The 1,105,654-nt window shown below is 37.4% G+C and overlaps 3 protein-coding genes, 1 long non-coding RNA gene and 2 pseudogenes across 26 annotated transcripts; 3 read left to right on the top strand and 3 right to left on the bottom strand.

Annotated features, from left to right (window-relative positions):
• Nucleotides 1–12,928: 12,928 nt before the first annotated feature.
• Nucleotides 12,929–29,566, bottom strand: LOC116634132 (annotated as a pseudogene).
• A 44,276-nt stretch (nucleotides 29,567–73,842) lies between these two features.
• LOC116634131 lies at nucleotides 73,843–105,714 on the top strand. Its single transcript, XM_032407340.1, has 8 exons — nucleotides 73,843–73,891; nucleotides 87,612–87,753; nucleotides 90,732–90,825; nucleotides 95,197–95,315; nucleotides 98,296–98,438; nucleotides 101,154–101,351; nucleotides 104,398–104,460; nucleotides 105,603–105,714. Exons 1-8 carry the CDS (start codon nucleotides 73,866–73,868, stop codon nucleotides 105,712–105,714), a joined length of 897 nt encoding a protein of 298 aa, XP_032263231.1. The 5' UTR covers nucleotides 73,843–73,865.
• Nucleotides 105,715–137,763: 32,049 nt separating this feature from the next.
• On the bottom strand, nucleotides 137,764–137,858 carry LOC116634174 (annotated as a pseudogene).
• Nucleotides 137,859–190,459: 52,601 nt separating this feature from the next.
• Nucleotides 190,460–275,293, bottom strand: GOLIM4 (golgi integral membrane protein 4). 4 transcript variants are annotated; one of them, XM_032407262.1, is made up of 16 exons: nucleotides 274,466–275,293; nucleotides 229,321–229,395; nucleotides 227,706–227,755; nucleotides 226,317–226,370; nucleotides 224,853–225,003; nucleotides 220,919–221,001; nucleotides 220,308–220,391; nucleotides 216,268–216,423; nucleotides 213,098–213,430; nucleotides 211,185–211,432; nucleotides 210,389–210,471; nucleotides 202,863–202,972; nucleotides 200,136–200,303; nucleotides 199,738–199,806; nucleotides 192,468–192,548; nucleotides 190,460–192,155 (listed from the first exon to the last, which is right to left on the bottom strand). In XM_032407262.1, exons 1-16 carry the CDS (start codon nucleotides 274,650–274,652, stop codon nucleotides 192,006–192,008), a joined length of 2,082 nt encoding a protein of 693 aa, XP_032263153.1. In that variant the 5' UTR covers nucleotides 274,653–275,293; the 3' UTR covers nucleotides 190,460–192,005. The 4 variants fall into 4 exon arrangements, with proteins under 4 accessions (XP_032263153.1, XP_032263154.1, XP_032263155.1 ...); XM_032407263.1 differs by having other exon boundaries at nucleotides 210,392–210,471; XM_032407264.1 differs by lacking the exon at nucleotides 220,308–220,391.
• A 122,883-nt stretch (nucleotides 275,294–398,176) lies between these two features.
• LOC116634082 (EGF-like and EMI domain-containing protein 1) lies at nucleotides 398,177–1,048,115 on the top strand. Of its 19 annotated transcripts, XR_004299844.1 has the most exons (19): nucleotides 922,621–922,807; nucleotides 927,648–927,766; nucleotides 929,585–929,659; nucleotides 933,057–933,193; nucleotides 933,382–933,526; nucleotides 936,872–937,007; nucleotides 943,000–943,242; nucleotides 967,791–967,978; nucleotides 989,238–989,366; nucleotides 989,506–989,637; nucleotides 991,452–991,577; nucleotides 991,929–992,113; nucleotides 999,216–999,344; nucleotides 1,010,635–1,010,763; nucleotides 1,029,447–1,029,520; nucleotides 1,038,292–1,038,350; nucleotides 1,039,546–1,039,755; nucleotides 1,046,524–1,046,648; nucleotides 1,048,026–1,048,115. XR_004299844.1 is itself a non-coding variant. In XM_032407255.1 (10 exons), the coding sequence occupies exons 1-7, from the start codon at nucleotides 656,169–656,171 to the stop codon at nucleotides 922,197–922,199; spliced, it is 711 nt and encodes a 236-aa protein (XP_032263146.1). In that variant the 5' UTR covers nucleotides 652,317–656,168; the 3' UTR covers nucleotides 922,200–922,254; nucleotides 922,620–922,807; nucleotides 927,648–927,766; nucleotides 929,585–929,772. The 19 variants fall into 19 exon arrangements, 6 of the variants coding, with proteins under 6 accessions (XP_032263149.1, XP_032263148.1, XP_032263147.1 ...); XR_004299851.1 differs by lacking the exon at nucleotides 1,039,546–1,039,755 and having other exon boundaries at nucleotides 1,046,563–1,046,648; XR_004299849.1 differs by lacking the exon at nucleotides 1,039,546–1,039,755.
• A 17,218-nt stretch (nucleotides 1,048,116–1,065,333) lies between these two features.
• On the top strand, nucleotides 1,065,334–1,095,754 carry LOC116634081. 2 transcript variants are annotated; one of them, XR_004299839.1, is made up of 5 exons: nucleotides 1,065,334–1,066,741; nucleotides 1,074,016–1,074,189; nucleotides 1,074,339–1,074,446; nucleotides 1,092,214–1,092,511; nucleotides 1,095,233–1,095,754. It is a non-coding gene; the product is annotated as an uncharacterized LOC116634081 (long non-coding RNA). The 2 variants fall into 2 exon arrangements; XR_004299840.1 differs by lacking the exon at nucleotides 1,092,214–1,092,511.
• The last annotated feature ends 9,900 nt before the right edge of the window (nucleotides 1,095,755–1,105,654 follow it).

Raw genomic sequence — 1,105,654 nt, 5'->3', positions numbered from 1 at the left:
ACATTAAAAATGCAATGCACTTACACAAAAAGAGAAAAAATGGTTTTATTCTAAAGCTTCTTTTTTATGTACGTACTATGGAAAAATGCAGACTTCCTCTGCATATTAGAACACTTGAAATATATTCTTTAAAAATATAGAGACATTTATAGGCAATGTGCACAAAAAGTTTATGAATACCCAAGGACACAATACTTAACACTGAATCTTTTACAGCTTGTGTTTTCAGAAGACTTATAGTTTATTCATAAAGCTGAGGTTATTGTAGAACAGTGCTCTTGTTTTCATTTATAATGTACACAGATTGGGCTAACTGTTGTTGATTCAGTATTGATATTCAGAGTTTGTGATATTCTTCGTTACCATATCACTACTTGTTAAGCATTACATACATTGCTATATCTGTATGTCCATCAGTCAACTAAATGAGTTACCTATAAGGAAGAGTAAACATCATTAGATGAGCATATGAATTTTAAAATGCCCCAAATGCAATTTTTATTAGCCAATGTAAGATTAAACTCTATCATCCAGAATGTTTACCTTAACATATTTCAATACAATTTAGATCTCCCTTAAATTAAAATGGATTCTGCCTTGTTATTAGCATGTCTGTGGAATGCATAAAAATAGAATACTTGATAGTACCAGGTTTTTTCTATTGTTTGACTTTGTTTATATTTTTTTAGTATCTTCTGTTCTATTAAAAAGGTAACATCTCATAGTTCAGTTCCACTTCCTTTAAAAAGTGTAGTTGATCACACACATGCACACACACACACACACATTGTACACAGCTTATGGAAATTTCTTTCTCTCTGAATATATATTTTGGGAAGAAATCAACAACAATTATAAATCTTTTGCTTTTAAATCTTTCCACCTTTATTGAGGTGTAATTGACAAAATTGTGTATATTTCAAGTGTACAATGAGATTTCATATACATATACAGTGTGAAATAGTCACCACAAATTGATAAACACATCACATTTACTCTCTTAGCAAATTTCAAGCAAACAATATAGTATTCTTAATTACCGTCACCATGCTGTACCTTAGAATCCCAGAACTTTTTCATCGTATAACTTGTTCATCTTTGGCCAATGTCTCTCCATTTCCCCCACCCCCCAGCCCCTGGCAATATCCAGTCTATGAGTTCTACTATTTTTTTTTTTTTAAGATTCCACATTATGAATGAGATCATACAATCTTTGTGTTTCTTTATTTGGCTTATTTCACTCAGCCATAGTGTCCTGCAGATTCATCCATGTTGTTGCAAATGGCAGGATTTCCTTCTTTTTTATGGCTGAATAATAGTCTTTTGTTTATTTGTATATATGTGTATATGTACATATATTACAAAGGAATATATATGTTACATTTTCTTTATTCATACATCAATGGCACCTAGGTTGTTTCCATATCTTTGCTATTATGAATAATGCTGCAATAAACATGGGAGTACAGATATTTCTTCAAGATACTGATTCTGTTTCCTTTGGAGATATTTTAGATATTAACCCTTTATCATATATGTGATTTGCATGTATTTTCTCCCATTCTGTAGGTTGTCTTTTCATTTTGTTGATGATTTCCTTTGCTATGCTAAAGCTTTTTAATTTGATGGAGTCCCACATGTCATTTTTGCTTTTGCTGCCTGTGTTTTTGGTGTCACAGCCAAAAAATTATTGCCAATATCAAGGAGCTCTTTCCCTACGCTTTCTTCTAAGAGTGCAAACATGGAGAATATGATACTTAGCCCAGCCACTTTGTTTCAAGTCTGCCAACAAAGTTATTCTTGAAGGAATGTTGAAGCCTCGACATGCACATAAAAATAGCTTATGGAAAAAAAAAAAATCTGTGTCTCATGAAGACACGGAGAGAGTTTTCCACAGAAGAATCAGTTTATTTGTTTTTTAATAATTACTTTGGTTCAAAGTATAGGAGATAGTTTAACATTAATAAGCTAAGCGCTAACAGTGCATCCTGTTCATACTGGTTTCTGATTTTGGTGAGACAAAGATCCATATATTTGTGAAAAGGATGTTTAATTAATGAAAATAAAACCAGTGCAAATAAAACATGTACTGTCCTTTGTCCAAATACACCCTTTATTATACATTAAGTATAGATGAACCTTTCCTCTATTTGAAAATTGCAGAGTTTTTTGTTTAACTGGGGAGAAATAAAGTAGGTATGTGTGACATATGGCATGTTCCAGAAAATGTTTCTTCAGCAGTCATCACAGCTTCCAGCTGATGTAGCAGTTTTTTTTCCTCTTCCTCAAATAGGAGACAATGTTTCATCCTCTCCTTTTCTGAAAGTTTTGTGATAATTCATGGATACATAAATCTGACATTTGTTCACACAATTGCTCTTTGCTCTATCTGTTATTCAAAGAAAATTGCTGATGGAGAGATTATCTTTTTCTTTATGATTGAGTGACCCCCCTCTTCGGGTGTTTTCTGCTTAAATATTTATAACCAGATAGCTACGGAAGAAACGCAGGCTGTGATATGGGAGAGAACCGAGTTTAAACACCAGATCTGCCACTTACTAGATATATGACCTTGGAACAAGTTGTATTATCTATACTTTCAAATAATAACATCTACTTCATAGGATTGTACTAAGGATTAAATGACATAATACGCATGAGGAATATAATAAGTATTTGACACATATTAGTCACTCAAGGAATGCTATTAGCATTAACAGTCTCGTATTGCAGACCTTGTAAGGCACATAACTTCTCACATTTTAACACTTACGAAAATGGAGTGATTGATAGTGTCTCACAATGGCTGGTAAAGGTGGCAGCCATGACATAGATGCGTTGCTTATGCAGGTAGTAATCTTGTTGCATGACGATCATCTAGCAGTAATCCCTTGGCTTTTCAGTTAGCAAACTATTTGAGAACAAAGAATAATGACTATTTGACAGAGCATCGTAAATCCTGGTTATTGTCTAAAAACCTTTCATTGATTTTTTTTCTGTAAGATAAAGTGCCAGTTTCAAAATTGGTAGAATAGTTGTCGATAGCTTAGAAGAAAGTTCTAGAGATAGAAATTGCAGTCTGGGCACGATTGTGTCACCAATGCTCTTAGGGGCATAGAGGACAACAGTGTGGGCAAACACGGACATCAAGCACTGCACGGAAAGTGACTTGGATCTGTACTCTGTGTTTTAGAAACATTGTATTTTGCTTTACTTTGCATTGATTCTGCATATTTTCATTTAGAAATGTACATAACTATGACACATAATAAAATTTATTTAAATAAGTCTAAAAGATACTTAATGTTTTGAATGAGTTTAAAATAAACATTTATTCTACTCAATGTGCCACAGTTTGATTTTTTTTTTCTTTCTTAGTAATACATAAAACAAAGGAGTGTCTTACAATTTATGTCTTGAATTGGATGAAATAGCACATTATTCACATCAACGCTTCTGAAGGAATCACATGTATTAAAGTACATAGCAGGTGGAAATTTCACCTATAATTTCCAAAAGAGTGCCTCTATCGGCTATTAGAAGGGTTATTTAGAAGTTCAAATTCAAAAAGAGGGGAGGGGTAAGTAAGGGGGGAAAGCAAGAAGTAGAAAAGCAAATATTCACAAGCTACCTGCAAATGATACCTGCTTTCAGCAAAATGACTCTACAGTACCTGGAGTGGGTAAACTTGGTCATTAAAAAAATATCCGAAAGAAGATTGTTTCTGGTCTTCATCACATAGAGGTGAACATTAATAACTGAAACATGTCTGTGTTATGAGGGCAGGGGAAGAGTTGGGAATGTTGGATCCAGTTTGTCTTCTAAAAAAATTACATCTTTTAATGTAGCTTAATAACATTCTCACTTTACATACAGTCCATGCTCATTAGAGACAGTCCACGAGGAGGCTGATAACGACCAGATTTAAGTTGCAGAGGTTTCATTTTGCCCTGCAAACATTTTTTCTCTTTCAGTAAAAGTCTTTTCTCCAATAAGATCATTTTAATTAGCTGGTCTAACAATTTGCAAAAGCTATGATCACACCACACTTCCTTGGAAGCAGACTTTTAATTTTTAATTTCACTGGATTACATGGATTACACTGAAGCCAATTTCTGGGTGTTTCCTATCTCCTAATGATGCCAATGAAAGAAAGTTTAAAATAAATACTAGATGTTGATCTTTGAAACAAAATATCATTCCAATTGAAATTATTCAAAAATATTTACTTGAAGCAAATGAAGTGAAATGTATTTTGTTCATTTGGCTTCTACTTCAAGTAGTGGTTTCTGAATTTTTTTCACCAGTATAAATTACATTCATAGCGCTAAAATGCTTTAGCAAGAACTAAAGTGTTAGATACTTACCTGAGCAAGTTTTAAAAGGGAAAATGATATGCCACAAGATGTCACTGTAATCCTAATAAATGGATAAGGGTAATAATCATTTTTATTTCAATGTTTAAAGAAGTTAGGTGAAAAACCCTCACAATTGACACAACACAGTTGCTAACATTACAGTCTATCTTTTCAGATCTACACATAACTGTAAAAAGTACACCCTGGGGTGAACCCTTGGCATTAAATGGCAAGTCTCATAGAATAGAATAAGAAACTTCCTCTCTTTTGAAAAAGAAAATCATCTTCATTTCATGACACAATTTCATCTAGCCAATTTCTGATCCAGATTTGAAGTGGAATGATACTTTGGACATTTCGGAAAGAAAAACTCCAGGTTAAAGATCCAGCAGAAGCTCATTAGACCCATTCTGTGATGTCTTCGATGTCTATGAAAGTTTCCATTGCCAGCCAGAATGGAGATAAAATTGTGAGAAAAACACAGCTTGGGCTTTTTTAAAAAAAAAAAAAAAAAGGAAAAGAAAAATCCTGCTTGGTAATGGGTAATGTTCTTGAGACACAAATAGTAATTGAACTACCCATTCTTATTAATTTCCTCATTGAAAGTCTTTTTCTGATTCCTGTCCTATAGTCAAAGCACACAGATGAAAGGGGCATCTATAAACCTACTTCAACTATAGTGACAAAATCATGGGGAAAAGTGTTTAGTTGGTTCTTTCAAGATTGCTTTTACCATTACTGGTAGAGAATAACATATCATTTATGAAAGGAAGCTCTTCCATGTCTCTGAATGTGTAAAACAATGTCATATTCAGAGTTCTTAGATGATAGTTACAATTGTCTGGCATACATGGATTTGGAGGCAATTTTTTTTTTAAGTTGTCCCTTAATTTTTTTAAAAAAAGAGTGTTTCCGTGAAAACATTTCAAAAAGGAAATCGTTATAACTAGGTATGTAAAAGCCTTTGCTATCTGTAACTTTGGTGATCAGTTTTCCTTTTACTAAAGTTTTTCCATATGTATTCACTTAAGAATTGTTAATTTAACATACACTAAAGATACAAAGATGAATTAGACATAGAGCCAACAGACTCTTAAAGACATAGAGCCAACAGACTCTTAAAGTCTTGAAACCTAGCTGAAGAAGGCAACTGTATTAACAGATGATGAGGATAGAAGCTCGTATTGGGTGCAGCTGGGGCATACATGACATAATGAGTTCTTCAGAACATGGGCTAAAGAGGTCTAGTTCTATATAAATCCCAAAGAGGAGACAACAAAGATCTTCAGGTGGTTATTTTTTCACTTGATATGCTGATTTATTTTCTCTGTCCTGAAAGAAAACCTGAGAAAATACATGGCTTCAGTTTTCTTTTCAGCTTGATAAATTTACTTAATTAATCAAACCAATCATTTTCTAATTTGCATGACATTGCTAACATGAAAGAAATGTAAGAAATTATTCACTTGAAGATAGAAAACATTTCTAAAGAGGTGTTTTCTGAAGTAATGCTGCTGTGGCTGCATATTCATATTGAATTCTATACTTGTTTGCTTTTGCACATACCTTACTGCAAAAAAAGGTGCTTACCCAGTGCTTATTCACTTGCCTGTGAGAAAGGAAAAGATTTAGCGAATCACTTTGATGGCTAATAAAGATAGAGTAAAGCCTATGAATTTATCTGGTCAGCTAGAAGTTCTCTCCCCATTAGTAAAGCATTTTTAGGTTCTCCCCCCCCCCCCCCCCGCCGCCACGTAGTCTCTAGAGTTAGGAAAATGACTTCTCACCTGCGATAGGGCACAGTTAGAACTATCTGTGGAGAACCTCAGTACAGGCATCGATGGCCCTGATGTTTACTCCCAAGGTAAGGGAGATTATTCTAGTGCTGGCACAGAAAGAATTTTTATGGCCAGAACTTGGACATCTAAGCTTTTACCGGGCACTGACCTGGCTGGGAATGGACAGAAACAAGTTTACATCCTAATGCGCTTCCAGCCTTGAGTAGATCTCCATCTATGAATGTCACTAGGACCACCACCTCTTGGACAACTTCTACAAGGGATGTATGGAATACTGTGCCCAACCACCCACACCTGGTGTTGTTTATATCCTTTGCACAGCTTCTTGTTATTTGGAGCACAAACTCACACACTGGCAACCCAAACGAGGTCCAAGTCATTCTTATCCACCCTGAAACCCCAACTGGCTTCTTTGGTCTGGCCCGACACTTGCTATGGCTTCTTCTTAAAGCAAAAGTTCCAGCTACTATCAAACAGAAGACATTTGCTTCAGAGAATTGGATTTTTTTAAATTTAAAAACAATTACAGAGGTGTTTGGGTGGCACAGTCAGTGGGGCAGCCAGCTCTTGGTTTCAGCTCAGGTCGTGATCTCAGGGTTGTGGGATCAAGCCCCATGTCAGGCTCCATGCTCAGTGTGGAGTCTGCTTGAAACTGACTCTCTTTCCCTCTTCCTTTGCCCCTCCCCCACCTCTCTAAAATAAATAAATCAATCTTAAAAAAAAATTTTATACACACACACACAAAATGGGCAGAGAACATAAATAGACATTTTTCCAAAGAAGACATACAAATGGCCAACAGATCAAAAAAAGGTACTCAACATCACTAATCATCAGGGAAATGCAAATCAAATTCACAGTGAAATACCATCTTATACCTGTCAGAAGGGCTTTCAGAAAAAATACAAGAAATAGCAAGTATTGGCAAGGATGTAGAGGAAAGGGAACCCATGTACACTGTTGGTGGGAATTTAAATTGGCGCAGCCATTATGGAAAACAGTATGGAGATTCCTCAAAAAATTAAAAACAGATTACCATATGATCCAGCAATCCCACTTCTGAATATATATCCAAAAGAAATAAAATCACTGTCTCAAAGAGCTATCTGCACCTGCATGTCCACTGCAGCATTATTTACAATGGCCAAGACATGGAAACAAACTAAGGGTCCACAATGGATGAATGGATAAGGAAGATGCGGTATATATACACAATGGAATGCTAATCAGCCATAAAAAAGAAGGGAAGTTTGCCATTTGCAATAACATGGATGAAACTTGAAGGCATCATGCTAAGTGAGATAAGTCAGAGAAAGACTAATACTGTATGATCTCATATGTAGAATCTAGAAAAAGTGAACTTATAGAAGCAGAGAATGGACTGGTGGTTGCCAGAGGCCAGACGTGGAGAGTGGGGGAAATGGGGAAAGGTGGTCCAAATGTACAAACAAGCAAATAAAACAAACCTAACAGTTGATAGGAAGGGGAAAGACAGACCCAGCCCTGTGGCAAAAAAAAAAAAAAAAAAGCCTTTCACCACTAGTTCCTTTTTCTCCTGGGCACACAGCATATCCCAGCTTACCCTGCAGTTGTGTGCAGCCAAGTAACTAAATTCTGGCCAAAGGTATGTGAGTGGACATATGTATGTCATTATATTATCCTCTACCTCTTTCTCTCCCCTTACCTGTTGGCTAGATGTAGAATATCTGGAGAGGGGCTCAGGCCCTAGGAGTTAGAAGAACTCCAAGAGGGAAGGAGCCTGGTTTCCTGAGTTACCACTTGCAGAAAAGGTGTCCAAAAGAGCCATGAGACCAAGAACACCCATTTAACCAATGCATGAGCAAACACTACAACTTGTATAGCTAAGTAGCTCGAGTCAAGTCTGTTTATCATGGCAGTTAGCGTACTGTGGCTTCTCTGAGCATATATATGACCAATTTCTTCTCGTAAGTATGCTGTATGCCTTTTCATTTTTTTCCACTTTTTTCCCTTGACATTTTACTAAAATAATACACTGTAATACACTTATCCTAGGTAACAGTGTGGTCCCCAATAGCAGACACATTTATTCTAAATTAATGCTTGATCTCTATAAGGTCGCACTCACCAAACACGGCTAAATAATGCCGGACCTTACTTTCAGGAGGGATTTTCAAATGCTGGCCCCTTAATCAGCCCCCTTGCACAGGCCCAGTGGGTCAACTACCAGGTATTGATTAGATTTTTGCCACTTCTCCACTTCTGACTGTAAGAACCAAATACTTGTAGCAGCCTTTTGTTTTCTGGACCAGTCTGCCCCAGGACATTGCATTTTTTTTTCCTGATTGTCTCTTTCTGAGGAGCTCAGAACTACACTGAAAAAGAGACCTGACTGCTGGATCACCTCCCACCCCCTCAGCCTGTGGCCAGAGGGCTACTGACTATCTTTAACCTCGTCATCTCTTACAGGTCTGATCCACTAAGAAAAGCAGCCAGGCAGTATAATGGGCTATCCTATTAATGAATGCTTACTTATTTATTAATTCTTAACAAATCCCTTCCTATTCACTATCAGGCTCTACGGGGGCACAGAGAAGCAAGTGAGCTTGGCTCAGCCCCAAGCCTCCAGAGAGCTTACACTGCTGTAGAAAGAGCCGGGAGAGAGACGGACATGTACACAGGCAGTTATGATTGTGTGCAGGGTCTGTGATATTTGTCAGAATTAACTGAGCTGTGCCAATGTGAGACTTTTTGTTGTAAGTAACATAATACATTCGAAAAAGTACTGTTTAAAAGGAGTCTATTAAAGCATTCTTTAAAAAATAACATTTGCGATTAGCCTCTCCCTTCCTCTGCTGCAAGGAACATTTCCTTTAGATTTGTTTTCATACTGCATTTATTTAAATATATTTACCTGTTATTTCTGATGTGTACTTTGGGCCTTTATTTTCCCTTGAAAATCAAGATGTTTACCGATCCTTTATAAACTAACCTACTTTGGGGGTATTTATGGCATTCTCCCTTCACAGGCATCACACAAATTAAAACAGTGCTAAAATACTGGGAGAATATAACAGGCTATGGAAGCTCTAAATGATAACAGAGCAGATGAGTGAAAACTTGCAAGCAATTTAGCAGTTTTGTGTGCACTTTCCCCCAGAGAGATAAACTGAGTTCAAGCTATCAATATACGAAATCAACTCTGAGAATAAATTTCAAAATCAGAACAGATAAAGCCCTGAAACCCAAAATGTCAAGCAAAAACAAACAAATACAAGCAATAGTCTAAAACAAAACTATGTGCCCCAAATACTATAAGAGAAGGACATAAATAGAATAATTTTTCATGAGAATATAGGAAAATAACAGGTCATCAAATATGATCTTTGAGCCATATATTTAAAAAATAGTTTTCAAAAATAAATTTTTCGATTTTTTTTTAAAGATTTTATTTATTTATTTGACAGAGAGAGAGACAGTGAGAGAGGGAACACAAGCAGTGGGGGAGTGGGAGAGGGAGAAGCAGGCTTCCCGCCGAGCAGGGAGCCCGATGTGGGGCTCGATCCCAGGACCCTGGGATCACGACCTGAGCTGAAGGCAGACGCTTAACGACTGAGCCACCCAGGTGCCCCCAATTTTTCTATTTTTTAGGTGCTAAAATCGTGATAGACTCAGTAAATACTATGAGTAACATATCAAGTAGTAATGTATTTCGTGTTATGAATGTGTATGTTTCCAAGGCAGACCTTAAATTTTTGAAAGTGGGAAGAAATATAATCAGCCATTCCTTCAGTGGTGACCTTGCAGTTTCAACTCTAACCAAGACCACTTTTTATTTCACTATGTTAAATTAAAGAAAATATTGCTACAATTTGACATAAGTCATAGATGGGCACTGCAAACACAATGGAAAATTAACCTGTGTACATCTCAGGAACAGAATGGTTCTTTTTGTGTATTTGCACTTAAAGACTTCCCAGAATGCATAGTTTACTCTAAGGCAATGGGGGTACCAATGTTTTCTGCTAAGAGCGACCCTTAGGCGCCCAACCATGATTTATTTGCTCTTAACCTTTCATTTTACAGTCAAGGAAGCAGAGACCCAAAGAGAGTGTAGCTCTTGCCCAACATAACCATCATTATCAACTTCGTCATCATCTTGAATTTACTGTCCCCTCTCTATGTACTGGCCACTGAGCTGTACACACGTTGTACCATGTCATCCTCTTAACAATCCTAGATATTAGGGGTGCCTGGGTGGCTCAGTCGGTTAAGCATCTGCCTTCGGCTCAGGTCATAATCTCAAGGTCCTGGGATCGAGCCCCCTGCTCAGCGGGGAGTCGGCTTCTCCCTCTCCCTCTGCTGCTCCCCCTGCTTGTGCTCTCTCTGTGTCTGTCTCTCTCTCTGTCAAATAAATAAATAAATATCTTTTCAAAAAACAATCCTAGATGTTATTTTCACCCTATTTATGAATGAGCAGACGAATGTTCGAAGCAGTTGCATACCATGCTCAGGGGCACACAGCTAAAATGTAAGTCCTGGAGGCTCCTTCTTCAGAGCCCGGATTCTTAACCAGTGCACCAAACTGCTCATTGGTTGTGGTGTCATGGTTAGAACCCAGGGCTCAGGACTATCAAGCAGTCAGTACAGTTATGACAAAATGTGTCCCATTTTAGGCACTCAAAGATATTATGGAGCAAATGAATAAATGAAAATTAAATGCACAAAACATAATGCTATGTCTTCACAAATTTGTCTGTAGCAAATTTTCTTCAATACATTTGAAAGAGTGGCTCCATCCATACAGTTAGTTAGACATGCTTTATTTCCTTTCAAAATTACCTCTCCATTTTAATCACTATTTTAACAGAAGATAAAAGATACTTCAGAGAGGGTAAGTGTGCATTAACTGCCAAGAATTGTGACCTGAGGTATGGCTAAGATATATGAGTGTATACTGAAGAAAATAAGAATAAATGTAAACAACAAGGAAATAATTAATGATAAAATTGAAACTATTCGTTTTTTAAGGAATTAATATAACATCAACTTTTTGAAATTTCCAATAAAAGGATGGCCTATATAGTATATAGTGATATGTATATATACATACCTATACTTCCCTAAAGGGAGGGTTGATGTTTCTGTCAATATACTGTCATCGGATACTTCTTTACTAGAGCCTTAATGTCCTCTGGCAGGTATTGAATAAAAAGGCCAGCAAAGCAGACAAGAATCCATTTTAATCTATCATAATCTTATGTTTCAGATTTCTAGGAAAATACAAATTTAAAATATATATTCTGCCTCTGCCCACACCCCTTATTATAAAACGCACTCCTTATTTCCACATTTTGACACCAACATGCCCTGTCCTGGAATTTTTTTTCAAGCCAAAAATCAATATATTCAATATCAATTCATTCAATAAATAGTTCCTGGCTGTCCATTATGTACCAGGCCCCTAGGATAAGGAGTGAGCATTAGTCCTATTTTTGCATTCAGAAAAATAAGTAGCTCTATGTCAACTTGGTGGTGAATTGTACATTAAAATTCAGTTGACCTTTAAAAAAGGCTTAAACTATTTCTTTTTTGCCAGATGTGTGATTGCCTGGGAAACTTCTATAACAGAGTCTAAAATGGGTTTTTGTTTTTTCTTTTAAATTCTGTTTAGTATTTCAGATAGTAAAGGGTTTTTTAAAATTAAAGATGAGGGGCACCTGGGTGGCTCAGTTGGTTAAGCGACTGCCTTCAGCTCAGGTCATGATCCTGGAGTCCCTGGATCGAGCCCCGCATCGGGCTCCCTGCTCAGCGGGGAGTCTGCTTCTCCCTCTGACCCTCCTCCCTCTCATGCTCTCTGTCTCTCATTCTCTCTCTCTCAAATAAATAAATAAAATCTTAAAAAAAATTAAATTAAATTAAAGATGAAAAAATTTTAAGTTATTATGAATTTAAACAGAGTTCATCTCTATAGGAGAATTCATCCATAGGTATTTGCATTTTCATGGAAAAATCAGGTAATTCCTATAAGATATTGAAGCCAAATGTATTTTTTGAATCCATCATGCAATGTTTTTCACCACTGCTCAATAATCTTTTTTTTTTAAGAATTTTATTTTTTATTTTTTGATAGAGAGAGACACAGTGAGAGAGGGAACACAAGCAAGAGGAGTGGGAGAAGGAGAAGCAGGCTCCCCACTGAGCTGGGAGCCCGATGCAGGGCTCGATCCCAGGACCCTGGGATCATGACCTGAGCCAAAGGCAGACATTTAACGAATGAGCCACCCAGGCGCCCCTACTGCTCAATAATCTTAATAACTTCTGTGATTTTTTTTAAAAGTGATATCCACTTATTGTATAAAACATGAACTAAGTGTTCGTCAAAACAGGAATAGATGAGTCAATTATCACAGATTCACACAATAGAACAATATGTAACAGCTAAAGAAAATAAGCCAGTTTCAGGGATTAATGTGAAAAAAAAATTAAACACATAGTATTGAGCAAAATATATGTATATAATATGATACCACTTCTTTTTTTTCTTTCTTTCTTGTCCTAGTCTTTTAGTTGTTAAACAGTAATCTTTAACAATAAATGCAGAAGGAAAGCAACAAACAAAAGCAGGGGATTTGCATAGTGTGTGGGAAATGATTGTAAGTCTTGGCAAACCAGAAAAGTTCCTGTTTTGTTCCGTGGGGCCAGAAGTCTACAATGTGGTGTGCTCATCTTTCTTCTCCCCCACAAAGGTCTCAAACAGCTTAGAGGGGAGGCTGAATTTGATGACTGGTCCTAATTTTTGCTCTTCAACCATTTTTCTTGATCTTGTTCTCTGTACATTCTAGACTGTTCAATGGATTTGTAATAAACTTCCAAGATGAAGGGAAATTCTTGCTTATTGTTTGCCTGAAATCTTGGCTTGTGTTCGTCTTATTAAACAAATAATGTGCTCCAAAAAATCTCACAAGTGCAACTACTAAAACTCCTTTAAACATCTTCTTTGCCAGTGGTTCCATAGTGTGAACTATCAAGTAACCAACAGGCAGATGAGTGGGCGGGAAGGGAGAAATGTTACAGTGTTTACAATGCTGCGCCTGAGGCGCTTACATCTGATACCATTTCTATAAAATTTTAAGCCATATATAACAATACCATATAGTACTAAATGGATGTACATAGGAAAAATATGAAAACCTGTGGATTGATAACAAATTTAGGATAGTGGAGATGGAGAGAAAAGACTAGAAATGAGATCAAAGAAGGGCATCCGAGGGAGGAAGATATCAAATCTATCTGTCCTACAGACCAATAATTACCCTCTAGGTAGAACTTAGAGGTGATTCTAGGGTCCCAGTGCTGAAAGCCTTTTGTTCAATGTCAGAAAGTGCTTTTTTCCTATCATTTAATTTTTTCAAGTTGTTTAAGGTACAAAAGTAACTCCTGACCTTCTTATTTTCTTGTGGTTTGAAGTGCAAATCTTATTTAATTCTGAAAAATAACAAAAAGGGGGGAGAAAGGGAAGAAGAGAGAAGAGAAGAGAAGAGAAAGGAGAAGAGAAGAGAAGAGAAGAGAAGAGAAGAGAAGAGAAGAGAAGAGAAGAGAGAGAAGAGAAGAGAAGAGAAGAGAAGAGAAAGGAGAAGAGAAGAGAAGAGAAGAGAAGAGAAGAGAAGAGAAGAGAAGAGAAGAGAGAGAAGAGAAGAGAAGAGAAGAGAAGAGAAGAGAAGAGAAGAGAAAGAAGAGAAGAAAAACCTTTGAAATTGACATAGTAAAATGTTATTAAGACCTGGCATGTTGACTTTCCAGTTCTGAGATGTTTATTATATTATCCTTTATACTCTTCTATATATTTGAACTATGTCACAATTTTAAAAAGTAAATTATTGAAAATAGAAATAAGAGCTCACTTAAAAAAATTCTGACAAGCCAAAAGGAGAGAAGAAATTTTCATTATTCTATCACCATAATTTTACCATCCAGAAATAGCCACTTCTACATTTTGGTGTGTATTCTATAGTCCTCTGTATGGGAAATGGGACAATACTTTTTGTTACCATTTAAAACAATTATATTGTAAATATATTTTCAGAATATTAAATATTCATTCTTACATCTTTCCTGAATGACATTTCATTGTATTTCTATAAAATGTTTTATTTAATCAATCCTTCCTTCCAGGAAATACAGGCTGTTTCAGTTTTAATAATTTTAAGTAATGTTTTAGTGAATGTTCTTCTACTATTTTCTATACCTAGCCATGATAATTTCCTTAAAATATAGTTTATAAGTAGTTTCTGGGCCAAAACTATACACAGTTTTCTTAGATTTAAAGCATATTTTGAAATTGCTCTCCCAAAAGATACTATGTTATATCGACATAATATGAGAGAGCCCATGTTCTCAGAGTAGCATTTATTTTAAAAATCTTTAATAGTTACATAAAATTGAATTTTACTTTTTTTATTATTGGAAATTTCCTTTTCACACCTTTGCCTATATCTTAGCCAGACATTTATCCTTTTTTCTTATAGTTCAATAAGATTTTTGTATTAAATATATTCACCTTTTCTTATACATTGTGACTATTTTCCCTATGTTGTGTTTGCCTTTCCTTTCAGTTCAGAGTATTTTTACTGTCTTGAAATGTATAAGTTAAATCTATCAATATTTCCCTTTATGTTTTCTGCTTATATGTATAGTCATTTATGTAATCTTTAGCATTTCTGTTTCACTTTCTATTTGGATATTCAACACATATGGAGTTTATTTTAGTATATTTGAGCATATGGTGCTAGGAATCTTATTCTATTTTATTATAGATTATTACAAATAGTTGATCAGCTGTCTCAAAGACATTCATTGACTAGTCAGACTTAACCTGCTAGCTTGAATCTTTTTCAATACTTTATTCTCATATATCCTGTTGGTGAATTTTCTATTCTCTTGCTATAGGCAAATAAAATATTATTTTTTCACAAAAAGATATATTTCTAGTACATTTTTTTCTTGTAATTTTCTATTTAATAAAGTTTTATTGGTGCAGGACACAAAGTTGACGTATAGAACAATATAGTACAGTACAATATAGTGATTGAACAATTTTACACATGACTATACTCATCAAAGTGAATGTGTTCTTAAGGGTTTTGAAAGAACTTTAAGAATAAGTTTTCCTACAGTTAACATTGTGTTAAAATTTTTAATGCAATTGATATAACTTGAACTATTGCTTTTTCTTATTTTCACTGCTCTTAGAATTCTAGCCTACTTGTGCCTAGAGAAGACAAAAAATATTGAGGCATGATCTATTGACTCCTGACATTTAGAATCATTATAATCAAAATGAAAATCCCAGGAAACTGAATTTATAATCACAGCAGTTACAATATATCAAGCACAAAGACTTAGACAATACTGACTCTTCATTGGCTAAAATGTTAATAACAGGAAACTGCAAAGCTAGGATATATTATCCTTGATTTAAGCTACTGTGTGTTATCATCCAATTGATTGAAATCTCAGTTTTATACCTCTATATCTTGTTCCTTCTTTGGGTCAGTGGAAAGGATGAAAATTCAAAGGATATGATCCAAACTTTCCTTTTAAAAAAAAAAACGATTTTATTTATTTATTTGACAGAGACACAGCGAAAGAGGGAACACAAGCAGGGGGAGTGGGAGAGGGAGAAGCAGGCCTCCAGCTGAGCAGGGAGCCCAATGCGGGGCTCAATTCCAGGACCCTGGGACCATGACCTGAGCCAAAGTCAGATGCTTAACGACTGAGCCACCCAGGCACCCCGATCCAAACTTTCTTATTCTTGTCCTCGTTCTCACCTGTGGACAATAAGTACTTACATTTTTTGATATTCTCCCTTCTCAAATTACATGAAATTCTACAGTTATCACCATGGAAGAGGGGATGTACATAAGGTGTTCCTTCACTGGACAAGCCTCCCTGAGCTTTAAGATCTACATCTGTTGTATTTTTTAATTAATTGAGCTATAAATGTGTACAATTTAATTGTGATAGAAATTTATGGATGACTTGGCTGAATCATCATGTTTCAAAGAACATGTTTCAGCCCTTTTCTTTCTAGGTCTCCAGAAAACTCAACAACATTTTTGCATTATAGGAATTTTTAATACACATAAATGTAGAGAGAATAGGAACAATGGACAACCATATGTCCATCACCGAATTTTAGTAATCATCAGCATTTTGCTGGTTTTGTCTCAGTAGTCTTTGATATGATGACATCACCTTCCTTTTCTCCTGATAACACACTATCCTAGTTTGCCTCTTATCCCTCTGGCAGCTCCTTCTCAATCTCTTCCTCTTTTCTTTAAACTACCAGTTTCCCTGTGAACCCAACCACTCCCATTGCTCCATTTACCACAGAAAAGCAACTCCTACCTTCGTATGTCCTGCTCAGATTTCTTTTCCAGGGAACATTAAACTCAACACCACCAAATCTGAACACATTGTCTCTCATACTCTCCTTAGCACATCTCCTCTCTTTGGTATCTCAAGAAATGATGTCTCCATCCAATTATTCATACCAGAAAGAGAGATGTGATCCTTGATAATTTTCTCTTCTACAGTAAATTGTCAAATTAGTCAATTTAGTCCCAGAAACTCTTTTCAAATATGTCTACTTCTTTCCATCTGCACTGTCATCATTATGATCAGCACTGTCTGATGAAATACAATGTAATCCACACATACAAGTCACACATATACTTTTAAATTTCCTGGTAGCCAAATTAAAAAAGTAAAAGGAAACAGGTGAAGTTAAATTTAATAAGACATGTTATTTGGCTCAATTTATATCCCAAATATTGTCATTTAACGTGTAATCAATATAAAATATTGCTAATAAGATATTCATATTCCTTTTTTCTTACTAAGTCTTTGAAATCTGGTGTGTATTTTATACTTCTCAGCACATTGTAATTTGGACAAACCACATTTCAGGCCCTCAGTAGTGCTAGTGCTGACCACATTGGATAGAGTGGCTTTAGATCAAGCTGTGACCATCTCTTTTTGTGGTGTTTGTTAATGGGCTTCACACGTGCCCACTTGGTTTCCTTTCAGTTCATTCTTCATGGGCAGTCAGTGTACTTTTTTTTCAATGCAAATCTGTCTTATGATTGCAAGCTAAAATCCTTCAGTGACTTCCCATTTATTTTTTTTAGCTAAAGTCTGAAATGCCCAACATAACCTCTAACTCCCTCTTTGATCTGACCACATTTGATATCACCAATCTGTGTAATGTAGAAAGCTCCTTCCCATTCACAGACTTTATACAAGCTTGAAATATTTTTGCTCCTATCATCCTTAATTCTTAGCCGAAGTGCCACTTACTTACAGAAATCTTCCTTGACACCCCTTTCCTCTTGCTTCACCCAGAATAAGCTAGGATCCCAATTACGTAGTCTTACTATGCACAGTACTTTTACTTCATGGCAGAAATGATTTGTGTTATTATTTGTTCAACATAGGCCTCCCATTTGGGACTAATAGTTACTCTTGTACATTTATCTCCCCACCAAGAATAGTGCTTAGTACTGAATAAATATAAGTTGAGTGTAAAATTTGTAAATGTAAATGTAAATTTGACCCTTTTAGCATTATTCATGTGAGAAAAAGCTGAGGTTACCAAGATGGGCTTAGACCAACCATTATTCACAACCCAGGCTAGGGGAAGGACTCTTATTCCTTGAGCACAAAGCTACCTCATCCTTGAACAAAATTAATGTTCTGTGAACAAGAAAAAGAGGAAGAGGTGGCTACTGGGTAAGCTACCAGTGCTGTCTACCAGAATTTCTAATTTATCGTTGTGATAGACTGCTCACCTACTTTGGCTTACATCAGCCTGAGAAAAACAAGGCAGAACCATCTGGAGATAAATTTGTGGATGGAGGAGTTTTGTTTTGTTTTTAACTATAAAAATAAAGAGGAAGAAACACACTGTATTAGTCAGGGTTCTGCAGAGAAACAGAACCAATAGGATATATATAGATATATACCTATATATATCTATATATATATGAGGAGATTTATTATAGGAATTGGCTCATGAGATTATGGAGGCCGAGAAGTCCCACAGTCTGCTATCTGCAAGCTGGAGAACCAAGAAAGCTGATATAATGCAGTTCAAGTCCAAAGGCCTGAGAATGAGAGCTGCTATGTCCAAGAACAAGAGAAGGTGGACATCCCAGCTCAAGAACAGAGAGTATTTCCCCTTTCTCTGCTTTTTTTGTTCTGTTAGAGCCCTCAACACTGGTGAGGGGAGATTTCTTTACTCAGTGTACTGATTCAGATACTAATCCTTTTTAGAAATACCTTCACAGACATGCCCAAAAACAATGTTTTACCAGCTGTCTGGGCATCCCTTTGTCCACTCAGGTTGACACATAAAATTGACCATCACACGCATTATTAACCAACATTCACATTTTTCTGCATCATCACATTTGGTCCTCCCAATCATTCTGGAAACCTCATTAAGTTGCTGTTATTACCATCATGCATAACTTACAAAGGAGACATCTCAAATCAGAAAGGTTAAGTGACTTGTCCAAGGGTACTCAGAAATCACATGTAATGACTTGGAGAGGGACACAGGTGTTCTTATTCCCAAATCCAAACTCTTTTCCCTACACCAGGGTTTCTCAGTATGAACCTCACCTGGGAACATGTTAGGAAAGCAAATTCTTGGGCCCCACTCCAGACCTAATGAATCAGAAACTCTGGGAGTCCAGCCTAGGAACCTATGTTTAAGAAGATTTTCAGGTAACTCTGATGCTCCTAAAGTATGAGAACCACGCATTACACGCTATACCCACACTACTTTCCCCTAAGTTGGTCAATTTTTTTTCTAGTTGTTTTGTGATTTGGCAGAAAAAGAAAAATCCTGCCTTTGTACTCAGGTATATGATAAGAAGTCAAAGTTGTCTTTACCCTACTTCCAGACTCAAAGGGCTCTTGAATTTATGGATCCATCGGTTGAACCCCATTTTCAAGGTTACATTCTTGAATCAAATGAATGGTAGCCAGTTATTCCCTTTATACGGTCTGAGTTGTCTTTCTATGTGAGCAAGCAAAGCAAGTGAGGGAAAGTGCATCTCATAGAACTTATTTCCTTTTATTTAACAATGAATTACAGTGAACTATCTCCTCTGCCAAAATGAAAGCACTTTTCCCTCTATTTCCCGTATACTTCTGTGACCCAACCTTTTTACCACGAAACTTGCAGTATTTCTCCTTAAGAAAACAAAAACCTACAAACATTTCAGTGACTAATAATCATCTCTGACAAAGATGCCCTAATTCTAGCATAAGATAAATTTGTCTTCTCCAACTTTGCCCCTGTCTTTTGCTACATTATTAGCACTACAATGATTCTAACCTACAAATCAGGGGCTTATGCTCTGCATACTGACTATTCTCCACATTTCTGGCATATTTGTGAGAATAACAGAAATTGCCAACCCAAGGTCAATTTCAGTCCCAACTGATATATTGGCAAAGTCTGTCTCTCTCTCCCAGTTTTGGAGCCCTGGTGTTCTCTGTCTCATTATGGTCTGCCTGACCATAATGATTATCTACAGCTTTTCCTGCTGCTTAGCTTTCTCAAAGTTCTACACTATCATGCTTTGCCATATTATCTCCCCAATAGCACATCTTACACTTGTAACCTATTAAAATGTACCTCCACACACACAAAAAGCATTGTGCTGACTTTGAAGTCAGGTCAACCTTATATAGCTGAGTAACCTTGAGAAAGGTGTTTACTTCTTCAGTTCAGTTTCTCATCTATGAGATGAGTATATGCAGTGGTTCTCAAGTTCTAGGGTACGTTAGAATTACCTGGAGAGTTTGTAAAAAGAAAAAACAGAGTTCTGGGTTTTCCACAGAATTCCTGATTCAGTAGGTCTAGTGAAGGACCTGAGAATTTGCATTTCTGAAAAAGGTCCCAGATTATGATGATGCTGCTTCTCTAGAGCCCACACTTTTGAGAACCACTGAAATAATGTTATTAGGATGAGAAGTACTAATTGTAAAGTGCCCAATTCGAAGTAACCACTTAATGAATGTTAGTCTCTTGTCCTCCACCTCTATTCAACATGTCTTCAAAGCAAAGGAAATAGATGATAAAAATGAATTAATGACATTGGATTGGAATGGAATTGAGCTAAATGCAATTATCTCTGGGCAAAGCCTTCTGGAAACAAACCAAAAGAGATATTTCTGTGAGAATAAACTAAAAGAGGTATTTTAGGTAAATGAATCTTTAGGAGCTATTGATAAATATTGGCAAAGGCATCACACGAAGGACACTTCTACACATCGTCATTAGAAAAATAACAAAATATATAACGTTAGAGGACAATTTGGTAGTACCTACCAAAATGTGAAAGATAAATTTTGAGCCAGCATTTCACTTCTATAAATATGTCCTTCAGAAATACATACAGATGCACAGTAATATAGTACAACATATTTGCATAGCAGCTCCTAAACTCAAATATATAAGAAATGTAATTTCTTTTTGCTATAATGCAGCTTGATTTATACTTCAAGCCCATTGTACCAGGTGGTAAAAATAAATCTCATTTATTTCAGGATTTGTTTCCTGACATTTTTCTGGAGTTGCTGCTGAGAAGCAGGGGGCATGAACAGAGCAGAGGCATCGAGGTATGTGCAGATAGTTGGTCTTATGTCATAATCCATCCACCTGTCTTCTCCTGGCTTGGCCATCATTCTGTTGGCACTAAACAGATTACTGCTACCTTATTGCATGAGTTCCTCCTTGCAGTCCCATCTTGCCCACTGCTTCTACTTCCCACATACCATGCCAGGTGCTGTGGAGGCTGAGACCCTCACTTTTTGATGCCACTTTCAGATGCTTGAGATCATTCTGATGTTTCTGTGTCTTATAAATTCTGAGGTTGTCTAGGGCTCCAATCAACCAGTATCTTCTTATTCTAGTCCTACATATTGAGTAAATCAATAAAATTTAATGGCCAATTTTGAAAGTGTCACAGATTGCCATTTGAAACCTTGTATTACTTTAGTTTTTATCAAATACTGAAGAAAGGGAAATAACCATTTTGATGGTGAAAAATCTTGTTTTCAAGACAAGTCCCAGATGTAAGCCACTCCTTAATCAGTGACTCAGTGATTATAACTTAGCAACATGCAAGTCTGTGTTAGCTATATATAGCTCTATTTTTGTATGCATTGAAATGAGCCTCTGATGGTCAAAATAGTTTTGTATTTTCAAAACGATAGCAGCTGTTTATGCTTAATTTTGAGAATAATTTGGAGAGTTAATGTACTTTACTTTTTACCCAAAAGACAGGAATGACTTCACTGTTTAGATACAGAAAGAAATATGTTAAATCGTTCAACCAATGCTACTTGGAATAGACTTCTTTAAAGCATATTTTGATTGTGTAACTGTTCTGAACTAAACTTGGCTTGCGAAGTCTCTGGATGTTATATAACTTCTGAAAAATACAAAAGTAAGAGAGAAAGAATTAAATAAAAGACAATAAGGTTGAGGCATTTCAGCATACATTTTTTTTCTAAGTAGCCATAAAGTGCCAGATGTTGTAATACAAAGATAGATAGAACATAGCTCCTTTCAATGACTCGGGCTACATGGGGAGAAAATCAAGTAATAGAGACAGAATTCCATCAAACAGTAAATACAAGGTACAAAGCCAGATAGCATAAATTCTATCTTAAGAAAGGCTTCACAATGAAGGTAACATTTAATCTGTGGTGGAAGAGGGAAAGAAGCATATTCAAAAAGCAGGGACAGAATTTGCCAAGACAAAAAAATATCCTGTTCATTAGTTCTGTGTTAGGAGGAAGAATGTCTGGTTTACCTACTATATCCTTATTGCCTAGAAGAGTGACTGATGCATAAGAGGTAATCAATATGTATTTGTTGAATGAGTGAAAACATGATTTCAAGTAAAGGTAAGTAGTTCCAGCTTGTTCTATCTGATTGAAGCACAGAAAGATTGAGGTTAACAGATAAGAGAGGCTAGAAAGATAGGTAAAGACCAAATGCCACAACTTTGATCTTTTAAGGAATTAGGATTTTGTCTTGAAGACAATGGGAAACCATTAATAGCATTTGAGTAGGACAGTGACATGGGTGAGTATGTAATAGCATGTTGGGACCAGGGCTAAGTGCTTGGGAGCAGGACTCATAGGTGAAGACCAGTGCAAAGTTTATAAAATATTATAAAACAAACAGTCAACAGGCTTTACCCTGACTTCCCTTGACTATCACCCTACTTCCACCAAACACATACAAGCAGCACTGGGAAAAATGAAAAGAGGGAGTGTAACCTTCTTGGTGATGAGAAATGCCCCTCTGTTGGCCAGGATGCCTGGACAACCCTATAGCTTCTACTCCCTCCTCTAACCTCCATGCCCCTTTGCATGAAGCCATGACAATCAAAGTGGTCCTCTTATTCTTTCTAAGGGCCACAGGACTTGGGGATGATGATCCTCCTCCCTTTGGCTTTTCTTCACAGGCAAATTATAGAATAGTCTTTTTGGCTAAGCAAACTTTCGAGGCAAGCTTCTTGCTTTCATACATTTCTAGACTAGAAGGAGAGACCAGCCTCCATGTTCCAGTTCAAGAGTCACCTTCAGGGTATACCCATCAAACTTTCCCAATGATTCAACATGCTCTCCACTGTACTCTGATGCTCCACCAGAGTGGTCCCCAGATCCCGTAACTGATCAAGCATCCAACCAGGGATAAAAGTAAAATGCATTGCTCCATCTCTTTCAAGGACCCTCAAGCTCTTATTCCCAATCCTGAACCACTAAACTTTACCCCTTGACTTGTGGGGGTGGATGGACTGTGAACACAAGGAGGTGGGGAAAGCTTTTGTCTATAAACATTGTTCTTGGGAGTCATTGTTTGGTTGAATTTGGGATGTAGGAGAAATAGTTCTCCCACATTTTAGAGGGCAATTTAGCCCAATTTCTGGCTGTTCTCTTTGGAATGTGAGGCCAATTAGAACTTCTTGTCCTTATCTATAGGTCCTAGAAACCAATTTCAGGGCAACAGGAAAAGTTTCATTCAACACTGGTTCCCAATAGGAATATAATGTAAGCCACATATGCAATTCTAAATTTTTTTAGTAGCCATATTAAAAGAGATAAAATAAAATAATTGAAATTAATTTTATAATATACTTCAAACCAATGTATCCAAAATATATCTCAACATGTGATCAATACAAAAAATTATTAATGAGATAATTTTCATTCCTTTCTTCACACTGTTTTCAAAATCTAGTATTTATTTTATAATTACAGAATATCTCAATTTGATCTAGACTCATGCCAAGTGTCTAGAAGCCATTTTAGACAAAGTGATTTATGTTATTATAGATTATCTTGTGACAAAAGCTAACAAGGGTTCTTTACAACATGCATAGAATAAATCCAACTTCCTATTATACATATATTTGTGGCTTAGACAATTGAGTGAAAGGGAAGATGCCAAGAGCAGGTCTCCTTCTTTCTCTACAGGCTTGGAAATACCACATCCTAATATGCCCTTACTTACTAAACAATTATTTAGAAACTCAGTTGTTTTAAAATATCTGGGGTGCCTGGGTGGCTCAGTCAGTTAAGTATCTGCCTTCGGCTCAGGTCATTATCCCGGGGTCCTGGGATCAAGCCCCGAATCTGGCTCTCTGCTCAGCGGGAAGCCTGCTTCTCCCTCCTTTCTGCCTGCTGCTCTGCCTGCTTGTTCTCTCTCTCTCTCACTCTCTCTCTCAAAAAAAAAAAAAAAATCTGAAAGCACTATTTTTTTCTAACTCAGGTTACTGCCTAATTAGATAGAGGCAAATTTTCAGAATAACTTCTCTTTAAACATTGTATCACAACTTTTACAAAAATCGATGAAATTTGTTATCTCTTAAAACCCAAATCAAGCTTTTCTTCCATGAAGACAGCTCAGTGTCACCCTTCGCAGATGGATGGGTCTACTTTCAATGGCCTGGTATCTGAACACAGGCTCGATATGCCCCATCTGCTCTGTTTCCGATTTATTTCTTCAGACTGAGCAAGAAAGAGTCAAGAATCAAGAGTAAAACTGCAGTCATTACCTTTTAAGCTTTTTAATTTATTTTTGTTGTTGTTGGTTTGGCAAGTTGCCTCATTCTACAGAGACTTTACGAGGTGCTCGTGTCTAACTTTTGAAGGTGAGAACTGTGATCTAATCTGTATTCCGTGTGTTGCTTAGTACACGGGGGGGGGGGCGCAATAAATATTAAACAGGACGACTTTATTGAATCACTCTACACCATACACTTCCCAGTTCATCCACTGTGCCAGCTTCCAGTACAGAAATATTATGGATAGATGGGTGGCTGGATAGATTCATAAGTAAATTTATTTGATAGTTTGCTGCCAAAATTTTGCTACCTATAATGAAATCATATTTCTTGGTCTTCTCCCATGAATCACAAGAACAGCCTCACATTAATACAAAGCCTAAATTTGAACAAATTTAAAGCGGAGGTTAAAGCCCAATAAAATCCATTTCCATCAACTCATAAAACCAGAACCTCCAAAATGACCTTCTGGCACCTCAAAATCAAAACATTTTAATGATATCAGAATATATGGAAATCATAATATTGACTCCAAATTATTCAAAATTGAATTATATTCAGCACAGTTTTAATGCAAAAAAAATGTTTTATTTCTTCAGAGCAACTAATTTTTTAAACCCATTGATTTTAAAGCATTTTATAGAACACCTATTATGCTCCAGGCATTGTTTCCAGGCTCTGAAAAACATAAAAAATCCTGCTTTACTGGAGTGCGTATTCTATCGGAATATTTAACTCAATAGGTGCTCAATCAAAATACTTAAAACATTTAATCTAATCCAATAGTTTTATTTAATTCATGTAATTAATGATTTTAATTCATTCCCACTTAACAGAAAATCCACAAGGTAGGTGGTAGAACTAGGACAACAGTCAAGATTATTTGATACAAAATTTATGTTCTTTTCACAAAACTGTGACAAGTACTTGTCTTTCTATTCAACTTGTCCAGGATTAGGTTAGGAATGCTGCAAGGTCTCTTACAACTCTAAGACATTCCCCCCACTAGGTTCTGTAATAGAATACTGTAATCCAAATAAATCTCAAGAAAATCAGGTTTCAATTTGAAAATGAAGATAATAAGGCTAAAAATAATACTGAAAATGCAACCCATTCCTAAAAAATTCTTCCAAGGAAAGCTTATGAAAAACTTGAGCATAAAAATGCAGTATAATCATGTCCTTATAGATCTGATTAAGATGATAGAAATTATATTGTACACTGAAACCATTCCATTTTATATCCAAATATATTAGCCTCTACTCTTCCAGGATTGTTCTGAAATGTGTTTCTCAGGCTAAGATTTGATTATCTGCCTATGAATCATATATGTGCATATTATGAATTCCTTTTGACCTCCTCAAATAATATAACTCTCTTCCCCTGAAAGCCTCCCACAGTCAAACTGCTTCACACTGCTCTTGAATGCTTATTACAAATATATTTGCGTCTTAAAAGGTAAGTTTAAAAGGTGGTAGAGAGGGAAGGCGATGTAGGTGACAAAAAAGAGGTTGGGAGAGACAATCTCTTAAATAATTAGAGACCATTCCATTATTTAGAAAACCACTTGTTTTAAAAATTCTAAGAGAAATGTTGTTGCAGATTGACTGTCTTATTTAAATAAAGGCTAGTTTCTAAAATTTTTCTTTGAATTTTGTATCACAGCTTTAAGAAAATTAAATAACTCTATTATCTCTTAAACCACCAATCAAGTTTTGCTGACTGAGGAAAATCAAGGCATCCCATTTGCAAATGAAAGGGTACCCTCAATACCACAACATTCTGAGCCCCTGGATTTTTTTCTTAATTCTACTCTATATAATAACTGCTTTCTGAATTTTTTATTTCTTAAAGAATTTGTTGGTATCTCAAAACAAAATGATTCCTTCCAGTTGCCTTTCTGAACTTCTCTTGATTTCATACATTCCAATAGCATTTATTAAATTGTTTTCTCTCAGGTACTATTTCACAGGGATGCAAAAATGAATGTCATATTACCTGCTCTCAATTTATTCATAGTCTAGAAAAGAGAAGTACAAGAAAAAATGGAGTTAAGTGAAGTGATAGAGATATGCATACTTTAATGAAAGTATCATGAAAGGGTCTCTAGCCTAGACTAAGGACTCAGTGGGAAGGTTTCCTGGTGAACACGATGCTCGAGAGAATCTGAAAGTGATTGGGATTCCTTAGTGAAACATGTAGGCAAGTTGCCTCTGCTCTTTCCTGAAATTTATACTCATCATGAAATTCATTCGTATATTCCATATGCTTCATATCTCCCACTCTATATAGCGAGTTCTATAAATCAAGACCCATATCTGGCACAAATTTCTCTTTCACACAGGGTCTAGAATAATGTCTTTAAGACATAAACTCTCAGTCAAGCAGTCCTATTCTGCAATACATAGGTGATTTGGGATTAAGAGAGGTATAAGCCCAGGGAAAAGGTTTATATTAATTACATCAGAAATACATCTTGTAGGACCTAACATTTTTCTCATATTGAAGCAGATATAGATATCTGAAGCCTTTTAAGAAATAACTGAGTAACTCCCAATTTTCATTTGCTTACTGAATCAAAGAGCATGAGGTAACCCTAAGGGAGTCATTTCCATTTTGTTCAGCATGCGCTTTTGTCAAACCTCACATCAGAACAGGGTAGACAACATAAGCGAATACTTAATGGTGCTAAAGAGGGTAACTTTTCATACCATATATCAAAATGATAGCACTGAAAATCGAAGCAAGACAAAGCAATTTCAACCCAAAGAGACTGATTAAACTGTATCTTCCTTATCCCTCTGCTCTCACCTCCTCGGTCAGTCCCAAAATTCACAGCAGTACGCCAACACATGTATTTGTATTTGAGTACAAATGCGTGCTCATGCGCACGCACACACACACAATGCTGGTAAATTATGCCTATAGCAATGATTTCTGATTAATATATTAGAATCAAAAAGCTTCTTTATTACTTTTCTATATTTTCTTTTTCTTTCTTTTTTTTTAAATGGATGTGGATTACATTGATCATCAGAAGATCTATTGTGCTATCAAAATCCTCACCTCAGCTTTCCTCATTCTCTGTGTGTGTGTGATGTGTGTCCTGGTATGGCCTACAGGTTCTCTCTATTCCCAGCCCCATGACTTGGGCCCTGGTCTCTAACCAGTGTATTTGTCATGAGTAGGATATCCTCATGACAAATTTAAGCCAGAATAGGAAGAGGATACATGAAATCAGAAATGCTGGGAAAGGCATTATGTAGTTTATTTGCACACAAGTGCTGGGTGATATCGTCTTTACATCAGGGTTCACATGCGCTGAAAAGCTTGGCTTTGTCTATGTGGAATGTCCAAGTCACATATGCTGTATGAGTGTTCTCAGACTTCTAAAGCAAGCAATGGGTTTTGTCTTCTTGGACCTTCAAGCGACCTAGTACAGCCATCAAACAATATTTAGTTTCCTCTATTTTGTGGATGTTATTCTAGACTGTAACATCCTTGGAGAGAAGCCATGTTTTTCCCTTTTGTAACTCGCCAGAGATGAGACCACAGCTGGTTAAACAGAACACCCTACTCATTTCTTCAGTATCATGTCGAGAAAGCTGAGTGCCCTGGGGAATTAAAAAATGCCACATTTAAAAAGATACTTTTCAAATTCTTTTTAAAAATTGCCTCAGGAAACATGCATATATAATAGGTATTTAGAAATACTGCTTATGATGAATATACTATTTATCAATCTATACTTCATTACAAACAAAATGATGAAAGTATATGCTATTATTGTTGAAATCATTCATAGAAATGTGATAGACTGTGCCTCAATCAAACATAGGAACATAAGAAAGCAAACAAAATTGCCTCTTCTTGAGCAGTTAATTTCTGAATCAAGAAACCCATAAATCCTGGCTTGCTTACAAAGGATTATTTCCTTTGGAAGAAGAGAGAGGGACGCATCGCATATCTGACAGGTCATTGTCTTGTAACAAACACAAGTATGGAGTGGAAGGTGGTACTTCCTAATGAATTTAAAATATGATGCCAGGACTTTTTCTAAGATGAGCACTAACTAGTTCAGGGCTCTGAAAAGGATACACTCCTCAGGAGCAAGCCCTTTGCTGTCCAATTGAGTAGCATTCACATTACATTCTTTAAACAACAGAGCTCCAGAGAACCTTGAGGACTATGAAGTGAGATTCAGACTCCAGGCTCCAGGGGGGTGGGGGGGTGGGGGGGAGAAACCAGCCGTGTGTGCCAACAGCGATTCTCACTCATGCATACAGAGCCAGCATTAAAGACTTCTTCAGGAAGTAAACCAGAGAAAAAGATCTGGCAACCACACACCACTCAAAGATCTCAGCTTCAAAACAATTTCATAGCTTTCTTTGGCCTGATTCTAACTTTGGCAGAAAGGAGATGGTCTGGTAGGGCATTGCTTCTCAAATCTGCATGCCCACACAAGTCGTCTGGGGGTCTTGTCTCCCAGGGGATGTTAATGCTCCAGGACTTGAAACCAAGTAGCAAGCTCCTGGATTCCCACAGAGCCCTGAATGATACACTGAATCTGTTGAGTTTCAAAGGGTTGGGAAACCTCTGTCTCACCTCAGAGCTTGTTGTTTAAACTAGTGGAAGGTGGCACTGGGTGGGGTAGGTACAGCCTCTGAGGTGACGGTAAGCTCCAGGCCTGACCTAGGGCTCTGCCCTGTTGGTAGATACCTGGCATTTGCTCAGGGCCCATTTGATGCATGTGATGCACAAAGAGGGGGCAGCCCTATTCCTTCTGTGGCCGGAGGCTCAGAGCTTTCAGGACCACAGCTCAGAGAGAGGAGGCCAACGTCATACCTGCCCACATGGCATTGTGACCCTAAAAGACTCTGTCTTCATTCAGGGAGAGCAAGGGAGAATGCAGGAGGAAATGCTACCCCTTGTTTTATGGCTTCCCAGACATTCCTGAAGACATTGTGTTCTTTCCTCCTGTCCCCATGTCTGTCAGCCTGCTGAGAACCATCCAGACCCCTAAGCGTGCATCCAGCTGTCAGTGAGTAGATGATCCCCAAGAACGAAAGTGCTTGGAGCTCTTCCTAAATGACCTGATACCTAAATCCCCCCCTGCAGCATCTGGCCTTTCTTGACTCACCTGAGGCTCCACTTTCGGGTGAGCCTTCTCCCAGGTTCTTGTCGACCAACCCGCAAGGCTGACAGGACAGGAAGTCTCGAGGAGAACTGGGAAGGAGGCTGAGGCTGCCAGTTGTTCAGGAGTGGGCAACATGGGGTGTTGTCCTAAGAGTTCCCACACTTGACTGAGATGCCTCCTCCCTATTCCTGGCTAGGACCCCCCCCCCACCCGACCCCAACAGGACCAGAGCGGCCTTGACTCATGCTTCTGCCTGGGAGAGGGAAATTGTCAAAAACAGCCTGAATTCTTACCAGGGCTCCTCATGAATTCTGTGTAGTATGACCTTAAATATACTAGGCAAGCCAGAAGCCTAAAATAGTTCATCTCTTAGAATTTGGTCTTCTCTTTGAGTTGAATTCTTAACTGGTAATTTTCTGGTTTTCTTTGTTGATTAAAAAAAAGAAAAAAAAGATCAAGGCCAAAATTCCATAGATTTTGAAGTGAAATGCTCATAGAATTAATTTGCCATTAATAGCCATCTGATTACTACTCTGGCATAATAGTTATTTCAAAGAGTCCTTTCGGTTATTTAGTCATGATTTTGCTGTTGACTCCTATTTTATTGGATTGCCTGGAGACTACGGCCCCGGTGGCTCTCTATGAGATGAAATATATATTTCACAGTTGTACACACTCTGGTAACAAGATAATAATGCACATTCTCTGTCAGTCAAATACAAATGCTTTAAATATGTATATATATGTGTGTATATATATATATATATATATATATATGTTTGTAAATATTCGAAAAGGAGTCTGCTGACCTTATTTTTAATGCATTGCATCTTTACTTGATTAAATTATCTTTATTGTTCCAGAGGATTTTGTTTTACATATTTTGATGCTGTGTGTCTGATGAATAAAGATATTGACCTTATTTCGGACTACAGCTTTTATCATGATATAATAACCCCTTTGTCTCATTTAATGCATTTGTTGCATACTTTGCTTTATCTGATATATCAATATTGTCAGTCCTTCTTACTTCTTTATTTGCATTTGCCTTTATGATTCTGGTGCATCCTTTTCAACCTTCATTTTATTTCAGGTGGGTTTCCTATAGACAATACACATTGTAAGTATTTTGTAATCCAATTTGATATTCATTGTTCCATGATAGGGAGATACAGTTCATTTAAATTTATTGTGAAGATTAATATTTAGATTTTATTCTCATCGTATGTAATATTTACTTTATTAGTTTTTCTATTTTTTAAAAAAGATTTTATTTATTTATTTGACAGAGAGAGATAGCAAGAGAGAGAGCACAAGCAGGGGGAGCAGCAGAGGGTGAGGGAGAAGCAGGCTCCCCGCTGAGCAATGGGCTTGATCCCAGGACCCCGGGATCATGACCTGAGCCGAAGGCTGGTGCTTGACCAACTGAGCCACCCAGGTGCCCGTAGTTTTTTTTATTTTTACCTCTCCCTATGTTCTTGCTCATCATAGTAAGCTTTTTGCTAGTCCTGTTAAGTTTCTCTTCTATTGTCTCACCTTTAAATTATTATTTTATGATGCCCCTAAACATTTACTTAACTATTCTAATAAAATTATAATCTCTGTGTCTTTATTAATACATAAAAATAAGTAGCTGTAGCCACCAAGATATTTAATTTGCCATCACCTCCTGTCCCCTCCCATCCCCTCCCACCCCTTTGGAGAGGGGACATTTTCACTTGCTCCTGTCCCTTCATCCTGAGCAAACTCCCCATCCTTGCCAACAGCCAATTCTTGGGTTTTGCAGCAATAGTTTTATATTTTTAATGTTTCATATCCTGGCTAACTTTTCTGAGACAGGATTTTCTTCTGTTTAGGAATAAGTACTTAAAATTTAAATATATTTTAGTCATATCACCTTATTCATTTATTTTATCTCTGTATTTTAAAATCCATGGCATCTCACGGTTCAACATTAGGATATCCATCACTATGATTCATTAAGTAAATAAATTAAAGATGGAACATCATATTGCCTTTTTATGCTTTTGGTTTTAGTAATATCCTTTCACATTCATAATCCAGATAGCGAGATAAGCAGGATTTTATGCACCAAGGCCTTCCCTTCATTGCTCTTCCAAACTGAAAAAAAACATTGTTGCCATTTAAGCCAACAGTTAAACTTTACTACAAAATATTTTGATACCCTTTCCTGCTAAAGTAACCTGCGACTCACATGGTGATACTCAAATCCCATTTGGGAATTCAGCAAACGAGCAGATTCTACAACATGAAATCCTATGAGATTTGGGAAGTGCATTTGTCCGAGCCCTCCATAGGGGTTGACATTAAATACTTCACAAATACTATACCTTCCAGGAATTCACATTTTCTTTATTGAATGTAGAACTGTGAAATCTTTAAGAAATAGCTGACTCATTATTTCTTGACTATCTCCTGCTTGTTAAAGCAGGACTATAAAATAGCTCAAGGGAAGCAGTGAGAAAGTTGCTTTCATTATATTCAATAGCCTGCATCTGTCCAAATCACATATGAAAGGATGTGGACAAATATAAATGAAAATTGAATTTTGCAGAATAGGTTGAAGAATTTCCCCAGGATAAATTAAATATAAAAACTGAAATTTGATGTAAGTCGTGAGCTCAGTCCTACTTAGACAGATGGACTGCAGCAATTTTGTGGACATTTTCCCTTTCTTCTCTTTTTACTTTCCCAGACTTCTACAGATTTGCTAGGAAGAATAAAAAGATGAATAGATTTTAGCAATGCTAAAGGTGTATAAATAAATTTCTTCATTAATGGTAAGGATGTAAATTGGTACAGATTTTCAGGAAGACATTTTGAATGTATATGCTTGTTTTTTTTCTTTAAGTACATACACTTTTTATAACCTAATTTCTTTTTTGTTTTTTTTAAGATTTTGTTTATTTATTTGACAGAGAGAGACATAGCAAGAGAGGGAACACAAGCAGGGAGAGTGGAAGAGGGAGAAGCAGGCTTCCTGCTGGGCAGGGAGCCTGATGCGGGGCTTGATCCCAGGACCCTGGGATCATGACCTGAGCCGAAGGCAGACGCTTAAATGACTGAGCCACCCAGGTGCCCCTATAACCTAATTTCTTTAAAATTTATCTTAAGAAAACATTTAAGCAATTGTGCAAACCTATATGTAAAAGTGCCTTCATTCACTGTTCTCATAGAAAAAGATTGAAAAAATCCCATAAACATCTATTAAGGGCCTCACTAAATAATTTACTGTACACCCATCCATTTGGTAATTAGGAATGGTCACTTATATATTGACATTGAATAATGCCCATGATACATTAATTGAAAAGTATAGACATATAGAGAAATATGCCTATGTCTAAATAAAGAATATTTGCATATCTGCTTATGAAGACTACTTGGAAAAATACCTGGAAAGCAATGGTCTAAAACCTTATTGGTGGTGTTTATTTGCAGTAGTGGAAAATATGTTGATCATATCAGCTATTCTGTGGATATTTCCGTATGAATGGCTGCCAGTATTTCTTCCTCCTGCTTCTTCTTTTCTTCTTCATTTCTTCCATCTTCTCATTTTTCCCCTTTGACTGAGGTTGGTCAATGAACTCATTTAAAATGAATAAGACATTCATATTCCAATGAAAGAGAGAAGGGATAAAAATAAAACAGGAAAAGATGGGAAAGGCATCTTAGAGTTTATAAAAATGTGGATACCATCAGCTTATTCTTTTAGAAATAAAAGAGAAAGAAAAGAAAAAAGTCACTGACTATATTGAATGCTAAAGTTTTAAATTAATTTCTATTTGAAGTAGCAAAAAGACAGGCATGTCTGCTATCTCTACCAATTATGCAACACTTTCTGGCGATATTATGTATTTTTTTGTATTGAAAAATAAAATCCAAGGGATGCCTGGGTGGCTCAGTCAGTTAAGCATCTGCCTTCAGCTCAAGGTTCTGGGATTGAGCCCCACATGGGGCTCCTTGGTTAGCAGGGAGCCTGCTTCTCCCTCTTCCTCTGCTGCTCCCCCTGTTTGTGCTCTCTCTCTCTCTGACAAATAAATAAATAAATAAATAATCAATAATCCAGTAAGATTTTAAGCCAACATATTATATTCAAAATAGATTTTATATTGATGTGGTTCACATTTTAAATACATTTCATTTCTAAAATCCTCAAAAAATAAAATGACATAAATGACAAATTATGAAACAGTGCTATATTTAGTAGGAACATTTAACTCTTTCTAGTAATGGTGGGGCAGTGGTGGGGTGGGGTGAGGGGGGCTCCCAGAAGCAGAAAGCTGCATTAAACTTACTGTAAATATTTTTACACATTTTAAGTGTCATCTCTCTTCCTTCACTTTTCTAGCTGCATATATGATTTAGGCACACACAAAGTAAAGTGTGGTGCTCATAGTAAAACTTCTGGCACTTTCCCAAACCTCTGTCTGCATTTGTTCTTATCCATTTATATGTAAATTCTTCATTTTATTTGTATATTCCTTTCTACTAAACTAACATTCAGGAGGTAAGACCAAGTGCTGCTTTTTTTTGGTTTGTGTGTTTTTGTTTTGTTTTTTTTTTTAAATAGAAAAGAGAGGAAAACTTCCAAATTTATTCTATAAGGCCAACATTACCCTGATACCAAAACCAGGGAAAGACTCCACTAAAAAAATGCAACTACAGGCTAGTATCCCTGAGGAACATGGATGCAAAAATTCTCAATAAAATACTAGCAAACTGAATCCAACAGTACATTAAAAGAATCATTCACCATGATCAAGTGGGATTTATTCCTGGGCTGCAGGGTGGTTCAATATTTGCAAATCAATCAACATGATACAGCACATTAATAAAAGAAAGGATAAGAGCCATGTGATCCTCTCAATAGATGCAGAAAAAGCATTTGACAAAGTACAGCATCCATTCTTGATAAGGACACTCACCAAAGTAGGGAGAGAGAATATACCTCAAAATCATAAAGGCCATATATGAAAACCCCACAGCTAATATCATCCTCAGTGGGAAAAACTGAGCATTTCCTCTACGGTCAGGAACATGACAGGGATGTCCACTCTCACCACTGTTATTTAACATAGTACTGGAAGTCTTAGCCTCAGCAATCAGACAACAAAAATAAATAAAAGGCATCCAAACCAGCAAGGAAGAAGTCAAACTTTCATCATCTGCAGACGACATGATACTCTATGTAGAAAACCCAATAGACTCCCCCCAAAAATCGCTAGAACTGACACATGAATTCGGTAAACTTGTAGGATACAAAATCAACATACAGAAATCTGTTGCATTTCTATACACTAATAATGAAGCAGCAGAAAGAGAAATCAAGGAATCAATCCCATTTACAATGGCACCAAAAACCATAAGATACCTAGGAATGAATCTATTACTAAAGAGGTAAAAGACCTGTACTCTGGGGATTCCTAGGTGGCTCAGTCAGTTAAGTGTCTGCCTTCGGCTCGGGTTGTGATCCCGGGGTCCTGGGATCGAGTCCCGCATAGGGCTCCATGCTCAGCGGGGAGCCTGCTTCTCCCTCTGCCTGGCATTTCCCGTGCTTGTGCTCTCTCTCTCTCTCCCCCTCTCGCTCTGACAAAGAAATAAATAAAAATCTTATAAAAAAAAAGACCTGTACTCTGAAAACTATAAAACACTGATGAAAGGAATTGAAGATGACACAAAGAAATGGAAAAACATTCCATGCTCATGGAATGAAAGAACAAACATTGTTAAAATGTCTATACTACCCAAAGCAATGTACACGTTTAATGCAATCCCTATCAAAATAACACCAGCATTTTTCAAAGAGCTAGAACAAACAATCTTAAATTTTGTATGGAACCACAAAAGGCCTTGAATAGCCAAAGCAGTCTTGAAAAAGAAAAACAGGGCGCCTGGGTGGCTCAGTTGGTTAGGCGACTGCCTTCAGCTCAGGTCATGATCCTGGAGTCCCGGGATCGAGTCCCGCATCGGGCTCCCTGCTTGGCAGGGAGTCTGCTTCTCCCTCTGACCCTCCCCCCTCTCATGCTCTCTGTCTCTCATTCTCTCTCTCTCTCAAATAAATAAATAAAATCTTTAAAAAAAAAGAAAAAGAAAAAGAAAAGCAAAGCTGAAGGCATCACAATTCCAGACTTCAAGTTATATTACAAAGCTGTAGAACTCAAGACATTTGTACTGGCACAAAAATATACACATAGATCAATAGAACAGAATAGAAAACCCAGAAAGGAACCCATAACTATATGGTCAGTTAATCTTTGACAAAACAGGAAAGACTATCCAGTGGGAAAAACACCATCTCTTCAACAAATGGTGTTGGGAAAACTGATCAGCAACACGCAGCAGAATGAAACTGGATCACTTTCTTACATCATACACAGAAATAAATTCAAAATGGATGAAAGACATGTAATGTCTAATTGTGAGGCAGGAAACCATCAAAATCCTAGAGAACACAGGCAGTAACCCCTTTGACATCAGCCATAGCAACTTTTTACTAGATGTGTCTCCTGAGGCAAGGGAAACAAAAGCAAAAATGAACTATTGGGACTTCATCAAAATAAAAAGCTTCTGCACAGCGAATGAAACGATCAACAAAACTAAAAGGCAACCTACGGAATGGGAGAAGATATTTGCAAATGACATATCTGGTAAAGGGTTAGTATCCAAAATCTATAAACAACTTATAAAACTCAACACCCAAAAAACAAATAAAGCAATTTTTAAAAATGGGCAGAAGACATGAATAGACATTTTTCCAAAGAAGACAACCAGATGGCTAACAGACACATGAAAAGATGCTCAACATCACTCATTGTGAAGGAACTACAAATCAAAACTACAATGAGATATCACCTCACAACTCACAAGGTGTTGGTGAGAATGTGGAGAAAGGGGAACCCCCTTGTACTGTTGGTGGGAAGGCAAACTGGTGTAGCCACTCTAGGAAACAGTATGGAGATTTCTCAAAAGTTAAAAATAGAACCACCCTAGGATCCAGCAATTGCACTACTAGGTGTTTGCCCAAAGAATACAAAAATACTAATTTGAAGGGATACATGTTCCCTGATGTTTATAGCAACATTATCTACAATAGCCAAATTATGGGAAGAGCCCAAATGTCCATCGACTGATGAAGGGATAAAGAAGATGATATCACACACACACACACACACACACACACACACACACACACATACAGTGGAATATTAGCCATAAGAAAGAATGAAATTTTGGGGCACCTGGGTGGCTCAGTCAGTTGAGTGTCCAACTCTTGATTTTGGCTCAGGTCATGATCTCAGGGTCATGAGATCAAGCCCTGCCTCAGGCTCCGTGCTGGTGTGGATCCTACTTAAGATTCTCTCTCTCCCTTTCCTCTGCCTGTGCCCCCCACCTCTAAAAAAAAAAAAAAAATGAATGAAATTTTGCCATTTGCAACAAACATGGATGGAGTTAGAGAGTATTATGTTAAGCAAAATAAGTCAGAGAAAGAGAATACCACATGATTTCACTCATCTTTGAAATTTAAGAAACAAATGAGCATAGGGGAAAAAAAGAGAGAGAGGCAAACCAAAAAACAGACTCTTAACTATAGAGAACAAGCTGATGGTTACTAGAGGGGAGGTGGGTGGGCGGATGGGTGAGATAGGTGATGGGGATTAAGGAGCTGGGCACTGGGCGCTGTATGGAAGTGTTGGATCACTAAATTGTACACCTGAAACTAATATTACACTGTATCTTAACTAACTGGAATTTAAATAGAAACTTAAAAAAAAAAAAAAAAACAAATTTGGCTAAGGAAATGTAAAAAAAAAAGTTTTATTTTTGAGATTAATAAATTAAGTATTAGTTAAAAAACAAACTTTTTTCAGCTTCATTGATAAAACACAATCTCTTCAGCCTTAGAACAGGTTAATGATGAATACACCAAATATTAAATGGAAAAAAAATGCTTCATATAACCAGTTAGTTCGAGAAAAAGTGCTAGGGTCTCAATAATATAATAGATCCTTAAAAAATTCACGGGACCAAAAAAATGGAACCTCTTTCAAATGTATGCTCTCAGCATATATTTCAACTAGCATTTTGGAAATTTGCTGTTTTATGGATAGAAGGTCCTCCTCCCCCTTCCTGCTTCATAGCAGAGAGTCTCCTCTCCCCAACCAGAGTCTCACGACCCCCCACAGAATCTCACAAAGTCCGCCTCTTCCCTGAGGTCAGGAGACAGTTGTTGGTCATTTGGCCATTTGAAGGAACTGAATGCGGTGGTAGCCAAGCTCTGGATCTCACCCTCACTCTGTTCTTAAAAGCAGATATTTAATAAATGACAAAGCTGTGTTTTGAGTTCTGGTCTGTGGTGATTGTACAGCATAGAATTACTCAAATGCATTATTTTAGCAATCAAGACAAGGCAATTTGATATAGGATTTCTTGTCACGGAAGGACAGAAATATTTCTGGTGCCTGTAGCAATGCGATATTGAATGTATCCACCCATATTAAACTTGAACAAATTTTCTGAATCATGCGTGCTTTCCTAAATTATTATTCAATACAGTCAGTGTAAAACAGATGATGCTCAATTATGGTAAAGCTTTAAAAAATTGGAATTTAAGAGATTTTGAATTCATAAACACAAAAAATATTGTAATAAAGGCAATTAAAAGTAACTGTTAATTAGTTATTCTAGGTTAAAAAGACTTATTTAAATGTCTCAAGTACTTTTTCCCCTAAGCCTACATTTTGTTATTATTTTCTTTGGAAAACTACAGTAATGACGGACTCGTCTCAAGCGTCTTTGCCTTTCTGACATGGATTCTACATCCCTTTGCCATTATTTCAGTAAGGATGGATACAATGAGCCAATGGGGGCAGGGAGAACAAGAAATCTAACTTAAGAGTTGAATCCCTAATGCAAAATAAAGATATTCTTGAGACTTGGTTCAAAACAAACGTTTTTTAAAGTTTCAACTGTGTTTTTTGCCTCAGTCTTGTTGGTCCTGTCAGCCAGTGGGTTCTCACTTACCAGTCAGAGCTGCAAACCTCCTTGTCAGTGCAGGCACGACCTACAATACATCATCTGTCTTTGAAGTAGAACAAACATCCTTTACTAACACAACCAGTCCAAAATGAAAAAGAATACATTATAGCAGACGGAGGGTTGTCAATAAAGATGTTTTTATAACAACTATTCATTCAAACCCAAAAAGCAGTCGCAGTATTCTCTTATCCAAATGACAAATACCTTTCCCACTAAATCATGTCCTCCCAAAGTTAGGACACTATTTTAGACTTTGAATTGCTTGACATTGAAGAGAAAGCGAATTACAACAAAACCTCTTATTTACATAATTGTTCGTTCAATCTGCATTTTTTCCTGAATTTCACACTTTTAGAAATGATGCTAGTGGTGAACATAATCGTTAAGAATTCTGTTGGTGATGGCTTTCCATGCTCCACTTTAACCATCACAAGAACTCATAGGATGCTAATACTTAGTTCACAGGGATTGTGAGAATAAAATCATATAGCTAACATGTTTACAACAGAGAGTGGCAAAATAAATCTTAGCTAAGTTTTTATCATAATTTGAAGGTGTGATTTGTGTTACTTTGTTATAAATAATTGAAAAATATTTTATTTGCTGGGAAACACACCTTGAGTAGTCAGAGATTTCTGCATAGACAGCTGGGTACTTGGGACTGCTTTTTGAGATACAGCTTGCATGCTTCAGTCTCACAGACAATGAATGGTCTTTATACAAATGTGTTAAAATTGGGAAAACAAACTTCAAGCAATACTCCTCTCTGAAGGTCCAGTTTACAGTGATGAGGAAGTTGTGATGATCTGTCCTCTTGAGAGGGGATGCCCAGAGAGAGCACATTCCTGAATGTCTGCTGCTAATACTTCAATAGCGTTGATGTGAAAATAGGACTAGCAAATTGACTTCCATTTTCACTAACCCATTCTTTACAATTCACCACAGATTCTAGACATATAGTTCGAAATTGTTTTAGCAGTTTTTCTTATAAGTGCTACATACATAACAATATTTCGATATCAGAGACTTCTACTCCATGACAAAATATTTTCAACCTGAAATCGTGTAAATGGTCTAACAAAGAGTTATTTTTCCAATAATAGACACTATGATATGATCCTTTGCCCCCACTTTGCACTAGCAACTGCAGTATATTTTATTGTTGTCTATATCATCTGGGGGCACAAAAAGGTTGAACAGTAAAGTCCTGAGACATGCCAGCCAAGGAGAGGCTAATGATGTTACATGTGAAGTGTCATGGCATTCTCTTTTCTGTTCAATGAGGGAAATCTGCTTTTGAAGTGGGAGAACGAGGATCTTGTCTCATGGAGTGAAGAATGAATCTCGTGGACAAAGGAGAGTGAGTAAATCGATAAGAGTTTTTTTTTTGTTTGTTTGCTTGCTTTTTTTTTTATTAAGCAAGGATACAGGAAAAGCTCTCAGGAGTGAGAGGGGTTCCGAAGGGGTTGCTAATGTGGGCCTCCACTGACAGTTTTTATTTAGAATTGACCAGGGAACTTGTGGCCTTATCATTCTTGTGATGTCTTGGTTTGAGCAAGGACTGCTGATAACACCTTTAATGGCTTACTTCTGCAATGCTTACTTCTTCTTTGGGGTCTGGTTACAATGCAACTGCCATTAAAAGACCCCACCTTGGGTGCCCAGGGGAGGGGGGGTCTGGTTTGTTCCCTTATCTCTGGTTTCCTTACACCCCTGCATCTCTGGGATTTCTGTGAGCCTGATCACGTAGCCCCTTACCTATCACTCCCTACGTAGCTCCACCTGTCCCTTACTCAATGAGACCCTTCAGATATATATTAGTGGGTCATATGGTTGGGGGATGATTGCCAACATGTATCTTGGGGGTGGGTAGAGATAAAGGAAGTTTCCAAAGGAATTTGTGTAAGTTAAAGTAGACTTAGGATCCTGGGGGTCAGGCCAAGATTGCCTTTTGCCCTTAGCAAAGTGTCAACACCCAGGTAGTTGAGTCCCTAGGGGAATATCACTCCACCTGTTTCAAAGACCTGCCAGTGGGCTGTAAGTAGTAAGGAAATTCAATAATTTTTCTTCTGCCTCTGTTTCCCACATCACTTTCATTTCAAACCTCAGTAAAAAAGCTATTCTTCTGGACCAACTAAGCTAAATAACCCATCACAGCCGCACGGAAGACAATGGGCAAAGACCAAGAGGAAGCTGGCAAGAGGTAGGCAATATGACCAGCAGGGAGAGACTGTCAGAATGGCAGCGTCAGGCAGGCACAGAGAAAAGACCTGTCCTGTTAGCCAAAGCTCTTACCCCTAGGCCTGTTTTGCAAAAACAGATTGGGAATGAAGCAAAACTTCCTTAGCAGTACTCTGCTGCCTTCTCAGCAGTTACTGTGTGGCAACTCACTGTGCGGACAAAGATGGCAGGAAGGTCACGGCCCTGAAAATAAATAGGGTGTCTATAGAGAGAAGGTGTCATAGGATCTGGGAACATATGAAAGAAGAGGAGCCCAGCCTGTGTTGAACAGAGGTCAATATATTAATTGGATATATCTAGAAAAATATTTTCACTAGTTCTTTTGTGAAGGGGCACCAAAACCCACTGTCAGTCGCGTATACTTGTATGGATGCATGCTGATATTACTTACAGTAAAACAAAAGTATCATTCTCAAGCTATGCTGTGACTTCAATCATTTAAAAAAAATTTTGTTATTGTTTTCTTAGCACTTGATCATAATCTTCAATTATCTGATTTATTTATAATGTATGCTTCCTGGTTGTCTCTCTCCTGCACTGGAATGTAATTATAGACTGGGACAGGAGCCTTCTCTGTTTTGTTCACCTTGATATCCCTAGAAAGAACAGTGCCTGGAAGAGGCACTCAATCAGTATTTGTACTACTAAATGTACCAGGTGCTATTTTAAGTCCTTTAATCCCCACATCAACGATATGATCTAGGATTGGTTATTTTTCCCATTTTACAGATGAGTGATTTAAGGAATAGAAAAGTGAAGCGAGTTGCCCAACTTGAGATGCTAGTAAGTGGCAGAACCAGGATTTGAACCCAGGCAGTCAGTGTCTACCACTCACACTCCAACTCCTTTAGGAGTTATGTATCTATTCATATGTATATATATATTCATTGCACAAATAAGTGAAAACTGCTTTCTGCCTGGGCACATAATATATGAAATTTTAACTACATCCCTTCCAATATAATCCAGACTTCTTCGGACCATAGACAAAGTAATTGCCCATAATGGACATAATGATTATCCCATCACACAACTTGTACTGCCTCAGTTTTCTTTGCAACCTCAATTATATTGCTTTTTTATTATCATGGTTTTACAAAACGTTATGACTGGAAAAGTACCACATTCATGATGAATTGTGCCTCATATATGCTAGACATGCAGGCATTCTCATGAAGAATCATGATGTTTTTACGCAGCCAGATAGCCCCTGGTTTGTGATTCTCCATCTTTTACATGGTATCACCTTTTGTGATGAGTTCATTTCATAATGTTTGCTGAATTAATTCAGTCAGTTATTATTTTTTCTATAAACTAGGATGTGGGAGACATTTCAACAGACCTTGAAAAAAATAAAACAGAATATTTGAAATTGGGAGTGCCGGAGAAAATCCATGGTGTCTGTACATCCTGGACATAAATCTCATCAACAGTGACATGTTTTCCTTCCTTGAGCAAGTCATATGGCCAAAGTTACATTACCATTAAAACTGTTCGAAAATTTAAGCACTCAATCAGTTTGGTGGATGCTTCAACAAATTTGCTGAACTGTTACTCACCAACCAGTTACAAAACAGTCACAGTTTAAAATAATCTCAACATTATTATTGCATGGAAGGTCAAGTAATTATGCAGTCAGACAATGCCAGGTGTGCCAGCTAACTCCACCCCTTCCTCAAAGACAGTCTCTGGTGGACTAGACCATCTCAGGGCGTTGTTGGAAAAACACTGAAGTAGACAGATTCTAAATTCTTTCCAGTGCTAAGATGCTATAGTGATCTGACAAGATCACAAACTCAGAATGGTAGATAACAGAGATTATGCTTAAAGAATATCATACTTTAGTTCATTAATAATCGACTTTAATAAATAAGTTGCTCATTTAATGCAAATAGATTTTAGGGACAAATTCATGCTTTTGTGAAAGGACTTCAGTACACATTGGAAATATTTAATTCAGTGGTTTCATTCCTGTCTGATATGAGTAAATTATAAAATCTGTTTAGCTTCACAATTTAATTAGTATGTTCCAGACTCCATCACTCACTAGGTGGGTGGCCTTGGTCCAAGTAGTCACCACTCTAAGCCATAGTGTCCTCAGCTACAAAATGGGAAAGAAAATCATACCAACTCATAGGCTATTAATAAATGATGCCTGTACCCTGCCTGATACATAGCAAGTGTTCACCAAATGTTCATTAATAAAAGTACTAGTAGTGGTAGCTACCAATATTTAGAACACCAGCACTCGGTTTTCCAAGAATTCTGTTAATGAAAATTGTTCTGTTATGTTTTTCAGTTGCATTTCTATACAAGGATACGAGGATGTATATCTAAGGAGGTAACATCCATCTTTAAAACTTTAAAATTAGTGAGTCAGAAGAAAAACTTAAGTCAAGAGTTTGTCTGAACAGAGAACCTCTGAAGTAGATGAAACTAAATGTATTTTTGTTGTTGTTTAAATAGATTTTAGTCAAGTGAAAGAAATGAAGCTCTCAAAAGACAGCCCAGTTTGGCAGTGAGCAAACTGTGGGGACAGCTGAGTAGAAGGAGAGTCAGCAACTAACTTCCTCATTATGTGGAAGAAACACTAAGAGCCCATCCAGAACGGGGGGGGCAGGAGTAGGGGGTGGAGGAAAGAACAGAGAAGAGTCTAATAAGAGGCTGTCACTATTCACCACTTTTGCCCCGAATACCTTTGAAATATAGAGTTGTAGGAACGAGGAGAAAGAGAAAAGTCACATTTATTCCCCTCTTGAGATTCAGTTAGAGGAAAATGTGCAGACTGCACTAATCCCAAGGTTGGGCTCACAAGATGGTGAGTTTCACTCAGTTCTAAGGCTCTCATGAAACAGGGCAGAAGTTCTAGCCAGTTCCTGCTGCTAGAAAGAAACACGAGACAATAGCAGCCTAAACCCCGGAGACTCCGACAGTGAACCTGAGCATAGCTTCTGAGAGTGTTCAGTGTTAAACTGGAAGAGTTTAGAGAACTCATAATTAAGCAAATATTGAGAAAGAGTAAACTGGGTTAGGTACATTTTGTCCCTAGATTTTATGTTTGCCCGACCCTCAAATGAGATTTTCTTTCATATTAATAACAAGAATAATGAACGTAATCTGTTTCGTGCACCTTCTATATTCCAGGCATAGTGTTAACCACTTTATTACATTTTACCTTATTTGATACTCTCAACCTGATTGGATAGGTAAAATTATTAGCTCCATTTTCCTGGCCAAGAAACCAAAGTTTAGAGAGTTTAATCAACTTGCCCAAATTCACACAGCTGGTGACTGGCACAAATGGGATTTGTATCTATTTGATGCCAAGTGAACAGTACCCTCCTACATTTTGCAATAACTTTTCATTTCATTTTGTTTTATTATCCTTGAAATGTATGTTCATTGTGAGAGACAAAGCAGAAAATACAGATAAACAAAATAAATATACCTCTAAAGAATTTAATTTGCTTAAGAAATGTTGTTTATTTCGAAATCCTCCTTAGCAGTTTTGCACACTTCTCTTCCTACAGAGGGCTAACTTCCTGAGGACTATCTCTGTCCATCGACGGTTCCTGGGACAGTTCTTTGCACGTAATGAGCACTCAAATGTATGCAGACCAAATACGACCACGAGAAAGCTGTTTGTTAGGGCTACCATGTCAGCAGGAAAACATCTCACGGTGATGCTTCCTAACTGCAGTTCCCAGAGTTATTCCCAGTTTAGTGGTAATCTTGCCCAGCCAGCCCAATTATCTAATACTGCACGTTGTGATGTTATAATAGCATCCCAGTTGTTGGTGGAAAATTCGGTTAAGAGTGACTATCATGGAATTGCTCACTCCATTTTTTTTTTTACTCTGAAAACATCTTTCAGCAGTAACTTACTCATAAATAAGAAAAATTTTTTTCTCTTCCATTTCTTTCCCCCTTTTTTGGAATACTATACTTGGTTTTAGGGGAAATAGGCTCAGTGAAAGAGAAAACAAAGAGAATATGGTTGATAAAGAGTAAGATGTATCAAACTTAGAAAGTTTAGGTTAGAGAATTTGACTCTTTAAATGTATCCTTGTTTTAAAAATAATTAGAAAGGAGAAAAAAGAAAAAATGAAAGTGTCCAAATAAGATTCTTGATCAGCTGCTGCTTTTGATCAATATATATGTTTTAAGATTTTATTTATTTATTTGAGAGAGAGAGAGAGAGAGAGAGAGCATGAGCAGGGGGAGGGGCAGAGGGAAACGGAGAGGGAGAAGCAGACCCCCCGCTGAGTGCAGAGACCAGCGCAGGGCTGGATTCCAGGACCCTGAGATCATGACTTGAGTTGTCCTCAGATGCTTAACTGAGCTACCCCAGTGCCCCTCGATATTTTTTATCATGCATTTGAGTTACACTATTTATTTATCCAGCATAAGAAAGTCTTAATCATAAAAATTATACAACATTCCTTCCAATATTTGATCTTGTTTTTTTTCTTCACATGTATGGCATAGAGTTATTCCTTTGAATGCCCAGACAAGATCTTTGTCCTGGGGAGCTGCTCCTCTCACATTCCAAATGCTGTCCTGATGAGGTCTGCCAATCACACTATACTACCCCCAGCATGGGGCATGGTGCCAGATCACATCCTCTGCCTTTTTAGTTGCAGAAATTAGTCTAGGCATACATGTGGGACTCAGGCCAATTGGACTACTTTCATGGAATTTTTCTAACTGGAGGCAGGAAATAGCTCTGTTCTTTGCTAGTTACAAGGCTATATGAGTATAAGCCCAGAGCCAACTGCTACTAATTCCCGCCTCATGGATATCACAGGCTTAAGGTGGTGATGGCAACAATCAGAGTTAGGCAGAAGTATGTACATGTGCATATGTGTGTGCGTGTGTGTGTTTGAGAAAGTCAGACAGAGAGACGGAGAGAAATCCACAGTCTCTGAAGCCTAATTTACTTTCTAAGGTTTGATATTAGGAGCAAATAACTTGCCCATATGCAGAGCTAGTTCAAATTGAATCTTTGTCACTTAACTAAAAGAGTCCTGACTAATAGCCAAAACTCAGGGTGCTAAGTAAACAAGATCTACAAGACATCTATTTCCCTGCTTGTATTCCCCTTGATATCTGTCCTGAAAGAAGATTTATATAGGAAATGTTGAAGTCTCTTTGACAAGTGCATAAAAATTATATTATGTTATTCAACAAGGTATTGCATGCCTTTTGGGGCCAGGCATTGTGCTAAGCACAGGGCAACTGGGGCAAGAAAGTGCCTTATCTTCACAGCAGAGTTGCACAGAAGGGTCAATACTGCAGAAGTGTTTCAATAGACACCTGTAGAAAGTAGTGGGAACTCAAAGGAGCAAGCAAAGTGCTCCAAAGGAAAGTTCAATCTTGAACTTCCAGTGTGTCTTGAAGAATGGCCAGATTTTGCCAAGCAGAGAACAGAAAAGGGCACTCTGGACAAAGGAAATAGGATGTTGCAGGGGCATGGACATGAACAAATACATGGCTGGGCTGGGGAATAATAAAACTGTTGGTGTGATCACAGCTTAGTGTTGTGGAGCTAGGTAGTAGTGAGGGACTAGGCTCTACAATTAGGCGGAACTTGGATTGTAAAAAACGTCTTAAATGACATGCTAAGAAGTGAGAACTTCATCCTATAGGCCATGGGAAGCCATCTGAAGTGCTCAACCAGATGAGTGACATGATCAGATTTTTATACACATGTATGTAATGAGCACCCATGTACCCCTCGCCCAGTCAACAATTATCATTTTGCTGTGTGGTGAGGTTGGGCAACAGGCAGGGAGCCTGATGCGGGGCTTAATCCCACCTGAGCTGAAGGCAGACCCTGAACTGACTGAGCCACCCCAGCGCCCCTGCATTTCTTTTTCTGTGAATTTTCTGCTGGTCAGTTTCATGGCCCTTTTTATCTTAATTTTTAGAAGTACTCTTTATGCCTTAGGAAGACCTTTGTATTATGCATTGGTATACCTTTTATGGTATACTTTGCAAAAATTTTTTCTTAAGCCATCATTTGCATTTTTAAAATTTTCCTGATAGTATATTTTTACTGTGAAAAAAATTTTTAATTTTTATATAATGCACTTTATCAATCTTTTCTCTCATTGCTTCTAGACTTTGAGTCATATTTATGAATTCACAAGTGCTTTTTCAAATACATGCATCTTTCTTTTTCCTACTCTTGATTTAAATATCTGATCTGTTGGGAATTTATCCTGGCTTATGGTATAAGAAATGGATCCAATTTAATTTTTCTCCATATGGCTATCCAGTAATCACAACAACAACATATTTAAAAGTTTGTCTTTTACCCAAAAATTTGAGATGCTACATATATTGTATACTAAATGTCCCTATGCAATTGCCTCTGTTTCTGGATTTTCTATTTTTTCCATTAGTCCATCTCCCTTTTCATGTGCTAATATCAAACTGAATTATACAGGCCGTAGAGTACTTTAAAAAAATCTGATATGGCTTTTCTCCTGGCCCTTAAGTTAAGAAGAACTGACAGCTTTATGATGTTGGCCTCTCTCTCTCCTTCACAGAATTGATATGTCTTTCTATTCATTAGGATCTAGTTCTTTCAAAAGCAATTTACAGTTTTGCTTCTATAAGTACTGAACATTTCTTGTTAAGTTTATGTCCAAGTGTTTTCTTATCTTTTCTCTATTTTCTGTAATAAATGTGGTCCTACCTTCAACTCTACATTCTGTTTCTGTTTATACATATATGTATATGTGTGTACGTATATACACATATATATGTATAAGTATGTATCTATATACATACATATGAATACTATTGATATTTATATCCTCATTTTATAATTTGTTGCTTTACTAAATTCTCTTATTGATTGCTGTATTTTTCCATGGATTCTTTTGAATTTTCAGATTATAATAACATCTTTTTTTTTTTTTTAAGATTTTATTTATTCATTTGAGACACAGAGATACAGAGAGAGAGAGAGAGAGAAAGCATGAGCAGGGAGAGAGGCAGAGGCAGAGGGAGAAGCAGGCTCCTCGCTTAGCCAGGAGCCCGATGCGGGGCTCGATCCCAGGACCCTGGGATCATGACCTGAGCCGAAGGCAGACGCTTAACCATCTGAGCCACCCAAGCACCCCTACATCTTCTCTTAAGAAATACAGTTTTACCTCTTCATTTCCTATTCATATTCCAGTAATTGCTTTCTCATGACTAATTGCATTTGTTAGTATCTGCAACATAATATTAAATGCTATGAATATACTAGGTACCTTTGTTCTTGACTTCAGAGGAAAAACACTACAACATTAAATATTAAACCTTAAACACTGAATTACACTTTCCCCAGGTTTTGGGATGAGATAAATGCACCATAACATGCTAAGAAAGTTTACTGAGTATTTTTAATGTGAATGGGAGTTACATGTTCTCTTGGGTGTCTACTGTATATGTGGAGACAATCACATGACTTTTCTTCTCAGTCCATAATATAATGAATTACAGTAATGGATTTAATAATATCGGACCACCCTTACAGTCTTTAAATAAAACCAATGGGGTCATATCCATTTTTTAAAAACTGTGCTGTTGGATTATCTTGGCTAATATTTTAAGATTTAGATTTGTGCTTTAAAGAGAAACATCCGGCAAATTTTGACACCGGTTGCAGAATGTGGAGAGATTGGAGGATATTAGTGAAAATCTAGGTGAGGAATTACTGATGAGACAAACTAAGAAAGGAGTTACTTATAATTTCTGTTTCATGTCAGCCTTCCCTATTCTATACCATCTGTCTTGTTCATGGGCATGTCTTTAAATCCCATTACAGTTGACAATGTATTTCTTCAATGAATGAAAGAATTTTAAAAAAATATATGAGTATAAATTAACCAGAGGGGGGCGCCTGGGTGCCTCAGCTGGTTGGGCGTCTGTCTTCGGCTCAGGTCATGATCCCAGGGTTCTGGGATCAAGCCCCATGTCGCTCCCAGCTCAGCAGGGAGCCTGCTTCTCCCTCTCCCCTCAGTTCATGCTCTCTCTCTCAAATAAATAAATAAATAAATAAGAAATTAACCAGAGGGAATAAACCCAGGTGATATTTACAAATAGTCAACAGGATACAGGGACTGAATAAATGTAAGAGATTAGGTAAAAATTAGGTAATATTGTTGCCGTTAAGTTAGATAAGGAATTTAAGAAAGAGAACTGATTTAGGGGATGGGTAAGATATTGATTTGTAAGATTTGGATAAATCATCTCAAGGTTTCTGTAAGATATCTGAGTGGAGACATCCAGTGGCTCTATTTTCTAAGAAAAAGCCCTAGATAAAATGTTTATTAGGTCCTTATTTTTGCCAGATACTGTGCTAAGGGCATTACACAAATTGCTTCATTCTTTTTTTTTTTTAAGATTTTATTTATTTATTTCAGAGAGAGAGAGGGAGAGCATAAGCGGGGGGAGGGGCAGAGGGTGAGCGAGAAGCAGACTCCACTCCCCACTGAGCATGGAGCCCCTGATGTGGGGCCCATCCCAGGACCCTGAGATGGTGACCTGCACCGAAGTCAGACACCTAAGTGACTGAGTCACCCAGGCGCCCCACAAATTGCTTCATTTTAACCTAACAACAAGATATTAGGATTATTTTCATCCTCAAATTCCAGGATAGAAAACAAAGACAGTGCGCATAGGGAATTTATCAAGATCACCTAAACATTAAATGGTCAAACCAGCATTTCAACTTAGGTAGCCTAATTCCAGAGCCTAAATATAACTCCTACATGATGCTGACTCCTAGGATTTGGACAGAATCAGTATTTTCATTATGGTTGAAATAGGGGGAATAATTAAAAGTTCAAGAGTATATAGAACAACAGTGAGGAGTGATAAGAGAAAGCTGAGAGCAAAAGAATTAGAGAATTAGGCAGAAGAGGAACCCAGGGAAGAGACAAAGAAGGGACAGGCAGAGAGAGGAGGAAAAACAAGGAGAGAGCAGGTCAAGGAACCAGTGGGGGAGAGAGTCTCAGGAGTCTTGGAGAATTCCAGTAGGGAATTTGGTTTATTTTCTGACCTTGATTCTTTATTTTTAAACTCCAAAATTTCCCATCATGTTAATCAATTCCTGTTCTTTTAATGTTTATCAAAAAAACCCTGCAAAAGCAACAAAAAAAGTATCTGGTGTGAAAAATTGCAGGATATCCATCACTATCTTAATGAAATGAAATATTCACAATATTATCAAATGGAAAAGAAATCTCTTTATCATAAGGAAAGATCAGTATGTTAACTTAAGAAAATCAAAAACTTACAAAAATTAAATATATTTCAAGTCATCAGTCAAAATACAAGTAACATGTAACTCCACAAAAGGAATTTGTTTAATTAGAATTACAATTGCTAGCAGATTCTGAAATTCAATTTTTATATTTGGGGGATAACATTAAACACTTTGGTGTAACATTATTCTACCAGCTCATGTTTCTTCCTTCTTACTATACTTTTCGATTTGAATTGCCAAATATAGAATCTAACTAACATAGTGATCAAATGAACAAACACTATATCAAAGTTTTTTTAATATGATACAATTAGTTTAACATAACAGTAAATATATTAGCTTTGTTTTGTGATCTTTACGTCATGTCCTTCTTTGTAAGACACAAGATATAAGATCAATGAGGTTATCCATTTGGCCTGCTTGAAAACATTCCAGTGCATTGCCATTCATCTTCATAGTCATCTAAATGCAATTTGTTACCCAGTTTTGTGATTCTACTTTATATTTTATGTAGTTGATAAGATTCCAAAATTGCTTTCAGAATCATCTGTCTTGTACACATTTCCCCTGTTATCCAAAAGTAGAGCATTCCAAAGAAAACTTTCATAAGCTGAAATGGTGTAAAATGAAGAGTAGGATAACATGCTTTTTTTTCCCTTAAAAGTGAAAATCTTTGGGTTTCTTTTAGTTAGCAAAAACAGGTACTAATGGAGGTGTTTTTATAAAAGCAAAGCAGCATAACGTGAACTTTCAGAAAGCGGGGGGTACCTGTATAGGGAAAAGCTTTACTCCTTACATCTCTATGCAAGGAAAACTGTCATACAAATCAGGTCCCCATAATGAATTCTTTAAAAACAGGGTGGATGGAGAAGATGGATCAATAGAATTTTATTTTTCTGCAAACCATAATTCTGCATAATCTTATAACCAGTTTCCTTTCATGAAAGGATTTGTTGCCCATGGTAACATCTGCCACCTAGTGGCTGACTTACGCTATTATATCATGAACTAGAAAATTTATTTTTATGGAAATAATATTGAGATGGCAAAGTTCTAGTCATTGTATTCAGTCTATTTTCTTATGATTATAACAAAGTAGGAGATGTAGATATTTATTTAAAAAACTATTTTTTAGTACCAAATTTGATCTAATTAATAGTTCACTCCCTTTAAACATAGGCATCTTCAAAGTAAAGGGGAAAAATAAAAACAGAAAAAAAAGATAAGAAAATCTTCAATAGAAGATATGAAAAGTGTGTAATTTAATTATATTTCTAAAATTATTTCTGTTCTAGGGCGATTCCATTTTATCACTGAGCAAATGGTAATTTGTTTTTAACATACGATTAGAATAAATAAAACTAATATATTTAAATGGAAACATCACAGATAAGAATGTATAAACCACTCTGCTTATTTTTCCTATTATTAAACCATTATATACATATATGTCACCATCTGAACTGACAGAATTCACTTTAATTAGGTAGTCTCCAAGACAAAGACAATGGTCAATTTTCTGTCCCTACCTTACTTAGTTCTCAGCAGCATTAGACACAATTGGCAGACCCCTCCCTCCTTCTGGAAGCACTTTCTTCACTTGGCTTCCAGGACATCATATTCTCCTGACAGCCAGCTACATAATTTGCGGGTCCAAAGCGAGACGAAATTGAGGGTTCCCTTGTTCAAAAAAAAAATGTCCAAAAGATACTAAATTATAAAGCTTTTTCCTTTCCTTCACTGTCTCTGAAATTGTCATAGAGTTTTTTATTTGCTTGCAATGTTGTTCATGACTATAGAAAAATTTTACAATTAGAATTATCAGCATGAATTTTACTGTTCATCTTAATATTCTGCAATGTCAGATTTAAATGAAAATATAAGAACATTTAAGTCATAATAATTACACATGAGCTCATACATGTGTATATATTTCATTCCTCCCAGAACAGTGGAAATGTGGCACAAAACTAACGCAACTGTTTTTATTTTGCTTCTTGATCCTCACATAGTCTACCAATATTCCCTACCTCTGGCTTAGAGATAGGTAAGGAAGGACTGAAAGGGAAAACATCTATGGGTTGCTCTACCTTTCCCTTTACTTCTGTGTCATTGTTTCAGTGTAAGTGGTTGGCTAATACAGGGAAGTAACGTAAGTAAAAAAGGATATGATAGGGTTCTTTGGTTATTCATGATTCTGAGATCACTATTGCCTTTTTTCTGCTCTAAAAGCATATGCTGGTTTGAAAGAAACCATGGCATCTTGAGTCTGTTGGCACCAACACCATCACTAGCTCTGTTGTCAGTATAATATGCTTACTTGTACTTGAGTCTTACCGAACACCCAAGCGTTGTGGGTCCATTGGACTTCTGTGCTCATGCGGCATCATCAACGTGAATGGGGCGTTAAGAAATTATGAACATACATATTGCACTATCTTCCCTCCGCAGCTTGCATGCTCCATTGTCTCATCAGACTTCACTTTACAAAACATAAGTTCACAGATAAAATTATGAAGAATTGGTGGCAGCTGAGCAGCCAAGTATGGGCCCTTCTTGGCGCAAGGCCCCGTGTGGCCACACAGGTGACATGCCCATGAAGCCTGATCCGCTTTCTGGGTTTCCTGCTACATCATTGGCTGTATGTTCTCAATCTTCCTCATTGGTTCTAGATGGTGTATGACCTGGGTCACCCCAAGCCCTCTTCCCTTATTTATTTCTTCCTTAGATGACGTCATCCAGTCCCTGGGCTCTAAATATCATCTATATGCAGATTACTCCCAAATTTGTACTTCCAGCCCTGACTTGTCCTCTGAGCTCCAGTCATACATATGATACTGCTCGCTGGGGCTTTCTACTTTGATGTATAAGGGGTATCTTAGAGCTAATCTCACTTTTCCTCACGAACTTCTGTCTCCTCTAGCCGTCTTCCCTCACTATTCACTTCACCATGTGAACACAGGAGTCTGCTGTGATGATTCTTCTTCAATTCCCCCCAAACTAAAGCAAACACAAACCCTGTCAGCTTCACCTTTACAATACATCTCCAACTCAACCACTTCTCTCTACCTATGTAGGGAGAAATCTAAGACACTACTACTTATTTCCTGTAAGGACCTCAGAGCCTAACTCCTTTCTTCCATCTGTTTCTCCATGGTTCTTTCTCTACATAGCAGTTGGAGTGAGAATCGTTTCACAAATTTTCACTGTCTAAATCTCTGTAATGGCTTCCTAGCACATTTTGAATAAACTCCAAACTCATCAAATTATCTGAGATGCCTATCCTCCTGACCTATTATCCTACCACACTCAACCTGGTACTCTGCATTCCAACCAGTTTTGCCTTTTTTTGCTGAAAACTTGCCAATCTCAGTCTTATCTTAGTCTCTATAGTTGTTATTTCCCCAGCCTGGAATACCTGTCCCCCCACTCAACCTTTAAATTGCTCACTTTTTCAGATCTTTCCATTCTCTATTCAAATATTGTCTTCTCAGGGAGGACTTCCCTGGCTACTCTACCTAAAATAGCATCTTTTACGTGCTCCCCAAGCTAGTATACTCTGTACCATTACCCTGCTTTATGTTTCTCAGAGCACCTGTCTGTATATGTACTTCTTACCCATTTGTTTACTTGTTGTTTGACTTACCACCAGAATATAAACTGTATAAGCACAGGAGCTTTGTCCATTAACTGCTGTATCTGCAAGGCTTAAAACAGTGCCTGGCACATAGAAGATGCTGAATATCTATGGAATGAGTAAAGGGATGCCTTATCTTCATATCCTTGGAAACTTATATATATATAAATATGTATATTTATATATATAAGAAATATATATATTATTTCTTTCTTTACAATTTGGGGATGTAGTTTGTTCTAAAAAACAGACCAAAATATACCCAGAATCTAGTGTATTGCTCTGTTCTTTTCACCTGTCTGAATATATTCCCTTTTAAAAAAAAATCTTTTTTAATTTTCATCTTTACCATTACATTCTGTCCTTTCACTGTATTTAATTTTGTTTTTGTATATATATGTTTTACTTTCTTTACAATTTGAGGACGTAGTTTCTTCCAACAGGCAGACGAAAATATACCCAGGATATAATGTATTGCTCTATTCTGTTCACCTGTCTGTTCTGTTTATATTTTCTTTTTGTTTGTTTTTTGTTTTTTAATTTTCATTTTTACAGTTACATTCTATCCTTTCATAGTATTTAATTTTATTTTCATACATAAATAAGTTTTTCTTCCTTTGCAATTTTGGGATCTAGTTTTCTAACAAACAGACCAAAATACACCCAGGATCCAGTGTATTGCTCTGTTCTGTTAACCTGTCAGATTATATTCTCTCTTTTTAAATTATTTTTATTTTTTTTGGTTTTGGGTCTCTTCTGATCTGATTAGTGTATATTTCTCTGGGGTCGTTTTTGCTATTTTAGTATTTTGTTCTCTGGACAGAATGACAAGATAGAAAAATTCACCTCAAAAAAGAGAACAAGAGGCAGTACTGACTGCCAGGGACCTAATCAGTATGGATATAAGTAAGATGTCGAAATAGAGTTCAGAATAACAATTATAAAGATACTAGTTGGACTTGAAAAAAGCATAGAAGACACTAGAGAATTCCTTTATGGAGAAGTGAAAGAACTAAAATCTAATCAAGTTGAAATAAAAAAGGCTATTAATGAGGTGCAATAAAAAATGGAGGCTCTAACTGCTAGGATAAATGAGGCAGAAGAGAGAATTAGTGATATAGAAGACAAAATGATGGAGAATAAAGAAGCTGAGAAAAAGAGAAATAAACTACTGGATGACCAGGGGAGAATCTGAGAGATAAGTGATACCATAAAGTGAAATAATATTAGAATAATTGGGATCCCAGAAGAAGAAGAGAGAGAAGGGCAGAAGGTATATTGGAGTAAATTATAACTGAGAACTTCCCTAATCAGGGTAAGAAAACAGTCATTCAAGCCCGGGAGGCACAGAGAAACCCCCTCAAAATCAATAAAAATAGGTCAACACCTCGACTTGTAATAGTGAAGTCTGCAAATCTCAGAGACAAAGAGAAAATCCTGAAAGCAGCTCAAGACAAGAGGTCCACAAACTATAAAGGTAGAAACATTAGACTGGCAGCAGACCTATCCACAGAGACTGGCAGGCCAGAAAGGACTGGCATGATATAGTCAACGTGCTAAATGAGAAAAATATGCAGCCAAGAATACATTATCCAGCAAGGTTGTTATTCAAAATAGAAGGAGGGATAAAAAGCTTCTAGGACAAACAGAAACTAAAAGAATTTGTGATCACTAAACCAGCCCTGCAAGAAATATTAAGGGGGATCCTTTAAGCGAAGAGAGAGCCCAAAAATAACATGGACCAAAAAGGAACAGAGACAATCTACAGAAACAGGGACTTTATAGGATATACAATGGCACTAAATTATATCTTTCAATAGTTACTCTGAATGTAAATGGACTAACTGCCCTAATTAAAAGACAGAGGGTATCAGATTGGATAAAAAAGCAAGACCCATTGATATGCTATCTGCAAGAGACTCATTTTAGACCCCAAAACACCTCCAGATTGAAAGTGAGGCAGTGGGAAACCATTTGTCATGCTAATGGACATCAAAAGAAAGCTGGGGCAGCAATCCTTTTATCAGAAAAATTAGATTTTAAACCAAAGGCTGTAATAAGAGATGAGGAAGGACACTATAATATGATTAAAGGGTCGATCTGACAAGAAGATCTAACAATTGGAAATATTTATGCCCCTAACATGGGAACAGCCAATTATATAAACCAATTAATAACAAAATTAAAGAAACATATCAATAATAATACGATAATAGGGGACATTAACACCCCACTCACTGCAATAGACAGATCATCTAAAGCAGAAGATCAACAAGGAAACAAGGGCTTTGAATGACACACCGCACCAGATGGACTTTACAGATATATTCGTGCATTCCATCCTAAAGCAACAGAATACACATTCTTCTTGAGTGCACATGGAATGTTCTCCAGAATAGATCACATACTGGGCCACAAATCATGTCTCAACCAGTACCAAAAGACTGGGATCATTTCCTGCATATTTTCAGACCACAATGCTTTGAAACTGGAACTCAATCACAAGAGGAAATTTGGAAAGAACTCAAATATGTGGAAATTAAAGAGTATCCTACTAAAGAATGAATGAGTCAACCAAGAAATTAAAGCATAATTTTAAAAATTCATGGAAACAAATGAAAATGAACACAACTGTTCAAAACCTTTGGGATGCAGCAAAGGTGGTCCTAAGAGCGAAGTAGATAGCAATACAAACCTTTCTCAAGAAACAAGAAAGGTCTCAAATATACAACCTAACCCTACACCTAAAGAAGCTGGAGAAAGAACAGCAAATAAATCCTAAACCCAGGAAGAGAAGAGAATTAATAAAGATTAGAGCAGAAATCAATGAAATAGAAACCAAAAGAACAGTAGAACAGATCAACAAAACTAGGAGCTGGTTCATTGAAAGAATTAATAAGATTGATAAACCTCTGGCCAGACTTATGAAAAGAGAAAGGACCCAAATAAATAAAATCATGAATGAAAGAGGAGAGATCACAACCAACACTGACGAAATACAAACAATTATAAGAACATATTATAAGCAACTATATGCCAAAAAATTAGGCAATCTGGAAGAAATGGATGCATTCCTAGAAATGCATAAACTACCAAAACTGAAACAGGAAGAAATAGAAAACCTGAACAGACCCATAACCAGCAAGGAAATTGAAGCAGTAATCAAAAATCTCCCAACAGGGCGCCTGGGTGGCTCAGTTGGTTAAGCGACTGCCTTCGGCTCAGGTCATGATCCTGGAGTCCCAGGATCGAGTCCCGCATCAGGCTCCCTGCTCGGCAGGGAGTCTGCTTCTCCCTCTGACCCTCCTCCCTCTCATGCTCTCTGTCTCTCATTCTCTCTCTCTCAAATAAATAAATAAAATCTTTAAAAAAAAAAAAAATCTCCCAACAAATAAGAGTCCAGCACCAGATGGCCTCCCAGGGGAATTCTACTAAACATTTAAAGAAGAATTAATACCTATTCTTCTGAAGCTGTTTCAAAAAAATAGAAATGGAAGGAAAACTTCCAAACTCTTTCTATGAGGCCAGCATTACTTTGATCCCAAAACCAGAAAAAGAGCCCACCAATAAGGAGAATTACAGACCAATATCCCTGATGAACATGGATGCAAAAATTCTCACCAAGATACTAGCCAGTAGAATCCAACAGTACATTGAAAGGATTATTCACCACGACCAAGTAGGATTTATTCCTGGGCTGCAAGATTGGTTCAACTTGCAAATCAATCATTGTGATACATCACATTGATAAAAGAAAGGACAAGAACCATATGATCCTCTCAATAGATGCAGAAAAAGCATTTGACAAAGTACAGCATCCTCTCTTGATTAAAATTCTCCACAGTGTAGGGATAGAGGGAAGATATCTCAGTATCATAAAAGCCATATTCAAAAAGCCCACAGCGAATATCATTCTCAATGGGGAAAAACTGAGAGCTTTTCCCCTAAGGTCAGGAATACAACAGGGATGCTCACTCTTACCACTGTTGTTCAACATCATACTAGAAGCCCTAGCCTCAGCAATCAGACAACAAAAAGAAACAAAAGGCATTTAAATTGGCAAAGAGAAGTCAAACTCTCACTCTTCACAGATAGCATGATATTTTATGTGGAAAACCCAAAAGACTCCAACCCAAAATTGCTAGATAGAACTCATACAAGAATTCAGCAACATGGCAGGATATAAAATCAATGCACAGAAATCAGTTGCATTTCTATACACTAACAATAAGACAGAAAAAAGAGAAATTAAGGAATCGATCCCATTTACAATTGCACCAAAAACCATAAGATACCTAGGAATAAACCTAACCAAAGAGGTAAAGGATCTGTACTCTAAAAATTACAGAACACTTACATAAGAAATTGAGAAAGACACAAAGAAATGGAAAAATGTTCCATGCTCATGGATTGGAAGAATAAATATTGTTAAAATATCTATGCTACCCAGAGAAATCTACAGAGTCAATGCAATCCCTATCAAAATACCATCAACATTCTTCACAGAGACACACTTAAAGATCTATTACAGGGTGCCTGGGTGGCTCAGTTGGTTAAGCGACTGCCTTCGGCTCAGGTCATGATCCCGGAGTCCTGGGATCGAGTCCCACATCGGGCTCCCGGCTCAGCAGGGAGCCTGCTTCTCCCTCTGACCCTATCCCCTCTCATGCTGTTTCTCTCTCTCTGTCAAATAAATAAATAAACAAAATCTTAAAAAAAAAAAAAAAAAAAGATCTATTACAAAACTGTAATCATCAAGACAGTATGGTACTGGCACAAAAACAAACACATAGATCAATGGCAGAATAGTGAACCCAGAAATGGACCCTTTACTCAATGGTCAACTAATCTTCAACAAAGCAGGAAAGAATATCCAATGGAAAAAGGACAGTCTCCTCAATAAATGGTGTTGGGAAAATTGGATAACCACATGCAGAAGAACGAAACTGGACCATTTCCTTACACCATACACAAAAAATAGACTCAAAATAGATGCACTTAAAGGTGAGACAGGATTCCATCAAAATTCTAGAGGAGAACACAGGCAGCAACCTCTGTGACCTCGGCCACAGCAACTTCTTGCTAGACAAGTCTCCAAAGGCAAGGGAAACAAAAGCAAAAAAGGAACTATTGGGACTTCATCAAGATAAAAAGGTTTTGCACAACAAAGTAAAGTCAACAAAACTAAAAGGCAACTGACAGAATGGGAGAAGATATTTGCAAATGTCTTATCAGATAAAGGTCTAGGATCCAAAATCTATAAAGAACTTATCTAACTCAACACCCAAAAAAACAAATAATCTAGTCAAAAATGGGCAGAAGACATGAACAGACATTTCTTCAAAGAAGACATACAAATGGCCAACAGACACATGAAAAAATGCTCCACATCATTAGGCATCAGGGAAATACAAATCAAAACCACAATGAGATACCACCTTATACCAGTCAGAATGGCTAAAATGAACAAGTCAGGAAATGACATGTTGGCAAGGATGCAGAGAAAGGGGAACCCTCTTACACTGTTGGTGGGAATGCAAGCTGGTGCAGCCACTCTGGAAAACAGTATGGAGGTTCCTCAAGAAGTTGAAATTAGAGCTACCTATGACTCAGCAATTGCACTATTAGATATTTACCCCAAAGATACAAATGTAGTGATATGAAGGGGCACCTGCACCCCAATGTTTACAGCAGCAATATCCACAATAGACAAACTATGGAAGGAGCCCAGTTGTCCATCGACAGATGAATGGATAAAGAAGATGTGGTATATATACACAATGGAATATTATGCAGCCATCAAAAAAGTGAAATCTTGCCTTTTGCAATGACATGGATGGAACTAGAATAAGTTAATCAGAGAAAGACAATTATCATATGATCTCACTTACATGTGGAATTTAAGAAATAAAACAGAGTGGGACGCCTGGGTGGCTCAGTTGGTTAAGCCACTGCCTTCAGCTCAGGACATGATCCTGGAGTCCTGGGATCGAGTCCCGCATTGGGCTCCCTGCTCAGCAGGGAGTCTGCTTCTCCCTCTGACCCTCCCCCTTCTCATGCTCTCTCTCTCTATCTCATTCTCTCTCTCAAATAAATAAACAAAATCTTAAAAAAAAAAAAAAAAAGAAATAAAACACAGGATCATAAGGGAAGGGAGGGAAAAATAAAACAAGATGAAATCAGAAAGGGAGACAAACCATAGGAGACTCTTAATCATAGGAAAAAAACTGAGGGTTGCTGGAGGGGAAGAAGGTGGGCGGATAGGGTAACTGGGTGATAGGCATTAAGGAGGGCACGAGATATGATGAGCACGGGGTGTTACATACAATTGATGAATCACTGAACTCTGCCTCTGAAACTAATAATATACTATATGTTAATTAATTGAATTTAAATAAAATTTAAAAATACAATTAAAAAAATAAAATACTATCTTGTTATTTAACTAATATGGCTAAAAACTTTTTATTGGGTAGTGAATGAGATCAAGGCTTAAACTGCAAGAATTTTTTATCTTTTTGTTCTGTTGCTTTCACCTCTGATTTACCCTACTAAAAATGTACATAAACAAAATATTTAATTTTCTTTAATTGTAATAATCTCACAGGCAAAAATCAAAATTCAATTATGCTTTGTTGACAGATGACTGATTGCCAATGAACATCTAAATGACATTTCATTACCTTTGTTAATAAATATGACATTGTACTTTCATCTATCACACATGAAAAGTGATAAAATATAATTGTTATAACTTTTGGAAAACAAGCACCTAGATCTCTTTAAATGCAACAAAGGCAATATTACATCTCAGTAAGACTAGCCCTGTTCTAATAGCTGCTTGGTAAATCTATATGCTCAGGAAATTTCCATGTCTTTTATATTTGTAATTCAGAATACCCACACAATTAATGAAGTAGCTGTTTTATTATGAATACATTCAGAGAGCTGGAAAGTAGACTTAAGAACTCAAGGTAGGTAAACTGGTAGATATAGATAAATGAATATAGTTATAGCAATATTCATTTTAATTGTTTGCTCATCTTATAGCAATGTCTTTCTGAACCACCAATCCTTGTTGAATTATACACTTTCAGCAATGGTCACTTCTTTTTGGGTTAGGTTTAATAAATACTCATTAAATAGTTGACTTCTGTAGCAAGAATTATGCTAAGAGGGGCACCTGGGTGGCTCAGTCATTAAGTGTCTGCCTTCGGCTCAGGTCATGATCCCGGGGTCCTGGGATCAAGCCCCATGGCGGGCTCCCTGCTCAGTGGGGAGCCTGCTTCTCCCTCTCCCACTCCCCCTGCTTGTGTTCCCTCTCTCACTGTCTCTCTCTCTCATCAAATAAATAAATAAAATATTTAAGAAATATATTTAAAAACAAAAAAAGGAAAGAGAAGACGAGAGAATAAAGGACTGCATCCTGAGAAAAATGACACTGAAGACATGTACAGTAGGAAGAAATTAGGGAAGCAAAAGAGAATCAGCAGAGTGAAGAGTGTCAGAAAACAGCCTTGCAAAACTCTTCACTGCTTGGGAATTTGTGGTTTTAAGAATGCTGACACTTTATATTTATGATGCACTATACATCAGATTACATTTAAACATTTATGTTTAAAAAGTGCTGATGTTACACATTGAGTAGCGATTCCCAACTTCACCCTTTGCTTTATCTCCATACCAGTGGGAGTAAACAGCTATTCAAAGAAGATTATACTAAGTCACTCAGAGCTCACTGACTGAAATGTAAACAAATATCCCTTCTTTTGCCCTGAAGGGACAGTGACTCACTGCCCCCTGAACCACAGGCACAGATTTACAACACAGTGAAAAGGCATTTCCAAGGAACTTAGACCCTTAGGGCATTGGAGGTGGTGAGACTAAAGATAGTTTTCCTAAAGGTTCAAGAAGGAACCTAAAAATTCCTTCAATAAATTATTTTAAAATATTGTAGTTTAGTTTCACAATATGGCTATTTAAAGAAGAAAGAAAGAAAGACTTAAAGAGGGGAAACATATGGGAAAGAATCATGGATGACAGGAAGGAAAAAGTGAGATAAATCCAGCAAAAGAACCAGAGGGAAAACATGGAAACAGGAAAAAATGATCTTCACACGAGGAATAAATCTGGGTTCCACTGAGGAACCACATATTACGTAGAGAGGTATAGTCAAACTTTTCCTATCAAGGGCCATACAGTCAAGATTTTTGTTTTTCCTCTATCACAACTACTTAATTCTGTCATTGTAGCACAAAAAAGACAGCATGTAGAACAATGCACATGGCTTTGTCTTAGTGAAACCTTGTAAAGATCGGGCAGTCACCTGATTGGCCCACTGGCATCTTTTGTTGACCTCTACATTAGAGGAAGGGTCAACATATGAGAACAGCAAACTTCTCCAATAAGGGCCACACATATCTCTGCTCTTTATTCTTCTTTGTTACTATTGATTTTTTGCCTTTTTTTTTTTTTAACAACCCTTTAAAAACATAAAAGCCATTCTTAGCTACAGGCTCTATAAAAAGTAACTGTGGGCCAGATTTGGCCAGTGGGCAGTAGTTTGCCTGGCCTTTGTAGGGTTATCTGTGTTATCTGATTCTAATATGATGCGAAGTATTTTGCAACTCCACAAACTGTAAATAACTCATAGAAAGCAGAGTCGTTGTCTATAAAATGGCATGCGAATTCTGTTCCATAGAGATCCACTTGACTTCCCTTAATCACTGTGGAAGAAACTAGTTGTGCCTCTATTTGCACGTTCATGTTAATATCCCCAATTTATAAATATATCTTTTTTTTAGATTTCCCTTTGATCCGATTATAGCCTCTTACCAATTTCATCATTAATGAGTTAAAAATACTTGACATATGATCCTTTTAAATTCTGTATGATATCAAAAACTAATGATGTAATGTATGGTGATTAATATAATAAAAAAAAATCTGTATGAGAATCATGATTTTGCCTTTTTTTTTTTTTTAATTATTCTTTGAATGCTGTCATGATCCTTATTTTCCACAGTACCTACCAGGCTTCCCCTGGAGACCTTGAAATGGAGTGGAGTCTCCCAGCTACCTAAAAGGTCAGACTTGACCTTTTACAGTCCCATCCATTCCCTGACACCTTCCTCCCTGACTACTGCCTGGCCACTGTCCACAACCCTCCTTGATCCAAATTATTTATCTGAAAAACCATCTCCCTCTAACTTTCAATTTAATGTGGCCTTTTGTTTCATTTACATACATAATCTTATTCATAAATTTTAACTTTAGGAAGGATTGGAAAAGATGACTGAGACAATTTTCAAAAATCATGGCAATGAAATGAAATGAACTTAAAAGCCCACTTTGACCTAAAAAGTGAATAATCCCAATCCTGGGTCTATGTAATGACTTAAATGTCCATTTGCTTATGGACTATTACTCAGAAATGAAAAAGAACAAGTGCTGCTACATGCAGTAATAAGGAAACCTCAAATGCATTTTAATAAAAGAAAGAATTCAGATTCAAAAGGCTACATACTCTATGGTTATATTTTCATGGTGTTCTGGAAAATGGAAAACTCTAGGGACAGAAAACAAATTAATAGTTGCCATCAATGGAGGTGGGGGAAGGGACCAACTAGAATGGGACACAAGGGGAATTTGGGGAATAATGGAACTGCTTTCCCCTTGAGTATAGTAGTGATTACATGACTGTATGTGTTTTTCAAATTCATAGAACCAAACAGCCAAACAATATGAAGTTATTGTGTATAAATTATGCCTCAGTAAACCTGACTAAAAAAAACTATCTAATCATTGTTTATATATTTTGCTGAAAAATCTGAAGATCTAATGTCTTAAATTGAAAAACAATAACTAAGTATGTAACTTGCCATAAAAGTATAATACCAAACTTGCCATAAAAGTATACTACTATTTAAAATGATTTTAAAATTTAAATTACAGCCAGAAGAAATGCTTCACTGTCCTTTTTTTAGTTACTGAGCATTTTTTAAATCATGAATGATGTTGGATTTTCTCAAATGCTTTCTCTGTATCTATTGATTTGACTGTGTGATTTTTATCCTCTATCTTGTAGATGTGATGGATTACCTTAATTGATTTTTGAATATTGAACTAGCTTTGCCTACCTGGGATAAATTTCACTTAGTTGTGGTGTATAATTCTTTTTATACATTTCATTGTTGGATTAGATTTGCTAATACGGTTGAACCCTGAACAACATGGATTTGAACTACATGGGTCTACTTATACAGGGATTTTTTTTTCAATAAATATAGTACATTACTGTAAATGTTTTTTCTCTTATGATTTTTTCTCTAGCTTACTTTATTGTAAGAATACAGTGTATAATACATATATAAGATATGTGTTAACTGATTGTTTATATTATCAGTAAGGCTTCTGGTTGATAGTAAGCTATTAATGGTTAAGTTTCTGGGGAGTCAAAAGTTAAATGGATATTTAACTGTGCAGGGCATGTGGGGTGGTCAGCACCCCAGCTCCTGCATTCCTCAGGGTCAACTGTATTTTGTTGAGACTTTCTGGATCTATGTTTGTGAGAGATATTGGTCTGTAGTTTTCTTATAATTTATTTGTCTCATGTGGCATTAGGGTAATGCTGGCTTCACAGAATAAATTAGGAAGCATTCCCCCTGCTTCTAGATTCTGAAAGAGATTGTAGAGAATTAGCATAACTTTTTCCTAAAATGTTTGGTAGAATTCACCAGAAGCCACCTGGATCTGGTACTTTCTGTCTTGCAAGATTATTAATTACTGATTAAATTTCTTGAATAATAGATTTTGGCCTAGGCAAATGGTCTGTTTTTTTTTTTTTCACTTTTTTTGGGGGGGGTCTATTTCTTCTTGTTTGACTTTTGGCAGATTGTGTCTTTCAAAGAATTGGTCCATTTCACCTAGCTTATCAAATTTGAGGGCATAAGGTTGTTCATAGTACTTATTATTATTTTATTTATCCTTTTAATGTCTATGGAATCTGTACTGATGTCCCTTCTTTAATTTCTGATATTAGTAATTTGTTTCCTCTCTCTTTTTTTCTCAGTTAGCTTGGATAGAGATTTTTTATTTTGTTGATCTTTTCAAAGAACAAGTTTTTACAGAAGAATGAAACTCGACCATTCTCTAACACCATTCACAAAGATAAACTCAAAGTGGATGAAAGACCTCAATGTGAGACAGGAATCCATCAAAATCCTAGAGGACATCATAGACAGTAACCTCTTCAACATCGACCACAGCAACTTCTTTTTTTTTTTTTTTTAAAGATTTTATTTATTTATTTGAGAGAGGATGAGAGGAGAGAGAGAGCACATGAGAGGGGGGAGGGTCAGAGGGAGAAGCAGACTCCCTGCTGAGCAGGGAGCCCGATGAGGGACTCGATCCTGGGACTCCAGGATCATGACCTGAGCCAAAGGCAGTCGCTTAACCAACTGAGCCACCCAGGCGCCCCGACCACAGCAACTTCTTTCAAGACACATCTCCAAAGGCAAGGGAAACAAAAGCGAACATGAACTTCTGGGACTTCATCAAGATAAAAAGCTTCTGCACAGCAAAGGAAACAGTAAACAAAACAAAGAGGCAACCCACGGAATGGAAGAAGATATTTGCAAATGACACTACAGATAAAGGGCTGATATCCAAGATCTATAAAGACCTTCTTAAACTCAATACCCAAAAAACAAATAAGTCAAAAAATGGGCAGAAGACATGAACAGACACTTCTTCAAAGAAGACATACAAATGGCTAACAGACACATGAAAAAAATGTTCATCATCATTAGCCATCAGGGAAATTCAAATCAAAACCACATTGAGATACCACCTTACACCAGTTAGAATGGCAAAAATTGACAAGGCAAGAAACAACAAATGTTGGAGAGGTTGTGGAGAAAGGGGAACCCTCTTACACTGTTGGTGGGAATGCAAGTTGGTATAGCCACTTTGGAAAACAGTGTGGAGGTTCCTCAAAAATTTAAAAATAGAGCTACCCTATGACCCAGCAATTGCACTCCTGGGTATTTACCCTAAAGACACAGATGTAGTGAAAAGAAGGGCCATATGCACCCCAATGTTCATAGCAGCAATGTCCACAATAGCCAAATGGAAAGAGCTGAGATGCCCTTCAACAGACGAATGGATAAAGAAGATGTGGTCCATATATACAATGGAATATTACTCAGCCATCAGAAAGGATGAATACCCACTATTTGCATCGACAGGGATGGGACTGGAGGAGATTATGCTAAGTGAAATAAGTCAAGCAGAGAAAGTCAATTATCATATGGTTTCACTTATTTGTAGAACATAAGTAATAGCATGGAGGACATTAGGAAAAGGAAGGGAAAAATGAAGGGGGGGAAATCAGAGGGGGAGACAAACCATGAGAGACTATGGACTCCAAGAAACAAACTGAGGGTTTTAAAGGGGATGAGTGTTACCCCTCTAATACCCAGTGATGGGTATTAAGGAGGGCACATATTGCATGGAACACTGGTTGTTATATGCAAAGAATGAATCATGGGACACTACATCAAAAACTAATGATGTACTCTAAGGTGACTAACATAATAAAAAAAAAAATTTTTTTAAAAACACAAAGAACAAGTTTTTGGCTTTATTGACTTTCTTGATTTCCTGTTTTCAATTTCAGTGATTTCTGCTCTAATTTTTATTGTTTCTTTTTTTCTACTTACTTTGGATTATTTTTCTCTTCTTTTTCTACTTCCTTAAGGTGGAAGCTTAGGTGATTGATTTTAGATCTTTCTTCTTTTTTAATATATGCACTCAATGCTATAAATTTCCCCATAAGCATTGCTTTTGCTGTATCCTACAAATCTCAATAAGTTGTGTTTTCTTTTTTCATTTAGTTCAAAACATATTAAAATTTCTTTTGATATTTCTCTTTTGATCCACGTACAATTTAAAGGTGTGTTGTTTAATCTCCAAGTATTTTGGAGTTTTTCAGCTTCCTTTCTGTTATTGATTTCTAGTTTAATTCTACTGTGGTCTGAGAGCAGACATTGTATGACTTCTATTCTTTTAAATTTGTTAAGGTGTGTCTTATGGTCCAGAATATGGTCTATCCTTGGTGAATGTTCCATGTGAGCTCGAGAAGAATGTCATTCTATTGTTAGATGAAGTAGTTCATAGATGTCCATTACATCCAGTTGATTGATGGTGTTGTTAAGTTCAACTATGTTTTTACTGATTTTCTACTTGCTGATTCTGTTCATTTCTGATAGAGCCTTCAGTTCATCGTTTCACTTGTTAATCTTTTTTTCCCATTTAAACCTTAGCCACATTAAACTACCAGTGATGCCCAAACCACAACACTCTTTCACCTCCAGCCTTCTGCTCATGCTGTCCCTTCTTCAGAAGCATTCCTCTCCTTTTCTTTGCCTACCTGACTCTTGCTTAAACTCCAAGTGTCAGCCTAGATGTCAATTCCTCCAGAAAGCCTTCTCTAACACTCCTCTACCCTAAAGCATAAAGTGTCCCTTCTAAGTGATTCCATAGTATTCCACAGTTACTTTTATTGCAGTACTTTTCTTGCTAATAATTTCCTACTACTTCTTTTACCTTCACAATTTAAGTTTCTTCCTTAAAGAAATCTGGCTTGTTTACTTTGTATTTCTGTCACCTAGCATAGTGCCTAGCATACACAGTAGGGGCTAAAATGCCTTTTAATGAACTATGATGGAATTTTTAACCAATCTGAAAAATAGTTTAAGTTTAGATGAAAGCTCTTCAAAAAACTTGATTTAGCCTATGATTCAATAAGCAATGACCATTCAGCATTTTTGCCTTGTTCACCGTATTTATGTTATCAAATTTTGCCATTGGAAAATAGAGTGAACAATGAATCCTGTTCCTTAACGAAAACAAGAATAGATGATTTAAAATATAAATATAATTTGATTTTTATTTGGTATTTGTCATAATAATTCTTTTTAATCACTTTTCTCAGAGCTGCCAAGCTACATGGTAGTTTTGGTTAATTAAAATGATTTCAGATTCAGTGAAATTCCTCCATGCTTTTAGAGTTATTTCTAGAACCAGACTAGATATCTCACATTAAAACATAAAGCAAGGTAGCAGTCTAAAAGGTATCCAACACAATAAAGTCAGAATTGAGTCTTATTATTAAGGATTGTCAATAAGCACTTAACAATGATTTCATTGATAATTAATTGACTTCAAACAGGAAAGTAACAAAAACAGGTTAATTGACTTCAAACAGAAATGTAACAAAAACATTAAACCTTTCTAGGAATAAGCTGTTTTTGAAAGTTGATGTGATATATGCCAACATGAGTATACTAACCAAAATTTGGAGATAAAAACTAGAGTGCAATAAAAGAAGTATAGAGTATACAGTGGCTTCTTTAAATGTTGAATATTTATTAATCTCCTTTCACTTAAAGAAGCAACTTATTATGACCAGGAAACACTGATAATTTTAACAGGCTCTGGCAAAATGAAGCAGAAGTCTTGACACATATCATATTTTTTTGCAAATGAAAATTCAAAAATGTGAATTTTCATCGGCATTTGGCTAGCTGCCATTTACACTGTAGAAAGAAAAATCTTTAGAACTCATGAGTTAACTTGTGTTAGGCGAAAAAGATAATATCTATATGAGAAAAATTTTAATATTCCAAGAATCAGCAGTACTGTAACATCAGATTTGGGGCAACCCCAAATATCATTTAGTTTGATCTCTTGCACCTTTTATCAGAACAATTCTATACTCATATTTTTCTCCAGAGTTGAGTTGTTAACTCATCCCATTATTTATCTGAAAGCAAGAAACCCTTCTTCATACTTCATATAAATCCCTCGTGTACACATGATGTTATCATACCATAACACATGAGTTATATTAGTATGACATGCCCTATGGCCCACTGTGAGTTTCAGGATGATAAATCTGCTAAATAAATAGGATGTTTATACTCTGTTGTGCACACTCAAGCAGCTTGTTTCCTTCTCTAAAATGGATTTCAGAGATTGACTCCCAAAGATCCACAGACTGTTCCACAAATTAGTGTCAGCTAAGCCAAAGGCAAATGAGGGGAAAAAAAAAAAAAACATAGTAGAGTTTTATAAGGAGATATTTTGTTAATTTAAAGGAATATTCTTTATTTTAAAATACTGTTTTTCCTATTTGGGTTACCTAATACATCTTTTCATTTTAGAAATAATGACAAAAGTATATAATATTCTTGTTGTTTTTAGTTACTTTATTTGAAAAATAAAAAATTATCAATTCAATGTCAGTTAATTAATTTGAAATTTGCTTGCATATTTATAAAATATGCAAATTGGAAATTACTATTTTACAATATGACTTTGTAAAGGAGCTACTCAAATAAGTTAAATTTTACATGAAAAAAATCTAAATTTTATATATATATATAAACATACACATGCAAATATATATGTATATGTTTATATAATTATGTGAGGAGATTCCATATTAAGCAAGGATTTTAAAAAAAAAGATCTAAAATTACATGAACTTGACCCATCTCATATTTTCTATCAGTTGTTCTAAAACCATTTCTATCAGTTGCCTAAAAACGATTTCTTCCAGTTTAAGTTTAGAACTCTCTTTGTCTGCTTTTTAGTGTGTGCTGCTAAAGTCTTTGGTTTGTCTAATTTTCTTTGACTTTTCTAGGGGAGAACAAGTTCTCACCTCTAATCTCTCAGAGCACTTCTAATTCATTGATTCCATTCTGCTGCTGAGTATCTATTAATAATGTCAGGGCTGGGCCAGGTATTCAAAACTCTGTTAGACCCAGCACATAACTGCTCACCCCACAGCAAAAAGAAAGGACAAAACTTCAATTTGTCTTCAATTTAATCCTACAGGAAGAAAACAAAAACTTTTTCTTTTTTTTAAGATTTTATGTATTTATTTGAGAGAGAGAGTGCAGAAGGGGGGGGGAGCAGAGGGTATTATGCTAAGCGAAATAAATCAATCAGAGAAAGACATGTATCATATGATCTCACTGATACGAGGAATTCTTAATCTCAGGAGACAAACTGAGGGTTGCTGGAGCAGTGGGGGGTGGGAGGGATGGGGTGGCTGGGTGATAGACATTGGGGAGGTATGTGCTATGGTGAGCACTGTGAATTGTGTAAGACTGATGAATCACAGACCTGTACCTCTGAAAAAAATAATACATTATATGTTAAAAAAAAAAGAGAGAGAGAGAGAAGATAGTAGGAAGAGAAAAATGAAGGGGGGGAATCAGAGGGGGAGACGAACCATGAGAGACTATGGACTCTGAGACACAAACTGAGGGTTCTAGAGGGGAAGGGGTGGGAGGATGGGTTAGCCTGGTGATGGGTATTAAAGAGGGCACATATTGAATGGAGCACTGGGTGTTATACGCAAACAATGAATCATGGAACACTACATCAAAAACTAATGAGGTAATGTATGGTGATTAATATAACATAATAAAATTAAATTTAAAAAAAAAGAAGTGGGGGAGAGGAGCAGAGGGAGAAGCAGACCCCCCGCCCCAAGCAGGGAGGACCACGCGGGGCTTGATTCCAGCACCCTGAGATCATGACCTGAGCCGAAGGCAGACACTTAACCTACTGAGCCACCCAGGTGCCCCAACGAAGGCGTTTTATATGATTATTTTTTCCGCAAACAATGGAATTTGAGGCAGGACCCATACATCTACGTTACAAACATGCCATGGAATTTTTTTTTTTTTTTCAGATTTTGCCTGGTTTCCCCATCAGCTATTCTTCATACTATTACTGGAAAATACATACTTCTTTTTTTTAAAGCTGCCAGGTCAATTTGTTGGGAACGAAAGTGATTTTCTACTCAAAGAAGCCTCTTGAAATGTTTTCCAGAAGCAATGCATTATGTAAACACACACACATTTCCCCATAATTACTGTGAAGTACTCTCCAGCTTAATGACCACCTCTCAGCTATGAACTGACTCCATCTTCCATGTCATCAGGATGGCTTTAGACCCTGTACTTGCCCCTGTTGATGTAGCAAATACTTATTTCATGCCTATGATATTCTAGTTACTGTGTTTGGCATGTGAAAAATCAAGTAGTGTACAGGGCAACTACTGTGCTGTTAGTTTTCTAACAGCATGTACCAACTGCTTAGCTGTCCTTAACTGTCATAAACCACTCGGAGTTGCCAAAGAACTTTAGTCAGTTTAAACCTTGATTGTTTGGGGGACATATCAAAACTATTTTCAATTTTGAAATATTACTTTTTTTCTTTTTTAAAATCAGATACATCAGAGCCATGTAACTCATTGTGAGGTTGCTAATCTTGTCTTTGTGAAATGGGCAACCACTGAAGTATTTTGATCAGAAGAATGACTTGTACACTAACAGAGTGACTCTGGGTTCTGTGTTTGAGAATAGAATGTAGGGAGGTATGGCCTGAAGCAGAAGACCTATAGAGGGTCTGTTGTAATGATACTGTTAAGAAATATGGGGTCCCACATGAGGCTAGTAGTTGTGAAATAGGTGAGAGGTGGTCAGATTCTAGATATATTTTGAAGATAGAGCTTGTAGGATTTCATCTGGGATTGGATGTGACATTGAAGGAAAAGAGAGTAGTTGAGGATGATTCCATGATTTTTGGTTTGAATAAATGGAGGATATGAAAGGGGCTGATTAAAATAGGAGATTTAGAAGTTTATTTTTGGAATGCTAAGATTGAGAGGACTATAAAATATCCAAGAGGAACTTCAAGTAGACAGGTGAATACATGAGCTTGGGATTCAGGACAGAGAGAGGGGTCTCGGATAGAGTTATAAATTTTGGAGTCATTAGCATATAGATGGTTTTTAAAGCCATGAGCCTGGATAAGATCATTAATGGAGTGAGTAGTCTAAGGACTGAGGTCTGGGCATGTTGATGTCAAGAGATTGGTGGGGGGAGGATTAGCGAATAGCAAAGGAGATTATAAAGTAGAAAGAAAACTGGTGGAGTGTGGAGTCCTAGAAGCCAAATGAAGAGAATGCTTCAGAGAAGAGAGAGAAATTCATTGTTTCAAATGCAGTGGATGGATCAAAGGAATGAGGACTAGGAGCTGGCCATTGAATTTAGCTACTTGAAGTCATTAGTGACCTTGCCAAATGTAGTTTCAGTGCAGTAGCGGAGTGAAAAGATTACTTGAATGAGCTCAGGAGAGACCAGGAGGAGAACTGGATGCAGCAAGCATAGTACTTCCAACACTTTTCCCACATGCTGTGATGGATGTAAAGCAATGGGATGGAAGCTGAAGGGAGAAGTGGGCCAAAGAATGTTTTTCATTTTGTTTTGTTTCTGTTTTAAATGGGAAAAAAATTACAGCATGTTTGTATCTTTGTGGGAATTATTCAGTAGGGAGGACAAATTAGTGATGTAGAAGAATGTCTGGATCAATGGCCTTGAGGAAAGATGAAGGGATAGGATCTAGTCCATGAAGGGAGACAGAAGCACTGATAAGTCATAACTGTTAATGTGGGGAAAGCAGAGCAAATGGGCAGGTAAATGAGAACTGGTGGATGAATGTATGATGGTGCCAGTGGAAATTCTTTTCTGATTGTTCCGGTGAGAATAAGGATGAGTCGGAGATCATGAGGTAGAAGAGAGAGAGGAGACGGTATGAGAATCATCCAGGAGACTAGGGGAGAGGAAGGATCCAGGGATTCTGACAAAGTCAGAAATGAACCACTGGGGTATTACAGAGCTTTTGCTTGAGGAAGTGGAAGAACAGAGTAGTTACTATGGGCTATAAAGCTAAAAAGATAAATTAAGACAGGTTGTGATTTACTTACCTTAATTAATTCATTTTGGGATAATATTGGTCTACAGTGTTGACTTGGGGAAATTCCAAGGATGCTTAGAAAAGTCAAGGGTAAAAGAGATGCCTGATATTTGGCATCTCTGCCCCTCTCATGGAAAAAAAAAAAAAAGATGTACTATTTTAGATATTTGATAGTTCCTTAAAAGCTATACTAACCTGGATAGAAATAAATCAATTTCTGGATCTTTATCAAATATGTTAAATTATATATATATATTTTTAACTTGGAATGTTGTTATGCTAGGTTTGAGCCTAAAGCATTTGGAATGTAAAATTGAAGTTCTAACAGAAAATGCGGAGGAGAATATGTTTTCACTCTTTTGATATGAAACACATTCATAAGATTACTGAAACGTTTTCAGTCTATGGATGGATTACTGCCCATGAAAAAAGGGAATGAAAAGATAAACATGATGCTTTTTCCAAGACATGCCAAATATCTTCTTTTGAAACAAGGTTTTGAATAAAATCGTTCCCTAAATGTCTTGTTCTCTGAAGCAAGAAAGACTATGGAAGTGTTTACTGTGCTTTTGGCAAACAACAAATTCTCAGTCTTCAAAAACACAGCTAACATTTTTCTATTTTGGGGAAAGAGTTAGAGAACTTTTGTTTTATCGGCTCATGAAGTTAAAAATTCACGGTGTCCTCTACTACACACATAGTAGGCACTCTAAACAAACTGGTTGGACCAATCAATGAATATACAGTATAATGTAATATTCTCTTTTTTTTCTATGAAAAGTTGCAAATATTTGCTTTGAAATAAAAATCTATTATTAATCTATTATTCTTTCTTGTGCACAATTCTGTGTCTTTGATTCAAAGGCGTTTTATCGGAGCAAGTTTCAAGCAGGAGTTAGGTAATTTCCCTTTTGCTCCTTCTACCAGTTCTGAAACTACGGAAGAGAAGCAAAAAAGCAAATACTGAGGGATATAGTGCACAAGTACCACTTCGGCTAAACCCAAGCTGGATGCAAACAATTCATGAAATACTGGAACTGAAGACTGCAAAGTTTTCAGGGATCCATAGCGGTTTGTTCCCCCTGCTATCATTTATGTTTCTGTAGTCAAGGTTCAGTTATACCACAATGTAGACAACTCCCTGGAAACAATGCTCAGTGCTATGCTGCTCCAGTAGCACAAGAATTCCTTTGATGAGCTCTAAGAGATTGGTAACAATACCTTCTGAAAGGCCAGGTTGCTAGGTAACAGCTTGTTTCCTTGGTCACAGTGAATACATGGAAGACCCCCAAAAGAGGCAGCAGATTCTTGGTGGACAGCTCTCATATCCGCTCCTGGGAACATGATGAAAAATGTCTTTGGAAAAATAGCTTTATGAAGGCCAGAGGAACTTTATGTACCAGCAAGACATGTCCGAAAGGTAAGAAAAACGAAATGTTAAAAGGAACTTTAGACATTACTTGAGCGAAAACAAACCTAGATAGGGTTACTGGATTAAATTTCATTTAAAAATATAAAGTCATGCAACGTGTATTACTGATGATGACTGCTTTGAGCGAGACGCAAACTCTATGCCACCCTCTCTCCTAACACCATGAACATATTTACAAATGCAATTCAGTTGGTCATTGAGGCAGAGAGAGGTTGGCCATAACTGTTTTAGCCAATGGTATGTCTATAAATACACAGGGCTCTTAGGGAGAGCATGCATGAACTGCAGGAGAAAGATAGGCAAGAAAATCAAAAGTAAACAGTTGTTAGTTAACATCTATTATCTATTAGTTATTAGTTAATATTAGTTAATATCTACTAACTAATCAAATTTAAATGAAGTTATTACCACAAAAACTGGACTTTTACTAGCTCAATAAAGCCAAAAATCAGATTAAGAGGCCAAAACCCAATCCTTGTTTCCTCACTTTTAAATTGCATAGCTGTTTCATAAATGTTTCTCAAAACATGCCAATTATTAGACAATATACAATTAGAGGGTTTGCAAGTTTCTTGAATTTTTTTTGTCTTTATGTTGGTGCATAACTTGGCTCTCATCTTTCAAAAAATGACATTTGCACATTGAATTTTCAGGATTATGTACACCATGGTTTCATATGAGTACATGGAACTTATTGATAGCTTCCATTTACTGCCTACAGCTAAGAGAGGAATCAGGTGTGGGGTTTAGAGACTGAAGCAGTTCCCTTACCAAAGTTCTTTTCTGTTAGCAAGCTGTGTATATCCCAAACAGTGCCTCGATGTTGTTGACTTTAATGTTAAAACTGTGTCATAATTTGGAGAAATGTACATGTGAAATAATAGTTTTTAAATGGGTAAGAAGTTCTGCGAAACCTCATATACTTTATTTTTCCCCACTTGCTAACACCCTTTAATACACAATGCCAGAGGAGACTTATTTGTGAGCTCTGTATAAAATGGTATTTATGATCAATATTATTATTTTTAAATGAGTAAATATCTATAGAATTATTTTAGATACAGTGTAAAAAGTGATGTCCAAACTACAATTTAAACTTTAATCTTTAAATTTTGAAGGAGGAAGGAAGGAAGGAAGGTAGGTAGGTAGGTTGGAAGAGAAGGAAAAAAGAAAGCAAAAGAAAAAAACATTTCTTAGTGCTATTATTTGTTCAATCACATTTCTGCACATCACGAAACGAGAGTCTTATTCATACTACCTTCCTCATATACAGTCGGTTTCATCTGGGATTTTATTGTTTTATCCCTGTTCACAAGATCCACCTCAATCCCTTATTATCCTGTAGTGTGTCTATTCTTCTCTCTTGTAGTGTGTACTGGTTGAATTTTCTATTATAACAGCATATAGCACAGTAAAACATTCTTCAAGCATTGAAAACCTTCTAAGTAGCAGTGTTTACAATAAAGTTATCAAAATTTCTAAATATCATCTTGTAGAGGGAACACTGAGGTATCTCAATCTCTTTCTCTTCATTGATTCTGGCATTTAAATATATCTATGCTTCTATAAATGTCAGTGAACCCACTACTGGTTATTGAAGTTTACAAGCTTTCCCCCTGGAGAAGTTTGTTCTTTTACTTTTTTTGTACCTTAATTTGGGGGGCTATTTGTGTTTATAAGAATGTTCACGGAGCTGAAGAACAGGATGAAAATGCATCCTGTATAAAACTGCAAAATTTAAAGATTTAAATTTTTCACATAAAATTTAAATCTGACTCATTCAGACAGAAGACGAGAAATGACAATTCTAGTTGTGCTTTTTCCAAATATATTGTTATATGGGGGGGCGCCTGGGTGGCTCAGTTGTTAAGCGTCTGCCTTCGGCTCAGGTCATGATCCCAGGGTCCTGGGATCGAGCCCCACATCGGGCTCCCTGCTCAGCAGGAAGCCTGCTTCTCCCTCTCCCCCTCCCCCTGCTTGTGTTCCTTCTCTCACTGTGTCTCTCTCTGTCAAATGAATAAATAAATAAAATCTTAAAAAAAAAAAAAAAAATCAAAAAACCAAATATATTGTTATATGGTTTTAGAATCAACAATCTAAATAATTTAAGATATACTTGTTAAAATTCCAGGTTGAGGGTACGGAGATACTTTTGGAATACCTGTAAAACACATAGTTTTTTGGAGCAACACTGAAGGGGAGAAGAATATGCCACCCAAAATATGCTACTTTGGCATAATGATTATTTTGAATAAAGTTAGTTAAGAAATAGCTGGTGCAAGAAGGACACTCTGATCCTCTTTTGTCTTCCTGAAACCAGGAAATAAATCTCCCATGCGAAGGTATCCTCCCTGGATCAGGAGGGTGGAAGGCATTGTTATCACCAGAGACAGGGAATTTAGGGCCAAGAAGGGTACAAACAAATATTTACTACACCAAGCTCAAACTTCTTTGACTTGTCAATTCTTCAAAAATTTATTATTTCTTAGTCTAGGAGGTATAAAGTTGCCTAATCTGGTCATTTCTTTGAGTCTCATATTTTCATTGGGCTCCCACACATATGAAATTAAATTTGCTTTCTCCTGTTAATTTCTCTTATGTCAACTTAACTATAAGACCAGCCAAAGAACCTAAAAGAGAAGAAGGGGAAAGTTTTCCACCCCTACATTTTATTGGTATATTATTATTTACTCAGTTATGGGTTTAGTCAGGAACTTCATTTCGAGCCATCAGAAATTTAAAAACCTGGTATACCCGATTTGCCATTTCAGAAATGAGGTCACATCAGATTTCCTCTGACTTTATGAGAATTCCATTCAGAGTACTTCTTTTTTTTAAGATTTTATTTATTCATTTGAGAGAGATAGAGTGAGCACAAGCAAGGGGAGAGGCAGAGGGAGAGGGAGAAGCAGGCTCCCCACTGAGCTGGGAGCCCGATGCAGGGCTCGATCCCAGGACCCTGGGATCATGACCTGAGCCGAAGGCAGACGCTTAATGACTGAGTCACCCAGGTGCCCCTCTGTCTTCAATTTCAAATAAAAATTTTCTTTGGTCTGCTTTTTTGGGAGAAATCTCAGCAAAATAAGATAATTTCTGAGTCTTTAAAAAAAATGGGGCATCTTACAGGTTATGTAACTAACTCAGACTTCCACTTCATCCGAGACTGTCTTAATGGGCACGTCACTGAAGTCACCCCTGCAAGAGCTGTAAGTGCTGGGAATCCGAGGAGCGGATACTGCTGGTACCTCGGGCAAGGCACTTGGCATCTCTAGTGGACAGTTCCTTATCTTTAATGTTCAGAAGATGATGGAGACTCTGACTGATAGGGTTGTTTGTTTTGTAACATTACTGCTGTGATGACGACTACCTCTACTACAAATATAATGATTTTGTAGCTCACATTTATTAAGCACTTGCTAAGGATGCCTGGGTGGCTCAGTCAGTTGAGCGTCCGACTCTTGGTTTCGGCTCAGGTCATGGTCTCAGGGTCGTGGGATCGAGCCCTGTGTCAAGCTCTGGGCTCAGCAGGAGTCTGCTTGGGATTCTCTCTCTCCCTCTGCCCCTCCTCCTGTTCTGTCTCTCTCTCTCCTTCTCAAATAAATAAATGAAGTCTTAAAAAAAAAGCACTTACTATGTGCTGGGCACTGTACCAACGGCTTTATTATGCATCACAGTCACCAAATGAAGTGGTGATGATTTTGATAAACATTATTATTTTGCTTATATTATAACATAATAAACATTCTTATTTTACAGATGAAGAAGCTGAGGCACAGAAAGGTGGCATACCTTGCTCAAGGCACATGAGTAAATGACTGAGAGCTCTTAACCACTAGGATTCAAATTAGATTCATATAAGCGATCGTAATTCTCTAAACAACTGCAAAGCTCTGTCATTATTAGGGTGCAGTTGTTATGAAGGAAAATCATTAATACCGATTTTCTTATTCTGATTGTTCCGCTTAACCACATATAAATAATTGCCCTAGTTAATAGAACATGTAAATCTGAGCAGCTATTATTTACTGAAAACAAAAGTTAAGCCTTGCGTAGTAGAACCTATGAGAACAGCATTTCAGATAACATCAAGCTGTTTTTAAAACCCTCTCCTATCTCCCCTCCACAAAAGAAAATAAAACCAGACACATGCAGTCTAGTTGGTATATTGGTTTACTCATTTTTAATCTTTCTGCCTGCAGCAAACAGTTATCATAAATTACAAATCTAAACCCTTATGAAAGAGAAATTAATTTTATTAATGCTCCAATATAAAGCTGCCACAGAGGAGGTGCCATGGCTAAAACTGGACAGCATTTGTCAACCGTGATTTATAGTGTCTTTAAAATAGATGGCATTATCTGCATTGGCCATCTATTCTTGGTTTTAAAAAGTGTAGAATGACCAACGAGAAGGAATCAGGTGAGCTGAGACTGCTGGATAAAAAGCAACAATAATGTAACTTACCAATTCATGAGCACTTTCCATCAGAAGACTGTAACGTCCTTTACAGTCACGAATTTATACGCCTCATAAAGTGTCGGCCACAATGGGTGCTATCTGTCTAATTAAAGTGTCAAGCTGGTGATTATGTAACTTTGTAAGGCGAATGAAGGAGGAAGTGGCAGATGGTCTAATTTCTGAGGAGAAGCTGAGCTCCTGAGTTGAAAGATTGCTGGGCACCCACATACAAAAGGCCAGGGGACTACTTTCAGACACCTAGGGATGTCTGAATTGTGTTTGTATGACTCAGTTTCTAAGCATTCCATTTATATTCATTGCTGCATCACGAAAAGTTTGTATTTAGGAAGGAAGGAAAGAAGCTCAGTGTTATTTTTCAGTTAGCCAAGGTCACTTTTCCCAAATCCCACCCAGGTGCCCCCAGAATATTTCTATTACCTCATTACCATCTCTACTATGTAGAGATGTACAATTATTCCCATAATACAAATGGATAAAATATAGGCAGGGAGAACACAAGGATTCTGGATTTAAACATATTAAAAAATGAAAATAAAGAATGGTCAAAGAAATAAGAAAGGCTAGAATAATATCTCCTTTCATCCAGAATTAATGCTCTAGAGTACATGGCAATTTTCTTCTAGCATTTACTTCTGAAGTAACAGAACAAAGAAGATTTAGAGAATGCCCCTATGGTTTCCACCACAAGATTCCAGCACACTGCCCTTCAGACACTGCACCCTGGTGTGGTGCCCGGAGCAATAAGAGAATGTGAGGGATAGCAACTAGACTTTGGAGCCTAAGGAAAGATTTCACACTGAAAGACATTCAGGCCAGTCATCTCTTGGTTAGAATCTTCTCAGATAACCTGCCCATGGATGAAACTCTGCACCATACAACAGCTCATTCTGGGGAAGAAAACACACACACACACACACACTGGGGATGTTATCAGCCTATTTACTTGTGCTACCAAGTTTTAATTACCTTCTATTATTAATAAATGTCTAGTAGTGATCAGGATAATGGCATGAAGAGGTCTTCTAGTTTAAATCCCAAAATCATCTAATGTAAACTAAGATGATATAATTTTCAGTTATTTTTAAACTGAATTTCATCTTGAAATGGTTGTACTTAGCATGTAGCACTGCACAAGGAAAGTACAGTAAAAACCCAATCAAATGGATCTCTCTTGTCAGATTCTTTTTTTTTTTTTAAGATTTTATTTATTTATTTGACAGAGAGAGACACATCTAGAGAGGGAACACAAGCAGGGGGAGTGGGAGAGGGAGAAGCAGGCTTCCCGCTGAGCAGGGAGCCCAATGTGGGGCTCAATCCCAGGACCCCGGGATCATGACCTGAGCCGAAGGCAGACGCTTAACAACTGAGCCACCCAGGCACCCCTCTCTTGTCAGATTCTTTCATTATATGACTTTATTGTGTTTCCTCTGTGCTTTCTTTGGAGAGACTGTATAAGCAAACTATGACCATTTCTCATACTTCAGATTAAAAAAAAAAAAACAAGAGAGAAGGAAACATCTAGACTATTTTATTACCACTGCGTAACCATCACTGGGGTTTGGAGTAACAAGACAACTGTCACTGATGAAAGATTCAGCCATGTCCATTATCTAGTTTCTTGATTTCATTTTGGCAGAAAATACCCAGCATATTTTATTTTTTTTAATTTTTTTTATAGTTTTAAATTTTATTATGTTATGTTAGTCAACGTACAATACATCATTAGTTTTTGATGTAGTGATCCACGATCCATTGTTTTCGTATAACACCCAGTGCTCCATGCAGTATGTGCCTTCCTTAATACCCATCACCGGGCTAACCAATCACCCCTCCCCCCTCCCCTCTAAAACCCTGTTTGTTTCTCAGGTCCATAGTCTCTCATGGTTCATCTCTCCCTCCAATTCCCCCCGCCCATTTTTCCCTTCCTTCTCCTAATGTCCTCCATGTTATTCCTTATGTTCCACAAATAAGTGAAACCATATGATAATTGACTTTCTCTGCTTGACTTATTTCACTTAGCATAATCTCCTCCAGTCCCATCCATGTTGATGTAAAAGTTGGGTATTCATCTTTTCTGATGGCTGAGTAATATTCCATTGTATATATGGACCACTTCTTCTTTATCCAGTCATCTGTTGAAGGGCATCTTGGCTCTTTCCACAGTTTGGCTATTGCGGACATCGCTGCTAGGAACACTGGGGTACATATGGCCCTTCTTTTCACTACATCTTTGTCTTTGGGGTAAATACCCAGGAGTGCAATTGCTGGGTCATAGGGTAGCTCTAGTTTTAACTTTTTGAGGAACCTCCACACTGTTTTCCAAAGTGGCTGTACCAACTTGCATTCCCACCGACAGTGTAAGAGGGTTCCCCTTTCTCCACAACCTCTCCAACATTTGTTGTTTCTTTCCCTGTCCATTTTTGCCATTCTAACTGGTGCAAGGTGGTATCTCAGTGTGGTTTTGATTTGCATTTCCCTGATGGCTAATGATGATGAACATTTTTTCATGTGTCTGTTAGCCATTTGTATGTCTTCTTCAGAGAAGTGTCTGTTCATCTCTTCTGCCCACTTTTTGACTTGATTATTTGTTTTTTGGGTGTTGAGTTTGAGAAGTTCTTTATAGATTTTGGATACCAGCCCTTTATCTGTAGTGCCATTTGCAAATATCTTCTCCCATTCTGTGGGTTGCCTCTTTGTTTTGTTGAGTGTTTCCTTTGCTGGGCAGAAGCTTTTTATCTTGATGAAGTCCCAAAAGTTCATTTTTGCTTTTGTTTCACTAGCTTTTGGAGATGTATCTTGAAAGAAGTTGCTGTGGCCTATGTCAAAGAGGTTACTGCCTATGTTCTCCTCTAGGATTTGGATGGATTCCTGTCTCACATTGAGGTCTTTCATCCACTCTGAGTTTATCTTTGTGAATGGTGTTAGAGAATGGTCGAGTTTCATTCTTCTGCATGTGGCTGTCCAATTTTCCCAGCACCATTTATTGAAGAGACTGTCTTTTTTCCATTGCATGTTTTTTCCTGCTTTGTCAAAGATTATTTGACCATAGAGTTGAGGGTCCATATCTGGGTTCTCTATTCTGTTCCATTGGTCTAGATGTCTGTTTTTGTGCCAGTACCATGCTGTCTTGGTGATCACAGCTTTGTAATATAGCTTGAGATTGGGCAACGTGATGCCCCCAGCTTTGTTTTTCTTTTTCAACATTTCCTTGGTGATTCGGGGTCTTTTCTGATTCCATACAAATTTTAGGATTGTTTCTTCCAGCACTTTGAAAAATGTCATTGGAATTTTCATCAGGATGGCATTGAAGGTATAGATTACTCTGGGTAGCATAGACATTTTAACAATGTTTATTCTTCCAATCCATGAGCAGGGAATATTTTTCCATCTTTTTGTGTCTTCTTCAATTTCTTTCATGAGTGTTTTGTAGTTCCTAGAGTATAGATCCTTTACCTCTTTTGTTAGGTTTATTCCGAGGTATCTTATGGTTTTTGGTGCTATTGTAAATGGAATCATTTCTCTAATTTCTCTTTCTACAGTTGCGTTGTTAGTGTATAAGAAAGCAACTGATTTCTGTGCATTGATTTTGTATCCTGCCACATTACTGAATTGCTGGATGAGTTCTAGTAATTTGGGGGTGGAGTCTTTTGGGTTTTCCACATAAAGTATCATGTCGTCTGCGAAAAGAGAGAGTTTGACTTCTTCTTTGCTAATTTGAATACCTTTTCTTTCTTTTTGTTGTCTGATTGCTGTTGCTAGGACTTCTAGTACTATGTTGAACAACAGTGGTGAGTGTGGGCACCCTTGACGTGTTCCTGATCTTAAGGGAAAGGCTCTCAGCTTTTCCCCATTGAGGATGATATTCGCTGTGGGTTTTTCATAGATGGATTTTATGAGCTTGAGGAATGTTCCCTCTATCCCTATACTCTGGAGAGTTTTAATCAGGAAAGGATGTTGTATTTTGTCAAATGCTTTTTCTGCATCAATTGAGAGGATCATATGGTTCTTCTCCCTCCTCTTATTAATGTGTTCTATCACATTGATTGATTTGCGAATGTTAAACCACCCTTGCATCCCGGGGATAAATCCCACTTGGTCGTGGTGGATGATCCTTTTAATGTATTGTTGGATCCTATTAGCTAGGATTTTGTTGAGGATTTTGGAATCCATATTCATCAGGGATATCGGTCTGAAATTCTCCTTTTTGATGGGGTCTTTGCCTGGTTTGGGGATTAAGGTAATGCTGGCCTCATAGAATGAGTTTGGAAGTTTTCCTTCTGTTTCTATTTTTGGAAACAGCTTCAGGAGAATAGGTATTATTTCTTCTTTGAATGTTTGGTAGAATTGCCCAGGGAATCCATCAGGCCCTGGACTCTTGTGTTTTGGGAGGTTTTTGATCACTGCTTCAATCTCGTTACTGGTTATTGGCCTATTCAGGTTGTCAATTTCTTCCTGTTTCAGTCTTGGCAGCTTACAGGTTTCCAGGAAGGCCTCCATTTCATCCAGATTGCTCAGTTTATTGGCATATAGTTGTTGATAATAATTTCTAATAATTCTTTCTATTTCCTTGGTGTTAGTCGTGATCTCTCCCCTTTCATTCATAATTTTATTAATTTGGGTCCTTTCTCTCTTCTTTGGATAAGTCTGGCCAGTGGTTTATCAATCTTATTAATTCTTTCAAAGAACCAACTTCTAGTTTCATTGATCTGATCTACTGTGTTTCTGTTTTCTAATTCATTGATTTCTGCTCTAATTTTAATTATTTCTCTTCTAATGCGTGGCTTAGGCGTCATTTGTTGCTTTTTCTCTAGTTCTTTAAGGTGTAGAGTTAGTTGGTGAATTTGGGATTTTTCTATTTTTTTGAGTGAGGCTTGGATGGCTATGTATTTCCCCCTAGGACCGCCTTTGCAGTATCCCATAGGTTTTGGACCGATGCGTTTTCGTTCTCATCTGTTTCCATGAATTGTTTAAGTTCTCCTTTGATTTCTTGGTTGACCCAAACATTCTTGAGCAGAGTGGTCTTTAGCTTCCAAGTGTTTGAATTTCTGCCAAATTTTTTCTTGTGATTGAGTTCCAGTTTTAGAGCATTGTGGTCTGAGAATATGCAGGGAATAATCTCAATCTTTTGGTATCGGTTGAGACCTGATTTGTGACCCAGTATATGGTCTATTCTGGAGAAAGTTCCATGTGCGCTCGAGAAGAATGAGTATTCTGTTGTTTTAGGGTGGAATGTTCCGTAAATATCTATGAGGTCCATCTGGTCCAATGTATCATTCAAAGCTCTTGTTTCCTTGTTGATTTTCTGCTTAGATGATCTGTCCATTGCTGAGAGTGGAGTATTGAGGTCTCCTACAATTAACGTATTGTTATCAATATGACTCTTTATTTTGGTTAACAGTTGGCTTATGTAGATGGCTGCTCCCATGTTGGGGGCATAGATATTTACAATTGTTAGATCTTCTTGTTGGATAGACTCTTTAAGAATGATATAGTGTCCTTCTGTGTCTCTTATTACAGACTTTAGTTTAAAATCTAATTTGTCTGATATAAGAATTGCTACCCCAGCTTTCTTTTGAGGTCCGCTGACATGGAAGATAGATCTCCATCCCTTCACTTTCAGTCTGGATGTATCTTTAGGTTCAAAATGAGTCTCTTGTAGATAGCATATGGATGGGTCCTGTCTTTTTATCCAATCTGCAACCCTGTCCCGTTTTATGGGAGCGTTTAGGCCATTCACGTTGAGAGTGATTATTGAAAGATATGGATTAATTGTCATCATGTTGCCTGTGAAGACGTTGTTTTTATAGATTGTCCCTGTAAATTTCTGTTGTAGATCACTCTTGGGGTCTTTCTCCTTTTATAGAACCCCCCTTAATATTTCTTGCAGGGCTGGCTTAGTGGTCACATATTCTTTCAGTTTCTGCCGGTCGTCGAAGCTCTGCATCTCTCCATCCATTCTAAATGAAAGCCTTGCCGGATAAAGTATTCTTGGCTGCATGTTCTTCTCATTTAGTACCCTGAATATGTCTTGCCAGGCCTTTCTGGCTTGCCAGGTCTCTGTGGATAGGTCTGACGTTATTCTGATGTTCCTCCCTCTGTATGTAAGGAATCTCTTCCCCCTAACTGCCCTTAGGATGGTTTCCTTGGTTCTAAGATTTGCAAGTTTTACTATTACATGCCGGGGTGTTGGCCTGTTTTCCTGGATCTTAGGAGGGGTCCTCTCTGCCTCTAGGACTCGAATGTTTGTTTCATTCCCCAGATTAGGGAAGTTCTCAGCTACGATTTGCTCAAATACATCTTCTAGCCCTCTCTCTCTCTCCACTCCCTCCGGGATTCCAATTATTCTGACATTGGAATGCTTCATCGTGTCACTTATTTCTCTGATTCTATTTTCATGGATTCTGAGTTGTTTTTCCCTGGCCTCCTCTTTTCCCTTTTTATCTATTATACTGTCTTCCAGATCGCTTATTCTCTCTTCTGTCTCAGTTACCCTAGCTGTTAGATTATCTAGATTGGATTGGATCTCATTGATAGCATTTTTAAGTTCTGCCAATTCACCTTTTATTTCTGCCCTTAGAGACTCTATGTTGCCATTAATTGATTTCTCCATTCTAGCCATTGTCTTCACAATTGCTAGCCTGAATTCCATCTCCGACATCTTGGTTATATCTGCATCCATTTGTAAATCTGCAGCATAAGTCATAATCTCTGAGTCTTTTCTATTTTGGGGGCTCCTCCTCCTAGTCATTCTGTTGATGGGTGTTTGAGGGAATGTATAGAGTCCAAATTATTGACCAGAACCCAAGCAAGATGCACCTGTTTTCTTGGGACCTTAGGGTTGCTGGCCTCTTGTTTTCCCAGCCTGTCTTCTGCGGGAGGGGCCTGCCGCGCTGTTTCTCAGGCAGCCCTGTTTGGGTGGAGTTGCCCTGCACTCCTGTGGCGGGGGATGGGCTCAGTGGGAATCAGTCTTTGGGGCTTTTGTTCTCTGGCGGCTTTCCCTGGTGGCTTTCCGCGTCTCTTCCGCGAGTCAGAGCAGAAGAGACCGTTTCCAACCCTCTGCCTCAGAGCAAAGAGACCGCAGTCTGTTCTTCAGTGAGCTCTCCAGGCCACACCGTCTCCGTTTCTGTCCATGCTGCTATAAACTGCAGCGTCCCGGGTTGTGCACCCCTCCGCAGCGCTCCCAGTCCTGCCTCCAGGTCAGGGCACGTCTCTGCCCTTTGTGCTTCTAAAACCGCCAGCCGCTCCCAATTCGCGCGCGTGCGACTCTGCCGCTTGGGGTTTCCACCCCGCGGGGTTGCAGTTCACCAGCGCGACCCCGGCGCACCGGGTTTCCATATCGGAGGCTGCAGTTTGCGTGCGCGCGACCGTCGCTCCGGGTTTCTGTCCGGGGGGCTGCGGTTCACGTGCAGGCAACCCCGCCGCTCCGGGTTCCACCCCAGGGGCTGCCCTAAAGTCCTTTCCCGACGCTACCGGTCTGCGAGTCTGTGCCCCGTCTGCAGCACGCGAGGCTGTCACTCACTGGCGGTGTAGGATCCCCACGTCCAGGCACCCTCCCCGCTGCCGTTTATCCTCCGATATCTGCCCGCAGAATCATGGCTCTCTGCTTCGTACCTCAAAACCAACTGCCTGCGATATTCTGTTTGTAGAGATCCAGATCTTCTTACATCTCAAGCTGGTTTCGTGGGTGCTCAGAGTGGTCTGGTAGATATCCAGCTCAATTCCGGGGACCAGTTGAAATAGGGTCCCCTACTCCTCCGCCATCTTTCCCCCCTCCACCCAGCATATTTTAATGAAGACAAATGAACCAAGAAGTCAACTAAACTTTCACCCTCTGTTCATCCCGATATATTATTCCATTTTCTCCCAATTTTGTCTCCCTGATTGTTGGCCAAACTCCAGTTATCGATCATGGGATATACCTGCCTCAGGGAATAATAAATTTCGCATAATTTGCTGTTGTTCTTCTAATGTTTGTTAATTTGTTTAAGTGGCAAGACACACATTGGGAATTTCAAGAAACAATATCCAAACTATTAATGAATTGCTCAAGTGGGAAAAATATGAAAGACATACATTTTTTGACTTTTTCACATTAAGACCAAATTCTTGATTTGCTCTTTAGTTGCCGATGGAGGAATAATTTTCTCTTTGATAACAGGGCACAGTTGTTTTATTTTTTTAATGACACGGTAGTGCTATTTTTGGAATATGATGTAGTGGCTATGCTCTTCTACTGTATCAGCTTAGTTAATACATGAAAAATAGAAGATATTTCTATGTTGTACTTTATGAAGACAACCTCACATACAAGAGACATGTGGTTTCTTACAAGCAAAATTGCTACGGAGGCAAAATAATTGTGCCATAAAATATAGAAGGTCATCTCTTAAGATTGTTGGAGCCTGAAAAATGATCTACCAAGAGTAAAAAGAGGCCAGAAATAGAGATATGGTGTCTAATTTTACTTAACATGAAAAAGCAATATTTAGAAATTATTTTAAAATTGGCTTAAAATAATGTACAGCAGCAATTACAGAAAGAGAAACTTGTAACTATTACTGAAGAGATATGGAAAAGTGTGAGAAAAACAATGAATAATAGACCAGAGAATTACTAGGAGAGCAGAAAAGACGTTTTATGTCTCAGTGGCATAAAAATGGGGATACAGAGAGCACTGGACTGTTGCTAAGCAAAATGCTTGAATAGTCTTCCAAAGTGAGTAAAACTGATCAAAGAACCTGACTTTTTAATTTGTTTCCCACCAATTTGTAGAAATATAAGAGGTTTGGGGAAAATTTGTAAGGGCCAGATTAACGAGGAAACCAGTTGAGAGTTGAAGGATGCTGTGGCCACATCAGCTGCTGGAGCTCCACTAAGAAAGATGTCTTCCTATGGGGGCTGACCTCCTCATTCATATCTTAGAAGCATGCATGTGCATTTGTGTGTACCATTAGATGTACTTTTCTAGCACATGCAGTCCACTAGGTCCTCTTGCCTTTGGGGGGAGAATCTGCCTTAAGTGACTATTAGCCATAAAAATGTGCTTAGGGCTGAGACAAGATGTCAAAGTCCTTCTGACATCTAGGTAAATTTCTAGGACATCAATTATCCTCTAAATGGAAAAGTGGCTGCTTATTATGCGTTGCTGCTGCTGTTATACACAAAGGTATTTACAGTTAAAGATTTTAAAAGAGATGCACAAACGTTTCAAACATTTTCTTTCGCTCAGCTCCTCAGGTCGAAACACAAGCAGGCAGATTTGCCCGTCTAGTTCATCGTCCTGCTCTGATCCGAGTGAGTCACACACTCGGTCAGCTCCGTCAAGGAACAGAACATTTCATCCACGTTCGGATTCTGGAATATCATCCCTGGTAAATATGCTTAATTAGCTCTTTACCTAAGGCTAAGTTTATAAAACGTACTTTATCTTATATTGAACATTTTTTATTAAGTGTATAAGCTTCTTAAATCTACCCTTGTAATTGGGGAGGAATGAAAGGTTAATACTCTCAGTCCCAACTCCGAGAGGAGATAGAAAGAAGCTGGAATGGAGGAAGGAAGACAAAAGTGGAGATGAATAGAAAAGGTAATGACCACAAAAACAGAAATGGCATGCCTTCCTCTCCCCCTCTGAGTTCAAATTCTGTCTCTAGTCTAAGATTTATCTCCTTTCCTTCTGGAATGTCCTTCGTCCACAAAATAAATTTTTTTCTTCCAAACTCACCACTTCCAAGACTTTTTCCTAAACCCATCTCAGTGGAACCATGTGTGATTTTCCCTCCTTTCCTTTATTTATCATTGTTCCATCTATCCAACATTGGATCCAGATGAGTTACTCAAATATCTGCCTCCCAAATGATAGAAAATGAACACAAATGCCATATTTTATTTAACTTTAAATCCCTGGTGCCTGATACACAGCAGGGTACAGTATATATTTTTGAGTAAATGAATGAAATAAAATGAAGCACACCAACTTTGAAAATATTTATTGAACCAATGGATTAATCACTTGGTCCATCAGAATTAAAAAAGGAAAAACAGGGGCGCCTGGGTGGCTCAGATGGTTAAGCGTCTGCCTTCGGCTCAGGTCATGATCCCAGGATCCCGGGATCGAGCCCCACATTGGGCTCCTGGCTCAGCAGGGAGCCTGCTTCTCCCTCTCCCTCTGTCTCTCCCCCTGCTCATGCTCTCTCTCTCTCTGTATCTCTGTGTCTCAAATGAATAAATAAAATCTTAAAAAAAAAAAAGGAAAAACAAAAAGACACAAATATTCACTATTCCTTTAGGAAGAAGCAACAGTCACTCAACTGCAGCACATTGACAACCTTACAGAAATATAAACAAAAAAATGCAATGGCTCATTTTCCTACAAGGTCAGAAATTGTGATGTCAACCACATACCTCCTTTAAAAAGCAAACAGTTTTGTACAAAATTAGATGACAGTTGAAAAATGGAAACTTTCTTCTCAAACACAGCTTTAGGTTAGGTTCTTTTTTTCCCAGTAAGATCATCATGAAATAGCACAAAAAGGCAATGGGGTGTGGCAACTCCAGGGAACTTAACTTCTAAGAAATTTTTATTCTATGATAGAAGCAAGGAAAAAAAAATCCAAAAGCACATTGGAAGTTGGGGAAAAAGCTTCCATAAACATGTGAACTGAATGACCAAGAATAGTCCAGGGACCACATTCCTCTATAACCTTAAATTTGTGCTTCTTGGTTTTTTAAAGACTATTTCTAAAGAATGAGTGAATTCCTTGAAAGCATGTTAGCAAATCCTCAGATTTTCTCAAAGAATTGCTCAAGTATTAATTAGCTTTTTCATGTTGCTATTAATAAGGTAGAGAGCTTTTGTTATTAGTTCTACTCTTTAAATGAAGACATTGAAATACTTACTGGCACCACCATGGTCACTCAGTGAGTAAGGAATGAAGATCAAAAATCAAAACTAAATGCTTATTAAAAAGCCACCTCTTTTCAATTTATTTTGAGTCAGCATGTTCCAAATTCTGCTTCACAAAATGCATGAGACCCGTGTGCTGCTCCAAGAATAAAAGGTTCTATGATTTAAAAGTCCAGGGGAACACTTGGTGAGTATAGACTCACAATGCATATTAGCATAGAAAGGCTCTGCGTAGTCCTGTAACAAAGAGGAATGCTTAACTCGGTTTAATCCAGAGCCTCATAAGCTTATTCAGTGGTGGAAATATTTTTTGTTGGTATTAGTCACACAAATTTACAGCTCAAGCAAAACATAAGCTATGTGAAATGCTGCTCTGTGAGATGAAAGGAGTTGTTCCAAATACTCTAATGACTTTTCTTTATGTCAAATATTCTGGGGCTGTTTGTCTATGTGTACAAAACTGGCTAACTGGAGATCGAATCTGTGGTGTATTTAACCTAATGGTCTTTTCTGAGTAATATGCCTTTTTTGGTGTGTTAAACTTGAAACTATCATAAGCTATATAAGATACAGGGAATTTTGATCGACTACAACTTCAATAATAGTAAACAATACAAAATTGCCCCAAATATGGTCTTGGCACATATTCTGGTCAGTAATAAACTGTCTGGAAAAAGGAAGATGACCAGACCTGAAATATTTCATTCACTACTGGCTACACATTTTAAGAGGAATGTCAATAAATTGGAACTCTTCCCAAGGAGAATCATATGTTCTTGTTGGATAGTTAATAATCTATAAACCATGATCTGTAAGAACTGTATGACTTAGGAAGAAGATGACAACTGTTACAAACACTTAACATAGTAGACACGTGTGGCTTCTGTGTAGCCTCAAAAGGCAGAACTTTCACAACTGGAGCAAGTTAAAGAGGCTAGGGGTCCTAAACAGTAAAGTAACTTCAACAATTAGAGCTGTTATAAAGTGGGAAATGGAATGAGGTTTCTCAATCTAAATAAACCAGGTAATTTTATAAATTTTATAATTTTATTAAGCATTTTAAATTTGGTAGAATAAACCAATGTTGTATTACTCCTTTATATCCTATCAGATTTTATAAATGTACTAGTGTTAACAGTATGAAGCATTGTTATCTGTAGCCCCTAATATACATTCAATAAATATTAAAGGATGATTTATCAGAGGTTAAAGTGGATCCATGAGGTAAAGTGGATCCATGAATGGGTACACATATGTATTTCTGTTGTCATTTACCATCAAATATAATTTAGAATGAACTAAAGTGACTTCTATAAGGACACCGTTAGGTACTTGGAGTTCAATTTGGCTGAATGTTTGGCAATGATTTGTATTACTTTTACACATAAAAGTAAATGAATCACATATTGCCAGATGCTATTTCTTTTCTCTCTTATTTTAAAGCTTCCATCAGACTCTTTCAAGTATCTCACTTGGCACAAGGTAGAACAACATGACATTCAAGGAAGTCAACTGCGTTGCCCAAGAGTAAGAGAAGGTAAAGAACAAATATGTGTATCTTTGTGTATGTGCTCTGCGTAGATTTTATTTGTGGATTAAAAACATTACTTGGGGGAAAAAGATATTACTTAGAGATAGAAAAATTTCCTTTTTCAAGACCATAGAATTACTAATATAGCTAGTGAAGCCACTTTAAAGCACATTCATATATCTGATTATATAAATAATAAATGTTCAGTATTAAATCCTGGAAAAATAGAAAGATAAAAAAGAATCTGTAATTCCACTATCCAGAAATAACCACTGTGACTTTTATGTCCATTTAGTCTTTTTTGAAAAGTATATACACATACTTCCTTATGACATTGTACAAATAATTTTGTTTCTTGAGTTTTTCCACTTATCTTGTTATTGTGAGCATTTCTTCTGTTATTAAACATTACCCAAAATGTTGTTTTTAAAGGTTGCATATCTCTCCATCATATGGATATTATTAAATATATTTAACCAATGATCTTTGCTGGAATTTTCGTTTATTTACAATATTTCAGGATCATGAATGACACTGTCACTTCAATGAATAACTTTAACCTGATTTAATTCTACCCATTGGTTTTTAAAACACCAAGTGGGAATCTAAATAAACCAGATAGTTTCATTTTATATTTTTACTAAGCATTTTAAGTTCGGTAGAACAAACCAATATTTTACTATTCCTTTTCATTCTATCAGATTTTATAAGTGTACTAGTGTGACAGTATGAAGAATTGTTATCTGCAGACCCTAATACATAATGTTTGATTTTTTTATAAGTAGCTTTCAATAGATTCTATATTGTGTAAGAACAGGCACCATGCATTTCTCATGTCTCTTTTGCATATCCCATAAGCTGATGAGATAATATTAGACATAATTCTGGCTCCACTATTTAGTCTTTATAAAACAAATATCTTGGCTATCTTCCATCTGTATTTGCAGATTTGCCATCATATTGTATATTGTACAATTGTGATATTGATTTAGAAAAAGTTGCTTTATATATTCACCTGCTCATTTCCCTCTCTCAATGACATTACTTTACCACACCATGCCTTTCTTCTTTCACTCAAACTCAGCTGACAAAGGCAGGTTAAAATAGCATCATTTTCTGAAACATTGAGTAAAATATGTTCTTATGTTTCAACTCTGTCAGCTCAGTTTGCAGCTAAGTATTGACTCCTATTTTTAAAATATTAGTAGATAGTACTACTAGAGGTAAACTCTCTAGGTCCTGTGGGGACCTGAGAGAGAATATTTTTCAAAGAGCCAGAAATTATGGGGAATTAGAAAGAAAGGAGACCAAAGGAGTGGAGACCATGTGTGTCACATGAGTAAGAAGTCTACAGGCAAAAAGGAAGAGATGGCTATACCAGGGATCAAGGTGGGCAGGGTTCAGCTGGTTCTTAAACTTTAATGTTGGGACAGATTACCCAGAGGCTTGTAGAAAATGCAGTTTTCCAGGACTGTCTCTCAAAGAATCTGATGTAATTAGTATGAAGGGGGCCCAGGAATTTGACAATTGTAAAATTGTCAAGAAATTCTGTTACAGATGATCTGAGGGCCACAGTATGAGAAACGCTAGTTTAGGAAGTTTGGAGGGAAGAAATTTGAACTGAAAGTGAAAAGATTGATACAATAAGGGTTTTGGCATTTGTGTGTGTGTGTGTGTGTGTGTGTGTGTGTGTGTGTGCGGGCGTGTGTGGTGGTGGTGGTGGTATGGTGGTTGATGGTTGTGCTCCAATGAGGTAAAAAGAAATTGTATTCTGAGCATGGGTGGAGAGTTGAAGTTTAGAGGGAACTGCCAAACTGAAGACTTTGGGAATAAAATGTAGGAGTAAACTGAAAATGAGTATATGTAAAGAGAGTCCAATGGCCTCCCTGCTTTCCTGATTTAAGTGCCAGGTCATGTGCTGAGGCCATCAGTCAACAAAGCCAATCCCACATAAGGACCATGGTGGCCAGTCATGCAGAGGACACCATCGCTCTGCAGAGATAAGGCACATTTTCCTTCCATAGACCATTAACAACACCCAATCTCTCCAAGTGACTAGTTGTAAAAGGAATGGAGCATGATCTAGGGGATGGAAAACATTGGAACATCCCATCACCTTGAACTGTGAAGAACATAGATGTCCCTTGTTCATTGCCTTTCATTTTGTTTAAGTTTTGTTTGTGCATGTGTGAGATGGAGAACAAGTGCTTCTCAAAAGCATTCTAATAACAATTACCCTCCTTCTAGATTAGATCCTGAAACACCCAACAAAACTACTTCAGTTCATCTCAGTTGCCTCGGTTGTACATCTGGGAAGAGTTCTTAAGAGAAGAAAGGTTATCTGATGTGTGATAAACAGCAATTTCCCAAGGCTTTGATGGCCAGATCAAGACTGACTTAACTCCTCCCAATTAAATGAAGCAAAAGAGCCAACTGTTGGCAGAATTCTTTTAAACTATAGATGCTTTCTACTTGAAAATCCCTCAGCAAGTTAATTTAGTCACTGCTGCTGAGTTACAAATCCAGTGAGGGGACAAAGAACAAATTCAGAGATAGCAGGAGAAAGCTAACATTCCAGGGCTGTCAGAGATTCCAGATTATAGTTCTAAACTGCTAAGATATATCTTCAATTATCAACCATGTCTGAGTTTTTAAAAGAAAGAATCCAATTTAATATAACTCCTCACAGTGGAAGTGACCTCTGGCTTCCAACTTCAAAGAAATCTTTGAAAGCTGCTTTAAAAAAAATAACTGAAAGAGCAGAAGATCGATAGAACTCAAACAAACAATATAGGGCAGAGTTTAATAACTCTGGGGGTATCTGTTGCACAAAGTAAGCTACCAAATTTGGGGGTGGTCGTATTACAGACAATAGAGCCCGAGGTCTACCCAGTCAATTAGATGATTGTCTAGTTTTTCCAATTCTATGACTTTTAATTCCAATCAGCCTAATCAACGAAGAAGAAAATTTCTTAACACAAGGATGTTTTATTGTTAGGATACTTCAGGGTTATGTGATTTCCTGGGTGGCAACAGTACACTTCATTATGAGAGAAATGCCTGAAAGTTCAGGTTGCACCTCGGCTTCCACCTGCATCTGAGGAAAGAACTGATATTTGTGTCAAAATAACGAAACATTGGACTCTTTTATTGCCTTCCATAAATCCTTCACAAATGGACTCATTATCTCCCATCAGAGCCCAGACAAGACTGTCACAAAAGCAAAGTTTGTTCCTGATGTCTTTAGTAACCTCTTCTTTAGTATAACTCTTTCTTTTCACCTCTGAACTGAGAATCACACATTCCAGAAAAATGTAGACGGGGAAGGTGCACAAATGATACCAGGTAGAACTCATGGAAACACAGATGCTGGAACTGGGAGGGAACTGAAATCACTAAGCTTAGGATTGCTGTCAGGGGTCCAGTTAACATCACAACAGACCGAAGTTTGCCTGGGTAATACAATAGAGCTGTACTTTCTCAGAAAAAAATACATTTTATCAGTATTTTTATAAAGCATTATGAACTTCAAACAAACATAATTTCTCATCGTATTCAGCTGATGTTGGGTTCTTGATTCTAGTCTTCCCTGTATTTTTGCAGACATGGAAAACTAAAGCGCAGAAAATTAAAATTAGTCATCTGGAGTCATACAATCACCTAGCACCCAACCTCAGACTGCAGACAGGATATCCTTTCCCTAACCATGGAAATCTTGTGCAAACCTGATTTGGAGGACAGCAGGATTGGGAAATAGCGGGAAATGAATTTGGAAATGGAGACTGAGATAAGATTGTGGGAAACCTTGCTTGGCAAGCCGGGATTTTCCATCTCCAACTGGTAGGCAGTGAGAAATTCTGAAATGTTTTAAACACATGAGTGTGGCAAAAGCTCTGTTTTAGGAAAGCTGGATGGCCATGTGTGTCATTTATATTGAAGGAGAGATGATTGCAAACAAGGCAATCCAGGAGAAAGGAGCTACAGTTCAGGTAGGGAGATACGAGGGTCTAGACATTGAAGAGGAGGGGGACAGATTCTCAAGGGGGAAGTGATGGAACCAAGTGGCTAATGGAGTTGAGAGACAAAAGAGAGGGAAAGTCACGAGTGACATCCCCAAAGAGAAAATTATATGAAGACTAAAGTCACTCTATTGGTGATTTTCTTACCTACCTGTGCTCAAAATACTTTACGTAGGGGTAAAAGTTAACTTATTTTGTTACTGCTCATGCTCTTGGGGCATAATGTGGGCCAACTCATGTTTTCCTCAATCCTGATATTGAGTGGAAGATTAAAACAACTGGCCAAGTATCAAGTGAAGATATCAGTCCTGCCACCATAAACCTACTTCCAAGATCTCACCTTGTGATTTTTGCCCAGGACCCTCCACAGAAGAGTTGCTCTTCAGACAGGAGGAGTGTACCTTGCCTGCTCGGAAAAGAGTCCTTGAAAAAAACAAATGGGAAACATGGCTACAAGAAAACTGGGAGGACTGCACGGTGAGAGCTTAAAAGACAGGAAAAAAGTCTCTTTTTGGCATTGACTCAGTTATGACACCGCCCCCCCCCCCCAAGGGCAGTATCAAAACTCTAAGCATTCGTTCGCCATTTTCTCTAAAACTAGCAGTGTTTGGGCTTCTGCACCTCTTTGTTCACCTCTTCTTCATCATGACATGTTTCTTATTTTCTAACCTGTATCTTATCCTAATATTGCTGAACTTCGGAAAAGTTTAAAATACTTGAGAATGAAATTGTTCCTTTTGATAATAATAAGTGTCAAATGTTGGACAATATTCCTCATCAGAGTTTATGATGCAATCTGGAATCCCTTGAACAATGCAGTAAGCCAAAAAGTTTGAACAGCTGGAGCAGCCAGCCTGGTCTGAACAGAACTATCCAGGAACAAATAAAGCTTTTTACCAGTGAAAACAGGAGCTGAAAAGGATCCAGCTGCCAGAGCCACTAGCACTGAAACAGCCCCTACGTCAGCCGTCAGCCGGGGCGCTACAAAGCTGTGGGGCTGAGGTTCCTCAAGCCTCTAATTCCGGCTGGCTCCAGTCATAGTAGGAAGAGAACTGAGGGTATAACTGGGAAGGATGTGTTGCGAGCAATAAAAGAGTAAATCAACTTCTTGGCAACAGAGTGGGATCCCAATATTTTTGTTTTTTCGGAGTGATCAAAGTGTACGTGAAGAATTTAGGAAGTCTTCCGGAAATAAGACTCAGTTTAAAACCTGCTCACTGGGGCCTCTTGATGCCTCTTTTGCTTCACAGATTGACCTTAGATATTGTAGCATTATGGCATTAGGAGGCGGGAAGGAGCTTCAGAGAGGGTCTGTTCTAAATCCCTTCCTTTCAAAAAGGAAAGGGAAGTCCAGAAAGGCATGATTTGCCAAAGGTTATACATCTTGGTAGTGGAAGATGTAAAAATAGAATATTGTTTCCCCTGCATGGTGCTTTCTTTTCTTTTTAAAACTAATTTAAAATTTTCATATATAATGGGTGGATACTTTCTACTCTTAAAAATTAAACCATACACCTATTTATTTGTTTAAAAAATTTAAACGATATACCTGAAACTTTGACCTCCATTCCCAGAACTACCTTTAGAGGCAATCATTTCAGTATATATATGCATTTATTCTTTATAGCTGCCATTTAAACTATGGATATATTGTAAAGGCCAGTGGAGCCTTCCTAATAAATTATCATAGAAAATTTAATTGGCCTTGAGATAACTGTACTCTAAGAGAAGGGCTAAATAAATTCTAACTACCATAGAAAACTTAATTGGAACATAGTGGTCCAAAAAAACCTCTCTGAGGAGGCGACATTCAATATAGAGATAGATATAATCACTTATCATTTCTTAAGTTTTATTTCAAAATTAAGACCTTTTATACTTTTGGAAAATGGAACTTAAAGTATCAAAGTTTATGTTTAATGTCTAAAAATGTTAAGAGCTTAATGATCTTTTTAAAGAGAGAGATATCTATATTTCTTTAAAATAGTAAATTATTGGGGCACCTGGGTGGCTCAGTCAGTTAAGCGTCTGCCTTCGTGATCCCAGAGTCCTGGGATCGAGCCCAGCATTGGGCTCCCTGCTCAGCGAGAGCCTGCTTCTCCCTCTCCCGCTCCCCCTGCTTGTGTTCTCTCTCTCTCTGTCAAATAAATAAATAAAATCTTTAAAAAAAGTAGTAAATTATTCTGATTCAAAAATTTTTAAAAGGGAATTGCCATTTTATTCAATAATTTTATTGAAAGAAGTAGGAAGGGAAAAATGAAGGACAGGGAATCGGAGGGGGAGACGAACCATGAGAAACTATGGACTCTGAGAAACAAACTGAGGGTTCTAGAGGGGAGGGGGTGGGGGGATGGGTTAGCCTGGTGATGGGTATTAAAGAGGGCACATATTGAATGGAGCACTGGGTGTTATATGCAAACAATGAATCATGGAACACTACATCAAAAACTAATGATGTAGGGGCACATGGGTGGCTCAGTCGGTTAAGCGTCTGCCTTCGGCTCAGGTCATGATCCCAGGGTCCTGGGATCGAGCCCCGCATCGGGCTCCCTGCTCAGCGGGGAGCCTGCTTCTCCCTCTTTCTGCTGCTCCCCCTGCTTGCGCTCTATCCCTCTCTCTCTCTCAAATAAATAATAAAATCTTAAAAAAAAAAACAACTAATGATGTAATGTATGATGACTAACATAACATAATAAAATAAAATTTAAAAAAATTTAAAAAAGAAAGAAATTGATGGCAAAATTGTGGAAATAAAATAAGTTGACTTTTAGGAATAAAGTTTACCAGGGCAATGCTGCCACCAAAAGTGGCTCTAATTTTCTTTATATCAAAGCTGACTGATGTTAAAAGCAAAAATAAAATATCTAGTATCTGTTAAATGTGGTAAAGTCATTTTTACGTTTGTATCCCTAGCTACTTTAAAACAAACTGATGGCTTCCATCTTTTGAATGATGGTATCTTACTTTGAAATCTTTTAATTATTATTTTTAGGTGTCATTTTTACTTTAAGAAGAAAAGGGGGGACAACAATAATTTTCATAATACATGGAAGACAAGTTAGCACAGGGATAGGATGGGATGAAATCTTTTCAAATGTGATTTTTGAGTATTTCCAAGGAGGCTAAGAATAACTAATCATTTAAATCAGTAATTCCAAAACAGAATTTTATCCCTTCCACTCTTTACCCCTAGAAAATTTCAGAATCAGTTTCAGGATCCTGCCTTCCCCACCTCCAATCTTGTATGTAATTCTAATCAGGATCAGGTCAGGATTTTCACCTCCCCTACCTTGAGAATGAATTTCTGCCACATAATTGTGAGTGTTTGGATGTGTGTTTTAGTGTGCACACCAAAAAACTACTGGTTTAAAAACTACATGTACAACACATTTTTAATTAGTAACTATTTTTAAAAGTTGATAAAGAACTTGCTTTTACTTTTTATTTTTCCCTTCAGAATTTGAACCTTTCATTTCAGGATTTGGGGGACCCTTATCAAGTTGCGAATTTTAACAGGATTCTTAGAAGACTAATTCGAGTTGAAACCCTCTGGTTAGTGGATAATTCACTGGTGGACTTAAGTACCGTAAGATTGCCAAGGTACCTGCTCTTTAGCCTGTCTAGTTACTAAGTTGAAGTCAAATATTTGCTATTTGGGCATATGGGATCACTGTCTGGACCTACTGTGGCCATATGGTCAGGTCTTAAAGGTAATAGTGCTAAATGATACCTGGGCAAGGCAAAAAGGGAAATTTATACATCAAAATGTCACACTTTAGAGGGAAAAAAAATCTATTCCTTTCCAAATTAATATTATCATCAATTTTTAGAGGAGTAATTTGTAATCAGAGAATCATACTGGCAGAAAAACTTGCCATATCCCTTGTACTGTACACTGGAAATGCAATTACATGGTACAAATACATTATATAAATACGTAGACATTTTTAATCATACTTGTTGAGCACCTGTGAGGACCAACTCTACAGGTAGTTAACAAGAGTCGTGGTTTCAAGGTCACGTTCTAATGGAAGGGTGAGGGTAGCCCATCAGAATAACAACAGAAACAAACTAAAAGTTTTTAAAAATATATGGACTCTTCGGTTTTCCAAAGATCCCAAACTCCTGACATTAAAGATAATCTGCCTTTTTGCTTAGGATCGCTTGAGAACTCCTTTTGTAGAGAGCTGCTGTCTGCTTCACCAGGCACAATGCGTAGGTGGAGTGACGAGAAGTAGGAGATGAAGGAAACCAAGCAGCCACAAGAAGGAAGGGTAAATCCTAGAGCCGGTTAAGGTACATCTCTGAGCATGGGTTAAAAAAGACCATCCCAGTCACACAGGAGAGGAAAGCAGTCAGGAGATGGAGGAATATGCAATGTGCCTGGGTATCTTCAGTCATTTCCAAAGCCCCTTCGAAACTCTAGACTTGCATAGCATTTGATTTTACTTATGTTCTTTTTAAGTAATCGCTACACCCAATATGGGGCTTATGATTAAGAGTCGCATGCTCTAGCAACTGAGCGAGCCAGGCGCCCCTACTTAGGTTCTTTTTAAATAACAAAATTTTAAATACCTAAATAAAAATTCTCAAAAGAAACTTAATATCACTACTATAAATCAAAATCACTGGCAGTTGATATTGGTTTATTCAGGTTTTTGTTTCTGTTTTTGTTTTGCCAGACTCCCTTCTAGGGATATAATAGTGATAACATTAGTTATATTTTTAATACATATTTAAATACACATGCAACAAAAACATGTTTAATAATCACATGGCATACTTTAGAAATACTGAACTAGAAGATCATGTACTTGAAATACCTGAACTTGACCTGATCCAGATCAATAAGCCTCCAAATCTTTGCTATCTTACAGAGAAGAGAGAGAAACCATAATCATTAAAGAAAAGATTTGCCCCAGATTTACAGTTCTCTAGATGTATTCTTTTGGCTTTTCTTTCTTTAGAAATAGAATATATAGTATCAAATTATGTAACTGCAATTCAAATTTTACAACTGCCAAATCAATGTGTCAAAGGAGAAAAAAGTTGATGTATGTAATTCATCGCCTCCTTCCTTCTGCCCCAAGGAAAACACCACACTTGGTTTGCTGCTTTTCACCCCTAACATCTTGCTGACTGGGGATGTGTGATGGGGTGAATCTCAGAGCCCGAGATGGATGTACATTGAAAATGAGAGAGTGACTGGCAGGCAATAAAAGAATAGATTTCATAGGAGGACAGAGAGAGAGGCAGAGACACAGGAACTGCTTAGGCTGGGTTTTCAATTAGAAATCATCATAGCACTAAAGTGCTTCTAAAATATTATGTGTAACCTGGAAAAGAGTAAAAACCCGAAGTTATCAAGTGTATGATTAGGACTGTGTAAAATGTCCATATGGAGAGAGAGTGGAAGAAAACAAGGAAATGAAAAGAATAGATGTGAAAAAATTACAATTCAATCGGGGTCAGGGAGTTCAAACTGGATTTTTCCAATACGGTTGCATGGAAACTCTCTCTCTGTTTAGCACCATTTTTACCATTAGCAATAATTATTTACTAAGTGTCTTTGTGGGGTACAAGGTCATAAATAAGTTCCCTGTGTTTCTTTCGTGGTATTTAATCCCAACTTATATGTAAAGGAATTTTTCCTTAAAGCAAGGTGTCAGTGATAGATTTGAATTATTTCCTCTATTTGCATGGTCTTAAACAATCATAGCTTTAAGGCAAAAATATTGAGAAGCATGATATGTCAGGAAAATGTATTCAACCTAAGTGCCCAACACACATTTCTTCTCCTAAGGATACCTTTTAGTTTTCTTTTATATATAAAAGGCCTTTTTTCTAATTCAAAATGCTATTTTTTCAATATAGAATTTAAGTATGGAAAAATAGAAAAAAAATAACTGATCTCACTACTTGGAGGCAATACTCTTCATAAGTTGTTATGAATCTGTGTGAACAATGAGATTGCTGAGATTCACTCATTCATTGCAGCCATTCACTCTTTCATTTGAGACATATTACGAATACACCATGGACCAACTATTATGCCAAGTACTGAGTGTATACATTGGAAAAGAAAACAGATTTCTGTATTCAGCAAGCTTATAGTCACATATATTTGGCTTATTTTCTCTTCATATTTTGATATAAATATTTCTCTTCTTTTACAAACCACAGTTTTAGAAAATATCACTGTCACTCCTTTGAGGGGTTATGGTCTAGATGAAGCACGCTAGTCCTATGCAAGGTTTGGTAGTTAACCATCCTCTTCAGGAGACAAATGACAGGGTGTTTATATTTTTTATCCAGGTGCAGAGTTTTAAATATGAACAAAAACCATCTCACATCTTTCAAACAATTGCCAAAGATACCTCAGATACAGCATTTATCCTTGGCTGAAAACCACATTGAATCTCTGACTGGGCTCTCCAGTTTATGGTGCACTCCACTAGAATCCCTTACTCTCAGGAGGAACCCTTGTGAGTTTCACCCAAATTACCGGAGACGGTAAGGCCCCAAACACTTTTGTCGTCTATGTTCTTCTTTGAATGTTATACTTTGACTAGCTGTTCCCCTGGAGCTTAAATTCACTTGGCAAATATTTATCCTATCTATTACATATTGAACGTTTCATGCTTCTGATCTCACCTAAAGAACTCTGAAGTGATCTTTTTTAAAAAAATCTATAATTCATTTGATTTGGATTTCCCTGATGCTGAGCGATATTGAACACTTTTTCATGTCACACCAGTCAGAATGGCTAAAATTAACAAGTCAGGAAATGACAGATGTTGGCGGGGATGCGGAGAAAGGGGAACCCTCCTACACTGTTGGTGGGAATGCAAGCTGGTGCAGCCACTCTGGAAAACAGTATGGAGGTTCCTCAAAAAGTTGAAAATAGAGCTACCATATGATCCAGCAATTGCACTACTGGGTATTTACCCCAAAGATACAAAAGTAGGGACCCGAAAGGCTACGTGCACCCCGATGTTTATAGCAGCAATGTCCACAATAGCCAAACTGTGGAAAGAGCCAAGATGTCCATCAACAGATGAATGGATAAAGAAGATGTGGTATATATATACAATGGAATATTATGCAGCCATCAAAAGGAATAAGATCTTGCCATTTGCAACGACGTGGATGGAACTGGAGGGTATTATGCTGAGCGAAATAAGTCAAACAGAGAAAGACATGTATCATATGACCTCACTGATATGAGGAATTCTTAATCTCAGGAAACAAACTGAGGGTTGCTGGAGTGGGGGGTGGGGTGGGAGGGATGGGGTGACTGGGTGATGGACACTGGGGAGGGTATGTGTTCTGGTAAGCGCTGTGAATTGTGCAAGACTGTTGAATCTCAGATCTGGACCTCTGAAACAAATAATGCAATATATGTTAAGAAAGAAAAAAAGAAGAAGAAGAATGTAGCAGGAGGGGAAGAATGAAGGGGGGGAAATCGGAGGGGGAGAAGAACCATGAGAGACGATGGACTCTGAAAAACAAACTGAGGGTTCTAGAGGGGAGGGGGTTGGGAGGATGGGTTAGCCTGGTGATGGGTATTGAGGAGGGCACGTTCTGCATGGAGCACTGGGTGTTATGCACAAACAATGAATCATGGAACACTATATCTAAAACTAATGATGTAATGTATGGGGATTAACATAACAATAAAAAAAATTTAAAAAAAAAAAAATCTATAATTCACTCTTCTCTCAGTTAATTTATGATTGCTTTAAAATTTGAGGCTTCTCTTATAATGTGACTTTACATATACAAAGGTGCTTCATTTTAGACTTTCCCAAATCCTATGCGTTTTCTCTCATAATGTTTAATAGATACTATGTCTTTTTAAAGATTTCTATGTACAGATTTCTATCAATGTCCATGTGATAGTTTTATAAATTGTTTATTCTCTGTTTTTTGTTTGTTTGTTTTGTTTTTTGAGAGAGAGAGAGAGCAAGAGTGAGCAGGGGAGGGGAAGAGAAAAGGGAGAGAGAGAATCCCAAGCAGGTTCCATAACCAGCACAGAGCCCGATGCAGGGCTCGATCTCATGACCCTGAGATCATGATCTGAGCTGAAATCAAGAGTTGGACACTCAACCAGCTAAGCCACCCATGCACCCCTATTCTCTGGTTTTATTTTCACTCCTTTGGGCCACAAGAGCACCATTAAATGGACACAAAGAAGTAACTGATTCAATCTACCCCAGTGGTTGAAAGTCCTTGAAAACCTGTGAAGAATAAACCATTTTATTCTTTTGTCACTACTGGAACATTCCTAATGGTAATAATGCAATGTATACCTTGGGGTATGCAGAAAATTCTCTCTCTCCCTAGCTAATTCCCAGCACCGCTTGTGGGAATTTAAAGGGTAAAAACAAGCCACTGAGTTCTAGAACTTGTATTTGCCCCCAGATAACAAGTAAACTCATGTCTCAGTTTGAATCTGTCATACAAAGGATTAGATCATTTCTAGGTTCATACCTGATCTATGATTACATCTTTCATCTACATTCAGCTTCAATAAAAGACATAGTTCTCACTACCTTCCTTTCTCAAACTGCCATTTTCCCATGACAACAACCATATTCCAAGGCCTAAATAATATGACTCTTCAAACTCTGACGTACAACAAAAAATTATCGAAATAAGAATTCTAATCTCTGTTATTCCTACATAAATCTTATTACTGCCATTGTCACCCCCATGACTATAGACTGAAGACAAAATTCATGTTCTGTGATCATAAATTCTCAAATTGCTTTTACATAAGTGAAAACTAGCAACACAGTTGCTTTAAAATTGAAGTAATATTTAACCATAATAACATTTTGAAGTTTAAAATTATATTTCCTACAGTCAGAGGAGGTTCAGCCGGACATTTCAACATCATTCATAAAAAGGCACATTTCTAGTCATAAAGACAATTTATTAGTATTACATTTTAGTTTTGTTAATTTATATGTGGGATTTTATTTTGATCCCAATTCAGTTACTTGCCTCCCTTCAAAGGATGCCTTACAACAATAGAATTAAGATTAACTGTCTGAAATCTGATATGCCCTGAGGTCTCACTATAAATCTGTCTTCAAAATTTATGATGTGGTATAGAATTATGTGAGAATGAGGGATATAATGAGGTTCTTCTATTTTCTAATGTTAACTCTGTTGGATTGAGTCCAAGGTGGATACAGACAGGCATTCAAGCTATAAAAAGCCAGGTTATATTGACTTGGGTAGTAGCGGGTTACTTTAAACAGAAAGATCTGGTCATTTCAAAGTATGAGGAAAGGATTTAAGTATCCACTTCTGCTGAGGAACTAAACTGAAGTCCCAAGTTCATCCAAATTTGGGTTCAATCACCTAGCCAAAATCCACACTTTAAGGATTATAACAGCATTCATTCTGTCCCTGGGTATCTCTGTGTCCAGGATCTGGGCCAGACCTTCGGTGTCCCTTTACAACATAATCAGAATTATTTAAGTATAAGACTTTCTTGGTCATTGTCACCTACAATTGTGACTGTCTTTCCCTTCCTCCTTTGTTTCAGATCCTCCAATAAGAAGAAAGCACAGTTCAAAAGAGAAAAAAACTTACTGATAAAGCTCAGAGTGTAAGTCCCAGTAGGTAGAAGGCAGCCCCATGTCCGGGGACACCCACAGGCAAACTCTTGTACTCTTCTTCAGAAGTCAATGTGATCTGAGTTCACCATAGTTTTACTTTTTGAAAAGAAATAGTAGCTAGGGTTTCCTGTCAGATAAGTCTGAACATTAGGGCCGGAAGACTTAGATTTTAATTTTTGCACTGTCCCCCACAGGCTTTATGATCTTGGATAAGTAACTTAAAATGGAGGATAAAAACCTGATGGAATTGGTGTGAGGATTAAATAAGATAATATGCAGGAAATATTTAGTGCTAAGAAAATTACGTGGCCAAAGAGAGCACCCAAGGAGGTCAATACCAACCATTAGTTGTCATGGCATGTCTACTGACAGGTTTCAGTATCTTTCATCCTGGGCAAATCCCAGTGCCATTCATTTCCTCTGGTATGAGCCCACAGAACACCCAGATCTAGAAAAACTGTCCACTTGAAAGAAAACACTGCTTTATAACACTGCTAGGCATTTGACTACTTTCACCTGGGTTGATGAGAAGGACCCCTTCCTGAACCTGAAGTGACTGTGTAAATCTGAAATGTGATCTTCAGAAATTCTGTCAAGAGAAAATAACTCAGCACAAGAATATTTCCCACCCCTTCTCTTATACCTCACAGCCAGAATTCTTCCTTAACTATCATTAAACAACATGTGTTTTCTTTACTTCTTCCTTTTTAAAAAAACTTTTAACTTCCTAATGTGCACTTATATCATTATCTCATTCTTTCTCTCATGGTTATTTGGCTAAATTCCTCATTTTTTTCCCCTTTATAGAGCTTTGTAAAAACTGGACTGAAATTCTCTTATAAAAACAGACTGTACGCAGTCCCACTTCTCTGATCTATACTTATGATCTGAAGAACTATATAGTAGCTCCTGGAGAGGGCAAGCTACAGCAAGGTGATCAGCTCAATGAACATAAATAGTGTTTTATTATAACCCTATTGTAAAGATAAAAAAACAAAAACCAGAATAAAATGATAGCCACTCATCTTTCTTGTAATAATAGGCAAACTCCACTCATTTATAAAGAGAGTAAGTGAAAGACAATGCTTTTGTTCAGTACAGTTACTTTTTTTATCTTTAACTTTTGTTTTAGAGTGTTCTCCTGTTTGCCTAACTTAAAAATGCTGGATGGAATCCTGAAGCTACCAGAAGATTCTTCACCACCAGAAACCAATATTTTTTCAAAAATGTGTATTATATCATAATGCAATTTGTATAGAAAGAAAGCAATCACCATTGTCTCTAAAAGCTAATAAATACAGGAGATGCATAACTAAATGCTGTTGCTTACCATATATATATAATATATATTTATATAGTTTTCCTTTAAATTAGTGATCTCCAGTTTTTTTAATTCTATACCCCAACAGTAAATAAATTTTGAGCATACACATATAATTTTTATTAAGAAATCTTATACATAAAACATTGGAGAAATATATAATGTACATTTTAAACATTAAAAAGAGAGATCTTTAAGTAATGGCATAAAAATTTAACATGAATAAAGGCTCTAAGTCTTCCTCCATACTCCAGGGACTCATCTTTCCAGCCTCAAGGCTCTAAGTCTTTTACTTTGAGAGTACTGCTTCAAATATATGAACCTATTAAAAGGAAGGGGGACAACTGTGTGATTTTAAGCCACATGCATTGGATTCTCCATTTTGAACATTCTGTCAGTCACTAGTGACTTTGATACAACAGAAATTTAGGAAGGTCCCACGCCATTCATTAAACATTTAGAAAATAATAATGGTAAAGCTTCTTTATGTTCAGAGAATTTTAAAAATGCAATTTTAAAGCTGCCTTCCCTATAAATTAAAGAGAAAGAATACAATTCAATTTAAATGCTTTCAAAATTTAGAGAAAGGTCAACAATTAGATCAACTTCTGATCTTATATTTTTCCTTATTTATAAAGATCAACTTAGTCACAGAACTAAAACTTTCCCAAGATGGTTTGTCAATTAGATGCTTCCTAGCATGAAATAAAATATTTTCTGGATCATCCTGCCATGAATGAAAACTGCTTATAAAATTATATAACAAAGATTCTAACAAGACCAAGATATAGTTCCTTCCCTCAAGAATCTTATGAATGACTAAAGTAGACAGCACACACATAAGACCTAAAATATAATAAAATATGTTATAAATATTATGGGAGGAAGTGAGAAGATTTAATTTTAAATTATGGGAAGCACCTTTGAGGACTTTATAGAAAGAAGATAATTTGAGGTGGATGTTAAATAGTAACAGACTTCCACAGGTAGCAGATAGTAGCGTGTTGTATCAGTCAGAAAACATGACATGAAAAGGGGCACAAAGGGGCACCTGGGTGGCTCAGTCAGTTAAGTGTCTAACTCTTGATTTCAGCTCAGGTCATGATCTTGTGGGCTGTGGGATCCAGCCCTGCATCAGGCTGAGGGCTCAGCGAGAAGTCTGCAATAGATTCTCTCCCTCTGTCCTCCCCCCACCCATGTGCATGTGTTCTCTCCCTCTCTCTCTCAACCTCTATATATATAAAAAAGAGAGAGAGCTAGAGAAAGAAAGAGAAAAGGGGCACAAAGACCAGAAAGTGTATGTCAGTTAGGAATAGGCAGGCTGCAAAAGTCAAAGCAGATTGACAATGGCTTAGAAAGAGTAATAGTAATAATAACAGCTATAATTTTTGAGCATCTACAATGTATCAGGCACAGGACAGACACTGTACATTCATTATTTATATCCTCAAAAACCTATGAGGGTCCAATTGTTCTCATTTCATTAGTAGGGATATCTGAGGCTCAGCGAGGTTAAATAGTTTGGTTAAGGTGACACAGGTAGGTCACACAACTATTATATGGCAAAGGCAAGATTCAAAGCCTGAACACTTTTCAACACCCTTGCTGCATCTTCTAATAATATAGTTCTAATTTAGAAATTCAAGATGATATTTTGTGTTTCCAGGAACAGTACCATCTCTCATAATCCATCATAAATACCAGCATTTAACCATAATCAAGTATTCTCCATTCCTTGAACATACCCTAAACCTTTCTTGTTCAAGTCTTTCCTTCCTTCTGCAATACTTTTCCCTGGAGGGTACCCCTAAGAAAATCCTTCCTCCTTTCAATGCTTATTCCAAATACTATTTCCTCCAAGAAAATCTTCCCTCATCCTTTCAATCAGATGTTTCCTCTGCAGTTCCAAAGTACTTTAAAAAAATCTTGGTCTTAGGGCACATTTTCTTAATAATGCCTCCACTTGATTTTTATTTACATGTATACTTTGCCTGTTTCCCCCTAAAGGGCTGTAATCATGAAATAAGAAAGTGGATACATTGCATTTTAGAGGTTTATGCATGTATCCTTCTGCTTCTCTAAATCAAGGTAGGAAAACATCTTCTGTAAAGAACTAGAGAATAAATATTTTAGGCTTTGTTGGTCATATGGTCTATGTCATAACCCCTCAACTCTGCCATTATAGTGCAGCAGCCATTGATCATATGTAATGACTGGATGTGGTTGTGTCCTAATAAAGCTTTATTTACAAAAGTGCACGGCAGGCTGTAGTTTGCTGACTCCTGCTCTAAATGTTAAGGTCATGTGATTGATTCCTTTACTCTTAAACAATATCCTTTGTCCTCTAGGCCTAGATGAGGTGTATATTTCCCTACTCTTTGAATTCAGATGTGTCAAGCAACCTGATTTGACCAGTGTAATATAAGTATAATATAGGTCACTTGCAGGCAGAAATTTTGAGAACCAGTTTGTGTTTTGTCACACTTCCTTTTTTTGTGCCATACCAGCAGACCAATTTCCAGATAAAGACTGCTCCATTAGCCTAGGTTCTGTGGCGAATATGATATGGGGCAGAACAACAGTCATCTTATAGGATGTATAGCAAGAAAAAGTAGACCTCTGCTGTCCACCCCTGTGATTCCATTTGATGCTGTAACCATAACCCAGACTTTCCCAACAAATAGATCGCCTTAAATTTAAGGACTGAAATCTATTCAATCATGTGCCTCCCCCCTCCCCAAATAGCATAGTAGGTACTCAAAATGTTGAATGAATGAAGTCTATTATAGGAAACCATGAATGGGGTGGCAGAATGACCAGGTAGGACACAACTACAGTAGTTCAGGTGAAATGTATTAAAAACTTTAGTAAGGGTAATAGTAGTGAGAATAGAGACCAAAAAAATGAGGGCATGACACATTGAGGATGACAGCCAACAAATTGTTTTATTGTTTAAGCTGATTTGAGTTGAGGTGTTTATTTCAGCAAAAACATTCTAACTGACAAAGAAAATCATGGGTTTCATATGTGGAAGCTAAGAGGTCCTAGGTGCTGGGTAGCTATGAGGAAGAATGGCTAGACTCACTAGTAAGTAAGGGTATCAAGATGTATATCACATTATTCCCAAGAGATAGCCCTGTGTAGGGTTGCAATCTCATGTTCTGGTCATAAGAGCTATACATATTTTATGGGCAGGGTGACTAGAGGGAGTTGACTTCAGTTGGTGATGCCTACCTATGCCAGAGGGGAATTGATTGGAGGGAGGTCAATGAACTGAATAACATTAAACCTGAAATTGAGTTTATCACTCATTGTAATGACAGCAGCTTTGTCCAACAATGGTATTGCTATTATTTCAAATAAATCTGCTCATTTGACCTGTGTAATACTTCCTTGCACCTTCTATAATATCTAGAGATATGAGTTACTTTCTCCCAAGGCCTAAACAGACTGGTAGACATACTGTCTTGGGAAATACTATGTTGGGAAATATACAGGGATTATTATCAGCAATAGAGTATATTTGTGGGAATTTTGTGCATAGGCACAAAAGATGGCTGACTTCTAGCCATATCCTATTTAACTGAACAGAACCACAACAAGCTCCCATTCTAAAACTTCTCGATACATCCATCCTTCTGAAATAGTTCTTCTCTAATACACTGGAGGCAATAGACATAAAAGGAATGACCTAATGCCACTTAGCATCTCACATCTAATTTTGTGCCTCAATTTCATTCTTTTCCTAAATGGCATGTGTATGCAGGCTCACGATTATCTGTATGGCTCAGTTCAAAACAGTGGCAGGGATTAAAGTGTGTAGCCGGACAACTTTCTGACAGAGAGCACAGTGCAGATAACTCCTCTGTTAAGAAAATAATCTCAGTGAGAGAAGCTCATTCAGTGCATGAAGAAACCTTACACATCAACTAATCCACCTCCTCACCAGACCCCAGTGAATGCTCATATCAACTCTACAACATCCGGTAAAGGATTTTCCAGTTCACATTTGGTAAAATTGAGGAATTATAAACATTTGAGAAAATTATGTTTGGTCCATCCTAATCTGTAGGAAGTTCTACCTTATATTGAACTGATGATATCTGCCTTCTGCAGCTTCTAATCGATTGTTTAAATCTCTCAGATAAGTATTATTAATTCCATCTTGTAGGGAATTTTTCTCAACTTCCAGGTTCTTGAAAGTACCCTCATATTTTCTTTTTTTTTAATTTAAATTCAATTAGCCAACATATAGTACATCATTAGTTTTTGATATAAGGTTCAATGATTCATAGTTGTGTGTAACACCCAGTGCTCATCACATCACCTGCCCTCCTTAATGCCCATCACCCAGTTACCCCTCCCCTACCCTTCTTTTCTATTTTTATTTATGGAGGAAATGTAGGATTTGTGGGATGAGGAGGATGGAGGAAGGAGGAAGGGTAGGGAAAAGGTAACTAGAAAGAGCCAAAGTAAGGAAAAGGATTTTATTTTCTTCAAGTTCTACACACACCAAAAGAGGAAGATTCCTAAACCTCATTCTTTGTACCAAATTTAAAAAATTAAGTTAGCAAGTTAAAAAAAATAAGTTATGTTTTAATTCCTTTAGAAATCATCTACTCTCAATTATTATTTCTTTCCAGAATAGAACAGTTTATCACTAATTGCTTGTCATTATACTACCAAACTGTGTTAATGGATGCCCATCTTCTTAAAAGCTAATTGCAGATAGGAAACAAATTTCTGATTAGTTTTAGAGCTTGGGAGCAGATGCATCAATATTGGAATCATGCAGGTATGTATTTGCTTATTTGAATTTTTTTTCCTCTTCAAAAGAATAAGTATTCTGAGTTCTGTTTGGAGTTTCTAAAAGGTCACTCCAAAACTTATATTACTTTATAAAATTCAGAGTGAAATCTACTGTTGTTGAAATATATATATATATATAATATATATTTTCTCCAAACTTTCAGCATCCTTGAACTATAAGAATTTTAAGGTACTTTTCACTTTAGAGTTTATATTCTAGTTATTTTTGACAAGGTCTAAAATACAAGTTCCTTCAAGGGCAGGAGTCATCTTAATTCCTCTTTATACCCCTCAAAAACTAAACATCAATGAGTATTGAGAGAACGAGTGAAATCTGAGTATATCCTCCTTGAGGCTAAATCTCTAACGCTGGAAAAATTTTTTTAAATTGTGTCTCATGAGTCTAAAGAAATAATGTTAGAGGACTGAAAAAATATTTTGTGGAAACCAAAAATCTGAGACATGAACTTCCCTATGAGGTGAAGGTTAGCTTTGGGGTTGCTCTGGGCTTTTTTTCTACACGTCACCTCACTCCTTCCCCTGACCAGTTAGACCACAGGCCAGCAGGTCTGCTCTCCCTGTCCCTCCACCCAAGGAGGGAGGGCTGAACTGCTTGGATCTAGAGTACGGACTATGATGAGTTTTCTATGGGTGGAACTTTCAAGGAGGCTTTGATTTTATTTTTCCTAACTGTCTTCCTTCCACGCTTGACAGCTTTCTCTCTCCACCTCTTCCCTTTCCATTCCCTTTTCCTTCCCCCACCTCTCCAAGTCTCTTCCATCCTCTCCCCTCCTTTCTCCCTCTCCCTTTCCCCTACACACACACACACACACACACACACACACACACACACACACACGCACGCACACTTTGCCCCTCCCACTCTCTCCCTCAGCAAAACACTTCAGCCGGGTCTGGGAGGTATGCATGTCAAGTGGTGCCGGCCAACTTAGTGCTGGACCAGTGAAGCAAAGGCTCTTTTCTGCTTGCTTGTTTCCATGTTTTCCTGAGGTGCCAGGTGTAGCTTTTTGCTTTATAGGAGTAGTCATTTCTAAATGCCAAATCTGAGCTCAGGAGGAGGATGCCTATACATATATCTAGCTTGGGTGTAAGGTCTACTAGATCCCAGTACAATTTACTAGACTTTGTCAGTGTCTTTGGGGGCAGAGACCTAATTTGTAATAAAATGTTATTTTGTTTAACTAGTCATTGTTCTCTTCACTAATCTCCTTCCAGAAAATTACAGGAGGTATTTTTCTGAGGGAGGATTTTGGTATTCTTGAGTCCAAAAGTGTCCTTTAAAAAGCATGTGGGTCTCACTTTATTCTCAACATTGGAGTATGTGTTTGCATATAGACCTACAAATATGCTGATAGATTTCATGTTAAACATTAAGCTGAATTTCACCTAAATAAAAATCTGCTATAAACAATTAAAATATCTTAATTAAATTCTATAGATCCCACTCATACAGATTCTCAATCTATTCCCAATATGGTCAGAGTTAGTTAATGATATTCCCTCTGCCTATTACATAGCACAGAAACCTAATTATATAGCAAACCTTTGTTGTAAAAAGGATTAAAATAAGGAACAAATATTAAAAAAAGGAACAAATATGAATGTATATTTATTCTCACACAGAGCTGTGAAATTCAAGCAAATAGCTGAATATTGGTATTTATTATACAGAAGAATTATGGCCTCTCTCTTCAGCTTTCTAAATAAAAATAAAGACAAAGCAATTGATCACTGGGTAACAAGATCTAGGATGCCTTTCAAATGAATTTATATTAAGTATCCACAGGGTGTATTGCCATCATTTTTTAAAAGTAAAGCTCATTTTGATGAAAAATTGTGTTTTAAAAGGTTCATTTATTTCCCTTTTGCAAGCCCATACCTGTTCAATGACTAGATATATTTTTCCTGCTTTTAAAACCATTATCTGTCTAAAACACATTTTAAAAAAGCTTTGTGTCTTTTTTCCCTCCATAAATTATTATGGATAAACATAGAAAATGGCCCACTGATGAAAGGAAATAAATTTATAAAAAGCAAGTGAGTTTTATCATGCATTGTTGTTCCAATACTTTAAACTTTTTGGGAAGATTTATACCCAGCCCTACGCCTGCTCTTAACACTTAACACACATACTTCACACTCCTCAGCTCCTTCATCTATACAAAAGAGCACCTGCGATCTAGTTCTGATTTAAGAGTGTTAACAGCAACTAGTCACTGGATATGAATCCAATACTTTATAATATTTCTAGGGCAACTAACATTAATTTAGCAGCCACAACATTCAAGACCCTGTGCTACCATTTTTAGATCCCATGCTATCAAATATGTAACTTCTATACCATCCTTTTTAAAAAATACGATTCTAGCAGTAAGTAAGGCTTTGAGATATGAGGATCCTCATCCAGGTCCTCCAGTCTACTGAGTGGTCTCCTGGATTCCTTTTCCATTTGGTCCCTCAAATCCATCAGGCAGCAGATTCTTCTCTCTTGAGTTTTGAATGGGACAGAGCAGAAAGGAGACAGAAGGAGGGAGGTATAATATATGCACAATTGGGTGTATATAGGTGTGATGGTTAATTTTATGGTCACGATGCCCAGATAGTTGGTCAAACATTATTCTGGAGGTTTCTGTGAAGGTTTTTGTTTTGAATGAAATTAACATTTAAATCAGTAGACTTTGAGAGGGTTGCTGGAGTGGTGGGGGGTGGGAGGGATGGGGTGGCTGGGTGATAGATATTGGGGAGGGTATGTACTATGGTGAGCACTGTGAATTGTGTAAGACTACTGAATCACAGACCTGTACCTCTGAAACAAATAATACATTAAATGTAAAAAAAAAAAAAAAAAAGATAGTAGGAAGGGAAAAATGAAGTAGGGGGGGAATCGGAGGGGGAGACAAACCATGAAAGACTATGGACTCTGAGAAACAAACTGAGGGTTCGAGAGGGGAGGGGAGTGGGGGGGTAGGCTAGCCTGGTGATGGGTATTAAAGAGGGCACGTTCTGCATGGAGCACTGGGTGTTATATGCAAACAATGAATCATGGAACACTACATCAAAAACTAATGATGTAATGTATGGTGATTAACATAATAAAAAAAATGAGTAGACTTTGAGTAAAGCAGTTTGCTATCCATAATGAGGGAAGCCTCATTCAGTCTGTTGAAGGCCTAAATGGGACAAAAGACCACCCCTCCCTCACCTCTCCACCCCGCCCCCGCATCCACTCACCTACCAGAATTCTGCCAGCAGACAGCTTTCAGATTGAAACTGTAACATTGGCTCTTCTCTGGCTCTCTCTGCAGATTTTGGACTTGCCAACCTCCATAAGTGTGTGAGCCAATTTCTTAATAATAAATACACACACATACACACACACAACACACACATAACACACACACACACACACAAATACACATACGCATCCTATCAGTTCTATTTCTCTCGAGAACCCTGACTAGTACACCAGGTAATCAGCCTAAGATGTGCATCTCTTATTTGCTTCCAGTTCTCTCTGAGCCCTCCACCAGCATCCCCTCCCATCTTCACCTCTCCACCCTTCCCCCCTGAAAGTGGTCATCATTGTTGTTTTTACCCTCATTTCTGTATAGCTGGAAATGACTCTCTCAACATATCTTTAATCCATCCTCTTCTGTGGTTCACTTCTTATATTCCAGGCCTGAGTCCATCACTATCTGACTTTTGATACTTAAAGATTTTGGAATCCAGAAAAACCTTTTCTCTCTCAAGTGCCTAGTCCTTGCCATTCAAAGTTTAGCTTTTAAAACTATCCTTTCTGCTATATACTTTTTGAAACTTATCTTGAAAATCAAAGCTGAACACTGACTTTTCTGTCCTGTTTTTATCTGCCCCATCCTAAAGCTATAGATACTTCATCATCTATGCTTAGGGAACAAAAGGAAAATGAATCATGAAAAAAATTTTTTAAATTCATCAGCTAATATTTGCAAATACTTTCACTTTGCAAGAGAGTGGCATAAAATGAAATTCTCGGCCCTGGCTTCATGTTGGAATTGTCTGGAAGCTTTTCAAAACTATCAATGTCCTAGCTCCACCCCCCACCCCCACCCCCCGGAGATTCTGATTTAATTGATTTGGGTGAGGTTCAGATGTCACTATTTTTGTTAACCTCTTTGGGTGTTCTAATGTGCAACCAGGGGTAGAAATTGCTGGTGTAGAGGAAAGGCATGGGACTGGGCTCTAGTGCATGGTTTTGCCATGAACTAGCTAGAAGATCCCTGGAGGATGAACATCACCTATCTGGGTTCAGCTTGCTCCTGTGAAAAATGTGGCATTGAGTTTCAAGGTCTTCATTGAACTAACACTAACATTCTGTGAATTCCTCACAGTGGGAACTAAAAGGGTGACTTTGTTCGGTGAGTGATTATAGTAACAAGAGTTGGTGTAGTCACACAAATAATGTTTCTATTTCGCTTTGAAGTAATATACAGCAACTAAAAGAACCCAGTGCTCTTTTCACTACAAGGGTCTTCTGCTGTTGTCTCTGTTGTATTGTTTAGGCACCAACATCAATTTAGAAGTACCTCTATATGCAGCTCTACACCCTCAGTTCCTCAGCTAAATTCAATGAGATTAAGCCTCAAATATTTTTTATGTTGAAAGCATATGTCTAAACGTGTAAAAAGTGACTGACCAGCTCTTATTAGCAGAGCGTTTTGCAAAATGTGGACTGTGTACAAGGAATTTCAAGTGGTTGCTTTAAATAACACCGAATCACAGGGGTAGAAGCTTTCTCCTTTTTAATTGTTTTATTTCTCTCAGTTAGTCAAGAAAAAAAAATCCCAGTTTAGCACTGGGATATCTTTATCACATTGCTAATACTTGCTAATATATTTTAAGAATGAGATAGTAAATTGCAGTCTCAAAGTCTGAAGCAGACAATAGTATTTAGCTAATATTTAATAGCAATGTTTGATTCTCATTCTTTTTAAGATATGTTATATAAATGGCAGATGCATTTCTATCTAAATGGATATAAGGCTTCCTTTTAAGATAGTTTTATTTAAATAAGGAAGAAGTTGTCAAGTGAAGATTCAGATGAAATTATTGAGAAAACATTTATTTGGGAAAGGGTACATGAGTGTCAAATGTCAAATAGACAGACTGAATAAAAATTACAAGTGTTTAAAAAGGAAATTACTAAGGTCATACTATTTGGGGGTTGAAATATTTTATTTTGTCATTGGCTGGGTCTGCATGTAAAGGTAGGGATGATAGCAGCTTTTTTTTTTTTTTTTTTTTTCAATTGGATGAACAGGAGATGTTGACTGGACAGATCTTACTATTCTATCTTATCAGTAAATACACTAATTATAAATGAATTAAACACTTCGGTCAAAAGGCCAATAATTTTTAAAAAAGGAACCAACTACCTGTGTCTAGACAAAACACATTTTAGATGCAAAGACACAAATTGGTGGAAAATAAAAGCATAGAAAAAGATGTAATATGGGGGCGCCTGGGTGGCTCAGATGGTTAAGTGTCTGCCTTCAGCTCGGGGCATGAGCTCAGGGTCCTGGGATTGAGCCCCATATTGGGCTCCTGGCTTAGCGAGGAGTCTGCTTCTCCCTCTCCCTCCGCCTCCCTCCCCTGCTCATATTCCCTCTCTCTCGCTCTCTCTGTCACGTGAATTAAAAAAAAAAAATTAAAAAAAAAGACATAATATGAAAGCAGTAAACAAAAGAGAGCAGATGAAATATAAGAAAAAAAAATAGACGTTAGGACAAAAGCTGTTAGAGTCAAAGCATGACATTTTATAATAATAACAGGGTCAATCCATCAGGACTTGTGTTAATATTAAAGAGGGGTTTTTTTTGTTTGTTTGTTTGTTTTGAGGAGTTACATGTTCTGATACTGCCTAGTTACATGTAATGTTTATTTTCCAAAAAGTCTGTTATTTCCACTTAAATTATTTATAGTGAACAGGGATCTTAGGTGACGCTCTTGGTACTTTGACGTGAGGAATTTATTAGCACAGCCACCGGTATCCAGGCGCAACCTCTGATTTGCATACCGCCGAAGAGGCTCATGGAAGACAACCTGCATCTCATTGGCACTGAAGGACAGAGTGCTAGCCTGAAGACAGTCTCGGGGGGCCCTGAGAGAAGAATCCCTGTATATGAGGAAAGAGCCCGGCGTGATAGAACAGCTTCAGCAGCGCAGTCTGTGCCAGGGGAAACTGCAGCAGATGGGAAGTGAGGAGGGAGTGGCTGGGAGGTGTGACTTGGTGGGAAGTCTATGAGAGCTCTCCGGTAGAAACCTCGACTCCTCCACTCGGAGACCTTATCCCTTTTCCCTGATGGAAGAAAGTGAAGAGTTCTAAGAGGTAAATTAGACCTAGGGTGGGGAGATGGAGGAGAGAGCAGATTCCCAAGGGGGTCCCAGAGGTCAAGTAAGGATCGAGGCCATGATGGGAGACCTGAGTAAAATCTGAACCGGGCAGCGTGGAGCTGTGTGCATAAGCAACTAGCCTCACAGCGAGAGCGAATTCCGAGCAGAGGAAAGGCAGATGCGCTGGAAAGCATTCAAATTAAATTTGAAATGATTCTCCCCGGGAACCCAAAAAAAGGAGATTCAAAAAGACTTTAAAAATGTCAAGAAAAGTCTAGAAAATTATACAAAGTTCAAGAAAGGCCATTTCTCATTGAGAGGTACTGATTGATGCAGCAGCCTTAGGGATAAACTGCAAAATAAACCCGTGAGTGGAATGTAGAATACTTATTACTATGAAGCAATATATTTGCATATACTGTGTAAAACATTTCTCATATTATTGTATGTGATCTTTATAACTTGCCCATTACATGGTTCAGGAAACTGAAATTCAGGGAGTTTAGAGTGACCTCCCGGAGATCCCCAGCTACTAAATGTTGCTGGCTCAATCGCAGGCCTTGTGATGGCCACACCAGTGGGCTCATTACATCACCTGCAATCTCACAGCTTCCAGGACGAGTAGACCATGCCCCCTTTATGCTCAGTCTGCAGGAGCCCAGCATGTGTTTTCATCAGTCAGAGTGGACTTCTCAATAGGCCTAGTAGAAAACTAGTCACATGCTGCCCAGAAGGCAAGATTACTTTCACCTTGGGCCTCAACCAGACATTCAAACTCTTCATGCATGTATTTGTAAAGCCCAGACCCTGCCATTCCCTACTGGAGTCTTAACAGCAGAAGTCTTTTTAACCGACAAAAGCACAGTATCTGGAGAGACACATTTCACATTAGGGTGACAGGTGGCTGACTAGAGAGAGAAGGGAGAAAAGGGTTGACTCAAAATGAGATGTAGGAGACAGACCTTATTCTCTAATCGACAGGATGGAACAAAAATTTAGAATTATGGTTTCAATACCTTTGAATATCAGCTTCTGTTCTAATCCAGACTATTGAGCTAGGATCTGGCACCATATCCCTGCACTAATCATCAGAACACGGTGACTGCTCCTTTTGTCAAGAGAGCGAGGATTAGAGAGAAGGACGTATGTTGGCAGTATAAACCTTCCTAGGTTCCTAAGGATTTGTTAAATGAGTAAATGAATCAGACTTTTCTTTATTTTAACTGCAGGTCTCAGGTTGGAGGATAAGAAAAGTACAAAGTGGTACCTTGGGGCAATACAGTACCTAACTATAGTTTTTGGTAGAACATCTGCCTCCACTAAAATCCCATTTTAAAAGCTTTTATGGTATTCTACCAAGATATGTCGAGACTAAATTTGTCACTTTTGGTGGGAGACAGTCAAATGGTACACTTGAATTATAATTTGCTATTCCAGGAGAATAAAAGAGACACATACTTTAGATTTTTAAATTATAATCATCTGTAGCAGGATCATCAACATCACCACCACCACCACCATCATCATCATCAACGTCAAGGATTAGGCACATATGGCAGAACTGAAAAGAAAATCTGGATCTGTCAGAAAAAGAAGAATGCCAAATGAGGAATTCTTTTAACAAAGAAAAATACTAAATGGCACATTTAAAAAAAATTATGCTATCTAATCTTTCTAGAAATTAAACAGAAGAGAGCCATGTAAGACAGAAAAAAAAGGCAAGGTGAATAGAATAACAGTAGTTATTAATAGCAATAGTATATCCATATCCGAAAACAAACATGCCCCATTCCTCATTTTCCACTTCTAAAAATAACCTATGGAAATTTCATTTAGTTGATTGCTCCATCAAAATCATCACCTAAGTCATAGAAAATTGTTCAGTTATGAGACATGCCATAACAGTCTACAGAAACTCAATTCCTCCAAGCTTCTCATTTCCATGTGAGCCTTTGATCTCATCTTCCTTTGGAAAACAGTTGCCTGCCTTCCTTGCACGGAAAAATTAAGTATCACAAAAAGTGTTAGTTCTTATAAAAACCACCTCAGTTGGAAGACAAAGAAACAAGCCTGGCATCTTATTAAAGATCTTTAAAAATTTGAGATCAAACTGGTTTCTTACATTGCAGAAACATTAAGAGTTTGTTCCATAACTCAAGCATCTTGACAGAAGCTTCCCCCTCAATAACCATCTGTCACCACATATAGTTGTTGTTTGTGATTAGCTTCCTTATTATCATATAATAAAGGAAATGATCCTGAATTTAACATATTTGTTTTTATGTAATTCACAATTTTCACTGCTTAGCCTCCTGCTTAGTTCAGTTGACTTTTCTTCCCCTTGAGGCAAGAGTTTATTAAGGTTGGAAGTAGTAAGAGCCTTTCTGGAACAAACTCCTTAATCTGGGCAAGTACTCCAGATTATTTTCCCATCATTACAAATATGCCATCAGAATTTATTCCTAAATTAAATTTAAACTCTGAATCACATTGCCTGACAGAATAATCACCATCATGTTCAAATGATATGTATGTAAAAGAATTGCCCTTTTAGCAATATCTATTATTAGTGGAAAATATTTTGCTAGCTTTATTTGTTCTGACTTGGTTTTCCATACCATTCTCCCATTCCTGAATATGCCAAGTTGTGGTGTCATCGGAGATGACCTCTGTTACCTTCTTTGTGGCAGAGTCACCCAATATTTCCAAGCAAAAACCTTCCATATAGTTGCTTGCCTAAGCCTCAGCCATTGCATGTAGTGTTACATTATAGGTAACCCATAAAGCATGAATGTTTATATGTGAAATATAATGTTTATGTGTGAAATAGTGAACATGTACTTCTGTCAGGTTCTCATTTCAATATTTTTTCTTTCGAAGAATTTTTTTTAGAGTCACACATATTTCTTTATGCTATAAGTTCAAATCCTGCTTAAATTTTTATAATTTTGTTACTTCATTAGCCAGTAGATTTCACAAGTAACACATTGAGCTTTTAGCACTTCTCCATCAATAGTGGCCACAAAACTAAACTCCAAATACATGAAGCATCATTTTTCCAATTAAAACTAGTATGGGTTCTTATGGTCTTCCTTTCTTAGTAATAACTCATATTTTGTCATCACATTCAGAAAAAAAAAAGTCTTTCTCTTGGCAAAAAAAAAAAAAAAAATCCAGTGAACTAAACTTAGAAAAAGTCCATCTGTAAATTAGGATTAAATATAAATAATATAAATTTTACTTATCAAACATAACTAACAATGTTATTTTTTAAATTTAAATGTAAATTTAAAAATTCAGAATTTTTTTATTATTATGTTCAGAATTAAAAACAAAATAACTAAAAATAAATTGTGAATAATGCTTATATGTTCTCAGATTTTTATACACTTTTGGGTTATAGTTCACAAACCGATTTTAAAATATTACACATAACCAGTATACAATTAAACCACAAGCAAATCACCACATGTGTTCAGCATTTGATCTATATTCTATTAAACAATATGAGTTCTGGGATGTCTCGGTGGCTCAGTCAGTTAAGCATCTGCCTTTGGCTCAGGTCATGATCCCTGGGTCCTGGGATAGAGTTCCCACATTGCATCAGGCTCCTTGCTAAGCAGGGAACCTGTTTCTCCCTCTGCCTGCAGCTCCCCCTGCTTGTGCGATCTCCCACGCGCACTCTCTGACAAATAAAATGTTTAAAATAAATAAATAAAATAAACAAGATGAGTTCTCTGATCATAAGCTTGGATACCATGGTGTACCAATTGCTATAATGGTTTCCAAATACTTCAACTTTCTGTACTTTCTTTATATTTTTTTTTTTTTTAAGATTTTATTTGACAGAGAGAGAGAGAGAGAGAGTGTAGCAGAGGGAGAGGGAGAAGCAGACTCCCCGCTGAGCAGGGAGCCGATGCGGGGCTCGATGTGGGGCTGGATCCCAGGATGCTGGGATCATGACCTGAGCCGAAGGCAGACACTTAATGACTGAGCCACTCAGGTGTCCCTTTCTTTGTATTCTATTGCTGCGAGCCAGTAACTGATAGTTTGCACACTGGCACAGAATGAGCTCACTTTGACAATATAATATCTATTTAAAGAGAAAGATTAAGAGAAATATATATTTTAAATCTGTAATCTGTATTATTGCCTCTCATTATATGTTTTCTCAAAAAAACTTTACATGAATCAGATTTATTTAGTCGTTGTCATTATTCCAACCTTGATGTTCTCTTTTATTTTAGGAAGTATATCCTGGTATAATTTTCAGCTAGCCCTTAGCAAAGCTCCTAACCTCACTTCAGACATTTCCTTCAGCAAAACTAGGAAAATCATTTATTACCAAATATTTTTAATAGAAAATCTGACTGTTTTGGCATCTTTTTCCCACCCTGCCTGAGAAAAACCGACATTACCTTTTTAAAGGCTTTTAAACAGAGATCACACAGGACTCTTTTAAAGGGAGAGAAAACAATGATAGCAGCCCTTGGGAGAAATTAGTCCCCTGGATTTCAAAGGGGAAGATATTTGGAGGTTTTGTGAGAATTAGGAGCTCATGCCTCACTCCCTTGCAGCAACTGTGAATGTTAGCACAACTACAGAGGGCATGATGCCGTCGTAAACGAGGGAGCCTATATCCAAGATACCAAGGCTCTAAACTTGCTAAAGTCTCTGCTCTCAAACTTTGGCAGAGATGCCACAGAGCAGATTGCCTCCAAAGCAACAGGCAAGTATATCAGTGATCATCCCAGTGGAAAGAAACCAAATGGCCCTTGCCAAATTTTCTGGATCTCATCAGATTCCCAGGACCTTTACACAACCCTGGCAATGGAGAGGGAGGCCCAATGATGAATGATATTGGGTTTCCTACCATTTTGGCCAGATAGAGATGCAGAATAGAAATTTGTCTTAGAGAAATGAAGCGCTATAGAATTTACAAATTAACACCCACAACACATTAAAATTTCTATAGAATAACAGCTAGCAAATAAGTTCCATATTCAGGAGATTTATAAAAGCTTTTTAATGCTATTGGCTTTGTGACAAACAACTTCAATATATTCTACCCCTACACAGATCTTCATAGTGTTCATTCAATTACTTGTTTATTCCCCAAAAGTATATTGAGTTCCTTCTGTGTACTAGGAACTGTTTCAGGTGCTGTGGTTGTAGTTAGAAACAAAAGAGACAATAACTACTGCACCCATGGAACTTGTGTTTTCCCCGTTCTTCATCACAGATTCCCCATGGCTGAGCCATACAGATTCCCCTGCAGTCCTCATGGTGCAAGATCAGAGTTGGTGCTCCCAAAAAGAAACCTACAGTGAGTAGGGGTGGAGGTTGCTGGTCCCCCCTGCCCCGGGTTCTCTTTTCCTACTGGAGGAACCACAGGCTTAGGGGAGATGTCTTCACAGTGCTGTCTGGGGGAGGAACAATGCGGTCAACATGCAGCTGCTTCTCTTACCCTATTAATGCAGACTGTCTTGGTCTCTGCAATGCAGGGCACACTTCAGCCTCACCTCTGCATGCTAGGATCCTCTCACTGATATCTTTTTTTTTTTTTTTTGCAATTTTTTTTTTTTTAAGGGGGAACAAAGTCAGGAACAACCTATGTCACCATCTTGGTGAGTCACTTCCTCACATCTCAATTTTGACCCAGGGACCTCATCACTACTAAAGATATAAATACCTCTCCCTTTTGATCTCATCAATGTCATGGAAGAAAATATACTTCCCCAGAAGGAAGTGGCTCCTAGGCTTCAGAGATACTAATGTATCATCTGGCTGAATATGATTCCTGTCCACTCGGTAATTACTTCTTGAAACAGAGTGACGCTAAATACAACTTGAAGCTTGTAAGCTAACGCATTCACTGTATCTCAAAGCATAGCTCATAATCATCAAAATCTATGAATCTCTTTTGAAATTGTTTATTTCCATGAAATTACACTATAATTTCTTTGGATTCTGTTTGACTTCAGAGAATTCTGCAATAGGAAATGAGGCTTCTCGATAGTGGCCGTGTGCATAATCTACATATAATCAATCTGTATTAGCCTGGTTTCTCCAGAGAAACAAACCAGTCTCTTTATATATGAAGAGATTTATTATAATGAATTGGCTCATGTGATTATGGAGGCTGAGAATCCCACAGTCTGCAGCTGGCAAGCTGACGTCCCGGAGAGCCGATGGTATATTCAGTCCGAGTCCAAGTCCAAAGGCAGAAGACCAATGTCTCAGCTTTAGGACCATCAGGCAGAAAGTAAATTCTCTCCTGCTCAGCCTTTTTTTGTTCTATTTAGGCCTCCAGTGGGTTGGATGAGGCCCACCCACACTGAGGAGGGCAACCTGCTTTACTCAGTCTGCTGATTCTAGTGTTAATCTCACCAGAAACACAAACACACCCAGAAAAATGTTTAACCAGATATTTGGGCACTCCATGGCTCAGTCAAGTTGACACATAAAATTAACAATTACACCATGTTTTACTGGACAATCTGCCCAGGAGGGTAAATGAAATTGTAGTCATTCAACAAATTTGACGAATATTTATTAGCTCCTATTGTGCATTGGTTCCCAGTGTAGGTTCTTGGGATACAGTAGTAATTAAAACAGACAAAACCCACCTCATGGAGTTGACATAAAGAAGTATATTTCATATTTCACAGGCACTGGCTTTCCACTATTTTTTTTAATAAAGATTTTATTTGTCAGAGAGAGAGAGAGAACACAAGCAGGGGGAGTGGCAGGCAGAGGGAGGGGAGAAGCAGGCCCCCTGCTGAGCAAGGAGTCCAATGCGGGACTCGATCCCAGGAACTGGGATCATGACCCGAGCCGAAGGCAGACATTTAACCGACTGAGACACCCAGACGTCCCTCCACTGTTTACTGAAGGACCTCCAGGCTCTTGCAAATGTGTTCCATCCCACAGCATCCAAATATTCTAGGACTTTAGTCAATTAGTCAACAAATAATTGTTGAATGAATGAACGTCAGCCATTTTCTTCCTTTCTTCCCTCTTGGGGCTATTTTTTCTCTGTGTAGCTAGATGAGAGCGCCTCACATCTGAAAACATCTGAGGCTCACAGCTGACTCAGCTCTTGATGATTACCACTATGACCTTCACAAGTACTGTAAAACTGTCCAGGACCCTTAAGAGGCCAAAGGGATCTTAGTTCCCTGGAGTCTTCAGCTCAGGGAAGATAGTCTAAGGTTCATGCAGAAATGGAGGTGGGTGGATGGGGTGTGAGGACTTTCCCCCCTCCTCTTACTCTTTGGTGTTACACTATGATACACAGGTAAACAAAAAGGGCCATCTGTACTCAACTTAAAAAGCTGTTACAACAAACAAATTTGTGATTAAAAAAAAAAAATAGATGTATAGTCCCCTAAACCTATGTGAATCCCAGGAAATTGGAGGAAGGTTTGGAGGGAGGTTGAGAATCTAAAATCAACCATGCTATACTCAAAATTGCCTATTGGGTGACGGAGTCCTTGCCATTGGACCCGCCCCATGCATCCGACTCATCTTTCTTTAGGATGACTTATCTCTTAAGAGGTGCTTCATTCCTAATATAGATTTCTGGTGAACGAGTGCCACCTGTCCTCCAGACATGTCCGGTCATGTTTTAGCTCCAGCAGTGCACACGCCACAGATCAAACTGGCATCCCAACTACACACATAATCTGGTTTGAATCTGAACTACCACCTCCTTGAACAAATCAATGTCAGACATGTTTGCCCTCCCTGAGTTTTTAAGACAAATACATTCGACGTCTTGTCATCTCAGTAGAAAATTCAATCTTGTGAGTCATAAAAGATCTGACAAGTTGGTTCCATTAGAGGACTTTAATTCCAAAAAGTTCTTGATTTGAAAAAAAAATCCCTTTGCAAAAGTTTCTATGTGTCCTATGTGACTAAAATTTAAAAATTATATCCCTAGAATTTGCTTGATCTTCTTCCAATGAGCCATACAAATATTTCTGTGGTAATATTTAAAGGCCTCTGATTGTATTAAAGGACCAAACAAAAAGAAAAGTTTTAAACTTGATATCTCCTTTTCTGTCACACTGTACAAAATCTGACTTGCAACATTCCCAGCACAGAATCTCCTAACAAAAGATGCAGGAAAAAGTGTGACATGCTAGCCTGCTCTCTGACTTGAGCAAGACTCCGAAATCTTCCCTTTCGCCAGTCAGTTACAAATGCTCCACTTGCGAGAAGTTAACCCAATTCTTCCAGGTCTATAACACATTTCTCAAATTCTTCACTACAAATGAGTTAGCCCCTCCTAGTTTTTGTGTGCCTGTATACTTAATTTTATTTTGCTCTGTTCCGGTACTGAATAGATTACCAACAACTACCATTTATTGAGAGCTAGACAAGGTTGTAAAACATTTTCCCTAATCTTCATAACAACCTGCAAGGCAAATATTCTTTTTCACATATACAGCCATGGAGGTAACTGTGCTGAAAAAATAACTTGACTCACTTGTCCAAGGTCACCCAAACAGAGACTACAAATTAAGGTTTAAAAAAAAGGTTTTGCTGAATTTCTCATGGTCCCTGTATGTCAGTAATAATGAATAATGAATGTCGCCATTACAACACAGCTATGGTTAGAAAGAAAGAGTGAAATTTTGTGGTTTAGTTAATGCTCTGGGAAGAAGTTTTGAAAACCAACCTCCACACAGTTTCCTGTGTTCTTCTTGCTGATAAAGGCCTACGTGAAAGAGGAAACGGTGCTATTAGCTCTCTCCTTTGGATATGCACAGAACAACTTGCATATGAAATTTTGCCCCATATTAACTCTAACTGAAGCCAACCCTATTTGTTCTTGGTTGGCATCAGATTTTATTTTTTTTATTTTTTATTTTTAAATTATTTATTTGTCAGAGAGAGAGAGAGCAGGTGGAGCAGCAGAAAGAGGGAGAAGCAGGCTTCCCGCTGAGCAGGGAGCCCGATGCGGGGCTCGATCCCAGGACCCTGGGAACATGACCTGAGCTGAAGGCAGACACTTAACCGACTGAGCCACCCAGGCATCCCTGGCATCAGATTTTAAATATGATCATAAATATACATTTATGTTTAGTAACAACAGGGATGATGTTGCAATGCAGATGCTGTTGACACCAGCTAGAACCCGAGATCCCGACCTTTGCTGCCCACCTGCTTGTACTCACTAACGTTTATCTTATATTTTTTCTGAAGCAATTCTTTCTGGCTTACCTCTTAACTCAGGCAAATGAAACCTGAAACCACCCCTCAGGTGATAGTCACTGTCCTCACAAGACGTCCCCGTGGCGCAGACCACCCAGATCTTTTGAGCTAAACCCCTGACCTGTTCCTGCATAGATGGACCACAGAGTGACCTCTGGAATGATCCTCAATTACCTTTACCTCATTATAATACTAAAATCTCTAACCAAGGAGGAGCACCAGCCTCATTTACATAACATACAATGTATGTATGGGCATGTTTCCTTAAGGCGCATGAGTGACCTTATGCCCGCCTCTACATACGATGATAAGGCTTCCCTATCTAAGTATTCATCTTAACCCTAAACAAAACCATTCACCCTCTGTTGGGGAGTCATGGCTTTGATAGCCATTCCCCATGATCTCCTTATTTGCTACAAATAAAGTTTTCTTTGCACCACAACTCATCTGGTGCACTTTCTGTGACTCACCAAGGAGCGAACTCACATTGGTTGAGGTACACCGTCACAATACTGAACTTTGTATTCAGTGTTGCTATAGGTATACTGGAATACGTAAAAAAGGAAAAGTGCCATGTTCAAAACTTTTAAATTACAGACGGTTTACCCTTAACTAATATTTACCAGATAGGAAGTCAATGATTAGGAGGAATATAGAAATTCACTAGGGAAAATGTATTCAAAAAGTTGTTCAAATGGGAAATTAGATTTAAAACTGGCAGTATTAGCAATGCTTTTTATCACTAGAGCTCTTTATTGGTATTATTTTGTAAAATTTCTCATGAGTGGTTTTTTAATTACCACTTCTGTCCAATTGTTATTTCTCTGCATATTCAACCTACATTTCACCCAGAAACATTTTGAGTAAACTTGACTAATGTTTAGTTTCAGACAAACTTATTTCAGAGTGTCTTATCCCTCTTAAGATACAATTTGTCACCAAGTCATCTTTTCAATAAGTTTTTCTTCAAAAATTATATCTTTCTCTTTGCAAGTGTTGACCATATATAACTCCTCTGGAAAAGCAAGTGGCAATAAAATGTGCGAATTCATTTGAAACAGGAGCAATACCAGAAATCACAGGTCTCAATGTCATCTGTTGATATCCAGAAAGACCCTCAGAAGAACCAATTGCTCAAGCAAAGTGTAGTTTATCAGTGGTATAAAAAAGCAACAGTCCCCTACAGTGGGAAGGCTATAGTTGATATCTAATTCTTGTTTTTAATCAAGAATGAAGAGTATTAGCATGGAGTTAAATACCGGAAGAAACAGCTGAAAAGAGTTGAAAGTCATTGTCTTTGGAGGCATTGTGAAGGGGAAGAAACTACAGATTCTCATCAAAGCCCTCATGGGCTCTTCCTTCTCTCCTTCCCTTTTCTTTCTTTCTTCTTCTTCTTCCCCCGCCCTTTTATTCTCTTTAAAAATATTTATTGGTTACCTTCCCTTACTTTTTTTTTTTTGAGGAGTCTTAGGCCAGCAATATCTGTGGAACAAAGTCCAAATATGGAAAGAATAAAGGCTGAAATGAACCCTGTAATGTTGGATTATAAGTGGGCATATTAGTGTAAGCTCATTTTTAAGAATACACATATGGAAATAGATATAGATGTAAGTACATGTGTATGAGTGTGTCTGTGAAGATATCTTTCTTATTTCTGCCTTCTGAGAGACCCAGAAGTAATAATATCTCAGTAGCAATGAGAACATCTAGTACTTAGATCTTTGTTTCTAAATAATATTCTTAATTTTTAATAAAAAACCCAGTACTCCTTGGAGAAATGGCTGATTCCAGGGCTTAAATAGAAAAAGTACATGACAAGCTAGTACATCTTTTTGTCACAGGAGGTACTCAATAAAATGGCTGAAGGATTTACAAAAAGGGCCTAGAAGCCAGCTTGAAGGGGCTCCCACTAGCCAAAAGTTAAATAATTTTAGCCTCAAAATAAATAATGACAGTAATAATTACAACTTACTGAATGAAAAGGGAATTCATATTTCCATATTGATATGAAAAATGAGTGAGTGATTTTTTAAGTGGAGAAGGAAAGTCATATGTTAAAATAGAAGGTCAAATAACATAATTTGAAGGAATGATAAGGAAAAGAATCAGTATTTAGCAATTATCATAATAATAACTGATTCAGGAATGAATCATCAATGGATGATAAGGCAAGTGGATGAGTTTCTTGAATAACAGGATATATATATAGTTATTTGTAAACTTTACAGTGAATAAACTGGGTAGATATCACTCTACCAAAACGTTCAAAGTTATCATGAGTAATGGGGCAAAACAACGTCCGTCACATGCCTCACTGAGAACACAGAACCATTTCTGTGGATTTCCTACCAAAAATCATTACCTGGATCTGATCATGAGAAAATATCAGACAAGCTAATGTTGAAGAATTCTAGCAAATGACTAACCTGTACTCTCCAAAAATATCAAGGTCACAAAAGACAAGAAAACACTTTGGAAAACTACCAGACTGGAGGTGTCTATTGAACTACTATTATTTTTAAAGATTTTATTTATTTATTTGAGAGAGAGTGAGAGCACGAGTAGAGGCAGAGGGAGAAGCAGACTGCCTGCTGAGCAGGGAGCCCGATGTGGAACTCTCAATCCCAGGACCCTGGAATCATGACCTGAGCCAAAGGCAGATGCTTTACCGACTGAGCCACCCAGGCGCCCCCTTTCGAGCTATCATTGGTATATGCAGAACATAATCCTGGATCAGAAGAAATGAAAAATATTTTATATAAAATCATGGTGATTAACATAACAAAATAAAAAAAATATTTAAAAAAAAAGCATTATTGGAAGTTTCTACCAGGTAAGTTAGGCTTTTCCAGATAGAAAATAAACAGTAAAACTACCTCTATTTGCAGATGAAATAATCTTTCATGCAGAAAATCCTAAGGAATCCATGAAAACCTATTAGAGTTAATAAATGAATTCAGCAAGGTTACGGGACACAAGACCAACATACAATAGTCAATTGCACTTCTTTGCACAAGCTTTGACCAATCTGAAAATGAAATTAAAAACAATTTCATTTATAATAGCATCAAAAATTAAAATGCTTAAGAATAAAAATAACAAAAGTATAAGATTTCTACGTTGAAAATTACAAAATATTGTTGAAAGGAATTAAAAAGCACTTAAATAAATGGAAAGACATCTATGTTCATGAATGGAAAGACTTCATGTTAAGATGGCAAAACTTACCATATTGATCTGCAGATTCAATGTAATCAAAATCCCAGCTGGCTTTTTTTTTTTTTTAATTGACAAGCTAATCTTAAAAGTCATATGGGAATACAAGAGACTCAGAGTAGGCAAAACAATCTTGGAAAAGAATGAAGTTGGGGGATGCATGCTTGCCAATTCCATTACAAAACTGCAGTAATCAAGAATGTGTGGTACTGACATAAAGAGAGACATATAGATCAATGAAATAGAATTTAGAGTCCAGAAATAAACCCAAACATTTATGGGCAATTGACTGTCGACAAGGATGTCAAACAATTTAATGGGGAAAGAATAATCTTTTGACGTACAATGCTTGCACAACCAGATATCGACCTACAAAAGAATACAGTTGGACTTCTACGTCACATGTTAAAAATTAACCCAAAATCAAAGACCTAAATGTAAGAGCTAAACTTTAATATTCTTTGAAGGTGTAAATCTTTATGACTTTGAATTAGGTAATGTTTTCCTGGATACAACACTTAAAGCACAAGTCACTAAGGAAATAAAATAGATAAACTGGACTTCATCAAAATTTTAAATGGTGTACTTCAAAGGACACCGTTGATACATAAAGAACTCTTGAATATAAAAATAACTTACAGCTCAAAGACAACACAATTTAGAAAAGGGAAAAGGATCTGTATAGACAATTCTACAAAGAAGATATACAAATTGCCAAAAAGACCGTGAAAAGATTATTATTAGTCATTAGGGAAATGCAAATAAACCACAATGAAATAACACTTCACATACTCTAAGAAAACTACAATTAAAAAGATAGGCAATAGTAAGTGTTGACGAGGATGTGGAGAAATTGGAATGCTCAAACATTGCTTGATGGAAAGATAAACAGTACAGCTGCTTTAGAAAACAGACAGTCAGTTCCTCAAAATGTTAAACATAGAGTTACCATATGACCCAGAAATCTCAATTCTAGGTATCTATTCCCCAGAATGAATACATATATCCACCTAAAACTTGATATAAATGTTCATAGCAGCATTATTCATAATAACTGAAAAGCAAAACCCAAATTTTTATTGACTGAAGAATGGTTAAACAAAATGTAGTACCTCTATAAAATGGAATATTATTGGCCATAAGAAGGAATTAAGTATGGATAGGTGTTATAACATGGATAAACTCAGAAACATTATGCTACATGAAAGAAGCCAGTCACCAAAGATCACATATTTTGTTTTGAGCTTGTTTTGATTAAATATTTAAAATACAGAAGTGTTACATGTTGTATATTTAAAGAGACAGTAAAAAAAAGGAAATTGTCATCAATTCAAGTTACACCTAAGAATAATAGAGGCTTTTGAATCCCAAGGAGAACAAAGTTTTAAAAAATGAATAAGCAAATACATTTATTAAAACTTTGAGGATATTTAACAATTTACTGAAGTCAGGAAAATAGATAAATTCTTCATATGTCAACTGTAGGAACCTAGATGTCCCAGAAATTATATTTCCAAGGATATGCTTTATAAAATTAATATTACATTCTTTGTTAAACTGGGACTTTGCCAACTTTGGGTATAATTTCACCCCTGAACCTATACCATGATGAATTAGCAGCAGCACATTCCATCTCTGGGAAATGACCAGAACGGGCAACTCCCTAGAAACAAAAAGTAGATTAGTGGTTGGCTGGGACTAAGTGGGAGGAGGAAGAGAATGATTGATAATGGATACAAAGTTTCTCTGAGGGGTAATGGAAAATTAAAATTAAATTAAATTAAAAATAAAATTAGAGTGACGGTTGCACAACTCTAAAAATAACTGAATTGCATATTTTCCCCCTACCTTTCCCCCTCTTGAATTGTACACTTTTAACAGCCAGCCTTTATGATATATTGCATTTCTATAAAGTTGTTAATAAATAATATACACAGAGAGAGAGAGACCAATAAGGTAAATGTGGTAAGATATTAACAAATAGGGAACCTGGGTGGTAGGTACATGGAATTTCTAAATTTTGCAGCTTTTCTGTAAGTTAAATTTATTTCAAAATAAAAAATAAAAATAAGCTTTATGGTGTCCCCTGACTTTTTTAACTAAATGCATGTATCATAGTAATAAAATTTAAAAAATTATGGAACAGATATGGGTTTAGAATGAAGTAAGAGATAACATGGTCTAGTCAGGATGACTCCAGAACTCCAAGAGGCACCATCCAATAATATAATGGCCAGACATTCCCCACTAATCTGTAGCTTTAAATTCAATGTACGGGGCCTATCTGGCAAAGCTCTAGAGTTGGCCAGTTTTTAGCTCTGCTATGTAGGTAACTTATTTATGCTATCAGGGTGTAGTAGGCAGAATTCTAAGATCACCTGCAGTGACTCAACCCTGGTATAATGCCCTCCTTGAGTGTGAGCGGGAACTGTGAAGGTGACAGTACAGTCCCTCCCATGACTGGATTATGTCGTATGGCAGAGTTGACTTTAAGAAAGAAAAGACCTGACCTAAACACATGACCCTTTTAAATCTGGGTCTTGACATTAGAGACAAAGGAGCCAGAGATTTGACAGGAGTTTTCACATTGCCTGCTTTAAAGATATAGGGGGCCACATGGCCAAAAATGTAGGCAGCCTCTGGGAACTGAGAGCAACCCCCAACTGACAGCCAGCAAGGAGACTGGAACCTCCGTTCTATAGCCTCAAGGAATGCGGTTCTGCCAATGGCCTGAATGAGGTTGGAAGTCGATTCTTCTTCGTAGGCTCTAGATGGGAAAGCAGTTGCGTGGACTCCTTGATTTTGGCATTGTGAGATCCTGAGCAGAGAACCAAGTCATGCAGTGCCGGGACTTCTGCCCTAGAGAACTGTGAGCTAATAAATGTGTTGTTTTAAGCTGGGAAGTTTGTGATGATTTATTACAAAGCAAAAGAAAATGATACACAGAGTATCCATTTCCTCACATATAAAATTAGAATAGGACGCCTGGGTGACTCAGTCGGTTAAGCGTCTGCCTTCGGCTCAGGTCATGATCCCAGGGTCCTGGGATTGAGCCCCACATTGGGCTCCCTGCTCAGCCAAGAGTCTACTTCTCCCTCTGCCTTTGCCCCTCCCCCCCAATCAGGCTCTCTCTCTCTCGCTTGCTCTCTCTCAAGTAAATAAAATCTTTAAAAAAATAAAATAAAATGAGAATAATAGCACTATCTGCCTCATAGCAAGGTGAATCCTTACCAGATAAAAGAATCATATAAAATATTTAGCAGTCTTTCATGTAGTACATACTTAATTTAGGTTAGCTCTCATTATCATTACTTTTACTCTTGTTATTGAGATCAGGTAAAGCAAAATCTCAAAAAAAATCAGAATCTTCTCCAGTAACCCATAATAAACTTATTCATTAATATGCTATCCAAGATATTTTGTCACACCCAGGATATGAGTAATATTCCTAATGTCATTCAGAATTAAGGCTTTGGCTTTTATTCAAGATCTGATTTATCCCAATGGTAGCATATCTTAGTGAAAGATAACTTTCTCAGTCCTTTAAAGTATTCATCACATGGCCATCTGTCAAGTTTTGATGATGGGTGGATAATGATGGAGATAGCAGGGAACATTCTTATAAATGTTTCCTGAATATGGCATTTAAAATTTTATCCGTTAACTGTAAAACTGAAATACTCCTGCCAACTAACAGAGCCAAGATGGTACTCACGAAACAAACAAGCCAAACCACCTGCATAAAATCACACTTGTAAAATGGACTGAATAGTTTTGTGTCACCTAATCCCCGCTATGGGCTAATACTCAGCATGGCTGATAGCCAGACTCCAACATCGACTGATTGTAATGTGTACCTGTGCATATGTGAAGCAAAACACCACTTATTCCCAGGTGGTATTTATCTAAAGATAAATAAGTGAAGCAGTGAAGCAGAAAAATTGCTAACCCATATAGCATTAAGCTAGCTTTACCTCAAACACTTCATAATTTCCATTTATGTTTCATGATATCACCAAGATTGCCATGGATTCATTCTCCTTGCTACTGAGTAAGGGCGGCACTCATTCCTAGATCCTCCCTTCCCATCAAATTTAAAACTGTACCAGTATTTTAAGATCTCTAGAATTCAAAGAAATGCACCACTGAATGATCAGAGCAGTCGAGAATGTCAGGTAGATCCATGGTCTGCAATAAACGTCTTCAAAACATAAAAATGATGGAGAAATGAAATTGGAATATACCTTCTCAGCAAAGTGAAAATGTCACTAAGCTATATGACTTTCTGAAATTAAGACATAATTTTGAGAAAATCATTAATCAACAGTTATTAAATACCTGACTATGATAAACAACTTTTGATAGCTGAGATTCCTAGCTAAGAAAATTAAGTTTAAAATTTATTTAAAGTCTCATTCAACTCTCCTTACCTTACACATAAATCTATTCTAACTGGAGTCATTTCATGTTGCCCTTTAAATTTTGAATCCTAGCAACATTCTTATTTTAATCATTCTTGAAACATTACTAATTTTTGTAATGAAGGTTTATCCATTATTTTTACAAAACACCTTAGCTTATCATTAAAAAGAATGCTGACTTAAAAGTTGTATGTTTTATATACATTTAATTTGTATCTTGATTATTTATTAGCACATCACATTCAAAATACTTCGCAAGTTGAACAGAGTGGCATATCAATAAATCAAATGCAGACTTAATCCTGATATCAGAATAATGATGTACAGAACATCTTCATATACGGGGCTGTGGGGGAGGGGAGGGCAGGTAACTTCCCACATTAAAGTACCCAAAATTATTTGAGAACTATTTTAATATGTTTAGTTAAGACTTAGTAAATTTGTGAGGCATAAATAGATATTTGAGAGTATAATTCCAAATACAGAAAAATAATATAAGTTCGAGCTACATATTTTGTTATTAAATATCATTCTTTTAATGATATTACTATAACATAAAGAAAAAAGTTAGGGGGTTTGTCTGTTTTTCAAAAGAAAATTAGTCTCTTTACTTCATAGCAGCATTTCTAAACCAGATATGCTTTGGAAAATCAATCACTGTAATCCCCTTTTGGTGTGTGCAGGCTTTTTGCAAGAGGGTCCATAACTTTACTTCAATACTAAATGATGTTGAGTTCTCAAAATTATAAGAACCATGGATTATTTCATTGTTATCAGAGATTTAAATAAATGTTGAGTAGATGCCTATCAAAGTGTTAAAATTATTTTATCTGAGTAGTGATAAAAAGAATTTTATTATTTTTATTTAATTTGAAAAATACTTTAAAAATATATAAAAAGAAAAAAGAAATCACCTGTAAATCTACCACAATGTGTATATACACTGATGTGTATTCTCCCCTCCCACATCTCATACTAGACTTGTTATGTTATATTAACAATTTGAAATGGTCTTTGTAGATGTTATCCCAAGTTTATGCAGACATATTTATGCATATTTACATTACATTCAATACATATTTATTTTTTATAAAAAGGAGTCCTGATATATATATACAAAACTTATTTTTTTTAATTACAAATACACTGTGGACATATTTTCAGATCTGTACACACATATCTACATCATTCTTTTTATTGTTTGTATAACACTGCTCGCCTCCAAACATGTTACATAATTTAGTCCTTCATTATGTTTATTGTCTATTTCCTTCCACAGGTAAGCTTCATTGGATAAAGAGTTCTTCATTTACTGCCATATCCAAGTGCTTAGGTTAGTCCTACCATATAGCAGGTTCTCAACAAATACTTATTGAATGAATCGTTTTAACTAATGTAAACCCATAACATGTTTTGCTATACTCTTATTAATGAACTTATTTTGATTGTGTTCTTTGCTATTAAGAGAAATATTTCAAGACTGTCTCTATGGATATATCTTCCCTTACTGAGGCAGTTATTTCTTAAATTCCTGGAAGGTAACTGCTAGGTTATAGATTATATGCTTTTAAAAATAGTATTGCTAAACTGTCCTCCAAAAATGTTATACCAAATTAAATTCCTAATAGAAGATATGAGTCGGCCATTTAGTCTTATTCTTTATAACTTCCTGCTTTTCCAATTTCCTATAACTGACATTAATTATCTTAATCAGAAGAAGAGCCATGATTTAAAAAATTAGTTTTTATTTTCTTGATCATCCTAGAAACATAATTTAACAGTCTAAAACTTGAACATAACAGATATCATTTGGACTATAGCAGTCTTTTTTCACTCATTTAAGTTATTCCAGTACTTAATTTTTAAAAATTGTTATTTCAGTGTCTATCAACAATTTACTACCAATTTACTTATCAAAAGTAAGCCTTACAACATGCTTACTGGAACAGATAAATTAGAAAGATGTAACTAATTTTCTAAAGTTGATGTTGTCTTATAATTTGCAGAGTAGCGTGAAGAGAAATGCTTTTAATAATAAATGATTTTTTACTAATGATGAGTTATTAATAAACAAATGTATTTGCCTCTCAGCCCTTTTAGTAAAAGTCCAGGGAGGAAAGAAACAAATTAAAATTTTCAGAGTACACAAAATATATATTAGTTTCCAGGTTTGGAATGTTTCTAAGCAGCCAGTAGACTGAAAAAGGAGTTATTCAGCTTTAAATTTGACCTTATTGTTCAATAAGTGTGACCATGGCTTTGGTAAGTTGTCCTTCTACAAAACTTATACTATTAACCCGGAGTCATGATACTAGAGCTGCTTATTCAGACCTTCTGACAAATTGCACTGAACCAATCATGTATGTCTGCATCTCATCTAAATAGAAATAGACACAGGGAGGAGATTGTGTCAGGGTACAAAGATTCCCTTTGTGAAGGGAAAGCAAACGGTAGCTGTAATAGGACTGGACCCTCCATCATTGCCTCTGTCTTCTGACTTATTTATCCAGGGACAACATTCATTGTCTCCCAAACAGTTCAAAAGCTAATAAAATTTCATAACCAGTGGACTTCTGATTTATATAATAGCAAGTTGTAAGTAATCAAATAGAAAATCTGTAATGAATAGAAAAAAGTCACACTTTAATCAACATTGAAGAATACTTCTAAATGCCATGGGTGCGGTGGCGTGATTCTAGACTTCTGCAGAGTAAGCAAGCCCTGCCCTCAAGGAATCTGCATGTCGCCTAGCAGCCAAGGAGATTCAGAGAAAGAGGTAAGCAAGAAAACATGGCAATTTGAGTTGGTATTCTAATCTAGAGGTGAACTTTGTGATGCTTCATTTCAGTGTTACTGTAAGAAATTACATACAGCTACTACTCGTTAGATGAGCGAACACAATGCGATCATGAAAGAACTGGAAAATCTCAAGTGGCTTTCCCATTAATTAAATTCCCTGACAGGGATTCAAGACCTAAGTCATCCTTCAGCATTCTGGTTTTTAACTTTTCCCTCAAATTAACATATTTATGTTTACTCAGATTCCTTTATTCATTTTTTCATCTTTTCTCTAGTTATGAAGAAAAAGTTATCTTTCCAACTTTCTTTTTTTTAAGATTTTATTTACTTATTTGAGAGAGAGAGAGAGAGTGCATGAGCAGGGGGCAGGGGCAGAGGGAGAGGGAGAAGCAGACTCCCCACTGAGCAGAGAGCCTGACGTGGGTCTCAATCCCAGGACCCTGGGATCATGACCTGATCCATAGGCAGACGCTTAACCAACTGAGCTACCCAGTCACCCCTCTTTCCAACTTTCTAATGCTTCTTAAACTTCAAGTATTTGCATGGATAGGCTTCAAAAGGCCTGTTTTTTTTTAAAAAGGCTTTTGTGAAATTAAGTTCTTTGAATAGCTATTATCAAAGTATTATTTTAATCCTAACAAGATCAGGGCCCTAATTAAGCCCCTTGTTGGTTAAAGTCAATATTCTCCTTTTATTACTTAAAGGTGTCTTCCAAGGATCTCAAAGGCATTAATTTATTGTGAAATTTTTAGATGCATTTCTTGAAAGGTATGTCCTCGTATTTATCCAGGCTGCCTGTATATTATTGTCCCACTGTTTACTTTAATATGTTTTTTCCATGCAAATTCAATGTCTCATTCCTTTATTGGGAAGGTACTATCATACTGTTGAACTTGGTAGATAGTCAATCAAAGATTCACTTAATAAATTAACCCTACAGATACTGATTGAACACCTTCTGTGTATAAAGTAAAACAGTAGCTGCTGAGGTAAAGACAAAAGTAAATTAATCACAGACCTAATTCTCCTAAAGTTAACAATCAAGTGGCAGAGATGGTGACAAGACATATAATTTGGTGCCCGAGTAAAACATTGAGAAGAAAATGGAGGAGGAGAAAGTGAAACTCTTACGTGTCATCCTTGTGCAGGGCCATGCTAGTCTGCTCAGTATTGGTCCAATTTAGTATATGTGCTGCCAGAGAGAGCAGGAAAGTGAAATTTTTAGATACTGAAACTTCCTAATTTACCATTAAGGCAGAATTTACATAATTACACGGGTTCCACTGCAAAAAACTCTGAATTTTCTTATTTAAACATTCACTACATCTCTCATTCATTTATTCCACATACCATTATTTATTGAGCGCCTCCTGTGTGGACAATACTGCATAAGGTTATGTCATAATACAGAAGTGATGTATTATCTAAAAATAAAATATTTAGAGACTTCAGGGTTGCTATTTTTCATAGAGATGCTTTTATAGCTTGGCCCAGAATTTTCTAGAGGGCTTAAGCTGACTTTCATAGAAACTACCTTTTATATTGTACTTAACATTTTTTACATCATTTTTTATCTTAATGTTAAAATCTTAAAGTTCATGTTTTTGGACTTTCATTTCAAAAGGTCTTTGTATTAATGGGAGAAGCCAGGATTTCTGGTAGTAAACAACAGCACAAAAAAGTCATCATACACCTGTGAATCTTAGCATTTATCCAGTAGACTGTGTTAGAAATGATAATATGTAAAGCAGAGGTCTAATTCTTCCAACTAGCAACAGATATCAAGTCATAAGTCCAATTATTCTTTACAGTTCACCAAATATTCTTGGGTCTTGAAGAAGATAACCAAAAAGTGACAAATGCACATTGTTCACATTATTTTGATGATATATAAGATATTTCACAAAGTTCACACTGTAAGGTATTTAGTTTCTTTTAGTGGTGGCGAAATATACTCAGATATGAAAATGCCCACCTAAAAATGCATATGCCAGTTATATTCACTTTAGTAATGGCCATGAGTTAATAATTAATTTGCATCGAATGAATTAAAACACAAGAGAAAATTATTTCATATTAAAAAGAGAAGTGCTGCTCATAGAAAAATGCTATGGGAAAAATATTCAATATTATACTCAAATGTTGATGCATGAGGAGTGAATACAAATGTACAAAAGTGCAGGGACTCTGAATCCCATGTGTCCGTTTTCAGGAAGCCACTGTAGGATGTGCTTGGTAAAATGTGGTGGTAAAACAAGAAAAAGGTAGACTGGTGCCTAAAATAGGGGATCCAAAACAAGAAAGCCAAAAAGTGGAGACCCACCAGGACAGCCATGCCTTAGTCTAGAAAGCAGCTAGTACAGACTGAAACAGGCAGAGGGGTAAAATCTCCAAATGATCAGATTTTTTGAACATTTGAAAAGATAGTAATGAGTATTTGAGTGATCCGACAGAGGTAGATTGAAAAGGTATATTGAAGATCAAACGAAAAAGATGGGAGCAAAGCAATTAACTCTAAGTAAGCAAAAGACTGAAAAAAGATAAAGTATAATAATAATATCTACCTCATTTGTTAATACACAATATCTACACAGTAAAACTGACCAATGATTTAAGCAAATGTTTTACAAAGATATTGGGAAGATAGAGGAAGGGAAGAGAGGTGAATATAAAAGAGAAATATATAATCAATAGGTACTATCTACATATGATAAAGAAAAAGTTATATGTATGTATAATTTGTATATGGAGGAGGGGGGAAATATCAGACAAATCAACTAAAGTTGTTGAAAGCAAATGTGTCTGGGTAATGGACTAGAAAGGAACAAAGGTAGAGAGGTGTCTGATGTTTATTATAACTCTTTCACTTTTAAAACCTTTGTGGATAGCCTTTTGATAAAAATCTTTGAATTTTTTTTAAAGAAAGAACGCGTGCGCGCGCGTGCGCGCACACGAGCTAAGGGGGGAGGGGCTGAGGGGGAGAGAGAGAATCTTAAGCAGGCTTTCCAACCAGCATGGAGCCCCTATGGGGATCTATGTCACAACCCTAAGATCATGACCTGACCCAAAAACCAAGAGTTGGACATTTGACTGAGCCACTCAGGCACCCCCAAATCTTTGAATATTTTTAAATTAATATTCAAATATTTTAAATTTGCAAATAACAAAATTCATTCTGCCTAATCTAAGTAGAGAAACAATTTGTTAAAGAATACAAGGGAAATCATAGTTTCATTAAATGGGTTAGTGAAACAGGTGAGAGGCTGTGTATCCAGCAACACACAAGATTTGGCCCATTAAAGACATTCCTCCTAAAGCCAAATGCTACAAATCCCAGCTACCACCCATTCCAGAAGAATGGATGCTACCTACTCAGGTTGCTTACTTTTGGATCAGTCTTACAGATTGTGAATGACAGAATATGGATTCCCTCCTTTCAGCCTATGGCCAAAGGAGTCTAGAAAAGTGAGTTTTCTGGATTCTCCTTTAAAGAGGCAAAAAAAAAAAGTATGGGAAATTATCAAGATGTAGCGAAGTTATACAAAAGATACCAGATAGCTAAAAATGACAAATGTTTGCTACACATAGATAAATCAATTCCTTTCCTAGAATGTATGCTCTCTGTCATCAATAATTAACCATTTAAATACCAGAATCATTGGTCATTACAAAAAAAATTCTAAGAAGGTGTTATAATTCTAGATTGGAAACTTCTGGGAATTTATTAGGTTATCAGTTGCTGTGGGGAGCTAGATATATCAGAGCACAATTTATACAGAGATGTGAGTATAGATTCTAGGCCTGATTATGAAAAAGCAAGTGTGAACAAGCAGCTGAGAAACATTTGGTTAAATGGAAAGGTGTAGAAGACTGAGTGAAAAACTCAACATCTTGGAGAAGAGTTACAAATTCTGTCACAAGAATGGTTTTCTACTGTTACTGTTAACTTTTCCTCTTCTACATACTACGCACCGAAAATTATTTTTATTGCAGTTGGAATTTGAGCATCTTAAGTATATGTTTTGGTGATTATATTTTTCTTTAGCTGAAATTATCATAAATTTCTTCACTTATTAGCAGCAATTATGTGATAGTCAAGTATATTAGGAAGTAAACATGTTGATTTGTCTCCAGGGTAACCTATGCACAATTGGAGACAGGTGAAGACATAAATAACTAGATAGATAATGTTATAATTATATAGAATAAGAATTGGAATTGTTATTTGTTGAAATAAGAGTCAAGGTTTCATTTACTAAGCTGAGTCAACATAATACCAGGAAATTAGACTAGCCCAACAATCCAAAATTATATATGTAACAACTCCCAAGAATATTATCACTTTAAAATTCTTGAGATACATTAGCCCTTCAAGACAGAATCAAAGAACATAGACATCTCAAGAGACCATCTAATCCAGTTACACTCTACTTCTAGTCAAGATTACGGTAGTCATTGATTCCCAAAATGTACATTACGGTAATAAAGTTAGAGTTGATGTAGTATATTACATCCTCATTTTACTGATTATAAAACCAAAAATCTTAGAATTGGAAAATGTATGCCCTCATTTTTATAAGTGAAAAGTTCAGAAAGTAAAAGCAGTATGAAGAAATTCACACTGAATGGAAGAAAACATTCTATTTTTATTTTTTTATTTTATTATGTTATGTTAGTCACCATACAATACATCATTAGTTTTTGATGTGGTGATCCACGATCCATTGTTTTCGTATAACACCCAGTGCTCCATGCAGAACGTGCCCTCCTTAATACCCATCACCGGGCTAACCAATCCCCCCTCCCCCCTCCCCTCTAAAACCCTCAGTTTGTTTCTCAGAGTCCATAGTCTCTCATGGTTCCATCTCTCCCTCCAATTCCCCCCCCCCCGCATTTTTCCCTTCCTTTTCCTAATGTCCTCCATGCTATTCCTTATGTTCCACAAATAAGTGAAACCATATGATAATTGACTTTCTCTGCTTGACTTATTTCACTTAGCATAATCTCCTCCAGTCCCATCCATGTTGATGTAAAAGTTGGGTATTCATCTTTTCTGATGGCTGAGTAATATTCCATTGTATATATGGACCACATCTTCTTTATCCATTCATCTGTTGAAGGGCATCTTGGCTCTTTCCACAGTTTGGCTATTGCGGACATCGCTGCTATGAACATTGGGGTGCATATGGCCCTTCTTTTCACTACATCTGTGTCTTTGGGGTAAATACCCAGGAGTGCAATTGCTGGGTCATAGGGTAGCTCTAGTTTTAACTTTTTGAGGAACCTCCACACTGTTTTCCAAAGTGGCTGTACCAACTTGCATTCGCAACAACAGTGTAAGAGGGTTCCCCTTTCTCCACAACCTCTCCAACATTTGTTGTTTCTTTCCCTGTCCATTTTTGCCATTCTAACTGGGGTAAGGTGGTATCTCAGGGTGGTGTTGATTTGGATTTCCCTGATGGCTAATGATGATGAACATTTTTTCATGTGTCTGTTAGCCATTTGTATGTCTTCTTCAGAGAAGTGTCTTTTCATAGCTTCTGCCCACTTTTTGACTTGATTATTTGGTTTTTGGGTGTTGAGTTTGAGAAGTTCTTTCTAGATCTTGGATACCAGCCCTTTATCTGTAGTGTCATTTGCAAATATCTTCTCCCATTCTGTGGGTTGCCTCTTTGTTTTGTTAACTATTTCCTTTGCTGTGCAGAAGCTTTTTATCTTGATGAAGTGCCAAAAGTTCATTTTTGCTTTTGTTTCACTAGCTTTTGGAGATGTATCTTGAAAGAAGTTGCTGTGGGCGATGTCAAAGAGGTTACTGCCTATGTTCTCCTCTAGGACTTGGATGGATTCCTGTCTCACATTGAGGTCTTTCATCCACTTTGAGTTTATCTTTGTGAATGGTGTTAGAGAATGGTCGAGTTTCATTCTTCTGCATGCGGCTGTCCAATTTTCCCAGCACCATTTATTGAAGAGACTGTCTTTTTTCCATTGCATGTTTTTTCCTGCTTTGTCAAAGATTATTTGACCATAGAGTTGAGGGTCCATATCTGGGTTCTCTATTCTGTTCCATTGGTCTAGATGTCTGTTTTTGTGCCAGTACCATGCTGTCTTGGTGATCACAGCTTTGTAATATAGCTTGAAATCGGGCATCGTGATGCCCCCAGCTTTGTTTTTCTTTTTCAACATTTCCTTGGCGATTCGGGGTCTTTTCTGATTCCATACAAATTTTAGGATTGTTTATTCCAGCGCTTTGAAAAATGTCATTGGAATTTTGATCGGGATGGCATTGAAGGTAAAGATTGCTCTGGGTAGCATAGACATTTTAACAATGTTTATTCTTCCTATCCATGAGCAGGGAATATTTTTCCATCTTTTTGTGTCTTCTTCAATTTCTTTCATGAGTGTTTTGTAGTTCCTAGAGTATAGATCCTTTACCTCTTTGGTTAGGTTTATTCCGAGGTATCTTATGGTTTTTGGTGCTATTGTAAATGGAATCGTTTCTCTAATTTCTCTTTCTACAGTTGCGTTGTTAGTGTACAAGAAAGCAACTGATTTCTGTGCATTGATTTTGTATCCTGCCACATTACTGAATTGCTGGATGAGTTCTAGTAATTTGGGGATGGAGTCTTTTGGGTTTTCCACATAAAGTATCATGTCGTCTGCAAAAAGAGAGTTTGACTTCTTCTTTGCCAATTTGAATACCTTTTATTTCTTTTTGTTGTCTGATTGCTGTTGCTAGGACTTCTAGTACTATATTGAACAACAGTGGTGAGTGTGGGCACCCTTGACGTGTTCCTGATCTTAAGGGAAAGGCTCTCAGCTTTTCCCCATTGAGGATGATATTCACTGTGGGTTTTTCATAGATGGATTTTATGAGCTTGAGGAATGTTCCCTCTATCCCTATACTCTGGAGAGTTTTAATCAGGAAACGATGTTGTATTTTGTCGAATGCTTTTTCTGCATCAATTGAGAGGACCATATGGTTCTTCTCCCTCCTCTTATTAATGTGTTCTATCACATTGATTGATTTGCGAATGTTGAACCACCCTTGCATGCCGGGGATAAATCCCACTTGGTTGTGGTGGGTGATCCTTTTAATGTATTGTTGGATCCTATTAGCTAGGATTTTGTTGAGGATTTTGGAATCCATATTCATCAGGGATATCGGTCTGAAATTCTCCTTTTTGATGAGGTCTTTGCCTGGTTTGGGGATTAAGGTAATGCTGGCCTCATAGAATGAGTTTGGAAGTTTTCCTTCTGTTTCTATTTTTGGAAACAGCTCAGAAGAATAGGTATTACTTCTTCTTTGAATGTTTGGTAGAATTTCCCAGGGAATCCATCAGGCCCTGGACTCTTGTTTTTTGGGAGGTTTTTGATCACTGCTCCAATCTCGTTACCGGTTATTGGCATATTCAGGTTGTCAATTTCTTCCTGTTTCAGTCTTGGCAGCTTATAGGTTTCCAGGAAGGCCTCCATTTCATCCAGATTGCTCAGTTTATTGGCATATAGTTGTTGGTAATAATTTCTAATAATCGTTTCTATTTCCTTGGTGTTAGTCGTGATCTCTCCCCTTTCATTCATAATTTTATTAATTTGGGTCCTTTCTCTATTCTTTTGGATAAGTCTGGCCAATAGTTTACTGATCTTAATTCTTTCAAAGAACCAACTTCTAATTTCGTTGATCTGATCTACTCTGTTTCTGGTTTCTAATCCATTGATCTCTGCTCTAATTTTAATTATTTCTTTTCTAATGCATGGCTTAGGCATCGTTTGTTGCTTTTTCTCTAGTTCTTTAAGGTGTAGAGTTAGTTGGTGAATTTGGGATTTTTCTATTTTTTTGAGTGAGGCTTGGATGGCTATGTATTTCCCACTTAGGACTGCCTTTGCAGTATCCCATAGGTTTTGGACCAATGTGTTTTTGTTCTCATCTGTTTCCATGAATTGTTTAAGTTCTTCTTTGATTTCCTGGTTGACCCAACCATTCTTGAGCAGAGTGGTCTTTAGCTTCCAAGTGTTTGAATTTCTGCCAAATTTTTTCTTGTGATTGAGCTCCAGTTTTAGAGCATTGTGGTCTGAGAATATGCAGGGAATAATCTCAATCTTTTGGTATTGGTTGAGACCTGATTTGTGACCCAGTATGTGGTCTATTCTGGAGAAAGCTCCATGCGTGCTCAAGAAGAATGAGTATTCTGTTGTTTTAGGGTGGAATGTTCTGTAAATATCTATGAGGTCCATCTGGTCCAATGTATCATTCAAAGCTCTTGTTTCCTTGTTGATTTTCTGCTTAGATGATCTGTCCATTGCTGAGAGTGGAGTATTGAGGTCTCCTACAATTAACATATTGTTATCAATATGACTCTTTATTTTGGTTAACAGTTGGCTTATGAAGATGGCTGCTCCCATGTTGGGGGCATAGATATTTACAATTGTTAGATCTTCTTGTTGGATAGACCCTTTAAGAATGATATAGTGTCCTTCTGTGTCTCTTATTACAGACTTTAGTTTAAAATCTAATTTGTCTGATATAAGAATTGCTACCCCAGCTTTCTTTTGAGGTCCACTGGCATGGAAGATGGATCTCCATCCCTTCACTTTCAGTCTGGATGTATCTTTAGGTTCAAAATGAGTTTCTTGTAGACAGCGTATGGATGGGTCCTGTCTTTTTATCCAATCTGCAACCCTGTGCCATTTTATGGGAGCATTTAGGCCATTCACGTTGAGAGTGATTATTGAAAGAAATGAATTCATTGTCATCATGTTGCCTGTGAAGACATTGTTTTTATAGATTGTCCCTATAAATTTCTGTTGTATACCACTCTTGGGGTCTTTCTCCTTTTATAGAACCCCCCTTAATATTTCTTGCAGGGCCGGCTTAGTGGTCACATATTCTTTCAGTTTCTGCCGGTCGTCGAAGCTCTGCATCTCTCCATCCATTCTAAATAAAAGCCTTGCCGGATAAAGTATTCTTGGCTGCATGTTCTTCTCATTTAGTACCCTGAATATGTCTTGCCAGGCCTTTCTGGCTTGCCAGGTCTCTGTGGTTAGGTCTGACGTTATTCTGATGTTCCTCCCTCTGTACGTAAGGAATCTCTTCCCCCTAACTGCCCTTAGGATGGTTTCCTTGGTTCTAAGATTTGCAAGTTTTACTATTACATGCCGGGGTGGTGGCCTGTTTTCCTTGATCTTAGGAGGGGTCCTCTCTGCCTCTAGGACTTGAATGTTTGTTTCATTCCCCAGATTAGGGAAGTTCTCAGCTATGATTTGCTCAAATACATCTTCTAGTCCTCTCTCTCTCTCCACTCCCTCTGGGATTCCTATTATTCTGACATTGGAACGCTTCATGGTGTCACTTATTTCTCTGATTCTATTTTCATGGATTCTGAGTTGTTTTTCCCTGGCCTCCTCTTTTCCCTTTTTATCTATTATATTGTCTTCCAGGTTGCTTATTCGTTCTTCTGCCTCAGTTACCCTAGCTGTTAGATTATCTAGATTGGATTGGATCTCATTGATAGCATTTTTAAGTTCTGCCAATTCACCTTTTATTTCTGCCCTTAGAGACTCTATGTTGCCATTAATTGATTTCTCCATTCTAGTCTTTGTCTTCACAATTGCTAGCCTGAATTCCATCTCCGACATCTTGGTTATATCTGCATCCATTTGTAAATCTGCAGCATAAGTCATAATCTCTGAGTCTTTTCTATTTTGGGGGCTCCTCCTCCTAGTCATTCTGTTGATGGGTGTTTGAGGGAATGTATAGAGTCCAAATTATCGACCAGAACCCAAGCAAGATGCACCTGTTTTCTTGGGACCTTAGGGTTGCTGGCCTCTTGTTTCCTCAGCCTGTCTTCTCGGGGAAGGGCCTGCTGCACTGTTTCTCAGGCAACCCTGTTTGGGTGGAGTTGCCCTGCGCCCCTGTGGCGGGGGATGGGCTCAGCGGGAATCAGGCTTTGGGGCTTTTGTTCTCTGGCGGCTTTCCCTGGTGGCTTTCCACGAGTCAGAGCAGAAGAGACTGTTTCCAACCCTCTGCCTCAGAGCAGAGATCGCAGTCTATTCTTCAGTGAGCTCTCCAGGCCACACTGTCTCCGTTTCTGTCCGTGCTGTTATAAACTGCAGCGTCCTGGGTTGTGCGCCCCTCCACAGCACTCCCAGTCCTGCCTCCAGGTCGGGGCACGTCTCTGCCCTTTGTGCTTCTAAAACCGCCAGCCGCTCCCAGTTCGCATGCACGCGACCCCTCCGCTCCAGGTTACCGCCCCGGGGGCTGCCCTAAAGTCCTTTCCCTGCCGCTACCGGTCTGCATCCCCAGCGCGTGAGGCTGTCACTCACCGGTGGTGTAGGATCCCCATGGCCAGGCACCCTCCCGCTACCGTTTATCCTCCGATATCTGCCCGAGGAATCAGGGCTCCCCGCTTCATACCTCAAAACCAACTGCCTGCGATATTCTGTTTGTAGAAATCCAGATCTTCTTACATCTCAGGCTGGTTTCGTGGGTGCTCAGAGTGGTCTGGTAGATATCCAGCTCAATTCTGGGGACCAGTTGAAATAGGGTCCCCTACTCCTCCGCCATCTTTCCCCCCTCCCCCTGGAAGAAAACATTTTAGAACACAGATATCTTGGTGTTGAACATTGAGCCATAATATCATTTCAGACAGTGTACATGTCCTTAAGTACTACACTCTACTGCCTCTTAACAAAGGAGAAGTGTGGTTATTGAATATCAGAAGTTCAATTGCAAGTATTATAAAAGATATGTAAATTAAAATAAGAGGAAATTATGGTTCTCAGTTGATTCTTGTTATTTGTAGTAGTTACATTTTTTTTAAAGATTTTATTTATTTATTTGACAATGAGAGACAATAAATTTGACAATTTATTTATTTGACTCTCCCACAAGCAGGGAGAGTGGCAGGCAGAGGGAGAGGGAGAAGCAGGATCCCCCCTGAGCAGGGAGCCCAATGCGGGGCTTGATCCCAGGACCCTGGGATCATGACCTGAGCCCGATGGCAGGCACTTAACCTACTGAGCCACCCAGGTGCCCCAGTAGTTAAATTTTTTAAAAAGATTTTCTTTCTTTCTTTGAGAGAGACAAGCAAGCACAAGCAGGGCGAGGGGCAGAGGAAGAGGGAGAAGCAGACTCTCCGCTGAGCAGGGAGCCTGACATGGGGCTCGATCCCAGGACCCTGGTTTCATGACCTGAGCCAAAGGCAGACACTCAACTGACTGAGCCCCCCAGACACCCCGGCAGTAGTTACATTATATAAAGAACGTGTGAACACTGAATTAGTGAATACTGAGCCATTGCTCCAAGGGAAAATACAAGATTAGGTTTCTGAAAGCTTTTGGTTACAACTTTTCTTCCACTGAGAAATTTATAATGTTTAATTATATGCAACATTTGTTTAATTATATGCAGTATTTCTGTAGAATAAAACACTAGCTGAGAAGGTTTACCATGATCCTCACCCTGGTAACATGAACATAAATATCTTTGGCTTTCAGCCTCACAACAATGCTATCAAGCATGGGTGGCTGTTGTTTTGTTTTGTTTTGTTTTTAACCAGTCATCATCTCATGAATCCCTGTATTTAGCCTCCTTTCCGTCCTTTCCATAACTTCATCATAAGCTATAGATGTTACTTCAGCACTTTCCACAGCAGCCTCATGTACAGATCAGAGAATTTGCTCTCCCTTTTTCTGGATAGACCATGCTGTTTCGTTAACATTGAACTCACAGGCTGTAGCGCTATAACTCATGCCTATATGAAATTAATCTAACACAGGTATTTTCTCCAGAAGGCACATCACAATTTCTTTCCATACACATAAAAAACCAAAAAACAAAACAACAACAACAAAAAGGATATAGCACTTTAGCACAGTGCTTGGGGGCCATTTTGAACAACAAAATTACCAAAACAAGCCCCAAAATGCAAAACTTGTGGCAATAAATTGACCATGAAAAAAGACACTTGAGAGTTGAAGCAAGAATGCAGAGTGTTGCCTTGCTTGTCCTCAACTGGGTATGGCTTTTCACTATTTGGCACATGTCCACAAATGACCAGGAAAGTGCTGTTTGACTTTGAGGTTACAAATAAAGTCTAATGAGTAAGCAAATTCGCAAATGCAGAATTCATGAGTAATTAAGGACCTACTGTATATTGACCAAGATTTCAAAAGAATGACAAGACTAGTGTGGCCAGAACAGAGGACAGGGACATACTCCACTGGCGTGTGCCTTCTGAATTGGGAAAGAATTTTCAGAGGTCAACTTGGAAAGAGGAATCCAAACATTTTTAAATTGTTCACATGATCAATTTCATGTGTCAACCTAATTGGGCCACAGGGTATCCCAATGTTTGGTCAATCATTATTCTGGATGTGTCTATGAAGGTGTTTTTGGAGGAGATAAACATTTAAATTGGTACACGGAGTAAAGCAGATTGTTCTCTCTAATGGGGGCTGGGGGTGAAGATGGTGCTCATCCAATCAGTTGAAGCCCTGAATAGAACAGAGAAGCTGACCCTCCCCTGAGTAGGACAGAATTCCTCCTGTCTCGCGGTCTTTAAAGTAAGATATCCATTTTTTTCTTGCCTTTGGACTCGAACTGAAATATTGACTCTTCTTGTGTCTCAAGCCTCTAGGCCCTCTGACTGGAACTACACCATTAGCTCTCCTGGGTCTCCAGCTTGCTGAGCCACCCTACAGATCTTGAGACCTCTCAGTCTCCATAATCCTGTGAGCCAATTTCTTAGAATCAATTTATTTCTCTGTGTGCATCCTATTGGTTCTGTTTCTCTGGAGAACTCTAATACACAGGCTTTGTCAATGGAATTGTACTTCTAGGAATATATCTTGATAAACTAATCAGCAATAGATAGATAGATAGATAGATGTATATGCCTGTATCTTTTCTATAATGAGAGGTTTATGGGACTACTACAATAGCAACAAATTGCAAGAGCCTAAACATCACAAAAAAGTTTCTGTACATTATATTATGCCACGATAAAAAAAATTATGATATGGATATATCTATTTAGATAAAAAGGCACTTACAAAATATTAAGTTAAAAATGATTACTAGGCAAAAAAAAAGGTTACTAGGCACCATACAAAATGGAATTACATTTTTAAAATATATGTAAATGGACATGTGTAGAAAAAAGTCTTAACAGAAGTGATTATCTTGAGTGGCAGGATTTTGGATGATTCTATTTTTATTACCTACTACATACCTATATTTTTAAATTTTTCTATAATGAACATATAATATTGTGGGAAGGGAAGGGAAGGGAAGGGAAGGGAAGGGAAGGGAAGGGAAGGGAAGGGAAGGAAAGGAGGAAGGAAGGAAGGAAGGAAGGAAGGAAGGAAGGAAGGAAGGAAGGAAGAAGGAAGGAAGGAAGGAAGGAAGGAAGCAAGCAAGCAAGCAAGCAAGCAGGCAGGCAGGCCATGATGGACAAAAGGCTTGATGACATAGTAGAAAGAACTCTAGATTTGGTGTTTGGTGACCTGGGTTCTAAACCTAGCTCCTCACTAATTTGAGACAGTAGCTTAACTACCCTGGTCCTCATTTTCTCATCTATAATATTGTGGAACTGAAATAACTACTTTTTAAGGGCTCTCCCGCACCATAGCCAATCTTCCTTGGGTTCATGTCTCTTTGGATTCTTTGACAAGGGTTCTAAATGTTGATACCCTCATGATCTCAACTCCAGAATCTGAGGGGGCACAACAGGAATGATTTCTGCACATGGGCTGTTGGGACATTCCCAACTTGTGGCCCTAACCCTAACTTGGCTCAAACTTGACTTGTGATACTAGAGGGGAGAGACATAGATCAGATGTAAGATTCTAATTATCAAGTTGCATTGTCCAAGTGTCCTAGAGAAAGAGATAGTATATAGTAAAAAACAAAAAACACACACACAACAAACAAACAAAAAACCTCATGGATGTTGGTGTTTGCATTCCCACTTAAGCCCTTACTAATTCTGAGGAAGGTTTTCCTCACCAGTAAAAAAGAGACTGTTCTATATACTTCAAGACTTTTTTGTGAGTTCTAAATTTTTCAAGGTATATAAAGTGCATAGGACAAAATAGGCACTAGGGAAAAAAATAATCTTTTCCTTTTCTTCTTCCTTTCACAGATGACACATTCTAGAATCAGGTAAATTCTGAGGAAAATGGGGGAAGGACAATGAGGTTTTGTTTTGTTTTGTTTTTTTTCATAATTGTCTTAGGAGCTAGAGGTAATCTTGTTCTACCTAATGATTACATTAGACAGTTGATAAATTATAACACACAATGAATATGTTGTCATAGCAGTAAAAAAATAAAATTTTAAAAAGCAAGTTAAGCAATAAGAGACAAGAAATAAGGATTTAATCTTGGGATCCAATTTGGAACACAATTAAGGTGATGGAGGAGACTAATATTTCATTCATCTAATAAAATATCGCCAGGCTTGGTAGTGATTAGATGCAGAATCATTTCCTGGCCCCTCTAATAGATAATAGTTCTGACCCTGTGTCCTTTTTAATAAAGTGCCAGAGGAACAGCTTTATATACTCCAAGAGGAAAACAAATCACACCTTGTCTGACCTACATGGTTCCTGGATTCTGCCCACCAAAGTAGTAACGTAGTTTGACCTTATTTTACTCAAGAATCCTGGTGGGATCTCAAGATAAGAGGTTATTGTTTTATCTTGAAAACTAATTCTATTTAGAAAGAGAGTTAGGTAAACTCATGTTGTTGTGTAACTACGAACAAATTATGAGGCGTCTTACCAACTCAATGAATCTTAGTTTTTGCCCAGTGAAGAAATCACTTGGTCATCCAAAGAGATGATCTCCTAAATGTTCTTCTGTTCTCTGATCCCGTTCTGATGTCTGATTACCTCCAAATTCCCTAAAGGTGCAGCTCCCCAACTGTGTGCCAAGTCACCTCAAGGGAAGGCAGAAAATTCACAGGGGAGCTATGGATATTCTATATTTTTTAAGGGAAACACACTGATACTTAGTGTCTATCAGATGATAGACTGAGTTAATTTTCAGACCCAGTAACGTTGAAAGACGTATCTTTTAGAAGCTGGGTTTTCTGCAGTTGCTGTGATAAAAAGGGGAGATGAACCATGAGAGACTATGGACTCTGAGAAACAAACTGAGGGTTCTAGAGGGGAGGACGTGGGGGATGGGTTAGCCTGGTGATGGGTATTAAGGAGGGCACGTACTGAATGGAGCACTGGGTGTTATATGCAAACAATGAATCATGGAACACTACATCAAAAACTAATGATGTAATGTATGGTGATTAACATAACATAATAAAAGAAAAGAAAAATTAAAAGAAAAGCAAGCACCACACAAAAATTTATGGGGAACAGGATATAAGGGTAGTGGTGTCCAATTTCAAGAATGATATAGGATATTTTTTATTTTAATTTACATGTATTATTTTTTCAAATGGCTACTGAGTTGTGAGGACATAAACACTTATGAAATGGTTTGGATCTAACTACTTAATACACTGAACTGTCAGGTATTTCTTCTGTCCTAAGAATGCTGTGGAAAATGATAAAGAAAAAAAGAAACGAAACAAAACAAAACAAAACAAAACCCAGAGACACTGAGGCCCCATGAACAGAAAAAGTCTGGCAACCTCTGCCCGCAGCCCTCTTCTACCTTCTCAACTTAGCTCAGGCCAATATTTTATCTTTCAAATGCTTATCTATCACAATAAACTGTTCAAGGAGCCTGGGGAGATGGGTGTTCTTTTCCTTAAGGCAGGGAAAGTTAGGGGCACCTGAGTGGCTCAGTCATTAAGCATCTGCCTTTGGCTCAGGTCATGATCCCAGGGTCCTGGGATCGAGCCCCACGTCGGGCTCCCTGCTCCACGGGAAGCCTGCTTCCCCCTCTCCCACTCCCCCTGCTTGTGTTCCCTCTTTCACTTTGTCTCTCTCTGTCAAATAAATAAATAAAATCTTTAAAAAAAAAAAGGCAGGGAAAGTTAAAATACGTTTGAGGTCATTAAGATCTTTTCAACCTATTGAAAAATACCTGTTATAGCTCATGTTAAATATTTGTCACCTGAGGACAACAATCTGTTCTTTCCAATTCTCAACTGGCCTTAGCCTCCTGTCTTCTTGCCAAACGTATTAGATGGCTGATGGCTTGATTTCCAAAATCAGTATTCTTTGGGGTTGCCCTCTGTATGTGCTTATTTCCAGCAATGTTTATTCTGTCTGACCTGCTTTCTGCATTTCTCCAAACATATCTCCATATCTCATAAATATACTATTTCAGTTCTGATCACATTGCAACTTGCAAGCACCCTAAAATAATTATTTCTTTTTCTCCAGTTTAAACTGGAAAGCTGGGAAATAAATATTCAGACTTTATCAGTTACTCATATTAAAAGTAAGGCACAGACATTCCCATTTATAATTGCATAGTGAAGATCCCCAAGAACCTGTTGGAAGCCTTTTCTTTCTTTTCTCTATATTCATTCTGTCTGGGAGAATTCCTCCCATCTCAGTGCTACTGCAGCATAAGATCTATGTAGATGGCTCCCACATTCCTATCTCCTCCTTTATCTTGTTTCTGAATTGCAGCCACACATTCCAAATTACCTAGATATTCCCCAGGCCTCCAAAACATCATGTGCCCCAAATGTACTCACCCACTTTCCTCTCATACTACTCTTCCTTCCTCATTCTTTTACAACCAACTCAGGCTCCAAATTTGGTTACCTTTTACTCTTCTTTCTAGCTGTGCATCTTCTCTTCATCCTCTAGTCCCCCTGCAACTTCACTGGTTCAGGCTTTTATTTCTTCTTACTCCAGTTCATTCCTTAACAAAGCAGCTAGATCATTTGCTAAATTCAAATAGGCCCATGTTACTTTGCCCCTGCCAGCTTTGTTGAGATATAGTTCACATATAATACTGTGTAAGTTTGAGATATACAAAGTCATGATTCGATATATGCATATATGGCAAAATGATTACCACGATAAGGTTAGTTAACACATCTACCACTACACATGGTTACAACTGTGTGTGCGTTGAGAACTTTCAAAATCTACTTAATCCACTTTCCAATTTGAGAAGCCAAAAGAAGGGTACATCCCTTCAAGGGATGTTTGTACCCTTCAACCACCTTCACCCATTCCCTCACCCCTCACCCCCTTGCAGCCACCAATCTGTTCTCTCTGTAAGTTTGGCATTTTTAGATTCCACATATAAGTGGTATTATACAGTATTTGTCTTTCTCTGTCTGACTTACTTCACTTAGCATAATGCCTTCCAGGTCCATCCATGTTGGCACAAATGGCAGGATTTCCTTCTCTTAATGGCTGAATAATATTCCACCGTTTCTATATACCACCTCTCCTTTATCCATTCATCCACTGATGGACACTTAGGTTGTTTCTATGTCTTGGCTATTGTAAATAATGCTGCCATGTCACTTTTGGAATTTAGCCTTCCATGCTATGGCCTTGGATGATTTGACCCCTGCTTGTGTCATAAGTTTCCTCTGTAGCCTCAGCATCTTCTCTTATCACAGCTCTGGCCTTCTTTTGGCTTCTTAAATATTCATGGCTTTTCCCCAAATCAGACTCTATATAATGCTATTCCTGACCTGAAAAATTCCAATTTTGGCCTTCTCCACCTTTTAAATGTGGCATAGCATTAGGTTTAAGTTGATCTTTGCTTAAATTCTATCTTCTTCTATAGGAGTTCCACATGCAAGGCAACGTAGGTCAACTCCCACTCACCCACCACTGCCCCACTCTGCCTCCAGGAAAGAAAAAGTGCTCTCAGTTTAAGTTGTGCTCAAACTGGCTTCAAATTTGGAGGACACAACAGCTTAAATGTAAAGTTATGTTAGTATAATGACCCAAGTTAACCACAACAGTGAAAAACTCAAGTGCGCATTGATCATTAAAAAAAAATAAATAAATAAATCTTAAAAAGTACTTGAAAAAAACATGAACACAATCTTTTGTTAAGCTTTCAATGGGAAGATCTTTCTTACCATGATTTGCAACTTAGAAACCAAGGAAAAATGTTCATACCTTGTCTTCATTAAATACTTGCTTTGTATATACTCCAATATATATTCAAGTATCTCCTTATTCATTCATTCATCAACACATATTTATTGAATCCCTGCTGCATTCTAGGCTTTGTGCCAGCTCCAGAGTCAATCCATTTTGAGGCAAGGGGCCGGCCTTCTTATTCTAGCATTAGTTGGTGATTAGCTGTGGGTTACCCCAGGGTTGGAAGGCACAAGTGTCACCTCCCAGACAGGATGCTCCAGATCTCCAAGGTCAGTCAGTATTTAGAGAAAGTGGCAGTTGTGAGCTCTTAGCCGTCAAAGCTCATAACATCTGTGAGATGGGTACAACAGCCTTGAAAAGGCTATGTGAGACACCAACAGCTTCTACTACAAGGTGTAAATCAAAGAGTTGTAATCTTGGAAGCCCCAAAATGATACAACTCTGGGTGTAGACAAGAGTCTCATTAACATAAGTATTGCTGCAGGAGTGAATAAGGATATATTATATTGTGCAGAATTACTTTTAACTTGTTTTAACACAGTGGGCCAAGAATAGAAACAGTGGTATCCTCAGACTGGGGCCAACTGGATTAATCAGTTTCTATGTTGTCTCTCCTTGAGACATTTGGAAGCAAGTCTAGCTTCCTTGGATCAAGTAAGCCTTTGGTGCTCTGGATTCATCTGGGGAACAAAACGGGATAATAAAACCTTTGAAAGTCAATTACAGGAGTGATTCAGATAATTTCATTAAAAAAAAAAAAAGAGTCATGATCACACTTGTACCCTTAAGCTAGTGAAGAGCGCTTACAAAGTATGGGTTGGAGAGGAGTTGCTTATGGGTGAGGTGTAGGAGAGGTCTTCTAAATCTGCTTCTCCCCTGCTTGTGGGGCTGAGAATTAATAACTTTGGAAAGGGGAAACTGTAATCAAGTATCAGGAAGTGTCAATCTTCAGGCCTAGAAATGGAATAGGAAATGCACAGGAAAGAGCTCCTTAGTGGTCTACCCACTAAGATGATTCTCTCCATTTGAGCAGAGATTGTTGACATCAAACACTGATGAATACTGAAGTAATTTAATAAAGATAATGTTAAATATTTTAAAACCAGAAATCTCACAATCTTTCTGAAGTTATGATAAGATTTACTTTTTTTTCAGCACTAATAGTGATATTTGAAATTTGGTGAAAAGATACATAATGTTTTCTTAGGTCCATTTATTCTTGTTCTTGCTATTACAAAGCCTTGGTTTTGGTGTTTAAAAATATCTGGCTACTAGATAACAAATGGTTCATCAAGAACTCTTAGATTTTTAATTTTACTTATTTTTTTTTTTTTTTAAAGATTTTATTTATTTATTTGAGAGAGAGAGAGAATGAGAGAGAGCACATGAGAGGGGGGGAGGGTCAGAGGGAGAAGCAGACTCCCTGCCGAGCAGGGAGCCCGATGTGGGACTCGATCCAGGGACTCCAGGATCATGACCTGAGCCGAAGGCAGTCGCTTAACCAACTGAGCCACCCAGGCGCCCCCCTAATTTTACTTATTTTTTGAACTATTATTTTTTGAATAAATTCATACGGTTCAAAACTCAAAAGCTGCAACATGGTAAATAGTGAAAGGCAGGGTTGTGTGGAGATGGCTCTCCCTGGCCCACAAGGGCCATTGTACACATCTCTTCCCAACCCTGTGTCCACTGACACCACACTGGTATCTTGAAAGAGGACATGTTGGGAGTATTGACACCATGGAAATTCGCAAGTACTACAAATCAAGTCCCCCCCTCCACCTCTACTGAGTTGTTGAACATTCACCAGAACACCACTGAGAACATTCTCCCCCCCACCCTCACTCTTCTACCCAGCCTAATTTTGCTCCCTACTTGCACTAACATTATTTAGGATTATTGGAATGTCTTTCCAAATATAGTTTTGGCATGTGTCAGCAGCATATTAAATGTAACAAAAATGAATATCTACTTATTTCTCCCTTTGGGAGACAAATAGCAACATTTCATACATGCTGTTCTGCCCTTTGATTGTTCACTTAACAAACTACCTTGGAGATCATTTTGTGGGGGTGAATATGGTGTTTCTTCCTCATTCATTTTTTTATGCAAGGTAATCCACTGTACAGATGTGCTACAATTTTTATTTAATCCAACATATGAGCAGGTACATGGTTTTTCAACTTGGGAGGGATGTTCAGTGGTCAACCTACGCATTGGTCATTTCCCACACGTGCAAAAGTATCTGCTGAATAAATTCCTAAAAGTAGAATTGTTGCATCTAAAGGCATGTGTATTTTAAATTTTGATGGAGAATGCCAAATCATGTTCCATAAACATTACTATGTGTACTCCTATCAGTGGCAAATGAAGTGAATATTTATAATTAAATCATAACCACCTTATCATATAGTCAATCTAAAGTTGTTGTTCTCTGAGAGAAATCCTGTTTTCTCTCATTCCTCAGTAAATACAGGACAGATACAGGATGCTATTGTTTCATTAAGTGAAAAGCCTCCTTTGACTAAAAATCTCTTCTGTGAATTCTTTATTCTCACTAGGAGTGCTTTGTGCAAAATGGCTTCCCTCAAACCCTTAGGGAAAAAAAATTCGTAAGACTTGACACAAGAGAAATCTTTTATGTATTCACTTCTCCACATTCCTTTTCTATCTCATTATTGCCACACACAGAAAAAAGGATGAAATGATGTAGAGAACTTAAGTTAGGCAGTGATTTATCAGAAAGAGCAGGAACATGCATTGAAAATGCTCATCTTTAAAAATAAGAAGGAACAAGTTTTTAAAAATGACTTTACTGTACATCTAACAAAAGAATCAATATCTGGGTTTTGCAGGAGCAATCCCATAGTGAAAATAAAATCATTCACCCTTATAGCTTTAAACAACGAGTTTCTGGGCCTAAGGGAAAAAAGGGCATTTTCTAGAGAAGCTTTAAAAGAATAATGAGAAGTTAAAATTACTCATGTTCCACTTTTTTAAAGCACTTGTTTCTTGAAAATGAAATAATTAATGCGCCATTCCTAATGCCCAAAAGCCTTGAACAATTCTTCACAAAGTTTACTAAATAGTCAAGACTGAAGTAGATGTTAGCCAAGAAAAATAAAAGCAAGAGACAGAACTGCATTTCATAAAGTCTTATTTCTCTCGAAGACTTCAAGCAGGCAAAATGCCAATGGAGTTGTTAGAATAAGCTTTTCAAAAGCTACAGGCAGGAAACCAAAGAAAAGATACACAAAATTTTCTTTAAACGGAAATAAGATGAAATGCAAAGAGGGGAAAGTCAACATCTCCTAAACACCACTAGCCTTTAGGTTATGTCCCTCAAGCCTCTAGTTTAACCATATTTGGTGGTTTGGAAGTGTGTATCTGTTACAATGAAAAAAGGGGAAAAGAGGGGAAAAAAAAGAAAATGAAAAAGGAGACAAAGCTATGCATAGCATCCACTAATAGAAGCTGCTGCATTTCTCCCATCTGAAGGCACTTCCATGTTTGTTTAAATTAATACCCTCGCTGCTGGTTCTCCTAATCATGCTCATAGGCACACTGACTAGATATCTATGGTCCAGCCCCATGGGCAAAGCTCCCTATACAAGTGTATCTCACAAGATTGCTTTTATTGCAATGTGTGTTCAGTTCCTGCTTTCTACATATAAAAATGTATTTTAAAAAACTAGTCTGGAGCAGCTGAACCTCCAAGAGAAGTTCAGAAGCGGGAAGTCGAAAATGCAGATCTGAGACTCAGATACACATATATATATTTGGAACTCTTCAACATAAAGGTCACAGCCAAAACATGTGGTGAGGCAGAATAATGAAATAAAAATTACAAAGGAGAAAGAGCGAGTGAACAAATGAGCAGGGACCAAGAGGAATCGCGCTCCAGGGTCACTGCTATGTGGGCAAGTGGCTGGCAGAGACAGCCTCGCAGGGGGCTGCTTGTGCAACCTGAGCCCGTCACCAGTCCTCTCCCGGCTTCAATTTCCCCATTTGTAAATTGAGGAGCTGTCTGAATCTCATACGGTATGGGTCTCTGATTCTACACTCGTACGGGTGTGTGAAAGAAAGGAGGATGGGGCTGAAAGACATTACCAGGAAGGCTATTTCCTCCATCCCGTCTGACATGATCCTGGGCAGCAATCGTGCTACTCCCCAAATATCCTTCCATGCATCCCAGCCCTTTTGCACTAAGGTGGAGCCCTATGACTTGATCTGACCAATTAGCTGTGAGCAACTCTGTGTCATTTCTAGGCTGAAGCATAAAAGAGTCCACAAATGGCGTGGTCCATGCCTTGTGTACCCAGAAACTCTCAGGTAGTTCTTTCATGATTCACTGGTATGAGGGGGGCCTTTCAAAGCTGCTGTCAGTCCCACCGCCCTGGAGCCTCTTCCTGCCCTTGCTAAGTATGGCCACCATGGCATGTGGAATGCAGAGCCATGTCAAACCGGAACTTTCTGGTGACTAATCACATCAAACTAGATATTCAGGTTGAGTGATAATTCCATTGTCTCCACCCCGTCCCTTTCCAGAATTTCAACTCAAGCTGGGGAAGCCAAAAATCTGATGTTTGGTATAGACTTTAAGACATGTAGTTTGAAGACTTCTCACACGTTTCCAGTTGGAGTGTAATTTAGTACCATCGCTATGGAGGATAATTTGGCAATATTTAGCAACTTTTAAATACACATGGCCTTGAATAGCAATTCTACCTTTAGGAATTTATCCTGCAGGTATGATCATGCTCTCACAGAATGGCCTTTCAATGAGGTTATTCATGTGGGATAATTTGTAATAGTGAAAAATCAGAAACCTGCATATCCATCAATATGAAACTAGTTAAATAAAAATTATGGTAAATTCATACGGTGGACTATTATGAAGACACCAAATATAATGAAGTAGCTCTTTATGTGCTGATCTGTAAGATCTCTAAGATGTATCTGGAGTGTTAAACTAAAAATCAGTAATATGGATTATGCAGAAAAGCAGTGGATAAAGTTCAGAAGAGGAAGGGAGAATTTTCACCAGAAATTCTTTTATACTTCTTGGATTCTGAGCCATGTGACTGTAAAATCTATAAATACCTATAAATAAATTTTTAACTAAAAAATACACTTTAATTTTTTAAATATACTTTTTCCCCTAAAAATACGTATGCAGAGAAAACTATATATTTTAGAAATTGCTCCAAGTTGAGCAATTACTTATTTGTTCTTTGAAATGCCTTCCCTCCACAGAAGCTACAATTGCTTCAGTTTTAATGAAAGAAGAGCCTCAGGGCACAGAGAAGCAATTATTAGTAGTTCCTCAGAATAAGCAATTACTGGTAACTAGCATTTAACGATATCAGTTTAAAGTTTTAAAAATGCCATCTCTTTACATAAGGTCAATAGTTGGGATTTGCAGCATTTTTTACTCAGACCTTTGTGTGTTAAGTGTTTCTCCTTCGCTTATTTCAATATTTGCATTAAGACTCATTCTAGGGGCACCTGGGTGGCTTGGTCGGTTAAGCATCTGCCTTCGGCTCAGGTCATGATCCCAGAGTCCTGGGATCAAGCCCCGCATCGGGCTCCCTGCTCAGCGGAGAGCCTGCTTCTCCCTCTGTCTGCTGCTTGCCCTGCTTTTGTGCTCTCTGACAAATAAATAAATAAAATCTTTTTTTTTTTAAAGACTCATTCTAAACTATCATTCAATAGTTTTTGTAGATTCCATAAAATTATATCACTTGGACATAAAATGACAAGCACAAAGCAATCTTTTGGTGGTTCTCAGACAACTGAAAGCCGCTAGCAGTTTTGTGGAGTGCTCAGCCTACGTGAAACCTACTCTAAGCTCTTTGCTATTATTTGTTTGGTTGGTTGTTTAATTATCACAATGATTCTATTAGGCAGGTACTATTATTATCATTTTACAGGTGAGAAAATTGAGGCACAGAGTTCACCAAAGTCATGTAGATAAGAAGTGATGGAAAGAAGATTCATACCCTAGATTCTGCTCCAATAATGATGATGATAACTAATATCTATTGAACAGTAATTATGTGTCTGGCACTGTCCTAAACACTTCCATGGATTAACTAATTTTTGAGGGATTGACCAGTTTAATCCTTACAAAAATTCTATGAGTAGGTACTATTATACTCCCATGAGATAGAAGGGTATTTTTCCTAGTTCCAGATGCTGTAACAGAATACCCTATTCTGTGTGACTTTAACAACAAACATTTATTTCCCACTGAGCCGGGAGCCCAATGCAGGGCTTGCTCCCAGGACCCTGGGATCATGACCTGAGCGGAAGGCAGATACTTAACCAACTAAACCACGCAGGCATCCCTATCCCCAACTTTAAAGAGCTGACAGTAGCTCAGTGAAATTCCCTGGTTCACATAGTAAGGAGTAATGGAGACAGGGCTTGAATCCAGCCCCGTCTGCCTTCTACAAGCTGGGCTCTTCCCACGACCCCACTGCGCCCCTCCCTGAAGAATGACCCCTGGAAGCACAGGGCAGACCACCAGGGCCTGGGATCAGCTCTGGCACTAGCCGGCTGTTTGTCTTGCCCAAGTTGTCTAACCTCTCTGAGCTTTCATGGCAACGCTTGTAAAGAAAAGAGGAAAACCAGATGGTCTCTAAACACACTGACAACCCTGGCAGTTTCTACCACCCAACTGCCCCGCTCCATTCCTTCTCTCGGTTTAGAAATTCCATCCGGGGAAATCTCTATTCACCCCCTTATATTCTGATGCTACAAGACTCAGGGAAAATAGCTCACAGCTGAGAAGGAGTTCTGATCATTTAAGAGCAAGAGTTGAAGTTCCAGAAGAGAGCGAACATTTGTCTCACTGAGGTTCAAATCCAGATCTGGTTCAAATCCAGACCTGGGTTCAGCCCCTGGCTGCCCTACTTTCGTATCAGTTCCATCATGGACCCTGCCGCCACGGCTGCCTCGGTCTTTGTGCCTTCGCTCATGCGGAAGCTTCTGCCTTCAGTACGTCCTCCTTCCCTTTCTACTTTGAGGGCCCAAAGCTATGCTATTCTTCAGGTCCCACTTAAGTTGCCTCCTCTCTAGGACTCCACCCGTGTTCTCTCCTCTTCCCCTGTTGGAAGTATTCTTTCTTATGTCTGGTTTAATTCTTTCCCTAAATGCTAATGGAAGTCAAGAGCACAGAGATCACTGCCATTTCATTTATTTTGTGCTATCCTTCTATTTTTCTGGCCGGGAGATTTTTCATGATCTCAGGTCAGTTTTGCCTGCTACACTGGAAGCTGACTTTTTTTATGAAGCCCATAATGAGTTTATTTCTTTAACATGCAAAATAATCCCCGCTTCCTTTGAGCTTTCCTAAAAGGGCATTTCTCCGCCCCCCCCCCCCCCCCCCCCATTAAATAGCTTGGTTGTTTTTCTCTGCCTCTCTCCAACTTTTCTTTCCCTCTCACTTCCTTTTGCTCTCCCTCTTCCTTCTCCTTTCTCTCCTCCTCTTCCTCAACTCCTTCTCTTCCTTCTCTTCCACTTCCTTCCTCTTCTCCTCTTCTTCCTCCTCATTCTCTTTCTTCCTTTCTTTTTAAATGTGTAATTTCAATTTAATTTAGCCAGTGTGTGTTGAAGTCCAGCTATCTATAGTATTCTGACATTGGCATTAGAGAGGATAAAAAAAAAAAAGAGTGCCTGGGTGGCTCAGTCGTTTAAGTGTCTGCCTTCAGCTCAGGTCATGATCCCATGGGCCTGGGATAGAGTCCCGCATGGACTCCTGCATCCGCTCCCTGCTCAGCGGGGAGTCTACTACTCCCTCTGCCCAGCTGCCCCGCTCGTGCTCGCTGTCTCTCCCGCTCTCCCAAAAATAAATAAATAAATAAAATCTTAAAAAAAAAAGAGAGAGAGAGGATTAAAAAAAAAATCAAGAACAATCTCTCTCCTCAAGGAACTGGCAATCTACTCAGAAAGAAATCTGCAAAAACTAATAATGACACAATGCAGACTAAGAGATGCCTGGGGAACTGGAGATTAATCTTCACTTGAAACAAATAATGCAAGACACACACACAAAAGCTATCTTAAAAACAAACTAAAGAAACTTGTAATATTTCGGGGCGCCTGGGTGGCTCAGTCGGTTAATCGTCTGCCTTGGGCTCAGGGCCCTGGGACTGAGCACCACATCGGGCTCCCTACTCAGCAGGGAGTCTGCTTCTCCCTCTGCCCCTCACCCGACTCATGTTCTCTCTTTCTCTCTCTCACTCTCTCTGTCTCTCTCTCAAATAAATAAAATCTTAAAAAAAAAAAAGAAACATAACATTTAAAAAATATTATTAGTTTTACTAACAGAGAACCCAAGATACAAATGAGTTATAATTTATGAAAAATTCTTCCATCTTTCATGAAACAGAAAACAAAGTCCATTGTTATTGTTGGTTCAAAAACTAATCAGTTACATTTATATGGAAAAGATAAAGTGACTTTCTTCCATAGTTATTTAAGCAAAAATTAGCCTAACTTTCATTTATAGCATAAAATTTATTTCATTTTTTTTTTGGTTTGCTTTTTCAAGTTGGATAGGTATTATGCAGCATTTTAATAGACCCCAAGTGCTCTATGACAATATTTATAAGGTGATGTTTGCCTTATATGAAAGAGATTTAAAAAGGGAACGCTACAGTGAGATGGAGAGAAGTTATCTAGCATACGTAGTAGTCCAGTACACATTCCTTTTTTGATATTTTTTTTATTATTATGTTATGTTAATCATCATTCATTACATCATTAGTTTTTGAGGTAGTGTTCCAGGATTCATTGTTTGCATATAACACCCAGTGCTCCATTCAGTACATGCCCTCTTTAATACCCATCACCAGGCTAACCCATCCCCCCACCCCCCTCCCCTCTAGAACCCGCAGTTTGTTTCTCAGAGTCCATAGTCTCTCACGGTTCATCTCCCCCTCTGATATCCCCCCTTCATTCTTCCCTTCCTGCTATCTTCTTTTTCTTCTTTTTTTTAACATATAATGTATTATTTGTTTCAGAGGTACATGTCTGTGATTCAACAGACTTACACAATTCACAGCGCTCACCATAGCACATACCCTCCCCAATGTCTATCACCCAGCCACCCCATCCCTCCCACCCCCACCACTCCAGCAACCCTCAGTTTCTTTCCTGAGATTAAGAATTCCTCATACCAGTGAGGTCATATGATACATGTCTTGCTCTGATTGACTTATTTCACTCAGCATAATACCCTCCAGTTCCATCCACATCATTGCAAATGGCAAGATTTCATTCCTTTTGACGGCTGCATAATATTCCATTGTACACATTTTTGACCCTACCAAGCCAAACGACTGCCTTTTCCCTGGCGTATAGTCCCACATTGTAGAGCAGGCGGCTTTAAAATCTTTGGAATCTAAGCTCTGATGGAAACTTTAGTGGCCCACGTAGGCTAGTGCTGTGCTCCTCATCAGTCAGCCAGACCACTACTGAAGCTACAGTCTCCTGCCCTGGCAGTGCTGAATGGCAGTTTTATTTACGTCTGTCAGTCTCAAATGGGCTCTTTCATATCTTCTAACCATCACCTCCAAAAACATAGGTCTTCATACACCTATCAATATATGACATTAATAACATAATCAATGTATTAATTTACTTTTGTATAAAAGAAATAGAAATAGTCCACTATGTGAGAACATAATGCAATCTTAGCAATTGGGGTTATGACATTTTTGTTGTTGATTTTTGTCACCAGCATCAGAACATGTCCCAAACATGAGGCAGTATGTTTACTGAAATTAATCAAAATAAGACAAAAGTGTGGTTCAAGCACACATGTGTAAACCAAAATGATGATGAACACAAACAAGGAGAGAGAGGGGTCAGAGAATCAAAGGCTGTCATCCCATCCCCCCTTCCTTCGCAGACAAAATCCCACTATCGCATTGGCTTCCGTTTTTGTTCTTCACATATTTAAAACCTACATTTCAGAATATCTTGCACATTGAAAAGTAACAACACAAAACTTAGTGAGCAAGTAATTGCTCTAATGAAAAGTTTGGATAATGACTGTCACTACACTGGAGTTACTCATCTGCGGTGTCAGGCGCACACACATTTGTAATGTCCCAATTTATCAGCTTATAAAACCCAGCCAGCATATAAGTGAAACAGACTACAGCTCTCCCGTTATTAACAACAGGAAACATAAATATAACCTCCTTTCATCCAGGGTATCCTTAGCAACATTTGCAATGCATTTTATTATTATATTCACATAAACAATGCAGACGAAAATTTACAGCAAAACAGAGAGGTTTGATTTATTTCTATTGCTTTTCAACATTTCTTCTGATGTGACTCTAAAATAATGAGTAACACTATATTTTAGTCAATAAAACCAATATTCTGCTTTTAAGAAATGAATTATAGAAAATTAAAAAATACTCGTAGAAAAAGTAATACATTGGCTGGGATTCTGTGTATTTCAAAAATTCTGTCAACAGCATAAATATATTTTAGGGCTATGACACAAGAACTTTATTTAGCCTATAAATATATTTTTATCTCTACATATTCTATTTTGAGGAACATTGATAGAACAGTTTGCTTCAGCCAAAAATGTTTTCAAGAGAAATCAGATAAAGTTTAGGTTTCCTTTCTCTTTATAAATGCAAAAATGCTACAGAAATTTTATATAATTAAGAAAAGTAGAAAGAAAAACAATTGCCCATCATCCCACTGACTGTTAGTAATATTTTGCTATAATTTCTCTTAGGTTTTTTTTTTTAATGCATAATTTTTGGTTTGGTGTTACTTTTCTCCCATGGTAAGAACACAATTTGGTATCTTTTCCCCACCGGCTTTAAGTAAAAGGAAAAGGATATTAGAATGATACCCAAATTCCCATCCACCTCTCCTGCCGACAAGTTTATATCACTTTGACAAATCACTTATTTCTCTAAGCGTTAGCTTCTTTGTCTATAAAATGGGGATGATGCTGATGTTCGTCTGTCATGATCTAACCCAAGCGAGTGTGTGTCTTCACAATGGTCGGGTTCTTGTTGGTGAATACTGGTGACCTACAGTAACCAGGACTCCTCTCAGGCTACCTTGCTGTCGGGATCTGTAACGATGAGAGCGAGTCTCAGTGATTTCTGCCAGACACGAAAACATTCCACAACTTTCAGGACCATCAGTTCTCTATCTCCAGGAAACCTCACAGCAATCTTCATGGAAGTGTCACTCTAAGGCAGAGATAGCCACCCTATGCTAAGGTGGGGAGCAGTGATCTAATTAGAATAGGTCACGAAGTCTAAAGCCCTCCTCCAGACGTATCAGGCTGATGGGGTCTCAAGATTTAATACACCATTCAGGGAATGCAAACTGGTGCAGACACACTGCAAAACAATATGGAGGTTCCCCAAAAAGTCAAAAATAGGAACACCCTAGGACCCAGCAATTGCACTACTAGGTATTTACCCAAAGGATACAAAAATACAGATTCAAAGGGGTACCTGCTTTCCAATGTTTGTAGCAGCATTATCAACAATAGCCAAACTATGGAAAGAGCCCAGATGTCCATCAACTGATGAATAAAGAAGAGGTGGTATACACACACACACACACATACACACACACAATGCAATATTAATCAGCCATCAAAAGGAATGAAATCGTGCCTTTCACAATGTGGGTGGAGCTAGAGTGTATTATGCTGAACGAAATAAGTCAGTCAGAGGAAGACAAATACCATATGATCTCACTCACATGTGGAATTTAAGAAACAAAACAGATGAACATAGGGGAAGGGGGGGGGGGGAAGAGAGAGGGAAACAAGCCGTAAGAGACCCTTTAAGGCAGAGAACAAACTGAGGGTTGCTGAAGGGGAGGCGGGTGGTGGGATGGGTTAAATGGGTGATGGGTATTAAGGAAGGCACTTGTGATGATGAGCACTGGGTGTTGTATGTAAGTGATGAATCACTGAATTCTACTCCTGAAACCAATATTGCACTTTATGTTAACTAAAATTTAAATAAAAATTTGAAGATTCAATACACCATTCAGGCAAATTTGCATGTGTCTATAAAGTATTTCTATCTGATCAACATAGTTGGAACATCATTCATTCCACCAATGAGAAAATACCTCTAGCATCCCTTATGTTAAATAATGAATTCTAATAAAAAAATCACAAAGTGATATCTGAAACACTGGTGTAGATACTCCTGGAGTATGGGTCAATGTCTTTCAAATATTACCAATCACTTCTGGAATATGTATTAGAATCCTTGAATTGTTGACCAAATGTCTATGGGTTATAAATAAAAACTGATATACACACATTTATATCATGTTGTCCATGACAAAGTTTTTTGTTTGTCGTTTTTTTGAGAGAGAGCGTGAGAGAGAGAGCAGGGAGGGGCAGATGGAGAGAGAGAATCTCAAGCTGGCTCCATGCTCAATGCGGAGAAGACACAGGACTCCATCCCACAACCCTGAGATCATGACCTGAGCCAAAGTCAAGAGTCCGACACTTACTTAACTGGCTTAACTGGCTGAGCCACCCAGGAGCCCCATGATGAAGTATTTTAAAGAGATTATGAACAATTGAAACTATGTCATATACCATCATAAATTTTCAAAAAATCACTTAATAAATACTATTGAGCTCCTAAAAATGGACCAAGCACTATTCTAGGTTTTGGGAATATGGAAATGAAAAAGAAAAATCTCTGCTTTCATGGGTATTATATTGACAATTAGTGCTCTCAATAAACTATTTGTAGAATAAGAAAATGGTTGATATCTCTTTTTCACTGTTATGAATATGTTGAGGCTGCTACTGCTGATAATGATTTATTATGTACCTTCTGTATACATGGTGTGATATATGTGTGTGTGTGTGTGTATATATATATATATATATAGAGAGAGAGAGAGAGAGAGAGAGAGAAACATGAGCATTTTTCTTAAACACTATTGTTAATTACTACATGGTATGTCAAAGCAATCTGCTTAGCCATTTTCCTTGGCATTTAAGCTATTTTAAATTTTTTATAATAAAAATAATATTGTGAGAAACAATTCTGTGATACAGCTCATAAAATCTACTTAATAAAATAAAAATAAAATAAAAATCTACTTAATAAAACTAATCTAACTCTTCTTTCCTACTCTTAACCATATTTAAATTGAACGTACTATTTATGCCTGAGGGCCAAGCAGCTCACCTCTCTGGAAATGTTGTCATGTGCCCATATTAGACTGACCTTGCCTGTTTTAATTTATAAAAGGATAGCCTTGGCAAAGCCATGGTGAGGAGGAGAGTAGACAGTTTGAGAGAAAAAAATACATTGTGAGAAACGTCTAAGTGTAAAATCCTCTCCTCCTCAGGGTGTTTCTCTTTCTCCTCCTCCTCCTCCTTCCCTCTCATCTGCTCTCCTCCCCTCTCTTCCCTCCTTTCCCTTCCTTTCTTGAAGTGTTTCCTCTGCCAGTCTCAATGCTCCCAGCCTTTTTGTCACTTGGTAGCTAAGTTAGAACCATTCTCCAACCCTGGAATATACTGTCCTTAGACCTGAAATGGCCTACCAGGCACTGTGATTCCTTCTAAATGGTGGGAGGTACAAAAATGTGTTCTTTATTTCTGAGGGGACATCCCAACATGCCCCAGAATACAGAAGTCTTATATCCTACACTGTTGAGGACAAGACCCTAAAGGGTTTTATTTCCTCCCTTTCTGGTATTGGATGCATTTGCTGATTCTTGCATATCTGGTCAAAATAACAAGTAACTGATATAATGAACCAATGTGATGTTCTGCAGATCATCTCAACAGCCCAGGTCCTTTTGACTATATTATGACAGAAGAGAAAATTTAACATAGATCTGGAACAAAATCATAAGTGTGTACTCTTATCCATCCCAAGTGAATGCAAACTATTTCTGACCCTCTTCCTAAAGGATTGAAAAGGGATAAATTCACCATATCCAAAGCTGCACATTATCTCCATGATGCCAGGTATCCTGCTTTGGCGAAGATATCACACATGGGGCACAACATACTCTCGTTCTTCAGGATTTTTCTGGTTTAAATAGAATATGATGGGGACCATCAATTCTGCATCTAGTTGAAAGGCAGCAATAATCCCTGCCATTCCCCCATGAAACTTAAAATAATTGTGGCTTACTATTTTGGCAGGGGATAGGAGAGTTCCAACTGGCCTTCTCCCTTGTGACAACTCTTATTCCACAGACCAAGCAATCAGTATGGAGGTTCTTCCAACTGCTGAGTACGCCTGTTATAATTATTCATCTGGGAATGGGAAAGTGACCATGTGTTGTTCTAGGGACTATTATGAGTAGGACCTGGGCCAAGATTCCATTTATTGTCTGACTCCCAACTAGCCCAACTGTAACAGGGAAATTATATGTTGCTACTTTGTGGGTCCCTTTGGGGCAATACTGGGGCATTGTTACCACATGTCCTTCAGCGCCCTTTCTCCTGGGAACTCAACCTTCATTTCACTAAATGGGCTCTGGGTTTGAAAACTGGCTCATTTCTGGAAATCAGGCAAGAGATTATGACTTTTTACTGGGGAGACTGCCCTCAGTCTCCTATCTTTGATTTCTTTTGACTATGTGCATTTTGTAATATCTATGTTGGCTGCCTTCTATCTTGCCCCATAGGATACTGTATTCTATTAATCATCTCCATATCCTAAATTAGCAAAATTCAAAAAGGCTATTTGAAAGGGATACTACTTGATAAGAGCTAGGAAAATCAGCAATTTTTTATTCCTTGCGTGCTAACAAATCAGCCAACCACAATTTCATGAGTGTCTATTGAAGATGTAAGACTTCTTGGTCAGAGACACAGAATGGTTTGTTATTCATAGCAACAGTAGTAGTAGCCAGAATATAAGCATCTTTTGTGCTGGTTCCTTAAACCCCATCTCCCAAAAGGGAATGCAAAAGACGTAAGATGAAGCCTGACCATGCAGCAGGATGTGCAATAGGAGAGGAACCCTGAGCTTAGGGAACTTGAATATTTTACAGTGAAAAAAGAGAATTATTCCTTGTTTTAGAGAGAGACATTATCTTTATTACACTAGACAGTAAGGATGCCTGCCCTTTGCTTTGGAGAGGAACACTACCTCTATCTTCCAAGGCTGTTTGCTATACAAACATCCTTTAAAAGATAATTGAAACAAGAGGTAGTCAATGCCTCACTTCTCAAGATGTGGAGAACATGAGAAACTCATGGATAATTGTGTCCCAAAACTGATTACATACGTTGAAAAGGTTCACAATATTTGTTCAGTAAAATATGTAAGATTTATGAAAGCATTATAATGCTGATCCAGAGAAGTAAAACCTTGTTGAAGAGATCGCAGTGTTTTTTTAGGTTAATAATTTATTAATGATTGCCTTGTTAATAATTAAGATTATTTACTTATGTTAATTAAGATTTTCAACTTTTGGATTATATGATGATGTTTTGTTGATTATAGAGAGGTTTGTCTCCTTGACTCTAAAGTTTTATTATATAATTAAATTCCATTGGAACTAAGATCTCAAAAATGAAAAAAGGTGCCATTATTCTATTTACCACGAAGAAAAAAATGATCTAATAACTATACATTGCAATGCTTTATCACCATATCCACTGTGAACTGCGTAATAATTTTAGAGATTTTAAATTATGGGAAATGTGTCTTAAAATCAATGAAATATGTATTTATTGTCTGCCTTCCCCAGCTAGAATATAAACTCAGGAAGGTAGGGATTCTATGTTAATCATTAATATGTGCCCAATGCCTAGAACAATGTCTGGCACATAACAGATAGTCAGTAAATTTTTGCTGAATTAATATAGGAAAAAACAATCAGTTCTATTTCCCTCTCCTTTCTCTCTCTCCCCACCCCCAGCTTTGGTCTAAAACAGTAGTTCTCAACTCTGCTTACAAACAGAATTATCTAGGGAGCTTTAGAAATATACCTGTTCCTGGGCCCTATTCAGACTAATTAAATCAGAATTTCTTGGAGCAAGACACAGACACAGGTATGCTGTAAAAGCTGTCCAGGTGAATCTAATGCACGCTGGAAAATTCAGAACCACTGGTTCATGCTGCTCCATTAACAGCATATACACATGCGCCAACCAGAAAGCTCTGCCTTGCCTCTCCTGTGTGTGCAGAGATTTGATCACTTGCTGGATGAGAAAAGCCTTTTTAAAATAAATCATTGATATTCCCTTAGAGTAAAAATCCAATATGCTTTCATAACACGTTCTTACAACTATCTCATTTGATCCTCAAACAGGTGAGGAAGATATAGCAAATATTACCATCTCTAAAATTGCAAAGAATCTGAATCTCAATAATTTGCTCAAGGGAAAAAGAAGGGTATGCACATTTTATCTTCTCTATTTCAGGATCTTAAGAAAGTCAGAATAACTGTTTGAAACTATCATTTTATCTCTATATTGAAACAGCATTTCCTAATCAACGTGTTAACATTAGCAAAACACTGAGGGAAGATCTGATTACTGTGAGCCGTTCATTCATTCAACAAACACTCACTGAACACTGACCTGTTTGTGGAGTGCCTGCAATGTTCCCGCTGCTAATCTAAGGCACGCTGAGTTTTCCCCATAACTTGTACTCTGCCCCAGTACCTCTAACTTTTCCCACGCTCCTGCCTCTCACCACGCTGGTGGCCTTCCTTTGCCTACCTTGCTTTAAGCCAGTGTTCTAGGTATAGCTAATAGCACAAGTCTCCTCATGCTGTTCCAATGTTTGAAAGACTGTTAATTCTCTTTTGAGCTACAGTGTCCTAATTTCTTCATGCTTCAGGCCATGAATCTCTGCTCTCTCCTTCCACTTGCTGGTTTTTAATCAGTGAGTTTGGGGCTCCTTGAAAACAGATTGAAACATGCAAAGAATAGTATCCAATTAACCATCGGAGAATTAAAGCTTGAGAACTGGGGTCAATTTTGGTTTTTGTCTTCCCAGAGAAAGCAAAGTCCTCTATCTCTCATGTGCTAGAAACCATTTTTCCTGGAGGGTGAAGAAAGCCATTAAACTCTCATTATCATTTTATAAAGTTGGAAACTTTTGCTAGGACCATAAGAGGGATAGCTCCAGCAACAAGGAAATCTGCACTTAAATGATCTTATGCCCATAAATGAATGGGACTTACAATAAAGCATTTTCCTGAAACAACCGTAAAAGACTCTTAGAATCAAAAGTCACCATGATAAAAATGTAGGCAAAATAGGCAGACTGTTCTGGGGCGCCTGGGTGGCTCAGTTGGTTAAGCGACTGCTTTCAGCTCAGGTCATGATCCTGGAGTCCCTGGATCGAGTCCCGCATCGGGCTCCCTGCTCGGCAGGGAGTCTGCTTCTCCTTCTGACCCTCCCCCCTCTCATGTGCTCTCTCTCATTCTCTCTCTCTCAAATAAATAAATAAAATCTTTAAAAAAAAAAATAGGCAGACTGTTCTAATGCTCTTTAGGGACAAACCTAATTTCCTCCTGGGGCATTATAACATTATTAAAAAGTTAATAGGATATCAGCCATCCTTAGAAGCCTTTAATCCCAAGGATTTATATTACACAATTAAAGTCTTCATTAAAGAATTTAACATCATCCATAGACATTTAAATTTATATAGAGATGGTAATTCCCTTTGGTTTTTATGTAGTTTCTTTTTAAATTTGAAATGAGGATGGGGATGCAGAATCCACGGTTTCTAAGTACGTATTTAAAACTGACATTTCACAAATACTATTCCACTCAGACCGTCAACATGTTCTGTACATATTTTGGGGGAAATATCCTGTATTATTTTCTTCCTAAGCAAATGTTTACTATTACTCTAAAGGTTCTAATATGATGTACAATAAGTTGGGTGACCATACATCAATTTTTGCCTGGGACAGTCCTGGTTTATGCCTTTGTTCTGGCATAATTATCAACAGTGTTCCCCTTCTCTCTCAAAAGTATCTTAGTTTGGACAACAAATTATATGGGTACCCTAACAATTTTAGTTTAACACAGTTTAACCTGTTTCCCAAACTTACTTTACCGTGAAATCCGTTTAACCTAGAACATGTATCAACCCCCTAAAAATGATATTTTACAGCTTTCCTAATTAATATTTAAGACAGTATCTGACATAGTTTAATTTTGTGAAAATTTATTCTTATCCTTTTCTTCGTAGGAACCATAAAAATCACTTGCAGGAAGTAGACATAATAGAAGAAACTGCAGACACATTTAAACATAGAGGAGAAGGACACACTGCGCAGCCTCTTTTCCAGGTTATGGACATTGTGAAATCGTAGCTATGGATCATCTAGTCTGCCATCCTCCAGGGGGCTGTGGAACCGAGTCTACCATAGCTTTCTCAACTCAGCTGCACATTAATGAATGCACTGGGGGTTTAGAGCTGCAATCCTTAGATTTTGCTTGCCGCTATCTTAAGCACCTAAATTCACTTCCTCGCACTACTTACCACCTATAAACCCCCTTGAATATTGCTGGTCAATGCCAAAACAAAACAAAACAAAAAACAAAAAAACACTGCCTCGTAGTCAATGGTAGGACTGCACTCATACAAGTTTTGTGGTCACTGAGTCTCCATTCAATTCCCCTACTAGCCTTAGCTGGGCTGGCGGAAGAAAACATCAGAACCAGAGTAATTTAACTGCTCTAGGGTGCTCTAGGGTGGCATGTGTTTGTCTGTGGCAATACATGTCCCAGGAAGTGTAGTGGGTCTGAGAGGGGAATAGCAGCTTTGGAGACAGGAACCCATGACTAGTGTGCGCTCAAGGCGACTATCCTATTTTGCTTGGGCCAGTGGGTTTCTTTTGATGGGGTGAACGAGGGCAAGTACAGATTTCTGTCACAACCATTGTCCCAGGACATCACAGCAGGAAACATTCAAACCCACAGATATCAAAAACACACCAATAGAACTCAAATTCGTCAAGTACTTTAAGTTTTCCACCTGATTCACTTTTAACAGCAAGCTCACCTCCAGAATAAATCATTATATTATCCAAGGAAATCCCACTCATTGCATTAAAACAGACAAATGACTCCTGCCAATAAGAAAGTCAACTGCCGCCTCAAATAAATTATTTATAGCTACCAAGTTACTCAGTGTTCTCTGGAAACCATTTTCTGGAGAATATTTGGGTCCCAAAAAGACTTTACAATATTGTCCCACATCATCCTTAAATGTTGGTATGCACCAGCTTTTGTTTTTTTTTTTGTTTTTTTGTTTTTTTAAAGATTTTATTTATTTCTTTGACAGAGAGACACAGCGAGAGAGGGAACACAAGCAGGGGGAGTGGGAGAGGGAGAAGCAGCTTCCCGCAGAGCAGGGAGCCCGATGCGGGGCTCGATCCCAGGACCCTGGGATCATGACCTGAGCCAAAGGCAGACGCTTAACGACTGAGCCACCCAGGCGCCCGTTTTTTTTTTTTTTCTTTTGTAATAGTAGCTAACACCTATACAGAGCTTTCTGTGTCCATGCCTGGTTCTGAACGCTTTTGATGCATGTACTCATTCAATCCTCCTAACAATCTTCTGAGATACAAATATCACCATCCCTATTTACAGATAAAGAAAGTGGATGCAGAGAAGTTTACTAACCTGCCTATGATTACCTGGCTAGTAGGTAACAGCCTGTCATGCCCTCACTTACCAAACTGCACCTTTCTTTACAATAGAGTAGGTCTTTATTTGAAAACTTTTGAGGACAAGTACTAGGTCTTTCTTGTTTTCCTTTTTCCAACAATTCATGCCCTACTTTATGTATTACAAGCAATCAAGAATGGATATAATAAATATTTTAATCAATAGTAGTTATGTTTCAGATAGATGAAAGACCAATGTTCTACAAAGATGTGCCTGGGGCATAGTAAATGTTCAATAAATATTTATTGATTCTTTCTGATAATGTGGATAGAGACTATGCCAACATTTCCTACAAATAGTATTATTTCCTAGTGTAGTCTAATAAAATTGAATAAAAATTTAATAACATACTTCCCAAATAAAATTGTTTAACTGTCAGTTTAAGCCCATGAATACCAAAAACATTCTGAGCCACTTTTTTAAACTGCTCATTTTTTCTTTCCAACGGTTAAGATTCTCTACTGGATTGTCCCTCCAAAATTCCTGTCCACCCAGATCCTCAGAATATGAACTTATTTGGAAATAGGGTATTTGCAGAAGTAATTAGTTAAGACAAAATCGTACTAGAACACACAGGGCCCCAAAGGTGCATGCCTTATAAAAAGGTCATGTGACGACACAGAGACTTACAGGGAAAACACCACGTGTTGACAGAGACAGATATGAAGGTGATGCACCTACAAGCTAAGAAAAACCCAGGATTTCTGGCAACCACCAGAAGCTGAGAGAGGCCTGGAACACATTCTCCCTCAGAACCTCCCTCAAAACAGAAGGCACGAAGCTTGCAGACACCTTGACTTTGGACTTCTAGCCTCCACAACTGTGAGAGAATACATTTCTGTTGTGCTAATTGGCTATTGGCAGCCCTAGGAAGCTCATGGAGACACTAATGTCAAATTTTGGTACAGTTCATTGTTAGGTAGAAATTTGCTGATGCCTTAATTGTTTTAACATTAACCAGGAAAACTACTGTTTTTTTGTTGTTGGTTTTTTTTTTTTTACGATATCACTCTTTTCTCTTGTAAACATACATGATCTTCGTTTATCTAAAATGATCACTTTTCAAAGCAGTATGTAAGTATCTTATTTAAGCTTTTGAATAACCTACCTCTGCCAATTATTTGTTGCTATATGGTGATGTGAAACTAATACTATATTTTCTCCATTAACAATAGACCATTTCATTCCTGCCTGACAGATGATGCTTTAGGTTTCTCATATTGTACAATTAATTTGATAGAACCTTTAGTAAAAGACAAGTCAGACCTTCTCCCATTATCTTTTCAAAATGATGACCTTTCCTTCTTGGTTGTTCATAAAAATATACAATAGCTTTGGAAATAATTTCAAAAGCTACAGTTAATCCATTAATTAAATGTTAAATTGTTGAATAATGAATTTGGCAATTATTTTACTAAGTTGACAACAGAAAAAAATTGCTAAAGTCAGTTCTAAATATATGAAGTCATTTGTGATTATACAAAAACACATGAACCTTTTATTTTCTCACTCATGTCCCTCCCTTTTTACCCCAAGAATATTTTCAGTTTGAAACAAGAAGGACAAAGAAAAATTATTCATTTAGACTTTGCTTCTGATATCACTTGGCAAGTACATTAAATTCTGAAAACACAACTCAAATATACTTAAAAATAATGACAATATTAATTGGAACCTAGAACTACTAATTTTTTTTTTTAATTTTAGCAATTTCTTCACTTTCTAAGCAGTATCACCTAAAAGGCTAAGTACAATTCTAAGCAACAGGGAGACATATATGATTTTCAGCTGGCACAAAAGTAATATTTACCATTGGATATTTTTTTCAAATTTTACATTTGGGACTTAAGAGTGTTTGAATCACCAGAAAAGCTTACTTGCTGTGGCATCACCTATAGATTTAAAGATATACTGGCACTATATCCCTGGGGAAATAACAGAAAGCTACAGGAATATGAGATGAGAATATGAGATGAAGGTGCTGACTAGTTTTTTATCCTAGCCATCAAAATATAAATGACAGTTCATTAATTTTTCATATGTAAGGTAAAGGCGTAATTGTAATTTCTAAAATGGAAAAAAAGTATGAGAGAGGGAGTTTAATAATTGAATGATTTCTCCTGAATTTGTGGGCTAGGGAATATACACAATATTATATTCCCTCTTAATTCAACAATTCTACATATGGATGAGGTTGCTGAGTTACCTCTTCATTAAAACAGATCATATGCTTATATCAGGCTCTCAGATATACATAAAATTAATGCTATATTTTGAAGTTTTCATAGAATATATTTAATGTCTATGGCTATCTTAAGTGGCTGAGCATTTTATATTAAATGAGGACCCTCTCTAGAACACAGACATTATATAAAAATTAGTACTGAGGGGCGCCTGGGTGCTCAGTTGGTTAAGTGTCTGGCTCTTGATTTTGGCTCAGGTCATGATCTCAGTCAGGGTCCTCTGATGGAGACCCGCTGCTTCTTCTGCCTCCCTGCTCAGCCGGGAGCCTGCTTCTTTTCCTCTCCACCACCACCCCCCCAACACCCCACATGCATGTGTGTGAAGGCACACTCTCTCTCTCTAATAAATAAATAAATTTTTTAAAAAAATTAGTACTGATATCCAGCCATAGAATATTTGCTTTTCTAAGCTATCTAAAACGAAAAAGTGTAACATTAAGATTCCTTCCAGAAGCCAGTTCTTTGACTTAGTGTAAACTTTGTCTTATTACTCTTATGATATCAAATAAAACAAAAAATAGGCCAGGAAGCCACGGGATGTTGGCCAGTGGCCAGCTGGTCTTTTGCAGTGAATCCTGACTCACAAAATCTTGACTTTACCGGACTGCTAGGGAAAGAAGAATGGATAGCGGGATAGAGAAGATGGGGGGCCACAGCCAAGTCTGCCTGTAAACGGGGAGCACACGTGAATTCAAGAGCTGAGACCAGAGCACAGGGAAATGCTAAAAGGATTAAAGCCCAGATATGTCCTCGTTGTGCTATTTGCATAGGTGCACTGTTTATTAATTCAGCTGTCCGTCCTCAAAAACCAAGAATATTTATAGACGTGAAGCTGAAGGAAGAAACAGCAGAGAAAAGGAATTGGAATCATGGTCTCCATTCCATTAGCCTTGATGGTACCTGTGTGTCTTCCTACAGCTCTGAGCTAATGGAAGCCAAGATACTATGAAAAGGGAACACAGAAGAGGCTCCCACGGGCTCTGAAAACTCATTCCAAAGAGAGGTACAGAACAGAATTACTAAAACACTGAACGAATCAAAGTCAGCAATCCATTGGATGAAAGTAACTACTCCTAGAGTTTGCAAAGGGTCATAATCTTTGAACTGTAATGAAAAATATTTTCATTACTTTCATCACCGCTAAAGACAAACAAGGTGGGCAGGCTCTAGGCAAATGGGGCTGCAGTGCCCTTTCCTCTTTCCCCAGGCCCGAGGCAGCCAGCAGACTCTTGGCTCATTCCCCAGCAGCATCCCAACCCCACACCACCAAGATTCACATACACATGTGATACACATTTTAGTTACCTGAGATTCTCTGCAGGTAGAGAACCTACTTCATCCAGAACCATGCGCCAAATCGTTCAACCCTCTTTGAGAACTTCAAGTCCTAGCGTTAAGGCATTTCAAATATTAGTAAGCTGATTAGCACAAGAAGAAGAAGAAAACAACAACGAGAAGGAAAAGGACAACAGGGGAGTACCTGGTGTGGTTCACTGACGTTCCAGCAACGCTGGGAGATAATGTACAGGTGAGGCTCCGAGAGGCCAGGAAAAGGTTCCCAGGGCATGCCCACGGAGGTGCTCCTGACCACAGGCTTCCTTGCGGTGTAACCAACTGGCAGTATGAGAAAGTCCAAACTTTAATGTAGAGGTGCACAGGAAATTCAAATGCATCTTCAAAGTGAGAAGCCAAGATTTCATTTTGCAGTCCTCTCCTGCATGCCTCCAAGCAGATTAAACCTACGGGGTGCAGGTTTCTTCCCTTTCCAAATGTATGGTAATAGCTGATTTTCCGCCCAATCCAGTTTCTTATTAAACATGTATTGTGCTCTTTAGCCACCTCAGTGATTTTGTTGCACTTCAAATAACATATTTCACCTGCTGTTGGAGGAAGTCGTCGAGAGGAGGTGACCACGGTTGACCCTCGAGCTGGACCCAGGCAGGCGGAGGTTCCTCGCCCCGCCGCTGCCCTGGAAATGTTCCTTCTGCCCGCGGTTCCCACCGCCCCAGCCGTTCGCGAGGACGCCGCGGGGAGATGTGATGTGTTGTTGGGATCACCTGGACCGTGTGCGTGACTGGAGTGAGTGAAGGCCTCTATATACACGTTTAGGACTTGGCGGGCAGGTGTGGAGCTTTCCTTCCCTTGCCGCGCCTAGCACAAGCCTCCCGTGGAAGTTCCCTTGCTTATTAAACCGGCCACCGACCAACACGGCCTGCCTCTTTCTTCCGGCCCTCCCTACCCTCCCCATGCAGGGGCCAATTACAGAGGTCACTGGGGCACTCCCGAGGTCGTGAACCAACACCTGCTTTTCTCTCAGGATCAGCAGCCTTTTCCATAGCTTTTGTGATCTAAAAGCCAGCTTCGAGATTGAAATCTATTGAACTACCCTAAGTACCATGAAATTTGCGTGGTCATTATGTTTTCCTCCCTGTCTCAGAAAAGTTTCTGGTCTTGGCTTGAGTAGATACTGAACTAAGCAGCACACATTCAGGAGTTAGTACGCCAGTCCGCACTGTGAATAAATAGCCCCTGCCCCGCCCCCGCCCCGCCCCCGCCCCAATAACAAAAAAGAGAGAGCCAGGTAGCTGCTTTCTCTTGTGGTTTACTTCATGGCACTAACTTGCATTTTGTATGACTTATATTTTTGTACATATCGCATATGTTTCCAATCTCTAAATTTTAGGAAGTGCCCTTGTGGATATTTGAATATACTTTGCTTAGTTTGCTAGGTCCTCAAATGCCCTGGGATGCTGTGGAGGTGAGTTAACCATGAGGAATTCAACTGGGCTGTTTTGTGTGGCCATTCCCAGAACTTCTACTGAGACTCTTGGCACAACTTTTTCCTTAGCTAGGATGATCATCTCATTTTCCCTCCTATACTACTAGTTTTCCATAAGGCAAACCCATAAAAGTGAAACTTTTCTGGTTAAAGTAAGGATGTGGATGGGCTGATCAGTTTGTATTAACTACTCAATCCTCTTTGGCCAGAACAACTGCTTAACTTATTTTTCTGACTCTAGCCAGAATGTCCTGAATCATTGGAGACTAAAGAATGTATACTATTTTTAAGATATTTGAATATTTAATATATTGAAAGCTCTGATAAGACCTAGTTACCACATACTGTCATTAAAAACAATAAGGGACACCTGGGTGGCTCAGTTGGTTAAGCGTCTCTTGGTTTTGGCTCAGATCATGTTCTCCAGGTCGTGAGATTGAACCCTTGCATCAGGCTCCATGCTCAGCAGGGAGTCTGCTTGAGATTCTCTCCCTCTGCTCCTCCATGTTCCTGTGCTCTCTCTGTCTCTCTCAAATAAATAAAGAAATCTTAAAAAAAAAGAAAAACAATACAGTCCAAGAAAGACAAATACCATATGATTTCATTTGTGTGTAGAAGTTAAACAAAACAAAGAAAAAAAGAGACAAACCAAAAAATAGACTTTTTTTTAAATTTTATTTTATTATGTTATGTTAGTCACCATTCATTACATCATTAGTTTTTGATGTAGTGTTCCATGATTCATTTTTTGCGTATTTCTAGATAACAAACTGATGGTGGCCAGAGGGAAGGTGAGGTGGGTGGGGGGATGGGTGAAATAGGTGTTGGGGATTAAGAGTACATGTATCACCATGAGCACTGAGTAATGTATAGAACTGTTGAATCACTATATTGTACCCAGGAACTGATATAACACTGTATGTTAACTACACTGGAATTAAAAATGATTTAAAAATAATTTAAAAAAACAAAAATTATTTTTCAACATAAAAAGACAACAATAAATATCGCTCGGCATCAGGGAAATCCAAATCAAAACCTCAATGAGATACCACCTCACACCAGTCAGAATGGCTAAAATTAACAAGTCAGGAAATGACAGATGTTGGCGGGGATGCGGAGAAAGGGGAACCCTACTACACTGTTGGTGGGAATGCAAGCAGGTGCAGCCACTCTGGAAAACAGTATGGAGGTTCCTCAAAAAGTTGAAAATAGAGCTACCGTATGATCCAGCAATTGCACTAGTGGGTATTTACCCCAAAGATACAAAAGTAGGGATCAGAAAGGGTACGTGCACCCCGATGTTTATAGCAGCAATGTCCACAATAGCCAAACTGTGCAAAGAGCCAAGATGTCCATCGACAGATGAATGGATAAAGAAGATGTGGTATATATATACAATGGAATATTATGCAGCCATCAAAAGGAATGAGATCTTGCCATTTGCAACGACGTGGATGGAACTGGAGGGTATTATGCTGAGCGAAATAAGTCAAACAGAGAAAGACATGTATCATATGATCTCACTGATATGAGGAATTCTTAATCTCAGGAAACAAACTGAGGGTTGCTGGAGTGGGGGGTGGGGTGGGAGGGACGGGGTGACTGGGTGATGGACACTGGGGAGGGTATGTGCTCTGGTAAGCACTGTGAATTGTGCAAGACTGTTGAATCTCAGATCTGTACCTCTGAAACAAATAATGCAATATATGTTAAGAAAAAAAAAAGAAGAAGGTAGCAGAAGGGGAAGAATGAAGGGGGGGAAATCGGAGGGGTAGACAAACCATGAGAGACGATGGACTCTGAAAAACAAACTGAGGGTTCTAGAGGGGAGGGGGTTGGGAGGATGGGTTAGCCTGGTGATGGGTATTGAGGAGGGCACATTCTGCATGGAGCACTGGGTGTTATGCACAAACAATGAATCATGGAACACTACATCTAAAACTAATGATGTAATGTATGGGGATTAACATAACAATAAAAAAATTTTTAAAAAAAGACAACAATAAGGTTAGGTTTAGTCTCAGGTGCACCTGGGTGGCTCATTTGGTTGAGCATCTGCCTTTGGCTCAGGTCATGATCCCGGGGTCCTGGGATCAACCTCAGCTTTGGTCCAGCTTCCCTGCTCAGTGGGGAGTCTGCTTCTCCCTCTCCCTCTGCCACTCCTCCCTACTTGCACGCTCTCTCTCAAATAAATAAATTTTAAAAATAAAAATAAAAAGAACTTGCATACTGAGGATTGGGGTAACATGGCATTTAGAATTTTGGTGTGTGAATTCAGAGCTCATAATTTGCTTCTCTGGCTTTCTTTCTCTTTTTTTTTTAATTTTTAAAAGATTTTACTTATTTATTTGAGAGAGAGAAACAGCACAAGCAGGTGGAGGGGCAGAGGGAGAAGCAGGATCCCCGCTAAGCAAGGAGCCCAATGCAGGACTCGATCCCAGGACTGGGATCATGACCTGAGCCAAAGGCAGCTGCTTAACCAACTGAGCCACACAGGTGCCCTGGCTTTCTCTCTTAATAATGAACTTGTTAAAACATAGGCAACACATTGGCTTTTGAGGACCCTTCGCCCCCAGAACTCTCTTATACCCTGAAGATGGGAGAGAAAACTGGCACACTTTTTCTGAAGGACAATTTTACAAAATTTATCAAAGACGTTGAAAATGTAGATTAGTTTTGATTCAATAATTCCACTCCTAGGGGTTTATCCGAAGGAATTATAATGCATGTAAAAATATTTTTACGGAGATATTCAGTGCAATATCAATTTCCTTGCTCAACAGAGAGCCTACTTCTCCCTTTCCCTATGCTCCTCCCCCCTGCTCATGCTCGCTTTCTCTCTCAAATAAATAAATAAAATCTTTAAAAAAAAAAAAAAGGTTAAGTTTAGTCTTCTGGCCTCTAAGCTAAGAAACAATTCACGGCTTCCACGTCCCATCTCTTTCTCAGTGAGTCTTAAACTTAAAGAAGGGAAGAGAAACTTTGGAATAGAGCGCTTCAGATGAGGATTCAGGGGTCCCAGCCACAACCCGAAGGCTGCTACAACTGTTCCCATTTTACAAGTGAGAAAATGGAGGCGCACAAAGATCAAGAAACTTGCCTCATTTCAGAAAACTAGAGAATGGTGCAGCCAGAGGTCAAATTCCTGTCTGTTTCCTTGTCACGAGGCAGGAAGAAGCACAGACACATGGTTATTTTCTCCCAGAGTACTTTGTGATTTTCTCACCATTAGCGCATCTTGATATCAAGAGACTGAGTCATGACTGACACTGCCATGAATAAAATAGGAACGGCATGAGCTGTTTCTTGAAACTTTTATGTCATTGATATACACACACATATTCATGCACTGTTTTGTGATATAAAATGTATTTATTTCTTCCTATGATCCTACTCAGAAATGAAACTAATTAAACTGCCAAACTACTCTCCTTATGGGATTCTTTGTTATTCTATAAAAACCACAGTTTATGGGTTTGAGAAACAGTGTTTTTTGAGGCAAAGCAATTGCATTATGAATTTTTTCTCCAAGAGCAGAGATTAATAGAACTATTGACTCGAGCAATTCTCCACTGCCATGTTTTGACATTCCCCAGTGTGAAGGTGGGAAAGACAGCTGTATCTCAGTATTATAGCATTTTTAATTTACTTTAGAATACTTCAGCATAGACAGTATGGTGTGCTCATCTACGTGCATATGCGGGGTAGGGGCGGCTTGTTAATGCAGGAAGTTCACCCGCTGCTGGTGCCCTAACTATGAAGACATGTCCCAAAGATGGTGGATCATCCCTTGAAGGAATCTAATCCAGTGATCTCCCAAGGCTGGCTGTACATTAGAATCATCTGAAGTTTTTAAAAAGAATTTAATAGTGGGGCACCTAGGTGGCTCTGTCCGTTAAGCAACTGCCTTTGGCTCAGGTCCTGATCCCAGAATCCTGGGATCAAGTCCTGCATCGGGCTCCCTGCTCAGTGGGGATTATGCTTCTCCCTCTCTCCCTGCTGCTCCCCCTGCATGTGCTCTCTTTCTCATGCTCTGTCTCTCAAATAAATAAACAAAATCTTTAAAAAAAAGATTAAAAAAAGAATTTAAGAATTATATTTTTAAAATCATACAATAAGCTTGACCTTCTCTTTTGTTGTACAGTTCTGAGAGTCCTCATACCTGTATAGATTTGCATAACATTCCCACAGTCAGAATAGAGAAGAGTTTCATCACCCAAAACACTCCATTAGGTGTACTACCCCTTTAGGGTTGCACCTCCCTGCCACCCTAACCCTTCGTGATCATGACTTATCGAGAGGCCTTTTAAAAAGACCAATGCCCAGGCTCTACCCTCCGAGTTTCTGATTTAATTAGACTGGGGTCAGGACAGGACTCTTTATAAAAAGTGTCTTTGGTGGCTCTGATATGCAACCAGGGCTGAGGAACTGGTGGTCTCATCAGGGCCCACCCTCCAGAAGCCACTATCACAATATCTTTTACTTAACTCTTCACTTAAATCAGCCCTATTTTGTTAGATGGTACCATGGGTATTAAAGACATTTTTTTTTCATTCTAGAAATGAATGAATTGTATTTCAAAATCGGTGGGTGAACTGGAGGAAGTCTTGTACAGGTACTGGCCCCTTCCCCTACCCCAAGAGAGGTCTGAGCACCTGGTAAGCCTAGCACCCATTGCAAGAGGACTGGGGCCTCTTAAGGAAGTCTGTCAGGTGCAGGATCTGGCCAGAAATCTAGCTGAATTCTGTGCCTGGGATATTATAGGATCTGTCCTGAGCAATTCTTTCACACCTTTTGCCTGTCTAGAATGTCTAAAAGGATAAGGATCTGTGCTTCATGGAGAATTCAAGAAAGCTTAATGTCTGTGTGTGCTTGCCTATAAATATGTGCTTTGCAGATTTGGTCTGAGACTTGTTTTAATCATCAGAGCTGCCAGAGAGCATTTCTCTTATCAAGCCTCATATAGAAATCCAAGAATTTAAATTGTAATTTATCATCTGGTAAGGAGATGTTGGGGAGGGAATATTCTTTTCCTACTTTTAACTTAATCTTAGCTGCACTTTAGAAACACCTGAGGAAATTTAAAATCCTGATGCCTAGACAACACCCCAGGGCCAGTAATTCAGAGTCCCTGGACGTGGAGCCCAGGTATCACTAGTTTAGAAATTCTTCGGTTGTGAATCCATGTTGAGTAACACTGTGTTAAAAATAATCTAGTAATTCAAACAAATAAATACGGTTAAATTTATTTAACTCAGTAAGTTGAACTTCATCTTCTGTCACCATTGCATCTAGACTTGACTTCCAGCAAAGCAACTGGCTAGATGCCCAGTTCCACCAAGCAGCTGCACATCATATCCACCACTGGTCTCTCCACTTGGAGTTATAAACACTCCTTAGAAGATGTATTAGTTATCTACTGCTGTGTAACCAATTACTCCAAACCCTAAAAGAATAAACATTTATTATCTCAAGTTTGTGTGGGCCAGGAATCCAGGAATGACTTGTCTGGGTGGTTCTGGTTTCAGGTTTCCAATGAGGTTACATTCAACTTGTAGTCTGATAGCTAGACTGGGGCTGGAGGGTCTGCTCCAAACTCACTCAGGTGGCTGTGGACAGGAGGCCTCAGTTTCTCACTGGTTGTTGGCTGGCTAGAGGCCTCAGTTTCTTGCCACACAAACGTAGGTCTCAACATAAGGCTGTTCAAATATCCTCATGACACAGTAGCTGGCTTCTAAGAGAGAACATGGAGGACGCTCCATTGTCTTTGTGACCTAATCTCTGAGTCACACACCATCACTTTCCTTCAATTTTATTTGTTAGAAGTCAGTGACTAAGTCTAGTCCATGCTCAAGGGTACGGGAACTAGATTCCAGCTCTTAAAGGGATGACTATTACAGATTTTGTGGATAAACCTTAAAACCACCACAAGAGGTAATTGGCAGAGCTAAGGGATTGTAAAGGTGTTCAAATTGCCTTTATGGAAAAAAAGAAGTCTAATTCTATTAGGATACATAAACTTAACAAGAATCAGAACACCTACAGAAACCCCCCTCCCCCCAAAAAACATTTGGAGTTGAGATCACAGATTTGATTATCATTAATGTATTAATGGGCAGTTGTGGTAATTGGTTCTCATTCCTTAAGTCTTAAAAGGAGAAAGAACACACAGATCAAAAGAAGTCATCTCATCTTGCTCAAACCCATGTTTTCCAATGGATCAGTTCTTTTAAAGGCATGTACCTTATACGGAATTCTGTGTATGTGTTAACAGACAAACAGAAATGACATTTAATTTCAAGCTCCATTAGTAACATATAGGGAATGGTAAGAACAAGGTCAGCCAAGATGGTGAAGGACAAAAGTATTTCATTCCAATTACTTAAAATAGTGTACAAATGCAGCAGCTGAGATAATATTGAATGCTTGCCAACTCAAAATAGAAGGGATTATAGGAAAGAAATAGAAAGCCTTACGATACCTGAAAATCCAAAATGCTCCATTTTCTATTGAAATAATTGTTTTTACAGCAAGCATTCAGATCATATATAACAGATGTCTACAGTCTGCAGGCCAAATCTGTCATGCTTTCTGTTTATGTAAACAAAGTTTTATTGGAATACGGCTATACTCATTCCTTTATGTACTGTCTCTGGCTACTTTTACAGTACAATGGCAGGGGTGAGTAGTTTCAGAAGAGGGTCTCTGGTCCACAACAACTAAAAGATTTACTGTCTGGTCCTTTACAGAAAAAGTTTACCAATCTTTGGTGTAGACTAAAGAAGGAGGATATATGAGTATTCTTAACGTCATTAAAATAATCCCCAGCTTTCAACACAGATTCTCTGGGACTTAAAGACAGATTCAAGAGAAAACAAGAAGATCAAGAGACTGGCAAAAAGTATGTCATTATTTATTAACACTTGTTACCTTTAGGGCAATATGACTAAAAGTTAATGCCAAGGATTTTCTCTCAGCCTAATCTTCTATCTATCTATCTATCTATTTAATCTATCCATCTATCTATCTGTCTATCTAATCTATCAATCTATCAATCTATCTATCTAATCTATCTAATCTATCAATCTTATCTATCAATCTATCTAATCTAGCAATCTATCTAATCTATCTAATCTATCAATCTATCTAATCTATCATCTATCTATCTATCTATCTATCATCTATCATCTCTCTATTTAATATACATCTGGAGCTTCCAGGACTCTTACTTCTTGTGACCTGGGAACACTCAGTTGTAGCAGGAAGAAATAAAGCTGATACAGAATACTGTAATTTATATATAATGCTGAAGTAATCAGTATTCTTTAGGTTGTATGTGATTGAAATGAACCTCAAACTTGCTGAAGAAAAAAAAGGGAGGGAAACCAAAGGAAGTCAGAACCTGGGAATTTGAATACCATTCTCCTTATCATTCTGTCTCTGTCTCTCTCCCTTTCCCACTTTTCTTCTTCCTCCCTGATATCCCAATCCTGCCCCTCATTCTGTATTAGCTTCATTCCTTCCTTCTGCAACTGGGTGTTCTCCAGGTCATGAGGATGATGACTCCTGGAAGCTCCAAATGTACATTTCCTTCCACCGTCAGCAGCCAGAGAGAATTTCTCTTATCAAGCCTCATATAGAAATCCTAGAAGGGGGCGCCTGGGTGGCTCAGAGGGTTAAGTGCCTGCCTTCGATTCAGGTCATGATCCCAGGGTCCTGGGATCAAGCCCCACATAGAGCTCCCAGCTCAGCAGGGAGTCTGTTCTCCCTCTGCCTCTACCTCTTCCCCTGCTTGTGCTCTGTCTAGCCATCAGACTACAAGTTGAATGTAACCTCATTGGAAACCCAGAACCAGAACCACCCAGACAAGTCATTCCTGGATTCCTGGCCCACACAAACCTGTGCTCTGTCTCCTCTCTCTCTCTCAAATGAATACATAAAATCTTAAAAAAAATAAAAAAAGAAGGAACAATGGTTGGTTTGGGGACCAATTCTGTGGTTACAGGATTAGGCCTTTCTACAAATGAAGAGCAGAAGGGGAATGGTATGCAGACAAAAGGACAACCAGCGGATGAACACATGGACTACTCCATCATACCAACTGGCCCTCCGCAGCAGGCAGTCACAAGACCCAAGGACATTCTAAGAGAATATTGCATCTAATCCTTGGCTTGGGCGGGGCTCTTTTAAGTCTTAATTGATTAATGTATTCTGATTTGAAAACCTCTCTAGATTTCGTAACTCCACCAACCTGTTTCTCAAAAAATTCTTTATTCCTCACACTACAGTGGATGCTTCTGAGAAGATAGACATACAATGTTACATTTTCCTTTGACCATGTATCTTTCTCTGATCAAATAATTCCAATTTCTTGGTTCCTCCTTAAGACCCTATGGCTGAGATTTTGCTCATTTTTTTAAATTTTTGACTCCCACTAGATTTGTTTTTACAGAATTTAAAGCACACCTTCTTAATATATGAAACTCAGAATGTGACACTGGATAGTGATCCATTCAACCCCGGCTATATTTGGAATTAACATTGGAATCAGATTCACCTGGGAAGGAATCCTAGCTCTGCCACTTATTCATTGTATCATCTCGAAATAATCAATATTCTTAGATGAGGACTGTAAGATATTCATTCATCTAGTAAATATTGAATATTTGAAGGTATCGGTGTTTGATTGCAACAATAAACAAGAGAAATAAGGTCTCCACCCTCACCGAACATGTATGTCAAGAAGAGTATAGATTACGTTATAGGCTGTTTCCATACACTGTGGTAAGTACTGGGATATGAAATACAGGATGTTATAGAGGGACACAGAAAAGGTATGCCACCTAGACTGAGGGGCGGGGCGTGAGTGGAAGGTATCCCCTTCCCAGAGGAAATGGTATCTAAGGGGACACCTAAAGCAATGAGTCAGGCAAAGAGAGTGAATAGGAATTGAACAGTGTTTCTGGGGAGAGTAGGTAGTAAATTTACCATGATACAAGAAAGCATGATTTAAAAGAACTGAATATTAAGTATTAGTCAGGAATATTCAGATGGCAAGTGACAAATCCATTCCCAACTAGCTCAAATGAAAAAGTAGGATTTATTTGCTCATTAATCAAGCTATGGGTAGACTTGGCTGGCATCAAGGATGGCAAGATATAGGGACTGAAAAAATGGCACAACCCTCACCTCTGCCTGTGCTTTTGGTTTCTCTTTGTGGGTTAGTTTTGTTCTCTACTTCCATAGACTCCACACAACCGAGAAAATGGACACCAGCTATCCTAAATTAACAACACAATAGCTTTGGCATTGGTAAAGGCTGGTTACTAAGACATTAAGAGAGGAATGTGCTTCATAAAAAGGAGCCAGATTTATCATGATTCAGTATTAGAATGTAAATCAGAAGGTTGAAGTGATAAGATGGGGCCACATCATGATTATGTAGGTTCTATTAAAGAGTTGGGAATTTTCCCTACGTGGAAGAGCAATTTATTAAATAATTTTATAATGGGGGAGTGTTAGTTACCTTTAGAAAGGTCACACTGGCACAGATTTTAGGGATTGGTAGGAAAGAGCAAATGAGAGAGTTAAGGGACTATTGTAATAGTTCAGGTAAAAGGTAACAGTGGCCTGAACCAGAATAGTAGGGATGGGAAAAAAAAAAAAAAAAAATGGGCAAATTTAAAGATATTTTGGTAGCATCTGTAGGGAGTGAAGACAGAATTAAGGACAAACTTTGTTTCTGTTTTGGGAAGCTTAGCGAACTGAGATACTGAACCTAGAAGGAGGTTTTTGGTGGGGAAAAAAGGCAAATTCAGCTTTGCAAATTATAAATTTGAGGCGGAATGAGTCATAGAAAGCTAGGCTGAAGAAATAAATCGGGAGACATGTGTCTAAGGCATCGATGGGGAGAGGGCTGTAGAGGAAAGACCTTTAGGACAAAAGCTGAAGAACACTAATATTTAAGGGCAGGCATAAGAAGAGAATCCTGAAAAAAAAAAAAAAAAAAAAAGATTGAGATAAGGTAGCCAGGATGGTAAGAGGAAAACTAGGAAGAGATAGTACAATAGAAGGCAAAAGAAGATTCGAGACTAGAAATTGACTTTTTTAACAGCTGTGCAACATGCCACAGTTTAGATGTACCACAATGTCATGAGAGGACTGAAGACAAAACAGAACTCAAAGCAGTTACATAATGTCAAATGCTCCAGGAGGGCAAAATTCTTCAGCTGTGAGAAGGGGGATTCCATCAACCTTAAAGGATTGCTGTGGGGATAAAGTGGGTCCTATTCACACACTGCCTGCATTATGAAGGCATTCAATAAATGTCAGTAATTTTCCTTTATGAAAGTGAGTTGCTGTGACTTACCTGTGGTTCAGAATATACCCTTCCTCCAGGATCTTTTAAAATCACACTTACAAATACATAGTCATTACATTGTACTAATGTGTTTTTTTGTGTTCCACTGTCCTTGTCCCTAATAAATGTGCCTTTTCCCCCCTTCTGATTATGTCACTGGGCCTAAATCCTTTGATTTATTGACTGCACCAAAAGTCACAGATTAATTGTCAAGATAAATACAAGTGACATTTTATTTCTGCACATCTCATTAATATAGCTCAACTCTGACTGATTAGTTCTCTTCTAAACACTTGGTGCCATACAGAGTAGAATGGTTTGGGCTGGTTGCTTTCCTAGGGGGAATTTAAAATGTGTTTCCTTGTTTCGTGTGTGCTCACATGACAGTCTCTTACATTTCTCTATCTATTTCTATTTTCTTCCCCAAGAACTAGCTCAAATAAAATGACAATTCTTAGCTCTTTCTTTAGGAGAGGGGGAAAGAAAATCAAGTACCAATCCAGTTAAGAGAGAGACAGAGAGATAAGGAAAGTAGGAACAGGTTGGAAAGGCATTTTATAATTCATTAATCTATACTGGTACCTCCTAAAATTTTTGCTTTTATAAAAGAGGACTGAACAATAGGATCAGAAACTAATAAGAAATCACAGACTTCAAGAGATTTACCACTTTTTATAGCTTTATTGACTATTACGAAGTTTCAATATGGTTCAAATAATTAAATACTGCAACTGGGACATTAAAAATACAAACTAATTTACCAAAATAATTGTATTCTGAATATTATGTACAATATTATACATTTTACATTACATAAAGGGTTTTTATACATAAAGGTAAAATTTGATTTATGATTATTGAAAATCCCAAATACATTTGAACAAAACATTCCTATGCATACATACATAATCACTCCACTGGGATAATCAAAATCATACATGAGTGTGGTTATTAAAAACTAACATTACATTCATACAACAATGGTAGAAATTAAATGTCCTTATTAATTTGAGAGTATTATTACAAAACCACACACATATGAATTATATAACCTAATTCTATATATTTAAAAATCTTTATGTAGAGAGACAAATATGTCTTGATCCCAAAAGAAATTTTTGATTTTTAATTTTTTTATTTTAGGGGACTTTTGTAGTCATTAAAATGCCATACATGGGCATAACACAGGCTCCGATCCCAGCAAACAGAAAAGTCATGATGGTCTATCATATCACCATGGGTATTTCACTGTATAGTTTTCAAAAAATAACCCTATTCGACTGTATAATTTGGAATGCCTTCATATTCATACTTGTCATCAAAGTGATTACATATTGAGGAACAGAGCTTATGGGGGAAATCTATATTACTGTAGAGAACTAGATATCACTAGATGATTTCAGGAAAAAAAGAACTGAATGGGTGCTCACGTAGAAAATAGCACCCACACACACTAAATTAGTTACTAAACAAGGTGTCAGTCCTTCAGGAAGGTTAATACACTGATGTGTCCTACCTTGTTTGAATACTGGAATATCAAAGTCCAGAATACTGTGTCATGAGTTTTAGTACCATCTCATTTTAAAATCTAATTCGAGAACAGCTGTGATTTGAAGTAAAGCCAAACATTTTTCTAACTGATACGAGAAGTCTGAAAAACAATGTCTTTATAACCAAAATGCCTTTCCAATTTATGTCAGTCTGTACGTGGATCTTATTCGAGAGACAGAGGGGTGAAAATTCCATCCGAACTATACACGAGAACCTCGGAAAGGCGGCAGTTAATAAACCGGCCATTCTCCTTAAAGGCTGTACAGCATTTTGCAGTATTCCCTATTTGAAATCCTGTATCTTATTAAAGGCAAACAACAGAACACCTGGAAACTAGAAGATAGAGAAGTAACAAGCTGAAATATACAAAATCGGTGCCCTTTCCAACATCACATAATCTATGAAAAATGAGATTCAAAGGCTAAGGGTTGCTTTATTGTTTGTCTTCTTGTTCGTGTGTAGCTTGAATATAAAAGAAGCTCTAACCTAGGTTATCAAAATATATTCATATAAATGTATGAGCATTTCTAATACAAAAGTTAAAAAAAAGTCTAAATTCTTAATTTTTGTAATTAAATATCCTAGAGTTCAGTAGGCAGATTCATTTCTGAGCAGCTTGAGAAGACTCGGTGGGCTGCGCACTGTCCGTGCGGTCGGGCGCCGCTACATTTCCGCTCTGCGCCGTGATTTCTCCGCAGCTGCGGCCCCGTCCTCCTCCTCTTCTTCCTCCTCCTCATAGGGTTCCTCTCGGCCTTTGGGGCGGTTGTCATCTCGAACTTCTTGTTCTTCGCCATCATTGTTTTTTTCATCGGCCTTAAAGATAAAAGAAAAAGGGAAAACGAAGAGGTAGGGTATAGAGCTAGTGATATAAGTAATTCCCCCCTTTAAAAAAAAAGTGAAGTTATTCATTTTTAGAGAAAGGAAACGGCTGGAGGAATAAGTTCCGACAGGCAATGGCGCTAGTCTTTCCTAATCCTCACGTTGTCACAGGTTTTCCTGACTCTAGGTTGGCCTGTTACACTGCTCGGCACCTGAGACGCACCCGCCGGCATCTCTACCCCACCGACCAGACGTGTCCCCCACGCATGCGCACACGAGCAGGAGCCATCTCTGGCCCATACATACGTTCTCCTCATTTTCACCATAGGTCTCTTCAGCATTATGCTCCAATTCCCTTTTTTTCTCTTCAGTCAAATCTTCCTGAACCTGAAAGAAACCAGAGATACTAGGTGACCCTTTTTATCATTTAAACACTTGCAACAACATATTTTGATCTCCAAACAGCTCATTAAAAATAGCAGAAACAAAATTAAACTAAAAATAAATTTGAAAAAAAACAAAAGTCTTTTTGAGTCAAAGATTTAACTTGTCTATTAGCTACAAAGAGATGTATAATACACCTCCTACAAAAAATCAATGCCATTGATTCAGAGCTAGGACTTTTGTGTTTGAATTTCTCATTTCTTTAAATAAGTGTTAACCCTGCAAGTATAACACCTGAGGAAATTCAGCTTATAAAATTAAAATGGGAGCAGTTTAACAGGCCAGCCTAGAAGATGCGAGAACTGCAGAAGTCTGAAGGCTCTGACAGAATGTAAGTTCCAGGATGACAGGAGCCATCTGTCTTACTCAACTGTCTTTAGTACCTAGATGTGTACCTGGCACATGGCAATTGCTTAATAAATATTGGTGAATGCATCAGTCAATGAATGAATAAGTGAATCAATGCAAAAAATACCTGCTCTGTAAAGGCACAGAAAACAGACACCATTACCTATACATGATGTAGTAGAAAACAGAGAAAATGTATATATATAATCCTGTAATTAAGAATAAAGTTCTCTGGCTAAAATATCTAGAACATAGAACACAATCATTTCAATTTCTTCATGAAATAGTTACTAAACTGCCCCAAATCCCTACATCTCTTCAATGTTCTAACATGACATTTCTGTTTCAAGTAGTTTTCTTTTATGTGTGCTATTACTATTACGTGTCTGTCACTGATCCCAATTATTTTTTTCAAAATGTAAATCAAAGAAAGTACCCAAATATTTTTGCAAAATAATATCTATTTAATGATTACATTCCACAAAAATACAAGGTAAAATATATTTTCTAACTTAACTATTTTGAAAACCGTATGCATGCCAAAAGATTGAAGTCACTTGAATTTCAAAAAAATTGCTGCCCATCCATTAAGCATCAAGTAGTGTCCTGGGACTAAAAGAAAACCTGACCTGTCCTAGGACAGTGGTATAAGAGTAGGTCTTCCTGAATAACACACAGAATTACGAGTTTGGGGGTGGAGGTGGGGAAGGGGGTGTTAAAAATCCCAGAAATGGGCAAGGGAAGGAAAGCACACAGGCGTTACACTTAAAGAGGAACAAATTAAGGCTGCCTCAAAGTGTCCAGCCCAGGTGTGAGAGGAATGAACCACAACCCACCACATGAGCTTTGGTAGGAACCTGGCTTGTTAAGAGCTGACAAAGATGACCCTTCAAAGAGGCCTAGACAAAGCCCAGCTTTATTGAACCTCTTCTAATCAGCCCAACGTCAGCCTGACTCACAGCCCCTAAACTACAATAGAACCAAATAAATACATTCTGGGGACAGTGGCATAAGGCTTTTTTTGTATTCACATGTCCCAGTGGTGTGAGCTAAAGAGAGACACCCTAGTCTCACCTACAGGCTCTTATCAGTGGTCCGTGACATCTCTTCTGCCCTTTGTCAAAGACTCTCATAACAACACTTGAGATGAAAACACTGCATTACTAATTTCAGACTACATATATTAAAGCCTCACTAACTGAAACATCGTTAAATTGCCAAAGTATCCCCATCAATTTCAGTGAACAAAGGCACGTCTTCTGTAGCCTTAATAATGAAAATATACTAGTGAACACCAAACCTAGTTTAGTTGGGGTTGGGAAGGAACTGCCTTGAAACTGCAATATGGTGGGAAAGAATGTATAAACCAGGGTCCACAGATTTTTTTTTTTTATAAAAGGCCAGACTTAGTAAATATTCAGGCTTGCTCAGCCATAAAGTCTCTGGAGCAGCTACTCAACCCTACCGTTGGGGTGCAGAAGCAGCCTTGGACAATACGTAAACAAAAAGCCATGTTCCAATGAGACCTGACTTACAAAATGGACCGAGGCCTATAATCTGCCAAACCCTAACACAGGCTGTAGATTTAGACAGACCTGGATTTAAACCATGGCTCCTAAATGCTAGCTGTATAAAAATCTATTATGAAAATTTGCCAGCACATACAAATAAAGCAAACAATTCAGGGAACTCCTTACAGCCATTACCAAGGTTCAAAAGTTAGCTCAATGTTGCCACCCTTGCATCACCTATCAGTGTTTTGTTTTGTTTTGTTTTTTTTGATGACCTATTCTTAAAAATTCTAGATATCATGTAATTTCATCCTTACCCATCTCAGTATGTATCCCTAAAAACAATGGATTTTTCTTACAGAACCACAATGCCATTATCACGCCTGATAAATAATCCCATGGTATCATCTAATGTCTAGTTCCGACTTAATATTTTCCTGATTATCTTCAACATGTCGGGCACCTGGGTGACTTAGTTGGTTAAGCATCTGCCTTTGGCTCAGGTCATGATCCCAGAGTCCTGGGATGGAGCCCCGCATCAGGCTCCCTGTTCGGTGGGGAGCTTGCTTTTCCCTCTCCTCTTACTCCTCCCTGCCCCCACCCCGCTCATGCTCTCTCTCTCTGTCAAATAAATAAAAATAAAAAACAAAAAACAAAAACAAAACAAAAAAACCCCAAAACTGTCTGTTTACATTTGGTTTGGCCTAATCATCATCCAAACAAAGGCTATACCTAACAGCAGTTCTGCTCCCTTTTTTCCTTAATGCTATTGACTTGTTTTCCTATAGAATGACCCACACTCTGGATTCACTGGCTTCTCTGAAGTATCACTTAACTCATTCCTCCAGCCCCCACATTTCTTATAAAAGGAAGTTAAAGATCTAGGTGAGCTCTAATCATGGTTGCAAAAATAACAAGCTGTATGACTTTCAGAAACTTAGCTAACCTCTCTAAGGCTCAAATTTCTTATCTGTAAAATAAAAGGGTTTGATAAAAATCAGTGATTTTTAATTTTGTAGGGGGGGAGGGGAGTCATGAACCCTTTTAAGGCTTTGGGAAGAAATGCAAATTTAAGCAAATAGGCACAGATACACATAATGTAACATAGAAGTTTCAGGAGGTTCAGACTTCCCGAGTCCACCTGTGGCCACCTGTTCTAGGAATGCTTCTCCAAACAGTGTGTTCCTGGAGCTCTGATTCCTAGGCCCCAGCACAGATAAGATCAAAATCTCCAAGGGTAAGGTCCGATCCAGGAATTTGTACCTTTCACACACTCTCTCCAAGGTGATTCTTAGCCACAGCAAAAACTGAGAGCTACTAGCTTGAGTGACAGTGAGTGCAGGGTTAAGAGTGTCTCTGGCTAGAGAGATAAACACCCTTACCTAAATTCTTTCTTCTCTTCCCTGGAGATCTATTGTAGAAAATTTGGGTTGTTTATCAGTTGTCAATAGAATCTGAGGTAAGAAACCCTGATGTAAATTACTCTTTAATCTAGGAAACCCACAAATGAAAATTTTGTAATTTTCAAATTTATAGATATACATTATTATTCTGGTAATATATTCTTCGTGTTTGGAACAAAAGTAATGCAAACTCATCTTAAAAGGCATTACTGAAAAGGAACAAAATGATATGGAGTTTCTAATTTTCAGATATGCTTAGACTAATAACAGAAGCCAAATGTTACTCTTTTATAATGGAGACACACCAATTATGTCTTCCACATTCGACCCTCTTTAGTACCCTGATAAAGCTGACGCAAACATTTTGTCAAAGATTTCCCAATACTACTGTTCCTCATTACTCATTTTTAGTCACTGAAATCTAATGTCTTAGGCATTTTAGAAATGGTCCCTATGTGATGTAGCAAAGTTTAATCGCCAAAATAAGACGGATCTACTGAGTCCGAAATGGGCTTTGGCTTTCACATCAAAGATGTCATGGGATGAGACAGGAACCAGAAGACTGAACTTGAAGTAGTGCATATTGCTAGAATCTACAGATGTGGATGGAGTGGGACAAAGGAAAGGCCTTCGGCACCAGCAGCTCTCGTGAGGGACACCATAGCTGGCTGAGTCTCAGTTAGCAGGAGCTGTGCGCCTCACCAACCCCGTGCTGTGGTGACTCACAGGCTGGCGGTCCCCCTACCAGCAGCTGAGCGACCCTGTGTGCGCTCTCCCACGAGTGTGCAGATCCATCTATTTTCAATTGTATTTGGAGGAAATGAGCACTCAGAGTTTTCAAGCTTACCTATCTATCTATCTATGTAACATATATCTTTTTGAACATTTAAACCACTTTTAAGCACCCATAGCACTTTCTGGCAATGCCATTAATTTGTCTTGTTTGCTCGTAAGTAGATAAAAAATCTGGAAAGTAAGCAACACGGGGATGGGATGCCCACATGAATGTCCCAAGCAGTGAGCCATGAACACTTGTTCATACCCATCGTTTTTATGTCGTAGAAGGATAACGCTATTGAACTAAGATAAAAGAAGGCAGGGATAGTGCAAATGTCCAAAAAGCCCACTTATCTCGGGTCCCACTGTCTGAGCTCAAGTCACAAGTCTGATGGGAGGACCCTAGCAAGATGCATTTCCTCCCTAGGAGCAAATGCTGATGGAAGTCAGGTGACGTGGGACTCACGGGAGGGGAAGCAACGACAGCAATGGGCCTGTAGTCGGTGTACTCTGAGGCTCAATGCAGAGAAGAAGGACACGTATGACACGGCCCTGCATGGCTTTCGGAGTGTCCCACAAATGTCTCATGTGCATCACTTATAAACATGAAATGGGTTCTCACATATTGCATTCCTTTCTTTCTCATTTTGCTGCAGTCTGGTGAGAACTTCGTCTCTATTACTAGTCCTTAAATGGTATTCGGGAACCACTCTTCTCCCTCCTCCAGGGAAGAACTGGGAACAATGGGAAAAGGTGGGAAGATCCAACAGCTAAGCATCGCAGGAACTGCCCGAGGAAGCACCACAGTCTGTGTAAGGGCCACTCAGGGGCAGAGAGGGGAGTCACCCGAGGAAGGAGAAAGGCAGGCTGAGAGCACTCCTACATGGCAGGGTGCACGACCTCGAGCCTACGCAAGAGGGGGTCCGAAAGAGGGGCAGAGACGCCAGACAGGAATTCAGAGCAGGGAACCAGAGAAAGAGACGCAGGCCCCGCTGCAGGGAGAAAAAAGGGCTCCGGTGGGCTCAGCCGACCTGAGGGACACGAAGAGCAGCAGTCCTCACCGCGGCCTGTCACCACTCTCTTCCCTTCCTGTCTCTTTGTTTTTTCCCTATCCTTGACCCCGCTTGGATCACAGGAGTGCTCTCTCCACTTTAACTGACATAATATGAAGGTAAAAAAGTAATCAGTAAATACTGATTAAAATTTTATGTTTACCCTTCTGCATTTTTAAAAAGAAGCCAAGGTGAACGTCCTCTCTTTTAATCCCTCACAGATATGTGGCATCTGACATAATGAAACAGAATAATATTTGTCCAGACATCCTGTTACAAGACAAGTCCAGATGAATACCTTTTTCTTGCAAAATGTCTTAATATTCAAGGCTTCCAGTTTTCCTAATGCTCTCTTGTGATACCACAGCTCAGGATCTTGATCAGGATGAACAGCAGGATGAGAACAGAGAAAGAATAAAAAGATCAAGCCAGAGTGCCCATGACTAGAGCTATACGTTGCCAATGGCTGTAAAGAGCAACATCCCTTTCTGTTTTTCTGGTATAAGTGCAAATTTTAGCATTAGCTCTGAGACGTGGATGACAAATTCAACAAAACTGAAAAAGCAGGGAACTATGCACACGAGTAGAGTAGCACATGTATTCCCCAGTGGTGGGGGTATCTGTCTGGGCTGACATTTGTCCATCCATTCATGCAGTTCCCCTTAGGGCTAAAGCCCCATGTCGGCAAGAAGCCTGGCTGACAAACCCCTCTGAACCAGAGCTTTACTGGGCCAGAGAGAGACTAAACATAGGGCCTCATTCAGAGCATATCCCCAGGTATGGAGCTTCAGTGGTCCACACAGTAGAGCACTGTGACTAACCAGCTCCAATCATTCACATTCATCCATCACTTACACAGATGTGTCACCATGATAGGTGCTCCTTGAAACTAATTAACAATAATCTGCCAGAAGTTTACAATAAAAAGTAAACTAAAATGAAATTTAAGAAATTCCACCCATGGAGGGATGCCTGGGTGGCTCAGTCGGTTAAGCATCTGACTTCAGCTCAGGTCATGATCCCCAGGGTCCTGGGATCAAGCCCCGCATCAGGCTCCTTGCTTGGTGGGGAGCCTGCTTCTCCCTCTGCCTGCCATTCCCCCTGCTTGTGCTCACTCTCTCTCTCTCTTTCTAACAAATAAATAAATCAAATCTTTAAAAGAAAGAGAGAGAGAGAGAGAAAGAAAGAAAGAAAGAAAAAGAAAGAAAGAAAGAAAGAAAGATTGATTCCACCCATGGAGTGCCTAGGTGGTGCAGTTGGTTAAAGCAGCCGACTCTTGATTTTGGCTCAGGTCCTGATCTCAGGGTTGTGAGATCGAGCCCCGTGTCAGGCTACGCGCTCAGCATGGAGTCTGCTTGAGATTCTCTCTCCCTCTCCCTCTGCTCCTCCCCACCCCATGCTCTCTCTCTCTAAAATAAAATAAATCTTTAAAAAAAATGAAAAGAAATTCCACCCAAATGCATTTTATTCAACTGAGCTTCTTACATATTTTTCCTTTTCTTTATTGTTAAATTTCATTATGACACTAAATTCTTAGGAGGTAAGACAGGCAAAAAGTAGAGACTCAAAAACTTTTTTGGAAGGCGTTAAGTGTATTCTGACGGACACTGTGGGGCCGGGCACCGCTGTGAGGCAGAATTGTGGCAATGTCTACAGAGCAAGTTACAGGGGTCATTCCAGACTCCCCTCAATAGGCAAAGCTTTGTTCTTCTATCTTTTATGAGGGAAAGAAACAGGAGAAAATATTCTTGCAGAGATCACATAGACCTAAGTCCCCCATTCCCAGAAGGCCAAATGTCTTCTTTCAGTTCAAAATTTCTAATGAGAACCAGAAGGAAGGATTTTATGACCCTGTTTTTGTCCCCTCCTAACCAAATGTCTCTACTTCCACGGTCCATTTCCTCTTGCAAGCACCCTCTCTCATCCCGCCTATGTCTTTCTGAAGGTATCTACAGAAGGCGGGTCAAAGCCGATGCCGCCACTTAAGGGGAGTGCGATGCACCAAGCATCCTGACGAGTTTCCTGCGTTCCGCCTCCCTACCTCCTCCTCTCCCTCTTCCTGGTACTGCTCGTCCACATTATCCTCCTGCTGGTCTGGGTTTCCTGCCATCTGTTGAAACAAAAGGGGAAGCTCAGGTTACTGAACACTGGAGATGTGTTTTACAGTACACCGAGACAAAGACCAAGCTCGCAGCCATAAAAAATGTACTTGCAATGCATCAGTGGCCAGGAAATGATGAATAATCCTTTCCAACACAAAGCCTAGGAGGTGTGTTACCCTCTCTCTGAGTGGGGGCATATCGTTTCACATAATGGCCTAAACCCCAACCAAAGAGGCAAACCTTCTGTCAGCGTGCGTTAGGACTAACTTTTTGCATAAACCAGGCAGTTCTTAAGATGCCCAGGTTAAAACCACCCTCTGCACTAGCGTCTGCTTACCACCAAATGCTCCTCCATCTCTGCATTCTCTTGCTTTTGATTACTTTGTTTTGGCTCTTCATTTTCATCTGGCAAATTTTCTTCTCTCACTTGCTCAGCTTCCTCAAATTCATCTTCGCCTTGATTATTAGGGTCATCTGCTGGGTTTATATCCTCTACAGCTGCCCTCTGCAAAATTTTAATAAAAAGCAACCACTACTTCAAAATCCAGGATCAAACTTAATTTCATTTGAAAGGCCACACACACACTGGCAGAAAATGAAATCGTCCTCCACCAGATTGTGCAGATCCATCCTTGCCAGGACTCGCAAGTACACATACCACTGTCAAAAGAGAAAACTTGCTTTATTTGTCAGAGGCTGAATGAATCAGAATGCAGTACAAACAGCACTTGTTTTCTGTAAGCGATTCCAAAACAGTCCTCCAAATTCTGTCACAAGAAATGTGAGCACAACTAAATAGACAACAAGAAAAACAGCTAATAAAAGCCGAAAGACCAAGTAGGAGAAATCATTAAAATGAGAGATTTAGACAGGCAAATTGTAACTTCTTTCATGAGTATGTTGATTTTTATACAGACAAACCTTCCTCTGCCAGTGATTTCTCACGTTAAGTGGGTGGACAACCGTCGAAGAGTGAGAAGGCCCCAGCGGAAAGAACCTAAGAAAGGGGCTGTGAAGGAGACAAGAAGGGGCTAAGCCAGTCTCTGGCAGTATATCTTGAAAAACCTCTCCCTAACCCTGCTCCGGCAGCTCTCAGTGAGGGGGTTCAACAAATGCCCTTCATGTGATCAACTGGAGAATTATCTCTATTTTCCACTCAAACTCCCGAAGCACCTTTCAAAATAATACATGTCCTCATAAGGGTTCAGAGTTTAAAGCCCAAGCTGGGCAGATACGGTAATGCCTGCAGGAGCCTCCCGATGCCTCCAGGGTCACCAACAGAACACTTAACGGAAGCGGCAATGCTTCCCAGAGATGAGGCCTCAGAGTGAGACTGAGTCTCTAACTGCTGTTCTCCAGACAACAGGACTCTACTTCAATTCACTTCGGGGCCTTGAATATAATCAAGGGCTCACCGCAGTCTCAGCTGACTTATCATGTGCACACCCCTGGTTATACACTTCACGCAAGTGCAGATGACGCTCTTCTTGGGAATACAGGGTGACAAATCATCACCTTCACACAACGCCAATTACTCCACAATCTCATTCTATAGATTTGTTTTCGTGCATTATCAATAATTTGTGTGGAAACACAGGAAAAATTTAACACATTCTCTTCAGAAAAAAAAGTACCAAAAGCTTTTGCAAAAGCCCACAAAACGTACACACTGGGTCCAACTCTAACCAAGTAACAAGTAAAGTTTAATAGGCACGGTTGTTATGTTCAAATAAAACAGACGGTCAATTATAACTCAATGAAGCTGGACAAAATTAAAAAAAAAATAAAATAGATGAGACAAAGAGAGACAAGTAGGCTAACAATTTCTAATTAAAAGAAGGGATGGGAGGAAGGCCAGCAGCGGGTCCTCTGTAAACCGCGGATGGGAAAGTAAAGGGTTACACAGTCCAGTACTCGAAGTATACAGCACCTCCCGGGGTGGGGCGGGGGGCACTGGAACAGGCATCCTTTTGCTGCCCCTCCATCCCTGTCAGGCGCACACTGCTTTCTTGCTCCTCTTGCAAGACACTCTCTTGCCCTTTCACAGTCTCAAACTCCCTCCGGCTCTCCTGCTCTCTGGAGCTCCTGCTCTTTCCTGAGCATACTTTCACAAGTGCTGATCCACAGGCCGCAGGCGAATGTGTTTGCCACATCCCTGCGCAAGTAGAAAAGCCATTTCCATCCAAGGGGCTTCAGGCAGCTATCAGGAAGCCTTTCTCAATGATTACCAAGGAAGGATATGGATCCTCCTTTCCATACAAACAGGACCCATACGGTAGCATAGACTGGATTTCATAAACATGGTGGTTGATTTACTAGCAAAAGATGACAGGAGAGCTAAAGTGAGCAGTGAAACTCCTCTACACATCTGCACAAGAACACGCTCACTGGACCCTTGCTTGCCTCAGGTCCTGGGCCACACAGCTGAACTGAGAGTCCAGGGTCCTTCTTCGGTAAACCCAAAGAACATTCCTGGTTAGTAGGTCTCTACCAATTTATATTCTAATTTTTCTATTACACCATGGTACCTGAGCAGATTTTTCTTTTACTTCTCAAGCCACGCATCCTTATCCATCCACATATTGATTAAAATGGCCCCTGACTGCTGGGCCTGACTGGTGGGAGATGACAGAGTCACAAGACATACATAACGCGCTAGTGGACTGTTCAACGGGCTCCATAATGGTCCATTTCCTTTCTCCGGTTCTCTAACTCCCACAATTGCTTTTTTTTTTTTTTCATCTTTCAGAATGACTACATATTTCAATGCCTCTCAATTTTGCTTTTCTCAGTTTTAATTTTAATAAAGTTGGCAAAGGGAAACTCCTTTTATGTTTTCCCAGAACAACTTTTGAGCCGGTCTCATCACACACGCATGCCCCTGGTTTACAGTTAACAACACTGCTCATGTAATTACGCAAGCCACCTTCCTCGGGCACTGACGAAATAACACACACATCTGGACCCAGAGCTGGAGCCAGAGGCCTGGCGTCAGGCAAACCTTCAAGTTTCCTTTCCGCTTTGGGGGTTTCCAAGTGTCGTGACCAAAAGAGAGGACACTTACATCTGCCTCAGATTCCGGATCGGTTTCGTGGGGCCCCTGATCCTGAGGCTCATGTCCATTCTCTGGGTCATCTTCTGCCTCATCTTGGTGCTGGTTGTCTCTCTCATAGGCTAGCAAATGGAAGGAACTAACATCAGTGCAGAAGAACCAGACAGGATTCCGCCCTTTCACTCAAAGAAAAGCCACTGGTGGGCTTTCCTCCAGACCATTTCTCCCAATCTCTCCTCCAGAGAGGTTAATTTACCATGTGGCGTATATCTCAGCTTTTCTGAAGGAACCTATGTCCTTTTCCCAGACCGTGTGTCTAAGAAGATGGCGTGGGTGAGTGACACCATTCTTACCTTCTGAAACAGATGTTTATATCAGCAGCTGCATTCTCCCCCTTGTTATGCAAAAAACAATAACCAAAACTTTCCCAGTAAAAGAAAGCCCAGTCAACTGGACACTGCCAAAATTGTTAAAATTTGGTAATATCAGAGAAAATACCAAGGTACCAAAAGAAGAAACCAATAATGTCTCAGGAAATGAAAGAAAGAACAACTCCATCTGTGGAGCTCAAATCAAATCCAGCCCATCGTGTGTCATCTGATATGGCACTGATGAGGGCTGCCTCCAGACAGATACATCTCACATTTCAGCTCCCACAGACATTTACTTGCAGCTTTTGGAAAAAAATATTTCCATAAAGGGAGTTTAGATAAGAGCATACAAAGAGAAGAACAAACAACTTTTTAAGTAAGATGTAAGAGGAAAGGTTAAGTACATGGAGAGTATTTAGCTTATAGAAAATAAGGATGCGAGGAGGGGGAAGGAGGGCAGAGGAGTAGGGGACCCTATTTCAACTGGTCCCCGGAATTGAGCTGGATATCTACTGGACCACTCTGAGCACCCATGAAACCAGCCTGAGATGTAAGAAGATCTGGATCTCTACAAACAGAATATCGCAGGCGGTTGGATTCAAGGTATGAAGCGGGGAGCTGTGATTCCGCGGGCAGATATCGGAGGATAAACGGCAGCGGGAGGGTGCCTGGCCGTGGGCATCCTATACCGCCGGTGAGCGACAGCCTCGCGTGCTGCGGACGGGCACAGACTCGCAGACCAGTAGTGGCAGGGAAAGGACTTTAGGGCAGCCCCCAGGGTGGAAACCCGGAGCAGCAGGGTCGCGCCTGCGAACTGCAGCCCCCGGGACAGAAACCCGGAGTGGCGGGGTCGCGTGCGTGCAATCTGGCGGCTGGCGGGTTTTAGAAGCACAAAGGGCAGAGACGTGCTCCAACCTGGAGGCAGGACTGGGAGCACTGTGGAGGGGCGCACAACCCAGGTCGCTGCAGTTTATAACAGCATGGACAGAAACGGAGACAGTGTGGCCTGGAGAGCTCACTGAAGAATAGACTGCGATCTCTGCTCTGAGGCAGAGGGTTGGAAATGGTCTCTTCTGCTCTGACTTGAGGAAGAGACGTGGAAAGCCGCCAGAAAAGCCGCCAGAGAACAAAAGCCCCAAAAACTGATTCTCACTGAGCCCATCCCCCGCCACAGGGGCGCAGGGCAACTCTGCCCGAACAGGGTTGCCAGAGTAACAGCACGGCAGGCCCCTCCCACAGAAGTCAGGCTGGGAAAACAAGAGGCCAGCAACCCTAAGGTCCCAAGAAAACAGGTGCATCTTGCTTGGGTTCTGCTCGATAATTTGGACTCTATACATTCCCTCAAACACCCATCAACAGAATAACTAGGAGGAAGAGCCCCCAAAATAGAAAAGACTCAGAGATTATGACTTATGCTGCAGATTTACAAATGGATGCAGATATAACCAAGATGTCAGAGATGGAATTCAGGCTAGCAATTGTGAAGACAATGGCTAGAATGGAGAAATCAATTAATGGCAACACAGAGTCTCTAAGGGCAGAAATAAAAGGTGAATTGGCAGAACTTAAAAATGCTATCAATGAGATCCAATCCAATCTAGATAATCTAACAGCTAGGGTAACTGAGACAGAAGAGAGAATAAGCGATCTGGAAGACAGTGTAATAGATAAAAAGGGAAAAGAGGAGGCCAGGGAAAAACAACTCAGAATCCATGAAAATAGAATCAGAGAAATAAGTGACACCATGAGGCGTTCCAATGTCAGAATAATAAGAATCCTGGAGGGAGTGGAGAGAGAGGGCTAGAAGATGTATTTGAGCAAATCGTAGCTGAGAACTTCCCTAATCTGGGGAATGAAACAAACATTCAAGTCCTAGAGGCAGAGAGGACCCCTCCTAAGATCAAGGAAAACAGGCCACCACCCCGGCATGTAATAGTAAAACTTGCAAATCTTAGAACCAAGGAAACCATCCTAAGGGCAGTTAGGGGGAAGAGATTCCTTACGTACAGAGGGAGGAACATCAGAATTACGTCAGACCTATCCACAGAGACCTGGCAAGCCAGAAAGGCCTGGCAAGACATACTCAGGGTACTAAATGAGAAGAACATGCAGCCAAGAATACTTTACCCGGCAAGGCTTTCATTTAGAATGGATGGAAAGATGCAGAGCTTCCACGACCGGCAGAAGTTGAAAGAATATGTGACCACTAAGCCGGCCCTGCAAGAAATATTAAGGGGGGGTTCTATAAAAGGAGAAAGACCCCAAGAGTGATCTACAACAGAAATTTACAAGGACAATCTATAAAAACAACGTCTTCACAGGCAACGTGATGACAATTAATTCATATCTTTCAATAATCACTCTCAACGTGAATGGCCTAAACGCTCCCATAAAACGGCACAGGGTTGCAGATTGGATAAAAAGACAGGACCCATCCATATGCTGCCTACAAGAGACTCATTTTGAACCTAAAGATACATCCAGACTGAAAGTGAAGGGATGGAGATCCATCTTCCATGCCAGTGGACCTCAAAAGAAAGCTGGGGTAGCAATTCTTATAACAGACAAATTAGATTTTAAACTAAAGTCTGTAATAAGAGACACAGAAGGACACTATATCATTCTTAAAGGGTCTATCCAACAAGAAGATCTAACAACTGTAAATATCTATGCCCCCAACATGGGAGCAGCCATCTTCATAAGCCAACTGTTAACCAAAATAAAGAGTCATATTGATAACAATATGTTAATTGTAGGAGACCTCAATACTCCATTCTCAGCAATGGACAGATCATCTAAGCAGAAAATCAACAAGGAAACAAGAGCTTTGAATGATACATTGGACCAGATGGACCTCATAGATATTTACAGAACATTCCACCCTAAAACAACAGAATACTCATTCTTCTCGAGCGCACATGGAACTTTCTCCAGAATAGACCATATACTGGGTCACAAATCAGGTCTCAACCGATACCAAAAGACTGAGATTATTCCCTGCATATTCTCAGATCACAATGCTCTAAAACTGGAGCTCAATCACAAGAAAATATTTGGCAGAAATTCAAATACTTGGAAGCTAAAGACCACTCTGCTCAAGAATGTTTGGGTCAACCAAGAAATCAAAGAAGAACTTAAACAATTCATGGAAACAGATGAGAACGAAAACACACTGGTCCAAAACCTATGGGATACTGCAAAGGCGGTTCCAAGTGGGAAATACATAGCCATCCAAGCCTCACTCAAAAAAATAGAAAAATCCCGAATTCACCAACTAACTCTACACCTTAAAGAACTAGAGAAAAAGCAACAAACGACTCCTAAGCCACACATTGGAAGAGGAATAATTAAAATTAGAGCAGAAATCAATGAATTAGAAACCAGAAACACAGTAGATCAGATCAACGAAACTAGAAGTTGGTTCTTTGAAAGAATTAATAAGATCGATAAACCACTGGCCAGACTTATCCAAAAGAAAAGAGAAAAGACACAAATTAATAAAATTATGAATGAAAGGGGAGAGATCACGACTAACACCAAGGAAATAGAAACAATTATTAGAAATTATTATCAACAACCATATGCCAATTAACTGAGCAATCTGGATGAAATGGAGGCCTTCCTGGAAACCTATAAGCTGCCAAGACTGAAACAGGATGAAATTGACAACCTGAATAGGCCAATAACCAGTAACGAGATTGGAGCAGTGATCAAAAACCTCCCAAAAAACAAGAGTCCAGGGCCTGATGGATTCCTTGGGAAATTCTACCAAACATTCAAAGAAGTAATACCTATTCTCCTGAAGCTGTTTCAAAAAATAGAAACAGAAGGAAAACTTCCAAACTCATTCTATGAGGCCAGCATTACCTTAATCCCCAAACCAGGCAAAGACCCCATCAAAAAGGAGAATTTCAGACCGATATCCCTGATGAATATGGATTCCAAAATCCTCAACAAAATCCTAGCTAATAGGATCCAACAATACATTAAAAGGATCATCCACCACGACCAAGTGGGATTTATCCCCGGCATGCAAGGGTGGTTCAACATTCGCAAATCAATCAATGTGATAGAACACATTAATAAGAGGAGGGAGAAGAACCATATGGTCCTCTCAATTGATGCAGAAAAAGCATTCGACAAAATACAACATCGTTTCCTGATTAAAACTCTCCAGAGTACAGGGATAGAGGGAACATTCCTCAAGTTCATAAAATCCATCTATGAAAAACCCACAGTGAATATCATCCTCAATGGGGAAAAGCTGAGAGCCTTTCCCTTAAGATCAGGAATACATCAAGGATGCCCACTCTCGCCACTATTGTTCAACATAGTACTAGAAGTCCTAGCAACAGCAATCAGACAACAAAAAGAAATAAAAGGTATTCAAATTGGCAAAGAAGAAGTCAAACTCTCTTTTTGCAGACGACAGGATACTTTATGTGGAAAACCCAAAAGACTCCACCCCCAAATTACTAGAACTCATCCAGCAATTCAGTAATGTGGCAGGATACAAAATCAATGCACAGAAATCAGTTGCTTTCTTATACACTAACAACGCACCTGTAGAAAGAGAAATTAGAGAAACGATTCCATTTACAATAGCACCAAAAACCATAAGATACCTCGGAATAAACCTAACCAAAGAGGTAAAGGATCTATACTCTAGGAACTACAAGACACTCATGAAAGAAATTGAAGAAGACACAAAAAGATGGAAAAATATTCCCTGCTCATGAATCGGAAGAATAAACATTGTTAAAATGTCTATGCTACCCAGAGCAATCTTTACCTTCAATGCCATCCCGATCAAAATTCCAATGACATTTTTCAAAGCGCTGGAACAAACAATCCTAAAATTTGTATGGAATCAGAAAAGACCCCGAATCGCCAAGGAAATGTTGAAAAAGAAAAACAAAGCTGGGGGCATCACGATGCCCGATTTCAAGCTATATTACAAAGCTGTGATCACCAAGACAGCATGGTACTGGCACAAAAACAGACATCTAGACCAATGGAACAGAATAGAGAACCCAGATATGGACCCTCAACTCTATGGTCAAATAATCTCTGACAAAGCAGGAAAAAACATGCAATGGAAAAAAGACAGTCTCTTCAATAAATGGTGCTGGGAAAATTGGACAGCTGCATGCAGAAGAATGAAACTCGACCATTCTCTAACACCATTCACAAAGATAAACTCAAAGTGGATGAAAGACCTCAATGTGAGACAGGAATCTATCAAAATCCTAGAGGAGAACATAGGCAGTAACCTCTTTGACATCGCCCACAGCAACTTCTTTCAAGATACATCTCCAAAAGCTAGTGAAACAAAAGCAAAAATGAACTTTTGGCACTTCATCAAGATAAAAAGCTTCTGCACAGCAAAGGAAATAGTCAACAAAACAAAGAGGCAACCCACAGAATGGGAGAAGATATTTGCAAATGACACTACAGATAAAGGGCTGGTATCCAAGATCTAGAAAGAACTTCTCAAACTCAACACCCAAAAACCAAATAATCAAGTCAAAAAGTGGGCAGAAGCTATGAAAAGACACTTCTCTGAAGAAGACATACAAATGGCTAACAGACACATGAAAAAATGTTCATCATCATTAGCCATCAGGGAAATCCAAATCAAAACCACACTGAGATACCACCTTACACCAGTTAGAATGGCAAAAATGGACAGGGAAAGAAACAACAAATGTTGGAGAGGTTGTGGAGAAAGGGGAACCCTCTTATACTGTTGGTGGGAATGCAAGTTGGTACAGCCACTTTGGAAAACAGTGTGGAGGTTCCTCAAAAAGTTAAAACTAGAGCTACCCTATGACCCAGCAATTGCATTCCTGGGTATTTACCCCAAAGACACAGATGTAGTGAAAAGAAGGGCCATATGCACCCCAATGTTCATAGCAGCAATGTCCACAATAGCCAAACTGTGGAAAGAGCCGAGATGCCCTTCAACAGGTGAATGGATAAAGAAGATGTGGTCCATATATACAATGGAATATTACTCAGCCATCAGAAAGGATGAATACCCAACTTTTACATCAACATGGATGGGACTGGAGGAGATTATGCTAAGTGAAATAAGTCAAGCAGAGAAAGTCAATTATCATATGGTTTCACTTATTTGTGGAACATAAGGAATAACATGGAGGACATTAGGAGAAGGAAGGGGAAAATGGGGGGGGGGGGGAATTGGAGGGAGAGATGAACCATGAGAGACTATGGACTCTGAGAAACAAACAGGGTTTTAGAGGAGAGGGGGGAGGGGTGATTGGTTAGCCCGGTGATGGGTATTAAGGAGGGCGCATATTGCATGGAGCACTGGGTGTTTTATGAAAACAATGCATCGTGGATCACCACATCAAAAACCAATGATGTATTGTATGGTGACTAACATAACATAATAAAATTAATAAAAAAAAAAAAGAAAAAGAAAATAAGGATGCAAGGTAACTTACCATCAGGTTCAAGTGTACCAAGGGATTCATTAAATAAATAAGAGAACAAACTGTTCTCTCGTCTTACTGATAATGGAACAAAAAACCTTAAAGTGCTGTACAGGGGGACATAAGGAAAACAATTTCTTGACTAGAAGGGCTATAAAGTATCAGAACAGGCTATAGAGGGAGTTTGGGTAATCACCTTCTTGTAGGCTCTTTAAAAAAAGGATACATATCTGAGTGTTAGATTTGCCAGAGAGACTGTTACTCTCTAGTTCTATTATACAGTAAGTGATATTTGATAAAATACATAGGAGATGCTCACCACAAGTGAAAGCTACTATTGCCTTAATTTGAAAAACTTTTAAAGGCAATGATCCAAAGGCTTCCAAGGTAAGGTGAAAATGGAGCCATTTCCCAGAGTATAACAGCCCTATGATAATGTGTCAGAAATAACAATTCAGTATACAAAAAATATACAAAAAAGCTTAAACGACAGGAAAAACATTAGAAAGGAAATAGATGATCTCAAGCTGTCTGGGCCACCAATGTGCACTGGTTGGGAGGAATACTAAAAACACAACAGCAACAACAAAAAAAGACACACAGTACACAGATCTCCTTTGTGTGTACTCAGACGTGCGCACTACTCTGAGTTGATATTACATGTTACCAAGTAATCTTATTAACATATCCATCATCTAAGAAGCCTCACCACCTCCTTCCTCTTCTTGGATGCCCTGGTCCTCGGCTCCCTGAACGATATCATGATCCATAGCATCATAATGAGCTTGCTGCCTGTAAGGGACACAAACGTTATCAATTCAGTGACAGATTAAGTGGCACAACTGGCCATAAGTAATTTATATTTAAAGGTAGCGATAAACAAATTTTTCAACGTTTTTTAAAAAGTCATAAATTTTTTTTCAACCTTGTGCTATTAGGTTTCATAAAGATTCCAGATACAATTTCAAAGGATACTTTAAAAGAGATAAAACACCTTTCACGTGTGATAAAGCACAATAAAGTTAGCACAAAATCTGCTAGTTATTTTGAGACCTAAACTAAGCTGGGAGACCTAACATTTTTAATCAGGGGTTAAAAATGTTGATTATTTTAGAAATTAAATATTTGGAAATTTAATTCTCAAGCTGTTGTTTTGCCCCAGCCACAGGAGACACTCAAGCTCACGGGTAATAAATACACAAAACTGTTTGCCACCTGCTTATAAGAACAAGGGGATGGGGCGCCTGGGTGGCTCAGTCGTTAGGCGTCTGCCTTCGGCTCAGGTCATGATCCCAGGGTCCTGGGATCGAGCCCCGCATCGGGCTCCCTGCTCCGCGGGAAGCCTGCTTCTCCCTCTCCCCCTCCCCCTGCTTGTGTTCCCTCTCTTGCTGTGTCTCTCTCTCTGTCAAATCAATAAATAAAATCTTTAAAATAAATAAAAATAAATAAATAAAACCAAAGAGAACAAGAGGAGGGGCTGTCTGCGCCCATCAGGAGGAGGCTACCGGGGCTGCTCCGGGGGCCGCGGCCGCCCCTCCTGCGGGCCGGCCTGCCTCTGCCGGGCCACCTCTCTGGCGAGAAGCTGCTGCTGCGGCCTCCACAAGTGTCCCTGCAGCCTCTGCTGGTGCAGAGCCTCCGGCTGCTCCCTCCGCGGCTGGGCCTCCTCCGCCCGCCTGGCGGCCACTCTCCGCGCTTCCAACTGCTCCTCAGGCGGCGACCGGAACCTGGTGACCGGCTTGGCTGAAGGATATACCTGAGGGAAAACGAGCAGGTGCTGAGCAAGGGTAGTCGGGACCTCTGGGTTCTCTCTTCCTCTGATTCTCACGACAAACTCGGGAGGCAGGGCTGGCTTGTTTCCTTAATCCCCATCTGTCGGGTGAACTGTGATTACACCCTGGCTCCGAGGTCACCCAGAGCCAGAACTCCTATTTCCCAACTCCCTTAGTCGCCCTTGGCTTCTTTCAGCTACTGATCTTCCTGATTTCCTGGCATTGTGGCAGATTTTCAATATGCTCCCTCTCACGTGGAAGAGGGCACAACAGAAAAAAATCAGTTTGGAGCCTTAATTAAATGTTATGTTCAAGAGGCTCTGCCCTAAGGGGGCACTTGGTGACCTCCCATTAGTTGGGGCAATTTGTGGGCTAAAGCTGTGGCTAAGGATTTTCCATGAAGAGTTTAAGATGCAGGGACACCAATTAATTCTAGGAATGCACAGCCAGCCTCAGGTTAACCATAGCAAGCAAGCAAAAAAAGCCAAATTTCAGGTAAGGGTGGAGAGGCAGAGAACAACTTTCTTCAAAGAAAAAGAGAATGGGGGCGAACATAATACCTTCTGACGAAAGGAAAAACTGATACAGGAATTCTTAAACTCTGCTTCCCACTGAGCTACCTGCTGCTCTCTCCTCTGCCACCCTCTCTCTCAACCAACACAAGCACATGCAATTTTCACCAACGGAAAGAAGGTGCAGGGGTAAGGAAAATCAAACCCACGAGGGCGATTACTTTTGAAGAAAGCTATGAGGGACACAAGACCGGCAGAGGCTTCTCCATGCTAAGTTTGCAACAATATAGAAGTGCGATAGAGGCCTTCACATCTACTCAGCCTAAAGCCTCAACCAGCTTGAAATCTTAGAAAGTCTAGGGCCAAACACAACTTCAGAGTCATAAATAAAAGGTGATCAGCATCTATGTAAAGGCCAAGTAGCCCACCGTTAGGTATCCGTTTAGAGACAGCAGAAGAAGAGACAGCTCAGCTTCTGCGTTCAGGGTTGTTTCAAGTTCTTTTATGAGTATGATTTCTAATAATAATGGATTTTTTAAAGGGAAAAAACCTTATTTATGTAAGAGGGGCGTGCTCTGTAGGGGGAGCCTGAGCAGAGCCTGGTTACACATACATACTCCCCCAGTGGGGCATCCTTAAGTGATAAGATCAGACTTTTGACAACAATAACCACCTTGAAGATGAATGTGCAAAAGCCAACCTACCATTTGATAGTAAATGAACAGGGAAAAGGAGACTTTTGATCACAGAAAATGAGACCTTTCTCGGCCTCACAATGCCCGTGGGACTTGAGCACGTTCCAGGAAGTGCCCAGGCAGGCGCTCATCCCTCCTCTTACTGCTCAAGGGAGGGCAGCACGGAGCTCCCTTGTTTGGAACTACTGACAAAGAAAATACACACACCAACAGCCTTCTCCTTCCCCCAGGCACCTTTCTGAGGTACCTGGGCAGCTATGCTATGAGCATGACAACAGAAAACTAAAATATGTGCATATAACATTTAGTGAACTCACTCAGATTTTATTTTAGGGACTGTCATCTATGGGGAGGCTTTTTCAATATTTAAGAACAAAGCCACGCTCCCCGTCCCAGGCGACAAAACATAACCCTGGTGGACATGAAGCGGATGACCTCGTACCTCGTTGGGCGCGTGCCCTTCCAGAAGGTTGGCTTCTTCTCGAGGTTCACGCTGTTCCTTCCATTCCCGATCCTGTTCCTCGGGTGATGGATCATGCTCCTCCTCCAGACGTTCGGCCTGCCCGACCTGCTCCATCGCCTCCTCCTCCAGGGCCTTTCTATGCTCCTCTTCCACCTGCCGCTCCTCGGGCTCTCTGCCTTCAGCTTCATGCTGCTTCGGCTCCGCCGGAACCTGAAACTCTGCCTCCTTCCGGGTGGGAGGGTAAAGTTTTGTTTCTTCCGTTCTTCTAGGAACTGCTTCATGCGTCTGCCACCCAACACTATTTCGAGACACCTAGGCCAAGCACATCACTGGAAATGACACTCTTCCATTTTGAAAGCCGTGATATAATCTCTTTATTACCATGTCTATGGGGTTACAACATAAGCAAAATCCTGGAGTCTAGAAATACAGAGTCCTGACTGAAAAGTATGGCTGCAATGGAGTCACTTAACTCTTCTCACTGTAATCTCACCTATAAAATAGAGATAACATAAGCACAATTTCATCCCGGGAAGAATACAGTAAGTAATTTAAAAGTAAAGCCTATACGTGACCACATCTCAGCAGACCTGTCCCTCAAAAGCAATCTAACTCCTGTTTTCCCTTAAAACAAAAAGGAAAAACCCCTCAACCTTCAAGTGATGAGGTGTTTATGTAATTTTCTTCAATGTAAATTTTGTTTTCAATAATGATTTGAAAAGTGGGACACCTGGCTGGCTCAGTTGCAAGAACATGCGACTCTCTTTTTTTTTTTTTTTAATAAAATCTTTTTTTTTTTAAGATTTTTATTTATTTATTGAGAGAGACAGTGATAGAGAGAGAGCATGAGAGGGGGAGAGACAGAGAGAGACGCAGACTCCCCACTGAGCAGGGAGCCCGATGGGGGACTCAATCCCGGGACTCCAGGATCATGACCTGAGAGTCCCGGGACTCCAGGATCATGACCTGAGCCGAAGGCAGTCGCTTAAACAACTGAGCCACACAGGCGCCCAGAACATGCGACTCTTGATCGCAGTGTTGTGAGTTTGAGCCCCACGGGTGGGGGAGGGGTGTAGAGCTTACTTAAATTAAGAATAGAACTTTTAAAAAATATAATGATTTGGAAAGAGAAGGACAAGATCAAATTGAAGATGAGTTGGGTTTATTTTTTACTGACTAATTAAAAAAAAGAATGCCATTACTAATAGGCATCCATGTTAGCTAAAAATATTTGTGCCCATTAAACCAGATACAATAAAATATATATATATATATATATTTTTTTTTTTAAAGATTTTATTTATTTGACAGAGAGAGACACAGCGAGAGAGGGAACACAAGCAAGGGGAGTGGCAGAGGGAAGGAGAGAAGCAGGCTTCCCAAGGAGCAGGGAGCCCGATGTGGAGTTCGATCCCAGGACCCTGGGATCATGACCCGAGCCGAAGGCAGACGCTCAACCATCTGAGCCACCCAGGTGCCCCATACAATAAAATATTTTTTAACATATTAGAGTAGTATTTCTTCATAAATCAGAGGGAATCCTTTGTAAATATTTTGTATTGTTAATACATAAAATTCAACATAAAAAAATGTCTTTTTTTACAGAGAAATCCTCTTCTAAAATTGGTTGGTTTAAATTGGTGTTCCTGGATTTAAAATTTCAGAGATTTCCACGTGATCTTCATTACTTAGAAAAGAGGGGCAAAAAAAAAGATGATATAATATCATACGAAAATTTATCACTCCTTCCCGCCTCCAACCTTATTTATTGGGAAAAATAACTTATTTGGTCAGATTGCTCCTCCAAATTGAAATAAATGGGAAGCCCTCTTCTTAAATTGGCAGAACTATAACTAAGAAATCGGAATGAATGAATGAATGAATGAATGAGTAAGTAAATAAATAAATGGAGGAAGAAAGTCCTCTCTCAGACATCTGAGGACAACTTCTGGAGATGTATGTCTTACCAACGTCCTCACATACCTGGCAGGTTGGACATAATACTGCTCTGACTTAGAGAAATATGAAATATTTCTCTGAAGAGCCTTAAGTGCTTTCAAATACCTGCCATTTATCTCCACAGAATTCCTGTGAGAAAGGTTATAGCAGATAACTACTATCTCCACCTCACAGATGAAAAAACTAAAGGTCTGAGTCATTAAAAGATTAATTAATCCAGGAAACAGGTAGTCAGACTAGGACAGGGAAGAGGACTAATACCCAGGCCAGGAATCTGGTCATGTTTTCTTAATAGTAACAAAGAAGGGTCCATGAAGACACGGAAGGTTCTGTCTGTGAAGGAATGCTCTGCAAGACTAAAGACTTCGATCAAGTCTACTCACAGCAACTTAATTACTCCCGTAAGATGGTCATGCAGGACACATCCTCTCAAACATTCACTGTTAAAAACAACTTTTTCAGGGAGAAAGACACCCATATTTGCCATTTGTATTATGCATGTGATTAAAACAACTATGTTAGACTTGAGGATAAGGGTGACCCTACTTTTGATGTCCCACTTAGGAGACACTCTTAAGCAAGGCTCAATTTTTATGAAGAGCAGGAATGCAAAAAAAAAAAAAAAAAAAAAGTGGATTAAGAGACTAGCACTCATACCTTTGATAGTTTTATAAAGACCTCTTAAATACAATTTTTGGCTTGTTCTGTGTGGACCTAGCACTGCATCAAGTTCAACTACATTACCAACTCTAATACTTGAGTGGGCTGTCATAGAACAGCCTCATGATCATTTAAACTTCTCACTCTACCCCCCAAAAAGCCAAACAACAAGAACAAAAAGAAAATTTAAAAATTCAGATACAACAGCCCCTTCCAAAAAAATAAACAAAGCCAGTAAAGTCTTTCCCAGAAAATACTATAGCAGTAGTTCTCTGAGCGTCCTCCCCAGACCAGCTGAATCAGTTAGAAATGCAAATCTTCAGGCCTCATCCCAAAATAACTGAACTGGAAATTCTGGCCTAGGGCCCAACTATCTGCGTTCTAACAGCTCTGCTGGGGACTCTGATATATGCTAAAATTTGAGAACCACTGTTCTGGAGGCAGAGTTGGCAATATTTAGAGCAGTTCACCTGATAACAGCTTGACGGGGAAAGTGACCCCATCACAGAATACCAGTTCACGCCTCTTACCTCCGGCTCTCCGGCTGCGTCCTCCCTCGCTGTGTTGTCACCTCGTGGAGAATGTGTCCCCTGGGTAACATTCTGCTGCTCTGCTTTCTCTGGCTTTCGAAGGCTTGGAATCCTATTCAGAGTATCTTTCAATTGTTTATATTCTGCAACTTGTGTCTGTGTATAAATTGCACAATTGGATACAAATTGTACAATTTGAGGAGGGAAAGAGATATCGTTCATGGATGGACACTAGGGTTCACTGGAAGACTAGACTAAAATATTATACCTAAGTACAAGTTAGGAAAAATATGCAGATTATTTCCATGCATTAGCTATTCTTACTTGGACATGCTTAACCATTTTTAAGCACATGCAAATGAGAATTAGATATAAAGGGAACGGAGAAAAAAAAATCTAAGACAGATGTTAGCTTTTCATGCTATGTTAAACAGTCAGAATTTTTATAAATAACTTTCTGGTATAAATATCATTATTAAAACACAGTTTGCAATCAGTTTTATAGCATTAAAATATCTGTTTAAAAATTCACACAATTATATAAATACAAGTGCAGATATCTTTTACCAATATGGTCTGAGTAACGTTTTTCAGTGAAAAGGAATCATAAGTTCAAAATAAGTAACTAAGTATATATATATACTTAGTTATTTATTTATAAAATCACTCAGGCCACCTGCCCCCCCACCCCCCACCATCAACCTGTGCTCAAATAGGGTCCCTAACTTTCCAGAATGCTTTTGGTATTGTGCTCTGAAGATTTAGGAAAGCAACAGCATAGGCATGAAATGAGCCTAGATTTTTATTCCTCAATTGTGAACCTCCTTTCTTGTAAAGTGATAAAGGCGCTAATGTAAGTATTAAACTACAATACACTCATCCAGGTGTATCTGTGTATATGTGGTGATGGTGTGTATGTGTGTGTGCATGCACGATATTTTTAATACAAGGAGCTAGAAAGACAGAAAAAAAATCAAATACCTTCACTAAGAAAATCAATAGACACTGCTCATACTTAGCTCATCATATGCACCAACACTGTTACCCTAAAACAGAAATGCTGTGTGTATAAACACACACCTACATAAACACATCCAAGAAACACAGAAATCCATTCTGGACAAGTTTCCAGCCAGTGGGCGCAGCAGAGCGGGTGAGTGGAGGCTGGAACCCAGCTGGCACCCCCACTGCCCTAGCTGTGCACCCTGGCAGAGTGCTCTTCCACCCCAACGAAGGGGGGCCTTTTTATTTTTTTCCAGTTCACACAAAGGTGAAGAAGTTTTCTTGCTAAATCTATCTCAGAGGAGTGCATCCTTGTAATTTGTACAAAGGTATGCCATATGGCTAATAGTGGCCCTTATCCCAGAAATCTACCAAAACATTTGCAAACCAACTTTGGAGGTCAAAGAAAATTTTTATTTTTTTATTTTTTAAGATTTTATTTATTTGTCAGAGGGAGAGTACAAGCAGGGGGAGCAGAAGGCAGAGGGAGAAGCAGGCTCCCCACTGAGCAGGGAGCCCAATGCGGGACTCGATCTCAGGACCCTGAGATCATGACCTGAGCCGAAGGCAGACGCTTAACCGACTGAGCCACGTAGGTGTCCCCAAAGAAAAATTTTAAAAAAGACATCCACATAGTGATACTTTTAATAAATATTTCTTCTTTCTCCTCCTCCTAGAGATATTATATTTGAAAGCAGTTATGCTTAGTTCTCAAATATTAGTGTGAATTGAGAACCACGAAAGGATCATGTTAAAAGTGCAATCTCCTGGGCCCCTCACCCTAGAAATTATGATTCAGTAGGTCTGGGGCAAGGCCAGGTAACTGTGATGCAGGATAGTCTCCAAAAACACCAGTTTAAGAGTTACACATGACCGTGATGTCAAGAGCACCTAAACTCTAAGCTCAGTCTGGTCGCTGATCTTGGGCCAGCTGTTTTATTTCCCTTTGACCTCCTTTTATTTAGTTATAAAAAGGACACAATGTTAAAAAAAATAAATTAAAAAAAATAAAAAGGACACAATGTTATATAACTCAGTTGACTGTGAACACTAAAGTCCTGTATAAAAAGTTCTTATGATGATCCTTGACACACTGTAAACTCAAAATTCTATTCTGTTCTTTTTTTTTTTTTTAAGATTTTATTTATTTATTTGTCAGAGAGAGAAAGAGGGGGCACAAGCAGGGGGAGCGGCAGAGGGAGAGGGAGAAGCAGGCTCCCTGCTGAGCCAGGGTTCCGATGTGGGACTCAATCCCAGGACCCTGGGATCAAGTCCTGAGCTGAAGGCAGACGCTTAACTGAGCCACTCACACGTCCCTCTACTCTGTTCTTCCTGTCCCCCCACTCAACTACATTTAAAAATTGGGTTGTTGGGGCACCTGGGTGGCTCAGTCGGTTGAGCGTCCAACTTTTGGATTCGGCTCAGGTTATGATCTCAGGGTCGTGAGATCGTGCCCCGTGTCAGGCTCCATGCTCCAGCTCAGAGTCTGCTCAAGATTCTCTCTCTCCCTCTGCCCCTCCTACCACGCATGCTCTCAAATAAATAAATAAATCTTTAAGAAAAAATCAGGATGTCAAGTCACAGTCTCATAAGATGATTTACATAAGAAATGTAGATGCTTGAAGCAGCATTTATTTTCTAAGGAGACCCAGGGAAAGTATTAATATGGGGATCTGAGGTGGGACTCTAAGTACTACACCTAGTTCTGGCATAATGATTTAAAGGGGGTGGTTGGTGGGCAGGACAACTTGAGCCCCTTCTCAAAGGAGCAGAATATATTTTTAAAGAAATAGAATACTATACATAAGTTACATAAAAATATTTTTTTCCATTACAAAATCTTGTCCATAATACTGCCGGTGTGCTTACTACAGAATTCAGTCTTGGTCATTAAATGCATTATTTTAATTTACATTTCTCTGGATTTTCAAATTGCTGCTTAGTCTAATATTTGTGGCCATCATAGCACACAGAATATTCAAATTGGTTTGTCACATTTTTCAGCATGAAAAGCAGCCTCAAATAAAATAGTATTTGGTAAAAATTTTATAAAGAGCGTTTTGAATGAAATAATCTCCTAAAGTCAATTTAATCTGTACACCTGTAAAAAATTACCACACAGCCACAGTTTCAAAGGGGGATAATCAATGACTACCTTGAAAAGGAGTCCCACAAATACAGATGCTACAGCCAATGAGATGCGTCAAGGCCCAGCATGTTATACTTTTCCTAATTTTATAAAGACAAAATATAATACAAAAAAAATGGTCTCCTGGTAAGGACAGATAGCTGGTTTTCCTCTTAATTCTTCCAACTGAAGAGAAGTACAAACCTAGTGACTCAGCTAGCCATTCCTGTTTGTTTGCTTCTCCTAGAAAGCTGTAAAACACAGTATGGTATTCTTTAATAAGCTCTCCAACACTTGTATTCGTTCGTTTGTACATTCAGTAAATAACCACTGAGGGCTTACTTTGTGCCAGGGACTGTTCTAGGCTTTGAAAAACGGAACTTACGACTCTTGTTTTTCCTTCTCCATTGACATGAGATCTCTTATTTTCTGTAATTTGGCCAAGAACACATAAGGCTAGTCCTAAAAGGAGTGTGTGTAGGCTGGGATACGGAAGCAAGGGAGGGAGGGATGGAAGAAAAAGTCTGACAATAATTTATTTGGTAGCTAGCATCATAAAATCCTATAGATCCTCTAAGAAGAGTTACCACAGGTCAGAGAGTGGCGGAAGACCATATATATGGGATAATTTCTGTGGTTTAAACAAGCATTTGACCATTGCATGTTGGGGCTGGTGGAGGGTAGAAATAGTCATAGGTACCAACCACACTACCAGTGCAAAAAAATAATCAAAGGCTTATTTAATATTCTCTTGATTGAATTTTGAAAGCATGCATGATCCTCAGGATCAGGAGAGCTCTGTCCTAAGAACTCACTGAAGATTGGCTTGTAAGAGACTACATGCATAAAGGAATTGGGAAATGTTAAGCAGATTGTAAGGAGAACCCATAGAGGCTGCTACCCTTCTAACCTGTGCAGCAGCTAGCGCACTCTTGTGGTCTTCCAAAGTCACTACAAGTTGTTCATGCTCGGAGAGTAAATTCTTATGCTGTTGCTACACAAAAAAGAATTTTACATGTTGAGATTTAACATTCTAAGACAGATTCTTCTTCGGCTGACAGTGCTATGAGCACCCAAACGTAGCTTGCTCGCCTGCTTGTTTGTTGTTCTTGCAGCACTTGCTGAGTTTAAAAATCATTGTAGAGAGAAGACGATAGATAATAAGATAGTATTCTGAAATCTAAAACGTGCTACCTAAATATCACAATCCCTTACAATGAAATCAAAACCAAAGGAACAAATACTTCATTATTAATAAACCTTTATAAATAAAAAACTTATTAAAATGCAACCATCTAGCCAAAGAATCATTTCGGTACTAATGAAAATGTTTGGATTTTCAGACCATCTTTTAGCTTACAATGCAGATGCGGTAAAAGTAGTGGGCACAATCCAGTTTATGCAAAGTCTAAAATAACAATGTGGATTTGAATGCAGGTCAATTAGGGAATGACTTGTAAAGCTATTCTACAAAGTAAAGCAGGCCAATACTAAGCAGTCAAATGCCCGGGTTTGTTTTACCTTGACGTCTTGAAGCTGTGTATGCATGTCCTGGTGTGCCTTCCTTAGCTGTCTATTCTCTTCTCTCAAATTGTACACAGTTTCTATTTGTGGAGAAAAAAAATCATGCATAAAGCCTTGAGATTTTTCTGGCTTTTGATTCCATTACTGTCATATCTACAACTTCACACAACTATTTTTAGGATTTGTTTTGAATTTTGACAGTATAGTACGCCAAATCAACAAAAATTCTATCATTTTGGGATGTGACATGGATTCAGCTTGCCATTCCAATACAATCTGGTTCGGTAGTTTAAATACTTTTAAGGAAGCTACACAGTGTGGAAGTTAAGGATTTCTAATTACTCAGGAGTTAAAAATGAAGTATTTCTGTAGTAAGCAAGTCCTCAGGAATAAAATGTAACAGGCAGGGATAGTATAAGATTTGAGTCTCTCCACAAATTAAAGTTATCAAAATTAGTACAAACCCTACTTCTCATGGCACGAATAATTTCCATGGACCCCAAAAGGTATTTCAATTGCAAAGACAACTCAGGAAATAAAAGAAGAGACAGAGAGAAACCCCACTTACCTGCTTAAAAATTCTAAGTATATTTTCTTTCCCCTGGCACTGAGTTCTTGCCTGATACAAATTCCCCCCTCCAATAGCGGTAGGACGGTTTTCCCAGGCCTACAATGTGAGGCTATAGCTGTCTCAGTGGAGCCCTCTAATCTCTCCAATCTTAAGCCTACTGTTCAGGGAACAGCCTCAGTGACTTAAAGATTCCAGGCCCACCTCTCCTATCCACTGGGTGGATTTCTTACTTTCGCTGTATCTGGCCATTAGATGTTATAAACTGGCAGCCCCGGGGCTGAATCCAGCTCACATTTTTTTTCTTTTCTTTTTTTTCTCCTGGCCCCTGCAGTGTTGGCCTACGCAGAGTGTTCCACATATGAATAGTTGGCACCATTTAAAAATCAAGGATCTGGGTCTACTAAGATCTGGCAACATGAGGCCAATTCTCATGTGACAAGAGTCAGCAGAAGTTGAATGGTGGCAGGTGACAATATAATTCATTTTTCAATGGGAGATACCTTTGAAAGTGAAAGGGGAGGCTGTTAATAATGATGCTGACACAGCAGGTCTGGGTCTACAGTGTGCCAGGCAAATTATCCCTGGGTGGCAGCCACCCTCCGCAGACAAAACCTTAGCTTTCCGATGTGGCACTCAGCACTGAAGAAAAGTGCCCGCCCCCATCTCTCACCCTATTTTCTGTCCACTTTTACACCTTTATCATCCCTGCCTCACCCCTGAGCTCTGGATGGCTGACTAGGTGTAAGGGAGAGGTCAAGAACAAGGTGGGAAAGGTTTTGATGCAAAGGTCAAAATAGGACACCACTGGAGATCCAAGGGGACTGTCAGTGTGTTGTTGGCTGGATAGGGCTTCAGTAAACACACACACACACGCACACACATACACACACATACGCATACACACATGCACGCACACACACACACATGCACGCATGCATACATACACGTACACACATACACATACACACCTGCACACACACATTCACACACATACACACACGCACGCGCACACACACATACACATGCACACACACATACACGCATGCACGCACACGCACACACACATGCACGCATGCATACGTACACGTACACACATACACATACACACCTGCACGCATTCACACACACGTGCGCGCACACACATACGCATACACACATGCACGCACGCATACACACACATACACATACACACACACATGTGCACACATACACACATGCACGCGCACACACATGCACACATGCATACATGCACGTGCACACATACACATACACACCTGCACGCACACATTCACACACATACACGCACACACACATATGCATACACACATGCACGCATGCATACACACACACACAAATACCCAAACTGCTAGCTTCTAAAGGAGTTTGAGGTCATAAACTTAATGGCAGTTGCTTCTGTGCCTTAACTGTATTGCCTTGAGTAAGTTATTTAACTTTATGAAGGCTCAGTTTCTTCCTTTATTAAATTAGGCTAAACACAACGCCTTGCTTACAGGTTGTTATGAGAATTAAATAAAATAATTGCATGAAAAGTTTCACCTGGTACTAGCACATGGTGAACATGTGCTGAGTGTCAGCTATTATTAGAACAGAGATGAAAAGAATAATTACCTAAGCTTCTACGTTACCAGTTTATCTCCCAGGAATTCTAAATTCCCTCCTGGTATCACATTAAACTGAACCCGAGACCACCTGGGTTATACGTCTGAGTTGTCACTACTGACCTGCATCTGTCACCATATGCTTTAACTCACTATCCGAAGCTTCTACCAAAGGATCATAATCAAACAGAAGTGCTGACGTAGAAACTGCTCAGTGAAGTGTCAAAGGCACCGTCACACCCGATTGTTTAAGGCCCCTGAGAAATACAGTTCTCTCTCACCCCTTCTCTTTCTTTCTCCTTGTCTTTCTCCCTGCCTTGCCCCACGCACAGGGTAGGTATATTCTCTTTCTGATGATAAGAGCCCCAAAACTTACTGCATTTCCCTTTCGGTCGTGGCTACCAGGAAGTTCAGACCAGGTTATGAGGCTTAAATTATCTCAGGACGCAGAACTCGCATACATGCGTCCTCCTAGTTTCCACGGTTCTGATTTATTACTTCTACATATAATTTGTTAAAATTTTACTCTAAATGCACTTTGTTTCAAAGAAAGGAATATAGAGGAGATGCAAGAAAACATGCTTTATATTTCCTTTGTGAGGACATTTCTCTGTCTGTTATCTTAACGACCCCCACCATCTGCCATATCACCAACAGCCAACCAACGCCCCTGCACGTCTACAGCTCTTGGGTATCATCTGCTGACACCTGGCCCAACACTTTCAAGACCACCCTAACCCTTAATACTCTGCCTCAATGGCTACTTAACTCTCATGTGCCTTTTTGTTATGACTTACTATTGTGAAATACTTATAGACAAAATATTGCAAATAAAAATACAGAGAGGACCAAAGTACCTATCACTCAGCTTCCTTCTACGATGATATCTTATATAAAATAAAAATATTGTTTGGCACAGTATAATTAACTGGACCACAGACCTTCCTCGGATTTCACCATTGTTTTTTCGCAAGCACCATGTGACTTTTTAAACCAATTCTCACACTTCAAACTTATTTAGCACCTGATCAGGTGATTGTAGAATATTTCCCTTTTTCAGAATTTACATATACTCAGAGTGATACAATTTGTTTCATAATACTATGAAAATACCTCATGCTGACACTGATCACATATCAGTAACTGTGCTAGGTGCTTTACATAAATTATTTAATCCAACCCTATGAGGTTGAATAGCTTTTTATGAATATCCCAATTCTACAGATGATGACAATGAGGCCTGCGGTGATCATACAATTTGTCCATGGTCCTATAACTAGAAATTGAAGAGGCCAAGACTCACCAGGGCAGTCTGACTCTAGATCCTGAGCTTTTCAAAGCTACTACTAGTGATCAACAGGTAGTTTTTTGGCCCCTTGGAGATTAGGAAATGCATGGGGTGACTCTGATCATCACATTGAATGTGGAGCACTGATGGCATTTTGTGAGTAGGGGTCAGAGATACTAAATATCTTACAACACACATAAAAAGAGAACTTTCTTGCCCGATGTGGCCAATGTGCCCCATTGAGAAACACCAAGTATTCTATTCTGTTTCCTAAACAAACCCAAAGAGATAAGGATAATTGTGAAATGTTACAAAGAAGTAAGTGGCTGGTAAAGCACCACATGGTAAATGTGAATCAATTGCCATGCAAACAAACACAATTCTATTGCTTTACTGAAACATTACACTGAGTAGTTATTTCCATATAAACTAGCTAATCAGACTTCCAAATACCTTTTAGCTTAGAAAGTTCTTGTTCTTTCTCCTGCTGTAGCTGCAGGTACTTCTGCTTATGGTCATTAAACGTCCTACTGAAGTCTTCTCCTTGTTTGCGATGCTCCTCCTCCAAGTCGCTGTGCTGTTTCTTCAGCTCCTCGTGTTGACTCTGCAAAGATGAGAACCTGAGCAGAGATGTACATTCTCTAAATTATACCACAGTCTAGAGCCTTTCTCTCTCAAGAAAGAACAGTTGCAGCAGGAGGCTTTGTTTTCCTCAGGTTGCTTTGAATTGGGGCAGCTCCCCTGCATTTACCTTACATTTCAAATCAAGGGTTTGGGATCATGGCCAGAAATAATTTTCTCCTTAATTTTGAACATCGGTAAAAACAACAAGAAGTTAGAAGTTAGCCATGGGAGATGGAAAGGGGAAGGATTGGGGAAACTCCCAGGGACTCAAATTGCTGTGGAGACAAGGTAAAGCGAATGGAAAAATTATCCCTCCACGGCTATTCCAGACTTCCTCTTTCAATCTGATGTTTTCCGAGCAACATTTTTTTATTTCCCTTCTTTAATTTTCAGCCTTCCTGGTAACCTAGTTTAAAAAAAAAGAAGAGTTGTTTCCCTTTGGGGGAAGTAATACATTGTTTATAGAATGGTTCTTATTTACCTTACTCCTCGTCATACTACTACACTGGAATCACAATCTAGATAAAACCCACCGTCTCCAAATGCTAATGTGAAAGGGTGGTCTGCTTTAATCCACGCACTACTTTCTTGATACTAGGAACGGTTCTGGCTTCAATAAAAAGCACTTGTTCTCCTGATACAGGAGGAAAGACAACACCAAACAAAAAGTGAGGCGGGCAAGGGAGGGAGGCTGGAGGTGTGGAGATCATGGCAGGGTTTTCCTGCTGTGCAGAACGCTTGATGGCTCCACTCCTCTCTCCTACTTGACAGAAATCATGACTCTCTCCCCCCCACTCTCTCTCGTTCCAAGTCTTCTCGACACACAATAATGAGTTTTACCCAAGAACCAAAGAAGGAGAATCTTTAAACATAAATTGTGTTCCTGTGGTAGGTAAAAGGACACATGAAATATTAGTAACATGAAGGAGGGGTTTAATCATTCTACTGCCTCCAGTGTGCCTAAGATAAAAAGAAACATATGAGGAAAACCACTGTGAGAAACTAAGCAAGCAAACACAAACAAGAAAGCCTTAAAAGAGAAAGAGAATAAAATTAAAAATTAGGTGACCAGGCAGATTTATAAGAAAATGTATAATAAGATGATTATGATTGTTGTAATTGGGTGGTAAGACGAGGGAACATTACAATTCTACAGTATTTTTAGTGAAATATGACTTTAATGTACCATCCTACCATACCGATCAATTTTCTGTAAGCTTTCCTTAATCACTTAAGTTACTAAGTTAATTCTTTTATTCATTCATTCATGAGGAACAACTTTAAATTACTCACTTTCAACATCTGATGTTGCACATTCAACGCACTGTATCTGCTATTGGAATCTTGCTGTAAATTGAAAAGAAAATAGTTAACACAAAGATAATGAATCTGGCTCTCTTGCTAAACATAGCTTAAAGCACTTAACAGAAGAATTCCATTTATTTCACTTATATAAGCTACAATGAATTCTATGCTTGAACCAGGATGTCTCTAGAGCCATCTCTTTATTTAATGGCTGGAATGAAGTCTTAACATTCCTCTCAGTTTGCTAGAATTTAGTAAAGAAAAAGCAAGACATGGAATCGTAAAAAAGCAGCTTAGCAGGGGCCCTGGAAATGATTTACTTCCCCTCTCAAGCTGAGAAGAACCGAGGCTCCGATGCACAAGGACCTTGATCTGAGCCACTGTCACTGTGCATGGCTGATACACTCTGCCAGGTGCTCGGAGGGGACTAGGTCCAGGCCTCACAAGCTTTGCAAGAGAAAAGGCACTTTCCTTCCCTGAGCTTCAGTGCATAAGGAATTCTCCATATATTACTTTACCCAAATGAGACTCCCATTTCACAGAGCGAAGAAATGGAGAAAGGATAAGGAATAAGCTGAGGGCAAACATTTCCTTTAGTAGCAGAGCCAGGACTGACACTTGAGCCTAAGCCATGTTCCAGTGGTGTACGTGTGTGTCCCAGCAGAACAGCCTGACACGTGGACCTCACGAATGTGCAGAGTCCTGGGCAGCTGGGAGCAGCGTGTACACGAGACACCCAACCATTTTCTCTCCCCATGTGGGGCTCTTCTATCTGACCCCCCACACCCCTGCTTCGGCTCCAGCACAAGCACACCCGCAACCAGTTGTTTCTTTCATTTTTTTACCATTTCTAAGATGAACTGCATTTTTACTCTATTGCTTTATTTTATTGCTTTACTCTTTTACTTTACAAAGAAACTGCATCATGAAATGCACAACAGAAAGCACACAGTTTTGGCCGGGGCTTTTAAAGGCGGTAAGAGTTGAAAGCTGACAGTCTCCCAGCTATCCGAGGAACTGACGCTTCTCAGTTTTAATACTCCAAAATGCCAGTGTTTCATTCAACTCATGGTTATATATTCTTCTTGGAGTAAGAGAAAAACTTGCTTTTCTCCAGTTAATTTGGACTGTGCAAGTGACAGTAACATTGTAGGATTTTTTTGGCAGCAATAAATACATACATATATACATACATGTGTGTGTGTGTGTGTATATATATATACATATATATATACACACACACACATATACATATATACATATGTGTGTATATTTCAGCCTTTCGGTCCTAACGATCCACATAGTAAAAGATTTTGCCACTATTATTTCCCTCTCCTTAAGTTTCATAAAATAATCAAGAAAAAATCCAAAACTTACCCTTCCTTTATTTAGTGTTTCTTGTGCTTCTAACTTATAAACAAGAAAATCTAGAAAATAAAAAATGGAGAAAATTGGGTGTGATTAACTCATCATGGAATTTTCAAAAGAATAAAAGCAAATTTTGTTCAGACTTGTGAAAAATATTTTAGTTTTAAAAACAATCTGCTTGGGGGCACCTGAGTGGCTCAGTCATTGAGCGTCTGCCTTCAGCTCAGGTCATGGTCCCAGGGTCCTGGGATCGAGTCCCGCATTGGGCTCCCTGCTCTGCAGGGAGCCTGCTTCTCCCTCTCCCACTCCCCCTGCTTATGTTCCCTCTCTCGCTGTCTCTCTCTCTGTCAAATAAACAAATAAAATATTTAAAAAAATAAAAATAAAAGCAATCTGCTTGGTAACATACTTTATTTTGCCTCTTAAGGCCTTTTTAGAAAGAGTTGGAAAAAAAAACTATTACATAATTTTCAGCTTTATTTTAAAGCTGTATATCTTGAATAAAGAAAATACACATTATAACCAATTAATTAGAAGTGAATTTAGAATGTGCACTCTGTGATTAACTCTCCTTGAAATTTAGGAGAAAAAAAAAAAAAGAGGCATACCTAAAGACAGAGATGATTTATTGCTGTCCACTAGATGGCACGCTAAAATCATTCAGGACTCGAAAAGAGAAAGCAAACAGTGGAAACCATCTTTAATGTTCTTAAAGCTTTATTATCCACTAGATGGCTCTATAAAATCACTCTGCATTTAAAGACAAGGAAAATCCAAATCCTATCAAAGCATTTTCATGATGTTAAACTCCTATTCCTCATACAGGCTTAATCCAAGGGTCAGTAAAACATCCTACCCATACTGCCCTCTCAGTTTCCCTCCCTCTACCCCACACCAACATAGTCAGACAGAATACCTAACTTGTATTTCCTCACAAGATTTCACAAAACATGAGCTAATAAATAAAAATAAGAATGCGGATCATTTCAAAGCACAAGCTGTATAAAGCCTATGCTATATAGAAAAATTCTGATAAAAATCAATAGCATTGCCCAATGCTTGTGTTAGATGCTAATTTTTCAATTTGAACCGATCAGCTGTGCCAGTAAGTCTTCACAAGATGAAAATAAGTGCGAACTTAAAAGACACCATACAAAAAAAACAGAGACGCCATACAATGTGATCAATTTATTATGTTGTAAAGGTACATATATGTATGTATGTATGTACACACGTGTGTGTATATGAATGTATAAAATCTGTCATATTCTGGACAACATGCTGTTACTTACTATCTATGGACAGAATTTTCAGGTATGAGTAACATATGTGTGTAATATCCAGATGAAAAGCTGTTTATTTCTGATAGAATATGTGTAACTAATAATGCGAACTACCCCAAGGTTGCAGCACACTGAATGAAAGATTCAGAATCCAGTCTTAAGCAGGAATTACTGTGTTGTACAATGCAAAACATAGGACTTGACTTTCTCTGTCTACCTGTAAAAGTGACTTAGGGTTGATTTGAGAAATTTCTTAACAACAACAACAAAAAAGTAAAGCAAGCACATGATGTTTCAAAGTATGATAAAAACACAGAATACAAACTGCATTTTATATTTACCTTCTTTTGCTTTCTTATGTTCAAGTCTTTCCTTTTGCAAGGATTTCTCTAATCTTGATCTGTGTTCATACACAACTGAAAGAAAAAAGTTAAAATTTGTCTGCAAAGAATTAGAAATTCTAAAGTAAAATTCACATCAATTTTCAAAATGGGGGGTAAACACTTTAGGGTCCTCACAATTAAAATAAAAATGTATGCGTTTATAAGTTCCACATGCTGGGTAAAAAATAGCCACAACAGACACAAGTCTGAGCTGACTTCTGCACGGTCCGCCCCTTTATAGAAGCAATACTAAGCAATACTCTGAAAGAGGTTTCCTTCCATCTTCTTTACCAGCCCCTGCTCCTCCTGCTTCTCAAAACCTTCTCTGTGAGGTTTCATGTCTTTTCCTGGGTATGTGTCCACTCTCTTGACTTCTACCACTGTTTGCACAGCAGTTAGCCCCACATCTATATTTCTAGCTCCCATCTCTCTCTTAGGTACTAGCACAGCATTTCCTAAAGACTCCAGGGTTTTTCCACCTAGGTATCCCTTAAGTACTGCCAAGTCCACATGATCTGAATCGGAACTAAGGCTGCCAGACCCGTGAGAAAACCTCAGCACCCCATCGGCATGAAAGAGATGGTGTATTCCCCCACATCAAGGAAAACACAGGTGAGAGAGGCAGAGAAATGAAGAGGGGAGGGACTCTACAGAGAACCTATGAAAGTCAGGTTCACATCTGCCATGGTACCACGGCTCCCCCTACCTGCCCTGTCTACTCTGAAGAAGCCAGCGTTGCCTGGCGAGTAGAGAGGAAGTGTGGATGTCCTAGGGGAAAAACAGGGAGGAGAAGCTTATCAGAACTCTCTTCCCCACCTCTGGCTTCACATCTACAGCAAACAGGAGCTCGAAGAGTGGGAAAAGCTCTGCCTTTGAATGAATAAAATAAGAAAATAGGTATTTTATTTATATAATAAAATGTATGCATATGGACTAGACCAGACATAACACTTACTAGACCGAGACTGTGTTTATGGATAAAAGTTACAAATACTTTTTTTTTTAATCTGAGAGAAGTCGAGAAGTATCCAAGTCTGTGTTTTTATTCTGGGACAGAAAACCCAGCCTCACAGAGTGGTTTGTAAAAGGCAAAGAAGGGGAAAAAAGGCAAAAACTGAATTTCTGAGGTATGCTTTGAATCCTATTTGTGCGGCATTATGGTCACCTATGATCTCATTCCTTGCCAGACTAAGCCCAAGATGTCATTTGGTTCTTCGACCAGTCTTTAGCTGCCTTTGGCTACCAAGATACAATTTAATCATCAATCACTGACTTGCCAGGTACAACACATCCAGCTGCCCAGCACTACTGGCCATCCCAAAGGGCCAAGGTCACACCCACTCCCCTCCCTCACACCTGCTATAACTCCGTGCTGCCTGCCCTTTCCCCAGTGTCCCAGCTGCCAGTTACCAACCACTGCTGTCCTCCTTCCAACATGCTCAGCATCTCCTGAGTCCTCCACCTTCTCCCCATGCTGCATATCTCATCTTGCCATCCCACAGAAACTTTCCATTTCCAGGGCTCCCTCTACAACTACCACAGCCCCTACCTCTACTCACACTTCTGCTAACCTCTCTGTGCACAACCCCTTAGAATGCCTGCCACCACCTGAACTGGCATGGTGTCCTCCCCCACAGCATGTGTGCCCCAATCTCAGCTTCCCCCGCAGCCTCAGCCTCCCACAAGTCATCCTAACAATCCCTGTCCCAGTCTTTTTCTCCGTCCGGGTTCAATTTTTTTTGCCAGATGACCCCTACCCCCCTCCCTGTGCTATTATTATAAAGGATCCAATATAACTCTGCATTTATTGAGCCCCTACTATGTATCTGGAACCACATTATGTGTAGAAATGCAAAATGAATAGACATGGGCCTTGGCCACAAGCAGCTCAAGCCTAACACAGTAGATAGGTTAGGTAATTTTTATATAATTAGAGCTAAATACATTTAGCGTAATAAAAGTATATTTAAGCCCAAGGAAAGACAAGGATGAGCTCTGGATGGGAGAGGGGTGAGGTAGTCATCAGAGGTACTCATCTCTTGCCTGGCTTTGAGAATGAAGAGCAATTTGATAGAAAAGGGTGCCACGGGCGAAAGGCATCTCTGGAAGACATCACAGGGACAAAGGCACAGAGGTCGGAAATTGGGCTAAAGGTAGCTGAACTCCAAAAAGCTTGGTTGTAAGTCCATTGTTGAGAAATTACATTTTTTCCCAAACAAATCTGTACGGTATATAAGTCCCTCTGCCGATTTCTGAAAGCCTATTAAAACCAAGAAGTTCCTTGAATTGGTACTAACAGTATCATCTGGAATGATGTTTGGAACACGGCAGAGGAAAAAAAGATTAGCACTTTAAGGATCTCACTAAGCCATGCTCTAAACTGCATGCTTACAGTCTTTGAGAATTTCAGTCAGGTGGGAAAAATGTACAGGGAACCAGGTCTATTACAATGCTATCCCGATATCCCAGAGGCAAGAATAGGATGGCAGAGGAACACCTGAGCCCCCCAGCTGGAAGGAAATACACTCCCTCTCCTCTAATCCACTGGCCAAAGTTCCCAGGTCTGGGTAGGGTCATGGAAACATAAACATGCCAGTTAAAATGGAATTGTGGTGCACGAAGTGGATATATCACAGATGATTTTAGCAAGCACGTGCATCACTTTCAAAGAAAGGAACAGGAAGAATAGTCAAGATCTTTTTTCCAATGGAACTGAAGTGGCAGTGGGGGTGGGGAGGGCCCAAGTTTAGGGGCTCCCAAGGAGGTCAGGACCACTAGAGGGAAGCGATTCCAGCCTAGAAACATCCATGATTTTAAAAGACAGCAGTATAATCAACAAGACAAACAGGAGAGGACTGCTCACCATCTATCGCCAGGCACCTCAGACTCTAAGTAGTAAACCTTGTTATGGAATGGTAAGGATAGATGGGAAATAATAGAGGGGAACGCTGCATTTGCAAATTACAATCTGGTGAAATTCTTCACTTAAGATACAGCAGCAATCACTACAATCTTGCTGTTGCAAAGTCAGGCTTGTATGGGACTTGGTAATCAGGTAATGACTGTCTTTGCACTGGGAAGCAGAAAACTCATCAGTATTATTTCATCTTCAGTAAGAGTGGGGGGTCCACTAGATTACAGCAAGTAGAGAGGGAGTATAGGGGATGCGATGAGAGGGTGGGAGACAGTGCTCCATTCTTTAGTCTCTTCCCTGCAATGTGGTCACGTAGATAATGTGCCAACAGCTGGTCCAAAGTACCCATTTATCATACTGACTCATACAACTGTCTTTGACAGTTTTATGCTCAATGGGAATTTACACACTCAACATATTAATAGCAGTGTTGTCTCAAAAGCCAGAAAATCCTTGGATACACAGTTACAAACTTTCATCAATAACCTAAACAGATGCTACACAATGTCCACTAAGAGAAGGACATGTTTGTGGATTCCAGTCAAAATTCAAAGGTCTTGAGAAATCCTGAGATATTCACGGATGAATAAGATGGCATCACTAGTAGCAAGATCTAAGGCATGAAGAATGTGGTTTTGCAAAAGCAGTGAACAAAGATGTGGTAAACAGGAAGAGAGGATATACACACAAACCATGAGGTAATCGTACTATTCATGTTTTCTTACTCAGAACTGGTCAAGCCATTAGTATGGCACCAGTTTCTAGTCCTGACGTGAAATAACTTAAGAACGCAGAAATGGTGTCAGGGTGGAAGACCACGAGCAAGGGGGAGGGAGAAAAGGGAGCGGCAGCAACTCGCAGAGGCGAGAGGTGGGAGAAGTGCCTTTCCTTCCTCAAGTTCAGGAAAACAAAGCCAAAAGGAGCCTTAAAAGATAAGCTGAAGGACACCACATTAGGGAAGGGAAAGTGGGCGTGAAAATTCACCCTTGGAATTGCAAATTCGAAAAAGAAAGGCAGAGAAAGAAAGAGGCAGGCAGTAACATAGTGGTTGAGAGCACGGAGTCTGGTGTCTGGACTCAAATCCCAGATCCATTCCCTATGGGGCAAGCTGCTGAACTTCTCTGTACTTTAGTTTCCTGACATCGTCTATGGGAATAATGACAGTATCTATCTCTCTGGCTGGAAGTCAGGGTTAAATGAGTTAATATGTGCCAAGTGCTTAGAACACCACCTGGCACAGAGTAAATGCTAGAAAATCCTAAAATACTTTTTTCTCCTATCTGTGGTGGCTTAAGATTGCCAGAGAAGGAATCAGAGGCTTTCAACCCTACAATTAAAGTCTAATAATAATGAAGTAATTATATATATATGTATGTGTGTGTGTGTGTATATATATATATATAATACGGAGAGAGGGCAGGGGACTCGAAAAGGCAATAAAATATTAATCTCGGTTCCCTTTTACTTAAAAGAAATTTTTCCCTTAAAAAAAAAAGAAGAAAGTAAATAATCAGTCCAACAGCTCCAAAACTCATAAGCCTTTTTTTTAATATAAACTGAAAGACCTAAAACAGACCAGATAGAATTTTTCGTGTCCTTTTAGTTCTTCTAGAAAATTTCCCTATCAACTAAACATACATACACACATACACCCACATTCCCCTTAATTCTTTTAACATGCATTCTCCAGGCCTTTGAGCTAGTGATTTATCTAGATAGGTTTACTGTTTCACTTAGAAGGAGGATCTGCTAATCAATCCTTGTCACCTATCTCTATTTTTCTATTTATACTCTGAAGTCAAGGGCATCAGTGAAGATGAGCTAATACTGCTAGAACCTCTACAACAAAAAAGGTACATAATGAATATTCTCAAAGCACCAGACAAGTTTAAGGAAAACTAAGGACAAAAATAATGATTCAATCTTGGCATTCAAGATTTTTAATGCAGAATAACACTGCAATGGGGATAGGATTTGAATCACAAGAACCCATGAGAAAAAGATGAAAATGCATAATACTCATCATCTCCCCTGCTTCCTGAAAAGGAATTTAATATTTTCCATGCAGTGGAGAATGGAAAGAGGTTTTACTCCTCCTCCAAGCACTCAAGAGTTTAAAATCATGCCAGCTTCCCACAGCAATTTTCCATTTTAACTCTGACTTCCTCTGAAAGTCACAAGAGGAAATTAGCTGTATACATCCACTTATGGGCAAAATACATATCCATGACATTTCAGGGCAAACTGCTCCAATTCAGTATTAAAAAGCAACACTCCAAAATTAGACAGAAAACATTGCTAAGTGTTTTAACACCTTAAGCCAAGAGAGGGCAATGTTTCTTTGGCAGAAGCAACAGCCCATAAAATTTTGCTTTCAGTCTTGACAATAACATAAGGTTTTAGCTTTATAAAAAACAAACAACTGTATGAAAGTCACACAATTCAACTTGTGAAAACATTAAGAATTGCAATTACCTTTATCACTTTACAGAGGATAAAGATTAAAATGAAAAAATCTGTGCTTTTGACAATTGTGGTTGAAGGTTTGTTTTTTTTTAAGATTTTATTTATTTATTTTAGAGAGAGAGAGCAGGACGAAGGACAGAGGGAAAGGGAGAGGGAAACTCAAACAGACTCTGTGCTGAATGAGGGGCCAGAAGCGGGGCTCAATCTCACAACCCTGAGATCACAATCACCTTGACCATGAAATCAAGACTCGGCCACTTAACTGACTGAGCCATCCAGGTGCCCCTGTGGTTGAAGATTTTTAAGTAGGATAGCAAGAGGAATGACAAAAAGGAAGATAAATTGAAATCACCTTAGTTGCCAGAACATAATCCTTTTGAAGATTTGTTTTGTCTTTGTTTTTAGGCCTAAAATAGCAGGTATTTATTACAGGCTTTAAGAACAGTTTTCTGTTGTGGTTCTAACTCACCAGACGTGGGATGGAGGACAGCCGCCCCCTCTTCCGTAGAACAAGGACTTGGTAATTAACAAGAAGACAACATCATAGATACAGTTTTCCAATTATCTTTCCCTCCTTCATCATTTTACCTCATAAGGAGTCTGAGAAAGAACAGAGGAGATCTCCTTGGAAAATAACCCATATAAAACAACTAAGTAAAAGAAGAGTGTGGCGACATTCTGAGGATCTCACTGGATCCTCCCTCCAGCCCCCAGGGGGCAGGCAAGGGCACCCTAAGTCCCCCGTCAGCGTCTTAGCCCGACTCCTACACTGTCTTCATAACTTCACTATGACCTGTCACAGTTAAGTCCAGCTTTTACTTCTCACTCATCCTAGTTTTACATCTTCTAGTACAATTTAACCTTTCCAGTCTGCTTGACAATTTATAGCTGAATTCAATTATTAATTAACCTTTTCCTATGGTTAGCTCCCTTTACTAAATTACATATTCACATTCCACGCCCGGGGGCAAAACCTCACAGTGGCTTCCCATCACACTCTGAGTGAAACCCAACCCCCTCTCAGGGCTTCACCAGATTGTTGTACTGCTCCAGCCTGTCCCTCCTTGAACAGGCCAGGCCCCCTCTCACCTCAGCACCTTGAACTGCCTCTCGCTGGCACCTCCACTGCTCCTTCTCCAGGCACCTGCACGACTGACTCCCTCATTTCCTGCAGATCTTTACTAAAAGGATACCTTCTCACCAAGTCCTTTCCTGGACAACCTACCGAGAATTGCAACCTGCTCCCCACCCTCAACACTTTTACTCTCCATTCCTACTTTATTTTTCTCCTTAGCACATAACACTCTACGGTATTTTTTTTTTTTTTTTTTTACTTAATTTGTCTTATTTATTGCCTTTCTATCCCACTAGAATATAAGTTTAGTCAGGGTAAGAATTTCCGGTTTGCCTTCTTTCATTCCTATATCCCTGGCACATTGGATTGTCGACATTCGATAGATAAGAAATGAATAAATGAACTATATGTGCCTTGAAGGCTGGGATTGGCTATCTCCTTAAACTTCCTCTTCTATATCCCAAACCTTCATTACTACTTCCATCCCAATACCCCAGTTCCTAATATCTAGTGGTATTCAATAGCTGTTAAATGAATGAGTGCATTTAGAAGAGACTTCATACTTTTGCTCATTTGTCTGCCATCCTTTATGTCCAGGCACTTTTAAACTAAATTTCCACATTTGTTGGCTCATTAGTACTCATGTATCGCAGAGAAGAGAGAGAAGAGAGAAGTAACAGAATAGAGATTAAATATAAATTTATCTGTTGATGTGCAGGCTCGTAAGATTAGCATTAGTTAAATCATAGCCCTGGAATATAGACGCTTTCAGGATGCTGAGAGAAAAAAAGGACAGTCTGATTAGGTATTTTTCTACTGCATGGCAATTGAAGGTTTTCTGGGGTTTTTTGTTTTTTGTTTTTTTTTTGCTGCACAATAAAGTTCCTATAATAGCTCACACAAGTGTCTATTTTTAAGTTTGCTAATGCATACAGTTTATGAAGTCGTTTAAATGGAAATTTTCACCATGATTTGAATGGTGCTTAACTGCCTTTTCTATTTTGGATAAAACTATACCCAGGCTTTCCCTCATGACACTATCGGAGATTTGGCTTTTTCAAATAAGGATTACATTAGCTGACTTAAGATATATTTCTTCATACGAGTCTTCTTTCAAGTGGTGAGCTACTAATAATCATTCTTATTATTAGATGAAATCTATTCACTTCTCATGAAAGGATTCTTCTCTTAGGTCCTCAGAGCTATTATATTACAGCCCAGCAGTGTTCCAGGCACCTTGGGAAACACAAAAGTGTAGGACTGACTCTTATAAAAAGCTTATAATCAATAAATTCGGGCTGTGAGAAGAGGCAAAGTCAGGTAAAACAGTAAGAAGACAATTAGAGCTCACCAAAGGTTAGGTGAGCTGACATAATGACTTGCTGAGCCAGCAGATTTTTAAACAGACTCTCTTTGTAAGAGGAGAGGAAAAATATCCTCCTGTCCCATGAAAATGTTGCACTCTACAAAGCAAAAATTATATATATAAATTATACATACATATGCATATATATTAGAAACTTAAGGACTCACAGTCAATAGAAGCAAAATTATTCTAAAATTAGATGTATATAAATAGACCCTGTACAGTAATACTTTTCTTATCTAGCAGTCAGATTTTAGCAGGACAGCATCCCAGTGTTTCAGGAAATAATGAATGAGAGAAAGAGAAAGAGGGAGAGAGGCTTTTGGTCATCCCAAATTGATGCAAGGATGTAGAAGAATGCCCTTTAGATGGGCTAAAATATGCAAAAGCACATTGGTTTTATAAAGGACTATGCATTTATGCATATACTTTTCAAAACTGATGTGCTTGAACCAACCAGAAAAGACATTTCATTTTCCTAAGTGATCTGATTTCATCATGGGAACCTGTCTCTATGGACACTTCCACCAACACCAGCAAAGAGGAAACAACCTAAAGTACTCAAGTATCAACCCCTAAGAGGTTTTTACTCTGTATAAACCTGCATGGCAGAGCATAACCACAAGGAGGGCAGGATGAGCCAGGCTACAACTGACTTCTTCAAATCAACACAACAGTACACAAGCAACCCCATCTTCATCCAAACTCCCAATGTCACATTTTCACCTCAAGATGTGAAATTATGCAATATATCTTGGAAGAGGTTTCATAAAAATCTGGCTTATACAGAGATATTATTTAAGGTTACGTATCTATTGCATCCTGAATACTTCATTCAACAAATCAAACAAGTATTCAGTGAACACTTACTATGTACCAGGCACCGCTTCTGATATTTGGGAAATACGTTATGAACCCAACAGTAAAAAAAAATATTTGCCTTTGGGGAGCTCATATTCCGGCAGATATATAAATGATTAGGAGCTAATGAGTGTCAGCGGCAGGGGGAGGGGGTTGGGAACAGGGTAAAAGAGACTGGAGGTATGGGGAGGATGGGTCACATTTCTAAATCGGGTATTCAAGGCATGACTCACTGAGGAGAAGACATCTGAGCCAAGACTTGATAAAAGTTCAAGTTACTACTACAGACATCTAGAGGAAAATGTTCTAGATATAAGGAATGCGCAAGGCAAAAGCTCTACAGGGCAAGCATACTTGGGATGTTCTAAGAAAAGTACGAAGTCAGGGTAGCTGAGGTAGAGTGAGCTGGAAGATCAAAGGGCGAAGGTGGGAAAGGGGACAAATTGGGATGGGCCTCATAGAACCTAGTGAAGACTCTAGCTTTTACTCTAAAACGCTTTGGAGGGTTTGAGCAGGAATATAGAGTGATGACTTAGATCTTAAAATAATGATCACTCTGACCGCATGGGTGCAAGATGCAAGCAGCGAAAGCAGTTATTAGCAAGTTTCTGCAGTAATCCAGGCATGAGGTAACGGGAGAATAGGACCAATGTGCAGGCTATGGCAGATTCTGCATTTATACTGAGAATAAAACCAGTGCATGTTATCAGCTGAGATGGGGAAGGTTACTAGTGAAATAGGTTTGTGAGGAAGATCTGGAATAAGCAATTTATGGATTACAGAGTGATTTACTCAGCCTGCAGGAAAGACTCTTACAGGCAACATCTTGTGTGGATGTTGAGAGATGACGATGGAGGAAAGAAGACAGAAAAATACAGACAGTGGAGAAAGAACATGCAAGAGCACTGAGGCAAAAACAAAAAATCTGGGAGCGCCTGGGTGGCTCAGTTGGTTAAGCCTCTGCCTTCGGCTCAGGTCATGATCCCAGGGTCCTGGGATCGAGCCCTGCATCGGGCTCCTTGCTTAGCAGGGAGTCTGCTTCTCCTTCTCCATCTGCTGTTCCCCCTGCTTCTGCTTTCTCTCTCTCTTTCAAATAAAGAAATAAGATTTAAAAAAAAATCTGTTTATGGTATTACTCAAACTGAATAAGAGTAACTTTCTTAATAGCACAGATTCCTGGGGCCCAACCTGCATCTACTGAATCAGAATTTCCAGGGAAGATACCCGAGAATCTGAACATCTAGCAAGTGTGTACCACCTGCCCCCCCTCCATGTGCTTTTATAAGGGAGTTCTGGAAATGCTGTTTAGCATAGGGATGATAGGAAAGTGGGCAGGTGGGGAGAGAATGAGTGAGGCAGGGCTGCCATTGACTCGATCAGATCTGCATGGTTGCCAAAAAATAAGTTTATGGGTGGTGCAGAAGATAGAGAATCCAAGAGAGTGTTGAGGTTGATGGATTAGTTTAGGAGGTCATTGCAATAACCTAAAATAAAGTAACACGAAGGTTAAAATTCCATATTGCCTGAATATGAGATGATCTCCAGTTATGCCAATAAGACAATCCAATTTAAAAAAGTTGATTGTTTTCCCAACTGGAATATACAAAATTTTAGAGCAGTGAAAGATATTCTAACACTTACAGATATTCTAAAGTGATTAAAGATATTCTTACAGTGATTAAATGTACAAAAAAGTGGTCAACTAAATTAATCATCAGGGAAATCAAATTAAATCATAATGTAATACCACCATTCTCCCATCAAAATGGCTAAAATTTTAACAGACAGACAATACCAAAGGTTGGCAAGACCTTGCTGATGGATGTGTGAGTCAGTCCAACCACTTTAGAAAACTGTTTTGCAGTGCCTGCCAGAGCTGACGAACACAGACCTTGTGGCCAATAAATCCCATGCCTAGGCATGTCCCCAACCAAATACATTAATTTAGTTACCAGAAGTCACATAGCTCTAGAGTCTTAAGAGCAGCACTACTCATAATAGTCCCAAACTGGAAATAACACAATCACCTATCATAGGAGAATGAATAGGTTGCGGTTGTTGAAAAAAATTAAGTATCACTCAGCAATGTGAACAAACTAACTGTAAGAACATAGATGAATTTCACAGACATAATGTTGAGGAAAGAAGCCAGACAGCAAAGTGGTACTTACTAAATAATTCTACTTATAAGCAGTTCAAAAACGAGCAAAGCTAATCCGTGGTGCTAGGAGATGGGATGCTGTTCACAGTGTGCATATGGCAGGAGGAGGCGGGCAGCCAGGGACCGGGAGAGAGAACAAGAGGGAGCATTTTTGGGTGAGGGAAATGTTCCGGTTCTTGGTCTGAGTGCTGGATACACTGTCTGCTTTGTGAAAATCCACTGAGCTCTATACTTATGATTCCTCTACTTTTCTGAATGTATACTTGTTTATATAAGGTAAGGGTATTTGTTATTTTCAGTTCAAGTCACAATGAAATTAAAACACATTTAGATATGTCACTTTTTTTCGACCCACATCTCTCCAAACACCATGATTCAAACTCTTCACGCGTTTGTCTGACGTCCGTGTCTGTAGTACCACAAGTCAGAATTTTAGTCCTCTGAGTTTTCTGAAGCATACCCAACTTCACTGGAGACACAGCGTTTGTGGAATCTCGGTCTGATGCTATCACAGGAAACATCCTAAGCTGCAGACATCTGGTAAAAATTAGGAGAGCTGATAGTTTCATTTGTCCTATAGGTGTATATTCATGCTTTCTGTATCGTTAACTCGAATGTACTGCAGTGCTTTTGGGGGGTTGGTAGTAAAAAGGCTTGTTTATAAAAACATTTTGCATTTGCAATTGGAGAACACAGTCCTGGGAATAAATAGACCATTCTAAGTGCTATTTCATCCTTAAAAAAAAAAAAAAAAATTGGTCAGGTGCCTTCCATAAATATCTAACCACATCAAACAAGGTCATTTTGGGCTAATGTGTCTTCCTCACACAGTACTCTGCTGTTTAAAATAAAGCAGTTGGGAACGCACCCAGAAATAGCAGAGGCTTTGTGTTCACTCCAATACAACAACACTCCCTCTTTTTCTGAGGAGTAATTTTGCAGGATGAAGGGAACCTTGCGTTATAATATTCAAGCATATGCAATAATCATTGACACAGGGAAAGGAATGCCCAGAAACAAAATATATTTAAGGAAATCAAATCAAAATGCCTGAGTGACTGATTCAAAGTGCACCATGAGAGTGGATCCAAGGATGGTACAAATATTTTTGACTTAGGCTACCGTGTGAAAGATGGGTCCAGGATCAAGGAGGCCTGGGGTGGGGCAAATCATGTGTCACCTGTTGGACATGTTTAATGTTTGATAGGAATATCCAGATAGCACAGAGAAATTTAAAGAGTAATCTAAGAAACTCCCGTGTTGCTGGCAGAGAGAAGTTCCTTGCTGGGAAGGGCCATTTCACCATCTCTTACAGGTCTAAGACCAACACAAGGATCCCTCTGAGGCGAACCTGGCAGCCTATTCCCCATAGCCAGTCTTACTCTTCCTGACATATCTTTGTCCTACTGCCACCAAACTGTCTGAGTACTTATGGTTACAACTGAGGGAACTTAAATAATAATAATAAAATAAGGGACTGTGGGAATAAAGTCAGCACTCAATGTCTAAAAGTTACTTTACCAGTTTCACTGGAATTCCTACTGATAGCCTGAATTCTATTTTCACTTTTGGCCATTCATTTTTAAGCTTTCCTTTGGGATAAAAATATAATTAAATATTTCTTTATTTATAAATATATAAATATATTTATATATTTATAAATATAAATATAAGAAATATAAATATATTTCTTTATACTTTCTGCTACAGAAAATGAATATTTTCCTAGTGGTTTAAGAAGAACACATGTGGCTCTAAACAGGAATATCTTCTGCACTGAGCTGTTGGGCACTGCCCAACTTGGGGCAGCGGGTTACCATTTAGTCATTAATCACTGCACACTACGGAGAAGTCCTTAAACTAGAGCAGGGCTGGGATCACTGGGTGAGACCCTCAAAGGTCAAATATAAAAGTGTTATCCTTTCTTCATCCTTTAAGAAAAGGCGCACTACTTACTAGGAGCTGTGGGCTTGAGGGTGACAGTGAGAGATTTTTGATGATGGTATGATGCAAGAAGGATATAGAGGGTTTTGTGAAAGCATATCCTGGTGAGCAGTCCTTGGGATACTTCCATCATACTGGTCTGCATCATGTAAATAAGGTCATGCATGACATGACACCCAACCCTCAAGATGATCAGCCTCTGCCTTCACTGTGATCCCTGGAGGCCTCTCTGAGCAGTATAGATGCCCTTCCTTCTCCCCCCCACAGGGCCCTAGGCATAGTTCTACCCACAGTCTTATTATCATTTTATATATAGATTTGCCACTTCTATTGCACTGTGGATTACTTATGAGAGAGTTGGTCTCTTTATTATTTGGACACTAGCCTGGGTCTGGTACAAAATGGGTACCTGTTAAATGTTTATTAAGTGATTGAACTAATGCAGAAAAATGAATGTCAGGGTCGAAGGCTGCACGGGTTGTTAATAATGTACTCTGCATATCAACTGTTCCATAAAATTTATGTATGTAAAGCCTTATGGTTACATATCATGGTGGACTTCCAAGAGTCCTCTTTTAAGACACTTTAAATTTGATACAGCTGACTTGCACCAAAAGAAGCATGGGAATTCACTGGCAACCTCTAAAGTTTCTCTATCAAAGGTAGAAAAAAATATATCTATATTGTTTAAATTAACAAAGTACATGGGGACTTTTGAAAGCACAGAAAAATCAATAAACAGTCCTGATCTGTAGTAAGGAGCATAACTGGATGCTGAAAGAAAAAAAGAAAAAATCTTTGATGGTATCAGCATTCTAATTAGAGTCAGACTTCCGATTTTTCTTCTCAACCTCATTCCATAGTTAGAATTCAGATTAAATCCATTGAAAATAAAGAGGACTGAGATGAATTCTACTGAAAGAAAAAAGCAACAAAGAAAAAGGAGACAGGCTGACAAATAGAATTAGATGGAGACAAGAGATAATTTAGAGGATTTTTCAAATAATTTAGGGAAAATACCACTGGCCTGAGCCAAGATTCCTGAGATCCAAGCTGCCTGACACTAACCAGTTCTGTGCTCACAACCAAGAAACTTCACCTTTCTGTTTCCTCAGCAATAAAATGCAGTTGAACAGTTGAGTGGCCAAGGTCCTTCCAGTGCTAAAATTCTAACCAAGCATATTTGCAGTAATTACTACAAGAGTGGTGGCACTGACAATACATAAATCATTTCAAATTGGTATTGTATATTTTCAATATATTAAATTTAAATACAAGAGAGAAAGGACCCAGTTTAGCAAAATGCTGAGAAAGGCTCTGATTTTTTTTAGGAAAAAGCTTTTGACAGAAGAACACGATTGCAGATTTATCTGTTTCCCACGATTTTCAAAAAGTTGAAAATATATATACAAGCTAAGACCCTGTGCCATACTTAAGGTGTCCTATAGTGGGCCTCTCCTTTTTTATAGATTTGGCTGTGAAAAATACAAACACGTTTTCCTTTTCTGACACTGAATGAATAATAATGAATGAATAATAAAAGCAGCAAAGTACAACTGCTACTCTAATCGCAAATTGATCTAAGAAGTGGGCTTGCTCATTTTTCCCCTGCCCAATATATGTTTCAATGTGGTCTCCCATAATAACTTTTTTTTTAATCCCCAAAATAGCTCTTATACATACTGGGACATAACCAGGCATATCTGGTGGACAGCCTGGACACCGAGATGGGAGATTGCAAGTGTTACTTTGTTCATGCCTACTTGCATTTATCTGCAGGCAACAGGTGATGGTGGAAGGGGCCAAAGGCTAGAAGTCCAGAGATCTGGGTTTAATTTTTAATCTGAGAAGTATTTATTTAATGTCTTATGTTTCATCATTGGCAAAATGAGAGGGCTTACCAACTGATTACTAAGGCCTGTCCTAGCTCTAAAATTCTGATTCTCTGATGTGGTTGAGCAGGCAAGGACACGGGATCAGAACTGTGGAATGACCTGGATAAATGTTTAAGATCTTAGAGCGTAATGGTGATGTTCAGAAAGAATGCTGGCCTGACTACAACAGAGGGACCCAGCAGGGCTCCAAAGGAAGAGGAGAAGAGAAGGGGCAACACCTTTTTGGCTGAAGGGCTTAAGACCCTTTTCTTTTGCAAAGTATCTGAAAATGATTAAAATTATTTTGACAGCTGCAAGTAATTGGGAGGTAGGTGAAAACAGGAAGTTCAGGCACAGAATAACCTCACTAGTTCCAGATTCAACCAATTCAATATTTATAATACTTTGGACTTAAGTAACTGACATTTATTATTATAAATAATAAGTTTTTTTCAAGCAGCAGAGAACAAAACTAATTATAACCACAGCCCTTAAAATAAAACTCATTAGCATACTAGACACTTCGCCTCTCATTTTTATGTTATTTCTCCATTGACAAAGCGTAAATCAGAATTTCTCAGGAAGAGCAAACAGTTATTTCACTAAAGATCTCAGTTCTATTCTTTATCATCTTGTAAAGAAAACTGCCACTAAGAGGTTAAAAATATTTGTAAGTGAGTGTTCATATATTCAGGGGGAAAAAAGGTCTCTTAAAACCTACTTTCATAGCAATCATAACAAATTATGTTTGTGTAGCCCTTTACAGTTTATATACAAAGAGCTTTTACATCCAATCACGTGTAATTTGTGAGGGAACAAGGTGCTAATAAGAAATTACTCCCATCTATTCATTAGAAGATACAGTGACCTTTCTTTAGCCATTAGTTCATCTTACATTTACAGTATTTAAAAATGCATTTACTTAAAAAGTATTAAACTTTCTGGTGATTTGGTATAGTCTTGTTCCATTATTCTGAATTCCTTAAGAGTTACTTCATTAGAAAAGGAATCCACTTACTATGGTAATTTTGTGGGTGTCATTCAAGAGACTGTGGGAAAGAAAAGAGACTATTATCTTTAAATTTACCTTAAAATCGTTTATACAACATAGGCCCCCATCAAGCTGTATGAATAGAAGTATACAGATAAAAGAAAAAAAATTTGTAATTATGCTGAGTACAAATCATCACAGAAAAATTAGGACAATTTTTAGTTAATATTCATGCTCGGTTCTCTCATCTTTGCTTTAGAATCTTGAGAACACATTAGGTAAATTTTTTGTTTAACATTTAAAGAACCCACTTTTGAGTGCTACTTTCAATGAAGATAATTGTGTGCCTACTTTATTACTTACTCGATGGCGGGGGAAAAAACTACAGTACTTACAAGTAGCCTATCCCTTCAGCACCACAAATTTATTAATTAAGAATTCTAGCCCTTGATCCAAAGCAATAAACCTAGGAATACACATTGAGCTGTTACCTAAATAAATATATAATTAGTAGTATATGTAGGCAAACAAAAAACAGAACTAAATAGTTATTAGCTTTTCCTCCAAGGCTACCAAACACACACACAAGTGACATAGCAAAACCAAAACCAAACAACCTCTGATCTGAAATGTAGTTGCCAAGGAACTGACAGAATTCAGTAAATCATCCCCATACTAAATGCACCAGAGAATACAACACAGCCATTCAAGAAATGAAAAAAAGGCCAAGACTCTAAAAAAAAAAGGCAGAAAGAACAATTCTACATTATCAATATGGAAATATACATGATATTTATGTGCAGATATTAAGTGCAGAAAGTGAGTATTTCTATCATCTTTCTTCCAGAGTTCCATGAATCTGAAAAGAACACAGATGAAATCTTACAGAGCATATTATTTTCTGGCCTGCTATTTCACCAGGAATATACAAAAATAATTTTATAATTCCTTAACTATAGAACGAAGAAATAATGGATGCCATGAGCTTAATTTCTATTCTAAATCTAAATGAGTTTATAAAATATCACTATATATATATGATAAAAATACATATCTGATAATACTGCATTATAGAATTAGAATAACGTTCACAAAATATTCCTCACAAAGTCAATGATCAGGAATTAATCTATGTTAAGATATATTGATAATTCATGGATGCATTTTTCTGTCAAGCTTACATTTCCTATTATCAAAAAAAAAAAAAACCTTGAAAGTAAACAAACAAAAAATTACTATGATGAAACAATTCATTCAACACTCTGAGGAAGAAAATAAGGCAAAAAAACAAAACAAAACAAAAAATCTTAAAATTTGGGTTCTGAATGCTCCTATTTTTTAGAACATTTTTTTCCCACTGAATTCTGAAAGGAGTATATGATTTACTACTTACATATCAACTTCTTGTAGAACAAAAAACTTTTTTACATTTATTTATTTGAGAGAGGGAGAGAGTGTGCATGAGCAGGAGGGACAGAGGGAGAGGGAGAGAGAGAATCTTGAGCAGACTCCCTGCAGAGCTCAGAGCTGATGCAGGGCTCCATCTCATGACCCTGAGATCATGACCTGAGCTGAAACCAAGAGTCGGACACTTAACCAACTGAGCCACCCAGGTGCCCCAGAACAAAAAACTTTTAAAAATAATTTATCTTTTTCTGTATACCCATTAAGATACAGCAATGCTGATTAAGGACAGATTTTTTTTTTTTTTAAGCATAAAAGGAAAGCTTTATTTCTGCTCTTTTCATCCATTTTTTCTTATAATTTCTTTAAAACTCAGAAATAAGAATACATAAAGCAAAACACCAACTTAAGCAGGTTTAAAAAAACTTAAACTTGTTAAAAAAAAGAAAAAAGAAGACGAACTGCACACCCATTTGCCTTTGATTCTATAGGTAAAGACTAAACCCTGGGAGCAGGTGGGTGGCTCAGTCAGGTAAGTGCCTGCTTTGGCTCGGGTCATGATCCCAGGGTCCTGGGATCGATCCCCACGTCGGGCTCCCTGCTCAACAGGGAGTCTGCTTTTCCCTCTCCCTCTGCCCCCTCCCCTGCTCTTGTGTTCTCTCTCTAAGTAAATAAATAAAATCTTAAAAAAAAAAAAAAAAGACTAAACCTGAAGTATTACAAGATTGCTCTGGTTGTTGAGATTATCAATGACTTTTTTCTTTTGCTTCTTAAAAATTTTCTGCACTTTCCAAATTTCTACACAAACATAAGCTACTCTTTCAAGTCTATAGCCTATCAATTAATTATGCTGATGCTCATTTCACCATAACTTAACTGAGTGGATTTTTTTTTTTTTTTGGCACTCAAGTTCCAGAAGGAAAGGAAAGATCAAAATCCACTGATAAGTCTGTTCGTTGCTATGCTCATTTAAGTTGAATCTTCTTTATATCTAATCTACATTTCTGGCACTGGAAGAAAACTGATGTTTCCAATGGTCACCATTCTTACCAATGAAGTAAAGCAATCAGTATATTTTGGAATGCTTTTCAGTAATATAACTTGAAACAAAAAGGATTTTCTTTGATTTCCCTTCCTTTGTCCAGAAAAACAAACAAACAAACTTGCCACAGACCTTTCAATATAAACTCAAATTGAACAGAATGATTTAAATACAGAGACCAGAAATCATATGGGTGGAGAATGTAATAAGTTTTCTATTTAACACTGACAACTAAATTCACCAGAATATTCTAGTTCCTGACTATTTCACTTAATTGAGTTCTGGGACTTTGATGTTCAAAGTCTCTGAGTAAAATGAATTAACGATTGAAATGGAAGCCTTTCAAACATCATTCCAAAATATACTTCCTGAGAAAAATAAAAACGCTTGTTAAAAACATCATGTCTTATGTTAAACTTACTTTCCTTAATGGGAATTTTAAAAGGGTGTCATTAGAGCTTTAGGCTATCTCTATTTTCACTTCCTAAGTTAGTGTTACATAAAACCTTTGATATAATGTAGCAAATTTTGAACTATGAAGCCTTTCCTTCAAGATGAAATTACCAACTCACCATTAGTAAGCCAAATACTTTGTTTTTCTAGTAATTGTCATTTATCAACTAATCAAAACGGTGGACTTTTGCAATGTCTACCATGTACTAGGCACAAGACAGATGCCTTCATCAGACTCCTAACTCCAGAAAGCAAGCAGGTGTAGCCCTTATTTGAATAGGCAAATGAAACAGCCCAAGTGGCTAGGTAACTTGCCAAGGGTCATCCAAGTATTTAATTATGGAGTCCAAATTTCAACCCAGGTTTATATTCATTCCAAATTTTGGGGAAGTGCATAGTTTCCTCATCTTCCTGAGCTGGGTGTTCACACTGTGGCTTCATTAAAGTCTCCGATGTAATCTTCTATGTCATCAAATACAGATTCTAAGGTAAACTCAAAAATCACATTGTGAAACCCAAAATGAATTATTTTTAATACTGCCCTCCAATAATACAATTAATCAATAACTACCTATTTTTCAACTCATAGAAACCACCTTCATTTTCATTAAGGTTATGTAAGAAGTTAAAAAAAAAAAAGAAAAAAGAAAAAACAATTTCTGTGACCAGTCTAGACAGAGGCATATAGCTTTAAAACTTGAAAGGGAATGCTTACTCAATGTAACAGGTAACACCTTTCTACTTTTCTGATTAAAGATTAAATCCATATTCTGAATAAACTGAAGTCAAGGAGTTCTCCCAACTTCTTTAAATTTAGTAAGTCTACTCTCCTTAGTGAGTGGAGGTTTTCTATCTTGAATTGCTAAATCTACTTTTAAGACCAACCTTTTTTTTTTTTTTTTCAAATCAATGGTGACGCTATCTTTCTCTCCATTCTATAGACCTAGCCCCTGCACACCTGCCACATGCCGCTTACAGCAGTTGCCAAAGCTGGATAGGAGGTGATGGCCAGTGGTACAGACTCAAGCATGACCTAATGAAGTCTTCCAGCTCACATCATCAGTGTTTCTCAACGTTGGCCTGGAGGAAAGGGGGGCAGGGGGTGTGCTAAATTAGAAGTAAAACTGCCTTTGGAGTCAGCAGATTTGCATTCAAATTCCTCCTACCATTTATTACTTTTGTCATTCTGGACACATAACCTTTCTGAATCTCATTCTTCTAACCCATAATGTAAGTATCAGGACCTAATTCAGCGTGTGGCACATAATAGGTACTCAATGAATTTCAGCTGAATTTACAACAAGAAAAAGGCTGAATCTTAGCAGTTTTCTCAGGGCATGGAGGTAAATGAATACAAGAAATGCAACACTGAGGCAAGAGCAACCTGGAGTGAAGGAGCTGGCCATGGTGAGGAGTTCTTGATGGTCGGTGGAAGCCAGTCCAAGCGGAAAGCAAGGAAACATGGAAGCAAGGAGAGGCTCAGCTGAAATGAGCTTCTCTGGGGCATACCAGACAATCCAGTAGGCCAGGGAGATGACCCACTTTTGCTTGATGACTAGAAGAGAATGCTGATTTCACTGATTTTGCTACTGAATGAGTCACAAGGGTGGGTAAGCTGAGAAAACATGTGAGGGAGTAGAAAAATGTAAGTAATTACAAGGATATTGTAGAACTTACTTTAATTAAAAAATTCCTTGCTCTGAAAGCTTTGTTAACTTTGAGTATGTACCGTGAGTGATTCATCCTCCCATAAAACCTCCATGGCCTTATTCTTCTCAAAGGCTGAGATGCCTCTGAGTTCCACTGCTGTAAACCCAGGGTAGGGAATAAAATACCAAACAGCAGTTAAACCTGCTTATGGGGATCAAATCTCTGATGGATACCTAAAGAACATGTTTACTTTTATGGCCAGTCTCAGACTGGATTTTCTATAGGGCCAAGTCACTGGTACCACTCTGCTGTGAACCGCAACCTTGGATCACTCCCTGAGCTATGCTGCCAATCTTAGGAAACAAAGGTGTCTGCAGGCCTGCTCTTCCTGGCCCAGCCCTACACTGCCAGAGATAAGCCAGGACATCCCTGTGAAAGGGATCATGCATTATGGATGCTGCTTACCAAGGTATCTGTCACGAGGCACTAGGTGATGGAGTGTGAAACCTATTCAACCTGCTGGGAAATAACTGGCAAAGGAGGAAAGCAGGAAACAGACTGCCACATTCTAGGTCACATTCTAGGGCCTGGCCATATTCATTTACTCTTCACACTCACCCTGTGAGGAAGATCTGACTTTTTTTTTTTTTTTTTTAATGGAACTCAGAAAGATCCAACACTTACTTAAGGACATAAAGCTAAAATCTGGCAGAACTATGAGTCAGTCTGACTTTAAAGCCAACTCTGATATACTGCATGAGACAAAAAGTTTAAGAGAAAACCTAAGGTAAGATAACCTCCTGTCTATTAAGGGAAGTGGGACTGAATGAGGAGAGTACTAGAAAGATGTAAAAATGGGCCACAAATGCTTAAACTAAAAATTAACACCTCCCTGAAAACTTCTTTGAAAAGAAAACTTTGAGAGTTATTTATTCTTCTTATATATAATTCTATCAAGTTTGGTTACTGGGCTTTCAAATCCACAGCAATGAGGTGAAGCAACTTTAAGGAGACAGACAGAAGGACGACAGGAACACGCTAACAGCAGAACACACTATCAAAATAATCACTATTCAGAGAACTAATTCCACAGATACACTGGTCTAGAGCTACCTGATGCACAGGCACACTGCTCTACATATGACCACATAGAATGAAACACAATTCCATCTATTTTTAGTCATTCCAGCAAGATGATTGTTACAAATATATAAATAAATCTACCATTTCTATTTATTTCTATTTCTCAATTTGTCATTGGGACAATGACAATTGTCATTGTCTCGGGGCGCCTGGGTGGCTCAGTCCTTAAGCGTCTGCCTTCAGCTCAGGTCATGATCTCAGGGTCCTGGGATCGAGCCCCGCATCGGGCTCCCTGCTCAGCAGGAAGCCTGCTTCTCCCTCTCCTACTCCCCCTGCTTGTGTTCCCTCTCTCGCTGTGTCTCTGTCAAATAAATAAATAAAACCTTTAAAAAAAAAAAAAAAGGTCTCTTTGCTTCTAACCTTCTGAATGTGCTAAAAGGAACATAGTATTACAGCATAAAATAACTGTACTGACCCTCAGACACCTACAGGGCATTCCACTGTGTAGCCTCCTCCAAGTGTCATCATTCCCTGGGCCCTATAGTTCTTCCCTCTCCTCTAGTTTACTTGTTCTCATATGACCCACACCACAGTCTGCCCTTCCTTACTAACAGGACTCTTGTGGGGGCAGGGACCATGTCTTACTTGTGTTTGTAACTTCAGAGTATCTAGCACAGTGCCTTCTACGTAAGGTAAACTCAGCAAATATTAAACTAGTGAAATTTATGCACAATATACTCAATTCTAGAATATAGGGAGGCATGTAGAAACATTTCCATATAAAATGGTTAACATAAAACTTCTGGGCTTGAGGGGCTCCTGGGGGCTCAGTCTGTTAAGCATCTGACTTCAATCATGATCTCAGAGTCCTGCGATTGAGCCTCATATTGGGCTCCATGCTCAGCGGGGAGTCTGCTTGTCCTTCTGCCCCTTCCCCCACTTGTGCTCTCTTGCTCTCGCTCTCTTTCTTTCTCAAATAAATAAAATCTTAAAAAAAAAACACTTCTAGGGCTTGAAAAGGCAAACCTATTGTTCATTTATCAAATAACTATTACATTTCAGACATTATTCTGAGCTCAAGGATTAAAACAGCAGACATGAAATACCAGTGTTCTGAATTCAAGGTCCTATAATCTCACAGAGGAAGACAGACAACTTGGAGATACAACATTTCAGATAGTCATCAGCACAAATAAGAAAATCATGGAGGATAATGGGATAGAGTACTTGGGTAGAAGAACTATTATCATTTTTCTGCTTATATGGGGTATTACCTTATATCAAGGAAGAAATGTAGTTACAACTTCTATAGATTGTTCAGAGGTAAAAAAATACGAAGGGTGCAGGCTTCTTGAAAGTAACCAGGGAAATCACAATGGGAGGCAGGGCTGCAGTAGTCGCCAGGCTTTCAGACTGTTTCCTGTGACCCCACCTCCTGGTACTCAAATCCTGTGTACTCCCTTCTAACACTGTAGTAGGTTGGTCGGTGTGACTAATAGCATCCAGCACAACCGATGTTATCTCCCTTCCAAAATTAGGTTATGAAAGACTATGGCTTCCATGTTGGGCTCTTCCTCTCTCAGATCCCTCACCCTGTGGGATGCCAGCTGCCAGGTTATGAGGTCACTCAGGCAATCTATGCAAGGGTATTCCATAGGGAGAAACTAAGGCCTACCGACAACCATGCGAGTGAGCTTGAAAGTAGATCCTCCCCAACTGATTCTTAGATGACTGAAGCCCAGCCAACAGCTTAGTTATAGGCTCACGAGAGACTCTGAGCCAGAACCATCCAGCAAAGCTGCTCCTGGATTCATGACCTCAGGGAACTCTGTGAAATAGCTAATATTTATATGCTTGTTGCTTAACGGTGCTAAGTTTGGGGGTAATTTGTTATGTAGCAACAGATAATACAGCTACCCTTCTAGTATTTGATATCTGAGCTGAGGCCTAAATAAATCGGAGCTAGTGAAGAATAGATCTCAGGGAAGAATATTCCTGACAGAGAAAACAGCAAGTATAAAGACCCTAAGAATTAGAATGTGAGCTTGCAGTGTCACTTCAAATAGCTAAAAGGCCCACGTGGCTAGAATTTTGTTAGTAAAGTACAATAAAGTAGTAAAAGGTGAAATTTCTCCAAAGAGAAATGGAAGATAGCATTACATAATTTATATCTTATAAAGAATAACCTTTGGGGCACCTGGATGGCTCAGTTGGTTAAGTGTCTGTCTTCGGCTCAGGTCATGATCCCAGAGTCCTAGGATGGAGCCTCAGCAGGAAGCCTGCTTCTCCCTCTCCCTCTGCCACTCCCCCTGCTTGTATTCTCTCTGTCAAATAAATAAATAAAATCTTTTAAAAAAATAAATAAATAAATAACCTTTGTAAACTACTGACCACTATGTGGGACGTAAGGGTGGGAGCAAGAAAACCAGGTGGAAGCCTACTACAATTAGTCCAGTCAAGAGATGATGGTCAGACTAGGATGTTAGAAATATTCTAGATTGGTAAAATTCAGGAGATATATATATATATATATATATATATATATAATATATATGTAAGTTATTTTATTTATTTATTTATTTGAGAGAGAGAACACTAGCAGGAAAGTGCAGAGGGAGAGAGAGAAAGAATTTGAAGCTGATCTGCACTGAGCGCAGAGCCCAACGTGGGGCTCAATCCCACAACCTCTGAGATCATGACCTGAGCTGAAACCAAGAGTTGGATGCTCAACTGACTGAGACACCCAGGCGCCCCACAATTCAGGATATATATTTTGAAAGAAGAGTCAACACAACTATATGAAAAACTTCTCCGTGTAGATTACACCATGCCAATAGGTTCTGGTTTTTGAGTGACCTGGATAAAACCAGAACCACCCCAGAAAAAGGGTAACCGAGATATGACCTACTTGAAATATAACTCAAATTTCAAAAAATAATTTTAGGTGGGGTAGTTAAAAACTAACCTCTTGGAGTTAAAATTTAGTGAGAAATGGAAAGAATTAAGCAGTCAATCGAAATGTTCTTTTCGGTGTCTATTCTGATTGGTGCCAACCAGACTGTTAAAAAAAAAGTTGTTTAAGCAATCAACTAGTGAGGTTAAAAAGAAAAAAAAAAGTAATAAAACAAGAGATGAGGAAGACCAAAAATAAAGCCTGATTTTCCTTCTACATCAACGTATTTCCAAAGGAACAAAGTTAATGACGAAAAGTATTTAAGTAAGAGAATACTTAAACTAGTAACTTGCAGACTATTCAGTGGTTTCATAGAGCCTTAGAGCTTTACTTATTAGAGCTTAACAAGAATCTACATGTTCCTACTCTGCAAATTTTCTGAGCGGGCAATGTTCACAAAAAGTACATAAATGAACTTGTCAGAAAAAAACCTTGCCTCTTCTTACTGCTTCTTCTATTATGTGCACAAAAAGCATGTCAGGACGACTCACAGGAAATATCCATTTCCAAATCAAGGCCATATTTGTATACCTAGGGACCAGCCTTCAGCTTCCCTTTTTTAGTACAGAGTTCTGATATTCTTAAGCTGAGACATGAAAAATCAAGCTTTAAAAAGTAAAAATCTAAACAAATTGCTATTAGGATTAGCTTACTGAAGAGGACAATATAATAAACAATTACACACACACACACACACATATATATACAATCATATACACACATACAATCTCACATTAAATGGAAAGTATGTGCAACTTTTTTTTTTTAGAGAGAGAGAGAGCACGTGTGCATATGCCAGCAGAGCAGGCGGGCGGGCAGAGGGAGAGAGAATCTTAAGCAGGATCTATGCCCAGCACAGAGCCCGACACAGGGCTCCCCACAGGACTCAGGGCTTGATCTCACGACCCTGAGATCATGACCTGAGCCAAAATCAGGAGTTGGACACTTAGCTGACTGAGCCACCCAGGCACCCCATGAATGTGCAACTTTTTAAAAGAAATGTTTAAAATCAGGTAAGTTCTTTAAAAGACAGACAAAAAAGAACATTTATATGTATGAATTTTCTGTAGTTTTTTCCCAAGGCCTTGGGTATAAACATATATGGTTACCACAGTGGGTGCTAGAACCTTTAAATAAATACTAATTGAATATTTTTTCATTTAATTTTTTTTACAAAAGAATCTCAGTGAATATGCACCAAATTTTTTTTTAAAAAAGTATTACATATGGGGGCGCCTGGGTGGCTCAGTCGTTAAGCGTCTGCCTTCGGCTCAGGTCATGATCCCAGAGTCCTGGGATCGAGCCCCACATCGGGCTCCCTGCTCCGCGGGAAGCCTGCTTCTCCCTCTCCCATTCCCCCTGCTTGTATTCCCTCTCTCGCTGTGTCTCTCTCTGTCAAATAAATAAATAAAATATTAAAAAAAAAAAAAAAAGTATTACATATGTTCATAAGGAGTGTACAAAAAAATTAAAATGCCCAATCCTATTCATGGGCCCATGTTCTAAATTGCTTTAGTTTTTTTAACCCACATAAATTAGTATATAAAAATAATTCTATGTTTTATCGTATCTGCTTTTGCTGCTAAAATCATTATATTAAATGTTGAAATGCTTTGGTAGAGAAGTTCTACTTACTCTATGTCAGTGAATGAGCAGTCATACATTCTCTCTCTCTTCTTTTTTAAAGATTTTTATTTATTTATTTGACAGAGAGAAACAGGAGAGAGGAAACACAGCAGGGGGAGTGGCAGAGGGGGAAGCAGGCTCCCTACCAAGCAGGGAGCCCGATGCGGGGCTCGATTCCAGGACCCTGGGATCATGACCTGAGCCGAAGGCAGATGCTTAACGACTGAGCCACCCAGGCGCCCCCAAACATATCCTTTTCTAAGAAATACACAAAAATAACTAAAATTGTTATTTAACGTTACTCTTTTAAAAAGTCTACATCAAATCACTGCAAAATGATTCTTCAAATAAAAGCAGCTTTCTTCCTTTATCTCACATTGTACCAATTTTGAAATTGACTGATGGGGTAGATGGAGTCATTATTCTAAATCCTTCATCCCTTACTACTGCACTACATCCACACCCTACTATGCACTTACGGCCACAGGCAGAGGATTCTTCTGCATCCCAAGCCACTCACGTTGGGATTGACCACGTGACTTGTGCGGCCAATGGGAAGTGGACAAGACTGACAGCTCGCCAGCTCCTCGCCCACGCTTTAAGAGGCATTGTATGTTAACACTCACCCTCTTGTGCTCCTGTAATCCACTGAGGAGGGCACCCCCAGGTAGATGGAATCCTTTTAGCAGGCTGTAGAAAGGAAGCATTCAGAGTCTACTTGAAACTAACCAAAAACCTGTTGCCCAGGCCTAGGTTCACGCAAGTCAGGCCCAGCCAAGCCCAGTCCCTGATGGCCAAACCACAGCCAAACTGCAGAACTTGAACATGAATATGTTTGTTATCATAAGACACTAAGATTTTGCAATCAATACAAAACAAAAACTAGTGTACTGACTCTCAGTATCTTTACACGGCGACTCATGTAACATTAGTTGCTCTGAACCACATCTTTGTGATTTACCTATCCCAAACAGTCATTTTCTTGGGCTATCTTCCATTTCAGAAAATCAGATTTTTTTTTTTAATAAAGGAATTTTTTTAAGAAAAACATTGTCATAGAAAGACATTTGTTCTATAACTGAAGTGTAATTTCCAGAAATAAACTATAATAAACTGAATAAACTATATTTTAAGACATTCAAGTTATAATTTTGTAGCCTCAGATGTTTCTCTAATTTACCAAGCAGTCCTCCAAGTGAATTGAACATAAAGCACCTCCTTAAATGTCTGATATACTCTAGAACTTTTTTGCCTGTTTTTTGTTTTGTTTTGTTTGAGGAGTTTCTCAAAACCTCATGTGCAAACTAACTCATGTTGGGAGGAGAAGCTAGTATGAATTACCAAAGTCTTGAAGAAGTTTTTAGTATGTGCAATTTTATTACTTTTGAGGACTAATACTTTCAGGGCCTGCCTGAAACTAGAAGGGAATCATCTGTTAATTTTTGGGTTAGGAGGATATCTTTTCATATTCCTAAAGGATTTAGAAATCTGTTGTTTTAAAAAATGGGGTAGATTTTTGTTTACACAGATATTTTATTAATTTTTTCTGTCATAATTTGAATGAAGTTCAGTTATCACATTATAAAAGTAATATTAATGAGATTTTCATGGATCAATTCCAAGAATGTCATTGCCCTTTCTGCCATTTATATATAATAAAGCAAGGCAATACTGTGAAAACTGTGTATTAGTAAGTAGGAGTCACTACAGGTAATTATTATTTTCATTATTATTCACTTAAGCTAGCATCTCAGAATTTAAAAATCACAAAATTTTAGCTTAGAAGGAATCTTTTTTTTTAAGATTTTATTTATTTATTTGACAGAGAGAGAGACAGCGAGAGAGGGAACACAAGCAGGGGGAGTGGGAGAGGCAGAGGCAGGCTTCCCGCTGAGCAGGGAGCCGATGCGGGGCTCGATCCCAGGACTCTGGGATCATGACCTGGGCCAGCCGAAGGCAGACGCTTAAGGACTGAGCCACCCAGGCGCCCCACTTAGAAGGAATCTTAAGGTTAGTTCAATTACCCACCAGATATTTGAGTTAACTCCATACCATTCCTCCGGAATGCTTGGTTATACTTTGGACCCTTCCAGTGAGAGGCAGTGTTTCCAAACTAGTGGGATTGCCACTATGTTTCAGTGAATTAATTTAGCAAAAGGCAGTAATTGGGCCTATTGTATTTTCTACTTTTTTAAAAAAAAATTAATTTTAGATGACCCCTTTACACAATACAAACGGGGAAAAAAATGTACCAAATGAGCATGAATGATAATTAACACGAGAACCGACAGGCCAATTCATACCCAGGCAGTCCCATGGGCAGTGTATACTTGGCGGGACAATGATACCACTGCTTGTGTCTTGAACATTAAGTTATAGTTCTTACTTGGGTTATATTTTTAAATCTGTACTGATAATAGACCAGCATTTGTAGACAGGATGCATAAGAATATTAAATTAGCACTAGTAGAGGGGCAATAATAATGATTTTACAAATACACTCAAAATAGTCCTTAAGTGGCATCATCTTACTCAAAAGAGTCATCAAGCACATTGAGAAGCTGCTAGTCCTAAACAAGGCAAAAGAACCGGAGCATTCATAGCAGCAGGAATTGATATTATCCAAATGTCCATCAATAGAAGAATGAATAAATTCTAATGGCATACTAAGAGAAATGAACAATCTGTTACTGCATGTAACAGCTTGGATGAATCTCACAAACAATGTTAAACAAAAGAGGCCAGACACAAGAGTATCTACTGTTTGAATTCGTTTATGTACAGTACAAAAACAGGCAAATTAATCCACGGTGATTATCCACAGAGGGAGGGGCAGTTAGTGACTTGAAGGGGCTCAACAAAACTACCTGCTGCTGCTATTGCTACGTGTTTTGTTCTGGTTGCTGGTTACACAAACATGTTTGTGAAAGTTTGCGAAGCTGTATGCTTACAATCTGTGCACTTTATGTATATAAGTTAAAATTCATGGTTCAGTAACTAAAATGTCAAAAAAAAGTGTTAGATTTGACTGAGCTATTCATATGCCCAATGTTTTATATGCAAAGTATTTGATTCTTTCTTACCATGTCAAATATAAGAAAATATAATAGGTCTAAAAGTAATTTTGCCTTATTTTAAAGTTACAATAGGTAACTAATTTTATTTTTTTATTTTTTATTTTTTTTAAAGATTTTATTTATTTATTTGACAGAGACAGCGAGAGCAGGAACACAAGCAGGGGGAGTGGGAGAGGGAGAAGCAGGCTTCCCGCGGAGCAGGGAGCCCGATGCGGGGCTCGATCCCAGGACCCTGGGATCATGACCTGAGCCGAAGGCAGATGCTTAATGACTGAGCCACCCAGGAGCCCTAGGTAACTAATTTTAGACTACATTTTAATATATACCTGTGCCAAAATCAAATACAATATTATTTTGAATGTATTAAAAATTGTCCTCTGAAAAAAATGTTTTCTAACACAAATAATTCAGAGAAAATGTCAGTGTCACTAACAATGAGAAAAAAATTGAAAATAGTCTTTATATGTCATGAATATTAGTTTTATTATCTTTAAAGTTAGCTTTATTATAAAATTGTTAATATACAGAGCTAAATTTTCTTTTACATAAAATCACTTCTGTATTATGTACCATGTAAAAATTAGGAAAAACAAATTCCCAAAGGAGTTTGTGAGAGTATATGTTATAATGAAAAAAGGTTTTGAGAATTATGGAAAAAAAAAAAGGACACCACTTTAGAAATGGAGAAAAAGTATGGTTAGAACTGTGGATATCTGCTGACAAATTCCAGACCTGGGGGTCTGTGTGAACTCTGTCATATCAGCACCATCCAATAGAAACACACTGTGAATCACATTTGTGATTTTTAAATTTCTAGTAGCCACTTTAAAAAGAAGTATATGTGCACTGTAATATACCGATAATATCTAATGCAGCACAGCACTTCGCCAAAATGTAGTGCCACCAAAACAATAAGGTTGTGTTTTCCAGAAAAATATTTCACAATGCTTTAGTTTTGTGATTTTTTTAAAATTTTATTTATTTATTTATTCAGAGAGAGAGAGAGGGCAAGCAAGCACGAGCAGGGGGAGGGGCACAGGCAGAGGAGAAAGAATCTCAAGCTAACTTCACGCTGAGAGTGGAGCCTGACACAGGGCTTGATCTCAGGACCGAGATCATGACCTGAGCAGAGATCAGAAGCCTGATGCTTAACCAACAGAGCCACCCAGGTACCCCAACAATGCTTTAGTTTTAACTACTGAATTTAAATTAGCTAAAATTTGAAATTCAGTTTCTCAGTCATACCAGCTGCATTTTAATGCTTCTACCAACCATGACCAGGGGCTACCATATTGGACAGCACAAGTGTCAGATCATTCCATCTCTTGAAGCTTCACTTTCTTCATTGATCAACTAAAGAAGTTATTGTCCGACATACAGAATTCCCAGTGAGAATTTCTGCCAACTGAAGCCCACATGCCCCAATCAAAATGTGGGCCACTCACCATGCAGGAATGCAGACCAGTGTCAAGGGATCTTTGGCCTTTTCAAATACAGTCAGAAATCTGGATGTTTACATAAAATACCTTTCTTTTTCCGTGTAGACAATTACTGTGAAATTTTTCAGAGCACTGTGTGGGGCAAACCAAAACATATCCATATGCTACTCTTTGCAACCTGGGTTCTATAAACATTCTTTCCTGCTCTACCAATCTATGATTTATTTAGGAGTGATTTGACTTCTACATCTGGAAGCTAAAAAGCACAGCTGGAGAATCAATTGAGTGGTGAGATTCAAAGCCCCCCTGTGAAGTCAAGGTGAAGCTACAGATGCTAGCAGGAGGTGCCAGCCTCTGGTGAAAGCAGGATCCCAGTGTGAGCTTAAGCTCTGTCGACACCCCAGCATGCAGAGGAGTCTAAAAAAAGAATTACTTATTATTATTATTAAGGTAAGGGACAGCCTAACACCCTACTTTTTGGGTCAAGGGCAATGTGCCAGAGATAGATGGAACGGGGTAATGAAGCCAAGTTTATCACAGTGAACATCACTCTTCTTGCCCTGGGGCCCAGTCCCTGTGGAGCCTGCTTGGATCCTCCAGGGCATGTAAGATCCAAAAAACAAAAAAGGTAAACTTGCCACTGACTTTGGAAAGCCGCAGAGGTGAAGCAGGAAGTAGCAGCTTGGGCAGCTACTGGTACCTTCTGTGGACAAAGGGGGGAGGGGCAGGGAGTGGAGCTGGAATTCACCAGTTCAGATGTAAGAATGAACACTAGGGGTCCTATCACCCCCAGGAAGGACCTGACAACCAAGAAACACATAGGCCTAGGCTCGAGGGATAGGAATGCTTGCTTATCATTCAAAGGAACCTGTAGGACAAGTAATTAATCAGCACTAATGAAAGCTCTCACATATGGAACAAAGATATTTCTCAGATTCCAAGTCTCTTGAGACAGAACAGACCATGGGGGGACCAGATGAAGTGGCGCCATAAGTTATTAAGGAACATGTGCTACCATGACCCCATGGGCCTCCAATCAACAGCATCCACCTTCTCAGAAGACCTCTGTCCCCAATTTTGTCCTTAAAAACCCTCACATGCAAGCAATCAGAGAGTTCCAGGCTTCTGAGCATTAGTTGTCCATTCTCCTGGGTGGTGCCACACCAATGAACAGCCTATCTTTCTTCACTGCAGAAGCCCAGTGTCATTTTGTACTGGCTTGCTGTGTATCAAGTGGACAAACTCTCATTGGTTTGGTTACCGTGGCAGGTGGACTCCAAGGAGACCAGTCCTCTAGCCAGGTGAGTCACCATCTGGGAATATTCTTAACTGCTTAGCAGAATCTAAAAAGGATAGAGTTCCCTCTGAAGAGGTGAAGTCAGAAACTCTGTTTTGTGAATATTGTTAAAACCTCATTTTGGTTCCAGGGTGAGAGGACCTTGGAAACCAAGGATAACTAAGGGCCCTGAGTTAGGATTCAAGCAATTTGAACATTAATCCCAAGTGTGTCACTGTCATGCTGTGTGACTTCTGTTTCCTCAAATTTAAAATGGTAATAATACAGCGTATTGCTTTTCTCTATATCTTGCTTCCAGGACCAAATGATATCATGAATATAAATTTGGAAGATATAAATTTCTCATGTAATTACAAGATATTTTTTATTATTTACTAAGCAATTACTAGTGGATTCTAGGAATGCAGTATATAAAGTGCCATTTAAGTCCCTAATCAGAATCTCAAATTTGAGACAGGTGGAGTAGATTAGGGCTTTAGGGAAATAGCCACTGACTACCCCATTACAAATTCAGCCACTTTCTAGAGGATTCATGGGGTAGGACCAAGGGAGCTCAAATTCCAAGATGGACTTAAAAAGACCTCAGAAGAAGGAATTTGCCCTAAACCATAACCTTTTTTATTTTAGGTCACTGATGCTTTGAGGAGCTGATAAAAGCTATGGCTTCTGTCTTGGAAAAAGGCACATTTAAGGAGCTGACATATATTTTCAGGAAGTTCATGGACCCCCATGGATCCCAAATTGAAAATGCCACCCTTAAAGAAGAGAGGGTCACAGATGAGACACACAATATGGCCTTAGGAATGAGCTATTGCTGGGTAGAAGGCAGTTTTGAGAACAGCTGGAGGCCTACAATAAAACAAAGTAGTCTTTCTTTAAAGACTCAGCCTCTACTCAAAGTACTGCTACCATGGGACCCTCAGATGAAGACTTCTTAGGGTCTAAATAAGGAGTCTGATAATCACTCACAAAAGCATCATTCTAGCTAACCGGGTTAGTAGCTACTACTTCCTTGGACAGTTTAACAACAGAGTACATCCTCTAGCTTAATCCGAATGGGTACTAATCAACCAATGGAGCAAAAGATACATGAGAAAAAAAATTACGCAACCTATTAAGTCTCCCTAAGAACCACACTGCACATGTTAATACTGCATTGTAGAACATGTAGAGAATTTTTTACATTTTGGTTTTGGGGACATAGAATGAAGACTGATGAAGGACAGCTGGAAGAAAGGCAGGCAGGAACAAGGCCCTCCCGTTCCCCCACCCCACCCCAACCCTAAGAGGAAACCACCCTTAAAAGGATTTTACGACACCCTGGAAGGAGAACTCCACCCTTTCCCACGTGATAGATGACAAAAACCTGATTGGGTAACAGGCTCATGGAGGGTTAACAGGATTAAACCAGCCCAACAAACCCATAAAAGCCCCTAGACTGGGGCGCCTGGGTGACTCAGTCAGTTAAGCGTCTGCCTTTGGCTCAAGTCATGATCCCAAGGTCCTGGGATCCAGCCCTGCGTCGGGCTCCCTGCTCAGCAGGGGAGTCTGCTTCTCTCTCTCTCTCTCCCTCTGCCCCTGCTTGTGCTCTCTCACTCACTCTCTAATAAATAAAATCTTAAAAAAAAAAAAAAATTCCTAGACTTAGAAACTCCAGTGGCAACTCTCTTGTGTCCCTTCCCTCTTCAGGAGCTTTGTACTGTATCACTCAATAAACTTTGCTTTGTTCCCCACCACTCTGTCTGGTCTACCTCTTCATTCTTCAAAGTGGCATGACTAAAGGAAAAGAAATCCTGTAACATGACCACATATCACAAGGGACTTAATGGTATCCATGTGAATATCACAAAGGAAAAGATGTCCACAGCAGCCCAGAGTATCAGTGAATATGATGGCAGCAATCTGGCACCCACATAGGTATCAGTGGGGCAGGAAGAGAATCATCTTCCTTTGCAGAAGGAAGCAATTCACAGAATTTCACAGAAATTCAACAGCAACTTTTCACTGACAAGGAGAGAACTCTTCTTGATTCTTGAATGGCATATGGCTTCAAACACATTTTGACAAGATATTCCCTATCCACTTCCCAATCCTCTCTCTCATAGAAATTCACTTAGGAAGGTATAACAGAAATCAAATGGAAAACAGAAATATTTGGGGCACCTGGGTGGCTCGGTTGGTTAATTGTCCGACTCCTGATCACAGCTCCTGTCTTGATCTCAGGGCTGTGAGAAATATTGATCTCGTATTTACTCGTAATTTCGAAATTACTTGTAATTACTAAAATATGTTAAGAAGGGTGAGGTCATATCATGAATTTGGAATACCAATTGTTTAGAAAACATTTAATGTCTTTTTCATAATATGCTCTAATCTATTTTTATTAATATTATGAAAGAATACTCTTCTATTGTAATTTTTTAAACTTGATTTTCAAAGAGACCAATGAACAAGTTGAAATCACCAGTCATGCAATTAATGTTCTTTCTTTAAATCAAAGATATTGGGGCACCTGGGTGGCTCAGTCGTTAAGCATCTGCCTTCGGCTCAGGTCATGATCCCAGGGTCCTGGGATCGAATCCCGCATCAGGCTCCCTGCTCCGCGGGAAGCCTGCTTCTCCCTCTCCCACTCCCCCTGCTTGTGTTCCCTCTCTCGCTGTGTCTCTCTCTGTCAAATAAATAAAATCTTTATAAATAAATAAATAAATAAAAGATATTTATCTTTCTAAGACCAGTAAAACCCATCCCTTCCAAATTTATCTTCTGACCATCAAATAACAAGGTCTTCACCAAGGACTGCAGTCTATAAAATCAGAAGGAACAGTCAGAAGTAAAAATATTATATGAACAAACACACTGCACTGCATTCTTATGTACTTGCCAAAGAAATACAGTCAAATATTGTATGAGTGAGACCTTTTCACATATTGCCAATAGACTTTGAAACTCCTCAAGGACATGATCCTTTCCACTATGGGATTTCCCTTGGCAGCTTACTAGTTGGGTTTATATTTCAGAGAGTTGCATGGGACTCTTTTAATTTCAATCTTTACAGGTCAAATGGTTTAAATACCAGATGATTTCTCTCTAAAGTGCCATGATTTCAAATGCCACTTCTTGCTAATACACTTCAAATTAAATAATAAATCACATTTAAATATGTAGTTACACATTTTTACAAAAGTATTACGTTGGATCATCCAAGAAAATAATTTAGAACAGTGCCTGCCACAGAGCAAGTGCTCAGTGAATGTTAGTTTACCTTGGTAATGATACTGCCAACAATGACAATAATGACATTATTACCCGCCACTTTGTGGTAGGCAGCTCCTAAGATGACCCCAATGACCTCCACCTTCTGTTATTCATGCCCTCACAAACCCCTTCCCTTGAGCATGGACTGAAGTTAGTGATTCAATTCTAATGAACAGAACATGGCAGAAGTGATGGGTTATCACTTTCAAGATTGAGGTTATTAAAATACTTTCACTTTCATCTTAGGTTCTTGCATACTCTCTCTTTAGCTCTCCCTTGGATCTCTTGCCCTGAGGAAAGCCCGCTATCATTTTTTAAGTTCCCTGGTGGAACTATAGAAAGTCCTAGGGAAAGGCCCAGATGACTGAGATTAAAAGCGGATCTTCTGAGGCCTACCAACAAACACAATAGTGAATTCTGAAGCAGATCATTCAATCCCTGGCAAGTTTTAAGATGACTACAACCCTGGTCAGCAGCTTGACTGCAACATCATGAGAGATCTTGAAAAAAATCACCCAGCGAAGCCCAGATTACTTTCCCATAGTAACTGTGAGATATCAATTGTTGTTCTAAGCCAATTCAGTTTGGGGATAATTGGCTCTGCAATAGGATAACCAATACAGATTTTGGAATAGGGTGCTGCCATCACAAAAATCTGAAAGGTGAACAGCTTTGGAACTATGCAATGGGCCTTAAGAAGAGTGTGAGTCAACATGCAAAGTGCCTTAAACATATTCACAGAATTTTGGACTTTGAAGAGATTGCGAGGAAGGGCAGAAATGAAAATGAGGAAAATTTTATTGGAAACTGGAAATTATGTAGTGGTAAAAGGTTTAACAATACCCACATTTATGCAGAGTTACATAACCTGCAGTCACTTGTAGTTACATAAGAAGTAAAAAAAAAACATGTGCTGAATGAACTGGGTAATTTAGCTAAGATTTCCCAGCAAAGTGCTGAAGATGCTACCTGGTTTCTTCTTGCTGATTATAGTAAACTGTGAGAAGATAAATTGAGGAAGGACTGCTGAACAAAAAGGAGGCAGGACTTGATAGTTCTGAAAATTCTCAGCGTCTCTGGACAGCAAACAATGCTGAAATTAAGAAACAGCTTCCACGCAAAGATCAATTCCAGAAAATTGTCAGAGAATACATGGTCTAAAGATGAGACAGAAGATGTGGCTTCAGAAATCCTTGTTAAGACCTTAGAAATGTGCCCCCCCCTTTTTTTTTGAGAGAGAGAGAGAGTGAGAGCATGCATGTGCAAGTTGGGGGGGGAAGGACAGAGGGACAGAGAGAATCCCAAGCAGGCTCCACACCCAGCATGGAGCCTGACACAGGGCTCGATCTCAGTACCCTGAGATCATGACCTGAGTCGAAACCAAGAATCGGAGGTGCAACCGACTGAGCCACCCAGGCACCCCAGAAATGTGGCCTCTTAAAGAGCTATTCAGTCAGACCGTAAGTCTCCTAAAAGCTTAAGGTTATGCCACAGAGAGCCTATCAACAGGCCTTTGGAAAGGGAAAGGTCACTGCCTATCCCTTGTCTCAGCAGAAGCCCCAGGTGGAGAAGGATTTATCTCCAAGAAATATGTGGGTGTGGTTTTTGTCTAATAGAGTAAACCCCAAGTTTCACAGGAGACTGACAAAAGTTTTGAGAGGATTTGATCAGCAGAAACCCTGCCGGTTTAGAATGAAAGGACCAGACACTGTACTAAATGAAAAAAGGCCATATAACCCCCAATTCTACTGTCAGGCAGCAGGCTGAGAAAACTCGGCTGCAAAACACATGCTATCTTTCATGAAAAAAGGAAAGATGACTCAGAGAGTAGAGCCAACAGCCCAAGGAGTAGAATCAAAAGCCATGGAGAATTATCCCCAGGTCTGGAAACTTAGTCAAGGAACATCTGCCTAGCTGGATTTCAGAATTGCTATGGACCAGTGACTCGTACATACCATGCATGTTACCCTTTTTTGAACAAGAACACGTAGGTATCTTATGCCAGCCTCATTGTTGTAGGCTGGTTGTATTGAGGTCAGTATCTTGACTCTAGTTTCACAGATATAGAGATGACAAGGAACAGTACTGGAGGAACTGTACCCAAGGAGCCTCACCCACACCCAGATCAAACTTAGATGACTTCTGGATTTAGAGCTGATGCTCACCTACATAGTGAAGACAAGTTATTTTTCATCTTCTCATGAAAGTGATGCTTGACATCAGTGCAAATTAACGTGTTTTATAGCATCAAACCTTTAAAAAAGGATATAAAATTCTTTCAAAAATCAATGCGTTAATAGGTTGAGAGATTATAGATTTAATCTCACTAATGTAAAACTTAAACTATTCTACATAACAAAGTTAAGTAAAAAAGTAATTAACAGCCGCCCAATTTTAATCTGCTTAGAATATCTACTATATAGCATCATAGCTATTGTCAAGATTATACAAGCAATGTCAAAGCTCTCTTAAATATCTTGATTTGCAGATTTTTTGTTGTTGTTTGTAACAAAAATTCCACTTAAAGAAGGGGTTTAAATGATATGTGAAATGGGAAATAAAATGTTCGACTCTCCTAAAATGATTATATATTTTTCTTAAACTCGCTCTCAACAGAAAGGAAATAGTGTCATTCAAATGTGCTATAATGCCTTATCTTTCAGAATGACAGCCCATCTTTTACTTTTCTATTCACAATCTATCATATTGTGACATTTTATATATGAAAAAAATAGTTAAGGCAGTATTTTTTAAAATGTCATACTGTTTTAAAGAACAATTTATTTCATGCCCACATCCCTCCAGGCTATGAGTCTATTTAGTGAGGTTTATTAGTGAAGGGCAATGACTGGCATGTCCTCTGAATAAGCACTCACTGGCCAATAAAAACAAAGAACACAAATATGCCATTCAGAAATACACAGCATTGTTTAAAAATAGCAACACCCATTTCTGCTGGAACTGAGAAGAGGGTACTGGTCTCCAGAGAGAGCAGAGCACAGTAGAGGAATGCTCTGTTGTTTTGGAAGTCAGGATACGTGGACTTGAGATATATGATAAATGATTAATCCGCTTCAGAACTGTTTCTCTAGCCATAAGATTCAATGTCTGTTTCAGATTCAGTTAACGCATTCCTGAACTACAGACATGCAGGTACTCAAACATGACTTCTTACTTTATGCATGCAAAACCTGCAGGTACTATGGATTGCCAAATTTCACTTTTTCCCCTAAAATAAACTTCTAAAAAAAAAAACAACCCTGTACACTGCTACCTTGTAAATGGAAAATATGATTTACATGGTATTAATGGATATAGTGACTGTAAATTTAAAATGCAATAAAACAACAAACAATTATTAAATTCCAGCTATCAAACTGTTGGCTGACCTTATTCAGCTCTCTGAGAAAAACAAATGAGTAACTATATCTAAGAGAGAGATTCTAGCATCAAACTGAGAGTTTCTCCTTGACTTGTCAAGAAAACAGTGAAAGGGAAATCAAAAGGGCTTAAGGTTTTTATTATATGATTCGATGTTATTGAATGCAGCATCTGCATACCAACCAAAATCAACTCCATGTCAACCAAAATTACCTTTTGTAACAGCAGCAAATGTCCTACACTCGGCATCAAATAATCACCCTGTGACTTCTGACTCTAAATTTTATCTTGACTCTTCATACGACCCACCTAACCTACTTTCCCAAGCCATCAATATTGTCATGAGACACACGAAAATAATTTTGAGGGCAATGGAGTACTGTGAAAAGAACACGGCTGGGAAGTTACATTAGGGTTCTAAGCTCAGTTTCATTAGATTTGACCTTGACACTAGCAAGTTAATTAACCCCTCTGAGCCTCAGAATGCTCACTCACATTAATGTGCTTATGTCACTGTTAAAAGAAAAAAAATGCATGTAACATGCTTAACACGGCACCTGAACCTGGTAGACATTCAACAAATATTATGTATTTAAAATAATTTAATTTCTTCAAATAAATTTTCAAAATTCTATCAAAATACATTCCCTTTAAATAACAGTGGCTTGAAAGGGAAAAAAAATAGTTTGCCACTTTTCTTTTATAATAAAGTTGTATTATATATAACTTTTACTTCCGAAGCTACAAAATCCATAAAGCACTGACTGGCAAAAGTAGCAAAAACATTTTGTCCTCAGTGATAAAATAAAAACACTTATTTGTCAAAAAGAAAAAGAGCACTCTTAATTGATACCACCTAAGTGTACGCAGGCCCCTTTTCTTTCTTAAAAAAAAAAAGAAAAGAAAGAAAAAGAAAAGAAAGGGTCAATACGGTAGAAAAGACAGAGTGACAATGTCTTAAATAAAAGTTTCAGCCAAGTTGGGCACTTAATTCTGAAAAGAGCCACATTTAGACCACAACTAATAACACTATTGTCTACTAGATGCAGTAAACAATAAGCAAAATAAAAAGCAGTCTAATGCTAATCCAGCAACAGCAGTCCTGGTCACCTAATAAATGTAGTAGTAATGTGCTCCGGGACCCGTGCTAGTCATTTTGGACGTATTATTTACAATCTATACAAGTGTGCAAAATAGACATTGTTATCCCCAGTTCAACATGAAGAAACTGAAGTCGAGGCATTTCTTGCCTGTTCAAGGCCTCTACCTGTGAACACCAGAGCTGTATTCAAACAGTACTTTTTTTTTTTTTTTTTTAAGATTTTATTTATTTATTTGACAGAGAGAGACACAGAGAGAGAGGGAACACAAGCAGGGGGAGTGGGAGAGGGAGAAGCAGGCTTCCCGCCGAGCAGGGAGCCCGATGCGGGGCTCGATCCCAGGACCCTGGGATCATGACCTGAGCCGAAGGCAGACGCTTAACGACTGAGCCACCCAGGCGCCCTCAAACAGTACTTGATGCCAAAACCAATCTCCCTTCACTAGTCCGTTTCTCTCTTTTTAGACATAAACACGTGAGCAAGAATATTCCTCAGTGCTTTGAAAAGTCATAAACTGATAGCAGTCCCGTTCCCTCTTTCCCTTCTTTTAGTTTCTCTCAAATCTGTTGCATATCAGTTCTCCAACGCCAAGTCACTCATTCGTTGACAGTTGCTAAAACCTGTCTTGTGCCCCAGCCCTATAAGAAACTGTCCTCGGAAAGGCAGAAGAGAATAAAGTCAAGGTAAGTCTTCCAGTTTATCTGGGACTTAAACTAAAGGCTCACAAATAATGAGAAATTCTCTTATGTGGTCAACCAATATGGGTATGTTCCAATTTATACAGATGACTAAGGCAGACACAATATGTAGAATCATACAAATTTGTGCACATCATATATATTTAACAGAACGCTTAATTGAGTCACATTTTCACAAAGTACCTAGAAGCTTTCATCTTTTATTCAGGGAGTGCATTTTAAGGCAGGGGTTTACATATAAATAAAAACTACTGAAGTTAAAGAATATTTAATTCTATTTTTTAAATGAAAATGTTCATCTAATGAACAGTATCTAGTTGATGTTTTTAAGGCCGAACTTTGCACTTGAAAATGAGTATACCTAACCACATACAGCCCACACTCCTGGGTCTAAATCACTGAGTTCTGTGAACCACTCTGTTGTACAGTCCAAAATGTAAGCCTTATACTTCCAAGCATTGTATGCCGGCTAACATGATTGATCCTCATGACAACCTATTATAAGCATTATTATTCTGATTATTACGTATGATAAAAGTGGGTCACAGAGAAGTAATTTGCCCAAGATCACACAGCCAGGAAAAAAAAAAGACAGCAAGACTTGAAACCCAAGTACTCTGACCCCTCAGCCTGTAGCCACTATACTTCCCTGCCCACCGTATAGAAGCACATTCATAAGCAGAGAATACCACAAAGCTATAGACCTACTCTCTACTGAGCGCCTACTATATGCCAGGCACCACGCACTGGAGATGAAAGAAAGCCTGGCCCTGAGCTGAAGGAGACTCTTACTCTTTTTTAAGCAGATTGAGGGTAGGTTAAAAACAAAGAAGTCACCAGTTCCAATGTGACAGGTTCACGCTCAGGCTAGCGTGCCATCCTGTGTTAGGAGAACACAATGCAAGGGACAACTAACTTAAATAACAGTATGAGCCTTAGAAGCACCAAACTTTTTAATTTTTTTTTTAAAGAGAGTTCACGTGCATGAGCAGGGGAGGGGCAGAGGGAGAAGCAGACCCCCTCCCCCTCAATGAGCAGAAAGCCTGACAGGTGGCTCTATCTCAACCGTGGGATCATGACCTGAGCCAAAGGCAGACGCTTAACGGACTGAGCCACCCAGGCGCCCACTTTTTTTTACTTTAAATAGTTGTAATACACTTATCTGAAACAGGAGCGTAGGAAACATTATATAAACCTTTTCTTAATGGTTTCTGGCCATCACTGGGAGGACCAAAAGCACTGCAAAAATGTAATACAGTGTTTCAGGAATGAGGGGCTATTTGCCCCTACTTTTAAAAAATTTCAATAGTTCTATGTCTATTCCAGATCCTATTACACAAGGTTATTGCCTACCCTAGGAGTTACACCTTCTTCTTATCTGATATGACACAGAAGAGAGTTAATCAGTAACCCTACTTTAATTTTTTAAGTTTAAATTGTCAGTGAAGGTCCCTTCTCCAGAGGAAAGTACTTGGATTCATGTCCGTTTACCTGTTTCCTTTGATGTTCAATCAGGTACAATAAAAGGAGGTAGATAATTATAAAAACAAATTTTGTCAGTTTTAAAACTTTTACCCATGACAAACCTGGGAAGAGAAAGATGTGAACTATCTTACCTCAAACAGGGACCGTGATGATAATAACAGATCATCTTTAATGAGCAGGACCTACTGGGTGCCAGGTATGTGCTAGGAGCTTCAGAGGTATTCATTATTTTATCCTCACATTATCCCTACGAAATAGATCATTCTAATCTCCATTGTCTAAATAAGAAAAATGAGGGCCAAGTTCACACAGAAAGTTGCAGGACTAGAATTTGAATCACATGCTGGGGTAAAAGCAACAATAAAACCCTCGGACGGCTTTGCAGCCAAGCAAGTAAAGTAAATGTGTGAAGTGGCTCAGTTTTAAGATTACAGGGCTGCAATTCTCAACCTTGGCTGCATATTGTAATCACCTGGGGAAGACACCATGTGGGTTTCACCCCACAGATTGTGAGTGATTGGGTTTGGGAGCTGCCCACGTGATTCTAAGGGGCAGTCAGAGCTAAGAACCACTGTGTATAGACACAGAGGGTGGGGCATGGCCCACCTGAAAGCAGTTTTAAAAAAAATTTAAGAGGTTAACTAAACACTGTGCTGGTCAAAGGTTGTAACCACTGCCTCTGCCACCTATATGTAACCTCTGCCCCACTACTCAGTATAATTAACGTGCGGCAGAAGCGGGAGATAGTGGAGGAAAGAGACATACTGGCTGGCAGACAGACATTTGTTTTTACTGGAGAGGACGTTCCCAGGTCACCCCTCACCATCTCCTATTTATGGAACGGGTCTACTACAAAAGGCACGTGCAGTTAGACGTAACCTACTCTCAAAATAATCTCTGGAGTACAACCCATTCTTAAACTGAAGATGACCTAAATATGCTCACTTAACAAATGTATACCTTCAGATTACAGGGCCAAACTACTTAAACATTTCAAGAGTCATATATATATATATATATTTTTTTTTTTTTTTTTTTAAAGAAGGCCACTCATAATTAACTCTGATCTTAATCCAACCCAGGTCAAGAGATCTCACTTAGCTAAACGATTCCTAAGAATGGAGAGCCTAATGCCCTCAAAACAAATCTATGCACGTGGTACAACACAGCGCTGCTGAGGAAAGTGTCATTTGTCATTGGAAAAGGGAAGCAAAAGCTGCATACCATCAGAAAAATCTTCATTAAATGGCCTGCAGATGTGAAATACAAAATACATGCTCTAGAAGTCAATCGTGAATCCATTAAAAAAAGAAACTATAGCCTGTTTAGGAAATAATTCTTCATGCATAACCGTATTATAATTGTTGCAGCACAATTCAAGAGGAAATGGCAAAATACATTAAGAAACGGACGTTAGGTCCACTCAAACTAGCTATTTTTTCATCTCCTGCTACAAAACAAATGTTGTATATTTTAATGGCCTTGTATTACCACTTGCCACCAGTCTCCCCCACTACCACCACCAAAAGAAGGCAAATAAAAGGAGAAAAGAAATTGAGATTGATTTTCAAGATGAAATACTGCAAATACAGGCCATGACTCAGAAATCAGGGCCTCAGTCAGTCAGTTCCAGCATTGGCTGCTGAGGCAGAAGCTCTACTTGCGCAAAATATTTCGTTGTTACTTTGTTTTGTTTTGCTTTTCAAAAAGCAGAGACAGGGAAGTGAAGCCTGAGAAAGCAGACAAAAGTGCGCAGAATTAATCTTCTCACCACAGTTCAGGATAACTAGCTCGTTTGTTGACTGAATAAATATATATTGATTCCCTCATGAGTGTCTGGCACTATGCACTGCTGAGGATGTACTGGTGAACTTGACCGTGTCTGTTTGCTTGGGTCTCCTAAACTAAGACACCAAGGCACCAACCTCCTATCATCCACCATACACGCCCCTTCCAGCCACATGTGGGAAAATCCAGTCCTGCCCTTGTAGTATTAGATGGCAAATTTTTCCCTTTGTCTAACTGTACTGAACTTCATAGGGAAACCACTAATGTCTTCTAAGTAAAATAAGTAAATACATAAATACCCAAAATTTGTATACCAACAATAAGTCATGGGTAAATTTCAACAAGTTTAAAGAAAAATTTTCTTAACCTAAGTCTGTATCAAAACAGGTTTTCCTTTTGAACCAAACCCAGCTCACATATTTTCACTGCCTGTGGCTATGCAGCTTCAGTAAGCTAAAAATACTTCCCTTTCTTCTAAGTTGGGAAGAGAAAATAAGACCAAGCAATCAGCCGCATGTCATTTTCTCTCATTTTAATTTTTTTTTACTAGAAAACACTCAAAATAGCTGAAGCAACGAAAAGGCATCTGTTTTCTATTTGTATACACATACACTGACACAAACATCCATCCAGCTTGTATCTTCCCAGTAACATGAAATAAGCTATATTTGCATTATCAGCAAAGACTGTCAACATTTCACTACTCACAGCTTTCTAGTATTATTTTTTTTGGCTGGGGAGAAGACTGCATGACTGCTGAAAACTAGACACAAGTACAAGTAAAAGCTTTCAAAAAAAATATGTATAGGATGACTATGCTCTTAAGACCACATGGTGCTTAGTTTGCAGTCCTGCATCATTTATGTTTCTGAAATTTACATTAAATGAGATTCTAAAATAGAAGGATAGGAATTTTAAATCTTTCTGCAGGTCTTGCTCAAGTTGTGTTCACTGTATCCGATAGAATGAAAAACTGTGTTTCTCCCCTTGGACTTCTCAAGGCTAACTGTAAAATACACAACACACAGACACCCTTACCTCTGCGATAAACTAAAAGTTACTCAGGAAGACAAACTTTTTTTTCCCCAAAAAACATACCTACAGGATGGTGAACAGTAGTAGTGTGGGCTTTTCTAACACTTCCAACATCGCTAAAGTCACCCTATTAAGTTAACAGAAACTAGCAGGTCTAGGTTCCATTCGATTGGGCCATTGGTTTGGGCAGCTAGGTCATGGCTAAATTTCCCTTGAAAAAACAGCATAGTTTGAATAATCACGGCCAATCTCCATTTCTTATGCTATTGACAAAGTCAACTCAAAGCGAATACCCAGCAACGGAGACCATGCCCCCCGCCCCACCCCGGGATGGGCTGGCAGAAACGGAGGAAGGGCTACTGGTCGGCCTGCCCAGACTACAGCCGGGCCACTGACAAGTGCTGGGGTAAAGCGCTCAGTGGGCACCGTCCCATCCAACGCCCGGCGCGACCGGCCGCTGGTGCTACCCATTTCAAACGTAACCGCCGGAGGAAGTGGGAGGTGGGGATGTCATCTCCCTTGACACTTCGGGGACCCGGCGGCCCTGCAGGGCTCACCTCTGATGTCCGTGATAGTCAGAAGTGGCACCTGCAGTGCCAGCGTTTCACCAAAGCCACTTTTCCAGCCGGGGCGGGAGGCGCGGGGCGAAGTTGGCCACCGGCCGCGCGCGTCCCGTTAACCGTACCTTGTAACTGGGCGGAAAGGGACTCCTGGTGCTGCTGGTACTTGAGCGCCACCGCCTCGGCTTTCCGCAGCTGCGTCTGCAGCTCGTAGTAGAGCATCGCGCCGTAGAGAAAGCCGAACACCACGGTCAGCAGCAGCAGCGTCTGGAAAATCCGCTTTTGCTTTCGGGAGCACATCCCGTTTCCCATAGTCCCGCCTGGACCCCGCGCCGCGGCCGCCCCCGCCGCCGCCGTCCCTTCCTCCCCTCTGCCTGAGCGGAGCGCCTCAGCAGCGGCCGCCGCAGGAGGTGGCCGGACGCAGCATGAGAAGACGCGAGACACAAAAGCGGGGCCCGAGGGGAAGTGGCGCCCGCTCAACCCCCGCGCGCCGCGGGGCGCACAGCCATCGACGCCGCCTGGGCAGCGGCCGCCAAACTTTTGCGAGGCTGGCTCTCCGCGAGTGCACGGGCCCGAGAGTGGGCCCTCCGCATACTTCCGAGCGGGCTGTGCCCGCGCCGGTCCCCAGACGCCGCCTGCCTTTTTTCCTCCTCCCCACTTTTTGGCTCGGCTGCCCCCGGCGGCGCTCGGAGTCCCGCCCCGGCCGCTCCCCGCCCCCTCGCGGCGGCTCCCCACTGCGCGACTTTGTTGCCACCAAAAGGAGGGGGCGCGCCCAACAAAGGGACCCGGCTCCCGGCGGCGCCTCCGCGCGCGGCTTGCGGGGGTAGGTGGTTGGGCGGGGGCCGACTGGCCCGGCTGGGTTTGGGGGACGGCGGGCCGGTGTCACTGACTGGGCTGCCGAACCTCGGCCGCCGCCGCCTCCCACCCAACTTACGTGTCACCCACGGCCCCGCTATTCTGGCCAACGGGATTCCGGGAGGAAGTCCCACTCGGGCTCCCCGCTCATTGGGCCCGTCCGAGCCGCCGCTCCCTCCCTTCGGGGAGGCAGTGCGGGGCTCGATTGGACGCCCGCTTTGTCCGTCCGACCCCGGGCCGCGCCTTCCCTCCCACCGCGGGGGCCCGCTGGGGGCTCCGTGGGCAGAGCGGCTGCCTGGCGCCGGGGTGCGCCCACGTGGAGCGCGAGTGGATGGGGAGAGGTCGCCGAGCCAGGGGCGGGGAGGTTGTGGTGCCCGGGCGACGTGTCCCGGCTTGCGGCTGGGCGAGCTACGGTGCGCACGTGTGTGAGAGTGCAAGTGAGTGTGTGCATGACCCAACACTCGGAATGCACGTGGGGAGAGGAGTACAGTGTATATAAGTGGGAGAGAGTGGGTGGGAGCAACTGCTTACACTCTACCAAATACCCTTTCTTTCTTTCTTACCCCAGCCACTGGGCAGATGCGGCAGACACATGGCATAGCTACACGGTCAGCATAAGCTGCGTAGCCGAACCGGCGATGTCTTGCCAATGGACTCTTGCCCCATCCCGCGTGCTAGCGTGAATGCGTGTGTGCTCACTGATGGCAGGACACGAGTCGGGAGAGTCAGCCACGCTAACACGGTAGACTTACTGCTCAACTGTCCATGTGGGTTGGGGAAATCAGCTTGCCTTTGGCAGAGGGGAAAGAAATGATCTCATATTCTTCCCCGGGCTCCAAACAGAATAATTTAAAAACAAATCTCAGAGGCTGAAATAAGTATGCATACATTTTGTCATATGTATTTGCTTGATTGTACATCAGTTACATTGCTATATTACATTTTAAAGGCCAACAAAGGTTCCCTATGTAAAACAAAGTAAAACTTAATAACCACAAACCTCTTCAAAGAAAATCAGATTCAAAGAAAACAGTGCTTTTGTTCTTTTTATGTACTTGAGGGGGAAAAATTGAGGTTAGGCATAAATGATAATTTTGTTTCTGCTCTTGATCTGACTTCTAAGAAAGTAAATTATTTCTCAAATGCCTCAGAAATGTAATGGAATTTATTTTATGCTGCATAATTTTTATGATATTCTAACCAGACTTTAGTTATCACAATAATAGCCAATGGGTGCTCAAAATGAGGGTAGATCTGCATAGCCAATTAAACATAAAGGTGGTCTCTGCTGCAGAACTTTTTTAGGTAGACTCTGAAATTAGAGAATGCTAAACCATAAAATAAACCTCATTACAACCTAGCAAGCCTATGACATTTATACTACCATGAAAACTAAGTTTGCCTGGCATCTGCTTTTCCCTAATAAACAATAACTTACAATATATCAATAATTATATTGTTCAAAATGCTTTCATTTACAAATACACTATCTCACTTATCACACCCAGATTAAGTATTAGCCTCACAGTTTGGTAAAGAAACTAAAGTTTATTAAAGGGACTGTGATAGCTCTAGGACCTACATTCGACATGCAGAAAGGAGTTCAGCAGTAGATCTAGGTTAGAATCCTGCTATTTTTATCTCTTTCTCCCGTGGAAGCCAAGTTCTCATTCTTTTTAAGCAAATGATACTAACAAACTGTGTCTGGTCCGTTAAAATGAGAACCTGGTTTAAAAAGAAAATTATTTAAGGAAGTTTTAGAATTTTGTTCTGTCATACAGATATTATATAGCCTTACTCATTATTCAATCTACCACTGTTTAAATTTCCCTCGTTCAGTTTTACTCTTAAAAATTGAGACTGGATAATTCCTGCAACCTTGTTAAAATGCCTTATAAAAAGTCCTTAGTATTATCAGTGTACAATTTGCTAAATAAACACTTCTTCCAAAAGTACTACCAAAACTACTCTGGAAATGAAGTTTTATAGCAACAATCCTGGCCCATAATAGGAGAGAAAATTACCTTAACTGAAAAGGAAGGAAGGGAGGGAGGGAGGGAAGGAAAGACAGACAAAGAAAAAAAGAAAGAGAGAGAAAGGAAGGAAGAAATTGTACAGAGGATTGGAAAATTATTACTCATACATTACACGGTATGCAATATTTAGTTGTATTTCAGAATCTTTGGAAAATCCTTATGCTTCTAGGATACATGATTACTCATTTTAAACCTCTGATTCCTTTGCATCTGATTTCAGAATCCAAAGGTATTCTTTGCCTAAAGCTGCTGGCTGACTCTACAGAATATAATAAATGTAGGCCATAAAACACAACTCAATATTTTAGTCATAAAATTTGAAAGAGAACAAAAATTATTACCTGGACTTATCCATTATTTCCAATTCAGGAAGGGTATGCAGAAGTATATAAAATCACTAATGGCAGTGTCTTTATAAAATTACTTTTCCAAGGTGAAGTATGCTGCTAGTTTCTTAAAAATATCAGTATAAAGCTTTTGAGAGGCCAACATTGGGGAAGCTATCCAGGGCCTATAAATTTAATTTACATAACATTGCCTTTGGGTAGAACTTGTAATAGATGAGCTATTTCTACTGGTCTTGTGAGGTCCATTGTTAGTTCTATTTTATTTTTATTTATCATTTTTTAAATAGTATTATATAATTATATTTCAATATGCCATATATTTAACAATATATATAATTTTAAAATTATATATCCTGAGGTATTTCACCAGTTTAATATTTTATTTCTAAGGCAGGAAGAAATTAAAGATTCAAGGTCTTACATTTGAGAAGGACTAAGGTAATATTTGGAAACCTTAGCATTCTTTCCAGTTTTACTAAATTTATCATTTCAATAAAATTTGTTCATTTTCAAAATAGGGGAAGGCAAGAAAAATATAGTTGAGGGATACTGCAGGTGTATAATTTATAAAAATAGATGACCCACCCTAGAGTAAGTAGTTTCCATTGTCTGTGAAATTTTTAAATTAAATCTCTTTACTACAAATTGAATTCAATAGTTTGCAAGAGACATCAACACCTAAGAAAAGGTGATGAATGTTAAATAATTTTTTTAAAAATTTGTAGCTGTGTGGTGATGGATGTTAATTAGAATTATTGTGGTGATCATTTTGCAATAAATATTTATATTGAATCATTATGTCATACACCTAAAAATAATAGTGTTATATGTCAATTATATATCAGTAAAAAAATAAAATTGTAAATGGTATTTCAGTATTAATAAAGCACAGCTTTAACCTTTTCATGTAAATCTTGCAGAAATCAACTATCCTTTTTCCTCTGTAGAAAACTACACTCTCCATCTCTGCCTTTTTGCCTCTTCACCCATTTGCTATCACCTAATTAACACAAGGCTTCCTGCTTGCCACTTATATATACTCTGTTTTGAGAGGTAAGGAAGCTACATTCAAGGTATTCTGTTTTTTTGAGGACTCTGTGAGAGATGTTTTGAAACTCCTTTTCCACAAAATTTTGCTAACGACCTGGTGGTAATTGTTAGCAGATTAACAAAGTATGAAAATTATTTCATAATTAAAAAATGAAAATTATTTAGGAGCCCCTAAATGTGTAGATGTGTAGCTAGACTAAAGAAATAAGAACTCTCATTTCAAATGTCTTTAACATCCTTCCAAGTCAGGACAATCTAGCATACCATAAACTCTTCCAAATTCTAAGGTGGCATAAGAGATTATTTTGAATTTGTTGCTTAATGTTTATTATAGCTAGCATATTACTTTTAGAAAAGAGTTTAGTTTCATAGAATATTTGAACATATGGAAAAGGACCATATGTGAGACTCAGGTGAACTGGACTTCCAAATCTTCCATTGACTCATTCAGGCTGCTTTTCACCAGCTCACTGTCTTCAGTAACTCAGAGATTTCAGACAAACAAACGGTGGGAAGATCAGTAGTCAATGAAACATGACACTTTTAATGTTCCCCCCAAAATGTATAGTTTATTGGATTGCTTTGTATAAAAGACTTGCTTGGTTTATCCATGACCATTTTATAGAATTGGTATTAAAATTTTAATGTTATATGATAGGTATGTGTAGTAATTTCTTAATTGTCATGAGACATGGCTGATCATATTTATGATGTATCCAATGCTAAGTCCTGGGTCAGAAATTCAACATTCAATTTCAGAACTATTCCTAAGGGAAATCATAATCTGCTCCATAAATATTTTTTATGCTCAGTTTCAGGAATATTTTGAGTCAAAACAAAGGGACTATCAATGGTTTTACTCAGAAATAAAGTAGAGCAAACTTTCAAAAAAAGAAAAAGATCATAAGAGTCGAGTTACCTCAGCATTAAGTTCAGCTCATATTAAAATTGTGAAATAAAAACACATGTCTTCCCTCATTCTGCTCCTTCTCATTCTACTCTCTAGTGCAACTCTTCAAATCTTGGCATCCAACATCCCAGTAATCTCCTTTTGTTTCCCAGGATCCTTGTCTAGGACTATGACCCTCACTCCCTACTACCCACCCACATACATATACATTGTCCTTCCCTTCTTGAAGACAAAGGACAAAAATCTAAAATAATCTTTCTCAAAACACCTATTACTGTCCTTCAAGTAATCAGTTATTCAAAGGAAAGCAAATTGAATATATTAATTAATAGGAAGATATTAACAGATGAATTATTCACTTATTATTGCTTTCAAGAATTTTGTGAGAAAATATATCAAGCCAAAGGACTGAACTCTAATGGCATAATCCTAGACAGGCTAGTGAGCAGATGAGTCATAATTATGGATAGAAGAGTTTCACTTTTTGCTGCTTAGTTCCTGATTCTCCTGCCCAATTGTAAAGGGATTCAGGAACATTCAAAGGTGACTCAAGATGCCTACTGCCAGGATACAAATCCCATTTAAGTTACAAACTATCTATGAGGTCAACAGTAAGTCAGGAACTGTTAGGACCTTAATTCTCTCATCTGTAAAATGCAAGGGATAATCATATCTGTGCTGGCTAGCTTCAGAGAGAATAAACCCACAGGATTCAAGAGAACAAGACAAACTCTGGACTTCATTGAAATAAAATTGAATGTGGTAGTGATACTGTCACTGTCGACCTAAATTTGTTTGTACATTTCTGGAAAACTAACAGTTGATTAAAAAAAAATCAGCTACCCATTTTAAAATGATAATTTTCCAATCATAATTATTAATTGAGCTTCTTTAATAGTTGAGAAGGGATGAATTATGACATTAGGGGACTTTTCTTGTAATCCGCTTATTCAAGCTAGATTTCTAATTCTTGGGTTATAATTTATGGACTAATGTTTTCTTTCTTTTTTTCTTTTTTAATGTATTTATTTGACAGAGAGAGGCACAGCGAGACAGGGAACACAGGCAGGGGGAGTGGGAGAGGGAGAAGCAGGCCTCCCACAGAGTAGGGAGCCCGATGTGGGACTCCATCCCAGGACCCTGAGATCATGACCTGAGCCGAAGGCAGACGCTTAACGACTGAGCCACCCAGGCACCCCTGGACTAATGTTTTCATTAGGCTTTATATGTCAACAATTTTCTCAAGTAGTTATTGTATGCGAGGCACAATGCGGGGAGGGAAATGAAAGGGGGAGGATATAATGATGAACGAACCATGGACCCTTTTGGTGAAGAGCTTGTGTATTTGGTCCTTGTTGATTTAAAGGCTAAATTGGAGCTCTGGTTGGAAATTAAATTACTCAAGGAGAGAGCAGAGCAAGAGAACAAGAGGCCTCATGATGTAATCACGATTTCTAGAGAAGGAGGCCTGTTAGAGAAAGCAATGGTATCGGTTAATCAGTAGAGGCAGTTCAAGCTGGGAAAAAGAAAAGTGATGCATAGACCCCTCAAAACATAGAAATGTTACTTTGCTTTCATTCTCTTTTGATGAAGGGCAAGGCCTTGGCTTTGTGTGGGGATCTGTTTTTGGTTGGAGCTCAGCTTAGCCACTTAAGCCAAAGAACATCGTCCAGATTCCAGTTTCAGCTTCGTTGAGTGGGGCAAGATCTTCAGGATATTTGTACGGTAAAGTCATTCAATGTAAATACGTCTAGATTGGAAGGAGTTTTTTCTTTCTAGAAATACGTCTAGAAAGGAAGGTTTTGTTTTTCACCTAATTTGACCGCAATTTTTCTTTCGGACACCAGCCATTATGGAGCTTTTCCAAATCACTTATGTTAATTTTCATAGAAACAACTCTTTCATTTTTTTCACTCTCATATTTCATTAGTTTACATAACAGTTGATTAAATTACATAATTAAAATAGCAAGTGAAATTGCATAAACAGCTTTTAGAACAAACCACTAGTTTCTATGAAGCATTCAGTAAAGGGGGCAAACACAGGCCAAGCGGAGATTAGTTTAAGTGCCAGGAGTCCTCAGCCCTGAAGTGCGCAGGGGGGAAGGCCTCCTGTCATCCAGTGAGTTGGTTAAGTGCAGTTAAGGGCTTCTACCATACATTGAAATGACTAGTGAGGTAAAAGGAAGAACTGGTGATCAAGAAAAGGTATGTAAGGGGCGCCTGGGTGGCTCAGTTGGTTAAGCGACTGCCTTCGGCTCAGGTCGTGATCTCAGGGTCCTGGGATCGAGCCCCACATCGGGCTCCCTGTTCAGCGGGAGCCTGCTTCTCCCTCTCCCACTCCCCCTGCTTATGTTCCCTCTCTCGCTGTCTCTCTCTGTCAAATAAATAAATAAAACCTTTAAAAAAAAAAAAAAAAAAAGAAAAGGTATGTAAAAGAAGTAACAGGGAAACCAAAGGTATTAAGAAGAGAACTTTGAGCATTATTGGTAGAATTACCAAAAGGAAGTTGGGATAAAGACGACAAGGAGGCTGTAGAAGGAACTGATTAGGGGTGGGCTGGAAGATTACAGTGGCTGGGGAATAAATGGGTGACAGGTAAATAAGGAAAGAGGAGTAGTAGGGTGAACTCTGCTTTTGATAGTTTACCTGCAAAGGAAGATAGATTGGGTGGAGCTTGGGGAGGCAATGAGGTTGAGGGAAAGTTTGCTGTGGGGGCTTTTGTTTTTGGATTAACACACACAAGAATTTCTTCAAGGAGCTAGTAGAGAGGGATAGGTTAAAGATTTGAAGTGCCACATTAAATACATTGGAATGTCTGGAACGTTACTTCTTAAGGCAGTGCCCTATTATAGTTCATTTTCCATTTTAGAGGCTCAATAAATTATGGAATGAATGGTCTTAAGAGTCACTAAGAGGAAGAGAATTGAAAAGATTGCCTGGCTAATTGAAAAAGAAATTTGTTTGAGGGCCTAAGGTGGTGTGTACTTCTATTAATTCACTCTGATTAAATGTGCACACCCCCCAAAATGGGCATTATTGTATGATAATATCCCATATAGAGAATCTGTAAAACAGTATGTATTTATTTAAAAAGAAAAATGGACTCCGCTTTGAATAACAGTGGTCCATTTAAAACCTTTTATGTATAACTGTTAGATATGTTTACTTAGTAGTTTATGACTTTTACAAATGCTTCATAACATTAAATGCAAAAAGGAAAATGTGAAATTGCATAAACAATATTATTGCAATCATCTTAAAATGCTTAAGGAAAAAATAATTTGTTATATATTGCTACTTTTAAGTAATTAGATTAAGAGGGGGAAAAGGTGGATATTTTCAATAACTCATGAAAATCTATTCTCTTCAGGATAATGATGCTTTCTACTCATTTGCTGGTTTTAAAATTGTTGAATATATCCCTGATCATAAGATCTGTTTTTCTATAAGGAGTGAGTTGATATCACACCATGAAAAAGGAGAGTAAAATACTCAGCCCTGGGCAGGCATTATTTCACACACGTCTTCCCTCTCTCTCTTCCATTATCAGTAATGAATTAAGTGAACTGTCTCACTGTGTGACTGGGACAGGGAAACTAAAGCAACCCCATGATAAACTGTTTTTCCTCCTTTTCTTGCTTCTATTCTTTTTTTTTTAATTTTTTTTATTATGTTATGTTAATCACCGTACATTACATCATTAGTTTTTGATGTAGTGTTCCATGATTCATTGTTTGCATATAACACCCAGTGCTCCATGCAGTTATGTGCCCTCTTTAATACCCATCACCAGGCTAACCCATCCCCCACCCCTCTCCCCTCTAGAACCCTCAGTTTGTTTCTCAGGGTCCATAGTCTCTCATGGTTCATCTCCCCCTCCGATTCCCCCTCCTTCATTCTTCCCTTCCTGGTATCTTCTTCTTCTTTTTATTTTTTAACATATAGTGTATTATTTGCTTCAGAGGTACAGGTCTGTGATTCAACAGTCTTACACAATTCACAGCGCTCACCATAGCACATACCCTCCCCAATGTCTATCACCCAGCCACCCCATCCCTCCCACCCCCTACCACTCCAGCAACCCTCAGTGGGTTTCCTGAGATTAAGAATTCCTCATATCAGTGAGATCATATGATACATGTCTTTCTCTGATTGACTTATTTCACTCAGCATAATCCTCCAGTTCCATCCACGTCATTGCAAATGGCAAGATTTCATTCCTTTTGATGGCTGCATAAAATTCCATCGTATATATATACCACATCTTCTTTATCCATTCCTCTATCAATGGACATCTTGGCTCTTTCCATAGTTTTGCTATTGTGGACATTGCTGCTATAAACATTGGGGTGCACGTACCCCTTCGGATCACTACATTTGTATCTTTGGGGTAAATACCCAGTAGTGCAATTGCTGGATCGTATGGTAGCTCTATTTTCAACTTTTTGAGGAACCTCCATACTGTTTTCCAGAGTGGCTGCACCAGCTTGCATTCCCACCAACAGTGTAGGAGGGTTCCCCTTTCTCCGCATCCCTGCCAACATCTGTTGTTTCATGACTTGTTAATTTTAGCCATTCTGACTGGTGTGAGGTGGTATCTCATTGAGGTTTTGATTTGGATTTCCCTGATGCTGAGCGATGTTAAGCACTTTTTCATGTGTCTGTTGGCCATTCGGATGTCTTCTTTGGAAAAATGTCTGTTCATGTCTTCTGCCCATTTCTTGATTGGATCATTTGTTCTTTGGGTGTTGAGTTTGATAAGTTCTTTATAGAGTTTGGATACTAGCCCTTTATCTGATATGTCATTTGCAAATATCTTCTCCCATTCTGTCGGTTGTCTTTTGGTTTTGTTGACTGTTTCTTTTGCTATGCAAAAGCTTTTTATCCTGATGAAGTCCCAATAGTTCATTTTTGCCCTTGCTTCCCTTGCCTTTGGCGATGTTTCTAGGAAGAAGTTGCTGCGGCTGAGGTCAAAGAGGTTGCTGCCTGTGTTCTCCTTTAGGATTTTGATGGACTCCTGTCTCACATTTAGGTCTTTCAACCATTTTGAGTCTATTTTTGTGTGTGGTGTAAGGAAATGGTCCAGTTTCATTCTTCTGCATGTGGCTGTCCAATTTTCCCAACACCATTTGTTGAAGAGACTGTCTTTTTTCCATTGGACATTCTTTCCTGCTTTGTCAAAGATTAGTTGACCATAGAGTTGAGGGTCCATTTCTGGGCTCTCTATTCTGTTCCATTGATCTATGTGTCTGTTTTGTGCCAGTACCGTACTGTCTTGATGACTACAGCTTTGTAATAGAGCTTGAAGTCTGGAATTGTGATGCCACCAGCTTTGCTTTTCTTTTTCAACATTCCTCTGGCTATTCAGGGTCTTTTCTGGTTCCATACAAATTTCAGGATTATTTGCTCCATTTCTTTGAATAAAGTTGATGGTATTTTGATAAGGATTGCATTGAATGTGTAGATTGCTCTAGGTAGCATTGACATCTTCACAATATTTGTTCTTCCAATCCATGAGCATGGAACGTTTTTCCATTTCTTTGCGTCTTCCTCAATTTCTTTCATGAGTATTTTATAGTTTTCTGAGTACAGATTCTTTGCCTCTTTGGTTAGATTTATTCCTAGGTATCTTATGGTTTTGGGTGCAATTGTAAATGGGATCGACTCTTAATTTCTCTTTCTTCTGTCTTATTGTTGGTGTATAGGAATGCCACTGATTTCTGTGCATTGATTCTATATCCAGCCACTTTACTGAATTCCTGTATGAGTTCTAGCAGTTTTGGGGTGGAGTCTTTTGGGTTTTCCACATAAAGTATCATATCATCTGCAAACAGTGAGAGTTTGACTTCTTTGCCGATTCAGATGCCTTTTATTTCTTTTTGTTGTCTGATTGCTGTGGCTAGGACTTCTAATACTATGTTGAATAGCAGTGGTGATAGTGGACACCCCTGCCATGTTCCTGACCTTAGGGGGAAAGCTCTCAGTTTTTCCCCATTGAGAATGATATTCACTGTGGGTTTTTCATAGATGGCTATGAAATTTAAAATTGTTAGATCTTCTTGTTGGATAGACCCTTTAAGTAGGATATAGTGTCCTTCCTCATCTCTTATTATAGTCTTTGGTTGAAAATCTAATTTGTCTGATGTAAGGATTGCCACCCCAGCTTTCTTTTGGTGTCCATTAGCATGGTAAATGGTTTTCCACCCCCTCACTTTCAATCTGGGGGTGTCTTTGGTTCTAAAATGAGTCTCTTACAGACAGCATATCAATGGGTCTTGTTTTTTTATCCAATCTGATAGCCTGTGTCTTTTGATTGGGGCGTTTAGCCCATTTAACCATTCAGGGTAACTATTGAAAGATATGAATTTAGTGCCATTGTATTGCCTGTAAGGTGACTGTTACCGTATATTGTCTGTGTTCCTTTCTGGTCTATGTTACTTTTAGGCTCTCTCTTTGCTTAGAGGACCCCTTTCAGTATGTCTTGTAGGGCTGGTTTCATGTTTGCAAATTCCTTTAGTTTTTGTTTGTCCTGGAAGCTTTTTATCTCTCCTTCTATTTTCAATGACAGCCTAGCTGGATATAGTATTCTTGGCTGCATATTTTTCTCATTTAGTGCTCTGAATATATCATGCCAGTCCTTTCTGGCCTGCCAGGTTTCTGTGGATAGGTCTGTTGCCAATCTAATGTTTCTACCATTGTAGGTTACAGATCTCTTCTCCCGAGCTGCTTTCAGGATTTTCTTTTTGTCTCTGAGACTGGTAAGTTTTACTATTAGATGTCAGGGTGTTGACCTATTTTTATTGATTTTGAGGGGGGTTCTCTGTGCCTCCTGGATTTTGATGCCTGTTTCCTTCCCCAAATTAGGGAAGTTCTCTGCTGTAATTTGCTCCAATATACCTTCTGCCCCTCTCTCTCTTTCTTCTTCTTTGGGGATCCCAATTATTCTAATATTATTTTGTCTTATGGTATCATTTATCTCTCGAATTCTGCCCTCGTGATCCAGTAGTTGTTTATCTCTTTCTCAGCTTCTTTATTTTCCATCATTTGGTCTTCTATATCACTAATTCTCTCTTCTGCCTCATTTATCCTAGCAGCTAGAGCCTCCATTTTTGATTGCACCTCCTTAATAGCCTTTTTTATTTCGACTTGGTTAAATTTTAGTTCTTTTATTTCTCCAGAAAACGTTTCTTTAATATCTTCCATGCTTTTTTCAAGCCCAGCTAGTATCTTTAAAATCGTCATTCTGAACTCTAGTTCTGACATCTTACTAGTGTCCGTATTGATTAGGTCCCTGGCAGTTGGTACTGCCTCGGTCCCTGGCAGTTGGTACTGCCTCTTGTTCTTTTTGTTGAGGTGATTTTTTCCATCTTGTCATTTTGTCCAGAGGAGAATAGATGAATGAGAGAACAAAATGCTAACAGGGTAACAACGACCCCAGAAAAATATGCACTAAACAAATCAGAAGAGACCTGAAACCAGAGGAAAAGAAAGGGAAAGAAAGAAAAAAGAGAAAAAAAAAGAAAAAGAAAAAGAAAAAGATAAAAACAAACAAACAAACAACAACAAAAAAAAACAGAATATGATCAAATATGATCAGGCTGGTGCATAGATCAGTGCCACACACTAGATTTTGGGCATATTTTGGTCTGTTAGAAGAAAGTGCCTCCCAAAATTTTAAAGAAAGAACACCTTATATATGTACAAAAATAAGGGTAAATACGATGAAGGGATGGAATATGACTGTAAAGATGAAAATTATAAAAGATTTTATAAAAGGAATTGATAAGATAAGATGTTGGTTGAAAAAAGAAAGAAGAGGATTTAAAAAAGGAAAAAAAAAAGGGAGAGAATGTGATCAGGCAGGAGACTAGAACAAAGCCATACACTAGAGATTTAGGGTATAGCTTGGTCTGTTAGAAGAGACTGTATCCCAAAATTTTAAAGAGAGAGCAACTTATATATATATATGTGTATATATATACCAAAAATAAGGTTAACTACTATGAAGGGATAGAATATGATTCTAAAAATGAAAAATAAAAAATATTTTTTAAAAAAGGGATTGATAAGATGTGGTTGAAAAAGGGAAAAAGAAAAATTCAAAAACAACAAAAAAAAAGACAGTTAAAAAAAATTAACTTTGAAAGACTAAAGAATCATGGTAAAAAAGCCATGGATTCTATGTGCAGTATTCCCCTAGCGCTGGAGTTCTGCTGTTCTCATTGATCGGTAAACTTGGTCTTGGCTGGCTGTTCTCACTGATCTTCTGGGGGAGGGGCCTGTTGCTGTGGTTCCCAAATGTCTTTGCCGGAGGCAGAATTGCCCCGCCCTTGCCGGTCCGAGCTAAGTAATCTGCTCGGGTTTGCTCTCGGGAGCTTTTGTTCCCTGCAAGCTTTCCGCACAGCTTTGGAGGACAAGAGTGAAAGTGGCAGCCTCCCAGTCTCTGCCCCGGAGGAGCCGAGAACTTGGGGCCCCGCTCCTCAGTGCACCCCCAGTCAATCACTCCCGTCTCCCCAGTCTCTAGCCGCACTCCGTGCTCACCTGGCCTGTGACCAAGCATTTCTATCTCTGGCACCCAACCCCGTGTGGAGTCTCCAAACCCAGCAGATCCCTGCAGTGCGCTCCCACGCCACTCCTCCCGGGGGAGGAAGGGGAGTCTCCCCGGATCTGCTGCTTGTTGGGTCCCTGCTGGAGGAACAGTGGCCTGACTGTGCCGCGGATCACTTTTTATGGCAACCCCAAGCTGAGAGCCCGCGCCTCAGCTCCGTCTCTATAGCTGGCTTCCCTGCTCCAATACCTGGGAGCTCTGCTGCACTCAGGCACCCCCGTCTTTCTGTGACCCCGAGGGTCCTGAAACCACACTGTCCCACGAGGGTTCCACCCCCCGCTTAGCCACCGGAGCGACATCCCTCAGTGGAGCCGACTTCTAAATGTTCTGATTTTGTGTTCTGCTGCTCTATCACTTGCCGGTAGCGGCCGACAGAGGCCCCCTCCCCCTCCGTCTATCCTCCTGAATATCACCTCGGATTCATGTCTCCGCACGTCCTACCTTCCAGAAAGTGGTCCCTTTTCTGTTCAGAGAGTTGCTGCTATTCTTTTCTTTAATCTCCTGTTGAGTTTATAGGTGTTCAAAATGGTTTGATCCCTATCCAGCTGAATTCCTGAGACCAGATGAAATTTAGGTCTCCTACACCTCCGCCATCTTGCTCCTCTCCCTCTTGCTTCTATTTTTGCTAGGACCTACACTCCACCTTACAAGTGCCTTATAAAACAGAGAGTGTATGTCCTCTTTGTAAAAGTCAAGGATTTAATGATTTTTTTTTTTTTTGAGACTTCCAGCACAATAAATAACATCTAAGGAGTGACTAGGTGGGGTTGTCATGAATGTTTCCTGAGACCACTGACTCATCAAGACCCTTGGCTCCAGGGCGTAAATGACTTATGGAGAACACCTAGACCCTCATCTTTGTTCCTGGATGCTTGAGAAGACACTGTGCACCAGACCACAACCCCCAATAAAAAATCCCAGGCCCCAAGCAAAGACAAAATTCACTTTTCTTTCCTTTCTGAGGTTCTCAGATGCTGTCTCTACACTCTTTCTCTCTCTTAATAAACTCTGCTCTCACTTCCTCTCGGCTCACGTTTGATTTCTATCCAGTGCACAAAGTCAAGGACCTTTTTGGCTGGTCCTGCGGGACCCCCTGGGTCCCGCAGACCCAGCCAGCCAGACCCAGTCACATCAACTTCAGATGTGACTTCAGTGTCCCTCTCAACATCTGCCTTTACCAACAATGTCTCTAGCACTACGCCTAGTACCTAGTAAACACTGAACACATTTAATTGAGTGAGTGAATAAACTTAGCACACAATGAAATCTATTTTTGTTCTCTGAGAAAGATCAAAATAAATAACAGGGGAGTTTACAAGATAAAGAGATAGAAAGAAAGAAAAAAATCTTGGGAAAAATGTAGAATAAAATTTATCTGATTTTAAATGTAGTGCAGTTTCTAAGTAAGGAAGCCTTAGGAGAAATCAGAAATGAAATAAATACATTGGATTACTTGAAATTCAAAATTGTCACACTTCAAACAATACTAAAAAGTTTAAAAGCAGACATATACAGAGAATATTTGCATAGATTAAATAGATTGCATAAATTACATAGATCTAACAACTTTATATAATTGTATGCATATTGTTAAAACACTAAGATAATAAAAAATTGCAAAGTTCATAAACAGATAACAGTTCATAAACAGTTCATAAGCAGGTAAACAACCAGTAAGTATGTGAGAAAGTATTCAATATCAGTAATCAAAGAAATGAAAACAATACTAATAATCATATAACTAATAAAAATAGCAAGGGTTTTTAAAAAGTTTACATTAAGATTGGCTTCATGTGGTCAAAAATATTTTAAAGATATGCTGCAAAAGGAACTATGAATTGATACATTTTCTGGAAGGCAAATTGGCAATTCAGATCAAGGACATAAAATATTCATACCTTTTTTCAATAATTTCTCTTCTAGGAATCTATCCATAGGAAGTAGTCTAGAACTCAAGAAAACATTTGCAAAGATAATTATCTGTAGAAATATAGTTGGTAGAGCATATAACTCTTGACTTCAGGGTCCTGAATTTGAGCCCCATGTTGGGTGTAGAGATTACTTAAATAAATAAATAAACTTAAAACAACGACAACAACAAAACAAAGATGATTATCACAAAATTAGTTATTGTAAAAAAAGTAGAAACAAACTAAATGCTGAACTATTTGGAAATAGTTCAATAAATTATAGTATAAATGGTATATAAAGAATAGTATAGGGCTCCCTGCTCAGCAGGGAGTCTGCTTCTCCCTCTGATCCTCCTCCCTCTCATGCTCACTCTCATTCTCTCTCTCGCAAAAATAAATAAATAAATAAATAAATAAAGTAAATAAAATCTTTAAAAAAAAAAAAAAAAAAGAATAGTATAGGGGCGCCTGGGTAGCTCAGTTGGTTAAGCGTCTGCCTTTGGCTCAGGTCATGATCTCAGGGTCCTGGGATCCAGCCCCACATTGAGCTCCCTGCTCGGTGGGAAGCCTGCTTCTCCCTCTCCCACTCCCCCTGCTTGTGTTCCCTTTCTTGCTATGTCTCTGTCAAATAAATAAATAAAATCTTAAAAAAAAAAAAAAGAATAGAATGTTGCAATATAATGATTTATAAGAAATATACAGTTAGTCATTCAGATGACCAAAATATATTTCTCAGATATATTTGGTCTCTATCCACAGTTCCTGAAAATGCTTCAGAGCCATAAAGGTGAAATGGGTGTCTTGTTAAGAATGAAGGTGACTTTTGGACCCGACCCAAGGTCAAAGTCGGGGACTAGTGGCCAGGAGGACCAAATGTGTAATTAAAGGATCGAAATTCTCAGTCCCATCCCCCACTGTCAGGGTAAGGGGCTGGAGATTGAATCAGCCAATGGGCAATGACTTAGGCAATGATGACTATGTAATGAAGCCTCCAGAAAAACCTAAGACAGCTTTTTGGTCCTTTATTTCAGAGAGCTTCCTGGTTGGTAGACAGGTGGAGCTTTGGGGAGAGTGGCATGCTTAGAGTGGGCATGGAAGCTCCCCACCCTTTCCTCATACCTTGCCCTATGGATCTCTTCATTTAGCTGTTGATTTGTATCTTTTATCATATCCTCTAATAAACTGGTAAACGTAAGTAAGTGTTTTCCTGGGTTCTGTGAGCCGCTCTAGCAAATTAATCAAATTTAAGTAGGAGGTTGTTGGAACCTCCAATTTGTAACAGGTTAGTCAAAAGCACAAGTAACAGCTTGAGACAAGTGTCTGAAGGGTTGGGAGTGGGGGTACAGTCTTATGGGACTGAGCCTTCAACCTGTGAAATCTGATGCTATCTCCAGATAGATAGGATCAGACTTTTTTTTTTTTTAAAGATTTTATTTATTTATTTGACAGAGAGAGACACAGCAAGAGAGGGAACACAAGCAAGGGGAGTGGGAGAGGGAGAAGCAGGCTTCCCGCAGAGCAGGGAGCCCGATATGGGGCTCCATCCCAGGACCCTGGGACCATGACCTGAGCCGAAGGCAGATGCCCAAAGACTGAGCCACTCAGGCGCCCCAAGCCTTTTTTTTTTTTTTTAAGATTTTATTTATTTATTTGACAGAGAGAGAGAGAGCACAAGCAGGGCGGAGTGGCAGGCAGAAGCTGGCTTCTGGCTGAGCAGGGAGCCAGACGAGGGGCTTGATCCAAGGGCCCCAGGATCATGACCCAAGCTGAAGGCCAATGCTTACCATTGGTTACCGACTGAGCCACCCAGGTGCCCCTAGATGGGATCAGACTTGAGTTGAATTTTCGGACTGCCTGCTGCTGTCCAAGAATTGCTTGGTGTTGTGGGTGGGAGGAACACACCCCCATGCTGGAATTGGGTCCAGAATCTCTAAAAGAAATATTAAGAAGACATTAAAACTAGTTGTTTAGCTTGGAACCTTCAGAAAGGTACCCTGAAGAAAGCTTTCATGTGGAAGAAGGTTATTAGGAAGAATTCTCATGAAAAATCAGGATAGCAGGAAGGATGGCAAATGAGCAATCCCAAAGGAACTTTTGCTCACTCAGAAGAGCTCTGGAAAAAGTTTAGATCATACTCAGAGTTGTTCCCATAAGGAGCAAGAGAGCTGGCATATTTATATCACTGCTCCATGGAGTAATTAATTAAGGGTTTGGTTGAGGGGCGTAAAGTCCCAGAAATTTCCCTGTCCTCTGTGCAAACAGCAAAATGGCCACAGCAGCCCGAGTCCCAGGTACTGGCTACCACAGCAGTGAAGCACACCAGCAGCCCGGGGGGGGGGGGGGGGGGGGGGGGGGGGGGGGGGGGAAGGAAAATGGCAAAGGTTTCCCAGCAAATATGCACAGGGCGGTAACATATCTGCTAACCTGTGTTCGTAAAGAACAGACCATGATATGATGAATGCTAAATGAGAAAAAAACAAAAACAAGGTACAAAATACTGTATAAGGAGACCAGATTTGCACTACAGCCTGAAATAACTAAAAAACTGAACAAAATATATGATACAATGGTTCATCCATAAAGCATCTGGAAAGAGTGCTTCTAGAGAGAGAGAAAACAAAAGAGGTAATGACTGTTCTCACGACTGTCTGGCCAGAAGGCTGCTGCATAGAGAAGGGGGAGCCCAGGTGGAGCATGGCCATCTCCCCAACAGGAGACAAAAAACCCCGGCAGATTGAAGAGACATTCTGTGTGAGGGGAAGTTGGTAAAGGGTACACGAGAATGATTTTTGCAATTTTTCTGTTAGTCTAAAATTACTTCAAAATAAAAAGTGTTAAAAATGCCCAAAAGGGAAAATATAGACTGTGAGAATGCTAATCAAAATAAAGATGGAGTGGTGATGTTAATAACAGAGAAAGGAGATTTTATTTTACTTTTTAATTTTTTTAGAGAAAGTCGATTTTAGAGAAAAAATATTATCAAGAAGAAAGACAATCATTTCGTAATGCTAAAGGGGTTCATTTATCAAGAGGACCTAATAATCCAAAATGATTATGTGCCTAATAGTAGACCTTCTAAATACATGAAGCAAAAACTAATAGAACAAGGAGAAATAGACCAATCCACAACTACAGTTGGAGACTTCAACACTTTTCTCCTGGTACTTGATGAAAGAAGTAGCCAGATAATCTGTAAGGATATAAAAGACCTGAACAACATTATCAACCAAGACCTAATTGACATTTATAGAACATTCCACTCAACAACAGAATCACATTCTTTTTAAGTGCTTATGGACCATTTACCAAAATGGACCATATTCTGAGATATAAATGAGTCTCAGTACATTTAGAACACACCACATACATACCATTTCTACTTGTTGGTGGAGTGCTGTTGTACATGTTAACTTTATGGTTTGGTGGGTCAGATAACATCCAGTTCATGACAGGTAGCTTCTGCTGGTTCCTACTAACAGGTATGGAGAAAAAGCACTTGCCATATCAATAGCTGCATATCTGCTATCAGGGGATGTGTTAATTTGCTCAACAATTTGAACCCATAACTGGTATAGCAGCTGTAGTCAGTCACCACCTGGTTAAAGCTTACAAAATCAACTGTTATGCGCTAGTATCCATCTGTCTTCAGCACAGACCAAATAGGTGAGTTGAATGGGAATGTTATGGAATTGCCACACCTGCATCCTTGATATTGGCACAAATCTCTGCAGTCCCTTCATGGATGTAATATTGCTTTGGTTTACTATTTTCCTAGTTAGAGGCGGTTCTAGAGGCTTCCACTTGGCCTTTCCCACCATAATAGTCCTCACTCCACAGGTCAAGGAGCCAGTGCAGGGAATCCACCTGCTGCTAAATTATATCTATTCCAATTATGCATCACAGAACTGGAAAAATAGCCACAGGATGGGTTCAAGGACCCATGGACCCACTGTAAGAGGGAACTGAGCTAAGTCCCCAGGCTACCTGACCTCCATAAGCCCCTCCTCCAACAGGTGAATCACAGTGATATTTCAGGTCTTCTAGAATTAGTGTGTCAGTTCAGAGCCAATGTCCAGTAGTCCCTAAAAGTTTCATTATTTTCTTTCCTCAATGCCCAATTACCCTGGTAAAAGCCTGGAGGTCCTTTGGGTGAAGGCTTGAAGAAAGACTATAAATTTCTGGCAGTGTACAGGGACTCTGTCTCAAGGGGACTCAGTGTCTTCTCTATTCAACAGGTTCTGGGTCTAAAAATTGATCAAGTCCAGGAATTGGTTGAGAAGCCATGACTCTATTTTTATGATTCAGGTTACACTTTTGCTTCTTGACCTAAAACTTTTCTGTTGTGATAGATCAAGAGAGAATTTAGCAGGCTTCCTACCTATCTCACTTCTTGGAACACCACGATCAACCAGCCAATGCCACAGTTTTGTGCAAGTCAGACTACTCTGATTGCTGCTTGACTGCTATCCATTATGGTAACCATGCCCACTTTGCCTTTGGTGGTTGAATGCTGCCATTTGGCCCTTGCTACCCCAGGATCCAATTACTCCCATTGCATTTAGGTGTCCTGATTCAGTGACTGTAGTCCCCACTCTAAGGACTGGCCTACAAAGAAGAGTGATTACAGAGCTCTTTAAGGATGTTAGGGCTCTATTCACAATTTTTTTCTCAGAGTAGTGGTGAAAGGTGTCTTCTGGACTCTGGTATGTCACCTGGACTCTCAGAGTGGGTAAGTTTTAACTGACAAATCCACTAATTTGACAAATCTGCATCCCAAACTTCCTAAGCGTTTGAATCCCTCCCTCTACATTTAAGCAAGGTAGGTCAAGTATTTCTAGTTTGCTCATAGTAGGCCACTTTTGGGTCCATGTTTCATCCAATCAACTAAAACTGTTAGAACCCTTTCCAACTCCCTGAGCTACAATGTTAAATCCAGGATCTCTGCTTAGTAAGCCCATATTGATAATATCAACCTGATCCAGCTCTGCTTCTTCCATCATTATGCCATGCCCTCAGTGTCCATTCCCATACATATTTTCCAGATTTTAGTCTATATAAATTAGAAAAGTCACATAATTCTTTTGGAGTGTAGCACACCTCCTCATAGGTCACACTTTGTATCTCATCCTTAGGGACCTTCTGGAATTTGAGTCTAGTTATAGGTCTAGAAGCAAAGAGGGGCAGTAGATGTGGGTCCTAAGGAGAATCAGCTTTGTATTGCATAGCGTTACAGTTTCCTCAGGCAATGCAGAATTCCCTCCAATGGGGAGTAAGGGGGAGCTGGAGAAGCCAATACCACTGGGAGTGAGGAGGCCACTTACACTGGGAAAGAAGACTAGCCAGATTTTAGAGGCTCAATGTCCCCAGCCTCATCAGGCTCTTCCTACAGGTCGCCATTCCAATTTACAAGATTCTATTCTTTCCCAATCAATGCCCTCATTTGAACAGTAGATGCCCTGTAGAGCTGGGAGTTCCACTAGTGTTGTAATTCAGCCAACTGTAGGATGAAATTCTGTGCTTTTCAACAATCTCAGCCCTGAGGCTCCAGGAGATAAGGGTCTACTTTAGGGCACACACAGAAGTGTTTAGGTCATTTATGTGACACTGGAACTGAGAATTTACATCCCTGAGCTCATCCTTTCTTTCATCACTTTCTCCAGCAAAGTTACGAGCAACCAACCAACCTCATTAAATTCATTGGATTTCCAAAAACGTTTGAAAGTATCATATATGCAGTCACCAAGCTCCTTACTTCTTAAAGTGGTTGATTAGAATATCTAACGAAGATATTTTGCATATCTCTATTGCCAGATCTTGCCAGGGACTATCAGCGTTTTCTTCACTACTGGAAATAGGGTCATTACCATCTTTCAATCTAATGAGATTAGAGAACCAATTTCAGAAACCTCACAACTACTCTTTCTTAAAATTGTGGTCCTCTAGATCTACTCTTGGTACCAAAATCTAAACTAGTCAGAGTTCTCCAGAGAAAGAAAACCAAAAGTATATATATACATATATATACTTTTCTATAGAAAGAGGTGTCTCATGTGATTAGGGAGACTGAGTTCAAGATCTGCAATCAGCAAGCTGGAGACCCAGAAGAACTGAGGGTAAATTTCCAGTCTGAGTCCAAAGGCCTGTGAACGAGGGGAGCAGTTGATGTAGGTCTCAGGCTGAGTTTGAGTCTGAAGGTAGAAGACTGATGTTTCAGGTTGAAGACCTTAAGGCCAAGATTAAGAATTCTTTCTTACTCAGCCTTTTATTCTATTCAGGCCTTTCATGAATTAGATAGGGGAAGGGAAATCTGTTTTATTAAGTCTACCAATTTTGATGTTAATCTCATCTGGAAACACCCTCACAGACACAACCAGAAATGCTTAATCAAATATCTGTGTACCCTGTGGCCCAATCATGTTGACACATAAAATTAACTATCACATGGAGGATGGAGAAGAAAGGACCACTCTCTGTTTTCTATCATAGTTCCTTGCATTAATGGTGGTTCCATAAATCTGGAAGAGACTTGTACTGGTAAGAAGTTCAGTGTTAGACATGTTTTGTGGAGCATGTGTGGAACATCCAATTGTAAATACATGGCTTTAGATCTGGATTAGAGATATAGAGTTGACAGCTATCAGTATATAAGCTTTAGGAGTCACACCAACCAGTGTGAAGGATGGAATCCTGGAGGATTATTAACATGAAAGGACAGGAGAAAGTCAAGGGCATAGAGGCAACACAGTTTAGACAGAATGAGACCAGGAACCCAAGGCAGGAGTTTAAAGAATGAAGGAAAAGAAAACTATTATCCACTGCAGAGAGGTCAAAGATGGTAAATACTGAAAATTGTCCAACAGAAATAACAAATAGGAGGTTTGCGTTATCTTCAGGGAGAAAAGTTGCAGAGGTGGGATGGACTGAGAAGTGACTGAGTGCAAAGGAGAAAGAGACATGAAATGTACGCTTTCTGTACCAGTAGCTTGGACTGTTGGAAAGTGAGGAGATAACCCAGGTGGTTAAAAAATGTTTTTCTAAAATGCTGAAGGGCAACTCAGTGATGGGAAGAGGAAAGATAGGGAACAAGTTCCCTGAAGAAGAATGGGATCCAGAAAAAGAATAGGATCCAAAACACATGAAAAGTCTGATTTTGACATGCTGGTGCCACTGCCCATTCATTCTCTTCTGGTCCAAAGAGACATAGGAAGAGTTGTCATTAGAATTCTAAACTGTACTCTATTTTAGGTAATGAATTGCGATTTCTATATTTTAGATAAGCTTAGGACATTGTTTAATTTCATGATTTCAAGAAGTATCTATAACCAAATGGAATAATATATTTGAAATTACTGTAAAAATCTATACAACTGCCAGCAGTAAAGTCATTGGGAGTGATCTGAAAGAAATGTAATTTTTGTCCTTTATTCTCTATCTAAATAATAATAATAGGTCCCAGGGCACATATTTCTTTCATAAGAGATTCATAAAATCTCTCTTTCTTGCCTTTCCTTCTTTTTCTTTAAAAACCAAAACCAAACCAAAACAAAACAAAACCCTCCCAAATCTCTCTTTTGCTTTCTATCTTATGGTCCACCTTCTCTGCACTACTCAAATGATCTATTAATTGTTCGCTATTTGCTAGTTTCTGCTCCTTGAATATATCCCCAACCTGTAGTCTAAATTTAATTCACCTGAAACACTGACTACAACTTCACTATTCTTTTTTTTTTTTCAAGATTTTATTTATTTGACAGAGAGACACAGCAAGAGAGCGAACACAAGCAGGGGGAGTGGGAGAGGGAGAAGCAGGCTTCCCACTGAGCAGGGAGCCCAATGTGGGACTTGATCCCAGAACCCTGAGATCAAGACCTGAGCCGAAGGCAGACGCTTAACGACTGAGCCACCCAGGCACCCCACAACTTCACTATTCTATCCAAAATCCTTCAATGGCTTCCCCAATTATTTCCCTGCATTAAACACAGAACAAAGTCCATATTTCTTAGCCTGGAATTTGAGGCAATCCATAATCTAGTCCCCACCTTTCAACCTTCTCTTTAAGTTCTACTTAACACCTACCTATGTTCCACCAATGTCAAACTGATGTGTTCTTTTGTTTCTTGAAAGTCATCCAGATTGGCCATGTAAAAACAAAACAAAACAAAGCAAAACAAAATTCAACGGAGTAAATTTAAAGATCTAATTGACTTTATTAATAGAATCATGTATCAGAAGGCATTCCATCTAGCAAGTAGAGGAGCTTGGAGGAATTGTACAAAATGGAAGGTTTTTATAGGAAGGGTGGGACAAGAAGTTATTAGCAAAATAAAAGAAGGGATTGTTCAGGCAAGGTCACCTTCCCTAACAGGGAAAGGCAGAGGGATTTATTAGGTGGATTACCTCATCTTCCTTTGGGTGATAGAGAGAGCCCATAGCAGATTACCTCATTGGTGCTGACCACAAAATTCTAAATTGACTGGCTTAAAATTCTACTCCTGGAGAAGCTGAAATTGCAGTTAAGTCCTCATTTACTGTTCTGGGGTCAAATGACTCCACCTTGGGCTTGTGGGTTTCTTTTTAATAGCCATACACTGTTATAAGTGTTGTGCACTGCACAACCCCAAGAGACTGCAATGTGATTGGTGCCCGCTAGGGCTGTGCAGCTCACAACCCACATAAATGGAAATGTTGACCCCTATTTCACAGTAGAAACATAATTCCAAAGGCTGAGCTCCAATTTTATCATGACCTGCAGCTGGATTTCCCTCTCAATTCTTCTTTAAACCTACATATAGTGGAAATTAGAACTAGATCAAATTCAAACTCAGAGACCCAGGATTCAAAATCTGCTTTAATCTAACTTCACTATAACCATTTCACCTCATTCTCAACAAGAATTCTCCATTATAACTGGGCTGTTGTCTACAATTATGTCTCTACAAATAGAATGCTTACCTCTAGACCATTTAATTTTCTTTCCTTCCACCCTAATTTCTTCCTACCCTCTTCTAACAATTCAAAAACAGTCCATCTTTCACTGAACAAAACAGTTTTCCCAACCTCTATAAAACCTTCAAAGATCATTCTATTCCACAATCATCCTGTCTTTCCTGAGTTATTATTATTATTATTAAGATTTTATTTATTTATTTTGGAGAGAGAGAGTGGGTGCATGAGTGGGGGAGAGGGGCAGAGGGAGAGAATCTTCAAGCCGACTCCACGTTCAGCGTGGAACCCCACGAGGGGCTCGATCTCACAACCCCAGTATCAGGACCTGAGCCAAAACCAGAGTTGAATGCTTAACCGACTGAGCTACCCAGGTGCCCTTCTTGAATTATTATTAAAGTTATCATCTGTGTTGCAATTTTTAAAAAAAGATTTTGTTTATTTATTTGAGAGAGAGAGAGAACACAGAGGGAGAGGGTGAGGGAGAAGCAGACTCCCTGCTGAGCAGAGAGCCCCATGCAGGTCTTGATCCTAAGTCCCTGAGATCATGACCTGAACAAAAGCAGATGCTTAACCAACTGAGCCACCCAGGCAACCCGTGTTGCAATTTTTAACATTTGGTTAATACCATGACTTATATTCATTTATTTGTCATGCACCAAATTTTTTTAACCACCAACTAGACTACATTTCCTCAGTGGTTGAGTTTGGCTTTTATATCATTTGTGTCTATTGAGTATAATACACAGTTGTATAATATATTCTTGCTGATTTGATATTTTCACTACAATTTAAAAATGGTAAGGCTAACCCTTACATTAGTCTGTAAGATTCTTAGCAAGTTAATTTGTAATTTTGTAGTATAATTTAACAGTTTTTTAATGTCCAGAGTGCTTTCTTATCATTTGTCTTTGAGTTCCATTAAAAACTATGCTTTCTTTCTCTATCTGGTGTAACTTTATGAAACCCAGGAAGAGCCAATAGTTCTCTTCCCTGGGGTATGTGACCTGAGGTTGTATGTGTCTTTCTTGAAAACCATGTGGAAAATATCTCCTTGAAAAATGAAGACAAAGAGATATAGAAAAAAGCAGAGAGTTGAGGAGAGATAACAGTAATGACATTCTTTGAGCCCCTCAATCCTTTTATACATGAAGTCAGCTGCGTCCCTGGATTGGCCATTTATATGAGTCAATACATTCCTCTTTTAGAAACTAAGCCAGTGTGAGTTAGGTTTCTGTTATTTTGCCACTGAAAGTGACCTGCTACATACATATGTAATATCACTTGATCGTCTTGCATTTTGTATATGTAAAGCACCATGTTGGGTATTGTGAGTGATAGTCCTATGAGAAATTAACTCCCATTCTGCCTTTAAGGTACTTTACAATATAGTAAGAGAGATAAGATGGATACAGATAACAGTACAACACCGTATGTGACAGATGCCACATGGGAAGTACAAAGGACTACAGAAGTTCAGATAAAGGACCAATCTCTTATTTGGAGGGATCACAGAGGCTTCACAGAGATTACATTAGAAATGGCCCAAGATCAGTGCAAGGCTTTCTTAAGGAATGATGAAATGTCTAATAATGTGAGAGTATAAGTTTGTATAGCAAGGGTTGGAAACTAAATTGGAAAGACAAATTGGGGTCAAAGAGGGGACAAAGTCAAAAATGCTAAGACAATGAATATGAGCTTCATTAGGAAAAAGGGAGCCAAAATCCTGGACAGGATTTTGAACAGGATCAAAGTTTTGTAAAATATATCTAGTATTCAAAAAAAGAAAAGTGACGTCAGTCTACAGTGCAGGAAGTTGGGAAAGGAGGGTTTGATGGTATGAATTATAACCTTTGTAAATCTCTTTTTGTTCATAATGTCTTCTTAAATATCATTATCAACATCTAGCAACAAAACATACTTCTAGCAAACTATATCCAAGTATGTGAATGGGTTTTAATTAGTATCTCTCTTCTAGATATTTTAATTATTTATAGTATCTGTAGTCTTCAAAGATTAACTCTTTGCTCAAATTATACAATAATCATTACTATGACTGAGTTTGAATTATTTTTTTAGTACTTTAAAACATTGTGTTTAGAACCTTCTATTATCCACTTAATTCAAGGGTGATGATGATTACATTTACTTGGAATAGGCATAGGCTTGAAGATAGCATTCTTTGGGTTGTATTGCTCAAGGTATTTTTGGAGAATAGATAATCTTATTCCTTTGTCCTTTATCAAGTTACACAAGGCTTGCTTTGCATTGCACACACATGCTTGGAGAGGAGCTCAGAGAAATTCTCTTTCACCAAGTTGTTGGCAGAAAATGACATACTGTACAGTGCAAGCCAAGTAAAGAAGCAAACTTCCCACAGAATCACAAGATAGCCCCATCTGTAATTCTGGGTGTAGCTACAGTCGCGTGCCAAGTCTTTGCTCTGGAGGAGTTAAATAGGACTCTTTCCCAGAACTTCTGAGAACGCATCATGTCGGGGCCCCAGTTGAAGGTCCTGAGGCCAAGTATCTGACCACCACCGGCCTTCAACTCAGAAGTCCTTTTACTTAGTAGCTGTCTGTCTTGCCACAATTCATGTAGAAGAGGCTGTTCAGCTCTTCGGTGAGGAAACATCCTAATCCGAAAGACCAGGACGCACGCTAATAATCTTGAGACTGGTAACGAATTAAATTATGTTTTGTTTGCCCTACCGGTAAAATCATGCAAACTTGTTATGCACTTTAGAAGGATTTCCACTTAAAATGTGTCAAAATAAAAAATTTTATGTGGAAAGAATAATTGTCTGATACCTGAGAAAAAAATAGCTCCTTGGCGAGTGACCAGATACAAACCACCAGATAGGCATTTCTGTACTGAATCTATATTGCAAGTGGAAAATCTCAACCAGTTTCATATTTGATCATCTCCAGGGAGCCATCATATTTGATTACAGTTTAGTAAATGACATATCATATACTTCTGATTCTAATCTTCTGTGTGACTAACCAGAGACAGGCTAGTTCACCCCAGGATAGACTAGGACTATGAGAAAAAGCTGAAGAAAGTGTAAAATTTTAGAGATGGGGATGGGGGCGGGTGGTGGTGGTGGTGGTGGTGGTCAGGGGTGGGGGGGCCCTGAGACAGAAGGCTGTTTCTTTGGGCAGCCCTTACAGGAAATATTGGCTTTATTGTTGAGAACATGCCTAAAGGGCTTCTTCCTTTTGTTTACTTCTTTTCATTCCTATGGACTCCTCTGTGAGTATTAATAAATTACTCTTTGCTTAAGCACTCCAGGTAAGAGCCTATTCTCCCCATAGCTGGGAACAATGCCACCACTACCACAAGATGAAACAGGCATGCAAGATTGAGAAGTGCTGCAGTGAAGCAACATTCAGCTTTATTTTCTTTGCTCTTCAGATAATAATGACTCTGGGGAAGGAAGAGAAAACTCCAGAACTACTTTGTTCTCTTCAAAGCCCGAGCCTCAGGAGAAAAAGAAGACAAGACACTTTGCAAGTCAAGGGGCCACAGCACACACTGGCCCTGTGCCTTTATTTTATTATATTAATGATATGAAGTTCAAAAATTACTTACTTAAAAAAAAAAAAAAAAGATGGGTAGTGGATAGAAAAAAAACCTTAATGGTGGCATTTAAATAAAAAATTTAGTCTGTTCATCTACATTTTCTTTCTTTCTTTTTTAAGATTTTATTTATTTATTTGAAAGAGAGAAAGAACAAGTGGGGAGAGGGACAGAGGGAGAGGGAGAAGCAGACTCCCTGCTGAGCAGAGAGCAGATGGGGTTCTATCCCAGGACCCCAGGATCACGACCTGAGCCAAAGGCAGGTGCTTAACCAACTGAGCCACCTGAAGGCCCCTCATCTACATTTTCAAGTACATTTCCCCTTGAAGAATGTGGAATTTTAATGTACAAGAGGGGAGGAAAAAGTGAAATGAAAAGTCTCTGTTTTCATCATGCAATCGAAGAAATAAAATGAGCCTGTCTTTGTAATTGTTGGCTGTACACAGATGAGTGAAGAATTGCTGGGATTTGCTATTAGCTGATGTGCTGGTTGCCAGTAAAAAAGCAAACATGAACCCTGGGGCTGTCAGTAAGAGCAATGTGGAGTGGAAGGAAGTGACTGTGACTTGCAGGGTGACAGGCCCTGGGCCACAAGGGGAGCAAAAGAAAGGGAGGGGGGTTTTCCCCAGGAGCTCATTCTTCCCAGGTCAGTTTCCTTTCCAAGCTCACCCACTGCCAGGCTCCTGTCCTAACCATGGGCTCTTCAAGTTTTGGCTTGCCCATCTCCAACGGACTCTGCACACTCCATGACCTTGAATAAGCAATTTTGCCTCTCCTGTCCTTAGTTACGCACCTATTGTTATGAACTGAGTGTGTGTGTCCCCCAAATTTCATAGGTTGAAGCCCTTCCTGTGCCCCCACCCCATGGCTGTATTTGGAGCTAGAGCTGGTGAGGAGGTTAAATAAGGTCATAGGGGTGGGGGCCCTAATCTGATAGCACTGGTGCCCTTAGTAGAGGAAGACACATGAGAGCTCTCTCTCTGCCCTGTAAGGACACAGAAGACGGCCGTCTACAAACCAGATGTGGGCCCTCACCAGAAACGAATATGCTAGCACCTTGATCTTGGACTTCCCAGATTCTAGGACTAAGATATGTTTGCTGTTTAAGCCACTCCATCTATGGTAGTTTGTTATAGCATCCCAAAATGACGAAGATGACTGTAAAATATGAGAAAAATGCGGTAATCTTCTCTGCCTTTTTCAACACTAACATTTTGTAATTGAAATCGAAGGTTTGAAATAAATAATTGGATATCATATTTACATCTCTTCTTAGCTGAATGATAGGTGTGTGTGTGTGTGTGTCTTTAGATCCTTCTAGATCCCGTTGTGATTCCTCATGATTTCTCTAAATGTCCATATTCTCCATACCCCTCCATCTCTGAGTAGAATGGATTGGCCCTCAAATTATCTCTTGTTTATTTATTTATTTTTTAAAAGATTTTATTTATTTATTTGAGAGAGAGAGTGAGCGACCTAGAACAAGCAGGGGGAGCAGCTGACAGAGAAAGAGGCAGGCTCTCTGCTGAGCAAGGAGCCTGATGTGGGGCTGGATCCCAGGACCCTGGGATCATGACCTGAGCTGAAGGCAGACACTTAACTGACTGAGCCACCCAGGCGTCCCTCAAATTGTCTCTTATTGTTCAATCATATCTTTCCCCTATTCAAACTACACTAGTCCACTTTAATTTCAGCTGGACTAGTTAACCCTATGAGAGCTGCCGTGAGGGTATTCAAGAGAAGGATCTAGAGATCAGGATATGACAGCAGAAAAGCTTCAGAAGTATGGATGATCTTAGGACCATTAAAGAATATAATTGACATGGCTTAAGTAGATATAATTATAACTCAAATATTATTCATGCCACTATATTTTCCTCATAATTTTTGGATGCTCATTAAACATATAAACCTTGTTTGCCAGGATTGCCTCAGAGTCCATGAAATACATCTCCCTTTTCCTGATCAGGTAGTTTATTTTGAATTACTGCTGGCAAGGTTTGGAGCTATGATTACTTTTCTTTGAATCTTGAATAGATTTAGGAAATACAATTTAAGTTTTTTTTAAATGAAATTCATGCCATGAGAAATGTTAGTTTTGATATTACAACCTTAATATGTGATATTAAAACTTAATATACTTAAAAATAACAATATTTTTAAAAGCAGCCCCAAACCCTTTTTTGAAATAAGCGAGAATATGTGCTTTTGTGTATTTATTTATACAAACACATATTATCATTATTTCTGTATTCTTGTGGCTTTTTTTTTTTTTTTTTTTAGCTCTTGGGAAGAAAAAGTGAGAGTGTAAGTTATTGACCCATGAAATTGGGAAGTCTGGGTTGGGCCAGGAGACTGAGCTGCTCATTGCACATATCCAGAGCTGCATCTCTGACTCTTTCTGTATTCCAGTATACTCTAATTAGAGAATAAACCTTTGTGCAGGGCATTTCAATAGAGAGAGGTTTAACATATAGTGCATGATTGGTTTCTAAAAGAAGAGGGGTCTATGTCACTTCATAAAGTTTTCATAGGAAAGTACTTATCCTTGCATGGAAAACTCTTGGTTGCTTACTTTATGAGACTGGAAAAGTCAAGTCTTCTGAATGCCAGGGAAGGGGTCTTTCAAATGGCTAGGTGGTTCCAAAGAAATTGGTTGATGATCCCCGGCAGGTTTATGGAGCAGGATTTTTTGTATCTTCATCATGCAGGTACTAGAGGCTTGAACTTTCAAATATTCAGCTGCATTACTTCAGAGATATTTAAGACAATTTATTCTCTTGTTCTATTATACATTTTGCCAACGTAATACCAATAGCTACTTTATCTTCCTGTTATTGATATACTGGTATTTCCTTTTTAAAAAAAAGATTTTATTTATTTATTTGAGAGAGAGAGTGTGAGGAGGAGCAGAGGGAGAGGGACAGGGAGACTCTGTGCTGAGCGTGGGGCCTGACGTGGGGCTGGGTCCCAGACCCCTGAGATCATAACCTGAGCTGAAATCAGTCCGTCGCTTAACCAACTGAGCCACCCAGGAGCCCTGATACACTGATTTTTCTTAAATGAACCAGCTGATAATTCAACACAAATGTCCATTTTACTTCTCTGGAGAAAAAAAGGAACAATTATCAACCATCTCACTTAATTATGATACATGATAGGTGAGTTTTGGCTAAACTCTGAGAGAAGCATAACCAGGTCTGCTTTTGAATGAGTGATCAATAAATATGTAAATCTCTTAGAGCCTCCTATTCCCTCTTATGATCCTCCAACAGTTTCTCCTGCCAGTCCTTTGAAACCTCAGCAAGAGCTTTTATTCATTTATTTTTACTTAATATTTACCAGTTTGACCAGAGGGAAAAGGGACATTCCTTCTCATTAATCCATCTGATCCTATTTATAATAATACCTTTGTTTGTATTTTAAGGTGCAGATCATAAGGTACATTCACATACTTCTCATGTAATCCTCACCACCACCTCCAACAGTAGCTTATGCAGTCAGGTTATGCCTTCTCTTAATACCTGCCTTTCCTTTGCAGGATTTAGTAATGGCTTATGGGATATCCATCCGTGTGCCCTGCACAGTGCTTGGCACACAGTTACTAGTCAATTAGTCCTCGTCAAAGAGATGACTTGATGAACGAATACAAGTTTCTGTCCTTATTTTGTAGTTGAGAGAATTGAGACTCAGGACATCTGAGTGACCTGCCTAAATTTAAAGAGTTAAAAATAGGCTGCGTCAGGACTTAAGCTCTTCTGGACTTGGAGCTACTAGGCTGGAGACAAAGTACCAAGAAAAATTTCAAGTAAAAACAGAATTGATGGAAGCCAAGTAGGAAGCATGATGGTGTACTAGTTTCCTAGGATTGAGGTAACAAAGTACCACAAACTAGGAGGCTTAAAAAAAAAAACAATTTTTTTTTCTCTCAGAGTTCTGGAGTCCATAAGTCAAAAATCAAGGTGTCAGCGGGGTTGGTTCTTTCTCGGAGGCTCAGGAGAGAATCTGCCCTATGGGCTTCTCCTAGCTCAAGGTGGTCACTGGCCATCCTTGGCCTGCCTTCCTTTGCAGCTGCGTCCCTCCAGTCTCTAGCTCTGTCTTCACGTGGCTTTCTGCCTTTTGTTTTAGGTATCCTTTGTTTTCCTTGTAAGGACACCAGTGATTTGGTTTAGAGTTCACCCTAATCTAGTATGACCTCGTCTTAATTTACATCTTAATTACATCTCTGAAGATCCTATTTCCAAATGAGGGCACATGCACAGGTTTTATTATTAGGACATCTACATATCTTTTAGGGGGGCCTAATTCAACACACACAGATGTGCTTTTTTTTTTTTTTTTAAAGAGACTCATATATAAATAATTTAAGTATGGCTGAATCATTTCCACGGGTAACACTTGCCATAGTACTAAGGTTATAACTTTGTTAAATCATTTAGTACAACATTTCCTCAAGTGTGTTTTTTGAACACTAGTCTGAAGGCTATTAAGAGGTACTGCTGGGGAGGGGGGTGGGGGTGGGGGGATGGGTTAGCCTGGTGATGGGTATTAAAGACGGCACGGACTGAATGGAGCCCTGGGTGTTATACGCAAACAATGAATCATGGAACACTACATCAAAACCTAATGATGTAATGTATGGTGATTAACATAACATAATAAAAAAAAAGAGGTACTGCCTAAGGAGAGAAAGGGTTTAATTATTAGTTTTAAGAAACGGTAGGTCAAAGGGAGTTAGTAGCCTTCTTGTTAGACAAGGCTCCTTAGCGTGTTTAATATGCCAGAGTGCAATTGAAGATAGAGTAATTTTACCGAATTTATATGACAGCAGATCATTTTTTAACTTGAGTGTTATCCTTTATGAAACCCTAGCTTCACGGATAACATTACACTGGAACTGTCTGTTTACAAATTTGTCTCATTAGGTTGTTAACCTCCTGATAGGCAGAATCCATATTGCACAGATTTTTGGATCCCCAGAACTCGCTTCACATCTGGCAGCTATAGGACCCCGTGGTGGTACAGGATACAAGTAAATGCTACTCCCTGGACTCGTGTGGCACAGCGGCCCTGGACTCAGAGAGTGGTTTATCAGTTAGGAGCCCTTTCAGCCACATGTCACAGATCCTGGCCAACTCTTCTTTGAACACAAAGCGTTTCTTTTTTCTCAGATAATAAGAAATCTGGGCTGCTTCACAACCAGCCACCACTTCTGAATTCCAGGCAGGAAAGGAAAGTCTTTTCTTTCTTCCCCCTTTTTTTTTTTTTAAAGATTTTCTTTTTTAAGTAATCTCTACATCCAACATGGGGCTTGAAACTACAACCTGGAGATCAAGAGTCACACGCTCCACTGACTGAAACAGCCAGGCGCCCCCCTCCGTCTTTCCCTCTTTCTTTTCTTTCTCTTTCTTTCTTTCTTTCTTTCTTTCTTTCTTTCTTTCTTTCTTTCTTTCTTTCTTTCTTTCGTTCTTTCTTTCTTTTCTTACACTTAGGAAAATGATAGCTTTCCTAGAAACCATACCAAGAATTTCAGCCTATGTTCTATTGTCTGGAACCGGGTCACCTGGTCTCCCCCAAATGCAAGAGAGTCTAAGCCAAAAACAAACAAACAAATAAACAAAAAATGGTATCTTATTAATAAAGAAGAATGAGAGAAAGGCTTTTGAGTAGCAGTATCCTGAATCATGTGCAACATAAGTTTTTCACTATTGTCATTGTTAACTGTATTGGGTTTGTGGCTACTGCTGGACTATGGTCTTTATAAAAAAAAAAAAAAGCTTTTTTTTTTTTTTGTAAGTTAAATATTGCCAGATTTAAAATTCTATGAAGAAGACATTTGTTTCAATAATCACTTAGGCTGTTAAGTTACATAACTTAATAGTAATAAACTATCTTGATGGGAGAGAAAAATGTGCTGGAGAGTGTCCCAGGAGTTCTGGACCCAGAATAGTAGGCTAATTGAGTGATTATGCAAGATTTTGATAAACTCACAATACAACTGAACAAGGAATTAAATATATAACTTCAAAATAATCCATTGATTCACTGCTTTGGGAATCAGTACTAACTGACTACATCCTATTGATTTGGCATCATAAACAGAGAATTTTACTAGGAACTATGGGATTCCATAATGATTCCATTTCCAACATCTGTAGAATTCTTTGGTCAGCCAGAAAAACAATTAGCAAGCCTTGAGCCACGCTGGTATGATGTTTGCTTTACGAAGTTTGTGCCCTTTCCCTCTTAGACACAGCCACGCTTGATGAGAATCATGCAATGCTGGCTAAGGAACAGGGCAACAACCAGTATTTAAATCGTGGAGAAAAAAATTCCAAAGGGTGCCTGCGTAATTGGAAGCAGGAATTCAAAAATAGAAACTGCTTTTTGCCGTGACTCCACTGTATAGCTGTCAGAGATTTTTTCCATTGATTTGGGGGAGCATAGGAGACGCGAATTAAAAATAGGTAACAATAGCAGTATTGCCTTTTTTGGTCACATTTAATTGATTAGACGTTTGGAAAACTTAAGACTTTGATGTAGCTGCTTTATTTGTCTTTCATTCTATTCTTAGGCTTCCTGTTCATATTTAGTAGGTGGATTTATGAGATCTAGAACTAGCTGTCCTTCCGGTTTGTTTTCTTTATCTTAACATCAAGACAATTAATCAAGGAATGGCTCATGATGGAAGACGTTGCTATGGCACCTCTGACTTCTCAAATATGAATCAAGTGGGACCAACCTCACTCTCCCTCAGATGTCAGCTCATGAAATCCTATTGTCAGGGAGGGGATGAAGAAGCTTTTACCTCTGTTGCATCTCCCAAAGATTAGGAGGTTGAAAAGAATGTAAGACCTCCAGAAAACTCATTCAGACAGGATCCCGATGCTTTGTCAAACCTCAGCCCCTAACTTTTTGGTCATTCTCAGGAATTCCCTGATAGACACAGGGTACATCTTCACTGTTTTTTACTTCTTCAAGTTCTAAATAAAGCCCTGTGTATCATGCAGGGGACATGCTCAGGCTTTAGGTTCCTGGGGAGTTTCTTGAAGTCCTTTCTCGACTTAACTCGTGCCTCAGGGTCCTTGCACAGGCTGTTCTTTTTGCCTAGAACACTCTTCTTTCTCCTATTTCCTCTTGTCCTATATCGCCTTCAGGTCTCATTTTAAATTTTATTTGTGAGCTAGATGAGTTTTTCCCAGTTATGAGCTCCCTAATGCCCTTTACTTATCATATTTATAATTATTAGTAACTTTAGAATTATTTGGCTAGGACCTTACTTTCTTCCTTGGTTGCAGCTTAATGGGGGCAGGTCTGAGAGATATAGGAGAGGTGTAGAGAACGGTGAAGCATCGTGCTTCCATTTCTATTTTAACCCTGATAATGATGTACTGTAATAACCTCTGTGCATGATGCTTGTTTTCTGTCAGATTGTTTGTGCTCCAGCACGGAGTACTCATTCTTGTATTCAAACCCTTCTGGTAGTGGCAATTCCCATACCTTAGGAACTGACAATCTAGTTATCTATTCATGAAACATAATTAACTTTTCAAACCAACATGTGCCAAATACTGAACAAATCAACAAAGGTGATAAACCTGTACTACCTGCTATTGTGGCCTTTAGTCATGTTGCTATTGAGCATTTGCAGTGTGGCTAGTCTGAATTGGGATATGCTGTAACTATAAAATACACCTTGGATTTCAAAGGCTTAGGAATAAAAAAAAAAAAAAGGAAGGTAGAAACATCTCATTGATCATTTTAATATTTCATGTTTTAAATGACAGTTTGGATATGTTGGGTAAAATAAAATCTAAAATTCATTTCATCTATTTCTTTTTACTTTTGTAATATGGCTACTACATTTTTTTTTTTTTTTAAGTAGGTTCCACACCCAGCATGGAGCCCAATGCAGGACTTGAACTCATGACCCTGAGATCAAGACCTAAGCTGAAATCAAGAGTTGGATGCTCAACTGACTGAACCACCCAGGTTCCCCTGCCTACTACAATTTTTAAATTAGACATGTGGTTTATATTTGTGACACATACCGTATTTCTATTTGATAACTGCTATAGATTTCAAAGAAAGTATTCTTTACGGGTAATGCTCAGGTAACTTTGATGGACAATGAAGTGAGAAAAAAAAATGTACTCAATGAAGAGAGTTAGAGAGGACATTCCCAGCCTGTATTAACTAAAACCAAAAATAGAAATGTTTGAGCCAACATAGGGGACATTACATTGCCTACACATCCAGGAGTGAGGGCCCATGGCCAGAAGTAGCTGTGTATAAAGTTTGTGAGTAGACAGAGCAACCCCAAGAGTAGATAGGAGAGAAAGAACGTGACAGTACAGTGGCCAGGTTTACTGCTCCAGGATAAAGAAGAATGTTTATCTTGTGTGGCTAAACGTGGCAGTCAAGGTAAGAGGCTTGAGGAGAGGTGGTTGAATAGTTGAAAGAGGAATGGCAAAGAGTATCAGTTCTAGGAAGGTTTAATTGCAAGGACAAGTGCTGTAAGGACCATAGCAGGCCAGAGTGAATCAGCTGGGATGGGTCAGATAAAGTGGTTCAGAACTAAGTGTCTTGGAGGTTCACTGTTATTAGGTGTGTGGTGTGGAGCAGGCCTTAAAAGGCTCAAAGGTTGCCTGGAAGATGAAACCATTGGGATATGTATGGCCTTAAATGCCAGATTAAATACTTTGGATGTAGACTGAGGGAATTTGAAGGGTTTGAGTAAACAAATGTCAAGTGATTTGAAGTACTGTATACAAAAACTCATCTGAAGGTAATGTGAATGGGTCTATTAATCAAGGTTGGGGGGGAGTGAAAGACAAAGATTTCAGAGTTTTATATAATAGTCAAAGTATTAGATGATAGGCAAGTAGGGTGTGAGATAAAAGAGGACTATGAGATAACTTATGGAGAAGGTTTACAAAGTTTAGGTTTAAAACATGTTTTGGAAACATAGATAAAGAATCAAAGAGTGGTGCCTGGGTGGCTTAGTTGGTTAAGCATCTGACTCTTGATTTTGGCTCAGGTCATGGTCTCAGGGTCATGGAATTGAGCCCCATTTAAGGCTCCACACTGAGTGTGAAGCCTGCTTAAGATTCTCTCTCTCTCCCTCTGCCCCTCAACCACTGCTTGCTCTGGCACTCTCTCTAAAGAAAAAAGAAGAAGAAGAAGAAGAAAAAATTAAAAAAAAAAAAAAAAAGAATCAAAGAAGACTCCAAGGTTTTGAACCTGATTTATTGGAAGGATAACAGAAGAAAGGAAGTCAGGAAATCTTTTTTAGGGGAGAAAAAAAATTATTAAACAAGTTGGGTTTGAAGTACCTGCAGGACATTCAAATGGAGATTATCCACGGGCAGTTGGAAATATAAGCCAGGATGAAAGTCAACAAAAGAGCAGGAGAGGGAAATTTGAGAAGCATCTACAGAGAAAAATATAGTAAACATGGATGGATCATAATGAAAGAACAGTTTAAGTGAGCAGTGGAAGGCCTAAAGGAAGAGCTATAAACATGGAAGAGAGGGAGAGAGATCAAGAAAGCAATCCAAAAAGATGGTCAAGACAAAACAGTGTCACAGAGAGCAGGGGGTGGAGCTGGTCAGCTTTGAAGGACAGTTAGCTGTGAGTAGACTGAAAGGTGTGGCCAACACTCAAGTGAGCTCAATTTTAACAGAGTAGAGAGCCGGGGGTAACTGGGAGGCAATTTTGATGGTAGCCTGCAAATATCTCTAATTTCTTCTTGAAGTTATTATATCATCCATGAATTTATCTATTTCCTTCATAAACCTATTTATTTATATCTTCCCACAAAGATAAAAGGGAACTCCTATTCATAATTTGAATATATACCATCTTTGTAGGTCATTCAAAGGCAAAGTGCATGAAAAGAAGTAATTTTGACAGCAAAATGAGATCAGGATTGGGAGTCCAGACACTAGGTTCTAATCTCAGATTTTTGATTCATTAGTTCTGGGAAATTGAGCAAGCTGCTTCTTTTCTCTGAGCCTAATCTCATCTGTAACAAGGTGGGTTTAGACTCCACACTAGATTTAGTGCTTTCTAAATTTGTCTTTAATTTTTTTCTTCAGAGTATGGTTTTTGGTTATTAAAATTTTAAAGGCATACTTTTTTTAGCATAAGAATTTAAAAACTGAGCATGTTCCTCAATATTATCACACCTTTCTCAATAAACCACTATCTACCAATTCATGTTACACTCCTTACCCATGTTCTCCAAATGAGAGGGAGAAGTAACTTATTTTAATCATCATTTTCGTGTCTAGAAGGGGTGACACATTAGAATAGAGATGGCATAAGTCTATAAATATAAATTTAAATACTACAGAGTTTGTAAAGTATGTCATAATGACATTCTGCATATTGGTTAAAGCTACGCCTCAAAATACCAAAGCTACACAGAATTCAAACTAGAGGACTGAAATATTTTAACAAGACATGGAGGAGACGAGACATGATATTGACAGATATTTGCTATTTTTAGGACTTGTTTGGGGCATAGTCATGTCTCTCAATAATATATAGAAGTTTGTAAAATATTATTAGCTTCTGAACGTCATACTATGTAAATGAATTACCTATTCAAAAATAAAATGAGGAGCAAAAAAAAAGAAAAATGGTAATATTCATGTTTTATTTTTAACTTTTGATTAACCAATACATCTCTTCAAGTTAATTGTATAAACATTATTATACTCTTAGGAGATGTTTTTGAAATTATAAACATATTTTAACAAAAGTATATTTTGAAGGTGAGCTTTGGGAAACCCAGGTAGAAATATGTAGCTTATATGATAATAGGGATAATCAATAATCAGTACACAAATAAATTATGAAGACTTGCTGAAAGCACAGTTACAAAACTACTTCCCAGGTAATTAGTTTCATGAAGTTCTTCCATGATTCTGTGGCAATTCTGATTTTTTGTCATCACTGTTCTATAATTAAAAAGTTGGGATTTTTTTTTTTTTTTTTTAATAATCTCTACACACAACGTGGGGTTTGAACTCAGGACACTGAGATCAAGAGTCCCATGCTCTACTGACTGAGCCAGTCAGGTGCCTCCAAAGTTGTGGGTTTTTGAGTTTTTCCCTTTGATCTATTTTATGTGCAGACTGCCCTTACTATTCTCCACCCTCAAAACAGTTTTTCATCCAATTATTTTTTTATTACCAAGGAATTTAACATTTTAGAAATCTCTCTGTGACTGAAATGTTAAGAATATGCCTGTTTTTATTATCAACGTAATGAATGCACATGTTCCAGTCAATATTTCTGTTTTAAAGCTTGGTAGATGTTTAATGCACTTAATGAATGCTACCGATGGTATTAATGCAGTCCACTTAAGAAACAGCCGTAATTAATAGTCAATATAGCAATATTAGTTACCAGATAAATCCTCCAAATCCTCCAAACGAGAAAGTTAAGCTTTCTTTCATAATATTGCAGACACTTTGCTCTCAAGACTCATAATGACTTCAAACAGTTTTAAAAGTTTATCTGTTTTTTTGTTTCCAGTGCATATAGAACAATTGCTTAATTCTTTACCAATTTTGTGTTTAATGCAAAGTTTCCTCTACTTAGATTGAGAATCAATTTATGAGAAAATATTAAATTCTCAGATTTGCTTTTGTATACTTGAAACACTGCTCTTGTTTGGCTCTTAATGTCACATGGGATTTCAGTGAGGCAGTATTTGTCATGCCAAACCCCACTTTTGTAATGACCATATGCAGGGGGCAAAGAAATCCCATGCAATTGCATTTTGATCAGCTGTGGAGTGGGAAGTTCACAACCACTAACATAGTTATTTCTCAATAATATACTTAAATAAAAATACAAACAGTGGACATATCTTCCAAAACATTATGTGTTACAGTGAAGTATGGTTTATTGGTCACTCTACTAATCTGGCATTTCACTTAATAATGACATTTGTGTTTTGTCAGTAACAGGTTAAATTGGATTAATTGGTGTCTATTATGGTGACCCTGAAAATGTATAATATTCTAAAATATCTTCTGATTTATCAAAGAAAGATTAAATTATATTTTCCAAGTCACTTCAGTGTCCAGAAAATTATAATTCTTTGGAAATATTTAATCTATATACCATATAGACAATAATCTATTTATCAGAATACCTTATTCCTAGGCTATGTTAAAAAAAACCTGGAATTTGCAGCCATTTTCCATTTCAAGTACTTCTTTACAGCATTTTGAAAATTCCTGACATACTAATTAAAGAATGTGACTTTTACTTTTCTCTTATTCATATATTCTGTGGAAAGCATAAAGTTAAAACGGTTGGAGTAGTTTTCTGTTTAGGAAAACCCAAAATGATGAAACATTGTCAAGTTATTTGATCCCCTTAACAGTATCATTATTAGTGATTTTTTTCTTCTAACACAGGAACTTAAAACCGAATAAGAAATAATTGGACTTTTCCAAGTGTGAAAAATAGACTTTCTGAAAATTTTAACAAGGGGTAAAAAATTTTTTTTTTCATTGTAGCCAAACCAAGAGGAACATGTTAGGTTCAGCATTGAAAGTAGGTAATGTAATGAGTGAATTATATAAATCAGGATATGAAAGGGGTCTCACGGCATAATGAGTTAGAGATTAAACCAACAAGCTAAGTTTTCTCTTCTGTTTTGCTTAGACATGAGTAAGTAAATAGGTCGAACTTTAGGTTAACTAAACTCCGAGTGTTAAATCAACCATCTTTGAAGCCCCCGAATTCATTTTTCCCACTGGGTTAACCTCCTTCACTTAACAAGGGCTCAGAGGCCCAATGGAATTTACACTAATCAAAGCAGTGCGGGCAACCCAAGCGACCTCAGTTTTAGCCTAGGAAGAAGCCAGGGGCAGAATCCAAGCTATTGGTGAGTTTTGCACTTCGTATCACCCAGCAGGGCAGACACTCTTCTCCAAATACACCTTAAAACAAAAGAAGGGACGCGGCAGACCAGACCGTAGAGCACCTGGCGAGAATCGAGCCTACAGGACTGGTTAACAAGCCCAACTGACTTGTTTGCGTCCCAGGATTTACTCTCTCAATGAAAACTATTAAAAGGTGGAATGTGTCTTTGGCACAACTTCAGCTGTTTTATATATTCATTCCTGCTTCACTTTGTCCTGGCTTGTTATTTATTATATGACCTTAAACTTGATTTTAACCTGAGAAAGCTCGGATCTGGAGGTTCTTTCCAAGTAAGTTTCAGGGGATGGGACTCATGAGTTACACAAAGTACACCGGCAGGAGATTCAAATCCCATCTCTGCCGAATCCGGGTCTGGCAAGTAGGCCCCCCCCCCCCCCTCAGGTTCCTCAACTGTGAAGTGCGGTTCAAAACGCCTTCCGCAGAGTGTTCTGGGATGTTTACAACCCGAATATACTTGAAACTATTGGCACATAGTTAGGACTCAATAATGATTGTTTTGAACCTCCTTTTTTTTTTTTTTTTTTTCTTCCTCCCTTTCTTCTTTTTTGTTAACATAGTTATTCATTTAAGTAATCTCTACACCCATTGTGGGGCTTGAACTCACAACCCTAAGATCCAGAGTTGCATGCTCTTCCCACTGAACCAGCCAGGTACCCCTCTCTTTCTCCTATTTGAGGTAAACAAGGCTCCTAATAATGTCAGATTTTCCGTTTGTTTGTTTTTTTTTTAAGATTTTATTTATTTGACAGAGTGACACGGCGAGAGAGGGAACACAAGCAGGGGGAGTGGGAGAGGGAGAAGCAGGCTTCCCTCGGAGCAGGGCGCCCGATGCGGGATTCGATCCCAGGAGCCTGGGATCATGACCTGAGCCAAAGCCAGATGCTCAACTACTGAGCCACCCAGGCGTTCCTTCTGTTTGTTTGTTTTTGTTGTTTTCTTTCTATTCTCTGATGCTTCTCTTCCTCCTTCTTTGAACCTGAGCCCAATGCTTGCTGTGAAATTATTTCAGGTTGGGGTGATCTTCCTTGCATTCTGACTACACCCCAAGACTTTGATACACCTCAATGAAAAGCAATTGGCTCGCCAAAGAACTAATATCTTAGTGTCAGGAAATAAGCTTTGCATAGTGTGATTTTGTGCTATTTATGCTGTACTGAGTGTCAATTTGTATATTCTGGCCAGAATTTCTTTTTATTGTGGGTTTTAATCCTTGCAATTTACTCTTTCTGACATGGTAACATTAGGTATTTTGGGGCAGTGCTGGGGTGAAAAAGCAGAGAAATGATGGGACTGGAGAGTGACAAGTTGAATTCTTTTCTCTCTTCTGATCTTTTCTTGGTCTATGGATCCAGTATTTGCTTTTCAGTCTAAGGAAGGAAAAATATCTTCCCTTCACTGTTTTCAAGATTAAAAAAGAAAAATCAGTGCTTCTGACAAATAGAAATGGTCACTGCTGAAACAAACTGACTGGAAAGGAGTATATATATGTATTGTGTTAATATGTATTCTGCTTTTTATATGTGAAGCACCATAGTAAGGATTGTACCTGAATTAACTCATTAATTTCACAAAAACCCTGTGGTTATTCCTCTGTTACTGTTGAGGAAGATGAGGCACAAATATGTTAAGATGACTCATTGTCTTAATAGAAGTATCAGGGTCAGGATCTGACCCAGGCAGTCTGGTGCTAAGGAGTAACTTATCTGCCTTATGATGTATGATGTGAACTCAGGAAAGGCTAGGATCTGACTCTATCCCCTAAAATTATGCTATGCAGTGTCATCCTTGACCAGATACAACAACAGGACCTAAGAGCTTATTAAAAGTACAGAATCTCAAGCCTCATTGCAGACCTGTCCAATTATAATTTGCATTTTAACAGGATCCCAGGTAGGTAGAGTGCATATTAATGTTTGGGAAATACAGGCCTAAAGCATTATTTCTGGAATCATATGTATACATTTTATGCAATACAAAGAGAAAAAAAATCAGCATTTTGGATCTCAAAGGGATTAAGATTTAGAGACAATATAGTTCAATCTTTTCTTTTTATAAATGTTGAAAATGAATTATATAGTGGTTAAATGTGTATTTAAGAATAAATAAATATTTATTGTGTTCTTAAGAATTCAATAAACTTTTATTGAGAGTCTGTTACCTTCCAGACAATATGTTAAGTGGGATGGGGATATGAAGGCATATTAATCATGCCCTTGGGGATCCCAGTGAAGGAGACAGGTAAGTGCACGGAGTTTACAGGTGCTGTGATGAAACCATAGATATGCAGGGTATCAGAGCACACAGGATGAAAGAGGTTGGAGTGGGGATCACGAAATACATCATTACAAATGTAATATTGGAGCTGTGTCTTGAAAGATCAATAAGGTCTGACCAAAGGTACTGGAATTTGATCCTTTTCATTTGCAATTAGAGCATGAATGTCATCAGTCAGGGCAACAAGCTGTTGAGAGAAAGGAGGTATTTAGAGGAATGGATCTCAACCTTGGCTTCACATAGAATCACCTGGAGAACTTTCAGAATACCTGTCCTTGGGTCCACTTCCAGAGTTACTAATGTAGCTCACCTGGGACCTGGGCACTAATATTATTTTGTTGTTGTTGATGTTTATGTTCTGTAGGTGATCCTAGTGTCCACTCAAGACCATTATAGCTCTCCTGAGCCTGCCTGGGTTCCCTCTTAACTGTCTGTATCTTCTGACTGTTTGTTCTGGTTCCTGACCCATCTTTCTGCCCCAGACTTGAGAGCCACCCTTTTCATTTCTCTCGTCTTGTTATCTGTTAGAACCTGCACTAAATCTGATGATAAATACCAAAATCTTGTAACCCCCATGAGCATGGAGTGCCCTTTCTGCAAATCCCTCCATGCTGGCGGGGCAGGGGGGGGGCGGTGGAAGGGCCAGCCCCCCAGTCAGGGAAGTTAGCTGCAGAGGCGGCCGGGGCATGGGGAGGGGGACCTCCTGATGTTTAATAGTCTGCAGTTCTTCCCATAGTATTTGAGGTCATAATTTTCTCCCCAAAGTAAATAAAATGTCAAAAGATTTTCCTTTACAGTTTTGATGAGCATGATTTCCAAACTGATTAGGATAGCTGGATTCAGTGAGGAGGGAATAAAAAATCTTGGTAGATGGGGCAAAAGTCAGAGACATTTTATTGGATACACTACTAACCAAGTACAAAAGAGTGTTTCCCAAAGCATGGCTCCTGGGCTACACACATGAAATACCTGGAGAAGCTAAATACAATTCAGTTTCTAGCTCCTTCTCTAATTTTACTAAGAATGTTAAGAGACAGACCCAGAAGCTGAGTGTTCAACACCCACCAGATGTAATTCTGACGGACAAGGATGCTATTTTATCTGATATCATTTTATTAATCTGGCAAGTTTATGTTTTCCATTATTCTTTGCTAAGTCTTCTTTTAATTATATCCCAAAGAAAACATGTCATAAGCAGTCAGTGGAACACTATAAATAACCATAAAACAAGAAGTACATTTCAAATATTTGAACAGGAAAATAGGTTGCTTGCTCATTTTTATGTTGGACATTTGAAAAAATGCATGGTGTGGTGAGGTCTTTGAAGAGTTAGGGGAAGTTTATCTTTTTAATGTCTGGAGCATGTGTTGAATGGTGTCATTTCATTTCAAAGCAGCGATTTTGTTGATCAAGAGAACTGACAACAAGAAGAGGTGGTGCCCATGAAACATTAATGCTAAAAAGTTCCATAGATATTGCTGACAGACGACACTGGTGAGAAGTTCTGCTTTAAATGGTCGGCTCTGTAGAACACAGAACAGAAGATGTCCTACCTGTGCGCTTGTCAAGTTGGGGAGCAGCTAGTGAAGTTAGACCACCTGGTTGGAGTCAGGTGAACTAGGGAAGAAAGGTCTCCTACTACCATACCATTCCTCTTACTTAGTTTCTTCTTTTCTCTCTTTGATCTTTTCACCACTCTTCCTTCTTGCTGCCTAAATTTGGACTCTCGTATCTACTCTGGATTTTTGCCAGAATGTCCCAACTGTTCTCCGAGTCTTTATTCTCTCTCTTCTACCTGCTGCCCAAATCCCCTTCCTTTTTTTTTCTTTTAAGATTTTATTTATTTATTTATTTGTCACAGAGAGAGAGCATGTACGAGATTGAGCACGAGCAGGGGGAGCAGCAAGCAGAGGGAGAAGCAGACTCCCCACTGAGCAGGGATCCCGATGCGGGGCTCTATCCCAGGACCCTGGGATCATGACCTGAGCTGAAGGCAGATGCTTAACCCACTGAGCCACCCGGGCATCCCCAAGTCCCCTTCCTAAAACCAAATCTGTTTCACTTTTGAGCTTAAAATCTTCCAATGAATGGTTTCTCGTTGCCTACAGAGTCAAGTCCCAAGTCCTATCCATCCAGGGAAGACAGCCTGGGTCCTGCCAACCTTCCGCCTCCTTGACTCTGGTCACTCACTCTCATACATGCAATCTGAAGTCATCTTCCACCACACTGATTGCAGTTCATCGAGCCATTCATGAAATTTCATCTCTCTATTTCTTCCTCAGCAACCAGAGATAGGCAACGCAGCAAATCAAATCCCTTGAAAGTATGTGTTTCTGGCCAAAGCTTTAAAGGTCAAAAATGTAATATTTTCTCTCTCAACATCAGCTCATGAGCTCCCAAATTTTATGACTGCTATTGGAAGAGAGAGTACACTTTATCTTGATTCCAAGGCTTTTCACCTTTGCCTGTGAATTTGTCCTGGGCAGTTCCTCTGATCTTTGTATGAGCTGTGGGCATTTTATGACAGTGTTTTTAACAATGGAGGGGGTGGTTCCTGGATACTTTAGCACAAATCCCTTCCCCCATGTCCAGCCTCACCTGACGGGATCATTATCCGGGATATCCTAGGTCTCACATATTTGCTGGGAGAGAGGTATAGCACTTAAGACAAAGGGAAAGGGCTAGCCCTTGGTGTCAGTTATAGATTAGAAAACAGGAAGAGAGAGATTTAATGTTATTTAATCTTGGAACAGTTATTACTCCAGGCTCCTGATTTTGTCTAAATTGAGAGTCGAGGATACTTAGATTATTCAATTAGAGGACAGGGGACTTTAATATTCTCTCTTCTGTTTTCTAAAGATATACCTAGGGTTAAATATAAATGAGACAGAAAGTTAATAATTCTGTTCAATTCCTAACATTTCTCCTTTTCTTCAAAAAATCCTCAGCTGTCTGCAGTTGCTTAGATGCTTGCTTTCCAACAAGATTCTTTGATACTTTAGGACAAATATTCTTTCTATCTCTCAAATAAAAATTCTTTTATTAGGTTTTTTAATTAAAAAATTACATGGTAAGCTTTGGGGGCTGCACGTGTTTGTAAGACAGACAGAGACAGGCCAAGAGAAGAATGTGGTTTGAAAAGATTGTAAAATAGTGCCATTAAGGACAGCCCTCCCCCCTTTCTTCCTTCCTTCCGTCCCTCCCACCCTCCCCCCTTCCTTCCTTCCTTCCTTCCTTCCGTCTTTCCTCCTTTCCTCCCCTCCCATCTCCGCTCCTCCTTTCCCTCTTCCTTTTCTTTCTCTTTCTTTTTTTTAATTCTCTTCCAGTTTCTTTTTCTTTTCTCTTTCTTTCTCTTGCACCTTTTCCTTTTTTTTCTCTCATTCCCATCCCCCTTTGTTTGTTTTTGCTTCCATAGCATTTATTGAATGCTGCAACACGGCCAGGCACCATGCTAAGCATTAGAGATAAAAATATGAACAAAATTCCACTACTGCCTTCAGGGACCACACAATCTAGCATTGGGAGAAACCTACGAGTACACAATGAACAATGATGTTTGGAACTGAACTGACGGTTTTTAAGGGAAGGAAGGTATTGTTCTTGGCTATTTATTGATATATTTATTCTTTCATGCTGCAGAATATTCTCACGGGACTGAGACTATGACTTCTGTAGTTACAGCATGAGGGCTGAGTTGGGGAGTGCTGGTAAGAGGCTGGTAAAGCAAGAGCAGATAATAATGGCCCTTATAGTTCATGGTAAAGAATTTGGCATTTGTCGTGAAGTCTGTGAGAAGGCACTACTAAAGAAGATTAAGCAAGGGAATGAGATGATCTTATCATTAGAAAAAAACAGTTATCTGGTAATAGTGAGGGAATAGACAGGCAGTGGGGAGGGGGTGGGATACTAGACCATTAAGGAGACCTCTTAGGGGTGTGTGGCCACCACCCAGACAATAATAAAAACCTGAACTAAATCAGTAGACACTGGGCCTCTAGAGAAGGCATTAGGTTTTAACCCACAGAAGAAATGTGGGTGAGTAAGGGAGAGAGAGAAGTTCCCGATGCCCCCAGGTATGTGAACACAGTATCATTAACAGAGGTAAAGATAACAGGGGAAGAAGGCCTAGGTTGGGGTGGAGGATTGTGATTTGGGGCTCGATTTTGAACATGTTGGGTCTGGAGTCTCTTACTGGATATTCAACATATATTTGGGGGAGGGGGCTGGGTTAGGAACTCAGAAGAGAGATGGGCACTAAAGGTGTGGCTTTGGACGTTGGCAGTCTGTAGGGGCTAGTTGAGACCATGTGAGGGGGGCAACCACTCAAAAGTGGGGCAAAGAGAGAAGAGGAGAGGAAAAAGTCCAGAATCTTGGGGAACACTAATAGTTGAGGAAATAAGAGATGACAACTAGGGACACTGAGACTGAATGGCCTGGGGACAGAAAGAGCAACTAAAACCACTGATTTCATGGGAGGCAAGGAAGAAAACATTCAAGGAAAGATCAATAAAAACCAACAACAGATACTGTAGAGAATTCAAGTAAGAAAGGGCTTAGAGAATGTTGGTTGAATTTGCAACAAGGTGGTCACTGGGGACCTCAGTGACAGAGGTTCCCATAGATGAGGGTAGGAATTGAAATGTGAAATTGGCTGAGGAGAGAAGAGGTGGAGGCATTGGGAAGCTAATGAAGGCCACATTGTGGCAACATTGGGCAAAACCAAGTGATGGTAGAGCCACTGTGAATTGGGCACATGCTGGGGAGGCGTGGCCATTCTGGGGAGGCTGAGGAGCTGTAACTGCAGAGGACAAAAGTCTGTCCATGCTAAGCCCCACTGGAACAGACAGAAGGGGGTGGCCAATTTCAGCCAGCTCAGAGCCTACCCTGTGCTGCAGTCCCAGAGCACTTAGGCTCAGGAAAATGACCCTACATTCTCTTCTTTTGCAATTCCACCCCAATACTGTAGAAGGAGGAGGAGAAGATGGAAAATATGTAGTTGGCTTCTATCTCTGTTCACTTTACTATATTCCTCACATCAAACCCTTAAAAAAAAAAAAAAAAAAAAAGACTGCTGTTGCTTAACCAATTTTTCTTTTAATACTCAAAGGAGAAAGAGAGATTTGAGCTTATTTATGGAGGAGGATTTACATTAGATTCTACTCCAGGGCACATTTTTATTAGTTTATGCCATTGGGTCAAGAGATTTTTTAAAAAAACTTCTTGTTCTACTGTTTCTTAGGGGGGGTTGGCAAGACTTGAATGTGTATACATGCACAAACAGAAAAATCCCTCCCTCCCCACAAGAGGATGAATATTCTGGAGAGAAATGAGCTCTGAACAGGTATGAGGTGAGTCAGGCACAGAGCAGTGGTGAAGATAGGAAGAGAGCCCTTCTGAGGAGTTGGGAGGGCAGGGAAGAGAGGCTCAGATGTGCTCAGCCAGAAATTTGACTTCTTGTTCATTGGCCTCTAGCTTTCCAGGTGGAAGAGATTCATCTTGGGCCTAGGTTGTGTTCATGGCTAGGCTGAGGCATGCCTAGGTACGATGCATAATTTGAGAAACAGACCTGTGGCATGGTCAGTTATATATGCCAGTTTCCAGGAAAGTTTTATCATTTGGGGAAATGATGAAGAAGAAGGTTTTGGTTGCCCAGCGTGAGTGTGGGATTGAGGGCGATGAAGGTGGGGATTGTAAAAAAGAGAAGACACATTAACTTCCAGCCCCTCTGAAGGGACTCCAGCAGCAAAAGCTGAAGGATCTGTTTTTTTTGAGATGGGGAGGCACCGGCTGGCACCAGGTAATAGTGTTGGTTGGAACACAGCTCTACCTGACATCTGGAGGACTCTGGCAATTTAGTTGTTTGTCCTGTAATGACAGAGGTCTTGGAACCACAGGGATTCATGAAAAACATGGAGGTCCTCTGAGGATGCCCCATTGGAGATGTTTGTTGGCCTCCCCAGGTCTCAGTATCTCTCAGTTTGAGGTGGAAACTCCATGGGGATGTGCAGAAAATCAGGAGGATGAGGTCCTGAGGGAGATGAAGGCAAGGGCTATGTTAATTCAGATTACATTTTCATGAAGAAAGAGCTTAGGCCCACAGAGAGAAATGAGATGTGGGTCTTAAGAAGAGGAGTAAAAGTTAATGGAGAAGAGGACAGAGCCCTGTCTTGGGATACTGAAAGATTGTTGAATAGTATGGAGGGGTCTAGCTGGGGATAATGATGGTGAATTTGTAGTGCTATCATTTATCTGATTTTCTTCAGTGTTTAGTAGCTTGAGTATGAGAATGTAAAAAAAACAGACAGCTAGCTTAATCCATGATTGACATAGTTTCTAAAAAGAAAGTAGAGGGACAAGCTCACAGTAAGACTCCAAAGGATTCTCAGAAAGTTGGTAGGGGAGGTTATCTAGAATTCCCATGGACTAAACAGGAGAACACAGGTGATTGTAGAGTAGAAAAATCCTGTTTTGTAAAAGGTTCTTATGGCTGGTGCGGCCTGAGGGAGATCTTTGTTACACTTCTAGTAAGGTAGCCTACAACAGCATTAGCATTTTTGGCAACCACATCACACTGTTGGCTTATACTGAGTTTACAGTCAACCAAAATCCCTAAATCTTTCACACATGTTGCTCTTAAGCCATGTTTCCGCCATCTTGCACTTGGGAAATTAATTACTGTTTTGGGTCTAAAAGTAGGGCTTTACATTTATGACTATTAAATTTCACCTTGTTATGTTTAGGTCATTAGGCCAGCTTTCATAGAATATTTTATATATTAGTTCAGGTTTTCATATACTTTTCCCCATAACTTTCAATAAGACAGAAACCAGAAGAATTTCTTATGCACATTCAAAGGTGACAGATTTACCCTACTATCCTGTTTCTTAGTCCACATCTTCATTTTGTCTGAAAGAGGCTTTGTCATATTTCTTCCTAACACCCTGTTTTGCCAAACTGCATTGGTTAAAATGTTTTTGCATGCAAGGGTGGAATTCTAAATCAACCTGGAATAAACAATAAGGGCATTAATCAGTGCACAGAGGTAAGGAGGGCCCCGGGCATGTACAACCAGGACCGCGACTCTGTTCTGCCCTTTGTAGTTTGTTTTACCTTCTTCCGTGTGTTGTCCCCGGGCCAGCTTCCCTTGTGGTTGTAAGATGGCTGCCAACAGCAGTGGGGACAACATGCTGCCTTGTTTGTGTCCAGAGTGGGGGCGAGAGGGGAAGAAAGTGTGAACAGAAGACTGTTTTTTCCAGTTTGACTGGGACAACCTCCTCGATCACCTCTAAAGTGACCAATAACCCTGATTTGCTTGGGAATAAGGGGTATCCTGAGATGTGGATTTTGAGCACTAAAACCAAGAAAATCCTGGGCAAACAGGGACAGCTTGTCACCCTAGCACTCAGACCTAGACCAGGAACCATTACCAGGATAAAAACCGGATCCCGATTGGCTGAAACTGAGGCTCCCAGCAAGGGGATATGATCTCATGTTTGGTTTCAAGATATGTTTCTGAAGTTCTGAGGTGTGGTTCTGGCCTACCTGTATCTGATTCCGCTGGGAGAAAATTCCTGGGCACCTAGACCTCCTGATTTAGAATCTCTGAGCACTAAAATAAGAAATAATTAATTTTTTTTTTTAGTTTTATTTATTTAAGTGATCTCTACATCCAACGTGGGGCTTGAACTCACGATCCTGAGATCCAGAGTCACATCCTCCTCCCACTGAGACGTCCAGGTGACCCAAGAAATTCATTTTTATCAAGCATGCAGATGGTAGCTCTACAGACCAGTACTTGGAGAAACACTAGTTTAGACCGAACAGTCCTCACCCCTGAAGCTGGCATCAAGACCCAACATGGCATGGCTTCTGTGCAATGGGGCAGGGCAGGGGAGGATGCTGGGGAGTCACGCCCATCCCCACACACCTACTCTAGTTCCCCGATTTAAGTTCAAGTCGTCCTGTCTTCCAGAAGGGAAGGAAGCTGGTTGGGAATTGCTTATTCCTAGAGAAAGCATACTGCTTCCTGGCAATGCCCAAGGGTATTAGTGAGACGACCCTCACTAAGTGTTCACAAACCAGGCTTAAGAGTCACCTTTGCCCTTTTTCTGGAATATGTGTCAAGCTCTCAAGTGGTTAGCATACAGAGTCCATGACTTTCTTTTAAAAAAAAAAATTTGTTTTGAAAGTCAGAATAGCATTTCCTCATATTCAGTTTTTGGGGAAGCCGCATAGATTTGAGTGAGAGATTCGGCTCGTGGCGGAGCAAACTAAACAAAGACGCTGAGCCCTTAATTTGCATATATTGTTTTTGCATGTATTTCTTGACTTCCTGAAACTTTCCGTCTGCCAACCAGAATAATTATAGAACTTACTTCATTGGGCTATTGAAGTAAATAAGATACTGTTTATAAAGGTTTAGCAAAGTCCTTGTCTCATTACACAGTCACTAAATTTTGATCAATAATATCCTGCCTCTTCATTGATTCATTGTTCAAGGTATTCTGAGTATTGAGTAGGGCTAGGCACAGTGCTCGTCACCAAAGAACATAAAACTAAGGAGCAATCCCTGCTATTAGGGGACTCACAGTATTGGCATTAAAGGATAATGACCCTCTGATAGATTTATGTACAAGGTACCAAGACCGGACAGAGAAAAAAATGATCAATTTGGGGGATGATCTGGGTCTTGAAGAATGATGAGGAGTTTTCTAGATGAATGAGGGAGGAGATAGAAGGATATTGCTAAGAAGGGATGTAGCCTGAGCACTAATTAGGGCATGAGCCATAGAGGAGGAGGGCCCCTTTGTGAATATCAGTGGTTTAGAAGATTGGAATGCAGGGTTCAGGTCAGGAGGAGTGGTGGATGATATTACAGGAGGCCAGGGCTGACTTGTAGGAGGAGGAAGGGCGTTCCAGGGAGTTTGAACTTTTATTCTAGAGACAGGACAAGGTTTAAACAGGACTAAGTTGCATGATCACACTTGTGTTGGGGAAAGACCAATCTGGGGACAGTGGGTGAGGAGCTGGAAGGTGGCGAGGCAGGGAAATGTGTTTAGAGTTTGCAGCATTACTCAGAGTAGAGCTGACCAGGGCTTAAGCCAAGAGAAGATTAGGAATTGAGTGGAAAGGATGGAAAAAGGAAATGGCAGAGTCGATCCAAATGACAGGGCCCAGTGATTGATTAGGCAGGAGGCAGGGAGAAGGCAGAGTGGAGGGGAATTCCCGTGTCTCTGTCTTGAATGGATGGCGATGTCATTGTCCAGCTAAGGCCTATAAGGGGGCAAGCGTTGGACTTACGGAATTATAGCTCCCTGGGAGGTGGAGGTAAAACAGTAGGTTGTCTGTAGCTGGGAAATGAGTGCTAGTCTGGTGAGATGCTGGGAGTCAGCAAGGAACAGCCTTCAGATCTTGGAATCTGGGGGTGATGATAAATCTGCCTGGGATGATGCCTCACTGTAGTGAGTAGCCCAGAAAGAGGACAACGAAATTCCCCGAAGCTTGTGGATGACGATTTAGTGTTCTCCCAAGTCCAGGACAAAAAATTAAACATATTTAAGCTTTCATTGTTCACTCTCCTCTTTCCAGGATCTTTCACTCATCTTTCTAGTCCCTCACTTTTTTACCTTCAAGTAAGTGAGATTTTTGTTTTATTTTTCAGAGAGTGAAAATGCCAATGTTTTAAAAAATTTAAAGTTACTTTTTGAGAAGCTTGTTTCCCAAGTAAGTTTTTCTAAGCTGCTTTGGCATTTCTCATAGCTGTTTTCTTATGTTCTTGTCCAAAATTCAGACAGTTTTAAATAGAAAGCTTTAACAAATATATTTAAGTTAAAATAGAGTATTACTTCTCATGGAGAAAGGGAGGGTGGGGGGCATAGAAATGAGACGGGCCTGAGAGATATATGCAGAAGGGAGGATAATGCTGCAAAGTCTGTGTCCAAAGAACATGTTTAAGGAAGTGAAACGGGGGGCGCCTGGGTGGCTCAGTTGTTAAGCGTCTGCCTTTGGCTCAGGTCATGATCCCAGGGTCCTGGGATCGAGCCCCACATCGGGCTCCCTGCTTCTCCCTGCTTCTCCCTCTCCCATTCCCCCTTTTTGTGTTCCCTATCTTGCTGTGTCTCTCTCTGTCAGATAAATAAATAAAATCTTAAAAAAAAAAACAGTGAAATGGATGTGTTTTCCGCAGCTGCTCTGGTATTTAGATGAGCTGTAGCTAGATACTTCAGTCTTTTTCCTCAGCAGTTACAGAGACAGCCTGGGAAAGATTAGAGGGGAAATCCCAGCAGTTTTGCATTAGAAAAAAAGTTTAAGTCTCTAGTGAGATACTCAGAAACATCTCTGCTAGCTGCAAACAAGGAACCGTAGGTCCAGCGAGGGAAAAAAATCCTGTAGCAACCCAGGAAGTAAGGACCTCCAGATAATGGCCGCCACCTAGTGGGTAACTGGAGCATTTTGGAAAAAAATTGAAAGAATTTCAGAACTTGGGCATGGCTTAAAATAATTATTATGAGTTTTATTCACTCTTGTAATAAACATTCATTGAGACTCACTATGCATGGAGAACATTAATAAGTTCTAATTTACTTAAGAATTATTTGTTGTTGAGTCTACTAACCGAGATATGCAAGAATTCTAACCTTACTTTCCTATGACATAATTACTATCTATATTAAGCCTCCATTTGTTTGGTGATGAAGACTCCATCTCAGTCACTTTAGTGCCCCTACACCCCTTTCCCTGGTTAGTTTGAGCTCTGGGGTTTAGCTGGTGAGAGGCATCCCCATCCAGTGCTCTCTGTTGCTGTCCCTCCCCAGTCGTGTGCTGATATGATTTTGTTTCTGTCTGTTCTTTGGACTTTGGCCCCCACAGGTCACTGCTGAATCTGCTCTCATTTCCATGCACAGGATTTCTTCATGTCTGCCTCTCTCTCAGCTACTCCATTGCCTTCTCAGACATTCTGCTGCTCCTGGAAGGCCGTTGACTGCCATATATGATTAGGCACATCGAACATTCATGTTTGTGTCGGCATCTTGATACTTCCCTTGGTTTTATCTAGGAGCTGGTTCACAGGTCCCTTTGACCTTATATTCTCCAGATCTCCCTTGGGCTTCTTTTGTCTCTATTTTCTAGAGGCATGGAAGAGCTGGTTTTGTTCAAATATCCCCGTGAGGCTAAATCACAGTCCGCATGTTGGACAGCAAAGGCAGATAGGACCAGTAGGGTAAACCGAGACCGGATAATAAAACATTTTATTTGTTATGCTAAAGAATGTTGTATAAAGGCATTGCAATCAGAAGGCTATTTCAGGAGTTTGGGTAGGAGATGAAATGTTCCTGACTTGGGCATGGAGTTTTTCTGGACAGTTTAAAAAGCTGGTCAAGTTAAGAGACAACAGGTGGTAGAACCTACTATACTTGGAAACCCCAACCTTCTCTAGCCCAAATAGCACCTCTGTGAAAATTAGACAAAAGCATTTCCTACAGGAAGAGGCAAGGCATGAGTCGATAGCTTAGAAGAATAGTGGGCTTTAGATTTGATCCACCCCCCGCCCCTTACCTGGGTGCCTCTGAAGTAAACGGGCTTGCCCAACCACATGTGATGACCCTGAGTGTGGAAGTGGAGAGTGGAAGGAAGGGCCAAGTCTGTGCCCTGAAGAGACATGTCTGGAAATAAGTTTCTACGCACTAGTTTTTTTGCCCTTATGTGTTTTAGGGAATGACTCTGTAGGATGATAAGCTGCAGTCTGGTGTGCCATGTGAACTTCTTATCTGTTTTTCTCCATTAGAATTATAATACAGTCCACAAAGTTAAAAGGTCATAAAAATAAACTACATGATTTGGGTGATTTTTTTTTTTTTTAAGATTTCATGTACTCATGAGAGAGAGAGACAGAGACAGAGCACAAGCATGGGGAGAGGCAGAGGGAGAGGGAGAGGGAGAAGCAGATTCCCCACTGAGCTGGGAGCCCGACGATGTGGGGCTCCATCCCAGAACCTGGAAATCACAACCTGAGCTGAAGGCAGATACTTAACCAGCTGAGCCACCCAGGTGCCACCGGGTGATTCTTAAGAGAAAAGTTACCTCATGATGAAAATTTCTAAAAAGGTTTCCTTGGGGAAGTCCGAAAAACTGCCACAGCAAAGAACAGCCTAAGGAGATATGACAACTACATGTAATGTGATATCCTGGATGGGACCCTTGAGCAGTGAAAAAGTATTAAGTAAAACCAAAGAAATCTGATAAAACTACAGGCTTTAGTTAATAATAATGTGTCAATATTTGTTGATTAGTTCTAACAAATGCACCATACTAACGTAAAATGTTAGTTAGTTAATAGGGGAAGTTGGGTAAGGGTATGGTAGAACTACATGTACTATCTTTGAATTTTTCTGTAAATCTAAACCTCCTAAAAAATGAGCTATCTTTAAAAAAGAAATAAATGGAAGATGAATACATATGAAAACAAGAAAAACAAAATGTTTCCTTGGTTAGAGTAAGCAGATTGCACCGTGAGCATTAAACAGACGAATTTATTCTCTCAGGCATCATGGGGCATATTAGGCCTACAACCTAGTTGGGGAGATGTGCCATATACTTTTGTATGAGTGGAACGCAAGTACATGCCATATATAAAATTCCAAATGACTGAAACATCCAAGAAATCTTGGAATTTAGAGGAGTAAGAAATAAGTTTGGTGGAAAGAAGGAGGGTTGGTTAGTGGTAGGGGAATAAATCAGCAAAACTCTCATGTAAAATGCGGGAATTCAACTGGATTTGAAGAAAGAGTGGGGCTTGAACTTCTTTAGTTTAATTCCCCAAATATATATTAAATGAGTATCAACTATATGCAAAACACTGTAATATGGACTGATGGCTAACTTTATTCCTTAGATTATAATAAGCAGACATTTGAATTCAAAGAAGCCCCATTCAAGAATCAGTCTGATATCTTGTTCAGTCTGGTGTTTTTCCTTAATCTCTCTTTCTTACTGATATGTATTTTTCTTGAAGATGAGGTAAAATTCACTATTCAACAGCTTTCTTGAACGTGAAGACTACAACTGCTGACATTGGACGCAGTAGCAAATACCGCTGCCCCTGAGTACCTTATTCAGATCGTTGCAACATAGTTTTCACTGCAAGTGAAAAATCACCGGGTAATGAAATGAGATCCTACCTGGAAGTGAGATTTCTGGATCCTGTGGTGTGTATTTAATTTGATAAGAAAGTGCCAAACTGTTTTCAAAAGTGATGCACAATTTTGCATTCTCATCAGAGATGTATGAGAGTTTCAGTTGCTCTACCTCCTTGGCAACCTTTCATATTGTGAGCCATTTTTAATTTAGCCATTCCTTTGGGTGTGTAATGGTTCCTCATTATGGTTTTATTTTGCATTTTAATGATGCATTATGATGTCGAACTGACCATGTGTTATCTTCTTTGGTTAAGGGTTCATCCTCTTTGTCCATTTTTAAATGGGGTTTGTTGTTTTCCATTATTATAAGTTTGAAATATATTTTAGATACATCTCTTATCAGCATTTTGTAATTTTCAGCACATAGATCCTGTATATGTTTTAAATATACACCTAGGTGTTTCATTTTCCTTGAAGCAACAATAAATGATATTGTGGTATAGTTTTTGCACATTCAATGTTAAATATGTAATTTTTTTGCATTTATCTTGCATCCTATAACCTTGATAAACTCACTTATTAGTTCTAAATAGTCATGTTATCTGCAAATAGAGATAGTTTAATTTCTTGCTTTCCATTTTGTCTTTTATTTCTTCTTTTTGCCTTCTTTCAGTGACTAGAACTTCCACTAATACAATGAATAGGAATAGTAAGAGTAGATATCATAGCTTTGTCTGCAAGTGTTCAGTTTTTCACCATTAAGTAAGCTGTTAGCTGTAGATTTTTAAAAAAAATATATTTACTTATTTATTTGAGAGAGAGGGAAGTGTGAGCTGAGGGAAGGGCAAGGGAGAGGGAGAGAGAATCTTAAGCAGACTCCTAGTCCAGTGTGGAGCCCAACTCAGGGCTCAATCTCACGCCCCAAGATCATGACCTGAGCTGAAATCAAGAGTTGGAAGTTCAACCAACTGAGCCATCCAGGCACCCCTAGCTGTAGATTCTTCTATAGATGCTTTTAATCAGGTTGAGACAATTCTCCTTTACCTGTAACTTGATGATTAAGGAAGGATAGTAAATAAGGATACTTAGTGTTGATATGATGAATTACATTGATTGATTTTTGAATATTGAACCAGGCTTGACTACCTGAAATAAATTTCATTTAGTCATGGTGTGTAATTCTTTTTCATACATTGTTGTATTTGATTTGCTAATTTTTTTGGTGAGGATTTTTTTTTCATTTAAGTTCATAGTAGGTTTCTTTTTTTGTACTCTCTTTGTCTGGTTTTGGTAGCAGGGTAATACTGACCCATAAAATAGGCTGGAAGGTGTTTCCTGTTCTTCTCTGTTCAGGAAAAAATTGTGTAAAATTGGTGTTAATTCTTTAAATGTTTGGTAGAATTCTCTAGTGAAACCATCTGAGCCTGGAGATTGCTTTTCTTGTGAGTCTTTTAATTACTAATATATTAACTTAATGATTAAAAAATAAATTAAGTTACTTCATCTAGTTTGAGTTTTGGTAGTTTGTGATTTTTGAGAAATAGGTCCATTTCTTTTAAGTTTTTGAGTATATGAATATTTGAATAGAAGAGTTGCTTGCAGTATTCCCTTACTATGCTTTGTGATAGCGTCAAGACCTATAGTGGTATGCTTGTTTCATTCCTGAGACTGAGACTGGTGATTTGTGTTTTCTCTTTGATTCTTGTCAGTCTTGCTAGAAGTTTATCAATTTTATTGAAAGTTTTAAAAGAACTAGGTTTTGTTTCATCGATTTTTCTCTACCCATTTCCTATGGCCAATTCTACTGATTTCTAGTCATGCTTTAATATTCCCATCCTTTTGGCTTTGGTTTTATTTTGCTTTCATTTTTCTAGTTTGTTTAGGTAGGAACTTAGATGATTAATTTGAGTCCTTTTCCTATTTCTAATGTAAACACTGAGTGGAACAAATTTCCCTCTCATCACTGCTTTAGTTGCATTCTACATATTTTGATATGTTGTATTTTCATTCAATTCTCTGTATTTTTAAAATTTCCTTTGAGATTTTTCTTTCAGCAGTCTTTAGGTTTAGAATCCAGGTCACAGGCTACTTTTGTGAGCTGTGGTTCCAATGACAGTTCAATTTTCAGGCACTCTGTGGTGTTATTTTGTTGTTTCTGGTTTATCTGGGGCTCTGCCGGTGCTGAGGGGGTAAAAGTGTTTCCCCAGGCTGGGCAGGCTGGTGTCTCCTGGTGGGAAAAGGGCATCTCAGGTCTGCAAGACAAAGAGGCTTCCAGGCCTGTACAATTTGTTGTGGCATGCCCTTCTTGCTGAGGCTCTCTGCTGCTCCAACTTCCCTAGTTGTAGGAGAGAAGTTTCGGGCCTGGAGGGGAAGAAGAGTGCTTCCTTGGCCAGTTATTGTGAACAGAGCTCTGGGATCTATCCTCCTCACCAGTGGTGCCAGGCTCATCTAGACTTCATTTCCATCTAGGTTTGGGATGGGCTTACCTGGGCGGCCTTCTATTACTAGGTTGGGAGTTGGGAAACCCCAGATCTTGATTGCCTTCTTCTGTTGGGTAGGAAGAGAGGTAAGATGCCTTTCCCCTGTGTCATTCTCCAGTCCTGGGATCCCAAAATAGTTTCCCTTACTATCTTCCAGGTTTCTCCTTTGGTTGCCTCTTGTGTTATTTCAATGTTTACAGTTGTAATGTGTATAGTTTATAGTTGAGGAGCAGTGAGAAATGAGTCTCTGCCATTTTGTCTGGACAAGAGGCTTGCCAGTGTCTTTTTTTTTTTTTTAATTTTAATTTTTTAAAGATTTTATTTACTTATTTATTTGAGAGAGAGAGTGAGGGTGGGGGGGAGGGGCAGAGGGAGAGGGAGAGGATCTCAGACAGACTCTGCACTAAGCGCGGAGCCCGATGTGGGGCTCAGTCTCACGACCCTGAGATCACGGCCTGGGCCAAAACCAAGAGTCAGATGCTTAACTGACTGAGTCACCCAGGCGCCCCACCAGTGTCTTTTAAAAAACAAAGGTTTTTAAAATTTTGGTGAAATTCAAATTATTGATTCTTTTTTATCTTTTATAGTTTGTGTTTTTCAAATCTTAAGTAGGAAATCTTTGCCTAAACCAATGCTACACAGATTTTCTCTTATGTTTTCTTTTAGAAGTGTGACAGTTTTAGTTCTTATGTTTTAGTTTATGATACATTTCACAATAATTTTTGTATATATATGCTGTGAAGTAGCAATCAATGTTCATTTTTTTTTTTGCATATGGCTATCCCATTGTTCCAGCACCATTTGCTGAAAATTTTATCCCTATCTATTGAGTTACCTCCCAATATTTGTCAAAAATCAATTGTTCATATATGTGTGGGCCCATATATGGACACTGTCTGTTCTGTTGTTCTATATTTTTGCCTTTACACCAGCAAAAGCCCTCCAACTTTATTCTTCGCTGTATTTCCATATTAGTTGTAAATCCATGAATATAATATATCTCCCAATTTACTTAGAGATTCTTTTATTTTTATTAGCAATGGTTTATAGCTTTCAGTGTGACTTGTCTTGCACATTATTATTAAATTTACTCCTAAGTTTTCATGGTTTTTGATGCTATTGCATATGTTATTAAAATTAAATTTTAATTTCCAACTGTTCTTTGCTAGTATATAGATTATAATTGATTTCTTTATTAACCTTGTGTCCTGCAACCTTACTAAATTCATTTGTTAGTTCTAACACCTCTTTTGTAGATAACTTAAGATTTTTTAGATAATCATAGTGTCTGTGAATAATGACAGTTTTATTTCTTCCTTTCTAATTTTTGGACCATTTAGTTCTTTTTCTTGCCTTATTGCACTGCTTAGGACTTTGAGTATAGTGTTGAATATAAGAGTGAAAGTACATATGTTTGCCTTGTTGGAATCCTAGGGGTGAAATATTTAATTTTTCACCATTGAGCATTATGTTAGATTGAGACATTTCCCTTTGATTCTTACTTTGGTGAGAATTCTAAATCAGAAATAGGTTTGCATTTTTTTTTTTTTTTTAAGATTTTATTTATTTACTTGACAGAGAGAGAGATAGCGAGAGCAGGAACACAAGCAAGGGGAGTGGCAGAGGGAGAGCAGACTTTCTGCTGAGCAGGGAGCCCAATGCGGGTCTCGATCCCAGGACCCTGGGATCATGACCTGAGCCGAAGGCAGACGCTTAACGACTGAGCCACCCAGGCGCCCAAATAGGTTTGCATTTTATAAAATGCTTTTTTAATATCTATTAAGATGATCATATGATTTTTTTTTTTTTTAGTTTCTTAATATTGTACTTTCCTGGGATAGATGCTGGTTGTCAAGCTATATTGTCTTTTTATATATTGGTGAATTTTATTTGCTAATATTTTGTTAAAGATGTTTACATTTATTTTCATGAGGATATTGGTGTGTAATTTTCTTTTCTTATCATCTGTTTGTTTGGTTTTAAGATTAGGATAGTTCTGGCCTTATAAAATGAGTTGAGAAGTATTTTCTCCTGTCTTATATTCTGAGAGTTTGTGTAGAACTAGTATTATGTATTCCTTAAATATTAGGTAGAATTCATCTCTGAAGGAATCTGAGCCTAGAGGGTTTTGGGGGGATCACAGGGGAAGGAAGGTAGGGGAAGTAAGGAAGACTCCTTTTAATTGTTACCTTAATATTTCCTATTATATACTTTGTAGCAATCATCGATGTTAACATTTTTCAGGCCCATTAGATTCTTTGAGGTTGAGACCCTTACAGCAGTACAGTATTTGCAGGAATTAAGCAATTCGCTTTGGTCAGCTTTTTTTTCCCTTTTCTTTGTAAATCCTCATATTTATCATCTTCCAAATACTACCACACACAATTTTGTCTTTAAATGAGTCTGGTTTTCCTGTGTCTGGGAAACCATTAAGATCCAAAAAGAAGTTTCCTTTGACAGTTGACTTTTCTCTCCATGACAATGTAGGTGACTAGGCTTCATCACCTTTCACTTTACCCACTGAGCAGTTGAGGTATTTTATTGCAGCAGCATGGGAAAAGCTTATGAGACTCATCTATTCTGGAAAATTAATTTAATTTCTTGGTCAGTTGAAGGCTGACCTTTTTCTTCTCACTCTTCCTTCACTGTTGACCCCTTGCAACTTTCTCTTTCACCATTTTGCTTTTTCTGCCCTTTTCCTTTTAAGTAAAAATTAGAACACAGACTGTTTCAAGATTTGATCACCTTGGCTATAAAGGTACTTAAAAAAATAAATGCCTTTGAATCACAGAAACTTATTTTCTCCACACTAACCTTGAGCTGTCTTCATTATATACTTTTTCACTACCACACCTTTTTTCTCTTCCCCTTTCATACTCATAAATACCTAAACAACTCCAAATAAAGCTGGAAACTATGGACTAATGCCAGTCACAGAGATAAATCAAAGTAAAGCACAGTCATTTGTTGAGAAGTGAAATTAAGCACAATGAAAAAAACTTAAGACCTTAGAAGTTGCTGGAAGTTCATATCAGAGCCCTTATATAAAAACTATCTGCCAACTCAAAATCCTTAAGTAACACCTCTCTTCCCCAGCTACCAGCATTCAAGACAGATAAAAAGCAATTGATTATTAACATATATTATTTTGGTTTTGTTTTATTACAAGAGTTGCAACAGCATTTCTCTCCTCTAGCATTAATTCTAAATCTGCACTTTCAGCATTTCGTTATGGACTAAATAAGTGCTGACCCGTCATGTAGCATTTTTTTTTTCTATGTAAAATTGCATTTGAAACAATAATCTCTCTTGCTTCAAAACCGGATTTCTTAAGAATCCAGTCTATATTTATTACTATTAGATATTCACTTTCCATTCCCTCTGCAACTCATTGCAATTTAATTTCCACACCAATCCCTCCATAGAATCTACTCTTTTCAATTCTTATTCTCCTTGACCTGTCTTTACTCTTGACAGTATATATTGTCTATTCCTCTTAAAAGTTTCTTTTTGTTTCCATGATATTATTTCTTCTGTCCTCTTAATACTCTGACCATTTTCTATTGCGTTTCAGAATACCCTTTTCCCCTTCCTGCCTCTTTAGAGGGCTAGATTATTGATTTCCCTATCTCTGAGTATATGCTTGTGTCACATGTCCAACATCTATTTGGTTGGTCTCATTTACTCTTAGGAATTCAACTCTCTAGAATTTCAACCCTTATTTTTTTTTCTGAGTTCCTGTCTCATATTTCCAATTCTGAAGTATAATTTATCCTTTTCTTTCTTTCCCTCTCTCTCAGTTAGTGGCCTCATTCTATATCAACCCATCCTCTCTTAGCTATCTAAGTATTACCCAGGGCATTTCAAAATTGAATTTATAAGTGACTATGATTAGTCCTAGGGCTGCTAGAAGTTCACATGATGTCTTTTTGTAAATTAGACAAAGTCACTCCCTTACATGAGATATTCTACTTCCTAAAACAATGTATAATAATTTCAACTTTGTAATTATTTATTTATAATGAAAGATTTTATACAAATCTGTAGTGACTAGGATGTAAATGGCACTCCCTTAGATGTCATGCTATCTTTTGTCAAGCAGTGTACAATCTACACAACAGCAGAATGGTATTTTGTGTCTTTATGGCTAAGACAGAAATAGTCAAAATGGTATTCATCATTCCTGTGGGGTGCAAAATTTAAGAGATGCCCTAAGGAATCTTAATGACCCCTGCTGCCTTCCAGTGGTTCATGGAGAAAATGATTAGTGTTGTGAATTAATGGGAAGAATAAGTTTAAATAGATGATATAATTATATTAGCAACATCTTGCAGGCATGTGAATAAACATCTTGGTGATATAACCTCAACATTTCTCCTTGAGGGCAACCGTCTAGGGTCCCCTCCCTCTTTGGGAGCTTTGTACTATCGCTCAATAAACTTTATTGATCAATTAACCCCCCCCAAAAAGAAAACCCACCGAAAAAACAACATTGCTCCTTGAATGATGCCGTAAAATATGTAAGATGCTCAGAGTCCAAACATGTGGTAAGCACAAATCCTAAGAAAATATAGGTCATAATCTCGCTGGCATGCCCTATAACAAATGTCTGAGAGTTCAAATCATTTTTGGGACTTAGTGATTTACTACAGCTTTCAGTATCTTGAGCTATAGGTTCCAGACAATCAATGAACCATCATGAAGATAAAACATGAAAACAGGCATCTAGAATATTTTAGGGAAGGTAGAACTTATTATCGATTGGAGCTGTTGGAAGCTTGTAAGCTTTCTTTTCTTTGAGCATTATGTAGTCACTTGAGAATAGTGTCTGATGAAAGGTAGTGGTGGCAGTTTCTGGCAGAAGACTGCAGTGCTTAGTAGGGCAGCCCCAGAGAAAACACTGTGAGTGCAGAGTGGTGGTGAAGGCAGCAAATTCCTGTGTACTTCCATGGAACTGTCAGAAGTACTTACGGAAGGTTTTCCGGGGGGCTAGATGATACACACTATATGTATGTGTATATATTTCACATAATTATATATATATATATATATATATTTCAGAAATACTTGAATTTCCTGAAGTACTTGAATATACAGATGACCCTTGGACAATGCAGGGGTTAGAGGTACCTGCTCTGCATAGTCAAAAATCCACGTATAACTTTTGACTCCCATAAAACTTAACTACTGATAGCCCACTGTTACCAGAGGCCTTACTGATAACATAAACAGCAATTTCACACATAATTTGTATGTTAAATATATCGTAAGCTGTATTCTTATAATAAAGTAAGCTAAAGAAAAGAAAATGTTATTAAGAAAATCATAAGGAGGGGCGCCTGGGTGGCTCAGTCCTTAAGCGTCTGCCTTTGGCTCAGGTCATGATCCCAGGGTCCTGGGATCGAGCTCTGTGTCGGGTTCCCTGCTCCGTGGGAAGCCAGCTTCTCCCTCTCCCCCTGCTGTGTTCCCTTTCTTGCTGTGTCTCTCTGTGTCAAATAAAAAAATAAAATCTTAAAAAAAAAGAAAATCATAAGGAAGAGAAAATATATTTACAGTACTGTGCAGTATTTATTGAAAAATATCCACATGCTCAGTGGACCTGAGCAGTTAAAACCTGTGTTACTCAAGGGTCAACTGTATATTTCAGAAATATACTTAAATTACTTGAATTCAGAAATATATAGATATATATTTTGGAAATACTTTTAGTATTTTGGAAATACTTGGGGACAGCTTTGCTGGAGGCTGGATAACCCAGTAAAAAATGTGTATGAATATATATATTCATTAGACCTGCAGACTAATGAAGCAAAGGAAAGTTGAGTTATTTAGTATATGTATGCAATACGCATCATTTATATGTGTTAAATATACCTTAGAAATTACATCATACTTTATGCATTTGCATCTTTATTTTTCACTTGTATTATCATGAGCATTTTGCCCATGTCAATGTATATTTTTCAAAATCAATATTTAAACGTCTGTGTAGCAGTTCATTACGTGCTGTAACATGATTTGTAATTCTGTTTTTACTATGCTTGCTTTTTTACCTTTCTAAATAACACAGAACACAAAAATAGAAAAATCATAAAAGAACCTAAAATCCAGAAAAATACTTATATACAAAAAGCTGAATTATTTCCTTGGCATATATTCCTGAAGGGAAATTTTATGAGATGGTTGAATAAGGGCATTTTTGTGAGCCTTGATGTGTATTTCTGAATTTTTTCTGGAAAGGTTATATAACTTTTTTGAGAGTAATTTGACTGCTCTCTCAGGGAAAAATTGTAGGCACAATATAAGTGGACTTAAGCAAGGATTTGGAAAAGACTTACTTCATTCTGATGGAAAAGTTTGAGAAATGGAGAGGGATAATATTTCAATAAAGTGGATTTAATGCACTCATGGGTGCTGATTAAAATAAAGACATCAGCCTTTTTTTTCCCCAAGTTTTTATTTAAATTCCAATTAGTTAACATACAACACAACACTTGTTTCAGATGTAGAATTTAGTGATTCATCAACCACATACAACACCCAGTGCTCATCACCAGTGCCCTCCTTAATCCCCATCACCTATTTCACCCATCCCCCCACCCACTTCTCCCCTGGTAACCAGCAGTTTGTTCTCTAGAATTAAGAGTTAAGTTTCTTGGTTTGCTTCTCTTTTTTTTTTCTCTCCTATGTTCATTTGTTTTGTTTCTTAAATTCCACATGTAAGTGAAATCATATGGTATTTGTCTTTCTCTGAGTGCCTTATCTTGCTTAGCATAATACTCTGTAGCTCTATACACGTCCTTGCAAATGCCAAGATTTCATTCTTCTTTGTGGCTGAGTAATATTCCATTGTATATGTATGTATACATATATATGTATGTATATATACTATAGCTTCTTTATCCATTCATTAGTTGATGGACATTTGGGCTCTATTCATAATTTGGCTATTGTTGATAATGCTGCTATCAGCATCGGGGTATATGTGCCCCTTCGAATAAGAATTTTTATATCCTTTGGATAAATACCTGGTAGTGCAATTGCTGGATTATGTGGTATTTCTATTTTTAACTTTGTGAGGAACATCCATACTGTTTTCCAGACACTATGGTACTCATACAAAAACAGACACATAGATCAATGGAACAGATAGAAAGCCCAGAAATAAACCCACCAACTATATGGGCAATTAATCTTTGACAAAGCAAAAAAGAATATCTGATGGGAAAAAAAAAACAGTCTCTTCAGCAAATGGTGTTAGGAAAACTGGACAACAACATGCAAAAGAATGAAACTGGACCACCTTGTAACACCATACACGAAAATAAATTCAAAATGAAAGACCTCGGTGTGAGACAGGGAACCATCAAAATCCTAGAGGAGAATTGCTAACCTCTTTGACATCGGCCCAGCAACTTCTTACATGACATTGGCCTTTAAAAGTGTTTCTCAAAGCTTGCCACTGGGCTCTCTTCTTTTAAAATGATATAAATGAAAATATAGAAAGTCTGCTTAGAAAACTTGATCAAGAAAATCAGCATTTGGGAAGCAATTGCTTGGCTACACTTTGGAAGCACCAGAGCATAGTAGTTAAATGCAGTTTGGGTTTTAAAGATCAGTTTCACCACCTGCTGGTTCTGTAACTTTTGTCAAGTTACCTAACCTCTCTCAAACTCATTTCTTTTTGTTGTTGTTGTTTGTTTTTAATTAAAAGTACTTTATTTTTTGGAGCAGTTTTAGAGTCATAGCGAAACAGAAGAAGGTGCAGAGATTTCCCATATACCCTAGTCTCCATACGTGCACTGCGTCCCCCATTATCAACAGCCCCCACCAGAGTGGTACATTTGTTACATTACACATCATTATCACCTAAAGTTCACAGTTTACATAGGTGTTCATTCTTGGTGTTGTGGGGTTTAGACAAATATGTAATGATGTATATCCATCATTATAATGTCATACAGAGTATTTTCACTCCCTAAAAGTTCTCTGTGCTCCACCTATTCATCCCTCCCTCCAACCCCCACCCCTGGCAATCACTTTTCTTTTTCCATAATTTTGCCTTTTCCAGAATGTCATATATTTGGAATCATACAGTATGTAGTCTTTTCAGAGGGGCTTCTTTCACTTAATAATGTGCATTTAAATTTCCTCCATGTCTTTTAATGGCTTGATAGCTCAATTTTTTTTTAGTGGTGAATAATTTTCCATTGTCTGTATATATCACTATTTATCCATTCACCTGCTGAAGAACAACTTGCTTGCTTCTATATTTTGGCAATTATGAATAAAGCTGCTAATAACACCCATGTGCAGGTTTTTGTGTGGATATAAATTTTCAACTCCTTTGGATGAATACCAAAGAGCACAATTGCTGGATCATATGGTAAGAATATGTTTTTAGTTTTGTAAGAAATTGCCACACTGTCTTCTGAAGTGGCTGTACAGTTTTGCATTCCTACCAGTGATGAATGAGAGTCCCTGTTTCTCTACATCCTCATCAGCATTTGCTATTGTCAGGGTTCCAAATTTTGGCCCTTCTAATAGGCGTATAGTGATAGCTCATTGTTGTTTTAATTTGCATTTCCCTGATGACACATGATGTCAGTGGTTTTTCCATGTGCTTATCTGCCATGTGTGTATCTTTGGTGAGGTTGTCTGTTATGGTCTTTGGCCCATTTTTTAAACCAGGTTGTTTGTTTTCTTATTATTGAGTTTTAAGAGTTTTTTTGTATATTTTGGATAATAGTTCTTTATCAGATGTGTCTTCTGCAAATATGATCTTCCAATCTGGGGCTTGTCTTCTAATTCCCTTGACATTGTCTTTCACAGACAGAGGTTTTAAAATTTAATGAAGTCCAGATTATCTATTATTTCTTTAATGGATTGTTCTTTTGGCATCTCATCCTTTTAGTTATGACCTTTCTAGTTGCTCTTGTTCTTATCTATTTACACGTAGCATGGACACACACATTTTTCATGCAGCATTTTTAGTTTTTTAAAATTTATACACTGTTATTTGTACAATTCTATCCTGGTAGGATTGCTATTCACCTCCACTAAGAAAATTAACTTCAATCAAAAAATTTCTTTTCCCTTACAAGGGTGAGGGGGAAGAGGGTGGAGGAAGCTGGGGACAGAAAAACGTATTTCTCATTGAATATTTGTGAAAATGAAGTAATATAAAAGATATAAAATGTTTACCATGTTTCCTAGCACACAGGAATTACATAATTAATTATTACTAATCCAAAAGTATCTTGGTAAACTGGAAAAAAATGAGTAAATTAAGTAAGATCAAATATGCTAGGGGTAAATAGAAGTTTATATACCTAAATCCAAAAAGTGACAGGATAACTAAGCTGTCATATCAGCTTTAATGATAAAAAACATGACTGATTTAGTTAAATGTAAGGTCATTAGTATGATGTGTCTATCAGAAAAACCCAAATATGACCTGTGGCTGCATTAGTAGAAATACAATATTTATAACAGGGGAGGTGATAGTACTGTCTTACTCTGTGCTGATCATACCATGCCTGAAGCCTTGTGTTCAGTTCTTGATACAAGGTTTTAAGGAGACTGGGATTGGGGTTTGGGATTAAATTCTATTTTTAAAAATTTATTTGTTTAGATGATTGGGATTTTTCTCCCCCAGCAAAATTATTTTGAGGAAAGAATTAAAAAAATAAGTACATTTCATGTGGAAAGGAAGTTTAGAGGGATATGACAACTATCCTTAAGTACTTGAAAAGATACCATCTGGACAAGTTATAAAATTCCTTTGAATATAGGCGATAGAAATTAGGAAAAGATGGAGAATTCACGGGAACTAAGGAAGATCTGGACAACGAGGCTTCAGCAAGGCAGGACTCAGGGCAGCTCTGGTGTTTTTGCTCAGCAGCGGAGCTTGAGCCTCCTTTCTCTGGGTGCTACTCTTGGTGCATCTGACCACTGACGTTGCAGGGTCTTCCTAATTCTCTGGAGACAGAATCTGGTCATCCAACCCACATCAGGTCCACTCTTGGATCAAGCAGGTAAGGCCAGGTAGTAAAGTCAGCTTCAAATTTAGGCTCCTAGGAGTCAAACCTGAGAATGGACACCCTTCACGTATTCACAGCTCAGATTGCCTTCCTTTGCCTTCATTTTCTGCCTTCTCTGAAGTCCAAGTGGATGGAAAGATTTTTAAAGAAACTTTATTGACATTCTCATCCTTTTCTTGCAGTGCATTGCCTTAAATCCATTACATGATAGTTCATGATAGTTGCTGTTGATCTGGACTTAACTGAGCAGGAGGAAATGTCCTTTATCGAGAGATTGATTTTCCTTTGAAATTAATGATTAATGTGATACACCGTAAATGGTAGAAGCTTGTGTTTACAAATCCTTGTGTAAAAGATGGCTGTTAGGTGGTGGATTTATTTTAGATCTAGGCCTTGCAGGCAGTTCCTTTTTAGACTCATATTTTAGGGAGGTGTGAGTATATAGTATTTAATTTAAACAAGAGATGAGCTTTGACTAACTAAAACTGGCAATGCAACTTAACTCAGCTAACCTATTAGTATGGTAATATGGACACAAATTTCATGCAAAAATATCACATCCATTTTGATAAAGATAAACATTTTAATCAATATCAATGCCTTTTAATAACTCAAAACGGTTGTATTTTAAAAAAACTCACTGAGCCAGTGAATTTTTAAAAATCTTTTAGTTGCTGTAACGTTGTAACTCAGGATTTGGCAAACTTTTTCCTTCCGGCCATACTGTCTCTGTTCCAACTACTCAACCCTTCTGTTGTAACGGACAAGCAGCTATAGACAATATAGAAACAAATGAGCATGGCTGTGTTCCAGTGAAACTATTTACGAAACCAGGTGGCAGATGGGATCTGGCCCAAGGGCCATAGTTTGCCCCCCCGCAACGTTGTAACTAATTACGTATTTGTGTTTATTCTGGCTGTTAGGAAGCTTATCCGCAACTTTCGGTCCACTCCCAGCATGGACCACACAGCCTGCAGACCATACACCATGATATCCATGATGTCTTTCCTTTATGCCAACGTGCTCCGTCGCATTTAAAAAATTCTATTGTGTTGTTTGTGTCTTAAGTCATTATGTGAATTTATTTTTGAAAGAAGATTAATATAATTAAATTGAATTAAACATTGCCTTTATTTTATTTTTAGATTCTAAAGATTTTATTTACTTGAGAGAGAGAGTGAGAGAGAGAGAGAGCACGAGCAGGGTGAGGGGCAGAAGGAGAAGCAGACTCCCCACCAAGCAGGGAGCCCGGGACTCTGGGATCATGGCCTGAGCCAAAGGCAGACGCTTAACTGACTGAGCCATCCAGGTGCCCCTAAACATAGCTTTTAATTGGGAATTTATTTTATATTACTGTAGGTATAGTTCTCAATTTATAAGGTGTAAATGTGTCAAGCAAATACCAAAATGTCTGTATTTTGCATGGGTTGCTGACTTATTATATCTCTTTCTAGCTCATATTCAAAGTTGTCACGGTTGGACTGATGTTTTCTGATTCTTTGTATTATTCATCTTCATTCTGGATATTGGAGAAATGATATCTTTTTCTGTTTATTATCTGTTAGGCTGTTTTATAGGACTTAAAAATTTATTTATTTATTTATTAAAGATTTTATTTATTTATTTGACAGAGAGAGACACAGCGAGAGAGGGAACACAAGCAGGGGGAGTGGGAGACGGAGAAGCAGGCTTCCCGCTGAGCGGGGAGCCCGATGCAGGACTCAATCCCAGGACCCTGGGATCATGACCTGAGCCGAAGGCAGACGCTTAATGACTGGGCCACCCAGGCACCCCAGGACTTAAAAATTTAAATACACAAAGATAAAAATTAAAATCTAGACACCCCCCCCTCAAATCCAGGGGTTCTGACAGGTCTCAGAATGTCAATTCACATGCCCAGTGCCTCTTAAGATTAGGTGTGTTTAAAAGCTGTCTGCCTTGGGGCGCCTGGGTGGCTCAGTTAGTTAAGCGTCTGCCTTGGCTCAGGTCATGATCCCAGAGTCCTGGGATCGAGTGCCGCATCGGGCTCCCCGCTCAGCGGGAAGCCTGCTTCTCCCTCTCCCACTCCCCCTGCTTGTGTTCCCTCTCTCGCTGTGTCTCTCTCTATCAAATAAATAAAAATAAAATCTTACAAAAAAAAAAGCTGTCTGCCTTTTTAATTGAAATGAATGTTTCACAAACCAGTCATTCATACACAAGCTTTGAAATTTTTGGCATGTTTCATGAAACTTCACCATTTTTAAAAAACATTTTTTTAATTTAAATTCAATTAACTAATATATAATGTATTATGGGTTTCAGTGGTACAGGTCTGTGATTCATCAGTCTTTTTTAAGTAGTTTTTTTCTTTAAAGATTTTATTTAGTTATTTGTCAGAAAGAGAGAAAGAGAGGGAGAGAGAGAGAGAGGCAGGCAGAGGGAGAAGCAGACTGCCCGCTGAGCAGGGAGCCTGATGCGGGACTTGATCCCAGGATCCTGGGGTCATGACCTGAGCCGCCGAAGGCAGATGCTTAACCGACTGAGCCACCCAGGTGTCCCTCATCAGTCTTATATAATAACCAGTGCTCATTATATCACAAACTTTACCATTTTTCTTGTTTTTTTAATTACAACTTTTTGCATTTGACCAAATAGATGTAAAACAAAAGCATATGTTGTCAATATAAAGTCAGTATCACTTGTCATAGAAAAGGTAATTAAAAGTATTAATATGTCATATATATGTGACCTAAGTTCATCTGTTTAATACCAGTAGTAAGTACTATATTTGGAAATACTGGTTTAAATGATTCCTGCTCCCTGCTACATCATAGCCTAATCAAGTAACCAATCAGAAACTAGGACCTCACTCCCCACCACTTTGTTCCTACCCCCATTAAATCAATAGCCTTATTAATTTCTTGAGACTCAGGATCTAACAGAAACTGGCTCACCTTAAGTTTCCTGTTTCCTAAAATTACTGGGTCCAAATCTGTTCTGTAGATCCACATCCTTCTTGTCAACATTACACCTACTTCCACCCAAGTCAAAGATCACTGAAAACCCTAAGAAAAAGACTTAACATGGCAAACCCATGCATCTCATTTATTAAGAGAGAAATGACAGTTTCAGACTTGATTTTCTTTTCTTGGGTATACTGAGTTCTAAAAATCAGACTTTTTCCCCCTTAACTAATTCAAGTCAACAGTTTAAATAGACATTTAATTTCTAGAAATGACGTTAGACTTTTATCATTAATGTACACAGAGCTAATCAGAAAATAGAATTTTAAGGAGCAAAAGATGCTCCCATCCCTCATTTCACATTATACAGAGCATGTTGCATTTCAAAAACATGGAGATTATTTAAGATTATATAGCAGCTAAGACTTGGGGTCATATCTTTAAATCTTTCTTTATGATGCAAAATTCATATCAAATAGGCCAAAACCTTGTTTGGATTATGGAGGTGTTGATATAATTCTCTATTGGTCTTAAATGCTCAGACAATTACTAAAAATATTTGAAAAGTTAAATCTAAATTCTGTGAAATCAACAGGTACCCCTGAATTTTCACCCTCTGCTTGGCAGAGGACTTTGTAGAAAAGGCACAAAAATTTGACCTACTTAGTCTGACACAGAAGTTGTCCTTCTCAATTTGAGATCTGTCCAGTTGGCAGTGTGACACTGACAGGCTTAATCCCTCCACTAACTGCCATTTCCACAAATAAAAAGGATTATAGGGGGTCACACTGTCCATCTGTCATCCTTTCCAATGAGTAAAATTATTTAGATTTAATTTAAAAGTCTGCGACCATTCCTCTAAACTAGTGGTAAAGCTGCTTCGTATACTTTTGTAAGACACACCTCTTGCCTTCTATTTAGGGTCTACTAAACACTTTGAGGCTGTGTTCTGCCAGTTTATGGTGTTCTACCTGTACCCAGCAGGGAATAGAAGGTCAGTCCAGGGAGCAAATGTCTTTTCTAGGAGTATTGGCTTAAACTCTGTTGAAAACAAAAACAAAAACAAAAAATAACTCTGTTGATACCGGTCTCATTATTATAATAATTCATACTTGATAATTTTTATTTTGTGCCAGGTATTATATAAATAATATCTATAATCCTAACAACAGTCCAGCACAATTGGTAATTATACTCATTTTCAGTTGGAGAACCTCAGACTAAAAAGTTAAGTATCAAAGCAAAGCTGTGCTTCAAGCTGAGTTCCAATTGGCATCATCTCTAACATTATTCTATTTTACCCCATAACTTTCTTTTTTCTTCTTTTTTTAATCCTCCATTTTTTTAAGTCTGCAGTCTACTTGATTGCCATCTTTGGAGTTCTTTTCTCTATTCTCTACTTTCTAGGAGCTTCTAGAACATTGGGCTTGGCTTTCCTATAGAAACCATGATTCTAACAGGTTCTCTGTACAGGATTCTGTGTCCTTGACTGGGTTTATGAATATGGTGACCCAGTTCAATTTCTTGTCTTCCTAGGAAACATCTTGCCAGGCCTCTTCTTTTAATTAAACTTCTCTCTATGGCCTCTTCTATCTCTTCATATCAGAACAGAAGCTATAAACTAGTGGCTGGTGGGCCATACCCACCCTAATGTGTTTATCTAACCCAGTATTGTTGTTCATTGTTTTTTAGCATTTTGACCACATTTAAAGTGGAGTGATTTCAGAAGCCAGACACAAAAGATCACATATTGTATAATTCCATTCATTTGAACTACCCAGAATAGGTAAATCCATAGGAATAGAAAATAGATTGGTGACTTCCAGTTGCTGGAAGGAAGGAGGAGTGGGGGTAGCTGTGTAATTTTATTTTGGAATGATGGAAATGTTTTGGCACTAGATAGAGGTGGTGATTGTGCAACATAGTGAGTGTGTTAAATGCTACTGAATTTTTCACCTTAAAATGGTTAATTTTATGCTATGTGACTTTCACACAAATGAAATGAATGGAGTGATTTCAGATTTTTTACCTTTCTTAGGAAACTGTTCTCTTGTTCTCACCATGCAATTATCAGCTAGAACTGAGTGGACACTACTCCTTTAGATGAGAAGATGTGTTTTAAGGACCACCATCATCAGATTCTATTGTTGACTTAAGTCTGAGAGTAAGAGTCAGGGCCAAGTTTCTACATGACCTAGCTGTTAATTTTACTGTAGTATAGAACTGTTTCTCTGTATGCTCCTTCAAAAGCAGAAAAAGAAAAAATTTGCTGAAAGATCTATACCTTTAAAGAAAAAAAAATGGGGTTCAGTGGAGAAATAAGGAAACAGATTTCCTTTCTGGAAAAAAGGATATTCTTTTATGTGTAATAGGCAAACAAAGTATATCAATGTTGAGCCAACATCAAATGGGAGCTTTACTCTTTTACCTACCTTTGTGGGCATTGTATAGGTGATCCCTAACTCAAAGTGACATTTTAGTAATCGAAACAAACTGCAGTGGATTGCAGGAAGCCAAGTGGATAGAAAGGGAATAAAAATAAATAAATAAAGACAAACAGGAGAAGCATAAAATGCTACCGACTACCCCTACTACTCTGGTGGCAAAAAGACCATTACTGGTTCCCTCCTTTAAAAAAAAATCATGGAATAATGTCTGAAATCAATTGAAAAAAAGTGAGTCTGGGTGCTTGTACTCCTCTAATAGTTTCTTTGCTTGGAGGCATGTGTAGTAAAGAATTCAACCTTGTACCCCCGCTCCCAATTCTAACCTTTAACCATGGCTTCTTGGGGGGTAATCACTAAGCCTTTGGAATGACAGGTCAGAAAGGAGTGTCTTTGTTTTCCTGAGCCTTGGTCAATATGATGCATGGTGGAGGCTGGCTATGCCCAGGAGCCGGCCACACCAGACAACCCAGCGATGTTATGTAGGGTCATGCTGGGTCAGTTTACCTGGAGACTGAGCCCAACTAGGTGGGTGATGAGCCTGTCAATCATACCTACGTAATAGAGCCCCAATAAAAACTTTGAACACTGAGGTGTGGGTGAATTTCCCTTGTTGGTAATACTCCATGTATATTGTCACACACTGATGCCAGGAAAATAAAGTGTCCTAATGCTCTAGGGAAGGAAAATGGGAGCTCTATGTCTGGTACTTCCCCGGACTCTGCCCTATGTGCTTCCTCCAACAGGTGATTTTCAATTGTATCCTTTCCCTGAAATAAACTGTAACCATGAGTATAACAACTTTCAGTGAATTCTGAGTCCTAGAAAATGTTCAAATCTGAGGGTGGCTTTGGGATCCCCATAAACTTACAGTTGGTGTCAGAAGTGAGAGCAGTCTTGTGTGGACTATGTGTCCTCTAATTTTGCAGTTGGCTAAAACTCTTCACAAAATCCCACTCTTCATTTTTTTTTTAATACACACATGCATGTGTGTGCACACACACACACACGCTTCATATTTTGATTACTTCATGGGAGGAGAATTCATGGGGGCAGGGACAAATTTCACCTCTTATTTTACCTGCTTTATGCTGTTTGAAATTTTTCTAAGTATACATCACTTTTAAAATAAAACATTTAAAAATTTAGAATCTCATCTTTTTGACATTATCCCTTTATCAAGCAGGAAATACCGTGGAGAAGAAAGATGGTTTACAAAGAAAACAGAAATCATAGAAACTGAAAACCAATCATAGAAATACATAATTAAGGTGAAATTACAGAGTATACATGATAATTTATTTTAATCCTTCAGAATATTTTAAAGAAGTATATTGAATTGGGTGTATGATGTGTTGATTTTGAATAGCAATTAAGTCATTTAAGCTATAATTAGAATTTTAAAAGAATGCACCATAATTTCTCTAAAAACGCATACTGAGCCATAATATTGCTTTATGGGAACTACATCAAAGATATTTTTAATATATTTTTAATAAAACTTGGAAAGTTTCATGAGTTTATGTCTATGCATGTATTGGACAAAATAGAGATCAGTTGGAAAAAAAAAAAACTAAACCCGAACTCTAAGAGTCAAATTTGGGGGTCAAATGAAATAAGTATTTGGAAATAGTATTGAGAGATAGTAGATTTTAAGAAGCATGGAGAATACTAAAATAAAATAAAATAATAAATGAATGAATGAATGAATGAATGAATAAGAATTTGTTGATTTCTCCCTCCTCTCCTCCCTCCTTTTCAGGAGCTGGGGAAAGCTAGGGCCCTGTATTTAGGCCAAAGGTGATGTCAAAGACAGAACTGTGTCAGAGACAAAATGAGCAGTCTGCTTCTTCCTAAACTGGGCAAGGGAACCCATCTGTCAGCACTTTTGTTTTAGCAGGGGTCCTTAGGTGGTGGAGAGTAGAGTACGTTTATAGTGTACAAAGAGGAACACACTCTCTGATTGGCAAACATTCTATTCAGGTGGGATTTTTTTGGAAGTGGGGGAGACTTTGTATTTGAACTTTAGGAACACTCAGCATTCCTCGGTTGGCCTCAGGGGCAAGTGAGCCATCCGGGGAGATTTCAAAAGAGGCCAATTGTTCAGTGCTAGGGGTGGGGCTGTACCATAACTGGTCATTTCCTGGAACAAATAGGGGGTCCACGGAATCCTTTTTTTTTTTTTTTAAGATTTTATTTATTTATTTGACAGAGAGAGACACAGCGAGAAAGGGAACACAAGGCGGGGGGATGGGAGAGGGAGAAGCAGGCTTCCTGCCGAGCAGGGAGCCCGATGTGGGGCTCGATCCCAGGACCCTGGGACCATGACCTGAGCTGAAGGCAGACGCTTAAGGACTGAGCCACCCAGGCGCCCCGACGGAATCCTTTTTTTTTTTTATGTCAGACCATCATCATGGTCCTTTAGTGGTAGACAGGAATGGCTCCCATGGCATGCAGTTTCTCAATTAAGATAGAGTTAGCCCGCTATCAAGTATTACTCTAGGTGGGGTCACTGGCCTTTCCCTTCTTTTCTACCTTTTCTCCTGCCACACTCTCCCACTTTCCTTTGATCTTCACTTTGATCCTTGCTTTGACCTTACACCAGTTCCTGCCTTGGAGCCTCCGGTCTCTCTTTCCTCTCCCTGGAACATTGTCCTCCTGGATCTGCACATGGCTGTCTTCCTGCTATGCTACCCACTTAAACCAATCTTTTAAAGGAAGGGAATAGAAGAATCTATATTCAAATTTGCTTCTGTATCAGTAGTGATACTCTGAAAGTTACATGAGAATCTAACAACAATGTTCACTTCTGGGAATGAGCAATAAGAATCATCTGAGAATATAGGAGTGAGCACCGGAGGGGGAGTTTTACCGGATATATCTTTTTATGTATTCTGATTTTTGAACCATGTGAATGAATTACCTATTCAAGATATTTTTAAAAACTGAAAATACATTAACATGAACATCAGCCCCTTAGCCAGCCACCATCACCATAACTTGTGTATGCTTGTGTGTTTTTCTGAAAATGACTTTTTCCATTTTCACGGTTAGTTAATGTGTCTGAGTATAGAAGGCTAAGTTGAAGATAATTTCAGCACAGAATTTTGAATTTGAATTTTTATCTTCCCTGTTATCTAGTATCCAGGGTTCCTGATCAGAAATTGAATGTTCTCTTTTTTTTTTTTCTTTTTTGTGGGTCACCTGTTGTTTTCCTCCTCTTTATGGAAACTTTTAGAACCATCTCTTTATCTCTAGTGTTTTTTCCCCAATTTAAAACATTGTGATAAAATACAAATAGCCTGAAATTGACCATTTTAGTCACTTTTAAGTGTACAGTTCAGTGATAACAAGTACATTCATATTGTGTACCCATCACCACCATTCACCTCCAGAACTGTTTCCATTTCATTAAACTTACACTCTGTGTCCACTAAATACTGACTCACGAGTCCCACCTCCCCTCACTCCTGGCAACCGCCATTCTCTCTCTGTCTTTATGAATTTGACTACTCTATGGACTTCATATGAGTGGAATCATACAGTTTTTTATACCTTGTGTTTTTAGAGCACTTTTCAGCATTTCTTTCTTTATTCATTTGCTTATTGTTTGTCACCTCCATTGCATTTTAAGTTCCATGGGAGCATGGACGGTGCTTTCCTATCATCCCTGTATCCTCAGAACTGACAGCAGTGTTTGTAACAGAGTAGGAAGTGAGTGGATGAGTGTTGAATGGTACCAAACATGGCAGTTCCTCCTGGGGGAGGAATGCTTTCCATCACTTTCCCAGAAGAGCTGTGAACCTGGTAGATATTTAACATGTCACCAACTGTCTGGGATATAGGCTGGGCTTAGGTTTGGTCTCAATTACCTGAATTTCTGACTCACTCTGCATGTACTATCATAATGGAATAACCCAAATAAGTCCCCATTTAGTATAATTAGGGTCCAACTACCACTATAAGACAATTTGGGAAAATTCTTATGATGAGTAATCCTCAAGTGGAGTTTCTTAGCTGGCAAATAACTGGTCTTTGTTTTCTTCTTATTTCTCTCTTGTCTTGAAGCAGAAGATTATGCTACAGTCATCAGATAAACACCAGCTTATCCTCTGCTTAATAGAACCTTGCCTATAATCTTGTTAGTGTGCCAATCTTCTTTCTGGGATAGATTTAGACTAGACTAGACGGGGGTGGGGGGTTGGGAAGTGGTGGTGTCAGCAACATTTACTTAAACGGCTAGATACTAAATATTTTAGTCTTCATGGGCCATATGATTTCTGTCCTAACTATTTAACTCTGCCGTTGTAGCACAAAAGTAGCCAAGAAAATTGACAATATGTAAGGGGATGAGTATGGCTGTGTTCCAATAACACTTTTTTAATGGATACTGAAATTTTAATTTCACATAATTTTCACATGTCACAAAATAGAATTCTTCTTTAGATTTTTTTTTTCTACCATTTAATCAAAACCATTCTTAGCTCATAGGCCATATGAAAACCAGCAGTAAGCTCAATTTGGCCCATGGGCAGGAGTTTACCTACCTCTGGGTTAGACTGTTATCACTTTGAAAGAAGAATTACCTGTGAAGGGTAAAACATAAACCCAGGTCGTGCAGAGCACACAGAAGACAATATATAGATGCTCACATTTCATTGAGTATGAATGTTCTTGAACCCAACAGGAAAGAAAGAGCTTTGGTAACTCACTTGTAGCAATAAACACACAGGTTCACTTGTAGCAATAACCACCATGTGTATAATAAACACACAGGTACACTAAAACGTGCTATCCCCCGGGGAATAACTTTAGCTTCACTCCTAAAAGAAATTCTTCTAGGCCTAAATTTAGACACGAACTGAAAAGCCTACATTGAGCCAAGTTGAATAAACTATTGCCTTCTTACTACAAAGGAAACATATTGTGTCAAATTGGTTTCACCAAGAGTTCATACACATGTATAAATTCTCCTGTGGGGTCTCATTATTGTCCTTTATGTTCTTTATTTGTAATCACTCAGCTTAAGGATTAAATCGACAGCATTCTATGAGAGCTTGTGTGTACATGTCACAAAGTTTAAAGATGAGAAAACTGAGGCACAGAGTCGTTACAAAACTTGCCTAATGTCACACAGCTACCACAAGCAGACCTAGGCAGTATGACCCTAGAACGTGCTCTTTCTTTTCACCACTCTGCTATTTTTAAATCATCACACCTTTTAATTTCCATGCTAATAATATTCTTTCTCTCCAAGCGAAATTGTTCCCTCTGTAAAGAGAGAGTGAGAGTTAATTTCAATAAATAAACTGTGATGTATAAATATTCAGGTCTTAAGTACAGGCTATAATCGTCTCATCAGCCTGGCAAAGTAAGTCCTACTCAAGACCTACTCAGGAAAACCGCCCGGGTTCTACGCACGAAACCAAAATAGCCTTTTTGGACGGAAGCATATGATTTTTTTTTTTTTTTTTTTTGGTAAAAACATAAGATAAGAATACATTTGTCTGTAGAAATGCTCACTTTGCCGGGTTTCTATATATATATATATGCAAAGCATAATTAAATAAATACAATTTCAAATCAATGCTGGTAAAATACCTGTAGATGGAAGTGTTTCCATCAATATAAAAAGCTGAGCTAAGTCCATGTTATTTAAAAATACTAATTGCAGTATACACTGCAGGGGGCACCATTGTCTTTTTTGAAGGAAAGCTTTTGGCCAAAGTCTGTTCCAGAATGTTAAATATAGGGTCTGGCAGGGAAGACCCTGTGGTGGTGTAGGTGATTTTTCTCTTCATCAAACTTACCTGGGAAGCCAAATGATAGAGATATGAGACCCTGTGATGGTAATAGTTCCTTCTTTCCCAGTAGTTAATATATTTTTAATCTCATAATTTATCATTGCCATTGATAAGTTAAAAAAAAAAGTGGTATAGTTTGACCTTGAGTACTAAGGATAAAATTAGACAGAAAGTGCCACTTTTTGATGAGGCAGTTATTCAGTGTTCTTTAAAACTACTTCCTATATCTTCAATCCTTTCTGTCCCAAATAAGATATAAAAGTATCTTGAACTTAACTGCATCATGTAATTAAAAAAAAAAAAGTATTTTGAGGGGAGAGCAGGAGTAGAGGGGTGGGGAGGGATACAGAGAATCTTAAGCAGGTTCCACGCCCAGCATGGAGCCCCATGTGGGGCTGATCTTACCACCCTGAGATCATGACCTGAGCCGGAATCAAGAGTGGACGCTTAACCGACTGAGCCACCCAGGTGCCCCTGCATCATGTAATTTTCACATATATGAACTAAGTTTATCTGTACGTGCTATCTAAGACCTACTCAGGAAAACCACCTGGGTTCTACGCATGAAACCAAAATAGCCTTTTTGACGGAAGCATCCAAAAACACATCAAGTATTTTCACATATATATGAACTAAGTTTATCTGTACAACACTGATAGATGTTCTTGCTCCTTTTTACAGATAAAGAAATTGAGAAAGATTAAATGAACTTGCTAGGATAACATTCTTTCTATCCTCTCGTTTTTTTGAAGTGAATCATTTTATTATACAAGGTCTCATAAGAAGACATTGTGGAGAAATGAGACGATGATGAGTATTCCATAATTCTTCCTGGTAAGTGGGTAAAGATATTTAACTGTGGGTGGGACTGGAGAAATATTGCTGTTTGTCCTTTGACTTACTTTTCTTAATAATATTAGACACCATCTCCTGAGTTCTTACTCTATGGCAGGCTATATAAAAAGCATTTAATGGACATTAACATTTTAGTCATCAAGATACCTTAAGTGGTTGGGTACATACAGATGTGGAAGCTGAGGTTTCGAGATACTAATTTAGCCAAGATTATACATCCAGTAAACGGTTAAACAGGGTTCAACCCAGGTCAGCTGATTCTAAGTCCCAAGCTCTTCTATGCTCTTTACTAATTCTTTAGAATAATATATAATACTATAGTCTGTATTTTGCTTAGCTGTATCATTTTATGGCCCTTGTAGGGAACTAAATTTCCTGTATCTTATGTAAAAAATAACTGGAAAAAAATCTGAAGTTGGTTGTAGGCCCTGTTTTTTTTTTTTTTTTTTTATTTTGTTTTTGATAACATTCTATACTGTGGAGTTTGGAGAGATGAGGCTATAAAAAGCCACAGAAGCTTCTACTCGCTGGTGTTCCTTCTGGCACACAGACCCGGGGTGACAGCGCCTCCAGTGGTCAATCCAGGTACTGCCCGTACCTGCGGGTTCCGCTGGGGGAGTCCTAGCGCAGCCAGGTGCCAAAGTTCTTCAGCCAAAAGGGGGATTTCTCGAACTCTGTCCACTGTAGACGATTTCCCCTGAAGACTTCTTCATTTTCTTCAGCTGAGATACAAAGTTCCAGAAGTGGGACTTGGCGACATGATTCAGTGCAAAGATTTGCATGCGATGGGGGAAGGGGGGAGTGCCGCATTTGGGGGTGTGCGGGAGGCGCCGCACCACCTCGGGGTACTCTCGCAGTGGGGCAGTGTGCCCGTGGCCTTCGCGGCACGCTCTCGGCTCTCACAGCCGCCCGTGAGAGGCCCAAGTTTTTTAAACATGTGTTTGAAAGTAGAACATCACTTTAAGGCAACCAGTACCAACTGGAGGCAAATCCCCGGGGGTACATTTACAGATTAGCATTATTAGCCGCGGCTCCCCACCCCCACCCCTCCGCCGGCAGCCCCACTATCCTGGAGCCTAAGCCCTCAGGACCTACGAACTTCCCTTTCTGAGTAAGAGGGCGGTACTCCGCCGCCCTTCCCTCCAGCCGCTGCGTTGTCAGGTACTTTTCTCGCATCTGGTTCCGCCAGTTGTACAGGATGCGGGCGCAACTCTTAGGTACAGTAGGCCTGGCGGCCAGCATCACCTGCCTATCAGTGTTTTCACGCAAAGGGAGAATTCTGATGTTTGATTTGCAATCCCTCTCCACAAAGAAAAGAATTCTAGATGGTGGGATTTCAGTAGTGATATCGGGCTTAGAGTGAGAAATGGCGTACGGAGAAGGGAGAAATCATTTTTCAGAGGAGATTCCTCTTTGAGCTAGAATCAGCAGAACAGGATTTGAACCGAGGCTGTGCACTCCCTTAGGCTGTGTGTTCTTGTACAAGTGATTTCACTTCTCTAATTCCTAGCTTCTTTACCTGTAAAATGGGACCAGTAATGAAATCTGCCTCATAGGGCTGTTGTGTGTGATTAGGTGATGCTAATTAAGTACTTTTAGATGATTAGACAAAAAGGCCTATGTACACTTCCCCCACTCAACATCACAGCCACAGCCAGGGGTGTGGCTTGAGGCTAATAGCTCAAAGTTTTTTTGTTTTTGGGGGGTTTTATTGGTGCTGAATCCTCAGGATCTTACATTTCAGATTTCATTTAGTCCTTCAAGCAAATACAAGAACAAAGCATCTTCCTATCTCTTACTCAAAAGTCATAATGCCATGACCTTTCTCTGGGCCTCCCTGGAGTGTTTTAAAGGCACCAGCCAGGCCTGGGGTTTAGGGACACATTGTGAATTGAACCATGAGTTAAAAGCAAATGAGATGCTTTTAACTCAGAGTTCAATTACTGTGTGACTTGGAACAAGTCACTTCACCTTTTTGAGCTTTGATCCCCGCTTTATAAAACATGAGCCGTTGTAAGAATTGATGAGAGAATATTTAAAACACATGCAAAATATTTAGTGATCGATAGCTAATCATTGGATGCTGTTGTTACTCTTACCTATCATTGGATTCGCTGAGCCCAGCTGACCAGCAGGTACAATTTCTATGGTAAAGGATCTGGGCTTCCAAACAGCAAATAAGATCTGAAAATATAATGGCTCCAGTATTTGTTCTTATAAGCCACCTATGATTCAATCCTTGAAGTATTTTGTCCTGTGGAAAAAGCAAAAAAAAGCAAGAAGGAAGGTGGTTTGGAAAGCTGAGAGTAGGTCGCTTTGCTGAGCTACCCTAGTAGCAAAAGGCAGCATTAGAGAGAATTCTTGGAGAAGCAGCCTATAATTAACTGTGAGGGCAACGAATCCTTTCAAACATCTTCATTTTATAGAGTGCTCCTTGTTTTCGGCACTTCCCTGCTATCCTTTTCTCTTTCTTGGGCCCAGATATACATCCATTGAATTACTTTGAAAATTCAGCCAAAGAGCATGGGCGCTTCTTTTATTGACAAGTCAGGAGCATTGTTACCCAGAGGAAATCCCAGGTTACTGAATTTATCCAGGTCACTTTTCAGAATCCTTTGTTACTTTTGTAGATTTGATCCCATACAGATGGCACACCTGGGATAAAGTGACAGCTTTCTAAAGACTCCCTTTTAAATAATGTTCTAGGGCCCAGAGAACTAATTCCTTAGCAATCAAAGTTGTCATTCTCACTTGTATACTTTGCAACTCCAAAGGATAACATTTGGTAAATTTGTTAGTGCATGTGAATCTAGATGCAATTAAAATTCCTAGAACAAGTTTTGTTTGTATTTAGGCAAGGATGCTGATCTTTAATATTTTTGTGCTAATCTACTCGAGAACAGTAGAACAACTCGATTCAGTAAATATTTATTGAAGGCCTGCTTAGTTCATTGCGGAATGTTGAATATAGCCATTACATCTCAGTGGGAACAGGTGTGCATTTCAGACACCCAACTCAGGTGTACAAGAATGGAAATAAATTTTCTTTACTAGGGAGAAATAGCAGATCAAATCCTGAGGCTTCCCCCCCCCCCCGAATTTTTTCCTCCTGTCATCCAGAAAGGTAGCTTGTTTTGCTTCATCGCTTCCAGGGAGGATTATGACACTTTCCAAAGGAGAAGTCACAGCAAACCTTCCTGGATTTAGTTTCCAAAAGCCTAAGCCAAGGTTAACAAATGCAAATGCTTAGAAGGGTCTGACAGATAAAATGATGGGAGGAGTGAGCTGGAAGGGTCTGTGGTGAGCTGGAGGGCATGTGGTTTGGATAAAGAAGACTGGCTGTTGCACTGCCCCAGCTTTTGTTCTGTGGGATGTGAGCCCAGAAAGGCCAGACTTCCAATTTTTTAAAGGGAAACTGGAAATCCAACTTCTTTTTTTTTTATTATTATGTTAATCACCATACATTACATCATTAGTTTTTGATGTAGTGTTCCATGATTCATTATTTGCATATAACACCCAGTGCTCCATGCAGAACATGCCCTCTTTAAAACCCATCACCAGGCTAACCCATCCTCCCACCCTCCTCTCCTCTAGAACCCTCAGTTTGTTTTTCAGAGTCCATCGTCTCTCATGGTTCATCTCCAACTTCTTTAATACAAAGAAATTCCAGCCCCAGCCTTCTTGGGAGAAGAGAATTAGACAAAGAGATAGGTTCCCCAAGCCTAAAAATGGATTTTCCTGGGTTCAGAAAGATATATAATTTTGTGACTTCCATAGAAATAGAGATCTTTAGCCAGAGCCCCATGGCAGCCCCTCCATGAATTGAGAAGGGCGGAGTGGCCTCATGGTTTTCTATGGAGAAGGGACCCCCGGCATTAGGATTTCCAGGGAAACCTCCGAAAATTTCAGCAAACCAATAAAATGAGTTTTTGGTGTAGAATCCCATTTTAAGGAAAGAAAAGAAACTATGGATATAAAAAATTAACCTGAAATGTTTAATGTGATTGCATAAGATAATATTATTGCTCTAAGTTTACTTATAGCAGAGTAGTTTAACATAACCAGGTTTCAAATACTGAGTTCAAATCTTGAATCTCAAATTTACTTGCTGAGCATCTTGAGGAAACTTATGTAAACTCTCAATGTATCAGTTTCCTCATCTTTTTTTTTTTTTTTTAATTTATTTATTTGAGAGACAGGGAGAGAGCACATGAGCAGGAGGGGCAGAGGGAGAGGGAGAGATAATCCCAAACAGACTCCACGCTGAGCTTGGAGCACGACATTGAGATTCCATCTCATGACCCTGAGATCAGGACCTGAGCCAAAACCAAGAGTCAGATGCTTAACCGACTGAGCCACCCAGGCACTCCTGTTTCTTCATCTTTAAAATGGAAATGATGTTTAATAATACTAGGCTTACCTCACAGCATTATGAGAATTAAGGTAAAGAATAGTGTATATCTGATATATTAAACAATCAAGACTCGAAATATAATCAGAAATCATCTTTATTTTAATCTCCCATTGTCCTTTTAAAATTTATTTGGCAGGAAGTCCTTCCTCGAGTGCTGGTTGAAAATACAGATTGATCAATGAATTTTCTGCTTCATTTTAGAGATTAAGAAGTTTTTCAGATATTCAAAGTCACAAGTACTATTTCAATTCTGAAAATGGTCTGATCCCATATAAAAATTAAAGCTCCAAATTTGATTTAAAGTTGGATCTTCTCTCTCCTTTGGAGGTTGGGAAGGGGAAAGGAAAGCTCTCAGCCATTTGGCTGTGAGGTGGCATCGTGCCCATGGGGCCTGCAGGCGGCTAAATATGGATTGTTTCTTGGCCATTTTTGTATGTCCCTCAGGGGTCTCCACTGAGAGAATCTCCTAGAGATGCAGGCAATGTGCTGTCCTCCAGCCAGCCACTTCCTCTCACTGTCCTTGTTTTCCTTTCCTTTCCTTTCCTTTCCTTTCCTTTCCTTTCCTTTTCTTTTTTCTTTTCTTTTCTTTCTTTTCTTTGCCTTGCCTTGCCTTGCCTCTTTTCTTTTCTTTTTTTTTTTTTCCTTCTGGTGATCCACAGGGCAGACTGTATTTCTTGCTGTCCTGTTACTTCCCCTCCACAGTCCTCTGAGGTAGGTTTTACAACAGTGTCATGATGGCACGGGGGAAGGCTTTTAAAAACGCCGTTATTATTACTACAGTTGGAAATACGTTTATTTATTTATTTATTTATTTAAGATTGTATTTCTTTATTTGAGAGACAGAGACACAGAGAGAGCAGGAGTTGGGGGAGGTAGAGGGAGAGGGGGAAGCAGGCTCCCCGCTAAGCAGGGAGCCCAATGCGGGGCTCGATCCCAAGGCCCCAGGAAATAAGTTTAAAAGAATTGCACAAAAAGGCATATCTATCTAGTTCCACATTAGGCACCTTGTATTATAGATACATTTTAAGTATTTTTCAAATAAAAATATGACAATGTGGTGTTTTTCCCATGTGTCTGTTGTAAGTGCCATGCAAGAGTTTATGAAGTGTGAATGGGCCAACATAGGATACATTAACTAAATATATGTGGATTTTTATGAAAGGGACATGGGAGACTTCCTGAAAGGGGCAGCATTTGAATTAGTCCTTTGAAGGTGAGGAGGGTTTTGCCACAATGGGCCCAGATAGCTGGGAGGGGGAAGGAGTGGGAAAGCAGAAGCAAATGAAATGTGTCTGCAGCTGATGTCCATGGGTGACAGCATGTTACAGCAGATTTCAATTATGGGTGATGGTAAAAGCTAGTATTGATGAAGGATTTACCGAGTGCTTCACTTGGACTACCCGATTTCTTCTCAACTCTGTGAGGCAGGTCCTCGTATTATTTTCCTCTTATGCAGAAGGAAATGGAACCACAGTGAGGTAAAGGTAATTGCCTCAGATCTCCCAGCTGGGATTTGACCTCTGGTTGTCCGATCTTAACCATGATAATTACTACATTACCCAGAACCCTTAGTTGTTAGGGACCACAGGAAGGCATTCACACAATATATACTGGATCATAAAGAAGGTTTGGGATGACCTGCTTAAGGGAAAAATTTAATTATGTACTTAAATCGTAGAAACTTTTAGTTTTTACTATAGTAATCATTTTTATAATTTCCAGCTATTCCTTCTTCCTTTCCTTCCTCCCTCCCTTCTTTCTTCCCTTATCGAATGATGTTAATTCAGAGACTGTGTTAGTCCTAGGATGTACAATGGTGAACCAAAATATATGCAGTCTTTGCCTCCATGGGAATTATATTCTAATGGTGGAGATAGATATTCAGATAATTTATAAGAGTAAAATTGCAGGCATGATTTTTATCCAAATAAGAGGAATTTGGAGCTGTTAGAACTTAACCTGAAGGACTTTGATTTGAAACGCCTGGGGTGAATCAGTGACCTAGAACTAAGTTCTGAAAGATAAGAGTTAACTAGATGAGGTTGCAAGAGAGGAGTGCCCAGGTGGTAGGAGCAGCGTATGCAAAGGTCCTGTGGTAGGAAGAAGAATGGGCAGTGAAGAAAGCCTGAGTGGTTAGAGCTGAGCTGTGTGCAGAGCAGGACCATACAGTGGGGGCCTGGTCACATAGAGTTGTGCAGTTCACATTAGAGTTTGATCTTTATCCTAAAGGGTTCTGATAGTAGTATTTTAAGCAGGGGCGGCATCATGGTAAGTTTGCATTTTGAAAATATAGCCCTAGGCAAGCCTGGGTGGCTCAGTCACTTAAGCGTCTGCCTTCAGCTCAGGTCATGATCCCAATCCCACATCTGACTCCCTGCTCAGTGGGGAGCCTGCTTCTCCCTCTGTCTGCCCCTCCCCCCTGCTTGTGCACCCTCTCTCTTACTCTCTCTCCCTCTCTCTGACAAATAAATAAAGAAATCTTTGAAAATACAGCCCTAACTGCACTGTGGAGAGCAGACTGGAAGTGAGAGAAGCGAAAGGAAGTGGAAGGGTTAAGAGGTAATCAGTCAACCAGGTGAGAGAGTAGTTGCTTGAATCAGGTGGTGGCAGTGAGGAAGAGATGGGCAGATTCAAGAGATAGTAGGGGGTGAAATCAACAGAACTTTCCAATTGACTGGATATAGGGAGGGATGAAAAATGGGGGTGGCATCAAGCAGACTCCATGTTTCTGACTTGGAAACTGGATAGTTTGCCGTCATTGAAAAGGGTAAACTAGGAATAGGTTTTTGTTTTGTTTTTATTTTTTTAAGGATTGAGTTGAGAGTGGCAGGGAAGAGCATGCATTTTGAGTTAAGGCACCTTTGAGACCTCAAAGATTCTTGGTAATGAAGTTTTATTTTATTATTTTTAAAAGATTTTATTTATTTGACAGAGAGAGACACAGCGAGAGAGGGAACACAAGCAGGGAGAGTGGGAGAGGGAGAAGCAGGCTCCCAGATGAGCAGGGAGTCTGACGCGGGGCTCAATCCCAGGACCTTGGGATCATGACCTGAGCCGAAGGCAGCCGCTCAACCGACTGAGCCACCCAGGCACCCCAGTAATGCAGTTTTAGCTTTGACTTTTCAACTCAGTTCCTGCCAACACCTACCTCTGATTTTCCTGAGGTTCAGTTCTTATCGTATGGGAGAACTGGTCTTCACAGACTGACCTTCAACGGCTGCTGCCTAGCACCACTTACTGGATATGCCCTTGAGCCTCTGAGCTATGACCTCTCCCTCCTGCAGACCCCACAATTAATTAACAATTATGTTGCGGATGATATGTGTAGTTTAAGAAACTTTTGACTTTTTTTCCCTAAGCATTATTTCAATGACTTAAAAAAAAAAACACCACACGCCTTATAAATTAACACTTTTTTGACTTAAAAAAACACCACACGCCTTATATATTAACACTTTTTACTGGGCGATCAAGTGTCCATTTGGCAAAATTTCATGTGAGGAAGTAGCTAAAGGAGTTGTTCTTTCCGATTTGGAGATCTGGGTTACTAAGTGATGACTTGCAGAGATTAACAATTTCTTCCTCCCGCCCTTCCTTCTGTCCTTCCTCAGAAACATTTCATTACTTCAGTGAAGCTGCTAAACTGTCAATTACCCACCAGATGGCACCAAAACATTATATTCCAAGTATGAAGCCCTCCCCACACTTTCAGGGAAAAGAACCCAAACCTGCTACGGACTCTGAGATGATGAAGCACAGACCCAGCTGCAAGTTCAACAGAATTTAAAATTCCCACTCCAACTTCTCAGAATAGTTGGTGTTGGAATTTAGCAGGAGAGGGAGAGAGAGAATGAGACTTTCTCAGGAAAAGATCATTATTTTTTAGTTTCCCCTCTTTATATTCTGGCCAACAGGCTGTGATGGACATTGCAAAATGAGGAGCATGAATATTCCCAGGGACTCTGTCATTTTCACTCAGTGTTTGCTTCACAATTCTTTCCCGAGTGCTAAAGCTCTGTTACAGAACAGAGTGTCTCAAAGAATAGAAATACAATGCCTCCCTGTTATCAAAATAACAATTGAGATAAGTGAAAACCAATCTATGCATCCAGTGTCCTAGCTAACCAGAAGAGAAAAACTAACCATTTCCTCCGATTTTAAAATGTTATTATCATCTTTCTTCAATTTCAAAATTTAATTATCATTGACGTAGCAAAAATAGTATGGATGACCATATAAATTATTAAGACAATAAAATTAAAATATATCGCCCTGGTATTATGTTCTAAGTGCAGAATAGTTGTTTCTTAAAGCAACATAGTTAACAATTATGTTGCTGATGATATGTGCAGTTTAAGAAACTTTGAGGGTCGGGGCGCCTGGGTGGCTCAGTCGTTAAGCATCTGCCTTCGGCTCAGGTCATGATCCCAGGGTCCTGGGATCGAGCCCCGCATCGAGCCCCGCATCGAGCCCCGCATCAGGCTCCCTGCTCCGCGGGAAGCCTGCTTCTCCCTCCCCCACTCCCCCTGCTTGTGTTCCCTCTCTCGCTGTGTCTTTCTCTATCAAATAAATAAATAAAATCTTTAAAAAAAAAAAAAAGAAACTTTGAGGGTCTTTTTTTTTCTAAGCATTATTTCAATGGCTTAAAAAACACCCTACACAACCTTATAAATTAACACTTTTTACTGGGCGATCAAGTGTCCATTTGGCAAAATTTCATGTGAGGAAGAAGCTATAAGGAGTTGTTCTTTCCGATTTGGAGATCTGGGTACTAAGTGATGAATGAATGACTTTGCCAGGGTGACTGCAAATAGATAAAGGGGCAGTAGATATTAATTTTTTATTATTTTTATTCTTCTTTGGAAGGGGAAGAAATGAATAAATGCACAGCATGAAGTGAGTTTAGAAAAGGAAATCATGTTAAAAAGTAATTCAATGTTATTAGTTTTATGTATGCACTTTTATATCTTATATGCATACTTTTTCGTAAAATTTTCCAGCAATTGTAACATGCACATAAGTGTACATAGAGTACATAAATATACCTTGTTTTACAAAGGTGTGTGTGCATAGGGGTGGGTGCTGTGTTTTTCCACTGCACAGAAAAGAATGTGTCTCACTTGAGATCTTGGATGAGTGTTTGACTGTTTCCCTACCCTGGGGAGTCATCTGAATGTCCATAGTTCCCAAAGTGCTTCGGGATCACTTAGGCTAATAGATGCTATTTATTGTGAAGCTATCTTATTTTATTCCCAAGGGAATTTCATCATTTTTGTGTTTGTGAAAACTGTCAATGTGTCTTTCTCAAAATGCAATTATCTGCAAGAAGCAAACCAACACAGAGTGGACCCCTTGTCTTCAAAGTCATTTTATTAAGAGTAAATTAGACTGGAAAAATGATAGTCTAAAATGCATTTTCAATAGATTGCTGTCTAAAAAGCATTTTCAATAGATTGCTGTCAGGCTCGCTACCTGTCAAACAGAGAGGCCTGAAGCTTCGTAGTGACATATGGATTAGCCCAGTCTTCCCTGCAGCGTGAAAACAAAAGACAATTGGTGATGCATGGGGCAAACTCATCTTAAAACAGAGATATCAACAAAGGAATATGACAGCATGAAAAGACAGAGTGCAGTCTACTGTCCACATTTGCAAAGAGATTCCGTCTGAATCCATAACTTCAATATGCTATGAGACAGAAAAAGAGAAAATACACATTACATGTAATTGTTCGTCGAGTACTTCGTTTTAGCAAATGAATTTCATTTTCTAAAGTGAGGAACATGTGGGAACAGTGGATAAAATAGCTGCTGTTATAAAAAGTCATTAAGAACCATATGGAATTAGAATTATTTGATTTTAAAAAATCATCTATCATAGAGACTTTAAATGAATGTTCAAATTTCTCATCTGCTAATCAACTGAAAAAATAAAGCCTGAAGTCACAAAAGAATCTCAAGGGCAAAAACTCTTTTCCCAGTTAGAGCTTTTAACTAGACTGGTGAGGTCACTTAGCTCAGAGTTGGTTTGGAGAAGAAGGGCATATCAAAGTTAAAGAAAATCATACAGATCTGCTTAGGTTTGGGAAAATACAGTATAGATTGTTTTAGCATCCCATGTGAACAATTACATAGCACACTTGTCTGACCAGTAACTTTCAATTAAATAGAAATGAAAGTTTCTCTTATAGCCATTTTAATCCATATATCCTAAGGGACTCTGCAAACAAGTGTAATAACACGATGCAAAAGTTAGTGAAGGAAAATAGTGCATTGAATTATAGAAGCTGCTGAGTTTCTAAGCTTGAGACCAGGTGCTAAAAAAGCATTGAGCAAGATAGTTTTAGAGTGCCCACCAGAGAACCGTGCAGCGCTCACTAGGAAAAGTTCAAGAAAGGGCACTTTGGGGTATGCTGAAGGAGTTTGTAGCACAAGGGTCAGTGACGACTGCTGTTTTGTCAAGCTGTCATCTGTGTGATGGTCTCTTTCTCTGGTGACAGGGCTGGCCCTGCAAATAGGAATAAGCAGGTCCCTACAGAGGGTCATTTAAGGGGAGCTGGAAGGCTCATTGGGGTGCCATGGTGTCTGAGACGCCTGTGATTAGCTGTGTCTTAATGGCCTACCAGAAGCATGTGTTAAGGGTTCATGGATATTTTATGTAAGCGGGGAGAAGGGCATACTTTCTAATTAATATTAGGGTACTTTAGCAGACCTATGCCCTTTCTAGCAAAGTGCAGAGTCCTGAAGGTTTGAAAAATGGGGCAGATGAATTTTGGGTGTTGTCCTTGGCTGAGCCAGAGGACACACATAAAAGGCACTAAGTTAGAAGTCATGAGGGGCACCTGGGTGGCTCAGTTGATTAAGCCTCTGACTTGTGATTTTGGCTCAGGTCATGATCTCATGGCTCATGGGATTGAGCCCCACATCGGGCTCCAGGCTCAGGGGGAGTCTGCATGAGATTCTCTCCCTCTGCCCCTCCTCCCACTTGTGCTCTCTCTCAAATAAATAAATAAATCTTAAAAAAAAAAAAAGAAGTCATGAGGTTTTGGAGGGGGCTGAGAATATTAGAAGTTGGTAGGGAAGTAGCAGAAAATTAGGGGTACCAGTGAAAGCATTTCTGAAATTTATAATTTTGCCTTTGTAGAGTTCTGCCCAGATAATTTAACTTATTGATATTTGCTTTAGTAATATGTAGGGTTAAACACGTGTAGAAAAATTACATATGAGTAAAATAAAACCTGTTCATTGTCCATTTTACATCACTTTTTACACTTGTGTTTTCATTTAACATCTCCTTGTTTTCTCGATTGATTGTATCTCTTGTCAATAAATGTCTCTCTCTTTTTTTCTCAAGCCCATAGGAACCAGCTTTGATTTCTCATTTTTGGAGCATAAACTCACACCCTTGAAACCACAGTGTGTACTCTTCTGATATAATTGCTGTTGATTTTGTTGCTATTAGATTTGTTTTTCTTGTTGTTGTACCAGTGTGCTTACACTATTATCTCGGCATTAGCACACTATGTCAGATAGATTGTTTTCAACTGCATAAAACAACTCACAGTCAGTTATCCAAATAAGGGTTTATTTTTCTTGCACAGAAAATAGACCAGGGTTCAGCCATCCAGGACTGTTACAGTGGCTCTTGGTGACATCAGAGTCTAGGTGCTTTCTCAGTCTGCTCCTCTATTTTTGGCCTATGACCTACCCACATTGTCACTTCATGAATCCCAGATGTTTGATTTCTAGCCTTCCCTGAGCATTGCAGGTGGAAGAAAAAAATGTACAAGAAGAAAGAGTAGTGTTCTTCCCTATCAGGAAAGCAAAACTCTCCCAGGTAGCCCCAGCCACCTTACGTAGATCTTGTTAGCCAGATCTCTGCCTGATGACCACCCCTACTCTGAGAATGCTTGGAAATAGAGTATTTAAGTGGGGCACAAAACCAATGTTCTATTCTTTGGAAGGAGAGGCTAGATACTGGTGGGTAACTGGCAGACTCGACCCCACACTGATATCTCACAGAGTGTGTCTAGAGTGGAATAGGATAATGCATTTTTTAAAAAAGCCAATATTTAATTGCTTCGGGTATAGAGAGAATATATTGGAGGGAAATGTAGACCAATGGCAGCATGGTTGGAAATTCTAGTTGGGGCCATAAAGAGGTTGGTGCTTGGCCCAAGTACATCAAGAAGGTTATTTTTTATTTTAAAAGGATTTGAGGTTGACTTGTGTGGAATGAAGGAAGAGGAGCAGGAAAGAATACTAAAGTAAAGGAATAGAAAAAGATAGCCATCTTGTTCCTTCATAATGTTTGAAAATCAAAGATGGGCTGATGAATTTGACCTATCTGCACTGCGTATGGGACTGTAATGATGAAGAGCAAGGGCAGGTTAAAGCCACCAGTTCTGGCTTGTTGACTCTTTGCTACCTGGGTGACTTGGCCAAGTTACTCTGCCTCCATCCCCATGTCTGTGAAGTTGAGACCATGGCTATTCCTATCCCACTGGTTTGCAAGATTAAATGTTATAATGACCAATATGTAGCAATCTATCAAAATAGGTTAAATATCATCTTCATTAATTTTATGACTACAGGATGGGAATTATTTCACTGATTCTGACCTAATCTTCCTACAGCTGTTCTGTGTAATCTTGGACAAATGATGTGTACCTGGGCCCAGATTTTTTCTTCAGTAAAATCAGTGAAGTAACACCAACCTCGCTGGCTCTGCCTGCAACGAGCAAATAACAGAATTATGTAAAAATCCTTTAAATAGGGACGTGTTCTATCCAAGTGGGAGATATTATTAGTGTTACCATATTGTCTGTACTTCCTGCCCGCCCCCTTTTCTATTTGTTCCTTCTTTTCTTTCCTACTCTCTACTTACTTTCTCAGATGAAATTGGCACAGGGTGGAGTAGACAATATTTGGGATCTTTCTAAAAATTAGAGTTGACAAGTATGGATGGTATTCCTTCAGTCTGTAGCTACGAGTCCTCAAATATTTATCTATAAAAAACTGAGCCACGGTCTAAAATTTTCCTTGTGATTTTTAACTCGAATGGAAAAACCATGTTTTCAAGCTGTGTGTGCCAGAGACCCACATATTATTCGGACACGTTACAACTTCTAATTGCTTCCTTTCAGCTTTGAAAAGTATTAAAATTGTCTACCTTTATAATAAACAATTCCCATTAAAAACAATCTCAGCTTGGGAGAGTCCCCAGAAGAGAATAGGGCAGATTATCTGCCTCTGTTGGTGAGAGTTGTCAGGATCTTCATTTCCACCAGCCTCAGGCCCTGGGGCCATTCCACAGGAGGTTGCCCTTAAAGGCAACACTGTTTCCACATAGACTGTCAGCTGTAGTCACTTGAAGTGGTCCCTGGTAAGTAGGAAAGAAATGGTTTCAGTAGGCTATTCTTAATTTTTAGAGCCTAGGTAGATTCCAACACGTTCCTTTTATGCCTCCTACATAATTTTCTATTTGTGCAATATATTGAATTTCTATTCCAATTTTCCATAATTTTACTTAAGGGACACTTAGTACTTGATAGCAGCTTTTTCCTAATTGATGCATCAGAACTTTTGCTTTTTTGCCATTAATACTAAACCTTTGAAATGAGACTGAGTAATAGCTGACATTTTTCCTTTTAAGGTATTAGAAAGAAGAGTTCTTTATATCTGGCTTTGGCTCTCCTTTAGGTTATCCTTCTTTTCTCCTATTCCTTCTTACCCTTCTTATAGACAAGATCAGTGTTGTCCAAGATGCCACCCAGCACTGAGGCCAATCGGGTGAGTGCCACTGTCTTCACATGGTCCCTATGATGTGGATCTAGTTCTCAAGGTCACAGGACTAGGGAGCTAATTAGATTGCATGATGAGGAAGTGGTTTACAATCAGGAAACCCACCACAAATTTATTTATAAATAAGAAGGTCAATATATTAATTTACAATAGAAAATATTTCTTACCATGACCAGAATATTTATGACTAACCATCCTGGTATTAGCAGGCCCACCCCTAAATTGTGTGGGGCCTGGGGCAAGAGTACAAATCAAGGCCCACATTCCATCTAAGTGTTTATAAATAATTAATAAGTTGTTAATTAAAACATGTTCTGTCTTCCTACTTTGACAAATATACCTTCATTATGATCTAGAAGGCCAGTACAGGATTAGAATTCTTCATTTCCTTATGGGAAGGAATCAGCTTCATGGCTCCCAGGCTCCATCCTATGTTCTTCATCCCTGATTCTTTCCCTGACTTGTTATGGGAACACCTCTGCTGACACGAAGTTCCATCCACCCCACCAGCAGTCAGTCACTGATTGGTCATTCCTCTGCCTGTCCTTGGGGCGTGAGACCCAAGGGAGAACCAGTACAGAATCTTGAGGCAAACTTGGAGCCATTTGGGCGGGTGACTCTAGGATCTTGGGCACTTAGAACATGATGCTACAGCTAGCCCTGTTGCCCAGAATAGATTTCAGTTGGCTCAGGTGCTTTAGGCTTGTGACCCAGCCTCAGACCACAGTGTGTGACTCCTTCTGACACTGATTAGGGTACTCAGCTGCTCTGTCCTTGTTTCAGAACTTGCTGGTTTGGCTGCATCACCGCTTACTTTCTTCCTCCCCAGTCTTACCTGCGCCCTCTCCTTCACCTCCTTACCAGTATTCCCAGCTTCCCACATTCTCTCTGCCCCTTCGCTCTGCCTAGAAGTCTTTGCATACACAGTCACATTTTGTTTCTAGAAAGGGCAAAATTGATTAAATTGAATCAAATAAATGACAAGTCTGCAATCTTGAAATTCCCCTGAGTCACCTTGCCTGGATTTGGGGTGGGTTTCTCAACTCCTTAGTCACCTGTTTTTAGGGCTTTTCTGGGTTTCTGTATCTATTATTAATCTCACTTATTATGTAAGCTTCCTTAACAATTATCAGAAATCATTAACAGATATTTCACTGGTTACCAAGATATTTTTAATATAATCATATTTAATATATGATTATTATATGATTATCATGATTATGATTGTTATATATGAGTATATGATTATTAATATTTAATATAGTCATATAATCAATATAATTCCCATATTCTTAAGTAAATACAGCATAAATTCCTCCTCATTATTAAATAAACACCTCAAGTTCATCCCAAGAACCAATAGTTCTCATACTCTAGCAAGCATCAGAGTCATCTGGAGGGCTCATGAAAACCCAAATTGATGTGTGTATATGTGAGAATTTGCATTTCTAACAAATTCCCAGGTCATGCTAATGCTGCTGGTCCAGGGGACACACTTTAAGAACCAGAGCTTTCTGTGTGCATGGCTCACTTCCTCTCCAAGTTCATTCTTCAGTATGGCACTATCCATCTTCCATTCTCACTGTTCACTGGCATCGCTCTGGCATTGCTCAGAGCCACCAATGCTCTCCAATGGCTAAATCCAATGGCTAAATCCAATGGCTAAATCCAATGGCTAAATCTAAAGAACACTTTTCATTGTCCGTCAGTTTCTCAGAGAATTTCTGATATGTTTGATGTGACTACTCCTTCTATAGTCCCTCTTCTTTGAGTTTTATGTCTCACAACTTTCTGGTTCTTCTACTTCTCTGGATGCCATAGTTTTCTTACTGCACTCTCTGCCTGGAAGCCTCTCCCCACCTGTCTTTCTAGACTAGGATCCAGTGTCACTTCCTCAAAGAAGCAGTTTCTTTTCTTGCCCCGAAACATGGATGACCTTCCCCCCGCCCGCACCACCACATTCTACTCTACTTGTGCTTGTATCATTCCCTCTCTAACACCTCTAATGGGATATATTTACTAGTCTCCTTGCTCAGGGAGAATTTTGACCAGGGTTTTTGTTGCTGTTGTTGTTCTCCTAAGTATTGCTAAACATCAGATGTGAAGATTTTTTTATGGTCTCCTGTCACCCTGCTTGCTACCTGTGCCCATCTCATTCTTTGGGATGTAGCGAAGGTGTGTTTATGTGAGGCATGTCAGAAGGGTGAAAGCCAAGTCTCTGGGTTGGGACAGATGTCAACTGCTGGGTATCCACTTGACAAAGAGCTAGTTGCCCACGAAGGGAAACCTTCACGGAGGCAGGTGCCATGGCAGTGTTTTGCAGGCCTAGTAGTCTGAGGACGTAGTCAGCCGCCAGTCATCTCTTGCATGCCTGAACAATGTCATGGTTGTCTTTCACTGAAAATAGTTTTCAGTTTACGTGGCTGTCATGGAGTTGGCATTCTCTTCCTTTTCTCATTAAACTCTCTGCCCTCATCCTTTCCCCTTTCATCTCTCCTCCCTGCTTCGGAAAAGGAGAATATGTCTCTGTATCTTCAGAAAAGAAGCACATGTTTTATCCATTATAGTTCACTGTGTCCTCTAGGCTTAAATCTTTGGAAGCAAAGTCAGGAAGAAGAAAGACTTTTTCTTCTTTGCTTTTTTCACCCAATTATGTCGCTTTCCTGAGTAATGTGCCGGGTGCTTCTCTGTAGGATGACGTGCGGGTGAGAAGTACTGTGTCTGCAAAAAGGAAGTATGTTGGTTATTATGCTGGAACATAGCCTATGATTCAATTCATCATGCTGCTAGAGGGCTCGACTACAACCACTCTGTGGCCAGAATCTCTGTGATACTCACCCTCGTGGCCACCTTGCCTGTCACACTGTCATGCTGTTCTTGTTTACTAGGGAATCAGAAGACATCATCATCTTACACAAAATGATAGCCTATTGCTACATCTTTAGAATTTCAAAGAATACACAGTGAACCCCTAACATTAATGCACTCTTGGGGCTTTTAGGTCCGCAGGTCCAAAAAGAGCCCCTTGAATGATGATCCCCTCCCCTCTCCCCACAAAGCCCTGTTTCTCCACATAATCCAGGGTCAGTAGCAGCGGTAGGAAAGCCAGCAGCCGTCACATATGTGTAAGTCAAGCTTCTCTCCATCTGCTTCCTCCTTAGGGAAAACCTAATGCTAAAATGACTTTCTAAGGGGAGGAATAGAAGCACAGCTGCTGTCACCACCATCTCTACAGAGTCACGGGATAAAAAAACCTGCTTCCTCTCCCCCTAAGCCCTGGTTTCTTTTGGCCACGTTTTGAATGGCAGCGGTGATTCACTGTGCTGCTAGGAGGCTGGCTCCAGCAGCACCTCCCTCGCGGCTCTGGCCTTCACCCATTTGTCTTCTGGCCCTGGGAGCCAGGAAGACAGGACTATTTCTATCTTAGGCATCTGTGTTTCTGATCAGCTGGTGTTTTAGGCCAATTGAAGTGTGAGGAGGAACTGGAACTGCTTCACATTCCTCTGAAGTCGTGCTTTCATTTGGGTGAGGGGCAGAGAAGCGGGTGCTGGTCCTGAAATGCCAGAGTCCCGGGGCAGGGAATTTGGGGGAGATGTCTTTGCCATCTTTGGGAATTCTGCTGGAGTTCAGGGCACTCAGAATGTGGGCTCTGGAGGACAGCTGCTGACAAATCTGGCAAAGTCTTCATGTTTCTCACCAAAAAATGAAATGGTCTAAACAGAATCACTTCTGATTTCTCCGACCCTGAAAATAAGATTGCCAGCCTGGGCAAGTGATCTCAGGTTGTTACTTTAGTTAACCCCTCCATGTGGAAGTCCTGATTTTCCAGAAGGGCTCTAACTTTTAATATCAAAATTTTATATTAACAACTCTTAACTTCTTTCATTTTTGTTCATGTAATGTCATTCTTCTCAAGAAGGAACATTTACTCTGATGTAGTGGGTTTGAATGTAGAGCCTGGGCATCTGTATGATTTCAGTCCTCCCCCAGGTGATTCTATTGTACAGCAAAGGCAGAGAACCACTGATTGAAAATCTGTAAGATTATCTCGCTCTAAAATGTTATTTCATGAGTCAGAGATTTACTAATAACCTACTGATATAATTTATTGATTGGTTTCTTGCTCCATACTGTAACAGTACACAGTTGGCATCTTTTAACTCCAGAATTTGTTTTCAGTACAGAAGTATATTGCAATTGGAATATAGGGCTACATGGATTGTTTCTTTTATGACTTAATAATAATACTATGATATCTTACTTTTTATTGTCATTTATATTTTATCAACAGCTTTTATGCAATCTCATTTTATTCTCAAAACAATTCCATATGGTCAATGTGCTGGCATTTGTAATGGGATGGGAAAAATATTTCTGTAATGCTTCATGAGAAATGTTATCAAAAAGTAGCTTTTCTTTCCACACCCAATCCACCCCAGGGTCCCAGAAAGAGGTCAATGTCAGGGATGTGAACTAGGCAAAACGCTTGACAAACAAAAAGAAGTGTAAATCCTGTGCCTTCCACTCTGTGTGGGAGTGAGGAGGAGGAAAGGCTAAGAAATGAGGGAAGGCAATTGGTTGGACATGATTGCATGCCTTCCTTTCTCTGGGTTGGAAACCCAAGAGGGCATCTGGGAGAGTGGTATTCATTTTGAGAGGAAACCTGAAGGCAGAGCTGGACACTGTCCTCCACTGAAATATAGGGATGAAATAAAAGTGGAAGAAAGACATAACAATGCAAAGTTCCATGTGACATGGAAAAAAAAATGCAGATATTCTCTTGGCCCCCACAGGGAAGCACAGGGTTAAGAGCCATTGGCTTGTTCTGAGACTATGAGGTAGAGACAGTAGATAAGACACAGAGAGCTTTGCAGAACCAGCAAGTGACCTGGTAGGGCCAAGTCACCAGGGGAGGGCAAACTGCATATTGAGTTTAGTTGTCCCTTAAACTCATGGAAACTACTGTAGACTCCTGGATTATCTAACTGCTCCCTCCTGATCAAGACTTACCTAATTGTGTCTCTTCTGTGTGGACACTGGCAACTGAATGATTTAAGATGGCTGAGTCAAATCGAGAGGAGTGGAATAGAAAGATTATGTGGTCAGACAGACCTAGTCCAGCTCGAATACTTTCTAGTTCGGTCTCTTTAAACAAGTCGCTTAACATCTCTCAGCTGAGAATTCTTCTCAACGTCACATGCATACATCTAGCTCTTAGAGTGATAGGAAGCTTTTAGCTACAAGTAGCAGAAATCCTAAGTCAAACTCTCTTCAAAAATGAAGATATATATTGGATAACATAAGTGAGAAAGTCCAGAAGATTGGCAATGATCAGGTATGGTTGAATCAATGGTTTCGTTTCTTTGTGATTCTCTAACTTTGCCTTCTTGCCTATGATGACATCTTCCTCATACCAGTATTGAGATGGTTGCAAGAGTTCTAGACCTTATAATGCACAAGGAAAATTCAGAGTAAAAAGAGGCCATTATTGGCAACTCTCTCTTTGGTGTGAGGAAATGTCTCTCCCAGAACTGCCATCAAACTGCTCTTCAAGTCTCATTTGGTCAAATTGTAGCACATACTTATTTGTGAGCCAAAGTTTTAATTAATACTTATCATCGAATGACTCAATGGATTATTCTTAGAATGGTCAGTCCTAACAATCTTAGAACAATTTGAAGCTAGTGGTAGGGTCAGCTCTGCCTGAAGCACATGGGTTATGTGTGAGAGGGGTGGATACTTGAACCCAAATTAGAGTACTTTCTGAAAAGAGAAAATGGATGGTGGCGAGACAACCAACCGTTAATATTTACCACAATTATGTAAGCTACAGCCACCGTATTTGACAGGTGGTGAGCTTTCAATCAATGCTGCCTCTGTTTCTCTTGTAAGCAGTACTGTACAAGATTCAAAGAAAGTAAACAGGTTTTGAGTGGTGGACAGTAAATAGTTCAGTGGGATCGGGGAAGAATAGAGAGTATATCCGTTAGTGTCCCAATAGCAAACACATAACACACTGAACTGAGACAACTGGGGAGTAAAAGAGCTATTTACAAAAGCAAAGGAACCAGGGATAGAGACAGACCCACTGTGGTGTTAGCAATGAGGGGTAAGTTACTACCCTTAGGCCTGAAGGGGTAAAAGGAGGGAACTGTTAATAAAACCTGGGGATAGTAGCTGCCAGTTGTTCTCAATAGTGGGCGTGGGTGATGGGAGGGCATTTTTTCTCCTTGGGGGACATTTGGCAACATCTGGAAGCATTTTGGATTGTCATGACTGAGGGGATGCTATTGGCATCTAGTGGATAGAGGCCGGGGACGCTGTTAAACAGATGCATACAACAAAGTGTTATATCCAGCCCAAGATATCAGCAGTGTTAAGGTTGAGAAGCCCTGTGCTAGAGAAAGCATTGTGAAAACAGGACTGTGAGAGTGTGGCCTTTGTGTATAACTCAAGGCAATCTGAGACAGGACGAGAGCTGGGGCAAGAGGTATCTCTCCCTCCATCCTACCTGCCCATATTTCAGTGGCTCCCATTGGGCAAACCCAACTTGAAGCTAGAAAGCAAGGAATTTCATGGATGCGGAACATAAATGTCAACTCCACAGGACATAGAGTAAGGTGGAGAAGGTTAGAGAGTACACCTGGAGGAGCAGGTGAAAAATGCCTAATGCAGAGGACAAGAGCTGGAATGTGGGTCAGAAACCATCAAATATGGATAATTTCATGTGATTCAACCTAATGGAATCTGAAGGCAGGCAGGCAAGATGCAGGTCTAATTAGAGGAAGAGTTTAAGTTCCTGATTCTCCATTCTAAATTATACTCACAAATTTTTGTAATTTCTGAAAACATAGGCTAAATAAACGTTTTTCCCAAAGTAGTTTCAGTGGAATGCTAGATCTCTCAAGTGTTTTTAGGTATTGTGGGCAGGGCATGGGATGGCTTTTTATCTAAATAGTTTAGGAAGTGCTGCATTAAATAATGTGAAGAAAAACTAATCAGAGAATTTGATATTCTAATATTAACATAAATTTTCCAGACAGGGACAGATTTTAAATTGTTTCCCAGACCTATTTGACTCAGTCAAGAACCTGTACGTGATTTATGTCATAAAGCCAGTGTTCCAAGGGGCACACTGTGGGAAATATAGGCATACATCTTGCTGAAAAAAAAATGCATTTTGCTAAAATGTGTCTGAAAGAAGAGAGAAGGTTGTCAGTAAAGAAACATGAAGTAACACGCAAATATTTATTTTGATAACTGCACGGAATATCACAAATACTCAATGAGTAATGGACTCTTTACTTAAGCACAGCCATTGTTTAACTGTTCTTTGTGGTCTTTGAAAGCCTATCAGGGGGTTGGAGACCAAGCCTATTGTAGAATGATTCATCATATGACTTTTATCTTCTTTAGTTTTAGATAAGGATAAATAGCTTACTTTCATTAGTGAAACACACACTTGAGGCAGGCTTTGTTCCAATTAATAGAGAGCTTGTTTTTTGTCGTGATAGATGAACGGGACAGGTGATCCATTTAGTTTGTTCTGTTATTACCAAATATTCATGGATTACAAAAGTTTTGAAACACTTTATAGGGCATGCATAAATATTAATGGTAAGGACTTTTTCCATTTCTACTGACCAGAAATTTACCTAAAACAGACATAAGTGTAAAAGGAACTCATTGACTGACATAATAGAAAAGTTTACAGGTTGTTTTGGCTTTGAGTGAAGTTTGATTCAGCGGATCAAATGCTGTCAATACTCAGTTTCTCCCTTTTTCTTTACCCAGTTTTCTGCCTATTGGCTTTATAATCTAATCCTACAGTTCCCATCTCATATCGTCCCTAGAATTGTTTGTCCCAACAGTCTGAAGTATCATTGTATCTGCTGGCTTTGACTGGATCATATGACAATGACTAGAGGAATTCAATGCCCCAATTGGCCAGGGTTGACCCTATGCTAACCCGGGAACCAGAGGTAGTCAGCTCCATCCAAAACACATAGAAGAATGAGGGGAAGGAAGGAAAAACCCACATATATGGAAGCTTGGAGACAAATACAGCAGAGGTACACTTGAACAAGTATCTTACCTAAGGATAGCTCATCACATTTTAGAGTAAGAGAGGACCTCAGGGCTTATAGATTCTAACCTGTTATTACACAGATGAGACAACTAAGAGGTAAAGAAGTTAGATGGTTTTTCTAAGCTCACAAAGCTGTTGTCAAAAGGTAGGTTAAGAATCATAGATTCCTAATTTTTAGTTCTGACTCCATTCTATTCAATGTTACATTCAACCACACGAAGGGTGCCCACTTTGTGCAAGGCACCATGGGCAAATGGGGTGGGGGCATCATATTTGCAAAAATGTGGCAAAGGAGTTGTTATGAAGCTAACAATAGGCCAGATGTAGATGCCTTTCCAATTCTCTTACTCTAAGTTTACAGTGGCCCTCTTTCCTCACCCTTATACATTTGGCAATATTGCTCTTCATGCTGATAAAGCTTGAGACATGTATCAGGTAGCTTGATTAGCATCAGGATAGGTATGCCATTAAATTAGGCCTTATATTGCTAATCAATTAGAATGCATGCCTGTGTAAACTAATTATAGCAGTAGCCACATAGATGCAGTGCCCACTTTATACAGCAAGATCAGTATTTCTTTTTGCCCTTAGAATAATTTTATTTGTCTTGGTCACCACAGAGTGCTGATGCTTATATTAGCTTCCCTTAAAATCTTTTATAGTTAAAGCTTAATAGCCAGCTTTGGTTCATCTCCTAGGGAGAAAACATCCCTGATATGATCTTTCATTAGTATAGTACTGAGTCTCCAAGTAAAAATGACAAGGAATGGAAGCAGACACCACTCTTGGAAAAACTGTAAAGAGAAGAGTATTTTGTGACTACTTATCTTTCATCTTTCTTTTTTTTTTTATTTTAAAAGATTTTATTTATTTATTTGAGAGAGAGAATGAGATAGAGAGAGAGAGCATGAGAGGAGGGAGGGTCAGAGGGCGAAGCAGGCTCCCCACTGAGCAGGGAGCCCGATGCGGGACTCGATCCCGGGACTCCAGGATCATGACCTGAGCTGAAGGCAGTGGCTTAACCAACTGAGCCACCCAGGCGCCCTCTTTCATCTTTCTTGATTCTGTATCTTCCTTCTTCACCTCTTGGGTGACAGTCTCCAATGTCATCTGCATTTGCAGGGCTATCCCTTAAAGCTGAAAATTTTTTGTAACTTTGTCTGAAGTCAGGTGAGCTTTTGAGACCAAGAAAGGCCTATTTCTAATTTATTGTGACAAAACTTACAATTTGATTTTTTTAGGTGAAGATGAGTCACCTTGTGGAGATTCAGATGTTCTAAATGTAATACTGATACCTTTTGGATGAGCTATTTTAAGCCTAATGTTCTTTGGCCAAAGTAAGAGTCTCTCTTTTCAAATTTTACTCTCATCAAAACCTTGTGTCCCTTCTAATGTTGACAACTTAGAAAAGGGGGAAAGCCTGGGGCACCTGGGTGGCTCAGTTGTTAGGCGTCTGCCTTCGGCTCAGGTCATGATCCCGGAGTCCTGGGATCGAGCCCCACATCGGGCTCCCTGCTCTGCGGGAAGCCTGCTTCTCCCTCTCCCATTCCCCCCTGCTTGTGTTCCCTCTCTCACTATGTCTCTCTCTCTCTCAAATAAATAAATAAAATCTTAAAAAAAAAAAAAAAAAAAGAAAAGGGGGAAAGCCTTGAAATTATCTTAAACTAGGGAAGTAGACCCAAGGCATACCCTAAGAATTTGCTATGATTGCAACTCGCAGATTCTTTGCAGATACAGGTGATAAATACTGGTGGGTAAAGCTTGATCATAAATGTCAACCAATCTCCTCAAACATGTGAAATTAAAAGAACAAATTATGTCATAGCCATCTTCTCTTATACACATGCATTTTCTCTACAATCTTACGTGGTCCTCCAAGGTCACTAGAGATCAACTTCTCTATTTCATGTCTAGGCAGACTCATCTACTTCTCTCTGTCCTATGCAAAGAAAGGAAACACTTCTCTACATGAATTTTTGCTGCTTTGGCCTCTGAGCAGTGTGTAAGAGAATTAGATGGGTTTTTTTTTCCCCTTCTTATAGAATTTTTTTTGCCCTTAACCAAGTATGAGTAGCCTTTCACATAGTTTATTACAGTTATTGTCTGACCTTATTATTTAACAATAAATAATGAAAAAAGTATAAATGGATAATATTTGCAATGCTTACTCCTTTCTTATACTATGCTTTTTTTTTTTTTTGAAGGTGTTCACCCTGTTGTATAAGACATTCCACTTCAGGACATTTCAGTTGGATGACAACTTGAAAGAAGATGCTCTGAAACTTAAGCAAATTAAGATATTTCAAGACCTTGTGGCCTTTGAACAAGTCGTAAACAATGCCAGATAGAATTATCTAGGACTGGGGCAATGTTAACATGTTCAGGGCTCTTTCAAGTGAGATTCAAGATAAAAGCATACTTATGAGTTAAGAAGCCTTATTTCATGCTTCCGATATTTAGCTTCTTTGCTTCTTTTTGGAATTTTTAGTATCAGATTTATTTTTTTGCAGTAAATGAACAAAGTCATCTAACATATTGTAAACAAATATGGACATATTTATCAAATTGTATCTGTGGGATGTCTTGAAGATTTGTAATTATTTTATCTTGAAACTCAAACCAAAACAACTACTCAGTTCATGCTATTCTAATAAGCCAGTGACAGCATTAAACAGAAGCCCCATTCTAGAGGAAACCCTTAAAACTCATTTAGAATGTCCCCCTATTTGTACAGAGTTACAGGAATGACACCCATAGCTCCATGGAAGTAAAAAAAAAAAGCATGGACGGAAATATCATAAACCTGGAAATAAGTCTGCAGAAAAACAAATCTGGGAGACTTATAGCAATTTTTTTTTCTTTTTGGTTACTCCACCTGAATTTTTGTTGTAGTTTTTTTTTTTTCTTAAAGCAAAATGAATAACAAAACATCAAGGAAGTATGCAGAGTTCATTTAGCCTGCTGCTTATTGCTCATCTGAAGGAGTATGGTCTCTGTTTTGCTTTTGATATTGCAGGGAATTGAAATTAAGATTTCCGTATCAAAAAGAAGCTATAATTTCAGGAGATAAACAAGTAACCAAAGCTGCTAAAACCCTGAGAGATAAAAAGATGTTCTTTTTAAATTTCATTAGGGCCCCTCTGTTTCCAACCTCCCTACTGTCCAACAACAATAAAATCCTTGACAAAGTAGCTACATGTAAAAACCAAACATAATGAGCCACACTTTTTTTTCCTAAAGAGAATATACTAAAAATAGTTTTGAAGGTTTTTTAAGAAGGAAGACAGATTGTAACAACCTTGATGACTTGTAGTGAGAGTTCAGGGATGGGTTTAGCAAGGAGCCTCCTACAGGATGCCCACATGAGCCACCCAAGATGTTTGGTTAAAGGACATTACATTGTGGACATAGATGCCAAGCCTTTACCCCTACTCCCCCATCCTCTTGCAATGGGGATCTTCCTTTGGACAACCACATACACTCAGCCTTAACTCCAGTGTTTTTCAATGAAGTAGCTTATCAGTTCTACTCTCAGACACTCCACCTCCCGCCCCTATAACACCAGGCCAATACCTCTGGTCACACTGTATGACACTCCAATGACTTCTCCACATGCCTATGTATGTACAGACCATCCATAATAGATGCTCTTTTTGAGTGGGGATGTACTCCAAATTGTCTAAGGTTATTCTGTGATGAATGAGCTGAGAAGTTTCTGCTATTATTCTTCTATTTGGCCAATCTCCTCTTAGTATGTCTTCTAGCTCCCATGGCACATACCATCAGCTTATCTCTTAATCATACATGGTGGCTCAACAGTTTAATCTCTGAAGCTACATACTAAAGCAGATTTATCCTCTATTAAATTTTTCTCTTTTTACTCATTTTCCTGGACTGGGAATCCTTGAAGTGGCAATCCTGGAAAGCAAGATAATGAATCACAGGTCCTATGACATATCTGTTCTCCCTCTAGACCATATAGAAGTGCTTGCTATAAATGGACCAGATTCCTTAAGCTTGTGGTTCCTTTCCTAGGGCACACTCTATTCCATGTTCAGGTTCTGTCTGGCTCTACATATAGCCCTGTGGAACTTGGAGCTTAGGAAACTGGTACAAATGTGTTGATACTCCTGCTGTTGCTTTTGTTGTGAGTATTAAAGTTCTTTGTCTCTGACAGAGTCTTGTGTCTTTTGTTAGCATCTGTGGACCTGTGGAAGGCTACTTATTAGCTTGTATAGTTTGGAGTTCTACTGTTTCCAGCCATTCTCCACTATGTCAAACTTATTTAAGTAAAATTCTCCACAGTTGTGAGCCTGTACATCTGCCTCAATGTACTGGCATTTCTTTCCTCCCTTACTCCCTTCTGTCCTTACTTCTTAGCTTCTTACCAGTACCTATCATCTATCTTTATATCTATCTATCTATCTATCTATCTATCTATCTATCTATCTATCTATCATCTATAATCCATCCATCTCTATCTACTTATCTGCCCTCTACCATTTTTTTCTTTATTCAACAAATATTGAGTGCTTTCCATATGTCAGGCACTGTTCTAGGTTCTGCAGGAGCAAACAAACAAAACAAGCTAGTATCTCTCACTTTTGTCTATATCTTTATTTGAAAAAAATTAGAAGCAGATTTCAAGGAATACATACAACTAGCATAATCCTACTAGAAATAAGTAAAGAAGAGATGAAATACAAGGAGGGAGAGGGTAAAGAAATAAAATAGTGCTTAGGGACGAGATTAATACAAAAAGAGAAAACATTTTGTTTTTGCTGCCAATTTGACTCTAAGGTTTATGCCAAAATATTCTAGTTCTATTGGTATGAAAAGGTCCCTAGAATAGTCATATATTTTAAGAAGGCCCAATGCCCAGGCACATAAATAGCTTCCCTTGAGATTGCTTCACAAATGAAAGTGCTTTACTATGCTATGGGAGCATCTAATCATGAGGACCACATCTAGAAATCACAGAGTAAGAGCCCATCTAAGCCACGTCCATTTCTGGGCTTTGGTTCCTCATTCATAAACTGCTTTATTGTAAATCTACAGCTTGTGTCTCTCCAGTAGTGTGGTATTTTATGTGTTATAATATACAAATGCAGAGACATATAAAGGTGAAAAGTGATTATGATTCTAATATGGGACATAAAATATTACCCTTCAGATAAGCTGTGCATGTAGAAAATTCATATTTATTCCTTCACTTGTCCTTTATTGTATGTGTTCTGGCCAAGTTCTGGCATTTCAGCTCCTTAAGATTCTAACTTGGTCTTCAAGATATCTCTTATTTTTTAAACTATTGCAATAAGGGTTGCTCAGCATGTTACTTGTTAATAAAGGACATCTGCATTTGTTTTAATGCTTATTTAAAAAGAAATTGGGATTTAGTGCTTGTCGGCACTAATGGAATCAATGGTACTTTAATATGTGTTAATGGCACTTCAGTTCCCTTAACAGCAGAAAACAGTAAGGTTATTAACCAAGCACACTGTTGCTCTGAATGAAAGAGAAAGTATATGGAATCTAGAAAAGGCAAAGATGGCACATGATTTTGCTAGTGTAAGGTCATTTAAACCCAAATGAAATGTATACATTTTCTCCTTTGCTATATTTTAATTCAAAGGGCAAACAAAATCTTAACAGCAGGTGTTGGTAAATCCATCATGCATCTTAGCAAAACTAAAGGAAAATGAACATGCTTGGTGCTCCTTCTTATGAAATTTCAATGAGCTACTAACTGTCAGTTGCTAGCTTTAGGAAGGGATTTTTCCTCCCTGCTGATAGAAATATCTTCAAAGGACCAACTGATTAAGAGGGAAGTAAGGGAAGATGTGTTCTGAAGGAACAGAAAAGAGTGATACATTGAGTTAAGCCTTAAGTCATTCTATTCAACTCAACAAAGAGGGAAGGCAAATTAGTGCTGAGAGCTTTGACTTGTAAACCTTGCTTTTGGGCCACCAAGACTACCTTTATACTGCACCTGTGTAGAGTTTTATTTTTTAGTGTTCACTCCTGGGTGCATTCATTACATCTGGAGGAAAATTTTATAATTTAGGCACTGTAGCCTGTTAAGTGAGAGACTAGAAATAAAATTATAAGAAATAAGCAGTAATTACCCTCCAAAAGAAAGAAGCTATTCATCTGTTTGATATCTCTATCAAAATGATCCTAAATATTTCCTAGGATGGCTAATCCTTAGCTTTTTAAAAGACTGGAGAACATTTTCTGCAGTTAAAAATTAGTCATCCATTTTGAACTAGTAAAGAGTATGCTTAACTTTGGGAATATTTTCTGTAGTTACTGGAAAATATCTGTTTTATTGCTCTTCTCTTACCATTCACTTTATTCTTCTTTAAGATGAAATAATAGACTTAAATCCTTAGCTAAAAGAAAGTCACTTGAATTCTCATACAATTGATTTTTAAACTTTTACTTAATGGTTTAGAGACTCTAAAAAAATCTCCTCTGAAATATAACCTTTTTCAAGTCTTGTATAAAATGAATAATTTTTGGCATTTTTGGAAACTGGAAGGATGACTAATGATTAAACGTTTGAAATACTAGATTAGGAATTGGCAAACTTACAGTATTATCTCAGCTCAACACACTGTGATCTCAGACACCGTACATTCCTGAGTTGTTATAAAACCCAATAAGACAGTTTTAAGGAAGTGCTTTTTACCTTTTGGAAGAAAGATTTTACATCAATATAAAGCATTAATACAAGTTGGCTTGGAGTGCTGTTGTCTGATATCTGGGAGTTCTACCGTATTCTCTATTGCTAGTGTCTAGTTACATAAAACACTCTAGGATTATGCTGTCAATTTAATAGCCATGCAGGGTTTTTGTTAATGCACACTTTAAAAGACGACACTAAACAGTCAGATCAATGAACTGTTAGAAATCATTCTGTATGTGGGTAACCGCTTCCTGTATCATTCCTACTAGTTTCCTAAAGGAACGTTTTCCTATCTTGAATTCCAACAGGCTATATTTACTTTCACATCACAAAGTTAAACGTATTATTTAAATTTTCTCACTTTTGAAGAACAATGACAAATAAATGAACAAATAAACATCAGTGGTCTTGAATGTGTCACAAAGGAGGGCAATAATTCTATTGTGAATCTACAGCAGATTGCTGGACACAAGTCCAACAGCAGTGAATTAAGTCAGTAATAATACTGCAGCTTTAATCCAGAACGAATGGACTGCCTAGAAGGCAAGTTTATATATAGCACAATTTCTGCCACAATACTGTGGCTATTTTCAAATCTTTTAAAATGTATTTCAGGTAGCATTCTTAGCACTTTAACGTGGGGCCGTTTTCTTCAATGTTCTCTTCGGGGTGAATAGCTATCATCCTACAAAATAAGAATTCAGGCCACATGTCAAACTTTCAAGGAGGTGCACTGGGAGGTGATAATGCCCAGAAGATAAATTGGGAAGATACCATGGGTATTAGCTTGTGTAAATGCTGCTTTCAATTTGTGTAGCAGCCACTGTGGTGCCTTCAGAACAAGATAATGAATTAAATGTAATTCTTGGCTGTCCCCTCAAGTCCTAATAAGGACCAAAGAGCTGGATTCAAACTGATTTGAAACCTACCCTGGAACCATTCCATGGACGCCTCACTTTCACTCCATAATTGGGCCAAGACAAGTTTTAATACAGCTTAATTTCTACCCTCCTTAGAGCACGGAGAGAATGGCCCTTGAATTCTAGCAAAACCTCACGTGTTTTCTTGCTTATGAAGGACTCACCAAAATGTCAAGACTTTTGGTGCTTATTTCTGAAGTAGCATAGTGTTTGTATTTTAGCCAAAGAAACATTGCTGTTATCTATGCTTCCCTTTTCTTCCTGTTAACTGAGGTCATAATGACAATACAAGTCAGCTCTTTTGTTACATAGTGTTCTAGGTTGGCCTTAAAGGAAACTTTCGTTTTAACTAAGACACTTCAATCTTTCAACATGACCTCACCCAATACAGTTTGGTCATTTGAATAATATAAATAAGTATAAAACATGTTTCCCAGCTTACAGAGCTCAAAATAAATTTGGATGGAGGAAGTGGACAGTAAAATCAGAACACTTGGATATTAATTTGAAACAATCAACTCGGATTTTATCGTATGAAATTCATTTTAAGTGGACAGAAAATGTAGATATTATTTTTGTTTGGCCTTCCACTGCTAGTTATTGCTAGGAGTATATTGAAAAGGGTTTGCCATAAGGAAGAATTGTGAGGGCAAGTTAAGAAGAGCTTATCTCCTTTGGAATATGCAAGCTGATATTTTCTAAACTCAATTTGTATTTTAATTCATGCTTTGCAGGGCTTTTCCAAAATTGGTTCAACCAACCAGTTAATCAAAAAGTATTCATTAAAGCATTTCCCTGCAAGGCACTCTTTATAAAAAATTAAGCAGATAGCATCATTTAGGTTTGAATGCTATACAGGGAGAATGAACCCATGGAGTCAAGGTTTCCTAGAGGAAGAGGCAGGATGATTCAGGGCTCCTTTGTCCACAGCCAAGTGGTTAGAGCAACTTCTCTCCCATGAGAGTATCCTGGTTGTTGCCCTGCCTTTGCTTGAAGCTCTCACTGGCCTGAGGATCACAGTCTTACACTTCTCTGCCCGATATCTTACCTCTAACTGCTTTGAAAGTTGTCTTCTTAAACGCATCTACACCAGACTCTAGGTTCTCCCTGATTCTATCTTGTCAACCTGTTTCTAGGGTTGTTCTAGTTAATGGCCCAGGCTCCCAGTAGGATTTCCATAATGGAAATTTCTGAATGAAAAGTTTTCTTTACATTATACTACAGCCTTGTTTGCCTTCAAACCCTTGGTAAATTACACTCTTCAAAGTACAAGGGGGACCTTTGAGACTTGCAAAATTTAGGCTCAGGAGCGTGATCTCTATTGGGTGAGTCTCCCTTTTGAGCAGTGACAGTGAGTTGGTGGCCCCAATGAGTCATGCTGAGCCACCACCACCCAAGGCAGAGTGGGTCAGGGTCTTGTATCTTTTCACAGCGGGAAGGAAAGCTCATTCCTCCTGCCTCATTCACCAGAGGGCCTGGAGTGCTCTTGTTTGTGTAGCTTCTGTGGAATTAATTTAAATCAGATAGCATTCTTCTATTGAGGCTCTTACAACCACACACTCTGACAACCCAGAACTTTTCTGGATTCAAAGAAAAGGGGTAATTTTAAGAAGAAAGAAAATTCTTGCCTCTGGAAAAGATGGGTAAAAAAAAAAAGCGATGAGATCTGAACAGTAGTGAATTTATTATTTTATTCAACAAGAGGGAAGATAAAGAATTCTTATATACCTAAAAATTTCCCAAAAGCCTAGCTTTTTTAATAAAAAAAAAAATTGTACTTAGTCTCTACTTGTGGTTTGAGACATTTTGTTTTAAAAATATGCTAAATAAAATGTTCCCTGTTTAAAAAAAGAAGAACGCCTTTGCACTAACAAAAGGCATGCTGCAGAAAAGAACTTGGCAGAGATGGAGTGGAGTCCAGGCAACAGCAGAGTTGGTTAGGAGAAGAACCTGGGGTCAAAATACCTGATTTTTGCATATAGTCTTGAGAGAGGGGCCACATGAGACAGTAAGCAGAAAATCACACAAGGAAGCACCAAGAGTCCCAGAGGGAGATTCCAGATACTAAAATCAAGGGCCAGAGCTGAGTTAACAACCAAATGGGAATTCAGGTATCATGAAAAGGAATAGGGCTATCAGGTAATGGCTCCTAAAGTTGTGCTGAACAGATTTCTTCGGTAGCAGCTAGATTTACTGGTCCAATCTAATTTGTAAACAGATAAACCAGTGGTGTCTTCAGGGCAGCTCAGGCTTCTGACACAATCACTGTGACAAAATTTCATTATGTGAAGATACTAAGAGAAATATGCACATAAAAACTAGTCAAATAAATCCATATATCTAAAAGACATTCTACGTTTCTCATAATCTATTCATCACATGTGTGAGAAAGAATCCTTTCAACAAGAAAAAATCATTTTAAATTGCATATCCATTCCAAAGTGTGAACACCCTATATCTTTTATGCCTCCCTCTTACATTACCCATCAAATAGCAAATAAAGCCATGTGCAAAGGTTTGGGGAGAATCCCCAGTGAGGGCTACTGTGAAGACAAATGGTTAATGTCTGCTCTCCCAGCTGCTCAGTTAATTACTGTAATAGAAAACATCTTGAGGGAAAACACTGCATAGTTATTAGCAATTAACCCACAACTCTAAAAATCACAATTCTTACTAATAATAGAACATTGCCCAGCCAGCCTAATTATAATTTCTACACAAAAGTCTTGTATTTTCAGAAAATGTGAAATCTTGTAGGTTACTACTATTGAAAATGTGAATAGGAAATTCGGATGATGATTACACTGAGAAATGCAAAATGGAGCAGAGTAGACAGAAGCAGAGGGGGCATGATTTATGTGGTAGTAGACTAATTCCCAGACATGCAAAAGACTCAGATATATTAGCCAGCAGAATTTTTCTCTGAGTGTTTACTACAGTACAGGGCCCTGTGGTGTTAGTGCTTGATGGTACTAAAGTGGTGAAGAAGGCAGGATAGAATCATGCAGGGCAGGATCAATCCATGAAATAAACAGATGTGGTATTGCTTTGTTTTTCTTTGAATCACGTAACCTTCTTAGATACAGCACAATCTTGAAGCTCAAATGATTTTCTCCCATTTGGATATGTCTCTTCTACTGTTACCCATATGCTGGCTTTGCCCAGTGCTTACTGGTCTTCTTGCCTTTCTAGAACACACTAAGTTTAGTATTGCCTCAAAATCTTAACACTTGCTATTACTTTTGCCTGGAGGATTTGTCCTCCAAATTTGGCATGACTGGCTCCTTCTGAGAATTCGGGTAACTGCTCAGAAAAGGCCTGATCACACTATAAAACAGCCTTTATTTCTATCCTAGGACATTCTTTTATTTTTCCATACATATACCACCATCTGATAGATTAACCTATTCCTTTCTCTTTCTTTCCTTTGTTCTTTCTTTCTTCTTTCTTCTTTCTTTCTCTTTCTTTCTTTCTTTCTTTCTTTCTTTCTTTCTTTCTTTCTTTCTTTCTTTCTCTTTCTTTCTTTCTTCTTTCTTTCAGATTTATTTATTTTGTGGGGGAGGGGCAGAGGGAGAGGGAGAGAATATCCAGCAGACTCCCCACTAGCATGGAGCCCAACATGGGGCTCAATTCCATGATCCTGAAATCATGACCTAAGCTGAAACCAAGAGTCAGATGCTTAACCCACTGAGCCACCCAGGTGTCCTGATTCTGTTATTTCTTAATTTATTTTATCAGGCTGTGTTTATTGACTTCCTTTTTATTTTGGATCTGCTAAACCCCCACTTCCCCAACCTTCCTTTCCTTTATGCTCTTAGTAGTTTATCACAAATATGCATGAATATTTATATTGTGTTATATGTGGCATATTATTTGCAGCTACACCAAATAATATCTTAAGATATTTCCTTTCTCATTTGAGCTTTGGTTTTTGTTGTTGTTGTTTCACAGATGTGATTTTCTTGTGTAGTTTTTTCTCACTTATTGGTTGTTAATTTTCTCCCCAAATGCTCTAATACCTAGAAATAATTTCTATATCTCCTGAATGTGTTAAATGACCCCTCCCTTTTATTTTCCAGAGATTTTTACTCTATGCCCCCTACTTATTCCCAGCTGGTAGGATGCTTTTTTTAGTTCTGGCTCGCAGCTTGGGTTGTAAAAATTCCCTTTGCTGGGGTGCCTGGATGGCTCAGGTGGCTAAGCAACTGACTCTCTATTTTGGCTCAGGTCATGATCTCAGGATTGTGAGATCGAGTCCCCTGTCAGGTGGGCTTCGTGTTCAGAGGGGAGTCTGCTTAGGATTCTCTCTCTCTCCTCTCCCTTCATGTGTGTGCTCTCTTCCTCTCTAAATAAATAAATAAATAAATAAATAATATTAAAAAAATTTCCCTTCGCCAACTTCCTGGAGATGCTCTTTGTCTCGTAAGTGCCAAAGCACATATTTTCTGATTTCCATATCTTTCTTCTTATTTCCTTCCTTCTTTTTTCACTTCCTCATTTTGCTGAGACATTTTCTCTAGGAGCTTCCTAAGAGAGGGTATAAGAGTGGGTCAATTTTTTGAGTTTTTGTATGTTGAAATTGTCTTTCTCTTGTACTTGATTGATAGTTTAGTTGAGTATGGAATTCTAGGTTGAAATCATTTCATAATGTTATAATTGTCAAATCACTATTTTGTGCACCTGAAACTAATATAATATTGTATGTCAACTATATTACAATTGTAAATCACTGTAAAAAACAATTTCTCATTTTTTGAGTGTTTCTTTTTTATAGCAAAACATTTTTTTTTGTGTATGTGAATGTAGTATATTCTCTTTCTGAAGTTAATAATTGTAATTTTAGGGGGAAGGGGACATTTTTCCTCCTTTTTTCAGTTTTCTTTTATCTACTGTTTTCCTATAGGTCTCTACATAGTGGAAGCTTTCATCACATCTGGTGACCCTCAGCTAATTAGGTTTAAGCATAAACATACAAAGATTGTTGAAAGGAAGCTCTGTTTTTGTAGGTGGGAATAGTCAAGTGGTAGAATTCACTGGAAGGTTATCAATCACTGGCCTTTTCATTGGGGTCTCCAGAGAACAATCTTTCAACCTCCACAAGGTGCATGATATACACTTGGATACAGGTTTTCTGAGGACTACAGGTGAGAAGGGCCATGAAGGGCCCCCTGTTCATCCTGTAGACTTTTGCTTAATGTTCCTATGTTCTTTGCCTCACTCCTGTTCTGTACTGTGTCAAGGATGAACATCTGCAGTTCAGCTTTTCCAGGAAATACATCACCTCTCTCTTGAGGGACATAAGGAAAAAGTAACATCAGAGAGTCATCTACTCTCCATATTCTACAACCAGATCCCTCATTTTAGGCTCACACATCACCTACTCCTTCCAGGTACTTTCAAGTACCAAGTTCTTTTGCATTCTCTCTGGGGAACTGGCTCACTTCTCTTCTGGGCATTGCCTTCTGCAGGTACCTGCCTTGTAACGTTTATGCCTTCTCTCTACCAAGGCAGTTAGGAAAGGACTCATCAGGCTTCTACCTTCCCAACTCTTCTGGAAATAGTTGGCTAGTTGTGGTCTCCTCCCTCATTTGTCTTGATGGATAATATCTTGAAATATTTTTTTATTCTTCATTTAGTGAGGTTTTCTGAGGGAGAAGGGATAAAATAGTACTAAAGTAGAACACTCTGCTTTTTTTTTTTTTTTTAAGACTCGGTATATACTTTTTAAGCCATTTTCTGTATTTATCTAAAATAGTGGTTTTCAAACTTTAGTGTGTATCAGAAGCACTCGAAGGGCTTGTTAAAACAGATTGCTGTGCCCCAACCCCAGACTGTCTGATTCCTTAATTAGGGTATGGGACTAAGGATTATTTCTAACAAGTTCCTAAGCAATGCTGATGCTGCTGATCTGGGAACCACAACTTGACAAACACCAATTTATATGTATGGCCTTTTAGTTAAATTAACTCTGGTTCTTCCATATTCCAAGATGTATACCTACTCATCCTTTACGACCCACCTCATATGGATCCTCTAGATTTTTCTGACCATACAGAAAGTATATCCTGCCCCAAAGTAACCTCCCCCTCTTCTGTATTTTATTCCTACTTCTCTCATTATACTCATCACATTGAACAAATCACATATTTAATTTCCCAGAATAAGTTCTTTAAGTATATAGCACCTGTCTAATTATTTTAGATTCTTCTCCCTTCTCCTCCACTTTCCCTTCTCCACTTCTCATCCTCCTTCTCTAACTCTTCCTCCTGCCCTCCTCCTTCTTAATTTCTATTACCTCATCCATTGCCTGATATATAGAGGCATGACGAACTGAACCGAAGTTATGTTACCATGTACAATCAAATGTAAGACATAAGTTTGGAATGGTTGCTCTCCGAAATTGTGAATGTCTTAATTCATTTATCAGTGTGTCATGTAACCAAGTCAGGCATGCAGATTACAGTGGCTTTACTTAAAGTAGCTGATCTGTGAACTCTTCATTACCTGTCCCAAGGATGATAAGGAGCTTACCTTAGAAGGAGAATCAATGGACTGCTAACTTCATTGAGAAAGTCTTGCCGTGAGAAAAAAAAAAAAAATGTCAGCTGAACTAAATAGAGTGCTTAGTGATGTAGTCTGCTTTCATCATGGCATAGACTTCTCATCTTATCAGGGACCAATATAAAACACTTTGCAGTTTGGTACTGACCTGTAAACTCAACTTTAAAAAAAATTGGGATAAAATACACATGTCAGAAAATTCACCCTTTTAAAGTATATATAATTCAGTGCTTTTTAGTATTTTCACAATGTTGTATAACTATCACCACTACCTAACCCCAGAACATTTTCATTACCTCAAAAAGAAGCCCCATACCCATTTACAGTCACTCCCCACTTCCCCCCGCCTCTCAAGTCCTGGTAACCACTAATATACTTTCTGTCTCTATGGATTTTCTGTTCTGTACCTCTCATATAAATGGAATCATAAATCAATAGGTGGCCTTTTGTGTCTGGCTTCTTTTACTTAGAATATGGTTTTCAAGGTTCATCTATGTTGTAGCATGTATCAGTACTTCATTCCTTTTTATGGTTGAATGATATTATATTGTATGGATATGCCATATTTTGCTTATGTATTTATGAGCTGATGGTCATTTAGTTTGGTTCCACATTTTGGCTCTTATAAATAATGCTATTATGAATATCCTTATACAAATTTTTGTGTGCACATATGTTTTCCATTCTCCTGTGATAGAATTGCTGGGTCATATGGTAATCCAGCATTTGGAAGGACTGCCAATCTATTTTCCAAAGTGGCTGCACTAAATTACATTCCCACCAGCAATGTATGAGAGTTCTAATTTCTCTCCACCACTGTCAACACTTGTTAGTGTCTCTTTGATTATAACCATCCTAGTAGGTGTGAAGTTCTATCTCATTGTGGTTTTGGATTGCAATTCCCTAGTGGCTAATGACATTCAGCATCTTTTCATGTGTTTATTGGCTATTTATGTATTACTTGGAGAAACGTCTATTCAAATTATTTCCCCCTTTTTTCTTTTTACTGTTGAACTGTAAGCTTTACATATGCTGGATACTAGTCCCTTATCAGATATATGATTTGCAAATATTTTCTCCCATTCTGTGGGTTGTTCACTTTTTTGATAATATACTGCCAGAACTTTGGATACTGATGCTCCATAGCTACATAGTAAGCTGAAGCTGTCTTCTCATGTGCTACATAAAACACACAGTCAAAACTATATTAGATTTGTCCACGATTTCCTAGAGATGACACCAAAAACATAGGCAACAAAAATAAAAAGAGACAAAAATAGACAACTACATTGAAATTAAGAACTTCTGAGTATTAAAGGAAACAATCAAAAGAGTGAAGGGGAACCTAAGAGATGGGAGAAAATATTTGTAAATCATATATCTGATAAGGGGTTAATATCTACAATATATAAGGAATTTCTTTTTTCAAGATTTTATTTCGGGTGCCTGGGTGGCTCGGTCATCAGGCGTCTGCCTTCAGCTCTGGTCATGGTCCCAGGGTCCTGGGATCGAGCCCCTCATTGGGCTCCCTGCTCTGCGAGAAGCCTGCTTCTCCCTCTCCCACTCCCCCTGCTTGTGTTCCTGCTCTCGCTATCTCTCTCTCTGTCAAATAAATAAATAAAATCTTTTTTTAAAAAAAGAGAGAGAGAGAGAGGCAGAGGGAGAAGCAGGCTCCCAAGGAGCAGGAAGCCCGATGCAGGACTCGATCAGGACCCTGAGATCATGATCTGAGCCGAAGGCAGACGCTTAACCATCTGAGCCACCCAGGCGCCCCAGGATTTTCTATAACAACAAAAACCAAATAACTCAATCAAAAAAATGCGCAAAAAATGGACAGTTCTTTAAAGAAGATATACAAACAGCCAACAAATATATGAAAAGATGCTCAACATCTCAAATCATAAGAGAAATTCAATTAGAGTCACAATGAGATGTCTCACACCCATTAGAATGGCCACTATACAAAGAACAGAAAATAAGAAGTGTTGGGAAGGATGAAGAGATAATGGAACTTTTGTGCACTGCTGATAGGAATATAAAATGGTGCAGCCATTGTGGAAATTAGTAAGGAGATTTTCCCCAAAATAAAAAAAAAAAAATAGAATTACCATATGATCCAGCAACCTCACTTCTGGATATATATCCAAAAGAATTCATAGCAGGATCTCAAAGAGATACTTACACATCCAGCTTCATTGCAACATTATGCACAATAGCCAAAAGGTAGAAGCAATCCAAATGTCTGTCGACAGATGAATGGATAAACAAAATGTGGTGTATAATACAATGGTATATTATATAGCCTTAGAAAGAAGGAAATCCTGTCACATGCTACAACACAGATGAACCCTGAGGACATTATGCTAAGCAAAATAAGTCACAAAAGAACAAATACTGTATGATTCTACTCATGAAGAATCTAAGTAGTCAAAATCATAGAAACAGGAAGAGCTATTTGTGAAGGGCTGAACAGAGAGGGAAAGGAGGAATTAGTGTTTAATAGAAATAGTTTCAGTTCTGCTAGATGAAAAAGTTCTAGAGATCTGTTGCACAACAATGTGAATATATTTAACACTACTGAATTGTGTATTTAAAAATGATTAAGATACTAAATTTAATGTTATGTATTTTTTACCCTCCCCCACATACACAAAAGAATTAGCTGTGCAGGGTATAGTTTCCAAAAAAGTCCAAGTCAATGTATAGCTGGGCTAATCTTCTAATTATGTTCTCATAAAAATGTATAATTCTGAAGTTGGTAATTCTATCTCACATCTGATTGGCCAAATCTTTATGGTCGATGAGTAGCACAGTACTGAGAAATTATGTGTAAATCACTAGACAGATATCTTAGGAATTTTATGCTGAATTTATCATTTTCCTTAAAAAGAGAGAGAGCTCTTGGTTCATGGGGACAACATTTAGTAGCAGATGAAACCAAAGTGAGAACGATTATTCACATCTTGGTGTGACAATCCCAGTTGGTTCCTGGGTGAATTTCATTCTATTTTGCCCGACATCAAGATTTCAATGTACATGGCTCATTAGTGCTTGTAGGCATTTCTATAATGGCAATTTATTATACTTTCAGGTGACAGAAGCTGTCCTTTGAAGAATTACTTTTTGACCTCCTCCTTTTCCAACCCACAACACCTGCCGACTGAAGTGGCCTGCTTTCTTTTCCTGTCCCCATACAGATACTGGAAGTTTTTGTGTGCAAAAGGAGAGCAGGGCTGAAAAGCTTTCGCAGGAAGGTTTTTGCAGCAGCCTGCTTTGTCAAACTGCATGGATCAACAATTTCTCAATTAGAAGGAGATAGACGAGAAGATAAAGTATGTGGTGACTGTAAAGCTTCAAGCAGCAGCTGAGGAAGATTTTGAGAACATCTGGTCAGAATCTATTTCTTTTTAGGTAAGCATTCCTTTTTACAACCAGCATACATAAAGCATGAAATTGGCTTACCCTGCCTCCTCCTAACAAGGGAAAAGCTGGTTAGATTTATTACTCCTTTGATGCAGGTCTGGAGAGAGTGAGGTGGCATGTGCATTCCCACTGGAGGTCCCCCCAAATCTTTTGGACTCCTCTCAGAGAGAACATTTGTCTGCTACACCAAATCCATTTTTAAGAGCCTGTCCAGGTTGACAGTGTAAAAAATCATTCACAAGAATAAAATCCAATTCATGATGTTTCTATTTTTTCCCCCCATGAAATTTATGTCTGAGCAAGGGATGCCATCAACACAAAACTTCTCTCCCTCTTAATTTAAAAAATAGGTTCTTTGTGTATTTGGCTCATTCCTTTGCTTTGTTAATTTTAAAATTTCTTTCACTTTAGGCAATAAAGCTGAATGAATTGTTTTGTCTGTATCTGGCTTCACTTTATGTGTTCATAGCATCCCCAATTCACCAAACTGCATCGCTCTTTTAATATGTAAGACTGTAACTAACAGGTTTCATGATGCTCCCTTGTTTTAGAGATAAAGCATAACCAACCAATCAAACCAAATCACCAATTATTCTTAAACTGTATGAATAGACTGCAAAAGGAGCTGAATTCAAATTAGAGTTTCCTAGTTCATGGCAAAATTTTAAATCCTTATCCTGGAAGAGTATGCTTTATTTAATGATAATTGCTTATATGACATTGTGCTCATGTGTTCATTTTTATCCATGCTAGAATAATCTGAAATCAGCCTCACTTTACAAAATATACATTAATCATATTTAGCCTGTTGCAAATGCTTAAAATGTTCATCTGTAATAAACATGTATTTAAACTAATGTACATAAAAGGAAATTTTCCTAATTTGTGATTTTCAATTTACTGATTCACTTCTCATGTACCTAAGCCGTCCCTTACTAAACAACCATGCAATCAGATAATTTACATACGTTCTAGTATTTTTCCATCATTCTTTAGTTCTTAAAATAGTTCTGAGTTTCAGCTGTGGCTTATATAAAATTTAGCCTTGAAATAAAGGAGGTCTATTATTTATGCAAGGGTTTCTGTATTATAAAGGAAGAAAATGAGTAGAAACTTTTTACACTCCAGGAAGGAATGAGATTAGTTTAAGATAGAGCCCTGCAGAGCTAAATCTAGTCCAGAAGCAAAGAAAGGCTTATCATGTCCTGGGAAATTTCAGGGTACAGTTTAATCTATACTGTCATCTTTAGGTGTGCTATAAATTTTCATTGAAACAATTAAGATCAACTGTATTGAAATAACCTGGAGTCTTTAGGTTTCATGCAAAAGATAAACCAGAAATTGAAGCAATGGAGAGGATTAATCTTTTCACCTATACTTAAATCCAGAAGAAGAGAAAAATGGCCCCACCTTATGTAGTCAGTACACTTAGTTCAGGAGCCACCACCATTGTGAATTATCCAGTTTCCTTTTCTTCCTTTCCTTCCCACAGTTCCCTGCCTGCCTTTGGTCATTTTAGTGTTCATTAGCGCCTTACCAGAAGAGGAAGAGGAAAACAGAAGAGGAAGTGAAATTGAGTAATGAACTTTGTTACTTGTTAACAAAGGTGGCACAGAGATTTAGAAGAAATTAAGAGTTAACAATAGATTTAAAAATTATCAGAGTGTTTTAGCCACACACGCTAGGCCTGCCATTTTCAGAACTAATTAAGAGTTAGCCAAGTGACAATGCATCTCTACAACAGATACCAGCACTGTCCTCAAGTCCACTCTCTCTGGGATTGGAGAAGGCCTGGCTCATGTATAACTGGTGTTTAGAAAATGAAGAATGAATCCCTCTTTTACAAAATAAGGAGGTTCAAATAATGATTTCTATTTTACAGATGACTAAAACTCTGTTTGTTAAAGATATTTGTCGAGAGAGATATCATCTTGTTTTGTTTTATATTTATGGTTTTTCACTTTGTTAAGCTTCAATAAAAACCAAAAATATTTAGATATGACTAAGAGAAACAGAAGACACTGCAGGTTGGTGTGAATTCCAAATCAAGGAGGACAAAGTCACAGAAGGGTAAAGATTTCAGGAGTGGTATGGTTCTATCTCACCCTCATTTTTTTTTTTTCTTTCTTTTCAGAGAAATTCCAAAAGTTTGCTCCTCAGTCCCTCCTTTAAATGCCCAATTGCTTCTTTAGTTGCAGAAAAAGCAGAAAGAAGGGAGAACAAAGGCTCAGAAGACTGAAACTAAGCCAGATGGTTAATTCAAATATGAAGGGCAAAAGGGAGCCCAAAAGACCATTTGGGGATCATTTTAAGGCTCCTAGGACTGAGGAAATCAGATGGTACCCCTTTTAGTGTTGGACTCTGAATGAGTCATTGGAGAGCCACTTTTGGTAAGTTTAGGAATCAAAGAAAAAAGTTGTCTGTCTGCAGACTGATCCGTTTTCTACTGGGCTGAACTGCAGATTATGGCTTCGGAACCTGGGCTGTCCTTGTTGGAGGGCACGATGCACCATAGATTTTTATTTTCACTAAGCCGACTCCAGAGGTTCGTGGCCTTCCAGACAGCAGCTGGCGCCGGGCAGAAGTAGAGCCTCGGGCCGGAGCTGCTGGCGACCGCGCGGCGCTTGGCTGTGCGTCCCGGGCAGTCGGGCCAGCACCGCAGCCGGAGTTTCCGGTTCGAGCAGACGCCGTTCCCTTCTGGAAGGGCCGTGGGGGCTCGCAACTGGCTGCTCCTCCGTAAATTTTCGGGAGGAGGAGAAGGTTTCAAGGAAAGGAGGGAGTAGGTTTGTAAAAGCGTTGGCTCCTCATAACTCTGGTGCCTGAAGGGGGTGAGATGGGGGGCCAAATAAATGAAGGGGGATTATCCCATTTTGAGTAACGAGGGGTTTTGGATGAGCAGACGACGTGTCCTGCAACTGTCGATTTGGCAGGAGATTTGACTCAATCAACTGCCATTTGGTTCCCACTTCAAACACACCTCCCCCAAGCCTGTGTTGTGACGGACTCCCGAGACTTGGGGTGGGAGCGAGCGGAGCGAGAGAGAATCCAAAGTCAGCTTTCTTTTGGTCTCTGCTCGTGGCAGATGCACAGCTGCTTGGGTTCAGAGCAGGTTGGTGAACGAAGGGGGGAGCCAAGGCAGCTTCGCCTCTTTGGCGGGGTTTGGGTGTGTGTGCTGGGCGGGGATGTGCGTTGGGTGGGTGGGAGGGTAAGAAGAGGTGGGAGCAGAGTTAGGCGGGAGAATTGATCGAAGCCCTTTATTTTGCGTCTGAGCAGCCTCTCCAGACCCCAGCATCCAGCCCCCGCCGCGCCGGATGGAGGGGAGGGAGTGAGGAGGGCGTGGGGGGAGGTGGGGGACCCAGCGGCTCGCCGAGCCCGCGGTGACGGCGCGGCTGTCTCTTTAAACGCTCAGTAGGGGCCGAGGCGGGAGGGCGGCGAGCGCGTTTCCATGGCACCGAGGCTGCGGGGGCTGCGGGGCCGCGCGGCTCGCTGGGTTCCAGTCGCTCCCGGCGGAGCAGGGGCGCGCAGCTCAGCGGCCACAGCGCCTCTGGGGCTCGCCCGGCCGCTCCTCCCGCGCTGCCCGTAGCGGGTCATGCCCCATGCTGTCGAGCCGCTGCCGCGCCCTCCTCAGCGAGGCGCACCTCGCCGGCCCCGCGAGCCCTGCACACCAACTTCTGCCCCGCGAGCCCAACTTCTGCGCCGGGCTCGGACTTGCCAGCCGGAGTGGCGCGCCGCGCGCAGCCCCGGCGGCAGCAGGAGCCGCTCCGTCCCGCTGAGGTGACCTGGCGACTGTGGCTCTGGTGCTTTTGCGCCTGGGTGGCCGCCGGCTGGCCGCCAGGCAGCGCCCTCCAGCTCCGGTCGGGCATGTAAGTGACGCCCGCGCGCTCCGGGACACGTACGGGGAGCGGGTCCCCGTGCGCCTCAGCCCCACGCGGACCCGCAGCAGACACTGCGGCCGCAGCCCGTTCCCCCAGGGAAGGGAAGGAGGGAGGGCAGACACCGAGCGCGGTCTGCGGGATGTCCCAGGCGGAGCGCGGCGGGAACGCTTGTCCCCACCCAGCGCGTCCTCCGGGAGCGCCGGCCCCGGGCAGAAGCCGGGATCAGGGGCAGCGTGCTCTCCACCTGATACTTTTCAGCTCCTGACAGAATCCCCCCCACCCCAGATTTGGGTGTGTGCGTGTGTACGCCGTTTGTGAAATGTGTGTGTGTTTCAGTTAATTTATATGAGTAATTAGCTAATGACAAGTTCCACTTTCTGAAAGGGTTTGAATGAAATCAAGTCGAGCAGCTAGTTTCTTGACATGCTCTTCTTTCTAGAGACCAACGAGTTCGTGTACTTTTTTTTTTTGAAAGTATCTCTGAGTCGGGAGGAGTGGATTATTCCACAGGTTTGATGAGAAGCGAACCCGGGCTCATCCGCCCAAGTGAGGAGCTGGGGAGATGAGTATGTCAAGGACTGAACGCGCGGCGACTTAGAAGCTAGCCTCCTTAGGGCTGAAGAGTAGGAAGATGACTGAAAAGCGAGGTCTGAGCATGGGGCGTGGTTTCCTTTCCAGATTAGAAGTGATGAAGGCCAGGAGATATTAATTCTTGGTCTTGGACACTATGTCATGCGTAGCGAGAAACTCAGGGGAAGTCTAAGTCTTTACAAATTGCCTGGTCGTTTTGACTGGCTGGAGAAGTTTTCACTGAATTCTGTAGCATCAGAAGGATCATCATCCAACCGCTTGAGAGAGAAAGAGAAGCCAGATCTAATTCTGCTTTTCCTTTCTGCTCTCGAGCTGTTGTGAATAGAAACCAGAGTATTTTAAACATTTTAACATCTTTGCTGCTTCACTACTTCTTTGCTTCATCTGTGATTTTCTGAAATGTGAATATTTTATAATAGAAAAATGATTTAGATAAGTACATAAAGCCATCTATACCTGTCTGGGGCTTTACTTTTTCTTGTAGGAAAAATACTATTTTGGGGTTCACTTTACATTTCCATATTTCTTCCTTCTCACTTGAGATTAAATTTGCTACCTGGTTACTGCAAATGTCACTAACTATAAATCTTGAGACATGGGCAGGGTGTTGGTAGCATTGCAGAACAACTTGTTTTCTACATAGTTTGTAAATATGTATTTGGCAGAAATGCAAAGAGTTTCTGGGTAGGGGCTTTCTTCTGCATTGATAAAACGTGTCTTGTTTATTTTGAAGAGAAGGTTGATTTAGACTTTGCGTCTCCAGTTTATCTCAGAAAACACATCTTTCTTTGGATATCTTGTGAGTGCATAAGCCTTCACTTCTTAGAAACTGTTTTTTATTAAACAAGCTTGCCAGCTAGCCATGCTTTTACCTTTACAAGTGCTGTTATTAAAGTGGATTCCAGGTTAGCTCATTAGGTAGCCACAGAGTCATCCACACAACATGAGACTGAATAATCCCTTTAGGGGGCACCGAGAAATAATAGAAATACCATATCACTTTTTACATTGCTTAACTGTTTTACCTCATGTTTCTGTATTGACACTTTTGTGGAAAAGGCTGGAAGGATGACACTGCATTTTTTTTTTTTTAAAGGACACTGCTATTGCAGCTCATTTATTTATCAGGTGAGCTGAGATCAGATATTAAAACCAATATAAATTCTTGGGTGTTTAATAGAGATGCTCTTTCTGTGGATTATTGAGATCACTCTGATGACTTAGTATTTTCTGAAATCTAGATGGGAAGAAATCCTATCAAAATTGTATTTAGTCTTCCCTGGTATTAGAGTTAGGGGTTTCTTCAGCAGGAACCATGTTGTGATTTAGAGGTAGGTTTCTGCAGAAACCTTTGCAATTGTTGTGGGCATGTGGAATGCAATCATGTATAGCAAATGGCTTCCATATACCTGTCCATCTATTAAATTAAGGAGAATTCTTCCTGAGATTTTTGTTGACCTCTGAGATCCATTATCAGTGAGAGCAGGCTTCTAATGAGGTGAGGACCACTAATGAGAATGCATCATCTTACTGACTGGCACTTATAGGTCATTAACACAAGTAAAACTTTTATGTAGCTGATCTTGTACTTGAGCAGATTTTGGAGCTGGGGTGACAACTGAAAAGAGGAAATGATTGTGTAGCTAAATAATGGTCAACCTAAACTTAATGCATTGCATTTACAGCACATTCCCCCACAGGTAAACTCATTTCCGAAGGAAACTTTATTAATGAAGCAAAAGATGTATGACAAGTGGATACCCCAACTCTAATGATATTTGATCTGTTTGTTGACCTTATATTATCATATGTAGGAAACCTTGGATAAGTAAAGTTAGGCAGATTCATAAAATCAGTATTCCACAGATAGTACCTAAGTACCTACTAGGTAAGAGGACATCAGAAATCATAGGTAATAATTAATCTGTTTGAATTCTTACTTAAATGCCAGACAAATTTCTAGCTACTTTATATATATTATCTCACTTTATTCTGGAAATAGTCCTACAAGGTAAGCACTATTGTTGCCTTCATTTTATGATAAAGGAAGAGACACAGTCAGGTTAAGTTCATGCTCCAAGAATTCACAAGATTTGGATCAAGGTAGTTTGAATTCCAGTGTTGGAGTTCCTAGCAAATATGCTCCATTTCAGAACACCCAGGCCCAATATCTGATTTTATGAAGTTCTTTTTAATCACTGCCAGGGGTTTTCAGTGGGAGTGGGGCTCATGAGTATTGAGAAACCTTAAAGCCCCCCAAAAGTGGGGCTTTTTGATTGCTGGAAAAGCTACAGGGTTCCATTAGCATTTGGTGCTGGGTATGGAGAGGGACTAGGGTGCTAAATGTCTAGAAATGGGTAAGATAGTTCCTCACAAAGAAGATCTGATTTTTCTCCTCACTGAGACTTCATAAGAAATTCTCCCATGGCTGTAAGGTGTTTCAGTATTAAATGATGGGCTGGGCTTAAACTGGGAATTGTGGAATGGGGAAAGCTATCCTTGGCAAGTGCATTATAAATTGGAGAGTTGTCTGGTGATGGCATTTTGATAAAGGGATATTGAAGAGTTTACTTATGTTAATGGTACTCTGCACATGTTTTCTAAAGGATTAAATAGAAGGAAATAAACTCTACTCCAGATCTTTGAGACATCAAAGGAAAATGACTGGCGGTAACACACTCTATTAAAATTTATCCTTCGTAATGCTCTCTTGCAAATACTTGCATAATTATTGTATACAACATGATTAAAAGTAGTAAACATGGAAGTATTGCAGATATCATGCAAGCAGAAGTGCAGAAAGGCAGATCCAGTAGCTTACACTCCTGGAGCTTGAGATACTTGGATTCCTCTGGCACTTGGGGGAAATTTTAAAAAGGTGTGGCCACTGTGTGACTCAGCAGTCTCTTAAACTGTTTAGGACATGTTGCAATCATTTCCTAACACAGGTATCTGATATAGGCAGTTTGACATACAAACCCAAAATATGCCTTCTATGATACTGTTTATCCATCCTCCTCCCACCCCCAAAACAGTTAAGGAGAACTGTATTTTACCTCAGGCTTCTATAGTTGATACAGAAACCTGTGGTCAGAGTGGCAGAGATTTAGATTGTTGAGGAATCAATAAATTTAGAAGTAGACAAAGGCAAGAAGCTATAATAATCCAAAGCCATGAAGGGGAATTGACAAAGTTGTCTCTTGCACCACAGAACATACTGGAATTTGCTTTATTTTGTTTTGGTTCTTTTTTTTTTTTTCTTTTCTCATGATAAAGTCTGTAATTGAGCTAATTAGAGTTGTCTGGGTCTATTAACAGTCCACTCTTTAAATTTACAAATAATTTAAGCATGGCCTGTGGTCCATCATTTACTCATTACTGTAAATTAGTTAAAAAATATTTTTCTTTCTTGTGAGATCAGCCACACCAAATGAGCATAAAGTGTACAGAGAAGGCTATGTGTACTCTCTAGGGGCAAGGCATTATTTTGAGCATTTTGTATTTATTAATATCTTGAATCCAACAACAGTCATATGAGGTAGAAAATATTGTCATCTCCAATTTTCAGTTGAGGACATTGAGGTAGAGAGAGGTTAAGTAACTTGCCTGAAGTTTCATAGCTGAGAAGTGGTGGGATGGGCTTTGGACCCATTCTGTCTAACTCCAGAGCTCTGTTCCTAATCACAGTTCTCTGTGGTGGTCCATCAGCCCTTGACCTCTCCTTCCTTGGCTCTCAATTTACCAGCCTCCCTGGTCTTCCTACTTCAGTCTGAATCTGTTTACTTATATTCAACAGTAGCTAAGTCTTTCTCTTATTACTCCAAACAGACCGAAACCTCAACTCTGCCTTGGAGTTTTAGCAGTCAACTTCGTTCTACACTTTAATTGATGAAATTGACATTATGTTATATGAATATTTCAGGCTCTTCCTGTTGTTGGCCTCAATATATATTTTTCCTATATTTTTACTTCTTTCTTCTGTGTCTCATGGAAATCAGTTTCCCGCTCTTTTTTCTCAAGGTTGTCCCTTCCCTGTATGTTCCAGATCCCATCCTTAAAATTTTTTCTCTATCAGTCATCTCTTTAGTTTCTTTTATTGTTTTCTTTTATTGCCAACTGTTTCCTTTCCACTGTTTTTTTCCCCTTTCCTCCCCAATGTAATCAAGTCTCCCTTTCTACATCTCTCTCTATTTTCATGTTTATCATATGTTTGTATCTATATGCAGATCTGTCTTGATCTTGCTTCTCTCCATCTTCAGTTTCTCAAGAACAGCTTTTGATGCTGCTTCCTTATCAATGGTCATTTAACCCCTTGCAGTCTGGCTTCCTCTGCCAAAATTTCTTCTCAGAAACTACCTTCTTTTCAAAACTCACCCTACTCTCATTTTTTCTGTAACATATAATATTACTGGCTATTCTTATTTCGTACTTCTCTACTTCCTTGCTTGTGCTTTTTCATTTGTACACTTGGTATCATCTGTAGTTCTCTATTGGCCCCTGTACCCTCCCATCTTCTATCTTTATTCCTCTCCCTATTCTTTAAACTTTACCTGGTTTATTCTCTTTCTTCCCACTGGCTTCTATCGGATCCACTATTCTGATGAGACTCAGATCTGTATATGTAGCCCCAATCTCTTTGGAATCACAGATTCACATTTTCAACTATAAATTTATCACCTCCATTGGCCTGAGACTCAAAATGTCCATAAATCATCTGTAGTCTTCATTGTTTCCCTCTACACTTTCTCCTTCTTGGGTATTTTGCTCTTCTTTCCCTTCCTTCATATTTGAAATCTTTTATCTGTCACCTTTCCCCCAGTTTACCTTGTACTTATATGATGAGTTTTAGGTGAGATGATTGTGAAAAGGCCTTCGTACATGTTGACTGGGTAACTGTAAGTTAACATTTATATCCCATCAATTGACAAATCCTATAAATGCAAGCAATAAAATATCTCTTGAATTAGTTCTCTTTCCTGTTACCAACACTTAAGCCCAGCCAGCCATACTATTTTTACTCTTAGATTATTACAGGTGTCTCTTGGTTAGTCTTCTCTTTCATATTCTCTTGCTCCTCTTCATTTTTATTATAAATATGATTTAATTTTCATCAAAGTTGGTTTCCCAAGCAAAAACCTACTAACTTACATCATTTCCTTTCTTAAAAATTTGATTATCCATGAAATAAAGTTCAGGCATCAGAATATTATTATTAGATAGCACTTATTATATGCCAGGAACACTTTAAGTACTTTACATAATTTAACTCATTTAATCCTCACAACAAGGTAATATTAATAACCACATTTCATGAAAAGGAAAGGGAAGTTGAGGTTTTCTGGACAAATTGGATAAAAGAGTGTGAAGCTCAGGGGAGTTTATGTAGTTAATAATTATAAAGCTAGGATATGAACCTGAGCTGTTTGAGTCTAGAATCTATGCTCTTAACCACTTACATTGTGTTCAAGATCATATCTTTCTGGCATTATTCAATTTTAGAAACATTTATTGAGCACTTTTTAATTTACTTGCCTTTAGTTCCCTTCTCCTTGTCAAGAACTCTGAAGTGTTTAAGATTTTACTCTACCTACAAGGTAACAAGGTAGTCTACCACAGTTCGTAGCTGCTGAAGGAAGACATGAGATCCCTGGATCAAAGACAATGGACTTTATTAGTCATGCCGTTACAGGTAACATGAGCTTCATGTTTGAATTGGCTTCCTTTGCTTCTACATCCCCCCCTCCCAAATTCCATAGGGGCAATGAAGAATGACCCCAGTGCATACTGTGCACATAGTGGAATGTATGTCACAGCTGTGGAACTTAGGCCTTAAAAAATCTTTAGTCTTAAAAGGGGAATGTTAGCAAACTTGGCCAACTTTTGCCCTTAGAGGGAGACATCATCTTTATTATCCTGCTCATTAAACAACTCTTCTCTCAGCCCTGGCAGGAGACACTCTCTAAATCTTTCAAGGCTATTAGCTACACAAACATCTTTCCAGAACAAAAGCCATCTAAGCTTCACAAGATATGTAGAAATGCAAGAGACCTTGAAGAATTGTCTCCCAACACTCCTAACATTTTCTTTCCCAGTTTCAGCTGCATGGGCTTTGCTAAGGCTTAAATCTAGTTTTGTTCTGTTTTGTTTAATCTAGCACTTGATTTTCCCATTCTTTTTCCATAGGTAGGAAGACTCTGGAACTAGATGAACACATACATTTAGTGAGCTGACCCAAGGGATATGTTTAAATCCCAAGTATGTACCTTTTTTCTACTGAAGCTGAAATCAAATCACTAACCCAGTTGCTTAATATGTAGCTGATTTCTTGTTACCTCCATTCAACAAAATTTTGCTAGGCTTTGGGCATACAGAGAAGATAGGGTGATCCTCTGTCTTTGAGCACCTCATAGGGAGACCAGTGGACAGACAAGAACCTACCAAAAAAACAACTTGGCGGAGATGGAAAAGTAACCTAGCTAGAGGGAAGAAAGAATCTAGGGCCTCGGCGTAGGTTTTCAAGAGTTTAATTTTCTTAAACAGATTTTTTGAGTAGTGAGTAGATGGTTGGTAAAGGTGGTAATGGTGGTAGCGGGTTCCAGCTGATGAGAAGAGCATGTGCAAAAAGGAGGCACAATCTCTCTTTTAGGAAAACCATGAGCCATTTCCTTAATGATATGTGTGGAGGAAAGAATAGGAAAGGGGTTGCAGTAGAAGATGAGTTTAGGGCAGCTGAGAGGGGATAGCTCAGGAAGGGTCTTTCATATCAAGATGAGAATTTTGGACTTTGCAGGGGAGCAGCAAGGAGCCAGGAAGTGACTGACTGAGAGCAGGGGAGTAACCTAATCAGATTTGTGTTTTTGAAAGAGGAATGGGCTGAAAAGGGAAGGAGCCAGAGGCAGGGAGCCTGATTAGAGGGTTCTTTCAGTAGTAGAGTGAGAAGTAGTATGAGTCTAATGAACAAAGGAAATAGTGGTGGTGATGAAAGGAAGGAACAAATTTGAAAGATTAATAGCAAGAGGAGTTGATGAATGAGTGGAAGTGAAGGAGAAAGAAGACTCGAGGGTGGCCTCTGGATAATGGAGAAAATCAGAAACACAGGAAAAAGAGGAGCTTTACAGGGAAGAGGGTAAGTACTATGTGTTTGTGGGATCTCAGATGGAGATGTTCTGGGGGAGCTCTAAATAAGCGTCTGAGGCCAGGAGAGTGGTCTGGGCTAGAGCTATTCCTGGATGTTAAAGTAGTAAAACACAAGTACGTATAAAAGTGAGGAGAAAAGGTTATTGAAGAAGGAGTCCTGGCAAATTTTAATGAGAGGAGAACAGATAAAGAAGGACCTAAGGAAGAGATTAAGAAACTGCCTGAAAAGAAGAAAGAGGGAGTGGTAAATGCTATGGAAGCCCTCAGGAAAGTTAAATTAAACAAGAACTTGGAAAGTAGAAGAAAAAATAATTGACTTAGAGTTACCTACATCAACCTGATGAAATAATCTTGTTCTAGTTGTGAAGTTAACTCTAGCAGCTATCACTCTTGGTCATGGTAACAAGAAGTGGAAATTTCTATAGAGTGGCTGCATGTGTTGGCAGTCTGCATTCTTGCATGATTAAATGTTTACTATGTATCTGCCATCATTCTTAGCCTCATTATTCCTATAGCCAGAAATGAGGAAGAACTTCCTGCTACACTACTCCAGCATAATTAATTACAGATGGGACACAATTTATGATCAACTCACAATCATCAAGGCATTTTCTGCAGGGATTGTGAAGATGGGTAAAATAAAGCCTCTACTTCTAAGGAGTAAGTCTAAAGGACTTAGAGCAAAGTATTACTGTAATAAAAAATAAAAACCAAATTCACAAGAGGGAATCATGAAAAGCTTCATGAACATGGTGGCATTTGAAAGGAGTTAGGATTGCGAGCAGAAGAACATTCATTATAGGAAGAGAGCAGAGAAGACCTTGGAGGCTGTTGGAAGGGGACAGTACTTTCTGGGGATGATTTACACTACAGTTAACTGGTATTGCTATTCTTGCCTCCATGTACTTGCAGCTCTGCCTTCACCAGGATATCCCAGGGTCCCCAAATGCACTCCACACATTCCTGTCATGTGACCTTTGTTCTCAGTGACTTCCTGCCTCCTCCCTTTCTTCCAGGCTAATCTCTAAGACCCAGCACAAAAGTTATCTATTTCACAATTAATTCTAGGTCCTTCAGATAGGATTAATTGCATGTTTGTCAGTCTCAGCAATCTTAACTTACATCTTTATTTTACTTAAGTATTTGGAGATCTCTAGTTTCTTTAAAGAAATCTATTTGATAACCATATGATAATGATGGGGACATGTTCAGAATTAGTAAAGGCATTTCCAGTCAGCTCTTTGTAAATCAGCCCCTTGCGTATAAGTTATGTGGCTTGTCACCTTGTGATCTGGGAAATGTTTTTTGTCATTATTCAGTGGACAGTTTTCAGTGGTGTTTAATGTTCTTTCCCTCTGATATGGTTAATTAAGAATTGACAGTGATTCTGAACTTCAGTGGATTTTACTCTTGAGGGAAGAGGCAATCCTAGGAGATTTGAATTTTGGTTTCTCAGAATTATTAAGAAAACTAGGAAAAGGGACTATCATCTTCTTGAGTACAGTACTAATGGGGAACAAACATGAAGTTTATTCTTTCTTTCATGTACAAACACCCCAAGTTTGTTTTACCTTGGATCCATTCTTTGACCTAATGTTCAACCAATTCTGTAGTTCTTCTGGTCTTTCTTCTGTTTGGTTCCATTTTTGGAATTCCTTTATTTCTACAGATGTTTTGTGATAGTTACCTATAATACATTTAACCAATCATGATTTATTTCCTGAATTTGAATAATGTATGAGTGATATAGCATCCAATTTTAAATATGTAATCTGGGCAAGGATTTAAACTGAAATTGCAGCAAAACAGGAAAACTGCTTTACTGTCCCACTTTAAAAGTATGAAAAAAATATTGAAAATATTCAAACTGGAATGGCAGTATTCTTACCTTCTAATTTTAGTTAATTAGTTCATGTTAATTTCTTATCCATTGGGTGCTTAAACAGTGGTTAAACCTTTATTTGTCTCTGTGGTGGAAATGTTAAACCGGGATAGCTTCTGCTACCAACTCTCAACTGTTTAACTTTTAAAGCAGATTATTTGTTTTGTGGGGGGAGTTTGTGCTTCATCTGAGTTTAGAAGTAATGTCAGAAAATGTTAAGCATGTCCTTTTTAAGAAAATAAAAGGTTTCTAATTGTCTTATTACCATGGTAATTCAAGTGAATTAGAAGTATTTAACTGCAATCTTGAATTATAAGGTTGGGATGTATATATATATATATATATATATATATACACACACACACACACACATCGGGATCTCAACTTGATGTAAAGTAAATGAGCAGTTACCTGGCAGGGTTTTTTTTAATAGCTGGCTTAATCCATAATTCCATAAGAAACTTAGCTTCACTTCAGTATTTACTTTATCTTTGTCCATTCAACAGTGCTCCAATATGGAAATGATAGGAAATAGCTGAGAATTACTAAAGGATTTTATTTTATTTTTATTGATTAGAAAGTTTCTAGGATCTTTGAATGCTGGATTTTTTTTTTGTCTTACCCATCCATGGCAGCTAAAAAAAAAAAAATCAAAATACTCAGGTTTACATGTTAGCTCTCTCTTAGGGAGTGGGAGTTGCCATACCTCACAGTTCAAAGTGTATTCCATAGATCAGTAACATTATACTGACATGTAATTGCAATTTACTATGCAGCAAAATGATTCAAGAAAAATAACCTGCAATGTCTATTTACCTTTGTATAGGCAATTGCTTAAGTTACCCTGCTTTTAACATTTGTACTTGGATAAAATGCTTATGTATGTAGAGGAATGTCACAGTGCAAGATGCTGCTAGCCCAGGCACAAAGTATTAAAATTATTTTGTGAAGACCGGTGGTTGTATTAAAACTGTTGTGCCATTATACCTCAAAAAAAAAAAAAGAAAAAAAAAGAAAGAAAGAAAACTATTTTCATGGTTTAGTATAGTAGATTCTGACCAGGAGAAAGGCAACCTAATTTTGAATGATTTTCCTTTCTGGAGCTCAAAGTACTAATATTCATTTGTAGTACTTCCAGATTTTTGTTACACTAGGAAGGGTTTTGTTTATAGTCAAAAGTATGTGACAATAAAATAATAGTAAATTATATTGCTTCTTTATTTATTGTGGAATTTAAATTTTGGCTATTCCAGCTTATAAACTCCAAAAGATTAAAAAAAAAAAAAAACAATTCTCAGCATGAATAAACTGGGAATGTATCTTGACATCAAAAATTTATTTTCCAATGCATTTCACGGTTTACTCATGCTGAGAACCACTTCTTATCTTTTGAACTTTTGAACTCTCTCTGAATCGGGATGAGCAAAAATGAACATGAGTTTCCTTTCAATGTACTGGTATACCACATGTAAAATAAAACAAGTAGAAACTCAAGACACAGCAATACACACTGGCCAATTATATGATAACAGAATAGTATTTGTATTGGGCTTTAGGCATGTTATATGCAATATTGAAATGAATTTTGAAATAGGAAACACAGTAGGCAGCAGCCATTAAAAGGTATGTCTTACATCTCTTGTAAAGCACATCTTGCTTGAATTCAATTGACAGTAACAAGTCAGGTCCAGGAAATAACTCAGTCAGCATTCTCCTTATTTCATAAATCTATTTACAGTAGAAACCCCATTAACATTTTAATTGTTTCACAGCTAAAGTTGATCTCCATGCCACCTTAAAGGGCTCGGGTTCATTAAAATTTAAGAGACCAGGGGGTCCATAGTCTACTCTAATGACCTAGTGAGGGTTGTAAAGGTTCTAAATATATTTTTGTCTCAATGAACAATTGAGAGATTCTTTGTAGAAGCTAAGTGTGCTCCCAGGTACATTGCTGCATTGCCTCATTTCAATCCCACCAGAAAACTCTCCTCCTCTTTTTTTCCTCATCTGAATCCCAGGGTTTCCCAAGGTCCTGTTGAACATTTTCTGCCAACATTTATTTAGTTGACTGTGTTAATTCTACATCTAGGTTGTACTCTAGTTGAGGTCAAAGTATGAAGCCAATAATTGTTGAAATAAAACTAGTCATTGATAACTTACTTTCAACCCATGTTTCTTTGCCCCCTATATTGTACCCCTGACCCCAGTAAAAAATATATCCAAACAAAACTATAACTATTGGGAGTTCTTGTTCTGGCTGTGCTACAAATTAGCTGGGTGTAACCTCTCTGATCTCTAGTTTCTCATTTGTTAAAAGTTTGGTATATATTTCAGAAGATACGTATGCTTCAACGATCCACCAGCCTTAAAATATGTTCCTAATGTGACTTGTTATATGCAATTATTTAACAGTTAGCACTTAAATGTAGGTAACTTTCTGCCCAAGACAACAGTTTTCTGTTTGGCTCTAGTTTATGTTAAGCCCTTTCTGGTTGATAATAATGAAGCCCTCTCATTTGCTGCTAGAGAGAAAATATTTGTTTTTTTAATGGGAAAACTTGAGATGGAAAAAGGAAAAGACTAACATCAAAATGACCCCAAAACCTTACACTATCAAAGCGCATTAAAAACTAGGAATACTCAAGATTATGTTACTATAACTTGGTATTTGGGCTGGTAAGTATCTATTCTTAATCCTGAGATTTGACAGTGATAATAAGATGTAGGGTTATACAGAAACAGTAATAACTGGGAGCATGTGTTCACGTATTCTTTTTACCATGTGAGTTCTGTGCATTTATAAACCCAAAGGGTGAGGTGAACTATGTTTGTGTGGTTGTCAATTTCTGGAAGTGTCTTTGTTGCCCACACTGCATGTTCAATTTTAAGGGGTACATTGGTTTCACCAATTCTTTTTTGCCTTGTAATTTTCATAAAAGTTTTTTCTATTTGAGGCAGTGTTTTGTCTAGATGATATTAGCATAAAGCTGCCCTTTTTATTTCTTAATTATTTATCCTTCTTAAATTTACACAGTAGACGGGTTTACTTGATAGTATGTGGTCATAACAAAAATAGTTTCATAATCCCTTATCCATAGTCTGAAATTAAAAAATCTCTAAACAGTGGCAGGTACTTTTTTGTTGCTATTATTTGTCACAGACTAATTTGGTGGCATAACCTTCACTGAGCAGACATGAGTCTAATTATGGACTTTATTTATTTTATTCAATATGAAAATCCTTAAGTTTCCCTGAAGAAGTATTACTGTATTTGATTAGGATGTGACTCTTGAGACAGTTCTGGGCATACATGCATCATATTGCCTTTCTAAAATATGAAAAATTCTCAACTCTCAAACAATTTGGCCCCTAGGCATTCAAATACTTCAAACCTGTATTTGTAAATATGACATTTGGAGAACATACTGAATTTCAAAGGGTTATTTAAACTTCTAAAAATTTGTTTATTTGTATGGATTTTTTTAAATAAAATGAAGTTTGCTTTTAAGCAAAGAAGTGCCCACTTATTTTTGTTTGTTTAAATTCCAGATGTTGTCATTTGCAATGACATGGATGGAACTAGAGGGTATTATGCTAAGCGAAATAAGACAATCAGAGAAAGACAACTATCATACGATCTCACTTATATGTGGAGTTTAAGAAACAAAACAGAGGATGAAATAGGGAAGTGAGGAAAAAATAAAACAAGATGAAATCAGAGAGGGAGACAAACCATAAGAGACTCTTTTTTAAAAAAAAAGATTTTATTTATTTATTTGAAAGAGAGAGAAAGAACATGAGCGGGATGGGGCGGGGAGAGGCAAAGGGAGAAGCAGACTCACCACTGAGCAGGGAGTCTGACCAGGGTTCAATCCCAGGACTCTGGCAGATGCCCAACTGGCTCAGAGACTCTCAATCATAGGGAACAACCTGAGGGTTGCTGGAGTTTGGGGTAGGTAGGGAGATGGGGTAACTGGGTGATAGACATTAAGGAGGGCACATGACGTAACAAGCACTAGGTATTATTTAAAACTGATGAATCACTGACCTCTACCTCAGAAACCAATAATGCATTATATGTTAATTAATTGAATTTAAATAAAAAAATAATAAAAATAAATTCTGGATGTTGGTTGGTGTAAAGCAAGGAAGGTTTAGCTTCCCGTGTCCTCCCGCCAAAAACAAAAACAGCAAAAGAGCTGTATCATTGGTAGACTTTTTTAAAACTGAAATCCCAACATTTTATGACACACCTTGTCAAAGGTATAATATATGTATATATATAACTTCCCATCCTAATAACCAGAAAATAGAGATTAGATGATCCGCTAAGGGTAATGCATGAAAACAAGTTCTGTTGTTATTCTCTTAAGCCCATTTCTTCTTTATAGAAGAAAAGAATCAGTTGGCATCCATTGAACAGGAACTTCATGCCAGGCAGCACGGCAAGGGCTTTCTATATTATTTCATCGGAACACCAAACACTGAAATTGTACTATGCCTCCAATGTTGAAAAAAATATTATTTAGGGATACTGATAAAGGAAGGAAAACCCATTTTTTTACAGTTTAGATATTTTATTCATTCCAATTCCATTCTCTGTGCAGGAAGGATAAAACTTCTTGGGTCCTCTCCTGGTTACTTTTTATGATGTTTAATTCCAGAGGGTGTGCTAGTCTTTTGAAGGTAAGGTGGTCTGGTTAGGATCAGTCTGCTGGATCCCCTAGTACCAGATTCAATATTAATAGAAGTAGACTTTGAAGTCTTTTGCTCTCATCTGATTCACAAACTTTCCTATTTCATATTTTTCATAAATTTTATTTTGTTTTGTGAAATCCCTATTTTGACCCCAACAAGCTGTTATATTTTTTATATTGCATTTGTGATCAATCTATAGCTGTTTAGACTGTGATTAGTTTCCAAGGAGAATCAACCCAAATTCCTAACTCACTCTGCTGTATTTCTTGCATTTCATGTTAAATATGCTTATAGTATTCTCTTTTGTACATGCAATCTGCATGACCACATGTTGCATTATTAATGGCCTCCCCAAGGCTTTGCTTCTTGCTGTGACTACTTCAGTTATCTCAAAGTTTAAGCTCTTCATCTGGAGGCATAGGTGGGGCATTTATATTTCTGGCATGACTTTCTAGCATAGCAGGAAAGAGGCCTATTCTGAAAGAAATAGGGATCCTCTTAAGGGGGGGTGGAGTCCCTTGATATGGCTTTCTGGTCCCCATGGAGACAGACACTTCAAGGGAGCCTAAGGGCGTGGGAAGAAAAGTTAATTCTAAAGTACCCAGAAGCCCAAGGAAGACACTTTTGCATCTGACAGACAAGCCAAGAGCCAAGAATTGAGCTTGAAGAAGAGGTAAATATTCTCACAAAGGAGGAGGGTTACACATGGGCAGGATTGTGAGGCTTCCTGCCTCTGTTCAGTGTGGCAACAAGAGATAGTAGGGCTTTTGACCTACAGACAAATTAAATGCCACCTGTCAAAAAGTGAGCTTTATGGTTGACTCTTTGCAATTGTGTGAGATGGAAAATATATTTGTGAGGAAGCAGCTAGGAATGGAAAGTCTGAATTAAAATGAATTATTGCTTGAAGGAAAGATAAATGCCTATTCTGATTGAACCTGAGGCTACCAGTGAACCTATTACACTAACATATCATCACTGTCTGTTTCATTGTGTACTTCATTTGCCTACAAAATAAACTTGTTTTCTCTTGAAAATCATCTTTAAAATTTCTGTGTGTTAGCAAAAAAAAAAAAAAAGGAACAGCCTAAATGTCCAACAATGAGGAAACAGTTAGGTAAATTATGGTATATCTTTACAATGGAACATTTATGCAGCTATTAAAAACGACGTTTACAAAGAATTTTAATGCTCTATAAAATGCTTACATTATAGTAAGTCAAAAAAGAAGCAGGATACAAATGCTTATAACAGCATGATTTTATATATAAATGTATAAATATAAAGATAATAAGCAAAAAAGGAGGAAAATGCATCAGAATGTTTTAATAGTGTTTATCTCTTGGTGGTGAATTATGGATAATTTTTATTCTCTCATCTACAGTTCTCAGTTTTTGCCAACTTCTCTATAATGTACATCTATTACTTTTTTTCTTAGAAAAATACTTGAAAAATTTTTATTTGCTTAGGAAATAGTTTTCTGACCTGTAATGTATTACTGACCAGAGCTACTTGACAACATCTTTGTAAGACCACTGTTGAGGCCACCATCACCATCAAACTTTATTTCTGATAAGAACCTTTATGGTTCACTTGTATTTTAGTAAAAGTACTCTGTCTGGGTTGCTATTATTTATTCCAGCGATGGCCAATAAATATATATATGAAGGAAATTTCCTCTGTTTAAAGGCTCTCGAAGCATCCCAGGGCAGGGGGGAAGAGCTAGTCTTATCGCATGAGCTCCAATCTTGTGGACTCTAAAGTAACTGACATAAGTATATTGAAGAACAGGTTGCCATAAACATGGTTTCATCAGATCTATAGTTAGTGATTCAATGTTAGTCTTAGTCTTGTGTTTAATTTACTGGACATTAGATGTGCTGTAAACTGCTAACCCTTTAACAAGTTTAATATATTTTTTTTCTACTTCTAAGGATGAGATTAACCTGATTTGGCTTTTAGGCGACTCATTTCTGTAACCAGTTGCTTACACATAGAAATATTTTGCTTCCCTAGAACTCAATTATCTGGAAGCCTATAAACCTGGAAAATAATTGAGAATGAAGAAGTAAACAAAAATAGTAACATAAATAATATACCTCTTATTGGGTACTAGCTATTGTTTTGAACTCTCTGTGGAACACCTTACCTCAGTGTCTTATTTAGTCTTCATAACAAACATATACAGTTGTTACTGTTCTCCCTATCTACAGATGAGAAAACTGAGGCTCAGTAAAGTTGAGTAGTTTGTCCAGGGTCACATAGCTAGTTGCTGTGAAGCTAGAAGTTGAACTACATTCCAAAGCCCAAACATACTCTTAACTATTATAATAAATACAACGTGCTAACAGATGTCACAAAGTCTGTGTTCAAAAAATGCAGACTTGACACTTCAAGGTCTCAAGAAAGAATCACTCTACTTTTCAAATGACTTTAGCAAATTTACAAATAACGTATTTGAAAAGAGGAAAAGGGGACTTCTGGAAGCAGGAATTGATAGCAAAAAAGAAATTCAGCTGTAGACTAAATGAGAAGGGCTGAAAAATCTAAACTATATTCCCAAGAACTCTGAAAGCATTATATTTTGGATTGGTTTGTTAAGACATTTGTTAACTTTATTAGCTTCCAAGTGTACCAGTGGATAAATATGGAATTTGATTGTGATGATTTATCTTGTCAATAAAATCTTAAAATTCAATATAGTACTAATTTTTTATAAATTTCTATTTTTATTATATAATTTATGCATTTTATTGTGAAAAGATTAGAATATACAGATGAAATAACAAAATAAAAATCTGTCATAATTTCACAACCAGAGATATCCACTGTTAACATTTTGGAAGATATAAGTAATATAAATATAAATGTATGTATAAATGTACATATATATGTTTATGTTTTAACAAAATGGGACTATGCATACTTTTATTTTTTATCTTTTTTTTACATTTCTTTTTTTTATTATGTTATGTTAATCACCATACATTACATCATTAGTTTTTGATGTAGTGTTCCATGATTCATTGTTTGCGTATAACACCCAGTGCTCCATTCAGTATGTGCCCTCTTTAATACCCATCACCAGGCTCACCCATTCCCCCACCCCCCTCTAGAACCCTCAGTTTGTTTCTCAGAGTCCATAGTCTCTCATGGTTCATCTCCCCCTCCGATTCCCCCCCTTCATTTTTCCCTTCCTGCTATCTTCTTCTTCTTCTTTTTTTTTCTAACATATAATGTATTATTTGTTTCAGAGGTACAGGTACAGATTCAACAGTCTTACACAATTCACAGCACTCACCATAGCACATACCCTCCCCAATGTCTATCACTCAGCCTCCCCATCCCTCCCACCCCCCACCACTCCAGCAACCCTCAGTTTGTTTCCTGAGATTAAGAATTCCTCATATCAGTGAGATCATATGATACATGTCTTTCTCTGGTTGACTTATTTCGCTCAGCATAATACCCTCCAGTTCCATCCACGTCGTTGCAAATGGCAAGATTTCATCCCTTTTGATGGCTGCATAATATTCCATTGTATATATATACCACATCTTCTTTATACATTCACCTGTCGATGGACATCTTGGCTCTTTCCATAGTTTGGCTATTGTGGACATTGCTGCTATAAACATTGGGGTGCACATACTCCTTCAGATCACTACATTTGTATCTTTGGGGTAAATACCCAGTAGTGTAATCTCTGGGTCGTAGGGCAGCTCTATTTTCAACTTTTTGGGGAACCTCCATACTGTTTTCCAGAGTGGCTGCACCAGCTTGCATTCCCACCAACAGTGTAGGAGAGTTCCCCTTTCTCCACATCCCCACCAACATCTGTCATTTCCTGACTTGTTAATTTCAGCCATTCTGACTGGTGTGAGGTGGTATCTCATTGAGGTTATGATTTGGATTTCCCTGATGCCAAGTGATGTTGATCACTTTTTCATGTGTCTGTTGGCCATTTGGATGTCTTCTTTGGAAAAATATCTGTTCATGTCTTCTGCCCATTTCTTGATTGGATCATTTGTTCTTTGGGTGTTGAGTTTGATAAGTTCTTTATAGATTTTTGGATACTAGCCCTTTATCTGATATGTCATTTGCAAATATCTTCTCCCATTCTGTCAGTTGTCTTTTGGTTTTGTTGACTGTTTCTTCTGCCGTGCAAAAGCTTTTTATCTTGGACAGCCACATGCAGAAGAATGAAACTGGACCATTTTCTTACACCACACACAAAAATAGACTCAAAATGGTTGAAAGACCTAAATGTGAGACAGGAGTCCATCAAAATCCTAAAGGAGAACACAGGCAGCAACCTCTTCGACCTCAGCTGCAGTAAATTCTTCCTAGAAACATCGCCAAAGGCAAGGGAAGCAAGGGCAAAAATGAACTATTGGGACTTCATCAAGATATTTATTTATTTAAAGATTTTTACCTTTTGAAGGAATCGCTATACCCAGTGTGGGACTGGAACCCACAACCCTGAGATCAAGAGTTGCATGCCCCACTGACCCAGCCAGCTAGGTGCCCCCAAAGGGAGAAATTTTATTTTTTTATTTTTTAATTTATTTTTTTATTTCTAATCTATTTTATTCATAAATTTTTATATTTACATTAGATCATTTTTCTTTTTTTTTCCCAAATTTTTATTTAAATTCTAGTTAGTTAACATATAGTATAATATTGGTTTAAGGAGTAGAGCTTAGTGATTCACCACTTACATATAACACCCAGTGCTCATCATAACAAGGGCCCTCCTTAATGCCCATCCCCCATTTAGCCCATCCCCCATTTAGCCCATCCCCCGCTCACCTCCTTCCATCAATCAAAGTGAGAAATTTCAGAGGACAGGAGCTGGGAAGTCATTGGAGAGACACAAAAGGTACACAGCACCAAAGAGAGCTCAATGAATTTGTGTTAAGGAATGTTAGAAGGCAGTGTTTAAAAAAAGTAGATCGAACTCTAAGTTTCCCTGGATAAGTGCTCTTTTCCGTCCAATTAATTGGGTGCATTTTAGGCTTAACAATAAAGAACTCCAAAGTGGTGTTTGTGGCTGGCGAAAGCATACTTGCGAAGTCATAGATGCTGTTTTTCTAGCAACTTTAGAGTTCATTTAGTCTATTTCATTTTATCACCAATTTGTGAATACTAACAGATGCTTGAAGTTTCCAATATTCTGCTTAAAGTTACATAGTAAGAGACATTCACATTCCTTAGTCTTAGTTCCCAAGCAAATCGGGAGACTTACGTGAAGGTTTTCTGGCAATAATTTGAAGTGGAGTGTGTGGAAATTTAGCTCTGTTGATACGCGTTTGAATTCTGAAAGAGATGAAAGATACAGTGAAAATGCATCGCGCTGCATATGTTGGGAAATGGGGTTGCCCAAAAGAGCACAGCCAAAGCCTGGTACAAGTTCTCTACTGACCTAGCAGGTGTGGACAGGAGGCTGGGTGCAGCTCAGATCGACAGGCAATCACCAGCGCCGCGGGGAGGCTCCAGGGCGGCCAGCCAGGCGGTGCCTCCTCGTGTTCCGCTCCCGCTTTGAATTCAAGGTTTCCTTAGCATGCGGATGTCCTGTCTACTTTAGCATTAATACTGTCAAAGAGAAGAAACTTGGGACCTTTAAAACAATCCTATCTTGGGTTACTATAATTTGGCTTTGGTTTCATTTTTCTCAGTGGTCAAAGAATGTTGTTTCCAGCCAGAATATCCTTCCTATGTGTCCTTCAAAAGACTGATTTATGGTTGCTATGGGAACTGGATTATTAAATTTTGAAAATTAGTATATTTTAGGCCCTGGAGACTACAACACTGTGTGTGTGTGTGTTTCTTCCATTTGGGGAAGGAAGGAATATAATCTTTTTCATGTACTGTTATTAAATAAAGTAAAACATACACCTTTGTTAGTTGAATTGTGGAGTGTATGATTAACATTTCATTCACTCATTCATTCACATTTATAGCATGTCTTCACTATTTCATTCCCCTAGACACAAAGCAACTAAAATGCGGAGGAAGAGGGAGGTTACTTTGATATGATTATAGCTCTTTTCAAAGTTTCCTTTTTTCCCTCTTTTAGTGAGAAGTTAACTGTTTTTCCATGGTCACGGGCTAAGTAGGTTCACTCGGTCTCTTTTGCTTTTGTTCTTTTTCTCCATATATAAATGGAGAGGTACATTGTTTACACATATGCATATATCACTTTATGGGGACTTCTGAAGATTTGATTACATACAATTTTACTTTCCATCCCCTGCTCTGGAATGTTGTATGCTGGGGCTTGGGGTTGGTGGAGGGGGTTAGGTAGGTATGTACGGACACCAGCTTCCCTGTGATTCTCCTAAAAACGATATAAGACCCTTTTTGCTTCCGAAGTCCTGTCATTGGTCTTCCTTCCAAGGAGGAGGACATTTTGTATTCACTTATTGTTTCTTCCTGCCCTTACTATCACAGGGCATTGTGTCCAGCAACCATAGTGAACTCTGGATTTCCATTCTGTGATTGATTGGGATCATTCCTTCCAGTTGTCCCCTTCACACCCTGACTCCTTGTATTGTCCCTTCCAACACCCCTGATCTGAGTATGAGTATCTTCTTACATCCAGTCTTAGGGAGGTGGGGATACCACAGTACTGAATATTCCCTTCATTTTATACATTTTATGTTTTTTTAAGCTGTGTGCAAAAGGTTGTTTCTCCAAAGCAATTGCCATGTTTTGCCCATTTAAGTCCTAGCCAGTAGTCAGCAGCCATTCTTCATTCCTCAGAAGTTGCCACCTGTATTTTAATTTCAGAACCTTGTATTTTTCATTCAACTCATTCTCTATCTTTCAAAGTGCTTAGGCATCAGTCTTTGACTCCTCTCTAGTTTGCACATTATATGCAAACCTGTGAGCTCTACCTTCAAAGTGTATCTAGACTTTGACCTCTACCTGCCACCTTCACTGTAGTTACCCTGGTCCAAACCATCATCATATCCAAGCCAGGTTATTAATGTAGCCTCCCAATTGGACTCCCTATTTATATCCTTGCCCTTTTTCTCCACCTTGTCCCTGGAGTGAATCTGTTAAAATATAAGTCGGATAATGTTAGTTCTCTGCTCAAAACCTTTCCTTGACTCCCACCTCATTGAGAGTAAAAACCAGTGTCTTCACTGTGGCCCAGCAGACCTTATGTGATCAAGCACCCACCCACTACCCACAGCCTATTTCTCTGAACTCTTCTCTTCCATGTTCACCCTACTCTATGCACACTTGCAAGGAATTCTGCCTCAGGGCTTTGGAAAGGGTTCTTTCTGCCTGGAATGCTTTTCCTCTAGACATATACACTGTCCTCTCCCTCATAAGGTCTTTGCTCAAATGTCATTTTCTCAGTAAAGCTTTCCAAGATCTTAACTTTTTCTCTTTCCCTTCCTATTTCATGTTTTCCATAGCACTTACAATGATCTCATATACTACCTATTTTGTTTATGTCATGTATTTATTGTCCATTTCCTGCATTAGGAGGTAAGCTCCATTAGGGCGGGACATTTTGTCCATTTTGTTTACTGCGGTACCCCCAGCATTTGGAAAAGTTTCTACCAGGCAGTAGTTGCTAATAAATACTGTTGTTGAATAAATTGTTGAATAAATAAATGAATTTTATGTTGCCATATTAACATTAATTATATTGCTGTATTGCTTTGCATATTCTCCACAATGGTATCTATTTCTTTTGAAAATAGCTATTCCATTCCTATACAAGTGTTGACGATGTATTAATCTCCAAATAGTGGCACCTAATAGCAGGCACTGGAATACAGAGATAAATAAGAAGCAGGCACTGTCCACAGGGAGCTTGCAGTGGAGGAAGGATCAGGTGTTTACAGTACATGGGGGTAAGTGCTTTAGTGGAGGTGAGCTCAGGTGGCCTTGGGAGAAAGGTAGAGATGTTCAGCCAGAATCCATGATATTCCAGGCACCTTGCTATTCCCTCACCATTCCTCTCTTGGTTTTCTAATCAGGAAACTCAGCTTCAGTGAGGTAACAAATTTCACAAGATCCTACAAGCTGCAGGTTAGAATGTTCAGACTGGCTCTGTCTGGTTCTAAAGCTCTAGCTATAGTAGATGGCAATTTGCCTTTTTATGGAGAGGTTTGTTGATCTCTGTACGAATGCCTGTTTGCTTCTTTCCTGGAGGTCCTGGAGACTTAAGCTTAAAGGCCTTTAACCTTTAAGAGGGAAGAGGCTACGTAAATTGGGATGTTTGTATAAATGTATGTTTATTTAAATACTCCTTTATCAGATAGGGTAACACCGTAAAGTGTTTTTGTCTTGATTATATTTCTGTACCCAGTGTCTCTGAAAATGTTTGAGGAAACAAATCATTAGGAAAAAATCCACAATGCAACTTATAAATCTATAGGAAGTACTCTCTGCATGAATGAAACTGGTCTCTTTTAATCTCCAGCTAACATTGCAGGAGTTGGGGACAAAGGAAAATCGTGTGATATTTGTGAACCATCCATGCAGAACTTGACAGTTACAAGATACAGAAAAAAAAATTGATTTCTAAAATGGAAATGCTTATGACATGTGAAGAAAGTAAAAGAAAAATGATTCACAATTAGAATCCATAGATTATAATTGACCAAGAACTTTCACAAACATTAATTATCACAAAACTCAGTGAGGTAGAGAGTTATAATCCCATTTTACAGATGAGGAATCTTTGGAGAGGTTAGGATAACGGTGAACTTAATCAAGTTATACAGTTAAATCTCTCAGTCTACCATGTTCTTTCCAGAATATCAGACTCTTGTGTCATTAAGAATATGTAAGAGTCGGGGCGCCTGGGTGGCTCAGTCAGTTAGGCTGGGATCGAGCCCCATGTCGGGTTCCCTGCTCAGCAGGGAGTCTCCTTCTCCTTCTCCCTCTGTGCTCTCTCTCTCTGTCAAATAAATAAATAAAATCTTAAAAAAAGAGAATATGTAGGACTCTGACTTATGTTCTCCATTCACATTATCTGCAAAAATAGTTGTATATTGTTTGTTTCATATCTTTTCTTTTCCTGTTCCAAAATACTTTGGTGCATGATTTAATAAAATTCTAAAATATGTTAAACCACATTTTATATTTTATTCTTCTTTCTTCTGTAAGATTATGTTATACCTCTCTATCTCACTGAGTAACATGAAGTGCTTTAGAAGAGATAATCTCATGCAAAATCCAGATGGGCACAACTATCTTATGAATTTAGAAGAGGTTTTATTTATTTATTTATGAGTTCTGTCTTGCATATCATGACCTTTCAAAGGTTTGTGGTTAAATCCAGAGTAACACACTCCTAATGTTATTTGTCCCAGAAGCTATTAGTATGGGATTTATAGATGACAGGAAATAGATGTAATCTTTGTAGATAAATATTAATAATATGAAGTAGCAGATATTAATATGAAAAATGACAGTTTCTTTAAAACATGTCAAGCGAACTTTTGACTTAAAGTTAATACAGCAGGCCTGCAGGGACAGTAGAGAATAAACAGGAAGTCGTGTTTCACACCTGCATATTTAAAACATCCTAGTCTGATTTCCCTCCAGCATTACTGATTACATTGATTATAGTTCTTATTTTTCTTTGCACTTCAACCAAGTTTACAGACAATTCAAAGTAGTTAGATGATCGATCTGTGTATATTTGCTGATTGATTGCATTTATCACAAACCACAATGGAAAAAGTTGTCATAAAGTTTTCGATTAAATAATATACAGACTGCCATGGACAAACATCTCATAGTTGAATTTTGGCTGAATACACTGGGCTGCAATTTTTCATTTCATATTGATTGGAAAGCCTGGTGATTGCAGATAGGGACTGAAAATCTCTCTCTAGAGAAACTCTATCCATACTGTGTATGTGCAAGTGTGTTTATCTGGGAAGCAGGGGTGAGAGTGCTGGGAAGGTTCTTGAATTAACTATTGATCTAGAATCTGGAATTCACTCAAGATAATCTTTGAAGAACACAAGAGCCTCTGTAAAGATGGCAAAATGACATAACCTGAAACACTGGTTACAGATCATGGTAGTTAGTAATACTGGAGTAACCACACACTCTTGATTGGTGAGGGCAGAACTAGATTTTTACTTCTGGTTGTTAGAAGACAAAAGCAATGTTCAGGCTCTTTATGGAGTCAGCACTGCTCCAGAGGGAAGCTCTTTGCATGTAAAGGAATCATCCAAAATATGAAGAAACAACCATCAGCATGATGATACTTATAACTGCCTTATTTACAAAAAGGAGAAACTGAAAACAGCAGTATAGGAAGGTGATGCATCCGCTAGACAGAACTTTTGCAGGCATTGGAAGTTGTACTTATGAAGCCTTGGCAACATGGAAACTGCTTTGATATGATGCAAGGTGAAAAATAATGCTATGCAGTTAAAATTGTAGATAATTTACTGTTGTATTTTGTAGATATACATTGAAAGTAGATTTGTGGAGAAATAGTAATCATTTGATAACTCTTATTATCAACATGCCACAGATGAGAAAACCAAGGTTCAGTGTAGTGAAGTAATTTGTTCGGTTCACACGGCTACTCAGGGACAGAATGGACCCGGTCCCAGGGTTGTTTGCCTCCAAAACCACGCCTTTAACATTTTGCTAAACGTGTAATAGTGCTTTTATATTTAAAATACACATATGTATTTTAAGGAAAATTAAGGAAAAATCCAGAATGGTACCATGACAATGGTTTTCTTTGAGTTAATTTGTTCAACTTTGATTTTCTTTCCACCTTCATCTTGCCTCTATAGTTCTTCATTATTTTTTCCCCCTTCCTTTCTCCTCTTTTCCTATTCTCTTCTCCTTCCCATGCTTTTGTAGGGGAGGAAAAGGTTTTCTTTGACTCTTTAGGGTGCTTGGCTGGATCTGAAAATTAGAGTGACAAAGATAACCAGAAGGAAAGCATACACATTTATTTAATATCAGTTTAATATGATATGGGCACTTTCGTAAGGAAGAGAAGTCCCAAGAAATGGTTAAAGCTGAGTTTTTATGCTAGATCTGAAAAAAAGGAGACATTTGTAGAAAGATATGATAGAACAAAGAGTATGAGGTAAATGTAGTAAATTGGGGGAAACTTAATAAGGACCATGTGTGCAGATTCTTCTTGGTTTCCTGCATCTAGGAGGTAAAGATGCTCCTTTTCTCTGGATATAGGAAGGGTGACTCCCATATGATGATCTTAAGAGCTGCTTCAGGGGAGAAGGGAAGGTGGGGGATAAAGTCAGAGAGAACTTCCTGCTTCTGCTGTTTTCTCAAACTCTTTCAGCTTAAAATATTCACATGACAAGGTGCCATATTTGGGGGTAATGTGTTCTAAACCCCATCACTTTCAGTTTTCAATCAGCAAGAATCATATTTCTAACTACCACTGTGTTTTGGTGCATAATCAAATCACTGCTTCACCCAGTCTCTTCCTCCTGTTCCTGACTGGTCTTCTCCCAACTTTGACATTCCCTTTTGGATATCCCAACTGTCTTAGTTTATTTCTTTTTGGTTGAGACTGCTGGAAACATCCAAGGGAGCTTCAGAGCCTCTTTGGGGGTGATACTCATTGCATCTCATGTATTTTAAATAGGAGCAATTGGAAATTTCTACTCCTGCTCTTTCGCTCTGATTTTAGGAGTTGCGTTTCTTGGGGGTAATGACTGTATGGGAGCAAATGTTAACTGTTTCTGGAGAATTCATACTAATTTGGCCCTTTAAAAGTTTAAAGCAGGAAGACTATTTTCCCTGGCCTCCCAGGGGTAGTGGGTAGAGGTGGAAGATGCTGGTGTTTATTTCATGTTTTTAATTAACATGTTTGTTTTTAGGGTGTCTTTTCTTCTCTGACATTTCTCCCTCCGGACTCAGCAAGTTTTTGAATCACTGGTTCTCCTGCCATGAGAACATCCTTTGAGAGAGGCCCTAGAGATGTTAAGAGACCCTGGAGATCTCAAGAGATGTTAATTAGTAGAAGTAAATAAATGGCCTGTTTATTTGTATGTGCATTTTAATGCTGTCCTTTCCTTTTTTAAATTAAGAAGTAGAAAATGTGCTTGTGCTTAAATGTAGTGTACAGTTTCCCATATTCCTTTGGGTGCTGGTGTATTTTCCCTGGTTGCAGAAAATATGTTCAAAAGAATTTTATCTCTTGAGAATGTCCCTCGTCCATTTTATTGCTTTATATTACTACCCCTGCCTTTGCATAAAATGGTGTCTGAATAATAATAATATTTTATAATCTGTTATAGTAACCATACTTAACTGATTTTCAACAATTACAAAGGGCTAGACTTGAAGAAACAGAGGTTTGGGAATTGCCCGTCATTTGCATAAAACTCTTTTCACCTGAAATTGTAAAAATTAGAGTGACTGAGCGGAAAGGAACCTTTACAATGTCTTCCCCATTCTTATCTTCAGGCAGCCTCATAGTTAAATAGCTCAAGAAAATGAAATGCTGCCCTATTTCGGAAGCCATTAAAATTGTTTTCAAAACTTTACCTGGTATCCTTCTTTTAAAATATAAGTCATGCTATTATAACTTTCTTATTAATATTTTACTTAATCTCTTGCAGCAGAATTCAAGCTTCTTATTTTATACACTATTCCAAAGAGCAATACAGAATAGTGGTTAAGAGCCAGGACCCTAGATTTAGACCACCTGGGGTGAAATTGTCGCTTTGCCACTTACTATCATGTGACCCTGGGTAAGATACTTAACTTCATTTGGCTGTGGTGTTCTCATCTGTAAAAATGGGTGATACTCATTATGAGAATTTAGTGAGGCATTACATACTCTAAGATACTTAGGATAGTGCCTGATATATGCACTAAATGATTGTTATTAGATTTACCACTAAAAGAGGAAAATGATCTTCAGACTGTGACAGGTAGAACAATAGTTGAGAGGGAATTAAATCTCAAGATGTCAGGGCATAGTAAGAAAGATTCAATGAGGTTTTCAAACCTAGACTAATTACATTCCAGATTACTGAGATAATGTGTTTATATGTTATGATAGAACTGTTTTTGGTAATCTTCTAAAAACTTGGAGATATTTCTGAAGACAGGCAAGAAGTAAATAATATTTTTAAAAAGGCATCCAACAAAAGCTAATGATAATGTGGGCATGATGGGGCAGTATTGACTTGATTATAATACTGTTAGCTGGATTTACAGATTTGTACCAATATAATTACAGTGGTAGTTAATGGCTCATGAACAATTAATTATTCCATCAGGAATCTGAAGGAGTTTACAATTAAAATACCTATAATGAAAGAAATAAGATGTATATAAAAGTAGAAATTGGTGCTGTGGTATAACAGAACTCAAGTATGAGACCCAAGATCTAACATATATATTACCACGGAATTTTAAATTTAGCTCTGAGGTTCTTGGCAGCCAAGATGACAAAGGAGATCTAGTCCTAGTTCTGGTTTTTAAAAGAGATTTATCACAGGAGACCATAAATAATGAGCATTGATTTAAAAGGCAATTTCTTCAACAATATTTTTTGAAACAAATGCTCTTTTTAAAAGCAATCTTAGGAAAAAAATCTAAAGGTTATTTATTAAGTGTCAGTTCAACAAAGGCACTGTTCTGAAAACCTAAGCTAATTTGGTCTGTATATGTAAACTTCATGTGGTCTGACTTGATCCAAAGTATAATTTAGAGATTGACTATTTTATTCTTCTACAACATTCTTTAAAGTCACTTCGCTCAGCCAGAATTTGAGAAGAGCTGGATAGCAGGTTCTAGTTCGAAAAGGGACAGAAGTAGGAATATGCTTAGTTGGGTGTTTTTTTTTTAGCAGGACCAGTATGCTTTAGAAATCAGCTAGAAAGCTAGTAAAGTTAACTCTCTACGAAGAAAATTATAGTATGTTTCTGTACTTAGTCGTGAAGCTCTGAGTTCATTAGAGGTACCTTGGGACACTTGGGTGAGGGGGGGAAGGGAAGGGAAAGACTCGAGGGGTAAGATGAAGCAGTTCAGCCTTACTTATTTTTATACACTGAGGTTCTGCAAAGGACTATATGACAAGCAGTAAAAGAAATTATTTTGCTTAAAATTTTGAAAAACTACTACCATTTTGCATGACCATAATGATTTTGGTCTAATTACTCATCATGGCAATATAAAATCCACAATAAACTCTCATGGATTGATTTATTTTAACAAGAGCTTTTTCTGAGAATCTAGTCGAATGAATTAAACAGTGTACCACCTGGAAGGGGTGTGGAAATGGGCAAACAAATTCCCATTGCCTTTTGAAGAAAAATTTCCAAAGATACTGATTTTAGTTTTAGAGTAATTTATATTAATTTGTAATCTATTATTTTTGACTTAGGCTAGAAAACAGAACAAATTATATATTCCTAGACCAATCTAGGATTCTAGGTTCTTAGACCAACCTAGGAAAATGAAAATGAAATTGTATATTAGCATACAGGAAAATAATTATTTTAAAAATTTGTATGGAAGTGGAGAATGCATCCAATTATTTACTACAAACTTAGGATACTAAAACACAGCCTTGCTCTGTGCACCAATAGAGATTACAGTTAACCTTGAACAATGCAAGGGTTAGGGGCACCTCTTCCACTTCCCACCCACAGTCAAAAATCCATGTAAAACTTTTGATTTTCTGAAAACTTCACTACTAATAGCCTACTGTTGACTGGAAGCCTTGCCTATTATATAAACAGTTGATTGACACATATTTTGTAAGTTATATGTATTATATACTGTAGTCTTAGAATAAAGTAAGCTAGAGAAACGAAAGCGTTAAGAAAATCATATGGAAGAGAAAATACATATATAGTACTATACTGTATTTATTGAAAAAAATCCATATATAAGTGGACTCATGCAATTCAAACCTGTGTTTTTCAGGGGTGGGCTGTCTTTGTTTTGCTTTGATAACCCTCTTTCTTCCAGTGTATAAAAATGCAAGTTTTGCAAGAGTATTGATAATTGGGTGTCCATATTGATATCATGCACCTTAGGTCACACTTGGCTCCTGTCCTTAGAATTCAAGACAATTCAAGGTGGATAAAAAGCAATCTTTAATCTGTTCCGAAATGGCAAAATATAGGTGAGTAGAGATGAGACCTCTCTCTCAATCCCTCTTCTGTTCTTAGAATAGAGCTTTAGCACATCTTTAGATAGAAGACTGGTCATATTTTAGAGAGTGTTTTATGCCTCCAACTTTTATATACCTAATCCTACAAATTCAGTTAGGATAGGGTCACCATTAATTTATTATATAAACCAGGACACCTTTGAGTATGGAAGTGGTTAATGATAGGGCAACAAGCAAAAATGAAAGGGACTCTCCTGGGCAAACCACATATAGTCTCCCAAAGCCTGGGTATAAATAGATAGAGAAATCCTGGTGTACGAAGGGCTAGGGAGATGGAAAAATTGTTGATTAAAATTAATAAAACACATTCACTAGTGACCACTTGGAATATATAAAAATATAAATAATAAAATATAAATCACCTGTAAACCGACTTCCTAGAGATTACCATTATTAATATTTGGGTGAGTGACTTTGCATAGAGAATCTTCATGCATAAGAACATATATCTTTCTTACATTCTTTTTTAAAAAAATCAAGATCCTATTTAACCACTGTTTTGTATCTGTTGCTTTTACTTAACTTTAATCATAAACATTTCCCCATGTGAAATATTATTTAAAAATATGCTCTTTAAGGGTTGCAAAGTATTTTGTCTCGTAGTGGTACTATAATTTATTAATGTTTCCCTATCATTGGTATTTTGACTTATTTCTTTTTTTTAGCATTATAAAATATGATAAACATCTTTGTGACTCAATTTTTAAGTGGAATTCTCATAATTTCTTAAGAATAAATTCTTGGAAGTAGAATTACTGAGTCACATTTTAGGGGCTCTGGATGTGTGTGTGTATGTAATTTAAATTCTCTTTATTTCCCTCTCTTTCTCTCTCTTTTTCTCTCTCTCTCCTCTCTTTTTCTTTCTTTCTAAATTGTCCTTCTTTAAGAGTACAGCAACCTAAAATACCACCAGCAATATATTATATTGCCCTGAAAAGTTGACTTTTTTTTTTAACATAACATCTATAACACCAGTACCTAAAATGGAAAAAAGAAACGTGTGTGTGTACGCATGCATATGTGTGTATGTATGTGTGTGTGTACTTTCCCCCAGACAGATATATCCCATAAATTGCTATGTGGCAATTATTACTTACTAGTAGAAAATAATTACTTTACTGAGATAACCTTTGCTTTATTAACTTTGGAGAAATCATAAAGTCTTTTATTTTTATCTCAGTATTTTTACAAAAGGATAAGCAGTGTGTCTGGGGTTGGCTATGAAGATACAAAAAATGTACAGAAGTTTCTTACATGTCCAAACAGGTTGAAAAATGAAGGGGAATTAGGCTTCTAAGTAAGTGTTCTGTTGGTACTTTAGATTTAAGTGCCAATCAGGTGGAGTTGTGACATGGGGGTCACAATATCAGGGCTTCTAACTTGCATGAATCTTCCAAACAGGGTAAGTGAGCAGTCTGATGTATGAGAGCAACATTAAGTTGGGAGTGTTCTCTTTGCTTAGTTGCAGAAGATAAATCAAGTTATTTTTCAGGAGCTTGAGTCTATTCGACTGTCATTGTTCTTTATTGAGAAGATGGACGACAATACAGGAGCTCATCCTCAGGGGGTCACTGTGATCCAAACTTAGCAAGTGAATAAAACATGTACTCCACTCTAATGGATTGCAGGAGCTCTAAGCAGACCTCCAACTGCCCATGAATGATTATTATTTGTTTGTTTTTTAAATTTATGAGTATCTTCAGCCAACTTTCTTCTTGCTCTATTCTAAATAATCTGCTGAGAAAAATTCCAGTTTTAGGTAGCTTTTTCTTGTTCCTCCAATTGAAGGAAGAGAGTTGGATAGTGCACTGTTCTGAAAGGATCTTTGCATAGCCATGTCATGTTTGAGGCACGTAAAGCAAGAAAGCTTCTTGATGTTGTTATAGATCTTCCATAGTTCTTTCCAGGGACTTCTCTGAGTGCATCCTCTCACCTTCTCTCCACATGTGTACATTTCATGAGGCCTATGAGGTATAGTGTCCAGGGTAGTGTGGGGCAGAAACTCTCAACTCAGGTGAGTGAACTCTTTATTAGGGCTTGGTTGGTATATAATATAAGAACACAATATTAATGGGACACTTCAAGTGTGCTACTAATATATGTAAATCCTCTAAGCTAATAAGCTCTTTTGGATTTCTCCATTAAAATCATGCATATCTTAAGGTAAGTTGGCCACACTACCATAGTGTGTGGAAGTTGGATTAGCAACCACAATTCACCAAGCTTAAAGCTGAATCTTTCAATCCTTCATAGACTTTCAAAACAGGAGCCATCAGCTCAGACAAGATAACTGTGCAGACAGGATAAAAGAAATAGGATGTCATTGGCAGAGACAAAATTTGATGTACTCTGTATTTCTACTGGATAAATAATATAAAAGGCAATATTGTCCATGAGAAAAGCAAAATAATATCAAAAGAGTTTCTTGGGTCATCCCTTGAAGTTTTCGCCCCCTAATTATACTGAGGAAAATTATTGTATTCTACATCCACTAAAGTTAGAAAAAGGAGAGAAAACTGCAGTGTGAGAAATTTAGGTTGGTTATAAGGAATTATATTCTGGTAGAGAATGAGTTACAGGAGAGACAGTGCAGGCCTAAGTGTGGGGTGGAAGAGTTGTGAGCGTACCTGGCCTCTGAATGTATTATAGTACAAGTCTTTAGAGAGCTGCCGGCAAACGTTATGTGAAAGAAGTAGACAAGCCATGCCTGTAAAGAATTTGCTGGACTTGTTAGAAAGTAAGAGGAACAGCAAACAATCACTCCTAGGCAAAAAAAAAAAAAAAAAAAATCATCTCAGGGGCAGCTGAAGAGTGGAGGGTGCTAATGCACATCAAAATATAAAAGAGACACCAAAGGAATGGTCTACACAAGCAAAGACATTGTGGAAAAGAATAAAGAAGGGAGAGGAGTTAGCAGGCTGGCTTGCTGTGTTTATAGAAAAGAGTTAGTGTTTGTAGAAATGCTTTGGTTTGGTGGCTGGAAAATATGTATAACGTAAAATCTTTTGTATTTAAAATATTTTGACTTACTATCTTACAAGAGTATTAAATATTGATAAATTCTTAATTGGCCAAAATATTTATGTGCCTTAAAATAGAAGGATAAAATCAATTGTTTCCTAGAATCAATTCTTAAATTATGATTCCCTCATCATCACTGAGATTGTTGGTGCTGAGTGTGTGATATAAGGTTCTGAGGGCACATGGGGATCATTAAACAAATGTTTACTAAGCAACTACTGTGGAAAAGGCATGGGATACAAGTTTAATGAGACGTGGTGGCACTTTTTTTTACAAGGAGCTTGCAATAACCTCGGGTAGATTTGGCAGTAACAGATACCATAAAGGCCACCTGAGAGGTACAGGGCATTCCTATAAAGGCCGAGAGCTGCCAGCAATGAGTTTGGGCAAGATGAGCACATACAGGGCTTTCCTGGAGGCATGGCCTTTGGGCTGGGCCTTGAAGGGGAAATGGAGCATGATGGAGATGTGGAAGCAGAGGGCCCGCACAGAGAACAGCAGGTGGTAGTACATAGAAACTATATGGGTAATGTGTGGTGCTTTCTAAAAGCCATTGAAGGCTTTTGAGGAGGCAAGAGCACTGGTAGAGTTAGGTGATAACCGTGAGGGAAGAGTTAAGACAAGAATGCCACGTGGGCAGACACTGCAGTAGCTTAGGCAGGAGGAATGACTGCTTGTGCTAGGTAAGAGGCTGAGGAAACAAAAATGATGGAGTCATGAGGAAGAAATTGGGAAGAAAGACCCGGATAGATGAGAAGGGAGAAGTCAGAACCAAAGACTGTAGGATGATTGGGAGAATATTGAGGCCACTGACGACAACTAGAGAGAAGGAAAGGGTACTGATAAGCTTGGAACCAAAGCTTGCTTCCCTTCTGGCTGCTTTTCTTTCTTCCTTCCCAGTCTTCCTTCCAACCCTCACACACAGCCTCTGCTTTGTGCTTGACTCTGTGCAACGTGAGGTAACGAAGGGGAAAAACATGCAGAAGACATCCTCCTGCCCTTTAGATGCTCAATGTCCAATGTGGGGAATAGGATCTACCCATACTTAGGAAATAATCAGCATACAGTTACAGATAATATAACTACTGTGCGAATGCAAAAGAGAAAAATGACGGGTTGGAATTTCTGCCCTGCAGAAGCTAAGCTTAGAAACAGATACACAGAGTGTATTGTATTTTAGTTGTGCCTCAGGTAATAAATGGGGTCAAGCTCATCTGTTCCGGCTCCAGTTTGCTATTAGCAGATTTCTCTTTCAGGTATCCTTGAAGATGTTAGCATGTCCCCATGTGTTGTCACCCTCATATTCAGAGATCAGAGGAATATTAAATAAGTTTATGACAAGCTATTCCTGCCCTCTTGTTATTTATGGAGATTTCTTTCCCCTAGGAATTACTTTGCAGATGCTTCTTTTTAAAAGCTTTCTTGTATTTCATAAATATTTGTTGAATGAATGAACAGAGTGACTTTTTAAACTAACTTAGCCCCAACTTTCAGATATGCCATTGACAGATGAAGTGAAGACTTCAAATGACCTTAGGGTCAGATTTGTCATGGTAACATCTTAGCATAGGATTCAAGGTTTGGATTTCACATCTGGGAGTTGTGAACTTAGATACTTAAACACCACCTAACCACCCTCTATCTTTCAAGGCCCTTTGACTTTAGTAGAAGCTGTAACACTTTATTCAAAACTCTTAAAAGAACTCAAAATGGGCTGGTTATTTTACACTTCCCTCTTAATAGGATCCATGGATAAATACTGGTATCTTTTGTTGCCATCTGTTTTCTAGTTTCTAGGACTATTTTTATGTCCTCTTTCTATTCTGTTAAAAATTCTATTTATAAAAAGTACAATATAGTTGGCAATAAGATTTTTTTGCATCTTCTTGTCTTTGATGAGACAAACTACTAGATCATTTTGGAAGACATAGTGGTTTGTGAAATTTGAATATGAAAACCAGTAGCAAAGGGAAGAAAAGCAGTCAGGGTATTTGCCAGATGGGAGATGCCTCACTGCTCTTTTGAAGGGTGGTGAGGGCCACTTGATAGGAAAAGGCTCACTGTATCTAATCTTTTGATATTCACTTGTGGCAGCCACGGACTTGAGACAGGTATTGCCTAGAGAAGGAGTAGATAGGGATCCCTGTGGACACTAGAAGGCATTTTTTTCCCTCTATTTCTACTCTTTTGGGTCTCTGTTCTCTAATTAAAATTGGTGTTTTGGAAAAAGAGAACATGAATTCTGAATACAGTAATAAATTATATCCTTGCCTCAGATGGAATTAAAATGACTGCAGACTTGAGATTTCCCTGCCTCTGAAAACTTAATTTGATATTTTCTGTTACACACCAAGTAGTGATTTGCAGAGGCACAGACTGTAAGATTAATTGAGGCAGCCATCTCTTCTGGCGCATCTAATCTTACATCTAATTATCTGATCATCTGAATCGCAAATACAGTAGTTAAAGGGTGTCTGTTTAAAGGGCAGCCACAAAATGTAAATATTAAAAAGGAGCTCTCTGGTTTTTAGGGAGCAGATGTGGAGACTTACAATAGCCATTATGTTCTTCATGGTATTAGGTCAGCAGGTCAGATGAAAATGTGGTTATGTTGTTCTATCACTAAAATGTGAAGATAATTCTGAAGTCTTACTAGGCTTGTTTTGACAATTAACCTCCATTAGTATTCTAGACCACATAAGAGCAAAACTCTTAAAAGGCTCTCTTTTCCATGAATGTACTGTCAAATTGACTTCATCATTTAAATAGGACTATAGTCAGAGTAAATGATGAGTTGATATTTATACAAAGCATAACCTTAATTAAAATATTATGAGCAATTAAACCCAGTGTTCACGGAATTATTGTACATTTATATGTAATAGAGTAAAAACATTGCATAGGAATGTTAAGCTTTTTGTATGAATCTAATTAACTTTGACAGGCTTTGGGCTTTTCTTCCCCTTATCTTTAGAAGTGCTGTAGATAAATGTACTTGCATCTGGAAAACGTCAAACAGTTTTGATCAGCAATTCAGGTCTGATTTAAAATGTATGTATTGAGGTGCCTTCTTAAATACAAGTTGATAGGCATGCAGTGCACTCCTTGTAACAGGAAGGCAGATGTGGAAGGGAGAACAGCTGTACTCTGGAGTTGCCAGTGGGTATTGTTTTTGTCACAATTTAATGTCAGGATGCTACTGCTGTGAGGTCTTTGTATATTTGGCTCTGGTTATTGAAAAGGTGAACTCACACTGCTGGCTCCCTGGAAGGCAATTAGGAGGGAGATATATCTCCTCACCCTTACACTTCTATAACCCCACGGGAACAGAGGCACTAGGGGCAAATACAAGTCCCCATGGAGTCCCAGGGACTTCCTGTGTTTCCTAAGTGAGGGAATGAAGTCCTCCTGCAAACAGTGAATTATAACATTGAGGCTATTGTAGTTCTTCTTCTAATGTTGATTTCCCAAAATCCCACTAAGGATCGGCCCTGAGAAGAAGCTAGGAATTTGTCAGTGTAATAATTTCTGGGGTTCAAAGGTAATAACAGTAACAACAACGATGGTGACATTTTATTCATTACCAATCATTTAAGTGATTTGCATGCCTTATTTTACTTAATCTTCACTCAACTTTTTGAAGTAGATACCATTTCCAATTTAAACTGGTACCCAGAACATTTATGTCCTTCTCAAAGGCACATAAGTACAAAGTGTTGGTGCTGTTGAAGTGCAAGATAAAACATATACATACATATATATATGTATATGTAAATATATATTTATATATACATAAATTCATATATAAATATATATTTATATGTATATAAATTGATGTTAAATATTGAATGAGATCAGCTAAATTTAGTGAAAAATGTAACAAAGCAATATGTATATAATATAGACCTAGTTATGTAAAAAATACAAAAAGTGAGTGTGGATCCATCTACCTATCTATTCATCTCTCTATACACACAGTCACACATGTGTAAATGCAGATAGAGAGAACCAGAACTGAGCACACTGAATGGCTGAGAGAAAGTCGAGAAAGGACTTTTGCTGCCCAGGTGAACATTTGAAAGCTGAATGGCTGAGAGAAAGTCGAGAAAGGACTTTTGCTGCCCAGGTGAACATTTGAAAGTGAAAATAGCTTAAAAAAAGAAAGTGGGGGCAGCTCTGATGTCAAGTAGAGGTGTCTGACCCCAACATTTGTGCTTTTTCTACAAAACCATGTGGTCTTTCAAAATGTGTGATTAATGTTTTAAAAAACCCCATGAAAGGAGATGGTGAATCTCCTGACTCCCCATGGTCCTTAGAAGACCCTGCTTATGTGTAGCTGAGTTGGGGATACATCAGAATTCCATGCTTAATCTATTTGAGCCAATCAGTATATATCGAGTACCTATGATGTGCCCAGAGGGGGCTACAGAGGTGAATAAGGTAACAACTCTGCCCTTAAGGTGTTTACAGCATTTTGAGTAGACAGACTGGTACCCAAACCACTGACAGAGCCCAGTGTTACACCTGTGGTGGCAGTGGGAGGAACAGTGTGCCATGGGGCATCCAGGAAGAGCAATGGTAAGGCTGGGGCTCCCGTTACAGTTTATTGGGTACCTAGGTTGATGTCCAGGAGCTGGGTATGATGGAAAATGCTAACTAACTAAGATGCAACCGTGACCTCCAAGACTGTGGATTGTTGTAGGAAAGAGAACATTAAAACATGGGAAAATAATAAAGAGCAAGAAGAGCCAGAAATAGTATATAATTTACTGCTAAGTAATGTAAGGTAGGCCCTAAGTGACATAGGAATTCAGAAAAGGAAGTGACCACTGTGGCTAAGAATCGTAGAGGAAGGTTTCATAAGGAAATAAATTACAGTACCAGTATTCCTTCTGCTTAGCAGTTGCTCTATAAAAGAGCAGTGGCCACTCTTGAAATTTACACTTTGAAATTAGCCTTTGAGTAGACTGTCTTCATTCTCTGACCCTTGTTCAAAAAAACGAGCAGAATAACAATTAAATGCATACCTAGCTTCACTTGGTTATGTATCAGGCATCACAGATGTCTCCCTTCCTTTTCTTTCTTTCTCCCTCCTCCCTTGCTGTCTCCATCCCTCCCCTCCCTTCCTTCCTCCCCACCTTCCCTTTTTTTTCCTCCTGGTATTTCTAAGACATTGGGCATAGAATCACTTGACTAAAAAAAAAAAAAAAGGTTTCTATTCTGAAGAATAGGAGAATAGAAGTGCAGAGGAACTAGCTGTTTGAGGAGTTTTCCTTTAATAGACAGTAAACCTGTGTTCTGGATCCTTTTAGTAGTACTGTGATCATGTATCTAAGTACCTAGCACAGTGCTGGGTCATACTAGATGCTTAGTAAGCGTTGCTTCTCTTCTGTACCCTCTTCTGCCTCTTCCATAAGCCTTTAGTGATCCAGTTTGGGGAGAAGAGAGAAAAACCTATGTGGGAGGGACTGTAAAAAATAATCTGAGACTGAAGGTTGCATATTTGGAACAAATTTGATTTTCAGCCATCAATTCCTGCCAGTGTCTCAATATTACAGTGACTGGGTCAGTTATTACTGAGCAACTCTGAACTTCTTCGAGGGAAGATAATGCAAGTATATTAAAAAATGCATATGCATCTAGAGAAACCACGTACACTGTTAAGTAATTGGGATGGCTATTTTTGAAAAAGATATTTCTATCATATCAACTTTTTCTATTTTTTTTGTTTTTAATCATTTTAAAACAGATAAAAATCTTCCATAGCCAGTCTGACTCATACTTATTTAATTAAAGACTGAACTCGAGACTCAGCCCCTCCATGCATTTTTTAAAAATGATAACTTTTAAATTATATAAGTATGCACTCTCACCATAGAAAGTCTGTAAAATAGATAAAGGGAGTATAAACAAACAAACAAAAGGGCGTAATCTTACAAACCGGAGAAAACTACTGTCAGCGTTTGGTTCCAAGTTCTAGTCTTTGTTATCCTTTTTTTTTTTTTTTAAGGTTTTATTTATTTATTTGACAGGGAAAGAGAGAGGCAGGAGAGGGAGAGGGAGAAGCAGGCTCCCCGCTGAGCAAGGAACCCTATGTGGGACTTGATCCCAGGACCCTGGGATCATGACCTGAGCCGAAGGCAGTCGCTTAACGACTGAACCACTCAGGTGCCACCCCCCCCCCCTTTTTTTAAGATTTTATTTATTTATTTGACAGAGAGAAAGGCAGGCAGAGGGAGAGGGAGAATGCTTTTCTATAATATAAGTATTCCATGTATTTAGTTGGGATCATACTTTTTGGATTTGGTTGGACAGTTTTCAGTGTGACCCAGTTTATAACCTTCATTTCACAATAGTCCTGAGGTGGCCCTAGAGGAGAGCCCCGTCTTTGAACCTGGTTGTACAGTCCATGCCAAGGCCTCTCTCTTCTCTATTGTCCAGAGTGTGGAGGGCCAGGGAGGGGCCCCAGAGGAGCTTCTGCTCTGTGCCCGGTAGGGCAGACGGTGGGAGCGGTTGCTCAGTCTGTGAATGGATCATGGCAGCTGGCTGCTACAGAGGTTTGTGGAGGGCTGACTGGACGGGGTCAGAAGCAAGAAACACTTGAGTTAATTGGCACATGTCCTGGGATCCATATTAAAGCAAAGTGACAAGTTAGGACTTGATGTGACCTGAAGGTGATAGACCACTGGGCCAAAAGCAGGCAGGAGGAGAGAAAACATTCCAAGAGCATCATTAGACAGACAGAAGACTTTTACTATTAGCTCTCTTGGCTCTTTACTGGGTGACTGAATGTATTTATGCCAGGCTGCGGTGGCCCAGAGCTTTTATGTATGAAGGGGTAGGATGGCAGCATGTTTGGGAAGGGAGACAAGGTCTTCATACTAGAATTTTTGTGTGTATATATTTATTTGGGATAGTTTTGGGGATCTGATAGAGATTGTGGGGCAGGAGTGTTAAAGGGTCTCTCTCTTAACGACCCTTTACTGATTATTGCCCTTACTGGTTATTTCTTTGGAGCCCAAGAACCACCCTTAGTTCAGGAGAATGCTTAGAGCCCTGTTTGAGAGGGTTGCTTATCATCTGAATTGACTAGGGATGCCATGCAATATCCCTAGGTCCATGGCAGTTTAGGGAATCCATGTCCTTTTTGTTGGATAGCTGATAGCAATACTCTTTGATTCAGTGTATATTTATTAAGCACCCACCATGTGTCAAATACTGTGCAGAATACTGAAGATACAAAGACTAATATAAATGGTCCTAGTGTCTAGGAAACACTTAATATAGAGAGAGGCAGATTTATAGAGCCATTAATATAAGTCTTAGAGTTAGTGGTAGAGTCATGCTGTTTGTCCAGTAGTGAGAGTTGAATAGTGAGTGGGTCCTAATGGATGATTGTTGAATGATTATACATTGTAGTTACCTACCTACTACAGCCTTTTATCAGAAGCCGAATTTTGCACATGACTTCTGTTATGCAGAGCTTCTCATGCTCAAAACTTGTATTCTGAATCCTGAGCAAATACATGACTGTCATTTTTTCCTGCTATTTTTACATTGTGCTTTCTTTGGAATAGTCCTTTTGACGTACTGCTTTCTCCTTAATTCAACATTTTATCTCATTTGTAATCCAGCAAACTAGGAATTTGTGAGAAGTTGCCAATTTTATTATTCCTCCAATGATCTTTAGAGGTGGGTTCAGGATTGTAGCAACATTTCCTGAGACTCAGAAAGGATAGGCCCACTGAGCAATGGTTCTACACCTTTGGTATTTCACAGGTTCCTGAGATGGTCAAAACCTTGTCACAGTTGGAGAATCACTGGGGACTTTGAGCTACAACTGCAGACTGTTTCTGCTCATGTGTCAATAAGATGTTTATTTCATGATTGCAAATTGTACAACATTGTGAATCTGCCTCTTAGACAAAACCAGATCTGACTTTTGATCTTTTTTAGAGTAAAATAAAAATTTTAAATTTATAGAAGTTAGCTAGTTCTCTTATGACCATAGGCAGAGGCTGTGTGTGCTATTGACTGGGTTCATCTTCAGTAGATCTCTAGGGTTATGACTCTCAAGCTGTAGCATGTATAAGAATTACCTGGGGACAGGTTAAAACACAGATTGCTGGGCTCCATCTCCACAATTTCTGATTTAGTACATCCAGATGGGGCCCAAGAATTTACATTTCTAAGAAGTCCCAGGTGTTGATTCTGCTGTTGGTCCAGAGACCGCACTTTTAGAACCACTGATCTAGGAGATTCCCTTACCATGTAAAACTGTTATTACTTTTTAAAATGTAAATCTGAAAACAAAAACCTGCTGCAGGTTGAATTCTCATTTGGAATAGCCACGATTCTGTGGAAGATTAGAAAATGTGCTGTGTTTAAGTGTTTTCAGGGAGGGAGACAACTACTTGCCTCATAACTTACTTAATAGTTTTTCAGTGAAAAAAAAAAAAACTCTTATAAAACCTTTACCTGAAACTTACCTCATCTTTGTTGTAAACTTTCTGACCTCGGAAAGGTGGTATCATATAATAATTAAAGACCATTATTAGTCTTCTCTATTTCCTCCCACTTCATGTCCCCAGTCTAAGTAACATATTGCTCTAGCACCCTAATACTGACCTTAATTTAATTTTGATAAACAAAAAGATGTTGAATAGTAAGGCCAATTATCTTTGATGAAAGAAGGCTGAACTCCTTTAACCTGTACAAGAAGGATTTAACAGAAGGCATCCAAGTTACGGGAAGGAAATTTATCTCACCCGGACATGACAAGCAGAAGTGACTGTAACTTAGCATGCTTCTTTTGAGTAAGGCTTTATATTAGATTTATTGAGATGCACGTTGGTGCTATTTGTGTCTTCTAGTTAGTAAATTAATACCCCATGTAACACCTTGCTTATAGTTATGCAACTTTTCCATGGACATCAGATTAAGTCCCATTCTTAGGTAGCTGAGATTTATAAAATCTGGGGAGCCCTCTTCAAGAGTACAAATATATCTTATCTTGGCAAATTTTACAAAAACATATGCTAATATGAAAATATTATTTAACTTCTTCTAGGGCCGGAAGTGACCCACACTAGTAGGTGCCCTGAAGATTAAATTTCATTAGCCTCAAGGACAGTTCACTTCTGACTGTATTCCAGGCCTCTGACACATTGCTGATACATCATTGTTGCTCAGGGAAATGTTGTGGAATGAATTTATGAATTCTTCCTCACAGTATCTTTAAAGCAGTATGATTTCCATTATTTTTGTGCTATTGATGGCACTATCTATGGCTTAGTGTTGAACATATACTAGCATTAAGATTTTTTTTTTTTAGATAAAGAAAATACAGGATCTAAATCAACCAGTATTTTTCTATGTAGAATCAATAATGTATTCGTAAGGGGCTGCTTATCATAAGCTAAAGAGATGAGCAAAGAAGACAAATGAATGCACTTGGGCCAAAGAGGATGTCAGCTGGATGGATCTGACAAACAAAATGCAAGACTGGTTAGGTTGGAATTTTGAAGATTCTATTGTTCTATCTTCTAACTTTTTAGAGGAAACAGGGCTGGGAGATTTTGAATCGTGGAGAATTTGCACTAGTGAAATCCTCAAATCAGAATGATTTTAGTAGAGCTTTGGTTACCACAGGGCATTAGGTATGGGAGGCCAGGTTTTGCTGAGGATGGACTATAGTAGAACACATGCAGTCTGACCCTGGAGCATGGTCAGAGTAGGCAGAGCTGTTTGCCTCTTTTGTTCTTGAGTATGTGTGGTCAGGTGAAGATTCATGAGTGTTTCTGCTTTGAGATGAGATGAGATGAGATGAGATGAGATGAGATGGCAGTAAAAAATAAGTGAAGAATACAGAGTTGTAGCTTTCTCTTGATTAAGGTCAGTGTGGTGGCCCAGGTCTTCCCAGAGATTCTGAAAGAAAATATAATAAAAGTAGAGGATTAATGAGGTAGGCAAAACAATTTTAAGATAGTCACAAACATGGAAAAGGTTTCTTCTCTTAATGATTTGGTTGGAGTTGTAAGGGGATCATTTAAAAGGAAAGAGGACCACATTATTAGCTCATTATATCCCTGATCAATATAGACCACCCATTTCTTTTAAATAGTTTATGCATAATAGCTAATAGATTGCCCAGGGAAAACAAAGTATCATTTATAATTGCTATTTGAATATTTTATGTAAAAGCTAATCTTCTGAAGACTTAGAGAAATCATTGTAGATTAAAATAAGAAATAAAGATTTGCATTTATAAGAAATTAATGATCACTCTGAAACTGAAGAACCATTTAGTGCTGGGAGAAATAAATACAAATTATAACATCTATCTGATGGAGTTTTGTTTAGATTGCTTCTGGTGATAAACCATCTATAATAATATAAATCAAGGGCTGGTGTTTGCCATAAATTTGCAATGTTTAGCATAATTTTCGTTTGCATTTCATACTAAAGTGACACCAAGAAATATGAGATTAATAGTTAGTTATTAAGTGAAAATGACTTTCATGTCTGCAGTCATTTTTAGAAATAGTTACGTGTAATTCATTTAGGGAGCAGAGAAAATTAATTTGCAGCTGTGGTGGGATCTAGTACATTAAAACAAAGAGGGAAGTGGCAGATAGTAATAAACTTTTGGAACATAAGGGTGGATTCATTTTTAACCCCTCATTTTATTTCCCTCTAACTTCTCAATACCTTATCATGCACTTCAGGTCACCACACTTTTGTTTGTTGACTCCAGAACATTATACTAATAGCTTAAGGAACAAGAGAGTTGGTACTTGTTCTCAAATGATGTCTTAACATTGGAGAGCACAGGCTTATCTATACCTAGGGGGATAGAAGGTCAGATGGTAACAGCGGCAGTATGGTGTCTTTTATTAATTTTAATTAGTGTTTTCATTAGGAAGTGTCATATTAAATTCTGATTTTTAAAAAATGACACATTATCTACTTTCATTTGTTTCACTGCATTACAAATTGGCAGTGCTGTTGAAGTTATATTCTATAAATAATTTTTCTTTGAGAAATCTAGCCTCAGCCTTTATGAGCTTAAAAAGTATAGAGCTAATATTTCCTAAACATTTACCATGTTTCAGACACTATGCTAAATGCTTTATATGTATTAACTCATTTGTGTTATTGTGATTACTGGAGCCCTTTTTAAGCAAAGTCATGCATTCACTCATTTAGGACCTACTTACTGAAAACCATCTTGGTGCCAGCCACTGAACTAGGTTGGAAGCACTAATGTTTTAGAAGAAAGTGGAGGAAAAAGATCATATTTGAGTTTATAAAAAATAATTCCAACTTCTGGTCAATATGGTATTGTAAGTTCATATTTTGAAGTCCCTCTGCTCAAAGTATCTATCAAAGCTAGGTAATATATTTTTTAAACACTCTAATAAAAAACAGTATTATATGAAAATTGAAAATCAAACCCCTAGGTGGACCAGAGAGGTATAGAAATGCCAGCCAGTGGTGAATTGAAGTACAGTGTGGGCTTGCTGGGCTCTGGGTCTGGAAGCATTTGGAGGTAGCTTAGAGGCTTGGTCTAGCTCTGAGGCAGCTTGTTCCCCCATTTCCTCAACAACTCTAGCCGTTCTGGGGTTGGGAAGGTTAGGGAGAAGGGGTGAGGGAGGTTAACATCCTTATAGTGATGGAGGCAGTGCCTGATGTTACTTAAATTTGGCTTGGTTCTGTCTGAAGTTGGTGCCGTCTGTTTTAGGTGGTGTGCTCTGTGTTCTTGGGGGAAGAATTTATCTTCAACCCAGTCTGTCTTTAAGGATCATCATACAGAGAGTCTGTATGGCCCACATGCCCAACTGCTTCTTTGGGTGAATGTGTGATCACTTGACCTAGTAGCCACATGAAGCCTGACTTCTTCCTCTCCTCTCATCTCAATGGTTCTTTGCATGAAGCCACAATAACTCTCCTGAATTTGTGGAGAACTGAGACGGGGTGGGCTTACTGCAGCTTGGTTTCTGCAAGCCCTACTTTATGAACTCTTCCAACAGGGCCTCTTAACTTGATTCATGCATCTGTGGACCAGAATCAGACACTCATTTACATAAGACTCCAAAACATCAGGGGACTCATGATAAGTACTTCCAAGAAGTACCTACTAATGTAAAAGTAACCATTAAAATCTTAGAAATATAATTTAGAAGTAGGCCAAATATAACACAGAGAACAGAGAATATAGAAAATGTTTCCATCCAACTGACATAAGAAAGAGCAGAAAAGAATAAATGCAAATGGCTGGTGTATAGAAGCCACAAAATAAGATGGAAAAATAAGTACAGTCATACTTGTAATGAAAATGTATGTAACTATATTTACTTTACCTATTAAAAGACAGAAACTAACAAATTAGATTTTTAAACAATGCAGCTGTAGATATAAAAGAATGTATAGTAAAGTAACAGAACAAGCTATGAGTAAGAAAATGCTAACCAAATGAAAGTAGTTCTAAAATGTTAACATCAGACAAATGATTTTTAAGGTAAAACAAAAGAATACAAAACACGTTAGCACAGATTAGAAGATACACTACATAATGATAAAAGGAGAGATAATACACCAAGTATATACAATAATCATCAACTTGTAAACGCTTAACAATGTAGCATCAAAATAAAGAACTAAATTGTCAAAATTGTAAAGAGTAATGTCCAAGATAACTAATGGGAGATTTCAGTATCCAATACCTAGCAGAGAAAAACGTAGTAAGTATAGAGATTTGATCAACAAAATGCACAAGCTTGAATATGTGTGTGTGTGTACGTACACATGCATTTGTCCATGTTTCATTACCAAAGAGTACATATTATTGAGTACACAAGTACATAAAACTTTTAAACACAACTGCACAAAATTTTCCATGTACTAAATGATATATAGTGTTATATTCATAGATTTTGAGGAATCACTATTATCCAGATGATAGTCTTTAACTTCTGTATAATTTAATTAGAAATCAGCAATATTCAGTTCTTTCATGTGTTGGGAGGAAAAACTTGTCCTCTACCAACTTAAATTTGTGGTTGGGGCCCTGCTAATTAATGACAACATTCAGATTAACCAGAAAAGTTCACTGTTCGTGCATGCAGAAGTACTCTATAGGGAGTAGCACACCAAACAGTTAGGGGTAGGTTTATATACCAGCTTATTAAGAGGGAGGAGGCATTTAAGGCTTGAAAAGATGAGGGACGCCTGGGTGGCTCAGATGGTTGAGTGTCTGCCTTCGACTCAGGTCATGATCCTAGGGTTCTGGGATCGAGTCCCGCATCGGGCTCCCTGCTAGGCGGGGAGCCTGCTTCTCCCTCTGCCTCTGCCTCTGCCTCTCTCTCTCTCTCTCTCTCTCTGACTCTCATGAATAAATAAATAAAACATTAAAAAAAAAAAAGGCTTGAAAAGATGAAAGATTCTGATGATGTTTCTTTACACGTTTGTTTTTGGAATTCTGATGCCCAAGGTCCATTGCATCCCTGATTGGAGATCTCTCTGGAGTAGAGGGGCTGGGTTTGTGACAGATGACTCTTATCAATCTTTGTTATGTCATATAGGAAAAGTTCATAAAAGATTTTTTTTTTTGCATCTTTAACTCAGATGTTTCTACCTTGAAGTAATCTTTACACCATTCCTAGGTTGCTGGGTGCTTCATTCTTCATTTCCCCCATGTGAAACTTCTTGGAAAGAAGCTGGGTTGAATTCTCTGGAGAGAAGAACTGAGCCTAGACGTTATGAAGTAAGGGATCTATGAAAGGAGAGAAGAACATAGATGAAACTGATGGAGAAATAAAGAAAATCAACCACTAATGGTTGGAGCAGACTATAAGCTTGGTTTCTGAGTCTACAGTGCAGCCAGTTGAGAAGATTTTAAACATTGGGTTTGAAGTATTTTTAGGTGGTAGAGTGAGAATATCAGTGTCAATCCAATAGATTTCCTGGTTTGAAGGTGAATGTCTCTGGTGATGGCATGGACATCAGTGCCACTGTCATGGTTATTTCCTGGAGCAGAGCATGAAAGAATGAAAGCATCGGTCCCAGTGAATTTCCTAAGTAGTCCCTACAGCAGCAGCTCCAGGCACAAAGGTTGCCCATCCCTGATCTGTTGTGGTGATGAGTTCTGTGAAGTTTATATCAAGTCATTCAGCTTCACCTTGAAGGTCTTCTTTAGATCCTGGTGGAAGGGGCAGCTACAAGACAACCTAGAGTTGTCTGGGTTAGTCAGGTTTTAGTTCTCACTGGTATCCAGTCAGGAGGGTGGGAGAAAAACTGGAAATGTTAATTTAGAGGGTGTAGCCAGATATTGAAGGAAACTAGAAGAATCGAGAATTTGGTAAGGACTGACCAAATGTGTAAGATGGCAGGATCCTGTCCAGTTTACAGATAGACAGTAAAACCTCAGACTGTCATCAGGACTAGATTCTGATAATCTACAAAAGTGGGATGTAGTTTTCCATTGAAACATAAACTTTTTTTTCCATAATAATTCCCATTTTAATAAAAAGTAAAGTAAGATTGGTCTTGTTTATAAAGTAAGTCTGCTCACATTACATTTGGCTTGATTATTTATGTAAGTGCCGCAAGAATGGTAAACGACCACATAGGCCTTTTAAAAAGTTACTTTGCTGGAACTTTTATAAGGAGTCTCAGCTTGGACTTTAAAAGCCTCTCCAGCTAGGAAACCAAGCCAAAAACCTGTCATTAGATTTTACCTGCAGTATAGATTTAAATGAATTCCTCTGTTCTCAAGGTCCCCCAAATATCCTGATTCCTGGGCCAAGAAGTGACCTTCCTTATTCACCTATAAGGCTGGGAACCCTATAAGCCAGGTACCAGGCTATTTTTTCCCAAGAGGGCTTTGTAAGCATTGGCTCCATAAAGTCAACCTTAGTTCCTTTAAATTGTCTGATCATATGTGACTTATGCATCATTTAAAAAATATGACATTCTGGTCAAAGCCTTGGTTATGTAACCAATGTTTCCAATTATGTCCTGTAGCAAGGAGGACAGATTCTTATCAAATTTATGCAAATAACTATATTGCCACAAAAATAAGAATACCTAATGAGAGTTTTTAAATTCTGGAGGGATCAGGCAGGGAGAAAAAGATAAATGTTTAAATGTTTCATTTCTGCTTATAAAAGTATAGTTTACAAAAATTTTTGTAAATTGTAGATAGCTTAAGAGAAAAGAGAAAGGGGTTCTTTTAATCCAGCAACAATATTCCAAACAAAAGCCATAATCATCCTTTATCAGTTCATTCAGTCTCATGTAATTAATTCTTGTTCTGCTTGATCTTGGATTAGCAGTTTCATGAATCTATCAGCTTCTTCACTAGAGTTTTGGAAATCCTGACTTAGTTCAATGGCACGACTTCAAAGTTGCTTTAGCAATGCGATTAGAAGTCTGTACCCTAAAGTACCTGGCATAGTCCTTTTTCATGGGTCTTTGAGAAAGTTCCTTTTCATCGAAGATAAGCACTCTGGCCCATAGCTGATTGCCACAGCGCTTTCAGGAAAGCATCAGAGTAAAACAATGACTCTGTGGCTGACAGAAGACTTAAAAAAGCTGTAGTCAAAGATCTGATGAGAGTTCATTATGAAAGTAATGCAGTTGATGAAGGCATTTGTTTTTTTTTTCTGTGACATACAATATTCTGAAAATAAAAACTGGAGATATGACATGTACTATTGTTTTCTAATATCAGTCAAAAGTACCAGGACATATCATGGACAGCTCAGAGGGTACTGACAGATTTTTAGGAACGTCATACAATTTCTGAATACTTCATACAATTTCTGAAGTATTAATAATATTTACCTGTAAAGTATACTCTAGGGAAGGTTAAGCATCTCTTCTTTTTTGACAATGCTTTTCATGCAATTCAACATATCTAATTAATTTTTAACATCTCTCTTTTTACAAGGTGAAAGAACAAATCATTTGAGATTTTCCGGGGACGCTCTGAGAAATTTCAAAGTCAATTCAAGATCAAGATTTTATTTAGGATTTGACTTTGAGAAGGCAAAATATGTATCAAAGGTGTCAAAATGTCAAAAGGTTTGAACACTTGATTAGGTAGGATTACAGGTCACTATGAAAAAATACTTAGTTATCTATTCAACAATGTGACAATGAAAGATTGTAAATGTAATTAAAGGAAGTGACATGATTATAGAAAAGAGCTTAGCTTTTTCAATTGTGAGAAGACTCAGTTCTCTTAAATAGTCAAGAACATGATTTAGGCAACACAGGAACTTATTCTGATAAGACACAGAATCTTTGTTTTTTAGGCAGGTTACTTAAAAGGTAAAGAAAAACCTTTGGTAATCCCTTACCAAGAGCAGACCAATAGCCCCCCAAAATAATAGAAATAGAAATAATAGAAAGAGAAAACCAGATTCTAGTTTTGCATTCAGGTACTATTAATACTATAGCTCATTAAAAACAAAACAAAACAACAAAACCAACAACCTTATAAATAAACCTATCCAACCTTAGCCAGCTTTGACCATGAAGCATAAAATTTTTTTTCTGCAAACCTTTTACAACTTCATATATCCAATCAGGTTTTATCCTATTCTTTTCTTCTTTTTCATTGTGGAACAACCAGTCATTTTACTTTAGGACAAAATTACTCTTCTTTTTCCTTTAGCAATAACACATCTTAAATTCCTTGTCTACTTTTAGTATAAAGTTGTTTCTCTTCATCCTTATTACTTATAGTATTTTCATCTACTAATTTTTAGTATCATTAGTAACTGTTGTGGAGCCCCCTCAAATGCATATATTGAAACCCTAACTCTCAATGTGAATGTATTTGGAGATAGGGTCATAAAGGAGGTTATTCAGGTTAAATGGGGTTGTAAAGGTGAGACCCTAATCTTACAGAACCAAGTCCTTCTAAGAAGAGGAAGAGCTACCAGAGACCTCTCTGTGCGTGCACACAGAGGAAAGGCTATGTGAAGACTGTGAGAAGGCAGCTGTCTGTAAGTCAGGAAGAGCTTTCTCACCAGAAACTAGTCTTGCTGGCACCTTGATGTTGGATTTCCAGCTTCAAGAACTGTGACAAAATAATTGTTGCTTGAACTGCCCAGTCTGTGGTTTCTTGTTATGACAGCCTGGATGACTAATGTAAGACTCTTTTACAGAGAAAACTAGAAGTAGATAATTATGAATTATATGTCATGTACCAGCATTTTGTAGCAGATTAGCAAAATTTATGAATATACCATCTCACAATTTTAAAGATATGTGCTTCTTAATAGTACAAGTTCTCAATGTGGCAAAAAAGATTATGTTTATTTATAGACTATATCTTTAACCTTTCTGTACCATTTAAGAGTAAGAAGCCAAAGTATATATATACTCTAACTTATGCTTAATAATGAATGTGTCAGCATTTGATCTTATTTAGGAATAATGTATCTATTTAATGAATATCTATTACTTAACTTAGCATCTTTAGCAAAAAGATGTTAGTGACTATCTTTAGGCAGACATTATAAAATGTCATTATTATTGAAATAAAATTTTCAAAATAATGACTCAATTTGATTAAAATCAAATTGATTATTTTTATAATTTGGAATATTTAGTAGATACAATATTAGCTTATTTGACTAGCAAACCCAGGTAAAATAAAATTTATGCTTGTATTGTACTTAATGCTGATAAATGAGAAGACATAAACATTTTTATTAAACCAACAATAATATTATACTAGTCTTATTTACCAGAGATTTACCCAAATCACACACATCTGAAAAACATTTGGGTTAGTTCCTGTACTTCTGGGAGATTTAGGGATATTTAATTTCTGTAAGAGCTTATTTTTCTCTAAGCCAATTAGAATAGAGCTCTTTTAAGGGATTTTATAAATTAATTTGGTAATACCTCCAGAGGTAGGAAAAAATATAACAAACATAAACATAAAGATAGATGCAAATAGAGCTCTTGGGGCTTTCACTCTAAAATTTTAGTCACGAATTAGGCATACACGGAAATGCAAAATTCACTAGTTTATGTAAGAGTTGGTTCATGTCTTTGCCCCACTTTGTATTTTTATCCTAATTGTGTTTCTGACAGATGGAACAAGTTGTTATATGTTCAATATGAGAGCAAAAGCTTTCTACCAATATTTACAGAGAAGATTTTTTTAAGATTTTCTTTTGCCCTGACATATCTTATGGAGGCTGTAGACAAAAATTTGGGTGAAGAATTGGAGAGACATCACGTAGCCATCTGTGTGTCTCCAAATTTATCTGAGTGGCTAAAATATCCAGTCTGTTCCAATCAGCCCCCCTTTCCTCCTTATCAGCCTCAGATGGTTGCTTTTGGGGGTTCTTTGAGAACCTCTGATGGGGGTAAGGAGCCTAAAGTTTGAATCATTTCTGCTTTTTAATTTTGTAAAGGGAGTATTTTAGGCTAACCATGATATTTTTTATGTTCATTTCAATTTGGTCTTCTTACAGGTATCATTTGTTCAGGATGAAAGCTCTCTAAAAATCTTTTAAATATGAAAAGTTTTTCTAAATCAAAGAATCCCTCATCTAGCCATTGGTGTTTAGGATCTGCCTAGGTATCCCCATTCCAAATGTGACTCACATTAATAAGCGGTTTTATGGCTTAGTCATGAGTGCAGCAGGCATCTCTGAAGAGGGTGCATAAGATGCAACTCCCATAATTCAAAATCACTCCCAACTATAGCTGAAAAGAAGGAAACCAAGTTTCCATTGGTGGAAGTTGCCATTGGCAGACAGAATGGTTAGTTCCAACCCTCCCACAATCAAGGCACCTCTAGTCACAGAGCTGCTCAGCTGTGATACCAGCAGGGCAATACTGAGATGGAAAGTCTCAGCACTATAAGGGCAATGGGGAAAGAGATGACAAGGGTCCTTACAGTCTGAGACCCTTTAGGATTTAGACCTAGATGGCCTTCCCAAGACATGGCAATGGTTGGCAGAGAATTTTGCTTGTGCACATCCTATCTCAGGCCCCAACCTAATGGCTGGCCACCTCTGAGCACAGACCTGACAATTTGTACCCACTGGCAGGCAGAAAATCAGAGAGTATGCCCTCTCTGGTTCCAAGCCAAGCTCTCAGGACACAAAAGTGAGACTGAAGGAGAAACACATCTGGTTTTATTGGTGACCAACTAAATTTGTCCCAAGCAGACATTAGTCTGGTGAGAACTGCAAAGTCACCAGTCTGTGTGAGGCTGGCTTGAATAACAGGCTTATGGGACCTACACCTGTGTTCTATCCTATGATTCTCCTTCTTATGACAAGCAACATTTTTAGATGGCACAACACAAAACAGTAGCACAAAAGACAGTGACAAACAGAACACAATGGCTATCCTGGGAGATCCAAACCAAGAGTCCCAATACCCAGAGAACTAGATTAGTTTTAACCAAAATGTTTTCTCCTGTAAAACTAAATTTTGGAAAATTCCTTTTTGAAAAGATGAGAGGCTCTTACCACCTTTGCCCAACTGGACCCCAAACAGAGACCTGGGATCTGACTGGTAAGAAAGCTTACTTTGTCCAGCTTGGTCAGAGATCCCAAAAGCCATCCCATCCTTGCTGCAGAAACTACTGGGAGGAAAATCTTTTCCTCTACCAACTTAGGTCAAGTGTTTGAGGGCCTGCAAATTAACTGACAACAGAAAGGTTAATAGGAGAAAAATTTATTACTCATACATGTAGGAGTATTCTGTAGGGAGTAGCTCTCTGAACAGCTAGGGATAAGGATTTTTATACCAACTTAATAAAGGACAAGGGGTTAGGGCTTCAAAGGATGGAAGGTTCTGATGTGGTTTGTTTACATAAATTTGCTTTGAAATGTCCCAGTGCCCAAGCTCAGTCTCCCTGACTGGAGACTTCCCTGGAGTGGTGTTTGTGGGATGGGATGGAGGTAGCAGATGACTCTTTTAAATCTCTGCTTGAGTTGCACAGGGAAAGTTCAGATAAGGTTTCATTCTGTCTCTGTAGCTCAGATATTTTCAGTTTGATGTAATCTTTGTACCATTCTGGCTGGTTGTGGGTCCCTTCACATGCAACCCTGGAGAGGTTCAACATTTAGCATTTAGAGTGAAGGCAAGGAATGCACAGGGGAGATGTGTGGGGCAGGATGCAGAGAGTTATATGAAAGACTGTACGTAAAGTTGTTGAAATCCCCAGGCCCCCTCCTCCAAATTGCAGGGCTGCACAGATAGCCCTGCTCAACTCCCACTCAGCCACAATTGTCTGCTTTCCCAGGCAAGAGATTCGGATACTTTTCTGGAAAAAAAATGGCTCTAGAAATCAGATTTTTATACATTGACATCTAAGAGCTTCTCAAAAAAAAAAAAAAAAAATTCACCCCTAATCACCTGCCGGTGAGCCCAGCAATTATAAGCCCTTCCTATCATTCATAGCTTCCAATCAACTTCTGGTGCCTCATGCTTCAAAATAGTCTGATAACCTGATGCTTGAGAGAGTGTAACACATATAGGAGAAAGGCTAAAAAAAGAGCTAAGAGGACACAGGGGAAACTAATATTTCATAAAAAAATCTAAGAAGAAAAAATCTGTAATTCAGTTCTTTACATAAGGGGGCTGACATCCGAGTTATTTATAGTTACAAACTATTACAAACAGTTAAATGTCTATCAACACGATGTTGGTTAAATTAATTCTAATATATTATTCTGATAAGTCCATATACTGGAAAAAAACAAAAGGGTTAAAGTAATTCTATATTTTTCAAAATGAAAAAAAAATCATACCATGTTATTTGCTAACTTAAAAAAATACTTGCTGCACAATTTAAACAATAGTAAGTAAATGTAATCCCATTTATGCAAAAATGTTTGTGCACTCCTAAAAAGTATTGTGTATGAATACATCAGATTGTTAGCAGTGGTTGTATCCGGGAGCATCTTGGGGGCACTTTTGACCTTATATATTTATCCATTGTTGAGGCTTTTTTACCAGTAGCATTTATAGCTTTCATAGATAAGAAAGATTAATTTTTTTTTTTTTTTAAACTGGGGACACCTGCAGGATAACCAAGTGGCTGACTGTACTTAGCTACATGTACTTGGGAGTCAAGAATGATACTGTTTTACTAAAACAGTCCCCAGCATGAGTTAACCTGAAATAAAAACTCATCTTAACCAAAACTATTCTGCTTGTTAACTATGGTTCAGTGATATAATGTGAAGTTCTGAAGTCACATTAACATTTCTTATGATGTTATCAGAAAAATTTCTTGGTGACAATCTGGATTGCAGATAGTTTCCTGGAAACTTTATTTAGTCAAATGCAATTTCCTTGTGATGCATAAAATGTTTTCTGTGCCTTTCCACGTTCACTGGTGCTGTTGGCTTTGGGTTTCTCTGAAAGTACAGATTTCTCTGGAGGACTTATTTCTTTGTAGGGATCAGGAAGACCCTGAGGGGAGTGTGGCAGATTCCTGGGATTTGGGGCTGGGCTGGATTGGGCTGGGCTGTCACTTACATTGCCCGGGAGCAGACACAGCCTAAGCCCCTGTCAAGGAGGGGAACGATAGTTGGTACCCCAGATCCTGGCTGTGAGAAAGGAGGCTAGAAATCAGAATTCTAAAACCGCTTTGTGGCTTCCAAGGTCCTGAGGAAAAAATAAAAACTTTTCAGCCTGAAAGGCCCTGTCTACCCTACCAAGCCTCTCCTCATTTGAGCCAATTTGGCCTTCTTTCAGATCCTCTGGAGGCCAAACCTTTTCACCTTTAGAGCCTCTGCTCGTTCTGTTTCTTCTGACTGAATGGCACCTGGGGGCTCTTCGATGACTGGCTTCTCTTCATCCTTTCAGGTCACAATGTCACCTCCTCAGTGAGGCTTTTCCTAATTAATGAATGTTAGTAAGCTTCCCCATCTGTATTTCAGCTCCCTGATCGCTTCCAGCTTAGCACTTCACATTTTGTATTTATTCAGGTGCTTTTACTTTCTCTCTCTTCTCTATTTCAATCGTATCAACGCAAAGTGAATATGGACTTTCTTTCTGTACCACCTGCAGCTGAAACCATCAGTGCAGCACCCATGTCCCCTCCCCTTTACTACCGCACACTTGGCAGGTCTCCAAATGCCAGCATTTGCATTTCTTTGCCTGAAGACTTACTTTGGCTTCTGGAAGCTGATTTTGCCTACCTGAGCTTCCACCTAAAATGGTAGAGGAAATAGCCTTTAAATAATCACTGATAGGAATTAGTATATAAATGCCCAAGCTCTGTCACCCATTTGGGGCTCTGGTTATCTGAAGCATTGGCTGGCTCCATAATGCATTTTTTTTTTTTTTTTTATTGGCTAACTCTTTTTCCCTGTCTCACTTCACTACTTCCTTACCAGTGTTTTCTGCATCTCCCAAATAACTACTGATACTCAAATCCTTGTGTGGGGCAATGCTTCTGGCACACGTAGTATTTGTTGGATGGATGGATGGATGGATGGATGGATGGATGGGTGAGTGGGTGGATAGATGGATAATAGATGAAGGGTAGGTTATGGAATGGAATTCAAGGCTGGATAAGGTATAAGATTTCAAACTATGAAAAAACAAAGGCATGGTGAGCTCATTCTAACCAGAGCTGGTTGGGAGTCATGAAAGCCCACATAAAGATGTAGGTATAGGCAGAATATCTGATATGGAATTTTTGAAAAGTAAGATTTTCTTTAGGCCACTACCCAATTCTTGATGACATTATGGATACCCGACTTATGTGCAGTTTTTACATTTATTGCTTTAGTACAGTATTTACTTAAAGCATTAAAATGAACTATGCAAGCTCATGAATTTTGTTCAATGTAGGTGAAGTTAATAGTTCAAACAGTCCCCTTTTAGAAATATCTCTGGAAGTGAGAATTGGGCTATAAGTGAAGTCAGATGGTGAGATTTGGTTAGAACCACAGAAAGAAGTGATACCAGAAAGAGACCGCAGCCTCACAGGGTGGGATAACGGATTCCAGTGTGGGCAGAACTGTTAGATGTGCTTATCAGTATCATTATTGTGCTGCTGGACACGTTCCCAGCATTAGCTAGGGGCTGACTAGAACTCCTGAATCAGAGACCATTTTGATTTTCAGCAGATTATGAGCATGGAGACTTAGCTAGATGGTGAGTTTTCTGAATGCAAGAACATCAAAGCCTGACCCCAGTGAGGTCAGCACATGGAATTCAGATGACTTTGAATGCATGAAAAGTATTAGTGTGGTTGGGACAACTTGCTTTTATAGTTGGTATTGTTTTCAGGTATAAAACAGTTGATATGGAGTAGTAAATCATTCATCACTAAGTAAAGCATTCCTCAAATTAAAAAAGATCTTAGGGGTGCCTGGGTGCTCAGTTGGTTAAGCGACTCATTCTTGGTTTTGGCTCAGGTCATGATCTCAGGATTGTGAGATTGAGCTCCGAGTTGGGCTCCATGCTCTGCGGAGTCTGCTTAAGATTCTGTTCCTTTCCCCTTCCCTCCCTCTGTGCACTCCCACATGTGTGTGTTCTCTTTCCTCTCTCTCAAATAAGTAAATAAAATCTTAAAAAAATTTTTTTTAACTCTGACATTCCATGCTGTCAGTGTTATCTAGCTCCACACATTTAAAAATTAATGTGTTTAAAATCCTGTAAATTTATATAAACTTTCTGTGAGGAAATATTAATATAATAGTGCCAGTTGAAAAACATTTGTGCTTAAACAAGCATTATGTGTGAAACTGAACTACATATGCTGATGGAAAATATAGTTCAGAAATAATTTCCTGGAAACATTTAACTTCTTTTGATAAATTGGATTGCCTTTTCTTCATGGATGTTAAGAATCGTACAATTGGGGGCGCCTGGGTGGCTCAGTCAGTTAAGCTTCTGCCTTTGGCTCAGGTCATGATCCTGGAGTCCCGGGATCAAGCATCGGACTCCCTGCTCATCAAGGAGTCTACTTCTTCCTCTCCCTCTGTTGCTCCCCCTGCTTGTGCTCTCTCTTTCCTCTCCCAAATGTATAAATAGAATCTTAAAAAAAAAAGAAAAAAGAATCATGCAATTGTTTCTTTTTTTAATTTTAGCTTCCAAGGAGCTCAGAACTTAATTCACAGCTCAGTTTTTCTAAGCATAAGGTAGCTTATGACATTTATATTTATCTTCTAAATGTCTCCTTGTTTTTAAAATTTATTCTGATTATTCTTTTTCCTGGGCCTAATTTTTTTTTTATATTGACTGTATTTTTCTCTCTTACTTTATGTATTTATGTAAGTCACCACCAGCTTTTGTGGAAAATGGAAGAATAAATGATTCATGTATAAAACACAAAGAAACAAGCTACTTTTATCACATTACTACTCTTTTTTTTTTTTTTTTCCCAAGGCCAAATGTTTGTGAAGAACAGCAGTTGAATGTGGTGAAACTCCCACACCTGTGTGTGCAGGTGTTCACGCACATTGTCAGATCTGGAGGCAGGGCTGTGCCGGCCTCAGAGGATATGTGGGTGATGAAAGAAGGTAAGGGTGCTTCCACTATTTCCTTTTGATTACTAAAAATCAAAACCTAAAGGTTCAACTGCATCTAAAGTTTTCATCCAGTAAGTTTTAGAAAATAATTATATAATGAAGTAAATTAGCATAAAATATACCCACCAGGAACTTTCAGAGTTATTATATACTTTCCTTCAGAGACAAGATATATCATTACTTTACTTTAGGCCTCATTTATGTGTGAGTTATTTTGGGTTAGATGCCACTAATTTTACCTCATGACATGAGAGACTGTTGAAAGCTGAAGATCAGAGGACTGAGAAACAAGGAATATTGTGTTGGTTTGCTAAATTTAGCACGACTTGGATCCAGGGCATCCTAGGTTGTGAACCACTCTCTGACCTGCCCTTGGTTCTCTGGTAACACTTTGAAACCTAGAGCTTCTTTAACTTTATTATGGCCTTTGAATTAGGATTAGCTCAGCAGGCTGGAAGAAGAGAGAAAAAGCCAGTACAGTGCTTTCTGAGTCAAGCCTTCATACGGACTTTTTTAAATCAAAGTGTTATAATAGTTCTACAAAACATCTGAGTGCCTCTTAGTGCAAATAGTTGCTCATGGATTAAGTTTTATGTAAATGAATCAACTGGGTCTGAATTGAAGATATTTAAAGTTAAAAAATATGGTTTAAGGTTAATGAATTTATCACGTCATCTCTATCACTATCATTATTATTACTATTGTCAAGGAAAGTTGGGGACATTTATAAATACCTGGATTTGTCACTGTATAGAAATAGCAGAACACTGGTAATATAGGACTAAATAAAATAAGACTATAATTGTGAATATGTACATATATATAGTGTGTGTGTGTTTAACCTTCAGATAGTCTTTTTTTTTTGGTCTGCACTCAGGAACTTTAAGTTTAAATCAGAAAACTTCCCCTGGTTCTTACTAGCTGTTTGGCCCTAGGCAAAGTTCTTACATTTCTTTGTGCCTTAGTCTGTAAAATTACAAAAATAATACCATGCATGGAACTATGAGGATTAACTGAAAACATATTTAATATATGTGGCACCATGCTTGGTACACAGTAGGTACTCAGTATGTTTGTTCCTTAGAGTACTTGTTTTTGAAAATGGCTTTTCATTTAGACTTTCTGTTCTCCCCCATGGGGTTTAATCATTGCTGATATTAGATTGAACCAAAGAAAGTCTGCCACCACATAGACATTTAGACTTGGGAAAACAAACACAAATAAGTAAAACATGTTTTATATTTTTATTCTCAAGAGCTTAGTAGTTTTCTATGTTTTTGTTGTTGTTGTTGTTGTTGTTGTTGTTCAGTAAATATTTATGACACTGGGTTTGGAGGTGAGGCAGTATTCAGAGAGGTTTGGCATTTTTGCCAAACTAATATCCCTCTTGTTTGTATATATGTATACAAACCTGTACTTATATCCTTATTGCAGGCATACACATATAAAAAAATGAGGTTACACTTCAAGATGGTGAATAGTTCTGTCAAAAAATGGCATGTCTAGTAAGTTCCATTTTTGGGAGAGGAGAAAGACATTGTCATGTTGGGGAAAGGAAGATTGGAGGGAGTGGAACTTGGAGTTGGCCTTGAATAATGATCACTTGGGCTGGGATATGAGGAGAGGTATGTGAAGGGAAGAAAATAGGTTAATACTTTGGGGATAAAGAATATATATCACATAGATTTGATGGGAAGAAAATTAGCCTGTTTAGAGATATTTGGTATTTTGGTTTATTGAGAGGTCAGTACTGAAGAGTGTAATCTTTTTAACTTTGTGTTCATTATTGCCGTCTTAAGGAGCTTTTGTAAACTCTTTTATTTTTATTTTTTTTATTTTAGTGATTGTCCCCTTCCCCCGTGAGTTTTAATACCACAGATATACTTTTATTTGTATACTGTGCTCCTTTATAGGACCAAAAACCGTTGTATTAGCTAAGATTTTTTTTCACCCCTCCCACCCAAGAACCAACTGTCATCCCTTTACGGGTGATGTCACCACTACTAAGAAAGCATACTATACTGGGACCAATATCTGAGGGGACTTCCATGTTCAGTTGAAAAGTATGTACCTTATTATCTTCAGGATTTCATTATTCTCTTCATAATTTTGAATTTCATTCTTGATAGCTTGAGTGACCTTCGGATAGTTTATACCACAAGGCATGGGATCTTTTTTGATTTTCATTAACCCTATACCTATTTTGAATCTTAGTTATATAATCTTGTTGCATACACACACATATAGTATAAACAAATAATGTATTTGTGTGTATATATAAAGGGCTGGGTTTGGGTTGGTGGGAAAATGTTTTAATAGTCTCAAGATAGCAGCTTTGCCTTAAGAGGAAGCATTACTGAGCTAGATTCCTGTATTTCACAAGATCCGGAACTACACCGTCTACAGACAAGCGCACAGCGTGCAGCCCATCTACAAGCACTGCCCTGGTCGGAGCCGGTGGGACCATGAACCTGGCTGGCCATGCTGTAAGTTTTCATTCTTCCTGTCCAACACTCTGTCATGAGAAGTAATGGTTTCCCTGTTTGGGGTTTCAATCATACCATGTCTGTCAAGTTTTAGGCATCTTTAGAATCACCACAGATTCAGAACAACCCTTTGGACTGAAAATTCACACTTGACATGTGCAAAAAATGCACAAAAAGCTTTTCTGTTAAGCATTCCTAATGATAGGTCAGAACTCAGAACCCATAGAACTGTTGCTTTATATTATGTCTCTTTATTTAAAAGACAGTTTATTTAAAGCCAGACAGGTTACACCTTGACTTTTATCTCCCTTTTCTGTTTGCCCCTTTCCATATCATCAAATTTGTAATCCACAGTTGATTTCAAAAGTCTGGAGGGAAATCACTGTACTAAATCTAAATGGGATTTCTCAACTTGTGCTTGTCATGATTAATTGCAGAACTCTGGAGGCAGTTTACTTTTTAAGATGAGGTGTGCAGTCTTTTTGCAAACCTCTGGTGAGGGTATTCCAGAACCTTTGGAGTATGTTTGACAGCACTCAAGCAGCCGCACTAGTGGCATTATGTAGTTCATTCCTGCCAGGAGAAATGGCTCTGTGTAGCTACTCCCTTCCCTATGTGTTTATGGTTATTGCGAAGTCACTTAAAATGCTTCAGTGTGTTGCAATCAATGCAGCGCCACAGCACCACCATCCATCTCTCCTGCTATCCTGTACCCTAGGGAGTTTGTAGGCATCCTGCTTCCTCCCCCACTGTGCTTTCTGCTCTTGAAATATCTTAGTGAAGTTGCCGCAGGCTTCCCATGTTAAGCAGGCTTAGTGTTGAGTGGTGCACCAAGGGTCAGGTGTATTTGCATGCTCTGTGAGGCCACTGCAGCTGGCTGAGTTAAGCTCAGTGAAAACATCTGCTCACAATGTCATCGCAACTATGCTAGAAACTCCTGGAAATTAACGACTGAGATGACTGCTTTATATTATAGATGACACCTGTCACAGTCCTTTGCTCTGGTAAGTATTAGTATTTCTCACTTGGCTTTTAGATTGTTTTGGCCACATGATCATCTTATCCAAGGCATTTCTTTAGACTAGTGCTACTCAAACTTGAAAGTGAATACAAATCACCAAGTATCCAGTTAAAATGTGGATTCTGATTCAATAGGTCTGGGGTAGCATCTGAGATTCTGCATTTGTATGAGCTTCTAGGAGGTGTGGATGATACTACGTACAGAGTTCTACATGGCTTTAAACAGCAAGGCTTTAACTTATGATGAAAACATTGTGTGATCTTGCCTTGGAGGGGCTGGTGGGAATTTCTAGATTGTATTTACTTTAGCGACTTACTAATGAGGATTTTCTTTTTCTCCTTCAACTCCATTCGTTCTCTCATACTCCTTGTCTACACTCGTTTTAGCTGTTCCTGCAGTGGGGACATGTTTCAGTGGAAGGAGGTGCTCAGACAATGAGGCCCAGCGGTGCCAGTGTTCAGAGGGTTTCCAAGGCCCCCACTGTCAATATGGTGAGTCGCCAACAAGACTATTTTATTATGATTTGGAGCTGTCTGCTTTGCTTTTAGGAGGCAGCCAATTTTGTCGATTCGGACTAATGGCAGGGTTATCCCTCCAGGGAAGGGTGAGCATTTAAAATGAGCCACGAAGCAAAAACCTACAACCTACAGTGTACTCAGCATCACAAAATATGCTTTGCAGTTTAGTTTTAATTATTCACTATAAGAGTTCAAAGGGTGGCAGTAAGTACAAAATAGTCTGTTTTGTAAAGGAAATGGCAGCTTAATAAGAAAACCTCATTCTGACCTCAGGTGCTAAATCTTTAACAGAGCAATGGTTTGAAAGTGCCTGTACAGTATTTTTCTGTGAGGTGTCTGTGGTTTGTGGATGAACAAAGTGGGGATTAGCACAAATTCAATGTGATGCGATGTTTACTACTTTTGTGCCCTTTATTAAAAACAAAACAATACAAAAAACCCAACTTGCTTGATTCTCAAAGTATCAAAACTTGGTAACCTAATTTTCAAGGTTAGAGCTCTATCAGCTGTCAATTTTGGACATGTGCATTTGAAATATTTCTTGTACAGGAAATTTTCAAAATGGCCAATGATCTATCTTTTACTGCATCTGCCATGAGATTGGGTGCTTTCAAAAGGATTTGTTTTGACTTGATCATCTGATTCTAGTCTTCAGAGAATGTGACTGCATCTGCATTTATCTTTTCAGGGAAGAAAAAAACAAAATAAAATCTATCTTATAGAAGTTAAAGAAATAGGGGCGCCTGGGTGGCTCAGTTGGTTAAGCGACTGCCTTCGGCTCAGGTCATGATCCTGGAGTCCTGGGATCGAGTCCCGCATCGGGCTCCCTGCTCAGCAGGGAGTCTGCTTCTCCCTCTGACCCTCCCCCCTCTCATGTGCTCTCTCTCTCAAATAAATAAATAAAATCTTTAAAAAAAAAAAAAAAAGAAGTTAAAGAAATAGGTGTAAAAATCTAACAAAAATATTGTAGTCATTATCTCTTGCTGGTTAGTTTGCCTTCTCTTATCCATCACTTGAATCTTCATGAATGAAATTGGAAGGTGGCTGAGAGCTCATCACTGGTACCCATTTGTCTCTTCTCTTGGCATAGGTTAGGGCTCACGTTTTCCATGGGTCACCTTGAAGCTATTCTTGCAAATGAATCCTGATACTCTTTTCTGGGCTGTTTGCTTTTCTTTTTCTTTTCTTCTTTTTTCAACAAATTTGTGAATTAACATGAAGCTGATTTTCAACCCCAATTTATTCTTTCACTGTGGAACATTGATTCTGAAACAAGGGTTAGTGTACTCTTCGAGCTCTAGTGTATATCTTCAACTGTTCTCATCAGTTTTCAGAAGCTAACAGAAATTATACATTGATACATGATAACAAGTTATTTTCCTTTAAATAAATTGTTTCAATAACATCTGTAATGCCGGTTTCCTCATCTTGATCAATAGCTGTGATGAGCTAATTGCCCATGTCATCGATTCATTAAGAATTAAAGAAAATAATTCATTATTACTTTATTAATTCGTTTTGGCAGAACAAATCTTATAAAACATCAAGTCCCTGAGGAGAAAGGTAATTAAAGAGACATATGGTAATGATAATGACTTAGAAATTACACCTGGGTTAATTTATTGTTTGTTTTCTACATCAGTACTTGGATATTTTGATATTTTAATCTCTTAACTTTTATATACCAAAGTAATTAAAATGCTTTCTGAAATTCAAGTTAGATTTTTTTATTTTTCAATTTTGGGTTGATGAGAATACTAGATTATCTTAAATGTAGGCAGAATCAGTGTATTTTTTTCCCACATGTTTGTTGATATACCAAAAAGTTCTGGAAGTCATGAGAGACCAACCATACAAAATACCTTTGCAAAGTCTGCATTTCATTTTTTGGCATTATTGTCCAATTGTGTTTATCTTTAGATTTTGACACGTTTCTTCTCTCACTGTAGAACTGCTGTGTTGAATTTAAAAAGAAAAATGATGAATTCTGAGGGACATACCACCTGAAGTAAGAGTTCAGATATCTCCTACATGGTATCACAATTATCCAGCAAAATGAGGTATCACAAAGTATGTGAATGTAAAAGGGTTTCATGGAGGAATTTTGAAAACTTCCTAAGAAATCAAATATGTGGGTAAACAAATGGAGACCCCGATTAAGAAGGAATGACATTAACTGAGTCTTGAAGTGGATTAAACATGAAAATCAGCGAAGAATTTTTTTAAAGGAATATAGTTGATAGGATATATACCCTATCAAACAGGTTGAATATAGTCTGGTGGTACTGACTATAACCTATCTCTTATTCAGCTGGATTTGCGTTCTGTTGGTTGAATACATAATCCTTCGTCTGCTTGACACTAGTCTTTCTCTCTATATATAGTATATATATCACAATGAAAAGAACTTTAATGTTTTCAAATTATATAAACAATTCAAATGATAAAAAATTAATTCAAATTTTGAAAAATATCAAATTATACAACATTACCATATATACAATAAAGTAAAAATGCAGTCTTATTGCCCTCAAGTCATTCTTTTATGTTTATTTATTAATATTCATACACATATATGCAATTTTACATAAAGGAGATTATATCCTATATACTGTTTGCCACGAATGCCCCTCTTTTTTTTTTTTTACCTTCTCCTTTCTTCTCCCTCTTCCCTTCCAGCTTCTTCTCTCCTCCCCAGTAACAACCTGTTGAATCTTCTTTTGTATCTTTCTCTGCACTCATATTCTTATATACAAACAACTAAATAACATTTCATGGTATAGAGGTACCATACATTTTCAACCACCTGTTTGTTGATGGCCATTCATTTTGTTTCCAAGTTTTGGCACAATAATTGGTGCTTTTATTTCTGTGATACAGATTTCCAGAAATGGGATTGTTAGGGTCAACGAATATGTGTATTTTTTATTTTAATATATTTAAGGATCAAAATATTCATTTAAATTATTTATAAAATGTTTTGTGGGCCATGGTAATGACTTTACCAACTTATTTGGTTGGGATGCATTAAAATCTAGATAAATGCTAATTATTTACTTATTTTTTGACATGTTAACAAAATAGGGAATCACTTGTATCTTCATCCCAAACCAGAGATATGATAAATTAAAGTTTCTAGGATCAGGGTTATTGTAAGCATGGATTGGTCTTAGGATAGGGTAATGTTGACTTTAGTAGAGATGTATGGGGAAAAAAAAGTCTAGAAAATGAACCAGATGGCCTATTAAAAATGGAGAAAATAATCTAGTCCTGGAGAGAGAAGGGACATGCTAATAACTGAGAGAAATGCTTAAAGTTAATAATGATTCTAAAATTACTGATCTACTTAACTCATTTGAAAAATCTGCCTCTAATAAGGAAAAATGAAGAAAATGAATTTGGACAATTAGGAAGTAATGAAGAGCTTTCTAAAAAAGCTTTGATTAAAGGAATCAAAGGAAATACTTTGAAGATTTGAACACATGCAAATCAGGCTAGATAGATGGTGGTGGAATTTTCTCTCTTTTTTTAATTCTATGGATCCAGGAAGAACAACTTGGAGCTTCATTTACTGATTAATATCACACACAAAGTCACACCTTTTCTCCTCATCACTTATTCCATCTTCCCTGTCTCTGGTCAGAAGTCAAGTTAAATTATAATGTGCCTAATGGTTGGATGGTAGGACTCTGAGCTCTTCTTGTCTCTTTTATTCATATATTAATTAATGAAATAATTAATTCTTCTAGTCAATCTTCCAATTAGTAAATATTTATATACCATGTTCTGTGTAAGATATTGCAGATACCAAAACAAATATGGTATCCTTAGTGTGGTGGGGAATAGAGACCAGGAAATCAGGGATTATAATGTAACTCACAAGTGCTATGATGGAGTATGATTCTGTCCTAAAAGAAGACAGGGGGAGGGTCCATCTATATCATGCCAGACAATGAGGGACGTTTTCTCAGAAGAGTTGAAAATATAAAATACAACTGATTCTTAAAGATAAACAGAACAGTAATATGAAATTGGACATAGGATATGGAATATTTCCCAGAGACATGAAAAGCACAGCAAATTTAAGAAATAATAATAATAATACAAGTAGTTCTCTTGGCTGCAATAAGAGATGTGTGTGGGATGTGGCAAAACATGGGCTTTGTTTAGGTTTAGGGCAGCAGTTCCTTAGTTTTTCTTGGTCTAGCCAAACCAGCTATTTCAGAACTGTCTGCACAAGTGGCTAACTGATGGGGTTCTGCAGGGACTTTTCCTTCCCTAAATTTAGGTTCTGAACAGGCAGGCCAGCAGTTGGGATTTCTTTTCTTTCTTTCTTTCTTTTTTTTTTTTAAGATTTATTTATTTGTTTTTGAGGGAGGGAGAGAGTGAGAGAGAAAAAGAGAGAGCACATGTGCACAAGGAGTGGGGAGGGGCAGAGGAAGAGGGAGAGAGAGAATCTCAAGCAGACTCCCTGCTGGGCATGGAGCCCAGTGTGGGGCTGGATCCTCAGGACCCTGAGATCATGACCTGAGCCAAAATCAAGAGTCAGATGCTTAACTGATTGAGCCACCCAAGTACCCCGAGCATTTGGGATTTCTTGAGCATACAACAGTATTCGGTGTTTCTCTACTCCTATATCAGAGTTCCCAATGTCTCCATTACTTCAAAGTGTGATGTTTATGCACTTTAAAGAGGAAGTGTTGCTGGAATGCTGTCTGGTGACATGGAAGGCCCACAGAAGTTCTGGGGTTGAGGTTGGGTCTCATCACTGTCTTCTTTTCTTGAAGAAGTCATTTTGTATCCCTGAGCCTTAATGTCATCATTTGTAAAATAATAGCACACATTTTCCTGAACACCTTTCATATACCAGACACCATTCTAAACAATTTATATGGATTAAATTATTAATCATTACAAGTTGATGAAGTGAGTACTCTTATTTGCCCCATTTTTGTACCTGACGGAGGGATACCAACTTGTCCAAGTTCAAACAACTGGGAAGAAGGAGATAAGGGATCCATATCCATGTGTTCTGGCTTCAGAGCCTGTAAGCTTAACTTTCAAGTCATGGTCCCTTTATAAAAATACTTGACGTAATGCCCTGTCTGCTAGGTTGTTCTTTGTGAGAGTCCCATGGGATAATGCATGAGATCTGTAATTTGGAAAACGTTATCCAAGCATTACTTCCTTTGGTTGACTGCAAATTCTCTGAGTTTTGTTTTGTTTTTGTTGTTGTTGTTGTTGTTGTTGTTGTTGTTTTTTGAGAAGGAACAGGGAGGGGCAGAGGGACAGGGAGAGAGACAATCTTAAGCAGGCTCCACACCTAGTGCAGAGCCTGACGCAGGGCTTGATCTCACAACCCTGAGATCATGACCTGAGCTGAAATCAAGAGTCAGACGTTTAACTGACTGAGCCACCCAGGTGCCCAAATTCTCTGAGAATTTTTAGAGGAAGTGCACAAGGTGAAAAGGAAAAGGGTCCTATTGCTGCTTTGCTTCCTATCTTATGGGAAATCTGAGCAAACCTTAGGTGTTGGGTCATAGGTATGATTTAGAGTGAACCAGTATTTTTCTCAAGGAGTCCAGTGAGCTCTCTGCATGATATGTTTGTTCTATGTGAATAGGAGTTTGGACCAAAGGATTTTCTTTTCTTTTTTTTTTTAAGATCTTATTTATTTATTTGAGAGAGAGAGAATTAGAGAGAGAGAGAGAGAGCACCTGAGAGGGGGGAGGGTCAGAGGGAGAAGCAGACTCCCCACTGAGCAGGGAGTCCAATGTGGGACTTGATCCTGGGACTTCAGGATCATGACCTGAGCCAAAGGCAGTCGCTTAACTAACTGAGCCACCCAGGTGCCCTGGACCAATGGATTTTCAAAATGACTTGTCTACAAGAGCATTTTGAATCTGGGAAGTGGTGTAGGTTGGTATATGTGTCCCCTGCCAATTCATATGTTGCAATCCTAACCCCCAGTAGTTCAGAATGACTTTATTTGGAAATACGGATGTTGCAGATGTAATTAGTTAAGGTACGATTGTACTGGAATATGGCCGTCCCCTAATCCAATATGACTGGTGTCCTCATAAAAAGGGGAAATTTGGGCACAGAGGTATGCACATAGGAAGAATATCATGGGAAGATGATGAGGCTGGTGTATCTACAAGTAAAGAAAAGCCGATGACTGCTAGTAAACTACTAGAAGCTAGAAGAGGGGCAGGGGAAAGAGTTTTTCTTACAGCCCTCAAAAGGAAGCAATCCTGCTGACAACTTGATCTCAGAATTCTAGCTTCCAGAACTGTGAGACAATAAAATTCCGAGGCTTAAGCCTCTCAGTTTGTGGTACTTTGTTACAGCAGCCCTGGCAAAGTAATATAGGAAGTTTAGAAAACATTTTCTTTTTATCCACAGCTTCATTTCAGCAGTAGGCCTACTAAAACAATGACAATGGAGACAAAATGGCAGGGGGTTTATAAAGAGCAAATCATGCTAAGAAAACTTGATGGCTTATTTTAATTGAATTATAAAATTAGTGTGGGAAGGAGATTTAATTTGGAAAAAATGCAAAATCATTAATTGAACACACTTATTAATCTGCAGTCCTAAATGAGAATTGTTAGGCAATCATATGAAATGGAGCACGTTATATTATGGAGATAAATTGGTATGTGTTCTTAGCATGAGCTGACAGTATAAAATCAAGTGTCATTTTGTTTGCCACATAAAGATGCATTGCATTAGAGCCTTAAGCCCTCAAAAAGGTTCTAGCAAGTTCGTATTAAGGTGACTGCATCCTGCTTTACATAACTTGGCAGAAAGATATGGCAGTATTGACAGGAATTGGGACAAGTGCAGTGAAGGGACGGGTAGACCATTTATGAGGAAAGTGAAGCAATAACTGTCTGACATCTTGTGAGCCTACTAAAGGGGCATTCTACTCTTTGGAATCCATGCAGAAAATTTACTGCCCTGGCACTGATTTGAAAACAGCAACTTTAAAAGTGCTTTTACTAACACACCCTTCCAGTTATGCTTTGCATGGCCAGTGTTAGTAAACATAAGATGTAATTTAAAAAAGGCTGCATGAGAATGGCCTGATATTGCGAATATGACAACCTTAGAGGAGAATAACCTATACCATTGAGGCTTATATGATCCATGCTAGATGTTGTCCTAAGTGTTTTATGCATGTTGGCTCATTTAATACAACAATCCTGTAAGGTGAATGCCATGAGTAGTCCCCTGTTAGAGATGACACCCCCTGTAGGTAAGGTGTGGTCAAGATACTTAGGATACTTAGCTGAGATCATACATGTAGTAAATGATGGAGCCAGGGTATGGACTCAAGCAGTCTAGCTCTCCAGTTTGTCCTTTCAACCACTGGGCAATGCTGTTTCTTTAAAGTGTACACATTTTCTTGTCTATGAAAAATGTAGTTGATGTCATATTTCTAAAAGGGATTTATACTTTTTAGTGTTTAAACTTGGTCAGTATGCTGAGTAAACAGTCTTCCTACAAAAAGTGTGAGCTTAATGATTCTCTTCATTTAAAGTTTTGCTCATTATACACATATGTATCGATTAACTGTTTCTGACCTGTGTAAGAAATATGTAGCTCTACTATTGAAAAGCTTATATTCCAGTTACAGAGACAGGAAAACAAATCATTATAATATGATGAACAGTGTTCTCAGAAACACATTAACAGGGGCATAAGAATGAGGTCATGATGGGGAGTTGGACTTGGGAATTTTGACAAATAAAACTGTAGATTAATGCTATGCCACTCATTATTGCCAAGCTAAATAGTTTGGATCACAACCCCTCAGATATGTAATGCCACTGAAGATTTTAAGAGGGGCATTTCATATGTAAAGTGGTTTTTTTTAAAGATTTTATTTATTTATTTGACAGAGAGAGACACAGTGAGAGAGGGAACACAAGCAGGGGGAGTGGGAGAGGGAGAAGCAGGCTTCCCGTGGAGCAGGGAGCCCGATGCGGGGCTCAATCCCAGGACCCTGGGATCATGACCTGAGCTGAAGGCAGACGCTTAACAACTGAGCCACCCAGGTGCCCCTGTAAAATGTGTTTTATTTTATTTATTTATTTATTTATTTATTTATTTATTTATTTATTTATTTTATTATGTTATGTTAGTCACCATACAATACATCATTGGTTTTTGATGTGGTGATCCACGATCCATTGTTTGCGTATAACACCCAGTGCTCCATGCAGTACGTGCCCTCCTTAATACCCATCACCGGGCTAACCAATCCCCTCTCCCTGCTCCCCTCTAAAACCCTGTTTGTTTCTCAGGTCCATAGTCTCTCATGGTTCATCTCTCCCTCCAATTCCCCCCGCCCATTTTTCCCTTCCTTCTCCTAATGTCCTCCATGTTATTCCTTATGTTCCACAAATAAGTGAAACCATATGATAATTGACTTTCTCTGCTTGACTTATTTCACTTAGCATAATCTCCTCCAGTCCCATCCATGTTGATGTAAAAGTTGAGTATTCATCCTTTCTGATGGCTGAGTAATATTCCATTGTATATATGGACCACATCTTCTTTATCCATTCATCTGTTGAAGGGCATCTTGGCTCTTTCCACAGTTTGGCTATTGCGGACATTGCTGCTATGAACATTGGGGTGCATATGGCCCTTCTTTTCACTACATCTGTGTCTTTGGGGTAAATACCCAGTAGTCCAATTGCTGGGTCATAGGGTAGCTCTAGTTTTAAATTTTTGAGGAACCTCCACACTGTTTTCCAAAGTGGCTGTACCAACTTGCATTCCCACCAACAGTGTAAGAGGGTTCCCCTTTCCCCACAACCTCTCCAACATTTGTTGTTTCTTTCCCTGTCCATTTTGCCATTCTAACTAGTGTAAGGTGGTATCTGAGTGTGGTTTTGATTTGGATTTCCCTGATGGCTAATGATGATGAACATTTTTCATTGTGTCTGTTAGCCATTTGTGTGTCTTCTTCAGAGAAGTGTCTTTTCATATCTTCTGCCTACTTTTTGACTTGATTATTTGTTTTTTGGGTGTTGAGTTTGAGAAGTTCTTTCTAGATCTTGGATACCAGCCCTTTATCTGTAGTGTCATTTGCAAATATCTTCTCCCATTCTGTGGGTTGCCTCTTTGTTTTGTTAGGACTGTTTCCTTTGCTGGGCAGAAGCTTTTTATCTTGATGAAGTCCCAAAAGTTCATTTTTGCTTTTGTTTCACTAGCTTTTGGAGATGTATCTTGAAAGAAGTTGCTGTGGCTGATGTCAAAGAGGTTACTGCCTATGTTTTCTTCTAGGATTTTGATGGATTCCTGTCTCACATTGAGGTCTTTCATCCACTTTGAGTTTATCTTTGTGAATGATGTTAGAGAATGGTCGAGTTTCATTCTTCTGCATGTGGCTGTCCAATTTTCCCAGCACCATTTATTGAAGAGACTGTCTTTTTTCCATTGCATGTTTTTTCCTGCTTTGTCAGAGATTATTTGACCATAGAGTTGAGGGTCCATATCTGGGTTCTCTATTCTGTTCCATTGGTCTATATGTCTGTTTTTGTGCCAGTACCATACTCTCTTGGTGATCACAGCTTTGTAATATAGCTTGAAATCGGGCAACGTGATGCCCCCAGCTTTGTTTTTCTTTTTCAACATTTCCTTGGCGATTCGGGGTCTTTTCTGGTTCCATACAAATTTTAGGATTGTTTGTTCCAGCGCTTTGAAAAATGTCATTGGAATTTTGATCGGGATGGCATTGAAGGTATAGATTGCTCTGGGTAGCATAGACATTTTAACAATGTTTATTCTTCCGATCCATGAGCAGGGAATATTTTTCCATCTTTTTGTGTCTTCTTCAATTTCTTTCATGAGTGTTCTGTAGTTCCTAGAGTATAGATCCTTTACCTCTTTGGTTAGGTTTATTCCGAGGTATCTTATGGTTTTTGGTGCTATTGTAAATGGAATCATTTCTCTAATTTCTCTTTCTACAGTTGCATTGTTAGTGTATAAGAAAGCAACTGATTTCTGTGCATTGATTTTGTATCCTGCCACATCATTACTGAATTGCTGGATGAGTTCTAGTAATTTGGGGGTGGAGTCTTTTGGGTTTTCTACATAAAGTATCATGTCGTCTGTGAAAAGAGAGAGTTTGACTTCTTCTTTGCCAATTTGAATACCTTTTATTTCTTTTTGTTGTCTGATTGCTGTTGCTAGGACTTCTAGTACTATGTTGAACAAGAGTGGCGAGAGTGGGCATCCTTGACGTGGTCCTGATCTTAAGGGAAAGGCTCTCAGCTTTTCCCCATTGAGGATGATATTCGCTGTGGGTTTTTCATAGATGGATTTTATGAACTTGAGGAATGTTCCCTCTATCCCTATACTCTGGAGAGTTTTAATCAGGAAAGGATGTTGTATTTTGTCAAATGCTTTTTCTGCATCAATTGAGAGGACCATATGGTTCTTCTCCCTCCTCGTATTAATGTGTTCTATCACATTGATTGATTTGCGAATGTTGAATCACCCTTGCATGCCGGGGATAAATCCCACTTGGTCGTGGTGGATGATCCTTTTAATGTATTGTTGGATCCTATTAGCTAGGATTTTGTTGAGGATTTTGGAATCCATATTCATCAGGGATATCGGTCTGAAATTCTCCTTTTTGATGGGGTCTTTGCCTGGTTTGGGGATTAAGGTAATGCTGGCCTCATAGAATGAGTTTGGAAGTTTTCCTTCTGTTTCTATTTTTTGGAACAGTTTCAGTAGAATAGGTATTATTTCTTCTTTGAATGTTTGGTAGAATTCCCCAGGGAATCCATCAGGCCCTGGACTCTTGTTTTTTGGGAGGTTTTTCATCTCTGCTTCAATCTCGTTACTGGTTATTGGCCTATTCAGGTTGTCAATTTCTTCCTGTTTCAGTCTTGGCAGTTTATAGGTTTCCAGGAAGGCCTCCATTTCATCCAGATTGCTTAGTTTATTGGCATATAGTTGTTGGTAATAATTTCTAATAATTGTTTCTATTTCCTTGGTGTTAGTCATGATCTCTCCTCTTTCATTCATAATTTTATTAATTTGGGTCCTTTCTCTTTTCTTTTGGATAAGTCTGGCCAGTGGTTTATCGATCTTATTAATTCTTTCAAAGAACCAACTTCTAGTTTCGTTGATCTGATCTACTGTGTTTCTGGTTTCTAATTCTTTGATTCCTGCTCTAATTTTAGTTATTTCTCTTCTAATGCATGGCTTAGGCGTCGTTTGTTGCCTTTTCTCTAGTTCTTTAAGGTGTAGAGTTAGTTGGTGAATTCAGGATTTTTCTATTTTTTTGGGTGAGGCTTGGATGGCTATGTATTTCCCACTTAGGACCGCCTTTGCAGTATCCCATAGGTTTTGGACTGATGTGTTTTCGTTCTCATTGATTTCCATGAATTGTTTAAGTTCTCCTTTGATTTCTTGGTTGACCCAAACATTCTTGAGCAGAGTGGTCTTTAGCTTCCAAGTGTTTGAATTTCTGCCAAATTTTTTCTTGTGATTGAGTTCCAGTTTTAAAGCATTGTGGTCTGAGAATATGCAGGGAATAATCTCAATCTTTTGGTATCGGTTGAGACCTGATTTGTGACCCAGTATATGGTCTATTCTGGAGAAAGTTCCATGCGCACTCGAGAAGAATGAGTATTCTGTTGTTTTAGGGTGGAATGTTCTGTAAATATCTATGAGGTCCATCTGGTCTAATTTATCATTCAAAGCTCTTGTTTCTTTGTTAATTTTCTGCTTAGATGATCTGTCCATTGCTGAGAGTGGAGTATTGAGGTCTCCTACAATTAACGTATTGTTATCAATATGACTCTTTATTTTGGTTAACAGTTGGCTTATGTAGATGGCTGCTCCCATGTTGGGGGCATAGATATTTACAATTGTTAGATCTTCTTGTTGGATAGACCCTTTAAGAATGATATAGTGTCCTTCTGTGTCTCTTATTACAGACTTTAGTTTAAAATCTAATTTGTCTGGTATAAGAATTGCTACCCCAGCTTTCTTTTGAAGTCCGCTGGCATGAAGATGGATCTCCATCCCTTCACTTTCAGTCTGGATGTATCTTTAGGTTCAAAATGAGTCTCTTGTAGACAGCATATGGATGTGTCCTGTCTTTTTATCCAATCTGCAACCCTGTGCCATTTTATGGGAGCGTTTAGGCCATTCATGTTGAGAGTGATTATTGAAAGATATGAATTAATTGTCATCATGTTGCCTGTGAAGACATTGTTTTTATAGATTGTCCCTGTAAATTTCTGTTGTAGATCACTCTTGGGGTCTTTCTCCTTTTATAGAACCTCCCTTAATATTTCTTGCAGGGCCAGCTTAGTGGTCACATAGTCTTTCAGTTTCTGCTGGTCGTCGAAGCTCTGCATCTCTCCATCCATTCTAAATGAAAGCCTTGCCGGATAAAGTATTCTTGGCTGCATGTTCTTCTCATTTAGTACCCTGAATATGTCTTGCCAGGCCTTTCTGGCTTGCCAGGTCTCTGTGGATAGGTCTGACGTTATTCTGATGTTCCTCCCTCTGTACGTAAGGAATCTCTTCCCCCTAACTGCCCTTAAGATGGTTTCCTTGGTTCTAAGATTTGCAAGTTTTACTATTACATGCCGGGGTGTTGACCTGTTTTCCTTGATCTTAGGAGGGGTCCTCTCTGCCTCTAGGACTCGAATGTTTGTTTCATTCCCCAGATTAGGGAAGTTCTCAGCTACAATTTGCTCAAATACATCTTCTAGTCCTCTCTCTCTCTCCACTCCCTCCGGGATTCTAATTATTCTGACACTGGAATGCTTCATCGTGTCACTTATTTCTCTGATTCTATTTTCATGGATTCTGAGTTGTTTTTCCCTGGCCTCCTCTTTTCCCTTTTTATCTATTGTATTGTCTTCCAGGTCGCTTATTCTCTTTTCTGCCTCAGTTACCCTAGGTGTTAGATTATCTAGATTGGATTGGATCTCATTGATAGCATTTTTAAGTCCTGCCAATTCACCTTTTATTTCTGCCCTTAGAGACTCTATGTTCCCATTAATTGATTTCTCCATTCTAGGCATTGTCTTCACATTTGCTAGCCTGAATTCCATCTCCGACATCTTGGTTATATCTGCATCCATTTGTAAATCTGCAGCATAAGTCATAATCTCTGAGTCTTTTCTATTTTGGGGGCTCCTCCTCCTAGTCATTCTGTTGATGGGTGTTTGAGGGAATGTATAGAGTCCAAATTATTGACCAGAACCCAAGCAAGATGCACCTGTTTTCTTGGGACCTTAGGGTTGCTGGCCTCTTGTTTTCCCAGCCTGTCTTCTGCGGGAGGGGCCTGCCGCGCTGTTACTCAGGCAACCCTGTTCGGGTGGAGTTGCCCTGCGCTCCTGTGGCGGGGGATGGGCTCAGCGGGAATCAGTTTTTGGGGCTTTTGTTCTCTGGTGGCTTTCCCTGGCGGCTTTCCGCGTCTCTTCCGCGAGTCAGAGCAGAAGAGACCGTTTCCAACCCTCTGCCTCAGAGCAGAGAGACCTCAGTCTATTCTTCAGTTAGCTCTCCAGGCCACACCGTCTCCGTTTCTGTCCGTGCTGCTATAAACTGCAGCGTCCTGGGTTGTGCGCCCCTCCGCAGCGCTCCCAGTCCTGCCTCCAGGTCAGGGCACGTCTCTGCCCTTTATGCTTCTAAAACCGCCAGCCGCTCCCAGTTCATGCATGGGACCCGCCGCTCCAGGTTTCCATCCCGGGGGCTGCAGTTCTCAGGCGCGACCCTGCCGCTCCAGGTTTCCACCCCAGGGGCTGCCCTAAAGTCCTTTCCCCGCCGTTACCGGTCTGTGAGTCTGTGCCCCGTCCGCAGCACGCGAGGCTGTCACTCACCGGGGGTGTAGGATCCCCACGGCCAGGCACCCTCCTGCTGCCGTTTATCCTCCGATATCTGCCCAAGGAATCAGGGTTTCCCGCTTTGTACCTCAAAACCAACCGCCTGTGATATTCTGTTTGTAGAGATCCAGATCTTCTTACCTTTCAGGCTGGTTTTGTGGGTGCTCAGAGTGATCTGGTAGATATCCAGCTCAATTCCAGGGACCAGTTGAAATAGGGTCCCTACTCCTCCGCCATCTCCCCCCCCCCATAAAGTGTGTTTTAAAGATACAGCTACAGGTACCTCTGAAACAAATAATACATTATATGTTAGAAAAAAAAAAAAAAGAAGATAGCAGGAAGGGAAAAATGAAGGGGAGGAAATCGGAGGGGGAGATGAACCATGAGAGACTATGGACTCTGAGAAACAAACTGAGGGTTCTAGAGGGGAGGGGGGTGGGGGGATGGGTTAGCCTGGTGATGGGTATTAAAGAGGGCACGTACTGAATGGAGCACTGGGTGTTATACACAAACAATGAATCATGGAACACTACATCAAAAACTAATGATGTAATGTATGGTGATTAACGTAACATAATAATAAAAAGGAAAAAAAAGATACAGCTACATGGAGGTATCTCAATCTCAGATTTCAAGATATACTACAGAGCTATAGTAATAAAAAACAGTCTGATACTGGTACAACAGTAGACACACAGATGAATGGAAGAGGATGGAAAGCCCAGAGATAAACCAATACCCATATGGTCAGTTAATCTATGACAAAGGAGACAAGAATATATAATGGGAAAAAGACAGTCTCTTCAATATACAGTGGGAAAACTGGACAGCTACATGCAAAAGAATGAAGCTAGACCACTTATGCCACATACAAAAATAAACTTAAAATGGCTTGAAGATTTAAATGTGAGACCTGAAAACTTAAAACTCCTGAAAGAAAACATAGGTAGTAATCTCTTGGACATTGCCATTAGTAACATATTTTTGGATATGTCTCCTGAGGCAAGGGAAACAAAAGCAAAAATAAGCTATTGGGACTACATCAAAATAAAAGGCTTTTGCGCATTGAAGGAAGCAATCAACAAAACTAAAAGGCAACCTACTGAATGGGAGAAGATACTGGCAAATCATTTATCCAGTAAGTGGATAATATAAAAAATATATAAAGAACTTCTACAACTTTGCACCCAAAACCAAACAATCTGATTAAAAATGGGCAGAAGACCTGAATAGACATTTCTCCAAAGAAGACATACAGACAAAAGGTGCTCAACATCACCCATCATCAGGGAAATGCAAGTCAAAACTGCAATGAAATATCATCTTGCACAAGTCAGAATGGCTAGTATAGAAATACAAGAAATAGTAGTGTTGGCAAGGATGTGGAGAAAAGGGAACCTTTGTGCACTGTTGGTGGGACTGTAATTTGGTGCAGCCACTATGGAAAACAGTGTGAAGCTTCCTTTAAAAAATGAAAAATAGAAATACCATATGATCCAGTAATTCCACTACTGGGTATTTAGCAAAAGAAAATAAAAACACTAATTCAAAATATGTATGCACCTGTATGTTTATTGCAGAATTATTTCCAACAGCCAAGATATGGAAGCAACCCAAGTGTCCATTGATAGATGAATGGATAAAAAAGAGTGGTGTACCTGTACAATGGAATATTATTCAACCATAAAAAATGAGATCTTGCCATTTGCTACAGCATGGGTAGACCTAGAGGAGAGTATGCTATGTGAAATAAGTCGGACAGAAAAAGACAAATACCATAAGATTTAACTTACATGTAGAATATAAAAAACAAAACAAACAAAAAACCAGACTCTTAAATACAGAGAATAAACTGGTGGTTACCAGAGGGAAGGTGGGTGTGGGAATGGGTGAAATAGATGAAGGGGATTAAAAGGTACCAGCTTCCAGTTATAAAATAAATCATGGAGATGAAAAGTACAACATAGGGAATATAATCAATAATATTGTAATAATGTTTGGGGTGCCTGGGTGGCTCAGTTGGTTAAGCGACTGCCTTCGGCTCAGGTCATGATCCTGGAGTCCCGGGATCGAGTCCCGCATCGGGCTCCCTGCTCAGCAGGGAGTCTCCTTCTCCCTTTGACCCTCCCCCTCTCATGCTCTCTTTCTCATTCTCTCTCTCAAATAAATAAATAAAATCTTTAAAAAAAATATTGTAATAATGTTTTATGGTGATAGTGACTATGCTTATCATGGTGAGCATTGAATCATGTATAGAATCGTTGAATCAATGTTGTACACCTGAAACTAATATAATGTATGTTAATTATACTTAAAAAAGACAAAAACATAAAGATATAACTATGAAACAATGGAAAGAAGCTGAAAACCCAAAGGAAAAGAAAATGGTATATCACTGAAATGGCCAAATCTTGCATGCACTCATTTCTTCTTTTTCATTTCTTGCTGCCAGAAGTGCTTTGTTTGTTTTTTAAATTTATTTCTTTTTTAATATCAGATTTCTCTTACTCTAATAGGTACAAGGTAAGATATAAAACTGCCCCTTTTTGTTTTTTTCACTACAAGTTCAAGTCCTATTTTCTCTTAAGGAACCTAATGAACACAGTTTGAAGAAAGAAATCCTGGATAAAAAAAAGTTAACATGCTCTACAGCAGAATATGGTTCACTTTTTTAAAAACGATAGTGTAGATGAGTTTTTGCTTGTCATTTGAATTTGAAGTATATGGGTGTGTGTGTGTGTGTGTGTGTGTGTGTGTGTGTGTGTGTGTTATGAGATTTTACTCAGGCTTATTTATATTTAGGTATAGTGAACTAGAAATGCCCTAAAACATCATTGTCAACAGAGGCCATGGGGATGTTATCAGTTGGTTTGGGTAGTGCAACTTCATTTCCTAGGTATTTTTGAAAATATAAAATTCTTTAATTGATAATACAAGTCTACTAGTAGTGGCTATTGATGGAATGGAGCATTCCACTCTGTTCCGATAGAGTTTAGGCTGGTCAGTGTTAGAAACTACTAGTATGATAATCAATTATTAAAATTCCCTTAAGTGATTAGGGTGTTTTATGTTTTCTAAAGAAAAATGAGACTTGGGCGCCTGGGTGGCTCAGTTGGTTAAGCGACTGCCTTTGGCTCAGGTCATGATCCTGGAGTCCCTGGATCGAGTCCTGCATCAGGCTCCCTGCTCGGCAGGGAGTCTGCTTCTCCCTCTGACCCTCTCCCCTCTCATACTCTCTGTCTCTCATTCTCTCTCTCTCAAGTAAATAAAATCTTTGAAAAAAAAAAAAAGAAAAGAAAAGAAAAATGAGACTTCTCTTCAAGATTCTTGTTCTCAGGGCCGTCGGGTGAGTCTGCATGTGGAAGGTGGGCATAGGAGACAGGAGGGAGCCCCTGGAGGGCCTGCTGCGTCAGTGGTGTGCTCCAGTCAAGACAGTCCCGGCACCCAGTGAAATGGTGACAGGCTTTTTGATGGTGATTTAAGGGCACATTTCCTGAAAGAGACAAAATGGAAGGCCAGAGAAGATAATGCCAAACAAAAGAGACGATAATACCAAATAAAAAATCAAATTCTAGATAAAACAAAGGGAGGAGAGTAGTGACCATCAAGAGAATTGAGAGACTGGGTGATACTGAAGGTACGATTTAGCTGAACACATGCAGACCTTGTTCTCAACAGAAGCGTCTGCACAGAGCACCCTCTTCCTTCCCGGTCAAGCATAGTAAAAAGCTGGATGTGCAGAACATGATGCTTTAAGATTATATTTTTTAAAACATGAATAGTCTGCTTTACTGTATTTCTCAAAAAATATTTTTTTTTGAGATTTGATGTCTGATTTTATTTATTTATTACTCTTAGAAAATATCATTTTTGACTGGACCTTCAGACTTAGAGATAAAAATTCTCAGAGAGGACAACCTCTGACTCGTGGCAATCTGTTGCTGGTGTGTTTCTTCGGCCTCCTTCATTCTCATGGCTGAAAGTTTAGCATATTCTGCAGCCTCTTCCTTATTTTTCTTAGTACATTGTTTCTTCAGAGCAATATGCTAACATTTATGTTGGAGGGCATGTGGAGTAACAAGATGCTGAATCTTGGGCAATTTGGTTCTAGGTTTCTTACCTCCTTTGTTTAAGGACTTTCTCATAACATACTGGTGGACATCATCTTCTTTAGAGAGATTGAAAAGTTTGCAGATTCTGCTAGCTTTTTTGGGCCCCGGGAGACAAGGCACAGTAGTACCAATGAGTTCAGGGATATCCTTCCCTTTTTTTACAATGACCAAGTTGGGAACACTGAGATTGGTATCCACAATACAACCCCGAACAGATTTATGCTTTCTTTGTTCAGTCCTCCCTGATCTGTAGCTGGAATGCCCCTTACTCAGCTTCATGAGGAAGGGAAGCCTTGTTTGTCGTCACCACCACTGACTTGGACCATGTAAACCTTCCATTCTTCACCCAGAGCATCAGTAGCAATTTCTGTGGCCATAAGCTTCTCATAAAAGGTGTGAAGTTTATGTTCACCATCCACTGCAATGAGTTTCTGGCAGCCAGTAGCCGGGAAAGAGATATTCAGCTTCATCTTAAAGCAGACTACTACCCCCAAGGTGCCACGAAAAAGAGCTGTTTTCCTCAAAATTTATTTTCTGGATCACTTGGATTTTAAGAAGTTTTAGAGGAAAGGAAATTTCTTTGTTCCAAACAGTTTGGAAAATTATATATCAAATAGCCTTATATTGGGTTCATTCCTGTAGGACTCTCCAGAGCCTTCAATGTGCTAATATATATTATGATTCTCTCAGAAGAGTATCTAGATTCCTGTGTATTCCAGACCCATGTGTCTATGTAGCCCTTTTTCTGGGTCTGTCTTGAAGTATTTTTTTAAATAATATTCTTGAAGTATTATTATTTTGTAGAATTCAGTTGCTCTGAGGGAATATATATATGTATATATATAAAATCTCAAAATTGGAAATCAAAAAGCTAAAGTTATTTTTCCAATCTGCTCAACTAATAATAACATATTTATATAGTAGTTTAAAAAAACACATTTAACAAGGTGCTTTCCCATATGTTATCTCATTTAAGCCTCACACCCACTCTGTGAGGGAGTTCACATTAATTCCAAATTAGAATCGAGGTGACAGAGACTTAGAAAGTTTAATTGATGTACCCAAGTCATAGCTTGTTAGTAGCTGAGCCAAGATTTCAACCCAGATCTTTACTCTAGTGTTTTATGGTATTGTCGTACAGCTCCCCGGGGGTAAGCAGGGTTTGCGATGGGCCCTTAGGGCCTCTCTTTTGACAGCACTGTGCACTATGTTGGGCCAAGAAATGGAGAGGGCAGAGTGGAGTTGGGGAATTCTTTCTCATCTCTCTCTATTCAGGGCCCCATGCAGTTTTCATAATTCATATTTTTCTCTTTTCTCCCTTTCATCCATGAGAATTTAGTTCCATTACTTTTCCCAGGAAACAACTTCAAACTAAAGTATTCATGGATACTACTGGCTTAACATATTTGTATTTTAACTGTGAAAACACAATGCTTAACCTAAATGGTGACAGAGCCCTCGCAGTCAGCAGATGGAGCGATCTTGTAGGGGGAGCTTTGAGGAACCCCTCCAAATGTACTGTTCATGCTCTTTCCACCCAGAGATGCAGAACTAGCTGTGTCTGTCGCCTTCAAGGCAAGTGGTAGTTGGTGGCAGTCCACTCCTTCATTATTGCCAGTGAGGGAAAGAACTCTTGCTATATTTCTTCAAGCTCATAATGCCAAGATCTGCATTTCTGACCTGGCTTCATTTTATACCCACCACCCTCCCTTCTCTCATCTGCAGGCATATTCCACTATAAGTTAGCTTTCTTAATCTCTAGTTTATTATATAAATCTCCCTTACCTTCAGAATGCCTAAAGGCATAGTTACAACTATAATGAGTATGTTTACCATTGAGATAAATGCCCCAAATCAAAGGCTAATGAGAAAGTGAAGATGTACAGTGAATAATTTAACCTTATGAAAAAAAGTTTTGTCCTCTGACCTCAGTTTCTGAAAGGTAATCTCTCAGCCCTTGTAATGTCATATCTGATAGGGGCTTTGGGTCATTGGATAGTCTAAGAATATGACTTAGGATGAGGGCTGGACCACACTTAGATAGTCTTAGGTTGGGGCTCTTGCCACACCAGAAAGACCAATGACATTGGTAGGGGCTTTGGGTCATTCCCAAAGAGGCTGGAAACTGGAGATTGAAATCAACTAAGTTGGCAATCAGTCAATCGATCACGTCTATGTAACGGAGTCTCAATATAAAAACTCTATACATGGGACTCAGCTGAGCTTCCCCGACTGGCAGTAGTCCATGCATGTTGTCACATGTTGATGCCAGGGAAGTAACAAGCTCTATTTCGCAGACAATGGAAGGTCTACTTGTGGTACTTCCCATCTCTGCCCTATGCCTTCTTTCCTTGGCTGATTTTAATGCAATAGCTTTTAGTGATTATTGTGAGTCCTGCACATAAGGGTGGTTTTGGGAAGCCCCTGAACTTGCAGTTGGTGTCAGAAGTGAGGGTAATCTCTTGTGGGGACTGTTCTCTCTAACTTCTTAGCTGGCTAAACTCTGTCAGAGGAAAAGTCTCTTCACTTCTTTTCTCCTTCAGGAATAAAGTGCTGTGAATCTTTGTTCTGTTTCCTAGTGAGTGTGGGGCACAGGGAGAATTAAGTAGCGTTCTGTGGCTGCCCAATTGTGCAGGATGGTACTGGATGACGGCTTTCCTCATTGTTGCTGAAGAACAATAGTGTCTGGATTGCCTAAGTGGATTGAAAGTAATGGCTTAACTCACCCATTTATTGAATCAAATGGCAAGCCACAGAAGGCAAGTGCAAAAATAACATTTTTATAATCTGTTAGTTCTGAACAATGCTGGAGACTGGGGGATATGGGGGAGTAGGAGAATAAAGTACAAGAGACCTGAAGTTTTATGAGACTGCCTGCATTTTGAATGAATATTTATTGAAATTACTGTAATGGTTTTAAAGACAAATGTTAAAGAATATTTAACAACTGGAAATTTAGTTGTGTAACTCAAATAAAGGCTATTTTTTCCATTTTGACAGAAGAGATGATGTGTTTTGTTCTGTTGTGAGTTCTAGTGACCCCTCCTTAGCTTTCATTTATCACAAATAATCTTCTCCAGGATGCTGCAATTGCTGCAATGTTGAGATGTTTATGTTACATCTGACCTTGGAGAAGGGTCAAAATAAATCTGTGAATTAAACAAGAATATATTACAGCTGGCTGAAGAGCGTGTCAGGAATATATGAAGAGAAAACCAGAACTATTTTTTTCCCTGCAGTCTATATACAAGTTGTTGTGGCTTCTTTTCCATTTACTTGGAGTTTAGTAGAGAAATATTTTTCTTTGTTTTAGTTCTAGTGTGAGTAAATGTCCGCTGTGGACAGAGTACCCCTCATAGAATAGAGAAAGCATGTGGTTGCTGGCTTTGAGTTACTCACATATACAAGAAGGAAATACTCAGGTAAGACATCAGTTGTGATAATCTTCACTTAACTAGAAACAAACAAATAAACAAAAAGTACAATGAAAAGCTCAAATACCTTGCCTATATAAATGTATGGTTAGCAGTGAGTTAGAGAAGGTCTGAATGTTGGATAATCTCAATGGTAACTTCTTTGCTAACTTAGAGAATTATGTATAAATGCTGATGGTACCTGTAGAGGAAGCCACATTGCAAAAAGATAAAAGAAAAGAATGAGCAAGATGGATATTAAAATTGAAAGGAAGCAAATCATACTAATACTGGAGGAAATGGAAATTAAGACTAATGTGCTATTGTAAGAAATATAAAAGTTAATATATTGAGTATATCTTGAAAAATGTGGTTCAAGGTCTTTTTTCTTTTTTCAAGTTTTTTTTCTCATTTAGATAGTCCTACTTTATGACTACAACACAAGTAAAGAAGGAAACATGTTTTTTACAAGTGTCACTTGAAAAGAATGTTCATTACAAGCATTGATTAAAATTTTATAAATACATTAGAGCCAATATACTTTAGGGTGAAGAAGCCTCGTTTTTGTTTGTTTCTGGAGTTTACTTTTATTCTTTTATGTATTATTTGTTTCAGGGATACAGGTCTGTGATTCATCAGTTTTACCCAATTCACAGCTCTCACCATAGCACATACCCTCGCCAGTGTCCATCACCCAGCCACCCCATCCCTCCCACCACCCTCCTCTCCAGCAACCCTCAGTTTGTTTCCTGAGATTGAGAGTCTCTTACGGTTCGTCTCCCTCTCTGGTTTCGTCTTGTTTCATTTTTCCCTCCCTTCCCCTATGATCCTCTGTCTTGTTTCTCAAATTCCTCATATCAGTGAGATCATATGATACTTGACTTTCTCTGATTGACTTCTTTTGCTTAGCATAATACCCTCTAGTTCCATCCACGTCATTGCAAATGGCAAGATTTCATTTTTGATGGCTGCATAATATTCCTCTGTGTGTGTGTGTGTGTGTGTGTGTGTGTGTGTGTGTGTGTGTGTGTGTATCATATCTTCTTTATCCATTCATCTGTTGATGGACATGAAAGAAGGCTCTTTCATAGCCAATTAACAAATAATAAAAGTTAGGTAATAAAGAAATTAAAGCTGAACAAGACTAATAGTTTAATAAATAGGAAAAGATAGCTGATATTTTGCCTGAACTGAAAAAATATTGAAGTTTAATGAAGTCACTGACATGATGGTACTTAAAGGCTAGCTCTGCTACTCTGTTGGAGATGTTATATATTCATTCACTCATCCATTCATGCATGCATGCATTCATTAATTCAACGAATCATTGTACCAGACATTTGTACCAGATCTTTTTTTTTTTTTTTTTTGTACCAGATCCTTTGACCACAAAAGTGAAATGTTCCAAATGGCTAAGAAATTTTCTTGGTGGTTAAGATAAATGGTTAAGTGCCCTTTGAAGCTTTAATCAATATTTTGTTTGGCATAAGCTAGTAATAAATGTTTCATTGCCTTTTTAAATATTTTGAAATCCCTCTAAAATGTATGTGACCTTAAGGTAATCAAATTGTTCAGAGAATGAGAACTGTCTTCAACTATTCCGGGTCAATTGTATTTTACTATAATGGGATAGTAAAGATTATGTTCAAGAAAAATAATGGCAACAACAACAACCATACAGCATTTCAAAGATCAGGAAAGGTGGTCCCTGTCATACCCAAAGGTCTACTGTTCCAATACTAAAAATATTCCTTCTTTGTTTATAAAGGTATTTTCTGACTTCCCTACCCTGTTCTGTAGAAATATGGTATCTACTAACCTGGCCCTGTTGAGTCTTGGCAAAAGTAAGGTCAGACAGAAAACAGACTTTCAGGAGATTTCTTTGTGGCTTTAAATTACATCATGCTTCTTCTGACTTCAGCTTATCTCTGTTGTAAGATGTGACCTGTGGGAACCATCTGGGAATGAGTAGGTGAGACTAAATATTGTGATTTTAAATAGTCCTTCACATTAAAGACAGTCTGTTGATATCTGATCATTACCAAGAGAATGCCTGTGTGCCATTTGCCAAGTAATACATTTTTGCTAAGCAAAAAGAAAATGTGTGGGATCCAATTCCAGAGGCTTTATTAAAATGATTATTTCTTCCATTTGCTTGTTTGTTGTTTATTTATCTAGTGGCAAGACTTTGAGCCCAACTCTATCTTTTTTTCAACATTTTTTTTTTTAAACAAAAAAGGGAGTAACTTTTAGCCAGGGAGGTAGAAAGTTTCCTCTTTCTGAAGATACAGAACTAGATTATGAATGACCATATGGTACGGTTGGCATAAAGGAGATTGCAAAGTTACACTGACTAGTGAGGGAAAATCAACCCTAAGATCACTTCAAAATCTAAGGTTCTGTAATCTCTAGATGGAAGTTTTGAGGCCAGGACCAAACACTAGCATCTTTATATCTGGCTCCCAGCAAGAGAACTGTCTTCAACTATTCCGGGTCAATTGTATTTTACTATAATGGGATAGTAAAGATTATGTTCTGATTATGGCCTGAAGCAAACTGAGCATTAAATTTTTTTTTTTTTTTTAAGATTTTATTTATTTATTTGAGAGAGAGAGCACATGAGAGGGGGGAGGGTCAGAGGGAGAAGCAGACTCCCTGCTGAGCAAGGAGCCCGATGCGGGACTCTATCCAGGGACTCCAGGATCATGACCTGAGCCGAAGGCAGTCGCTTAACCGACTGAGCCACCCAGGCGCCTGCAAACTGAGCTTTAAATGTGTGTATTGAATGTGTAAATTAACGGAGTGATCAGAAATTTATTTACCTTGCCGTGTGGCTTTACGTTTGAGTCTGCAAAATTAGACTTGAAAGGTGGTCTCTTTTTCTTTGAGTCATTATGTCAGCAGTTTGGGTCCTCATCTCAGGACGAATGATACAGCAAGGCTGTGGCTGTCTGATCAGCCCCAGCTGAGCTTTTCCCAGGATAGGTAGCCTTCATCTCACTTTATACCACATGACCCAATCAATAATGTTCTCTTTTGAGAAATAAACTTTTTTTCAATTAAAACATTCATATCAACTAATCACCACCATTGGCATATGTTTTTAAAGTTGTGAAAACTCTAGAGCCAAATCTAAAGAAATATAAATATCTAGCTTCAAATTAAATGGCATCACTAAATTTCAGAAGCAGGTAATCACTACCTAATCCCACTCCTGTATCCTCCCAGGGATTAAGTAACCAATTCATTCCACAGTTTTTTTTTGGAGTTAACAATCTTCCTGGCTGCACTCCTGGCTCCACAGTGCTTTGGGGCTTCAGAGCAACTTGGGCATCAAAGCTTTTATTTCTGTCTTTGATCCTTCTCTTCAGGTTAGACCTTTTTCTGCCTGCTTGCAATTTCTCAAAGAGAAGGTATTAATAATTTGCCATCGGAAGACTTCCAATTTCATTCTCTTGTGTCTTTGTCTACTCTGCAAGTTTTTTGTGTTTTTTTTTTCTCACAGGGAGAGACAGCCTTTTTTGATACCCTGTGCTTGGCTTCAGTAACTCAGGATTGCAGAAGCATTCCTACAGCTGTCTCAAGTACGACTCCCCTGTGTTAGCAGTCTCACACCCCTTGACCTGCTTCTCTTGCCTGATTCCTAATGCCCAGCAGTTGTAAAGTTGCTATGCTTTGGATTAAGAATCCATTTTCACAACTCTTGCAGGTTTGCAGCACTTGTAATGGACAGTTTCAAGCCAGAATCTTTTTTAAAAAATAAATCTGATCTTCCTTTTGCCTGTAAACCGTTAAGCAGAATATAACTAAGTTTTAAAATGTAGATCTAGTGGATCATGAAGCAATAATTCTGGATAATTCCTCTTCCACCATAGGAACTCAATGTATATTTATTTATTGAATATATGAGAATAAGAATCTCAGATGCTTGCCTTATTTTTCTTTACTGATTTCAGAGTGAAACTGTTGGGTTAAAAGAGGAAAAAATGCATTTATGGCTTATGCTTCTTTCATATTTCTCTAGAGGTGATCTTGGTACTTAGATGAAATTGTAATGGACATTTGAAAATGAAATCTTTTTCCGCATTGGCTTATTTCAGACTGAAACTAGTTGGATGCAAATCTGCCTATCTAATCTTCTTAGTATAAATTTGCCTTTGATGTTGTGGTTTCATAGTCTAGATCTGCCTCTTTCTTGTTATGTCTTCTGGCACACTGGTATTCGGGGAGACATTTTCATTTCCTGTGCTAGCCTGACTAGGGTTGAGGAGGATTGATCTACCAGATGCCCCTGCTTGAAAGTTGCTCACAAATGCCTGCATGTATTGAATGTGCTTGTCCATATCTGTGGGCATAAATTTTTGGAAAGCATCTCTTCTAGGCTGCCCTAGTGGCACCTTTTATCTTTAGTTCTGCCCATTTAGGAGGCTTTTCCTCAAAGAGGTATAAGTATAAAACACTTGCTATTACTGCCGGCAATTTAAGTCCATACCAAATTTCTGTAAAGTATTTTTGATCAATTCCTATGACATAATGACATTATTGTTGTATTTGCTGACATTTTTCAGATTAGGTGTGAATGTTGAAGACCTAGATTATAATTATTCAGATTCTCTAAAGTACTGAGATACCACTTTAAACAGCAGACATCTTCTAGTTTTGTTATATGCTTTATCATAAAACCGACTTATCCAGTACTGCATTTATATTTGAGAACAAGAAGGAAACAGACATATTTTGAAGGTAAAACATTTGAAATGAAAAGGATGCACTGAAAGAGATTTATTTGAAAAAGTCAAAGATAAGAGGGGGGAAAAAGTCTGCCAATTTTTTTTTTTTTTTTTTTTGTAGTTGTTCAGAGGTATTTCTTCAGGCTGGTCGCAGTTGCAAGAGGATTGATTAACCATGCTGAGTGGCTTTATATTTTCTGTATTGAAATGGACGGGTACTAGGCAAAAGCACAAGATGGGATATAATAGAACCAGTCCACTGCTATAGTTCACTTTAATTTAAACCTCTGGGTGACCTCCAATTTCATATATAGAAATTAAAATATATTTGGTATTTACTATGTGCCATACAATAGTGTATTTTAGAAGAGAATATAATAGTTTGCGTTTTTCTCCTCATTAAAACGAAAGAGACTGTATGAGATATTAGCACATGTACTCCTCAAGCAGTTCTGTGAAAGAAGCATTTTTTTTTTAAGATTTTATTTATTTATTTGTAAGAGAGATAGAGAGAGAACACAAGCGGGGGAGCAGCAGGCAGAGAGAGAAGGAGAAGCAGGCTTCCCGCTGAGCAGGGAGCCCAATGCGAGGCTCCATTCCAGGACCCTGAGATCATGACCTGAGCTGAAGGATGATGCTTAACCGACTGAGCCAGCCAGGCATTCCCAAAAGAAGCATTTTATGATCATCCCTATTTTAGAGATGAGGAGATGCAGGCAAGGAGCAATTAAATAAATTGTTCAAAATGAGTATACATGTAGGTGATGGGACTCAAACAGAGAGCTCACGATCTCATCCTAACATTATTATGTTGCTTAGACATGATGCTTCTGTGAATGCATGTTTGTGGTTGACATCACTGTGTTTCTTGTTCCACAGAGCTCTTGTCATCCATCTTGTTAGAGATCCCATAGTTTAACTGGGCAATGCAAATTCACCTTTTTTCTTGCCTCTGGTTTTTAAAATGATCCCTGGCCAACAGGAATATCTCCTATAGATTTGAAGAGCTGTTTCAGGTTTTTATCACATTTTCAATCATAGTTAGTGCCATTTATCAAAAATAGTTTTGTAACTTGAAAGTGCACTTGCCACAGATTCAAATGTGTGGAGCCTGTTTAAAAATGAGGATCTTCTGTCACTTTTCACTCTTTTGAAAAAGGAAACAGCAAAATGGTGATTGAAAAATCATTAACTGGCTAAGTTCTGGCAGTAATAGTCCATCTTGAGGAAGCACTCGCAAGTTTCTGAAATTCTGCAGCTGTTCATTCAAAGATGCAGGGAGATAGACTGCACAAAATAGCAAACAAAGTCACTGCAGCCTGCAGGAGAATTGGGATTTCATTGTGTGTGTCAAAAGTAAATGAATTCAAGAATAACCACTTGAAAAGGAATTCTCCCTTAATGTCTTTGGTGCAAAAATGTGCTCCGATTGTACTGGCTCTGAAGAGTGAGACTCAAAGAAGTAAATTACTTTCTAGCTCCTAGCTTTCAATTGCTACTGGCTCAAAGTGCTAGCTAACCTTGTGAAAGGGGAGCAGAGAAGAGAGTAGTTTGCATTTTTCTCCTTATCAAAATGGAAGAGACAGACGGAGTGAGATACCATAGTGGCACCAAGATTTCTGATGACAGAAGTTTATAAATAGGCATAAACATCCCATTGCAAGCCTCAACAAGAACCACTTAAATGTCCTGTATACATTTTTCAAGCAATTTCTATCTGGAATAAGAGTCTAGGAAATGGTTCTGAGGTGCGAAAACTGATGTTTATAGAGAGTAAACTGTTCTGTTTGAAGGCTTTTTAAGTATGTATTCTGTAGCCATGTCATTATGTAAATTTGTCTGGGACAGTTAGAACAGTTAGAAGCCCGTGCTAAGGAAGCGACGGGTCATAGGTTCAACCACGGTCTGGGTCAGTGCTTTTCAGCTAAAGAGAAGCTGTTAGCATGGCCCGGAAGCATCTCTGAGACTGCCCTGCAATTTGTTGGGCTTCTTTGGTCATGAAAGGACTGAGGACATGAAAATCAAACCCCTTTTCTGGGATATCTGCCTGAACTGCATGGCAATTGCGTCCTTTGTAGCTCAACAGGTAGCACCGAATAAAATATATTTTTTCAAAGGGAGAGAGCTGCTATTTTTTAATCTGTAAATCTGAACATGGTAGGATGTGCGTGAAATAAATAATGCAGGGCCTTATAATGTGGTTTCATTTAAATGAGTCTAGGAAATCTGTGACTTACAAAAGCACTCCAACGGATTTCACACTTTTTGAATGTTTCTACTTTGTTCCCATCTGTAAAATGGAGGCAATAATGTCTAGTTTCAGGGTTGTTGAGATGATTAAATAAGATAATGGATGGGGAGTACCCACTTCAGTACCTGGCGATAATAAGTACCCAATAAATGGTGCCTATTATTGTTATTTTTAGGTATCCAACAAATGCCAGCATTAACTAGATGCAACAAACACTACTTTGAAGCCCTTATATGAATTTATGAAAACACTAACCATCACTTATATACAGAACATCAATACCTCAGTTTTATGGACCTCAGAAATTTGGCATGCCCTACTGCATTGTAGCAGATCATATGGGCTTCAGTAAAGAATTCTTTGACCATTAGTATAATCTGGTTCATACCAGGTGTTGAGGAGTCAAGAAGTAGATACATATAACATGCAGTGCTTGGATGAAAATGTCTTAAGGATCTAAGACGCATTCAGAGATGAATGCTGATAAATACACAAGTGCATTTCAAGAGCCTACTAGAAGCTGTTGAGCAGAGGGTGTGAAAGAGCAGGAAAAAGAAATGCAGACTGAATAGACCAGCAAGGTGGCATATCTTGTAGATAATTTTTTTTTTTGGGGGCAGAGTGTTAACAGAGGATTCGAGCAATGCATTCAGAAGGTTATGGGTTTAGAAGTTCTACATTCTAGCCCTATTTCCATTATAAAATATTTGTGTTTTCTTTGGGAAAGTGACTTGATTTCCTGGGCATCGTCATCCTCCTTCATATAAAGAAGAAATTATACATAATTTCTAAGGTCTCTTTCTGCTTTCACATTCTATGGATTCTGTGGATGTGGGGGAAGGAGGCATTTGCATAGGTAGTTTGTTGTGTCAGAATCTGCAACCTTCATTCTCTTCTCATCATGTCGAGAACCCATCCTAAATCAACCTAAGTAGTTGATATGCTGATGATCACAATGATAAACATTGGGTTCTCAAATTGCAAAACCGGGGGTGAGTGACTGGTTGCTAAAGACTGAGAACATCTGAAGCTTCAGGATTGAATGGGACATGGTGTTTGGTTGGTTCACTAACCAAAAAAAAAAAAAAAAAAAAGAGATAACTTTGTTGATTTTCTGGAAAAGCTGAGAGGAATGAGAGAAGTTGAGAAAAGAGGAAGAGAGGAGGGAGATAGTTCAATAGTTAGTGGCTCCAAAGGAGCAACAGGAGGGTAGGGAGCAGTATGGGAAGGAAGCAGAGTTGGTCAAAAAGAGTAGAGGTGGGTTCTCCTTCATTCCTGCTTCCTCTCCCGGTAGCAGATGTTAATACCAATTATAGAATTCTTTCCCATTGAGTCCACGTTCAGCTTCAGAATCCTTCTGAACACAGAATTCCACAAAGACACTCTCAACAGGAGTCATCACATTGAAAGGAAATTTCATTTTAGGATTAGATAATGAGTCCAAGTTTACAGGTTGTGAGTTTTTCAGGCCTTAATCCCAATTTTTCTATAAAATCCACTTTGATTTCACCAGCTCACTTTTATTTTTCTTTCTTCTTCAATCCTATAGCATTTGCATGTCTGTCAGTTATTTGGCCTTTCTCCCTTCTAGAGTCAGTAATCTATTTGTGCTCTGAGTCTTGTTCTTTCAACTAGATATAAACTCTTTAAGCCTGAGATCATGTTTTACATGCCTTTGCTTTCCTCACAGTATACACTTGACACTGAGAAGTTCATGGTTTATTTCTGACTATCTTTATTGTATTTTGTATAATAATTCAAAAAATTATATAACTAATTTTGGTAAAATTTTTATAGATAGTTGAAGTCAAAGTTTTAGCACCAAAATAAAATGATCTAGAATAAGGATTTCATTAACTATTTTGAACAATGGGCATGTTAATACAAAATGCTGGGAACAGACTAATCAACAGAGGCAATGCTCATTTGCTGAACATTGTAAGTCATTTACTAGTTTCTACATAGGCACATGTGCCCCAAGATATGAGGGCAAACCCATGGAAAATCTCAGCATCTTCTGGCACATCTGAGTGATGATTCTGATTCTTGTTAAGTGACAGAGCTAATACTTGATCTCAGGTTGCTTGACTCCCAAGTGTAAGCTTCCTGTAATCCCTGTCAAGTTGTGTTCTGATTTCCCTCTGTTATGATGGATTTTCCAGTTGCTGAATTTGATGGAGAAAACTATCCCCATAATATTATTGCACAAATTTTTTAAATGACAGAGTGTTTTCCTTATCATTAGTGTAGATGAGACACTAACAACGTGTTTCTTGAGCTCTTAATATTTTCCAGACACTATTTAAAGCACTTTGCATGTAAACTACTTATTTAACCCTTGAAATGTCTTAATGAAGTAAATACTCAGTATCACTTCTTAAAGCTAAAGCACAGAGCAGTTATGTAACTTGCCCAAGGTCACACAGCTAGTTAAGTGAAAAGCCTAGATTCAAAGACAGCCTCTCTCCAGAGTCCAGACTCTTCACCATTACATTGTATGTCTCTCCAGGTGAGTATAAGCTCCAGACAGTTTGTCTTTGATTGGCTTCATTAGCTAATCAACATTAGCTACTGTTCTTTGCTGCTCTGAATGATGGTGAACAGAAGGTAACAGTGAATAAGATAATTACTTTCTGGAAGGTGAGTATCCCATATAAAGACTGCTTTATTCTTTAATTTGAGGCAATGGAGTGTAGTGGTTAAAACAGTGTCCTGGCATTAGGCTGTATGAGTTGTTAATGAGTTCTGCAGGTTTCTTGGTGACTTGAGGAGAGTTATTTACTCAAGTAACTAAGTTACTCTCTGTAACTTAGTTTCTTCATCTGTAAAATGGAAAAAGAGAAACAGTTCTTACCTGATAGAATTTTTGAATGATTAAATGAGAAAATTTATATAAATTACTTAATACTGTTTTTGACATGTAGCAAGCACCCAGTGAATGCTGCCATCATCATCATGATCATTGTCATGGTTCATGTCATTGCCATCATCATCATCTTCATTGCCATCATCACTGATTTGGCAGGAAGGCAGATGTGCTACGATGTCTGGCCGCCAGGTACATTTTCCTTTGCCTTTATATGAAAGGGACAGGTCAATAATAGAGTCTCCTGATTGAGTGGACTTTTTCTAGGCCTGGTTATCTTCATAGGACAAACTATATGTGTATCTCTATTTACAAGCACATATTGAACACAGTGAGTAATTAATGACCCAATAACGGTCCTGAGTAGTGAAGATACTACACAATGTTCACTCAGTGTCTTATATATAAGAGATAAGATTCATGGTATATATTAGAAGTATTTCTATTAAAACATTATATTTAGGAATGAAAGTTTAGAGCTTAGCTATTTAGAAACCCCTTTTTTTAAAAAAAAACTTAGAATGCTTCATTCTCAAAGAATTCTAAATAGTATCCACTTTACTTTCGATCTTAATGTAGTGCCATTTTCAAATCCAAATGTGGTGTAGATTATCAGATTACAAAAAAAAAAAAAAATATCCGGGAAAGCAATAGGGCATGATTTACCCCTCAGCTACTCTGTGACCAAGTAAGGATGAGTACTGTGATAATCTTTTGCCAGAGTGAGGAGGTGGGGGATGGAGAGCAGATGAAGCCACCAGCCCCAGATGTACCTTGCTGGGGAAAGGGACCCAAAGTTTGGCAGAGCTCCTGCCTTTATGCTTATTAGCTGTCAAACCTTAGGAAGATGATTCAACCTTTCTCAGCCTGTTTTATCGCATATAAAATAAGGACTGTAAGTCCCAGGTTGTAAGGCTGAAATGAGGATTATGCTGTATGTTGTATGATACAGGAGAGGTTACACAGTCAACAAATATTTACCGAGTACGAACTATGTATCACGTATTGCCATTCAGAAATGGTGGCTGTTCTTGTGATGTGGAGTGACCATGCCACACACCATGCTGTTAAAACAAACACAATTCCCGCATTGCCAAAAAGAGAAATTTAAAAGTCTACCTTGAAGTGCATGCAATGGAGGAGAGTGTGCCTCTTTTAAACGCCTTCACTTGTATGTATCTATGTCCTGGTAAATAGATATAGAAATAGCCAAAGTTATTGAGACACAGTGGACTTTAAAGACTAAGCTTTGAAAAACTATTAGTATGGAGGGAGAAGTATCAGGAATTAATGATATAAAATCACCCTGATATGAACAAGCCAAGATGAATATAGGACTTGTTCCAATATGGGATTCAGAAGACCATCAGCAGGTGACACCTGACTAAAATGTCAATAGAAGAATAGGAATCAGAGCAGATCCTGGGAAGAAGTGGTTCCCTGAACTAGTCCTGTTTAGTGACGTAAGGTTGTCAGTCCATACTGAACACTGTTACTTTCTCTGTGAGGCTTGCCCTAGCTTTCCTATTTAAAACGAAACCCTTCCACTGTTCACACTTCCTGCCTCTACTCAACTTCATTTTTCTTCTTAGCATTTAACACTGTCTAATGTACTGTATATCTTGTTTATTGACTGTTTATCCCACCAGAATGGAAACTTCTTTAGGGATAGAATTTTTGGCTCTTTTGTTCACTGGGGTATCTAGGCTGATATTTGCATAATTCTTAATTATTGTGGGTGTATAGTCCATTTAAGTGAACTGTGGATATCCATTGCCCAGTGCTGATTTGGTCACTTTCAGTTAGTCTCTTCTTGACTTTATAAAGCTCTGTTGGGAATTGCTAAAAAGAAATATGTTAACTGGTGGATCAAAACCTGATACTTGTGGTTCAGAGTCCTGTGTCAAGAGTAGGCAGACCAGACAAAGGCATCTCCCACCAAATGGTACCTAAAGAAAGCATCATTCCTACCGACCTTGATGATATATACATAGTAAAAAACTATATACATTTCACGGGATCAAGAAGTTAATGAAAATTAGCTTATAAAGTCATAGGATACTCTCAAGTAGGTAAGAGAATGATTATAGATGTAAAGTTCATCATTAAGCATTCTGAATTTGGTGACATTCTGTTTATGCTGCTAAATCCTCAGGACTCACAACACCTATGATGGCAGAAGAATGTGAAGAAGACAGTCCTGTGGGACTCCAGATCAAACTGAGGTCCATTACAGTTTCTTTCTGTCACTTTCTTCTATGACATTAAATTATTTTCAATTATGGTGTTCGTACTTTAAATATCACTGTCAATGTTTCCAAGGAAAGATGCTTTTTGTCTTTCTTTCCTAATATGTGATTAAAGGAAAAAGAATATTGAATTATTAAAAGTAAATATTTTTATATCGAGAGTCATGTATCTTTGATTTGGATTGTTTGTTTGATGTGAAAATTCAGTAACTAGTCACTGTGGTAGACAGAATAATGGCTCTGGAAAGATGTGTATGTCCTAATCCCCAGGACTTGTGAATATGTTCCCTTACATGGCAGAAGGGACTAAGTGGCTGTGATGAAAGTTAAAGACTTTGAAATGGGGAGACCATCCTGGATGATCAAGGTGGATGTGATCTAATCACATAAATCTTTAAAAGTAGAGAATTTCTCCCAGCTGTGGTCAGAGAGAACAATATGGAAAGTTTATGCTGCTGTCTTTGAAGATGGGGAAAGAGGCCCACGGGCCAAGGAATGCAGGTGGCTTCTAGAAGTTGGAAAAAGCTAGTGAATACATTCTCCTCTAGAGCCTCCAGGAGGAACCCTGCCCTGCTGAAAACTTGAGTTTAGCCCAGTGAGACCTGTGCAGCATTTCTTATCTATAGAACTAGAAAATGATAAATCTGTGTTTTGTTAAGCCACTAAGTTTGTGGTAATTTGTTACAATAGCAATAGTAAATTAATGCATCCACTGATTGTTGAGTAAACTAGACTTATAATAAGGTAGTAATATTTATTTGTCTTTTTATTTATTTTAGTCTGTAAACATTACACAACTATTGTTGCACTTGTGCAAGTAAATGTTACTTAGTACAGAAAAAATGGCCTTTCTTGCTAATGATGTCAAGTACTAATTAAATGGCTTATATTAAAGTGCATTTTGGGCTAAGTACTCATATGGTACCATCATAATTTAAAAATTGGATGGTTTTAAAATATTTGAACTATGACAGATTTTTTGTATTAATTTTGTTCTTTATTCCTTTCTCATAGGTCGTATTAATATAAATTGAGACACAACTTAGTGCCAACATGGTGATAAATATCTGATTTGTACTGTAGAATTAGCTGCTATGTGTTTTGTTTTTTTTTTAAGTATAGTTGACACACAATGTTACATTAATTTCAGGTGTACAACATAGTGTTTTGACAAGTCTATATACATTATGCCATGCTCACCAGTGTAGCTGTCATCAGTCACCATACAATACTGTTATAATACCACTGACTATACGCCCTATGCTATGCCTTTTATTCCTGTGGCTTATTCATTCCATAACTGGAAGCCTGTATCTCTCACTCTTCTTCACCCACTTTGCCCATCCTTCCACCACACCCCTCCCTCAACTATTAGTTTGTTCTCTAATGGGTCTGTTAGGGTTCTGTTTCTGCTTTTTGTTTATCCTTTTGTTTCATTTTTTAGATTCCACATATAAGTGAAATTGTGTTATTTGTCTTTCTCTGTCTGACTTATTTCACTTAGCATAATGCCTTCTAGGTCCATCCATTTTGTCACAAATGACAAGATCTCACCCTTTTTTGTGGCTGAGTAATATTCCACTGCGTGTGTATAAGTATGTATGTATATATATACATATATATCTCACACGTGTGTATATGTATGTGTGTGTCTATCTATCTATTTATCTATCATCTATCTATCTCTATATATCTATCTCACATCTTCGTCCGTTCATCTATCACTGGGCACTTGGGTCTTGGGCTGCTTCCATAGCTTGGCTATTGTCAATAAAGCTGCAGTAAACATACAGGTATATGTATCTTTTCAAATTAGTGTTTTTATTTTCTTTGAGTAAGTACCCCGTAGTGGACTTACTGGATCATATTGTATTTCTGTACCTTCATACACTGTTTTCCATAGTGACTGTACCAATTTACATTCCCACCAACTGTGAAACAAGAGTTCTTTTTTCTCCACACCCTCACCAATACTTGCTTTGTCTTGTCTTTTTGATTCTAGCCATTCTGACATGTATAATGTGATGTCTCATTGTGGTTTTGATTTGCATTTCCCTGATGATTAGTGATGTTGAGCATCTTCTCATATGTCTGTTGACCATCTGTATGTCTTCTTTGGAAAAATGTCTATTCAGATCCTCTGAGTAAACTTTTTAATTGGATTGTTTGTGTTTTTTTGGTGTTGAGTTATTTAAGTTTTTATATATTTTGGATATATTAACCCCATATTAGTTATAGTACTTGCAAATATCTTCTCCCATTCAGTAGGTTGCCTTTTGTTTTGTTGATGATTTCTTTCGCTGTGCAAAAGCTTTTTATTTTGATGTAGTACCAATAGTTTAATTTTGCTTTTGTTTCCTTTGCCTGGAGAGCTATATCTAGAAAAATGTTGTGACAGCGAATGTCAAAGAAATTACTGCCTGTGCTTTCTTCTAGGTGTTTTATGGTTTCATGTCTCACATTTAGATCTTTAGTCCATTTTGAGTTTATTTTTGTGTATGGTGTTAGAAAATGGTCCAGTTTCCTTCTTTTGCATGTGGCTGTCTAGTTTTCCAGCACCATTTATTGAAGAGACTGTTTTTTCCTCATTGTATATTCTTGCTTCCTTTGTGATAGATTAATTGACCATATAGGTGTGGGTTTATTTCTGAGCTCTCTATTCTGCTCTAATGATCTATGCGTCTTATTCTGTGCCAGTTCCAGACTGTTTTGATTACTACAGCTTTGTAGTGTATTGTGAAATGTGGGATTGTGGTACCTCCGGGTTTGTTCTTCTTTCTCAACATTGCTTCGTCAAATTGGGGTCTTCTTTGGTTCCATACAAATTTTAGCATTATTTGTTAGAGTTCTGTGAAAATTGCCATTAGTAGGGATTGCATTGAATTTGTAGATTGCTTTGGGTAGTATGGACATTTTAACAGTATTAATTTTTCCAATCCATGAGCATGGAATATCTTTTCATTTGTGTCATCTTCAATTTCTTTCATCAGTGTTTTATAGTTTTCAGAATACAGGTCTTTCACTTCCTTGGTTAGGTTTATTTCTAGGTATTTTATTCTTTTTGGTGCAATTATAAATAGGATTGTTTTCTAAATTTTTCCTTCTGCTACTTTGTTATTAGTATGTAGAAACAGGACTGATTTCTATGAATTAATTTTGTATCCTGCAATTTTAATGAATTCATTTATTACTTCTAAGAAATTTTTGTGGAGTCTTTAGGGTTTTCTATGTAGTATGATGCCATCTGTTAACAGTGACAGTTTAACTTCTTCCTTACCAATTTGGATACATTTTATTTCTTTTTCTTGTCTGACTGGTGTGGCAAATACTTTCAGTACTATGTTGAATAAAAGCGGCAAGAGCAGCCATTCTTATCTTGTTCCTGATCTTAAAGGAAAAGCTCTCAGTATTTCATCATTAAGTATGATGTTAGTTGTTTTTTTGTAGATGGCTTGTATTATGTTGAGGTACGTTCCCTCTAAACCCACTTTGTTGAGTTTTTATAATGAATAGGTGTTGGATTTTGTCAGATGATTTTTCTATATCTATTGAGATGATCAATTGATTTGTATCCTTTGTTTTGTTGATATGGTGTATCATGTTGACTGGTTTGCAAATATTTAACCATTCGTGCATCACTGCAGTAAGTCCTACTGGATCATGGTGAATTATCCTTTTGATTTATTGTTGAATGTGGTTTGCTAATATTTTGTTGAGGATTTTTGCATTTATGTTCTTCAGGGATATTGGACTGTTTTTTTCTTTTTTTGTGGCATCTTTGTCTGGTTTTGGTGTTAGGGTAACTTTGGTCTCATAGAATGAATTTGGAAGCTTTTATCCCTCTTCTATTTTCTGGAATAATTTGAGGAGAATATGTATTAACTCTTCCTTAAATGTTTGGTAGAATTCACCTGTGAATCCATCTCGTCTTGGACTTTTGTTGGGAGTTTTTTATTTTGATTTTGATACTGTTTCAATTTTGTTACTAGTTATTGGTCTATTCAAATTTTCTATTTCTTACAGTTTCACTTTTGGAAGATTGTATATATTTCTAGGAATTTATCCATTTCTTCCAGGTTGTCCAATTTTTTGGCATATAATTTTTCATAGTATTCTTTTATATGTAACAGATTATTTAAAGTTAATTAAAACATATTTCTTTTGCATTATTAGTTCAAATAACAAAAAAAACACTTTGATATTGTTTGAGGGTACATTTCAGTGTTTGACAAGTTGGCTTTTTTGCATTGTGAACTATGACTTGTTTATATGTACTGGGGTTAAAATTTCATGAGTAGTAAATTGTCAGTTAATATGAGCTTTTCTAATTGAAATCTGAAACTATGCCTATAGGTAAAACGTAATATTAATGTGTATTAGGTCAAATAGCTAGACCCAAATAAGCAGTGCATTGGCACCATTTCAGTATCCTGATGATCTAACTGCATTCCTTTGCACAAAGAGTATTTATAGTAGTTTAATTCATAGTATTCTTTAGCTCTGAGTTTTGTTTAATGTAAGAAGGCTAGTGAAGTTAATTATGTTGTCTAGAAATTGAAAAAGAAACCCACCAACAACCACCAAGATTGCTGCTAATGTTGATATGATTGAATTCATAGGAGAGGCAGCTGGATTTAATTATCAGTTTGCAACATTGTGGTTTCAGCAGCAATTGCTGAGGAATGGATAATGCGAGTAGCCTTCAAAGCCACTCACATTAGAGATAAAAACCTTGTCATTCAAGCAGACAGCTGACTGAACAAGTATTAAAATGAACAAAGATTTCCCAAGGGAGGTTACAGACTAAGGTTTGGTTTTGTCTCGTTGGCTTCGATTCAAATATGTCAGAGACATAGGATCTTATTCTTTTTAACTTAATAAAATGTTAGCCATTCTTAGCATGAAAGGATGTGTTGGAGGAGAGTTTGATGGTGGGGGGCATTAAGTGGCAATTATGGAAATTCTTAGTTAGCTAATTACTCCATTCCTTATTTGGCTCATTTATGGGGAGAAATGTAGAAAAAAATCCCTGTGTTCTAATTATCTTAGTAGCATTACCTAAGTACCAACTTAAATTCTGTAACAGCTATGACTGAGCTGGCTAAGAGAACAGTGGCTACTGGTGGCAGAAATCCACTATTTTCTCTCTAAATCAGTGTTTATCAACAGTGGCAAAATTGACATTTTGGGCCATGTAATTCTTTGTTGTGGGGGACTGTCCTCTGCATTATAGGATAGCCTGGCTTCTGTGCACTGAATTCCAGTAGCCCCTTCCCCTAGTTGTGAAGACTTAAATTGTCTCCAAATATTTGGGGTGCCTCGGTGGCCCAGTTGGTTGAGAGTCCAACTTCGTTTCGACTCAGGTCATGATCTCATGGGTCATGGGATTGAGCCCCATGTTGGGCTTCGCACTCAGTGGAAAGTATGCTTGGGATTCTCTCTCTCCCTCTTCCTCTGTCCCTTCCCCTTGCTCGTGCTCTCTCTCTCTCTCTTTCTAAAATAAATAAATAAATCTTTTTTAAAAAGTCTCCAAGTATTTGCCAAAAGTGCCCTGGGAAGCAAAATTGCCCCTCTTTGAGAACCATTGCTATAAATGTATGAGAGGAATACAGGCAAGTTACTTTTGGAAGGTATAACAAATTTCTCATTCTAACAAGCCTTTGGTGTTGTTAGCTTACTACTCTTCCATAAGAAGGACAGTTCTTGTGCTTAGCATTCCCAAGAGAGTGGAATACTTGCAGGAAATATTAACATTTTAGAGTTTTTAATTTCTAAAATGCTTTTAATCTAACATCTTAGAGTTTAAATGTTTGTGTATACACACATACACAGACAGACAGACACACGTGCACATAAACACTAGACCTCTATACATTAGTTCTATTCACTTTTATAAGTAGCATCCTTATGATACTTTAGATGGAACATTCAGAAGTGTAACATCTCAACATAAATTCTATAGTTGCTGTTGCTTCTTTGCACAGCAGTACCTCCTATTCTGGGAAGCAGCCCTTTAGCTACATAAGATATGAAACAGCAGGATGCAATAAGGAATGAATGAATCTTTAATGAATAGTTTTTAATAGAAGTCGCATTGTTTTAATATGCAGAAGATAACATGGTATTAGTGCTGGCAATTAATTAAGGAATCCTTGCCAAGATAATTGGTAATCATTTTCTTAATTTCTTTGTGTGATTCAATAAATACATTTTTTTAAGTGTGATAACATTAGCTGACTGAAGCACAGCTCCCTTTGCATGTAGCTTAGAGTTACCAGATTGAAGTTCACAAATGTTAGGGAATTTGTCCTGCATTGTGTTAACTAATGAATCAAAAGAGTAATTAAAATAAAAAGACTTGTCTGTTTTTAAAAGTACGATTCAAAAGAAAAAGCCCTCTTAAGCCCCATGTGGATGATTTTACCTTTTTGTCATATTTTTAATCTCCACTCATCTCAAAGCCTGCACCTAAAGAGGCTTTGAGTTCACAGAGCTGGTGGTGTTTGGGTGCGGGAGATAGAACCCGGAAATCTGAGTTCAGTTTTTGGCTTTCTCATCTGTATGACCTTGAGCAGGCTGGGATTTACTTCCTGTTTTTTTATATATATAATAAGAGGTAACTCTTCTTTCCCCAGCCAACTCTTCATAAAAATTTCTAGTTTAATTAAAGAGTAACTCACTTCTCTAATTCACAGATTAATTAGAGAAGTAATCCAAGGTGTTTTGCACCCCTAAAAGAAAAGCACTTCTCTAACATAAGATATTACTCAGGTTTTTTCTTACTGCACTTCTCTATGCCAGGCAGCTCTGCTTCTCCTGTCTACTCTCATCTATCCATTTAGCTGTTGGGGGTTGATTAAACTGTTACTCACACTCTCCTTCCCAGCTTGCATTAAAGGAACAGTATTAGATTTCATTTTGTGGAGAGATTTAAACCCTACCTTGTCTGACAGACTTTGAATTCACCTCTTAAATGCATTCCTACAGGCCCCAGTTACAGTCTCAACAAAGTTGCAAATGCCAACTTTATTTCTTAGTCACCTTGAATAGAAATGATGCTGCTTATTTTTAACAAGTTTGGAATATTCTGATATAAACACTATCAGTTCTGATGTACTTCAGTAATGGGAATGGTGTCTGTGCTGGTTTTGTTGTTTTTGTTTTTTTCTCTTTATGGAAAACTTATTTCTAACAGTTTCCTTTTTTGTAAATCTAATTGCTTTTGGTTCACCAAGAATTCATGGGCAATTGCTTTTCTCACTATTACAAATATATTGCAAGTGGAGCTTTTATATTCAGGGTTGCTGACCTGAATCTGTTTTCCTTCACAGTAATCTTGTGCTGTTTCCAAGCTTAGGAAAGCTGACAGAGTTTGAAAAGACAATATTCATCAGTCAGACTATGGGTGCTGCTCTTGCATCTTTTACACATAATTGTCAAAAAATCTTATTAATACTCAACTATGGGCCAATGCATGAAAATATAATCAGAACATTGTAGAACAGATTCAGAGGCAAACAGGAACCCTCATTTTTGACCCCAATTTACTGCTATCCCACACAAATTTGGTATTCTCAATTTCTGAAGAAATTATCTATGTCAGACATGTAGACTTATGGTCCAGAGGTTATAGGAAATGTCACTTTGTATTAAAAAAGAACCCATCTCATACCTGGCTTTGTGCTTTACTCCTTGTATTAATAATGATGTGTCTCCAGCCTTAATTCTGCTTTTCAGGCCTGGGAGGACACATATTTTAATTTTTTATTGGTTGTGGTAGAGTTTCAGCAGATTCATTCATAGCCCTCCCTATACGCTTCTTGATCCATTCACCTTGCAGAGAAGTATATATGTTTTCGTGTGTGTGTGTGTGTGTGTGTGTGTGTATTGGTTGATGAGAAGGAAATGTCAACAGTTCATTTCAATTAAAGCAGCACATTTGTGTCCCTACTTTAAGTCGATTCAAAACAGGATATTTTTATGTACTTAGCCATTTTCTTCTTCCCAATAGGTCTCTGACTCTGAAATTTGATGGTAAAATGGGTTAGGAAGATGAAAATAATAAAGAAAAAGTCAGTTTACCAGTGATTTAATCTGTACAGTAAAATCCATTGAAATTCAAAGCTTTATAAGGTCAGATTTTAGTAAAAAGAGATGGATACTGATATAGTGCATAGTTTCCACCCTTTATACGATTGCCTGGACTGGGACTGACAGTATTTAAAAGGTAGAGCACTGTGTATACATTGGCATGTAGTTTCAATTTATACTCCATAAAATTTTTATGTGTAACTATTTTTTAATTTAAATGTCTAATCATAAAATATTCTTAGAGGCTTGGAAAAAACCTCTAAAAACTTAGATGTATGAAAAAAGCAGAAAATACTATATTTATGATAACTTGCCATTTTGAGAAATGACAGGGGCTTTTTTTCAGTAAGTCTGGCTCTTTAAGTAAGGGCAACTTTGTTGCTTGTTGGTCAAGTAGACTGAGGTTGTCCAAGGAGTCCATTTTGAATCCAGGGGAAAATCATCTAGTGGGGCAGAAAACAAATCTAAAATGTGTGGTACAGATATTTACATCTGATTTCTAATATTTATATTCTTATCTAAGCTACAGTGTATTCTGGAAAAGGGTCTCTGGCTCCCTTCTTTACCCTATGGACATTGTATTATTCAATGATTTTATGTTAGATACGTCCAAAAAGGTTTCAGTGAGTAGATTTGGATCATATTTTCTATTAGAATCTTAATGATTTTTTTAAAATCTGAAACTCTGTTTTTCATGTATATAAGTAGAGGAGTTAACTAAAAAAGGTTTATAATAGTGTCTTCATTTCCCAGATATCCCTAAAACTTGTGTCATATGTTTTGATATCCAACTTAGTGCTTTTTAAAATTTAGCACTAGCCGAATTTTATTTTATTCTTGAATCATTTTAACTGTAAAAAGTTTGCCTCCTCCTAATAGAGTGGGAATGATAGAGCTTGCACATGTGAAAACCTCTTTGATGATAGGGAATGCAGGGTGGTTAGCATTTTCTTAGGCTGGAATATTTTTAAAAATGAAGTAGTCTTCAATAGCCATTTCCCCTATTTCTTTCTTTCTTTAGTTTTTTTTTTTTTTTTTGAGGAGGACTGGAGATGTCCAAACTAAGCTCCTCATCTTCCTCTGAACTTACTGCTCCCAGGGCATTCCCTTTTTCCTTGATGGTAACAACTTCCAGTTGCTCAGGCCAAACATCTGGATGTCATCCTTGACTTCACTCTTCCCTTTTATCCCATGCCTAATCTTTCAAAAAATCCTTTTGATTCTATGTTCAAATTATGTTCAGAACCTATCACTTTTCACCACCTCCACCCTATTACCCTCGTCCAAACTACCATCATTTTTTTCTTTGATTATTGTAGTGGCCTCCTTAACTGGCTCCCTGCTTCCACCTTTGCTCTCTTTTCTCTTCTTAGAAAGCAGCCAGAGCAATCCTGGTGAAAGCATAGGCAGACCATTCTACTCCTTTGTTCAGATGCTGCAGTGGTTTCTCACTGCCCCCACCACATAGAAGAATCTACATGATGTGCCCCTGCCATCCTGTTTTCTGTGTGAATTCATCTTCTCTGACTTCTCCTCTTCCCTCTCCCCTTTCCAACCACACTGGCATCATTGCTGTTCCTCACATATGCTGGATATTTTCCTGCCTCAGGTGTTTGCTGTGACTCTTGCTTTACCTCTGTCACTCTTAGATACCTTCTAGATATTCCTCTCCCAGATACGTTCCTGATGGGCTCCCCCATCTAATGTCTCCTTCCTATGAGGGTGTCTTCGCCATCTTTAAAACTATAGCTGTTTCTCTGGCACTCTCTATCTTCTTACTCTGCTTAATTTTTTGTTTTCCTCTCTGGTGCTTACCACTGTCTAGCAGACTATACAATTTACTTATTTTCTTATTAGAATGCCAGTTTTATGAAGGTAGGGATTTTTGTTGGTTTTGTTCAATGTTATATTTCCAGCCTGGAGCAGTGCTTGGCACATAGCATATGCTAAATAATAACCACTCATTTGTTTACTGGTCCTTGTGGATAGATTTTCACTTTTATCATTTAACTTGATTCTCCTCTGTGCTCCCAGGACCATTTGACACAGATTAGGTCTTGACTCATGAGTAGATCTTGAACAGATAAAGAGAAACAAGAGGCATTCAGGGAGCAGGAAGAGTTTGCAAAGACACTGAGAAGTGAGAGAGCAGTGTGAAGATTTGGGGGTGAAGAACTGAAGGGACATAAGAAAGGAAATGGTAGGAGAACAACATTCGAAGGTTTATAGCAAGTATATTATCAAGGGACTTGTGTATTCTGCCAGGGTGCCCGGATTTATCCTCTGGGCAGTGTTGAATCATTAAAAGATTACACAGAGGTCAACTTGCTCAGATTAGTATTTTGGGGGAAAAATCACTGCAGTATAAATTCTTTTAAAAAATTGTGAACGTCTCAAATTGCATAGATGGGTATAGAAAATTATTTTTCTTACAACGTATCATGAAACAGCACCCTGGAAAGGTTTATACCTTAAATTAGTTTGGATCAAAGTTGCAAACACAGCTACATTTGCACATCTGAGCATGAACAAGGGCATATGTGACCTATGTAAAATAAATGCCTTTGGACCCTAACACAGTTTTAGGATTTTGTACCACTGATGTGATGTTCTCGTTTTACCATCACAACAGGCTAGTTATTACTGCACTTGTTATCACTGAATGTGCTTTGATATTATTTGCAGCTAAAGGGCAAATGGTAACGTTCTTTTAATTAACAGTATTTTCAATTACTTTTCATTCTACATTCGTAAAGAAAAATTGACTAAATGAAATCCACTTGCTTTGTGAAAACAGAAACTTTTCTTAGCGGCAGAAAAATAGCCTCTAGGGGAAGAAATTTTATTTTTGGAGAAGTGTTGGAGGGTGGTATTTTGGAGATAGTGTATGTGTTGCCAACAGTGATTGTACTTTTCCAGGTAAAGAGAGCCTCTACTAGGTGGACAGTCTCTGGAAACAGCCACATGTTCAATTAAAATGTTTTAGCGACTGTAGTGAGAGTTGGGTAGTTTTTCATCTTTATCTCAATTTCCAGCACATCAAAAGAATTTAGCTTTAATTGCCTCTTATAGGAATTTATCTGCATGGAAGCCTATCTCTAAATAGCCAGAGAGGCCATGCCCAAATATGAAGCCAATCTTCTCTCCACACTTGCAAGTGCCCCAGAGAGATTTGCTCACATGTAAACAGACCCCTATTGGATTCCTATTAGTAGAGCTAACAGTAACTTATTTTAAACTGAGATTTTAGGAATTCTCATAACTTTTTGTCAGGATTCTTGGTTCCAAGCAACAGAAACGAGCTGGTTATTTTAAGCCTAAAAGGATTTCACTGGAAGGCTAGTGGGGGAGGAGAGGGGCACACTAATTGGTGGGGAGATAGAAGGTATGGGAGGGTAAATGGGCAGCAACCAGGGACCTCTAGGGGAAGCAGGAATTATACTCAGTAGCAAAAGTCTGGTTTGTCAGTGGCCATTGATGTTGCAAGGAATTTGGCTTCTAGAAATTCTTCTTTACTCATGATTCAAGCTTCCAGAAGCAAATACCCAATAGGCTATCAGGAAATGGGTAATGGAAAACGCTGTCCTCTTCTGTTCCTTAGTAGAAGGCCACAGTACAATGTAGGCCCTACTGCCTAGAATATACCAAGTGGACGATTTGCCCCAGAGAGAGACCACAGTGTTCATGGGAAATGGGGGTTGGGGGAAAGTTGAATGCTATCAAAATGACCAATATATGCTACTCGTGGTATTTTATTGTTTGTTGCTTTGCTTGTTTTTGAGTGACAGTATGGTGAGGGGTAAGGGTTCTTGCCTTTGCAAATTGGTTTAAGATATCCATATATCTATAACTATCCATGTAGTAGATAGATTTTTTTTTTCTTGTGGAAAAGGAGTTGTGGGTTTGGATGGAAAAGAAAGAAGGTTTGATACAGGCCAATGTACTGTCTGCCTGAGTAACTCAGGATTCTCTGTAGTACTGTAGACCCAACATTGTTCTGAATTATGCTGGAACTGCTCTACTTTTTCCTTGCCACTGCTCCTAGCAAAGGCAGCTAGGGTAAACCAAAAAATCTTTATATGTTTTTCTTATTTCAAATCAGATTGGGATCAAAGGTAACCATTGATTAAAACAGGCAAATGTATGTGCATACACACACATATGAATTTATGTATCTTATTTAATAATTTATTATTTAGACCCCATTGCAGGCCTAATGTCCCTAAACACTTTCGTGTTTATTTCTTAAAAACAAATAAATTCTTTTACATAACCATAGGATAATTATCAAAATCAGGAAGTTAACATAGACACAATATTGTAATCTATAGACCCCATTCAGAGTTCACCAATTGTCCAAATGTCCTCGATAGCAAAAATAAATCTCGGATCCTGTGTTGTATTTTGCTGTCATGTCTCTTTGGTCTTTGTAATATGGAGTACTCCCTCATTAATCTCAAAAGAAAGAGGTTTTTTTTTTTGTTGTTGTTTTTTTAAGATACTGGTATTTTTTGAATATTTTGCAGGATGCCCCTCATTTTGGGTTTGGCTGATAAATTTTCTTATGAGTAGACTTAGGATTTATGCTTTTGACAAAAAGATAACAAAAATGATGTATCCTCAGTGCATCATTTCAGGAGGTATATGAGGTCAGTTTCCATTCCTAATAATATTAACTTTGATCATTTTCTCAAGGTGGTGCTTAATAAGTTACTGTCCATCTTCAAAAGGTTCACAAGATAGAGAGATCCCAAAACAAGGCAGTCATGGCCATGTGTGTAAGGTGTTCTGAGAGCAATAGAGAGGTACTCACTTTACCCAGAGGGGGCTGGTTAGTGGGATGCTTTGGAAAATAAATGCAGGGCTCAATGTGGGGCTTAATCCCAGGACCCTGAGATCAGTACTTGAACTGAAATTAAGTGTCTGATGCTTAACCAACTGAGCCACCCAGGTACCCCAAGTTCTAATCATTTTAAATCATAACAAAGAATGTTATATAACTACTGATATGAGTCTCTGAACTTGTTCTATCTGGAAAATTTGCTCTTCTATAATGAGGTGACATAATGTTCACATATGTGGGTGAAAGCAGTAAATGAAATCTGTCTAGAATGTTATAAAGTCTTTGATTATTTTTTATATGATATAATTAGAGGATTATGTATTCTTCATATGGAGGATTCAAAATATATTAAACCTGGTGTCCATGGCTCCCTGAACGTATGCAAGGATAACCTTCATGAGTATATGAAATCCTTTAAATGATAAGCCAACTTTTTGTGAGTTTTTATTTTATGTGCATTTTTCTCTCATAGGGTCCATAGCTTTTATCAGACTCTTAATGGGTCCTTTGAATTCCTCTAAATTAAGAAGCGTTTGTAGAGTGGTATGTTGAAAGTAGAATTATAACCCTAGACTAGCTATACTCAGTGCAATCTTAGACCAGTAATTTAATCTTTCTAAGCTTCAGTTTCTTCTTTTCTAAGATAAAGGTTTTAATTAAGGTAAAATTTCCTCAATAAGTGTATCTCAATCAACAAGTATGTCTTAAAGACTTTTGTAGTCTATGTGAACACAGGTAAAGTTTTTTGGCCATTACAGTGTTGGCCCTCACAGTGTATTAAGAAATTTGAATCTTGGGCACCTGGGTGGCTCAGGTAGTTAGGCATCTGCCTTCGGCTCAGGTCATGATCCCGGGGTCCTGGGATTGAGTCCCGCATCAGGCTCCCTGCTCCTTGGGGAGCCTGCTTCTCCCTCTGCCTCTGCCTCTTTCTCATGAATAAATAAATAAAATCTTAAAAAAAAATTAAAAAAAAAAATTTGAACCTTGATTTTCAGTTTACCTTGAAAAATCTGCAAACCTGTCTACTCTGGGCCCAAATTACAGCACAGCAGTCATTTGGAGCAGATCGGTGCTAATGTGTTTGGACTGATGTATGCACTCAGGTTCTCCACAGTCTTCGCCATGCTCTATAGTCTCATATCAGATTGCTCTATTCATTTATTTGGTTTTCCTGCCCCTGGAAGTGTTTGAGATCATGTTCTCAGATATACACAACATATTCTTTAGCTGGGGAAGGAGAATGGGTCATAGGGAAGTGACACAATGTCAGGAAGGCATGCCTCTGTGTGCCTTTATTGAGGGAATTCTGAAGCTCTCTGTATTCCTATGTGTGCCCTGATTATGGAGGAAGATTTAATGCTTTTTACTGAAAAGGGTTCCTCTGTTCAGAGTCGATGCTGGAAAATTACCACCAACTTGTATTGCACATCTTGTATTACACTCTAAAGTATTTGCCATCCATCAATATTTTATGATGTTATGTTATATTGGGCTTACTAGATCCCAAGTCAGAGTGAGAGAGAGTTCTGGAAGAATTGGAAAGGGTATGAAAAAACTTCTTAGGCCCTGTTTGCTCACACATAAGATGAAACCTGAAGAAATTGTGCATTTTAGATGACTTCATTGACTAGGTCAGTAAATTTTTCTGTAAAGGGCCAGAGAGTAAATATTTTTGGCTTTGTAAGCTATACAGTTTCTGTTGCAAGCACATAAGCCACTTTAGACAATATTTAAATACATAAATAACTGATCATAGCTGTGTTCCAATAAAACTGTATTTACAAAAAAGACAAATTGGGCCTATGGATTGTAGTTTGCCAACCCCTGGGCTAGGTACTCATTAGAATATGGGGTCTGGTCTTAAGAGAGGCTTAAAAATCTTGAAGAGTAGTCACAAAGATTAAAATAAGATGTGAATACCAGAGATATTAGAAAAGATGACCCACAAGAAAATCGGTGTGGGACTATTTAACTCCACCAAGAAGAGGCTGTTGGGTGACATAATTTATGTTTGACATGAAATATAATTTCCTGACAATGAGAGTGGTTACAGTGTCGAATGAATTATTAAGACAGTTTGTGGACTCTCCCTGAAAGATTTTAAAAATAGTATAAATTTTCATCTTTCTGAGATGGCTTTCTTTGGAAATATAAACAGGATAATCTGTAGGCACTGGGAGATGAACAGTGTGGAATATAGAACTCTATTTGAAAATAAAATTGGAATAAGATTGGGCAGAAGCAGACCAACAATTCAGAATTCTGATTTTTATATCGGTACTTAGTGCTTTCATATTATGAGGCACAGATTTTAAAAACCATTTTGCTAATCTCTGAAATGCCTAGTGTTCCAGGGAGTATGGTTGATTAACATCTAATAAAACCATTGGTAGTGTATTTAATGATTGTGAAATGCTATGTAAAATTTAAATAACAGATATAACATTTCACTTAACAGAATTATCCTTAAATTCTTTTGAAAGCCCCACAATACATTTACCCATCTATTAAGTAACCCATGCAGAAAACTATGTTTTGTGAAGGGAGATGAAGATTATGCATCTATACTTTATTAACTCATTTGGTCACATTGTGTCACTAACTTAAGATAGTAATTGAAGCAACTTTAGTCAATTTTGGGTTACTATCTCACTTATATGGAATAGATTTATAGAAAAATAGATTATGACAGCATTGTCAGGGACTTTGGAGGATGTCTAGTTCAAACCTTTAATATTTAAGATAGAGAAACTATAACCCTGTCTTGGGTTTTGTTGCGCCTGATAAAAGCCTAGAACTTCAACTATATTGCTTATTACACAAAACTAAATTTTTCAATTTGGTATGCTTTTTTTTTTGTCCAAAAAACTGATCATAAGACAGTAAATTCAAGTTTCATGGATCTACTTAGCTAAAGAATTTATCACTGCATAAAACCTGGTTAAGTTTAAATACCTGATCCTTTTCCAGGGCTGTGCTATGGTCATTCTGTCAGTTTCTTCTTTCATTGTCTTAACCTGTGCTGTGTATTATAAGAATCTGTGCTATTCATTCCAATAATGGAATAAAATAAGGCATGAAAGTAGAGACTACTATCCCATATGGTGAATTAAAGATTTATTCTATCCTGTTACAGTCTTATGGGGGAGGAGTAATTGGGGAGCAAATGTGATCACTGTGTTATGCATATTAGAGGGTAAATAAAATTTAATAGAGAAGACCTCTTCCTCGTTAGTAGGGATTAAACTGAACATAATTGCAAATTGAAATTTCATCTAAGAAAGTTTCTGTGTCTTTCAGGCATTGTATAATGAAGAAAAAATATGAAGTATTTCTTTTTCAGTCTAATGTATCACACAATAGGTATAATTAACTTATCAGAGCAATTTTACTCTACCATCCCTTCCACATGTGAATGAAGTTGCTTCCTTTAAAGAAGTGAATTAGGGAGGCTTTGCCACTTATTTTGGGGATTCCACATTTAAACAAAAAGTTTTTGGAACACTTAAATTGAATCTACCATACTGGTAGTTTGTGAGTGTTTATGTTTATATTTGTGTTTGTGTGAGAGAAAGCAGTTTGTGAGAAAAAATCAGGCTCATTAAGTTAGTTACTACTCCAACATGACAAGCAAAAATGTTCTTTCTTGGCTTAATCGCTTGTAATAAACAGACTTGACCCTGAGTGACGCTGGATATTTCTGAAAGTTAATTTTACCTGTAGGAGATTTGCTGCCATTGATACCAGAGAAAAGTGTTGTAGCCACTCAATAGAGTTCCAAAGGAGGAGTTGCAAAATCTCTGAGCTACAGCAACATCATACTTGGAGGACTAATCTTAAGATCAATTATTGGTGCATATACTTATTTGCTTCTTAAAACCTGAAATATAATCTACACATAGTAAAATGCACACATCATAAGTATCCAGTTTGGTGAGTTTTAAAAATTGCACACACCTGTGTTACCCATACTCCTACCAAAATATAGAACAATCTCATCACCATAGGGTTTTTCCTGCTACTTTCCATCATTCCCTGAATTGAACACCACCACAACCCAGGCAACCACTGTTCTGATCTCTTTTACCATAGCTTAGTTATGCTGTTCCAGAACTTCTTATAAATGACATCATAAACTGTGCTCTCTATAGTGCTTGGCTTCTTTCCCTCAGCAAAGTATTTTCTGAGGTTCATCTGTGATGTTGCAAGGATGCCATGTGATGTGGGCAGTTCATTCCTTTTTATTGCTGAGTAACAATGCTTTTGTTATGACTCTTGTTTTATGATGTAAATTAAAACTATGTGGGAAGAATGGACTGTCTCCTTATAAGTTGAGAATAAGGCCACATTTGAGTACTCCATAGAGACCAGCATATCCATATAAAAAGTATTTCTATATACACAAAATTATTCAATCACAGTGACAGCTAATAATTCACGTATTTTGCTATAGTTTAGGATAGAATTGTATCAGAGTTTTTGAGATTTTAATTGATGCCTATCTAATATTTACTAATTTTATGAAATAAATATTTATTAGGAGCCCAAAATGTGACAGACATAATACTGTATGATTTATGTATTTTGAAATTATGTGTAAAAACTCTAGAAGAAATGAAACATCAGTAACTCATCTAAACCTGTATATTTATTTATAATTGATGATTACCAGTTTTGGTATAAATCTGTCACTCTATAGGCTGATGCAAATAAAAAAATTTGTGAAGATTCAAGATCTGTTAGAAAGGGATAGGTACTGAGAAAAGTGGGTTTTTATACACCATATTTCAAAAAACAGTTTATCCTGAAGGCTTTCTTTGCTGCTTGCTGTTGAAAAATGGACTCCATGGGGTTGAAGCATCATGGAGATTTTAATTAAGTTTTAATTAAATGTTTTCCATGGTTTTGCATAATAAGGAGATAATATCAAATCTAATTCCTGCAAAATCTAACATGCATCTGGGTGATCAACACATGAGGAATCTCTAAGCATCCACATAGTAGAGTACTGTTTCTATTAAGTGTATTTTAAAAAGGATGATCCTAACAATGTCTCTAAGTATGTTTATTAGAATCAGTGAACTTAGAACTCTCCAGGGGAGAAAATTTTTGTTTTAACTTTTACTTCAAATTTCACTGGCTTACCAAAATGACAATTTAATGATTTACTCTCTCTGAAATTAGTGTGTTTTGGTGTTTGCTAATTTTAAAAAATCTTACATAAGCACTCTTTTGGACTTTTAAAGTTTAAGGGTTAGACTATAAAATGTTGTATCACTTTCAAATGTGTGAACATGGTAGGAGTTGCCTAAACTCTGTTGTCTGTAATTGGGGATAATGATACATCAAGACAATAAGGTTGTTTTAAGGCTTACATGAAATATTATCTCATAGTATTTCATTGTCACAAACTGACTAAAACCCATACTTTAGGCCTTATCTCCAAATGAAATAGGATAGGGATAATTACAAAAATCAGCTAACAGGAATAAACATTTAAAATATATCACAGTTTTGTCATTTCTTCATTTTTAACATACTGTAAGCTTTAAACAAATGAAAGTATCCCATTTCCCTCTTGGAAACTCTAGTTTAAAAAATCTATAATGTGCAATATAAGCCAGTTGACTAAACATATATTGAATTTTCCCTAGTTGCCAAGGACTGTACTAAGTACTAGGAATGCAAAGATGAATAATTCAAGATTCCTCACTTCCTTTTCCCTGTTCAGCTTTTTTCCTTACTTCTTTTAGCTTTTCATTCAATATCTATTTTTACCCTTAATTTCAAGACCTACATTTTAACTGTAAATGAATAGGTCAGAATAGATGGTTTCTAAAATCTCTTCCATTTCTGCAATTCTATGCCTTCTAAATCTATGCTTTGAATACTAACATGGGTATGTGCAAATACTAAGTCAGGCTTTGCTGATAAATGCAGGAAGTTTGAAATTGTTTTATATCCAAATTAAAGAAACTAAGCTTCAGAGTCAGACAGGCTTAGGTACAAATATTTACCATTTGGATAATCCACCAAATCTCCTTGAATTTATGTCTGTGGAGTAATCAATCCATAAAATAGGGATACAAATACTACTTACTTTATAAAGTGTTAGGAAGATTAAATGAGATAATGCATGTAAGGCACTTAAACAGATGTGTTCAGAATATAATAAGCTTAAAATGAGTATTATTGTTATTCAGGCAGTATAAATATAGGTAAATTATCTATCTGGAAAAATATCCCTAAATATTCTTAAATTAGATAAAATGTGTTTGTCCTCATTTTACAAGAAAAGCTAGTGAACTTGGTGATGATGACAAAATAAATGTATTTTCTGCATATTCCATTCATGCTTTTGTCAAGAACAGCACTTTGACGTGCTTTGGTGGCAGAGGAATATGGCATAGTAGAACCATCTTATATCTGGCATCCTCATTGCTCAGCCCAGTACGAATGCACAGCTCTAGCACATGTTTGCTGAGTGGGTGAACAAGTGATTGACTGGATGAGTGAATGAAAAGGATTCTACAAGATTATTTGTCCTCGATACACTAGGGAAAACTCTTACTCAAGGTGACATTAGTAAATGGTTGAGTAGGGACCAGAATCCAGATTTGCCTACTTGTTGGTATTTTTCTGTAATTCTATAATCTTCTGTTTTTTACAGTGACACAAATTCATGGTCATGTTGCATTATGACGACTTCACAAAACCTGATTCAATCACATTTTTGACTTATCCATAGCAAGAATCTCAAGTACTAAGTGAGGTAGTTCACATTAGTTTTCCTATTTTATTTTCAGAAAATGCGGGACTAGGAAAAAAAAGAGATGACTGAGAATTACAGACCAATTTTTAGAGGAGTGTTTTTCCCCCAATGTTATATTGTTATACCATCTTTTCTGAGTTAATAATGGCCTTGTGACTCTGAGCAACAGCACTCTGTGGCTCTTTTGCATTCCACTGGACCTGTTATGATTATGGAATCCTATTAAGAAGATTCCCTTTGAGATCTTGAGATAAAATACCCTAAATGTGTATCATTAACAGTTATAACATTGGGCAAAAGCCATGCTTCCTTTTATATATCTTTGATCTTAATGATTTGAGTTTGGGCCAAAATGGAGTTATGCTCTCAGAACAGCTGCAGGGGTAAGAAAGAGCATTTTTGAGAGGGATAGAAATTGAGAAATATGAATTGAAATCAGGACTAGTGAAGTCACCTCAGCAGTGGGTGTAAAGGAGCAATTTGAAATCTAGGATGGCAATGTACCAATACTTAGAGGCCAGGTGTTTTTAATTAAACATATCTTAAAGTATTAAAAATTAGAAATGCATACGTCCTTCAGGCTTTTGTCCTCCATATTTTGTGTGTGGGGTTAGTTAGAAAGTAAAACTATAACAAGGAACTAAGGAAACTGCCAGTAGGAAAATCAGTTGAAATAATCCAGATGCTTCTACCATTTTTAAGGTCAAATCTGGTTTGCTCATAAAGCCCAGAGTAGTATGAGAGGAGATGTTTAATAAATCTTGGAATTTGGTAGTAGAAGAAAAGTGGTGAATTTACAGACCTTAAGCTTGGTTGCTTGGATTTTCACATTATGCCATCTAAGGAGTAGAAAAGATTTCTTCCAGCTGTAAAATTGTGGGTTAAAAGAAATGTCACACTTTCACTTTTTTTCCCTATTTAAATGAATATCCATATGTTCTGAATGTTAGCAGATTTTCAGGCTTTAGAAACTGAAGGCTTTTATTCATAGGACAGGCTTTGCAGGAGCTACTATAGTGCAAATTCATCCTTATAACTCTCCTAACATACATATATATTTCTCTTTGGAAATATCAGCTCTTGGGTAGCAAGAATAATTTCATTGTGGCCTTCATAGCTTTTGGCTTTTGTCTGAAAAATCCAGAAAGTGCAGAGGTTATGATGTATTGCTTCAGTGACATGAACACTTGTCCCTTAGGATTGACATTTCAGGAACTTCTTCATGTGTTACAAAGCCACCTGCAGAGAGTATTTGAAAGTCACTGGATAGCTGACTTCACCCACAGGGAAAGTGACAGGGACCTGCAGTAGAGCCTTTTCAGTGGAAACCTTTAGGCATAATTAGATTATTCTAGCAGGTAGTGGATTCATATCAATCCAGCCATCTCCGGAGGGTGCTGGGAGCTACCGGCATCACAGGACAGCTTTCACTGGCTGGTTGCCACTGTACTCTGAGTTAACTTCGGGGACCTTTTGAACTGCCTTCAGGATGTGGGGTAGGATTGCAGCAGGCTCTAGAGACATTTTAAAGATTGATTCTTTATCTGAGTTGACCCTAGGGATTTGGAGAGAACCTGGGATTGTGAAGGTAATTCGAGGGTCCTCTGAAAGGTGAACTATCTATAAAATACTGGTTTGGCATATAGTGTCTTACATATAACACCGGTATGCATTATTCATAAAAATATTCATAAAATGCTGGGCTGACATATAGTAAAATATACCTAAAATACTGGTGTTGAAACGTGATTGATACCATGTGTGATGGTTAATTGTATGTGTCAGTTTGGGTTAATGGATGCCCAGATAGTTGGTAGTAAAACATAAGTTCTAGGTGTGTCCTTGAAATTATTTCTGGAAGAGATTAGCATTTGAATTTGTAAACTGAATAAAGATCTCCCTCATGTGTGTTGGTGGGCATCATTCTGTGTATTGAGGGCCTGAATGGGGGGGAAAAAGCAGAAGGACAAATTTGCTCTTTCTCTTGAGCTGGGACATCCATCTTTTCCTGCCTTTGGAGAACATCAGTATTCCTGGGTCTTGGGCCTTTAGACTCAGAGCAGAGCTCACACCTCCCCATTCTTGGGCCTTTGGACTTAGAATGGAGCTTACACCATTGGCTCCTCTGCTTTTCTGGCCTTTGGACTTGGACTGGATTATACCACCAATTTATAGATGGCAGATAGTAGAACTTCTGGGCCTTCATAATTACATGAGACAATTCTTATAATAAATCTTCTTTTTAAAAAAAATCTATTGATTTATTTATCTATCTTTCATCTATCTATCTGTTGATGTATCTATCTCCTATTAGTTCTGTTTCTTTGGAGAGCCCTGGTGAATATAGATTCAGGTTCCAACACTTGTTCTAGAGGAGCAGAATTTGAAGGATGAGCTTTCTGAATTGGTTTTGTTGTTCCTGGAATTGGTTCTCTAATCTGATTAGATTTAAAGGCACTAATGACTCTATTTCCATTAGTGAAGAGAGCATGGATAGTCCATGGTGTGAACTACATATAGAGATATATAAACAATCTACACTGGATACTCCTAATCAACCACTTATAAGAAGAAAGGAGCCAAGTGATTTTGTATATGATAGTCTTAACATTTTTGGAAGACTAAGGAATATAATGACATTGGTTGGCTGCTCTTAATGTTTCTGGACAAAGTGGTGAAAGAAAAGGATGAGCTCAGGGATTCAAATTCCCAGCTCAAGTGCCAGCGGCATAAATGACTTAAGAGCTTCTATGTGTGCCTCAAAGGAAAACCTTATCTCTTGTAACTAGCTGCAGGGCTGAAATTGCTGAAACTCAGAATCTCATGTGGTGGTTGGCCGAATTATAATGCAAGTTGACCTCTCAGCCTCAAGGGGTGTCTGCTATTAATTTGAGGACATTGATTGGAAAGAATGGGATCCTGTAAGTTAGGATGAGGGTGTGTGGGAAGACTCTGATTAAGCTGGGGACATTGAGTGCCTAAATTCTGGTGAGTCTTCTTTCCTAGTGGAAGTGGTCTCCTCACCCCAAGTGGTAGCTGCTTCTCTGCTCCCAATGATAGTGATCTCTCCACCCCTGACTGGAGGAATTAACCCTGCCTTGTCCAAAGAAACTTCACTGGCATCCTTGAAGCAGTTGCCATGGATGCTGATTCTTCTCAGGATACACCCATACCACTCTTCTTTGCTTCCACACTTATAACTAGACTCAAGTCTCAGCAGGCCTTTAAAAATGAGGTATAAAATATGACCTATGGGAAGGGAACTACACTAAATTATTCTAATTTATACAGGCAGAAATTCAGGGAACATGGGTGGGATTGTATGCTAAAGGTGTGGGATAATGGTGGAAGGAACATAAAATTGGATCAGGCCAAATATATTGATATGAGCTCACTAAGCAAAGGTTTTCATTTAATATTGTAGCTTGGGGAATTAGAAGGGACTCTAACACTTTGGTTGGACCAAAAAATGGCCCACTGTGAACAAATTGGAAATGCCCAACTTCCCTTGGTTTAATGTAGAGGAGGGGATCCAGACGCTTAGGGAGATTGAAATGTTAGAGTGGATTTATCATTTAAGACCCACTCACCCATACAGGGAAGGTCCAGAGGACATAGCATTTGTCACTACTGTGGGAAATAAATTGTGTGGAGGGATCCCCAGCATTCTTGAAGAGCTTCATGATCACTCTCCTCTATAGGCCAGACCTTACAGTGGGAACCATAGCCACTCAATTTGAAAACCTAAATGTAATGGGAGTAATTGGATCCCGGGTAGCAGGAGCCAAGTGGTGACAATGCAACTGACAAAAGCAGCGTGGACATGGTTACCATAACGGACAGCAGATCCACTGATAAACAAATAACAGAGAACACATTTTAGATATTCAACTTTAATTGTCTATACTTTACAGTTCTTTAAAACTGGTTTCAATAAGATATTTGGACCAAGACCTGTCACAAAGACTAATGAATTTGAAATATCTCAGTAGACTGTATAATTGATTTAGAAATGGTTAATTCTACATCTCATAAGCCACTGTCCTGTCTTAAAAAAATTCAGTCTGGTGTGTCAAAATGCTTTTTCATATTCAGATAAACACTGGTGGCTATTTCATTATTGCAGCAGAGCCTGGTATAGGTGAGGTGTTACAAATACCAACAGTGAGGAAATCTGGTTCTTTCAAGTCTGTGTTTTTGGCTGAGGCTACAGAGTTTCCCAGTGGTGTCTGTTATAAAGCAACATGCAGGACTTGGCAGCAAGTTAGAGATAACAAGACTTCTATCCCAAAGATCATCCAAGCTGCATGCTAAATTTTGCCCATCTGTCACCTGTCTCCTCTGTCCCATGTTGGAGTCAGATTTGGAACTGGTGACATTGGAGGTACTTGATATGCCTGGCAGAACAAAACCCAAAGGTCTTATTGTTCATGACAGTTTGGATGTACTTGAGTAGTAATTACTGTTCATATGGGTTTCCTTGTGGTGTTCTCCTGTTTCGTGAGCTTCCATCTTTCCTTAGATGGGTCGCAGTGTATATGGTACTAAATATTAGAATCAGCAAGAGATGGTACCACAGAGTGATTTTTTTCAATATTCCTTAAAATGAAAGCCAAAGGATGCTCATACAAAACATTTGATTGGACTGTATTTGTTGTATATTAACCAAGTAGGTAAGGATAAGTATATAGAGCTATAACTATATTTCCAGGGAACTATGGTTTGAAACGTTTAAGTTTTATGAGTATATAATTGAAAATATCACATTAACATGTATCTGTTTACACACAACAATATAGATGAACCTCAGAAACAATGTTGAATAAAAGAACCATACACAAGAAAGTAGGTACAATATGATTCCATTTACATAATGTTCAAATACAGACAAACCTATTGTATAGTCCAAGAAATTAGGTTAATGGTTACTCTTGCAATAGTACCTAGAAGTGGGGCAAACTGGGGGCTTCTGAGATGCAGTAATATCTTTTCTTGATCTGGGTAATGGTTACATAATGTATTAAAATTTATCAAGCTGTATATTGTTATTTATTTTGTATACTTTTCTGTTTAAATATTATTCTTCAATTGAAATCGTGGGAAAAAGGAGAATTACCTTCAAAAATAAAATAAGTTATTTTTTTAAAAATCACAAAACTAAAAGCAACAGAATTATTTTTCAACATTGTTCAGAATTATCAGTGATAATTATAATCATTTATTGAGCACATCTCCTACGTTAGACATAGCTCTAAGTGTTAGATTACATTACTTACTTAATGATTATACCAGGTTTTGAGGTTCTTATCATCCCAATTTTTTTGTTTGTTAAGGAGGAATTGGGACTTGGAGAAATTAAGCAGCTTGCTCAAGGTCACATAGCAAGTTGGTGGTCATGCATGAATTTGAATGCTTGTCTGTTTAACTTCGAAGGAGGAGGAGCTCTTTTGCTCTGCTACTCGGTTCTATTTACCATCCCAGTTGCACGTTGAGACAAGTTGTTAATTTCAGGATCTGGACTGAATTTTCATTTTGGGGACAAGCAGTTTTCTTTCTGGATTTTACTTTCTGTTCCCATGATAATGAATGGTTATTATTATTATTAACATTTTGTTCTCAATCTGTACTCAGAATTTATAGAACTCAGACAAAATCAAATATAAAGCAGCAATATTAGTTTAACCCTAAAGTTCAGAAAAGCCAAAGAGTCAGTAATATTTCACAAACAAGTCAAACAGGTAGATTTGGGAGTATTTTTGACTGGCAGTCTTATATTTATTTTTTATTATGTTAAGAAGCTGCTTCCTAGTTTTGGCCTTTGTGCTTCTAAAGCTTATGGCTGAAAGAGAGAACAAGTGAGAGATATTAAGAGAAAAAACTTTGAATTTAAGAGTAGTAGTTTTTAATTTATTACGGCAATATCAGGTAATTGGATGTTGAGAAGACTGGTAGTTTAAGGAATCACATTTTATTTCTCATTAGAAAACTTATTTGTTCCCCTGGGACACACATAGTACTGGTATAGGGGCAAGGTCCAGGGAAAAAGGGATAAAAGAGAGGTAGGACCATGCCTTGGGGAGACAGGCAATAACTTACCTGCAAATCAGAATTAGGAGGATGTCATAGTCCTCCTTGGGCTGCTATAACAAAAATATCATTTACGAGATGACATAAACAAGAAACATTTGTTTCCCACAGTTTGGGAGGCTGGGAAGCCTAAGATGAAGGTGCCAGCAGAGAGATAGAAGTGGAACATTAATGTCATATAGTTTTAAAAGCACAGTCACCTCTCATTATACTCTCATGATTCTGTGAGATTGGTATCACTGTTATGTCAGTTTTATAGATTACAAATCTGAGGCTCAGAGAGGCTAATTAGTGCAAACACATTTAGCTAGTAAGCAACAGACTCTGGGAATGAAGGAGGAGGAGCAGTTCATTATGACTAGATAAATTGGGAAAGCTTTATGAAGGAAATGTATGAATTAGGTCTTTGAGGAGCGAGTAAGATTTAAGCACAAGAAAGTAAAGGGATGGGTGCTGTTGGTCAGATAAACTGTGGGAGCCAAAAGCATGAGAAAGCATGGCTCTTTTGGTTTGTGGTCAACCATCCACTGTGGGTGGACAGTAGGTCCCAGGGCCAGTGTAGTTTGGCTGCTTAGAAAATTCTTTGTGATCGCATTATGAGGTCCTGGTTCTGTAGGTTATAGGAAGAAGTGCTTCTCTTCTGACTTGTAGGCAAATGAATGCCTGTCTCCCTCAAGTCATGGGTCTACCTCCTCTGTATCCCTTTTTCCCTAGCCCTTGCCCTTACACCAGTACTATGTGTGGCCCAGGGGGCGAAATAAATACTGATGTTGTGGATGGCCAAGACAGCAAAGTGATGAAAGAAGAGACCAGATAGTGCGTTATTACAATAGTGAAAGGTAGGCCCGAATGAGGAGAGGTTAGTAGAATTAGGAAAGGGGGACATTGGAGAACATTCTGTTTCCCAGTGAGGCCCAGGTGTTCCTACTTTATGTAACTTCCTAACTTCCCATTTGATTACCATTATAAGCAATCCTGAGGGATCTCATTAAAGAATTTTCACTGTAACTGTGTACTCACTGTCTGGAGAAACTGTGGTTCTTTATAAATTTATTAAGATCACAGAAAGAGTAAATGTGGCACTTTTATTTATTTTGTTTTCTGTTGTACATACATAAATTATGAAATAAAATTTTGAATTCACAGCATTGGCCTTGAAACTATTTGAGGTAAATATAACTGGCTATACGACATACCACTATAATTTCCTGCCTTCACGGCTGGCATACCTTGCATATTGACACACAGTGCAGATCAGTATTTTTTTTTTACACCCTCTCTTCTGTAAAACAAGATTATTTTCAGTAATAAGCATGGGATATCAGTAATATAATTATTTTCTTGACTTGCTCTTTGGTTTTAAACAATTAAATTTGAATATATTTTAAAAGTTTTGATACAAATATTATAATTAGCAAATGAAGATATTTACCTTTACAGTTTATACCCTTTCACTGCCTTAAAAATTTTAAACATAAATAAAAATCCCATTTAGTTGCATAGAATGCTAGAATTAAAGTAACTCAAGTTCTGTTTCTTCTTTACAGACTGCGCTACTATTGCTTATTTTGAATATGCTGATTAAATATGGAAACATATAGTATTACATATGTTAGGGACATGAATTGCACCTGAAGGAGCCTCAGATGATTCTGAAGTATGGTAAATTTATACTTGAATGTGTGTAGTTTAGTCTTTAACTATTAGGGGTTAGCTGTGTAAGTGGAATTTTGTTGCATGCTGTAAGTTCTCTGAAATTCTACGTGGAATCCAATATTTATGAAAGAATAAAGAATAAAAATATGTGATTCTTAAACTTGCATATATTATTAAAACTCAACAGTAACTGTGTAATTGTTTAGAAACTAGACCAACAAAATATTTTTTCAGGGAATGTTTTGTCACAGTTTTTAACTTGCAAGTGCGTGGTGATAATAAAAACCTGACCTCACTAATTAATGTTTTTAGAGTATCTATAGGCAATGCACTCTCTAACTGCTTGTGTCTAGGGTGGACTGCTTCTCCAGCCTCATCCTTGTATGCCATTGCTTTGACTGGTGCCTTTACTCCTTTTCCCCTCACCCATCCTCCTGCCATATCTCTTTATTGTCCTTCCAGTCACAGTCAAACACCTTGATGCCGTGACTGAATGCTATGCCTCCTCCCTTTGAACTCACTGTGTACTATTACCATTACTCTGTGGACCACCTTGTGATTTTAACTTTGTAAATATTGTTATTGAGGGTAGAATCTTTACTTTTTATTTTTAAGACCTAACATTAGGTACTTTTTTCATTTAGTCAAACCGGTCCTTAGACATATCATATTGATTAAACAGAAAGGGAACTATTACAGTGACCACATTTTGTTTCTGTTTTTGTTTTGTTGTTGTTGTTATAGAAACTAAAAAATAAGATTTTGGGGAAATACTAATACATAAAACCCTTTCAATATGCATATTTATATCTTTTAAAATTTTTAGCAAAATTTAAATTTATTTAGCATTTCTTTCTCCAGAATAAGACAAACAACTCTGTTCCCTGATCTAGCCCCACTCTCTTTTCCTACTGTCTTTCTAATGTCTGAATTTTAGTAATATTTATTTTTTTACTGTTCCAAATTTAATTTTTTACACTCAGTGTTTAATTAGAATTATCAATATATTTTATAATTACTTTTGTCATACTTTTATACATTCTATTCCTTCTTTTTATGCTTTTCTTCTTCCTGAAATATATCCTTTAGTAATTCTTGTAGGGTGTATCTTTTGGTGGTAAACTCTCCTAGCCTTTACATGTCTGAAAGAGTCTGTTTTACTCTCACTGTTAAAGGTTAGTTTAGGTGGATGTGTAAGTTTAGATTGATCAGTACTTAGTCTCAGTATTTTGAAATACTCTAGCTCCTACTGTAGCTGTTGAGATATATACTGTCGGTCTAATTATCATTTATCTAAAGATTATTTCTCTTTTGTCTTAGGAGGCTTTTAAAATATTCTGTATCTTTAATGTGTTCTGGTTTCATTAGGATGGATTTACATGTGAGTTTATTTTTAATTTATTCTTTTTTCTCCCAGTTTTCACTGTCTGAGAATACATTTTCTTTAATTCTTGAAGTTTCTCAGGCATTATTATGATTGTTTTCATTTGAATATTTCTTCTTCATTATTCTCTCAACATGCTGCATCTGGAACTCCTACTTGCAATTCATGGGAGCACAGTGTGATTACTAGTGCTCACCAATATCTGAATATTTACTCTGTCAAGGGCAAATAAGTGACTATACCTTTTTGCTTCTTGCAGTTAAACAGAACTATATAACTAATTATGGACAATACAGTGTAAGCATAAGTGATGGGTGTTACTTCCAAGCTGAGGTAGGGAAAAGCCCTTGTGCAGCTCTTTGGGCTCTTTTTCCTTCTGCCTCAGTAATTATCGAAGAGGGCCTTGAATAAATGATAAACTTTTTTAAGCCACCAAGATTTGGGGGATGTTTGTTACTGAAATGCAGCCTATTCTACCTTGAACGGAATAGGGAGCCTCTCAATCTATTTTGCATGTCACATAAAATTATCTTTCATAGTTTTCACTCACTTATTTCCTCAATACAGTCTTTCAGCTGAATAATTAATTCTTTAACTATGTTCAGCTCAGGATTAGTGCCTTTTTGGTTTCATTTAAGTAACAACTTTTTTTTTTTTTTTTTACAGCATTTAAAATTCTTTATTCATCATAGCCATCTGTTCTTGTTTTATAAATGATTATGATTTCTTGTAGTTGAGTTAGTTCAGAACTAGGTCACATATTGGCATGTTGGGTCTCTAGTCCTGCAGGGGTATTGGTATGTTATACATCTTGTTTCTGAATCAGAGAAGACTAGACCCAGGGTCAGAGTGAGAAGTGTTAGCTCCCACTCATTGCTCTGATGGCAGCTTGATAGAGTCTCAGCCTGGGCAGTGGTCACCATTTGGTTGAGGCTCCTAAGTCAGGGAAGCTAAACTCAGCCTCTGGTTTTATAGCCCGAGTCTGATCCCAGTCCCCTGACACAAGTGAAACATTTTGGGCTCTTATTATTCCTCTTCTCACTTTGAAATTTCTTATTTCTATCCAGGAGCCTAGTAGACTACTATTACTGTTTGTATTTCTGTTCCAAGATGTTTATCTTGCTCTTGAGTCCAGTTTTGTTGTTTTAGATATTATATATGTTATATAACATAAAATTATAAATATCCTGATATGTATGTTTTTCTCATTACTATGGATTTGACAAAGAAAGACTGAGTATTTATACCTGAACTCACAATTTCATCTTTTTTTTTTACTTTGACTTTTTTTTATTATGTTATGTTAATCACCATACATTGCATCATTAGTTTTTGATGTAGTGTTCCATGATTCATTGTTTGCGTATAACACCCAGTGCTCCATGCAGTACGTGCCTTCTTTAATACCCATCACCAGGCTAACCCATCCCCCACCCTTCTCCCCTCTAGAACCCTCAGTTTGTTTCTCAGAGTCCACAGTCTCTCATGTTTCATCACAATTTCATCTCAATAAGAAGTCAAAGTCTTTAATTTAAATGAGATTACACCTCTGATTCATCATATGGTGATCTTTCTCTTATTATAAATTACAGATATTTCATTTTGATTTAGATCTCTCTCAGTGGTTTTCATTTGGTTTTTAAAAAGATTTCTAAGAAATAAGAGGTCTTTTTGGTATGGGGTGGGGCAATTTATTGATACCAAAAGATCATCAGAGCAGCCTAATCAGTATCATTAAATACACGAACTATCTTCTTTACTAAGCAGATGAGCGTGGGTTAGCTAAGTTTTCCAGCTTTTCTATATTTGTGTTTCTTTTTACCCTTCATTCAGTAATAGAATTAATAATAGCTTAAGGGGAAAAAAATAAAGAGATATGTGAACATGCAGAGTAAAATTACTGAATATAATGTCAGTGGCTAAGTGAAGAGGTTATGCTACTTTCATTTTTTGTGTTACTCTGAGTGAGATGAAAATCAGACTCTATTTCATTCTGTGTTGGTGAGCCTTTAGGTGCCAGATCTCTCAGATTGCATAGAATATAAAATGCAATTTTTTCCAAAGGAACAACCATAGAGATGGAACAATGTTTACTTTCAAGATTAGATTTTCTTTTATTCTTCCTTTGCTAAGTGTTTGCTATCACACATGTGTCTCCTTTGAGAATATTTTTATGGGGAATCAAAACATTCAAAACAATTTCATGGATAATTTTCCACATTATTATAGAAGCCTTTCCTTTATTAAAATACTTAAAAATAAGCTTCCCCAGTGCATTTACTTGCTTTTAAATCATTCCTTTTTTTAACCAAAAAATATTTTACATTACAAAAGATAATCATTTTAGTGGAAATAGTTCTAAAATGCATGGCATATATGTTACCTGCTGTACTGGGTTAAATAGTGTTTCTCTGAAATTCATGTCCACTCAGAACCTGTGAATATGACTTTATTTGGACATAGGATCTTTGCAGATGTAATTAAGTTCAGATGAAGTCATACTGGATTATGGTGGACCACTATAATGGACATCCTTATAAGAAAAAGGGAAATTTGGGCATAGGAACACAGAAAACACAACACCATGTGAAGGCAGAGATAGAGATTGGAGTGATGCATCTACAAGCCAAGGAATACCAAAAGTTGCCAGCCATCAGCAGAAACTAGGTATAGAGGCATGGAATAGATTCTCCCTTAAAGCCTCCAGGAGGAACTGACCCAGCTGATATCTTGATTTTGGACTTCTAGCCTTCAGAACTGTAGGAGAATAAATTTCAGTTGTTTTAAGCCACCAGGTTGTGGCACATTTATCATAGAAACCATATGAAATAACACATCTTCTTACACCTCATATTCTGAATATAATTCAACCTTTATCTATGGTGTAAACAATTTGGACTTCGCATAATCTCATGATGTTTTAAAGGGCCATTGAAGTGTTGATTAAACTTGCCCCTCAAAGAAAGTATATAATGAAACTTTGATGTTCTTGCTGGCCATTTTGTCTTATGATCATCAACTATTATATTTATCTCTCTCTCTATGTGTGTATGTATATATATATATATATGTATATAAACCCCAACCAACCTAAGTTTGCAAAATTAGTTCTTGATTTTTACACACAGTTCTAAGTCCATGGGCTCAGGTTTAAGGATCCTTGATTTCTCAAAGTGTATCTGGCCATGGATGTCCTGGAAAAAATTGGTGGGTGATAATAGTGGTGGTGGTTGTGCTGTTCATGGTCACAAGTAGTTTGGGAAGTGCTGCCTACTTTGTATTTCCTTTGGCAAATTTATACTCTCTTGCTATATATATTAAAGACTTCAAGAAGTTCAGAAATGAATCTTGTCTAAACTAGTACTTGACACCAGAACACTTTCTTTGATATCATCTATAAATATCTCAAGATTCTACAGAAATCACTTTGAAGAACACTGTCTTAAAGGGAAAAAGTCTGTTCCTTGCTAAGCAGTCTTCTCTAAGCTCAGAGCTGAGGAGTTCTTTGTGGTCTTCTGCTGTGTGACTTTGTTTAAATATTTGAGGTTACCAAAAGTGGAAGTGTCAGAGACATGAGGAATTGTTCTAATTTGGTCTTAACAATAATTAATCTTCCTAAAGTATACTTTTTTTTAAAGATTTTATTTATTTATTTGACAGAGAGACAGCGAGAGAGGGAACACAAGTAGGGGGAGAGGGAGAGGGAGAAGCAGGCCCCCAGCCCATCAGGGAGCCTGATGCAGGGCTCGATCCCAGGACCCTGGGACCATGACCCGAGCTGAAGGCAGATGCTTAACGACTGAGCCACCCAGGCGCCCCTTCCTAAAGTATACTTTATTTAGATAGGATTTTGCTTGCTTGTTTGGGTTTTTTTTTTTGCATTTATTTTTTCTGTCATAATCCAGGTGCTGAGAAAGATTAAGTAAATCTATATTTGAAAAATGGACTCTGAGAAACAAACTGAGGGTTCTAGAGGGGAGGGCGGTGGGGGGATGGGTTAGCCTGGTGATGGGTATTAAAGAGGGCACATATTGAATGGAGCACTGGGTGATATACACAAACAATGAATCATGGAACACTACATCAAAAACTAATGATGTAATGTACAGTGATTAACATAACATAATAAAATAAAATTTAAAAAAAAAGAAAAAAGAAAAATGCTGTATAAAATTGAAATTGGAATAGGAATATGGGTGAGAGTAGTTGAAAATTTGCAATTTGGATGATGGTGGTCAGAAAAGGTATCACTGTCACACCCAAAGAAGGTAAGAGAGCAAGCTATGTAGCTATGTGGTAGGAGAGCATTCTGGGAAGAAGGAACAGCCAGTGCAAGGCTCAGTGGCAGGGGTGTGTTTGATGTCAGCAACAGCACAAGATGGTATATATAGAGCAGAGGGAACAGAGCATGAATAAAAAGGTTTAAGATCAGTGAAGTGGTGGCATGGTGTGGAAACCTTGTAGGTCATTATAAGAATTTTAGCTCTCAGTCTGAGATGGGAAGTCACTGAAGAGATGTGAGCAGAGAAATGACATGATCTAGCTTATATTTAAAAAGAGCATGATGACTGTTGAGTTGTTGCCACCAACCTCATATACCAGCCTTCATAAAGGCATTTTGAAATAGACTGAGGTAGTTTCTCATGGAGAGGAACTCCTACTGTGGAGGCAGATGTCAGAAGAACTATAGGAGTGAATTAGACTCTTTCATTTTCTCTTTAGAGAAAAATGTCTCAGGAATAACAAAGGAGTCACTGTGGTGGGAAAATGTTTTTAGAAAATCTGAGCTGAGAGCCTGTCTGTTTTCTTTTCTTTAGCTCTCTGGCAAGAAGGATCTGCTCAGGTTGATATATGTCACTATCAGTTTTGAATTCATCATTTGTGCTCTGGCACTTAATTGCCACCAGAATAAAAAAAAAATCTTGTCATAAAAAGTTGCATGTTATTGAGGATTCTGGGTGATGTTAGAAGCCCAAATACAAGCTTCTGTTACTTTCATCTTGTTTGAATATTCCATCATTAAATAGAATTTTGAAAACTGGTAAGTAGAGAAATAGAATGAAGAATTTGTCCTGTTTTTCTTAAACCAACTATACCTTAGGATAAACAAATAGTTGATGAAAAGAATGTTCTTTTTACAGAACTATACCAATTAATTAAGAAGAACAGAGGTCATATTATGAACCATCCATCAATAAACCATCCACTTATAAAATGTATCCCCCCTCAGACATCCCTTCCTGCAGATGTCTGTTATTTCATCCCATTCTGCCAACTTTTTTCTGATCAGTATATCCCATATTGTTATAGGTGGCTATGTTGAGTGGTAAAATGCAAATCATTCATCATTTCTAAATGAAAATAGTAATTGTTCAAAATATTTGGGCTTTCGTGAAGTCCACAAAAGCGGTGCTAGAGAACATTTGAATCACTGTTAAAATTATCAACAAACAAGGGTCTGGCAGAGCTATACCAGTTATCATTTGAAGAAAAGAAAAAATTATCACAGATGATCATAGATGGTGCTTTAAAGTGACATTTTAAAAATGTCAAAGACTAATAATAATAATAGTTATCAATTATTAATGTATACCGTATGCCAATGGTTATTCCAAGTGCTTTACATGTAGTCTCAATGGGGCTATTGATTTGTCTATACATGTGGCAACAGATCATAATAACACAAGTGTAGATAACTAGTAGTTTATTTTTCTTTAGTGTAAAAGCCTGAACTGATAAATTTTGCTCAACAAAATTCTCGAGGCCCAACTCCTTGCATGCTATTCTTTTTCCCTACAGTGTTTGCCTCGTTGGCACAATCCAACAAATCTCTCTCTGTGTCATCATTTTTCTCTCCTGGAAGAGCCAACCTGGAAGTTACACCTGCCACGTTTGCTCATATGCTACCGTTGAGTCCTTGCTTCTTGGACACATCTAGCTGTACTGATGGCGGATGCTGAGGAAGTGTAATATTTATTTTTGCTGGCTGTGTGTTCAGATGACCACTGGTAGGCTCTGCTCCTTGGGGATTATTTTATTTTATCCCCATAATAATCCTATGAGATAGATGCTATTATGATCCCTGTATTATAGATGACACATCTTAGTCATGGAAAGGTTTGATAGTTTCCCCATAGTCAGGGAATTCCTTAGATGTTTTTACAAATATGACCTTTGTTATGATCTTGCTGTGAGCATCAAAAGGAATGTCAGTGTTTCTCAAATTTTCTGTGGTGAAGAAGCATTTTCTTTTCTTCTCTCAAACATTGCAGATGGATACTTTTATAAAATGCAATAAAAATGTGGCAATTGCAGGAAAATTCCCAAACATTTACTCTCAATTATGTTCATATCTTGTTATAGGAGAAATAGTCTCTGAGTTGGCACCAGTCCTCAGATCACAATTGTGTAGACCTGAATTAGATTGTATAGTTTTAACAATCAACTTTACTGGAAAACCCAACATGACTCTCTTACCCTTGGCACACTTGATCTAGTCATCATTCTCTCTAAGAGCTAGTGCACAATTGCAATTACAACTACATATTTTTTTTAAGATGTCAACTTATTTTAATAATTTTTTGTGTAAAGAAGTATAAAATTTGTGAACATCATTTTATTTGAATTTGCAGCCAGTTATTTGTGTGTGTGGTGTGTGTTTAAGTACTAATTATCTTCAGGGACCTCTTCTTGTACATTCACAAGTTTATTTAAAATCTTTGGCAGTCACAGAGCTATGGGGATTCTTTAATTTCAAAAAATAATTTGATTATAGTTATGATAAAAGACCTATGTCCGTAAATCTATCGAATAGACATATGACAAATTTAAGAAATTACATTCAGGAGGGGTAGTGAATATAGTTATCATTTAAGCTGGTTGAAGTCATTTCATATCATGTGTAGATTTTTCTCAATTGGTCGTGGATACCTAGAATATTATATTGAGAAAGATTCTGAGTCCAAGTGGGTTCAGCTGGAAAAGCCTGTCATGCTTGATTAATGAAGGCTGGAAAAGGAGCAGGTGGGGTGACACACATGCCGTGTATTTTCCTCCATTAACTATTATTCTGGTTCTGAGCTTCCAGCAACAAAGGGAAAGCATTCAACATAGTGGGTTATGTTTATTATCTAATGAAAAAGAAATATTTACATTTGTAAGAAAGATTGACTTTTTCTAAATTCTAAGATAATTTTGTTTTTCTAGATGGAAGGGCTATTGAAAAATGCAATGAATGGTATCCTAAACAATGTTTTTTCAGTAAATGTATAAACAGATACCTTTTAAAACTATGTCAAATCTTGATAATTCAAGAGCATATCAGAAAAAAGAAACAAGGCTTATTTTGTGTGTGTGAGAATTTCCACAAATATTGCATTGTACTTACACATAATAACAAAGAAGGCTAGAATAAATGTATGGAAAGTTAAATAACCAATCAATTATATCCTCTTTCCTCTCTATACAAAGTTATAGTTTTATATCTTTCTTTTTTTAAGAAATCCTTTCACTTTTCCTCTGTGACCAAACAGATGACTTGACGTTGTACTGAAGAAGAAGAGGTTCAGTAATGAGGTGTGGATTGGACATGTGAGGGAGATTAGACAGCTCTGGAAGGTGGTATTTGCAAACTTCCAACCATCATCGATGTCCTAGCATTGGTTTTGACAACCTGTAACTATGACAAAGCAGCAAGGAGATGATTTTTAATAATACACACAGACAGTGGGTATAATTGTGTATCCTGTGCCCTGCTACTTTCTTCTCTAGACACCTTTCCCACTTCTCACATTCTCTTCTCTTCTTCCAGATACTTTTATTCCTTAGTTTGCCCCATGTCCAACATTTTCTACACCCTTCTCCCAGTCCCAATTTTCCCAGAAGTATAAAGTTTTTGAATTTTATGGGAGACAGATTAAAGATCATCTCCAAACTTGCCAGTTGACAAGACTGAGTTTAAGTTGTTAATTGCTTCAGGAATTACTTCTTAATAGTGAAACCTAGTACTGATTCTGTCTCATTTTACTGCTTTCTCTAACACTGCAATGCCTCAAGGTCAAAGTAGCACCCTCTTACTTGATTTTCTCCATTTAAAATTAAAAACCCACTATTGCTGTCCAAGCGATAAGTAACACTATATTATAAATACTCTTTTAAGGGGTGAGTGACTTTTAAACTATTTTAAACTGTTAACTGGGGAGACTTCCACTTTAAGATAGAGTAGCAAATACTGGATTTGGGGTCCTACCTGAGACAGCACCTTCAAAATAGATAAAATATATGAAAAAGTGGTTTTAAGACACAGGGCATCAGGCCCTGAAAGTCTTTAATCTGAGTGACAGAACATAAATGAAGTGACCGCCCAGTTTATAGCCCTGAGAGTTTCCAGGTCATTGTAGTGGGAGGAGGAACCCAGGCAGAGCCTGTCAGACTCCTTACATTGAGAATACAGAGCTAGGCATCCAGGGAGGCTCAGCAGTCTACTTACACAGTGAGATAATGCTGGACATCTTCAGAAGACACCCCCTCAAGTTGGAGTACTGATCATCAAGTTCATGGGGAAAAGAATCACCTGAAAGGATTAGAAGGAATAGTATCTGATGCTCACAGGGTAAAATGTCTATTCCTACCAGCCAAATTGAAAAAGTCATAATTAATAGATCATTGAATAAAATACTCAGTAGTGAGGGATAATTAACCCTAGACTAGGCAGTGCTCTGAACTATCTAATAAATCATAAAAGGAAGACCTTGAAAGAATCAAACTGTCACCAAATAACAACTCTTCAAGTGGCCCAGAACAATGAACAAAATAGATCATATTTAGGTCATAAAACAAGTCTTAATGCACTTAGGAGGATTCAAATTATACAAACATGTTACCTGACTACGGTGGAATTTAATGTAAAATCAGTATCAGAAAGATATTTGGGAAATCCTCTAAATGTTTGAAAGCCAATTATAACATACCCTTAAATAACCCAGAGATCAAAGGAGAAATCAAAGGAGGAAATAAAAAGTAGTTTGAATTGAATGCAAATGGAGATTCAGCTTAATCAGAACTTGTGGGATGCTGCTAAAGCAGTTCTTAGGGATAAAATTTTAGCACTAAGTGCCTATACTGGAAATGAAGAAAGGTCTCCAATCAATGACTTTAGCTTCCAACTTAAGAAAATAAAAAAGAAATGCAAACTAAACCCAAAGTGAGCAGGAAAAAGAAATACTAAAAATCAGAGAGAGAATCAATGAAATAGAAAACAGAAAAACAGAGAAAATCAATGAAGCAGAAAACCAATTCATTCAGGAAAATCAATAATATTGATAAGCTCGTAGCCAGACTGATAAGGAAAAAGAGTGAAGGTATAATTACCAGTATCAAAAATGAGAGAGGTGACATCACCATAGATTCTATACACATTACAAGGACAGTAAGGGAATATTATGAATAACTTTATGCCAATATATTCAACAACATAGATGTAATGGACATATTCATTGAAAGACATAAATTACTGAAGCTCATTCAAGAAGAAATCAATAAGCTGAACAGTCCTTTATATATAAAGAAATTGCATTTGTAGTTGAAAACCTCCAATGAAGAAAACTCTAGGCCCACAGAGTTTCACTGGTGAATTCTACCAAACATTTAAGGAGGAAACAATGCTAACTCTACACAAACTCTTCCATAAAATTTGAAAGAATATTGCCCAACTCATTCTTTGCTACCAGCATTGTCCTGATACCAAAATCAGACAAAGACATTGCAAGAAAAAAGCAAACAAACGTAAAGGAGTATTGATAAAAAAATTTTTAAATTCTAAATAAAAGCTTTAGAAAATAGAATCCAACAATATATAAAGAAGATAATACATAATGACCAAGTGGGGCTTATCCCAGGACTGTAATCTATAATGTGGTTCACTATATTGACAAAATAAAAAGAAAACATGTGATCATTTCAATAGATACACAAAAAGTGTTTTACAAATGCAGTATCCTTTTGATAGAACTTTGAGCAAAGTAGGAAGAGAAACTCCTTATTCTGATAAATGGCATCTACAAAAATCAACAGCCAACATCATAATTAATGGTGAAAAAAAACTAAATGTTTTCCTGGAAAGATGAAGAGCAAGAGAAGAACGCTTCCACTCACCACTTCTATTCAACATTGTAGAGAGGGTCTAGCCAGTAAAATCAGTCAAGGAAAAGAAATAAAATGTATCTTGATTGGAAAAGAAGTAAAACTGTCTTTATGTGCCAACGGCCTTATTGTCTATGTAGAAAATTTGATAAAATTTATGAGAAAGGTACTAGAACTAAAAAGTGAGTTTAGCTTAAAATGACAAAAAAAAAAAAAGCAACAATCATCACAGCTAGTCCGTTTATGCATCAAGTTGTGGATTGTACCACTGGTGATAGACTGAAAAGAAGTTAGCTTTATATCAAATCACTAATAACTGTAGTCCTCAGGGATATTATTTGTCTCGTGTAATAGACAAGGAACTGAATCTCAGAGAATTGAAAAAAAAAGTGAGTTTAGCCAGCTTGCAGGGTATGAGATTTTAAAAAATTACATATATCTTTGTATATTCACAACAAGGTGTATAATTAAACTAACAAGGTTAAACCTGTACAGTTGGATGAAAAATATGAAATAGTTTAAGGTTAACCTGATACAAGATGTGAAAGAATTATACACTGAAAATTGCAAACATTATTGACAGGTATTAAAAAAGAACTAAACAGGGGCGCCTGGGTGGCTCAGTTGGTTAAGCGACTGCCTTCGGCTCAGGCCGTGATCCTGGAGTCCCTGGATCTAGTCCCGCATTGGGCTCCTTGCTCTGCAGGGAGTCTGCTTCTCCCTCTGACCCTACCCCGTCTCATGTGCTCTCTCTCTCTCAAATAAATAAATAAAATCTTTAAAAAAAAAAAAAAAGAACTAAACAAAGAGATATGCCATGTTCATGGGTCAGAATGCAGTAGTGCTAAGAAGTCAATTCTCCCCAAACTGATCTATAGATCCAATGCAATCCCAATAAAAATCCCAGCAGAGGGACACCTGGGTGGCTCAGTTTGTTAAGTGTCCAACTCTTGGTTTTGGCTCAGGTCATGATCTAGCTGTTGTGGGATCAAGCCCTGCATTGGGCTCCATGTTCAGTGCAGAGTCTGCTTCAGATTCTTTCTGTTTCCCCCACCACTGCCCCTCCCTGCTTTTATATGTGAGCTTTGTCTCTAAAATAAGTAAATAAAATCTTTAAAAAAAAAAAATCCCAGCAGAATGTGTGTGTGTGTGTGTGTGTGTGTGTGTGTGTGTGCGTCTGTGTGTATAAATTGACTAGCTTATTCTAAAGTCATATGGAGCTTACAGTGGAAGACAAGTGGTTGAACTACCATAACCCAATATCAAGACCTACTCTAAATGTATAGTGATCAAAACAATATGGTATTGACACAAAGATAAACTAATGTATCAATGGAACATAAAAGACAGTTCAGAAATAGGCTAATACATAGACAGCTGATTTTCTACAAAGCTGCAAAGCCAATTCAGTGGATAAGGGATAGTTTTGTGGTATTTATTTGTTTGTTTATTTATTTCTCCACAACAGTGCTGGAACTTGGATATCCATGCAGCACAAAAGGACAGAAAAGGAAAAAAAAACAAAATGGATTATAGACCTATCTGTAAAACAGAAATTGTAACATTTCTTAAAGGAAGCACAGGTGAAAATCTTTGTGATCTTGGGTTAGGTAAAGGTTTGTTAGATATGACACCAAAAGTGCAATCCTTTAAAAAAAAAAGTGGATAGGGGCACCTGGGTGGCTCAGATGGTTAAGCGTCTGTCTTCGGCTCAGGTCATGATCCCAGGGTCCTGGGATTAAGCCCCGCATTAGGCTCCCTGTTCAGTGTGGAGCCTGCTTCTCCCTCCCCCTCTCCCTCTGCTGCTCCCTGCCACTTGTGCTCTCTTGCTCTCTCTGTCAAATAAATAAGTAAAATCTTAAAAAAGAAAAAACAAATTAATAAATCAGACTTCATCAAAATTAAAAACTTGGTGTTGGTGTTGAAAAAACACTGTTAGGAGAATGAAAAGATAAATCACAAAATGGGAGGCTATTTTTACAAAGCATAATCTGATAAAGGATATGTATCCTGAATATATAAAGGACTCTCAAAAATCAACAATAAGAAACCAACCTAACTTTAAAAGTTGGCAAACGATTTAAACATACACATCATAAAAGAAGACATACAGATGGCAAATAAGCACATAAAAATATGTTCACCATTATGTCATTCAAGAAATGCAAATTAAAACCACAAGGAAAGATCACTACACACCTACCAGAATGTCAACAAATGAGAAGACTGACAATGTTGGCAAGAATTTGGGGGAACTGGAACTTCCATATGCTGTCGATGAAAATGTAAAATTGTACCACTTTGTGAACAGTTTGGTAGTTTCTTAAAAATTTGAACATACACCTATTATGCCACCCCGCCATTCTCCTGGTCATTGACTCAAGAGAAATGAAAGCATAAGTTCATACGAAGATTTGTGCATTTATGTTCATAGCCATAACTGTAAAAAGCCCTGAATTTCATTAACAGATGAGTGGATAAACTGCGATGTAGTCATACAATGTAATGCTACTCAGCAATGCAAAGGAATGAACTACTGCTACACATAACATGGATGAATTGCAAAATAATTATGCTGACTGAAAGAAGCCAGACAAAAAAGAGATACTGCCTACATACTGCATGATTTCAATATATAGAATTGTAAGAAATGCAAATAAATATTTAGTCACAGAGAGTAGAGCAGTTTTTGCTTGGTGAGGCTTGGGGAGTGGTAAGCTGGGGCAGGGCTTATAGGGAGAAATTACAAAGGGCCCCTGGGAAACTTTTGGGGTAATAAATATATTCATTATGTTGATTTTGATGGTGGTACCATGAACATTTATATATGTCAAAATGTATCAAATGCATGCTTTAAATATGTGTGGTTTATTTAAATATGTGTAGTTTGTTACGTTTATCAATTATAGCTCAATAATGCTGTTAAAAATGCTAGTTGTGAGGGCTGTCTGCTGTCATTTGCCAGCTTTTAGGGAGTATCTTTCCAAACAGACAATTTCAACTGTAAGTAAAATGCGTAATCAGTATTGCTTAGTACCAAGCAGCCATACTCTCTGGTGAATCCTTTTTCATCATTGGAGGTGGCTCTGTAACACTGAAAAATTCTGCAAATTCAGTTTTTAATCCCCAGTGTAGATTAGACCTTAATGTCCTCAACAACAACCCTTGCCAGGTGCTCTGTCATCCCAGCTCTGCTTGAATAGGAAACTCACCCCTTAACAGGAGTGTATTATAACTTAGGAAAGTTCTCATTCTTAGAAAGTTCTTGTGTAAACTGAAATAAGTTTCTCTGTATATTGTTATTGATTTTTAAGAAAATACAGATTGTGGGGCACCTGGGTGGCTCAGTCACTAAGCATCTGCCTTCGGCTCAGGTCATGATCTCAGGGTCCTGGGATCGAGCCCCGCATCGGGCTCCCTACTCGGCGGGAAGCCTGCTTCTCCCTCTCCCACTCCCCCTGCTTGTGTTCACTCTCTCGCTGTCTCTCTATCAAATAAATAAATAAAATCTTTAAAAAAAAGAAAAGAAAATACAGATTTGTACAGAAAATCTTTAATATTTGAATGCCCAAATCTGGGAATGAGATAAGTCTCCTGAAGAGCTGTAACAGCACTGTATCCTACAGTGATTTCCCTACTGGATCCCTCCTTAACTGCCACCAAGGAGAGGTTCAGTGTGGGCAGTGGCCCTACAGGTGGGGTGTGATGGGTTCCTGACCTTCACCCATGCTTTATTCAAAATCAAATTATTTTTATCTGTTTTAATATTCTATTTTTGTGCAAGTCATCTCTTGACAACTTCACCCCCCGCCCCCCCCCCAGGAGTGGTGGAAAGAACTTGTTCTTTCAGCAGAAGGGAAAGGATTTACATCTTTCTCACCCATTTTCCTAGATGTTTTACACATTAGTGTTGGTAAGCCAGGCCAAATGAAATACTTAGCTATAAGAATTGAGAGTTACCATATCAACATAATTGTTTCTTCTTTTTTTAAAAAAAAAACATTATTGTTTCTGTGTTAGTTTGCTAGGGCTGCCATAGCAAAACACCACAGACTGGGTGGCTTAAACAACAGAAAATTATTGTCTCACAGTTCTGGAGGCTGAAAATCCAAAATCAAGGTGTCAGTAGGTTTCGTTTCTTCTGAGGCTTCTCTCCTTGGCTTGTAGACAGCCAAGCTCTCACTGTGTCCTCATGTAGTCACCCTTCCATCTGCATGTTCTATGTGTGCTAACGTCCCCCTTTTGTGACAACACTGGTCATACTGGATTAGGATCTACCCATGGAGCCTCATTTTACCTTAATTACCCTTTCAAAGGTCCTATCTCCAAAAACAGTCACTTTCTAAGGTATTGAGTGTTAGGACTTTAATATAAGAATTTGAGGGGGGGCAAACTTCAGCCCATAACAGTTTCCTTTTTTATAAAATGAGGACCTATCTTTCAAGGTTCTCTTCAGCAATAATGAGATAATCTATGTAAAGCAGTAATAAAACATTTGACATATTTTCGGTACTCAGTGGATGATAAATACTGTAACTGTGAAAAAAATACGTAAATCTGTGCTTATATAGAAAAAATGTTTTTAGACCATTGATGTCCTGATTGTAAGTGCAAGATTTTTCCCTGTAACTTAAAATGTACTAAGATATATTAGGAATCTATAAAACATCATAGAAAATGCTATTCAGGTTACAATGCATGTCTATTTTTAACAAGTTAAATTCGATAGAAATGGCAAGACTCTACTTTTATTGACACAGCTCTTCACTCAAATGAAGAGGAGCTCTCAGTGCTCTAGAGCTCTTAAATTAAGAAGCCCACTGAGGAGGGCAGGGTATACAGAATGTCTGGAATGGTAGTGGTGGCAATTTTTACAGCCTCCAATTCCCCTCAACTTTACAATTCCAGAGGAGAAATGAGAATTTGCTCCATTGCATTTTAAGCTGTGGTCATAGGAACAGTTGTTTTCGTTTTTTTTTTTTTTTTCTCCTATTGAGAAATTTAAGAAGTCTGAAATTCAAACAACATTTGTGAAATGCAAATAGTTTTATTTATTAATGGCCACTAATGGTCTGTAATCATCACAGCTGATTAAGTAAATAAGCAATCCCTTATTAAAAGAGTTTGTAGAATTGAATGCACAAATTTTCTAATTGTTTTCTCTTCATATGGATTTGGCAGTATCTGATCTTGAATTGAGTTAAGGAACCAATCTTAAAAAGAATACAATTTGAAGGAGCAGAGGAGTATCTTATAACTATAAAGCATCATGATACTCTTTAAAATTCTATATGTTACTCATAATTTCTAAGCTCAATGATCTGTACTGTTATATTAATTAACTCTCAAAATTCTAATAGCTGAGCACATCACTTGATTTCACTTGCCTACACTACTTTATGTTAATTAATGAAAACCATAAATTCGGAGCCCTTGCAAATTGTGTTGCTTCATTGCATTTAGTGCTCTTGTAATTCCTACTCTTAATTAAATAATGAGCCTCCAGAGCACTTTCCTAGCTGTGAGTTATACTATGTTATAGATATAGCTGGGATTCCCACTAACCAGTCAGGCCAGCCAGTGTGTCTTTTCTAACAGGTAGAAGAATTTATTATTCAGCCTTGGTGCCTGATGTGGTGAAAGACATGTTATAGGGGAACACACCTTTGTTTTGACCAGGTTGCCTGGGTTGGATTTTCATTTACTCTTTCCTGTTGAGCCCACTTGGACTGGACAGGGTGAATTCTCTCCTTATGGTTTGTGCAAGCCACACATAGAAAATTAGAGCAATCAGGGATAGTGTACTCTTCCTTCCCTGAAGGAACCTCTCTTTGTCATTCATTCAGAAGTCAACACATGTGAATTGAATATCTAGCGAGTACCTGGGGGATACATCAGTGAACAGGATTATTCGTATGAGAAATCAGTTAAATCTCCATTTACATCAGTTTCTGATTCCTGAACCATTTCAATGCAGAGAATCTATCTAGTATTTGGAGAGGCTCCTTCTACAAAGGAATTTTAAAAACACGTTATTTGTAAGAGGTTGTCATCGTAAAAATGCATGATAATGAAATAATAATTTAAGAAGAAAGATCTTAATAAGCTAGGCTTGGTTTTTACCTATGCTTATGGCATTCATCCACTTCCTTCCTCATTTCATAAATACATTTCCTGACAGATTTATCATATTTTACTTCTTGCTTGTAGGATCTTTAATTCTTTTTATGGGGTTTAGCACAGAGTGAGACAGGACATGTTTTGTTTTTTTATGTATAAGTTACTCAGTTTTATCATTAAGAAGTAAACATCAGTTATGGCTTATTTTTAATAAGTGACCAAATCATTCTCGCATGCAAGTTTTACTACAGAAGAAAAGCAAGTGTCCACCAGTGGCAAAATAACTCAAGGACCAAAGTAACTCAGAATAGCTGATAGGAGATACTAAATGGCTACTTGGAAGCAAGAAATAGTTAATTTGGCTGACAGAGCTAATTCTTGATTATTAATGAATCATATTTCATATAGGTGGATTATCCAATATTTCTCTTTCTTCTTGATCCCTGCCTTTAGCCATTTAATTTATTTCTGGCAAAGAAAGTGAAATAGTCAGTTTTACAACTCGTCCCAATTTAAGAAAATATATTGATTATTCATATTCAAAATTATATGTAATAAAATTGATTAAAAGGGATTCAAAGTGATATGTAATAAACTTTGGTTGTTACACTATTTAATTGACTCTAACACAGTGCTACTGAAAATGTGGTTCACAAACTGTTACAGCATGCATTAAAAGAATTTTAGAGAAGCATTTAGAAGTGCTAATAGCAGTTTGCTTTTCTCACACACCCACATGCATGATTAGTGGACTCTCACTGAACAGAGTAGAGCTATAAAAGAATTAAGAGTAAACAAAGAAACAAGCAAACATTAGTCCTTCACCGCAGATAGCTTAAGAAGTACTGTTTATAAGATGTCCTTGATTGCTAAATGCTTTATCAATTTTAAGATGAATCTCAACTTTTGCTAAAATGTGAAGAAACTGTTCTGTTAGAATGGTTGATGTGGTAGTTTTTCATTATTAATTTACTCCTTTATTTTCCCATAGGGAATTTTTTTATGGGATATTCTGAGGGTAATTATTTCATATTTTTCACAGTAATCTCAACAGTTGTGTGATGTAGTAGAAAGTGAGTTGGCTTTGATGGCAGACAGACTGCCATTACTGGGTTTATGACTTTGGACAAGGCTCATATTCCTTAGTGATAAAGAGAAATAAAAAAATGTATCTCAAGTTTCTTCAAACTGCTTTCATATCTCAACTTAACTAATGGAAGAGGACACTTGAAACATGTTTCTTTTTATTTATAATAAAAAATAAACCAAATATGTATACAGACTCACATAAATACTATTTGGTATCTTAATAGAGTATAAATTGATAGTTTCAGAATGGAGCTATGACACTTAAAATATTTATTCTAGAAAAATTAGACTGTAATTATACAAATACTAGGGTCAAATTTTTAAAATGAGGTCAAGAATTACCTCTCACAATTTTGACTCTTCTGACTCCCATTACAAGTAAGAGCTCCTTGAATAAATATTGGAAATAAATTAAGTTGCAGTATTCTCTTAATTTTAATTAGTTTTTAAATTATTCATATGTTGAACCAAAATATTTGGTATATATCTTCTACAGAAATAAAATTTTGTAGCTCAGTACTCTAAATTATTTGGAGTAATTACATAGTCCTGATTTCTTGTTAATTTTTACTAAGTTTGAGTCTTATTTTTAGAATTTTAATACTAATTTATTCACTAATGATTTCTTTGGAGCATGTAATATTTTCTTCAAGAAAATAAAACTCTAACAGATAGTGCTAACTAAATAATCTTGACCACCACACTTAAATAAACAAATTTATGTTTAGATAGGTTTTATTTTGAACTATGATTTTATCAACAGAATTGTATGCTAACATCTGAGTTAATTAATTGAAGTAGACTCATATTATACTTACCTTATGCTTGATATGTATTAAAATTTTGATATCTCAGATTGCAATATTTGAATTATAGCACTAAGACTGTTAGGAAACTTGAACTTATATTTGGAAATGAAACAAATTTCTTTATTTTCTTTATTTACTTTAAACTTTATTCAAGTAATTATATTAACTATCACATATTTTGGTACACTTTTGGTGTGCAAAGTATTTTGCATATATTTTAACTATTTTTATAATTATAGAAATATAGATTAATTTTTAAAAAGTAAAATAAATAAAATTGATACTTTTTTTCTGTTGCATGTGACTTTTATTTTTTATTTTTCCTGCTTAATTCAGAAAATTATTATTTTTAAACTCAACTATTATCTAACTAACCACTAATAGCTACTGTTAACACTATTATGTGTTTTCTTTTAGGCTTTTAAAAAATATCTTTTTACTAAATTAGACAACATTGTGTCCTTTAAACATAATATTATGTAACATTTATTCAATTTAAATAAAGTCTCTTAATAAACATAATCCATCATTAGAATGTGTTAGCATTTAGTACAGCATTCACCTTTTACTGAATATTTAGGTTGGTTTCCATTTTTAAGAACTACTGATAATGTTCTACGTGTATCTTTACATATGCTTCACATGGTCTCTTTTGATCACTCCAATGACTCTGTGGGGTAGGCAAGGACTGGTTTATCATTTTTTTCATTGCTAGCAAAGAATGGAGAGGTCAAGACAATGACTCAATGCCACAAAATCAGGAAATTTAGGGGTCAGTAGATAAGCCCAGATGTTTGGTATTTAATTAATTGCTTATTTCCTTAAAGTGCTATCATCATTGAAGGGCAGAGGTGATGCTTATAAAATATGTACAACATCTCTATAGCTGCTGCCTCTGCACAGAGTTGGTGGCAAGGTCATGGATTATGTGGCATTGTTTACATGAGATCGCAGTGTTGGTGGAGATTGTGTCCTATTGAGGGATGAGACTGACTATAACATGAAATTAGTAAATGTACAGAACAGGACCTTTGACAGAAACATGATGTTCCTGTGCAATCAATGAAAATAGAAAGTGATTCTGTTTAACCCAACCAGGTAAGCTGAAATCACATTTGGTAATCAAGAGGTGAACAGATGTGTGGGGTAATGCTGACCTCATATATGATCAACCAGAAATAGAAAATATATCACTCAAAAAATGATATGTGTACAAATTAAAGAATTGGCATTCCAGATATGTATTTTAAATTAAACTACAAAGCTAAACTGAGAATATGTATATTTTAGAGAAACCGAATATATTCAACTGCTTGGTTAGGGTTAGCATTGTTATTTTCCCTCATACACAGTAAAGGTGTAGCCGTTTCTCACTATACCATTTACCTATAATGGTATGGATTTAATCCTCTCTTCTATTTTAGGGGCTGCTCTTTAATTGAATCATGGGAGTTATTTGTGTTTCACATGAGCAAAGTTGGCACACATCAGAGGCAGTGGACAAGCAGACAGGGCTATAAAGAGCATACACTTAGCCCTGAGCAAAATGGTTAACTGGCTCATTGGGACCTTCCACTTCCCAAAATGCTGAGGGCAGCTGAGAACATAGACATAACAGAGAGGAGTGATTTACAGTACTTATAAGTGGGAAGTGCTGATGTGCTACTGGGTCCTACTCTGACTGCCAAACAAGAGAGCTACACCAGAATAATCCACATACTCATCTCCTTGTGCCCATCTTGGCTTGATCCCTGTGACCAGGAGAGCTCTCTTTTTTCTTTTTCTTTTTTTGCCTTCTGAAATAAGAATTCTGACTTGATTTTTCTACCCCCAATTTCCCAAACAATAGCATTGTTCTCTAAAGATATTTCAAGATAGATTTCATGCTTTCTGTCTGGGCAAGTCACAGGTGTAGTGATTCGAAGTGATACACATTTCTGTTCTTTTATGAGTTGCTAATACAATACAATATGTTTAAAATTTCCTGAGCCTCGATTTCCTCTCTACAAAGTGGGAAAAATAAACCTACCTAGAAGGGTTGTGAGAAGTAAATATGATCATATGTATAAAGTATAGTAAATTCTCAATACTTGGTAGCTATTGTTGTTTATATAAGAAGTAATCAAAACATAACAGAAAGAACATAGGCTTGGGTATCAGGTACATTCATTTGAAAGTTCCATCTTTGCCACTTAATAAGCTATATGATTCACTAAGCTCAAATGTTACATTATTGAAATTTCTCTTGAGTTCTTTAGACAGCAGAGAAACTGGGTACAAGTATTTCGGGGAATGCTTACAGTGTCAGAAGAACTCTTTGGGAATTATTTAAGAGCAACTCAAGAATAATTTTATAGTAGTTGTTAATTTTTGGAAAGACTTGGTTGAATTTGGTCATCAATATTTTGTGATGAAGGTATGTATCATGAATAGTTGACATTCACTGTTGCAATAATAATTTAAGCTCATATAATGAATCAGTTCAAATCACTGAGCATATTTACCAAGCTGTACACATAATTAACATTTTAATTTCCCTGAATATCTTATCTCATTATCCACACTGCTTAGGAAAATATATTAAATAGACTCTGGCAACCAGCAAGCTTAGACTCTATCAGACCACAAGGACATTGAGTTTCTATTAGTGACCATATGAGTTTGAGTTAACTTTCAAATGAGATTAGAGAAAGTTGTACATGTTTTTATGATTATACTCACTACAGAGAGCTTTGAAGGAATTGGGGTTGGAATTTGGACAGAGTGGGTGAGATTTGGAAATGGGTTCTTTTGTTTAGAAAGGTTAATTTGTTCTAGTATAAATTAAACATTTTCTAAGCCAACAAACTGGTAATTTTACCAATGTCCTTTCCACTTGTGCTCACCACTTTCACACCCTCTACTCAAACTACTCTTAGTTTTAAATAATTGAACTGCTGTCCAGATTCTAAGCTCTGATTTCTTTTGCTTGGTATTACTTCTTTTTTTCTGAGAACTCATTTTCAAAAGGAAAAAGTAAATGTTCAGCAATAGGACCAATTGTCAAATAAACAAATATTCAAGTTTTGAGGTAAAATGACAGTTTCTGAATTCCCATTAAAATTCCCATTAGGACACTGAGGGAAAAAAGGTCAACTCATAACACTGAAAGCCAAGATTTACAATCAATCTATTGCCAGGGTATGGGGACAATTTGTGATAATTGGTAAAGTGAAAAAATAAACATGTGAACTTGGGTAGGACTCATTTCAATTCATGGAATTGTTGAGAAGATATGTAGATCGACTCACTAATAAAAATTTTGAATTGAAAAGATAAATAAAAAAACTCTTTTGAAAAATTTAATCTCTTTAAGAAGTACTTCTGCCAATTGAGATGTACTAAAATTGAGACATTAAAAATGAGGAAATCTTTGTTAAAAAAATGGAAATAAATTTAAGTTAAGGTTTAATTAAACTAAGACTTAAATCTAAATAATAATGGTTGGTTTAAATTTGATAATAAAATTTAACAGAAAAGTTAAAGAAGTCTTAAAATACTATGGAAATAGAAACATAATAACTTAATTGAAAATAGATTAAACTCACAGATTCTGTTAGCTAAGATCTGAAAATATACAGCGGGAGATAAAGAGAGGTCAAAGTATCCTTAATTCCTTACCTTGTGTGGTGGGGTGTCAACAGCTATGCTCTGTCTTTGGTTTTTGCTTATTTGGGATCTATAGTTTAAATATTTAAAGGTAACTACTAGGGGAGTTAAACTATTCTGCACCTACTGGAGAATATAAGAAAACATCAAAGTAAGCATTTTAAAACAGCATAAAACTATATAATGGAAGACCAAATATAATAGCTCTGGCCATAAAAATAAATATGTTAAACTCCTCAGTTACTATATAATGCTTTCGCATTTGGTTAAAAACTAAAGTGTGACTCTTCTATTTATCCAAAGACAGAGAATTTTTAAAAGAAACGATGGTTAGGGTAATATCCAGACAAATACAAACAGAAAGAGAACAGAGATAACTAAATTAATTTCAGACAAATTTATTTTACAGGAAGAATTTACTTTTCTTTGATTTAAGGAAAAACTACAATCTTGATAAAACTATAACAGAAAAATAAATGAGGTAATCATCGTTAGATATACAAGCAAAATTGACAAAAATTAATGACAAAACTAAAAATTAATATTTTTAGAATTGAATATTGCATTTAGCCAATAAACAATTAAATAAAATAAAATAAGCACACTAGAATAAATCAGGTTACCTAATATCCATAAAGTTGAACTTTGTACCTTTCGAAGACTGTATTTTCTCTAAGAATTGAGAAACACTGATTTATAAATTTACAAATGTACAGGGTACATTCTTTGATAACAAATATTAATTGAATGAATGTTAAGGATGACAAATGGACTAGAGAAAAAAACAATTCTCTAATACTAAAAAGCTATACTTAAAGTAATAAAATGGAAGTCAGAAGTAATTTAACGTAAGCGATATAGCTAAAACAGAATGTAAGAAAAAACTCTTAGTTTAAGTCCTTTCATGATTAAACAGGAACTATTAATACAAATTAATTAAGGATTTAAATCACAAATTTAGAAAAAAAACAAATACAAGCCTAAAGAAATTAGATGAAAATAATAAAACTAAAGACAGACTTCATTAAGTTATTTATTTATTTATTTATTTATTTTTAAAGATTTTTATTTGTTTATTTGACAGAGAGAGAGACAGCGAGAGAGGGAACACAAGCAGGGGGAGTGGGAGAGGGAGAAGCAGGCTTCCCGCCGAGCAGGGAGCCTGATGCGGGACTCGATCCCAGGACCCTGGGATCATGACCTGAGCCGAAGGCAGATGCTTAACGACTGAGCCACCCAGGCGCCCTCATTAAGTTATTTAAAAAATACATTGAAAAACTTGTTTTTTTAATTACATTCAAGAATTTGTTCTATTAAAATATAATTAGTAAGAATAAAAGAGATAAAACCAATGTTGAAAATTATGGAGGATACAGATACTATAAATAATGTATCAAATTTTTTTAGTAATATCATATTAGACTCCAGGCTCTTATATTTGAAAATATAATGAAATATTTCTGAAAACACACCAATTACCAAAATTAAGTCCAGCAGAAATCAAAGATTAGATAGACCAATAATCATAACAAAATAGTAAATAAAATTCAGATTATTCCTTCTATAAAAGTTTCTAAAGTCAGATGAGTGCTGAAGACATACTTGTACATTCCATTGCAGAGCATAGGGAATTTAGAATACTGAACATCCGATTTTAGGAAGCAAGCATTAATTTTGATTACTGAATATGGTAAGTTTAGTACAAAAAGTCTATGCATCTGACTCACAAATGAAAATAGAGTAGATATGGTGGCAGACATATTATTAATTTTATCCTTGAACTATCTCCATTCCATCTCTTTCTTTGTTAATAGAATTCTTATTTTCTTTGTGCCATAATCTTCTGAGCCCATGGATTAATCATGATTGGTCTAATTCTAAGAATGACAGTTATGTTTCTTTTTGCCAGTAGTTCACTTTCCTAGCCTTCCTTACAGGATGTGGCTGGCTGATTGACCCAGGTCTGGCCAATTGAACTTAAGGGAAACTCTGCTAAAGAATATCTGGAAAAAACTGAATTGGTGTCCTAATGTAAGGATCAGATAGAAGAGGAAGGCTTGTTGGTGTTGTCTAGAGTAGCAGCAACCATTTTGCAAACATGAGGTGTCAAGTGTGAAAAACAAAGCCTTTGGCTAATGTTAAAGATGGTGGAGAGAGAGATAAAAAGAGGACCATGAAAGAATTGACTTGCTGACTTAGTCCTGAAAGCACCTCTTGGGTTTTTCCTGGTAACTTAGATAAAACACCACACACACACACACACACACACACACACACACACACACTCAGGGCATGCCACTGCTGTTGTTGCAGGTTTTTGTTTTTATTTTAACAGCTGGAAACATTAATCTGAAATAAAGGCAAAAATCCAAATTAAAATACTGGCAAAGAAAAAAAAATCAACCCATCCAAAGAATCATTCACCATATTTTGATAAAATTACTTTAAACTGAAAAGTTACTTTAAGAAGCAAAGGTAGTCTAACATTAGGAACTTTTATTAACATAATAGCACACCACTATGCCTCATGATGCTACAAAAATTAACACCCATTACTAACTTTTTGAAATGTGAGTAAATTTAGAATAAATGTGTTAAATTTTAAGAATAAACTCTAGTGATTTTTTTCTATTGGATACAGTTGAGGCAAGCTGAAGTTAACTCATTATTATTTTAATTTAAATGTTGTTCTGGAAGTTCTAATTAATGAAATATGACCTGAAATAAAAACAGAATTATAAATTTTGAAAAGGAAATTAATACTGTTTTTTGAAAACAATATAATTATATGCCTATAAATCCCAAGAGGATACACCAAATTGATAAGAATACTCATTAAAGTGTCCCTAGATCAAATAGGTATTGTCTGATCTAGCAGAATTAACAGAGTATAAATACTCCCCATAGAATACAGTGATGATAGCATTGATGTCTAAAATTAAGGAAATTTATCAAGATGAAAAAACTATAATGGACATGTAGCTATATCCAGGGAAGACAGACATTGGCCCTGAGAGAAAATAATTTTAGTCACTAAGAAGGTCTGTTGTGCTTATGTTGTAAGGTTATTTTATCATCTTTCACCAAGACATAGTATAAAATATCCTTAAATACATTTATCATCTTTCATTCTGATTTCATTTCTGCCTAATGAAATTCTGATGAATTATTTGGCTTCTAGATAACTTGATCCTATGAAGGGGTGTATGTGTCCTATGAATAGAGCCTTTGAGTACTATCATAACTAATAAAGGACTACTTCCATAAATACACTGATAAATTAGAACTCTGATTAACCACAAAAGAACAGGAAAGATATAATTGTTCAACAAATGATGTTGCAAAAATTGGTTATATGAAGGTAAGTCAAGTGATTACATATTTGCATAAAATATATCAAAATGAATATCACATGGATTAAACAGAAAACTTTATTTATTTAAATTCAATTAACATATAGTGTATTATTAGTTTCAGAGGTAGAGTTCAGTGATTCATCAGTCTTTTATAATACCCAGTGCTCATTACATAAAGGGCCCTCCTTAATGTCCATCACCCAGTTACTCCATCCCCCTAACCCCTCCTCTCCAGCAACCCTCAGTTTGTATCCTATGATTAAGAGTCTCTTACAGTTTGTCTCCCTCTCTGATTTTGACTTGCTTTATTTTCCCTCTCTTCCCCTATGATCTTCTATTTTGTTTCCTAAATTCCACATATGAATGAGATCATATGATAATTGTCTTTCTCTGATTGACTTATTTCACTTAGCATAATACCCTCTAGTTCCATCCACGTTGTTGCAAATTGCAAGATTTCATTTTTTTTGATGGTTGAGTAGTATTCCATTGGATGTGTATATATATGTATATATACACATATACATATACATATACATATATATATACATATATATATACATATATATATATACACACACACACATATATATATACATATATATATACACACACACACACATTTTCTTTATCCATTCATCTCTCGGTGAACATCTGGGCTTTTTCCATAGTTTGGCTACTGTGGACTTTGCTGCTATAAACATTGGGGTGCAGGTGTCCTTTCAGATCACTACATTTGTATTTTGGGGGTAAATACGTAGTAGTACAAATTCTGGGTCATAGGGTAGCTCTATTTTCAACTGTTTGAGGAACTTCCATATTGTTTTCCAGAGTGGCTGCATCAGCTTGCATTCCCACCAACAGTATAAAAGGGTTCCCCCTTCTCCACATCCTCGCCAACATCTGTCCTTTCCTCACTTGTTCATTTTAGCCATTCTCACTGGTGTGAAGTGGTATCTCATTGTGGTTTTGATTTTTTTTTTTTTAAGATTTTATTTATTTATTTGACACAGAGAGAGAGAGAGAGAGCACAAGCAGGTGGAGAGAGAGAAGCAGGCTCCCCACTGAGAAAAGAACTCAACTTGGGGCTCGATCTCAGGACCCTGGGATCATGACCTGAGCCGAAGGCAGACGCTTAACTGACTGAGACACCCAGGCACCCCTGTGGTTTTGATTTGTATTTCCCTGATGCCGACTGATGTTGAGCATTTTTTCATGTGTCTGTTGGACATTTGGATGTCTTCTTTGGAGAAATGTCCTCTGCCCATTTCTTGATTGGCTTTATTTATTTGTTCTTTGGGTGCTGAGTTTGATAAGTTCTTTATAAATTTTGGATACTAGCCCTTTATCTGATAAGATATTTACAAATATCTTCTCCCATTCTGTTGGTTATCTTTTGGTTGTGTTGACTCTTTCCTTTGCTGCGCAAAAGCTTTTTATCTTGATGAAGTCCCAATAGTTCATTTTGCCTTGTTTCCCTTGCTTTTGGAGACAAATCTAGCAAGAAGTTGCTGTGGCCGAAGTCACGGAGATTGCTGTGTGTGTTCTCCTTTAGGATTTTGATGGATTCCTGTCTCATATTTGGGTCCTTCATCTATTTTGAGTCTATTTTTGTGTATGGTGTAAGGAAATGGTCCAGTTTCATTCTTCTGCATGTGGCTGTCCAATTTTCCCAACACCATTTGTTGAAGAGACTGTCTTTTTTCCATTGGACATTCTTCCCTGCTTTGTCGAAGATTAGTTGACCATAGAGTTGAGGGTCCATTTCTGGATTCTCATCTGTTCCATTGATCTATGTGTCTGTTTTTGTGGCAGTACCATACTGTCTTGATGATGACAGCTTTGTAATAGAGCTTGAAGTCTGGAGTTGTGATGCCACCAGCTTTAGTTTTCTTTTTCAACATTCTTTGGCTATTTGGGGTCTTTATAGATTCCATATAAATTTTAGGATTATTTGTTCCATTTCTTTGAAAAAAGTTGATGGTATTTTGATAGAGATTGCATTGAATATATAGATTGCTGTAGGTAGCATGGACATTTTAACAATATTGGTTCTTCCAATCCATGAGCATGGAACATTTTTCCATTTCTTTGTGTATTCCTCAATTTCTTTCATGAGTGTTCTATAGTTTTCTAAGTACAGATCCTTTGCCTCTTTGGTTAGGTTTATTCCTAGGTATCTAATGGTTTTTGGTGCCATGATAAATGGGGTTGAATCCTTAATTTCTCTTTCTTCTGTCTCATTGTTAGTGTATAGAAATGCAACTGATTTCTGTGCATTGATATTATATCCTGCCATGTTGCTGAATTGCTATATGAGTTCTAGCAATTTTGGGATGGAGCCTTCTGGGTTTTCTACATAAAGTATCATGTCAGCTGTGAAGAGTGAGAGTTTGACTTTTTTGTCAATTTGGATGCCTTTTATTTCTTTTTGTTGTCTGATTGCTGAGGCTAGGACTTCTAGTACTATGTTGAACAACAGTGGTGATAGTGGATATCCCTGCCATGTTCCTGACCTTAGCGGAAAAGCTCTCAGTTTTTCCCCATTGAAAATGATATTTGCTATGGGCTTTTCATAGATGGCTTTCATGATATTGAGGTATGTTCCCTCTATCCCTACACCGTGAAGAGTTTTAATGAAGAAAGCATGCTGTACTTTGTCAAATGCTTTTTCTGCATCTATTGAGAGGATCATATGGTTCTTGTTCTTTCTTTTATTAATGTATTGTATCACATTGATTGATTTGTGGATGTTGAACCAACCTTACAGCCCAGGAATAAATCCCACTTGGTCGTGGTGAATAATCCTTTTAATGTACTGTTGGATCATATTGGCTAGTATCTTGGTGAGTATTTTTGCATCCACATTCATGAAGAATATTGGTCTGTAATTTTCCTTTTTGGTGGAGTCTTTGTCTGGTTTTGGGATCAAGGTAATAATGCTGGCTTCTTAGAAAGAGTTTGGAAGTTTTCCTTCCATTTCTATTTTCTGAAATAGCTTCAGAAGAACAGGTGTTAATTCTTTAAATGTTTGGTAGAATTCCCCTGGGAAGCCATCTGGTGCTGGACTCTTGTTTATTGGGGAGGTTTTTTTTTTTTTAAAGATTTTATTTATTTATTTGACAGAGAGAGACACAGCGAGAGCAGGAACACAAGCAGGGGGAGTGGGAGAGGGAGAAGCAGGCTTCCTGCTGAGCAAGGAGCCCGATATGGGGCTCAATCCCAGAACCCTGGGATCATGACCTGAGCCAAAGGCAGATGCTTAACGACTGAGCCACCCAAGCCCCCTCTTTTTTTTTTTTTTAAAGATTTTATTTATTTATTTGCAGAGAGAGAGAGAGACAGCCAGAGAGAGAGGGGACACAAGCAGGGGGAGTGTGAGAGGAAGAATCAGGGAGAGGACCCTAGGATCATGACCTGAGCTGAAGGCAGACACTTAACGACTGAGCTACACAGGCGCCCTCCCTTTAATATTTCTTGCAGGGCTGGTTTAGTGAACACAATTTTTCTTTTAGTTTTTGTTTGTCCTGGAAGCTTTTTATCTCTCCTTCTGTTTTCAATGACAGCCTAGCTGGATATAGTATTCTTGGCTACATATTTTTCTCACTTAGCACCCTGAATATGTCAGGCCAGTCCTTTCTGGCCTGCCTCATCTCTGTGGATAGGTCTGCTGCCAGCCTTATATTTCTACCCTTGTAGTTTATAGACCTCTTGTCCCAAGGTGCTTTCAGGATTTTCTCTTTGTCTCTGAGATTTACAAGCTTCATTATTATATGACGAGGTATTGACCTATTTTTATTGATTTTGAGGGGTGTTCTCTGTGCCTCCTGGATTTGCCTATTGCCTTCCCTAGATTAGGGAAGTTCTCACCTATAATTTGCTCCAATATACCTTCTGCTCCTCTCTCTCATTCCTCTTCTTCTGGAATCCCAATTATTCTAATATTTTTTTGCTTTATGGTATCACTTATCTCTCAGATTCTCCCCTCGTCATCCAGTAGTTTTTTATCTCTCTTTTTCTCAGCTCATTTATTCTCCATCATTTTGTCTTCTGTATCACTAATTCTCTCTTCTGCCTCATTTATCGTAGCAGTTAGAGCCTCTATTTTTTTATTGCATCTCATTAATAGCCTTTTTTATTTTAACTTGGTTAGATTTTTTTCTTTTATTTCTACAGAAAGGGTTTCTTTAGTATCTTCCATGCTTTTTTCAAGCCCAGCTAGTATCTTTATAATCGTTATTCTGAACTCTAGTTCTGACGTCTTACTTATATCCATACTGATTAGGTCCCTGGCAGTCAGTACTGTCTCTTCTTCTCTTTTTTGAGGTGAGCTTTTCCATCTTGTTATTCTGTCCAGAGAAGAATAGATGGACGAGAGAATAAAATATTAAAATGGCAACCATGACCTCTGAAAAATATACAGTAAACAAATCAGAAGAGACCCATAACTGAAAAAAAATTAAAAAAAAAAAGAGAAAATATAATGAGGTGAACAGAACAGAGCAATACACTGGATCTTGTGTGTATTTTGGTCTGTTTGTTAGAAAACCAGATCCCAAAATTGTAAAGAAAGAAAAAATTGTATATGTACACAAATAAAATTAAATACAATGAAAGGATAGAATGTAACTGTAAAAATGAAAGTCAAAAGACAAAAAAAAAAAAGAAAGAATATGAACAGACAGGTGAACAGAGCAGAGCAATAAACTATATGCGGGGTGTATTTTAGTCTGTTTGTTAGAAGGAACTACATCCAAAAATTGTAAAGAAAGCAAAACTTATATATATATATATATATATACACATAGTGTGTATATATATACAAAAATAAAATTAAATACAAGAAAGGCTAGAATGTAACTATAAAGATTAAAATTAAAAAGGACTAAAAAAAGACGGAGAGTATAATCAGACAGGTGAAGAGAACAGAGCAATACACTAAATTCTGGGTGTATTTTGGTCTGTTTGTTAAAAGAAACTGCATCCCAAAATTGTAAAGAAAGAAAAACTTATATATGTACAAAAAATAAAATTAAATACAATGAAAGGATAGAATGTAACTGTAAAAATGAAAATTAAAAAAGAGTTGATAAAATAAGAAATTGGTTGAAAAAGGGAAAAGAAAAAAATTAAGATTGAGAGACTAAAGAATCATGAGAGATGACCATGAATTCTAAATACTATTTTCCCATAGCACTGGAGTTTTACAGTTCTCTGTGATCAGGAAACTTGGTCTTAGCTGGATGTTTTTGCTGATCATCTGGGGGAGGGGCCTATTGTATTGATTCTCAGGTATCTATGCCCCAGGGAGAATTGCACTGCCCTTGCAAGGGGGCCAGGCTAAGTAATCTGCTCCCAGTGCTCTATGTGGCTTTTGTTCCCTGAAGGCTTTCCCATCCACTTTAGAGGATGAGAATGAAAATGGTGGCCTCCCAATCTCTAGCCCTGAAGCTGAGAGCTTGGGGCCCTCAGTGTGCCCTCAGGGAAAAGCAGTCACTCATTCCTGTCTCCCTGGTCTCCATCCGCACTCTGTCCTCACCCAGCCTGTGAAGGAACATTGCTATCTCAGGCATGTGACCCACTTCAAGTTTCTACACCCTACTGACTCCTGTGGCTTGAACCCGTGCTGCTCCTCCCTGGGGGAGGGATGGGGGTCTTGCTGTAGTTTGGCTGCTTGCCGGCCGCTGCTCTGAGAGCAGTCACCCAACTGTGCGGCTGTTTGTGGTTTATGGCAACCCTGAGCTGAGAGCCCACTCCTGGGCTTGCTGATTGCAGCTGGCTTCCCCGCTCCGATGCCTGGGAACCCTGCTGCACTCAGGTACCCCTGGTCTTCCTGTGACCCCAAGAATCCTGAGACCACACTGTCCCACCTAGGATTCCACCCCATTTTGCCACCTGAGCACCTTTTAGGCAGGGATGTCCTTCACTGGAGCAGACTTCTGAAATTACTGATTTTGTGCTCCACTGCTATCTCACCTTCTGGTAGCTGGCTGACAGAGTCTCCCCCACCCCCCGTGGTTTATCTTCCCATATATTGCCTCAGAGTCATTTCTCCTCACCTCCTACCTTGCAGAAAGTGGTTGCTTTTCTATTCGTAGAGTTGCAGCTATTCTTTTCTTAGATCTCTGGTTGAGTTCACAGGTGTTCAGAATGATTTGATAGCTATCGAGCTGAATTCCTGGGACCAGACAAAACCAAGGTCTCCTACTCCTCCACCATCTTGGCCCTCTAAATAGAAAACTTTAAAATAAATAGATAAATAAGTAAAAAGACTTAGAAAATTAAGAAGAGCATATACATGAATATTTAACTTAATACCCGAGGTTTAAGAAGAATTTCCTAATAGGAAAATTATTTCAGATGTGATGAGATCTTGCCTAGGTTAGTAGACTCTTTTAAAATGTATTTGAAATTTAAATGTCCCCAAGTAGACCAGTTAGACCAATTATTTTGGGAGGAGTGTCTTCTCTTAAAAAGTTAAAAAAAAAAAAAGATGTAATTCCAAATATGATTTCTGCTCACTATCCCTCTTAGATCAGGGAAATGTAGAGGGATCTTAAGATCTTTTACTATCCGTAGAACTCTTTGACAGCTACCCTTATGTCTCCTCATCATTCTTGTTTTCTTCTAGGATTGAGCAAGTCAGGGAAAAAAATCTCTCCCCTTCCATGAGTGTTCCCTCACATCTCCACAAGCTGAGACCAGATAAACCTCAGTTTTTAAACTTCTGCGCCAGGACTTGCTAGGCTCCTGGAGCAGGGAGAAAGGGAAAGGTGGGCTTTCTGCATCTTAGGTTGGGTCAGTAGGGTAGTCTGTGAGCTTCTCCCTACTACCTTCCCCCAGCATTTCCATATCCTCCTGTGTATTGCCTCCTTGCTGGTTATCATTGCATGCCACCTCATGGTGCCTCCTCACAATGAAAATGAAGAAAAAAATGACATGAAGAAAGGGGGTAAGGAAGTTGAGTACTGGATATAATCAGTGGTCTTCATTGAGGCCCCCCCACACCCCCACACAGTTAAGCTTTGCCTGAGAGAAAAGAATTTGTCTGGATGAAATTCTTCCATATATGTCACCACCAGAGTCATGTTTCCCTGTCCCACTCTGCCACTCTAGGTACCTTGTGAAGTACCTAGTACTTTGTTCCAGATGTATGAAATGGCTCAGAATCATTCTTCATCATCTAATGTATAAAATACAGATTCAGGTATAGGAAAGGTATTTTAAGGGTATCAATATATAATGTATGAAAGTACAGGGTGTCTGAAAATTGTACACATAAAAGCAAAGAAGTATACATAAAGAAAAAACTCTTTTACTGTCAAAAAATACCTAGAAATAATATTAAAAGATAAATGAGGAAATGGAATCTGCAACATAAAACACAAGCAAAAGTTTATCTTAATATGAAAATCAATAAAAATAAAATGCTGTACTGTTGGTGGGAATGCAAACTGGTGCAGCCATTCTGGAAAAAAATATGGAGGTTCCTCAAAAAGTTAAAAATAGAACTACCCTACAGTCCATTAATCAAACTACTGGGTATTTACCCCCTAAATGCAAAACACTAATTCAAAGGGATACATGCATCCCTATGTTTATTACAGCATTATTTACAATAGACAAATTATCAAAGCAGCCCAAGTGTCCATCAGTATATGATTGGATAAAGAAGTGGTACATATATACAATGGAATATTACTCAGCTATAAAAAAGAATGAAACCTTGCCATTTGCAACAACATGGATGGAGTTGGAGAGTATTATGCTAAGCTAAATAAGTCAGAAAAAGACAAATACTGTATGATTTCAATCATATGTGGATTTTTAAATTTTTTTTAAGAGAGGGAGAGAGGAGGAGGGAAGAGTAGCAAGAAAGGGAGAGAGAGATTCCTAAGCAGATTCCTCACTGAGCATGGAGCTCGATGTGAGGCTCAATCTCACAACCCTAAGATCATGACCTGAGCTGAAATCAAAAGTCAGATGCTTGGGGCGCCTGGGTGGCTCAGTCGTTGAGTGTCTGCCTTCGGCTCGGGTCGTGATCCCGGGGTCCTAGGATCGAGCCCCTCATCGGGCTCCCTGCTCGGCGGGAAGCCTGCTTCTCCCTCTCCCACTCCCCCTGCCTATGTTCCCTCTTTCACTGTTTCTCTCTGTCAAATAAATAAGTAAAATCTTTAGAAAAAAAAAAAGTCAGATGCTTAATGGACTAAGCCACTCAGGTGCCCTTCATTCATATGTGAAATTTAAGAAACAAAACTGGGGCACCTGGATGACTGAGTTGGTTGAAGGTCTAATTCTTGGTTTTGGCTCAGGTCATGATATTGGGGTTGTGGGATTGAGCTCCACGTTTGGCTCCATGCTCAGTGAGGAGTCTGCTTGAGATTCTCACTCTCCCTCTCTCTCTGCCCCTCCCCCCACTCTCTCTCTCTCTCGCAATAAATAAATAAAATCTTAAAAAAAAAAAAAGAAACAAGGGATGCCTAGGTGGCTCAGTTGGTTAGGCATCTGACTTAGGCTCAGGTCATAATCCCAGGGTCCTGGGATCGAGTCCCACATCCGGCTCCTTGCTCAGCAGGGAGCCTGCTTCTCCCTCTGCCTGCCACTCCCCCTGCTTGTGCTCTGTCTCTCTCTCTCAAATAAACAAAATCTTAAAAAAAAAAAAAAAGAAACAAAACAAATGGGCAAAGGAAAAAAGAGAGAGAGAGAGAGACAAACCAAGAAACAGACTCTTAACAATATAGAAGAAACAGATTGTTACCAGAGGGGTGGTGGGTGGGGGGATGGGTGAAATATGTGATGGGGATTAAGGAGTGTACTTGCCATGATAGGCACCAGGTGATGTATGGAAGTGTTGAATTACTATATTGTACATCTGAAACTAATATAACATTGTATGTTAACTAACTGGATTTGAAATAAAATAAAAGCAAGGAAAAATAAATAAATAAAATGCTGTGGACCAATGACATAAATAGACATTTTACAAATAAAATTCAAAAGGCAATTTCAGATGTTTGAAACTATTTAAATGAAGGGTGCCTGGGTGGCTCAGACGGTTAAGTGTCTGTCTTTGGCTCAGGTCATGATCCCAAGGTCCTGGGATTAAGCCCCACATCTGGCTCCCTGCTCAGCAGGGAGCCTGTTTCTCCCTCTCCTCCCTGCTCTTGCTCTCTCTCACTATCTCTGTCACTATCTCTGTCTCTCTCAAATAAATAAAATCTTTTCTAAAAAAAGAAACTATTTAAATGAAACTGAAAATATTTGTTTAAATAACAGTTCAGGAAAGATAGGGCAAAATGGTAAGATCTTTTTTAATTAAAAAAATGTGTGTATGTATATATCTACATACATATATGCTTCCATATGGTTAAAAAAAAATCTGAGCAGTGTAGAAGCGGAAAAGAAGGAGATAAACTGGGTGCCTGGGTGGTTCAATCGTTAAGCATCTGCCTTTGGCTCAGGTCATGATCCCAAGGTCCTGGGATCGAGCTCAGCAGAAAGCCTGCTTCTCCCTCTCCCACTCCCCCTGCTTGTGTTCCTGCTCTCACTGTGTCTCTCTCTGTCAAATAAATAAATTTAAAAAATCTTTAAAAAAAAAAAAAGATAAACTTCTCTACTCTGTCAGTCCCAATCAATAGAGATGATCATCAATATCAGCACTTTTAGTTTTTTTGGTGATGACTGTTAGAATCTTAAAACCCCCATATCTTTATCAGCTTTAGACAGTATTTATCTACTTCACTTATGAAAAATGAGGGGTTTAAAACACCTAAACTTCCTGCCAATCATTGTAAGCTCTTATTATTTTCAACTCTTCTAAGTTTCTTGATTTATGACATATATTTAATATTATTCATCACAATCTAGAAAAAGAGTTAGTAGTCTTCATTACCTCCCCCTTCTCTTTCATCCTCTGCTTTATAAAATTTGCCATATTATTATTATATTGTCAAGTCTTATAATATCTAAATTATCTTCTATATTTATTTTGTGCTTTGCCTGTAGATTGAGTCCAAAAACTAAAAACCAGCAATATTATTGAAGATGTTATGATTCTTTATATTCTGTGTGTGTGTGTGTGTGTGTGTGTTTCTCTGTAAGTTTAATTGGACCCATAGGAAAAGAAATTACATTCTTTGTCTCTAAAACTTTGTTGCTCAAAGGACACTTTTCCAGGAATCAAGTTGTCATTGATTCTTTCAATTCTTTTCCATTTTCTTACCACTTTCTATTTTTTCTTCCTTCAGCTGCCCATGTTTCTTGTACCCTTGTCATCATCTTTCTTGGAATTCTTTTTGGTTTTGATGGAAGATCTGGCATATATATACATATATACACATACATATATATATATACACACACGCGCACACACACACACAATGTGAATATATAATGTTTTCAGTGGAAAGCTTTCTGTTTGCTTGAATTTGTAAAAATGATTTTTATTTTCCCTTCCACTAATTTGGCAGGGTACAAAATTTTAAATTTAATATAATTTTCCTTCAAGAGTTGAAAAATTTTGCTTTTTTTGTGTTCTTGCATACAGTACCGCTGAAGAGAAACTGATGATAATGCTGAGTATGATGTAAGGTATAATATTGATTCTTGCTGCTTTGTATATAATTGGTTTATTCTGTCTAGAAGCTTGTAGGATCTTTTCTTTCTTTGGAATTCTGAAATCAACAAGGAGTTTGCAGGTGTATGTCTATGTTTTTTTAAATTTTATTAATCTTGCTCAGTCATACTTGAGCCATTCCCATTCAAAAACACATGTCTTGGGGCGCCTGGGTAATGCCGCCGGTTAAGCATCTGACTTGGTTTTGGCTCAGGTCGTGATCTCAGGATCGTTGGATCCTGCTTGAACTTCTCTCTCCCTCTCCCTCTGCCCCTCCTGCTTGTGCTCTCTCTCTTTCTCTCTAAAATAAATAAATAGATTTTTAAACAACACATGTCTTTCTGTTCTGTTTTTATTATTATTATTTCTTTTATTCTCTTCTCTTTTTCATTGATTCATATCTTTCCTGCCTGGATGTTGTGCCTCTTGGATTTTTCATTTGTGACTATTAACTTTTTATCCTTACTATCCATTTCTTTGTTATTTTGCTTTTCATTCTGTGAGACTTCCTTACTTTCGTCCTACAGACCAACCCCCTTGGTTTTCAATTGTTTTATTCTACCATTAAATCAACTGTTTTCAAACTCTTGGTCATAATGTGGGTCTGTTGAGTCCATGGGTCCTTTCTAAAAATATAAATAGAATTATCATAGAGATTATATGGCTGTATGGGGAATTATTATTTGGTGAAACTTTATACATATATACACACACATAATGTATTAGTTAAATGTATTTATGGGTCAAAAAAGCTTAAAAGCCACTGAATTAGCCTATAATTAATTAGTTTTGTCAAGGAATTTCCAAATCTTTCCCTTTTTGTCCTTGAATTGCTGCTCTCAATCATAGAAGGCTCTTCTTGATTTATGGATGTAATATCCTTTTTTTCTCTGAAGATACTAAGAATATTTTTGGAGAACTAATGCCCCCCACCCCCCCACCGACGGGACTCTGTTTGCTCCCAGGTTTGTTAATGTATTTCTTTGTTTTGATTCTTTATTTTCATCCTTTTTGTATTCCTCCAATATCTGATGGTCTTTGTTTGACTATGTAGATTTATGAATAAAGGACTAGTTTAATTAGTATAGCTAGCTTGCTTGGAATTTTTCTTCCTTTCTTTCTTTCTTTCTTCTTTCTTTCTTTCTCTTTCGTTCTTTCTTTCTTTCTTTACTTCCTTCTTTCTTTTTCCTTCCTTCCTTCCTTCCTCCTTTCCTTCCTTCCTTTCTTTCTTTCTGTTTAAATTCAATTTTCATGTAGTTTTATAGTTCTGTTTTCCCAACATCTGTTGAATGTGAGATTCTACTTTCTAACTCTAAAGGGCACAGTGGTGCTGCTAGGCAGAGTATACTGTCCCATGATGCTTTTCATTGCCAAGTAGGGACTTAGGGAATGAAGAATCTTAATGAATTTAATTTCTGAGTCAATGTATTCTTTCTTGCCGTATATTGTGGAGGCTTTTCATTACCTTAAACCCTGTTCTTTTTTTTTCTCTCAGGCTTTAATACCCATATGTGGAGCCCTTCCCTGGGAGATGACCCATTTTCTTAGGAGAAAAGTTCCCTGGGGGTAATCCTAAGGGAAAAAGTCACTAGCCTCTTACTGCAGTGGAATGGCTATCTGTCTGGTCCAGCCATTCTAAATATAGTACTTTAATTAATCTACTCATATAATATATCCTGGCTCCCTCTGTCATTGTACTCACTGGCTTTGAACTTGAAGTGTCTACAGAGCTCCCTTGGGGAGAATCTTGCTAATCACTGGTGTTTCATGCTGTGGTTTTCTCGGCTCTGTATTATTGTATAATCAGATTACTTCTGATTTTTATGTTTCAGGAATTCTTCAAATATATGCACTATGTTGGTTCTCTTTCTTCCATTTTCAAAAATGTTATGGTTTCTTTCTTTCAAAAATATCTTTGTATGTCTTTTCAATAGGAACTTGTGAGAGAGGGGAGGAAGGCACATGTTTGGTCTGTGCCTTAAACTGGACAAGCATAACATTCCTTGAAATAAATTTAGTTTTTTATGGCAAGAACCTACAAACTCTTCTTACCCTTTACCCAGTGATACCACTTCAGTGAACAAATCCTGAGGGATATGAGCTGACATGCAGAAACAAACTTGTATTTATATGGAATTATAAATACCACATAATATCAAAAATGTCATGTAGTAAGATAATTTATGTGAATTATGATTTACCCATCTGATAGCATGCCATGATAACATTAAAAATCATGGGTTTGAGGTTTATTCAAATTATTTGAAAAAATATTTGAAATATTATGTTAAGTTAAAAACTGCATATAAAGCTGTATACATATAAGATAATCACAAAGCTATAAATAAAGAATTGTGTATATTTATACAATGACAGAAGAATCCAATATGTCAAACTACTAGCTGCAGTTAAATCTGGGTGGAGTCCTAGTTATTACATTTTCTTTTTTGTAGTGTTAAAAATATTTTTTAGTTTATGTTATGAACTTGTGTTATTTTATATTAATAAATTATTTAAAATATTTTAAAGATATATCACATTTTTATACACTTGGTCCTTGAGAGGAGAATCCTACCTTTATTCTTTACATCTATCAATACTTCTCTATAATGTGACAGCATTTATCAGACATAATTTTGAAATTATCTCTTTGTGTCTGTTTCCCCAGCACAACCTGACTGTAAGTTCTCTGAAGGTAGGAGCAATATTACTATGTGTGTGTGTGGTTTTTTTTTTAGTAGTATTTAGCATAGAATATGTGTTCAGGTTTTCCCCCATATTTATTCTAGCTTTTGTTTTTTCTGAAATAACAAACATCAGTTTTCAAAATGTGGCCAGTGGACCCCTGCTCTGGGTGTTCTCAAGACATTTTATGGCATTTTGTGAAGGCAAATTATTTCCATAGTAATACTAAAGCTTAGTATTGGCCTCTTTCACTGTGGTGATTGCCTTGGTTGTACAAAGCCATAATAAGTGAAATATGCCTTAGCACAAATAAGGCAGTGGCACTGTATTGATAGTCTCTGTATTCTTCATTGCCATTATACATTTATAGTTTTAAAAAAAAAAGTTTGCCAGTTTTATGTTAAGAATGATGAAACTGTAAAAATACTAACTGGATTAAATTAAAATTCTTGAATACACAACTTTTTAATATTCTATGTGATAAAATTGGGTGTTTGCAAAAAGCACTTCTGCCTTGATAAATGATCCATTTCAAGGGCAAGGTAGATCAATGGACTGCAGTGTAAGAGACAATACAGAGTTCACTGAGTGGCTTCAGATTGTACATTGCAACTAACCTTTAAGGAACTACCACCTGTCAACTTTTGATGTAGTGTCAAAGAACAGCATCCATAGTTATCTAAAAAGGCTATTATATTATTCCTCTCTTTCTCTACAGCATATCTATGGGTAGCGGATTTTTGTTATATGCTTCCAGCAAAACAACCTATTGTGACAGATTGAATGCAGAGACAGATATAAGAATTCAACTGTCTTTTCTTAAGTCAGAACATTAAAGATAGGTACAAAAATATAAAATATGACATTCTATTTTTTGAACAATATATTTCCACTAAAATGTATTATAACATGTAACAGGGTTATTATTGTTATATTTAAATAAATTAATGACTAAAGAGCTTTTTAAATTCTCAGTTTAAATTTCTAATATGTTAAATACTGATTGATATAATCCACATAGACAAAAACTCTGGATTCCTCAATAAATTTTAAAAAATGTTGGGACTCCTGGGTGGCTCAGTCGGTTAAGCATCTGTCTTCTGCTCAGGTCTTGATCCCAGGGTCCTGGGATAGAGCCCCGCATCGGGCTCCTGGCTCAGCGGGGAGCCTGCTTCTCCTTCTCCCTCTGCCACTCCCCTTGCTTGTGCTCTCTCTCTCTCCCTCTCTCTCTGTCAAATAAATAAATAAATAATCTTTAAAAAAAATAGTAAAAATGTAAAGGAGTATTCAGTATTTCCATATGTGTTTCTTGTTAAATTATTATCACTATAAAATGTTAAATGACTTGCCCAAAGCTGCATGCTGCTGGTGAGCAAGGGCAGGATTTGAACTAATATCTGATTGCTCCAAAGCTCTTCTTCCTGTTTCTACATTCAATCCTTGAATGCTAGTGGGCTTTCCCAGATCTTTGTTAATATCTATCTAATCTTAAATAATTTCTTGCTTGATTATCACTTTCATCAGTCTGGCATCCAGCAGGTTCTGTGTAATGATGGAGTGTATTTATGAGTAGAGTTTTGAGGAATCTTGTACACATTTCTGAAATATCCTTGACATACCCAGCAGTTATCAACCATTCTTTCTTCAAATAGAGTTGACTTTCAGTTATCACACCTGTGCTTATTCAGGTCTTCTAAAAACAATCTTTTCATTTCTTTGTCTCTTCTGAATTTGAATGTTCTCAATTCTTAGTGAGCATATTGTTACCACAATTGCTGTTAACAGTTGCTATTGTAAGTTACAAGTAAAACAGGTATTGTTAAGTGACTCCTGTAATTTGCTACTAATCACTGTTACAGTGTATCTCATGCAATATTAACAATCAGTACTGAAATTTCAAAATTCCTATACGGCACTCATTGTGACTGTTCCGTGTCCAGTGTCTTGTAATAACTCCCTCTTGCTTATAGTTTCAGTTTTCATATAAGAATACACCAAATATGATACCCAACAGTATGGTTTCTTTCCTAGGCCACGAATCATGCAGTTCTGCAGCTACTGCTGGCTCTTCTGGGACTATCCCCTGTAGCTTATCCATTCCAGGTGGATCACTTGTTGTCTTCTTGCCAACCCCTTTCTCTGCCTGGACTCTGGTTCAGTTCTCCTTTTGTGGCCTAGAGCTCTGCCAGCATTTAAGGAATATTTGTCGTAATTAAAAAAAAAAAAGTCCTCCATCCTCAGGGTACATGTTGTCTTAAAGCAGAGACACGTGGGTGGGTACCACTCATCCCCTCTGCCAGGCCCTCGAGGAGACCACACTCCATGACTCTGATTGACTTCTGAGAGGTCCTATTAGGAAATTGGTGTAGAAGTTTTGTGACACTGATTTTGAATACCACCATGATGTTCCAAATGCCTTCTAGGTAGTCTCCCACTTTTGGGGTAGGAATTTAAACTATCCTCTTCAATTTTCAAAAGAAAATGTCATCTTCACCATTTACATATCTGATCTCTATAGAAAAAGGTATGTTACTTTGGTAGGAAAATACCTATGTGTTTCAAATATTCACTCCCTGTGACTTTAGTCTCTAATTGTCTGCTCTTCAGATTTTTACTAAAAAAGTTTAGATGTCACCTTCGTATATTTAATTGTCAGTCCAGAGAGATGCTATGGAACTTAAATAAAGTAAATTTTCTCAGGGATTGACCATCACTTGTATCATCTCTCGGGAGTCTTTTTTTCTTACTTTTACCCTGATGTATTTGCTTGCTTCTCAGGATCAACCTTTGCTTGCCTGGACCCTTCCCAATTGGTTATTTCTTGACCCTGACAGTTCCATCTATCCTTCTGGCCTCCTGATCTTGGATTTCTCCACCTGGCAAACTCCCATGGAGAGATCTACTGGCAACTTTTATCCTCACTTTAGCAAGCCTGGTGACCTTTGTCACCTACAGTTCCTTGTAGACCATCTGTACCATATCTGAGTTATTCCTGAATGTGAACATAGAGGTGACAAATACCCAATTTTTTGTGGATCCTCAAGCCTGGGTAAAGTCAGACCCCCAGATAGCTATATATAATATGGACCTTAGAGAAATGATTTTACTCTGTGCTTTAACATAATGCATTTGACTTCACTGAGAGATTGCAATATGTTCATATGAAGGTTTCTGCAGCCTTTATTAGCCTATGAAAAGACCTTGCCCATTATTATTTTTATTATTTTTGGTCATCTTTACATAAAGATCCACATGATAAATTTATTTTTAAATATGCTGGGTAAAATTTGTCTTCCCTAATGAAATGGTACTTATAGATTATCATATGATGAATAGTGACTAGTCTGTCATATTTTGTCTTTTGCATTGTCCACTAGGAGGCATAAAGCTTTTTTGTTGTGCTCATTGTGCTGTAAGTATACTCAGAGTAAGTTTATTTGATACTCACCTATTTATTTTATATTTATTAGATTCCTTAACTCAAGATGATGTCTTGAATTACTCTATGATTTTATGTTTTGCCTTATTCCAACAGATACCTAAGCACAGAAATATAAAAATAGTAACAGAGAAGAACTATGTAATAAAAAAAGGAAATAGTTATTGAGACCTTGTAGAGTCCAGAGAAAATAAAGGAAATTAGGGATAATAAAATAAGCTAATTTTATCTGGGCCAGTGATAGTCAGGATAGCTCCAGAACATCTTTTCTCTGACACTTAAAGTATTTCCACCAGCTTCACTCCTCCCCTACTGGCATTACAGTCTTTTCTCTTGGACTTCTGATGAATGGATTCAGATTATGGCTTCTCCTCGAGGTCTTCCTGTTCTGGCCCATCCCACTTGGTCATTGGAAGGAGTGTCTTGGAAGGAAGAAAGTGGTACTAAGTATTTTCCAAGGCACAGACCTAACAGACAATGCTGTGACACCGATGTGTATAAAGATGTATATGAATGATGGTAAGTAGAGGGGTTTGGATCTCGTCAGTACTGGCTTATTGCATGGGGAGTTTATAGACTGAAATCATTTGTGTGTGTGTGTCATATTTTATTCATCTTTATTTGTCCTTTATGATTGCTTTTTATTTGTAGAAGAAACCTACTCCTCTCTTTTCTTTTCCTGTATGGTCACATCTTCTAGAGGGCCCGGGAGCTCCCTCTAAGGCCAGTGCTCTTAGATGATTTGTCCCAATGATCTTCATGTTATGGCTTAGATTATTTTTTAATTGATTATTATTTGTGATAAACTGAAATGGGGAACCTATTTCTAAGATATAAAGCTGGGACACACAAGAGTTAAGTGTTTATCAAAGCTTTCTAGCAAGGAGAACCAGAGTGAGAAGTCACAGCTATGAGTGATGAGTCTACTGCGTATCTCCAGGGACTTGTGGTACAGGTTTCTAGCCTGTTTCTTGACATTTCTGTGGACTTGTTTGTAACCTTGGAAGTCACAGCATGGGAGAGGTAAAGGGGAAGAGGTGAGCTAAGTAAATAACAGTCTAATGCATACCATCTCTCTCTTTCTAGATGGAATTTTATGATTTTTAATGTATTCTTACAAAAGAAAATGAAAGTTTTAGAAATTGACATAGAAATTCATAGAATCACCATATGCAAAATTATCCTTTTAATCTCACATTATGTGTGTATATATATATATATATATATATGAAAATATGTACATTTTCTTTTTAGCTACCTCATCCCCACATCCCTCCTAAAAAATTTAAATTGTATTTTAAGTGTTCTGCTCTTGGTTGTGGCTGTTGCCATTTTCAGAAAATTTTTCATTAAATTTTTTTTTTAAATTTGTTGCTTTGAAAGGCTCCCTAGGGTTATGTAGGGTGTAGGTATACACAATTATTATCCACTGTCAGCAAAACTGAATAGCTGGGAGGGAATAATTATACACTCCCTGGTGCCATAAGCCACTTCTGAACATATTGCAATATATACTGGATTCATTTTAAAGTGGTTGTAACTAAATGAATCACAACCTTTTGGGGATAGGGTAATAGATAGTATATTAAGACTGTGTAAAGTCTGTAAGAAGTCAGTATATTAAAATCTGTCAGAAAAGGTCATCATTGACTATGGGATAATATTTGTAGTCAGTGCCTTGGATGGTGCCAATATGTGTTGCCCTTATCTTTCCCATGACTCAAGGCAGGAAATGAGATCTGGAATTTCAGAGGTAGGGATATGAACCAGATTGCCAAATTATTCTTAGTGAAGATAAGTTTTTCCTATTTTTTAAAATGGTTTTGGGTATTATAGTGTTGAGGTATAATATAGGATTTTTTAGTCTTCGGACTTTTGGATCCAGGGAGAAAAAGGATATACCCTTTTTCTCTCACCCTACCCCCAACCAATTACCTTTGGAGAGGTATCAGCTGTGTTTTGCTAATGAGCATTGCCGGAGGGTGTTCTGGAAGCTCCTGGAACACAGGGACTTGTAAGAGTCACAGTGGAATCAGACAACCTGTCAGTCTGTTTATACATGTGCTGGTGTTTTCTTTGCAAGGCATGCAAACCAATTAGAGTGAGGCTCTCTTAGAACATTTTTGAGGGGGTGGACACTTCCTTTAATGTCTGGCATGAGCATCTGTTGTATTGGGAAGAGTGAGATCAACAATTTTTTGATCAATTTTTGGAGGAAAATTTAGGATGAAGGTAAAAACCAAGTTTTGTTTAACAAGGATTAGCAGAGAAAATTGTCTGAGTCCCATATCTCTGTACAGTTTGAAAGTTCAAAAGAATGAAGACAAACATGTTTCCTTGACCATGCTTTTCATTAAGTGCCTATTGTTTTGATAATTAGTTCATTATAGAGGAGAGATGTGAATAGCGACCTCTGTCCAGTCTGGCTCATGAAAAACAAATGGACTGATTTCCTTTGGGCAGTGTGATCAATTACCAGTAATGAAGTTGAAATGAATGATCCTGATATGCCTTTGCACATTTTATTTTGCAAAGAAATCAGTGTCTTATACAGTTTGAGAAAAGGTGAGGACTTAGTATTAGCACCATAATGTTCTGCCTTCCAACTCGATCCTTCCCAAATCAACACTTACTGTCACATAAATTCGACTGGTGCCTTGAGGAGGAATCAGGTGAATACAGGGTGGAGACAGCAGAGTTACATTTTGAAGGTTTCCTACTATGTGAATAGCAACCAGTTATAGAATAGGTAACTGTCAGCAGTTTTATTTTAATTCTTTGCTAGATGGAATCTCAGGGAGGAAATGTTCTTGTATGTAGTGAAGGGTTCCTTTTTTCTGAATTGTGCAATGATTGAAAATTGTAGCTATCACTACTTGTATTTTTACTATCTACAATTATAGTAAAGTGATGGCAATAATATTTAGAAGTTGATACTGAGGATCTATAAACATTTATTGCAAAATCTTGTGCTTAGTGTTAGCATTCCAGAATTACTGCCACCACATCCCATTGAAAAGCCAAATAGGATCTGTAATAGTAGATGGAACCTGGTCATTATCATCTCCTTCTTTGTTGGTTTCCCTCTGACTAGAAGTGCTGGAGTTAGTAACTGCAATTTTCTACTTAGGAGACGTGGGACAACGGAGACAAATTTTAACTTCACTCTAGTTTTGTGTGTCCTGTTTCCTGCTTTGACCAAAACATACTTTGAAAAAATTATGTATTTGCTTTGTTATAATAGTGATGCAAGGGGCACCTGGGTGGCTCAGTCAGTTAAGCAACTTCGGTTCAGGTCATAATCCCAGGGACCTGGGATCAAGTCCTATGGCAGTCTCCCTGCTCAGCCGGGAGCCTGCTTCTCCCTCTGCCCCCGCCCCCCGCTTGTGCTCTCATTCTCTCTGACAAATAAATAAAATCTTTAAAAAAAAAACCTTTAAAAAAGAGTGATGCAAAAGTAAAAGGTCTATACAGACTTAACTTCATTATTTACTTCTGATGGTTTGAGCAAGAAAATTCTGGGAACCTTTAGTTACTGATCCATCATTACCACAGGGTGAGGGAGTAATATATGTATTGGTTTAATACTCTCATTGATAGGTGTATCTTACTAAAATTGTGAATGACAATGTAGCAGGTCATAGTGTTTTATAGTGAAAAGAGCTGAAAAACTGTCATTAGTAGGCTCAGTCTATGTCTTCATGGCTGTCACTTGTTAGGTCTGTGAATGTAGAGAGTTGTCTAGCTTTTAGAATACAGTCTCCCAATCTCTTCCGTGAGATTAATGTACTAAACTATCCTTAATATCACTTCTAACTCTAATATTCTATCTTTTAGTGATCCGTAACTCTAATCACCCATTAAAATATTTAGTAGATGCAATTTATAGTCATCGGGGTACTGGTACCAGGACTTCACTTGTACCATCTACTAGTACAACTAAGAAAATTATATATGAGTGGCAACAACTCTATTTTTCAGGAGCTTACAGCCTAGAGGAGAAGACAGATGGGTAAATAACTCATTCTAATATAGTGTGGCAAATACCGGGTAAGACCCTTCTCCTTGTCTCCCTCTGAGATACTTGTTTAAGGAGGCATCTCAGCCTGTGGACCTCAGGGGTCTCCTGGGAACACAAATTAAAAAGACTTGGGATCTGACCCTCTGGCTGTCGGATTCTTTGTGGGAGTTTTCAAAATAGGCAAGGAGCTCATCCTGGAATAAAATAGATGCCTGACCTTTATCTTAAAAAGCATGTCAATTTTCAGAGTTGACAGATATTTTGTTGTGACCCTGGAAGGTATCCCCCTCAAAATGTCCTTCAACCTAACTCTGAAGAGATAGTCCAGTTTTATCAAGAGAGACAGCTGAAAAAAAGACAGCATCAAAAATGGCAGCCTTTGGAGAACCTAATGGAAGAGCTGTGACACTGTTGGAAACAGAAGATTCCCTTTTCCATGAGGGCTGCATTGATGAATACGGAAGTTAGGATTCATGGCTATGGAGACAATTCCCCAGAAATGAAATCAAGGTCCGTCTATAGGTAAGATGTGACAAAAGCTTCTGTTGGAGCTCTCAGGTACTATCCTAGCAGAGATAAAAAAAAAAAAAAAAAATTAACAGTCAAACTTTTCTGTGTATGTGTGCCATAGCCCATTTAAGAGGGCTAAAGATCTTTTGCTCCTCCCATCCCATTGATTCAACTTTGCATTTATAAAGTTTGCTACTATTCCCTATATTTTATCAGAATTAACATGCCATTAAATAGTAGGACATGCCATTATTTTAGGTATCACTAAGAAAGAAAAATATACCAAATAAACTAAGGCTTTGTTATCACTCTACTTTGTATGTACTGAAAGAGTTCTTTAAAGGGCCTCTGACTGCCAGGTGAATTTTCTGGCTCGGTCCTACCCAACTTGAAACAAAGAGTCTATAATGGTTGTACTGTCTGAGCTGGCATATATCATAGACACACAATGGTACAAAGATATCTACCTGGTCCTACAACATGTTTGCTTGGCATAAAACTCCCAAATTTACAGTTTAGGGGCTCTCAAGATTGGTTTGGAAAGGGAAGGATAAAAAAAAGAAATAGCTTTAATCTCACAGGGGGAGAATTGGGGAAGTAGTGACAGAGCGATTTACAGTCACTTGAAAGGGCCAAACATTTGTGAGATACAACATAATTTCAGAAATACTAAAATGTAAAAAAAAAAAAAAAAGTATCTTAACATAGAAATATGTGTGTAGTGTAATAAATAGGAGCTTTATAATGTCACCACGTATTGAATGTCGAAAGGCAACTAGGCCACATGCGCAAGTGAAAACTGATGGAACTGGTGGGCCCCAGTGCTCTCATGGCTAATGGTAAATTCTCCTCTGTGAGTGAGAGAGGGGAAAGAAAGAGAGGCCAGAGAAGCAGAGAGACACAGAGACTGACTTCTTCTTTGAGGACGAGTTTCCTGGGTTGATTTTCAATCCATTTGGAGAGCCTAAATAGTGGTCAAAGATTTGACTTTGATAATCATTTGATGATTTAAAAGATCACCACGTGCCTAAGAGGCATCTGGGGCTAGTGAAAAAAAGAGACTTAAGGTCTAAATGGTGTGGTAGATGGAGGGTCTAAGTTTAAGAATTATTTTTATTTTTGTTAGAATTCACGTATTTCATTGACTTACCTCGGGTTTCGCTTGAGCTGCCGAATCATGGATGACTTGATGGTGTAAGATGATAATAATGTATATTCCTTTTATTTTCCCCCTCAGTTGAGTAAAGCTCTTGTGTGTGTAAGAATCGGTTGGAGAACTGGTTAGAAAATGCTCAGTCCTGGCCCTGATCCCAGAGATTTTGGAATTCAGTAAAGGGCCTGGAATCTGTCTTTTTCAAAAACATCCTATCCCTAGTTATTTCTAATAAAGATGGCGCAGGTATTACATTTTAAGAAACATGCCCTCATGGCTGATGGTAAATTGCTCTATTTCAATGGTCCTCTCTCTACCCCTAGCAGTCCTCAGTTAAAAGTTTCCTTTGTTTTCTCTGACAATCCTCAGACAGATCCCCCCTCCACCCCCAGGATGTCTCTTCAGTAGCAGATCAAGAATACATCTTTGGCTCAGTTTAAATTAGATGGATATTTCAAAAAGTATATATTAACACACATTTTCTTTGCATAGAAATGTACTTCCTAGAAGTTTTTAGGTTTCACATTATGGAGGCAAGTTAAGTGCCTAGAAATGCTTTTCATTACTCATTGAGCACAGTTACCGCTGGGCTGCTCAGTTGTGAACAACATTCCAACCTGCAATGCTCCTTAATTTTGGAGGCTAAAAAGGTACCATTCACTCTTTTCTGGAAAAAAAATACCAGAAGGCCCATTTATGTGCTAACTTATTTACTTGGTAATACATTTGGAGAAGAGAAGAAATATATGATGACATTTTTCATTGGATGACACATACATTTGTGATAACACTCAAGCCCACAGTGCAGAGTAACTAAGGTAGATGGGTGTGTGGTGGGGATGAAAGTATGTCAGCTGGCTTTTAGCCCATAGACAAAAGGTTTGGACCATTTGTGTTGGCTAATTTGTGGGTTGAAGAAAATTTGTTTTCGTTCAAGAAGGAAATGATGCATGCAATATTCCATACATAATTTGTTGAGTAAGAGATAATTGCAGTACACATTAACCAACTATTTGCATTTAATTAGCAACGGTCTCTGCTACTGTAATGTTTCTTTTAAGTAAATGTTTGGAAGTATGTTTATTTTATTTAGTAACTTTTTAAAGATGTTGCCACATCTCAATGCTTCTCAAAGGTTATCTGAATATCCTACTCAAGGAAAACATTTTCCAATTACTCAGTGTCATAGGCTTCCGTTTCCTCATCTATCTGAGGGCTTGCACTTGGTGACATGTAATATTCATACAAGCACTGATGTGCAGCTGCAGTTATGTTTATGGTGTTACATTACATATTTTAGAATTGCAATCAGTTACAGTTTAGTTTGCATTCCTTTTAGGAAGGATTCATGGGAATAAATCATAAAGCAGGGCATATCAAAGCCAGGATGTTAGACCGTCTGCCTCTGACTCACCTAGGATGCTGGCTGAAAATGTGGATTTCCTTGGTGCTCTGGGATAACTTGTGTCCACAGCCCCCCGACCTGTTTACATGTTGAAGCCCTTATCCTCAATGTGACTGTATTTGGAGGAAGGGCTTTTAGGACATAATTAAGTGAGATCATAAGGGCGGGGTCCTAATCTGATAGAATTGGTGACTCTACATGAAGAAAAAGATCTCTGTTTCCATTTGCACCAAGGAAAGGCCATGTGAGGGAGGACACAAGAGAAGAGGGACATCTGGAAGCCAAAAAGAGAGCTCTTACCAGGAACTGAATCAGTTGGCACCTTAATCTTCCCAGTCTTCAGAACTGTGAGAAATAAATTCATGTTGTTTAAGCCATCCAGCTTATGGTATTTTGTTACAGCAGCCTGAGCTGACACTTGGTTCCACCTCAGTTTTACTGGATCCAAAATTCAGAAATGAGGTGGCATAAGAATCTGTACTATAAAGAAGCTCCTACCCCTGACACATATAGGCAGTCAATACATGGGGAGCATAGAGGAAAGGAGAGGACAGGTGGGGTTACAGCGGCAGGATAACAGGGGTTGGGGATTGAGGTTTGGTGGGAGTATTTGGTCTTCAGGTTTAAATGTTTGAGCGTCCAAGCCCGCTGAGCCGGGCCAGGGACTTGATGGTAGATTGTCAAATGTTTTGATGGTATATGGAAAATCCTGATAACTTCTGGAAGAAGCCAGCCACACCCTGAGCCAATCTTGTTTACCAGAGAACATGAGCCCAATTGTGCAGCCACAGAGTCTGGTGGATCTCAGGACCTTTTGCATTTCCTTCTCCTATTGGAGTTGACACTGCAGGTGTCTCTGAAGATACCTTTTTGCCCTCTTTTTTCAGGTTCTTAGTACCTTTATATTGTTCCTGACACAATCCTCTTAGACAGTGTTTTGTGTTCCTGACTTTCCTTTTTCTATTCTGAAATATCGCCCTCTCTAACAAGAATTAGGGCATCTACTTATGTGTACACACTCACTCTCAGCTCTCACAATGAACTTGTCCTGACTGATTGATAAACTAATCCTTCCAAATATATTAATGGATTTGTAGATGATGACTTTTCAGGTAACTTATTTACATTTTAATAGAGAGCCTCAGGAGGCAAAGCCTGGAAAAACCAAGGAGTTATTTTACTGACAAAAATTTCAGGCCATTTTCCTCTCAGATTATCATGTAGGCAGCTGTCTCATTGACTTAAGTCCAGGAACGACCTAATTCAAAGGTATAAATAAAACAACCAAACCAGTTCTATTCAAGGTCATAATAAGTGATAAATGAGACCTACTGTCCTCTGGCCCAATGGACACCTGTGCCTGGATATTGTCCCTTTCTGTTCCTATTTGTTCAAGGGCCATGCTTTATAAATTCTTATTCTCTCTCTCTCTTTGTCCCATTGGTCCCTGTTTCTGTTTCCATTTAAACTTGATCAAATCTCCCCCTCTTAAGACCCAATACCAGTCCTGCATGCTCTTCCCTCTCTTCTGTGTTCTTGAGCCAAATGTCTAGAAAAACGATTCTAAGGAATCACTGTCCCTGTGTTTTATCTCCTGCTCTTTCTTTTTTTTTAAAAAATTTTTATTGTTATGTTAATCACCATACATTACATCATTAGTTTTTGATGTAGTGTTCCATGATTCATTGTTTGTGCATAACACCCAGTGCTCCATTCAGTACGTGCCCTCTTTAATACCCATCACCAGGCTAACCCATCCTCCCACCCCCCTCCCCTCTAGAACCCTCAGTTTGTTTCTCAGAGTCCATAGTCTCTCATGGTTCATCTTCCCCTCCGATTTCCCCCCCTTCATTCTTCCCCTCCTGCTATCTTCTTCTTCTTCTTCTTCTTCTTCTTCTTCTTCTTCTTCTTCTTCTTCTTCTTCTTCTTCTTCTTTTCTTAACATATATTGCATTATTTGTTTCAGAGGTACAGATCTGTGATTCAACAGTCTTGCACAATTCACAGCGTTCACCATAGCACATACCCTCCCCAGTGTCTATCACCCAGCCACCCCATCTCTCCCACCCCACCCCCCGCTCCAGCAACCCTCAGTTTGTTTCCTGAGATTAAGAATTCCTCATATCAGTGAGGTCATATGATACATGTCTTTCTCTGATTGACTTATTTATCCTGCTCTTTCTTTAATCTGGCTTCTGCTTGCAACTCTCACCCTCTATACAGTCCCAGCTAAGGTCATCAAGGACTTCCCTCTTACTAAACTTAATCAACACTTCCTAATCTTTAGACCTTGAGAGGAATTGCCTGCTGCTAACTATCCCCACATTGTCTAAAATAACAACACCCATGCAAACACTCCCAGTAACTGTGTGTTCACTGTGTGTTCACTACATCCAAAAAAGAGAAGTTCTGGATTATAACTCTAATGGATGTAAGAATATGCCCTTGATCCCTGATCTCTTATTCCCCTGCACCCAAATCTGAACATCAGAAACCACTGAAAGGAGGGGTAGGGAATTGAACTAAGGGAGAAGGAAGAATGTTAACATTCCTCCACTGCTTTTAAAGATTTCCAGGTCCAAAGTAAGCTCCCACTTGGAGAGAGCAGTTATCCTAGGGCAGCGTTTCCTCACCTTGGCACTACTGAGATCTGGGGACAGGTGATTTGTTGTTGTGGGGGGCTGTCCTATCATTGTAGAATGCTTAGCATCAGCCCTGGCATCTACTGACTAGATGCCAGTAGCATCCCCTCTTTCCAGTTGTGACAGTTCAGAATGTCTCCAAGTTGCCAGAAGACAGAATATTCTTCCTTTTTCATACTCACCCCCAATTGAGAACTACTGTTAAGGGAAACGAAGTTGGAGTTTTAATTATGGCCCTGGAAAAGACATTCAAATTACTGAAAGCAATTGTTCTGGTGACCAAAGCAGAGGGGAGAAGCTACAAGACCTGCAGAAATTCCATACAGTAGTAGAGGAACAAAGTTTAAAAAGATCCACATAAAGAAAAAATAACTCTTTTTAGGAATGCATCCTCCTCTTCAATAAAATTTTTATACTTATTTCTTTATCTAAAAGGGTAAATATATGAATGTATATTCTACTTTGTCCCATATAGTTTTGCCCCACCTTCATTATTAATAGAATCTCTTTTCATTCTAAAAAGTGTCATCCATTTTGGATGACAAATTACATGGTTATCAACTATCTATTTTCTCAACTACACTATAAGCATCAGGAGGCAAGCTAATTCTTTCTTATGCAGTGACGTATGCCCATGGTGTTGTCATTGTGGCGGTTAATTTTATGTGTGAACTTGATTGGCCCAAGAGTTGCCCAGATTAAACATTATTTCTGGATGTGTCTGTGAGGATGTATCTTGATGAGATTATCATTTGAATCTGTAGACTCAAAGTACACTTGACCCTTGAACAACATGGGGTTGAACTGTGATGTTCCATTAATATGCAGATTTTTAAAAATATAAGTACAGTACTGTAAATGTATTTTCTCTTCCATATGATTTTCTTAATAATATTTTCTTTTCTCTAGCTTACTTTATTGTAAGAATACAGTATATAATACATATAAGATACAAAATATGTGTTAATTTACTATGTTATTGGTAAGGCTCCTGGCCAGTAGTAGGCTATTAGTGGTTAAGTTTTGGGGCAGTCAAAAGTTATATGTGCATTTTTTACTGCAGGATGGGTCAGTGCCCCTAACCTCCATATTGTTCAAGAGTCAATAACGTGGGTGGTCATCATCCAATATTTTGAGTGCCTGAGTAGAACAGAAAGGCAGAAGAAGGACGAATTCCCCTCTCTTTGCTTTCTGCCTGCCAACTGAGCTGGGCCATTGATCTTCTCCTGCCCTTGGACTGGAATTTATACTGTCAACTAACTCCCTTGGTTCTTAAGCATTCAGCCTTGGACTAGAATTATACCACCAGCTTTCCTGCGTCTCTAGCTTACAGGTGGCAGATCATGGGACTTCTCAGTGTTTGTGTGAACCAATTCTGCACAATATATCTCTTCCTGTGCACATACCTGTTGGTTCAGTTTCTCTGGAGAACCTTGCTTAATACAGTCATGTAGTGGTCAATCAATAAATATTGGTTGAACCTACATTAAAACAGAACTCACTTAATCATGTTATGTAATCAATCAGCAGGATTGGCCAGAGCCCTAAGAAAATGAGTCAGGCGTATGAACGAGGAGTTTCCCTCTCTCAACCATGGTGCTATTTAGAAGTCCTTTCTAGGGCACCTGGGTGGCTCAGTCATTAAGGGTCTGCCTTTGGCTCAGGTCATGATCCCAGGATCCTGGGATCAAGTCCCGCATCGGGCTCCCTGCTCAGCGGGGAATTTGCTTCTCCCTCTACTCCTCCCCCCTTCTCGTGATCTCTCTCTCTCTCTCTCATGTTCTCTCTCTCAAATAAATAAATAAAATCTTAAAAAAAGATAGAAGTCCTTTCTAGGAGAGACTGGAATTTTCTGGCTGGCTTTCAACCAAAGCACCTTGCTAAATACGAGGGAAGCAGGCTGGTTACACACACAGTTGAATGCATTTTATTGCCGCTGCTCTACAAGTCTAATTATATTCTGAAAAGATCATCATTGTTCAGACTTTATACATTATAAGTAGGGCAGTTCACATGATTTTTTCCCAAAGGGGAATAAATGAGCAAAGAATTTAGATTCCAAAGGATATTTCTTAAGCAAGAATCCAGTGCCAATGAGGTGTGCCTTAAGGAGTTGTTCTAGACTAACATCTTTGCTTCTTCATTCTTCTTTATACTCATACAGACACGTACATGCTCACAAAAACTTCTACTTTACCTTACCTGTCATTTTCAAGTTCCTATTTTGAAGTTACTTGCTGAAGAAATTGAGAGATACTCTGTATTTAGGAACAAATCAGGGGTGATATGTAATGTGACTGGTAGAATTCTCACCTTGGCCTTTAATAAGAACGAGATGGCATAATTAGGATGCCTTTATCATCTCTTTGAAGAAAAGCTTAACATCCTAAGATTGTAGTAATTATAGATCTGCACTAATACCCTGAAAAATGCCTTAATGCCTCTGGAATTACTGATATGTTTCTTTCCAAAAATAATGGTAAACTTCTGGAAGCATTTATGATTTAAATAGATAGAGAATGAAATAATATTATTTTGGGGCACCTGAGTGGCTCAGATGGTTAAGCATCTGCCTTCGGCTCAGGTCATGATCCCAGCGTCCTGGGATAGAGCCCCACATCAGGCTCTCTGCTCGGCAGGAAGCCTGCTTCTCCCTCTCCCACTCCCCCTGCTTGTGTTCCCTCTCTCGCTGTGTCTCTCTCTGTGAAATAAATAAATAAAATCTTTAAAAAAAATAATATTATTTTCCCCCTGTGGCTGGAAGCTTTTGATTGTATTAATTTCTCATGCCTCTGTGAATCAGGTATTATTAGCCTCATTGTATATTTGAATAAACTGTGATTCTGAGAGTTTAGGATTTAAATACAGATCTTCCTGCCTCTGAGTGATTATATCTTCCAGTATTTGATTAGAAGTCTTTTGGCCAATGATAGAAGGTAAAAGAACAAATATTCTAACCAATTTATTGCATTTAATATGCAGAAATCCTTGTGAACTTGAACAAATTTTGTGAACACCCCAAACATCTCTGTTTATCTGCAAAGTGAAAATGGTAAGAGTAACTTAGAGGACTATTAAGAGAATAAGATTAGATAATGTACTTATAGAACTCCACAGAATCTCCGCACACAGCAAGTGTTCAGCAACTTTGATGCATTTTGATACTTCTGTAAATTATTTTTTATTTTTTTATAATTTTTTTCTTCCAAGTTTTTATTTAAATTCCAGTTAGTTAACACACAGTGTAATATTAGTTTCAGGTGTACAATATAGTGATTCAACACTTCATACACCAGCCGGTGCTCAGCACAAGTGTGCTCCCTAATCCCCATCACCTATTTCACCCCTCCCCCCACAGGGCCTCCCCTCCAGTAACCATCAGTTTGTTCTCTATAGTTAAGAGTCTGTTCCTTGAGACTCCTGGGTGGCTCAGTTGGTTAAGCATCTGCCTTCGGCTCAGGTCATGATCCCAGGGTCTTGGGATCGAGTTGCGCATCAGCCTCCTTGCTCAGTGGGGAGCCTGCTTCTCCCTCTGCCTGTCACTACTCCTGCTTGTGCTCTCTCTCTCTCTGATAAACAAATAAATAAAATCTTAAAAAAAAAAAAGAGTCTGTTTCTTGGTCTGCCTCTCTCTTTTTTTGTCCCTCTCCTTATTTGTCTTGTTTCTTAAATTCCACACACAAGTGAAATCATATGGTATTTGTCTTTCAGTAAGTTATTTTTAATATAAATAGGAAATAATTTTAGGACATTAATAATTCTTTAAAAATTATTTTGCTTTGTGCCATAATTAGATACTTAATAAAAATCTGTTACTTTCACAGCCATATGCTAGACATCATAGAGAACATAGAGAATCATCTTGTCTGCTATTGAGCCACTTTGGTCCTGGTTGTGAAAATAAAACACACACATAAGTTAGAAAACACCAAGTTGTGAGATCCCATCTATAAGTGCAATAGGAGTTTGGTGGAGGGAGAAGCTGTTGTGGGCCCAAAACTAAGATAGGAGTGATGTCATTACTGGCTCTGAAAGAAGCGTAGAATATTGAGAGGGAGGGAGAGCGGGCTGGTGCAAGGGTGGAGATCATGAGTAAAGTTATGAAGATCTGAGGAACAAGGCCCTTTATGGAGAAGCAACCAGACAGAGCTAAAGATACTGCCTTGTTGGAATGAAAAAGGAAAGAAAACTGGTTTTAGGTGGCTACCCTGTTAAGTGCTTTATAATTTTCCTTACAGAAATTTTGAGAAGTAAATTTGTAAATTAGGCTTATTTGAGAATTGCTGCCCATTTTCTCTATTTCTTACAACAACCCTTACAGTGGTGAAGCAAATGGGGGACCTGGGAGGGAGTCTGAACAATTAATAGCCTTCCAGTGTGGATTTTCTCTATGGTAAAGTAGCATATGCAAAAATGCAAAGGTCACCCTCTGAAATGTTTTATATTTACACGTGAAATAGCCTAAATTGTTTGAAAATATTACTTGATTAATACGCACCTCCAAGTAGCCTCCCTGCCTATTCTTTGAATATTGCTTTCACCAAACAGATGCGGAATCTTTGTTAGACTGATTAGACTTCTTTGTTCCTCTGTCCTGATATTTACCTATCACCAGAGTCTTCTAGTGCCCGTTGCCATGGGTGGAATATTCCTTCTCTTGAGATAAAACTTCAGAGAGATTTTAGTAAGTTTTAGGCCTTTCTACTTGCATTTATCTTACCTATACTTTCAAGTGTCCTTTTGTACCATCTTTTAGCAGCTTTATTAAGATATAATTCACATATCAACCTCATTTAAATTTACTCATTTAAAGTGTACTTTTCAGTGACTTTTAGTGCAATCATAGAATCATGCAACCATTACCACATCAATTTTAGAAACTTTTCATCACCTCAGAGAGAAACCCTGTACCCTCCCTCACTCCTTCTATCTCCTCAGCCCTAGGCAACCAAGAATATTTCTATTTCTATAGATTTTCCTACTTTGGACATTTCATAGAAATGGAATCATATAATAAGTGTCTGGCTTCTTTCACTTAGCATAATGTTTTTAAGTGCATCCCTCTTGTCACATGCATCAGTACTTCATTTTTTTAATATTTCATTGTACAGAAACACCATATTTTACTTATCCTTTCATCAGTTCTGGACATTGGGGTTGTTTCAACTTTTTGGCTATTATGAATAATGCTACTAAGAACATTCAAGTGCAATTTTCGTGTGACCATTTTTAAATTTCTTTTGAGTATATTTCTAGGAGTGGAATAGTTGGATCACATGGTAACTCTATGTTTAACCTTTTCATGCCCTTTTGAGGCTGGAGCTGGTTTCACGATATCTCTAAACCTGGCATGCATATCAAAGCACCTCCTCTCAAATGCCCTTGTTTTGCTTGGCTCCATCTTAGGCCTTCTGCTCTTCTTGTACTCATATTCTCCTTTATGTCTTCATGCAAATCCAGTGGTTAGAATAACACCCAAATGCATATCTCTAGCGTAGACTGCTTCTCAGGACTCTAAACCTTTATATCCAAATGCTCAATACCAGTTCTTTTTGAACACTCTACAGGGACTTCTAAATCAATCTTTTATTCTTCCTGCTGCCACCATGCTCCTTCTCCTATATATTCTAAGTGGGTGAATGACACATCCTAATAAGAAATCCGATAGCCATATGAGGCTAGTTCTTTCCCTTATATAATCCACCACCAAACCCTATTGATTCAGCCTCCTAAGCATCATGAATCTGTCCCCTCATTCCATTCTCACTGTTATCACTTTGCTTTAATCTCTCCAGTCTTCTCCATGCAGTAGCCTCTTACCTTATCACTGTGCAGATCATCCCTTCTTCCTCCATCCGTTTTTCCCAAGGCTGCCAGCAGAGTTGCTCTGAAGCACACATCTAATCATATCACTCTGCTGCCTAAAGCCTCTCAGTGTTTCCCCACAGTCTGTAGAATAAAAAAGCAAACTCCTGGGCTTGGTGCCCCAAACCTTTCATAGACCCTCACAATCTCTTGAGCTTCTTCTTTGATTATTTCCATCCCATGTCCAGAAACCAAATTCTGTAGAGGCCTCCAGATGAGCTGTGGATATTGTAACCTTCATGGCTTCACATCCCTTTCCTCTAGACTGTCCTGTCTCTAAGCGTCTTTGTGGTCAAACTAAATTCTACAATTCTTTGTGGGACAAACAAATAGACATGTATTATAAAAAAAATATCTCTTTTGTTCTTCAAGACATCTTGGGCCTTTGGGAAGAATTGTCTATAATCTCAGTTTGAATTGGTTTGCTTCTTAAAGCATCTTGTACTTTCTTTCATCACAGATATTACTGGGCTATATTTTAAGTGTCCCTATACCAGCCCAACTTCCTTAAATCACTGTTAGTTCTTTGAGGTATAAGACCACGTCTCTTTTATCTTTTTCATCTCAGCACTCTGTACAATAGTAGGTACTGAATAATATGTTGAATGAATGCATGAATTCTATATCTGAAAATATTCCAAGAACCCTCAGATCTTATATGTTTCAGATTCCCTGCCTGTGTTTCATCTGACCCAACTTCTTCCAGGCCTGGAGCTACTGACAATATTAAGTACTTGATATGCAGTACTGGTGGTACTCTTATTCTGACAGCTTTTTCTTATGCCTGCTCTCCTGCTAGCTGTTAGCTTTGCTTTTCTTTCTGGTTCTCATGGCTATTCTTGCTGTTTTGCCTCAGATTTGGCAAGGATGGCTGCTTAGACTGATTTCCAAAGGCCACAAGACCTGAACTCACTCTATGACTTGTGAGGGCTCTGTGTGTACCTGGTCTTCATGCTGTGACCTTATTATTCTATGCAACCCTGCAGGTGATTCTCTTTGCACATGGATATAATGGAAAATGAAACATTTGCCTCTATAATGGCTATTGCTTAATGGTCAAAGAAAAGTCCACATATTTTTATAAGCTTTCTGTAAGTTTCTTTGAGTCTTCCTTTAAACAGTTGAATTTACTAGTTACAACTTCAAAAAAGGAAAGAGAGTAGAGTGATAGAGGAATTCAACCCCTGGTTACCTCTTTTCCCACACATAGTTCTGAGAATCACTTTTTTAAACATCTGCTTTTGTTGTAAGGAAAATGGCTTTTATTTCAGTATTTCCCATGGGGCTTTCAGTTCCTCTCATTAAAATGAATGTATTTGCAGTTTGGAGGAAGAATTAATAGGGCTGTCCTGTTGAATGTTGAATGAAAGAGTGAATGCATTAAAGGCAGAAGCTCCTCTTGCTTGTATACATGTAAAATGTGAAATATTGTACAAAAAATATAGCTGACATATAGTTCCAAAAATGTATTACTAGTCAGTTAATCTAACAAAATACTTCATTTTTTTTTTTGATCATTCGAATTGTGATTGGTAGCTTTAAAGTCCTTTGTATTTGGAGATTAACATGAAAAAGTATAGTAAAAAACTTAAGAAGTTTTTTTAGTTTTTTATATTTCATACAGTGTCTCAAATAGACCAAATAAATGATTACATTGGTGATTGTATTAATTTAGTGTTCATTATAAAAAAAGCTGTATTTCTCATGTCTTTATCTCTGGGAAGTTTATGGTTTAAAGACATTTTTAAAGATTTCACACAAAAATTGGAGATCTATTTCATAAAGCAAAGACAGATAACTATTGAAAGGATTAGAACTAGTTACCCCACAGAATTGTTTTCAATTTTAAATACACAATTTTGAAGAAAGATAAGTTTTCAAGCCTACCAATTCTCTCAGACATTGCCAATAAGGCCAAGTCTGGGGAAAATGAAAGCAAAAGATATAAAAGAGTAACTTTCATAATGAGACTTTGTTTATTCCAGGAGATAAATGAGATTCACAGATGGGTACGGGAGATATCTGCATTAAGTGTAATACGCTGAATGGCTGGTTTGTAATTTGCTTCAGAGATTTCCTTTTTGAACATCTGAATTAATTCCCAATTCTGAAAACTTTCACAGGTTGTTTCAGAATTGTTTTCTTCATTACTTGTAAATATGTTTCTTGAGATTACCACCCAGCTAGTCTTAAACTTAGAAAAATCAAACAGAATCTGTTTTCCAAATCTGTTGAAGAAATCAAACATTCCTCTAAGTTCTGTTTGTACATCTCTCCATTCTTGGCTGGAAGAAGAGTTACGTTAGGAGAGAAGTAAGGATTTGGAGGCACAGATTGATTGCCTAGGCTTGTGAACCACCCCTTATCGGTTTTCACAGTGGGAGAACCACAAGCATACCACAAAGCTAGTGGGGGTTGAGGAACGGTGAGGGGCAGAGAAGCAGTGGCTTCTTCTGCTTTGTTGGTGATTGTCAAGTGGAAGTCTGTAAATACAACTCAGGGTGTAGAAAGAGTCAACACGTACTTGACTTTTATGGCATAACATGTGAATACAGAACACACTGGGAAAGATGTTTTATGAGAAAGTAGTCTTTTGTTGGAAGGCATCCCTTAAATTTTATGCTTGGCTATATAAGAGGAAATAAACTGAAAGACCAAATCATCTTCTAAGTTAAGAGCAAATACTTATTGAAATGACATGGCTTTCCTTGGCCCTGAGGTTTAAGCAATGAGGCGAGGCTCTCAGAGGGCTGGGTTAGATCTTTTCCAGTATATGGACAAAGCAAGAGATGTTTTGTTTAGCTTCTGAGTAGGTTTTCTCTCTCTTTTTATGTGTTATTGTTAAATACTACCTGTCTGTTGTATCAAAATGGAAACGGCTGTCAATGATTTAGTTCTTACCACCAGTGGTTTAAGCTTGATGTGGGAATATTCACTTAGGTGAAATAACAACTCTGACTCTTCTTGTTGAAAACAAAGAATAGGTTGATTATCAGGCACGTAAGTAGTATACCATGGGATTTGAAGGATGTTGAAAGTTACTCCACTCCCCCCTTTCCCAGCCAACATTTCACAGTAATCTGAAGTCTAATATTCCCAACATATTTACTTATTTGCTCATTTATTTGCAAAACATTTATATGGCACTTACTGTATATCAGGCACTGTTCTAAATACTTAAGAGAACTCAGTGAGATGGATACTCTTATTATCATTAGTTTGCAGATGAGAAAATGGAGACAGAGTAGCAAAATAGTATTTTCCCAAGGCTACACTCTATAAATATTGGAACTCAGGTAGGCTGACTCTGGAATCTGTACCTTCAGCGACCAAGCTATGTACTTCTACTGCTCTGAGCTAAGAGTTTATACACACAGGCTGTTTGAAAGATGAAAATACTATGGTAAAGAGGAACAATATATTAGTAGTCATAAATACTCTAAACAGTGTAAGAGTCTTGTGAAGAGCTGGCGGGTTTTCCTAGAGGGGAGCTGAGACCTAGAAATTTAGTGGAGGAAAGGAGGGGTGGAAAGGTTTAAAACTCAGTCAATAAATGGAGCAAGAAAGCTTCATAAAGGCCCTCAGTATATGTGGGAAGGGGAGTTGTAGAAAGTCATATGGGTGCCCATGTGAGCTTCTGAACAGACTTGACTGTTTTAGAATACTAATCAGGTCTAGTCACCCTAATCAATTTTTAATTTTGTCTACTTTTCATTCTGTTTTTTGTTTTCCTCTTTTCCCTCCTCCCCTCTCTTCCTCACTTCCATCTTCTTCTCCCTTCCCTTCCTCTTTCCCCTCTTTCTTCTCTAGTTAATGCCATGGTCATAGTAGCAATCTAAGATTTTTTGTTTATTGAACCCAAATCACATGCACTCTCTTCTTAAGCACATTCAGTGTGTTTTAGACTGAAAACTGATGGTCCTTTGGTGAATCCTGGCCCACATTGGTGTGTGGATGTGTTAGTCCACATACTGCTCTACTTGTGTTTTTAATTGAATTAGTGGCTATATCAGCCAGCATAAGCTTTTTATAGCAATCACAATCACACAGACACACACACACACACACACAGACACACACACACACACACACACCTCAGTAGTTTAAAATAACAAAATTTTATCTCTCACTCATGTAGCACATATATCACAGGAGGACAATTGCACTGAATTGCCTTCACTCTGGACCTGCCTTGATAAAGCAGCCACTATCTGGGATTTTATTAATTGCTATAGCAGAGAGGAAAGAGCTTTGGAAGGTCATATACCCACAATTAAAAGCTAGCTTACGAATCATTGAACAGAACTGGTCACATGACCCCATCAAGCCACACAGGAACCAGGCAGTATACTTCTACCAGTTGGCCGGAAGGCGAAGAGTCTATGACGTCTATAGTTGCAAGCATTTAAAATTCAGAAGAATTCACATAAAAATTGGGATTTTTTTTTTTTTTAAATCAGAGGATTTGACATTACTCTCCAGTCCCTACTAGGAACAGTTGGTTAAAGGTAAATAGCAAGTGTCTTGTAGATATAAGTTATGTGGGAAGTCTCTCACTTACTAACTCCCCCCAGTCATACTGATTAGGTACCTATAAACATACTTAATTGTTCTGGCACTGCTCTTTTTCTTATAGAGGGGTTAAGAGGGAAGTATTTGTAGTCACACCTATCAGAAGTAGAAAAATAAATGATTTAAAAAAAGAAAAAAGCCCAGGTTTGAAGAAGAATGAAATAGTGTGTGCATGTGTGTGTGTGTGTGTGTGTGTTGTTTGTTTTGTTTTGTTTTTTGAGGAAGCTAAAAAATGTTTCTGGCTTAATATTTATTTAATCTGAAAAAAAGTCCTTGTCAAAACTTATTTGATTTGTCCCTTTAAATTATCCACTCAGTCTAAATTAGTCTAAAGATGGGGTACATGTGGATCAATTAATTTTGTTCTTAACACATCTTTTAAAGTTTCACTTGGGGCTTGGGTTTAAAAGATTATTATTTAATATACATCATTTGTTGCAAACAAGAGTTCATAGTAGTTCAGATTTGAAAAGAAAAAAACCCACATTGAAGTTAAAAATAAACTACATGCATGATGTCTTGCTTTTTTCTACCTGCTATTTTACATATTTTTGAGGATCTTATTTTCTCTAGGAAAATTCATTTACATTCATATTGAAAGGGTTCAGAAAAAGCCTCCCCAAAATGTGCTATTTTGGCATGTGGATTACTTTGAGCTGAACTCAATCAAGGCCCAAAACACTCAGGAATAGCTTTTACCTCCCTCTTACCTGCCTAAAAGAATTTAGATAGAGGGCCTGGTCCAGGAAGAGAACTATCGTTAAGAGGTAACTCCAAGGAAATGGGCTAGGTGATAGTATACTGGGGAGAAGCTCAGGAGGGCCTGGAGATCAAATTTCTCTCTGTCTCATTATCTCTGTATGACATGGCAAACATTTACTTACCAAACATTTGTTCTTCCCATTTTCCTGTGAAATGTCTTCCTTCCTTTTGAAGTCTCAGACTCCTTCTTAGTTCAGAATGGCATATAAACCTCAATTGCCTGACTGCCCATGGGTCTCCTATTTTATGGGGTTTCTATATGTATGTAAATAACTTTGTTTTTCTCCTGTTAATCTGTTATATGTCAATTTAATTAGTAGGCCAGCCAAAAGAACCTAGAAGGATAAAGAAAAAATTTTCCTCCCCTAAAATATACATTTTCCTCTTGAGCTATGTAATAGGGAAAGAATTGAAGTTACTCAGTATTTACCAGCCAGACAAAACAATTATTAATGTAAACTCAATGTGAGTTTTGTTTAAAACATAAATTGGCCAACTTAATGTTTTTGCAGTTTAGATTAATCATTTTTGGGATTTTTGAATGCATGGTTAGAAATAAGATGAAAAGATTTTCCAAATGGCTCTGGATACTACTATAACAAAATACCATTTACCAATTCATAGCAGGGGTGATCAATTCTAAATGATCTAACTTTCTGGAATTGGTTTAAAGAGTCTAAAATTTGATATTTCACTTACCACTATTGTGAGAAGACCTTAATGTATTACAGAGGACAAACATATATATTTTTAACCTTTTACTATTAAACTGGGATGAAATATGCTATTTTACTCTGAATATGAAGTGTCATACTTTAAAGTATATTAAAATTTAGTTGGCTCACTATGTATTGCTAAATCATATGAATGGCCATGGACAGCTGAGTGAATAAGTTTGAGGAATGACAACTCAATGTGTTATTCCTTTCAGATGAAAGCTGTAAAAGCTCACTGCCTAGTCTACTTTTAGAAGTTAATATAAGGTCAATCTATTTTTGTATTTCAATTGTACTGAATTTAAAATGCCAGGTTTCATCTATCTCTTATGGTAACTTTTAAGTATAGCCATTTCCCAAAATATATTCTAAAGTGCATGTAAAAGCCTATTGGAAAAAAAAAAGGTAGATTGGCTCTTGTGTAGGTTAATCGAAGTATGGATAGTTAAAAATACTCTCCTTAAAACAAGGTTGTTATCATTTTGGATGAAAGTACATCTAGTGAAATGTGATAGATTCTAATTTTTCTTTTGCTAAGAGAGTAGAATTGAAATCACAGCATATTCAGGGAAATGTAAGTATCCACAGTTTCTGGAGGAGAGAGGATTTTGGGATGGTGAGCCCTCTAAGAATTTTTATCATGTACAAAATAAAAAGGAAAACTCTTTTTCTATGTTCACAACACTTCTGACACCAAATGTGTGGGGTTTTTCTCCTCATGAACCAATTCACTAACTCTCTGAACACCCACTGGGTATCCTACAATTGACTTCTGGCACTATCTGGAGTTGGTGCAGACTTCCCAGATTAAGGGCTCAATTTCACAAGGCTGCTCCTCACTTCTGATGCAATCTGGAGTCCTGTACTTCTGCCTGACCTGTTATAAATTAGGGATTCCAACGACCCCCTACTTGGGTTTGATAACTTACTAGAATAGCTCACAAAACTCAGAAACATGCTTTACTTACTATTACCAGTTTATTACAAAGAATACAACCCAGGAACAGCCAAATGGAAGAGATGCATTGGGTAGGGTATATGGGAAAGGGTGCAGAGCTTCCATGCCCTTGGGAGGCACACCACCCTCCCAGCACTCCATGTTTTTATCAACTTGGAATCCCTACGTTTAGGGTTTTCTATAGCTTCCATTATGTAGGCCAGATTGATTAAATCATTGGCCATTGATGAGTGAACTCAATCTCCATTTCCTCTCCCATCCCCTGAGGTCAGCCATACAGCTAAAAGTTCCACCCCTCTAATCACCTGGTTTCTCTGGCAACCTAGCCCCCAACTCCAAGAGTCACCTAATTAGCATAAACTCTGCTATAGTTGAAAGGGGCTTATTATGAATAACAAAAGGCACTCTCTCACCCCTATCATAGAGGAAATTACCAGGGATTTAGGAACTATATGCCAGGAACTAGAAAAGAAGACAAAATACATATTTTTAATTATATCACAATAAGACAGTTACATCATCTTTGCCTACTAAGGATCGTTTGATTATAGTATAGAGAATCCCTAAGCAAGCACTTGTTTCCTGTTGTTTTTTCCACGTATTTATTATCACCCGTAATATCCTATGTGCTCTTTTTTGCTAAGTACTTGTCTTTTTCTCCATCAAATTTAGTTTTCTAATTTCAGCATTTTGATCTGTGTTGAATTTCTTGTGATATACATCCTTTCTAGTTCTATGAAGTGCACTTGATAAGTGCACTTCATAAGTGCAATCTCTTGATAGGAAGTGCAATCTCTTGATAGGAACACACCCGTTATTGTAGTATCTAGGATATAGTCTAGAAAATCTTGAATCTTCCTTTTTATAATTTTTCCTTACTTTTCCTCTGAGATCTTTAAAATTTACTTTCCTGAATTTTGGGTCTTGTAAGTGTCATAGGTGTGATACATTACTTAAATCCTGTACATTGGTGTGATCATTTTCTCCCAAGGTCTCAACTATTTCCTTAGCCACCCATTGAATCAGAATGATGTTGAGAGAGGTACTTCTTGCTTTTTCAACTTACTGAGATATTAAGTTGTCAGGAGAGGCAAGTAAAGCATTTATCAGATCTTCTACTTTTATTTGGATGAGAGCATCCCACTAGTTGAAGGCTTTTTTTATTTGGCGTCACGTCTGAGTTCGTTTTCTCTTCACTATTAGGAAAGCACTATTGATACAAACTCTTGGTTATCCATCCTTCAACTGTCTGTAGCCTCGTTGCATAGTGTGGTGCCTGATAAATAGTCAGTCAATAAATTTTTGTTGTATAGTATAATAAATGATTGATTCTAGCCCGGTCTTTATGTACTAAGGTCTCTTCTGTTTCTCTCCTTATTCTTACCCACGTGCTGCCTCAACGCTCTGCACTCAGGTTTGCAGGTATCAGTACCAATCTTCTACATGTCACACAACATTATGTACAAGGTGCCCTCTTTTTTATTGCTGTACTGAGTCACGAGTCCTCTCCAATGAGTTATAGAAACCAATGAGAGTTTTACTAACAGCATTATGTTTTCAGATTGATTTCATTGATTATTCACATTCTGTACATTTTCATTCTCTTGTTTCTAGTTTTAAGGGTCACACCTGACCACCTTTCCAGTTATTTATGTCTGAGAATGGATGAGTTCTTCCTCCACATTGTTCTTTTCAGCCTATATAAGGTGCTCTTCATAACATCCAATTGTATAGTTTTATTTGAGTATTTTATCACTTCTCATCCACATTTTAGTTTAAAAGATCCTATTGAATGTCTATTTTATGAGCTTATGTCTTTGAATTTTAAGTTGCTTTTACTAAAGATACTAGATATACCATAAGAACTCACATATTTAAAAGATGTTTTCAGCATGTGAAAATGTCAGTGTATGTTCATTGCACAAGTAGAAAAAACATGTGTGTTGTGGATTTGAACAAAGACCTTTCACCTTAGACTCAGATTATCTGATTATTAAAACACACTCACATCTCAAATCCTCAGTTCTAATGTCATGAACTTTAACTGGAAGAAGAGATGCAAATACCACTTGTTCTCAAAAATACTTAAGCCTTTAGAGGAGCATTTTAGTTTTCTTTAGGCTTTTCCCCTTATTCTCAGAGGATTACCTAAATTGACGAGCATCTGATGGGTTATATGCATTTGGGCAGGAAGAGAGCAAACCTCTCTATTAGCAGTCACATATGTATCAATATATGGTAATTTTCCTCTGTTTAGCAGCAATTTACTAAATCATCACCCAGAATTCTGTTCATCTACTAGCACTTTGAAGTTATGTGGCATTATAAAATGCTATAGCTTAGTCAAAAGGTCAGTGGCTTCCTTCTTTGAAAAAGGCCAATGTCTTATACCTATAATGTAACTTCAAAACTCCAAGGATATAAAGCGGTGGTCTTCAACCTTGGCCACACACATGGAGCTTTAAAAAAATGCTGAAGCCTGGGATCCATTCCCAGCCATTTTGGGGTACAGAATTTTGGGCATCCGAAGTTTAAAAAGCCTCTCAGTTGATTTTAATGTGCAGCCAATTTTAAGAACCACTGATGTGGGTCAGTGCTTCCCAAATCTTAGTGTGTGTGAATACAAATCACCTGGGGATCTCGTTAAGATTCCTTCTCAGGGAGTTAATGGGAGCCTGAGTCTTCATTCCTAACAAGCTCCTAGAGGAAGCTAATGCTGTTGGTTCATGGACCACACTGTGAGTAATATGCATGTAGAATTCCTCTTTCTTTGTCATATTCTTCTGCTCTCCAGAATTTTGACACCAGTTGTACTTCTATACCACTTTCTTAGAATCTTTTTATTTCCTACTTTGTTTGTGGATTATTGCTTACAACTTTTTCTGAGAACTTGCTCCTTTCTAATAAGCCAGGACACAGAGAGGCATTCCTCAAAACCCTTGTGCCTTCCTTTCTAGCAGAGAGGCTAACTTGCATTTACAGTGCACATAATTGGTGAGTGCCTTAGGCAGGGAGATAAATATAGCTCTGGTCACTGGAAGGTTTCCTTCAGTGGCCCTATCTTCCAGGTCTCCTGTTGAAAAACTGCCTTTTATAGCTCCCCTGGGAGTCCTTTTTTGTTAACTTCTGGGAAAAACTGCATCCAAGTGATCCAGCCAACCATCTTCCCCTGTAGCTAACCTGTGCTTAATTGCTTGTTGTTGATAATTAGCTCTAATTTACCACAGCTCTCTTGAACTTTGAAAGCAGTATTCTAAATTCAATATTCTGTTTTAAAACTCCTAGCCTTTTCTGTATCTTTTGCTCTCTCCAACCCACCAAGGTCTAACTCTCAGCTCTTTGAATCATGGTGAGCAATGGTGGTTCTCAGCTTTTATTATGTATGAGCATCACCTGGGCTGCTGATGAATAATGATGATTCCTGGTTTACATATTCAGAGATTCTCATTTCGATGAGTCTCAAGTAGGCCCAGGTATCTGCATATTAAGTGCCCCGCTTGGGTGATTCTGTTGTAGGTGATCCAACCTTGGGGCAACACTATTTTTGACTTGGCCTCTCAAGCTTTAATGTGTATTTTAATCACCTGGGCATCTTGTTACAATGTAGATTCTGGTTTAGCAGTTTTGGGGTGGGAAATTTCTAACAAGACTTTTGGTCCCAGGAATCACGATACTATGAGTGGAAAGGTTTTAGGTTAAATAGTTAATACCATATAATTCAGGCTTTTAAGTGTATATTACCTTAAATCTAATAGAATGTCTGTTTAAGATTGTATCTATGCAGTTAAAACATAAGCTTTTTAAGGGCAAAAGTCTCAAATCGTAGAATGCCAAACTTGGAAGAGATCTTTTGCATAACTAATCCAGAGATCTTTTGCCAACCTTCACCCAAAGATCCAAACCTTCAGCTCTACCTCATACTGTTTAAAGGAAACATTATATAAGAATGCCTTAAAATTTTGCTATTTGCCAGTTTTCCTCAGGCTCCACCTAGCCTTTGAAGGCCTTTGAGTTTGGCAGTCTGCTAAAAAATGTTTCTTTCATTTGAGGTTCAGGAAGAGAAGGTTATTGGTCAATTTCACACTGCTAATTGTTGAAGAGCTGGGGATGGGCTTAAACTTCTGGCAAGCCAGGGCACATATTGGTTATACAATGCTTCTTTGTTCATTGCTTAAATAAAATCTGCATCATAGTGCTGGTTTTGAAGATTCTTTGGACTTGTAAACTTATACAGAAAACACAGTTCCTGTTTTGCTTTAGTATTAAAACATCAAAAGTGATAGGGGAAAAACAAAAACAAAATAAAAACAAAAACTGTCTTGGATTCATTGTTGCTGGATGTAAGGTCAGTCTTTGCCTTTGGTTTGTTTAGTAGCTTTTTACATAAAACTGATCTTAGCAAAGCATCAAAACGTGGCATCTCTTATGTTGAAAGGAAGCCTAAGCTTTTCAAAATGTCCTTTATCAGTAAGATGAGATTATTTTCCATCATCTTCTGTGGAATTTATTAGAGTGAAGAAAAAGGAAGGGAAAGATTTTTATTTAAGAGGAAAACTAAATCTAAAAGCCTGGTGTGGATTGAGCAGAAATTTTGGTGCTGGATAAGGGCCAATTTAATCAAGATCCTACCACTGGTTGTGTGACAAGTCCTAGGTAATTTATTTAGCATTTCTGAACTGATTTCCCATCTGTGAAATGGACATAATAATAGCTACCTGCAGAGATATGTACAGTTAAAAAACATGATAAAAGTATCTACAACATAATACACAGCAGAGTAATCATTAACTCTTCCTAGATTTGTTTTTTTTACATATTATAGCTACTGTAAATTCTCATTGTTTTTACATATTTGCTTTCTGTGAGTCTAATGTATGATTTTTTTATATCCTGGAAATCCTGGAAATTTTACATAGATGACTTTAAAGACATAAATATAGATGGAGGACTGTAGTAAAAACATTCAATATTATTTATTGTTCTAGAACCTTTTAAATAAAAGCCAGGTCAGATATTCAGAATACAATTTATGAAAGAAAAGAGTTGATTATTTTGTACTGAATTATAAAATTGAAGATCATTAGCTTTTTAGAAAACGATTTGCTAAGACAAATCATTTTTCTGTAACATTTGCTATAAACTGTATAGTGTTCTTTTTGAGGACATTTTTGGGCAATGGAAAAACTACTAGTTTATAGAGGAGAGTTTTCTTATTTTCCTGTGTCCTTGGAAAAATAATTTAATTCACTTATGTCCACTTTTTAAACCCAAGAATTCTGAATTAAGGAAAATTTGCTCCACTTAAACCCCAAAGGGGACATTTGGCCATGTCTAGAGACATTTTTGTTGCCGTGACTGGAGGGGGATGCTACTAGCCTCTAGGGTAGAGGCCAGGGATGCTGCTCAATAGCCTACAGCATGCAGGACAAACCTGCCACAATAAAGAATTATTGAACCCAAAAGGTCAGTAGTGTTGAGATTGAGAAATTCTGCTTTAATCTATAGATTGATTAAAATAAATGGCACAGTGTTTAAAATCTGTAGCTCTAAAGCATGCTTTCTCAATGGGGGCAATATGGTTTTCAAGGGAGGAAAAAAAAGATTCTTGGTGGGCGAAAATATTGATATTATCATGGGTTGTGGCCCTCCAAAAGTCAATCCACCTCAATAAAGAGACACATAGTATATTTGTGATGTTAAAATTCCATAGGGGTGGGGTGTTCAATCAGGCAAAAATTGTCTAAATAGGCTTCTTAATGGGTGGTACTAGCAAAAAAAAAAAAAAAAAAGTTGAGAAACACTGCTCAATCAAATGAGCGAATGACTCTGGGTAGGTCACTTCAGCTCTTTGTACTTCAGTTCCCCATGTGTCCTTAGCTTATGGGGTTGTTGTGATAGTTAAAGTAATATTAAACACCATTTATTTATGGAGTGCCCACCATATGTTAGTCCAGATACTCTTATATTGGCAGTAACTGGCACAACAGCCCTCTAAAATAAATAGAATCTCCATTTTCTAGATGAAGAAATGGAGGCTCATGTAACCATAAAAGCAAGCAAGTGGAAAGTACCACAAATGACTTCATATCTAACTGACTTCAAAGCCTGTTCTCTTTCTTCTGTCTTTCATTAGCTCACATTATAACAAACATGTGTTATCTCAACATTGCAAGTAATACAGCAAGCACATGTCCAGGATTTTCTCTGGGGAAGTAAACAGTATGGGTAATGTTTGTGGCTTTTCTTAGTTACACCCAGCCTCAGGAAGCATATCTTTTCTTCCTTTCAAGACTCACCTTCCATCTGTCTTCTTGATTCCAGCATTTCCCTTCTCCTCCAGGACGCAGATCATGTGCCAAAGTTTTTTTCTCTCTCTCTTGCCTGTACTTTTCACCCCATCCCTCAGGTGGCTCATTCCCCACTGCCTGTAACAAGCTCAAGTCTTTTGAATTTTACAAAACTCTTCCTCAACCCTGTGACTCGCTTTAGATACCCTCTTACCCTATTCTTTTTCCTCCCAGGCATCTTCTTTACAAGACTCTTTTACAACTTCTGCCTTTACTTCTTCAGCTACTGTTTGCTCTTCAATGTCCCCAAATTATGCTTTCACTTCTTTTCACCAGATCTCCTTAGATGACCGTCTCTGGTATTTTCACTGTGGGCACTCTCTTTTACTCAAAACTCCCTGCTCTCTTAGTTTCTGGGACATCCTTCCCTCCTGATATTCCTTGTAATTTTCTGACCATTCCTTGTTAGCCTTTTATGTCCATACCAAAGTGATGGTGGTCCATAGGGTTTCGGTCTCGTGGCTTTGAATCTTCAGTCAGGTATGATCCTAATCCATGTAATTATCCTGCCACTTCCTGAAGATTTTCCACAGGGATCTCCAGGCTCTCCAGAGAAAGTAAGATTTTCCTCTCCCTTCCCTTGGAAATTCACTTCTTATCTGGTAGTTCTTACCTTGGGTACTGATACCATCAAGATAAAATGTGTACCAGTTCTAGTCTAACACATAATGGCCACTCAAAAATAGTAGTTGTTATTAATTTAATCTTTATACAACACTGGGAGATAAATACTATTATGATTATTCCCATTTTATAAATGAGAAATTAAGGTACAAAGTGATTAAGTGGCCTGCCTAGAGTCATTCTACTTTCTTTTTTAACTTTTTTTTTAAAGATTTATTTATTTATTTGAGAGAGAATGAGCACGTGTGGGAGGGGCAGAAGGAGAGGGAGAGAGAACGTCAAGGAGACTGCACTGAGGGCAGAGCCCTACATGGGGCTCAATCTCATGACCCAGAGATCATGACCTGAGCCAAAACCAAGAGTCAGATGCTTAACTGTCCCACTCATGTGCCCCTATTCTTACTTTCTTCGTATTTCTAACAATAGCCAGATAGTTACCAAGACCTTTTCATTCTATAATATGTCTCCATCTCCTACTGCCTATGGTTCTCAGGTTCTCTTTATTTCTCATATGATCTATGGCAGTAACCCTCAATGCTATTTCTTCCTGCAGCAGTAGCCCACCCCCATCAAACCATCTGCACTATGGTCAGATCAGAGGAATCTTTCCAAAAATATTTACCTGCTCACCATACTCCCTTTCTTGAAACTCCTCAGTGGCTTCCATTTCTTGCAGGTTAATCCAAAATGCCATGGCATAGCATGATGCACCCTCCTGAGCTAGCCTGTTCTTGTTTCATTTCTCTCCATGGCCCTGCTTTAGAACTCATGCTCAGGCTACACAGAATAATGATATAATTCTTTTAAGATTTTATTTATTTATTTATTTATTTATGAGAGAGAGAGCGTGCCAGTGGGGGAAGAAGCAGAGGGATAGGGAGAGGGACAAGCAGACTTCATGCTGAGCACTGAGCCCAACTCGGGGCTTAATCTCAGGACCCTGAGATCATGACCTGAGCTGAAACCAAGAGTCAGACGCTTAACCAACTGAACCACCCAGGTGCCCTGAATAATGATGTAATTCTTAAATGCATCATGCTGCTTCACATTTCCATGATTTTATTCACACTGCAACCTCTACTCAATATGCCTTTTTCTTCTTTGTCTTCCCAAAGAATCCCTACTCACCCTCTATGGCTGACATAAAATGTCAACTACTTTAAGAAACATTTCCGCCTGAAATCTTAAGGGCAATGAGCCCAATTTCCTCCCAATGAGCAGTGTATGTACATTTAGCATAGTATGTTTAACAGTTAAATTGTCTTCCTTTGGGTTACAGAGGGCTTCAGAGGTTGGACTCTGGGTTTGAACCCTTAGTCTAACTCTTAATATAATGTGTCTCTTGGCAAATTATTCTTCCCCTTATCTACACCTAGGGTCGTTTAGAGCATTAACTGAGATTATCACAGAAAGTGTGTGGTACATCAGATCATGTGACTTTCCTACTCTCAACATTCTAATGGGTTCCCATCATATTTAGCATAAATATAAACTATTGTTACCTTTTCTACTTTTATATTTAGATATATTCACTCTTGATTTCAGAGAGAGAAGGAGAGAGAGAAAGAGAGTAGTTTGGAAGGTGAGGGATACCCATACTTACTGATACCTTTACAATCTTGCATGACCCAGCTGTTGGCTCCTTCTGACCTCATTTTTCTACCCCTCTTTCTTCACTCTATTGCTCTACCCTCATTGACATTCCTGCTCTTCCTTGACTTTGGCATCTAAACTCCCGCCTCAGAAGCTTTGCCCCTGTTGTTTTCTCCACCTGGATTGTTCTTCCCACTAACCGCCAAATGGTTCCATACAAACTGTTGTTCAAAGGTCACTTAAGCAATTTATGTAAAGTAGAACCCCCTTCACTTTATTTCCCTTTAATTTTCTTCATCATAGTTATTATTGTTTAATGTATTAATCATTTGTTTGCTTGTTTTTGGCATCTGTCATTTGCTGCAATATAAATGTCATGGCTTTGTTTTGTTTACTGCTATATTCACAGAATTAGAATAATGCTTGACTTATAGTAGGTATTTAAATCCATTTGTTGAAAAATATATGAGTAAATTAGTGGATTATATTACTATTATTCTTTAGTAGATGTGTCCTGTAAGGCAGAGACCGGATCCTTTTTGTCTTTATACGCCAAGTTCATTGGTTTTTAAACTGTGTTCTTTGGAGCCTTAGAGTTTCTACTAACATTCTGCTAGGGGCTAGCTGTCTTGATTTTAGCTCTAATTTTATTTGTGTTATATAATGATTTGTAGTAATGGTTTCACTGCTCAAAGGCTTTAAAATCCACTGGCCTAGTGTATCTCTTACACATTCAGTAAGTCATTCAATAAATGTTTGCTGGATGAATGAATGAAACTGCCATAAATGTCATCTTCAACTGGAAAAATAACATAGAGCTGACATTTTCTTGAATAGCCTATCTCTAATAAAATATCACCAACAGCATTAACTTTTATTTGTGCTTCCTTGAAAAAGTAATTTAGATTTGATTTTAAAATTAAAATATATATATTTAAAAATATTTTTCTAATATAGCCTAGTGGCTTTTCTGCTTTTGTGGAATTACTTTTCTAGTTTCTTCATATAATTAAGTCAGTGAATACCAGTGCTAGATATGGAAAAAGTAAGGACTAATTAAATTACCCACCACAAGGTAATTACTTTATTATTAGCAAACTAAAAGGAGATGATGATTTAACATTCTTTATATCTTAGTAAAATGTTCTACATCTTCAAGATATTGGTAATATTTGACTTGGACTGTGTTAAAATTTTATTTCTACTTGATGATTCTTGAAAAAATTACATAATTACACTTGATTGATACATATATCTAATGTAATAAACTCATTGGGTTTAACAGAAATAGGAATGGCCATAATGAAGTAAATTCTTGTTTATTTTATCTATTTTATTTAGTTTAATATAAAATTTAAATGCTAATAATGGAAATATTATAGCCATAAAATGATCAAAAGGAGTACCATATTTTAACATGGAGGTGATTTCTGGTACTTATGACAAAGAATTCAGATTGTTCAAGGTCCTTCTACCACAGTAATTTTCAAGAAACTGTTTTGATTCTCATGTCCCACCTTCCCTACTTCCTCAGAAAGGAAAGACAGGAAGTGGTGATAATGGCAGTGAGGATTTGAGGTGGAAGTTGAGAATACACAGAAATCAGGGTAAAGGTAGACGGCATGGCCATCACAGGAAGGAGGAACTAATTCTGGCCATGAAGCAAGATGTTTGTTAACCAGAGCTAGTTTGCACTGGAGACAGCCTGGGGGATTGAGAATCACTGGGAAGCATTTGCCCCACATGGGAGAAAAAAATACTACTATGCCCCATGGCTAAAGTGAACTGAAGAAAAAGGTGTTGAGGTAATCTAAAGTGCTTACTAATGATTAGAGAGAATAGAGAAAGATTAGATTAGATTAGATTAGGTGATCTGATTTTACAAGTAGTGGTCTCTCTCTAATCAGATTGAAAAGTAGGAAAAGTGATATGGATGACATCAGAAATGCATTTGACTGTTTTGTCATATTGAGAAAAAACATGTTTTGGTAGCTTTAGATTATCTGAATGAGTGCTGGAGGGAATGTTTTCATTCTTGAAGTCTAGATCACTCTCAGATCATAGTTTTTTGAGTCATAGGAAAAAATGCTATTTTTTTCCAGTTTTTAGTTTAACCTGAGATTAGCTTTTTGACAAATGGAGTCTTAAATCTCTTTACTGACCAGTGTCAGAAACATGCATTTACATATACACAAAAACACAGATTGTTTCATTTTATGTCATGTGGCACCATTGTCAAACCATTTAATAGACACATTTTAATAAAGTATTAACAGCAATATTGAGAAAGACATTACAGAGTGTAGGTATTTATATTCATAAAGGACCTTAAAGGTCATCTATTCAACAATATTTTACAGATATGGAATCTGAGATACATAGAGGTAACACTTTCAAGGTCATAGAACCTAAGTTATTAGTAAGAGTCAGGTGTAGAATCAAGGATTTTAGGTTCCCAGCTCAGTGCTCTTTATCAATGACTATATAAGGGAGGTGTGGCTAGGTCACTTATTTAATATTTATTTATCCATTCATTCAAATATTCACCCTATATATTTTGAAGTTAGGTCTCAATTTACACAAGACATCATATGAATCATTATTTCTCCCAACTAAGCCACTTAAGTGTATGCATTCTCCTGTGAATATAATTTTAGCTATATCCCATAATGCTTTAATTCTCTTCTCTTTAAGATACTTTATAATTTATTCATTAGTATTTGTTTTCTTTTGAGTAAATAGCTCTACTGGGGAGTTGTCTTTTTTTTTTAATTTATAAATTTCTAGTTTTGTTGCATGGAAATTTAAGGTTAGAAAGGTTTTTTACTTTTGGAGGGTGCCTGGGTGGCTTAGTCCATTAAACGTCTGACTCCTGATTTCGGCTCAGGTCATGATCTCAAGGTTGTGAGATCAAACCCTTTGTGTGGCTCTGTGCTGAGCCTGGAGCTTGCTCAAGATTCTCTCTCTGCCCCTCCCCTTCCTCTAAAAAAAAAAAAAAAAAAGAAAGAAAGAAAAAAGAAAGGTTTTTTACTTTTGGAAATTATTTGATATGGCCAAATACATAGTGAATTTCTACAAATATTTTATGCCAATTATGTTCCTTAATTTCAAAGGAAAGTTTGTGTGTTTATCTATGTCTGTGTTTGTGTGTCTTTGATCATGTTTGTTAGGTTATCACATATCTCTAGTTTTTGTTTGCTTAATCTGTTACCTTGTGGGATAAAATCCCCCAATATTGTTATGGATTTGTCAAACCCTTCTTGTATTCCTGGTTTATAAAAAATATATTTCAAGTCTATATTTTGTATATAAAAGTTAATGACATATTTTGGGTAATATCCCTTTTTGTCCTTGAATTTAATTTTGATTAGTATTAATATTGCTGTGTTTGCTTTTTCATTTTTTTAAAAAAGATTTATTTATTTGACAGAGAGAGAGAACGAGCGCATGAGGAGTAGGGGGAGTGGCAAGCAGAGGGAGAGGGAGAAGCAGGCTCCCCTTGGAGCAGGGAACCCAATGCGGGGCTCAATCCCAGGACCCCAGGATCATGACCTGAGCCAAAGGCAGACACTTTACCAACTGAGCCACCCAGGCATCCCTACTTTTTTATTCTTTCCACACATATCTGATGTATTTTTTCTATCCCTTTATTTCAACCTGTGTATGCCATTTTGTTTCAGCTATATCTTCAATAATCAGTAGTAAATGGATTTATTAATTTCCTTTTGATTCACCGTATCCTATTACTTTATGTTTTCTAGTTGCGATCTTTATTTTTCCCACTTAACTTCCATCCATTGCCTTTTTCTGAGTGTTTTTTTTTTTTTTTTAAAGATTTTATTTTTATTTATTTGACAGAGAGAGACACAGCGAGAGAGGGAACACAAGCAGGGGGAATGGGAGAAGGAGAAGCAGGCTTCCCGCCGAGCAGGGAGCCTGATGCGGGGCTCGATCCCAGGACCCTGAGATCATGACCCGAGCCGAAGGCAGACGCTTAACGACTGAGCCACCCAGGCGCCCCCTGAGTGTTCTTTATTTTATATTTTCTTCTTTGTGATTTAGATTTTATTTATCCCATTTTTTTGAAGCTATTAGATGACTACAGATTTATATTTTATATGGTACAGTCAATTGACCCCTTTGTCATTAATAAATGTCCTTTTTATCTTTAATAATGCTTTTGCCTTAAATACTATCCTTCTGATATGAGTTTTGCCTTACCAGTATTATTTTGGCTAGTGTTTAATGGTATTTTTTTTTTTTTACTGAAGTATAATTAACATATAATGTTATATTAGTTTCAGGTGTACAACATACTGATTCAACAATTCTACACATTATTCAGTGTTCACCATGATAAGTGAAGTCACTGTCATCAATGTTATTACAATATTTTTATATTGTAGTTTTTATCTCCAAGATTTATTTATTTTATAACTGGAAGTTTGTACCTCTTAACCCTTTATCTCATTTTTTATGCTTAAATGTTTACCCTTAAAAAATTCAAATATAGGGGCACCTGGGTAGCTCAGTCGTTAAGCATCTGCCTTTGGCTCAGGTCGTGATCCCGGGGTCCTGGGATCGAGCCCTGCATTGGGCTCCCTGCTCTGCAGGAAGCCTGCTTCTCCCTTTCCCACTCCCCCTGCTTGTGTTCCCTCTCTGGCTGTGTCTCTTTCTATCAAATAAATTAAAAAAAAAAAAATTCAAATACATATTTAAACTATTTTTTTTGTTTAACATCTAATGCTGATCAATATTTTATACCTCCTATGTTTTACTATAATCACCTGTATTTTCACCAAGAAGCTAATAATTCTTTTTTAAAAAATATTTTTGATTAAAGTATAGTTGACACACAATGTTACATTAGTTTCAGGTGTGTAACATAATGATTCAACAAGTCTATGTGCTCACAAGTGTGGCTATCATACAATGCCATTATAATACCATTGACTATATTTCCGATGTTGTACCTAATAATTCTTTTGTATTATGCCTCCACTTTCTTGTATATCTTTAAAATGACCAAAAGTTTCATAGACATCTTTAGAATTAATGATCAAGTTTATGAGTTCTTTCTTTCTTTTAAAAGATTTTATTTATTTGAGAAAGAGAGAGAGTGAGAGAGAGAGAGAGAATGAGCAGGGTGAGGGGGGAGAGGCAGACTCCCCTGCCAAACAGGGAGCTGGACACGGGGCTCAATCCCAGGACACTGGGATCATGACCTGAGCCGAAGGCAGATGCTTAACTGACTGAGCCACCCAGGAGCCCCATGATTTCCTCCTTTATCATCTTTTCTTATATTTCACATTTCTCTTTCTTGGATTTATTTTTCATTTATTGAAGTGAATTCTCAAGTTAGTCTTTCAAATAGTACATGATTGCTTTCAAAATCATCTTGATTTTCTTTTACTTGAACACTAATTTGGTGGGTTAGAGCATTTTAAGCTCCTAATTATTTTCCCTCAGAATGTTGAAGACCTTTCTCAGGTCTTTAAAATTACGCTAACAGTATTGAAATCTATGATATAAATAGAGAAATCTGAGGCAGACAGTAAAGGAGGATACTAGAAACAGAGTCAAAGAGCTGACAGAAGTTAAGTGAAAGCACTAAACTCAAAAGTCACTACAATGTCATTGGGGATTCAGGATCTGACTACAGTCTCCCCAAAGAATATGACTGAGTTGCCAAGTGCCAAGGACCCAAAAGAAGAGTCAGTTAGAGGGACCAGCCATCATTGGTGGGTAACATTGAAGGGGAAGTCAAGGATCTGGTGGTTATGTATATGGCCCAGGAGTTAAGCTCCTTTTAGAGATACGTCAAACAGCAGATTATTTCCAGATTGACCTTGCTAGTGGGGAAGATCTGTCTGTAGGAGGCAGACATCTGACAAGGAAAAGCGAGTGTCAGCCAAGCTAAACGGAAAATAATTCAAGAGGAAAAGCCAAGGTTTTCATAATATAACTGTATATTATGTAAAACATTAGAATGCACAGATGAATTAGAAACTGAACCTGTCAGAACAAATTGCCATAAACTTGGTGGCCTAAAACAACAGGAATTTATCCTCAGACTTCTGAAGGTCTGAAGTCTGATATCAAGGGGTTATTAGGGCCACACTCCCTCTGGAGTCTCTGAGGAGAATTATTTCTTGCCTCATCCAGCTTCTGGTGGCTCTCAATATCTTTGTGGCTGTCTCACTCCAATCTCTGCCTGTGTCATCTTCACATGGCTTTTCCCTCTTCTCTGCTCATGTCTTCTCTTCTGTCTCTTACAGTACACTTGTCATTGGATTTAGGGCTGACATTGGTACTTTAGGATGTTCTCATCTTGAGATACTTAATTGCATCAGCAAAGATTCTTTTTCCAAAGAAGGTCACATTCTCAGATTCTGGGTGGACATGTCTTTGGAGGCAGGGAGCAATTAAAATCACTACAACAAACAAATTCATGTTAAATAATAAGTAGCAGCACAAATAGTGATATACAAATGAGGATAGGTTTCAGGCTTATTTACTCTGCTGTAATGTGAATAATGTAGAGTTGGTATTGAAATGAATAAACATAATGTTCAGTATTTTGCAATTCATATTATGTCTCTAAGACATTGATTCTCAAAAATGTAATGTTCATATAAAATCACCTGGGGTTTCCAATGAAAAATAAAGATATTTTAAGCTCCATTCCCAGAGATTTGGTTTTAATAAATCTTCATGGGACCCAGGATTCTGCAATTGGGTAGGCATAAAGAGAGGAGGAAAAAATCTAAGTTTTATAAGATGTAATACAATTATGAGAGGGGTCTTATGAAAGAAAGTAACCCAAACTTACAAGTATAAACTTAGGTACAATGTCACAGTAAGTATCCCAGAAGCTTAAACTGGGCTAGCTTTTTGGCAAATCTGCCCTGTCAGTCACTCTAAGAATCTAGCATATGATCTATAGACCCCACTTTGTGGTAAACTGTTTTAGTATACCTTTCTTTTGTTATTGTTAAACATCATTTCTTGCTGGAATGCTGTGTGAACTCCTCTTTAAAATCGTATCTGAAAGTTAATTATTGAGACAAAGCCCTGAATGTTGATTAGAATTATAACTATATTAGGGGATGGATTGGTCCCTGGTATTAAATGTAAGGCTTGTGAACTTCAAAAATTCCTTTCATATAGTCCTTATTGTTACTATTAGTATTACATATTTATAGTTTATTTCCTGGAAGCATCATGAAGTGGAATAAGGGGGCATGGGTTAAAAATCCCAGGTATCCTTCTTTGAGACTCTTTATGTATGAAATGAATATCTCACCAAATTGTTCCAAGGATTGAATGTGGTAATATATGGATGCTTGATACAAGGACTGCACAGATTCTTGTTAATATTTCCTTCCTTACTTTGGGTTTTTTTTTTTCTTTTCTCCCTCCTCACCTCTCTCCACTTTCTCTAACATAGCTTTGCCCCTAGATTATTGAATAACTGAAAGAAAAAACCTGTAAAGTTCTCTATGGAATTTTGCATTTTAGTTCTTATCTATTTCACATATGAAAAGACCAATAAAATTCTGTTACTGAAACAATTGGTTCATAATGATAGTAGCAATACTTCTAATTTTTCACTGAGGCTAGACTCTGCCATCAGTGCTCCATATACATTCTACAAGAAACCTATAATGGAGGTATAACAATTATCTCCCAGTGTTTCTTTTATTTTATTGAGATGTAATTGATATGTAACACTGTATAAGTTTAAGGTGTCCAACATATTGATTTGATACATTTATATATTGCCATATGCTTACCACCATAGTGTTAGCTAATACCTCTACACTTCACATAATTATCATTTCTTTTTTTGTGGTAGGCACTATTAAGATCTAGTCTCTTACCAGCTTTGAAGTTTATAATACACTATTGTTGTCTATAATCATTATGCAGTGCATTAGATCTCTAAGACTTATTTACCTATTGGTTCCAAGTTTGTATCCTTAAACAACATATTTTATTTCCCATTTTTACAAAGAAAAAACTGAGGCTTACAAAGCTTTCTGTAATTTTTCCAAGAAGACACACAATAAGCAAGTGGCAAAGCAAAGTCACCTACACTGGCTGACCCAGAATCCTGCTCTTGGCCACTGCTACAATTCTGAGATAATATTCCTGAATTAGCTAAATCAACTTTATTTATAGCTACCAATTTCTATTACTTAACAATAAACTTCTGTGTATATTAGCAGCCAGTGGTAATAGAAAGCTCTTTGCTTTATTTTAAAGGGTACAGACATATTGTAGTTGTGGGCACTTTAACCCAGGAAATTACAGAGAATACAATTTTCAGTGATTGGGTAGAAATGCTTTTAATTTCCATCTTCTTTTGGCAGTTATACTTTTTTAATAAAATTCTTTGCTGTACATTTCAGTTTTTACTAATGTGATTATGTGGCCTAACATCAAAAGGGTTCATTGCTTAATGACCAAGAACCAAGCATGTGAAGATGCAGAAGTTGGAAATGGTTTTAAACAAATCAATTTCAAGTGAATTAATCTTTGAAAACAGTGCTTGAGCATTTTCCATATGAAAGTCATTTCCATTATGACTTCATAGAGCCATTCAAATTGTCTTCTTGATGTTTATTGTCTTTATGGTACCAAGAGTAGCTACATTGTGTTATAATAACATGGTTTATTTCTGCCTCTAAATTATCTATGGAGGAGAGTGGATTTATATAGTTGTGTATATTTGCTCAGCATCTCTTCGGTATCTTTCCAGAATCACTTATACATTGCCTTTGGTTGTATATGTATCTTTGTAAAAATGACAGCAAGCACTGAATCAGAGTGATGCACCATTTACTCTGTGGGGCTTTATGTATTGTCACTACAGTTGCATGTTCACAGGCAGCTTGGTGTACTTAAGATTTACAAGTCATTTGTTTGCTTCCAAGGACTCATGTTCGATGACATTGTATATTAAAGTTGCTAAACAAATTATATATTTTTGTGCCTAAATCTTCAATGATTCAAGATGAATCTGCATCTTTCTTTTTTTCCTTCCTCCTTTCTCTCCTTCCTTCCTTCCTTCCTCCTCCTTTCTTTGTTCAAAAAGCAGTATATCTTTTGTAATTCATTGGGTAACTTCACTGACAACCTGAAATCATTTTTCTTTGAAATCTCTTTTCTTTCAATTTTTGCCTTTGCATTTATATTGTTTCTGTGGCCCAACTTAATTTTTAAGTTTCAAAGTAATTCAGACTTTTCAAGCATTCTCTTCATTGGTGTCATTAAGCTTAGATTTTATCTTCCCCCTTCCAATCACTAGATTGATAAGATCAAAAGTTACAGTTATAGATGTGAGGCCTTTAAGAATAAATTTTCTAAGCACTTAGTGTATACAAAAAAAGAAGCCAGGTATGAGGAGAAGAAAAAAAAAAAAAGCATTGCTAGAAGCATCTAATATTCTCCACAAACTCAAAATAATTCATTCAATCCCTATTTTAAAAGAACACATGAAATTCTTATAAATATTTTAGGTAAACATTTACAGCAAGCAGCTCCTTATTAAAAGGATACTTAAACTTTTTTTTTTTTTTTTGAATAATCTTTTTGAGTAGTTAGTTGATTTTATTCAAGCCAGCTTTCTGGCATTGAATCTAAAACCATTAAGTACCCATGTTGTAATGTCAGATGGAGATATTTTAAATTTTTTGGCATTTACTTAGATAATTCCTTCTCTGTCTCCCAATATGACAAAAAGTATTGCTTATTATTTAATTCAAAGTAAAATTGTGCCATGATGACAGTGCTTTATGTAGAAGAACACAGTGAATGAAAGCCTATATATGCCACAGGCTGAATGATAGAAGCCTATATCATATTTGTAATTTTTGCTCATGAAATACCACTTCTGATTCTGATTCTATATAGTTCCAAGTAGGTAAATACAGAAAACATAATAAATATTCTTTTATTTCTTCTTCCTTTGTTCCTTCCTGCTTCCTTATTTCTTCACACTACAAATAGAGTTTTGAGTTAGAAATGAAAATACAGAAGTGATGAGTACCAGTACTCTAGGATTGCTTTCAGACGTAGACTTCTATGCCTATGAAGAACTCTGTCACACAATTCAAAGTCTTTTTCAAATTGTATAGGCTTTGAATCATCAAATTTGAAGGAATTTGGCAGTTATTCAATCCTCCATCTGTCTCCAATAAAAGCTGCTTTATTAAGTCACCCAGTGAGATGGGAATCTATGCTTTCTTTTAGGCTTTGAGAGAAAATGATTCAATAATCTCTTTTATAACTTATTTCAGTGTTTAATAACTCGAACTGTCAAAAAAGATTTTTTCATCATTAGCCTAAAGTCTTTTTGTTGTCATTTAAGCACAAGAATCAGATGAACAGCCTCATAGAATTAATCTACGAATGCAACATCAAAGGACACAATAATTACAATCCAAGCTGTTTTGCCTCACTCGAGCCATCCTAATTCTCAAAGTCCAGAACTGGGACTCTTTTTTTTTTTTTTTTTTTTTTTAAGATTTTATTTATTTATTTGAGAGAGAGAATGAGAGAGAGAGAGCACATGAGAGGGGGGAGGGTCAGAGGGAGAAGCAGACTCCCTGCTGAGCAAAGAGCCCAATGCGGGACTTGATCCTGGGACTCCAGGATCATGACCTGAGCCAAAGGCAGTCGCCCAACCAACTGAGCCACCCAGGCACCCCAGAACTGGGACTCTTATTAACAGTGCTTAAATTTTAGTATTTAGTACTCCTAATATTTATCAAGACAAAATCTGTTGGACATGCCTCTGAATGCCTAAAACCATATTAAGAATGATACTCTGATACTTCTTAATAATGTGCATATTGTTACCCTTTCTGTTTACTGTGGTTGAAATAATGTGTCTCCCTCTAGATCTGCTTCCTCCAATCAGCTTCCTGAGCCCTCTGCTTCCGGCTCTAATCCTTCTTGTTGTCTGCCTCAATTCCAGCCTAATTCCACAGCTCCAAACCTGTTAGTTCTTCTTCCTTCCTGTGCCCAGTTATAGGTATTCCCAACCCCCCCACCAACTTCTGTCATTATTGTTATAATACTATTAGCTGATCCACTGCTAGTTCTGGAGAACCTGTAGCTAATGCTCTCATTCCTTGGCTACTTTTATTGTTGCCACTACACTTATGCCACCTGGTCAATAAGTCCCAGAAGCATGAACAGTGCTCGGCCTGATCCTGGAATAAGAACCAGAACTAGAAATGAATAGAGTATTTGAATGTTTTGCCTATATGTATTATCCAAAATGGATTCAATTATGTTTAAAGAAAAACTAATACCTGTTAGATTTTACCCAAGAAAAGATAAGGAAAGGGGTGTATTTATCTGATTTTTAAAATTCATCCCAGGTATGACACATTGATTAGAGTGATTGAGATTCTGTGCAAGTGAGAGAAACCCAGTTTAGAATAAGTCAGGCAGAAAAGAAGATTGGATTAGCCTATGTAATTAAATGATGTGAGGGAGGAGGTGCATCTGACATCAGGAATATCAGGGATGAAGATAATAAAGTGATACCAGAATTCTCTCCATCTCTCCATCCCTTCCTCTTTGACTGAGGGATCTCTTCTCTCAAGACACGTTTCCTACACTGGACAGCTCTGGTGCTTCACAGCTCAGCTTTGCTACTGGGTGGGTATTAAAATTCTTTCCTTAGCTCCAGTATGGAAAATTCTGATTTTGATGAGATGATTTTTGATGATGTTAAGCAGGAGTGTGTCTTGACCTGTTTTACATCTTAAAAGGCTCACCTTGGTTGCCCTGTTTGATTGTGGGGAAAGGAAATTGGGAAGAAAGGGAAACCAATTAGGAGGTCATGGCAGTAGTTCAGGTGAGAAATAATGGTGGCTTGTGGTAAAATGGTCAGAGTAAAGACAGTGAAAAGGGCTCAGTTGGGATATATTTTGGAGGACAACAGACAGGTCAGAATAATGGATTGGTAGTGAGATGAGGGAAATCAAAGAGGAAACAAGTAACTCCTGTTTTTGGCCTAAGCAATTAGATGGTGATATCATTTAATGAGAAAGAAAATGCCCCCATATAAAATATGTAGTACATATGTAATACATATCTTCCAGCAAGTATTTGTAGATTTCTTTCATAGATTTAAACAGAGAAATACTATGTCTTTATATCCAAAGACAGACTATTATAGACATTCTACCCAATTTCAATTGATACCCAATTTTGCCTTTTAGCAAAACCGGAATGAGTCAGAGTACCTGGTAGATAAAGTAAACACAAGCCCTCTCCCCTCTCTGCCCATAGATGGTTGGACTGGTGGTGAACCCATTTAAACCAGTACTGTGCCAACTGGATACTTTAGTGTGCGATTTGAGTAAGTAATACAGAACTGTGAAAAATTCTGGTGGTGTTTTGATAGGGATTGCTTTGAATGTGTAGACTGCTTTGGGTAGCATAGGCATTTTAACAATATTTGTTCTTCCAATCCATGAGCATGGAATGTTTTTCCATTTCTTTATGTCCTCTTCACTTTCTTTTATAAGTGTTCTATAGTTTTCAGAGTGCAGATCTTTTACCTCTTTGGTTAGGTTTATTCCTAGGTATCTTATGGTTTTTGGTGCCATTGTAAATGGGATCAATTCCTTGATTTCTCTTTCTGATGCTTTATTATTGGTGTATAGAAATACAACAGGTTTCTGTACATTGATTTTATATCCTGCAACCTTGCTGAATTCATGTATTAGTTCTAGGAATTTTTTGGTGGAGTCTTTGGGTTTTCTACATAGAGTATTATGTTATCTGCAAGTAGTGAAAGTTTGACTTCTTCCTTGCTGTTTTGGATGACTTTTATTTCTTTTTGTTGTCTGATTGCTGAGGCTAAGACTTTTAGTACTATGTTAAATAGTAATGGTGAGAGTGGACATCCTTGTCTCGTTCCTGACTGTAGAGGAAAAGATCGCAGATTTTCCCCATTGAGGATGATATTAGCTGTGGGTCTTTCATACATGGCCTTTATGAAGTTGAGCTATGTTCCATCTATCCCTACTTTGTTGAGGGTTTTTATCAACAATGGATGCTGTATTTTGTCAAATGCTTTTTCTGCATCTATTGAGAGGATCATATGGTTCTTATCCTTTCTTTTATTAATGTGGTGTATCGTGTTGATTGATTTGTGAATATTGAACCACCCTGCAGCACAGGAATAAATCCCACTTGATCATGGTGAATGGTTCTTTTAATGTACTGTTGGATTCAATTTGCTAGTATCTTGTTGAGAATTTCTGCATCCATGTTCATCAGGGATATTGGTCTGCAATTCTTTTTAAGTGATGTCATTGCTTTTGAAATCAAGGTAATGCTGGCCTCAAAGAAGGAGTTTGGAAGTTTTCCTTCCATTATATTTTTTGGAACAGTTTCAGAATGATAGGTATTAACTCTTCTTTAAATGTCTGGTAGAATTCCCCTGGGGAGTCATCTGGCCCTGGACTTTTGTTTGTTGGGAGATTTTTGATTACTAATTCAATTTCTTTGCTGGTTAGGTGTCTGCTCAAATTTTCTATTTCTTCCTGTTTCAGTTTTGGTAGTTTGTATGTTTCCAGGAATTTGTCCACTTCTTCCAGATTGCCCAGTTTTTTGGCATGTAATTTTTCATAATATTCTCTTATGATTATGTGTATTTCTGTTTGTTGGTTGTGATCTCTCCTCTCTCATTCATGATTTTATTTATTTGGGACTTTTCTCTTTTTGATAAGTCTGGCTAGGGGATTATCAATTTTATTAATTCTTTCAAATAACCAGCTCTTAGTTTCATTGATCTGTTCTACTGTGGGTTTTTGTTGTTGTTGTTTCTATATAGTTTATTTCTCCTCTAATCTTTATTATTTCCCTTCTGCTGGCTGTAGGCTTTATTTGCTGTTCCCTTTCTAGCTCCTTTAGGTGTAGGGTTAGTTTGTGTATTTGAGACTTTTCTTGCTTCATGAGGTAGGCCTGTATTGCTATATACTTCCCTCTTAGGACTGCCTTTGCTGCATCCCAAAGGTTTTGGACTGTCGTGTTTTGATTTTCATTTGTTTCCATGTACTTTCTTTATTTCTTCTTTAATTTCCTGGCTAACCTATTCATTCTTTAGTAGGATGTCTTTAACCTCCATGTATTTGTGGTCTTTCCAAATTTTTTCTTCTGGTCAACTTCAAGTTTCATAGCGTTGTCATCTGAAAATATACATGGTATGATCTCAATCTTTTTGTACTTGTTGAGGGCTGATTTGTGACACAGTATGTGATCTATTCTAGAGAATGTTCCATGTGCACTTGAAAAGAATGTGTATTCTGCTGTTTTAGGATGAAATGTTCTGAATATATCTGTTAAGTCCATCTGGTCCTGTGTGTCATTTGAAGTCATTGTTTCCTTATTGATTTTCTGTTTAGATGATCTGTCCATTGCTGTAAGTAGGATGTTAAGGTCCCCCTACTATTACTGTACTATTATCAATGAGTTTCTTTATGTTTATTATTAATTGATTTATATATTTGGGTACACCCAAGTTGCGGGTATAAATATTTACAATTGTTAGATCTTGAGGGATAGACAACATAATTATGATATAATGCCATTCTTCGTCTCTGGTTACAGTCTTTGTTTTAAAATCTAGTTTGTCTGATATTAAGTTTGGCTATTCTGGCTTTCTTCTGATGTCCATTAGCATGATAGATGGTTCTCCATCCCCTAACTTTCAATCTGAAGGTGTCTTTAGGTCTAAAATGAGTCTCTTGTAGGCAGCATATAGATGGGTCTTGTGGGTTTTTTTTTTTTTTTTTTAATCTATTCTGATTTATGTCTTTTGATTGGGGCATTTAGTCTATTTACATTCAGAGTGAGTATTGAAAGATATGAATTTAGTGCCATTGTGTTAACCTTTAGAGTTGGTGTTTCCGGTGATAGTCTCTGGTCCTTTCCACTCTTTGTTGCTTTTGGTCTTTTTTTCCCTACTCAAAGAGTCCCCCTTAAAATTTCTTACAGGGCTGGTTTAGTGGTCACGAACTCCTTTAGTTTTTGTTTGTCTGGGAAACTCTTTATCTCTTCTATTCTGAATGACAGCCTTAATAAATAAAGTATTCTTGGCTGCATATTTTTCCCATTCAGCACCTTAAATATATCCTGCCATTCTCGTCTGGCTTGCCATGTTTCTGTGGACAGATCTGCTGGGAACCTGATCTGTCTTCCTTGTAGTTTTTCCCCTTGCTGCTTTCAGGATTCGTCCCTTGTTTGTGTATTTTGTGAATTTAGCTGTGATAGGCCTTGGTAATGGCTGGCTTTTGTTGAATTTAATGGAAGTTCTCTGTGATTCTTGGATTTTGATGTCTGTGTTCTTCCCCAGATTAGGGAAGTTTTCAGCTATAATTTGCTCAAATAAACCCTCTGCCCCTTTTTTTTCTCTCTTCATCTTCTGGGACTCCTATGATATGAATGTTATTATATTTTAATAAGTTGCTTAGTTCCCCAAGTCTACCTTCATGATCCATAACCTTTCTTTCCCTTTTCTTTTCAGCTTCATAATTTTCCATAAATTTATCTTTAGCATCATTGATTCATTCCTCTGCCTTGTCCATCCTTGTCATTATGACATCCATAGGGTTTGCATCTCAGTTACAGCATTTTTTTTTCTATTTGGTTTTTTATTGTTATGTTAATCACCATACATTACATCATTAGTTTTTGATGTAGTGTTCCATGATTCATTGTTGTGCATAACACCCAGTGCTCCATGCAGAACGTGCCCTCTTTAATACCCATCACCAGGCTAACCCATCCTCCCATCAGTTACAGCATTTTAATTTCAGCCTGACTAGACTTTAGTTCTTTTAATCTCTGCAGTAAGGGATTCTCTAGTGTCTTCTATGCTTGTTTCAAGCCCAGCTAGTATCTATAATTGTTGTTTTAAATTCTAGTTCAGACATCTTATATCTGTATTGATTAAACCCTGGCTATTAGTTCTACTTCCTGATCTTTCTTTTGGGGTGAATTCCTCCATCTTGTCATTTTGTCTAGGAAAAAGGAAAGGAAAGGAAAGGAAAGAAGAAAGAAAGGGAGGAAAGAAAGAAAGACCTAGATCCTGGATGTGTTTTGATCTGCTTGTTAAAAGAAGCTAGATCCAAAAATTCTAAAAAAAAAATAAATATAAATATATAAAAATAAAAATTAAAAAAGATAAACTTAAAAAGAAATTTAAAAATAAGAAAAAAATTTAAAAAACATAAAAAGAAAAAGAAAGCTAGATCTTATTTCCCCTAGAGCTGAAGCTTTGCAGCACACTGTGATCAGTAAGCTTGGTGCAAACGAGGTGTTTATGCTAGTCTTCTGGGAGAGTGGCCTATTGCTCTAATTCTCAGGTGGACTTCCCTAGTGGAGATGTGCCTACAGGGCACAGGGGGGCAGGACTTGGGGTAAGCACTTCTGGTCTCCACTAGGTGGAGCTATTTTGCTCCCTGAAGACTTTCAGCGCTGATGGGCGATGTGAAAATGGTGGCAGGTAGCCACAGAGCTAAGGGTTCAGGCCGCCACTCTTCAGAAAGCCCTCACAGAAGAGCAATCACCCCTCTTGTGTCCCTGCCTTCTGTCAGATCCCTGCCTTCACCCTGCCAGTGTCCGAGCTATTTTATCTCTGCTGTGCGACTAGGTTTCAAAACCCCAAATTTTAGGGACTCCCACCGCATGGGCCTGTGCTGATCTAGCCATGGTTTTGTCGTTTGTGGGCCAGTCCCAGGAAAGTGGTCGCAGGACTGCGCAGGAGTTCAGAGTTTACGGCAAGGCAGAACAGAGAACTGGCCCCCAAGCTCACTGCCCTCAGACAGAGTCCCTGCTCCTATGCCTGGGAACACTGCAGCACGTTGGTGCCACCTGTTCTTCTTGAGACCCAGGGGATCCTCAGTCTACGCTGTCCACTCCCAGGTCTCTGTCCCCCTTCCCCACCTGAGCACCTGCCTGAGTCTGCCATGGCAGACTTCTAAAACTTCAGATTTTGTGCTCTGCTGCTTATAATACCTTGTGGTAATCTCTGTAAGCAGGCTCCCTCCCCTATGCAGCACCCACAGTTCTTCCTCCCCCACGTCAACTCTCCGCACTTCCTACCTTCTAGAAAGTGGTCACTTTTCTACTTATAGACTTGCCATTTTTTTTTTCTTTTGATCCCCCAACTGATTTCTTGGGCATCCAGAATGATTTGATAATTATCTAGCTGTGTTCGAGGGTTGAGGCAAGCTTAGGGTCCCCCTATTTCTTCACCATCTTAACTCCTCTCCCATATTACACATATTTTCAAACATAGTTTTATACACGGTAATACACTCTCATTTATTACCTCTAAATAATTACAACCTGATTTCATTTGCAGGCAAAGAAGCTATTGTGGATTCAATTATTTTTTAAGCCTTTACACATTGATGAAGTTTCTATGTTTTTTTTCACAACTACATGTTCTTGGTTCTTATGTGTTTCTTCCTTAATATGGTTTATTTGCAAAGAGTTTGCTGGAAGGCTCAGTTCTTGAACAATGTAATATAGTTGGGTAATTGAGCCTGAAATAAGCCTTTTAATTTCTTTTTGTTTACAAGCATGACTTTTGACATGTATATACTTTTTTAAAAAATTTATTTATAATATTCTTATAACTTTATTATAATGCCTTGTAATTCAAAATTATTAAATGTAATAAGATAAGAAAATTTAAAATCCCATAATAAAAAAAATTACTGTTAATATTATATGTGTATTTTAATAGCCTCTTTTCTTTCACATAGAGAAACACTTCCCTTAAAACAAAAAATATGGTCTATAGTTTCCTTTTCCACTTAATTTATCAGGGATAGTTTTCCATGTAATTAAATATTATTTTACATCATCATTTTAATGCCTACTTAGTATTTCACTGTTTAAATAGAGCATAATTCGATTAACCTGTTATTGTTGAAGATAAAGTTGGTTACCAACTTTTTGCTATTATAAAATGGAATTGCTGGATAAAAGGGTACCCTCCCCATAAATGACTTACTCCCAGCAGCACTAGTGATAAAAATCAACATCCCCCGGTCTAACAAAGACTTAGCGTTGTATTTATTGAAAATGTGTCAATGTGGTCATCTAAACAGTAGATTGTTTATTTAATTCACTTGTGCCGCATATTCTCCTCTTCCTAACCTATACTGCTCACTCCAACTTATGCCTCCAAGCAGCAAAAGTGATTTGCAGTGAATCACTACAAAAACACATTTTATCAGCCCTTCCCAGTCTTCAGAGTGGAGTGATAATGGGCCTCACAGGCCTGCTGACTCAATGAGGTGGATGGATTAAAAGAAAAAAAGCACTTAGAAAAACAGATACTTTTGAGGGGAAGGACGCAAATACGGCTAAGTGCACACCATGCAGCCAGCTCACTCTCCTTTCTTTTCCTGAACGGTGCTTTTACTGAATGGACAAAGAGGGCACAGGGTTCATAAGTAGACTCTCTAACAGCACTTTCCAAGCACTTCAGTTCAATTATCATGAATTAACTTTAAAAACAGCATTAACTTTTCAGCATATATAATGTGCCCAAGAAAAACAACTTACTTAGAAGTCTGTTCTGTGTTATTAAATTTTTCTCCAGTAGTGAAGGCTACTTACTGGTTTCTTGAAACCAGTAAGTAGCCTTCAAGAAAGGTTTCTAGTTCCACTGATGGGATGTTACTTATTTTAAAACTGGGCCTAAGACTATCTCTGGTTTGCAATGACTGCTTGATTGAATAGCTAGATTACCAAGAGAAAAGTACAGTCCATTTCTAGTCAGAAATGTAGATAAAAATGTGTTTATACTCAGAAATGTGTTTCTACAAAAATGTAGAAAAAAATCAATTCCCCAGTCACTGCCTTGATGCTCTGGGTCCTCCGGTCTACAGATGGGAGTCTTAATAGCTCACCTAAAGATGATCGGTGACTGATTATAACCCACAATTATAATGTGGCAATTTTACTTTGTATATTTCTAGAGACAGGAAAATTACACATTTCATTCACAGGCCTTCTACTTGTCATCAGTGTACTTCAGAAAAATTTTGTAATTTATTATGCCAGTTCTTCGATTAGAAAGAATCATATAAGAATCAATTGAGAAGCGCCTTTTTTTTTTCCAAATTATTCATCTCTGGAGTACCCCCTACTTCACTTAGACATCCTGGTACCACCCAGAAACTGCTTGCATATGCCTCTGTTATTGACATGACAGGAAGCCATACCCCTCAGCTGTAGTGAGACAGACAAGGAAGACTATCACAGCATCATAGAAAAGGAACTGAATTACTTCATGGGTCATACCAACCAGATTCTAGAAAGAGGAAAGGCCAATAAATACTGACTGAACACTCACTATGTGCCAGGCATTAGGCCAGGTAATTTTATTTCATTAATTCCTCACAACAATCCTATGGTGAAATCATGAAGAAAGAGGACAGGATTTAGCAATATTTCTAAGGACAAATGGTTAACATGGGGCAAGGTGGCACCCAACATAGGTCTTATTCTGAAATCAAGTATCAAATCAGTTTTACACTACAGAGTACACTTTCCTACGTGCCATATACATATCCATTAGGGAGGGGTGTCTCCCCAACCTGAAGGTAAATCCTTCTTTATAACGTTTCAGTTTTCTATATCCCTTATTACCAACCACCAAACAGTTATTATAACATTATCTCACAATGGAAGAAGAATCTCATATTGGTGGTTTTTTAGATAATATCTGAATGATACTATAATCTTTTTCCTGATATTTAGAAGATACCTGATTCATTCTATAAGGGCATCAGCAAATTACAAGCAACCTCTCCTTTTAGATGGCAATCCAGCTGCAGATGCGAATCTCATGTGTTTTTAATTCTTATTAACTTTATTTTTATCAGGTGACAATTTTTAACTGATTCTATAATTTCTATGGCCATATCTACAGTGCTCAAACATTCTTTAACTTTTAAGAAAGCTTTAATTGCAAAAATTCTCTTTAATCTTGTGCCCTACTCTTTTCTATTGGAAAATAGAAAATTTTTAGCCCAAAACAGAACAAAATAAAACAAAACCTTATCTAGCACTTGTTGTCCTTTTTCCAATCAAGAAGAAAGTTGCAAAAGTTAGGAAAGACAATGTGAGAAATAAAAATCCAATTTCTATACTAGACCACAGTGCTTGTACAACATTTAGGCAACAACTGCAGAATTTTACAAATAGCAACAGTGTAAATTAATCAGTATATACAATTCATTATTTAAAGTCTGCTATAAAGTTTAGCAAAAGACAAAATTAACTTACCAGCCACCTTTATTTTATTCATTTTGCTAATTTATCACATGCCAGTCAAGACAAAGAGATCCCACACATTGTATTTACAACACTTTTACCAGCACTCACTAGATTTTTTAGATTCTAGGATATGTTGGAAGCTCTTTATCTTTTAAAATGAAAGACTTTCCCTCAGAAGCGCATCTTAATAAAGCAGAGATTTTTTTATTATAATTATTATTACCAAGAACATCTCTCAGTAGTCCTGGGGAAACATCTGCCCCTACTAATGAGGAGGACAGGACTCATCTATTATATCTGCTACGATCTGAATCCCTAAGCTCAGTAAAATGAACACAGGAAACTTTTAAACCTTGTTACAAAAAAAGGTCACGGGTCAAGTTTGCTATAATACATTTTGATATTAACATGCAAGGCAAAAACTGTGTAAAGCAAGAAAAATATGCATATATCCTAATGAACTCAATGATTACAATAGCATCCTGAAAACTATTTTAAGTTACTCTTGAATTTTACCAAACTCTTTTAGAATGCATCCAAGGTTTCCTTCTTTGTGAGCAGAAACAAAGCACATAGTCTTTGATTTCAAAGAACTTCTGCTCTTTCGCATTCATCAGGTTTACTGGCAGCCTCACCGGCTGGTTTTCAGACATGCCCACACTTGTCTAACCCTAGGTTTGGACACAGCCTCCTTCAAACTGGGCTTCTCACCTTCCACCTCTGATTTAGCAACAACAACAAAAAATATTCATGATTTTTTTTCTACATCTTCAGAGCATAATATCTTGGATCTAGAAATTCTCCACTTAGGGTCCTTCATTTTGTGCTCAAAGTTTGTATATACGTTTGAGGCACAGCACAACCAACACACTCTACTGGCTTGCCTTTGTGGAGAGGGGATTCCTCCTCAGTTGCAACAGTTAGACATGAGGAAAATCAGATATGGAGGATAAGAAAAGATACCCCTTAGCGTGCAGTTAGGTCAGTGTTTAATATCATTAAATGTCACCCTCTCCAATCCTCCCAAATAAAAATTTTTGCAACATTCGCTCAGCAGTTTATAATTTACATGGAGCACATATCATGCCAGATGGTGCTGCTCTCATAAAATAGGTTAAATGGTCTTGGGTGGCAGGATGCATATTCTATTCATCTTGGAATCATAGTTCTTATTGGCTTGAATCTAATTTACAATTATGTTTGCCAGCTATTTTCTTATTAAAAATTAATAGGAAAAACTCATGGTTTTCACCCAGTGAGCAAGCTTGGAGGACGATGACATGTGAACAACTTTTTTATTATCAGGAAAAATTGGGAAAGTCTTGAATAGGGCAAAAAAAAAAAAAGCCGCTGGATGTCCTATTTAGTGCACCTTTCTGAGTTACCTCTGCCTTTCATTGTCTTGGAGCTATTTTATAACCCTGTAAATTGTAGGAAACTGAAAATAATGCAAATCATTCCTATCTATAGAAATGCAAATGAATTGAGTCTCATGAAATGTGATTCATTATTGCCTTGTGGACAGAGCAGTTTTGCATCTACTTGAACATTCATTCCAGCTTTCCTTATTGCTCACATAGATGTTTCTTTAAATTTTCCTTGGAACTAGTTGTAACATCTTACTAGTTTTCTCACTAATTAATAAGTCAAGTAAAATCTCTGACATATGTTCCTTTTATATTTGAATGAGAGCTGTGATTTTGTCTTTTAAGTAAATTATCTTTCAATAACACACTTCTAATTTTTTTTTTCTAGCCAGATCATGCAAGTCAGGTGTTTCTATAAACTTAATGGGTTGTCTTAGAGACTTTATTCACTTCTTCAGGGAATGATGAATATATTTTCTGACTTGAAGCTCTTAAATCATGCCTGAATATAATAATTTTATACTAAGAAAACAAATATATAAAATAACAGAATAAAGTATCCTTTAAAATTTAGCCTTTAGGTAACAAATGACAGCCTAGGAATCAGTGTTTTAAAATCACAGCAACAACTTAGAGAGGAAAAACTATTCCCATTCATGTTTGTTGGAAGGACATTTTCCAGATCCGTCTGTCCTAATCTATCTAAATACTAAGCAAATCTGTACATTGTTTTCTTATTTCCCTTCTCTAAATTAAGAAGTAGATTTTAAAATTTTGCTTTAGAAATTGATCTTAGTGAGGAAAACTAGAATTCTTCAGTATCTAGTACCAATGATCTAGCTGTGAAAATCTGTATATTGAGAAAGAATCTGCAAGATAAAGAATCTATTTTTTAGAAATCTCTTGTATGACAAACTATTAATAATCAGATTCCCAGACCATTGTCCACACAATTATCTTGACCATGATATCCTGGAAAATTTCCAAAAGAGGAAATTAATACTCTGCTCACCATTGCTTGAACGATACTCTTTGGAGCAGTTGATGTGGTAGAGCTAGTGTGTATATGTATAAGACGTTCATGTAGTTATTCCCTCAGGTCCAGTTTTGCCACACTGGAAATAAACCCATCATTGGGAATTGTTTAAAATTAGAACATACTTTGCAATTTTATAAAACACTCAGAGCACAGTAAAGGTGTTACACAAAACTTTTTCCAGCTTGCTTCATTAAGCCAATAAACCATAATGGTCCTTTAGGAGATATCAAACTTTATTGGACATAGCCAATGAGACCAAAGACAAGTGTGCCCAAAGAATTGGCATATCCTCGCTCTAAACAAACAAACAAACAAAAAAAAAAACCTATGAAAAGTTTTCAAATTTGCATAAAGATTCTAGCACAGACATATACATACTGTTCCACAGATCTGGTTGTTTCTATATTTTATTACTTATTTCATCAAAAGGAGTTTTTTTTTTTTTTTTTTTTTAAAGATTTTATTTATTTATTTGAGAGAGAGAATGAGATAGAGAGAGAGCATGAGAGGGGGGAGGGTCAGAGGGAGAAGCAGACTCCCTGCTGAGCAGGGAGCCCGATGCGGGACTCGATCCTGGGACTCCAGGATCATGACCTGAGCCGAAGGCAGTCGCTTAACCAACTGAGCCACCCAGGCGCCCCCAAAAGGAGTTTTTGAAGGTCTTTTTATCTAGTCCCTAGACAATGAAAATACCACAATTAACTTTTACACTAACAAACTGTTTCAATAAATATTTGTGAATGGCCTAGGGAACCATAATTAAAAAATAAATTTGATGAATGATTACACTTTTCAGAAGCCAGTTATTAAAGTCAAATGGTAGTGTTACCTGCTTCATTATTAACAAGATATATGAGAGTAAAAACATGAAAAACAGTAACCCTGAAGGAAAAAAAAATTGTTAATCATAAAGTAGTAGATGTATAATTTCATTTCTACATAGAGTTTCTAAGCAAAAAAAAAGAAAATGTTCTCATTACCTTCTGCTATCTGTTTTAGACAGACAATCTCTCTGAACAGTTAAGAGTCATGAGGCATTTCAAAGAAGCAGATGACCTCATTATCCAAAACTTAGAGGAGGCGATAATGACTCAAGAGATGAATGTAACGAACTTCATTTTCTGGGATTATCAACTTTAATTAACAGAAATTATCCAGCAGAACAGATAGTTACCTAGTGCTTAAGAATGTACCTAGAAAAAAAAAAAAAAAAACCTCAAGACAACGGATTCACTCCTTTTGCTGCCTATGAATAGATAATTGTAAAATGAAGACAGGGATTATAGTTTTTGGCCTAATATATTTATTCTGTAAGAAATGGACTTGTCCTCAGCTAATTAACATAGGCAAATTCAATATACTTTTACAAAAACTATGTGAATTTTAATGGAAACAATTTCAATTTGGCCTGTTCGCTATTTGCTTGACAGAAAAAAATAAACATATGTAGTTAACCTGTTCAAGAATAATTAAAGGAAAACTCTCTTCCTATTTTAAGAGGTGGCCTTTGACTGAATTCAGAAGCTGTATTTGCTGCTCTGTACCCCTAATTGATGTAGGCTTTTGTTTTGTCTTGTTTTGTTTTGTTTTCTGTTCCATAAGAAGTGACATCAAAGAGCATAGAGGATTTAGAGCAAGAAGAAGACATAAAATCAACTATTCCTTCCTTGATCTCGTAGTCTCCTGATAATTATCAAGTAAGAGGGCACTGTTACTTTGTTCTTATAACAAAGAAAACCATTTATAAAAGTCAGTAAAAGGGTGGATTAGTTCCATATTGAAAAAGAAAGTGAGAAAGTAAAATTAAGAAATGATTTAAAAGTTGACATTTCAACTGATGGAAGGAAGTAAGAGTCCAAGGGCAACAGTGCTATCTGAGTTGTTTTAAAACACCTCAAACAAATCAGAAGATCATGCTGTTTTAAGTGTGATTCTACGCATTGTTTTCAGGGCATTTATGAAAAAGATATTTCATTGTAGATAGAGGATACACATTTGAATTGAATCTCAGTTTCCAAAGCTATATGGTTTGTATATACTTTGCAATATAACCCAAAGAAATATTACATTAGGAAAGAAAGAAAGAAAGAAAGAAAGAAAGAAAGAAAGAAAGAAAGAAAGAAAAAGAAAGAAAGAAAGAAAAAGAAAGAAAGAGAAAGAAAGGAAGGAAGGAAGGAAGGAAGGAAGGAAGGAAGAAAGAACAACTGAAAATAAAAATAAAATGCCTCCAAAGAGTCTTATTTTGGTCAAGAAAAAGGGATGATAAAGGCTTCCCCACCAAATATATATTAAGAAATGATGCCTTCAAAAGTGTATAGTGGTTTCTGTAAAATTTAATGAAATTATCTACTCCAAACTAATTTAAAAGAAGCCAATTAAATCAACAATGTTTTCAGTCCTATAGAGGGAATATTTATCACATTACTTGGAGATATTATTTTAATTCACAGAAATCTTATAAAACTACTTGCTTGACCTCCTGGCATTTCCAATTGGGAGATTCCATTCACAAACTCAATCCACTTAATTATTTTGCACTTAAAATTGAATTGAAGTTTCTTGCCTACTTCCACCACAGTCAAAGGGAATTAAGTTTGAAACTAACTCAACTTGAATTCTGTTGGCATATATAATTAATTGGTCTAAAAATTAGTGCTGAGATGGTTACTTAAACCCAAGATATGAAATGCTATCACAAATGATAACATAATGATATGATCATCTCATTAATGCTGAAAATTTTTGATGGCCTCAGAGTCCATACCATAGAATTCGCCCTGGTTTCATACTTTAAAAACAGGTCATTTGGTAATTCAATGATTAACCCCATTTGGTTAGAGCTTCCCCCCACCATCAAAACAGAAATCCACCACCCCCACCCACTCTCTCACATCCACATCCACACACAAATGAGTTAAAACAACAGCATTAGTAATATTCTGATTTAATTGGAGGGGGGATGAGATTTTACCTTTTTGGTACTTTTTAGGAGTTTTGATCTCTTTAACTAATTGTTAGAAATTCTGAACTGAAATTATCACAGACATAATTGTCACTATACTAATAGAAGCATTTGGTTTTCTTTAGAATGAGAAATTTTCATTTAAATTTAAAACTCTATCAAGTCAGTGGTATTCCAGTCATTAATAAACTAGCTAGGCAAACAACTATTACTCATTACAGTAAATGAACATAAACTCCAACATAAGCTTTTTAAAATTATTTCATTTTTTAATAATACATGTTCAATACAGGAAATTTGGAAAATATAAAAAATTATTTAAAAATATACTCTCATTTCCCAGAGATAATCACTGTTCACAAATGACCACTGAAGACTCTAACTTAAATTATTTCCTTTTTAATAATATTCTTTTGGGGATTATAAGCAGTTTCTGAATTCTAGGGTAGAAAAGTGGATTTTCCCTTAAGGGAATTTTCCTTCTTCAAGGGGCCACTTTGCAAGGCTTTTAGCTAATGAAGATTTGGTTGGTACCTTTCCATTGTTATTGGGTTACTTGCTTCAGATTGAGACACTGAGGGTTCTCTGCACTCATAAATTGATTTTATTGGCAAGATTGTATCTTTATATCTGAACCTTTATATTTTCATTATCAATCATTCTCAATCAGGATATTCAGGGGGAAATTGGACTTGAGACAGAAGAGTCTTCCTCCTCTCTCAATGGCAGCAGTGCATTAAGATTGAGACTCTAGATATGGACCTATCTGGAAATTCCTATTTCTGGAATTTGAGGTAGTACATGGGCACCTTCCAAGAAGGCTAGATATAAGGTTACTTTTAGGTTATAAGTGCTGTGCGCTACCTCTGACAGAAGCAAATCCATGTTCTACTTCTCTTACTCCAGTCCCTTTAGTAAAGTCTAGAGTGATTGTGCTGTGGGGTACTAAGAAGAGAAGAGTCCCCACTCCAAGATGGAGGCAGCAGTGTTAGTCACAATAACCAACACATGGCAGCCAGTCCCCGTGACATGGGGATCTCACAAAGTCCATCAGCAGCAAGGTCAAGGCATGAAGGCCAGAACAAAGGCTAGAGATCGACATGTTATAAGGCATGCACAGACCCATGAGAAACTCTCAGAGATAACTGAGGGACCCTTAAGGGCCCTGCTTTCTTACAGGTTGGCTGATGTATAGAAATAACATAGAATCATATTTTAGGGCCCCAGGCTACCTCCACTTTTGTATTCTGCTTTTGCTTTTAACTTAACACTATAATATGAGCATCTGTATAGGTAACTGAATTGTCACTGACTATATTATTTTCATGGTTGTGTAATATTCCTCTGTGTGAATACTACAATTTAATAATTTCCCTTTATTGAGGACTTAAGTTATTATTTTCCTGTTCAGTAATTGGGCTACACATATCTTTGTACATAAATATTTTTCTGTATCTCTGATAATTTTCTTATCTGAATCAGAATTTCCAACTCTGCCCAAGGGGAGTATTCCAAGTCTATATCTAGGATAGGAAACACTGATACCCAAGGAGAGGCTGTTCATACAAGGTCTGAAGGGGAAACTCAGGAGTAAAAACAAATTACTCACTCAGAGCATGGAGTGGTATCTTATTTCTCTTCCTCACTTCTCGTCTGTTGCATTGTCCTGATTTTCTCTGCAGAGCCAGAGAATTTTTCACAGAGCTAGACCAAACAATCCTAAAATTTGTATGGAACCACAAAAGACCCCAAATAGCCAAAGCAATCTTGAGAAGAAAAGCAAAGCTTTTCTGGAGGCATCGCAATTCTGGAGGCATTACAGTTCTGGACTTCAAGCTGTATTACAAAGCTGTAGTCATCAAGACAGTATGGTACTTCATATTAAGACCAAGTTTTTTTCTTCCTCTACTTAACTGGAATAGTTTCTGTATGTATGTGTCTGTTTCATAGATCAATGGAACAGAATAGAGACTCCAGAAATGGACCCTCAACTATGGTCAACTAATCTTCAACAAAGCAGGAAAGAATACTCAATGGAAAAAAGACAGTCTCTTCAATAAATGGTGTTGGGAAACTGGACAGCAACATGTGGAAGAATGAAACTAGACCACTTTTTTACACCATACATGAACATAAATTCAAAATGGATGAAAGACCTAAATGTGAGACAGGAATCCATCAGAATCCTAGAGGAGAACACAGGCAGCACCCTCTTTGACCTTGGGCATAGTAACTTCTTGCTAGACATGTCACCAGAGGAAAGGGAAACAAAAGTAAAACTGAACTATTGGGACTTCATCCAGATAAAAAGCTTCTGCATAACAAAGGAAACAATCAACAAAATGAAAAGGCAGCCTACAGAATGGGAGAAGATATTTGCAAATGATGTATTCAAAATCTATAAAGAACTTATCAAACTCAACACCCAAATAATCTAGTTAAGAAATGGATAGAAGACATCAATAGACATTTTTCCAAAGAAGACATCCAGATGGTTAACAGACATATGAAAAGATGCCCAACATCACTAATCATCAGGGAAATACAAATCAAAACTATGATGAGATACCAAATCACACCTTTCAGAATGGATAAAATTAACAACACAGGAAACAACAGATGTTGGCAAGAATGCAGAGAAAGAGGAATCCTCCTACACTATCGGTGGGAATGCAAACTGGTGCAGCCACTCTGGAGAACAGTATGGAGGTTCCTCGAAAAGTTAAAAATAGAACTACCCTGCAATCTAGGAATTGCATTACTAAGTATTTACCCAAAGGATATAAAAATACAGATTCAAAGGGGCACATGCACCCTGATGTTTATAGCAGCATTATCAACAATAGCCAAACTACGGAAAGAACCCAAATGTCCATCAACTGATGAATAGATAAAGAAGAGGTGGTATTTGTGTGTGTATGTGTATATATATATATATATATATACACATACACACACACAATAGAATATTACTCATCCATCAAAAAGAATGAAATCTTGCCATTTGCAACAACTTGGATGGAACTAGAGTGTATTATGCTAAGTAAAATAAGTCAGTCAGAGAAAGTCAAATACCATATGATTTCACTCATATGTGGAATTTAAGAAACAATATAGATGAACATAAGGGAGGGGGAAGAAAAGAGAGAGAGGGAAACAAATCACAAGAGACTCTTAACTATACAGAACAAACTGAGGGTCTGGAAGGGAGATGGGCAGAGGATGGGCTAGTAGGGGGATGGGTATTAAGGAGGCACTTGTTATGATGAACACCGGGTGTTGTACGTAAGTGATGAATCACTGAATTTTACTCCTAAAACCAATATTGTAGTGTATGCTAACAGGAATTTAAATAAAAATTTGAAGAAAAAGATAAAATATGTGTAATACAAAATATTTGCAATATAAAATATTTCATGAACAGAAAATTTTGCAAAAACAGCTCTAGCCTGTGGGGGGCATTGGCTGAGATTCTTCACAGCATTGTCCATAAAAAGGGGATAGTCTGTGGGCATTGGGCTGGTGGTAATGGAAAAAACTGGAAGTTGGAATGGCTTTCCACTCACCTTATTGGGCTGTGTGACCTCTTTAGACCTTGGTTTTATAATCTGAAAATTGGGGAAAATAATAATAAATACCTATTAAAGTTGTTAACTAAAAAGCATATTTAAAGTGCCTAGGAAAATGCTTGCCAAATAGCAGTGATTCAATGAATATTAGCTCTATACTTGAATTTGGAGTCTCCCTTGGTGATTCAAATTTAATTATTGAAAAAGCTAATGGCTTCAAAAGTAGCCAGTTAAGAGAGTGAATTCACAGTGGGGAGAAAAATTCAAGCAGTTATTCTTTTACAGAACTCTGTGAACAGGTCTTGGGCTAATTTATTCACTATAGTGCTAAATGGCCGTGGAGCAGCGAGTTTTCAAATTTCTATCATTTGTTTGGGTTCAGATTTGACTTTGATAAGTTCACAAGTGCAGAGACTCTTTTAGCTGGAAAGCAAGTTAGGTTCTCGTCCTAGAAACTTCATATTCAGTAGGTTAACTTGATTGGCAGCCATTCTAAGGGAGAGATTCAGAAATTTCTTATTCAGAATAATAAATCTGTGGCAATTAATGCCTGAATTACTGAATAAGGAAGTTAGGTTGGAGTTTCGTCATCATGACATCTATTAACTTCCATAATCTTTACCTCAGGAAAAAAATTTAAAAAACCTTTCTCTTTTTGAAAGAATAATTATTATAGGGGAAAGAAGTGCTAAAACAGCTATATGAAATTACATTCTCTGAGGTGTTGTACAAAACCATTTTCTCTGATGTGTAATTTGCCTTTAAACAATCCAGAGAGTTTGAATGGTGGTTGTTACCTGAGTCTATTCAGATAGTTTGGTGATAGGGCAGCATCTGGACTTAGCGATACCTCTGGTGGTACATCTACTTGACTAAGACACGGAGGTGGGGTCTTCTTCTGGGGTCGCAGTGATCCAAAGATTTAATTCATCTTATAAAAGTAGAATCTTACAGGCTTTCAATCTTACTTCTTTTAGTCCATTTTGTTTAAAATCATTCATTGTAACCTAGATTTTCTATTTACCTGTTTTGAAGTCACAATAATGCTGAAATAATCATTTCACCAACCACAACAAAAATGTCCTCTAAGGCTTTCAGGCTACTCGATAAAACAAAGCAATTCTGATTATTAAAAGCTTTAAACATCTGAATTTGGTCTGGAAAACCACACTGTGTAATATCTTTTCAGACTTGTAAAGCACACAGAAATGGATAGTATTGGACATATGGAGTTGTTCATTTTGCAGAACACTTGCTATCAGATGTTCTTAAATAACAGGATGAAGAACACATGCTTAATTAGCTCGATTATCTGTGGATAACTGTGGTAATGCTCAACTTTTCTTTCAGTTTCAAGTTTATGATGCCTTGGAAATTCTCCCTGAAATTTGCCATAGTGTATAATGCTTGCACATTGTGCTTTAATCAAATTATTCAGCCCTACTGAGATCCTGCTGTAGTCCATCAAGATATTTCTACTCAGCAATAATATTATCACATAAAGCTATAGCCAGACCTTAAACGTCAATTCTAGGGGCTGTATTTTGAAGATATAATATTCGAGAAATTTTATTCAACTGTCAACACACTTTCCCACTACCTTTTATTTAAATAACAACAAATATCAGAAAACAAACAAAAAAACCCAACAACCTTCAGCTTTTAATATTAGGCCTAACAATGTTAATATTTCTTTTGGCTATCCAGTTATTGAATGGTTGTTTTAGGTGTCATGAAGTTAAATGCTTATTATGTTAACAGTAGGAAGAGGTAGTAACTGTAGTGAACTGGAAAGTGTACAGTTACCACTTATGTCCTGGGGGTTGCTGTATTGTAACAACAGAGACCTGACATGTGTATGTATATAAGTTTCCCTTTGCTGTGATAAATTACTACAAACTTGGTGACTTAAAACAACACAGATATATTATCTTACAGCTGTAGAGGTGAGAAATCTGAAGTGAGTCTCACTAAGCTAAAGTCAGGGTGTTGGCAGGGGTGCCTTTCTTCTGAAGGCTCTAAGGGGAAATCTACTTCCTTACCTTTTCCATCTTCCTTACCATTTCCATCTTCTAGATGCTGCCTGCATGCCTTGGCGCCTGGCCCCCTTCAGTCTCCAAAGTCAGCAGTGGCCAATCAAATCTTTCCCACTTTGCATCACTCTGACATTAATTCTTTTGCTTCCCTTTTCCACATTTAAAGGATTCTTGTGATTATCTTGGGCCCACCTGGATAATCCAGAATAATCTATTTTAACATCAGTTATTAGGAACCTTAATTCCTGCTTGCCATATATTCACAGGTTCTAAAGATTAGGGCATAGATTTTGGAGGGAGGGGGATTATTCTGCCTATCCTGGAATGTATTCGCATTTTAAAAAGAAGCTAGAAACCCATGTTTTAGGTGAAATATATAGATATTTAAATGTTTAAAATTAACTGTGTGTGTGTGTGTGTGTGTGTGTGTGTGTGTGTGTGTGTGTGTGTAATATATATATAAACTGTATGAGATATATAGCATTTCAGTAAGTCTATTTTGGCCAATAGGCTACCTATTTGCAACCACTGTCTATTGCATACCTGACCCTATGCAAAGCATCATGTCTCTTTTACTCATAGTTTTTCAATCTAATCAAGGAAGTAAACATTTAAGAATGTCTGTAAAGCAATATATCAACAACATAGTACAAGGAACAGTGCAGGGGCTTAGGGAATGATCATTGTAGGGTGAAGCAAGTTAGGTCTTTAAAAAAATGTGATGGAGCTAGACTGGCAAAGTGGAATTTAAAAGATACTGCAATGAGCTGGGACAAGACTACCAGTAGGATGAATAGGAAAAAAAAAAAACCAAACAAAAAAAACAGAAGCTCCTCTTGCTGGAGTAGGAGGGGCCAGATTGAGGGTAGATTATATGGTACAGTGGTCCAGTTAATATACAGCTTTCAAGTCTTTCTTTAGGGTTTGGCTTTATTTTGAGATGCAATAATTGTTTTAGTTTCTTTGGCCAGAGGAACAGGTTGATATAATATTGGCTAAGGAAGTTATTTTGAGAGTTATCATGACAGAAATGAAAACATGAGGACCAGAAAAATGACTGTTCTAGTTATGCAGGTGCGCAGTAGGGTGCTTGGTGTGGGTTAAGGATCAACAGGACTTGGTGAATGACTGGTAGCGAGGAGCTAATGAGATAAAGGTAGTGACAAGATTTGAAGCATGGGGACTTGGAGGACAGTGGGATCAATGGCTGAGGTATATAGATTTGGGTAATTAAAACCATTGAATTAGATGCATTTTTCCCAAGGGAAAAGAGCTAAAAGGTGATGGAGTAGATGGAGAAGGAAGAGCAGAACCATTTTAACACAGTGTCTCAACATCCAAGGGAGAGGGTAGTTTTAGGATAGGAAAAGAAAGGATCCCATGATAACAAATACAGGGGTTTTTGTTTTGTTTTGTTTTGTTTTGTTTTTGTTTGTTTTTTACAGTGTGAGAATTGTTGGACTGATTCAGAAGTTGAGAAGGCAAGATAAAGAAAACTTGTTCAAAAGAGTTTGCTATGGAATTTGAGGCAGAAATGAAATGCTTGGTAAGGGTAGGCTGAAGAATTTCTAGGTTTGTTAGCCTCAAAGTGGTTACAAGACAGCAAAAAGCCAAGAGAAGAGTGGAGAGTAATGTTCCTGAAGAGGTAGGTATGGTAGACACCTTTGAAGTGTCTATAGCATGGGCTTCTCACATGAGATGTGCTCATCCTCTCTTCAGGATGAGCCCAGGAAACCCTTCTCTACTCCATGACCTCACCCTATTGGCTACAACAGATTTACAGAGAGAAAATGAGCACCAAATACAAACTAGGCCAGTCAGAATCTGTTTTCTAAGACATGTGTTAATTGAGCCTGAGAAATGGGTGTTATGAAATGAGAACATGTAAACTCAGGCTCTGAAGGTTCTCTTCAGCTGTGTACATGTACATCTTAGCAGTGAGACTCAGTCAAGAGATAGGGAAGAGAAAGGAAGCAAGAGAGGGGGAAAGAAAGTGGGAGCAGAGAGGCAGGGAGGGACAGAAAGAGGCAGAACTTAACTACATTTCTGCTGTTTTCCTATTCCTGCTTTGAGTTCCTTCTGGTTTTCCCTCTTCCTTAGATTTCAGTGATTATCCCATATGTTTTCCAGACATTCCTTTCTTTGCTTAAACTAGGTTGAAGTGATTTTGTTACTTTTAACCAAAAGAGTGATGAATAAGACACTAGGTAAAGTTAAATATAGAACACTGGTTGTCATTTTGAGGGCACTTCCTCAGGTAAGAGGAAAGTGGAGAGATTTGGTAACCATGAATATCTGGGAAACCAGAAAACCAAAGGAGGTACTTTGGAAGCCTCATATTCTTTATCCTATGATTAATTCAAGCCTCAGTTACTCAGATACTTCTTCTAAGAAGCCTTCCTTAAACCACTACTCTAGGTAAGATGCTACTTTAATATGTTCCCTCCTGTAATAACGTCCCCTATCGTGGGATTTATTTTACTATATTTAAGTTGTGGGTGTATTTGTCTGCAACAGGCTCTAGACTTTAAGCTCTATAGAGTGATTATTGTAGACCATGTATATTTGTTGAAAGAATAGTTCATATCTTCCCAGTAGAGACCAATAATTTTCCATTTTGCAGAGTATAAGTAAAGCTTTATGCAACTGAAACAGCTTTTCCCTGAAATGTTTAGAGTAGAAACTTAGAGTTGTTCCATGCAACATCATGAGAACATGCCTAATGATTGTAATATGTTGCTTAATTTGCTATTTCAATTATGCTGTGCTTAAAATTATTTGGGGAAGTTTTTGATTTCTTTTAAGTATTAATGAATTACTTTTACAGCAATCTTGAAATTTTATTTCATGATGATTTTAGGGGTGTAGATCTTCTAACTACAAATATGCAGGGAAAGGGAAAAGATGGAAGGTTTCTGATGATTTTGTGACTTTTTTTATCAAAATAATTTTTAAGTGGTATAATGTGTAGTTAGAGGACATGTGATAATAAAATCAAGGGAGAAAATACAGGCATCTCATAAAATGAGTTGGGCACTTGACTAGTCAAGAAGCCTTTCCAAGCAGGTCTTTGAGCCCATTGCTGCAACAAGTGATGTTCACCCCTCTAATAATCTCAAAGTAAAGAAATCAGCTTGTAGCTCTTCTTCCCAATGAGGCCAGATTCCTTTGGTAGTAAGAAAATGTGTAATAGTAATATTACTATGGATATAGTTCAGGTCCAGCATAGATTATTTTGGATTTTTAAATTATAAAAGAGATGGTATGCTTAACCATTATTTCCAGGGCTTGATTATTGTAGACACACGAGGCATTAGACAAATCTGCCATCCCATTAGAACTAATTTCAGCAAAATTGACTTACGTGTTTTTGAAGTTTTGAAGATTCAAAGTCTTCAGTTCTGAAAATAACACATTTATTCATTCATACCCACATCCTGCTTCACCCTGTACTGAAAAGCAGCCAATGTATAAGGAATAGGCCCTCCACTTTTCTCCCATGTCATTTACATCAGTGTTGGCAGGTGTCAGGTTGTCAGTCCTTCTTGGTCTTCCTGCACACACTTGAGCTATCTGAATCATTTTTTTTCCCTCATTGAAACTCATTCCATCATCTTCTGAACATACTGATCTTCAGTCATGCACATACTCATCATACTCTTCATGGTGTTTCTGCCTTCAGGCCTCCCCTTCTCATTATTTCTATATTGGTCACTCTGTCCTCACAGCTGATGCCAATCACGTTTCTTACAAGTGCATTTCAAAGGCATTGAGCCTCTGGTGGTTCACTCACAGGAAAATAACACTGAATCTCTCCTTTGTACCTGTAGTATAGATTCACTTACCTGATTTAATTTGACTGCTAGTCAAAAATTTTAAGAACTTTTATAAAAGTACATGCATTTTCAATCCCTCCCCAATACTGCCTTTTCACCCTATACACAAGTGAAAAGACAAGAATTTCATGTAATGAGCACAGAGAACAATTGTACCACACAAAAAAGAAAGGATCAGTATTAATCATGACCTACAGTCATACTACCTTTGGCTATGATCATCTCGGATCTCCTATTTGAGAGGGCCCCAGCTGGCGGCATTTTTTAAATAGAGGACCCTGTGGGAGAGCCAAGAGGTGGTCAGAAGCATTTCTGGTGATTCTGTTTGGGGCACTGTATTCTGGCAGTTCTGCAACTCTGCCTTTCTCAAGAAGATTATGTATTCTCACTAGATTTCTAGTAGAAATTTTCATAAAAGTGTTACTAGTCTACTGTGGTCAATGTGCACTGATCCTATCTCACATATTGGATAGACTCTTTAAGACATTTGGCTCAAGTATATTCAATAAAAACAACAACAACAATAGTAGTGAAACCTGATTGGAATGTTATGAAATGTCAGCTGGTGTGCAGCCTACTTCATCTAATTAAATTCTCAAGAATGTAAATTAGCCTCTAGCCACATAATACAGGTGAGATGCTGTGGCTTAGAGGTATTGAGCGTCATGTTTCATCCGTTTTGAGATCCACGTGTCTCAGTCCATTTGGGCTGCTATCACAAAATGCCACAGACTAGGTGGCTTATAAACGGCAAACACTTATTTCTCATAGTTCTAGAGGCTGAATTCCAAGATCAGGGTACCAGTAGGGTCCGGTTCTGGTGAAGGCCCTCTTTTGGTTACAGACTGCCACCTTCTCATTGTGTCCTCACATGGTAGAGGGACTATAGTACTTTGCTGGGCCTCTTTTATAAGCACACTAATCCCATTCATGAGAGCAGAGTCCTTATCCCCTAATTACTTCCTAAAGGTCCCACCTACTAATAACAGCACTTGGGCATTAGGTTTCCAACATATAAATTTGGGGAGGGACACAGACATTCAGACCGTAGCACACATTTTTCACATTTTAACATCTCCCAAATTGGGTCCTGTCTTACTGTCACTGTATGTTATAAAGGTAACTGGCAGTTTTGTTTTACTTTTCTGAGTGGCACATAAAATACTAGTATAACTTACATTCACTGGTGGTTTCAATTTCACAAAATGTAACACCTTGTCCAAAGCCATCCAGTTAAAATGGGGTAAAAGGAGACTGGAAATCCCATGCTATGTTCTCAAACATTACGCTTCCAAGAAAGGAAAACTGGGAATGAGGTGGAGGCACTCTAGCTGATTAGAAGTAGCATGTTCTTTTTGAAGTTGTGACATTCTTTCCACTGCTAGAGTTGACATCGATAAAAGATTTGTAAAGACCTTTATTATTCTGGCCCCAGTTTTTATGGAGAGCAATTATGTAGGTTAAAGGATGTGATCTCAGTGGCCCTGGATGGAGAGGATAATGATCTTGGAAACTCCTTTCAATTTTCTCTGATTCTGATATTTGATATGAGGATAAGGAGAGGACCTTTGAGTCTCTTTGTTTTTAGAATCTTATTTTTCTGAACTTTTTCTATCCTCTCTTCTGCAGTCCTGAGCAGTCCTTGAATATACAGGTATCCTCCCAGGACTCATAACCTAATTAATCAAAGACAAGGGCAGCCATCTCTTTGCTTAGGGACTGATAGTTTTCTGTTACACATTAGGAAATGTGTCTCAGAAGGCACTTCTCTTTCTTTACTTGCTGTTCACATTGAAGAGTGAGAGAGTGAGAAGAGCAATAAATGGTTTCTCCTCTTCAAAGTGTTTCAGCATTCTTTGTGTGGCTTCTCATGTTCCCTTGCCTCCTGTTTTACTAGCACTTCAGAATGTCTGCCAGTCTGTTTTAGAGACAGTTTATTGGCTGCGATGCTGAGAAACATGCAACTTATGTTTCTTAATTTTTTCTGCTCTATTTTCTTTTCCAAATTAATACCAGAAATGGCAACTATTTTATAAGTGGGAACTTGTCAAGAGAACTGGAAAAAAAAATCATCCAATCCCAGACTCATGTGATATGATGTTAATGAAATATTTTGGTAAGCTGAAACCTTAATTTAACACTGGCCCGGTGAGTGAAACTGTCTTGTAATGAGTATCTTCAAGTCACAAAATCTCTTGAAATGTTTCCAAAGATAGAGTTCTGTAACACCAAATTTCATCTCAGGGTAAATCACATAAAGAATTCCAAATATTTAGCACACGATGTCAAAGATCTATGTAAAAAGAAATTTTTATTGACCTTTGATAAAGGTGAATGTTGATCTTAGGAATGCTGATCTTAGGAATCTTCATGTTACTGAGTCATTTGTCACAAGATGAATATTCTTTTTTTTTTTAAGATTTTATTTATTTATTTGAGAGAGAGCGAGAACCAGAGAGAGAGAGAGAGAGAACACAGAGGGAGAAGGAGAAGCAGACTCCCCTCCGAGCAGAGAGCTGGACGCAGGGCTTGATCCCAGGACCCTGAGATCATGACGCGAGCCGAAGACAGACGCTTAATGGACTGAGCCACCTAGGTGCCCCACAAGATGAATATTCTTAAAACCAGGAATTAGATACTGTATTTGAATACTCTAATAACAGCTTTTTAAATCAGAAGATTATTTTTTTATGATTTGTGGGTTGTTTTAAGATTTTTTAAAACTATTACCCCAACCTTTCCACCTATTCTTTGCCTGGGATTTGTTTATTTCTTTGTTTTTTCATTTATTTATTCATTCCAGCTTTCAAAAAGGTAAAGGTCAAATTCCCAGTTGAAAAAAGTTGGGGAGTTTCCAATTCCAAATAGGAGAAATTATTTCTTGATTCATCTTTCTCCTGCCTGACTTGCACTTTCTCATCACTTGTCTACCATCCAATTAATGCACATCAGTTTTGTTTTGTCATCTCTGTTGAGAAATGTGATTGAGTGATTAGTCCAATTTTATGCTATTACCTAACACATCACACATACGTAATTGAAACAAAATGCTGTAGATAGACTTGCCTGAGTTCGTGCTTCAGTAATTTCTCACAGAGAGTTGATATAAGCATCACTTCTTCAGAAATAAAGATAATACATAATCTGTGGAGCTAAATACAAAAAAAAAAAAAAAGCAAGACCCCACCTAGAAGTGAAGAAGTCAGTGTCCTTTTCCCACAGTTTGGTGGACAGGTGACTCCCAAAGGACTGCATCCTCTAGCACTAGATACCTGGACTGGGGAGTGGATAAGAGGTGGATTGGGGGTTGGCAAGAGGTTCCCATGAGGTGGACCGAGTACATTGTGGGGCTGGCAGTCCACCTGAATGCTGGTGCATGCCTGACCTACCTCTCTGTGCCTACACACAGGTTCCCTATCAGGGACCAACCCAGTCACCCCTGCCCCAGACAGAGAGCCGCAAAAGCCCATACTAGGGTGGGAGCTGGTTTGGGAGGAAGAAATAAGAACCTGTCCAGGGGTTTGCAGGACACTGTGTGAGTTGGGGCTCTAAGCTTGTGATCCATGCTCCATTGGCCCATTGGATTTCACTTATGAAACACAAACTGAAAGATAAAATGATTAAGAATTTCAAGATGGCAACCACAGAACATTAAAGCCATTTGCAATTGCCCTGCTTACATGCCCTGGAGGCCCTCCTTGAACCATAACTTCTCCTTCTTTTGTGAATTACTTATTTCAATTACTGTATTTTTGCTTAATGTTTTGAATATTTATTCACAAGTATTTCTCTTTACTAGATCCTGCACTAATGAGCAGTCTGGTAGAAGAAGTAATATCTTTTTTGGAATTCCTACTATTATATTTATGCACATAATAGGTTTATTAATTGGACAAGTAAAACACAAAAATACATGACTCAAAGAATATTACTTAAACCCTATCTTCTAGTTTATTTATTACAGTAATGGGACATTTATGTATACAATTTTCTAATATTTGCTTATTATATTATTTTTGAGGTTTGTAGGTCTAGAGAGTGTATAAGGAGGTTGGTTATTTCCATCTGAGTGTTGTTCATGCTACCAGTCAGTGGGTTTCAACCCTGGCTGAAGATTTCAATTACCTGGAAATTATTTTATAAACACTGATGCTTGGGCCCTTTACTCAGAGTTTCTGATATCGTTGACTGTAAATGAGAGCCTGGTCATTACAGCTCTTCAAAAGCTCAGAGGGTAAAAGAGGAATGTGGGGAGGGGTGAATGCTGGTTGTGGGCTGGGCTGTCAACCAGAGCCCCTACACAAGCCTCTCCATTTGGCTTGGCCTTCTCAGAGCCTGGCAGCTGGGTTCTGAGGGATCTCCTAAGAGCAAATGTTAGGATGCTCAGGTAGAATCCACAAGGCTGCCTGTGACCTAACCTCAGAAATCCCAAAGCATTGCCTCTGACATATTGTTTGTCAAGCGAATCACTCAGGCCAACCCAGATAAAAGAAGAGAAAAATTAGACTCTACTTCTTGTTGGTGGAGTGTCAAGATCACATTTGAGAAGAGCATGTGGGATGTAAAATATTGTTGCAGTTATCTTTGAAAATACACTGCTGCAGAGGTCATGAACCCTTTAAAATCATTTTAGGCAGAACTGAAATATTAAAAAAACAAAACAAAACAAAACAAAACCAAGGAAATAGCCCAGGTGTAGTTTGTTCCCCACTGGTTTTTTGTTTTGTTTTGTTTTGTTTTGTTTTTTGTTTTTTGTTTTTTTGAGTTCACAAGCTAGACTTTTAAGGGTTACCAGCCCATGATTCATTACTCTGGTTGTAAAAATTCTATTCATTTTTAAAAATGTTTGTGATGATAAAAGTACATTGCTGAATTTTTAAAAATGAGAACAATGATAAATTAAATGACAAAATCTTTTTATTCTGCTGCATTTTCCTTCCTGGCCCCAATTCAATAAGAGCAATGTATAAAATCTAGGATTTAGACGGCCAGTTAATCCAACTCTCTAGTTTTATATCCATACATTTGAAAAAACCAGAACACTGAAAAGCCTAGATTTTATAAAACCTTACTTTGGCACGACCTCTTGTTATCTACCACCTTAATTAAGAGACCTCATTAATTCTTTGTCCAACCTGATTCAACTCAGCCACCAGGTTTATATGGTAACTGGTGTTCATCCACACCTGCCTAGCTTTAGGTCTTTCCTGGGCATGGTGATGTCCTGGAACTTTGTGGAAGAAGGCATTTACGTTCAGTTTGTAGAACCACAATGGTATTTTTTTGATGTTATGAATGTTCAACAAAAGTTAGAAAACAGTAACGTAAAGTTTTCTCATTCAGCATATTTATAATGTCCGTTGAGCAACCTAAACCCATTTAGGCAACCTAAACTGAGTGTATGGTACACATAATATATAGATATTTTACAGGACTCTAAGGAGTGTTTATCTTTGGTGAGAGCATACTCAGCAGCACTAAAGGCAGGCTACAGAAACATCTGTGCATTCATTTTATCCTAGGTAAATTTATACTTCTGTCATATTTTCTTTCCAAGAACTATGAGCTATAATTAGTAGCAGAATTTTTGGAATAGATTACTAGGCCAGTCTTGAAGTATTAAGTTGATACATTCTTTTCATGGGCAAAGATTCAGCCATAAGAGAGAATCATGAAATTATCTGCATTATAAGCAGTCAGAGTTACAGATATATTTCAGCTACTGATACAGTTAGTCTCTTATTAACATTTTGAGCACTTTATTTTTTCCTTATTGAAGCTTTTTGTCATTGTTGTTATTAAATAAACAATCAATATTCTTAAACCTTCTTTCATCTTGACATCCTTTGGCTTTTTACAATGCAAGAATGAGCACCTCCCTACTCTCTACTTTTCAGTGTGTCCCTAAGTGAAGGACCACCTCCTTCAATACCACTTGGAGTACTCACAAAAAACATGTGGTTCTTGGACTTACTCCAAATCTTGTGGGATCAGTAAAATGCCCACAGATCTGCATTTCAACATGTTTCCCAGGACATTCTTATTCACGAGAAATTTTGAGACCTACTTCCCTGGAGTCTTGCTGCTCAAAGGATAGTCCCAGGACTGGCATGTGGACATCCCTAGGGAGCTTGTTAGGAATGCAGAATCTCAGACCCCACCCCATTCCTACTGAATTAGAATCTGCATTTTAGCAGCATGCCCCAGTAACTGGTGTGCACTCAAAGTCTGGGAAGCACTGATAAGGAAGGCTTAGTCCAAATTCCTAAGCAAGCCAAACATGGCTCAACATAATTGTTATTACCTGTGTCTCCAGCTCCTTCCTCTATCCCCTTCCCTCAGGTGTACATTCCACTTGAGTCACTCCCAAGTAGGAAAACAAGCCTGAAAATTGTAGATATTCTACCATTTTTGAGCTGCAAAATGGCAGTGTTCTATGGTTCGACCTAAATACTTGCAGTTCCTTGTCTAAGAGTTGTTGTTTCATGATTCCTTGTCTTTGCCTTCTGCTGCAATGACTTCTTTTCCAACTTGGTGAATTGTTATTCATTCTTGAGGATATTTTTTTATAGAGCTTGACTTACATATGTACAGCTGAGATCCTGGCAGTTTTTATCTGCAATGACCAGAATATATATAAGGAGTTCAATTAATATTTAATGAATGAGTGAATAAATGAATGAATACTTCACATGTTTTCTAACTATTTTCTCTAGCATCACAAATTTACTACTGGTGATGGAAGCTTTGATTATAGTTTCCCTTATAACAGCTAGTATCAAAAGAAAATAGAGTAGAAATATATTTTCCAATTTTTAATATAAAATTAATATATAATATGCTTTGCATGATGCAAAATATATGTCCCTAAAGAATTGTCACTAATTATGGTCTTAGTCAAACAAATTATACCTTTAGGGGAAATACTTATCTTTCTCAGTTTGAACCCTATACTTTTTAATAAAGTGTTGACTCTTCTTAAGATAATAATAGTAATACCTCTAAATTTACCAGTTTTGTAACTGGGTTTGTTGCTACCTCTGCTGGTATGGGATAGGGTTACAGGCCACTTCTGGTTTTATTCCAGAAGAAAAAAGGAAGCTAGAGAACATCTTTACATCTCAAGTTTTTCAGCTGTGATATGACTATAACAAAGAGCACAGCTTGGATCAGTTTCAGCTTGGCTAGAGAATAGATACTTCACATATGCTCTTTGACTTTGGCAATGTTACCTTGTGATTTAAGGATTTTCCTTGTGGTTGGAAAGTTTTTCTTCAAATAAATGTATCCTTGATGAAAATGAGATCTTAATAAAATTTTAACTCAGACACTGTGAAATTAAACACATACTCTATTTAAAAAAAGAAGAAAAGACATTTTCACTTTACACCAAATACTAACAGATAGATTCACCCAGATTATTTGCCCAGAGATTATCTGAACAGTTCTGATTGTCCATTTTAATGAACACTTTCCTTGATTATTTTTCTCCGCTTACAGGACTAATGTTAGTTTATTGTAAAAAACATATAAATTCTTTGGAGATGTAGTAGAAAGTTTGAGTCTGTGATAATAATCACTATTACCATTTTAGCATATATATATTCTCCCAGATTTATTTCTCTGTATATACTACAATATATATGTTATGATCCATAAAAAACAGGGGCCACTGGATCTAAAATGCACTAAAAGGAACCTATGTGTTTCTTTTTTTTTTTTTTTAAGATTTTATTTATTTATTTGACAGAGAGAGAGAGGGAAAGAGAGAGAGCAAGCACATACAAGCAGGGGGAGCAGCAGAGGGAGAGGGAAAAGCAGACTCCCCACTGAGCAGGGAGCCCGATGTGGGGCTTGATCCCAAGACCCTGGGATCATGACCTGAGCTGAAGGCAGATGCTTAACCAACTGAGCCACCCAGGTGCCCCAGAACCTATGTGTTTTCTGTCCACAACTGTGAAGCATTTTTGATTCAGTGGTTCATGCTATAAATGGGCCATACTCCTTGAGAGTAAGGGATGTACTTTTTGTGTTTTGCATGCATATAAATTGTAAATATTTTATTAATATACACTCTCAGTAGTAAAATATTATAAATTAATACACTGCTAAATGAAATGATCACTCGAGTTTTATTTAACTCTTTATCTTTTTCTGAAATGTTATAAAGTTTTAATATTGATTCTTTTTCATGAACAAATGATTAGTGGGATTTCGTGAAAACTTATTGTTAAATCATTATTTTTCTCACCAATTGGGGAACATATCTGAACCGAGAGCACTCATTGTTTAGGATTCTTTGAACTACATTGTCTCCAAAGGAAAAAAAAAAATGGAAACTAGTGGTCCCTTTCTAGTGTGTTTTATTAAGCAAAAAACAATGTTAGGCCTCCTTCATTCTCATATTTTGAATTTCACTCTTTTTTTGAGAATAGCTTATGTCTATTCAATCATTGGTGTTTCCTATTTTTATAAGGGTTCATGTTCTAATTGCTTAAATTGTCATCATTATTTGAAGTTACCATAAGTAAAAATTTCCCTTCTCCATTTTCTTTTCCAAGATATGTGTGATTTACAGAAAATCTACTAAACCCATTTATACACACATACACACACACACACACACACACACATATTCACTTACAAATATTGGAAGCGTATTTCAAGTTCAGGGTCAAGGCCTAAAAATTTCAATTGATTAAACTTAATGAGGATAAGGCATTTGAGACACTTGAATAGAGGATGCTATTCATAGTTCCAGTGATTATATGATAATTATAAAAAGTGGACCCAGTGTCCTTTACTCTGTGGAATTCTCTAAAGAAGGAGAAAATCAAGTTATTATCCTAGCATGATATTGTTCTTTAAGATGACTCTTAAAATGGACTTTTCATAATAATTACCTTGGAAAACTTTTCCAATATGATTCATCAGTAGCTTTGGGTTAGATTTAAGACTTGGATCAAGGTCAGAATAAAATCACTTTGCTCAGCAAGAATATTACCTTTGTGACTGAAATCTGAAAGGATGTATGCTAAGTATCTGTACTTGATTTCTCTCATGAGTAGGAGATTCTTTGTGTTTTTATTTCCTCCTATATTTTTAAGAAACTGAAATATAACTATTTTATCTTCTCCCTAAGACTGTATGGTCTGCATTCTGAAGAGTGAGAGGCCAAATTCACCTGTGTTTTGGTACCTCAAGCTTTGAAGAAATTGGATTTTAAGAAATAAAGTGGGGGCACCTGGGTGGCTTAGTTGGTTAAGCGACTGCCTTCGGCTCAGGTCATGGTCCCAGGGTCCTGGGATCGAGCCCCGCATCGGGCTCCCTGCTCGGCGGGAAGCCTGCTTCTCCCTCTCCTACTCCCCCTGCTTGTGTTCCCTCTCTCGCTCTCTCTCTCTCAATTAAATAAATAAATAAAATCTTTAAAAAAAAGAAATGAAATAAAGTGTGTTTCTTCATTGGGAGACACTTCTATATGTACCTTTAAATTTTTAATTGTCTTAAATATTTGCTCAATTTAAGAAAATAAGAAATATCTTTAATAAGTTGACTATTTTTTTGTGACAGTGAAGCTGGACTTCATACTGTTCTGTTTGGGTTTGAATTGTTACAGCTCTGATGACCCTCTGCTCAATAGTAGCAATGATCCCTTGGCATCTTTGAGTAGTCTGGAGATCTGAGACCAGTCCAACACGGGATGTCTTATTGCTGTCTTGATATCTACCATGGAAAAAGGGTGTGGTTTTTAAGCTCAATAACCACATATACCAAGCAGTAATAAAGATGCTTCTTGCCCTTATGGGACTTTCAGTCTGCAGAATTATAAATTAACATTAGGGGGCACCTGGGTGGCTCAGTTGGTTGAGCATCCAACTCGTGATTTCAGCCAGGGTTATGATCTTGGGGTTGTGAGATCGAGCCCCACATTGGGCTCCAAGCTCAGTGTGGAGTCTTCTTGTCCCTCTCCCTCTGCTCCTCCCCTCCTCTCTCTCTCTCTCAAATAAATAAATAAAATCTTTAAAAATAAATAAATAAATAAATTGAGATTAGGGTTTATGAAGGAAATGAACAGGATACCGTGAGAGAAAATAATGGTGTATGTGGATGTAGTGGGGATGAGGGGTATTTAACTTTGGTTATAGGTATTAAGAAAGAACTTTTTGAACAGGTGTTGCCATAGATTGGGTTCCCAGGAAACAGACTTTAAGATTTGAGATCAAGAAGTTGATTGGAGGAGGATACTTTTAAAGATGACATGAAGAAAGATGAGGAAAGCAAAATTGGGCAGAGGTTGAACTATAGTACAGTTGCAACACTCTTATACAATCCTATAGGAAGCACTGGGGCTAAGATAGCCCTTCAGAGTTGTCCCTGCCTTGAAGCAAAAGGGCCTGGCTCCACCACCAGCAGCACGCAGCTATCTTACCAGGCATTGAGTAGGGGCTTCTCTTCCAGAGAGAGCATGATCCCTGACAAGGTTGTTCTTCTGAAACAGGGATAATTCCTGGTAAGTCACTGACACTCCCACTGGCATAGGAATAAGCACCTCAGTTCTAAAGAGGAATCTAGGCAGCACACCAGAGCATCTACTACAGTGAGTAAGCCACAGCCAAATGAAAATGGAGGGGAAGGGCTTTCTAGACAGATAAAACCTCATAGGTAAAGGCCCTGGATTGGCAAAAAGCTCAAATTATTGAAGTAACTGAGTGGCAGTGAGACTACTGTTATTACTGTATGGAGAATGGTTTGTTTATTTATTTATTTATTTATTTATTTATTTAAATGATTTTTTTTAAATTATGTTCAATTAGCCACTGTATAGTACATCATTAGTCCTTGATGCAGTGTTCAGTGATTCATTAGTTAACTATAACACCCAGTGCTCATCATAGCAAGTGCCCTCCTCAATACCCATCACCCTGTTACCCCCTTCCCCCACCCTCCTCCCCTCTGAAACCCCCAGATTGTTTCTCAGGGTCCATAGTCTCTCATGGTTCATCTCCCTCTTTGATTTCTCCCCCTTTGGATTTCCCTCCCTTCCCCTATGGTCCTCCATGCTATTATTCATGTTCCACATATGAGTGAAACCATATGATAATTGTCTTTCTCTGCTTGACTTACTTCACTTAACATAATCCCCTCCAGTTCCATCCATGTCGATGCAAATGGTGGGTATTCATCATTTCTGATGGCTGAATAATATTCCATTGTGTATATGGACCATATCTTCTTTATCCATTCATCTATTGAAGGGCATCTTGGCTCCTACCACAGTTCGGCTATTATGGACTGCTATCAACATTGGAGCGCACATGCCCCTTCTTTTCACTACGTCTGTATCTTTGGGGTAAATACCCAGTAGGCAGTTCCTGGGTCATAGGGTAGCTCTATTCTTAACATCTTGAGGAAACTCCACACTGTTTTCCAAAGTGGCTGTACCAACTTGCATTCCCACCAACAGTATAGGAGGGTTCCCCTTTCTCCACATCCTCGCCAACATTTGTTATTTCCTGTTTTGTTAATTTTTGCCATTCTAACTGGTGTAAAGTGGTATCTCATTGTGGTTTTGATTTGTAGTTCCTTGATGGCTAGTGATGTTGAGCATTTTTTCATGTGTCTGTTAACCATTTGTATGTCTTTTTTGTAGAACTGTCTGTTCATGTCTTCTGCCCATTTTTTGAGTGGGTTATTAGCTTTTTGAGTGTTGAGTTTGAGAAGTTCTTTATAGATCTTGGAAATCAGTGCTTTGTCTGTAGTGTCATTTGCAAACATCTCCCATTCTGTGGGTTGCCTCTTTGTTTTGTTGACTGTTTCCTTTGCTGTGCAGAAGCTTTTTATCTTGATGAAATCCCAAAAGTTCATTTTTGCTTTTGTTTCACTTGCCTTTGGAGACATGTCTTGAAAGAAGTTACATGGCCGATGTCAAAGAGGTAACTGCTTATGCTCTACTCTAGGATTTTGATGGATTCCTGTCTCACATTGAGGTCTTTCATCCATTTTGAGTTTATCTTTGTGTATGGCGTAAGGGAATGGTCCAGTTTAATTCTTCTCTATGTAGCTGTCCAATTTTCCCAGCACCACTTATTGAAGAGACTGTCTTTTTTCCGTTGGATATTTTTTTCCTGATTTGTCAAAGATTAGTTGACCATAGAGTTGAGGGTCCCTTTCTGGAGTCTCTATTCTGTTCCATTGGCCTATGTGTCTGTTTTTGTGCCAATACCATGCTGTCTTGGTGATCACAGCTTTGTAATATAGCCTGAAGTCAGGCAACGTGATGCCCCTAGCTTTGTTTTTCTTTTTCATCCTTTCCTTGGCGATTAGGGATCTTTTCTGGTTCCATACAAATTTTAAGATTTTTTGTTTCAGCTCTTTGAAAAATGCCAATGGTATTTTAATAGGGATGGCATTGAAAGTGTAAATAGTTCTGGGGAGGACAGACATTTTAACAATGTTTATTCTTCCGATCCATGAGCATGGAATATTTTTCCATCTTTTTGTGTCTTCCTCAATTTCTTTCATAAGTGTTCTGTAGTTTCTGGAGTATAGATCATTTACCTCTTTAGTTAGGTTTAATCCTAGGTATCTTATGGTTTTTGTTGCTATTGTGAATGGAATTGATTCCTTAATTTCTCTTTCTACAGTTACATTGTTAGTGTATAGAAAAGCAACTGATTTCTGTGCATTGATTTTGTATCCTGCCACATTGCTGAATTGCTGTATGAGTTCTAGGAATTTGGGGGTGAAGTTTTTTGGGTTTTCCACATAAAGTATCATGTCATCTGTGAAGAGGGAGAATTTGACTTCTTCTTTGCCAATTTGGATGCCTTTTATTCCTTTTTGTTGTCTGATTGCTGAGGCTAGGACTTCTAGTACTATGTTGAACAATAGAGGTGAGAGTGGGCATCCCTGTCGTGTTCCTGATCTTAAGGGAAAAACTCTCAGCTTTTCCCCATTGATAATGATATTTGCTGTGGGCTTTTCATAGATGGTTTTTATGATATTGAGGAATGTTCCTTGTATCCCTATACTCTGAAGAGTTTTAATCAGGAAAGGATGTTGTATTTTGTCAAGTGCTTTTTCTGCATCAATTGAGAGGATCATATGGTTCTTGTCTTTTCTTTTATTGATGTGCTCTACCACATTGATTGATTTGCAAATGTTGAACCACCCTTGCATCCCAGGCATAAAATCCACTTGGTCGTGGTGAATAATCCTCTTAATGTACTGTTGGATCCTATTAGCTAGAATCTTGTTCAGTATTTTGACATCCATGTTCATCAGGGATATTGGTCTGTAATTCTCCTGTTTGATGGGATCTTTGCCTGGTTTTGGGATCCGGGTAATGCTGGCCTCATAGAAGGAGTTTGGAAGTTTTCCTTCTGTTCCTATTTTTTGGAACAGCTTCAGTAGAATAGGTATTATTTCTTCTTTAAATGTTTGATCAAATTCCCCTGGGAAGCCATCTGGCCCTGGACTTTGGTTTTTTGGGAGATTTTTGATTACTGCTTCAATTTCATTACTGGTTATTGATCTATTCAGATTGTCTATTTTTTCCTGTTTCAGTCTTGGTAGTTTGTAAGTTTCCAGGATGGCATCCATTTCTTCCAAGTTTCCAGGATGGCATCCATTTCTTCCATGCTTAATTTGTTGGCATACAGTTGCTGGTAATAATTTCTAATAATTGTTTCTATTTCCGTGGTGTTAGTCTTGATCTCTCCCCTTTCAGTCATGATTTTATTAATTTGGGTCCTTTCTCTTTTCTTTTGGATAAGTTTGGCCAATGGTTTATCAATCTTATTAATTCTTTCAAAGAACCAGCTTCTAGTTTCGTTGATCTGTTCTACTGTTTTTCTGGTTTCTATTTCATTGATCTCTGCTCTAATCTTTGTTATTTCTCTTTTCCTGCTTGATTTAGGTTTCCTCTTTCTCCAGCTCCTTTAGATGTAGGGTTATCTTGTGCATTTGGGATTTTTCTACTTTTTTGAGAAAGGCTTGGATGGCTATGTACTCCCCCGTAGGACCACCTTTACAGTATCCCATAGGTTTTGGACCAATGTGTTTTCATTTTCATTGGTTTCCATGATTTGTTTAAGTTCTCCTTTAATTTCCTGGTTGACCCATTCATTCTTTAGCAGGATGCTCTTTAACTTCCAAGTGTTTGAATTCCTTCCAAATTTTTTCTTCTGATTGAGTTCCAGTTTCAAGGCATTGTCATCTGATATCATGCAGGGAATAATCTCAGTCTTTTGGTATTGGCTGAGACCTGGTTTGTGACACAGTATGTGGTCTGTTTTGGAAAAAGTTCTGTGTGCTTTCAAGAAGAATGAGTATTCTGTTGATTTAGGGTGGAGTGTTCTGTATATATCTACGAAGTCCATCTGGTCCAATGTGTCGTTCAAAGCTCTTGTTTCTTTGTTGATCTTCTGTTTAGATTATCTGTCCAATGCTGAGAGTGGAGTGTTAAAATCTCCTACTATTAATGTATTATTGTCAATCTGATTCTTTATTTTGGTTATCAGCTGGCTTATGTAGTTGGCTGCTCCCATGTTGGGGGCATAGATATTTACAACTGTTAGATTTTCTTGTTGGATAGACCTTTTAAGAATGATATAGTGTCCTTCTGGATCTGTTATTATGGTCTTTGGTTTAAATTCTAGTTTGTCTGATATAAGAATTGCTACCCCAGCTTTCTTTTGAGGTCCATTGGCATGAAAAATGGTTCTCCATTCTCTCACTTTCAGCCTGGAGGAGACTTAGGTTCAAAATGAGTCTCTTGTAGACAGCATACGGATGGGTCTGGTCTTTGTATCCCATCTGCAACCCTGTGCTATTTCATGGGAGCATTTAGGCCATTCACATTGAGGGTTACTACTGAAAGGTATGTGTTTATTGCCATCTTACTGTCTGTACAGTCCCTGTTTCTATGTATATATTTCTGTATATTTCTGGTCCATATTACTCTTGGGGTCTTTCTTCTTTTCTAGAATCCCTCTTGATATTTCTTGCAGGGCTGGCTTGGTGGTCACATATTCTTTTAGTTTCTGCTGGTCCTGGAAGCTCTTTATCTCTCCATCCATTCTGAATGACAGCCTTGCTGAATAAAGTATTCTTGGCTGCATGTTCTTCTCATTTAGTACACTGAATATGTCTTGCCAGCCCTTTCTGGCTTGCCAGGTCTGTGTGGACAGGTGTGACGTTATTCTGATGTTCCTCTGTATGTAAGGAATCTCTTCCCCCTAATTGCCTTTAGGATGGCTTCCTTGGATCTAAGATTTGTGAGTTTTACTGTTACATGCCAGGGCATTGGTCTGTTCTCCTTGATCTTGGGAGGGGTCCTCTCTGCCTCTAGGACACGAATGCTTGTTTCATTCCCCAGGTTAGGAAAGTTCTCAGCTACAATTTGCTCAAATATATCTTCTAGTCCTCTCTCTCTCCACCCCCTCAGGGATCCCAATAATTCTGACATTGGAACGTATCATGGCATCGTTGATTTCTTTCATCCTGTTCTCATGGATTTTAAACTGTTCCAGGCTTCCTCATGTTTCTTCCTGTCTATCAGTTTATCTTCTAGATCACTAATTCTTTCTTCTGATTCATTTACCCTCGCAGTTAGAGTATCTAGTTTAGACTGTTTCTCGTTCATAGAATTTTTAAGTTCAGCCTGATTAGTTCTCATTTCTGCCTTTAGAGATTCTGTGTTGCCATTAATATTTTTCTCAAGCCTAGCTATTGTCTTCATAATTGTTACCCTGAAGTCTATTTCAGACATCTTGCTTATATCCATATCCATTAGGTCTGCGGGAGAGGCCATTGTCTTTGGTTCTTTGTTGGGAGTTCCTCCTCCTAGTCATTCTGTTGAGTGGTGGTTGAGGGGATGTACAGAGTCAAAAATATCAATATCCAGGGGGGATATCTGTAAAATATCCTGGCAGTGTGCACCCTGGGAAAGTTTGGAACAATCGGAAGCCACCACCAAAAAAACCCAGCCAAAATGAAATCCAAGAATAAGATTTATAAAGTTAAAAAAAAAGGGGGGGGGGGGGGGGGTGAAGGGAAGGGGGCTATAATCCCTCAGTGTGGGTGAGGTAGGGTGTTTCAGTTCTTCCTGGGTGTATTTTGTTCTCTTTGTTAGAGAACACTACTTCTCAGAGATACAGGGAAATTAGTATATATATAAAGGTAGTATTGAATAGGGAAAAAAGGACTACATTGAAGCTTATATCTATATACATAAAAAAAAGAAAAAGAAAAAAGTATATGTGTGACAAAGTTCAAGTTAAAAAGTTACTATAGAATATGTTGTATTAAATATCTTGTTGAAATGATAACTAGGTAAAAAGAAAAAACAGAGAAGAAACATGAGAAATAGTTAAAAAAAAAAAAAAAAGGTGTATCTAAGAAATACACAGGCCATAAGCAACACCAGGAGCTTAATATACTATTTTCCCCTGGTGTTGGGGTTTCACAGTTTTATGGGGACCCTCAGGTTATTGTCCTCTTGTTCTTCCAGCTTGTCTTCTGGGGGAGGAGCCTGCCACATTGTTTTTCAGTTAATCCTGCTTGGGTGGAATTGCCCTATCCCTTATCAAGGGGCTGGGCTCTGTGGAAACCAGTTTTTGGGGCCTTTGTTCTCTGGCAGCTTTTTGAGCCTTTTCCAAGGGTCAGAGCAAAGGAAAATGTCTGCACCCAGACCTCCACCCCAGAGGAGAGAAGGCACAGTCCTCTCTGAATCCTCCAGAACACACAGTCTCCCCCTCTGTAAGCACCGCTGAAAACCTCATTCTCCCACAGGTAGTGCATGCCCCTAGCCATCCTCTCAGTTGACCCAGGCCCCTGCTTGTCCCTGCCCCCTCTGCCTCCAAACCGTTAGCGATCCAGGTCTGGGTGGGTGGGGGGTGGTGACTGCGGCTGCCCCCCCATCCATGGGGCTCGGGTCCGTGCCTGCAGCTGCCCCTTCCCACCATTTGCCCCTTAAGCCCCCAGATTCTGTTTGAGCACTATTATCAGTCCCTTCTTGTCCCACCACCACCGCTCTCCAAGCTCTGGCTGGTCCCCAGGCACGGGACGCTTTTGCACTGGTGTATTACTTTCCAGTGGCTAGCTTCTGGTGGTTCCCTCCCCATTCTGTTTATCCTCTGACATCTGTCCACACAATCACAACTCCATCCTTCTTACATCTGGACTGATGATCCTCTGCCCCCATAGAGATCCAGACGGATAATCTTACATCTCAGGCTAATTTCCTGGGTGTTGAGAGTGGCTTGGTAGATATCTAGCTAAATTCAGGGGACTGGTTGAAATGGAGTCCCCCACTCCTCTGCCATCTTCTCCCCGACCTGAGAATGGGTTTAGTAGGAATTTGAATAAAGATCAAGGCATTGCAATGATTCAAGGAAAATGAAATTATGGCTTAGATATGATGATAACAATAAATATGAAGAAAAGCATATATTTTCAGAATATATTTGAAGGTAGAATCAACAGAACTTGGTGATGGGTTGGGTGATGGTGAAGTGAGTGAGGAGAGGTCAAGAAGATTTTGCACATTTCTGGCTTAAGCAGCTAAGTGATAGGTGGTACAGTTTACTAAGATAGGAAGTATTAGGAAAGGAATAGGTTTCTGAAGACTATTAGAAAAAGGTGTCTCGATAGAGTTGATCTAAATCAAAGTACACATAAACCACACTTCTATTGGAACATTTACAACCTTTATGGTTCTCCTTCCCATTGCTAAAACATTTCCTGAAAAACAGAGTCAATATTGGGAACTACAAGAGAAACAACATGACAATGTTGATTTTGTATCAATTTAGAAATGTTTATCCTCTGAGGTTTCATTGTATTCTAGAGTATCTGTATAAGATAACAACACAAGAATATTCCAGATGGTCTGGCCCCTCGGTATGGATGCTGGCACAGAGCATATCCCTTTGGCCACCCATCATGCAAAACATCCCTATTTGATCACTTATTCAACTCTGTTATGTGTGTGTGTGTGTGTGTACCTACAAGTTGCCAGAGAGTGTCCTAAAGTGTTGGAGGACACAGTCCTGAACATGGCGGAAAAGGTCCCTGAGCTTCTCATGAAGCTTAAGTCTTGTTAAGGGAAAAAGATGAGAAACTAGTCAGTAACTAACTATTTAAATAAGATCATTTCAGATAATGGTTAATATATAAAAATAAAAAAGGCAATGCAGTGAGTGAGGAGTGCTAGGTGTGATGGTGAGTGCAGCACGCCATAAGACAGACATAGAAATCCTTTCTGGGGAGGTGGCAGGCAGGTTGAGAACTGAACAGTAAGAAGGCTCCATCATGTGAGATCTGGGAGAAGATCTTCCAGGGCCAAGGGAAAAGAAAACTCAACTACCTGATGTGGGAACAAGCTTAGCATATCCAAGAAGCAGAAGGAAACACAGTGACAAGGGGAATGCCAGGATTTTAAGTCAGACAAGTAGACTGGAAGTGTCTTGGAACCCATGGAAAGAACTTTGTCATTCAAAGAGCACTGGAGAGCCTCTGAAAAATCTAAGCAGCTGAGTTACCTGGTCTAATTTCTGTTTTCAAAAATTCATTTTGGCTGGTGTAAAGAGTGGATTTCCAAGGGGAAATGGATAAAGCAGGAGGTAGCTATTTAGGAGGACCTGGCAGTTTGCGGAAACATGATTGTGACTTGGACCAAAGTGGTAGTAGTGAGGATCTAGATAAATGATTTGAAATACATTTCGGAGGTAAACCCAATGAGTATTGCTGATAGCTGAGATCTGGAGGTGAGGGAAACGGTCACTCCTCAGTTTTTAACTTGAGTAGCAGAGTGTAGAGTACAATAAGAAATGGAAGGCTGTGGAAAAAAAAAATGTTTTGCAAAAAGAAACCAAATGTTCTCTAATGGAGATGTGGAGGATGCTATTGGACTTTGTTTGGAAATGAAAGAAAGAAGTTCAAGTTGAAGTCATAAATATAGGCATCTTTAATGGATAGGTCTTAGTTAATGCTATAGTGCTATATGGCATCCAATAAATAAAAGAAGAAGCAATAGACACCTAAAGTTCTGGCAGAAGAGCAGAGTCCAGCAAAGACCATATGTACTTTCTCCCCTTTTGGTGTAGGTACATCTAAGAGTAACTTTTCATTAAGTAGTGAGCTAGGAGGAAAATAAGAAAGAGTGCACTGTCACAGAAACCAACTGGAAAAAAAAGATGTTTGAATAAAGAGAAGACTGTTATAATGTTATACTATTACTAAATAATATAGGCTGGTGATATGCAAGTCACTGGTGGGCCTGGTAAAAGTAGATTCAGTGGAGGAGAGGAAATTGAAACCAGATTGAGATGAGTAAACAGGAGGCATTGAAATACATATGCCAGTAGACCACTCTTCTGATAGGTTGTCTGAGAAAGTGGAACAGAGGAGGGCAGGGATCCAAAGAGAAGGATGAGAAGACCAGAAATAGGCTTTCTGAAGAAGAGCCCTTAGAGCAGTTCTTATGCTAGTGGAGATACTCCAGCTGAAAGAGAGGAAATATTAATTCAGGATGTCCCCTGGAGGTAAATTGAGGAGAGAACCAGAGCTCAAGTGAGGGGCATAACCTTACATCTGGGTAGGGACAGATGTGTCTTCCAGAGGAGGAAGGCAAAGAAAATGGATACAGATGCAGAGAGACTGGCAAGCTTAGTGATGAGAAGGTGAAAATGTTCTTGCTCTGTTTCATCCATTTCCCCCCCATGAACTATGAGGCACTAACAGCACAGGGGTGATGTGTTAGAAGTACAGATCAGGAGATACTGAAACTATTCATACTGCATATCTTCTGGAAGAAGATTGAAAGGAAACATTCTCAGGTTATCACCAATTAACCATAATGAATAGGTAAGAAAATATGTAATAGGCAGATCATATGCTGATCATAAAGAGCAAGCAATACTAACCATAATAGTGTACACTGTTCCTTCAGGTCAGACTGATGCATTCCTATTGTTTCTCAACGGAAGTAACTATTTCTTTTTTTTTCCCAGAAGTAACTATTTCTAATCTTTGAAAATTATGGACATGTCCACTTAAGTTTAGTATGACTTTCTTTTAAGAGAAGTTTCTAAATTTAGTGGGAATATTTTCACGATTAGTTTTATTGTGACCTTACTGAAACCAAGAAAATATTTCTTCTTCAGGAAAAGAGGGTTTTCAACTTGCCTTCTTCTTCCGCATAAATAAGGGATGAACACCCCTTTCAGAGCCCATGTAAGGTAGCTTATAAAGTATCTATTTTTAGGGCAATAAAACTCACATAGAATGATCCTATACCTCTGCATCCTCAACTCATTTTCGACTTTCAGCTTTGTGTGAAGATCACAGGGGGATACAACCTGCCCAGAGAAGTGCTTTTACGAGGAGATTTTATCATGCTTGACAAAATTCCTGTTCTAGAACATAGTCTGTCATCATGAGAGCAGATCATTCTGATGTTATACTTTCTCAGGCATGGGTGTTGCACCTTTCTGGATAACTCTGAAAAAGTAGGAAGGAAGATCAACTCTGGCTGGAAATAATCATCTGTTCTGTTTTTATTGTTGTTGCTTATTTATTTAATAACTGATGGCAGGAAAGCAAACCTGGGTTTTGTGATAGAGGGGAAAAAAGCTACCTGCCCAAAATTTCTACCACCCAAACATCTGTGTATGTATGTATGTATGCATGTGTGCATACATTCATGGAGTTCCCTTTCCCCTTGATGTTGGTCTTGTAAGGATGACTTTTTACTATGCAGTGTGATTGCTTCTCTCAAGATTATGAGCATTTGGTGGTTCTGTTTATTTGTATTTTTAATATTCTTAAATTACAGAAAATAACTTGAGGATTTAAAATGCCACTCTATCCAGTGCAAAAAAGAAAATGGGCAATGGGGCCTCACTGAAATTGATATTGAGGAAGTACAGATTTAGAACAACTTAGTACTTTTTAACTTAAATTTTAGTATATTTTTTGAGAGCTGAGGTATGATTTACAAGGTGATAGTAATGGAAGTTTAGCTTAAAGCCAGTCTAACTTTGCAGAAATCTGAAATCTGTATCCTCTGGAGAAAAACAGAGGCAAACATCTAAAAAGTTGAAATGGTACTTGGGTACATAGGGTAAAGCAAATATGACCATAAATGTTAAAGATTTGTGGATTGGAGCCAATTTGCAAAACATTTCTGAGTGTTCGGTGATCTTATTAAAATGCAGACTCACACACAGTGTTCTGTAATGATATGCATTTAAGCATTAACGTTGTTTGTTATTCTCATCTGTGAAAGGGTTTAAAATATAAAATTCTATTTTTTAATTTAATAATTATTTTATGCCTGAGTATTAGAGTGTTTGTTATTGGTTAACACTTATACTCATCATATGTACACATATTATATTCATACTCTTTGGAGACATGATATTTTATAGGTCTAAGAAATAAATATTTATCTATTATTAATGTATAGCTGCCATTGTATATTTATGATACATGGTATTTTTCTTTGCTCTTTTAGAATGGTTGATTTTTGTCTCTATGTAGCTTTTATAGTTAGATTGAGTGATGATTTTCTCCCTCAGAGGTGTCAGCGGAAACATTTCTAACTGCCCGAGGCAGTCATATGCCACAGCTGGCCCCATATTTAAACTACTTCCCCACGTAAGTGCATAATTTTGTCACCTGGTGATAAAGAGCAAAGAGCTACAAAAGGAAATTTTGCAAAAAATAGTCTTATTGTCACTTAGCTAATGCTGCAACTCTGTCAATTAGGCCTTTCAAGGTAGATGAAAACATGTGTTTGCAAATTAAATAACTAAGCAAACTTCAGCAAGACTCAGCAAATTTCAGAATGCCATTTCCTAAAGATGCAGCACCATTCTTGTTAAGCACAGATGATCAGGTACCATCTATGACATTTAGTGGCTCCTCAGATATTGAAAATTTTTAAGTCAACGAAAGCAACATTCTTAACTAAGGAAAGGCAAAAAAGATAAGATGTGAAACCAAAATATTGAAAACATGAAATAATTTTTCAAAAAGATATATACTGGAGGAAAAAAAAGATGAGAGAGATGATAAATTAACTTGAATTGGTAAATATTTTCATTTTGTATTTCAAGGTGTAGCTCTGATTTTCTTGTTGCTAAACGATAAGACTTCTTAATGAAATAACAGAAATACTTGCTGTCTAGATTAACATGGTATCAATAGTTTAGACCCTGTATGATGATTTAGTTTAAAAAAAAAAAAACCAACAGACATCTGCTTAAAACGACATTTGGGGAATTACCTTAAAAAAATCTATTTTTAAAGTTTTATAAATTACTGCCTATTTCTTAACAAACCCCTCAAAGTATGTTTCTGTTCCAAGGAGAAAAAAAAAATGTGAAAATATTTATAGTCACACCATGCCAAACCACCATCGAGTATGATCTGTTTCCTTGCTTTCCCAAGGCTCTTTCCACTAGGACACCCAAGGCCTGCTTCCATACCATTCCTAAGCTTTTCTCCCTTTCAGTCTTTTCAGTTCTGGGTCTCATTCCTTAGATTCCCTGCTTTCTGCTTATTAATTTTTGCTTTTAATGTAAAATAATACCCTCATTCAATGGATATCTGTCTCATTGAAAAAAAATATATCAGCAGACATGTCTGTCCCTGTAGAAGCTGGTAGAATGATTTGCAGCACCTTTTCCCCTCTGTCCTCACCAAATTACACTGGGTTGGAATCTGCTACTTTTGCTCATGCATCTTGACCCCACATCTCTCTACAGAGAATTGAACTGTCAGCCTTTGAAATAACAAAATAATTTAGGTGATGAGATGTTTTTCTTTTTCCACCCTCGGAGGATCATACTGGAAAACCTACTACTTTATATAGAGATAAACCCCAAATCTAAAAGAATAGTAAGAACAATGCCTCTTAAAACAGCATTTATGAATAAAGTGAATAGTTCATGTATTAAATTGGGGGTAGAAGTTTCTTCCAGAAATTAATGGACAACAAGATAATTAAGTTTTCTGGGGAGCAGAAGATTGAGAGAAATTAGAACAGTTTCTGATTCTGGATAGACAAAGAAAATTGCTTAAAATATGGAATTATGATTATTTCCATTAGGGAGACAAGATACTGGATTGGAGGTCACTGAGCAGCATTACTTTCAGGAAATGTTAGTTTTTACTCTGAGTTCTGGGAAAAGACCCAGAATTGTAGTCAGTTTGCTATGAATGTCCTCCACATTCTCCCAGGCCACCAGTGGGGGTGCATACATACAAGTATGGGGTAGCCAGGTTAGCTCTCAGCTGGTGGTTGATACAGTTTTTCTAGCTGGACCAGCTGTTTGACAGGCTAAAAACAAAAAGACTAGAAAAGTAAACTTTACAAAACAAAGGACTCAATAAGAGTTAATAGGAATTGAAGGTAATGTCAACACTTCAAATATTAAGGGAAGACCAACAAATAGTGCAATCAATGCCAAGTTTGAATAGCACATTCAATCCAGGCACAAGCTAAGCATCTGAGGCTGGTTGTTTACATCAAGGGAAATTGAACAAAATTTCAGGGATTTGGGTTGCATGGAGCCTGAAACTAATCCAATGCAGGAAACCATATTTAATAAAAATAATACAAAATTATGAATATGGAATTAGTTTTAGGGTCTTGGAAGGGGCTCATGGAAGTGAGGGGGTCTCAATCTTACATTTCAGAAACTTCATGTTAAATCCACCTCTGAGTACAGAAATGGTGTCCCTTTTGGTTTTAAAGGCAGGTAATTCCAGAGGGAGTAAGAGCTGTTGTAGGAACAAGGCAAGGAGTTGACTCAAGGTGGAACAGTAGTTCTCAACCAGAAGTGAATATTAGAGTCACTTGGGAGACTTTATGATAAAACATTCCTGGGCTCCATCTCTACAGATTTCCACCAGTTTGGAGTGGTGCCAGGTTATTGGTATTATATAGCCCTTCTCCTCCATGTAGACCTGAAAATTAAGCCAAAATTGAAAGCTACTGATAGCTAATAATAATGGGGGCAATGATGATTTTGTTGCTACCCTGTATGGAACATCTACTTTGTAGAAGAAGATGCTGTATCAAACACATAATGGGCATTATCTTCTTAGTATTCATGACCCTCAGAGGTATATGTATCAATACCATTTTAACAAGGAGGATTCTGAGGCTCAAGGAAGTGCCTTGGATCACACAGCAAATGTGGAATCTAAATGCAGATGCTAGGATCTAAACTCTAGTTCAGCCAGGTCCCTGGCTCTTTTTATTGCCACATGTTATACCTCCTTAGACAACAGCATGTTTGAGGGAACCAGAGAAATTTCAAGACCTCACAGAAGGAGCTAACTGACTACCACTAGAGGAATTTGTAAGAGCTGCCTGCCAAATCAGTTCTTGGAAGTCCAGGAACATCCACACACACACCCATGGAAGCAGAGATAACTATTTCTGGATCTCAAAAGAGTTCTTGTAGAGGCTTAAGTTATCCTTTTTTTATCCTACTTCTTACCACGCCCCTCCCCCAGCCCCAACACTGAGGGTTAAATTCACCGTCAGGAACAGTGACACAAGCCTTCCTCACATCTCTTCTCCTCATTCACTGGGTCTCCCTTGTTGCTCACAGAGGGTTTCTTGCTTTCTGGGTGATGTCACTGTTCCTGTCTATAGATTCCTTTTCTAGTTCCTGTATTAATGCCTTCCATGCCCCTCCTCTTCTCTCTCTGCAACAACTGTAAGCTAATGAAGTGTGTTTATATATATCTTGTGAATACATGGATACATGCCCAGCTTCCCTCCTAGTTCCTGGCTGAAACTACTGAGCTCTATTATTCAGCTACCAAAAAGTGGGGTCTGCAGCTGTTCTAGATTTCTTATAGCACTTAATTTTAAATTACTTGCTTATGTTTTTAATAACTCCCTTTTCCCTGATGACTGGACAATTTCATGTCCTAGGAACTAGATGAGTCCATGCCAGGCCATGGGCAATTTGAGAAGCATCATACCAGATTGTACCCAGAATCACCTGTGGCTACCGACCACCAATCCATGTCCCTAGAGCAAGTTTATGCACCATATTTCTTTTCCATCTAGCTGACTAATGGCCTTAAAAATCATCCAATAAGGGTTCTTATTGGCCAATAGAATTTATGATGTCCATCCAAGCTTCCTAACTTGCCTGGCTATGGAAGAATTCCCATGGTGAATGTGACTTGGTGATTTGCTCTGGTTCTCTTACTCCATAGGTACACAAGCAGGAGAGATGCAGAGGGAAGGACATGGGAGGCAGAGTCAGAATCCTGGATTCAAGTCTGCCTCCAGTGCTTTCCAGTTACAGGATCTTGGACAAGTTAGTTGCTCTGTCATCTCCTATATAAAACAGAAATAGAATGACTATCGAATGCAATTTTTAAATGTGGTCATGTGAAAAACTCTTTTGAAACATGATTGGCACAGGGGGATATCAAATGTATTTTCAAATTTTGTTTTTAAATGCAGACACTTTCCTTTCACAATGAAGGTTTCTACTATTCTGATTCTTTCACAGAAGTCCCCTTTTCTAGGAAATCCTTTTTAAAAAAAGTTTGGTGACCATGGTTATATTTCTCTTGTGTGATTCCAATATGCCATCAAAAAATCAGTGCACATATTTTGAGGGATGAGATGTAGATTTAGAGATTCTAGATATTAAGTTTTGTCCCTCCTCGCCTGCTGATTTGAGGTCCACAATCAACTCTAATACATAAATCAAGAGAAATCACTAGAAATATTTCAAACTCTCCTTTCTTGTTAGTGTAGCAGTGTAACATGTGTTCAGTCAGTACTGATTAATACACAATATTGAATTTCTCCTTTCTGTTCTGAAAATGTGTTCTTTCAATGCTTTCAGGCAATTGTGATTAAATTAAACAACATTTATGCTTTATTCTGTATAGGGAGCAGAAATAAAAAAATATATGATATTTTTGTATCATATATATATGTTTTAGGAAAAACAGAAGGGAAAGTAATATACATATTACATTTTCATTCATTTATTGGATCGGCAAACTTGCCAAATTCCTACTCTGTGCCAGGAATTGTTCAAGGTGCCTAGAGATATAGCCATGAAAAACCCAGAGAGAAATCTCTGTCCTCATCTAACATAAATTCTACAATTAAAGAGATAAAACATGAAGATGATTTTTTCTCTTTATATTGCATACGTATCATAACCAGTTAGCATGTATTTGTTGTTTGTTTTATAACATGCTTTTACATAATAATTTTTCTAATTAAATATTCCTAGTAAATTTGCGAGGGATTGATTATACTTAGTCCATTCTGTATATGAGAAAAGGCCAGCTCTGTGAAGCCTAAGTTCTCCAGCAAAGCCAGTGGTAGAGTTGACCGTGGACTTACTTACAGGTTCTGATGCTTTTACAACTTCCATTTTAATATTCTTTTTTCTTCTTATGATACAACACTATATACCAATCCCAGAGAAAAAGAATGATAGAAATCTATTTGCTTCTTGCTTTGTTATACTGTACAAGTACAAAAAGTACAATTATATTCATCCCAATTGATGGATGTAGCTAAATCTAAGCATTTTAGAAGAGGAACAAAAACATAAATTAGTTGTATTAACAAAGCAATCTTACATGTCTGGCAGTAGCTTATATCTGATACGAATTTTTTTTTAAAGATTTTATTTATTTGAGAGAGAGAGCTAGCGAGAGAGAGAGAGAGCAAAAGAGAGCACAAGCGGGGAGGAGAGGGAGAAGTAGGCTCCCTGCTCAGCAGAGAGCCCCATGTGGGGCTCAATCCCAGGACCCTGAGATCATGACCTGAGCCAAAGGTGCTGCTTAACCAACCAAGACACCGAGGGACCCCTGAATTTTCTTTTTAAAGCTTTCTGGCTTTTAGTGGTCTAGAGACCACAAGAATGTTATGCTGACCACAAAGGCAATTCAAGTTAGGTTTCAGCCTAGGTTTTTATATTTCTGCTGTTAGTTTTACTAGGAGCATAATGCAACCATTGGCTTTTCCTCATATGTAGCTCCAGTGGCCTCCTTCATTGTTGGTTAATATTGAGTAAGTATTTATAGACAGGTATAGATATTCTCTCAAGGAGATGATGATGATGATGATGATGATGATGATAATTTAGAGGATTTGGGGATATGACTTTGGGAACAAGAACCATCTTCTAAAAAATATTTTACATTAAAACATTTTTACATAAAATCTAATAACCTTTCTATGAACAATTTCATAGATGCATTTCAGCAGAGAATCTATAGATTGAGGGGAGACACACTTTTCTCTCATCTGCAGGACAGTAGTGACTTTAGTTCTTATTATCAAGAGAAATTGCTGAGCAGCTAAAACAGATTCTTTTGAATTGATTATGCATAACTAAATGCTGATAACATAATATAGTGTTCTTGTGGCCATGCAACCATAAATAACCCTATCTTTACTCTCTAAGAAACATCCTTTAAAAAGGAATGGGAAAATGTCAATCTGAGGAAGCCAGAAACATAATATTCATAATTGACAACTAAGGAAAATGATTTAAGTCTCAAATATGCACACTCATATTTCCACACTGGCCTTCTTCATGTTACCTGCTTAGTGCCCTATGAGCCAGTAGCCATTCCACAAAATGTATGGAATGGAAGTAGAAAAGTCAAGGACACTCAGACCTTGATTCCATTCCTCTCCGAGCAGTGGTACTCAATATGAAGGAAGGAACAAGTCACAGTGAAGTGACTGCATGGGAGGGTTGCTTCAGAAAGAAGCATCATATAGGTTTGTTTTAATTTTTTTAAAAGCTTGTACACTTGGCATATGATATGACAATTCATTTTTAGAAAGAAAAATTATAAACATAATTCCACCATACTGATGCTTTTTCATCATTTTAATCTACTGGCCTCACTAGCTCCAAGCAGAATTAGAGAGGAGATACCATTCACCTCTGCAACTTTCTTATCATGTTCTTCACATTATCTTTGTTATCCAGTCAACATTACTTTTTTTTTTTTTAATTTTAGAGTCTCTCCAACAATACCAAAGTTCCATAATAATTGCCTGTTTAGCTCTTCTCTATCTCTAGTGACTATCAGAACTCCTGGCACATAGCAGGTGTTCAATAAATGTTTGTGGAATAACTGAGTGAAAACATAGTCTCATGTTCAAACTATTTTCCTTTCCAAGATTCATTTCCTATCCTCACCCTACCCTCCCAATCTATGTTTGCTTTCTTTCCTGAGATATAATTTACATACCATAAATTCCTGAGATATAATTATGTACCATAAAATTTACATAACATAAAATTCACCATTTTGAAGTATACAAATCAGTGATTTTTAGTATATTCAAAGAATTGTGTAACTATTACTACCATCTAATTCCAGAATATTTTCATTCCCTAGAGTGAAACTCCATACCAAGTGGCTTTGCAACCACTCCACATTCTCCCCTCCCTTCAGCTCCTTTCAGTTATGGGTCTACTTTCTGCTTTCTGTCTCTATAGATTTGCCTATTTTTGACATTTCGTTTAATGGAATCATACAATATGTGGCCTTTTTCTCTCAGGCTTCTTTCATTTAGCGTAATGTTTTCAACATTTATCTATATTTTAACTCGTATCAGTACTTCATTCCTCTGTATGGCCGAATAATATTCTTTTGTGTGAGTATACCACATTTTGTTTATTGATTCATTTGTTAACAGAAATTCTATTCACTCATCAGTTGATAGTCATTTGAGTTGTTTTCACTTTTTGGCTACTAAGAATAATGCTGCCACGAACATTTGTGTACAAGATTTTTTGAGAACATGTTTTTATTTCTCTTGGGAAGATGCCTAGTTGTAGAAATGTTGGGTCATATGATAACTCTTAACTTTTTACAGAGCTGGCTTTCCATAGTAGCTGCACCTTTTTGCATTCCCATCAGCAATGTAAGGAAGGGCCCAAATCTCCATACCCTCATCAAAACCTTTTTCCACTCAAAAAAAAAAAAAAAATATATATATATATATATATATATATATATACCCATCACAGTGGTATGAGGTGATATCTCTTTGTAGTTTTGATTTACATTTCTTTAATGACTAATGATGTTGAGCATCTTTTCATGTGCTTATTGGCTATTTGTGTATCTTACTTGGAGAAATGTCTATTCATCTTTTTTTTTGCCCATTTTTCAGTTGGGTTGTCTTTTTATTGCTGTGTTGTAAGTATTCTTTATATATTCTGGATACTAAACCTTTACCAGATATGTGATTTACAAATATTTTCTCCCATTCTGAAGGTTGTCTTTTCACTTTCTTTATAGTGTCCTTTGATACACAAAAGTTTTTACTTGTGATGAGGTCCAATTTTTCTATTTTTTTCTTTGGTGGCTTGTGCTTTTAGTGCTAGGTTGAGAGAACCATTGTCTCATCCAAGGTCACAAAGATTTATGTCTATAATTTCCTCTAAGAGTTTTTTTTTATTTTAGATTTTATTTATTTATGAGAGAGAAAGAGAGTGAGTGCATGGGGCGGGGTGTGAGGGGATTGCAGAGGAGAGGTAGAGAAGGAATCCCAAGCAGATTCCCTGCTGAGCATGGAGCCCAACATGGGACTTGATTTCATGACCCTGAGATCAGGACCTGAGCCAAAATCAAGAGTTGGATGCTTAATCGGTAGTTCTTTAATTCACTTTGAGTTAATTTTTGTATATGTCATGAGGTACAGGTCCAAATTTATTTTTTCCCATGCGTTATATCTCATTATCCTGAGAAGTAATGAAAAACACTGGCTTTTGAGTTTAAATTCTGAGACATTCCACTAATTATTAAACCTTTCTGAACTTTGTGTTTCTTGTAAAATGGAAGCCATAAAATCTACCTCATAGGATTGTTCTGAAAATTTAATGAGATATATTTATAGTGCCTAGTCATATAATGGATTACCCAAAGAAATACAGCTATCATTAATTTTGTTGCATATCATATTATTTTATCATCATAATTATTATTAAAGCAAATATTTCAACAAAAATTAAAGGGCTTAAAAATCCATATATGATGAGAAACATTGGGTGTTCTGCTGATTGTTAACTGGCTCCCTCTACGGATAGTTTAAGAGTCTTGGCTTTAATGGAAACCAATAACTAGTGTTCAGAATGTACAGATATAGGAAGTGTGCTTTTGACTCTCCAAAGATGCTTGTTGTCCTTTTCATATTGAACATGATCTTAATTAAATCTGTTGGCAACACTGATTTATATTTTTAATAACCAGGGATATATTAGCTAGAATCAAAATAGTCATGTTTCTTGACTAATCTGTTTCTCAAAATACCCTGCTGGGTTTTGCACATCTTCTTTGGATTAAGTAACATGCACTATGCAGGATTTTTAATTATATTGTAATTATATTTCTATAGAAGAATTCCAAAACACCTTGCAAACTATGATCCTCTGAGCACAGAGAAGTAAGATGTAGGTATTATTTTGTCACTAATTTTGGCCTAGTACACAGCAAATAATACATTTTATATTGCTAGCACATATATATTTTTAATGTAAAAAAAGCTTTAACTTTGTGATGTGCAGTGCCCTCCTATAATTTATGATCTCTTCTGCTCTATTCAATTTCATTAACCAATGTCACTAAATTGGTTTCACAATCCTCTAAAATGTTGCAAACTGCAATTGGATAACTACTTTGTTTCAAGAAATAACCACTTCACTTCTGACTTCCTTTCAGAATCAGACCAAGCAATTACTTGAAACACATATAAAAAAGAATTTAAGATCTTTAGTATTCTGGTATTTATAAATCTTTGGTAATTTACATTTTTGTGCCAGACCATTTTCTTTGGTCATATGCCCCTCCTCCTTTCACTTTGTTTAAAGGCACTCTATATACTTTTGTTTAAAATAAGAGTACAAAAGGATTCAAATGCCTGTAGAATTGTATTCACTTTAAGTACAAAAAAATAATTCTCCTGAATCTATATTATGCTTTCATTTTTTCCTCCATGATTTCTATTTATTTTCCTACATTTGATAAGGTTTGCATTTCATATAAAGTTCTTAACGAGTGATTTGTATTGAATGTCATGTTTTAAATGTAAAAAAGAGTATATTATTACAATGAAAAGGAAGCATGTCGAATAAAAGAGCAGACGGACAGGGCTTGATTGATGTTCGGAAGTTATTTTTGCTGTGAACTCCCGTCAGCCTAGAAATCATAAAACAGAAAGGAGGCTTGGTTCAGCTCACATGCCCTTAGGGGATGTATGGAAAAGGATTTAAAATTCTGATAGAGTAACTTCAAAAATGTAGCAGCTGAAATAATTTATTTCACTATAGAGCGACCAACTGAACTTTTACATTGAAATTATTCTTTTTGAACTTGCACATGTTAGCAGGAAAGCTCAGTGGTCTCCACACCTCAGTGCTAAGGATGACAGGCTGCATAGCTCTGCCTTGTTGCCCCAAACCAAACAGTGGCTGCAACAGTGGCTGCTCTGGTCCTTCCTGCACTTTCTCGCTGACCATTTCCTGAATAATGGGTAAAAAGAACCAAAAGCCCATGATTTCAAAAAAAGGTTAAAGTAAAGGAGGCTGAGGGTAGTGAGGTTATTCTTTTCTTCTTTAGGAAAATTTTCCAAAGGTTAGTTTGGGGCATTGCATAAAAACAACAGAAAAAAATATTGGGCTACTCAGTACTTGGACACTTTTACCCATGACGACTACTACATTCAATTAGCTATTCAATGGTGATATTTGATCTGGACAGACCTTGAGGTTATTTTAGAAGAGGAAAGACAAGGGCCATTGCTAGTTGCTGATACATTACATTCTTTTTCATTCTCTTTCTTCTTTACCAAGCTATGCTTGGGCAGCTCTATGTATCTCTTTGTTCTGAGTGACACTGAGATGACAATCACCAAAGAAAAAGAAATTCTGTCACCGCTGGACAATGTTTCCCAACATGACCCCATCTATAATAGTTGTATGTTTAATCTTGGTTAACTAAGAATATACAGAATAACAATGATGAGGCCAATAAACTGTCAAATGAATTTTCATTGTATTAGTCAAAAGCAACAATATAGACATTTGACAAACAATGTATTTATCTATGTATATGTATGAGAGTGTATGACCTGTCATGTATCCAATATAAAAAAAAATCCAATCTTATTTACACATAAGAATTTCCAGACTCTGCAATCATTCCACTTGTTGCCAGTGGTCTGTAACTCACAAGTTGAAAACCATTGCTCTAAAATTTTAAAGATCACTATTCCAGTCAGATGAGAAAAATGAAGTCCAGAGATATCCCTGAGTTAGTCATTTAAATGGTCAGAAACTAACAATAAAAATAAAGAGAGTATGAATAAAGAAAAATGTATTTATCTAATTTGCCTTTACTGGTATCCATGCCTTGAGACACATGGGAAAAGCCCAAAAGCTTGTCTATTTTTAGATGAACATTTTCCTGGAATCTAGTTTGTGTGTGTGTGTGTGTGTGTGTGTTTTCCAGATGAGATTCATCTTGCTTTAATGTAAAGAAACATCAGAAATATGCTGCTATGAATAGTATTTGTAATTTTAATAAGTGCCTATGCTAATTACCTAAATATGTGATTTATTATTAAAAATTATGAAGGTAGATAGTTGGGAACAAAAAGGAAAAAAGATACCACGACAACAATAACAACAAAAACAAATTTTCACATACACTCTAACAAAGGTGAAAGAATTAGAATTATAGAGTACCTTTTTTAATTTACATTATTGAAATTTTAGTTACAACATTTTTTTTATTTATGGAGGAAATATTTCCATTCTGAAAAAAGAAGAAAGTTTCATAATCAGGTATAGAACTTGAAACCTGGAAAATACTGCTTTAGGATAGAGGTTAATACTGAATCATTCCATGGTTCATAGTTAATTAGCATTTATCTAATGTTGAATAGAGATAGTCCAACTGAAAAGTGATCTCTAGTTAACAAGCTTTTACAATTGAGGGTAATTTTTGTCCCCCACCAAGGAATAGCTAGATTGCATTCTATGCTAATGAAACTGTTTTTCAGTGGAGCATACAATGATTTTCATAATTCTAGTCCTGGCTGGGATGCTGGAAAAACGGTGCATGGCCAGAATAATTAAAATGGGATTTAAGGCCATACTTTGGAAGGCTTTTATTTTTCTAGATGGTTATGTTTGTGACTGCAGTTACTTCTCAAGTCTCAAAAATTTCAGACCTAAGAGTAAACTTGGTGTCAAGGAAACTTGTGATTTTTGATTCAAATCCCAGCTCTGCTACTACTAGCTCTGTGATCTTGAACAGTTTGCTTAAATTCTCTGAGACTCAACTTCTTAAATGTAAAATAATGTGGTACCTACCTAGCAGCATTGTTAAGAAGGTTTTATATTATATCTAAAGTAACTGTCATGTTATATTCAATAAATCATAGTGTCTATTATTATTATCATCACCAGGATTTTTACCAGTATAATTCACATATTATTCCTATGTTATTTAGTAGGTTCTCCTTTAAAAATATACTGGAAATAAACTCCTTCCTAATGAAAGTGTCAGATTAAATACATCCAACATAAAATAAATGAGTGGGTCTTTGAATGCATTTGTATGATGAGGCCATGGTTATGAAATTTGGAAATGCTGACTCTAATCAACTGCCTCAATTTCTTTAACATGACAGAGCAGATGAGATTTTAGGGAGACCCAGATTGCCACACACATAGTTATTTTGTCACCATTAGAATCTCCCCTTTTTTGAATGATATTCCTGCTTCCGTAGTTGCATACAAAGTAGTAAAACTTCTATACATTCTTCTGAATGTTCCAGCATCCCAGCCAGGACTTCTTTATTAACATTGTCCAGACCACAATAGTGGTTTTTCCATGTATATTCCAACCTACAGTATCCTTTCCATTGGAAAAATAATGTATTTCCTTTCTACTAAGAAGAGAGAAAGGTACATGAAGGTAAAAGGAAGTCCTGGTTTTGTAAGTAAGAAAACAAAAGACTAGGACAGAGATTGCTTGGATGTGGTAGGGCTCTCCACAAGATGGCACTCATTCTTCCTCCTTTTTTTTTTTTAATTGACAAATTATATTTGTCATTGTTTTATTACACAGTCATAGAACAAATGTATTGTTGTATTATGTATCCAATATAGCTGGTTTGAAGTATTTTTAAGACATTTAATCATATTTCTTATTCTTAGTAGTATAATTTTACCTTTAAGGCTCTGTTTAGATGTGAATACACTATTAAGTCTTAGGAGGACATACATACCCCCACTCCCACTCCCACATGTAACAAACTCATATGAACCTTCTAACAGATTTCTACTGAAACCTCCTGGAGTATAAACTTTTAAAATCACAGTTGAAGACTAAAGAGAAACAGAATGTCCCTCCATTTTGTTTTTATCATCACTTTAAATTTGAAGTGGATGTACTTTCCATTTGAAAGAAAATATCTATGATAATTTTATTTGGACATGAGTCAGAAGCATATTTACCTCCAAAAAGTAAAGGATTCCTTACTCATTTTAATGATGTGAAATGTCACAAATATATTCTTGTCACCTTAAATTAACTTCAGTTGGAGTCTGTATAATTATTCAATTTTAAAACAGGAAAAAAGCTGATTCATTATATGTTTTTAAAGATCAGATACAAAGAAATATATATTACCTATTAAAACATTAGAGAAAAAAATGTTAGACTGTTTCATTAAAAACACTTTGGTCAGAAGTATTAAATAAGCAAAAAATAAGTAAATAAATAGAATTTAATTGACAATTTCACACTTATAGCTTTAGAATTTGTATCAGATTATATTTCCTGTCTACTGGTTTTCTTTCAAAAGAGTTAAAAGGTATGGAGTGGATGAGGACAAAATTATAGCGTACTTGATTTGTTAATGTGGTGATAATGATCCCCTACTGAGAAACACTTATTCTAATATAGTTTCCAATGTCTAGATCTTCTTTTGGTAGACTTTAGAGTAGTTTAAGGTTTCCATAACACAGATTACTGAAGGTTATAGTAAAATTTGGCATGCCTTGATCATAACCACTATTATTACGGAATCTTTACCTCATTTTTTAGGATACCAACACTGTGTTGGAAGATGATATTGCAGAATGCTTTCCTCCCCATAGCAAAAGTCACACTTGGAAAGAAGGAGGCAGAAAAATTCTGAGAGAGTTCTAAGAAGAGAAAAATATTATTACAGAGAGAAAGCTAAGAGTTATTATCAGATTGTTCACAGGAAAACAAAGCTAACGCTCAAATTATTTTAATAAGAATAATCACTACTGCTATAATAACTTGTTAAGGACTGGACACTAAACTGAGCACTTCATATTTCACATTTATTAGCTCATTTTACACTCCCCAAATTCCTAGTGAGACCAAAATCATTATCTCCTTTCTTACAGATACGATGACTGATAACCAGAAAGGTTAAGTGGTTTGGATTTGGAGATAGGATTGAAACCCAGTTATATCTTGTTCTAAAACCTAGGCCTTTAACCATTACACATCCCTGCCTCACTGCCTTTGAAAGGGCAGAGAATATTAGAATTTGACTACTGGCTTCAAGCATAAGTAATATTTTTATGAGTATAGGTCAGCTGTTCCACCCTTTCAAATTTTCAGGTCATTGAGAAAATACATTTTCAATGAACTCAGGAGAGATTTCAATTTGATATATAGAAGTGCCTGATCCTCTGGGTGTGGACACAGTGAACAACCTACACAAGGGGCTGTGTGGACTCTGATTGAGAGAAGCAAGTTGTCATAACCACCTGTCCTAGTTGTATGGCTCAGTCCTCTAAAGGACTTAAGGAACTGCACAGCTATCTCCTTTGAGAGAGTTTATTATGACTGCAAACACCTTTATGTGAAGGATCTCTCATACATATTGAACTCAGTCAGCACCCTTCCACATTCCCTTCTCATCTCTATCAGTATAAAGCCCTAGACCTTTAGCTTCTTCGTATTACCTGAGATGATCATTTTTCTCATTAATTACATTTTCACATTTTCATCAAACTAGGCACCTAATCTACTTTCATTTGTAATTGTTACCTGAAAGTTTCTCCAGTTGCTATGCCTTAGTTTATTTAGCCATTCATGTACTGTTAGATATTTAGATTTTTCCATTTTTTGCCAGTATGAGTGAGCATTTGCTGTTTGTTTTGGGGGGAAGGCAGGGAGGGGTGTTTGAGAGTTACATGCCAGTTTCTTTGAAATAAAGTCCTAAAGTAAAATTATTATATCAAAGGATACTGATAGACTTTAAACTCTTGTTTAAAATTTCAAGATAGCTTCTTAGAAAGAACAACTTTTTAATGACTTTGGCAATATGTAAATCATAAATCTCAAAACTCAGATTCTGAATAAGTGAGCTGGGAATCTCCCCCCCTCCCCCCCGCCCCCACCCCACTCATACATGATAGAAAAGTGATTATAGGGGCCCAGGTGTTGACAGCAGAGGGGAGTGGGGGCAGCTCACCTGCTTGGGCACAGGGACCATCTAGCAGGAAGAGCAGCCTCTGCTCAGCTCTGCCTAGATGTTACCTTGTGAGCTTACAGTTGCCGTGCTAGCATAGAACTTTCCATTTTTATGGAGACTCTGGAAATCCAGGTTTTATGTGAAATCTTACAATTTTTAAGCATTGGCAAGAACTTGAAAGTGTTTCTGAATATTGTGTGGGGAAAAAAGTTGCTGTTAGCTTGATCATGCCCCTGGACAGGCCTCCAGTTGGTGACCTCTGAGGTATATATTCTAATACCTCAAACCCTCACTTTGGGCTTTATCATTTTCTATTCTATTTGCCATGTCATTGGGTATGCAATGATACCTTAGTGTTATTTTAGTTATCATTTTCAGTTGTTTGTAAAGCTGTGTTGCCTATCTCCTCCCTCCTCCCTTATAATAACTCTTTCTTTATTCGTGTGAAAATTTATCTCCTTTATTTATGAGGGCAAGTCTGGGTACTGATGTGAATGACACATTAATCTTTATATGCTCACAAACGTGTGTGTATACACAGGTACATGCACACACACATATATATGATAGTATGTTTTAATTAGATATATTTAGTACATGGTCTCATTATGCTGCTTTCTTCTTTTACATGGAATAGTTTAGATGCTTTAGTTTTACATATTGGTGCTCATCCATCTTGCCTCTGTGAGATCCTGATATACTCCATTTCTTTCGTATCAGGAATTTATCTCTTCTCCATAGCTGGAAAAAGACTAATTTTTTTTTCTCTCTAGTTTTCAATGAAATATTTAATTCGGACTCATCTGGAATTAATACATTGTGTGATACAAGAAAGGTAATTTTTCTATACTGATATCACATCGGCTCAATATTATTTATAAAATAGTAATTTATTTCTCTATTGTTGAGGATTCTTATAATCATTTGAATTGATTTTACCAATCTCAATTGTATTTCACCAGTCTGTTTTCTGTGGGTTTTGAACTGTTTCTTACTATGTAATTATTGCTTTGTGATTTTCATCTCTGATAGAATAAGTCATACAGAGATATGTCAGACTCTTCTATTATTTAGACAAGGTGATCCCTTCATGACCCCTGTTTCCTTTTGCTAAAAAAACAAAAAACAAGAGAAGTGTTAACTTCTAAAGTGAACTAATCTGGTCAAGGAGAAATAAGTGTTATTAGTTGGGAATGAACGACAGATTATATAGTATAACATGTTTTGCCAAGTGAGTGGTGTCATCTGATGCGATGATGTGATTAACAGTTGTCATTGAGTCATTTTATGAATCTATGAAATTAGGAACTGAAATAGATGATCTCTAAATTTCCTTGACATGCTAGGGTTCTGTGACTGCCCTCCCCCCCGACCAAAATAAATATAATCCTGTAGATGAGCCCAGTGCCTGACAACATATTTCCTTTGTGATGTGAAGGCAATCTCCGCTATCTGGAGAACCTTCCCTAAGTGCTACCACAACCTCCCACGCCCTAATCTCCCACAGCCTCTCCTGCTTTCTTCTCATTGCCTACTTGGCACCCTGCACATATTACTGCACAGGTCCCGGAACAACACTGTAGGAGAAGAATCATTTATTCAATGAATTCAGTCCATGCGAGGCCTGTGGAGTGACTCTCACTGTTACAGCATTTCCCCCTATAGGGTGGAAGCAAGCATAAGTTTCCAAACCTGGAAAGTTTGAGATTCTGGCATCACAGGAGTCTGCCAAGGCTGCTTTCAGGAGGCAGCTTCATCATGGCCGGGGCTCAGATGTTTGAGATTGGAGTGAAAGCAAAAATGAGAATCGAAGCGCCCGATAACCATAGTGACACCATGAACATATGTGGATTCTTTGAGTTATCTTCTTAGTCCAGGATGAACAGCAGGAACTGTACATACATACAGAATTAGAAACTTAGAATATTGTTGCTTCTCTTTCCAGAAAACTGTAGAGGATATCCTAAAGTTTAAAACAAAGCCACTGCATCTTTGCACCGTTATTTATTGTTCACTGCCAGTGATAAACTATCTGTTCCTGTTATAAGAGTGTGCTGTGCTGAGGCTCCGGGAGCTATATTTATCTAGACAATGATAATATATAACCTAGTAAATAGAAATGAAATTTTCCCATCTAGCTTGTTTTCCGATTACATCTTAAAGAAGAACATTTTGGTAAATATATCTAAAATGAAGGTAGGGATATTTTACAACTGTAAACCATCCTTGCATAGCCAGGATGTAGTCCATTAATTCTCAGAGCTCGAGGCAAGGCTGGCAATTCATAAGTGGTAAATCCAGAGAGTTATGAAGATATTAAATCTCACATCTGGTGAGAAAATGTGTTATTTCACTGGGTTGACTGATGGACACTTTTCCATTACAGTGCAATTTCGTAAATTGCACTGTTAATTGCTAAGGTTTTAGCAAAGCTCTGTAGTTCAATTCCAGTTACTTTCATTTTGAAAAACAGAACAGCTGGATGGTAAAACTGCCTGGAGCTGTCACCAAGGGAGGGCACGAGGCAGCAACCCAACCTCTGCCATTCCTGACTTGGATTTCTACAGAACTGTCAGTCAGTGAAATTGAAGGCTCTGGGTATATGAGGTCTCCTTACCACGTACTTTCTTCAGGCTCCAGAGCACGTCAGTTTGCTAACTTCTCTATCATAGGTATGCTCCCATTATTACTCATTTGCCTCTTTCATCACAGGGGAGAGATGAGAAAAGTAGATTTCATCACACCTTGATCCCTTCCCACAAGGTGATCACTTCCTTGCTTTAGAGTCAAGCAAAGTTTTAAATCTTTGCCTCAGAGATTTCTTTTGCTGTCACATTGACCTTTTGGGCCTCTGGCTATGGGGCAAATTACATGTCTCCACACACAATGTCTTTGTCTCTGGATAAATATAGAAAGAACAACACCAGTCCTGGTTTGGAAAAGACCTGGTACTACCAGCAGCTAACTAATAAAACTGGGTGTTCAGCCCTCAAATCCCACATCTACCCCAGCTTACTGACTGTTTGAGCCAGATATGGATCAGATGTTTTTTTGGTTAATGTCATATAGGCTCCAGGGGGCTCTGCCCTGGTTGGTGTAGCTATGAATATGAAAGGGGCTTTCCTCAGTAATTTCAGGATTTAGGAGGTATAACAAAACGAGGGCATGACAAGTCTGACAAAATCGTGATGAGGACAAAGTTGGGGAAGGATTTCAAGGAGAAATATTTGTGAGGAGAAAGAAAGCTTAGTTATGCAGATGGGAAATTAAGAGAAAACGGTGTCTTGCCTTTCCCAAATCTCTTCTTACTATTCCATATACATTTTGATATTGTAAATTCAGATTAATAAATTTTAATGCCCTTTCAAATCCATACTCTTGAAATAGGTGTTCAACATATTTTGACAGGCCAGGTTGGGGGTGGGCACCAGGAGAGAAAGGACCTTTCTTCTCTGGTGGTTGACCTAAGCAATGTACTCTGGCCAAAGATCCGTATAATACTCTGCTAAACAGATACCTGCCTAAACTACTGTTACTCTTGGGGGGAAAGGCTTTCTGCGAGTTACTCCCTCTTCCTACCTGAGAGGCTTTGAATAAGTGACCATGTATGTGGTCTGTGCCCTTTCTAACATAATTATTAACCCCCCCTAGAAATCTCAAAGAATCCCAAATTGAATCATAAATTATAGAGTCACCCTACTTATCAATGTATGTCTTCTGAACCATACTTAGTATGAAATCTCAGTCTCTCTAGATTTCCTGCCATGTTCTTAGACTTTGTAGAACAGATATCCCCAGGGAGTGATTTATCCCTCAATCAAGCCATGTGTAAAATCTCAGACTCATAGAAATTTATGTCTGATGGGGCCCTTAAAACAAAACAAACAAAAAAACCTCTTGGCAGTTAAAAGGCTTGACTTACTTTTTTTTTTTTTTTTTAAGATTTTTATTTATTTGACAGAGAGAGACAGCGAGAGAGGGAACACAAGCAGGGAGAGTGGGAGAGGGAGAAGGAGGTTTCCCGCTGAGCAGGGAGCCCGATGAGGGGCTCAATCCCAGAACCCTGGGATCTTGACCTGAGCTGAACGCAGACGCTTAACGACTGAGCCACCCAGGTGCCCCTTGACTTACTTTTAAAAAACCAAGACTTGATGTTGTACATAAACATTGGTTATTTTCACTTGTCATTATTTCTTACCTTTGCCTTTTGCATTAATGACAAATCTGTCTTCTGAAATGTTTGAAATACCACTGTTCTGAAGTGTTTTCTCCTGTAACGTTCCTTCCTTACATTAACAACCCCATTACTTTCACTCTTCTCTTGCAGGTCCTCTTTTCCTTCTCCTTACCCCTTGTCAGTCTGTCCTGTTACCTTTCTATGTGAGCCTCCAACTCATCCATCTTCTGAAGACTGGGCAGAGCCCTTTGGACAAGGTGTATCTGGGGTTGGCAGAGGTAAGATTGTTTATGTGTGTGCACCTTTTTTAGTGAACCTGAACACTGCCAACTCCATTACTAATGTGCATTTTATCAATGAAGAGCCTGACTCTTCACTTCATTATATCCTCCAAAGCCATTTGTTGAGGGATTTTATTATTTTGTTTAAGTGAATGCACTAAATATTTTTCTTCACTGAAATTCATTTACTCCTACTCCTAATAACAGGGACCATTTATTTAGATTCCAGTTTGTGGTCAGTCTTGATCTTCCTCCAGAAAGTCTCCGAGATTTAGTTCTCCTCCATTCTTTCCCCTTTTCTAGAACTGCTATTGCACAGAAAATTGGGCTTTTTTTTTTTTCTTAGTAACTTAGTTATTCCTAGTTCTGTAACCATTTCCCATGTGTGATTTGTTTCCCTAGCTATATTTAAAGCCTACTGGGGAGATAGAAACCATGTTTTTGTACACTTTTTGGATATCTTACAGAACTGAGCTTCTCATCAAGTACACAGAAAAATTGCATCAATCATCTTGACCAAAGGTTTCTGCACCATAGCTGTTTACAATTCTTGGATAAAGAACTTTTAGTTAGGGCTCTTTGATTGAAGGCAACAGAAACCACTTCTAACTTACTTAGGCAAAAGTGAGAGCATTGCTGGGATCTGTTGAAAGGTTTTGGGGGTTGCCCAGGAAATTGAGCGAAGAATTGAAAACCTGGTCGTAGATACAGCAGAACCTAGGGCAGCCCTAGGGTTCCACATTATTGTTATTAGTGGGCAAATTTTTGATCTTTGTTGTTTGACTGAATATTCAATTTCTAGAACTGAGCTCAGGTCTTCTATTCATTTTTTGAACAAGAAAGGGTGGGCTTTCAGAATTGGTATTGCCTTCATGATGGGACCAATAAGTAGATATAGGCTTTAAAAAGCTCTTCCACTATGGCCCTCATCCTTCTATGTGCTACTTCAGACTCTACACATCTAAAGGTGCAATGACATATTATTAGCCCAGTTAGGGTCCTTCATTCCATGCCACTGTTGTTTCTTTTATATTTCTTACCCAGGCAAATACGCATGTCATCTCTACAACTTTAGCATGCTTATATTTATAGATCATTCTATGGTTTTTCTACATTTAGAGATATTCTTGTAAGCTGTTATATTCGTATGGTATCTAATGGATTTCTTTGCAGCTTAAGGGAATGAATGAATATACAAAGTTGCCATCTTTAATAGAATGCTATTAACTAGAGAAAAAAGATTTCTATGCATGATTTGAAAACTTGAAGTTATAACATTTTTATATCCCCTTAAGTACATTTTTAAAGTAATGTGCTATCCTATTATTTTTCCCAGCTAAATTTTTAAATTTTTTTCAAACTGGGTGAAAGTAGATAAACAAAAGAAGAAAGAAATTTTTCCTCTGTTTTTAATATCACCTCTTCTCAAGTGAGATCTACCTCCTCATGTCTACAAATTAGCAGTTTCCAGAGTGCTAATACATGGGGTATATATAGCCAAAGGTAACCTCTTGGTGAGCATTAGAGAGAATGGGTTATAGACTCTGAATTCATTATATCCTACATAGTAACATTATTGCTTTATCTTTGGACCTTCAAGATATTGTATAAGATATAAAAATAGCTTTTATTAATTCATGTCATATTGTGATTCATTTCATTGAGATTTTAATTATTAATATTTAACATAATAATTTATTGTAAAGCTCAATTTTCCATGAATAATAGGTTTAAAAGAATTTCTGAATATTAAAGCATGATTTAATTATATTATAACATGGTGCTTTTTTTTTGGTAGGACTTACCTAATTAAAAAAAACTTGGTATTGCCTTCCTAAAAAAACTATTAACTTTTATTTCTAATGCAATTATGATCTCCTGAAGTACTTTTATATCTATTACTTCATTGTTTGGTCATAGCTATGATGTGAGAAAGACAGGTGATTTAGAAGGCTGCTTTGAATCACGTGGTACCAGTCAACCTGGTGATAGAAACTAACCATGTGGGCAATCAATCAATCGTACTATATAATGCAGCTCCAATAAAAACTCTGAACCCTTGAGTGTCAGGTGAGCTTCCCTTGTTGGCAACACTCTGTGTACATTGTCACACAATGCCAGGAAAGTAGCATCTCCTGACTTCATGGGGAGAGGATGATGGAAGCTCCATGTTTGCTACTTTCCTGACTGAGCCCTTTGAGCTTCATCCTTTGATACTCATCTGTACCCTTTTGCTGTAATAAACTGTAACCATGGATACAACTGCTTTCAGTGAGTACTGTGAGTCTTTTTAGAGAATTATCAAGGCTGAAGGTAGTTTTGTAATATCCCAAATATCCTTGCAATTAGTGTCAGAAGTGAGGGCAGTCTGGGGACTATATACCTCTAACTTTGCAGTTGCCTGAACTCCCAAGAATTGGCCTAAACCCTACAATAAGCTACTAATCCACTGGATTTTGAATCAATATAATATTGAAATCCTAAGTTACTAATTTTCCGATCCTATCATGTAAGTTATTTTGTAAAATAAATGAATTATGAATTCAACTTTGGTATATTTATCCCAGAATTTGCCCCAAATTAATTATTTTCCATTTATTAAGATAAATGTAGAAACTAATCAGTTGGGACTATAACACTTAAAAATCTTTTATTTTCTTTTTAAAAACTCTGTTTTATTGAACTTTTTAAAAAATAAATAAAGAGAAAGAGAATAAAGGAAAAGAAAAGAAAGGGGGAAAAAAGGAATAAAAGAAAGGAAAAGAAAAGAAATTCCCATATCTAATAAAAGTTCAAACAGTATAAAAAATTCAATCTGTACGTAAATAAACCTCCTGCCTTCTTCCTCTGATAGAATTTTTTGTTGTTGTTTCCTAAAGCAAGAATTACTTTTTTCCCCCTCTTCTAGTTTTTATATTTATGTTTTTACTAATGTTAAAGTATCGCTTTTAGACTGATTGAGGTCCTCAAGGTTCTATTGTTTGTATGTGAAATTTCAAGCCACAGATTCACTCACAATTTCTCAGTGTTATGTTTCCTTATCAGTAATTAGCAGGCCCCACTTCATTTTGTTTCTAATCTCTATTTACATTGCTTCTTTATTACCCTTCTTTTCACGCCTGCCAGCTACCATTTCTTTCGCCTTTTTTGATTTGGTGCCTCTTTTAAAAATATTTGTCCCTCCCTTACCATATCAGTTCTACTACTTGGTTATTGAATGCCTACTATGTTTGAAACATCACTTCATGTTTTGAGTGTCACATTTGGGAAAAATCCAAATCCTAGGTAATGAGTCTTTTTACTATGCTCTCCATTCTGATATTAGATTTGGTGTGTGTGTGAGTGTGTGTATGTTGCCAGCCTTTAGGAATATCATCTCAGCAAATATTGTCATGTGTTAGCTATAGAAACTGAGCAAATTAAATGACAGCTAGTTTAAGGCAAAACAGAAACCAGGGTGCAGGTCTCTGGACTTCAGTTTACTGCATTATAATTGCATTTTTTTTCTTTCTACATGTTATTAGCTCAAAACAATCCCCAGACTCAAAACTTTCAACCTGGAGACCTGCGGGACATCATGTAAATTACCACTCCCCCTGAAATTTCTAATATAAAGCTATATATTCAAGAAACAAAGGGATTCATGGCTCTAAATATTTAGGTTACTGAGCAGCTCACTTAGGAATTATGAAAACTTCTTTTTAATGTTGTTGCTAATTGATCTCTAACAAGCTCTAAGCAGGTTCCCTGTTGACAGAATTGAACGCTTACCCTAAAACAGATGTAAAAGATTCATACCTGAACTTGTTTAAATCTGAGTAACTAAGATGACAATTTGCATTCACAATGACAGCAATATATGTGTCTCTGTGGAAGATACAGTGGACAAACAAGCTTTCTTTAATGGTGTGTTACTTTAGGTTTCTTTTTCTCTCTTGATCTCCTTCTCTTTATTTTTAACCAATAAATCCAAACCTGATGACGTGTTCAAGTTGCTTTGACTATTGGATATGCCAGTTCTCTCCAGGTTTCAGGTCCCATTCCTTCTCAAATATTTCCACTGAAATAATCTTCATGGTAGAGGGAGGTGGACTCTTACCCCCAGGTGTCTGGGTGTGGAGTAGAACAGCCTCCTATCAGCAAAACTGCTTTGGAGCAACAGTCTTTTGCTTGTTTTAATTTAAAAATAATGTTTTGCATCCTTTTATTCACTAGTAAAATAATAATTAATAGTGTCATCCCAAGGGTATATATCATATTTATTTTGTAGTTTGGGGTATTTCTGTCACATGATAGTCTATCCTTGACTCAGGTGAATGTATACCCTAGTTTGAAGCACAGAGATAGACTATGTGAATTTTGGAGGCCATTAGACAAAGAGGTTTCTGGCTTCAGACAGAGTTTTTTGCATGTTAATATAGATTGAGAGTCAAAAAGAAGAGACCTACTAAGCAGCATTTCCCAAATATATTTTACCTTAAAATTTTTTTCACACAGCTTACTGGAATCTTATGGAATCAGTGTTCCAAGGGGTACAGTTTGAGAAAGGTTTGTCTAATTCATTCTTACCTCTCCATTTTATTATGGAAATACCTTTTTTCTTAAAATAATTTTGTTAATTTAATAATTAAGTACCATAAACATTAATTCTATTGGGATATCAAAAGAGATCTGTCTTTGTTTTTTTTTCCCAGTTTCTTCAAAGCTTGTCATAAAACTCTTTCTGTTATTTGGGTAAAAATCTTTAAAAGATCTACTCGGTGTTTGGAAAATAGTGTCATTAGATCACTAGTCTAGAAATTAGAAGAACCTAGATTCTGATACCTATCAGCTCTAGGATTCCAGCCTTTCTCGTCATTTAACTTCTCTTTGCCTCAATTATTTGTTTAAAAATTATAAAAAAAACCCCACAAAACACCCACCCCCCCAAAAAAAACAAAGATAGCACCTGTCTTATGCACTTTCACATCATGTTGAGTATTAAATTAGATAGTTTGGGGCCTGGGTGGCACAGTCGGTTGAGCATCTGACTCCAGGTTTCAGCTCAGGTCATGATCTCATAGTCAGGAGATGGAGCTCTGCATCCAGCTCCATGCTCAGCATGGAGTCTGCTTGAGATTCTCTCTTTCCCTCTGCCCCTCCCCCTGCTCGTGCTTGCTCTTCTCTCTCTCAAATAAATAAATAAATCTTTTTTAAAAATTAGTTAAATTTACTGTATAAACTAGAAAGTATAATAGCAATGTAAGGTGTCATCAGTATTATTACCATTATTATGTGACTAATCTCACTTCCATTTAATCTTTTGCAAATGTTGGATAGAGTTGATAGGATTTACAGACATGCTGAAACCATTTGAAGTAAGGAAAGAATGATTATTTGAATCAAATGTGAGTTTCTTCTAGTAGTTTTCTCCATCATCTTTTTAAAAGAGCCCTCCCCCCATCGAAAAAAAGCCCTCTCTATGTGTTTATATGGGTTAGATAGCTTTAATTTGTTTCTTCTTATTTGCTCTTGGCCATCACAGCTACCATTCCGTGAGAGGCTTTCTTTGTCTTATAATTTATTTTAAAGTGAGATGGCAAAACTGTTTTAGTTTAATGCATTTTTTTCTTCAAGTTTCCTGTAAGTAGCATTTATGAGCAATTTCAGATTTATTCTGTTATAATGGCATTTTAAAAAAGATTATCCTTAGGCATTATGATGGCTTTAGAATAAATCTAGCTAAAAAAAAATTATCATTGTTGTGAAATAAAAATCTCCTAAATGTCTTTAAATGTAGTCCATCTTTTGGAGACCTTCTGTTTGGAGGCGAGTTTGTCTCCTGAGTATATTGAACAACAGTAATTCATGGCGTTTATTCAGCATTGTGTATTTTCAAAGCAATTTGCAATCATCAATTCATTTAACCACCCAGCAATTTCAGCACTGAGAAGCAAATGTAACTTGACCACCACCTGAGCTGGCATTAGCGCCCCAAATTGCCTCTGGGCTCACATCATTGAGACTTGCTTTGATTAAAAATCACCCTTGGAACAAATGAAAGGCTAAATATAAGCTACTCCCCTCTATCTTTTGTCCATTATTTGCTTATAAGTGGAATACTCTATCTCTACTTCAGTGAGAGCTGTTTGTGTCCCCAATACTCCTTAGAGATGGTTTGCCTGTATAAATATGAAGGCAAGCTGTTGTGGTAAGATCCTTTCAGGGAACTTTTAGTACTCACCCTTTAAGGTCCAACCCAGATGTTATTTTATAACTGAAATGTTCCACAAAACTTCTCCTTCTGTCTTCCCACAATTTAATTAATGCCCTCCTCCTGTCTTCTCACAGAATGTTGTATATACTTCTGTTATAGCTCTTGCCACAATTTTGGTGTAGCTCTAAGTCTACATGTGCTCTAAGTCTAGACTGGGAGCATTTCTATGGCCTGTAATCACATCTCATTTATTCATCTATCCTCATCCCTTATCACAGTTCTGGATATATAAAACCTGATCATCTTTAAATCCCATTTTAGAACTCACCTTCTCCAAGTAGATTTCGCTGACTATCTATGCTTTGCTCCGGCTGATGTAAAGAGTAGAAGAGGGGCATCCAAATCAGATGGGCTCAGGGCAAGTCTCCCTAGAGGCACTAATGCTTTGGCTAATTTATCAGAAGGATGAGATGTTATATTGGTGAAGCAGATAGGAGGGAAGGAACGGGGTGTGTAAAAGCTCCAGGGCAAGAAACAGCATGACACACTGGATGGATTATGAGTAGTCTTCATAACAGTGGCTATCACATGCCAGCATCCTTTTCATTACCACCACCACCATTGTCATCTTACACGTAGCATTTGTTGAGCACTTTCTAGATGCCTAGTACTGTCTTTGGTGTCTTATGGACTTTACCTCACATGACAATCGCAATAGCCATACAATGTAGGAATTATCAGCATTGTACTTTGTCAGGTGAAAAAAGTCAGATTCAGAGAGACTAAAGACTTTCTCAAGTTCCCGTGGTTAGTAAGTAAGGGAACCAGGATTTGAACCTTGTGGCATGAGGTTTGTGTCTTTTTGTGTTGCATTGTGCCACTTGGATACCATCTCAGGCCTGCTTGCTTCTTGGAATACCCACTGATTGTGTCGCTTCTTTTTCTCCTTTGTCTATGAACCCGCAAGTGGTGAGCAGCCCACAGGCTACATTCAGTGACACATTTCAGTTCTGTGATTCTGTTCAGAATCCACACATCCTCTAAAAGGCCTCCTATAGAAGGAGTCGCCATTAACTGCAAATGGAGCTCTGATCACAGGAGGAATGGGGACAGGAGCTGAGACCATTATTCTCTATTCTAAGATGTCTAAAGCAGACCATAACACCTTTTATGTTTTCATTCCTTGCTTTGAGGCCTACACCTTGAAGGCTACCTTTCTTCTCAGGTCCCCCAAATGGTTTTTATTCTCAAAATTATAAAAGGCAATGCTATTAGTTCATGCTCTTGCTGTTTAAGGAGGCAAAAACTTTTCAAATCTTGAGCACAATTACTTAGGGGGTGTTTAATTTAAAACAAGGTAGATTGAGCTCTGTTGCTTGAGGTTAAAGATATGTGTTCCTTACAGTGCTTTGGACCATGTAGTGACTCATTGCAGAGTCTGCAGGAACCATTTGAGAGTTGCCCGACACAATACAGAGTCACTTGCAATTTACATCAATCAAAGAAATCAATGAAATTCCAAAAATTTGTGGCTCTCAGAAGTCTCAGGTATTACTTAAGATTCTAGCAAAGAGTGGCTTACTTATATTGAAGGGTTCCATTCCATCTTACATCTCAAACATACTATGTCACAAAATTAATTCAAGGGGCATTTAATTAAAATGAAAAGGATATGGAAGTATGTGATCTGGGGTGGGGGTATGCATTTCTGTCATTTCTAGTGTTGCTCATGCATTGGGAGAGTTAGAAAACATGGTAGGGATTATTTTTTCCTTTTCCTTTCCTTTTCTTTCATTTCCATTTTAATTCCCATCAGTTGCTTACATATTCTTGAATAGATCCTCATCCTTTGGCAATGAAAAATAATTATTTATAAATTAATCTTACATGATCCCACTTATATATAATTTGTTAAAAATTTATCATTAAAGAGTTCACATTCCCCGGGGTGCCTGGGTGGCTCAATCATTAAGCCTCTGCCTTCGGCTCAGGTCAAGATCTTGGGGTCCTGGGATCAAGCCCCGCATCGGGCTCCCTGCTCGGCAGGAAGCCTGCTTCTCCCTCTCCACTCCCCCTGCTTGTGTTCCCTCTCTCTCTGTCTCTCTCTCTGTCAAATAAATAAATAAAATCTTTAAAAAAAAGTACACATTCCCTCAATCTTGCCCTATAAACTCTTTTCTTAGATAGTAAAAGTCTAGGTTAGTGGGCATAGATAATGGCAAGGCACCAACTTTGGAAACATTGAAGCTTACAAGGTCCTTTACAAGTGATTTCATTCTTGGTCTTGCAAGATTTTGTAAGGTGCCATCTATTATAAGATGATATTAAACTAATAATTGGGGGGAATAATACAGAGCATTGAATTTGTGGCCTTCTTACATTAAGATAGAAAATGGATAGAAAACTATTAATTGGTATTAAAATGTGGTGTTGAGTGCTATAAACTTTGTGTTAGTAATTTGGACATTGTCAATCTGATTAGGTTAACAAAAGCCATCCAGAATAAGACAAAAAGTATGGTGGCCTTTCCAAAATACTTGCGGGCTCTATGAAATATTAACATGAATTATAAAAGTTATGCTTGGTAAGGTTAAAACAAATGAGTGTCTTTCAGGTAATGGCATGTGAAGGGTGAGTCATGGAAGTTTCTTAATTGGGGGGAAATCATAATTTTTTAATACATCAGGGAAAATTTAATAGAATGGTTGGATTTCAGAAACAATTTAACAAGGGCAATAATGATTAATTACAAAGCAGAAAATATGTGAGGTATATTTGTCATAATGATTAGGTTTTGGAAAAACTCTCAAATAGGCAACTTAGAGTTTGAGTTATTTGAGATTTAATGAAAAAATATAGGATTGGGGGACAGAGGTAAGGAGTAATGCACTGAATGCTTTTACATAAATGTTTTATGAATATTAAATTAAAGCAATTTTAAGGAAGCACACTAAATACACATCATATTAATGTAATTTGTGAGTCTTAAAATTAGTAAAAAAAATTTGCTATATTTAAGAATTTCCATCTACTAATCCCTTTTCCATAGTAAATATTTTACTGTCTTCATCCATTGTTTTAACAGAATGCTTTTAAATGTGCTGTGCTCTGTTTCAGTTATGAAGTTATAGCTCCTCTAGCCACCATCCCAAAATTCAATGGGTTCTGATTGAGTCACTTGGAGTTGCTGACCCTTTGTTCTAGGCTCTAGGGGTCTATTTTCTCTCAATCTTTCTCTCTCTCCGCCCCCCTCCCTCTTGATCTCTGGGAAATATATATATATTTCAAGATTTCATCGGGGTGAGGGAGTCAGGGAAGAAATCCTCTCATTCTGCCTTTCCTCATTTTTTAAAATGAAGGTCTACAGATCTCATTCTAATTATCCTCAATTGTTAAGTCATCTAGGCATATTTGAACCATTTTTCATAGTTACTGACCAAATAGTTAAGAGTACATTTACATATCTGGTACTTAAATTTAGGATAAAGAACCGGTTGGCAATAGATTTAGTACAGTACTTGTGTACTAATAAAAATAAATAAACCTAATTTATTCTCTAGAGCTCTTAAAAATGATAGTTTAGAAAATTTTTCATTGTGCTAGGTTCAATATGTTATATATTTTTAAATATTACAGAATAACCTTCAAAGGAAAGAACTAATGGTTTGAAAATATTTTTAAAACTTTGTTGATGGGGTGCCTGGGTGGCTCAGTCAGTTAAATGTCTGACTTTTGATTTCAACTTAGGTCTTGATCTCAGTGTCATGAGTTCAAGCCCCATGCTGGGCTCCATGCTGGGTGTGGAGCCTACTTAAAAAATTTTTTTTAAAAATAAAGTAAAAATTTGTTGTTGATCTCAAAATTAGGCATTGACACCTGTAATTCATTCTATCTTTAAAGTTCCTAATTCTGGCTTTTTTGCTTTCCCTTTTCCTACTGCCTTCTCTTTCCATACTTTCACTTGTTTCCAGAGCTTAAAGCAGTTTTAGAGCTTCATTGGCCAATGTGTGACCACCAGATGCTCTAACTTCTCTGAGAAAACATTCCTAAAAGCATCTCAGAATTGATACCCAAAAAGCCTGGAGCTTCAACTGAAACTGTGGTATTATGTGTTTCTGAAGGGTCCAGTTCAGTGCTGATGCTTTAGCTCACAGTTCTAGGGAGCTTAAGGTTGGTGAGGGCCTTTTTAAACTTATGAAGAAATTTAGATGTCTTGAACAAAAAGATTAACAAAAGAAAAACAGTTTATTAATGCATGCAGCACAGATCACACAGGAGAAAACTATGAAAAGTAACTCAGAATGGTGACTTAGAACTCTGGTTTTTATAGCATCTTCAACAAGGAACAATAGATTTGTGGAAAAATGACAGGACAAAGGAGAGGGATTTTAGGCTTCCAAGAGTGGCAGACTGTGGGAAGGTAAATACATGAGAGGGGACTAATGGAGTTAGGTGTGTCCACAGATTCCTCTGGTGCCATCTCTGGGCTTATAGGAGTCTGTCTCCAGTGAAAGGAGAAGTTATATTCTGCCTTTACGCATGGCAGGGGGAGAGTGGAAAAAGCTTTTCCTGCATTTGCTATCTCTTAATTGTCTTCAGCTCAAAATAATTTTTATGTCAAAGAGGCAGATCTTGAGGTGATATATTTTGGTTTCCTTCATGTGCATAAGTGGAATCCCTACTTCAACATACTTTAGAATAATGCACATTTGCTCATCTTAAATTATTAGGGATTAAGACTCCAAGAGCAGGTGATTTCAGCAGTAATTGAAATTCAGAGAGAAAAGATGGCTATTCCCTGAGTCTTTTCCACACTGTTTTTACAACATTGATGTCTGCATACTTTGTATGGTAACATCCACTCCCTGCAGGTTTTCTCTCAGTTCGTATTCAGAATGAGCAATGGCTGAGAGTCAGGCTTCTGGAGTCTAGTCCCAGCAGACTATTAATTAGCTTTGTGGTGTGTGCAAAGGCACTTAAACTCTCTGGGCTTTAGTTCCTACAAATATAAAATGACTCTTTCTTCATGACCTTTAAGAGAATTTACAGCTTAAAAGGTCTTTAATTCCATGCATTTTTGGTCTTTAGGTATATATTACTATCTCCATTAGGCCATGGCTTCTATATCTGACATCTAGAACAGTGCCAGTTATAATTTAGGCACTCAAGAAATTGAATTCATTCAAAGGAAATAAAGTATTAAAGAATACATTCCCGCTATAAATTAAGGACTATCCATCATATTTCCTTGTTCTCAGTGATGCATGTATTGTTGGCATATAGAATAGGATCAACTCTGAAACTGTTTATATTGAGACCAGCCTTCTTCAGACTTCAAATTAAGATTGTCATAAGTGAATGTTTTAAGCCTGTGGGCTTAAATGTCTACACAGATAAAGAATAGAGAATAGAGTAGTAGGATTGGAATGAATTTGTATTTCCTAATAAGGCAGCAGAGAAAATCTAAAACTCCTCCTCTCACACCCCAAAAAATCCTCCTAAAAATAAAAAAATTAATTATAACATAGATAATCTAGGATGATCCATTATTCACCCTAGAATTGCAACACTTCATTTCACTTAATTGGGGATGATGTAAATGAAGAATCATTTTCTGGTGAAATAGCAAATGGAACTTGGTTTCTGGTTAAAGGGTTTTCACTGATAGTTATTTTTTCTTTCTTTCTTTCTTTCTTTCTTTCTTTCTTTCTTTCTTTCTTTCTTCTTTCTTTCTTTTTCTTTCTTCTTTCTTTCTTTCTTTTTCTTTCTTTCCTTTCTTTCTTTCTTTCTTTCTTTCTTTCTTTCTCTCTCTCTCTTTCTTTCTTTCTTTCTTTCTTTCTTTCTTTCTTTCTTTCTTTCTTTCTTTCTCCCTCTCTCTCTCTTTTTTTTAATCAAGAGCTCCTGAACTTTGTTAGTTGAAACCACACCTCCCACAGCTACAGTTAGGTGTGTGAGAATATTATTAAAAGTACATTTTCAGTGGAGGAAGTCTCCAGAATGTGTTACTGCTAATCTCCTGAGCCATTAGTGGTATTCATATGATAAAATGTTAATGTTTCTCTTCTAATTTAAGTGCATTTCTGAACATACCTCAAAGCCAAGCCATGCTGGGTTGAAATGAGGAATGTGATTGGATTTGATTTTAATAGAACATAACATTGATGGAATTGAGATTGACCTCATTATGATTCTCAATTCCATACTAGATCTTTGCTTTAGGCATTAAAGAGCATATGGTAATAACTTTTTTTTTTAAAGCTTTGCTGTTAAAGATTTAGTGGAAAGATTATCTGGAATATTTTTTATCAAATATCTTATTTAAATAAGAAGGATTCTTTAAAGCATTAGCATTAAAAATTCACAGAACGTATGAAATTAAAAATAGAAAAATCTATTAGGTTATCTTTCCTCTCCCAGAAAAGGATTACTTCAGAGAAAAGAAGCTATGAAAATGAAAAATCATAACTGAAACAATTATAATATTAACATTACAGATGAAAGAGGAAAAGATGTATTGGATTGGTTCGAGAAATCAACTGAAATACATATTTTATTCTTTAAGAAGTCTTTTACTCCATTTTTATATATTAAGTTTACAGGTACAATTAAGTCATCAGTCCTTTTGTTGTTTTTAAACTTAAATGATTTTGAGGTGGTTTTATTACAAATAAACAGCTGGAATTAAAATTTGATTGAAAATTCTTAATGCTTAAAGTACATTGTGAATATGCTCTGCCTTTTTTGTTTTTGGATTCTCAACACAGAACTCTAAGCATATATTGTATTTTCATTTTATTATATAATATGCACACAGATTGAAATGACTCTAGGTCTTATATATGTGCTATAAAGAAATTATTAGCAGACTTATAAATAGAATTGTTTCTGATTTTATTTTTAAGAACTAATGAGCCCTCATCCTACTGAATGTGAGGTAGATGGGTGAAGGGAGGAAAAACTTGACCTTTTTCCCCCTCTATCCATCTTTATTCATTGGCTGGAGCTCTGCAAATTAAACTGACGAAAGATATTACAAGAAACATGGAGTTCATAAACATGTACATTGTGCATACACAGAATTCAGTGATGAGTAATTCAAAGGGGTGGTTAAAACTTGGGTTTATACGACTGCCTTCGGCTCAGGTCATGATCCCAGGGTCTTGGGATTGAGCCCCACACCAGGCTCCTTGCTCAGCAGGGAATCTGTTTCTCCATCTCCCTCTCCCACTGCCCCTCCCCCTGCTCATGCTCTCTCTCTCTCTCTCTCAAATAAATAAAATCTTTAAAAAAACCATTTGGGCTTATATAGCATCTTAATAGAAGAACAGTAAAGTTGTAGAGAAGTGTCAAGACAAAGGAAAAGTTCTTTTGAGTTTCTAGAGGTAACAAATTGTAGGAAGGTAAATATATGGAGAAACTAATTGTAGGTATGGGCCAGTTAGCAAGGTTTGTTTGTGTAGACTCTCTTAGTGTCATCTTGTCTCCATTGATAAGGTTGTTATACCCTTCCTGGTATGGGAAGTGGGTGGGGAACACCTTCACAAGTGGAATTTATGTTCTGCTTTCAGGCATATGGGGGGGGGGGGCGGTGAGTAGAGCAGACAGAGACCTTATCCTGTGTTTAGTTCTTCTAAATTGCCTTCAACACAAAATAATCTTTATGCCAGAGTGGTATATTTTAGGGTAGCATACTCTGAATCCCATCATGGCTAGGCAACAAACTTTAAATTTGTCAGCTTAGAGCATCACTGATGCTTTCAGTTTTAATGATTTATTTTGGATTACTCAGTATTTGTTAGGAAAATGTTCAATCTTTTGGATACTCTCTACCCCAATCCTGCTTCTCTCCAGCTGGGCATGTATAGTTTTATTTCTTGTGGTGGGGGTATATCTTATCTAGCAACACTGTGGCTGTCTCATCTGCTCATAGGGCACAGCACCTGTGAGTTATGACTGGTCCCATCTAGACTTTTGGGTGGGATGCTGGCACCCATGATTGGAATCTGTAGCCCAGTGAAGTGTCAACTCATCTTGATGTTCAGCATTCTGTAGTCTTTTCACATTTCTTGTTTGATTTCAAAATTGGTCCTATAGATTAGGTAAAATTGATACTATGGGTCAAGCCGTCTTAGCCCTGGAAAAAGAAAAGATGAGTGAGATGAATAAATAGATGGCTCTGATTTTTATTTTTATTTTATTTTATTTTTTTTAAAGATTTTATTTATTTATTTGACAGAGAGAGACACAGTGAGAGAGGGAACATAGCAGGGGGAGTGGGAGAGGGAGAAGCAGGCTCCCCGCAGAGCCGGGAGCCCGATGTGGGACTCGATCCCAGGACCCTGGGATCATGACCTGAGCCGAAGGCAGTCGCTTAACCGACTGAGCCACCCAGGCTCCCATTGGCTCTGATTTTTAAAACAATATGAATTTTCATACTGGAAAGATTAAACTTTCTGTGTGCCCATAAACTTACAGGTCCTAATAAACTATGACCAAGCAAGCAACAAGGTCCTATACGTTTTGCCTTACCTGTCTCCCCAAACTTGTCTTCCTCACTCTCTGTGATCTGCCAGCCACACTGGGCTCCATTCCATTACTTCTTGTCAAACTCCTTCTGAGATATGGCCTTTGCACTTGCTGGCCTCTCAGCCTAGAGTGCTCTTTGCTTGGATGGTTCCTTTTTATCCTTCATTGTCTCAGCACAAACATCACCTCCTCATTGGTCTATCTTTGATTCATTGCTCTATCCCTAGTACCTAGAATACTGCATGATGTATGTCATAATATAGACTAACTGAATGAAATTTGAATGAATAGAGTGATATAATTTAGTCTTCATAATAACTTGATAAAGTGTACATTGCTATCCCCAGTTTACAATGGGAAAACTGAGTCTCCGGGAGGTTAAGAGACTTGTCTAAATTTATCATACTAGTGTGAGGCAGGAATGGAATTCTAACTGAGGTCTGTATGAATGCAAAGCCCATCTTGGGACATTAAGCCATACTATCTGCTTCTGTAGTGCAAATTTTGTCACTTATTTCTAATAGCTTGTTTTATGTGTTAATATACAATGTGTTGTTTTTTTTCTCTATGTGCTACCTAGCATAAGCATATCATGCATATAATTTGAAGTAGATTCCCCTCCCTACATCTGTGTGAAAGCACAACCACATCTGCATATTCATTTTTCATAAAGCCTCATAAAAGGGGTTGTTGAATTGTGCTCTTAACAGTAAAGCTGAAAATGTCATACCCACTCAGGTATGGAAATAATTTTCATAAATAATTCAAAGAGGTGGAAACATTTTTAGGTAGGAACAACTTTCTGCAACTCTCAAAAATATGAAGTTTTTTAAATGATATTTGGCTTTTATGTTCAACTTCAACTGGAAAATGCCAGCATGGTATAATATTTCATTTGACTGAAGGAAAAGTTCATGTAGAACAATATAGAGTTGTTAAGAAATAACCAAAGACTTTGCTGATAAATTAACATGAGTTTCTTTGGTTCTGGACAGAGCTCCAGGTCCTCTTCATGACCATGATTGGACACACGCCTGCTTGCTCTCTAGGCCACTGACATGTCTGCATCATAGATAATGGATAACTCCATCAAAAAGATTTTATCACTCTCCTCATAATGAGGGATTTTGGGGGGCCTCTACTTGATATAGTTACTTGGAGTACTTCTGGCTGAATACATCTTCTCTTTTTTTATGGACAAGAAGGAAAAAATATATATTTTTTTCCATCAAATTTCCAACCTCTACATGTTTTGCTTCAACTACTTGTGCAACGGCAGATAGAAAAGCTGAGCAGTTGCTAGGTAGCATGTTTCTGTAGATCGATCCACAAAGGACAGAATAGAGTGCATTCTGAAGGGGTAAGGACTAGAAAATGAAGCCAAATCAGCAAAACAAAGTAATACAAAAAGGCTGAAGCAAATTAATCATGACAGTACCTATATAAAATCTGGAGAACAAGTTGCTGTACCTTGAACCTTCAATAAACAAATTCATTTTGAATTTTTCTAGGATGGAAGATTTAAATGCAGACTGATGCTAGATGTAAAACAAACTGTCTCAAATATACCAAGAGATTGACTTTGAGAGAAATTAATAGCAATAATTGAATACTTTGTTAAGTGTTTTACAGTTTTAAGAGGGCATTTACTAAAACATTATTATTGTAGGATCATAAAAGTGACAGACTTTTCTCTTCCTTAGAAAACAACTTTGTTGTCCCTTATTTAAATGAACATGAGTCCACTAAAATGAAATGTTCATGTTTGGTAAGATCATATTTTGGAATTAATTTTTGACATAGAAATTTTGACGGTTTTTAATACAAAACTATTATGTTGATGAAGAAGAGAAATTCTATCTATTAAAAACAATCTAATTCTTGCTTTTTACTACCATCCATTTCAGTTTGTTAGAATGTTTCCCATTAGTAGAACCAACTTTATTAGTAATCACTTACCCTGGTAACCATCTGTATTGATTGCATGGTAAAGAACATTAGATTTGCTTATTTGTTTGCTTTTACATCTCTTGGTGAAAAACCAACTGCTAAATTATTAGTGACATACTTAAGGATTCAAAAACGTGTCTTTGTGACATCTTATTTCTTCTTCTCAAACTAGTAACTGGTTGTAAATAGAGATTCTCTTTTGAGTGAGAGAAATACATGCAACTGTTCATAGAACTAAACTGACTCATGATAATTATATGCACAAGAGAATAAGTAAAGTTATGAGGTAGAATTTGCTGAAATGCATATTTAAGTAGTGAGGCTAATAGCACTTAATAATATGTGAAAACTCTAAGAAGATATCTTTGGTATTTCTAAAGATAGAGGCAGGAAACTGAAGATTTTGGGAGCATGACTTGAGGTCTCATTGTTTCTTTAAGTAAATGGCTGGGACAATAGAAGAGAGAGGAAGTTTGAGAAATAAATGGTTGACTTTGAATTACAGAGGCTTGCCTTAAGAAAAAAAGTGGTATCTAGATAAGGATCGAAAGAATAGGGAGACTAGTTTCTTCTCTCACAATAATTCTGTAATAATTTTTTCTAAAAATGGAATGGGGCTGAATCAGAAGGTAAAATTCCTTATTTCTGGGAAATGTTGAAACCAATGAACAAATTCTTGATAAAAGAATTGTAAAAAGAGTTCAAGTGTGAGTGATAGGAATATCTATTTTTAAATGTCCTTATAGTCTGAGATTTTATGATTTTGTTAATTTCTTTATATTTATTTTTTTAAAAAAGGGTTCAATTCTGTAAAACACCAGACCAGTTAACCTAGGTTATAGGATATGAACGTAAATTTTTCTCTTTCAAAAAGAGTAAAGATATATCTCCTATGTTCTAATCCAATACACAGAATTTAATATTTACAGAATTGAAAAGAAACCCTATTTTATGTAACTCATCATTTCAAAATTAAGAATATTTAGTGAGTATTATTTCATGTGACCCCACAGTGGGGAATTGTGATATTACAGGTTAGCTTTATTAGCCAACTCTTATGAGGACAAAAGTAGAGAGCAAATCTGGAACCTGGAGTAGCATGGAGAAAGGACTAGATCTCCCAGAAGAGAAGAATGACTGATGAGGGAGGGGAATTTTCAGCTGTTGGTAAAACCATATGCAGAAAATGAAGTAAACTGTTAGGCCAGTGTTCCAACTCTTGTGAGGCCAAATATATTCGTCTATGACAACTGTCATAACACTTCAAGTTCAACTCATAATTTACACAATGTTTTAGGCCAATCTAGTATGAATTTACCATGTGGGACAATGCCTTTGATTTTGTAATGAAAATTGATAGAAAATGAGAATATAACTGAGTTTTCTGAGATATATTCCATAAAATTGAAGGATCTTTGTTTTATGTTGCAGGACTGGATTGTGACATTCTTTAAATATAGTTAAAACAGTAATTTGAGTTAACATATTCTAATTTAATTAAACGTAATTGAATAATAGTCAAAGGAAGTAAACTATAAGCTGCTGCCATATTTATTTTGAAATATTTGAGTCATTTCAAGGAAAACTAAGTTATCACATAGGATATACTATAGCTTGGAAACCTCTCTTTATGATGGCCACAATCAAAGCCTTTGACCCAATAGGTGAAGTTTTGAGATGACATATTTTCCATTGCCATCAGAAAATAATCACTACTGCCATGGGCACTTAGAACTGTGTTCTCCCTTTCCTCTTCAGTTTTGTGTATGTCTCTGTCTTAATGAATTGAATAGGTCATATGACAAAGATCATTCCAACCTGATGTTCTAATATTCAATTCTATTTTATGTTCCTTTTCTTGATGATCTGCATCATTTTTTTCTTTAATAGAATTTATTTTTTTCTATGTTAATACTTAGCTCAGTGCTTTAGAAAATAGTTTCAAAAGGGTGAGATCTTATATGAAATCCTTAAAATTGGGTCAGTTTTTGGTTTGCTTTTTGTGTTTTTGTTTGTTTGTTTTTGCTAAGCATAGCCAGCCACCTTGCAAATACACATTATCAATTAGTTTTACTGAACACAGTTGGGGACATAAGGTGAAAGAATGTGAGTAGAACAGCACATCCATCACCACTCCAAGGGAATCTGTTATAAACACATCCCCTCCAGTCCCAAGTGACCCCTGCAAACAGAGGAAGCTCTCTTATTCAATAAGATCAGGGCTGTAATGGACACAGTGGTTAGAGTATGGAAAGTCAAATAATACATACAACTAAAGTTAATGATACATACAACTTTAAGCATTTATTTTAAATTAAGGCATATAAATATACTTCTAGTGATTCATCTTTTTATGAAGAATTAAGACTTTTTCTTTGAATTCAGGCCCTCTCTGGGATGTTTTGTGTTATATTTTTATTATAAGCCACATCCATTTTGTACCCTCTCCATATATGATGAGGTTTTGGAATATAGGTGAGGTTCAGTGGGGTGGAGTCCAGAGCTAATGACTAAGAAAGAATTCTTGAGACATCTTTGGTGCAAAATGGTGGTTTATTAAAGCACGGGGACAGGACACATGGGCAGAAAGAGCTGCTGCACCGGGGTTGTGAGGGGTGGCTGATTATATTCTATGGAGTTGGGGGAGGTGAGGAAAAAGGGAGGTTTCTGAAAGAACTTTCATATGCTAAAGAAGACTCACAGGATCCCGGAGGCCTCGCCATTGTCAAGTTAAGGCTGTTTACCCCTCTAGTAAGGCATTAACAGTAAGATAGTTGGGAGCTTCCTGGAGGAACCTTACACTCTGCCCACTTCAAGTATCTGTTGATGGGCTGCAGGTTATAAAGACATTTAATTGTATTTACATTCCCTTCTGGAAGCTATTGCTAAGGATTTTGTAAGTAAACTGAGGAAGACTCAGGTCTTGCAAGATTGTGGTCTCTGTAAGTTAACTATTTGTTTTTCCTTTAGGGCAGCCAGGAGTGCCTGAGAAATGTCACATATATCCCATGGTGTGGGGGGCGGGATTTAGGGGGTGCCAGTTTCTGCTTTGTCCTCAGCTTGCCTTCTGTTCTCTCATCAATATCCAGTTTCATTTTCTTGAAAAAGAACTGATAATGTAAAGATGTTTACAAAGTTAAGTGAAAAATCCTTCTGTGTTTTTATGACTTTTTTCTCATACCTAATTCAACAGCATTTTTTCAACTTTTCACCTTTAGCAAGGGCCCCCAAAACTTTTAAATAGTCCTTTTAAATTTAATACTCAAATTTAATTTTTTAATAACATGTAATAAAATTTATATAATTATAAATATGTTCTAAAAGAAGAATATAATTTTTTGTGGTGATGTTTCCTCCTCTAAGATGGCACTGAGAATCTGTCTGCACAAACAAACCTTACTAACTAGCCTTTACCTACCATTAATTTCCCCATATATTTATCGTACTACAACTGGTCATCATTAAAGCCTAAGACCTCTTTCCTTCATCTTGTCACTTCTGTACAAAATTATTATTCTTTGTTAAGATGCTACTTAAGCCCAAGTTATAACCACTTCTTTGAGTTACTCATCACTGAGTTATCCCATGTGTATGTTCAATATATGCATTAATAAATTCTGTATATTTTTCTGTTGTTAATCTGTCTTTTGTCAGTTTATTTTGAAGACCCAGCTACTAAACGTCAAAGTGTAGAATAATTTTTTCCTCCCCCACATAGGCATACAACTCAATGGTGGGTTAAGAAACTAATGGTGAAAGAGCAGTCACTAGCTTGAGTGTTCAATGTGTCATGGATGTCAGTCATTGTGTTTAAAGGAGGAGATGGCTAGTGAGAGTTAGTCTGACAAATTACATAAATGGAAGTCAGTTAAGAGAACTTCTAGTGTTTTAATTTCCTTCATTTTAAACTTCTTGAATGAAGTGACTGCATCTTATACATCCTTATATAACTTATTTACCTAGCACAGTGCCTGGCACATAATAGATGCATTTGTTTCTGCATTTGAATTAATACATTTTGGCAACATAATTATCCCAACAGGAAACTGTTTCTTCTAAGGGTGTGAGTGGTAGTTGTGTTTTGTTTTGTTTTCTCCCATGCTTACTGAGCAATAAGACAATATTAACATCCTGTTTGTGTTTCATTTTGATTGCCATTTGGTCAGCTTGAGCCTGAGAAAATTTATGCACAGTGTTTTAAAAGGGCCAATTTATGCTGAAAGCTTTGGAATTATCTTAGAGCCATCTTGAAGCTACTGCAAATTACAATTGCAGTCCTAGAAATGCTAGAAATCAAATTAATCAAGTGACATTTGGTATACAGTGTCAAAAAACATGTTTGGATTACTCTCTTCAATACAAGCATTGAAAAGAGCTGGTCATTAGTGGATTATAGGATTTTTACTAGATGTTAGCTTTCTATAAAAATGTATTTGTATTTTATGTAAGTTGTACCTGTTCACAGTTTTAAAAGTCAGAGTAATACAAGGCCTAATATTCCTGTTTTAACAAGATCTCTGCTGACCCACCACTCCCATTTCTTGGTCTCTGTTTCTTAGACTAGACCTAATTTCAACTCTTTCACAGCTGTTTCTTCTCATATGTGTTTCTATATTTCTAAATAATATAACCATAATGCTGTTTTCTGACATTTCTGTTCTAATTATGGTCCATCTTCCTACTACAGAAAATGTGACTTGAGCTCCCTTACTTCATGTCTATCTCCTCTCCACATTATATACATTTTCTCTCTCTTCCATCCTCCAAAACTTATGTTACATGTTGTTATTAAATCAGTATTTTTTTGTGGAGCCAGTAATTGCTTCATTTTTCTCATTTGTTTATTTTCCTCTGTAACTAACACTAATTTAGCACAAACTTTCAGAGAAAACTTATAGGCCCCCTTTAGTAAGATCAACCTAGCAAGGAATTTAACAGTCCTATTTTCTCTTTAGAGATAGTTCTCCTGGGGCCCTCTAGCCACTGCTCCAGTGGGGCTGGCTTCCCTTGGCTTTGTAGCACAGTTGTTGCTTAGGATCTCTCTTCATCACTGCTCTGGAATTGCTTCTGTCTTTCCCTTATATTAGGTTCCCTGTTTTCTGAATCTCCTATATCTTGTGAGAGTACTTTTTAGTAACTATTCAGAAAGACTGATTGAGGGGTGAATTCCTTAAAATCCTTGCTGTCTCGAAAAAGCTTTCTTATACCCCCACAGGTAATTGATCATGTGGCTACTTATAGAATACTAGGTTGAAAACAATTGTCCCTAACAATTATAAAGGCAATGCTGCATTCTATTTTCATCCACCTTCTGGTTTGAGAAGCCTAATACCTCTATTGTATCTGATTGGTTATTTTTAAAAGCTTTTCTAATTTTTTTCTTTCACCTGGTGTTCTGAAATTTTACAATATTGTATCCTGATGTGGGCCTTTTTTCATTCGTGTTCTGCACTTGGCTGATTCTTTTAATACAGAAATGCAAGCCTTCAGTCCTGGAAAATTATATTCTGTTTTCTTGGATCATTCTGATCCTCTGTGTTCTCTCTTTTCTCTTCCTGGAATTCTCATTAATTAGATGTTGATCTCATGAATTGATTGTCTACTGTATGTAAGTTTTTGATCTCCTATTTTCCATCATTTTCTTAATTTATATACTTTCTGAGGGATTTCTTCAACCTTTATATTGGATTTTTTTTTAAAGATTTTATTTATTTATTTGAGAGAGAGAGAATGAGAGAGAGAGAGAGCATGAGGAGGGGAGGGTCAGAGGGAGAAGCAGACTCCCCGCTGAGCAGGGAGCCTGATGCAGGACTCAATCCAGGGACTCCAGGATCATGACCTGAGCCGAAGACAGTCACTCAACCAACTGAGCCACCCAGGTGCCCTATATTGGATTTTTTAAGGGATAATCATTTTAATTTCTAAGAGTTCTTTCCTATTTCTAAATGCTTTTGTTTAGTTTCCTGATCAAATTACATAGGTGCAAAATCTACATATCTTTCCTTCTTTTATATCTGAGGATACACATACGCAAATGTGCACACACACACACACACACACACACATGAATTTAGTTTCTTTTTGCATTGTTTGTTTCCTCCAAGGTTTTTTGTTGTTTTTAGTCCTGATCTTGGTACCAAACAGTACAGAAAAGACTGATGGGAAACTCCATATGTGTGTGTGCATGAAGGAAGCTATCTTTGGGCAAATGAACAGGGACAGGGACCAGCTTTTTTTTTTTTTTTTTTTTTTTTTTTGGAGGACATGAAAATGTCAGTCAGAATCTCTAGTTCTTTTTTCTTGGTCCATTTAGTTTCCCCAGAAAAGAATCCTCTGCTCTCATTCCATATGGACAAATATATTTAACCTCTGTTTTCAGTACAGTACTTCACCCCTGCCCCCAGCTGGTGTCCCTGAATCTTTTCAGTGAATCAACTTCCTATCTTCAGTGAGGTGGGGAAAGGGCAATTAATTAGCTGTCTGAGTGGAAAATAGGATCTGAGAGTCTGAATTTTCTCCTATGGACTTAAAAATAATCCTCCTGCTTTTAGTCCCTCCCTGCACCCTGGACCTCTTAGGTCCCTGGTAACTAATTCCTAAGCCGAGCAGGGTTTGTATATCTGCGTGTGGTTTTCATCTGACTGGTAAATACCCTTTCCCTCCCCAGGCAGTGAAATTTCTCTGGCTAACTCAGTATCCCATTTCCTTCCACATTCTTCCTTCCAGAATTGGCTGCCATATCTTGTCTGCTGATGTCCCAGCTCCTATTTTCTCTGCACTTCTGTGTTTATAGTTGAGCTCTTTATTTTGATTTTAGTAAAATTTCGGGAGGGAATAGGATAAAGATTATAAGTTTCTTCCCTCACTAGTACTAAGAAACTGATATTTGCCCTTTTGAAAAATGCTAAATATATTGTATAGTAACTGCTATTAATTTATATTTATTGGTTCTGACCTTTGGTTAATATATTTTGACTTTGGATATTAACTTTCCTAAATCTGTACTCTTAAAACCACTACAACCATTTATCATTTATTTCCATAACCTGAAAAACAAACAGTCTGAGAGCTACCTTAAAATGTGAACAGTTAATTTGCACACTGTTACTTTTGAATGTACTTTAGATTATGTTCTTAAGTTTATCTTATCTATTCTATAATGAGACATTTTAATGCACATCTGATTTCCTATCATTCTTACAAGTATTTGCATTTAGTGCTTTGTTTTCTTTATCTGATTTGCCTTATGAAATATTCCCTTTAGCAGAGATTAGAAGTAGTTTATTACTTATTTTCTGAGTCAATGAGATTGCATACATGTAAATATTATAATCTAGTTATATGGTTAGAATACTTCTGCATACGTGCTTGAGTCATTCTCTCTGCTAACATAATTTTCAATGGAAATATATTACTTTCTTTTGCAGATAAAGTGTATTAAGGATATCTTATTTTTAAATAATGTATGAATTATAAATCTGTGCTTATAAGTTTATGATGCCTTCAAGTAGGCAATATTGTCAGTGGAAAAATTATTGTGTGAGTTTGTTTTTATGCTGCTAATAAAATGAAACTGTGTTAGGTAAGAATACATTAAAAAAGTGATAGTTAAAGTTAAACAGGAAACTACTGAATTGTGTTTGTGTTGAAATTGAAACAAAAAGCAATATTACCCAGCATTCCCTGAAGCAACCATTCCAGAAGAAGTTTTTATTGAACTTGGCAAGCAAATGATGACAATCATTTTTTTTTTTTACAATCATATTTTTAAGTAGAATAAATTGCTGGGAAAATAACAGTTCCACCTCAATGGCCTTTTATCTAGTCTTTCTTTTTAACTAGTCACATTTTGGCTTTAGCTAAGCTTCGATGATAACTTGTCACTTGGTTTAAGTGGGAAGTTTAGTCTATACTATGTAGGAAGTGTAAACTAAGGATTTTCATTACTTTTCCTCAATTGAGCTAGTTCAACACAGAAGTTACTTGAAGAATCCTGACCCCAGTACCAAACAGTGCAGAACCAAAGGCAGTGTGATAGCCTAAGTAATGCCCACTACACCCACATTCCAATCCTCCGGACCCTATGAATATGTTACCTTATATGGCAGGGCAGAAGGGGCTTAGCAGAGGTGATTAAAGATCTAGAGATGGGAAGACTACCTGGACTCATCCAGGTGAGCCCAATGATGTAATCACAAGTGTACGTATAAGGGGGAAACAGAGGGAGAGGAAACCACAAAGGAGGAGAAGGTGATGTGATGATAAGAGCAAAGACAGATTGGAGATGCTGCACTGCTGGCTTGGAAGATGGAGGAAGGTGCCATGAACTAAGGAAAGCAAGGAGCTCAGCTCTAGAAGCTGAAAAGGGTCAGGCGAGGATTCTCTCGTAGAGTTCCAGAGGGAGTATGACTCTTCTAACACCTTCACTTTAACTCAGTGAAATTGATTTCAGACTTCTGGCCTCTAGTACCACAAGAGATAAATTTGTGTTGTTTAAACATATTTTGTTATAGCAGCAATAGGAAATGAATACAGCAAGTTACCCCCCCAAATCACTACAAAAATCAATACAAAACCAAAAATAAGAAAAGAAAGCCATAAAGTTATTTCCCTTCAGCCATAACCTAGATCCATGCTGAAGGAAGATTCCAATGGAATATTTGCAAAATAGTCCAGCTACCACGATTTTTGTAGAAAGGTTTTTGAGGAGATTTTTCCATTAGGTGAAATATTTAGTGAAATGGTTTGTAAAAGTTATCGGAGGTAGCCAAGCTTGGAAATATCCTTAGGTTCAGCAACGGAACAATTTTGTTTTAATCCCTCCTGGAATTTTTCTTTTTATACCTTGTTCTCTAAGGGGAAGTGAAGTGAATTATATAATTAGTAATTACAGAGGAACTTCAGGCTAATTTGTTTACTGACTTTTTTAGAGATGGCTATGATAGTTGTTTATTTATTTATTTTCCTACAAGTAATCATGGCAGAACATGAGAAGCAGATGTATGGTATTAATGAAGCTTCATGGGGAGAGACTGAACTGGAAAACGCTTTATGAAGATGTGTTTTAAAATGTGACTTCAAAAATGTGTTACTTACAAATTGCATACAACAGATGTGTATGAAAACAAGTACAGTACTCATCAATTCTTTGAATATTACATAAACTTCCATATCAGTTATCTTTTGGTACATAACGAACCACCCCAGGACTTATTAGTTTGAAATCACAGCCACTTATTTGTTCATGATTCTGCAGTTTGGGTTTAGCTCGACTGGTGGGTTCTTCTGCACCTCTTACCAATGATCCTGCCTAGCTAGGCTCACTCATGCAGCTGTAGACATTTGACAACTCAACCAAGGCCAGGTGATCCAAAAGAATCTCACAAGCCTGGCAGTTGATGCGGGCTGTTGGCTGTGGCGCCCTCCTCTATGCCGCGTCTTATTTGCTGATAGGCTAGAACAGGTTTCCTCAGATGACAGTGGAAGCATTCCAAAAGGGCAAAAACAGAAGCTGCAGTTCTCTTAAGGCTTAGCCTGAGAAGTCACACAGTGGTACTTCTATCACATTCTCTTTGGTAAAAGCAAATCATAATGCCAGGCAACCCCCCTCCCCCAACCTTTTTAAGTCCAGTCCATTTTTAAGAGGTGGAAAGAGTCCACATCTCAATGGGCAGACTATAAAGTCACATGGCAAAAGATATAGGGTAGTGCAGTTCTCATTAGGGGATACTAGTGTATTCATCTACCCCACATCTCTAAGGCACATGATCTCCATCTTTTATCTTTATCCCAACAAGGTGGATTTTTCTATGTTGTTGTTGTTTTTTTTTTTTTCTTAATTAATGATGAATAATGGTGGGAAATAGTAGGCATGGGAGGAAATTGTGGAAATCTGGTTTGGAAAAACAAAGTACTTGAATATTCGAGGGCGTGTATAATGGACATTTGTTTTCTGCTATTGTTTTTTTTTTCACTACTTGCTTTTAAATATGTTGTTTGAATATAGAAAATACAGAAGTCCTATTCTGTTTGTATACAGAAAATGCTGTGAGGTTGTTCAAATTACTTGATAGAAGTGTACTGGAAACCAGAGTGCTTTGATCTCTCATTCTATGTGTTTGTGAAGAGAAAGTGGTTAGATGTACAGTTTGGGGAAATAGGCGGTAAAAACGCATGATGGGGCTACTAGGCGACTGCTTTGGGGCAGTGGTTCTCTCAATCTGTATGCACCTTAGATCACCTGCGGAGCTTATAAAAACGTTGATGCTTAAGTCCTATCCCAGCCCAATTACATCAGAATTTCTAGGTATCCATATTTTGTAAAAGCTTCCCAGGAGAGTCTAATGTGCAGCCAGGATTTAGGACCACTCACTGCTTTAAGGGTTAGAGATTTGAAGGAATGGTTTGAAATAATGAGGTTTGGGGATATAGTGTAGAAAGGTTGGGTTTGGACAGGGGCCTCCAGCCAGAGCTGATAAATTGACAGTGCCTCAAGGTGGAAAAATTATTAACCTTCCTGTTTGATTGGATAGGAGAGGAAGTGTCCTAATTTTCTGATAGGGCTCCTAATTTTTTAATATATTTGTAGAGGGCAAAATAGCATCAGTGAGAGGACATTATTTTGAGCTAATATAAGTAATTCAAACTCTGATACTAGAAGGCTAGAGATAAAATAATAGTAAAAGGATTTTCACATGCCAGTTGCTTTTTTATGTTCTCTGTAAAGAACAAAATTTATAACTAGAGATTTTTAATTTGTACTCTCTTTCCCCAGTGGAATTATTCTTAACTCATTTATAGCTAGAGTTGAAAGTACATTGTTTAAAAGTTGGTGAGGCTTTTCAAAGGAGCAAGGGACTATGCTACTTTCTTTTAATAATTCTTAAATATATTACCCCCAGGAAATGGAAAAACATATTTGCAAATAGTATGCAAACCATTTGTCCAGTTGTATGGTTTTGTATAGGAGAGAACTCTTAGCCACTGTAGTTGGGGAATTTACAAGGCTCTGGAGTAATCTGGGATGGATAGAAATGTAGCTTGTATAATGATGCTGTTGCAATTTTGCTTGTTACTAGCAAAGCTCCTTTCTCACTAATATTTTCCATAGCTAACAGAATAAGTGTTTGTATCTGAGTTACTCACAAAGGACTGAAATAATCGGAATATTCATTTGTTGACCTTCAAAAGTAGCTGATTAAAAACAGTGTCTTGATGGCTCAACACTGTCATCCCAAATCAAGACTTGATTGTGAGTGGGGAGAGTAATCTAATACTGTACTTGAAGTGAAAGATTAATGTCTCAGACTGGGTGAAACCATCAAATAGGTAATATTTCTTTTTTCTCTTTTTCCTTAAAAAGTAATTACTGGTGGAGTAAAGAATACATTCAGGCATTCAAAGATTTAAGATGACATGAAATCTTTGGAGTTAGAGTTATAAAAGTTGATTTATTCCAGAAGATCCAGAAAAAACGGTTCAGTGAAGCCATCTCTGTATGTTGAGACTGCTTCAACCCAAGGCTCCAGGATACAAAAAAAAAAAAAAAATCAGCATTGAGAGGAAGAGGTTATCTAAGGAAAAAACTCTAAGTTAAGGCCGAGAATTAAAAATAAAATAAAATAAAATTATCCCTTTGATCCTGAAGCTAAATCTAAAATAATCTGCAGCAAAAAGCCTTTTTTTTTTGTTTAAGGATTCCTAGTCCTTGGAGGTGAGGTGTGTGCTGTGTTTAATAAAGATTAGGTGACTGATTACTTTTCACATACTGTCAGCTCCCTATGGTGTCTTTATGTGTATATGTGTATGGGGGTCTGTATATTAAAGTTCGGTTTCTCTGTATGATGGTCACCTGTTCTTAAAAAGGTATGTATCAAACTTTCCTGGAAATAATGTTAGGGGTCCAAAGCATAATGCAGAAACTGATGAGACATCTGCATGTAATCCATGCAGTACTGTGAATAGTAATGAAGTGGGGAGGATAGGGCCACAGGCAAGGTGAGAGATCTGCTCAATTGCTGTATTTCTCAAGAATTATATTGAAACTTAATTCTGATTATGGACAAAGCATTATGTCCTGAAGTAAAGATGATGAGTAAACAAGAACGAGAAGGAATCTTCTTTTCTGTGATGTGTATGCATAAATGAGCTCTACAAATTTATTTCCCTAATTGATTTCATGGAGGAATCTTATTGAGTGAATATGGGCAAAGCAATTTTTACACCAAACTTTAGCGTAAAGTAAGTAAAGCAAATGATTACTAGAGGTCCCCAAGGTAATTATACTATAAGGAAATCAATATAAAACTATATTGCAGTGTTTACTTCAGTTATGGACCTGTATGTGTATGGTTGGAAATTGTTGCAATCTTGCTATAAACTAAGCTGAACTTTGCTTTCAAAATAACAAAAAGGTAAATATCTTCTATGTGAACATCAAAAATATTTAAAAAGTGAGATCTGGTAACACAATACAAAAAATATTGTGTTAAAATATTTCTAGTATGATAATATGACTTCCTATGGCCTGTGCAAAAGTTAGTACGTTCTTTCTCTTGATTTTTTTTTTCCCTTTACTTTCTTATCACATTATATTTGGGGTACCTGTTTTTCTGTCCTCCAGTCATCACTCTGTCTACATGTCCTTGGGTTGTCTTGACTATTATTTGGGTTTTAAAAACCAGTGTTTTCAAATCTGTTGTTTCCAATTTACCATATTTTAAATCAAGCTCATTGTCTACCTTCTTTAAACCTCTTTGTGTTTTCTCTATTGCTGTCAATCAATGGCATCACAACCCCATGTTCAGATGAGCTGGAAACCCAAGTGTCATCATGCGTTCTCCCTCCATCCAACACCCAGACTTCAGCCTCTGTTGATGTTCAGTGTTCTTCCCCTTCACTGCTACAAATCCAGATTCAGGCCCTCCTCCTTTTCACCTGAACATTGCCCCTGCTTTCTAACTAATTACTAGTATCTTATCACTTCTGGTAAAACACACGCATTCTCTGGCATTGTGTTCATGGCCTATCCCAGTGTGGTCCGTGCAATCCTAATCTTCCACCAGTTTTCTGCATCTCTCCCCAGGCCCTCCCTTATTCTCTGGTGAGAGTAAACTTCTAGGAGCTCCTTAAACTTTCATATCTCTTGCCTTTGAACATCGTTCTCCCTCTTCTTGGAAGGTCCATTCTATTTTATTTATTTATTTATTTATTTATTTATTTATTTATTATTATGTTATGTTAATCACCATACATTACATCATTAGTTTTTGATGTAGTGTTACATGATTCATTGTTTGCATATAACACCCAGTGCTCCATTCAGTACATGCCCTCTTTAATACCCATCACCAGGCCAACCCATCCCCCCACCCCCCTCCCCTCTAGAACCCTCAGTTTGTTTCTCAGAGTCCATAGTCTGTCATGGTTCGTCTCCCCCTCCAATTTCTCCCCCCTTCGTTTCTCCCTTCCTACTATCTTCTTCTTTTTTTTAACATATATTATTTGTTTCAAAGGTACAGGTCTGTGATTCAACAGTCTTACACAATTCACGGCACTCACCATAGCACATACCCTCCCCAGTGTCTATCACCCAGCCACCCCATCCCTCCCACCCCCCACCACTCCAGCAACCCTCAGTTTGTTTCCTGAGATTAAGAATTCCTCATATCGGTGAGATCATATGATACATGTCTTTCTCTGATTGACTTATTTCGCTCAGTATAATACTATTTTAATTGCTCATTGGTGCATCCCTTTTCATCTCTTGTGTCATTAGTTCTACTCTTTCACCCCACATCCCACACATCATGTATTACTGATGGTCTGTGCAATGACCCTATTATGTGGCCCGTGTCCTTTGAGCAAAGGCTACCTTGACATGAAACTTCTACAAAGAAGTTAATGTTAGTGAAATGCCAGTTAGGAATTAAAGTATAGTGTTTGAGAAGTAAAGTCCAATTACCTTGTAAAGAACTAGAAACTGTTAACATTGGTGCTCTCAATGGGGTAGGCATACTTGAGGGGTATAGTGTCTATACCAGGGTCTGAGCTCATGGTGTGTTGGGAGTTGAGGGGTGGTGACACTGGTGGTCCTAGAGGAGGTGGGAGACCCAGACAAAATGGATCTTCCTGTCTCAAGATGCCAGAAAGATAAAAGCTAAAGAAGCAAGTACAAAACTGAGTTTTTAGAGGACACTGAAGATCAAAGATAAGATGCAAAATACAAAAACCAGGTTTAAATGTTGGTGCAAGGTTGATGATAAGTTGAAGCTGAGCCAAGAATCAGGTAGAAGTGGAACTGAGTAGGAACAGGGAGGGAATGGAGTGAGGGGGTTTCTGGGCCACAGTATTGGGCATGAAATGCCCTTAGCTTGTCATTTTTTTTTTTGGAGGGTACATAAAGCATGAAGCTTGGGCACATTGAACTGACACAGACCACTGATTTCAGCAATCTCTGGTGTCCCATTTCCAAATCCAGATTAAAATGAGGGCAAATAAATCCTGCTTTGCTGTCTCTAAATAATTGGTATTGGAATTGGACTATGGGGCTTATTTCTAAGGTATCTTTCAGCTCTACTGTGTTACACATCTATGATTTTATTTTTATTTGGTTCTTTGATGTGAACCATAATTGTATTTTGCTAATTTTGAAGTAAGTCATGTCAGCATGGTTTTTCTCTGTAACTTGGTTTCTGTTCTCCTTTTAATATTGAAAGATTGTGATACATATGTGTAATATCCTAAATTAATAGAAATTACTGAAGTCTTCAGAATTTCTTGAATTTATACAGTATGATTTTTTTGAAAGTTCTACATTTTTTAAAATCAAATTTGTCAGGTGAAGCTTTAAGTATTATGAAGAAATTCAGTGGACTTATGTTTTGACAATATACCTTAGATTGTGTTTTCCTATCTTTTTTCTTTTGGTAGCACATACACATATATGCCAACATTAGATGGACTATATGGAAGTGCAGGCCTTATAAATACAATTTGACCATGGAGAAAGTTAGACATTTAAGTCTGGAATGATTGGTATAAAGTACATTGGATAAAACTGTGTAGTTGAATTTCCCAAATGATAGGAAATAGGCAGTAAGGAAATATATATATAAAATAAATGAAGAGTTGGATGTTTACTTGTCACTACAAATTATTTTGGAGACAGTACAGATAATCTGAATGGAAAATTGTACCAGAAATGTCTTCCTCTGAGCCATTTATACCAGCTCTTTTGTAAAATATTATTTATCCAATGATTTTGCTGTATCTTCTCTTGCTTTATTCTTTTACCTTCTTCTGCTGATTCTCCTGACTTCAGACCTCTGTAAGAACTTCCAGATGTGCTCTCCTGGCCCATGAAATCAAGTGTGGGTGAGACCTGGTGCAAAGCAGGAAGGCGACCCATACTTGGTTTCAGAGGCTGTGAGAATATCTACGGTTTCGAGATAAGAAAATGCCACACCTGTTTATATAGGACTTTCAGAGAACAAAAACTTCTGGGCAACCTAGTTTTATTAAACACAGAGACAAATAAGAAACAGAGGTAAATTCATAATGTAATTCTTACACTTCTGGTCCAATAGAATGTTTTAGAACTTTTTAAATAATAGAAACCAGGTTGACAAATAATGATTTGACACCTGTCAATGATTTTTAAAACATTGTACAAATATGAAGCTTCTACCTCCTTAAGGACACACCTCCTCTCTCCACACTGCTTCAGCTGTGGTGGTCAGTTTGCCCATGGTCCTGGGCTACTCCTTGGGAGCAAACAGAGATGCAAGGGTAAGAGAACAGATTTGGCTGGGGCCCTCATTTATACTTTGGCATCTACCCACCCTTTTTCTAACCACATCTTTTCCAAACACCCAGTCCCACACATAGCTGATTGTCTATAGGACCAAATATCCCGAGTTAGTGATCTGCTAGAATTTCACTTTTTTTTCTGTATAAGAGATTGGAATACATATATTGATTAGAATATATATATTCTAATATCCATATATATATGAATATATTCTATATATTCTATATATCCATATATATATTATATGGATAGATACTTGGCTGCATACATTGTATCTTTGCTGGTAATTCATTTATAGACTATATTTGTTGAGCTGGTATTTGTTAATTTTTGTTTATCCTATACTTTTTAATTTAATTTAATTTTGCTTGGAGGGGGCATGGTGGTTTTGATAGGGGTTGTCATCCCTTAAGCTATAGGAATCATTTCAAAATTGCTTTTTATTTTTTCAACTAGAATTCTGAAGACCTGGATCCTTGGCATAAAAATTTAAACTAGAAAAGCAAGTTCTGCCAAGTATATATTACATACCTCCTGGCCATAGATTTTGGTAGGCTTACTTAGAGAAATATAAAAGTCGTTTCCAATGAAGACTTATTCTGTATTGCCTTACTTGACTTTCGTATTTACAAATGGTATTCCTTTGTTCCACTTAGAATAGTTTAATCTATAAACATACAAAATTAATAAAAGACACATCTCCATTTTGTTGGACTCTGATACTTACAGCAAATTCTTTGCCCAGGCTTTTTCTTGGTTGAGAAGTGAGTTGGAGCAACTCAGCTCCCTTTGAACTGTCTTCTCAAATAAAAAACCTCTCTTAGATGGTCTAGAGAAGTGCTGTCCAGTAGATTTTTCTGCAGTGATGGAAGTAACCTACGATATTTTAGGTCTAATATGGTAGCCGATAACCATGGACACATGAAATATGGCTGGGGCAATTGAGGAACTGGGTTTTTTTTTTCCCCATTTATACAGCTACATGTGCTTAATAACATTGTATTGGACAGCACAGTTCTAGAATATGGTAGCCATTTAGACAATTTCTTTAGGTTACAAATTCACCAAATGCATCTTTTTCAGTTCTCTTCTGAATGTGGTAGGTTTTGACTAGTAGCCTAAGTTTATATATTTTGGAACAATTTTAATTCATCACCATGTGCTTATATAATAAACTGTCCACAAAATAGTGAACTAAATGATTTTCCAATTTTTACACTATTTCTATGGATGTCACTTTATTTTTAATAAAAACACTCATCAGATTTCTGCTGAATGCTAAAAGCTAGCCAATTACCAAACAATGACCACACAGTAATTGACTTTGGCCAGTATTGCATAAACTACTCCTTAAGTTACAAAAGAAGGATTTGATGTGATTCCTCTTTTCAACAATCTTACAGAATTGCTGGAAAGACAAAACTAGCAGGCATGAAATAATTAAAAATCAATCAGTGCTAAACTCTATTATGCAAAATAAGAGTGTAAAAGAGCGTGAATCAGTATAACCATAGTAGCCAATCTCTGCACTTTAAAGTCTAAAGGATCCTTAGAAATCATGTATTCTGAATTTTATACATTATAAAGTTGTAGTTCAGTGGGTTTACCTAGTTAGGATTTCATAACCAGGTAATGACATGTCCAGAATATGAATGGAAGGTTCTCCTGACCCTCAAACTGTTGGTCTTTCCTCACTACTTTGGCTTTAAAACTGCTGTCCAGAGAAGATTGTTTTTAACAATTCACTAAAAAGAAAGCTTGAGGTCAAACAATTATAAAGCAAGTTCCATTTTAAATATCAGTTTTCTCTATCAGAGTGTTCCCCAAACTTCAGTTATTCACTTAACACATTCATAAGTTTTGCCATATCCTCCTACCATCTGTACTATTATGTTATTTTATTTGTTTTAAATTTAAATTTATTACAAGGAAAATGGAAAACCAGTATCATTTGTTGTAAGTAAAGGTAACTGGGAAATAAATACCTGGAAAATAAAAACTAAACTATGCTATAAATTTCCAGCCAGATACTTTGCCTAATCCAGAGACCTGTTTTCTTTCTTATAAAAGAGATTAGTGAGTGTTGGAAAAGCATTAGATGTAATGGTCGCACATTATTATAAAAGGCAATCCATTCCTTCACTCCCGGTTTTAGAACTGTGAGATTTACAAGGTCTCATTGCTGAATCTAATACCATTCATTTCGTACCCGCACAACCATGGCTGTTTTGTTACTACTGAAGGAAGAAATTAGCCAAGGACCCTTATGTCTGTAGAAGCACACATGCATGTCTGCATGAGTTTGTGTATGTGTGCTGCTTGGTGGTGGGGTTAGAGATGATTACTTTTTAAAGTTGTTGATTTGTTCTCTTGGCTGAAAGAAAGCTTGTTTTATCTCCTGGTTGTTGCTTTTATTGTGGTCTTCCTCTATAGGGAAAGTAATTACATAATTAAGTAATTTTATTTTTTTAAATGTTAAGTAAATGGAGTTTGTATAGATTCTCTCTTTATCTACAAACATGTAATTCTTATCATTCATTAAGTGGAAAAAAATTACAGTGTTAGTGTAGCAGTCAGGAACCCACAGGTAACTCGGTGGCTTATAGAAGTGGTTTATTAGGGGAAAAGATGACATGCATATTTCTTTTAAAAGTAGAAAAGATTGTCCAAGTATAGTTAAAAAGTCTTAAAAACTTGACTTTCATACAAGTATCAAGTAAGGATACATTATAGTTGATTTAACTCACTAGTGAGAGAACTCTTAGGAGATAGAGCTGGTTCAAAGAGCCTTGGAGGAAGAGAGACTATATAGTTGGTTGGGAAAGTTTGCTGAGTTAGAGCAAATGCTGATGAATGTCCAACAGGGCAATAAAATCATAACTTTTGAGTATATCTTTTCTACCAGAGAGAAATCATTTGTATCTCTACCAGACAAAAAACTATAAAAGTAATTTGACCAGCTCTGGGCACTTACCAATAGTAAATAGTAAATGAAACAATAGTACAATTTCCAAGAGCAGTACTTTTGTACTTCTTGGAAATCTAGGTGATTTTGCCCCCAGCAGATATTTAGCAAAGGATGGGGTTGATTTGGGTCTTGGCAGCCTTCAGGGTGCGACTAGCATCCGGTGGGTAGAGTCCCATGCTAAACATCTTACAATACACAGGACAAGTCCACTGCCTTCTCTTATACTTCCAGGAAAGGATCATCCAGCCCAAAATCTCAGTGGTGTTCCAATCAAGAAACTCTGCCTTAGAGAATTGAATAACCTTTGTGCAAGTCTGTTAGGATGCCAGCATGACCCTGAAAGGAACCACAGTAATTTTTCTTGCCTTCTTTCCAAGTTTTGGGTAATTTTTCTCAACAATGCAATTCAAATTTTGTGGGTTTCTTTTATAAACACTTGATTTATATTTTCTGAACATACCTAGAGGAAGTAGACATTGTGAGCTGTTCTAGAGCTCTGCCTTTCACATTTCTTGTCCCTTTCTTTCATTCTAAGGCTGCTTCCTTACATTTGGTATTTTTTATCTTAAAATAAATGGTAAAAAAATGTTAAAACATGCATTATCTGTCACTGTGACCATTTTAATGAATGCTTCATTCCATTTTCTACAGGACAGCATTTTTCTCAGCTGATTGTATCTTTTCCTGATTGACACTTAACAATTCTTGAAAAAGAAATAGAGGCTGATGCATAATAATGCAGGATAGGAAAGAAGTACATATTAGGAAAGCATAGATTCTCCCCACTTCTGACTAAATTTCCTCTACAGTTGGGAAGTTAAGGAATACTGACATATTCTCTATAAGGAAATATGGAATTGAAAGCATCATACCTTAGTCTTTTTAACAATTCAGTGGATTGAAATGAGAGTCAGAAATCAAGGGCAGTCTTCTCTTATACACCTAATTAGTGAAAAGTTAAAAACAATGGAAAATCTGTTCATAATCTACTTGATAAACCAGCAGCAGCCATTATCATTTTTGTGTATTAGTTCAGGCTTTTACGAAGTAATAGCTTCACGGATTTTTTTTTTTTTTTCTTCTTCTTCTTCTTAATGTGACTTAATTCAACATGTGCTTCTTGGATGAGACAGAGACACAGAGATGAAGATGATAAGGATGAAGATATCAAAGAAACTCTTAGACTAGTACCTAAAGTTGTAATTATGGAAAAGATGCAATTTTATAGACTAGTTTTTCACTTACTATTACACCATCAGCATTTTTTTCATGTTGCCATATTGTCTTCCTGATTATCATTTTAATGGTGTGATTTAGATGGATTTAAAAACAGCTCAAGTTTCCCATGGAAAATATGGTATAATTTATTATTACATCTCTATATAAGTCTTAGCAATAGGATCAACACTCTTATACAAGAGTAAAATTCTCTTCCAAATCATAGCACAGCACCTGCTACTTGGTAGGTGCTTAGAAGATGCTTGTTCCTTTTCTTCTGTTCAAATCCTACAATTTTTATACTGGAAGGAACCTTGAACATTTTAATTAAATGAAACCTAATTAATTTAATGAAGTAATGTTGAACTCTATACTTGAACTGAAAAGATTGGATTCAAATTCTATCTCTGCCCCTCATTGACTGCATGATGTTAGATAAGTCACTTTACATCTTGGGAAATATTTCTGTATACAAGTGGGGACAGTTGCACTAGATAATGTAAAATGTTTCTTTAAGATTTAACATGTTTTGCTTCTATCCAAGATGTCATGCTAACAAAATTAAGATAAAGATCCATGGTCTCTTAAATTAAAAAAAAAAAAAAGCTAATAAAGTGAATTTTTTTTTTAAGATTTTATTTATTTATTTGACAGAGAGAGACATAGCGAGAGAGGGAACACAAGCAGCAGGAGTGGGAGAGGGAGAAGCAGGCTTCCCTCCTATCAGGGAGTCAGATGCGGGGCTCAATCCCAGGACCCTGGGATCATGACCTGAGCCAAAGGCAACCCTGCTTAAGGACTGATCCACCCAGGAGCCCCAGGTGAATCTTAATCTATCAAATAAGCTCACCATATGAAGAGCCCCAGAGTACTATAAAGTAATACGCATTCATTTGGAAATAAAAATTAACATCTTAAGAGCTCACTATATATTAAGGAGGACTTTAAATATTTTATGTGGGTTTTCACTATTAATCCTCAGTTATGCTCTCAGGTAGGTAGCATGCTTCTCAGTTTATTTGAAGAAACTGAGGAGGTTACCACATTGTCCCAAACAAACCATCAGGTATACTTTACAACATATCATGCCGATGTCTAGAAAACTGATGTGTTCATTTAAAAACGTTACTTAAACCTGCAAGTAGCAGTATTTTTCCTTCTTTAAAGTTCTAAAAGGACTTTTTGAGAATGGTTTTGTGGACTATGCCTATTAAAAAAAAAAAACTCTTCAAGAAAGTGGGAAATCACTTCTTTTTTATCTCACATGAATTGATCCTATAGCAAGGAGACTGTAAAAAAACATTCTTCAGGAAAATGTCAGAGTGTGAAGACTGGGTGGATCTATGAACAGGAAGCCTAGGTGATGTAGTGGAAAACATGCCAGAGTTGAGGCCAGTGTTCTACACTCCCTAGAAAGGGTCATCCAGCCCCAAATCTCATAACTTGGTGTGTGAGATAACTAATTTCTGGAAGCCCGTCTGTAACTGAGGGAGATATGCCAGGTGATCTCTAAGACTCTACATTCTGTCTTCTGCCTCTCCTTGTGCAACTTTCTCTTTCTCTCTTGGTCTCTCTCTCTGCTGTTCTGTGTGTAGTGGGCATGGGGGTCCACAGTTCTGTTGGTAAGCTTTCAGTGAATCCTCTGTTTATTAGTCTCCTATCTGATACTACAAGTCCCAAATCTTTTTAGATTTTTGTCTGGCAACTCTCTTTTCTGTCTAGACTTTTCCCCTTCTGTGACCACTCCAGGTTTTGACTTCCACTCCTTTTTTATGTTTTCTCTATCTGTTTAAAAGAATTTCCACGACTGTAATGAGAGCTCTCATGCAGAGATGGCCTCTTCCTCATTCTCTTTTTTGTGGTAGGTTTTGTTATTATATACATTTCCAATGATTTCAGTGTCATTTCTGAACAGAGAGGAGATGAATACATGTAGGGGTACACTATGTTGTAGCCTTGGAAAAGTAAATGGAGAATGGAGATTATTGATAAATTGGGGTAAGAGGCAAATAATGTCGCTGGAATGTTCCAAAGGAAATCTGTCTAGTGGGTGGTGGGCATGGTGGGGAGAGGGGGTTGTCCATAGAGGGCTAGAAAGTATCAAGAGGAGAGGGGGAAATTAAGATGAACCACACAAGAATTATAGACTTTTTTTTTCACTGTGAACATCTGGGTAAAATGGTAAAGTTATTCATTAACTCAATAGATAATTACTGACAGCCTATTTTATGTAAACTCCACCCTGGCTGCCCATGCTGTGAAGACCAATAGATACAGCTTCTGCCTTCCATTTGCTCATGGCATTGAGGTAGATTAGAGGCTTAAACAAATAGACTAGAAATACAACACAGTAAGTGTTAAAGAGGAGGTATGATAATTTAGAAGTAACTCATTGCCCAAACTGAAAGAGAAATCTTATAACACATATTCTGGTTAATATTTTATAGAGTAGATGCTAATTATTTTTAAACTAATCAGGGGTTTGAAAAATGTTCATCAAAGAGTGGCTTCTATAATATGTACATAAACTAATCAGGGGTTTGAAAAATATTCATTAGAGAGTCGTTTCTATGATACATCCAATCTAAGATTAATATGTGGCACATGATTCCAAGAATCATGTTTTGAGTATCTAATCATAAGGCATATGAGATGTGGAGCTTTAGAAGGGAGAGTTAATTATGATTGGGGTTCATTCCTATTTTGGAAAATACAGTAAATAAAAGGCAATGATGCATCATTATGAACCAACTAGAACAGCTCAAGGCATGGACAGTGCTGTAGGAGCAGGTGCACTTTAATGCAAAGATAATGTCTTGCAAGGGTGGAGGACACAGGTGTCTCTTGGTCTAGAGGGGAACATGAGTTCTCCAAAGGGTAGAATATCCTGAAGTATTCGTCAATGCCGTAACTACTTATGTCCAGGCTTTGAAATGATGGACTGTAGAATATGCCTACATGTAGATGGGATCTCCTGGGAGGAAGAGGTAACTGAATAAACATACCAGTGTTACTAAATTGAGATTTCTCTGCCTCTTACTATTACATTATCTGCTCACACAATTTCCCTTATCCTGTAACACGAGAGGGGCCACCAAGGGCCATAACCATGTCTCCCATCTTCTTCAGACTCCTTGCAGTGATCAGGAGAATGAAGCCATGAAATGGCAAACATTTACTTTCAGGCACTGCCTTTATTCATTTTTAAATTTTTTTTTTTTAAAGATTTTATTTATTTATTTGACAGAGAGAGACACAGCAAGAGAGGGAACACAAGCAGGGGGAGTGGGAGAGGGAGAAGCAGGCTTCCCGCTGAGCAGAGAGCCCGATGCGGGGCTCGATCCCAGGACCCCGGGATCATGACCTGAGCCGAAGGCAGACGCTTAACGACTGAGCCACCCAGGCGCCCCTTTATTCATTTTTAATTAGGAATTATTAGGAGGCCCAACTCATGCTGTTATTAATTTCAAATTAATACTCAGACTATGTATGACCTCTTTAAATCAGCTATTTTCCAATTCATTTATTTTGGCTGTAATTATGACTGATTGCTCAATTCTTATTGGAAAGGCTATGGTGTGGTTTAATTTTAGGTGAGGCTTTTACAGTAATAACTAGGGAATTTCCACATAAATGTAAAGAAACTTACTTTTACCTTATGGCATTAAGATAACAGACTTGGACACCTGCCATACTTCCTCTTACTGCATTGTGGAAAATAATTTGTCTGTTTATTCTGTGACTATGTCTAGGCAGCTCCCCCCCAAAAAAGAATGAAACATATCAGCCACGATATGTTTCTTAATGTCAGTACTTAATTTATCGATATTGTATGTATATATGAGCACATATCCACATATAGTACACATAGTCACTTATATTAAGATACCCAGAGATTGGAAGCAAAGTAGTCCTTGATAAGAATTTTTTAAAAAAAAAAGCGCCATATCAAGGTCTGTGTTGTGTTCCCATTGTGAAAAACCAGACACCACTTTTTTTTTTTTTTTTTGCATATTGAACCTAGAAGAGAAACTTCATTGATTATTTTTATTATGTTAAAAACCTCAACCTTTTTATTTGACACTGTGCTCTATTTAAGCTCATCCTTTATAGTATGACAGAAATCCATTTTAAATATTGTTTTGGAAGCCAGATTTCTGACGCTCTCCACTGTTACTAGATCTTATTTTTGTGTGTTGATGTACTGCACAAATTGTCTATTGATATGAAGCAGGCTGTGGAACGATTTTTCGGCTTTGATCATTAGAATGAATCGATTTTTAACAAGCCCTCGATATGGCAGCAGTTGCTGATATTGTGTGTCTAACAACTTCATTGAAGGACAGCATTTGATTTGCTGCTGCTAAGTGCTCTCTTTCGGTGAGCTTGTCTGTGAAGACTTCCTCAACCAACTGAAGATCTTTTATCGGGTTAGAAAACGCTGTTAAATGTTATTTACTGATTAAAAAATAATTATAGGCAGTCTCCATTACATAGAATCATCAATTTGCCATTAGTGCTACTTGGTGTAAGCTTAGAAAATGCAAATGAAACTCAAAACGAGGTTTCTCACCAAACGTGCTGATTAAAATAAAAAGGTATTTGTTCACTTTGAATGTGCAAGGTTAGTGGCAGAATCTACTGTGGTGTTACTTTCTCTTAGCGCTTGTTATGTTTTGTGTTCAGCCAGTAGGGTCATTGCTGTCCTCACGGAAAAACCAGGAAATTGGAAGTCTCCAGAAATGTCAGCATCCTAGCATAACTGGAAACTTGAAATTATAAACCACTGATTATTTATGTCCCAGTTGCAAGCTACACTGTGGACCAGTATGCTAAGCTGAACAATTAACTATTATCATCGGTTTCCCAAAAATAGCAATATAGATAGCATTTTAAACCTGCAAGAGGATTGTCAGTCCCTTTTCCTTTAATCCTTATTTGATTTCTATTGTCAGTTAAAAAGCCAAACTAGGTAAAATGTCCATAAAGATAAAGTCTTTATTTTTTAAAAGCATTCTCATTAATATCACTGCAAGTTGTATTCATCAAAGTGCTTTACTCTAATTTTCCTTTTAATCTCTGTTAAGACGTTAATGCGTTAGGGGGTTTGTATGTAAGAGTGTATACGTGTCGTATTAGCTCTTTGGAGCATAGAAAGGGCCTGTTTTTCTTAAAAAGTTTTTTTCCTAGTTGTCAGGTATCATGGTATTGTTCTTTTCTTTTTGGATTCCACTAAGAATAGACTGTCCTTTAAATATTTTAACAACATAACCACAGACTATTCATGATTTCCTCCTTTCATTTAAAAATATAGTTTAGCTTTTTTCACTAATCTTGAGATTTTCATCTTGACCAAAGATTGACAATTTTAAGAGTATTTTTGACAGCTGTGACTGTCAAGAATAGAAAAGAATCAATGATTAAACTGGGTAAATCTAGAAAAGCCAAACTGACATAGCAAGGAAAAAAAATATATTTCTACTTTTAGAAATAAATATGTCAAACTAAAATAATTGCATTTGTCCTTAACCCACTTTCCTGAGAAGCTATCAGCTACTTTAATGTCACGAAAGGGTTCATATCGGAGAGAGAACCAACATTCTGCAGTTTCAGAAGCATAATCATGTCATTGATCAGTATAAAAATTCACTCTCCTATTGAAATAGTTTAAGTTGCAGCAAGAGTGGAAAGAAACCAGGATGATAATAAACTTTGAGTTTTGTTTTATAGGTAAATCAAGTGTGAATGGGAACCAGATAGTGACAAAATTGCTTATAACTTCATACTTACTGTTTTTCTTCTTATCTTTGTGTTTAGTTTTTGTTTTGTGTGTTAAATTTACCAGAATGGGCCAAAAATTCTGGGTTTTCCTGTTAAATATGTAATGAAGTGCCAAATGTGGTCGGTATGTGAAGCACTATTTGTTAATATTTTTCTTGTCAGCTTTCATTTTGCTCTCTCTTAATAAGATTGATCAAAAGAAACAATTCAATGACTTTCTATGTTTATTCTGTTTCCTTGGGTGGTCTCTGGGTTTCTGTATTCTTTTAGAAATATGTTCATGGTTCATTCTTAAACATGTAAATATAGAGCAAAATTTAGGGGCTGGTCAAGAGACATGAAGTGGAGGGTTTGCTTTTATCTGCCGGTTTATTCTTCAAGTTAGCAGGGCATAAAAGGCCCTCAATAGTCTGGCTCAGGCCCACCTTTTCTGAATGAAACTTTATTCAGACCCAGAACATAAATTTACAATGATTATCCATGCAGTTATCAATTATATGAGAGCCCTTTATTAAGACCTCTTGGTCCTCACTAATTTATTCACCAAATCACAGATGCTTAATGATTTACCACTTACCATTTTTATCAACAACTTAGAGTAAAATTAGACATGCCTTTTAAGTCTTTTCATTTTTCCCTTCACTCTTCTTTGGGAAAGGAAAAATACTTTGCCCCAGTTGCACATTTGAAGACCATCTTTTCTTGAATAATTTTTTTTCAGAAAGCACCCAAACTTCCCATCACTTTTCTAAAATGGCAATTCTATCTTTCTCTGAACACACGTTAGAATAAAAGATGTCTGACAGCTGATTAGGAAAGTGGCATATATTTTACTTCCTTTCAGATGAAACCTTCTAAAATTGTATTTACTTACCAGGGGCAGTGACAGCCTGTCCGGCAAAAATAATTGATATCTTTTCTGGTTATTGTAGAAGGGGAACAATGAAACAAGAAAGACCTTTCTCATACCTTCAGAGATGAAGAAGTTGGAAGAAACTGATTGTCATTGAATTGAGGTTTTCTTTAGGCACATCTGGCCACTAACACATTCTTGTATAATTGTAGGAACTCTTTGCTTCACTAGTGTTAACAATCAGGCTTGGTGTGTGCTGTTTTCAGATATGTTTGCCAGGGAAACATGCATATTCTGCCTCTGAGGTAGGGTAAAAAATACTTTAAAATTAGCAAGTTTATGCACCATTATATATCTCTGAAATATTATTCAAGTTAAGTATAGTGCATCTTCAGTAGTTCAGATTAATATATGCAGAAGTCTCTTCTAAATGAAAGCTCATTTATTTTTGGATGAAATTTAAACTGGAATGTTGCTTCTAGTATTTATAAGCTAACTGATCATAAGGAAGTTTGTCACACCTTTCAGGATTTTTACTATTGACGTATATAAAATAGATATATCTGTAGTACCCACATCATAAAGTTGCATGTTGTGACCTTTATCCACTGTCACGTAAATATTATTAATTATAATGAAATACCTTTAAAGAAACATGGTTTTGGCACTTATCTGTACAAAAAACAAGAATGAAAAACAATTTTTTTCTTTCTTTTTTTTTTTCTGAGAGAGTCTGTTCTGCTTTAAGAAACAAATAAAACCTGTTTGATTTTTTTTTCAAAGGGCCACAGCCAAGGAGGTCAAATTGTTTTTTTTAAGCACCATAAACATTTTTAAAGGAATATTTACAATTTTAATTTCTTAAAGACTTTGCTATAAATGCTTTTTTCTTCTTGGTACTTCAACCCAGTCTAGATCAAACAATCATCTCGAGAGGTATTAATGTATATATTTTCTTGGCTTTTGAAGTGCAATCATAAGTCAGTATTGCTCATTTTAAAGCTTGATACAGGGAGGTTATTCACTGTTCTAGAAACTACAATAAATCGGGCGCCTGGGTGGCTCAGTTGGTTAAGCGACTGCCTTCGGCTCAGGTCATGATCCTGGAGTCCCTGGATCGAGTCCCGCATCGGGCTCCCTGCTCGGCAGGGAGTCTGCTTCTCCCTCTGACCCTCCCCCCTCTCATGTGCTTGCTCTTTCATTCTCTCTCTCTCAAATAAATAAATAAATAAATCTTTAAAAAAAAAAAAGAAACTACAATAAATCTATGACAAACCCAGAGAGCAGGAACTGAGCTACTCTACCAAATTCCATATTTTCCAGGCACCCTGGAATATCCTTGTTTCTATATTAAAGCATTCTTTTATACATAAATCAGTACGTGGCAGATGCCATCTGGTTACAGTGTGGTTGTGGGGCATCTGTAAAAGTCATGCTTTGTTGACCTAATGGGAGCTCTGTCTTCAGAGAAGTAGAAAATTGGTTGTTTCTGTAGGTTATAAATTTCCAAGCCATTGCTTGCCACCTGAGAGCATTAATCCCATTATATTGGTTGTTTCCATAGTTAAGGAGTGGCTTGTCAGAATGCTAACTGTCCATGTCTCTTCTCCAAGCCATTAGGTAATAAATTGGATATAATGTGTAATTTCTCAGGATTTTTTAATGTAATGAAAGATATTATGTTAAAGTCTGCGCACTAAAACGTTCTTCAGCCATCTCATATAATCTCATGTTTTTTGAACTGCAAAAACTGCAAAAACTCTGTTTCCATCGGAGACCCCATTTTGCCACTAGGTTTATCAGTTTTCTCCCCTTAAGAATGTTTGACTTTGGGGAATCATATATAGGTTGTTTTTTTGTTTTTACTTGATTAGATGTGCATTTTATTATATCTGTCCTTGAGACTTTTAACACTTAAATAGTAGTTCAATTTTTAATGAATCATGAGAGATGAGGAATTTTGCTTAAATTTTATATTGTTGAGCCAATAGCTTTTTGATGGACATCACTTATAATCTTGAAGCTTAATATTATAAATCACAAACTAATTAAAACATTTTGAATATGTACATGTCTTAAAAGATACAATGTGTTAAAATGTTTCACATTTTCAGCATATTATAATCTGTAAAACACATTAGTTATATTATTTCACTTATTTTACGTTATTGTTTGTCTCGTTATGGAATTTGTAATACCTGTCTCATTTGTGAATGGAGAGGATTGAAGTGAGGAGGTTAACTTGACCAATGAAAGGTCATATGCCTAGTTGGCAAAACAAAGGCTAGAGCACAGATAGAGTGGAATATCATCTCTACTACAGTACACGGAAAATAATGCATAGTTTATCAGAGTGGTATTTTATGTAACATATCAAGCTTTCTTTCTCAATAATTGTGGCCATATGTTGCTATCTATAACATGAATGAATCATGTCACTGAAGAATTTTGCAAATAATATCTGTCCAGTTTATCCACTGCCAGATTTTCAGGTTTGGAATCTGCCCTGGTGCAGGTACAGGTATTCGGTGCTGCTGTATGAAAAAACAAAAAAAATGTGAATAAGGAATTCCTGAACAATAGCAACAACAACAAATGTCAATTGAAATGTTAGATGCCTGCACACAGAACAATACTATTTTATGACACAGACCAGAGCAAATTCTAAAGTATCCACCATGTTACCAGTTGCAATTCACTCCATTATTATTATTATTTTTGCTTCCTTAGGAGAACAATGTAATTTCTTTTTTTTTTTTTTTTTTAAAGATTTTATTTATTTGACAGAGAGAGACACAGCGAGAGAGGGAACACAAGCAGGGGGAGTGGGAGAGGGAGAAGCAGGCTTCCCGCAGAGCAGGGAGACCGACATGGGGCTCGATCCCAGGACCCTGGGATCATGACCTGAGCCGAAGGCAGACGCTTAACGACTGAGCCACCCAGGCGCCCCTAAGAGAACAATGTAATTTCTATCACTGTAGATTCCCAAAATAAATTATTGTTGAAAAAAACCACACAATTGCCAATAAAAATTTCACCACCCTTTTGCATCCCCCTTGTTTTGGTTGAGAATCAAAGAAGAGAAACTGTTCCCAGTGGAGAAGCCACAAGGAAGGCTTTATGTAGAAGCCAGCGTTAAAATGATGCCAACAGGCAGATGGAACTCAAGTCTGAATGAGAAAATTCTGAGCCAGGCCTCTCGCTGTGGCTTTAATATAGCCCAGTTGTTTCCTGATTTCGCTGTCTTTATTACTGGGATTTCAGTTATTTATGAATTGAATTCCCATGTAGTTATCTTGCTGTTATTGTAAAATGCCACATGATATTTTGTGCTAAGTCAATAAATGCCTTGTGCCACCACTGTATTTACTTTGGGTTTGTAATCTCTGTGCTTTTACCCTTTCTCTGACATTTTCCAAGTCTCTCCCTGCAAATCGGCTGGCCATGGAGCAGCGCTTCTTTTCAGCAATTGACAGTCTGCCGCTGCAGGCCTAACCACAATTCACACCCCAGGGGACTATCCTCCCCAGGAAGAGATTTGCTATCAGTCATCTGACACTTCAGTTACTTTAAAAATTACTCCTAGGATTTGGGTTTCTTGAAGGTAATTCTTAGGGAAACATGACAAAATATTTGTTATTTGAAGCTTAAGCTTAAAAACAAGGAGAAGCAATAAAGTAGGATCATTTGAATTGAGAAAGAGAGGGAATATCAAGAGATCATGGGATAAATTTTCTAATTCAGAGGCTTCAAACACCTTTGAGCAAGATCTATAAAAAAAAGAAATATAATTTACGATGTGACTTATATTCATTTATATGCTATTATTAAAACCAAAGTTTTATAAGCAATACTTAATCCTCGTGACATGGGATTGTCAAAGTGTAATCTCTTTTAAAGTTAAAAACATGATTTTCATACAAAAATAAAATGAACGCCATCAGAGATTTCATTCAGCTCATTAATTATGGAGGGAATCAGGGAGATATTAAGATTGGTTAAAAGATCATTGGGACGCCTGGGTGGCTCAGTCGGTTAAGCGTCTGCCTTCAGCTCAGGTCATGATCCCAGGGTCCTGGGATCGAACCCCGCATTGGGCTCTCTGCTCCGCGGGGAGCCTGCTTCTCCCTCTGCCTCTGCCTCTCTCTCTATCTCTCATGAATAAATAAATAAAATCTTTAAAAAAAAAAAAAAAAGATCATTGAGGATCTGGGTATCCATAGGGAATTTAATAGAGATACTAAGATTGCTAAATTAGATATAAAACTGGTTAAGGTGCTACACTCACAATCTGTAAGGCTTTATTTTCTACTGGACAGAGATTATTTGCATATCTACTATACAAAAATTTATAAGTTTGCAGGTACTTTCACTAAATCCAGGACCCTCCATGAATAGCGGAGTCAAAGTTTATTCCCCTAAATAATGATTGATTGAGTCTATTTTTAAAAAATGTACCTATGTGATGTTGAAAGACAATAGTGCCCAAATTTCTTATTCATTGCTCCCAAATTTGTTTAATTCTTCTTAATAAGCTGCATTCTGACATTTTCTATTGCGTTCTCTTTCGTTTTTAAAATGCTGCTATGTCTCACCAAATTATTTTCATATGCCATTTGTAGACCATGACCCAGCATAAATAATATCACTCTCATGTACAAATAAGGACACCCCCGAACACCACCAGACAGAGGCAAGTTTCTTTCTCTGTCTTATGAATACAAAGGTAACAAGGAGAAGAAGGGGTTGGGGAATGGAAGGAGGAAGAGGAAAAGGAAAAGGAAGAGCCCATTAACAGATAAACTGAGGTATATTAAAAACTTTAAGACTTTATTTGAGAAAAAAATCATTCTAACAGGGCAGTGCCAAACCAAAAGTGGTTAGGAACACTCCACTAGAAGAGCCAGGGGAAAGACTTATAGAGAAAGTGTGGAAAGACATATAGAGGAAGAAAAGAGATTATTTGACTGGCTATATCTTAAAGCCTGGTTAGCTGTTTGTGATTGGTTTGTCCTTAGTGTTTTGGTTTCATAATACCTTCTAACACATGAAATCTAAATGTTAACCTATTTGCACATATTTAAGTAGCTGAAATCATAGGTATAACATTCCCTACCTGAGTCTAGAGAATTTTGTAACTGCTTCCTTTCTTCGACATACAGTTCTATGTTAAAATACTTAAAGATGTGACAGTTATTATTGCTAATAGGACATTGCTGTAAAATGTGCTAAAATTTGTGAGTTAAAGAGCACCATTCTGATAAAATGTACTATTATTATATAAGATTTTCCACCTGTGGAGGTTTCTAATTATGCTTTCCGTGCATTTAAAAAAAATGCAGCTAGAAAAACTGATAAATGGCCAACAGCTACTTCCCTGCTGATTATACAAAATTTCATTATAGTGGAACATTTAACAATTTAATTCCAAGCTCTCTCAGGAATAGTCTGTTAAATGCTTTGCTTAGGTCTCTTTTTAAGGACCAATTTTCAGCTTAAATAAAAGGTACATTGAGCCTTTGCCATAAGCAAAGTTAAGTCATTAAATTACAAGAGGTGAGCTTGAAGATGACAGGTAAAGATAGAAGAAATAAACACAATCAAAACATGCCCAAATGTTTTCTTCTCTCCTTCTCATTCTTAGAGAGACAATAATTGTTGAGATGGAAATGAGGCAGTTTCCCTGAAAGGCCACTCTCCTGATTGCTAAGAGATAAGTTTTAAAGTTCCTATAAATATTAAAAAAAATATTTGAGGCATAATTATACCTTTTACAAAGTGCTTCAGACAGTTGCAGTAATGGGTCTCTTGAGTTTTCTTTTTTCCACTGCCTTCTTTCACCTCCACCTCCTTCCCTGATTCTTCTGATTACACTAGAGAAAAGAGAAGGCTTCATTTAGGCACTAATGTGTCTATCGTACTTTCTGGTTCAACACTAGGCAGATGCTATTCTCCCACATTGTGGGAGAATAAAACCAGGCCCCAGATCAGTTGTCTTGGGACCTCAGCAGGCAGCAGAGTGGTGCCAGGGAATGTGAAGGTAGAGTCTGTATCTGAGAACAAACAACAGTGGAGCCCAGGATGACATACCAGAGGGTATTTATTTACAGCTTGGAAGCATAAATCAGAAAGATTTATAGCCATTATAATTCCAGGACTCTTCCTTTGGTTTTCCATTATGTAACTAAAATCACCACTTTGCCTACCATTTCCTGATGCTATGTTTTGGGGATCTAATTCTCTTCCTTCCTAAGGCTGCTGGGCGAAGAATAGTTACTTCTGTTATACCTAAGAACACTTTCTTCTTCTGTTCCTGCTCAAATATACTGACCCTCTGCTACTGACCCCTCCTTAGTCATATTTCTGCTCTACTTTTTACCTCATGCTCTAGCCACAGCACACACCACATACCTTCCTGCTCTTGCAAAGGGCAGAAGACATTTAGTGTAGAGAGGATCACAGGTTGGGAATCAGTTCAACCTCTTCTTGGATCCTGGTGCTTCCCCTCTGCTTGACCATGTAGGGAAGGAGAAAGTACTTTTTCTTCTATCTTGTTATGTTCAGTGCCTAGGGCAATGCAAATTAAAGTGACAAAATAAACGGTTTAACAGGGTAAATGGTTTATTACATATGCATATGGAGGCTTTCATAGAAAAATAGTGAAGATCCAAAAAAGCAACTAGAACCTGAGGCTTACATACCATTTTAACAAAGAACGATCAATATGTGGAAAAGTGACAGGATGAAAGAAAGAGGTTTCATGGGAGGCAAACTCTGGGAAGGTAAATTTTTGAGGAAACTAATGGAAGATAAAGGTTGTCTAATAAGGTTTGTTCTATAACAAACTCTATACTCCTTAGTGCCATCTCTGGGCTGATAAGAGTGTAGACTCATCTATGGTGTAGGTAAATGGTGGTGGTGGGGAGAGTAGAGAAGAGAACTTTTTTTTGAGTCTGCTGATTTTCAATTTCTTTTAGCTAAAAATAATGCTTCTGCCAAAGTGGTAAATTTTTTTTAATCAAATTTCTTAAAGGTTTATTTATTTGACAGAGAGAGAGAGAGAGAGCACAAGTAGGGGGAGCAGCAGAGGGAGAGGGAGAAGCAGGCTCCCCACTGGTCAGGGAGCCCGATGTGGGGCTCGATCCTGGGACCCTGGGATCATGACCTGGGCCAAAGGCAGACGGTTAACAACTGAGCCACCCAGGTGCCCCCAAATTGGTAAATTTATGAGTGGTATATTCTGATCCCCTTCAAACTTAACAAGGTTACTCACTTCTTAGAGCCTCAACAGCATACTCTAAAAGAGACTAAAACCTTATGTGACTGTTCCAGAAACAAATGCCTCTTACCCACAGCCTCCATAGGGCACTGCTCCCTTTTTAAGGCATCTAGGAAAAGAGCTTCTCCACTCTTAGTATTCCTGGATTTTACTCTTCATTTTCTTCCTTTTCTTTTTTTGTCTATTAAGTTAACTCAATATCTTCCAGTTGCGCAGTCCTACTTAGAGGTTGGGTGGGAGGGGGAAGAAGCTGATGAGGAGTAAAGACAATGAAGTGGTAGGAAACTGAGGAAAATTAAACACTTATCATTTTTGTCCTGCTCCTAAACATGTAGAAGCTATATAGTAATCTTCCCTATAATACCCCCTTTATCGGGCGCCTGGGTGGCTCAGTCGTTAAGCGTCTGCCTTCGGCTCAGGTCATGATCCCAGGGTCCTGGGATCGAGCCCCACATCGGGCTCCCTGCTCTGCGGGAAGCCTGTTTCTCCCTCTCCCTCTCCCCCTGCTTGTGATCCTCCTCTCACTGTGTCTCTCTCTGTCAAATAAATAAATAAAATCTTTAAAAAAAAAAAAATACCCCCTTTATCTTTCATTCTTTCCATCCAAAATAGTGCAGTTCTGTAAGTCTTTGAAGGTCCAACTTAAATTTCATATTTTTATTTAATTTATTCAAGCTCCTTAGCTAGAAGTACTTTTCTCACTCCAAACTTCCATGGAGTTTTTTTTTGTTTTTTAATGTCATTCATTTGTGTTTATTGTCCTGACTACTTTCCACACTTTAGGATAGGTGCGTATCACAAGGTTCTTGTTTAATTGACCTGTAGAACAACATCTCTTCCAGTTGCAACATGAAAATTAAATAAATGACTGCACTTAAGTCACTGAATTTGAGTCGGAAATAGAAATATTTGATTTAACTAATCATTACTGATGGGCAGCACCCTGATATTATTATTCTACCATCAATAAATATTGTAGAAGGAAAAAAAAATTCTGAAAGATTAATTCTTTGGGCACATGTTGCCTCTCTCAATGCCACTGAGACTGCTCATTGTACCAATAATTTAGCAATGTGAGAGATTATTTTTCCTCTGGTTGGTAGCAATTCTGATAACTGCTGATTTAGGCAGAATTCATGCCAGGAACTTCACAGCGAAAGCTGCTATACCATCACTAAATCTGTGAGCCCACTCATCTTCCAGCTTGAAAGTTTCAAATGAAGCTCTTTTTATTTTTTCATGCTTTATATACACTATGTTTAAAGTTAAAGTAGACCCTCCCCAAATCTGCCTTTTTCTTGAAGTTTCAGAAGTTGAATAAAAGGAAATCAGTGACCGGTTTCATTTCATCTGAATTTCCCATAGAAGGACCGAGGAGAGTTGTGGATCACGTTTTATGTCATTAGATGAGAATAAATCCCTGATATTCTATGATTTAAAGCAAGATAAATTTTGCTGTTATGGCAACTTGTTCATGTTAAAATATGATACTTTACTATGGGTCATTGCTTTATTTCTTTAAGATTTTTGGTGAATTGCCTTTTTCAAAACACCAAGTACACATCTGAACTGTAGGAATCAAGAGCATGAAGATTCTTTTAAGCTGAAGGCAATCGAGATGCTGCAGGATCAAAAGAAATTTTTGTCCCCCGATTACCTATACAGAAGAATATAAATTTCCCAGAATAATGGTTATTGCCAGAGATACATTTTACCTGAGTGACCCATCTATATGGCAGGGCAAACATCTAATTACTAAACATCTGCTCTTCTTATTGCTCTGTGAAGTGCATTCCTTCCTTTCAAAGTCCCACACCCCTACCCTCTTCTCTTTAGTTCAGGATGGCATATATACCTCATTGCCGGTCTTTGGAATATCCATGTCTGTGTGGATTCCCTGTACATACAAAATGAAATTTGATTTTCTCCTGTTAATCTGTCTCATGTTAATTTGATTCTTAGTCCAGCTAGAAGGACCTTGAGAGGACAGGAAATTCTTGTTCCCAGACAGTAGTTTACTTCTTTAATGACCAAAAGGACAGTGTGCCCTATATTTAAGAAAAAGACAGGCTTTGCTTGGTGAGAAAATAGTTACACATTTTTGAAATTAAGCTATGATTCAGTTACCAAGAAGATTAGCCAATAAATGCCTTTGTATTACTGTAATTGATTCCATTTGCAAATTGGAATTTTGCAAACAAAACTCACTTGCTACTTTCTTGACACCATTGACTTTGCACAATTAAATTCAGATGTATGCTTCAAAGGGAAAAATGAAAAGTATGTCTTTCTTTCACCATCTATCTCTGTCTTAACATAGATTTATGTTTTCATTGTGATTATTCTTTTAAGGGAAGGCAAAGCATGAATGATTTTCCTTGTAACATAAAAAAGTCTGATTTAATTGTTTTTAATAGTTGATTCTGCTTGCTGACTTCAATTGTGTTCTTCTTGACAAGCTCCTATTTCCTGATTCCCCCCGCTCAGCTTCCCATCTTGTAGCTTGACAGGAAGATATTAAAAGACTGATGAAAAACTGTGTTATGCCTCTAGCACTCTGCATTTTACCTTAACAGTTACTCAATAATTATTTGTTGAATGAGAGCTTAATTTTCCCTTTTATGTAAGACGATGTGTGGCAGAAAGGCAGTAAGCTAGAGATGGAGGCTTGTAGTGTAGGGCTCGTGAAACCGTACACTGAGCACCAGTAGCAGCGAAGCACAGAAAGCAAGGCATGGAGAGTTTGTGCCCCTGACTGGGAAATCTCAAGAACATCATCTAGCCATCCAGAATCACTGGATTAACCCTTCCTTTGTTCTTGTCCTCTTCTATCTCACCCATCTCACACAATACCTGGCATGGGGGCATAGAAAAATGCCATTAATGTCTTCCTATTAATACAAACAGAAGTAACATTGTCTAACTGCAAAATGGAATTAAATAATTTTCCTTTTAATCTCTGAAATACTTTAGGTTAATCCAGAGTATTTTGAAAGATGATTCTCTTTTAAAAGAAGAAAGGCTTATATATATAAAATGTTTATATATAATATAAAGATATTAAGTCTATCTGAATAATTCCTATAGGACCAAATAGCAAAGTTGCCCATTTATTTTTAATCATGAGTAAGTGGCATAGCAGTGACTCACACTGTGCAATGAAATATTTGGTGTTACAGACACAGAAAGAGTTTTTAAATTTCTATTTTGGGAGCAAAAGTAGGATTCCTAATCAGAGCAGCACCCTTTAAAATCATTCAATTGATGCCTGTGTATTTAGGGAGAAAAGAAATGAGGAACATGAATAGATTTCCTGAGAGAGTTAGAGTGAACAGTGATTAAGCTTAGAACATAAAATTACCATTTATGATTAGTTCAGTTCAATTAATTCCATCTATCTCTCCATCCCTTAATTCATTTATTCAATCAACCAGCATTTATTGAAAAACCTATTTTGTGTCAGGCTCTGGGCAAAGCTCTGGGGATATAGGGATCAAAGACACCATCAAAGAATTCATGGTCTTGTGGTAAAGACAGAGATGTAATTGCAGTACCCGAGGGCAGCACAAGTTTTATGCTAGGGCATAACAGGGAGATCTGGAAGCACATAGACCATTGCAAGTGGTACAGGGTCTAACTCACATATAATGTGAAAACCACATAGAAAGCAAGAGAAAGAGGTGCCAACAGTGACCAAAACACAGTGCCCTCCAAGATAGGAAATGTTCCTTGCCCTCAAGAAGACTATAATTCTTATTTCTCTTAGTTTTAAGGCATATGTGTATAGGCAATCATCTTTGAAGATTTTTTTTTAAAGATTCACTTATTTATTTGGGGGGTGCAGAGGGAGAGGGAGAGAGAGTCTCAAGCAGACTCTGTTCTAAGTGCAGAGCCTGATGTGGGGATTGATCTCACTACCCTGAGATCACGACCTGAACCGAAACCAAGAGTCAGGCGCTCAACCGACTGAGCCACCCAGGTGCCCCATCTTTGAAATTTTTTTAGCTCTGAGTGGCTTCACTGAAGTTTCTGGTAATAAACACTGGGTATGTAATCTTTGTTTTCCAATTGCTTGTTTGTTCAAAGAGTTCTGGTTTGCACACTACCATTCCCCTCTGCCAAAGAATTTCATCACTATCCTGATTTTTGCTCATTGCTGTATTCAAATTCATCCAGAAGTACAGAAAGAAAATCCAACCAACTAATGTTAAGTTTTGTGACTGTGACATGTTTATAAAATTTTTCATATTATCTATGAAATGCTGTAATCCTGTTTGCCCCAAGAAAACTCTTGCATTTCTGTGTTAATTAAATCTCTCAAACCAAGCAGGTTTCTGCAGGATATAATCCATTCATTCAGGTGTGAAAGGCTAGGACCTATTTACATATTCACAACCCTGATAGCTGTATCTGGGATAAAATAAATTTATTTCTGAGTTGCCTGGGTTCTTCAGATATTGCAATTACTATTGTATATTCAAACTTTCACCTAAAAGACTCATTTAGGACAGTTCTGGAAAATACTGGAAATGTGAAAATAGATTGTAAGCTCTTGGGGCAAAGACCATGTTTTGATTTTCGTTCTCTTTACTGCTCTGAAAGTGCTGTGTGAGCCTAAAGCTCCTTATAAATATGTAAATAAAAATAAAATGATTAGCTGAACTGGAGTTAAAAAAAGAGACTGTTCTTATAAAAGGACCTGTATGAAAGAAAATAACCAGATTTAGAAAATGTAGTCATTGGGAAAGAGTGTTGTGGATTATATAGCTCTAGTTTTATTTTCTTATACTCATCACAATGGGAATAATATTTGCTTGAAGTTACAGTAATGGTTTTCAGTGAAAGAGGCTACAAGCACACTGGTAATTCAATACATGGCAAGTAGAGTAATTATAGTTCTGAGTTACCTTTTCAGTCACTAGTAGTGAGGAAATGACAGAACACTAAGGAAGGAGAAGAAACAGAGGAGCAGATTCAGAGAAGGATAAAACAGACACACGTTTGAGCTTAGCATATTTGAGGGGAATATCCTGTGGCCACTCAGAGGAAAAGTGGTTCGAAAGACTTCTGGGAATTTCTTTAAAAGTATAAATACGACCCTATTAAAGGCAAGGCATAGAGATAACCATGCAGATGAAAAGAAAGATAAGAAAACCATAGGAGGCTGCCATCTGTAAAGCATAGTCTGTTTTTAAGATCTGAAATGCAAAAAGCAATTATCTGCTGAATAGAACAAAGGCAGATCAAGAAGGGCGAGAGTTAGGGAACAGCAGAAGCCTGCGGGGCGGTCAGAGAGGCCAGGACACAAAATGAGTGCCAATTAGAGCAGGTCACCAAGGAGAAGGAAGAAGGCTTTCATAACACATTTGAAACAAGAACAAGGAAAAGGGAAGTACAGGCTCCCCAGTTAACAAGGAGGGGAAACAAATAACATAACACAGAGAAGCCTTAGGTTTTATATCTATTTATTTTTAGATTATGACCATGAAAAAAAGCATATGCAATAGGAGACTCTGAATACAACCCACAGAGACTCAGAGATAGTCATTAAAGAAAAGAACAAGCAATTAAAGCTTTACTCATTTTAGCAAAATGCAATAGATGATCTGTAATAATCAGTGAGAAGGATGAGAATATTCTTTCTGAAGACTTTTTTTTAATTGAGTTGTTGGGGTTTGGACAAAATTCTACAAATCAGTCTTGAAGAGACTTTTTGGGAACCCTCACCCTTATCAAATAGCTGGAGATGTAATCATTATAACTGATTCTAAATGTAGGAGATGCTGGAAATATGTACCTTTTAACCAAATTTCTTTCTATTCTTTTTTTTTTTTGCTTTTTTTTAAATTTTATTTTATTATGTTATGTTAATCACCATACATTACATCATTAGTTTTTGATGTAGTGTTCCATGATTCATTGTTTGCATATAACACCCAGTGCTCCATTCAATACATGCCCTCTTTAATACCAATCACCAGGCTAACCCATCCCCCCACCTCCCTCCCCTCTAGAACCCTCAGTTTGTTTCTCAGAATCCATAGTCTCTCATGGTTCCTCTCCCCCTCTGATTTCCCGCCCTTCATTTTTCCCTTCCTATTGTCTTCTTTTTTTAACATTGAATGTATTATTTGTTTCAGAGGTACAGATCTGTGATTCAACAGTCCTACACAATTCACAGCACTCACCATAGCACATACCCTCCCCAATGTCTATCACCCAGCCACCCCATCCCTCCCCCCCCCACCACTCCAGCAACACTCAGTTTCTTTCCTGAGATTAAGAATTCCTCATATCAGTGAGATCATATGATACATGTCTTTCTCTGATTGATTTATTTTGCTCAGCATAATACCCTCCAGTTCCATCCATGTCGTTGCAAATGGCAAGATTTCATTCCTTTTGATGGCTGCATAATATTCCATTGTGTGTGTGTGTGTGTGTGTGTGTGTGTGTGTGTGTGTGTGTGTGTATATATATATATATATATACACCACATCTTCTTTATCCATTTATCTGTCGATGGACGTCTTGGCTCTTTCCATAGTTTGGCTACTGTGGACATTGCTGCTATAAACATTGGTGTGCACGTACCCCTTCAGGATCATTCGGGATCACTACATTTGTATCTTTGGGGTAAATATTCAGTAGTGCAATTGCTGGGTAATATGGTAGCTCTATTTTCAACTTTTTGAAGAACCTCCATACTGTTTTCCAGAGTGGCTGCACCAGCTTGTATTCCCACCAATAGGAGGGTGTAGGAGGGTTCCCCTTTCTCCACATCCCTGTCAACATCTGTCAGTTCCTGACTTGTTAATTTTAGCCATTCTGACTGGTGAGAGGTGGTACCTCATTGAGGCTTTGATTTGGATTTCCCTGATGCCGAGCGATGTTGAGCACTTTTTCATGTGTCTGTTGGCCATTTGGATGTCTTCTTTGGAAAAATGTCTGTTCATGTCTTCTGCCTATTTCTTGATTGGATCATTTGTTCTTTGGCTGTTGAGTTTGATAAGTTCTTTATAGAGTTTGGATACTAGCCCTTTACCTGATATGTCATTTGCAAATATCTTCTCCCATTCTGTCAGTTGTCTTTTGGTTTTGTTGACTGTTTATTTTGCTGTGCAAAAGCTTTTTATCTTGATGAAGTCCCAGTAGTTCATTTTTGCCCTTGCTTCCCTTGCCTTTGGTGATGTTTCTAGGAAGAAGTTGCTGCGGCTGAGGTCGAAGAGGTTGCCACCTGTGTTCTCCTTTAGGATTTTGATGGACTCTTGTCTCACATTTAGGTCTTTCAACCATTTTGAGTCTATTTTTGTGTGTGGCATAAGGAAATGGTCCAGTTTCATTATTTTGCATGTGGCTGTCCAATTTTCCTAACACCATTTGTTGAAGAGACTGTCTTTTTTCCATTGGACATTCTTTCCTGCTTTGTCGAAGATTAGTTGACCATAGAGTTGAGAGTCCATTTCTGAGTTCTCTATTCTGTTGCATTGATCTATGTGTCTGTTCTTGTGCCAGTACCATACTGTCTTGATGATGACAGCTTTGTAATAGAGCTGGAAGTCCGGAATTGTGATGCCACCAGCTTTGCTTTTCTTTTTCAACATTCCTCTGGCTATTTGGGGACTTTTCTGGTTCCATACAAATTTTAGGATTATTTGTTCCATTTCTTTGAAAAAAGTGGATGGTATTTTGATAGGGATTGCATTAAATGTGTAGATTGCTCAAGGTAGCATTGACATCTTCACCATATTTGTTCTTCCAATCCATGAGCATGGAATGTTTTTCCATTTCTTTGTGTCTTCCTCAATTTCTTTCATGAGTATTTTATAGTTTTCTGAGTACAGATTCTTTGCCTCTTTGGTAAGATTTATTCCTAGGTATCTTATGGTTTTGGGTGCAATTGTAAATGGGATCAACTCCTTAATTTCTCTTCTTCTGTCTTGTTGTTTGTGTATAGGAATACCACTGATTTACTGGACCATTTCTTCCCAACTCAAGAATTCATATCTTAATTAGTGGAGAACACAGGCTTTCCATTAGAAAATTAGATGAACTAGCTAAATACCTTTCTGAAATTATAGAACTTTAAGTTAAATAGGAAATATGTCTGTGTTTATCTTTTCTTTATATTGTTTTCAATTGATACAATACAAAGGATAAGACTAGCAATAATGTTTTATATCTAGAAATACAAGAATATCTGAAAATAATATGGTGGATGGGTGGTCCCTAGTCCCTTCGTAGTGAAAAAATTTTATTAAGTATTTATTAAGCTTCTCATATGAATATGTCACCAGTTTATTGAGCAGCGGAACTCAGTAGAGAGTAATATGAAATGGTTTTGTTCTCCCAGTCTTCTTCTTCAAGCACACTTTTGTGTCCCCCTTTAAAGCCTCTTACTTTGGAGAGGTAGAAGACTGTGGTGATTAATAGTGAGGATCTGAACTGCCTGGCTCCAGCCTTTGCTAATTGTGTGACTTTGGGACAGTTACTTAACTTTTAATGCATCAATTTTCACATCTATAAAATGGGAGTACAGGCTCCTGAGTTATAGTACTTCAAAGGAATTGTGAGGAACCATTAAACTACTCTATTTAAATCACAGATCCTAGTACACAGTAAACACTCAATAAATGTTAGCTATAATATTATCTCAGTCAAATTCCATATTCTCCAGTCATGTTCAGTTATTGAAAACTCAATCCAATATATTTTTCTTAATTCTAATTGCATCACCTCACTTCCCTCTATTTAGGTTTAACCCTAGATTTCAAGGAACTGCTTTAAAGAAGAAGGCAATGTCTCTTTCAACCTTCTCTTAGGTTCTAACTCTCCTAGTATAAAGACAAACATTTGGGTTCTTGGGGAGAAAGCAAAGATTCCCATAAGAAAGCCAGACTTGGGGCTGCTGCCACAGAGAGGGGATTGACACTGTAGTTAGTAGCAGGAAATGCAGGAACTGTATGCAAGAACCCCTTGCCAGGCTTTCTCATGAGGCACATATATGTGGGCTTGGGAGAGGTTGCTGTGGGATTTCCCCAAAGTGTAGTTCCCTGATACAAATTTTGGCTTCTGCTTGACGTCTGTGGTACTGTTTTGACACTTCCCCTATTTCCTGTTGACTGAGGAACCCCATAGCCGGGGTCTCCTCAACAGGCAGACCACAGTGTTGGGAAGGCTCTGGCCAGACAGCCAAGATGCTATTTTTCTGTCTCTCAGCTATCATGTCATTGCTGTATAAAGTGGTAGAAATGCAAGCTACTCCACCTACCCTCACCCTTCTGCTTATCAAGATTGGGAGCCATTGGATAGCAAAGCTAATGTGACAATCTCTTAAGAAGTCCCAATTGTTGACAATTCTTTTTAGAACACAGGATACTAAATATCTATTTGGATTCAGTTTGGGGGCTAGTCACCAATTCCCGGCAATAAGAAAGTCTCCTATCAACTTGTTACAGATATATAGATGCATTAATTTGAGGCCAAGGCTACTAAGAGATTGTCTTAATGTTACATTCCCCTCTGCTGTTGCTCAGTAAGAACATCCCTGTTTAGGTACTGCATCTGATTTATCACTTTCCACCTATGAGTATCATATGTGAAACTCATTTTTAATGGCATCTTGGGAATTCCCTTTAAGAACAAGTGATGCAGAATGACTTATGTGGGTAGTTTCAAAGATTACAGTCTATTACAATTTTCCCAGCCCACACATGTGGTTTAACTCCATTACGTATGTTTGAATAGCAGGTATTTTTAAAAAGATATTTATTAGATTTGTGGGCAAAAAGGATAAGATTGAGAAGGTTCCAATCATTGGCTCCCCATTCCTGCGCTCCTGGGCCCAGATCGCTCACTTATCTGACTACTAGGGAGGAAAGCAGTTGCTTATGATGCAAATGGCGCCTCCTGTACCACGGCTTGCTCTTTCCATCCAGTTTTTGTAAGGTGGGGCAGACAGTAAGTTGGGATGCCAGGTTATCAAATTAACAGCAGAAATGTAACATCAGCTTGGCATCTTAGGAAATAGGACATACGTGTTTTATAGTGCTCATCCCAAAACTTTGTTGGTTTTGGATAGAGCCAGTTTTTCATTGCTCCCTCAGCCCAGGAAAACAGGTTGTTTTATCTTCTTTACCCCAAGATTCATGTGGAGGAAAGGAGATCTGACATTATATTATTTGGGAAGTTAAATTTAATGGTTCAGAACTTTTAAAATCTGGCCTTGATTACTTCCCTTTAATTTTCAAACAAGGGAGTAAATACCCATGAGGAAAAATACCTAATCCAGACTGAAATCTGCTTCAGCTTTTGTACTCTAACTGACAAGTTTCCCTAACAAAAAAGAAAACTCTAAGTAGTCTTCTCAACAAGACACTGCCATTTCTCTGGTACTTCCCTATTAGCTCATTATACCAACTTTTCCTTTGCTATTGCATGGTAGTCCCTTCTCAATTTAAGTCTGGTGTGAGTGAGAAAATTGGGAAATATCCCTTTATTCTTATAGGACTGATTTCATTAAAGATCTTTTTGTGTATTGGCAATCCAGCCTTGCCATTTTGAGTATGACTCAGAGATAATATTGGTGAAATTAGAAGGCAAATCTAACACAGTTGTGACTCCCAGAAGCATAGGACTGCTGAGTCATATCAAGAGACTCCCAATTAGGAATTAAAATTCTTGGTTTCTACCAGTTCAGAAAGATACTCAATCTCTCTGGACTTCAGCCCAAAAGGAAGTTTAGTAGCTCTTTTCCATAGCTATTACTTTAGTCTGAGTCACAACCCCAAATGAATCTTGTATTTTGTCATTTGTGTTTCCAAATAAAATTCATAATGCTATAATAATAGTTAATATTTATTGAGTATTTACTATGTTCCAGGCATTGTGTTAAATACTTCACATGCATTATCTTACTTAATCCTCCCACACTAGGTAAATAATATTTTATATTTGAAGAAATTAGTGTAGAGGCCAAGGGCAGGTCTCCCCAAAATGGGTTACTTTGGCATACAGATTATGCCAAGCTGAAAACAATCAAAGCCTCAAAGATTTAGGAAGAAACTTTGACACACACACCCCAGACATCCAACTGCCTTTAAGAATTTAGATAGAGGACCTGTTCCAGGAGGAAAGCTATCATCATAGATACCTACATTATAATATGAACCAGGTAAGGTAGATAGGTAAGAACCCAGCAAGGCCTATTTGATCAAAGTCCTCTCTATACTCTGTCCCATTGTTTCTGAATGGCCCAGCAAACATTTGTTTACCAAATATTTACTCTTTTTCATCTTTCTATAAATTGCATTCCTTCCCTTTGAAGTCACAGATCCCTACACCATTTTCCTTAGTTCAGAGTGACATATGTACCTCATTTTGCCTATCTTTGGAATTACCATGTCTGTGTGGATTCCCTGTACATACAAAATCAAATTTTATTTTCTCCTGTAAATTCCTCTCATGTCAATTTAATTCTTACTCCAGCTAGAAGAGTCTTGAAGGTAAGATGATTTTTTTCTCCCCCATACTAGAGGAAAATAAACATTTTTCTCAAAGCCTAAAAGTTTATAAATGGTAGCAATGTAGATCTTTTTGGCTTTTGAGTCCACATTTTAAACAGATAACTAATATTGCTACTAAAACTACTTTAACTGTGTTCCATATTCCTTTATCAATTAGATCACTTATTAGAAAGGGACATGAATAAAGTTGAGAACTTTAATGAAACTTTTCAGATTTACATTTCAAAACAATCTTTTTTGAATGTGTCTCTCTAATAGTCCAATAAATCTTCATTTTATGTTTGAATATTATTTCACGTATCAGAAACTCAGGTTCTCACATAGAACAAGTTATCAAACTCATGGATGATATTTGTTTAATTTATTCAGTTTGAATTCTATTTCATTCTGTTTTTTCTCAGTTTTGTTGCTTCAGTTCTGTTCCTGTTGACATTTTCTGTTTACTGCTCTTAATGGCCTAGGACCTGATCTGTTTATCTTTGTTCCTTGTAGTTTATTCCCTTGTCAAACTATTATTAGGTATCTGTGTCAGTTAATGTTGTTAACAAGTGATTGAAAATTACTACCTGAAAATGGTACTTATCTGTTGTTAATGGGGCAAAATTAAATGGAAAGAAAATTCTAGTAAACTGCCAATTTATCTTTCAGAAAAATTGTGTAATCCTTTTATTAGCCAGGAACAAGTATAGACACTACTATTAATACCAAGTGGTACTATTCACTATGATCTCACCATGTGCCAAGTGACTCATGTGGAATATTCTACCAAAAGTTGCTGTTACCCTAGGGCTTCTCTTTTTCCTATGTTATGTTCCTATTTGTGACACAGCAGCAGCTTCATTGTCAAAGAAGAATCAGATAAATCAGGAGTGGTTTAAACAGACCAGAGAGAAAAAGAAGGAAGAGGAAAAAAAGATTTCTTTTTTGTGAGCATATACTCAACTGGTTAAGACAATTTTTTTTCCTTTTTAGCCCTCCCCAAATATCTGGAGAAACCTGAAATCTTGGGGTCACATAGACAAAGTTTGGGTTAATTCAGATCTGCTAATGTCTAGGCATTTTTAAAGTCGCTTTAAGCTATTCATCATTTTGTAGCAGGGATTTTCTAGAATAGATTCAGATTTTAGGAGGATTTTGTGTGTCTTTTAAACAACTGCATAGGATGTATGCCTCCTTTTTTTCTTCATGCAAGTTTGTTAGAGCATGTTTAGAAGTCAAATGAGAGCAGGTGCTATAAAAAGGTGGGGGCACTCAGTGGGAGGTGTGCTTGAGAAACGTGGTTAAACAAAATTAACAGCTGTGTTTCTGGCAGGATATCACAAAACTTTGGATATACTGCTATGTAAAGGGAGTCTATAAGAGACAGATTAATGAGACTATCCTTTCCTAATATTTGACCACCAAAAACTTTTTCAGAAAGCAACAATGGAGAAAGGTATTTCTAGGAATACTCTATGGAAAAGAAATACTATTGTAGAAATAGGCATTTGAGTAGTTTTCACTTGTTTAGGTACAAAATGTCATATTCCCTCTGCTAGCCTAAATTCTTAGTATCTTCTACATATTTCTGATAGAGTGTAATTGTGACAACATTTTAAAAAACCATTGACAGTATATATAAAGAGCCATTAAAGTGTTCATACCTTTGACCCAGTGATTCCACTTTGGAAAATATATCCTAAAGAAAGAATCTAAAATAGAGAACATGATATATGATTTCTTTTTAGTGTAGCATTTTTTTAATAACACATTATAGTATTAGAAACAGCTTAAATGCACAAAGATAAGTAAGAAAATTATACTATATTAAATAGAATTATAATACAGTCATTAAAATGATTATAAAGACTGTAAGAGTATGAAAATTCTTAAGAGAAAGCAATAACAAGAAAGATGCAAAATTATTTATACAGGATGATTTTATAAACTACAAAAGAAGCAAAGGAAAATTTTCTCAAGGAAAATGCAAAAAATACTTATGGGCTTTTTTTTGAACTGGTAGGTTTATGCATGATTTTCTTTCTTCTATTGTCTATTCTTTAAAACAATGTGGTTAGTTTGTATTTATAATAGTACTTCAAAGATATTTTTGCACAATAAGAGAAAAAGTGAGGCAATTACCCTCTTTTTGTATTCAAACTTTGACTTCGGAATGAGCAAGATTTGTTCATTTTTCTAATGATAAACAAAGCTTGTCCTTTTCACCCAGTGCAGGCAGCCTACCTGTGAGGTGTTAGGGAATTCTTCCAGCCAGCCAACGATACTTCTGCTCAGGTCTTCACTGATAAATGGGGAGGTTTTAATATAAAGTTTCAAACATTTGTGCAGACTAAATACATGGACCTCAGAATTCTCCTTTTTGTGCTCTCCATGAATGATCAGATAATAAAATGCAAAATGAAGAGAAGCTGATGCAAACATTTCTGTGTTATTTAATTTACATGAGCTTTTTTTTTAATCCCCCAAATGAGCTCTTTAGTGTCTAAAGGTATTTCATACAGAATTTTTAACATCATTATTATTGAAATGAAAGGAAGGAAAATCAATGATAAACATCCTGTAGAAGGAACACATTTGATTTCAATTCACACCAAATTGTTAGTTATTAAATCCATTGTGAAGCTTTCTGCAACTTACTTAAACTCCTCACACTCTTGACTGCTGAACAAGGGCTTCTGAGTTTCTGATACTTTTTGACAACTTTTTCCCATATTATATGACTTGTCATTTAAAGATGCACCAGAAACAAAATTTTCAAAATATGTCCACATTCAATTTGACATCAGAAAATTGTCTATTAGTTTGAGTTTTGAAACATAAGAACAGGATTGAATCATGTTGTAGTAAAACAAAGCTCTTCTGGCTTGTGGTCTTGGGAATATTTGCTTATATAGACACTTCTCTTTCTTCAAGTGAAAATTGAGGTGACTTAGTAATGTACTTTGGATATACATTTTTACTCTGCTCATATAAAACTCTCTTCAGCAATTTTTCAGTGACCCTGAATGTACTTTATAATTCTGAAGTCTACTTGGGGAATGTTTTAAGGGTCAAACAAATTTAATCATTTTACCTCTAGAGAAATCAGGTAAATGATACTCAGCTATAGTATAGAATATGCTCAAGTGCAAATAACTAAGAGAAACTTAAACAATCAATTAGTGGTTTGTCTTCCATTACAAGTGATCTAGGGGAAGGCGTGCAGGACTGGTAGTGGCTCAATAATGCCTTCAAGTACCCAGGTTCTTAACATTCCCACTTCTGCATCTGCAGAATGTTCGCTCTCATTTCATATTTTTCATCCATAGTTTTAGGATGGCTTTTGTACCTCCAGGCATCCCATCTACATTCCGACCTAAAAGATGACTCAGAAAGTAGGATGGTCAGTGCCCATATTAGCTGCCGCTCAGTCACATGGCCACCACCAGCTGCATGAAAGCTCTCAGGTCTCTACAGAAGAAAAAAAAAACAAGGCAGGGGTTAGGGATGGGTGTCGAGTGTCCTTGTCTCCAGTAATTGTCACATACCTCAAATCATCACAAATCATCACAAACGTTTTTCCCAAGCCAAATTAGATGTCTCAGAGGTTAAACACTCAGTTATAAACTTTTGCTCTCACCCCCTCAAGTATGTTGCCCAGTTCTTACCAGAACTGTTGCTAGGTGAGGAGGGAGCCAGAACAAAGGAAGAGATGCATGTGCAAGCAGGGAACACTCATAGTTGGTAAATCAAAACTGTAGGATTAAGAAATATTAAAACCAATCCTTATAGAAGTATTCAAGTCATGGGGTAGCCATGGGGTTCAAGTATTCAAGTCGTGGGGTTCATTTAAAATATAAATGAGAAGTTCTTTATTGTTCCAATAGAGTACAATAAATAATGAGCTTAACATTGGTTGCTGAGTTCTCAAGAAGAAGGAAACTATGTTGAGTATTTTCTTTCTAATAAGGAGATGGCAGAAATATTTATTTTCTGTGTGTGTATAGTTGAAAATGTAACATTATGTAAAGAAGCAAACTCAATCTAAAATCCTTTACTAAGTAGGAAAGAGCTTCCAATACTTTTAGATTTTGTGAATCTCCAGTTCTTTTATTTTTAATGAGGAAATTAACATAGTGGAGGTGTTGGCCGGGGGGGGGGGGGAATCCACCTATGATTACTATCATTTCATACAGAAGATCATTTTAGTGCCCCAAAAAAGAATGACACAATCGGAGTTAAAATTTTTTAAGCTGAGGAAGAGCTAAACTTTATGGGAAAAAAAAATCGTACTTTTTTCACTTAAAAAAAAAATCTGGTATAAATAAGCACAAAAACTTGGTCATAGATTATCACAAGTCCAGAGGTGGATGTTTAGGGACCACCGACCCATTGTGAAGGATTTTGAATATCTAGGATTTGCTTGTTTTTCTCATCTTCTACAAGCATATATGCAATTCATACCTGTTTGGTGGCTGTTGTGTGTTGCTAGCCCACTGTCAGTCACATGCATGGTGTAAAGTGTTGTGTATGGCAAATTACTTCTTTTCCAATTGTCTGAAATAGTTGCCTTGCTTTTAGGATAAGTCTGAAATGGCAAACACTATACATGTGCCATCATTGACCTGTCTTATGCCAATGACAAACTTATTATTCAGGGTAACTTTTTTACTTCTGAGACCAAAAATGGTATCAGATCTTGTCTTACCACAATGGTTAGGAAACCACATTCAATTCATTGGAGTTGACACATAAAAATCCCTTTGTCCTTCTTGAGTTAGGCATTATCCCCAGAAGGCTTTGTTAAAATGTGCTTGCTATGTGAAAGGGGAGACTTATTGACACATCAGTTCAGATTAACCAGCTGTTACATGGCAGAGAGAAGAGAACCAAGGGAATAAAAATAGAAATCAATTATGTTCTAAAGGCAGTGTGAAGAAAGGGCTGGGAATGGAAGAGAGACTTCTAAGGAGCAACATGAAACCAACCTCAGAAAGAAGGTGAGGGCACTATCACATTGGACCCAGTTGAGCTCATACAGTTCCCTTCCTCATGTGGGAATGGGCACATTTGCAATGGCTTTGCATGTGCTTGTCATATTCGATCTGGATTTCCACCAAATATGCTGCACGAACTATAAACTCTGGCAAATCTGCTATTGAACCCAGAACATTGATTCCTTTGTATCTCTGGGCTTTGATGTGGCTGTTTGTAAGCCTACATGCTTAAGTATTCCAGGTAATTGCATTTAAGTAAAACTAATATAAGAATATTGTGGAAATTTAGAAATACTAGCCATCTCACGAACATTCCCTCCCCCAAGAGTTCGTTCCAGAAATACTTTTTTGTTTTTTCCTACCTCTCAAATAAGATATGAGATTTATTTACTGAAGAAGTAGAAGAAATATGTTGTAAAGCAGCCTTTCCTATACTTCTATAAGGGATATTCTTAGGATTAGAACAAACCACAGGGTTAAAATAGAACAGAGTTTAAATAGGACAGAGACTAAAATATATGTTTATTGAATGATAATTTTGCTTTTAAAAATCAATTTCATTTAAAATAAAAAGTAGCATAAGGACATTAGGGATATGAAAAATAATCACCTATAATGGTAACATACTAATACAAATGCTTTGGCATTTTGGTGCATTTCCTTCTAGCCTCTTTTTTTTTTTTTTTTTTTGGTCCTATGCATTGCTGAAATGTGTCTGTATGTCACTCATCCATCAAATATTTATTGCCTGAATTCTACATGCCAGGTACACTATGCTAGCCAATTATGGGAATAGATACTGTTTTCATTTAATGTGATTTTATATTTATATACTTGCATGTATGTTGCTTCATAGTTTTTGAAACCTCATTCAACATAAATGTACTCAAATTTATACAATAGTATTGGTTATTTATGTTATCATTATGTATTGCTTAAGGTGTTTGATTCATACTGACATATTCCTTTCCAAAAGTTTAGATAGCCATATGCATTTCTACCAGCAATATCTGAAAAAGCAAACATGCTTCCAGTGTACCTTATCTTATATTAAATTGTCGTCTTTTATAGATTAAAACATTCTGTATCATTACTATATTAATTTGCTTTCATTGGTTGCTGGTGAGGATGGAGTTTCTAAAATGTTTGTTAAAATTTGGAATTGCCCACTTTTGTGAATTGCCTCTATAGAATTTCTTTATTTATTTAGTGATTTTTCTTAATCATTGTATTTTCTTTAGTGAGGATGGTAATCTGTTATTTTGATGCATTTTTAAATGTTACATTTTCTTCTTTCATTTGATCGATGTTTTTATAACATGCAAAAGTTTAAAAAATTTTGTCAACGCTCATTCATTGATTATCGTCTTTGTGATTTTTCTAACTTCTGATTGTAAAAACTCCCCCTCTCAGAGATTTAATGAATATCCAATTTCAGCTTTTCACTAGCTTGTTTTAAAAAAAATATCTAATCCACTTGGATCGTTTTGGTAAATTGTGTGAGGTGAGGCTCTAAATGGATTTTCCCCAAGATTGCTATCATTTATTCAAACACAAATTATTGGATAATTTACTGTTCCTTTGTGATTTATTATGCTTTCTCTATGACTCAGATTTTACAGAGAATACAACTATCTCTGGTCTAAAGCATTGCTTTAAATTTAAATTTTAAAAGTCAAGACACTTTTTTAAAAAATGCAAAATATTGTGATACTCGTTTCTAATGCAGGGTACACATGCCAGGTACTTTGATATAACTCTCTGAGGACAGAACACTGAAATCATTATGAGAGTATCAAGTGCAGAGTATACTTGCGTTCTTTCTTTTGAAGACAAAACGTTTAGACCAGCGTACAAATGACAGGTTAGCCTCAATCGTGTCTGACTGTTTTCAGCAACATTAAGGAGTGATATTGTAAGCATGAATATGCACCAATATTTAGCTAGAAGAATGTTGAGAGTATTACTGATAATGTTGAAACATAGAAATAAACCAAACTCCATTAATAGGAAACTCTTTATATAAATCATGATAGAGTTCTTAAAACATTATGGAACAGTGATAACCTGGAAAATATTCATGGAATATTATTAAGTTAATAGAACTAAGTATTTTGTAAAAGAGAATGTACAGTGTGATCTCACATTGGTAAAATGATGTGCATATAGTGTTATACAAACATATTATTTTCTTTGTCTATAAAGCAGAGGGAAAAATATTTGCAAGACATTTGACATGACATTAATGAAGATTACCTGAGTATCTCCTTGTGGATATATGATATGTATACATCAACACTAGGATTGAGCAGCTATCTGGTTTTTTCTTTGACTCTCTCTGTTTTTGTTTTTGTTTTTTTTTTGCTATAAATAGACAATTGGTATGAGCTGAAATTATTTTGAGGAGGTTGGTTTAACAGCATAAACACAGAATATTTCACTTTATTAGGATACTAGGTTTTTGTTCAGATAGGAAAACAAAACTCTGGCATCAAAGTTACTGTCTTGTTTTTCTTTGGCTGTGCATTTAACAAAGTCCAGTGATAAAATTTCAGGAAGTATCCTCTCAAACATACCCCAAACATCATGCCATTAATTTCTAAATTCTGCAGATGTAAAGGAAGAGGTTCATCTCAATAAAGAAAATCCCAGGGTAAATGTCTATCTTTAGCTATCTATGCAAAATTCTTTTTTTGCCACTTTTGCCTTGTTCTTACATCTGAGGAGTTATGAGAGATTAGTGGTGACAAGACCAAGCCACTCAGTTAATTCATTTGGCATCCTTTGAAAATTCTACCCTCATAAAAACTGTGTACTGAGTATGGTTTTGCTATTTTGGTCATTAATTGGTTGGCTGACCATTAGGGACATTGATAGTATTCTATTATGTCAGATAAAATTCTGTGTCCTGCTCTTAGAGCAAAATATTTTAAAAGAGCAGATTAATGGTGCAAAAAAAGCCTAATTAGGCTCTGGAGTTCTCTACAAGCACTACATTTTCCTATGTAAAGAACCCTAGTGAGTGTGAGGAAGAGAATGCATATTTTATTTGGGCCATGTAAGAAATCTTCCTGCTCAGAAGGCTAGCTTTACCTACTGACTAATACAAGGCATGACTAAAAAGTAATCAAGGAAATCCCACAGGCCACATGTGAAAATCAGTTTCATCACTTTATAGTCACATCTCATTTTTCCTTTATTTCATGCTGTGCCGATCTCAGAGAGGGCCATTGGAATTGGGGACAATAATTGAAGCTTTGAATTCAGTACCAGATAGTGATATTAATATTCTCTTTTGTTAACATTGTAGGTACAGGTGATGGCAGCTGGGGGTGGGGAAGCTTACTTTTGTGTGAAGTGTATGGGAGACCGGTATGAAAGGAAAGTGGTTATGGTGAAGATGGGATAAGAAAACCAATAAAATTCATACTACTTCATTTTAAGTGTTGGATATATGCAAAATGATATTTAAAATTATTTTGTAACTTGTATGGCACAGGACATCCACAAATTCAAAGCAGATATCAGAGCTGCCAGGGTCCTCAAGGCCCCCTGCTGCTAGGATTTAATAATTTATTATCTGGACTAGGAGAAGTCCACAAGTTCCAGGGGAGGCCAAGGGAGCAATCTAGTGGGTGGGGACACTCAGGGACCTTAGGATAGAGACTACTTTCCAACCAGTATAGAAATACATACAGCAATATTTTAACAACCAGTGTGCATATCAGCAACTAAAGTTCTTTCAGGGCATTTATTTGGGGAGTTTGTGTCTAGGATTTCAGATTCTGAAAGAGCTTAGAATTCAAACATTTTCAATTCAAAGAGATTTCTTGCAGGCATGACTTGCCATCCCTTCCCTTTGAGTTCAAGGGTTCTGTTGTTTCGGCTGACCTTGGTTGGTCACGTTTCCCAGCTCAGGCCCTAAGAGGGGCAATTATCATTGGCCTGGTGAAACCATCAGCAAGATTATTTCCTGTGTGGCTTCTGATAGAAACAATTGTCAAGGTGCTGACCCTGTGCTGGAACTGGAGATCTCCTCCCATGAACCCCTCCTCTGAAGCTGATCACCTGTGCCTACAGCCACCATCAATGCTTCTCGGACTCACTGAGCAACTCTGACAGCCACAGTGAGCCCCGATATCTGGGCCTGACTTGGAGGAAACAGGACTCAACACAAGCAGCTTTTAAATTATCAATTAAAGGTGTCAAAATACAAACTTGTTCAATAAACAAAAACCCCACTTGCCCTGGGAAGACACTTCCGTCATTCCTTAAACTCGTTAATGGTTGGACTTTACATTTGTATTTTAACGTGTCTCCCCTCATCCAGTATTTGGATTGCTGACTTTTTGTCACTTTTGGGAGCAGAGAAAGTCTGTTTTTGAGTACCATTTGTTTTCCACGGACCTATGTCGGACTTAACCTTAAATAACTTGCTCTAGTTTTCTCTTTGAGAAGTTTAAGTCACCCAAAACTCATTTTTTAAAGATTTATTTATTTATGTGAGAGAGAGAGAGGGAGCACAGGGGGAGGGGTAAAGAGAGAGGGAGAGAGAGAATCCTCAAGCAGACTCCCCACTGAGCACAACCCCAAAACTCACTTTAATGACTTTTTTGTTAATAAAGGCTTTATTTTTAACCAAATTGAAAATATCTTTTATTTTTAAATCTTTATTCAGCATACTTATCTTTTTTTCCTCCCTTACATAAAGTTCCTCTAAGTTTGTCAGGACAAAGAAGTAGAATTGATCCCTAGGTGAGATCATTTATGAACTGATGATTTCACAGAAAGAAAAAGGAAGGCAACACAAATGCAAAAGCAGAGATAGTTATAAGTTCTGCTGAACTTAGTGTAGGAATGTGCAAACTTCCATGAGAAAAATTATGGCAGAAATGTTTCTGATTCGATGGATAGCGTCTCTTTTTAATTCACGTTTTGGTCCTCCTACAGCGTACCTTCTTGAGGTTTAAAACTTCAGAAATAAGCAAAGAATAGGAATCATTTTCCAAAACCTTTCATAAATGTGACATTGATTCATTGATATACAGCCCATTAGCCTAGAATTTCATCTCTTCATCTATCATTTCAATTATCTCCTGATTTCCCCAGGGCATTTGATAAATGGGAGACCATTTACATTTGGTTCATTAATGACCTTGGTAAATTTTGAAAATGTATCCCCCTACTATATGCGTTATATGTTTCAAAGCTACTTACTAGTTCTTTGTGTGTGCTAAAGGATAGAATGACATACATGCATCTTTATCACTTGGATATAATTTAAAAATAAAATCCTGAAAATATGGGGTTTTATGTCGTTACATCCATAATAATAAGTAATTGTGTATGGATTAAAAGATACCTATAGCAAAAGAGGCAGAAGGGCATTGTTCAAAATAAATTATGGTCCTTTGGGGTTTTTTCCTCTTTAGAGTTTATTCTCCAAAGTGTTCTTCATCAGATATGGTTACAGAACAAGGTTTTTGTCTGTTTCAGTGGTGATATTATTTTGTTATTGTCATTTTCTTACCATGCTGAGTTGAAAAAGAATTTTTTTTCTAAAATCATTTGTTGGCCTATCCCAAAATGTACAACAACCAAAGGCAACACACTATACATATATCCCTGTTATATATGGGAGATACCTATCTACATTAATATCTTTGTATTTATTTCCCTGTTTGTACTTTATTGGTAGCTGCTTCTTTTTGGGGGAAAGGGAGGTGGGATGGTGGGGGAACACACCAGTGGACCCTATTCTCCATTACTCTCACATCCTCAGATGAAGCAGAGATGCTTCAAACATAGCTACCACCTGGTTCTCTGGAGTTTCATTTGGTCATCAAGATATTTTAATTGGAAGGACTTCTGAAAGAAATAAAAGTCTGCCAGGAAGGAGCTGCTGGTTATCTCTAGTCCCTTTGAAGATTTAGGGAACTAGATTATGATCTATTGTTTACAAAATTTAAATTACTTATATACAGCTTCAGCAGCCACAGAATCTTCTCTCTCCATGAAGGGATCTGGCTTTCAATTCTTCATGTTAATTGAAATACATCAATTATCTCCATTGAAAAGAAATTTATATTCTTTTAATTAACTGATATCAAATATGAAGAATCATTCCTGCCTTTCTCATCTCATACTAATTTCCTGGTTAGTTTGATTATATTGTTTAACACATCTTTGATCAAATAAACTTCTGTACAATTAGGATAAATGTATTCTTGTTAAAGTTTCTTCAAAATTATTAGATAAATAAGAGATTTGGATTGAGAATTTTAGATGACTGGTAATTAAACCAAATTTCTGAGAAATGGAAGGTTTTGACATTTTTATTTGAATATAACATTGAGTGTATCACAAAAACGATCACATAATTTTAAAAAATCAATTAATCCACCACTTTACGTCTTTGTGAAAATTAAGATCTTTGAGGTAACACTGGGGTATGATATTTATGATTAGAAAGAAGTTAGTTCCATTATGGCGCTTTCAAACTCCTGAGGGTGAGAGTTGGATGTGCTGTAAGAACTCCTTGGGGTTCAGCTCAGACTCCCAGCCATTCAGGGTTACAGCCTACTCTGTTTTGACAGATGGCTCCTTTATGTGCAGGGCTTCTAAGTGGACATGTGGCAGATGTGGAATGTACTTGAAAAGGTCAAAAATTCATTGCTTTATAGCCCTTGGTGGTTAAGTTTTCAGAGGGCAAGGATATATTTTATTTATCTATATATCTTCTGGCATCTAGCGCAGTGCTTAGCACATATAAGGAATTTAGTAATTTTTGATGAATGAATGAATGAAATAATTAATGAGTTAATGAATAAACACTTTGTTTTACTTGGAGGTTACCAGAGCTATTTATAAATCACATGGCAAATACCCAGCATGCAGATAGTAAAGAGAAGGAGACTCTGTCAGTGAACCACAGAAGTTAAAGGCCAGAGGAAAAATTGGAAATCTTGACATTCATATGCAAAATGTCATCTTCGTGCAGGTGACTCATATCTACTTCTCTAGTCTCTATTTTTTTGGGCAGGGATCACCAGAGCACCAGCCAAATGGCTAAAATGAGAATTGGGTTCCTCCTTGTTAAGTCTAGAATGGAGCAAACAATTCCACATCAGCTGAAATCTGGGTTCAGGGGTCCTGCCTAGCAGAAGAGAAAAGCTGAGGTCCAGATAGCAGAAAGAAAAAAAAAAAATACCAGAGATCAAAGGGTGAAAAAAAGAGAAGCCAAGTCAAGAACACAGAACTTTTAAGCTTGTTAGACACAAGGGATCACAGTAAAGTAGGTTATTGACAAGCACAGAGGAGGGAAGGGATGGGGTCCTTAGCAGTTGCCTCCAATTCCAGCCTGTAGTTGGGTCTCAATTCAATGAGTTCACAGTGAGGTATGTGGAAAAATCAAGCAGAACTGACAAATTTATTCAAGCCTGATCCTTTATGGATGTGTAGCCTCGCATTTCTGATTGCATGCTGGACTTTCTTCCCAGAGTGTTTCTTTGTCACTGCATATTTAACATATCTAAAATGAAAAATTGCTCCTCCTGTATTTATTGTCAGAAAAAAAAATAGCACAAGACTTGGAAATGGGCAAAAGAGATTACAGGGTATCTTTCCTCTCAGTGGAGTGCTGGGCATTGTCTAAGGGGACTCTCTGGGAATTAAATAATTCTATAGGAGTATGTACCTTTGATTGACTTTCTGTTGACTAGGTTATTTTACAACTCTGAAGACATAGAAGTTAATTTGTAAAGGACTGATAATCGTGTAAATGATCCTCTACACAGCAGTATGAAGGAATTTTTGTCCCAGAGACACATATTTGATTATTGCACTATGGAAAAGATGACCCAAATAATTTTATTGCCCTTTATAATATTAACCAATTTGACATTTATTAGCAAATTAATTTCAGCACTCTTGATTGCCCTTGTTAGGAGTGTGTGTGTGTGTGTTACAGGTTTTTTTTCATCAAATAATATGTTGAATAAAATCCTAAACATATTCATTCTATATTTACAGAAAAGTCATGTTTTTAACTTTACAAAAATTATACTATTATCTTTGTTATTAATATCTCTATTATGCTAAACACTTGGTACCATCGAGCTTTCTTATTCCCTGGCTCTCCACTATATAATCAGTTGCGAAGTTAAGTACGCTTTACTTCAATTCCCATTTTCTGTATCAATGAGCCAGTTCAGATCCCAGTTATTTTGTACTTAGGCTGATCCAATGACCCAATACCCCCAAATTTATCTTTCAGATTTGTCTTCCCTACCATCAAAATCCAAACACAAAAGCCAAATCTTTTCATCTAAACTCAGGTCTTCAGGACATTTTCAGCTCACAAACCTTGTTTGACTTCCTATTGGCTAACAAATCAAATTCCCAAGCTTCAGCTCCTTAAAAATAGAGATCCAAGGGATCCTCTTAGCTCTATATTCCCTGACACTTATATTAGTTTGCTGTAACAAAGTAAAAAGATTGGGTGGCTTAAATAGCAGAAATTCAATTTCTCACAGTTCTGGAGGCTAGCAGTCCAAGATCAAGCTGTTGGCAAGGTTGGTTTCTTCTGAGGGCTTCTTTTCTTGGCTCATAGATGGTTATCTTATCCCTATGTCTTCGTGTGATCTTTCTTCTTGTGTCTGTGTCCTGGTCTCTTCTTATAAATACATCAATCATATTGGAGTAGGACTCATCCCTATGACCTCATTTTACCTTAATTACCTCTGCAAAGGCCCTACCTCTAAGTACAGGTTTGAGGTATTGGGGGTTAAAATTTCAACATATGAATTTAGGAGGAACACAGTTCAGCCTATAACACCTCTATAGGAGGGATGAAGATAAATGTTTGTTGAATGCTTACCATGAGTCATGCACTGTGTTTTATGCTTTCATGTATGTTAAAAAATAGTTGACTTGTTTTCCTGAACATAACCCAACCCAATTTCTACTTGTAATATATCACCTCTATGGCACTTCATTTTCCTGTACTTTCACATCCTACCTCGTTTTGTGATCATTTGTACTTGTGTTTTTTAATAATAGATTATTAATTCCTTAAAGATAAGATGATTATTGACTCTTTTAGGACCCGCTTGAGGTGTATAGCCTGTTGTCTAGAATATAGATATTTGCTAAATTAAAAATTCAAAGGAAGGAAAAGAAAGTTTGTAAAATGAAAAAGGCAAGGTGACCAAGTTTTGTTTTGTTTTGTTTTTGTGGGGCTGGGGGGTGGGTTGGGGGAGGATGAGTCAAGAAAAGGAAGCATAAGAAAGGTGTTAGATAAGAGGTACACTTATAAAGATTTTAAGTTCAAGACCAATAATATAGCACTTGTGGAACCTGGAAGTTCTATTACTTTATCTTTTAGTTGATGATGTTATCAGTAAATCATATTCCATTTAAATAGTTTCTTGCCTTCGGGCAATAGAAAACATAATTTTTGAATCAAAATAATTTTAAGATTGATCCTCATTCCCAGTATATCACATTGTTTTGAAGATTTGATTTCAGCTAATTTGTCTCCCACAATCAGCTGGGGTGTGGTTTAAAGGGACAATTTACTGTGTTGCAGCAAATATATTCCACAATTCAGCCAATCTGGTCTGGTTTGTGAAGCATGAAAAGATCTGAAAGTCTCAGCTAATGTGCATTACACGTGTCACATTCCCCAAACTAGGCCTAAGACTTGTGAGGGTGTGATCCATAACTTCATCTACTGCCACCAGACTGTGATATTTATTGCTGTGAAAATTCCCATGACAAATTTGTTTCTGTGGCACATTTACCATTATAAATTGACATGGAGCCATAGATGTGATGGCTTCAGACATAGAAACCCCAGTACTTTATTTAATTTTTTTCAAGTCTTAGATTTAGGTTGGTTGTGAAATTTTTAGAAGTTCCTATTTCTTTGGGTTATTTTTAAAAAAATTCAGCAAACATTCTTTTAATAGAGTGTATTATTATTCAAACCTTTTCTGAAGAAAAGTTTCATCTGATTTCTAAATTTAACAGTATGCTCTTATCTCAAAATTTTAGTCACCATCCAATTAACATGTATTTTTCTCATTATTAAAATATTCCAGATGCTTCTTCTTAAAAGAAATCAGGATTAAATATAATAGTTTGTACAAGGACTGTTTGGGAGGGGAGTATAAATATGATTTCTCATTAAAGTACGATGTTCTAAATTGAGAATTGTGAAGTTAGATATGTGGCTTCAGTATATGTAGGGCTCTGTGCTTTGTCTGAGGGACACAGGGATGAATAGCCATTGTGCTGGCTTTCAGGAAGCTTACAGCCACCTGAGGAAAGACACAAATGATCATATATAAGTTAACCACTAGTTCTCAACTGGGGGTGATTTTACCCCCCTCCCCCAACCCCCTCCACAGTACACATTGCCAATTGAGATAGGAATCTGCATCAGGAAGTTAGATATGTACATACAAATCTTTAGTAGAGCACTGGGCTGGAAATATGGATATGACAATCATAACACAATAGGTGTTTAAATCAAAAGACCGGTAAGATTATACAGTGTGGATGATGAGGGCATCGGGTGAGGGACACCTGCCTTTAAAAGGAGACAGAGAAAGAGGAATCACAAAGGCAACTAAGAGAAACAATAATATGATAATATTAGCAAACATTTTTAGAGCCCATACTATGTGCAAAAAGCTGTGCTAAGTACTTACATTAATTCTCATCAATAATTCTCAGCTTTATTGTATAATGATCAAACAAGGGATCAAAGGTATTAAATGCAACAGAAACCTTCAGTACAGTGAAAGCTAAGGTGTTTATAGATTTGGCAATTAAGAGGTCATTGGCGACCTTAGTGAGAGGAGTATCTACAGAGTAACGGAGCTAGAAGTTAGAGTCCAGTGGGTAGGAAGGAAAAGCCTGGTGTGGAAGTGGTGATAAAGAAGTTTGCATTAAAAAGAAAGGAAAGGAAGTGAGTGTTTTAGTGGGAACAGACTAAAGGGAGGACATTGTTGGTTTTTTTTGTTTTTTTTTTTTTACGATTTTATTTATTTGAGAGAGAGAGAGCACAAGCAGGGGGAGGGGCAGAGGGAGAGAGAGAGGGACAAGCAGACTCCCACTGAGGGAGCCTGACACAGGGCTCAGGGCTCAATACCAGGACCCTGATTTTATGACCTGAGCCAAAGGTAGCTGCTTAACCAACTGAGCCACCCAGGCACTGTCACAGGGAGGGCATTGTTTTAGGATGGAAGAGGTGGAAGAAAGTAAGAGTATAGACATTGTTTTAGACTTTGAGGAGAGAAATGAAGATTTCTGACAAACATCAAGAGGACTGGAAAGTTTGACAAGATAAGACAGGAAAAGAGACTTGAGAGGCAGTGGCTGGGACATGGCTGAGACAGAGTACCACTTTCTCCAACCCATCAGTCCACCAGAGCCCCTTTTTGGAATTTCTTTCCTCTTACCCAATTTGGATCTCTCTGAAATACTCTTTCAAGAGGACCTTTGAGTGTCTCATTATCCTCACTTATCAGGACACCATTCTATGAAATTGAATGACATGAATCCTCTACTACCTTCTGCCTTCTCTGTTCCTGCAATCCAGGGAGTTCAGTGCCTAAGGGAAAAATGCACACTGTTGGAGTACAGCCTACTTCTGAGAGATGAGGACTCCTCAAATGAGTGTTACATAATTTGCTTATTCTTTGTGATCATCTTACCACAGCATATTAATGTATATTGACTGTTTCTTTCCATTAATACAATGCTAATATGGGACAATTTTTTCTTCACCCATTGTTTTCCTACCTCTGCATCTTAGTCTGAGCAAAAGTATGTTTTCTACATTATTTCTAGACTGAATCATTTATTTAACCAAAAAATATTGAATATCTGCAATATACTAAGTCCTAGTTTGTAGGACACATACGACATGGTTCTGGTCCTTGAAGAGCTCACGGTCAGTAGAAAATGCAGATAGATAAATAACCATTTAAAATGGAAAAGAATAAGTGCTTACATAGATGTAATATATAAAGTGATAACTCAAGCCAATGCAGTAAGTAACTACACCTCCCTCCTCCATAAAATAAGTCTTCTACTCAAATACTGAATTACTTTTATTTTTTCAAATGGGCTGTCAAGAATGGAAACACCCCCTTTCTTTGCTTGATGGGTTTTCTCCCTCTTTCTTTTTCTCTTTTCTGTCTTTGGTTTTTACCCTGCCAATTCTCTGCATGGGCTCCTTTTATATTTTGAAATCCCAGTTAAGGGACTTTCTCACTGATTATAATGACATAGGTCTGTTTTCACAGCTGTAATCTTGAAGTTTCTTAATAATGCCATATTTTAAACATTATTCTGAAATGCTAGAAGGTTTGAAGGTGCTCAAAAAATAAACAGTCGGCTCATATAAAAGGGGACAGTTGTAATATAAAACTTTCAACAATTTGTATCAGATCATTGGCACTTCATTGGAAATCTCAAGCTCTTGAAACAACAAAATTTTCCCCCAAGGGGAACTAATTCACTAGACATGCGTATGCATTAGAACCAGATGAAGGTGATGCAGTGAAATTGGAAAGACAATTTCTGAGCTTATTAGAAGCTGGAGACCAAGCATTTGTATTTCTACTGGGTTCTTTGGCCTTGGCAAGACTCTTTTTTTCCCAGCAGAGCAGATTTTGGGAATTTGTATTTATGTTCATGATCACCTTTGACATCTGAGACCCTGAGGACTTGACATCACATACTATTATTATTATAAGCTGTTAAGCTCAAATTGCTACTTTGGTGTTAACAAGAATGGTGCCACATGGTGAGCATATGCTGTTTGTGAAAGTAAATGGTGCTTTAAGAATGTTTTATTCTCAAAAGGAAGCCCACTAGCAGATAGCTTGTATTCAAACTCTGTATGTTCTCATTTGACCATCATAAACAATGTTTAAAGAGTCAAAGTTGTTACTTGAGAATAAATCAGGGAGCTCTTGAACATGTGGGTGGATATACTCGCTGTAAAGCATGACAGACATTTTCCTCTCTGTTTATCCTTTTAAAAATGTATGTATTCCACTTCAGGGCTCCATAGATCTTTCAGATGGTATCTTAATAGTTTCCTCAGCACAAAAGTGATTTATTTCTTTCAATGGAAGATTTACTTAAATCTACTATTTAGAAATTTAGCATTATTATAACTGGATGTAGAATTCCTTTACCTTGGACAGACTAAAAAAAAACTCCCAAGACTAATTAGGCAATTTAAATGGTGAATAATGCTATTTCCCTATGCATTTGCTTTGTGAGTTAAACTGATGAAGATTTAATCTTCTTTTTCACAGTTTCTTTTGTCTGCAAAACTAAAGATCCACTTTTATAAAAGATTTTCCTTTGTTTTGTTTTAGAAAGAGATTTGACACCTGAATAGTAGTGGTAATGAAATTCTCTGTGGGTTAAGCTTCAAGAAAGAAATATGAACATGAAACTAATGAAGTATTAACAAATAAATTGAGTTCATAATGGTAACCATTTCCCTACATTATATGTGATAATCGTAGACTTATGTATGAGTAGTTTAGAGCTTTGCATCTGATCATTGATAGCCATCAATGCATTCCTAAAAATAAGGCAACTGGGGAAAACTGTAATAAATAATTTCATCAGAATGAGATTATGAACCCCTCAGCTATTACAAGCCTTTTTCCCCCCTTCAAACAATTTATTTTCTTTTAGAAGGACAAAAGTTCTAATGTGTTATAACCTGAAATTTGAGATTAAATATGAATCCAACTAAAATCAAATAAGGGATATTACTTCCCTTCTTATATCCTATATATGCTCATTCTTCCTGGGGAACAGCTGCAGGATAAAAACTGCCAAGTTAATCTTCCTTAAAGTTGGCTCTCAACAAATAACTTCTGTGTACAAACTGACGGGGGACCATAAGAGACAAGCAAAGGGAGTTTATATCTGATGCATTAATGGGGAGGGGGCGCTATGACAGTATCAGAGCAGAAGAATGATAATATGCAAAATTTTAAGGACGATTAGTCTGGAAACCAACAATCAAATGGGCACTACAGATTGAAAAGATGGAGACAAAGAGATGGTATTTCTATCACGTGGAGAACATGGCACCCACTGAGAAACTTCCTTTTTTTACCTGATATGGCTCAAGGCAAATTACAGTGGAGAAAAAGCCACTGGGTTTAAATAAAGAGGCTTGTTGACTTTAAGAATGTATTTTTCGGAAAATTATGGGAACAGCTGTCAGCTTAAAGAGAATTTGAAGAAGTTTCTGGAGATGTAAAGAGAGGTAATGGGTATAGTGAATGAGGACTGAGGCAGGGAATGGAGAAAAATGAAAATGTAGCCAGAGGAAGAAGCAGTGTTTTTTCTAATTTTTTGAAAGCCTGTGAGGAATTCACTGCCATACAAGAGTAATACACAAAGAACATGAATGTGTTAGCAGTGAAATTGGTGACTTTAGGGAGAAGTTCAAATTGCTGAGAGTAAAGATCCTAAAAATCTCAATTTGAGGTCAATTCCTCAACCAAGTAGCCCCCAAGACTGGGGAGTTCATTATTAAGTGTGTTGGCATATCTTATATTTGGCAATTCAGCAAATATGTTCATTTCCTGATGATAAATCTGTGAATGAGTCTACTTTCTCCCAAGTGACAGGTGTTTTACAAGTGTGTTAAGAGAGGTGAACCAGAAAAAAAAAAAAAAAAAAGAGAGAGAGAGAGAGAGCTGAACCAGGAGATCCTTTGATTTCCCTTTCTAAAGGCAGAAAGAAACTGGAAGAAAAACATGAAGGGAAAATAGAAAGTTCATTAATATTTTCATGAGTCAAGTTTTATGGCCATAGTTGTCCACAGCGGGAGGGGAGTTCATAGTATTAATGGCTGTTGGGAATTGGGGTGAAGGGAGAAAAGAGGAGATTGAAGGGAAGGATACAGGTATTCTCTTTGCATACACAAAAGTGAACTAATTTGGGCGCCTGGGTGGCTCAGTTGGTTAAGCGACTGCCTTCGGCTCAGGTCATGGTCCTGGAGTCCCGGGATCGAGTCCCACATCAGGCTTCCTGCTCGGTGGGGAGTCTGCTTCTCCCTCTCACCCTCCTCCCTCTCATGCTCTCTGTCTCTCGTTCTCTCTCTCTCAAATAAATAAATAAAATCTTTAAAAAAAAAAAAACAAAACAAAAGTGAACTAATTTGCTTACATATCAGTAGCTGATTTTTCATACCAAGAGTTTCTCTGCAATTAAAATCTTTAGATGCCTAGTTTCAAAGACATACAGGTTGACCAGCAGTTTAAAGAATAATAAGTTGTTGGATGATTATCTCATTCTATCTCCATCCCCTTACCTAAACAGAACTCTTAGGCCACTAGCAGTAATTACTTGGATTTTAGCTTTTAAACACCAGACAGTGGATCATAATCAATAGCAGCTCTGTCATTTGGGAGATGAGGCTACAGGTAAAAGGTGAGAGGTACTTTTCTCTTTGCAAGCTCCAGAAAAGCAAGTCTATCCTCTAGTTGTTAGCCTAGTGCTGTGTGTGTGTGTGTCTGTGTGTGTGTGTACACATTTGAGTGTTTATTGTAGGTTGTGTATTCCTTTTTATTAAAGGTCAATTAAATTTGGTCTATAATATGCCAAATTCTAATTGATTATGTTTTTGAGAGGCTCTGGTCCTTAAAGAAAATAAACTAAGCACAGAATCTCTTTTTTTCCTTTATCAAAGATTTTTACTCTTGTTGAAATTCTTCTCTATTTTAAAAGTCAGAATAGAATTTAGTTCATAAACAGCTTAGAGAGTTTATTTTCCCAGTCTTTTCTAGTTATGGAAAATATAATACTTAAAGACAAGTATCTATCACAAATCAAAATTGATGTTTAAACACAAAAGATACATTTGCCAAATTGTTTCTTGTTCCTGGTGCTCCTTTGGAGACGTATGAGTACAGTAAATGGAAATTAATTCGTATCATATGGATGTTTTCTCCCTTTCCCTGAAATTCATTGTTTTTTTTTCTCAAATATGAACATTTTAGCTTTTATTTTTCCTGGTTTTCAGTGCTAGGGTCTAAGCTCTTATCCCCTTTCACTCCCCACCACACCAACTTTTCTCCACTCCTATTGTTGTGGTAGTAGAACATTTTTTAATTTCCTCTTTTTGAGAATTTGTTCTCATTGTTGTTCCTGTTGTCTTTGCTTCTGCCCTATACTTTTGGGCAAATACGCCAACAAATCTCTTAACAGTTTGTTGTAAACTTACCCTGCAATGACAGGACCAGTGAATGATACTGTAGTAGGTGCCTAAGACTGAGTGGGGGACAATTAACCACAGATGGCAGGATCAGAAATGTCAAACAAATGCTGATGAAGATAAAAAATATAGCAGTTGGAATAACCCTGAAAGAATATATATTATAGAGAAAAAGAGCACAAAAATCTGAGTGCCATTAAAATGTCATTACACTAAGTATCTGAAAAACCTAGGGGGCTTTAATCCTGACTTTTCTGCTCCCAGCTAGGACACGGTTGACTTCACTGAACTTCATTGTTTCTTTTGGAATACAGGCATACCAAACCAGGGTTGGTTCTAGACCATCACAGTAAAGTAAATATTGCAATAAAACAAGTCACATGAATTTTTTGGTTTCCCAGTGCATATAAAAGTAATGTTTACACTATACAGTAGTATATTAAGTGTGCAATAGCATTATGTCTAAAAAAACAATGTACATACCTTAATTAAAAATACTTTATTGCTTAAAATGTTAATCATCATCTGAGCTTTTAGCAAGTCATAACCTTTATACTAGAGTCTTGCCTTAATGTTGATGGCTGCTGACTGGTCAGGGTGGCAGTTGCTGAAGGGTGGGGTAGCTGTGGCAATTTATTAATATAAAACAACAATAAAATTTGCCACATTGACTGACTCATCCTTTTATGAACAATTTCTCTATAGGAGGAGATGCTGTTTGATACCATTTTACCCACAGTAGAACTTCTTCCAAAATTGGAGGCAATCCTTTTAAATTGCTGCTTTATCAAATAAGTTTGTGTAATATTCTAAATCCTTTGTTGTCATTTCAACAATTTTCATAGCATCTTTATCAGGGGGAGATTCCATCCCAAGAAACCACTTTATTTGCTCATCCATAAGAAGCAACTCCTCAACCATAAGAGACTCTTAATCATAGGAAACAAACTGAGGGTTGCTGGAGGGAAGGGGTGTGGAGGGATGGGGTAACTGGGTGATGGACATTAAGAAGGGCACATGATGTAATGAGCACTGGGTATTGTATAAGACTGATGAATCACTGAACTCTATCTCTGAAACTAATAACACATTATATGTTAATTAATTGAATTTAAATTTTAAAAATTTAAAAAAGAAACATATATAAAAAAAGAAGCATCTCCTCATTTATTCAAATTTTACCATGAGATTGTAGCAATTCAGTTAAATATTCAGGTTCCACTTCTAATTCTAATTCTCTTGCTATTTATAACACATGTGCACTTACTTCCTCTATTGAAGTCTTGAACCCCTCAAAGTCATCTGTGAGGTTTGGAATCCACTTCTTCCAAGTTCCTGTTAACTCTGATATTTTGACCTCTTCCCATGAATCACAAATGTTCATAATGGCATCTAGAATGGTGAATCCTTCCCAAAATATTTTCAATTTCCTTTGCCCAGCTCCATCAGAGGAATCACTGTCTATGACAGCTATAGTCTTATGAAGAGTATTTCTTAAAAAATAATACCTGAACGTTGAAATTACTCCTTGATCCATGGGCTGCAGAATGGATAATGTATTAGCAGGCATGACAACAACATCAAACTTGTTGTACATCTCCATCAGAGCTCTTTGGCCAACAGGTACATTGTCAATGAGCAGCAATATTTTGAAAGTAATCTTTTTTTTTTTCTCCTGAGCAATAGGTCTCAACAGTGGGCTTAAAATATTCAGTAAATCATGCTGTAAATCAATGTGCTATAATCCAGGCTTTCTTGTTCCATTTATAGAGCACAGGCAGAGTAGATTTAGAATAATTCTTTAGGGGCCTTAGGATTTTCAGGATAGTAATGATCATTGGCTTCAACTTAAAGTCATCTGCTGCATTAGCCCCTAACAAGAGAGACAGCTTATCTTTGGAAGCTTTGAAGCCAGGTGTTGACTTCTTTTCATCTATGATAGTCCTCGATGGCATTTCCTTCCAAAGAAGACTGTTTCATGTCATTGAAAATCTGTCGTTTAGGGATGCCTGGGTGGCTCAGTAGGTTAAGCATCTGCCTTTGGCTCAGGTCATGATCCTTGTGTCCTGGGATGGAGCCCCCGTTGGGCTCCCTGCTCAGCAGGGAGTCTCCTTTTCCCTCTCCTTTTGCCCCTCCCCCTGCTCATGCTCTCTCTCTCTTCAATGAATGAATAAATAAAATCTTTAAAAAAAAATCTGTTGTTTAGTGTAGTCACCTTCATTACTTAGCTTAGCTAGATCTTCTGGGTAATTTGCCGTAGCTTCTACATCAGCACTTACTGCTTCACCTTGGATTTTTATTATGGAGATGGCTTCTTTCCTTAAACTTCATGAACCAACTTTTTCTAACTTTTCTACTGCAGCTTCCTCACCTCTCTCAGCCTTTATAGAATTAAAGAGAGTTAAGACCTTGCTCTGGATTAGGCTTTGGCTTAAGGGAATGTTGCAGCTGGTTTGATCTTTTATCTAATTCACTCAAACTTTCTCCCTATCAGCAATAAGGCTGTTTTGCTTTTTATCACTTGTGTGTTCACTGGAGTAGCACTTCATTTCCTTCAAGAACTTTTCCTTTGCATTCACAACTTAGCTAACTGTTTGGTGCGAGAAGCCTTGCTTTCAGGCTATCTCAGCTTTCAACATGCCTTCCTCACTGAGTTCAATCATTTCCAGCTTTTGATTTAAAGTGAGAGACATGTGGGGTGCCTGGGTGGCTCAGTTGGTCAAGCATCCGACTCTTAGTTTCAGCTCAGGTCATGATCTCATGAGTCCTGGGATCAAGCCTTGCATTGGGCTCCATGCTCAGCATGGAGTCTGCTTGTCCCTCTCTGTCTGCCCCTCCCCCTGCTTGTTTCTCTCTCTCTAAAATAAATAAATAAAATCTTTAAAATAAATTAACACACAAATAAATAGAGAGACATGTAACTCTTTCTTTCACTTGAGCACATAGACGCCATTGTAGCATTATTAATTGGCCTAATTTCAATATTGTTGTGTCTCAGGGAATAGGGAGGTCTGACCAAAGAGAGAGAGATGGGGGATTGGCTGGTCAGTATAGCTGTGAAAACACACATGATATTTATTGATTAAGTTCACTATCTTATATGGGCATGGTTCATGGCACCCCCAAACAGTTATAATAGTGATATTAAAGATCACTGATTACAGATCACCATAACAAATATAATAATGAAAAACTGAAATATTGCAAGAATTACCAAAATGTGACACAGAGACACAAAGTGAGCAAAATTCTGTTGGAAAAATGACTCCAGTAGGCTTGCTCCATGCAGGGTTGCCACAAATCCTTGATTTGTAAAAAATGCATATCTGCAAAGTGCAATAAAGTGAAGAGCAATAAAATGAGGTGTATCTAGATCATAACAGTCTGCCAGGATTATGGTAAAGAAAGTATGAATCTTTTGCAAACAGTGCTTTGGATACCATTTATTCTTAAAACCATGTTATGCTGTATCTGTGGAAGAAAACTAAAGCTAGCTTGAGAAGAGCCATGGGGGATCTGATTTTTTTTTCTTCCTTCCTTTATAGTTCAGGCTTTGCAAGGTAGCATTGGAATTTACCCTTAATTTGGTTTGAAATCAGAGTGCTATTTTTTAGGCAGGGTGACAATTTCTGCTTAGTACTTTTATTAGCTTGACCTTGCTTCCCAATCCAAGTACTCACTTGTTCTTCACTCTCTAAATAGCAGATTCTTTCAGAAAAGAATCTCATTTTCTCTTACCTTGGAGATGGCCATGGTGTTATTTTTGCCCTTGCTTGTCTTCTAAGTAGAATAGATCTGCCCAATCCATCGTTCTGGTGACCTCATGTTCAACCTGCTTTTGAGCATCCCTCCCTCATTAAGCGGTCCTCTTCAGCCCTCTCAGACTGTCAAGGCAGTGAAATTTTGGTCAAGAAAACTCTCAAGTTATTGAAAAAAACGTTCTTCACATTTAATGGTTGGTTCCTCAGGAGGTATAGAAGACTTTGTACCATTTCTCCTGTATGTATGCCATATTCCCATAGCTAAAGGTGTGACTGCTGAAAGACATCAAGATAAAACAGGGTTTTAATCTTCATCCTCATATTTAAATCTCCAGAGGATGCCAGTAAAGTGGGTAATTGCAGATTATCAAAGAAGTCTCTTACACATTTCAATTGCCATGGTACTGCATAGTAATTTATGTCAAATCTTAAATTATAAACCTTGGTTGTCCCTGTGCTAATTTATCAGCTAACAAAATATGCATTTGCTGTGACATTTAAATTCTTCACATAGGTTTATGTTTCATCGTGTCCTTTTTCTGGGGCCCATCCTGTATATATGATTTTAAGAAGTCAAAACAGGTAGCCCGAAAATTTTTGCTTTGGCATAAACAATGTCAGAGTTCATTCATTCTTAACACTGTTCATGGAAATGTATTGTTTCTCGCTCTGTGATTATTACTTGATATCTAGTTATCTGTGGTGAGCTGGTTTTCTCAGGGTCCCCTCAATTGACCAATGTTTTCTGTAACTGCCAGCTTTCTTTAACACCTTTCTCTGGGAAATTCTTGTCTCTTCCACAATCTCCCTCTATTATATGCTCATCCAAGTTATTGATTTAGCTTAATTTAGTTTGAAGTATGTCACAGCCCAGGCAGATTTTCATATGAGGCCATTGGGCATGGGGTTCTAGTCCGTCTGGTTCCACTCTATCATCCTCTGGCCACTCGCTAACCCTTTCAGCAGCCATAATACTGAAGAGTTTGCAAACAGGCAGCTGGTAGGTCCAGTCAGCCCAAAGAGTTCTTTGTTTGGTCCATATAAATTGTGCCAACATTTAAAGATTTAGAGACTTCCTATGAAGTTTACACCTTCTCTTAACATAGCAGAAGATCTGACACTCAGGCCTGCTTTCTTCTTGTCAACAATCTTACCCTTGCCCACCGTTTATATGGTATAAACAAGTCATTTATAACCCGTGCCTGCTTCGCTCATCTACTGGGACAATTTCCTTGTCCCAACAGGCATTTGAACACTCAAGTCATGTACCAAAGTTTAATCAAATAGCGTGGTTTACGTGTGTGTTGGGGGGCGGAGGGATGACATCTAATTTCTTTTATGAATAAGTCATAAAAAGGAATTGGGATATCTGTTTTGATATACAGAGATCTTTATTAGATGCAAGTGAAAATGTGATATGTTTTCTTCCCAATTTTACAGTATGTTTGTACAAAAATTCATATTCTATCCAAGAAAAAATTTCTATAGTTTAAACTGCAGGATGATGGACTCCTGACTATCTTAAGCAAGATTATCATACGGGTGAATATATTTGCATTGTATCAGGTTGAGCCTGGAAAAATTATATACAAATGTTAAATAAACTACACAAAATATTAATGTGTAAGGTGTGTGTGTGTGTGTGCATGTATGTGTGTGTGTGTGTATGTGTGCAAACTTCTAATGATTCATACCATTTCTTTTTTATTATAAAGTAGTCCCTCTCATCCACAATTTTGCTTTCCTCGGTTTCAGTTACCCACAGTCAACTTTGGCTGGGAAGTGGGTGATCCTTCTTCTGACATATTCTCAGAAACTCCATAGTGCCTTGTCATTGCAGTACCTATGTCATTCACCTCACTTCATCTCATCGTGTAGGCATTTTACCATCTCATATCATCAGGCGAAGGGTGAGTATAGCACAATAAGATATTTTGAGAGAAAGAAGGAGAGAGAGACCACAGTCACATACCTTTTATTACAGTATCATGTTATAATTGTTCTCCTTTATTATTAGTTATTGTTGTTATTCTCTTGCTGTGCCAAATTTATAAATTAAACTTATCAGAGGTATGTATGTATAAAAAAAACATAAGATACCTAGTATAGGGTTTGTTACTATCCATGGTTTCAGGCATCCATTGGGGGCCTTGCAACATATCTCCCATGGATAAGGGGGGACTGCTATACTTAAGTGGATTTTCTAAGGCAAACACAGATACACTGTCATAATGATAAACTATATAGTTTAATCCAACCTCACCAATGATAACTCAGATACCTTTTACAAATGTATTGCAAGAACAGCTTTTTCATGTTTGCTCCTAATTCCAGCAGAAACACCTAATTATAGAACAACATTAGCAAAAATAAATAAATAAATAAATAAATAAAAAGATTTGTTTTGGGAAAAGGCTTTATAAGTAACCAGTGCAAAGCAGAAATCTTCTCTTGCTGGGAATAATGTGTGCCAGCTGAGGTTTCTGTGAGAGTTTTGTTTTGTCTTATTTTGGTTTTGGTTCTGTACTGCCTGGGTGACCGCTTCTCAGCCATCACTTAATCAGGAAATCAAAAAACAACAAGCTGCAAGACAGACTCTTGTTCAAGATAAACCTTGTGACCTTCTAACAGGTTACTGAATCTTCTGTGAGAGTTCAGCTGGCCAAATGATTTCTTATATGTTGGGACTTATTCATGAACCAGCAAAGCTCAGGCTGATGTCGCAGAACCTGAGAGCACTAGTACTGTTCATGGCCTCATCTTTAGAAAACGCAATGGTTATATTCTATTTCCTTCAGAAACTCAGATGAAGGACCATATCTTTAAAATCAAGTGTTTCAGATAAAACAGGTGCTATTTTTCCCTATGAGCATATGCATATCTTCCATTAATCCTAAAGAGCTGGGGACATTGTACAAAGAACAACCCAAAAGGTAATAGTACTGAGTATTTTGCTGAAAAAGAAATGGGTTTTCTGTGGCGTGTGGGGAAGAAGTAGAAAAAGAACAAGAAAAAAAGACCTTCATGAAGTAAATGGTTTAGAGGTAAAGCTTATAAAATAGGAATGCTTTTATTCCTTTTGTATTTTCTGAGGAAGTTCTGCCTGTGAATCCACAAAATGGCACAAATACAAATATATCACATATGCCTGCTGTGATTAAATTTCTCTAATTACACAACCACACTTGATACGTGGGACTGATGCATCACCTCTTTTTTTTCCTTTTGTAATCATTGTTATATCCGTGCTCTATAATCAGCGTTCATCACAGCTAATTAGAATTTCTTCGTCTGTTGTTTCTGAGATCTGACATTCCTAGAGTTCGACTGAAATTCATTTTTAAACATCTCTAGACTCTGGAGCAAAATAATGATGATAATAATAATAATGATAATAATAATAATTCTAAAGCTGTGTTATTCACAAATGGCTTTCTGAAATTTTCATGTACTATGATTTTCTTTTTTTTATTGAATTTAAATGATTGCTCTTGGTGTAAGAAACCAAAATTCGCTTATGATTTTAAAAGACTCTCCTGTGACTTACAGGTACCTTCCTGTTGGTAAAAGGAACTGTCAGTCCTACCTGTTACTATAGATTCTGTGGAATTCTGTATGATACCCAGGGACGATATTTTTTGTTGTAGTAGATTGCCGTTAATGTTGCTTTCTCTGATAAAAGGAATAGAATGCTGTGTGTTTCCATCATTTACAAGTTTAAAGCTTATGTTCATTTTCAAATGCACTTTAAATGCTAGATTCCAGTGATAGGAAAGCTAGTTAAATTTTAGCTAATCTATTACAACAAATTTAATCTACTTCCTAGATGTTAATTCAAGGCCAAATCTTTCAACTCACTGCTCTGTTTTCTCATCTGGAAATCCTGCATCACTTGCAACCACTTCTTAGGGCAATTGTAACCTTTAAAATTTGACAGAAGAGTAAACCTAAGGGGAAGTCATTCATTATCCACTACACTCCACCTTCTTTATTTTGTATTATCCTAGCTTCTTTTCAACATCTTTCTTCATCTACATTTTCATTGATATTGTTTGTACCTGTGCTTTGGACTGAGTCATTCCCTAAAAAACAAGTCTGTGTTACTGAGCAGCCATTTTGTTTCCTTCTCCTGAGAAGTTCACAGTACGCTGGAGTATCTAGGCCCCTGAACATACAATTACAATAAACTCTGAAGAGATGTATTAAAAGAGGTAACTTCAAAGCCATGCTAAGCTGGAAGGAAGAATGAAAAATCAGAGTAATAGGAAAGGCTCCACAGTAGAGGGGATATTTGTGCTGAGATTTGAAGATACTAATAAAATTTAAATAAATTAATTTAAATTAAATTTAAAAATATATTTAGGGAATATCATTCTCTGTGCTAGGCACTATTCTAAGCACTTAAAATGTATTAGGTCCTTTAAATCTCAAGAACCCAATGAAGTGACATGTATTATAACCATTTTAGAGGTAAGGAAACTGAAGCACAGAGAAGTTAGCTGACTTATCCAATGTCACTGTGGCAGATTTCATTTCCCAAAGATGGTCATAGCAATATCTCCCTTTCATATGTCTTTCTTAAATCTTGCCATTTCCACATTAAGAGGGGAAGTCTAATTCCTTTGCTTGCGTATGGTTGGGTTTGGAACTTGCATAAAACCATCAGAATGTGGCAGAAGTAGCACTGACTGACTTCAAGTCTAGGTTAGGAAATAAGACAGAACATCCACCTGGATTACTGGAACACTTGTACCAGAGTCCTGAGCCGCCATGTTGTCTGTCATGCCTTGAGGAAACCCAAAGTAGCTCTAATGAGAGACCATCTGGGGAAGAGAGAGAGAGAGGTGCCTGGCCAGCCCCCAGCAGCTCCAGTACCTCTTTACCTTTTTAGCTCCACGCACACTATCTGACTGCAGCTCATGAGAGATCTGGAGCCAGTACTGCCTAGTCATGCCTCTCCCAAATTCCTGATCCACCGAAACTGTGAGACAATAAAATAATTGTTATTTTCAAGCTACCAAATTTTGGACTGATTTGATACATAGCAACACTATTGGTACCAGGCACACAGCTAAGAAGTAGTGAGCCAGAATTTGAACCCATTCTGACTTCAGAGGCGCTTTTGCTCTATGCCAGAAAATAAAGCTTGAGCAGATTTGTGGACATTTTAAGCAAATGCTTTAAGTAAAACCTCCACATTACATGACTGTGTTGCAAAATCTCTCCTTCAAATCAGTACGCTGAGGGTCAGGAAATGTTTTCACATAGTGAGTTTTTTCTTTTATGGTTGAAAATGACTAAGGGAAGAATAAGAGAATATTTCATAGGATCATAAACACATCAACTGTCATAATTGTAAAAGGTGACTGATCAGTGATTGAGTAGATAGATATATGTTGCATCTGAGTAATGACTTCCAACCATGTTACAACGACTTGGCAGTTTAGATGGGGGGTTGGAGGGTGAATTAGATGGTGAATATTTTAATGAGGCAGTAATTTCTTAATAGGCAGCTTGAAGTGGAGCAGACTGAAACTACTTTGGATCAGAAAGCTTGGATTTCAGTGAGCTTGAATTTTAATCTTATCTTTAGTTAATTTATAGCAGCTTATTGAATTGTATCTCCCACACTAGCCAGTAAGCTCTTTAGCACAGGAATGGAGGTTTATCTTAAAATAATAAAATAATAATAATAATAATAATAATAATAATAATAATAATAATAATGGGTTTGATCCCTGGATTCTCTGGGCCCAGCACAAAGAAGATATCCAGTAAACATTTACTAAGTGAATGAATGACTATAAAATACAGTATTGTTAACTATCATCACCATGCCATGCATTAGATCTCTAGAACCCACTCATCTTCTACAACTGAAATTGTACTCTTTGATCAACATCTCATTTCCCACTCCCTTTGCCTGCTGGCAATCAACCACTATTCTACTCTCTGCTTCAGTGAGTTTGATTATTTTAGATTCCACATAAAAGTGAAATCATGCAGCATTTGTTTTTTTGTGTCTGGCTTATTTCACTTAACATAATGCCCTCAGGTTTCATCCATGTTGTTGCAAATGGAAGGATTTCCTTCTTTTTTTCTTAAGGCTGAATAATATCCCACTGTATATATATACCACATTTTTTTTATCCATCTGTTCATTGGAGAACACTAAGGTTGTTTCCATGTCTTGGCTGTTGTGACTAATGCTGCAATGAACATGGGAGTACAGATACCTCTTTGAGATTCAGATTTCATTTCCCTTGGATATATATCCAGAAGTGGAATTGCTAGATATATGGTATTTCTATTATTAATTTTCTGGGGAACTTCATACTATTTTCATAGTGGCTATACCAATTTACATTTCCCTCAACAGTATACAAGGGTTTCCTTTTCTCCACATCCTCTTCAACACTTGTTATCTTTTGTCTTTTTCATAATTGCCATCCTAACAAGTATGAGTAATATCTCATAGTGGTTTTGTTTTGCATTTTTCCTAATGATCAGTGGTACTGACAACCCTTTCACAACCTGTTGGTCATTATATGTCTTCTTTTGAAAAATGTCTATTTAGGTCTTTTGCCCATTTTTAAAATTGAGTTATTTTGTTTTTTTGCTATTGAATTGTACCAGTTTCTTATATATTAAATCTAAATCTCATCACCACATACACACATATACATGCACAGTAGTAATTATGTAGAAATGATGGGTAATTTAATTACCTTGATTGTGGTGATCTTTACAATATATATATATTTGCAATATATATATGTGTATAGATAGATCTTTGCAATATATATATCTCTCAAAACATCAAGTTGTATACCTTAAATGCATACAATTTTTATAGACAAATATATCTCAATAAAGTTATTTAAAGAAGCAATAACTATTATTTTTTCTTAGAACTTCACTTTTCTTATTTCTAAAATGTAAGTCAAGAGTTGAGTTTGCAATCTAGAAATTATAGCACTTGTCATACCTTGGAGTAAGGAATTTTCTAGGTCATGGTGGGGACTGCACTTCACAAATAAATAAATAGATACATTTAAAATTTATCTTCTTGACATGTTGGAGGGTAGATCAATGTTATGTGTAAGACAAACACTATTAGCACTAATGTGACATCTGTTCCTACCATTGTCCTGTAGGGATGAATGAATGAAGGAGAATTTGAGAATCCAGCTAAAAGATAGGTTTAGGATATCTCATTTTACTTCAGGGTACAGAGGCTTATGTGATTTTTTAATACCTGTATGGGATAGAAGTTTCTCAACCATGGCTACCTCAATTCAGAAGATTAAATTCTACCCTTATTAATAATAAGGCTTTCTTTACTTCCCTAATTTGTGAAATTCACATTTACCTCTGAATGTGAGAATATGATGCAAACATGCAAATGTTAATTATGTAAAAGAATATATAATTGGTAATTATAATTATTAATCATGACTAATTTTTGTTGTTGATAATGTAAGGGAAATATAGACCAAAAGAGCCAATCGGTTTTTGTTAGTTGTGTTGTAGACTTGTCTGTGACTTTTTGCTTGTATGGATAAAAGCTGATAATTCATTAACACTACATTCTACAAACTTGGACTCTCCTACCGTATCATATAGTGGAACTATTTTTTGCAGCCGCTTGGTAAGAATAATATATAAATTGCATAGAGAATTTGAAATCAAAGTAATTGCACTTGGAAGGCTACCTTGCTATGAATTGGAAAAAAGAAAAAACAGAGAAGCAAAAGAGAACAAATTTCATTTGTAACTAACATTTGAGAAATAATGATAATAGTAATAATAGTACTATGTGACTAAACGTTTCCATTCATTTCACATGTAATAATTTAATCTTCACAATGAACCAATGAGACAGGTCTATAACTATTCCCCTTTTTCTAAAGATGAAGAAATTGAGGAATAGAAGTAAAGCAAAAGATCTGATATTCAGATTCAGTCCAAACACCATAGTCTTGACCATATCACTATAGTTAGTATGTGATTACTAGTTTTAATGGTTAAAAATATTTCTATAGGGGCACCTGAGTGGCTCAGTCAGTTAAGTGTCTGACTCTTGATTTTGGCTCAGGTCATGATCTCAGGGTCATGAGATCGAGCCCCAGGTCGGGCTCCGTACTCTGTGGGGAGTCTGCTTGTGATTCTTTCCCTCACCCTCTCCTGCTGCTCCTCCCCTCTCAAATAAATAAATAAACCTTTTAAAAAATAGCTCTGTAAATTCCCCAAAATATTTCAAACAAATCCTAATTATGAACAGATAAAGGCTATAGTAAGAAGGTGATAATTTTAGAGTTAAGTTCACTGATTTACTGCAAATTTAGTGAGCTATGGCATATGCTTAAAGTCAACATAATTTTAATACTTTTGGCCTTTTTGAAAATTTCTTAAAAATATAAATATATCTAGGGGCGCCTGGGTGGCTCAGTCGGTTAAGCTGCTGCCTTCGGCTCAGGTCATGATCCCAGGGTCCTGGGATCGAGTCCTGCATCGGGCTCCTTGCTCAGCAGAGAGTCTGCTTCTCCCTCTGCCTGCCTGCCACTCCCTCTGCTTGTGCTCTCTCTCTCTCTCTCACTCTCTCTGTGTCAAATAAATAAATAAAATCTTTAAAAATAAATAAATAAATAAATAAATATATCTATAAATGTAGGCTGCATTAAATGAGTATACTATAATATAATGGCTCTTTTTGTAGTTGTCTCTGGTTTCATTTATTTACAGTAGCCATTGTTTAATGTAAGTTTTTTCCTATTAAAATGTAATTTGTTTTTTCCACAGTTCCTTTTGTCAGATGAATTTCTGCTGAATATTTTTTAAAAAGTCATTTTAGTGGAAATATGAAAGAAAAAATAAAGCATCTGTATTTAGTACGTAAGAGAGCATTTACAGTGGGTTTAGAATTTACATGGCATTTTCATAGGTATTATCATAATTTTAATTCTCAATATTTCTATGAAGTATCATCACATTCTTTTCCAAATGAGTAAGAGACTCACAAATGTAAAGTGAATTGCATAATGGTGGAACTAGGAGTCAGACCTAGGTTTTCTGAACTAATATTTTATTGCCTTATAGTTGTTTTCTGCCTTGTACAGTAGCCATTTAAAGAATGAAGTTATTGGTTCATAAGGAATGATCTTCTTTGATACTTTCTCCAGTAGCAGTCTAGCACTAGAAAATTACCCAAAAAGTGCACACAGATCTTATGTATCATACTGATTTTCAAATCAATAGGCTTCATGAAATGAATGATCTAAGCTTCTTATTGCAATTAGTTTTACAGCAAAGCAGTCAATTTTTCTGTAGGTCCTCCTTTCTTTCTCTCCATAACCAGTGATGAATAGTATAAGAAAGAACATGGTTGGACCTCAGGAGATTCATAAAGGTCAAGATTTTTGTTTTGAGGTTCATAGTTTGTTCTCTAGTGACCAGGGTTTGAAGGGATTGCCCAAACCTTGAAATGAAACTACATGCACCAATTTAAGCAAAATCCTAGAATTAAAATCATATATAGGAGTTATTCCTCTGGCATTATCTAAATTCTTCAGAATAAATATATTATTATTATCCTTCATGAGTAATTCTATAATTTCAAAATGAGGTCATAAAACCCAGAACGTTGTTTAAATGCATTTCCTAATTATATTTAGGGCATATATGAATTTCTCAGAGATGTTGATTAATGCCAGATCTTACCTTAACTTATAGAGAATTACATTAAGCTTGGGACCTACAGAAAAATTGACTGATTTGCTGTAAAACTAATTGCAATAAGAAGCTTAGGTCATTCATTTCATGAAGCCTATTGATTTGAAAATCAGTATGATACATAAGATGTGTGTGCACTTTTTGGGTAATTTTCGCAAAGCAAACACACTCTTGTATAAAGCAAAAATATACACACTAAATTGGGCCAAACATTTGGTTTAGAGAAAGATGTGAGTAAAATATAAAACACTTCTAATTTTGCCTCTTTACTCTGCAACCACCTCTGTTTAGTATTTGCTTTGTTCCTGAGAGCAGTGTAAGTTATTACTAAAACTGCATAAAAACAAGCTAAATGGATCACATGATTTTAGGATAGAAGAATGTTTTAAGAAAACGATCAACTATAAGGAGCCTAAATTCACAAATTTTGTTTAAAGATAGAAATTAACAGCCTATTTGTGTAGCTAATTTAACAGACCTTTTATGTGTTTGCAGTTCTGTTTTATTTTGTCCTACAGCCAGAAATGCAACACTGTTCTTGCAACATCATATTTAATTCTTGAAGAGACTGCAGTATGTCATTACAGATGGATTGATAGCCTTGATGATATCATTGAACTTTTGTCATGCCTAACCTGGAAGACTTGCTATATGTCAGAGAATTTTTGTCATTCATCTTGCTTTTGAAAGGCCAAATTTATTTGCAACCTTGAATGACATTGGACACATGAAACAGCCTGAAATCTATCATGCAGTGAGTATCTTATAAAACTGCATTTAAAATCCTAAGTATTGACTTGGTTTTTAGAACCATCTTCAAAGCCAATGACTTTCAAATTTTTTACTTATAAACACTGATTTTCGGTTGATAACAATAACTTTATATTTTCATTTTTTGAGTACATGAGGTCACCATATGTGTACCATGCTTTATTATTTGCTTTTTAAAGAAAAGTAGAAAGGAACAGAAGTGGAAATGCATGTTTAAATTTTATATTTATTAATGTCAATATGTGGTTGACCAGTGAACAAGCACTAGTAACGAAGTCTATCCTTTGGTGGAATTCACTAATTTTTTAAAAAAAATCTAAGATTATGTATAAATACAGCAGGGTTGCATGAAAACAGTGCGATCAGAGAAAAAAACAAAATTTTTTTTAAAAAGATTTTATTTATTTATTTGACAGAGAGAGAGACAGTGAAAGAGGGAACACAAGTAGGGGGAGTGGGAGAGGGAGAAGCAGGCTTCCTGCTGAGCAGGGAGCCCGATGCGGGGCTCGATCCCAGGACCTTTTTTCTGATAAGATATATTGATACATAAGGTAAGAAGATAAGTAGATACATATGGGGTTACCATTTTATATATATGTGTGTGTGTGTGTGTGTGTGTGTGTGTGTGTGTGTATACACACCCTTAATCTGTTGTGACATTTGGGATCATGACCTGAGCCAAAGGCAGACGCTTAATGACTGAGCCACCCAGGCGCCCCAACAAAATTGTTTTTGAGCTTTCTCTGTTGTAGTACAAGAAATGTGATATATGTAACTATAAATTTATTCCATCCAATTAAAACTAAATTCATATTCAAAATAAATTAAACAGGAAAGCCAATTGAGTGCCTTCTATGAACCAGGTCTGAGTTCTCAAGCATGTGATAATAATAGCTAATGCTTAGCTAATAAATAATAATAATAGCTACTGTTTATAGAACTTACTTTATGTTAGAAACTAAATGTGCTAAATATTTTAAATGTATTATTTAATTTGATTCCCACAGAAGCATTATAAAATAATTCTTTCTTTTTCGTTAGTGTACAGATGACAAAATTAAGAACTATGAAGTTAGCAACAAACATTTCATAAAGGGGTTTATTCTTGTGTTCATTTGTATTCTGGCAGATGAAGACTTAAGCCAAATTAAGAGCTACTCTATTCAGAATTGTGTGTCCAGGGAAATGGCCTGTCTGTTACATTTAGCTGTCCTTAGAGTGCTTCTATTTTAGACCTAGTAGGAGGTCCTTGTTATAAAATATGTGATGGTGAGCGCTGTGAATTGTGTAAGACTGATGAATCACATACCTGTACCTCTGAAACAAATAATACATTATATGTTTAAAAAAAAAAAAAGAAGATAGTAGGAAGGGAAAAATGAAGGGGGGGAATTGGAGGGGGAGATGAACCATGAGAGACTATGGACTCTGAGAAACAAACTGAGGGTTCTAGAGGGGAGAGGGGTGGGGGGATGAGTTAGCCTGGTGATGGGTATTAAAGAGGGCAGGTATTGAATGGAGCACTGGGTGTTCTACGCAAACAATGAATCATGGAGCACTACATCAAAAACTAATGGTGTAATGTATGGTGATTAACATAACATAATAAAAAAAGTATGTGACATCCTTTCCTTTCATCAAATCTTCAGTACATGAGCATGGATCAAATTTTCATAAGAACACATGGTTTCTCATATAACTTCCACTGAGGGTCTTCTAGAATGCTGTCCTTATCATTTGAATGTGAAGATGCCTCCAGAGAACAAAAACAATGGCATGCATTGCTGCTTTCTCAAGTATGGAGCATCTAAACGATTGGATGATACAGCCTTGGCCATCGGAAATGAACTGAATAAATTGCCAACATTCTATATCATTGAGTAGCTTTAAGCTCCTCACAATGCATTTTAAAAAGCAAAATCTTAAAAATTATTCATTTTTCAAAATACACTATATATTCTAAAATTCAGGTGAATACACTAAAAGTGATGTAATTGTGCACCATGGCAGAATGTATAAAAAGGAAAGAGAGGTACTAGGAACCTTTTAGCCTTAACTTTAAATTTTTTTGCATTTATTGCACTGTTTTTCTCAGAGTATATTTATTACAAAGAAGTTGGGAAACAGGCAAATACAGGGCAATGAAACCAAAAATCATTAACTTCATTCAGAGATAGGTACTTTTATCATATTTGACTATGTTCTTGCATTTTTTTTCTGATAAGATATATTGATACATAAGGTAAGAAGATAAGTAGATACATATGGGGTTACCATTTTATATATATATATATATATATATGTATATATATATGTGTGTGTGTGTGTGTATATACACACCCTTAATCTGTTGTGACATTTGCAGACATGAATAAATAGTTCCCAGGAATGTGATTGTTAATTTTTATATAGGGGTCCTTTGGATGTATTATAATTTACTTAAAATTCCACTATATGATACTTAGTTTCCATTTTTCCTCATCTGATTTTAAAAATACATAAATCATTATGAACACTTGTAATTATTTCCCTTGGATATATTCTTGAAGTAGAGTTGCTGAGTGGAGAAGTCCTGATTTTTTAATTTCTTTTTTTAAATTGAAGTATAGTTGACACATAATGTTACATTACTTTTAGGTATGCAACATATGGGTCTTTTTCTGCTTTGTTTGTTTTGTTTTATTGATTCCACACATATGTGAAATCATATGGTATTTGTCTTTCTCCATCTGACTTATTTCAGTTAACAAAATACCCTCTCAGTCCACCCATGTTGTCACAAATGACAATATCTCATTCTTTTTAATGGTTGAGTTAATTTTCTATATGTATTTATATACCATATATATATACACACCATATCTTCATTAGCACTTGAGTTGCTTCCATATGTTGGCTATTGTAAATAATTCTGCAGTAAACATAGGAGTGTATATACCTTTTCAAGTTGATCTTTTTGTTTTCTTTGGGTAAATATCCAGTAGTGGAATTATTGGATCATATTTTTATTTTTTTGAGGAACCTACATACTGTTTTCCATAGTGGCTGCACCATTTACATTTCCAACAATATTGTATGAGGGTTCCTTTTTCTCTACATCCTCACCAGTACTTGTTGTTTTTTGTTTTTTTTTATTCTAGCCATTCTGACCAGTATGAGGTGATAGCTCATTGTGGTTTTGATTTGCATTTCCCTGATGATTAGTGATGTTGAGCATCTTTTCATGTGTCTGTTGACCATCTGTATGTCTTCTTTGGAAAAAAATGTCTATTCAAGTCCTCTCCCCATTTTCTTAATGGAATTATTATTTTTTTCGTGTTGAATTGTATAAGTTCTTTATATATTTGGGGTATTAACCCCTTATTGGATATATCATTTACAGATATCTTCCTCCCATTCAGTAGGTTGCCTTTTCATTTTGTTGATAGTCTCCTTCATTGTGTAAAAAGCTTTTTATTTTGGTGTAGTCTCAATAGTTTATTTTTGCTTTTGTTTCCCTTGCCTGAGGAGACATATCTAGAAAACTGTTGCTAAGGCTGATGTCAAAGAGATTACTGCCTATGTTTTCTTTTAGGAGTTTTATGGTTTCATGTCTTACATTTAGGTCTTTAATCCATTTTGAGTTTATTTTGTGTATGGTGTGAGAAAATTGTCCGGTTTCATTCTTTTGCATATAGCTGTCCAGTTTTCCCAACACCATTTATTGAAGCTGTCTTTTCTCATTGTATATTCTTGCCCCCTTTGTTGAAGATTTATTGACCATATAAGCATGGGTTTATTTCTGGACTCTTTATCCTTTTCCCTTGATCTATGTGTCTGTTTTTTTTTTTTTTCTTTACCAGTATCATACTGTTTGATTATTTTAATTTTGTAGTGTATCTTGAAATCTGGGATTGTGATACCTCCTGCTTTGTTCTTCTTCCTCAAGATTACTTTGGCTATTTGGGATCTTTGTGCTTCCATAAACATTTTAGGGTTATTTGTTCTAGTTCTATAAAAAATGCTATTGGCATTTTGATAGGGATTGCTTTAAATTTGTAGATTGTTTTGGGTAATATGGGCATATTAATAGGGATTGTATTAAATCTGTAGAATGTTTTGGGTAATATGGGCATATTAACCACCATCTGATTTTTGTTGACACTTGAATCAGAAATTATTTCCCAGTTTGTACTCTCACTAGCAAATATGGTACATCCCTTGTGCCATACCCTAACAGCCCCTATACATATTAGCACTGATTTTAATCTTTGTAAATCTGATAAAGAGAATTCATTTTAGGGCGCCTGGGTGGCTCAGTCGTTAAGCGTCTGCCTTCGGCTCAGGTCATGATCCCAGGGTCCTGGGATCGAGTCCCACATCGGGCTCCCTGCTCTGCGGGAGGCCTGCTTCTCCCTCTCCCACTCCCCCTGCTTGTGTTCCTGCTCTCGCTATGTCTCTCTCTGTCAAAAAAATAAATAAAATCTTTAAAAAAAAAAAAAGAGAATTCATTTTATTTTAATTTTAATTTCTTCACTTGTCAATTAAGCTTAACAACATTTGATATTTATTAGATATTTGTATTTCTGATTTCAATTTATTTCATTTTATTAGACCAAATTTCTGTTTGGGAGAGCTCATCTTTTCCTTTTGATACATATTAATTATTTTATATATTAAAGATTTCTACCCTTTGCCTTGTATGTGTCAATGTTTTTTTCTTCATTCCTTATTTGTCTTTTAATTTTGGCCACTCTGAATGGGAGATTTTAAAGTTTATGTGGAAAGTCTATCAGTCTTTTCTTTTATGCTTTTAACTACTGGCATTATTTTAGGTTCAAAAATATAAAGTATTATTTGTAAAATATCTCTTGCTATTTTGTGTGCTACTAAAATTCTTCCTGAGTAGAAGAAAGAGATTTTAGGTCCTTTTATACCATTTTTGTACACTAGTCATTTTGACCAATAAAATGTCTAATTGTCTTTTATTTCTTATCTCCTGCCAATGTGTTAGTCCCATTTTATCAGTTTGATTTTGAGTTTTTGAAAGGGCCAAATTTTGTCTGACATTTCTTAATAATGTGCATTTATTGTTAGATTTAAGTTAAGAAGATATGTGGAAAGGGATCCTTACACATGATACTCATTATTTTAATATTTCAGGAATTTAAACTCTTCATCTTAATTGACAGTTTTCTATCATCTTATCTCACAGATATATCCTTGTTCACACTCTTTAGGAGTAAAAGGCCTTGCCTCCAACTCCCCCATAACCAGATGTTACAGAGCTGAGGAGATATAAATTGGAATTCAAAGCTATCATGAAGCCAAAATTTGAGGGACCAAGATACTGAAGAGAAGGTGTGCCAGTCAAAGTCCAATAAAAGACAGAAACCACAGCAAAGATTTGATCGGGAGGAAAAAAGTACTATAGACTATTAATTAGGAACTGAAGGTAAAGTACTCAGAGAGATAAAGAGAATGCTGGAGAATATAGGAATAGCAGATGGTAGGGAGCAGCCACTATGTCTAGGACTGAAAGAGAGTACCCAAGAAAAGAATGGGCTTGGAAGCATTCTCCCCCTGCCCACCCACCAGGTTGAAATTCAGATCTTCGTGAGGGTGTGACTATGGCCCATGGGATGGCATAAAGCTTTGCAGAGGTGCTTCTGGTGGGGATGGTGGGCAGGAGCCTGTTGCTGGGGGTAACAGTGAGCTTCACTGAGAAGCTGCCTGCTGGGTTACTGGTGAGATTTGCTGAAGGGTATGTACCACTAGTCTATTGTACGTCACTGGCAGGGTAGCTGTTTGCTGGTGAAGAAGCTTCCCACTGACAAGGAGGCAGCCAGCTGGCAGCCACAATGTGCACACCTGCAAACACAAAGCACTGGCATCAGAGTGATGAGCCCCTTCCCCTTACAGCATTCTTCCAGGCCCTCTGTGAAGAAGACTTAACATTGCACCACCTGGCAATGTAGAGATATTTATAAGGTCCAGTTTCAAAACCATAAAGCCAGTCTAAGAAGAATGGATTTATAAAAATGAGAACACTGATGACAAGATGAAAAGTTTCACCTGAGAAGAAGAATTTATAAAAATAGCCATATGTAAACAGTAGAAATGGAAAGGAAAACTTTAACAGAAAATGAAGTAGATGCAATTAATGGTATATTATGAAGAGCTGTTTATAGAATTAATAACCTAGAAGACAGAAATATATCTAGTGGAATATATCTAGATGGAAGTAAAGAAAGAAAAAAAATGATACAACAAAACAGAAAAAAGACATGAGATAAGTGACATATAGATCAAGGGTCTTACATACTGTGTTAAGCAGTACTAGGAAGAAAAGAGAAAACAGGGCAAAAGCAATATTCGAAGAGATAATGAATGGTAGATACAATTTTTCTAAAACTGAAAGACATAAAACCACAAAATTGAGAGGCACTACAAACTCTGAGGAGGGAAAGTACAAAACAAAACACACAGAAGCATGTCATAGTAAAACATGAGAAAAAAAGGACAATGAGAAAATCTTAAAAGCAGACAGAAAATCACATTATATTCCAAAGGAATTAAAATGACAATGGAATAGCACTTTTGAAATGCTTAAAACAACTGCCAACCTAGAATTCTATTCCACTGAAAATTTTCTTCAAAAATTAAGATGTAATAAATGGAGAAGGACAGGCAAATCTGTGCAGAAGAGATCCAAATAATCTACTTAAGAACTTCATCCTCAAAGAAGGGAAGCATAACTCTCCGCTCCTTAAGTGTGGGCTGTGAATAAAGACTTCATTCCAAAGAATACAGTATGGAAAGAGAGATAAACAAGAGTAACTTACAGTGGAGAAACCTGACAAACACTATGTCAGCCTGGGGATCAAGGTTAACATCAACTGTCCTAAGTCGTGTTGATAATATATATCTTTGATATGATGTCATGAAAATGTCACTTTACCTCTGTGATCTTCCTCCTCAAAACACATAATCCCAGTCTAATAATAAGAAAAACATCATAAAAACCCAAATTGAAAGACATTCTATGAAATACCTGACTAATAACTCCTCAAAAATATCAAGGTCACCAAAAGCAAGGAAAGCAGTAGAAACTGTCACAGTTAAAGAACCTAAGGGTACATGACAACTAATGTAATACAATAACCTGGATGGGATCCTGCGTCACAAAGGGCATTAAGTAAAAACTAAGGAAGCCCGAAAAATGTATGGACTTTAGTTAACAATAATGTATCAATATTGGCTTATTATCACAACAAATGTACCATTACTAATGTAAGATTTATAAGAGTGGAATATGGAATATATGGGCTATACTGGAACTCTATACTATCTTTGCAGTTTTTTTCTGTAAAATCTAAAACTGTTCTAAAATTTTGTAAAAGCTTATTTAAAAATTAAAGTGAAAGAATATCGGTTCCTGACAAACAAAATCTGAAAAAAAAAAAAGCCAGAAGATCCATATGAAAAGAAATACTAAAAGCAATTTTCAGGCAGAGGGAACATTATTCCAGAAAGAAACACAGAAATGCAGGAAGCAGTAATGAATAGCAGAAAAGGTAAATATATGTATGTCTAAGTTGTTATTGACTATATAAAATAATAATAAGTCTTATGGGGTCTAAAGATCTGAAATTCAAAAGCATGATAACAATAACATAAAAGCTGGAAAAGCATAAATGGAGTTAAAATGTAAGTATCTAGCATTGCTAGGGAAGTGGTTTTTTTATATTTATATTAAGTACTAATTTATATTAAGTACTAATTTATATTAAGATTTAATAATAGATGTTTTAATATCTAGAGTAACCACTCGAAGAATAATAAAGGATATATAACTGACAATCTAATATAGAGTGCAAATAGAACAGTAAAATAATAAATTTAAAAGGACAAAATAATAGAGAGCAAAAGTAACATAAAATATATAGAAATTTAGAAAAATAGTAAAATGATAACTTTAATCCAAATATGTCAGTAATTACATTAAAGTCAATGATATAATAACCACAGCTTAAGGATATTGGAATATTTAAAATAACACATATAGATAGATATAAATACATGGATATAGTTTCTTGAATAGATGAATATAAAAAAGGTTAAAAGTAAAGTTTAGAACATAAAATGTCATGCAAACACAAACCAAAAGAAAACTGATATAGCTATACTAATATCATTAAACCTCAACTTTAATGAAAGAAATATAGCTGGATCTAAAGGAGAACATTTTACAATAACAAAGGGTTAATTTGCTAGGAAGATGTGGCAATTCTAATTTTGTATGTCGCTTACAACAGAGCTTCAAAATATATAAAACACAACTTGCAGTCATAAAAGGACAAATGTAAAATCACGTAGGGAGATTGTACTATGCCACTTCCACTAACTGATACAACAAGCATATGGAAAAAGACCTTAAAGATATAACGATATGAAAAACATGATTAATAAACTTGACCTAATTAAATATACATATTTGTACATACTTGAAATATATATATAATATGTATATACACATAATATGTATATTGTGTATATACATACAGAAAACGTAGCACCTGAGAATTGTAGAATATATCTTATTTTCCAGTAAACGTAGATTTTTTTTTAACCAAAATTGACCATATGCTGGAATATAAAGCAAGCCTTAACAAATTTTGAAGAATTGAAGTCACGTAAGTTATACTGTGTCCCCAGTGGAATTGATATAACATTTTATGCTAACAAGATGATTGGAAATGCCTCAAATCTTTGAAAAACCTTCAAGATATACCTCAAAATAACCCAAATAAGGGTTAATGTAGATTAGGAAATATTTTGAATTGAGTGATAACACATTATAACACAAGAAAACCTGCGGGATGCAGCTAATACTTTATTTTTAGGAAAATTTATATTACTGTGATATGCTCTCTCCAAGAAGGCTGCCATCAATATTTTAAGAACTGGACAAATGGACAAAATATTTGAACAAGCACTTCAACAAGATGTTATCTAAATGGCCAATAACAGGAAAATGTGCTTAACCCAATTAATCATCAGGAAAATGCAAATTAAAAATTATAATATGATAATATTATGCACTCTCCAGAAGAGCAAAAATAAAACAAAAGAGAATATCCCAAATGTTGGCAGGGATGCATGAGTAGCATCTGGTATCTAATATACCATTGGAGAGAGTATAAATTAGAATAACTTCCTTAGAAGACTATTTGGCTATAATTACCAAAGCAAAGCATATCATACTTTATGACCTAGCAATTCCAGTCCTAGATATATTACCCAATAGAAGTGCACATGTGAGTTCACTGAAGACATGTGTGAGAATGTTTATAACAGCACTCTTTATAATAACCCCCAAATAAGAAAATATCCAATTTCTCATCAGCTATAAAATGGGTAAATTAAAATTTACCCATTTTATAGCTATAGCTGTAGTTACAGAAATGTATAATATACAGGAATGAGAATGAACAAACTGCAAGTATATGCAACAACATGTGTATATCTCATGAGCAGAATGCTGAATGAAAGAAGCCAGACACGGGGGTGACTGGGTGGCTCAGGGGCGCCTAGGTGGCTCAGTCAGTTAAGCATCTGCTTTTGGCTCAGGTCATGGTCCTGAGGTCCTGGGATCGAGCCCTGTGTCAGGCTCCCTGCTCATCAGGGAGTCTGCTTCTCCCTCTCCCTCTGCCTCCCCCCACTTGTGCTCATTCTCTCTCTCTCTCTCAAATAAATAATAAAATCTTAAAAAAAAAAAAAGAAATCACACACACACACACAAATACAGTATGATTCTGCTCCTTCTCTCTCTCTCAAATAAATAATAAAATCTTAAAAAAAAAAAAAAAGAAACCAGACACACACACAAATACAGTATGATTCTGTTCAAAAAGACAAAACCTGTAACCCGTAGTGATTAAACATGGGGCTAGTTATTACCTTCAGCCAGGCAAGGTAATGTTCTCTTTAGTGTGGTTGCATTGGTATATTCTATATCTGAAAAACTCACTCAACAGTATACTTAGGATTTACATACTTTTCTGTGTCTATGGCACATTTCAATGAAAAGTCAACTAAAAACAAACAAAAGCAGTCTCAACACCTGCACAGCCATACCTCAGACCAAAGCAGTTAACATCCAGTCAGGATGAACTGTAGCTCACTCTGCCTGTCAGTTCTTTGCACCTTCCGCATCCGTGCTCTGCTCTCAGGGTTCCAGTGTCAGGACAACTCAGCCCCTCTTTTTCTGTGCTTCTACTTTGTCAGCTTCTTCTGCTCTTTCTGACTAACACATTCTCCTTCTCTCTCTCTGTCTCTCTCCCATTTTTACCTGCTCCTCCCCACTTCCTCCCTGCCCTTTCTACCCTCTCTCTCTTCCAGCTACACTCATCTCCTGAGGCAAAGATTTATTATGTCAGCTAGTGAACCTGTAGTAAAGGAGCCTCTTTTGAACAGAACACACCACTATCAAACCTACAGATGTGCTGGGATACTTATTAGCTCTAAGTTGGATGGGAGATAGGATGAACCCTTATCTGTAAAGATAAGCTCTGACCCCAGGTTCAGAATGGGGTGTGGATGTATCCAGTACGTGGACACAACCAAATCACACCTCCACCAATCCTCAACCCCACCTGGATTTTAACCATTGGAAGCCCTGGAACTACTTTTCTACCTCTACCACGCTGCTCAGCACAATGCCAGATATATAGTGGGGGGTGCTCAATAGTTATTTATTTGGGAAGCCAGGAACAACATTTACTTAATGGACAAATAGGCAACCTAGTGTTCTGACTCACTGTGACTCTGTTCTCAATCTCACCCTCAAATGATGACTTGAATATGAAATTTCTGGACCTGTACTATAAGTCTCCAAATTCCATAAGACTAAACAACTCCTTAGTACAGTGTTCAAAAATATTTCAAATACCAAAGGCTATGACCTACCTTTTCCTTTACATCAAAATTAGAGTGCATTAGCTCTAATTAAAATAAGATATTGTAGTGTTATTTCCTTTAATCTGAGGTCAAAGAATAATGTCATTCTGTGTTGGTACATTTTTAGGAGAGCCACCAAAGTCTTTTTATGTGTCTGGTTGGAGGAGGCTAATTCTGTTTAAATATTCAATTGCAGATGTAAACGAATGTGCCATCGACAATGATGGCTGTCAGAACCAATGCTGTGATACACTTGGCAGTTATTACTGCAAGTGTCAAGCTGGCCAGAAGCTGGAGGAAGATGGCAGAGGATGTGAAGGTAACCGTTAGGACTGTCTGCTTAAAGATAAGGAAAGAGAGAACATCTATGTAATGCAAAAGAGGGGGTTTGTCTTTTATCCAAAGCCAGTTGAAGTGCCTGTGTTGAATGTTGTCAAGAGCACAGATCTTCCTCTCATGTCTAGATTACAAAATTGTAACCCTAAGAACACTTCAAGTAGCTTATTATAGGAAACATATGATTATACGCTGGTTTGGTCGTGTCATGTTCTGATTATGTAATTTCAATCGTTCATTTAAATCCCTGGGTAAAGTACATATTTTTGAAAGCATTTCATTTAATTCTAAAGTAAAAAATGGTGCTTATCCTAAAATACTCATATGTTGATACAATGGAAATGGAGGGGCACAAAACCCACCCCAGGCATAGTATTCTTGATGCAGAATTCGCTTGTTTCACAAACTTCAATTTACTGTCTCCTTTTAAAATTAATTCCTGCCTTCCTTTATTTATTACTTCACCATTTGGTTGATTTGACAATCACTGAGTTCCTGCTCTTTAACAGGCATTATTCCATGTTCTGCGGATATAAAAATTAATGAGAAATAAATTCTGCCCTGAAGGAGTTTACTGATTAGAGGCAAAGATTGAAACATAAGCCAAAACCTTACAGAATGGTGTTCTAAGGCATGATAATATGGGGTTAAATGCGCTGGATTCAAAGAAACCTGGGTTAGAATCTCAGTCTCTCACTTAACAATTTAGGTAACCCTGCGAATGTTATTTAGTCTTGCTAAGACTCTTTCCTCATCTATAATTTCCTACCATCTTTAATGGTACTTTCTAAAATCATAGAAGTTGCCATGGGATTAAATAAGATAATATATCTAAAGCATTTAGCATAGGGTGGTATATAGTGGGTGTTCAGATGATAACTATGAATTTTATTCCCACTTATGAACTCAGTTATTGCCCATATTGGGAATGTAATGGGGGCCAGAGACTGCTCCCTTTTCTTGTTCTCTAAGGAGAGATATCCAAATTAAAAGGAACCCTGTATGATGTCTTATAACTGTCCTTTCTGATTTCCCCCATGTAGTCATATTACTAAAATGCTAGAGCATTTTTTTTAGATCCCTTAGAAGTGTCTTTATTCTAACTATGTTTTCTCATTGACCTTATGAAAATCATGCTTATTTTTTACCTGTGATAATGTTTATTCCCGGTGGGGCATATGTGAATAAATTGGTAGGAGAAAACAAAATAAACAAAAGACATCCAGCTGAAGGCAACTGGGGCTGAGGCTGCGGGTTTGATTGGGACTGCCAACGCAAGGCAAGTGTGAGTATGTTAGGATTTATCAAGTTCTCAGGAAGCAGTGTGGCTCAGTCCCTTCTGGCAAGTTCTGGCAGGCAGCAACAAGAAAGGCCCCAGGTGAGCAGGCAGGTATTCAAAGGCAACTGCCCTCTGGGCCTTCCTAAGATAGGCATCACCCCAAGAAACGTCCTCTGGCGGGAAGAGTATAAATTAATAAAGGCAAGCCAGGCTCCTTTCATTCAAGGGAGATAATCTTTATTACTGATGAGATTATCTGTCAGTGGTGTTCTCGCTATTGATTCAATATCCGAGAACAGGAGGACTCAAGGACCCCGTGGTGTCCAAATGAAAAGTGGGACAGTGACTGCTGAAGACAGCATGGTCTACATGATGAGAATATTCATTGTCATGACCCTTCCCTTCCCTGACAGGCAGCGATCTCTTTGTTTCTTTCGGCTGAGTATTGTTATCACTGTCATCCTTATTATAGATATATTTGAAGTGCCCAGCACAGCAATTAGCCGGTGGTAGGTATAACAATTGCAATTATGTTTATAGTAACTATTAGGCTAATAAGTCATGATAAACTTTGTACCCACTAATTCATTTACATGCAATTATCTCATATTTAATTGAAGTTAGTTACTCTTCGTATAATCGTCAAAACATTTAGAGAAGTGATTTCCATGGTTTCGCCTAACCCATGTCCTTTTGCACAGACTGAGTAAGAGCAAGGTCAGGATTTGTGAGAATCAAGGGTGTGACCCTGAGCTAACTTTGACTTCCTACTTAGCGAGATGCAGCCTTGGGATGGTGGTACGGAGTGGAACATGCACCACAGTAAAGAACCAGCTCACAGTCTCCTACTTCTCATGATCTTTTCCTGTTCACTTCCTTAAATGGCTGGTAGACATGGTGATGCTAGAGAACCAGCTTGCTTGATTGTTGAACATACAGTGATCTCAGATTCATTTACATACATAATTAAATAAAAAATAATAGAGGTCATTTTGAAATTGGGTGTATTCTAAAGCCACTGCAAATGAGCATTTCAATTCATGTGAGTGCGCTAATGAGTCATTCATATTTATTTACTGGATGGTAACAGTAAGTGTCGGTTGGTTTCAAAAACCATTGTATTGAATGCTACAGATATAGAATTAAAGTCATTTGAAAAGACTTTTTTTTTTGCATTAATATAAGTTGAATGTAACTTATTTGAATTGCTTTTTAAAATACCGATCAACGCATTTGTTGAACTATTAAAATAAATCTAGAGTCTACTTGTCAATGGAAATGAAATATTTGTAAATGGCCTTGTTGGCTAATCTTACTTTTTAACCTTTTCTCTAAAGAGCTATAAACTTGTGGAGAAGGCTTCTGATTAGTTCAGTTACACGGGATCCCCTTTTCTCAGGCATAGCTTTGAACTTAAAGCACAGCTTCTATTTCACATGGCAGATAGGTTATTGTAAGGTGTAAATTAAAAAGGAAAATAAAGAGGGGAAAGAACTGCCTACTAGTGGACACTGTGGTATATGGTGTGTGCATGTATATACATATATGTACAGATACATATACGTATACATGTTTTTCTTTAATGTGTCAACTCAGATTATAATCTTTATAGCATTTCATATATATACCCGTCTTTGCATTTCAGGAAAAAATGCAACTGGATTTAATATTTTATTCGCTACTAAATCCAATTTGCAATTATTTTATTTAGGATTTTTACATTCATAACCATGAGTGAAATAGGCCAGTAATTTGTGTTTCTCATATGTTTTTTATGGTCGTGGTTCTCAACTGGAGTGATTTTGTGCCTCAGAGACATTTGGTAATGTCTGAAGACATTAATTTTCACAACCCAGAGTAAGCGGTACTGTTGGCATCTAGTGCGCAGAGGCCAGGAAACTGCTAAACATCCCCTTGTTCTGTTACTTTGATTGTACACTTTTTAGACCCTTGCGTTCTCTATCACAGCTGCTTTCATCTGTTCCATTTTCTTTTCTCTCTTTACTGCCTATGCTCAACTAGTTTACTGAGTTTCAAATATCAATAATTTAACTTTACAGTTTTAAAAGTCTTATTTTTCTTAAATCTGTAGGTTTCTTTCTATGGTATGCTCATGTTTATAATAATATCCTTTTGCTTTATTGTTTCACACATAGCTACATTGTGTATCTGCTTCCAATACCTGTGGTTCTTGTTGGGAGGTCTAAATCTATTATTTCTTCTTTCTAGGCCTTTAGTTACACTCTCTTTCCTTTCCTGTTGTATATACTTCTAGTATAGAACTCACAGAGCACTGTACTTATTTACACAGTTGTACTGTCTCTTAGATTGGGAATATCTTCTGGGAAAAGGCCATGTCTTATCATGTCTTACCACTTTATCATCCCTAGTTAACAGGTGTCCCTAGTACCTAGCAGAATTCCATAAATGCTGATTGAATGAATGAATGGATAGATGAACACCCATCCATCCAAATATAAATGCATGCAGCATACAATCAGTATACCTTTATTCATTTCCTTATCTACAGATTCTAATCATGCTGGGTTTGTCACTTAAAGTCTGCCTAGTTAAACCATTTGGTTATCAGCAGGTCTTTGTGTAAATATTTGCTGATAACAAGTCTGTTTCATTTGAAAAGGTAAATCACATTTTTACTTCTAGAGGGCAAATCAAAGTCTTATAGCTTAGTTTGAACTTTCTGAAATTTCTCTATGTGGCTTTTCTAAGTTATTGGTGCAGCATTATAACTAGTGTGACTCTCTGAGCATAGTAGTCGCATGAAGTCAAAGATTTTTTTCTAAATAAAATAGTAACTAACATTACAGTATTTTTAATAAGTGAACTGATAATAAACACTGATTCAACATTTGAGATAAATTTACATTTGGGAGAAATAAATGGACATAAAAGTATATTGTTTAATGAATTGATGGTTAAAATATTTAAAAGTAATTTTGATAATATTTTGAGCCATTTTTTCCCTGAAAAACATCAGAAATGATAATATGAATAAGTGAGAATGTAACTCGGTATGCCATTGTCATGGAATTATAGAATTTTTGGCTAAAAAAGGCTTCTCTAGGTGGAATCCCAGGGAAATTAAATTATTTGAGCCAGCTTAAAATACTAATTGGTGGACAAAGTGACACTAGAAGCCAAGCTTTCTTATTTCCTTTCTTTGATTATTGATAGCCAACATGAAGTGGATACAGATCAGATTAATCAGAACCATGGAGTCACGGCACTACAAGAGTCCCAGAGACCTTCAACTCTCAGAGGCCATGATCAACAGAGGAGGGAAATGAAGACCTGGAGAAATTGACTGATTTCCTCCAAGTCTCAGGCTATTTATAGAGCTAGGAATAATCCGGTTCTCCTTTTCCCAACTGCCATTCTACTGATCAACCTGGTCAGTAAACATTCATTGGGCAACTACTATGTGCTCAGCACTGTGTTGCATAATTTGAGAATATTGAAGTACTACAAAATATGGTTTCTTCTGTCATAGGGTTTCAGTATCATTACAAATCCTAGATATAAAATTATTTTGTGATAAAGAAAGTGCAAGTAATTTTATTGTATGCTTTGAGAGTTCATGCAGGCCAGCTCTTTGCCTCCAAGCAGCACTGTATCTAAACCAGCTGGTGGTCTATCCTGATATCAGAGATCTCCAAAGGAGGAGGTTCTGCAAATCTTTTCCATAGTCTGTTTAATAACCCTTGCTATCGGGAAAGCCTTCCTGATGTGTAATCTATATTCCTTCTGTTTAAGTGTAAGTTTAAGCCTTTTGATTTTACTGTCTTCTTAGTTCAGAAAGACTTAGCTAATCAGAATCCTCCCTTACAATAATTCTTCTCACTACTGTGCCCCTTCTCAACTTAGTAAAAATGTGCACCCAAAGCCAGAGGCTGTTGTCACTTTAAGAAAAAATATTGTCATCTATCTACCTATCTATCTATCTATCTATCATCTATCATCTATCTATCCATCTGTCAATCCATCTATCCACCCACATACATAAATGCATACATATTTGGTTTTGAGTTCATAAAATTCACTTGAAGAAATTATTAAGGATTTATCTACTTCTGTGCATTGCTTCTCTTAATAGTCATCTATAAGGGGACTTCTGAACTTCTGCCTCATAAACTTAAAAAAAAAAAAAAGTTATCCTTTTTGAATTTATCAAGACATATTTACAATATGGAATTCATTATGTTTAAAAGCTTAAATCACTTAAAATTCTTGGGATTTATCATAGTTAATGCATAAATGTATGAAAATTTTCTTCCTTTTCACCCATCCACCCATCCATTCATTCACCAAACATGTGTATGACCCATCCACTGTGGACCATGTTAAAGAGCATGCACTTTGGGTTTAAATATTGACTGACATTAACTAACTCTGAAGCTTAGAACAAGTTACTTAATATCTGTGGGCTTTCCCTTCTTCATTTATAAAACCAGAATCACTCTACCTAAACTGATATAGACTGAAAGATGAAATGAGATGTTGTATGAAAACAACTTGGTGGTGGAAAAGCCTCCTTTCCCCTACTGCATGACCATAGAAGAGGGATATTCATTAGTCTAACAATCCTGACATCTCTCTGCCTCCTCCTCACTGCCTTCTTTCCAGAGGAGAAAGAACAAATTATCTCACTGGCAAGTTTGAAGAAGCAAGCTATACGTTTGGGGAAAGAAACTGTAGAATTTAACCCACCTTCTTATCTCCTCTTTAGGATCTGCAAATGCCTGCAGAAAGTTCTCATTCTGGTCTTCTCTGCTATGATATATGTTTAACAAGAGCAGAACCCCACATGGGGAAGAGTGAGGTTTTTCAGCTACACCTAAAACCAGGTGAGAGCATTTGCCTAACTCTGCATATGTTTTTAGGAAGCCCATTGTTGCTACACCCCTAAATATTCTCCAGTTTCAACTGTTAGAAAAATAAAGCTGATATTTTATCTACATCTGCTTATGTTGGATTAGATCTCAATTAATGCAAAAGTAAGGCAGGGAACACAAGTTTGTTATTGTACCCTTTCATATACTAACACCTTGCATTTGCCTAATGCATAATACATGCTCAAGAAATTTTCTTTCTTTCCTCATTTTAAAATTTCCTCCTATGTTATATGTTGCTAAAGATAAAAATATATGTAAGGTTGTCTTTCTCTCTCCAAGGAGCTTCCAGTTCAATAAAAGATTTAAGATGGATGAACAAACAGCTGCAGTATAAAATAGCAGGAGTAAATATAAGGCAGGTGCAAGCAAAGTGCTATGGGAATTAACCAGACAAAGAGATAACCCACCATTGAATCAAAATAGGCTGTAAGGAACAGGGATAAACACTAATCATTCAGTCCTGGGACTGAACAACACTCCTTCCATTTCTTTAGTTTCTTTAAAAAATTCCCAATTGGTGTACTATTGTCAGTCTTCTCTTTTGTTTGACATAGGAAGGCATCTAAGATTTTAACAGCAAAGCTGACACTGCCACACCCACAATCCTTCTCTGTAGAAAGTCTAAGGGTACACTTAAGTATCTGTGTCTTTTAGGCTAGAGAGAAAACCACACATATAAATCAAGTCTGAAACTTTGCTATGAAAGGGGAAATCCACTTCTTCTCTTTTTAAGTTAATCTTTTAAATGAAGCCCATCATTTCAACACCTCAGCTTTCAGCTAACTCTTACAGTCAAAAGTGTATTTGGTAGTGAGGCAAACTGGAAGAGACTGTAACTGATACAAATTCTCCAAGATGAGCTGACTCACTTTCCAAATTTCATTAGGGGCATACAGATTTATGACAGTTATAGCTTCCATGGTAGTGCCAAAAGAGAAAGACCAGAGAAAAGAGGTCCCAGAAGTCTGTGGGTGACAAGCAAGGCATCTCTCCCAGGAGCCTCGTGTTCTTAGTATGCCAGGACAAAAATTAACGAACCACAAACCTATTTCAGTAGCTCCTGCCACTTGCTAAAACAATGAAGGAGAAGCAGCCAATCAAGGCAAATTGCTGTGTGGAAGTGTCTGGGAATGGTGGGCAGCAAGGGAGCTTCTTTCCAAAGTTTGGATCATGGCCCTTAAATTTTGCCTTATATCAACAGCATAACGTAAGTTTAGTATTCTTTGTTTTAATTGAAGCATAGCTGCTATACAATGTCAGCAATGTTATATTAATTTCAGGTGTACAACCTAATGATTCAACAATTCTTAATATTATACTATGCTCACCACAGTAAGTATAGTTACTGTCACCATACAACATTATTGCAATATTTTTGACTATATTCCCTATGCTGTACTACTTTTCACGCCCATGACTTATTTTATAAGTGGAAGTTTGTACCTCTTAATCCCCTTCACTTATTTCACCCACACTCTTGCTCCCTCCCCTGTGGCAACCACCAGTTTGCAGTTTGTTCTCTGTATTTATAATTCTGCTTCTGTTTTTTGTTTATTTGTTTGTTCATTGTCTAGTAATGTAATTCCACAGGTAAGTGAAATCATGCAGTATTTGTCTTTCTCTGTCTGACCTATTTTACCTAGTGTAATACCCTCTAGGTTTATCCATGTTGTCACAAATGACAAAATATCATTCTTTTTTAGAGTTCAGTAATATTCCTTTGTGTGTGTGTGTGTGTGTGTGTGTGTGTGTGTGTAATATCACTTATATCTATTTATCTAGCAGTGGACACTTAGGTTGTTTCCATATCTTGGCTATTGTAAATAACACTGTAATAAACATAGGGGTGCATAAATCTTTCTGAATTAGTGTTTTCATTTTCTTTGGGTAGTGGTGGAATTACTGGATTATGTGGTGTTTTTCTCTAACAATCCTGAATGATAACCTTGCCAGGTAGAGTAGTCCTTTTTTTTTTTCCCACTGGGCCTCAAAGAGAAGGACTTGGGCCCCCCATGAGCAGTGCCAGGGGAGTATTCTTAATTGTAGGGTTTGTTCCTTTCAGCACTTTGAATATATTATGCCACTTTTTTGTGACCTGAAAAGTTTCTGCTGAAAAATTAGCTGATAGCTTGTTGGGGTTTCCCTTGTACCTAATTATTTCTCTCTTGTTGCTCTTAAGATTCTCTCTTTATCTTTAATTTTTGACATTTGAATTATTATGTGTTTTGATGTAGACCTCCTTGGGTTCATCTTTTTTTTTTAATTATGTTATGTTAATCACCATACATTACACCATTAGTTTTTGATGTAGTGTTCCATGATTCATTGTTTGCATATAACACCCAGTGCTCCATTCAGTACATGCCCTTTTTAATACCCATCACCAGGCTAACCCATCCCCCCACTTCCCCTCTGTAACCCTCAGTTTGTTTCTCAGAGTCCATAGTCTCTCATGGTTAGTCTCTCCCTCTGATATCCACCCCCTTCATCTTTCCCTTCCTGCTATCTTCTTTTTTTTTTCAACATATAATGTATTATTTGTTTCAGAGGTACAAGTCTTTGATTCAACAGTCTTACATAATTCACAGCGCTCACCATAGCACATACCCTCCCCAATGTCTATCACCCAGCCACCCCATCCCTCCCAGCCCCCACCACTCCAGCAACCCTCAGTTTGTTTCCTGAGATTAAGAATTCCTCATATCAGTGAGGTCAAATGATACATGTCTTTCTCTGATTGACTTATTTCGCTTAGCATAATACCCAATAGTTCCATCCACGTCATTGCAAACGGCAAGATTTCATTCCTTTTGATGGCTGCATAATATTCCATTGTATATATATACACCACATCTTCTTTATCCATTCATCTGTCAATGGACATCTTGGCTCTTCCCATAGTTTGGCTATTGTGGACATTGCTGCTATAAACATTGGGGTGCACGTACCCCTTCAGTTCACTACATTTTTATCTTTGGGGTAAATAATAGAGCAATTGCTGGGTCATATGGTAGCTCTATTTTCAACTTTTTGGAGAACCTCCAAACTGTTTTCCAGAGTGGCTGCACCAGCTTGCATTCCTACCAACAGTGTAGGAGGGTTCCGCTTTCTCCACATCCCCACCAACATCTGTCGTTTCCTTACTTGTTAATTTTAGCCATTCTGACTGGTGTGAGGTGGTATCTCATTGAGGTTTTGATTTGGATTTCCCTGATGCCGAGCAATGTTGAGCACTTTTTCATGTGTCTGTTAGCCATTTGGATGTCTTCTTTGGAAAAATGTCTATTCATGTCTTCTGCCCATTTCTTGATTGGATCATTTGTTCTTTGGCTGTTGAGTTTGATAAGTTCTTTATAGAGTTTGGATACTAGCCCTTTATCTGATCTGTCATTTGCAAATATCTTCTCCCATTCTATCAGTTGTCTTTCGGTTTTGTTGACTGTTTATTTTGCTGTGCAAAAGCTTTTTATCTTGATGAAGTCCCAGTAGTTCATTTTTGCCCTTGCTTCCCTTGCCTTTGGGATTGTTTCTAGGAAGAAGTTGCTGCGGCTGAGGTCAAAGAGGTTGCTGCCTGTGTTCTCCTTTAGGATTTTGATGGACTCCTGTCTCACATTTAGGTCTTTCAACCATTTTGAGTCTATTTTTGTGTGTGGCATAAGGAAATGGTCCAGTTTCATTCTTCTGCATATGGCTGTCCAATTTTCCCAACACCATTTGTTCAAGAGACTGTCTTTTTTCCATTGGACATTCTTTCCTGCTTTATCGAAGATTAGTTGACCATAGAGTTGAGGGTCCATTCCTGGGATCTCTATTCTGTTCCAATGACCTATGTGTCTGTTTTTGTGCCAGTACCATACTGTCTTGATGATGACAGCTTTGTAATAGAGCTGGAAGTCCGGAATTGTGATGCCACCAGCTTTGCTTTTCTTTTTCAACATTCCTTTGGCTATTCGGGGTCTTTTCTGGTTCCATACAGATTTTAGGATTATTTGTTCCATTTATGAAAAAGGTTGATGGTATTTTGATAGAGATTGCATTAAGTGTGTAGATTGCTCAAGGTAGCATTGACATCTTCACAATATTTGTTCTTCCAATCCATGAGCATGGAACACTTTTCCATTTCTTTGTGTCTTCCTCAATTTCTTTCATGAGTATTTTATAGTTTTCTGAGTACAGATTCTTTGCCTCTTTGGTTAGATTTATTCCTAGGTGTCTTACAGTTTTGGGTGCAATTGTAAACGGGATCAACTCCTTAATTTCTCTTTCTTCTGTCTTGTTGTTGATGTATAGGAATGTCACTAATTTCTGTGCATTGATTTTATAGCCTGCCACTTTCTGAATTCCTGTATGAGTTCTAGCAATTTTGGGGTGGAGTCTTTTGGGTTTTCCACATAAAGTATCATATCTTCTGCAAAGAGTGAGAGTTTGACTTCTTTTTGCTGATTCGGATGCCTTTTATTTCTTTTTGTTGTCTGATCGCTGTGGCTAGGACTTCTAATACTATGTTGAATAGCAGTGGTGATAGTGGACATCCCTGCCATGTTCCTGACCTCAGGGGGAAAGCTCTCAGTTTTTCCCCATTGAGAATGATATTCGCTGTGGGTTTTTCATAGATGGCTTTTATGATATTGGGGTATGTACCCTCTATGCCTATACTCTGAAGAGTTTTGATCAAGAAAGGATGCTGTACTTTGTCAAATGCTTTTTCTGCATCTATTGAGAGGATCATATGGTTCTTGTTCTTTCTTTTATTAATGTATTGTATCACATTGATTGATTTGCAGGTGTTGAACCAACCTTGCAGCCCAGGGATAAATCCGACTTGGTCGTGGTGAATAATCCTTTTAATGTACTGTTGGATCCTTTTGGCTAGTATTTTGGTGAGAATTTTTGCATCCATGTTCATCAAGGATATTGGTCTGTAATTCTCCTTTTTGATGGGGTCTTTGTCTGGTTTTGGGATCAAGGTAATGGTGGCCTCATAAAACGAGTTTGGAAGTTTTCCTTCCATTTCTATTTTTTGGAACAGTTTCAGAAGAATAGGTATTAATTCTTCTTGAAATGTTTGGTAGAATTCCCCTGGGAAGCCATCTGGCCCTGGGCTTTTGTTTGTTGGGAGGTTTTTGATGACTGCTTCAATTTCCTTAGTGGTTATACGTCTGTTCAGGTTTTCTATTTCTTCCTGGTTCAGTTTTGGTAGTTGATACATCTCTAGGAATACATCCATTTCTTCCAGATTATCTAATTTGCTGGCATAGAGTTGCTCATAATATGTTCTTATAATTGTTTGTATTTCTTTGGTGTTGGTTGTGATCTCTCCTCTTTCATTCATGATTTTGTTGATTTGGGTCATTTCTCTTTTCTTTTTGATAAGTCTGGCCAAGGGTTTATCAATCTTGTTAATTCTTTCAAAGAACCAGCTCCTAGTTTCGTTGATCTGTTCTATTGTTCTTTTGGTTTCTATTTCATTGATTTCTGCTCTGATCTTTATTATTTCTCTTCTCCTGCTGGGTTTAGGCATTATTTGCTGTTCTTTCTCCAGCTCCTTTAGGTGTATATTTAGATTGTATATTTGAGACCTTTCTTGTTTCTCAAGAAAGGCTTATATTGCTATATAGTTTCCTCCTAGGACTGCCTTTGCTGCATCCCAAAGATTTTTGAACAGTTGTGTTTTCATTTTCATTTGTTTCCATGAATTTTTAAAATTCTTCTTTTATTTCCTGGTTGACCCATTCATTCTTTAGTAGGATGCTCTTTAGCCTCCATGTACTTGAGTTCTTTCTGACTTTCCTCTTGTGATTGAGTTCTACTTTCAAAGCATTGTGGTCTGAAAATAATCAGGGAATTGATCCCAATCTTTTGGTACCAGTTGAGACCCAATTTGTGACCTAGGATGTGATCTATTCTGGAGAATGTTCCATGCACACTAGAGAAGAATGTGTATTCTGTTGCATTGGGATGGAATGTTCTGCATATATCTGTGAAGTCCATTTGGTCCAGTGTGTCATTTAAAGTCTTTATTTCCTTGTTGATCTTTTGCTTAGATGATCTGTCCATTTCAGTGAGGGGGGTGTTAAAGTCCTCCACTATTATTGTATTGTTGTTGATGTGTTTCTTTGCTTTTGTTATTAATTGGTTTATATCATTGGCTGCTCTCATGTTAGGGACATAGATATTTACAATTGTTAGATCATCTTGTTGGATAGACCCTTTAAGTAGGATATAGTGTCCTTCCTCATCTCTTATTATAGTCTTTGTTTGAAAATCTAATTGGTCTGATATAAGGATTGCCACCCCACCTTTCTTTGATATCCATTAGCATGGTAAATGGTTTTTCACCCCCTCACTTTCAATCTGGGGGTGTCTTTGGTTCTAAAATGAGTCTCTTGCAGACAGCATATTGATGGGTCTTGTTTTTTTATCCACTCTGATAGCCTGTGTCTTTTGATTGGGGCATTTAGCCCATTTACATTCAAGGTAACTATTGAAAGATATGAATTTAGTTTCATTGTATTGCCTGTAAGGTGACTGTTACTGTATATTGTCTGTGTTCCTTTCTGGTCTATGTTACATTTAGGCTCTCTCTTTGCTTAGAGGGCCCCTTTCAATATTTCTTGTAGGGCTGGTTTCATGTTTGCAAATTCCTTTAGTTTTTGTTTGTCCTGGAAGTTTTTATCTCTCCTTCTGTTTTCAATGACAGCCTAGCTGGATATAGTATTGTTGGCTGCATATTTTTCTCATTTAGTGCTCTGAATATATCATGCCAGTCCTTTCTGGCCTGCCAGGTCTCTGTGGATAGGTCTGTTGTCAGTCTAATGTTTCTACCATTGTAGGTTACAGATCTCTTCCCCCGAGCTGCTTTCAGGATTTTCTCTTTGTCTCTGAGACTGGTAAGTTTTACTATTAGATGTCGGGGTGTTGACCTATTTTTATTGATTTTGAGAGGGGTTCTCTGTGCCTCCTGGATTTTGATGCCTGTTTCCTTCCCCAAATTAGGGAAGTTATCTGCTATACTTTGCTCCAATATACCTTCTGCTCCTCTTCCTTCTTCTTCTGGGATCCCAATTATTCTAATATTGTTTCATCTTATGGTATCACTTATCTCTCGAATTCTGCCCTCATGATCCAGTAGTTGTTTATCTCTCTTTTTCTCAGCATCTTTATTTTCCATCATTGGGTCTTCTATATCACTAATCTCTCTTCTGCCTCATTTATCCTAGCAGCTAGAGCCTCCATTTTTTATTGCACCTCATTAATAGCCTTTTTGATTTCGACTTGGTTAGATTTTAGTTCTTTTATTTCTGCAGAAAGTGTTTCTCTAATATCTTCTATGCTTTTTTCAAGCCTAGGTAGTATCTTTAAAATCGTCATTCTGAACTCTAGTTCCAACATCTTACTAATGTCCATATTGATTAGATCCCTGGCAGTCAGTACTACCTCTTGTTCTTTTTTTTGAGGTGATTTTTTCCATCTTGTCATTTTGTCCAGAGGAGAACAGATGAATGAGAGAACAAAATGCTAACAGGGTAACAATGACCCCAGAAAAATATGCACTAAACAAATCAGAAGAGACCTGAAACTGGGGGAAAAGAAAGGGAAAGAAAGAAAAAAGAAAAAAGAAAAAAAGAAAAAGAAAAAGAAAAAGATAAAAAACAACAAACAAACAAACAAACAAACAAAAACAAAAACAGAATATGATCAAATATGATCAGGCTGGTGCATAGATCAGTGCCACACACTAGATTTTGGGCGTATTTTGGTCTGTTAAAAGAAAGTGCCTCCCAAAATTAAAGAAAGAATACGTTATATATGTACAAAAATAAGGGTAAATACAATGAAGGGATGGAATATGACTGTAAAGATGAAAATTATAAAAGATTTTATAAAAGGAATTGATAAGATAAGAAGTTGTTTGAAAAAAGAAAGAAGAGGATTAAAAAAAAAGGGAGAGAATGTGATCAGGCAGGAGAGTAGAACAAAGCCATATACTAGAGATTTAGGGTATATTTTGGTCTATTAGAAGAAACTGTATCCCCAAATTTTAAAGACAGAACAACTTATATATATATACCAAAAATAAGGTTAACTACTATGAAGGGATAGAATATGACTCAATAAATGAAAAATAAAAAAGACTTTTTAAAAAGGGGATTGATAAGATGTTGGTTGAAAGGGGAAAAAGAAAAATTCAAAAAGAAAAAGAAAAAAAAGAAAATTAAAAAAAATTAACTTTGAAAGACTAAAAAATCATGGGAAAAAAGCCATGAATTCTATGTGCTGTATTCCCCTAGTGCTGGAGTTCTGCCATTCTCATTGATCAGTAAACTTGGTCTTGCCTGGCTATTCTTGCTGGGAGAGGGGCCTGTTGGTGCAGTTCTTCAAATGTCCTTGCGGGTGGTGGAATTGCCCGGTCCTTGCCAGGGGCCGGGCTAAGTAATCTGCTCAGGTTTGCTCTCAGGAACTTTTGTTCCCTGCAAGCTTCCCGTACAGCTTTGGAGGACGAGAGTGAAAATGTTGGCCTCCCAGTCTCCACCCTGGAGGAGCCGAGAACTAAGGGCCCTACTCCTCAGTGAGCCCCCAGATAAAAGCAGTCAATCACTCTGGTCTCCCCGGTCTCCGGCCACACTCCATGCTCACCTGGCCTGTGACCGAGCGTGCTCACCCTACCTGTGATAGAGCATTTCTATCTCTGGTTCACGACCCTGTGTGGAGTCTCCAAACCCAGCAGATCCCTGCAGTGCGCTTCCACGCCGCTTCTCCCAGGGGAGGAAGGGGAGTCTACCCAGATCTGCCATTTGTTGGGTCCCTGCTGGAGGAGTAGTGGCCCGACTGTGCCGCGGATCACGGTTTATGGCAACCCCGAGCTGAGAGCCCGTGCCTCGGCTCCGTCTCTGCAGCCGGCTTCCCTGCTCCAATACCTGGGAGCTCTACCGCACTCAGGCACCCCCATTCTTTCTGTGACCCTGAGGGTCCTGAGACCACACTGTCCCAGCGAGGGTTCCACCCCCACTTAGCCACTGGAGTGACGTCCCTCAGCGGAGCAGACTTCTAAAATTTCCGATTTTATGTTCCACTGCTCTATCACTTGCCGGTCGTGGCTGAGGGAGGCTCCCTCCCCCGCCATCTATCTTCGTGAATATCACCTCAGATTCATTTCTCCGCATGTCCTACCTTCTAGAAAGTGGTCGCTTTTCTGTTCATAGGGTTGCTGCTATTCTTTTCTTCGATCTCCTGTTGAGTTCATAGGTGTTCAGAATGGTTTGATCCCTACCTAGCTGAATTCCTGGGACCAGACGAAATTTAGGTCTCCTACTCCTCCCTAGATTATTTTCATCCTTGGGTTCATCTTATTTGGAACTCTCTGTTATTCCTGGACCTGTATCTGGGTGTCTGTTTTCTTCCACAGGTTAGGGATGCTTTTAGGTATTATTTCTTCATATATGTTTTCTGCCCCTTTCTCTCTCTGTTCTCCTTCTGAGACCCCTATAATCCAAATGTTAATATGCTTGATGTTGTCCTAGAGATCCCTCAACCTGTCTTCATTTAAAATTTTTTTTTTCTCTTTGCTCTTCAGCTTAGGTGCTTTTCATTACCCTGTCTTCCATATCACTGATCTATTGTTCCGCATCCTAATCTGCTGTTGAATTGCTGAATTAGTGTAGTTTTCATTTCAGTTACTGAATTATTCAACTCTGATTTTTTTATTGTTATTATTTTTTATTTCTTTGTTAAAGTTCTCACTGAGTTCATCCATTCTTTTCCCAAGTCCAGTGAGCATCATTATGACCGTTACTTTGAACTCTTTATCAGGTAAGTTGCTTATCTCCATTTCATTTAGTTCTTTTTCTGAAGTTTGTCTCATTCTTTTGTTTGGAGAATATAAGTCTGTCCCCTCATTTTATTTGACTTTCTGTGTTTGTTTCTATCAATTAGGTCAAACAGCTACTTATAGACTTGACGGAATAGCCTTGTGTAGGAACATCCTTGTATAGACTACATGTGCCTGGCAGCTTTGGCTAGCTAGCTGGAGATGTAGTGAGCGTGAGCTGAGGGTCCTGAGGCACTCCACACTGGGGTCATTCTGGTTGGATGGCTGGAGCCAAAGTGGGCATGAGTCAGGAGGTCCAGGGTCTCTCCATGTAGAGGGTACCCTAGTGGGACAGCTTCAGCTGAAGTGCGCATAGTCTGGGATTTCCAGGGCATTCTGCACAGAGGTGACTATGGCAGGGTGGCTGCAGCCCAAGTAGGCTCTCTGCACATTGGGGGTGCCCTAGACAATCATCTCTAGCTGAAGGAGTTATGGGCATGGAGTATCCTGGGATTCTCTGCACCTGGGTCACCTTGGTGAGATGGCTTGAATTGTCTTGAGTGAGCATTGTCCAGGGGGATGCTGGGGCTACCTTATGTGGTCTCCTTGGGGGAACAAATGGGGCTGGTGTGGGCTAGGGTCCCAGGGTTCACTGAGGCAGCAGGCTGGCCAGGGCATTATACCCTGTTCTCATCTGTTCTATGGAGGTGGAGGCAGAACATAAACAATGGTGCTTGCCTGCCCCTCTGTGCCCAGAGAGTGTTTCTAATTGCTCCCTCACCATTTGGCAGAGCTTCAGGATTGGTTCCTTTATATTCTAGTTGCTCCTTTAAACCTTGGCTTTTTTTTCTATGCCCCAGGGTATCTAGGGCTGATGTGGGCAAGGGGTCTGGGACTCATTGAGGTTGAGGTTGCAGGATGGGTAGGGTGCCCAGAGTCTGCTCCCATCTGCACTATCAAGGTGGAGCAGGAATATAAACCATGGCACTAGCCAGTGCCTCTGACCCTCCACTGTTTGGTGGAGGCTTAGTTCCTTAGTTCCTTTATATTCCAGTTGCCCTTTTAAAATGCAGCTTTTTTCTGTGCCCCAAGGCAGATGAATCTGTTCACTGTCCTTCAATACTGTCTCTCCCCGGGGCAGCTTGCAGTGTCCGGGGTGGGAATCTTTTCATTACCATTTCTCCATCTCTCCTGCTGTTCTCTGTGAGGTTCCTCTATCCTTTGTTGTGCAAAAGCTGTTCAGTCAGCCTTTAGTTTTTTCTCAGGAGGAATTGTTCTATACGTAGGTATGGATCTGGTGTATCCATGGAGGAGGTGAGTTCAGAGTCTTCCTACATCACCATCTTGGACCCTCCCCTGAAGTTTAATGTCCTTAAGAATATATTTTTTAGTTTAATTCACAATTACTCTGAGTTTCTCTACTCAGTCATTTAAAAAAGCAGATCTTTTTGAAAGATTATATAGTATTTTTCATTTTTTCTAAAAAAAAAATTTCCCAAATGAAGCATCCTGCCTTCAATCACCTCAGATTTGTGTTTTCCCTCTAGATATATATGTTTTTTTTTAGATTATAAAATCACACCCACCAAAGGATCAGTATGATCCTGTATTCTAAAGAGTGGTGTTCTGGACTTGTGAAATGTATATGGTTAGTTCCTATACTTGCAAGACTCATATTATTGTCTATTACTATTATAAAAATAGTAATGAATAATTGATGTAAAATTTTCTTTTTGCTATAATAAATACCCTTATCAATTTCTAAATAAGGAGAACTTTTTATCTTTCAGTAAGTACTCATTAAGAGGGACTCTGAATGCATATGTGTAATTTTTAATCAGGAAATAAGCCAGTTAAAATTAGCTTGTTATTTTGCTCTTAGCTTTCATGTGTCTGTATTTTTAGTAACCTTCTGAAGTGTAGAATCCCTTCCATAGTGGATTTCATAGAAAGAATTAAAGTTACTCATTTCTGAAAAAAAAAAAAAAAAACTGTATGCCTTAGTTCATAAACTCAAATTAAGCTTCACTTATTGTTAATCATTCTAGTTTTTAATTTCTTAACAGGCCAAATCAGCACTTCCTTAAATACTGATGGGATTTTGGAACATAGGTGGGGTGAGGTGGGGTGAGGTCCAGAGCCAACTACCAAGAAAGAATTCTTGAGATGTCTTTGGTGCAAATGGTGGTTTATTAAAGCATGGGGACAGGACCTGTGGGCAGAAAGAGCTGCTGCCCCGAGGTTGTGAGGGGTGGCTGATTATATACTATGGGGTTGGGGGAGGTAAGGAAAAAAGAGGTTTCAAAAGGATTTTTGGATGTTAAAGAAGACTTACAGGTTACCAGAGGCCTTGCCATTGTCAGGATTGTTTTTCCCTCTAGCAAAGCATTATCATGAAGATAGGTGGGAGTTTCCTGGAGGAACATTACACTCTGCCCACTTCAAGTATCTTGTCAATGGGATGCAGGTTATAAGGACATTTAATTATATCTACATTTCCTTCTGGAAGCTAGGTTATTGATAGAAATGTAAATTGTTAAGACTTTTGTAAACTGAGGGAAACTCTTATCTTGCAAGATTGTGATCTCTATAAGTTAACTATTTGTTTTTCTTTTCCTTAGCTTTAGGGCAGCCAGGAGTGCTTGAGGAATGTCACATATACCGTATGGTATATGTGGGGGGGTTGTGGGGTGTCAGCTTCTACTTTGTCCTCAGCTTGCCTTCTGTTCCCTCATCAAATACAATTAATATCAACATAAAAGAATATCATTCATTTTATTTATTGTAGATACATTTTATGGATATATTCTACATGCATTCTCAGTAAAACCAAGCACTCATATAAAAGTATGCATATTTATTTTTATTTTTATGTTACACTTTCAATACAAATGTCTCATTGGTAATAGTATATTCGTAAGATTAGTATATATTGTAAATATGAAAAGTGCTCATGCTATTATAAATTTTCATATATTTTAGCATTCCCATATGTAGGAAAGAGATATTTAAAGAATCTTATCCAAAGAATTTTTCTGAACAATGTTGATCTCTTTTTATCAAGGGAGCTGTTGGGCCTCTGGCCTTGTATTAAAGTGTGGGCTTCTGTGATTGTTATCAAAATACTCAGGGTACTTGATCATAAATTAATTTTTATTTATAGTCTGCCTTGCAGACTGAGAGAAGCAGCAGGGCCTTTTGAAAACCCTTTGATAGCACTCCAGTAATAGACCACCTGACAAAGCTGAGTGGCACTACTCATTGGAGGAGGACTTCAATTCTCAGGAGCACACCTGTGTTGGGGAAAGGAGTTAGCTCTGGTTGGTCTGAGTTTATCACTGGGTCCTATAGACCCCCATTTCAGGGTGGGGATGGAGAAGAGCAAAACCAAGATGCTTCAGTTTCCCTGTCTGTGTGGGCATGAGGTCAGGGGTAGGAAGGAGGAGAAACAAGAATAATCCTTGACAGGGATGCATTTTATATGTACATTTTATGTTGCAATTAAGTGTATGTTTCTCAGTTATAATGTTCTCTGGTTCCAACAAGCTTATAGAAGTGTGGTGCTATAAGTCTTATAGCATCCCAAGCAATAGCACAACCTCTTGGGTGGAGCTCTGCAAAAAACAACAATAACTAAAATCTTTCTCTACTTCATGTATATTTAATTTTTTTTGAGGATGACCAAAATGACGCCTACTAATTCATCAAAAAATGTTAACAATAGTATAGTAAGAAAAAAAAGGTGGTTACAAACTGCCTTTCATTGATAAGAAAACAAGTTCGTTTAAAATAATTTGTTCTGGGGGCGCCTGCGTGGCTCAGTCGTTAAGCGTCTGCCTTCGGCTCAGGTCATGATCCCAGACTCCTGGGATCGAGCCCCACATCGGGCTCCCTGCTCAGCAGGAAGCCTGCTTCTCCCTCTCCCGCTCCTCCTGCTTGTGTTCCTGCTCTCACTCTCTCTCTCTCTCTGTGAAATAAATAAATAAAATCTTTAAAAAAAAAAAAAAAAATAAAATAAAATAAAATAAAATAAAATAAAATAATTTGTTCTGTATCGTTTTTTTTAAAGATTTTATTTATTTGGCAGATAAATAATAAATAAATAAATAAATAAATATATAAATAATTATAAATAAATAAATAAAATCTTTAAAAATAAAAAATAAAAGATTAAAAAAAGATGGTATGCCTGTAAAATTCAAGGGGCTAAAAGACCTGAACAAATGATCTATTTATTTTATATAATTTCTTATATTTTAAATAATCATCACATTTTGGAGGCTTGACTGAGCACTGGGAAACATTAAAACTGCAGCTGAGAAAATTAGGTTAATTGTAATTCATTAGATGCTGTCCTTATTAAAAGTGCATTGATTTAATCCCTATTAAAAGCCCTAAGGCATGAGAAAGCAAAATGGCTATGGAATATGGACTCTGAGAAACAAACTGAGGGTTCTAGAGGGGAGGGGGGTGGGGGGATGGGTTAGCCTGGTGATGGGTATTAAAGAGGGCACATACTGAATGGAGCACTGGGTGTTATATGCAAACAATGAATCATGTAACACTACATCAAAAACTAATGATGTAATTTATGGTGATTAACATAACATAATAATAAAAAATAAATAAAAAATGGCTATGTAAAAACTTAGTATTCTTAACAATTGAAAGATACTACAGTTCAGTGTTTCTCAAACTTCAATGTGTACATGAATCATCTTGGATCTTGTTAAAATGCAAATTCTGGTTCAGCAGGCATGGGATCAGCCTGAGAATCTGCATTTCTAACAGGCTCCCAGAGTATGTGATACCATAGACCACACTGTGTAGAAAGGCTTTTGTTAGACTTTTTTTTTTTCCCAGTTCATTTATCAGGTAATTATTAAGCCCTTGATAACTGAAACACAGCCATGGTAAGGAGTTATAAAATGGTGTGATATGATCTGCTATTCTGGACATTTTTTAGAACTTTTTTTAACACTTTTATTGTGATATAATTCACACAGCATTCAATTTGTCCTTTTAAAATATACAATTCAATGGTTTTTAATAGAGTTACAAAAATATGCAATTATTACCACAGTTGATTTTAGAATATTTTTATCACCTCAAAAAGAAAACCTATACCATTTGGTGTCATCTTTTAACTCCTCCATTTCCCTCTAGATCTAAGCAACCACAAATCTACTCTGTGTCTCTGTTTCTTTATTTTGGACTTTTATGTGAATGGAATAATTCAATATGTGGCCTTTTGTGACTGGCTTCTTTCACTTAGCATAATGTTTTCAAGGTTTATACATATATATGGTTTTGTCAAAATTTCCTTCCTTTTTTTAGGCTGAATAATATTCCATTTTATGGATATACCACATTTTGTTTATCCACTGTCAGTTGTTGGAAATTTGGGTTGTCTCCATCTTTAAGCTATTGTGAATAAGACCACTATAAACATTCATGTGCAAATTTTTGTGTGGACATATTTTCATTTCTCTTGGGTATATACCTAGAAGTGGAATTGTATTAAATGGTAATATATTTAATATTTCTGGAGCTTTTAATTGAAATAGATGAATCAGATTTAGAAGTATAGATAATTATATGAGTATGCATATGGATAGATAAGCATCAAACATTTGGCTTCATGAAAAGGGTTCCATAGTCAAATAATTTTGAGGAACACTGTATATCAAAACTCTCTTGATGAAAACCAGGCAAAGGAAGAATCACTTAACTTTGTTTAACTCAGGTTTCCCAAACATGTTGGGGAAACATATTTGGAAATCTTCAAAAGTTAAATATTTACAACTCAAGAACTTAGTGTTTTGTAGAAGGCATTTTGAGAAATGGTTTAATGCACACTCTGAAGGTAGAAGACCTATTAAATGAGTGAGTAAATTCCAGGAACATATGAATGATTTGTTTGAGTTTGAGTTTGACTGAGAATGGCTTCAACTCCAGAGGTAAATTCCATAGGAACATGGGCAGGAGTGTGGTTTTCAATGAGAGATATTTGAATAGAACAATGATAGGATGAAAATGTGATATCTGGAAGTTGTTCTGGCATTGATATGTAGGATGACATGAAAATATCAGGGAGACCATTGAGATTGTCCAGCTATTGGCATCCATAAGAAGTATAAGGAAATAAGAACCAGTAAGTTGTGATACACCCAGGGAAAGGGGAAATACCAAAGTCTTTGTAAATAAAATGATAAATAATAGAATAAATTATGGATCGCAGAAATGCTAAGTATAATATGATAGAAAAAGTAATGAACAGAGAGATCACATTCCAACCAGATTTATTGGAATATCTATATAAAAATTTCTACTGTTATAAGAAAATTCTAGTCCATTTTTTCATCATTTCTCATTTGAAAATCAGTACTTGATTTCTGTGTGTGACCCTGCCATAGATTTTGATGTTGCCATCTGGTAGAGCCTGCTTATTATCTTCATTATAGACATAGGCTCTTTTTATGCTGATTCCTATTTTTCAACATTAAATCATAAGTTAACTCAATTTCAAATAATGAGAAGTAAGATTAAAGATAAAAACTTCCCCTGAATGTTATTATTAATTATGCTGTTAGGGCACAATATTTAGCACTGCTCAAATCTGCTTGTAAATAAGTTCTCTATTTGATGAGATGACCTGTCTTTACTTCTGTTCCTGCTACTGTTTTTACTGTTTTCCTTTTGTTGGATGTCACTGGAAAATGGAATTGCCAGATGGTTTGCAAATAGAAATGAGCAATGACAGTTTTCTTCTAAAGATTCTTTATATACAAACAAGTTAGCAAACAAACAAAAAAGAATGTTTGCTTTAAGAAGAAGAAGAAAAAAAACCTTTTGCTTAAAACACACAGATACACTCAGAATCTCATAGTGTTAATTATATACTCTTGTTTATATCAGGAGGAATATGACAAATATGGGTGATAGTTCTTAAATTAGGTAGCAATATGGATCTCTAGGAGCCACACATTGTCAGCGTAACACACAACATGCAGACAGTCCCCTGGTCGACATTCTTTCTTCAGCTGTAGAGATTTAAATCTCCACTTATTTCCACAAGTAGTGCTCCCTGTCACCAGTAAAGAGTGGCCCTTGTTGCCCACAGGAGCTCAGACAGGATGAAGATCATCAACACAGACACCAAGAGATCACTTCAGTGATCACTTTAGGTCCACCCACTGGGAACTTAGAATATATTCCTTCCCTTCTCTGGGCCTCAATTTTCTCATCTGTAAAATGAGACATTTGGAATGAGAAATCTCAAAGGTTGTAAATTCCATAATTCACAAAGCATAAACCTACAACTTCAAATGTTATCCAAAAGCTGTAATTCTGTGAAAGAGGCTGAGAGGAAATTTCTAGAGGTTAATGAGGCATAAAGACTTCTTACCTGAACCCCACAGCCTTTCTTCACTAGTCCTGGGACTACACAGAGAAGCTAAGGTATCTAGTAAGATATGAGATCATATCTAATTGGAGGATGGAAAAGGGCAAAACATAAATAGCAACTCAACTGCCTCAGACATTAAAGAAGCCATAGATTCTACCTGCCTTTTAGGCAGAGCTTTAGGATAACCTTGTTTTCCGTATAGGTCCTGTTTCTGTGTCTCTCAAAAAATGAAAGTTCTCTGGGATTTCCACAGTTCCAGCAAAGTGTTACCTACCTTATATTCAATATATTCGTGTTGAACTTCTTGCTATCCATTATTCACATCAGCAGTTAGTCTAGAGGAGATTTTAGACAAGAAAATAAAACACTGTATATTTCCTCAAATAACTCAATTGCTCACTTTTAAATTGAGACGAATAGCTGCAGTCTCAATAAACATTTCTATAAAAATTATATACATATATTCATAAAAAGTGTAAGTTAAGTTCCTTTTGCCCAATAAAATCATTTGCATTTTCTGTGCTGATTCTTAGGAAAGAAATTCTAAATTACAAAGGCATATGTTGTTCTTACTTTAACACAAGTATTAATCAAAAATTTTATCTTGTGTTTTCTAGATATATTCCCCATACACTCACATAATTCAGTGAGTAATTACACTGGTTAATAAAGGTATCAGAAATGAAAGTTAGCGGGACGTCTGGGTGGCTCAGTTGGTTAAGTGGCTGCCTTCGGCTCAGGTGATGATCCTAGGGTCCTGGTATCGAGTCCCGTGTTGGGCTCCTTGCTCATTGGGGAGCCTACTTCTCCCTCTGCCTGCCACTTCCCCTACTTGATCAGTCTCTCTCTCTCTGTCCCAGGCAAATAAATAAATAAAAATCTTTAATAAAAAAAAATAAATGAAAGTTAGCGATTACTGTTTTAAGGGGATGATGCCTTTTAAAAAGTTGCTTTTCATGAGTCATTTCTAATGTGTATATGATATTGGCATAGGTGAGGATTCCAGTGAGGCCAAGCTCAAGAAGTCGGAGGGAGAAAAAAAAATTAGATGTCTTCTGAAAGTCAACACAAAATCAGTGAAAGTAAAATTAAACAGAGGTAACTCTGCTGTCTGAGAAATGGTAAGAGCTGACCATAACCTTACATTACTCACAGAGATTGAAAAAGAGTTTGGGAATCAAAGGTGCTTAAACATAGAACTGTAGAAAGAGGACAACCCATCCAAGCATGCCCAGGAGAAATAGAGCCTTAAACCAGCAAACTCTGAGAATCTCAGTCCTATGTGCCAATGAATAAATTAATTTATCCCATTGAACAGTAAGTTTTATGTAACTAACTCCATGTGTTAGATCTCTGTGATAGATTACAGTATGGTTCCTGTATCAGCCTAGGTCTGATTCAGAGAGAGAGAAACATATAGTAATTTGAACATGGAAAGTTTAATGCAAAGAATTGTTAACTGTCACAGGAGGTTGAAGGAAATATGGAATCGGGCAGTAAGAAATATAGGGAACTCTAAAGAATACAGGATTATAGCTACTACCCCATGGCTGAACTGGGACACCAAAGAAGAGGCTCCCCAGCACTGAGATCCAGATATTGTTGGAGAGGGTGTGGCCATGGTCCACTGGATGGCAGGGCAGCCACTGTGGTGCCACACTAGCCACTGTGGTGCCACACCAGCCACTGTGGTGCCACACCATCAAAACTCGCTGGAAATATGATCTCTGGAGCTTGCCAGAAATCTGCTCTCTAGAGTTCTGGAGAAAACTATTTATGGAGAGGTATCTCTTCACTACAACATTGCCCAAAGCATGTGCCAGGGGAAGCTGCTGGTTGTTGGGTATTGCTGACCACCAGTCATTTGCAAGAGCCAGGAGATGAGGAAGCTATCTGCACTGTGGAAGTTGGTACTGGGACAGCTGTGCACAAATGCAGCAACCTAATGCTAGAGAAGCCGCCCATGTACCTCTGGACAAACGCCCCGCATTAGTAAATCTGTTTGTAGGAAAGCCTGTGCACTGCAAGAGCCAGATGCTGCTCAAGACTTCTGTGCTGAGGGAGCCAGGCTTTGGAGAGGTGCCTCAGGAACCTGCCTAAGAGAGCATGCTGGAACAGGAAGCGAGACCCCTTATTCTGCAATGTCTCTCCTGTACTCTCTACTGGCAAGGAAAGGGAAATTATTTAAAAGACCCAGATCCATTTTCACACAAAGAGCAAAAAATGAATTTGAAACTGGGAAGTAATAAATCAACAATCAGCACAATTCCCAATTATGCTCATCCCACCCAAAAAAAGATTATAAATACACATCCTCAGTCATACAGACTTGGGGATCCCGCAAAGATGGTATTTCCCCTATCCATTGCCAACTTGGTCATGTAACTTGCTTGGGCCAATAGCATTTGAGTGGAAGTGATACAGCCCAGTTCTGAACAGAAGTTTTATTTTTAATATTTTTGTTGCTTAATTTATTTCATAATCATAAAGTTAACTCTGCAATCCACCTAGACTTGGAGGAGGATATGGAAAACATGGAACCCATAATGGAACTGCAGCAAGAGCACAATGTTATAGGATATTTCAAAAGGGGCAATGGGGTGTTCTCTTCAGCTACAAAAATGGTGAGATAAAACACAGGTCAAATTTATTAAATTTGTCCACAGTCAGCAGTGGTGATCTTCTTGCTGGTCTTGCCATTTCTGGACTTAAAGCTGAGGAGAAGTTTTAAATGTGAATGTATAGTTCAGCATCTCTGCCCTCTTCCATGAAGAAATCAAGTTCCAGACAGAGGCTACTCTTTCATCTGAGTCCCAGAATGAGGTATAGAGCTTAGTGGAACCACAGCCAACCTGAGGACCTCTAAGAGAAGAAAGGGCATTGATGTTTATTAACCCCTGAGGTTTTTGGTTGTTTTTTTTGTTTTTTGGTTTTTTTTAATTACAACAGGCAGTTTTTATGCTTGACAAACAACTCCAGTTTTGATTTGGCTAGTTATGACTATGCTGCGTAAGCTGTAGTGTAAAGCATTGTTATTTTCTGATTTTACATATTCATCTGCACTAAGAAGATAGAAATGGAGAGACAAGAGCTGTCCTTGGATTGAGAGAAATACATCTCAGGAGTGTCAACCTGAGAAAAGTTTACAGAGGCACCTACCTGGTATTTCTCAGATCTCAGCCCTGCTTGGGTGTAACTGGTGGAAGGTTAGAGATGGAAAGGATATAGTCAACTTTTTTTTAATGCAAAGAGCTTCCCTACAACACTATCACTCTTCTGTCTTTGATAGTTTTGATGATTAGCTGTCAAGATGATAATCTTGTATCTTTTACTTCATTTTACTTTATCTTAATTAAATGTCCCCAAATTAGTTAGGATACTGGGCTGTGGATTATCTTTGGATAAATTGTTGTCATTAACTAGATTTGGTCAACTTTTACACAACTTTCTGTGGAGGAAAAAAAAAATTTTTTTTGACAACTTCATACGTAGACTCACTCATATAGATTTACTCTTGCCTAATTGATTTATTAGGAGGAAATCATTTTCTAACTCACTGTTATCCTAGACACCATAACTATAATCAATCTCCTGGTACATTGTTATTAAAACTATTATTATATTTGGTAATCTCAAAGAACCTCCCAACCATACACACACACACACACACACACACACACACACACACACACACCACACCCCCCCCACACACTGCCATCTGCGACTAGATATTTCAAACTTTATTCAGCTGAAAAATAATGCTGCTGCTCAACAACAAAAAAAATTAATTAAAATTAGAAATAAGAATTAATATGCTATGATTTTATCACTGAACATTTAGAAGCAGGGGTCAAATATTAACATGTATGTAAAATATATGTATAATTAAGAAAAACTAAATAACACTAATACTTTTCTTTGACAGCAAGGAATATTACTTCCTATGGATATTAAAAAAATTGGCTAGAGTTTTCAGACCCTGTTTCTGTAATAATGATCAATCCCAGAACTAATTTAATTTGGGGCAGGTAAATGAAAGGCATCATGAAGAGGCAGGAAAAACGCACGAAGTCTCATCTAGGCTCTGTCACAGTACATGCAGAGTCTCAGCTTTCTTGTATCTAAAATGGGGATAATGACATCTGCCCTACCAAACTCATGGGAACTTTAAGAATCAAATTAGCATGTGTCAGTGAAAAGGATATGTAAATAGTAAAGGTGTTTGCAAATGTGAAAAATTATTATACTGTGAAACAATATTGATGGTATGTTGAATCTTCCTAAATTCCATTAAACCTAGAGCCTAGACAAGGGAGTAAGACTTAACCAGAAACGTAATCTTCAAAGTATATCCTACTACAGAAAGAAACACAAGATATTGGGATAGCCTTAAAGGTAAGAATAGGCAGAAATGTAATTTCTGCTTCTTCTAACTATAACTTCAACTATCAGGAAGTATCATATTCCCCAAAGTCTCACTTAAAAGAAGATGTGGTCCAGCAGTAGAGAAACTTACTGCCAATAAGCAACCTAATAATTATAAAGTATTAACACTAAAATGGGGAAAGACAAAATGATGAAAAGTGGCTTATTGGCAAACTAGAGGTAGGGCTTATACTCAGGGAATATATTGAGCCCATGTTCATCTTCTCCCTGAACTTGCCTGGACTCCATTTTTCCAATAATCTAGTGAACACTTAGTCTCCTTATTTCTCTGTAGTCCCCCAGCCTTTGTAGCAAACTCTCTATATTAAAACTTCATGTAGTATATTGTATTTACTTGTTAAATTGTCTGTCTCTTCCATCAGACTAGAAGTGCCTTGAAGGTAAGAATCCCGTCTTAATTCTCTAGTATCCCCCACTGATGCTGTGCATTGCGCCCGGCATGTCCAATGAATTGTTGGTGAAGGGATGAATGGGTAGAAAATAGAGTAAAGTAGTGGGAAGAGTTAGAATTTAGTAAGGCTTAAAAATGAAGCATTACACTTCTTAAATATAAAGGAACCATTTTCAAGACACAGCACACACAAATTTTGTATTAAAATTTAATACAAAAATTAGTCCACAGACTTACAGATACTTTTTTAGGAGATTCCTGGAAAACATGATTAACTTCTAATGACTGAGTTCATATGTTCACATTTACTCATGTCTTAAAAATAGACTTAAAACAACTATGATATTCTGCTTAAACAGATAACAATTTTCTTTGAAAACAGAATGTACTTTTTTTATTATGTTATGTTAATCACCATACATTACATCATTAGTTTTTGATATAGTGTTCCATGATTCATTGTTTGCATATAACACCTAGTGCTCCATGCAGAACGTGCCCTCTTTAATACCCATCACCAGGCTAACCCATCCTCCCACCCCCCTCCCCTATAAAACAGAATGTACTTTTAAGCTGAAATAAGATGGAGGAAGAGGTACTATAAAAGTCAGAGGGGTATGTCCAGTATATAAACCTAATAGTTTAGAAATCTTTGTCATAATACACAGAACTTGTAATTATTTTGTAGAAGGAGAGAGAACATTTTAAATTTGTTTGAATTGCACATATTCTAAATTAGAATATGGCATTACTTTCCCTTTTTTTTTCAGATGTTGTAAAGATAGATATGAAACTCCCAAACATTTTCCAGAATTTTTGAGCAAACTTAAATATTAACTATCTGTAAATGGGTCATCTCATTCTTCCTCTTAAGCAGGACAAAATAGTATATATAATCCTTGAATGTGCTTACAAGAAATATTAGGAGATACCAAATCTGCCAGGCTGTAGAAATTTGACTTTCAATGGAAATGTTTCGTAAGGTAAATCTTACTTTGTCCATTACCTTGCCTGTTTTATGATATAAATTCCTTGCCTACTAATCACAAATCTCAAGATCTGGGAAATGGAGTTCCCTAGAACAGGCTATATATTTTTTATTGCCATCTCGAATCAAACCGATGCCATTTTTCATAAGAGGACTAATAAAAGTCACATTCGGTATTGAAACATCCCTGTATTTTATGGACCCATCTAATATACCCTTAATAAAGTTTTAAAACAATCCATAATAGATTTTGCAAGAAGCTCAGATCTTCCAGCACTCTCATTAACAGCCCAGTTTGAAGCACTACTTTAGGCATGATTATCTGCAAAATGTTAGTAGGGTTGTTTAATATTAACAGAATAGTTGAAGGGACAGGAAGCTCAATTATTCAAAAATCCAGTTAGATTTAAATTTAGAGTAATTTAACAAATAAAATTGCATTTATTCTTATTTTCAAAGTACAGACTTATGTTTATTTCCTCTAAGATGTAGTTCATTGAAAATACCAACATTTCTAAGTGATTCTACATGAGAAGAAATAGTTGATTAAAATAAAAATACCCCTCAGCTTGTTAAAGCATAAATGTATTACAAATGACATCAACAGTGTTTGCTCAGTTGACTACACTTTATGAAACAAGAAAGCCAGAGTCTTTGCCCCACCTAATGTTCACAGAAAAGACAAACAATGATCAAATATAATAGCATGTAACTGTCTTTTACATATAATTGTCTTTTTTATTGACTCCTCTATTTGGGGAGGATATCCTTTGGGTTTCAGATCTGTTTATAAAAGTATTTACTTACCTAGACTTTCTTGCTTTAATAGAAGATGTTAGCAAATTAATATTGAGCTAATCATCAAAAAGAATGAGGCTGTTATTTCCGTTGCAATGAAAAATTGTCTGCACTGTATTAATTTTTCTATGTATGTGTGCAAGTGTGTGTGTTAGAACTGGTATTGAAAAGATCTGGATGAATTTACTCCCCAATTATTAGGAATATGGTCAGAGACTGGGAAGAGAGGAGAGAGCAGTCAAAAAAGGGACACTTGTTTTCAACTCTTTTTCCTCTGTACAGTATATATATATGTGTGTGTATTTTACTTTGAGTATGTAATATTTTGTAATAAAAACAAAACATTTTTAAAATGACACTATTCCATTTCCTTAAACTTTTACATCAAGTAAAAGTATTCAATCCAAGAAAATGGATAAAGTATAAACTTGTTAAATTTAAAATACACAAGCAAATTTTTATTTATTACTAATTACAGTGAAAGAAAATCCAAGCCATGGTTATTAGACCACTAGCTCTCATAGTTGATTTAGTGACAATAACACAAACAGAAAGGGATTTCATACGCTTGCTAATACTCATCCTTCTCCACTATACATATTAGTGGAATTTTAGTCAATATTTATTCTTTACTGTATGTACAACTTAGACATCAGAAACCACTTTTGTATAGTTTTGCATTACATTTAGCAACATACTTGGTTCTTAGAATGTCATTTGAGCCATTTAAGCCATTCTGGGGGCGCCTGGCTGGCTCAGATGGTTAAGTGTCTGCCTTCGGCTCAAGTAGTGATCCCAGAGTCCTGGGGTTGAGCCCCACATCGGGCTCCTGGCTCAGTGGGGAGCCTGCTTCTCCCTCTCCCTCTACCTCTCCCCCTGCTCATGCTCTCTCTCTCTATATATATATATCTCTGTGTCTCAAATGAATAAATAAAATCTTAAAAAAAAATAAAAGATAAATTAAAAAAATAAAGCCATTCTGGATCAGGTAGTGAGATTTGGAATTAACAGAATTAGAATGAACATTAATAATGTATTCTTGTTCATTTTTATTAGTTTTTAAATCTCATATGTCAAACTCTTAAATCTATTTATTTTAGAATGATTACTTATCCAAAATTATTTTAAATTCCCAAACACCATTAGGCCATATGTAGGGCAAAGTTACAAACAGATTATATTTGAAGTCATTTCTCCTCTGGCTTTCATTGGCTGTCCTCATTGTTTCATCCCTGATGATTACCTAATCCTACATGAAACAAGGAGGACAAAATGAGATAAATTAACATCCTAGGCTCCTGGGTACAATTCTGTAAATGACAGTTTTTCCTGCCCTGCAGAAACAATCTAGCTTTCTTGGAAGAATCACTTATTTTACTCATAGAAAGTGGTGTGTTCCCCTGCCTCACTATGAAAGGTAATAATTACAAGACCTGTTTTACACTTTGATGTATCTGTTTGCTTTTTGGATATTGCTCCTGGGTTATTATGGTAACTGTTATATTTCAAACAGGAGCTTATCTGGTATCTTTATATGACAATTAGTACCTAGTCTTTTCAAATTATACTTTGCCCATGATTCATTACCATTTGTTATGTTCAAAGTATTTTCTTTCTTTTTTTAAAAAAAGACTTTATTTATTTACTTGCGAGAGAGAGAGAGAGAGAGAGAGAGAATGAGCTGGAAGGAGAGGGAGAGGAAGAGAGAATCCAAAACAGACTTGGCTCTGAACATGGAGCCCAACAGGTGGCTCCAGTCCACAACCAGGAGATCACAACCTGAGCCCAGACCTAGAGTCAACCGCTTAACCAGCTGCACCACTCAGGCGCCCCTGTTCACAGTATTTTCTATGAACAGATCTGCAATATCTTTTTTATTTAATTGTGTTGCTCAGTTAATGCTAATTTCAATTAGCTATTTTCAATATTAAGGGAGTCAGAAACATTCTCTTTTTAGGTTAATAACATCTTTTCAGGATGATTTGAAGATTTATTTTTATATCTGGGTTGTTATTCTTTTTTTTAAGATTTTATTTATTCATTTGAGAGAGAGAGAGACAGAGAGAGCACAAGCAAGGGGAGAGGCAGAGGGAGAAGGAGAAGCAGACTTCCTGCTGAGCTGAGAGCCCAACCTGGGGCTCAATCCCAGAACCCCAGGATCATGACCCTAGCCGAAGGCAGAAACTTAACCATCTGAGCCATCCATGTGCCCCTGTTACTCTTTTTTAAAGACAGAGAAGAATAATTTAGGGTCATTTAGGAGAATCCATCAAATGAGTTATAATTTGGAACCACTCATTCCAGGCATTATATATATATATATATATATATATAAATGAAGACACATTTTCTAAGAATGTCCTGATTTAATGAGCTTATTGTTTTTAATGACGGCAATTTATTAAGGACATTACTAAATATATATTTATTTAATTAACATTCATTATGTAAGTACGTTTATGCATAAGGTGATTTTGATTAATGCATACAAAAATTTGGTTGAGAAAATATAATCCATATTTTCTTCCTCTCTGGCAAGTAGGCAGTCTGAAATATGATCACAATAAAATAATTTTAGAGATTTATTGACATAAAACCCTACCTTTTTACAGTGAGGTCAATGTGATTGTGGGTTAAGCCTCCCCAGGTGGCCACTGGGAGTTTCTCGGTCTGGTTGAGGATGGAAAGCTCTTCTGGCTCTGGCTGAGGTTTGGTGCACTAGCTGGCAATCATGTACTCCACTTCAACATCAATAGAGAAGTCTCTTGACCCATGGCTGGGTGGGACTTCAAGGATAGGTGCAATGATTCTAGGAGTGTCCCTATAGATGGCTGCCCAAGGACACTGGTCCAGTTGAGTGTTGGGGTCACAGTAAGATAATCATCACATTTATTACCCAAACTAGGACACTTTAGAGAATAAAGGGTATAGGGGTGCTTAAATAATTAAAATTTTATAGTTATAACTACTAAAACATAAAAAACTACATTCCATGAAATAAATATGTGTGATTTATAACATGTAATAAATGAAAACACCGTGTAGCAAGGACATTCATACTACTCTCTCGAATCCCTACAGCAGGACTTAAAAGCCTTTTGTGAATGAGCCTATAATTTCCCAGGTTATCCACTGGGTCAACTGAGGGCCAGTTGCAGTGAAAGGATTGTCAACTGAGGGCCAGTTGCAGCAAAAGGACTATTGGAGCCAATCTTCTCTAGAATTTAGAGAACAAGGTGACCGTAGTTGATGTGTGGATTATATCTCTATCCCACAGAATTGTTGGAAGGGTGAAATTGGATGGGATGATATGTGGGAATGCCTCCTACCCTGCCAATCTAGACACCCCAAAATGTTAGCCTCCTTCCCCTTCCTTTTTCACCACTCACAGCACACTCACGTAAAATGCACGCAACTCTCACTTCACCTTATCTTTATTATAGTGGTTCACACCTTTGTCTATTAGACTCAAAGCTTCTTGAGTACAGCCCCCTTTTCATACATCTTTATTTCTATCCAGAGCCCAGGACACTGTTGGATCATAAAAAATACATGTTGGCTAGTTAAATGTTTCTGACTCTGCCCAAGGAAGAGCCTGCATTTCGGCCCATCTTGCTCAAAAATGGAGAAATAATGTATAGTACAGGATGACAATTCACGGGGATTGCTGAGCTTGAAGGCACAAAATGTTAAAGGCATCTGACTTTCTTGGGTCAGATTGACAAGGCCAGCTTCTCATCTATCATTTGTTTTCCTGAGTAGATCTACTCCCCAGGCACGCGATTCATTGTGAAGAATAGTCCAGGTTTTTAAACTACTAATATATCCATAAATAGGCATACATTTGAACTGATATGCCCTTGGTCTCTCAGGCCCTCTATGTGAACCAATACATTCAAACCTCTGAATCTGCCATGCTGAGGGTCAGAGCATGAATCAGAAAGATCAGGGAAACAGCTTCTCTGAGCCCAATCTCACCTGAGTCTCCCAGACATTCTGACTAGGCTCGTTTGTACCCTTTCATGAGTTGAAATAACAATGCTAGTGTGTCTTTACTTTTTCAAGGAGATCATTAGTCAAGGCCAAATTTCATTTTTGTTTTCAGTTATTTTCCCTCTAAATTTTTACAATAATGTAAATTAACATTTATTGTTGAATAACACTTTGTAATTTATATGACCTACTATTTAAGTAGAGGTATCATTATTCCTATTTCCAGTTGTGAGGAAAATGGAGCTTAGAAAGATTAAAAGATTTGCTTGTGATCAGTAAATGGTGGAACTAGCCTTTTTGTTTTTTTTTTTAACTCCAAATCTAACACTGTTTCTACAATGCCACCTGCCGCCATATATATTGTGCAAAGATATTTATAATCCCTCTAATGAAGAATTTAAGTTGAAAATATATTAGCTAATATCCCAGAAATGCTTCCTTTAATAAATACAATAAAAATTTGTTAAGAATTTAGTGAGTACTCATTCCATTGCATTTACTTTATGCAATTGTTGTCCATTTTTTAAAAGTATGACTTAGATCCTAGGTTTATTGGACATTTTTAAATGCATGTTCCAAACTAAGTTCAAGTCTATTTAAAATTTTCTAGGCTGCTTTGATTTGTTTCTGGGTCATGGCTGATGTTTGCAGACACTCTGAATCTGGAATCATTGAAAGGTTTTATTAATGAATCCTTCTCAAGCTGTTCATCAGTGAAAATAGCACAAATGCATATGGATGTTAGTCCCTGTGTAGCAAACTATGTCATCATGCCTAGATTTCAAGAAGACCTGAGAAGTTTGGCACCACCCACACCCATTCCTTGGGGGACCTGTTTTAATGCTGTGTAGTTTTTCTATAAACAGACATATGTGCGAAAGCTGCACACTGGGGGAATTAAGGGGACCATTAGATCTAGAACAATAGATCAGAAGAATATTAATATTAATCAAAGGCAAACAGAAATTACTATATATGTTGGTAACTGATTTTTTTTTTTTTTTTTAGATCTTACTTGCTCCTTTGAATCTATATATAGAGGAATCTTGGCCTGTGCTCCGGGGAGGAATAGTAGTTTCTTTCCTTTGTTTCCCCACTTTCTTTCTTTCCTTTCCTTTGTAATTTTGTAATTTTGACATCCTTTGTAAAATATTCTTTTTTTTTGAGAGAGAGAGAGCCCGCATGCATGCGAGCTGGGGTGGGGGTGAGGGGTGGAGGGGGAGAATCCCAAGGGAGAGGGAGGGAGAGAATCTTAAGCAGGCTCAATCTCACCACCTCCAGGATCAAGACCTGAGCTGAAATCAAGAGTTTGATGCTCAACCAACTGAGCCACCCAGGCGCCCCCACCTTTGTAAAATATTCTTAAAACTGTGGATCAGAATATATAATGTTTTATCTCTTTTTTCCCCTAAAAATGTCCTTTCCTATATATATATTTCTTACATAATACTTTGAAAATGAAGATTTTCAGAAAAGATTGTATGGCAAATTCTCATATTAAACTCCTTCATCCTTTCCAGAGATTTGGTAGTGGTAAGTAAGATGTGTTTTTAAAATTAAGTAAGAATGGGACGCCTGGGTAGCTCAGTTATTTAAGTGTCTGCCTTCGGCTCAGGTCATGATCCCAGGGTCCCACATCGGCTCTTTGCTCAGCGGGGAGTCTGCTTCTCCCTCTGCCTGCCACTCCCCCTGCTTGTGCTCTCTCTCTCTCTCTCTGACAATAAATAAATAAAATCTTTAAAAAAATAAAATTAAGTAAGAAAAGCCAAACTAAAAAAAAAAAATTAAAAAAGGCAAATTTTTCATTTTAACAAAAAGAAACAGAATTACAGAGTTGTAAGCAGGTTTGGATGGAGTTGGCTGAAGCTGAAGTCAGACCTTTGGGATTCCAAGTCTGGAAACAGGCAAGACACCAGGAATTGGAGGTAGAGCCTGAAATAACCCGTTGGAGAGTGTATCCATTTGCCATAACAAAGTACCACAAATTGGGTGATTTAAACGACAGAAATGTTTCGTGTCACAGTTTTGATGGCTAGCAGTCTGAGATTAGGGTGTCAGCAGGGCCGTGCTCCCTCTGAAGATGCCAGGGAAGGATCTGTTCTAGGCCTGCCTCCTAGCTTGTCATACTTTGCTGGCAATGCAATATCTGGTGTTTGCTGGCTTGTAGAAGCATCACGCCAGTCCTTGCCTTCATCATCACATGATTTTCCCTGTATGAGTGTCTTTCTCTTCACATGGCACTCTTTTTGTAAAGATACCAGTCATATTGGATTAGATGCCCACCATACTCCAGTATGACATCATCTTAGCTTGAGTAATTACTTCTGCAATGACTCAATCACATTCTGAGGTACTGAGGTTTAGGATTTCAACATATAAATTTTAGGGAGACACCACTCAACCTTTAACAGTAGGGTATCAAGGCCAAACTCATGGCCAGAAACCAGGGGCCAGGAAAGAATTTCTCCACCTTTGAAAGGAGGCTGACTCATGCTGCGTGTTCTAATTTACATACCTTAGCTGGTGGGGAGGAGGCAGAACTAGGCCAGGGAACCTGCTTATATAGAGACTGTCTATGATAGCCCCATTCCAGGAATGCATGTGTCTTAATGCAATACTTGTTCTGGACCATCTAGGTGCAGGTGACTGCACAACTGAGATATGGAGAAGAGTGAATTCAGAGAGACGGCAAAGAAAGAAAAATGCTTTCATGCAAACTGAAGTTGCCAACTACAATTCTAAAGCACGTAGAAAAGAGTCAGTAGTAATGAAAACAGCTAAAAAAATTAACAATTGGAAGATGAATATACTTTCATCAGCAAACAAATAATATACTAGTTACAAATGGCTTTTAAATAAGTATGTTCAAGATCCTCAAAAGGAAAAAAAAAGGAATACTAAAAAAAAAATAGTGAAACCAGAACTGGCAGATGTGAATCCAAAAAAAAGAAGCCATAAAATAAAACTCATAGAAATTGTGGATATAGTCATAGATATAGCTTAAGAATTAAAAGATAGTGCTGAAGACTTCATTTTGCACATAATTAAATGATATGATGAGATGAAAAATATGAAAGGAGTTAAAATATATATTATATATATATATAATCACATATATATATTATATTGAGAAGTTCCAAAATATGTATATTAGGAGTTCCAGAAATATGGGAGAAATGACAGAGAAGTAATGTTTGAAGAAATGATGACTAAAAAAATATTTTTCCAGAATTAGAGAAAGATATACAATTTAATTTACATTATAGTGAAGCTTCAGAACATCAGGGGTAAGGAGAAAATTCTAAAAGCAACAAGATAAAAAAGACAGATTACCTAAAATGACAGATGATTTGTCATAGTAGAGTCTAGAAGAAAATGGAGCAAGATCTTCAAAATGGTAAAGAATATACAGTCAATCTTCATTATTTGTGAATTCACCTACTCAGTAAAGTTTATTTTTAACCCCCAAATCAATACTCACAGTGCTTTCATAGTCATTTTTGGACAGGCACAGAGCAGCTAAAAATTTGAGTCACCAAATGCACATGTTCCCACCTGAAGTCAAAGCAACACTCTGCCTTCTTGTTTTAGCTTTCATACTGTAAACTAGTATTCTTTTTTTGCAGTCTATGTAATGCCATGTTTTTCGTATATTTGTGGTTTCTGTTAGTGATTGTGCTATTTAAAATGATCCATATTATATATATGTGTGTGTGTGTATATATACATATATATATGTTAAATATGGTGTTTTAAACATAAACCTACACAAAACAACATTATATATTGATAGGTTGGTGAAAATGTTGTGACCAGAGGCTTGCAGAACCTAACCCTATATTCCCCCTTGAAATAATTAAATCTCATCTAGGAATTATAACCCAAAGAAACTGTATTCTTCATAAACTTAAATAGGTCATCACATCTTTAACAAGAAACCAGACTGAGGGTGCCTGGGTGGCTCAGTTGGTTGATCATCTGACTCTTGGTTTCAACTCAGGTCATGATCTTAGGATCAAGAGGTAGAGAGCCCCACATCAGGATCCATGCTAAGGGGAGAGTCTGCTTGAGATTCTCTCCCTCAGCCCCTCTCCCTGCTCATGCTCACTCTCTTTCTCTCTCTAAATAAATAAATAAAATTTTTAAAAAGAAAAAAAAAGAAACCAAACCAAAGAATAACTTATCACATGGATGTTATATTAATTTGCTTGTGTTGCCTACTGTTCAAGTCTTTTTGGATTTAGATTTTTTCCCCTACATTGTCCTATGTGTACTGAAGAGCCCATCTGTAAAAAAAAAAGTCTCGTTTTTTTCCATCGACCTAGGGCAGGCATCACTTTTTTTAATTGTTCTTTCAAGATTTTTATGTACATGAAATTTCAAAGAAATTATCTTTAAAAAAAGCATTTGCTATATTCCTTTTAGACTGTATATGCCTTCACTGGCATTTTTTTTTTACTTCCATACAGAATTAAGACTTCTGCAAAACCCACAGAGGACATTTGTTTAACTGCTAACAAGAAGCAGCTGTTTTCCATGGGAGATCAATCATTATTTTCTGTATTTCTTACTCAATAACCTTATTTTCAACATGTGTCATGCCCTGCTGAGGGAGTGTTCAGGGGACCTGTCATGTAACAGAAGTGGACACAGCTTGAATTTTAAAACAGCAGACCTTCAACTGCAAAAAAGAGTCTAACATTTTCTTCTTTAATGATTTTGCTATTATAATAATAATAGGTTTTACAGATACAACAGAATGTAGATGGAACTCTATTTGTTGGAAAGAAATTCTGTGTGTTAAGTGGGGATAGGGCAGACCTCAGGAGAACGTCTAAATTTTCTTTTTTACTTCAAGCTCTTTTGTTGTTGCTTCTATGTTCTCTTCACCTTTATCAACACCTTTTCGAGCCCCAGGGGTCTCTACCTTCTCAAAAGCAGAATAAGGGAAGGATATGATATTGCTGATTTAATTCCTAGTATTACTGGAAGTAAACTCTCATGGAGACTTTTATTTAATTTTTATCGGTTTGTCTTTGGTTAAAGGGATTTCAGACATTCTGAGGTGGGAGAGAGAGAGAATCTGGAAGAATCCTCCTGAAACCCCTTAATAATAATGAAAATAATAAAAATAATATTAGAAGCTAACATTTATTGACTTCTCACTGTGTACCAGGATCTATGCTGTCAACTACTTTAACGCTCAAGACAATCCTATGGGTGAGGCACTACTCTGAACCTCCATTTTTACAGATAATAAAAGCGTCTTGAGCTTAGTAACCAGCAGCCTCAGCATCATCCCGGAGGTTGTTGGAAATGCAAATTCTCAGGCCCTACCCTAAACCTAAAGACCCAGCAATCTGTTTTAACAAATCCTCCAGGTAAATTGAATACCATAAAGGTTGAGAACGACTGCCCTAAACTCTGTCTTTCCAGTGGAACTTCACATAGGGTCTTTTTCACTTTGTACTAGAGAGCAGAGGGCTGTGTCATGTTTGTTTGTGTTCCAGTGCCTAAAAATGTGCTTGATTCAGGCTCATGGGTGGCTCAGTCAGTTAAGCATCAGACTCTTGGTTTTGGCTCAGGTCATGATCCCAGGGTCGTGGATGGAGCCCCTCATGGGGCTCCACACTCAGCGTGGAGTCTGCATAAGATTCTTTCCCCCTTCCTCTCCCTCCCCCTCTGCTCCTCCTCTTACTCATGGGCACTTTCTCTAAAATAAATAAATAAATAATAAATAAATAAAATCTTTTTTTTTTTTTAGATGTGCTTGATTCATGAGAGGTGCTCAGTAAAGGCACACTGCACAGCTGTGAATAAATCTGTAACAATTCATTTTATGTAGCTCTATTAAGGGCAACAAGATGATCAGATAATTCACAAGCTCTCTTCAACCAGGTTTGTTTTCTTTTGGGTGGGAAGATCTGTAATTTATTTCCAGCAAACATCAGGCTATGGAGACACCAGGTCCAGTGTGCAGTGATGGGGTGTCACTTGTGAATTGGAGCATTCTTCTAAAGACTTCCAGGTCTGAGTGGTGCACCTGATTCATTGTGTTTGTATTTTGACACGATGGGGATAGGAAGTGGATGGGAGAGAGTATTCTAGGTATTCAAGGAGTCAGAAATAAGAGTAGCTTGGCAGACAAGTCATGAACACATAAAACAATAAGCATCAAAGCCTGAAATACTAATCTAAGGCAAGAAGAACAGCCACATTATAAAGCAGGTCATAATTAATAAAATAATTTATGCAAATAGTTATTAAAGATATTGAGGGGCGCCTGGGTGACTCAGTTAGTTAAGCATCTGCCTTTGGCTCAGGTCATGATCCCGGGGTCCTGGGATCGGCCCACATTAGGTTCCCTGCTCAGCGGGGAGTCTGCTTTTCCCTCTCACTCTGCCCCTTCCCTGCTTGTGCTCTCTCTCTCTCAAATAAGTAAATAAAATCTAAAAAAAAAAAAAGGTGTTGAGTGTGGTATTGTGACCAGAGCACTAGAATCAGAATCAACAGATCAGGACTCCAATCTCCAGTCTACATTACTTGCCATTTGATAATGGATGGATGATTTAAGCTCCCCAAGCCTCTGTTTCTTCATCTGTAAAAAGTTCTACCTACTTTACAAGTTTATTAAGAGAATCAGAAAGCACTCTATACAGGTCTTTCTACTGTAACATGAGTTCATAAAAAACATCACAGCTCTAAATGTAATGCAACTATAAAAATATGAAGGGCATACTACTAAAAGCAAATGCAACTTTATAACCAAAGCTCTACCTAAAACAACCATGCTAATGAAAATACTACTGTGGTTCAAAAGACAAATTAAAATCATAAAAAAGAAATTTTGTGGTAAATATAGGACCTTACCTTAAAAAGTGTGTGTGTGTGTGTAAGACAGAGAGAGACAGAGAAAGGAAGAAAGAACACAGCTTGATAGAGAGTAAGAAAAGGTTGAAGCTTTTGAATTAGAGGACCAGTCAAAGTACACCAAGCACATATGCCTCTGAGAGCAAGCATGTGTGGGGCCCCTGGGTGGCTCAGTCAGCTAAGCATCTGACTTTGGCTCAGGTCCTGATCTTGGGGATAGAGCCCTGTGTTGGGCTCCGCGCTCAGTAGGCAGTCTGCTTGTCCCTCTCCCCCTGCTGGGCTCTCTTTGTCTCTCTCAAATAAATAAATAAAATCTTTAAAAAACAAACAAAAAAAGAGCAAGCATATGGCCAACCCAAGTTGAGAGGAAGAATATGGAGTGAGTGGGCATCGCTTTTATTTCCATAATTTGCAACACTTTATATATTTCAGGTATGTAGTATACATTTAACTGCTGATATGTGGTGAGACCAAAAAAAAAAAAAAAAACAAAACCCTAATATGCTGGAAAAAATTAGAATCTGAACCAATGCATTGAATTGACCTAATTCCCTTATTTACCAACATTCTTATCAGCTAATTCTCATTCTAGGAACACTTGTAACAAAACAGGCTGCATTTGAAAGTATTGTAAAGCATGGTAAAAAGTAGGCTAGTTTTATTGCATTATTTTATCTGGGTTTATAAAGAAAGGCCCGAAATAATCAAAATTAACAGTGTAATCAAGTCTTCTATGAATTTTTCATTAAATCTTTGACAACATACAAATGATAGGGTGCTGACTGATTTAAGGAATATTAGCCAACTATATGTGGTCTTTGAATTCTATCCCGAGTGATTGGGGTGTATTTTGGATAAAGCAATCAGTTAATGTACCTCTGTTTATAAAAGTTCTACGGCAATACCAAGATAATCTCAGTATCTCCAGCAATTAGTCATTTGGAATAAGCAAGGCTTCTAGAGGTATTTTTATGTTTATGTACAAAATCTTTTTAATTAAATGGAAACTTTTCAAAACCCAAATTATGGGAAATAAAAATAATCCATTGCAATAGTAATGACAGTAATGCATTTTTTATTGCCATGGCTTTGGAAGTCAAGAAAGTCAGAAAGGTTTGCTCCCCCTGATACTTCGTCTCATCTGCTCTCCCCTACCTGTATGCAGCCACCCCCTTCCCTGGGTTTTGGGCCCACTTGCTTCGTAAAATTGTTGCCACACTGCAGGTTTTATAAGTCTCCATCCCTGAAGGGAATTTTATCGGACTCCAGAGTTTGAAAAGGATTCGGGACAACATTGAAAAGGGAGAAGAGGCAGGAGTAGCCTGAGGAGGATGTGGGGAGAAGCTGCTGGGGACCAGAGGGAGGGCCTTGTCCCAGAATTTGTGCCACCTTGAGGAGAAGCCTCTTTCTCCAACAAAAGGACTGAGAAAGAATTTCTTGCCTTACAGAGATCAGTGCAGATTATATTTCATTTAGCAAAGCAAGTAAAAACGGACACATACTGTGTCTTGTGGTGAGGAATAAAGTAAGTATCTAACACAAATGAAGAACACCCCTCCTTGGATTTTTAAGCAGTGCCTGGATTGACTTAACCTTGCCTCTCCACGAATGTAACTTATACACACACATATTTACTTCTACAAAATAACGTAACCCAACACTTTTTACAAGTACTGGGTCTGCTTTTTATAGTTATTCTACCTCTTCACTTTTACTAAATGTCTCTCTGATTTCTAGTCTGTTCCTCTCCATTAGCTGTAGACTTTTAGACAATAAAGTTCATTAGAAATATAACTAACACACTGGAATATTAAGCAGTAATTTTGAAAATATATTTACAACCCGAGAAAATGTTTATGATGCGCTATTCAGTGAAAAAAAGCAGAATACAGATATACGCAGCATGATTTGAACTTTATATTAAAAAGAAAATGTAGCAGGTAACTAGAACCACGGGGTTGAAATGGAACTGAGAAACTAATTAGCTGGTGATGGGGCTGTGATCCAAGAAAATGGGAGAATGACTTGCGGTTCACCTACTACCTGATACATAGATATATGTACAAAGAGATTGAAAAAATAAATAAAGCAGATATTGAAGTACACATTGATATAGATAGGGATATGGGGTCTGGGAAAGAAATTCATAAAGACAGAAGTACAGATACAACAGACATGTGAGACTAGAAAGAAATACACCCAAATGTTACCATACTCTCTCCCAATAGTGATTTTATAGAATATTTAATTTCCTTTTAAAAAATTCTTTTCTGTAATGTCCACCTTGTCAACAATAATAGTGTATTATTTTTATAATCATAAAAACATTGTTAAATGTTTATGCATGAGATAAGTTTGAATAAGCAGAGAGTAAGGCCCTATTTCTTTAGATAAAAAAGATTGGGTAAAGTTCTAGGTTTTAAAATACTGATTTTTACTTTTTGTTTGTTTGTTTTTTTAAGATTTTTATTTATTTGAGAGAGAGAGAGAGAGAGAGAGAACACAAACAGGGGAAAGGGAGAAGCCGGCTCCCCGCTGACCAGGGAGCCCAATGCGGGGCTCAATTCCAGGGCCCCGGGATCATGACCTGAGTCGAAGACAGACGCTTAAACAACTGAGCCACCCAGGCTCCCCTTTACTTTTTTTTTGAAGAGAAGGTTCTACTATGTCACCCTTGATAAGGATATTAGTCTTGGTTAATGCACAATTACATATGCATTAAATGAATTTTTGGCTTTTCACTTATGGGGGGCATAGGGTTACTTATATTTTTTTCTTTTATTATCAAAATATACATGTTTATGAAGGCTGCTTAAGGGAACAAAATAGTAAATGGCTTCTTCACAATAATTTCTCATGAGTAATTCCTTTAGATTTCGTCCTGGAATCCAAGCTGTAATCTTGAGCTTCTTCACTTCTCTGTTCTCTCATTGAGCTCATTGTTTAAAAAAGTAAATTTTAGAATGAGTGTTACCAACAATATCAGAAAGAGAATCTTGACAACTAGAAACCACCCCCAAATTTATCAGCTAGAGTTGTCTTTGTTTTTCATTTTATGGGGGAGGTAGGACTAGAAGAGAAGAAAAGAAAATTAACCCTTTCTACAGTCCCTTAACATTTCTGGAAATGAGTATATAAAAAGTCTTATTATCCTCATCCCTTAGGGATGTTGTCAGGGTTTTTAATAAAGTACTCTAAGAGACTTGTAAAGATGAGAATGAGCATGCTAAACTGTATTCACTGTATTGCCAACAATTTGCTTCTCCCTTTCTATGTTTAGAAATGTTTTTAAGAGCAATTGCTACATTACTCCTTTTTTCCCTATATTAATTGAGAAAGAGCTATGTTTCAGGTCTTGAACATTGTGAGCTTGGTATGAGGAAATAAACAATAACTGTTGTTTCTAATTGAAAGAAAAGCTTTCAAAAATTGGTAATAGAAAGATTCAGCATGTTACTTTCAAGATGACATTTTGATAATGTGTCATTTAAATTGGAAAGATGTGCATTAAATTTCTGTAAAAATATTCATGAGAATATTAGACATACATTTTGACATAAGAATATTTAAAAATATGCTAAAGTATTTTTCTGGACAAATATATTTCTGAACAATTAAATTTGTTAAGCCCTATTAATAGGTTTTTAATAAAGAAAATGGCACCAATTTTTCAAATTTTCTTTCAAATAGTATATTTTAAAGATAAATCTTTAATATCCTTTTTCTATATTTTTATACTTTCACCAATGTTATTATTCTTATTTCAATAATTTTTGAGACAATCTTAAATGTATTGTGTTCAGAGTTGATTACAATTAACATTAAACTTTTCTAATGGGTGATTTACATAAAACAATTATCAGGTCTTTGTAGTAAGTCAAAATAATGGTTATGATAATAAAGAAAACAATAGAGTTCGTTTCTCTTTGGAATGTAAATTAATAACTAGATGAAATTGAGGAAAATATCCTTCCCTTACATGACTTTCTATTACGCTAGAAGAATTACATCTTTACTTAAATGCGCATTCACAGTTTATAATATTTTTGAATTCCCTCTTCAAGAAAAGGTTTTTCTTCAGGGAAGTTTTAATAAGCTGCATTTTAAGTATCTTGGCGATGGAGGCTAAGTATTAATGTTTTGTGTCTTCCAAATAACCTCACACAGCATTACTACTAATAGCTATCTGTTTATTGATTGAGTTAACCAGAAATTTTATCTGTTACTCTTATGTCCAAAAAACATATAAAAAATCTAGTTTTCAGTGTTACTTATGTCTATTAAAAATAATCTTTTCTAGGGGCGCTTGGGTGGCTCAGTCAGTTAGGTTAAGCACCTGCCTTCGGCTCAGGTAAGGATCTCAGGGTCCTGGGATCCAGAGCCCCATGTCAGGCGCCCTGCTCAGTGGGGAGTCTGCTTCTTCCTCTCCCTCTGCTCCTTCCCCCCAGCTCGTGTTCACTCTCTCATGCACTCTCTCTCTTTCAAATAAATAAATAAAATCTTTAAAATAATAATAAAAATCTTTCCTAGATATTGTTTTATATATCTTTTTGTTAAGACTTTATCACTTTTTTGTTGTGTTTTATCTTCAGTTAAAATGCCTCTGGGGCTTTGTTCAGGTTCTTAAATGCAGACTTCCACTTTCATGACCTTGGCACTCATTTTCAAATGTATATAATTTTCCATTTAACAAACATTTAGTTTTTTATTACATTTGCATCTCTCTTTATTATAAATATATTTTGTTTTCACCTCATGAAAGCCTTACAAAGGAAACTCAATAGTTTTCCCTAATAAACTCCTTCTTAAAAATTATAATAAAATGTTTCACCGAAATATGATACATGTTTGGAAATATGTTGAATGCTCATAGAAACATGAAAATAAAAATTATTTCCAACATTAACATTTTTACCAGATTTTTCTTGAAAAATTTTTTTCTTGTGAATTATTCTGTTTCAAATTTGATTTCTGGACTGATTTTTCAATAAACTGTCACCAGATAGGTTCCCAGGAAGCAGACTCAGAGGGAGATTAATGTGCATGTGTTTTTTTTTTTTTAATTTGAGAGAGAGAGTGAGCAAAAGAGAGAGCACAAGCTGTGGGGAGGGGCAGAAAGAGAAGGAGAAGCAGACTCCCCAGTGAGCAGTGAGCCCAATGTAGGGGTTCGATCCCAGGACCCTGGAATCATGACCTGAGCCAAAGGCAGAGGCCTAACCGACTGAGCCACCAGGGCACCCCTGTGTGCATGAATTTTATTAGAGGGCACTCTTAGGCTCCACAACTGTGGAAAGGAAAGGAGGGAAACAGGAAGAAAATGGGCTGGGACAGAGTCACACAAAACTCCAGCGGATCTCCTGGAAAGTTCTGAAGCTGAGATGGCCCTTTAGAGTTTGCTGACTTGGGGCCAAGAGCTGGGCTTTTATACTCTGCACGCCCCAGTCATTGGATTGGGCTGGCCCATGAAGGGGACACATCCCTGGATAAAGAGGCTGTCTTCAGCAGAGGCAATTTCCAAACAGGGGTGACAGCTGAAGGCTGCTACTGGCAGCACTCCTGGTACCTGGGCTCTGAGTCCTTGATCTGGGCTACATAGCAGAGTGTCCATCATACTCGTGGATCACGAGAAGAGCTGGACATGTGCACTGACTTTCATCAAGCTGTTTCGAGCTGAGGCACACTCACAGCCCTGGCACACAAAATCATGGAGCAGATGCTGCTTTCTTCTCCTACCTCTTTGCCTCCCTGACATTTTATCTTTCTTTGCATATTTAGAAGACCAGCCCATGATGTGCTTTGTTTTCTGAGCTTTTGTGTATGAAAAATCAATACGAAGATCGCAGATAGATTTAACTGACAATGCGTCTGTTATATTGTTCTCTATGTGTAGTTCCCTCCAAAATATTTGGTAGATCTTAATATAGTTTCTCTTTTGACCTTGTTTAATTTGAATGGACACTTTTAATTAAAGCCTGCAAAATTTCTAAATGTGCCATATGGTTTGCATAAAAGATTCAGAATAGAAGGAAGGGTAATTATTATCTGTGGAGTAGCTAAAAGAATGTTCAACTCACCAACTATCAGATGTAATTCAGATGTAAAAGACAAACCGAAGGAACAGTAATCAGTTTTGAATTACATTTTCTGGCCTTTTTATTTTATGTAGAATCTGTGGCTAAAACCTTAATAACATAGTAGAGAGTCACTCCCCCCATAAGTTATATGTTTTATTGTGATCAGATGTAGCTTACTCTACCATGTGTTTGTAGCAGCTATTTGGGAATACATTAAACCTTGAAAGAAGAGCATTTGTTCTCTGATTATATCAAAATTTTGAAAAATCTGAAACGTGTGGCAAATATTGATGCTCTTTTCCTCAAGTTCAGATTTTGAAATGCGAGCAACAGCTCTTGCTTGTAATCTAGCTTAAGTTAATGAAGAAATTAAAGGAAACCCTAGGAAAGGCATAGTTGTAGCTATGATGTTATATATAGAATATGAAAGATGTTCACTCTTTGATAAATAGAGATTAGAGGCCAGGTGCCACTGGGGATTTCAGTTACCAGTTTTGGAGACATAATGCATGTAATTTAAAAAATACAGAAGTGATTCATTCTCATCATAATATGTATAAATAATAAAAAGAAAGTGAAATTCTCTCTTTAGTAGTTCTTCCTACCCTTCATGCTTACACTTTCCTTTAGATTTAACCACTGGTTTGTGTATATCCTTAGTGGTCTTCTTATAAGCATTTATTAAAAACATAGACATATATGTATCTGCATAAAAAATCTGTGTATGCATTCACAGATCCTAAACATTTGCATAAATGTATATGCATATATATGCATTATATGTAGATATCTGTATCGCCCCATGTATATTCAGGAACTTTCTCTCTTACTATTATAACAGACGTATTTTTATGCCAGCATGTTTAAATAGCTTTATTATTTAAAAACTGTTGCATAGTATTCCAACAGGGCTGATTTATTACAGTTCATTTATTTTATTAAATAGGTGGATCATTTGGAATTATTTTATTTCCTTCAAGATCAAAGTGATATCTTTTTTCTTCATTTTTTTGATGCTTCAATTTTGCAACACAAAATAATTTATTTGGATATTTTTTAAGACCAGGCTATTAATTGTAAAATAAATCTATTATACTTTTAAATCCTTCCCTTCCATATGTTCCTTTTTTCTGGAGCAGCCTCTTCGGCACTTTTTCCTTTTTTGAGAATGTAAGTTCCTCTACACCATTATGTAATATGTAATAGCAAATGCCGGGTTCTTCATAAATAGGTGCAATACTCTAAATTAAAGTCTACTTCCAAATACAGTTTATATTTGGGGTTAAACTTTCCATTTTTGAGACATGCATTATAAAAACCTGACCTACTACAGCACATTCTTCCAATTTCTAATCAATGTCCATTCAACCAGAGCAATAACTGCTTCATAAGCTAAATTAGAGTGCCTTCTTACAGCTGATAATTCTTGGTACAGCCTCTTGAGCATCAAGTGCGAATTTCAAGAGAATCCATCGCCAGACAAATTCAGCGTTATCAGCCTCAATCCAGACAGCTTTTGCTTCCCTTTGAATGTTACTAGACTGTACTTTCCATCTCTTTCATTTGTGCTCCCTTTGTGAATCCACAAAATCATGTTCAGAACACTAGTGGAAGAAAGAGCATAGGGGCCAGAACGCATCGTTTCTTTACTAAAGCACTTCGGCCCCTACAAATTTCTCTTTCTTATTCAATTCTCATTGAGAACCTCATTTATGTCTTATTTGCCTGCAGTCAGAAAATCAAATGATAAACCTGAAAATGTATTTTCCTTACACCATCACATGAGGTGCTAACAGAGTTCTCCCTTTTCAAATCAGATCCACTCTCTAAAATGAATGACTTAAATCTAAGTCTATTTTATGACACTTAGTGGAATGTTTTTAATATTGGTCAACTGTATTCTTGGCATGACTCTTTTTTATTGAAGATTTGTCTTTTGAAAAGTGAATTGTTTTATTAGATCTCTTTTAATGTTAAGCAAATTATCTTGTTTCTACATGAGTACTTTAATTTATATTTATGTATGTTATCATTCATTTATTTAATTAATAAATCTCTCTTGGCTATCTACTATGCCCAGGATATTATGTTAGGTGCCAGGGGTCATATGTGTTAAGACTACATAAAGATAACTGTAGGCAGTATTGTATGAAGGAGAAAGAACACTAGAACCGATGGGTGTAAGTCTTGGCTTTGCCATTTAGTTACTCTCAGACCTTGACCAAATTACTTAGCCTATTTCAGCTTCAGTGTCTAAACACACCTCAAGTGGGGCCAATAATATATCTTTCATTGACTTCACAGGACTTAAATGAATGCTGTTACTTTATAATTGATTAATGCAAATGATAACCATAAAAAATGATCCATGTTTTCTACCCTTAATGGGCTTATATTTTAATGGAGAGTACAAAAGTGTTTTTCTGGTCAAAGGTTACCCGGGATTGACTAGGAGCCACAGAAAACAGCAGGTCATGTTCCTAGCACTTTGGACCTTTCTGTAGATGTCAATAATATTGACAATCTCCCCTGTCAGTTCTCTCTCCTACCTTGCATTCACTGTCCTGGCACTTTAATGATTCTCTCTCATGTCCCTAAGTACTTCTTCCCAGTCCTGGGCATTTTCCAAGGCAAGGTATGTTCAAAAGAGAAAAGGGCAGAAAAAAATATTGTAGTTTTCCAGGGAACTAAATCATTTCCAGTTGTAGGAATCAAGGAAATATTTATGAAAGATGAAGAATTTCAGCCAGGACCTGGAGGATGGTAGAATTTCAGCCTGCAGGAAATGAAGAGATCACTCTCAGTTCAGGGATCAGAATGAGCCAGGAGCTAGCAAGCTAGCGAGGAGTTAGCATGGAGCTAGCATGGAGCTAGCAACAAGCCTCTACAATACTGAGTGACACAATATGGTTAGGGCCTTGAATACATAAAGCAAAGCAATGAAATGTAAGTCTAGAAAGGAGGTTGTAGCTACAGAAGAGCTGACCTGGACTCAGATGTCTGGAGGCCACATTCCATCCTATATGTATTAGGGCCACACTGAAAATTTTGGAAATTGCCATTATACTAATAACTTCCAGCAAATAACTAATAACTTTCAGATATTAGTTTATAAAACTCTCCTACATAAAGGATAATTTTTTTTGCATTTTTTTATTATGTTATGTTAATCACCATACATTACATCATTAGTTTTTGATGTAGTGTTCCATGATTCATTGTTTGCATAGAACACCCAGTGCTCCATTCAATACGTGCCATCTTTAATACCCATCACCAGGCTAACCCATTCCCCCCACCCCCCTCCCCTCTAGAACCCTCAGTCTGTTTCTCAGAGTCCATAGTCTCTCATGGTTCGTCTCCCCCTCCAATTTCCCCCCCTTCATTTTTCCCTTCCTAATCATAAGGGATAATTTTTTAAGGGATAATTTTTTGATGGAAGAGCAGAAGTGCCGTTCTGTCAATACATCTAATTTACATGGCTAAGCTAAACATTTTGCCTCTCAGTCTAAAGTATCTGCATTTGAGTTGCCTCATTGATTTTGAGGCTCCTGAAGGACTTCTCCTTAAATAAAAGAGTACACCAAAGAAATCTCTTTTAGGAAAAAGGCAAGGTTGATCCCAATGGAGAATTCCAGTCTCCACTCTCAAAAAGCATGCACTACTTGAGGGCTCAGGAAATGGAATATTCCAACTTCAGCTATGTTAATATCTCTGCTGGTCATTCTGTTAACTCTCATTTGGTGAGCAATCGGATAGAGAATAGAAAATACCCAGGACTGGGAAAGAGTTCTCAGGGATGTGTGAGAGACTCATTAGAGTGCCAGGACAGTGAATCCAAGGTAGGAGAGGGACTGAGAGGGGAGGCGGTACTGCCAGACGAGGAGATGGCCATGAAGCAGAGAACCTTAGCTTTTGGAGTTGAGGAGAAGCAGAATGGCAGAGAGAGGGGCTGGCAAACACAGGGAAAAATTATCAATGGCAAGGGAGAGAGCAAGAGTTAAGCTGAAGAGAATAACTGATGTCATGAAGCCTGACAGATGGTAATGGAATCAGATTGAGGACATTGTGTAGAGAAATTAACTTTAGAACTCATAGGAAGAAGAAGCAGGGGGTAGAAATAGGAGGTATTTTGTGATATAAAGAGGGAAGTCAAAGGAACCCTCATCAGCTAGCTCAAGGTTCACAATAAGATCAAGGGGCAGCAGCTCTTGGAACCCGAGAAGTGTGTACAGGGTGACCTACATAATTCCCAGGACCAGGTGCAAAAATGAAAATGTGTGGCCTTTGTTCAAAAAGCATAAAAAGATGTTGTTGTAAGTACTAAAATTTAAAACTTATTTTTCTTTTGTGGTCCCTGTCTCATCCTGTCATGGTGTTTTTTTATTTGCTATTGTGTTTCTTGGGCAGGGGGATACTAGGGGAATTGCAGATACTCATAGATGGCCAATAGTCCTGCCTTGCAACTCAGCATGTGTATGCTTGAGCACTCACATTGTGCTCTGGTTGGTGGCAGGAAACCCTGTCTCCTTCCTACCAGCTCACACTCCTACCCACAATGGATGGATAAACCCCAAGGATTCTCTGTGCTTAGACTCACTTAGTAATGAATCAGGGCTAACTTCTGCAAAGTTGCCCTCCAGATGGGCTGTGTCACTGCTAGTCTGGTATGGGTTTTAGCTGCTGCTATAACCTGCTTGGATGCCGTGGGGACTTTCACCATACCCTGATCCTCTCCCAACCCATGTTCAAGCCCCCACAGAGGGGTGGGAGCAGCAAAAACCTGCAGTGATAACTGGGTACAGGCAGGAGAGGGGTGCTAGGCAGCCTAGAAGAGCCATCCCACAGAGGAAGGGAGGTGGTAAGAGATGAAAGGATGTGTGTGAGCTGAAGCTTCACGTTCCTGGCTCATGCTGTACTGTCCCACCTGACTTCACTTACAAAACACAAGTCCTGAGATAAAATTATTAAATATTTCAAGATGGTGAACACAGAGCACTAAACTCAAAACACAGAGCCCTTCTGAGCTAGGGCCCTTTGCCATTATCTTGGCACATACCCATGAAGCTGCCTCTGAGTGTGTCCATGTGTGTGTGTGTGTGTGTGTGTATGCATGTGTGTGCATGTGTGTGTGTGATATAAAAATAGAGAATCAACATGAGCTGAGTGGTTTGTGAAAATTCCTTCAGTAATGCTATCCTTTTTTGGTGTCTTTGGAGGTAAAACAAGGTAAGTTAATGGCAGGGCCACATTATGATTTTCATGGACACAAGGCATGTTTGCATTAATGGGACCATTCATCTATAAAAAAAATTTTAAAGTATATTTTATGACTGCATTGATATAAAGTTGAATATATTAATATCATATATTAAAATATTTTCTTTAACCTAAAAGGTAAGATATTAAAACATTTATGTGGGTCTCTAAAAGTATTGTGGCTACTAGGCACTATGCCTAAAGGATAAGTTGGCCCTGATGGATGATAGGTGTTATTCAGAATTGACACAGTAGATATGGGATGGGATCAAGGAGAAGGGATTCTGGAGAGCCAGTGGGGACAACATAATATCCCAGCTGGATGAAGAGAGATACAGGAAGTCTCTAGTGCATGAGGAACTGTTAGATGAGGGTCTGGAGCTGCAGAGAAAGGAGAAGGAAGTATCAGGAGCAATGTGGTAATAAACAGATGGAAGCCGGGAGTCAGGTTGGGAAATAGTCTAGGTCTTATAGTGTTGAAACTATGAAAAAAACAAAAAGGTTAATGATTTAGATCAGAAATAAAGGCCAGTCATGGGTCACATGAATGTATATTTTTATGTTTAATTTTACTCATTTGCTTTACTATGTATATCAACATATTAAGTCATCACATGTAATTCTTTAAGAAATAAATGCTGGGAGAAAAGAGTTTTTTAGATTATTCTTAATTTTAAGAAGGAAAGATTCCTAAATTATATTCTCTCAGTTCTAGTTTATTTGGCTGTGGTTAACAAAAGAAATGAGAAAGGGAATATTGTTTTGCTTCAGCTGGGCTTTTAAATACATAATCAGTGCACCAGTTTTTGTGAACAGTAACTTCAGGGTGTGAATTCAGGACATTTGTACTTAATCTACAAGTGCTAATGTTTCTGAGATAATTTTAAGCAATATAGTATCAGATTATATATGAGCTATTTTATAATAATAGAAGTCACATTTAACTACAGGTTAAGTGACTACATAAAAGGGAATACAATTATTTTAATGGATTTCTAATTAAATGCTTAAATCTTGGATAGTCTAGAAGTGTATTTTAAATTAAATTGATCTTTCTTAGAAGTTTGGTTGAAACTGTTAGCAAAGAGGAAAAAAAACTAAAAGAAAAAAGATTCTGTTTTCAGTGTGATACTTAATGATAAATAGTACCTGTTCTGGTAAACATCAGACAAGGAAAGGTATAGAGAAAGAACAGGAGACTGTAGTGTCATAATGGGCAAAAAAAAAAAAACATAGGCAGATAGTTTGCCAAAAAAAGGGTATAACTTATAAACAAACATACAATATTTATTCTTAAAAGTAATAAAGTGAAAATTAAAGAAAGTTACCAATTTTACTAAACAAATAAAGTACCAAAATGTTGCATTGTTTCATTTATACTATTTTGTTTATAATATTTTTTTATGTTTCAAATAACTTTGTCTGGTGGAAAAAAATATTTTTTCCCTTCCAAATGTTTTATAATGTGGTAAGACCACATAAATACAAAAGGACAAGGAGGAGAAGAAGAAGTAGGAGGAGGAGAAAGACATAAAAAGGATAATACTCTCTATAGTTGGACATATTTAATCAGAGTCTGAATAGCCATCTGTTAAAAATGTTGAAGAAGGGACTCCTACAGTGTGTAGGAGTTTGGACTAGTTTATCTTTTGAGGTCCTTTCAAATTCTACAATTGGATAAATCAGTTATTTTTAGCATTTTAATAAAACTTTTACTAGGAAAGAAATAGTGGTGACATTAGAAGTGGCACACAATTTAACATATTCACAAAAATATAAAACAAACTCAAGCTTTATAATATAAATAAAGTGCAACTTCAAGCACTGTATAGAAAAGATAGTGTTCCCTCCCTGGTAGCTTGAGCAAAAGTCCTTGGTAAGATGTTATTTTATCTGGCTTGGGTCACCTTCCTAGATCTAATCATTGTGGCTAGGGAGAAGGAGTTCTCAGATTGTCTCAGCCAGAGCCCCATGCCCACCCAGTAGTTTGGTGGTGATCATGGAGCAGAGGGGTGGAAACAGCCTTCACTCTATCGCAGCTCACAAGAGAGGAGCTCTGTAATCAGGAAAAAGAGAGGAAGAAAATTTTTTGTGCAGATAAAATCATTACTGGAGCTCTCCAAACTCAAAACATCAATTCATCATTATGGTTTCTATCAAAGTCCCATGCATGGTATAAATTGTAGGGTTTCTGCATGTTATAAAAGAGCCAGTTTATTTTAGCTAATTCAACCCCTTAGGCTGAGATGTGGAAAGAAAGTCAACTAAAGGAGGTAGTTGTAATAGAAAGGAGAGAGGTTGGTTTCTGAGCTCTTTTTCTGAGTCTTAATTCCCAGCTTCTAGATCTCCTCATCTTGTTTCCCCGGGTACCTAGTGACCAAGACCTGTCCAAGGCCCTGTATCAGCCACACTCTTAGTTTCTCTGCCTGCTGTTACAGCTTGTCTGTCTCTCTCTCCCTCACTTCCATAAGAGGTCTTACTCTTATGGTAAGTGGGCATAAATCTAATCAAAAGCTACTCTGAGTTAAGAATGCTAGCCTCACATTTACTTTCCCAGGACAGTTTTCCTATTGAATCATATAGTCAATGGGAAAGAGAAGATTTGGGCTTGGAGATGCTCTCTCACTCCCACTTTGTCACTCTCACGTATGCTTTCTCTTTCTCTCTCTCTCTCTTTCTCCAAACAGAACCCTACTGTGTATTCTGTCCTGTATCCCAACACCTGGGAAAAGATGCACCTTTCAAGCAGTGGCCTATAGACTATACAGATTCCATATGCTCATCTCCCATTTGGGACCCTTAGAGTTAGGATCTTCACAAAGGTCTTTGCATAATTTCTACATCAACCCAGCTATCTCAATCAAGCAAGAAGTTAGCCAGCCATTATTCCTTACCTGCCTTTGATTTCCAAACCCTATCTTGGTTCTCCAATCTCCTATGGCTCCTTTTTACCTCGTTAGATGTGTCTTTATTCACCATTTGCTTAGGAAAAACTAAGCACCATCTACATGCTAGAGCTTTGTGAGACCTAGAGAAAAAAGGGGAAGTGGATCCAGTCACTGTAGGAAAGACCAAAATCCCTGGAGACCATACCATTCATTATTCTAAGAAGTGAACTAAGAGTTTGACTCAAGGTTTCTGTTTTTCTAACCTAGAAAGCCTTTTCCACCCTGGAAATAACATCTTTAGCTCTCAGCCACTGAGGGTTTGGTTCTTCCTTAAAAACTGAAAAGAATCAATGTATTTGGACTGTGAGTTGAATTGGGTATAGAGAAAATTAGCTAAGCAGAACCAACCACATGAGTTTTTGTTGAGGCTAAATTTTACTTTCTTTTCCATTGATACTAACCCTATGAAGTAGAAAAATAATTTTGCATCTTGTTAAGTATATGTCAAATTGATGTTTGAAGTCAGCTCTGTGTACATGCTTTATTTTCATTGCTTGCTGCTCCCTCACACAGAGAAACTGTGATGACAATATTGTATTATAATATACTAGAACCTTGTCATAGTGTGGTCCTCAGGGATGATATTGGGTCATGTTATAGATGAGGCAGCAATATAATAGATCCAAGCATAACCTTGGCAGCTCTGTTTTCAATAACAAAGCATAGATTATTCTGGTCTTGGAAAAATTTTAAAGAAATAGACATTCCCAGGGGCGCCTGGGTGGCTCAGTCGTTGGGCATCTGCCTTCGGCTCGGGTCATGATCCCGGGGTCCTGGGATCGAGCCCCGCATTGGGTTCCCTGCTCGGCGGGGAGTCTGCTTCTCCCTCACCCTCTGCCTGCCTCTCTGCCTGCTTGTGCTCTCCCTCTCTCTCTCTTTGTCAAATAAATGAATAGGATCTTTAAAAAAAAAAAAGAAAAAGAAATAGACATTCCCAGAAGACTAACTTGCTATCCACATTCTGCACTGTAACAGAAAGACCTTATAGTTTGAAAATCTACTAGACTTTTTATTTATTTATTTTATTTTTTTATGTTATGTTATGTTAATCACCATACATTACATCATTAGTTTTTGATGTAGTGTTCCATGACTCATTGTTTGCGTATAACACCCAGTGCTCCATTCAGTACGTGCCCTCTTTAGACTATTTTTAGTCTCCATTTTATTTGATTTTCAGCAGCATTGATATTGTTCATTCCCTTTTAAAAAGACTCCTCCTGGGATGCCTGGGTGGCTCAGTCGGTTAAGTGTCTGCCTTCAGCTCAGGTCATGATCCCAGGGTCCTGGGATTGAGTCCCACATCAGGCTCCCTGCTCAGTGGGGAGTCTGCTTCTTCCTCTCCTTCTACCCTTCCCCCTTGCTCATGTGCTCCCTCTCTCTCTCAAATAAATAAATAAAAACTTCAAAAAAATAAAAAATAAAAAGACTCCTCCTTAGGGGCACTGTCCTACTACTTAGGATTCTGCACTGTCCTGCTCCTTTCCACTTTCTCTCTCCTCCTTCCTCTGGAAATTCAACTATCCACTACTCATTTTTCCCCATTTTTCACTTTTTCAACAAATATTTATTGTGCATGTGCTATGGGCCAGGCGCTGACATAGGCACTGGAGTCACAGTGATAAGCAAAACACATCATTTTTGTCCTCAAGGAGCTCACAATATAGTAACATTTTTAGTTCCTTGGATTGGGTATTTGTATCCTCAGCATTCTTTAAAATCACATAAAGGCACACTAGCATGACATCTTTTCCTTTGTCTCTTTTGAGCTAATGCAAAATATCAGATTGTCACATCAGGCTCAAGCAGAGAAGTCTACCAAGCATCATGCTTTACTAATAGTTTCAAGGCTACAAGCAATCAACAAGCATAGTAGAAAGAGGAAGAAGACAGGAAAATCCTCTGTGGCTTCTCATGTCCTTCCACTTTGTAACATATAGGCTTTCTTTAACCCAGAGTAAGAGATGATTATGTGTGTGATTTCTGTTCTGTATACTATCAAGAACTGTGCAGGATCTGGGATTTTACCCTACTTTTACACTACAAATTAACCTATTACTGGATGCTGACAGAAGACATGAGGTTTCTGGGTCAGAAACAAAAGACTTTATTACTTCTGGCAAAAGCAATAGCCAAAGCTTCATTTGTTTGTGTCAACTTGTGTCCCCACCGTATCCCACAGCAGTGACGCAAGGGCTTATTATGAATGCTCGTACATGCAATTGATTGCATTATACAAAGGAAACACTGAGCTCGGGGATGTCCACCACTTTCATAGTTAGTGGAAACAAGCCTGCTCATTTTCTCAGGAGAGATGTGAACTCACCTCTCTGTGCAAACACAGCCCTGAAAAATATTTTGGGTAAAGAGGCATAGAAATGTATAGGGATGCTCAAGACCCATGGTTGATTGTTTCTCCCAGCATATACCTTCTCTTGGAATGCACTAATGTGATTTGAGATTCTCAATAATTTGAGAATTTCCTCTGTCTTTTACATCTTTAACGCAGCCCTCTTTATTGGCCAATTCCTATCAGTATTTAAGCTACTGCAAGTCTCTTCCACCTTAAACACCCTCTGCTTCTACCACACTCTCCTGTCCAACTACAAACCCCTCTCCTTAATAGTTACATTTATTGCAATACATCTTTTAACTAACTTTCTCCCTTTCTTTGTCTCCCACTTCTTCTTCAACTCAAACCACTGTAATCTGGGATATGTATCAGCTACTCCATCGAAACAGTTTTCTATGTCTCAGCTTCATCCCCTGTACGTAGGGGTAATAACAGTATCTACTTCACAGGGTATTTTGAGTATTAAATATGTTAATATATGTAAAGAGCTTAGAGCAGTGCATGACAAATAGTAAGTATTCAGTAATTGTTAGCTGGATTATTATTATTAGTATCCTCCTCCTCCTCCTCAATGTCATTAGTGAAATTCTTCTTGCTAAATTCAATGAGCATGGCACTTCCTACTTGACATCTCTGTGTTGATCACATTTCTTTCTTAAACCCCTCCCTTCCTTGGTTTCCATGATGCCAGACTCTTGGTTTTCTTCCTACTTCTCTGCATGGTCTTCTTGGTCAGCTTTGTGTGTCCTACAATAGCCTGCCTTAAATGTTGATATTCTCCAGGGCTCTCTATTAGAGTCCTTTTGTCTTTTTTATCTACATGATTTTGCTTAGTGCTCTTGTCTGCTTCTGTGTCTTGAATTACTATCTATATGGAAATGCCCAATACTCTGTACCTCATTCATTTACATGTTTAACAGATATTTATAAAGCATATTCTATGTGTCAAACACGGATTACTATTGTGAGCAAAACTTGGTAGTGTTCCTGCTTTCGTGGACTTAGTCATTAATGAGGAACACAGATATCAAATAATCACACACACAAATCTACAACTATAGATGAGTTAATGGCTCTAAAGGAAAAGAAGATAGTCCTAAGAAAGTATAACACATAAATCTGACTTACATTGAAGGAGAAATATAGGCTTCCCTAAGGTAGTGGTGTTTGGGTGAACATCTACAGGGTGCACAGATATTAGGTAAAGGAGGGGAGGAAGAAATCAAAAGGAGTACAGAGTCTTCAAGGAACTTAAAGAAGATCAGAGTTGTTAAAACACAGTAAGGGAGGGGCACCTGGGTGGCTCAGTTGTTAGGCATCTGCCTTCGGCTCAGGTCATGATCCAAGAGTCCTGGGATCAAGCCCCGCATCAGGCTCCCTGCTCAGCGGGAAGCCTGCTTCTCCCTCTCCCACTCCCCCTGCTTGTGTCCCCTCTCTCGCTGTGTCTCTCTCTGTCAAATAAATAAAATCTTAAAAAAAAAAAAAAAAAACCACCACACAGTATGGGAAAAAGAATAGCAAGATAGAATTAGAGAAGGAGGCAAAGACCAGAGAGTGTGATGCAGGGACCTGCCGGCCATGTTATTGTTTGGTTTACTTCTAAGAACAATGGGAAGTGATTGGAGGGTATAAAACCATGACATGAGTGAAGGAGTAGGTGACTTGATCTTTTTTTTTTTTTTTAAACATCACTGTGGTGCAGCATGAAGATATTGGAGGGCCCAATGTGGATGTGGAGGTAGCTTTAGCATGCTATTATAACCATCTATGCAGTTTGGATTGGAGTGATGCCAGTGGAGATGCAAGTGGACAGATTTGAGATGTTTTAGGAGATAAATTTGATGGTATAATGTGGTTACTAGATTAGATATGGGTGAAGAAGAAGAAAGTATCAAGGATGACTCCTAATTTTTAGACTTCTTCAGGTAGATAGATGGTAGCTGAAAAATCAGCCCATATTTCTCTCCTGATTTTAGTCCACACACTCAATTGCCTGCTAGATATTCCCAACTTCCCATCTCATTTGCCCATCAAATCCTTTATGTTCAAAACTGAACTATCCTATCAAATGTTCTTCCTCTTGTGCTATTTCAGTGAATGCCACAACCATCCATCCAATTGCTCAAGGCAGTTGACCTTGATTCTTTTTTTTCCATCACATCCAGTTAAGAACCAACTCATATATATATATATTTTTATCCTTAACATCTTTTATATCTGGGCGAAATCTCTCTATTTCCACTGCTACTACCTTCAATAAAGTCCTCATCATCTTTCATCTGGATTTTGGTGATAGTTATTCCTTGGCTTCTCTGTCTTCAGTCTCCCACTTCTCTAATCTGTTCTTCACTCTGCTGGTGCCCATTGTTTATAAAGTAATGGTTCCTTAGTATGGCAGAAAAACCCTTCATGATCAGGCCCCAGCCACATCTCTAGCACCATCGTGTTTTGCTTTAATCCTTACTTTACAAGACCAAATGACTTCCATTTTCTATAAAACAAATATTGTCCTATCCTCAGCACAAAATAACAAGTCTTTTGAGCTTTGTTCCTTCCTAATACTGTAATTCTTTTAAAAATACATATTACCATCTTGTTTGCCTTTGTGAACTAGATGGTTTTGCTGAAAAAGGCCATCTCTACTGCTGGATGAATGTCTGGGCTAGAAAACTGGTAACATTTTTTTTTTTTTTTTTTTTTTTTTTTTACAAAAAGACAGAAGGTAAGGAAACAATAGTATCTGCAAAGTTAGCAGCATGTATTCATTTCCTACTAACTGAGCATTAAGCTACCAGAGGTAGCTTCCAAGAAAGGAACAAAAGGGGAAAACAGAGGCCAAAGTTTGGAGGAAAAACTAGAGAAGGATCACTCAAGGGGGATTGTGATGAAACCATTGAAGAAGGTATCATCTTCAACCTCTCTGGCACTATCAGATGTACCATGACTTTACACAGGCAGTTTGATAAACTCTTAATAGTTATAATAATAATGAACCAAAATTGTGACAAACCCCCAAATTCATTAGAATCTTGATAGAATATAATCATTCCAGTAAACACTATAAGGAAGAGCTACATGACTTTTTCTGACCCTTGATGAAATATAGATTAAAACACGTTACTGATTAGAGGACAATAAATCTTTTTGATAAGTGTATGCTGAGTTTGAACTGCACTTGGAGACTTCCTCCTTCACACCATCTTTACAGTATACATGTATCAGTATGATTTTGTTTATAAACAATAGAATTGTGCAACTCAAAATCTTAAACAATAAAAGGGGGTTATTGGATCACTTAACTGAGAAGTCTAGAGGTAGGGAGGACTTCAGGCACAGTTCAAGCAGGGTCTCAACTGAGGTTCTCTGTGAGCCCTTCAGTTCTGTCCTGCTTGTTGGCTTTATCTTTAGTGTAGCTTCATTCATGGCTCACATCCACACTTTATAATTTCCAGAGCAAGAAGGCATCTGTGTCCCAGGATTCCCAGCCCACATGTTGAGCTTCATGATGATTGGATCACATCTGAACAAATTCATTCATTCCTGAGAAAATTATATGCTAATGAAGAGATAACCTTGTTCAATCACTATGGCAAATGGAGGTAAGATAATGTGAAGTAGAGTCTACCTTGGATTTGAGAGAGGAGTTGTGTTCACCAATCTCACATAAACTATATGCCTTTTCTAAAGTGGAAGAGATAAAATTCCCCAAAGGAAAACCTGGGGTTATCTAGTATGAGTGAGGAAGATAAAAACAGATGAAATCCTTAACAGACGATCAGTAAATATTCACCTCAGACACAGTTCACATTTATTCTTTGCAAACTTAGAAATGATTCTGTGCCCTGGATTTTAAGAGCTACTTGTTAATGATCAAAACAAGTATCAAGCATCCTACTGCAAGGGTAAAGAGAGATAAGTGCAATCAGAGCCCAATTTTAAGAAATCCCATGAATGGATGTGGATGGACAAAAGACTAAATGCTGTGCATGGCTCTCAAGTCACACATTCATTCATTCATTCATACAACATTTATGGAATATTGACTCTATGCCAGAAAAGCTTAATAAAACAAAATCTTTGACCTTAGGGAGTTCATTCAATCAGGCACTACAGAATTACAAGTGAATAGTTAGAAGTTTTGATATACTATAGTATATGAGAGTGAAAGATTATGGTATAACAGAGTGAAAATAAAGCCATGTGGAAAATCTAGTGGAATCTTCACTATACCCTTCAATATTTCCTCCAAACCTAACACTTCTACAATGTAATCTCCATCATAAAGCAACCTGGAAACACTCATTTCCAGTCAACAGGTTTCTGAGAATAATATATTAAAAGGGAAATGGAAGAATAATTTATCTTATTCTGGTTGTACACTCTAAGAAAATAATATGAAACAATTTTGGTTGTTTGGAAACAAAAGTGGATCATTGTTGTCTCAGGGAGCTTTTATGTGCAAAATACATTTGATAATAATGTGAATTCTTTTAAGCTATTATAATCTGTGACCATCTAGGGAAATAGTTTTGGGAATAAATACAGCAGAAATATTTAGAAAAAGAACATTAAAAAGAAAAATAGCAGACATAGTTGATTCTTTCTGACATTCTTTTATAGTATAAAAATCTTGAAATCCTTGGTCTATATCACAGAGATAATGCTGAAAAAAATTCTAATCTCTTTATCATTATTCCCAGCAATGTCCCAGAGCTCCAATTCTAAGGACAGGGCTTTCTTTAAGCATCTAACATGAAGATATAACTCAGAGAATTTTTGGAGGAATAGTTTTTTCACATGAAGTATACTTGATAATAACATTTTAATGTAATATTGACATTTCTGTTTTTTTAACTCTGTTGGACAGAATCTTGATGGAAAAGAAAATCACTTGTGACAGCTTCACCGTGAGTGTCTAATATCATGGCAATCTAACCCGGTTTTATCCTATATCAGAGGTATTCCATCAGAAAAGAACTAAAGTGCCCTTCATGTTTCATAGAAGCAAGTAATTTCTTATAACAAATGGTGCTAAAATAGTCAAAATTATTAACTATTATTGAAAGAATATTGTGGGAAATATTGGTGGTTTATTTTCAGAGGTTTTTGTAGATAATTAAAATATAAATCATTAAAATAAAAATACAGAACACATATGAAAATATATATATTATCTAATATATATAGTAAATAGAAAAATGTATATAATTTTGGTCAGAGTATTGATTTGTCCACTTGAACTGAATTGGTCTGCTTTGGTCAAACAACTGAGAAGTTGAACCAATCATGACATTTTTGATCCATGTGATCAGAGGACCGTCTATACTCTTGCTTCTCAGAGTACAGTCCACAGGCCAACAACATCAGAATTGCCTTGGATCTAGGCAGAAATGCAGAATCTCAGCCCCTCAGCTCCAGATCTACTGAATTAGCATCTACATTTTAACAAGATCCTAGGTGCTTAAAGCATTAACTACATCAGGGGATCTCAACTCTGGCTACATATTAGGATCACTTAGGGTGATTTTAAAATGTTTTATTCCCAGATCTTACCCCAGACCAATTAAATAAGCCTCTTTAAGGGTAGAACCAGGGCATGAGTATTTTTATATGCTCACCAAGTGATTCTAGCATGCTGCCAGGCACGAGAACTATTAGTTATACAATGCCCAATCAGTACATTCAATGTATTCTGAAAAGGCATAAAAGAAAAAGAAAGTCAAACCAATTACTTTGTATTTGGTACCACTCTAGAAATGATTGATTTTTTTAACTGTTAATAAGTTTGCTTAGCTCCTGTGTGAACACAGCCTATGATGTCTCAACCTGCCTAGAAGTGTATTGTATTGTAAATCAAGAAGAGGAACGCTTTGCCAAATTAATTAAAAGGAGTTTTAGGTTTGTTTTTCAACTTTACTTCCTTTCATCAAGCTTACTCTCCAGCTTGACAGATCTGAATGCTGAATCTCAGACACTGTGCACATTCAAACCACTGCACCTTTGCATTACCCACCCTCTTCTGCACGCACTTAACTGCTCAATGTTTACCCTCTAACATTCCCTTATCCCTCTAGCCCCAGATGGACTTTTTTCCTTTGAATTCCCATGTTCTTTACTGTTTCTGTCTTGCACTCTCACTTTATAGTCTTATATTGTTAGCTCCACTATTTAGTGGAATAAAATTGCCTGTTGTTTAATTTCTACATGTAATCTCAGTCATTAGCAATCTATTTCAAAATCTTATGCATGAACAGGGAAGGAAAAAAGAAATCATAGCATAGTACATATGACAATCATTATTATCCCATTTTATAGTAGTTTCAGAGAGCAAGGTGACAGGCTAGTAAGTTTCAACACTAAGATATTTTCCCCAAGATTATTTAACTCAAAGTCCAGGGGCAGTTTGGTTGCTTGTGTGTGTGTATGTGTGTGTGTGTGTGTGTGTGTGTGTGTGTGTGTATAATAAATTACAGTACTTTAATTATAGCTCTGGGGCAGATTTAGAATATGAACGCACCAAAACATACTGAAAGAAGACTCACTCTCAGAATTGATGTCCATTCTTATCTTTGGAATAAACCCAATGATTACTCTTTTTTTACATTAATTTGATTTCTTCAGTCAGAAAATTAATGAAGCTTGGTAAGGAGGGGCAAAGAGAGGTGGTCATATTACACTTCTTTAAAATTACTTTTTATGCTAGGGCGCCTGGGTGGCTCAGTTGGTTAAGCGAGTGCCTTCAGCTCAGGTCATGATCCTGGAGTCCCGGGATTGAGTTCTGCATTGGACTCCCTGCTCAGCAGGGAGTCTGCTTCTCCCTCTGACCCTCCCCCCTCTCATGCTCTCTCTATCTCATTCTCTCTCTCAAATAAATAAATAAAATCTTTAAAAAAAATGAAATAAAATTACTTTTTATGCTAAATGAAATAAGTCAGAGAGAAAGACAAATGCCTTATGATTTCACTTACATGTGGGATCTAAAAAACAAAACAAATGAACAAACAAACAAAAAGCAGAAACAGACCCATAAATACAGAGAACAAATTGATAGTTGCCAGAGGAGTGGGGAATGGGGAGATGGACAAAACAGGTAGAGTGGAGTGGGAGATCCAGGCTTCTAGTTTTGGAATGAATAAGACCCAGGAATCAGAGGTACAGCATAGGGAATACAGTCAGGGGTATTGGAAGAGCACTGTGTGGTGACAAGTGGTAGCTACACTTGTGGGGAGCATGGCACAACATAGAGACTTGTCCATTCAGTATGTTGTATACCTGAAACTAGTGTAACATTGTGTGTCAACTGTAGTTTAATTAAAAAGGAAGAAAAAATTACGTTTTATTATACCAGTAATACCAGAATAACTTTCTCTTATATAAAATTAGAACATTGGAGATGTGGATAAAATCTTTGTCCAACACCCTCCCACCCACACATACTGCACTCCACTCAATCTAGATGACCTTATTCTGTCCTCAAAAGTAATCATTTTTATTTGTGCACACCGTTTAAGATATTTTTAATGTATTTAATACATATGTATGGTATGTTATAATAATTTTTATAGAAAATTTTTAATGCTTTTATCATATAAAACATATGATTCTTGGGAATTAAGGGTTTTACCTGTAGATCTAAAGTAAAAGACCTGGAAAGGATAGCTAATTCAGGGGTTAACAGAATTAAAATTCAAAATTATATCTCAACCTTGTGGAATAATATCCTAAAGCTGGAAAGATAAAAATTTAGCTAACATAAATGTTAAAGCCCTATATAAAGTACAAATAACAAATGGAGAATTCTGAATCAACATTAGTTTATATGAAAAAGACTTACAGGTTTGCTTTTCACAGACTCACAATTTAATAAAAATTCTAATACTTTGAAAAGTTAGTAGTTCTTATCTCTAAAATAGGATTCCTCTTAAAATATCAGAAATTATTGCAGGATATCTAAATTTAGAAGGAAAATACTAGATTGTACAAAATGTGGATTTTTTTCTTTCTCTTTCTCTCACACTCACACACACACACACACACACACACACACACAGCAAAGCCAAATGAAAGAAACTCTTTTTCTTCCCTCAAGTCAAGGTCTATAGTTTTTACCACAGTATAAAACATTCGTTGCAGATCAGATGGTTTTAGTATGAAAAAGTCCTATGATGAGGTATGGCAATAGTATTCCTTGTCAATGTTGATGCCTTCCCAAGTAAGGATCTTGCCCTGTGGAATTAATCTCACTCAATGTAAAGCTAATTGTGTATCATTATAACATATTTTAGTGACAAATATTCATACCCAACATTCTTTGACAGAATATCTGGAACTGAGGACACATGGAAAGTCAGGGACATTTTCTTCCTGAGACACATGCTTTTCCATGTCAAATCTCCACCTCTGCCTGATTTTTATGTTGACACTTGCCAAAAGACATAGATTCCAAGTTACAATATTCTCCAAACAAGAAAAGCTAGAAACCTTTTTTCCACTGATCACCTGAAAAGTTTTCTTACGTTGTGGGTATTTTCTCTTCATGATGTTAGATACATAAGTACTGATTTACATAGGGTATAAGGAAATAGAGATTCTGGGAGATGAATTTGTTTTCCTTTCCTAAAGAAAAGTGAATATTACTTGAATTTATCATGACCTTGACTTATCATAAGACATACATGACCATAAGTCTTGATCTCTTTTCATTTTTTCTAAAATTAAACTTCACATAAACATGTTAAGTATTTCAGAAAATGGAACCCTGAATGAAAAGGAAGAAGCTTGAATCAATGGAGCAAATGTATTGATGTATTTTTAAGAACTCCAGACCATGATTTTATTTGAATTTATCTATCTTTGCCTTGATGGCCACCATAGCACATGAGAAGGAGATTCAAGGTCTTAACTCTATTATTGGCTTTATTCAGCAGCATCAGACCAATAATGGGTGTTTATCTACCAGCGTGTGCTGCTCCAGATAGAGGAGCTCATTGAAATTCTCCCCTCCGGTTTTCCTTCCCCAAGGAAATATCTATATCTCAGATCTGTCTAATTAACTAGTATGTGAAGAATAGAAAACTGTGAGACAATCCCTATGCTCATCGTTGCTGGGATTTAAAAAGCTCAATAAAGTTTCTATCTACATTCTCTTGTTTACACTGTAGAGCAAAATGGATCAAACAAGCAAAGATTTGTGGCAACAGAGACAGTCCCTTTGTACAATATAACACATACTGTGTATCAAAGAAATACTGTGCCACTTCTCCGAAGCTGACATTGGAATGACATTGTAATCCTGGCCATCTGTCTTTCTCCTCTAGATGTCGATGAATGTGTGGTGGTGAATGGAGGCTGCCAGCAGTGCCGTATTAACACTCTGGGCACCTTCCACTGTGAATGTGATACGGGATACAGACTCCATGCTGATGAACGCACCTGCATAAGTGAGTAAATATTAGAACCAGCTTGAAGCCGTTTTCAATGAAAATCGACCTGCCCATGTAGGGGCAGGAAGGAAAGGTTTTTCTATTGTAAAAATATCTATAGAAGCTGATGGTTTCCAAGTACAAATCTGTCTCTTAGAATAAAAAATATATTTAGCTATTAAAAGACTAAAAGACAAAAAAGATGGGGAAGGAAATATAGAAATTAACATTCATAAGCAAAACTTGAATCTCCAAATGTGACTGTTTGCATAGAATATAATTTCTGCCATATGCAGTGAAATATAAATTTGTTAGTTATTGGTTATACACACGTACATCATAGAGCCACAATGAAGAGAGATGCTGGTCTATTACAATCACTAGCTACAATTCTCACTCATTTTGGATCAGATTCAGAACTGGGCTCATGATTGTAACAGCAAAATTTATAACAGATTATAGGTCAAGGATCTTAGGGTTGCTCAAGAATAGTTAAAATTATACAGATTAAATATGAGGTTACTATAATTTGTTGTACATCAAAGTGTTCCTAGATATCAATTTTGGGTGCTTGTGTTCTTATTTTAAATCGTCTTTGTGTATTTCTGAATTTTATAAACTTTCTAAAATCAGTATGTGCACAGAAAAAATAGAATAAACTTTGAAAATACTGTCCTCCCTGTATGTTTTCTATATGCTCTTTTTGTTTTAACTAAAGTAATTTACATAAAACTGGTTTTTTTTAATTGAACATGATCCCCAGATGGAATCGTGTGCATTCTAATTTCATCTCAAGGTCTCTTTTAAAAGTATTTGTTATATTAAAAAAGTAGCATCTTGTTCAGCACAATTTAATTACTGGTTTAACTTATATCAGCCTTGTTCACTAGTCCATTTACTAAAAATTATTAGTATTTTATAGGTATTCAGTAATTATGAAACTTGGAATAGGAATCAGCCAATTTCAGCTAGTTTCATAACACGTACTCCCTTTTTCCTTTTCTGGACATGGCTTATAGGAAATGAGAAAAGACCAAGGGAAACAGGTACAGATGTCCTAGTCATAGGTTTTTTGATTTTGATATGAGAAAATGGGGTCCTGAGAGCAAAAAAAGGATTCTGCCAAAGTCGAGTGAAAATACAGATAGAAGTCATACCCTAGCAACCAGGGAACTCAGTATCATCATAATTGTTTCTACAGCAGGGACAAGTGATGGGACAGCAGCACATGCATATTTAAGTCAGCCAAATAACCCCTTCTTTTTACAGGATTACTGGTTTTAGCAACAGGAATCCCTTTCCCATCCACATCCCCAACCAGTAAGGTCTTCAGGGTAACATCCTTAAACTGCCACTCTAATTTCTCTCAGTCACAAAATATTTAGGAGCAGCGGGATTATTGAGACATGCCGATGAGGTATTTATCAGTAAAGATTAAACTGGTGAATTTTTATATCCGATATAAAATATTTTGCAAAGTCATGATTTATATAAATCTCTGATATCTGGTCTTTATGAAAAGGCCAAATAAACACTTTAATAATTACCAAGTAATTTATATACACAGGTATAATTTTCTAAGTTCTGGTAGTTAATGTCTATTTCTTAGTAAAATCATTAAGTGCTTTTCTTATTCTTCACCAACAGTGCCCTTGAATTTTCTAATTTTTTGTTCTAATGACTTCAGGTCAAAAGTGGAGTTAGATAAGGATATTATGGTTTATCTTTTCTATTTCTATTGCTTAAAAGCCAATTCCTACTGTGCAGATACATGGACACTGTGGTAATAACTTATTTACAGTTCCTTATGCTGATCTTCTCATGCAGAATTTCAGCATATATATATATAAAATATGGCACAAATTAAGCTAATGAGAAATATGGATTTCATGGTTATAATCTTTTTAAAACATTAACCCCTTGGACGTTACTCTACAAAAGGTACTAGACTGAGAAGAGCACTTGATCTTGGTGGAAATCCTGATGGCTCTCTCACGTAATACACTGAAGGGTCTTAACAATCTCAGTTGACACAGTTACAGCATTCTTCTTAAAATGAGCTCAAGAAGAATTTAAGCACTTTGTGTTTAAAGACTAATAATGTGAGCTTGAGGATAAGAACTATTTACTTATTTGTTTTGAAGAAAAAAAGGTTTACTGTAGAGAACTGAGTTTCATATTGGTTTGTATTTTGGGTTATATTGTAGGAAGGGTTAGATATTTTTAAAAACAAGGAAATTAAATTAGCTCACTTTCTTGTTGGGATTTTTTACCTGGCAGGGGATAGAAAATGGTGGTTGGTGCTTACTGCAAAATTGTAGTAGACAGAAATTCATCATGACTCATGGTAGTCACAGAAGAAAAGATGGAGTTATGGAATTTTATTGTTCTACTACTTTGGAGTACTTGAAATTAATTGCCTCCATTTCTCCCTTCCTCCCTCCCTTCTTTTCCTTCCTTTGCCCCATTCTGCCCATCAGTCATAGTGTGACTTTTTGAATTATGGCTTCTGGTGCTCTTTGCACTTTCTCTTAATCACAGCTACAGTAAAGTAAACTCCCTGCACCCCTAAACATTTACAGAGTTTCAGATGATTTCATTTTCTTCAGGGCCCCTTCTCTAGGGATTATGCACTTGTGGTGATATATGGCCAGCAGTTATTAGTCAGCCTCTGCCAGAATGATGAAGTTGCATGAAATGCTCTAAGAGAACGGGTCTATCATAGTAGGCTGCTGTGGCAAGAAGTATGAGTGTATAGGCCACTTGGCTCCTTTTAAAGGGTTGCTTGGACTGCTGATAAAAATGTGATCCCAGTAAAACTGGGGAACTTAGTCCCAATGGACTTCAGTTTGAGCTTCTGAATTTGTCTGTAAATTCTTGGAATGCATGTCATTTTTCTGGGAACTAGAGCTTATTATTTTCATCAGATTCCTCTAAGTGTCTGTGACAGCTCAAAATATTCCACCTGTCTTTTTGTCCTTATGATGGCACTTCTTAAGAAGGTATAGTCTACATGGAAGGGTCTCATGACACTGTTGTGCCACAGTACTATCTCACGGTACCGTCATACAACTAAAGCAAAGCTGATCAGTGACTCTTTGTCCCTATAGCCTCCTTTATGATAGGATTCCATGCCAGAGGCCTGGCTCCCTGTCCTTGAGGAGCATACTTCCTGACCTGCTGTGACCTCTCCTGAGAGACAGCATCAGAAAAGCCAGTCTGAGATGTCCCACATGGGGAGAGGACCACAACAAGTGAGAGCAGCTGTGCCTGGTTGGTGGAAGGGCACAGACACAGCGTCAGGAAGTAGACAAAAATGGAATTCTTGCCAGAATTGACTTGCTGTTCAGAGTCTCCATTAACACAGGTATTATCAAGCAATTCACATACTTTTAAATTTTCCTTTGCTTGGAAACCAAAAGCTTAAAAAATGGAAACTTTTAGCAATCATCTTTTGTAGCAATCATCAGATAGATGTGTTGATGTTCTTATGGTTCACCATTACCTCTGTCCATGGATTAGGGGCAGGAGCACAGTGGGAATCCAAATTGGCATGTGGGCTTCCATAAATCACGTAATTTCTCTGCACCCTGGTTTCCTTATGTGTAAAATGTGAAAATTGGACAAAGTGGCCTTAAAGTTACTTCATCTCTAAAGTGTTTTAATTTTATGGAGTTTCTAAAATTACTAATTCATAACAAATCAACTGCTAACATATATTTTTTAAAACTCTACTGAACTATGTATAATAATTACTCTATACAGCTCTAATTTTACTTGAAAAGTGTTTAAAGAACTTAAACTTTAGAAAGTCCAAGCATAAAAACAGGGTAAGAATTTTATATCCAGTGTAATAAAAATGAGTGTGTAACTTAAGTGTTTTTATTGAAAAAAAATACATTAGTGCTTTTGTGAAAATACTGCTTTTTATAATTATATCTGAGAAGAATCTGAGAAATAATCTAGCCCAATCACCTATCTTAGAGATATAGCTTGCCCTCTGTCTCCTCCCTGTGAGAATAAGCTAGAAGGTGGCCATCTGAAGCCAAGAAGTGAGCTCTCACCAGAAACCGAATCCTGCTGGAACCTGGGTCTTGGACTTTCAAATTAAATTTCTGTTGATTAAGCCACACAATAAGTGGTATTTTGTAATGGCACCTGAGCAGACAAATATACTCATTGTTCTCCTTTATTCACCCCTTCTCTGGTTTATCTCCATTCTTCTCTTCTATTTTTTAGACATAAGTTAATACCTGCAAAATACCTGGCAAGTATTAATTAAATGTTAACTATTATTATAACAGAATATTAAAAAATACAAGGACTTTACCCAGATGGATTTCCTTATTGGGGAAAAACTCAAACTCATTGCAGTATTTCTAGCTTTTGGACCTTTGCCAGTATATTCTCTATTACAAAATATATTATCCTTCAATAGCTTTTAATTAGTGGTTTTGTCATTGTTGAGAGGCAGACTTTAGTAAATATTACCAAATATAAGTAGTAATGATAATGTAGACTAAACTTCTTCTCTTGCCAGTGGATTTTTTTTTAAAGATCTTATTTATTTATTTGACACAGAGAGAGATAGCGAGAGCAGGAACACAAGCAAGGAGGAGCGGGAGAAGGAGAATCAGGCTTCCCGCTGAGCAGGGAGCCCGACGTGGGGCTCAATCCCAGGACCCTGGGATCATGACCTGAGCTGAAAGCAGTTGCTTAACCATCTGAGCCACCCAGGCGCCCCTACCAGTGGATATTTTTTAACAGCCAGGAGCTAGATACTAAAATAATTTATATTACCCAAATTTTCTGTATTTAGCTGTATAATTTGCATTTTAAGTAAATTGTAAGGTTTTAGCTATAATTTGATATACCTCACAAAATCTTTCATAAATTTCCATTTTTAATAGCAACCTGGCAAAACACACTCAGCTCAAATCTGCATTCATAATCATGTCCTTCCCCTGATATATTTGTTGAAATTGGCCTTTCCAAAGGGGTGAAATAATTAAATGATTGAAAGTTTTAATGATTGCATAGTTCTCTTACATCTCTTTCATGCCTTCAGCACATAGGTTTATTAACATCTACACTCACGAATAAACAAATGGAATCACTGATGTCTGCACAGAGAAACCTCAAATCAACAACATTTTAATTATTTTAGTTTTTAATACAAGGATTCTTCATTTGTAGTTGCTGGGAATGGTCAGAATCTGTTTTTGTTCAATGGCTCTTTTTTAGTCTCAGTAAATGAGAGAGGAACAGAAAAAAAGGAGAACGGGAAAGCTGCAAACCAAAGATTTTTTCCATGTAAATAAGTGTGTGACAGAGTAAGTCATATTTTAATTCTAAACAAACAGAGGTTAAGTGACAAGAAGAGGAGGGAAGGACAACCTGGAAGCTTGATTAAATAAAGATACCCTTAGTAAAACTTTGAGCTTGAATAAATTTTCTTATATCAGATTTTTATGAGTTTCACATTTTAAGTTAATGCTAAACTTAGAAAAAAAAAGATCGAGAAAGCCATTAGATGTGGTGGTCTTTACACAATGGATTCTTTTGTTTTGATCTCAGGGTGCTGATCAGTGATGTCTAAGTTTTATACAATAGAAGGAGTAGAAGGTTCTTTCCAGGGAATGCAAAGAGATTGCCCTAAAATTGGAGATGAAAGAGGTTAAAGACTTTCATTGTAACTACCTTTCAATTAGTTGCATTATTTATGAAGACAAATTAGAAACAGAATTCATTTCAGATGACAGCTGATGTCTTGAAAAGGGATATGTCAGGTTAAAAAAATTGTTTAGTTTGTCAGGTTGATGGCATCTCTCAGTCATTATCAGATTCCTCACCCTCGCAATATTAATCACTTTTGTGTGGTAGGTGATAAATTTAATTCCCAAAAATTGAATTTAAGGAACACTTCCCCCCTGTCCTCCTCATCCCCATTCTGTAGCCTTGGGAAAAATCATGAACTTCTCAAGTTTTCATCCATGTTGTTATTAACCCAATTCAAAAACATTTTCCAACTACTTGGATTTTAGGAATGCATTTAGAAACTTTCCTTTTTTTCTACATTTTTTTCCACAGTTTGAAGAATTGGGAAGGTAAGACTGACAATTTTAGACAGAGGCAGACTGAGGTCTAAATTCTACTGCATCACATGAGAGTTGTGTGATCTTGGCCCAGTTTCTTAGTCTCTCTGATCTTCAGGGTCTGTATCATTTCTATCTCTGTCTCTCTAACTGTGTCTATATCCAATAAAACCAGGATAATAATTCACAAAAATCAATATTATACACTGTACAAGGACACATACCTTATAAAAAGGAATGCATGTAACACACTAGAATGGCTGCCCATCAGGACTGGGGGAGACTGAGAATGGACTCTATGGTTAAAAGTGAACACATCAAACAAGGATGTCCCTCCAAGGACTAGGGGGTGATGAGAATTTTCCTTGAATTGAGTATTATGGTGAACTCTACCTTCTATATCCAAGGTTAAAACAAAGCAGAACAAGACAATGAAATGTTAGCACAGTGGCCTTAATACTTGCCAGTTGCCTTTCCTTTCCCTCTTTTTCTCTTTGTGGAAAGTATCTTCGCATGTCTTCCTTCAGAATAATATCTAGGATTTTTTTCTAGTTACATTCATAAAATTTTTTTTTTAAGATTTTTTATTTATTTATCTGAGAGAGAGAATGGGAGACAGAGAGCATGAGAGGGGGAGGATCAGAGGGAGAAGCAGACTCCCCGCTGAGCAGGGAGTCCGATGCGGGACTCGATCCCGGAACTCCAGGATCATGACCTGAGCTGAAGGCAGTCGCTCAACCAACTGAGCCACCCAGGCGCCCCTCATAAAATATGTTTAAAGGTAATTTTTTATAATAGATATTGTACCAAATAAAAATAAATAATTGTGTCTTCTTGTGTCCCCTAAACAATTTCATAGTGCATTACAAAATACACTGTAGAGGATGAACTTACATATGAAGAGATTAAAACAGTATCTGACACATAGTGGATGGTCAATAAATGGTGGCTTGAATCAATAACTGATGATGATTATTTGTGTACTCTTACATTATCTTCCCACAATCAGAGTACCCGTCCAGTGCCCAGAGATACCGAGAATGGGAGATTTTGGACTGTGTGCAACTAGAAGTACAAGAGTCTAACTTTAAATTATTCATTTATGAAAATATAGCATGGGATTTAGGATTGTGAGAAAAATAATGCTAATCTGAAAACAGCGTATCTTGGAAAAAAATTCCTTTGCAGCGTATCAATATGAACTCTACAACATAATTGTCCCACATACAAGCTGTGTAACTTTGAGGGAGTCATTTAACTGTTCAGTAACTGTTTCTCCATATGTAGCAGGTGGTGAGGGAAAGATATAGGACAGGTGAAATCTTTAGTGCAGCCCCTGAAACGGAGCAAGCACTCAATAAATATTAACTAACATTATTTATATTAGTTTCATACTTGTCGTTGGCTGTTGTTACAGGACTACATAGAATTATGGAAGGTCTGACACTATCAGGTATAAACTCGCTTTGGTGATCAGATATCTTCCACTGAACATCTTTGTTGCTGGGTCTTTAGTAAATGTACATTCAGTGAGTCTTTTAACATCTATTTTACTTTTTTAATTTTTAATGCCTTTGGAGTTTTAGAGCAATATTCACAACTATATTTTCACTATATGGTAAAATTTCCCGTTCTCATTTATCACTAGGTTGATGATTTATATCTCCCTAGTTTCAGAAGCACTGGGGACAAGCTTCAAGGAAGTTTATACACTTTTACAGGGTACAAAGTGAAAAAAGACATTAAACAAAATAGTACTACTTCCATCTAAAAGAAGCAAAAGGATTAAGTGCTTGCAAATACCAGATATGAGCATAAAACTTAAATCCAAATCTAGTATCCCAGTATAGTTTTCTAGCTGCTGCAAGAAAAGAGATGCATGGTTTCAGAGTGTGTGCATTCTCTAATAACAATCATAGAGATATTTTTTAATTCAATTATTTCAAAATCTATAACTGACTATATGTCTTTTATTTTGCAGAGAAAACCAAAATTCTCAGCTAAGGGGCCTTCCAGCTTTTCCTTCCATCTAGCAACTTTGGTATTACCTCTCCACTATGTCTGCTTTGCTCTTTACTCAGAGAAAAAGTGCCCTGTTGTTATTTCAGGCTAATCCCATCCTGCCCTCTCCTTAGAACTTTGCTCCTAATATTACATTTTTCTTTCTCCCCTCTCATCAACCTCTTCCTCTCCATCTTAACACCAGACTCCTCCCTAAAACTAGTTTTGCCAGACTTATCCATGAATTACCCGCTCTTAGGTTCAAGGAATGCTTGTCAGTCACTTTGCTTAATGTCTTGAAAATAATGACCCCTCTTTCCTTCTTGTCATTCTCTCCTCCTTGGTTTGTAGGACACAACTTTCTCTTGATTCTCTTCCATCTCTGTGATGACTGTTTAACTTCTTTCATATAGTCTTTTCCCTCTGCCCACCTTTGAAAACTGTGATGATCTTCAGCGTTCTGACTTTGGTCTTTTCTCCACTTTCTCCCATGTTCTTTTCTACTTGCAAAGCTTTATATACTACAATTAGCTAGAAGTGAATGATGTCCAAATCAGTATTACTAAGTCAGATCACTTTCTTTGTTCCCTTGACCTATAGATCCAGCTACAGTGTGAAACCTTCATTAAGGATGTCCCCAGAATTTCAACCTTAGTGGACATAAAACTAAATATATCTTCCTTTCTACCCTTGACTCCTCAACTTTCCTCTTCCCTGTATTTCCCCATCTCATTCTCCAGGCCAGTCTAGTACACTGGAGTTGCTCATGGCTCATCTTCTCTCTAATTCCACACATCTAGTTCTCCAGTAAGACCAGTGGGCAAAATCTCCATAATATCCTCCCAAAGAGCTGTCTCCACCATGACTGTTTTCATTCAGGTCCTCATAATCTCTTACAGAAAAATTTATTATAATGCCTCTTAAATGGTTTCATCCTCCCTACTTGCCCCATGCAATCCATTATCTAAAATATTGCCAAGACGTCTCAAGAAAATATAATTTAAGAAATTATTTTATCATCTTTAAAAGCATTTACTGTCTCTATGTAGCTTTTAGAATTAATTCAGAATTTTTACTATGGCTTACAAGATGCTTCACAATCTGATTCTTTGGTACTTCTGTCTCACCTGACTAATTTCTACTCCATACTTCCTACTCCAGTCTCAGACACACTGAACATTTGCAGTTCCTCAGGTGTACCAGAAGTTTCCACATCCCTCCATCTTTTTCTTAGTGTCCCATCTGTCAGACACTCCCTGCTTCTGCACGTGCTTGTCCCTGGGTTCGACTGCCAGTCCACTTTCTCCTCTCTCCTCATATTCTCTCCTCCCCACCTCTCTTCACCTAACTTCTGCTTGTCTTTCAAGACAAAGTTTGGAATCATCTCTTCTGGGAAGAATTCCCAGGTCTATTCCTATATCTATAAACCAAATTTGTCACCTGTTTTATGAGATTTTAAAGATTCTTTTAATGATGAGACACAACATAAAGACACTCAGATAGACGAAAGGAAGAACACTTGGTTACTTGCAGCTACAAATGAGAGAAGGGCTTCATGGGTTACACCCAACACAGGGTCACAGCAAGCTGGAGCTATTAGAGGTGGCTTATTTATGACAAATTGGGTGAGATTAGGTTAAACTCGCTGTCTTCCTGGGATTGAGTATTTTGAATGATTTCACAAGCACAGAAGAAGGGGCCATCCTGGGTGTTAAGTGTCTGAAAACCTCTAGCAGTTGGGTATGTGTGCCTGATAAAGAAAGTAGTTGGGGTGAGGGCTTAGCAAAGTGCCTGTGAAAAGGAACTGAGAGTTTTGAGCCATGACTTAAAAACTGGGTCAAGATAGCACTGTGAAATATTATATTATACCACCACATGGAGCCAAAGGCATGTCTCTAACATAGAACCTCTCACGATGCATTATAAAGGTTTCTCTTCTTGTCTACCTCTCCTACTAGGCTTTAATCTCTTTTGTGTTCTCAATACCTAGCATGTGACTGAAATGAAGTGTTCAATTTTATTAAATGACTCTATATCCATTCAATGTTTAAAATACAAAGATGCTTGCAATAAATTATGCTTTGTTTAGAAGTAGGAGCATTTTGGTTTTTTATGATCTGCTTCTCTTTATAGATAAGAAGAATTACATAAATGCATGGCTTTGGCTCCTAGGAAACCCAGCGCTAAGTTAGTTTAACGTTTAATTGCAGGGACTTTCTTTAACCTATATTCCTAATTTAGCTATCTCTACCCCATTTCATAACATGGTTCTTGTTTTGCTGCAATGGTTATTTTTATATTTCCCTCCCTCCTTTTAAACCTTAGCTTTAGTGGTTCTATTAAAAATGTGTTTTAGACTGTACATTGCCTCAAATTGTCTTTGGAAGCAGATGGAATATAAAGGTAATAAAACTAACTAAATTCAAGCCTAGATTTATCACCTGGATCCTTGAAAAACCATCATGGACAATATTTTAAACCCTAGATGTAACAAAGATGTGAACCTGCCATTCAGTTGGATGGTTTGGATACTGGTTCTCAGCAATCCTAGGTCTCACTGTCAGTGCCAAGACCTGAGGTAGACAGTGCATGTCAGGAAGACAAAGACTGGCCTCCACACCAGGAGAGTGGGAAGACTACCTAGAGTTGCACCAAGCCTAGAGCCTGATGCTGAGCAGCCACTTCATAAAGACAGGATGTATCCTATATATGGTTATTAATAGGAGTCAAGGGCAAAGCTGTAGTGAGAACCCAGGGTGCCACTTCCAATCAGAGGATTAGGGCAAGGGTCAGACACAAAACCTGTGATAGGGCTGGGGTCACTATCTGTAAGTTCAGGTTGAATACCGAATCATAGGTAGGGATACATACCGATCCTGAGAATTGGAGTTCTGAAGGCAAGGTGGGGATCATGTCCATAAGTCGGTCCAAGTTAAGATTAAAGTTAGGGCCATAGATAAGAAGGTAGGCAGAAAAGGAGCTTGAACTCTGACCTTGAAAACTTCAAGGAGCATCTCTTCAGTAGTCATAAAACAATAATGAAACCATTGACCTAGCAATCAAGACCAAATGTCTCCTACCCCTGCAGCCTTGCTGGTTTGGGTGGATTAAGACTACTGGATTGGAGCATTCCCAGAGAGAGGCAGGTCTCCTCAGAGTTTGGTCCTCTGTGTTGATGTGTCACCATGAGGCTGAACAAGCATCATCCAAGTACTCTGTTTTCAGACACATTAATTAATCCAGAGATTCTTTTTTTTTTTTCCTCAAACTCTAGAATCTAGGTAGTTTAGAGTAATTTTGACTGTGACCATTAGTAATAATAGTTACTATGGTTTTAAAAACATTATCTCCAATCCTCACAACAACCTTAAGAGGGAGATACTGATATTCTCATTTTAAAGATACTGAAACTGGGATTCAAAGGTTAATATTATAGCTTTGGAATCACAGCCCTGGGTTTACAGGCCCATAGATTACTTCTCTGAAATCAGTAAACATCATGGGGAAGTATACTGAAGCTGCTTTATAGTTTTTGAAGGGGAAGAAGGAGACAAGTAGGTAGTTGAGTACATCTGCCATTGTAACCTTTGCTAAATTTCGCTTTTCCAGGCTATGTGATACGGTAGTTTAGAGTCTTATTTCATCCCCAGTTTGGGAACTTAGGGAGATTCTTTATATTCTCTCTTGGAAAATAAGAAGTTGGCTCATTCTGCAGATACCCACACTGGATGATCAGGGCTGTTGTGGGTTGGCCTTCTGTCTGGGCAGAAATACAGGTCAGACTCTTAAGCTTTCACAACAGAATGTCAACCTTGCCTCCCCAGTGTCTGGTGTCTAAACCTCATAGCGTTCCCTTCAGTTGATGATATAGAAATTCTGCACTACAGGCCTGTGTTGGAGGATCTGACTCTGAACTGAATGCGTGCCAACATTCATCCAAATCTCCCTTAAGACATCTGATATACAGAGTGCACAGCAGAAAGATCATAAGCTTTGGCACCTCAGAGCTCTAAGTTAGAATCCCAGCTTTGCACCAACTAGCAGTGTGAACATGGGCACGTTGTTAAATGATAACAATGGCTCATATTTATGGGGTGCTTGTTATCTATTGGGGCACAGTGTTAAGTACTCTCTGTTCACTGTTTCATTTAAACCTCATAAAATCCTGTGAGGTGGGTGCTAGTATGACTATTTTAGCAATGTGGGGGAAAAAAATGAAAGGTAGGAAGGCTAAGCAACTTGAGGGAGGCCACTCAGTTTATATCATGAATAGATCCATGATATGCCCTTTGGGCATAGCTGATCAATTAAATCCAGCTGTGTTAAAATAAACAAACATGTTTATTCAAAAGTAAGGCATTTGGATTTTATTGTTAAAGCTTTTTAAGGAAGGAAAGACACCAATTAAAATTTAAAGGGTTCCCATCACAGTGTTGCATGGAAAATGGATTAGGCACATGTAGAATCAGAGAGAACCCGTCAAGAGATTATTGCCTTAAGGCTGGACTGGTGAGAAATCCTGTCACTTTGGATTATGACAGTCAAAAGACTGAATGCCAGGAAGCTGCAGTCCTTTTTCCCATGTATACTCAGCCATGTGCATTTTATTTTACAAAAAATAATATCACATAGACCATATAAAATTTTGTAGTTTGATTTTTCACAGTTTGAAAATTACTTGTGTCAAAGTCAATACAATCATTTGAATATACATTATAAGTGCATGAGTGTTTGCTTCAAATTCTAACATTTTGCTGTATTATTTAATAACAACCTGATGACTTGTAATAAAGTAAAAAGAAAGGAGTTCCAAGACTTATTCTAGTTTGACATTGTTTAAAATTTGATTTGAAGGTTTGTACATTGTATGGTTTCATATTTACTAGAAGCCTTCGTCATGTTGGTCCCTACCAAATGAGATTCATAGATTATAAGCCAATAGCAAGAAGAGTGCCTTTGCCTGTTCTGCTCTGCCATAATCTCAGTGCCCACATTAATTTGTTTTAGAAGTGAATATAGTATATGACTCAAACTTTTAATAATTGCAATAGAATGGTTTGATTGATTTTCTGCTTTTAGCATTTTCTATATTGTATGTTGGAAAAAAAATATTCAAGATTTCAATATTTCTCTTGGATTCAGGGGAAAAATGCAAATTTGTTTTTATACCAAGCCGATTAATTAGTCCTCTTTTGTCTGGGGAGAATGCCCTGATCCCTACAACTCACATTTTTAAAATTCTTTAAACTTAAAAACAGTCTAGTCTCAACCTGGCCTTATTTAAAAAAAAAAAAAAAAGAGAGAGAGAGAATGAGAATTAATAAGCTTCCTTATTTCTCATTATAACTTATATGAGACCCGGTGGTGTAAGAACTACACTATTTCATCTCTTGTATTTCCACGAAACTAGTGATGGTTTCCCTAAGTGCCATATCCCATACAAACCAGAATAATGGATTAAAACTAGAAATAAAACTTTGTGTATTAGGCCACTTCAGCCCCACTCTAAATGTTGAAACAGACTATCCTGCTTTGTATACAGTTATTTAACTTGTATGGAATCATCTGCCTACAAAATTTAAGATGTGGAAGAATAGGCTTCTTCCTCCATTCCAGTGACTGACACATTTGCTAACCTTTCTCCTTGTAGAAAGCATAAATTAATAGTGCAGAGTCTCAAATTCAGTAGGATATATCCTGCAATGGAAGCACAAATTATGAGATCAAGAATAATTGATATTCCATGTGACCCATTAAAACAGGTTTCATTTAATGCAAGATGGTTTAAAATTGTATCTCTTTTAAGTAGGCTAACCTGAATACAGGCACCCTTTTTTGCACTTGACAGCAAAACTGAGCAATTCCCTCAGTCATTCCGATCAGAGGACCTTGAACTGAGAGCACATGTTTAATGATGCCTGGACTAGCTATTGATTAAACACTGACAATGTTCAGAGGAATTGAGACTCAAAAAGCCTCCCCCATGGCCAGCTCTACCATGCTCACTTCTTAATAAATGGCAAAGGAGGATTCTAAATGAGAGCCGCTCCCTGCTTGTCCTCAGAACTCCACAGGCAGTGGGATTAATTTCTGCTTCGCAGTCCTTTGGAACTACCATGCCTAAAATGTCCAGAAATGAATACAGATGTCCCTCCTTTTTTATTTCCTTGTTCCTCCTTTTTGAAAAAAAAATTTCTTATATGAATTTAATACATAGAATGATATCACTTCAAAGGCAGAATGAGTGAAAGCTCACCATTACTTAATATATAAAAAAATATAAGACAAATCCTGAGGAGATAATTCAGGCTGAATAAGTCTTCAAATCAAGCAAGCAGACAACAACAACAAAACTTTAAAGCAGATAAAGAATAAGAGACAATAAAAGAGAGAGAAAGGATTCGAAGCCAGTACTGATCTTCCCACTGCCATTGCTCTGTTGAGTTGATTAGTTTCCAGAGGCTCAGATATTTTTAGGATATTCTTTTGTCTGCGTAGGAGATTGTGACCCAGAACTGTGAAGTAAGGCTGTTTCTACACTTTAAAAAAATGTGATTTTCAATGATGGAACCACCCAGCTGTTTTACCTTCAACAAACATTAATGGAACCCCTAGAGGGTGCCAGGAACATTGCTTGGTGCTTTCCCTTTTAAAGTTATTTAATCCCTCCAACAATCCTGTGAAATACTCATTATAATCTTTTTAAAGATGTGAAAACTGAAGCTTGGAGGAATTAAATAAATCTCCTACTATCAATCAGTAAATAAGAGAGACTAAAGTCATGCTGCTAGAAATTGTCAGAGCAAGGATTAAAATCCAGATATTTTGAATAATATTCTATTGAGCTGATTACCATATAATACTTACCTAGTTTTATAATACACACTTAATGAAAGGTTGTGTGGAAAGCTCAGTGTTGTTTTTTTTTTTATTGTTGTTTGTTCTTTTACTTTTTTTCTCCCTGATTTCCTAAGGATTACATCTTTAGGGTTAAAAAAAAAAAAAAGGAAGTACAAAAAGTATAAATAAAGAGAGAATAGGCAACAACAACCCACCACTCAGAAGCAACCATGCTAACATTTGGGCTTCTTTCATTCCAGTCTTTTATTTGCATGTTTTTTTCTCTTCGTAATTGAGACCACGCTGCTTTTTGTGATATACTCATATAGTAGCGCACATGTTACACACATACAACCCTACATCTCATTATGTTTTAATCTAAAACTATTTGTAAAATGCAATTTAATTGGGGCAAATACCTTTTTGGTATATGTAAATAAACATCTATATCATAGGATCTTTTTTCTCTTCTAAATAATGTTGATGTTCATATTTATTTGCATATATTAGATATTTTATTGCATAGATCTAGATATTTTATTGTTTTCTAGATGAGATTTCAAGGAGGAGGATTAAGTGTAAAAGAAGTAAAAAAAAACATATTTTAAAAAATTCTTGATACCTATTGTCAAAATGTTTTCCAAATTTTAAGACAATTTGTTAATCTGTTACCACTATGTAAGAGTTCCCGTCTTATCCTTCCTGGCACAAAATTTTTTTGTCTCTTTCAGTGTTTACTAATTAAATAAAACAATGTACATCGCTTTACTTCTTTCATTAAGTTCAGATTCTAAAAATAAATGTGTCATTTGTACTTCTTTTTCTGAGTTTGCTGCTGATACTTTGCTAACTTTTTTAAATTGTGAATTTCATCTTTTTTAAAAAAATATATATTACCTTATAAAGCAAGCATAATAACCATTCGTCATCCTATTACAAATACATTGTCCTATTTTTTTTCTGAGTATAAAAGCAACATGTATATATAGCAATTTAGAATACATATATATGAAAAAAAGGAAGAATATAGGGATGCTTGGGTGGCTCAGTCAGTGAAAGCATCTGCCTTCGGCTCAGGTCATGATCCCAGGGTCCTGGGATTGAGTCCCACATCAGGCTCCTGCTCGGTGGGGAGCCTGCTTCTCCCTCTGCCTCTGTCCCTGCCTGTGCTCTCTCTCTCTGACAAATAAATAAATAAAATCTTTAAAAAAAAGAAAGAATGTAAAAAATCATCACCACCACAGAATCAAACCATTTTAATATTTTCATTGCAGTAGGTGGGAATGTGGGTACTGAGGCCTGGACAGATCCCTGGGCCAGACTAGAGACAGAGGTAATAGAGAGCCTATGTACTTCCAGCACTTTTCCTATCTATCTATCTATCCATTATCTATCAATCAATCATCTATATCACTTTTGGACTAGGACTCCCTGCCCTTCTTTCTTAACAGATGAGACTGTACCTCAGTTCTTTGAATTGAATGAAGTGGGCAGGGGATTCCAAGAGAAAGACTCATCAAAGAGTTCCAGCACTTTGTACTTCCTAATTCTAACAATGCCATGCTTCGCTGGTCCTGATGTAGGTGGTACCTGCCAGTGGGATTCTTCCCAGCACCCCAGAGATAGTGTAGAAAAAATTCTTCACAGAGGGGCTATGAACCACAGAGGTTTTCTAAGCAGGGATATCCAAGCAACTGTTCAAATGGAGAAGAATGTCTGACCTTATATGGTTGCAATCAGGACAACAAATTAAGGGTCTATGGTGATATTAATTCATTATATTTCTAAACTTTGGGACAGCCGTGGGTAAGTATTTCCAAGGTATTATGTAGAAATGTATAGATTTTTAGAAGTGCCTAAAAGCACTGATATTCAGAGGAAATTCTGAAGAGAACGATTACGAAAACTTTCTTTTAGAAAGTTTATCAACTTTCAGAAAGGACCAGTAAAGATGATGCAGAATTCCCTATCTTTAATGTAGACAAGAAAACAATTGCTTAAAGAGGCACACCAGTCTTGAGGAGACAGTGTCCTCAGTCTGCCCATCCCATCTTTTTCCCATAAGGAGGGGAAAATGACAAGTTGGGAGGCTTGGCTGTGAGGTTTTTTTGTTTTGTTTTGTTTTAACATTTTATTTATTTATTTATCAGAGAGAGAGAGTGTGTGTGTGTGCACAAGCAGGGGAAGCAGCAGGCAGAGGGAGAAGCAGACTCCTCACTGAGCAAGGAGCCTCACACGGGACTCAATCCCAGGACTCTGAGATCATGACCTGAGCTGAAGGCAGACACTTAACCGACTGGGCCACACAGGCGTCCTAGCTGTGAGTTAATTTACACTTCTTTTTCTTTTCTAAAAGAAACAAAGTCAAAGTTTATATGATTTTTAGAAATTCTTTTTTAAATTTTAATATATATCTTCTTCTATGCCATTATATATTTAAGAAAATGACTGATAATCGATTTTATGATAAATAATTTCTTTAATGATTTACCTGTTATTGGCCATTTTTGTGCTTTCTGTCTTTTGCTATAGTGAACACAGTCACTGATGAGCACATTTATAGTCAAACCTATGAATATCTCCAGAATTATTTCCTTAGAATAAATTAACATGCATAGAATGACTACATCAAAAATTATGTTTATTATCAACTTATCCTCCAGGAAATATCAATTTAAATTTCTATCAGCAGTATTTTGGAAAAAACTGTCCTTTTTCTTTATGCCTAAGCAAAACTTATACATTATCTTTTATTTTATCATTTTTCCCAGTATGATGGGTGTCATAGGTTGGGTTCCCCCCAAAAAACTAGACTTTAAGATTTTTGTTTAAGAACAACACAAGTGAGGGGTTAGGGAAGCAGGATAAGGCAAAGAAGGAAATTGAAGTGCAATGCAATTTCAACAAGGGTTTACCAATCTTTAGAGAGCTGGGATGTTCCTTCAAAATTGTCCAGTCTTGAGGCAAGGGGTCTGGGACTTGATACCCTTGTACAACTTGCAGGCTGCGCTGGATGGGGGATGACCTTGGATGAGGAGGTTCTCTTCAGCTGGGGGCAACTCTTTTGGAGAACAACTTGGCCATGAGTGTACACAGCCAACACGGCCAGCCGTTGAGGAGTGAGTGCCGTTCTGAAGCGAAAAATTGGACAGTGTTGCCGGAGCTGCTATGCAGTCCATGCTTTGTACCACTCAGACCTACTTGCTTTGTATAATTATTGGGAACAGCTTCTCTTGGATTCTGATTATTTTGTTTCCCAGGAAAATTTGCAAGAGTAAGGTTAATGAAATGAACTACAGTCCTTGTCAGTGGTAGCTGGTCTTGGGGTTGAAACTGAGACTGAGCATCTTTCTTCTCATTACAATTCTAGATTTTTTTTACTCTACTTCCATTACCAACTGTCATAGGTATGGCTCTCTGGGAAACAGACTTTCAGATGTGCATAGAGGACATTTATTGAAGTGTGCTCTTGGGAACAACATGGCTGAGAGGTGAGGGAAAGACAATTGGACAGATGGATGAGTTGAATTGAGATGCAGTTGAACTGAGATACAGTTGCCTCGGCCAGTTCTGTGGGAACATCAGAGCTGGAATAGCTTTTCATATTGGCCCCATCTTTGCACAAGGCAATGGGGCTTTATTATTCTTGCACCCAACCAATCTATAGGTGCAGGCTCCTCTGGATTAGGGGATGTGACCTTGGGCAAAGTGTCTCTCTTCAGGTAATGACACTTCTAGAGAGGGACTCTGCTGAAATCTGCCAGTTGCTAACACTCCCAGCAGCTGAAAGAATGAATATTTCAGTCCAGTCCCCAAATGGAATCTGGGCACCACACTATGGTACCCATTACAGCAGTTTAAATGGCATCTCATGATTACCGTAATTTGTATTATTTGATATGTCTGTTAACCATATGTATTCCTTCTTTTTGAATTGTGTGCCTATTTCTTTCTTTTATTTTTCTATGTAGATAACATTTCATTGATTGGTTTTTTTTTCCTATTGCATACATTGCAATACTTCCAATTTGTCAATTTTTGTTTTTTAATATATCCATGTTTAAATTTTATATAACACAATATATTTATCTTTTTCTTTTTCATTTCTTTCTTCCATATGAGTTTTAAGAGTCTTTTATCCAGCTTATAGAGAAATACAGATAATTTGATCTAGTAGTTTTATAGTTTTATTTTGTTAGATTTAAATGTTTCATTTACTTGGGATTTATTTTGGTGTATGGTATAGGCTTAAATTATGTGTGTTTTCCAGATAATTCAACAATTATCCCAGCACCCTGTTTGAGTGATCCTTTTCATCTTCAACGAATTTAAGATTTCTATGTAATATATTAAGTATATTAAGTTCTTTTATGCCAGGATTGTCTATACAATATTCTTTTCATCAATCAACCTGCTTATACTTAATTATTATAGTTTTATAGTTATGGCTTACCACTCAGGTGAGCTTACCCACCAAAGTGAACAGATGATTGATACAGGAGTAAGTGATCATGGTTACCTTAGATAGCTAAATTTTTACGTCTCTTTTGCTTATATGAACACATCTATTTCTTTACTTCTGACCATCAGTCTATGCATTTTACCACTTGACAAATGTTTAAATGCAGCTTGAAAGTGTCACCTCTTGTCTTTTTTTCCTCTCTTTTTTGTTAATTTTTGAAAACAATCATTGAGCTGCATGTTTCTTTTTAAATTCCTTATATTTTCTATTTCAGCCTTCAGCACATGAAACAATAAATATTTATTGAAGGTTGAAGAATAAGATCATCACTTCCTTTCTGTATCAACTCCTTGGTTCTTGATTTCTCTACATTACAAATTATGTCTAGAATACCTCACAATGAGGTAGGAGAATATGAAAAAAATGTAGATTAAAATACACTGAAATGACATAGCGATATGCGTTTTTCTTTCCTTTTTTTCTCCCCCTAAAGAAATGTCATTGATGAGGCTTTAAATATCTAGGCTAGACTTACTTTCAGAGAAGTTATAAATTTGAAGTCCTCTGAAAATGGTTAAAAATTTTGGAACTCATAGAATGAAAAAGCTAGGAAGTCATTCCTTTTGTTTATTTGTTTCTATTTATTCTACACGTGTAACGGAGTAAAGAACCAGCTATGTAATTTGCAGGAACAAGTACAAAATGAATATACTGGGTCTGTTGTTCAAAAAGTATTAAGAATTTCAAGATGGTGATAACCACGTGTGGGACCATTTTGCATGGGTTGAACGTCCATAAAGCTGGCTGAACCCACCCCATACACTGTGCCAGGCAGTGGTGTGAGAGAGCAGGGAGGAGCCTGGCATGCATGGTTATTTCCCTGGTGGAGCTCACACGGTCAATGTAGATGAAAGCAGAGAAGTGCCAATTCATCCTTGAACTGTGCTCTATTATCTTCTCTAATTCAGAGTTGGTTTTCAAAATTTGACTGCTTTACACTTATCCCCAATTCCCAACATAGTTTTTCAGCTGTCACATCCTTAAGTAATCACTTAGCAGAATTTGTTAAATGACCACTGTGTGCAGACACCCTACTATGAGCTGGGTAAAGATAAAATTAGTGGCTTATTTTTATCATTAAAAAATCATTCACGATAAAGCAGTATAAAGGCTCATTCTTTGCAGAGGGTGTTTTCATATCTATGGTGAGCATGAATGTACTATGATTTGTAGCAGCAGCTGGAAATTTTCTTCTCATTAATCTGACTCCCTGAAAGGATATTGTCCTCCAAATGCAAGAAGCACTGTCACTAAGGAAGAAACATATCTTCTTAGAATAAGAATCTTGTAGTTAATGACTGTGCGGTTTGTCTTGATTTGGGGACTAATATATATGTGCTAGTTTTCTTTTGGGGCAGGGGATAATATCAAAATATATTAGCCAAAGACCCTTAGGGGTAGGTAGGAAATAGGCAGAAATAGATTTCCTTTAGCAGTTGATTCCTCAGCATGCTAGTTATGTTCAAACAGGCCCTGGATTTTTTGACATCTGTTTTATTTTGTTTCTTGCCTTTTCCAGTGCTCAAGCTCTCAGCTCTTGCTCTGTTAACAATGGGGGCTATGAGCCGGAGTGTGTTCAGATCACTGATGAGCACTGTAAGCCCTGGTGCCTTCCACACCACCAGCTGAAATGAGACAGCAAACACTGAGAGAGAAAGTCACAGTGAGCACATATTACCTGCTGCAAAGGAACAACGTGTTGAGAGTAATAAAACTTTTTCCAGCACTATGTACCATTTTGCAAGATTGTGTGTTTGAAACAATCATTTTTTTTATCCCTATAATCTACTTCACATGTTCCTTTCCATAAACAGCTGTTGCCTCTTTCGTCTCAGGAACATTTGTGGCTCTGGGTTCTTTTTCACTCTCTTTTAAGGGAGGGCGGCCAGCTATAGTGATATGATTCATGGTGATGAGCTGTGACAGAATTCAAGAATTTAAAGTGATGTTCAGTGTCCCATTGAGTTTATAAGAAATCCCAAACAAAGATTTCTGGAAAATGCTTAAATGCACAAACAAAACAAGAAGGGTGAAGACTTTTATTCTCCATTGTGCATTTTGTTACTGTGCATCAACAAAAGTCTACAGACTCAATAGAAAAAAAATATAGGTATACATTCATAGTATTGTTTTTTTTAATAAAAAGCACCTCTTCTCTCATTTATTTTTATTTAATAAATTAAAATTCTCTGAAAAGACTTGGCATGCTATCTTCAACTCATTCAGTAGGGATGCCAAAGGGAGGCTCCCATAATTTTCACCCATTCCCTAATTGTACTCCTCAAATGATAAGTATCTTCTCTAATGCAGGCAATACATTTTTCTCAGTACTAAATAAAATGTAACTAAAACTATCCTTTAAAATTTTGATATTTTTATTAACCTCTAGCACACATTCTAAATATAAACAGTGTACTTGTTTCTGTGAAAATGCAATTCTGGGACCATGGCTGCTCATTCCCCAGATGGGTGTAGCTCTTTTTCCCAGGTTAACTCTTTCAGGTATTTTTTTTTTCCTTTTTCTAACTCCATAATGGTTTTTGTTTTTGTTTTTGTTTTTCCCCTTTCTGGTCTCCTCGTCACCATATCTCCAAGTTGGCAACAACTCTCCCCTTATGAGCCTCCCTTGGGATCTTTGTACTGTATCACAGCTCCTACATCCCCGAGCCTTCTCTGTCAAAGATAGGAACTCCCTTCATAGTCTAAGGGTTCCTGGATTAGGGATATTTCTTAGGCTACTTGAAGTTATGCTAAAGAATGACAACATTTCATGCACCCTAGAATTTACTTTCCTGAGCAAAAGACTAGTGGGCAATTGGGATTAAGTTTAATACTGCAAGGTGGTAGGCTAAGGCAAAGACCCCTGTTGTATACTGAAAGGAAAAATACCTTAGCTATTTTAACACAATTGACAAAGAACAGTGTCCTTTGCAACTGAAATTGTGCATGTTTTCTCTGGGCTACTGTACATGTTTTGAGTTATGTGTTATTTTGGGGAAGTCATCCACCATAATCAATGGAGAACAGCAGGTGCCTTCTTGCTGAGCACCAATGAAGGTGGGTCTGAATTTACAAGTGCAAGTTCATTGTTTTTGGTGGTTAATGTCCATCACCTATAAGGGCCACAGTTTTCCAGCAATGAATTGGTAACAACTGGCAATTTTGGAAAGTAAGAGGAAGAAAATTATTAACATATTAAGGTTTGTTGCTTTTAAAAATATGTGGATGAACTAAGATGATTTACTATATAGCATAGACAAATTTCCCAAAACTGTGGTTTTGCTACACTTGGGATGAAATCAAGGACAGAGTCATTTTCCTCTGATAGCATGGTACATTTACTAAAAAATTCCAATAGTTCCAAAGAAAAGCTGCCTACTGGCAACTATTGACATTAGCAATTACTCTGCTTAATTAAATTGTGTATTGACATAAGCAGATTCTCTGTGTACAGCCATCTAATCCTAATCCAACAAAAGATGGGAAGACTTTTTTTCATTTGTTTAACAAACATCAATGGATCATCTTTTTGTTTGGCACTGTGCAGGAGAGTGATTTTTCTTTTCCTGGAAGGCTTTCATTATAAATGTAGTTGAAAGACTAGTTCACCTGTAAACTAAAGTTTGGTAGCATCACCTCTTTTCCTAGAGTAGACTACGGAATGCTGAATAAATTGGGCAGGGAAGTGGGGACTTTGTCCAACATCTGACTTAGACTATCTCAGCATGGTTTAAATACTTTATTTCAAGTTAATATTTAGGACTTTGCTGTTATACATATTTTTCTACCAAAAGCTATTGAGATTATTTAGATCATATTTACTTCTGTTTCCAATTATGAAGCCAAATGGCTAAGTTTTATTGATTTAATCATATTAATTTGTCCTATTTTTAACAGAAGTCCAAAACCACACAATTGTGTAAGGGAGATGACTTTAATGTTAAGCCCCATGGGATGATTTGTGGTTTACCTGCATTTGTATCCAGACCCGCCCACAAAAAAATCATATGTCAGTCACAAGACATTTGCAGTGCTCATAGACACAGGGCTGTGATTTTGCTGACAATGTGTCACTGTCCAAAGCAGTAGAGAGAACGCAACAAGGACGTGATTAAAAAAAAATTTAAGTCTTAGAGACCAGAGGTGCTTTTTATCGAACAATTTAGCGTCATAAAAAGGGTGTGGAAAAAATCACGGTTAAAGATAAATAAGGGAAACCAACTGTAAAGGTCTCAGACCACCATCTGGCAGCAGAGTGAAAGACTTGAGAGTAAAGGCCCCACCAACTGGCCTCCAGTCCACACGCAGAAGCGCTGGTTTAGAGGGACATATGTAAGGCTTGACTGCTTCAGTAGCAAAGTCCTTCCAGTATTTTATGAAATGGGCATTTTATCTCCTCATTCCTGGAGGTGGAATAAAGCATAGTAAGGAAAGCAGGAAGAGGGCTTCTCTTTTCTCTAGATCTCATGTGTTTTCTGTGTTTATCTATTACTGACTTCACCCTTCACTGTTCCTCAGTTTCTCATTACCAGCTTGTCCTAAAATTTTCTCCATTAACTGAAAACAAGAAACTGCAGAGATCTCCAAGCCGAAGGAAAGATAGGTAAGGAGAGCTAGAAAGAAACAGAGAAGAGAGCAGGGTTGGCATGATCGGCTTCCATTCCCCTGGGCTGACATATGACCACCGGAGCCCCAGAGCAAGACAGCTGGCAGTCACCAGTGCCAGCCACACGTCCTTCAGGGCCCTCACGCCCTTTCCCAGATATGAACATGCAACACAAACTTCCCTGTAGACCCTCTAAATAACTTCTACACATACATCCCTTCATTCAATTATTATTTAATGTAAGTATTTCTAACTCTCATGTTCCCACCATTGTTCTGCGTTTTCCTTTTTTCTTTATTAAGCAAATGATATTTGCTGAAGATGAACTATAAAATGCCAACAGGTGAAAAAGAAAAAAATAAATTCCACCTAAACAATCAATCAATCAATCAATAAAAATAAATTCCAACCTCAACAATATTAGTTACTGGTTTCACTTTAATATTATTATTATTATGTTCAGTTAGCCAACATATAGTACATCATTAGTTTTTGTTGTAGTGTTCAAGGATTCATTAGTTGTGTATAACACCTAATGCTCATCACATCACTTGCCCTCCTTAATACCCATCACCTGGTTACCCCATCCCCCCACGCTTTTCCCCTCCGCAACCTTCAGTTTGTTTCCCAGGGTCCAGAGTCTCTCATGGTTTGTCTCCCTCTCTGGTTTCTTCCCATTCAGTTTTCCCTCCCTTCCCCTGTGGTCCTCCACACTATTCCTTATGTTCTACATATGAGTGAAACCATATGATAATTGTCTTTCTCTGCTTGACTTATTCCCCTTAGCATAAGCCCCTCCAGTTCCATCCATGTCAATGCAAATGGTGGGTATTCATCCTTTTTGATGGCTAAGTAATATTCCATGATATATATGAAAAACATCTTCTTTATCCATTCGTCTGTTGAAGGACATCTCAGCTCCTTCCACAGTTTGGCTATTGTGGACATTGCTGCTGTGAATATTGGGGTGCATGTTCCTTTTCTCTTCACTACATCTGTATCTTTGGGGTAAATACTTAATAGTGCAATTGCTAAGTTATAGGGTAGCTCTATTTTGAACATCTTGAGGAACCTCCTTACTGTTTTCCAGAGTGGTTTCACTTTTATTATATTATGGGTTCTTCCAGAAAATATATGTACTTTTTTGGTTTTGTTTTGCTTTTATCAATTCTGGTATCATATTGATTGTATGGTTTTGTAACCTAACCTATTTCTTTTTTCTTTATTTAAATTACTTAATATCTTATGAAACCTATTTGTTCTTGTCAGTTAAGATAAATCTACATAATTTCCAATAGCTGCATAATATCCCATTCAGTGATTATAGCAAAATATCCTTACTCATTTTCCTACTATCAAATAACAAGACTTTTTACTCCTTTATTTTTTCAAAACAATGCTGCAGTGAACAATCTTTTGTCATTACAAACATCCCCAATTATTTTCTTAGGCTAAATTCTTGAAAATGTAATTATACAGTCAATTATAAGATCTTGATATGTAGCCAAACTAGAATCATGAAGCGATATTTCATTCTACTAGGACTATTAGAGTACCATTTATTCTCAGCCTCACCATTTGATGTGTCCAACAGTATCTGAGATATAGATATATTAGATATATATATATATTCTAATATTTTTCCAATTTATCACTTTTTACACAGTTTATGGAAGTTCTTGCCATTTTGAAATATTTTCTTTTGTGGAATGTATTTTCCTTTATGTTTTGCCTCCAAATAGAATTTTACTCTGAAATATTTCATATTCACCAAAATATGAATTTTAAAATATGGAAAGCCTTAATAATAAACTTCAAATATGTGAAACCTCTACTTCTGGAGGATAAAAGTATAGGTTTGTCCTAATATTTTGTGTATATAAAGCGTTCCAGTGTATGGATTGCTATAAGCTATTTTTACTCCCAACACTTCTGACACTAAATATGTGGGTTTTCCACACCAAGCAATTCTCAGATTCTCTTCAGACATCAGTTGGGTGTCCCACAAGTCAACTCAATTGTAACATTAACTATCTGGCATTAGCAGAGACCCCACAGATTTAAGGACTCAGTCCCAAAAGACTGCCTCCACTTCCAATGCCAGTTGCAAGTCCCAGGCCTCCTATACTTCTGGCCAACTGGCTATAAATTGGGATTTCCTATATATAATCCTCTCTTCAGGTTTAATAATTTGCTTGAATGGCTCACATAATTGAGGAAGACATTTTACTTACTAGGACCAATTCATTATAAAAGATATAACTCTGTAATAGCCAAATAGAATAGATGTTTAGGGCAAGGTATTGGGGACAAGGGGCACAGAGTTTCCATGTACTCTATGAGAATGCCACCCTCCCAACACCTTAGTGTTTTCACCAACTGAATCTCTCCAAACCCCATCATTTTAGGGGAGTCTTCAGCTCCTCTTCCCTGCTTCCCTCCCTTGGGTATAGGGGTGGGGGTGTTGAGGGAGGGAAAGTTCCAACCCTCTAATCACATGGTTGGTTCCTCTGGCAACCAGCTCTCATCCTGAAGCTATCTAGGGACCCACCAAGAGTAAATTCATTAGCATAAACTCAGGTATGATTGAAAGGGGATTATTATGAATAACAAAAGATGCTTCTCTCATCTCTATCACTCAGAAAATTCTAAGGATGTTAAAAAGTTTCTTGTTCTAGGAGCCAGAGGTTGAAGACCAAATATGTATTTCTTGTTATAGCCAATATCACAATTACCATAATTTATTTGACTCGTCCCTGATAAATGGAAACTTCAATTAATGTCCTGGCACATAATCTCGGACATTTATATTGTTTCCTTAGGATACATTTCTAAATGTGGAATAGAATGTAAAATATGTACAGTGTTTTAGGCTTTTGATATAATTTACTAATCTGTCTTCAAGAAAAGGGAACCAGTTTATGTTTCTTTCAGTATATAAGAGACCCAGTTCTTTCATATCCACCAACACAGGATATTGTCAATCTTGTTTATTTTGCATGTGGATAGACAAAAATAATTTTATCAAATTGTAATTGTAAATGTGAAGTTTTGATAGGGAGAGTGGAGGAACCAAATTTTAGGAAGTCTTAAAACTCAAGTTGAGTTTAGAATTGTTGTAGAAAAAAATCAGGGGAGTCTATATCTGTTGTTAGCTTGGAAATGGTCCAATAAAGTTGATATTTTAGGAAAATCACTTTGATGATTAAGAAATCTGTTGTAATAATTCAGGTATGATTAGATAAATTTCAGCAATGAAATAACAGGAGGAATTATAACTGAGTTGAGAAAGGAACTAGAGAATGTGATGAGAGATTAGACATAAAGAGAAGACAATTTCAGGGTTTCTTGTTGGTGAGTCAGGAATGATAGTAATACTATGACAACAGGGAAGTTAGTAGGAAGGAGGTTATTGGACTGCTGAGTTTAGGATGATGGGGCAAGAGGGAGGTGGGGGGAATATCTGCATGGTAGACCCATTACAGGTTAAATAGGGCGAGAGCTCAAAAGTATCTCCATGATGTGTCTGAGAGATCATCAAAAAATAGGCTTGCATTTCTGGCATTGTAAACCAAAATGTAACAGAAATGGGCCGATGGGCTGAGTTTTGCAAAAGTTAGAACATAAGTTTGTGCTAATTCGTTGAGAGGTTGGAGAGTAAAAACAATAGCTAACCAGCCTTTGTTGAGAGACCTAGAATCATAGAAACACTTTGAGATTGTCTAGTTCAGTAGTTTCCAAATTAAATGTTCCCAGGAATTTAACTGAATTTAAGAAGTTGGAGAGTTTGAAGAACGTAACTCAAGGAAGATCCTGTATGTGTGTGTGTGCGTGTGTGCACGCGTGCACAGGTGTGTACATATGTGTGCACATGTGTGTGAAGAGGAGGATATGGGTGTGGAGCTGTTCCAGGATTTTCATCTGCTATTACAGAGAAACTCCACTTTTTAAGCATTGAGTAGATCGGGATTTTATATAAGATTTTGTTTAAAATGAGTTATGGTGACCTTAAAAGATTTGAGACTAGTAATCTCAAATTTATAAATGGGAAAAAAATTGAGTCTCAGAGAGACTAAATAACTTGTTGAAACTCATCCATTTGTTCATTCATTCAATGACTATTTAGTGAGTGCCTGCTTTGGGCCAGGAACTGACATAGACACTGGAAGTACAACAATGAACAAGACCAAAGAGTCAAGGGGAGGAACAGACATTGATCATAACCACCACACAAACTGGTATAGAAATGCTAAATAGGATGACTTATGAAGCAACAGGTCCTGGTTCGGCAGTGTCTTAGGTCAGTCATTCTTCCAGTGTTGTGTCCCCTGCCTTTCACGGTGGTAGTGGACCTGCCCAGACCCTGAAATGACATCTAAAACTGAGCTGAAAATAAAAATAATTTCAAAGAAAGCATAAGGAAGTTAATGAATTTAATCAGGGCCTTATGTATTTAACTCAAGGTAAAATCACTCTATTCCAGATCATTAGAAACAATTATTTCGTACTTCAGTGGTAGTGATCTTAATGTTGAAATTGCACCTTTTGTGTTTTCAGCAGACATTGACTTTTTGGTCCTCCTGTCATCCACCTCAAATTCTATTACCTTATATTAGATTCACTGGGTCCCCCTCCACACTTCTCTCCCCATGGTCTTTTTGGTGTCATTAGCATCTCTTGCCTCAGGAACTATTGACATACTGATAGCAGCAACTTCTACTGAGGTCCTTTTAACTTTGTCATGGATCAATATATGACATGCAATTTATTTATTGTTATGGCTTTACACTTTCTCTCATAAAAGCAGTGTGTGTTCACTGAATAAAATTTGGAGAAAAATGAGTAATAAAGTAGCACAGAAGAAAAACAACAGAAACCATCGGTATCACCATAGAGAAGTAACAATTTTTAACATACTGTTGTAAATCTTTTCAAGTATTTTATTTGCGTAAACACACTTTTACAAAACAAGATTATACTGTACCTTTTATTATACAATTGCTTTATTAAAATATTTTAAACATTAAATATTTAAAACATTATTTAATTTTCTACTGTATGATTTTTTAATGACTGCACTATAATAATAGTTTACATTTATTTAGAATAACCTCTGTGTTAGTTACCTATGGAAAATAAATCTATGTGCATTGTCTCATTTAAGTTCACAGCAACCATATAAAATAGACACTGTTGCCATCCTTATTTTATGAAAGAGGAAATGGAGCACGGTACAGGTTGGGTAATTGGTCTGAGATTTCATAGCATGGAAGTAGCAGAAACAGGATTTGAATCTAGGGACTGGAACTCTAGAACCCAAGATTTTTCAAGATGACTGTATAATGCATAGCATATCATTGTTTCTTTATAATTGCACTATTCCAATTTGCTAATGTTGGACATTTAGATTTGCACTTTTTAACTATTTTGAAGAAAATTATAATAAATATTCTTGCAGATAAATGTTTACTCCCATACATGATCATTTCCTTAAGATAAATTTCACTGATTAAAATTGTTACGGTCCAAGGGTTCTTTGTACAATTCATGGCATCAAATTTTTATGCAAGCTTAAACTAAAAACTGGAAGCAATAGAATACTAAATTCAAATCCTTTTGATTTCTAGCAAATCATATCACCACTGTGTATCTTGTGGGAAACAAGCCTAACAATCCTGTTCTAACCTTAATGTTATGAAATATTTTAGAAGTCTAAAAGATGATTCATATGAATTCAGATTTGACAAAATCTTTAAGATGCAAGTGTCTTGCTTATATAATGACCACTCAGTAATGGCTTGATGACTGCTTAGGCCAAATCTGGAAAGTGCCCTGTGTTTCCTATTTTTGTGATATTTGACTTAAGGAACTGTTTGCTTGAATCTTTGATAATTACAGAGATCATCTAGAAGCTGAATAAATGACATATTGGGAGATTAAAGTCAAAATGGTCTTTATTGACCTATTTACCTTTGGCAAGTACTTTTAGGAACTATAGCTACCATTGCTTTAATAGAATTTCCAAGTGTGTCTGTTTTCAATAGTGGTATGTCTGGAAATGCCTTTATACATGGAAATTATTGATGGCAGATATTAAGCTACAGCGGCATTTTGGAAAAAATTTGAGCTTTTTATATTTTAACATTTTCCAAACCAAAAATTAGAATAAAGGTCTGGCATCTGTATATATACTTGAAAATTTGACTTGCCTAGTATCCTTAGTTATAAATCAGTACGCCAACATTCTTCCTGCACTATTAAAAGGAAAGCTCTTGTGAAATAATTTCCACATTTAGGAAGGGCCAAGCAATGAAGATCCATTGTCATTGTCTTTCTCACTTTTGAAATGATCCAATGTTATTGAATTCCCCCCAGATTACTCACGCACATCCCTTTCCTTCACCACCCACCCAACAAGTGCCCTTGTTTAAAAAAGTTGCTTGCAACACTGGGAATGAGTGTTCCCCAGCAAGCACTGCACTGGGTCGTTGGGGTTGGTGGCTACACACATACTCAATTTCAAATAACTGATCCTCAACTGCTACTGTTGCTATTGTTCTTAATCTCCTGCCTGCCTATATCTATGCACTATAATTGTGGATTGAGTTCAAAATTCTCAAACCTATTTTTTTCTCACAGGTAACACTAGGTTATTACAGACACAATACAACCCAGTAGTATAAAGGACTATGGGGGTCAGATAGATTTGGGTGGGAGTCCCAGCTTCCTCATTTACTGTGGTGATGAACAGTTATTAAACTCACTGGTATTCCTCATCTATGATTTGGACATAATAAACATACATATGTCATAAGGTTGTGAATAAAGATTAAGTAAATAATGCATGTAAAGAGCTTAGTAAGTTGCCTGACTCACAAAATATTGCTAGAACCCTAAAGCAGAGATGGATACATTTTCAGCTGCAGGGTTACAAAGCCATTTCTTGATATCATCAGGACTGGAATTCAGACTTATCGATTGCACCATTTCCTGCACCCAAACTGCATATCCTCCATCCAGTGCAACCTTCCTGGACCTCACCTTGCTGGCTAGCCACTTAGTGCTTGTTTACTGAGTTTTAGACATCAATTCCTGTGCACCCTCAAAATTTCCTTAATGCCATTTCCCCCATGTTCGAGGAACAAAAGTGCCATTTCCCCTTTAGCTCTTCTGTTCTCTGTATTCATCATTGTTGTCTGACTCCAATTGTGTCTTTATCACTTATCTTCTGAAGCCCTCATCATCTGGGTACACCACTCTTTATAACCTATCTTTGTAAGCATCCCGTTGATAGCTATCATGAAAGAGCCCAAACCTCTCTTCCTTCAATATAGTGTAGGAGTTAAGAAACAAGTTCTGAATCCAGCCTTCTCGTTTTGAAGCCGTCTTTTTCCACAAACCCCAGTTCTGTCACATTTTAACTTTTGGTCTTTGAATACATTTCCTGCCTCAGTTTCCTTATCTATAAAATGGATGTTTAAATTGTACCTACCACATTGAGTTGTTATGAAGATTAAATGCATGAATGCATGTGAAGTGCTTACAATGGTGCCTGGAACATACTAAGCGCTATATAAACATTATCTATAATTTCAGTAACCGTTTATCCATAATTATTATTATTTGTTAAAGATTTCCAAATGTAGCTCAGAGTAATCTCTTCCAAATTCATCTCTTTGTTCCTCTGTATCATCTGATACTTTTCCTTATCTTACTTGAATGATGTATTGAACAAGTACAAGAGAAGTGCTTCAAACTATGCTTAGCACAAAGGAAGCACTCAAAAAAAAAGAAAAGAAAAGAAAAGAAAAAGCCAGCCCTTTATGTTGACTCTCAAACTCTTCAGTATTTGACCCAATTTGCCCTTGACCTTGACTCTCTTCTGGAAAGTCCCTTTCTTGGATTTTGAGACCCTATTCTTTCCTAGTTCTGATTTTTTTCTAATATGTGATCTTCTCTTTCTACATCTTTTCCCATGCATATCTACTTGTTCATCTCTCCACATGGAGTAAGACCCTTGAGGGCAGGGGGTACACCTTATTTATCTCTCTGTCCCAGTATCTTAAACATGGTAGGCACATAGTAAATCTTGGCTGACTTTAGTATTTGTCTTGATTATTTTAACTCCCTACAGAAAGATTTTCTTATTTTTTCAGTTCCAGTCAGGTTTAGCTATACACAAGCCTGAATATACTCAGGCTTTTCATACCACTCACAGTTGTTTTACTTCAAATATCTTAAATTCTAAAATGTCTCTTTCTGATGTTTAGCTTATTATTCTTTTATCCATTTCAATTTCTCTTTTTTACTCTATTCATACTAGAAATGCCTAACATTTATTGAGTGCCTACGATATTCCAGACATTGTATTAGTTGTTTTATCACATTACTTCACTTAGTATTTACAACAATCCTATGAAATAGTTGTTATGATGCTTGTTTTACAGATAAGGAACTTAAGGCTCCTAGAAGTCAAGTGATCGTTCCAAGATCACAGAGCAACTGGCCTTGGCAGTGACAGGTTATAAATTCATGTCTCTTTGATCTTTTCTCTATGCCATTTTAAAAGTTTAACATATTAAATGTCAATATGAATATTCTAGACAATAATTATCACAACAATTCTGAGGAATAGAATTTTTAATAATATACTTAACTTAAAAAAATGTTTAGTTTCTCATTCCATTGGTATTCTCGTGGCATCTCTTAATACTTCACAAAACAGATAGCCTCCAAGTACCTCAGAGAATGTGGCATTTGACTACCAGACCTCTTGTCAGAGCTGGCTACAATTGTGCTGGAAATTGGGTCTCCAGCTGGGCTGGACTGCAGTTAGGAAACATGATTGTAGATGCTGAACTGCCACTGCTGGGATGTGAACCAGACATGAATGTTAAGCAGTAGTGTCCACAATTTGCAACCCAGGAGCTGCCAAATTGACAGCTAGACTAAACTGTAGCAGCATAGGAAGATGTGGCTAGTTTTTTCATTCAGTCAATACAAAATCTTATATTGTACTTTCATGAATACAATCTTACTGTCCCATAAACTGAGATGCTGTCAATTATGAATCTCAGTTAGAGTCTTAGTGAGCATTTCATGTCTGAGTGCCCTTGCAAGCCTCATAATGACCCTAACTCTAGTTGGTTTGGATTAGCCTTTCAAGTGCACATGCAGTTTATTAAGCATGTAGAAACTCCAACGGCAGTCGTACTTCTCTCCATGAACTAAATAGATTTCTTGAATTTTATCTAGGACTTAGATGAAAGAGATCCATAATGCTGTGCTAGAAATAAGTCTTGACTCTCTGAGGGATTTGAACAGTTAGAGTGAGTATATGAAACGAATAATATTAGTAATGAGCAAAACTTGAAAAGAAAACCTAAAGGTTTGGGGGGATTTTCTGTCTCTTTTTAAAGATCATGTACCAAATGATTGTTTTATCTCATTTTTGCTTTGAGGATTTATTTCTTTCAGGCTTGAGATAGTTGTTTGGTATTTCACTGGAAGGAAAATCTGCTTATCTTCCTCACCATCCTCTCAGATGTTGTGTTGTCATTCATTTCTTTGATGCAGGGGGCGTTTTTTAAGTTCCTATTGTATGCCAGGCACTGGAGTTGGAAATTAAAAATTCTTTGATACAGAAACAGTTCCCTGCCCTCAAGAAGCTCATGGTCTAGTGAGGGGATACACATGCATAAATAAAAAGTGTTAACAGCACAACGGTAAAAATGAGCATAATATATTGCAGGAATCCCAGTGAAGAGCACATAAGCCAACCTAAATGGGTTCAGGGAAAGCTTTTAAGAAGAGATAACACCTAAGTTAAATTTTGGAAGAAAATAGGAATGAGTCCAGAGAAGGTGTCAAGGTCCCAGACATCTTCTACATTATAAGACTACTGAACAATTAGCCTATTGTATTTCAACTATCAACAATTAAGGAAGATATTGGGATTTTAGAGTGGATTTTTTTTATTGCCATATATATAAGTAATTTTTTATTAGGCACATATTTCTTGGATCAGAACATGTTTCCTAGTAAAATGCCACTAAACCCTCATATATTAAGATGTGCATTGTTTAGCCACATGGATGCTTTGTTAAATATGAGTATATCAACCTTCTAAGTAGAATCACTCTTTTAAGTAGCTTTGAAAGTCAGGAAGTGAGAATCTAGGTAAAAGTAAAATCAAGGGACTCTGACTAATGAATACCTTTAGCAAATGCCCTGGGGCCAACAGGGAGGTACATGGAGGTTACCAACATATATTTTTGAGAAAATGATTTTGAGAAAGTGTTACATGGCTATTTGGGGAGGTAGTCATGCTAAAAACAAAACTACCCATATATTTTCCATGGCATCTTTAATCTGCCTTTAACAATCAAAAGATTGGTCACTGGAAAACCTGAGGAACTGTAATATAACATCTCTAAGGGAGAAAAAATTCTGGGCTTAAGCTGGAAATTTGTGCCACTGGTTATTTAGCTGCCTCAGTGTACATTTGTACAGATTTGAAAAGAGGTTTTTCTTGAATTCAGAGGTGTAAATTGGCTCATATAGTTTGAAGGTAGGTATATGTTTAATTTTTCAAATAAGTCAAGAATATATCTCTGACTACTCAATATCAATACATCTTTTGGAAAATAGAAGTATATGACAAAGTCTCACTAGAGGTAAATATAACCAGCCAAAGTTCTGAATTTTTAAATCATATTTTTATTTCATATTTGTTAAAAACATAAATAAGGTTTTAAATTGTATTGGGAATACATAAAATTATTTTTTCCACTTAAGCATCTTCCAAAATTGTGACTGATAATCAAGTCCTTAAAATGATTTTCAGCCAGAGTTTGAGATGTTCAAGATAAATTACTATGTATTATTTTAAACTGCTGCTAAACTAACGTATTTAGTGAAATCCATGCCAACTCATCCATCTAAATTATCTTCTTATTTATGTTCTCCAAGTTACATAGGAAGTGAAAAAGAAACAGCAATTTATTTTGAATTTGAAATGCCTTAACTGTGCATAAGCATGCAAAATACTGAGGGATTTAAGATTGCAAAGTCAGTGAAAGATTTTATCCTATGTGGTTTCAGGGCTACCATTTTGAAGCATTTTTTAATGAAATGCACATATTTTAATAATCTTTAATGAAGAGGAAAGGATTATTGAACCAAAAATCAGTAGACCTGGAGATTTTACTTTTGACCCTACCATTTAACCACTCAAAATCTTCAGTGTCTTAAATTCCCAAACCTCTACCATATACCACAATGTCTTACACGTACAGACACAGAAGTTTCCTTATTGTTCTTTGAATATGCTATGTCTTTTCTATCTCAATGTCACAAGACCTTTGCCCCAATTTCTCTTTTCCAGTCAGGCTCTCCTTCTCAGCTACTGTCTTTTACATCACCTTGTTTATTTCCCTCATTACTCACAGTAATCTGTGATTTTTGTTTTGTTTTGTTTTGTTTGGGTTCACTCATAAGTTGTCTATCTCATCTACTGGAAGGAGATAGGACAGGAATATGGTCTTATTCACTGTTATTCGTTGAGAGTCTACCACCATGGATCTATTGAGTGTCACTCAAGGTAACGTGATTTATTAGCAACTGACAGACCAATACTTGAAACTAAATTTCTCATAGTTATATCCTCTTTCCATCAAACTGCAGTTTTTGAAGCACCTTCTATATAGATTATAGACAGATGGCTATATCAAGTTATATGACTCAGGTCCTTGCCTCCAAGGAATTGTAAATTATTCAAAGAAATAAAATGTGTCCTGTTACTGATCTCTTAAAGTTATAGGATATTATAAGAACTGAGTGTATGGTATCATCCATCATTTCCCATATTTGTTCTATGAAACATTAAATTATTGAATTTATTTACAATAAAAAGAATGCCATGGTCAAACAATCATGGCAAACCTAAATACCTTATCATCTTTTGGATGACTACAATCCATTATAGCATATTAAAAGCTCTGAGAAATTCAATGGAAAATAGCTTTGCTGAATAAGCATTCACAAGCTTATTTGGTGTTAGAAATTTTATCATATAACATCTATCATCCACAAACACTACTACAATAAGGACCCCAATTTGAAAAAATCTGTCTATTTCAATAACAAAAGCTGTCATTGTGATCATTGGTAAAGATTTCACGGAGGATGTAGTCCCTAGGTCCGAGGCTTAGAAAAAGAAAAAGACTTAGTCAATAAAGTAGTCAGGACAATTAGTATCTGGGCAAGGAGAGCAAGATATAAGTGAGGTTGTAACCACTGCTTTCTTATGAAAGAATGTAAGAGTGTTATTTATTCACACTCTTCTTTAAAACATTAACATACATTTGTTAAGCAAATATGTTTGGATGGCTTAGAATAGATGAATAAGATCTGGTACTTGCTATGAATGGGGCGCAAAAATCTATTGGGATGTATACAAAGAATGGAGTACTCCTCTATCAATTTCTTTGTTTATAGTATAGACCACAACCAAACAAAAATAGTCCTCCTTTTTTGTTATTGTTATTTACCTTTTTTTTAACTCAACATTTTAGAGGTACAATTTACATGTAATAAAATGCAACAACTTTAATATTATACACTTATGTGTACATGCCATGTAACTACCACAATAAAGATGTAATTATTTCTTTATTTCTTTATTTTAATTTAATTTTATTATGTTATGTTAATGACCATACATTACATCATTAGTTTTTGATGTAGTGTTCCATGATTCATTGTTTGCATATAACACCCAGTGCTCCATTCAATACCTGCCCTCTTTAATAACCATCACCAGGCTAACACATCCCCCACATCCTCCCTCTAGAACCCTCAGTTTGTTTCTCAGAGCCCATAGTCTCTCATGGTTCATCTCCCCCTCCGGTCTCCCCCCCTTCATTTTTTCCTTCCTACTATCTTCTTTTTTTTTTTTTAACATATAATGTATTATTTGTTTCAGAGGTACAAGTCTGTGATTCATCAGTCTTACACAATTCACAGTGCTCACCATGGCACATACCCTCCCCAATGTCTATCACTCAGTCACCCATCCCCCCCACCCCCCCAACACTCCAGCAACCCTCAGTCTGTTTCCTGAGATTAAGAATTTCTCATATCAGTGAGATGATATGATACATGTCTTTCTCTGATTGACTTATTTCACTTAGCATAATACACTCTAGTTCCACCCACGTCGTTGCAAATGGCAAGATTTCAGGGGTTTTTTGATGGCTGCGTAATATTCCATTGTATATATATACCACTTCTTCTTTATCCATTCATCTGTCGATGGACATCTGGGCTCTTTCCATAGTTTGGCTATTATGGACATTGCTGCTATAAACATTGGGGTGAACGTACCCCTTTGGATCACTACATTTGTATCTTTGGGGTAAATACCCAGTAGTGCAATAGCTGGGTCGAATGGTAGCTCTATTTTCAACTTTTTGAGGAACCTCCATACTGATTTCCAGAGTGGCTGCACCAGCTTGCATTCCCACCAACAGTGTAGGAGGGTTCCCCTTTCTCTGCATCCTCGCCACCATCTGTCATTTCCTGACTTGTTAATTTTAGCCATTCTGACTGGTGTGAGGTGGTATTTCATTGTGGTTTTGATCTGGATTTCCCTGATGGCAAGCGATGTTGAGCACTTTTTCATGTGTCTGTTGGCCATTTGGATGTCTTCTTTGGAAAAATGTCTGTTCATGTCTTCTGTCCATTTCTTGATTGGATCATTTGTTCTTTGGCTGTTGAGTTTGATACGTTCTTTATAGATTTTGGATACTAGCCCTTTATCTGATCTGTCATTTGCAAATATCTTCTCCCATTCTGTCAGTTGTCTTTTGGTTTTGTTGACTGTTTCCTTTGCTGTGCAGAAGGTTTTTATCTTGATGAAGTCCCAGTAGTTCATTTTTCCCTTGCTTCCCTTGTCTTTGGCGATGTTTCTAGGAAGAAGTTGCGGCGGCTGAGGTCAAAGAGGTTGCTGCCTGTGTCCTCCTCTAGGATTTTGATGGACTCCTGTCTCACATTTAGGTCTTTCAACCATTTTGAGTCTATTTTTGTGTGTGGTATAAGGAAATGGTCCAGTTTCATTCTTTTGCATGTGGCTGTCCAATTTTCCCAACACAATTTGTTGAAGAGACTGTCTTTTCCATTGGACATTCTTTCCTGCTTTGTCGAAGATTAGTTGACCATAGAGTTGAGGGTCCATTTCTAGGATCTCTATTCTGTTGCATTGATCTATGTGTCTGTTTTTGTGCCAGTACCATACTGTCTTGATGATTACAGCTTTATAATAGAGCTTGAAGTCCGGAATTGTGATGCCACCAGCTTTGCTTTTCTTTGTCAACATTCCTCTGGCTATTCGGGGCCTTTTCTGGTTCCATACAAATTTTAGGATTATTTGCTCCATTTCCTTGAAAAAAGTGGATGGTATTTTGATAGGGATTGCATTAAATGTGTAGATTGCTCTAGGTAGCATTGACATCTTCACCATATTTGTTCTTCCAATCCATGAGCATGGAACGTTTTTCCATTTCATTGTGTCTTCCTCAATTTCTTTCATGAGTATTTTATAGTTTTCTGAGTACAGATTCTTTGCCTCTTTGGTTAGATTTATTCCTAGGTATCTTATGGTTTTGGGTGCAATTGGAAATGGGATCAACTCTTTAATTTCTCTTTCTTCTGTCTTGTTGTTGGTGTATAGGAATGCCACTGATTTCTGTGCATTGATTTTATAGCCTGCCACTTTATTGAATTCCTATATGAGTTCTAGCAGTTTTGGGGTAGAGTCTTTTGGGTTTTCCACATAAAGTATCATATCTACAAAGTGAGAATTTGGCTTCTTCTTTGCCGATTCAGATGCCTTTTATTTCTTTTTGTAGTCTGATTGCTATGGCTAGGACTTCTAGTACTATGTTTAATAGTAGTGGTGATAGTGGACATCCCTGTCGTGTTCCTGACCTTAGGGGGAAAGCTCTCAGTTTTTCCCCGTGAGAATGATATTCACTGTGGGTTTTTCATATATGGCTTTTATGATATTGAGGTATGTACACTTTATCCCTACACTCTGAAGAGTTTTAATCAAGAAAGGATGCTGTACTTTGTCAAATGCTTTTTCTGTATCTATTGAGAGGATCGTATGGTTCTTGTTCTTTCTTTTATTAATGTATTGTATCACATTGATTGATTTGCAGATGTTGAACCAACCTTGCAGCCCAGGGATAAATCCCACTTGGTCGTTGTGAATAAACCTTTTAATGTACTGTTGGATCCTTTTGGCTAGTATTTTGGTGAGAATTTTTGCATCCATGTTCATCAGGGATATTGGTCTGTAATTCTTTTTGATGGGGTCTTTGTCTGATTTTGGGATCAAGGTGATGCTGGCCTCATAAAATGAGTTTGGAAGTTTTCCTTCCATTTCTATTTTTTGGAACAGTTTCAGAAGAATAGGTATTAATTCTTCTTGAAATGTTTGGTAGAATTCCCCTGGGAAGCCATCTGGCCCTGGGCTTTTGTTTCTTAGGAGATTTTTGATGACTGCTTCAATTTCTTTAGTGGTTATAGTTCTGGTCAGGTTTTCTACTTCTTCCTGGTTCAGTTTTGGTAGTTGATACATCTCTAGGAATGCATCCATTTCTTCCAGATTATCTAATTTGCTGGCATAGAGTTGCTCATAATATGTTCTTATAATTGTTTGTATTTCTTTGGTGTTGGTTGTGATCTCTCCTCTTTCATTCATGATTTTATTTATTTGGGTCATTTCTCTTTTCTTTTTGATAAGTCTGGCCAAGGGTTTATCAATCTTGTTTATTCTTTCAAAGAACCAGCTCCTAGTTTCATTGATCTGTTCTACTGTTCTTTTGGTTTCTATTTCATTGATTTCTGCTCTGATCTTTATTATTTCTCTTCTCCTGCTGGGTTTAGGCTTTATTTGCTGTTCTTTCTCCAGCTCCTTTAGGTGTATATTTAGATTGTATATTTGAGACCTTTCTTGTTTCTCGAGAAAGGCTTATATTGCTATATAGTTTCCTCCTAGGACTGCCTTTGCTGCATCCCAAAGATTTTGAACAGTTGTGTTTTCATTTTCATTTGTTTCCATGAATTTTTAAAATTCTTCTTTAATTTCCTGGTTGACCCATTCATTCTTTAGTAGGATGCTCTTTAGCCTCCATGTACTTGAGTTCTTTCTGACTTTCCTCTTGTGATTGAGTTCTACTTTCAAAGCATTGTGGTCTGAAAATAATCAGGGAATTGATCCCAATCTTTTGGTACACGTTGAGACCCAATTTGTGACCTAGGATGTGATCTATTCTGGAGAATGTTCCATGCGCACTAGAGAAGAATGTGTATTCTGTTGCATTGGGATGGAATGTTCTGAATATATCTGTGAAGTCCATTTGGTCCAGTGTGTCATTTAAAGTCTTTATTTCCTTGTTGATCTTTTGCTTAGATGATCTGTCCATTTCAGTGAGGGGGGTGTTAAAGTCCCCCACTATTATTGTATTGTTGTTGATGTGTTTCTTTGCTTTTGTTATTAATTGGTTTATATCATTGGCTGCTCTCATGTTAGGGACATAGATATTTACAATTGTTAGATCATCTTGTTGGATAGACCCTTTAAGTAGGATATAGTGTCCTTCCTCATCTCTTATTATAGTCTTTGTTTGAAAATCTAATTGGTCTGATATAAGGATTGCCACCCCACCTTTCTTTGATATCCATTAGCATGGTAAATGGTTTTTCACCCCCTCACTTTCAATCTGGGGGTGTCTTTGGTTCTAAAATGAGTCTCTTGCAGACAGCATATTGATGGGTCTTGTTTTTTTATCCACTCTGATAGCCTGTGTCTTTTGATTGGGGCATTTAGCCCATTTACATTCAAGGTAACTATTGAAAGATATGAATTTAGTTTCATTGTATTGCCTGTAAGGTGACTGTTACTGTATATTGTCTGTGTTCCTTTCTGGTCTATGTTACATTTAGGCTCTCTCTTTGCTTAGAGGGCCCCTTTCAATATTTCTTGTAGGGCTGGTTTCATGTTTGCAAATTCCTTTAGTTTTTGTTTGTCCTGGAAGCTTTTTATCTCTCCTTCTGTTTTCAATGACAGCCTAGCTGGATATAGTATTGTTGGCTGCATATTTTTCTCATTTAGTGCTCTGAATATATCATGCCAGTCCTTTCTGGCCTGCCAGGTCTCTGTGGATAGGTCTATTGCCAATATAATGTTTCTACCATTGTAGGTTACAGACCTCTTGTCCTGAGCTTCTTTCAGGATTTTCTCTTTGTCTCTGAGACTTGAAAGTTTTACTATTAGATGTTGGGGTGTTGACTTATTTTTATTGATTTTGAGGGGGTCTCTGTGCCTCCTGGATTTTGATGCCTGTTTCCTTCCCCAAATTAGGGAAGTTCTCTGCTATAATTTGCTCCAATATACCTTCTGCCCCTCTCTCTCTTTCTTCTTCTTCTGGGATCCCAATTATTCTAATATTGTTTTGTCTTATGGTATCACTTATCTCTCGAATTCTGCCCTCGTGATCCAGTAGTTGTTTATCTCTCTTTTTCTCAGCTTCTTTATTCTCCATCATTTGGTCTTTTATATCATTAATTCTCTCTTCTGCGTCATTTATCCTAGCAGTTAGAGCTTCCATTTTTGATGGCACTTCATTAATAGCCTTTTTCTATTTTGACTTGGTTAGATTTTAGTTCTTTTATTTCTGCAGGAAGGGTTTCTTTAGTATCTTCCATGCTTTTTTCAAGCCCAGCTAGTATCTTTATAATCATCATTCTGAACTCTAGTTCTGACATCTTACTAATGTCCGTATTGATTAGGTCCCTTGCAGTCGGGACTGCCTCTTGTTCTTTTTTTTGTTTTGTCCAGAGGAGAACAGATGAATGAGAGAACAAAATGCTAACAGGGTAACAATGACCCCAGAAAAATATACACTAAACAAATCAGAAGAGACCTGAAACTGGAGGAAAAGAAAGGGAAGGAAAGAAAAAAGAAAAAAAAAGAAAGAAAGAAATAGAAAAAAAAAAAGAATATGATCAAATGTGATCAGGGTGGTGCATAGATCAGTACCACACACTAGATTTGGGGCGTATTTTGGTCTGTTAGAAGAAAGTGCCTCCCAAAATTTTAAGGAAAGAAAAACTTATATATGTACAAAAATAAGGGTAAATATGATGAAGGGATGGAATATGACTGTAAAGATGAAAATTATAAAAGAGTTTATAAAAGGAATTGATAAGTAGTTGGTGAAAAAAGAAAGAAGAGAAATTAAAAAAAAAAAATGGAGAGAATGTGATCAGGCAGGAGACTAGAACAAAACCATACACTAGAGATTTAGGGTATATTTTGTTCTGTTAGAAGAAACTGTATCCCAAAATTTTAAAGAGAGAACAACTTATATATATACCAAAAATAAGGTTAACTACTATGAAGGGTTAGAATATGACTCTAAAAATGAAAAATAAAAAAGATGATTGGTAGTAAAGAGGGCACGTATTGAATGGAGCACTGTTATATGCAAACAATGAATCATGGAACACTACAACAAAAACTAATGATGTAATGTATGGTGATTAACATAACAATAAAATTTAAAAAAGATTTTAAAAAACGGAATCGATAAGATGTTGGTTGAAAAAGGGAAAAAGAAAAAACTTTAAAAAAATAGAAAAAGAAAAAAGAAAATTAAAAAAAAAATTAACTTTGAAAGACTAAAGCATCATGGGAAAAAAGCCATGAATTCTATGTGCTATATTCCCCTAGTGCTGGCATTCTGCCATTCTCATTGATTGGTAAACTTGGTCTTGGCTGGCTGTTCTTACTGATCTCCTGGGGGAGGTGCCTGTTGCCGTGGTTCTCAAATGTCTTTGCCAGAGGCGGAATTGCACCACCCTTGCTGGGGGCGGGCTAAGTAATCTGCTCAGGTTTGCTCTCGGTAGCTTTTGTTTCCTGCAAGCTTTCCCTACAGCTTTGGAGGACGAGAGTGAAAATGGCAGCTTCCCAATCTCTGCCCCGAAGGAGCTGAGAAACTTGGGGCTCCACTCCTTAGTGAGCCCCCAGAGAAAAGCAGTCAATCACTCCTGTCTCCCTGGTCTCTGCCCACACTCCGTACTCACACGGCCTGTGACCAAGCATTTCTATCTCTGACACCTGACCCCATGTGGAGTCTCCAAACGCAGCAGATCCCTGCAGTGCACTCCCGCGCCGCTCCTCCCAGGGTTGGAAGGGAAGTCTCCCCGGATCTGCCACTTGTTGGGTCCCTGCTGGAGGAGCAGTAGCCCAACTCTGCCTCAGATCATGGTTTATGGCAACCCCGAGCTGAGAGCCCGCTCCTCGTCTCCGTCTCTGTAGCCAGCTTCCCCACTCTGATACCTGGGAGCTCTGCCGCACTCAGACACCCCTGGTCTTTCTGTGACCCCGAGCGTCCCGAGACCACACTGTCCCGCAAGGGTTCCAACCCCCCGCTCAGCCACTGGAGCAATGTCCCTCAGCAGAGCAGACTTCTAAAATTTCCAATTTTGTGCTCTGCTGCTCTATCACTTGCTGGTATCGGCTGATGGAGGCTCCCTCCCCTGCCGTCTATCTTCCCGAATATCGCCTGGGATTCACTTCTCCGCACATCCTACCTTCCAGAAAGTGGTCGCTTTTCTGTTCAGAGAGTTGCTGCTATTCTTTCCTTTGATCTCCTGTTGAATTCGTAGGTGTTCAGAATGGTTTGATCCCTATCTAGCTGAATTCCTGGGACCAGATGGAATTTAGGTCTCCTACTCCTCCACCATCTCACTCCTGGAAGGAAGATGTAATTATTTCTATTGCCCCAAAAGTTTCCTTTATTTCTTTTCCCAGTTACTCTACTCTTACAATTACTCTGTCTTCAGTCTTAGCAACCAATGATCTGCTTTCCTTCAGCATACTTTAGATTTGTGTTCTCTAGAGTGTTGTATAGAATGAATAATTCATTATGTTATTATTTTGTCTGTATTTTTTTAAAGCTTAGCCTAATAATTTTGAATTCATCTATGTTTTTGTGTATATTAGCAGCACATTCATTTTTATTACTGCAGAGTAGTTTATTACAAAGTAAATACCTAAGAGTAGAATTGTTGTGCCATAAAGTAAGTGCATATTTAACCTCATAAAATACTGACAAATTGTCTTCCAGAGTTATGCAACTTTATATTTCCACACATGAAGGTTCTAGGTGTTCTGCTGTCTTGTTAAAACTCGGAATTGTTAGTCAAAAGATTATGTGGGATTTCTGAATCTATCTTAAATTAGGGTTATTTTTCTATAGTTTTATTTTTTTGTAGTATTTGTCTAGTACAGAGTAGTTCTGGCTTAGTAAAGTGAGTTGGGAAACATTCCTTCCTGTCTACTTTCTTCAAGAGTTTGTGTAGAATTACTATAATTTCTTATTTAAACGTTTAAGACAATTCACCAGTGAAGCCATCTTGGCCTAGAATTTTCTTTGAGGAAAATTTTTTATTTATTAATATAATTTTCAATATTGCTATAAGACTATTTAAGCTTTCCATTGCTTCTTGAGTCAGTTTTGACATATTGCAATGTGCCATTCAAGGCGTTTGCTCCTTTCATATAAACTGTCAAATATATTTGCAAAAATTAATCATATCCCCTTATTAATTATGTCATATCTTTATTCTTGCTTAATATAGAAGTTTGTCAATTTCATTGACGTTTTAGAAACCAAATTTTCATTTTATTGATTGCCTCTATTGTTTATTCTTTATTTCACTGGTTCCACTCTATTATTTTTACTCAAATTATTTTAGGTTAACTTGCTCTTCCTTTTTTAGTTTCCAAACTTTTAGACCTACTTCTTTTCCCATATGAGTACTTAAAGCTATACATTCCTCTAAGCACTGTTTTAGTTTTCCCCTACACATGTTGATAATGTTTATATTCACTTAAAAGTATTTTGTAATTCCTTTGAGTCATGGATAATAAAATTGTATTATTAAATTTCTATACATTTGTGTAAATTCCAGATGTTATTTTGTATTCTAATTTAATTCCATTTTGATTAGAAAATATACTCTATATATCTGCAATCATTTTATATCTATTGAGACTTGGTTTTGGCTCAGAACATTTTATCTTGTTAAATGTTCTCTGTATACTCAAAAAATGTATATTCTGCAATGATTGACTGAAGTTGTTGTAAATGTCAATTTAAGTTATTTGACAGTTGTTAAGTCATGCCTATAGGCCTATTACTATTCTGTCACCTATCTTATCTATTATTGGTAAAAAAATATTGAAATTTCCAACTATATGTATGGGTGTATCTACTTCTTTCAGTTACATCAATTTATGCTTCATGTATTTTGAAGCTCTGTTATTAGGTACATACACATTTAAAATGGTTTTGTGTTTTCTTGAAAAATTGATTACCTGATTAGAATGAAATGCCCCTTTCATCCTAATCTACTTTGTCTGAAATCACTTTGTGCAAAATTAATACAGCCACTCAAAGTTTTTTGGTTAGTATTATCACAGTATATATTTTTACCCTTTAAAATATATATCTTGGGCGCCTGGGTGGCTCAATTGGTTAAGTGACTGCCTTCAGCTCAGGTCATGATCCTGGAGTCCCGGGATCGAGTCCCACGTTGGGATCCCTGCTCAGCGGGGAGTCTGCTTCTCCCTCTGACCCTCTTCCCTCTCATGCTCTCTGTCTCTCATTCCCTCTTTCTCAAATAAATAAATAAAATCTTCTAAAAAAATAAAAAATAAAAATAAATAAAATATATATCTTATTCTTTATAGTTAAAGTGTGTTTATTGTAGATAGCACATAGTTGTGTCCTGCTTTTTTCCAAGTCTGAAAATCCCTAACCTTTTTATTATTGTTGTTAAAGATTTCATTTCATTTATTTATTTATTTATTTATTTATTTATTTATTTATTTATATTTTAGAAAGAGGGAGAGCTGGGGGAGGAACAGAGGGAAAGGGAGAGAGAATCTCAAGCAGACTCTCTGCTGAGTGTGGAACCTGATGCAGGGCTCAATCTCATGATCCTGAGATCATGACCTGAGCCAAAATTAAGAGTTGGGTACTTAACCAACTGAGCCACCGAGGTGCCCCAATCCTTATCTTGTCTTATGAATATTTAGAGAATTTATATTTACTGTAATTTTCAATATGGGTTTTAATCTATGAGAATGCTCTTTGTTTTCAATTTTTCTCACTTATTCTTTATTCCCTTTTTCTCTTTTCTGACTTCTCCTTGATTAATTAAGGATTTTTATATCTTATTTTGTCTCTGATAGTGCTTTACTAGTTATACCTCCTTAAATAATTGTTATTCTAGGATTTACAATATTTATTATTAACTTATCATAACTTATCACAGTCTACCTTGAAAATGTTATTTACTTCTTGATGTATAATGTTAGAACCTTACAATATACTTTCATTTCTTTATGTTCCATTGCTTTGTAGAATTGTTATATATAAAAAATACCAAATACATTGCTACTATGTTTGCTTTAACCTATACAGATATATATTAGGTATATTTTTTAAATGACAAAAACTATCTTTTATTTTTGTCCACACATGTACAATGCCTTGCTTTCTTTAATCCATTGTGTAGGTTCACATTTCCATTTGCTGTCATTTACCTTCTACCTGAATGACTTCTTTCAACATTTCTTGAGTTTTGATCTGTAATGATGAATACTTTCAGCTTACTCCTTTTTTTCTGAAAATGTCTTTATGTCTTCTCCATTTATGTCATATCCACTTTGGATATGTACTTCTATTTTTGTTTGTTTGTTTTTATTTTCCCTCAGCATTTTAAAAATGTTCCACTGTCAGGGTGCCTGGGTGGCTCAGTCGTTAAGCGTCTGCCTTCAGCTCAGGTCATGATCCCAGGGTCCTGGGATTGAGCCCCACATTGGGCTCCCTGCTCTGCAGAAACTCTGCTTCTCCCTCTCCCATACCCCCTGCTTGTGTTCCCTCTTTCACTGTCTCTCTCTGTCAAATAAATAAATAAAATCTTTAAAAAAAAACAAAACAAAACAAATGTTCCACTGTCTTCTGTCTTGCATGGTTTTCAACAAGGTATATGGAGTTATTTTTTATCTTTTCTTCTATATGTAATATAGTTTTCTTTGTCCTTTGGATTCTGTTAAAATTTTCTCTTTATCATTGATTTTCATCAATTTGATCATGATATGTTATGGTTCAGTTTTCTTTGTGTTTATCCTGCTTGGGTTCATTGAGACTCTTGGATATATGGGTCTAGTTTACATGAAATTTCAAAAATGTTTGGTCACTATTTTTTCGAAGTTTTTTTTTTCTTTTTTCTGTTCTTTCTTTTCTTCTGAGATTCCAGTTATATGATATGTTCTTTTCAATATTTTCCCACTGGTCACTGAAACTGTTCATTTTTTTTCCACATTGCTTTGCTTTCTTTTATTAGAGTGTGTGTGTGTGTGTGTGTGTGTGTGTGTGTGTGATCTGGCCTCTCCTCCCGACAGTTGCCCTGTTCCAGGCCTTGGGCAACCAGGTCTTCCAGCCCTTTGGAGCTCAGAGCATTCCAAATCACCTACATACCATCCAGAATGGAGAGAGCCAGCCCACACCCAAAAATCATTTTGACATGGCAGCTTTATACTGGCAACTCTATCAGTCCCCATTTAGATTTGGTGCTTGGTGGGGTCCAAGGCTTCTCTAACAATCAAGGCTGTTTGATCAAGGCTCCAACAATCAGGTGTCTCTCTCTCTCTTTTTTCCTAAATAATGTATATTGAATGAAAGTTATATGAGTAAAGTCAATTCTGTATTCTTGTTTTTTATAAGATTATAAGAGGTGATTTAGATCACAGTTCAGCCAAAATATTCATTCATTTAACAGATTTGTTTTGTTTGGGGGGCTTTTTTTTTTTTTTTTAACCTTTTGGCCCTTTTTTTCTTTTGAGATAATTTTAGATTCACATAAAATTTTAAAAGATCATATGGAGAGATACCATGTACATGTATCTACTTTCCTACAATGGTGACATCTTGTAAAACGATAATACAATATCACAACCAAAATATTGGTATTGATACAGCCAAGATACAGAACATTTTCATCACTGCAAGGATCCCTCATGTTCCCTATTAATAGCCACATTTTCCTTCCATGCCTAACCCGAGGCAACTACTAATATGTTCTCCATTTCTATCATGTTGACATTTCAAAAATGTTACATAAAAAATCAAAGAGTATGTAGCCATTATGGATTGGCTTTCTTCACTCAACGTATTTCTCTGGAGATTCATCCAAGTTCTTGCATGTAACAATAGTTCATAGTATTCCAAAATATGGATATACCATTTTCCTTAAACATTTCCATCTGATTGATTCCAGTTTTTAGAGGTTATTAATAAAGATTGTATTTTCTAAAAGTTTTTTTTTTTTTTTTTTTAAGATTTTATTTAACAGAGAGAGACACAGTGAGAGAGGGAACACAAGCAAGGAGAGTGGGAGAGGGAGAAGCAGGCTTCCCACTGAGCAGGGAGCCTGATGTGGGGCTCAATCCCAGGACCCTGGGATCATGACTTGAGCCAAAGGCAGACGCTTAGCGACTGAGCCACCCAGGCACCCCTAAAAGTGTTTTAAAGATAGTTTTAAGTTTTACATTTAAGTCTGTGATCCAGTTTTAGTTAATTTTTGTGTAAGATACAAGGTTTAAAGTTTTTATTTATTATTTATTTATTTATTATTTATTTATTTTATTCATGAGAGAGAGAGCTCGTAAGCAGGGGGAGGGGCAGAGGGAGGAGAGAGAGAGAGAGAATCTCAAGCAGACTCCCCACTGAGTTTGGATCCTGACTTAGGGCTGGATCTTATGAGCCTGAGATCATGACCTGAGCCAAAATTGAGAGTCAGGAGCTTAATGGACTAAGCCACGCAGGCACCCCAAGATAACAAGATTTAGGTCAAGATCCATTTGGTTGCCTATGCATTTGTTGAAAGGTTATCCTTGTTCATTGAATTGCTTTTTCATCTTTCTCAAAAATCAAGTCGTTATATCTGTATGGATCCTTTCTGGGTTCTTCATTCTGTTCCACCAATTTATGCATGTATTTTTCAACCACTACCAAATAGCCTCAATTACTCTTGCCATCAAGTACAGGCATTGATTTCACCTCATTTTTCTTTTTTGCAATTGTTTTAGCTATTGTACTCCCTTTGTTTTCCACATATTTTTGGAAAAACTTGTCTATATATACAAAATATTTTGCTGGGATTTTGATAAGAATTGCATTAATCTTGTATATCGATTTTGGGAAAATGGGCCTTTTTATTTCCTGAGTCTCCCAATCCATAAAGACAGTATATCTCACCATATATTTTTTATTTCTTTCATCAGTGTTTTGTATATTTCAGCATACAAGTCCTATAGTTGTTTTGTTAGATGGATACATAATATTTTGTTTTTCTGAGTGATTTTTATTTTTATTTTATTTTATATTTATTTTATGCCTTTTATTTTCACTGCCCATGTGTTCATTTATCGTATATATAAAAGCAATTTATTTTTGTTTGTTTATCTTATGTCCTTCAAACTTGTTGAACTCAACTTTTTAGTTCTAAGAGTTTGTACATTCCTTAGAAGTTTTAGACAGTCATGCCATATACAAATAAGAAGAGTTTTAATTTTTCCTCTCTGATCTATATGTCATCTTATGTCCTTTCTTTTCCTGATTGCACTGGTTAGAACTGTTGCATAGAGTGATGAGAGCAAGCATCCTTGTCTTGCTTTCAACCTTAAGGGGAACGAATTTGTTTTTCTTGCCATTAAATATAATGTTCGTCGCAGAGTTTTTGTATATGCTCTTCATCAAGTTGAGGAGATTCCCACTGATCCTGTTTTCTTTAACCATGAATGTGTGTTGAATTACATCAATTTTTTTTTCTGTATTGATTGATATGATCATGTGAATTTTCTTCTTTATTCTATGAATATGGAGAATTACATTGATTGATATTTTTTTGTAATGTTGAATCAGCCTTGCATGCTGCAATAAGCCCTATTTGATCATGTTGGATAATTGTTTTATATACACTGTTGGATTCTATTTGCTACTGTTTTGTAAAGGATTTTTACATCTTTATTGTGAGTGATATTGGTCTATAGTATTCTTTTTCTTTCTTTCTTTCTTTCTTTCTTTCTTTCTTTCTTTCTTTCTTTCTTTCTTTCTTTCTTTTTTGTACTGTCTTTGCCTGGCTTTGGTATCAGGATAACATTATCTTCATAAAATGAATTTGAAAGTATCCCTTTTTCTATTTTCTAGAAGAAATTTTAGAATCAGTGTTAATTCTTCCTTAAACATTTAGTAGAATTACTCAGTGAAACCATCTGAACATAGAGATTCCTTTTAGGGAGAGTTTAAATTATAAATTTTTTTCATAGCTATAGGGCTATACAAGTTTTCTATTTCATATGAATGACTTGTGGTTGTTTGTGTTTCTTTTGAGAAATCAACCTATTTTGTCTAAGTTACCAACATATGTTTTGCAGAATTGTTTGTAGTTGTTCCTTACTATACTTTTGATGTCATCAGGGTGTATAGTAACATCCTGTTTCATTTCTGATATTGATAATTTTGTCTTTTATCTTATTTTCTTTGTCAGTCCTTTTGTTGTCAATTTTATTTTATTTATTATTTTTTATTTATTTATTTATTTATTTATTTATTTATTTATTTGACAGAGAGAGACACAGCGAGAGAGGGAACACAAGCAAGGGGAGTGGGAGAGGGAGAAGCAGGCTTCCTGCAGAGCAGGGAGCCTGACGCGGGGCTCGATCCCAGGACCCTGGGATCATGACCTGAGCCAAAGGCAGACATTTAATGACTGAGCCACCCAGGCGCTCCTGTTGTCAGTTTTATTGATCTATCCTATGAACCAGCTCTTTGTTTCAATAATATTTTCTAAGTTTTTCTGTTTTCAATTTCATTGCTTTATGCTCTTATCCTTATTATTTTCTTCATTCTACTTATTTTTGGTTTATTTTGCTCTTCTTATTCTAAATTCTTGGGGTGGGAGCTTACATTATCTTTTATCTTTTCTAATATATTTTGCACTATAAATCTGTCTCTTTGCACTGTTATAGATTTGTCCCCCAATTTTTAAAAAGATTTTATTTATTTATTTGAGAGAGAGAGAGTGCATGTGACAGAGAGCACAAATGGGGTTGGGGAAGAGGGCAGAGGGAGAAAGAGAAGCAGACTCCCTGCTGAGCAGATCCCAGAACCCTGGGATCATGACCTGAGCTGAAGGCAGATGCTTAAACAACTGAGCCACCCAGGTGCTTCTGTTCCCAAGTTTTTATGTTGAATTTTCATTCTTAATCAGTCTGATGCTTTTTTTTAAATTTTTCCTTGGGACTTTCTCTTTGACCCGTAAATTACATAGAAGAAGTGACTTGTTTAGTTTCCATGTGTTTAGAGATTTTCCTATAATCTCTGTTATTGATTTGTCAGTTGATTGCTTTGTGGTCAGAGAATACCTTGTATTTAATTTCAATTCTTGAAATTTTTTGAGGTTTGTTTTATGGCCCAAGATGTAATGATGCTGGTATATGTTTTTTGGGCACTTGACAAGGATATGTATTCTGCTATTGTTGATTGGAGCATTATATAAGTGTCAATGAGATCTTATGGGTTGATGGTGTTGTTGACTTCTATGTCTTTGATGGTTTTCTGTCTAGTTGTTCCATTATTAATTGGTGGAAGAGTGATGACATTTCCAAGTATAACTGTGCATTTGTCTGTTTCTCCTTCATTTCTATCAGCTTTTGCTTCACATATTTTACAGTTCTGTTGTTTGATGTACATATATTTAGTATTATGTCTTCTTGGTGGATTGACCCTTTTATTATACCTTTTATTATTACATAATGTCTCTTTCTGTTTCTGGAAACTTTCTTTGCACTGAGGTAGACTTTATCTGACATCAATATGGCCACTCTTACTTTCTTTTGATCAGTTTTTGCATGTTTTATGTATATATATACATATTTTCCATTCTTTTACTTTTGATCTGCCTATATCATTATATTTGAAGTGAGTTTCATGTAGAGAGTATATAGTTGGTTCATTTTTTTACCACTTTTCAAGTCTGAGCCTTTTAATTGGTATAGTAAGCCATTTATATTTATGTAATTATTGATATATTACAGCTTGTCTACTATTTTTTTTTCTGTTTATTGCTTTTGGGTTTTTTTAATTTTTTATATTGTTTTCCTGTGGTTACTTTAACATTTTTTAGAATTCCATTTTGTTTTATTCATAGCAGTTTTGAGTGGATCTCTTTACATAGCTTTTTACTGGTTTACTGGTTCCTCCAGGTATTACATTCTGTATAACTAACTTACTACTGGTGGCATCATTTTACCAGTTCAAGTGAAGTGCAGAACCCTTAAAAATCCCTTCTCTTTATTTTTCTCCACTTACATATAATTGTTTAAATAGTTTTTCTATGTTCATTTAGAACCACATTAGACAGTATTATAATTTTTGCTTCAGCCAGTAAGTGTTATTTAGAAGACTCAGGAGGGGAAGGAAAGTTTATTGGATTTTTTACTTACTTTTGCTCTTTCTTTCTTCCTGATTTTTTACAATTGGTATTTTTAATCATTTCTATTTAGAAAACTTCCTTTAGACATTAATTTAGAGTAATAAATTCTCTTAGTTTTTCTTTATCTGAGAATGTCTCAGTTTCCCCTACATTTCTAAAAAGTAATTTTGCTGCATATATGATTCTGGGTTGTTTTCTTTCCTTAGTTGAAAAATGTTGTCACTTTCTCACAGCCTCCATGGTTTCTGATGAAATGTCTATTATTTTACATTTTTCTTTACAGATAAAGTGTCATTTCTCTCTCATTGCTTTAAAGATTTTTCTTTTGTCTTTACTTTTCAGAAGTTTGACTAGAATGTGTCTTGGTGTAGACTTCTTTGGGTTTAATTTGCTTGGGCTCTACTCAGCTATAGATTTATATCTTTTGCCAAATTTGGGAAATTTCCAACTTTATTTCTTTTAACACATTTTCAGCCCCACCTTATTTCTTCTAACCTCTAAAATACTGACATTGCCACAGTATTATATATTTGTTATATTTCTGTAGGTCTCTAAGGCTCCATTCTTTTCTTTCTCTCTTTTTTTAAATTTTGTTTTGTTTTATTTTTTTCTAGTCTATTGTTTCTGTTGTTCGGTTGGGTAATTTCTATTGTTTTATCTTCCAATTCACTGATATTTTCCTCTGTCCTCTCCATTCTAATTTTTAGCCTATCTATTGAGATTTTCTTTCTTTTTTAAAAAAAGATCTTATTTGTTTATTTGAGAGAGAAAGAGAGTACGAGTTACGGGGAGGGGCAGAAGGAGAGAGAGAAGTAGACTCCCTGCTGACAGGGAGCCTGATGGGGCTTGGTCCCAGAACCCCATGATCATGACTTGAGCTGAAGGCAGATACTTAACCAACTGATCCACCCAGGTGCCCTTCTATTGAGATTTTCAGTTATTGTGTTCTTCAGTTCTCAAATTTCCATTTGGTTCTTCTTCATATTTTCTATTTCTTTGCTGAGACTCCATTATTTCATTTGTTTCAAGCATGTTTATAATTGCTCATTAAAGCAATTTTATATGGCTAGTTTAAAATCTTAGATAATTCTAACATCTCTAACATCTTGGTGTTGACATTTATTGATTCACTTTTTCAATCTTTTTGAGATCTTCCTAGTTCTTGGTATAATGAGTAATTTTCTACTGAAACCTGGAAATTTTGCATATTATGTTATTAAATTCTGGATCTTATGTAAACCTTATAGTTTAGATGCTTTCCTTTGACATTACTCTGGAAGGGGAAAGGGGGTGGGGGAAACCACCTTTTACTACTCAGTGTGAGTAGAAGTCCAAGTTTACCACCACCTGGCTTCTAAGGACTCACAAGTAGGAAGTGTATGCCTCCTTACTTCTGTGCAGGATGGGAGTTCTAGCTCTCCACTGGTACCACTTGGCCGGGAGGTGTAGGTGTGCCTTTTTACTGTTCCCACATGTCTTTCATAGACATCATGGTGGGGTGGCCTCATTATCATTGATTGGTGGTGGAAGTCTTGACTCTCTGATAAGTCTCCTCTGACATCACCCCAGTGTGAAGGGGGAAAAACACCTCATTACAGCCTGTTGAGGGGGAAAGTCTAGGCTCTCCCTTCAGTCTTTCATGTCATAGGTGGGTGTTGGGATCACATTTTTTTCTATGGTGTCTGTCTATAGCATGGCAGTCATTTTCTGAAAGTTTTCTGTCTTGTTAGGCTTTTTCCTGATCCTTTGACTAGAGAATCTCCTTCTAAAATTTGAATTATTTGCTATCATCTGCTTAATATTGCTCTACTGGTCACTAGACTTTCTTTATTTAAATTGCTTAGTCCTTTTTTTTCTCTCTGTTCTTCATTTTGGATAATTTATATTGCTAAGTTTTTAGTTCAATAATTTTCTAATTATGTAATCTGCTGATAATACCATTTAGTGAACTTTCCATTTCATATCTTATATCCCTCTGCTCTAGAAGTTCCCTTTGGTAGTTTTTTTTATATCTTCTATTTTTCTCCTCACTCAATGCTTATTTTTCTTTAAATCATCAGGCCTATTAGATTTATTTATAGATATATATATTTTTAGATTTATTTATTTATATATATATTTATTTTAATGTCCTTATCTGCTGATTTCATCATCTCTATTATTTCTAAGTCTGTTTTTATTAAATGAATTTTCTCCTGGATATGGGTCACATTTGACTACACGTTCACATGTTTATTCCCTTTTATGGGATGTTGGACATTATTCATTTTACATTGTTGAATGCTAGCTTTTGTTCTCCTTTAAAAAGTATTGTGCTTTCTTTCTGGGTGCCAAGCTAAGTTACTCGCAGATCAGTTTGATCCTGTCAAATGCTGTTTGGAATCTTTGTTAGGATAAATCTAGAATAAACTTTACCGTGGGGTTAAATTAGTCCTACTACTGAGTTACGGTCCTTCGGGGATCTTTACTGAAAGCCCCATATGTTAAACAATATTTCCCCACTCTGGCTGCTAAGAACTGATTCCTGGCCCTCTGTATGCTTTGGGAATTGTTTGGTTTACAGCTTCCCTAATTCTTCTTTGTTCTTGCCTGGCCTCATGGAGATTTACCCTATGTATATATGCAATAGTATTTAGTCAAAGATTCAAGAGGATCAGTATACAGATTTCTGGAGTGTTGGTTTGTTTTGTTTTTTTTTTCCTCTCTCTCTCACTCTATAACACTCTCCTCCCCACCTCCCCCTGCCCCTTCTAGCACTCCACAAATTCTAATTTCTTTGATAATCATGAGCTCTGATTTGTCTCTTTAATTTAATAGGATCACTGAGCTCTCTTTTGGTTTCTCTTTTTGTACTGTAACACAGAAATGGTCTCCAGCAAAACCCAAAACAGTAATTCAGGTTACTTTGTTTCCCTTCATGCAGTATTCCCATTCCTGTGCTGTTTGTTGTCCAATATCTACAAACATTTGTTTCGTGTATTTTTACTCTAGTTTTCTAGTATGGTGAAGGTAAGCCCAATCATGGTTACTCTTTCATGATCATGAACCAAATTTGAACAGTCTCATTTGAACAGGTCTCATTTAAGTGCTACTATAAAAAGGGTACTCTACACAAAAGAAGCATTATAAAATTTGACTGAAAATATTACTTGTGTCCCCCATGCTACTTTTAAGTGTTCTTCTATGTCCTGCAGCTGAGAATAAAAGTTGTAAGTTCTACCAAATGCTGCATTATAGAAGTTTTATTTTATAGTTCTTCCATGCCTAATTCAAATGGGTTGAGACTACAGTTACAATCAGTCCCCAAAATAAAGGGACTTCTGACAGTAGTAAGACTTGCTGTAGGGAGGTTATATCTAGCCACTTTCTGGAGGAGTAAACCCTCATATTGGGAGACCTAGAAGTTACCTATTCCATTGTCCTGAGAGTTGGTAGTAGGAGATATAGATTAAATAAGTTAAGTTTCTGGTATAAACATAGCTGTGTAGATCTCTTAAACTGTGACAAAACATACAGATGCAATAAAGAAGACAAAATCAAAATGCCCATCAAATTTTATGTTGTGTGAAGTTGGGGGGCACACTGAGTCTGCAGACTCAAATGTAAGAATTTCTTAGAAAGCTCATACTGGGAAGAAGTAACATAGGAGAAAAGGAACATGGAAGGGTAAAAAAAGAAGGAAGGTAAAGATTAGGATAGAAATTAATGAAGTAGAGGATAGAGAAACAAGAAAGAAAATTAATAAAACCAAAAGTTGTTTTTAAAAAAAGATCAACACAGTTGACAAACTTTTAGCTAGATTGGCAAAGGAAAAAAAGAGAGATGACTCAAATGACTAAGATCAAAAGTGAAGGAGTGAACATCACTACTGACCCTAGGAAATTTTTTTTTAAAAAAGAGAAATAAGAAGGTAATACTAGGAACAACCATATCACAACAAATTAGATAATTTAGGTGAAATGAACAAATTCCTAGAATGCCAATTACTACTAGAATTGGATTCTGAAAAAAAAAAATAGAAAATCCATTTAGATATATAATACGTACAGAGATAAAATTAATAATTTTGAAACTTCCCAAAAAGAAAAGCTCATGCCCAGATAGTTTCCACGGTGAATCATACCAAACATTTAAGAAGAATTATTCCATTTTTTTTTTACAAATTCTTTAAAAATATAAAAGAGAAGAGAACACATGCATTACCCTGATACCAATACCAGACAAGCATATCACAGGAAAGAAAACCATAGACAAATATATTTTATGAGTGTAGATGTAAAAACCCTAAACATAAAATATAATGAAAACAAATCCAAGTAAGATTTATCTCAGGAAAATAAGGTTGGTTAAACATCTGAAAATCAATTAATACTATACACCATATCAATAGAATAAAGTGCAAAACCACATGATCATCTCAATAGATGCAAGAAGAAAAACGACAACAACACTTGACAAAATCCAGCATCTTTTCATGATAAAAGAACTCACCAAACTAGAAATAGAGGGAACCTATGAAAAACCCACAGCTAACATTACACTTATAGTGAATACTGAAGGCTTTCCCCCTACGATCAGGAAGAAGATAAGGAAGTCTGTTCATCCACTTCTGTTCAACATTATACCGTAGGTTCTACAGTAGGTTCATTACAGCCTGAAAGATCTGAACTATTTTCCATCTCCATGACAGCTATGGCTAAGACTCTCCCATGTTGCTTCAGCCTGCCTTCTCCTCACACTGTGGTTGCTTATCCAAAGGCAAAGGTGACCCAGAGGAGGTTTTTGCCTTTTAGGATGATTCTGATGCCCAAAGGAGTAAAAAAGTTTGAGAGAGAAGGAGAAAATGCAAAAGTGTATCATAGAGTTCATGCTGATTCTGTTGAACTTTGGGTACCAGAGGGCAGGAGGCATACTCTTGAGAAGAGTGACTTAAGTTAATTCTTCTTTGGCTCTGACTCATGTTTATATTTGTTTCGATTTTGGAGTTCAGATCACAAAATGGGAAACTTTTTGTGGAATTAGTTCCATCTGAAAGTGGAAAAAGACTTTCCAGAGTCCTTACCATCTTTATATGAGAAACCCCATGGTCACAGTTCCCTCTTTGCCTTTCCCCACCCTTCCACTTTGTATATCTTTCTGAAGTTAATGAATTATAAACTATCACTGCTTAATTGCTTTCAGAGATGGACCCCTGCACAGGTGGGAATGGATGTACCCACATCTGTCAGAGTGAGAATGGTATGGCCAGGTGTGTCTGTCGCCCAGGGTACTAGCTGTCTGAAGACAAAAAGGCCTGTAGAGGTAGGAGGTTGAAGCTGATAGCTTAATTGTGTAATTGTTTGAAATTTTGTGGTAATTCAGTTTTGAATAGTCAGAACAGCTAGGGGAAAGGTATTTTCATTTATGCTTTAAAAAGAACATTTATATTCTCATTTGATCATTCTGAAAGGTATTTTTGTGAAACTATAAAAACTCAGTGAAATTTTTAGTTACAAAAATATGGTCTGGTGTAATTTCAGAATTAATGCCTTTTGTTTTCTGGTTCTCATTATGAAGTGAATTCCAGAATTAATATTCAAAATCTTCCATAACTACACAAGGAGTTTTTTATTATAGGCTACAGAAGGTGGGGATAACCTTTGAAAAGCAAGTATGTGCAAATGAGTGTTCTCAGTAGTTAGAAATAATTAAAACCAAAAAGAAAGAAACTATAAATACAAGGTTATATATTTCTGTTCCCTAGAAATAGCAAAACAGACATACTTCAGTTCAAAGATGAAAGTGACAAATTACTCCATAACCAGAACTAATAAATGAAATCATTCCTGTGGGACAGTCTTTGTTTTATTAAGTTCGGAGAAATCACAGAATCCTTCATTTTTATCATGACATTTTCATGAAATGAGAAGCAGTTTATTTGGATTAATTATGAAAATACCAAAATATTTCCTGACTTATGGGATGGATAAACACTTTGAGAAACTGAAAAAGAATTAGATATAAAAATTACTGTTTAGTTATTTTTTTTTCTTCTTTAAACCAAAACTAAAATACGATTTTCTGCTGAATGTGTTCATATACTTTTCTGACAGAGAACATTTCTGCTTTGGTCCTCTGTTTACACAGCAGTTGCCTAACTTCTCTGGCACAGAATAGGATCTTATCAAATATTTGTGGAAAATTGACAAATATATACATATAGGTATATACATGTGGAGATGACGTGCAGGGCAGTACAGGAGGAAGTACTAGTCAGGAAAATGATGTTGAGACCTATCGACGTGGGGAAAGGAAGGAGCAGGGACTACCTGAGCTACAGAATGAAGTTACACTGAATGGAACTGGCTCTCAGGGTCAGGAAAAAGAGGGGACATTCTTGTTTAAATGGCACTGCCCCATGGCAACCAGGTAGAGCATACACCATGGATTGCTACACATGAAGGCCCCAAGTCTGCCTTGTCCACATATCCTGTCTACCTTAAATTAGGGAGATAACCATTTTTGGTTAAGAATGTGATATATAGGGGCGCCTGGGTGGCTCAGTCGTTAGGCATCTGCCTTCGGCTCAGGTCATGATCCCAGGGTCCTGGGATCCAGCCCTACATGGGGCTCCCTGCTCGGCGGGAAGCCTGCTTCTCCCTCTCCCACTCCCCCTGCTTGTGTTCCCTCTCTCGCTGTTTCTCTCTCTCTCTGTCAAATAAATAAATAAAATCTTTTAAAAAAAAAAAAGAATGTGATATATATTCCTGGGGCACCTGGGGGCTCAATTGGTTCAGTGTCTGACTCTTGGTTTCAGCTCAGGTGATCTCATGGGTCATGGGATGGAGCGCCACATGGGGACCCGTGCTCAGAGGGGAGTCTGCCTGAAGATTCTCTCCTCCCCCATTTATGTGTGCATGTGTCTTTTCTCACAAATAAATAAATAATAAATAAATATTTAAAAGAAAAGAAGAATATGATGTATATTTCTAAAGACGAATTACAATGACTCCTACCTGTATTATTAGGGGATAGATAAAGTATAATTTTTAGTTATTTCCTTTTCTTTCTCCCAGCTAATAAATACTAGTAGGTTCTCATAGATAGAAGTGTTTGAGAGCATTAGACCAACATGAGTTGATATCATTAGCAGCTGGCCTATTTGCAAATATGGCACCTATGTTGTATTTTACTGTTATGCTTGATGTCTGGGGTTGAGAGGAAGGGAATGCTTTAGATCATTTTGATAGTTTACAGATAAATCTTAATTTGAGCTCTGAAGACATAGCTGCTGTATATATTTCTTTCTCAGAAATGAATGAGCGCGCTGAAGGGCTGGCTCACTGCAGCCACCACTGTGTGAACACAATGGGATCTTTCTTTTGTGCCTTCCACCCTGGCTTTGAGCTGGGGAGCTGATGGAAAACAGTGTTACAGTAAGTGGCAGCAAAAGAAGCCCACGAAACATGTAGCATTTTACAAGTATTAAACAAGAGTAATAAACAAAAGAACCATACTGAATAACTTGTCAAAGGAAGCTCCTGAAAACGTTTTTCACTGAGGGCAGGGTAAGAGTGGGATCTTAGAAGTCTAACACCCTCATTGTAGTTTGAGGAAACAAGGGCCCAAAGTCAATAGAAAATGTTTGGCATAATGACCCACAGTGTAGATAATAAGGACTGTCTCAGGGCTCATGTCTTGGGGCTCTTTTGGACACACAGCTATCCTTTGTGAAGAGTCTGCCTACCTTCATCACCTCTGTTATGCAATATTAATTGAACACTAATAACTCCAATGTAAAACTCAAGGAGTTTTGAAGTACCATGCCTGACACATTGGATACTCTAATGCGTATATTTCCTGTCAGCCCTTCTCCCTTTCCTGTTTCTGTTCATTTCCATCATGCCTCTTTAAGCAGCTCCTTCTCACTGAAATCTCTTTCACTGGCTCATCTCTCTACCCCTTTCCTTCTTCTTTTTTCTCAAAACAAAATGATCCATGTCATCTAACCTTAACCTTTCCTCACCTAGGCTCAGTTATACAATTTAATATATCTCTTATTATCAATATATTAAAATGTTATTATGTTGAATTATTAGCTGCTATTAATAACTATTACAGCTATTTCATTTTCATGTCTTCTCCACTGGCACTACTTAACCTATAGATGAATAATACACTCCCTGTTTTACTAAGTTTAAAACTGTCTAATACAAATTCCCTCCAATTCTGTCTTCTCAACTTCAATATTTCCCAAATGCAATCATTCCCTTCTTCTTCTCTCTGTTTTCAAACGACAGAATATTTTTTTCTTATTTCTTTGGCTGATTTCTCCACTTCTGCTTCTTATGTAATCATGGTATGTCAATAATACATTTTCTTTCATCTCTAGATCCTACCTTTCTCTCAGTGACTTCTTCCCTTCTTTCTCTACTTCATATTTATACCTTAGCAGGTAAATTTTGTTGTGTTCAAAGCACAACCACGTGAACTAGTTTTACTTTAAATTGAGGACCATAAATTTCAAATGATTATGCAGCATGACTGGACCAATCTGTACTATCAGAATATGTCTATTTCCATCCTCATCAAAATGAATGCTAACACCTTCTCTTTCTCTTCCAAATTTTTATATCATCCCCGTTTTGCCTTTATTCTTACCTTGTTTCTTACATCATCAATCAAGTGGATGCAAACTACCAGTCAAGTTAACAATTGACTGAAGATACCCCCATAGAATGTCATGAAAAAGGCTTCACCACTGTTAATATAAAGGAAGAGGTCCTAGGACTACCAAAAGCCATCTTCTCTACTACAGATTCCATTCTCTCTTATTCTCTCAATATCTTTGCTATTGCAGTTATCTAACAGATCATTCTCATCAGCATGTCAACTTGGTTGAGTATCTCCTATCTTTAAAGTACCCTGCTATGAGGCCACTCCCTACTACAGCTTCAGTCTGATCCCCTTCACATCAAAATTTTTCATCACTTAGCCAATGTTCCCTCCTCATCTTGCACTCTCTCATTGTCCCTGACTAATCAGAGCTCCATCTCTACCCAACCACAATCACCCATAACTTCCATGTTGCCAGACTGCTTGTTAACATTTCAGGTTTTATCCTACCTGACCTCTCAGCAGCATTCAACACAGTGGACTAACCCCTGTTTTTCTTGAATCACTTTCCTTCTCATTCATGTTTTCACTTTTCCTGGTTTTCCTCTCCATCTCTGCCCCCTCTCTCAATGTCCAATTTATATTTCATTTCTCCTCTTCCTTTAACTACATGTGACTATGTCAAACTATGTACTCAACATCTCCACTTGCTTGACTGATAGGCATTACAAACTTGGCAGGCCCCAAACAGAATTGCTGATTTCCAGTTTCAGTGCCAAAGATGCTCTTCCCAGTTCTCCATGCCTTAGGGAACTATCAATTCAGTGTTGAAGACAAAAACTCAATGACACAAAATTACTAAGTGCCAGCACTGGGACTTGAACTGGGGTCTTTAAGCTCCAAATACACTGTCCTTTCAACTTTCTTATGTATTTGCATATGTTGTATATCTACTTATCAGTTTAATCAAGGAAGAAGAATAATGATAGTGATAAATAAAATAAAGTTTTGGGTGTTGAGTTTGATAAGTTCTTTATAGATTTTGGATACTAGCCCTTTATCTGATATGTTCTTTGCAAATATCTTCTCCCATTCTGTCAGTTGTCTTTTGGTTTTGTTGACTGTTTCCTTTGCTGTACAAAAGCTTTTTATATTGATGAAGTCTCAATAGTTCATTTTTGCCCTTGCTTCCCTTGTCTTTGGCGATGTTTCTAGGAAGAAGTTGCTGCAGCTGAGGTCGAAGAGGTTGCTGCCTGTGTTCTTTAGGTTTTGATGGACTCCTGTTTACATTTAGGCCTTTCAACCATATGGAGTCTATTTTTGTGTGTGGTGTAAGGAGATGGTCCAGTTTCATTCTTCTGCATATGGCTGTCCAATTTTCCCAACACCATTTGTTGAAGAGACTGTCTTTTTTCCACTGGACATTCTTTCCTGCTTTGTCGAAGATTAGTTGACCATAGGGTTGAGGGTCCATTTCTGGGCTCTCTATTCTGTTGCATTGATCTATGTGTCTGTTTTTGTGCCAGTACCATACTGTCTTGATGATGACAGCTTTGTAATAGAGCTGGAAGTCCGGAATTGTGATGCCACCAGCTTTGCTTTTCTTTTTCAACAGTCCTCTGGCTACTCAGGGTCTTTTCTGGTTCCATACAAATTTTAAGATTATTTGCTCCATTTCTTTGAAAAAAGTGGATGGTATTTTGATAGGGATTGCATTGAATGTGTAGATTGCTCTAGGTAGCATTGACATCTTTACAATATTTGTTCCTCCAATCCATGAGCATTTTTCCTTTTTTTGTGTATGTCTTCCTCAATTTCTTTCATGAGTATTTTATAGTTTTCTGAGTACAGATTCTTTGCCTTTTTGGTTAGATTTTTTTCCTAGGTATCTTATGGTTTTGGATGCAATCATAAATGGGATCAACTCCTTAATTTCTCTTTCTTCAGTCTTGTTTTTGGTGTATAGGAACGCCACTGATTTCTGTGCATTGATTTTATATCCTGCCACTTTACTGAATTCCTGTATGAGTTCTAGCAGTTTTGGGGTCGAGTCTTTTGGGTTTTCCACATAAAGTATCATAACATCTGCAAAGAGTGAGAATTTGACTTCTTCTTTGCTGATTCAGATGCCTTTTATTTCTTTTTGTTGTCTGATTGCTGTGACTAAGACTTCTAGTACTATGTTGAATAGCAGTGGTGATAGTGGACATCCCTGCCATGTTCCTGACCTTAGGGGGAAAGCTCTCAGTTTTTCCCCATTGAGAACGATATTCGCTGTGGGTTTTTCATAGATGGCTTTTATGATACTGAGATATGTACCTTCTATCCCTATACTCTGAAGAGTTTTGATCAAGAAAGGATGCTGTACTTTGTCAAATGCTTTTTCTGTATCTATTGAGAGGATCATATGGTTCTTGTTCTGTCTTTTATTAATGTATTGTATCACATTGATTGATTTGCGGATGTTGAACCAACCTTGCAGCCCAGGGATAAATCCCACTTGGTCGTGGTGAATAATTCTTTTAATGTACTGTTGGATCCTATCGGCTAGTATTTTGGTGAGAATTTTAGCATCCATGTTCATCAGGGATATTGGTCTATAATTCTCCTTTTTGATGGGGTCTTTGTCTAGTTTTGGGATCAAGGTAATGGTGGCCTCATAAAATGAGTTTGGAAGTTTTCCTTCCATTTCTATTTTTTGGAACAGTTTCAGAAGAATAGGTATTAATTCTTCTTTAAATGTTTGGTAGAATTGCCCTGGGAAGCCATCTGGCCCTGGGCTTTTGTTTGTCGGGAGATTTTTGATTACTGCTTCAATTTCCTGAGTGGTTATAGGTCTTACCAAACTCAACACCCAAAGAACAAATGATCCAATCAAGAAATAGGCAGAAGACATGAACAGACATTTTTCCAAAGAAGACATCCAAATGGCCAACAGACACATGAAAAAGTGCTCAACATCGCTCGGCATCAGGGAAATCCAGATCAAAACCTCAATGAGATACCACCTCACACCAGTCAGAATGGCTAAAATTAACAGGTCAGGAAACAACAGATGTTGGCGGGGATGCGGAGAAAGGGGAACCCTCCTACACTGTTGGTGGGAATGCAAGCTGGTGCAGCCACTCTGGAAAACAGTATGGAGGTTCTTCAAAAAGTTGAAAATAGATCTGCCCTATGACCCAGCAATTGCCCTACTGGGTATTTACCCCAAAGATACAAATATAGTGATCTGAAGGGGTACATGCACCCCGATGTTTGTAGCAGCAATGTCCACAATAGCCAAACTATGGAAAGAGCCAAGATGTCCATCGACAGATGAATGTATAAAGAAGATGTGGTATATATATACAATGGAATATTATGCAGCCATCAAAAGGAATGAAATCTTGCCATTTGCAAGGATGTGGATGGAACTGGAGGGTATTATGCTGAGCGAAGTAATTCAATCAGAGAAAGACATGTATCATATGACCTCACTGATACGAGGAATTCTTAATCTCAGGAAACAGACTGAGGGTTGCTGGAGTGTTGGGGGTGGGAGGGATGGGGTGGCTGAGTGATAGTCATTGGGGAGGGTATGTGCTATGGTGAGTGCTGTGAATTGTGTAAGACTGTTGAGTCACAGACCTGTACCTCTGAAACAAATAATACAATATATGTTTAAAAAAGAAGAAGAAGAAGATAGCAGGAAGGGAAAAATGAAGGGGAGGGAAATCGGATGGGGAGATGAACCATGAGAGACTATGGACTCTGAGAAACAAACTGAGGGTTCTAGAGGGGAGGGGGGTGGGGGGATGGGTTAGCCTGGTGATGGGTATTAGAGGGCACGTACTGAATGGAGCACTGGGTGTTATACGCAAACAATGAATCATGGAACACTATATCAAAAACTAATGATGTAATGTATGGTGATTAACATAACATAATAAAATAAAATAAAATGAATAAACAATTTTGTGTTCTTCTCTAAGCTTTCTTATGAAGAGACATTCTTAGGGTCACTAAATTCTTCATTCTCCTCCACTGCACAAAATGCTATGTTTCTTTAATGCTTGGGTTGCTGATGTAGCTTTGAGGACTGATGATATATTTCTATTGCTTAAAGACAAGGGAGTTTTGCTATGGTGATATTTGTCTTTTAAAGAGCAAACTAACTAAGACAGGAGAGAAGAATTAACTACTAATTAGGATACAACTTCTGAAGTGAATCTTTTCTCTCAGTGCCCTGAGGAGTCCTTTCAAGCAGAAATGTGGATGGGTTTTTCTTTCTTATTAATATTTTGACTTTTGAATGTAGCCAGTGGTTTAGGAGATGTGTATACCTTACAAATGTCTGAAATAAAATCTCTTGCAATCTGACTGTGCATTTTCAGTTATCATGAAAAAGGGGGCCATTATTTTTAATGACTTATGAGGTACAAGCTTTCTGTAGAATTTACTTGGGAAAGCAATTTGCCCTAGAGTTGAATACATTTGGTAGAAGTGTATTTTTACGTTTATTTCCCTTATGTGAATATTTGGCTAAGTTCTTTGCATAGCTCTCACCAAACCTCAATATTTACTAACTGACACACAAAACTTTCTTGGTGAAAACCGGTGTTTTGAGTTTTTTCAAAACTTGTAGGTGGAGTAAGTGTTTTCAGAACGTGGTGATGTTTAAGAATGAATTATGTGTCCTTCAGATAAAAGTACATTTTAGGAAAATATTGTTTTACCTTTTCCCCAGGAAAATAATATTTTGGATTTATATAATTTCTCCTCAGAGGCTCTCAAAACACTGCATAGCATAAACATTAAATCTTCATGGAGTGCTATAAATGAACTGTTACTATTTTGTGATTAGAAATTGGAAGATTCCAGATCCAGCATGGTTAAGGCTTCCCCCAAATTACCAAGCAATATATAGTCGAACTTAAATTCTATACATATTTAATGTATATTTAATATGTTGAGTAAGTAATGATTATTTGTTACCTGTGAGAAACTACAAGGATCATTTTTTAAAGTTTTTTTAAAAATATATATTTTTTTAAAGTAAGATGGTTGAAGAATTATATGCACCTGTATCAAGAACACAAAATCTCAGCTTACTTCTAGTGGCATTTTTTTAGTCCCATGCATTTTTTAATAAGGTTACAACAGTGTAATTTATATTTAAATTAAATTACCACCAGCAGTCTTAGAACTGCATTATCCACAGGAAATAACAAGAATAAGAGCCAAAATTTAAAATATGTCTCCCTAAAGAGTGTATGTTAACATATTGTAAAAATATCAGTTCTCTTCATTATTTCAATCTTTCCTTTAGCTTTCTAATTTTCCTCAGTGCTAAAGTAGCTGTCTCTAAACCCAAAGAGGTTCTTATTTTCAATAATAAATTGATTAGCATAATCCTTCTTTTGTTTATTCAATCACTTAAAACCTATTTTTGAACATCTGTTTTGAGCTGGGTAATGCAAGATGATGATAGCACAGAGGAATGAGCACAATGACAAGGATATGCACTTGTGCTCTGGGAGCACGTAAGGCGGCTGCCTACCATAGACTAGAGGCTGGGGATCAGGGAGGATCTGTGCTCTCACTGTACAGGAATTATGGCAGATATCTAGGCAGTTTGAATGGTAATATAGGCCTTCAAGGAGTGCCACAATCCCAACTACCCTTGCCCTGTTCTTTCCTGTCTCTCTTCTTCAGGTGTTAAGAATGGAAGGAAATGAACCAATGTGGACACTCTCATTAAGAAGAGGTGTGTCCAGGCAACACAAATGAAGAACAATAGTGGGCAATGGTGAAAATAGCAGAGTACCCAAATTCCATATTTTTAAAGATTTTATTTATTTATTTATTTATTTATTTATTTATTTATTTAAGAGAGAGAGAGAGCTGGGGGAGGAGCAGAGGGAGAGGGACAAGCAGACTCTGTGCTGAGCGCAGAGCTCGATGGCCAATACTCAATCTTACGACCCTGAGATCACGACCTGAGCTGAAATCAAGAGTTGGATGCTCAACCGAGTCACCAGGCAACCCCCAAATTCCATATTTTAATACTGATTCAAAGTATTCTTTATTTCTCATTTCCTGATAAGAATATGATGGATTATAATGTCTGTGTGCTCAGGACAATTGGTATCCATATGCTGAGACCCATGTCCCCTTAAATGCCTCCGATTAGTAGCATGTACGGGGATCAGCAAATTGTTTTTCAAAGTAATAGTATGTTTATATAATAAGTGACCTTCATGTACATCAAAACTGATTAGCACATCAACATGATACTAGTTACATATGATCAGCTCATTTATTGCTTTTGTGTTCATACTTTTGTTCTAAAGCTATTTTTAACAGTATTTTCATGTACTTATAGCCTCTAAAGAGGACAGATAATAACATAGCATTAGCTTGAGAACAGATGTGTCAATTGGCAAATAACCTATTTGCATTCTGATCATTGATTCAATATGCATACTTTTTTATATCCTGAAAATACTATGAATTCCCAGAGGTAACTGTCATTTAAGAAGAGTGTTAATAACCACTGGTGGACTCATTACTTTTCTGCATCACTTCATCAATTTAACATTATTTATAGGTTTATTAGTATTTCGATATGGTATAGACATTTACAATGCCTAATAGCTCTCAGACTTTTACTTTTATATGTGTAGAGTGTTGATAAATTTCCAATGAAGTTTGTCATCCTCCTAACAGAGAATGTACCCATTATTGACAGATATTCAGGTTTCTCTGTTGTTATGCTAATAACTCTCTTTTGCTTGTTTTGGAAAGGGTTTGAATTGGAAATTGTCAATAACTGTGAAGAGAATAATCGTGGTTGTTCCCATCATTGTGAACATGTACTTGGGGGGGGGGTGGCATTGTTCCTGCAACCATGACACCAGCTTGATTCAGATGAGAAAACATGCATAGGTAATGTATGGTAAATGTCATCTTCAGAATTTGCCAGGATTCACTTAGCCCTTTCCTCTCTAATACATACTTACAGCTGTAATATGAGCCCTGGCTCTCAAACTGCACTGAGAAGTAAATTGAATAGTATCTCTGGCTACTGGACAAATGCAAAAGAAAGATTACTTGGCAGAAGACAACATTATGTTTAGATAGTTACTTTGAAGTTAAAGGAGATTTAAAACATGTTAACAAAATATATGGACTTAATAGTTTTATGTCAAGAAAATATTGCAAGGCCTACCTAACCATTTAATGTAATTCATAATTCAAATCAACACATACACCCTACTTTACCTCAAGCAGAAACTAAACCATGTGCATTGATTTTTAATTTGGTGATGATCTGGGTGCATGTTCAACTTTGGTATGGCAAGTAGCTACATTCCAAAAGAAAACTTTACTCTTTGGAAATCCCAGTTCAAACCCATTCTTAATGGATAACTTTTCCAACATATTATTAGAACTTTTATCATATGGGAAACTAAGAATAAACTCCACCCTAATATTGCTCCATATGAAATGTTTAATCCAGAGCTTCTGAGAAAAAAAAAATACCTACTAAAAATAGGGATAGTGAACATCAAACTGTATTACTATGTACTTTGGTTCAGAGAGAACCCATAAGCCCTTAAAACAATTTGCCATTATTCAGGAATTCTGATACCATATTAGCTTGTTTTCTTTTGTGATACTTTAAGTCACCTTTCTTAAAAATTATGATTACTGAAAAACATCTTTGACCATTTCATACTACTCAGTATGATTAGAGACAAATTGAAGTATCATAAAAGAAGAGGTGTATTTCAGATGTCTAAGTATTTGGGATTTTTTATTTTGGCACTATAACGTAACAGAGTGAACTTAAAGGAATCTTGAAGTATTCTGGCTTAATAAATTATTTAACCAAAACAATATCATTATGTGTATTTCTTGATCCAGCATTGCTTTCTGCACTTTTCCCAGTCTACAGTGGTTAACTTAAGGAAACCAGTTGCTTCCCTTGCCAATTTTTATGTAATGAAAAGTAGGTTTATATTTTTCTATCTTGCTAATGTTTTTATCTCTGAAAAATATAAAGGGCTTCCTTCTTTCCTCCGTCCTTCCCCCCCTCCTTCTTCCTTCTTACCCATCTTCCTATTTGACTATTGAGTAAGAGAAACTGGAATTTTGCTAAATTTCTGCAACTTACAATCTGGTCTTTCCTTATTCTTTGAAAAGTACAATTCAGTAAAGCTTTTATTTACAGCTAGAAAAGAAAAAAAGAAAAAGAACATCTGCCAGGGTCAAAATGTGGAAAAGTGCGTATTTATGATATTTCAGCAGTCAACATGATGTTATATTGTTTATGGCTTAAGTTTATTTCATTTCCAACAATAAATAATACTCATTCCTTAAGTCCAAATATTCACTAGAGTAAAGGCAATGATTTGTTCGGAATGTACGTATGCATTCTTTGCTTATTTGCCTGAGAACAGATTAAGGCCATCGATGCTTTATAAAAACATTCATGCATAAAGGAAACTAAATAATTTTTAGCTTATTTTAAGATTAGCTTTTTAAAATATATTTGAATATACAAATAAATGTGAAAATCAGTCATCCAATCTGCAAATGTTCAGTCTCACCCAAATGCAAATTTTATTAGGGCTAAAACCAAGAGATGTGTTAATATAATTTGAAAGGCAACTTTCTAAAATGTGAGCATCTGACCAGCAATAAGTTCACTACATTAAACAATTGGCAATTATTAGAAAATATTTGTTTAAGATTTATTTATTTATTTTAGAGAGAGCACATAAGCAGGGGGAGGGGCAGAGGGAGAGAATCTCAAGCAGACTCCCCCCCAGAGCCCCCAGTGTGGCCCCTGACGGAAGGCTCAATCCCACAACCCTGAGACCATAACCTGAGTTGAAATCAAGAGTTGGCCACTTAACTGACTGAGGTTCCCAGGCACCCCTGGAAAATATTTTTTTATTTCTAACCTTTGGAGTTTATTCGGTAGTTATATATGAGGAACAAATACAGAAGCTCAAGTTGTTTTACGGTTTACTTTTGATGCTTTTCTGAAATTAGAGCTGAAATGTCAAATTATTTTGCCTGGTTATAATTGATGTTCTCTTTTTTATTTGGGGCTAGATTTTTATGTAGGTGAATTTCTCTGTAACATTACAATCAATATCTGGCGTATTGGCCTGTGTAGGAAAAAAATAGAGATGAGGAAAATTAAAAGGGAAAAATAAGCAAGCAAAATCTCACCAAATAAGATCAGAAAAAACAATCAAGAAATTTTGGAAACAGATGATTCAAAATTTGAAGAGACAGGGCATTTTAAGAAAGGCTTATGAGTTAGAAAGGATGGGGTTTCAGGTGCGTTCCAGACTGAGGGTGTTATAGATCAGACAAGCTAGAAGTAACCCCAGAGGAATGATAATAGAAGAAGAATCTGAAATGGATCATAAAATAATAATCAGAATGAGGAACTAATTTTCCAATTATGTGATGCAGTTGTGCTCCTTGCTAGTTGAGAACAGGGAATCCTGAGACTTGGATGTTTAAAGGCTCTGGTCATATCTGAGAAGACTTAAAAATAAAATCTTAAAATTAAAAAAAACCAAACCCTAAAGGATAATGTTTTAGATGAAACGAAACTGAGTTTTTTAAAAAAAGTTTTGGTCCCCTATATTCATGCTCTTTAATCCAAAGGACCAACGAGGATTTAATATTAAAAAAGGCAAAAATATCATCTAGAATTTTGTGAGCAGCACTACTTATGACATTTGGCAGGAGGTAGAGTGTTTTGTGTCCAAATGACCCTCATTTAGATATTTTATGGTGACCCTTCACCTTGGCTGATTGATTGCATTTTTTTTCTCTCTTTTTTCTTATCTGCAATTCTTACATTGGTACCCTTTCCAAGGTTAATTGAGACACTGACCTTTTATATCTGCAGCTGCTCATGTAGTTACAGAACAGTGAAATTTAGTAAAGTCAGCACTGCAGGCCACCCAACTTAACAGCTCAACAAACAGAGGAAGTCAAACTGAACCAAGGATAGCCAAAAACCCTGACCACACAACCCCAGGTGTCCACCTAAGGAAAAAGTGGGCAAAGAGTCTATCGCTATGCCTCAGCCAATTATGCTAGAAAGGATCACCTAAAAACTCAGGCCAAATAGATTTTGTAGCTGAAAGGCTTCAATTTGACACCTTCTGGTGCATGTTTATCTTCCTCCCAAGCAATTATGTCTTAGGAAACAACGTTCAGGATAGTAGAGTTCTAGAACAGTAGTGTGGAAGGAGACTTAAAGACCAACACTTAGAAAATTGTTTACCTGATAGGACATGCCAGGGTAATAGTGTCACTGGTGGTGATAAAAACCCCTAGACCCCACTCATCCATCTAGTCAAAGTAGCATTGAAGAGTTCAAGCAAATGTCCTGAAATATTCTGTCATTTAAAACATATTTACAGTGATTTTTCTGCCCTCTGCCTGCATTGCGGTTACCACTTCTCTTGCCAGTCACGTGGATTCCTTTTGCTTGGAAATGCTCTTTCTTCTGAAGTTCTAGAAGAACAAAGACATTATGGAGGCTAAGACTACCTCCTCTTTGCAGCTATGAAATGCTCACTAAATGGAATTTTTTGGCTCTTCTCAAGCTGTTTTGTTGTTGTTGTTGTTCTTCGGGTTCTCTGTTGATTCAGTCAGATTGCTGTTTAAACTGGGAAAATAGCAGATATCTCTTTTTCTGTGCTTATAAATGCACTTGGAGATTATTTACATATTTTAAAAATAAATAACAAGCATAAGAGAAGTATGCAAGAAAACATAAATCCAAACATGGGCCTCAATCTTTCTGTGTTATAGTTTCCTTGATGTTTGTACTGTGTAGCCTGAGACACAGAAAATGATTAGTAGAACAGTTGTAACTTGGAAGTGAGGCTTATGGGCACTATTGAACTATGGTTCAATTCCTGTCTCTTAAATAACAGAAATGTCCTTTTCCCCTTCAGACCTTGATGAATGTGAGAGTGGAGAAGTCCGCTGTGCCCAACTACGCATCAACTATTTAGGAAACTACAAATGTCGATGTCAGGAAGGCTTTATCAGTTCTGATGGTGATGGATGTGATGGTAAATTCCTGAAATCTAACATGAAATCATTATGTGATGGGGCAATCCATGCAGGAAGAACATCTGAGGCCAAGGGTTAGGGGAGGAAAGGGAGAATTTTGACACTAAAGGGACTTGATTTTGTATGTGCTTCTACCATTTACTATTGTATGAACTTGGGCGACCCTAACTGCTCTGAGTCCCAGGTCCTCATCAGTAAAGTGAAGACAATAATAGGATTAGTGGGTAAATTAAGTAAAGTAATAAATGTAAAGTGCCTAGTATAGTGATTGACATCGAGAAATCACTCCTCTAAAAGTAGTTATTATAATATTCATTGGCCCATAATCCTTGTTACCTAATTTAATATATATAAGCAAGTGAGAGATTTGGGCAAGCCATAGCACACTGCCATAGGAATCACTCAGGGCAAGCTTGACTGGAATTAAAGTTGGTTCCTGAAAGTCATTTTAATTAGGGAGTCATAGCAAAAGGATTGCCAGTTCATGAGCCACAGTACAAATCTTTACTGGAATCCTTTACATATCTGATATTAATCTAGCTAATGCAAGCTTTAAGATGAGTCATTTTATAATCTTCTAACTTATTTGTTAAAATTGGTTCACTTACCTTTCAGATGATTTTTAAATCATATACATATATATGATTTAGATATATATATTATACATGATATATATGATATATGATATATAAATATAGGAGATTTAGGTGAGTAGTATTAATTCACCTTTTTTGTACTATTAAGAATGGTTCATGTAAGTCATTGCTGTAATTTATTTCTTAAAGTTTATCTTAAATATAAAACCTTTAAATTTTCATTTATGATTATTAATATTATTTTGAACCACATTTTTTTAATAAAAGCAGAACTAAAGAATTGATATCTATTTCAATAACGTAAAATTATGTACGAAGGCTTTAATGCCTCAGAGAGAATAGTGTTTCTTTGCTTAAAGAAACAAATTACTACATTCTGTTGAGGATGATAGATATGTTTCTTCATATAGATAGCCAAGCTCCCCAGCCTTGCAATGTAGATAACAGCAAAGAACACAAAACTATATCTATATATTCTAAACACAGTAGAGTATATTACCATTTACCACATTCCATCCAATTAACAGGGCCAAAAAAAATTGAATTTCATGTACCATCTGCTTTTAAGTAGAGTGAGCCAAGAGATGATTGTATGGAGTGAATGTACATACTTGGGTACACACATCCAAATGGAAAAGGTATCCAAAATCTGAAGCAAAACTTAGATACTCAGCTTTATAAGTGAACTTTTAGTATCATAAACACATTGACCAAAGTTTAGGCTCAGATGTGGACATACACCAGCAGTAAGTCAAATGAGATCAAGGGCTGGGGTTCTTCCATCTTGAAATTCTCCACAAGCCTTTTTTTTTTTTTTAAGATTTTATTTATTTATTTGACAGAGACACAGCGAGAGAGGGAACACAAGCAGGGGGAGTGGAGAGGGAGAAGCAGGCTTCCCGCGGAGCAAGGAGCCTGATTCAGGGCTCTATCCCAGGACCCTGGGATCATGACCTGAGCCGAAGGCTGATGCCTAACTGACTGAGCCACCCAGGTGCCCCTCTCCACAAGCCTTGTACAGAATTACACATGGAATAAATGCTTCACCATAGACGCTGAATAATTCAAGAGTGCTGAACATTCTATAAAGTGGTGCACTCAGACCATTGAATTTCTTTTAAGTTGTAAATTCTTCATCAAAATCTTGCGATCAAGGTTTTAGGAAGAACTTGTCTATGTAGATGAACTATAGTAAACTTGGAAATCAGTGGAAGAAAAATAACTGGCAGGTTATACTTGAGGAAGAATTCAGGGACAATGACTTCTATATGGCAAAACCTTGACAAGGGGAACACAATTATGCCCATGAATTCATAGTCTATTTTATCTCTCAACACCTAAAAACAGGCATTGTTTAAATTTTCCTAGATGCGGATGAGTGTCTGCATGTCAGCATAGTCTGTGACCAACCGTGTATTAACTCTGTGGGGACATAGGACTGTCCCTGTGAAGAAAGGTACAGAATTGGAAGTGATGGAAAAACTTGTATGTGTAAGTCACTGTGAATAATTTCGTTGTATCTCTTCTAAACTACTTCAACTCTCATCTTGTTCTTGGAGAGCAACAGAGACCACATGTTCCTTAACTCAACCTGCCCTCCCCTTCCTGTCTTCACAGACTGAGCTCTTCCTTTTCCTTTTGTTCAATCTGCTGCGGTTTCAACTTCATGCTTGCTGCTTCTCACCTGCATTTACAAAAGACTTTTTGAAAGGGCCTTCTCAAAGAGTTGCACCTTCCAGTCACCCCCTGCCCTGGCTGGCTGGTGCAAACTCTCTCATTTCTCTCATCAACCCCTGCTCAGTTTTTCCTTCTTTTAATCAGGATGTTGAATCCAGCATTTTTCTGTGTGCCCTTAGCCTTAGATGATGGTGAGCTGGAGGAAGAAGAATTAGAAGTTGTAAGGTTTCCAGGCCTTCTATTCAAGAGCCCACCTCAACTGCTTCATGATGTCGCTACCTCTCTCTCTCCCACCACGAAGATGAAGAAGATGAGGAGGATGAGGAAACACATATTTGAGGAGAACTGACTGCTTCGAGCAAAATTGGTAAGTAAAAGAATTTATTTCATTATACTCACCTCTTTATTTTTAGGTAATTCACATAAATTATCTTATAGGCAATTTCATTATCGATATTTAATGCCATTGGATGTTTTAACATGTAAGCAAGAAAAGTAGTACCAAAATTACTTTTTCACTGCTCCCTATCAAATTCACCATCCTTTATTTTTCTTCCTTTTGAACAATAAAGGTTGCTATGTAGGTATGTGTAGAAGTAGGGGTGCAGGGTGTGGGGGGCTGTTGAAGTGGATACAGTGAAATAGAGCTGGAAACTATCTTTAAATTAGCATAACGGGGAAAAAGATTGGATTGGGACCTTGTAGTTCTTCTAACTATTAAAACTCCACTAGAAGTCACTATTATATAGTTGAAATTTACCTCAAATAGCCTTAAAATCTAGATTCTTTCTACAGTTTAAAATGCCAAGAAGCAATTGTTCATTATGCTGAAGTGGACCAAGAAAAATATCTTTAAAAATGGGAGCAGTTTCTCTTATACATCCACGCAACAGAACTGAAGCATCAAATCACTTCTGATCAAAATAAATTAGCATACCCTCTTTCAAAAGGAACAGTTTGCAGCCAGTCTGCTGCTTCTTTTTTCTTTTCTTTGTAAAACAGAACTGCTCTTTTTGTTCTCCCTCTATTTGTAGTATTTTAACACTATCAAAGCTGGATGATTGCTTTAGAAAGAGTTGGTTAAAATGGCAGAGACATTTTTATGCTATGGTCAGTCCATAAGAATAATATCAATAAATGTGTCTGCATAAAAATGGAAATGCTTTGATGTTTCTTAATTAAACTCCTGATTCTTTGGCTACTCAAAGTCAGAAGAGAAACAGAATAGAGACCTTGCTAAACATGACAGGCTTTCCATTAGGAAGTCTGAAGGACCCCACCTAGAAACAGGAGCAAAACTTGAAATGGAATGTTCCTTAAAACAACTGAAATCAGGGGCGCCTGGGTGGCTCAGTCGTCAAGCGTCTGCCTTCGGCTCAGGTCATGATCCCAGGGTCCTGGGATGGAGCCCCGCATTGGGCTCTCTGCTCCGCAGGAAGCCTGCTTCTCCCTCTCCCACTCCGCCTGCTTGTGTTCCCTCTCTCGCTGTGTCTCTCTCTGTCAAATAAATAAATAAAATCTTTAAAAAAAAAAAAAACAACTGAAATCAAGTCTCTCGATTCTTACTCAAATTAAAGCAATTTCCCTGAAGAATAGAATGGAAAATCACATTATGATACATTTATACAATAGAAAACTACACAGACATTAAGAAATAAACTAGCATGCACACAATATGGGTAAGTTTCACAAACATTCTACTAAATGAAAGAAGTTTGATACCAAAGACTGCTTTATATAAAGTTCATTTATATGAAGTTCAAAAATAAGAAAAAAATAGTCTGTGGTGATAGAAGTCAGGATAGTGCTCAATTTGTGAGGCTAATGATTAAGAAATCATCAAATCACCTTTGAGGTTTTGCAGTGCTGGTAAAAATCTGTATCTTGACCTGGGTGCCATTTATAAGGGGTTATTTACATCGTGGAGAAAAAAGTATGAAGTGTACACGAGTTTTATGCACTTGTCGGCATGCATATTGAATGTCAATAAAAAGGTTTACTTGAAGAAAAAACAACTTGGCATTTAAAAAAGCCTGGAAGAGGGGCGCCTGGGTGGTTCAGTCGGTTAGGCTTTGGCTAAGGTCGTAATCTTGGGGTCCTGGGATCGAGCCCCATGTTGGGCTTCCTGCTTAGCGGGGAGTCTGCTTCTCCCTCTCCCTCTGCCCCTCCCCACTGCTCATGCTCTCTCCCTGTCTCTCTCTCAAATAAATAAGTAAAATCTTTTAATAAATAAATAAATAAATAAATAAATAAATAAATAAATAATAAAGCAAGCCTGGAAGGAAAAGCACCGAAGTGCCAGAAATGTTGATTATTTTTGTGTTCAAGAATCAATGGTAATTTCTTTTTACCTTTTTACTCTTTTAACCATTCTAAATAGTGTTTAGGATCTATATTCCAAGTTCTATTTTAAAAGATACCATTTCTATTGCTTTGCTATTGTCTTCTTCTGAGACTGTTTAGGAAATATGCCCAAGGATTTTTTTCTTTTCTTTCTTTCGTTTTATTTTTTAGATGAAGTGTTTCATTCCCATTTTCAGTGATGTAGACAGTATGGGCCAACTAAAATGGTATCATAGTTCCATCGGTGAAAATCACATCTTCACACACAATTGCAGTGTGGGCTGTGAGGACCTTATGAATGGGGGCAGATGCCAGGGAGGAAGGAGTGAGTGCTCTTGCCCAGATGGCTGGGGAGATAATCTTTGCAATGACAGTAAGTCATACTCTGGAGAATTGGTAAAAGGGTAATGAGTTCTTTACCCCTGGTAAATTACTGCTGCGTTCTCCTTTATACATGTTCTCCCTAAAATGTTTTAACAAGGTAAGCAATTGATATGGTGAGAAACCAATTTATTTGTTGTGCATAAAGGATGCTTATGAAACGTTAAGGTTTTAAGCTGAACATGTGATTAAAAGGGGAGATTTTGTGTTACCTGGGAAACCTGATGTGCTGTCTCTTGTTTATCCCTGGAACATAAAAATTAATAAAGGATCCTAATATTCTAGGCCTATAAAAATCCCTCCATTTAAATAAATCATTAAGCCCTGGCAAGCTATTCCCAATGAAGAAAAAAAAGAGTTTGTGTTACAAAGTGCAATTAATGGAACTGCTTGACTGCTTCTTTTTGTCTGTGTTTTTTTTTTCTTTTCCTTTTCTTTACAAAATGTGTTAATATAAGCCAATAACACTTTTAAGTTTATGTCTCTCACGAGAAAATATCAAAGATTTGAAAAATGATACATTGAATTAATCGTTTCCTTTACATCTTAAATGGAGGTACACTTGCAGGAAAGAAAACTGCCGAGTACTAAAATCAAAATATATTGACTATTTCCTCTTTCTCTTTTTAAATTTACCTTATACATTTTTTTTTTAACAAAAGGGTTTTCTTAGTTTTTGTGATTAGCTTGGAAGATGATATGAGCAGATTTTCTTTTGAACCCCTTGCATATAGGAAGAAAGATGACAAATATCGTTTCTGAGATAGATGCAAAACTTGAGTCAGAACATAGTGAAGTAGTTTACCAAAATTACTAGTTAGGGTGTTGAGGATCTTCCTTAAGCATCCCTCTGATCATGTTTCTGTGCTGCTCAAAAAACTTCAAGGGAGACCCATTTCCTGATACATAAGCACACACTTCTAATCTAGTAGTGGCAACAATCTACAATCAGGCCCTCATAAATCTTTTTCTCTTTTTATCCTAATCATGGCTTTTTGCTCAGCTTATCATTTCTAGCAAACTAAACTGCTCACTACTTAATGCTTTGCACTTTTCAGCTTTGTGCCTTTTGCTGAACTGCCATCTTTATCTATTGCTGCTTGTTGCATGAAGATTTATTTGATGGCCCCAGTCTAACCACAACTATTTATGATTTTGGTGGGTTTCAAGTCACTGTCTCTCTCTCTACATTGAATTAGCGTTAGCTATCTCCTTTTCTATCTCCCTTACTAGACTGAGAGCTCATTGATTAGGTCCTATTCATGTTTTCCCAAAGTGAAGGCACCCAGTGCATGAAGAGACAAAAGAATAAAACTTAGTGTTAAGACACCCAGCTATATTGACTTGCAACTTGACATACTCAATTATATATGATTGGGATCAAATAAATGTGGTTGTATGACTATTAGGAAGTAAATACTTCCCTTAAGTCAGTTTCATTGGTAAATATGCATCTTCTAAACCCTTGATTTCTAACATGGCAGCACAGGAAATGAAACTAAAAATCTATCTTAAATACATCAGAATAAAACATCGCTGATACAAAATTAACATAGAAATATTGAAAATGAACTTGTTGAAATGAAGATAAGATGACATCTTCTTTAGCTTTGGAAAACCTTGCTGTAAGAATTCAAAAAATTTACTACTTAGAAAGTAACAATGTAGATTTCAACCAATGTTGCCAGTTTCCTAGCCCTTTTGTTTTTCTCTTTCCTTTCCTTCTCTTTTGCATAGTATCTTCAGGCTTAAAAGAAAAGAAAAAAGTCAATAAGAAGCCAAGTTTCCATATTAATATCTGGAATGGCGTGGGTAGATAGATAGAGGAGGTGATATAAAAGTAGTTTTATAGTATTTAGCTGATTATGATAAAATGCCAATGAAAATGGTTACTGAAATCATCTCAACAGCTGTATTAACTCAAGTTAAAGTCACATTTTTCCCAATTTATTTTTTAATGGAATACTAAACACTTCCTAAAGAACCAACAAACCAAAGAAAACAGTTGTTTGCTTGACTTCATCAATCTTTGACAATGCAAAATACCTTGGGACCTTCAAGACAGTCTTAGCTGCATTCATACCTAGTTAAAAATACATGGCATTTTTTTCTACATTTTCTTCCCATTTTTCAAAATAGAAGGTGCCATTTGTTTCTCATTAGCATTGGTGATAGTTACACAACAAAGATGTCTAGGTAGCTGTGAAAATGTGAGTGTTAGAGTTTAAGAAACAAGGTAAATTTTGCATGTGAACCTTGTTATGGGTTCTTCAGTGACCATCATTCTAACTAGCTGCATCAGTAAGTCCCCCCAGGAATGATTATGCCATCCAAGCTAGAAGCATGCTGATGACTCTGGGTCTGCAAACCACAGAGATTTTAATTACCTGGTATCCATTCTAATAGAAAGACAAACTTTTCTTTCTCCATTTGTATCATGAGTATATTACACTGCTTGTTCACCCTCTCTAATTTCTTCTTAGATTTTCCCCAGAGCATGTGGCAGCATCTGTGATTGTCAGAATGGAGGCACCTGTGATCCTCTGGGCAGTGCCAGTGCCCCCTCCCCCCACCTTCCCCACCAGGAGTTCCTGTGAAAACGGTAGGAGGCGGCTGGTGCTGGTCATGTGACATAACTGCATAAGTTCTTGAGGTTTCTAATAGGAAATAAACTAAATGAAAATTACATCTAGGGGTGCCTGAGTGGCTCAGTCAGTTGAAAGTCGACTCTTCTTTCTGGCTCAGTTCATGATTTCATGGGTCAAGGGATACCCCTTGTTGGGCTCCCCACTCAGCAAGAAGTCTGCTTCAGGATTCTCTCCCTCTGTCCCCCACCCCACTCACTAACTCTCTCTCTTTCAAATAAATAAATAAAATCTTTAAATGAAAATTACATCTGTATTTTTCAAAGTGGCCTTTTCTGAAGAAGAAAAAAGACCATGTCTATGTATACAAGAGTACAGTTGCTTTGACTGATGACATGTGTATCGAAGTACGATAAATCTTGATACAGAGAAAGCCATTTTCTTCTGCTGAGCAAAAAGTTGAGTTTGTGTGCATAGATTTGGACATAGGAGCTAGGGGGAATTTATTTGCTCTGCATAATAAAAAGAAGAAAAAAATGGAGCTCTGGCAAACCATGGAGGAAGAGAGATGAAAATCAGAGAAGCAAAGGAGAGGAGGGAGAGAGGAAAAGACAGGAGAAATGATGGATGAAAACTCACAAAATACCTATGAATGCTGTGTGTGGATTTTACATAGAAACCGGTGAAAAGGCCACATTTTCAGCATATGCAGATAGAGCACAAAAAAGAAACTGCTTGTACAAGCCCAAGAGCTGAATGCAGGGAGTAAATGAAGATAAAAGTCTTTGGGGACTGCCAGAAATCCTGGGGAGTTTATTGGATTCTCACAGATCACAGAACTGGGGACATGGAAACCAAGTTTACTTCCCTCTCTGAGAGATGTAGGAAGACTCCTGTTGGCATCCCAGTTATTCATCCCATGAACAATGTTTATTCACTCATTCAACAGATATGTATGAAGTGGTAGCAAGGCAGTGTGCCAGGCATTATCATATGGTAACAAAAAAGATGAAGACTCTGGTCTTTCCATGTGGAACTTACAGTCATATTCAGAGCAGACATAGGTTACAAATATTGGTAGATTTACAAATTAAATATTAATGTGTGCTTGGAGGTCAGACTAGGAGGAAAAGGCAGACTGTGTGAACCAGGGAGCAACTTCTGGAGAAGTAACATTTAAGCTGAAGGCAGAAATATGGTAACAAAAAAGATGAAAAATAAAGAAGACTCTGGTCTTTTCATGTGGAACTTATGGTCATATTCAGAGCAGACATAGGTTGCAAATATTGGTAGATTTACAAATTAAATATTAATGTGTGCTTGGAGGTCAGACTAGGAGGAAAAGGCAGACTGTGTGAACCAGGGAGCAAATTCTGGAGAAGTAACATTTAAGCTGAAGGCAGAAAAAGGAGTAGACATGAGACAGGGGAGTGTGAAGGAAGAGCATTCCACACTGAGAGGGCCTCCTATAGCTAGACTCTGAAGTGGGAAAGAGTGAGGTTTACCTGAGGAACCTGCAGAAGGTCAGCTGGTGGAGGGGAGCAAAAGTCAGCCAGGGAGACGTTAATGCAACAGGAGGTCAGCTGGTGCAGGGGCCTGTAGGTCTTGTTAAGTTTGGAGTTTTTAATCTGACAGCAATGGCAAGATATTGTAGAATTTTAGACAGAGGATATGGAATCATATCTGTGGTTTTTAAAAAAATCTCTCTAGCTTCAGTCCAATTACATTGGAAACATCTTACCTTTTACAATCTCCTTATTTCATATATAACAACAGCTCTCGCAAGTTTTACATGTGGGTTAATATTTGCTCTGTGTGTCTTTCCGACCCTCCAGGAACCCCCAAAAGGATTCTTTGGGAAGAACTGCAAAAGGAAATGTAACAACACCAACAATGGCCGTTGCCACAGGGTGTGTGGTTCGTGTGTGTATGAACCAATGTGCTATGGGGGGTTTTATCATCTAAGTCACGGGCAATAATTTGCTCCCTACATGATGGGGCACCTGGGTGGCTCAATTGGTTAAGCGTCTGCCTTCGGCTCAGGTCATGATCCCAGGGTCTGGGATCGAGCCCCGCATTGGGCTCTCTGCTCAGCGGGGAGCCTGCTTCTCCCTCTCCTTCTGCCTGCCGCTCCCCCGCTTGAGCTCTCTCTCTCTCTCTCTCTCTCTGTCAAATAAATAAATAAAGTTTAAAAAAAAATTTTTTTTTCTCTCTACATGAAGCAAGAAGGCTCAAAAAGTACCGAAAATCTGTTAGAGGAAGAGAGTAAACAAACATAGCATTTTATATAGTCATATATATGATGGTTTAGTTCTAGTCTTTAGCCTCCTGACATTATAGAATCTAGATTTTGATGAATGAAAGAAAACTACTTCTGAATTACTTACATTTTTTTTCTAGTTATTTACCTTAAGAGGATTTCACTAGTTCGTTTAAATGGACATTTGACACTTTAGTTGAATATCAAAGGCCCAGAGCTAGTTTCTTTTATTTCTGTGTTCTAATGCAAAGTGATATCATTCGCTGAAATTTCTAAAACAAGCTATTCATTTTGCATTTTGACCATCGATCACATTTTGCAAAAGATGTGAGAAAATGCAATCACCAATAAACACTTCAGCCCATCAGTAGCTTTTAGGATTTCTCCCAGTGGATCAGTGCCGGATGCCCACCACCCCTTCTTGAAGCTGTGTGCAAGTATCTGTGAGCCTATAGAAATTTCTACCCTGTTCCTCTGCCTGTTTCACATGCTCTCCACTGGAAATCCTTCCTCTGTGAGCCTCAGTAATACCATGGCCTGTTTTTTAATAACATAGACCTTCTAGAGTCTTATATTGTATTTTTAGTTGAATGTCCATGGATCTAATCTACTTTATAATAGGCATGCCCCTTGAAAACAGAGAGTAAATTGTGAATACTCTAATAAGAGAGCCAGTGAAGACATCATAGAAAACTGAACCTGGGTCATGAGGAAAGGTTAGGCTTCAATAAGCAAAACAGAAGGGAGGGGGAAAAGGCATGGGTAAATGTGAACACTGCAGGTCTAGATGGTAGAGGTCTTCTCCTAGAACATGCCAGAAGAAAACTCACCTAGAAACAAAGATAGCATCATTTCTATTATTGTTCCTCTAGGGTAACAAGACACACCTCATTTTTAGTAATAACTTTTGAATAGTATATAAAGTAATATCAGATTTTTTGGCAAAACCATTTTTTAAATTTTATTTTATTATGTTATGTTAGTCACCATACAATACATCATTAGTTTTTGATGTAGTGATCCACGCTTCATTGTTTTCGTATAACACCCAGTGCTCCATGCAGTACGTGCCCTCTTTAATACCATTTAAATCATAATTCATCCTGGTCAAAAATTCAAAGAGCAGATGGTGGTGGTAGTGATGGTGGTTACCATTTTACATGGGACCGCCTCTAAAAAAAAATACACATTCCAGTTCTTCAGGATTCTTATTGCTTAGACTCAAAGCTTCATTGATTAATGCCACTTACGTGGCCCTCAGAAGCTAGAGTTTGCAACCCTGTATTAGTTTTCTAGACTTGTTGTAATAAAGTACTACAAAAGTGAGTGCCTTGAACAACGGAAATTTATTGCCTCACAGTTCTGGAGCTTGTAGTCTGCCATCAAGGTGTTGGCAGGCCGTGATCCCTTTGAAGGTGCTGGGGAAGGATCAGTTCCGGGACTCTCCAAGCTTCCCATAGTTCCTTGGCTTATGATCATTCAACTCTAATCTTCACATGGCATTTTCCCTGTGTATCTCTGTGCCCAAATTTCACCTATTTTATAAGGACACCAGTCATATTAGGATTAGAGACCTATCCCACTCCAGTCTGACCTCATCTTAACTAATTGAATTGGCAAAGACACAGTTTCCAAGTAAAGTCACATTCTGAGGTACTGAGTGTAAAGACTTCAACATATGAGTTTTGGAAGACACATTTCAATGCATAACGAAACCTGAGTAGACATTGGATTGTCAAAAGATGTTACTTATTCCACTTTTACTTTTTCCCTCTGCATATTTTCACAGTTATATCTTCTTAATATACCCAATTACCATATTTCAGCATTCCACCATGCCTGAGTTGCTCCCTGAACCACTGTTCTATATGCTGAACCAGGGAAAGTAAGGCATGAAGCCAGTCCAGGGAAGTGAGTGCTCTGGAATGAGCAAGAGACCTATCAAGGAAGACAAAAGCTCTGAGAGAGAGACCTGGGGCTTTGTTGGTCTGGGAAAGGACTCAGAAGCCACAGAAAGGATGAGAGAAGGATCACATAATTCAGTATCCAAATGGGGCAATATGAACAGAGAAAAAGGGTCCTGTTAATAAATCTGTTCTGCTTCAGGGGTAACTCTGTCTGTCAACTGGGACAAGGATCACCCTACATGGTAGCATTGTAACCACTACTTTAAATTATCTCCGCTAATAATAGCGGATATTAGCAGATGCTAATAATTTCCATTCAGTAGAAAGTCAAGTGGCTTATTTTGCTTTCTCCAAACAGCTTTTGACAACAAATCCTCTACAGGCATACAATGCAATTACCTTGAGCTTGGAGGTTCCTTGAAGGATCTTGATAAGTCCCTTGGAGGTTTGTGATGGGGGAGGAAAAAACATGTCAGGTTTTGGAAAAGGAATCACATTACTGTAAATAACTCCTCAAAAACAGAACTTAGGATATGTTTTCCTAAATGCAAAGGTGGGATTTCTTCAAATTAGAATTCCTGTGCTGACTACCATCCCTAAGACTCAACAGCATGGGGAAAATAATGAAGGAAAGGCAAGCACCATTTGCCAAAATGTAGCCAAGAGAATGCTGCTGTCATGATGAAAGTTGTGTGTAATCTACATGCTGTAAAATTAGTTCCGGTTACTACATCATGAAAGGGAATGGAAACAATGGTAAGCCTTTCCATCAGTGCTTGCCCATCATCTTGCTGTGGCACAATGAATATAGGGCCTGGCAGACCTTAACAGTCCTTGGAGAATATTAACTATGGGGCACCAAAGGAGCACATTGAGAAGCAATTTCTCTCTCAGAAGCACCAAAGCCCTTTAAGTAGTTCAGGCTTCACTGTTCGCATCCAGTTGCCAAAAAGCAAATGAATTGCCTGATTTGAAAGACATTTTTTTCTTTCTTTTTTTTTTTTTTTTTTTTGGCAGTCAGGATGATCCCCTTGTTTTCCCCATAATCAGGCCCCGCAGAACTACATGCCTGTACACTGACAATGTAAAGGAAACAAAGCATGGTTTTCAGGTGACCGGTTTGCCTCAATCTGCTTGCAGACTGTCCCAAGGGGGTCTATGGAGCTGGCTGCTCTTCAGAATGTCAGTGTGTGGAGAGGAGAACACCCTGGAATGCAGTGCCAAAAATGGCAGTTGCACCTGCAAATCTGGTTACCAAGGCAACAGATGTCAGAAAGGTACAATCTGATGATAAATTTTCTTTCTTCTCTAATAACAATGCTCAGCCTTTGTTCGGCACCATATGACCATTAATTACTTAACCCACCGGTGTTCTCAGGAGTTGGGTAAGCTTTATTAATCCCCTATTTGCAGGCGAGGAAACTGAGACACATGGAGATGAACTTATTTAACCTTGTCTTCTCAGCCTCTGCTGTTAGCCGTCTCCTGGCTAGCTTGAGCAAGAGAAAAGAGATCACATTGCAAGAGAATCTTACCTTAAGAAGATTAAAGCTGGCCAATCACCTCTTTGAGCTGAAGTAATCAACCAAGGGTACTGCTAGCTTCTAGAGGTAAAGAATTGTTTTCTTTATACCTGAAGATAGATCATCCAAACAAATCCAAGTCAAAGATTCTAACCATAAAAAAAGTTTTGGAAAATTTAAATAAGGTTATCAGTGTCATCCTTTTTCAAATTTCTAAGTATTGCATAAGTATTTTTAACAAAGCCATAGATATAAAAGTTCATGTACAGCGTAATTCCAATTATAAGTAAGATATATAGATATGTATGTGTGTACGTGCATATAAAAAAAATTTGGGGGAAAATGCATTCTGAGATGTTAGTAATAGCCGTCCCCTGGTTTGTGGACTCATGGAATGCTTCTCCCTAGGTATCTATCTACATGGCTCTCTCACTTTTTCATAAAATTTTGTGTCATTTTTTCACTGAATCTTGTCAGTCCTGCCTTATTTAAAGTTGCAAATTGTGAAACTCCTTGAACTTTAAAAATTTTTCAAAGTCATCTTCTAACATACTATTATTTTTATTATTATAACATATTCCAATTATTATTCTGTCTAATATTTATTGCCTATCATTCCTTCCAGAAGCTCATTCCCAGAGGGGAAGTTTATCTGTCCATTTTGTTCACCACAAGTATTCCCAAACTCCTAGAGCAATCCTGACATATAGGAGTTGCTCTATAAGTATTTCCTTAAATGAATACATAAATGTACATTGTTCAGTTTTTTTATCCTTTATACATTTTTCTCATGTTATGTATAAACATAACATGCGTACATCTTCTTATTTTTTCTGAATTAAGCACTTGTTACTATTTTATTCAGAGGAAATTATCACAGCATTGTTTTTTCTTTCATACAAAGCAAGACTGAATATATAATAAAATTGTCAAAACTAATGGGCAAGTGAACTTTTTGCTTTTGAAGTGATCCAAAGGGCAGTCTTTTTTTTTTTTTTTTTTTTTTTTTTTAATCAGGAGGAGCGAATAGGTAAGAAAAGAAGTGGTCATACCATTGGGTCCACTTACAGAGACAGGTCCTGGGTTTGAAGGTTGTTTTTTGCCTTCAAGTATTACACGTTGCTCCTTGCATTGTCAAGTTCAGATTGTCTACAGGGCTTTTCTGGAGCTGAGAACAGAAATAAGGGTCTTACAGGTTGTCCTGTGGTGATCCAAGTGGAGTAGCAATGTCCCACCCCAATTTTGTGGAGAAAGGACTATTTTTGTGGCTGGATTGTGACTTTCTAGGTAAAAGGGGAAAGAACTTAGGGAAACAGAAGCCTGACGTAACACAAATGTGTTTAACATCATATAACAGTAGGTCCCATGCCAATCTGTAAACCTCATCCTCTTTTAACTGATTTTTAGACGTAGAGTCAGCCCCTTATTCAATAACCCGCTAAAGAAGTCATGCCCTGGAAGTCAACGCCTGAGGAGACAATACCATATACACACACCTGGGTAGATTTAATTTATTCTGATAACATTTTCTTAAAGCAGCTGCTGAATATACTATATTGGAAAATGCTTCTGAGATTCCCACTGTGAAGGAAAATGAGTTGAAAGTATATGTAAATTAGCAAAATAGAGAGGTCACCATAATCTCAGGAAAACATATTATTTTTCAATCAGATAACTTTGTCCAATTCTGATATTTTTGTCTAACCACAAAATGAAATTATGAATCAGACTGGAGCTGGTGAATGGGATCGTGATGATTGGCAGTTGAAATCAAGGCAAAAAGAGCTCTCGAAGAGTTGTGCATGATGAAAATCAGGCCTGTTGTTTTTCTTTATCTTTTTTTAAAAGAGTGAAGTAGCCCAAGTGCTCCTAGAGCCAGACATATCTTTAAAAATCTTAACTCTAGACCTGTGTCTAGATTGACGGTGAATAGTTAATTAAAGACTGCAAATTGTTTCAATGGCGCTAATGAACAGTGCTCTCCACAATCAGCACCAGGCTTTATTTAGCCCATCAGCAATGACTTCTAAGAGTAGAAGAGCTAGTTTCTACATGAATCTGTGAAAGAGCATAAAAGAGAGGGGGAAAAAACCGTGTCTTTGCTTTATTTTGATTAGTTTGTAGCCTGTGGTATTTTGGACCCTAACTGCAGGCAGAGCTCTAAATGTGGAGGACTCTGGTCCAGAGAGCCCACTGAGTCCATCTAAGGAGGCCTAGTCAACCCTTGAGTCATCATTAGGAGGAAAGATTTTTGTTACCATAGTTCCATGCTGGATGGACTTCAAATTTTGAGCTCTGGTGGGTCTCTAAAAGCAAGTGAATTAAGTTGAAAGGTGCTTAGCACCTAGTATTGTAGCCAAGTTGGGTGTGGGGACTGAGTTTCAGTTCCAAAGGCCAGAAGATCTGGGTTCAAATTCTAATTTTGCTACTTATTAGCTGGATGATCCAAAGTAAGTCACTTTACCTTTCAGAGCTTTAGTTTCTTATTTTAAAAAGGAGAGAAAGCTGTTTATATCACATGGCGGTGTTTATGGAAATGTGAGCTAATTTATGTAAAGTGCTTAGCACAGAGTAATGATCAACTGATAATAGCCAGGAATGGTACAAACATCCCAGAAAATGTTCTTCTCGCAGGACGAGAAGATACTTCCCAGCCCAACTTGGATTGATGCAACTTTCCGCAATTGTCATGTGTTTAGGAAAGTTCCCAGGCTTTCCTCGTGTTCAAAGAATGTTTTCCACCAGGTGTCTAACTCCAGCGGTTTCAATGGTGGGACAAACGGGGGAACCTCTAACTGAGCCCGTCCGGGGCCTCGAAGCATCTGCCATTCTTTCCAGTTCAAAGGCCATTCAACAAAGCACCGCATGCTCCTCTTCCCCCGCTTTATGCATTGCACACTTTTATAAAGTACACAAATTATAAACCTCTGGGGTGATTATTCTGCCTTAAAAAGAAGCAAAGACTGGAACAGGATTCAGGCAACCATTTGGGGACAACTTCCTGAGCACTGCACCTCCTAAGCTTCCTTTACAAATTACCTCTCATTTTTAGGTTTTGTTCTGGGCAACTGCCTCCAAAGATATGTATCAAAATTGCTTCCGTTGTTACTGTCTGAAAAACCACATTTTCAGCAAAAAGCCACCTCTCTCTCTGTGTTTCCAAAGTGACAAGGTTTGGCATCGTGTTGATTTCCTCAGGGAATATTTTTGGAAGTGCTGTAAATCCGTGGAGGCTACTCGAATGTGGTTTTTCTTGCAGCTCAGTCACACACAGATACGCTCACACACACCACACATGCACGCACACGCACACGCACCCATGCACACTTTTCCAAATCACTGAGGTGACAGAAGAAATCGGGGGGCAGGGGGCATCTTGAGATTCATTATAAGCCTTAATTCCTTTCTTTGTGTTTATTTTTATTTCACAAGCCTGCTCTGCTGGCCTCTGGGGACTGGAGTGCCAGTTCTCCTGTGCGCCTTGTGAGGATGGAAGTCATGCCACAAAAAAACAAAACTGGAAACTGTGATTGTCCTCCTGCTTACACAGGAAAAGCCTATACCACACGTAAGTCATTAACCTAGACAGCATAACCAACAAAGTCAGTAAAGCTGTTAGCTTTATAAATGCTCTTTTTTTTCTAACTGCTCTATGAAATATTGTGTTAGGGTGTTTTTCAATTATCTATTGCGGTATAACGAACCATCCCAGTACTTTGTGGCTTAAAACAATGATTTATTATTTCTTTTCATCCTGTGGGTTAATAGGATGGTTCTCCTACTTTTAGCTCATAAGTAGATCATCTGGGAACTAGGCTTGACTGGGCTTCTCAACCTGCCTTTGCTATACACAGCATTTCCACAAGGTTAGCTTGGACTTTCGCATAGCATGGCAATCTCAAGACGACAATCCAAGAAGCAGCATCCTAAAAGTGTAAAAGCAGAAGCTATAACATGTCAAAAAGCTCAGCTTCAGAAGCCACATGGCATTACTTCTGCCAAATTCTATGGGTTAAAGCATGTCCTAAGGCCAGCTAGACCCAAAAGGAGGAGAAAAATTCTACTTTGCGATAAGTGAAGTAGCAAAATCTCATTGCAAAAGACCTGCAAGGTGGGAGATGTGGTTGGAGCCATCCTTGGGACCAATGTACCACAGTATACTATTTCAAGTTATACTGGAAGGCATTTTCAGAATCTACTAGACTGTGTTTATCATTCTTGTCAGACTGGGAGCAGATTATAGACTCATAAAAAGTGATTAATTAAACTGAACCTGCTTCAAAGAGCTGGTAGAACTACTACCCTGTTATTTTCCTTTCTGTTTGTGATTCTTACAGAACCTCTGTTAACCCTGCCTCTGTTACCTTCTCTACTCCACTACACCGGAAGAGTTTGAGAACTGGAGGGGAGCTGTGGGCTAGAGGGTTGTGCCTGTGTTTTTTACATTATTATTTCAAAGGTATCTGATAAGGTTAGCAAGAGTCTGTTGCTTGTGATTATCTATGATTTTATAAGGTGTAAACAATGATCTGAATTAGTTTTCAGTGCTTAGGACTTTCTATACACCAACAAGCAAATAAAACGAGAAACTTAAACGTAAACATAAATTGTAACACCAGGATAGTATTTAGCACTTAGCTAATCATCTCATCATTTGGGGGAAATGCATTACTGCCCCTAAGGATAACCCTCAAGCAAGAGTGATAGGCTAAGGTCTTTGCCTGACGATTCTTCTGGATGTAACTAGATAGTTTTTATTTTAGGACTGTCATTCTGGCACTGTTGACAGGCATTTCAAGCAGCATAAAAGTTTGCTGGAGCAGCTGTTGGCTATCCCTAACTTACGTTTTTGCTTTAAAAAAAAAAAAGCTTAAAGGTAAGAATTTACATATTCAAAAGGTAGTTACTAGCTATTTCCACAGCGAAGTGACATTTTCTCTTGTCTAACTCAACTTTAATGGAATAATTATTAAGCAGTTAGTGATAAAGTTTATACTGTTCCAATTGTCAGATGATATAAATAGACTATTTAAAAACAAGTGAAGAGACAGATAAACTGCTCATTCTTTAAAATATTAATTTTAATAGTTATGTTATGACTCTTCTATTCTAGGATTTCAAACCCGATGAGAATATAGCATGATAGTTCAAAGAGATTTTTGGTGATTAGTAATAGTATTGAAATTTATTGGCAACCTGATAAATGAGATGATGTACTGAATTGAATAGGCAAAAATACTCACCAATTCCTCATCCAGTTCAGTTTTGGTGTTATATGTCATTATCTGATTTTACACACACAGACACAAACAAAAATTATATAATCATCATAATAATATATTTAGAAAAATGAGTGGAACCAAATGATAGGACTCATTAAAAATGCTTCATGCATCCTCCACAAAGAAATGTGTGTGGCATTTAAAAGGGGGCTTGTGTTTGAAAAAAATGCATGCAACATTTTTCTAAATATCCTGTTATGGTGCTTACAGAATTTTAAAACCTAGTTACTTTGCATAATGAACTGTAAAAATACTTATAGGCTATACAAGGTAATATGTTTTCAAGGCAGGAGAGACCAAAAAGCTATTTCTAAAGATACTGGCTTTATATAAATTCCAATTTTTGGTAGTTACAAATACAAATACTTGGGGAAAATAATTCTTTTTTTAAAGGGTTTATTTCACTGTGTTAGAAAATGATCTGCAGTACAGTAGGTTGTAGTTTTCCCTACTTCCTAAACAGTGTTTGGGGTGGGGGGGCGCAGGTTGGCCTGACAGATCCTCTCACACCCTTGATAAGAATGCACCATCTCTGTGAAGGTTAGCCTTAGATATCAGGCCTTTTACCAAACAATCTGAGAAGACGTCCCAGTTTCTTCTTTATCCCAGCACTATTTGTAATAGTAAAAAGTACAAAATGGAAACAACCTAAATATCCACCAGAAGGAGAATGATTGAACAAATTACATAACACGTGCGTGGCCTATTCTGAGACCATTAAGATTCATGTTTTAGAAGAATTTGTAATGTCAGGAGAATTGACATTAATTTGACATTACATGATGTACATACAAAATGACCCAAATTTGTAAGAACATAGATGTCTATGTCTATGGACAAATATAGCAGGAAGGATAGCAGTTGCTAACGGTGGCCATCTCTAGATGGTGGGACTGTGGGTGACTATTTTCCTCCTTTATACATTCCTGTCTTATCCATATTCACTACTTCACCAGTTTCCCCCTTATCAATTTGGGGAAAACACATCATCTTCAGACCAACCATTGACTAAGGACCTGAGTAAGATGGTTGTCTGTTCTTTAAGCGTTGTCTGGAGGCCTTCACTGTATCTGTAACAGTGAGGAGGTTTTTCCTTCAGTTTAATTAAACCTGTTGCTCTTTTAATTTGAGGCTGTTTTCTCCTATTTCACATGACATGGATATTGAGCATAGTTTGACAGCAGCACTAAAACTCGTTTTTTAAAAAGAAAAAAAAGATAAGAACAAAGTACTGTTTCCTCATAACTCTTCATTTCCCTTTCTTCAGCAATTCCATTTTCTATCCCCCAGTCATTTTGTTATGACTTCTCTGAGTTCTACCATGTTTTTCATGGGTGTTTCCACAATTGACCCCTTCACTACTGAAGGAGAGAAAATTAGAAAGAATGGGGGAGAGGACACTAGAAGGAAGATACAAACTCCAACTTATGCTTTGAACATCATATGATCAAACATCATGAAATGATTAATCATCATGAAATGATGATAATTACACATCATTAAACATCATGAAAACCATATTGAATACAGGTGGGAACCTTCTGGAGAAGTAATCTGGTAAATGTTTAGCAACTGGTTCTCTGAAATATAAAGCCCCTGGCTTGTGGTGTTGGCAGTTTTCTACGGTGTAAGACTCCCACCGTGGTGATCTCAAGCCACCGGTGTGATGTCAACTGGCTTGCAAAATTCCTGGGAATTTAACAGTTGGTTTCCCCAAGCTGGTAGTAACAACTCCAGCAACCACTGGCTGACAGATAATTTTATTCCAAACACACTGAACAATTTCTTAACCTTTACTTACCCTTTTGATATTAAGAAATGATTACTTCTCAGATGTCCATTCTACTTTGCTGTTTCTAAACAGGTAACTAGTCTGACCTTTTTGGTTGAATTAAATTAACTGACAAATAGTTCCAACCGACAAAACATTTACTATTTAGCCAAGCCTATTTTATTTTGAAAACAAAAATTAATTGTTTGGCTGAACTGATTAAAGATTTAAAAAACAAACAAAAACTGTTGCATTGCTTTATGTGTAGACACGGCCTCCTCAGTTTTTCCCTCTGGATTTTATGTGGTTGGAGTATTGACTCACATCGAAAGGAACCATGTGTTCCCTTACAGAACCTCTAAGCTATTTCCCAACTTCCTGTAACACACCTACCATAAATCAGAGCTGGCATTTCCTTTATGACGCACTATTGTGAACAAGAAGACAGTTATCTAAGGCAAAAAAAAAAAAAAAGAGTACATGTAAAACAAAACAAACAAATAAAAAAACTATTAGAAGAACAATTAAAAGTCTAAGCATCCCCAGACATGAAGAGGTGAGAAGCAATAATATGCTTCTAACCTCTCTGAAGCAATCTTAAACCTGATTTTTAAAGTTGCTGTAAAATAAATTCTATTTAAATAATACATCTCCCACCCTTTCCAACAGTGAGATGCATATCCCTTAGCAATCTTGTTCTCAGCAGGCAGTCCAGCCTGATGAAGTATCAGCAAAATGTCAGCTCCCACAGAGAAGTGCGACAAAGAGTCGACACTGAAGCAGTGACAGGCCTTTCAAAAAGCTATTGTGCAAATTCAGTTTTAAGATAGGGACGGGGTTGAGGACTGATGGGTATGTCATTAGCAATGCGTTCATCTCCCCATTGTCTGTGGGAGGGGAAGGGAGTTGTTGTGCAATGATATAAAGGCATTAAGTTGAGGAGTGGTAAATCTGGTCTTTAGGAGATTTATCTTCCTGTTTTCAAAGAATTAATATTCAAATTGGCTGTCATTTTTTAGCACATATCCACTGAAGGGCACCCAAGAGCTGTTCTTTCCCCTATTCTTATCACCTTCTACAATATCTCAGTTAGATCTGTAAAGTTAATTCTGTTATTACGTTATAACCCTCAATGACCTGCTGATGCCTTCCATGATGAAATGGAAATCCCTTCAAGAGCTTTGGGCACTAAATGACCATCATCAACCTGTCCCTAGCACCATTTTAGCAATTCTTACACATATCCTGCATACTTTACTCATTCCCCCAGGCATCATGTATTTCTAAAATGTAGTGCCATTATTCATTACTCTTCCCACTAATGAATTTTTTTCTTCCTCCATTTTTATGGCCTGTTAAAAGTTTTCAGGGATTTTCATTTTCCGGTATGTGCAAATAAAACAAACAAACAAAAACAAAAATACTAAATCCCTTCCTTCCGTAGCAACACCCATCAGATTGTATTACAATTGTCTGTTTGCACATGATTAAAAGTATCATTCTTTTTTTTTTTATTATTCCTTAGCTCCTGATATATAAGGAATACTCATTAAAGATTTGCTAGATTGAATTAGAGAACATTCTTGACAACTTAGTAAAGAAGTTTGGGATTAAAGTTTCATACCCATCAAGTGAAAAAAAAAAAAGAAAACGTGGGAAACACAAAGTTTACAGTACTGAAAAATATTCAGTAGCCTACATGAAACCGGATTGAATTGTTAGAACTTTTAAGATTAGATCAGTGGCAAAAGGAGAGAAGAGAAGCTTTAGCTCTATGTCCAGCACCACGGTTTCATTGGTCTCTATTCCATTTGCGAAAGCACTTTTCACAAGAAGCTTTTTTGAAAGATAGAAGACTAACGAGCCCAGAAAATGAAGTTTTTATAATTCTTTAGCTTCCTCTCAAGATGTTAGATTTATTTTTTTCAGTACTCACCTTTAATGTATGCAGTCTTTTCTTTTAAATATAGCAGAGCCACCTTAAGAAAGTGAATAAATGGCTCTGGCTCTTAGTTTCTGTGTATAAAAGTAGTTCAACTAAACAATGATGTATAATTCGTAATATTTATATAATAATCTATAAGTCAGCGGGTAGTAAATAACAGCACTATATGGTAATGTAGGCATGTGCAATATAGTGAAAATGTACTACTCAGAGTTCATGCTAATTAAGTGTCCACTCTCTGTCCACTGTGCTATGTGTTTGTCATCAGTTTACTCATTTAATCCTCAGAACAACTAACTGGATTGATATTATTACTATCCCGTTTTTTATGAAGGAGGAAGCTGAATCCAGAAGAATTAAGTAACTTGTCTGAGGTCATGTAACTAGTAATTGAGGACTAGATTATCAGTAAAGTCCATACCAACAGTACATATCTACAAAATGAGACAATAGTTATTGATATTAAACTTTGTATCCAATATTTAATTTTCAAGCCAACTGAATTTCCAAGTAGTCAAGAAGTTTGATTAGGGTTGTTCTCTTTTTGGCCCCACATCTGTAGGTTGCAAAAAGACTGACTGCCATAGCTAAAAGCATCGTTGAAATGTCAGACGCCATACCAGCTTATGCTCAATTTAACGATGGAGAGAGAATGTTTTTGCATGTCTGTATGCAGCTTGTCCGACCTATTTCTACAGCCAAAGCCGCCCGCTGCACCACATCAGTAATGATAGTTCTCCGTGGGACCTTGATACTAGCCAGTGTACCTGCCTGTCCAACTGGACCAAGCCTGCTGACAGATGCTGTAAGTCAGAAGCTGCCTGTAATAAGTCCTGTTCATCATCTAACATAAATAATGACCCGAGGAATTTCCTTTGCATTCAGCAGATGCTGAGTGGTCTCAGTCCTTTTTGTTTTTATAGGACTGTTCAATCTAACTGTTTAAAATTCTCTTTGTGTGTTGGTAAATATAACTGGCTAGCTGCCTACAGTAATCCATGATTACATTTGCTGCTTGCTTCCCAAACCCTGAATTGAATATCTGGCAAAGTACAAAATAAATTCTTACTTCCACAAAGTGAATCCTCCAGAAGTTCTACCTTCCAATACACACAGCTTTCATACACACACACACACACACACACACACACACACACACAAATCCTTGGTGTATTGTTAGTTGGGCTCATGGTTCATTCACTGTGTTCTGGAATTTTTATCTACTTATGGCTGAATATTTATGTTTACTTACCTGACATGTAGTCATTCTAGTACTGTAATTGTCTAATATTTAAATATAAGGAGCAGTCTGACATGTGGAACAATTTCTTTTCTAATTTGTTTTTTGAAACCAATGTGTCCGGATATCATTGTTTCTTTTTTAAGCAAAAATCGTACGAAGGCCCATATGATGTAGATTGTCCTGAGAATTTTTCAAGTGCTCCGAAAGTGAGAAAGGTCTCAGGTCATAATACTCATTAAGTTTTCATTGTGTGATTGTTTACTGCGCCTTCCGTGTACATGCTCCATTTGCTGAGTGCACCCATATAGGATACTAAAAAAAGATAAGGCATCTTCCTGCCCCTCATGGAATTCATTTACAGTTTAGTGGATGAGAAAGGTGTATGAACTACTAATTTTAATTATATTTTAAGAGAGGGTGAGGTAATAGATGTGTGAAAAGAAGTTGTGATTAATCTCATTAGGGGAAATCCTTAAGGCTTCTTAAAGAGGTAAGATATCAGCCAAATATTAAATAATGAGTAGAAATCTGAGGATTTGGCTGGTATGAAGTTTATGCCAGGCAGGGTGATGTGCAGAATGGAGTATGACTGGATTTAGTTTGGTTGTGATGGGAGATAAAGGTAAAAGGGTTAGAATAGGGTTAGATGGTGAAAAGCCCCAGATGACACATTAGAAGATTCAGTCCTTCTTTAGGAAATAAAATAGGAGGGATCTAAACGTTTCTGAGGAGTAACTGAATGTGATCTCAGCCTTGAGGTGCAGAACATCATTGTAGCCCTGCTCTGCTCAGCCTCTCTCTGGTTTCATTGCCCTTTGCTCTTGGAGAGGTCCCAGAAAGATCCCAAGACTGTCCTCGTCATTCTTAGTTTTTATTGCATCACCCAATTGAAAGTATAGTTCTCTTATCAAAACTTCAATTCCAAATCCAGTTTAAACTCATTCCCTTGCTAGCTCAGGCTTGACACAAGCTCAGAAGTGGGGAAGAGAGAAAGGGTGGGCTCTTCGCTCCACGCTTACCCTGCTCTCGTCCTCCACCCTCTTCTTGGTGGATCATGCTTTAAGATGCCCTCTATGGCGTGGGCAGCTTGGCTGTAAGAAAGGTGATCCTGCAATTTGTCTTTGGTGGCAATGTCGGTCTCTGGTCTCTCATCTTCAAATGTGGGTCTGATGCTAGCTCACAAGTCTCCCCCTTTCCAGAAGGTACATTTCAAGCTCTCAAAGCATTCTCTCTGAGACCTCTACACTGGGCATAAGGTGAAGGGAAGGCATTCACGGAGAGGGGACAAGGAAGGCAGCAGTTCTTTGACAACTCCGAAGATGCTGTCCAGTGCAGGTCAGACTGCCTGACAGCCTATGATTCTCCACTTAGGCTCTCTGTTGCCTTATGTGAGTACTTAGTTACCTTAGTTTCCTCATCTGTAGAATGGGACTAATAGAAGACTGATCAGATTCTTAAGAGTATTAAATAGGCTAATACATATTACACCTTTGGAAGGGCATTTAGCACATAGTTATACTCAGTGAGTTATAGGCTAATAAAACCTCTTCCCTTCAAGAAAATCTCTACCAGTCTTTAAAAATTAATCCATAGCACTTGTTATATGCCCTCAATGTAATTGAAAAGCTAAGAATCATAAAACTCCACTAACACTCCATTAGTGAAACCTGAATAAATTGCCTGGCACATGTTGGTTTGAAATCTCTTCTGCAAATCTGGGAAAATAAAAAAATGCCATTTCGTATCCTGCTATCTAGTCAATAATTTTTCAGTCCTCACTATAACCTTGTGGGGTAGGTACTTTTATTATCCCCATTCAGAGATGGGGAAAGTGAGGCATAGAGAGGTAAAATAATTTGCCTAAGGCCACATGGTTAGTAAGTGAGGGAGTTAGGATTAGAACCTAAGTGGTTTGATTTCAATGACTGATCTTAACAACTATGTGATGCTAGCTTTCAAAAATACACACACACACACACACACACATATATTTACACACACATAATGTATATAAAATAATATAAATATAAAATAATAAAAGTCTAAAAATCCATATTATATGCCACAGGTTTTTTCAGTAAATAGATGTGGAAAATGAAAGATGACTGAGTTTAACAATGATTTGGTATGTACAGTATGAGACATGCTGAGCAGGACATGCATAATCATTTGTTGGAAAATCAGATCCTAAGAACTCAAAGGAAAGATCAAAATTAGGAATCAGGTGTGAGATCCATCAACATAGAGACAGATTGGAAGAGAGAAGTAAGGAGAAGACACTAAAGACAAGAGCTATGGAGACTATGAGCAGACATCAATAAATACCCTACATTTAGGGGGTATACAGAAGGGGAAACCAGTGAACAAGATCGAGATTTACTTAGAGCAGATGTTACAAACTGGCAGCCTTAGAGCTAAATTTGACTTGCAGATGTGTTTTGAATGGCAGGCAATTTCCTTTTAAAATACATGATTCAATATTTTTAAAAATCAGATGTGGGAACACTGGGACCATATTCCTGCATGGGAACAAATGGCTACATTTAGTTAGTTCATACCTCTCTGGGTGGGGCAGGCACTTTCCAGTTGGTTCCAGTCGTGGTCTCTACCATTCCCTGGCGTTCACCTGCTGAGACTCCATCTGCTTACTCCTGCATGTTTCCTGCCTGGGCTTCAGGGACCTGTGTTTGTTACTCCTGTTTTGGAAAGGTGGAAAAATGTGATAAGCAAATAGAAAAACTTAGAGATCCAATTCCAGAAAAGGAGGACTTCCAGGAAGAAAAGATAGTCACTGTCTCATATGCTGCTTAAAAAGGGGGAGAAGTGGAGGAAGGGAAGAAAAACAAAGGATTTGTGACTTAACACTTTTTTTTAAGATTTTATTTATTTATTTGACACAGGAGACACAGAGAGAGAGGGAACACAAGCAGGGGGAATGGGAGAGGGAGAAGCAAGCTTCCCGCTGAGCAGGGAGCCCGATGCAGGGCTCAATCCCAGGACCCTGGGATCACGACCTGAGCCGAAGGCTGACGCTTAACAACTAAGCCACCCAGGCGCCCTGAGATTTTTTTTTAAGATTGGGTATTTAAAACACACACACCCACACACACACACACACACACACACACAATAGCACCTGTAGACTACTCTTACAGAAAGCTTGACCAATGAAGGGAACAAAATGGTTCACCTGGTTTTTTTCCCCTCTGTCAACAGAATGTTTAAAATCTTCTTTGCCTTTCCAAGATACATTATCCCTGTTGATGAATCTTGTTCATTCTCAATCCCTCTCACCCTAGAAGGTCAGATCCAATATAATCATAATAGAAAGCATTCAGAATCCATGAGAATCATTAATGTTGAAATCAAATACCTGGAAATTTGCTTTCACATAAAACTTGCAAAGAATGTATTTAAATAATTGTGCTGGTAGATGCTTTGAGAAGTAACTTTTTTAACTCACTGAATTTTCTATTGTTTTAATTTATCCTTTTCTTCCCCCCCCCATATACATACGCACACATGTACCATATTTATATCATGTATTCTAAGTCACAATTCTCTTTATATTTCAACATCTCTAAAACTAGGGAGGGTCTCACAACTGACTTAACTGTCCAACGGTCTATTTTCTAGGACCACAAGAGAAGAAAGTGTCTGTGACTACATTATGAATAATTTCTATCTCTTGGGCCCAAAAGGAGATAGAAGATGAAGAGAAAATCAAATGAAATATATGTACTAATCAATTTTCAGTCTAAAGTGGCTCAATTTTAAATGTCTGATTAATCATAATAGTTATTTCCAAGTTGGGATAAGTAACTGCCTGCTGGCTTCAGAGACAATGGTGAGACTCAGTCTGAGATATCTGTATTTGCTTTTTTCTATAATAAAGATGACAGACCCAAGAAACTGGGAGAAAAAAATCCTTCTGCTATTTTAAGATATAGTCAATCTTACTGTGTTCTTGTGCCATCATTAATCAATTGTCTGAATATAGAGAAGAAAGAGAAGGAAGCCTGCAGACCACTTAATGTGCCTCACTAAAGTGGCACAACAGCCAAGAGCTCAGACTTCCTGGATGTCTACCTCAGTGAGAGTCTCCACATAATTAATGTGTTTGGGAAGCTGAATCTGAAACTTGTCAAACGTTAAGGAAGAAGGTCTGTAATATCCTTGAAATTGCCTATGTATTCCCACAAGGATAATGTGTATTAGCTATTACCAGGGAATTAGATTTCATTATATTATAGAATCTGAAGTATTTCCATTGTAGATTTCACTGGATGTTGCTAAATTTTAATTTAAATTTGAGAGACTGCAAAATGGTAGTGCCAACTACCTTACCCCATATAGGGTAGACTTAGAAGTTTGCATTTCTATGGGGAAGGTCTATAATTTAAACTATGTGATCAAACAGTCTGATTTACATCTCTAGTAGTCATATCATGATAAAAACTGCTTAATGTCTTATGCTCTACAAAGCATTTTTCACAACCGTTATCTTGTTCAAACTTGGAAAATTTTCTAAAAGGAAACAATGATGTCCACTTCAATATCCCAGTGCTGTTGAAATGGTAAAGAAGCCAACTCCAACTGTACTTAGTCTCTTACATTTTTATTGCCATTAATCTTGAACTATGTGTGTTCTTCATGGTATTTAATGTGCAGTCTTAATATTGTACTCCCTTGGATTTTATATACTTTTTCTCTTCTGCTTTAGATTTTTAAAATTAAAAGTAAGACAATTCTGGTTGAAAACATATGAAAAGATTATGCGTCAGATGATGAATAGCTTAAGAGAGCCATGCAAATGTTCGTAGAGTCACCCTTTGTAAAGTGGCACATTCCCACGCACTTAGTATGCAAGCGCTTTATCCACCTGACAAGATAGTAAAATATCCCACTCATCTGTTCAGGACTAATTTTTCAAATTTTAATAATTTTTTTAATCCTTACCAAGGCCTTATAAAATTTTGCAAAGAATGTTAATAACTCATTAAAGATTAATTGCATGTCAGCTTTGAGGTCAAAGAGTTTGAGTGGTTTTTAGTTATCCGAATTACAATGTATCTGCTATGAAAAGAACACATAGTGTAAGCCCCACTGCCATCTTCACTAACGTTCAATGCTTATTTATGAAAACACAGATACATAAACGTTAACTCAAGTGTCTTTGACAATAACTGAATGAGAAGGGGATGGCAATATGCATGTTGGTAAAGAAGGTTGGTACAGACAGTTGTCCTCAAAGAAGGCAGGTTACATCTTGAACCTTGGGTAAAATAGTTTACTACCTGGAGGGCCAATCAGAGGCATGTCAGTCGTGATGAAGTCTTCACTGTCCAGAATCTATATGTTGTTTTCATGGAGTGGATGAAATTTAGCTCAGTAAGAGTTTGGAAATAAGAAGATAAATAAAAAAGCATCAGTTATCTAAATGAAGAATAGAAGAATTTTGAGAATTGTGAGGTCACAGAAAAGGAAGAAGGGAAATAGAAGAAAGGTCTAGAGGAGTCTGTTTGGTTCTTAAATGAGTCTGATTTTGATATATTCATAGAGCCAGCAAAATATGAATGATGATGAATGTTGAAGGAAACGAAAAAACAGCATTAGAATGGTTTAATTCAAAACTGTTTATTTAAATCAGTAATGTGTTTCTAATGGGACCTCTGGTGACTTATACATCATTTTCCTTATGTTTCATATTGGAATAACAATATCTCTATTGATGGATTGTTGTGCGGTTACTATAGAAAAACAGCTATAGGGGCGCCTGGGTGGCTCAGTGGTTAAGGTTCTGCCTTCAGCTCAGGGCATGATCCTAGGGTCCTGGAATCGAGCCCCACGTCCGGCTCCCTGCTCCACGGGAAGCCTGCTTCTCCCTCTCCCACTCCCCCTGCTTGTGTACCTGCTGTCACTCTCTCTCTCTCTAATAAATAAATAAAATCTTAAAAAAAAAAAGAAATACAGCTATACAGATTTTCACATGATAGATCCTCAATAATTAGTAACTTATTATGACAATTATTATTTTTTTAAGTATTCAGACATCGCTTTCCAAGAACTTTAAGTTTTAAAACACAAGATAATCCGGTGAACTGTGCTTTGTTATTTAGGACAAATGTGCAAATTTCTATAGTTATTTCACTACCAATTTGGGAAAAATTTCTATGTCTTTCCAAAGGGTATATTACTCTCATTGTGGGTGTTGTAACTCAATCCCCAAAGGTTTACCAGTTTCCTTTTTTCATGAAAAAAAAAAATGCTTTGGGGGAAATTATATTTCTTCTTGGAATTCTGTAACTTAAAGGAAGGACTCTGCCAGTCAGCATCGCCAGTTCTCCCTTAGTGCTGGCATACAGAACATGAATTGGTTTCCAAGACAAAGCATTCAATAATCTGTATGCAAAGTAGTATTTTAACATAGCTCTGAATGTCATATCCAAATGTAAAGCTGCCTGTTGCCGCAAGTGTGAAATTCACTCTCATTTAAATTTTGTGTTTCTTTGCAACTGGTGACGCTGGTATTTGCGGACAGGGCCTTGGAAACACATGTGACTGTGGTTAAAAGTAGTAAGAACTGTGACTTCTCCCACAGTTGCCTCTGTCTTCATGGAAAGAGTTCATGTGGAAGCTACCCCTGGGCCAAAACAGTCGTTCTGCAGGGCTCAAGGGAATAGAATTTTTTGTTGTCTTGGTATTATTTTACAGTCTCTTCCAAGTTGTAGAATTTGTTATGATCACCAGTATGTTGTGATCACCAGTGTTTTTTGAGAGCCCATGTTTAAAAGTGTATGGTTTCTTTTATCATTTGAATTCAAATAATGTAATAGAGTAGATACTAGGTTATTTTCAGATTTCTTTGCCTAGGAACAGTCTGTTCAGCAATTAGGTTTTGGTTTTTAGGAAGAAAAAATATTAGGATGTTTGTCTTCGCTCATGTATGAAAGAGCATCCTGGGACCAATGTCCCAGTTGGTACCTGTTCATGATGATTTAAAGACACTAGCCATTTTTCTGAAGGCATTTTAGCTTGAGCTTTTGAGGTTGATTTCAGTTCAAAGTGCCAATTGAGGATGAAAAGGTTGCTAGAGAGTTTGCCTATTCAGAATGCACCTCACTTTTCATCTGGATCCTGTCACCCCATGCCTGGATCACTTTTAATACTCCCACCACTTTCCTGTAATGGTGCTGATCCTTTGAACTATCTTTTTAATGCAGAGGGTCAATGACAAGACTGTGGTTAGACTCAGATCTCCTATTTAGGTAACACACTATACCAAAAATCTGGATTTTTAAAGCCATTAATTGTAAGTAATTGTATGAAGTACTGAGAACTGCATCTCACATGACATAGCAAAAATGATAATAATGGCTGTAATCTATGACCAAAAAGGAATGTAAGAAAATATCTTCTATTTAGAGCATTAATTATTCACCATAATGTCAGCTCAGCCAAGATTGTGTAGCTGTTGCTGTGTAGCATATTGCCTTAAAATTTAATGACACTAAAGAGTAACTGTTGTGTCTCGTGAGTCCCTGGGTAGACCGGGCAGTTGTGCTGGCCTGAGCCAGACCTAGCTGGACTCTCCCGTGTCTGTGGTCAGTTAGCAGGTCAACTATGGCTGGTCCAAGATGGCCTCTTAGGACCAGCCTCAGAGCTGGCACACCGTCACCTCTGCTGCAGTCTACTGGCCAAATCAAGTCCCAAGGCCAGCCAAAATGCAAGGGGTAGAGAAATGAACTCTACTACTTGAAGGGAGGAGCTGAATGTCACATTGCAAAAGGCAGGGGGACAAGGCTGGGAGGAGAATCGGGGACATTTCTGCAATTAATCAACGGCAATTGCTTTCTCAGATTATGAGGAGGAATGTTAATAGCCCCTCATATACTGGATTATACCAACTATCTTACTCATTGTATACCTCATAGGCCAAAAATGAGATGTCAGGTTTTGAATTATCTGTAGCCCTCGATGAAGTTAGCACTTAAGAAAAATAACTAGATGGTTCCATATTGCTGTTTTGCACTAATTAATACATTTCTATATCGGTTTAATATAGACATAATTTATCTAATGGAGTCTCGATTTTTAAAATAGTCTGCTCTGAAAGTGTTTCTTCATTTTTTTCTTTCTTTTTTCTTTCATATATATGTGTATATAGATGTGTGTGTATGTGTGTGTATGGATATACATGTATATATGTGTGTATATAAATGCATGTGTATAAATATGGGTATACATGTGCATATGTGTGTCTGTCTGTCTGTCTGTATGTATACATACATATTTCCTATTCCACTTCTGCCTCCATGCTGGCTAGCATCCTTGTTATTCTTCGGCACTCTGAGGCACTACCTTGATTACTGATTATTCTAAAGGTTACTGAACAGAGGAGGAGGAGATATTACCTGCCTCACCGGGGACAAATATTTACTCTATAGAGGGTGAAGATGTTAATAAGCCTATTTATACATCCCTTCATGTGGTAGTTCTAATAGAAAAATCCATAGCCTCAGCAATAGGGACCTCAAAGTCTGGCCCATAATTTTGCACCTGAGGTAGCTGCATTTATAACCCTCCATCAGTTGCAGTGCTGTCATCCCTATTAAGCATTTAATGAGCACCAACAGGCCTAGCTAATGTACAGAACACAGAGCTAACCATGTCCCCTGCCCAGCAAGCTGTTGCCTGATTACGGAGTTGCTGGTGTACACAAGGACCTGGGGCCCCCCCCACCCCCCGCCGCCATTTTCACCGACTTCATAAATCTAGACACAGACCTCACTTTGGGGCTCATATTATTAAGAGGAGACTACAGAGGAAAAACAAACCCCATTTGGTAAAGTAAATGGTATGCCTGCTTTTGTAGCTACCCATGGTTTATTACTGCTGTATGTTATTTCCAGCAGTACTTATAACAGTGATCATAAGGGACCTTTAAAGACTTGCTGATGCCTCTTGAGCAGTTTCAGAATAATACAGTTTATAAATAATTCTGCCTACACATCTTATGTCTTCAGGATTCCTTTTGCCTTGCTTTGTTTGTTATTTGCATGAAAACAAGTTATTTGGATATCTGTCCTTTGAGAGCTATTGCTTATTCTTCGCCCCAAGTCAAAGTCGCATGCTTTCCATGCCAGAGTCATTTCCACAGCCAAGGGAAGACTTTCAAACTGTAATGAGGGACACAACATAGGGACAGATAAGCTTCTAAGAAAGCACTGTGATCTTACTGAAATTTGTGGGGTTTCTAACCTGTTTTTGGTAATTGACGATTCAGAGTTGGCTATTTGGAGTACAACTTAAGTGTGTGTGTTTTGGGCAGAGGGGATGTTCACATTAGAGTGACATTTAATTGTACAACAGGTGCATATCTTTTATAGATATCACCCCTGTCGTGCAACAGAAGTTATACATTAGAATCAGTAAAGTATTTGTGATTCTTTTAAATTCATATCATTTTTATTCTCCAAAGGCATTTAAATTATGAGCTATATTCAGGTTTTAATTTCTGTCTTCCCCCATTTTGAGGAATTTTTTTTTTTTAGGCATCAAATATTCATGTGTATTTGCAGTTAAACTGGTTTCTATTTGGAATTCAGAAATGCAAGTATGTACCGAGGTTTGCAAAAAACACCTGTACAATTTTATTTCAGTATTTTGCAAAGTGTTTCACTGGAATATCTGTTAAAAATACAAATTCACGGTCCTTTGTCAGGCCTGCTGAATCAGACTCTCTGGGAGTAGAGGCAGTGAATTTCCATTTTAAGTCAATCCCCCAGGTATTTCTTCTGCATATTAAAGTTTGAGAAACACTGCTAAGCTTATCTCAAAATTAAATTTGATTATTAGAAAACTATATACTGGGACCGCATTAATTTAATTCCCTAAAGAATCATCTTCATGGTACTGTGATTCACTATTTTGCGCTTGGTTTTTATCAAGAATCAGTATCAGAAATGACAACATGTAAAGTGATTCTGTACTTTTAAGAAACTATCATCAAAAAATAGTTCATTATATTGTTCCGAGACGCTCATACTGAAATCATGATACATTCTCTTTTAATCTAACTAAACTGTTTAATTATAACATACATTTAAAAAAGTAAATGAATAGTAAGTGTTAAGAAAGATATATTTTCAAAATGAACACATCCATGTCAACAATACTCAGACCAAGAACTAAAGCATTATTGATATTCCTAGGAGCCCCTTTGTGCCTCCTAGAAGAGTAACCACTATCTTGGCTTCTATCACCGTAGATTTGTTTTGTTAGCTTTTGATTTTTATGCAAATGAAATGATAATGTATGTACTCTTTAGTATCTGGTTTCTTTTACTAAATATGTTTGCGAGATTCATTTATAATGTTGCATAGAGTTGCAGTTTGTTCATTCGCATTGCTGTTTAGTATTTCACTTTATGATTATTCTACAATTTTCCATTGTCTTTTGATGGATGTATTTGTTATCTATTGCTGCATAACAAATTACCTCAATTTGTAACAATTTGCACCTTAAAACCACAAACATTATCTCACACAGTTTCTGAGGTTCAGGAACCTGGGAGCAACTTCACTGGGGACTCTGGCTCAGGGACTCTGATGAGATTGTGTTTAAACTGTCAGCCAGGCTCCATCTCTGAAGATTTGACTGAGACAATCTGCTTCCAAGTTCACTTATGTGTCTGTTGGCAGAAGGCTTCAGTTCCTCACCACACCTCTCTTCATAGTATTTCTCACGATATGGCAGCTGGCTTCCCCAAGGCATTGATGAGAAAGAGGTGGGGGGAGGTGAAAGGGGAGGGGAAGGGAGGGTGGGAGAAGGAAAGGGGAGAGAGAAGGAGGGGGGAGGGACAAGGAAGGGGGAGGAAGAAAGAGAGGAGGGGTAGGTGAGAAGAGGGGATTGGAGGGGAGGAGAGAGGGTGAGAAGCTCTGGGCTTTGATAAGGAGCCTCAGAAGCCACACGCTATCACTTCTGCCATACTCTGTTGGTCACACAGGCTAGCCCTGTTACAGTGTGAGAAGAGATTACAAGAGGGTGTGACTCTCAGGAGGCAGGGATCATAGCAGGCCATCTTACAGGCTGGCTACGGTACTACTGGAATGGTGGTCAATTTGTGGCTAATATGAATAGTGCTACTTTGAGCATTCCTTCATATATTTTGTAAGAATACTATGCATTTCTCTTAACTATATACCTAGTTCCTGCATCTTATATGGACATTTACCTTTAGTAAGATGGTACCAAAGAGTTTTACAAAGTGCTTATAATAATTTCTACTTTTGTAATACTCTGGTTGCTCCATCCTTGAAAATACCTAATACTGTGTATTCCATTTTAGTCATTCCAGGGTTGTGTATAATGGTACTTCATTGTGATTTTAATCTGCACTCCTCTGAGCATTAATGATATTTATTCCTTTTTCATATATTTATTGTCATTTAGATTTTCTCTTTTGTAAATCTCTATTCTAGTATTGTGCCTAATTTTTAAGTGGGTTGCCTGCCTTTTATTATTGGCCTGTAGAAATTCTTTCCATATTCTGGATATGGTCCTTGGTAGGCTATATGTATTATAAATATCTTCTCCCACATTGTGGCATACAGTTGCTCTCCTTTAACAATGTTTTTCAATAAACAGAGGTTCTTAATTTTAATATGGTTTAATTTGTCATTCTTTTTTTTTCTGAACCTTGTTTAATAAGTCTTTGCTTACTCAAGCTCATGTATAAATTTGTTTATGTTTTTTCCTAAAAGCTTTATTGTGTTATCTTTCACATTTAAATCCACAATCTGTTTAGCAATATATATATATGTGTATATATATATATGTATATGTGTATATATATAGATATATATATGATAATATATCTTGCCCAAGGAGGTTCATAACAAGAATTCAAAAGTAAATTTGCAATTGAAAATCAGTGTAGTACACTATAGTATTAGGGGGAAAATAGAACAAAATTATATGATCATGTTAATATACACAGAAAAGTACATAATGAATTTGACACTCATTATAATAAAATACATACACAGGCATACACACGTACACACAAATTCTTTTAGCAAATGAGGAAAAGAACTACCTATTTTTAAATATTTGATTTTTAAAAAGTATGTAAAAATGAATACAGCAAACATCATACTTGGTGGTAAAATGCTAAAACTACCCCCTTCGATTGAGAAAACAAGACAAGGGTAATGCTATCACCACTTCTTTACAATATAACAGTCGAAGTCTTACCCAGTGTAATAAGTCAAGAAAAAGACTCACTGAAGACAAAGATACAAAACTGCCATTGTTCCTAGATGACTTGATTGTGCGTCTAGGAAACAAAAGAATTTGTCTACTGTTAGAACAAATAGGTAACTTTAGCAAGGTCGCTGGATGCTATAGCAATAACAGACTAATTGCATTTCTATATACCAGAAACAAACAAATATAAATTTTTAAAAAGAGTTTTAAAAAGATACATGTGCATTAGAGAATATCAAATACCAAAAAATAAATTAGATACAAGATATATAATGCCTCTAACTTAAAACTACAAAATATTATTGAGAGAAATTTAAAAAGCTAAATAATGAAGGCATATACTATGGCCCTGGATTGGCAGATTTACAATACCAACTCAATCAGAATCAAAATCTCTGCCTTTTTTTTTGGAATTGGCAAGCTGACTGTAAAATGCATTTGGAAAAGTAAAGATCTAAGAAGAGCCAAGACAGTCTTGAAGAATAAGAATAGAGCTGGAGAACTTTCATTACTAGATTAAAACTATAGTAATTAAGATAATATAGTATTGGTTCAATATAGATTAACAGTTCAATGGAACATAATGAAAAGTTCAGAAAAAGGACCCTTTCATAGAGAGTCAGTTGATTTATGATAACAATCACCCTACAGCACAGTGAACATGCAATGGTCATGGCACCAGATCTCCTGAATAATCATATGGGGATAAAGAATCTTTACTCCTACCTCACACCACATACACCAGTCAAAACACTTTAATAGTACAAAAATAAGTGGCTTTCCTAAAAACTTAGTATTCTTTTTTATCAGTTAGAGAACTATATTTTTATTTGTTCATTTGTCTTTGCTTTAGCTATCTGGAAACTCATGAATAAAGCATATCTGTTTACAGTTATTTTCTTGAATCCAAGGTTTTGGGCACAACTCTATTGTCCTTTTATTGCATGATTCTTAGTCTTTCATTCTTGCTTTAATGATTCTGTTTTATAGCTCTCTCCTTTTTGAAAGTTGTTCTAAAACTTCTTTTTTTTTTTAAACAGTCAGGGTATAAATAATGAAAAAATCAATCAATGAAGCAAGTTAAACTTCTTTTTGAAATTTTGAAGCCTGATTGAATTGTCAAAAAGAATTATAGCTCATATAGTAATCCTTGTAATTGCGCTTTGGTAAAATTATAACTAACCAACATCATATTGCTAAGACATATTATGCATATAAATACTACATGGAATATTCTTTAAGTGTTAACATATGTGTCATATTAAAAAAAATAAGTAGCATTTACATGGAGAAGGAATCTACTTTTTATAAACCGCATGTAATCTATACTTGGACAAAAACAATAGATTATTTGTTCCTCTATAGTCCTCATATGGAAGGAGTATGTAGGAGAGAAGGAATAACTGTTCTGAAGGTAGGAAGTATAATAACTGAGTCCTTCCAACCTTGTTAATGATTAAGAGCGTAGGCTTTAGGGTTACCAAACCAACCTGAGTAGGAATCCCAGCACTGCCACTTAGTGACTCTGTAACCTACGGACAAGTTACTTGATCTTAAGTTTCAGTTTCTTTATCTCCAAAGTGGGTATAATAATACCGACCCCCTACCTCCAGGCATGGCTCCACATATGGCTGAAGGTATGCATGAGACTGACTGTTTTGTTGGGTATAATTTTTCTAAATCTTGAAATCTGTCCTTGAAAAACTTAATCTTGAGATTCTGGAATAGACTAAAACTTCGACACCTCTATGAAAGAAGCTGGCTGACTATGGAGTAGCTGAACGAGGAGAGCAGGTTAAAAACTCAAATGATGTGGGGCAAATCGGAAATTCTGAACACTGTGTGCAGCCCATCAATCACAACGAGGACCCGGGGGGTTGTAACCTCTGCAACTCTAGATGCTGTTGCTGTACTGTGAAGCTCTGCATGCTGGCGGGCTCTCTGAGCTCCCATCCCACCTAACACGCGTGGCAATAAAGTGCAGCGCATGTTACCCACATTAGAGCAATAGTTACATCCTCAAAATAACATTTCAGTGACTTCTCTAGTCTGCATTTGGGAAGATCATCTTAGACCTTGAGTCTTGTCTTTCTCTAAGGTTAAAACGCCTTTCCCATCAGACCCCTGCACTGGTGACAATCCCCGTCACAGTGTACTTCCCAGAGAGTATTTTGTCTGATTGAGAATGCCCAGAGGGTATTCTCTGATCCAAAATGTAAGGTCAGCCGCTAAAACCGGAATCAGGATGTCTGTGGTGGTGGGAGAAGTCTGAACATATTCAGGAGGTTCGATAGGGATGGTTTGTGGAAAAAGTAATATTTCCTCCTTTCCCACTCCGGTCTGGTTGCTGAGGATTTCAGGTCCTATCATTGTTGGCAAAGGCATATTTTGTCCGCAAACTGGAACTGTACCTCATGTTGCATGGGCGGTTTCTAGATTCTTTGTTCCCTTCTGCTGACACCCGTATCTATCGCATTTGCAATGCTCTTACTTGACTGTTCCCATTGCTCAGGTGACTAGAAGCACCATATCAATATGCAAATAAGGAAACATTTTTGATATTTAATACTAAGTCATCCCCCCACCCCCCACTCCACATCACCAGGAACCTGCCATTTCTGCCAACAATACAGAATATTTTGTTTTAGGACAGGGAGCAGAATAGAGAAATATGTCCTTCACTTTGCCAGAACCCTGTTATCCTAAGAATCCAGTACTCCTTATCTTCTATTGGAGTTATATAGATTATAAAGTACAGATTAATAGCCAACCAGCCAAATTAAAATATACCAAAAACTTACTGTCATTTTGAAATCTCACTATAGAAAGAAAAGGTCCGGGTAAATACTCTAGTAAACAAATTTAGGAAAGTTCCATTTTACTCAGTTGTAAGAAGCATATAGACATGCCTATAACTAAAATTAAGCAATGCTAGAGAAAAAAAAATTCCCTTTTCAAAAACGATTAAAGTCTAGAAGCGAATTTGCGATCACACCGTAATTTGCTAAACTGAAGCAGGAGTTATTTTGGATTGAATTTGTTACATAGCTCATGCATGAAATGATCTGTTGCTTGTTCTTGTGAAGTTGTTTTCACACTATGAAACGGCAGAGGGGAAAAATGTATTCTGTCTGAGGCATTGTAAAAATATTGAAAGCTCCGACGGAGGCTTTTTGTAGAAGTATCTGACTACAACTTGTCATTTACACTTTACGGGCCAATAATTGTTAAGCCAAAACTGCAGATGCTTAGCTTTCAGAATTATCTCTTAATGTGTAATGGGTTCAGAAACCCAACTCCAGCACCATGACAAGTGTCACTCATGTGATTACACTGCCACCGTGTGGTTTTAAGGATCCCTTTCAATTAAAAAAAATCTATATATATATGAAAAGAAATGGTCTCTTACAAAAAAGAAAAGGATAATAATCTAAGCATTGTCTCTGTTTTTCTCATTCATTTGTCCTCAGTTACAACCCCACAGCTACTCTGTGGACTATTGTAGTTGGTAGGGCAGTAGAAAAACAACATAGAGCCGGTTGGTAGTATAGGTATGATTCTAATAATTCTGCGTAATTCAGGAAGGGTTCAGCTTCTGCCTAGTGAATGTCATCAAGATGTTTGCTAGGAGATGCTACCTTCACTGACCTTTTCTGCATAAATCTGGCATTTACAGTGTTCAGAGGAATCTGAAAATTTCCTTAAAGGTATCTATAGGCAAGTGGATCTCAAACTGAGGTCCCCAGACCAGTAGCGTCAATGTCCCTGGGGAACTTGTTAGAAATGCAAATTCTTCGGCTCCATCCCACATACTAAGTCAGAAACGCTGGGGCCTGGAATTCTGTGTTTTAATAAACCCTTCAGGAGATTTTGATGTTTGCTAAAGCTTGGGAACAGCTGCTACAATCATACCTGTCTTGAGATAGATTAACACATATTTTCCTAATAGAGCTAAATTTAGCAGCACCTGCTCCAGGCCCCTGAAAAATTCCAAAGAAAGATGCATGAGACAGGTTCCAGGACTTCCCATGAATATGGTCACTCAGCAACTAGGAGCTGCCCCTGGGGAGGAAGAAGCAAAACACTGTGAGGTTTCCCATTCCCATCATCTGCTGGGTCGACGCTTTCTTTCCTCTTTAACTCCACCTGAAGGAAATGCTATAGTCAATCAAGAATAAATCTTTCAGCCTTTTGGGATTATTGGAGCATCCTGGAACAGCAGTCTGATATGAGTGGATATTATATAGAAGGCCATTTTTCCTGACATTAAAAATGCAGTTTTAAGAAGAGAAGCTAAAAATATGAAAGTCCTCCAGGGTCTAAAAATATTAAGGAATATTGGGATGGTAGGAAGATTCCCTGCTCTGTCACGGGGTCGGCCACTGAGCTCCCCCCCCCCAACTCCACTGACTCTGGCCATGCAAGAAGGTTGACCCCAGGCTGCCAAGACTCCTGGTTTTTAAGGAAAGCCCAGAAATCAGACGTTTTTATGTGAAATATTCCAATTTTTAAGCATGGGTTTCATTATAAGTAGATGTTTAATTTAAAAAATGAAAACGTATCTACCTGTTAAGGAGGATTGTTGATGGCAACCTCAACACATACTTATGACCATGGACATGTCTTGTACTTAAGTAATTTGCGTCCATGTGTTTTCATCTCTCTATGTATAAATATATGTATACCAAGCCTGGACATCCAGTATCTCAACACATGAGGGAAATAGTCTATTCAGCAATGAAGGGCTTCAAACTGAATAAAGATCAAAAATTTACAAGATGCCTGAATTCAAAAAGTACATCGCTTGAAGTGCCACACTTTAAGAAGAAAATACATGATATTTCTACTAATGTGAAGTATGCTTTCACAACATTTCTAGATCTTACAAATGTCACAGCATACATAGAATAAAAGTACTGAGGATATACAAATTAGTGTCTTTTTCTTAGGAACATATAAAATACTTCAAAAATATCAAGCTCACAAATATATTTAGGTATGAATTTGGAGCCCAAATCATGTTTTAATTGTATATTTTTAAAATCCCTGGCTCTGAAAGGAGTGCTTAAAGATAGCTGCTGAATTAATAGAAGAATAATCAGATGTCACCCACGTGAATTTTCTTTACCAGGCATGCTCTTTCTAGCTTGACCCTCACTGTTGTCACTGCATCCAAGATGCAGAAAATGCTGCCTTATTTCCTTGCAACTCATAGATTTTCTCAAAGACATTAAGGATAAAACCAACTTCTGATGGAATCTTGGTTTTTCTTTGTGGTTTCTTTCCAAATCTAATGAAATTCCAAGTGTCTCCTCTAGTGATGATATCTTTAAGACTGTCTGGTAGGAGAACTAGTTCTGGGGTGGATAACAATGCTCACTCTGAGCTGAAGAATATTCTAGTCACAGGGGCCAATGCCTAGATATATTCCCACCCTTCTGTACAATAAGAGACTCTCTTGGGGGGCTAGTTCTTCAGATATGTTGCCAGATTTAATGAAGATTCTCTAACCAAAGTATCTTGCCCCATAGCATACCATTGTGTTTAGGATTCTGACCACAGGAATGCTTTACTTTTTCTTCTCAAGGATTTTGGGGTTTCAAGAGTATCGTACTAAAATGTATATACTCTTGGTAGGGAAGAAAACATGATATTTTTTTCATCCATTCAGAAATATTACTGGGAATTTTGCATTGAAACAGAAAAGAGCCAGGTGGATATGTTTAAGACTTCTACATGGTTCTCGACCAGGAGAAGCACAGAAACCAGGAACCAGAAAAAATAACGGCATAAAAGTATAATTAATGTTTGAAAAAATAATGCTGTGAATCCACTGAGGAGGGAAAAAGAACAGAATTCTGTCTCTAAGGATCTAGAATGTTTGCACAAGTAGTTAGTATTTGAACTGGATCTCACGGGATTAATAGACACCTGGTGAAGGAGGAGGAGATAAAATGTAAAGAAAAGCTGGTTGTTTCTTCCTACTAGAGTATTTGTCAACCATGGCATTTTAAAAGAACAGCACAAGGTCCTTATAATGAATCTAATAGCTATTCTTTGAATGCAAGAATAAGTGAGTGGAAGAATGATTTGTGTTTTGTAGGGCAGTATGAGTCATGGACGAAATGAAATAAGGGTAGAAAGATTGGTTAGGGACAAAGACCATGAAGGCAACACTAAAAACTCTAAATTTTATTCTGTGGATTCGTGTCATCTTTTGAACCAGTGTCATCAAGATCTATTGAGGTACTTTTAAAAAATGCAGATTCCTGAATCTTACCCCAGGTCCTTTGAATCAGAACCTCTCAGAGACTGAACCAAGGAATTGTCATGTTCCGCACTCTGTGAAAACCACAGCTGGAAATAATGCCCAATTTGTAAAACATAACTTTTTAACTTTTGGGGGTATTCAACATCTTAGAGGATCTATCAAAAGCTATGGAAATTCTCCCTAGAAAAACATATGTGCACATTCATTTTTACTAATAACTCCAGAGAGATCATGAAACCACTGAGATTAACTATTAATTCAAGGACTCAAATTAATAACCCCTGACACCAAGCTGGCTAACAAGTAATTAGAGAAAGTCAGATGAGAATCATTGTTACCAGGAGTTATAGTGAGGGAAGGCGTTTAGATGAAATTGAAGAATACACAGAAACTGCTTCTTCTTAACTGTTTTGTCTAGGACCCACCCTGATCTCATTTTGTCAACATTTACTATAAAAGGGATATGTTCCCATTTAAAAAGAGAAGAATTTATGCTGGGAGCCAGGGAGCTTCTTGGTCATTTCCATCCATTTAACAAAAAATTGGAATGTTTCAAAAGGAAAAAAAAAATGGGATTTAATGAGCATTTAAAAACTGATACATTGTTTTGCCCTGTTTCAAATAACAAATGAAGTTGTTGGCATTCTAGAAAGTGTATGAGTTAACTGTTTTTATACTTAAAGCTTCACATATTTAGATCGTATCTAAAAATTTTAGTCTCTGATAATGTAGCATTTGGGAACCGTAGTATGGTTCTATTTCCTCCAAAATTGAGAGCCATATCTGCAAATAACAACTAAAATGTTCTATTGCTGGAGATATGTCACATGGAACAAGATAAAGTCTATGAAAACAGCCCCTTAGAAAAGTCATGGCTGAACTCTAATGACCTAGATTATTTAATGCGAACATTGTGTGCGACTTTGGAGATTTAGGGCCGCCCTCACTATAGTCAACTCAAGCAAGCCTGTTTATGTGACACCAAGGTAGAAAGTTCAGAGACACAACTTGCTATTCTTTGTAAATGGGGCAGAATCACTGAACTTCATCCAAACTTGGAGCAGAGTCAGAAACAGGGTGAGAGGGAATGTTCCACACTGAGGGAGGAAAGTGCTTCATAAAGTGCAGAGCATTATACAGAGTGAAGGAGTTAATCATGTATCAGCTAACAACAGATAAAACATTTTGCAAACGTGTAGCCTTTGATCGACAAACAACATCATACTGTGCTTCTCAACCTGCAACCTGATTTCTCCCTCAACTGTTGTTTTGGAAGTTAGTTTATATTGGTAGACGTTGGCTGCGTCCTTCTGAGGGCTTACAAGGGCCCTGTTGTGTGAGGGTGCGGCAGCTTTGTTCTCCACTCTTCTAACAAGAGTCACATCAGCTGTTTCCAGTTGTTCTTCATTACCAGCTGTGTTCCAACAAACACCGCTCTGCCGGGCTCCTGGTGCACGTGTGGCAGCGTTTACCGTAGGGTTTCTGCTGGGTGTGGCTTTGCTGGGACACTGCATCTGCTGCTTTGTTTAATAATGCCAAAGTGCTGTCCAAACTAGGTGAGCCAGTTATGGGACAGTTGCAGTTGCGTGACTCTCTTGCCTAACCTGTGTCAGACTTTCAAAGGAAATATTACTTTTATTTGCCTCTCCCTGGTTACTAGTGAGGTTTTGCATCCTTTTATACATTGTCTCTTCAAGTGTATTCTTCCATGAATTGCTGATTAATGTCCTATGCCCATTTTTCTATGGGCCAAGCACTGATCAAGGCCCTTCGGATGTACCCATGAACTGCCAAAGAGCACTGCCCTCTTCGAGCTTACATTCTAGTGAGAGAAAACAGGTAAGAAACAATAAACCCCCAAACAAGTATAATCTGTAGCATAATGGGTGATAAGTACTATTGGAAAAAAGCCAAATTAGAACAGGTAAAGTTAATGGAATCAGGAGTACAGGATAGGCAAAACAGTTGATAGCAGTAAGGAGTGGTCAAGGTGGATCTCCTGGCGAACGCAAGAGTTGAGTCAAAGTGAGCGTTCCGGAGCAGTGAGAGGCCAGGGGGTCCAGCTGAGCGGAGAGACAGACGCGAAGAGCTACAGAGATGAAATCTGAAAAGCAGAGGGTTGTTATATGGGGCCTCGTGGGCCATGGTAAGACTTTGGCTTTCAGCTGAATGAAATGGGGGTGCCGCTGAAGGACTTCGCGCAGAGGAGTGACATGATCTGCCGGGTTATATATAAAAGGACCATTCATGACAAATTCTCAAATGCTTACATACTATCGTTTCTACATAAAGAGCAACTTGGCTAAATCCCTCCTTCCTGTGGGAACAATCTGATTATAGATCAGCTAAGACTGGGAAACACAGAAATGGGTTAGTCCTTGTGCTTGAATGAACAACTAAGGTTTAGGACGTGGATAAGCAGGGTGAGTTCTGTGAGCGTTAACGTGTTTCCTCCGGCAGCTCTGGGCTGTTGATTTTGACCTTCGTCCCTTCGCTTACCCACTTGCCACTCAGGAGTAAAGCTGCTCACTGGTGGTGTTGCCAACCTGATGCCAGGCCCTGGGCCAGCTGTTGTTTAAACATGATCTCTAATACCTGGCAGCACGATGTATGGAAAGTAGCAACATCTTCATTTTGGAGAGCTAAAATAGAAGCCAAATCTATCCAACTGCAGGTCCCCTATGGCTTCATTACACTATGGAGCTCACTCTGTATGGTAGGGCAGCCGTAGTATTTCTCTTAACTAGATGGCGCTGAATAAGACATAAAGCCACACTAAGATTTAAAAAGAAATAATAATTATTTTAATTTATATGAATTCTGAAGCACTCAGCTTCTATCTTTGAAGCTGCTGTATAATAAGAGCTGTTTCTTCTCTTTTCCTGTTTGTTATGGCACTTGAAATGAAACAAAATTTATGCGATGAATTTTGGGTCTCTAGAAAGATTTATCCTCATTCTTTAGGCAAGTGTGGTTTCAATCTAATATGCTAATCTGATATGCTAATGTATTATCAAAACCCAGAGTAAACAACTGGTTCAAAGTGTTCCAACGGATTTAAAATTTTGAAAGAGGAAAAACTTCTACCCCAGCAGACTGTGAATAACAAACAACATCTTATTTTCTTCTACCTGAGTGAGAACCCTCCACAGAGAAGTCTCTTCCCTTCAAGTATATTTGTGAATTCTTGTGCTTCCTGTGCTGTAACACCGTAATCCCAGGCCCAAATGAGTTCTATCAGTTTGCAAATTAAGGAAGTAATTTACGTCTCCAATTCAGGAGTTTTCAAAGGCAGCCTTAGCCAAGGGATGCTTATATTATTTTTTGCATAACCACATAAAGACCAAATAATGAGTCTTTTTTTTTTCTGAGCCTAAAAGTGTGTGATGATACACATTGCCTTTAAGTACACTTTATTTTTAAACTAACTTCAAGATAGATGGGTCAGAATAAGTTATTTCAACGTTAGATTGTAATAAATTGCTAGGCATATCATCATTTACTGCAAATAAATATTCATAGCTGAACTCGAGAACCTTGAGCGGACGTGAACTCAACACCCCAGTCACTAAATAGTGACGTGAAGCGGTCCTGCTCACTGCCTGGTTTACCTTCCAGCTTGGTCTGGAAGAGCTCTTTCAAGTTCACCTCAGTTGGATGAACTTGGGATCTGGAGATTTAGATGGTATGCATGTGTGTGGCTGTGTTCACTTGGAAAAAACATTTTCTCCTTGCAGACCACTTTTTGTAACAATCAAGAAGAGGCAAAACAAAGTTTAAAATTACATCTAATTATTTATTTTGAAAAATCTACCCCTATAAATTCATATATTAAAAAAAAGAAGAAATCTGAAGATAAAAACGATGTCCAGATACATTTCCCCACCATGTGGACACAGCTTGGGAAAGAAAACTAATTAGCGACCTTCATTACTTGTCTAGAAAAAAAGTTTGCCTCTTCAGGAATTGCCTCTGCTTGCTAGGCTGTTCTAACCGAGTTTCCCTTTCTCGTGTGGGAGATTTAACTGGAAATAATAGTGGCCTGTCCTTGCTTGATAGCCTTTCTGCATAAGCATTTAAAAGACAAGGTTACTATGTGAGGTAGTCTGGTAAATTCTTTCGTTGCAAGGGCAAAAACACTAGTTTACTTGTTCAAGATGATAAAGAGTTTAAGACCAGAGTTCATAACATGAACTTGTCCCATGACACTCCCTCCCCCTTGACTTGATGAAAACATGCTCATGTGAAGTGAATTTTGAAACGGAATCCGCCGAACACACTCAGCATTTGGTGCCAGATTTGTACTGTGACATTCAAACTTCTGCCATGGCTGTTGCAATGTAAATAGGAAATTCTAAATGTGATTTGAATTGCCCTTTGGGGAGTTTTACACTGAGAGACGGTACATTTCCAAGGTAGCCAATACTTAATATGGAGCAAGCCCAGTGGTTGGGTTGAAGACTGTTCTGCTTCAGAGCGAAGGTTGACAGGAAACCCTGCACGTCTTCAACCGGACCGAGGGAATTTGGCGGTTGACACAGCCATATATACTTTTGAAATAGTTTCTCTTGCTAGAAATGTTTTAGATTAGCCCGTGAAAATAAACACCATTATTATTCACATACAGTGATTCGGTTTTGAGGAGGACAGTTGCCTACATAGATCCTCGTTTAGAGATTGGCATAAGCAAATGATTGGTTTTTAATTAGCAACAAGCTTTTGTAATTATTAGAAGTCAACCCTTCCTGTAACTGAAGCATCCATGCTAGCAAATACACTTTCTCAGCAAACAGACACGCTCAGACTTTTCCCATGAAATGCAACTGAGTAGGTGGGTACTGCTATGTGGCACACAGAAAAGTGCATCATATGTTAAAATTTTATCAGAGGACGTTTCCAGAATTTTTAAAGAGTTAAATTCAAGGACACAGAATTGTGTATATTTTGTGATATTACCTGATATAAAATTTTAGTTGATTCTACCCATAAATGAATTTAGAGGTTTGAGATTTCTTTAGAATGTGGGATTAAGTAGTGTTAAGAGAAATGCATTGTTGCAATTCTCCACTAGAGGGCCATAGCTCCCTCTTTCCCTGCGTGGGTCTGGGCCAGGGCTCAAAAAAAAAAAAAAAAAAAAAAGGTAAATGTTACAATGTGATTTTTCTGTCAAATTTGTTGCTTTATATGTCTTATATATATAATATATGAAAAGTAGGAATATCTTTTAAAAATAATGGTGCAGAAGTGTGTACAGTGAAAAGCTTCACTGCCAGTTTTCCCCTCCCAACCCCACCCCCCGGCTTTATTTTTACATAAATGTTTGCACCAAACATTATTATTGTGTCTTGCTTACTTGTTTATTTACTAAACTAAATATTGTAGGCATCTTTTCCTGTCAGTTTACACATAGCTGACTTTTCTTTCCTATGGCTTTAGAATACTCTTTTGTAAGCCTCTAAAATGATTTGTTTACTAAATCCCCTAAAAATGGACATTTAGATTATTTTCAGTATTTTTCTATTTAAAAAAGACTGTGGTGAGCATTCTTGCATTTTTTTTCTTTGCACAGATCTGGGAGTTCCTCCTTAAGTTAAATCCTCTTGCTGCCTAATTGAGGACTTATTTACAACTTTAATAGATGTTGCAAGTGATGTCTAGCTCCAAAACCAGCACAACCACAACCACAATAAAACTGGCACTGATTTAGAATCACACTACGTGTGAAGGTGCCTTTAGTCCCGACACCGCCAACAGTGGGTATGTAAAACCTTATAATCTTTGTCAATCTGTCAAAGGAAAAATAAGATCTCGAGAGTAGTTTTAAAAACGTTTAGGTCTATGATAACCTCAACCAGTGAACTAAATTTAAAATTGAAAAAAATAAACTTGTGAAAATGGTTATACAGATTTTTATCAGAAGATGGAAGCAGAATAACCAGTTGTTAATAGTTGCAGAAAAAAAAATCACTGGTTTCCATCAACTAGCGATCTTAAATAAGTATTTCATATTTTTCCCAATACTTTTATATCGTTTGAAAAAATTTTGTTATAAAATTCTGTAAAATGAAGTGGGCAGACGTGATAGATGAGAATGAATAGATGGGAAAGAATCTTTGAACAGTATTCTTGTTGCTTCCTCACTGTTATGATCTTCAGGGTAAAGAACTTCAGTGAGAAATGTTGAAGTTTCTTATCTGAATTTGACTTCACCTTCTAAGCCCGTTTCTCTTTCTTTTCCTTAGAGACTATCTATCACAATTTGCCCATTCTTTTCTCTTCATTCTAAACTACAACACCCTCCCTTTCCTCTCAGTTTTTAGCAAAGAACAAAATGCCCAGAATTGAAATGTCAAGTATTTTTTCCCTAACAAAATATTTTTATAACGAGGTTAAATATACACCCAAGTATCAGATTGAAAATAATTGCAGCAAAAGTTGGCTAGTTTGTTGTACCAGTTTTGTTCACTTTCCTCCGACAGAAAACTGGTTCTTTTGGTGGTAGCCGTATATATCCCACACGACCCAAAAATATCCCATCAAGGGACAAGCCCACCTTGGAAAATTGTGAAGCAGGCAAGGCTTGTCTACTTCCCTTCCCCTCCCCCTGCCATATTTTCCCCATCTGACTACTTCTGTCCTCCTTCCACCCTCCACCTAGCTGTGTTTAGCTTTGTCCCAGTAATCTACACAGGAAGGGAGATATTCTGCACTTCAGTGTTAGTTGAATATGTCTTCCAGGGTGTGGAGAGTGCATAAAAATAGAGAACATTCAGAGACTCAAAGGAGAGTTTCTCTCAAGGGGATAATTTAGGGAATAGTGGGCGGGAGATATATTTGCAAGCATAGAATATTTTATAGGTAGTTTCTATGCCTACTTATATGGAGCATCTCTGGCTCCTGTGTAAATGTGAAATTTCAGATGTAGAAAAATAGAATGGCAAGGACCCATTAGATGTACTAGGAGGATCACTATTTCTTTCAATTTAGTGGTTTGCTCTATTTTTCTGTGTGTGTGTGTGTGTGTGTGTGTGTGTGTGTGGTTTGGTTTTGGTTAGTCATACTTCAAGCTTTAGAATAGAATGTTTTTAAATCCGCATTTCAGCTTTCCTGGGGATGGGATTTTGTTGGACTCTGGCCCGTACTAATTGAGGAAACAGCTCCCTCCTTCTGTTCCCTACTCCAACCAGGGAATAATCAGGTGACCTATGTATCTCTATAATTTCTTATTTTGAGGTCTCTAAATTTTTAGGTTGTCCAATGTATTCTACTTTTAGTTATTAACTAATATATTTGAAATAAAGTTGGTGAAATGAGGCAGAATCGTTATTATTAGCTGCCAACTTACAAACTTGAAAAATATGACATTGCTAGAAAAGAAAAATACATATGAATCAGGAAAAATGAGTTAGTTATATACATGGATATGGTTTTGTGTGTGTGTGAAAAATGTGTTAAGTATATGGGATGAATTCCTGAGTGAGAATGTTATTGTAAGAAATAATAATTTAATAAAAATGCATTTATACAAACCAGAAAGGAAAGAGATTTGTATAGATAAACTTGAATTTATTTCGGCCTGGTGCTGTAACTTTCTGTGTTGAACATGTGATTTTGGATTATAAAATTCCAGGTGTGTAGTAATTTCTTATCAGTTGTGTATAATAAGCTTTGCCCTGAATATTTTGAAATTGGTGTATATTTTCCATAACAGACATCGTGCATAAAATTTTCCATGCTCTGTATTAGAGAGGTAAGGAATAATTTGACAGAGGGTTAAATGCTTTTCAATATAATTGGGGAAAATTTTTTTAAATATTAAAAAGTTTCCCAGTGGTTGAAAAGTTTATGTCCAGATGCCTAGAAACAGAGTTGGTTCATTTACCAGGCACGAGAGCAGTACAGAGAAACAGGAGCTATGTGGGAAAGAGAGAAAGGAGAGAGAGAGAGAGGGAAGTTGATTTGTTATTTGTCATTTTCAGCTTGTCTGCATGTACTTTTTAGGGTTGAACTGTCACTACATGTGTTACCCTGTCAGTCCATCCCAGGGACATCCTGATGCCTCCCAGATTGGGTTGGAGCCAAAGGCAACTATGGAGGTGGACAGAGCAGTTCTACCCCATACCCCGATTCTACCCCATGCTCCTGGGGCATCACACTTGGACCTTTTAACCTTTAACCTTGTTTGTTTTCTTTTCTTTTTCTTTTTTCTTTTCTTTTTTTTTTTTTTTTTTTTTTTTTGTCAAATAGAGAGGGTCCTACAGTTTAAAATGAATAAAATTCTAGTTAATGAACATATACTCAAATGTGAGTGTTTCTTATACTTTAGTGTTGAGTAAAAAGTATCTATTTTCAAAACATTATCTTTTGTTATTGTGGGAAAGAAGCTATATATTTCTAATCCTTGAGGATGATACAAACTCCGTTCCAAAACACAAATACGGCTGATCGGCTCAATTAATTCAAAAGGAAAAAAAAATCAGACCAGTTAGTGTAGGCAAAATAACCAGGCGAGTTATTGAATTTTTCATGTTTCAACCAGCACTTTTGACAGCAGGTTGATAAGGTCTCGGTAAGAGGTGCATGAACGCATTTGTATCCTTCGGTGAGAATGTGCCCTGCCAGTATTCTTAGGTGCATACACATGCTGTTAGCATCCACAGGTACACATGGATGCCACTTTCTATTAAGTTGCATTCTCCAGAAACCCAAAGAAATGCTTATATGTTTCTAAATAACTAGCTTGTGCCAATGTTGAAAACCTTCAGATTTCACAAGAGCTTACACTTTGGCAAACCATTAAAAGGAGAAATGTCTCTAGCGTTTCTGGGATGTATCATCTTTTGTTGGAAACACTGAATTCCAGAGCATTCTGGGTAGAATCCTCTGAAGAACTTATTTGCTGTTTGTATAGAAAGGTGCTTTTTATTCTAGAACAATTTTCAAAAAGATTGTGTTTTGCAAAATCGGAACTTTTATGAAAATATCAAAAGCAATAATATTGTCATACATTTCTGGACTGTTACACAGACTTCTCTCCCCTCCCAGATCTGAAGCAGAAAGTAAATAATAAATATAACCATCTAAAATATTAGGATTGGTGTTAGTTCATTAATAATACACATGTTCAACATTTAATTTTAAGGTAGTCTGGTTTTAAAAACTGGATTTTATAAGCATTTTTAAAAATTATAAATGCACGTTGTTACCTCCAGTTTCTAGTTAAAACTCACTGGAAAAAGTAGAGCTGGTGTCATATACCAAAACCAATAATGATCTGTTATTATTTGAACTTCCAAGTCTTCCTTTTCCTCAGTTGTGGATACACACTGCCTCAACTCAGTTCACCCGACATTTAATAAAATTGCAGTCTAACTTGTGACATGATGAGATTTAACATGCTCATAAAATTCTTACTTGATGATCATGTTTGGCCTGGCCTTAGCTCTTGCCTAACCTCACTACACCTCCTTCACTTACCAAAATTGTTTGTCTTTTCGGGAACAAATTCTTTCCCCTTGTCTCCCTTGTAGCAGCCTTTTTAGTCCTTCTCTCTACTTTTGCCTTGCTCTAAAGCCTACAGGTGAACCCATCAAAACAATATGACCCACTAATTTGATTTGGTTGCAGCAAGGAAATTAAGACAACATTATCCATGTTACTGGGTTACTGGACAGCCCCTTTTTGCTGTCTCACTCATAATCTTAGAAAAACTTCACTCCCAAGAACTGTGCAGTTAGCAAGGTCTTGGAATTGCCCTGTTTATTCATCAAACTATTTGAAACCATGGCAAAGTTTGTTCCTCCATATTTTATTAAACTCAATTAAGTAATGGGGTCTTTTGTCATCAGTCTCAACTTTATCTTCCAAGGAAAACCTACTGCACTTCACAGTTCCTAAGATGCCAGCCATTCATTTCTTTGTGGTGTTGAAGGTAATTTGATTTATGTCTTGCTCTAGTTAAGATGCCCATGTTTTCAAGCATTTTTGACTCGGAGTTAGAAGCTGAGGTCAAGTTAACAATGGTAATCTGTCTCTCTGTTTGCAAACAATGAATCACCGTTTGGGATTTTAAGACTATGGTAAGCTTTCACTTGGCAGCTTGGTTCAAAGGTTGTCAGCAAAATGTATGAAAGTGGCCTGCGCCTGGAACCTCTGATCATAGATGTCAAGGATTTTCTAACAAGGCCACCAATATAGTTGTGAATAATTGGTCAGAAGGAGGGGTGGTTAAAGAGGCATTAGTCTCATGCCCTATTTAGACTGGACTGATTTGATCTAGACTTAATAATCTTAAAAGCTCTTCTAGTCATTCCCAGGGCACGAATGAAAACGCTTTCAAATTATTAAGAAGGAATGTGACTTATTCAGGACAAAATGTAAGGGGAGAGTGATACAATGAAGTAGTTCATTTCAGTCCTTGACTTTGGACCAAGTAAACTGCCATTAGGAAGAGAAAGAGCTTCACGGAGAGTTGCAATATTTTATTACTAACTGAATTGGAGTTTGTTTTGGAGAGTTGGCAGTTCACATGGTTGAAGTTGAGATGAACAATTCATAAAAGTTAGGGGCCAATTTTCTTCAAACATCTTGTTGTTCTTATTCTTAAGGAATTCAGACAAAGTGATGACTTTGAAATAAAGAAAACTCTGAGATCTGATCAACTTTGAGTTTTTTCTAAGTAAACAGTGGCTGCCACATTGTAAGCATTGAATTAATACTGCAAATCGAGTGAATGAAGATGTCAGTAGATGTTTATGAGTGAATATTTGTATCTGTCTTTAAAATATTGGTCTTAAGAAAAGGAAGTTGTTTTCACAAGCCATGACCTAAAAGCAATGATTTTATGATTTGAACTGACAAGAATCTAGTTACTCTACTACAGTTATTTCATTTTATTGTATCAAGCAAAATATATTAACTGCTTCCCTCGTGTTTCTATTTTTGATGCTTTATTTTTTTCTTTTGTGATAAAAGGGGACTAGTATTCAGGATAGCCAAATAGAGATCTGTTTGTCAGGTCAGGGTTTGAGCTGATCATTGATGCAGAAATTTCATTACTATATTTGAATATCATTTGTTGTTGTTCATTGACCTTAATGTTGATATGAAGAAAATTTTCATTAAGGATTCATTTTACATGGATGCCCCAAATTAACACTCTTAAGTTAATAGTCAGAAAGCATTGCCTCTCTTCTGGTAGCAAATCTGAAAAAAAGGAAATAATTATGATTAATTATGCTGCCCCTGGATTCTATAAATTTTATCTTGTATATGCATTTAAGGGAGTATCAACACACTTGAGCAGAAGCATGGACACTGGAGCATTTTGTCTTCCAGGGTTTCCAGCTAACTACGTAAGCACCCCCTCTTTGTCTAATCACCATATTGCTCATCATCCAATCTGTGAGCTCTAAGTGGATAATACTGAAAACTTTCGTTACCGTTACAAAGGAGAATTCTTACATTATGTATGATTGGACATGGGTGTTCTTCTTTCTGTATACTGTTCCTATCCTTTAAATTCTATGGATCTTGGGCACCTGGGTGGCTCAGTTGGTTAAGCGACTGCCTTGGGCTCAGGTCATGATCCTGGAGTCCCTGGATCGAGTCCCGCATCGGGCTCCCTGCTCGGCAGGGAGTCTGCTTCTCCTTCTGACCCTCCCCCCTCTCATGTGCTCTCTCTCTCATTCTCTCTCTCTCAAATAAATAAATAAAATCTTAAAAAAAAAAAAAAAATTCTATGGATCTTGCGAAAAGCAGTGATTAGTGACATAGCATCTCACACTTAGTATCTAATTGTTTCACAGAGGCACAGAAAATCATAGAATCTAATCTTACTTCTAAGTTACGATGGTTCTGAATACAGCGCAGCCACCTTAGGGTACATGCATGCTAGAATAGAATGTACTGGATTTCTACCATTCCAGATATTTTACTGATCATTTTCATAATAAACTTTATTTGAAATTTAAAACTAAGTAGAGCTAGGGCAATGACAAAATTCAATATGGTGCTTAGAGAGGAGATGACTTCCCCAGAGTAACATGGTTAGGAACTGATAACTCCCAGGGCTCAGTCAGCACTTTTTCTAACTGTACTATCCCAATTCTGTGAAATGAGGTGAGGACATGGGTCATAGGTCCTTCTGTAAGGATCCATAAACCAGTAGTATTTGTTCATATTCCCCTGTTAATGTAGTAACTCCTGGGAAGAATAATAGTGTCATGTTTAAGAAAATGACATTGAGTTATCAATGCTGACTCTGGCTGTGCAAGCTTTGGGTGAATGACTTCACATTAGCTTCCTTAGTTTCTTCTATAAAATGAAAATAATAGTTGTTCCCTCATGGGTTTGTTTCAGTTATCAAAAGAGATGATACAGTACAGGGCTTAGAACAGGTCTGGCACATTTTAGGTACTGAGAAAATGCCAGCTCTTTAACCATGGCCCATTCCTCAGGCCTCCAAGACACTCATTTCCGGTACTTGTTACCTGGTCCTTCTTACCTTCTCCTATTTCTGCAAACTTCTTTCTCTCCCTCAACTTGAGTTCCTGCATTCTGAACTGGAGAGCCTCCTAACAACAATCCACAATTTTAACTATGCTATTTATTTTCACCTTTTCGCAGCTGAACAAAGCACATGAGAAAATTTAAAAACAGGCATGAATAAATTAACTCTTGCTTTTCAGAATAGATATATTTCTTCTGTGGGTATTAATATAATCCATCAACATTGAATTGAAATGTTGAAGTTCTAGGATTGTGATTTATCGTTTGGCTTTTATCTGGAGCACTGATGAAGAGGAAATGTTGTTGCTAGTCATTCATGAACACTATCCACATATCTGGTAGATGGCACCCACCAAGCTCCCATAAGGGCAGCAGCCATCATTAATGCCCTAGTGAGATACCATGCTGACAATGGTATTTAAGGTGTCCCTTCCAACAAGGAACATCATCACTTTGACGTCAACACCGAAACACTCTGAATATTTCCTCAGGGGGTGTGCTCCATATGAGCATATACTCACAAAGCAAGCCTGAAAGAAATGAACCAGGTGGAACTCGCTTCCAGGACCTATCCCAGCCCCAGTGTCTTGGGATCATCTCTCTTTTCTGGTCCACATGCCCATACTGCTTTCCAATCTGGAGCCCCTAGAGTATCTGCATTCTGTAGCTCTTACGATGCCACTTCCCTGGCATCCTGCCCTCTCCAGCCAGTGCTGTGATTGCCAAGGTAAGCTGAAAAGGCCTGTTTTCAAAAACGTAAGAATGGCTGCACGCTGATTCAGATTCGCTTGTTTGCTATGGCCTTCTGAAGTCAGTGTCTTAATATTTTTTAACCCATTTGTAGCTGGAATGTGAGAATATTAGACCATTCTGGAAAAGAAACACCATATGGCAAAAACAAACAACAAATAATGAAAGAAATGTCTAGGAACAGACAGAGCCTCCCCTCTGGTCTCTTAAACAATCGGTCATCCAGTATAATCTAAACCACCTCAAAAAAAAATCTTGGTACAATTCCTCATCTCTATCCCTTTTCAGATCTCTAATTCAGGTTCTTCTTGTCTCATTAGGATGCCTGCAGTGGCCCCCAGTTGGGCTTCCATCCTCTAATCCAATATGCACACTGTCAACAGTCTGATCATGATGTTTCTATGGTCATCTAGATTAAGCCTTCAGTGTGACATAAAAAACACTTCACTTTTAAGGGCCAACAACTCTTTGACATCAGACTTGTTCCTAAACCCTGCTCTCTAGCCATGAAGCAAAGGTACCTGTCACTTTCAATAAAAGACTTTACTCATTAATTCTCTTCTTTCTGACTAAGGAATTTCTATTCATTCTTTTAGGCCCGGTTCTAATGCCACCTCTCTGAGGAGACACCGATTCCCTCGTGATAGGGTTAGCTATTTTCTTTAATATGCTGGAACCTTTTTAAACATGTTGGTAGCATTTATCAGATTATTCTGTATTAATTTTTCACATGTCTTCCTAAATTCGGTTGGGTTCTTGAAAACAGATACTAGTCTTGTTCAATTTTATATCATCTGCACAGGACCCTGTAAATAATTATAAATGTTGAATATCTTTTTTAACAAGGAAAAGAACATATAAACATGCCATATAGGGATCCAGGGTTCTCTTTTTTGTGTAGGATCAGCCTTTCAGACAGTTATGTATATTGGACTAGAGAAGCTTGCCTACCTGCCTTCTTTCCTTCCTTTCCTTTTCCTGCCTCCCTCCCTTCCTTCCTTCCTTTCCTCCATCAAGCATTTATAGAATACCTTCTGTGTTCTTGGTTTATGTGAGATGTGAGGCACATTGAAAATAATAAAACACTGCCTCTGCCCTAGAGGCACTCTCAATTTAACAAGAAGAAAAAAATAGTAAAGTCATAGTATAATTTGGGACCCAGTATCTTAATAGGAATCCCCTTCATGCTTATAATTGGGCTATGGAAATGTCCTCTGCTCTCTAAAGACCAGCATTTGAGATGAGACTTGGGTACAAATGATCACCTCCATATTGTGCCCTGACACATTAGCATCTGCGGGAGGTATTGGGAGAACTTCAAAGTATCTCTCAAATAGATCCTGGAGAATGATATGTGATGTGGAAAATGCAAAGGGCATTGATCTGAGGGTCGGGACCTCTGGGTTCTAGTTTTAGCCCTGCTACTAAATAGCTATGACCTTGGGCAAATGATTCAATCTATAGGATATCTTATCTGTAAATTGAGGGTGTCGATCTAAATTCTACTTCAATGCTTCTCTGCCACGATCATAGGATTTTAGAAATATATATACTTAGTCCTCACCAAAGAGTCACTGAATTAGAATCAAATCTCATAGAATGAGACCAGGCCATGTTTATTTAGCAAAATCTTCCTGGTGATTCTGAGAGGCTCTGACCTGAGTTGTGTCTCCTCTTGATATTTTGATAGCTGAGCTCTGGGGGCCTCTGTCTGGCAGCCCCCACTCTGATTGAGACATGGAGACTCTAGGCCCACTCCAGTCTTTCTCCTTTAACAGTCTGTGAGAACAAGGAACATTGTTTCAAGAAACAATCAGATCAGTAGCTGACATCATAGGTCTTCCTGAAAGAGAGGAAAGAGATGCAGAACAGAGATAAGACCAAAAAAAATCCCAAATGCTTGTGGGACACTAGTAATCATAGCCATCACCAAGACTATCCTTGGCTTCTTGAACTTTAAGATGGACCCAGTCATTCTGATGCCCTGACTCCCATATATTTATTCTCTGACTAAGGCACAAAGATTCGGGTGAGCTAATGCATCAACCCATGAAAAATGAACAATTAAAACAATGAAGTTGTCAGTTCTTTTACCAGATTGCAAATAAATAACCTGCCTGTCAGGCTGGCTGCTCTGCTGGACCATTAGTTTAATACAAAGACATTCTGAGGAACGGGTGGATGACAGCTGATCTATCACCAGGCCTTTGATAAAGACCTGAGCAAAATATGCTGTCATAAGCCATGGTAGGTCAATCCCAATTTGTGAGAAGCAAAGTATTAGATGAAATTTGAATACACCTCTCTGCCCATCATGAGAGCCATAGGCTTTTTTTTTTTTTTTCTTGACTAATGGGATGGTCATTATGATGCTCATTTTGACAGTATAAAACACTTTTCTGCTTATGCTTATTTAGCTTGTCAGGGACAATGTGCTGGTATAGATGGCCTTGGAGTTTGTAACTGTCACAGTGGAAAGACTATGATCTTGGGACTGCACAATGTATCTATTTGCCAGGCTCCACGGGTCTTCCCACAAGAAGTTACTCTGTGTCCTGTCAAATGCTAAGACAGTCATGAATTTCCAAACAAAAAGTCAACTCATTGTATTTTCTTATATGTATGGCTTGAATCCTGTATGCCATCTCATAAAATGTTTGCCAGACAGAAATATTGCTCACAGAAAATGATTAATTATAGAAGGTAGTAGACAGGACAATTAAATAAAGACAAATTCATTAAATTCTCTAGTTGATGTCTCATTTAAATTTAGTGGGGAAAGTAAAGATACGAATCATCTTTCAGAAGTCACCTTGAAGAAGTTCTTATTTCTTCAAAGCAAAAAGTACTATTAGAAAGTTTACCCTGTAGTAAAACTATGCCAGTGTAGTATTTATGAGGTTGTCAGGGCTAACCAACTTGTCTCTGTAATTGACTTTGTCTCAACTTGAATCTTAGCAAAGCTGACTCCTCAGTTTTTAATAAAAATCAATCAAATGCCTGAGAATCCAACAAATCAAAAATACAATTTTCCCCTTTCCAAAGTCTTTTGGGTATTTACCTATATTCAGTTTATATCTTCATGATCAAAGTAATATAAATTCTACCTAACTGAAAAATAGGCACTGTTGAGCCATTCTTATTTTTGAGTATATTCACTGGTTAATTCAAATGGTAAACTGTAGCTTTAATATGGAGAATCAGCTTAAATCCATGTAGAATTCACCCCGCAGAGGCTTTGTGGTCATTTGGTTGCCCAGAATAATTTCAGCTAGAAAGAACCACATTACTTCCAAACTGGTTTGACCAGTTCTTCCAGTGCTCTGGATGGCTAATTAGTAAACAAGGTAAACAAGAAATTTCCAACATAAAATTTTCCAGGCTGATTTTCCTAACAAGTAAGTTAAAGCACAACTTTGCCTGTTGACCAGATTTGTAATCTCTTCAATGCTATATAGTATACAACATACCTCTCACCTCCTAAGAAGAAGCCTTGAGAGAGTGGGAAATATCTTAGAGCTTATCCTAAGCACACCATGGTTTTGTTCCTGGTTTTGCCACTTATTAGCCATGTTGTTTGGCCAAGTGGCCTAATGTCTGTCTATCTTATTATGGGCATAATAGCATCTGCTTAAAGGAGTGCTTTATGCATAAAAGCAAATACTGTTCTATAGATGGGTGGGGAAGACCCCTAAAGTTGCTTACTTTTAAGCAGAGATAAAATGTTATTACATAGGGTGCTAAGAAGAGCAAGCAGTTCCTGGTCTAGAGTTAGTCCTTCATTTCTCTGAGTTTTAGCCCTTGAGAAGTCTCTTCTTCCTGCTCCCCCAGATGTCTCTGGGTACCCAAGCTACTTCCCAGGTTATTTCTAGGTCCTGATCTTTTCCAAAAAATCCCAAGTCAAAAGCCGTCCTTTGGATATATTAACTAAGTATACATATATATATTTAAAAAAATAATTGGTGATAGTTTTCCCATATAAATTTTACATAGTTTTTAAAATATGATATTTGTATTGATTTCTATAAGGAGTTGTGCATCAGGTTATTGTTAAAAAAATGACTATGACACCATGTCTCTAAGGAATAAATCAGAAGCTACCTAAAACATTTGGGAATACAGAGATTGTGGTAGATTGAATAATGTCCTCTCAAAGATGTCCATGTTCTAATTCCTAGAATCTGTGAATATGTTATCTTACATGGCAAAAGGGGCTTTGCAGAAGTGATGAAATTAAGGATTTTGAGATGGGGAGATTTTCCTGGATTACGTGGTTGGGTTCAATGCAATCACAAAGGTTCTTGTAAAAGGGAGTCAGGCAATCAGAGAAAAAAGAAGCTAAACTGCTGGCCTGGAGGATAGAGGCAGGGGCCACAAGCCAAGGAATGTAGGTAGCTTCTAAAGCTGGAAAAGACAAGGAAATAGACCCCAGCCCACAAGTCTCCAGAAAGAACACAGCCCTGTCAACACCTTGATTTTAGACTTCTGACCTCCAGAACTGTGAGATTATAAATTTATATTGTTTTGAACCACTAAATTTGTGATAATTTATTACAGCAGCCTTAGGGAACTAATACAGATATGCTTAAAATAACGTAAGCCTGACCATTGTCTAATATACAGGCATACTCTTGCCACCATCTTATTTAGGAATAGTGTCAGTAACTCCTATATGCCTGGGTCTTTTCCTCTGGAAATTTTTCTCCTCCTTACTCTTTCTTCCTTCCCCTTCCCTCTCCCACTACATATACTCTCTAGTGTTTCAGATCTCAGTTAGTGATCTCTTCAAAGAGAACATCTGGAACTAAACACCCCTCATTCTATGCCTGTTATTCTAAAGTGGAGTCCCCGATGTTATACTCTCTCATAGAACCCTGTACTCTTCTAATATTTTTCAATTATATGTTTATTTGATGGTTATTATATTGTAATTATCTCCCCACAATTGCAAGCTTGGTAGGTATAAGAATCATGTTTTGCTCACTGTTGTGAACCTGGCACATAGTAGATACCCAGAAAATATTTCTTGCTGAATGAGAATATTCCAGAATTCTGTTTGTCTTGTGAGATGGGTTGAAAGTATGCCCCGTAATGCAGTCCATATGGGATCATGAGGCAATAAACTAACATACCACGTTCTCTTTCAGAGGATATGAAGCAGACTTTACATGAACTTTGATTTCCTCTGAAGTCTTAGTCAAAGTCATCATTTTTTCACAGGTGACAACTGATAGATGTTTTTCACAATGAGTCTGTAATCTAAGAAATACAATAATATTTCTCAAAAATCCTTTTGGGTAACATTCAGAATACTTTTTCTTGCTTTTATTTCCATCTTCATTTTATTGTTTTGCAATATAAATTGTAAATTTCTTCAATGATACTTAAACATCCATTTGAGAACTGACTTTAAGAGCTTTAAGAGGTCGGTTTTGCACAAGAAGATAATTTATATCTTCTGTGATTTTGATTCCTCTGAAATTCAAGAATCAAAGCCTGAGCCCTTGGGATGGAGAAGTGATTAACATTTGTGAATGGTGTTATGAAGCCTCAAAACACTGGACAATTAGTGAGAATATGGATAAATTTTACCTATTTGTGTTTCAGAAATTTTATGTCATGTGATTTTAATGGTTTTTAAAATTTTTTTCTCTTAAAAATAATTTTTCCTGGGGCGCCTGGGTGGCTCAGCCATTGGGCGTCTGCCTTCGGCTCAGGTTGTGATCTCAGGGTCCTGGGATCGAGGCCCACATCGGGCTCCCTGCTCGGTGGGAAGCCTGCTTCTCCCTCTCCCACTCCCCCTGCTTGTGTTCCCTCGCTCTCTGTGTCTCTCTCTGTCAAATAAATAAATAAAATCTTTAAAAAAAAAAATTAATTTTTCCTGAAAGCAGATACGTGTAAAGATGATCTCTAAATATTAGATAACTTTTTCATAATTATTCTGCATGTATCTATCCATAGTGTTTGCCCAAAGGTAGCACTTTTGTTGAACAGTTGATTCTGATTTTATATATAAGGGTTTCAATGGAAATGAAACAAATTTTACTGAGGCACTATGAAATTCCCATATGTTACTATGTCCACTAAGCTACTCCTGACAACAATCTGTGAGATAGGTTTCATTAATCCCATTGTACAGAAGAAGAAATTGAGGTTCTTAGAGCTTTAGTAATTTGCTTAAAGCAAGAGATCAGGTCGCTGGCAGTGCTGAGCCTACCTGACTCAAAGTTTGCACTATTTCCTCCAGACCACACAACCTTCAGTGGATGCTTGCGGATCAGCACAATATTCCTGACCTCTCTCTCTCAGAGCAGACCAGTCTGAATGTCACTTTCCTCAGAACCCTATGCCAGTGGGCCCCAAACTTCAAGATGGGAAATGACTAAGTATATTGGAATACTGGAACTTACTACACAAATCCTGTTGTGTTCAACACAGCCCCTTGGACTTCTCACTCAGTGTCTTCGATCTCCACAGAGCACAGGGCTTTGTGGTCATATTTGTCACAGGGAGACCAAGCTTTGTGCTCACATAACCCTGTGGCCAAAACAGGTCTTCCCAGTGACGGGAAGAATTTGTAATAACTGCAACTCTTGGATCTAAAGTTATTGGAAGCCTCTAATGAAGCATATTTTGATTTTTCTGATTATTTGCCAGCCTTCCATGTTAGACAACTTCCACTGGGGAGCTCCCTTTCATCATGTCACAGTGGAATGTAAGTGATGCCCTCATGTGTGTACTGACAAGCAAGGTGAAGGAAGTAAGAGTCCATAAACCTGCACTCTCAGCCATATCTGAAATGCCGTGATCAGTTCTTCTTGCTTAGCCACTTATTAACAAACAAAGTTAATAGACTTTTCAGGCAGTAAAGCCAGATGCGCTTTCTGGCTTACCAGATAAATGCTTTATCGATATATATATTTGAATAATTGGTGAATCTTAGCTTAAAAAAAAACCGTCTAGGCCAACAACAGACCATTTAAATAGCTGTTCAGATGCCAAGTCAGATTCCACCTAATGCTCTCTGATTTGTATATATCCCAGTCAAGAAGGGAGGGGAAAAAAAAAAACCAACACCCTCTTTTTTGATTAATTGCCCTGTGTTTCATTAGTCTTTGTTTTTAATGTTAAGCAAGCAACCAATGGCCCTTGAAGTTAGAATTGCTACCATTGTTGTTATTTTTGCTTAAAGAAAACTGGAAGATGAAATATTCTTAAAGATAGGGGACGCCAAGAAAACAGGTGACCACAGGCACTCAGGAGAGCCAACACCACACGGGGATGCAGGGAGCAAAACAGGCAATAACTTCTCCAGTGTGAGAAGACACTTCTCAAACAGGTTCATTCTTCCATGATGCCATATCCTTTAGGTGATAAATAAAAAGGTTGATCCAGAAGTTATTATTCAATTTTAGGTCTGCAGGACATATAATAACCAGATTATTAGACTTCTTTTTACTGAATTTGTTTGAATTGTCATTGGACACAACTGTGAAACTTAAAATGTCTATTTGACTCTGTTTTGTAAGCTGAAAAATACCCAGAAACCTTTTTATTTTCTTAACAAAATGGCATGATATTATTTAGAAGTTGGAGGGAAAGCTTTTACTGCTCAGCCTTAAAAAGAAAACAGCACAGCCCAGCAGAGTAGCTGACAAGTGACACAAATACAGTACGTGCTAATGTGCAGAGAGAAACAACCTTGAGAATTTAAACCGGCTGCACCAGAAAAAATATCTTTATCCAGATATGTGGTCCCTCATGAATTATACTATTATTTTAGTTGATTTTACCTGACATCACCCTATGATTTTCTTCAGTGACAAGAAAATTGCAGCCGGCCCTTGACAGTCGGTCACAAATTGACTGAACAAAACAAAATCAAACAGTGAAGTAATCCCCAAGTAAATTTAATGAAACCTAAATCCCAAAGGACAGCACACTTCTGTAGGCAGTGGTCTTATTTAATAAATTTTTCCCTGCTTTCACTTTTAGAGCTATATTTACACAGACAAATTTAATTCATTGGGTTTACATTTCCTCTTTCCCTTAGTTTGTCCACCAGGCACATATGGGAAGGACTATAAACAGGTATGTCAGTGTTCAGCTGAGAATGAAGAGTGTCACCCAGTCACGGGGAGATGTACCTGTTTGCCCGGGTACCATGGAAACCACTGTCATCTCTGTAAGTGTGTTCTGTGCTTTTGTTGTAATTTATCGAAGAGACACCAGTAGGGTGGGTCATCAGTCAGAATGCTAAAGGGCGAATGTTAATTCAAGCTTCCAATTTATAGCAAGTCCTGGGAGAATGTTTATTGGAATGGTTGAAAACATACGCTTTCTTGTGTAACCATTTCTCCTATGTTGCCTTTTCTCTTCCAAATATCTCCAAGAAAAAGATAAGAAATAGAGAAGGAAAGAATGAAGATATTATGAACTGATTGGTATCAATCAATATACAGCCAATGGGAACATATTTAAAGTGATTCATAAAGTTAGTTCCAGGATCTGCTTAGGAACAATCAAATTAAACAAATTGTTATTCTGGAATGAAAACAGTAACTTGTTTAAAGGACAAAATGCCAGTTGGCTCACTGCTGTGTAATAAAAAAGGATAGTCTCTAGACCAAACACCTTATATTGATTTGTTAGGACATTTTAACATCGAAATGGTTAGAGGGGAACACACAATAAAATGTCCCAAGGAGCATGTTAAAATGTTCAGTCAGCTACTTAATTTTTAAGCTTGTAATTATTTGTAATGTACTTTTTATAGGTTTAAAAATAAAATGATTTGGCCTCAGTTTCATTTTTTCCCCCAACTTAGCCACCGCATCTCTTTTTTCCCTGGTCGCTCCTGTAGCAGATTCCTTCCATTTTCCTTTCTTAATTCTGCAAGTACATGGATGATTTTTGGATTTTCCCCGCACATGCCACCTATAAAACATAGACTTATGGTCAAGCTATTGATTTTAACTTTCTACAAGCCATAGAATGTATATTTTGAATATCACTTCTCACTTTTGCCCTAATTTTAAATATTATCAGCTAAAAACACAATTAAGAGTGTATGAAAATGGTTTCAATTAGTATTTTTTTGGAATCCATAACCATTGTGGGAATACAAGCTTAAACTTAAGAATTAAAATATAAAATTAGTAGAATTTCAATGATATTTTGGTTATGGCAAATCTCAAGCACCCTTGTAATGGGAGAAAGTTATTTCCTCACTTTCGATTCTGTCACATTTCTCAGGAAGAATTTCTTCTTGATATCAAGGAATATTTTATCTTAATAAAATAGAAACAAGTTACATAGAAGGGCATCTGACTCTTGATTTTGGCTCAGGTCATGATCTCAGGGTCATAGGATCAAGCCCCACGTAGGGCTCTGCACTCAGCAGGAGTCTGCTTGAGATTCTCTCTCTCCCTCTACCCCCTCTCACATGCTCCCTCTCTGTCAAATCAATCAATAAATAAATCTTTAAAACAAAACAAAAAAGCAAGTTACATAGAACTGGTAGTACTTCCATGTCAGAAGGCAAGCTACCTTGTGTTGAAGGAGGAGAACTCCACCTTGTAAAATCAAGGCTGAGTCGGGGAACAGCTCCCTGACTAGTCAGATTGGCTTAGCTCCAGGCAACACGTGGTTGGGAGTTGCTGCAAAGTTTCCTTGGCAACATCCACTGTAATTACAGAACGACAAAAAAGGTTCAAGAAAATATCCATAAAAGGTGTAGCTGGCTCAAAAGCAAAAGTTTCAGCAGCCAAAAACAACTGGACTTTCATGTTCTTGAGTTTGGAGTGGAGAATCAAAATTTTCTCTCAGCAGAGGTCAGAGGAAGCAGACAAACTTGTAGTAGGATCTCACCACTTGTCCATAATTTGTAATGGGCAGGTTAGTCTCAGCCTGTCGACGGCATGTGGGGAAAAACAAACAAACTGCTCAGTAGATAGAAACTCATCATACTATGTATTTTATGACCAATGAGAAATTGCAAAGGAACTCCATACCCTTGAAATCTTTTATTTCTCCAATACCCACTATTTATAATAACTCTCTTTGAGAGCATTTAAGTCATTGGAATCTTCTAAAAATCACAGGCAGTTCTTTTGACAGTTTTCATAAGAACGCCCTTGGTATAGAATGCTTTGAGAAGCATGGGCCTCCTGCACCAGGAGGAAGACATCAAAATATTGGCAGAAGTTTACCTTTGGTGCTCTTGCTCGTAGCACTAAGAATTCAGACAGACCAAACCTTAGCATCTCTTTTTAAGAATAAAACAAAACTGTGTGACAGTAGCTAGTATATGTGAATAAACTGGTCAAATACTAGGAAAAGACTCTGTGGAAAACACATTCATGCTTTTCATTTCTTTGTTAGCTAAGCATCTTGGGATACAGTCACAACCTTGCTTGTTCTAAGTGTCTGTGAAACTACCAAATGTTGTTTACATCATCACAGCATAGAGTCACCTTTAATATTTAATCAAATCAGAACTCTGAATTCATATCCCAAGCTTCTTCCAATCAGTTTCCTACAAGAAGAAGGGATGGTGCAAGGATGGGAAAAAGTTGTCATCTCCCGATGGGAAATATCTAAATATCCCTTGCCAGAAAAACAAAGTTTCCTGGGAGAAATAATTGTAAAGGATAATGTAAAGGCCAAGTAATGATCAAAATGGAACTTTAGGACATGAGGGAGGGGAGACTGAATTTCACTTAAGCCAAATGAAATCATTATGTCCCGAGCGTGTGTTCCCTTGTTAAACGTAGTGAACGTTTGAGCAAAGGATGTGTGCACGATTCCAGAAGTCAAACTTTCACATAGCTACAGAATTATAAGAAAAAGTGGAATTGTCAGTAAATAACTTATTCTTGGGAAGAAAAACTTGTGGGCAGTTTTGTAAACATATACTGTACTCTTGATATAAATTGAATGAGTTTTGAGGCTAAGAGGTTATACACATATTGTCTTTCAACAGATGGCATACTCAATAGTAGATAAATTTCATCAAGTTCAGTGTCCCAATTTCAAAAGGATAATTAAGTGAAGGCTAACACTCAGGTGATTTTTGTTTTCTGTGTACAAAGAAGGAACAATGAAGGATGATTCTATCAAACATAAAACCACCATTAAGATAGTTTGCAAAATGAGTATATGTCAGGGGGAAATTATGTTTCCCAAGTAACTTCAACTCACATGAAAGTGATCTCAAAATATAGGCATATATATATGTGTGTATATATATATATATATATATATATGACAAATATAATATAAATATATATATATCAGTTATTTAAATTTATCAAGTAATTACACATAAGCCTTTTTTCCCTTTAAGCTGAGATGCTAATTCTTTTATATCCATGATTATATCCATAGTTTGACGTTTTCCTCATTAATAAGTACATGAATTTCACATTATCAGGTGTTTCTGTTTTCCTTACTTGCACAGAAATTCATGCCAGCTTTTGCTTCATAGGATGTGACTACAGAATTTTCTGTACCAATCAACTCTTATTAATTTAACGTCCTTTTGGGAAGCAACATCCCAGCAGTACACACAAGACTTCATTGTTTCTGACTCCATACCTTCAGCTTGCTTGATGTGTATTTTCTCTAATATCAAGCAAACCTTCTTCTTAGGCATCACCCATAGTAATGATAAAAAAAAATACTATAAAAATTTGCATTCCAGAAGTCTGACTCAAATGGACATGAGAGCATTTTATATCTTGGTGAATAGGAGAAGAGGAGGAGATGGATACTTTTTTAATCACTAATTTTGCTTTTAGGTATGCTCTATTAAATCTTTTGTGAGGGAAAAAAGAAGTTCTTATGAGGACAAATGAATGTTATATACCAAAGAAGGGACAATGAGCTATGGGAGCTGACATTCCTTGGGAGGAGGGAATGACAGAAGAGACTGTAAAGTGAAGCTATCATTTTTCATTGAGAGGAATAAAGAAATAGAACAGCTACAGCACAGAAATAACCTTTGGTATTAATAACTGTAGTGTTTTGCTTTCCATCTCCATTATGAAGAATTTTATTTTAAAACTGGAAGAAAAAGAAAGAAAGAAGCATCCACTCTTTGGGTTTGAGACTCAAGGTGAGAATTCTGGAATTTAGGACAGGACATATATGGGGATTATAAACAAATCTGAATCTCAATAAAATCCATTCTTTGCTGCTCCCTCTAAACATGCTACATGTCTTAAAAAATATTCCTTACTCTCTGATTCTCACATAAAAACACAAGATAAAAGGAAGGAAACAAGTGCCATCTGGTCTAGTTTGGTCACTTTTAGAGTATGCTTCCAAAGGAAAAGATTTTCCAAGAAGAAGGACCTAAGGCACATACCAAACACCTTGACTCAGATCAAGCTGGTAGGGAAAGGGTTTTGTTGCATGCCTAGCATTGATACTGCCATCATTTAATGAAAATAATGACCACCACTGACATGGGAGCTGAGTTTGGTGATGTACTTTTTCATTCTAATCACCATAACAGGCCCATGATTTTGTTATTATCCCCTTTGGGAATTAAGAACCAGAAGTTAAAGAAAGGAGTTAAAGATACAATGTTAATAAGTGAAATATATAGGTTTCAAATCAGATTATTCAAAATTTCCTACAGCCTCATATTTAAATATGTAGCAAGGATAAAGATGGTTATCTTTAACAGGTACCAGAACTTTGTGCAATATATATTCCAAGTCACTTCACTCTGTGGGCCTCAACTTCATCATCTTAAAATAAGAATTGAACCAGATGGACATGAGGTCTCTTGAAACTCAAACTTTTATAATCTTAAGACTTGAAAGCATCAGGCATTTCATAGAATAGGAGAATGTCACAGATGGAAGTGCTTCAAAGTTAATCAACTTGAATACCTCTATATTTTCTCTACTGTATACTTATCCTGTCTCTGTTTGAACTCCTACAGAGATGAGTAATCATGCCTCCTGAAAAAAGCTTATTCCAATCTTGGACAGCTCTCTCAGAAAGTATTTCCTTTTTTCGATAAAATCTGCCTTTCTTCTTTTCCACAAGACTGCCTTTTCGTGTTTGAAGACATTTCTGTCTTCTTAGCTCTATTTTCTCCGAATAAACATCTCCAGTCTTTCAATCATTGCACAGATAACATGGTCTTCAGCTTACTCTTTGTCCTGTTTCATCTCCTTTTATCTTGAATTCTGGCCATTGATCTATTTGTTACACAGGTATCATCATGGTAGGCCATACGTCCATGGATGTGAAAGTAGGAAAGTGAGAAGCTAACAGAAAATGAAGATTTTTTTCTCGATGCTTCATGCCATTTTGAATTCTTACTTGTATTAAACCCAGATCATTCCAGGCAAGACAAACTATAACACTTAAACATTAATCAAAATAATGAATTCATCTATACTGGAATGAAATAGGCTTGTTTGGCCAATTGCCACCTATTCTGAGCACTCTCTAAAAATGGACAGATTTCCAAGGAAACTCAAAGTTAAGTTTCCTGTATCTTACTAATGAGCAGCCTCAGGAACGTTATGCCCCCAACTGTATTACTAAGGCATCTATCTATATCATCTCATCTCTTCAGATAAGTCCGTGCCTTGAATCACGAGCTTGAAGGTGATTGAAAATACCAAAGAACAGTATTTGGAATGTTGAGTTAGCCACATGTCTATGGGCATGAATTTAAACAGTGATTGCTTTGAGGTACAGTATCACATATGGTTTTGTTCTCCTTCAACAGGATACCCGAAAGGCACGTAAGGTCCAAATTGCCAAAGGATGTGCAAGTGCCTTAATGGCAGCAGCTGTGACACCGTGATTGGCACCTGTTACTGCCCTCCTGGCTTCTTTGGGGCCGACTGCAGTCAAAGTAAGTCAGTCTACCAATTATGAAGTGGATATGCTAAAGTAGAGTTTTTAAGAACTGCACTTAGAGAGTAAATGTTGTTGCAATTATTACTTAATAATTTACTGTGGTAACAGCAAACACCAACTGACCTACATTCTAGGTGGAGAAGTGCTTACATCAGGAGTTTGAGAGCTGAAGCAGTGAAGGCAGCCAAAGAGAACCCTTTGGTCATAACCTCTCATATCCCAGCAATGCTAGACTCAAGTCGGGATTAGAAAATCTGTTCCATAAGGTAAGAGTGGACTGGGGATGCCTGTGTACACAATGTCAAACTCATTGGTTAAAGTTTTGCAATTTCATTTATCCTCAGCAATATCCAGCTCAAAATTAAGTAGTTCTACTTACCAAAAAGTAACCAGTTCCCTAAAATTTAAAGACTTAACTACCCATCACAAAGACAACTATTGACATCAAGTTTAAGGGACCAGATGTAAATTAAAGATCCCTCAAAAATGCACTATCTTAGGCACTTTAGAGATATTCTTAGCAAACACATTTTGATCTTATCAGCTTTGCCAATCCCTAAATATTTGGGCAGTTTGCAAGATCATAATGATTTTTAGGGAGGACAGAAGAGCAATGCCCAGGAGAGTGCATGATGGGAAGGTGGTTCTGGCAATATTGTGTTCTTCAACGTATTTGCTGTTGTTGAGGATGTTCACTTGTGATGCTTCGTTGAGCTGCACATTTATGTGTTTTGTGCACTATTCTGTATTTTATACTTTAGAATTAAAAGAATAAAAGAACTATCAATAGATCTTTCATAAGAGATAGAAGTACTGTAATTGCAAACTTAAGATTCCTTCATTTGGAAGAATGATAACAAAGTTTGTGATCAGGCAGGGTACCAAGTTGTTATGTGCTAAAGACAACTAAATGCTTATTTTGACCAGGCAGGTAGTTGCTCTGTCTTCTTTGTATGAGGGTAATTTTAATTATCCTACCTCAGTACCCTGATGTTCTGAAGATAAAAGACAAGTAGGACAAAGTCCTGGCTCCATGTAGTAGAAAATTGAAACCTAGTGAATACTGCCTCTGAGGCCTCAGCAGCCAAGTTGTCTTTGAGTTAAAGCCAACCCATAAACATCTCCTAAGGAACGTTCTAACTGGCCCCTTTGTTCCTCAAAGAAAATCATTGAGAGAAATTTCTTAATTTCCTCAGGCCAAAGCATCTTCAAGAGTTTTGATTTCCCTGACTATTGAGAGTATTTTTGCCTTCAGAAAGCTGTGATCTTACACCTGAGTACTTTTCCTTCTTTGTTTTGACAGCTAGGTAGGTCAGAGCCAATTTGCAGTCCACCTCTTACAAGTTCAAAGAATTGTGATATTCATTTATGTCTATATTGTAACTATATTTTTTCCTTCACTTGACTCTCACAGATATTTATTTTATCTTTGAGTGTTATCTGTATTTTGATAAGCATCTCAATGAATTTATGAAATAAAGTTGCAAACAGACTAATAAATGTGTTAATGTATTAACAAATTAAAATTTAACTTAATATAACTAATTTTAAAAGATAATTTAACAAATCTGTTGATTTTAATAAATAAACAATAAATTTACAAATAAACTAACAAATACATAAATGGTATTTGGAGATATGAGCATAATGGATTCTATGTTGAAGCATTGAAGTGTAAGTTGAAATTCCAGAGTGGACTTTAAGAGGAAACATACTCAAGATTATTACACACACATGCACGCATGCATACACACACACACACATTTGCTAAGGCAGCCATGTGGTAAAGCAAGACTGAGTTTGTAAGAGTCATTTATATCATATATGTAAGTGTTTGACACTAGATATTTGGTTGGAATTCCTGATGTCAACTAAAATTGCACTAAGTAAGCAACAACTTGAACAGTTCCTTTTTTTGTTTTTTCAAAGTAACCTTTTAAGTTGAAAACCAAACTGAAGGCAAGGCAAGGAAACCTATTTGATTAAAAGAAATGGTCATGTATTTACAAGGCTTTTAAAGTCTTGACTGGCAAAACGTTTTAATAAGAAAAATCTGGTTTTGTTTTCCTCCTTCCTGCAGTTTGTCCTGAGGATCGCTATGGGCAGGACTGTGTCCAACAGTGTTCCTCGGGCTCAGGACAGTGTGACCTGGTGACTGGAGGGTGCCAATGTCCATCTGGCCAAATGAGAGCCAGGTGTCAGCAAGGTAACAATGGCTGCAGGGTCACCTTGTCCGTCCAGGCACTAACTAAGTTACACTATGAAAGCAGATTGGTGCCAGGGAATATAATTAAATGGGCATTGTTTATAACACTTTCTTCTTAAATGTGGCTTTAATAACATGAAAGTACACACTCTCGTAGAGCCATATAGGAAATAGCCTACTGGAGGGTAAACAAGAATTGAAAACAAAAACAAAGAATAATTTACGTATACTCTTGACTAGGAGCAAATTTTGAAATAACTTTGGTTAACTTTTGTAAAGCTGCCTAAAATTGTGCATTAGGGATGTCTAATTATAAGAACTGAAACATTTTATATTTTCTTCAACTTTCAGAAGCCTATTGAAAGCTGTAAGAAAAATGAGAGACAGAAAGGAAAACGTGATCTTTGTTTAAAACTACAAAACTTTCTTGTCCTAAATCATATTATTCATTATTTTCACAATAATAATCATAATAGAAGAACTCTCAAGTTCAGTGAAATGACATACAAAGAGCCACTTCTCCATCGCACACACAGGTGGGCAAAACCAATGACCCTTTGTTTAAAAAGAAGGGTTGGTTGCATGAGCATGTTGCAGGAGCTACCTTGAACCCCACTGGACCTCACAGAGTTGCAGGAAAAATGGGATAAAACCAGGAAGTGCACAGAACCATCATATTTTCAACTCTGCACTAGAGGGTATTCTATGGGCGATAAGCAGCCTCGCAGCTAAAGGGAGCTAAGCCTACACAAAAACACACAGACCACAGCTTTGTGTCCTATGGAGTTTTATTCTGGGCCCAAGAGGCTTCCAACTAGCTGAAATAATTTTTCTAGCCCCAGATCCATACTACCCTCCCCCAAAATAGCTGGTGCACACAAAACTAAGAAAATGAAAGCAAAAACAAAATGCATAAAAGACCCCCAAAAAAACCCTCCTCTCATTTTGGAAACAATATATGAAACTATTTCAAAGCTTTGGTTATTTTTTAGTACAAATTCTATAAGAAGGGTAAAGGACAAAAGGCATAAGAAAACAAAAAGCAGATGGACATAGAGCAGAAAAGTTTTGCTATGGAGCACATAGAAATATTAACCAGAATTTTTTCCAAGAATCTGAAGGGCATAATGAAAAAGCATTCTCTACAAATTGTGAGTGTGATGCAGAGATACGAGGGTTCATGGAATAAATGAAAAGACAACAAAGGGAAATGAAAAAGTAAGCTGGCAGAGCTCAGAAAGAAGTGGAAATGAAAATTAAACCTCACATCATATAGATGAAGACCATCTTGAACACAGGTAATAGGAGGATTGAATCTGCTTATGTGACAGCCAGGTAAATGGAGAATAAGCTCGAGGAAAGTGGAAACAAAGAAATGGAAAAAATAGAAAGACAAATATATAAATGGAAAAGAAAATAGTCAAATATAATATTCAAGATTTTTTTTCTTTGAAATGAAAGAAGATCTGATGCTACAGATTGGATACTTTCTATTCCTGGAAACTCTAGTTAAGATTGGTCATAAGCAAGGGGAAGCTCCACTGGGGATAAAAGAAAAAAATGTGAGATCTCATATGAAGAGAGGGGAAAAATCAATCTGGCCTCATGCCTCACAGCAATAATCACAACCATTTGCTAGCATGTGGTTAATCAATGTCTATGAAGTTTTTGGGAAAAAATATGACTCAAGTGTTTTATACACAGTTAAACTGTTACCAAGTATAGTATGACTGAAAATAAATAATTATTTTTAATAATAAAAAGTTACTGAGGATATATTAGCCATAAAATATTTTTGAAGAAACTGTAGAAGATAAATTTGAGCAACCAAGTAATAAATGGAAAATCTCTGGTAAAAAGACTATTAGTGAGTATTAAATCTATTTTTATTAGGGCTAAGTTTAAAACAAAGGTGGGAATTATGGTCACATGATATGATAAGTATATAAATATTTAATACTATAACAATTTTGATAGTTTAGCAAAATGGGCATAAACTGGATGCAAAGAGAAGCTGGAGTTAAGTATACTGATCTTATTTCTTCATTAGAAGTTGTGAATGGGAGGGACAGATCTGTGTCAAAATGCATTGTTTAAATATGACAACTCAATAAGCATGTTTAAGTGTATAAAGGTAAATGCTGGAATTTAAAATGCTGAAATTGAGAATTTAAGAATAAAAACGTAGCCAACTAAAAATCAGGTGGAGGAGAGGAATGAGAAAAAATAGGAGAAAGGAGAATCATATTAATTTCATTACCACTCATGCTGCTGAGCCAATATATGCTAAGTAAAGAAATTAATTATACTATGTAATAATAATATATTCTTTGTCTGAAGAAGAGTCCCTAGATTATATAAAATCATAAGACTTAACTTAGAGAAAGATAGAGTACACACATTTTTCCATATTCTTCCCTCTAAACTAAAAATTCTAGTCACTATATCTAAAACAAACATAAGAATATCTGATGTGGAGAGAACAAGGCAGACTCACTAGGGACTTCAGAGACCTAGGGAACAGGAATGGTGAATTCCCTGGGTTTTCATTTTTGACTCATATATCCTGGGCTGGGTGGTGGAGAATCTGCAACCCAGAAGGCCAATGGATGCAGACCAAAAAAAAAAAAAAAAAGTCCAAGATATGCCCACTTCCTCTAAACGAAAGACAAGGAAAGGGCAGCCAAGCAGACAGAAAACTCTTAGACAATAACGGATCAATACTCCAGGCAAACACTAAAGAATAAAACTTCATCCTTGACTCCAACCCCACTAGTAAAGGCCAAGTGAAGAGTCTACCTTCAGACTCCACGGAAATATATGAGGCACCCCTGCCCTGCACCAAGATGGTGTGAGAGAAAGGGCTGGGGCTGTCATCCCTGCCACATTAGAATGTATCCCCTGCCCTGGCAATGGCAGTGGAAACTATGTGGAGACTGTGAACTTCCACTCCCATCAGACAGTATGGAGACACCACTGTTTCCTTCGAGGGTGGTGTCACAGGAGGTCCAGTGGACAGTCAGGGCTTTCACAACCACCAAACAGCAATGAGGCCACCCTGTGCAGTATCAGTGGAGGTGGAGTGGGGAGCCATAAGAGGCATTTCTACCCTCTGTCAGATAGGTGCCAACAGAGGCCCCATCGGAAGCCTGAACCCTCACACTGGCACAGCAGGAATAAGGCACATTTATCCCCCCCCCCCTCTTGGAGGCTATGTGGAGAACTCTATCTGATGAACCTCTTTCCTTACAAGTACAGTATCATAGGAGACTTGCTAAAATGAGATCCAGAATCCTATATCATAATATTTAAAATATCTACATTTCATTAAAAAGTTTTTGTCATACCAACAACCAGGAAAATTTCAACTTGAACAAGAAAATAATCAATAGACACCAACACTCAGATGATACTGATTATAAAATTATCTGATTGGAATTTTAAATAAACCATTATAAATAAAAATGCTTCAGTGAGCAACTATGGCCATACATGAAACAAATTAAAAAAAAAATAGAATAAGAAAAATAGAATAAGAATAAAACAAAGAATAAGAAGCATAAAGAAGAACCAAATAGAAACTTGAGAACTGGAAAATACAATAATCAAAAGAAACAAAAATACACAAAACATAACTCAATGAATGGGCTTCATAGCAGAATGGAGAGGACAGAGGGACAGATCAGTAAATTTGAAGATAAAGCAGTAGAAAGTTACCCTAGAATCTAAACAATAGACAGGGAAAAGAAAAGAAATGACAAAAAAAAGAGAGAGAGAGAAAGCCCTGTGGAACTATTGAAAAAGATATTTTTGTCATCCAAATCCCAGAAGGGAGGAGAAAAAAAATAGGGCTGAAAAATATTTAAAGTAATAATGGTTGGAATTTCCTAAACATGACAAAAAATATAAACCTACAGATTCAAGAAGCTGTGTGAATGACAAACAGGATAAACTTAAAGAAATCTGCAAAAGACATGTCAACATTAAACTTCTAAAGACTAAAGAAGAAAGTCTTGAGAGCAACAAGAGAGAAATAGCACCCATTTTAGCTTAGAAAAAAAGACTCCAAAATAAAATGAAAGTAAATAAATGGGTACAACCACACAAAACACATGTGAGAAAAATAAAACAGTGGTCATGATATCAGTATCAAACAATGTTAAATTTTACGGCAACAAGCAACTAATGGAAAAGACACTTATAATAAAAGAGATTAAAATTGACAATGAAGATTGAAGTGTAATTAATATGTATAAAACCAGTAACACAGTATTAAAATTCATAAAGCAAAAGCCATAAGCTATACAAGGAGAAATAGACAGCAAGAGCTTATCAATAGAAGACTAACTCATTTTTTTTTTTTTTTTTTTTTTTTTTAAGATTTTGTTTATTTATTTGAGAGAGAGAGAATGAGAGAGAGAGCACATGAGAGGGGGGAGGGTCAGAGGGAGAAGCAGACTCCCTGCCGAGCAGGGAGCCCTATGCGGGACTCGATCCAGGGACTCCAGGATCATGACCTGAGCCGAAGGCAGTCGCTTAACCAACTGAGCCACCCAGGCGCCCCAAGAAGACTAACTCATTAATGTCAACTCATACACATAAAACTGCATACACATATGCAGAAAAAAAGTTTATAGAAGTTTGAACATAATTAGTAAGGTATGTCTAATCGTTGTAAACCAAACTCTGTTCCCTAAAAAAAATTATATTTTTTTCAAGTATCCATGAAACATTCACAAAAATTGAAAAAGAAAGTAAATCAATTCCAAAAAATATGTTTTATGGCATTCTATGATCACAAAGTAGTAAAACAAGAACTAATAACAAAACTAACTCCCTACCAGGGAAAAACCCACCACACTATACTACTTGGGTGTTTCAAAATCTCCTTCTTAAATAATCAATGGCTCAAAAAGGGCAAACAAAACCAGTACTTCAGAAATTTAAAAACAGCAATAAGGACATTCACATCCCATCAGGTAAAGCCAATTCAGAAAATAGAGGAAAATTTATATTCCAAAATATTTGTGTTAGTAAATAAAAAGTGATGAAAATAAGTGGGAAAAAAACAGTAAAATAAACTTAAAGTAAAAATGGGGAAGACTAAAGTAAAACATAGAGAAAATTGTATTATTTAATAAGTTATGTTAAGTCAAGTGACCAGCAATCTAGACAAAAGCAACTCTTGTAAAAGTAATTTGGTTCACCAAAATTACTTCCAAGTGTATAAAGTACTTAGAGATAATGAAAAAAAATCTGAGAGTACTAGAATTACCATTAGAATTTTTAAAAGTTATTTTGGAAAGCCATATTATAAATCTTGACAAAAATTCAGAGCCCATAAAAGAAAAAAAAAAAAAATCCATGGTGTTTTGACTTAAAAGAAGTAAAAAAAATTCTCCAAGGCACAAAACACATAAAAAGTATCAAAAATTTTTTTTTAAATGGAAGAATAAAAGACCAACTTTTTAAAAATAAGCTAGGAGTTCTTATGTATTAGTAAGAAAAGAATCTATGATATCCATAGATCTTATGAAAAGATGATAAGCATCATGCATAATGTAAGAAATCCAAATTAAAGTTCCATTTATATAACATCTTTAGATTTTTATAATATGCTAGTTTGACAAAAGAAAATGGCACATTGGTAATCCTTCTCACTAAATTTGCAAATCTCTTTGTAAGAAGTTTGATACTATCTGTCACCAATTAGAACCCGTATTATTTTATCTAAAAAAAGTCTTCTGGTGACTTACCCCACAGATACAATGGTATATACGAATAAAGACTTCCATAAGGCTATTCGCTACAGTCTTGCTCATAGTACCAAAATATTTTAAACAACCTACTTGCCCATCAATAGTGGTGTGGTAAAATAAATCTTATTTGATGCAATAAATCCTATGCAGCTGATAAAAAAACAATGAGGCAGGTCTATTATATGTACTAATTTGGAAAAATCTTGGGAAATTTTACTTGTAAAAGAAGGAAATTTCACACTATTATGTATCTATATTAACTTTTTGGGTAAAAAAGGATTAAAGGGTAAGAGAGATACACATATATATGCTTTACTAGGTATGGACTATTTCTGGGTATATTCAGTCATTTATCCACTCAATTCAAAAATACTTATTTAATGCCAGTGCCTGTTTTAAACATATGGAACATAGAGATAAAATACATAATATCCCAGATCTGAAACTTGCTTTCTAATGGAAAAGAGAGTGAACAATGAACATAATAAGTGAGTTATATGTATATTAAAAGGGAATAAACTCAATGTTAAGAGAAAAAATAGAGCATGATGTGGGGCTCCAGAGAGGTTTATGGGTTGAAATTTTATTTTATTTATTTTATTTTATTTTACTGTATTTTGTTGGGTTGAAATTTTAAATCTAGTGGTGATTCCACCATTAATTGTACAGCTGTAACTGTCTTTTAAATAAACAGAATTTAAAACTTTCTTTCATTTGGTACTAAAGTCAAAGGCAGAAAAGAAAGTGTCATACAGATTGAATTCAAGTACGAACTCTGTTATGTATTAAACAAATGTCTTTGGGCAAATAAGAAAAAAAAAAAATCTCTAATGTGTGTCCCGCTAGCTGGAATAGAAGGAAAGGTTGATGAGAAGTCAGAAGTTCTAGATTGGACTCTCAGTTTTTATCTTTCTTGGCTACTCAAGCCTGAGAAAGAATTAAGTCTCTAAGCTTCAGCTTTCTCAAGTGTAAATAAGAATACTGTTACCCACATCAGAGGGATATTTGTGAGCATTAAATGAGATAATTCATGTGGAAAATATCATTATGTAAAAATACTATAAACTAGAAAGTATAAATGACAGGCCTTTGGCCAAATCTAGCCACAAGTGTGTTTGAATTGGCTGATACAGTTTTGGCTTCCACAGTGCTGTAAAGCAATTTTAATTAGTTGCCAACTTTCAAAGATTAAATGATTTCATATAAAGTATGGATTTTGAGTTTTCCTGAAAAAAAAAAATCCTATTAGCTGGCTATACTGGGCCTATTATTCATGGCAAAACCAACTAAATGTGAGTAGTGCTTACTCTCCTATTGGGGGCACTTCCCATCGGTGGGTCATTTTCTCCTGACGATGAAGGCTCCATCTTCCTTACATCTGCTTAGCTTTTCTCACTTGCATCTTACCTCCTCTTCACAGCGATTTGTGTGTGCGTCGCCCAACACTGTACGCTAAAGTGCTTTGCAGATTTCAGCACAAAGTCCTTAAGGAGTAAGCTGCTTGTCTGTCTTCTTTATCAATTATGAGATTAAATATATAAAATTCTCCTATGCCAATCTGGGATTGACCTCTGTTTGTTCGCTAGAGCATCTCCAGTTCCCAAAGTACACCAAGCATGTAGTTATAAGCACAATAAAAGTGCGTAGTGTGATTGAAAGCGTGGACGAATGATCGTCCTTACTACCTTAAGGTCACATTTGAGTAGTTGTTTTAACTTGAACATTTTCTTATGCTTTTGCTACTAGATATGATTACTCTATCTGAAACAGAGAAAAATGTTTGTTCAGGTGACATTTTTATTCAGTTTGGTATATGTATGTATACATATACATATGTATACATATGTGTATGTATATGTATATTTTATTTTTACTGTAGGATGTCCCCAAACAATGTATGGCCCAAATTGTGAGCTAAAATGTTCCTGTAAAAATGGTGAACTTTGCAGTCCTGTGGATGGAAGCTGTACCTGTGGTCTTTGGGGGACAGGAAATTACTGTGAAAAAGGTAAGTTGTTTATCACCTTCTTTTATTCAATAAAATTCTAGGACATACTCCCATTGTTTTATAAAATATAGTAGGGACCTGTGAAGAGGCTGTTTTCCAGTAAGTTCATGAAACTTCTTCATAATTATGACTCCATTTCCAATAAAAATAGTGTCATGTTAATATTGTTGTTTTGTTACCTTGTTACCAGAATATCACATGAAAATTCTTAAAACCCCTAAGTAATTGAAATGGTATTAATTAATGTGAACGAGCTCGTATGAGACCTAAACCCCATTCCCCCTCCAGCTCTGTTTAAGCCTGAAGCCTTTGTGGATGGCAGGTTTGCTGGACCTTGAGTTTCTTGGCATGATACAGAACACCCTCAACCATTGAGGCTGGCAGGGTGGAAGACGCGGGGCCCTGGCTAGAGCTAGTTCACATGAAGAATGGGCCCAGCTAGGGGCACCTGGGTGGCTCAGTGGGCTAAGCGTCTGCCTTTGGCTCCGGTCATGATCCCAGAGTCCTGGGATGGAGCCCCACATAGGGCTCCCTGCTCAGCGGGGAGTCTGCTTCTCCCTCTCCCTCTGCTGCTCCCCATCCCTCTGCTTCTTCCCCTGCTTGTGGGCATTCTCTCCCTCTCTCTCAAATAAATAAATAAAATCTTAAAAAAAAAAAAGAAAAGAGTGGGCCCAGCTGCAAGGGGCAAAGAGGAAGACTCTGAGAACAGAGGTCTCCCACCTTCACTTCATTTAGAAGAAATTATTCATGTACCACCATGAATATTTTTTTACTTATAGGTGACATGCATGTGCTTTTCAACTAACATGTATATTATAAAACATATATAAAGGTCTAAATTGATAAAGAATGAATAAAGATAAATATCAATGGTTATTCTCATGTTTTCTTTCCGAATCACAATTGACTGTTCTGTGCAACACTGGAGAGTTTGCTCCCTATTTAGAGCACGATATTGTAGGAGATGATGTTTCATTTTGGCAGAATAGAGAGAAAGGGTTCTGACGGTGAGGCTGCGTGTGGGTAGGAGCACTGTGTGGGGACCTAACTTTGGAGTACCCTGAGTGGAAAAAAACCCACAGGGAACTTTTACCCGAGTGGTTTCACCTATGGGGGCTATTACTCTTTGGATCTGTGGCCCTAACATACCATTACAATGGGTGTGATTACCCACCATCCTTTACCACTAATTCGACTGTCATGAAACTTCGCAGCATGGCATAAAGATAGCACCTTGCAGGGAGAGTGGTTAGATCCATATGCTAACTCCCGCACTGCTGATACAATGCTCTGTGCCTTTGGGAACATCACAGTCTCTCCAGGAGATGGTTTTCCCATCTGGAAGTGAGGGTAAAGACACTTCGAAATGACAACCCTTCTAAATCTAGCATCAAAGATTGTTTTTCGGGGATTATTTTTTTAACATGGATATTTTCCCTAATTTATGGAAAACAGGTTTTTTTTTGTTTTTTTGTTTTTTTTTTAAGTAGGCTCCATGCCCAGCATGGAGCACAACACAGGACTTAAACTCATGACCCTGAGATGGAGACCTGAGCTGAGATCAAGAGTCAGACATTTAACTGACGGCGCCACGAGGCGCCCCACATGGAAAACCGCTCTTACCAATTTTGTGATATTTGGAATTACTAAATCAGAATAACAGCAGTACTTTAAAAATAGACAGAACCATCATGTTCATATTAGTTTTTTTTTTAATTCCAAGTTGGATAATTCTCTGGCATTTTGGAATATGAGATATTTTAACTTCTGATTCTATCATTTAAATTGTTAATATGGAACATTTCAAACATATGCAAGAGTTGCTGAGTCATTGGGTAAAATACAAACATAATTTTGCAACATATTATAAAAGTCTCCATGTGGGGTTGTACCATTTTGCTTATTCACAAGAAATATATAGAATGCCTATTTCTTCACAGCTTTACCAAAAGAATATGTTATCAAAATTTTGGTGAGAAATGTCATATCAATGGAGTTTTAATTTCATTTTTATTATTATGAAAATGTGTATCATCCTCCTTAATGGTTCAGGATCTTTTACATTTTTTCCTATAAATTGTTTGTGCATAACCCTAACTCATTTTTCTATAAAGTTGTTGGCTTTTTCTACTCTAATATTAGAAGTTCTGTTTATATATACATATATATATGAGATATTAACTCTTTGTTGTGAATTATTCACCTTCATTTGGGAAAATTTGTCTTTTGTCTTTTTACTATGCCTATAATATGTTTGCCACCTGATTGGTTATCTATCAATGTGTAAGAAACCACCCCAAAGCTTAGAGACTTAAAACAATTTATTATTCTCTCATGATTCTGAGGATTAACTGGGTTCAGCTGAGTGACTTTCTCTTAGATAATAGCTGGGTTGGAGCTCTCTGGACACTCAACTGGGTGGGAATAGAGACGATAACCTTCTCATTTACACATATGCCACCTCGCTGTTCCTCCACATGGATTCTTTCTCCTTATCTTAGTCAACTTGGACTGCTAACAGAATATTATAAATGAGGTGACTTAAATTTTTTTTACAGTTCTGTAGTCTGGGAAATCTAACATTAAAGTGCCAGCCAACTTGGTTCCTGGAGAAAGCCCTCCTTTCTGATTTGCGTATGGCCTTCCTGTCATTTTTATCCTCTCATGGCAGACAGAGAAAAAGTGTGAAAGCTCTCTCATGTCTCATCTTATAAGGACATTAGTCCCATCATAAAATTCCACCCTCTTTTGTATGGCCTTTTTCTCCAACAGGATAATTGGGTTTCTTACGTGACTGCTGATTTCCCAAATCAGAAGTCATCAGGTCTTCCTAAGGCTTGGAGATGATGTAACATCATTTCCACCACATCCTATTGGATAAAGCAAGTAATAGAATCAACCCAGATTCCATGCGGGATGGGCAGCACAAGAGTGTGAATCCCAGGGGATGTGGTTTATTAGGAGCATCTTTGGATTATAGATTCTGCATGATTTGAAGTTTGTTTTTGTTTGTAATAAAATGTATCTTTTTCCCTCTATTTTTTAAAAATTTTGAGTCCCATTTTCAAGTTTTATAGAAATTCACCCATGTTTTCTTTTAATACTCGTATGTCATTCTTGACATTTAACTTTCTGATCAATTTTAAGTACTTTTCTTGGGGTATGGTGTAAGGAATAGATCCATTTTCCCTTTATATGGCTTTTCTGTTATCATAATGCAGTTTTTACAAGTCTATCTTCCCCAGATATCAGAGGCAGCCTTCATCAAATACTAAACATGTATATGCAATTAGGTATAGTTATGGATGCTCTGGTTTTTTGTTTTGTTTTGTTTTTTAAAGATTTTATTTATTTATTTGACAGACAGAGACACAGCAAGAGAGGGAACACAAGCAAGGGGAGTGGGAGAGGGAGAAGCAGGCTTCCCACCGAGCAGGGAGCCCGATGTGGGGCTCGATCCCAGGACCCTGGGATCATGACCTGAGCCGAAGGCAGATGCTTAACGACTGAGCCACCTAGGTACCCCAGATACTCTGTTTTATTGGTCTGTTCATTTATATGCAAATGAAATACTATTTTATTATGAGTCTTTATTATATATATTTGATACTGACAGGGCTAGCCACCCTTCATTGCTCTTCTTTTTCTGGGATTTCCTGGCACAGTTGTTTTTTTTTTTTAAAGATTTTATTTATTTGACAGAGAGAGAGACAGCGAGAGCAGGAACACAAGCAGGGGGGAGTGGGAGAGGGAGAAGCAGGCTTCTTGCTGAGCAGGGAGCCGGATACCGGGCTTGATTCCAGGACTCTAGGATCATGACCTGAGCTGAAGGCAGACACTTTCCCGACTGAGCCACCCAGGCATCCCATTATTCCACATTTTGTGTATATTGGGACTCCTGGGTGGCTCAGTCAGTTAGGCGTCTGCCTTCAGCTCAGGTCATGATCCCAAGGTCCTGGGATCGAGCTGGGAGTCAGACTCCCTGCTCGGTGGGGAGCCTGCTTCTCCCTCTTTCCCTGCTTGTGTTCTCTCTCTTGCTGTATCTCTCTCTGTCAAATAAATAAATAAAAATCTTTTAAAAAGTTGTATGTATTTATGCTTTTGTCTTGATTTGGTTAGCTAATGATTTGTCTGCTTTTATTTTTTGATCAATTCTGTTTGTTTCTGTCCTTAAACTCATTACAACAAATTCAGTTGTCTTAACTAGAACTAATGCTTCCGTGGTTTCTTTTTCAGAAAGTTCTCCTGGTTATTATGGCCCAGGCTGCCATTTTAATTGCTCATGTCAGAACAATGGAGTTTACAATAGGTTTTCTGGAAGCAGTGAGTGCCTCCAAGGTTACCACGGAAGGGACTGTTAACGTGGTAAACAGAGATAATGAGTGGGCATTATGGTGTTGACAAGTTTTAAGCTTTAAAAAACTGCTTTAAATCATAAAAGTAATACATTCACATTACATAAAATTAGATAAACTGTTAGTGATTTAATGTATATTCGTACAATGGATTTCATATCTCTAATTTAAATTTGAGATACTGACAAATGCCATAATCAGTAATTAAACTTGTTCATTCTTTTTGTAACTCTTGTCCAAAAAACAATTCTCTGGTTCCATGATCATCTGGAATATACACAGCAGAGGAGTCAGCTGCCAGACTTTTTAAGCAAAGTTATTCTCCTTCTTCTGGCTGCCTCTAAGCAAAATATAGACAAGGAAGCTGTTTATTTTGTATTAATCTAGGCTTAACTCTGAAATGTCTGTTTTCAAGTTCTCCTTAAACATATTTATATCACTTATTCGTTTGGACTCAATATTTTCATCTAAATTAGGAAAAGGAGGAATTATACAATAATTTGTTTTAGGCATCAGGGATCCCTGATGGACAACAAAGTTAACAAATTAAGATGTGAGAGCTTAGGCTCTAGAGTTCGTTATATATGGCTTAAATCTGCCATATAAAAGATGTATAAACTACTAACTTCTGTAAGTTTCAGTTTCAACAAATGTAGAATGGGGATAAGAATAACACCTCCCTTAAAAGATTATCATCAGTACTAAATAAGAAGACACACGTAAGTATTTAGCACTGAGGCATGTGCAAAAGCTTGAAAAATATTAATTATTTAGAAGTAAAGAATTTTTTTAAGCTTCTGAAATAATATTAATGTTTAAAATTGTTCCCATGTCTACCAACTTGTTTTCAGGCTCTGGCAAACATATTTCACAGGAATAAATCTTATTAAGCCTTTTGAGGTTTAAAGTTCTTTTTTTTTTTTTTTTAAAGTTCTTTTTTTTTTAAGATTTTATTTATTTATTTGAGAGAGAGACAGATAATGAGAGAGAGAGCACAAGCAGGGGAGAGAGGGAGAAGCAGGCTCCCACTGAGCAGGGAGCCCAACATGGTGCTCGATCCCAGGACTCTGGGATCATGACCTGAGCCGAAGGCAGACGCTTAACCAAGTGAGCCACCCAGGCGCCCCTGAGGTTTAGAATTCTTACCAACTACTCTGAGGTTTCTTGGGTCAGAAAGTATGGAGCCAAACTTCTTGTGGTTTTTGTTTATCTGTTTGTTTTGTTTTCACAATTGGAGTAAGAGTACAAGAGAGGAGAAATGTATCTATTCAAGGCCCATTAATTTCATCTTACATGCAGTGGGTTATCAAGGAAGATTTTCAGCAGACAAGAGACATCACTCTAGTGAAACAAATCTGTAAAGTAGGTACATTTATTGATTATTGGGAAAAACAGTCATCAGTAGTTCTATGTGGGAAGTTATAATGAAAGTTTAGGATTTTAAAAATGTAAACTGGGATAAAAATGGAAATAAATAAGCAGAAAATTATTTTGGAAGAACAACTAACTGTATTAGGCAATTGATTTGGATATGGAGATGAGGAAAATGAAGGAATCAAAGTTGGTTCTAAAGTTCTAAGCCAGGGAGCCTAGAAGAATAATAGTATTATTTAGAGAAATAGAGAAGTTGAGCAAAGCAACATTTATGAGCTCAGTTTTATATATAATTAAAATAAAGGAGATAAAGAATAGGTGATTTTGGAAGGAAAACTTCCTTAATCCCCAAACCAGACAAAGAACCCCACTAACAAGAAGAATTACAGACAAATATGCCTGATGAACATGGATGCAAAACTTCTCAACAAGATGCTAGTTAATCAGATCCAACAGTACATTAAAAAGATTATTCACCATGACCAAATAGGATTTATTCCTGGGCTGCAAGGATGGTTCAATATCCACAAATCAATCAAAGTGATACTCTACATAAATTAAAGAAAGGACAAGAACCATATGATCCTATCAATAGATGCAGAAAAAAAAAGCATTTGACAAAATACAGCATCCTTTCTTGGTAAAAATCCTTAAAGTAATATGGATAGAAGAAATATACCTCAATATCATAAAGGCCATATACAAAAGGCACACAGCTAATATCATCCTCATTGGGGAAAAATGGAGAGCTTTACCTCTATGATCAGGAACAAGATAGGGATGTTCACTCTCACCACTGTTTTTCAACATAGTACTGGAAGTCCTAGCCTCAGCAATCAGACAACAAAAAATAAATAAAAGGTATCCAAATGAGCAAGGCAGAAGTCAAATTTTCACTCTTCACAGACATGACACTCTATGTAGAAAACCCAAACAACTTCACCAAAATATTGCTAGAACTGATAAAAGGGCTTCAGCAAAGTTGTAGGATATAAAATCAATGCACAGAAGGCTGTTGCATTTCTATATACTAATAATGGAAGCAGCAGAAAAAGAACTCAAGGAATTGATCCCATTTACAATTGTACCAAAACCCATAAGATACCTAGGAATAAACCTAACCAAAGCGGTAAAAGATCTGTACTCTGAAAGCTATAGAATACTTATGAAAGAAACTGAGGAAGACACAAAGAAATGGAAAAAGATTCCGTGCTCATGGATTGGAAGAGCAAATATTGTTAAAATGTCTATACTACCCAAAGCAATCTACACATTCAATGCAACCCCTATCAAAATAACACCAGCGTTTTTCAAAGAGCTGGAACAAACAATTCTGAAATTTGTTTTGAACCAAAAAAGACCCTGAATAGCCAAAGTAATGTTAAAGCAAAACAAAACAAAACAAAGCTGGAGGCATAATTCCAGACTTCAAGCTGTATTACAAAGTTGTAATCGTCAAGATAGTATGGTACTGGCACAAAAACAGACACATAGATTAGTGGATCAGAATAGAGAACCCAGAAATGGACCCTCAACTCTATGGTCAACTAATCAACAAAGCAGGAAAGAATATCCAATGGAATAAAGACAGTCTCTTCAACAGATGGTGTTGGAAAAACTGGATAGCAACATGCAAAAGAATGAAGGTGGACCACTTTCTTACACCATACACAAAAATAAATTCAAAATGGATGAAAGACCTAAATGTGACACAGGAAGCCATCAAAATCCTAGAGAACACAGGCAGCAACCTCTTTGACCTAGGCTGTAGCAAAGTTTTACTAGATATGTCACCTGAGGCAAAGGAAACAAAAGCAAAAATGAACTATTGGGGCTTCATCAAGATAAAAAGCTTCCGCACAGCAAAGGAACCAATCAACAAAACTAAAAGGCAGTCTATGGAATGGGAGAAGATATTTGTAAATGACATATCAGATAAAGGGCTAGCATCCAAAATCTGTAAAGAACTAATCAAACTCAACACCCAAGAAACAAAAAAAATCCAGTCAAGAAATGGGCAGAAGACATGAACAGACATTTCTCCAAAGAAGACATACAAATGGCTAACAGACACATGAAAAAAATGCTCAACATCAGTCACCATCAGGGAAATACAAATCAAAACCACAAGGAGATACCACCTCACACCGGTCAGAAGGGCTAAAATTAACAATTCAGGAAACTACAGATGTTGGTGAGGATGAAGAGAAAGGGGAACCCTCATAAAGTGTTGGTGGGAATGCAAACTGGTGCAGCCACTCTGGAAAACAGTATGGAGGTTCCTCAAAAAGTTAAAAATAGAACTAGCCTATGACCCACCAATTTCACTACTAGGTATTTATCCAAAGGATACAAAAATAGTGATTCAAAGAGGCACTTGTACCCCAATGTTTATAGCAGCAATGTCCACAATAGCTAAAATAGGGAAAGAGTCCAGATGTCCATCAACAGATGAATGGTTAAAGATGATGTGGTATATATATACAATGGAATATTACTCAGCCATCAAAAAGAATGAACTCTTGCCATTTGCAACGATGTGGATGGAACTAGAGGGTATTATGCTCAGCGAAATAAGTCAGTCAGAGAAAGACAAATACCATATAATTTCACTTATGTGGAATTTAAGAAACAAAATTGATGAACATAGAGGAAGGGAAGGAAAAATAAAATAAGATAAAAACAGAGAGGGAGGCAAACCATAAGAGACTCTTAACCAAAGGGAACAAACAGAATTGCTGGAGGGGAGGTGGGTGGGGGGATGGGGTAATTGGGTGATGGGCATTAAGGAGGGCACTTGATGTAATGAGCACTGGGTGTTATATGCAACCAATGAATCACTAAATTTTACCCCTGAAACTAATAATGTGCCTTAGATTAACTAACTTGAATTTAAATAAAATCTAAAAAAATAAAGGATAGTTGATTTTTCTGTGTTTTCAGTAATGATTATATAAGAACAAACAGAAGAAACCTTACACTGCATCTTCCTTTGTTATTTATTTTTTAAAGAGTTATAATGATATTAGAAAAAAGAAGAGGATATATTATATAAAATTTCCTTATCTCCTTTTGGTTTTACCTTCTTTTTCTTCTCCCGGATTATGAGTTTTTCTAATGTTTCAAGTAATCGATGCATGCTGGACAAATGTCATACACATGGAACCTAGGCAAAACCAACTCTAGAAGGGGGGTGGGGGACCCAGAGAGAGAAAGAAAGAGAGAGAGAACTAGAGAAAGGGAAGGAGGGAGGGACGGAGAGAGAATACGGATAATTGAGGGGTGAGGAAATTTCATCCCCTTCCCATTGGTGAGTGGTAAGTAGAGCCAAGAAAGCTCAAGATAGGAAATGGCAATCTTTTGTCTACCATCAAGCCTAGCTCTCACACACCTCTCACGGCAAATCCTCTCTCAGAGCATCTCTCTGGGCAGATGACAATTTCAGCCTTTAAAGAAATGCATTTGCTTGGATCACATGGTCTCTAAATGTACACCAAGTACTTCTTCTGATATTCTACCACAAAAATATTGATCATCTCCAACCGTGGAAGAGAAACTGGTTATACTGAACTTCCTAAAAACAATTCTATATTGTACTTTATGGGCCATCTAAGAAAATTTTCCAAATATTAAATTTCACTGACTTTAAAACTTAACTTCCTCATAATATGCTAACCTACTATATATTATATATACATCATATTCTCTGTTTTTTATTCCCTTTCTCCTTCTTCTCTTCCTCCCCTGCTTTTCTCATACCCACCTTTGTTGTACGTTCCCAGGACTTCAACTATCAAGAGTTGTATGAATCACTTTCCACAGAGACTCTTATTTACTTAAAGAATGTAATCGAAAAACCGTTCTCACTAAATTTTGCCTGAATCTGAAGTTTGAAAACATTGTTTTAGGTGTTTAGGGTATTGGAGGGTTTTGGTCAAGTCTTTGTAAGACTATAGCACATCATAGCAAATAAATTTTATCTACTTGAAGCTATTTTACATTTTCTTATGGATTTTTCTAGACTATTTGTACAGAACAGCATTTCATATATTCATTTATCTATATGACTAAACTATTGTCAATATTCATGTCCAAATAATTTTTTCTTGTTTTCCAATTCTTTGCTCTCATCTGTTTTTTTGGTCCTGGGGGAAAAAAATGACCTAGAGCAGGTCCTTTAATTTTCCCTTTAACTTATTCTTAAAACCAAAAAGCCTTTTAACATTTCCATTTTCTAGCGTGCCTTCCCAGATTTTATGGCTTGAATTGTGCTCACATCCGTGACAACAAAAATGGAGCCAGTTGTGACACAGCGAGTGGACAGTGCACTTGGCCAGAAGGTTTCCATGGCAGCCAGTGTGAAAAAGTTATAGCCAGGGCATTGTTAGGCATGTGGGAATTCTGCATGACTATGCGATCTTTCATTCTGAGGGCAAAAAATGTAAACTCAAATTGATAACATGGAATAATCACCTAAACTTCCGACTTGGACATTAAGGAGACAGGAATTCATTCTGTGCCAATATTGTGGTTGTTTCTGATTTTGTTGCTGATTGGTCAAAATGTTTTGCCTCCCATAAATGAAATTGTTTAATATCTCAAAACATCACTAAGCTCTTAGTCTTCAATGGGCAAAGAAGCTCCCTCTGAATGAAAAATATGTTATTAAATGTTTTTAAAAGACTGCATTGGGTTCAATGGTATTGAAGTAAGTATAAGAGCTTTATGAAAAAATATTTAAAAATGTGAATTAGGCATTTATCACAAGAAAGTAGTGGCAGCCATAAATGTGGATGAAGAGAGAGAGATGAGAATTTGGGCTACTCAGTTTGATAAGATATTATAAAGCCCTAAAAGACTGATCAGCCTAATTCAAAACAGTGCCAAACTACATGGTGCTCAGTAAACAACTCTAAGTCCAATTTTCCTCTATATCATGTACACTCCTGTGCCTATGATTACAGCAACCATGATATAATGATAATAATTTGACTTTATGTGAACCAAAGTTATTGCCTTTTAAAAAGATTTATATATTAGTCCCATACCATATCCTCATATGTCACTAGAATCTTACATATAATATTTCTTGTCCATCCTTTATTCATTTATTATTTAGTGATTCAATAATATGGACTTGTTATGTGCCTCTTTCTGCATTAAATTCTGGGAATCTAGCAGAAAACATGGAGCTTACAGTCTTCTGAGGAGGTACACAATAAATAACATTTTAAGGAAAAACATTAAAATACACTTAGCTAGTAGACTCAGTCTCCTTCCTTAAATTCCTATCTTCAAAAAGCTTACACACATTCTAACAGATACAAACCATTGTCGAAATAAATCCATTTTAAGACCTGATGTGAAATCATGTATACAAGGCAGCCGCTTTCTGAGAATTCCAAAATTTCCCTCTCATCTTTTGACCAACAAATATCATTTTACCACCCCACTTTGCTACCCGGGACTTCATCTTGAGGAAACTTATCTTTAATCTCACTCTATGTGCATCAGTGAAAGCTCAAAGGGTTAAATTTTCAGCATTTCTCTTTCCTTGATAGAGTGTCCACCTGGAATGTTTGGAGTCAATTGCCATCCACTTTGTGACTGTGAACGAGAAAGCTCCTGCCACCCAGTAGCTGGAAAATGCTTCTGTCCACCTGGGAAAATCGGAGCCAGGTGTGATGCTGGTATGAACCAAAGCACCTCATGATGTTCCTCTGATTCATGGGTTACACGGAGATATATAGACATTTCAGTACTAAAAACATGACTCAATTAGAGAACATCACCCCACCACTGCTTGTCACCTTGCTTTAGTATGATTAATCGGGGTATGTAGCTTTTCCATCACAGGCACCCCAAACCAGCACCATGACTAAGAGAGGACACATTGTAAGTACCTCTGAGTGATGCAGTTAAACACCCTGATCACAACAGGTATTCAGAGAAATAACTAAAATTAAGACAATTAAGGTACAATCCAGATAGTATTCTTGAGAACCAAGTTCCCACCTATTCATTGTAAATTGAGATTTATCTTTTTTTTTTATTAGGTTATGTTAGTCACCATACATTACATCATTAGTTTTTGATGTAGTGTTCCATGATTCATTGTTTGCGTAGAACACCCAGTGCTCCATTCAATCCGTGCCCTCTTTAATACCCATCACCAGGCCAACCTATCCCCTCACCCCATCCCCTATAGAACCCTCAGTTTAAAAAAAAAGAAGAAGAAGAAGATAGCAGGAAGGGAAAAATGAAGGGGGGGGAAATCGGAGGGGGAGACGAACCATGAGAGACTATGGACTCTGAGAAACAAACTGAGATTTATCTTTTATTGTCCTTTCCATTCACAAGAAGAATGACCTAGAATGTAAATTCTAAATCCCCAGGGACTCTCTTAAAAAGAGGAGAAAGTAGATTGAATTGACTCATCTCTTGCTATTTGACTTAATGGATGCTTACTAGATGAAAAGGTTTTATACATTTCACAATAGCCCTGAATGTCTGTCCCTGCCACAGATTATGACCCAAAGTAGAGCGTTTAATCTCAGAATTTACTTTCCTCATTGCCAAAAAGAAGGGTTGAGGTTACATATTGCTAAAATCATTTCCAGCACTAATCTATGATTCTTTAACTTGGAATCTCAATGATGCTGAGAAAACCAGCCCAATCTCCCCCACCCCACCTTGCTTCTGAGAAATAGCAATAAAAGCTACTTTTTTTTGAATGCCTGGCCCCATCTTAAACACTTTGCTTGCATTCATTTAATCCTTACCACCACTTTATGAGGTTGTTGCTATTTTTATTACTATTGGACAGATGAAGAAGCTGAAGCACAGACAGGTAGTATGTGGCAGAACCAAGATTTGAACCCAGGCAGACAATCTGGTTGCAGATTTTGGGTTATGCGATTAGGGGACAATACTGTATGTGTGAGTATCTATATATAAGCCAGAATAAGGAACCTCCAGTAGCTCATCAAGGGTGTTATATCCTTTCCTAGCTTTTTTTCTTCCCATTTTATAGACTTTTAGAATAAGGTTAAAGGGTTATGAATACTGACTTGGAACCTTATGGCATCTTCCAACTCAGGAGCTTATTGATCTGGACATTGCTTTTTTGCAAAGCTGCTTCATTTAAATATCTAATCTTTGTGTTTCACTGTACTATAAGCTTCTAAGTTGAATCAGTGTTTATTTATCTTTTATTTGTCTTTTAGAACAAGGTCTAGCACATGATAGTCTGTAGCAAATTTTTGTTGAAGAAATTCTGCCTTCTCTTCTCAACATTCTTCATGGAGCCATGGTAGACAAAAGTACCTGAACCTTGCCATATCTAAACTAAATATGTCAGAATAAACATCTACATGACACCTTGGTGAAGCCACAGTAGCCATGTCACCAATGAAATGCTCAATAAAGACAGAACCCTTATAGCATTTGTGGTTTCATCTAAATACTGAAGAAAACCACCAGTGTTTATTGAATGTATATTATGTGCCAAGCATTTTAATTTATGCTTTACAGTCATCACCATTTCCATTTCATAGATGAAGGAACTAAAGCACAAAAAGATTAAGAACTTGCCCAAGGTTACACAGCTAGTAATGATAGAGTGGAGATTTGAAAGAGAAAACCTGGGTCCAGAGTCAGACTTTAACATCCCCACTAAGTTACCACTCAAGGGAAAGAAAGGAATAGGAATTGCTTTTGGTTATCTATTTACATTGCCTAATATGCCTTGTCCATTAACCACAGGTGGCTGTTTAATTTAAATTTGGTTTGATTTACAATTCACTTCAGTCACGCATTACATTTCAAGTGCTCAGTGGCCACATACAGCTACGGTATTTGACAGTGCAGTACAGAACATTGTCGTCTTTGCAGAAAATTCTATTGGGCAGCACTCAGCAGTGGGGCTTAACACTAGCCACTAAACCAGGAGAGCTGATGGACAGGCTGGAAATTAAAGCCTCATCTATGGACTTTCTTTGGACTAAATTCCTGTATCACATAGGCTCTTTCATCCACAAGTAAATCACCACGTGACAATGGATCATGTGTATTAATGTGTCCATTCTCAGTGGGCACCTCAAGGCCCCTCTTGTCATGGGCTCTTTGGGGGCACCCACAGCCTCCACAGATGTACTACAGGGTCTTTTATTTGCATTTTTATTTTCAATTAGGCACAGTTCATCTGTGATATTAACTGTGAGCAGCTGTGTCTATGCGGGCGCTATAAAGATAAAAGACCTCATTTTAATTTGAACTCTGGTAAAGGACCTATTAAACAGCCATAATGTTAATTCATAAAAGAATGTAACAGCTTTTTATTGGATTATTTCCCCACCCTCTTGGCAAATTAACATTTGCAGACATTCAAACAGATGTCTTAAATACACATCGTTATTAACATGAAAATGTGGTATTTTTATAAATTAAAATCAGATTCTGAACTGCTCAGGAGAGATCCTGATTCATAACTCCTTTTCAAACAAGAACACTAGGTCTTACCACCAAACTAAGTAATCCTCCCACACACTGGGCAGAGGTGGGTGTGTTAGCTTAAATTTGAAATAACACATAATTCTTTTTTAATTTTATAAAGCCTGAAGTTTTAAAGAAGAGATTCATTTCAGAGCAGCATTTGCATATCCTCCAAAGCTCCTTTTACCTACCTGTTGTACCTTCATTTAGGAAGGAGTTGAATTACTGCTTAGTAATTAGTAAAAGTAACTAATTGCAAAATGGATTTCTAAGTCTCCATTCATATCATATTTAAAATCTAGTTAATTAATTGAGACAAGAGAGCTAAACCACCTCTTAACCAATCTTCATTGTCCAAGAGAGAAAAAAATTCAACTGCTTATGATAAATTTAGGTTGAATCTCCAAACAAGCAAAGAGAATTTTGAGGCAATAGGGAAATATTTAACAAAATTTTGCCCACAGACTCAGAATTTGCTCTAGTATCTGTATCTTCATATTTATAATTATATATATATATACACACACACATGCATATATAATTTTTTCTAAATTTTCCACTTTGCAGCTCTCTAATTTTTTTTTAATTTTTTATTTTTAAAAGATTTTATTTATTTATTTGAGAGAGAGAGAGAGAGCACACACGGAACAGGGGGAGGAGCAGAGGGAGGTGGGGAAAGAATCTCAAGCAGACTCCCCACTGAGCATGAAGCCTGACTCGGGGCTCCATCTCATGATCCTGAAATCATGACCTGAGCCGAAACCAAAAGTCCGCCGCTTAACCGACTGAGCTCCCAGGCACCCCAGCTTTCTAATTTCTTATTTGGGCTTTCTTCTCTCTATATATACACTTGATACCTTGTCTTTCTACATAGTAGTGCAAAATGATGAATGAGCAGTAGATGAGAACTTAGAAATCCAGTCCTGCTATTAACCTGGGATATAACATTTAAGAAGGTTTCTTAAGCCATAGCAAACCTCAGTTTATCTGCCTCTAGAATGAGAGAGCTTATCTCACGGCCTTGCCTACCTCACAAGTGTTTGTTAGGACCAACTGAAATAATGTATTAGGAACCAATTTGTAAACCACATAGAGCTAGGTAACTGTTATTATTGCAAGTTAAATTTCTCCGGTCCTTAGATATTGGTAAATTGAATTAATTCCTAGTCTTGCCTGAGTGACTAGGAAATATGAACCCATTTCCTGTTTCCATGGGCTGGGCTGGGTGGGACTTTCTCCCTCAACTCACAGTCCTTCAGAGACAGAACCTGTTAATTCTCTGCTAATTCTCTACCGGATTTCAGACTAATACCAACCAAGCACCCAGGCTGGGGTGTGATGTTTGCGTTACCCCTTTAGTCCATGTTTAGTTATTTTCATAAAGCTAACACTTCTTATCCCTTCCCTTTATTTCTCTGCCAATTGCAATCACAATGCAATTCAATTTAAAGATAGTTATATCCCTATAGTACCTATAGCAGGATTTTGTGGAGTTAGGTACACAGGGGATCTATGGTCCTTTTGACATATTTTAAGAGATGAAAGAGTTGAATTTAAAGCCATTTCATTTTCAACAACATAAGCTCAAATAATTGTGTTTTCAACCTAAAGACAAATTTCATATATTGTGTATTCTGAATGAGTGTTGCCTTGTTCTGACCTCAAGACAACTAATCCATTTTCCCTGGATCCCTCAGAATGCCACTGCTATAAGCTCTATTGAATAATCTAATTCTGAGAAGGCACTTTAAAAATCTACGTTGCTGTCCTGCCTTCTCCTCTTTTCAATTTTGTCACTAACTTCCTTGACACTCCCAGCTTCCTCCTGTTTTCCATTAAAGTCCTTTTATTATATAACATTCTAGTATGGGAAAACCAGAATTTTTTACAAATCTATCATTATCTATTCAGTTCCAAGAAAGAGTAGTAAAAAGACTGTGATAAAAAAAAAAAAAAAAGCACATTTGAATTGCCTTTGTTTTTATTTTTACCTCACAGAATGCAGGTCAGGCCACTATGGACCTCCCGGTGCTCAGAAGTGCCTGTGTATCCACAGAGCTCACTGTAACCCTCCTCATGGGAGCTGCACTTGCCCCTCGAAGAGAATGTGTCCAACCTGTGAGGAAAATGATTTGGACAATCCTCAGTAACCGAATAGCTTTTCAGTGGGTGAATAGAATTTTGCCAGGGTTCACCCATGGTTCATTATCTTAACTTTGGCAGAGAAATGGATTTACTCAACTATCTTCAGCCCAACTGCGCCTGTTGTGAGGTGAAAAACAGGACGTCTCAACTTTATGGCTTCCAAGCATAAGTTCCTGTCTCTAGGCTACCCTTCCTAACTGCCTTTTGCTGAAGAACATGCCCAAGGAAAAGAGAATGTTTTTTCAAGATCCCAATCATAGTAACATTTTGGACTAATAAATAAAACTCTCTCTTTTTTTTATATGCACAGGCGGTATTTAAATTTGGAAGTAAGAACTGCTTTTCAGTTCAGGTTGGACTGCACTGAAATATTCACACCTATTCACTGAAGACCTCAGTGGCTATTAAGTAGCTGGATCCTCTTTAGAAATGTCTAGAATTTCATCTATTTATTCTCAGTATCCTGCTTCACAGCTAAGTCTGCTTCAGATTGTTAATGTATTGAATTTCAAACATGATTTTTGGTGTGGGAGACTATTCAGTCTTTCGCCACATAAAAATCAGTGTAAAAGTATGACGTGCACACTTATAATGAATCATCAAAATGTTTAGTGGTGTTATCCCCATCACTGGTCAGCAGACAGGAAAAAAGTGAGCATAGTGATTGAGGCAAGTTCTTTGCCAGCTCTGGGAGACACGGATTTCCCATAGCATAGGGCCTGCTGGGAATCAGGTTTTTAATCCATATGGGTAAGCTTCACCCAAATTGCTCATCATTCAGGTTGGCTCTACAGCTATTTGTAAGCATGAGCCCTGTGATAAGCCCAGGAAAGATCCAACGATAAATATGATTGTATTTCTTGCTCTCAAGTAGTTTATGAACATCTAAAACTTGAAATTACTGGTTAATTCACATTAAAAAGAACAATTTTCTTGATTGGAAATGTTACTCATGTTATCCATGTTTTATTGGGATAAAAATAGAAAATATTAAAGTTATATGACTAGACATTTGACTTACGTATAACGTCTAGAGTAGTTTTTTTAAAAAGATTTATTTATTTATTTGAGAGAGAGCGGGGCGGGGGAGGGGCAGAGGGAGTCTTAAGCAGACTCCATGTTGAGTGTGGGCTGAGGGTGGAGACCCACATGGGGCTCAATCTCATGACCCTGACATCAGGACCCTGAGATCATGACCTGAGCCGAAACCAAGAGTCGGCTGCCCAACCGACTGCCACACCCAGGTGTCCCTAGAGTAACTTTTAAATCAAAACTAATTTAAGATAGAATTGACTGAAGGATTTATACAAAATACTTGGTGTTAACAATTCAGTATGGTTTCTGATCTTAACATTTCCTATATCTCAGTACACTTAACAGATATAGAGCATTCCTATAATAGGCAGCCATGCCAAATTTAATGTTTTTAAATTATATTAAGGGCTTGATAAGTAACTTTTTAAGAGATTACTCTTAAATTTGGTTTAGTCTTAAAAGAGTCATGATCTTACCTTTTTTTCTCTATCTACAGTATTTAGAATTAAAGTTTTATGGTTATATTTAAATTCATTTAAACGGTTTTTATCAAGTCAATAAACTATGAGTATTCTGAGTACTTGCTCATTTTCCTTACCTTTTTTTTTTTTTTAAGCTTCTCTCAGCTATTCCCATCTGACCTGCAAAGAGAATAAGATGTATAAAAGCAGCATTCTCTCTTGGACTTCCACCCACCGCTGCAGTCCCTTCATTTTGAGACTTAAAAAAAAAAAAAAAAAAACAGTGACTGCCGAGAAAAGAATAAAGAAACCAGGTTTTTCTTCCTTACTAGAGATGTTATCTCCTATTAAGGCAGACAAGAAACTCTAGATTTGGCAGGGGAAAAAAAAGAGTAAGATTTCTTTTGTTGAATTTGTTTCCTTATGTATTGCTTAACTTTTTATAAATGAGAAGCCATGTGTAAGATGTGAAGCACAGTTCTTGGCAAATGTCGGGCGGCCCATATATTATCTCCTTTCACCCCCTTTTCCACCCCAAGCTATAAAGCAAATTATGAGAGTGGGCAAGCAAAGTCAAAGTATGTGCCTGTCCTTGCACTATCCCATGACCCATTAGACTAATTGATTTTCACTTTCCTCCTTATCCTAGTCAACAGGAACTAATGCAAGGGACTGTAGCCCCATTTCTTTACAAATTCTTTTTAGGATGTCTTTCATATCAAAAAAGAAAATAGAGAAATGTTTAAAGTCCAGAATGTTTCCATTTTACCTTGGGTCCCCTTGAAAAATCTTGATTCAAGTGGTACCCTGCAAAAGTTAATAGTCATAGGGTAAGTCATCCCTCCAAAAAGTCATCCAGTCCTCTGCTTGAGGACACTAGCAGATGTCTGAAAATCATTACAGGGAATGCCATTTCATTTGTGGACCAACATATACTAAATGTGAATCATAAATAATTTAATAGCAAGAAAATTCTGTTTTAGGGCACCTGGGTGGCTCAGTTGGTTAAGCGACTGCCTTCGGCTCAGGTCATGATCCTGGAGTCCCAGGATCGAGTCCCGCATCGGGCTCCCTGCTCAGCGGGGAGTCTGCTTCTCCCTCTCCCGCTCCCCCCTCTTGTGCTCTCTCTCTCTCTCTCACTCTCTCTCTCAAATAAATAAATAAAATCTTTTAAAAAAAAAAGAAAATTCTGCTTTAGATTGAGAAAATCATATAACTGAATTTTAAAATTCATTTTTTAACAATTGCCATGTTAGAATGCTTCACATTAAGAAAATAATCTATAATGACCCACATTTCTGAACAAATAAATAAAGCATATTTTTTACTTTTATAAGGATTTACCTGAGCTTTCTACGTAAAAGAGCTGCTCAGGCAGAGTAAAGGGAGATTTGCCTTCCAAGAAATAATTTGCACAAAATTTTAAAGAATTCAACTATTGTTTAAAATGAAGCATGATTTACTAAGCATACCCTCTCTAAACTAAAGTCCAATGTCAAATTAGAATCATTGTCATTGGGAAGAATAATTTATATTACTCCTCTTATTTTTCCTCCCTATATAATTTGCCCTTTGAATGAAGAAATGCTGACCCCAAAATGAAATTTATCCACCCATAATACCCCTTTACAAAAGTGCTTATGCTGTGATGGTTCAGGCTCTTTCCCTTGAAATGCAAGATCAGAGTGGGGATTATTATGCTTTTCTGCAATAATATAGCTCAAGTTTAAAGAAAAGGGAGCAGATGTATGGAAGCGTGCTGGCTAATTTGGAGTTTCAATCTAACATGCCTGGGATATACCATTTCAGTTTAACACCTAACTTCCCCCTACTCTTTCTAACTTCTACACTCATTTATTGAGTTTTCCAGATGAGACAGCTATTTGACACAGGTTAAATTATTTTTAGAGAACTTGGAAATCATTCCAAGAGTTAGTGGCAAGAATGGCATTTCCTTTGTTAGAAATAGCAACGAAGGTTTGCCTTCTCCTGGGCCTCTTTCACCTTGGTTTCTCCAGGACCTGGTAATACAGATGTAGCAAGAATTTAAAAAAGCATTTTGATTAAGTGAACAAATAATAGCAACTGTCTACACTCTAGGAGTTATGTATGCAATTCAGTTGAAATAACTTTTCATGTTTCTATAATAGAAAAAAAATCAAAGTAGCTGAGCTTTTAAAATAGATTTCAAAGTGATTCCAAAGTTTTGACCATTTTTAGCTAATCATGTGGAAACTATGTTTTATTTTTCTTGCTTATATTTTGGTTTTTCTAAATAAAAAAACACAAAATCCAATAATTAAAGTCCAAGAAATATATTTAAAAGCAGTGGATACCTCTTTTTTATATTCTTCCAAATACATACTCTTTCATCTTTAAATCCTTTATCAGGATTGCATGAAACACCATTTAATCATTTGTCATTTTAATATTTATGCACAAATAGCTCAAATTTCAAAGAAAATTAATTTAAATAATGAATATTAACATTTTAATGAATATTCTTCCAATATATCTTTAAAATACAGAGAAAGTTTAATAATAATGCCTCCACTTAAAAAGAACATAAGGCTATCTCTGAAGTACAATTTTATTGCCCAGACTTCAGGAGAAAAATTCAGCAATAGTCCATCAGACAAAAAAATTCATGTAAAGAATTGATTATTAAGTAATTAAGTGTTGACAATATTGGTCTCTTGAAATGTAGGGTATTGGTTTGTGAATAAAATTCCATATGTAGAATTTGGATGGATATGGTAGCAAACAATTAACATGAATAATGAACTTGTGACTTATTAGACATCTAAATGTTCAATTGGTGATATTTTGAATAATTTATTAACTGAGAAGTACCTTCATTAGTGTCATTCTTTAACCATTGCCTAAAAAGCAACTTTCTGTATTTTAACTCTATCTTGAACTTCCTAACTCACTCAAAAGTATTTATTAAGTGTCTACAACACTAGATACTGTTAGAGACATGAAAAAAAACAGTGGTGAACAAGAAGGATGTGTTCCCTGCTTTCATAAACTTATAGTCTAGTAGTCTACATGAGCCAACAAGAGCCATGGTTTTTCAACATTCTTAGCTTTGCAGTGAGTTTTATAGTTCATCAATCCTTTTATAGTTCACTAATCCTTTGCTAAGTCTATTTCTCACAAATTTGTTAATTCTCCTATATTAATACACACTTTGATAAGTCAAATGTATTCCACCTAACCTTAAAAATCCACACAGCAGATTTTACTCTTAATGCCACTACAGGAAATGAAATATTTTTTTTTAAAACTTGTGAAATACCATTTTACATTTATAGAACACTGTATTATTTTTTGCCATGTAAAATGGAAGTATACTTTCAAATATGTTATTGCAACTCGAATGGCATGGGGATTGAGGTAGTGGAAGTAGAAGGAAAAAAAGAGTATTTCTCTCATTCTGAAAACTGTCATATCTGTTCAACATCTACCACTGCCTTCTCTCTTGGTCAAGAGAGTGTTTCCCAGTGATAGAGAAGGGTTTTTATATGTTTCCAACAATCTGGTTTGGTTACAAAGCAAGTAATTCTCTCAAGCATTAAAAAAAATCTTGCTATTTTAGGGGTGCCTTAAAACAAGGTTACATGATTTATTTTGTTTATATTGTGGCAAAATACACACAATGTAAAATTCACTGTCTTCACCATTTTTAAGTGTACAGTTCAGTGGCCTTCAGTATATCCACATTGTTTTGTTGTAATCATCAAGGAATTTTTCTTTTCCTATAGGAAGAATTCACTGATGCCAATTGAGTAACACGTAGAGAGTCTTCAGTACAAGTTATTGGTCTACTTAAATGACTTAACTCACATACAGCCTGCGCTTAGGAAAGTTTTCATATCCTATAAACACTTTGGTTATTTGAAAGTATACTTTCTATAAGGGTCTTCTCATTTGCAAGGCATTCTGAAGCAAAGGCATTTTTCACATTTAAACAATAATACTTTTTCTAGGGATGCAGTGACTAGAAGACCAATCATTTTTCACTATGCTATCAGAGTTGTAGCTCATCCACTTTATTATATTTCTAAACATGCTGGGAAAAAAATTACACAATCAGCAAATTCATTGGGCTCTATGAAATATTAATCAAACTTATAATTTCGTTTTGGACAACCCTCATGAATTTCCGAGATTTTGTACCCTTTTCCTATACTTGCTCCCTGGACTGCACTCTGGCCTTGAGGCTATACCAAAGGGATGGTATCGAGGCTCCCAAAGTCTTGAGGCCGCTTGCAGTGCGTCCCAATGAGTATTCCACGGAATGAAAATTCACAGCATTTAGTAAGAAGAAAAGGGGGAAGAGGGAGAATTGCTTGGGTCTTAGAATAAAAAACAACACTAACAACTAGGAAATTCTAGTTTTCTAATTTCTTAAACAGAAATAAATAGTAGACTCAACTTCAATACTTGTTAGGAACTCTAATATCCCGTTGTGATTTGTGAATTTTCAATAGAACAGACATAGTATGTAAAGAATTCTGAATTGTTTAACTAGGAGTTCCTTTCTTCAGGAGTGTTTTGAAAAACTAGCATCCCAAGGAACACCTTTTGTGAAAAATGAGAATAAATATATAACCGAGTGATCCCTCAGAAACATCCTTGGTCTGTATACCCTGATCACACATTTTTATGGTGTTTCTAGTAATTGCCTGAGAGAATTCTGAGCAAGGCCTATATTACTTTATAGTTTCCCATGGATTTGCTGTGAGTATTTCTCAAAAGGGAGCTTTGGAAATGCAAAGTAAAATGTTGATAAAGCTCTTTTAAAGAGGTCTTCCTTTCTTGCTTGTCTGATTCATATGAGACATTGAGTAAATACTTTTTTAAACATTAAAGACAATTAGGAAGATGTGAAATAAATTGTATTCTTTTTAAATAAAATACTATAAAAGTTTTATAGGAATATGTATTAGAAAATAAAAGACCAAAGTTTTACTAACATCTGGGCATTTTATAGTATTACATACCATATTTTGAATAACCCCTGGGGATTATTTAAATTATTTAAAAATTCCAAAGAGAATGTTTAGTAGTGCACTGGAATGAATATAATTCCTTTTTGAGAATCACTAAATGGTTACATGAGTTGTTGTCATGTCATAATTGAAGTGTGTAAATTCTAATAATACTAGAGTTATTATGATCTAAGTATTATTCGCTAATGATCTTTGTATCATTTATTAAGTGCTTAACATAAATTATCTCCAGCTCTATGTGCACACACACACACACACACACATACACACACACACAAAGACCTACGTATGTTGTTGGTAAAATGTTATGGAGAATTTCCTTTTGGATTATATATTTAAGATATCTTTGGTTTAAACTGTATTTAAAATTCCAAATTATTACAAATGAATGTACACAGTGTAGCATTCAGAAAAATCATCTTTCTCACTAACAAAAACCTCCAGTAACACATGACTTTGACACATATATTTAAATTTTAAAACTAGTAAATAGTGGTATGGATCAGTTCACATGGGATCAGGCTAAAATAACCCTCTATTCATAATATGAGATCTAACTCGTATGTTAGATGTCAGAAGAGCAACCAGAACAAGGGAGAGGCACTTAAACAGAGTAGAGGATCTTGCATTACTTGGAATCATAGAAACACAGAATTGGAAAATACCTGAAAGCCCCTCTAGTCTTTTTGTTTATAGGCAAGGAAACTGAGGCTCCGAGAAGTGGGTCCCACAGTGAATACATCACAGAATGAAGACTTTCTTGTGTCTTTCATCTTTTGCTTTTTGATTATTGCCTTTTCTGAGACATTTGAGAAATTCTTTTGGCTAGAAGGGTCAGTGAACTTTGCTTTACAAAAATCCCTTTGAATTCTAGCTGTAGTATCACAGAACTTCCAAATCTGCAGTGTCCCCCTTTTTTGGATATTCACTCTGTATCTAGGAGCAGTAGTTAAATACAGATCTAAGGAATTGAAGCTGATAAGAGGTTCATGGTCCTAATGGTTTCACTGTGTTCCAAGAAAAACAATCTGAATTTTAAAGGTTTTTATATAATCTTCATCAGCATATATAATTCAAATTTTATATTTTGAAAGGCTATTTAACCTACAAATTTTAACAATATCTTCTTTTGCCACTGCTATCAGTTTCTGTAATGAATGATAAATATAATTCCTAGATTTAAGTCCCATATACATGAATTCTTTATTTAAATTTATCAGATATGTGCCAAAGTAACCTCTAAGAAATATTATTGGTTAATCCACCCACTTTGTAGCCATAAGAAAAAGTTGCATTAACTTTTTTTCTTTTTCCCATTCGTGTGAGAGCACTTAGGATAAAAACCCCAAAGATATCAATGCATCTATTCTGTACAACTTTAACCAAGTGTACTGCCTTGTATTTACTTACTCAGCAATTCAGAGAAATTTAGAATAATTCAATTAAAATGATCTGAATATGTATGTACTTCTAAAGCAACGGTTACCAGCCTTGATCAGGAAGCAGAACAACTGAATATCATGGTAGTCAAAGTGGAATATGAATTATTAGAATATTTAGTCATATTACATGAGCTGGGATCAGTACTACTTAGAAAACCATAACTCTATTATAGGTATATAAAACAAAAATCTTAAACCTGAATATATATGACCACAAAAATTTATTAACTTCAATTTAGGCACAATCACCTTTCTGAGAAATTCCATCAATACGTATTTTATGATACTTGGACTTTCACTTTGTCAGACTCAACAATTCTTGGACATCAATTTTTTTAAAGATTTTATTTATTTATTTGTCAGAGAGAGAGAGAGAGCACCAGCAGGGGGAGTGGCAGGCAGAGGGAGAAGCAGACTCCCCGCTGAACAGGGAGCCCAATGTGGGACTCGACCCAAGACCTTGGGATCATGACCTGAGCTGAAGGCAGACACTTAACTGACTGAGCCACCCAGGCATCCCAGACATCAATTTTTTAAAAGGGAACTTTCAGTGATCAAAGTGTTAAAAAGACAATCCAATTAAATATGAACTTGGAAAATGACTGGCCATATTCAACTAAATGATGGAACCCTTCTCCACACTTTCAGCACACCATCATAGAGTTTGAGAATTGTCACTTCAAAGTCTATATTATAGTTTATGGATCAATAATTTAAATAATAGGTAAATACGGTGGTTGTATTTCAATCTCTAAATGTATAATTTTTAAAAATAGAGAACCTTAAACTTTATTCAATCATGTACTTTTTTTTACAAACTTGTGTATCATAAAAATCATGCTTCTTTTAAATAAGTGTTTTTATGATATTTTTGTGATGATATATGTGATGGGTCATAAGCATAACTGAAATATTACTTTTGGAATGAATTGTTTAAACTTGAGAAATAAGTAGCTAGCTATAAAAAAAAAAGGTTGAAAAGGTCTGATATTTGTTAGCTCCCCATCATTCGTTTTGACAATGTCAGTTCACTGGCTGATATGATGTCTTTTCCAGTCTGATTGAAAGCATTTGTTGTGACAAATTAATCTTTTTGAAGGGCTTTGCTTTCCTCTTTATTTCCTTGTCTATGCTGGCATTTGTGGGTATTTTTCTCTTGGATGTTTTATCCTGATTTCTTTTTTTTCTTCTTTGCAAGCAATAAGAATATTTTATCTTTTCTAACTCATAGGATTGGTGCCAAATTATTTGTTCATGAGGGAATACTTCTTAGACACTAAAGTATTATATGTATGTTATTATTCTTTACATCATTATTTAATCAAGCAAAATGCAATGAATCAACTGGCTCAGTGTATAGATAAAGTAGTTTTAACAGATGTCTTTTCTCAAACTGATTGCGTGTGTTTATCTTTGGGTGATGAGAATAATTATATAATTGGTTAATGACATTTATCACATTCTTAATATACACCAGACACTATAATAAGCATTTTTCAAACAATTTAATTAATCGTCACAATAATTACTTGGTAGATATGAGTCTGCATCTGATTTTTCTTTTTAACAGTTGAGAAAGTTGATACCTAAAGGAATCAGATAACTTGCAGAAATCCTATGGCTCCTAAGTGGGACAGAGCTCAGGTTTGCCTGATTCTGGGACCCAAGCTCTGGACTATACTATGCATGCAATTCTAAAACACTACCATATAGGATGAAAATCTACCGCTGAAAATGTTAGAAGGTAATAAAAATTTGGTAAATCCAAATAAGAGTGCATTCGTATTCCAGATGCTGATTCGGACACATGGAATTAGTTACATTTTCAACCACCATTATTTTGCTGTAAAAAAAAATGCATGTGTGTACTTTCCTTTGACATGTATATAAGAAATTAATAAACAAGTGGTATCTCTGGGTGACCTTCATTTTATACAAAAGACATTCACATTAATTTCACCTGTACCTTATTCTCTCCCAGTTCTCAACCAGATCCTTAAAAATCAGAATTAAAAAAAAAAATCTTTGAGTAATCTAACTAAGATATTGCATGCTTTGGTTCTTTGCTTATAACAATATTTCCAGGTAACTTCTGCCCCTAATTATCTGTCCACTTAACTTCAGACGTTTGGTACAGACGTTCTTTGTTGAGACGAGGGCATCAGGTTTTCTTTTCACATTTGTGGGAATATAATACTTTGTTTCTTGGGACTCACAGGGATAGAACTTGCGTTCCTCATTTAAAAAATTTTGATGATGGCTCTTTGCACCAAGAAATCCATCATCTCGACTCTGAAAAACAAACTGAGGGTTCTAGAGGGGAGGGGGGTGGGAGGATGGGTTAGCCTGGTGATGGGTATTGAGGAGGGCACGTTCCGCATGGAGCACTGGGTGTTATGCACAAACAATGAATCATGGAACACTATATCTAAAACTAATGATGTAATGTATGGGGATTAACATAACAATAAAAAAATTAAAAAAAAAAAAAGAAATCCATCATCTCTACCATCCCCTTCCCACTTATGTTTCTTTTTTTTATTTTATTATGTTATGTTAATCACCATACATTACATCATTAGTTTTTGATGTAGTGTCCCACTTACGTTTCTACATCCATTCCACCACGTGCCCTCTAGCCACATCGAAGAATTGCTTTACCCCTGAACTCACCATACTTCCATACCATTCCCTCTGTCTGAAATCCTGTTTATTCTCTACATAGTGAATTACTCATCCTTAAAAGATCATTCAAGGAGTCTTACCTTGCCCTGAACTCCCACCCAAAAGTATAGAGAAGTTTTCTTTTCAAACTTCTTCAGCACAGAAGCTGGCACATAATGGGAGAGAAACAATGATTTATGGAATTGTCAACAGCATTAAAAATGAATTAGAGACTGATCTACCTGTCAGGAGGCCTCTTCTCTCTTACAAAATTTAGAGCTCCTTGTTTAAATTTCAAACACTCATTTCCCTTGTGGCTATAATTGGCTTGGACTAGCAATAGCCAAATGAACATATGTGGACAGTAGATGCCAAATAATGTGATTTTATTGAAATATGCATGTGGCTTTTTTGTTGGCGGGAGAGTATACTGCTATCCCACCATATATACTCAGTTCAAAAAATGCAGCATAAGGAAAAAACCAGATCCCATCTGCCAGGCAAAATAGCTATCAAGTGGAGAAATCAGGTTTTTAATGAATCCATTGAGAGTGACTTGAGTTATTTTTTAATGTAAGAGCAAATAAACTCTTGAGCAGAGCTGCATAGCCATGTAGTATTCTTTTAATTTATAGCTAGGCAAAGTCCAAATCCTAGTTTTAGCTAAATTAGAATGTTCCCAGAAGAGAGAATGATTAGACAATGCAAGTGGGCTTATACTGGCCTTCTAAAATCTGGCTCACAGTCTAAGGGGATTAGAATTCCATTCTGAATTCAAGACATGTAAACACTTCTCTATATATTCATAAGACTCAATGCACAACTTGGCTGGATTTTTGTATTTTCTTTAGCACATATCCACAAAAACAAGAGCGTTGCTCTTCCATATTCCAGTTTGAAGGAGTGTGGGATAAGGGCAAACACCTGTTCTTTCTTCTTTCTTGGCCAACATTTTCTGTCTCCATTTTTGGACTTCCATTTTATCAATGCTTTTTTTCTTCCCTTTTCTATTAATAAGATTATTTGGAAAGATAATTCATTCATAGGATTTTTATGGTTAAAAAAGACAGATCCTCTATTGATAAAAATTAATTATGAGGGACATCATGTAAAGGCCAAAATATCATAAACAATCAGAGGTTTGAGGGCTTGTCCCTATTGAGATACATTGTTTTCATTAATATTTCACAGCATTCTCCATCACAGCAGGATGGAGAGCTTTGCAGAAACATGACTTTGAATCTCACATTTGTCCTGTACCAATTGAGTATCTTGGACAGTGGTTTAACACGGCTGTCACATGAAGGAATAGCTGTGTGATCCAAGCAAAATACCTAATCTTTTATTTATTTATTTATTTAATCCCAGCAATGAGTTTATGTATTTATTTACTTATTTTTGTTTCAAGTTTTTATTTAAATTCCAGTAAGTTAATTCAGTGTAATATTAGTTTAGGTATAGAAAGTAGTGATTCATCACTTAGATATAACACCCAGTGCTCATCATAAAAAGTGCCCTCCTTGTTACCCATCACTCATCTAGCCCATCTCTCATCTGAACAGAGAAGGACAAACTGAAATGAAGACTCAAAATTACCAAGAAGATTAAATAAAAATAGAGTGCAATACCTGCACCATATAGATTCTCAATAAATGTAAGTGGAATATGGACTATGTAGTCTAAGTCTGTTAACAGCAATACCGTTGACAATAATAATAATAACAGCACATTCTCACCTACTGCAGAAAGCTGGCTTAAGACGGTATGTGTATTAGTTTTCCCAATACGCCTGCAGTAGCCTTTGTGGTAGTTACTCTTGTTATAATCTCTCATTTGTAGAGAGCAAGTCTGCAGTCTCTTACAAATACTGTCTTGTACAGGACAGTACTTCCCAAATAAAAAATCAGAAAATGGGAAGTGACCATGGAAAGTGTAACATGATATATTTGAAATTAGAGACTTTCTCAGAAAATAGAGAATAAAGAATTGTAGTTCTCCCTTCTACGGCATAGCTTTATATTTCAGAAGAAAAGTAAAAAAAAAAAATCACATTTTTAATATTTATCAAGGAAACATATCCAAAGTGCTAAATCATTCCTCTAGCATTTATGCCTTTGAGTAAAATAAGTTTTCTAAATATCTGAATTGCCCAAAATTCTAAATATCTATATTCAGCTATTTTTACTAGCAGACAAATGGCTATTGGTATTTGGAACAAAGTTTCTAATACTGTTTGACTGGTTCCTAAAAGAATGGTATTACAAAAATATTTGCTACCTACTTAAAGCCAAAGAGAGATGAGGGATGTCATACTCATTAGGGACTTCACAAGGGACATCCTCAACTAGGAGACTGAGATGTCTGGGAAGCTCAGCCACAGAATCTCTTGGACCATATTTGAGGAAGATGGTATGGAAATTGTTGAAATAGAGAAAAGAATGGATAATAGGGTCATGTGCAAATGTGTGATCAGATGAGTTGTAGAAATCTGAGCCCACATTATTCTTTGTGAATTTTCTTAAGGCCCTGTAAACCCCAAGCCAAGGAAACCCCACCTTATTATTCATGGTATATAATTGACACATTGTGGTAAATTGGACATGTCACTGTATTCTGGAATTTCTATTCTACTTAAATCAGAGGTGTTACCACGAGGAATTGACTGTTCCTTTAGCATTGTTTCCAAGGGCAATTTGCCCCAGTGACTCCTTGGACAAGCCAGTGTTTTCTGTCAGTATGGGAAGAAAGTGAGAGTGGGGTAGAGGGAAGAAAAGAGGAAAAGAAAAACTAAGACTTCTGACCCCTTGAGTATTGGGCAAATATGTTAGCAATGTTTAAAGTAATTGAATCCAAGGATTGAAAGGACCTTAAGAATCCCATAGTCTTAGTTCTCACTCAATATTGATGTCAAAACTGTCTGTCTGATACCCGTCCAACTTCTTTTTGAATATCGGTTTCTTCCCTGATTGCTAGAAATGTCTTTCTTAAATTAAGACAAGTGCTGACTCCATAAAACTTCTAGTCTTTGGAAAATAAGTCTTGATACTCCTCTACCTGACAGTCTTTCAAATGGTTGGAGCCAGCCTTCATGTTTCATTATTCTTTTTTTCCCCAGGTGAAAAATCATTGGTGCTTCCATGGCTCCTGATATCATTTGCCAACCTCCTCTGAAAGTGTCCTCGATTAAGAGTGAGTCCTTTTCATAATTGCCAAAGCTGTAGCTGTTATTTAAAATAGATTATTATGTAAAGCTTACTGTTTCTCTCCTGATTTTTTAAGTAATATATGTTTATTGAGGCAAATCACCCATAATCTCACCCCTGAAATAACCACCATTTATGTTTTCAGGTACTTCCTTTCATCTTTATACATTTTATATTGTTTTATAAAATAGATTATATATACGTTTTGAGTCCTGCTTTGTTTCTAATGTTACGCTTTGAGCAATTTCCTATGTCCTTAACACTCTGAGAAGACGTCTGCAGCGATTTATCCTAAATCCAGTATTTTAAATTAGATCCTGATAAAATCTTCTTCTTGACCCTTTCACCCTAAGTATCTTCAGAAATTCTTTTTGAAGCACTTAGTCAACATCAGGACTATGGGTTTAAAGACTTGTACTTGCTAGGTAATCATTGATAACAAAGCACTTCAGGTACAATAGAAAGCCAATGTTTTTTATTTAGAAAGTTGGTTTAAACTGAGAACACTTCTTTCTTTGTTGACCAAGTCTTCTTTCTTGAAAAGACACTTCTGAAGCAGATAAAAAAAAATGTGCACGTTCTATTCACACGGTATTTAATCTTTGTATTCTCATGGTGACAAACTGAGTGCCATTAGCCAAGGAGACTCTCACCTGATGACAGAGGTGGATCCCCAGTGAAAGGAATCAAGTAAAGGTGAGACAGCACAAGGCTTTGTAACCATAGTTACTTTAAGTCTAAGATTATAAACATATTGCTTCCATTATGAAAGATGCATTAACATTCCTTTATGTCCTGTCTTAGAAACCTTGTTATCAAGGCTAGCCTGTTTACTTACTTATCTTTTAAGAGATGGCTAGGCTTAATTAACACTTAAACATTAACCTTGAAGATAGTCCTAGAAAGTGGCCTGGGGTTGTTGGGGGGGGGGGGGGGATAGTACTCTTTGAAAATGGGATGGAGTGATCTCAAAGAAATACTCAAATTCTGAGAAAAGCAAAAACTTTATCTTATGAACCTCTTCAAGAATTTGCTTCTACTGACCCAGAAAATTCTGGAAATGACCTCCTATATCTCTATACATGCACCTGAATGAAGTGAAGGGTGGAATGGGAGTACTTTAGAAAGCAATCCTTAAAAACAAAATTGCTATATACTTGGCAGCTGATCCTTCATCTAGTCATAACAGATGTTTTCTTATAAATGGTAAAAGATACTTACAGTAAACCACTGGAATGATTAATATATTCATAACAATAAGGTAGAATGTTCTTTTATGACTAGGCTGTCACCACATTTGGGGAAATCGCTGTCTCAGATTTTTTCTGCCTTTGTAGCAAACATCCTGACAACCACACAATTTTGCCATTTGCATGAGAGCCTGGATATTGTAAATCACTACATCAGTTATGGATGTACTGTATTGTTGCTGTTTCCATGGATTTTTTTTGAAGAGAAGATACCAGTATGAGTTGTCCCTAACTATTTATAAGAACTGTCCAGGGCAAGGAGTTTTCGACTAGCTTTCCAAAAATATCCTAAACTCTAGTGTTAGCCTTATTTGAGATCTTTTCCAAAGTTTCTTTGTCCCTTGTAAAGCAAGGAGAAACTTAATGCTCAAACAAAGCAGGACTATATCACTTAATATGATAATCATCCCCAACTTGGCTCCCAATGCTTACTTGACTCCTATGCACACTGCAGAAATTAGCTCGAACATCCATTTTCTCAAAGAAACCTTCTGTTTTTCTGCAATAAATTAACTGTCCATCACTCACTAACTGATCATATTTTATACCCTCATAGTAGCCTAAATTTCATCATGTGACCTAGCAAACTTTTAATTCTTACTCAATGCTGGTCTTCTCCCCCAAGTTTAAAACTATATCAAAACAGAGACCTAAACTATACTTTCTTATTGTTGTTTCCTCAGAACAAAAGATAGTGCCTTCATGGCTAGCCTTCCATAAATGTTTGCTAAATGAATAATATTGATGCATTAAGTATACTCTATTGGGGTCCTTGAAGCATGAGCTTTTCTATAATACCACTTTATTAATTTTATCTGAGAAAGGAGATGAAGAGTGGAACTCCATACTTTTAAAGGCAAAATCTGGAATTTCTGTATTTAGGCACACCCTATGGTTAGTGAAAAAATCTTACCATTTTGGGGAAACTCAAGGCTTTCTCCCTTTCTATCCTGTATTCTACCTCAGGAGGAGGATAAACATGAAAAAAGGGCAGTATTGGGTCAGTATTATAAACAAGGGTATAAAACCCTCCACGTGACAATGGAAGAGGTTAAAACATCTTGTGATCCAATAATAAATTTCCTTTGTAATTGGGAACAAATTTTCATGCTCTTGGTAATTGAGAATACATGCTTTAGTAGAGAGAAATTAAGACCATATGACCAGAGGAAACCTTTAAAAAGTATATATTATTATTTCTATTTATCTGGACCAGGATCTTTGCTCTGTTATAGATAACGTGCTAATACTGTTTTGTTTTGTTTTAAAGAGAAATTATGTAGTAAAATTTTTAAGTTAGCCTCTTTGTAGAGTCTCTCTATTCTCAGGGTATTGAAATAGCTATTCTAGATAATTACAATGCCGACTGGGGAGAAGAAACAATTCTCCTTTGCAAAAAAGTTCTAAATAATTTATGCAGATACTCCACCCGAAAGGAGGTGGAGCATAACTCCCTATTACTTAAGTATGGGTTGTGGCATAGTGAATTCTTTCCAAAGATATCATATGAGGGGGGTGGAGAAATCTTACAAATACTACTTCAACAAGGGGATCAAGGTTAACATCAGCAGTGATGTCATGTTGGTGGTATGATGTGATGAAAATGATACCTTACATCTTTGATCTTCCCTAAAACTCGCCATCCCAGTCTAATCATGAGAAAACATCAGCCAAATCCCAACAGAGGGATGTTCCACAAAACACTGGCCAGTATTCCTCAAAATGATCAAAGTCATCAAAAAACAAGGAAAGTCAGAAATTGTCACAAGCAAAAGAAGCATGAGGACACATGACAGCTAAATGTAACATGGTATCCTGGATGGGATAAGACTAGGCAAAAGCTAAGGAAATCTGCCTAAAGTATGTACTTTAATTAATAATAATGTATCACTATCAGTTCATTACTTGTAACAAGTGCGTAAGATGTTAAAGGAAAGTGTGTGTGGGAATTCTCTGTAGTATATTTGTAATTTTTCTTTAAGTCTAAAATTGTTCTAAATTGGAAAATCTATTAAAACAATGACTCTTTCAGCCTTGGAAATCTTACTAGATTAAAATTCTTGTGGTCATAAGTTGAATCCTATTTACTCTAGTTGTTTTTAAAAGAATAGGGACCGTACTAGTTTCCTAGGGCTGCCATAACAAAGTATCACAAACTGTGTGGCTTAAACAACAAAATTGTCTCACGGTTCTGGTAGACAGAAGTCTGAGATCAACATATCAGCAAGGTTGGCTCTGTCTGAGGGCTATGAGGAAAATCTGTTCCGTGGATCTTGCCTAGACTCTGATTGTTTGCTGGAAATCTTTGACATTCCTTGGTTTGTAGATGCATCACCTTGATCTCTGCCATTATCTTTACCTGGTGTTCTCCCTGTGTGTGTGTATGTGTGTGTGTGTGTGTGTCTGCTTCTGGCCAGATTTCCATTTTATGAGGGGACTGGTCATACTGAATTAGGGTCTGCCCTAATAACCTCAACTTAATCTGCTCATCTGCAAAGACTCCATTATCAAATAAAGTCATGGTCATAGGTACTTTATTATTGAAGATTTTTTGGAGGGATGCAATTTAATTCATAACAAACACAGTCTTTGAAATCTAAATGTCCATTCATCTAGGAAATCACCTCACTTATTGGGTGACCATATGAGAGTGGTGGTATTTGGATAGTATTTCTATTTTCTTGTAAGCCTGTAACTGCTTCTTATTGCAAGTGATCTAAGAGTTAACCAACTAACTACTGGCCCTTTCATAGGACCACCAAATTTCAGGACAAAATCACAGCTAAAGCTACAGATATAACATCCAGCTACCTCTTAAATTGACAAGAATTTTTTAACTCAAATGAATATAAGCACATTGAATTTGGATATGCATATTTCTCTCTTCTTGTCCCCACTCCACTTCCCCATCTACCCCATTTCCAACCATGTTCAATACTCAGAGTGTTCAAACATTATTATAAAGCACAAAACTTACTATCATAACAAAGTTTTCAATACATAGTTCCAAGAAATCTGCCCAGCCAAGTCTTTTGGAGATAATATGTAGGTAGTCAGGAGCTTCACTGTCTATGAAGTAGATTATGGATCCCTCAATGTATCAGAGTAATAAACCCACTAATGTGGGCATTTATCCTATATCCCTGATCTGTTATAAGGGCTATACTGCTATTACTCCATTTTCAGGCTAATTCCTCCAGTTGGGCTTTGAATCACATCACTTCAGAGGCACAAATTAAACAATATAAATAAGTAAAATGCATTATTTTAGAGACCATATTAAATAGTAATAAGTGCTAAGAAAAAAAAAAGCATAGAAAGGCAACATGAGATGATGTCAGACTGTGAAATTTTAGATAAGATGTCCAGGGATGATCTCACTGAGAAGGTAACTATATAGTGAAGAACTAAAAGAAAGGAGAAATTCAGGTATGTGGATATCGGCAGGGAGACAACCAATAACGTTCCAGGCAGAGGAAACAGCTAATGTGAAAGCGCTCAGGAGAGGGCATGCCTGGCATGTTTGAGACCAAGGTAACTGAAACAGAGACAATGAAGGGAAAAATGTTAGGAGATGAAATCAGAGAGATATCGGGGAACCAGATCACTTAGGTGGTCGGTCAACACAGTATTTTGGTTTTTACATTGAGTGATGTGGAAATCTATTGAACTGCTTTTGTAAAGAGGAATAATAAAATAACTATACTTTCTGGATAGAGGATAAATTATGGAGAACTAGGGGCAGAAGCAAGGAGGCTAGTGAGGGACTAATGCAATAATTCAGGAAAGGGAAGATGGTGTCTAGGATGTAAAGAATGGAGTGGGAAGAAGTTGTTAATTTTGGATAAAATTTCATGCAGAACGAAGAGAATTTGCTGGTGCAATGGATGTGAAGAGTGAGAAAGAGAGGGAAAACAAAACAAAACAAAACAAAATACTATCAAGATGTATGAAGGAATTGAATTACTGTCTAACTGAGATGGGAATGACTACAGGAGCCACAACTTTAATGGGGAGAAGCAGGTATCAGGAGGTCGGTCAGTGTTGGGTATTTTAAGTTTGAGATGCCTAGTACATTTTCAACTGGAGATGTCAAGTAGGATGTTGGAAAGTCAGATCCAGGATTTGGGGGGAAGGTCCAAGCTGGAGACAGAGAGTTTTGAGCCATTAGCTAATAGGTATTTGAAACCAAGAGACTAGATGAGATGACTTAGTCAGTAAGCACAGGCAGAAAAGAGAAGTGGTCCAAGGACTAAGCCCTGGATGTTCCACCATCTCCTAATTTTCATTCTTCCTCTGATGTACCTTCTGTGTATTTTCTGCAGTCATCTGCTCTATAAATAACCATTAATGGTTGGTATTGCTCTACTGTATGTCAAACTTATAAAGCTACAGTAATTAAGAGAGCATGGTATTGGTTTATAAAGATATAAGTAGATCAAATGAATAGGATCAGGATCTCATCAACAGACTAGTGCATATATGCACACGTTATTTACATCATGTAGGAAATAGAATAATGGGGAATATGGTCTTTTCAGCAAATGATATTGGGAAAATTGGCTATGTATAGAAAAAAAACAAAAGAAACTTGGTCTTCCTTCACATCATATATAAACATCGATGAATTTCATATGTACTATAGATTTAAATGTGAACAGTAAAATAATAAAGCGTGTAGAAGATAATATAGGAGAATATATTTATAATCTCACTGTAGGTAAAAATTTCTTTTCTTTTCTTTTCTTTTTTTTAGAAAGAGAAAGAGAGCGCATGCAGAGGAGGGGCACAGAAGGAGAGGAAGAGGGAGAATCTTAAGGGCTCCACACTCCTGACGCAGGGCTCAACCCCACAACCCTGAGCTGAAATTGAGAATCAGACACCCAACCGACTGAGCCACCCAGGTGCCCCTATAGGTGAAAATTTATTAAATAAGAAGAAAAGTACTAACATAAGTAAAAGATAGATAAATGGGGTTATATATTAAAATTGAACTTTTCTGTTCATCAAAATATACCATTAAGACAGTTAAAAAAATCAAGAGGAAAAAATGCTTTCAACACATGTTACTAGTAAAGACCCTTTTTCCAGATTATATAAAGAACTCCCACATAAAAATAAGGAAGAGGCAGACAACCTAATAGAAAAAAAGGAAAGAAAACTGAAAAGGCACTACACATCTGTACACAATGATAGCAAACATCCATCACATATGGGATATATGAAAAGACATCCAACCTCATTAGTAGTCAGGAAAATACAAATTAAAATCTCCTAAAGAATGGTTAGATTTTAAAATGCTGATAATAATAATAAATATTAGGGGGCAATGGGAATTCTCACTTATTGGTATTGGATCGTACTACAACTACTTTGGAAAAATGTATTTACTAAAGCTGACCATATTTATGGCCCTGTAATTTTACTCTTCAATATATACTCAAGATAATGCAGAACATACATACCAGAAGACATGTACAAAAATGTTCATAACAGCGTTATTTACCATAGTCAAAACCGGAAAAAATGTCCTTCAACAGTATGGCTAAATAACCTGTGGCATATCCATGAATGAATGGATGTGATGTTGAGTAAAAGAGGCTAGGAATAATAAATATATTATATTAGTAATATAATATATTATATGAACATAATAATATGTTATATTAATAATACGTATTGTTAATTAATAATATATTTTAAATTATGTATTCCTTTATATATAATATATACATGTACATATTGCATAATATGTATGTGAACATTATATATAAAGGAATACATAATTTATATATATATATATATATATATACACTCTATATGACTCAATTTAAATGAAGTTTAAAAATAGGACAAACTAGAGTGCTTAACAATGCATATTTGATGGTATCAAGAAAAGGAAGGAAATTATTATCAGAACATTCAAAGTATTGGTAATTTTGAGGGGGAGGGAGTGATTGAAAAAGGTGCACAAAGGGGCTTCCCAGGCACTGACAATATTTTATTTCGTGGTCATGATGAGAGTTACCCAAGTATTTGCTTTATGATAAACAATTATACTCTCAAAGAATAAAAAAAGAATTTAATTAGTGAACTGAAAAATCAATTATTAGTTTTTGCTGTATTTACCTTGTTAAAAGAATCTGTCTACTGCAATGTCATATGTTTCTTTTGATTTTATGCCTGAGTCAACTCTAGAAATTGGTAAAGCACTGTAACAAGAAATAAAAGAGGGACACAAAGCAGCATGATTATATCAGACCAAGAAGAACCTGTGATCAGGGATAGCAAAAGTTTTCATTTCACTTAACATTCTGATTGATAGGCACTGTGATCGATCTTGGAACCATTCATGAACCAAAAAAGAAAGTATACTGTAATCAATTATTAATATCCATTGTCTTACTCCATCCAGCCTGCTAAAACAAAATACCACAGACTGAGTAACTTATAACAACAGTAACTTATCGCCCACAGTCCTTTATGGAAGCCGGGAAGACCAAGATCAAGACATCAGTATGGTCGCCTTCTGGTGAGGACCCTCTTTCTGGTTCATAGCTGGTGTCTTCATTCTGTGTCCTCATATGCTGGAAGGGGCATTGGAGCTCTGTGAGGCCTCTTTTGTATGACACTAATTCCATTCAGGAGGCCTCCATCCTCATGACCTAATTACCTCCCAAAGGCCCCACCTTCTAATACCATCACTGTGGACATTAGGATTTTCCCGTATAAATTTGGGCAGGGACAGAAACGTTCTGACCACAGCATCAATAATTAGTAGATATTTGCCATATTTTTCCTACATGATACAATTCCAGGAAACAGATTAGGTCCAAATCCTGCTGAAAGATGAGTTTGAGGACAGATTGGTTCAGTTAAGGCTGGGTTTAATTAGAAGCCTCAAGGGGCCCTTGGGTGGCTCAGTTGGTTAAGGGTCCAACTCTTGGTTTCAGCTCAGGTCATGATCTCAGGGTCATGAGATCGAGCCCATGTCACACTCAACGTGGAGCCTGATTGGGATTCTCTCTCTCCCTCTCCCCCTACCCCTCCCTCCTCTCATGCTCTCTCTAAAAATAAAATAAAATAAATAAATAAATAAATAAATAAAATAATAATAATAGAAGCCTCAGATGTACATATAAACTTCGCCTGAATTATACCTTCTGAATAAAAACAGTGTATGCATTTTGAGTGTGAGTTTAAGTGCGTGTGTGTGTGTGTGTGTGTGTGTGTGTATGTGTGAGGAATGGAGTTGGGTGGAATGTGAGGTGGAGCATGATTTCTCAATAACAGGAAATCATTAAGTGCCTACTCAGCAGAGAAGAGAGCTGTTGTAAAGTTGACTTGGAGACCAAAGATTTCCCTGAGCATAATCTTTCTATATTTGTATATATAAAGTGCTATTGACTTAGGATAAATTTTGAAAAATACTTGGAAAAAATAGTGGAAATGGCACCAAGTTGTAATCAGAGCCCCAGTTTCTAATTCCAGCAATATCCCTACCTAGGTGTGTGAACTTGTGCGAATGGCTTTTCTTCTCTGGACCTCTGCTTCTTTACCTGTCAGGTAAGCAACTAGGGCAGCATGGTTTCTGCATTTCCTTCCAGCTCGAACAGTCTGTAATTCTATGATGGCAACCATCTGAGTAAGCAGAAAAACCGTCAGCATTAGTGTCAGGCCTTTGTGACACGAAATATGCTACTTAGCCTCCCAGAACCCCATTTCCTCATTGTAAAATGAGGGTGATTATATCTACATCATTTCACTGTAAAAGTAAAAAAGAGATGAAATGGTCAATTGATTAGTCCACTGCCTGGACATTAATGAGCTTCCAAAAATGGTAGATTATAATTAGGGCTCAAGTCATCTGCGTGAAACTATCGCACCCACTTTAGACTCCAGGAATTCCCCTTTCTTTTGATCTCAGCACAGTTTGTGTCTGAGTCAACCATTTGGTCACCACTCCATCATGTGACATCTCTTCCATTTATCTATTAAATATTACCTAAATATTATATTACATTACTAGTAATGATATTAGTGACCATTTACCTATTACCAACTGGGTGCCGGGCACTGTGCTGGGTAATTGCATATAAGCCTCAGAGCCGCAATGTGAGGTAGGTGTTTCCTTGCTTGAGGTTTAGGGCCAGGTCATATTTCATTAAATACCTTCACAACACCAAGCACAGTACCTTGAACACAGCAGACACTCATTACACATATTTTTGATTGACTGAAATGTGGCAGTGGGTCCCCTGCATCTCCCTCTAATGTATGTAGTTATTTGATTTATAAGAAATTTCTGTCCCTGGCTCTGGTCAGCTATTGAATTTATGTTTGACAAGAAAATCATAGAGTTTGGCAACTCTGCAGTGATAGGTGATGTGTGATTCATTTGGGGGAAGAATGGACATTTTCTATTCAGACTTTGAATTCCTGGGTCTTATGGTTAGTTAATCATGTCTATAGGAATGCATGACTGAGCAGACAGATTCAAAGGTAGGAGACTTTAATCTAAATTACTCCATTGTGTGTTTCCAGATATCATCTTGTTACCCATTGGTAATATTTTCTATAGCCACTGCTCAAATGTATGAGATGAATACAGTCTGGTGTTTATTCATCTTAAGAGAAATTCTATAGTACAGGAAGCAGGGTCCAAGCTGGAAGCAGTGGGTACCTAAAATCCAGAACATTATGAGCCTTCAAGGCAGCCAGGATATCCCCCCCCATAAGTCACATCTGTCTGTGTCCCCAGGAAGCTGCTTGGGTTGGCACACAATGGGAGACTCATGGGAACACGCCCTTCTCAAAAGAAGCTCCAAGGCAGGAATTAAAAATGATTCTGGAAGCTTCTCAGCCACAGAGGTAACAGGGTGAGAGCTGACAGACGTCACAGAGAGCCCCCGGTCCAGCTGCCTCTCTCAACGCTCGCCCCCAGGAGACTGGCACAGCAGTTTCTCCTCAAGTAATTACTCTTGGCCTCCTTAAATTACCGCCAGGTTCCCAGTGGATGTTTTTCTTCACTTCCTCTCTGAAATCACTTGAGTCTAGTGGTTGGGCCAGTGGAGTAGTATGGTAGGTGCTAAACAATTCCAGTTTCACCCGAGGGAGACATGGCCCTGTAAATCCTGTCAAAGAGGGCCCACCAAGTCCTTCAGAAGGAAAAGGCGGTCAGTGACATGAATACAATTATTGTAGTGGAGCAAAATGTGTGACCCGTTGGGATTCTGTTAAATCCAGCAAAAGGGAATGCCACAGTTAACCCATATCCCTGGGGAGCACTAACCCTGAAGCAGACTTATTAATTAGGGCTTCTGAGGGGCACAGAAAATGTGGGGGTAGGAGGCTCTTTCAGTTACAGAGACAGAGCTCCTTTCTCGTCTATTCCTTTCCATGGGGGCGACTCAAACCAAACAGTTTGAGCTACATGCTCACAAAATCCCTGTTGTGCCAAGAGCATTTCAATTCAACATGAGAGCAGAAAAAAGTTTTAAAAATGAATCAGTAGGTGGAGCTCTTTCTTTTTATTTATGTTTCGATCCCAGCTCCCATTTTTAGTGAGGGACACAGAGCTTTTGAATGAAAAAATAGGCACTTTAAAACTGAAAACACATATACGATGTGCTTTCCTAATTGAAAGGGTATATTGTGAAATCATTACTGTCACAGAACATTTGCGTTGCATGTGAATGCTAAAGCAAAGAAAATATATAAACCTAAATTGACTTTAGCAATTTGAAAGTGATAGTGGACATCTGTGTTCAATAACTTTTTGCTGGTAACTGGTGTTTAATATTTCATGTCAAATCAAGAAGAGTGAGAGAAGGTTCTTGAACATAGAGACGGCTGGCAGTGTTGCAGCCCAGCCTGCCCTTTGTCATACTCACCATAAAGAAACTTGCTGTAGTGAGGGCTGAAACTGCACCAGAGTGACTCCTTTCTCGGAACTCACATAAACTTACAGAATACACTGGTCTCTATTTTCCTTTAGAATGATGTCTATAAGAAAAAAAAAAAAAAAACGTTAAAGGACTTCCAAAACTCATTATTTATTTAAGGGAAAAAGGGGTGTGTGTGTGTGTGTGTGTGTGTGTGTGTGTGTGTGTGTGTGTGTTGAGGGTCCGGGGCTCTTGGAAGAAATTACAGAAGAATAAATCATCTAGAACAAATCTTACCTTTGTGTTTTCATCAACCCTGATTTTTTTCCTAATAAGTGTGCAGTGATGTTTAGGAAGTTGGTTGCCAATAGCAACATACCTTCTTAAGGCTCACAATGAAGTATGTCTAGATAGTATTTTAATGTTTAGGTAGTTGGGCAGGATGAGGATGGGGAGTAGAGAGTAGGGAGCAAGAGCTTTTAACTTTATAACTTTATAATTTCTTTTTCTACATCATCCTAGACATGCAATCTTGATTCTAAATGCATGTTTGCCTTAGCAACAAGTGTGATAAAAGGAAGGACAGAAGGGACAGCATCATTCTTCGAGCTGACCGTGGGATTAGCACTTACTCCTTAAAATGACCTGTTAGTCATGTTAAATCTTGCTGACCTCAACATCTTCCATTCAGTTCTCAGAAGACTGGATCCTGGAAGCTACCTTGAATAGTATATTATGAAAGTAAAATAAGAAGGCCCATAGAATATGAGATACTCTAGATATCTGGGCATATTTTATATTCATGTTGATATAAGAGGACCGTATATCTGAGCAAAGAAATATTTCCTTCCCTTCTCTAGTAATAATGTGATCCTAGAAAGACCAGATCTTTATGTAGGTATATGCTCTTCTTTATTCTAATGAGACAGATTCCAGTAGCAGAAAAGCAAGATGCAGAAAGAATCTAGAAAATTGGAATAATTTGCCTATGGGCTTAAATTCATCTAACTTAGTTTCAAGAATGGAAGGAAATAGGATTAAGCAAGTTATTTAATTTTCTAAAGAAAAATCTCCTCTACCCTCCTCCAAAAAACTGTTAGAACTAATAAATTAACTAATTAAGGTTACAGAATACCTAATCAATACACAAAAATTAGTTTTGATGCTATACATTAACAGTGAATTATCAGAAACAAAAATTAAGAAAACAAATCTATTTACAATTACATCAAAAAGAATAAAATACCCAAGAATAAATTTCACTAAGGAGGTGAAAACATCTATATACTGAAGACTATAAAACGTTGATGAAAGAAATTGAAAAAGACACACCAAAAAAATGGAAAGATATTCCATGCTCATGGATTGCAACAATTAATATTGTTAAAATGTCCATACTACCCAAAGCAATCTACAGATTCAGTGCAATCCCTATCAAAATTCCAGTAACATTTTTCACAGAAATAGAACAAACAATCCTAAAATTGTGTGAAACTATAAAAGGCCTTCGAATACCCAAAGCAATCTTGAGGAAAAAAGGAAAAAGCTGGAGGTGCCACACTTCCTAATTTCAAACATCTTTCAAAGCTATAGTAATCAAAACAGGATGGTATTGGCTTAAAAAACAAACACATAAATCAATAGAATAGAATAGAGAGCCCAGAAACAAGCCTACACATATATGAACAATTAATTTATGACAAAGAAGCTAAGAATATACAATAGAGAATGGACAGTCTCTTTAATAAATGGTGCTAAGGAAACTGGAAAGCCATATGCAAAAGAATGAAACTGGACTCCTATCTTAGCCCACGGACAAAAGTCAACTCAAAATGGATTATAGACTTGAATGTAAGACCAGAAACCATGGAATTCCTAGAAGAAAACATAAGGGGGAGCTTTTTTTGACATAGGTCTTGGCAATGATTTTTTAGGTTTGACCCCAAAAGCAAAAGCAAAAAATAAAGAAGTCAAACTACATCAAACTAGACAACTCTTGCACAGTAAAGAAAACCATCAACAAAATGAAAAGGCAACCTACAGAATGGGAGAAAATATCTGCAAATCATATATCGGTAAGGGGTTAATACCCAAAATAGAAAAGGAACTCTTACAACCTTGTAGAAAACCAAAAAGAAAGTCCAATTAAAAAATGGGCAGAGGAACTAAATAACATTTTTCCAAAGAAGACACACAAATAGCCAAAAGGTAAATGAAAAGGCGCTCAATATCACTAATCATCAGGAAAACTCAGATCAAAACCACAATGCGATATCACCTCACACCTGTTAGAATGGCTGTTGTCAAAATGAGAAGAGATAACAAGGGTTGACAAGGCTGTGGAGAAAAGGGAACCCTTGTGATCAGACTGTAAATTGGTGCAGCCACTCTGGAAAACAGCATAGAGGTACCTCAGATTATTAAAAATAACACTACCACATGATTTAGCAATTCCATTTCTGGGTATACATCTGATGGAAATGAAATCACTATCTTGAAGAGATATCTGCACTTTCATGTCATCGCAGCATTATTTGTAATAGCAGAGACATGAAAACAACCTAAGTGTCCATTGATGGATGAATTAATTAAAAATATATTTTACGTATATATATGTATATAGAGAGACTTGATATATAGATATATACACACACATATATATATGTATACATAAGTACACACACATATATCACATGATATATCTGATGGGATGTTATTGAACCATAAAAAGGAAATCCTGGGGCACCTCGTGGCTCAGTCAGTTAAGCATCTGACTCTTCTTGATTTCAGCTCAGGTCATGATCTCAGGGTCGTGAGATCGAGCCCCATGTGGGCATGAAGACTGCTTAACATTCTCTCTCTCCCTCTCCCTCTGCCCCTAACCCCCTGCTAGCACATGTGCTCTTTCTCTCTAAAAACAAAAAATGGAAATCACATTTTTTTTACAACATGGATAGACTTTGAGGGCATTATACTAAGTGAAATAAGGCACACAGAGAAAGATAAATATTGTACGACCTCACTTATATGTGTATTCTTAAAAAAAAAAAAAAAAAAAAAAAAACAGAAACAGAGAACAGATTGGTGGTTGCCAGAGGCAGGGGGTGGTGGGTGGGGAAAATGGGAAGCGTAGTCAAATGTGCAAACTTCAGCTATAAGATTAGAACTCCTGGGGATGACTGTACAGCATGGTGGCTTTAGTTAACAATATTGTACTGTATATTTGAAAGTTGCTAAGAGAGTAGATCTTAAAAGTACTCATCACAAGAAAATATAAATTTGTAGCTATGTGAGGTGATGGATATTAACTACGCTTGTTTGGGTAATCGCACTGCAACACATATCATATATCACATTGTTACATTGTGCACCTAAAACTAATACACTATTACATGTAAATTGTATCTCAATAAAAAGGAATGAGACAATTCTACATGCACTACTTCAGAAAAATCTTGGAAAGTCTCAGCAACATAGGAGAAAACAGAATAGACAAAAGAGTAGGCACATGCTCAGTGATATGATAGAGTCAAATGGCAAACCAAGCTAATGTTGCAACCAGAAATACATAGCTGCAGGCAAAAATGAGGTAGCTGGACATAATCAATCACATGGAGAGGGTACAAAGAACTCCTTACTTTGTTTCAAAGTGCTGTTAACCAATAATATGACATTTTGCATTTTGCTTTATGTTTTGCAAGATCATAATCATCTTGTCATTTGATCATCATGAACCTCTTATGAGGATCAAGGAAATGCCAGGATCTTCCTTGTTGGGGACACGGGAAGAAAGGTGGCCTAACTATGAATCGTTGCCAGGATTATTGGGAACCTTCATGAGTACATTTGTCCAAAAACCCAGACGGTCTGGATAGGTGGCAGGGGCCTCGGGGCCACAGCCCAAGAGTCTGTCTCTTTTTTCCCTTACGGCAGGAAGCTGCAGTTGTCTGCGAGACTTGGGCATTCAATGTGCATCATGCACAGGACCAAGCTGACCTCCCTGTGGATGTTAAAATGATAGAAAAATGCAGATAACGTGCATGGGAAAGTATAGCCTTCTCTTTCTACAGCTGCCAGGGTGATCTGCCTTGGGGCTTAGTCTGTTTCCCATATATTTCTTAAGTAAAATCCCAGCCATTGTGGCTAGTTAAAAGGGTGAAAGAAAAAAGATGTCATCACTCAAATGTTTCCCATGTAGGGTATGTTTATTAGTCATCAGTCTTATATATCACCATTCAATGGAAAGGTCCACATTTACAGTAACCATGCACCCCTTCTTTTTCTACAAGCTGCAACGAAGCCTGGACAATTTAAATGCCTCTATAAGCATCCATTTGTGAGCTGTTGTAGCTTCTTGCCAAGTTATTGTGGCATTGAAGTCAGGGGTATGAACAGAACTTTATAGTACAGCTAGAGAAAATGATCTTTCCAGCAACATATCAAAATGCCCCATTTGCCTCTTCACCATCAAAGAAGATCCAACGCTCAGTCACAGAACACCATCAATTCAGAAAATCGATTCTCATTTATTAGGAGCCTGCTTTAGCCACCTAATTGCAAATCAGCATCATCGGCTGCATGGACAAGTGGGCTGCTTCTCAGCTGTGGGTTCCTGTGGCCTATTTCATTAATAATCACTTGCGTTCTTTTCAATTTTAGGCATTAACTGTCTTTTAAATCAAAATGAAATGTGTACTTGGCAACTTCTGACTCAAGCATTTTGGTTCCCCGTAAATCCTGGAAATGACAGAGTGTGCACTTCACCTCTGGCGCACCTCTTCAAAAACCAGAGTTATGCAAGGAGGAACACTTGAGGACCAGGGAGCCCTATCCCTCAGAGCCTCCCCAAGTTCTGGGAAGCAGTGGCATGTTGAAAATGACAGAAACAAAGCTACTTAATCACAAGGAATTGAGAGAGAGAGAGAGAGAGAGAGAGAGAGAGAGTGTGTGTGTGTGTGTGTGTGTGTGTGTGTGTGTGTGTTTAAGTAGGCCAAAAAAGGAACCAAGCTGAGTTTCACTTCCTAGCAGTCTTAAGCAATAATTTCCTGGAGTTCAATAATGTTTACACTTTAATGATAATCCGTGATTTTTAATTCTGATTTTATTAGAATCCTGTTTCTCACCTTCTTAATCATAACCAACTTTTCCATCCAGTTATGCAATTACAAATTCTCTTCTCCAAAATCTTCTCTCATCCAATTAAAGAAAAAAAAACCACCAAGGTTATTTAAAATTTTCACTTTTTTCTGACTCCTAATCTTCTTCCTAACACAAACACAAAATAATTGGGCATATTATGGGTCACCCACTGCAATAGTTGCAGTTCTTTTACATTTGACCTTTTTAATGATCCCATCAGATAGGAAAGACATTATTCCCCAATTTAGAGAGGAGAAAACTTAGGCACAAAGGTTATGAATTGTCTATCGCTATAGCTGTCCACGGGCATTAGAGGTCAGAAGTCCTCATTCCTAATAAGATTATAAGGTTAATCAAAGCTACTATATATTGAATAGTATCCTGGGAACTACAGTAAGTACTTCACATTTTGTATTTATTTGAATCCTCAGAAAATGCTATAGGGTAGATATTAGAACTCTCACCAGAAATATGGAGTATTCTTCAAAAGATCACATAGCTAGTAAGCTCAGAAGCCAGAGCACAAACCTAAATCTGCCTAATTCACAAACTGTTAGCATAATCTCTGTGCTCTTGAGTAACCCCCCCCCCATACTTCCGGTCTGCAGGCTAATGCAAGGACTGTACTAGTCATCAAAAGTAACATTGCTGACATTCTCTTGATGAATATGTATTTTTTTGTTATTTCCCTGAATTCTTATAAATATGACTGGGAGAAATAAGAGCTGATAGTGCATATTACTCACCAAAACAAGGTGATGTCACCCACATCTGGAGAAGAGAAAAACAAGGCCACAAGAACCAGTTTGGAGAATGAGATCAATTGGCATATGATTGCTGGGTAAGTGGAGATTTCTGTTCTATATTCTGTTCCCCACTGAAAAGAACCCAGTGCAAGTACCTATCACCATAATGTAAGGAGAGAAGACTGTGTGATACGTTCTCAGTGCTACCTCTCTTGTTGATGTCATCTGTCATCTTCCCCTCATGTGTCAAAAGACTTATGTGAGAGGGAAAACAGATCCCAAGCTGGCTAAAGACTAGTACTTTCTGTCACTATGATCTTGTCAAAACAACTGTCCCATAGTTGTAATTTTTTTTTTTTTTTTTTTGAGCGAGAGAGCCTGAGCCAGGGGTGGGGGGCGGGAAGGAGGGCAGAGGGAGAGGGAGAAAGAGAATCCTAAGCAGCCTCCACGTATTCAATGTATACAACTCGGTAAGTTTAGAAATATAAACACAAACCAAACCATCATCTCTATCAAGGCCATAGATAGATATATCCATCACTCCCGGTTTCCTCCAGCCTCTACATTATAAATATCACTTTGTGTAGTATAGTAAAAAAAAAAAAAAAACCCTTAATGTAAGATTTATCTTCTTAGAAAATTTTAAGTATTGTTATGATCTGAATGTTTGTGTCCCCCCTCAAACCCATATGTTGAAATCCTTATGCCTAGGGCGCCTGGGTGGCTCAGTTGGTTAAGCGACTGCCTTCGGCTCAGGTCATGATCCTGGAGTCCCTGGATCGAGTCCCGCATCGGGCTCCCTGCTCAGTGAGGAGCCTGCTTCTCCCTCTGACCCTCCCCCCTCTCATGTACTCTCTCTCATTCTCGCTCTCTCAAATAAATAAATAAATCTTTAAAAAAAAAAAAAAAAGAAAAGAAATCCTTATGCCTAATATGATGGTATTAGGAGGTGGGCCTTTGGGAGGTGATCAAGGCCTGAATCCTCATGAACAGGATTACTGCTCTTACGAAAGAGATCCAACATTACTCCCTAGCCCCCTCTATCATGTGAGGACACAGCAAGAAGGCCCCAATTATGAATTAGGAAGAGGGCCCTCCCCAGAATGCAGCCATGCTCACAACTTGATTTTGAACTTCCCAGCCTCCAGAACTGAGAGAAAAACATTTCTATTGTTTGTGTGTTACGCAGCCGGTGGTATTTTGATACAGCTGCCTGAATAGACTAAGACAAGTGTACAATAGAGTGGCTATAGGCACTGTGCTGTATAATAAACCTTCAGAATTTATTTGTCTTATATAACTAAAGCTCTGACCATCCCCTCTTCATTTTCCCCTCCCCATGGTCCCTGGAAAACACCATTATATTGTTTGATTCTATGAGTTTGACTATTTAAAATTATATACGTAAATGAAATTTTTCAGTATTTGTCTTTCTTTGTCTGGCTTATTTCACTTAACAAAATGTCTTTCAGGTTGATCCTTGTTGTCACGAATGGCAGGATTTGCTTCTTTTTTAAGGCTGAATAATACTCCACTCTCTCTATATACCACATTTTCTTTATCCATTTATCCATCGATGGACACTTTGTTTCTAAATCCTGACTCTTGTGAATAATGCTGCAATGAACATGGGAGTACAGGTATCTGTACAAGATAATGATTTCAGTTCTTTTGGATAAATACCCAGATGTGGGATTGCTGGATCATATGTTAGTTCTATCTGTAATTTCTTAAAGAACCTCAATACTATTTTCCATGATGGCTGTACCAATTTACGTTCCCACCAACAGTGTACCAGGGTTCTCATTTCATCACATTTCACCAGCACTTGTTACCTTTAGTTTTTTGTTGTTGTTGTTGTCATTGTTTTTACTAGCCATTCTAGCAGGTGATATTTCATTGTGGTTTCGATTTGCATTTGCCTGATGATTAGTGATGTGAGCACTTTTCATATACCTGTTTACCATTGTATATCTTCTTTAGAGCAATGTTAATTTGTTGGCACAAAATGTTACATAGTATTCTCTTATGATCCTTTGTTTCTGTGGTATCAATTGAATGTCTTCTCTTTCACTGATAATTTTATTTATATATATATCTCATCTTTTTTTATTTAGTTAGCTAAGGATTTGTCAGTTTGTTTACCTTATCAACTTGGTAATTTCAAGTGATCTGTCTCTGAGCTCACTTATTGTTTCTTCTGCTTGATTGAGTCTTCTGTTGAAACCCTCTGTTGATTTTTTTCATTGCAATCATTATATTTTTCAGCTCCAGAATTTGTTTCATTACTTTTATGATTTCTATATCTTTATCGAACTTCTCATTTTTTTTCATGTATGGGTTCCTGATGTCATCTAATTGTCTGTGTTCTCTTGAGCTTCCTTAAGACAATTATATTGAGTTATTTTTCAGGCAGTTCATACATCTCCTTTTCTTTAGTCAGTTATTATTTGGGATAATGTTATGGTTTTGTGATTATTTGTTATTTTTGTTACCTTGCATTGATATCTGTGTATTTGAAGAAATAGTCACCTTTTCTAGTTGTTACAGACTGGCTTCAGTAAGGAAAAGGAGGCAGGCCTTCTTCCGGAGCCCATGAACAAATAGGCCTGCTACCCAGCCTGGTGCCTGGGTCCATGGGGACTAGCTTGTCCTCAGTGTACACTGGGGCAGGCTGGTGCTTAGGTCTGGAACCTCTGTCCAGGGACCAGCCTGAAACCTGGGTCCACAAGTGTGGGCCTGGACCCCAGGTTCATGGGAGTCAACCTGGCGCTGGAGTGGGCTTGGAGCTTGGGTACACAGACAGGGATAAGCCTGAAACCTGGATTCATGGGTCTAGTGCTTTTTTTAACCTAAATTTTGAAGGGAATTTCAAAAAGAATAATTTTAAAACTAGAGAATCAAATGTCATAGCTGCTTAAATTTATAATGAGTAACCCCTTTATGATCTTAGGAGCATGCTCTGATATAAACATATGATCATTTAGTGTATTATTTATGCATATACCTTTCTTATTAAACTAAGAGCTATTTCAAAAATCAGCTTCATTGAAGTATAATTTACATACAATAAAAGACACCCATTTAAGGGTATACATCTGTGTAACCATCCCTGAAAGTATATACACCTGTGTAATCACCTCCATGATAAAGATTTGGAACATTTCTATTATCCCAAATATTGTCTTGTACCCTCTCAGTGAATCATGACACTACTCCCAGACCTAGGCAACCACTAACACAATTTCTGCCATTATGAATTAAAATTTTATTCAAAATGAATCATTCAGTATGAACTCTTTGTTTCTGGTGTCATTTGCTTAGCAAAATGTTTTTCAGAGTTAGCCGCATTGTTGCCTATATCAGGAATGTATTCCTTATTGTTGCATAGTATTAATTTGGACAGAGGTACGATAATCATCATCTGTTGGACCCTTGATTTCCAGTTATAGAATAATGTTTTTATGGCAGGTCTTTTTGTGGACACATATTTTTGTTTCTCTTAGGTAAATTACTAGGTATGCTTGTGCTGAGTCATATAGTAAGTGTATATTAACTATTAGAAACTGTATAAATATTTTCCAATAGGTTGTACAATTTTACATTCCCATCAGCAACATATGAGCAGGTTCTCCATATCTGCGCCCTCACTGATACCTGGCATTGTCTTCATTTAGCCATTTGAGTGGATGTGTAATAGTATCTCCTTGTAGTTTTAATTTTCATTTACATGAGAACTAATTAGCTTCAACGCTTTTTTTTTCCATGAACTTATTGCCATTTATATATCTTTGGTAAAATGTCTGCTCAAGTCTTTTATCATTTAATTGAATGGTAATTTTTAATTTAATTGGATTTATTTTCATATTATTGCATTGTAAAATATAAGTCTTTCTCAGATATATGTATGGTGAAGATTTTCTGCAAGCTCAAGGCTTGCCTATCCATTTTCTTAATAGTGACTTTTGAAGAGCAGTTTTTAATTTTGATGACATCAAATTTATCAACATTTTATTGTTTATACTTTTTGTGTTCTATTTTTTATTAAGATTTTATTCATTTTTTTGACAGAACGAGAGCAGGAGAGCACAAGCAGGGGGAGCAGCAGAGGGAGAGGGAGAAGCAGGCTCCACCCAACCAGCAGGAAGCCCGAAGCGGGGCTCGACAAGCAGAAGGCAGTCGCCCAACGAACTGAGCCACCCAGGTGCCCCAGTTTTTGCGTTCTATTTAAGAAAGCTTTGCCTTCTCTAAGGTCCCCAAAATTTTCTTCTAGAAATGTTTATATTAGCTTTTATATTTAAATGTATTGTTATTTGGGGATAATTTTTACATGTGGCTTAGTTAAAGGTGAGGTTAATGCTTTTGTTTTTGTTTTCCATATGGATATCCAATCTTCTGGCACCATTAAATTACTTTGGCATCTTTGTTCAAATTCAATTGGCCATATATGCATAGGTCTATTTCTAGAATCTCTATTTTGTCCCATTGAACTTACTATTTTTTACATCAATATACTTTGTCTTGGTGTTATAGTTTTATAATAAGTAAGCCTTGAAGTCAGATCGTGTAAGTTCTCTAACATTTCTTTTCTTTTATAATATTCTTTTGACAATGCTATGCCCTCTGACTTTCCATATGGATTTTAGAACTAGTTTGTCAATTTCTTTTTTTTTTAAACCCGCTAGAATTTTGATTTATATTGTGTTGAATCTGTATCAATTTGAACAATATTGAGTCTTCTGCCCTAAACTATGGTGTAATTTCTCCATTTTTAAGGTCTTTATTTTCTTAAAAATGTTTTATATTTTCTAGAGTACAAAGTATTTTACCCATATTTTATTAAATTTACCCCTAAGTACTTTGTATCTTTGATGGTATTGTAAACCCTATTTGATTTCAATTTTCATTTTGTTTTTTCATTTTTATAGAAATATAATTAATTTTTTTATTATCCTAACATTCTGTATCTTTGCTAATTATTGCTCTTATTAGCTCTAAGAGCAATTTTGTGGATTCCTTATGAACTTCTAGGTTTATGAATATACCAAAAAATAAGGGTTTATAATTTTCTAATTTTTGTATCTTATTTTTTTTTTCCTCCTTTAACTGGCTGGAACTTTTAGTACAATGTTGAATAGTGATAGTTCTCAATATTTGGTGGAAACATTTCAATTTTTCATCAATAACTATGATGATAGGTATAGAGTTTTCTTAGATGCCCTTTATAAAATTAAGGAAGTTCATATCAATTCTCAATTTTGGTGGTTTTAATAATGAATGGGTGTGGAATTTTGTCAAATGTTTGTTTTGGGTTTTTTTTTCTGCATCTGTTTTCATTTTGTTTGTTTGTTTTAGTAATTTCTACACCCAACATGGGGTTCAAACTCATGACCCTAAGATCAAGAGTTGCATGCTCTTCTGACTAAGCCAGCCAGGTGCCCTTTTCTGCATCTGTTTTATTTTTTTTTCCAAGTTTTTACTTAAATTTTAGTTAGTTAACTTGTAGTGTAATAATAGTTTCAGGTGTACAATTTAGTTATTCATCACTTACATGCTACACCAAATGCTAATCACAAGTGTCCTCCTTAATACACACCACCCATTTAGGCCATTCCCCTGCCCACCTCCCTCTGCATCTGTTTTGATGATCCCAAAATATTCCTTTATTTTCTCTTTGGTATGTATAATGATATCATCTGTTGAATTCTTCATGTTAGTAATTTTGGGTATCCTTTTCTTTTTTTCTTTGATCATTCTAGCTAAAGATCTATCAATTATTTAAAATATTTATCAAGGGGCGCCTGGGTGGCTCAGTTGTTAAGCAACTGCCTTCGGCTCAGGTCATGGTCCCAGGGTCCTGGGATCGAGTCCCATATCGGGCTCTCTGCTCCGCGGGAAGCCTGCTTCTCCCTCTCCCACTCCCCCTTGCTTGTGTTCCCTCTCTCACTGTGTCTCTCTCTGTCAAATAAATAAATAAAATCTTTTAAAAAAATATATTTATCAAGATTTTATTTATTTTTTATTATGTTATATTAATCACCATACATTACATCATTAGTTTTTGATGTAGTGTTCCATGATTCATTGTTTTCGTATAACACTCAGTGCTCCATTCAGTACATGCCCTCTTTAACACCCATCACCAGGCTAACCCATCCCCCCACCCCCCTCCCCTCTAGAACCCTCAGTTTGTTTCTCAAAGTCCATAGTCTCTCATGGTTTGTCTCCCCCTCCAATTCCCCCCCTTCATTTCTCCCTTCCTACTATCTTCTTTTTTTTTTTTTTTTAACATATAATGTATTATTTGTTTCAGAGGTATAGGTCTGTGATTCAACAGTCTTACACAATTCACGGTGCTCACCATAGCACATACCCTCTCCAATGTCTATCACCCAGCCACCCTATCCCTCCCACCCCCCACCACTCCAGCAACCCTCAATTTGTTTCCTGAGATTAAGAATTCCTCATATCAGCGAGATCATATGATACATGTCTTTCTCTGATTGACTTATTTCGCTCAGCATAATACCCTCCAGTTCCATCCACGTCGTTGCAAATGGCAAGATTCCATTCCTTTTGATGGCTGCATAATATTCCTGTGTGTGTGTGTGTGTGTGTGTGTGTGTGTGTGTGTGTGTGTGTATCACATCTTCTTTATCCATTCATCTGTCAATGGACATCTTGGCTCTTTCCATAGTTTGGCTATTGTGGACATTGCTGCTATAAACATTGGGGTGCACGTACCCCTTTGGATCACTACATTTGTATCTTTGGGGTAAATACCCAGTAGTGCAATTGCTGGGTCATAGGGCAGCTCTATTTTCAACTATCAAGATTTTAAAAATCCAGCTATTATATATTTATCCATTTTATATTTCACTGATAATCTGCTATTATCTATATTATTTCCTTTCTCCTGCTTAATTTGAATTTAATTTGCTCTTCTTTTACTTATATTTTCAAGGTAGATGCTCAGATAAGTGATTTTGAAAATTTTCTTCTCTTTATAGGAGCTTTTGAGACTATAGCTTTTCCTCTAATGGCAGTTTTAGCTATACCCCACAAATTTTGATATATTTTTCATGTTCATTTATTTCAAGGTAATCTGTTATGGCTTATTTTTGAATCATGAGATATATAGAAGTGGTTGTTTATTTTACAAATATTTGGAGTTTGTCTATATATTTTTCTGTTAGTTATTTCTAATTCAACTTTCTTGTACATAGAGAATGATTAACGTCAATAAATTTATAGTGGTTGTAGCTTTATTATTGTGACTCACTGGTAATAATATTTCAGTGTGTAATTTTTTTCATATATATAAGAAATATTTTGTTTTAAGGAATTAGCACACATGATTATGGAAGCTGGAAAGTCCACCACTATAGGGTAGGCCAGCATTCTGGAGATGCAGGAAAGAACCAATACTGCTGATCAAGTCCAAAGTCCTTCAGGCTGGAGACCCAGAAAGAAGCCAATGTTGTAGTTCAGTTCCAAAGGTCATTTGTTGCAGAATTCCATCTTGCTCGTAGGAGGTCAATTTTTTTGTTCTTGTTTGTCCTTTATAGGCTTTCAATTGAATGTGGCCTACCTACATTTTGGAGGGCAATCTGCTTATTCAAAGTCTGCAATTCAAATGTAAATCTCATCCAAAAACACCCCCACAGAAACATCAAGAATAATGTTTGACCACATATCTGGGCAGCATCTCCCAGCTAAGGTGACACAAAATTAACTACCACAGTTTCAGTCACAAAGTATATATTATAGGTATGAGTGTCAGGCCACAAATCCAAGTTTACAAAAGTTCATTAAAATCTATTTGATCTTCCATTACACCATGTGGAATGCTAATTTACTCATATGATTTTGAGCAATTTTTCTATCCCTAGGGATATATTAAGGTTGCTAAGATGTTGGTTGGGAAGTGCAGTCATAGAGACAGTAATTCATAGGGTATAGCTAAGAAGTCCACAGCCCCCACTTGCATGGCCTCTTCAGAACTCAGTCTCAGTACCTCTCTGTTTAGATTTAGAATTTACTAAATAAATTCACCTGCACAAATGTCTATTGAGTGGTGTAAAGTAGAGCCTTGGTGTCTACTTGAATGAAGAGGAGAAAAAGGAGAATAATACAGAAATAAAAGATACAAATTAGTATCTCAAAAGATTGTAGCCAGCCTTGGAAACTTAAGTTGAGTAGGTTATGAACCAAATATTCAAAATGCTATGCATTCACTTATTTAGGCATATAAATACATTCATTCATTGATTCTTTCCACATCTTAAGCATCTATTGTTTTTGCATTACTAGAGTAGATGCTAAAAATTTAACACTAAAGGAAAAAGTATTCTTATCTTGAAGCTTACCTAGGAGAATAAGGAATATAAGAAATGCAGAAAAATAAATAATCACCAGTGGCTCAAGTCTGAATTCTGGCAGTCAGCCTTCACTACTCCTTCTCCTTTAATGTTCACATTTGATCATTCCTATTGCTTTCCTTCCCTAAATATATCATCTTGACTTCAAACTTTTCTCTGTCTCCCTTGCCATCAGCCTGGTATAAACCACCATCAGTTCTTGCCTGGACTTCAGATATAACTCCCAAATAGATCTTCCTGATTCCACTCTTTCCCCTCAAATGCATTCTCCATGGTAGACAATTGGTCTTTTAAAAGCCATGACAGTTCATGCGGTTCCCCTCCTTAAGTCTTCAGTGATCTCCCATTGCTATTACAATAAGTTCAAAATCCTTAAAGGGTCTACAATGCTTTGGGTGATCCAACTCCCTTCTGCCTTCGTGTCTTGTCCCCCCCCCCTTCCTAATTCTCCCTATACTCTCTTCATCCTTCTCTATTTCCTGAGTATAGCATGTCCCTTCCCATCTCAGAGGTTTTGCATACTTGTACATATGTTGGTTCCTTTCTTTGGGTGTTGTCTGTCTCCTTTCTCCACTCACCTAAATTCACCTCTCTTCCTCTCCTGTTCTACCTCCCCAATGCACGATTTTTTCAGACTGAAAATTTGCTTTATCACAGAGACCTTCTCTTTCTTACCCATGTGACTCAACATCCTCCAATAGAGCACTCAGATCACCCTATTATGTTCTCTTATGTTGTTATAATTACATTGCTACATTTATGTACTTAAATATTTATCTAATTTATATATGTCATGTCCCTTTCCATAAGCAGACTGCAAGCTCCATGAAGTTGGAGACTGTTTTTTCACTTTTATATCTTAAGGTACTTGCATAATACCTTACTCTAAAATGAATGCAAAATAAGTCAAAATGTGAAAATATCACAAGAGAGATACAAGAGATTTTTAGTAATCAAGTGGCATAATCCACTTTGTTAGAAATGATGGCATCACCCAAAACCATCTTCCGTTATTCAGGGAGCCACGAACACTAGAAAGATCATATGTTTTCCATTACCTTTGACATCATGTCCCTAAACAGAATAAGTGAAGTTGTGTTTGCCATTCCCTGGCTTTTCTTACCTTTTTCCTGCTTCATCAGTATTCTTCTTCTCTCAAACATCATCATTTTCTCTGAAATTACTCCCATTTCTCCTGTTATGTAGAAAATGGCCTCATGAAAGCACATTTCTTCTCCCTGAATATTTGCATTTTTTAAAAAAGATACCGGAGGAATTCTCACTCTAGTGATGGAATTCTGACATTAGCAAGGGCATATACCTATTTTGGTAGCCCTCCATAACATCCATAAATGATATAAATTCTAGGATGTGATGGTAGCCTTTCTGCTTCTCATTCTTAGAATCTTTTTGAATTCATAATAAACTAACTAACAACTCCAAACTTTAGGGGCTTAATATAATAAAAGTTTATTCTCAGGCATACAATAGTCTAATACAATGTTCTGGGTTGAATGGTTCTTCTGGCTAGTTTTCTTTCAGAGAGAAATTTCTCTCTTGTGGCTTTGCTCTTGTGTGGTTCTGCCCTCCTCTGGGTGCTTAGAGTTCTCAAGATTGAACCCTCAGATGGGGAGGAAAGGTAGAGACAGAATTATTGGTGAGACGATTATACAGGCCAATTCCTGAAATGGCTCACATTAGCTCTATCCACAGAACATTTCAAGGAAGGCTGGGAAATGTAGTCTGTCTGCCCAGGAAGGAAAGGTAAACAGTTTGGTGAATAAATAGCAAGTCTCAGCCACATCTTTGACTCTAAGATTATTCCAAATCCTTAATGTATCATCTAGAAACTCTCATATGTTCAGATCTCTATTCTTACATTTCTCACACCCCAGTCCCAGGAACCTGCAATCTTTTGCTATTAACAAATTTAATAAAAGTTATTTTATTGTTATTAGTGTTATTTTGGTATGAGGAAGGGTGCCTGACATTACAAAAACTTATTTGGTGCTCAATTTGAAATATATTTCACTATCCCCCATTATCTAGACTCTGACTATCCTGGAGTTTTCAAATAGCATTTGAGGAAAAAAAAAAACAGAAGAACTGTTGATTTTTTTCCTGATGTGCCTTACTTTAATAAAAAGTAAAAGTATTATATTTACATAGCCACCAATTCTAGCCATGATGAATACTTTATTTAGAAGAAAAATAAAACTGTTACAAAATGTTTAGCTCTCTGTGACTCCATAAAACTTCCCATTTTTGTTGAAAACATAGAATAAACAAGACAAAAGTGTAGGCAGTTTCAATGAAGATAGAAATTAAAGGTCTAAATATCTTATAGTCATTGTATTATCAATCTTATTTTTTCCCAGTTTAAAAACTTTCTGTAGCTAGTATGTTAATTGTCTCTGATTCCATAAAGAACCACAACCTATATATGGCTAGACCTAAAGTAGACCCAATGTAGCAAAACTTCCACTACATATATGCAGAGCAGAAAACTCAAGAAATAATTTTAAGTCTAATGTCTATCTTTTTTGATTGGCCTCTTCAGTCTTCCCAGTCATTATTTGTACTGTTAGGCTCATCGAACTATTAGTTGAGCAGCCAATCATTTTCATTTTAAGGGATGAATTTGATATATGTTGAATGTCAAATATTCTAACGAATTTTAATTCCTGAAAAATAAAGCCATGGTTGAGCTGGGTTTGGCTCCTAATACTTCAAAGCTCTAATAAATTGTTGATATACAGAAATTTCTTTCCCTGTCCTGAAAAATTGTTGATTTATCTCTTTCTTAAAAATGGGTGAACTGAAACCATAGATAAATTTGAGATTACACCAGTTGAATTGGGTACAAAATACTGAATGTACCAAGAAGTATCAGATTTTAAAATATTCTTTGTTTCCTTCTTCAAATCATAAGCATAATGCATATTTCTCAAGTCCCTTGCAAAGACAGGCTTCTGTCACATGGTTTTAACACACCACTTTAGACTTCTTGGTATTTTACAGGAGACAAAAACAGTCAGAGTAAAGCAGTGTGCAATGTGATGAGACATACTTCTCCTGGTCTGAAAATTATTTTAGAATATAATAAATATAATAAAGTATCCTAAGTATCATACCGGGTTATATTCATCTTCTAAATCACACTGGATTATACCCATCAATAATTCCCAATTAGCTGTTAACATCAGAGCAGGGAGTGTATCTTACTAATTTTTGTATTGCCAGAATCTTGAACAATATTAATACATAGCAGACACCTGATAAATGTGTGGTGAATACATGAATTAATTTATTTCTATTCTGTTTTTATAAAAGCAAAACAAAGTAGCATGACTCATAATCTGATAAATTGCATAAAATACCTCATATTCCTTTTTTCTGGGCTACCCTTACCTCCTAACTGCTTAGTGCTCAAATTCCACCACAAATTATCACATGATTCCCAGTACAACACATTATATGGTACATAATAAATAATAATAAATGTATAATAATATGTATTTACTGAATGATTGAATATAATAAGGGCACCTACGTGGTGCAATTGGTTGGATTCTTGGTTTTGGCTCAGGCTGTGATCTCAGAGTAGTGATCTCAGGGTGGTGAGATGGAGCCCTGTGTCAGGCTCCACACTCAGCGGGAGTCTGCTTAAGATTCTCTCTCTCCCTCTCCCTCTGCCCCTCCCCTTGAACTCTCTCTCTCAAATAAATAAATAAATAAATCTTAAAAAAACTCACAAAAAAAATATAATAAATTCTGCAAACTTATGAGTAGAGTTTAGACATGGAAATACTCTTAGAAAAGGCAGAAAATACAATTCTATGTCATTGATGGAAATGATAAAAATATATTAGTGAAAGTGTATTTAACCAATTTTGTCATGCACTGACTTCTACTTTTGAAAATACCATAGACTGTTATTCAAATCTCAAATTTTTTGAGATCATTAAGAAAACTATAATGCCTTGGGGCACCTGGGTGGCTCAGCTGGTTAAGCCTTGGACTCTTGGTTTCGGCTCAGGTCATGATCTCAGGGTCCTGGAATTGAGCCCTGCATCAGGCTCTGCACTCAATGCAGAGTCTGCTTGTCCCTCTCTCTGCTCCCCCCCCACCCCACTCACGCACACACACTCCCCCTCTCTCAAATAAATAAATAATATCTTTTCTTAAAAAAGAAAAATGTAATGCCTATAACACATAGTTTAGTATTTTATTACATATTGTCGTATTAGTTATACATTAGTCACTTCAAAGATATGGAAAATTATAGCTCATAGAAAAACTATCATCATTTATCGAGTGCTTACTAAATTCCATACATTTTATACACACTATCTTTAAATAGCATCTTATTGCACATCAATTTCTTTTGAGAATTTGTCTCAGTTATCTGTATGACCTTCTAATTCTATATTTCCTAGATGGTAAATTTTATGAGGGCAGGAAATAAGTACATTCTGTTTATCATGACACACTCAATATTTGGTACAAAATCAGTCATATATTAGTTCAAACAAATATTTATCAATCAGTAAGTGAACAAATAAATGAACACCATGTAGTGGATATTATTGCTCCCTTCATACCTAACAGAAATAACCTAGGCTTAGAGGCCGTAAGGAACTTGTTCAAAGTCCAATAACAAGTGTAGAGCCAGAATCTGAACCCATATTTTAAAATCTCCAAATCCATGCTATCATGTGCCAAGATTTCTAGTTCAAGCAAACACAATGTTTTGACTTCTTGGCTTAGTCTGTCCAGGCTGCCATAACAAACTACCATAAACTGGGTGGCTGAAACAGTAAACATTTATGTCTTGCAACGCTAGAGACTGGTAAGTCCAAGATCAGGGTGCCCAGTACCAGGTGAGCACTCGCTTCATGGTTTGTCGATGGCCATCTTCCCTCAGAGCCCCTTACAGTGCAGGCGAGGGCATGGAGGGCTCTCTAGGGTCCTTTTTAAAGAGCATTAATCCCATTCACGAGGGCTGCACCTGCATGACCCACTCACCTCCCAAAGGCCCCTCTTTCTAAAATCCCCACATTGGGGATTAGGATTTCAACATATGAATTTGGGGGGGAGCATAAACATTCAGTCCATAATAGTCTGCATTTATTCTTCAAAATAAATGATATAGCATGTGTTACCGATGTGTATTAGAGACCTAGATAAATGTCTCTAAAGAAATAATATGGACCACAGACTAACAGGACCTCAGTTAAGACACATTCTTTAAGACATATCTGGTTGAAGAGTGGGAATTAACATATTGTTTAGCTTTAGATTTTGTTAAGTAAAATATGTTGGGAAAAAAAAAAATCACAAAGTCCAAAGCAGGGCAGGAAAAAAAGAAAAGAAAAGAAAAACGATAATAGAAATTTCTACCTCAACCAATCAATTTTTTAAAAGACAAGAAAGGAGAAAAAAGGATAGAAAATCTGAATAGAAAAATAAAAATTTATATCAACTAGTATGTCAATAATTATAATTTGTCAGTTAAAGGCCAAATCTTTCAAATTGAATTAAGTAAATAAAGCTATATATAATTTATAAGTGACATCCCTAATGCATAAAGATTAAAAAAGGCTGATGAGGCAAAAGATTTTATTTTATTTATTTTTTAAGAGACTTTATGTATGTATTTATTTATTTATTTATTTATTGGTCAAACAGACAAAATATTAATATGTATAGGAAAGTTTTGAAAAACTTGATATAGTAGAGATATGTAGAAATATATCTACACCCTAAATTATAACATATACATTCCTCTTAAGCACAATTATGGTATTTACAAAAAATGATTACATTTATATTAGGCTATAGGCAAGCTTCAACTATCTCAGATGATCCTCCAAGAAAATAAACAAGAAATTAAAGTCACCAAAAAGGAAGAAACAACACCAAAAGAATCTAACATGAGTTGTTGAATATAATGAGTATATATAGCAAGTTAACAGAATATTAAATTAATATGCAGCTATCAGTAGTATTTTTATAGAGTAGCAATAAAGATCAGAAAATAGTTTTTAAATGCCATTTGTAAAAGCAATGAAAACTATAATCTCTTAGAGGAAATCAAACAAAAGATGTGCAGGACCTAATGTAATAATATTTTAAAATTTTATTCAAACAATTTAACCAAGACCTAAATTAATGGAGAGATATTTTCTATGAAGATATAGTCAATGTTATAAAGATACCAAATGTACCCAAACTGATCTGTAGCCTTAATGCTATTCTGATTAAAATTCTAACAGTGTTTTATGTAAGATTTTAAAATCAGACTCTAATATTTACATAAAAGAAAAAAGAGCCAACATTAGCTATGATATTCATGGGGAAGAAGAATAAAGAGAGATGATTTATCCTATCAGATATTAAATATTAAGATAAAGCCTTAATAAATAAGAATACACAGATTGACCCACAGGACAGAATACAAGTTCAGGCATGGAAGAAACCTTGATAAATACAGGGGTGGCATAGCAGATTGCTGAGGAAATGAAAGACTATTTGATAAACGTGGATTTAAAAAGTCAATTTATATTAAAAAATTAAGTTAGGACCCTCCTCTCATCATATTAAAGCTAACGATTTAAAGATTTCTATATGTGATGGGTATTAAAGAGGGCACGTACTGAAAGGAGCACTGGGTGTTCTACGCAAACAATGAATCATGGAACGCTACATCAAAAACTAATGATGTAATGTATGGTGATTAACATAACAAAAAAATAAAAAATAAAACTGTAAACATTTTTCAAAAAAATATAGAAGAGGTCACTTTGAAATTAGGGTAAAGTCTTTCTTAAATAATACATAAAAGCACTAACCATGAAGAAAAGATTGATAAATATGATTCCGTTAACAATTTCTGTGCCTCAAAAGAAAATGAAAATACAAGTCACAAGCTCTGAGAAGATATTTGCAATACATATAACTAACAAAAGATTATTGTCTCAGATATTAAAAAGAAACCTCCTAAGTCATTAATACTATTGATTACTCTATAGGAAACTGGTCAAAAGATATGAACGGAAGTTTCACGAAACAGGAAAGATTTTTGGTCAGCAAAATTATGAAAAGTAGTTCAATCGCAGTAGAAATAAGGGAAATGAAAATTAAGATGAAATGCGATAGCCATCATTTTACCCACTCAATTGGCAGAAACTAAGAATTTGACAACACAAGATAGTTGACCTTTGAACAATGTGGGGGTTAGGGGTGCTGACCCAGCTGAAAATCTGCATGTAACTTTTGACTCCCCCAAAACTTAACTACTAATAACCAACCATTGACCTTCTTGATAGTATGAACAGTCGATTACCACACATTTTGTAGGTTATATGTATTATGTACTGTATTCTAACAATAAAGTAGTCTAGAGAAAAGAAAATGTTATTAAGAAATCATAAGGGAGAGAAAGTACATTTATAGTATGTACTGTAAAAAATCCACATAAAAGTGGGATCCACACAGTTTTAACCCATGTTGTTCAAAGGTCAACTGCAGATAGAAAAGATATGGAAAGTCTTAGTCATTGCTGGTATAGTATTAATTCTTTTCAGTTAAACCCTTGTAAGTATCTCCCGTATTTCTGCCACGACTCTATTTAATATACACATTTTTAGCTCTGTCCTAGTTCTTAGGCTCATCATTGTTGGGTACATTCTTGTGCTTAATAACATATTGATTATATTTTATATCACTTTACAATGCTACATTATACACATTCTTTTATACATATTAAAAGGAAAACTATAAATTTAAAAAATAATATGGCTATTATCAATATAGCAAGTCAATTAAGAAATCTGTGAATTGTGTTTATACCCCTAGGTCCAAAAGCTTTAATTGGATAGAGTCTCTTATTAATACTAACCACATTTATAAATGAAAGTTTCTGAAGCACTTGAATTCCTGCATTTGTATGACGTGGGCTCCTGAAATTTCCTTATTTCTGAAATTATGTTGTAGTTCTCCTAAATGGTGACTATAATCAAGAACACATTTCACAAATTTCAAAATTACTTATTGTGCTTTGCAGTTCAAAAGAGTGATTTTAAATACATTTGACTCTCACAGTAAGCTTGGGTGGTGGATGGATAGGGCAGTTATTACAGGGAATTTTTAAATAAACAGAAACTAAGTCTTTAAGAGGGTAAATGACCTGCACAGCTCCACGCACTGGCTGGTTGCAAAGTTTGTACTTGATTTCCCACTCTGTCTACTCTCTCCCCTACGCCATCTTACCTCTAAAGATAATAATAAGCTTGTAAGTCTGTGAAATGTTTCACCACTTTCAAAATGCCTTCCATATCACGTCATCTGTTTTGATTCTCACATTCAGCCTTGGGTTTCTTTAGCATATTTCTTTCTTCTCATAACATATATAGAGCATAATTTAAACCAAACATAGTATTAGCTATGAAAATACAAGTTCTTTCTGTTAGAAAACTACTTGGTAGTCAAATCAAAGTAACAATAAAATAATCTTGTTTTCGTTTGGTAAACCCCACAGTTATATTCACTGATTTGTCTAACAAATAAATAAAAATAATTATTTTGGAATTTCTTAGTTGTTTTTTGTCCCAAGTGAATGAATGAATGAATGAATGAATGGTTATATCATCCAAACAGCTTCTGCTGTTCTGGGCTTTGTGAAGATGAAAAGAAATGTGTTCCTCTCTCTAGAAATCCACTTATTTTAGGTTTAACAAGTACAAAGGAAATCTTTCCAGAAATATTTCTTTAAAGGTGCTATGACATATAATGAGTACTATTCAAATGAATAATATAGTATTATTAAACAGTATGATTTATTTTCACTCTTATTTGTAAACATCTACTTAGATTTTCTCGCTCTCTGCCTAAGATCCATGTGGTCTTGCCAGCGAATGGTAGTCTTGTTAGAGGCAAACTACATTTCACATCCCATCAAACCCACCTGCTCACACTTGGCAGGGTTTGGCCAGAGTTGCTGCTCATTAGAGACTCTGGCAGAGAGAAAGGGTGGGTAGAAGCAATGAAACCAGTGCCTGAAAAGTGAAACTGAGGTTGAGATTTTATACGGAGTTTTATTTGGTGAGTGGTTACATTGCTTTTCATTATACCAGATAACAGGTTGCTGGCAGCATATTTAAAAGATATGGAACTTTTAAGGGGCTGAACATGAAATTAAAGCTTGATGAAATGAATTCTAATCTGTGCCCCCATAGTCATATGTGTGCCAGGAAACGCACACATTGGTGCCTTAATTGTAATCGGGCTGGTCCCTTAAAAGCAGCAGCGATAGTCCCTTTGCTGCACAAGGAGAATCTAGGAAACAATACCATTAGGAGTTTATATGCCATCTTATGCTCCACTTTCTTCGTAACATTACATCAGTTCTACAGGCATTTTCTGCCCCATTTACCAAACTGGATCCAGTCAATGAAATTTTGCATTATATGCCCCCAGGGAAGAAAATAATGCAAGAGTTTTACTGTCCATGTTAATGCCATTTAATACATTACTCAAACACATACTTAAGACCAACAGTTCTGATTATGCAACTTTGGTTTAAAGTGGCTTCCAAACTGACTTCTTAACTGGCAACTTCTCAACAGCTCATGTCTTCCCAAACCTCCTTTTGGAAGATTGGAGGGTCGAAGGAGTACAGATTGTGATGCTGCAAACATTCTGGGTTGTTTTCAATGTTGTAACTTCATGGTCTAAAAAGGAAGAGAAAAGAAGTATCCAGCTTGTTTGTTTTGCTTTGTTTTTTTAAAATTTGTGTGTTTAAATTTTGCTTAAACTGGAACTAATCCTCACCTACCTCTTGGGAGTCTAATGTCTTTGAAAAATGGTTTAACATTCTAAAAATGATGTGAGTCCAAAAGCTAAAGTTTGAAGTAGGAGTGAGTAGTGAGGTAGAACAGCATTCCGTCTCTTTTTTGGAGGACTTGGATTTCACTCCACTCCTTTTGAGTAGGAAAAAACAGATCTGTCTTTTCTCTGTTTGGATAAGGAAGGGAGAGAGCTTAAAGAAGAGAAACATTTTCAATACCAGCTGTTCCCTAACTCAAGCCCTGCATAAATTTATTCTTTCTTGAGCTGGAGATATTAGGATAAAACCCTAAAAAGAGTGGAAAATAGAAAGTGAATCGATAAAGCCAATTTTATTATTCTAAGTTACAATTTTTTTAGAGAACAAAAAAGCTAAGGGACAAATGGTTCAATCCAGAACCGGTGATAAGAACATAGGCATCTAGGGGCGCCTGGGTGGCTCGGTTGGTTAAGCGGCTGACTCGATTTCAGCTCAGGTCATGATCTCAGGGTTGTGAGATCAAGCCCCTTGTCGAGCTCCATGCTGGGTACGGAGCCTGCTTAAGATTCTCTCTCTCCCTCTCCTTCTGCCCCTTCCCCACCTCTCTCTCTGAAAAAAAAACAAAGAACATAAGCATCTAATAAAAGCTCTGGGCTATACTGTAGGGGGAGAGCTTTTAAGGCATCCCTGTGTGATAAACTGCAGTTGCCAATTCTTTTTACAAAAGTCTCTAACATATTTAAGCAATCATTGCCAAATATGTGAATCAAATGATGCCATCTCAAGATTAAGCAACTAGCTCTCTTATTTTTGGATGTGTGGTTTTAATATTAGACTTAAAACTGTCTTAATATCAGGATCTTCACTTCAAAACAATACCCAGACTTAATATTTAAAGATTCTCTGTCAAGTTTAAGGTCTCATTAGAAAGATTTAACTCATAAACGTATTACTAAATTTACGAAGTAAGTTTGGGATGTGTGTGCTTAAGCTCAGCAAAAATAACTATTTCAGTCTAAAAGTTTAAATTAAATACAAATGAATCAGCATGGCAAATGGAAATTTATAAATAATGCTTCATTATGTCTGCATATTTTATTCATTTTGGCCATTAACCATATGTCTGCTTAAAGCTAATAAATAGGACCCCCAGGCAAGCTGAAATGCTATCTTCCCTTGCCCCACCCATTCTTTTATGATAAAATATTTACTAGACAAACTTTTTTTTTCTGTCTTATCCAGACACTCTCCTCATTGAAATTTTCCACTTTTTCAATGGCATCAATTTTGGATTTGCTCAAACAAAACTTCTACTTTTTTCCCTACACTCTACTATAGATTCTGCTTTTTTCATCCCACCAAAGCATGCTAAACTGCTGTGTGGAAAGATCATGGGTTTTAGAACTCAACAGGCCTGGGGACAAGCCCCATTTCTATCGCTTGCTAGTACATGCTCTTTTAAACTTAATATCATGAGCATCTGTTTCCTTGTCTAAACAGCGCAACAGTTTTGTAGGGATCGTTTAAGAATTAGTGATACTGTATAAAGATAGTGGTCCTCTGATGGAAGCTCTTAAAATAAAGAACCAAGGAAAGGTAGAATGAAGATGGATTGACATGTCATTCTTGTCCCTTCCAAATAGAGTTTGTGTGTGCTAGGCCTGAAGAATGTGAAAGCAGGCGATGGTTCACGAGAGAGCAGTGAGTCTTCCCTGAGAAAGGAGTCCTTGGCCATGGCTTCACTTCTCTAGTGACTAACTCATCTGGGCAAGGGAAGCGAAGCCTGAAATGTTCGGATTGCTGTGAGGGGAAGTCAGCCCGACAGGCTGAGTTGCCTTTCTTGTCCTTGGCATTGTAACAGTGCACGGTCTTCTGTTGTTCCTGGAACCACTCAAGCATATAATGAATGGAGTACCAGTGATTGGAAACGGTCGGCCCTCGATGATATTTCCGCAAGTTGTTTTCCTTCTACAACTTGGTAATGGATTTTTCTAACTTTAACAGGATGGTTGAAGTGTCTCATGATTTTATATGCTGTTGCCCTCTCTGGGGCCAGCTCTGTCCCGTTATCATGTCATTTTTTTTTTAACACCAAAAATCAACTTCTCTCCAAAATCTGAACTGTTTTCCTTGGAAGGTTACATGATCCTAAGCAAACAAACAAACTGAAGAACCATTCTGGTTTTTCTAAAGAAATTTGAACTTTTTTTTTTTTTCTCTCTCGCTCTCTTTTTTCTAATGAGTTAAGTTTTTGGATCTGTGGATTAGGTTCACTGAATTCTGCAGAGGTCAGGGGAGAGTAAGGAATGTTTGACAGTCTTTGTGCAGGAGGGAAATGGAGCCCTGGGAGGCTGACCCATTGCTGTGTACCAACACCTGGTGGGCCAATTGCAGGGGAAGGCAGAGGTCCAGGTTGTGAATATGAAAGAGTAAAGCACTGGGAAGACAGGCTAGCCAGACATACGTGGGTTAAAATTGCAGCCTGACTACTAACTAGATGGATGAACTTGCACGAAATTCTTAAAAGTGATGAGCTTCAATTTTCATGTCTTTGTAGCATTGTGAGGATTAGCATGTAGTGCTTATTGAGTGCTTATTATATGTTGGCCACTATTCTAAGCATTTTGGTTGTAATATTCCAATTAATTTTTACAAAAATCCTTTGAGGTATGAAGCAAATATTATTATTTAGATTATAAAGATGAGGGAACTAAGAGAAAAGACACCTGGCTATAGGTAACAAAGTTAGTGACGACAAAGTTAGAATTTTCACATAGGCCATTTGACCTGAAAGTCCATATTCTTAACTACTAGGATATAATTAGGTCACTTGACATATTGCCTGGCATATAATTAACATTTAATAAATGGGAGAATGCGATCTATATGTATATATTATTTACATATTTCAATATATGTCATTTATATTCAAGGTTTGTTTTTAGCAGTTTGAACAACAATCAGTAAACTTGGCTTAAAAACATTGACTCAGGGGCACCTGGGTGGCTCAGTCGTTAAGTGTCTGCCTTCGGCTCAGATCATGGTCCCAGGGTCCTGGGATCGAGCCCCACATTGGGCTCCCTGCAGGAAGCCTGCTTCTCCCTCTCCCACTCCCCCTGCTTGTGTTCCCTCTCTCACTATGTCTCTCTCTGTCAAATACATAAATAAGATCTTTAAGAAAAACATTGACTCAGTTTGAAAATTTCTTGTTGGAGCTTTAAAGTTGGCACACTGGTCACTGGTCACTGATTTAGGAAGATCTACTCCCCCTTCGGTATAAATTCAGAGATGACCACCGATGCTCTAGAGTTGGTTCCAACGTTGAATAGGGGTCTTTTCCCCCTCTGTTCCTAAGGACATGATTTTCTTTTATAGAAAGGGAAAATTAAACAAACTTATTTTTCATTTTCAATCTTATTCTGTCATCTTTAGCTTTGCTATAAATTGATATGATCTTATGATTCTTTTTTCTTAATGTATTTTGATTCCTATTTTTCCAATCCAACAGTTGACTTTTCAGCAGTTGAGTTTCTGTGCTCTAGATGCCACGAGGACACAATTCTAATTCAATGGCTACACAGTAGGAGACAGGGTCCTTTCTTCCATTACACTTGACACAAACCAATACATGCCTTCATCATTTCACACAAAGTCCCCGCGCAGTCCATTGTGAATGTCAAACTGTACAATTAACTATAAGCTCGTCTACATGTCTTCTTTCTATAAACCCCATGCTGCTTACTCCTTATGTCCAGCCAGTTGTGTAAAGAAAAATGTATTTGAAAGCTTCAATATGGAATTTAAAGGATTGAATCAACTAGCTTTATTTTCAGATTTCAATTCAAGACAATTTCATTTTTTTTCTTTTGAACACCTTAAAATGTTCTTTGATTTTCAACATTATCTTCTAACATGCACATCTCCCTCTAGCCTCCCGCTGTTCCTCTTTCTAGATCCCCAGTCTTGCAATTGTCCTTCTACACTCACACACCCAGGACATGTCCTCACCGCTGACCTCTCATCAATCTACCTTCCAATTGACCGTCTCCAAAAATATTTCTGCTGACAAACTTCGCCCTGTGGTAATTCTTTGTATCACAAATATAGACTAAGTCTTCAAGGAGTTATTGATTATATACAGAGAGATGGTTTGTGAATTCTTGGACAAGCGTATATGTAGATATTGATGACATGACATCACAGAATGTGTGAGCACGGTGTACTCTCAAGTCCTGACATTGCTACTCAGCTTGGGTTCTGTTTTTACATGAGTTGAAAAGTTGCTTTACAAACATCTGTACATGTTTCATATGTGTTTGTTTAGTTTCTCATGTTACCTTGTTTTGAGGAAGGAAATTTGAGTTTTAATTTTTTCCATTTAATCCTGTCATCTGGTCTCCTCTAAAGTTCCTACTTAAATGTTTTCTGAGCTAATAAAACCATGTCAACAGTTCTTTATTCTTAAGTCAAATTCCTTATCATCCCTCGTAGTTATTTAAATTTTTTTAAATCTGATTTTTATTTTGCTTTTTCTACCCTATTTAATCCTTAATTAATGTCTGTGTATATAACCTATTTCGGGATCATATTTTTTTAATAATTGTGTTTTTTTGTAAGTGCTTAATAAACCAACTAACTAATCAACCAACAAACAAATAAGTAAATAAAGAGTAATAAATTGACCGACTAAAAAGGGCCTTTGGGTAAGCAAAATCCAATTCTATTTTGGTATTCTTGAATGAGTTCACATGAGAAATTTAGATCCATGCAGTACATAAACTGAGTTTAGCAACCAAAGCCTGACATTCTGGCAATTTCACCAGACTTGTAAAAGCTGTTATTTTTGACTAACGAAATGAAATTTGCATTGATTACCTAAACAGACTGACATTCATTTGCGTGAACATGATAAATCTACAGCAAGCACACGAGCTAAATAACATGTTCATTGGAAAATAATTTCTGTGTGAAATTAATAAGTTCTTTTCCTCTTTTCAACATGGGCAATAGGAACTTTTTGGTTTTGCTTAAGTATTATCTATTCCAGCTTATACATTGTTTACTTTTCTTAATGGAATAATAACACCATGGCACAAATGCATTCTTTCCATGTGAGATAATTGCATAAATTAAGTTAGTCCAATACTTACACCTCGCCTGAGTTCAAAACAGTTTTTTTAATGTTTTGATTATAAGCAAGTAAATGAGCATATGTCCAATTACATTTTGGGTGCAATAGCTTTAGCCACCACATTTTGGCATTTTATTTTATTAGCTAAAAATTCACATATGGTTTCCATGTCTCCAAGCTGTCTTTAAGGATACAAGAATTGTATAACTTAACATTGTTTTCTTCCCTTCTCCCTCCGCAGCCCCCTCCCTATTTCTCACATATGCTCCCTCACTGAGGTACCTCTTTTCGTTTTAAGGATTATATGTGCAAATTGTGAAAACTGAAAAGTTTGCTGGTGCTTTGAAGGAATGATGAAAGAAATGCTTCCAACCCTAAAATTTTTACCTACAAAAAGAATCTGAAATGAATGCCACAATGTTTACTATAGAAACAGCAATATTAGTACACAAATACATAAGGCTTACAATGATCGTTATTTAGCTGCTTCCTTCTTATGGGCTTACTACAATCCCTTCCCTCTTCAGAACCCTCCCCAGCAGCACTGGAATGAGGAAGGGGGAAGAAGCTAACTGAACATCTTAAAGACGGAAATGTATAAGACATAGCCAACCTAGTGAAGGACAGGGATAAGGGAACACAAAGAAACATACTCAACCCCTTGTGGTTTCAACATTCCTCCCCATGTATCTGTGTTGCTGATACAGTTAATGGTTTGGAAAACTGCAAGACTTGCATATTTGGGCCAAGAGTTAAAGACAACCTTTCTAAACAACTGACTAAAATTTGGTTACTTTTTAAGGCTGTTACTCCAGCATTTCAAGAGCCTTGGGGTAAATCAAATTTCTTTCTTTCAGTTACCTTGCTTATATATTAGAAATGCTATTTCCAATTTCTTAAGAAAGTGGGAATTTTGAATATATTGTTGATTTACAAAGATTTCTGAAACCTCATATACTTGCAGAACTAAATCAATATTAGACACTCTTCAAGCTCAATATATATTTAATTAAAAAAGAAAAACAGTAAGATCCTGAAATAGTCAACTATGTTAAATATTGAACTAGGCACACTATAACAGTAGAACAGACCCCTGGTTTTCAAAAGTTTAACTTTAAAAGTTTCCACTATTTGCAGGCAACCTTTAAGAACCAGAACATGGAATGTTTCATCTGCCTTCCCACTCCCTAAAAGGAACAGATTTGATGGGTGTAGTGTGCAGTTGAGATGACAAAAGGGTTTGAGCTTCACTGGTCACCCGGTACCTACTTGTCCAGCTATTTTCTTCTCTCACATTTATAGGTAAAAATGTTTTTTCAGGTGATAGAAAATCTTTGTTTCTTTTGTGGAAAATAGATCGCAAAAGAAAGCCAACTGCTTAATAAATGGCTTTAGTCTTTTATTTATAAAATTATTTTTTTAAGATTTTATTTATATATTTGACAGAGAGAGTGGGAAAGCACAAGCAGGGGGAGCTGCAGAGGGAGAGGGAGAAGCAGGCTACCCACCGAGCAGGGAGCCCGATGCGGGACTCGATCCCAGGACCCTGAAATCAGGACCTGAGCCAAAGGCAGGTGCTTAACTGAGCCACCCAGGCACCCCTCTTTATAAAATTATTAACAATCTGAAGGGGTTTTTTTTTTTCAATCACAATCTTTTGCATTTGAGTTGTGGGACATATTCCAATAATGGTATTTAGAATTTGGGCCTACCAAATTCTATATTTTGAGGCATCCTGACTTTTTGGAAGTCAGTTTTGCAACAAATTGCCAATCAAAGTTAGGGTGTTACGTATTTGTAGTTGAATCAGAAATTTCAAGTTCCTTTTAATCTGGCAGAAATGTGTTTAAGACTGATTGTTCAATTGCAGTGTCCAGAACCTAACATTAATAGTACTCAACATAGAGGATATATCTGTTTTACAGAAGCCTGGTGACTTAACTGCTTTTATATCACATGATATAAAACTCACAGAAACTATGATGCTCTCAGATTGCGGTTAAGACATAAACTATTTCTAAGCTGGCTAATCTTTATATCATCATTCCTTTTAATGCTATTTAGAGAGAAAATACACAACCTCATATGAATGTTGTCAGGAACGGTGATTATCATAATAATAATAGAAATAGCAGACACCATTTATGAAACACCTACCCTACCTGGTACTATGCTAAATGCATTTACATACATTATCTAGTTTAATGTGCCAAAAATAACCTTATCCCATGGTGTACTTGAGAAAACAGAAGCTTAGAGAAATTGCCACTAATTTCCTCTGAGCCATACTACCCACAAAACCGAAGTTTTAGCCCAAATCCTTCTGTCCATGAAGGGGTTAATAGATTTCTTTAACAGCACAAATTGTATGGTAGTACTACACTTTTAATATTGAAAGCACTTGATTAAGAAATTATGTGAATTTGAAATTTTGAAGAATTTTATTGAAAAGCACTTTAAAAAGCACCATTTTTCATTAAAATATTTGTAATAAATAATATATCTGAAGTACAAAATTCAAAAGTTATGAAAGATTATACAGTAAAAAGGAAATCTTTACTCTTACCTAGAATTTTATATTTTCCTCTTAAGAGGAAGCTAAAACCCCTGTTTCTTATTCCTCCTCATACATATAAGTGTGCACAAATGTGTGTGCATGCTTGTCTGGACACGCGCACACACACACACACTTTTCTTACCCAATCTCCAACAGTCTCTCCTTCTTTATAATGGAAGCTCATTCTGTTCTGGGTAAATATGTGCCCAGCTAAAACACAATATTTCCAAGATGTCTTGTGATTTGAGCGGCTATTTAATAGAGTTCTGGCCAATGAAAGGGAAGCAGATGCTGATAGGTCTTCGGGGAATGTTCTTTGGAAGGGTGTTGAATGTATAGTTCCACTTCTCTCTGCCTGAAATATCACTAAGATGTAAGAAAGGGGACAACCATCCACAATAAGTAAGTGGTAAGCCACACAGTGAAATTTTTTTTTAAAGATTTTATTTATTCATTTGAGAGAGAGAGCACACAAGCAGGGGGAGAGGCATAGGGAGAGGGAGAGGAAGGCTCCCCACTGAGCCAGCCAGAAGCCTGATGTGGGGCTCGATCCCAGGACCTGGAGACATGACCTGAGCCGAAGGCAGATGCCCGACCATCTGAGCCACCCATGCGGTCCCACACACAGTGAAAATTAATGAAAGAAAGCAGCAGCCTGGATGTTTGCAAGCATAAATGGTATCAGTGTGGTAGCACCAGACGGCTTTTGTGTGAGAAAAATAAAATACCTAATTTGTACTGCATCCTTTTAACAGCAGTATAATATTCTACTTTGTGGATATGGTATAATTTATGTCTTGCCTCCCACTAAAGTCCAGTTAGGTTGTTTTAATGTTCCCATGAAAGGCACTTCTGCAGTAACTAGCAAGGTAATGTCATTCTGTGCATGAACATGTAGATTTGTGCAATAAATTCTTCGAAGCAGAATTGCTTGTTCAAAGGGCTGCACACATTTAATAAGTTCGGGTATTGTCAAATTGCTTGCCATAAGAATTGTTCCAGTTTATTGACATCAGTTAATGGAAAAGCAGGTTTCAGGGGCACCTGGGTGGCTCAGTCGTTAAGTGTCTGCCTTCGGCTCAGGTCATGGTCCCAGGGTCCTGGGATCGAGCCCCGCATCGGGCTCCCTGCTCCACGGGAAACCTGCTTCTCCCTCTACCACCCCCTGCTTGTGATCCCTCTCTCACTGTGTCTCTCTCTGTCAAATAAATAAATAAAATCTTTTAAAAAAAAAAGAAAGAAAAAAGAAAAAGCAGGTTTCTCTACATTCTTACTAATGTGATAGAGCAAGCTTTGAGATTTTGTTTCCAAACTGAAAGGTAAAAGGTAGATCCCTATATAGTTTTAATTTAAATTTCTGTCATTGTAAATAAGGTTGGAAATCTTTTTATTTGTTAAATAGTCATTTATTTCCCCTTATCCACAGCCTCTGACTTAATTTGCCCCACTTTCATTGCATTCATTTTTACCTAATTATTCAAAAGAATACTCACATGTGAGAAAAACAATTTCTTTCTTTCTTTCTTTTTAAAGATTTAATTATTTATTTATTTATTTGAGAAAGAGAGTATGCGAGCTCATGGAGGGGCAGAGGGAGAAGGAGAGAAGCAGACTCCCTTCTGAGTGTGGACCCCTCCCCGTCCCCCAACAAGGAGTTCTCCGGGCTTGATCTCACCACCTTGAGACCATGATCTGAGCCAAAATCAAGAGTCCCATGCTTAACTGCTGAGCCACCCAGGTGCCCCACAATTCCTTTATTTTTATATAATTTATAAATTCTTAGCTTTTAATCTGTATTTTACCTCTTAATTTTTTATTTAATCTATGCAGAATTCTTTTCCATTTATGCAGCTGAATTTGTCTTTTTCTTTTTTTAATGGCTTCTAGGTTCACATCTGACTTGAAAAGGCCTTCTCCACTTGGATTATAAAAACATTTTCCTATGGACTTAAGTGTTTGACCCATTTTGGAATTCATTTTGATGTAGCATGTGAGGTAGGGATTCAACTTCACTTTCTCCTAGGTGTTTACCCAATTGTTCCAACATAGTTATTGGATAAACCCTTTCTCCTTACTAATTTGTAATGCCACCTTTGTATACCAAATGCATATCCATATCTGAGTCTATTTTTGGCCTTTTAGGTCTGTTCCATTAATCAATCTGTCTAGTCATGCGCCAGCATCACACTGTTTTAATTATTACAGCATTATAATGTGGTTTAACATTGGGCGTGGTCTCTCGTTATTTTCATTTTTCTGAATGGTTCCTCCTCCTCTTGCTTGTTTATTTTTCCACATGAACTTTAGAAACAGCTTGGCTGCTTCCAAAAATTATTCTTTTCTTATGAATTTAACATGAAAGTTACAAATTAATTAAGGAACAATATTCAAGATACTGTATCTCCCTCTTCGAAAGCATTACACACATTTCCACTTATTTAAATCTCATTTTGTTTCCTCAGTAGCATCTTATGATTTTTTTCTTACAGATCTTATGCATCTCCTGTTAATTTATCCTTCTGTATGTCACTTTGGGTTGCTATTGTTGGTATTGTAAACGGAGTGTCCATTTTCTCTTTTACCATGCCACCGCAGCTGTCTAGCATGATTTCAGAATAGTAACATTTCCTCAACAAGCTTAACAAATGCATTTATTGCTTGTGAAGCTGTTTCATTCATTTTCCTAAATTTTTTAAAAGATTTTTATTTATTTATTTGGCAGAGAGAGAGAGAGAGAGACAGCACAAGCAGGGGGAGAGGTAGAGGGAGAGCGAGAAGCAGGGAGCCTGATGGGGGGCTCTATCCCAAGACCCCAGGATCTTGACCTGAGTCAAAGGCAGATGCTTAACTGAATGGGCCACCTAGGTGCCCCCATTTTCTTAAATTTTTTAAATAAACATATGATTAATAAATAATGATAATATTTTTCCTTTCCAATTGTTAAGCTTATTATTGTTTCCTTTTTTTCCAATTGCAGTGGCTTGAGTAGAAGTTCAAATTCAAATTAAGACTCTAATTTAATTACAAAAATATTAATATACTCTCCCAATTTTGCTCTCTTCCCCCCCCCCCCCACCCATCCCGAATGCTAGTAAATTTACCCTGGTACAGCCTTCTTTTGGAAGAGCTTAACAATCCATAGCAAATGTATGTTAACTACAACTATTTTTTTGGTGGAAAACAAGGCAGTAAAGAAAGGTAAAAATGGTGATGAGTTGAAAAAGTATCTTGAAAACCAATGAAATTTGTAAATAATGAAAATATTTATAAGCCTTAGCTAACAATTCCACCTTTTTAAATATATTCATAGCAATAAAATGCAATGCAAAGAATAGCATTGCTTTGGAGTTTAGTGGAAAAAAAAAATCCATTTGGAAAATTCCACACCCTAATCAAAATAAATGTTCACATTTCATAGTGCTTTATAAATATGTTCAATATTTTTTTTTACTGGAATCAAACTTCAATTATTTAATAGGGGATGTCTTCCATCTAAGGAACTGGAAAGTTTAAGATGACTAGATAACTCTGAAATTAGTGGACTTTCAATAGAATGATCAAATGTTTAAGCCTCTCCATTATTTGTTGTATTCCGAGTTTGATTTTCATGAGAAACAGACAAACAGATAAAAGAAATCATCACATCAGAAAAATAGAACATGTGAAATAATGAACTAGATGAGATCAAAGATGATAAAGTCAGTTTACTGAGATGAATAGTTTACCTATTTCAAATGTTGATCTCAAAACTAATTTCATAGCAAATTCTTTCCTTAAAAAAAAAAAAAGAAAGAAAGAAAGAAACATGTCATGGCCAATAACTGCTGAAAAACTGTGGAGACTGGCACTTCCAAATGCTTGGCAGATTATTAAGCCAATTTTTATTGAGTCCACTCTAGTTGTTGGAGGGTCTGTGATTCCCAACTGTTTCACATCAGAGAATGAAAACAAGTAGGGCCCAGCCAAGACCACATTGGTGACTGCCAGCCCCTTTATATGCCAAACATGAAAGCAACAAGTCCAGATGCTTTGATCCTTGCATTTTTGGACTTAGCCCAAAGTTATAGAAAAAAGCACAACTCATGTTAGGACAACATACATTATAAGTAGAAATCAATCAATAGCACTGTGACCTTCAAACTCAGTAAATGTTTGGAGTTAGTTTCAGAGCATGTAATCTAAATTGGGGATTGGAAGTTGGAACCGGTCCTAAACTAACAAAAAAAAATGTATATTTTTTAAAAAATAGAGATTAAAGGAAGCAACAGATGAAGTTTTAATTTATATGTGTATGTGTGTGTGTGTGTGTGGATGTGGATATATTTATACATATATACTCATTGAGGAATGTATTCTATTTTAAAAGGCCCTAAATGGTATGGAAAAGAAAGCCACCACCACAATGAAAACCTCTTTTCCTGCATATAATTAAAAGAGAAACTACACTGTGGCAGGAAAATATATTGGAAGGAAATTATGAGCTTTCTCCCAATTTAGGGTAAGAGAATAATGAGATAATTTAAGAGGTGAGTCACTTGGTTGCTAGGACACTGTCCTGACTTGCAGCAGAGCTCCAGCCTGCCGACTTATGAAACAATTGGCCCTGGTCTTGGCAGGGTTGCAGGTCTAAATTCCCCAACACAGGTATATTGAACAACTGGCAATGGTAAAGCTGAGCTGAAGAGCTGATGGCCAATCTGAATGTGGGCACAAGTAAAACCTGTAGCTTCAACCCTAGTATTTTAAATCACTGCCTGTGGCCAGGGTAGTTACTTGAAAAAATCTTCTGGGACAGAAGAAATAACAGTGAAAAATCGCTTCATTTAGAGCGGTGGGATCTGGCACCAAGAAATAATTAAAAGTAATTTTGCATCTTTTATTTTTTTTTAACTTTACAGTAATGATTTGATTGTATTGTCGCACGAGTTCTGTCTAGACGACATTGTGTTAAAACCTCACCATTTTGTATTGTAAAGCTTTAGAATTGTTCCTGGCACCAAACAGGCTGTTCTAGCACAAAAGCTAATTTGCAGTAATGCTGATAACGTTCAAGAACCTATCATTAGGATTTCTTTCTCTTTTTTCCACGTTTTTAAGTACACCCTTTCTTTGTCAGAAAAGTAAATTAGTGGTGGTGATAATACTTTGCAATCTCTACCAACATGTCAGAAAGGCAATGTACAGATGGTCTAACATTTTCAAAACCTTCCAGGAACTGGCTTCTCCAGTTCCTGGAAGATCTGGTCTCAGGCTGCAAAAACAATTTTTTTTCTTTTCATGCAGTATGAACTTACTCAAAATGCCTCAGAGCATCTCTAAGAGAGCTGGGTCAGGGAGGATGATCAAGCCATCGGTTTGACTGTGTTATCTGGATGTGTTCTGGATGTCGACATGCACAAGGCAGGGCCTATTAGAGTATCCAAATAAAATAAAAGTTAAGGCACGAGATCAGAAAGTGGTCTGTTTGTAAATAAACCCATTTACCCAAGTCTGTGAACAGTCTGACTCAAAACTTAGAAATATTGACAATACCATGGAATCCATCTTTTGCACTGAGATTTTAGTCGTCGCTGGTTATTTCTTACAATGATTAATGCTCATATGTTTATATATATGCATTCAACAATTAATGCTCATGTCTTTATATATGTAATACATCCTCTCAGAAGAATTCTTCTTTTACTCTGAAGCAAATATCAACTAGGTATATTTCTAAATAGATGTATGAATGGTGAGTTGAAAAAAGTATACATCTATTCATTTATCCACTCATTCTTTGTTGAGCCCTCATAACTCATGAAAGACTTTGTTGGGTGCTGAAGGGGGTTTTAAAAAGTGGAAAACAGTATGCTACAGTAGAAGGGTCACTGGCTTTGAAGTAAGAATATTTAGTTGTATCCTGGCTTCATTTATCAAGGATATGACCTTGAAGAAATCACTTATTCTCCTTGTACTTCAATTTCATCATTTTGAAAACTGAAATAAGGCCACTATTCTGCCCTACGCTGGTTTTGAGGATATGAAAGACAATATTAAATAGATGATAATCCTTTGCAAATTATAGGCATGAGGCCAACATAGGTTTTATAAGGGGAGGATGTTTTTCCTACTCCAAAGGAGCTTCTCATCTATTTCTGGAGACAAGGTATCTTTACATAAAATGATTTGGCACTAATTAAAGGAAGTTTTTTAATTAGCCACGATGATTAACAAAAAAGTAACTGCTTTAATAGTTGATTTTCAGCAGACTGGGATAGGAAGAAGAGCCTTTGAAATTTGAGACTTGAGACGACCCCAAAGGATGGGTACAATTGCACTGAGCCAAGAAAAAGAGAAAATACACATAGTTAGTGAACCACGATATGAAAGTACAAATATACAGCAAATATTCATTTGGCTGATCATTTATTCACTCAAAAACATTTGTTTAGTGTGAAGGGAACAGTTTGGCTGAAATTCTTTTGGAGAAGGTCAGAGAGAAAATGTAGAGCTTCTGCTTCTTTCTGATATGCTATAAATAATTGTAAAAGCTGAGGCAACTGTGTCCTATTAGAGATGGGACAAGTAAAAGATGTATATCTGAGAGGAGAGAATATAAGACAGGCTAACAGGAAATCTCTGTTCCAATTTCTCTAGCCCTAGCTTGCCAAGTGGGGAAGTGACACTCAGGCCAAAATATAGTGATATATTTTTGGAACAATTCCTGGCTTAGTCCTGGTTTGGAATAACCATGGAGGGGTATTTTGGATAGTGTATCTGGTCTACTTTGTGTTGGCACCTCTGATGTTGTTCTGAAGCTAGGTGAGCCACTCTGTCTTGTCAGAATGCAGGCAACTCTGGATGTCAGGCAGATGGCCAGGAACACCAAGAAAGGCCTGAAGGAGGGTCAGAGGTGGAGGAGGGAAAAAGGAGAGCATTCACTCCCATTTCCAGCTGGAGTATGTACAAGAAGTGCTGGTAATATATGCCCTAGATCTATAGTCCAACAAAGAGTCTAAATGAAAGACAGTGGGTTGCATCCAGTGACTGCGTTGGCCATGAACTTCCTGGATGGGTTCATTGAAGTGACAAGAAGTGACAGGGACAAAAAAGATATGTAATGTAAATAAAACAAAACAAAACAAAAAAACAAACAAATGCAGCCTTAGAATGAAACCTATCTGGAGACATGTAATGATCTGTCGTCTCAACTCTGCCATGGTATCTCCTCTTTTTCTTCTTCCTTTCTCTGCCTCCACTTTCTCTCACAAAATTCTTTGTCTTCTTCTTTTCTCTCTTACCTTCTTTTTTGATTTCTGTTTTTAGCAACCAGTTCTCTGACAGAATTTCAAGGTCGACATTGGATGTCAGAACCTCTTGCAAATTATTCTTACAAAAATTTTTTTAATTGAACAAGCTGAATATTTGGGAGTTTATATCAGGCATTTTAATAGTCTGGTAATGGTGAGCTACAGTAGATGAACCATTCCACGGAAAAAAAAGAAAAGAAAAACTGGACAACACACAAACACGCATATACACACAAATATATCTTTCTATCTCTCTTTCTCTAGGTAGATAGATGATAGATGATAGATAGATGATAGATACATAGATAGATTTTTGCGTTTAGGAATTGGATAGCTATTAAGGCAATAAGGATAAAAAATTCAAAATTATTTCCAAGATGAAAGAAGTGCAAAAAAATGGAAGTGCAGAGGGGTAAAAAGATGAGTCCAATGTCCTGGATGATTTTTCTCACTGTATACTGATCACAAGAAGCTAAGAGATGGAGAGGCTGAATAGACTGGAAGGACTGGGTAGCAAAAATTGGAGTTTTAGGCTTACCAACAAGGAGTGCTAGAAAAGATCTCTGGCTGTTAGTTGGGGCACCCCAGAGGACCACCTTTAGGTGTCATGGTAAATTGGAATTAGATTGGCCTTTGCATGACTACTCATCTAATAGGATTAAAATGACTTGTTCCTACCTTAACTGCCTGCAAGATCGTATGACCTATAAATAAGGGGGAAAAAAAAAGACAAGGGGAATAAACTCCAAAAAAATCCAGATATAATAGTTATCAAGCACAAACTTTAAAATAACCATAATTAATACATTCAAAAAATTATATAATACAATAAGAGAATTTCATCATAGAATTAAAAACCAAAAATAATAAATTATAAATTCTAGAAGTGAAAAGTACAAAAATTGCAATTAAAACACAATAGAGGAGGTTAGTATCTAATTTGACACAGCTGAGATGGGGACTACTGAACTGGAAGACAGATCAGAAAAAGAAAATTATATCCAGACTAAAGCATGAAGAGAAAAAAGTATTAAAAAACAAAAAAAGAGGGGTGCCTGGGTGGCTCAATCAGTTAAGCCTCTGACTCTTGATTTCGGCTTAGGTCATGATCTCAGGTCGTGGGATCAAGCCCCATGTTGGGCTCTGCTCTCAGCACAGAGTCTCCTTGTTCCTCTTCCCCCACCCTCTCTCTCTCAAATAAATAAATAAAATCTTTTAAAAAAAGAACAACAAAAAAATCCAGAAACAGAAAATAACATAAAAGACATTTAAGACATGGTAGAGTGAGGAAATTATCATAGCTGTAATTGGAGTCCTAGAAAGGAAGAAAAGAAAATTTTCTAAATCCTAACAAAAATGTCTCTAAGCAGAGTCAAAAGTACTATGAACTCCAAACACAGTAATTACAGAAAATACAACATGTAGGACCATCACAGTGAAACTTCAAAACAAAACAAAGAGAACATTTTAAGGTAATCCAAATTAGCAACAATAGCACTGATGGCCAATGATGAAGGTCGGAAGCCAAAGGAATGGTATTTTCAAAGTGTAGTAACACCGTAACTATCAAAACTTGTGAAATGCAACAGCTAAAGCCCCACTTCGAAGAAAATACATACCCTCAATTACATATATTAAGAAAGAAGAAAGGTTGAAAAATTAATGTCTAAATGTCAACTCAAAAAGATTAATTAAAAAAAGAAAGTAGAAGAAATCATAATATAATAGCAGAAATTAATGAAATAGACACAAACATGCAATGGAGAAATTCAACAGAAACAGAAATTATTTTTAAAAATAGTAATAAGAGTTAGTAATAATAAAACAACACTGATCAGTCAGGGGGGCATTAATTACCAATGTTGGGAATGAAAATGGTAAGTCATACAATAATTAATAGTAAGAAGAATAAAAGCATATGTCAATAAATGGACAAATGTCTAGAAAAGACTTCACACAATAGGGTTCTAAATTATTAGCTTGGCATTAAATTACCCTAAAGAATTGATTTAGGTCATACTTTTTGTGGATCTAAAAAAAATTTCTTTTAGGACTATTCAGAATACAATTCTAGTCATTTCTTGCCCTTCATATTGACAAGGACAGGCCATTCGGACATCCTTGAACAGCTGTTGTACAGAATTATCCCTTATGGTTTGTTCTGAAATTATGTATGGGGAGTTTGTAGAGGGTGAGACCATAGATTGATAGAATAAATGAACTTTGGGTTGGATGATGACATGGTGAAGGAGAGGATAAAAAAGAGGGGAGCAAAGGGTCCTACATCATCCCAACATTTCAAAGAATTGCTTAGCATATATGTCAGGTCTTTGCTGAAGTCCAGCAGGCCAAAGTGCTCCAGTTTCCCTCTCCATGTGTCTGAATATATTTTCAAAGAATGAAAATTTGGTGTGCAATATATTCCTTCCTGTCTCCTTGCAGTTTTCTTAATCTTCTCCCTTTTCTCTACTTCTTCCCTCTCTTTGTATGAAAGGCTTTCCCAACCTCTATCTTCAGCCATGTCTCCTCACATTAAACACAATCATTTTGCTATATCATTCATCATGGATGACCCTCAAATCTCTGGAAGTTTGGCTTTATTGAACTCAAGACACAGATCAAATCATAACACTCTCTCCTCATCCCAGTGACAAAGGTCCTCGATCCATGACTCAGACAATTCTGACACTCAACTTCAAACTACCATTCAGGTTTTCACTGACATTGCCCCCTCCATCCCCAACTTACAACCAAAAAGCCCCACTGTCTTGTCTCAATGGCATCTGTGCCGGTCTAGGAACATTCTCTGTATGCTTCAGTTCACTCTCCCACTCTCATCTCCCAGAAATGCCTTGGAATTTCCCCTGGCTTGACCTCTTACCTTCTTACTCATCTTTCAAGGTCTAGCTCAGATTCCATCTTATCTGAGAACACTTCTCGTATTACTACCTTATTCTCCCCTTCTCTACAGTCCCACAATATTTTCACCCTTGTTAGATGACTGCTCACTCATACCATTTTTAGTTTTTATAACTGAGTTATTTAAATCACTTTTTCTACTGGATTATAATGGTGGGGACCATTTTTTAGTCACCACTGTTTTTCCTCAACTCTTAGGCCATAGTTTATACAATGTAATTAATGGAATCTTTTTGACTTTTAAGTTTTTACTCTGAACATTTGCTCATTTTGCTCATGCACATCCCTATGCCTAAACTGCCCCTCTTCCCTGGAAAAAATCCCGCTTATTCTTTAATATCCAACTCTTGTATCATTTCCATAATGAGTTGTCCCCATCACCACATAGAGTTAAGTTCATAATTCTATATGTAAAACATACTCTTTTGTTAGAACATCTAAGAAGTATTTCCCACAAAGATGTGCTCTATTTGGCACTAAGTTTGTGATGAAAATTGAATTGTATGTACATATGTTTAGTATCATCTTGAAGCATATTTTAAGGCACCTTTGACTACCTGGGATTTTTTGTGTATTTAATTAATTTCGGCTAAATGTGGGGGGCATCTGGGTGGCTCAGTCGTTAAGCCTCTGCCTTCAGCTCAGGTCACGATCCCAGGGTCCTGGGATCCCCGCATCAGGTTCCCCGCTCAGCGGGAAGCCTGCTTCTCCCTCCCCCACTCCCCCTGCTTGTGTTCCCTCTCTCGCTGTGTCTCTCTCTGTCAAATAAATAAATAAAATCTTTTAAAAAAATGTTTTTTCAGCTAAATGTGGCAACCAGACTGCTAGAAAAATACATATTCCTATTAATATGAGTGTCCTAGAATAGAGTTTGAGGGCAGAGGCAGTTTCCATAAAACTGCAAGGTCAAAGGGAAGGTATAAAAGCACGGTGCCAAGAACCTCAATCAATGGTTCAGCAAGATTGCTTTAGCTCAAGGTTAACTGTGTTTTGGGGGTAACTCTGAGAGTGTATCAGACTTCTAATCTGATCCATGTGGTTACGCCATGGGAACAGCACTCTACCAAAAAATTAAGAGTATATATGTAGAGTTCTCAAGAGATAAAACCCGACTTATTTAACCAAAGGCAGTATTCTTCAACCACAATGAATAATTCCCAACTCATTGAGCATTTTTGATCCAGGCATACATCCAACAGCTGGATGTGTATTTTCAGCAACTGAACAGTGTGTGTTCTGTAGCAGGCAGTTTTAGTATGATCTAGAATTTGTGCCACTGTACTATAGTTTGATCTTGTCCTGGGCCACATTTCTAGGTAGACAATGGTTTGAGATATTTGACTTAATTGGTAGTTAAAAAAGAAAAAGAAAAAAAAAACAGCTGTCACTTTTATTAGAAATACATTTTAAAAGATAAGTTAAGTTGTTATATTTCATCCTCTACTGTTTTCTACAAAAACTAATAAACCTTGTTCAAAACACTGTGACAGAGCAAATAGGCATATAAAGAAAAATGCTAGTTTTTGCCATAAGAGAAGACACAGTTGAATTGGGAGGACAGAAAATATGCATGAAACTATAAATAACAGTAGGAAAAACAGAAAACTAAATATGTAGTTTGTAAAACTTTCTCTCACATGAGAAAAGATTTAGCAGATTGCTAGGTTGGGGAGCAGAGGTAATTATTCTCTGGGCAAGTTGCACACATTCTTAGTCAAGAGGCTGAAACAATCAATATCAGACCAAGTATAAATCAAAGAAAGAATGCAATGTTCTTCATTTAATTTTCTCAGATAACAGGACTCATGAAACTTTTCAGTTGCTGGGTCAGCTCAGGCACTATATGTTCATGTTGCATGTATATAATTTGGGTTCTCACCTTTCCTGACAGTTCTCACATAAGTTATTCTTTTAACTGGTTAAGTTTAATTCTGCCAAGGTGATCCCATAGGCAGATTTCAATAAAAGAATGTGTGTAAATTACCAGCAGTTTTAGGTTCTAAACTTTATTCCGGTGATAATTCTGCATTAATAAATGAAGTTGAATTTCAATGGGGAAAGATGAAATAGACTTCTTTATATTTATGGAAATAATTCTGGTTAGAAAGCTTATTACTCAGTCTAAGTAGGTAATGAGGTATGAATCATTTCAACATAAAATCGAAAATGTTGCTTTAAAACTGAAATAACTGAGTTCTTTTTCCTGTTTTCTTAAGATAGATCTTCAAAGCCAGATACATACCACAATACGTGTCCAACATGAGTGTTTTTGATTGGAGAAATATCTCTAACAGAAATAGGGTGTACCAAGAATTTTTTAAGAAAGGTCATCTCCTTTCTTAAATTGATGTTTAGTTTTTTCCATAGCTAGCAATTTGGGATAAATCTGAAACATTCATTTAACATTTTTTAACCACATTGTCTGTGGACAGTTTCATTTATTCATAACTAAAGACACAATAAATCATCCAGTGTTTACTGACTGCCTGCTGTGTGCACAGCCCTAGGCTCTGTTTTATGTGAGATTAGAAAGAATGCATTTCTACCTTGAAGAGACTATGCTCCAATTGGGAAAACAACTGGCACACAGAAATGATAGCAACATTGATGAGACCAAATAGAATCAAACTCTTCAGAGTATGGAAAAGACCTTAGGTATGGTTTAAAAAAGAGAGAGAGAGAGAGGGAATTTTTGAGGGAACCCCAGAAACTGAACAAGCAGAGTTTGGTAGATGAAGAGTGTTATAAAGCCAAAGAGCAGACTGGCCTCCACCCAGAGTGACTCAGTGGTCCAAGCAGAAGGTGCTCTATGACCCAGCAACTCCAAGCATGCTTGCATGGCATCCCCAACACCCCACACAACTCCAATGGCTGTGTCTTTACAATGTGTTCTCAGCCTCTTCTACCATTTTCACAAGCCAGAAATGTATTCCCTTCAGGTCTACTTCAGACCTCTTCCTTTGTGATTTCTGATCAATCCAGTTGCTTTCTTTCATGAACTCTTAATCTCCACCTTTCTTAATGCAGGACTATGGTTTATTCTACATTGTAGCTCTTGGTGTCTGGGACTAAGGTCCTCTCTTTTCTCCAATAACATCTTTACCAAAAATGATTCTACTTTATATCTTTGACAGAGCTTAATAAGGGCTACATACTCAAGAATTACTTACCAAATGAATGGATATGGCATAAACAAATCAACAATACATGTGATAAATTACATAGTTGCCATTATACCCACCTAAGTGCTTCCTGACAAACCAGATGAAATAGCACTCCAGGTTTTTGAGCAGAAAAAAAATGTGCATGCACATCACATATAAGAAAGAATACAACACAGTTTAGGGTATTCGTGGAGAGACTTTTATCCCAGCCATGAGGTGATAAAGGCAGGACCAGGTTCTTGGTGCTGGTAATAAGGAACAAGATGGATATATATGATTGGGTAGATACAGGACATGAAACAAGTAGATAATGAACTAGATAATTTTCTAATTTTTAAGTTCCATAAAAGTTTGGATAATGTCTTGTGTGCTATTGTAGATATTAAGCAGCAATTTGTACGTGAAAGAGGATCACCAGAAAGAGGATTGCTAAACTCCAATCCCAATCTGGGTATTCCCTCACTGTGTGATATTGAATAAATTACTTGACATCTCTGATTCTTAATTTCCTCAACCATACAATAGGGATAGTAATGTTGAATTCTTTGGACTGCTATGAAGAACCAAAAGAAAGTATAAAAACATGCCTACTGCAGTGTCTGGTACTTTAACTGGTTAAAAGTAATTATCACTGAAGAGTTTGCTGGATTTATGAACAGAAACATTAGAGTGAAGGTGGAAGGAAAAGAACAAAGACAGAACACAGAGAAGGAATGAACAGGCCACTGGAAAAGAATGAGAATAGTTCAGGGTTAGTAGACTCAATGGAGCCCCTCAACATCTTTTGATTGCTTTAAATTGTGGAAGAAGATCATACCAAGGAGATGAGCCTCTATGAAAAAGGGACTGGAAACAACAGAGATCATTGTTGTGATCGTCTAAAGCATACTACAAAAAGAACTGGACACATCTTTAGTATGAACAATTCTTATTATGCTGTGTGATCGTTAGGTATAAATAGTTTGCAGTTAGGATAAATGACTTAACTGAGCATTAGGTCGAGTTAGCTATGGAAAAGATTATGAACTAGGCTGAGGCCTTAGGTAACTGTAGTCACCTGAATAACAAGAGCATGGGGTGAAAAACAGCCATTGACATGGCATACCATTCACAAGAAGAGCATGTCTCTTACTCTCTGTGCTCTCAAAGAGAGTTTTGAATTCTCAAACCTTAAGGAGTGAAGGGCAAGGAGCTTATGGAATGAAACCTTTTTGATTTCCTCCAGATATAGAAGCCAATTAAAAGATGGCATTTATGCCCTAATATGCCAACAACAATTTTAGTAAAAGAAAATGCAGGTTAAATATTTCTGTACTATGTAATTATGCCCCAGAATACTTACTATCTATACCGCATGCTCCCTTCTTTGTACCTGCATGGTTTATACTGTGAAGGACAAATGCATGGCAGTAAAGCCAGCCTCCATCCCAATATGTGTCTGGACTCTTATTCCTGGACCTGAGCAATTTAGACTCTACATTATCAATCAGACTCAGTACTCCTTCTGTTGGAGCTAAACTCAGCCTTAGAAATCACCTCAATGCATTGGTCTAGCCAGTCAACCACAAATGGATTGGAATTAGTTTCTAAGTTAAAACCTATTTGTCATCCTTGGTTCAGATATTTATCTGCCTCAAGGCAGGCATCTGGATTACATGGTCTCTAAAATTCATGTCTAGTTCTATGAGCCTATAAAACTCTCAGTTCCAATAATCTAATTAGTAGAACAAGGTCATGATTATATAAGATGGAAACTCTTGAGAATTGAAGCCTTAAGGTAAGTCAGGTTTAAGGAAATTTATGTCTATGGTTTTATGGATAAGTATATCTTTATTTTGGTATCCTTATATCCTTCAAGTTGTGCATGCACGTGTGTGCGTGTTTATAGAATTACTTCATATTTGAGTTTACCCATGTTCATAATTTTATCCTGTATTTACTCCCCTAATCATTTTTTATAACTTTTATTCTAATTGTTGCATGTTTCTGAACCAATTCATAATTTAGTCTGAAGTGTTCTAATCACTCCTTTTGGCATTACCTACCAGTTCTGAAATATGATGATGCTAAGACACTTTTTAAACCCTTGGCACTTCGAATAATGATAGGCAGATTGCCTTGAAGGAGAGATACCTGGCTGTTCTCACCACACTGGATTTACTGCCAACAATTTGAGAAGAATAAATGTTTAAGCATCAAGTATTCCAGAATTAAAAACTAGTGTATGATTTTTCTACACCCTTGTATATTTTGGATTTTTTTTTTCTTTTTTCTGATTTCCTTCCTCCCCTCCAGTGTCATCTCTCAAAGATTTCTGACCTTTTATTTCACACAAAGGTTTCAAAGCTGTGGGTGTGATTCTATACTTCCATTCTTCTTGGATACTCCTTTCTCTCTCCACCCCCACCCCGACCCAAAGCATCATGGATTAGTATCTTTATTTTTCTTTCCCATTGAGTGCAACAGTTCCCCCCAAATTGAAGTTTAAACAAATAAACTATATTATGTGGCTATTTCCCATTTCTCCCATGACACCAAAATAAACAGAGTAGAAACTCTAATGAAATAACTAGAGTAGAAGGTGATCTTTGGATTCTATAGAAGACATATGCGTGACTTCAAGATTTTAGCACTCTGTATTGAAGGACCTTTAGTAATTAATTAAACCCACCTAAATCATAGTATACAATCAAATGGTATTTCAGATAATTTTACCTTTTGCCATTTTTTTATCGCACACATTTATTGAATGGCATTAGAGAGTAGTATGAACAAATATTCTAGAGTGAGAGTGAACACGACATTTCAGGGGTTAATGGGCAGGTTAGCCCGGCTGGAGCAAGGTGCTTTAAAGAATTTTAAGGAGGAGTAATGGTAGGCATAAAGTCTAAAATCAACCAATCACCATAGAGTATCACAACTTCAAAAAGGTGGGCACCCCTAACGACAATCTGGGTGTCTTTACAACATTTTAATTTTCCCTAGGAAGGGGGGGGGTCTTGCTAAGGTTTCTCCAATTCATCTTAAAATTAAACACTCTGGAGACCATTCTTTAACAACTCTTTTGGGTCATTCCAAAACACCTCTGTTATGGAGATTAATACTCTTTGATTCAGAGCCAAAAGCATGGTTTTCAGATGTTACAATTACCTGTTCAACTTCTCAGGGGCAATTATTTGAAAGGAGTAAATGCTCTGACTACAATTGCCTCTGTGGGAGCCCAGTAATTGCCATTCATCAGGGCAGCAACCTGCTGAGGGCATCAATTCATAAACTCTGAGCCATCAATAAACTGCAACCTGGGCCCCGGGTGCCAACATTCTTTACACAATGAAATATTATTACTGGCAATTAGGTAAACAATGAGCCAACCCGGAAATGGAAGGGAGGTTGCCAATGACTACCTTAGTGCGTCATACACAGATGTCTTGATTCTTTTCCTGCAAGAGAAACACCTTGGGATGACTCTTTTTACACCACTGGGAGCCGAGTCACCTCCACGGATGAAAGGAGGAAGAAAGAGGGAAATGTTAAGAGATGGGTTTTTGTTTTAACTGGGAACTGTGTTGTGGGGTGGTAGGTAACAGCCTTCTTATCATAGATATGCACAGACATCACATGCTGCCTTTGCAGGTGGCTGGCGGTAGGGTCGAGTCGGGGGAGGAAGGGCCCCGTGTAACTGAACTCAGCGAAGCTACCTCCACAGCCGAGGTCCCGGGGCAAACCATTCACCAGTGTCTGCAGCTTCTATGTTAATGAGAGCTGATGATTTGTGACGTGCTTAAGAGTTTAAAAAGATTTTGCCATACACGATGAAATTCGATCACCCTACTATGTCAGCGAGGTAAACAGGGTGGGAATTATGGCTTGTGTGCTATCGCTGTTGCCTTTAATAAGGGGAAAGGATTGAGAGTCAGAGACGCTAAGTAATTGCTCAGGACACTGAGGTCACTCCCAACCCAGTGCCTTCCCCATTCTGTCCAGTTGCCTATCTTGTTCGGATTTCCCCTTGGAAGGTGCTCAGACCAGGCTGGAAGTACCTCACCAGTGTATCCAAAACCCACCACAAGGCACCCGGGCCCCCACCCTTTTCCCTCTGAGCAGTTCTTTCCCGGGGCTCTGACCTGAGGAACAGGGACATGGGCAGCCAGAGACGGGTGGGAGCTTGTGGGGAAGCCTGCTTCGCCATCGCCATCGCCATCATGAGCCAGAAGACCAGGAGCGAAAGCGAGGGCGCCAGCAGCAGCTTCAGCCAGAGACCGGGCCCTGCAAGTTCTTTGAACTGACAGAGTGGTCACGTCGAAATGCACTCAGAAAGTGGATATATGATGAATGTCTGGGATGTTTTATGAAGTGAAAAAGAAAGTAACTCCACGGCCAGATAATTTCAGTCATTTTTTCTGTCTAAGTGGGAATTGATGAGTCCCTCATCTCCACTCCTGTTATTTTTACCCAAATAAATAACGCCCTGAGAGCTGTTTGATGGGAGGAGAACACTGCTGAAACAGGAAAAATCTGTGAGAGCACAAGTGCTGGGAGGTCAGGAATTTTTAAGAGGCACCATTAGAGAAATGCTGTGGTTTGGGGTATGTTCCTAAGGTAATGCGGTGCGCCCTGGGTCAGGAAATTCTTCTGACTGATAAATCATATTTTATTTTTTATGGAGTCTTAAGTTTATTAAATTTGTTTTATATATCAAACAAGTGTAGGATCAATAAAATGTACTTCTGAAAACTAAGCAGGAAATGGTGGTGCAGTGGTTAGAGCCCAGGAGGGAGCCCGCGGAGTCCTTACTGTCGCCACGGCCACCGTGAGCTCTGGCCCTTCGTGGGATCTGGGTGGGAGAGGCAATGACTTTTCTTCTCCTAACCTCATCTTAAAAACAAAATAGAACAAAAACAGACCCTTTCACCTTTCGAAGCACTTGCCTGATTCATGCTTGCTTACTTCCCTTATTTCTCCTTTTCTCCTCTCCTGTGGTTTATAAGCCAACTCAAAGTTTCAGGGGGACTGTAGCAGGTCTAGGATAGATATTCTTTATAGGCCTTTCAAGACCTCTTCACAGCAACATTTAAAATGTCAAAGAGAGGGGCCCCTGGGTGGTATAGCTGGTTAAGTGCCTGACTCTTGGTTTCAGCTCAGGTCCTGTTCTCAGGGTTGTGAGTTCGAGCCCCAGGTGGGGCTCTGTGCTCAGCGTGGAGCCTGCTTGGGACTCTCTCTGCCCCTCCCCCTTGCTCACACACTCTTTCTCTCTCTCTCTCAAAAAAATAAATCTTTTAAAACAATAAATAAAATGTCAAAGACAGGACAAACCCTAATGAAAAGTTTACAATAGTTATATTTGACCTTTGCTCACGGTAGGAGCAAGGATTGAGCAAAGAGGATCCTGAGAGAAGTGCATATAAAATATGGAATTTCCTCTGAAGTTTCGATAGAAAGCCTTCTAAAGTTTCCCTAAGTCCTAGGTGTGGGATTAATTTTTAGACTCAGGAGAGGAAATAAATATTAGAAAATAACTATTAAATCAAATACTCCCCAGGCTCAAGAATATCCTGGTGTAGCCTATGTCTATAACTAGGCAAGTAAAAAGAATCATGGCAGAATTACTTTAGATTAAAAAAAAAAAATTGGAATTAGTAAAATTTTTCACATAAAGATGTGATTTGCTTTTTTTTACTGCTTTCCTGTGAGTTCAATCGCCTCATTGTTTTCTCCCTGATTAGATTATAAACTTCTGAGAGCAAAGACGATGTGTTCTATTTCTTATTGATCTTAAAGAACAGCTGACATCATTGATTGACAGTTTGCATATGACTCTTAGCTAACGGATTTTTCCCTTCTAGAAGTATGAATTTTTTTTCCTACAAAAATGACATCACATACATTAACTGATATAGAATCAAAATTATAAAGAATTTGGAATATCAGGGTGCCTGGGTGGCTCAGTCCGTTAAGCATCTGCCTTTGGCTCAGGTCATGATCCCGGGGTCCTGGGATTGAGTCACTCAGCAGGGAGCCTGCTTCTCCCTCCCCGCCCCCCCCGCTCCTGCTCTCTTTCTCTCTCTACCTCTCTCTCTCTCAAATAACTAAATAAAATCTTTAAAAAAAAAAAAAGAATTTGGAATATCAAATATTTTTATTTATTTCACATTTAGATTTTATATATTTTATAATATTTATTTTATAAAACCCACAATTCTCACTGATGCACAGTATCTTTAGAATGAGTTGACAGAATATCTCCCTCCACTGTTTAGATTTTAGTCTAGTCATCGCTATTTTATATTAACTCTGGTTAAACATACAACATACAATTTTAAAAGTCCCTTTATTTATTTGTGAATCCAGGTGCTAATGCCACATACACATAATTATTTATTTCCATTTCAGGCCTTTATTGAAACTCCTGGACTAGAGAGAGTTTCAGAGACAATGAGATACTAGATTGCACCGAGCTCCACTCCTTTATTGCAGTGTTACCTGTAATCTCCAGCACAAAATGTGGGATTAATTATTCACAGTTTTACAATTTTATCAGTTGCTCTTCTACTTCTGAAATAGATGGTACGGTCCTTGAATGTTGCAACCATCATTTCTTATATGATCTCTAACATTTAATACAACTCTGAGAGGTAAAAGCAAGCTCATTCAGTCCAAGATTTTGGGAACCAAAGATAACATCAGATAGGTAAAACAATTTTTTATCTCACACTAATAAAATTGCATGGTGTGTGTGTGCGCATGTGTGCGTATAGCTAATGATACATGAGAAGAGATGTGCTGAAGATTTCTAGGTATGGAAAAATAAGATTTTGCATTGTATTTTTAAACAAATGTTAGAATCACTTATTTTAATTATTAGTTGTGCATTCCATTACATGAAGAGAAATGCTGTCAAAACGTGTTCCCAACTCAATAAGAAAATGTTCAACCCTGACCTACTGATTTGTCGTTCGGAGCCGTGTGGTCATCATTTATGCGTCACAAGGCTGGTGAGCAAAATTAACCTCAAATAACAAAGTGTTTACGACGTTAAGGGAACAAACACAATTGACTGCAACAAATTAAACAACATTCTAATTAATGTCTCAATGACTCAAATCACTATTTAGAAGATTACTTTAAAATGAACCTTGAATATCACAGGAAAACTCTACTCATTCACTCAAAATAGACCGAAACTTTTTTTATAACTATACACAGATTAACTATAGATATATTTAAATTTTATGGCAACAGGTATGTAAATTTTTCCTAATATTCTCTCTCCTCACCCCCGACTCCCCAAGGAAAGACTACTGCCTGATCCACTGCTTTGTATTTTCTAAAATCTTGTGTCAGAAACTTCTTCACTAAAGTTTTTAGTTGGGTAGCTTTGCAACTTATGGTTCATGAATTTAACTATAATTTTGTTCATTACTGAATCAAGGACTTTGTGGTCTGTATTCATTTATTTCCACATAGTATGCTCTTTTTATTTCTCAAGATGTTGTCACAGGTAGCCAGACTTTTTCACCCATTCTGCATGAATACAGATGGCGATTGCTACTGGCAGCCATTCTGTGACCAAGAGAGAATCCGCCTGAGCGGCTGACTAATATAGTGGCTATCTGAGCAAAGAGATAAAAACAAATAGATCTCTGATAACATTGTGAGCTAACTGGCAGCTCAAAAGATTGCCCTACCTCTAAACTTCCTCTAACATGAAGAAAATTATTTTATTATTGTTTAAACTAGTTTAAGTCTGGGTTTCAGTGACTTAGAGACAAGAGTATACTAAGACAATCCTCAAAGTTAAAAAAGAGATTAAAGAAGTAGCACAGAGAAACTATTCAAATTACAATTTTTCCTAGAGTCATCCATGATCACTGACTAGATTTGACCCAAGTTATTGAGACATACAAGTTAAGATCAAAGCAATAACCACAGATCAAAGAGATAAACAATAAGAGAGGACTCCAAATATGGTTGCAAGCAAGAGTTGGACACTGCTCTTATGGTGGTCCCTTGCTTACCTGATGATGCTGGTGGTGGTCTTGTTGCTATTGTTAAAGCCTTGAGTTTCCTCTAGGAGCTTTATTGTATGAGTCAAGTAATTTGCTGTCTACTGAACTCAGAATGTGGTTTCCCTGCATCACCAAGAGTTGAAACAAACTATCATTTAATTTTGTTTATTTCTACATGCCTACCTAAGAACAAAAGGGAATCATTTTTCAGCCCTTGTGTAACACTAACAACCACTCAGATGACTGCTTTAGCTCAGCATTGCAAGTTTTTCCTTGCATCATCATTTGACTCATCCAGTTAATGGATAACACCCTTGTGCTTTGACAGTTTCTTAACAAAGTGTAATCTTTCCGTGTCCTTCACAGGTTGACCAATTGCTGTTGCTGTTCAAATGTACAAGCTCATTTTTTTTTCTTTTTGTCTCCTATTCTCTAATAAAGTATTTCAATAAGTTTATTTTTTAAAAATAAGAGCAGCTAGAACAGTCTGAAATCAGGTTGCCTGGGTTTGAAATCCAATTCTTACCTACAAGTTCTTAAGTAAGTAACAACATCTCTGGGTATTAATTTCCTCATTTGGAAAATGAGGAATAAATAAAATCTATCTTATAGGATTGCTGGGAGCATGCCATGAGTAAATACATGTAAAGCACTTAGAATGATACTTCACATACCTTATATAATTAGCTATCCACTCATTCATTTATTTAACAAATAATTCATTGAGCTCCTAATATGGGTGCGGAACTATGTCAAGAACTTATAAGAATGCAAAGATAAAAAGGTGCAGTCTTTTTCTGCTTTCAAGTAGTTAACTGTCTAGTGTGGGAGAAACAACACAAACAAAAATAACGTCAGAGAGTATTCAAAAGGCATCAGTTAAGTATGTTATATATGAAGAGAGAAGACGGAGATGGGCTGATGCTGCTTTTGCTTTTCCCTTATAGTCATGTAATTTATGGAGTGTAGTGATTTTGTGTTTTTTCTGTTGCTATAAAGATTCTTTTGTCAAAGCTTGCTTGTTTACCTGTTGCCTGTTTTCTTATTAATCCATATGGCAAAGTAGCACAGCATAAGCAAAGATACTAAAGAAAGTACCAAAACAGAAAACACTGTGGTCTTCTCTCTGATTACTGAGTAGAACTAACCATAACTTCCTGTGTGACTCATCATGCCCTGTAAATACCTTATTAACTGAAAGATCAAAGATCATATCCTCTTGAGTTTTGAATCCCCAGTATCTAATAAAATGTCCCCGATTTCAGAGATCTGGCCAATCCGAATATCACTTTTTCCTGATCACAATGATTGTTCAGAAATGGGAAAATCACCCAAATCAGACTCAGAAATTTTCTGCCAGGGCAATTGTTGAAAGACTCATTCTGTCTACTCATTTTGCCAAGCTGTTGGACTATGATGTGGAATTGTCAACAACCATCTTGCTGCCACCTGGAGAAAGTCTGAGAAGGAAGCAGAACAGCAGAGGCAAGAGAGCCAGAGACATAAAGAGAGAAGGAGAATGCTGACAGCATTGGAACTCTGGTTTTAGCTGGGCTCGGCCCCCCACCTGGCCTTCACAGTTAGTGAGTAAATATATTCTCTCCTTGCTTAAAACCATCTTGGATAAGGATGTTTGCTTACATACAAGACTGAGAGTACATGTTATTATTATTCACAGGATTTTTTTGAAGTTAAATCTTTCTAAAACACAGTTTTATTATTTGAATAGTTATGGAATTGAAGCAATCAACAAAGTTCCCATCCCCCCATCCCTACCACAACCCTCAACATTGTCATTTGCATAGAGCTCTACAGTTTACAAAGAACTTCCTCTGTCACACTGGATCCTAATTACAATCCACTCATCAAGTAGGGGAACATTGTTATTAATTCTTGATGTGCAAGGAAACTAAGGTTTCCATCAGTTAAGCAGCTTGCCTAGGTTAATTCATTTTGTAGATGAGTATCTGTTTTTGAAAATTTAATTTTCCATCATAAAAAAAATGTATATTGAGTTATACTTGTAGCCAAAAACTGAACAACAAACTCGGTTTACCCTCCCATTTTGAACAATGTTGAAAAACCAGGGAGAAAATATATATATTTTTTCAGACATTGAAAAACCATAGGCCTATAATCTCTGAGAAAAGGGAAACAAACTGAACCCTGCAGTCATACCAGCCTAATGCCTAGAGGCAGTTTCCAGGCTGCAAATCAGGGAGGAAAAATCTGAAAAGTACCTTGTAGTCTCTCTGAGTTGAGGAAACAGAGAAAAGAGTTCCAGAAGCCAAGGCATCTAGAACTTAGGGGTGGAATGCCAGAAAGGAGGGAACTTCAGGGAGCTCCACAGAGAGAGAGCTCCAAGGATCTGCAGAAGCAACCTTCAGTTTTTGGCTGAGTACTAATCAGTGCAAGTTGGGAGAAAATGATCTAAGTTCAGAGAAAGAGCCAGTCTGAGATGCTTACACCAGTCTGAGAGTAGTTTGCATTCCCACCAGCCAGAATGGAAAGGCATTATATTACAATAATAGGGATGAATCCCCAGAAAGGCCATGTATTGGTAGTAGGGCTGACTTAGCCCTAGATCAAAGGCTCCTCTGTTTCCATCCTAGCAAAATCTAAAAGCAAGTCTCAGAATGATCCAACTGACTCCAAGTAACTTAACTGTACACCAAAACAAAATGCAACACTATTTATAGGAATACAGTATAATCCAGCTAGCAATAATAGAAAATTCACAATATCTGGCATCCATTAAAAAAATTATTAGACATGCAAATAAGCCTGAAAATATCACTTCTAACCAGGAGAAAAATCAATCAATAGAAATAGTCCTAGAAATGACAGAGATAAGGGAATTACGAGAAAAACATTTGAAGTAGTTATAAATATGCTCCATATGTTCATGGAGGTAGAAAAACACGTAAGTATGATGAAAAGAAAAATTAAAGATATGAAAAAGACCACTTCTGAAGATGAAAAATGAACATTAAATGAAAAGTGATTTGGGTTAAATTGGCAGCATATTAGTCACTACAGAAAAATAGAGCAATAGACTGTTGAAAAAAATTATTGAAGTAGTAGAAAATATTAAGACATATCAGTTGAAACTATCCAAAATGCAATACAGAAAAAAAAATATTGAAAAATATGAAGAAAGCCTCAGTGACCTATGAGACAATACCAAGCAGTCTAATAAATATGTAATTGGATCCTGAGACAGGTGAAAGAGAGGAATAGTCTTTTTGACTAACCCCACAGCCCCACCCCCACCCACTGCTCATGCTCTGTCTCTCTCAAACAAATAAATAAAATCTTAAAAAAAAAAACAAAACCTAACAATATGCTGTCTACAAGAAATTCAGTTTATTATGTTAATCAGGATTCAACAGGGAAACAGACCAATGGGACATATACAGACATATACAAACACAGATTATATATATACATATGTATATAAAATAGATCTCTTTACACATATATACATATATGTATGTATACAATATATATACATATTGAAGTGGCTCACATGATTATGAAGGCAAGGAAGTCTCAGTCTGCCATCTGCAAGCTGGAAACCCAGGAGAGATGGTAGTCGAGTTTTCAATCCAAGTCTGAAGGCCTGACAATCAGAACTGATGGTAAAACATCCAGTTCAAGTGCAGGAGAAAACCAATGTTCCAGCTCAAAAACAGGCAGAGAAGAGTGAATTCTTCTTTATTTCTCCTTTTTACTCTATTTATATTTACAATTGATTGGATGAGGCCCAACCCTATCTACTCAGTGTACCAATTCAAATGTTAGTCTCATCCAGAAACACCCTTACAGACATACTCAGACTAATGTTCAACCAAATATCTGGGCCCCCTGTGGTTCCATCAAGTTGACACATAAAATTAACCATCAAAAATATAAATACAGCAATGTTAAAAGTTAAAAGATGAGAAAAGATAGATCATGAAAACACAAATAAAAAAAAAAACTGAAGTGACCATACTAAATATCAAACAAAATAGACCTCAGAATAAGGAAGATTACTGCTAAAGGATCAGTTCATCAAAAGGACAAAAACAAAACAACTTTCTAAATGTGTATGCACCTAATAACAAAACTTCAAAATACATGAAGCAATAACTGAGGGGAAAAGCATGACAGGATAAATAGGAAATCTATTGCTATGGTTGGGGAGTTCAACACTCTCTGAGTAATTCATAGAAGAAGTGGACAAAAAAATTAGTAACATTATAGATTTGAATACCACTACCAAGTGGCTCATTTTACATGAAGCATTGCTTAGAGGAAAATTTACCATTCTAAATGCTTCCAATTTAAATAAAGATCTATAAAAAATGATCTGTGCTTGCACCTTACGAAACTAAATACAGAAGAGTAAATTCAGCACAAAGTAAACATGAAGAAAGGGATGAGAAAAATAAGAGCAGAAAGCAGTGAAAGAGCAGAAAAAAAGAATAGAGAAATAAATAAAACCAAAATTTATGTCTTTCAAAAGAAAAAATTGGCAAACCTCTTGCCATACTAATCAGAAAAAAAGAGAATACACAAATTATCAGTATCAGGAATGACAGGGAGGACATCATGATAGATTCTACTGACATTCTAAATATAATGAAAAAATATGAACCACTTTGTGCCAATAAATTTTAGAACTTTGATGAAATAAAGAAATTCCTTTAGGGGCACCTGGGTGGCTCAGTCGGTTGAGTGTCAGACTCTTGATTTCAGCTCAGGTCATGATCTTGCGTCAGGCTCTGCACGCAGTGTGGAGTGGGCTTCAGATTCTCTCTCCCTCTCCCTCCCACTCTCTCTCTCTCAAATAAATAAGTAAAATCTTTTTTTAAAAAAAAGAAATTCCTTTAAAATGCAAATTACAAAAGGTCATTGAAGAAGGAGCAGAAAACCTGAATAGCTCTACATTTGTTTCGTTGAAAACATAGTTAAAAACCCTCCCTCAAAAAAGGAAACAAAACTCCAACATCATATAATGTTACTGGTAAATGCTACCAAAAATATAAAGAAGAAAGACTATCAATTTTATAAAATCTCTTTCAGAAAATTGAAGAGGAGGAAATACTTCTCACCTCATTTTATGTGACCAATATCAATCTGGTATCAAAACAGACAAAGACAATATAAGAAAATTAGGGGCCAAAAAGCCTCATGAATATCCTAACAAAATTTTAGCAAATAAAATCCAGGAATATATACAAAAGATAATAGATTGTGACCATGTGGGTTTTAACTAAACAATGCAAGGTTGTTTTACTATTTTAAAATCAAAGTGATTCATTGTATTTATAGAATACAAAAGACAACCCATGTGATCGACTTAATTAATAGAGAAAAATGTTTGATAAGATATTTTTATGTATGATAAAACCCAAGAGTTATTTATGATAAAAACTCTCAGGAAACTGAGAATAGAAGACAACTTCCTCAACCTGATAAAAGGAATCGACCTATTGCTCTCATCATGCAAATATTGAAAAGAAGACAAATATTTCCTCTGTTCCTTTTATTCAATGTTGTATTGCAGACTCTAGCCAACGTATTAAGGCAATAGAAGAAAAAAAGGTATACAGTTTAAAATAGTCTACATAGACAACCTTGAAGAATCTGCAAAAATGCTATTAAAACTAATAAGTCAGGGGTGCCTGGGTGGCTCAGTCGGTTAAGCATCTGCCTTTGGCTCAGGTCATGATCCCAGAGTCATGGGGTCAAGCTCCGGGTCAGGATCCCTGCTCAGCGGGGAGCCTGCTTCTCCCTCTCTCCTTCTGAGCAGGGAGCTTGCGTCTCCCTCTCCCTCTGCCGCTTCACCTGCTTGTGTGCTTGCTCTCTCGCTCTCTCTCTGTCAAATAAATAAATAAAATCTTAAAAAAACAAAACAAAACCTAATAAGTGAGTTTAGCAAGCTTCCAGAACCAAGGTCAATATATGAAAGGATACCACATTTTATAAACAATAAACATTTAGAAAATTTAAAAGATCATGTCATTTACAATATTATCAAATAATCAGAAAGTTTAGGGATATATTAATCAAAATAATGAAAATATGTACACTGAAATCTATAAAATATTCCTGAGACAAATTAAGGAGGAGTTAAAAAAAATGGAGATATGTACCATGCTTATGAATCAGAAGACTGAACACTGTTAAGATAGCAATTATCACAAATTGAACTATAGGTACCATAGAATCCCAAGTAAAATCCCAGCAGCACATTTTTCCTTGTTAAAAATTTATAAGCTGATTTCAAAGTATGTATGGAACATCAAAAGATGTAGAACAACCAAAAGAACAGTCAAGTTTGAGGACCTGTATTACCTGATATCAAGGTTTATTAAGAAACTACAGTAATGGGGCGCCTGGGTGGCTCAGTTGGTTAAATGTCTGCCTTCGACTCAGGTCATGATCCCAGGGTGCTGGGATCCAGCCCCATGTCAGGCTCCTTGCTCAGCGGGGACCCTGCTTCTCCCTCTCTCTCTGTGGCTCCCCCTGCTTGTGCCCCCTCTCTCTGTGTCAAATAAATAAATAAATAAAATCTTGAAAGGAAAAAAAAAGCTACAGTAATAAAGTATTGGTGCAATGATAAATAAAGTTCAGAAATCGATACATGTATACATTGTCCAGTGCTTTTTGGCAAAGGCACTAAGGTAACTCAATTGGAAAAAGGACAGTATTTTAAACAAATCGTGCTATAAAAATTAGATATCCACATGGGAAAAAAAATAAACCCAGACCTTTATTTCACACTATACAGAAACATTTGCTTAAAATGGCTAATAACCTTACCTGTTAAGAAGCAAAACCATAAAAATTAACAAGAAAACAAGACAGAAAATATTTGTGAACTTGGGCTAGGCAAATATTTCTTGGATGGAACACAAGTATAAGCCATTAAAGAAAAATGAATAAAATGAATTTATTTTGATTTGATAAAAATAAAATATGTCTGCACTTCAAAAGACAATGTTCAGAAAATGAAAATGCATGCCACAGAATGGGTGAAAATATTTGCAGATTTTTTTTAATAAAGGTTCTATATAGGGGCACCTGGGTGGCTCGGTCGGTTAAGCATCTGCCTTCAGCTCCGGTCATGATCTCAGTGTCCTGGGATCGAACCCTACGTCAGACTCTCTGCTCAGCGGGGAGCCTGCTTCTCCCTCTCTCTCTGCCTGCCACTCCCCCTGCTTGTGCTCTCTCTCTCTCTCTGTCAAATAAATAAATAAAATATTTAAAAAAATTTTTTTAAAGGTTCTATGTTGAAAATATGTAAAAATTCTTACAACTCAACAAGAAGACAATGAAAGATGAATAAAATTGGCAAGAGGTTTGAATAGAAACTTTGCCAAAAGAAGTTTATAAATGGCTAAAAAGTACACAAAAAGTTGATTAGGATTATTAGTCATTAGGGAAATTCAAATGAAAACCAAAGTGAAATATCACGCACTAGAATGGCTAAAATTTAAAGGTATATGTCAGGAAGTATGTGGACCAACTAGAACATTCATACAGTGCTGATAGGAATGCAAAATGCACATTCAAAATGGAAAACAGTTTGGCAGTTTCGTGTAAAGTTAAAATACATTTACCATAGTACCCAACAATCATGTTCCTACATATTTAGCCAAAAGCAATGAAAACATGTTCACAGAAAGGCTTATTCTCAAAGTTCATAGCAACCTTATGTGTAATAGTAAAAAACTGGACACGATCCACATGTCCATCCTCTTGTATATCTTTAGAGTGGAATACTACCCAGAAATAAAAAGGAATAAACTTCCTATACACACAACAACATGGACAAATCTCAAAAACAGATTGAAATAAACCATATACATATTGTATGATATTACTTATATGAATTCTATAAAAGACAAAACAGAGTGACACAGAGCAGATCAGTGGTAGTCGGGGACTGGGGGGTCGATATGAGAACAAAGAGCTGCGCGGGAACTTTTGGTAGTGATGGACATATTCTATATCAAGATTGTGGTGATGGTTACACAATTGTATACATTTGTCAAAATCATCAAATTGTACACCCAAATTTGGTGAATTTTATTGTATGTAAATTATGCTTCAACATAACATCATAAAAAAATATACATTTATTTAGTTTCTCTTGTTTATAACACACATACTCTGGATTGGAGAAGAAAAGGCTGTTTTTTAAAAAAGTATATGACCTACAATTTTCTCTTTTTTTTCTTACCTCTGCTTATTTCTTCAACCGTCTTTTAGAACGCCCCTGATTCCCATCTCTCTAGATACAATTGCCTTCTGTAGATCTCTAATTGGAAATCTTAGAAGCTCTTCAAATTCAATTCAACCAATTTCAAATCATCATAGTTGTGCCCATGTATTATGTTTTTTTTGTTTCTGCTCACTCCTACACGCCAAAGCCAGAACCCTGGATTTTTCCTTTGAGTCCAGCATTATTTCCTCAGCAATCCACAGTTAACTCCGTGTTTTATACCTTTGAAATCTTTCTGCTTCTCTCCATCTGCTCTGCATCTTCTGCCTGTAGGCCATGTGGTCTCCCTCTTGGAGGACAGCAACAACCTCCTGGCTGCCCCTCTGCCATCACAGTGATCTCTCGAATTCCAAATCTGATCTGTCATTGGCCCTCCCTGCGGCACCACACTGCCCACAGGATTAAGTTCTAATTGCTTTACATGGGTGTGTAAGGCCACCAATCATCTGCCCTGCTTACCTCTACAATCATAACCCTGACCTCTGCTACCACAGAGAATTGTCTTCAGTTCTCACAATGTGGCAGGTTTCTGCCCACCTCTGGGAATGGTGGACATTTCCTCTCTCTGGAGCATCCTCTCCTCAACCAACAAGCTTCTCTGTCCCAACCTCACCAGTCTACCAGCTTCTTACTCATCCCGCAGTTCTTTACCTTAGATATCACTTCCTCTGGGCACCATTTGATTTTTCTTGTGTTTCCATGGCATCCAGAACCCCTGTCAAAGCATTTACCCCAGCAAAATTTTTTGGAAATCTTTAAACCTATATCCCCTTCTAAGCTACAAATACCACGAAGGCAAAGAACTTTCCATCTTCCTCACCAGACCTCCAGAACCTAACATGACGCATTTTCCATAGAAAACACTCAACTAATAAAGGTTAAACAAGTAAGTGATTCTGCTTTCTCCTCTCACTATCAAAAACATTCAAGTTAATCACATTATTTTTTTTTTAATTAAATGCTGAGTCATGTGCTTCGCCTTTGAGCACATAGTTCAAATACTCCCTGTGGCGAGGTAGCCATTTTTAAGGGTCAATTTAAAAGCATCGTTGGTTGCCCTTTCATTATAGTAATCCCCTCATTTCTCACTCATTCTTTAATTTACAAAAAAACCTTGTGAACATGTGGTGTTAGTGAGTACCTGTGGTGCAGCTGGGTCAGACAGCACTCAAGATAATCCATCATTGATCTGCAACTGTCTGTCCAATGCTTGTGCTTCTTACAAGGTGAGGGTGAGGTCTCAGTTTGCATGCAATACATTTCTTCTGTTTAAAAATGAGTAATAATTTATGTAAAAAGTTTCTTGTGTTTAAGGCAAAAGCCCGCCGATTGAGAATACATCTTCTCCCTGATAAAGTGTATGGTCATTGTTGGAAATGTTATGTTCTCTACCTCTGCTAGAACATTTCAGTAGATTCTGAGAATGTTTAATGGCATTCAAGAAGGTCTATTTTAAGGAGTGGCAAGATGCGGATAGTCAAAGCTAGGGATTTATCTGAGTATAATACAAAATATCTTTCCCTATATTATTATATGGTTTGTCATAGTTGTTGTCTTTAATATTTAGACCTATGAGTAAAGGAGAAAGATTATTTTCTCCTGTCTGGATCAACACTCACTAAAACAGCCTTTACCTCTGATTGCAATAATAACACATATTTCTTATAAAAAGTCTATAGAGATACATACACACACACACACACACACACACACACACACACAAATACATAGTTACTTCTAGAGAAACAAATGGGATTAAGTGAGGATGTAGGGTAATTTCACTTCATTGGTTTTTTGGGGGTGATTTTCTGCATCAGAACGTATTCATTTATGTATTATTTGTTACGGTTAAAAATAAATAATAGAAAAAATGTAAAAATTTTAAAAATATGCTAAAGTAGAAAAATTCTACATATTACTGTTAATATTTTGTATATTTTCTGCTAGTAACACAATAGACCTTTGAACAACACAGGTGTGAACTGTGTGGATCTACTTATATGCAGATCTTTTCAATAAACATAGTACGGTACTGTAATGTATTTTCTCTTCTTTTTGATTTTCTTAATAACACTTGCTTTTCTCTAGCTTACTTCATTATAAGAATACAGTGTATAATGCATATAACATACAAAACACATGTTAATCAACTGTTTATGTTATTGGTAAGGTTTCCAGTCAACAGTAGGCTATTAGAGCTTAAGTTTTTGGGGAGTGAAAAGTTACACGTGGATTTTGGACCGTACAGGGGTCAGCACCCCTAGCCCCTGTGGTGTTCAAGAGTCAACTGGAGGGGCTCCTGGGTGGCTCAGTTGGTTAAGAGACTGCCTCAGCTCAGGTCATGATCCTGGAGTCCCGGGATCGAGTCCTGCATCAGGCTCCCTGCTAAGCAGGGAGCCTGCTTCTCCCTCTGACCCTCTCTCTCTCATGCCCTCTCTCTCTCTCATTCTCTCTCAAATAAATAAATAAAATCTTTTAAAAAAAAGGGTCAACTAGATGTATTTATTTATAAAACTTTGGTTATACTCTACTTGTTCAACTCACTTTCTCATGGTTATATTGAATTGTTCACTGACCATAATTTATTTAACCATACTTCTATTGCTGAATATTTTTATGGCAGCATAAACAATGTTGCAGAGAACAAAATGAGCATAAATCTTTTTTAATATCTCAAATTGTTTTCTTAGAATACATTCCTCCAAGTGAATTTGCTGGCTCAAATGCGTGAATATTTGTAAGGCTTTTGTTACATCGTATCCATATTACCCTCTAAAAAGCTATGTTATCTTACATTTCTAAAAACAATTTATGACTGTCCTCATTTCCCACCACCCTTGCCAATACTGAATAGTATCATTTTTTCATCTTTGCCAGTGTTGCATGTGAAAAGTCTTTTTAAATTAATATTTTAATATGCATTTCTTCGATATTTCGTGATGTGGACATTTTCTTATACTTTTTGTAACTTATATAGTGAATTGCTTGTTATTTTCTTTTTACAATTTTCCTTTTATAATGTACCACACTAATTTATACAATTCTTCATAAATAAGAACAGTTGCTCTTCATTTTTACTTTATTTTTCAATTATTTTTACTAGTTTACCATTGCTATTTTATTTTATGAGAATAGCTTTTCATGTTTATGCTTTTGAATTTATTAACATTTCTATTTTTGATTGTTTACTTTTTGTTTCTACCAAGAAATCAGAGATTGTCATCTATACTTTTTTTTACTGATTTTATGAGTTTAAAACTATATTTTTTTAACACTTGAATCCATCTACAGTTTTTAAATAAATATTGTGAGGTGGACATAAAGGTTTATATTTTCTAGTTAATCAACAAATTATGCCATTCCTCCTTCCCATTGATTAAGCCATTCCTCCCCACTGACTAAAATGGATTCTTTATCATGTTAGTAAGCACATGTTCTCTCTGGCCATCTTGGGCTAGTTATTCATCCATCTTATTTGACTTATATACAAAATAGTATGTTTATGTTCATTCAAATATGGCATGAATTTCAACTTTTCATCATATGA

This window comes from Phoca vitulina, unplaced genomic scaffold, assembly GCF_004348235.1.
Source record: "Phoca vitulina isolate PV1807 unplaced genomic scaffold, GSC_HSeal_1.0 scaffold8, whole genome shotgun sequence".
Lineage (NCBI taxonomy): Eukaryota > Metazoa > Chordata > Mammalia > Carnivora > Phocidae > Phoca > Phoca vitulina.
Note: the sequence above shows the minus strand (reverse complement) of the source record. Positions and strands in the feature narration are given on the sequence as shown.

Bases quoted from the DNA above. Each gene is read 5' to 3' on its own strand.
- GOLIM4 (XM_032407262.1), bottom strand. From the start codon at position 274,652: ATGGGAAACGGGATGTGCTCCCGAAAGCAAAAGCGGATTTTCCAGACG. The intron at 225,004-226,316 runs GTGAGTAATTTA...TCATCTTTGCAG, and splicing joins TGCAACATCAGATGTTGAAA to AGTCAACACGAGGAGCTGAA. The intron at 199,807-200,135 runs GTAAGCAGACGC...TTGTTTCAACAG, and splicing joins AGATGGAGGAGCATTTGGTG to ATGGCAGGAAACCCAGACCA.
- LOC116634082 (XM_032407255.1), top strand. From the start codon at position 656,169: ATGCAGAGGGAAGGACATGGGAGGCAGAGTCAGAATCCTGGATTCAAG. The intron at 671,921-780,677 runs GTAAGATTGTTT...ATTCAATTGCAG, and splicing joins TGTATCTGGGGTTGGCAGAG to ATGTAAACGAATGTGCCATC. The intron at 780,801-847,662 runs GTAACCGTTAGG...TTTCTCCTCTAG, and splicing joins AGATGGCAGAGGATGTGAAG to ATGTCGATGAATGTGTGGTG.
- LOC116634131 (XM_032407340.1), top strand. From the start codon at position 73,866: ATGTACCAGCAAGACATGTCCGAAAG. The intron at 95,316-98,295 runs GTGAGAGCTTAA...TTTTCCCTTCAG, and splicing joins AAAACTGGGAGGACTGCACG to AATTTGAACCTTTCATTTCA. The intron at 101,352-104,397 runs GTAAGGCCCCAA...CCTTTGTTTCAG, and splicing joins CACCCAAATTACCGGAGACG to ATCCTCCAATAAGAAGAAAG.